This window comes from Triturus cristatus, chromosome 1_2 (assembly GCF_964204655.1).
Source record: "Triturus cristatus chromosome 1_2, aTriCri1.1, whole genome shotgun sequence".
NCBI classification, from domain to species: Eukaryota; Metazoa; Chordata; class Amphibia; order Caudata; family Salamandridae; genus Triturus; species Triturus cristatus.
The window spans coordinates 302,166,138-303,319,570 of NC_140580.1; the positions used below are offsets into that span (position 1 = coordinate 302,166,138).

General features: G+C 45.1%; 2 protein-coding genes across 3 annotated transcripts; one reads left to right on the forward strand and one right to left on the reverse strand.

Moving 5' to 3' along the window:
- Positions 1 to 81,356: 81,356 nt before the first annotated feature.
- On the reverse strand, positions 81,357 to 206,907 carry ANAPC16 (anaphase promoting complex subunit 16). The gene is made up of 4 exons (XM_085603846.1): positions 206,709 to 206,907; positions 167,934 to 168,081; positions 105,769 to 105,843; positions 81,357 to 81,934 (listed from the first exon to the last, which is right to left on the reverse strand). Exons 2-4 carry the CDS (start codon positions 168,076 to 168,078, stop codon positions 81,813 to 81,815), a joined length of 342 nt encoding a protein of 113 aa, XP_085459972.1. The 5' UTR covers positions 168,079 to 168,081; positions 206,709 to 206,907; the 3' UTR covers positions 81,357 to 81,812.
- A 117-nt stretch (positions 206,908 to 207,024) lies between these two features.
- On the forward strand, positions 207,025 to 934,374 carry ASCC1 (activating signal cointegrator 1 complex subunit 1). 2 transcript variants are annotated; one of them, XM_085603843.1, is made up of 11 exons: positions 207,044 to 207,205; positions 212,233 to 212,299; positions 221,685 to 221,827; positions 306,804 to 306,903; positions 376,467 to 376,564; positions 418,223 to 418,401; positions 511,912 to 512,048; positions 565,150 to 565,269; positions 651,364 to 651,488; positions 708,839 to 708,921; positions 931,713 to 934,374. In XM_085603843.1, the coding sequence occupies exons 3-11, from the start codon at positions 221,716 to 221,718 to the stop codon at positions 931,827 to 931,829; spliced, it is 1,071 nt and encodes a 356-aa protein (XP_085459969.1). In that variant the 5' UTR covers positions 207,044 to 207,205; positions 212,233 to 212,299; positions 221,685 to 221,715; the 3' UTR covers positions 931,830 to 934,374. The 2 variants fall into 2 exon arrangements, with proteins under 2 accessions (XP_085459968.1, XP_085459969.1); XM_085603842.1 differs by lacking the exon at positions 212,233 to 212,299 and having other exon boundaries at positions 207,025 to 207,205.
- The last annotated feature ends 219,059 nt before the right edge of the window (positions 934,375 to 1,153,433 follow it).

Genomic DNA, 1,153,433 nt, shown 5'->3' on the forward strand with positions numbered 1-1,153,433 from the left:
GAGCCTGTTATATTATGCGGCGACCTGAATATTCATGATTCAGATAGTAGTTTTTTGGACCCTAACAGGAAGTATGCGGGGAGGAAAAAAAGAACATATAGGGCTCTAGCAGATTTAGCAAGGAATAACTCTCTAGAGGATCCTTGGGTACATTGCCATCCGAATCTCGACGGGAGTACTTTCTTTTCAGCGCCCCATCAGATCTTAGTCAGGCTGGATTATTTTTTAATTACAAGAGGGCTGATAGATGGTGCAAGGATAGTAAGAGAACCAAGGATCATATCAGATCATAGCCCGTTAGTGTTAGACGTAAACATTGGGCAAAGGAGAAATAAGGAGCCGACGCAATGGACATTTGACAGAGCACTCCTTCAGGATCATGAATATAGGGAAAGAATGGCGGAATGGATTAAGGAGTTTTGGGTAATTAATAGAGGTACTGCGTCACCAGGGAGTGTGTGGGACGCTTTTAAAGCTGGAATACGAGGAGAGACCCTTAGCTATGTTATTAGAACGCAAAGAAGAGAAAGGGAGGAACTAGAAAGAAACAATGAATTAATTAGAGAGTGTTAGACCTGTCAGCCCTTTGGGTGGTCCCTCCTCATCATTATTTATTTTGTCCCACTTTTGCCTCAAACCCTGTTTGAATTTTTTCCTTTTTGGGAACCACCAGACTTTTTCGTGTTGCTGCAGATTCAGGGAGCCATTTTAGCTACCCCTGAAACTTCTGTCTGAGGGCCTGGAGCACAAAATGGTGGCCACCTGTGACATCACCAGCATCCACTGGAACCTACCAGCACCTTCCAGAACATTCCAGGAGATTCCAGAACCCTGTGACCGTTGGAGGCGGTTTAGAATGTTGGGAGGTTAAGTCAGAGGGTTGGCAGTTGGAGCTGGCAGTTGGCACCTGACTGGTGAAGAGAGAGGAGCACAACAGTGAAGGAGGAAGGAGTGAAGCAGCAGGGGTGGAAACTTGTGCCTGGAGTGGGGTCCATAAACCCACCCTTGATACTTGTCCCTACTGATGGATCCCAGCCTATAGCCCTGTGTGGGAAGAAGACAGAAGAAACTTATCCTAAGGACCTGGACAGCAGGAACAGGCCTTAGAACCAAGAAAACAGCAAGATCCTGACCTGGAAACTGATTTCCCTGGAATCCGGCGTCGAGTAGCCTGAAGACCTGGAGCCCGAGGTGGAGAAGCGGCGCTGACTGAAGTAGCAGACGTCGTACCCGGAGCCGCCTGAGGTCGTGAGAGGGCGCCGACGGAGGTCGTGAGGAATACCAGAGGTCGAGGAGGAAGTGAACCGAGGTCGAGCGAGCGGCGTCATCGGAGGAGTGAAGTCCGCCCTCCGGAGTCGTCGGAGACCGAGGTAGAGGAGCACCGGAGGTCGGGAGTGAGGATCGCACTCCGGAGTCGCCCGGAACCTGTGTGGAGGAGCACCGGAGGTCGGGGGTGAGGATCGCACCCCGGAGTCGCCGGAAGTCGACATCGAGGCCAGGCCGGCTGACGTCATCGGAGCCGAGAGCGCCATCGGACCGGAGCCGCCCGAAGTCGACATCGTGAAGAGACTGCCCGACGCCGTCGAATCGGAGGTCGAGATCGAACCGAGGCCACCGACATCGGACCGGAACCGCCTGCCGGCGTCGTCAAAGAACTGACATTGTGCCGAGGCCGCCGAGACCGAACCGGAACCGCCTCACGGCGTCGACACGACTCCAGCGGCGTCGGAACATCAGAAAAAGGGCAGTAAGTGGAGTAGAGGGCGCCTAAGGCCCAGTGGAGACCTGAAGAGACTGCTCAGAGGGGCTAGGGAGGTGCTGAAACCAACCTGACTGTGCAAGGGGTGAACTGGGACTAACCTAGAGAGGTTGTGTGGAGAGAGAAAGCCAGGGCACTGGTATTCCCCCCTTTGATCTACCTCAGCTTAGGCCTCAGCCTTGTCCCAGCCAGGGAGTAGCCCCCCTCAAGCCTTCCACAACCCTACAAGCTGTGCCTGGGCCAAATCAGCCCTTAAGAATTGAAGTGTCATCTGATTACATGAGTGTTGCTGTATACTTTTAATTATTTATTGGGGGTACTGTATTTATTGAATTTTTACCTATTTATTGCTGCACTATATTTATAGGTCCACAGGACTTGATGGTGTACAATATTTATTGGTACAGTATTTATTGCCTCAAAGTATTTAATTGTCTGTATATATTGCACTTGTATTTATGCCCTGTTATTTATGATCACCCCTATTTATTTAATCAAACAGCCAGTATTTATTTGACCTGCACTATTTAAATTTGTATATTGTGATTGTCTTATTTATTTTTCCAATCAGCAACTAAGAGAAAAAGATAAAGAAAGAATATTTTCATAATTTTTACGGTGTAGAGTCGTTTTTGGAACGGATGCACGCATGGTTATTGTATGGGTATATTGTATGCTTAGCACGGCGCCTGTTTCCTGACCACTCGAGCCAAGCTACCACAGTGTGTCCGGAAGACCACCACCACCCCTTCTAGTGTGGGAGTGGTTTTCCAACATAAATTGGTGTTCAGCGGTGGGATAGAGCTGTGCCTACATATACTCAACAATAACTGTGGGTAGTCCATAGGCCTACACCGGGAGTTTTCTCAAGAGCGGCCTTCCTAATTGTGGGTTTTTGTTTTTTCCAAATTTACTCTGGTGGTGGGAGGAGGTATTACTAAAGGTACCCCCCTACATTGCTACTGCACAAAACCTGTCCTCTAACCTGAGTGGGCAAGATGGAGTTTGTACTAGAGAATCTAGAAACGTACACTGTGGCCCAACTCAGGGAGTTTTGCCAGCGGGAGGGGGTGTACTGTCCCCCAGGAGCAAAGAAGGGTGCACTCCAAACCAGCTTAAGGGCTTGGGGGGAGGCACGCCGAGAAAGCAAGGCTGAGGAGGAAGACAGGGATGGAGAGCCTGACCCCGAGGGGGCTGAGATGTACCAACCTGAGGTGGGGAACCTGTCAGCAGGGCCCAGGACACTTTCTAGGAAGGGCAGCACTGTCTCTAGCGGGGGCTTATCCAGCGTGGAGTTAGCAGATCGGAGAGAGAAAAGACAGCTCACATGGGATTTAGCAAAGCTGGAGAAGGAGAAGGAGGAACAGAGGTTGGCTCATGAGACGGAGAAAGAGAGGATGGCTCATGAGATAAGACTGAAAGAGATAGAGCTTCAGATCCTAAGAATTGGAGCACCAACTGTTCCTAATGGTGGCAGCCAAATCCAAGAGTCCACCAGGGAACCCAAACCTTACCTGCCAAAGGACATAGTAGCTAGCTATGGGGCGGGTGACGACATCGCCAAGTGGCTAGCAGCCTATGAGGTCTCGTTGAGGGCCCATGGGGTTCCAGTGAAGTACTGGGGAGGGGGATTGTATAAGTACATGCCTCCAGCTGGTAGGGATGCTTTATTGGCCCTCGAAGAGGATGAGCAGACCCACTACCCCACCATGAAACTGGCGCTCATCAGAAAGTTTGGACTAACACCTGAAAAGTACAGACAGAAGTTCAGGGGTAGTCACAAGCTGGGCACACAGAATTGGGTGGACTTCCTGGACTATGCAAAGAAGGCACTGGAAGGTTGGATTCAGGGCAGTGAAGTAAGGAACTACGAGGAGCTGTTTAACCTAGTACTGAAGGAACACCTACTCGAGAAATGTTTCCCTGAACTGCGGCAACACCTGGTGGATAGCAAGCTGACCAGTCCCCGGAAGCTTGCTGAGGAGGCGGACATTTGGGCTAGTACCCGGGTGTCCACAAGGGGGACTGGAGGGGATACTCAAAAGGCCGGACAGGGCGCCCCCCAGAAGAAAGAGGGAGGGGAAAAGAAAAAGGAGTTCTCCAAAGGCCCCCAAAATAACTTCCAAGGGAAGGGAACAGGATTCACCTCTAAGGCTAACCCACCCAGAAACCCTAATCCTGGCCAGAGCCAGCAGCCAAGGGTTGTCCATTGCTATGAGTGCGGTGGCGTTGGACACTATAAAGGAGATCCGAAGTGTCAGAAACGATCACCCCCTCCCACTGGAGGAAAGCCCCCCGGAGTAGCTAGTGTAGTGCTCGGGGAGGAGATGCCCTTAACTAAGGGAAGGGAGTGGGCGGGTGTCACTTTAGTGTCCCTGGGAGAACGGGAGATGGTTCCTAAGATCCAGGTGCCCGCAAATACCGCAAAGTATGGGCAGTGGATCACCATCAACGGCCAAAGAGGGGAGGCTCTGAGAGACACAGGAGCCAGTATGACTATGGTGCGTAGCCAGCTGGTGTCTCCAGAGCAGGTAATTCCCGATGTACTCCACCCAGCCGCGATGGCTGACGGCAGAACAGGTCACTATCCCGTGGCCGAGGTTCCCTTTGAATGGGGGGGGGTTGCAGGTTCACTTCGAGTTGCCGTAAGCCCTGCCGTGCCAGTCGATTGTCTGCTGGGCAATGACATGGAGCACAACGCTTGGAAGGAGGTGGAATACCGGACTCACACCGAGATGCTGGGTACACCTGACTGGGCCTGTGTTAGCACAAGGTCCGAGACTACCCGAAGAGGGAGTTCATTCCGGCTGGAGCCTGGAACAAAGGCCCAGCCAGCTGCCAGTCAAGGGAAGAACCGAGGACAGGAGGAGCCTGCCTCGGCGTCTCCACCCCGTAGGACGGATAGGCCACCGGAGGTGGTGGACCAGGAGTCTGCAGAGGGGGACGTTACCAACCTGGAGGACCTACCCATCCCGGCCGAGTGGCACGTGGAGGGAGGCCCGTCCAGGGAGGAATTCTGCCAGGGCCAGAGGGAGTGCCCTACCCTTGAGGGGCTGAGGCGACAGGCCGAAGCCCAGGCAGCAGGGAACGTTGAAGGGAACTACAGTGTTTACTGGGAGGATGGCCTCCTCTACAGTGAACCCAAGGCACCCCTACATGGATCGTCACGAGCCTTGGTAGTTCCTCAACGTTATCGAGCCTTCCTTCTGGAGTTGGCTCACGAGATACCATTGGCAGGACACCTGGGGCAAGACAAGACCTTCGCCCGTCTTGTCCCACACTTTTATTGGCCTCAGATGAAAGTGTCGTCCGATACCTACTGCCGGACATGTGTGTCTTGCCAAGCCAGTGGGAAAACAGGGGTGAAGCTGAAAGCTCCCCTGGAACCACTTCCTGTCGTTAGCACCCCCTTTGAAAGGGTGGGCTTCGACATTGTGGGTCCATTAGATCCACCAACTACAGCTGGTCACAGGTTTATCCTGGTTCTGGTGGATCATGCCACACGGTACCCAGAGGCAATACCTCTGAGGACCATAACAGCACCTGTTGTGGCTAGGGCCCTGATGGGAATCTTTACCCGAGTGGGTTTTCCCAAGGAAGTTGTGTCCGACAGGGGGACCAACTTCATGTCAGCATATATGCGGGCAATGTGGAAGGAGTGTGGAGTGACCTACCGGTTCACAACTCCTTACCACCCCCAGACCAATGGTCTGGTGGAGAGGTTTAACAAAACCTTAAAAGGCATGATCAGAAGTCTGCCTGAAAGCCTGCGGAGGAAATGGGACGTCCTCCTACCCTGTTTACTCTTTTCATACAGGGAAGTGCCACAGAAGGGAGTGGGCTTCAGCCCCTTCGAGCTTCTGTATGGGCACCCTGTACGTGGACCTCTTAACCTGGTGAGAGACGGATGGGAAAGAACTCCCAGAAAGCTCCCCCAGGATGTGGTGAGCTACATGCTGGCCTTCCGGAGCCAAATGGCTAAGTTGTGGAAGCAAGCTTCTGACAACTTGGAAGCCAGCCAAGCAGTGATGAAGGCGTGGTATGACCACAACGCTCACCCGGTGGAGTTGGAGCCTGGCCAGAAGGTGTGGGTGATCGAACCAGGAGAGCTTAGTGCCCTTCAGGATCGCTGGTCAGGACCCTTTGAGGTGTTGGAGAAGAAGGGTAAGGCTACCTACTTGGTGGACCTGAAGACCCCTCGTCAGCCCCTGCGGGTGCTGCATGCCAACCGCCTCAAACCCCACCACGAGAGGCCCGAAGTCATCTTGATGATGGTGACTGACGGAGGAGAGGACGTGGAAAGCGAGCCTCTCCCTGATCTGTTTGCGTCTCAAGAAAAGGATGGGTCGGTGGAGGGAGTGATACTCTCCCCATCTCTAACTCCTGAACAGCAGGAGGACTGTCGCCAGGTCCTGGGGCAGTACTCTTCGTTGTTCTCCCTTGTCCCGGGTAGGACTCACCTGTGCGTCCATGACGTGGACACAGGAGACAGCCCACCTGTGAAGTCCAAGATCTACCGGATGTCAGACAAGGTGAAGGCCAGCATTCATAGTGAAGTCACTAAGATGCTGGAGCTAGGAGTGATTGAACCTTCTAGCAGCCCCTGGTCCAGTCCGGTGGTGTTAGTACCGAAAGCTGCACCACCGGGTGCCCAACCAGAACTGAGGTTCTGTGTGGACTACCGGGGACTGAATTCAGTGACAAAAACTGATGCTCATCCGATCCCTAGGGCGGATGAATTGATTGACCGGCTGGGAGCTGCCCAATATCTAAGTACCTTTGACCTTACTTCGGGGTACTGGCAGATCTCTTTGACTGATGGAGCAAGGGAGAGGTCAGCCTTCTCCACGCCCAATGGCCACTACCAGTTCTGTGTGATGCCCTTTGGGCTCAAGAACGCACCTGCCACGTTTCAGCGCCTGGTAAACCAGATCCTCACCGGAATGGAGAGTTTCTCTGCTGCTTATCTGGATGACATAGCCGTCTTCAGTAACAGCTGGGAGGATCACTTGCGTCACCTGCAAGCTGTTCTCCAGGCCCTGAGACAAGCTGGATTGACGATCAAGGCCAGCAAGTGCCAGATCGGGCAGGGGTCGGTAGTGTACCTTGGACACTTGGTGGGTAGGGGAGCGGTGCAACCCCTCCAGGCGAAGATCGAGGCCATCATGGCCTGGGAACCCCCCAAGACACAGACTGAGGTCCGAGCATTTTTGGGCCTCACGGGATACTATCGCCGCTTCGTGAAGGGGTACGGTACCATCGTAGCCCCTCTCACGGAGCTCACGTCCAAGAAACAACCTCGACGGGTAGTCTGGACGGAGGCTTGTCAGCAAGCCTTTGAGAAATTGAAGAAAGCCATGTGCGAGGCCCCGGTCTTAAGGGCCCCAGACTTTTCCAAGAAGTTCATTGTCCAGACAGATGCATCAGAACATGGCATTGGGGCAGTGTTATCGCAACTCAACGAAGAGGGTCTGGATCAACCCGTGGTCTTCCTATCCAGGAGACTACTTCCCAGGGAACAGAAGTGGAGTGCAATAGAGCGTGAAGCCTTTGCAGTGGTATGGGCTCTGAAGAAGTTGCGGCCATACCTGTTTGGCTCGCACTTCCTAGTTCAGACCGACCACCGACCCCTTCGTTGGCTGATGCAAATGAAGGGGGAGAATCCCAAGTTGTTGAGGTGGTCTATTTCCCTACAGGGGATGGACTTTCAGGTGGAACATCGGCCTGGAGTGGACCACGCCAATGCAGACGGTCTCTCAAGGTATTTCCGCCTTAGTGATGAGAACTCCCAAGGGGTTGGGTAGCTCTCCCCACTTTCAGCTGGGGGGGACGCGTGTTAGACCTGTCAGCCCTTTGGGTGGTCCCTCCTCATCATTATTTATTTTGTCCCACTTTTGCCTCAAACCCTGTTTGAATTTTTTCCTTTTTGGGAACCACCAGACTTTTTCGTGTTGCTGCAGATTCAGGGAGCCATTTTAGCTACCCCTGAAACTTCTGTCTGAGGGCCTGGAGCACAAAATGGTGGCCACCTGTGACATCACCAGCATCCACTGGAACCTACCAGCACCTTCCAGAACATTCCAGGAGATTCCAGAACCCTGTGACCGTTGGAGGCGGTTTAGAATGTTGGGAGGTTAAGTCAGAGGGTTGGCAGTTGGAGCTGGCAGTTGGCACCTGACTGGTGAAGAGAGAGGAGCACAACAGTGAAGGAGGAAGGAGTGAAGCAGCAGGGGTGGAAACTTGTGCCTGGAGTGGGGTCCATAAACCCACCCTTGATACTTGTCCCTACTGATGGATCCCAGCCTATAGCCCTGTGTGGGAAGAAGACAGAAGAAACTTATCCTAAGGACCTGGACAGCAGGAACAGGCCTTAGAACCAAGAAAACAGCAAGATCCTGACCTGGAAACTGATTTCCCTGGAATCCGGCGTCGAGTAGCCTGAAGACCTGGAGCCCGAGGTGGAGAAGCGGCGCTGACTGAAGTAGCAGACGTCGTACCCGGAGCCGCCTGAGGTCGTGAGAGGGCGCCGACGGAGGTCGTGAGGAATACCAGAGGTCGAGGAGGAAGTGAACCGAGGTCGAGCGAGCGGCGTCATCGGAGGAGTGAAGTCCGCCCTCCGGAGTCGTCGGAGACCGAGGTAGAGGAGCACCGGAGGTCGGGAGTGAGGATCGCACTCCGGAGTCGCCCGGAACCTGTGTGGAGGAGCACCGGAGGTCGGGGGTGAGGATCGCACCCCGGAGTCGCCGGAAGTCGACATCGAGGCCAGGCCGGCTGACGTCATCGGAGCCGAGAGCGCCATCGGACCGGAGCCGCCCGAAGTCGACATCGTGAAGAGACTGCCCGACGCCGTCGAATCGGAGGTCGAGATCGAACCGAGGCCACCGACATCGGACCGGAACCGCCTGCCGGCGTCGTCAAAGAACTGACATTGTGCCGAGGCCGCCGAGACCGAACCGGAACCGCCTCACGGCGTCGACACGACTCCAGCGGCGTCGGAACATCAGAAAAAGGGCAGTAAGTGGAGTAGAGGGCGCCTAAGGCCCTGTGGAGACCTGAGAGACTGCTCTAAGGGGCTAGGGAGGTGCTGAAACCAACCTGACTGTGCAAGGGGTGAACTGGGACTAACCTAGAGAGGTTGTGTGGAGAGAGAAAGCCAGGGCACTGGTATTCCCCCCTTTGATCTACCTCAGCTTAGGCCTCAGCCTTGTCCCAGCCAGGGAGTAGCCCCCCTCAAGCCTTCCACAACCCTACAAGCTGTGCCTGGGCCAAATCAGCCCTTAAGAATTGAAGTGTCATCTGATTACATGAGTGTTGCTGTATACTTTTAATTATTTATTGGGGGTACTGTATTTATTGAATTTTTACCTATTTATTGCTGCACTATATTTATAGGTCCACAGGACTTGATGGTGTACAATATTTATTGGTACAGTATTTATTGCCTCAAAGTATTTAATTGTCTGTATATATTGCACTTGTATTTATGCCCTGTTATTTATGATCACCCCTATTTATTTCATCAAACAGCCAGTATTTATTTGACCTGCACTATTTAAATTTGTATATTGTGATTGTCTTATTTATTTTTCCAATCAGCAACTAAGAGAAAAAGATAAAGAAAGAATATTTTCATAATTTTTACGGTGTAGAGTCGTTTTTGGAACGGATGCACGCATGGTTATTGTATGGGTATATTGTATGCTTAGCACGGCGCCTGTTTCCTGACCACTCGAGCCAAGCTACCACAGTGTGTCCGGAAGACCACCACCACCCCTTCTAGTGTGGGAGTGGTTTTCCAACAGAGAGGCAGAGGAGGAACTCATGATGGCTATACATGCGCATACATCAGCTGAGCAGACATTGTTAAAATTAGTCGCTCTCAAAGCAGTGGTCATGGAAGAGATGGCAAAAAAGACGGTGGAGAAATATTTAGCCAACAAAGAAAAGGCGTATGAACTTAGCGAAAGAGTGGGTCATATATTAGCGGTGCGAGCTAGACAAAGAGATGGTATGGCTAATATTAAGGAGATCAAAAATGATCAAGGAATTAAAGTTAAGGGTGCAGAACAGATTAGAGAGGTTTTTAGGCAGTTTTATATGGAATTGTATCGGGCAGATGGGCATGGAAGAGAGGAGGACATGAGGGCTTATCTGAGGGATATTGAGCCATCAAATTTGGAGGAGTCAGACAAAATAGAGCTGGAAGAGAAACTCAAGGTGGATGAACTTGTTGAAGCGCTGAGGGAACTCCCATCGGGGAAGGCTGCTGGCCCGGACCAGATCCCAGTTGAATTTTATAAGGTCTTCCAGACCTCTTTGCTAGCAGACATGTTTAATATAATGGTGTCAGCGCAACTGGGTGAAACTGTTCCATGTTCCTGGGGTGGCGCAGACATCATTGTTATCCCAAAAAAAGGTAAACCGCCAGATGTCCCAGGCTCCTATCGACCCATCACCTTAATGAACGCCGATGTCAAGGTGTTTTCAAAAATATTGGCAAAAAGATTATCCAAGATAATTGAATCTTTAGTTACACCCTCTCAGCATGGATTTATTCCAGGGAAAGGAACAACCCACCACACCAGGCAGGTAATCACGGCACTTGATGTAGCAGACATCCTGGAGGATCCAATGGCAGCGGTGTTTCTTGACGCTGAAAAGGCTTTTGATAGGGTCTCATGGGGTTATCTATGGGATGCTCTAAGGTGGCACGGTATAGGACCAGGGTTTATAAAGGCTCTGCAGACGCTATACATAGCGCCGACGGCCAGGATAAGAGTCAATAGAGGTTACTCAGCTGCAGTTAACATCCAGAGAGGAACAAGGCAGGGGTGTCCCTCTTCTCCCCTACTGTTTGCTCTGTATCTTGATCCCTATATTCGTAAATTGGAAACGAATCAACAAATACTTCCATTAGTACTAAACGGTTGTAGACTTAAATCACTAGCCTATGCGGACGATGTTGCCATCCTGACTCCAGACCCTGTAGCCGCCATCAGGGCAATTGAATCAGAAGCTGAGAGGTTTGGTCAGTTCTCTGGATATAGTTTGAACACAACTAAAACACAGATAGTCAAAAATCAGTGGGTAACGTGTAATGATGTAAGAGTGACAAATACGGCAACCTATCTAGGGGTGCAAATGACGGCAGAAGTAAGTAAAATTGTGGAAAAAAATATGGATCCCTTGATAACTCAAATGAAAAAAGACTTAGAAAGAATGAACAATTTACATCTGTCGCTAGTTGGTTGCACAAATACTATCAAAATGATGATTTTACCCAAATTTTTGTATGTATTCAGGGCTGTACCATTGTTGATTGAAGCCAGCTGGTTTAATTGCATAGAGGCTATATGTAATAGGTTTATATGGGCCCAAGGTAAAACCCGGAGAGCTTATAGGTACATGACACTCTCTAGAGAAAAAGGGGGATGGGGGGCACCAGATTTTCGCTTATATTATATGGCCTCTGTGCTGCAATACATTCAAGGTCTTATCGGTGGAAGCCCTGATGATGTTAGAATGCAGAAAATGTCTACAGATGTGTATGCTGTCGCCTTAGGGGTAAATGCTGAGAACTGCTTTCTGAAGTGCATTGATTATAGCTATTTCAAGAGGACTAAGTTTAAAACTGTTAAAGCGGCAGTTACGACGTGGAATGCATTTTTGAAGAGGGTAAAACTTGGGAGGTATAACAGATATGTCTCATTAAGTAACAACAGGTCACTCCCTAAGGAAATTTTTGGAGATCATACTATGGCAGAGTGGGCACTAAAGGGGGTTTTGCAAATTGGAGATTTATATACGCAAGATGGCTTTATGCAATTTTCAGAGTTGAGAGTAAAATATGGCTTAGATAATAGGGGATTTTTCAAATACCTACAGGTTAGAAGTTTCCTTGATAATAAAGTTGGGGGCCCGGCAGGTTTTAATAAAATGGAAATAATGGAGAAAATAAAACTGTTGGGGGATTGTACCATCAAGTCTTTTTATGCAGCATTGGTGAAAGACAAGCAGGATGATTTAGTTAAATTTAGTAAAAAATGGGAAGATAAACTGGGTATTGATACTAGGCTTTTTTATGATTCATTGAATTTTGGATCTACGATATTATGTGCTGCCCCGCTGCAGTCGCAGCATTATAAAACATTGTACTCTTTGTACTTTACTCCTGCAAAGATTGCAAAATGGGGAGGGAATCAAGGAATCAATTGTCCCAGATGTAATGAGCTGGAAGCAGATAGCGTACACATCTTTGCTACATGTCCACAACTAAGAACTCTGATTAGGGAAATTGAGGGGTTTTTGGCGAACTCACTGGAGATTGAGATATCTCTTACACCAGTCTGGATTATGCTAGGGGTGAGCGACGACGAGCAGACTCAATATGCTGAATTCCTTTTTGTAGTAATGGCTGTCTATAGACTAACAATTGCTAGGGCATGGCTAGATAAAAGCCCTCCGAAAAAGCAATTTTGGCTGGCAAATACCCTATATGCATATAATATAGAGGAAAAATTTTTTGCACGAAAGGGGAGGAGTGGAAGACGTTTGGGGAAAAGAATTTGGGAGCCATTATGTAAATGGAAAGAGAGACAAAGAAGGAATAGCTAGGGGGAGGGGTAGGTTGTTGCCTGTACTTTGATGTCGAGTTTCTTAATGATAGCTGATCTCTATAAAGGTGTACACTGTGATCGGTCAGATTTATTGTATAATTTAGTATTCAAGGCTTGTGATATGGGTAATGCTCATAATCCATTGTTGTAATGAAGAAAAATAAAAAATCTCACAAATAAAAAAGAAAAAAAAAAAAAAAAAAGAACCTAGCAAAAAACATCTCAACAGGCATATATTGATGGAGAAATACCATTCCAGGTGAAGAAGATATATAGAATCCGGACATATAGCGATGCACTGGCAGAAAAAAGACTTTGTCATAACAAAAAAATGATAGTGGTTAAGAAAAAGTCTCTGCAGTTAGGAACTTTCTAATATGGGCTGCCATATCATCAACTTCTGCAGAAGAGCGCACTGAAACGATCTTTGCCTCCAACAGATCACATGTAAAACTTGGCATTGGCACATTAAACCAGGTGGCATACCAAAAAGAAGCTGGGGTGAGCACTTAGAACAGATGGTGCCCCCATTGTATTATCTTGAAGATGGTAGGCGATGTTTGGGCATAATAAATTTGAGGCAGCAGTCGGCGAAAGGAAAACGCGGGCGCCGCGATACAAAATGGCGGGCGCCCGCGAGTCACTGAGGTGAAAACGCCGCCGCAGCGTATGGGCTCGTTTGCAGAGAAAGGACGATTTAGAAGCGGTACTAAGACTCAAAGTTAAACCAGATTGGTCGCACACTGCTACACCTACCAGTCGTGTTCCCCCAATGAAAATGGTCCCTGAAGGTCAGCGTCGGCGGATACACCTATGCTCGAGTGTGAATGCAAGTATGCGTGGCGTGTGCCATCCCTGGACACGTGTTTCGAGGTAGTTGCCTCTCGTCAGCAGGGAGTAGGAAAATGTGTGGGGTTGCTGTGTAAGCTGCTAAAATCGTTATCAGGTCTAGTACCTCTCGTAGCGCGCAGGTGCGTAACCATGAGTCCGTCGACTCCACCGGCTCAAGGGAGCCTGAATATAAAGTTAAACCAGATTGGTCGCACACTGCTACACCTACCAGTCGTGTTCCCCCAATGAAAATGGTCCCTGAAGGTCAGCGTCGGCGGATACACCTATGCTCGAGTGTGAATGCAAGTATGCGTGGCGTGTGCCATCCCTGGACACGTGTTTCGAGGTAGTTGCCTCTCGTCAGCAGGGAGTAGGAAAATGTGTGGGGTTGCTGTGTAAGCTGCTAAAATCGTTATCAGGTCTAGTACCTCTCGTAGCGCGCAGGTGCGTAACCATGAGTCCGTCGACTCCACCGGCTCAAGGGAGCCTGAATATAAAGTTAAACCAGATTGGTCGCACACTGCTACACCTACCAGTCGTGTTCCCCCAATGAAAATGGTCCCTGAAGGTCAGCGTCGGCGGATACACCTATGCTCGAGTGTGAATGCAAGTATGCGTGGCGTGTGCCATCCCTGGACACGTGTTTCGAGGTAGTTGCCTCTCGTTAGCAGGGAGTAGGAAAATGTGTGGGGTTGCTGTGTAAGCTGCTAAAATCGTTATCAGGTCTAGTACCTCTCGTAGCGCGCAGGTGCGTAACCATGAGTCCGTCGACTCCACCGGCTCAAGGGAGCCTGAATATAAAGTTAAACCAGATTGGTCGCACACTGCTACACCTACCAGTCGTGTTCCCCCAATGAAAATGGTCCCTGAAGGTCAGCGTCGGCGGATACACCTATGCTCGAGTGTGAATGCAAGTATGCGTGGCGTGTGCCATCCCTGGACACGTGTTTCGAGGTAGTTGCCTCTCGTCAGCAGGGAGTAGGAAAATGTGTGGGGTTGCTGTGTAAGCTGCTAAAATCGTTATCAGGTCTAGTACCTCTCGTAGCGCGCAGGTGCGTAACCATGAGTCCGTCGACTCCACCGGCTCAAGGGAGCCTGAATATAAAGTTAAACCAGATTGGTCGCACACTGCTACACCTACCAGTCGTGTTCCCCCAATGAAAATGGTCCCTGAAGGTCAGCGTCGGCGGATACACCTATGCTCGAGTGTGAATGCAAGTATGCGTGGCGTGTGCCATCCCTGGACACGTGTTTCGAGGTAGTTGCCTCTCGTCAGCAGGGAGTAGGAAAATGTGTGGGGTTGCTGTGTAAGCTGCTAAAATCGTTATCAGGTCTAGTACCTCTCGTAGCGCGCAGGTGCGTAACCATGAGTCCGTCGACTCCACCGGCTCAAGGGAGCCTGAATATAAAGTTAAACCAGATTGGTCGCACACTGCTACACCTACCAGTCGTGTTCCCCCAATGAAAATGGTCCCTGAAGGTCAGCGTCGGCGGATACACCTATGCTCGAGTGTGAATGCAAGTATGCGTGGCGTGTGCCATCCCTGGACACGTGTTTCGAGGTAGTTGCCTCTCGTCAGCAGGGAGTAGGAAAATGTGTGGGGTTGCTGTGTAAGCTGCTAAAATCGTTATCAGGTCTAGTACCTCTCGTAGCGCGCAGGTGCGTAACCATGAGTCCGTCGACTCCACCGGCTCAAGGGAGCCTGAATATAAAGTTAAACCAGATTGGTTGCACACTGCTACACCTACCAGTCGTGTTCCCCCAATGAAAATGGTCCCTGAAGGTCAGCGTCGGCGGATACACCTATGCTCGAGTGTGAATGCAAGTATGCGTGGCGTGTGCCATCCCTGGACACGTGTTTCGAGGTAGTTGCCTCTCGTCAGCAGGGAGTAGGAAAATGTGTGGGGTTGCTGTGTAAGCTGCTAAAATCGTTATCAGGTCTAGTACCTCTCGTAGCGCGCAGGTGCGTAACCATGAGTCCGTCGACTCCACCGGCTCAAGGGAGCCTGAATATAAAGTTAAACCAGATTGGTCGCACACTGCTACACCTACCAGTCGTGTTCCCCCAATGAAAATGGTCCCTGAAGGTCAGCGTCGGCGGATACACCTATGCTCGAGTGTGAATGCAAGTATGCGTGGCGTGTGCCATCCCTGGACACGTGTTTCGAGGTAGTTGCCTCTCGTCAGCAGGGAGTAGGAAAATGTGTGGGGTTGCTGTGTAAGCTGCTAAAATCATTATCAGGTCTAGTACCTCTTGTAGCGCGCAGACTCACCGCATCGTCACCCAACCACGCCCGCCTTCCGACAGTAAAAACAACGTCCGCACGAGGCTCTAAAAGCAGTAGAAGTCCCGCGTCGCTTCGGAGCTTACACCGGGTCCGCCATTTTGCTTCGGCGTTCAAGCCACGCCCCCCCTAGGAGCGCTGAAACTTATCAGATACTCACCCCCAGTCACAGATCTGGGTTGAATCTATCATCGTTCTTTAGCTCACTTCACCACCTCAGTTTAGACCCAGCCATATGCAAGTCAGTCTTTACCCTGTGCCTCATGGGAACAGTCCAGCCCGAATTGCCAACCCAGGTCTTCCCTGAACCGGAAACAAGCATCCTGGGGCCAGTTTCTGGGTAACACCCTTCATCAGCCAGGCTAGCTTGAATCCAGTGGCAAAGTGAGCAAGGGACCCACATCTGGGCATACCCTGCCAACTTAGGGCGTACAAAGCAAACACAAGGAGATGATGGACGGAGCGCTGAAACTTTTCAGCCACTCACTCCCAGTCACAGATCTGGGTTGAATCTATCATTATTCTTTAGCTCACTTCGCCACCTCAATTCAGACCCAGCCATATGCATATCAGTCTTGACCCTGTGCCTTATGGGAACAGTCCAGCCGAACTGCAAAGCCATGTCTTCCCTGGACCGGAAACAAGCATCCTGGGACCAGTTTCTGGGTAACACCCTAAGAACATAGCTTCTTGATAAAGACTTTGTAGGTACTGCAGTCACATTAAGAAGGAGATCAACGTCTACATATCCGAAACCTTCATGATGCTCATATACTCTGTCATTGCTAAAGACATTGTGGGACCCAGGCCAAGGCGAGTCTTTTAGCTCACTGCAGGCTGTTGGAAGGCTATGTGCACATTATTCTGTCCAATAATATTTTGGCATAGTTCTTTGCTTTCACTGGGCTTTTAAAGGGAAACCTAGAAATATGGGTATTTCTGGCCCTGCAAAGGCAGCCAGGTGTCTCTCCTTCATACCCTCACCAACAGCACAAAGAGTTGCATCTGAGGCCACCTCCCAAGCTCTCAGAAAATTGAAAAACCTGCAGTGTAATCTGGCTGTGCAGCCCCTCTCACACAACCTAAAACCCTCTCTGTATGGCTTTCCTGCTTATATTAGGGTTCAATGGGTGATAAAGTCTTCTCACCTGGTTCTCTATGGAGTACTTCAGGGGCAGATCCTCCGCTATGGCGAAGAAGTGTCATCAGAGGCAAATGAAAAATAAAATGCAGATCATTTTATTTTTTGTCCTGTGGCTGAGTCTTGGGGGGGGGCACACCACTGCAGCAGGGGAAGAGGAGTGGTGTGCACTGCTGTTAGTGCGCACAACGGTTCGGCCAGCCATCTTAGGACGGCCAAACCGTCATGCGCACGGACATCTCTCCAAACCAGCTGTGTTGCTGGGTGGAGAGACCAGAAGGCAAAGGTTCCCAGCCTCCGATGGAGTGCAAAACAAGACCGCTCCGCCCAATCCCGACACTGCTCTCATGGGTTTGACAGCAGCATCTGGATTGGCTGAAGGCGAGGCTGGGAGCTTCAGCCTGTGCCCAGAGGAGCAGAAGACCAGCGAGCAGAGTGGCAAACAGAAGACTGGCAGGTATATTTTTCTTTTATTGTTTTGTTTGTTATTTCCGGGAGGGAAACAAAAATGATTGAAAAAACGTCCCTGTGATTTTATTGTGTTAAAAAAGACAGACTCAGTTCCCCACCTACCCAGGTATCTTGCAACTCCAGTTGCACACGAAAGGTGGCAGAAGACCATACACCATCTCATGCACGATGCTGTGTCAAGGCATCATTTCTGAAATGGCACTTAAGAAAGAAACAATGGCACCTTGCCATATTTAGAACAAGTTTATTGTTGTCATCTTTAGAGAACTGCACCCAAGAGCAAAACAAAAAAAAAGAAAATACATCAAAATATGAGCCTGGAAATTGAGAAAAGAAGAATTGGCACAATGAAAGAAAGTGAACTCTAGAAAATAAAACTTTGCATTATTTTTTCCTGATGGGTACGTTTTTGCCAGCCACACTGATCTTCAAAAATAACAATTCGCAGTCAGACATTGAAAATGCCGATTCAGCTTTGTGGCTTGCCAGTAATGCCAGTAACAGAGAGTTCACAGCTCCTGAACCCTGGGTAAAGTTAAGCTCTGTTCCAATGATCTGCATTATACATAGGTTCACACTCTCAAGTCGGCTGTCCTCTGTTTGCAGGGCACCAGAAACATAAAACAAAAAACAAAAGTAGCCAATTCTCAAAAGCACCTGGCATCATGGTTACCAGCCATGGTCACCAGACCATATTGTGTGGTCCCAAAGCACCTGCTCTTAAATGGGACCTCAGAACCCTGCTGGATCTAACCGGATCATTGATTCCCTTCTGACCGTTGGGTTTGTCTTTGTGTGACCCATTAATTTTTAACTTGTACCTTTCAGATGGGTTTTCTCCGTACCCTATATAACACACTATTAGTGTGCAAAGCAAGAATGTTGTTTCTGGTCACGACTGGGCTCTGACATGGCTCTAGGGCCCAAATGAAGCACATTATACAGATACCCAACCAGACTGTGATGGAAGCCCTGATGCCCATCTGCTAACAAATGGGACTCATGAACGAGGACATGGCCTCCTCTGTCCAAAGACAAAAGCCATGTTCAGCTTGTCAAAGACCTTATGGAAACATCAATAAATCTTACTTGCAGATCTCCCCTTCTCCCAGCCCCCGTATAATCAAATGAGAAAATAAACGTGACACCTCAAACCCAAATTCTCTAATTTTCTTTCTACTACTATTCCAGCTGGAGATTGCATGCACTTTGACATACTTCCTGACTATATTGCATGAAGCGCCTGCACTCCGTGCTTCCCTGTTCAACTCCTATCAAAATTGCATATCTCTATTGATTCCTATGCAAGACGGCATCTCCTCTGGTTTACTTTCTACATATTGTTGCATTCCTTCCTCCCAACCCATAGCCCTATAACCTTTTTCATGAGACACTGGTGATCATTTCCTGCAATCGACCCGTATACTAATATATTCCCACCGTATCTATCCACCCCAACAATCATTTGCATGAACGAGTATTACCCCCACCCCACTTACATTCACATCTAACTCACTTCTAAATCCAACACAGGCTTACTGGGCCAATACATGGAAATGGTTTTTGAGAACACAAGCTTAAAACCACTAGCTCAAAAAAACTAAATTAACCACTTACCCTGGATTCCAAAGGGCATGCTACTCGCAGTTAGCGCTTCCACGTCTCGTTGGGAGTAAGCGCAATATAAATGCAAGTACAATAAAGTTACAAGTCAGAGGAACAATAGCATTCAGGGCTATACTTGAAAGCACAACAGCCCCCCTCCCTCCCCTCTCTCAACATTTCCATACACCCTTACTCTTCTCCACTAGCCCCCTCCCACCCTAATTTTGTCGCTGTGCATCCTGCAATAAACCCAGGGTGGCTGGAGAAAGAGACAGAGGTGCCAACTGTGGTCCTCCACAAACTGCACTTCAATGGTTTCAGACCCGAATCACCCCCAAGCCACCTCCGCCCCATGCCCGATAGCATAGATGGCACTGCCCTCTCTCACCGTTCCTTGATGTTTTTAAAAGGACAAAACACAAGCCACATTGGGAGGGAGGGGGGGGCAAGCCAATCCGAGACCAATTTTGTGTGTATAAAAGGCCGCTCATATCACAATTTATTAACACTGGCAACTGCCTTACAAAACTAAAACCTCACTATACATAAATTACCTGACCCCTTGTTCCCCCCCTACGATCCCCACATCAAATCCCCCACCCTGCCGAATACAAAATAACATTACATAACAACCACATTACACAATCTTACACAATATTGCATTTACAAATCCTATCCTCCAATGACCCAAAACCCCTACCTGCCTTTGTGCAACTGTAACTATCAAACATCTATTCTAAACTTAGCCTACCTGGTTACCCTTTCCCTGCCTCTGCTCCCAAACTACCAATACTTAACTAAAAACTTCATCCAATCTTGGCCAACTTTCAACAAACCCCGCCAGCACCTGTTCCAAGCGACGAAATATACAACTTAGCCAAAACCCCTGTGAACCTGTTCCAATACCTGCCCATGGAAAAAAAAACTCAAAAACAAAATCACCCAAACCCAGAAAAAGAGGGTGAGCGGGAGGGAAAACGCTAAATCCTACAGCGCTCCCAGCCACCAGGTCACCAAACCTAAAATGGTGGCTGGGGAGGCGCAAAAAAGACCCTTATACCCTTTGGGCTCTAACTGACATTGGGCTACAATTGGGCTATTCCCAATGTAGCCCAAAACCCACAAAATGGCCGCTACTCTGCCTGCCCCACCCCCTCCCAATCTGCCCGGGGGGCACACCTCACTGTGTTCGGCTGCCCCTCAAACCCCCTTGGGAGGGAGGGGGGCAAGCCAAACCGAGACCAATTTTGTGTGTGTAAAAGGCTGCTTCATTGAAACAGGTGCATATCACAATTTATTAACACTAGCAACTGTCTTACAAAACTAAAACCTCACTATACATAAATTACCTGATCCATTGTTCCCCCCCACGATCCCCACATCAAATCCCCCACCCTGCCAAATACAAAATAACATTACATAATAACCATATTACACAATCTTACACAATATTGCATTTACAAACCCTATCCTCCAATGACCCAAACCCCAAACATCGGGGCATATTATCAACGGGCCGCGATAAAATTATCGTCGCTTTAGCATCCGTTTTTGAGCGAAAAGCGGCGATAATTTTATCGCTCTATTAACAAGCACACGTTAGCACGTGTTTCCTTGCCTTAGCGCCCAGTTTCTTTCCGCCTCACCTCGCATCGCTAATGAGATGCAAGGTAGGCATTCCTGACTAAAAGTCCTTGAAAAAAGTCGCCAACACAGCTTTGCACTATTGACAAGGATATCGCTGACCCGCGTAGCTAAAAAAAAGGCGCACTAACCGCGGTTATCGCCGGTTTCTAACGTCTGCAAATATTCTGACTTGCCTATCTATATAATGGGAGGTGGATTGTAAGGCTAAGTCCACATCCCCCTATCAACAAGGATTTCCCTATCGCTGCGTTTTATCGCTGGATTTCCAACGATATTCCCGCATTTCGCCGCTATTGACAGATTCTTTATCGCCTCGGCGATACGCGTTAATAACGCGCTAACCGGCAGATAATATCCAGCAATAGACGGCGATAAAAATATTCACGCTAAGCGCGGCCAGCGATAATTATCGCTGCCGCTTGATAATATGCCCCATCTATTATAAACGTAGCCTACCTGGTTACCCTTTCCCTGCCCCTGCTCACAAACTACCAACACTTAACTAAAAACTTCAGCCAATGTTGGCCAACTTTCAACAAACCCTACCACCCAGGAAAAGGCGGGAGAGTAGGCGGAAACACCGCCTTCCCATTTTCCTGCCCCCCCTGCCTCCTAGGTATGACCCCTTAGGGTCGTTGCATATTCAACAGCCTGGCCAGGACCTCCCTGATTTCCAGTAAGTATAAATCCATACTCATCCTGGATAAATGCACTCCATCTCCCCTGTAGAAACCCGTTGTATCGTACTTAATGTCCCTATGCGCAATCCTAGAAAAACCCAGATGCCGACAAAAACGCACCATTTCAGTGTTGAATTTTCTCCGGGCCTTGTCTACCGCCCCCGGGTTAACCGCTCCTTCCCAGACCCTACGAGGAACAAATTCAGTCCAAATGACAGCACAACCCGACCACTGCTCTTTTCTCAAGGACAAATCCCGCTTCATGCTCCTAATGAGAGCCAAACCTGTTTCCTTGACCATGTCATTCTCCCCAAGATGAATCACCAGCATGTCGGGGCACCTACCAGCCACCAAGACGCCATTCAGAACCTGCAACAACTCTTTCCATCGCATGCCCCCCGCCCCTCCAATAAACTTTAAACAAATCTTTATTAAATTCCAAATTTTCCCCAAAATAACTGGCGCGGGCCTGGACCTGTGCCCACTTCACAAAGGAATGTCCTACAATCCAGATAGACATCTTACTGGCGAGGGGACCCATCACCGAACCTGAAACGAGAAAATTGAATGAGCAGGTGAAACAACAGAACTGTGCTACATCCCCCCCGATGTGCTGCACACATAGCGCTGGTACCAATCCGAAGACCATCTACCCAACTTCATGATGTCCCCTCGCCCCAGCCCCTGTTATTTGCCTCCGATGCTGCCCCAATCCTGAAAGAATGTGTCCCAAAACCCTTGCCGTCAATCCCCAGCTCAAAACCGCTAAAAGCTGGTAAGCTGTTGCCCTCCGCCCATTAGAATGTATGAAAACTAAACCAACCGAGCCGGGAGCAAGGTTCCTCCACCTCGCTTCCCACCTACACAGGCAAGTCAGCTGCGGTTCGGCAGCCTGCAAGGACACCCATTTACCCCCTCCCCTCTGATCTGTTTTAGATTTCCGCAGCCAAATGCAAATTCTATCCCTGTAAGGGGACACCTCACTCCATAGAAGCCCTTCCACAGATTTTGTTCCTAGCATTTCTGAGACCCAAAAAGCCCCAAAAAACATCCACACCATCAGAGTGGAGAAAAGACACACCTCGTATGCATCAGTACATAACCCTGGCAAAGTCTGAAGAACCCTCCTCAACAAATCCCAAGACATGGTGTTCCTAACCCTGTTTGCACGGCCACATTCCCAGGCCCAGCCCTCCAGCATCCGCTTCCCGATTTCTCCTGCAGATGGCACATAACCCCACAACAATTTCCCCACTAATGCAATCCCCGCCAGCTTCCCCACAATTGTAACCTTAGAAAGTCCTTTATCAATAAGATCCAGGATGAACTTCGATGCGCCTGTGAGTCCCGCCGCCTAGCACCTGAGCGCAAAAATTCCTCCCATGCTGTCTTATACGCTGTCTTCGTGGATGGAGCAAGAGACCCTAAAACCAGCTGCAACATCCTGTGTTGCCTACGTACCACAAATGCTGCGGCATGCTGTTCGGGGTCCTGTCTGCGTCCTTGGCTAGCCCACGGAATCTCCCCCACTGTGAACGAGACAAAGCATCCGCTATGTCATTATTCACTCCTGGCACATGCACTGCTCAAAAGGCAATATCATGACGTAAGCAGCCCAACACAAACACCCTCAGTAATTTCAACACTTGTTCATCCCTAGCTGACTGGCGGTTCACAACTTCTGCACACCATTTCCCTTGCCAGTAGGGTCCAAAGTCCTTGCTCCCTGCTGCGTCAGAAAAAATCTGGACATCCCAAACCATGTCACCCTCTCGCATCAAGGGAATGCCATTGAAGTTCTGCAAGAAGAACTGCCACATTCGCAAGTCTTCTCTCACACTCGCAGACAGCCGCACATGATGATGAGGAGGTCTCTGTCCTGCTAGTGCCCTACCCAGTCGCCTGCAAAATGTCCGTCCTGCTCTCACCACTCTACAAGCAAAGTTAAGGTGGCCCAAAAGCACCTGAATCTCTTTCACCGTGACCTTGCTTTTCGACAACATTCTCGCCAGCAGCTCCAACATTTGCTGCCTTTTGTCTTCTGGAAGGCATGCCTCCATCAATTTAGAGTCCAACTCAATGCCCAAAAAGGACAGGGCAGTACAGGGCCCCATAGTCTTTTCCGGTGCCAATGGCACCCCAAGTTCCCTCATGATCTCATTGAAACTGTCCAGCGCCTTCTGGCAGTCCGTGGAGACTGAGGTGCCCACAAAGAAAAAGTCATCCAGGTAGTGTGTTACTCCTTGGTGACCCATCCTTTCCAAAAACAACCATTGCAGGAAAGTGCTGAAGCACTCAAAAAGTGTGCAAGACATAAAACAACCCATCGGTAATGCTTTGTCCACGTACCATTTACAATTGAATTGGATACCCAGAAGATTCCAATCATCCGGATGGACTGGAAGCAACCGGAAAGCTGACTTTATGTCACACTTTGCCATCATCGCCGTTGCGCCCACGGTCACTACCAGTGACATGGCCACGTCAACTGATGAATAGGACACAGTAGCTTCACTTTCATCAATGAAATCATTCACAGAGCCCCCTTCTGGCCACGACAAATGTTGTATTAAACGGAACTGCCCTTGTTCCTTCTTCGGCACCACTCCTATGGGTGACACAATCAACTTTTCTAGTGGCCAGTCCTCAAAGGGTCCCGCCATGCGGCCCTCACGCACCTCTTTATCCAATTTTTACTGCACTGGTTTCAGATGCTCTTTCGCTGACTTTAAATTGTCTGCCCATTTTCTTCTCCTGGGTCCCCCATACCCCAGTCGAAAACCTTCCTGAAATCCCGTCCGCAAGCGGTCTGCAGCCTCTGTTTTACTATAACTCTGCAGGGCTGCAATCAATTTGTCTGTTTTAACTGGAGTACGAGCCTTTTGGCCCAGGCCCCTTAGCCCCTCGCCCGCCTGAGAAAGGCTGCTGCTGCTGTCCCCCCGTCCTAAACCCCCCTGACTGACACTGCTGGGTCCCTTGTGCCTGCCCCTGCCCTCCCGCAAAGCAATTGACCAACGCATGCCTGCCTCCGCAACTCGAGCGGTCATGCCTGAACCTGCAGTTTTCCCGAGTGCACAGTCACTTGTTGAAATCCCAGCAGGCCCCTTTTGTTCCCGGCTGTCCTCTTCCTGTGCCACCCACCCCTTCCCGGGTGGGGCGCCCCTGAAAGGGCCGATACACGAGGTGGAGGCCGCTGGCCGCGAATATAGTTTTTCGTGCTCCGGACAGCCCCATCGTATGTTGCCATAAGTCTGTATCCAATTCACCCCATTTGGCCTCTGTGTCCCACGCCATGCGCGCTCTAAATTCCTCATCATATTGGGCCCATGCATACCCACCGCCTGTAATCTGGGCCTTCCTGATCACATCCATGTACTTGAACATGGCCACACACCTTTCCGGGTATTTTTCGCAGTACACACTCGCACATATTAAGAATGCCGCTATCCAATTCTCTATTGTGAGCAGTACTTTCGGCCTCTTGGCCAATTCGTACTCCTCCTCTTTGGACCCTTCTTTTGCTCTAACTTCTCTGTGCAGAAGCTAAAGCATCTCCACATATTCACCCTTCCATATCCGTTCTTTAGTTGCCAGCATTGAATGCGCGCCCAATGGCTTAGCGATGCCCATGTAAGGCAACCGTTTTATCTTTAATTCTTTACTTTCTAATTTGGTCTCAGGCTCCACTGCCGGTATTTCCACTGTCCCTTTTTTGTCAGTCGTGCTGTCCCCTGTGCTCCTGGACGCCTTACCTGCGTCCTCTGTCTCCAGACACCCCTTTGCCGCCCACCTCCTGTGCCCCCTGACCCCTTACCTGAGTCATCTGTACCTACTCCCACATCCAGCACATACTTACCCTTCTGCAACCTACCCCCTTTACCCCCCTCCTTGTCTCCCCCTCTCACACCCACTGACACCATTAGAGGTCGCAATCCTTTACCTGGATCTAATGATTCCGCCCGTCGTCCTTCCGGCCGTCTTGCCAAGGGGGCCGAACTCTATTCCCAACGCGATGTCCGACCCGTGGGCGCACCCTGGTGTTGTGACACCTGAAAAACACTACTCACCGCATTACTCGACCCCCCCTCTCCCTCATCCTCCATGTCCCTTAACTCACCCTCCTCCATGCTATCCTCATCATAATCTAGTTCCTCCTCCCTGGAACCACAGGCTTTCTCAGCCGGAGGTGCAGAGTGCACCCTCCTAACACCACTCAGATGTCTGTCCTCGTAGCTCCTCCGTCCGTGGTGTCCCCCGGACCGTTGAGACCCAGTGGGTGTTGGGGCCGGCGAGCCCGTCCCGGGCCTACTTATGCCAGCCGCGCCGTGATCCCTCGCCTGTACTGGGTACGCCTCACGAGGCTCCACCCTCCCTTCTCCTCGGCGCCATTGAGCTGCTCCCAGCTCTGCCAAGTCTGGCGCCCTCCGTTGCTCCACCGCCTGAAATAAAAAGGCATGGTCGGGTGTACTGGGCCTACCCCTCCTCTCTCTCCCATCCCAGCTCCTCTTCCTGCCTGCTCCCAGAGTGCCGGCCGCCCACGCCCGCCCTACCACGCTAAGATCCACTGCTTCCCCTTTAACCACTTGCTCCCCCTCTCCGTCACTCCATTCCAAACCCGCCGGGCACCCAGCTCCCATCCCACTGGGCCCCACCACTGCAGCAAAAGAATCCCGGCCCAACCCCCCCCCCCCCAGTACACCCCCACTGCCCCCCACCCTTGCCTGCCCCTGGTCCCCTGGCCGAAATCCCCCCCAGGCCCCCCGCGCCACGTATCCCTCCCCATGACCTAAACCCTCTACTCCCAGCACCTCCTCATTCCACGAGGAGAAAATATCCAAGCCCTCCCAATCTCTGACCCCAAATCAATGGGGGCACCCCCTCCCCCATACCCCCCGTCCTCCTCCACCAGCCCAGGCCTCTGCCCCTTCCCTTCCCCCAACACCATCCCCATCCCCGCCCCACCCAAAACCTCCATACCATTCCCCCACCGGAGAATCCTGCGCAGATGCTGCAGTGCCCCCCTGCATACCCCCTTCAGACTGGGTCCCAATGTCCCCTTCACCCTCCCCCACTAACCAGGGGGCGTCTCCCAGCTGCTGGGGGCCTGTCACTGAGCCCTTAACCGTCCCTTTCGCCCCCTTTTTACCTTTTTTACCGCCCCCTCACTGCAAGACCGCCTTACCAGGCCCCTGAACCCCTTCTCCCCCCGCCTGCTTCCCCCTTCTCATGAAGCGTCTCAGCACGCGTTGGCTGTGACGGTTCCCCCCCTTCCCTCACCGCCTCCCTCGATGGGGAAGTCTCCACAGCCTGACGCACTCGCGGGGCCGCGCTCCTTACATCAGAGCGGCCCCCGGCTTCTGTCACCAACGCCGGGGAAACGCGGGACGTGCTTCCCCGCCGAGTCCCTCCCGCCGCAGCCGCAGCAATGCTCCCGCCCTCCCACAACACTGACCCGGATAAAGGGCCCGTGCTCCCTGCATGGCCCCCAGCACTCACCTGCCCCTTCCTCGCTTTCTGGGGGGGGGGTGAGCTGGCCAGGCCGCGGCTGCCACCCCCCACAGCCCTGCAAGGTGCGCGCTCCCCGAGGCCTCCGGCATGAGCAGGTCGAACCGGCCGGCCTCGCTGAGGAGGTGTGCCGCCTCCAGAACCCGGTAATCGGCAGCCGCCATCATCACAATCATGTAGCCCAGACAAAGGACCCTCGCCCACTACTCTACCATCTACAACTCACAAGGCCTGCCTGACAAGAAGAAAAACGCAAAATCCTACAGCGCTCCCAGCCAGCAGGTCACCAAACCTAAAATGGTGGCTGGGGAGGCACAAAAAAGACCCTTATACCCTTTGGGCTCTAACTGACATTAGGCTACATTTGGGCAATTCCCAATGTAGCCTAAAAACCCATAAAATGGCCGCTACTGGGCCTGCCCCACCCCCTCCCAATCTGCCCGGGGGGCAGACCTCACTGTGTTCGGCTGCCCCCCAAACCCTCCCTTCTGCAAAATTTCAAAATCAAGGACTGTTGCAAAACGCAACGAGTATGAATACAGTCTGAAATGATTTTTTCTGCACTTGCTGAACTAGAACTTGAATAAAATGCGTAACGGGAAACTGAAAACAGGTGAACCAGACTGAGCCGGTTGAAGTTCCATTGCAATACTGTAACCCGGGAGCAAGCTCTGGGCCCGCTTCTGTGACATTTTGATGCTTGTTAGTTTTTCGTGTGCCTCTAATGGCGAGGGTCTCTCCTGGATAGTTTTACCTCTTCAATCAGGAGCGGGCTGTGTGTATTTAAAAGGAGTGCATTATTTTCCATACATTTGAGTTTGGACCATGTAGGACACACCGATGCCTTTTAAATTGAAGAGCTGTGCACACATTTCTAAGCTAATCTTTTGTGATTTACTACACACTCCATTTATCCACCTTGTTTCTAGAATGATTTGGTATTTAGTTTCTTGTCATTTGCATGCCATTGGAGATACTACAGAAGGCAACTGCTGTGGATGAATTGCAGTCCATGTGAGCGGAACACCCGAGTTCATATTCCAGCTTCCAAACTTGACCAAATTCTGTGACCTTGAGAAAACAAATGTACATCTCTCTAACTAATTGTCCTTAGCTGCAAACAATTGGGTGCACCTACACGTGAAACAGCCCAGAGCTAGCCCTATATAAGAACTTAATATTCAGTTTAACAGAGTGTAATGAATTGAAGTGAAACGCAAATGATAAGCAATACTTTTTTTTATTTTAAGTAATTAAAATATTATTTGTGTTATTTCCATGATAGGTCCTTTGATGACTGAGCTCGTACTTTGGCTGCTAATGCTAAGGCAGGCCTCTGACCTCTGTTTTTCCAATCAATTTAGTTGCTCGCCCTCTTCCAGGCATTACAAAAAAACACCGATAATCAGCAGACCCTCATTGTTCTCTCCAGTTATTTGGCATCGAGCCAGGGCTACTCAGAAAGACAGCTAATCAGATGGCGACGTGAAAGGGTCCGCTAGCGATATGTCTAATGCAGTATGCAGAGGTGTGATGGTTAAGTCTTGGATGGTTCAGCAATGCACTTTAAAGCTTAGGATGTTAAAGGAAATAGCCGGTTTATGAGTGTGACCAGTAGAACAACTTAGGACCTCATTACGATGTTGGTCAGAAAGCATTCCGACCGACTCCTTGTCGGAATCGTTTCCGACCGACTCGGGTTCGGGGAGTCTGACCGACCAATTATGATGGTTCCGAACACTGTTCAGTCGGACTCTGATTGACTTCAATGGAAGTCTGTGTTCTGACCGACAACACAGGCTCCCATTGCAAAAATGGGTGGTTGCGGAAAACCGTGCACCCTGTGGTGGGCACCCCAAGCTGCCTGCCACACTGTGCATGGTTTGAAAGAGGGGTTCCATGGGTACCCCCATGGGCCCCAACCGGAGGCCTCCCAGTGAAGGGGGGCCTGCTACGGGCCCCCAAAGTTGGTTTCCGACAGCCTTTTCATGTCGGACAGACCAAGTCGGAAAGGCTGCCGGAATTCGACATCATAATCGGAAACGCTGTCCATTGAGCTGTACGAATCGGCTCCCACCGACTCAGATTCTCCGAATGTCAGAATGACCGAACGGTTTTCTTCTATCGTAATCAGTCTGTCGGAAACATGGGTTCCGACACAGGTTAGGAAAATCCGAATGCCATTCTGAGCTTTTCTGACTGACATCGTAATGAGGCCCTATGTTGGGTGGCGGAGTGCGTTTGAGTAAACAGAGGCAGCAAATCCACCCATATGCCAGGTAAATAAGTGCATGTGCTTAGTTTTGCAAAGTCATTTTGAAGTCAGATGTTGATCAGTGGGGAGCCCCATAGTGATAATCACTGTGCATGAAGGCATGTTCCACTGAGAATCTTGTAGTGGGCTGGCCAAAAGAGCAGTAGAGTTCAATTGCCAGCTTCTCGTTGGAGGGTAAGAGATGAACTGTGTTGAGAGCTAACCTTTTGAATGACCGTGTAGTACTTTATAAAAGAAACAGAGCTTTGGAGCTTTACTTTTCTTTGACAGGAACCTTATCTAGGGATTTTCATACCAGTGGATTGTGGCCCTGGTCTTTCAGGCCAAACAGGAGGAAAATAGTTTAGTTCTGAAGTCAGAGTCTTGCACGTTATTTGTTGGGGTGGCAGCCCTGCTCCCACACCGCAAAAGTCATAATCGGGCCCTTAGTCAACATAATAGAAAATACACTTTTTTTTGCATTGAAAAGGAGCTCAAATTATGTTTTACCATTGCCATGAGAAAGGACAGAATTCTAAAGAAACCTTCCATCCAAAGGAATTAATGTCTGTGAGTGCCATCTCCCCAATGGGGCCTAAGCAAAAAGACATGTACCTACTATTAAAATCAGCTGCTGTTAGGGTCATGGCTTAGTGTTGAAGGAAGTAACCACTGATGTAAAGAGTACCTCTTCAGGATGTAGCCCAGCCACCTAAGTAGGACATGTTGCACAGCATCTCATGGTGCTGTGCGACATGTGATAACACAGCGCCGAGGGGGTTGATCAAAACGAGAGATGAGGGCAAGTGGAAACAAAACGGACAGCAGTAAGTTGGACGGGCAAAATGGTCAGCAGGTGGGGTGGGGGGTCAAAACAGACAGGGTAGTGGGGGGAGACTGTACAGTGCCATGCACAATAAGAGCGCATCGCCAAAAGTAAAAAATAAAAAAAAAAGTACCTGGAGCACATGCTGCCAGTGGAAGGACACTAGTCGCAAACAGGAAACTGTGGTGGGTCCATGTCCATGGCATGCACAGAAGCCTGGAGATGACTGCTGGAGGAGGAGTGCAGCTGACAGGAAGCAGGAAGCATGACCAGTAAGAAGCAAAGAAGCCAGAATGGAGTGGAAGCCAACTGATGGTGAGTATTGGTAAGTAATGGGCAGGCTCTAAGCCTGTTTTTAAGCTTTTATAATTGCAATAGCTCTCGCACTGTAGGCAAAATCTAACAAGCATTTACAATGCAATGGTCTCGGCATTGGTAAAGTTAGAGCTATTGGCATTGCTCATGACATTATTTTTGTTTATGTTTTTTGTTTTTAAAACATTTAAAGAAACGGCATTGTTATTTACAATGTCAATAGCTTAAGCACTCTCAAATGCGAGACCTATTGCATTTGCACCCACACACAGAGCCACCTACACACACACTGATTAAGCTATTGACATTGTAAATAACAATGCCGTTTCTTTACATGTTTTAAAAACAAAAACATAAACAAAAAGAATGTCATGAGCAATGCCAATAGCTCTAACTTTAACAATGCCGAGACCGTTGCATTGTAAGTGCTTGTTAATTACTAGCAGGTCTGAGACCTGGACAGAGTGGCCCACTTATAGGCCGAGCCTTAATTTATAGTGGTGGTCGATGTTTTGGATTCGACTAAGTGTAGTTAGAATCTTTTGTCCAGAAAAAAAGAGCAAAATGATTGTTGTGCTACATTGTTGTCGTTGGCAAAATCTTTGTGCAATAAGTAAAACAGGCCATCACAATCCATTGTATGGACGTCACCATGCAGACAAACTTTTCAACACCGTGTTGTCCCAGGGTAAAATAGCCCAAAAGGATGTAATGATTTGTATACGAGCAACAAAATACATGTTTTACTGAGTTTCAGAAATTTTGTAAGCCGTTGAGACCTCGCAGTGCAGAAGTATAAAGTGCGCACGCATCAAAAATGGCGCGGCCAGTGTTTTGGCTGCATTTGTACTTCCGCCTCGGTAATCGCTGTGACGGCGGACCCCTTCCGCCGCCCTCCTGTATGGATGTCTGACATACACAGGGTTCCCACACCTCTGCTGCTGGCGTTTGTAGCCTGGCTGCTCTTCGCCACCCGCCCTCCCTCGATTTAACACACTCGCTAACAAACCCCTGCCCTGCATTAACCTATTTTTTTTGTGGCGCGTTCAAGGAAAACTGATGGCTGTTGCTTGTTGGCACCGCTAACCCCGCTAACAGCCAATCAGATTTTAAACAAGCAGAAAATGTCTGAGGCGGCGGAATAATCGCCCTGACACGCTGAGCTTGGAAGCGGGGCAGCTGGACAGACAGACAGACCGGCCAGAAGTCCTTCCAGAGTGGGGGGTGAGCCAGGTAGGCCCCTACGCCTCCCTATTGTTTTCCGTGCATTTGGCTGCACGGTGTGGCTCAAGGCAGGAAGTCCACGAGGTGAAACGGCTGACAGAAATATTTACTGATTAGCCCTGATTTTGGCATACTATTGAATTTTCCAGTTCTTCGGGGCACTACGTTTAATACATCTTGGATTAATTTCAAGAGCCTATTAGGGTGCTTAAGGCGCCTACTGCCGACAGCCGAGTGCCCAAACTCAACAGGTTTAAATTCTAGTAAGATAGCTCAAGAGGTTCACGTCAGCTGCGAAGTTTATCTTAACATGCCACAGGCCCCAGTCCTGTAGGGAGGTAAGTCACTCGGTTAAGGCGCATGCTGCTTAGCTGTGCGAGTTACCTGCACATAAAACGACCCGGTTGGGATCGGGTCCCCGCTTCAAACCACACCACTCAGCTTCCGCAGGGGGGGGCGATAACAAAGAGGCATTGAGTGCTGAATTCGAAGCAGGCTCGCGGTACCCGGCTGCAGAGAATATGTCATGTTCTAGCGCCTATCCTGGCAGGATACTGTGTCTGAGTTAAATTATTTCAGCACTCACGCTTATTGCGTGGGTCTTCCTGGTGAGTGGATATCACCCGAAAAAGAGCCTGTTAAGGGACAAAACGGTGTTCTCGCAAATGGTATAAAAGACCATCTTTTCAAGAATGTTTGTGGTCATGCTGTTAAAAATAAACAAAGGTGTGCGCGTCCGCCGCCGCTCCACCGGTGGCACACACCCTCCCAGCCACTCGCTCCTCTGTCTCTACGTGCAATCTGTCTGCCTCGGTCCCTTCCCCCTTTTGTCCTGGAGACTGCCACTGGCGAAGACTTTTCAGGATCTGTGCAACCCCCGGCTCTGCCCCCCCCCCGCCCTCCTCCTGTGTATGCTGATTCTTGCTAGTGCAGAGGTTCCCTCCCAGCTCGCAGCAACTTCAAACCCACCCCCCCGCCCCCTGCCTTCCCCACGCCGATCACTTACTGGGCGAAGTTTCCCTCCCTGCGTGCTGCAAATTTGGGCTTGCTGCCTCCCCTCCTCCCCACCCGCCGCCGGTCGCTGCTGCTTATCCCTTCCCCTCACGCCTGCACCCCTGGCCGGGCTCGTCGCCTCCTCCCCAGCCGCAGCTAGCCTCTCTATTCCCTGTGTTACCAGGCGATGCCCGAGGAGGGTCCGTGCGCACTGCGTGGAGGCACCACTGGCTGTGTATCCCAGCCCTGACCTGCCGGAGGACCACTGGAGGAGGAGAGGAGTCCCTTCAAAGGAGCCAGCTCCCCCGAGCAGCGCCTCGACGTCCACTACGCGCAGGCAGGCGATACTCTTCTTGCAAGTGATACTCGTGTGTGGGGCGCTCTTTGTGGTAGGCGTGTGCAGTAGCGCTGGAGGAGGCAGGACGCGCTCCCGGCTCGGATCCTCTCGGGGCGTAGGGCGGCAGCTTTCTCCGGCATGAGACTGTTCGCGGGCGCTACCTGACTACAATGCTCGCGGAGTTCCTGCACTTCTGCCTTCTGTGTGGAATGATATGGACCTCCTCTGGTAAGAACGCAGTCGCGAATGCTCATATTTAAATATTTAACTGCCTAGATTGCTCACATTTTAACCGTTGATTTCCAGTGCTACTTGATGCCCGTTTCTTAGCACTTTCTGTCGCTTAATTCAACGTAGGCCTTATAATTCATAATCTGTTAAAGTGGCGACTGGCCTTTAGGTAGGTAAAGTAGTGTGCATGCCTGTTTAGGGACCCGATTGGGACCACACAGCAGAGGCACCCCACGGGGTGCTGTTAATTACAGATTACTTTGCAGTGTTCCAGAAATAAAGACGAGGTCCCTGGAGGGCCGTCACATGAATATGAAACTCTGTGGAAGACTTTAAAACACGACGAGGGCACCGGAAGACACCACCGCCTTTCTCCGAGGCACAGCAGAAAATGCCTCGGAGAAAGGGAGTGTCCTTTTCGGATTGGGGGGCGTGTTTTGCTGTTGTCTCCTCCCTGAGACTTCTCGCAAAAAACACGCCCCCCGATCCGAAAAGGACGGGGCCTAATCGGAGTGACTGGACCTCTTCTCCAGTGGCTGGCCAGCATTTACGAGGCCAGCCAATGGAGAACAGGAGAGAAGAGGGGCGGGTGCAAGCCCCTCTTCTCAAAGTCACTCCAACTCATTAAATCTCGGAGCGAGACTGCGCAAGCGCAGCCTTTCGCAGCCGAGACCTAAAAATTATGAGCATATCTTTGTGTCATGTAGGGCACCACTGGATTTGCACCTTCTGGGATGCTCAGGAAAATGTTGCAAGTCCATTTAGTGGCCTCGAGCAGTCCCGCTTTTGTTTTTATAAGCGGAAAATGGGTCATAGATAATTTGCTTGCTCTTCCTGGCGTTTCATTATATGTTATTGCATTACGAGTCCTTGCATAAAGTATTCGATTTCTTATCTAAGCAGACTTTTATAATCAGAAGCTTGAAAACGTATACCTTTGGAGCCGGACCATTCCAGCCAGTCTTGTGTGCATGGGCTCCCTTTGACTTGAGTAATGGTAGCGTTTGTCTTCTGCGTAGTGGCAACACAGGACTGCGTTAGGTTTTAAGCATATGAGGTCATTCCCTTGTGTGTAAAAAGCTTTTAAAAATGAGGTTACTCATGTCCGCGATGGGAGGAAAAAATCTATATTTATGAAGAGCAATGCATTATTTACAAAGAGACTAGAAGCCTGGGGACTCGAAGTCTTGACAATAAAAAATATGGTATAAATGCGGATCTTACGAAAATAGAGAGCGAGGCAGATTTAGGAATTTATACAGATGTGTGTACCTTTCTATTATAAGTAAGGCAAAAATAAAAATAAGAAACTACATAGATATGGCACTTGATGTTTATTTAAATATATCTTTACTCGATTTGTATAGCAATAATACAAGAGGAAATCGCAATAATCAATAAGGAACCTTGAATATTAAATCTTCATCTTTTTGGGTGTGAATTTTTAGGTCATATATTGACCGTCTGTGCAGAACGATTTTCACCACAGAATGTAGGTGGCTCACATGTTTTGTATCAGTTTTCCTACTTGTATAAACACGATCCAAAGGGTGTGTGTAAAGAGTGGCTAGACAGTTCGTTTAAATACCCCCATAAAACTCCTTCACAAATGAAGGACTAGCCAAGAGATGGTGTAACCAAGCATGACATAAAATATTTTTGGCATGATTCACAGAACACATTATTTTAATGTACACATCGTAGGCTTGAGCATACGGAACGGTAAGGGTTGGGTGAAAATAATTACTTTCCACCCTGTTTTTTCCAACATAGAAATCACAATATACTCCCTGTTAACATGAATTTTCCCCAATCCTTGTCTTTTCAATGCTTGATGTCCCTCAAAATATTCATATACCCTGAACAACCACTTAAAATACCTTGAGCCACTAAAACAATAAAGACGATCAAACGACAAATGGGCGAATGGGAGAAATCCGGAAGCGGGTTCGACAAAACCCATCTCAAGAGTCTCAACAGGATAGACAAATCCTCCTTCAAGATAGCAAAAGAGTCTACAGGGCATATTATCAACGGCCAGCGATAATTATTGCTGGCCGTTCTTTGCGTGAGCATTGTTATCGCAGGCTATCGCTGATAATTATCGCCATGCTAGCGCTGTATTAACAACGCAATGGTGATAATTATTCCTGCGATAGCGCTATTTTCCATGGAACATCGCTGGAAAACCAGCGATGTTCCATGGAAAACGGCGATAACCTTGCTGATACGACCCTGTGGTCATATCAGCATAATCCACCTCCAATATAAAATATAGGTAAGTCAGCATTTTTGCAGACGTTAGTTTTTGGCGAAAACCGCGGTTTTCGCCAAAAACTAACGTCTGCAAAAATGCCTGGGCCTCCTTGTAAATATCGCGATGTGCACTTCAGCGATATTTACAATGTTGTTCTGCCCCGTGACGCCCACTTTGCATCTCATTAGAGATGCAAAGGGAGGCGTCGGGTTAAAGGGTGCTAACATGCGCTAATGCATGTTATCACCCTCTTGTTAATAGGGCGAAAACATTATCTCTGCTTTTTTGGCTTTTAAAGCCAAAAAAGCGGAGATAAGGCCCTTGATAGTATGCCCTACATTACTCAATCAGGATGTGCAATGCCCACATGGGAACTCCATGGGATCTGTCATACCATCAGAGACCACTTTGTGGCAAGCACTAAGATGCCAGAACGTCATCCTGCCAACAAGATGCCCGACTCACACTCTCCTAAAATTACGACAAAGAGAATTATATCATCCAATAGAGGTCTGCCATTTACTTCCATCAAGCACCCTGGTCATGGCTAGTGGACCTAGGGGGTCTATCTTCATGCCCACCACAAATATTCAGTGCTCAGCATTGAGCATTGTTGATAACTTTCTTTCATCTGTGACCTTCCTTACAGACTCAAGGGCAGGGCTCGAGTCGGGGGTACACACACTATTCACAGGGTGGACGCCGCCCACCCTGCCAAGAATCTGAGCCCCACTCTAAAATATGCTGAACTCGTCCCGGTGTAAGTTTGAGACACCGGGCGGGATTCATTCAGCAGCACCTGCTCGGTACCTGCTTTCATTCCGAGCAGGAACGTGCAGACGGGAAGGGGGGTTTTGTCATTTGAGACTCCAGTTGGGCTACACAAAGGCCGAACTTGAGGGCCCATTTGGCCTTCTTTATCCGAGTACCCAGGCTGAGGGCTGCCTGTAGCCTCACACCTAGATGTAGATGCAGAGGAAGGGAAACAAAAGCAGCAGCTTGTTAACACTTCAAAGGCGCATAAGGGAAGCACGATTTTGACTTTGTTCAGACCCCAATATATCATAGATATTTATGCACTGTGAGAATGTCAGATGCATTACTCTGTCCCAGTGCAAAATAATTTAAATACCATTATTTTTTATGTGTTTGACAGCGCTATTCATCCCAATGTAGGGTGCCAGATCCCTTTACTGCAAAAATACCCATTATATAGAAAATAAATCACACAAGTTTGTAAATCATTGCAAAGGATGTGTTACATAGGACAGTGAGGGTTAGTGTAGGAGTCACATATCATCCTTCAGAGCTAACTGTGCTATACTAGAAGGATTTACAATGCGACTGCATGTAACAAAATGATCTCTGTGTTCAAAGCAGTAACCTACTTACCTATCTAAATAAAATAAAATCTGCATGTTACATGATGTGCTTTGCAGGAGGCGCATTAACCCTGTATGCTACTTTAAGTCAAAACAAGGATTAGACAAAAACAGATTTTTCCATCAAATGTGTTAACCACCAGGAAGCTAAAGCAATCAGATCTACATGGAAATGTGCTGCACATGGAATATTACGCCTGGTGGGGTAGGCTGCAGCAGAGTTAGTTTGTCAATCCTTGGGTAAAGGAACCTGTTGCACGCCGTGATGTCACTTCCTGTGATGTCACTTCCTGCAATGCCACGATCCGTGATGAAACTTCTTGTGATACTACCTAACTTGGGGGCATATTAACAACGGCCAGCGATAATTATCGCTGGCTGTGCTTTACGATAAATATATTATCGCAGGCTATCTCTGGAATTTATCACCCTGGTAGCGCGTTATTAACAACGCGTTACTCCAGGGCGATAAAAATTCCAGAGATAGCGAGGTTATCGCCCTTTTGCAGGGAACATCGCTAGTTTTCCAGCGATGTTCCCTGCAAAACGGCGATAACCTTGCTGATACCACCCACAGGGTCGTATCAGCATAATCCACCCCAATGTTGGGGATAGGTAAGTCTGCATTTTAGCAGACATTCGTTTTTGGAGAAAACAGCTGTTTTCTCCAAAAACTAACGTGTGCTAAAATGCTGGGGCAGCCTTGAAAATATGACGATGTGAACATCAGCGATATTTACAAGGTTGTCCATCTGGGGTACGCCCAGCGACGCCCACTTTGCATCTCATTAGAGATGCAATGGGAGGCGTTGGGTAAAAGGGTGCTAACATGCGATTATGCATGTTAGCACCCTCTTATAAATAGGGTGATAGTTTTATCTCCGCTTTTTTGGCTTTTTAAGCCAAAAAAGCGGAGATAAAGCCCTTGTAAATATGCCCCTTGGATAGTCCCCCCACTTCTGTTTTTTAGGACTTGTATCCTGCTCATGGGGGCATATTTACTCTATTATAGCGCAACACAGCGATCATTAAATCGGCTAAATACTCTTTTTCTTTCCTTCCCTCACCTTCCTCTCCCCACCTGCTCACACACTTCCAATGCAGTGCCCCTGTTTGTCCTCTTTTGTGAGATGAAACTATCAGTCAAGTTTCCTCTCCACCTCCCTGGATGTATTGTACGGCATCCAGCTGCAGGGGTTGATGCTGCCCCAGAACCGCCTTGCCTTTTTTTATGAGCAGTTCTGCCACATCTGTACCTTATATCTCAGCTTTTGCGACTCTAATTTCACATATATAATTTATTAAAACTTCCTTCTTTCCTTCCCTTAATCTACCCCACTAGTGCAGTATTATTTCTCCTATATTTAGTCAGCTCTGGGACACCTGCAATTATTCGCCTGATTTACTGTTTATTTTTTTTAAAAAGAGTTCTGGCTCTGAAAATGTATAAACTCCCCAGTCCAATACAATTTCAATTCGTATCAAGACAATTTTCACAGGAGTAGACCTCTATTTCAATTACTTTATGACCTCCTCATCTCCCTTTTCCTTCTAGCAGTCTTGAAGGAGATTTATGGAAAATCGGCAAAAGAGAAACCTGTGGGTGTTCTGATATGTAGTTTCATTCTGGCAATACCCTGTATCCTGTCTTTTATCAAAAAGTATTAACAAGCATTGGCATAGCCAATAGGTCTCGCTTTTGGGACCTTATAAGTATTTAGTTATGCAGCACAATATCATTGGTGCAACATCAACTGTTGCATGGCTAAACACTTATAAGGTCCCAAAGGCGAGACCTATTGGCTATGCCAATGCTTGTTTGCTTTTGTTTAGAAGCGCCCCATGCCGTGCTTTCACGTTAATAGAGGCCACGCCCCTTTCTTCAGACAAGCCGTGTCCAAAGAAAGGTCCGTGGCAGCTATTTAAAGTGAAACTGCCGAAAGGGGGCGCTTTTACAAACAAAAACATTTGTTTGTCAACTAGACAAATAAATACTTTTTTTTGTAAAAGTGGCCCATACAGTGCTTTTACTTAAATGGCGGCCGCAGACCTTTCTTTAGACGCGGCTTGCCTAAAGAAAGGGGTGTGGCCTCTATTAACGTAAAAGTGCGGCATGGGCGCATTCACAAACAAAAGTATTTGCCATGCAGTAGGTCTCGCATTTGCGAGAGTTTAAGCTATTGTCATTTACAATGCCAATAGTTCAAACTCTCGTAAATGCGAGGCCTGTTGCATAGCAAATGCTTGTTTCTCTACTCTTGACGGCCTCTTAAATTAAGGCTGGCGATGGTTCACTGAGAAATCTGGCTTAGTACAGTACTCTCTCCATCTGCCTCCTGACAGGTCTATCTATGCAGCAAACTCGCCTCCAGCAGCCGTATAAAGGCGTTCTGTTCTAATAAATTATACAAAAACACACGAAGGCGGTTATCAACGTACACAACCTTTTCACTATGCATGTGGAGCACAACCTTCGATGATCTAGAATGCTTGTGTTCTTTAGTTAAAATGGGCAGAAAAAAATGGAACACGAGGTTTGCAATAAAATACATTAAAGGTCAAGCACGCTTCATTTAGCAGTTCTCGGAGCCACGTGCACAAACACTTAGGAGTGCGCTTTTTTCTAAAGACCAGATACTCGATTTAACACAAGCTACATGCCCTCTGGAAGCGGAAGCGCCATCATCAGCCAGGCTCAAATGAACGGCAAATGCCACGGTACATGGCCCCAGCGATAGTGGAAACAGCGTGTCCCTTAAAAGATCAATACATGTAAGGGGCCGGAGGAGAGCTCGTCACGCACACAGCACCCTCGGCTGAGCACTAATCAGGACAGAGTGGATGTCAAAGAGGGTTGGAAAGGGCTCGCGCGTCTCCGGCATTAGTGGGTCTGCATAAGTGCGTGGGAGGAAATAACGAGCACACCGAGAAAGATGGGTTTTATTATCCTTACTCAGCTACAATGCTGCATCCCCATTACATTTAACTTGTATGTTTCACAAATAATGAACAGCTTTCATAGGAATAAGTCTATGATTTGCATAATATTACTCATTTTTTAGATTTTCATAAAGGACAGGACTACAGAAGGGACAACTTTAACTTTCACAGTTCTCCAGCGTACACCTTTCAACTTTAAATCTAGGACTGCCGTGTGTTTAAAGAACGGACAATATGTGCTCCTAGGATTAGAGTAAAGGGTAATAGCAAGGCTGGCACATGTTGTGCACTTTCGCGGACGCTTTGATGTTCTCAGTGGCCGCGTGGCTCACTGAGAACATCAAAGCGGCCGCGAAAGTGATCAGCAGGCTGCCAAATGGTGCGTGCGCCCGGCGCACATGCACTGTAGTTGGCGGCCTGAAAAGCACACGTTTGCACTTCCAAATCCCGCTTTCTATAGCTCTCGCCAGAGCAGCGCTAAAGCGCTGGCTGAGGCGAGACCTAAAACTAGTCAATCCTGGTACGAGGCCGTCCTCTGGGTGCCAGGGAGGTAAACGCGATTCTATGTGCTCTTGCCATTGCTAGATTGGCATTGATCAACCCAACTCCCTTTCTAAAACATATTTTTGTAGTAGCTACTTGATAGTACAACTCCCAAGCTTTGCTCTCTTGGTAGGTCAGCAGTTGCCAGAATTCTCATTACCAGTAGGGTTGTTTGTGAGACCTATTCTCCAGATCTCTGCATTTATCCTATGGGTTATTCATCCGTTTGTCATATTTAAATCGCTGTATTTCAGGCTGTTCCTACAGGATTGTGGCCCTGCTCTGCACACTGGTTATGCTTTCTGAAAGAAAGGGCCATCTTCTCATCTAGTAAGTCTGCCTTGCTATTCAGCATCTTTATTCCCAACTTTATCTCCCTTACTTCTTTCAAAATGACCAGCAGCCTCATTTTTTGTGAGTCTGCTCGGTTGCCTAAATGAAGAGATGCATCTCTTAGTTCTATTTCACCTTTGGCCTTCTTTGCCTTTCCTCACAATTTATTTTCTTGTCCATTCTTTCCCAATAGGAATGGCACAACTTCAAAGGGGTCCCGAATTCATTAATTGCTCCGACGTTCTCTTTTTCTTCTTCTTCCCTGCATCTCACTGCCTCTACTTGTTCTGAAAGACCAGCAGAGTCTTCTCTTGATAATGGCAGGGATATAGGTTAATACTTTGAAGGTTGCCGAAGCGCCTATGAGGCAGAGCCAGTATCCTTTGCCTAACCGTCTAATGTTTTTTGCCTGCCAGAAGTAACTCCTTCTCTCGCTCTTGGTAATACTTTTGTTGCGCCCAGTCAACTCACATTCTTTCTTTCAATGCTCAGAAATTGAAACATTAACTCCTCCTCTTCCTTTGTGGTGTATATTTGTCATTCACCAAAACACTACCTTTTCTCTGAGGGGTTAGGGGCAGATTGTGTCTCCTGTTTGAAATGGTAATCAAAGTCGATCTTACAAAGGGTTTAAAATCAGAGCTCTTAGGAAGCCAGATAGGTACCTTCTTTTACCTTCTTCTCCATTTCACCTATTGTATGTGATGCTTCCTGTGCTCTGGTCATTGTATACTTCTCACATCTTCTCTCTGTTTGCCCGGAATGCCTTTTGGTTGCTCTGAGACATTTGGGTAAAGTTTATTTCAAGGTTTTCTTTAGATGAATAATCTTTTGCTCTGGCATTTCATAAGCACCTCCTAGTGTGTTAGTAGAAACACTGATCACTTCAGACTCTAGTCCAATGGGCTCCCTGCCTAGGTTTCCTCTTCCTAGTGCTCTCCCAGATTCTGGAAAGTCCATTTCCATTGTTAAGGAGTCTTTTTAAGCCCGCTGGTGTTGAGAGATTGTCAATTCTTTAGGGTCCCAGCCATTTGTGGCCTAGCCCCCTTAGACCCTTCCAGCAAAAGAACTATTTTCCCAGAGAGGGTCCCAAACATATTTGGGTTTTTCGATGTAATCTATCCCATCAGGTCTTAGGAAAAGTACGGAGAGTGGAGGCCACAGGTATAGCTTCCATCTCGGTCATCTAATTGTTTTGTAGTGCCTCCTGCATGGATCTCAAGGATGTTTTAGGGGGGCCTTCCTTGGATACATCAGCTCTTCTGGCAGGTCTGTCACTAAATGCCCATTCTTCTTTTCTTCCATAATGTATTTCAGAATTCTTGGGGTCCAGTGGCTCTAGCAAATCTCCTCTAGCCTCTTCCAATCTCTCCTCTAGCCTTGTTTTCTCCCCCTTTTGTAGAAAGATAATTATGGATATTCGTATTTCTTATGGGCCTCCACCAGCCTGTACTCAATATACATATTTAAGTTCCTACTATGGATTTCCTCAAGTTTTCTCCCTAAAAAAGGTGAATGGTAATGGATGAGTTTGGTATTCCCACCCAGTTTACCAGATCAATAGCCGGATTACATGAAGAGGCATCTATAATTATCTATGTTAATGGGGTAGCCTCCAAAGAGATAAGCCTTACCCAGATGTATTAGGCAGGGCTGTCCTCTCATGCATCTTGTTTTTGCTCTATTTATACACCCTACATTTAAGGAAGGCAAAAGCCACCTAGATAAAGTTAAAGACTGTGGAAAACAGCAGTTCGAGGTGGACCGGGACCCAAGAACAATTTCAGGCCAACTGTGATAGATTGGCAGTCAGATACACCAAGGTAGCCTCACATTTACCGATTCATAAATACCGAATTTTACCGATTCGGTATTTATGAATCGGTAAATGTGATGTAGGTAATGATTCGGTAAAGTTTACCGAATCGGAAAAATTCGGAAATTCGGAAATTATGAATCGGTATTTACCGATTCGGTAATGAGGCATACCTTCCCATTGATTCCTATGGGCCTGGAGGCCCATAGGAATCAATGGGAAGGTATGCCTCATTACCGAATCGGTAAATACCGATTCGGTAATGGGGGGAGCATATACAAGGGTGGCAGGGTGTCACATTGACACCATGTTGCACCCCTGAATCTTGCATGTGTGCACATGTGGCGCACATACATGCCCTAAGGGCATGTATGTCAGCCACATGGCACTCTTAAATCAGCAAAATATTGCTTTTTGCAAGGTATTCGTTATTTATCACCAACCTGTATTTGGTGGTAAATAACGAATTCTTAATACTGATATTCACTCTTTAGAGTGCTCCCTACATTGCATTTCTGGATTCGGTATTTACCGAATCGGTATTTTACCGATTTCTTAATTTCCGATTCGGTAAATACCGAATCCAGAAATCAGCCCCCTACATAGCAAATGCCTAAATACCGGTCGGTAACGGGATATTTACCGAATTTCGGCCGTTACTGACCGGTATTTAGCTACCTACATGAGGCCCCAAGTGAGCTGTCCCAATCTAATATTTTATCTTCAGACTTAGACTCTAACTGCTGGGAAAACTTGTTCTGGTCTGTCCTGCAGTCCCTAGTTTTTCAGGGCAGGCTTCTGAGTAACAGCATCTCTCTCAGCCAGGTCTTCAGCAGGGTCCAGCCCTCTTTAGTCATCTGGGCCGTCTTGGATTCAGAAGGACTTCTGCTCTTTGTGTCCCTGAAACAGATAAACAGGAGGACAACTACTTGCACCTTGGAGAGAAATGGCAGGACCTGGATCCTAGTAGGATTCAGGAGTCCTTGTGAGAGTCCTCTTCTTCCAGCAGGGGTCAAGAGTAAACATTCAGAATTGATTTCCCAGAAGGACCTTTTTCTTCAGATGAAGTCTTCCCAGGTCCAGGAAAGCTCTGTGAGGTGGTGGTTGAGGTGCCAAATGTGTATGTGCACTAGCCTGTTATTGGAAAAAATATACCATGAATCACATTTTCTTGCAGTCTCCCAACCTTCTTTTGTATTGTTTCTCCTTTGCACTGAACCCCTTCAACATGGCAGGACCCAGTTGCCACCAGGCAGACCTGTCTTCAGCTTTTAGCCATTTCTTTATCTTACACGGCTAAAACTGTTTTTATCTCCTACTGTGGCTGGATCTTGACTGTCTAGGAGGTTCCTGAGAATAAGTAGAATAATACCTCTCTGGCATCTCCAAGTCAAACGAGGTAGTGCTGAAACTGCCCTATGTTCTTCCAACTGTTCTGTCCACTGCCAGATAGCTAATTCCTGCTAAGTGGTCAACAGTTAACACCTATTGACCTCCTCTGGGCACATAGGCAGGTCATTGTTCTCTCAGCCAGTCATTAACTCTCCCAGCCAAGAATACGTATTCCAGCTCTGGAGGTGTGAGTGGCAGAACTGATTTTAAGCCATTTCTGGTTCTATCAGCACAAAGCACATTTTTACAAATACACCTTTCTGTTTAAGTTGTAAAAAAAAATCTGGTTTCACTAGTAAGTCAGATTTTAAACATTAAGCAAAAAAAGGTCTTTGAAATGTTTTTCTGCCACTTCCCTACAATGAAGTGGAAAATCAAGATTTTAATTCCACCTAGATCTACTAGGTAAAAATCTAGCAAGGCCTACTCACTGAATTAACTTTTTGCTTTACGTTCACTGTGAGGACCCAATAGCCCCAATATGTAGTATGCCCTATTTTGTTTTTACATTTTAGCACCGGGCGCGTGGGCTTACGAAGCACACTATAGGGTTGGCTTAATATATGAAAGTGGGATTTTCCTGCATGGCAAAGATAGTTGTCCTGCCATGTGTCTCTGCAGTGCACTTAAACTGCAGCCTAGTCATAGCACAATGGTGCTGCAGGAAGATATATATTTTGTTGCTTATGTGGGTGGTGAAATTATACAGTGCAGTCTGCATATGATATTTAACTTTCCAAACCAGAAGTACAGTTTAGTCACTATGTACAATGCCCTTATAGAGAAGTTGTATTGACCATATAGCGAGTTCCAGTGTACAGCACATGTTGTAGAGAGGAAACCCATGCAATTCATTACGGTTCAGCAGTAGTAACATTCACAGAGTCCTAAGGCCAACTAAAATAGGGTCAAGAAAAAAGTGAAAAATATTAGGGGACCTACAGAAAATATGGATTTGTTCCACCCATGTTTGACTTATTATGATGTGGATAATGGGAACTGGGATGAGACAGCTGGTAGCAGCGCTACAGGAGTGGAAATGCCTTCACATAACATACAAGGCTGTAGGATCCACTTTGACACAATTTCTGTATTTTTGTATAAATCGATTATATTGGGCTCCTGAGAGTATTAGGAAGGCTTGCCTCAGTCCAATGTTAGATGATCTTAATGTCAGATTTACAAAAGAGATTGGGAGCATACATTTTATGATTGTTCCAAGCTGAGGAGATTTGTCAATGTTGGGTTTGGACTTTAAATTGACAGATGGGAAAAGAGGGCAAACTATTACAAATACGATGGCAGCCTTATTGGATCTAAAGATTATGAAGGGAGCACAAAAGAATTATGCCATAACGGCACAGTGTTTTCAAACTCTGGCGGCAGGCGGAGACTACTTAGAGGCTGATGACACTGACAGGCAAGCCCGTCTGCGCCTGGCCCGGGCCTCGGGCCAGAATCCCTGGTCCTTCCCCCTTTTGCCATCAGCGCTATTCCATAAAGCAGTTTTATGATAGAAAGCAGGAGGTCACGACCTTAGGCTCAACGAGAGCTTCTAGACTCCAATACTCCTCTAACCAATTAAGGGTCTACTGCAATCCTATGCTCCCTGAGTGTGTCCGGATACATCCTGGAAATATGGCTAAAAAATGTGCCAGTTGTGGTTTCTCTCTAGAGACTACTCAAGGTGACACAAACTCTTTCAAGGGTTATAAAGTTAATAATACTAATTTGGCTACCTCACTTAGCAAGGAATTTCTCTTTAACACAAATTGCCGCTCTCTCCCCAAGCACAAATCCGATATGTTTGACCTATTGGTCGATGAACAACCAGGTGCCGTTTTTCTTACGGAGACTTGGCTCCATGAGAGTTCTGGCCCGATTTTGCTGCTGCCCTACCTTCTAATTATGCAATAGTCAGGAGAGATAGTTTCTAAGATTGGCGGGGGTATTGTCATTATTTTTTAAGAAGGACTACCAATGCAAATTCGAAAATCTACCAATTCCGGATTGCGAGGCAGCCCCATTTAAGCTGGCCCTGACCCCAAAATTCACCTTCTCTGGTATGCTCGTATACCGACCACCTGGACCGTCTGCACCTTGGGCCTCTTCTCTCCCTGACCTGATAACTCCCCTGATTATGAACACAGCCAATTTTTCAATTTTGGGTCACTAATTTACATTTAGAGGATCCAACATGTAAAGTTGGCACTAATCTTATTTCCGAATTGGCAGCATTAAATGTTAGCCTACTTAACTCTGGCCCCACGCATGAGGCAGGCCATTTATTGGAGCCCATTTTTTCCAGTCTCTCTGGGATCTATTGTTACCCGGCACTACCTATATGCTGGTCTGATCACTTTATCACTAAATTCTGTTTGAAACCCCCTGAGATTTCTGCCCCTACTATTTCTCTACCAGGAACTTTAACAAGGGACTGGCAAAAACTAGAGACAACTGCTTTAAACAAGATTCTGAGCTCCCGGAGGAGCCTAGCGCTTGACCAAGATGGCCACGTGAGCTTTGAGCTCCCGAGACCCTCGCGCCCTCCGTCGACTATCCTGTCTCTAATCCTGTCTGTATGCATGGCATCGTGCAGATGACTCGTCAGGGAGGCGATTGATGCAACCCGAGGTCGGATCGCCCACCGGGAACCGGAGTTATGCATGGCGGAAGATTGAGGCCTATCTCCGAGGGAGGCCAGGGGCTAGAGTTGGCAGGATGCCCGACCTCTAATTGAACAACAGCGGCCAGGCGAGGTGTGAACTATCGGACGGAGGTCCCTGTCCTTTCACTTTCACTTTCTCGCCCGTTGTTTGCCCTGCCCCGGGAGTGCTCTCGGCTGCTTTATCGTTCTCTGGACGCTCTGCGCTCTACTCTGGCGGCCCATTGCAGAACTGATCACTCCTGATTCCTCTCGCTGAGAGAGGGCCGTCTTTTCTTTTTTGAACCGACCTGCTTGGTGCCAACCATGTCGGGCAAAGCAGAGGTGGATCGGCTGAAGCCTAAGGCTACCAGGCGGGGAGCCTATACTCAGGCCAATAATATGGACCGCTATGCCCAGCAGAAGGGGTCGCCGGGTGGATCGAGCCAGTCGCCGGATGCACAGAAGACTGCCTCACCCTTGGCCCCGGAGCTCTCGCTGCAGGATGTCATGGGCGCGCTCGAAGGGATGCAGACTTCGATTGGGAGACAGTTTGATGCCCTGGCGCACAAAGTGGATACCATCTTGGTGGACGTTAACCTGATCCGCGCGGATTTGGGCAAAACAAATGAACGAGTTAAAACCCTGGACCTCAAGACCACGGGCCTCGCTGATGATGTCTCGGAACTATAGTCCGAGGTCCGTAAGCTGCGGACCGAGAGTGATCTCTCCGCCCGTCGGCTGGAGGACTTTGAGAGCCGGGCCAGGCGCAACAACGTGCGCGTTATCGGGGTCCCGGAGTCCTCGGACGAGACTTCTGTAGACCTGCTCGTGGAGGACTTGGTGTTTAATCATCTGCAGCCTAAGGGTCTTGGGAAGTTTTTCGCAGTTGAGCGGGCCCATAGAGTGCCGGGTGGGAGGCCCAAGGTGGGAGCCCCACCGAGGCCGATTGTCGCCCGGCTCTTTCATTTTCGAGATCGGGACGCTATCCTGCAAGCATCGAGGGTGACGGGCCCGGTCCCCTTTCAGAACGCGTCGGTGAATTTCTATCCTGACTTCACCCAGCAGGTGCAGAGGCAGGGTTTCCTGGGGGTGAAGAGGCGGCTTCGGGAGAGGGATCTGAAGTATGCCATGCTCTTCCCTGCCAGATTACGTGTGGGGTACGAAGACCGAACATTCTTCTTTGAGTCGCCTGCCATGGCCGATGAATGGCTGGACGCTTTGCCCCGACGACGGACGGGAGAGGACACTGCCGCAGACGGGGACAGTGGCCGGGATGGGCAAGGTTGAGCCGGACTGACTCGATTTGGCTCTAGATAATGACTTGAACAGAGTGCAGTAAATGCGGAGGGTTGCGGGAGGACGAGGGGAGCTCTTTTCCTCCCTTAGGGTGCTTTTTGTAGATTTTGGGTTTGGTAGGGCGACAGGCACACTGCAAGTTGGGGGGGCTTGGTAAGCTGCAGCAGGGGTGCAGGGTGGGGGGGGATAGTTGGGATTTTGGGTTTGTTGTTGGGGGGTTCGTTTCTGCAAGGCATAGTGATCATTTTCAGGACTGTTCCATGGTGGCTCTTCGGGTGTGGGGTGGGCCTCTTTGTGTTTGGGGATGGGGGGTAGGGGTTTAAGTGTTCTTAGCTGGAATGTTAATGGTTTGGGGGATCGCATTAAGCGCGGGATAGTCTTGCAATTCTTGAAACGGTCATTGCCGGATGTTGCCCTACTGCAGGAGACACACCTTATAGGTAACACATGCTATGCTCTTAATAGGAAGGGTTATAAATTCATAGCTCATTCGGGATTCTCCTCCGGGTCCCGGGGGGTGGGTATCCTAGTCAGAGCCTCGCTACCATTTGAGGTGAACTCCACCATTGTTGACGATAGGGGGAGGTTTGTGGCGGTGGCGGGGAGGTGGGAAGGACGAACCTTGGTTTTAGTTTCGGTTTATGTCCCTCCCGCCCTGCAGGCCTCCACGTTTACAGATCTGGGTAGGGCCTTGCTGGATCTCCCGGGGGGTATGCTAGTGGTGGGGGGTGATTTCAATGCTGTCGGCTCTGGGCTGCTGGATAAATGCCCGCCCAGAGACACTGGGGGGGCTCAGAAGTGGCTTCCAGACTTTCTAGACACACTCGGCCTGGTAGACTGCTGGAGGCTCCGGCACCCCACACAGAGCCAATACACCTTCCACTCCGGGGCGCATGGTAGCCTCTCTAGGATTGATTACCTGCTCACTCTGGCTGCGCACGCCTCATTGGTGTCTGAGGCCAGGCACATGGCGCGTGGCATATCGGACCATTCACCAGTGTGGGTCAGGCTGGATGTCGGCCGCGAGGGAGGGGGCAGGGTGGCTCCTATTAACCCTGGTACTTTCGAGACCCCAAGATGCGCAGCGCACTGTTGAAGACAGTTGATAATTTTTTCAAGGACAATCAGGGGTCCGTGGACTCGGCAGTGTCGTTGTGGGAAGCATTTAAGACCGTGCTGAGAGGGGAGGCCCTCTCCCTTGTAGTGGCAGCCAAGCGGCGGAGAGATGGCGAGGTTATGCAGGTGGAGGAGGAGATCGTGGCTCTGGAGGGAGCGCTAGAGGAGGAGGTTACAGAGGCCTCACTGCATGAGCTGCGCTTGAAGCAAGCCGAGTATAAGGACCTGGTGACGAATGCCGCTAAGACCCTCAGTAGGGAACAGCAGGGCCGCCTGTATGATGTTGGTGATAAGGCCGGGAAACTCCTAGCTTGGCTGGACAAAAAAGAACAGGTTAATAGAGTAGTGCCGGAGCTGACGGGAGAAGGGGGAGAGGTGATTGTGGAACCTGAGAGGATTGTACAGTGTTTCTCGGACTATTTCCATATGGTTTATGCCTCAGTGTCGGATAGGCCGCCCGAGGACTCGCGTGACCTCCTGCGTGATATCGCTTTGCCCTGTCTTTCTGACGTAGATAGGGATGATCTTGATGGAGATATAACGGTCGATGAGGTGGCAGGAGCTATCCGCGCGCTGAACTCGGGCAAGGCCTCGGGCCCGAATGGCTTGCCGATTGACCTGTATAAGCTGTTTCCGGATAGGGTTGCCCCTCACCTGCGCACCATGTTCGTGGAGGCGCGGGGGGGTGGGACCCTCCCGTTGGATCAGCGACTGGCGACAATTGTTGTGATACACAAAGATGGTAAACCTCGAGATAAGTGTGCCTCATATAGGCCTATATCACTCCTTAACGCCGAGCCGAAGATTCTGGCTAAAATCCTGGCGGGCCGATTGGTCAGGGTACTTGGAGACTTGATCCACCCTGATCAATCTGGTTTTATTCCGCATCGTAACACTGCGTTAAACCTTCGGCGCCTTCATGGTGTGATCGCCAGGGCGGGCACGCTGCGAGAACCAGCTATTGTGGCGTCTCTCGATGCCACGATGGCCTTTGATACGGTGGAATGGGCATATTTGTGGGCTGTGCTAGCCAAGTTCGGCTTTGGCCCTGGTTTTGTGAGCTGGGTGAGGTTGCTGTATGAGGGACCCCTTGCGAGTGTGGTGGTAAATGGCCGGGCATCGACTCCGTTTCAGCTTGGGAGGGGCACTCGGCAGGGTTGCCCCCTGTCGCCTCTGTTGTTCGCCCTCGCCCTGGAGCCGCTTGCGGCGTGGATACGCTGGCACCCGGATATACGTGGACTTAGATGGTCGCCCGAACATGAGGACCGCATTTCGCTATATGCTGATGACATCCTGTTGTATCTTGCCTCGCCCAAGAACTCACTTATAGTGGTCTGTGACGTTCTTACGTCTTTCGGTAGGAATTCGGGTCTCGTCATCAACTGGAGTAAATCGTATTTATATGTTCTGAGTGGCGAGGTTCCACCGGTCCCGCGAACTTGTTCGATCCAGATCGCTCAGCAGGGCTTCGTGTATTTGGGGATCTTTATCTCCATGGACTCCGCTTTGCGATATGAGAGGAACCTGCTCCCCCCCCGGCGCGCCTGCGGCGGGATGTTGAGGGCTGGCGGAGGCTCCCGCTCTCCCTCGTCGGGCGCGCTGCCTTGTTCAAAATGATGTCTCTTCCCCGGTTCCTCTACGCATTGCAGAATACTCTAGATTGGGTACCGGCCAATTACTTTCGGGTGGTCGAAAGCCTCCAACGAACGTTGTTGTGGGATGGGCGGCCGCGAATAGCGATTGCTAAGTTGACGCTTCCATGGTATGACGGGGGTATTGCGCTTCCAGACATCCGACGCTATTATTGGGCCACCCAGTTGAGCGCGATTAATCATGGTTTCTATGGCCCGGCCCTCAGCCCCGGTTATGCCATGGACAGATGGTTGCTGCGCGGCGGCAACTATCATAGAGCGTTGTACTCGCGGTCCCTGGACTCGTCCCTCACGGGGCCCACTGGGGTGGCGGTGCGTGTGTGGAAGATGGCGACTGACTCGCTGGGCTGGAAGGATAGGCTCACCCTTGCTACCCCGCTGTTTGAATCTGAAAAATTGGGTAGGCTTTGGCATACGAAAGGTTTTGATAAATGGGACTTGATCGGCATCTCCAGGGTTGGAGATGTGCTGATTAAGGGGAGGGTGAAGTCCTTTGAAGAGTTGCAGAAGGAGTATGAGTTGGGGACATCCGAGTTTTTCCGCTACGTTCAGGTGCGTCATGCCCTGCGGTCAGTCCTCGTGGAGGGTGAGAAGGTGCCTGAGTCCTCTCCGTTGGAGGACCGGATCCTTGATGGCCATATGCCAGAGAGCACGATCTCGCTCATCTACATGAAATTGATAAATGTTCGGGCGGATATGCTTCTGGGGCTGCGGGACCAGTGGACTAGGGACGGACTCGAGCTGGATGACGAGGATTGGCAGTCTGCTGTTTCCTCTCCTCAGGAGGTTGCGATCCCGTCGCGTCTGAGGCTGGTGCAGCTCAAAATACTGCATCGAGTGTATGTGACGGGGCCAAGGCTGGTTCATATGGGATTCTCTGAGGAAGGTCTATGTAGGAGGGGCTGTGGTATGGTGGGTACTTTCCTGCATATCATTTGGGAATGTGGTGTCATCATGGAATTTTGGAGGAGAGTCCATGCAGTGATGGGGGAGGTGACGGGCATTGTTATGCAGCCGGAAGCGCGGTGTTGTCTCCTGAATGTCTGGGGGCCCACTGATCATGATGAGGCACAGACCCAGTGGGTGACTCTGGGTAACATGGTCGCTAAGAGGGACATAGCGCGTTTGTGGGGCTCCGTGGGGCCCCCCACATTGACCGCGTGGAAAGAAAATATGGACTGGAGTATGCTCAGGGAAAAGACAGTATATTGCGCTAGAGGCCGCCCTCGGAAGTGGCATGCCATCTGGGGGGGGGTGGAATCAATACAGAGGGGGAATATGTCTTGCCCCTGATTTGGATCCCCCCGAGGAACAGCTCTCTTCTTGACATTCTTTCCAGCTCTGTATATAGATGTGATTGTTAATTGACTTCTTGGGCCTCTGCTTTTCCCCCTTTTTTCCTCTTATCATAGTACTGTGACTGTTAGAAGATCGGGGTCCGGCCTCCCCTGAGGGGCAACCACCATGGGCATTCAGTGTTTCTGCCTTGCTGGGGTTTGTTGTGTGTTTGTGTTTATTTAAAAATGGAACCTTTTCACTGCTCCTTTACTGCAATGGGGACGCTTCTTTCTCCTCCTCTACCGAAGCTGCCGAACCTCCGGGTTGTCGGCTGAATAGCTGTGTCCAGACTCTTGAAGAAATAAAGGTTTTAAAAAAAAAAAAAAAAAAAAAAAAAAAAAAAGATTCTGAGCTCCCACATGCCCATCTCTAAACAAATGGTGGACACGCTTTCTACTTTGGTGCAGAAATGACTTCTCAATGCTATTGATATCGGTCTACCTCTTGTAAAAAAAAACAAAGTTAATAACCTTCGGCCCCCAGCACCCTGGCTCACTGATACTTTGAAAACGGAGATGGCTAAGTGCAAAGTAATGGAACGCAGGTGGAGAAAGAATTATACCCCCCACCCCCCCACCCTCCGAGTCTAAAAATAACTACAAAACTACTAACAACAAATTATCACAAACTCCGTAGTACAGCCCGTGCTGAATATGTTTCATCTACCATCTCTGAAACCCCGAGCTGCTCAAAAACATTATTTAACATGGTTAAGGAGTTTGCAGGTTCCTAAACACAATCTAGGCCCCCTTCACTCAACAAACAGCAATGCGAGGATCTGGCTACTTTTTTTGCCCAGAAAGTTGAGAAAATGTATTTAGACATAGTGAGTGCGCAGGGCGATAACCACCTTTTCCCTCGAGTAACATCAGCACCACCCTCTACAGACAATACTCTTGTCGATCAGGTTAGGACGCCCAACATACCTACCCTTAAAAAGCTCTTAGATAGCATTAAATCAGGATCACCCAGGGATCCTTTGCCTATCTCCATGCTCCAACAGCTGGAGCCACCATCTTTGCTTGTTGTCATGGACCTTTTGAATGCCTCTCTGCAGGAAGCCACTGTCCCACCTGACTGGAAACATGCCATGATACTCCCTCTCCTCAAAAAGGTCAATGCTGACCCCGATTTATCCTCCAACTATCGGTCCATCTCTCTGCTATCGGCCTTCTTGAAAATCCTAGAGAAACATGTTCACGCACAGCTTTCTCTGTTTGTAGAAACCCAAAGGCTTCTTCATTGCTCTCAACCGGGTTTCAGAGCTGGTTTCTCAACAGAAACTACCCTGCTGGGGGTAACGGAAAGACTGCGCTGTTATCTGTATGTGGGAGACACAGTGACCCTCATTCTGCTGGATTTAAGTGCAGCATTCGACACGGTGTCTCACACCGTGTTACTTAAAACTCTAAGATCTTTAGGCATCTGTGGCTTAGCTTTGAATTGGCTCACTTCCTTTCTTACTAACCGCACTTTTCAAGTACTTTCACCCACTGCTAGCTCGGACATTCACTCATCACCCCACAGGGTACCTCAGAGCTTCATTCTTACCCCCTTACTTTTCAACCTATAGGTCAGACCTCCTGCTGATGTTGCGGAAGATGCTGGGCTGACCCTGTTCTCCTATGCAAATCATTTGTTCTCTCTCCATGAAGAGCGCAGCCCGACCATCACCACTTCAGTTGGGCCTGAGCAAAATCGCATCATGGATGCAATCAAATTACCTCAAACTCAACGGTGAGAAAACCGAGGTCTTGATACTTGGGAAACATAAGGATCTCTGGGGCCCTCAACATTGGCCTAGCGAGATGGGTGTACTTCCGCTACCTTCCTGCCAAGTCCGCAACTTGGGCGTCATCGTGGATGACACGCTCAGCATGCATCATCAAGTTGTCAAGGTAGCTGCCACATGTTTCACCATCCTGAAGTGGCTTAAAAAGATCTGGATGCTACCAGAGCCCACTCAGAGAACAGTAGTCCAGGCCTTGATTACCTCAAGGTTGGACTACGGAAATGTTCCCTACCTGGGTTCAAATAAGGAGGTGACCCGCAGGCTGCAGATGGTCCAAAACTCTGCCGCAAGGCTACTTTGCCGGGTTCCTAAAGCCGCCTCTATCTCTGGCCATTTACGAGATTTGCACTGGCTCAGGGTGGAGAACCGAATCAAGTTCAAAGCCCTGAGCTACATGTTTAAAATAGGGATTGCCCCACGGTACTTACAATCTCTAGTACGCCCATATGTCCCTGCTGGAAATCTCCACTCTCAGGGAAAGTTTTTTGTCCCCAAAAACTAGACTCTCTCAGATGGGTGGAAGGGCAGTTGCATATCTAGGTCCCTCACTTTCAAATGCCCTGCCCATTGCTCTTCAAAATGAAACAGAGTACGTCCAATTTCGCAAATCATTGGAGACCTGACTCTTCAACACCTACCCTGTAAGCCGTTTCATCTCAGTCTCTGATCTGCTTGGCGCTGGGAAACCCTTTTTGGGTAGCTGTCGCGCCTTATAAATGTAATAAATAATAAAATAAATGTGTCTAACTAAAGGGTCACTGAGATGCATCGTGGTTAACGCAATGTAGAAAAGTGATGTGCATTTGCAATGTTCGGCGGTCCCTTCCTGTGACAGTAAACACTGGATATGCAAGTCATTAGTTAAAAAAGCATTGACATAGCCAATAGGTCTCGCCTTTGGGACCTTATAATTGTTTAGCTATGCAGCATATTATCCTGGGTGCTGTACTACAAGAGACTGAAGAGCTATAGGAGAATATCCAGTGAGCGAGAAAGTCAATTAATGGGAGGGGAAGATGGAGGAAGAGAGAAAGGTAGAGGAAAACAGAAATGAAGAGAAAGTTTGTGGGAGAAGGAAAGTGTCAGGTGGGACTGATGAGATGCAAAGATATGTGTCTAAAATGTGCAACCTAAATAACAGTCAAGTAGGGAGTAAGTGACCCATTTATCTACAGACAGACACTGCATCACGGGTAAGATATACCTTTTGAGAGAGGAACGAATTTGTGTTTAGAAAATTGCTATACTGTACTTAATTCAGTTTACACCAGACCGAATGCTCCACGCCGTAAACAAATGAGTGGACAGTGTTTTTTATATGACAAAATGCTTAGTAACTGGACAGAACGGGGGCACGTGATTTCAGAAGTACAGGATCGATTTTTGAGGTCTAATGATTATATATATCTTTTTTTTTTTTAATTGATCAATGTTGATGATCAGGTGGTTCAACTCCCGTCAAGTAAGTTCAGTAAAAGAGCACAGGGCGACTTAGCCCCAGGAGACAGTCAGGGCAATTCAGAGCCTACCTGAAAGCAATATGTACACAAATAGTGAAATATTTTATTTATGATATACAAAACTGTTACAGTCGTGCAAATGTCTTCCACCAACTTGATATTCAAAAGCGAAGGCATTAATTCCCCAAGGCATTTTGAAGCAGAATAAATATGTAATGCGCGTAACTTTATTTGGACATACAAGCAAGCCTTAAAGTAAGAACCCCGCCCCTTTATGAAGACCTATGGGAGATATTTAAACATGCAAAAAATATCGTTTGATGCTGTTCACAAGATTGAAAGTTTTGTTTGCCAGTGCTGGTATTTTAAGATACATTTTTCAGAATAATGAACTTTGCACCACTGCCTCTTTAATGTTCGAGACTTACAGTAGGAGCGTGAGAGTAAAGTGTTTGGCAGACAATCAGCTGTAACAACTAGTAGACTGGTTGCGTGGAGGAGCTGATAGGCTCTTGACACGAGTTTCTAAGGACATGGACTGATAGAACTGTATGTAGAGTAGAATAAAGGACTGATTGATGAGTAAAGCAAGGCTCAGGAATATGGAATAGGCTGGTAAATTATTTGCATGAGGAAAAGAAGCTACTGCACGGAAAAAATGAGCTCGATTGAGAGCGGACAGCTTCTCACGGGGCTGTGCTGCTGGGGGCACAGGGTTGGGGGGGTGCCCGGAGGTCACGTCAGCGTGACAGTGGCTGTGAAGTTTTTGGGTGAGGCAAGGATGAACTGTGTCGGTGGGACGTTCTTGGAGTGCCATAACGTTGAAGAACGCTGTGCAAGGTGTGGGGAAGGCTGTCTTGGCGGGTCAAGTACTGGAACACTGGCCTGCCTGAAAGAAGTTCGGGCAGGTCTTCCTGTGCAGGGGGTGATGCCACGCAGGCAGGAAACGTACAGCGAGTGAACTGGCTGTGCAGGGACTTTCGTCCTATGCTTGCGTGGAATGTCGTGGTGCTCTGTGGGGAGGGAGAGGTCTTAGCTTGCATAGAGTTGCCGGGAGGATCGTGCTGTGCGTGCAATGACGGGTTACGTGCACAAGGGCATGGGTCTTCCCATGCAGGGGCTATGAAAGGAACTGAAAGGGTAGAGAGTTGAGGCAAGCGCCAAGTGCTGCCTAAGCAGTTTGGATGGACTTCCTTGTAGATGACTGGCTGCATTTATTTCAAACCAACAAATGCAGAAAACGAAACGTGACAAGAATGCAGCAAATATAGGGGAAGTGGTGGCGCATTAATTATCAAGCCGTTTATGGAATGTCATGGGGTCGTGCAGTGTGTGTGGGAGGGCTAAGCATGTAGGGCTATAGGAGAGTGTGGACTGTGCACTGCCGTGACTATTTGGGATAAAGTTCCATTGATGGAGTTGTCCTGAATCCATTGTGGGTGACACAATGGAGAGACGCTGGACATGCATGCAGTGCAGTGGTGGCAAACTGTAGTGTGTTGTGGGGGGATGCATGAAGGAGATATCGGATCTTGCTGTGCAGGAGATGGATTCATTGGGGGTGACCGGTAAAGGACACAGGAGGTGAGGGCTGATGACAAATTCGATTCCAGCGTTTAGACCTCAGCCGCCGGTTGAAAGGGCTGAGAGTGCACAGAACTCACGGGCAGTAACGGGGGTGGCTGGCACTATGTAATACCCTGCATTCACTAAAAGTAGAGGGGGTGTGAGCACCAATCAAAACAAGCGCAGCCTGCTCTGAGGATACGGCGGTGGCAGCCCCAATGGATGTGATGTCAGCTCTTTTCAAGCACTCCATTGGATGTGATGTCAGCTCTTTTCAAGCACGGGTGCTTGTGCTGGCATCCACCTTGCGGGAGCAAGCAGCGGCACGAGAGCCATCTGTTTTCAATTAGCGCACACGCCGCTGCTCGCTCCCGCTAGGTGGATGCCAGCACAAGTGCTTGAAAAGAGCTGACCAATTTCTAAAGGTCATCTCCTAGGGCAGCGCATGTGCGCTGCCTAGGCGAGACCTGAAAAATGATTATACACAGTATAACAGCCTACACAATTGAGGAAAAAAATATGTAAAGGCTATACACGGTATAGCCAACTGCTGCAGGTACTGTGCAGAAAAGACTTTAAAATATGCATTTTCTAGTAATCTTTTGAAATGTGTGTTTTTCTTTTCTCTTTATGATTCCGCGTCCTACCCAACTCTTTGGTGATGCCTTCGATGCAGCCCTCGGGCACACTCTAAACTGCACATTTTGGTCCCTGAGAAAATGTTTGTGAGTACCCTTGTTGTATCATGTCAACAGACTCCAAAAAAATAGACATTGAAGTGGGAAAGGAGGTTAAAGTCACAGTATGGTATTTGGCCTTCCCTTAACGCAAATACAAGTGACGACACAAATGTGAGGAGTTGGCCTGGTATATGCTGTCCACTAGTTGAAGTGGGCACCTTGCACTAGTCCAAACTACCCTTATTGATGATTAGGTTAAAGACAACCTTTATTGAAAGCTATCCTAGTGGTAGCTATGGAGAGCAGCCTTCATGCTATGTCTCAAAGGAATGTAAAGCAGCTTGGTTTACCAGATTATAACCTCTTGAATGGCCAAATGAAAGGAGACCCACGCAAGGTATATATATAATATATGTATTTATTACTAAACACGCTCTACTAACCCCTTTATGAGATTAGAGAACAAGATACACAATATTAACCCCTTGAGTGCCCCGCCCTTTCCCCGCCCTGTGCCGGCCCTTTCATTAGCGGGCGGGGTTCATGACGAGATAGTCTCGTCATGGGCACAGCGCAACCGCGGCCCATGACGAGACCATCTCGTCATGGGCGCTCAAGAAGTTAAAGCACTAGAACAACAGTAAATAGCACAATACAGTGGGCCCCAGGGGGAGACCAAACCATAGATTAAGAAAGTGGTATAACAACCACGACTTGACTAGACAGTGCCTCGAGCACGTAGAATCGCTGGGACCACAAGGAACCACCCATGGTAGTGACACAGGGGACCCACGGGGGACATGTACAGTGTGAGAACACAGCCACGAGCTCCGTACAATCCTATGGGAAAGTCACAGTTGGAATTTTAAAGCATAAGGACACTTAGGAGAAGACTTTGAGCAAACCCTTTCAAACTTAGAAGGTTCTAAGGCCAGCACCCATGTGAGCACCGGAGTACTCATGTTACCTAACCCAGGGAAGCCGGGTGCATAGGTGTCAAATGGTGTCAGGAATCTTCGTCTTTTTCAATGGCGTGATGCTGTAAAGTGCTGCTGCCGTGAAGAGGAAAAGTGTCTGGTGTGATCCAAGCCTGGATCGGAGCAGAGAAGAACCTGAAAACAGAGGGGACAGAGTCTGGGTCACTTGCCAGTGACCAGGGGCTCGGTAGATGAATGCCCACCGATGTCAGGTGCGAAGAGGTGAAGCTCAACTCTGCAGCCACGGGGTCCAGGAGATGTCGACAATGACCAAAGTCCGCAGGCGAGCTGTCCCACAAAGGATGTTGAGTGCTGGGGGGTCAGTGTCCAGATTGGAGACCAACAAGCCTTGGCAACTGCAACCCACGTGGTCAGAGAAAAGATGCATCGGTGGGGACCAGCAAAGTCCTGTGGACTCCCCAAGCGATGGAGTCAGGGCACGTCTGGAGCAACCAGGAAAGCCCACTGAAAGTTAAAGTACCCTTCTCAAGGACCCACAGGTCGACGGACCAGGGATCACTAAGGGACCTCGAAAAAAATCACAAAATACCTGCCCATGTAACACTCGTGGAGTGTAGGCCAGTAATCTTCAGCTGAATCTCTGATCGGGGTCTGGACTACAAGTAGCCCAAAGCACAGCCTCAGGCATCGCCAAAAAGCATATGCTGCTGTAAATGTGCACGGTTCCCACGAGGGCTGCGGGTGTCAGGTTGGCTGAGAGCACTGGTCAGCCTCGGGAAAGCTTAGGAACCCACCTCCTGTGCTGCAAAATCTTCGGAGTCTTTCAGGAACTGCATAGATGCAAACCGGTCAGATGCGTCTTTGGTGCCTCCCTTGCAGGGGAGTAACTCGTTTACTCCAAGGGAGATTCTTCGGTCATCCAACGTAGTGTAGATAGTTGAAGTACTTGATTTCGTCCAGATAAATCTAAAGTCCTGGAGCCAGGGGTTCCTACTTTATACCAAAGGAAGGGGTGGGACAAACTCCAGGGACCCACCTATGTGATGGTCAGGACAGAGGGGTGGCTACACCCAAGTCCTTTGTCCAGTTTCTCGCCAGAGCAGGGGCTGATAGCCCCTGCAACTGGTTTGAGCTGGACTATGCACAGGGACACCAAATGTGCCCCCAGTGCAGATATCAAAGCACTCCCAGAGTGCACCCACCCAGCCCCAATACACTAAAGCCTGTTTGGGAGGTGGTCCCACGTCCCTGTGACAGGAAACCTTTTGTCCAGCCTTCCCCTGCTGGAGTTTTGTCCAGCAGCAGGAGGGCAGACTCGTGTCTGTGGCTGGCAGCATCCATTTTGTGATGCCAGGGTCAGTGAAGTTGGTACCGGGTGGACCGGAGCTGTCATTTCTCCCTCTAGTAGGGTAGAATCATACCTCCCACACCAGTTACTTGTGTGGAGGTATGATTCAAAGGTGTTTGAAACCAAACACGACATGTTTCCATGCAGCCGTTTTAAAGTTAGCATTTACCGCGAGGTTATAATGCACTTAAGTATATACGGTTTGCTGCATCACAAACAACCCCGGAATATAGGTTCCGAAAGCTGCAGAGGGGCTCTGCTCATGCATGGGCACCCTCTCACATAAAACCCAGCACCCTGCCTTCAGGATTGATAAGACCTGCCATAGGGGTGACCGATAGGTTTATATATGCAGTGATTAGGATAGATATAGTGAACCTATATCTAAGTAAGGGGTGCATTCACCACCTTCCACAGGCTGCTGTAGCAGACCTGTTGTGTCATTTTGAATGGTCTCCCAGGGGTGGCATAATACATGCTCCAGCCCCTGAGAGGCCTCTGGGGTACCTATGCCCTAGGCATAGGGTATACCATATACTAGGGACTTATAAGGGTACCCCAGAATCCAATCTGAAGTGAACCTAAAGTACATGCAATCAACTTAGAGAGAAAGCAGCTAGGCTGGGGTCCTGGATAGCAGGATCCCAGCCAGACTAATTCAAAAACAGTGAAACATCAGCAAAAAGTGGAGGTAACTATAAGAAGCAGATCCTACTCTCCTGCACACAAACAATTAAAAGCAAAGAAATATACACCTTCCTCAAAATGTCTCTTTGTTAGATAAGCGTGCTAAACTGTCATCCATATTGAATTACAGAGTTCCCTGACAGTTTGGAGTCGCCCAGAGATAAAATTCTTGGTAGTACTCTTGGTGCTTGAATGGCTTTCATAAGATGTGGGGGTCTGCTGATGTTGATAGAGTGTTTTATATACTTGTGTCTTTCTTTGTTTCCACACGGTGTGACCTTATGGCTGCTTCAGAATTTATTGGGGTTATGTAGAAGCACAAAACGGGGAATCTATCACGCTGTTTGTCTATTGAATGGATGGTAAAATGAAATGGAGGTGGATAAACGAGCTGTAGAGGTCAAAGATGTTTACAGCAAGCAACCTCTGTGGTCACCTATGGGGTGATTCTCGCAAGACAGCATGCAGCTTTAGAATAGATCTGCCTCCATCCTGGGGAGCAATTTCGGTAAATACTAAAATGTATTCAGGTTTCATTTTGTCAAGCCTTAGGGTACCAAATAGAAGAAACGTTTAATTTGGGATTGATAGGAAGACCTGTGTATTTTTTTTTTAGAGCTTCTCGTCCAATCCCAATCTATGGCCATTTGTTTGATGTGTTGACATTTAAAACAAGAACAAATGAGAATAGATTTTTGGGTGGAAATGTGTTTCTCCATAGTGTGTTTGAAGTCAAAACAATTCATAGTTGAGTTACATTTGGGCGATTCCCCCAGTTACAAAAGTTGTTCCTTGCTCAAGATGAAAAATGTCTTCAGCCTGTGTATTTCTAATGCCTTATGTGAACGTAGGTATGCTTAAAAGCATGCATCGGATATCACCCATCATCTTCCCAGGGGTAGGAAACACTCAAGGAAACTGAGCAAAGAATAGGGGGGTGGGGGCGGGGGAGGGAGCAAAAACTTTGAGGAACACAGAGCATATAAGTATCATCAATATCTGGCTTTAGCTCCAAAATAGATCAGAGAAGGCGGAAAAGAGGCGCAGGTAAAAGGATAGCTGCAATTTGGGGAAGAGTACATCAAGTTCTTGATCAATAATAAGGTATAATGTCCATATGGATGCTAAATATAATGAGACCACTTAGAGGTCAGTTGCCTAATCAGATTATAGGTGCCTGACTGAAGGTCTTTGTTGAGCCAACATCTGGAATAGTCACTCAATCATCTGGAATGACAGCACTTTCCATCAGCATGAAAACATGACAAACAGAAATTTGTCTTCAAGATGGTGGTCGTGGCACGCGCACAAGGCTCTGAAACACATCATGCAGACACCTTGTTCACTGCACCATATTTCAAACACAGTTTTGGACAGCACATGCCTCACCCAGCAGTATATACCTCATAGCAGCCATATTTTGATGAAATTAGCAAAATGCAACTATATTCACAACTGGAAACAAGCTGTATCCCCTACTTTCCCCTTTCCCAGCAAGGCACACCAAAAAGCATGTTCCTTTATATTTGCATCATCTTTGTTACTCTTAATGAGGAGCACTGCAACAAGCATGGTTGCTGACAATGTGTTAAACCTGTAGCAGGTTTGACCTGTGTGTCAATATTCCCTAGCGGTGAGGGCTTCCAACTGGTGTGCACAGGACAGGATTATTGCAATATCAATTCAATGTTATTAATCCAATCAATCATGCTCAACCTTCTGTAGCCCACCGCTGCAGGTCCACCTCCAATGAAAAATACTACAATATAGGGAGTGCCGTATTCAGTAATCAGTATTTGCAAATACAAATTTGTTCCCAACTGATTGAATCAAGAAGACAGATTTCCTTGAAGCCACAGATGAACAATTTATTGCATGTCACTTTAGGATAGTGTTTCCACAACAATTATGACAGTTCATCAATATTGATTGACAAGCTTGTAGCAGTTCATCAACAGAGGTTCCTAATAAATTCAGCCAATGTGTTTCATCCAACGCAGGACGTCATCAGGACTGAAAAGAAAAAACAAAACACCATTTATATTTCCCAAACCACATAATTAAAATCTTGATTGATAACACAATTTCTTAAGCATTACATTCTTCACATCATCAACATCCCCAATATATCATCGTCATCAGCATTAACAATGTCCTTCTATAAGGAAGCCCGCCTATATAACAATCTCAAAAAGTCAATCATATAAAGCAAATTGCAAACAATTCTTAGAAACAACTAGATACTGGGAGAAAAACATTTATCCTGTATGTAGAAAAACTGGACCCTCCAAAACATAATCTCATAGTTATTAATTCCTACCATACATTGACTAGTTCATTCATGTCACGTAATTGTCTTTCCGGACATTGATCATTCACTTATTATTTAGCTCAGCCTGAGACATTCTATGCCAGAATGCTATCTCTATCCTAAAATCCTCTTTACAGTATTAGGACAGAAAAGTAAAACACCTACCTATAGTTCAGTGTTTTTTCCTGTGTGATGTCTACCTGTCACGCAAAAGGTTCTGAGTTTTATTTTTCTGAAGATAAAAGGAGACACATAAAATATGATTACTACATCTGCCCCAATCCTCTCCTCTTGCCATCCATTCCTAATCGGATAACCTCATTGCCCATTAAATTTACCTTGTAAAATCATGGTTTCTGAAATGTAATGAGCACCAGATTTCCTTATATCATCCGTGCCTGCTAAATTCCCAATCAGCGTTCTGCACAAAAATAAAATTAAACCTATTACACCGAAGTCTTCATCATACAAAAGTTTCAACATTGAACCCACCCACCCTATTTATTATTAGTTCACCTTACATATATCTGCATCCAAATTCAACAACAATTTCCCGGTAAACAGTTATTACAATGATCTTGTGAAAACATCTTACTTATTTGCAAGCCAATCCAGACAATCAAAACAACAATAGGAAAACCTATTACTCAAAGGTCCAAGATTATATAAAGCCTCCAATCCACACCAAAACCTGCTCACCTTCAATTAAAACACCAGTCAGCTAAAACACCCTCCTTCCTCACAACCACTCTGATAGCTCCCACTGTCCGAGCACTTCCTGCGTCCATCTCCTTAAAAGTCTACTCACAACCAATCATGAGCGAGTCCCTTTAGCTCATTCATTAGCATAAACCCAGTACTGTTTCCACTGTGGTCCTCGTCCCCTTTCAACCAATGAAAGCCCTTCTTTATATATTTCCTGTGCCCGAAAACAACTGGTCACAACATTTCATGGTTTTGTTTTTTAACAAGGTAAACGGAACTAATAGTGGAGTTTTAGCCCACTTTGTCTCTCGCTTCATTGCTTCCTTTTAAGACTCACCTGCACCCTCACATCGCGTTATTTAAGACATTAAATCAATTCCGTGGTGTTCTTCCACTGCCCCAGACTTTCAGATTCCTGATATATACATATATATATATATATATATTTTTTTGTTTTTTTTTGTTTTACAATGCCCATCCGGTGTAACTGCCTTATTATTGTGCCAACGGTGGCATGGTGTATGCAGGATAGCAGTGCTTTTTGAGAACTAAAAATGGTTTTGCTTTTAGTCAGTGTTTCAATTTTTCATATTGTCCAGGGCCCAGCTGCTCCCACAACTATAATTTTTTACAAAAATCATGGCAAAATAAGCATTGACAAATGCAGCCTGGCAGCAAATGCCAGACCAATTGGCTTTGCCAATGCTCATTAATTATTTCAGGTGGGTACCACATAGCTGCATGTCATTCAAGACACATTATTCCAGTCCATTCTCTTCTTCTCAAAAACTTTATAATGTGGAACGCTGGTCCAGCTGAGGTGACTATGGACTACCGTTCCCCAAAAAATTGTTAAATGAGGTCTAAACTACATCTTTGATGAGTCCAAAAAATGCAAAGGAACTGTGGCTTGCCACTTGTGGTAACTACATGTGTGGATGTGCTCCTTTCGAAAGAGCAAATTCAGCTACTCAAAGTGAAGTTAGCCAATGTTTGCAGTGGGCTGATCCACTGCTCCATACTGTCGTAGTGTGCTGACAAAAAATATGAATACAGTAACAGACTACTTGGATGAAGAGGCTGGCTGAAAGTGCCTATATAAAATATACAATTTTAGTAACTTCAAAAGCTTTTGACTGATGCCAGACCAAATAACCTAGGCAAAAAACTTACAGATTCCATTAAAATTCTCATACAGACTAAATTAAACAAATATAATTTAAAATCATTTAATACCTTTATCAATTTTTTTGTAAACATTGTACAACAAGGGTAGTCTTTGGGATTACATTTCCATTGAAATAAAAACAAATCCTTAGACTAGTTGTGTATGTCTGCTTCTGTATTTCAATTAAAAGTTGTGTTTTTAAAGAAAAAGCATACAGTGCATTGTCAACTCCTCCAAGAGAAAATTAACCTACAGGACAATACTCCACATACTTAGTCTAGCTGCCAATTCTTACCACCACCATTTTTACACTGTAAAAATCTACTGCACAAGGAGCACAGTTTAATCCTTGTGGAGCAACATAGCAGATCGAGATCCGTGATTAACCACTTGAGCCATTGGATCCTCACTTTCGCATATTTGGGACACAAACAATGTAGCAACATCACAATGACAACACTTACTAAACATTGATCCTCTGCTGTCTGACAGCTTAGATTTCAGTATCCTGGATGGAAACAGCTTTGGGATGTGTGCCATGAGGCTAACGCTACCACAATATTTATTTAGGAGTTTTATATAGCGCTGGCGAGACCCAAAGGTTTTGGAGCGCTTTACAACAGTCATGCGAGAGTCATACAGTCTAGCAGAAAGTATACATATAAGCTCAAGGCGCTTTGAAAATCTCTGCGTAATGTACAGCATTAATGCACGAAGGTCAAGTAGTATTCAGTTTGTGTGCCAGCTAACTTGTATCAAGCATCCTTTGGGGAGGTGTGATAATGGCAGGGGTCGCGGAGGTAGGAGACTTAATGTCCCAATAGTAGAATGCAGCAGTGTGTTGGCTTGTGAGTTCGACAGCAGCTATCTGTTCAATATTTACACTAAACATGGTACGCACACGTTGAGACTGACTGGAGTGTTCAAATCTGCCATTATTTAACCCCTCAGCCATAGCTGGCCTTTGAGGTATGTTAAGCCTGCATCACCAGGGGGTGGGAGGGACATTATCTTCCCAACTTGAATCACTACTGGACCTTTCACGGTCAACTATAATAAAAAGATTGGGCTGGCGGGATAGAATCATGGGGATGACCCCACTAGGGGACAATGCAAAGCTGGGATTATTGGCGCGACATCATGTTTTTGACAAATGGGATTTAATTGGTCTCTCGAGGGTCAGTGACCTGTGGGTGAGGATAGAAGTATGGTCATTTGTGGCCCTGCAAAAGGAATATCAGCTGGCGCAGTCTCTGAGGCCTTTTGCTACCTCCAGGTCAGTCATGCATTGAGAGTTACTGTTGAAAGGAGAGGACCTTTCTGAGTCCTCCCTGTTGTTGGACAGATTATTGGACGAATATATGGTAAAGAAGGCAATCTCCCTAACATATTGTAAAATAATGAATAACTTCCTGGAACTTCTATCAGGTCTCTGGGATGGAGATGTGGAGCGCCTTAAAAACTAAGAATGGCAGAAGACTATGGCCTCCCCCAAGGAGGTGGCCATACTCTCACGCTTTAGGTTAGTACAGCTTAAGATCTTACACAGAACCTACTTTGCCTGCACCACACTAGTTAAAATGGGGAGGTCTGACCCACTGCTATGCCTTAGGGGATGTGAACAGGAGGGCACATTCTTCCACATGATATGGGGGTGCCTGGTACTTCAGGAATACTGGGAGGTGGTGCCGTCCTGCATGCTTGAGGTATACAATATAGAAACTACTAAATCACCAAAATGGTGCCTTTTGAACATATGGGATGAAACGGATCTACCAGGAAAGAACGTCTCTGGGTGACAGTGGGGTTCATTCATGGTGTCTAAGCACAATATAGCCAGGTTGTGGAGAGCCACATCGGCCCCTACGCTGAGTGAATGGAGGGTGGAAATGGACTGGTGCATGCCTGCAGAAAGGGCAGTCTATGAAAGCGGAGCCTGTCCCAACAAATGGACCAAAGAATGGGGGGGAAATGAGATGAGTACAGGGGAAGGATTTGCATGCCAGTGGCGGGCAAGTGGAGTTGTTTGGGGAGGCCAGACTTGTGGAACAAGACAATTGGTTTGAGGAGTCAACACTATTTACTCCCGAATGGACTGTCTCTCAATGTATTATGTGGTGAACATAAATGTCATCATGATGCAATGTTTATTTTCTACAATAAAGATTTAATATAAGAAAAATTATCACGAGAAAATGTCAGAGCGGAGCCAAATTTGGCACAGCCGCGCTCAGACATATTCAGAACACATGGATGTGCCACATTCACAAGAATACGGTGCACTCCTGTGTATTCCCTAGTGCTAGCGCAAAATAAAACTGCCTAGCAACAGCGTAGGCACCCTGCCGCCATGTTGCAAGGGTGCCTGCGCTGCAGGGACGATTGTGTGCAGGAATGCACACCTTCCTGCATATAAACAATCAATAATGGCAATTTGCACCTTCTATGTGTGCTGTTGAATGAAGCACACAAGCGCAAAAGGAGAAATTAATAATTCCTCCTCGCTGTGCCATTCTAACACCTGGTATTCCATGGCATTCGTTTTTTGTGTTGCCTCAGCCTTGTACATCTGCGGCAGCCTTGAAAAGCAATGGGTGTTGCGGTGAAATGACCACAGTAACACCCATTGTACGCCCCTTTGCCGAAGGACTGTGGCGTAAAGGGGCATATTTACAAAGTGGCGTTAAGTCATGCAAAGTGGCTTGTAAATATGAAAAATAGTGCTGCGCCACCGGAACGTCAAAAGAAGTGACACTCCGGTGACACTGAGGGCTTGCCTCAGTGTTATGCATTCAACACAGTTGGTCTAGATTGTATCTTTTACTACTCTGCTAGAGAGAATACCTGGGCATTCTGTGGGTTTACACCTGGGAACTGAATGGGAATGAACATTTTCATGACTGCCCTGTAGACTTGGGCTCCATTCCAAGGCCTCATTGTCTTCGATTGGTTGTTTCAGCTGTATAGTTGGAGTGTTGGATGCTCCAGGGAGTGGGGAGGGGGCGGTGGGGAGGAGGTGGTGGTGGTCACAAGTTTGTTTAAATGGGAGATGTTGCATGTAACTTATCAGGCATCGCCGGGTCATTATTATAGTTGCTTTAACAGTGGTGGTCTGAATTTTCAATCCGCATGTCTATCCTTGACAAGGACTTGGCAACAGACACTGATATTTGAAGGTTGTGCTAGTCACGTTTTTGGCCCTGCAATAGGTCTTTTTCCTATTTTGGCCGGCCTTGTCATTAGGCGTGTGGCATCCAGTGAGTGGGTACGGGACTAGTGTCTTTGATCACTCAGCCCAACAGGAGGGTTGCTGATGCCATTGGGTTGTAAAGTGAGGGGCATTTCTATAGACGGTCAAGAAACTGTGTATGTTGCCATCTACATTCTCACCGAGAGTAATGCCAGTATGTAACACCTCATTCAGTGTCCTCCCTCATAAACCTCTCCATGTACATGTTGGCTTGGTGCCAACCTAGTGTGATTTTCCACTGACACTGAGAATCCTGAGGTATGACTTAAACGTGTTCCCTAGAAATAGGAGTCCACCGCGTGTTTTTAGCACAATGGTATTCCATATGTATGGTTAATTTCTAAAGCTTATGTTTCACATGTTCCAACCCATGGACTGGATAATTTCTGTAACTATATACTGGCTGCAGGAGTAATTTAATACTTTTGGCTGTCTTTTTGTCCAAGAGAAAGCAGAAGTCAGAATGATTTTGTACCATGGGTTCTCACAGTCCTCTTCTGTGATATTTGGAGAGGTATCCAGTTCTGAGCAGTTGACTTGGCGGACACTCACTGATATGCAATCGGGCATGCTGACTGAGTCCAGAAGTTTATGTAGACCTCTATATTTGCTGTTTGCATTTTTATACTCTTGTTATATGTGTCAGGAAAGGTAGTCAGCTGTGAGTGCAGGGCGGGTAACACCTACGGAGTGTTATTTCTGCAGTTGGATTGACCACTTTTCTATTCATGGAAGGAGGTGTTGTCAAAGATGTGAACTAACGCTTTGTGGTGATTCAGTGATAACTTTGAATCCATGTCCGTACATGTGAAAGAGTATACATCCCCAATAAATGACTAACAACTTTGAATCCATGTCCGTACATGTGAAAGAGTATACATCCCCAATAAATGACTAACCGCTCTCTTCTACCTTGCGATTTCTTAGTTTTGGACTCAAGTCAATCCAAACAAGCTTTATTCAATTTCATATATGAATCATAAAAGCACTCAAAATAATGCTCAAATTAATCATAAGAACATAGATAATACACTTAAAACATCGATATCAAAATGAAAAAAATAAATATAAAAATTACAATATCAAGTTAATTAAAAACAAATACCCTTCCTTTAATACCCACAAAATCTAAAATCTCACAGTATTTGTGTAACTAAGATATTTTCAAAAAATGTTTATATTGTGGCTGGTCTCAAAATACAAAACTATCTGTTATCCACACCTCTTATTGCAGTCATTCCTCTAATAAAATTTAAAACTGAAAAAAAGTCAACAGAGTCCAGAGATTCTGACTCAGAGGGCCCAATAGGCACTTGTGTCTTTCAACTATTCTTGTAGTACTTCCGCCCCTAAGCCCACAGGGTGTTAGTCCAATACCATTTCATTGTGGTCTCCTTCCTGTAGACAAATTATTTCATTGTAGTGTCATGCATTAGCTCCGATTTAATGTTCTGGAAGGTTGACTAATGGCGTGCTTGTGCTTTAATAAGGGTTCGACGTGGTTGAATACGGTCGTCAAATTCAGGATAAACCATCTGCAATAATTTTCATGAGCAGGAAGCTTCAAACCTCTAAAGTTTCTGAGGGACTGTGGCTTTCTTGATGTCTTCTGCCTACTTGGGATCATTGAGAACACATAGCCAAAAAACTGCACTTGGTCTTTAAAGAACTCCTAATTAAAGCATTGCAGGATAAGCCCATGATCGAAAGATTTCGTAGTGTGCTCGTTCCTGGTTGTTTGCGATTGTTTTCAAGTTCAAATTCGTTATAGTTTGATAGCAGATTGCAATAATGCGAGTAAACTCATTTTCATGAATAAAATATTCATACTTATCCTAATAAATTTGAAAGTGCTGATGACCATTTTAAATGGATACACTAGTGTATCTGCAATTTGATTAAAACCAGTACTATAATAGTAAAAGCTTTAGAAAAAAACATTCTAGCAATACAGGTAAAGCTTTACATACAAAACTCACTGCTCGTCTCACATTCAATATATAGTTCAGAACAAACATAACGTAAAAAAGCGATATCTCGATGCTACGTCTTGGACATATAAATAATGTGCTAAAGATCCAGTTGGCCGAGATTACTGTAAAGAATGCTCTTAATGTAGCTGATGATCATTGACCGTTTCACCTGATTTGTTATTCAAGAGCAGTCCATCTGTTTAATATTTCATTCAAATTTACGATACTCATGATTGGTGGGATTTGTAAATTCAAGTTGCATCATTTAAATTTTAGTGACCGCGAAGATCTTGTCAAAAGGGTCTGTTTTTTTTTAATCACACTTGAAATTTTTGTTGGGAATGGTATATAAGGAAGAGCCGGATTTTAAACTAAATTGTTTAAAATGTGAAGGCACATAATGTTTCCTTTGTGGTCCATAGCCCCTCAATATGTAAACATACAAGTGAACCAGGTGTTGCTATGAGTATTTCCTGGGACAATTTCACTATTGTACCATACGCTTCAAAACTACAGCCCTCATGGCCAAGTTTTAGATGCAACGCTTCAACAGACAGGTGCCTTAGAGTGACTGTTTTTAGAATTCTAACCTCAATTCTTTCAACACACCAAATTTACTAAAAAGGGAAATATCCAAAACCATAAATAATCATTAAGGGGATCTTTACATTATATAGAATCAAATCATGTTTTAAACTTTTTTTCACAGCAACTAAATACTGATGGTAAACCAGTTGAGGCTACAAGGCTTTTCATAGACACTTGATTAATATGTGATAATGCACTTCAGGTCTCGAGAAATTGCATAGCCAAGAGGACACTGAATCCAATTTTACACTGCACAGTTTCCACTTAAAACTATGGTTTCTAGAAGACCTGCTAAATACCATGATCTTCACATTTTCTATATTCATTTTATGAATAAATATTATATGTAAAAGCATTAACCCCTCTTGGTAGGCCAGTAGCGGTCAAATAAAAAATAACTACATAATGCACATTAAGATTGTTATTTAGCTTTCAATTACCAGGTTTAAACTGAAATGTAATCACAGAATTGAGGGCTCTTGGTAAATCATGCACGTTGTAAGGAAATGCCTCTTTTTGCATGTTTACTCCCACTTTTTGCACTGATGCTGCTGTTTTTTCGACTCTTACGAGTGCACTGAGGCCTGCTAACCAGACCTCAGTGCCAGTGTACTTATCTATTACAACATGTACGTCGAATTGGGTTCCCCCTACTGGCAAGGACTGACTAACTTATAAGTCCCTAGTATATTGTATCTAGGGCACAAAAGGCAGGGTGACCACCCAGGGCAGCAGCACTGTTGGTGCTTCACTGAGTGTGTCAAAGGTTCAAAATAGCTCCCAGAATGCCACTGCAGACTGAAAGGGCAGTATCATACTACTAGTTCAACTTTTCCATTAAAATTGATGGCAAAGCTTCCGCTTCCCTTAACAATATCCTTAAATCTCTACAAAGGAAGGCCTATACAGTCTTATAGCAGGGAGCTGCATATTGTTAGGTAGGACATATAGATATATGTATGTCTTATTAGTTAAACCTCCAAATTGTTGTTTTCCTGGGGAAAAGTTAGTCGCCCCTTTGGTTAGCGCAGGGTTACTGGCTGGCACACCTGGCCTGGCCTACTACTGAATAGGGCTAACTGGGTCCTGTAAGGTATCAAATTAATTGCGACATTAAACCCGACACCCATATCGGATTTATTGTCACTTTTAAAGCTAAGCAACTTTGAAAAAGTTGCTACTCTGTGCCCAGTGTTCCAGTAGCCTCACATGGGCTGTGACCCACAGACAGTTTTCTACCTGTCTGGGAAGTGTTTCTTTTTGCCTCCTAGGAAAAGATCAAACACTGCCTTACACTAGAAAAGGTGTCCCCTCCCCTTTTCAGGAAACCATTTGGGGTGTTAGGCCAAAAGGCAAGCTTGAAAGGGGAAACCACCTTTGATGGGTAAATGGCGATTAAAAACACCCAAGTGAATGCCCATTGTTTAGGAATGCAAGTTGGAGACCGGGACATAGAGGGAAGACCAGTGCCCAAACTGTTTTTTTCATGGATGTGTAGTCCACTGGTAGCAATACCTCTAGGGTGGGTTACTAAGCTCCTTACAGCCAAAGAAGGGTCCCAGCATTTTGAGAGAGGCCAGAATGGTGCACTCTGCGATTGCCAGATGCCACACATCACTGGAAAGTCATCACCCCAAAGGGAAGGGATCTTGTAGCCCATTGGCTAGTGACCCTGTGGTACCATCAGGGCACTTTTGAGGGATAAAATGAGCACTCCAACTTTTAGATCACACAGGAGTTTGGAAGAGGACCAAAGAAGGGCTGCCCTGGAATCACACTAAGAGTCTGCACCATCTGCTGGACTGCACTTGCTGCACTTTGGGCTAGCAAAATTTGGACTGTGCCTGTGGCTCCTAGCTCAGGGAAAAGTTGATCCCCAGACCAATGCAATGATTCAAAAGATCAGTCTGCTGATCTCCTGGAACCAGCTCCAAGAACAAATAGCTGAAGTAGCCAATACTGACAAGTTTCTAGCCACCACCAGCCGGGAACCTCAAGAGAACGATCTTCGACTGCCAAAAGTTGCACCAGAGTCTGCTGGACCCGCGAGTGTCATCAAAGTCTGGATTGGTCTCCCCAGAGGGACACAAGCCCCCACTAAAGGATTTCACAACAACCGTGCTATCCGGAGACCTGAATTCCAGCGGCTGCTGACCTCTGACCCTCAGAAATAGGACTTCATGGTACCCTGACCTCTGTGGCCAAAGTTGCCCCACATCACCCATGGACCGAGGAACCACCACAAAGGCACCTCCATCGACTGCATCACAACCAGAGCATCCTTAAGCATCTTTTCATCTGGCATCCTTAGCATGAGCACTACTCCATCACAGTCTATTTCGGTCATGCTGTAAAGGCTGGAACTGGACTGAAATATGCTCTAGTGGCCAGGTAACTGTCCACATCTACCCCACTGGCCCCCTAGACCTCCATCCTGTCGGATTTGATTGCCCAAGCAGGCCAGGAGTAGTTGTATTTATTAACTTTCATAAACTTTAAAAAAGTTTACAAACTTTTTGTTGAGTAATGCTTGTTTGTGGTTTGAATTAAGTGGTAAAATCTTTAAAAATCAAATCTCTGGAACTCTCCGGTTGAGTTTGCTCATTTTAAACTCTAAAGATGTATTACAATACACTCTATTTCTATAAATTGGTATCTTGTTTCTTTTGTTTTATAGGTCTTGCTTATTCTGTTGTTTGGCACTGTTAAATGCTTTACACTAAGTTCCTTTTGTGCAGGCATGCTGCTCGAAAACCATAGCTACCAAGGGTTATGGTTGTTTAAACGAGCCTAACTGGACCCAATAAAGGTTTGGCAAATGTATTCCACGATAAGGCCCCATAGCCATATCATTTAATACACCCAGATCCTCACACACGTATAAAGCCAAAAGCGTAGGCACTAAAATGCATAATTGTTTCAACCCATTTTGAATGTAAATATTTTTATGGTGCCTTCTGATGCCCCCAATAACTCTGGCAGAGAAAATGCCAAGGAGAAGCATCTTTCACCATAAAGTAGACCTAACTACCCTGTCGAAGGGAGATGGCATGCTCTATAAATGAGCATTCACCAACTGACCCCTCTTTGTAGTGCTATTCTACAATTAGGTGCTGGACTGACACACCATCTTAAGAAGAAGAATGTTTGTGACAGCCAATTTACTACATTGTAGAGAGATTATCCTTTACCTGATCTTGCAGGCGTTCCAAGGTGGAAATGGGAACTAATTTGCAGGTAGCATACAAAAGGCAATTTGCCTATAATTCTGAGGTTCTAGTTGATCTGCATTCTTGTAAATCAGGATACAGGCACTCAACCCGATTTATAGCAATCTGCGAATACTGGTTCCGAAAGCGCACCTCTCCCCTTCAGGACCACGATTGGGAGCCCATGAGCTACCTACTACCATGTACCAGGTCATCCAGAGGAGCCTCTTGGTTTCTTTTCTGCACAGTACATCACCCAGGGTCTTGCAAAGTAATAACATTATCCCTCTTAATGCTATACACCTTTCACTGCACTGAAGGTGCATAGCACATTCACGCTGGCAATTCCATTTGGGCAAAATATTAGAGGGTACTACTCTGAAGACGTAGCAAATATATATTACATGTATTTCCTAATATTGACAGGTGTTTACAACTAGAAACACCCTTAGGTTCTTCCCTACAAGGAGGACTTCACAGGCATATGCGCCATATAGTTCAAAGGATGGTATTATTGCAGGTCTCCCATTATTTGGCACTTAAATACTCAGGGGCTAATAAGTGGGGCTTCAGAATGTTGTCCATTTTATCTACCTGCTATGCCCACCCAAATTTCCTTTCACACCCAAGACATTTGTAATCAAACAATTCCACATTTTCATTGCTTACACTTCCCACAAAGTATTTTCGTTTGACATTTGCCATCATTAATAACTGGAGTTCTGGTTTTGCCTACATTGATTATCATTTGGAAGCAAATGACAAACTAAATTATTTGTCAAAAGAAACCGAGAACCATATTGGCCTTTTGTTGCTTTCCATAGGCACGGTATCCACAACAAGACCCTGTAAAGTAGTACAGGCCAACCATTTTGTGAAATCTTGGGGTGGCCACTATTCCCACTACTAAAGTCACTCTTTGATCCCAGCAAAAAACTGGACCCGTTATCAACCCCATATGTGGGCTGCTGTAGTCTGGACTTTCTTGGGTATGTGGCTGCATCAGTACTTAGGTGTACGTATGCAGCAAGGGCAGTAATGGCAGCTAATCAGCTGGAAAGGGAAATAATTTGCGGATATCAAGACTTTGAATGGTGCCTCCTGTTGCACTCAAGCGGCATGAAATGGAAGGAATATGCTACTTACCATTATGCATCTGTTCTTGGCATGTAGAGCTGCAGATCTACACACTTGTGCATAGATCGCCATCTGGTATTGGGCACGGATGTTTGCAGTTTGTTTTTCCTCTTGGAAAGTCTTTGGAAGTCACGAGGTTGGTGACTCCTCCTTTGGATCGTATTGCGCATGGGCTTCGGCTCCATCCTCAGATTGTTTTTCGCCAGCAGGGAAAGATGGAGCGTAGTAGTAACGGTGAAGATGCCCGTGTGTGCTATCTAAATAAGATAAACTGGAACAGATAAAGGTAGCCGGGGAGGCGGGTGGGCGTGTGTAGATCTGCAGCTCTACATGCCAAGAACAGATGCATACTGGTAAATAGCATATTCCGTTTGAGGCATATGAGCTGCAGATTACACACTTGTGCATAGATTATATAGCAGTACCCACCGTTAGCGGCGACCACCCGTATCTGTTGCAGTGGTTTGAAATAATGTTTTGAGTATAGCCTGGCCCACACTAGCTTGTTGCTTAGTTTGCACATCTACACAATAGTGTTTGGTGAAAGTGTGCAGTGTTGACCATGTAGCTGCTTTGCAGATATCATCTAATGGGATGATCCCTAAGAATGCTATGGAAGCCCCTATTTTTCGTGTAGAATGGGCTTTCGGGGGAATAGATAGCGTTCGCTTTGCTTTATGGTAGCAGATTTGAATGCATTTTACAATCCACCTAGCTATCCCCGATTTTGAGATGGGTTACCTTTGTGTGGTGGAGAGAAAGAAACAAACAGTTGTTTGGTCTTACGGAAAGATTGTGTTCTCTGAATGTAGTAGAGTAAGGCTCATTTCACATCCAGTGTGTGAAGAGCCCTTTCTGCAACGGTCTGTGGTTGCGAGAAAAATACTGGTAGTTCTACTGTTTGGTTTAGGTGAAAGGGAGAAATGACTTTAGGGAGGAATTTTGGGTTGGTACGGAGAACAACTTTGTTATGGTGCATTTGGAGAAAGGGTTCTTGGATGGTAAGTGCTTGTATCTCACTGACCCTTCTAAGGGAAGTGATGGCTACAAGAAAAGCGGTTTTCCATGTTAGGAACTGTAGTTCGCATTTATGGAGAGGTTCGAAGGGAGGCCCCATTAGCCTTGTGAGAACGATATTTAACTTCCACACAGGTGAGGGTGGCACTCTGGGGGAATTATTCTTTTAAGGCCTTCCATGAAGGCTTTAATGGCAGGTACTCTGAAGAGTGAGAGATATTGCCTGTTTTGTAGGTAAGCAGCAATAGCTGCGAAGTGTAGTCTAATGGATGTATAGGCTAGATTGCACCTTTGTAGGTGGAGTAAGTAGCCTATTATGTGTTGAATGGACACGTCCAGTGGATTGATGGTGTTGTTATGGCAATAAACAACAAAACGTTTCGACTTGGCGGCGTAGCACGCTCTAGTGATAGGTCTTCTAGCTTCTCTGATGACATTCATACAGTCAGGGGGAAGATTTAGGTACCCAAATTCTAAGATTTCAGGAGCCAGATCGCAAGGTTGAGCTGCGCTGGGTCCTGGTGTTTGACCTCTCCATGGTTCTGGGTTAAGAGGTGCGGAGAGAGGTGTAGTTTTTGGTGTGGCACTACAGATAGTTCTAGCAGTGTGGTATACCACGGTTGTCTGGCCCACGTTGGAGCTACTAGGATTAGTGTGAGGGAGTGTTGTAGTTTGCGCACCACTAGTGGAATGAGTGGGAGAGGCGGAAAAGCGTACGCAAATTTGCCTGACCAGTTCATCCATATCGCATTTCCTTTGGACAATGGGTGTGGTTATCTGGCGGCGAAGCTTGGGCATTTGGCGTTTGTGGGTGGCGAAGAGGTCTATCTGTGGATGCCCCCACATTTGAAAGTATGGGTGAAGAACTTGCGGGTGAAGCTCCCACTCCTGGATCTGTTGTGTCTGTCTGCTGAGCAGATCTGCCACTGTGTTTTGGACTCCTGGGACATGCTGAGCTAGGAGAAAGATTTTCTGGGGTATGGCCCATCTCCATATGCTCTGTGCTAGGTGAGAGAGCTGTGGAGAGTGTGTGCCGCCTTGTTTTTGGATATAATACATGGCTGTCATGTTGTCTGTTCGGATCAGGACTGCCTTGCCTGAAATTTGAGTTTGGAAACATTTTAGGGCTAAGAAGATTGCTAGTAACTCCAGATGGTTGATATGGAGTAACTTTTGTTGAGGTGTCCACTTGCCCTGTGTGGTGAGATGTAGTAGATGAGCTCCTCAGCCGGAGAGCGATGCGTCCGTTGTCAGTACTATTTGTGGAACCGGGTCCAGGAACGGTCGACCTTTGGAAAGGTTTGTGGTGTTCCACCACTTCAGAGAGCGATGGGTGCGACAGTCTACCAACACCAGATCTGTTAATTGACCCTGGGCCTGGTTCCATTGGCGTGCTAAGCACTCTTGGAGAGGACGCATCTGGAGTCTTGCGTGAGGCACTATGAAAATGCAAGAGGCCATCATCCCTATTAGTTGCATAAACACTCGAGCTGGAAGGGAGTGTTGTAGTGCGAATTTTGCGTGTAGAGCTTGAATGCTTGGAATCCTGGCCGGATTGGGGTAGGCTAGTGCTCTTGAGGTGTCTATGGTGGCACCGAGGTATTGTTTTATGTGGGATGGTTGGAGATGGGACTTCTGGTGGTTCACTGTGAAGCCCAGCTGGTGGAGTAATTGAATGGTGGTAGATGTGTGTTGAACACACTGATTGTACGACCCGGCTTTTATTAGCCAGTCGTCCAAGTATGGGAAGACGTGGATGTGTTGTCTTCGTAAATGTGCTGCTACCACTGCTAGGCACTTGGTGAATACCCTTGGCGCTGTTGTGACTCCGAACGGGAGCACCTTGAATTGGAAGTGTTGTCCGTCCACTACAAATCTGAGGTACTTGCGGTGAGCTTTGTACACCGGAATGTGAAAATACGCGTCTTTTAGATCTAGGGTGGTCAAAAAGTCGTTTTGGGAGAGGAGCGGAAGTACCTGCTGAAGCGTTACCATATGAAAATGGTCGGAGTGTATGTATGTGTTTAGGGGCCGGAGATCTAGGATGGGTCGCAGAGTCTCGTCCCTTTTTGGTATGAGAAAATATAGGAAGTAGACTCCCATGTTTTGTTGGTTGGTAGGAACGGGTTCTATTGCCTGTTTTTGTAGGAGGGAGACTACCTCCTGCTTTAGGAGTATTAAATGTTCTTGTGACATTGGGCGCTGCCTGGGTGGAATGTTTGGGGGGGTAGATATTAGTTCTAGGCAGTAGCCTGATTGAATTATTTGTGTCACCCATTTGTCTGAGGTGACGGTCGCCCAGACGGGAAGTGGAATGGTCTGAGGGGAGTGGGGGCAAGTCATTGGGTAGGCGTTGTGGCAGAGTGGGCGTTTGTTTTGCCTCTGCCTTTATTATTGTTTCCCCTATAGCCGCCTCTTTGATAACCCCTCGTGAATGTGGACTGAGTGGGGGATTTGTATGAGGTGGACGCGGTATCTGAGGAGTAGCCTCTAGATGTACTGCGAAAGGAAGAGCGGCGAAAGGAGCGTCTAGGAGGGTGTGACTGTAAGGCTCCCATGGACTTCGCCGTATCTTTCTTCATTTTTTCTAGGGCCTCATCTACCTTTGGGCCAAATAGATGTTCCTGGTCAAAGGGATGGTTAAGGATGGAGGCTTGTACCTCCGGTTTAAACCCCGATATTCTCAGCCAAGCATGGCGTCGGAGGAGGACGCTTGTATTGATGGCCCTGGAAGCTGTGTCTGCTGCATCTAAGGCACAGCGTATAGAGGTGTTTGTGATAGTCTTACCCTCTTGAATTAGTTTGTTGGCCCTAGCTTTATATTTCTCAGGGAGGTGGTGCATTATGCTCTCTAACTCGTCATAATGTGCCCTGTCACATCTGGCCAATAGGGCTTGAGTATTGGCGATACGCCACATATTGGCTGCTTGTGACGCAGTGCGTATCCCTGATGCATCCAGTAGCTTTGACTCTTTGTCAGGTGGTGGTGCTTCGCCTGACGCCTGGGAATTTGCCCTTTTACGTGCAGTGGATACAACTAGAGAGTCTAGTGGCGCTGGCCCTCTGATGTAGGAGGGATCTGTAGGGGCAGCTTTGTATTTTTTCTCGATGCGCGGGTTAATGACCCTGGCTCTAACTGGGTCCTTAAAAACCTCTGGCGCATGCTTTACCACTCCTTTAAGCATAGGTAATATGGAGGTAGACGTATGTGTGGTGTCAAACGTGTCGAGGAGGAAATCTTCCTCCACGGGGTCGGTATACAAGTCTACCCCGTGACAGTGTGCTGCCCTTTGTAGTAGGTGGTGGAACCCCAATGAGTCCTCTGGTGGAGATGGCCTGGAGGGGTAAAGGTAATCTTGTGGGACGTTGGGGATATCAGGTATATTGTAGTCGTCCCATGGGTCTGGGGATCCTGTAGGAGTGGGGTCCCCTGCGGGTAGGTCCTGGGGGACATCCCCTATGTCATCATATGGGTCCCCGTGATCATCATCTTGTGGAGAAGGGGCGGGAGAACGAGGAGGTTGGGGTGGAGAAGGCAAGGGGGTGGAGGTGGAGAAGGTGGAGGAGGTGGGGAAGGTATTCTGAACGGGGAGGTAGCAGAGTCCTTCCTTTTTGGAGGCGGAGGTGGAGCAGGCTTCTTGTGGGACGTTGGGGATATCAGGTATATTGTAGTCGTCCCATGGGTCTGGGGATCCTGTAGGAGTGGGGTCCCCTGCGGGTAGGTCCTGGGGGACATCCCCTATGTCATCATATGGGTCCCCGTGATCATCATCTTGTGGAGAAGGGGCGGGAGAACGATGAGGTTGGGGTGGAGAAGGCAGGGGGTGGAGGTGGAGAAGGTGGAGGAGGTGGGGAAGGTATTCTGAACGGGGAGGTAGCAGAGTCCTTCCTTTTTGGAGGCGGAGGTGGAGCAGGCTTCTCCAAATGTCTCTTTTTGGAAGAAAGTGTCAAATGTCCAGTTTTTGGATCCTTGGTGAGTGTTTTCTGCAAGGGATCCGGTGTAAATAAGTCCGGTGAGACTGGTCTGTCCGTCGGCGGCGAAGGAATCGGGGGCGTTTGCTTTTTAGACTTTTCCGTGCCGGTTCTTTGTTGGGAAACTGGTTTGGGAACCTCCGGACGCTTGGTCGGTGTCGAGATGGATTTCGGCCTCGAAGTGTTGGTGGCCTTGTGTGCTTTGGTCGGCACCGAAGGTGTTGTCGGTGCCGAAGAGCTGGGTTTTGACCCCGAGTGCTTCGGTGCGGAGCTCGGTGTCGATATGGGGATCGGCTTCTTTTTCGGCGCTGAAGCGTGTTTATCGGTGCCGGGAGTAGGCTGGCTCGAGCCCGAGCTGCCGGAAGGCTTGCTTGGCTTCTTCACCGGGCCCGAAGGTGGGGTGTTGGAAGCAGTGTCCTTGGCCTTGCCTAGGCCCGGAGGCGAAGGCGTGACCAGAGCCTCTTTCGGTGCCGGCAGGGGTGTGGGGAGGGATCCAGTACTCACGACCCTCTGCGCCGGGGTGATGTCCTCCACATCTGAGTCGTCGGCCTCGGAAGCGCTGACGAGGCCCTCTTCGGTGTACTGCTCTGGAGCGTCGAAGCCTTCTCCGAAGATGTCGTCCGGAATCGTCGTCGAGGAGTGCGCCATAGTTCTTCTGGCTCTTCAGTCCCGAATAGTCTTTTTGGACCGGAAGGACTTACACGCCGGAGAGTCTCGAGCCTCGTGTTCAGGGGAGAGGCAGAGATTGCATACCTCGTGGAGATCGGTGTGGGGGAATTTGGACCCACATCGAGGGCACTTTTTAAATGGAGTCCTTTCCATTAGCCAGGACCGAAGCTTGGAGAGACCTGAAGGCCGCCGTCGACGACTGGAACTGAAGGTCCGTGCCGATGAGAAGGCGTGTCGAGTGGGGGAGATCGCGATCGAAACAATACCGCGGTTTAAGGTGAGGATTGCGTGTCGACTGTCGAACAGGAAGCTGTTCGGAACCGGAACGCGAAGATCACATCCGAGCCCGATGGCGGAAAGAAACAATCTGAGGATGGGTCCGAAGCCCATGCGCAATACGATCCAAAGGAGGAGTCACCGACCTCGTGACTTCCAAAGACTTTCCAAGAGGAAAAACAAACTGCAAACATCCAGGCCCAACACCAGATGGCGATCTATGCATCTCATATGCCTCGAACATACAATACGTCAAATACAAGCATTTGAGCATGCCGACATAACAGTAATAGACAAATAAATAAAACTACAGCGCAAGCCCTGGTTCCGTCCAGCCCAGATTATGGATCGCTACCCTCACAGGCAGTGAAGTCCCACATACCACCCTGAAAACCACTCTAAATGCAGGAGAAAGGATGGCTACTGGAGTCACAAGACAAAACCACAACGCCGTGAAATAAATAAAGTGGCTCCCAATCGAAGCTTGCTGTCACTTCAAAACTGTTGATCTCACTCACAAAGCCCTTCACACTGGTAAACCGGCCTACTTGTTGCAAAACTCACCAAGGCAGGCCAGTCAAGAAGCCTTAGAAGCACCAACACCTTACATAAACAAAAAGCCCTGGCTCGCTCCTTTTCGGGCAATGTCCCCATAATCTGGAACTCCCTACCAGTAGATCTCAGGACCAACCCCTCCTACATGATCTTTAGGAGACAACTAAAGGATCTCATCCTCAACCGGCACCTTAACCCTCTGGACAGTAAATCATAGCACATTTTGGCAATCTCTACTCCGCTCAATGTGTAGTTCGATGTGTTTCTCTCTACACCAATCCAGATGCAACACCCTATGTTTTTTTACTTTTGCTTACTGCTGTCTGATATTATTGCCTGTGTAATGTTGTAAAGCCCTCGGATATCCTCAGGTCTTGCCAGCCCTATATAATACTTTCTAAATAAATAAACTAAAGCGCTACTTTCTTCAATCACATCAGTTTCCCACACACATTTTTTTTATTGTTAGCCACATGGTGGCGAATGTTATATAAAAATGGACTAGAAAGATATAATAAGCAAGTGCTGACAGCAAAATGAGAGGATTAGCCATTTTCTAAATCCCATTATAGAGATCCATATTATAACAGTCACATGTGAATGTAAAAAATGATCACAAAACTTTCTACTTTCAAAAGTCGCCTTTATTTTAGTTGTAGCAAAAAACACACCCATGACACCAATGATTCATATAACTACACATTTTTAGCAAACCAGACACGCCCGGGGTCCATTTTAGTTTCCTCCTTGTAGTACAATGTCTCAACAGTGTCATCTTAAGTAGGAGACTACTAATGGCTTGCGAAGAAGCCTGCATATTTCTTCATTATTTTTTTATCTGCACAGATCACCAATCCTTTGGCTCATTTTGTGATCGGACTGTCACTATGACACTCACCAAGTGGAGGGAAGAAAAGGAAGAGCAGGGTGAGCAGCATGGTAACCCAACCATGAGTCATTAGGATGTGGGCCTCTGATTTCAGCTCTGCACAGACAAGGAACTTTAATTCGGTTAGTGGTTATACCCGAAAGCGCCATACCATCACCCACGCCATGCCTTTTATCATTAGCTGTCCATTCACTTTCCACCCGATGATGGAGTGAACCCCAAAAGCTGCTCTATTGGGGTATAGCGCCATTCATCTGCTTCGAGCTCCTCCACCAAACTTGCCAATTTCTCCATTCTGGCAACTTGCTGATCTATATAAAATGGAAGAGAAATAGCATTTCATTTCAGTGGACTGACACAAAAGGGACCGCGGAGTACAAGGAGTCAACAGTGATGTACAATACGATCTTTATTGAACACTATTGTCATTCTTAATGTTCCTTTCGCCCCACATTTCAAAGTGCATACAAAGAAAGCACTTATTGTAATTGTTCTTGTATTTATATAGTGTATACTACCCCTGATGACGCGCTGAAGTGCATTACAGCAAGTGGTACGCTGCTATGGAACCCAAGATTATCGGTTAATCTAGTGGTTACTGTGATTAGTCATGTGCTGTCCAGAAAAAATCCTCTTCTCATAAACTCCAGTTACTTTGTGAGAGATTATATGAATACCAATTTGGTGTGATCATTAGTGGGGGCTACGTGGTTTCTGGTAAATGGTTGGTGAGATAGGCTGGCGGAGATTAAGCAATGCTACGTTACAGGGATTGAGCTTTAAAGAGAATTTATGATTTATGAAAAGAGGCAACAGCCAATAGCAGAATTACAATAAGAAGAATTAAGACAGACAGGCATGAGACTGAAATGAGGCTATACTGAGAAATAGAAGGCACTCGGAGGATGGAAGGTAAAAAGAGAATCACTTGGAAAAAAAAGAGGGGAATCAAGTGGAAGTCATTCAAGGTCAATGTTTCATGCAGGTTATTAAAAGTATAGTGGACAAAGGCTCTCTGAGCTAGCAAGCAATCGGAGGATGTAAGCTGTAGAAAGAAACAACATGATACATAGTGCTCCATATCTGGGACAGACAGCTTAAACATGCAATTCTAAAGTATATACATCATTTAAATATTAAGAACCCAAACCGGCTGTGCCAAGCCTAGGTGAAGCACTTTTAAACATAGCCTGGAGTATCCCCACTTCGGTAAAGGGTCTGCAAGCTGTGCATGGGGTGTTTGCATAAAAAAAATGTCAGGTCTGACTTAAAGATCTACCCTCACTATTCTGTAACGAAAGGTTTTTTTTACTCACAAAAAATACGTTATTTGGCACTGGCTGAGAGTGACTCCAATGCGCAGCCAGATGTATATCCGGTCACCTAATCCCATCCAAGTGTATGTTGTGCATGTTTATGTATGTGGCCATTGTAGTGTATGCATAAGCAAAGCAGAGTGATGAAGGCCGGTTGAGGCCAATGGCTATTTTAACACTGTTTTTTTCTATACAAAATTACCTGGGATTTCCAGCCAGATGGAATAATTCAAGCACGTGAGTAAATTAAACATCCACTGGGGAATTCTAGGTAGTACATATCCAGTACTACCAAGAGCACCTCATTGTCAGAAGTTCCTTCATCCTACTGGGGGAGGAAAAACGTCAGTCTTTCCGACACCACGTGTTTTGAGCATAGGGAGAATCATGAGGAACCATTGTTTTGAGGTAGCAGTACCCCTTCCTGGCGTCACCTCTACATCTGTTGCCCCTGTATCGATCCTAAGCAAAAAGATATTGTTGGCTGGGCTTCCTAGTAGCTTTGTTACTGGTGGTAGCCTTGCAATTGGAGGGCATATGTGTTTTTCTGTCACCTTTACCTGAAATTTACAAAAGGCAGACCATGGGGCAGGTGTCTACTACATGGTGTCCAGCACTTTGATAGTTTGCAAATCTTCCTTGATCTTTAAGCATGCTATGAACCTGTAGGCCGAAAGAATGGTCCCTGTCAGAGGGCAAATGCAAACGAAGTTCCTGAACATCTGGGTGAAAGCCAGAAAATCTCACCAAGGCGTGGGACCGAAGAGGATAGTAGTGGTAATCTCACTACAGCATTCAACAAACATCTAATGTCTGTGTTAGAAATGTAGCTTTGCTTCTACTATTAGTTCCTGGCTGGCCTCAGGGTGGTGTTTGCTCAGCTTCTTCATTTCCTCCTAAAGGTGTTGGTTGTACAGGAGAACAAGCAGACAGTTAGAAATCCTACACTGGAGGTGAAGAGTTTCCGTTTGCCTGTGTAGGACCTTATTTTCTCATCATGTAAACGACGAGTGAGCCAGGTGAAAGATGCCCAGGGACCTCAGCAGTGGTCTTAAATTTCTTTTCACGCTGGGGAGGGTTTGCTGCAGCCTTCATCGAGTTCTTTACGTTTTCTGGGATAGTCTAGAGAAATCCCCATAACACAGGTACTGTCTGGACCTCTCTTTTGAAAACTTAAAGAAACAGTCCTTCTGCATCATGTGCATTTTACAGTTGTGGTGCTGTACACCCCCACAATCACCACGTGGGAGGTGGTAGTGTTATCCGGTGGTCAAGTTTTTAACAGGGTATGGGTCCAAGTCTGGATCACACTGGAAGTCTACATTATCTTCCCTGGGGTAACCTCCCACTGCAGGTGCTAAAAGTTCATAGTCGGGGTTTCTGGGGTGGAAAGCCCCTTCCTAGTCTGAGTAAGTGTGGACTGACTGACGCAAGGATATGAGACTGTGGCTGTCGAAGAGTGCATGGGTATGGCAGTGGAGAGGGTTTGATAGGAACGCTGGGTGCAGCAGAAGTGGTGATGGATCTGTGGCCCTGTGATGAATGGTCTTTGGCGGAGGAGAAGTATAATTCTTCTAAACCTAGTGTGTGTTTTTGGACAGTTGAAGGGGGTAGGGTTCTGAGGTGCCCCTGTTGGGAAGAATTAACCCAGTGGATGGGTGGACGAAGATCTTTTTCTGTCTTTAGTACAGCATCTGCAACTCGCACCCTTGCTAGTCTCTGAGCTTGGAGTCAAGAAAGCTTTCTCTGGCAGTGCCTCTGGATCAAGAAAGCTGTGATTTTCTGAGGATTGGCACCCTTCAACAATTGCTTTTGTAGAGGGTGGCTTTAGGTGGAGTGCCATATGTTGCTGGAGCCAGACTCTGGATCAAAGCTAGACTCCCTCAGGAGCAGTTCGCTGCATCAGTTTGGGAACACTTTCAAGCTAGACACATTAGGGGATGACCCTTGAGGGTTTGAGGAGGAATAGTCTTGGAATGGTCTTGGTCCTTGCAACTTAGGACCTAGAGAATCATGCTCCTCCACACGTGGTGCCTCTGAATCCCTAAAGGCTAGGACTTGGACTCTCCTGGTCCTGCTTCTCCCGTGGCGGCGAGGACATCTATCTACCTGAAACGGTCAGTTGATTCGGGCATTTCCTGGTCTAGAAATGTGTTCCATCCTAATAGCCCCCCAAATCATTTGAAGTACAATCTGAAATCATCATGGATATTGATAGTCACTGTGGGGTCTTGGTACAGCAAAATGTCCTCTGTGACACAATCTTTACATTGATAAAACACTTATTTTGACATGGCTAATACCTCCGCCGGCCATGAGACTAACCTGGCACATTTACTTTTCCAACTGTAGTGTCGCTATTCTCGCAGTAGAGCCACTGTGTGGGAAGGTGTATGGAAACAAGTTGTCATCACTGGGTGGCCTGAATTTTGCCTATTTGCTTCACCCTAATAGCAGATGAGTGCTGTTTTTGTCAAATCTTGCTGGAACATTCAAAACGACCTCCTAAGTGAGGATAGGAGGCTCTAGCTTGAAGGTTAGGGAGGTGCAAGAAGCACTGCGAAGTATAATCTTCAAGGTCGCCAAGAAAGGATTTATGAACTCTGAAGCTACACACATAGTAGTATTCTCTCATGCTTTCTGTTGAAGTCGAATGTGCAGCTATTCATGAACAGGAGAACACTCAATACACCTCCATTACTGACGGGAAATGATGCAGGAAGGTCTCCTATTCTTGTAAGGAAAGTTTACACGTAAAACACTTTAACCCAGGAAACGCTCAGAAGAAACTTACTTCAATGAAGAGCCAAATGCTCTGACATTGAATGTCTTCTTGTGTTTGTGAGGAGTTGCTTGACCAACATGTCCTACAACCACTACGGTAGAAGCATCCTTTTTAAGGCAGTACTTTTGCCTTACCTTCACAACAAAGCCGGGGACCCGTTTGCTTAAATCATATTAAAAGATGCCATCTTAGCATTATGCTGTACCGACCAAACCAGGGCAGAACTTACTAGTTTGCGCCGAGGGCTATGTCCTGGACAAAGGACTCCATTACTAAGAGATGTATTAACTGTAAATTATTCAGGTGCCGTTCTTTATGTCTTGCTTCTACTTGTGCTAGTCCCTAGACTCTGCCAAAGACTGAAAACAGTTGCATATGCTTTCTCTTCCAGATTACCTCGGCATGACACTGCCATTTGAGCGTGTCAGAACTCCTTCTCTCAAACAATGTTACTTTTAATACTCCTCAGAGAAAAGACTGCTGCATTCCTCCCTATCATCTAGGACCTCGAAGGCTTAGGTCCCGAAGACTTAGATTTTACTCATCCCAGCTAGTCACACTCATACCAAAGATAATGTTGGCACCAAAAAGGACTTCACAAGGTAACAGTGGATGGCTAAGTAGGTATGTTTCTACAGTTGTACTCTAGATGTTTGTAACTTGTTTACTCTTTCTCAGCCAATGCTATCACATTATTAGACAGACATTTTGCCGCTGAGTTGGATATTACTGCATGGCTTGCTTTACTTGAGCCTTTGTATCCAGCAAACCGTTTTAAAAGCCCAATTGGCATGATCCTCCTTACTGGGACCCTAATTGTATTTGGTCTCTAAAGGCATGCAAGTCCTTTGAACATTCAGCTTGTTAAGGTGTTAACTTATGCTCTTTAAATACTGTATTTTTCAAGGCTGACACTTTGGCCAGGAGTCAATGTGCTTCAAGCTTTTTTTCTCTCGACCTTTTACAGGGATTGTGTTGCAGTATTTTTTCTAGACTTCACTAGTTACCAGCTGGGGAGACTCTCCACAATTTAGATATGAAGTTCAGCATAGGATACTCACCTCTTAGATCTCCTGGCAACCTTTGTCACAAAGGTGGATCAGAAGAAGGAATATCTCCGCTAAAGTTCCAGTTGCTATATGGATAGTCTTTTATTACCCAATGATACAAGCGTCATAATTTCAGACCTTCAAACAAGATTCTAATACTTCAATATCGACCTCAAAGATATTTCCAAGGCAGATGCGTATATTAAGTTGTATTCCTTCTGTAAGCCTCATTCTCAGAATTACTTACTGATGCAATTTTCCTTCTGCTTTATCTCTTTCATTTTGGAAAATGTCACATTTATTAAAAATAGGAGAATTTGAACCTGTGATTCAAGCTGGGAGTCGAACTCTTAATGCCCTCACTTAACTATCACCTAATATCAAATTCCACTCTTCGAAGGGCATTTTTGTACCACCCAATTCTTGTCAGCTGTGGTGTTTTCTTGGGATCACTTATTTCGCCTTAGTCATTTTATGTTCAAAAACAGCCTGTCGAATAGTTATTTGCACAAGTATTAATTTCATAAATGTGCTGACACCGAAGGGGTTTTGAGATTTTGACCAGGTGCACTGTAAAATCGGAAGACCGTACATCCAATGTCCTTGGCAATTCAAGCTCTGAGGAGTAACATGATCAATCTCAACTAAGATAGCTAGCTTCCTTTTCTCGCATAGTCTACTAAACTGAAAAAAATGCATTTCCACAGCAGAATCCAAAGGGTGAACCCATTTTTTTTGTTAATACTTTTTATTTGATTGCATCAAAAATACAATAACCAGTGTTGTGAGATCCAAGCATTTTGGACCAACTAACATTGCTGTACAAATGCACTGATAAAGTTGAGAGAGAGGTTTGTAAGATCTTGCCTCTGCCCTTTTCCCTACCCGCAGTACACCAAAGCAACTCCAGCAATTCTGTCATCGCTAAATGTTGGACCCTACAGGGTCACCCCAGATTTTTGCCTTCCTCTGCCTTCTTTTGGTGGACCAGTTTTTGTTGGCTTTTTAGGACTCTGTGCGTTTTTTTCTTGCTAAATCGCTGGTAAGGTAAAAAAGAATGCTTGTGGTCTCTCACTTAAACATGATCAAGTTGGCCTACATCTGATTGGTACATTTAATTTACTTTTAAGTCCCTAGCAAATGGTACTACTTATATCCAGGGCCTAGCAGTTAAATGTGAATAGTGGGCTTCAGCGATCATTCTGACAGCCACTAAAATATACAGAAGTCTAAAGTACAATTTTAATCAGCCATTAATAAACATTTTGCCAGGCCTAAAGCTTCCTTTTTATGGCCTGGCTTGACAGCGCAGCTGTTGCCAGACTATAATGTGAGCATCTATAGAAAGTGTAAGAAAGTGCCTATTTTGACATGGTTAGTCCCCACTTTTTTACTGGTGTATGATGGGATTTTGAATTTAAAGATAACTGGGTCCTTGCCATCCATGTTCTCAGTGCCTGATCTCTTTCCTAAAACTGTACCAAGATATGCACAACTCCAGTAACCCCTGTAAGTCTCTAGTAAATGGTACCCCTGGTACCCAGGGCATTGGTACTGAAGAAGGTCCTCTGGGAAAGCAGCACTAATTGTCCCACCCCAGATGCCCCTTACCAAGACCATACAAATGCCATTGCAGGCTGGTTGTCTTGGTGCAGAGAAGACCAAAGATTTGACATAGCACACAACCCTGTGTGCCATGACCATAGACACTGCATGAGGTATAGGTAAGTCACAACCACTGCAGGCCATATAGCCCTAAGGCAGGGTGAATTATAGGCCATGTGTGAACATATCTGCATGAGCAGATATGACCCTACAATATCAAGTCAATTTTTAGGTCTCGCCTTGGCAGCGCATGCGCTGTCTCAGCGAGACCTAAAGTAATCTCTATATGTTGGCAAGCAGCCAGTAGTTTCTCCTGCTGCTTGCCATTGGCTTAGTGTTGTTCTCGCGTTTCTTACCTTTGTTTTCAGTGGCCCAACTGACTTCCGTGTAGTCCGGAAGCAGCGGCCACCAACGACAGTTTTAGTCCGCATTGTTTGGACTTTGTTTGTCTTGCGCATCGCTGCCTGACCTAAACATGGCAGCGGCGCATGCGCAAGGAGCCGGTGTGCGCGAGGGGTGGGCAGCGCATCCTGCTTGTTTTTTTAAAATACAGACCTTTAGAGAAGGGTGAATACCTTGAAACGCGGCGATAAAATGCTGCCATTTAACCTGTCACCTCTATTAATTTTCAGGTCATAATTGAACAATACTGTCTTCAAGGTGTAAAAATATAATTAAGGTGTGTGATTCACGGTAACCTTTCCGCGTGCAGAGGTTGGTCCGTTTCGGCTTTAGAGCTGCTGTCGATCAATAGAAACCTAGCATTTGATGCCCGATAAGAGATGATGGAGCCCCCCGCCTCCTCTGCCCAAGCAGCATTCAGAAGTCCGTCTTTGTGTCTTAAAGTGTCTTCCCTCTATATGTCCCCCATACTGATTCGTTGTTGTGCTTCTTGGGGGCGGAAGGCCGGGCATGTATGGAAACATCTAGCCCTGAAAACAGGATTTCAGGGATGGGTGCAGGGCCACACCCGGGTGAAGCCGCCAGTGGAGGCAGCCTGAATTCGGGTCCTTTGCTGGGGAGGCAGTCAGTGGTGTAGTCGAGCGGGGCAGTGTCCTTCCCATGCCCGTATTGATTTGCCCTTCAGCGGTTTGCGGCGCTCCCAGAACCTCGGGCCTCGCTGTTGATTGTCTGCACAATGTCTCAGTGAGCATTATTGACCCGCCGCAGCTTACTGCCCATGGCTCTTGATTTTTCCCGCCGTCTCGTGACACTCGTAATAAAACACCCAACCGTATCACTACCCTTCGCTGGGCCGGTTGAGCCATGCCACATCTGCAGAGTTTCCGAAGAACGATTGTTTGTGTCGGTGCCAAATGGAAGTGCAGTAGTGAGGCTAGCGCGTGTTGCGCCCTGCTTAGCAGATCACCGAAGACAGACAACAAACCCCAGTACCACAGGGTAAAAGTAATCAGCGACTTAAAAAACAAGCATTTGCAAGGCAATAGGTCTCGCAGTTACGCCATTTACAGCTATTGGCATTGTAAATGACAATGCCTTTTATTTATGTTTTTAAAACAAAAACAACAATAAAAGGCATTGTTATTTGCAATGCCAATAGCTCAAAACTCGCGTAACTGCGAGACCTATTGCATTGCAAATGCTTGTTGGATATTGTAAGTGAACAGGGAAGCCATAGAGAGTACATGGGCTGGATACTTGTCATTATGAGTTTCTTAGCTCCAGGATGGCTTCACTGTACGCTAAGATGTTTGGTAACAAACATCTCGTCTTAATAAATCCTCACTGAGGCCAGTATTGGATTTATTAATAAAATGCATGCAGGTGATCCTTTAGAGTTTCCCCTGCAAATCTACCACGCACTGGTGTGGTCTCTGACAAGTCTTAGCCAGCCTGCTACCACCAGACATGTTTCTGGCCTTATGGGGTGAGAGCCTGCGCTCTCAGAGGCCATGAACAAAGCCTGCTCTGGGCAAAGGTGCTTCACACCTACTCCAGGCTAGGATGGCCTTCCATGATGGGAACCTTCAAAGACGATGCCGCCTTTAAAATGTGACCCAGGCAGCTCCAGATAGTGGAGGATGCTAACTTCCCTCTCCATCTCCACATCTGCCAGTAGGACAGGTGGGAAAATTAGTTAAATTAGGAGGTGGGTCCTCATTCAGCTGGCACCACCCCTAAGGTGGGGCAGGTGATGTGGAGCCCACTTTTCATTACCGTCCATCTTGGTTTGTGAGGGTTTTAGACAATTAGGGTCAAGGTAGTTTACTTCTTTCCACAGGATGTGGTCACTTAGAGGGTGAAGACACCCTAAAGGTAGGTAGCCCATTGGCTACTAACTGCTACCCCTTTTTACCAACTCTAAATGTAGTATTTAGGTGGCATCCCTGGGCCCTGAACTGAGATTCAATGGACACAGAGAAGAAAAGGACAAAGAAGAGTTGCTGACCCGAAGACTGAAGCCCTGCTGCAGAAAACTGGCGCCAAACCCTGCCTGCTGCCTTAAGGACTCGACAACCGTGATGTGCTGTCTCATCCTACAACTGTGAGGCCTCCGGGAACACCAGAGCTCCTCCAGCCTACTACGAATCGCCAAAGAACTTCCTTGGAGTAGAGGTACTACTCCCCTGCAGTCCGCAGGCACCAAACCCGCGAAGTACGGTTTGTCGACTTGCTGCTCCTCGGCTACTCCGACGCAAAACCAAAAGTGATACCTCAGCTCAGTGACACCAGGATCTACCGGAGCCGTGTCACACCAATTCACGGGGTAACGGGCCCCCTGCAGCATACAGTGAGACCAAGAGTCCGTTCTGGACTTCAACTGCACAGAAAGCAAGCACACGTCTAGGGTTGTCAAGACCCCTGAGACCCACATTGTGGCACAGCTGTCCTGGAACCACCTCTCCAAGCTGCCTACTCCTGACCGCGAGGACATCTTGACACGTGCCACCCGGCTGACCTATCTGCTCTGCACCAGGTGTGCCTGGCCTAGGTAATGATGAACAAGCTGTGCTCCCGTGGTCCTGAGGCCCTTGCAAACCTGCTCTCTCGAGTGGGACCCCATCAGACTTACCTTGAAGTCTCTTTGTGCAGTAGGTTTTAAATGCCCTCCTTCTTCGTAGCGTACCAGCTACCAACGACCTCAGCACCCTGCTCTCGGCCAAATCCGGGACGTGTCCAAGAATCTGCTGGTGGAACATTGGGCCTGGCCTTGCTACTTACTTAAATCCCAAAGGTCAACTTTGAAATCAAATTGTGTGATTTTATATGCATTTTTCTATTTTCTCCCATCAACTTCAATGGTGCGTAACTGCGCACAAAAGTAATTCATTTTACGAACTTTGAAAATTGCGATCTTAAAAAATACTTACTGTAGAACGAAGTTTTTGGTCTGAAAAATGACATAACAATTGGTGCTATTTTTATAAATTGATCTCAGATTTATTCTTGAGTGAGTGGCTCATGTATTGCCTTTATGAGTACCACAAATGCTTAGCACACTGATAAGCCCAACTGCTCACCCACCTTACCACAAATAGAGCGTTAGTATTATCTAATTCTGCTTCTGTATACCAATCTGGGTTTCACTAGAATCTCTACACAGTGTGCTTTGTTTTAGAGCACTATATAGAGGGCCAACATCCTACAGAAAGGAGCCAAAAGTACATGTTTTGATTGGGCAGAAGTTGTGCGTTTCCACAAAAACGTTGCCCTCCACACAGCTGTGATCATTTTGTTTTTTTATCCAGCTGCCTGAGGTAGAACTTTCAGGGGCAAACACATGACACTGTAATGCTATTAAAGTGTTTTAATAACTAGATAATTTACAGTATTTTTGTCTGGCAATAGCACAGATCGGGGAAGGCAATCATAAACCTAAATGGATTTTTAGGTCTGGCTTGACGGTGCATTCATAAGCCAGTTCTGTTGGCAGTGCCAATGCTTGTTAATACTTCTACGTCATCCCTAAGGTAAACCCTAACCACCTATATGGCAGAGAGCATGGTATTTAAAAAGTAGGACATGTGGGCTTAACATTTCGCATGTCCTGGTGGTGAAAAGCTCCTAAAGTCTTTTTTCAATGCTTTAAGGCTCTCTCCCCCATTGACTAACACTGGGTTATCACATTACACTGAATAAGTGCTAAATTCAATTTGGGACCAGATAGAAAAATGCTGTTTCCACTCAAACAAATTGTAATTAAAAATATTCCTTAATGGTAATGTCGGATTTTAAGTTACTGTTCTGAAAATGCCACTTTTAGAAAGTTGGCATTTTTTCTGGCTAAACCAACCGTGCCTTTATGCTGGTGTCCTAGGTCACATGACTGTGAATGTCTCTCCTGTTGTGAGTTGTGTATTGCTTCCAGACAGAGACAAAAGAGGCCTAGATGTGAGGGGAGAGGATCTTCTTGACCGGATGGTTGTGGAGTAGTTGTGCGCTGCTCTGTTTAACATTCAAAGGGGTCTAACCTGCAGTACACACAAAGGAACCCGACACCAGGGCTGCCTTTGCCTTTGTTACCCTAGACAGTTTCGAGGCAAACCCAGGGGAAGAAATGACCAGAACCAGTTTTGGGAGGTAGTCAGGGAATTCACACACACAAAGAGTGTCATCTGATATAAAAGTGGCAACTTCAGAATCTTTCATCAGAACACCCCTTAAACTGTGGAAGATTCAGAAGAAGGACTGTCCTGTCTGAAGAAGGAAAATTGGATCTGCCTGCCTCAAAACTAGGCTCTCCAGAAGGGACTCCATGGGTCAGCAGACTGAACTCCTGATTGAGATACAGGGACACAACAAGCTTCCAGATTCCTCCCTGCAACTGCCCAGCTGACCAGCAACAACTGGACATACCTGGACCTGCCGGAGTCCTGCTCCTGGCCCCCGCTGGATTGAGTCCTGATCTCCATGAGGTGCCCCCTCCCCCCCGGTTCTGGACCCTTGGCTGGAATCAGTGTATACTCCTCCTGAAGAAAAGGTGAAAATACAGAGGTTTCGGGCTCTTCGCGCCAACAGCAACAGCTTGCATCAATCGCCAATGCGAACCTCCAGCAATGACCTGCTTTTCGAGCCACAACAGCGACTGTCCATAGCGTTCGACCTACTCCTACTGCCCCCACTAATGTGAATGGCACTACTCGCACGGGCTTGAGAAGGTAACTCTCCAGCAGGATGAACCTGGTCCCTGTGTCCAACCCGGGCTCCATTGCGGTCGGCCTGAACTTGTGACATTACTCTGGGCCAGCACAACCAGGTGAACACGAGTGGGGCTTTGTGCTTTTAGGCTCCATTTTCACTTGAAACTTGAAAAATGTATATATTCGGTTTTTCTGTTTGGATTTGTTGTTGTTTAGGTGTGATTTTATTTGTTAACTTTTACTCTTTTTCTAAATTGGTTTGAGATTTTTCTTGTGTTGTGTTTTCACTAAATTACTGTTTGAGTGCTTCATAAATACTTTACACAGTGCCTTTAAGGTAAGCCTGGCTTTATGATTTGGAACCTATGGTGTAACTTGGTCTGATTTGTCATAAAATGCAATGTGTTTGTTGTGAAATGCCTCAATAAAGGTTTTGAAAAGATAAAAAAAAAAAAAAGGTAAGCCTGGCTGATATTGTGCTAAGCTACCAGACAGTTAAGCACAGGTTTACTTGGTGACTTTTGTGGTTCAACATGACAAGGATTTGAGTGGGCCTTCTACCACTCTCAACTAACAACCCAATTTCTCACACTAGATTAACACATTGTCATGTTCCCACCTTCACCGATATTACCCATTGATGGACTGGTTATCCTCTCAAGATGGGTGAGCGATTATCTACTAGTTTTCTTTACAATATTCAGCCAGGTTTCCCCAGATTTTGTCATATTTCTGAGACAGATCCATCCCTCATAAAGTACATTTTTCACAACCATGCACCAGTCCATATTTCAGTCCCATTCCAAGATAGCCAGTAGTTCTGTGCATCTCTATTTCTTGGCTATGTCTCTTTTGGCCACTGGCATTTTGTGGTTCAGCATCAACCTTTGATACCTAGTCAAGGCTGTGGTCTCCCACATTCCTATAAGTACTGTTCATGCCTCCATCTGTATTGTTATCCCTGCTATTGCTTGCAGTATCTGGTAACTCCATTATTAAACCATCACACACAATGAAGTCAATGGGAGTCTATTTTGATTCCACTATGATGATGTGCAGGGAAATAAATACTGCTGCTTCTGCCTCAAGTTAGAATAGCACACTGCTCTGCAGAAGTCACCCTTTCCTGTTGAAAACGCCAACTGACAAGAGAAAGACACTGGAGCTTCCATTTCCCGTCTGGAAGACCACAAAATAAATAAATAAATAAAGCTTCTGGTTATCACAAATTGTAGTATTATGGCAGACCGTAAGAATCTCAGAAAAACAGCACCGGCCCCGTGATCTGAAAGATGCACTGGATGCAAAAACGTGCAGGACCTTAACTGTAAAGCAAAAAGCATTTTATTGCCACTGCCACGCGTTGCCATACTTCAAAAGACATAGCGGTGCGAGGGTCCTACAGTCAAGCAACAACCACCAGTGCGTGAGCACGTTTTGGCTCTCACCCAACCTTGATCCATTCAATACGCAAGACAGACTGAGGAGTTTGTTGTAAAGGAAGATACAGAGTCCATCTGTACATGTAGGATACTTCTTTATCAGTAGCTTGGTTCCAGTATAGGAGATCAGGATAGTAGGAGAAGATAGATGTTACAAAGACAGCCCCACCAGGAGCAGGCTCCTAACAGCTCAGCCTGAGTTGACTAACTGACACTCTAACACAGAGAGGCACTCGGGCATTCTATGATGTCATGGAACATTCTGACAGAGCAGTACAGTGGAGAATAGTAGACAAGTAATTTACTACACATCCTCCTTCCTTAGGGAACAACAGCAGAAATAAAGATAAAGACAAGTAAGATACCTCAAATATATCATTAAAAAGAAAGTACAACAATGAGATGTACATATCCAAAGGTGTATTACATGAGGTATCAGAAATTCCACTGGCATGAACAAAAATGCATTAAGATGCAAAAATAAGTGAATACATTAAAATTGCAAATAACATTACTACACACCCCATCCCCCTCCCTTAGGGAAAACAAAACATGGCTTAGATGAGAAAAAAAAAAAAAACAATGCAACAGAGAAGGGTGCTTCTCACTCAAAGTCCTACCAACGTGAAACCCTTGGCCACGAGTTCCATGCAGGTGGACTTCGACCCGAGCATAGCGACAATATGAAAGGGAAACACATGGTAACCCTAGGAATTGACCAAACAACCTCCACCAAAAATAGGGAACAACACAGGGTACTAACCCTTGGAAATAACACAACCTCCCCTAGGTAGGGTACACCACAGGGTAGTCACTCTGGAAAACAACATAACCTCCACTAAATAGGGTACACCACAGAGTACTAACCCTGGAAAACTGAAAACTAAATTAGAGGCATTGACTACCACGACAACCTCCCCAAAAAGATGGGTACACTACAAGTTAATCACTTTAGAAAACAACACAGCTTCCCCTAAGTAGGGTACACCACAAGGTACACAGAATGAGGGGACAAAACGCCAAGGGAACAACAGACCTCCCCATGGCAGGGTGCACCAAAAAGGTATACATCACTGTAAAAAAAAAAAAAATTACCTCCCCATGGCAGGGAACAACCTCCCCATACCAGAGTACACCAGAGAAAGTTTAACCTTGGAACTGGATGAGGCACTGGTAGCCCTCACAACCTCCCCATGGAAAGGATACACTAAAGGGTAAATGTCACCCTAGAAAAAAAAACTGAAAATGGCATTGAGTGCCCCCAGAACCTCCACCAGGAAGAGTACACACCATTTTGTTAAGATACACAAGCGCAAACAACAACATGTATAAAAATGAATCTGCATGGTATAGTTATAAACGACATTCTAGGCCGATAGAGACTTGCACACAATAACAGGCATAGAATTAATCTGGATGGAGTAGTTCTTAAACCACAGTTTATATTGACGGAGACCTGGTGGGCGACGTCTCACCCGTGCCCAGATAAATGTAACGAGTTCACCTTAATGGTTATAGATGAAGGGCTGTAGCACCATGTGAAGACTCCACGAAGCGTCATCGTAGTGAAGAACCACCAGATGAAATATCTGTGAAGCAAACAAGGACCCCAGGCGAAATGAAAGACAGTCACTAAGACCTCCTGTGAAGCTGCATCGTCGCTGCAGTTGCCACGCAAGAACAAACGTGGGGTACGTGGTTGGCAAATTGAGGGCTTGCACCAACTGAAAGCATGAGCCACGGCTAACCACAAAATGGCGGCACGTTTTTGACGTTGGGACGGGTGGTTCATGGCACGCATGCACTGGAGAGCGTCCAAGAGCAGCTGAGCAGATGCGGGAACGTCGGAAGAACTTCAGGGGTTTGTGACTGAGGTAAGTGCGCGCATGCTGGTGCTTTCAATGAGATCGCGGCGAACATACAAATATTCAAAAATTGCGCACAGCATGGCGAACGGCTACATAACCAACTGTCTCACCTCAGGAATGGTATTTCACAGTACAGCCAATTACGGGACACACGCAGCTTAACGGATGTCAGTAAATTCAGAACGCTCTGCTTAGTGTTACACAAGACTTGCAGTAAATAGAAACAAAAACACAGTCACCGATCAGATGGCTTGCGCTGCGTGCAGCTCTCCGTTGCTCCAAACAAACACAGCTTGCCGATCTCCTCACAGAGGCACTCAGGCTTTGTAAGTCGGGTCCTGTTACTGCTTGCGCCCAAATCATTCCTCGGTAAACAATTAAGCAGAACGTACTTGAAACAAACACAGTCACCGATCGAATGGCTTGCGCTGCATGCAGCTCTTTCACACCAAACACAGTAACTACAGATTTCCTCAACAGTTGAATAAAAGTAGCTCACTGCAAGATGCTCAGACCGTCATAAGAAGTCTCCCTTTCTTTTTTTAAATACATTGCTGCTCTCAGCTAATGAAGGTGTTGAAATACACAATAAGACTTTGATGTCAATTCACTGAGGATGCAGATAAGTCACGACACTTCCAGGCAGGCTGAGGGCTCAAATAAAGCAAGAGAACACTGCAGACTTGTTGCCAGAGAGACTGTTCACTGTTGAAGTCTTCCAGGTGACAGCAGGCTCCTCAGTAATGTGAAGACAAAAGCCCAGACTGCAGGCTGTCCAGATGGTACAGGACACTGGTGGGGCTGTCCAGGGCGTTTCTCTGATTTCCAATTAACGTTTTGAAAGTCCTTAAAGTATTTGGATCCTTGTCCTTTAGTTCCTTAGTTGTCCTTACTCCTTACTGCACACGTAGGTTCAAGATCGTCGCCAAAATTGTTGTAAAGGAAGATACAGAGTCCATCTGTACATGTAGGATACTTCTTTATTAGTAGCTTGGTTCCAGTATAGGAGATCAGGATAGTAGGAGAAGATAGATGGTACAAAGACAGCCCCACCAGGAGCAGGCTCCTAACAGCTCAGCCTGAGTTGACTAACTGACACTCTAACACAGAGAGGCACTCAGGCATTCTATGATGTCATGGAACATTCTGACAGAGCAGTACAGTGGAGAATAGTAGACAAGTAATTTACTACACAGTTCAAGAGACTGATCCAAATATCATTCTTCTAGTATCATCTGCCTTCGTGAACACCACAAGTGCATCAGGCTTACGAGTGGAAGATAAACTCTATGTCGATAACGAGGAGTCGAGTGTGCAGCTGAGAGAAGAGCGGCGCGTGGCCACATGCGGCCTTCACATGGCGTCAAGCTAACCACAGCTTTCATTTTAACAGGTTACAGCTCACTTTACAGTGCTACCAGAGTGATGTTCGGTGTCACCGGTTGGCTAGAGGATGGAAGTTAGGCCACACATACGGGAATATCAAATGTGCGTCCACAGAGCAGAGCAAGGGGGGCAGATTGAAAAATAAGTCACAATAAAGTGCCCCCAGAAGCAACACAACCCATTCGGGTATCTGTAGATTGTATATGCCACGTGCCACTATGCCCACTCTTGAACACATCCATGCGTAATTGCTATTTACCAACGTGTCTGATTTCATTTTCTAGAAGAACCAGTTAACCATTGTCCATGTTCCTCGGTTGAACTACCCTGAGTTAACACAAAGTCATTCCCTGTCAGCCTGTGATAGTTGTCTTACTTCGAGTAATACTGAATGGTGCTCTAAAAGTATTCTTCAGCTTGAATAGTCTGTGATTTTCGACCCTAAATTGTAAAAGTCGATAAACCACCGAGTAAGAATTATTATTAATCTTGATAAAATTACTATATTGTGGCCGATAAAGGCAAGTCTATTCCTTTTTCATTCATTTAAATAAAAAAAATGTGTTTGCCGTGTAATTCTGAGTACGTATTCTATATGTTGTATGTAGCGATACCTTAAATTTGAATAGCAAAGTGATTCTTTTGAGAGTCTTCAGTAGATAAATAAAACAAGCATTAAAAATGCAATAGGTCTCGCTTTTCATTAGGCAAAGCAAATGGCTTCAACTTAATCAAAGCCGAGACCCATTGCATTTTCAATGCTTGTTCTGGACTGCAGTGACAGCAGGCACATCGGTGTGCGCGTGCTCACACTGCTAAATGCTTACTAGTGTAGAAGTTACGTCATGACATCATGCCAACTGAGCGTTGTAGAAGGGAAATCCTTTAAAGTTTAAAGAGAGTAATTTTCTCTTTGGATTTCCCTTCTCTTTTTTAAACTCAGGAGCAGCAACATCGTCGTGGTGTCACTGGGGCTTTAAGTCGAAGCTTTTTCAATATTATATACTAGCCATAGTTGCTGCCTATGTATCTTATGCAACTAACAACCATTGACAAAGCCAATTGTCCTGGCTTGTTGTAGGTGTAATGTTACTTGTTGTATTATATATGTGGATGCAGCAACAGAAATAGCAAAATACAAGTTGGGCAGCATACTATGCTAAGCACAGATTTTTAGCTTACGTGTTTTAAGCCACGTTCTTTATTACATTGGCCACGCCCCTTTGAGAGACCCCCCAGTTTTTTCATCCCACTTAAAGCCCTGCATACAGCCCTCCCTCTATCCCCCAATGCATTAAGGATCAGGAGTGACGTCGGATGAAATGAGGAGCGGCCGGAGACTCGACATGAACAGTGGGTTCTGCGGTATCGGCCCCTGGCGTGCCCCTCACACAGGAAAAGTCCATCTTCCCTCTAACAGTACATACACCCCACCTTTCATATCCCCAGTGCATTAAAGATCAGGATAGACGTCGGATGGAAGGGGGAGCGGCCGGAGACTCTTGACATGAACAGGCGGGTTCCGCGGTACCGGCCCCTGGCGTGGCCCTCACACAGGAAGACTCCTTCTCCCATCTAACAGTACATTCACCCTCCATATCCCACAATGCATTAAAGAACGGTAGTGACGTCCGATGAAATGAGGAGCTGCCAAAGACTCTCGACATGAAGTGGTGGGTTCTGCTGTACCGGCCCCCGGCGTGTCCCTCACACAGGAAGAGTCTCTCTCCCCTCTAACAGTACATACAGCCCTCCCTCTACCCCCCCATGCATTAAAAATCAGGATTGACGTCGGATGAAATGAGGAGCGGCCGGAGACTCTTGACATGAACCGGTTGGTTCCGCGGTACCGGCCCCTGGCGTTTCCCTCACACTGGAAGAGTCCATCTCCCCTCTAACAGTACATACACCCCACCCTCCATATCCCCCAGTGCATTAAAGATCAGGATTGACGTCGGATGAAAGGGGGAGCGGCCGGAGACTCTTGACATGAAGCAGTGAGTCCCGCGGTACTGGCCCCTGGAGTGTACCTCACACTGGAAGATGTGTTCAGTCATCCGAGGACACAGGCCCTCACTCCCTGTGAGAGTGAAGGCCTAGAGGGGAATGCGCGTGTGTGTCCAGTGAGAGTTTCTTGCTGATGTGGCCTCAGAGCATCAGTGGTAACAACCTCACCTTTCACAAGTGAGGCCGGTCACCTCTGACTTTTATGGCACCCCAAAAACGTCTCACAACAAGCACGGTCCGCTTTCACTTTCGTGCGTCGTGAAAGCTTTCTTGTCTTTATGGGGCCATGTGTTTGAAACACAAGGCCCCATAAAGATGAGAAAGCTTTCACGACGCACGGAAGGCAGACGAGCCCGTCCAAATGGGACGGCTCAAAAAGCCGAACAAAAACGTCACAAACACCTCTTTTCCAATGGCTGGCCCCCGTTTAGCATAAACGGTGACGCCGGCCAATGGAAAAGAGGGGCTGGGCTTAATGCCCTTTACAAAAAAAAACCAAAATCATTAAATCTCGCCAGCGAGACAGCGCATGTGCGCATCCCACGCCAGGCGAGACCTAAAAATCGGGACTCTGCTATTTCACTGCAAAAACAACAATTGATGGACAGAATGTAGAACAATGTCATGCATTCACCCCAGTACAGAGATCTGGGCCTAAATCCATCGTTTTTTTGCTTACCATGCCATTCTAGTTTGAACCCAGCCATTTGAAAATCAGTCTTGACCCTGTGCCTCATGGGAACAGTCCAGCCCGAAATGCCAAGCCAGGTCCTCCCTGGACTGGAAACAAGCATCCTAGGACCGGTTTCGAGGTTTCACCCCACATCAGCCAGGTTAGCTTAAATGGAGAGCACAGGACCTACGTCTGGGTATACCCGTCCCACTCTGGGTGACAAATGCAAAAACAACAATTGATGGACAGAATGTAGAACAATGTCATACATTCACCCCAGTACAGAGATCTGGGCCTAAAATCCATCATTTTTTTGCTCGCCATTCCAGGTTGAACCCAGCCATATGCAAATCAGTCTTGACCCTGTGCCCAATGGGAACAGTCCAGCCCGAACTGACGTGGGTCCCTTGCTCACTTTGCCATTGGATTGAAGCTAACCTGGCCGATGAGGGCTGTTAGCCCGAAACCGGTCCCAGGATGCTTGTTTCTGTTCCAGGGAAGACATGGCTTGGCAGTTCGGGCTGGACTGTTCTCATGAGGCACAGGGTCAAGACTGATTTGCAGACGTGGTCCCTTACTCACTTTGCTACTGGATTCAAGCTAGCCTGGCTGATGAATGGTGTTAATCAGAAATCAATCCCAGGATGCTTGTTTCTGGTTCAGGTAAAGCTTGGCAGTTCGGGCTGGACTGTTCCCATAAGGCACAGGGTCAAGACTGATTTGCATATGGCTGTGTTACTGGGGTGGCGAAGTGAGCTAAAGAACGATGATGGATTCAAGCCAGATCCGTGACTGGGGGGTGAGTGTCTGAAGTTTCAGCGCTCCGTCCATCATCTCCTTGTGTTTTCTCTGCTATTTCACTGACACAATGGAAAGAAAAAGAACAACAACGGGGCTTGGAATAAAGCTACACTGGACAGGCAACACACTGACAATGGGAACGACATCCATGCACACATATACCACCATTCCCATAGAGCCAAAACTGGTACAGAAATCTCAGCAAGATGCCAAACACGTTCAGACCAAGTCAGAAAATGCACTTAGCAGGGGTCAGGAGACACTCCTGTAGGAACATTTACACCGGGAGAGTGGATGCATGGAGTCGGAGACTGGTGCTGAAGAAGAGAACACACCAATACAGGCAAATACACTAATGCTACGACAACGCTACAATTCCATTGCAAGGGGGAGCAAGACAGACATTTGAGCCCCTGGCAATGGCAACTGGGGAAGTGATGCCAATCTGGTGTTGCCCGGATATGCTTGGGGGCAGTGAATACACTCACAAAATGACTGAAATAGGCCGGCAGTATAAAGGTAGTACACTTAACAACAGGTAAGGCACTGGGAAAGGGAGCACGTTGGCATGAAAACCTACAGAAAGAGAAACTCTGACCTGGGAGACTCAAGCCATATGTCATGAACCCTACACTAGTTCTGAAAACACATTGACAATGGGAACAGTGTGACACAGGAAGTATTGTGAATAAGCACCCACTCTGATGGGATGACAATCACAAAAAAACTGGGATCAGAAACATTGAGACAATGGCGCATGAGGACAGGAAACACTCACTATGCCAGGAACTATACTGACATTGGGACATGTAGACATGTGTACTGGAACAGTGGGTACCCTTATGTAGGGAATATATTGCCATTAGCAGTCCTCCTCTTGGGGAGAGGAGTTGGCCTAACGGCTAGGGTGGTCGACCTCGAATCTGGGTTCGAGTCTCGGCAATGACGCTAAACATCCTGTGATTCTGGGCAAATCACTTAATCTCCTCGTGCCCAACACACAAAAAAAAAAAAAAAAAAAAAAGAAAAGGAATGTGTGCTCATGTAATGCAACTGGTGCCATGTAAAGCGCTCCGATACCCGATTCGGGTCAAGTTCGTGCCATATAAAACTCTGTAAAATAAACAAATCCAAAATTAAAATATGGCTTATGCTTAGCTTGTTGTAATAATTGTATGATGTCTGGTGACGGTGTTGTGAATGTTGTGTGAATGTCGTGTTTAATGTGGTAAAGCTGTTAATGGGCCTGCCGTGGCCTAAGATCCCGGGATTGTATTAAAGGTGTAGAAGACACTGTGTTGTGACTGCTAGAGTTTTGTGGGCTTTGTCGTGAGACGTCGTTAGCAGCCTAATTGAGAAACGGACTTTATCTTTTTCTGTGATTGAGAAGTTCGATTAGTGCAGGGGACCCTTTGCACAGGGGGATACTATACTGATCAGGGTGATTCCCCGCAGTTTGAGGTTTCGCTCGAATGCGCGAATGAGGAGTAGCTTGTGTGATAGCATTCTGTTGTTCTCTTTAGTGAAGCAGACAATCGTTATTTGTTGATATTGTATTTGATAGTATGCGTGAAGTTGAAAGAGTGTGTTCGTTCAAATTGTAAAGGAGGGCGAACCGCTGCAAGGATTGAGATAAACGCCACAGTGTGACGCGTTGGGATTGGTAGGCTGGTGTGAAGCTGTGCTGCTATTGGTTGGTTACGTCATAGGGTGCCGAGCTGGTATGGATTGTTGACTCTAAAACAAATTGGGTGGAGATTGCCATTTCCTTGTTTGAATTGAATAATTTTGATTGCGATTGTTGATATATTGAACTAAAAATGAAATGTTTTAAAGTGATATGGGACATGGTTAGGGGGAGATGTGTTTATTTCTGTTAGAGAGGGAGAAGAGGATACTGCAGGTCTTCATATAGCGGTAAATGTAGGGCTTCCACATATGTTTGGCTTAAATAATGGTACAAGATCACTGAAAATGAAGGTGCACTGGTATTTCCTTGAGATGGTACATTTAACATACAGATCATTGAGCACTTGAGAAGGATTCTGTATGGAATCAAACCACGACCTACACAGTTCCATGCATTCAATGCTTGGGAATGTGCTGCCCAATTCACAGAGTAAGAGAGGTAGGTATCAAGAGTGAGCTAGAAGGAAAGTACGTACATATGCAGATGCAAGGTTGGATGCAGAACAGAAGAGGTGGACGACATATGATAGAGGGAGCTAAATGATATCCAGCATTGATGGATAAGGAGTTTGGGAAAGAAGGAAAAGGGAAGCAAAAGAAAGTGAGAGGAAATGGGCTGACGGAAACAGATGAGGGATATGAAAGTGATTCTAGTGATAATCTTTTATGTGTCTTGTTATAGGATTCATGACATCCATTCGGAATGAGGAGCAAGTCCAAAAACGTCTCGAAGCTTTACAAATGCCTGTCCATGTTGCTGTTGTCAAATGCGCAGCACATTTTAAGGGCGATGATTATGTAACAGTTACCAATAGATATGCCGATGACGTGGCTAAATACTTATACTGCTTGTACTTTAAATGGTGAATATACCAAGGAGAGAACAGACGAGACCAAGTATATCCCTTTATTGGAGGAATGCCATGGTTAGGTTGTTTCGACAAACCTGGTTTAATCCTAGATGTAGGTTGATGGCTGAAGCGTTGTACCACAGGTGTGTTGTGCGTCAACAGAACAATATAGGGAAAAGGATGCTGTTACATTGAGTCAGAGTAGCAATTTACACTCAAAGTAGATGCTTATGTATCTGTATAACACAGTTACAATGAGTGTTGGAGTTTTAGCTTTGCTAATTTGAGTTTGGCAATGTTTAATTTTCAACGTGCATGTTTCCGTTAGGTGTAGTGCTTTTCTTCCCTCTACAGGTGCCTGGTACGATGATCTGATGAAAAGAGAAACAGTAATTGTCTGCAACGACAGGAAAAGCGTGAAGGAATTAGAGGGCGATAAAAATAGCAGAAGTGAGGACTACAGTCCGTGCAGAATAAATATGTGGATCAAAGAAGAAGAGTTACGAGTGTGTCTGCCAAGAGAGCACTGTTTGAAGGTGGTCCCTAACTCGATCTTTGATACTGATTTAGAGGGGTCTCTTGTGGGTATAACTAGGCAATGCTCTTTGGATTTAAGCAGAGATTCCTTTCAGACTAAGAGAGGTACAGGCCTCTTAGCACTATTCTTATTGTGTGGCTGTATGCTATGCAATGCTTTTGCTTTACATGACTTCTACAGAAGTTCTCCTAAGCGGACACCTTTCTATTTTTATGGATCTAATGAGGGTTTCCTTTAGCACTCTTTAGAGTAGGCTATTTAAGAAATAGGCTTACTCATGCATTTTAGGCAGGAGGATTGAAACTTTCAATCTCAACATCATATTGTTTTTCTCATTCTGTACACTTTTGCTACTAAAGTCCTCATCTGTTACTTGCTACTGAGGATTAATTTTGCGCACTGATGTGGCTTTCCTTTGATAACTTTGTATTGCTATATAATGGTTCTGAGATTGGTATATATTACTCTGGCTTTGAATTTGTAATAAATCCTTACTTAATCCTATCATCAACTCGGAGACTTACTGTGTGACCAGATGGGTTGCACCGTAATTGTGAATTTGAGCTGAACCAAACTCTTTTATTCCTCAAGCACCCTAAAAAGGTCGATTGCACGGGGATGGGGGTGAGGGAGGGGTTAGAAAATTGGCACATTCCCTGCTACGTTAGCAAAAGTCTGCTTCAAAACAGCCTTTATCAACACAGTAAGAATAAACGTCAGTACACTACATCCAAAAAAGTTAATGGGTTATCCTGCATACATTTCGACACAGGTTGTTTTTCTCCTAAAATGGATCTAGTGAGAAACAAGAAATAAATGTGAAAATATTAAATGAGTGTACATTATCCAATGCTGAATATCATTTTAATAATGTGCGGCAAAACAGGACTTCAGTACCCATTTTAGACAGACACAGACATGAGAGATCTGTAGAGAGGAGAAAGAGTGCTGGTAAAGAATAGAAGACAAGCATTGCTCATTCCAATGACCACAAAACATTTTTCAAATGAAGGTGCAGAACCATCAGTCTTACCGTGTTTCACCTGTTTCAAGGTGGAGGCAACTTGATAGCTGAACACAGACTCGCAGAGAAACCTCTCAGAGCCGTCTGAAAACAAAAACAAACAAGAACTTTCATGTATCTCCAACTCAAACAGGTGTGCAAACTGCTTTCACATTTGAATATTAGTTGAACCTTTATTAAAAGAAAAACAAGGACCATCACATCGTAAAGTCTAACATTATGCCATCCGTCAGTCCATCCTCGCTGCCTGTCCTCAGATTCTGAACTTAGGAAGCACCTGGTGCAGAAGACCTTTCTTCAAATTATGAGGTTTGTAAATTTTTCAGTTGGTCTCCACACATCTTTAAATCTCAGGGTTACAGCTTAGTGTCTGCTGTTGAGTTTAGCTGTTATCCGTCATGCGTCTCTCAACAACACATTTCCCAGTCATTACTCGTTTGTAACCCCTCCCCCATTGTAGTTTTTGTTACACAGTGTATACACTGGAGAGCCATCATCCATCTTTGTATCCCCCCCCTTAAAACACTATGTATTTGGTTAGTGTTTGTACTTCATGTTGCTTTCCACACTCCAGTATTCTGCAAGATTACAGCTTCTTCGCATGTTGGTGAATTGTCCCATTCGGGACACTGTTTAAGGTGTTGTTGCAGGGGTGTGGAATTTAATAAAATATCTACTTGGCCATAGGACAGGTTTCTTCACAAATCTACTGGTCCTGTAAAAAATAAAACACTTGTCCCTTTGGTGCCATGAAGTGCGGTGACAAATTATGGCAGCAATCTCATTATATAAGATCTCTGATAACAGCCTCTCTGAGTATGCCAAGGCTCACACCATTGTACGGTTTAAATACTAGCAATTCCATTATTTTGCGATTATTTCTGCATATATCCACACACTAGTGCTGGAGGAACGATAAGCAATAGTTCCAGGGTTGAAATGCCCTTTTGAGTCTGCAAGCCTACTAACGTGCAAGTTTTAGGGGTTTTCACCAAGTCTTCTCTAATCTTTTCCCATAGTGAGAAGCGCTGGAAATTTACTCCAGACAAGAAGTAAAACTTCTACCAGGGTTGGGAAAAAAGTGGTTGACGGGAAAGTGAACTTTTGAACACTCAAGAGATTTTCGCATGAGCAAATCTATACATGCATATTTGCTCATGTTAAAATGCAGTTCAAAAATATTTTCTAGGAGTACAATGTCCTGACTAGGTCTGGGCGTAAAATTCTGCTCCGCTTGTGGAGTTGTCAGAGTTTTTCAACTCTGTGCTCTGCGTAAAGCGCGGAGTTCAGAAAAACTCCACGTAGCGGCTCACCAATGTTAAGTTGGCTAGCGTGAGTGAGGAAAATCGTACTCCAGATTGTGAATCAAAACTTTCAATATGTACACCACATTTGTTGTTGTACTCCAGACCACCAACCGGAGAAATTTCTCAACACGGACGGTCGCGGCTGGTCGCTACCGCTTGTGTTGAGAAACCTTCCGCTCGCCTTGAGAACATCTACTCGAGCAGCAGAAAGAGGCAGTGCCCTCTTGCGCTGTGCATGGTACCATTTGCGCTGATTTTACAGTGCAGGACAAATACTCAGTGCTAAAAAACAGTGCATGGAGCGCAACCTATCGCACTCTGCTGCTTGCGGAACTCTGTGTAGCGCAGCAGAGCTTTTTGGTCAATTCGCAGAGTTACGCAGAACTCTGCAAACTCTGCTCAGGCCCAGTCTTGGCCTACTTCTGTAAATACTAGTGTATTCATGAAAGCCGTAATGCTGCACTAATGCAAGGACAAATACCATGGGTGCACTTATGTGACTTTCTTTAAGAATTGGGTCCTTAATTATGTCTGGTGTTAACCAAGACCTTTTTAAAAAATGTTTATTAAAATTCTGTCTCCATGTATTGGCTGGCTTCACTGTAAGTGAAAGCTTTTTGCTCGCTCACAAGGAGCATACCAGCTTACAAAGAAGTTTTGTTCAGTGCCAGGAACTACTGTTGAAATGGGAGCTTTTTCAGACCAAAATTTATTTTGGCTTTTTGCCAATGTTTGTTATAATGGTGAGGGCTTGGCAGCTCTCACAACAATAAAGTTTTACATAAAGGGTGTCAAAACAAGACACACTGATAAAACCAAAAGGCTGACTACTAATGTCAGACCTATTGGCTTTGCCAATGCTTGTTTATTTTCAGGTTTCCTATAGTTTTGTTGACACTGGGTACCCTGATTTTCCAATATGAATATTGTTGGGAAACACTAGCATTCATTAAAACATTTTACTAAGTGATGCTTCAAAGAAACGGTAACCAAAATTCCACAGTAGTTTAGCAATACATTTTGTTACTAGTTGCTTTTTTGTGAACATTTTATTTTGAAAGCAAAGAATCATCAATCTTTCTTTCAAGCTAGTGAAAATATTAGCATCTAATCTGGGAGCATTATGCATAACCTTATATTGTTAAACTTGCAGTTAAGTTGCTAAACTTTTCAAATGTGTGTACATCCTTTTATAGTGGAACCAGTGTCAGTATTGCAGACTGAGCTTACAACAGTTCCTTAGAGCACCCACCCCAATAATAAAGGATTTCCATTAATAAACCGTAAATAAATGTTTGAACAGCATTAACATATGGCACAAATATTACCTTAACTGCAGACAATGCCCTTCACTGGTCCATAATGTGGTACTGTAAACTGGCAGCCAAAGGGTTTGTGCTGCAGGGGTTTGGGCCTACTTGCCCCATGGACAAAATAAAAACGAAAATGTGTTGTCCTTGACCCCAAACAATATGTCCTGGGCATCGGGCTATAGGAATTCCACATCTCTGTGTTGTTAGACCCCACATGTCACTGCCATAAAGCAAGACTGTAGGGGAGATGCTTTTGAAGAGTTTTAGCACTTATATTACTGGTGGGCTGAAATATGCTAGTTGTCTCCTAATGGTTTAGGAAGCAACAATGTTTCTAGGTCTCGCCTACACAACTTTCTTTTTGTGTTAACCTCTCCCTGGAGTATGGACCAAGTACATGTATTCTTCCATGTATTTTTGAAACACACTATTTTTAGGTCTCGCCTGACCCAGCGCATGCGCTGGTCTGGCGAGACTTATTGAGAGGGCTCCAAAAAGTGCTACCAGGTCAGCCTAGAGCTACAGTGAATGTGCCCGCGCTTGACCGCGATTACTTTCACTTTCCGGCCGCTTTGATGTTTGATCGTGATCGCTTTCACTTTGGCGGACCTTATAAGTATTTAGCTATGCAACTGTTGCATGGCTAAACACTTATAAGGTCCCAAAGGCGAGACCTATTGGCTATGCCAATGCTTGTTTATTTTATCGGCGCTTCTGTATTATTTCTGGACTTGCAATGTGCTTTCCTACTTTTATACAGGCATAGTTTCTTAATTATGTTGCTTTCACCTTACCTGCCGTCTCTATTGACGCTTTAGTTACGAACACCCACAACTGACTACTCTATGCTACGCCACTTCACTCAATGCCACTCTACTCTTCGCCTCTATGCCACTCCATTACTGTCTAAGCCACTCTACGTGACTCCACTCAAGTCTGCACCACTCTATGCCACTCTAATCTGCACCACTTCACTCTTCGCCACTTTACTTTACGCCACAAACATTTAGCCATGCTGCTGTACAACATGGCTATAAAGACATTGGCTAGGCCAATACCCCTCACACAGGCATGACGTATTGGCTTTGCTAATGCGGTTTCTTAAAGTGACTAAGTGCATCAGGACGTTTAAAAACTGACAATCTGTGCTCTAGGAAGGTGTAGTCTGATTGGTCGGCAACTTCTGTGATATTAAGAAAGAATTTGACTTGATCGGTTCTTCCGTTTACTTTGGCCCATAACACTGGATAAAAGCGCATTTATATGAACATTTACACAAATTCCACTGTGGTTAATTGGGTCGAGGGAGTTCCCATCTTTTTAGAGAGAAGAGATGCGCTCTTGAAACCACAAGTGCCCAGATAGCAGTAGGATTTGAAAAGTTTTAGTGGAGATTGTTGAATCTAGTCTGAGCTGGGATTAAGCACCTCGTTGAATATGTTATCAGTGCCGTACATTTGATTGTTTTTAAATTGCCACGTAATGTCTCACACAATTACTAGTTTACTCATGGAGGACTGGTGATCTTTAATAATTTTCTCAAGGCAACGCAATTTTGGGCTTCTTTGAGGTTTTCAATGGAGATTTCACTTTATCCATTTCTAAAGGGGGCTGCCCATGCCAGACAATGGCTATGAACATTTTTACCAACCATGATTCTGTGACTAAAAATTGGTAATTTGTGTGCACAAAGTGGACACTTTGAGCCTCACGTCGAGCTCTGGAGTGCAACGTGCTGTGTGAATCAGGCCCGTAGTGAATAGCGGGGCTATGTCACAATCTACACATCAGGGGTTTGTCATAATTTACACATCAAACTAATGCTAACTTAAGTATAGTTCTCATCGACACGGTGTATCAAAGAGCCATCTTTAATGCAGTGTATCCCAAAAAAAGAGAAGAAATTCCCAAGTTAAATTTTGAGAGTTTGAAACAAATGTAAAAGTAGCAGAATGCTCATCGTTTCCAAGAACTATGTATTGGATGAACTGCTGAACTGTAGCGGTTCTGGACTAAGCGATGTTATTTAAAAATTTGACATTCTTACAGCATCAAAATAGCACTGTGATTAAGCATGGAATCTGGCAGCAAACAGAAGCCCTGCCTTTCATGCTGAATGATCAAGATAATGAAGCGACATATGCTCTAGCAGCTTATTGGCAAGCAATCAAGAAATAAGTCTTTAGGCTCCATTTCAAGGGTGAATTCATTTCCAAGCTGTTTCTATGAGTAATCTCGGTCATGGTCTGCACTGTGCAATGTGTCCTTTCGGAGGCTGCGTGTTTCATGGTCCTCTCGTGGGTGTAATGCTGCTACAGTAAATGCTGATAGCAATGCACATAGAAGGTTTCTGTCATGTTGTGGTGGAGTCGAAACAGTTTAAATACTGGTTGTGCAGATTATCATTTACATATTCAGCAGCACACCAGAGATTATCAACTGCTTTGGTTAAGAATATTGAGTTAGCTTCAAGAAAATGAATCTGGAAAGATATGAAACTAAGGCGGAGTAAATTTGGCCTACTTTGATCATTGGCAGATGTTCGATCAGTGTACATCAGGCACAAAGGATTTTGTAGCATGCTTCATGGGCGCCAAGAGGACATCTACAACCTCATCAAGAAGATACAGGGAATTCAACAAACACCGCTTAATTTACATGTGTAGTGAATCAGCCACTTTTGTGGTCTGACACCCTATGATGACCCTCAACCACCACCATTCTGTACTGACTTAAGTGTGTTATGTTACCTTAGCCTTAATGTAGGATGGGTTTGCATATGCCTGCTTTTCTTCTGTCTTTTAGTGGAATAGTCTTTCCAAGAATAGAAGGTATGGGATGTTGAGGTGCAGTCTTGTGGGTGGTGGTGCACACATGTGCTCAATGTTGTATACTGAGGGATTAAGTGTATAATGTTATTTGGGTTAGGTGAATTATGACTTTGACCTATTGGCTTTGACATAGTCTAATGTCATTCTGCCTTCTGACTTTACCTTGCTTCAAACTTTTCTGTGTGCACAGTGGTGCTTGTAAGTTGTGTGGGTGAGAATTATAGGTGCGGACTATTGCCTTTGACAGGGCCTCATGTCGGACTCTGCCTTGCTGCTGCGTGCACACCCGTGCTTGCAAGTTGTTTGGGTTATTCACATTCAAGGTCTTGGTGTTTTCCTGAGCGATTGTTTTTGTTTAGTGTGCTGTGGAATGCCTTGTGAGAGCTTCGTCAAGACAGAGGCTGGAAGAAGTGCGAATGGAGGAAGAGACTTGAGCGCTCCTTACTGCCATGAGGATGCTTGCTTGGAACTTGGCCAGTTCTGGTAAAATTCCTCTGGCGGTGGGAGGAGGTCTTTCACGAATCTTCTAGTGTGTTTAAAGCTGAGGGTTGCAGGCTGAGAAACTGGGAGTTTGGATTCCGAGCGAGGGCAGACGTGTCTATCTCGGATTGAACCCTGGCTTGCTGAGCTCTGATCCCCGGCTGTAATTCCCCCAGTCAGAAGTGGGCAGTGTATGCACCAGGTGATGTATTGAGTTGTGTGGTTCTTTGATCATTGGAGGTGTTTTCTTTGTGGTGTGGGAGGTGCACATCCAGAGTACTCCTCTGTTCTCTATATATGTATATCTTTCTGATCTCTTGCAGGACGTCCAGTGTACCTTATCTTATATCAGTTATTGCTTGTTTATTAATCAGTATTATAGTTTGCTCAGTTATTGATTCATGCCTTTAGATTATAAGTTTGCTACATATATTTGAATCTTATGCATTTGGTATCTGAGACAGCTTTTGTTTAGAGAGTATTATGTAATAAACCCCAAGCCTTATTCTAAAAGTGATAGAGTCTTTGCATTTTGTTATTTGCCTCCCAGGTGGGAGTGCAGGGATTGGGTGTGGCTTATTGGTGAGAAGCTACATTCAAAACAACATGCATGGAGCATTTGGAGATTAGATCTGGACTGGACCACCCTGCTGCAAGAGCAGATCCACAGTGCATGGGAGAGGATCGCGCCACCCCACCTGACTCGTTTGAATCTGGGAAGTACGACTAATTTAGCATTAGCAGAGCGCATGTTTCTGTTAGGGAGATTCAGAAAATCAGGGCTAAAAACATGAAGTGCCTTATAAGCTAGACAGAACGCCTTAAAGGTGATCCTTTGCTTAATGGGAAGCCAATGCAAGTTTTTTTTATCCTGGGATACTGAGCAGAATTTGGGAATTTTTAACCGCAGTCTAGCTGCAGTGTTTTGAAAGGCTTGTAGTTTGATGATATTGTATTTAAAGGGTAGTGGAAAGTAAGCTTGTTAGACTTGGCATCTTTTGGCGTGTTTCCCCTGAGTTTTTGCTGTCTAACCTCCCGGTTTTGACTCTGTTTTTGCTGGCGTAGTGTTTCTGCGCACTTTTCTCACTGCTGATCAGTGGTAAAGGAAACGTATTCCTGTGGTAAATTGTGTTATGGATTGGTGTTTCCATGATTTGATATACATGTTAGTCCCTAGTAAAGTGCACGGAGTGTGCCAGGGCTTGTGAATCAAATGCTACTAGCGGGCCTGCAGCACCGATTGTGCCACCCATGTGAGTAGCCCTGAAAAGGCAACTCAGACCCGCCATTGCGGAGTCTGCACGCAGTTTGTAACTGCCATGACGACTTTGCCAGTGCACACACTTGCCAGTCGTTCACCTTCCCTTTTCTTACATGTCAGCCACCCCCAAGGTAGGCCCAGGGTACCCCTGTGGGCTGGGTGCAGTGTATGTGAAAGGTAGGATATGCTCTGGTGTGTGTGGCATGTCCGGATAGTGAATTACGGCCAATTTCGTTTTTTCGCTAATGCAAAGCTACCTGTTCCCCATTGGACAGAATGGGGAGTTTGTTTATAACATCTTAGAAACATAACTGGCCCGGGGAGTTAGGTAGGAAAGTAACGTTTAGTATGCCTGAACTCAGAATCTAAAGATGCATCTTTTAGTGAAGGTGATTTTTACATTCTGTGTTTGAAAATATCACTTTTAGAAAGTAGGTATTTTCTTGCTCAGTCATCCTGTGTGCCTCTGCTGGAATGTGGATTGCCTGTCTGGGTTCTGGATGACAGAAGGCTGGGAAGCAGGAGTGGCTCCAGGTAGTCTAGGTGGGTCAGGAAAGGGCCGATAGAACTGGGCTGCGATTGGGGAAGGGGAGAAGATTTCCTTGCACCTCAAAGGGCCTGGTCTGCCTCTGACCATGCCGTCTCCACCTCCTGCCAGGAAGTTACACCAGAGAAGGCAGAACTGGTTCTGGCTGGGCATAGACACTCTCTGCCTAAGAGATCAAAGGATTTTGGGATATAAATATTGGGACCCAGGCGCCTGAACTTTAGAACTCTTTGGACCAAGAAGACTGCCAAGAAGAAGAGCTGGAAAAGCTGTGAGGAGGAAATACCACATTGCTGTGTGCTTTGCAGTGGCTGCTTCTGTCTTGGGCAGGACTGAACTTTCTGCAATCTACTTTTGTGAATAAGTAAAAGCACGACATGCCACACCCCTGTGTGCCTTGTCCCCACTGTTTGTAATACTTGTACGTCACCCCTATAGCAGGCATAACAGCCCTAAGGCCGGGTGCTGAATATATCTGGTGAGTCCTATTACTGCGAGTACAAGTGGACAGGGAAGTCATTTTAAAACATGTGCTGGACAACATCTCGTACTGATAAACCCACACTGATTCCAGTGTTGAATTTACTAATACATGCACCCAGAGGGCACCGTAGAGGCCCTTCCCTGAAAACCTACCAGCCTCTGATGTGCTTCCTGACTGGTTTTTGCCAGCCTGCCACCTGAGACACAGTCTTTACCTCCTAGAGTGAAAGTATACTCTCAGGAGGGTGTAACACTCCCTCCCATAGGATAACCTGCAGATTAGCCTCCCTAGGCTGGCAAGCTTCAAAGAGCTGCCGCTTTTGGAATGTGAGTCCAACTCCCCTCACTGGAGAGGAAGCCGCCCCCCCTGTCCAGGACCCCCTAGGCACCTGGGGAGGCAGGAAAATTAGCTAGTCAGGTAGGCATGCCACCGCCAGGCTAGTACCACCCCTAAGGTGGGCTACACTGAGGTGGGCACGATTTTTCAGAAGTAGCCATCTTTGTGATGGCATACTTAGGAATTCTGGGACAGGGACATGCCCACTTCCAACAAGAAGTGGTCATATAGGGGGCGTAGTGACCTCAAGGGTCAGTAACCCATTGGCTTCTACTGTACTTTTCCCTAAATTCAGTATTTAGAGTAGTCCCTGGCACCAGAGAAGGAAGATCCTGATGACCTATGAAGAAGAACACGAAGAGCCGCAAAAGCAGAAAACTGAAGAGAGCACCTGACTTGGCCCCAACCCAGCTGAGCTGTCTGCCATTCTTTGTTTAAACTGCACCAAGGATACCTCGTCCTGTCGCTGTGGGCTTCCAAAATCCTGGGTGGACTGCCTGCCTTCAATAAAGACCAAGACCTCCTAAAGAACTGTGGAACTGTTGCCTGCATCCTGCAGAAACTCCAAAAGAAAAGACTCTGAGAACTGCAGAACCGCTAAAACCAGACACCCAAAGCTACCACTGCACCTGTTGCTCTCAGCCCGAGCCGAAATGGACCAATTGTGTCATCAAGGTCCTTCAGCCCTCCGGAGCCAGAGTCCATCGTGGTTTCACCCCTCATGTATGCCTGACGCTACCTGCAGCCTCTGCATGCAGGTCCCCTCTATTAGGACTGCTGCCAGTAAGAAAACCTGACGTGTAAAGTCATCTCCGCGGGCCGTGAAGAAGGGGACCAAGGGTGTCCCTATGTCCCCAAGCATTGCAAGGCCTGAGCCCCCCTAATAGAGCACCTTGGGATTGGTAAAGCAAGTCCCTGTCCACTTATAAGGGAACCCCTGGACTCTTAACATTGTATATCAGATCATTCACATTTCACATAAAGAACCAGCTTCCTACAATATCTGTATATGTACTGGAACCCAGTCTCTGAGGATTCCAGAGAGCGTCGAACTCCTTCATCCACTAGGGATCCTGCTGGCAAAGAATTCTGGGATCAATGAGTCGTGCGGGGATTGGAAGCAGGTGAGTGCTGTGGTTGAAGTGCCAACACTCACCTATGGGTGTGCAGGTGTAGAATTGACAGCTGCGGGAGGACCAAAGTGAGTTGGGGCAAGTGAGGAGCAGGAGACCACTGGGTCTGATGCTGGTACCACTTGCGAAAAGGCACTGTGAAGAATGTAAAAAGCAGTAAATATTGGCGCCTGTGTGGGGGTTTAGGTATGAAGAACGCGGCAGTGGCTGGGGGCACTTGCTTGTAAGTGACAGGCTAAATCCTGCTCTGTGCCGGAGGCAAAAGCCAGTGGGGGAACGCCGATTGTGGGAGGACCCAAAACCAAACTGGGCCGTTGCGGAGCAGCGAACCGCTCCGTCTGCTGCAGGTTCAGTTTTTAAAGAGACGCTGTTAAGAATTAAAAGGCAGACATGACGGAGTGCTTGAATCGGGGTGTAGGAAGTAATGCGGTGGCGTCAGGGAGAACTTACTAGTCAGTGGTTAGGGAGGCTAAATGCCGCGTCTGCTGAAGCCGGTGGAAAAGTAGCAGGCGGGGCTGCGCGAGTGAGTCGCACAGCCTCAGCGTGACTACTGCTTGGATCGTGCATTGCTCAGTGCATGGGGCATGTTAAAAATTATGCCCTGAGAGTCACGTGATCTTGTCTGACTAGTGTTGGCCATCTTTGGACAGGAAATGTGTCCCAAAGTAGTGAGGAAGATATAAGTAAGCGTAATTAATTCGCTCATTTACAACGTGACTGAAGGGTGACATGTAGACTAAAAAGGGGAACCCCAAAAGGGGTATAAGGAGACAACCAGAGAGGGAGGAAATCTACAGGGCAATCATTTTATTAATATGTCCTCCGTTGGCCATGGGAGGAGGTTGCACGTATTAGAAACACTATATATATATATATATATGTCATGTGCAGACATCAGTATAAACATCAGGACACACGTCTGTAAGGTGCATATATTCTAAGCATGTCGTATCACTGGAGTTGGTAACATATCACGACTGAACATACATATGTGGCAAGAGTGGTGCTATGTACATCGAGAACACTTAAATAACGGCCCACATTTCGTCTATGTCATTCAGTCTTTGAGTTGCTGTATCTTTCAATCATTCTGGCCTCTGTTCTATTGAGTATTGATCTGGCACAAAATAGCACCCAGGGAGACCCCCACATCCACCATACAGGATCCCAAGCCAAATAGAACTCGAGTAAAAAAAAAATGGCAGGCAGAGACTTTTTTATAGGCATCATTTTCAATGCTCAGTATTGTTCCAATACCAGGCACCCTTTTTCAAGCAGTGCCTGCGAAGGATTGGTCACAGGTTTTTCAAGCAGTGCCTGCGAAGGATTGGTCACAGGGTGATGTGACCAGAGAAATCATCAGATAAATTTGTCCCTGCAATATAGAAAAAAGTGCCAGTAAGACCAGCAACCTTCAGCGAGTGCCCCTTTCAGACAAGAACCCCCGGGCCAAAACAAAACCTGAAGCACAAGCTTAAAGGCTCTTATTCTGGCCCCATTACCTTAGATTAGCCATGTACAAGTCCCTCAGTCTAAACCAGGGTTCTCCAAAGTCGGTCCTAAAGGGCCAGATCTATGCCAGATTTTTAGCATATCCCTATTTAGATAAATGTAGTTATCTTAAAAATCTGGCATGGATCCAGCCCTCTAGGACCGACTTTGGAGAACCCTGGTCTAAACAATCAATCAATCAATCCTGAGAAAACCAAGCAAAATAATGATGGATTGGGATGCGGCCTAGGTAATTACCAGTGGCTGAGTAATTACCAGTGGCTGAGTAATTCTAGTTTCCAGCCATCACTTTTTTGTATACTTTAGTGTGTCGCCTTAAGTGGGAGGGTTATGCCCAGATGTGGATCCCATGCATACTGTCACTCACTGGAACCAAGCTGTACCTGGCTGCTAAGCCCATAACTACGCAAAACCGGTTTAGAGAGGATCTGGCTTGGACTGTTTCGATCGGAGCAGGGTCAAGACTGATTTGCATATAGCTGGGTCAAAACTGAGGTGACATGGTGTGCAAAATAATGATGGATTGGGATGCGGCCCGAGTAATTACCAGTGGATGAAATTAATTTAACATTCCAGTCATCACTTTTTTGTTTACTTTAGTCTGACATCCTCTAGACAAAAGGGTTTCAAGAGCTTCCTTCACCATTTGATTGCATAGGCACAGTGTAGACTGCCTAACCCCTGCTCACTTACGTAGTGAACTATAGACATTATGTCTTCTCAGTGGTGACAAACAGATCATCTATGCAAGTCTTAGAAGATGAATACCTCTTGTGGAACATTGTGGTTACACTCATTTGTGGAGGCAACAATGACAAAAGTCAATTTAGTTCAGGTACATTTTTACACCACATCAGTGTCTCCATCAAGGTAATCAATCACGAGGAGATCTAGTATACAGGAGTACAACATTTCCCTAGGATCTTCTACATTCTTCAGAATGGCTTCAGCCCAGACGTGGGTCCCGTGCTCACTACACCACTGGATTCAAGCTAGCCTGGCTGAAGAAGGGTGATGCCCTGAAACCGGTCCCAGGATGCTTGTTTCCGGTCCAGGGAGGACCTGGCTTGGCAGTTCGGGCTGGATGGTTCCCACAAGGAACATGGTAAAGACTGATTTGCATATGACTGGGTCCAAACTGGGGTGGTGTGGTGAGCAAAAGAATGATGGATTAAAACGATCCTTGTGACTGGGGGTGAATGTTTGCATTGTCTAGAATTCCGTCCATCAATTGTTTCTTTAGCATACAGGAGAACATCATTTCCCTAGGATCTTCTACATTCTTCATAATTATTATTTATTACTTCATCAAAGGGCTGCACCCCAGTATCGAGACACATGCAAAGCTGAGTGTTGGCACATTTTAACTGAGCAAAACCAGATTTTCATCTGAAGTGATTGGAAATCCATGGTCAGAATAAAGTCTTGCACTCAAGCATACATGCCCAGAGACCCTGGAAAACAGAAGGAACCTCCTGCTAGCATGAAAGGAACAGTCAAACAACCCAGCATCACAGAAGAAAAGAATTCTGGTTGAGGCAAGGAGATGCTAGGCAGCCTGAATGAAAGCTCAGGCTGACACTCTAATGCACCAATTGTTCATAAAAGATACAAAATGCAGAAGACCACTTATGGCCAACTATTGAACCGGCCGCTTGGCACCTTTCTAGAGTAGAAGGGCTGCAAATGAAGACATTTAAAAAGTAGTGCTGCAATAGACAGCTGAGGAGATTACCGGCTTAAGGAAGATCATTTTTTATTACATGCTAACACTGCAGTTACACCTCAAGATGGCTTGACAGTCAGTAGTGCAAACAAATTGCAAAACTTTATGGCCAGCCGATTGCACTCTTCATGCACCACCCAGCCCTTTTCTTCACATGGCCCGGCTGCCACACCCCCAGTGCGTCTAGAAAGTATCAATACATCTTAAATCGACATTGCAAGAGGTGCTGGTTTGAGAAGATGGCCGCTGCCTTGTGCAAGCCCAGATAAGTGGATTTGGTGGAGGTCAGCAGAGGAGGTCGATCTGTCCCAAACTTGTGAAATGTACTTAACGGTTATCTGAGAGGTCATGGGGCTGCAAACTAATTAATCTAGATTTATCGTCAGTGACATTCACACTCCACGCACAGAAAGAATAATTTGTGCACATTAGTTAATCTGTCAAACGGTACAGGTCAGGGTCAGGCCTGAGAGTATCGCTCTAACCTATGCAAGCATGGCACGATCCATCCACCTAAAGGAGTGAAATCTATTACAGAGCTCTAAGTAACAACGAATGCAGTCATTTTAAAGGGACGGCGTCACATACCGCCTGACGCAAGACGTTAGGTCCACAAGGGAAGAATCAATTTTTTAATGTAGAAAAAGCAGGACACAGTACCATTTACGTCTTCGCGGTATAATGCTACTACAGAAACATTACTAAGTCTTATGCAGCTAAAGATCAGGTGTTCTCGCACGAGGCATAGCACTACCGTTTCAGACAAGCATAGTAATCTTTGCAGTTTTGGTGACCTTTCACCCCACTAGGCTAATTTGAATCAGGAAGGCTACCATACTTTTCCTGGTCATAGACATTATTATTTTTGTTTTCACCCCATAGTTATGGGATTAACGATTAAAGGAAGGTTTGCAGTAGTCAAATTAGGTATATTCTGTTTGTAGGTTTTCATGATAGTATTTAAAACTATAAGGGTGTGTTCTGCCGGAATGAGGAATTAACTTTAATAATGTTATGCTTCATTCTACACTTCTGTCGTGTCTAAGTGCTGTAAATAAGGGGTGTTACTAATATTACCTACCCAGTGACGGAGGGCGGAAGGAAGCCGGTGTTGATCTTGCTGGAATTGGAACTTTTAACCTGCTTTTCGCTGAAAACGTCAGTGGTGAGCTACAAGTTACTTGGCCACCCCGCTGGAGACATAGCACTACAGAACACAGGATGGACTTCTCATCAAGAATTGAAAAAACATCCCATGAAAATACATGCTTTGGCAAAGCCAACAAGTCTCACCTATGCGACAGCTATTGGCCTTGACACTATCTTTTAGCCATCTTGTACAGCAGTGTGGCTGCTGTGCAACACGGCTAATAGTTGGAGCAGTGCTATGCCTTGGTCGCTTTTTTCTTATGGCGGGTTGCGGTGGGACAAAATGGACAAAAGGGGGGTGGAAGGTAAAAAGCAACACGGGCAACCGGAGAATGGAATGTAACAAGCAACACAGGCAACAGGAGGCAACGATCGACACAGGCAACGGAATGATAAAAAAAAACACTATGACGAGGCCAGTGCCTTTTCCTTATAGCAGAACTGACAGACATGCAAGCACCCATGCCAGAATACAGAAAGCAGGACATACCTGTAAATATCCCCCAGGGAGAAAGATCATCTAAAGTGATTTACAGTATATTCCTTCCTATTGCTTTGTCAGGGCTGATCAACGGCCCTCGATGGAGATATTACTGGGTGCAAGGTTGGCATATAAAACTCTTGCAGATGTTCCAAGACCAGACCGTTTGTTCATAGCGTGATGACTACACGCTGACAGACAGAAGGCTGGAATACCACATGGCACACCTGGATGATCTGCTTTAGCTCGGACCTTGTGCTCTTTGAAAGAGTTGCGTGGCTTGAGATGCCTGGCTGGACACAATGAGTTGTCCCAAAATCCCGTCTGCTGGGTCACATTTCCATAAGCAACTGAAGTAAAAAAAATATCAAGTTTATTTTGTGACATTAGATAAAATGGCTAATACTAAGCAACTGCAAATCAGTGAAGGCAGCATGATCTCCACTGTAGCAGGGGCATCAGGTGTGGTGGGTAATAGCAGAAAGAGACCGTCGGAGACCCAAAGCTAGGCCGACGGCCAAGAATCCCTTCCGCACCACATGCTCAGATTCAACAACTCAGACAAACTACAATGGAAAGCATTCTGTTAGTAAACCCGTTGTTAGAATTGAGGGGCAAATGATCTGATATGAAATGAACCAGAGAAGGTAAAATTAAAGTCCTGGGTCCGATTTAGATCTCGGCGGATGGGTTACTCCGTTACAATGGTGACGGATATTCCGTCTGCCGAAATATAAATCCCATGCTTGTTTTATTCTACTCCCATGTCTTTCTTCCTTTCACACACCGCTGCTTACTTTTGCTTCGGACAACTATTTGGTCCTATTACCTGCCTCTATGATGGCACTATGTACCTGTTATTTGTATATATTTCTGCTTTTTCTCCCACATTTGTCTACCTTGTGTGTACCGCAACTCGTCCGTAAAGCGCTCTGATACTATCTAGAGTCATGTTCGCGCTATTTAAAATATTTTAAATGATGAAAATAATAGAATCGATATTTCGGATGATGAAATATCCGTCACCGTTGTGATGGAGTAACCTGTTCGCCGAAATTCAAATCAGGCCCTTAGGGATCACTTGTAATTTTGGATAGTGTTACTTGGATAATGTATTGCCGCTGCTTTGTGTTGTGTAGCCCTCTATTTTTTAACGTTTATTTTTTAATAACCATTAAACAAAATGCATTGTACGTAGTGGGGGAACAAGTAAAAGCATAGGCAGGAGGCAAAGCACAACAAGCGTTGCCAAACCCTTCAGCAAGGCAGGACCGAGCAGATTGGGGGAAGGGGAGCCAAACAACAGACAGCGGGAGGAGAGCAGAACGGGTATACCACATGAGGATCAAGGAGTAGAGGGCAGCAAGCAAGACCTCAGATGGCAGAAGAAGAGAGGGAGGGAGCAAGTAACAGTACAGAAGGTGGGAGGGGGACAGGGCAAGCAAAGATGGGAGGGAGCAAGAAACACCAGGGATAGGCAAGAGGATGGTGGTGGCTTTGGGCAATCAAGGACCCGGAGCAGGTGACAGAGACTGAAAACACATGCACTCTTACTGAGTGCATAAGTTAAAAAAAAAAAAATTAAAATAACTCCAAAAGCCCCGCCAGTTGAAGGACACTGGCTGCAGACAGGAAGCTGTACTTGGTCAATGCTCCATGGAACGCACAAACACAGGAAGAGAAAGTGAAAGCAGGAGGCACTGATCAATGAGAAGTAAGGCGATTAGAGTGATCTTGAAGCCAACCAATAATAAGGGCGGACCCTCAGCCCTTTTTCACAAAAAAAAATCTTAATTTACAAGAGATCTTGCAAGCGACAGCCAATGCACTGTCTCAGGCGAGACCAAAAAAGTGCATAAACATTTCTAAAACACACATGCTGTGCCTCTTAAGGACAAGTCAGAAGTTCACAGTTACCTAGAGAAATATGTTTGGGGTACCTTTCAGATAAAGATTTTTACATCAGTGTTTCTCTGTAGGTAATTGTGTTTGAAATGTAAAGGCCTATGGCCAGGCTGACAAATGGTTTTGGGTTACGTCATTATATTCTACATGGGAACCTGTAACCCCTGTATGAAAGTCTGTCTCCCTAATTTTCTTATTACAGTCCAGTTGTGAGGTCTCTAGTCATATCCAATAAAGATTTATTTTAATCTTACTTACATGAAACTGATCCGAATATCTTTTAACAAAAATTACTAAATGCTCTATGGTGATTTAATTTTGCACGGCAGATTCTGATTTAATTGCTCATGTCTGCAGTTAACATGAAGGAGCATAACAGTAGTCATATTCATCTAAGAGGTTTTTGTGACTGAGTATCTTAAGCAATAAAATACCTTTGGAGTTCCATGGTCCTAAAAAGGACCTCTAGCTTCGATCTTGCTCCTCTAGATGGTCACGGAAATCCTCCGTAACTTGCAATATCCTTATAATGTACGGCAGAGGGTACTTTATCACAAATATTACAGGATACAGAAGGAAAGCTATGTGGCAATTCCAAAGCTATGCCTCAAATGCAATGATTTTGGTATAGTTTCAGCGGGCTGCACACTTGCAATGGTTGGGGTACACTGTGGAAGTCAGCCTGCCAACGCAGGCTGGCAGACATTGCCTCTGAAATCTTTGGTTTACAGACCAGTCAATATCCATTTATATCTGCCATCATTGTCATGAGTGGCAGACTGCTTGGTATGTGGGTCAACAAGACTGCCAGAGCACATCTTAAGACCAAATGGCATGATGTGCTATAAACACCATTTACTTTCAGGCTACTCTTCCCCACAATAATATTGTCCATTTGAAGCACTACCAATGCACAAGAAAGACAAAAACTGTATTGTTCCACTTCATGGCATTTACACCCTTATAGTTCTCCTTAAAATTTTATGATAAGTTAGTCCCTGGAACACTTTTGGTGCTCAACTAATAATAAATGGTCCAATAAGGTAGGATCACTGTGTATGCAGATGGCAGGTTTGTCTGCAACACTAGCCCTGGGTGGAATTATTAAATTCACCGGTGGAATCGGAGTCATTTGGTAATCCCGCTTTACTCTTGTAATGAGGAATTACTTATAAATTCCGGGGTCCTGCTGGAAGAATTAATCTGTAGAAACGTCAATTATTTCTAAAGAGGGCAGGAAGGGGAGCAGTCCATCTATGTTTAAAAATCTCTACAGGATATAGTATAATATATAGTGTTTTTTAAACATAGAGGGACTGCTCTCTCTTGCAACCCTGTTTAGAAACAACCACTGCCTTGCATACATCTCGGCGCCCTTACATACTCAGCATAATTACTGTAGAGTTTGTAAGGGCACTGAGGGGCATGCACTGCAATGGTTTTTAAACAGGGCAGGAAGAGGGATTACTGCAGAGTATGTAATGGCGCCAAGGGGTTTGCACTGCAGACTGATAATGCAATGGTTTCTAAAATGTAGAAACCACTGCATACCACTCTGCGGCGGTGCCCTTACAAACTCTGCAGTAATCACTGCAGCGTATGCAAGGGTGCCAAATGGGGTTTAGCTGCGCTATTTTCTTAGCGCAAAATGCATCCTCACATCCATTTTTGGATGCAAGAGTGTATTTTGCGGTAGCAATATAGTGACAAATGCCCACTCCGTCCGTCACGTAATTCTGCAGAATTTCAATGCAATTCCACAGTATTCTGCTGAATCAAACACATGGAAAGTAGGATGTATACTTATGACTTGAAAAGAGATTTAAGAGCTAAATTATGTTCTATAACGGGCCAAAAAGGGCAGAAGAGTTCCACGTAGCAGTGCCAGCCTGCCCGATACTGCAGACATTGCAGCTCATACCGGGACGATATAGAAATGCGGTAAGGGTACAGAGCAGCGAAAATCACCGTCATCAGCAAACCGATTAACACATAAGTAGGGTTGGCTTCCATAGTCAGCCGTTGCTAAGTTGCCTTTAAGGAACTTTTGCTTAACCTAAACATTTTATGACCCAGCCTGCCAGGTTGACTGGAGGGGCGTGTCACCTCGTGAGAGTCCGACTACTATCCAGTCATCTATGTGCAACCAGGCACTCACGCACAACCTGCCACCACCAACGGAATTATGTGGCAAGGAAAGCAGACCGTCCACCATGCAAACGCCTGCTGCAATAAATACATTTCCACTAGCACCATACAAGTGACACAGTAGGGTTGAATATTAGGACGACGTAAGGAAGGTCATGTATAATATTTTTATATAATCATTTATTCCTGGGTAATGACAACTCAACATGTAGTTGGTTATGTTCCTGACTAATATTATTTTTTTTTGTAAAGTTCACAGAATAATACTTCATCAACTAAACATTAACCGAATCCAGAACATACAGTAGTAAATTGCATCTGAAAAATTACACAAATTGAGTTTGGCAAATATAAGGTTATGTGGATAACAACTGTTAATTGACCAAAGGCAGGGAAATAAAAAACACATGTGTAATATCCTGTAAAGGGTAACCATATAAAGTACATTGCTTTCTCTTGACCCCACCCGTCCAATCGTTTTCACATACTGGCAACCTACCTTCTTGACGTTAATCTAAACCGGTCTCACCTCAGATTTCAAATTTGCTTGGATAGAAAATTGCATTATTCCTAACAGCGCCAGACGTCAGGCAGCATCTTTAAAATATTTTGAAAGCGCCCAAAGTCATTTTCACAACTGGCTTCCCTAGTTTATGACAAAGTAGCCATATTCGGACTTTCCACTACATATAATAGGATAGCACAGATCTTAACACTATAAATCCTGTGGAGAGAAGGGATATTTCGCTTGAATCATTAACACGAAATAGATTCATTCTAATTCATTCAAAGTGCTCTTGGAAAGCCTGACGCTGAACTCCACCATGTACCGCTGTCCAACAAAGGAACTGATCACAGGGTAGAGGCACCCCAAGCGTGTGTGCATCTGTGTTGAGTGTGTGGTTTGGTGGGGCACGCAGGACTCTGTAGTGAGGGCTCATGGAGGCTTCTGCCCCCATTTTCAAAGTTCACCAACCACCACTTCAGACAGCTCTATTGAGCTCTCACACAACAACATTCTGAGTTCTGTTATTTGTTGAAACCTAAACCTCAGTATCGAGGAACAACATTGTTACTCTAGGAAGTTGAAGCAAGCCCTCTTTTCTGCAAAGACAGCTCACTAAGTTAATATGTGTACTGTAGGGATCTATTTAGCTGGGAGGTTCTCCACTTTAAATCTTAGTGGTCACCGTAGCTTTTTATTTTTGAGATGCCTAGAATGAGTATCATTACATTTAGAAGCAATTCATGTTTTCATTTGCCTCAAGTCAATTCAATTTAAATAAAAGAGGGAAATAGCTAAAGATTTAATTTCATGTTGTGTGATGTAGCATGACCCCAAGTCCAAGGAGCATGCCTGTCTTTTACAGATAATGTAAAGAAATCCTCTACTGATATCTCTGATTTTGCGAACTACTGCCCTATTTCCCTTCAGCCTTACCTGGTCAAATTAAGGAAGAAAACTGTTAACAGTTGTCTCAATATTTGGAGGTAAATAATATTCGGATACCTCTCAATCGGGGCTTTCTTTGGGCAGGGTATAATACGAGACAACCCTGATAGCTATCTCGGATGGGATCAGAACTAGCATTGATGAGGGTTGACTGGCTGCCCTCGTCCTGTTAGATCTGTCTGTGGCCTTTGACAGTCTCGCATGCGATCCTGGTGAAAAGAATCTATGAAATCAGCATTCCTTCTTTTGCCCTGGATGTGTCACAGATTTTCTTGCACATAGAACAACAGGTCTGATAACGAGTGGAACAGTGTATTTGGACCAGTGTCTAAACCCCTGTTTTTGCATGGTTTGGAATTACGAGCTATGAGGTATTTAGTTATTCACAGTATCTGATAATTATCGGATGAATCAAATACCAGAACCTTGGTTTTGTTTCAGTGAGTCAAATTCACTTAAATCTAATAGGTGAAATTTGAAAGGGGAACGTGTACAGTATTTACCGTACCATGCAGATCTTGGTGTGTTAAACACCAAAGTTCACAGGTTATTCTCTGAAAACTCATAATAGGCTCTATTTAATCGCACCCAGTAAATAATGTACCGTGGGGGAGCATATATTTATAAGGTGCGATACACAGCACCTTCATTCATAGTGTGTCCCAATGTATCTGTCTTACACCTTTCAAATCCAGAACTATCCCGAACACTTACAGGGTGTCACAGGGGTAATCCCTGAGCCCAACCCTTTTTAATACCAAAGTGGCATCCTTAGCCAAGACTGTAAAGGGCTTGGTTTTGAAATATTCTCTTATGCTGAAGACACTCAGCTTGTCATATCATTGCAGAAGATCAGGGAGTTACTAGACAAAGTACATGTGACCACATGCAGTCATTGGTCCAGTGCATGCACCAGAATGGTCTCATACTAAAATGTGGAAAACCCTGCAATAGTCCTATTTGGCAGGTTGGGGGCCTTGCAAGCTCTTCCCCTCTAAAAACCGAAGCCAATAATGTAGGCATTCAGATTGCGATACGCTCAGCATGAAAAATCAGGTAGATGTGGTTTGCAGAGCTTGCTACGGAATTCTCCGTATGCTGAGAAAAATCCTAAAATGAATTCCCCTGAACTATTGTAAAACAATCACATAGGGTCTAGTAACCAGTCGATTAGACTATGGCAATGCGCTGTATGTTTTCATAAACTAGGCCCTACTATATCCCCTACAGACTGTGCAGAATACACAAGCTAGTATGGACTCGTCGGCCTCGTCGTACTTCTACAGGCCCACTTCTGAACACTCTCCATTGGCTACCAGTGAAGAATTGCAGTGTGTGCAAACTACTTTGCCACACTCATTGAGCCTTGCATGGTGATGGCTCTTATAATCTTCAAACAGGGCCCAGCTTCTACTAACCTGCTAGAAGCTACAATCTGCAGACATGGCTTTCACCGCTCTGTGACAAATCCATAAGGTCAGAAGTGGAGGGCCGTTCTTTTGCATTTCTGGCCCCTCATAACTGAAATAAGCTTCCACTGGATAGTTTGTGTGCAAGGGTTTGTCCATCTTCAGGTAAAGGCTAAAGAATGGCTGTTCTGAATACTAGGTCTCACCCTCTCGTGTCCTCGGAGGATTGTTGTCATTCTAACGCAAGGATGCTCCTTTAGGAGTAAGTGGTTGCGCTTTATAAATAATTCAATGCAACATCAGCAGGAGGATCTCAAACTTAAGTTGACTGTAGAAACTATAGTACAGATGAGTTGGGTTGCAACATGCAACTGGGACAGTACTAGACTGCATATTATACAGTTAGGTTTTGCACTATACATGTTTATGCAGCACATATTTACAATTTGAGGGACAGTGATTTGTCCATGATATTTGGCAGCATCCTGAAGCTGGGATTAGAGCCCCGGTCTGTAGGTTACAAGGGCATAACAAGTCACTGAATCTGATAACAGCGCTGTTTATTGAATTTACAAGTGGGCCACAGAAGTCTATGCGTAATTAACATGCTACCTGGTCCTCCACTCAAATTTCCCACCAGAGAAGAAGGTACGTATGATAGCAGGTAAAAAGAAATTAAATACATGCTCATTTTCCAATAAAAAGGTGTGAAAGTCAAGATGGTCTTGCCCAGGAGGGACACCTGGGAAGGTATATGGAAGGCTCCAAGTAAATGCCTTTCTCCCTCAAGAAAGATATTTTGATAATGTACATCCTGCCACACAAAGGGAGGATATTGCAAGTCACAGAGGAGTTCTATGACCATATAGAGAAATGAGGCAAACGCGGAGTTCCTTTAATATGTCACAGAACTCCGAGTTGGCTTGAATTATCCTTACAACTTGGAGCAGAGGTACTTTATTGCTTATAATACATGGGCACACCATCACCCTTCCCCCCCAAAAAAATGCTTAAATCCTTGTTGGGTTTCTCAAATGTGAAGACCACAATTAGAATCTCTAGTGCAAAATTACGCACACCAAAAAGCAGTCAGATTTTTTTTGTTGCAAAAAGATATTTGAATCAATCAGTCTATCACATTCAGATAAAACAAGCATTGAAAATGCAATAGGTCTCGCATTTAATTAAGTTAAAGCCATTTGCTTTGCTAATGGTATTGTATAGCACAGCAAATGGCTTTAACTTAATGAAAGGCGAGACCTATTGCATTTTTAATTGATTACACAATCAAGTAAGCAGAAATAGACATGCACATAAAACACACGTGCAAACATAAGCACGTAAAGACATGTAACCACTGTACATGTAAAGATCTAAAGCATGTACACAGCCCTGCTTCAGACACAAGCATACATACCTACACACGCACATGTGCAATGCACCCATAAACAGCCAGCAATTCTGCACAGGAGAGACGCCCCAGGCAGAGACATGCAGAGAATAATTAATCTGAAATCACTTCTCTGCGTTCTCCTGAATCGTGCCCCCGGGTAAGAAGAGAGGCGAGGGGTTGCCAGCAGCAGAAGAGAGGCACACTTGGAAGAGACTCACGCTCTGGACAAACTGCTCACTCTGAAAAGATTGAGCAGATAGAGTCTGGAGAGACCGCACGCACGTATGAACCCATAGGCACACAACAAACGCGCACACACACACCCACACACCACAAATACATGCACACAACTTTAAACAAAGCAGATTGCTCATTCTGCATATCAGGAACAGTTGAATGATGACACAAGTTTATATTACATACCAAAAGAAGCTGACCCATGCGTCTGGTACAGCCCGCTTGCACCCCTGTAATTTGAGTGCAGTGTGCCTCCTTGCTGCATTCTATGCCACTCGCCGAGGCAGTGTGTATCTGCTCGGAGTATTTCCTTTCATGCCAGCATCTGAGGCTGGCAGAGCCGACAGCAGCGCAGCCGACAGCAGTATAAACTGCCAACTCAAAGGTAGTTACGAGGCGGTAGGAGAGTTGTGCTGAAGAAATAAAACAAAATCAAGGCAGGCGCAAGGTTTAATAAAGAAAACATGCTGCGCTCCTCCTGCATTGGGATTGGAGATGAGATAGGTCCCGGCGGCAGAGCTGTTAAGAGCGGTGCTATTTTTTTTTTTTTTTAAAGCGCTGCGCATGCTGTGGTTATTAAAGAAAAGACGCTGCGTACCTCATGAAGCGGCCTGCATATGAAAGAGAAAATGCATTGGCAACGCTAATTGGTCTCGCTCGTTTGTATAGTTGAGACCAGGTGGCAGAGGAAACAAGACGCGCGGCCACCATTATTGAATATGTTAATTTAAAAAGTGCAGGTCTCAGAACACGCTCACTCTAGGATAATTGACATAAATGACGTCAATAAGTGCCTTCCAACCCCGCTAAAATGCTTAAGTTTAAAACTGAGCGCGGCGCAGCTTTACGGACACTGCGCTCGGTTTCTTTATATATTTCTTTACTTTAACACTGAGCGCGGTGTCCATGAAGCGGTTCCGCGCTCAGTTTTAAAGTTTTTTTTTAAAAACACAAACAGAGCGCGGTGTCCCTGAAGTGGACGCGGTGAAAATGTAACAATAACCGCGCTTGTGCAATTGAAGCTGCCCGCGATAACAAACGCATGTGATGGCTTAAAAAAAAAAAAAAGTGCAGCTAGTTAATATTGCCTACAGTGTCACGCCGCCGGTAAGAGATCCAATCCCACTGGGCGGGGCCAAAAGGGAACAGGGTGACAACCAGGAGGGATTGAAATGCCTCTGGTGCAATCACTGCACTTTCTTTTGCATAATTCGTGACGCAAAACGACACGCACAAATGAAAACTGAAGGCGGAGCTGGGACATGGCTACGAAGTTCGTATGGATTCCAAGAAGCCCTCGCAAGGCGAGAGCAACGCATGCGCTGCTTTCGCCAGGCCGAGACCTAAAAATGCAGTAGCTCAGAATGTGTAGAAGCATGCAGAGAGATTCTATCTTTCATATAATTTCCTGAAGCATGGCAAAAACTATCTGATAACATAAAGATGTGCTTTATGCTCATAAATGTTCATCTAGAAAAATACAGCAGATACGGAAAAACCAGGTTTTGTTTTCGTTTTTTAAACTAAAGCTTTAATTATGCTTAGTGACCTTTTCCCTTGGCTGCTAGGTCTGGCAGCTGGCATTAGAGCTCAACTGTAATCCAGATGATCGACTAGACATTTCTTTATTACAGGCGACTGGTTGCCTCTTATGTCGCCTGTCATAAGGAAATTGGAGAATGGTTTTCACACAGGGATTGCAGGCTCCGGTGTATTATATACGAATAGTTAATAAGGGACATTGTGCATCATTGTTCTGCGCTCCCACTCCACCACCCTAATTACAATAGAAGAGCTAAGGAAAGTAGAAAGATCATTTTGTATTTCGCCCAATTTCATCCCTGCCTAACAGCAAAGATATCTTTAATTGCGTTTACGTGTGTGTGCACCCCAAGGTAGCTAATAAAAAATACACACAAGTAGTGACAAAGCCAAAAAGTCTTGCCTTAGGAAACTACTAACTTTGTCTATGGATTTGAGCTATGCTGTACGGAATAACAGATGCAGTGAAGCATGGCTAATTGAAAAAAAAAGGCTAAAGCATCATTTTGTAGGCACCCGAGGCCACAAACATGATAAGGTCACTTTTTTTTCTTTGCCAATCCAACTCGGATTTGAAAATAAAAATAAAATGGAAACATGCAAAAGCATTTTTTGTTTTGGAAAAAAACATGGGAAGAACGGGCACAAGCAATTTAGGCTGCCGGAGTGAGCTGAAGCAGCATTGGGGTCCGGAAGCAATATGGAGGGTGTAGGTGGGGGAGCAAACGGGCAAAGGGAGAGCAAGATGGAGTGAGGAGTAGAAAGGCTAACAGGAGAGAGAGCATTTGGAGCTCGAAGAGGGTAGAAACACACGGGCGAGAAATCAACGCAGAAAAAAGGGAGCACACAAGGGCAGCCGCATCACAAAGGGGGGCAGGGAGGAGCACACAGGTGAGCCGGAGCAGTGTGGAGAGGAGGGAGAGAAGCATACTAGAGCGACAGCTGGAAAACACATGCAATCTTAATTAGTGCATACACAATAGGAATAAAGTAGCACCTGAAAAAGCGAGCAGTGTAAGGACACAGAAATGAAGTGATGTGGGGGGAGGGGGGGGGGCATTTGTAAAACACAAGAAGCGGGAGGAAAGCCCACAGACGTGTATGAATAAAAAAGGAAGCAAATGAGTTATCTTGAAGCGAACAAATGGCAAGCAATGGGCGGGCTCTACACCCATTGTAAGCTAGTAGGCAGCACCTGTTCTCTTGCTCTCTCATGTGCTGCGTACTCCCCCGCAAATAGCTACCCACTCCACTGCTTCCGTTTCATATGCCACGCTCTTGCTCCCATAACCCTCATTGTCTTAGAAATAAATGGCTTTAGATTTCATTCTATTGACGGGTCCAACTTCAAAAGTAAATACTTTGAGCAACTACATTTTCATTTTTTTGTTAAAATTAAAGATCTAAGTGACGTCTTCCATTTTGTATCATTAAAAAACAGAAAAGAAAATGGCATCTCCGTCATTCTGTAGGCATGTGGGTACATGGTGAAGCAAGCACCCGAAACATTACGCAGAGCACCTAAAGACGCAGTTCTCAGCAGACGAGGCGTCGCCCGCTTTATCAAAGCCAATAAATAGGTCAACAAGGTGCGACCTACTGTTTTTGACAATGTTTGTCTAAAATCAGCACACATTTTATCAAAGCATGGAAAAGGAAATAAGTCAATAATGGACAGGAAAACGACGCTTGAAAAACAAAAACGTGTCATAACACTTTCTCCACTACAGCAAGCTAATTATTTTGCTTTACTTCAGGAAAACCACAAAAAAGTGACCCTTCACGACTGAACAAACAGTTAAAAAGATATAGTACAGGAGCCGTCAACCTCAATTCCAAGGTGCAAAGTGTTCTCCAAACAGATACCATTAAGGGTGCTGGAACCATTTTCAGATTGGGGCTGCTGCCATTATTATTACCTCAAAAAAATGTATTGGGGATTGTGAAAAATCTACCCCTTACAAAAGAACAAGTGCAGCAATTGAGCCACGCCCATTCGGCAAGTGACTGGAAAAAAAGTAAAATTATGTAGAGCAGGAATTATAATGTGCAGAAATCAGGAATCAACAAATATTTGTCATATTCACATCACCAAGTAAAGTGTTTTGATTTGTTCTGATCGTTCTGAAATATTTGTTTCCATCACACTTCAGAATTACCAAAAAAAAGCTTCATTTGTGCTTTCATCGCTCATATATTTGGAAATATGTCTACAGTTAATTTAAAGGTATTTAAAATGTTAAGTGTGTGTGTGAAAAATAAACACCCTGCCGACTTTTCATTCACACCAGCAAGGCTGTCAAATAGTTAATTTGACAATCTCCTCTCACTTTGTAATCCGAGTAAGAAAAAACACGTTTTCATGTTAGAAGAATAAGCAGCAATTTGCCAAAAGACAACAAAAAAAACTGAGTCTGACAACTGGACCTCTGTCTTTGAAGCACAGACAATTTGACAAATAAAAAATTAATTAACAGTCATCGTGATTGCTTATTCACCTTGGAACTCTATCTGGCATGGGTACTTTGGGGGTGCAGCACCCCTACTTCCAGGGCCTATGGACACCATGTACAATCCGGAAGCTCTACCACCAAATTATTATTTTGGTTGCGATTTTGTGCACTGGATATCAAATCAATCATATGTAGTAAAAGCCTTTTACAGTAGTGCTGCAGTTAACAATACAAACGCCGAGCTCCATCTTGTGGCCTAATTGAGAACAAAAAGATTTCGTTTTTAACTTCGAGTTTGAACGAACAACCAGCACCAAGGGTTTTGGGGAAAAACGTGAGAAACTGAAAGGGAATTAAAAATACATCCACTCGGTAATATTTAGCAAAAATGTGAATGCTCCCTGTGAAGGCTGCGATGGGAGAGGATGTGGTCCGTCGGCTAGACTGCCCACTTTGGTGCTGGAAACCAGAGTTCGAGCCTCGGGGTCGCGTCCACATCCTGTGATTCTGGGTTAATCAGTTAATCTTCCCGTGCCTGAATGTGTAATGTAAATACGGTGCTCATGTAAAGCCCTCCAATACCTTCGGGTCGAGTTGGCGCTATATAAATATGCCCCTCCCCCCCCCCCCCCCAAAAAAAGGCTGCCACACAATAAAGCAAAGATATGAGACGGGAGAGGAAGTGGCGATCCTGCCAGAGATTCCACGTTTGGAACTCGGGGCGCAGGTTAGACCTCAGCCGTCGGAACAACTTACTTTGAGAGTGGGCACATCACTTTATCTGCCCGAGCTCATAAAACATGAAGGTGATCATGAGTTATAGAACTGGTGCTCATGTAAAGCGCACCGAAACCTTTTAGTTGAGTTCGCCCTATTCAGAACTACAAAAAAACACTAACATTCCCGTTTAACAGGTTGTAGTGTTGCGGTCTAGCAGATCGCACACTAGTAAGCACGCAAATGCGGGTGGCGGCCATCTTGGACGCCACTGCGCATGCGCGAACAGCGCGAGACGCGCGAAGAGGAATTGCAGCGTTCGGAGGCTGATGCCCGGCGCTCTTAGGTGATATATGTACCTAACGAATAAAGTAAAGTTAGATTGCTACTGTGGCTCCTGTCCTTCACCGAGGGGAAAACCTACACATTACAGTGGCGACGAGGCTGGGATTTAGAAGACCCTGAAGGACAACCAGGGGAGAGGAAGCCCCCACCAGCAGGAGAGCCGGAGGAGACGACGTCCTACAGGGGCAGGTACACCAGGGGGTCACAGGACGGACACCAGGACACCGAGAGAGCGCGGCAGTGGCAGACGGAAGCCAGGGGGAGGCACGAGAAAAGCAAGAGTGCCGACCAAGTGCAAGGAAGCGAGGTAGGCAACCCAGGGCGAGATATAGAAGAGGCCCTGGCGGAATCAGGGAGGGACGGCGCAGAAGGGACTGAAGAGGCCCAGACGACCCAAAGAAGGGGAGAAGGGACGGAAGCGCCAGGTAGTCCCAGGAAACAGGCGGAAGCCAAGATGTCCGCACAGGCGTCAGCACTAACGACGCCGGTCCCGTTCCTACCAAGACCAGGGGAGCCTCAAATGAAATGGGAGGACTGGAGAGAATACTTCAAAAATTACCTCGAAGCATTGGAAGACGAGAATGAAGAGGCGTTCTCCAGCAGCCGGAGGAAGAGGATACTCTTACATAATCTGGGACCAGAGGGCATACGAGTATTCCAAAACTTAACACCGGTCACCCGTCCAGCAGCGGACGGTGACGTGTTCAAACACGCCATTGAAGACTTAAACAACCACTATCGCCCGCAGTCTGCACATCTATCGACCGCTACAATTTCCAGCAGAGGAAGCAAGAAGCGGGGGAAACGATAGACGACTACCTTGCGGCACTAAGGAAGCTGGCGGTAACGTGTAAATTCGGAGTTCTACACGACGAATTTATAAAGGACCAAATTGTAATGCACACAACAAGCAAGACGGTGCAGGATAAATTGTGGGCAAGCAGAGATGCTACGCTGAAAGATGTGATAGCCATCGTGAAAAGGGCAGAACTGACCAAGCGCTGCGCAGACGCAGCGAAGAGAGACCAGGCCCCGAGACCCACGATAAACAAGGTGGAGGACGCCGACCAATATGGAAGAGGAAAACCGGCGCCAGGAGAGAACAAGGGAACGTACAAGGGGAAAGGAAAACCGGGACAAACGTGGAAACAAGACAAAGAAGGAACGTCAAAGTGCTACAGGTGTGGGAGCCCGAACCATGCGGCACATGACAAACGTTGTCCCGCCTTCAGAGCAAAGTGCGCGTTCTGCGGCCTGGTCGGCCACTACGAGAAGGTGTGTCGCAGGAAGTGGAAACAGCGCACGGTGAAATACGTGGCACAAGACCTAGGAGAGGAAGAAGAGGGTCAGGAAGAAGAAGACGAAGTCCTTTGCGTGGAAGACCAAGTACTAGGTAGTATTGACGGCAGAAGATCTCGCAAACCCCAGTGCGACATCCACATTGGAGGTGTGGAGATCACCATAGTAGCGGATTCGGGGTCCCCCTACACGATTGTCCAAAGGTCAGTGTGGGATGCGAAATTTGAACTGAAAGTAGGCCCACATCTGGAATCGCCCGACATACGACCGGTCACCTACACGGGGGAACCTATCCCAATGGTGGGATTTAGAAGACTGCTCTTCCAGTTCAAAGAACGCAACGCCCAGTGCAAATTGTACTTTACAGAGAAAGGACCCTCGGTCCTAGGGTGGGTGGACCAAGGAGAATTGGGAATATAACTGCATCCTGGAGGAGACACCCAAGTGTTGGTGGCATTGGAAGGAAAGTGGTCCAAGGCAGCGGGACTGCGAAGCGAACACCCGAAAATATTTGGGGACAAGATAGGGAAATTGGCAAAGTTTACCCACACAATCGTGCTCAAGGAGAACACCCAACCGGTCACACACAAAGTGAGGAACATACCGATCGCAGTGAGAGAGGCAGTGCAACAGGAGCTACACCGACTGGAAAAAGAAGGGATTATTGAACCCATTGATTGCGCGGAATGGTTGGCACCATTAGTGGTGGCCATGAAACCGTCAGGCAAGGTGCGCTTATGTGTGGACCTCAGAGAACTCAACAAGTGTATTGTGGTGGAGAAGTTCCCGCTACCACGCATAGAGGAAATGCTGGCACGAACAATTGGAGTGAAATGGTTCTCCACCATCGATCTAAAGTCGGCGTACCACCAGGTAGTCCTGCACCACACGAGCAAGAAACTGACATCATTCATAACTCCATTCGGGTGCTATCAGTTCTGCCGCATGCCCTTCGGTCTGGCATCGGCAGCGGCAGTCTTCCAAAAGCGAATGGCCCGCCTGTTCAGGGACAAAGAGGGAGTACAATACTTCCAAGACGATATCCTAGTGATGGGGAAGGAACAAGAAGACCACGACGAGAAGCTGGAGGTGGTACTTAGGATCCTGGAGGATAACGGACTAACAGCAGAGTGGGAGAAGTGCCATTTCGGCATGTCATCAGTCACCTACCTAGGGCACGAAATCGGAGAGAATGGTATAACACCAAAAAAAGGGAACGTGACAGCCATCTGCCATACTCCTCCGCCCGCCACCAAGGAAGAAGTACGATCCTTCCTAGGGATGGCGGAATACTACAGTAAGTTCGTCCAACACTTTGCCACGAAAACGCACCACATGAGGGAGCTCACGAGGGAGAAAACAGCTTTCGCATGGACGGAAGACGCGCAAGAAGAGTTTTATACAGTCAAACGAGAAATAAGCCAGGCTATCCCGTTACAAGGGTACGATCCCCTAGGGAAATCGATATTGATGACAGACGCCAGCGAAAAGGGGTTGGGAGCAGTGCTCATGCAAGAGAGACAAGACGGCAAGAAGGAGACGATCAGCTTTGCGTCCAGGTCACTAACGAATTCGGAACAAAAGTTCAGCGTGATTGAGAAAGAGATGTTGGCCGCAGTATGGGCCATGGGGAAGTATCGACAGTTCCTGTGGGGCACGCGATTCCTGCTGAAAACGGACCACAAACCCCTAGTGAAGGTACTAACGTCTAGCGGTCATGCCGGCGCGACACCCCGGATAGCGAAGATGACACTGAAACTCTTGGAATATCGCTATGATGTGGAATATATACCAGGCTCCAGAAACAAGATAGCGGATTATCTCAGCAGGTCGGCAGCAATGGAAAGTGCCACCACGGGCACAGAAGAAGATGATGAGATGGTAGCCTTGACTGATGATCCGGAACGGGCAATAAGCAGGAGAGAATGGAAGGATGCGTACGGAGCAGATAGAGATCTGGAAGAAATCAAGAAATGCATAGTACAAGGGTGGCCCGACAGGAAACTACAGAAGCCCCAAATTCGGCAATTCTACGAGGTCAGGGATGAGTTGTCGGTGGGAAATGATGGAGTGTTTGTATACCGAGGAAACCGAGTGGTACCACCAGCGAATATAATACCATATCTTTTGACTATAATACATGAGGGGCACCTGGGAATCGTGAAGACTAAAGCACTAACCAAACAAACGTATTGGTGGCCAGGTATGGATCTACAGGTGGAGAGACATGTCAGAGACTGTGTGCAGTGCCAAGGAGCTGACAAAATCCTGAAACCCATGAGACCTGCTCTAGGAAGGTTCACGAACCCAAGTAATCCCTGGGAAGAAGTGGCAGTGGACATCTTGGGGCCGGTACTTGACAACCTGGGTATTCCCAAGTACATATGTGTAATAGTGGACAAATACTCAAAGTGGCCAGAGGTACACATTCAAGAAGAAATGGACACTGAGACAATCTTTCGATTCCTCACAACGGTATTCCTCAGGGAAGGCATCCCCAGAGCTATAATTAGCGACAACGGACCCCAATTTACGTCGGACAAATGGACCCGGTTTGTAGAAAGAAATGGCATCCGACTCAAACATACGTCGGTATATCACCCTGCCAGCAATGGCCAAGTAGAAAGGTTCAACAGAGTGATAATGGGCTCGATACAGGCAGCCATCTCCAGGGGCAAAGACTGGGAAAAGGAGGTACTAAACACTGTATGGGCATACCGCATAACCCCCACTAGCACGGGGTACAGCCCGTTTCAAATTTTACGTGGAAGGCAACCCTTCACAAAAGTCAAGGTCGCGTGGAAGGAGAAGACAATCACAAGCAAATGGTCTCCAGCAGTGGTGCAACACAACCTGGAGAAAGCACAGAAGATATATACAGAACATTACAACCGCAGAAAAAACGTGAAAGAGACAGATTTGGAAAAAGGGGAGTGGGTTAGAGTAAAGTTGGCAGTTCTCAAGAGAAAGGGAGACAGCAAATACTCCCCACCCCTAAGAGTGGAAGAGGTGTATGACCGAGCGGCGCTGCTCAGTGATGGAAATGTATGGCCCCAAGACCGCATGGCCAAATGCAACAAAATCCTACAGTGGCCCCGAGAGGACAAGGAAGGAGTGACATCACCAGAGGACACGAGGAACGAAACAGGAACTCCGAATGGAGAGAGTATGCAGAAAGATCATAACAGCGAGGTGGAAGAACGAGAAGGACCAACTATGGACGAAAGGACCCGGGAAGAGGGCGAGAAAGGAGGAAGAGAAGGGAAAGGTACCCTAGAAGGACGAAGGGGAAGCCCTGTCGCAGAAGGGGGTCGAGAAGGACACGCTACCCCGGTAAGATGCACCCAAGTTGGGAGAGCGGTGGTGAGACCATCCAAGTTTAAAGACTATGAACTGGAGTAACAGACTATGAACTGGAACCACACTCTCAGTCATGTAGTTAGTTTTATAGGGTATAAAAGGGGGAGATATGTAGTGTTGCGGTCTAGCAGATCGCACACTACGTAAGCACGCAAATGCGCGTGCCGGCCATCTTTGACGCCACTGCGCATGCGCGAAAAGCGCGAGACGCGCGAAGAGAAATTGCAGCGATCGGAAGCTGATGCCAGGTGCTCTTAGGTGATATATGTACCTAACGAATAAAGTAAAGTTAGAGTGCTACTTTGGCTCCTGTCCTTCACTGAGGGGAAAACCTACACAGGTGTTTTTGTAACTTTACAGTGTTATATAGTAGTTCAAAAATTAAGAAGTGGGAGAGTGTTGTGATACGCTTTGCGTAGACTCCCACAGTGCATTTGAACTCCTCGGGGTGCTGCTTTGGCAAAGCTTGGCGAACTCACTGGGCACCATCAGGTGAGCAATGGAGAGGCGGACACGCTACAGTTACCCAGCACTATGGTGAAGAAACCTTGATGCCTAAAAACGTTTTTTACATTAAATGTTTTGCATTAACACAACATTAACATATAGGCACATTAACAATGTTAGTCGAGAATGTAACATTTTATGTACGCCTGAATTTAAAATCACTATCTTGCTTTGCGACACTTGAACTTTTTATTTCCTGGTGAGCTGGAGTCCTAATTCACATGTGAAGAATTCTTTTCATGTGATAATCAAGGAATTCTTCAATAAATAGGGCGTTCGAGAAGATACCTGCAGTGTACAGGCTCATTATTGTATCTCATTTTGTTACAGGTAATTTATTTTGACGGACACTGAGAAGCTTGAATTGGGAGTCCTGAGAACCTAACGAGCACATCATTGTATCATCTTGCTTTAACCTGATTGGACAGTCTCACGAGAACTATGTATAGGTGTGCACAATGTTAGAATTGTGAGTTTTAGGTAAGTGCGGTGTAGATTAGAGTTCTGATGCAGCATCGAGCAGAGCAGGGTAAGGGATTCTCAGAGAGACTTCATTTCTCTTCCTCCTTTCCCTTCGAGGCGACCCTTTGCTGGCTCGTCCTCTGATTTATAAGAAGACTTTTTTCTAATTTCAACTTCATATTATTTGAGGTATTCTTATTTTGATGATTATCGATAAACAGATGTTTGCCTTCTTTAAACCGTTAACCTTCAATAAACCTTCAAGGTTTGAAGCTTAATACTCTTTCTCACGGAGCCTGTGTCTCACATATACTGAACTTATTGACTTGTTAACCAGGCTCAGTTGTTAATCTGGATGTATCTTTTTTTTATTTAACAGAGTTTTATATAGCGCGAACTTGACCCGAAGGTAAGGGGTATAAGAGCGCTTTACATAGCACCATTTGCGTTACATGAGGATGCATTATTATTATTATTTTTTTTGCGTCAGGCACAGGGAGATTTAGGGCCACATGCATCAAGGAAAAAAACGGTCACAAATGGGCCGATTCTCAGAATCTGCCCCTTTGCGACCGGTATTTTTGCATTTGGGATGCATCATCCCAAATGCAAAATTTGCAAATTGCGATTGCATTTAAGGCATCGCAAACTGCGATGCCTTGAATGCAATGCAAGAGGCCATTTAAAATAGCGATTTCGCTATTAGGGGCAGCTAATTACCGTCAAATTATACCTGATGGTAATTAGCAAAAACTTTGAAAAATGCACTGAAGTGCATTTTTCAAAGTTCCAGGTTACACACACACATGCTGCGCAACATGTGTACACATATCATTTTCAGGGGTGCAACAGGGTGTCCTTTTGGCACCCTTGAAATTGCATGCGCAATATGCGAGTAACTAATGGGTACTCGCAATTGCGCATGCAATTTCCATTGATTCCTATGGGCCTCTAGGCCTATAGGAATGAATGGGTAGCAATTCCTTAATTGCGACTCGCAATTTGCAAGACACAATTAAGGAATGTTTAGGAATCGCTATGTTTTTAGGGATTCCTATCTGCATAGGCATTTGCAATTCCTTATTAGCAAATCCTTATTTTTCGCTAATAAGGAATCGCAAATTAAATTTTTGATGCATGTGCCTCTAAGTGATTTGCCCAGAATCAAAGGATGTTCAGCGACGTTGCCGAGACTTGAACCCAGTTCCCCACATTCGAGGACAACCACCCTAGCCGTTAGGCCAACTCCAACAACCGATAGCGCTTTATGAGAAGAAAAAGCCCTACTACGCTTAAGGCACACTGCCCTAAGGGGCACACTCTGGAGCACTAGAGGGAGCTATGATTCGGTGTCTGCTAGACCGAGCAAAAGAAAGTTGTGACACTGAGGTTTAACTAGGACTGTGTTTGCAACTGGTGCCTTTTGTAAGGTGAGCGGAATGGAGTGCGCTGGAGAGATACTACCCTTACATTGGGCTGGGTGGGTCATGCATCTTGACAATAGGCAGTCTTAGCTCTTCAATATCATCTTCAAGAGGGCGCCTCGAAATAGCAACAGGTGAGCTCGTACAGCAATCCTCCTACAGTGGCCTCTGGTGAGTCGACGAACAAGTGATTAATCCACCTGTGTCTTAAAGGGTGACGGCAACTATTTGACATTTGGGATTCAATGGTGGCATCAGGAGCCAAGTTGGCAGTAGAAAAGAGAGGAAATGAAGATTAAAAAAAAATAAAAAAGCATTTAATTTACAGGAGCGCTAGCACTAAGTGACCACATCTGTGGCTTCCCAGTGTGGAGAAGAGTAGAACACAGAAGGAAGACATTTCAGTTTGTGCAGGTGAACTAGGCAAGGGATTTTCTACAGGCCCTTCAGCGGGACCTGGGGTTGACTGACTGTGACTTTTTGATGGTAGTCATCCTGGCATGAGTTGGGAAGTGGGGCACATGCTGCCCTCTAGGATGCACGTCTGGTGGAATGTCCCTCTGGAGGAATGGAGTTGTTTTAATGCTATTTTCCGTCGCTGTTGTCTCTTAACTGTACCTCCCTCTTGGCTCAATCATGAGTTTCTTTATTCTGAAGTTGGAAAAATGCATATAAGGGACTAATGGCAGAGAAATGCCTTTCGTTTTTATTTCCTTTTCTTACTCTGACCCTCAGTAGGTTAAGCTACCTGCTGTGGTGAAAATCATAAATGTACTGACTTGCTGTGTTAGCTCATGGGGTCTGTTGTGATATACTTCTGCTTTTAAACTAACTGAAGCCTAAATAGTATGCATTATATATTGGAAAGACCAAAGCTGCAATCGATCATACTTGGAGAAAAAAGTAGATGTAAAGACCCCTACCCCAAAAAAACAGACAATATAATCATTTTACATGAAACGTGGCATATACACTTCAACAGCCATAAAATGCACAATTTAATACCAAGAACCGCAGGTCCCACCTGTAGTGTCTTGTGAGTTAGCAATGATGGAACGCTTTTAGCTCCTGATGGACTCCGTAGAGCTATGACTTAGGCGTTAAAAGCCGAATGCAATGAAGGCTGATTTATAATGTTGAGCTTGCTGTTACACGCAGAAGAATAAAGATGTGTTATAGTAAGCTCCGTATGTGGTGTAGCTAATTGTCGGGTACCCTGGCTGGGAAGATGCTACAAATGGTGACAAGATAGGGGATAAGTAACACGAAGCTAGACCGTGCTCTCCCAGAGAGTTTGCTGTGGTCCAAGCAAACTGCTTGTGCGTGCTACGTGTGCTGTTGAAGTATGGGGTCAACGTTTAATGCATGTGATGTCAAAGCACAACTCCAGCAGTAGTTAAGCAGTTGATGATAACTAAAGCATAACAGAGAATCTACACATTGTTGGCCGAGAACCTGCTGGTCAGGCCATACATAAAGGTACTGAACTGCAACGCCTGATAAAGTCATATGTTATATGGAGTGCTACTGTCAAAGGCGAATATGGACAGATACAGAAAAGAAGCGCTAAAAACTGCAGTAGTCAAATACGTACAGCGCTGGCTGAAGAAACCATTGACAAGAAAGCATATTGTCATTGCACTTACCAGAGCCCCTATAAGTGGAGCTCTATGATCTTAGCACTGGGAGAGGAGACCCAAGAAGAAGCATGAGGTTTGTGCTTACTGAGCTGTCCAATAACTGAAGTAGCACACCACCAAAGCTGCCGGGTGGCAGCTCAGAACAACTCCAGAGGTCTCCAAAAAGTGAAGGACTCCAATAGAGACCAAGAAGAAGGTCACTGTACCATAGACTGTCCAGGACGATCCTGTGGCCAATTCATTGCAGGGCCTCAGAGATGGTGCAGATGACGCAGGTCCTAGTGGACAGCTGACAAACTGACAGAGCTATTCTCTCAATGTCAGCCCCCCTCATAAATAGCTACAATCCCGCAGCCTTCCTGAAACCACCATCACCTTTTGATACTACCAAAAAGCAAAATATTGGCAACAGATGGTTTGGGGTGGCTAGAGACATTTGAGGATTACATTGATGCACTTGAAGAGACTGAGAACAAAACGATGATCAAAAATCTTGCTGGTGATGGTGTAAATAAGTCATAAGGAAGATGCTGTGAACTAGTGAAGAAATTACACACTGTCAGATTAAAGACTCTTTGAATCATAAATTCAATCCAATACCAAATGCAGATTATGAAAGGTACATTTTCAGTGAAGAACAGAAATTTTGTGAAACCACCAATGAAATTATGGAGAAACTTGGCACATTCAAAACACTATGTTCAATGAATTTAATGATGAAGAAGCTATACATCCGATAAGTATTGATGATTTCTGGTCAGATTCATTCAGACGGCGAATGCTGAGAGAAACTTTTAGTCTGGAGCAAGTGTAAATGGCTGCCAGAGCTGAAGAGCATACAGATAGACAAGCTGCTGACATGGAGACTGCCGGCGCCCAGAATAAATCAGTCGTGAGTGTGAAAAGTAAGCCAAAGTCAAAGACTGAAGAACACACGGTGATGTCTACACATAAAAAAAAGTTGTGTTTTAGATGTGGATTTTCATTTCCACACAAAGGCAAATATCCCACCATTGGACAGATATGTAAAGGCTGTGGGAAGCAGAACCATTTTGTAACGGTTTGTAAAGCCAAGGAAAAAGCAAGCACGTCATGGCGCGAAGACAAAATGGCAAGTGGAGACATCAGTTAAGACAAACTAAGTTGATGGTCATCTAAATCATAAGTAAACAGTTCTTCTAGATCAGTATCAAGTGAAAGTAAAGAAGATGCTTTTGCCATGTCGAGGTTTACCTCAGAAAAAGGTGCACATGTTGGACTGGCCACATGTGAAGAAAAAAGTCAGTCAAAGAAAAGTCAACATGCTAAAGCACCAAAGTCATTCCAACATTGTCCATAGATTACACTGAAAATAAATGGTTATTCTATACCTTTCAACATAGTCAGTGGTGCTTTGATAAACATTATGCCTGTGGAGAAATATAATTAATTGTTTCCATTACCGCAACTTACGCCATTGAAAACCAAAGTGCATAGATGGGCAGCACTGATGCCCTTAAAAAGTAAAGGTTCATTTGTGACGACAATAAAACACAAGAAAACAAAAGTGCAAGCATCCATCCATGTACTTCAAGGTACAGCTTCAAGTGCCTGTCTGCTCAGTTTCAGCTTATATAGGACTAATTTTATGGGAACTACAACATGGTTGCTCATCATGAAGGGGGCGTGACCTGTAGCCAATGGCGTAGGAAGCATCGTACAGAGCTTCCGCCGATAACCCTCCCAATCCAGTGTCATTCTGCCATTTCTAGATGACTCCGGGTCTCTAAATGTCAGCTGTGAACCCCCAGACACCCGCATAAGCGACATGTTGAGCTCTTTGAGGAGATTTGGCGGTGCAGGCTGTGGGTAATCGCACTGCAGATAGGCTACTGCAAAATGGCGGCAGAGGGCCGGAGAAGGAAAACCAGGCCGTCACTGGCAGCAATTGCACTGCAGAGGCACACCAGAATGGCTATGTGCCGAGAGGCGATCTGTCGGTACTTCTGAGAAGCAGACCCCCTACTAGGGAGAGGGGACGGTGATTATGCTGCTGCAAGAAGCCCAGGAGGACCCTGCACTGAGCCAGAGGACACCATAATAAGCAGTGCTGGCGGTGGACGGCAGAAGCGAGGCGGGTCACAGAGCAACAAGGATTGCTGATATGACTATCCATCTTGGACAACCTTATAGCACGGTAAGTGCGACCACAGGGTGCTCCCCCTCCCCCTTTGTTGCCTCAACATACCTCAGGGAGAATCTGAATCTGGCTGTGGTTAACTGGGCTCCCCTGTCTGCTCCTACCTTGGCTCCCATAGCGACATAGGTGAGACGCCCTGTGGCCCATTTCTGAAGCTAGGGGGCGTGATATTGGATCCAGATGCGTGCTGCGCGGGGGGGGGGGGGGGAAATCCCTACACCCAGCAGGGGCAGAGAGGAGAAATTGTCAGGGAGACCGCTGCGGGCCAGCAGTGGAGCACTCCCCTAGAACTGTTTAGAGTGGGGGCCCACCTGCTGGATGATTACAGTTGATGTCCCCAGGGGCTGCTGTTCTGCTAAAACATTGCAAAACAAGGAGAGGGGCTCAATAAAGTCCAAAGGGATAGAGCACCGGGAACTATGTAGTTAAAAAGATTTTTCTCTTTGAACTAATATAAAGAATTACACCATATAGAAACCACTTATTCCATTCATCCAGTTGCACACTATCACACTCAATTATAACCACTCCAGATGAAATGTTGGAAAGTTATCAGTAGAGAGATTTCCTTTAGTTAAAAAGCATCAATTGAAGTTTACTAACATATTAAAAAGTCCCATTATAATAGTGGATCAAACAGGACAATCACAAACCAATAGGCATAGATCAAGCCTAAAGCATAAAGACAAGTAAAAAAATATTTACATAAAAAAAGTTATAAAATAGAACTCTTAACTCATGCAGGAATGACAGTTAAACATTTGAGCATTATACAGTAGGAGGAACAATAGCAGACACCAAAATTGTGTCTCGGCTGTGTAAATTTGTAACTTCGGTAGACAGAAACAAACTGGTGACAATGCACCCTAGTTTCTTAGGGTTCTGTTCCAAAACAAATTCCACCCAACAACATATGCGTCGACGCGTTTCGGTGGTGTGAGATAATAAAGACCACCTTCCTCAGGACTGGCAATATTTGTCCTCCGTTAAATAGATTTAGTAATCATTCCTTCAATCATGTCACAATAAAAATCACTGACGGATGGCTTCTGAGATAGAGGGCAGCCAACGTTATAAAGGTGAAATATGTCTTAAAATGATCAGGTGGAGCCTCACTCCGTAAGAGGGATCGTATTAATAGGTTGCGCTTCAAGAGTGTCACGGTCCTCAATTTAGAAAAACTTTCAATTCATTAAATAGAGTGGCCGTACGTCATCTGAAAAGCCGTCTTTATTGGGCAGGAGGGTAATTTTCTGTTCTACCCGGAATCCTGGATTAGGCTTAATAGCTCAGTATTCGCGTTTTAACAAACGTCGTAAGGTCCACGCCTCTCAAACAGCCTGAGCACACACAGCCACGAGACCTGGCTACATCGCCTTAATTTTATGCAGGGGTAGACATTGGGGAGACTCGCTATGACAGCTGGCTTGTTCGAAAGTGGGCCTTTTCTGCACTGGCACTGGAAGAAACTTAGTGCTGGAAGAAACTTAATGCTGGTGTTGCCCTGCTTTTCTGGAGACATCACTGCTCCCGCAGAGGCCCCGGAGACAGGGTTTTACATGGACTGCTGCTCTTCCTAGTTCTTTAGCAGACATCAAGTTCTTGAAGAGTGCTATAAGCACTATCTGGTTGGTCATATATTGCATCCCCCACAGCCCTGACTCCCGATTTACCTTTGGTCGACTGCCCCTCAGCACTCCCCTCCTTCCTACGCTCGCCCCTTACTGGTACTTTGCCTACTTGACAGGCGAATTAGAGAGCGCACCTCACCCACCTGGGTGATCCTACTTCTCCCGGGAACCATGGGGAAAATCACCCTGGGGAAGGACCAGGAAACTGGAAGGGGCTGTTGAGGCTCCATATGAGTCAGCAGCCGAGCCTTGGGACCCGAGCCACCTGGGGGCCCCACCCTTCAAGACATCCTACAGGTGATAACGGCATCTCGAGAGGCACTGGAGGATAAATCGACACATTAGTGACTGACATGGGGATCCTGCGCGATAACCATCGCCGCTTAGCAGAACGAGTCACCACGACAGAGAAGAACCCGAAAGAAGTATCCTCAACGCTGACCGCAGAGACTTAACACCTATCCTCCATGAAGGTGACAATCATGCAATTATAAATAAGAGCAGAGGATGCCGAAAATAGGTTGAAACAATATATGGGTGGTGGCCTCCTGGAGCGTGTTGAAGTGAATAATATGGTGGACTGTCTAGAACGCTGGCTCCGTGAAAAAGTTGCGGCGAAGGGCCTCTTCTTCTTTTTTGCTCTGGAGAAAACCCACAGAGTTACGACATGTCATATGCTCCCGCAGGGTCCTCCACGTCCTATAGTAGCCAGGTTGTTCTACTACAAGGACCACAACCACATACTAAGCCAGGCAAAGAAGAATGGGGACCTCACAATCAACAACAGCACAGTCAGGATTTCCCCAGATTTTTATCGCGCAGAGCAAAAACAGAGTTCTACCTTCCAAGGCGCTAAGAAAAAACTCAGGCTAGATTAAGGATGGTGACCCAGCAGGAGGCACAGTTCTTCCAAACTCCGGAGGGGGTTTGGTATTGGATCAACCAACACCCACAACATGGACTAGAACAGCGCTCCCAGGACGACCACCCTCACAGCACCCGATCACGAAGACGGACCAAACACCATAGCAAGGCTGCCCCATCTGAGACAGAGGCGCAGCAGGAATGCTAGAAAGGGATGGCTGGGGAGGCATTGATGAGCAATAACGGAACTGCCCTTAGTCACGGCTGGAGGATGCATGGGTGCGGTCTTAGGACTCAGGCCGCCGATCTAGCTCCTCTGGGGAATCGCGCACTCAATTGATCACCGGATGGGGATTGTGCCGAATACTCACAATTTCCCTTACATTGAGGAACTCTCATCTGCCACTCAAGACCGAGTCATTGAGAGACTAGATGGCATCTGTGCGAAACTGGGTTTTCCAGCCGTGTTAAAACAAGGAATTTCAGCAGGGCACTAAAAATCTGGTGCAACTTGAACAAATTAACATAATGTGATAAAACATAGGTCATAGAAACATATGGGAAACATTATTGCCTTCCTGTTTGTGCTCATGGTTCGAAAAAAAAATAAAAAAATATATATATATATATTTATTATCTACTGGCGGTCGCCAGTAGATAGTTATAGTTAGGACTGTGTTTACATAGGAAATCCACAACATTCTATTTGGAATAACTTTGGCGCCGGTTGACGAATCCTCGCGAAATTTTCAAAATAGGTGGGGCGCTCTGCTTCGCTCCTACCCTGAAAGTCTCGGGGGGATTCGTCAAGCGGGGGCTGAGACAAAAGGGGGGTCCCAAAACGCGTTTTCCCCATGCAATTTTCTATAGGGACCTTTAGTCCAAGGTACAGCCCGAACGGCTGAACAGAATTACTTGAAATTTGGCAGAGAGGTAGTCCTCAGCTCAGGGAAGTGCCTTTTGCAGGTCTGGTGTCAATCTGTTCAGTAGTTCCTGAGAAAATCGAAATTAAAATCATATATATATGTGGGTGGAGCCTAACCACACATCTCATCCTGAGATCTGATTGGCTGTCAGCACTTCATCCAAGAAGTGTTGGCAGCCATCTTGGGACCAATATACATGATAGCACCTCATTAAAAAGCATTGCAGTTAATAGAAGGTTTTAAGACTTTAGTTACATTATAAATCATTTGTTGATGGTACCATACTCATTTTAGGAATTGTGGTATGTTCTAAGGTGATTTCACCATGTGAAAAAGCCTTCTGCTGGGATATCATGATTGAGAGAAAAATATTTTCTCATGCTTTTCCCACAGAGGTTTGGAAGGTGATCTATAAGCTAAACTGAGAGCTTATTTTCTGTAAATTCACATTATCTTTCTCAGTCATGTGAGAATGAAGTCTGCCATTCTCAGTAAAACATGTACATCCAACAAGGGCAGAGACTGTCAGTTGATTCCTTTGTGTTCTACTGCAGCTTCCCAGAGTGTTCCAAAGAACAACTAGAGCGCTAACAGTCCTACTTATGATAAACGTATGGCACACCTGAAGCCATCTTGCTTGGATTAAAGTGGTAACTCTTAAAACATTTAATTTAAAAAGGAACAAAATGAGGGGGTTCATTTTTCCATAACAATTATGATTAGTGCTGCAGAAAGAAAAACTAGGGCACATTCTGACATGCAGCCTGAAACATGCACTTTCAATACCAGCAGCAGTTTTCGCTGGTGAGCAGTAGCTTTACTACAGTGATCTAATGAGCAAAAAGAGTGCTAACATTCTGAATTTATGGCAAATGTGTGACACATCTGAATGCCTTCTTGATGGAATCAAAGTAAAAAACTGAAAGTATTTCCTACTGAGGAGGCTGCAGTAAATGAGGAAATTAGGAAACTTCATAACAAATAAGTCTCCCAAGATGGCCACCAGAGACAAAAGAGCCCAAATATCACCCAGATGTAGCCCAAGTATAGCCCAATGACAGAATGTCCCAGAGTGTTCTTAAAAACAACTAGAGCGCTTACTGTCTTCATTATGACAAAAGTATGGCACACCTGAAGCCATCTTGATTGGAATAAACTGGTAACACTTAAAACATTTAATTTAAAAAGGAACACAATGAGGGGGTACATTTTGCCATAGAAATTATGATTAATGCTGAAGAAAGAAAATGAGGGCACATTTTGAGTGACTTCTCAAATCCTCTTCTATTTCATTAAAAAATTCTGACATGCAGACTGAAACATGCACTTTTAATACCAGGAGCAGACTTCCATGGTGAACAGTAGTTTTACTACAGTGATCTAATGAGCAACTAGAGTGCTAACTTTCAGAATTTATGGCAAATGTGTGACATATCTGAATACCTTCATGATGGAATCAAAGTAAAAAACTGAAAGCATTTCCTACTGAGGAGACTGCAGTACATGAGGAAATTAGGAAACTTCATAACAAATAAATCTCCCAAGATGGCCACCGGAGACAAAAGAGCCCAAATGTAGCCCAAAATCACCCAGATGTCGCCCAAATATAGCCCAATGACAGAAGTGTGCAAAACACTTATTTTTTTGTGTTTTTGCAGTGTTATACAGTGCAGACTTGTCAGGTATTGGAGTGCTTTATATGAGCATTGGTTACATCACACAAGAACAAATTCATTTTGGTTGTAGACATGGGGAGACTAAGTGATTTGACCAGAATCACAGAATGTCGAGCTGAAGCAGAAACTCCAACCTGGCTCCCCAGTTGCAAAGTCTGCAGTTCTGGAAGTAACACCACATCCTCTCCCTAAGTGCAACATTTAATCAAGTGGTCAACTGGATAAAAAAACATAAAGATAACAAATAATTTAAAAGTGCTTTGTCGCTATTTGAAAACTCAGAAAATATGTCCTTATTTTAGTCTTTTAGAGCACTAACCATAATTTTGATGGCAATAAGACCCTCTCATATATGTAATTTCTAAAGGAAATGCACTAGGTATTACAGTTTTGATTACATCAAGATGACGTCAGGCGTTCCACACTTTTGTAATAAATATAGAATGTTAGCAATTTAGTTGTTCATTAGGATACTGTTGAGAGTCAGAGGCCAGGGGCACGGACTCTGAAAATTGAAGGCAAGTAGGAGGGTGCAAAGGCAACAATTTAACCACACTGAGCAGGCAGGAAAGGCCGTGGCAGCACAACAGACTATGGAGGGCAGTGGAAAGGGGGGCAGGGGCAACAAACCAACAATACAGGACTTGCAAGAGAGGCTGTGGCAATGTAATAGACCATTGTGGGCAGAAGGAAGAGGCAATGGTAGTACAACCATACATGCCAACAGACCCGATTCAGCCAGGAAACGTCCAATGTTTTTAAGCTCAAATGGGCTTTATTTGATCTGTCTCCTGTCTACAATCTCCTCTTTTTCAATGTAACTCAAAGGGGAAAATCAATACCCCAGTTTTTTTTCAAAATCTCCCTCTTACCAAGTTCAAAATGTTTGCAAGTATGGTACATTGGATCATGGAAGGAAATGGGGTAGGGACATGGACTTGGATAACAGAAGACAGGACGGACATGGAGAGGTGCACCAAACTGACCCTGCAGGGCAGGCATCAGGGTTTGCAGCAGCACAATACACCACACAGGGCATGCGGGACGGGAGTGCAGCACAACAATCCATAGAAAGCAAGAGGGAGGGGACAGGACCATGCACATGGACAACAGAGAACAGAGGGGCAAGAGGCAATGGTAGCTAGCTGACCATAATGGACAGACAGGAGAGAAAGCTGCAGCATAACAGACCATAAAGGGCAGGAGGGACGGATCAGGGGCATTACAATGGAACAGACAAGCCAGGAGGGAGGGAGTAGGGGTCTGCACATGTAAACAGAGGGCTGGGGGCAAGGGGGCAGGGCAGGAGCAGCAAGATAGCCATGGAGGTCAGGCAGGATGGGCACTAGAAGCAAGACACACCATGAAGAGCAACAGTGGGACTGTGATGGCATACACACAGACCATGGAGGGAAGGTGGGAGGGGGTCAGGGGCAGCTAACTGACCACACAGGGAAGGTGGGAGGGGCCATGGCAGCACAGAAGACCATGCATGGCAAGTGGGAGGGTTAGTGGCAGCACAATGGCTATGATGGGCAAGAAGGAGGGTGCAGGGGCATGCACAAAGGACGATGGAGGATAGAAGGGAGGGTCAGGACCTGGGCACAGACAAGAGAGTTCAGGGGAAGGGGCCTCACAACAGACCGCACGGGGCAGGCAGGAGGGGCAGTTGCAGCACAACAGACCAGGGAGGGCAGAAGGGTGTGGCAGTACAATGGACCATGTAGGACAGGAGAAAGAGGATAGGGGCATGGCATGTGGACAGGGAGGGTGGAGGTGGCAGGGACAGGTTACAGTCATCTGACAATGCTAGGCAGGTGGGAGGGGAGTGGCAGCTCAACAGAACACTCAGAGTAGATAGGAGTGGCAGGTCCATGGAACATGGTGGGCAAAAAGGATGGAGCAGGGGCATGCACAAAGACATCGGAGGGCAGGGGGAAGGATAATAGGGGCAGCAAGCTAATCACAGAGTTTAAGCAGGAGGTCAATGATGGGGCATAGAATTGGGCAATGGAGGGCAGGAGGAGGGGACTGGTACATCATACTAAATTGAGGGCAGTGGCAGCACATCAGACCATGCATGGCAGGAGGGAGGAGGCTAGTCCATGGATTCACACAACAGAGGATAGGGAGGAGGGGGATGGGGCAGCAAGCTAACTGTTCAGAGAAGGCGGGTATTAGGAACTTTATTGTTTTTAAAACGTGTGTCTGTGCGAACTACTTAAAATATGAACAAGTATGCAGCATAATCTCACTTTTATTCAGGAAGAAGAGGACGTTTGTGACTGTGACTCCGGGCTCACTTGGCAGAAACACCCCCTGACCCTCCACCCCTATCGCAAAATGTAATGCCTGTGAAAAGGGTAGGTGAACACAGTGTTATATAGAACATAGTCCTGAGAGCACGATTGAAAATGAAAACTAGATATAGTGTATGGTATAAACTATGCACCAAAAAGTGTGATATAAGATGAACCGGGCGTGAAATATAATATGCAATACATTGTGCGCAATGACAGATTCATTGGAGAGCGCGAGATAGCACAGGCACTAGCGCGTGCTATGCGATGTGCGCCTTGGAGTGTAATATGCACAGGGCAGTATTGTGTAACCTAACTAGTCTCTAAAGTTGTAATATAAAATATGTGCTGGGGAGTGTAACGTTGCATATGCACTGTGACAAAGATATGGATCCCAGATTGTAATATGTATGGCATAGCACTGTGCGTTATAACATAGGCATTGAGGAAGGCACGTTAGATGGGGCAATATAACCCGTGCGAAAACAAGTGTGGCATGACATATTCACGGGGCGGTGTTACAGTGCACATGGGCTAGAGAGTGTCATAGCATATGCACTAGCTGGTGGAATACAACACAGAGGTGTGTGGCACTCGGCAGGCAATGGTGGGTGTAACACAGCATTGGGCTCTGCCAGGAGCGCGCTGTGACTCTCAAGTGATGTTCGTCCCCTTTCCAGAGAGTAAAATAAAAAGTATTACACATCCGGCAGTGGATGTGTGTTTTATTAATCGTGAGGGGGGTTTCTTACATAGTTGTGGTCGAATTTTTGTCGAATCCCCTTTGAATGGCTTGGTGTGCATGTGTATTAAATGTGCCCGTCAATAGCTACCCATGTTTTTTTATATAAATAAACGACAAGGGTGTCTACCGGGATTAGGCACGGAAGGGCATCAGACATGTCAGAGCTTCACTAGTGGTGTAAATACATTCCACGTGGATTCATTGTATGCATAGTCGCCTTTTAATGAATATCACTCAAATCGTCATGGTGATAGGTACGTACGGTTTGTCCAGCATGTCCTAGGTGTGTCTATAAATATATATTTTTTTTAAATAATAAAAAACAGTGGCCGGCCCGGGGGATTGGGGTAAAAAAAATATAATTAGGAGACAGGCCCTGGGGGATGGGGTCATCAGGGCCAATAAATTAGAATAAGAAGGGGAACCACACAGCCCCCCTTCTTAAAAATTTAAAATAAATAAAAGACTGGCATCGTGCCGGAGGCCACGCCCCCTCCTTGCAGCACTCTGCAAACGCGCCCCCTGGCGAGTTGTAAGTTGGGGAATTAATTCCTCTTCAATACTGAGGGTCCCTGAGGGCCAACTAGCCCAACAGGCATCTCCAGTATGCGCCAGGGAGCTGCGCTGCAGACAGGTGTTCTGAGGCCAAGCCCCTTTTTACACCTCTCTGCAACGCAGCTCTGTGGCGCTTACTGGAGGTACCTAGTGGTCTAGTGTGACCCTAGGGACCCTTAGGATTCAAGGGGACTTAATCTCTCACTTTTCACTTGTACAAAACCATTGAAATTCCCCTGTTATAGTTAGTTCAGCTAACTATAACTCGCGCGCCCGCAATGCACTGCTGATGACGTCACATCACATCACTCATGCCATGGTCAGTGACATCACTCATGACATCACGGATGACATCTCAAATGAAATCACTGATGACATCACTGATGACATCATCCAGTGAATGTCTGTTTTTTTGAAAATTAAATATGTTTTATATATGTATATCTCAAGGAAGAATGGAAGAATAAATGGGTATATAAGTGTCTAAATGGATGATTTGTTTTTGAAAAATTGATTGTGTAACTGACTGATTAAGTGTATCATAGTGAATACATGGCTTAGTGAGTAATGTTTAAATATGTAAATATCTGTATCAGTCTCTCACTTTGTGTAGAAGTGGCTGCATGGGTTGGTGAGTAGCTACATGGGTGTCTATATAGGTTATTGGTTGTTTTTTTGAGTATCAGTCTGAGTGTCTGCATGGTTCGGTGGGGGGTATTACGTAGTGCATAGGTGCATGAATGAGTGACTCACTGTTTGTATGTGTTGAAGACAGCATGTGTGCAGGACTGTATGGGTGGATGAGTGTGTGTATGGGTGTGTTAGTGAGTGAATGACTGTCTCAATAGTGTCTTTATGAGTAACTACATATGTTTTAAACTAGTATTTGTGACTATTGGTGTATATAAGTGAGTATATGTGAGAGTGAGAGATTGAAAGAGTTCCTGTATGAATAAGTATGTGTTTCTATAAGTGATTGTTTAAAAGACTAAGTATGTGTAAGTTTCCGTAGAAGTAAGTGTGGTGGTGTGTGTATAACTGTATATGCAAGTAAATATATGTTTGATTCTTTATTAGCATGAGTGACTATGTGTGTGAGTAACTCTATGGATGAGTGGCATTGTGTAACAGGATGTATAGGTGTAGGAGTACATATGATGAGTGAGTACATGTATGAGTGACTGTATAGGACTGTTGGTGAATGAGTGGATGTGTATGTGGATCTTAGAATTACTGAAGAGGTTGTTGTAACTGGTATTGGTATGTCCATTGTTTTGAAAATTTTAGTCTCTATTTTTGAATGTGTGTATCAAAGGTTATATTAGGGTGAGAGGAGGTCTGCCACTCTATCACAAGGATTTGTCATTTGAGATGTCATCAGTGATGTCATGAGTGATGTAATATGTGACGTCATCAGCAGTGCATTGCGGGCGCGCGAGTTATAGTTAGCTGAACTAACTATAACGGGGGAATTTCAATGGTTTTGTACAAGTGAAAAGTCCAGCTAACTATAACACCCCTGAAACCTATGGTTTTTTCAGTGAATTTCTAGGGTTTTTTAAATGCTAATTCCTAACTATAACGTGCCTGAAACCTATGGTTTTTTCTGTGAATATATATATATAAGCTATTTTTTTAACAACAGATAAGACAACTTGCTATAAACTATACATAGCGAGGGCAAACTCCGGTACTATAACTATGCGACATTCTATAGACTCGGTGGACTAGTCAGATATGAAAAGGACAGAAAGTGACAAAAGGCACAGAATTTCACAATATATGCATAGAGGACGATGAGCACATTCTGGAGAACAATATCCCCATCCTAAACATAACCAACAAAGAAACAGCCCACATTCAAAACAAACATTTTTGGAAGGAAACAATATCAATACCATGGGAGTTTGGATTCCTTATATTTCAACGAGAGGATACTCACTGGGACACTTCACATACAGCTCCTAACGAGGCAGCAGTGTGCTAAACTATTCAATCACCAACAGGTCAACAAATATCAAGGCATTCACCACCAGCCCATAGACACACATCTCTAATCATATCCATTCCACTCTGTTTCTTGGCTAATCTGACATCAAAAACAAGAAGCCAACAACCCACCAAAGTACCAACAGAAGAACCACAAAAGAGACAGACAGAACAAACTCTCATCCGTTAAAAAAAAAGCCAACTGCATTCTTCCTACTCAAAGAATACAACCAGAACTCAATGAGGCAGCAACTAGCACCATAGATGTCTATCATCCCAAGGATAGCTACAAGCTCAACAGTAAGTGCAGCACACAGATGACACACAGCTAATGAATTAACACCTGGTTTGACTATGAATACTAGCCCCGCACAGTGAACTATGAAATTGGTCAAAAATACAGAAACTAGATAATCAGGCTTTAAGGACTGATTACCAAAATATCGTAAAGAGGTTCAAAGCTCCCAAGGGAAAGAAGAAAAAAAAAAAGAATCCAAGGACACAACCAAAGTCCATGAAATCGGACAAGTCCATTCTTGGAAGGCAGTCAGGGAATAAGTGTAGAAAGAGCAGTTTTGAAACCTCTGCAATGCCAAGAAAAGAAAAGGACTTGCATACAAATAGCAACCATGTGTACTCCCTCAGTTACAGAAGTAAATGCATAAGGAGCAATCTGGGGAGTGTTCAGTCGACAAGCCAAATAGGATAAATAAGGGGACACATAGACACATAAAGTGATTTTTTTTTGGGAGGGGGGTAATACTTTGTTGTCTTTCAAGCGGCCCTCAACTCAATCTGGTTAGAAAAAAACTAAGAGGAAATGTATGTGAATTAGTCTAGACAATGTAGACCCAGCCCAGACGCTGATGATCAGCGTTCCAGACCCGTTCTCTCTTTAGGTTGCTGTGTGAGCATGTCTAAAGCTTGGTATGCGGGACCACCCTTATACCAGATGTCTGCAGTCCTAGAAGGTTCTGGGAGCACCATGCAGACAGCTTTTTAGCAGAAAGTGGTCTAGGGTCTGACTAATTGCCAACATCCTTCTCTGGGAGTAGAGTGGCTTGTGTAATTCTCTAGGCCTAAATGTCCCCTATGTACTGTATCATCCCCGAGGACTTTGAGGACTCCTAGTTATTTGCTTTTATGCAGGGGGTTATTTTTTACGTCCTTGTAGGTGATGCAGCTGATGATGTAAAGGGAGCAAATATAGTTCTTTTAGATTTGGAGTGGTGTGTTGGAACTTCATGTCCTTGATGAGATGGGACACAGCATGTCGGAGGCCTTTCTGGGATGCTAATGTAGTGTTGGGGAGGCAGTTAAACAAAGCATTGTCTCCATCTAGGTGGAAGAGGGGCAATATGATCACTGTTGTTCTGACATTAGCTACTGGTAGGGTAGGTTTCGCTTTTTTAAGGAGGGAAAGCTGATACCAGAGAGTTTTCTGGCAACATGTTTGGAGGAGAGGTCAAGGGTGAATCCAAGGGGTTTGCATTGGCTGTCAGATGGAGGTTGGAGCCTTCTAGGTTTGTGTCGAACAACCAAGCTAGGATTTGATGGTTAGGAGTGCTTTGTGAACAGGAGGAACAATTCACTCCTTGCTGGGTTTAGCTTTAGGTAGATAGGGTTCGGATTTCCAATTATGGGCTAGTTGTATGGAGACTGAGTGCTGAATATTGTTGAGGAAACATTTTATGTAGATTTGAGTCATCAGCTTATTGATCAATTAGTGTGGACGGCAAGTATGGATTTGAGGGGATCCATGTAGAAATCGAAGAGCAAAATGACTGATCCTTGGGAGCTCTGCATTAGATCAAGGTTTTAGGGATCCTGAAGTCACATTCTGTGTAAGTTGATAGTAGTTGAAGAGGAAGGATGTCAACTATTGCAAAACTATATCTGAGAAACCCATGCATATTTCCAGTATGTGGGTCAGTGTTTGGTGGTCAACTGCATTAGAAGCAGACACGAGATCTAGTAGTATCAGGAGGAATGAGTCATTGTTATTAAACAGGAGGCATACGTTGTCAATCACGGAAGAGTAGTTGCCTCTGTTCTACAACAGGATCTGAAATTGGATTGGTCAGTTACTTTGGGAATCCCTTCCTTGCACAGTTAAAAATTGTGATCCCTGCACTTCATAACTGCACAATTGTCCTAATTCAAGCTTATATTTGACAACTTAAGAGAACACTCCTAAACATCTTAAATAGTAAGGGACTTTGATTATGCTGCTCTATTTTGGACCTGGATTGTATAAAGGTTACAACTCTACCTCCAGCGCCACTACAAATATTAGCTTTTCGTTTCCCATCAGTGTTATACATTCCTGGGCTAGTCCTGTGTGCACTGTTATTTTATCCACAACTGTGTCCCCAATTAGGTGTCGTCAATAGGAACTTTCAAACGGATTCTGACAGAATCTCATCCACCAGGCATATGGGAGCTCAAGACCTCCCTGAAGTTAGGGAGGCCACTAACATGAAGACAGGTTTAAACGAAGATTAGGGCTGTGCTGGTAAAGGTAAAGTGGCCGTTAGGAAAGTGTGGTTCCTAGTTGGTGGATGCTCTTTCCTGGAAACAGAGAGATACAGTCAACCCTGTAGAGCTTCTCCACTGACCCACATCATTCAAGGTTACTCTGCACTATTCTGAAATGGTAGACTTCAATTGGGTTCGAAGAGTAAAGCCCAATTCACAATGGGAGTAGGGACACTTTAAGGATCAAGACTTGGTCAAAAAGTAAGGTGAGCCACGACAGAGTATAAAAGAGCGAAGCAAAAGACTTACTGTCTTCACAGCTTCCTTGTGGTCGGCTAAAAAGCAAAGAGCAGCCTTAATGTACTTTGTGACCCGTCATGTCCGTTTATGTTTTATCTATGTTCCAAAGTGGGTTTTAGTATGGATGCTCTGCGGTTATCCCGATAACAAGACCGTTTGCTTTGTTGCTTTAGAAAAGTGCCTTGAGGTAACTGGAGGGGTGTTCCCAGTGAAATTGTTAGTAATTTGTCCTTTTGTTTCCAAGCAGGTAATTGCAAGGTTCACATTTTGTTGTGACCTTTACTTGTGGTGTGTGCATTTCAACTTCTCGTTGTATATGCAAGGTTTCGCCCACGGCAGCAGTTGGCGTGGAGGTCATTTCTGCAGGTCTGAACCAGTCCAAGCTCAACACACTAGCACTTGAAACAGGAAATAGAAGAACTCCTACAGCGACGATGACTTGAAATTAAGTCACCTTCAAATGACTATCTTCATTTAAAAAAGATCTTGATAGTCTTTGTAAAGTTGCATTTTGTGAGCATTCTTGGCATACTGCAGATATGGAAGCGAGTTTCCTCTACTGCTCAAAGCTATATGATTAACATGCACAACACCGTTCACTGACACCTAGATCTCTCCTTATAGTGACCTAGACACTCACATATATTGTTTTCCACTGAGCAAAGACATGTTGCTTGCCACTCAACATGCATGCAGCTACATACAGATACTCGGTGGTGTCGAGTCTATGCCCGACATACTAATATTCCATACAGCCAATACATTTTCGTAATTGGAATGGCTCCTCCACAGTCACTTTCCCAGAAATTTAAATTAAATGAAAATAAAAATGTAGAAAAAGGGGCGTTTCTTGCCACTCATTTAATGGTTGGCAATTATTTTATCCCACATTCTCAAATATGCAACAGTGGTCCTTTGTCTCAAGAATGCAAGTGCAAGATGAAACCACTTTAAAGGTATTGATGAGGTGTTTAAGATAGGAATCACAAAATGATAGGCCTATAATTCTTTTTATCAATATGTTTTAGTGTGAAAGCATTTCCTAGGGAAATGCAAGGCCCTCACTCACAAATAGTTGCATGCATCATCATCATCATCGGGCTTCCCAAACCTGGAACACCATATGTGCCCGGGTGGGATCAACCACGTAGTGTGGGAGCGATCTAAGCAAACCTGATGTTATTTGGAAGGTGAGCAGAGAAAGAATTGCCATGTAAAAAAAAAAAAAAAAAAAAAGGAGGAATATAAAGGCATTTGCAGAAATTCCTTATTCAAATACCAGATCCTGATCCTTTCCTAATCTCAAAATGTGAACAAATGACTGGGATTTTTTATTGAAAAAAGGTGGCAACTACAGCTAGGATGAACCCTTTCCCACGTTTTTTTTTACTCAAACACTATTTATTGGAATTTTCAATGTTATAGCACATTCGCAGTGTAGAGAAGAAAAGAACCAATTAGCATACACCTAACATTGGCAGCACTTACTGAATTTGTTTTGCAGTAATATATTGAAACTGTCACAGACAAGAGGGTATGGAAGAGCCTGCGGGTATGCTGATCTACTCATAAATAGAAGGTGATAACATCCCAGGAGAGGGGCATGGTATCTTGCGCCCGCGCCGTTGTATACCTAATCGGAAAGCGCAACAATAAAATTAACGGGGGAGGGAGGAAAGGGAGGGGGAGCCATAGAGGGTCGAGGGGTCTCCCAGTGTTCTTGGTAAAGGGGGCATCATAGGCAGGTGGGGCTCGAATTCTGTGAACTCCTGCTTACGGGCCCTCACAGGGGGCGATGGGGACACCCCTTCCTACTCTGCGAGTCAAACAGGTGAAGGGCGCGAAGCCTGTGGTGTTAGAAGCATTAGAATTCTAGACAGGACATGTATTCAATGAGGCGCGTCCATAGGTGCTGGAACTTTCTATCTGTAAAAGACAACTTATGTGTCATTTGTTCCATAGAAATGGTGTGCCAAAGCTGCGTAAACCAAGATGCTGCCGGAGGAGTGGAGGGAGACTTCCAAATTGAGCTATTTGCTACTTGGCTGAGCCAGTCATGTGGCGCATTAAATACCAGTCCACGTGGGTCATTAATTCTAATGATGAAGGTCACAAACCCAGGATGATTGTGTGGTAGTCTGTGGGGACGGTATAGCCCACAGCACCCTTTATGTGGCTTAAAATCTCCTTCCAAAAGATGGTAAGAGAGGGCTATGTCCACCATATGTGACAAAAGTCACCCACCTGTGCCCCACATCACCAGCAGGCTGAGGGATTGTTAGAGTGTAGGCGGCCTGGAGTGTAGTACCACTGGAACATTACCTTGAAGGCCGGCTCCTGCTGGGGGACTCTTCCATCCCTTCACGGAATCTAAGGCTCCTGCTGTGGGACTCTTCCATCCTTTCAAGGAATCTCCCTCCACAGCAGTTCCCACTGTTTCTAGATAATGTCAGGAGTACTGTCTGGGGTCCATTTCCACTGGTAGGGATGGCGGGGTAGGAGACGTGACAGTTGGAGGACATTGTATGTCATACGCCGCGCCAGAGGGCGATTTTTCTAATCGAGCGGCACCATTCTCAATGCAAACGGTAGCGACCTGCCACTATCGCCAGTGTTGAAAAATCGTTTCGGGACTCGTCCTAGTGCTCAATTTATCTCGCGCGAAACACTCCACCAAGCGATGGTTCGCTGAGTATTTCCAGAACCCAACACTTCAGGCAAAGCACAGAGTGGGCAAACTCTGCCAGCAGAGCTGAGTTTAACGCCCACCCCTACTGATTAGGAGTGCCCCAGAGGAGTGGGTGCTATTAAGTGCCCTAGGCAAAATCCCACTCCATGGATTCAGAATTTATCATGTGCTATTAACTGCACCTATTCCAAGTTTTGGGGAATAACATGCACATTTTGGTGCTAACAGCACCAAAAGCCACGTCAAAGTAAATATACTCCTTTCCTCTGTTAAATTCCAGTACATTTAACGTGCCGAATTTTAATGAAGGGGCCAGGCTGGTAATTACTGGATTGTGTCAATTCTGAACAACTCAGAATCCTGGCACCTGCACTGTGGTTGTAAAATACAGGCCCACTCATAATTGAGGCCTCAAACTATTATTTGTCAGATATTAATACAAGCACTCAGTCTACTGAAAAACAACAAATCAAATAGCTCATAAACAACCAGAGACGAGCAGGAACTGGACCAAACAATCCCAAATGGCCCCAGGAATAAGCAATAATGGTCCTTTGTCTTGGCACTTGATTCTGAGGTCTCTCAATTGAAGGTTTATCTTTAAGAATCCTTAAAATTATTCTTCCCTTTCTCCCTACTTTTCTTTCTGTATGCCTTTGATTGCTTTTGTTTCCAACTGCGTGAATGAAAACACTGTATCAGCTGGTAGTCACCTTGAAGCTGAACAGCAATCAGAAGAAAAAAGTGCTTATTTTGTTTCTACCTCAGCCAGAGGCAAGATAAATTGGACAGGTTTGCCATGTGCCACCTTTTTCGTGTCCTGACCTCTCAGCAGTGCACCCTCGATGTTTAAATTAGTGGATGAGCTTTCTTCACATTGGACTTCGGTATCCATTTTAGCAAACCCCCTCGCATTATACTCTGCTGTGTTCATATTTTTCATGTATTTTCACTGCAAAACAATTCAACATTTCTAGTAACTTGTGTGGCAAATTACTTCAAGTACCATAATGTGTAGTGTATGATATATGGTTCAAATGGTAAGTTTCTACAGTTATTTACAGACCTGAAATACCTTACACCTGGGCAACAAGACCCCCTCTCATTACCCAGGTCTTTTCAAGTGCAGAACATATGAGCTACCACAGTTTCGAGGTGGAAATGATAAAGAGACGGAGGAGCAAGCATTAGGTGCTAGTGTTGGTTGTGGGACTAGTGTTACTAAAAGGGCAGAATCTCAGTTACTTCATAAATTACTTAACTATTCCTTTGTCCATTCTCTTAAAAAAAAAAAAACATTTTGACACTCACCCAGAACAAATTTGCAACATCATAGGGAAGCAGGACATCACAGCATCATCATATGTAGACTTAGTACAGGGCATCAAGTAACAGAATCGGTACAGGATAAGATTGTGGCTAACCTAAATGACATTATGGTACAAACTTGACGCTATGTCACAGTGCATGATTGGTCTCATCATCAGTATGATCCAGGTTGTAATACTTTAACCGGCTCCCCCAGACTTTGAGGAATTTACGTGGGCACCTCCTAAAGGTGACTTTCTCCGCCACCTTATACATCTCCATCTTACGCCCCTTCTCAAATATTTTCGACCATTGGGAATAGATCACCAAGCAGAAGGAACTTGAGACCACTTAGGCACAAGCCAGGCATCAAAAAGAAGAGGTTGTAGGGAATTGCGTGCCCTGGCTGAGCACTCAGCCAGGGTTAAATAAACATAAAAACACAAGCTAGCCTATACAGTCGCTCTGCAAAGCTCCTTGACAGGTATGACGCTACAGAGGACACATTACCATAAGCATTACCATAAGCACGCACACCTTCTAGATGAACTGCTCCGGTATTTTAGAACAGCGAAATGTAATTAGTGGTCCATAATGCAATGGATACCTTTGAAGACTTCTTACTCGGACAATTTTCAATATATGTACCTTAGTATCCCTAGGCCTGTAAAGGAAAAGGGTTATTGTTCTAGTTGCATAAACTGTATGGAGATTATCAGCCGGTCTACTAAAGTGAAGCCGTGGAAAGAAGACCAGGAACATCACTTAACGCAGGTGGACATATTATGGTCTCTGGAAAAACCTCTACTATTCAGTAGCATAAAGCTCCTGAATTTAATTGGTCCTCATGGCCGTTAGAATAGCAACCAGCGTGTCAATGTTTTCATATCACAGGAAGCTCTAGAACACTGACTGGCAGCAAGCATGACTAAAACAGTAGTCCAGTACCACATCAGGTGACAATCCTTTGCGGGAGGGTACATACAACAAACTACTAACAGTGATGAATCACATAAAGGAAACAAGCAAAATGACTCCTGCATAGCTTCTTTCAGGTCCCAAATGCATGTAGATAACAATTACAAATTACATTTGAATACATCATTCTTCCGAATGAAAAAAGAAATAACACGATATCACCAAGAGGGCGTGCAAGTGTGCTCACTTTTTGCTGTGGCGCCAATATAAAATACAGGAGCCCCACTGACTTGATCTGGTAGTATAATTTCTAGCTGCACACAAGCATCAAAAGGGAGTCCAAAAGAGTCATGTAACTGATGGTAGTTTGCTGCTCTCCAGGACCCGGGCTTGCAAAAAGAGCAATCAGAGAAAGCATACTGGAGTCCAACTTCACGGGCAAGAAACCTTCTTCCTGAACATCTAGCTTGTCAAATATGATGCTGAGGGTAGTCAGGTTTGATTCAACATTTACTGAGAAGCAAAGCAGTAAAGTACTTCTGAAATCAATTAGCGAGTAGTGGTGGGCTTATTGCACCGAAGAGTTTGAGTTTCTTTCTAAAAGAAATGTTTCATGAACTTGCCTTGGCCATTGAAACCTTGAGGCAACCAAGATAAGAAGTGTGAATAATCGTTCTACAGTGGTGACTCACAAAACTTGGTTATGCTGTTTTATGCATAGAACACCTGGTCTTAGTGAGGCTTTTATCTGTGTTCTCAGGACTGTTTGGTGATGGCTGCTCTATATTTTATGCGCTCCTGGCAATAGTATGAATCTGGCACATGCTTTTAGTGGTAGTGTGTGAGGCATACAACTCTTTCGATGAGAATCGAGGCAAAGCAGACATCTCGGATTTTCAGAAATATGAGGATACCTGTGTGAGAAGTTGGCCTGGCATATGCTGTTCCTAGTTATAGGGACACCTTGCACCAGTCCAATTCGACTCTTATTGATGATAGGTTTAAGACAACCTTTAAAGAAAGCTATCCTAGTGGTAGCTGTGGAGAGCAGCCTTCAGGCTAAGTCTTGAAGGAGTGTTAAGCTTATTGTTTTACCATAATAACCTCTTGAATAACCAAATGAAAGAGTAGCCCACACAGGTATATCTATAAAATATATGTATTTATTCTAGACAGAATCCCACAGTCACTTTATGTGGCTAGTGGCAAAGTTACACTTCAAACAAGCATTTATAAACACAATAAATAGCACAGAAATCAATGGGCCCCAGGGAGGGACCAAACCATATACTAACATAGTGGTATAAGAACCACAACAATTCTACAGACAATGCCTAGGGCATTCAGGATCGCTTGCCCCTTCAGAATCCACCCACTGTTATGAGGAAGGGGACCCACGGGAGACGCGTGCAGCACAAGAAGTTGCTATCGGGATCTCAATGTTAGTCTATGGAGAATGTCGCGGTTGAATATTTAAAGATTAAAGACACTTCTAGCAGGAGTACAAAGTTAAGGCTTGAGACTTAAGGCTTTGGAGAGCCCACTACCACAGGAGTACCGAAGTACCACTGTTACCTGCCCCCGGGAAGCCAGGTGCATAGGTTGATTCTGGTGTCGGGTCGCGGGCTGATTTTCAATGGAAAAGTAGTCCAAACTGCTGCTAGCCAAAAGCGTTGATGATGTCGTGAAGATCTAAGATGTAGAAAATGTAGAGAAGAACCTGAAAGCAGAGGGGACAGAGTCTGGGTCACAGCACAGTGACCAGGGAGCTCACAGGAAGGAGTTTGTGGATGTCGGGTGCTTCAGGTAGAGATGAGGGCAGCTTGGCTCCGCAGCCACGGGCTCCGGGAGGCTTCAAGGAAGGCCAGCTTCTGGAGGGCGACTGTCCCACGTCGGATAAGGGTCGCTGCGGTGTTAGTCTCCCGATTGGATCCACTAAGCCTTGGCAACCGCAACCCACGCAAGATGAACAAAGCAGCTGCTGGTGCAGACCCACGAGGTCTGAGGGTGCTCTCCTTTGGAGAGAGCGTAGAGCAGGCCTGGAGCAACCAGGGGAACTCTTGTTTTCAAAGATAGACCTCCACTAGGGCCCACAAGTCGAGAGACAAGGGACCGCGGGAGGCGGCAATTTGGAGTGCGTAAAAGGGCACCCACGGGCCACCGGAGGGGGCTAGGGCGCTGGTCTTTGGCACAATTGCTGTAGAGTGGTTGGCTCGTAAACGGGCCAAAGCACAACTTCCCCACTGGTCAGGGTCGTGTGCTATGCAAGAAGAGGCCGGGGTCTTGGGGTATTGGGGATCTCGGCACCCACGCGGTCCACGGTGCCCAAACTCGTTGAGCACACTCATTTGGCCTCTGGGATGCGCTGGAAACCCACCTCAAGGGTTCTGGAAGTCGCCGAAGTTCGTGAGAGCAGCGAAGTTCCAACCGGGTCACTTGCAGTGTTTCAGGTGCCTGCCAAGCAGGGGGATAACTCCTTTATCCCAAGGGAGATTTCTTCAGTCAGCTGGGCAGCAGCTCGTCGAAGGTCGGTTCTGTAAAGTTCCAAAGTAATCTTAGGCTCTGGGGCCACGTTATTCACCTTTATCCCCAAGATTAGGGGAGTGTCCAGAGTAGTGTCCACCAATGGCTGGTGAGGCGGAAAAGGGTGGCTACACCCTCTCCCCTTTGTGTGTTTCCCGCCTGGGCAAGGGGCAGGATGCCCCTGAACCGGTTCCAAGCGGTGTATGCAGAATTAGGTCTCTGCAGCTGCCTACGTGCAACTCTGAAAGGACATTTGGTGCACCCACCCTGTTCCAATCCACATAATCCTGTCTGGGGAGATGTTAGCACCTCCCTGCCACAGGAGCCCTATTGTCCAGCTGGCGAGGCTGGGGTTTTCCCCAGCAACAGCCAGCCAGGGTCGTGTAGGTGGCGGGCAGTAGCCATTTTATGTAACTTGTGCACTTTTAAATTGGTGTCTAAATTCTACCGCTTTTCCCATATCGCCCTTCTAGCAAGGGGGAATCGTACCCTCATGCCCATGGCTGGACTGGGGTATGATTCCTACATGTTTGACACCAAACACGATATGGTTCTGTGTAGCCAGTCTCAAGTTATCGCGATGACGCGATTTACTTATAATGCGGTTAAGAGTATATGGTATGGCTACACTACAAACAACCCAGTAACGATTTTACGAAGGTTGCAGAGAGGCCCTACTCACGTAGGGGTCCCCCCTCACACATACCTCAGCACCCAGCCCTGTAGGATTACCAGGGCCTGCCATAGGGGTGACCTATGAGAGTATATGTGTTGTAATGGTGTGGGATATAGGGTACCTACATCCCTGTAAGGGGTGCTAGCACCACCTTACCCAGACTACAGTAGTGGTCTGGTGGTGTCAGTTTGTATGGCTGTCCCAGGGTGGCACAATAAGTGCTGCAGCCCTGGTAGGCCTACTGGGGGACCCATGCCCTGGGTACCTAGGGTACCATCTACAAGGGACTGGTAGGGCATGCCCAGCATCCAATTAGGGTTGTACCTAGAGTACTCACATCAGTTTTAGGGAGAAAGCAGATAGGCTGGGGTTCTGGATAGCAGGATCCCAGCCAGACTATTCAAAAACCACTCAAATACCAGGCAAAAAGTTGGGGGCAACCATTAGTCAGATTCCACTCTCCTACAACCCGACACTGTTGTAGTGGAAAAGTGTCACTGCAATTGCTTGATATTGCATCTGGAATCTACCAGCTGCAACTTGACTATTGTGTCACTGAAGCCATATCAGCTCATTTATCTCAATTTCTTGTCAAACTGGAATAAATGTTTGAATATGTGGTTGCGTCTTATTTGTAATTTGGGGAGATCCCCGAGAGCCTCACGAATAGATCATAAGCATACATGTAAACTCATCATCCTTGCTTTGACATGACCACCACTAATATGGCAGCTACCTTAAATATTCGAATTATTTAAAATTGAAACAACTCATCCCCCTCTCTTTCCTGCTAAGTATGTATATCTTCCTGGATGCCAGTCCCAGTCAGAAACAGTCATCTGAAATTACCATAGGAACCCAGCAGCCTTGCAAACAAACGTATACCCAGAACGGTAGAATAACTATTCTGAACAACATTTTTAGCAGAAGTCCCATTATTCTTTAGCACAATGGAACAACATGGTCTATGATCCAGCCTGCATACTCCAGCTCTACATTTCTGACATTCACTGGCCATCAGAAAGAACTAATGGCGTATTCTAGACACAGTGCTGAATATATCATTTTTGTTTATACCAGTGTCAGTACACACCTTCACAAACTCAAATCCAATTGGGCCTCAATCTTTGACGGAGGATCCAGTTCCCTAATTTTGCATGCTTGTTCTGTTTCTCTGACATGGGATCCTCCTCGGATCCCTCTGCTTACAATTAATCTCCACCGTCCGGAAGTACACCCTGTTACAGCACGTTTTTCCATAAAGGGGTTATACTTCAGGCACACAAACCAGGCACTGTTCAGTAATGACTGCATTACATCATGTTTTTGTTGAACTTTCAAATGTTTGTGAAAAGGCACCCAGTTTTCTACAGTGACTTTGTATCTCATCTGAAGTGTTTCCTAGTAATTCTTTGTGCAGCCATTTGTTTGGTCAAGGTGCCCATATTTTTACTCATATACTATTAAGTTTGGCAGTATATTTCTCAATCTGAACAGAACTGAGGGAACAAACATAACAACTGTACTCAGTCATAAATAACACAAGCAGTGCCTGGGATCTACCTTCAAGCATTTCTCCGGCTACTTTAGGTGTGGTAAAAAGTGCTTTTCGTGGTGGAACAAGGTCTGACACGCTGAATCCAGAGCCAGTAATGGAGCTTCCGCTGACCCCACCAGCTGAAGAGGACGAAGAAGAAGCCGCCATCATGGTCTGTTTGAAATAGACAAGAAATAGTGAACAGTCAGTCAGTGATGGAAATCTTAGACCTGCAACAATGCTGTGTAACAGGAAAGATACGTCAATCGATTTTTACCATTTTACAGCTGAAAATACCTTCCAATAAACTTCAACAAAATAAAATGCAACAAATGAAACACATTTGAATAATTTACTGAGTTATGGGTGACAGGGCTAAAAAGAAAAGTCTTGCACAACTTCCTGAAATTAATGAAGTTCACTTGACCTGCAGCAGGACCAGGTTACCCACTTTTGGCATCGCTTATGCAAAGTGCAAAAGTAAACTGAAGGCAGTGAACATAGGTCCTATGCAAACCATGTTTACTGTAATGTGTGAGGGAAATACATGGACTAACATGAAGGCCAAGTACCGAAACGAGTAAACCATCTACAAGACTAATGACATCAGATATATCAAGGTGGTAGAAGAGAAGCTTAGAATTAATGTCTTCATTGGGACAAGGTTTGCTGTACATTTGCAAACAAGCACGCCTATTATTAATATAAATATAGACTTTTTAAAAAAGTTTTATATAGCATTAACGCGACACAAAGGTATTAGAACGTTTTACATGAGCACCAGTTACATTACACACGTTCACTTTAATTTTTTAGGCACTGGGAGATTACATGATTTGTCCATGATCTCAGGATGCTGAGCCGATGCTGAGACTTACTTGAACATGGTTCCCCAGTTGCAAGGTCAAAAGTCGACAGCTCTGGCTGTAAAGCCACATCTTCTCCAACATAAAAAACTTATAACAAGCATTGGCATAGCCAATAGGTCTCGCCTTTGGGACCTTATAAGTGTTTAGCCATGCAACAGTTGCGTAACTAAATACTTATAAGGTCCCAAAAGCGAGACCTATTGGCTATGCAAAGCGGCCATGCGGCCGCAAAAGTGAAAGTAATCGCGGTAAAGCATGGCGCGAGCCCGCGCGCCTGCACTGTAGCTCTATGATGGCCTAGTAGCACATTTTGGAGCCCTCTCAATATGTCTCGCCAGACCAGCGCATGCGCTGGGTCAGGCGAGACCTAAAAATGTAAACTATGACCAGGATTGTAACACTTGCAGGGTCACTTTATGATGTTCTGAGGGCAGTTTGAAGTTGATCCACTGAAAACTGTGGGTCTAAACTTCTGTGTCCATAACTAGGGAAATGTATTGCTGATGCAGGGGTCGAAGAGAAGTATTAGCAACCCTTTTCACACATTAGCAGAACCAAACATTTACAAAAAATGTTATCAGGTACGACTTGTCATCAAAATAAAACTGTAATATTATGCTGCCAAACTCCATTGCCAAACTCCATTGGCTCGTTTCCTATGCTCCCTCATAACGCACAAATCATTTGCTAGATCACCTTCTGAAACCATTAGCAGGACAATAGAATACTGACCTACATGACTGGCTGTGGCAAGTGTTTGATTTCTCACTGGAAGCTGGATATGTCCTGGGCAAGAGTGACACACTCAAAGGTCAATAATTCAGCATTGGTTTTATATCCGTATTCAGTGCAAAAAACTAACGTAAAGGGAAGTCCAAAGCACAGACTTCCAACCGAGGAAACTGGTTCCTAGTAAGTCTGTGACTCAACGTAAATGTGCACATGACTTAACCACAGCCCAATCCCCCTGTAGCCCGGCGGGAGCAGGGGGTACATGACAGAGGATGAAGTGGGGGAGGGGATATGGAGAACCTAGGTTGAGATGGAGTTGCTGGATGACAGGCAAGCCATTGATGTTCATCCTCGATTAAGCCGGTCTACAGTGTATCTTCGCTATTTAGATTACTATTCTTAATCGGAGCAGGTAAGAGGCTGGCTGAAGAGGTACTCGTCTGTATGTGAGATAGAGGGAATTAAACCTGTCCCTTAGTAAGATTTATGGATGGACCCACAAAGGCTGCATCTTGCCACAGAGAATCAGAGTATGACCTTAATATAAGGCACATAATAGTCTTGTGAACAGAACTCATGTATCACCGTTATCTATGCAGCCGCCTCTATTACCAGTGAAGGAATGGGGTTGCCATGGCAATATACACAATATCGTTCACTAACACTATACATATTAAATTAGAAAGGCATGGATAGCAGATTATTAGAATGGAAATCCCATTCTACCCTCTTCTAAGTGTAGTAAAACACCTCCACAGGCTTCAGATGGCTCCCCATTCTAACTAAGCAACTTTTGCAATAGTCACTCATGAACAGTACACTAAAGGGACCTTTCAAAAACCTTCAAGTGCATAAGATACGCCTGGTGGATCACGGCAAAGTACCCTCAAGACACAGGTCAGCAGCAGCGACAGCCCAGCTCATGCGAGACAACCCCAAACGACTTCTGCAAGCATGGGCCTCAGTTAGCATCTTCATACTGGTTATTCATATGTTAAGTCTGCACTCTCCAACGCCACTCCTTTCTCGCCTGCATAGATTTTAAAAGAAATTGCTTACTTTGTGGTATAAATAACCACTCTGGAAGCTTAATTGAACTCTACCTTACAGTAACCAAGTTCACACGTTCACCTATTGGGGTTGCACTCGGAACAGAACAAGCTGCAAGGTCTGAAATTCAAAAAGGCGTAAACTAACACAGAGCTACATTTCTACTTACTGGAATTTTAATGGGAAATGGCCCTAGGTTCTAGGAAAGAGGAGAGGGGAAATGGAGAGAGGGCACGAATAATGAAACAGAAGCCCGATTTATGGCTGAAAGGCATACCACGTGTACTGTACTGAACAGCTAGATTCTCTGTCAGGAACTAAACAAAATGTGTGAACGCGTCGGAAACGCGCAGACAGTTTCGTTGACTGGGCGCACCCAGCTTCCTGAGCCCCGGGCGCCTCCATTGTTTCTTCCTAGTGCGACTGTGCCTGGTCTCCTGTTTCGCCTTTGTATTCGCTGGGCCGGAGGCCGCCAGTCTGCAGGCCCCAGCTACAACCTGAAGAGGAGACAGCCATTTATTTAACCGCCATCTCCACTTCAAGCACAAACCCGGTCTACCTTACACTTTTCTCAGATGCCTCTTGAAACAAAATCACAATAGACCGGCACAAATCACAATAGTAGGGTTAAAAAAACTCAATGTACGGAGTACAGCAGGTTATCTACTAATGCGTTGATTTTTGATTCTCACTTCTTTGATCCCCTCTTCACTTTGTTCGTGTATCCTGTGATTTTGTTTCAACATTCGTTCGTTCACGGCAACTCTAGTGAAAAACACTTTTTACACGTGTTGCTTTGATGTACATTGTCTGAAATGTACCCCGCCCCTAAACTATTTACAAACCGTCACTGGAAGATCAGCAAGTGGCGGGGTGGGGAAAATGGGCGTAGATCAACTGCAATTTTTTAAAATGAAAAAGTATAAAGATCATGGACATCTTAAGGATTTTGGGGGCCAACGTATTTTGGGGGACCCTGTTTGGACCAGATTTGAATTTCTGATCCAGTTCTTGCTCATTCATGCCCTCTGTGGCCAGGCCACTGACAGTGTACAGGCACACTCGTCCGAATTCTGATGTGTTTACATCTAATATTCAAGGATACTAAACTGTGTTTTCAATATTGTAACACAGCAGCAGCTCTCTAATATTACTGCAAATAATCTCTGTAACACCCTCCCATTTCTTATATGTGAGGTCCTGTTTTGATCCAGAGGAAACTTTAAGGATGTTGCATGAAACGATCACATTTCTCTGCAAAATGTCTGTAATAGACTCTCACACATCACCCAAAAATTAAATTAAAGGAAAACGTATTTTAGTTCAGTTTGAAGCTTTATTGCGGTTGGATTAACCATAAAAGCACATAAAAATACACAAGACAACAAATCAAGCAATCCATTTCATACCTGTAATCACCGATTATTTAATGGTTGTTGGACAATTGTTACTTTAAAATTTATAAATAATTTCAGAATTCTAAAATTGATATATCAAAGTTATTCTTAAAAAGTTAAAATATAGCTATTCTCTCGGAGTTCATTATACTTGATCATGAATAAAAACATCATTGTTAATCAAGTTCCTTCGTAAAAACCACATTGAATGTAAGTATTTAGTCACTGCAAAGACAATCACTGGATCAGTATCTGTTTTTAGTATTCTAAAAAAAAAACAAATATTGTTTTATGCCCATATTCTTACACAACTGGATAATCCATTTCTTCCTAATATAGGCGTAAGCAGGACAAAATAGGATAACATGGATAGGGGTCTCATCCTCTAAACGGCAGCCTGGGCAGGGGCGTGCTGTTCCACCTTTCCACCTACCAATATTGTGAAAAAAAGGCAGAGTGCCGTATCTGAATTGCAGGTAAAGCTTCTTTGCTAGTGTTGGTTGGATTAAATCAATCGCAAACTCAAAGCTATATATGGACTTAACATCCAAGAAAATATCAGTTAAGCTTGAGATTTTTACTGAGCGAAAGAGATTCCTTAGGTTAGTTTCCTTTACAGCATTCGTCATAGTTTTCTTAGAAATAACTGGGCAGGAAACTTCGGGATTTAACCAGAGTTCCTCGAAGCCAGTCAGCACGAGTGACTGTTTGATGAATGCTAGCCAAGGGATCCTACCAGAACCAGTTGAAGCCATGACAACTTTAAGCTCCTCCTTATAGGACGCCAGCTCGGGAGTGCTCCAGAGACGCTTCCAAAATAGTAGTGGTCGAATAGAAATAGCGTCTGCAATTGGGCATAGATTTAAGTCGAGTCTTAGCGGGACTAGAGGGGTGCTTTTTGGCAAGTTCAAAAGTTGTCTTAAAAAATTGTTTTCAGTTATTGATAGTTTGCTTGCTGGTGTGTGACCCCAGAGTTCTGCCCCATACAGGGAAGAAGCCCTAGCTTGCACTTTAAAAATTTCGAGAGGAGCACTAATTGTTTTGAGAGTGCAGCTCTTCTGAACCTTGAGGATTCCCCCTACCGCTTGGGTTAGTCTTAGGTTAGCCTTATCGACTTGCGGACCCCAGCCCATTTTGTCATTCAGAGTCAGGCCCAGATATTCGAAAGTTGGGACCCTTTCGAGGGGTCTGCCATCCATCATTGGGTGGGGGCAGTTAACAGTATTTGCGTTAAAAACCATATACTTAGTCTTATTAATGTTAACTACCAGGTTCCTTTTGGTGCAAAATCTGGAGAACTGGTCTAACACGCGCTGCATCCCCATTGGGGATTTTGAAAGCAGAAGCGTGTCATCTGCAAACATTAGGGCGGGAAATCTTCGGGCACCCAATTTGGGGGAGTCTATATCATTTTTGGCTAGAAGATCTTCAATCAACCCATTGAGAAAGAGAGAAAATAAAGTCGGGGCAAGGACACAACCCTGCCTAACACCTTTCTCAATCGGGAAGGCCCCAGTTAACTGGCCTAGTTTGCCAAAACGTACTCTTGCAAAAGTGCCTTCGTGAAGGATTCTGAGCTGATGGCATAAATACGATGGAACCCCCATTGTTAGTAGAATGGACCATAGTTGTTTCCTGTCCACCATGTCGAAGGCAGATTTTAAATCAACGAAAGTGAGATAGAGACTACCCCCTTCCAGGAACACGTGCTTCCAGTACAGTACTTGTAACCGGAATAATTGGTCGATTGTTGATGTTTTCGCCCTGAATCCCGCCTGTAGCGGCGTTAAAATGTTATTATCACTAGACCAGACCTCCAAACGTTGCAGCAATACCCTGGCATAAATTTTCTGTGTAACATCTATAAGGCTAATTGGCCTGTAATTAGAGGGTTGGAGCGGAGAGCCCTTTTTATATATTGGGATAATCTCCGCCCCAAGCCAAGTACTAGGCAATGGTAACCCCTGCAATATCGCATTAAATAGAACCAAAAGGTAGGGGCCCCAAATTGTTGGTTCGTCTCTGAATAGATCACCCGGGATTCTGTCAAGACCCGGTGCTTTATTGGGCTGGATCTTAAGTATGGCTGACTTTACTTCCTCCAGTGTGTATAGTTGCACTGACCAAATAGGAGTCATGGGTAAAGGACTCAGAGGGACTTCACTAATACAGGAAGGAGAGAGAGAGAGTAAAGATCTTTGAAATAAATGGACCAGGCTTCCTCAGATATATTTGGGACAATTGCAGATTTTCCTTCTGAGTTCCCAGTATGGACAAGGTTCCAGAAGGACCTTGCATCCTTAGCGGCAAGTGCAGATGAAATAGCAACCCAGCGGTCAGCCTCCCATTCGGTTTTTGCACTGTGTATCATTTTCTTGTAAACTTGTCTGGCCTCAATGATACAGTGCCTATTACCTTGGGTGATGGCCTGAAGTAGTGCGGATTTTGCATCTCTACATCCTCTATTAAACCATGGATTGTTACCATGGCAGGATTTGGATTTAACTAAGCCATCTTTGTAAAAGGTGTCCTTTAATAGAGTAACCATTTCATTATGGATATCGCTGATTGCGATCACATCAATGGTAAGAGGATGGGTAAGGGCAGAGTTTGCCTTTTCAAGCAAGGGAATTACTTTTCTATATAGATTGGACATAGTTTCCATAGAGGATTTTGCTGCCGCCCATCGAATTCTTCTCCCACCTTGCTCTAATCTTAGATCGCAACTGGGGGTAGTGATTATAGCGCTATCCCCACAAGTTAGTTGGAGATCCATCTCTATTATCAAGGGATTGTGGTCACTTTCAGTGCGGCGACAGACGGAAAAGTCTATAATTTTAGACCAAAAAACTAGACTCACCAAAAAATAATCTATCACCGATAAATGTCCCAAGCCACTATAGGTAAATTGGGCAGGGGTGTCGCTCTTAAAGCGACCATTGCAGGCTCTAAGAGAGAATGTGTAGGTAAGGGAGGTCAACTGAAGAACTAGGGCTGACCATTTTTTTGCGGGGTATGCAATTGGGGGTGGGACTGACCATGTTTCATCTTCAGCCTTGGTGATTGAGGGGACCCCATGTAATGGTTCGAAGTGACAATTGAAGTCGCCTCCTATCAGCAACACAGCGTCACCCCCTATTGTGCAGTAGAGCAGTTAACATGTCCATGGTGTTGGATGTCCCCCCAGGTTTTACTGGCCGCGAATAGATATTAATTAGGGCCATCTTGGGTGTCTTATTATGGGACAACAGGATGCACGTGAGATCGGGACTGTTAGTCTCTATCCTTTTCGACGTGAATCCAAGGTGAATACCTACCCATATACACAACCCCCCTGAGGGTCTGCCTCTTAGTACTTTTACTGCGGGTTCCGCAAAAGTTACATATCCTACTCTATGAGTGGGACCTGCTGCCCATGTTTCCTGGAATAAGCAGATCCCATGGGAATCCACAAAAGTACACCAGTCCGGAATTTCTAAGTTAGATACGAGGCCTGCTATATTCCAAGATACAATTTTTAGGGACCCTTTAATTCTTGGCTGCACATGTCCCAGACTTCCCTCATGGCGGGACCCAACAAGGTCATGGGTCCCGGGGCCAACTGATTGGTGGTCTGGAAATACATGGGCGGACTGGGGTTGTAATACCTTAATACAGATAGCATTCGGAGAGGTGGATGGACCGTCCCCCTAATACACCTATTGGTGAGAGGAGCTTCTCCTTAACTATCAATCCATCCTCTATGGAGGGCATAGGATTGTTTGCATCAATTTCCACCTCCGAATGCTTCTTCCTTGTAATCTTCAAAGCTCTGGCTTTTTTAGAGTCAGCGGTTTGGTAAGCCTGGGAATGGCTGGGCAGCGCAGGGAGTCAATCTACTTGATCAAGCAGACTGTATCGATTACTTAACGGGACTCCCGTCGGTTCTCCCCTGAGTTGGCCCCTGAGTTGGCCACCTCTACTTCTAGGTACACAATGCCATGGACCCTCTTGCTGTGGCCTCGAGTCAAACCTCCCATAATCGAGAGAGGAACAAACATAGTCTATAGAATAAAAATAGTCTAACTTCCATGTTTTGATCATTGTGTTAAAACTTGGCTGTTGCCAACTGCATATGTGATCAACTGCCCTGCGGTCCTCAAAAGTAATGATTACACAGTCCCCACCCACATTTTTATATCTGCAACCCACCCACCCCACCCTTCTAACAAACAAAATTTTACTATAAAAGGATCTTGGCAGGGGTCTATAGGTATTCAACCAATGCAAAGTCTTATTTCTGAGTTCCTCAAATGATTCTGTTTTGTCACTCGACAGCTCTGGGACCTCCGTTAAGATGACAACATATGGAGCACAGTCCGGAGGTAAGTTAATGCATGGTAGATCTTGAAAAATAGTTTTTTCTACTGGATTATTAGGGAGCTCCTTCCCCAAAGTAGCGGCATTTACAGGATTTATCAATTGCGAGGGCTGCAGAGGGAATACCTTATCCGAGTTGTTTGGTCTATTATTTAGACCAGTACTGCGAGGACCTGGGGTCAAACCCTGTATGATGGTCATTGGAGGTTGGTTATTTGCAGTAGAGTGTGATGGCTTGTCTTGTGACTGTGGGGTTTTGGCTGATAGGGTTAAGTCTTTAACTTGGGTTTGGATAGAACGAAAATCATTCCTGAGGCCCATGCTATCCACGAGCAAGGACTCCATTTTCCCAAGTCTATCATCTAGATGTTTCAGCTTTTGTTCCACAGGTTGGATAAGAGAAGATATAAGAAGACTCAGTCTGCCCACCAATAAATCCAGATCCAGGGAGCAGGAGTTTACGGGTGAGCTGCCATTCTTGGTAGGACTGTCTGTTGAAGTCTCAAAGGTGCGAGGCTCCGCGGGTGCCGTAGACAGGGGTGGCAATTCAATGGCGGATTTAGGTTGTTTTGGTTTTCCACCCCGTACCGAGGTTTCAGCTTTCCTCTTCTTTGGGATTGCACCCTCCTTGGGTCTTGACTCCTTTTCATTATTTAGACTCGGTTCTGGTGGAGCCACGGTTGTATTGGAGGGCTGGCCACATAAAGGTGTTATTAAGACCTCTGTCTGAACACCAGTAGCACTACTTGACCCCTTGTTATGTGGATTAGGTGGAGAATCCACAAAGGCTAGATTTGGCTGCATGGGGACAGGGGAGCTTGCATGGGCAGCAAGGCCCAGGGAAGATCTTCTCGAAAGGACCGGATCTAATGACAGACGGCGTTGCGTCATTTCGATTTCGTGCTCTAACACCGATGATGCCCTTGTTATGAATTGATCCAATGTCCCAGCTACCATCCCTATAGGTGTGGCTTTCATGCCCCTTCTAGTAGCCATTGTATTAAGTACGGGTAATGCACTGGATTGATGTACGTACTTACAGTTTACAGTAGCTGTTAGAGGGCTGGCCCTGCCCGGCCTCTTCCGGCCTCGGACGGCCACAGACGGTCCCGCCCTTGTCCCGGGCTTCGCCCGGCGCGTCCCGCACGCGTCCCGCGAAGCGGGCCTCCCCGGTGTTTGTATGCGCCGCCTGGCGCTCTCCACACGTCAGCTGAACGCGCCGCCGCAGGGGCTGCCGGGAGTGTGAGTCCCGGGGCGGCGACGCGGTGAAAGCAATGCGCTGCTGTGGTCGGTGTTGGCCCCCTGTGACTCCTGGCGATGGCGGCAGTGCGAATATCAGCGTGGGCCACAAGGTAAGAACTGCTGCTTCCCCCGCAGCTCCGCCGGCCTCCCCGGTGTTTGTATGCGCCGCCTGGCGCTCTCCACACGTCAGCTGAACGCGCCGCCGCAGGGGCTGCCGGGAGTGTGAGTCCCGGGGCGGCGACGCGGTGAAAGCAATGCGCTGCTGTGGTCGGTGTTGGCCCCCTGTGACTCCCGGCGACGGCGGCAGTGCGAACATCAGCGTGGGCCACAAGGTAAGAACTGCTGCTTCCCCCGCAGCTCCGCCGGCCTCCCCGGTGTTTGTATGCGCCGCCTGGCGCTCTCCACACGTCAGCTGAACGCGCCGCCGCAGGGGCTGCCGGGAGTGTGAGTCCCGGGGCGGCGACGCGGTGAAAGCAATGCGCTGCTGTGGTCGGTGTTGGCCCCCTGTGACTCCTGGCGATGGCGGCAGTGCGAATATCAGCGTGGGCCACAAGGTAAGAAAAGCTGCTTCCCCCGCAGCTCCGCCGGCCTCCCCGGTGTTTGTATGCGCCGCCTGGCGCTCTCCACACGTCAGCTGAACGCGCCGCCGCAGGGACTGCCGGGAGTGTGAGTCCCGGGGCGGCGACGCGGTGAAAGCAATGCGCTGCTGTGGTCGGTGTTGGCCCCCTGTGACTCCTGGCGATGGCGGCAGTGCGAATATCAGCGTGGGCCACAAGGTAAGAACTGCTGCTTCCTAAACGTATTTTAAACAATCTATTTAAGTACTGTTCACATCAGAAGGGCAAGACTCTGCAGAACCGAGCTGGCTCTATCAGCGGAGGGGCCTGAAAAGCTGGGGCCAGAGCCGACTTTACCCATGGCTTAAAACATCCCTGATAAAAGATTCCTAGGAAATAGAAGTTCATATTGAAATCAAAGCACATTGCTGATGGATTGCCATGATCGGTCATTACCCTCTGTCTCGAAGTTTGCATTTTCTGTCGAAAATTTGACCAACAATTCGTATGGGTGCCATAAAACAATAGAGGGAACACTGCAAGTCTTTAGCCATTTTTTCGACCTAAACCAGGTATCCGTTTCTAGTGGCCATAATTTCAGTTAGGGTTATACTTCTGGGATTACCATTTTTGGTGACTAACAGGATCAACTGTTGAGCCTGTTTGGTGAGATTTTATCAAGAGCAAAAACCAAACCAGCATATTGTATTGAACGTCTAATAGGGGCAAGTGCAAAAATGGGTCTAAAAGTGTTTGCAGTGATTTTTCCACTTCGCGCTAACCTGAGGCATTAGGTGTCACCAAGTGACTGGGAGCATCGTGCATGCATATCTTTATAAAGGGCAGTTATTCGTACCAGGTAAATGATTGACTATTTTAAAATGCATGTGCCCCGTTGTTTTGGTGGCTATGAAGAGAAAGTTTATAGAGTTGGAAAAGGTCACCACACACACACACTCTGACACTCATCTTTGCACGCATGTATCTAATCATCCATATATCCACGGACTCATTCTTGCATTCTTCCTCTGACACAACCACAATAAAAAGACACACATTTAACTGCAAGATAAAGTAAAAGAATACCAGTAGAATAAAGAAAACATGCTGATTTTTAAACCCATTGGGCACATGCTTGCAAAAACTAAACTAAATGTAGCAGAGGGTGTCCATCTTGGTGCGGAATTGTACATAGTCTATCTTTGTTTCAAAGTTTTAGAATGGGCATCACATTTAGAATCAACGTGTTGGCTATCATGGAATGGTAAAAGAATGATACCCTATGGACACAGTATTCAATTATGCTCAACTGGTTTAGAATAAGTGGCCACTCGGTATGCGGACCAGATAAAAAGCAGGAAGAAAGCAACCCATTAGCACTGCCTGGACAGATGTAATACCTTCTTAAGAAACAAGCATAGGCAGAGCCAATAGGTCTCACCTATGAGAGCATTGACTTTAACCTTAGTTTGCAGCTATGCTGTACAGCAGTACAGATGCTTTGCTGTGTGGCTAAAACTAATTTTAAAAAGTGCCAAGATGCTGCCAGGGCTTATGCACCTTAAAAAAATAAAAGTGCATTAGAACTGGATGCATCATAGTCCTTTTTAGGTCGAGCCTACAGCAGCGCATGCGCTGTTGCTCGACTTTTTGTAAGTGGGTTTTAAAAGTGCTTCCCACCGGCTTTTGCTGGTCTAATGCTTGCGTTCACGCGAGCGTAAATGTGCACAGCTGCCAGCTTTCAGATTACTTTCACTTTGGGCGCTGCTGCGCGTGCACCACTCGCGTGGTTGCTGGCGCGCGTGCACACAACTCTCTCCGCCTCTCTCTCCGCTGCAGCCCCCATCTTTGCATTCCCCGCGACCAATGCTGGTTTAGAAATGTGGTTGCAATGGTCAAACGTTACACAGCGGGCAATGAACATAAAACCCACAGCACACACGGAAGCCCCGAATAAATATATAAAAACTGGCCTCTAAAAAAAATCTTCAGACAGTCTGGTTGTGACTTCCCTAAAAACCCGTAATCGTCAGTAAAAAGACGAGCGCGTCAGTACTGTAATGCGTTATCGCAGTTGACTTGTAACCCCAATGTCTGCAACTCTTTAGAGGTTGAGAGACCTGGGCAGAAGTTAAACGGGTATTATAACAACGAAAGGAACAATTAGCTCTTCAGCTCTTTCCTCTGATTTTTCTCTCTCCTGAAAAGTTAACGGCCTTTAGCAGGCCGTTCAAAGTACGTTTTTGCTTTTTTTTTTAGAATTAAAATGAAACCTCCCCGTCCGTGTGACCCCGCCCCCACGTCCCCGCCCACGGGTAATGCCGGCCGCGACTGTCCTAAACCCACAAATTGGGAGCTAAATGCAAGTTTCAAAGCAGTCCACGAAATCACATGATCAACAAAGTCAGCGCTCATTAAGGACACAGAAATATCAACTTTGGTACAGATATAACCCCTGCTCTCCACTGAAGCACACCATTGCAACTTTTCGCTGCAATACTTCGGGGGATGGTGGTGGGCCTGGGGTTACAAAGGAGACTGGTGAGTTTTATGGCAACCACATGCTTGCTGTAATAGTGTGAGCCAACTCTACTTCTGCATCCTGAAAGCTCGGTGTCTGCACTCACTGTAGCCCCGGGTGTCAATGGCGTAGACAATGTCCCGGAGGCCCTGCCTCTCTGCCCCTCCCTTCAGCATCAATAATTTGCCCCATAGCTTCTGAACCCGCAGCATTTGGCACTCTGTGTCTCTCAGAAGCTCAATTCCTATGCGTTTCCCCTCGTTCCCTCAGGTTTAAATGTGTGGGTGACCGTTACCAGAACAGAGGTCAGTGAAACAATTAATTACTATCAGCCCCTCTGAGCATTCCTGGCATGCGCAAGACGAAGGCGGTCTGTGCCAGCAGCTAAGCACAGGCACACAATATACTAGGGACTCTTAAGGGTACCCCAGAATACCTAAAGAACATGTAATCAATTTAAAGGGGAAAGCAGATAGGATCCTGCTATTCAGGACCTCAGCCTAGCCAAACTAAGTAAAAAACCAGCAAAACACCAGGAAAAAAGTGTGGGCAACCATGCAGTCAGATTCCACCTTCCTACAGGTACAGCTTGGTCCCAGTGGCACAGTGAGCATGGGACACACATCTGGACATGCCCACTCGGGGCATCACACTGAAGACTAGAAATAAGTAATGGATGGAGTGCTTGACTTAATTTCAGTCAATATAGCGGCATCCCAGTCCATCAGTTTTTTTTGCCACCGTGCAAACTTTGATCAGATCCAGTCATATGCTAATCAACATTGGTCCTGCTACTATACAAACAGTCCAGCCCAAACTGCCAAGCCAGGTCTTCTCTGTACCAGAACATAGGAACCCAAGACTAGTTTTGTCCTAATACAGGCTCACAGTGCCAATAAACTCAAGCTACACCCTAGTGACAACCCTAAAATAGGTTGAAACTGTTCAGGGGTTGCTCGAGGCCTTTTCTGGAGAGGGTCTTGCCTGGCAGTTTGGGATGAACTGTTCCAATGAGCAGCAGGGTTAATATTGATTTGCATATGGCAGTCCTTTACCTAGAGTGGCAAGGTGGGTGAAATACGATGGACTAGAATGCAGCCGAATGATCACCAGTGGATGAGAATAATTCAAGCATTCCATTCATAACCTCTTGTTTGCTGTAGGTTTCTCTAACCATCACCATAGATCAGGGCAATTCAAATACATATCTGAGCTCAAACACTGCACAGTTACAGCTTAATGCATCATGTAAAATGTGCCAGTCTTTGAGTGATGCTGCTCAAGTGCACCAGGGATCTTTGTGATGTGCTAGTTCTTACATGTCAGAGTCACTGACATAATTAGGGACACTTTCCATGCTAGGTCCACATTGCCCCAGTGATTTACATAGTTCAATTATACCGTCACACTGCTCCAATTAAGTCTACAATATACAATTCTATGTCAGGACCGGAGGCTCAGATTATGCTTTACTCTCTCATATTTATTGCTCAGCAGCCTTAAGAACAAACAACAAACAAAGACTACAGAACCCATGAGTCTTTGCAATGTTAGCAAAACAATGATAGATAAACAATATCAAAGGACAGCACTCCCTCTTTCTTTGCTGCTCAGCAGACAGATAAGTGCCTTCCTTTGATATTGCTTATTTCTGGGCATAATTGTGCAGTGTATTTGGTACTGGTGGGGAGTGCTTAGAGATTTTTTCTTTATTGGTCTACTCATAGCCCTTTGTCAATTGCGGCCGCCATTCTGATTTGGTCTTCCCGACAGCGCTGAGGAACATGAACAGCTGATGAGGCTCGTCTCGTGGTGCGATGCCTTGGAGTTTCATTTTCATTGCCGAGCGTTCAATTGCGCTCCTAGTGTTGTCTGTTCTGCTCGGGGAAGTGGTGTCTGCGTCCAGCAAGGGTTTACTTTTTCCTCCGGCCTCCATTGCGGTGCTGTGCTGTGCTGACCTCGCTAGAGGGCGCGGTGCGTGCACACGCGTAGGTGGCGGGAAGGGGTATTCCAGCATTCTTGGCATGCCTCGCGTCCCATCCACGTACACAAGTGACAGTTTCCGGCCTTCGGCGGGCTGTCAGATATTCGCGTGCTTAGTGAGAGTCAGAGGTCTTTTATTTTCCCTTGCATGTATCGTATTTTTTTTTGCTCCAATGCAGCGGTCCGCCACTGCGGAGTGTCTCTTCATTTGTGCACTACTGCTGGCACATAAGCCTTGGCTCAGGTTTATTTTAAGTCAAATTTTTTGTATTTACATAATTTATTGCTGACTAATAAGTCTTGGCTCATTGTAAGTTTAAATTGGATTTTTTGTGCTTACATACATTTCCTGTTGGCGGCCTTGGGGGCATGGCACGATTGCTTTCTTGTGGGGCAGGAGTTGCTCTTCATCCTCTCTAACATGGCGGGTGAACTAGATTCATGGGAACCCGTTGAAGAGAAACAGCCTCTTCTTCCCATTAACATTTGCCTGGTGAATGCTATTGACACATCCCTGGAGTGGTGTCCTCAGCTCTTTAACGGTGAATATGAGAATGTTATGATTCAACCCGATCCCTGGTGTGATTTTTTGTGTTGCTGGAGTGTTTACCAACACTACTGGTTTACGTAAGAGTGATTGGGAAGAAGAATATAAGAAAGATGATATTTTGTTAGATGTCAAAAACAGGATCACAAACGGGTGGTCTAACGAGTGCAAACTCAATGTGGAGTTAAGAGCATTCTGGGAGGTATGTGACGAGTTGGGTATAGACGGTGAATTCATTTGTAGAGAAGAACAAATCGTACCGCCTAAAGGCATGCGGGCAAGGATTGTTTCGATCGGTCATGGGGGACATCCAGGTGTATCTCATACTAAGAGAAACATGAAGGCATTGTATTGGTGGCCGAAAATTGATTTAGACATCGAAAGATTTGTACGTGCTTGTGTAAGTTGTGAAAGTTTAAACAAAGCACAAAAGACACTCAACCCTGCTATGTCTTCACTTGCTTGTCCCAATTTACCATGTGAAAGCGTCGCATTAGATATCATGGGACCCATGGTTTGGCAAGATGGAGTTACCAAGTATATATTTAGTATTTTACTTTTTTCAAGGTGGCTTGAGGTTGATGTCGTCACGAAGGTAGACACTGAGAGTGTTATTGGTTTCTTATGAAAATGTTTAAGAGAGGATTTTCCGGTTTCCATATTAACCGACAATGGAGTTCAATTTAAATCAGTTCATGGATAATACTGGGATTGAACAGACATTTACTGTCTTGTATCACCCCAGAGGTAATTCTGTTGTTGAGAGAGTTAATAGAGTATTGAAAGGTATCTTGCAGTTAGCAAAAAAAAGCAACAAGAATTGGGATGATGACCTCAACAAGCTGATTTGGTCATACAGAATTACTGTCCATGATACAGTTGGGGAGAGTCCTTTTGGATTAATGCGTGGCAGGTTCCCTCATTGCAAAATTAATCCCGGATGGATGGGCAGAAGTAAAAAGTACGACTGGGATTGTGAACAGGTAAAGGAATCCATAATCAACTCTCAATGCAAAAATAAACTTTATGTTGATGCTAAACATGGTACCAAAGAAGTTGTATAAAGGTTGGACAAAGTGTCAGAGTTAAATGTGGTAAAAGGCGGGTAAGTTACAGTCTAGGTTTTCTGATCCAAGGATTGTGACTAAAGTCATGCGAAACACAGTTGAACTGGATGAAGGTAGTGTACATCACATGAGTCGTATTTCTATTTCAGATGATTCTATTGTTAGAAAGAAGACGCGTACTATGGAAGGGAAAATAGATTATTGGTAGATGGATGTTTTGCCTTCGGTTGAGAAGGGAGAAGATGTGACTAAGAAGTCTAATTTGCCTGAGTCTGGTTTCCTTTCTGGAGTTCAGGATCCTACTTCTCATTTGTTGGATGGTCCACGGGTTACACCAAGTTCTGACGGTGGAGTGAGTTTTGAAGTTCCTCAGGAGAGATGTAGTAGTGGAGGTGAGCTGGGGATTGATCCCGAAGGGAGTGAATCTGATAATCATGTGAATGTTGGGGAATCTGGTTTGCAGAATGGAATCGTGACCAAAGAGAACAGTGTGGAAAACAAATCCAGCAAATTTGGAAGACGTATAATAACTCCAAAGAAATTTGAGGAATATGTTCGCTTTTGAATTTGTCTTGTTTTTTTATGTTTTATTTTTTTTCTATTAAGAAGGGGGATGTGTAGTAACAGGCATATCTCTTTAAGGTGGGTTGGGATCAGAATAGGGGTATGTCATAAGAATGTCTTGTTACAACGGTGAATACGAGAATGGTATGATTCATTCTCCAGCTGTTTCTCTACTGCGCTGCATGCATTTGTACCTGGCTTCTTAAATAAAGCATCTATTGAAGTTTCTGCATTAAGTGTGATTACTACACCGCCATATCATCAAGCTCACGGTTCGGCGCAGGGTGGTCACCTCTACTGAGGGAGACTAGGGGGGAACCCAGGGTAGCTTCGAAGGGCCCTCCTAGGGCAAAGCTAAGGCCGAACTCTGGCCAACACTCGGGGACTGCTTCCTCTCCAGATGCCTTTGAGAGGCTATGCCAAGCATTCCTTAAAAGACGCCTGCATTGTAGCAAGGTGCTCGAGGATTCCCAGCCTGACGGGACCCCATGATGACGATTCCTGTCCTCAAGGTGGGGCAGATGACGCTACCGGGGAAGGCACAGGCCCAGATGGGGACTTGGGTGACGAGCCTGATCCGAGCAGACCCCGGCGAGTGGAAGGTGGTGCCAAGAAAGCCTGGCTGGATGTACCTCAATCTAAGGACTCGGCTGGCATCTCTGGTATGCTGAACCCAGAGGATATATAATCACCCCTGTTCTGCAGATTGGATACCGGTGCCCCTCTTTGAGTCTTGTGTGGCTAGACAAATTCGGAAGCTGGTGGACCTGGAGGTCCATGGTCGCCTTAAGGCGGAGTGACCCCGGCCATTCCTGCCAAATAAAGTGGCTTGCACCCCAGAAATTGACAGAATGGCCACGGTTATCAAGGATCTGGAAAAGGGTCTGGACCGCTCTTGGCGGTTCTGCCAAGATAAGGTCTTGGATATGCTGGGGCCACTTACCAAGATATTAGATATGACAGAAGATGCCAAAAAGATAGGCCATCTCATAGATTTCACGATCCTCTCGGGATGGGCACAAAGAGCTCTATGTTTCCTTGGTAATGCGAACTGCGCATAGTCTACTGAGCGTAGACACTCGCTATCAATTAAGATTGAGCCTCGACTTGGGGAACTGGCTTCTACTAAGGCTGGGTCTGTAGCAAACGGAGGATTCATTGGAGATCCGTTTGTTAAAGAGTTATGTCGCTTTGAGAATACTTTTTCCTCCTTGGATAAGGCGCAGCAATTGATTAAAAAAGTATTCAGTCAGCAAATTTTTGGGGGGGTCAGAAGAGGTAGGGGGCGCTCCTCCGGCAGTCCTTTCAACGCCAACCCCCGCAAGTCTCAGACCAGAAGATACATGCAGTGGCAGTACCAATGGAAGTTCGGAGGGGTTTACCCATCGAGAGGCCATGACAGAGGTCACGGGGGAAAAGGCAACCCTACTGAGCCAACAATGCACCTGGTGGACCCACCGCTAAGGATTACCCCTTTTTTCCTACCAGAGGTGGGGGGGGGGGGGAATACTGCAGTGGTTCAGACACAATTTGGCTGCAATCACAGGGAATGCCTTGGTGTTACAGACGGTGATGGGTTTCCACAGAGAGCTCCTTGGAACTCCGCATCTAATTTCTTACCCCACTCCTCTTGTCTTTTCCAGAGAGAAGGCGCAGGTGGTAGACAGAGAGATACACGACCTCCTGTGGAAAAGGGCCAACATGAACGCAACCCTTCACTCTGAAGGTTTCTTGAGCAATATCTTCCTTGTCAAGAAGAAAGACAAGGGGTTCGGGCAGGTAATCAATCTCCGGGACTTCAACCAGTGGGTGGTGTATCTCCATTTCAAAATGGAAGGTATTCACCTTCTCAGGGACGTGCACCTACCGAACGACTGGTTGGTTCGGCTCGACCTGAAGGATGCCTACCTTACGTCCCCATTTTTCCACCCCACAGACGATTCCTGCAGTTTCAATGGGGCAGACTCGTCTACCAGTTCACTTATCTACCATTCGGTTTGTCATCAGCCCCCTGGTGCTTTACCGAGCTGATGAGGCCAGCCATGGAGTGGCTCCGGGCTCGAGGCGTGAGCCTCCTAGTATGCCTGGATGACATTCTTCTGATGCAACAGGAGGAGAGCTCCTCGATTGCTCAACTCAGACAGACTCAGAATCTTCTTCAGAATCTGGGTGTCATCCTGAACGTCCAGAAATCGGTTTGCTTGCTAGTGCAAAAGTTGACCTTCTTGGGTTTCGAGGTCAACACGGTACAGCAATGCCTCAGATTGCCCCAGCAGAACATACATTTGATTCGCAGAGAACTGAGGCGGACCCTGCAGAGAGAGAAATTTTCGTTATGCCATCTAGCTCGAATCTACGTCTCCTCTAATCGTCGATACAGGCAATCTTTCCGGGACTGTTGCATTACCGGGCCCTACAGCGTCTAAAGACACAGCATCTGCATCGAGCATTCTCCTACACACAGGAGATAGCCCTATCTCAGGAATCCCGGGAAGAACTCCATTGATGGCTAGAGCAAATGCTGTCCTGGAATGGAAGGGCCATTTTCGGTTCAGCCCCAGAACTGGTGATCGAGTCAGATGCCAGTCGTCGTGGTTGGGGCGCCCGCTGTGGAGACGTTACTACAGGCGGGCACTGGTCCGAGCACGAGCAGTCTCTGCACATCAACTGCTTAGAGCTTCTGGCCGAATCTTTCGCAATTCAAAGTCTGGCGGCCAACGAGGTCTCTAGTGCCATCCTCTTGAAGATGGACAATATCTTGGCTGTGAGATATATCAACAGGCTAGGTGACACACGTTCCAAACTCCTGGCAGACTTGGCCAAGGAATTCTGGAACTATTGCCTGACTCGCAGTCCGACGGTCACGGCGGAATACCTGCAAAGGTCTCTCAATCAGACGGTAGACTGGCACTCCAGACACCTTCAGGATTACAGTGCCTGAAAACTGGATCCGGCGATCTTTCAGAACCCGATGACCCGGTGGGGTCCTTGTCAAGTGGATCTCTTCGTGTCACGCCTCGACTACCAGATTGCCCAATTTTTCAGCTGACGCCCAGACCCTCTGGCGCAGGCGACGGATCCCTTCCTGCAAGATTGGAGCCTGTTTAAAGGGTATGCATTACTCCTGTTTGCCATGATACCCAGGCTAATGGTGCTGGTTCGGAGGCAGAAGGCAGAGGTCATACTGGTGCCACCGCGTTGGAGATTACAAGTCTGGTATCCAGTTCTTCTGAAACTTTCTATGGATTTTCCAATCCAACTTCCCCAGACACCTCGTCTGCTGACGAACGTGAGAGGCAACTTGCACCCTCTGGTTCGAGAGGGCAGCCTCCACCTGATAGGTTGGAGGATTACAGGGGACGTTGGGAAGTCCTGGGCCTTTTGGAGATGGCTTACACCCTTATCAAGAAGGCATGGGCAGAATCTACCGTCAAGCGATATAGATCTTCCTGAAGGAAATGGACATGCAGGTGTTTGCGACGGGGTTTTGATCCCGTGGGGACCGATGTGATCCATGTAGTCAACTACCTGTCGGAATTAGTCGACAAGGGTTTGGGCTATCGCTCGATCAATGTGAGTCGATTTGCGATATCTGCAGGTCACATGCCAGTTCAGGGAGTCCTGGTAGCGGTAGGGGAACAACCTCTGCTGTGTTGGCTGTTGAGAGGCATAAGCCTTTCCATTCGCCTCTACCAAAGTACTCCTCCTTGTGGGATGTGAATTCAGTGCTGAGTTTGCTGCAGTCTTGGCAGGATAACTCTTATGCTTCTTGTAAGGAGCTTACAGGTAAGCTGACGATGCTCCTTTGTCTTAACACGTTTAAACGGGTATCGGATGTCTGGGCCTTGGAGGTTATGGCACAGGTGTTCACACCGGGTAGTGCACTACCCGGCTTTCCCGGGTCACCCAAAGTTGTGTGTGGTCCGCTGCCTTAGAGCGTACGAAATAATGACGGAAGAATACAGACCTCCAGGGGTCTCTCAGCTTCTTATTTCGCTCAGGAAGCCTTTCAAAGCGGTGATGGCCTCCACAATTGCCCGTTGGGTGAGATGGGTGCTCCAGGAAGCTGGTATTGATAAAACGGTCTTCGGAACCCATTCAACACGGGGAGCCATGGCTTCCAAAGCCTTTCCCTTGGTGAACGATTAGAGGACATTCTTAGAGCGGCACACTGGTTGTCGGACTCTACCTTTAAGGCCTTCTATTTTATGGTTTACATTTTTTTATTAAAATTTCATAGAGTCAAGCATTAGAGCGTTCTATTTTAAACCCATCTTGGGTATGGCTTCTCTGGTGGTTGACCAGCTTTGAACTAGCATAATCTGAGCCTGGGTCCTGACATAGAATATAGAATTTCCTAGCTATCGTTAAGGAAAGTTTAATTTCTATTTAAGAAGCGGAGGCGAGGATTATCCACCATTTGGACTGGATTCCCGTCCCTCCCTTACAATTTGCAGTCTACGTGTTGGCTAAGTATCGAATCTTAAGAGGGTTTTGGGGTAATGTTTAGATAAGGCTATTATTTATGCTTGATGTATCGATGAATATTGTTGGTTGATTAACCTGCCTCTTTATTGTTGTTACAGGGATACTAGATGTTTTTCCCTTTTCTGATGCGATCTTCTTGTCTTTGCAGGAGCTGAGCAGAAACAAGACCACTAATGGAAATGCGGGATCTGTTGTTTTGCCCAAAGAAAGAGGAAGTGCTGTCCTTTGATACTGTTTATATGGGACTGTCTCTATGGTTGTTTTGAGAATATTGCAAACACTCATGGGATTTGTAGTCTTTGGTTGTTGTTTGTTCTTAAGGTTGCTGAGCAATAAATATGAGAGAGTAAAGCATGGGTACTCACAAACTTTCTGTCGGGGGCCAAAATAAGTGTGGTTTGTGGCCGAGGGCCGCACCGGTAGGGGTGGGGTCAGTGGGGGCGGGGCTAGAGTAAAAAAAAAAAAAATCAAACCCGTTTCAAAACATTAGACAATGCGACAATGCTGTATTTCAAAAGCAGATCTAACTACAAAGAGCACATGTTGACAATACATTTTTATTAGCAGACAATAGCAATCTTAAGAGGCATTGCATAGCTCCATTCACACTTTGACCCCAATTCCATCACAGGATTACTTTTGGCCTACCCTTAACTCTGCAATGTCTTGCAAACTGAACGATGGAAAGGCAAGGACCAAAAACTAAAGAAAGTTAAGAGGACTCTAAGAGTTTACTGTTTGTTCCTGGAGCTAACTCCATCACCACTGAGGCCAGTCTGAGAGGGCTCCCCAGATTTTCTTCCCCGTCCGCCTGGCCTTCCTCCCATTAAACCCTTATAGTGCAGACTCTAAGAAACACCCTTGCCATTGCTGGAAGGACGGGGGATGGCGATCCAGCCAAGCTGAAGCAATACAAATAAGAAAAACTGCCATGGTGATGAAGACCATCCCTTCTTTCACTGTTTACTTCATCCTTTCTCCTACAAGGCAGACACCTTGATATCAATGCAACCACACTGCCATCACACACCCTGGATCTACTACCCATAGGCACTATCAGTTTAGCTGACTGTTCTCAACAGTTTTGTGGGATCGCTATAGACAGCATCAGAAGTCTTTCACAGCTTTGCATACAATATTACATAGAGTGGGCTTTGGTTCAGCCCCCCTTGCTCATGATTGCAAGGCTTTTTGTCCATTCCATTGCCAGATCCTGATTTTGTCTTTTCTCTCTATTCTTCTGCTGGTCCCACTACTAGAGGAATTTGGCTTTACCCTGAATGAATACGTTGTTTCCTTGAAATGCGGATATCAGGCAACAACTTTTCTTTTATTTCTTTACTATTTGTGTTTACCACTCTAGAGAAGTGCATGTCCTGCTCTTTCCCCTATATTTTCTCTTTATTTAGCTTTGCCCTTTTCTAGCTCGTGCTTTTTCCTCTCGCTTCTCCTCTACAGTAATCTTTGTTGTTTCCTCCCTCTGGCACACAGTACTGACTTCACAAAGTACTGACGTATCTCTCTCTCTCTCAGTCAGTCATTTTCTCTCTCTCTCTCAGTCAGTCATTTTCTCTCTCTCTCTCAGTCAGTCATTTTCTCTCTCTCTCTCAGTCAGTCATTTTCTCTCTCTCTCTCAGTCAGTCATTTTCTCTCTCTCTCAGTCAGTCATTTTCTCTCTCTCTTAGTCAGTCAGTCTCTCTCTCGCTGTCAATCAATCTCTCTCGCTGACAGTCATTCTCTCTCTTAATCAGTCAGTCTCTCTGTCAGTCAGTCAGTCTCTCTGTCAGTCAGTCAGTCTCTCTGTCAGTCAGTCAGTCTCTCTGTCAGTCAGTCAGTCTCTCTGTCAGTCAGTCAGTCTCTCTGTCAGTCAGTCAGTCTCTCTGTCAGTCAGTCAGTCTCTCTGTCAGTCAGTCAGTCTCTCTGTCAGTCAGTCAGTCTCTCTGTCAGTCAGTCTCTCACTCAGTCAGTCTCTCACTCAGTCAGTCTCTCTCTCAGTCAGTCTCTCTCTCAGTCAGTCTCTCTCTCAGTCAGTCTCTCTCTCAGTCAGTCTCTCTCTCAGTCAGTCTCTCTCTCAGTCAGTCTCTCTCTCAGTCAGTCTCTCTCTCAGTCAGTCTCTCTCTCAGTCAGTCTCTCTCTCAGTCAGTCTCCCTCTCAGTCAGTCTCCCTCTCAGTCAGTCTCCCTCTCAGTCAGTCTCCCTCTCAGTCAGTCTCCCTCTCAGTCAGTCTCCCTCTCAGTCAGTCTCCCTCTCAGTCAGTCTCCCTCTCAGTCAGTCTCCCTCTCAGTCAGTCTCCCTCTCAGTCAGTCAGTCAGTCAGTCAGTCCCAGTCAGTCAGTCCCTCTCAGTCAGTCAGTCCGTCCCTCTCAGTCAGTCAATCTCTCTCAGTCAGTCAATCTCTCTCAGTCAGTCAATCTCTCTCAGTCAGTCAATCTCTCTCAGTCAGTCAGTCTCTCTCAGTCAGTCAGTCTCTCTCAGTCAGTCAGTCTCTCTCAGTCAGTCAGTCTCTCTCAGTCAGTCAGTCTCTCTCTCAGTCAGTCTCTCTCTCAGTCAGTCTCTCTCTCAGTCAGTCTCTCTCTCAGTCAGTCTCTCTCTCAGTCAGTCTCTCTCTCAGTCAGTCTCTCTCTCAGTCAGTCTCTCTCTCAGTCAGTCTCTCTCTCAGTCAGTCTCTCTCTCAGTCAGTCTCTCTCTCAGTCAGTCTCTCTCTCAGTCAGTCTCTCTCTCAGTCAGTCTCTCTCTCAGTCAGTCTCTCTCTCAGTCAGTCTCTCTCTCAGTCAGTCTCTCTCTCAGTCAGTCTCTCTCAAAGTCAGTCTCTCTCTAAGTCAGTCTCTCTCTAAGTCAGTCTCTCTCTAAGTCAGTCTCTCTCTCTCTCTCTCTCCTCTCTCTCCACTCTCTCTCTCTCTCTCTCCACAAAAGCTGGGGGGCCATGGGGACATTACCTGCAAGGTCCGCGGGTTGCCAAGGAAGGCCCGCCTGGCCGCTGGCAGCCCGCGGGCCGTACTACGAGTACCAGGGGAGTAAAGCATAATCCTCTCCTCCGCATCCTTAATAGAATTGAAACTTTCCTTCACGATAGCTAGGAAATTTTATATTCCATGCTAGAAGCACAATGTTCCAGTTTAGCATGCAATTTTACGCCAGTCTCAGAAAGTTCGATTTAGGTGTACTTTGCATGTTACTATTTCAAAGCTGCTTTTGTGTACACATTTCTATAACAGATTAACAAACCCCCAAATTAGAGTCCTATTTTTATGTAAGTAACAATCCTTGGGCTTAGAACTGAGAAATGTAATGCCCTTGTGGTGCACACGGCAGCCAAGCAGCCCTCCTTCAAGACAAGCGGCTGCCCCCCTTAAATGAAAATTATAGCAGCGCTGGACATCGAAAACGCCCACCTATCTCCTTTGAATCTGTGGATTAGGGGTTTTGGTGCACTGATAAGAGTCTTTGTTGCTCTGGCATATGGGATTTACAAAATGGTTTAGATTGGTTTCAAGGTTTGGGACCTACAATAGAAAAGGAACAGACCTGCAGCAGGTTACAGTTCGACTCAATGGAGTGCTATTAAGTCACTGCAATGGCCTATGATGCAGAATCAGAAGTAAACACGCAAGGACAGAGGCTGTGGCATTGAAGGGTTTAGTTTAAAGGTGATAGGGACACCCGGACAGGGTTCATAAGCTATTATGGAACTTGTTTCTTTATTTGGAAATTGCGGGGCAGTTCCAGATGTGATACTTCACCCGCAAGAATGAGGGTTTAACTAAGAGGACTACAGGTGGGGTGAGGGGCAGAGACTGGAAGCAAATGCTTACCCCTGAAGACAAGTGAAACCAGACTAGGCTGGAAGCCTTGAAATAAAATGTAAAATGATATGCAGGAAGCGCAAGACCACACGGCTGGGCCTGCATCCACTCCTGCCCATAGATAATATAAGGATGGGAACTAGAAGGTAACAAAGCCTTGACTGTAGAGAACCATCCTTGGAGTATGGTAGAGTATGTAAAAGGTAGGCAAAGACTCAGAGATTAAGAAAGGAAATGATTATCAAGGATCGCTTGTACATTTTAAATTGTCTAGTTAACTGTGGCCTCAGTTCTTCCAAAGCTAAACTGGAAAGGTCTGCATCTGTGGGATCATGTAGAGCAAACAGATGGAGGGTACTGCCACTATGGGCATACCGACTCTGAGCAGGAGGAGGGCGTGACAATACTGTACTTGAGATAGCTGCTTCTAGATATGTTCTATTGTTTCCTGTTTAGCAGGGGCTGGGACTACAGGGTATGCTGATGCAGAGCAGGATAGGACAAGCTAGGGAAGCTGCGAAATATGGAATTACACTCAGGTGCACAGTTCCTGTCTTCGAAATGACAGGAACAATCAGTGACATGGAAGCTACCCACATATGTCACAGACACACTGCTCCTCTCTCCCAACCAAAAGGAGCAAGGATCAGTGGACAAGGAAAACACCACCAGGGATATAACTCAATTCTAAGATGATGGGGTACAAAATGCAAGAAGTAGAAATGGCAAATATCACCGTCAGCTCTTGTGGGGATGCTAGATAACCAGAATTAGATTGTCTGTAATACACATATAGTATTCTAAGGACGGAACACCTCAGTAATGAACGATCGCAAGATAAATGGACTTGTAGTCCCAATGTGCCACATAATCTGCTTCCTGGAAACTCTCTAGCCGATGTTGGATCTCTGAGCAAAGTAATTCACTATCTAAGCACTCACCTCAGATATCTACTCAAGACAAATTCAAGCCTTATGAATTGGGTAAGGGTAACACTTGTGATGTACAGCACATAGAAGTGCATCCAGAATCCATATGAAATTAAGAAAAAACTATTTGAATTGTGCCCTAACTAGGACACCTAAAGTATACACAAAAGTGATGAATGGAATGCTTGAATTAATCTCAGTCACTCGTAATTATTAGGACCGCATCCCAATCCATCTTTATATTGTCCACCATGCCATCTCAGTTTGGACCTAGCTATATGCAAACCACTTTCAACCCTGCTCCTTTGGCAACACACCAGCCGGAACAGCAAAGCCAGGGCCTCCCTGAACTGAACACAAGCAACCTAGGACTGATTTTGCCCTTCAAAAGACTCATCATTCAGGTATTACTGGATTCCAGTGACATAGTGTGCATGGCAGCCAGGTATAGCTTGGTTCCAATGACTCTGTGTGCACAAGACCAACATCTGAGCATACCCGTTCCACTTAGGGCGACACACTAAATTGTACAAAAAAAGTTATGGGTGGAATGCTTGAATTTTTCTCAGCCACTGGGAATTACTTGGGTTGCATGCCAATACTTATTATCTTGCACACTATGGCCCATCAGTTTGGACCCAGCTAAATGCAAATCATTCTCGAACCAACCTGAACTTGCATGCCAGGCCCTCCCTGAACCAGAACACAAGTAACCCAGGACCAGTTTCACCCTTCTTAGGGCTCATCAACCAGATATAGCTTTGTTCCAGTGACACAATGTGCACAGGGCCCACATCTGGGCATACCTGTCACACTTAGGGTGACACACTAAATTATACAAAAAAGTGATGAATGGAATGTTTGAATTAATCTCAGTCACTGGTATTTACTCTGACTGCATTCCAACCTATTGCTATTTTACACAACATGCCACCGTTTGGATCCAGCTATATGCAAATCAGTCTCGTCCCTGCTCCAGTGGGAACATTCCAGCCCGAACTGCCAAGCCAGGTCCTCAGTGAACCGGAACACAAGCAATCCAGGACCAGTTTTGCTGTATTTTTTGGCTCATCAGCCAGGTATAAGCAAGTTTGTTTAATAATTTAAAATCATACCTTGTGTACTTGTAAAAATATCCACATATAATAAAACATATTTATATTTAGGCACATAGACATATTATTCATTTTATAAATCTAAGATTCCTCATTAAAATACCAAAGTAATCACCACAATATTTTTTGGGTAAAAACAGATTACAAGAGCCTAACTTCCTTCTTACCAACACGGCATCTGAAAAAGTGCATTTCTTTTCTAGTACAGATCATATTGTGCACATTAACTATTAAGCATACCAGATTGAAACCCTCTTAGGAAATAGTTCTGCAAGTTCAGTCTACTAGGTTGGGTGGGATCAATTCACAGGCGTCTAATTTTCTTTTTGACAATAACAAATTTAGTAAAAGCAGAGTTCGTAACTATATCTGTTGATTTAAGACATCTTCGAAGTGCTTGTCTGCAGGTTTGAACACCGCAAATCTTAAAAAGACTCTTTAATAGCCCCCTTCTTTCTTCAACCAGGTCTCGGCATATACAGACTAAATGGATGAGGTTTTCTTCTCCTTTTTAGGTCGAGGACCGTCCGGTCTGCCGAAGGCAGAACCGGAAGTCGGACATTTAATGTTTTGGAGAAGAGGGGCTTGCACCCGCCCCTCTTCTCCCGTCTTCTCCATTGGCTGGCCTCTTGAATGCTGGCCAGCCATTGGAGAAGAGCTTCGTCACTCCGAACAGGCCCCGTCCTTTTCGGATTCGGGGCGTGTTTTTTTCAACTTTTCTGATTATCTCCTCCAGCCAATGGCAAGAGGAGAACACGCCCCCGAATCCGAAAGCGCCGCTGCCTTTCTCCGAGGCATTTCTGCTCTGCCTCGGAGAAAGGCAGTGGCACAGGGATTCCCTCCCCCTCGCCAGTACAAGCACCACACTAGGCAACGCATGTGAAGCCGGCCTTCACGCCCCTTGCTGGGAAAGGAACACCGGGGCTAGCAGCTGCTGTATGGTTCAGCCCCTGACCAGCAGACGGCCCTTTCCGAACTGAGATCTGCGTGGGCTCTAAATTGCTTCATAAACCCTCTATCTTGAACGCCTGCCTGGCTGCGAGGCTGCAGCAGGGCCTACTACGAGAGGAGACTGGGGGTAATAAAAACATTCATCAGGTTAACCTGAAATGTTATTATTCATAGAGTTTTGTCAAACATTAACGTGAAATGCCTTAATAAACGTAAATACAGCATACCGTTCCTTAATTTTGCCTGATATCGGTGTCAAATAATCTCTAATGCCTTTTACGTAAAACTCATTCTAGACACTGGACTTTTTATTTTATGAAACCATTATTCATACGCCGCATTAATTGGTTTTACAACATTTCATAATGTTTGAGGCCATCTGCGGGCCAGTTCGGCCAAGTAGGGAATTCCACCGCCCCTGGACTCCTGGCTTGGAAAAGCCTAATGCAACTGTATTAGTCAAATCTTATTCAGATTGCATACGTCTATTGCGATTTCAACTACAATTACATTTTCGTTAGACAGTAATTAGGACTAAACGATTTTTTGTGTGTGCTATTTTAAAACGGGCAGCCAATGGTACACTGATATCCGTGGCAGCTATTTACATACGAGAAATCATAATCGAACTAATGATCACACAACTCCCATAGACAACTTAAAAGCACATGGCAATTTGGGGAGCACATTTCCCTCCTAAACACTTGGCAAGCATTTTGGTGAAGCAACCTAAAATCATACCCGCAGATTTGGACATTAAGAACCCCGATTGGTAATTCACTACTTTGTGAAGTAATCATTAGCAAGGGAACTGAAATGGCAATTTATAAGGCTGTGTTTCGGAAAGATGCACTTGAAAGCCTATTGGTACACCAGATTATGCTGCCCATCTGCAGAATCATTATGCAATGATGTGTATTTGTACAAAACTGCAGGCACCAAGGACATTATAGCTGTGTCCGGCTTTTAAAACTTAAAATCTTAACCTATGGAGACGCGGTCGAGTTTTGCTCGAGGGAATCAACCCGATTAACGGCCCAGTTCATGAACGCGGTGGTCAAGGAACTGAACGACGTGTTAACTAACAGTTGCAATAGTCTGAGAAAATCAAAATCCACAACATTATTTTTACATGATCTTCCTTGAAGACAAGCGTATTAAGTGACGTGTGTAGGGTGTTTTTTATATTTTATTGCTATTTAATTATTTATCTTGCAGTTTGTAGTGGATGTGATGTGTAAATATTTTAAATGGTACAATAAAATGTTTATCTATTCATGTTAATTGAAGCCTGATTAAACGTGAACACCGATATGAGGCTGCGAGGCTGCAGCAGGGCCTACTACGAGAGGAGACTGGGGGTAATAAAAACATTCATCAGGTTAACCTGAAATGCTATTATTCGTAGAGTTTTGAAAAGGCAGCAGTCGTTTCTGTGCAAGGCAAACGTCATGTCAAACATTAACGTGAAATGCCATAATAAACGTCAATACAGCATACCGTAACTTAATTTTGCCTGATATCGGTGTCAAATAATCTCTAATCCCTTTTACGTAAAACTCGTTCTAGACACTGGACTTTTTATTCTATGAAACCATTATTCATACGCCGCATTAATTGGTTTTACAACATTTCATAATGTTTGAGGCCATCTGCGGGCCAGTTCGGCCAAGTAGGGAATTCCACCGCCCCTGGACTCCAGTTTGTGGGACAGGCTGCAGGCATCTATGCTGAGCCGCCTCTTTCCAATTCCAATCACAGGGGTGAAACTCCGCCCCAAACCCCGCCTAGTGTCTCCCAGGAGAGCATCCGGGCGCACAGACGGAGACACGCCACTGCCGAAACCAGATTTTGTCTTTTACTGCCTCGTTGTGTTGTAGTTAACCCTCTATTAATTATTCTAAATTGCTCTTTTACTTCAAGGCACAGCGCCGCGAGACCACATCGACGGCAATACTGCGCTTTACTAACCGGCGCAAGCGTTTATTCCGGAGGGTTGAGATGGTTTCTCCTGTGAGAGTGGACTTTCATCGCTTCTCTGCAATTGTAATTCAATCACAGGAACGTAATTTGGATCATTTAGTTTCGTGCGTTCTGGGACTTTATCTACTGGCCAGTAGTACCTGTAGCACCGTGGTATTTGCTAGGGTTGTTTAGATAAGGGTTTGCAACGTTTGTTGGGTTTTTAACCCCTTCGACGCTCATGACGGAACGGTTCCGTCATGAGCGTCGGTTGAGCTGTGCTCATGACGGAACCGTTCCGTCATGACCACGCCCGCGCAAGCAACGGTCAGCACCGCGGGGGAATCCGCCCCGCATGGAAGGGGTTAAAGAACACCCCCATAACTGAGATCTTTCCGGCTGCTCTGTGTAATTCTTGCTGCCTTTCTATACATACAGTCCAGAGACATTTCGGGTATGTCAATGATAAGTCATGTTTGACTCTAAGCCCATACTAGCTGTTGCTATTACAAGGTGGCCTCACCGGACACCATGTCTGAATATATATAGAAACTGTTTATGAAATGCCAACTATATCAACAGGTATGTGTATGTGTATATAAATATATGAAAAAGATTCCCATCACCCACAACAAGTGGCTCGCTTCATCATTTGGGAACCTGGGAACTTCACCAGAGAACCGTCTTCTACCAGATGGACGTAGATATCGGTTCAGTAATGTGTCCCAAATGTATCTATTGATATACTAGTTAGATCGAAGGAACCATCAAAAAACTAAATGAGGGTTGATGTGTGCAGTGCTAGTGTTAAAGAAATGTGAAAATTAAAATTGGTTAACCAGGCACGAAGATATTTTTAATGAAGTGCTACCTGGGTACCAAAATAAAACAAGACAGTGCTGTAACAGTTTGAAAGGATAACTGTGTTGGAAAAAACTGGTCAACATGTTTCAGCTCTTGGATACATTGTATCCTAGCTTTCGTCAGGACCAGAACGCTACTGCAATTAGTAATGTTGTGACTAAGATACATAGAATATATATTTTTATATACAACCTGGACCTTGTTTTTCGGTACAGGAAAGTACCTACAAAAGAAACAGCATTAATTGAAAGCAGACTAACAAAGTGCTTAAATGGGGAAAATCGGTCAACAACTGCAAAACATTCTATATAAGGTTTTTGCAAAGGTACCATCGAGTGTACAAAAACAACCATATAGACATAATCACAAATTAGAAAAAACAATGATTAGGTTGTCACTCACCCGAATTAATCTGGGTATGTGCCTCACCCCGCCTGGCAACTGCTCAGGTTAGGAGGCACCGCTCTGGGGAATAATATGAATGTAGAACAAATCATCATAAGGTTATATTAGTTGAAATGTTCAAACATCATATAGCGCTGGGTATGGCAACCAAACGGTTAAAAGCACGGAAGTCCAAATGTCAGAAAACATGCCAAACAACATTGTAAGCGTTTTACTTTCAAAGAGAGAGTAACATGGATACAAGCCGGTGATTTTTGCTGGTATTTAACATTGTTGTCACTATTGCGAAAGTTTTAGAGAAATTAATAATAAGTGTGCTCGATTCGCAATCACGTTGAAACGATTGAAGTGCACATTTTTAGTCAAATCCTACACTGAGGTAGCTGGGCTATACTCAACGTGAATCGTGTGACAGTAAGACCCACCTTGACCCAGTTATACTCAGAAAGTCGTGGAATTAGGATTTAAAAATTGAAACCAAAGCAGTATGTAGAGAATAGTCTTACCTCTCCGTCGGTACCTCTCGCAGTATCTGAGCGAGAAGGGGAGGTGTGAGCTTAAGGTAGCGAAACCTATTTAAGGATACCAGAAACGTCGTATCCGTTCGGCGCATAATCCAAAACAGGAGAAAACGCCGACTGATGACGTAATCACGCTGTAGCGTGACGTACAAGTGATTCTGGGAAATGTAGTCTAACCCAGATTTGCGCGTATACTGAACCCAACTTTATTGGGATCGAAAGGATGTTGACAGGCCCCACACAACGTAACCAAGTAAATGAAAAGAACTAGTGAAATAGCATTCACGATCTATTTTTCTTATGGAATGTAATCTACAATCCATTCCGATATAGAATATACAATCGGATATTAACGGCTAGGTGATAGCATAACAATACTCGAAACTCAGATCAGGAAGAGCAGTATAATGAATGACCGTTCTACTGTTTATCGAGGACAACACTAGGCTAATATAGCCTATGTTTGTAACTCAGAGTGAAGTCCACGGTATCTGGTCATTCAGTCCCACCCCATCACTATGCAATTTATAAACCCACTTCTGCTCTTTTGTGAAAAGGAATTTATTAATGTCTGTGACGTGGGAAGGGATGAATGGTTGTTCTAGAATAAGCCATTTCAAGTCTTCTGGCTTATGGTTAAAAGCCAAGAAATGAGTGGTAAGTCTTGTGGCTTGTTTCTTCCGCCTGATAGTGCTTTTGTGCTCACTGATACGGACCTTGATCTTGCGGGTCGTCATACCTATGTATCTTAGTGAGCACGGACAGGTGATAAGGTAAATTACCTTTTCTGAGTTGCAGTTGGTGTGTCGCCGTAAAATCCAAGGTTTTTCCAACCCTAAGTCAACTGACTTAGTTGGCTGGGTTTGAGGACAGGCAGAGCATGTGCCACATGGGTAATGGCCTTGGACTGGTGGTAAATCCCATAATGTGGAAGTAGTTCCTTTTTCTTTCATCCTGGGTCTGGTATGCACAAGATTGTCACGCAAACTCATTCCTCTTTTAAATGAGAAAAGTGGTAATGGGATACTCTCCTTTGCTACATTCAAGATGCGCCAGTGTTTCCTTATTGATTTTTGGACACTATTGGATAGTGTACTGAAGGTGGTGACGCATGTCATTCTCGTTAAGGGTTCCTTAGCTACCGGCGGTTCTAGCAGGGCGTCTCTATTGTTGTTACATGCCCTTTTTCGCGCTTTTCTCACCAGATGTGCTGGGTATTTCCTTACTTGAAGTTGCTTAGAGAGTGACTGTGCATGGACCTGAAAACTGTCCAACGTGGAGCAGTTCCTGCGAATACGCAGGAACTGTCCCACTGGAAGATTGTGTCGGAGAGACTGAGGGTGATGACTCTGGAAGCTCAGAAGAGAATTTTTTGTCTGAGGCTTCTTATACAGTTCACTTCCCAATACCCCTGCAGTAGGGTAGATCATGATGTCCAGAAACGGAAGTTTGTTTCTGTCATATGTGACTGTAAATTTGAGGAAATTGTTTTGAGCGTTAAGCCACGCATGAAAATCCAACAGAGTGGCAACTGGACCATGCCAAATCACCAAGATATCATCTATATATCTCTTCCAGCACGCAATCTGCGCACGGAAGGGATTTTGATCCATTAAAACACAATTTTGTTCAAAAATATGAACGTAAAGATTGGCCAGACTGGGAGCAAAAATGCTCCCCATAGATGTTCCGGAGATTTGGAGGTATATAGTCTCTTCAAATTGGAAAAATTTTTCCATCATCGCCAGTCTGGCACATTCCATAATAAATTGTGTCGGTGTCGTGGTGTTTCGGTCACTGTTATCTAAGAGACCTCTGATGGCTTCAAGTGTCTCTTCTTGAGGAATACAGGTGTAAAGTGATTCCACGTCGAAACTTACCAAAAGGTCAGTCTCGATATTGAAAGCAGTTTCTGGCAAAAGACGCAAGACATCTTTGGTATCTTGGAGATAAGTTGGCATATCTCTCACCATGGGCCGCATGCGGCCCATGGTGAGAGATATGCCAACTTATCTCCAAGATACCCTTAACGAGAACGAGAACAATGAAAGAAAAAGGAACTACTTCCACATTATGGGATTTACCACCAGTCCAAGGCCATTACCCATGTGGCACATGCTCTGCCTGTCCTCAAACCCAGCCAACTAAGTCAGTTGACTTAGGGTTGGAAAAACCTTGGATTTTACGGCGACACACCAACTGCAACTCAGAAAAGGTAATTTACCTTATCACCTGTCCGTGCTCACTAAGATACATAGGTATGACGACCCGCAAGATCAAGGTCCGTATCAGTGAGCACAAAAGCACTATCAGGCGGAAGAAACAAGCCACAAGACTTACCACTCATTTCTTGGCTTTTAACCATAAGCCAGAAGACTTGAAATGGCTTATTCTAGAACAACCATTCATCCCTTCCCACGTCACAGACATTAATAAATTCCTTTTCACAAAAGAGCAGAAGTGGGTTTATAAATTGCATAGTGATGGGGTGGGACTGAATGACCAGATACCGTGGACTTCACTCTGAGTTACAAACATAGGCTATATTAGCCTAGTGTTGTCCTCGATAAACAGTAGAACGGTCATTCATTATACTGCTCTTCCTGATCTGAGTTTCGAGTATTGTTATGCTATCACCTAGCCGTTAATATCCGATTGTATATTCTATATCGGAATGGATTGTAGATTACATTCCATAAGAAAAATAGATCGTGAATGCTATTTCACTAGTTCTTTTCATTTACTTGGTTACGTTGTGTGGGGCCTGTCAACATCCTTTCGATCCCAATAAAGTTGGGTTCAGTATACGCGCAAATCTGGGTTAGACTACATTTCCCAGAATCACTTGTACGTCACGCTACAGCGTGATTACGTCATCAGTCGGCGTTTTCTCCTGTTTTGGATTATGCGCCGAACGGATACGACGTTTCTGGTATCCTTAAATAGGTTTCGCTACCTTAAGCGCACACCTCCCCTTCTCGCTCAGATACTGCGAGAGGTACCGACGGAGAGGTAAGACTATTCTCTACATACTGCTTTGGTTTCAATTTTTAAATCCTAATTCCACGACTTTCTGAGTATAACTGGGTCAAGGTGGGTCTTACTGTCACACGATTCACGTTGAGTATAGCCCAGCTACCTCAGTGTAGGATTTGACTAAAAATGTGCACTTCAATCGTTTCAACGTGATTGCGAATCGAGCACACTTATTATTAATTTCTCTAAAACTTTCGCAATAGTGACAACAATGTTAAATACCAGCAAAAATCACCGGCTTGTATCCATGTTACTCTCTCTTTGAAAGTAAAACGCTTACAATGTTGTTTGGCATGTTTTCTGACATTTGGACTTCCGTGCTTTTAACCGTTTGGTTGCCATACCCAGCGCTATATGATGTTTGAACATTTCAACTAATATAACCTTATGATGATTTGTTCTACATTCATATTATTCCCCAGAGCGGTGCCTCCTAACCTGAGCAGTTGCCAGGCGGGGTGAGGCACATACCCAGATTAATTCGGGTGAGTGACAACCTAATCATTGTTTTTTCTAATTTGTGATTATGTCTATATGGTTGTTTTTGTACACTCGATGGTACCTTTGCAAAAACCTTATATAGAATGTTTTGCAGTTGTTGACCGATTTTCCCCATTTAAGCACTTTGTTAGTCTGCTTTCAATTAATGCTGTTTCTTTTGTAGGTACTTTCCTGTACCGAAAAACAAGGTCCAGGTTGTATATAAAAATATATATTCTATGTATCTTAGTCACAACATTACTAATTGCAGTAGCGTTCTGGTCCTGACGAAAGCTAGGATACAATGTATCCAAGAGCTGAAACATGTTGACCAGTTTTTTCCAACACAGTTATCCTTTCAAACTGTTACAGCACTGTCTTGTTTTATTTTGGTACCCAGGTAGCACTTCATTAAAAATATCTTCGTGCCTGGTTAACCAATTTTAATTTTCACATTTCTTTAACACTAGCACTGCACACATCAACCCTCATTTAGTTTTTTGATGGTTCCTTCGATCTAACTAGTATATCAATAGATACATTTGGGACACATTACTGAACCGATATCTACGTCCATCTGGTAGAAGACGGTTCTCTGGTGAAGTTCCCAGGTTCCCAAATGATGAAGCGAGCCACTTGTTGTGGGTGATGGGAATCTTTTTCATATATTTATATACACATACCTGTTGATATAGTTGGCATTTCATAAACAGCAATTAAATTCTGATCAGTACTTACTTAGTGGTTTTGTTACGGTCACTCAACCTCTTTTGACTCACAGTTTCTTTTTTGTATACATTTGTTGATTTGGGGATTACAAACTGTTTGAGTCGGTAAACCTATCCCTTAGACCCCTACTCCTTGTGAGATAATCTTTTATAGTTGAATATATATAGAGCCATGTATGGTAGACATCTTTTTGGCAACTGACGTTCCTAGAGGAGTAAACCCGTCCGGTTTGTGCAATATCTTGAGGATCTGGGCCTCTCTTTAAGAGCTGTGCTCGTTTTCTGCGTAGCAGAGAACTTATCCACCGCAAACCTTGCACGGCAATAGTTACACCTGACCTCATACAACTGAAGGCATTAAGACTAATAGAGCTGAAAAGGTATCTTTGCGGTCTAGCAAGCACTTGTGAAATGCATTTTGAACATGAGCTACAGACACACATGTACTTTTCATCTTTGCAGTGCATTTGATCTGCAGGTGTTCAGGACCATGGTAGGCTTGCACATATGCCTAAGTGTGGCCTTTATTACCTAGGAGGATCACCAAGTGTATTTTTCTAAAACTGTATACTTATGATTGATGTTTAATGTTCTTCCTAGAGAGAGATATGAGTTTTGTCTAGTGGAAGTTTTGACTCCTGGAAAGGTAGCACATAGGGTTAATGTGCCTGCAGCAAAGAACATGTACCATGCAGATCACAAAGTACACATAATGTAAATAGGTCAGTGGGCTACTGCGTGTGTCTGTGTAGGTGGCTCTATTTGTGTCTGGGTTGCTCTATGTGAGTGGCTCTGTGGGTGGCTCTGTGTGTGTGGGTGGCTTTGTGTGTGGGTGCAAATGCAATAGGTCTCGCATTTGAGAGAGATTAAGCTATTGACATTGTAAATAACAATGCCGTTTCTTTAAATGTTTTAAAAACAAACACAAACAAAAATAATGTCATGAGCAATGCCAATAGCTCTAACTTTAACAATGCCGAGATCGTTGCCTTGTTCCATAATCTGCAGGACATGGCTATTGCTTTACGCAGCCATGGCATTGCATGAGACGATCCCAGGAGAAATCACAATTGTGCTTTGATAAAAGCGTTTTTTAGTTTTGTAGACCAAGTTGTTTCTAGGTAAGTTTGTGATTTGAAAGTTTTGTATTTGTTCAAATCATCCATGTGCGCGCTCTTTTTGCAAGGTATTCTTTGTGCTCAAACATCGACAATTGTTTTTTTTATTCAGTTGATTATTTTTTTTAAAAGAACGGCATTATTGACATGTCCCAAATTGAGAGTACGGAGTACTCGTCTAATGCTGTTTGTAGGTACTTCCAAAACTGTGATTTTTGATTTACTTGTATTTCTTGCCAAAGCGATTGACATATTGGGTTAAAGATGTTTGTTTTTATTCTTTTCCATACCTTTATGTATTGACTTTTCCTAGCAATGAGCCGATTGGGTAACCCAAATTCTAGCCTGGTTTGGGCTGGCGATGCATTACAGTGAAGCTGAAACAGAATTTAAATATTGTTGTGATGGCATTGTTTACGGTTATAGAATCTCTTCCACACAATGCCTCACTACCATATGTAATACTTGGCCATAGTTTTGCTTTCATTTACTTTAAGAGAGGAAGATAACTAGGTCCCCCCAAGAACCTCTGGAGAGTTTGAAATGCTATGAGCGATGTGTTACTTCTCCTTTGTCGGTCCATCTTGTGTTGCTGAAATGAGCCCTTATCATCAAATAGTACCCCCAGGTACCTGTAGATCTTTACTCCAGCCAGGTATACCTTCGTTCCAGTGACACAGTGTGCACAGGACCCACATCTGGGCATACTCGTCCCACTTAGGGTGCCAGACTAAAGTATACATAAAAGTGATATGGAATGCTTGTGTTACATTCAGCAACTGGAAATTATGCTGGCCACAGCCAATCCATTATTTTGCACACCGCGTCGCCTGCCAGTTCGGGCTTAACTGTTTTGAGGAGCAGCTCAAGACTGATCTCCATATGTGTGCGTCCAAACTGAGGTGGCATGGTGGGAGAAAAACAATGGACTGGGATGCCATCCAGAGCAATTGGCAGAGGCTGAGATTAATTCAAGCATTCCATCCATCACCTTGTTGTTTTTGCATTGGATGCCCCAAGTGCTCCGGGTATACCCAGATTTTGGTCCCAGGCTCACTGTGCCACTGGAACCAAACTATACCTGGCTCTAATAAGAGTGAAACAGGTCCCGAGTTGCTGGTGTTGCACTTCAGGGAAGACTTGGTGTGACAGTTCGGGCTGGACGGTTCCCATGAGGAGCAGGGTCAGGACTGAGTTGCATATTAGGTCCAAACTGAGATGGCATTGTGGGGGGAAAAAAAGGACGGATAGGGATGCGATCCAGAGAAATTGCCAGTGACAGATTTAAACATTCCATCCATTACTTTGTTGTTTTGTTCATTTACATCTGACACCTGGCATCGTAAGACTGTCGCTATAAGGCAGGAAAGAGGTTTCCGTATGCAAGAGGTCACTACAGAGCCCTGGCCCCTGCCCTAGCCTTACACGGCCACATGCAGTTCGAAAGCAGCTTGCTCCCTCTGAAACATCCCTCTCTCTGAAGAGGACAATGACAGTCTCAACCTCAACACTAACCTCTCACTGGCCGCCGGTCCCCGATGTGTTATGGTAGTCTCTACCCTGCGGGCGGAGCTCCTGTTCCGATACTAGGGTCCTGATCTTCCCGAGACAGTTTGTTGTTTTCATACCCTCACCATTGGCACCCTGGAGAACCGGCTCTTGGGCAGCTGCACCATGTTTTCCGGAGCAGCGGGGTTACCTCTTCCGGTGCACCAGCTGCAAGGGCCGGTCCCTACAGACTTCATAGGCTGTCCTTTACTGGGCGGGCCATTGTTTCCAACCAATTGTGGGGTTTATTGGAAAGTACAGCTATACAGACCGCTCTAGCACCGCCCCTCAGTCTGTCAGTCAGTTTCAAACCACCTTTTCAGTCATTTAACTTGTCTCATCGGCACATTGGAGTTATATAGATTCGCGAAGAAAATAAATCGGAAGTTTAAGGTCCTGGAGGTAACACATTCTGGAACCTTCCGTTAGATTCGGGAGGATTCACCTGCAGGCAGGAAGAATCGGTTAGTTGAGCTTCCGTGTCTAATATCTTGTTTTATTGTTTTTACCCACGTTACATCTGTGTCACAAAATGTGTAGCTGCTGAGTTGTCATTTCTCATGATGTCAGCACACGGCGACTCCCGGCCATTGAGTGAAAGTTTAGATATGTGAGAGTAGTGCTTTTTAAGAGCAGATCGCACTGTTAAGTACAGGTCTCAAATGTCCTGTCCTTTGCCTGCCATACCTGTTCCTTAGAATTCATTGTGAGCCTCGCTCCTTAGAGTAGTCTCACTCTCAGCGAGTCTCAAGTGCCATCTTGTTTAAAAGCCTCACACATTATGGAATCTTAACTGTTAGGGGTTATAACATATTTTGTTCAAAAATAAAATACCACAGTGGACATTAATTTCTGTGTGTGCCCTCTGCATTTCCTTAGCGTCATGGGAATGGGGCGATGGCATGCCACTCCTTTGGGCAACATTTTTTCTCATTTGACATAATAATGTTTCTTATTTGGACAAATAAATAAGATGTCTCATGTGGTATTCTTGAGCACAGATACTCTTAACTAAATATTGAAGGTTGGCAAGAGAATTAGATAAACCAAAACCCCCCAATGATATAACCATGCATGCTTCCCCTCCACAACTTCAATAGCCCCAGCACTGTACCTGCAGTAGCTGAATTTGCTTGCTCCGCACAGGCACCTTCAGCTGCAAACTCGATCACTATGCATGTGGACAGTGGTGATAGTGAGACACTTGTATTGGATAGTCAAACTAACCTCAAATAAACTGTACAAGAAACCTAGGTATAACAACAAATTACAAAGTAAACACTGGGAACTCCCATAGGCAGATTCACATAGGAAAAGGGCCAAATCATGAAGGTTTATTTAAAATTAAGGGTCATTACAGAAGGCAAAGGGTAACTGGTAAGTTGACCAATTCAGAATACTCAAAATGTAAATAAATGTGATCCTGCATAGTCAGTGGAAGCTGAACCCTATTCTAGTCAATAGCCAGAACCAAATATGGTCTAGCATAAAGCAAATAATGCATCCAAAGCAACTAGTCATAGTGACTGCTTAGTTCAAAAGCTGGAGGAAATCATGAAAAATACCTCAAGTGTTGATTAAAAAAACAGACTGACATGGAGTCTGCCTTCAAGGGGAGTAAGGGAAAGAACTGTCTCCCTTCTCAAATGCAAGAGTTTTAAAAACATTTTAGAAAGCGCAAAATCAAGTCCTTACAATGATGTGAAGTGGCATTATGGGTTGTACCTCTAAAGTAGAAACAATACAAGCCAATCATTATTTTATAAATTCTCTGTTTAACACAGGCTCACTCTAAAAACCCTTCCAAACGTAATATTCAATTATCACTTTGCACTGACATACAAGTGGAAATAGTTGCTTGAAAGTATGAATAGGACACAGTCATACTAGCTAAACATCCACATTGGATGTTTGAAACGTTATTGTGTGTTCCATTGTGTGTTCCTCCGGCAGCAGGCAGTGAACTCATAAATTGTTACAGTAGAAATACATGTCTCAACAGAATGGGCACATTTCGATTATGAAATGAAGGAAGGTAAAAACGCTGCAGGATTGCAATCATAAACGAGGGGCACAGCGCAACCTATAAAAAGGCATGTTTTTAATGCAAGCAGGCCAGACCCAATAAATTAGTTTTGCAGCCTATTTATGCCAACTTAAGTAACACTGTTATGTACTGAAAGACATTTTAATTCTTAGTGCACAGACCGAGAATTAAGAAATCTCTTTTAAAATGTGCAGCACATGATACTGCAGATAAATCTGAGACCTTGCCTTTAAACTTTAAAACTTCATTATGAAAAACACAAAGCATTTACTCTATTTGTAACTCATCCATGTGAATTAAACACAGAATGTTAGTAATTCTAAATTAGCTTTATTCAGTTGAGACTGAGGGGGTTATGGATTTGTCTCAAGTGCTTTAATATGTTAAAATGGGCCATGGGCAACATTTTGCTCATGAGCCTGTCAATGACTGTCAAATGCTGGGTTGCTGAATATCAAGGCTGCACAGTTTTGATTCTTCCTCACATCTCTCTCCTCCACTACCACACACATTCTATCTAATCGTCTTACTCTTGCAGATACGTTCTCATCCTTGTTTTCTCCATTTGTCCATATCCAGTTCTACAGTTGGCCAGCTGGGCTAGGCCACCCCAAGATTGCCCCATGGCCAACCCAGGCCGCTTCCACAATATGAAAGGCCACCCGTTTTTAGGTTTCGTCTGAGACGTCGCACGCTCTGTCACTTGTGAAATGCTTTGTTATCTAAAAGGACTTGGAGCGTGCACATTGTTTACCATTTGTTGGCTCCATTGATTAATGTCCTTCTGCTGCTCGCTATGGGATTGATTTACCTTTTTTCTCTCTTCCGCAACCATCATTGTTGCTACCCTGCCCCCTTCTTTGTCATTATTCGTCCCCACTCCCTCTTCGTTGTTTGCTCCTGCTTTCTTGCTTCTCCCTCCCTCTCCTGCATCATTGCTTACCCATTTTTGCTTTCCCCGAGCCCTCTCCCCGACCCTCCCAAACGTTGATGACTTGAGTGCCGGCCTCATCTCTTTCATTTCTTCAAACGATACAGAGTATTTAATAACCTCCAATCTTCCTAGCTTTATCCCCTCCACTGAAAGGAATGTTTACTCTATTTTAAATTAATGTTGTGTTTTCTATAGTGTCCAAACTTTGTCGCACGAGTGTTAGAGAAACTGTTCTGAAAGAGATTCTACAATAAGAAAGTAAACCGTACAGGGAAACCGTACTTGTGTAGTTCCTATACATGAACTAGTATGTAAGTTGACTAAAGGGCAAGTGGAAGCAAATCTCTTTTAAACTAGAATCTGTTAAAAGTAAAATGTCTCTTAACTGTTTGAAACTAATTCTGTTGCCAGATACAATTACCCAAGTAAGTCGCTCACAAACCATTTCTCATGAAGGGGAGAGAGAAGTTTCTAAGGATAAAGGAAACAATTTCTCTGATTATTACTGCAGCACAAAAAAGGTATTTCATACCCAAGAATGGAAAAAGATGCAAACCCTGCATTGGGAAACCTTAAGAGGTTTTTGGTAGACCTTCACCCACTCTATCAACCAATCAATCAATCAATCAATCAATCAGGGTTCTTGTAAAGCGAGACAACTCACCCATGAGGGTCTCAAGGTGCTGAGAGGGGCGGGGGTAGATCTGCGGTTCAGTCAAAGTGCCAGGTGTTGAGGTCCTTCCTGAATTGTGGCAGCGATGGTGATTGCCTGAGATGCAGAGGCAGGGAGTTCCAGGTCTTGCCAGCAAGGTAGGAGAAGGATCTTCCTGGCCAGGGCAAGCTGGGTGGAGCAGAGCTGTCTGGTGGGAGTGTAGAAGAAGAGCCAGTGATTGTGGTTTGCAGGTCCAGCATTGTGAAGGGCCTTGTAGGTGTGTGTTAGAAGCTTGAAGGTAATTTTTTTGTTGATAAAACAAAAAGGTCTCTCAGGTGGTTGACGATGTGACTGCGGCGTGGGATGTTCTGGATGAGTCTGGCGGCGGCATTCTGGATGTTCTGCAGTTTCTTTTCGATTTTCTGGGTGGCTGCCGGCATCGAGTGCGTTGTCGTAGTCGAGCCTGCTGCTGACGAGTGCATGGGTGACTGTTGTCCTGAGCGCTGCAGGCCACTAGGCGACGCCACAGTTGGAGGGGATGGAGCCCAAGATGAGGACTTCAGTCTTGTCTGAGTTGAACTTGATCGCAAACAACAAGATAGGGCCCCTCTTAACCAAGGGGACAGTGTACTAAATAGACAGTTAGTCAAAATAAACAATTCCCTTTTGGTATCTCAATAAAAGCCTGATTTCAAATCATATGCCATTCATTCCAAACACAACCAATATCACCCAAAAACGACGGTTTGATAGCAAAATCCAGTATGTAATTTTATTCTTAAAAAACGGTAAAAATATCATATATAAAGTATTTTCAGTATAGCATAAAGTTTGCAAAACAAGTTATTCTATGTGCAAATTCAAAGAGCCATACCCGAATTGTTCTAAAATCCTATAAATCATGACAAAATGTAAAAATACAAATTATTACAATGGGACAATATCATAGACACTAATTATTTGTCATTTCAGCACACTAATCGAACAAGAATTCATTGGTCAAACCACTATTGTGAAAAGTCTCTTGTTTAGCCAAGATTGGATCAATTTAGTGCTTTAATGAATCAGCATCCACACGTTTCGGTGGGTTTGAGGACTTCAGTCTTGTCTGAGTTAAACAAGTGCTTCTCAGCTTATTATTATATTACAAATAAGAAGATCGGTGCCCGGTACAACAAATGCACAGCTCACAGTTATTTCTTAAAGGATATTAAAACAAGCATTTACACGGCAATAGGTCTCGCATTTATGCAAGTTTGAGCTATTGACATTGCAAATGACGATGCCTTTTATTTTTGTTTTCGTTTTTTAAACATAAATAAAAGGCATATTGTCATTTACAATGCCAATAGCCTAAACTCGCATAAATGCGAGACCTATTGCATTGCAAATGCTTGTATTAGGATACTTCAGTTGTATATAATGTTTTCTAGGTCATATATAAAGTGACAAATGGTTATAACACTTTTTTAATTATTACTTATAACTTTTAAACATGCTGCGCAACATTCACAATGCTCTGCAACACATATTAAAAAAGTTAACAAAGCCAATAGCTCTCTCTAAACACGAGACCTATTGGCTGTGCCAGTGCTTGTTTATTATTATTTCCAGTACACGGAGTGTCTTTTGTTTTATTTATTGGTTCTTCCATTTATATGCCGCTACTCCAGCTGGTGGTGTTAAATGTCACAAGTAAAAATACAGTGAGAGCTCCCACACAGCCTGCCCTGTGTGTGTATATTTAGTTGCCCAAGATGGCATGTGTTTGATCAGACACTGCACCAGTGGCTAGAGTGAGGCGGTTTGTGGCCTACTTTTCCGCGTAGATTTGACACATATTATTTACCCCTGAAAGGCCCTGTTTCGTGTGCCGCTGTGGGAGAGGAAGGCCCGTTTGACAGCACAAAGGAAATCCGCCTTGGGTGAGTGTTTTGTGCGCGTGTGTGAGTTTGTGTCAAACTGTGCATGCGTGTTTGCTTCTGTGCGTGTTTGTGCCCGTTGCTGTGCGTGTGCCTCTGGGTTTGAGCTAAGGGTATATACATGTTTTTGGGTGTACGCGTGCATGTGTGTTTGGGTGCTGTGCCTATGTGTGTATGCCTGCAAAACACACAAGATGATGGACTGAATGTTGCACAATGGCAAAACATTCACCCCCAGTCACAGATCTGGGTTTAATCCATCGTTATTTTGCTCACCACGCCACCCCAGTTCAGACATGGCCATATGCAAATCAGTCTTGACCCTGTGCCTCATGGGAACAGTCCAGCCCGAACTGCCAAGCCATGTCTTCCCTGGACCGGAATCAAGCATCCTAGGACCGGTTTCTGGCTATCAGCCGTCATCAGCCAGGATAGCTCGACTCCAGTGGCGTAGTGAGCACGGGACCCACGTCTGGGCATACCCTTCCCACATAGGGTGAACAGCAAATGTGTGTATGCCTGGCTGTGCTTGTGCCTGTGTCTTCATGTGCTTGGTTGTCATCAGTTCCTTCTTATGCACCTTTTCCTGTAACCTCTCTACTTTATTGATGTTCGAGACAGCGGGTCAGCTAATAACCTCATGCAAAGACATAGAACTACGAAGATAACCCGGGGGTGTGGCTGTGACATCATGGGATTCTAACAACCGGGTTGAAAATGGGATCTTGACCACCCGCAGCGCCACTCTTTGATGCAGTGCGAGTTCAGCTGCTTGCAGAATCCGTGCATTTTAAGAGTCTGCTGGGCGGTGCTGTACGAGGGCCACCATCCTTTCCTGAGGACCAAGCAGAGAGGGGATTCCGGCTCTGGAACAAAGGCTTGGTGCATCGAAGCCGCCTTCTCAGGGATAGGAAGCGCTAGATACAAATACAATTTCTTGCAAGCGCCTACTTAGATAAGATGTCTTCTAGCAGCTCTCTGGAGCAATATTCAAATGGGAAGGGGTGTTGGCATTATTAACTAAGCATATTTACTTGGGGGGGTGGCGTAACAGTCAGAGCTGCTGACTTCGGCACGGCGTCTGCTCAACATCCTGCTCAATATTCAGTGTCACACACACTCACTGCAGACACTTGAATATTCACTGTGAGCAGGCACTCACAACGGGCTCTTTGATGGTCTTTGTGTGATTTCACATTCATTAAGTATTTGCAGATGCTCAGCTTGTCAATAGACACTCACTGCATGCCCTTGTATGTTGAGTGTGAACAAACACTCATATGTGCTCCTAGACGATCTGCGTGAACACAGTCACTACAGACTCGTGGGTGTGCAGGGTGTGAGTTCACGTTCCGGCTCAGGAGACTCTCGGGTGATAGTGTGACCCCATGCTAGTGGAAACACAGATTTTTAATGTATGAGGACAATGGGATGTTAATGCGTGTGAACACACTCTTTACAACAGTAAATATATTAGTGTTTGTGCAGTGACTCCGGGGGGATGTATGTATGCAGTGCTCACCCACAGAGGATTTGGGGATGTTTTGTGTAAGAGCACGCACACATGACCGCCAAAGAGAAGTTCAGGTGTGAAAGCCATGATTCAGGGCAATGGGAGGACGCACACATGAAGGGCATTGGGCCGCTGACTGTGTTAGTACACACTCTCCGTGGTGGTTGTGAACTCACCGACTCCAGTGGTGGCAGGCGGGGAGGCTTCCGGTACCAGGAAGCGCGGAGACTCCGCAGTCGGGCTGCAGGGACTGGAATTGGAGCTGGAGTCGTCGCTACACCCGCAGTCCGCTTCCCCGAGCGGGGGGCGTGGCCCTCTGCAGCACACGCTCAGTTGCAGCACGGCGCTCCTCTTCGCTCCTCCAAGAAGGCAGCTGCTGTTCAACATGGCGGCGTCGGTTTGTGGCGGTTTGGTGGCGGGTGTCGACTGCGGGCACGGAGCAGGTCGCTATGACGTATTTGCTCGTGCTTTTCTCTGCTGAGTCACTTGGACGGCCTCGCCTCGCCTGTTAATGGGTTTCTTGTCTTTGTGGGGCCATGTGTTTGGCCCCATAAAGATAAGAAACCTTTTGCGACAAACGCAAAGCAGGCCAGGCTGTCCAAATGGGACGGCTCAGAAAGAAAAGCAAATACGTCACCAACACCTCTTTTCCAATTGTTGGCCACCGTTTAGCATAAACGGTGACGCCAGCCAATGGAAAAGAGGGGCGGGGCTTAATGCCCCTTACAGAAATACCCACATCTCATTAAATCTCGCCAGCGAGACTGCGCATGCGCGCAGCCTACGCAGGCGAGACCTAAAAAGATCTTAGGTAAATGGAAATGGAGGCTGTTGTACACCATGAAGCTGCTTACTTATACTTACAAGTTATTTCTTGGAATTTAGTTTGTTCCTTAGGCTTCCATCATTTAGTCCGGACCTGAAGGTGCATAACCTAAAAACCCACAGCTTTTCTTGTTTTAGGAGTGTTTTTGTCATGTTTGTATTTAAATTGACTTTTGCTATGACTATCCAATGTAGGTCTGTGTCCATGTGCTCCTTCTCAAGGAAGTGCGCAGTCAGCTTAGTTGAACTGTGCTGACATCTGATATTACTTTGATTCTCACAGTTGCTAATCTAAACTTTTCTAGATGCCATCTCAAGAGATCGCAACTTACATGGACACTCAATCATGTCCTTATTTGAGTTACAGTTGCACGTCTTGAAAACTCAGCCCAAAAGTTTACTAGACCTGCAGGTCTAGTGCTTGAATGATCTACTCGACCTAACTGTAATGCACTTGACCCATAAACTCGTCTCAAATTGTGTGATACTAGGCAAATATTTTATACCACAGAGTTGCCTTTTTCTTCATTATCACATACAGGGGCACCCTCAAATATACAACTTTAGGATGGCTGCTGTACAAATATATATTTTGTTTGTTATAATGGATTAAACGTTTGCTCCATGTATAATAAAAATCGAGTCCACATGTAGGATAGACATGACGCCTGACTTGCATCTTTAGCCACTCTTAGCATTGTCATCAGGGCAGGCAGGAGTTTTACTCAGTTCATATTTATAACAAATATCACATTTACTTAATATATAACTGAAGCATGATCTGGTAGAGCACTGTCAGTTACAGGTAACATTTTTCCATTGTAATGGCCACAAACCTTCCCACCAACGTGCAGTTTTACTGATAAAACAACATATTGTAAATATGATAATGTATGGAGACTGTATTTCAGCAAATATATATAATTTGCACATCACTAAGTAAACTATTCTGATTTGTTTTCATCCTGTTTAATTCCTTAAAAGTGCTTTCCTAACTACCAAAAATATATATCGAAATATTTGTACCGTTTATTTACACATTATTTAAATGTTGTGTGCCCAGCAGGACTGTCAGACAGTTCACTTTGCAACATTCTATAACTTCTCCAATTTTGCTGTCAGAGAAAGAAACATCCAGTGTCCAGGATAAAATAAGCAGCACTTTTTAAGAAGATATAAGCTGACATTTTACCTCTGTCTTTGAACACAGCAAATGTGACAAGATAAAACCAAGATTTAAAGGCATTGTTAAAGGTATCGTTATTCGCCATTCACTTTCTGAATGAAGAGAACACCAGTTCTTTGTCAGCTCACGCTCTCTCACCAGACCCGACCAGTAGGCCCTAAAAATAACTTGCCCTGATAAAATCTGACTCACCATACCGAGTGGGTGAGTAGATATCTTGAGGCCTAATGTTGGTATGGTTTCTCAGTTCCCAAGATAGTATTCAGGCCTAGATGCAAAGTTTGTGTGGTCAACAGACCTGCTGAGCATTGTCTGCAAGGAAAATGGCCAGTGACTCTGGGACAGCCCTGTGGGTTCTTTGGTCATGAGGAGCAATTTTTTTTGTCTGGTGTGGACCTGAAGGTCTCTCAAGCTGATGTTTCTTTTAAATGAAAACAGGTGTTTCAAAACTCATTTGGTTGCACATCAATATTCACCAGTATTTTGTCATTATTTGTTTTACCTTATTGGAGACATTACTATATTTACTGACACAAATTATTTCCTTCTTTTCTTCTCTTTGTTTGTTCTCTAGTAAAGCCTTTCTGTTATTATTTCAGGCCCGCTTGTTGGCTATGTCAATCAGTCTCTTTGGATAATGTTGGTCAATAAGTTTGTTTGTGAGTTTATATGCCTCTGTCTTATAATCCTGTATGTTGGAGCAATTTCTTTGTATACAGAGGAATCTGCCCAGAGGGAGGTTTCCCCCAAAGCGTGGGGATGTACACTTACAACATCTAAGTGACGATATTGGAACATCATCTACGGCTTCCCTCAAGTCTCATCTCTCAGCCCTACTCTGTTTAATGCCTACATGACCCTCTTGGCTAACATTGTGAGAACCTATGGACGGAACTTCATATCCTATTCAGACAACACCCAACTCATCATTTCTCTATCCGAAGACCCATTCAGCGCAAGGACCAATTTCGGCCTGTGCATGACCAACATCACTGCCTGGATGCAAAACAACTGCCTCAAACTCAATACAGTTAAAATAGATGTTCTGATCTTCAGAAACAACATCTCCCGGTGGAGCGACTCCTAGTGACCTGCTGAACTAGGACCCTCATCCACCCACACAGACCATGCCCAAAACATCGGCATCATACTGGACAGCAAACTCACCATGAAAAATAAGATCAGTGCAGTCTCATCTACCTGCTTCCTCACTCTTCGCATGCACTGAAATATATTCAAATGGCTCCCAGTCAGCACCAGACGCACCGTCACTCAAGCCCTCTTCACCAACCCCTTGGACTATGACAGCGCACTCCACGGAGGATTCATCACTCACCTCCTGAAGAGACTTCAGAAAATTCAAAACTCAGTGATGAGACTCATCCTCGATCTCCCCAAACGAACCCACATCACGCCTCACCTCAAGAAACCCCACTGGCTTCCCGCCCACAAGAGATGTCAATTCAAGATGTTGACCCACGCCTACAAAGCCCTGCACAATCAAGGGCTAGCGTACATCAACCACTATCTGCGCTCCACTTCCCTCTCTCTCACGCACCCCCCACATCCTCCAAAGCAACAGTGGAGGATGCTCCTCTTAGCTTGCCGCGTAGTTCTGAAACAGCCTCCCCCTCTATCTTTGGACATCACCCTCTCTTTAGGAATTCAGGAAGGGACTCCAGACTTGGCTGTCGACTGATTCCTCCGGAGCAGCTCGTCTCTCAGCGCCTGGATACCCTCACAGGTAAAAAGCTGCACTATATAAATCCGGTTTACAGAGCTGCATTTAGCCACCCTGTTGAGATTCCACATTTTATTATCATCAGTCTTCACAGCATTTTTAAACAATTTTTTTACTCTAATGGGTTGACTGAACTTGGATACTCTCCCATCCTTTCTTGGAAATGGGATTTTAATCCAATTTCCCACCCGCACAACAGTCACTTCGACAGCTTTTCTTTTGTCAGAGTTCCTTTGCTTTCATCTTCTTCTCATCTTCTCTGTCTCTCCATCCCTCTACCTTACCAACATTCCTATCTACCTTCTGTTATTCACCCAAGCAGGAACTATTTCACAGCTGGGCATTCTTCCTCCAAACAAATGAAAAGGTGACAATCCTATGGTAGAATATGGCGTTAGGCGATATTCCCTTACTTTCTTCCTCATGCTTTCCTCCCAATTCATTCCACACAATAGGGACTGTTGCAAGCTCTGTTTCAAGACCTTAATTAAGTGGTCCACTAAACCGTTGGATTCAGGATGGTAAAGCACAGCTCTCTTATTCCTCTGATTCTCAAACATATTTATACCACCCCAGAGGTAAGTTAGACCCCATTGCCCGTACGTATGCTAGAGGGTAAGTTTTCCCTCTTGAATAATTCTTCCAAGAAGCAGATAACCTATTTTGATTCTGTTGAGTTCACCGCCTTAATTTGTGGCCAGTGAGAGAACATGTCAACACACACCAGAACACGCTTATCACAAGTTTTCACTCTAACCAGCCCAAGACTGTCCAGTGCAATATCTACCCATGGTCCTGAAGCCTGTTCCCTCATTACCATGGGCTGAGTTCTGCACTTCCAAAAACTTATCACACCACATACATTCAACACAATCCCTTATCTTCTCTCAACCATTAGATCCATCGCCGGCCACCAGTAACATTCTCTGGCTCTTTCTTTGGTTTTCCAGCTACCCATGTGGCTTGCATGGGCACTGCCTACCAATTTTTTTCTTAACCTTAGAGGAGGCACCAATTTGCTTCCCCTCAACATCAATCCATCTACAACAGTCAATTCATTTTCTACCTGCCAATATTCTAGGGTATCCTCGTCACACCAGCTTTTGCTTACCCATCCACCTAAGACTCTCTTGACTACTTTCTATAAACCTTCATCCTATTGGAGTTCCTTCTTCCACTCTTCTTTTTGTACCAATCCTTACATAACCACTCAGACATTCACTCCCTCGTCAAACTCTTCCCTTCCAAAATGCTCTTCCTGTATGGAAACATCAGTCTTAGAATCAGGACACCACCTTGAGAGAGAATCTGCTTGCAAATTACAAGGACCAGGCACATTAGATAGCTCAAAGTCAAATTCCTGAAGCTCCATTACCCATTGGTGAATGCGACTTGAAATTTGATCAATACCTTTTTTCATGAAAACCTCCTTGAGATGCTTATGGTCTGTTTTTACTTCACATTTGCAACCCTTACGAAACTTCTTAAGTCTTCTTCCTGCCCAGAATACTCCTAAAGCCTCTTGTTCAATGACTGAATAAGCGGTTTCAGCTCTCCTTAAGCCACGCGATATGAACAGAATGGTTCTACACTTATCACCAGACTTCTGCAACAAAACAGCCCCATAACCTTTGCAACTAGCATCAGTCATGACAGTAGTGTGTCTCAAAGCTTCCAATGTCTGAGGCATTCTCCAAACCAGATTTCACATCATTATATTCCTCTTTGCATCTATCACACCAAACAAATTATTTGCTCTTCTTCTGAAGCGACCTCATGCAAACCGTCCTTTCAGCGAACTTAGGAACACATTTATTTCAGAATTCCCCCATGCCTAAAAATGTTGCAAATTCTTCTTTACACTTGGGAGACAGTAGGTTCCTAATGGTATTCATCAACTCACTCTTTGGCCGTATTCCAGACTCAGCGATCAAATGTGCCAAGTACTATATCTCTGCGACATTTAATCTACACTTCTCCTGTTTTAACATCAACCCTCCTTTCTGCAGCCTCTCTAGCACCTCTTGGAACCTTCAATTATGTTTGATCCAATCGCCAGCACATCGTCCTGATGCACTTTCACCTCCTCCACTCCCTGCAATAGCCTTCCATCACTCTGAAAAAGATAGGGGGCTGAGATGAGCCTAAAAATAGGTGGCTGAGATGAGCCTAAACAGCATCCTCAATAATGTATAAGTACCAAAGGAAGGGGCGAATGTGGTCAATTCTTGTGAAGCCACAGCCACCTTTAATTGGTCATATGCCATAACAAGGTCCAGCGGCCTAAATTTCTTCGCTCCATTGAGAGAGCTCAGCATTTTGCTGATATTAGGTGGAGGCTCGTGGTCTATGACCACAGCCTTATTTAGCTCCCTCAAAGCCACGCATAACATAGCCTCACCATTTGCCTTACTCGCCATCACTACTGACGCAAGCGTTTCTGAGGCTTCTGTTTCCTGGATTATGCCATTATCAATTTAATTTGTCTAATTCTATCTTCATACTCTCTTTGACTACCAAATGAATACTCCTAACCTATTGGTTTCCTAATGGTTGGTTGTGCATTGGCCTTAAGTTTAATCATGTGGACAATTCTTGAGACACCCTAACTCCTTTTTCATGTATTTAATTTATATGTGATATGAACCTTACGATCTGTGATCAGGTTTGACATTATATGCCAATAAAAAGTAATTTAAAAAACCCTTTGAGTGTTCATGAGTCTTAGCTATCGTCACAACTTCATGCAGACGGGGATTGTCTTTTTGCCACATGGTTTCTTTGGCCTTTTCCAACAAACAACCCAGCATAAACCGGTCCCTTTAACACTCCTCATTGGAGTCACTAAACCCACATGTAGAAGCCAACCTGCGCAACTCAGTTATGTATTGCACTACTGTCTCACCTTGCCGTTGTGTTTTCTTCCCATTATCATAACATTCAAGAACTGTGCATTATGTGGGACGATAGTGCAAATCGATTTTCTTTAGTCATATCTCATATTCATTCAGATCAGCCACTTCATCGCCCTATAACTCAAGTAGATGTTCAAATACATCTTGTCCTTCTGGACCCAGACAGTGTAATAGTAATGAGGTCCTACATTCAGCGCTTAGGAAAGTTCCACACACCCTCGCATAATGGGTGAAGACCTTCTTCTACTTGATCCACTGTATAGTGAGGCCAGAAAAAAAGGAGGGTGGTGACATTGTGCATGACCCCAGAACCGGTGCCTATGGCATATCAGCAAACACACCGCCCTTCCAAGAAGGCATCCTCCTGGTGGATGAACCCACAAGTGCAGACAGGCTCTAGACCAAAGCACTAGCAGGTAATTGGCCAACTGGTGCTGTACAAAAATATCTTTATATATAGCATGTTTTATGTTCCACTGATGATCAGTGTGTTATTATCATAAGATGTGTTCCGGTTTTGTTTCTTAGGGTTCTACTGAATTGGTGTTTTCTTCTGGCAGTGACCTTAGACTAAGACCTATCTGGAGAGTGCAAATTGTACGGTTATTGCTTGTTATAAAAGTTATGACAATATTTATTGGCTTAATGTTTCTCTTTCAACAATGTATAAGACATTTGAGAACTTGGGTATATCCTAGTGATATCATCGACAGTTCTTGGTACTGGGAAGTTCTTCAGAATCTGGTGTAGCATGTTGCCAATTCTCTTTGCTGTTGAAAAACTGATTATTTCCTCAATACTCTAATTTTGCATGTATTTACAGTGACCATTTGATTTTCTCTGAGAAAGATAATTCAAACCCAATGGCATAAGAGGAAAATTTGTCCTTCCCACTGTTATGGCCTTGAGGTGAATGTTTTTTCAGAACTCCCACTACGTGGAGTTGTAATTGGACCCCGAAAACCAGAGGCAGATGTTTTGAGGGTCAGTGATCAACATCTGACCCTCACAACCTCTGCATGGTTGGAAGCCTGACCTTTTGGGGAAATACATAGCAGCACTGCACCAAAAATGTTTGAGAAAAAAGTGTGAAGTACTCCTAAGAGCAGTGTCAACGAAATTTGCACCTTTCAGTTAAATGCATTTAATTTTCAAAATGAGGAAATTCGCCCTATGAAATGTTTTTACTGTTATGTTCTTTCACACAGTGTAGTTGTTGGCCTGGTGACAACCGAAATCATGGAAGTTCTACGGCCCGCCCTGATTTCCATTGAAGGGCGTATTTACAGGAAGAACCCCATCCGAGAGCAGGCCTATCAGGATGAGGACGACGACGAAGACTTCTCTGCAGGTAAAGCTCTGTCTCAAGAACAAGAGAAGACATGAATATGAGCATAGTAAAGGTAAGTCACCTCGACGAGCTCCGACCCCCAACGGAATTGTCGTTGGAACCAGAGCTTGTGGTGGTTTTCCCTTCTAAGCCAGTGCTGCCAACTGACCTTGAGCCAGGGCCATTGCCTTCTCCACTACCACTTCAGGATGACAGCTACTCTGAGTTCCACACTTCAGGTACAGATCTAGCATTCTTCCTTAATGCTATGTTGAGGTATTCAGAAGAGCTATTGTCCCCACTTTTGGGGCCCATGTGAATGATGGGGGTGCCTTCCACTTGTGAGACTTCTCTCTGTGCACATATCAAGGAGGAATGAACAACACCTTAATGAAGAACTACAATACAGAGAGGAACACAAGCCATGGTATGAAGAGACCATTCATGGCCTCTTTGCCACTGATTCAAAAACCCTGGATGGTGAATAACCCCCACCACCAACAACATTTTTTCCAGATACGTACCAGCACCTAGGTCACAACAGTGAAATAGATACCTCCTCAGAATTGGAGATGTGTAGCCCTTCAGGGGCTTCCTCTGCCAGAACATGTTTCCTACCATGCAGTAGTGAGAAAAGCAGCACAAGTCTTGGAACTAGCTCTCCCACTATAGAATCCAAGTCTAATATTCTTACTGAAGTTGTTCAGTCACCAATCCTTACACCAGAACCTCTTCTGCCTTTCAATGATGCTCTTTTGGAGACAATTTCAGCGACTTGGGATAGGCCTGCCACATCTACTGTGAAGGCCTTCTTTAGACGGTACCAGCCTGCTACTGGAAGCCCCCTCCTTCCTTCTTTTCAGTTCATCCCTCTCTGAAAAGTTTGGTCGTTCAAGCCACTTTTTCCACTAAGTTTTTTTAGCTTTTCATGCTGCCCTGACAGATGGAGAGTCTAAAAAAACTTGAGACTGAGGCCAATTAGTGTTCTTGGTGGGTGGTTTATTGTTAAAGTCCCTCAATGCTTTCTGACTGCTTCGCCCATGCCCATGAGACATGGTTAACCTCGTGACACCCAATCTAAAGCAACACCTGCAGGGCCATTTTTCAGAGTTGATCATATTATCTAGTCAGGCTTGGATTCAGCAGACCCTGTAGCCAGAGTCGTGGGATCTTTGCAATCACTCAGACGTCATGCCTGGCTTAGTACATGGCAGTACAAAAGGGGGTGGTGATGGACGGAGCATCAGAACCAATCAAACACTCACACCCAGTCAACAGATCTGGGTTTTATCCATCACCATTCTTTAGCCCACTCTGCCACCCCAGTTCAGACATGGCCATATGCAAATCAGTCTGACCCTGTGCCTCATGGGAACAGTCCAGCCCGAACTGCCAAGCCATGCCTTCCCTGGACCAGAAACAAGCTTCCTAGGACCGGTTTCTGGCATTTCAGCCGTCTTCAGCCAGGCTTGCTTAAATCCAGTGGCAAAGTGAGCAAGGGACTCACGTCTGAGCATACCCTGCCAACGTATGGCGAACAAAGCAGTACAAAAGGGGGTGGTGATGGACGGAGCATCAGAACCAATCAAACACTCACACCCAGTCAACAGATCTAGGTTTTATCCATCACCATTCTTTAGCCCACTCTGCCACCCCAGTTCAGACATGGCCATATGCAAATCAGTCTGACCCTGTGCCTCATGGGAACAGTCCAGCCCGAACTGCCAAGCCATGCCTTCCCTGGACCAGAAACAAGCTTCCTAGGACCGGTTTCTGGCATTTCAGCCGTCTTCAGCCAGGCTTGCTTAAATCCAGTGGCAAAGTGAGCAAGGGACTCACGTCTGAGCATACCCTGCCAACGTATGGCGAACAAAGCAGTACAAAAGGGGGTGGTGATGGACGGAGCATCAGAACCAATCAAACACTCACACCCAGTCAACAGATCTGGGTTTTATCCATCACCATTCTTTAGCCCACTCTGCCACCCCAGTTCAGACATGGCCATATGCAAATCAGTCTGACCCTGTGCCTCATGGGAACAGTCCAGCCCGAACTGCCAAGCCATGCCTTCCCTGGACCAGAAACAAGCTTCCTAGGACCTGTTTCTGGCATTTCAGCCGTCTTCAGCCAGGCTTGCTTAAATCCAGTGGCAAAGTGAGCAAGGGACTCACGTCTGAGCATACCCTGCCAACGTATGGCGAACAAAGCAGTACAAAAGGGGGTGGTGATGGACGGAGCATCAGAACCAATCAAACACTCACACCCAGTCAACAGATCTGGGTTTTATCCATCACCATTCTTTAGCCCACTCTGCCACCCCAGTTCAGACATGGCCATATGCAAATCAGTCTGACCCTGTGCCTCATGGGAACAGTCCAGCCCGAACTGCCAAGCCATGCCTTCCCTGGACCAGAAACAAGCTTCCTAGGACCGGTTTCTGGCATTTCAGCCGTCTTCAGCCAGGCTTGCTTAAATCCAGTGGCAAAGTGAGCAAGGGACTCAAGTCTGAGCATACCCTGCCAACGTATGGCGAACAAAGCAGTACAAAAGGGGGTGGTGATGGACGGAGCATCAGAACCAATCAAACACTCACACCCAGTCAACAGATCTGGGTTTTATTCATCACCATTCTTTAGCCCACTCTGCCACCCCAGTTCAGACATGGCCATTCCCATGAGGCACAGGGTCAGACTGATTTGCATATGGCCATGTCTGAACTGGGGTGGCAGAGTGGGCTAAAGAATGGTGATGGATCAAACCCAGATCTGTTGACTGGGTGTGAGTGTTTGATTGGTTCTGATGCTCCGTCCATCACCACCCCCCCCCCTTTTGTACTGCTTTGTTCGCCATAAGTTGGCAGGGTATGCTCAGACGTGAGTCCCTTGCTCACTTTGCCACTGGATTCAAGCAAGCCTGGCTGAAGACGGCTGAAATGCCAGAAACCGGTCCTAGGAAGCTTGTTTCTGGTCCAGGGAAGGCATGGCTTGGCAGTTCGGGCTGGACTGTTCCCATGAGGCACAGGGTCAGACTGATTTGCATATGGCCATGTCTGAACTGGGGTGGCAGAGTGGGCTAAAGAATGGTGATGGATCAAACCCAGATCTGTTGACTGGGTGTGAGTGTTTGATTGGTTCTGATGCTCCGTCCATCACCACCCCCTTTTGTACTGCTTTGTTCGCCATAAGTTGGCAGGGTATGCTCAGACGTGAGTCCCTTGCTCACTTTGCCACTGGATTCAAGCAAGCCTGGCTGAAGACGGCTGAAATGCCAGAAACCGGTCCTAGGAAGCTTGTTTCTGGTCCAGGGAAGGCATGGCTTGGCAGTTCGGGCTGGACTGTACCCATGAGGCACAGGGTCAGACTGATTTGCATATGGCCATGTCTGAACTGGGGTGGCAGAGTGGGCTAAAGAACGGTGATGGATCAAACCCAGATCTGTTGACTGGATGTGAGTGTTTGATTGGTTCTGATGCTCCGTCCATCACCACCCCCTTTTGTACTGCTTTGTTCGCCATAAGTTGGCAGGGTATGCTCAGACGTGAGTCCCTTGCTCACTTTGCCACTGGATTCAAGCAAGCCTGGCTGAAGATGGCTGAAATGCCAGAAACCGGTCCTAGGAAGCTTGTTTCTGGTCCAGGGAAGGCATGGCTTGGCAGTTCGGGCTGGACTGTTCCCATGAGGCACAGGGTCAGACTGATTTGCATATGGCCATGTCTGAACTGGGGTGGCAGAGTGGGCTAAAGAATGGTGATGGATCAAACCCAGATCTGTTGACTGGGTGTGAGTGTTTGATTGGTTCTGATGCTCCGTCCATCACCACCCCCCTTTTGTACTGCTTTGTTCGCCATAAGTTGGCAGGGTATGCTCAGACGTGAGTCCCTTGCTCACTTTGCCACTGGATTCAAGCAAGCCTGGCTGAAGACGGCTGAAATGCCAGAAACCGGTCCTAGGAAGCTTGTTTCTGGTCCAGGGAAGGCATGGCTTGGCAGTTCGGGCTGGACTGTTCCCATGAGGCACAGGGTCAGACTGATTTGCATATGGCCATGTCTGAACTGGGGTGGCAGAGTGGGCTAAAGAATGGTGATGGATCAAACCCAGATCTGTTGACTGGGTGTGAGTGTTTGATTGGTTCTGATGCTCCGTCCATCACCACCCCCTTTTGTACTGCTTTGTTCGCCATAAGTTGGCAGGGTATGCTCAGACGTGAGTCCCTTGCTCACTTTGCCACTGGATTCAAGCAAGCCTGGCTGAAGACGGCTGAAATGCCAGAAACCGGTCCTAGGAAGCTTGTTTCTGGTCCAGGGAAGGCATGGCTTGGCAGTTCGGGCTGGACTGTTCCCATGAGGCACAGGGTCAGACTGATTTGCATATGGCCATGTCTGAACTGGGGTGGCAGAGTGGGCTAAAGAATGGTGATGGATCAAACCCAGATCTGTTGACTGGGTGTGAGTGTTTGATTGGTTCTGATGCTCCGTCCATCACCACCCCCTTTTGTACTGCTTTGTTCGCCATAAGTTGGCAGGGTATGCTCAGACGTGAGTCCCTTGCTCACTTTGCCACTGGATTCAAGCAAGCCTGGCTGAAGACGGCTGAAATGCCAGAAACCGGTCCTAGGAAGCTTGTTTCTGGTCCAGGGAAGGCATGGCTTGGCAGTTCGGGCTGGACTGTTCCCATGAGGCACAGGGTCAGACTGATTTGCATATGGCCATGTCTGAACTGGGGTGGCAGAGTGGGCTAAAGAATGGTGATGGATCAAACCCAGATCTGTTGACTGGGTGTGAGTGTTTGATTGGTTCTGATGCTCCGTCCATCACCACCCCCTTTTGTACTGCTTGGCTTAGTACATGGGCTTCTTGTCGGATGTCCAGACTACACTCTTGGTTTTTTCCTTCGATGGGTCAAAGTTGTTTGGTGAGAAGCCTGTCTCTTTGCTGGAGCACTTCAAGATAAGCAGAGCAGCTTCACGCTCCCTAAGCTTACAGTCACCTCAACTTGACTATAGGCATTTCCGCAGGTTTTAATGGTTCCCGCACAACTTCAGTTTTCCATCCGCCTCCACAGGCAGTCATCCATAGCAACCTTCTTCCACCTCCTCCTCCTCCTCTCCCAGGAAGCCACTCTAGTTCAGCCATATCAACTCATTTGAGAGTGGTGGGAGACCATGTGTTTTTCTTTCTGAACGCTTGAAAGCCCATACATTCAGACAACTGGGTCCTTCATATTGTAGAAAGAGGTTATGCCCTACCCTTTCACCAGACTCCTCCCCCACCTCCTACCACTTACCTATCAGAGAGAGAACTATGTACTCATCCTTGAGCGGCAAGTGACAGCCTTAGTACTGAAAGGAGTAGTGGAGTTGTTGACAGAGCAAAAAATTGCTCTGATTCACTTGCTTTCCTCCCTTCCTATCCCTTTGCAGTTGATCAGTCCAGATCTTGTCAGACAATATGACAGCAAATGGGGGCAGCAGAGTTGTGTGTTCTCTGTCGGAAAGCTCTGTGACTCTGGTCGTAAGCTCACCAGCATGGTATCTGATCGGTAGAACATAATTTGGTGGGCTCTCGGAACAGCGGAGCCTACAGCCTAATTTGGTGTCACCTTGGCCACCGAGAGTGGTGTCTCCAGCTGGAGGTCGTTCAGAATTCCTTCACCCAAAGGGGCACTCTCCGGGTGAACTTGTTCATCACTCATCAACACAAATTGCCTATATTTCTGTGCCTTCCAGTATCCACTGCAGAGAGTAATGGGTGTGTGTTTTGCTTGAAATAGAATTTTGCACTTCACTACAACTTTTCTCCCTTACCCTCGATTCTACTGGGCCTGGGCCCAAGTCACTCTTTCTGGTGGATATTCTATCTGCCTGCTGATTCCTCACCATCCCACCCTCCTCCCTGTCTTGAAAGATGCTGTTATGTATATGTTTTTATTTACTTTTTTAAACTTTGGTGGGCTGTTTAAATTGCGAACCGTGCATTGCTGAAGTGGACCATTGAGCTTGCTTGTCCTTTTCCTTCTTGGTTTAGGTCACACCCCCTTGCTTCACTGCTTCTACTTGTAACTGATCAGAGTTCACCCAATAAGAGGCCCTATCATGCTTGGATTACTGCCACATAATTTATATTTTCCTCAGCAAGAATATTACCACGCTATGAAGACTATCAAACCAGGCAGCCCAAATAACCCCAAGTGTTAGAAATGAAAGCCTCCACTGAAAGCACTCCACTGGCTTCCAGTTGATTCTAGGATCAACATGAACATCCTTTATAAAGTCCACAGAACTCAATCTGTCAAAGCCCCAGAATATTTACAGAAATTGACAACTTATTAGACATCTGTCAGCCAGCCTCCGCACTACTGATCAACCAGTGGTCCTTCTAGAAGATTAAACATGGTGGTCAATTCCGAGTAGTCAAGAACCTAGACTATAGAAGACATTCAATTCTTACCTGAAATCTAAACTCACTTTCAAGCAGCTGAAAACTAGCCTATTTCAGTTTGCTTTCAGCTGAATTCTGATTTAGTGGTCGTGATGAAGCACTTCGTACATAGATAGTAACCCTTCTTATTGGACTCCCATCTATTTTGCACTAGTCGTCTGTTGCAGCCTCAGCATTCTGAAATAACCAAATAGCTACACTCTGTGTTTTACAAAACACTGTCAAGAAATCAAAAATAAATCAAGAAGGTCTGAACAGTTGAAAGTCCACAGGACTAACAGAGAGCTTAAATCACGCACAACTCAACATAAAATAGTTCAAACACATAATGAAATATTTCATGAACAAAAATTAAACCATACACAGCTATGAATTGGCGATAGAAAATTGAGTCCTAGTCCTTAATTTTGAAAACAAAGGGGAGCCAACATTTGATTAATATATTTATCCAGACTTCTTCGGTATACCAGAGCCAGGGGTTGGGGTGTCAATTCTTAATCAGGAAACAGAAAGGGACAGAGGTTGTGTATTTCCAAAAGTAAGTTCTCTACGTGCCAGCACTGCCTCAGTCAACTCCTTAGGTTAAAAATGGTCGACATGCTTCAAACCCCACACATCAGGGTTCTCCTCAGCACCAAGAACTGGTGGGCTACTTTTTTGTGGCGGTGCATCCCACTTAGTTATGGTATTATTGTTCATTCTTTAGTGATCGTTTTCAAGCAATTTGTTTTGAAGAAACCAGGGGGATTCGTGTAGAGCCTGTATTGTATCACACCTTACTGGTTTTCAGCATTCAAGCAGTTTGGATTGAAAGTGGTGAGCAATCAATCTGTGTTTTTCCTTTGAGGTTTCTTTGCTGCTTTTCTGATTTGGCCATAGTCACTCCCTCAGTTAGACCTCTGGGTTCTGAGGTTGTGTCCACACTTCCTCAAGGTGATGTATAATAAGGACGCTAGAGGCACGTGATCTGCTTATTAAAAACATTTGAAAAACTACTGCCTTCATTTTGCAGACTACAAGGAAGAGTTCTTCTGAATATCTTGAAGAGAAATGGGTACCTCAAATGAAAACAGTAACACCGATAAATGATTTCCCCGCATTACAAGATTTGTTTGGCCCCAATTCAGTTGTTTTGGGCTTTGATGTATCTTATCCTGGCAATGATGAGGGTGATGGTAGTGATGTAAGGAATGCACATCCTTGTAAGTATTCCATTGAAGGGTTATTACTTGATTCACAAAATGCAAGTGCCCTCTTCTGAAGTGGTGAGAAAGTCTACTAAGACTTTAGATACTTAGCTGCATGGTGAACATCAAAACTCTGATCTCTTTACTGAGATTTTTCGGAAAAACAATCTGTGGAACCTCTCTAGCCTTTTCAGCGAGACTCTGGACGTCACTGTAAAATCAGTCCTGGAATAAGTCTGGAACTATTTCTTTCAGGGACAAAACGCAGTTAGGAATTATAGACCTGCTCCTTCAGGTAAGAAGCTGCCGACAGAAGCTTAATAGGCAACCTCACAAGATCCCTCCTCAAATTTTTCAGACATGCAGATAAAGAGACCCTGAAGATGTAGACATCACAACCAAATGTTGTCATCATCATCTACTCCCTGCATCAAAACCTTTCTCTTTGGGAGTTCCACCTCTGACCTCAGTAAGGAAAAGGCTGTCTTTATTTGCCAGAAATTGAAATAGATTAATTCGGACCATTGGGTGCTCCAGATTCTGTAAAAGGGGTTTACTCCCACCACCTCTTTCCCTCCCCTGTTCCCTTACCACAAACATTTTGATGAAGTAAGTGGTAGCTGTCTTTCGGGAAGGGAGCTAAAGAAACATTTGCAAGGTCCAAGTAAAAGATCTCTGTTCAGTGAACTTTGTTTCTCCTCAGAAGGCAAGAGAATTAAGACCAATTGTAGACCTTCAGTTTCTCAACAGATGTTTATATAAAGAAATATTTAAGATGATTATTTTAAAGTTCTTTCAGACTGCATATGTAAGATTGGATGCATCAGTGGATCTCCGCAATGCATACTTTCATGTTCCAATCAGGAAGTGTAACAGGCAGTGTCGAAGTTTTTGGTGAATTAATAATTTTACCAGCTTGCAGTTCTACATTTTATTGGCCTTCATAGTATTTACAAAGATATCGGCAGCAGTGGTAGTCCACCTTAATCATGAAGTAATTAATCATTGTCCATAATTGGGTGATTGGCTGTGGTGATTTTTCCACAATTACGATCATGGCACCTAGAGACGGTGATCTTACTCGTATAAAGTGTGGGATTCGCAGCCCACAAGACTAAACCGTATAAATCTCCTAAACACAATTAAAAATTCATTAGTCGATTCTGAATACAGTGTTTTAGCTTTCACCCTCTGGAAAGAGTGAAGAATATTCAGAGGATGGTTTGATTTCAGGGAAATTAAGTCCAGCTACAAGCTTAGTTTTACGCCTGTAGATCTAAAGGCATCTTGTTTTACAATGAAGCCATACAAAAATATGGTCACTGCAGTGGACTACTCACATACAGAGGAACAGGTTTATAATCATCTAGAAGATTCAATTGAAATTCCACATATTTGATTTAATCTGGTCAGTTTGTCAACACAAACGTCTATAATAGCTTTTAAGCCCCCTTGGCTTAGAGTTCCCTAGTTTTGTATGCTTCTCTAATAGCTTGGGATGAAGATGATCTTTTGCAATTGGCCTTTTCCTCAAGAAGACCCTTTTGTTACATAAGCATGATGCTTATTATGTAGTAGAGTTTCTATGAGGGGCGAATTCTCTGGCAGATATGCTATTGATGCGACGGACGAACAAACTTCATTATACAAACCTCGCAACCTTTACCACAAATGCAATTGAAATTTGTTAGCAATGTGTGCACATCTTTTTATTAGCTTCTGATAGGACAGGTGCTCTTCACATTCAGGCGTCAATTAATTTTGCGGTGGCCACATTCTTCACCCAAACATATGTGCTCTACATCTTTGTGCATAGAACTTGAAGTATAAGCACTTTCACAATTTTTCCTACTTCTATGAAGTTAGTGGATGGAAGACTGCCTGCAAAATCGTTTTTTCTCCCAAAATGTAGTGTGCGTTTTTAGGTCTGGCTGCAGTACTTTATGTGATTGACAGAAAAAGAGCATTCAGAAGCATTACTGAGAGGTACTTGGCTCCACCCACGTTTATTGCCTTGGGGGCAGTATTTGATTGGGCAGAAGTTGTGCACATCCTCTGAAAAAGAGTGTTTGTATTGCTCTTTTTGTCTTTTTGTCAGGTCCCACGGAGTAAACGTCATATCATACGTCAACAACACCCAACTCATTCTCTTGCTATCTGCATACCCCTCCACCACCAAGGTCAACTTCCACTTATGCATGACCAGCGTCGCCCACTGGATGCGAACTATCTGCCTCAAACTCAAAACCAACAAGACAGAAGTACACATCTTCAGAAACTATGCATCCCCGTGGAACGACTCATGGTGACCTGTGGATTTGGGACCCACTCCCACTCCCACAGAACAAGGCAAGAATCTCGGCATCATACTGGACAGAAAACTAACCATGAGAAACCAGATCAACGCAGTATCCTAAGCCTGCTTCCCCATTCTCCAAATGCTCGTGAAAATCTTCAACTGTGTCCCAAACAGCACCAGAAGCACCGTAAACCAGGCCCTTGTCACCAGCTGCCTGGACTACGGCTACACGCTGTACATGGAAATCACCTCACACCTACTAAAGAGACTACAGACCATACATAACTCAGCCGTCAGACTCGTCCTTGATCTTCGAGAGGGGCCCATATCACCCCACACCTCAAACTCCACTGGCTTCCTGTCCACCAGAGGTGCCAGTTCAAGATGCTCATGCACACTTACAAAACCCAGACAATCAGCGACTGGCCTACATTAATTACCGTCTGAATTTCCACCGGTTCTTCAGGCAACCACGCTCTACTTTCATCTCCTTTGACCACACCCCCCACATCAACTGAATCAAGAGCGGCAGACGCTCCTTCTCCTACCTGGCTGCCAAGTCCAGGAATAGCCTCTCCCACCACTTCCGGACCTCTCGCTCCCTACAGGACTTCAGGAAGCAGCTGAAGGCATGGCTTTAAGACTAACCCCACCCAGCATCAAAAAACCCCAGTGCATGGATACCCTCACGGGTCAAAAGCAGTGCTTTACCAATCCATCTTGATTGATTGGTTGAACAATGCTAATACGGATTCCAGCAGAACTGAGTTGGGTATAGTGCCACTTCAAGGGTTGAGGCTAAGCCTGATTTGCTTATTGTCTGAAGCTATGACAAAGGGAATATGCCTTCCTTATTGATTGTGAAAGGCATTTATTAAAGCCAAGAGGTCTTTATGTGGGGATGGTTATTACACTGTGTTAGAATCTGTAGACATGTATTCTGTTCATGGAATCTCACAGATCACTGTAGGAGGTAAGAGTTTTGGTGTTAGTTACTGTGGTATCCTGCATGTCCGAATTCCCTCTAAGACTGGTCTGATGCCTGAAGTTTGTGATGTAAAACCACGGAATGTTACCTCTCCCCACTTCCAGGCAGTGAAAGATTGCCCACGAGAGTAGATCAGGAGACTGTGCAATATAAATCTACCTCTTGGTGGGATCTTCACCGCTAACTTGTGTTTGGATTTAGCTGTTATGTTCTGATTGCATGCCTGATGCCATGTGGGAAAACGTATGCTTAATACTGTACGCCCGAGTTGGTTTTGGTGACAAGCCAGTGATAAAGGCTGTAGGCCTCATTAGTTCTCTGGTAAAATTATGTGAGATGGCACAGATCACATCTGTTTAAAATAAAGTGCTATGACAAAGGTAGTAGAATTGGGTTATTTATTATGAAAAGCATTTGGTAAAGTCAACAGGCCTTTAATTGTGGATTTTTTATTAAATACCATATCAAGTGCAGCCACTGCGCCATCTTGGAATGATATTGTCCATAGCAGTGCTTTCCAAACTGTGGGTAGCTACCCAGTAGTGGGTCGCAAACCGATTTCTAGTGGATGGCGAATGTCTTGGTCTATATGTATGCAATATTTCTCTGTACACCAGTGCAAAGATATGAACAATGTTCCTAAGCCCAGTTTTACAACAAACCCTTGCAAGTATTCACAAGCAAGACTCCAGGTGAACCTTCCAGTGTGTGTTGCTGCTGTGTTTTTTTTTGTTTTGTTTTTTAACATTACAAAGCCTTTACAACAGAGAATGTGCTCTAAATACGTGATCATACATAAACATAGCATTTGTGTTTGAATTTCACACATAAATTAAGAAATATGGGCGTAGCCCCACTGCCAGAGCTGCTGACTTTGGATCTGGGGAACCAGGTTCTAGTCCTGGAGTTGGCTCAACATCCTTTTTGTTCTGGCAAATGTTTTAATCTCCGGTGCTTAAAATAAAAAGACACTGACCTGCGTAATGGATTCTGGTGCTCATGGGAAGTGCTCCAATATACTTGAGATGTGTTTGCGCTATATAAAACTGCAAACTATACATATTTGATAAAATCACTGTTATCCCTACCAAGATTTCTCAGAATCCTTGCGATTTTTAGTGAACAGTTGCCAATGTCTAGTGCCACAATCTTAAAAGTGTTCCAGCTCCAGTGCACTTTGCCATCTGCCACTTTTATGGGAAGATGTGTGCTATCGAAGATGGTGTGGTCATGGGGGTGGCGTTTATACAATAACAATTGCTGGTATTACATTAAAAAAATCACCCCACCTCTTGTCAATTAAAGCTAGGTGGGTCAGCAAAGTTTGTTGTTCTAAAAATTAGGTTTTGGTTCTAAAATGCTTGGGAATCGCTGGTCTATAGCGTACGATTATGTATTGTTCTAAGACAACCAACACGTTTCTTCTAAATGTGGCGGCCATGTTGGAACTTTAAAAACAATGGTACAATGTACAATAGCACAGCAAGACTGCCGCCTGCTGCTAGTTTCACTTTTACTTTTTATTGAAAACATACTGTTTAGCCACAGCATGCTTTCTTTCTTGTACTTTGATTTTTCTGATTTATCTTGCATTTGCTCTTTGAGCTTTTATGTGTGTTTTATTGTGGATGGGGCTGTGGGTGAATGCAAGAATGTGTCAGTGGGTGGAAGAACAAATGCATGATTGCAAGGATAAGTGTCAGGGTGAATTTATAATGATGTATTGAATGCCTAATCTCAACAATGACTCAGGAAGTACTTTTCAGATATAAGCCAGACCGATTACCATTGTCAATGTTTCTACTGCATGATGTTTTCAAAAGGATTTGGATCCTTTACAAGCATAGATGGTGCATATTCTTCTATTTGCAGTTGGCCTGGCAGAAACAGGTCTATTTAGGAGCACTGTAAAACGTTATGTAGAAACAATATCTACTTGTTTATTTTCACCTGACCTCTCGGATTTACAGTTCTCGCAAAATACGTTTCTTTGAGTTCCCTTTGTCATACCACTATACGATTTTACACTTTTCTTTTGAGGCACCACTTGGAGCCCCTTTATTCTTGTCGTTCTTTTCAGTTTAAGTAATGTGTACGGTATCCTTTTTGCTTGCTGGAAGCTGAATTACAAGCGTTATCAGGATCTCCTGCTTTGTTTTTTTCTAAAGATAAAATATACACTTTTTTGCAAATTTTTATTGAGTTTTGCACAGTATGACACTCTGATAGTACAGCAGTATATATAACAGTTAACCACAATACGAGCAAGTAAGATATAATAGGACAACTACTCAAAGAAGAAACATAAGCGTAAATACAATGAGGTGTGAGGCCCAATCCAACTGTCCCAGTCACTTCCCCCATATGCAACTGTGCTTCAAAGGACAACCCCAAGCTTCATTCACGGGTCTCTCCTACTGTGTACTCCAGTCCACCCCCATCTCCATTGCGACAGAGTGGGAAGGGGGTTTTCAGCAGGCTGCTATATCTCGCGTTGCCACCATGGTGGCTGCTCCTAGGAACGCCCGGTCCGCTTTTGAGCCCCCGGAACCCTCCATGACTCCCAAGCAACAGCATCAGAGGTGAAAGGTTTACTTCCTATCCCAGCATGTCCGTCAACTCCCTCACTACAACGGCCCAGAATTCCTGAATCCTCGGGCACAGCCAAACCATGTGGTAGAAGTCAGTGGTGGCATGTGTGCAGCGGGGGCAGGTAGGTTCGGAAAGGAGGCCTGCACGGTGCATCCTTGCCAGTGTGAGATAGGCACAATAAAGATAATAAGTCTGGATCAGATGCAGCTTGGAGGAAATTGTAACAACCATAGTCTCCATTATTGCATTCCGCCGATCATCATCTTCAAGGGGAACCAGCAATCTCTCCCAATGAATCCTGAGATAATCTAGTGTGCCCGGAGCGGTAACATTTAATTTACAGAAGATTTGAAAGATGCCTCCCTTGCCCAACGTGCCCATGAGAAGCTTAGCCTCCATTGGACTGAACTCAGGGAGAGGTGCGGGGTGTGGGCACAAAGCAGTGCTTAATGTGTAAAATAGTAAGTGCCAGGGCTCTGACCAGGAGGCCACTGCGGTTTGCACCACACATCGCCCTTGTCATCACTGACAAAACAACTACTAACCATCTCTCTTGCATGTAAATGCGACAATTCAGATTATTCCAGGTCCCCAAAGCTAAAGGAATGGCTGGGGAGGTAGGTATTAGCACTATTTTAATGTATATTGTATTCCTAAACAACCGTTGTCCTGCTCATCTCTAAAGTAGATGAGCAGCCCCACCATGTGGTAGACTGTCAACACCATACTTAGAACAGTTAGGTGCCGGTGCTGGTGCTGGTGCCGAGCACCGGAAACCAATTATGTGCCAATGCTGAGCACTGGAAAGCACTGGCTCAAATTAAGCTCTGGCGCAAAGTGCATGTCTCATTTGTCTCGGAGTCTGCAAGTTAATGGAGGACGTTGTCCGCATAGAATGCAATATGGTCCTCATGTCCATGTCATCCCATCTCCATTCACGCACCTGGGTGTCGCATCGGAGAAGGCGCTCCAGCTGTTCGATTGCCAATGCAAAAAGGAGAGGAGACAGGGGACACCCCTGCCAAGTCCCCCGCCTGATAGGTAATACATCGGAGATTACACCGTTCACCTGGACATGCAGGGTGGGATTGGTGTGGAGCACGTGGACGAGTCCATGGAGACAGGGCCCAAATCAAGCTCTCAGTAGATGCCTCAGGTAGGCCCAATTTACCATGCCAAAAGCCTTCTTAAAGTCGATGAGAAGCAAGGCCTAACTGGGGGGGGGGGAGCAGGTGATGGTGGGCCAAGGCAACGTGAAGTCACCTGTGACAGTGGCACCTACTGCAGGTCTGCATAAAACTTCACTAGTCAGGATGTATGAGTGTGTGTAGGACCCGTTTGAGATGGGTGGCTAGGATTGTGGCATATATCTTGACCTCACGATTAATGAGCAAAATCAGATGGTAATCAGTGCAGGAGTCCAAAAGGGGATGCATCTTCTGGATTACCACAATGGTGGCAGCATCTATCTCCAGTGGAAAAGCGTAATTTTTTGATACTTCTATATAGAGAGCAAGTAGCTGGGGAGTCAGGGTTTCCCGGAGTAGTACTCCACGGGAAACCGGTCAGGACCGGGGGGTCTTACCAAAGGCCACTAAAGAGATGGCTGCTTCAATTTCTTCAGCCGACAACGGCGTGCCCATCATTTGAGCCTTGGAATGTTACAGTTGAAGGAGAGGCACTTTATTTAGAAAGTAGGTGTCAAGTTTGGGCTCTATTGGAAGGGGTGCCACTTATAGGCAGCTGTAATAGTTGGCGAACGTTTGTACTATGCCACAAAGGGTGTGGTGGATATGGCCGACGTCGTCCGTGATTTTGGGTATGATTATGTTCACCTGTGAGCGGGAGGCCAGCCAATAAAACAGTTTTCGGTTTTTGTCTCCCCAACCATACCCTCAGGCTGTTGAGGCGTGCTATGCTTCGCAGCCTCTAGGGACTGGAGATTAATCTCCTCACATATGAGGATCAATTGCCGGGGCACCTCTTCTTGGGGTTCTGCAGCAAGGTCTTTCTCCAATCAGAGGACGCAGGCCTCCAATTGGGTTATGTGTTGGGATTGAGCTCATTCTATCGCTTGAGATCGGCCCTTGGCGTATCCTCTAATAGTTGCTTTTCTGCCTGCCCAGTGGGTGCCAACCTAGTGGACTGAGCCCTCATTAGTTTGGAAATAAGATTTTAGTTTGTCCCCAAGGGCCTGGGTGTAGGACTCATCTAGGAGTTGCCATGTGTTGAGATGCCACATGGGATGCAAATTGTTCATGGAGGAGCCGGGGTGGAGGAGAAGAAGAGCGTGGTCCCATATGTCATGATGAATGCTCTATATGTGCGACACCATGCGGCAATCTGGGGACAGCATGAAAATAAGATTGATGCAGGATAGGGTATGACGCGCTGCCGAGCTGTGAGTGTACTGATGTTGTCGAGGGTTTCACAACCTCCATACATCCAAGAGACCGAGAGATTGTAGGAAAGTAGGATCTGCTTTGATGGTAACCCCTACGTTTTGCCTGGTGCTATGCAGTTTCTGACTAGTCTGACTGGGATCCTGCTAATCAGGACACCAGTCTCTCTGCTTTCTCCCCTAAATTGTTATGGTAAGTAGTTAGGTACATTTCAGATTGGATACTGGGGTACCCTTATAAGTCCCTAGTATATGGTACTAAGGTACCCAGGGCATAGGTACCCCAAAAGTCCCTTATAGGCTGAAGCATTTATTATGCCACCTATGTGAAACCATTCAAACTGTCATTGTAGCCTGTGCAAGCTGGTGCTAACACCACTTATGACTGATATAGGTTCCCTATATCTAGGGTCACTGCACTTAAAACCTATAAGTCACCCCTACAGCAGGCCTTTCCAATCCTGAAGGCAGGGTGTTCGGTTCTAAGTGTGAGGGTGCCCCTGCATGAGCAGGACACCCCTACAGCCTTCGGAGTCCATTCTCCCGAGGTGTAAGTGAGACAGCCATAAAACATATATAGGGGCACCGTGTCATTACACGATGACTATCTCGAAACTGGCTGTAACGAACCCTATCGTGTTTGGTAGCAAACATGTTGGAATCATACCTCCACACCGTAAACTGTGTGGAAGGTATGATTCAAAGCACTGTAAAGGCCCTCCATTAGATCCTCAGCACTCCCGGTACCAGTCTTCTAGACCCGGACAGCACAGCATAGCTGCTGCCGACCAGAGACACGATTCTGCCCTCCTGCTGCTGAGCCAAGCTTGAGCAGGGGAAGGCAGAACAATAGGGATCCTTTCAGAGGGTGGTGTGACCACCTCCCAGACAGGGTTTAGTGTATTGGGACCGGATGGGAGCACTTGCCAGCACCACATAGTCTGCGTTGCTGGCACATTTGGTGCCCTCCATGCATAGTTCAGTTCAAACTAGCTCAGGGAGCCGTTGGCGCGAAACTGGACAAAGGACAAAGACTTGTCCAGCCCCTCCTTAGGGAGGGACCCCTGAATTGTCTCAACCCTTTCCTTCGGATATTTAAGGGCTTACCTGAGGGCGGGTCCCAAGATTCGTCGTGGGACATATATATGGTGTATATATACAAATCAAAACATCCCCTGAAAACATAGCATTACATAATCCCGACCCACCCCAACAACCCCTCCACCCCATACTTTTAGCCTAGAAGCATTTGTCGCCCATAAAGCAATAACTAATACACAATACAACTTAAAACCATGAATAGAGTGGCTGACCCCTCTGTGGTACAGGATCAGCTGCAGCCATTAGGAATCACACAGTCAGCGATTATCAGAAAACAGTGCTGGTGTGTTTCGAAATGCCTGGAAACTGGAGAACTATATCTTAGGACTTTGCGATAGGTCGCGTTCCGCCATCTGCCCAGTGGGTGGTATAGAGGTAGCAGTAATGAAGGCATCTTAGCTCGGTCAAGGGTCCACCGTAGCAGTGGCTAGGGAAGAGTGCACTGAGGATGGCGGAGGGTCCCACAGATGAGGGGACAGAGTGGATAATTTGAATCTTTTTGTGCTGCATCATCTTCATGAGGGGGTGCAGTTTATTTTCAGCTTAGGAGCTGCGACTGTCCAAACCAGCTTGGAAGACCCACTCTCCAGAAGGGGGGTGGATCCGCCTGGCCTGTGGAGTGGGTGCAGTTCGCTGAGCCATGTTCAAGCAGTCTCCGGGGTATCGAAGAAGTGGGACTTGTTTGTGTGGACAGCTTGAAGTCTGGCTAGGAAGATACGTTTGTATGAGAGGCCAAGCGCTTGGAGTTTCTGCTTGACTGTCATATAGGAGCGGCGCTGCTGCTGGACCTACTTGGCGTCATCGCACCTAAGGTCTGTGCAAGAGCGGGTCCCTCTCAAGATAGCATCGCTGTCTTTGAACTGGGGGATTCGGGCAATCATGTGCCTGTGCGGCGCCCATGGGGTGGCTTAGGAGTCAAGAACCTGTGCACTCTTTCCATCGCAAACTAGGGGGACAACTGATCCAACAACATCCATGACTTGATCTAGGTTTCGGGAAATTCCGCAACCTGCAAGGGCTCAGTGCCCTCTGGGATCCCAACAGGTGCAGTTTGTTTTACTGAGATCGATTTTCAGCATCTTTTGTGCAGTGATGGTGTTCCGCTGTGTGTATGAGGAGGCAGGAGACCCTGGATTTCAAGTTGGTGACATCGTCCTCCACCTAGGACAGGCGAGTTTCGGCCTTGGTGGTGCTGGTCGTAGCTTCAAGCAGGTCTTGGTGCAGAAGAGCAACATCTGCACACAACTCTCCAATCTTGGCTTCCACTGCAGCTTGAGAGGTCTGATTGGCTTGGAGGATTGTGGCCAGGCTCTTCCCAGTATAGCCGCCCCCGGTTTGTCCATGTCCTGTTTTATACTGGTCCATGCGGGTCTGGGAGGCCACTGGGCGGGCAGGTTTATCCTTGCCCATACCAGCGAGAAAAGCTGAGCACTCAGAATGGGATCCAGTTTGCTCGCTGCTGAACTGTGGCTGCACGAGCAGCACCAGCAGCCGGACCCCAATGGGAAGTGTACTCCAGTAACCCAAATACAAATCACATGTCCGTCACCAGGGGAGGTTAGCAGGGTCTGCAGTTAAGACCTCAGGTGCTAGTGGGCCGGCAGCGTTGTCACTTTAGACAGTGCAGGGCACCGTACCTGTAACAGGTGGTGATTTGTGGCTGCATAGTCCTTGTTGGGCAGGAGGCAGGACAGTAAGAGACACAAAGTCGGAGCGGTCACATCAACTGGGCCCAAGACTCTCCCTCGAGGCACTCCCCTCAAGCACTGCTGATAGGTCTTAAGGCCCAGCCGAAAGAGCCAGGACACACATTGGTTTGACAGAGTCGGTGGGCAAAAAGTGGGCACGTTATTTAGTAGATAGAATGAGACAGGGCTCATAGCATCAACCAAATCGGGAGGTGCAATCGGATAGGCCGTGTTTGCCAAATGCTAGGCACGCAGGGCCAGCCCTATAGGCGTGCAAAAGCAGTTGTGGGCTATTGACCCTTCAGGCACTCAGCCACAAGTCAGATTGTTCCTTTGTTGCTGCCTCAAGGAAGGGGGGGTCAGTGAGGTGCCTCCGAGGAACCGGTGGCTGCAAGATGGCCCCTTCACCAGCCTGCCTCCACAGGCCTGATACTTGCCACAATTGCAGGAGGCTTGTCACGTGCCCATACGGGTCTGCGGCTCGGGGGTGATCCCATATCTGGGGCATCGTCCTATAGGCAGGGCACTCACCCGCTATCTCCTCCGGAAGGTGAGGGGTCAGGCTCCGCGGCCAGGCAGTCCAGTGTCCAGTGTGTCAAACGGAGGCCACAGGAGTCTGAGGTCCAGTCATACCACCTGGCTGAGGGCCCAGAAGGGTCTCGCCCCCAAGCACCAAGCCCACACCGCACCTCAGAGGATCATTCGGGTGGGAGATGACCTTCAGGTATGAGCAGGCCCACAAGGGAATCTGACCCTCCGCCACCAGTCCCGCACTCCCTGCATCCAACTGCGGAGGGCCGTGTAACCTCCCTGACAATATGCACTGGCTTCGGGTGGGAGCGCAGGAGATAATGGATGGCTCGGGAGGGGTCTCACAGGCGAGCAGCGTCGTGGATCTTTAAGCGATATCCCCGGACGATGCGTTGTGAAAGTGTCCCAGGGCGTGCCACGTTCCAGGGCCCGGCGGCACCCCGGCCCCAGTCATTCGCGCACTGCTATTATGGGAGTAAACAAGTTCCTCATGGTCGGCAGATATGCAGGACAACAGTGTTGTAGGCATTCAGGCAGCACCTAGAGCAGGTCCAAGGGCATCATATAGCACAATTGTGGCGATATCAAGGTTCCTGATGGCTCATGGATGGCAGTGGATGACAGAGAGCTCTGGAGCACTCTTAGAGTGCAAGTGCCATCGTGACGCTCCAAGCCACACCCCCATATGTATATATTCTGTTTATGAAATCTCACAGAGTACCGTAGGAGGTAAGTGTTTTGGTGTTGATTACTGTGGTATTCTACATGTCCTCATTCCCTGTATGAGTGGTCTAGTGCCTGAAGTATGTGTTGTAGAGAGGTGCGGTAGACATCTTGGAATGATTTTCTTCTCCTTCAAGAAACATAGTTCCAAAATGTCTGCTGTTCCTGTTCACACATGTGTGCTGAAGATCTTGGAGATATTTGTTTTATACTTTAATCTCAATTTACCGCTCTAAACTCGTCATTTCGGAAAGACATATTAAAAAATAAAGTATGTGTGGGTTGTAGTACAATATGGGTCGAAGTGAAAGGCCTCATAGCAGTGGAGAGCTCTCAGGCCCATTAAAAAAATAATTAAAAAAGGTTAGGACAAATGAGCATAAGCAAGCAGCACAGTAGCAGGGTTCAGTTGCCAGGCTCTTGTAAAAATAGAACAGATTAATAAATAAATACTAAAAAAATAAAGCAAGGAAGGCAATATACTCCCTTGAAGTTCTGAAAGGCAAATAAAAAATAGTCCCTCATGTTAGCAGTGAACCGATACAAGCCACCTAATCAAAAATTATGCTAAAAAAATAAGCTCTAGGTGTTCTACGAACAAAGGAATAGGGAGGACATCTATTAAACATGCAGGAAGATATTTAGAAGGACACAAAAGTCTTCTAGTCACGAGCAACGGCCTGCAGCAAGTCCACTCTGTATTGTATTGTAGACAGGAGGTCTTCAAAAAAATGCAGCTAAAGCTGTCTGTAGGTAAGACCTAAAAGCCCAAAGCTCAAATCCTTGTTTTTGTAAGCCTGTTATCTTCATTAATGTAGATGAATACATATTCTCACTGGTAAAGGGGAACCAGGAAGGGTTACTAAAGGAGTAACTGTAACAGATTAAGCTTTTGTTCCGTGTCCTTTGACTAGGAGATACATTGGACAGAAAAAGAGTAAACACTATGGTGCCTGTCTGGAATTAAGGCAGTCCTTTGTACCTGTTTGAAGGAACAAGGCAGTACAGCAAGTTTTACTATAATGTACCATTTTAATGGAACTATGGATGGCAGAGCTACCTGAAGGAACACACAATCTCATATATATGTATATATATATATATTCACTGAAAAAACCATAGGTTTCACACATGTTATAGTTAGCTGTACATTTCACTCGTAAAAAACCAATGAAATTCCACGTTATAGTTAGATCAGGTAACTATAACTTGCGCGACCGCAATCCACAATGTGTCATTTCAGATGTCATCATTGATGTGAAGAGTGATGTCACTGACCATGTCATGAGTGATGTAATATGTGACGTCATCAGCAGTTTATTGTGGGCGCGCAAGTTATAGTTACCTGATCTAACTATAACGTGGAATTTCATTGGTTTTTTACGAGTGAAATGTACAGCTAACTATAACATGTGTGAAACCTATGTTTTTTTCAGTGAATTTGCAAGGTTTTTTAAATGCTAATTCCTAACTATAACGTGTGTGAAACCTATGGTTTTTTCAGTGAATTTGTACGTTTTTTTAAATGGTAAGTTATGTATTTATTTTTTAATTTTTGAGCTCACGGTGCGCTTCGCGCACCGATCGCCGATGTTGCGCATTTCGTACCGTGCACGCGTCGCCATTTTTGACAAAATATCAATTGTTTATTTCTCTCTTGGGGGTCCTTAGATTTATATATTAAATGTGATTGTTAAATCTTTTTTCTTTTTTTTTTTTTTTTACCGTACGCGTACGGTAAGCTTACCGTACGCGCACCCCGCGATTTTTTTTAAAAATTATTAAATTAATTTTTCATACTTTTTGGTCCTTCGTGAACCCCCTGACGAACGCTAGGGGGTCTGCAACTCTCTTCATTGCCCCCTTTTCATGTTATCAACCTTTTTTTTTCAGTGCGAGAGACAGAAAATGGCGGCCGATACTTCCTGGTTTCGACCGATTCGAATGTTTACTTTGATCTAACAACCAATCAGAAACGCGCTCGCGCACGGCACCGTACGCGTACGGTAAGCTTACCGTAAGCGCACGGAGCGCGCTTACAGATATATATATTGATTTAAATGCTATTTTCTCAGGAACTACTGAACAGATTTACACCAGACCTACAAAAGGCACATCCTTGACCTGCGGACTACCTCTCTGCCAAATTACAAGTAATTCTGTTCAGCCGTTCGGGCTGTAGCTGTGTCTAAAGGTCCTATGGAAAAATACATGGGGAAAACGCGTTTTGGGACCCCCCTTTTTTCTCAGCCCCCACTTGACGAATCACCCCGAGACTTTCAGGGTAGGAGCGGAGCGTAGCGCCCCATTAGTTTTGAAAATTTCGCGAGGATTCGTCAACCGGCGCCAAAGTTATTCAAAATAGAATTTTCAGATTTCCTATGGAAACACGGTCCTAACTATAACTATCTACTGGCGACCGCCAGTAGATCATTTATATATACACACACATATATATATATATATATATATATATATATATATTCATTTTCGGGTTGCTCCTTCTGTCTCCCCACGCCCTTTGCACCGAATTTGAAATCACTCACAGACGGGTGCTATCTAGTGGCGGTGCACTCCACAAAATATAACAGCTATCATTCCCATATTATAAGGAAAGTAAGCACTCACGGGTGACGTTCCTCAGGATCTTTTATTCAGACCACAAACGTGTTTCGGCGAACTGCCTTCTTCGGTGTTACCGGCACACCGGGAAGACACCATCTTTAAACTATTACAAAGGTGCATCGTAACAGAAAAGGGACTTAACGCATAATAGCCAATATCGACGCCATTTTGTAATGTGCAATTTATACCAGCAGCAAGCTAATTATTCTTGCTAAAATATGCAAGCATTCAAAGGAGGCTCTTATTTACACATTAAATTAAAAACATATTCCAGTAAAATAATAACTGTGTGCTGAATTGATGGAATGTCATTGATCAAAATTGCGCAAAATTCCTCGGCTTTTATAATTACAATTCTGTTCCATATCACAATTATGCTGTGTATCGGCTTATTTCAATATGACCAAAATACCGATTCTCATTAGGATTGACAAGCACATTTACGAATATGTTCATATTTTAAATTTTAAATTTAACGCCTACATTGGGCAAAATTCTATCCTCTGAAATATTATTCTACATCAAAGTCTTTAAGCATAGGATTAGCACAGTGCTATCCATGCCGAGCTGTAAAATGACCAAAGCCTTTTACCACTCCAGGCACAGTAATTCAGCTTTGGATTGATAAAATACCATCCAAGCCACCCCGAAAAGAATAAAAGCAACCCCTGACACGTGTTTCGCTCTCATTAGAGCTCTTTAGAGAGGCATAACTTTGTCCAGACACAAGGGAGGACCCAGTGTGGCTGGCGTTGAGAGTGCTATATGCAGGAGCTGTTTTCCACCTAAACTTGAGAACTACCCAGAGTTCTCTGCATATATATATATATTCACTGAAAAAACCATAGGTTTCACACACGTTATAGTTAGAAATTAGCATTTAAAAAACCTTGCAAATTCAATGAAAAAACCATAGGTTTCACAAATGTTATAGTTAGCTGGACATTTCATCAGTGATGTCATGAGTGATGTCACTGACCATGTCATGAGTGATGTAATATGTGACGTCATCAGCAGTGGATTGCGGGTGCGCGAGTTATAGTTAGCTGAACTAACTATAACGGGGGAATTTCATTGGTTTTTTACGAGCGAAATGTCCAGCTAACTATAACATTTGTGAAACCTATGGTTTTTTCATTGAGTTTGCAAGGTTTTTTAAATGCTAATTCCTAACTATAACGTGTGTGAAACCTATGGTTTTTTTCAGTGAATTTGCAAGGTTTTTTAAATGCCAATTTCTAAATATAACGCGTGTGAAATCTATATTTTTTTGTGTTTTTGCATGGTTTTTTGATTTCTAATTCCTAACTATAATGTGTGTGAAACCTATGGTTTTTTATTGAATTTCTTTTTTTTGTTGACATTTTTTTCCTTTTTATTTTTTCCTTTAAACACTATTCTACCTATGTATATATTCATGGTTTTAAATCATTCTTCAATTTATAATGATTCACCTTTTTTAAATAAATGGTTAGATATAGTTGTATAACATAGTTAATATCTTCAACAAACCTTTTTTTTAAAAAAAATTTTACCGTGCGCGTACGGTAAGCTTACCGTAAGCGCACGCTTCGCTTTATGTACGGTGAGCGTACGTAATATTTCTACTCTGTTTGCGCATGCTTACGCAATTTGCGTAGGCGTCCGTACTTCCTACGCGACGCGTAAGCGCATGCGTTACACGCGCACGCGCGCGCACGTTGCGTGGAAGTGTACGAGCGTGCCTGTAATGCGCATGCGCGCGTGCGCGTGTCTTTCGTACGCGCATGCATACTTTTACCGTACGCGCTCGGTAAGCTTAACGTGCGCGTACGGTTGGTCATGTGATCAAGAAACAACACTTTTGATTGGTTTAAACTACTTTCAGTTCTGGAATCTTCCTACACCACACCCATTCCCCTCATTACTGCTTGTGATTTCTTAGGAGAAGGAGCTGAATTGTCTTTGGGATACAATGGCAGAGCAGCAGACCTCTTCTGAGAGTGAGCAGGGCAGCAGCATCATTAGGCAGAGAAGGAGGAACCAAAAGAATTCTTTTGTTTGGGAGTATTTTACTTTTCCAGAGGGGCAGAAAAAGGTAAATGCTCCATTAGTCACCTGCTCACTTTGTGAACGTGTCTTATCTAGAGGTAACCCAAGTAAGAAGTATTCCTTTGGTAATCACACTATGCTGAGACACATTAGGGATGTACATCCCAGGACTTTTGCTCGACATTCTGAAGCAAACCCTTCAGAAAGTCACCCGAGCACACCCGCAGAAGCTCAGCCGAGTACATCTTCGGCAGCTCAGCCGAGCCCTTCCTCTGCGGTGGGAGCATCACCCTCTTCTGCTCCTCTGGAAACGAACCCTCGATTTCAGAGGGTACAAATGAGGTGCACCAGATGTTATGGTCTAATTGTTCATGGGGAGAGCAGTGTTTCCCTAATAAACCTACCTATGTATATATTCATGGTTTTAAATCATTCTTCAATTTATAATGATTCACCTTTTTTAAATAAATGGTTAGATATAGTTGTATAACATAGTTAATATCTTCAACAAACCTTTTTTTAAAACATTTTTTACCGTGCGCGTACGGTAAGCTTACCGTAAGCGCACGCTTCGCTTTATGTACGGTGAGCGTACGTAATATTTCGACTCTGTTTGCGCATGCTTACGCAATTTGCGTAGGCGTCCGTACTTCCTACGCGACGCGTAAGCGCATGCGTTACACGCGCACGCGCGCGCACGTTGCGCGGAAGTGTACGAGCGTGCCTGTAATGCGCATGCGCGCGTGCGCGTGTCTTTCGTACGCGCATGCATACTTTTACCGTACGCGCTCGGTAAGCTTAACGTGCACGTACGGTTGGTCATGTGATCAAGAAACAACACTTTTGATTGGTTTAAACTACTTTCAGTTCTGGAATCTTCCTACACCACACCCATTCCCCTCATTACTGCTTGTGATTTCTTAGGAGAAGGAGCTGAATTGTCTTTGGAATACAATGGCAGAGCAGCAGACCTCTTCTGAGAGTGAGCAGGGCAGCAGCATCATTAGGCAGAGAAGGAGGAAACAAAAGAATTCTTTTGTTTGGGAGTATTTTACTTTTCCAGAGGGGCAGAAAAAGGTAAATGCTCCATTAGTCACCTGCTCACTTTGTGAGCGTGTCTTATCTAGAGGTAACCCAAGGAAGAAGTATTCCTTTGGTAATCACACTATGCTGAGACACATTAGGGATGTACATCCCAGGACTTTTGCTCGACATTCTGAAGCAAACCCTTCAGAAAGTCACCCGAGCACACCCGCAGAAGCTCTGCCGAGTACATCTTCGGCAGCTCAGCCGAGCCCTTCCTCTGCGGTGGGAGCATCACCCTCTTCTGCTCCTCTGGAAACGAACCCTCGATTTCAGAGGGTACAAATGAGGTGCACCAGATGTTATGGTCTAATTGTTCATGGGGAGAGCAGTGTTTCCCTAATAAACAATAAGATAGACCAACACATCTGTGGTCCTTGTTAATATTCCCATTCTTTCTTTCCGCTGTCCCTGTATTAACACAACGGCTCTTTTAAGAGCCAACCTTACCTCACAACTTTTTAAATAAAATTTAATACATTTTTTTTTATTTATTTTTTACCGTGCGCGCATTTTTTTTTGTTGAAACAAAAAAAAATGTTTCACCCTACAAGGTCCTTGAGGGAGTACAACGGAAATGAGAAAAGCAGAGAGAGGAGAACACAGCAGATTATCAGAGTCAGAATCTCAGAGCAGTACACCTCTTTCCTCTCACCACAACCAGTAAATGGCAATGTTTCCCTCTCTTTTTTCACACATATACATGTTAATTACAAATCTCAGTGCTTCCCACATTTTTTCAAATGAAATCACACATTTCTATTGCTTGAAAACTTCAACCCTTTTCCAAATGAACCCTTCCCCCAACTTGACTTCTGCCTGCTACCATAGCAACAGCTCATGGAACACTGGTGTGAGCAGAGAGGTCAGAAGTTCAGCACACAATGTTTCTATTCCAAAGAGCAAGAGTGCTTCACCTGTCAAACCTAACAGCAAATCCAAATTAATCTTCTGTGGGAACACAATTTTCTGAACCAATACAAAACATGCTTCTAAAAATGTACACATACAGCCTAGTTTTAACTGTAAAATGGTTTGAATCAGCCAATAAGTTATTTTTATTAAAAAAAATATGTATGCCTCCATTTTACAACTGTCTTTCATTTCATATTGCCATTCTACTGAAAGACACCTCCTGAGTGCATCCAGATCTCCTTGAAAGATGTTCACAGTGTGGATTGTAGGTCACAGCTATGTCTTCTGGAGTGAAAAGTATGCTGAAAAAAGAGGTATGGTGAGAGACCTTGCTTTGCCAAATGTAGACATTAAATGGATTGGTCAGAGAGGGTTAAAGTGGCACCAATTAATGCCTTTGGTGAAATCTTTTCTACACCTCCAGCAGCCTAACCTTATTATTGTGCACTGTGGTGGAAATGACCTAGGCACTTTAACTGGGGTAGGTCTGGAAATGCTTGTTAAGGACACCTTTGTGCAATTAATGTCGCTTTTTCCTCAATCTGCCTTTGTATATTCTAATATATGCCAAAGGCATAAGTGGAACTGGTCCAATCAATTTTGTCCACAGATTGACAAAGCAAGAAAGCACGTCAACAAATCTATTTCTGCTTTCCTCAGAGACTATGGTACGGGTTCTATATACCACAACAACTTGCGTTACAACATGCAAGGCATTTATAGAGGAGACGGTGTACATTTCACTGATGAAGGCAACAGAGGCTTCCTCTTGAACTTTAGACTCTGCATCGGTACTTACTTGTAGGTACAAAAAAAACACTTCATAAACATAACGGCTCTTTTTAGAGCCCCCTAATATCTAAACACTTAAATTTGATTTTTACTTCTATTTTTTTTATTATTTTTTTTCTGCCGTGCGCGTACAGTAAGCTTACCGTACGCGCCCCCCGCGATTTTTTTTTTTAATTTTAAATGTATTTTTCATACTTTTGTGACCTTCTTGGACCCCCTGACAAACGCTAGGGGGTCTGCAACTCTCTTCGTTGCCCCCTTTTCACGTTCTCCACCTTTGTTTATCAGTGTGAGACACACAAAATGGCGGCCGACACTTCCTGATTTCGACCGATTCGAATGTTTACAGTCATGTAACCATCAATCAGAATTTAGCTCGCGCACGGCACCGTGTGCGTACGGTAAGCTTACCGTACGCGCTCGGAGCGCGCTTATAGATATATATATTGATTTAAATGCTATTTTCTCAGCAAATACTGAACACATTTACACCAGACCTACAAAAGGCACATCCCTGACCTGAGGACTACCTCTCTGCCAAATTTCAAGTAATTCTGTTCAGCCGTTCGGGCTGTAGCTTGGACTAAAGGTCCTATGGAAAAATGCATGGGGAAAACACGTTTTGGGCCCCCCCTTTTTCTCAGCCCCCGCTTGACAAATACCCCCAAGACTTTCAGGATAGGAGCGGAGCGGAGCACCCCACCTATTTTGAAAATTTCGCCAGGATTCGTCAATCGGCGCCAAAGTTATTCCAAATAGAATGTTGCGGATTTCCTATGGAAACATGGTCCTAACTATAACTATCTACTGGCGACCGCCAGTAGATAATATATATAATATATATTGTCTTAAGACTGGATATCTATTAAGACGAATAAAGAACTGGGATTGAAACTAAACAAACCGTGAGTGCGTGCTAATTGGTTTCCTACCAGGGAACCGTCGGAGGATATTATGACGGCACAGCTCGGCCGCAGCATTGCACCGAATAGAGAAGCGCCAGGGGCCCCTTGAAACGGAGCGGAAGTGTGGAGATATATATATATATATATATATATATATATAATGAAACCACAGTCTTGATTCAACTCCAATCCACGGAAATCAGGTACGGACCACAGCGTGCCTGTAATTCAAGTGCTTTATTGCAAAATCCACAGCATGACGCGTTTCGACCGGATCTCCCCGGTCTTGATCACATGGCGTGCCTGAACCTGTAACAATGTTTTATGGTGACACCTTGATTGAACAGCCCCTTCCTCTCACACGATAGAGCTAAACAAAATACTACTTGTGTGCATAGTCAGATAATCATATCACAAGGTATAAATACTAATAAACTGTAGCGACTACCAACATCCAATGTTTGCGCACAATAATTCATGTTGTATACCGAGCCATGTGGCTGAATGCGATAGTATACTGTCAAAGCTGGATAGCGACACATAGGGAATAAACTGCATTAAAATCAGAACAGTTATTCATAGTTCAGCAAATATCGTGGATGGGGAAACAATTGTGCAAATTTAAAGTTAAAGTGCAAGTGCTTGTAAAGTGCTTTTGTCAAAAATAAGCCAGCTATTTCACCATAGCTGAAACTAATACAAAATAAATGGTTGGCCGTGCTATGCCTGTAAACATGTTTTCTTAGTATCAAAGTGAACATAATGCAAAAACCAGCCATTAGTGATAACCATTAGATATATCACCCAAGTTGATTCATAACTTAACACTTGATGGGGTGCAGATTCAGAGAGTAATATCAATCTGATGTGCAAAATAAGCAGTGCAAATAAGTAGATGTTGGACCATGTTGTTGCCTGGTGCAGATAGTCATACAGTACATCAACGATTCGGGGAATCTTTCACAGGTTTCTAAAACTGATTAAAATCACTAAGTAAAAACCATACTAACACCCAGTAAAACCGATAAAATCAGGTAAAACTAGGTAAAAACAGGGCTAAAACCAGGCTAAAATCAATCGGATAAAAAACTGAAAAATGCTGATCACCACAATTCATTTACGGAGGGAAACATATGCAGGGACAAATATACTTTATATTACAAGAAATTGTGCAGATCGTCTCCCGAATTGAGGTCAATCGGCATCCTGGTATCTAGCTATAAGATGTATTGTGTTTCCAACTGATGCAATTTCTTTTCTCTATTGCCTCCCCTTATTGACCTAGGTACTGCATCTTTTACAAAGTAGCTAAAATCACTCAGGTTATTATTATGAACTAGCTTAAAATGCTGAGCAACTGGGTAGCTGGGGTCAGAATTAACTATAGCACGTAGGTGTTGCAAATTGCGATTGAACACCTGCAGCTCAGTGCTGCCTACGTATTGCAAGTGACAGGAACATTCAAGTACTTACACCGCAAATTCAGTTTTGCAAGTGAACATTCCATTGATTTTAGAAGGAATCTGTCCAAATGCATCGGTGTATTCCTGTTTATTGACCACAAACTCACATGCTCGGCATGAGCTACACTTGTAGAATCCAGTCCTATTTGATAGCCAGTGTCTAGGAGCCAGTACCTCAGGGCTGGTTTTAACCAGTGCATCCCTCATAGAGGGTGCCCTTCTGAAGGTAATTGCGGGTTCTTCTGGCAAAATTGGTGAAAGAGTGATATCTGTACTTAATATTGGCCAGTTCTTGTAAATAATACTCCTCACTTGTTTTTCATGGCGGCTATATGTGGTTATTAATCTAACCATCTCATTCTTTTTGTGCACATTATCGTTTGTCTCAATATTAGCGGGAGTTATTTCTTGGACCGTATTGGTTGACCCTGTCTCTCTGTTAGTGTTGTTGGCACTGAGTAATGCTGTATTTAGGTCTTTTGTTTTGTAGCCCCGTGCTTGAAATCTCCGTAGTGCTCCTGCTTGGCATTGTGCAAGGTCTATGCTAGAACTGCAAATTCTTTTAATTCTTAAAAATGCTCCATACGGATAACCTGGATTACATTGGGGCTGATGATAGCGAAACGTAACATAGTTTAGAAATGGGGGGCATCGCAGGCACCAGCAGTGTGTGCATGGAAGAAAGACATGGATTGGTGCATGTTTCGGGAAAATTATGTCTATGTAGCTAGGGGATGTCCTGAAAAGTGGTCCCGCATTTGGAATGATTGGAATGAATATAGAGGAAATCTTTGCACCCCGCCACTGATACCAGCTCAAGATGAATCATTGTAGACATGGCACAAATCACCAGTAATCAAGATATTGTGTCTTCTTAATTGCATGAGAACCTTGTCAAGATAAGAAATGAGAATGTATTATGCCTTGTGATCTTGATTCCTACTGTTAATATAAAGAATTATAAAAAAAAAAATGCTCCATACGAGATACTCTTTATAAGGTGTCTGGGGTGGGAACTGCTAGCATGTAATATTGAGTTTCCTGCTGTGCGTTTTCTGTGAAGTTTTGTCTGTATAGCATTGTTATTAATGTATAACTCCACATCAAGAAACTCAACCTGCTCATTCCCAATATTAGCTGTGAACTCAAGATTTAAATCATTATTATTGATAGCATTGACAAAGTTCTGCGCAGATTCCCTTGAACCTTGCCAAATTACACACACATCGTCTATGAATCGCCACCATTTAAGTACATGTGTACAGTGTAAACACACATAGCTGGGAGAGAAGCATGCCCCCATGGCTACCCCTCGCAACTGCTGATGTACTTCTTTGTTGAACAGAAAGTAATTATTCAATAAGCATAGTTCAATCATTTTCAATAACATAGTGTTGTGTTTGTAGAATTGAATGTTCCTTTTAGCTTAAAAGTATTTCACAGCTTCCAAACCATTAGTCTGATGTATGCTGGTATACAGTGAACATATGTCCATGACTCTAAAATGGCAGTCCTCATTCCAGGTAACTGATTGTAGTTTTGAGAGGAAATGCCCTGTGTCTTTAATAAAAGAGGGAAGGTTTTCCACAAACTCATGTAAGTAAAAATCTACATATTTGGACATGGCTTCAAGAAGGCTTTTTTGAGCAAAAATGATGGGCCTTCCAGGCATTGGAGTGACTTTCTTATGGACATTAGGAATAAAATATAAGGTCGGAGTGATGGGATGATCATTTTTGAGAAAATTGCATTCATTTTTACTTAGCAGTCCTTCTCTTTTCCACTGCGCTAGTTCCTTAAATACTAGCTCTTTGATTTGTTTCAATTCCCGAAATGAAGCCTTTCTGTAGCATAATGGATCATTCAGATGTCGTTCTGCTTTCTTCTTATACGAATCTCTGGGCCAAAGTACTATGTTCCCTCCTTTGTCAGCCTTATTCATAAGTATATATACTTTTTTATTTTAAACTAAAAGTGGATGCCTGTGCGGCCCTCCTACCCATGCCATTTTCATCCCGGAAGACCCCATCCCCCAGGGCCCGGCCTTTTTAAAAATAAATTATGTGTTTAGTTTTAAGGAAGGGGGGGCCGCATGGCTCCCCTTCCTTGGGACAGTTTTGGCCCCGGTGAACTCATCCCCCAGGGCCTGCCCTCTTTTTATTTTTTTTATTTAATAATTTGGAGGGGGCCGAGCAGCCCCCCTTCCTGAAGCCAATATAGCCCGGGGACCCCATCCCCCAGGGCATGGCCACATCCTTTAATTAGAAAAAAATAAATGGGTAGGGGGGCCTGCGCGGTCCCTCTACCCCGGCCATTTTTGGCCCTGGGTACCCCAACCCCCGGGGCATGGCCACGTCCTTAGAGACCGAGGGGGGAGCACCAAGGCCCCCGCGATCCCTGCTGGCTCCCCGCCTCCTGCGGGAGCCAGCCTTGCTTTTGGGCAGAGGGAGCTGCAAACATGCAGCTCCCTCTGCCCAAAAGCAAGTCTGCTTTGCTTCATGGAAGCGAGAGCATTTTTCATTCTCTCGCTTCTGTGAAGCGAAGCAGAGTTTGCTATAGCATGGCGGGAGCAGTGCCCTCACCATACCATAGCAAACTGCAATGTTTCCAGGGGTGGGCCACCAGGACATTGCTGGAGCCAACCCTCGGGGGAGGCGGTCCCCAGGGCCTTTTACGGCTGTACGAGGGGGGCCTCGCAGCCTCCCTCCAACAATTCTAAAGCCATGGGGAGGTGGCGGTCCCCAGGGCTGCGGGGGTTACATGTGGCCCGCGCATTTAACAAAATTAGCCCCAGGGAGGTGTCAGTCCACGGGCTGCGTGGGGGGGGGCAGGAGCCCCCCCACACATTTTTTTTTTTTTAAAAAGCCCCAAGAAGGTGGTGGTCCCCGGGGCTGGAGGTGGGGCCCGCGTACCCCCTGCATTTAATGAACATAGCCCTGGGGAGGTGGCGGTCCCCAGCGCTGCCGGGGGGCAGGAGCCCCCCCACGCATTTATTTTAAAAATAAAGCCCCGGGGAGGTTGCAGGCCCTGGGGCTGCGGGGCCGTATTTTGATGATTGCCCCTGTGACACGGCCCACCCAGGAGCCTAATTAAATAAAGCGCCCCTTTCTCTACCACTCTGCAAATGCACCTCCTGGTGCATTACTGGTTAGGGAATAAAGTCCACATTACTCCTGATGGCCCGTGGGGGCCAAGAAGCCCTCCTGGTACCTCCTGTAAGTCCTACGCAGAGGAATTCCTGAGCACCTGTTAGAAGCCCAGCCTCCTTTCTCCATCACTCTGCAAAGCGACTGCTAGTTAAAAAGCCATAGAAATTCACTGAAAAAAAACACAGGTTTCAGGGATGTTATAGTTGGAAATGATCATTTAAAAACCTTAGAAATTCACTGAAAAAACACAGGTTTCAGGGATGTTATAGTTAGAAATTGACATTTAAAAAAACTTTAAAATTTGCGGAAAAAACCTATGGTTACAGGGAGTTTATAGTTAGGCTGACATTTCCCTTGTACAAAACCAGAGAGATTCAGCTGTTTTAGTTAGCTGAACAAACTATAACTTGCACACTCGCAATGCACAGCTTATGACCTCACATATTACATCACTCATGACTTAGTCAGTGAGATCACTGATGACATCACTGGTGACATTTCAAATTACATCAGTGATGATATCACCCATAGAATCTCTGACTCACCCACTCACACCCTTATAGAATCTTTTATACACCCACTGCCATCCCCACACAGCCATCCACAAACCCATTCACAGAGACATACCAGTACTTACACACCCATTCACTGATTCATTGATAAACACATCCACTCGCTCACCCATACTGCCACTTTTAGACCCACTCACTCACTAATACAGACATTGACATATCCACTTATACAGCCATACAGGTGCTCACACACTGAGTGAGTCACCCATAGAATTACTCACACACCTAGACGCTCACCCATACAGTCACTCATACAACCACTTACTCATCCAAACAGTTACACACACGCACCCACTTACTTATACAAATAGTAACACATACTCACTCAGCTATACCGTCACTGACAGAAGCATGCACTCTTCTATATAGCCACTCTCACATTCACTCACGCATACAGTCACTCATATACCCCGTCACTCACGTACACTCCTTTTCACATACTCAGTTACTTACCCATACTAACACATGCACTCAATCACTGACAGAGCCATACAGACACTCCCTCACCCATATAACTTTTCACTCACGCAACAGTACCCCATACAGCCACTGATTCACCCACTCAATAGCTTGCATTCTATGACTTAGCCGGACACCACGTTTGTTAAGAATTTTTATTTCATATTGAAGACATTTTTGCTCCGTCATTTTTAAATAATAATTGAGTTTGTGATCCCTTTGCTGATTTGCACATTGTTATTTTATTCGTATCTGCATGAATTTGAATTGTGCTTTCATTTAGTTGTAACAGTATATTAAATTTTAGACAATTTTTACCTATCGTACCTTTTGCAAGAAGAACTTGCACCTTTCTGGGCGGGTAACGGGGATGGCTTGCTCTGCAACACTTCCTCTTGTCCAGGAAGTACTCAGGGGCGGGTCTACGGTCTAGATGCTGAGCAGGAGGGGAGATAAAACCACGGCTGCAGAGCGGGCCAAAGGCAAGCCTGCCTGCGCCCATCCGCGCTTGATCCGTGCCTAGTGCCAGGCACGCCGCCAATTTCAGCCCCCAGCCTGCATCTAGGTTCACCTATACCGGGGATCAGCTACAAGACCACAACATTAGCGGTAAGTGCTGTCGGAAGGCCAGTTCTAGCGCTTACTCGTCCGTGGCACCCTTCCAGTGCCCTGATTGCAGCTTCTTTATCCACCCCACTAAACCACAATTGGCGTCACATAATTTAAATCGTACTCCGACTGTGTTGTGTGGGATGAGGACAGTTCTAGGTACTTTAATCAATGAACATTCCCATTGCAAGCATGCCGCCAAGTTTACGATGTTTGTTGAGGCACATGCGGTTGATTTAGCCTTCATCACTGAAATATGGGGGTAGGCCTCTTCAGACCCAGACTTAGCAATGGCAGTCCCCGCTGGGTATACCATGTTTAAACAAGACCAGGTGGGAAAAAGAGGTGGTAGGCTGGCCATAATATTTCGAAGTATGTGGAAAGGGACTATCATCACCCAGAATAATGGGCCAACTTTGGAATCCCTACTGTCTAAAATTACAATAGACAACCATTATACTTTCAGCAGCATTTTACTCTATCGTCCTCCTGGTCCCCGGGCAGTTTTTTTAACATCCATAGACCGATCCTTGGATGTAATATCCCAGTCGTCAGACTTTACACTTTTGGGTGACTTCAACCTTCATTTCGAAGACCCATCAGACAGAGACGCAGTACATTTCACTGATATCACAAACAGAATAGTACGCGCTCTGGGGGACACCTGCTTGATGGATTGTTCTCAAATAATATGTTTTTACAATGTCTTCCGTCTCTAGTGCTCATCTGGTCGGATCATAAGGCTGTTATATTCTCTCTTTCTTTCCAAAAACTTCAGACAGAGAAACTGAAAAACAATCAGCCTAGAAGGGTTCGGCCTTTGAACAAGATTGTAATCTAAACTCTCGAAAGTTCCCTGAACCAGAATCCACCCAACTTCATTAAAAATCCAAATGCGGCAGCCAGCGCCTTTGATGAATGGATCAGGAGTTCAATTGATCAGGTGTTACCGGTTAAACTCATTACTAACCATAGGTCAAGACGCACTGAACCCTGGTACTCTGAACATCCTAGACTTCAAAAACAAAAATGCCGGGGGGCGTGGCTTGGCAAGCCAACATGGCAGACATGGGCTTAGAGCGCTCCGTCCATCCCAAATATAAATCCTTAAGCATCCTGCCTCTCCGATATTCTCCTGTGTCCTAAAGCTGCCCTGCTGACATAAGGTACTGGTGGCCCTTACCTGAGACATCTTCGGCTTCGTGGATGTGGCTGGGGACGGCTGTGAGGCGGTGGAGAGACGGCGGGGCCTGTTGAAGACGCGGTCCTGTGTGAAGTCGTCTAGATCCCCTACCGACCAGAGGTGGCACTGTTGCCGCAGCGGTGCTGTCGCGCTGTGTGGCTGAGGCGACTGGGACTCTGGTGAGTGCCCCCACACAGGGAGTCCCCCCCCCAGGGGTAGGCTGTCCCTCCTTGCTGCAGACTCGGGCGGGGATTGCTGTATGGCTCAGCGGCCGTGTCGTGCCGCGGTGGTGGCGGAAGGGGTCTGGCCGCTTCTATAACTGCGCCAGAGGCTGGTGGTCCAGCCAGACATTGGGTGCGGGGTGTTCCCTGTCCCCCCGATACCCTCCTTGTTCCGCCGGCTGGCCGAGGCACATACACACATCCGTGCCCTCCGGGAGTGGAGGCCCGCTGTCTGCTGGCGCTCCACTCGCTGGCTAGACGCTCCTGCGCTTCTCTTTCCCCTCTCTTCCCCCCCTCCCCTGCATACACATCAGGGGGGGAATCGGTGGGCACAATCGGGCGCGGGGGTGTGCAGCGGAGGTGCCATTGAGGCCCGCAGGCGAGGGGTGACGCAGCCCGCTGGCGTCTTTGCTGGGCAGGGAGTGATTGCCGTGCCCTTCTTCCTCTTTCCCCTCCTCTGATCTCTGGGGGGTGTGCATTGGCGGCCGTCGGGCCGCGAGGGGGAATCCCGCTGGGGACGGGTGGCACCGGATTACCTGTGGTGCCTGCTAACTGCCTCACCCTAAGAAACGATAGGGTGCTGGGCTGTGTGCGGTTGGCGGAGATCCTGAGGGAGTTCCCGCTTCGGCGGCTGGACCGGGCCGTGTGAGCACCATCGGCGGGGGTTGGAGCCCGACACTGGGTGGTTGCCCACTCATCCTGACAGGCGCTGCAGCCCCTCTTTCTCCCCCCCCCTGCGGGGTGTTCACAACATCAGTCTGCAGTCTTGTCGGGCCGCGCGGGGTGTGCATACAGGGGGTGCTGTGCGGTGTGTGCGCTATCTAGGAGGGTATTGGCTGCGCCCCTCGCCGCGGCCTGCTACCCGGCATGGAACAGGCTTTGGGATCTATCCTCTCTTCCACCGCACAAGGAGGGCCCACATCAGCAGCCTATCGGTCCTTCAGGGCTCCTGGCCGTGGTCCTGAGCCATTGCGCTTTTGTGGTACACATTCTGACTCCTGGTGCTTCTTGGTGGTCCCTTGGTGGCGGAACAGTGGCAGTGGCCTGTATCTGACTGTGATTCCCGTGTGGAGGCCACTGGGTGTCCATCTTCTCCCCCCCCCCCGTGATTACTCACTCCCATTCGGCGGCTAGGTCGGATCGCGGGAGCCTTGCGTGGGGCCTCCTTTGCCCCCCTCCCTCCCTCCGTCCCATATCCGGACCATCGGACGCCTACCCGGCCAGTGCCAAAAGAACCGGAGCCGGCCATGACAAGAGACAAGGGAGGTGGAGGCTCGTCCAAACAGGGCCCGATTTACAAGTTCACTGGCCCCGGGGTCGCTGCGGGGTCCTCTGTGGGACCATAGGGAGCTATGCCAGACAATGCGGTGCTCATGGCCGCCATCACTCAGTCCAGGGACATGTTGGACGCTAAAATCGGGGCGGTCGGCTCCGATGTCATGCTCTTGCGGCAGGATCTGCGAAACGCGGTATCACGCATCACTGAGGCTGAGACCCGCATATCAGGGGTGGAGGACGATGTTACGCCGCTGAAGAAACGGGTGGCTACCATGGAGACCCATGGAGACCACCCAGCGGGCCTTGCGCTGTGGGTGGAGGACGCTGAAGGGAGGGCCAGGCACAAAAATCTCCGCTTTGTTGGATTCCGGGAGGGCTGCGAGGGGGGCAATATGGAGCAGTTCCTCACGCAGTGGCTGGAGGGTTGGCTCCCTCCGGAATCTATGTTCCGCTGCTTCGTAGTTGTGCGAGCCCACCGAGCGCTCAAGCAGAAGCCCCCGCCAGGGCCCGCCCGTAGCCAGTCATCGCAAAGTTTTTAAATGATCATGATCGGGACGCGATCCTAAAGCAGGCGCGGATCAAGGAACCCTTGCTCTATGATAACGCTCGCATCCTAATTTTTCCGGATTACACGATACTAGTCCAGCAACAGCGGCAATCGTTCCTGGCGGCCAAGGCCTGTTTGAGAGACCTTAAGCTCCCATATGCACTATTATACCCTGCCCGCCTGTGAGTGGTCTACCGCTCCCGCACCCATTTCTTTGACTCGCGGGAGGAGGTGTTTAAATGGACTGATGAAACGGTGCGAGTGTGTGCTCTCACACCGCCTGGAAGGGAGTCTGATCATCGGAGGTGGCTCAGAGGGGGCCCCCGCTGAAACCGAAGGGCGCCAGAAGATCAAGATCCAGGCGCTGTTCTATGTCCTGTGGCGCATCGTCCCGGACTGGCTCGGCCTCCGGCCGGCAGACGTTGGCACCCTGACCTGTGCACCCGTGAGGGGCGGTGGCGAAGTAGTCTACATCAATCTGATCGGAGAGGCTCGTTTATGGGCCGGGTTTTCTGGTAGACTTGTGCTAGCAGAGAGTGTGCCTATGATAAATGGGTTGGGAATTGGGGATCCATTGGTCGGGGTGGGCCGTGTCCTCCCGTTGGGGGTCGTGGGCTGCTCCCGCCGTGACAGATGCTTCATCGTTTTTGAGGTATAGGGTGGGGGGTTTGTTGGCAGGGTGTTCGTTTTGTTTTTTGATCGCACCATCTCTCACAGACAGTAGGCATTCGCACATACACTGGATCGTATTCCATATTCTCGCATTCGCTGACACAGCCCCGGATGGCAGACACATCTCATAGGGAACGGGTGTCCCCAGGCACACTTCTTATCATTAGCTGGAACGTGAGGGGAGCCCTTGATAAGATCAAACGCAGGGCTATACTCCAGCAGGCCAAACGGGCTGGGGCAGATGTCCTTATGCTGCAGGAGACACATCTCATGGGGTCAAGGACCCTCTGCTTTCAACGATATGGGTATCAACAAGTGTTTCACTCTGGCTTTGTGAGGGGGTCACGGGGGTAGCTATTTTGATTCACCGTAGAGTCCCCTATACGCACTTCAAGCAGTGGACCGACACTCGGGGGCGATACTTATTCCTGCAGGTCAAGGTTGGGGAGGATTCCCTGGTTCTGGGTAGTGTGTATGCCCCCCCCCCTCCGTTACAGTGGAATCTGGTGTGTCGTCTCATGACTCTCTGCGTGGACATGCCGGACGGATTGTCCGTGGTTGGCGGGGACTGGAATGATGTGATGGATTTGGCCAAAGATCGTTGGAGGGAACATGGGGATCCAGAGGGTAGTCGCACTACGAAGCTGTATTCTTTAGTGACGGGGCTCTACTGGGTAGATACATGGCGTCATTTGCACAGAGATGGCCGGCAGTTCACGTACCTCTCGGCGGTCCACGACTCTTATTCCAGAATTGATTACCTCTTTGTCCCTCGAGTAGCGGTGAGCAGAGTGGTGGCGGCGGAGATTCTTCCGAGGGGTCTGTCAGATCATTCCTCGGTGGCCCTCAACATACAGATAGGGCGGATGCGGCAGCCGTTTCGGTGGTGCTTCTCGGTGTGGCACCTACAAAACGATGACTATAGAGAACACATGAGCAACGCCATAGACAGGTATTTGAAAGTCGATGTGGAGTCAGTCTCCAGGGCCGATTCGTTGTGGGAGGCGATGAAGCCTACTCTGAGGGGAATGGACATTTCCTGGTGCACGGCGGCTCGTAAAGCAGCACATAGGGAGGCGCTACTACAGGCGGAGGCGGGCATTGAGGATCTTGAGCGTCGGGGTCGAGAGGCTGGAGGCTGCCAGGTCCGACGGCAATTGCTGATGGCTCAACAAAATTATGCCGTGCTACTGCTGGACGAGGCCCACTAAGCCTGGTTGGCGACGCGTAGCAGGGTATATCAGTGGGGCGATAAATCCAGCAAGATGCTCCACTGGCTCTGCCAGGGTGTGTTTCATTCCCAGATCCTTCCCGGCATATTGGGCTCGGCAGGCGAGCCGCTCACGGATCCACTGGCCCTAGCGGAGAGCTTTGCCACATATTATGCAGACTTATACGCCCCCAAACAATGTTTGCCGGCCGCCACAATAGATGGTTTCCTAACTGACCTCCCGCCCAAGGCTCTGCCAGATGAGGTGGGGGAAGAGCTGGAACTCCCGCTGACAGATGAAGAGTTGGGCGCCGCGCTGGGAGATCTTAATTCCGGGAGGTCTCCGGGGCCCAATGGGTTTCCCAGTGAATTTTTCAAATGATACTTTTTGCAGTTGGGACCTCACTATCGCTCGGTGGTGGAGGAGGCACGAGAACAAGGCTCTCTTCCCCCAGATTGGAGGCATGTGGAGGTGGTTGTCTGTCACAAACCGGGCAGGCCACCGGATCAGCACGTATCAAATCGTCCCATATCTCTTTTGAACGTAGAGGCCAAAATTCTGGCTAAAGCTCTGGCGAATCGCCTATTGCCTCATATCGCTACTCTGGTCCATCCCGACCAGGCTGGCTTCATGCCTCAGAGGGCGACCAGGCATAACATTAGGCGGGCGCATGTAGCGGTGGCGGCCATCCAGCGACTGGGTCAACCAGCGGCGCTATTATTAGGCACAGGGACTGTCGGATAGGTTTGCATTATACACGGATGACGTCCTATCCTTCCTCACGAATGTGGACAGAACGGGGCCACGGCTCCTGCGCATTATGCAAATCTTTGGGGAGACCTCTGGACTGTATATGAACCCCCGTAAATCCACGTTGTGGAATCTCGGAGATCGGACAGGACAGGGCGCCTGGGTATTGTCGGTCCAGTTGGCGACAGGGGGGACTAAAATATCTTGGTGTGTTTATATCGGACTTGCCCTCAGTTTCCTGGGAGCGCAATCTGGTTCCGGTGTGGGAGCGAGTGCATGATGATCTCAAGACCTGGTCCCGCATGCCCCTGACCATATATGCAGATTGGCTATATTTAAGATGGTCGCGCTCCCCGTCTTCTCTATCAGTTGCAGAACCACCCCTATCCGATTTCCCCTAGATGGTTCCGGCAAGTCAATGTGGCTCTTGGTTAGTTCTTGTGGGAAGAGGGGGTAAGGTGCGTGTGGCCCTGCGGACGTGTTTTTTATCTACCTATTGTGGGGGGCTAGCGTTGTTGAACACTCTTTCATACTGTCAGGCATCACACCTGCTCGTATTGACCGAATGGTGGTATGGCAGTAGGGAGGATCTGGCATATGCTGTCGAGCGGTGGCTTATGGGGGATCACTCGCTGCATAGGATATTGTAGTCAGCACCGCTGCGGGACTCGCTGCCATCGGCAACAAAGGTTGTGTTTCCGGTCTAGAGGCAAGCGCTGCGGAGGATAAGATGGTGGAACACAATGACTTGGGAGACTCCCCTCTGGGATAATGGGCGCTTGCCGCAACTAGCTACCTTGCAGGGATTCCGTGGCTCGGATCATATAGGGATATCTGTCTTGGGAGTTGTTATGAGGGGTCTGGTTTTGAAATTCTTCCAGGACCTCCAGAGAGAATTTTATATGCCGAAATCCCAATTCTTTAAGTACCTTCAATTCCGGCACGCCCTGTCCCCCAGCCTGGAGGGCTTGGAGTCCATGGCTGAGTTCAGCCCCCTTGAGGCCAAAGTTTTTATGGGAGATCCCCAGGATCGCAAGATCTCCAAGATCTATCAATCCCTAGTTACTCATTGCTCCTTCACGCTACAGAAACTCTGGGGGTATTGGGAGGGGAATGTGGGTCCCTTGGATGAAGAAAACTGGGCGGAGGCCCTGGCTGCTCCACGAGGGGCGGCCTTAGCAGTGCGTTTGTTCCTAGTCCAGTTTGTGGAGGGCAGGGTTGATCGCCTCTCCTGTGTGCCTTAGATGTAATCGGGAGGTGGGTACGCTAGTACACACGGTTTGGCAGTGTCTCTCCCTAGATCGTTTCTGGAGGGGGTTCACACCTGTTTATCAGAGGTTCTGGGTTGGGACCTTCCCCGCTCGCCGAAACTTGCCCTGTTACATGTCATGGAGGGGATAGGTGGCAATATCTACAAACAACACTTATTGCTGTTGGGTCTTACATTGGCGAAAGGGATATAGCGAGGGCGTGGAAGGCACCGGGGCCCCCTTCAGCGGCTGCGTGGAAGAATGGTTTGGATTTTTGCATGGGCCTTGAGAAACCCATCTTCACTGCCCCCACAAACATTTTTAAATATGGAAAAGATGGGCAGACTTTCGGAGATTGCTGCAGGAGCCGGTTCCAGTGGCACAGGACCCTCATCTATAGAGATTTGGTTTCTCCTGGGAGGATCCAGGGAGTGGGGCATGATTTGGATCGCCGGTGGATAGCCCTACTGTATTATCAAAAAGGCTCTGTCTAGTGTGGGTGTTTAGTGCGATCGGGGGGAGGGGTTTGGGGTGGGAGGGAGTTAGATTTTATCTGTATTGCTCTTCATTTTTTCTTTTGTGTTTCAATATGAAAATGCCAAATTCAGTATAACATGCTCTGATTGTGTAGACGCCTCTGGGGTACAGGACCCTGCTGTATATGTGCTATTTGACAAATAAAATCTGTTTTAGAAAGAAAAAAAAAATGCCGCCGCCTTGAAAGGAAGTGGAGCTCTTGCGGTGAAACAAATGACAGAACTGCCTTTAAACAAGCTCTGCTTGACTATAAAATATCTGTGAATGAGGAGAAAGCTTGTTATTTTGCTGCAGCTATAACAATTGCAAAAAACTCCTCGAAAGAACTTTTTGTCACAGTAAAAAAGCTAGCTAAATGCCCTGAAGTGATAGACTCATCAATAAGCCAGAGCTTTTGTAACTCATTGGCCTCGTTCTTTCAAGATAAAGTTAATGCAGTTTATAGTGGCTTTTCCTGGTGTTCATCCCAAGATACGTCTCCCTCTTTGGGGACACCAGTTTCTTCTAGTGTGGAAAGGAAAATTTACTCAGATACCCTAGACATCGGCGACCCCCCTCAGTTATCCTTTTTTCCTTCACTGACCACTGACGATGTCATTAATCTCCTTTTGTCCACTAAATCTGGCTCCCCATTGGATCCATGTCCCCCCAAAATCTTTCACCTTCTACCAGAAGTATTTGCTTCTCATCTGTCTCTTATTTTCAACAAAATGTTTTCCTCTGGTATATTCCCTACCAACTGGAAACTGGCGTCTGTTCTCCCCCTTCTAAAGAAAGCAAACCTAGATGGGGCGGATCCCAATAATTACCGCCCAATTTCCAGACTCCCCCTGCCCGCAAAAATGGTAGAAAAGCCATGAATGCTGTTATATCTAACTACATTGAGAAGCATGCCTCTCTGGATGCCACTCAGTTTGGCTTTAGAAAGCATCATGGTACCGAATTGGCACTAATTTCAGCGTCCGAACTGATCAGGCAGACAGTCGATGCAGGGGGCAATGCAGCACTTATGCTGCTTGACCTCTCTGCCGCATTCGATACTGTGAATCATCAAAAATTATTGGAAGCCCTGGAGAGGATTGGCATTAAAGGAAAAGCTTTTGCTTTACTTAGTTCATTCCTGTCTGGTCGGGAACAGTTTGTGGCTTTTTCGGAATTCAAATTGCCAAACTTTACATTGCCATGCAGTGTGCCACAGGGATCCTCATTGAGCCCCACCCTTTTTAATATTTACGTTGCCCCTTTGGCGAGGCTAATCAGATTTCTGGGCTTTCTCTGCTATCTCTTACGCCGAAGATACCCAGATTGTGGTTTCAGTGACAGGCTCACCCTCAGATACAGCAGCACAGTTCCATACCTTGCTCCCCCAGGTGGGGGACTGGATGGCCACAAATTGTCTGAAATGAATTCCAGTAAAACCGAAGTTTTACTCTTTGGCAACCACACTAATTTCTGGTCCCCTGCTTTGTGATCTTCAGAGCTGTGCCTGCTACCTATTCCTATGAATAAGGTAAAGAATTTGGGAGTCACGTTTGGCTCCGCACTTTCCTTTGAAGGCCACGTAAACCAGGTCGCATCCATATGTTTCTACACACTAAAATTGCTTAGAAAGATCCTTCCATTTATTTCGGTAAAACTGCGGAAGTTAGTGATCTCAGCTTTTGTTTTATCTAGAGCCGACTATTGTAACGGTCTTTTCATTAACCTTCGGAAGAAATGTTTGACTAAGTTGCAGATTGTGCAAAATGCTGCAGCACGTCTATTGCTGAATATTCCTAAGCATAAATCTGCTTCCTCGGTGCTCAAAGAGTTACACTGGCTACCAGTGAAGAGACGGATCGAGCTCAGTTTGCAGCCATACATCCCTGCTCGCCATCTTCGCTCAGCTCACGCTCACAATCTGGTAGTCCCCAGGTTCAAAAAGAGTTCTTTGGGTGGAAGAAGCTGTCTGGTCGGTACAACCAGACTCTGGAACTCGCTCCCACTAAGGTTAAAAGATGAAACACACCTGTTGGCCTTTAGGACGGCGTTAAAAACGTGGCTTTTTCAATCTTTGATGTGGTATTATGACTGACCGGCATTTCCTGTCTGCTGAGCTAGCGCCTTGACACCTCTGGGTGAATGTTTCGCGCTTTATGAATTTCTTTTTCATTTCATTTCACTGATTCATACAGGCAGTCACACATCTCCTCACCCACAAACACAGACACCCAGATAACCATAGATGTAGTCAGACAACTAATCAATCATCCATATAGCCATTCATGTACACAATAACACACTCATACACCCAATTAGACATCAACTGACAGACAGATACACACATTCACTCAACCAGTCACTCACCCATCCATTCACTGAGACACCTATTTACTCACCTGTACAGTCAGACACGCACCCACTGATTTATTCATACAGTCACTCATACACCCACTGATTCACCAATACACCTTGGTGTATGTATGTATGTATGTATGTATGTATATATATATATATATATATATATATCTACAACAAAGTTTGCCTGTTGAAGAGAAAGCCGCACTACAGGTAAGTTTATGCCAAACCATCATTTATTGAAGGATGCTGCGAGGATTTCGGCTGGAACAGCGCAAAAGTGTTCGACGCGTTTCGTGTGATACACTTCCTCAGAGGCGTGGACTTGCAAATTCAAAGGCACGGCATATATATATATATATATATATATATTACCTACTGGCGGTCGCCAGTAGGTAGTTATAGTTAGGACCCTGTTTCCATAGGAAAACCGCAACATTCTATTTTGAATAACTTTGGCGCCGGTCGACGAATCCTCGCGAAATTTTCAAAACTAATGGGGCGCTACGCTCCGCTCCTACCCTGAAAGTCTCGGGGGGATTCGTCAAGCGGGGGCTGAGATAAAAGGGGGGTCCCAAAACGCGTTTTTCCCATGCATTTTTCCATAGGACCTTTAGACACAGCTACAGCCCGAACAGCTGAACAGAGTTCCTTGAAATTTGGCAGAGAGGTCAAGGAAGTGCCTTTTGTAGGTTTGTGTAAATCTGTTCAGTAGATTCTGTGAAAATAGCCTTTAAATCAATATATATATCTGAGCCAGCTTACGGTGCGCTTACCGTACGCGTACGGTGACGTGCGCGAGCGCGATTCTGATTGGCTGTTAGATCTTAGTAAACATTCGAATCGGTCGAAACCAGGAAGTGGCGGCCGCCATTTTCTCTCTCGCACTCTCAGAGGGGGTTAAAAAACAAAGGCCAAAAACATGTAAAGGGGCTGTTTAGACAGCTCCTAAGCACCTAGCCATGTTGAGGGAGTCCTCAAAGATCCCCCAAGGTAAAAAACGGAATTTTATATTTTTCGATAATTTCGCCGATTACGCTTACCGTACGCGTACGGTAAAAATTAATCCAAAAACAAAAGTATCCATACTCTCCCCACCCCATGTGCAAAAGGTGCCCGAAGGGCACCATTTGTGCATGGCATAGTAGTGCTACGAAAAATGAAAATATTACCTTTCACAACGAAGCGCATCATATGTCCTCCATGTGCGCACGGTGCGCGAAGCGCATCGTGCGTACATGGTCCATCTAGCGTAACGCTACGCGCACCGCGTGCCCACCGCGTGCACGGCACTAACTGCGTAAAGTGGGTGTGCGGTGCGTGAAGCGCACCGTGCGCGCACGGAACGAACAGTGATGTCATTTGAGATGTCATCAGTGATGTCATGAGTGATGTCAGTGACCATGTCATGAGTGATGTTATATGTGACGTCATCAGCAGTGGATTGCGGGTGCGCGAGTTATAGTTAGCTTAACTAACTATAACGGGGGAATTTCATTGGTTTTTTACGAGTGAAATGTCCAGCTAACTATAATATGTGTGAAACCTATGGTATTTTCAGTGAATTTGCAAGGTTTTTAAAATGCTAATTCCTAACTATAACTTGTGTGAAACCCATGGTTTTTTCAGTGAATTTGTATGGTTTTTTAAATGCTAATTCTTATATTTAACGTGTGTGATTTTTTTTTTTTTTTTTCCATTTTGCAAGGTTTTTTACATTTTTTTTTTACTTTATATTCTCTTTAAACACTATGGTAATATTTTAAAAATTCTGCAATATATAATTTTTCACCTTTTTTTTAACCAAACAGGTAAGATATAGTAGTATAACATAGTGAATCTTTTTTACAATTTTTAAAAAATTTTTTTTTTTTTTTACCGTGCGCGTACGGTAAGCTTACCGTAAGCACACGTTTTGCTTTATGTACGTAAAATTTCTACTCTGTTTGCGTATGTTTACGCAATTTACGTAGACGTCCGTACTGCGTACGCGACGCGTAAGCGCATACGTTACACGCGCACGTTACGCGGAAGTGTTGGAGCGTGCCTGTTATACGCATGCCCGCATGCGCGTGTCTTTTATACGCGCATGCGTACTTTTACCGTAAGCGCTCCGTAAGCGCTCCGTAAGCGTAACGTACGCGCACGGTTGGTCATGTGATCAAGAAACAGCACTTTTGATTGGTTTAAACTACTTTCAGTTCTAGAACTCTCCTACACCACACCCATTCCCCTCATTTCTGCTTGTGATCCCTTAGGAGAAGGAGCTGAGTTGTCTTTGTGATACGATGGCAGAACAGCAGTCCTCTTCTGAGAGTGAGCCAGGTAGCAGCATCATCAGAGAGAGGAGGAAACAAAAGACTTCTTTTGTATGGGAATATTTCACCTATCCAGAGGGGCAGAAAAAGGTAAATGCTCCTTTAGTCACCTGCTCACTTTGTGAGCGTGTCTTATCTAGAGGGAATCCTAGGAAGAAGTATTCCTTTGGAAATCACTCTATGGTTAGACACATTAAGGATAAACATCCCAGGACTTATGCTAGACATACTGGAGAAACAGCTTCAGTAAGTCACCCAAGCACACCTGCAGATGCTCAGCCGAGTACATCTTCGGCAGCTCAGCCGAGCACTTCCTCTGCGGTGGGAGCATCACCCTTTTCTGGTCCTCTGGATATAAACCCTCGTTTTGGGAGGGTTGCAATGAGGTGCACAAGATGTCATGGCCTAATTGTTCATGCGGAGACCAGTGTTTCCCTCATAAACAATAGGATAGACCAGCACATCTGTGGTCCTTGTTAGTATTCCCATTCTTTCTTTCCTCTTTCCCTTTATGAACACAACGGTTCTTTTAAGAGCCAACCTTACTTCTTAACTTTTTTTTAAATTTTTTAAATGACTTTTTTTTTTTTTTTTTTTACCGTGCGCGTACGGTACGCACATTTTTTTTTTAATTTTTTTTTAAAAAAACCCCAAAAATTTAATCAACCTACAAGGTCCATGAGGGACTACTACAGAAATGAAAAAAGCATAGAGAAGAGTAGTGAAAAAAAGTGAGCATTAAAGTAAATGTGTGATAATTCCAGAAATTTCACACTTACCTGACAAAGAAAATAACTAAAAGAAAAATAAGTGATTTATTTTACTTGCTGTAAAGAAGTTTATTTTTATATTTTTCCTTTCTCAATCTGTAAAAAAAGAAAAAGGTATTAATATTTAACAATACTTTTTAGAATACAGTGCACATATTTTCATTTTTCATCAAACATATTTTTGCCCTTTTTTTGCTGTTTTCAGAATATATTGCATTTTACTGTAAATCGTAAAAGCAATTGCATTCATCACTTAACAGCGGGCAAAAAAAAAAACAATCAGAAAGATTGTTCAAAAAAAGCCCAGAATCTCTTCTCACTAAAACATACCGTAATGGAAATGAAACATTTGCAATATAAATCTCACGTAAGAACAATCACTAATTTCAGTAAATATCGTCCGAAAATTCTGTTGCATAAGCATAATCACCAAAATAATTTGTGTCAAAGAAGTCCACAATGCAAATTATTACCTTTCCGTAAGGCGAAATGGTAATTTTTATAATAATTTTTGATGACATTTCCGATGGTAATCCAATTAAATTGTAATAATGTTTTCTACAGATGTTCCAATTTCTTTCTAAAATTTTGGTTTCAGAAAAATTAAATAGGAATTTGCTAAATCAAAAGGCAAACGTTGCTTGAAAACCAATTCAGAATCATTACACAGTGTCCAGCCTTTTTCACATTTAAGAAAAACTGTGTAATGACCAGAAGTTACAAAAGGCCCATCATGGAAAATTATTGCAACTGTTACAAAAGTTTTGCCAGAAATTGATAATTGCTGTCCTGTAAATTTCTTTATTAAAGTGTCCAATTTTGTTCCATCAGCTCTACAACGTTGCATCATTAAAATTACATACTGTCCATATTTCTTTAAAAATAACGATGAAAACATGTCTGATTTACATTTCGAACATTCCATGTTGTGATTGGCATCTTTAACTAATTTACTAAAAGTCACTGATTTAGTCTCTGGCAATGTTAAATAGATAAACCTTTCTGAATCAACATTAGAGCTGCATGTGTAGAAACAGTTTTCACAACTATGTTCCCATTTATAAGAGAGACCAAACATATTTTCTATTTCTACCCCTTCATCTTCAAGTACCAAAAGAATGTACATCAAGAATTCCTGTGCATCTTGCTGGACATTTTGTGAAAACTGTGTTCGTCCTGAACAAACATCTAATAGATTTCTAATTTCATTCGCACTTTCTATTTTTGCTTTATCAACACTCAGTTTCTCATAAAGAAGACTTAGCACAGAACAGAATCTTTTTTCATGATTTTCTATTATCTGCTCTTGCAAACTTTCAAGATAAAATACAACATTCAGCACTACATTTGCATAGCAGTTGACACCAGAGCTATTTTCAAAATGGAAACCAACAACCTGTTCAACATTGTCCTTTTTCTTTTTGCTTGCAATCACATGACTCTCTTTTTGTTTTCTCTTCTCTACATCCTCATTACAGATATTCTCAAATCTCCTTTTCCGACAAACAACACGTTTCTCCAACACAGGATACTGACCTAAATGAGGAGCATAGGTTCTTCTTAATCTATTGTACTCCTTAACACAATTTGCATCAGCACTAACTTTTGAGTCATCAAAGTCTATCATGAATAAACCAGATAATGTTTTCACTCGTGACAAAGCAACATATGCCATACCTTCTTTGAACACAGTAGATCCAATGTTTACAAATGCATTATCAACAGTTAATCCTTGACACTTGTGAATAGTTACAGCATATGCTAGAGAAAATGGAAACTGCTTCCTACGTACATATAAGTCTTTCACAAGCAAAAAACGGACTGAACAACGACTAATGTCTTTTACCTCTTCAATCTGATCAAATTTTATTTTTAAAAACTCAATTCCTTCTTTTTTCTGGTAGTTAACAAAACCCACAACTTTACTAAACCTTTTTCAACATCCAAATTTCTCCTTAGAAATACTCGACAGTTCATGCAAAGATATAGATTTTTTTCTAATCCAGCTGTTTTTGAAAAAATGTTCTTCTCTAGAGAATCCAGTTTATTTTTCTGTTCGCCTGTTAATGTAATAGTAATTCTTTCATGTTGGATTTTGTCCACTGCTTCCATTTTCTTAATCTCTTCCTTTTCCAATTTCAAAAGTTCCTCATTGAATATCGAGCATTCACGTAGTGTTGGCATTAAGCAGATTACAGTATTTTTTTTCTGCAATGTTCTTGTATATTTTCTCTGCAACTATTTCCTCATTTGGAAATAAATTATGTAGCAACCGACTCTGTATTGCTTTTCTGCCTACTTCTGTGAGTAGTCCAATTCTGATATCTTTCAGAATACTTCCATATTCTTCATCATTTGCTTGCCTCATATTGGTAGTGAGTTCTTTGTACTCAAAGAATGACCAAATATTCGCATTACCAATGCTTCCTAATGGCTTCTTCGTGTCCTCATGTGTCACAGTATTAAACACTGGTTGTCCTTTAACTGGAGTGAGCTGCAGTAGATCCCCAAAAACTATAACATGTTTTCCACCAAATAGCACGTCATAGTCTATTTTTAGAATTTGCTGCATTCTTAAATGCACAAAGGCAAGCATTAAGTTTGATACCATGCTTACCTCATCAATAATGAGAACTTGCATCTTCTTCAACACTCTTGAAACTTCGAAACATGCTTCGCCAGTTAGCTTGTGATATTCTATTTTGTTCTCATGCTCCACTGGTAACATTAGCAAGCGATGGAGAGTAATTCCTTTTATATTATATGCTGCTAACCCAGTTGGAGCAGTAACAACACAAGATAAAATTGAATCAGTTTTTTGCTGTAGGTAGCTTCTGATGACTTTAATTAAGAAACTTTTCCCAGTTCCAGCTTGTCCACTCACATACAACCTAATTGGTTCAAATGCTGTGCATGTACACTCTTTATTTTCATGTAGTAATCCGTGATCAATTTTTTTTCTGACTTCTTCATAAATTTGTCGTTGTTCTTCATTCAGTTGTTGTTCCAAATCTGGTAATTCTATTAAATCTTCCTTTGCTTGATTCATAGCCGTTTCCACTTCAGTCATGGCTATTGCAGCTTCATTTTCTACGATTGGTTGTCCTAGGGGATCTTGACTGAGTGTTCCAGAACTTTGGCTGTCTTGAGAACTGTCTCTAGCTACTTCAGCTGCAATTGTAGCTTCCTGTTCAATTTCTTCGTTTAACATTTGGACATAATTCCTGAAAATACTGCATTCAATGGTATCTTTACATGCATTAAATGAATCCTCATAGCTTTGAAATTCTCCAAGTAGTTCGTCCTCTGAACGCCATGGTTTAAACAACTGTAAAAGTGCCAAGTAGTAAAATTCCTTTTTGTCAGTAGTGTCACAACTCAGCTTCCTGTGATTAATCAAACTTCCTTTTGTTTGCTTCACTAAACATCCTTCCTCACCAATGACTTTATATTTTCCATTGTTGATGTCTTCTGTGGCTTTCCGTGAAAAAATGTAGTTCTGCAGCACTTCATAGAGACACATGTTCTCAAGATGATGACTTATTTTTGGGTAATATGTGTCCAACATGTTTGTTTTCAAAATATCTGTACTTTCTGGGTCGTTCTCGGCCAAATATTTAATTTCTCCAACAGATGTCAGTACCCGATTTCGCATTCCTGCAAGGCCTAAACTGACCCAAATTATTCTTCTGGATTTCGAGTAAAGACTTGCAGATGATAACCTATCTGAACATTCGTAGGATCCAATTTATCGATGCGTTAACATCTTCAAACTGAAACTCTACAGCTTCTTACTGACAGTCTTCTCGTGAGAAATCTCTTCCCACATTTCCTTCAATTCTGTTTTCTCAGATTTAGTAATGTACGATGTTACATACCTAGCAACAGCAATAGAATTGTCTGCCACATACTGAATATCCATGTTAGCATTCCACATGGATAAAATGACTGGGTTGTAGTCATTTATATATTTTGACTCTTCTTTTCTTCTCAGGTTGTACGTATTTTTGGGAGATTTTCTTGTAATAGTATGTCGCACAGCTGACATAAAACTGTTGACTCTTCCTTTTGAAAGAACAGGTCTTGGAAATCCAAATCGACATTTTGTGTAGAATTTATCTTTGGTCTTGTACTTCCTTCGACAGTATTTTCCACAGCGATGACTTTGGAAACGTAAAACTTGCTCTTTTAACTTTTTCTCTTCTGTGCTTTTAGGTATAGCACATGTTGCATATTCTTCAATGAAAGATAACACTGCTTCATTAGCATATGTTCCAAATTTTGGAGCATCCTTGATCCACAACAGCATATGAATGTGAGGAGCACCTCTTGCTTGGTACTCTTTTCTCCAAAAGAAATCCACAACTTCTCCAAGTGGTGGATTTTTTTTGTTGCAGATAAAGGACATCATAGCCTCAAATCTATGATTGAAATATCTGCAAACATTAACCGGATCCAATGAGCACAATTCTCCTGCTGTCTTGTATTCGATGTTTTTAATGTTTGAATTTGCCTCTCGTAGAAAATCCAGTAAATCATCCCAAGCGTATTCGGCACAGCTTAGGGTTAGGAACCATGTTGGAGTTCCTAAATTCCGTAACATACATTTCAATTCTCCATGGCGTCTGTACCAATATTCATTCGTCCCACGCTGACAAGCCATCAGATTGATCAATTGTGATTCCAAATGATCATCTCGCTGCTGCACTTTGTTCATAAAATCCTTAGCAGACACATTATGTAGATGTGTTCCACTTTTTAAAATGTGATTTACTGCATAAGATAGTGCAGACAAGTCACTTTCAAATAACAGATGGAACAAAGAAGGAATACTTTGATGAAATCTGGGATCTTCTGCATATAATCTTGTAGTCCGATACTCAGAAGCAGGAATCTGGACTGGACGTTCATCATATCGTCCACCTTCTCCTGTAGGAAACAGCTGGGGAAAACATCGAGCTTCCAAACTCTCCTCCCATACACTCACAGGAGTTCCTTGTGCTTTTTTCATTTGAAACAGATCAATGGTGTTTGCCATTACTTCTTTTGAATGAAGAGGATGTATGCTGAAATGTTCATAAGTTTCTTCTTCTTTTGACTTGTCAACTTTTTCAATTTGCCCAGTTGGTGTGTCTGTGTCTCCTACTAAATCTTCTTCATCTTCATCCATATAAATGGCTTCATACCATTTATTATTCCTTTTCAAATATAAATTTGCTCTTTGTACTTTCCGTACATCTACCAGCTCCTGCCAAATTTTCTTATTCTTTGTAGGTACACCATTAACCAGAATAACTAATTGTTCAGTTTCCAAAGTATCTGTATCAATAGTTTCCATATTTTTTTTCAACTCCAACGGCAAATAGACAACTCTTCCTTTTAAACCTCTCTGTAAATCTGAAGGTGGTAATTTGCCTGTTTTTGGCTCCATACGTACTATGGTCTGGAACGGATGAACACATTGAATGAGTATAGACTCATACGTATTTAAATCAGAAAGTTCTGCAGGAACTTCAACCAATTTTAAATTATTATGTACAGCTCTAGCTGGCATTTTATTTTCTTCCAACTTGTTGTAACAGTATTTACAAATACGATGATCTTCACCCAAATCAAAACAATTTTCAAGAAATATATATGTTGCAAAATCCTTCCACTTATAATTATCTTCTTCTTCACTTTTTTTGTAGAGATCAACATTCCTTGTTTGGCTTTTGTAATGGCTTCTCCGGCAACAAATACAAGTAATATTTGGTCTTTCATTAGAGATGATAGCAAATTTTGTAATTTGATCTTCAAATTTCTTATTTACGGAGGGTTCTACATTCTCTTCCACATTTTCCTCAATAACTGTGTCATTCCCTGCACTTTCTTGTTCTGGCCCAAAGTAACAAAACTGAATCTCATCAGTAACCTTCTCAACATCTGATACAGATCCACGAAACAGAGCCTTATTCAACTCATTTAACTTTAGTGCTGGACTTTTAGCAAAATACAATCTTCTCACAAATTTCCTAATTTCAGTATGATGAACTGCCAGCATCCTAAAATGGTGAAAAACACTTTGACAAACTTTCCTAGATAAACAAGCCAGAGAGTGACCTTGCAAACCAGTATTCTCTCTCACTCTGCATGGATCTAGTCCTTGAAGCACCTTAATCTTCTGTTTAACACTCTTTTTACTATATTCTCTTAAAAACTCACGTAATTTATCAATAGATTCCTGTCGCAAAGTACAAATACTACTACAATTCCAAGTATACACTGGGGCTTTAGGACGTCTCCCCATAACCTCATCTGCAATCACTTCTTCCTCATTTCTTGGAACCATTTTCTCCTTTTCCATTATACAACCATCATTAACTTCATATGCTCGACCACTGGTGTCAACTGCATGCAGCAAACTATTACTTTGAAGATAACTCTCGTCATTAAAAAATGGTTCAGTACTTGAACTATGCATCCATTCTCCTAAAAACACTTTACAAAAGTTATTTCTTTTTACTACTCTTTTCTTTTTGCTTTGTGACTTCATTACATTAACTGTTTTTTCTAATGTACGTATCCTGTTCAAAATTAAAATGAATAGTTTTCTTTTTAAATCTAAAGCCTTTGCTACAATGGCTTCAATATCTTTTTTTCTCTTTAAAAATGTTGCTCTTTTCTTATATTTTTTCACATCCATTAGCAAATTGGACATCACTCTTCTCTGAAACATTTTCCTACGGATCTCTTTAAATGCTGATTTTCTTTTCAAGTTAATTATTATAGCTTCTGCTTGTACATTAGCATTTAGTAAATTCTCACTATTCTCCTGTTGTTTTCTACTTGAAACAGTTTTTCCAATGAGGGAATTTTTAAAATTTTTCCTTTTTTTGAATATATTTTTAAAGAATTCCTTTGTCTGCTTACCAGAAGACTTTTTCCTAACATGAGCATCTTCAACTAACTTGGGTCCTCCAGTTGTCTTCAAATAAACCTTTTTTTTCTGTTGTTTTCTCTGTCTTGATTTTATAGGCATCTTATATTTCCTTCACTGCTCTGCAGCAATACCTGAAAGAAACTAAAAAAAATACCTTTTTTGTAATTTAAATATATTACTATATTTGTCATGACCTTTTCTTTTCTTATAACACTATCTATCCCTTTCCTACAAGTGAAAAACACAAGAAAACCAACACAAATGTAATCTCTAAGATCAATTCCTGTGTGCACACAGACTCTTGGTGTAATTCTAGACAGAACACGATATTTCTTTTGCAATTCAAACTCACACTTATTTTTTTTTTTTTTTGCAATTGTTAATTACTCTAACAGTCTGACACATTTTCTTTATAGTTTACAGAGGCAGAAAACAGCACATGTGCAATCTGCTTTTTTCGAGCATATACATGTGTAACCTGGCAGACTGACTGCACTCCTGCAAAGATAATGAACCTTGGTGATGTTGAATGCATTAGCATTTGTCAGGGGGTCCAAGAAGGCCATAAAAGACTCATGCTGTGACTTTACGCAGAAAATGAAATTTGCTTGCCAATTTCAAAGCACACTTACTACTTATTTCTGTGTTGTTACGCAGAAAAAGAAATTTGCTTGCCAATTTCTAAGCACACTTAGTACTTTTTTTTCCTGCAAGCGTTAATTACTCTAACAGCCGCATACATTTTCATTACAGTTTACAGACACAGAAAACAGCACATGTGCAAACAGCTTTTTCTGACCATGAACATGTGTGACCTTGGTGACTGACTACACTCCAGCAAAAGAAATCAGCCTTAATGATGTTGAATGTATTAGGGTTACTCACTGCTACCTGAAACACCAGTCACTTGTGAATACTCAGCATGATTCTACATGATAAACTGCTGGGTGTGTGCTAACAGTCTGCTTATGCAGACTGTGTATTTTCAGTTGCAAGAGACTTATGCATGGTTACTTCCCAAAAGAACCAGAGAGACACGAAATACATCTCTGACAGCAATTCCTCTATGCTCACAGACTCATACTGTGATTTTACGCAGAAAATGAAATTTGCTTGCCAATTTCAAAGCACACTTACTACTGTTTTCTGTGTTGTTACGCAGAAAATGAAATTTGCTTGCTAATTTCTAAGCACACTTAATACTGTTTTTTCCTGCAAGCGTTAATTACTCTAACAGTCGCATACATTTTCATTACAGTTTTCAGACACAGAAAACAGCACATGTGCAAACAGCTTTTTCTGACCATGAACATGTGTGACCTTGGTGACTGACTACACTCCAGCAAAAGAAATCAGCCTTAGTGATGTTGAATGTATTAGCGTTACTCACTGCTTCCATAAAACACCAGTCACTTGTGAATACTCAGCATGATTCTACAGGATAAACTGCTGGGTGTGTGCTAACAGTCTGCTTATGCAGACTGTGTATTTTCAGTTGCAAGAGACATATGCATGGTTACTTCCCAAAAGAACCAGAGAGACACGAAATACATCTCTGACAGCAATTCCACTATGCTCACAGACTCATGCTGTGATTTTACGCAGAAAATGAAATTTGCTTGCCAATTTCTAAGCACACTTACTACTGTTTTCTGTGTTGTTACGCAGAAAATGAAATTTGCTTGCCAATTTCTAAGCACACTTAGTACTGTTTTTTCCTGCAAGCGTTTATTACTCTAACAGTCAAATACATTTTCATTACAGTGTTCAGACACAGAAAACAGCACATATCCAAACAGCTTTTTCAGACCATGAACATGTGTGACCTTGGTGACTAACTACACTCCAGCAAAAGAAATCAGCCTTAGTGATGTTGAATGTATTAGCGTTACTCACTGCTTCCATAAAACACCAGTCACTTGTGAATACTCAGCATGATTCTACAGGATAAACTGCTGGGTGTGTGCTAACAGTCTGCTTATGCAGACTGTGTATTTTCAGTTGCAAGAGACATACGCATGGTTACTTCCCAAAAGAACCAGAGAGACACGAAATACATCTCTGACAGCAATTCCTCTATGCTCACAGACTCATGCTGTGATTTTACGCGGAAAATGAAATTTGCTTGCCAATTTCAAAGCACACTTACTACTGTTTTCTGTGTTTTTAGGCAGAAAATGAAATTTGCTTGCCAATTTCTAAGCACACTTAATACTGTTTTTTCCTGCAAGCGTTAATTACTCTAACAGTTGCATACATTTTCATTACAGTTTTCAGACACAGAAAACAGCACATGTGCAAACAGCTTTTTCAGACCATGAACATGTGTGACCTTGGTGACTGACTACACTCCAGCAAAATAAATCAGCCTTAGTGATGTTGAATGTATTAGCGTTACTCACTGCTACCTGAAACACCAGTCACTTGTGAATACTCAGCATGATTCTACAGGATAAACTGCTGGGTGTGTGCTAACAGTCTGCTTATGCAGACTGTGTATTTTCAGTTGCAAGAGACATAGGCATGGTTACTTCCCAAAAGAACCAGAGAGACATGAAATACATCTCTGACAGCAATTCCACTATGCTCACAGACTCATGCTGTGATTTTACGCAAAAATGAAATTTGCTTGCCAATTTCTAAGCACACTTACTACTGTTTTCTGTGTTGTTACGCAGAAAATGAAATTTGCTTGCCAATTTCTAAGCACACTTAGTACTGTTTTTTCCTGCAAGCGTTAATTACTCTAACAGTCGCATACATTTTCATTACAGTTTTCAGACACAGAAAACAGCACATGTGCAAACAGCTTTTTCAGACCAAGAACATGTGTGACCTTGGTGACTGACTACACTCCGGCAAAAGAAATCAGCCTTAGTGATGTTGAATGTATTAGCGTTACTCACTGCTTCCATAAAACACCAGTCACTTGTGAATACTCAGCATGATTCTACAGGATAAACTGCTGGGTGTGTGCTAACAGTCTGCTTATGCAGACTGTGTATTTTCAGTTGCAAGAGACATACGCATGGTTACTTCCCAAAAGAACCAGAGAGACACGAAATACATCTCTGACAGCAATTCCTCTATGCTCACAGACTCATGCTGTGATTTTACGCGGAAAATGAAATTTGCTTGCCAATTTCAAAGCACACTTACTACTGTTTTCTGTGTTTTTAGGCAGAAAATGAAATTTGCTTGCCAATTTCTAAGCACACTTAGTACTGTTTTTTCCTGCAAGCGTTAATTACTCTAACAGTTGCATACATTTTCATTACAGTTTTCAGACACAGAAAACAGCACATGTGCAAACAGCTTTTTCAGACCATGAACATGTGTGACCTTGGTGACTAACTACACTCCAGCAAAAGAAATCAGCCTTAGTGATGTTGAATGTATTAGCGTTACTCACTGCTTCCATAAAACACCAGTCACTTGTGAATACTCAGCATGATTCTACAGGATAAACTGCTGGGTGTGTGCTAACAGTCTGCTTATGCAGACTGTGTATTTTCAGTTGCAAGAGACATATGCATGGTTACTTCCCAAAAGATCCAGAGAGACACGAAATACATTTCTGACAGCAATTCCACTATACTCACAGACTCATGCTGTGATTTTACGCAGAAAATGAAATTTACTTGCCAATTTCTAAGCACACTTAGTACTGTTTTTTCCTGCAAGCGTTTATTACTCTAACAGTCGCATACATTTTCATTACAGTGTTCAGACACATAAAACAGCACATGTGCAAACAGCTTTTTCAGACCAAGAACATGTGTGACCTTGGTGACTGACTACACTCCAGCAAAAGAAATCAGCCTTAGTGATGTTGAATGTATTAGCGTTACTCACTGCTTCCATGAAACACCATTCACTTGTGAATACTCAGCCTGATTCTACAGGATAAACTGCTGGGTGTGTGCTAACAGTCTGCTTATGCAGACTGTGTATTTTCAGTTGCAAGAGACATATGCATGGTTACTTCTCAAAAGAACCAGAGAAACACGAAATACATCTCTGACAGCAATTCCTCTGTGCTCATAGACTCATGCAAAATTCACCACATACATCCCCTCTCAAACTCATAACTCACCTTTAAAATTAGTTAGTTGAGAAAGAAATGTGGCACTCAAACAGCAGACTATCACAGTCAGAATATCAGAGCTGTACACCTCTCTCCTCTGAGCAGAACCAATTAATGGCAATGTTTCCCTCTCTTTTTTCACACATATACATGTTAATTACAAATCTCTGTGCTTCCAACTTTTTTTCAAATGAAATCATACATTTCTATTGGTTGAAAACTTCAACCCTTTTCCAAATGTTCCCTTCCCCCAACTTGACTTTTGCCTGCTACCATAGCAACAGCTCATGGAACACTGCTGTGAGGAGAGAGGTCAGAAGTTCACCACACAATGTTTCAAATCGAAAGACCAAGAGTGCTTCACCTGTCCAACCTAACAGCAAATCCAAACTATTCTTCTGTGGGAACACAATTTTCTGAACCAATACAAAACATGCTTCTATAAATGTACACATACAGCCTAGTTTTTAGTGTAGAATGGTGTGAAACAGCCAATGAGTTCTTTTTATTTTAAAAAAAATATGTATGCCTCCATTTTCAAACTGTCTTTCATTTCATTTTGCCATTCTACTGAAAGACACCTTCAGAGTGCATCTAGATCTCCTTGAAAGATGTTCACAGTGTGGATTGTAGGTCACAGCTATGTCTTCTGGAGTGAAAAATTTGCAGAAAAAAGAGGTATGGTGAGAGACCTTGATTTGCCAAATGTAGACATTAAATGGATTGGTCAGAGAGGGTTAAAGTGGCACCAATTAATGCCTTTGGTGAAAACCTTTCTACATCTCCCACAGCCTAACCTTATTATTGTGCACTGTGGTGGAAATGACCTAGGCACTTTAACTGGTGTAGGTCTGGAAATGCTTATTAAGGACACCTTTGTGCAATTGATGTCGCTTTTTCCTCATTCTGCCTTTGTATATTCTAACATATGCCAAAGGCAAAAGTGGAACTGGTCCAACCAATTTTGTCCGCAGATTGACAAAGCAAGAAAGCACGTCAACAAATCTGTTTCTGCTTTCCTCAGAGACTATGGTATGGGTTCTATATACCACAACAACTTGCGTTACAACATGCAAGACATTTATAGAGGAGACGGTGTACAATTCAATGATGAAGGGAACAGAGTCTTCCTCTTAAACTTTAGACTCTGCATCGGTACTTACTTGTAGGTACCAAAAAACACTCAATGAACACAACGGCTCTTTTTAGAGCCCCCTAATATCTTAACACTTAAATTTGTTTTTTTCTTCTTTTTTTTTTATTTTCTACCGTACGCGTACGGTAAGCTTACCGTACGCGCACCCCGCGATTTTTTTTACCCCTGACAAACGCTAGGGGGTCTGCAACTCTCTTCGTTGCCCCCTTTCCACGTTCTCCTCCTTTTTTTTATCAGTGTGAGGCACACAAAATGGAGGCCGACACTTCCTCATTTCGGCCGATTCGAATGTTTACAGTCATGTAACCACCAATCAGAATTGAGCTCGCGCATGGCAGCGTGCGCGTACGGTAAGCTTACCGTAAGCGCTCGGAGCGCGCCTATAGATATATATATTGATTCAAATGCTATTTTCTCAGCAAATACTGAACACAATTACACCAGACCTACAAAAGGCACATCCCTGACCTGAGGACTACCTCTTTGCCAAATTTCAAGTAATTCTGTTCAGCTGTTCGGGCTGCAGCTTGGACTAAAGGTCCTATGGAAAAATGCATGGGGAAAACGCGTTTTGGGACCCCCCTTTTTCTCAGCCCCCACTTGACGAATCCCCCCGAGACTTTCAGGGAAGGAGCGGAGCAGAGCGCCCCACCTATTTTGAAAAATTCGCGAGGATTCGTCAATCGGCGCCAAAGTTATTCAAAATAGAATGTTGTGGATTTCCTATGGAAACACGGTCCTAACTATAACTACCTACTGGCGACTGCCAGTAGGTAATATATATATATATATATATTACCTACTGGCGGTCGCCAGTAGGTAGTTATAGTTAGGACCACGTTTCCATAGGAAAACCTCAACATTCTATTTTGAATAACTTTGGCGCCGGTCGACGAATCCTCGCGAATTTCTCAAAATAGGTGGGGCGCTACGCTCCGCTCCTACCCTGAAAGTCTCGGGGGGATCCGTCAAGCGGGGGCTGAGATAAAAGGGGGGTCCCAAAACGCGTTTTTCCCATGCATTTTTCCATAGGACCTTTAGAACGACCTACAGCCCGAACGGCTGAACAGAATTACTCAAAATTTGGCAGAGAGGTAGTCCTCAGGTCAAGGAAGTGCCTTTTGTAGGTTTGGTGTAAATCTGTTCAGTAGATTCTGAGAAAATAGCCTTTAAATCAATATATATATCTGAGCCCGCTTACGGTACGCTTACCGTACGCTTACGGTAAGCGTACGGTGGCGTGCGCGAGCGCGATTCTGATTGGCTCTTAGATCTTAGTAAACATTCGAATCGGCCGAAACCAGGAAGCGGCGGCCGCCATTTTGTGTATTTCACTCTGAAAAAAAAGAGTGAAAACAAAGTAAGGGGGCAATGAGGAGAGTTACAGACCCCCTAACAATTGTAAGGGGGTCAAAGAAGGACAGAAAAGTACAAAAAAAACATTTATTGATTTTAAAAAAAATCACGGGGTACGCGTACGGTAAGCTCACGGTAAGCGTACGGTAAAAAAAAAAAAAAAAAATAAATGAAAATCAGATTTAAGAGTTTAGAAATTAGGGAGCTCTAAAAAGAGCTGTTGTGTTTATGGAGTCATTTTTTTAGTGGTACTTACAAGTAAGTACCGATGCAGAGTCTAAGGTTCAAGAGGAAGACTCTGTTCCCTTCATCATTGAAGTGCACACCATCTCCTCTATAAATGTCTTGCATGTCGTAACGCAAGTTGTTGTGGTAAATGGCACCCATACCATAGTCACGGAGGAAAGCAGAAACAGATTTGTTGACGTGCTTTCTTGCTTTGTCAATCTGTGGACAGAAATGATTGGACCAGTTCCATTTTTGCCTTTGGCATATGTTGGAAAACACAAAGGCAGTTTTAGGGAAAAGTGTAAACAGTTGTGCAAAGGTGTCCTTCATAAGCATTTCCAGACCTACCCCAGTCAAAGTGCCTAGGTCATTGCCACCACAGTGCACTATTATGAGGTCAGGGTGTTGGATTTGAATGAAGGATTTCACCAATGGCATCAATTGGTGCCACTTTAACCCTCTCTGACCAATCCATTTAATGTCTACATTTGGCAAAGCAAGGTCTCTCACCATATCTGTTTTCTCTGCAAACTTTTCACTCCAGAAGACATAGCTGTGCCCTACAATCCACACTGTGAACATCTTCAAAGGAGAACTGGATGCACTCAGGAGGTGTCTTTCAGTAGAATGGCAATATGAAAAGAAAGACAGTTTGGAAATGGAGGCATACATATTTTTTACAAAACAAAAAGAACTGATTGGCTGTTTCATACCATTCTAGAAAAAAAACTAGGCTGTATGTGAAAATTAATAGAAGCAGGTTTTGTATTGGTACAAAAAAATGTGTAACCAAAGAACAGTACTATGGATTTGCTGTTAGGTTTGAAAAGTCAAGCACTCTTGCTCTGTGGAATTGTGTGTCGAACTTCTGACCTAACTGCACACAGCAGTGTTCCATGAGCTGTTGCTATGGTAGCAGGCAGAAGTCAAGTTGGGGGAAGGGTACTAGGCAGAAGTCAAGTTGGGGGCAGGGTACTTTTGGAAAAGGGTTGGTTTTCAACCAATAGAAATGTGTCATTACATTTGAAAAAAAGGGGGAAGCACTGAGATTTGAAACTTACATGTATATGTGTGGAAAAATAGAGGGAAAGTTTGCCATTATCTGGTTCTGCTGAGAGGAGAGAGGTGAACACAACAGAGATCCTGGCTCTGATAATCTGCTGTTTGAGTGTCACATTTCTTTCACAACTAACTAATTTTAAAGGTGAGTTTAGAGTTTGAGAGGGGATGTATATGGTAAATTAAGAAATGAATAATAGAAATGCAATTCTTTTTGTTGAAGTTGTGTTTATTATTTTCTGTTTTGGGAGAAATTTAAATGTGAGGAACAAGTAAAATAAAAGTGGTTTCATAATGTGTCAGTCTGTAAAAGTGATTTCCAATTGTAAAAAGTGATTTTCACTTGCGCCGAAAAAAAAAAGAGCAGTAAGTGTGCTTTGAAATTGGCAAAGAAATTTCGTTTTGGCACTAATGTGAAAACATGACTCTGTGTGCATAGAAGAATTATAGGCAGAGATTTATTGCGTCTTGCTCTGGTGATTTCACAGTTGCAGTAGATGGAAAAGAGGAGCGAATTTTTGGGGGAAGAAGCAGAGGCTTAGCACACACCCATGTGCTTGCCATGTATAGTCATGCACAGTAATTAGAAGCGAGTGGGGTTTTCAGGTTTAAGTCTGTAATGCAAATACATTCAGCATCACTAAGGCTGGTTGCCCCTGCTGGAGTGTAGGCAGTCACAGAGAATACACACGGTGGTGGTCTGAAAAAAAAACAGCTTGGACATGTGCATTTAAATAAATTTAAAAAAAAGGTTTCAGAATGTGTCAGTCTGTAAAAGTGATTTCAAATTGTAAAAAGAGATTTTCATTTTAAAAACTATTTTTTAAAAAAACAAATGAATAAATATTTTTTTGAGTGAGTATGGTAAGTCAATAATAATAATTGTAGTCTCTCAAGGACCTTCTAATGTGATAAATGATTTTTAGTGTTTTTTTTAAAAAATAAAAAAAAAGGTACGCTTACCGTACGCGTACGGTAAAAAAAAATAAAAAAAAGTTTTTAAAAACATATGTAAAAAAAAGATGAAAGATAAGGTTGGCTCTTAAAAGAACCGTTGTGTTCATGCAGGGACAGAGGAAAGAAAGATTGGGAATATTAGACGGTACGACAAGTGTGCTGATCTATTTTACTGTTCACCAGGGAAACACTGGTCTCCCTATAAGTAATTAGATCGTGACAAGTGGCGCACCGTACTTCAACCCTCGCAAACCGAGGGTTAATTTCCAGAGGGCCAGCAAAAGGAGATTCTCCCCCCACAGATGAAGGGCTCACCTGACCTGCAGAAGAAGGAGTCTGCCCTGCAGATGATGGTCCAGGCTGAGCTGCTGTGGATGTACTGGCTCGTCTTTCTGAAGAGTTACCTCCAAAAAGATGACCATGTGTCCTTCTGTGTACTTCCTGGAGGTGTCTCTTCATGGTGTGATTCCCAAAGGAATACTTCCTGTTAGGATTACCTCTAGAAAGTACACGCTTACACAGCTTGCAAGTAACTAAGGGTGCATTCACCTTTTGCTGGCCTTCTGGAAAAGTAAAATACTCCCAAACGTAAGAAGGCTTTACTTTCCTCGCTCTCTGCCTCAAGACAGTGCTGCTGGTGCTAGCCTCACTCTCAGAAGAGCTCTGCTGTTCTGCCATCGTATCCCAAAGACAAACCAGCTCCTTCTCCCAAGGGATCACAAGCAGAAATGAGGGGAATGGGTGTGGTGTAGGAGAGTTCTAGAACTGAAAGTAGTTTCAACCAATCAAAAGTTGTGTTTCAAGATCACATGACCTACCGTACGCTTACGGTACGCTTACGGTACGCTTACGGCAAAAAGTACGCGTGCGCGTAAAAAAGACACGCGCTTGCGCGCATGCGCATAACAGTCATTTCCCGGCACTTCCGCGTAACGTGCGCGTGTTGCGTAAGCGCGCACGCGTCCCACGCGCAGTACGCGCGGCTACGCAAAGTACGTAACTATACGCAAGCAGCGTAGATAGATTACGGGCGTTGCGTAAACCGTACGCTTACCGTGAGCTTTCGGTACGCGTACTATAAAAAAAAAAAATAATAAAAAAAAAAAAACTGGAAATAAATTTTACATGTTTATTTTAAAAAATATATATAAAAAAAATATTTAAGGATTTTAAAAATTTAAGCATAGTCTTTATAAAAGATAAGAAAATTAAATTAAAAATATGTTTGAAAAAAATGAAGAATAAAAAAAAAAATAGCATATAAAAAACCTTGCAAATTCACTGAAAAAACCATGGGTTTCACACACGTTATATTTAGGAATTAGCATTTAAAAAACCTTGCAAATTCACTGAAAAAACCATGGGTTTCACACACGTTATAGTTAGGAATTAGCATTTAAAAAACCTTAGAAATTCACTGAAAAAACCATAGGTTTCACACACGTTATAGTTAGGAATTAGCATTTAAAAAACCTTAGAAATTCAGTGAAAAAACCATAGGTTTCACACATGTTATAGTTAGCTGGACATTTTACTCGTAAAAAACCAATGAAATTGCCCCGTTATAGTTAGTTCAGCTAACTATAACTCGCGCGCCCGCAATGCACTGCTGATGACGTCACATATTACATCACTCATGACATGGTCAGTGACATCACTCATGACATCACTGATGACATCTCAAATGACATCACTGATGACATCACTGATGACATCATCCTTGTGATAGAGTGGCAGACCTCCTCTCACCTTAATATAAGCTTTGATACACACATTCAAAAATAGAGACTAAAAATTTCAAAACAATGGACATACCAATACCAGTTACAACAACCTCTTCAGTAATTCTAAGATCCACATACACATCCACTCATTCACCAACAGTCCTATACAGTCACTCATACATGTACTCACTCATCATATGTACTCATACATCTATACATCCTGTTACACAATGCCACTCATCCATAGAGTTACTCACACACATAGTCACTCATGCTAATAAAGAATAAAACATACATTTACTTGCATATACAGTAATACACACACCACCATACTTACTTCTACGGAAACTTACACATACTTAGTCTTTTAAACAATCACTTATAGAAACACATACTTATTCATACAGGAACTCTTTCAATCTCTCCCTCTCACATATACTCACATATATACACCAATAGTCACATATACTAGTTAAAAACATATGTAGTTACTCCTGAAGACACTATTGAGACAGTCATTCACTCACTAACACACCCATACACACACTCATCCACCCATACAGTCCTGCACACATGCTGTCTTCAACACATACAAACAGTGAGTCACTCATTCATGCATCTATGCACTACGTAATACCCCCCACCGTACCATACAGACACTCAGACTGATACTCAAAAAAACAACTAATAACCTATATAGACACCCATGTAGCTACTCACCAACCCATGCAGCCACTTATACACAAAGTGAGAGATACACTTAATCAGTCAGTAACACAATCAATTTTTCAAAAACAAATCATCCATTTAGACACTTATATACCCATTTATTCTTCCATCGACCTTGAGATACACATATATAAAACATATTTATTTTTCTGAAAAACACACATTCACTGGATGATGTCATCAGTGATGTCATCAGTGATGTCATTTGAGATGTCATCAGTGATGTCATGAGTGATGTCACTGACCATGTCATGAGTGATGTAATATGTGACGTCATCAGCAGTGCATTGCGGGCGCGCGAGTTATAGTTAGCTGAACTAACTATAACGGGGCAATTTCATTGGTTTTTTACGAGTAAAATGTCCAGCTAACTATAACATGTGTGAAACCTATGGTTTTTTCACTGAATATATATATGTATATAAACACTCAAAATCACTGATGTCAGCAATGATGTAATTTGAGATGTCATCAGTGATGTCCCTGACCATGCCATGAGTGATGCAGTATGTGAGGTCATAAGCAGTGCATTGTGGGGGTGCGAGTTATAGTTAGCTCAGTTAATTATAACGGCTGAATTTCACTGGTTTTGTACAAGGAAAATGTCAGCCTAACTATAATATCCCTGTATCATTTGTTGTTTCCTGTGAACCTCTAAGGTTTTTTGGAAAAATAATTTCCTACTATAACGTCCCTGAAAACGGTGTTTTTTCAGTTAATGTGTGGTAATAGTTCACGTTCTCGTGCTGTGCATTGTAAATGTCAACGCGTTGTATTGCATTCATACATCCATAGTAATAAAGTCTTACTTAGAAATTCACAGAAAAAACAAAGGTTAAAGTGACGTTAGAGTTGGGTATTATAATGATAATTAACTTTACGTTAAAATAATCGTAGAAATTCACTGAAAAAACATAAGTTTAAAGTGACATTATAGTTAGGCCTTGTAATAATATAAAAACTATTGTTTAAAACAAAACAAAATCACTGACATTCACCACTTATATCTACTGAACTTACAATAAGTTGCAACCTGTATTGCTCTGCTTATGACCTCACATATTACATCACCATCACTCATGACATGTTAAATGACCTCCATTCCAGACAGAACTCTTGGTGCCGTGACCACTTAATACATTGTCGTCTGCAAACTTATCACTGGCTCACATAGCTTTCAGCTCCCCTTAATGCCTCAAGGCACAAACTACCATGCCAGAAGGTAGACTCACTACACACAAATCTAAATCTTAAAAAAAAGAAAGTAAGCTCTTACCTGCACCGGCTGCTCCTGTTCGCCAGGGAATAAGGCAAGTAAGAAATATGGCTCAAGATTTCCTAGGGTTAATTGAGGTAGCCTACTTCCAGGAACATGCACTATTATAAACAGATGAGAACCATGTTGCAGTCTTCATGTTGCTTCTTCTCCTTCTCTCGACCTATCAGCTTCCCATGCTCTCATGGGAACGCATTCACCCCCCTTTTTCTCGCAGTAATACAATAGTCCACAGACAGCAACTTCTAAGTTTGCAACTAAAGTGTATAATTTCTAACTACACAAGACGTTTTCCTTTAAGTCTACGTTCCCATATATAAATGTACATCTTTAGACCTGTCATATGTCAAGTTTTGTTCATTTCTTACAATGATCCATGTAGATACACCTGTATAACAAAAAGAGAGCATTTTGCATACCAACTATTCATTGGAAAAAAATAAGTATGTTAAAGATGTCAAGATCAATTCAAATGCTTCATCTTTATATGTGAACTTCTTCATCACCTCGCTGAATGACAAATCTTTAATCATGTGTTAACAGTGATCTTTGTGGAAATAGAATTTTTTTCGGAGTTATATGAAAACATTTATGCAACTATTGTTTATTATGAGAAACATGTTCATGACAAGATACACAAATAAACATAATATGTACACATAGCATTTCTAGTTAGGAGAGCTTGTCAGGCAAGATTACTTCAGGCCTCTGAGGCATATTACGAGTAAATATGATTGCCTAGTACAATATTTGCATTAGATTGGTGTTATAAGTTTCATTAGATTTGCGCATTAATTAATTTTTAAAATGTGTCTACATTGCATTCATTTAGGTTTTGTTTAGTACTGGTTTCTTGATTGATTTAAGTGAAGATTGTGTTCTGTGTTTTTTTCCCAAGGTTAAATTCTTTCGCTGTGACAATATTTTAGTTTGCTTGTAGTTTGGCAAGCTTTTTTTAGGAGGACAAATCTCTTCTTTAAAAAGTAATTTTTGAATACTCTTCCTTGGACTGTTGGTTCCTATGATGTAGGAACGTGTTTGCGCTGTGGTTCTCTATGAGCTGGTGTTGTGCCTCGCGCACCATTGTGTCAGGGCGACCTGCTAAGTCCAACACTGTGGATATTTGGCAAAGAATGTTTGTGATATCTGGGTGCCATTTTGGATTGGGGCGTTTTTGAGTTATGGCAAAGCTTCGACCTTTACTGTGTCGTTTGCCAGGGCAACATATGTCAAGACTTGTAGTGTTCTTGCCAGTTCTGGTGTGTTGGAGAGATCCTTGACTTCGGTTCTTGAAGGTTCTGGTCTGTCCGGGGTAAGGGCGACCCCTTCTAGTAGCCACGGTGCTGCCGACAAGAAAAAAGGCCAAAGCAGACCGTGCCTTCCAAAAGGAATACCAAGAGGAAAAAACCCCGTTGGGAAAAATCTCTGATGGAAGTGGGGACTCCAGAAATGAAAAGGAAGGAAAGAAACTACCTGTAAGGAGTAATTAGTAGGTAAGGAATCCAAACTGGAATAGAAGACTATAATCAGTAACAAGGTACACCAGCAGGAATCACAGACACACCAGGCAGGAGCACAGGAAACCAACAGGAGCGAGGACACACCAGCAGGAGCAAAAAGTGTTGCAACGCAAGGAAATGAAGGGTTCAGCCCTTTAAATACCCATGAATAGGAAGTGACGGAACATGAAGTGACCACCATCTTTAATAAGGAAAATGATAGTGGACGGAGTAGGAAGGTCGCCATCTTGAATTTGGTGAGCTGATACTTCCCAAGGCCTTCTGGGAAGAAGACTTTGGAATCATGGGAAGCCAAGATGGCCCCAAGAAGAATTGAAGAAAGATATATCCAGTGAAAGGAAGTTAAGAATATAGTGTCCCAAAATGTGAAAATAGGAAGTTGCAGTTCAAAAACTGGAGCTGCGGCATACCTGTCATGCAAATTGTCAGATAACGGGCCGCCGCGTAGGTATGTTGGGTGCTTGACGCCGAAAGAGAGCAGGTGCTGTGGGATGCACTTGAGACACCAAAACGGCAACAGTGGGCCGCTGCACAGCACCGCAACGCGCCCGAAGAATAGAGGTAGACGCTGCAGGCTGTATCGCGGCCCGTGAGGAAGAAGCGGGTAGCATCGCGGGCCAAATCACGGTCCGCGGTGCAACAACATATTGGAATATCATGTCTTACTGAACCGGTTAGAAGACTAGCTGTTTGATCACCAGAGATTATTTGGAAGGGTGATTATTTGGTAGAAGTATTAATAATTTCAAAGTTATTTAAAAATATCATTTGCAGATATTGAAAGTTTGTGAGAAGCAGCAGATGAACTGGAGAATTCTGTAGGAACATCTTTATTAGCTAATGACGAGACCATTAGAAGGTACAGAGAGGAAGGGGTGAAAGCCAAAATTAGAATAGCAAGAAGCAGAATTTAAAAGAGAAAAACAGAAGTGTCTTCAGATGAAGTATTTTGGACAATGTCTGGGGATGAAGAGATCAGAAAAAAGGTGAAAGGTGGAAAGGTTGCTCAAAAATCAAGGAGTCTGGAAGAGGTTAGAAAACAAGGGATATTGAGATGCCTGCTTCTAAAACAGGAAACGTTAGTAAACAAGGTGTCCGGAGTGACACAAATGAGCAAGATGTCCTTGCCGGCACAAAAGAGAACTAGAGTTTTGTGATTATGATGATGGGTTTGTTGTTTTGGATAATGACAGTGGAGGGATGGATGTTGGAGAATATGTTCAAGACCTTCAGGATGAAATGAGGTGGAGGAATTGGATGAGGATTTACAGAGAGTATCAAATAAAGGTGTGCTAAAAGCATCATCATGGTGAAGACATGTATCATCCCAATTCTTTTAGGTACAAACTTTGTTCTGATTGGTTGGCTACGGTGCACGTAGACAGATTTTTATAAAGAGATGGCTAAGGAATCCTATGTAGAAGGAGGATTTCAGTGTGATGCATGCAGTGTTCTGGGCCAGTATTTGACAACAAAATATGTATAACTTCTCATTTAAATCCAGAGTTAATTTCCTTTCTTTTTAAACTGGAAGCAAATTCTAGGAAAGGCATAGAGAGCTCACTGAAAATATGTCAGGACAAATTGCTCAATGTATTGGGGCCTTTAGCCCGTATCAGAGGTATAGCAGAAGCGTCTCGTTTGAATTGTTTGGAGGTGTTTGTGAATTTACTTGGCAATGTGCAAGTTTTTTGGGGTTATGCCAATTCTGTGCTGATTTTGGGGAGACAGAATGCCATTCTAATGAGCATCAACCGTAAAGTATGGGTATGGCTGTTAAGGAGGCATCAAAGGAACTGAAAGTGTTGATGTTTGGAGATGAGCTGGTCAAGTCATTAGGCAAGTATGTTTCAATCTTTACTGTGCTAAATTGGGCCCAGTTGAAAATGAAGTGGGAACTGAAATTGTTGATGTTTGGAGATGAGCTGGTCAAGTCATTAGGCAAATATGTTTCAATCTTTACTGTGCTAAATTGGGCCCAGTTGAATATGAAGTGGGTGTTTGGAAATTGTGTTTTTGGAAGAGCTGGCAGGTGGGGACTGGCTGCCAGTTGGGGAATGTAGAGGGTCCAATATTATCAAGCAAGAGGAACCAAACAAGGTTTTCAGTCAGCCACAGGGTTCCCCTCCCCCTAAGGAAGGTAGAAGTGGACGATCATGAGGTAGTAGAGGGAGAGGTCAGTCATTTAGAGGATGACAAGGTTAGTAGGGAGAATTGTTTTGAAGAGTTAATGAAGGATCCAGGGGTCCAGCAGACGATGAGGTTTTGTAATTGAGTTTATAGATGTTCCTTTTCGAAGGAAAGAACCAACTGATTTTTTCTGTACAAAGAATGCATGGAATAGGCTGATATTGACGTTTGTCAAATGTTACTGAAAGGTGCTATTATCCAGGAACAAGAGACAGTAAAGGTTTTGTGAGCACTATTTTCGTTCAAGAATAGTACAGGGGCTGGTGTCATTTAATACATTTGAGTGATCTAAATTGTTTTTTAGTTTACAGATATTACAAGATGGAAAGTATCCTGTTGATGAACACATTGCAGGAGAACGATTGGCTAGTGAAGCTAGATTTGAGAGACGCTTGCTTCTCAATACTAATACAAAGAGAAGAGTCCATTTTTTCTACATTTTAGGTGGAGGGCCCAGTTCTGTCAATTATTTTGCTTTCCTTTTCGATTTTCCTCAGCCTCAAGGTGTTTCAATAAGGTTTTACGACTACTGGTGGCTTTCCTGAGGGATTGGGGAGTTCAATTAATTATTTATCTGGGTGATTTTCTTATAATGTCACAGTATCATTCTGAGTTTGTTCTTTTGAGGATGACAAGGATTGTGATAGAATGTCTGGGTTTAATTGTCAATATAGACAAATCTATTTAACTCTGAATCATTCAGGGAATGTTTAGGATTTTAGATGAATACAGTCATAGCGAGATTGATGCTGCCTGACAGAAAGAGGAAACTGCTAAAGAGAAATTTTTGACTCTGAGAAAATTAGCAGGAATGTTTGGTCATTTGTCTTCGTCAATTCAGACACTTTTCCCAGTCCTTCACACTACAGGGCTCTGCTGAGACTGTAGACTATGGATCGAGAAAAGGCATATAGTATGCGAGCAGTCTCTTTTTGTCATTGGACCCAAGGGAGGAGGTAATTTGATTTGGTGGTAGGACAATTAAGAGACAACTAACAACTGGGCTATTTTTGACTCTACTTCGGATCTTTTCTAGAGATGTTTGTGAGAAGCCTGAGTTGGGGTGCTTGGTAACCAGTAAGGGGACCGTGGGGGAGGTCGAAGATGAACATATACATTGCCTCAAGATAATGGCAGAATTGAATGCCTTGAAGAGTTTCAGGGACATGCTGCTTGGCAATGTGGTTCTTATGCGCATGGACAATTTATCTGCCATAACTGACATCAGTCGTTTAGGTGGTAGCAGATCGGAGCATTTCGCAGAATTGGCAAGGAACATGTGGCATATCAGTTTGGAATACAGGATTTCTTTAAAAGCAGAACAGTAACCAGGAGCATAAAATCAGATTGCGGATTGCAACTCAAGATATCTCAGAGACTTTAGCGATTGGATGCTGAATCAGTGTTATTTCAAAAGAATTGTGCAGGATTGGGGGCCAGTAGAAGTAGATGTGTTTGTGTGCAGGCCTACCTATTGGGTGGGGAAATACTTGTTGGAGACGAGTTCCAGAGGCATGCACAGTGGATGCATTCCAATAGAGTTGGAGATTTTTGAGGGTTATGTTTTCCCTCCTTTGTTTCAGAGTGACATGTTAAGTCCAACGTTGTGGACTGGTGATGCAATATTTGACAAATAACGCTTGCAGTATTTGGGTGCCATATTGGATGGGGCGCATAAGCGTTTTTTGATTGTGGCCTAGCTTCGAACTAGCCCGTCGATTGCCAGGACAACATAGTGAAGGGCCGTCTGAAGATGAGCTGTCCGACCATCACAGACTATTTGGAAGGAGTATAAATAATTTCAAGGTTATTTAAAATACATGTTTGTTGATATGTGAAGTTTGTGAGAAATGGCAGATGAACTGGAGAATTCTGTTGGGATATCTTCTTCATTAGCTAGTGAGGAGATTTTTAGAAGGTAAACATCTCCCTGGCACCCTTGTGCTCATTCACGGCTTCCCTGCCTAAATTGTGTGCTCTTTGACTACACTGCTAAAAGACATTTACATTGACAAAGCCAATAGCTCTCGTATCGGCAAGACCTATTGGCTTTGCCAATGCTTGTTTATATGTGTGTTTATGCGCTATTTGTAGAGCGTGAACCTGGCTGACATGTAGCCGAACATATTCCACCCCTTCATGTTCACGGTTTGAAACGGTTATCAACTGAAGTCTGTGCAACATAGATTAACTCATCTTTTGTATTGTTGTACTGTATTATGCCATTTACAAAGCACTTCGATTCACCTCCCAGTCTCATGTTGCTTGCTTTGCTAAAATATTTACGAGTGTTTCACCAGAGTTGGCACAGAGCGGTGTGCTCCCACCCCTGTTCCTGTTTAAAAGCAGTCCCGTGAGTCATTGAGCTGACGAGCTCATGGAAGCAGCACCCGCGCGCTAGTGAGAGGTACCTGACCTGATGTGATGTTTGGCAGCCTACTCAGCAAACCCCAAATTTGAAGCCTGTAATATCTACTGATGACGGTTAAAGAAACAGAAACAAGTGTCTAGAGATCAGCACCATCTGCGCCAACTCTGGCGAAAAACTCGTAAATATTTTAGCATAGTAAGCAACATGAGACTGCATTTACCATAATGCCAGGGCCGAACCTTGCTGGGTGGTGAAGCGGTGTGCTCCCACCCCTGTTCCTCTTGTCAAATAATGCTTTAGATGGAAGGTAAACAGACTTTCTTTTTTTATGACTGATTAGTGAGGATAACAGATACACCTAACTTCATAATTTAAATACCACTGGGCTGTTATCTGGATCTCCATTTTTTAAGAGGTATTAAAGAGGTCCGATATTACTCGACAGTATATCGATCTACTATTTATTGTAACAACTGGCATATTAGATAATACATTTGTGGTAGACTGGATTTCGTGAATCACGTCTTCACCGGAAATAGCCCAAACATCATGTAAAAGTATGACCAGAGGCTGAGAAACCTGCTTGATGAAAGCATTGCTGATTGCGGTGTGGGCTGTCACTCCAGGGGGAGATTCAGACATTTAGTGCAGCCCCATACATTGCCTGAACCATCGGCTGCGGCCTACAAAGGGACGGCTTCCTATCCCTGCTCCACAATGGGATTACACACATTGAAAGTCTGTGCTGTTCAAGGCTTTGCACAAAGTTGATTTGAAAACAGTGTTTGACAAAAACTGATAGTTCTGAAAAGTTGGTTTCAGTCCACAGCCAAATCTGACTCACCAATATGTACCTGGAAAGCAAAGACTCCCTCTCCATAAAGTGTTACACAAAATATCGTGGCCTCACTGTAGTATCAAGGAGAAACTGGTTTCAAGGAGGTGTGGAGCTAAACTAACAGCCCCACTTTTGCGGGTGTTGCGCTTATTCTTATGTAGCCAGCTTTGGAAATCCTAGGGGAAGGGATGTTTTGTGCCAAAAATAGGTTTAAAAAAGAAACTACAAAGTGCTTCGAATGTCTACAAACTCCTGTTGTGCAGTCAGGAATAAGCAGAATGAACCAAGATGTAGCACCTAGTCACCTGTCATGTGAAATTTCCCTTTAAGTTAGTAATTCTTGATTGTGACCTTTCTGCGTCAACAGCCACTGGTGAACAGTCTGTCAAAGTTTATCTATGAGGGCTAGCAACAAGGTACAAAGCATCACCAGGGAAGCTTCTCCATCCATCCGTGCTGGGGATTGCGTGAGCTCGCGAGCACTTTGTTGTTAACTCAATCCATTTTCAGGTACCTCACGTGTCTTTTAATCCAAAATATCTACTTCTGAAAGTTTGGGATTTCCTTTAATGCACATGTTTTGTATACATTTCGGTGGCTAATTTGAATCACACCCTGAATTTCCTAACATTTAGAAATCAAACTTGTCTTTGGTACATCTCCTTTAGCTTCATTGTAAACATGTACATTTATTATAAAGATATTATAGGTCTCTGTATATTAAAGTTGTATTCAGTGTTATTGAGTTTTCATTTGCTCTTCTCAGAAAATATACTTTGTCAATAACCAGATAAAGGAAAATAAAGGAAAACTAGTGTTTCTTTTGGAATGAACACCCCTTGTTTTGCAGGATTAATTCAACTGCCAATTAGATCATGCTTTCTAAACCTAGCATCCACCTTTCCTTTTTACCTAATGATCACTATAAACCTCTCAAACGATACACGGATGAATCGTCATGATAGTAAGGCATAACATCTGAATTTGACTCTGGCCTGGAAAGGAGGCCTATGAATAGATTTAAATAGGAGGCATCTCAATTGGATTTTTCACAGTCCATTACTGACATCGAGTTTTGGTGTCACCGAGAGACACTGATTACATTGATTTGTTTAATATTACCAGCTGTTATTTACAGAACTTGGAAGGGACAGTCCTCCGGCATTAAACCGCATAAAATAACAAATGTTTATGATTTAATTCTTAAATTAATTGTGCTGTCACTTACTAGTATCTCTACTTAATTTCACTACAAGATCCTACATTTAATTCCATGGTTTAGTGCAAGGTGTGGGGACTGTTCCTGGACACCGAGTGAGTAAGTGGCACTGATAAATAATGGAGGCTCTAGGCGACCCCTAGCTGCTGGCCTTTTTAGGTCAAGCCCGGGCAGCGCATGCGCTGCTCTGCGAGGCATGCTGTATTCGAGTATGGACTTGAAGCTCCACCCATATTTTTCATTGGCTTGCATCATTGTCCCGTGTAAATGCTTGCTTCTGATTCCTTAATAGGTTTGTTAGTCCCTCCTTAGTACCGCCTTGTCTTCATTTGTAACCTCACATGAGGATTGGCCCTTTTACTTCTGTTGTTACAGGGTATGTCTTATTTAGGCTTTCAGCACTATTTTCTTTAAGGAGTTTCTCCTCTTGTAGGCAGGAAATGCTTTCCTGCAACATTCAGCGCGCCATTCGAGCTTTCGCTTTCCAACCTACCCAGGACAATGGCGGCCTCTTCTTTCAAATTAAATAGGTCTTGCTTTTACAAGAGTTTGATCTATTGGCATTGCAAATGACAATGCCTTTCATTTATGTGTTAATTATCAAAACAGATAAATAAAAGGAATTGTCATTTACAGTGCCAATTGCGTAAATGCTTGCAAATGCGAGACCTATTGCATTGGAAGTGCTTGTTATCTCTTGCTGTGGCAACACTTATTTGTAATGAGAATTTAAGAGCTCTGAAGGCAATATGGAGAGAGGAGCACTCCATTTAACTCGTTCATTGGAGATCTCGGCAAGTTGATGCAAATCCGACTATTACAGTGGAAAGTGTAGTAGTTAGCACGATGTCCCAGATACTTGCTTCTGACATCTGAAGTGATCTGAATGTCATGAGTCTGAATCCAGTTAAGGCAAGCTCAATCTTCCATTGTTTCGAGATTGGCTAATTGAGAACCATAAAATCAGCATTTATTAACATATGTTATTTACTTCCCTTTGAAATAGGAGTATGGTATGAAGCACTATACACTAGATTAGACAAAAAGTAGAATAAACATTACATTCAGATGGCAGTAACTCATAAACAGCAGCAGAAGTTGTTGAAAAGCTAGGGTCCTGAAAAAGGAAGGGTCCTAAATGATCATGGCATCCTTTTTTTCTGACATAACTTTAAACATTTCTTTCCTTCTAGTTAATAAAGCCTTTGCTATGCTTTGGTGGGGCTTACATGACGGGTTGGTGTTAGCAGAACTGTTTTCTAGTATTTGTGGTTAGTGATTGGGGTGGGTCACTGAGAAAATGACATATAGACTTCCATTTTGTAATCATGAAGGTGCCTGGGATGGTATCATCGGTAGGAGCATGTTCCCAAGGACAGGACCAGTGTCATGGAGATCACCCCCACATCTTCAGTACTTGGCTAAAACAGAGTACTAGTGTTTTGTATGAATACATTCTTAAGTCTCGTGAACGATTATGCAGAGGTGTCCAGACTTCCGCCTGATATCCTTAAAATAACCCTAAAAAATACTCCATCTTGAGGCACTCTTTTTAACCAAAAAGGAACACCCTTCTGAAAACAGAAGACAAGAGCATTCCATATATTTTAAGGGAGCTGATGCAGTCTTTTTAAAGAATGAAATACATAACCGAGGAGCCGAAAATGAGGCTTGTTGATTTCGTAAAGTTGGGTGAACTTTCTTTGCTATGTAAATTCGAGTTTGCCTTAATCATTTTGGTTGGAGGATTTCATTGTTCTCCAAGTACTGGCAAGACCGTTAGGCCTGTTGTTTTTTTTTTTTCTGCAGTTTTCATGGGAATCATACGCCACAATAATAAAACGAAAAAATTAAAAGAAAACATGCTGCCACCATCATATGCCAGCAATAAAAATTAAATTTTCAGTTTTGCCATGTGTTTAAATGATGCTTGTGAAAGCAAGAAGAATTAATCTCAACCAAACCATTTGCGCACATCGCAAACAGATTCAATGATACGGAGCCACTTGAACTATTATAACAGCAACTTTAACAAGCATTTGCAATGCAATAGGTCTCGCTTTTGCGAGAGTTCAAGTTATTGGCATTGTAAATGAGAATTCCTTTTATTTATGTTTTTAAAACCAACGTATAAATAAAAGGCATTGTCATTTACAATGCCAAGAGCTCTTCCTCTCACCCATCTCTCTTTTATCATTATCTCACCGCTCCTCCTTTCACCTCCTGTCACCTTCCGGTCATTCCCTCCACCAATTCTCTCCCTTTCCAGTCGTCCTCCCTCTCTTCTTCTATCACTCTCCCTTCTTTTCTGTTTTTTTATCTCTTTCCATGCTACACTCACCTCGTCTCACTCTTTTTCCCGGCCATCTCTCTCCCACAGTACTCCTCCCTCCTCTCTTTCCCTCAATGGCACCTTCCAAAGGGTATTTCTGTGGGACTTATTCATAAGGTGAGGAATTTGTGAAGAAGACGTATTCATCAACTTTTTTGTTGATGGATACTTTTGCCCACAGAATTCTCACCTTATGAATTTTATGTTTCCTGCAAAAACAATACTTGTAGAGGCTTCTTTATCTTCCCACATATTCCTCACTATTATCCCCCCCCCCCCACCGTGAACTAATGATGTTAATAAAAATATTCTAGTGTATGCAGGGGTTGCCTGCTGTTATTGTTCATGTTGTTTATGCTCTCTTGGTTCCTCTGTGCATGCCTCACTGGGGCACGAAAAACTGAAGAAAGTGAAAAAAAACTGGTGTTGCTGAATAGCCCTGAAGTGAACAGTGGTTTTCGTAAAACCCAGGCAGGATAGCAACAATTTAATTCATGAAGTGCCTCTCATGCTCATCAGAATGTATCTTCTCGCAAAATGAAAACTTTCTGAGTGAGATACATAGTCTAATGAATTACAAATGTCCCCATTCAGATGAAGCAACAGAAATAGACGGGGCTTATCCGAGCCCCAAGTTCTTTCTGTTCCTGACACTGTCTTTCTGATCTTCGAGGCCAGTGGTTCCAAGGGCATTGTTAATGGCTCCAAAGGGCAAACCGGGAGAACAGTGTCTCCCCTGGGTGACACTTAAATAACGTCTGTGTTGAGCTGCTTGTAAAATGACTGTTCACTTCGGTAAGTCTCTTGTGTGTTGCTAGTCTGTATTAACATCTGCCACTGCAGCTTCACTTACTCAACCCTATGTCACTCCAGCTTCCTTTCTAATATTTCTTCACTTTTTAGGTCTCGCCTTGCTATCGCGTACGCGATCGCAAAGCGAGACTATTGTAAGGGGGCTTTTCAAAGTGCTCCCAAAAGCGGATTGCATGACTAGCACGCGCACAATCACGCGCATCGTGCCGCCATGCAATCCGCTTTGCCATCGCACTTCGAAGGGTCCGCTCCCCCGCCTGGAATGCGCTCCCCCGCCAAGCGCGCGCGCCACGCTCCGCCGGGCTTGTTTAAATAGCTTCAGTAATTCTCTCACATTCGCCGGATTGCCACTTGCTATGTAAAAAGACTTGCTTCCTAACTCTGAAATTAACAGTATTCAGAAGAAGTCACAGGTCATGTGTTTATTGTATCACGTAAACAGGCTACTGGATGAGCTTGTGTTTATCTTTCACTGCAAAATTAACAAAGCTTTAACTCTTAAATTGCATATTTGACAAGACTTGAATTAACGCCACAGGGAGAACTTCTACCTTTTTTTTTTTTTTTTGGAGTCTGTGATGTTTTCGAATCTGAGTCTTCTGTCAAGGTTTAATGCAATGTCTGGGGGGGACACTTGTTTTATTTAACTTTCCTCCGTGCGAGCACAACTTTAGCATCCTGCTGTGCTTGTTTGGCGTCCCACAGATGCTGCCGACGAATAGATTGCAATCTGTCTCGCTCCGCTTGTTTGCGCTTAATTAGTCTGTCCTGGTTTCCTTTCTGAAGTGTAGGTTTTTGCACGGAAACACTAAAGCAGACTTTCTGTCTGTTTTTTTTACCCAAACCTTTATTTTGGACGGAGCACTTAATAGGTATTTATTATGTGTATAAAAATTTTACGTTAAGTGGAGCTATGAAAAATTGTTTTGGTGTGTATTTGGAAATATGTAGCTATCGCCGCGCTGCTAGTGCTTGTAAATTGTTTAAGCAGAATGTGTACTTTGGAAACCATATGGTTTAAGTGTTTTGAAGAGCGACCTTTAGCATAGAGACAAGCCACCGTAACATTGCCTTTTTTTTAAGCCTGATTTAGTCAACCCGGCCACATAGGTTGGTGTTCGCCATCCACGTATTTTTAGTGGCTTAGCAGAAAGTTACGCTGTGCAATTTACGTAAATAAACATCATGATTTATATGGCAGAGCTACTGATATTGGTAAGTAATGTTTTTTTTAATACAGGCATGTGTAGGAGTTAATGAAGGAGTGCAGTGCTGCTAGAGACCCGCCCCCCCCCCCCCCCCCCAACGGCACTACCCATGTACGGAATTTTCATCCACATCCTCTTGGGCAGACACTAGTCACCCTTTGTAAATCTCGCCAGGCCACAAACAAACGTAGCTTTCGTCAGCCTCTTAGTGCTTCCGAATGATTTATGCTGAACCTGTACTTTTAAAACCATATATGTAGAAAAGATTTAGTCAACCCATCCATATATGTTGGTGCACATAATTCTAGTGCAATGTACAAATTCAACATCAGGATTTATGCGGCAAAGATACTGTTTTGCAGACAGGCATGTTTAGTAGTTAATGAAGGTGTGCAGTGGTGTTACTGACCCGTTCCCTCCACGGAATTACCCGTGTACGGATTTTTTTTCCGCATCTTTTTGAGCATACGTTAGTCATGCTGTATGTACACACCCTCTCTACAGCTCGCCATGCTAGAAACAGACCACAGTGCTTGTATATGCATTCCACTGCGCTGCTGTGCTCTTTGCTTCTTTGTGGTGCACATAGGGGCTTATGCTATGGAAATATAAGGCAATAAGATTTTGGGAATAGTTTAAGCAGAAGCAGTACTTTCAAAACAATGTGTATAAACGATTTGCAGCGCAACTCTGTTTGAGTCTCGGCGTTGCCTCAACGTCTGTGATTCTGCGCAAATCACCTAATCTCCTTGTGCCTACCAAAAATTAACATGTTCTTGTATAATGTAACGGGTGCTCATGTAAAGCACATCACTATCTTCGGGTCGAGTTGGCGCTACATAAAACTGCCAAAAAAAGAAAACTATTCATGGGTAGGTCCAAAGATATATACCATGATTCATTGGGAAATGTAAGTGCTAGATATAAAAAAAATACCTGAAAGAACCCTATTTGTACCTCCTTTGCAGGAATAAATAAACTTTTAAACAGAACACAATACACTGAGCTGGCAATTATTTTTTTCTGCAGAATCAGTCTGTTGTACAGCTGATCACCGAGCCTCACGTGCAACCTTTCAACCTCAGTTACATGAATGAATGTATGTGGCTGAAAACTGGTCACTCAATGGCTGACAAGGCAGAGAAGCCACTGTACTATGATTGGAACTGTCTCCCCGTTGAAATGCGGAGTCCTGGAATGTTACCGCAGCCCACCTGTAAGGTGCTCAAGAGGATTAGATCTGTAAACCGCGGGCACATAATTTTGTCATCGCAGGCCCAATAATTCCAGTGGCCTTGCAGATAGATTTACATGTACAAAGTACGGGAATCTACATCATGTTTTATGCGGCAAAGCTACTGTTCTTAGGAAGTAATGTCTTTTTGAAAACAGACATGTGTAGTAGTTATTGAAGGAGTGCAGTGCTGTACTGACTCATCCCCCCTCACCGCATTACCCGTGTACGTATTTTTCTGCAACATCCTTTGAGACAAACGCTAGTCACGCTGTATGTACACACCCTCGCTAAAGCTCGCCATGCCACAAACAGACCACAGTGCTTGTATTTGCTTTCCAGTGAGCCGCAGTGGTCTGTGCTACCTTGTGGTGCACACTGGGGATTATGCTGTAAAACATATGAGGCAATAGGTCTCGCTATGTACATTTAACAGCCTACAGCACCACAAGGTGGTGGTGGGGTAGGTGGGAAGACGAAACATGTACTTCTATTAGCTTTATATGACTTTTATTCTCGCATGTGTGCCTTTTGCTCACCATTTGTGCCTTTAAAGCGCTTCTTGTGCGGCCTTTGGTTTAAAGCGCTTCTTGTGCGGCCTTTGGAATCCGTGCATGTCCTTTCCAGGCCACACTATGCTTTTTTTACCCACATATGAACCTTCTAAACCTAATGTTTGCCTTTTACACTTGATTGCGAAATTGTGCCTTTGTTCACTATTTCATCTTTTTACGTTTTTTGCGTGCTCTTTAAACTGTATATGTGGCTTTTATTATAGTTTACATTTTAGTTACATTGCGCAAGAAACAAGTAGCTACTGCCGTTTTCCTATTGATTAATTTGCAACAAAAGGAAGTACCGGTGTTTCATCAGGCAGCAGCTGCACACTCTGTGTTTAATTTTTTAATATACGTAACAAAGACTATATGGATTAAACTTTAATAGTGTGACAAAGAGATGCCGGGTTACAGATTAGGCAAAAGGTTTATACAGTACCTTTTAAAAAAAATTACAGTAACATAGAGTACATAAATAATGATCAGCGAGCAAATATTTTTGTGAATCTGCTTTAATGTCTGATTCTGATTACTAGCTTGTAATTGTGTCCAAATTAAAATATATATATATATATATATATATATCAAGCATTTGCAATGCAATAGGTCTTGCATTTGCGAGAGTTTGAGCTATTTTTATTGTAAATGACATTGCCTTATGTTTTGGTTTTTGAAACATAAATAAAAGCCATTGTCATTTACAATGCCAATAGGTCAAACTCGCGCAAATGCGAGACCTATTGCATTGTAAATGCTTGTTCTTTCTGCCCATAAATTGAGGCAGAGTTGAAAAATCGAAGGGCAATTTCCAGAAGTCTGCAGTCAATTTGCAAAATGTAAAAACATGCATAGAGCCAAAAATCTGCTGGGAACTAAGCAATCCGCGGTTTCTATAAACAAAAAATGACCTTCTATGGAGCTGAAGTCATTGGGCAGCGCCATTTCCCCGGGTTCTTTCGTAGGTCTTTGCATTGCTTAATTTGTGCCGGTGGTGGGCACTGGTTCACATTTTTGGGGGGCTGATACCTATTTTTTAATATGACTGACCCCGAGAAAGAGATAAAAAAAAACAGCAAAGGTAGAAAGAAGGATTTAAAGGAAGGTAGGAAAACGGTGACATAGGAGGGATCCATGATGGAAAATCTTGCAAGAGAAAGACAGGCATATGGGTGGAGGATGGTGGAAGAAAGACGATGGAGATGGTTTCAGTACCAGAATTGGGTAGCTTTCGAATGTGGCAGCGGCCGCACCAGGCTCATAAGATAAACCAACTTTGTGCCCCTGCACTTATTTCTTTCTTCAACTAATTAAGCACTGAGGCCACGCAGTTCCAAATTCCATTCTTGACATCTTTAGGGGGCGGCAGTGCTCATGAGATAAGAGGAGGCTCACCTCTGTGACGCTCCCCCGGGTCGAGCGGACCGCAGCATCATCTGTTGTGTTTATTTTGAAATCAGGGACTGCTCTGGGGCTCCGAGAGCCTCTTGACCTGGGCCTCTGCCAGGGGGGGCTGTCGCTGCTGACGTCTCCCATGACCTCAGAGCGGGCCCTAGCCAGACTCCCTACCCACTCCTCTCCCATGTCATGCATGGGTTATAGAGGAATGTAATGGCAAATGAAAGTCATAAGACCTTCGTTACAAAGGAAGGAAGTGTTCTCAATTAATTTATTACTATATAAATACAAGTAAAAGTCAATTTGCTGCTTAACACTTTAACATCAGGAACAGTCCCCTGTGCACGCTAAGTTCTGTTAGTAATATATATGTGATACTGTGTTACGTTACGCTATATTCCAGGACACAAGTCCTAAACAAGCATCTATCTCTTGTCTTTATGGGGCCATGTGTTTCTAATTAGAAACACATGGCCCCATAAAGATAAGAAAGTGCTTTGCGACAGCAGCAAAGCAGGCGACCCAGTTGGATCGGAGGCGAAAGGGCGTCCATGAAAAACCCTAATTTCCAATGGCAGGCTACCGTTTAGCATAAACGGTGACGCCAGCCAATGGAAATGAGGGGCGGACTTAAAGGCCTTTTCTGAAATCCCTCTGTCACAAACTTTATCTCCAGTGAGCAGTGCATGTGCCTTCATGTAACTATAATTTAAAACAATATAATTTAAAAAGCACACTTTGAACCAGCTTTTTCACATTAGAGAAAGGAACTATTTTGAAGCGGATGTACACAATGCGTTCAAGGTTTGTGCATTTACTCAGAGTGAAGGGAGCCAATGGGTAAAGTTGGCTGACCCATTGTTTCATGCTGTGTGCTCTATTGGACAAAAGCTAAATGTGAATGACAATGTAACAAACTAATAGATACAGCCTGCTGACCAACAGCCCCACTTTGTATGTATTAAATGATTTTAAAAAACAAGTTTGGCAAGACAGCTAAAGCTGTCTAAAATGCCAGACCTAAAAATAACTCCTTGGCTGTGTTGATGTACAAGCATACTTTCTTTCGCCCTAGCTAAGACACATCATTACAGTGGAGCCGCTTTGGAACTCTGATGTTTTGGGTCACTACAGATGATTTATAGTTGGTTTTGAACCTGCCAGATGCTGGAATGTGTGGAAGCTTACCTAGGCAATCAGTACGAGTGGCCCGAACTGCAACTGCAGCTACTGAGGATATCAGTAACAGCAGGTCCTGGTATTACCGGGATCATGAGTTGACCACCTATACTCTTCCATGTGAAGGGGAGTAACGTGAAAACTGGTGTTTTTGCACTGATTTCTTCATTCATACTCCGAATTATAGCCTTTTTACATATAGTCCACCTGGTGTGCCCTGCAGTTTCTTCCCCGTGTAAAACATGCATAATTCCCATATCCAGGTCTCTTGGTGCAGGAATACTATAACACAAGTAATCCCATTTTGGCTATTTCCCGCCACAGCTGAATTACCGGGTCAATTGTATGAAGCCCCCAGTACTTGTGTTTGCATTAATAGTTGTGATGAACTCTAAGACTGTTACTTTGGCAGTGATTTTTGGTGTGATTTTTATTAAGGACCCAAATATAATGTGCCATGGAAATTAGCAGTGTAATTGTGTACGGTTGGCAGGCGCGCAACACCCATTGGGCTCACCGGGCTTCAGTGTCGAGACCCCCCCCCCCCCCCCCCCAGTCGTGTGTGTCAGCCCGGCTGAGACAGCTTCGCAGGCTGGCGACCCTCTAATTGCAGCCGCACCCGAGTACTTCACAGGTCTTTAAAAGACCATTTACTTGTTAATGAGGCTTTTGTTGTGTTTCTACCCCTTCTTAGAGCCACTCTGCCTATGGCTGGAAGAATTAGCCCCCCCCCCCCCCGAAATCTTTTTCAGCCCCCTTCCCCTGGAAATTTGGCTCTAGGTGCCCGCCTGACGGTTGGTAAACTGTTTGATGCAGCCCGAACCCCAAGCAGAAATACTGCACAATTGCTGGTGAGTTCACGTAAGCCCAGTCCAAGATTAGTAAATAAAAATAGCCTTTTGTTTGACAAGTACTTTAATCTGCCTTCCCAAAGTTGTTCTTTTCCCTTTAAATGTCTGCTACAATTCCATCAAAAGAGTGCTGATGAACCTCACAGTGTGTGTTACTTTTCTCTCCTTTCTAGACCTTGCCGAATGTGCAGATGAGCCCTGTGATGACTTCACTGTCAGACAGACAGAAAAAGGTTACCAGTGCACACTGGAGATCCCCAGCAAACTGTTCAAGTGAGTGTATTGTAGTTCAGCATGAGGGGATAGTAAAAAACATTTCTGATGTGTATTTCACCAGGACTCATTTTTATTTATTTTTCACCATTTTATTTAAGGTTTTTTATATGGTACAAGAAGTGTGTCACTCCAATATTTCAACCAAAAGTCCATAAAGGCATAGCAGTTATGAGAAGATAATCATTTGATTCAACATGTGAATGACCATAAAAGGAATAATAAGGAAATCCAGAATCCAAAATACTTCTGCATTGACCAAATATTAACAGTGTTTATCAAAATGGGTGACCTAAATGCAGCTCCAAATGATAGTAGTAAAATTCGCTCACAGGGATAAATCTAATGTAGAAAGTCTGATGATAGGGAAGTACACGTTCTACAAATCCCTAATCTACACAAAACCATAGACATGTAAAAAATGTATATGAAGATCTTGGCAAATAGATTGGAAAAATGCATGCCATTCTTGATAGACCCAGATCATCCTGATTCATTAGAACCCACCAGACGTTTTACAACATAAGAAGGGTGGTGCATTTAGTAGAAGAGGTAAACAGATGCCCTGTTCCTAAGGCGATCCTTGTGATCAATACCAAGGAGGCATTTGACAACGTTGAGTGGCCATTCCTGCAGCAAATAACATCTAATATCGTTCTGCATAGGACCACTTAGGTAGAATTATATATGGGTGGCATACCAGAATTTTACAGTGCATATCATAATCAATACCATTAAAACAAATAGCTTCAGACTCTCGCAGGATCCGAGAAAGGGGCGCCCCTTGTCCTTGCTTTTTTTTGCTCTAAGCATAGAACAATTAGCCCAACTATTTAGACAGACATGCCATTTTGAAGTCACGAACATAAAATCCAACTCTGTGGATGACATTTTGTTGCCAATCATAGATCCATTAGTTCACTTTTGAAACAATATTGCTGAATCTCAGGATTCAAAATCAGAATTACAAAAGCCGAGATAACCAGTATCAAGATAGACAAACTGGTGAGGACAGAAACAGACTATTCTTCTTGTTTAAGTGTGCTAAAAAAATTGTCAAGTACCTAGTGGTACAGATTACTTCAACAATACAAGACTTGTATAAAACAATCTATGTCTCCTTGATAGAGGAGATATAGAGCGATCTAGCACAGTGAAGCCTAGTGTTTTATATCATGGATGGGTAGAATGAATGCTCTTAAGATGAACATTCTCCCTAGATTGTTACACTTCCTTCATGTCCTCCCAGGTTTGATACCTAAACAAGATATGTCTTAACTTAAGTTTGCATATGATAGCTTCATGTAGCAGTAAAGTAAACCCAGAATAGCCAGGCATGTACTACAGGGATCCAGAGAGAGTGGGGGCTTGTGTCTCTCAGGCATACAGACATATTACGTGGCAGCACAACTGTGCATAGTGGTTAAATGATCATTAAGGGAAAAAGAAAAACACTGGCCTCTAATAGAAATGCACTTGATGGGCAGACCCCTTTCGGATATATTCCGGTGTCCAAAATATAGCAGGCCAAAGGTGACCTATGTGTCTTAACATAAAAAAGCCCCTGATGGAGACATGGGACTCCCTGATGAAGTCCCCATTAGTTACTACTTTCTCTTCCCCAGTCACATCAGTGCTGAAATATCAGCAGTTCACTTCAGCCTTGAACCTCCTGCAATACACAGAGTGAAAGCACCATACTTCGGGATCTCTTTGTAGTTCAATCAATTAAATAATGTTATCAGTGCAAATAACAGGAGTGGAGAAAATTCATTACTGCTAGTTGAGACTCTGGGCCTTGCACCTGTTAAACAAAACAGTAGTTACCAGGGAACTGACACCTTTGGAAAAAGTATTCCCTAATTACAACTCTTACTAAGAGGGTGAGTTAGGCCATATATCGGACATTAAAAGCCCTCCAGATAATCACAGATGGCTCTACATGAATAAATGGGAGGGAATGTTGGGTATGGAAATAACCCAAGAGGAATGGAGCAAACTGTGTAAGGATATACCCAAGTTGGTGTGTAATATATAAATAATGGAGACATGGTACAAAATAATGTCTGATTGAGACCTCGCACCACAAAACTGAAACGGATCTTCCCCAACACTAATAGTCATTGCTGGGGATGGTTGAGGAAGAACGGTTCTGCACTACTTGTTTGTTCTGCCTGTGCGAGACTCAAGGTGTTTTGGAAAGGAATCCTAAGCCATATAAGTAAGATAATAGGCCTGCTGACACCACAGAAATCCTTAATAGCAGTTTTGGGGATATGACCCCGTAACTGGGGACAAAAGGGAAAGTGTGACCGGATAGTGATGTTACATAGGCTTCTGGCATCCAAACTAGAGCTGGTGGCACAGTGGAAACAGAATAAAATACAAGAAATTGTGGGGTGGTCATGCAGACTATAGACATTGATGGCCTTGACGATATTAACATATGATTTGAGAGATTAGAGGAAAAAGTTGGAGGCGATCTGGAGACTTTTAATAGGTTACTTCCAGTGATGTCCTCATACACTAAGGGCTCTGAGACTGAACTAGTCATATTAAGAGCCTGTATAGAGAGACTGTTTCTTAGGGAAAGGGGATAAGGGCTAAACAGGGCCTATACCAACGCTGACTTGGATCAAGAAGTAACTCTCTATCATACATGGATTGAACAAGCGGTTCATAACTTAGGTTTGGAAACTCGGACACGGGCTAATATTAAGCAGATCTCAACCCCCTGGTACAATCCTGATCTAAAAAATGTAAAAAGAATATGGCGAGCCAAAGAACGACTCTGGAGAAAGGAATACTCAGAGATCTATAAGACATATTGTAGAGAGGCACTGACAACATACAAGGAGGCCATTTTCGAGGCTAAATCCAAATACTTTGCTGAGAAAATAATGACTGCAAAAAATATCTCTGGTGAGTTATTTAAGACAGTCACTAATTTGGCCACCTTTGGTAATGTAAAGTCAGTAAAGACAACCAAACAATTCTGTGACAAACTTGCGAATTTCTTTCACGAAAAAGTGACCAAAGTCTATGATGAATTCTCCATAGGTGGCAAGGATATCAGGCAAGCCATGTTCATGATGGATGAATCCGAAAACAAAGTTTCTTTAAGAAATTTTTCCTCCCTTACACAGGATAGAGTTGAGAAAACTATTCTCGAAATTAAATCAGGCTCTTCTTTGGATCCATGTCCCGTTAAGGTTCTTCACATGGTTCCAAACACAATAGCACAAATACTAACACCTCTTTTGAATAATATCCTCACATCCGGGTATTTTCCAGTAGAGTGGAAAAACTCTCTGATCAGGCCCATCATCAAAAAACCCACTCTTGATCCTCTCGAAGTGGCCAACTATCGTCCCATTGCCAGTCTACAATTTCCTTCCAAAGTTTTCGAGAAGGTGCTAAATGAGGAACTTCGGTCTTTTGTAGAAAACAATAATAAACTAGATATAGCACAGCACGGTTTTAGGCCACACCACAGCACTGAGTCTGCATTAATTGCAGCTACTGAAAGCTTACGACTACACCTAGATCAGGGTGGAAAGGCAATATTGGTAATGCTTGATCTATACGCCGCGTTTGATACGGTAGACCATCATATTCTCCTTCAGCGCTTGGATAGGGATAAAAGACAAAGCCGCAGATGTACTTCATTCCTATCTGAAAAACAGAAAGCAAGCTGTGGTATTGGATGAGCATACATCCTCTCACTTTGTAATGCCATGTGGAGTACCTCTGGGATCGGCACTCTCACCTACCCTGTTCAACATATACGTCTCTCCTCTGGCTAAACTTATTCGCTCGTATGGCTTCAAGGCCGTTTGCTATGCTGATGACACACAAATTATCATCTCTTTAGCCACAAACCCAGAGATTGTGGCCAAACGTTTTAAGCTATGTATGAGTCAGATCATTTGTTGGATGCAGAATAACTGCCTGAAATTGAATACTGGGAAGACGGAGGTAGTTACGTTTGGAGGAGACTTGTCTCTTTGGAATTCAAATTGGTGGCCGGAAGCAGCAGGACTTTGCCCTCAGCCAGTAAAGAAGGTAAAAAACCTTGGAATTCTTATTGATGACCAACTCTCCCTTACTGACAAGGTAAACAGTATAACTTCCTCCTGCTTTTACACAATTAAAATCCTTAGGAAAGTCCTTCCGTTTATTCCTATGCCGTTGAGGAAAATGGTTGTAACAGCACTGATCCTGTCAAAAATTGACTATTGTAACTCGCTTTATATTGGAGCCAAAAAAAATGTAATCCAAAAGCTCCAGACCCTGCAGAATGTCGCTGCCAGGCTGTTACTGGATTTACCTAAATTCAGTCCTATTAGTCAAATTACACGTGAACAATTACATTGGCTGCCCATAACCGCGAGGATTCATTTTAAATCAATGTGCATGTTACACAAGAGCTTGCACAGGCTAGGACCATCACAGATAGGTCAATACTGTAAACGGTATACCCCACTGAGAAGTTTACGCTCTGCGTCAGCCCACCTGCTTGTGGTGCCAAAAGTAAGGACTCTGAAGTGGGGTGGCCGAAGTTTCCGGCACCTGGCTCCTAAAATTTGGAACACCATGCTGCTGCATCTTAGAATGCAAAACGATCTACTACAATTGAGAAAGGGACTAAAAACGTGGCTATTTACAGGTATCCCTACAAAACCGTAAGTTTTATCTGATCTAGATGTAATGGCAGTAAGCGCTAAGACGCCAAGGCAAACATGTGCTCTATAAAAACCAATTTTCATTTCATGGCAATTTAAAAAAAATGCTTGTCTTACATGTAGTTTTACTGTGATGAGATATAAGGAAGTGTGGGGATAAGGAGGATGCAAGGGGTGAAATGAGAGCTGTTTGTGTTTCTGTCTACATTTCATGATTTCAAAATCAATAAATTGTTTAAAAAAACATAGACATGTGGCCCAATCCTCCCCCAAGTCACCCTGTATTTTTATAAAGGTTCAAAAAGGGGTCCCTCTTTTTTATTTTTATGTTTGTCTTCCTTGCACTTCATTGTCAAGCCGCTTGCTACAGTATATAGTTATAGGGCTGGAACGTCTAACCTTGAGAAGGCAAGTCATCAGCTGTTTGGTGTTTGCTTATGCATGCTAGTGTGATTTTCATATATACCAGGGTTCTCCAGAGTCGGTCCTGGAGGGCCATGCCATGCCCGATTTTTTGCATATCCACATTTAGATAAATGTAGTTATCTTAAAAATGTGGTATGGATCCGGCCCTCTAGGACTGATTTTGGAGAACCCTGATATATTCAAATTATTAATTATTGCTGGATTGCTCAGCTGGACACATGGGTGTCAGATTAAAAGTTGACGCAGTGGGCATATTATTCAGAGGGAATGATGGGAGGTGGCAAAGCACCTGAACCTAAAATTTGACTGTATCAGTACTAATAAACATCCGTGTCCAGAAGCATTTGCTTCACTCCCACCTTATCACCCACCCTTCCACTCCATAATCATCCTTACACCCACCACCTTATAAAAAAGTGGAAATTAGATATCATATATGTAGTGTTGTGTGAATTAGCAATGATTGAACCCTTTTGGCTCCTGATGGACTCCGTAGAACTGACGTAAGTGTTAGAGCATAGTGAAGTGAATGCAGGTTTAGAATGTTGAGTTTGCGGTTACACGCAGATTAATTAAAACATGTAATACTAACCTCCATGTGTGTCATAGTCATTGGGGGGTGCCCAGGTAGGGGATGGCGCTACAACTGGTGACGAGATAGGAAATAAGTAACCTGAAGATCAACAGTGGTCTCCCAGAGATTTTGCTGTGGTCCAGCAAACTGCTCATGCGTGCCACGTGTGCCTCAGTCAAAGCCCAGAATCGACGTTTGGCATATCTGGAGTCAAAGCACAACTTCAGCCACTGTGAAGCATTTGAAGATAATGAAAGCTTCACTGAGAAGTCTACAGATCAAGAACCTGCTGGTAAGTCCGTAAAGAAAGGTTCCACCCTACTACGCAACCTGAAGCTATACATCATACGGAGTGATAATGCTCAGGGGGGATTCAACCAGGTTTTGAAAAAGTATCAAATAGCTACAGCAAATTGCAAGATAATGCTGCGATCAGAAGCGTTGTGAGGAAGAGATGAACTGGGTGTCGGACAGTACACAGAGACGCCTAAAAGCACAGTGATTCAGATACAAGAAACGATCATCTGCACAGATACAAGAAACGATCATCTGCTTATCAGAACCGATTAAAGATAGTCATCACACCACAGCTTTGGGTAAAGTGCCCCAAGGAGAAGTGCCCAGGATTGTGCTTACAGAACTGACCATACACGAAGCAGCACACCATTAAGCTGCTGGGTGGCAGCTCAGAACAACTCCAAAGGTCTCCCGAAAGGTGATGGACTCCAATGGAGACCAAGAGGGAGGTCAACGTTCCACAGACTGTCCTAGATGACCCAGAGCCCAGCACAGCACAGGGCCTTATAGAGGGCATGGATGAAGAGGGTTCTAGTAGACAGTAGACAGTGCCGGTGAAAACTCCACTTTCAGTGTAAGCCAATCCCATGAATGGTTTCAGTGCTACCGTCTTCTTGAAACCAACACCACCATTCAATACTGCCAAAAAACCAAAATATTGGCGACAGATGAATTGCTTAGATAGAGACGTTTGATGATTTAAATGATGTACTAGAAGAAACAAAATAAGACTATCAAATAACTTAAGAATCTTGCTAGTGAAGATGTAAAAGAAGCCATGAAAAATGCTGCAAGCTGACAAAGTTACATACCATCAAATCAAAAAATCCTTGAATCTCAAGTTCAATTCAATGTCAAATGTTGATTACGAACTGTACATTTTCTGTCAAGAACGACAAAAACAGGGTGAAATCATCAACTGACTTGTTGAGAGACAGGATATGGTCATCAAACTCTGTAACTTCAATTAATTTAATGATGAGGAAGCTATACGTCTCAGAGTTATTAACGGATGCCTGTTGGTCTCCTTCAGACAGCGAATGCTGAGAGAAACTTTTTCTCTGGAGCGAGTTCTCATGGCTGCCATAGCTGAAGACCGTGCTGATTGACAAGCTGCTGACTTGTAGGCTGGAAGTGCCCAGAGTGAGTCAGTCATAAACACGAAAAGTAAGCAAAAGCAAGAGGCGGGAGAACACAGAGTAATGTCTCCATGGAAAAAGAAGTTGTGCTTCAGGTGTGGATTTTCGTTTCCACACAAAGGTAAACGTCCTACCATTGGACAGATTTGCAAAGGCTGTGGGAGGGAGAACCATTTTGTAACAGTTTGCAAGACGAAGGAAGAAGTACGTGCATCACGGCACCAAGACAAAATGGCTGCCCGAACGTTTCAGAAGTGACGCTCATTGCATGCCTATAAGGCCAAGCGACAAAACCAGTTGAAACAAATCGACACCAAATGAGGTGGCATGAGGAAGCCTATGATGATTGGAAAGGAGAAGGTATAAAGGTCAGCTAACTATATGAATGTATGAAAATCCTGGCTGGTACGACTGGTGGAATACTGTCTATCCTATACATGGATCCCCACCTGCCTGGTGGGCGTCTCTGTGGTGAAGGCGCATCTGCTGATTTAGCGGAAGCTCTTTGAGCACACTCAGTTCCTTTGCCATGCTGATCTCCAGTCCACAGTTCTCCTGTTCTGAAGCTTTAACATGTGTGGCCATATGCAGAGTTTTGCACTAACAAGGTGGTTCTCCATGTACATACTGTGTTCTGTCCTAACGTTTTGTTAGGAGATTGTGCTATGATGGTGCTTTCTAAATCTTTACTCCTATCGCGAGAGAACCCGGTGAGGACTCTAGTGGTTGAGGTGATCAGAAGTGTCTTATGTTTTATTTGGATAGGGTTAAATCGTTTTTTTCCCTACAAATATTTCTTCACCTATTGTGGCACCTCTCCTACAAATAGACGTCCCAAGCTTTTCTCTGGATGCCATTAACACTATTGTGATGATGACCAAGGCCGTATTCATTCATTCATCCAAACCCAATAAGTTACGGGACACATTGAGACTCCGGATCAAGACAAATATTCTGTGTCCACTTCCCTGCTGTAGATGGACAAATTCAGTTTATTTGGATAAGGAAGCTTCACCCACATAATGTGGTTTGTTTCAGGTGGTATCATGGGCTTCCTCATGCCATCTTAGTCAGATGGTACTACCAGGGCAGACTCAACTTCCAGTGTGTGAGGGGATTGTTAGATAAAGTATGATTGCTGGATAGAGGAAGGATCCAGATATAAAAATACCTTAGGATAAACCCATGGGATTTCCCTTTATTGGTTCATACCCTAGGTATGGATAAAAAACTGCTAAAAACAAAGGGGGTGTTTATTGGTACTATCATCCATACATCCATCTCTTGGTAAACTTTGATGTGAGTTAGTCTCAGAGTAGTATGTCTTCTGACTTAGATATCCCCTATAACAGTAAAACAATGACTAGGGGCAGATGTGGTCAAAGAAATAACCACCCAATGAATTTCACATCAAGACCATCAAGAGTGGGTTTAGCCACAGACATAACTTTCCCTTTTATCCACCCTCCCCCAACTTTCCAGTGGCAGCTCGAACCATCCTTTTGGCAGGGGCCGTGGGAGACGAAGAAGAAAAGATCGAGGAGTGAGTTGGAAGGAAGGGGAATAAGATTTCCATTGCCCAATGCAGAAAGAACCAACACCAGGACAAGCAAGTCTTGACACCCAAGAAAGAAATTTTTCTTAACCTGAATGAGAGAATCCTCGATGAAGTTTAAAGCAAAACGCTCATCAAAGTTCTTAGTTTCGTCCCCCGCACCCCCCCCCCGCTCTCCACCCCCCTTAAAGATGATTTCTTCAGACTTAAGGTGGAGGTGCCAGAATTCCTGAGTAAAATCAGAATGAGTATTCTTCAGTAATGCAAGAGCAGATGATTTATAGACCATTGACTGAGTCTGGCAATTGTGAAAGGGCGGTAGAACGTGTATATTGAATTTGATTTAATACTCTAATTCAATTCATACTTGAGTTAAAATATATAGAATGTATACATTTTGCTCCTTTTGGCACACTATGTTGTCTAAAAAATTTTTTTGTAAACTTGTAACATATAATGTACACCTGATTGTTTTACTTTTTAATACTAATATTGAAAAAAATAATCATTTCGGGCATTAAATATTCCCGACTGCATAGTTCTTTTAGCAATAGTGGAAGCAGATATTCGATTCCTACCAATATCCATCGCTTGATGCAAGATGTCTATGTATATTTATATGTATATGGTATTTCTTTAGCAAGAACTTAGCTAAAGGGTAGTGGAGCACTGCACATGGTGAAAGGCAAGCTCAAAATTGGAGCGGAAGCTGAGTTGTGGGCGGTTAATGCATTGTGAAGTAATGTTCTTTAAAGATGTGAGTCTTCAACTCTTTCCTAGATTGGAGCAGCCAGACCTTTGGATAAATACACGTAGGTCATATCTTTATTGGTCCTTTATTGTTCTTTCAAAGGAGAGCATCGTTTTTTCTGTCAAAGGAACTAGTCCATTAGTTTGACCTGAAGATGCGCCTCTTCAAAGAACACTACATCACGATTCAGTAAAAGGCTACTTCTGCTCCCATAACAGAGCTACACCTCCAATCATTTGTTGACTCTATTTGCCTTTGACTATGCACAGATCTCCTCTCCCTTTGCCCAGGCTGATGCTAAACAAATACCATATACATTTATACTGACTCAAAAGGGAGAATTGTAGAACATGCAGGTACTCTAAGGCATTTGCTTGCTCATGTCCTTTTCTATCCAACTACTGCCCATTTTACAAACATTGCCCCAAAGGTAAAGGCTGCTGTTCATTGGAGAGAGCTTATCATGCACTCTCTGTTGTGCTGACATGAAACATGGCATTCAGGCATCTGTTTCCAAGGACAAAGATGGGACAACACCAGTGAAGACCAGAGCTTCTTAAGATATCACTCAGTTTCTCTGTTTCTAATTCCATACTTTGAGTAAAGCATCCCTCCTTTATTTCAGGGAAGCATGGTGCTGACCTCTGACACTGTCGAGCATTTCTTGCTTTTGGAACAGCAGAGGTCGGTGTTGGGAACTGCTGAGGAAAGGATTCGGTGGAATGATTTGGTGTGTTTGCCTGCAGTCTAGAGACCAATTGAGCCAGTGTTACAGGTGGGACCCACCGGCACTCATTTTTAGGTTTCGCCTGCACAGTACTTGCGAGAAATGCTTGAGAAATATATTGTTTTTAATATAAGCTTAAAAGGGACTTATATGCCTCCTCCTCTCTTTCTTGGCTTCTTATTGGTTCCTGTGCGTGCTACTTACCTTTCTTCCATTTCTATTGGCTGTAGCATATTTTCCTACATTTACAAAATGCTTGTTCCTCGTCTGCTTCTCTTATCAGTTTCCCGCCACTGAAATACTGTTAACATCCGCTTTGGTGGAACTATATTTTCATAACGTTTTGCCTTATACTGTTGCAGCATATTTATATAACAATTTATCACACAGAGAGATTAAGGGATTTTCATAGTATCATAGAATGTTGCGTGCCGCTGCCAAGACTCAAACTGGGATCCCCAGCACTCGAGTCAGCAGCTCGGGCTGTGCGCAAATTCCTCTCCACTCCCGTGTTATCTGTCAGGAAGCTCTTTCCTTCTCCCAGACGATGATTGATTAAAACAGCTCTTTTTTTTTTTAAACAAACTTTATTGCAAGTTTATTACGACAAGACAATATACATTACAACGATTACTGCAGGATGGGTCGTACCTGAACAAACCGCTCTCTCCAGGGCCCCTGTCAAGTCCCCCTGATCAAATAATAAAACAGTTCTTTATTCATTACATAGGCCAAACCAATACATTACCAATGCTTGTTGGGGACTGGCACTTATTCTTTCCTCATCAGACTTTGATCCAGAGCAAGAAAGAGAAAAACAGAAAAGAAGGAGGAAGAGAATGACGGAAAAACAGTGACAAAAATGAAATTATTAAAAAGAAAGTAAAGTGAGATAAAGGGGCAGGGAATGTTTTGCAGTGGATAAAAAAGCAATGAGGTGGAATTGTGAGAAGGTGGCCTGGTATATGCTGTCCACTAATTAAAGTGAGCACCCTGTACCAGTCCACACAACCCTTATGATGTATGAGGTCAAAGATAACCTTATTGAAAGCTATCCTAGTGGTAGCTATGGAGAGCAGCCTTCAGACTTTATCTTGAAGGAATGTAAAGCAGCTTGTTTTACCAGAATATCACCTCCTAAATGACTAAATGAAAGGAGAACCACACAGTGTTTATATCAAAATATGTATTTATTAATATAACACTCTCTACTAGTCTCTAGGCGAGACTAGGGCACAAAGTACGCAACACTAAATAAATAGAACATTCGCAAATAGCAAAATACACAGCGGCATCCAGGGGGAGACCGAACCATATACTAAAAAAAATGGCATAACAACAACAACTTGACTAGACACAGTGCCTAGAGCATGTAGAATCTCTGGGACCCCAAGGAACCACCCAGAGGAGTGACACAGGGAGCCCACGGAGTACGGGTGCAGTGAGGAAACACAGATGCGTGCTCCTTACAACTCTATGGGAAAGTCGCGGTTGCAAATTTACAAGTTAAGGACACTTCAAAGAGGGCTTCGAGCAAACCCGTTGGAACTTAGGAGGTTCTAAGGCCAACCCACCAGTGAGTACCGAAGTACCCGTGTTACCTATCCCAGAGGAGCCGGGTGCATAGGGGTCAAGTGGTGTCGGAAACCTTCGTCATTTTCAATGGAGAGCTGCAAAGAAGTCCTGCTGCCAGGAGAGTAAAGAATGTCCGGTGGAATCCAAGCCTAGATTCGAAGTGAGAAGAACCTGAAAGCAGAGGGGACAGAGTCTGGGTCCCTTCAGGTGACCTGGGGCTTGGTAGTCGAATGCCCACCGATGTCGAGTGCTTCAGGAGTGAAGAAGGGTTGTTTGACTCTGCAGCCACGGGGACCAGGAGACGTCAAGGACAACCAGGGTCCGGAGGTGAGCTGTCCCACGAAGGATGTCGAGAGCTTAGGGGTCGATGTCTGGATGGAGCACCAACAAGCCTTGGCAAATGCAACCCATGTGGTCAGAGGAAACAGGTTACGGTGTGGACCAGCAAGGTCCAGGGGACATTCCAAGCAATGGAGAGTCAGGGCACGTCTGGAGCAATCAGGTAAGCCCAAGAACAAACAAGGTGACCCTCGCCAGGATCCACAGGCCAACGGACCAGGGATCGCGGGGAAACTTCAAGCAAGTTTGCAAAGTACCAGCCCACAGGACACTCGAGGAGTGGAGGCCGGAAATCTTCAGTGCAAATACTGATCGGGGTCAGGACTACACGGAGTACAATGCACAAGCTCAGGAATCGTCACTAAGCATATGCAACTGCAAAAGTACGCGGTGCACAGGGGTTCGGGTTGCGCGGTCCCCACGAGGGATACTGGTCTCAGAATTGCTGAGAGGGCAGATCGACCTTAGGGACCTTCAGGATCCCACCTCCTGTGTTGCTGAAATCTTCAGAGTCCTCAGGAGCTCTGGAGAAGCAAACCGGTCAGATGCGTTCAGGTGACTGCTTTTGCAGGGGAGTAACTCCTTTACTCTAAGGGAGATTCTTCAGTAGTCCAGCGTCGTGCAGGCAGTCGAAGTACTTGGTTTCTTCTTAGTAGAATCTTATCCAGGTAAAATCTAAAGCCCAGTAATCAGGTAACCATCAATCAATCAATCAATCAATCAATCGCATTTATAAAGCGCACTACTCACCCATCAAGGGTCTCAAGGCGCTGGGGGGGGGGGGGGATGGTCAGTGCTCGAAGAGCCAGGTCTTGAGCTGCCTTCTGAAGGAGAGGTGGTCAGGTATGGCACGAAGGTGGCTGGGCAGAGAGTTCCAGGTCTTCGCCGCCAGAAAAGAGAAGGATCTTCCTCCGGCGGTGGCTCTGCGGATGCGGGGCACGGCTGCCAGGGCCTGTCCGGTGGAGCGCAGAGTGCGCGGGGGAGTGTAGAAGGAGACGCGGTTGTTGATGAGTTTGGGTCCGAGGTTGTGAAGGGCTTTGTGTGCGTGGGTGAGTAGTCGGAAGGTGATCCGCTTGTTGACGGGTAGCCAATGTAGTTTTTTCAGGTGTCCGGAGATGTGGTGGTGGCGAGGGATGTCCAGGATGAGTCTTGCGGCAGCGTTCTGGATCCGTTGGAGTTTCCTCTGCAGCTTGGTGGTGATGCCGGCGTACAGGGTGTTCCCGTAGTCCAAGCGGCTGGTGACGAGGGCGTGGGTGACGGTCTTCCTGGTGTCGGTGGGGATCCAGCGGAAGATCTTGCGGAGCATGCGGAGGGTGTTGAAACATGCCGAGGTCACCGAGTTCACCTGTCTGGTCATGGTGAGGGAAGAGTCCAGGATGAAGCCGAGGTTGAGCGCGTGGTCGGTGGGTTGGGGAGTGCTGCCTAGGGCGGGGGGCCACCAGGAGTCATCCCATGCGGTGGGAGTGGGGCCGAGGATGAGGACCTCCGGTTTGTCTGTGTTCAGTTTCAGACGGCCGTCTGTCATCCAGTTCGCCACTTCCTTCATTCCTTCATGTAGTCTGGTCCTAGCTGATGTGGGGTTGTTAGTGAGGGATAAGATGAGCTGGGTGTCGTCGGCGTATGATATAAGGTCGAGTCCGTGTTTGCGTGCGATGTTCGCCAGGGGGGTCATGTAGACGTTGAAGAGAGTGGGGCTGAGGGAGGATCCTTGAGGTACGCCGCAGATGATCTCCGTGGCTGTGGATCTGAAGGGGGGAAGGCGGACTCTCTGAGTCCTTCCGGAGAGAAAGGAGACGATCCATTCCAGGGCCTTGCTTCTGATGCCGGCGTTGCTGAGGTGGCGTATCAGGGTGCGGTGGCAGACCGTGTCGAAGGTTGCAGAGAGGTCCAGGAGTATGAGGGCCACGGTCTCTCCCTTGTTGGTCAGGGCTCTGATGTCGTCCGTTGCTGCGATCAGGGCGGTTTCGGTGCTGTGGTTGGCCCTGAAACCGAACTGTGTGGGGTTGAGGGAGTCGTTGGTTTCCAGGGCGTTGGTGAGTTGAGCGTTGACGATTTTCTCAATCGTTGGTTTCCAGAGCGTTGGTGAGTTGAGCGTTGACGATTTTCTCAATCACTTTGGCGGGGAACGGCAGGAGAGAGATGGGCCGGAAGTTTTTGAGTTCGGTGGGGTCTGCTGTAGGTTTCTTTAAGAGGGCGTTGAGCTCTGCGTGCTTCCAGCTCTCCGGGAAGGTGGCGGCGGTGAGGGAGGCGTTGATGACGTCTCGGAGGTGCGGTGCGATGATGTCGTCGGCCTTGTTGTAGATGTGGTGCGGGCAGGGGTCCGATGGGGATCCGGAGTGGATCGAGTTCATTATGCGGGTGGTCTCCTCGGTGGTGGTAGGGTTCCAGGTGAGGATGGTGGTGGTGTCGGTGGCGGGTTCCGGAGGGGGGCTTGTGTCGGCGGTCGGGAAGCTGTTGTATATGTCGGTGATCTTGTGGTGGAAGAAGGTTGCGAGGGAGTCACAGAGGTCCTGTGAGGGAGGGATGGAGTTGTTTTCTGCTTCCGGGTTGGAGAGCTCTTTGACGATGCCAAATAGTTCCTTGCTGTTGTGGGCGTTGTTGTCAAGTCTGTTCCGGTAGGCTGTTTTTCGTGCGGCGCGGAGGTGTTGGTGGTGTTGGCGGGTGGCGTCCTTGAGAGCTGACATGTTCTCTTCGGTCTAGTTAAGGCGCCACGTCTTCTCGCGGGCGCGGCATTCTTTCTTGGAGTTCTTGAGGTCGGGGGTGAACCAGGAGTTTTCTTGTGGTTGTTGGTGCTGGCTTGAGTCTTCAGGGGGGCCAGGAGGTTGGCGCAGTCGGAGATCCAGTTTGTGAGGTTGTTGGCGGCTACGTTGGGGTCGGTGGTGCTGGTGGGTTGGTTCTGGGAGAGGGTTGATGCGAGCTGTTCCGTGGTGATCCGATTCCAGTGTCTTCTTGGTGGTTGCTGGGTGTGGTGGGGCACGGTGGTCTTCTTGAAGATGAAGTGGACGCAGCTGTGGTCCGACCAGGTGAGTTCGGTGGTGTGGCTGAAGGTGATGTGTTTGCTGGAGGAGAAGATGGGGTCGAGCGTGTGTCCGGCGTCGTGGGTGGGGGTGTTGACTAGCTGATTCAGTCCCAGGTTGGCGAGGTTGTCCAGTAAGGCGGTGGTGTTGTTGTCGGTGAGGTTCTCCAGGTGAAAGTTGAGGTCTCCTAGGAGGATGTAGTCGGTGGATGAGAGTGCGTGAGGGTTGACGAAGTCTGCGATGTCTTCGCTGAACTTGGTGCGAGGTCCTGGTGGTCTGTACATGAGGGTGCCTCTGAGGGTGGTTTTGGGGTCGCTGTGGATCATGAAGTGGAGGTGTTCGGCGTCGGGGAGTGAGTTGTCGGTGTCGGTCGAGATGCGGATGGAGTTTTTGTGTGCGATGGCGATGCCTCCTCCGATGCGGTTGGTGCGGTCTTTCCGGATGATTTTGTAGCCGTCGGGGATGGCTATGGCGATGTCGGGTGCCGAGGAGGGGTTCATCCAGGTCTCGGTGAGGAAGGCGATGTCCGGGTTCGTAGAGTTGATGAGGTTCCACAGTTCGATGGCGTGCCTGTGGATGGATCGGGTGTTGACCAGGATGCAGTGGAGGTTGTTTCCGGGGGAGTAGTTCTTGGCGGGAGCGGAGTGGGTTCGGAGGCAGGTGAAGCGGCAATTGCTGCAGGTGAAGGGTCCGTGGGTGCGTTTCGGGGTGGCGCAGTAGCAGCCCGGCGTGCGGCCGGGGTTGAGGTTGGTGAGGAAGGCGGAGTCGTAGGTCAGGCGGGGGGCGCGGGGGCCAGAGGTTCGGGTGCTGGGCGCGGTCCAGGCGCGGACGGGCGCAGACGGGCTTGCCTTAGGCGCGCCAGTGGCGCGCCCGCTGCGCGCGTCCGCTGCGCGGCCTCGCAGCGGCCGCCATATAAGGGGTAGCCGGGGAGGCGGGGACAGCTGGGAGGCGGGAGGAGGGCGGGTAAAGGGGAGAAAGAGCGGGAAAAGCGGCGAAGGGCCTCGGGGAGGCGAGGAGGCCTGAAAAAGCGGAAAAGTACCTAGAAGGGGTACAAACGCCGGAAAAGCGAGAAAAAACGACAAAAAGCGGCAGAAGGACGGGGGGGGGGGACGGCGGGGGCACGAGGGGCAGCAGGCACTCAGGGATACAAAAAGCAAGGGGAGCGCGATCACAACGGGGAAAGCAGGCACTCAGGGATACAGAAGGCAAGGGGAGCGCGATCACACGGGGAAAGCAGGCACTCTGGGATACAAAAAAGCAAAAGGGGACGCGATCATACACAGGGGAAAAAGGCAGACACTCTGGGGGACAGTCGGCACAACAACAGAGCAGAAGGCAGGCACAGAGGATCTGGTGGCGCCGCGAGGGCAGGGGAGCGACCTACCCTGGGGTCAAAGGTCGCTACCACTGCCTCGCAGCGGCCGCCATATAAGGGGTAGCCGGGGAGGCGGGGACAGCTGGGAGGCGGGAGGAGGGCGGGTAGGGGGGAAAAAGAGCGGGAAAAGCGGCGAAGGGCCTCGGGAAGGGGAGGAGGCCTGAAAAAGCGGAAAAGTACCTAGAAGGGGTACAAACGCCGGAAAAGCGAGAAAAAACAACAAAAAGCGGCAGAAGGACGGGGGGGGACGGCGGGGGCACGAGGGGCAGCAGGCACTCAGGGATACAAAAAGCAAGGGGAGCGCGATCACAACGGGGAAAGCAGGCACTCAGGGATACAGAAGGCAAGGGGAGCACGATCACACGGGGAAAGCAGGCACTCTGGGATACAAAAAAGCAAAAGGGGACGCGATCATACACAGGGGAAAAAGGCAGACACTCTGGGGGACAGTCGGCACAACAACAGAGCAGAAGGCAGGCACAGAGGATCTGGTGGCGCCGCGAGTGACCAACCCACTTTATACCCATGGGAAGGGGTTGGAAAGATTCTGTGGACCCTCCTAGGGGAGGGGCAGGACAGAGGGGTGTTTACACCCATGTCCTTTGTCCAGTTTCGTGCCACAGAAGGCGCAAATGGCTCCCAGAACTTGTTTGAGCTGGACTATGCACAGGGACACCAAATGTGCCCCCAGTGCAGACTTTCTGGCACTATGAGTGCACCCACCCAGCCCCAATACGCTAAACCCTGTCTGGGAGGTAGTCACACCTCCCTGTGACAGGATGCCTAGTGTCATGCCTTTCTCTGCTCGAGCTTGGCTCAGCAGCAGGAGAGCAGAATCGTGTCTGTGGCTGGTAGCGTCCCTTTTGTGCTGCCCAGGTCGAGAAAGCTGGTACCAGGTAGACCCGTGACCCACATATGTCCTTTGGAAGGGTGGAATCGTACCTCCCACACCAGTTACTGGTGTGGAGGTATGATTCCAAGATGTTTGACACCAAACATGACATGTTTCTAAGCAGCCGTTTTAAAGTTAGCATTTACCGCGAGGTTATAATGCACTTAAACATATATGTCTGGCTGCATCACAGACAACCCCGTAGAATGGTCTGCTGCAGAGGGGCTCTGCTCATGCAGGGGCACCCTCTCATGTAAACCCCAGCACCCTGCCTTCAGGATTCTTAAGGCCTGCCATAGGGGTGACTGATAGGTATTTAAGTGTAGTGATTTAAATAGATATAGTGAACCTATATCTTAAGTAAGTGGTGCAAGCACCAGCTTACACAGTCTGCTGTAGCAGGCGTGTTGTGTCAATTTGGATGGCCTCTCAGGAGTGGCATAATACATGCTTCAGCCCGTGGGAGGCCACTGGGGTACCTATACCCTGGGTACATGGTGTTCCATATACTAGGGACTGATAAGGGTACCCCAGAATCCAATCTGGAGTGTACCTAAAGTACATGCATATCAATTTAAGGGGGACAGCAGATAGATTGGGGTCCTGAATAGCAGGATCCCAGTCAGACTAGTCCAAAAACAGTGTGACTTCAGCAAAAAGTGGGGGTAACTATAAGAAGCAGATATTACTTTCGTACAGGAATTAAGACCACGCTGATGGCGCTGGACGTGGGCTGTTGAGAAGAGCCTTGGGCACTGCCTAGAGAACAGGTCACAGTGTGTAAAGCTAAGACCCTTCCTGCGGTCACCTTTAGCAGTTCATTGTGAGTCCCTCGGAAATGAGGTAACTCCCCTCTCCTATTTAGAACACTGTTTGCAACTGCTCACATTTCACTCCTATACAGGCAGCAACCGGAATTAAACTCTGGTGGCAGGTCTCTATGACACTTTGGAGATTCTGACTTCATTGTGATAATGACAATGAATATGGTACACTGACATGAAATAGAGGGCCTACATTTGAATGAAGAAGGAGGAATTCTGCTCTGCTCTAATCCTGCATGCTCAGCTCCCACAGTCTGCCCTTTTACCTCCTGCCCCGCATCCTTGTTAGACTTCTTAACATTACCTCCTCGCCCGACCTCCCCATCACAGTCTTTACATAAGTGAGCTTCAGCTCCCCCTGCAGACATCATCAAGCAAAACAACACTCACACCGCTCCCATCCCTACCCTCTAGGCCATGTTGACATCCCTTGGAACATAACCCCCAAACTTACCACTGTAAATTCTGTTGTGTTTTTCTGCGAGGATCGTCAAGCAGAATTGCTCGGTGCATGTCTCCGGATGTGCTGGTAAATATATATTTTTTCGAACAAAGGTCTGCTCTGGCGGCCTTTTCTTTCTGCGGGCAGAGGCGAGGCTTTTTGTGTCCCTTCTGTAGCAACACTGGAGCCTGCTCCGATGGTGTTGCGTAAGAGCTTTGTGAAACAAGCCTGCAGTTTGTGCTCTCATATAGATTGGGGGGGGGGGGTGTGCTGGGGAACTAGGGTGCCTGGGGCGAGGTATTTCTCGGGTCACTGGCTGCCGGGAACCACACTGCACTGCCGGCGCATGCCTGTCTGCGTCTTGTGGTACGTGCAGGGCGCGCGGGTCTCCTGCTTTGGCCTTTGAGCAGCGGAGGTTTGCTGTATGGGCCACATTGTGTTCCGGGTGTGAGTTGATTGGCAGCGTGTGGCCTCTTGGGGTGCTGGTGTGTGCTCATTGGTGGTTCTGGCTTCCTAGCAACGGTTGTTGCAGGAAACTTGTGCTGTGGTCATTAGTCAGGAGTGGGTGATGGGCTATAAATGGTTGGGCTTTCTTCTGGTCTCTTACACATCATGGAGGGTGGAAAGAAAACTGAGAAGTGTAACAATCGAGAGGTGGAGGTGCTGGCTGTGCCTCAGGTTGCCCCTTCCTTTGCTGATGTACAAAGTATGATAGAGGCTGCTGTGTTGGCTGCTTTTCAAGCCAGTGAGCCAGTTGTGCCTAAGAAGCAGAGGCTGGATTCCCCTGATCCTCCTGATTATAATTGTGATTCGGAAGAGTAGGTGAAGGGACGATTTATTCAGGGGTCTGAACTTCGGAGTGTTTTGCAACATGTGCGGGAAATTTTGGCTTTTCCAATACCCCCTGTGGCAGAATTTCTTTTCCAGTTGCCAAGAAAGGAACCTGAGTCTGTGTCCATTCATAAGTCTGTCTGGAATGTGCTGGAATGGGAATGGCGGGATGTAGATAAGCATGCCTTTCCCCGGTTCCTGGCTAAGAGGTATCCGCTGCAGGGGTTTACAGAGAAATTTCTTTCCGTCGTGAAGGTTGATACACGTTGGCTGGTATTACTTCTCTGGGTGTGGTTGTTTCGGAGGATGCTTGCCTTCAGACTCGGGTGACAAGCAGGTTGTTGGGGCTCTCAAGAGGTCCTTAACTGCTTCCAATTTTGCAGTTCGGTCTGCTGAATATACCAGCTATTTGGTTCAGTCTCTGCTGAGGGACTGCCAGAGTATTTCTGAGCAACTGCTTCAGGATGATCATCCCACTAAATCAATTGGCTGTGTTGGAGCAACAGTTGCATTTTTTGTCTGACCTGTCTTTTGATTCCCTTAGTGCCTTGGCGGCGACTGCTTGGGGCCTTCATTGCTGCTAGCAGAAAGTTGAGGCTTAAACAGTGGAAGGCGTAAGCGGCACAGAAGAGTTCGCTCATGAAAATACCCTTCACAGGTTCCAAGCTGTTTGGCGATCCCTTAGACACAATGATCAGGAAGACAGCTGAGGACAGAAAATTGTTGGCCCCTGTCCGTCAGCCCCAGAAGGTGAAGTTTGCTGGCTATAAAAAGGCTTTTGGGCAGTCCTTTCAGACCAAGATGGCCAATCAGTCCTTTTGTGGTAGGGGATGTGTCCTGTTGTTAAATGGTAGCGGCAGTTTCAGTCGATAACCTTTCAAGTATTGCCCGGCGGTAATCGCCTCTCATACCATTCGATAATTTACCAATGAAAGAGGCAGGCGCCAGAGACTGGAAGGCAGGAAACAAAGTTTTATTCCGTCGGAGCAGAACACATCAGATCAGACAGCAAGGTATCGTCACGAGGTGCTCTCTCTGCATCTCTGAGGCCTGGCCTCTTATACACAGGTTTATGACTTTATTGCAGGTTTATCATACATGGCACATTCTTGAGGTGGTTTTGCTACATGAAAGAACATCCTCGGAATCCCCACTTCGAGCTCGTTCCCACACATATCTACAGTGGAAGTCCCCACCCCACCCACAGTAGGAGATGGCTATCACAGAGCTGGACATTCCGCCAATTCCCGGGGGTGTGTGCAACCGGTCGGGTCTCAGGGGGTGGGGGCCTTGATCTGCTGTAATCCCTTTGATGTGGGGTGTTTTCCTTACAGTAGGGGCAATAAACTGCATCCGTAGGGCTAGGTGATGGCCTGGGATCGGTTCGGACAATTGGGCGCGGAGGATGGGGGTTATCAGGAAGGATGTATGACCATGTATGGGATGAAAGGAGGTGTTGGTCAGGCATGGGGTGTGATTCCATGGCAGGGTCGCGCAGAAGGAGAGGGTTTATGGCCCGTGTATGAGAGAGCGGGGGTGGCCGGCGCGCGGGGGATGCTTGCAGCGCCAGGGGAACGCGCTGGCGATCGACAATGAGCGGGGAGAGAGAGTGGGGTGCCTAAAATGGCGGCCGTGCGTTCGCTGTGCGTGGCGCTGGGGAGAGGCAAGATGGCGCAGATAATGTTCAGTTACAAGCTAAATTTCCACAGTCCTCCCTTTTAACATATCTCGCCAGCTTGCCTGGCCGACATTCACCTTCGTTAACCCTTTAGCTATAATACCGTGAATGTTTTTCATGCATTCCTTAAAGGTACAGAGTTTTTAGGACAGGCAGGAGCAATCTGACACATTTGTACATAGTTACATACAGTTGATAAAGTAGGCGAGGAGGTAGTACATACAAAATTACATCAGCTGTGCCGCATGTCAGGCCCAGGGATAGGAGGAGGGGAGCTTGTTTGAGCACAAATATGATACTGTAAAGCAAAAAAATGTTTCTGGCAAAACAAGGGATATTTCGTACATTACTTAAGGCCCAGACTTCGTGTGGATCAAAAATAGTCAGTATAGTCGTGTGCACGGCTGGTGTTATACGAATGTCATTATACAAAGTTAGAGTTTTTTAACTTCTCAGTGTACAGTTGGAAGTGACTGACGCAATATCATGAAAACTCGATAGGAAGATAGTCAATATAAAAAGGTGGTTGGGAGAGGAATTCAACTTAACATGAGTTACAGTCATGGAAGGGAGTTCTTCTTTCCAGTGTCCTATTATAACGAGCCATCACTGGTAAGCTCTTATTGTTGTTCTTCTTTTGTTGGCACTGTTGAGCACCGGCGGTGGAGCTAAGGTCCAGCTCAAATCCAAGTTTTCACGTAGCAGGGTGTGACCATTCGTTGTTCTCCGATCACAGTCCTGTTCCCTAACACAGTTCATCATAGGTACTTTGAGACGGGGTACCCGCTTTTTGTTCTTCTGTAGTTAAGTCAAATTCAAAATCCATATAAGAGAGAGAGAGAGAGAGAGAGAAGGGGTGTGGCGTGCTTCGGGATGCCGAGGGAAGAGGGGGTGGAGTGGGATCGGGTCAAAAAGCGGACCAAGGAGGGCAGAATCTTCCAGCACTGGGCCCATCAATCGGGCCCGACGGGTTGGGACTTCAGGCACGCTGGTCAGCGAGCAGGGGGCCTCGAGATAGCCCTTCGTTCTATCGCTTATCATCCTGATAATGGTGCCTCGTCTCACGCCCTTTTTGCTTTGTTGCTTCCCCCTTGGTCGATGCCATAGATGTTCCATGGTCCGTAGCCAGGCTGTGCGTCACGTCCGACCCCTCTCTTCCGATGGCCGCAGGTTATCTTTAAATGAGTACAAGAAACAAAATCTTAGAGAGTTGGCAGGGAAGACATTTACACACTTCATCCTCTCTCCCAACCACCGAGTAGTTAGGGAAATGCTTTTGTCGGTCGCTGCATGATTGATGTCTATTAACTCTTATGTCGGTGTGTGTTACTAATCTATTAATCATTGCTGTGGTGCAGGTTTCTGTGGGTGTTCCTGTTCATCGTCTGGCCTGCTAGGTGTCGATTCCTGTGCCCTATAATCGTTGCAGGAAGCCTGACATCTGTTGACTTTCTGGTTTATCAAAAATTCGAACCGGCTTCTCCGGTAGAGACTCGTTCATCTTAACACAAGTTCTGTTAATACACATTTTCCTCCGAGGACTGCTAAGTTTATGAAAAGAAAAAAATGCGAGGTGCTACTGTCATGGGTTCACAGGTATCTATTTCGGGGAGGGACATAAGCTAAACATTTTTCTTGCTGGAGACAATAGGTAACCCTTATCAGCTTAGGCGATGTATCTTTAGAGAATAAGGTCATCAGCTGTTTTGTCCGAAATACTCTGAGACGGCTAGTACAGGGCTGGGGTTATTTTGGGAGAACGGGGTGCTTAGACATTCTAGTTTGGGGTAATTGGGCGGAGGCAATTCTGGGCGGTGGAGATGGTGTTGTTAAAGCTCTAAAACGAAAACCACTGACATATAGTCCCCGTAATGAGGGCCAAATTGGGAGACATCAGTCGTCTTACCTGTCCTTTCTTTCTCAGCCAATTAAGTTCAACATTTGCAGAAAGGAGAGGTAGTAACGTGGTAAAGTACGGTTGTTTTTGTTTCTGTCAATTTGTTCGAACACCGCCGTGTTTGAGGCCAATTATACACAGACTGAGGAGGTATGTGTCGTTAATTTATTCAAAAAGAAAGAGGGCAAGGAAGCCTTCAGTGAGTGAGTGAGGGAGGGAGGGAGAGAGAGTAAGAGAGAGTAAGAGAGAGTGAGAGTGAGAGTAAGAGTAAGAGTAAGAGTAAGAGAGAGAGAGAGAGAGAGAGAGAGAGAGAGAGAGAGAGAGAGAGAGAGAGAGAGAGAGAGAGAGACACAGAGACGGACAGAGACGGACGCACGCATCAAGTAGGCTATTTGGCATATGTACGACACAAAACGAGAGAGAGAGACATGTGTACGATAATAGGCTACTTGGTGCATACACAACATGGAGTAGCATGGGTCAGTTCTATGTAAGAAAACACAAGCGGGGGAAAGACATAAATTCGGTGATCACGCACACACAAATACCGGATAGGGTGTGACAGTACATGCATCAAGCGCAGAAACTTAAGACGGAGACTCAGGGCTACGTTGAGTATGGAGACCTCTCCTTTCCTGTCCTCTTTCCTATGCATGCTGCGTATTTTCAGTATTTTTGTAGTTTATCTTGGGGGGGTGTCGGACCTTTTACTCCCCTCCCTTTGATCGATGGACGAGCACTTCAATCATACGATGACGCTCTCTTCAAGCGACCCAAGCATGAAATGCATACACATTCATACCGCATAATCGTAGCACACACGCACAATCATACCATACAGCTTTTCATGTTCCCAATGGTGGTCTGCACTTTGCGCATTATCCCACAACGTTTGTCTATATTTTTCCCTATATTGAACACGGTGCGGTCCATGTCCACTCCATTCTTCAGTCGGAACTTCGTCGTGACCTATTGAGGGGAAAAAGAGGGGAGGGGATGTGCAGTATTCAAAGGACATTAGCGCGCGTAGACACGAAAAAGTTCTACTTACCACGTACCAGGCTAGCCGCAGGAGTGGGTAATACCACAGACCTATTATTCTTTTCTTCCGAGACAAAGATGCTCTATTTCATTCATCTCCTAAATTCGGGTTCCCTGGTCGTACATGTATTTCTCAATCGGTCGTATATTATGGTGCAAGATACCATACCTTGCATTCGGCATATACCTTAAGCTATAGTCGACCATTTTCTGACAACTCTTGGAAAAAGACAGGTGTGACGGGTACAAATTCCGTTAATCAAAAAGATTCAGGTAAATGGGGTCTGCATTATCTGTTTTCTATTGCTTGGAAGTAACAATCATTTATTAAAAAAAAAAACCTTTACCAACCTAGATGATTTGTCATGACACTGATTCCGTAATTCCTTTAAGAAGCCCTTTATTTAAAACAATGTCAGTATACAAATACGGGCCTACAACCGTTCAGGCCGGCCACGGTGTGAGAGGCGTCTCGGCGCCATTTTGGGGCGAGGTCGGGTGGGTCCAGTGCACAGTCTAAGTTTTTCCACTAACTAGCTGCCGGACCAGAATCCCCTTCGGTAGTTCGAGAACTTTTCGTCAGCGTCAGCTTGCGTTAGCATGGCGTCACCGCGGTTTTGTAGCGATGCCGTGGTCCATCCTTGGGGCGGGACAGCAGGCGGGTTCTTCCGCTGTCGCCCTGAATCAGTCTTTCTTTTACGGCACCAAACGGAGGCAAGATGGCTGCCGCCCGGGGCAAGGACAAGTTAACGTGGAATAATCAAGCAAAATAGCGGCGATTGTCCCCACCGGAGGCCCACGGGAGTCGAATGTCAATGACTCCCGCAGAACCTGCAAAGCTGAGAGGGTGTTTTTCAAGGGGTGGGGCCCACGCCCGAGCAGACAAGCCTCCGAGTCCAGGGCCGTCTCACGGTGGGCTAGGCCTGGATCCGAAGAACCGACCGCCGGAGTCCAAAGGCAGCAGCAGCAGCGCTTCGTTACAGCCACCGGGGTGGGTCCCCGATCACTCTGCTGCGGGGACCCACCTCACGAATCAAACGCTAATGGCAATCTTAGTGGATCTGCGCCTGAGCGGCTACCCGGCAAGACTTGAATGGCTGTCCCGTTGCAGCCGGTCGGTGAGCGCAGGGGCGCCCACTCATCTGGGCGGCGAGTGAAATGGCTGGGTGCAACTCGGCTGGCCGGTGAAAGAAACGGCGGGGTGCAACTCAGCTGGCCGGCGAGTAAAATGGCAGGGTGCAACTCAGCTGACCGGTGAAAGAGACGGTTGGGGTGCCCTCATCTGCTGGCGAGCCTCCACCTGGGGAGGTGGGGGAGGCCCGTCCGCGTCGCTTCCCCCCGCCAGGGCACCCTTCGTTGTTGAAGGAAGAAGAAGAGAATGGGAAGATCCGCACAACGTGGCAGACCCACCTCGGCGTTGCCAGGGTCTTGGCGCCGCGCGTGGCTTCCGGACTATTCGCACAGTTGTCCGCCACTGATGTCGATGGATTTTTGCATGGCTTTTATAGCCCAAAGCCGACTAAAAGGACCGCCCAAAACAGGCCAATGTTGCAACTTCGAGGAAAGAGAGGCGAGGACGGTGTCACGCGGACGTAAATGCTTTGGGATTGTGGTCGCAGCAGACTGTCATGTAAATAGTTGTTTAAAACGTGTTTTAACTTGTTCACCCTGTCGGAATGTTGTTATACCTATAAGTTATTAAAATGTTTAATCATACTACTTTGTTGGAGTGTTGTACAAATTTGCAATCTAGTTACTGTGTAATCGGAAAATGGCATAGTCCAATTGTGCGTGATCCTAGTCCAGTTCGGTGACGTTGATGGTGGGTATCAGCAGGCTTCCGGTTGTGTGGGATTTTGGTCGTGTTTACTGGGCGGGGTGGGTGGTAGGGCAGACATGTTTAGGCAGCGAGAGCGATGGAGCCGAGCTACCTCGTGGCCGTCTTGACCGTGAGCTTGGCTCCTTCCCCTAGTTTCATATATCCCACAAAGGGCTATTTCCTAGCGTCTTTTTAGTTTTGTAGGGTCAAAAAAAAGATCCCACCAGTGGCCACTGACTCTCGGGGTCCCCCTTTGTATATTTATGCCATAGCTTGCTATAAGCTACGGCGACTAGTCCATATTTAGTGAATATGTCCTTATTAGGGGTGCCTTCCAGTGGAGCCGGATGGTCCACCTCTAATAAGCGGTCCGGGCAGAACCAACTACCAATCAGTGGGGAGAAGATAGGCATGACGGGTTACAACGGGGACAAAAGTCAGCACTACCTATCTTTTCACTGCTTGCAAAGACTAGACAGAATATCTCTATTCCTCGTTATTTGTAAGCAGAGAATACCTCCAGAGAACCAATATCGAACAACTAGTGTTCGGACAATCAATCAATCAATGGGGAGATAAAGATAGGCACGACGGGTTACAATGGGGACAAAAGTCTGCGTTACCTACCCTTCACTATTTGCAAAGACTAGACAGAATATTTCTATTCTACGTTATTTGCAAACAGAGAATATCTCAAAGAGCACTATTCTTCAAAACAATCAATGTTCGGACAATCAATCAGTGGGGAGATAAAGATAGGCACGACGGGTTACAACGGGGACAAAAGTCTGCGTTACCTACCCTTCACTATCTGCAAAGGGAGAGAGAGAGAGTATTTCTACTCCTCCCCGTTTGTAGACAGCGAATATCTCAAAGAGAACAATCAATAAGTAATACTAGTATTTTCAATCAATCAATCAATTGTTTCGCAATTTGTCGTGTTTCACGACCTTACCCGGACCGCGTGGACAGTTTCTCGTCTTCCGCCTCCAGCGCCCGATCGTCCTCTACTCTCCGTATTTGCCGCGGCACTCCTGATGGTTCCCAGTCAGGACCGTAGATCACTCGAGAGAGGTCTGCTCAGAACCAGTGAAGTTCGGATGATCGGCTGCCAGACGAGGGTCTATCGGGCAGGAGCTCTCCCGATCGTTGCAGTCGTTTACTCTGTCGTCGGGACCTCTCCCACTGGATCCACGTGTCGCTGATGGGCCCCACGCTTGGGACGCCAATTGTTAAATGGTAGCGGCAGTTTCAGTCGATAACCTTTCAAGTATTGCCCGGCGGTAATCGCCTCTCATACCATTCGATAATTTACCAATGAAAGAGGCAGGCGCCAGAGACTGGAAGGCAGGAAACAAAGTTTTATTCCGTCGGAGCAGAACACATCAGATCAGACAGCAAGGTATCGTCACGAGGTGCTCTCTCTGCATCTCTGAGGCCTGGCCTCTTATACACAGGTCTATGACTTTATTGCAGGTTTATCATACATGGCACATTCTTGAGGTGGTTTTGCTACATGAAAGAACATCCACGGAATCCCCACTTCGAGCTCGTTCCCACACATATCTACAGTGGAAGTCCCCACCCCACCCACAGTAGGAGATGGCTATCACACAGCTGGACATTCCGCCAATTCCCGGGGGTGTGTGCAACCGGTCGGGTCTCAGGGGGTGGGGGCCTTGATCTTCTGTAATCCCTTTGATGTGGGGTGTTTTCCTTACAGTAGGGGCAATAAACTGCATCCGTAGGGCTAGGTGATGGCCTGGGATCGGTTCGGACAATCGGGCGCGGAGGATGGGGGTTATCAGGAAGGATGTATGACCATGTATGGGATGAAAGGAGGTGTTGGTCAGGCATGGGGTGTGATTCCATGGCAGGGTCGCGCAGAAGGAGAGGGTTTATGGCCCGTGTATGAGAGAGCGGGGGTGGCCGGCGCGCGGGGGATGCTTGCAGCGCCAGGGGAACGCGCTGGCGATCGACAATGAGCGGGGAGAGAGAGTGGTGTGCCTAAAATGGCGGCCGTGCGTTCGCTGTGCGTGGCGCTGGGGAGAGGCAAGATGGCGCAGATAATGTTCAGTTACAAGCTAAATTTCCACACTGTGAGTCCCTTCCTTTAGTCCCGGGGCTAGCAGGGAAAGTTCAGACTCTGCAAGTCAGGTTAAATCATGACTAGCCTTTGTCTTTGGGGGTGGGCCCGGTTGTGGGTTGCCTCAGGAATTTTTTGCCAGTCTGGGAGGCGTTTGTCGGAGATCAGTGGGACCTGCAAATTATCAGACTGGGGTATCAAATAGAGTTTTTGACTTTTCCCTTGGAGGTGTTCCGTTCTACCCCTGTTCCAGGGTCGCCTGTGAAACGTCAGGCCCTGTTGATGAGGGTTCAGGACCTGTTGAACAAAGGGGCCATTGTCGGGGTTCCGGTGAAGCACCAGGGCAAGGGGACTTATTCTATTCTATCCTTTTCTTGATCAAGAAACCAAATGGCGATTATAGACCATTGTTAGATTTAAAGGCAGTGAATTTGGTAATTCCTCACAAGTCATTCAGGATGGTGACTCTGCAGTTGATTCTTCCCTTTCTGTCAGTGGGGGATTTTCTAACCTCTCTGGATCTAAAGTACGCGTATTTTCATGTGCCGATGCACCAGGCCTCGCAGAGGTTTCTGAGGTTCTGTGTGGACAGCGAGCATTTCCAGTTTCAGGTATTGCCACTTGGTCTGTCTGCTTCGCCTCGGGTATTTACCAAGGTGTTGGCTCCTTTGGTGGGGTTATTACATGCTCAGGGATCCAGGTGTTCCCATACTTGGATGACTGGTTGATGTCCTCCTCTTCTTTCCCTAAGGTTCAGTCCCAGATTTAGGATCTCTGCAGTCTTGGGGAGGTTTGGGTGGTTGCTGAACTTGGAGAAGTCTCAGTTGAATCCGTCCCAGGAACTGTTGTTTATTGGAGGGGTCTTCAACACGATGGTGGGTAAGGTGTTCTTTTCAGAACCAGGGAGAATGACTCTTTTGAAAGAACTGAGGGCTGTCTTGGTCTCTCCATTTTTCACGGCAACAGGGTGGTTGAAAGTACAGGGTATGATGGCCACTACTGTCATGATTATTTCTTAGTCCAAGTTGCATTTGTACCCCTTGGTGAATCACATCCTTCGCCTCTGGTGTCCGTGTCACAGTATTACGAACAATTGATTCCCGGGGTCCAGGTATCTTCCAGGAGTTAGCTTGGTGGTAGGATGTGGAGAATCTCCTAAAGGGTTCTCTGTGTACCAGGACGGTGTGGTTTTGACAACTGATGCAAGTGAACTGGGTTGGCGGGCTGTTGTTGTTGCTTACCTTTCAGAGATGTGTATGGACAGAGGGGTGTTTGGGGACCTCATGATGAAGTTTGGGGTTCCCGAGGTGGACCTGTTTGCGACACAGGAGAACGCTTTGAGGGACAGGTTTTACTTTCTGAGTCAGTCGAGCAGGGTTTGCAAAGTGGATGCGATGTCATTTGCATCGGAGAACAGATTGCTGTATGCCTTTCCTCCGATTGCAATGATTCAGAGGGTTCTGCTGAAGGTCAAGCAGGACAAGGTGTCGGCGATCCTGGCCAGGCTGGTGCAGGAGGCTGTGGTTCCCTCTGCTGTTGCAGTTGGCGGTGTTGCAGTGTTGGGAGCTTCCCCTGGACCCTTTTCTGCTGAGCTTTCCAGGTCTGTCTATGGAGTGTCTGGTCCGATTGCAGTTGGCGGGCTGGGTATTGAAAGGTTGAACCTTGTGGCTCTGGGTTGTTCTCCTGAGGTCGCTCTCTTTATTCAACAATCTAGAAAGCCTTCTATGCTGAAATCTTATGCCACACTTTGGATTTCGTTTCAGAGCTGATGATGTGGGAAGTGCTGGTCGGCGTTGACTGTGGACCCTGTGAAAGTTTTGGACTTTCTGAAAGATGGTTTTGATTTGGGTTTGGCTGTTTCCACTTTGCGCGCGCAGTGGGCTGCTGTGCAGACATTTTGGCGTCCGGCCTGTGAGTGCATGGTGCTCATGGTGGCAGGACTCTTACGTAGATGTTTTCTGAAAAAGCCGGTCGTTAAGTCCTTATCGCCTTGTTGGGATTTAGCGTTCGTCTTGCAGCCATTGCAGTCAGCCCCGTTTGAGCCTCTTGAGGAGGTTTCCCTTTGGTTTCTGACTATTAAGGTGATTTTCCAGATGGCTATTACCTCGGCCAGGCGTGTTGGGGAGTTGGGCTTGTTGCTGTGTTCAGAGCCATTTTTGATGTGCTATCCAGATCAGGTGGTTCTCTGTCCTGCATTTGTAATTAAGGTGCCACCCTCTTTCCATTGTTCATAGGACTTGGTTTTGCCAATGTTGTGTGCTGATCCTCAGTCTGAGGAAGAGGCTCTTCTGCACCGTTTGGATGGCAAGTGGGCCCTTTGTGTGTATCAGGCTCGTACTCGCCCTTTTTGTAAGGGGGATTCTCTTTTTGTGACCTTTGGTGTGGCGGGCTAGAGTCTGAAACCTTCTGTGTCTACTCACAGTCGGTGGTGGAAGTGGGCTATCTGTGCCGCTTCTGAGTCCATGGAGGTGGCGGTGCCTGGGTCAGTGCAGGGTCGCTCTACCAGGGTGAGGGCTGCTTCCTGTGCTAGTTTGAAGGGTCCTCCATGGCTGATTTTTGCAGGGCCGCCACTTGGAGTTCACCACACACCTTCATGTCCCATTATTGATTGGTGGTGGGTGTGGGTGGGTCTACCTGTTTTGGGGACATAGTGTTGTGTTCTGTGCATGATTTTGGTGCTGCTTGTGGTTTGTAATAAATTCTATTTCTGCACCTGATGTATTTGAAGTTGATTATTGCTTGGGTATCTGCTCATGTATATAAGGACTCTGACAAGGAGGTCTAATGAGGAGGTAATGGTCAGTTACTTACCGGTAATATTCATTACTCTTAGTCAGTGACCCCCCCATCACAGTCCTGGTTCCCATCCCTCCCTCCCTTCCTGTATTCGGCTTCTTTTGCTTTGGATTACAGGATTTCCGGTGATGAGGTTGGGGTTATGTTACACAGGATGTGGGCGTGGCCTAGAGGGCAGGGATGAGAATGGTGTGAGTGTATTTTTTGCTTGATGATTTCTGGCGGGGGGGGGGGGGGGGGGAGAGCTGACGCCTACGTATTTAAAGACTGCGACTGGGAGATCGTAGACTCGGAGTAATGAACATTACCGTTAAGTAACCTGCCATTATACAGAAGCACGTGACCTACAAGATTGCACAGTGCGCATGCCCCTGGTGTACCGCATTCACACCGCCAAATCTGAATCGAAGTCACTGATAGACGAAATATTACGAATAGTGAGTCCGTGATCTAACATTCGTTAAAGGGACCATTGAGTGACAATAACTGAACAGATCTCAAAACCCCAGCTAATAATGACAAACATTCTAGTATTCGAGACCTATTGGCTATGCCAATGCTTGTATACTTTTACAATAACTATTGAAAGCGCTGCTCCCAGCGCCTCGAGGAACTTTTCGTTTCATATCTTTAAATATAGGTGCGCTTAAACCTGCGTACATTTCACGGGAGATAACTTTACCGCGTTTTTCATTTCTTGTAAAATTGCGTTTATAAAGAGCGCTTAGTACCCCCCCCCCCTCCTCCAAAGAGGGACATTTAGAAAATAAACGATAAACTGTAAGCAGTACATTAATTACAATAAAAAAGTCAACGGCTAGGTACGAAAGTAGCGCCTAGAAAACCCCGTGCTTTAAATGACCTCTCTGCCAGGGGGGTGTTTTTAAACATTACAGCGGCCGCCTTCCTGGACTCCAGAAGTTTGCAAGTGAAACTCGCACGACGATGTCCATTGCGGGCTTCTGTACTTAGTACGGTAATGACGTGCTGTGCACTGTACATGGTCCGTCCTCAGAACATTTGTGGACACTACTAAATTGGTCAAAAACTACCAAATGTGAGAATGTATTATTTTTTGCAGACAAACATATTGTCCCTCGTTATGCGCCCTCGGAAAATATGGGGAAAATGTATAAAATTAGCAGGCTCCCTCTTAATTAATATACATGTTACTAAAGCTGTTCTTATGTGCTGCAATACGAACAAAAGCTAGGATACATTATTGTTTTCAAATATTCCACACATAGTAAGAGTTTAGAGGTGCCTGATCTTGTATCACACCAGATTCACTTGAAAAAACAATAACAAGTACTTAATGGATATTTAAGTTCGATATTATTTAAGTTCGATATTTAAGGAGAGTTCAACTCACCCCACTTAATACTAAATAAGTAATTATCAACCGTGTAGAGTGCAAAACAAAACAGGGAGTAATTGCGCTAAAGTTATTAGTGTTTGTAAATAGGTCTGGGCGCTAACCTCTGGCTTCGTCCTGGTTTCCTCGATTCGTACACAGCAAAATGACACCATGTAGATATGCATAGAAAGAAAACACAGTAACGTCAGTATATTTCATTATATTGTATATTTTGTAGGAAACAATGCTTAGTGCGACGCGCCAAAATGTGGACGTGTTGAACATATGTAAAAACTAGTAGCACCCAATCAATTCAAAGCTTTATTCGGTTGGTAAAATACAACCATATAAGCAAGACAAATAATAAAACATTAAAATCAAATTACATAGCGCGTGAAAAAGCCTTCTTCAAAATGCACACTATATTTGTATATAGATTTGACCATTTTCCATACAAAACAGAAAAACCTTCAGAAATAAGGTGCAAATTTCACATAAAGTGACAAGTGTACAATAACTGTGCATATTGTAATTGTAATTGTAATCCGTCTTCTATAGCGCGTAGTTACCCTCGGGCATCCCAGCGCTTATTCAGACACACCCTGGCCAAGACCTCATCAGACACAACACAGAGGAAATAAGTAGGATTTCAACAGCTTCCGGAAGCGAAGAGTGCCAATTTCTGAACGCAACTCCAGCGGGAGCGCGTTCCAAAGGGTGGCTGTGTGGACCGCAAATCTTCTGCCACCCGTACGGGCCTTACACACCCTAGGAACATGGAGTAGGAATTTCTGGTCGGAGCGCAAGGCTCTGGAGGCTTTATAGGGCACCACTAACTTCCTTAGAATAGGGGAGCCTTTACCCTACAGGATTTTATGTGCTATGCAGAGAGACTTGAACTTGACCCTCTCCCGCACAGGGAGCCAGTGCAAGGTCTTCAAGGCTGGTCTAGCCGACTGTCTCCTAGGCACGTTGGTCAGTAACCTGGCCGCGGCGTTTTGTACTTGCTGGAGCTTCCTCAACGTTTCTTCCGGGGCGCCAAGGAAGATCGCATTACAATAATCTAGCCTTGATATAATCAACCCCTGAATGAGTAACTTCCTTGAGGTGGGAGGAAGAATAGGCAGGACTTTGCGGGCAGAGCGAAGAAGCCCAAAGGAAATCCCTGCCGTTTTCTTCTCCTGGGTCTTAAAAGAAAGATCCTGCTCCAACCAGACTCCCAAGCTCTTGATCTCCTGCTTGGGGCAGGGGAGATCCCCCAGGCAGCTAGGCCAGCTAGACAGAGGGAGTGAGGGAGCCTTATGCCCCAGCAACATAATTTCGGTTTTTGAACCGTTCAGTTTCAGCGCTGATTCGCACATCCAGGTATACACCTGGGACATGCATTGATGCAGTAGATCCGGATTCTTCACCAATTGGGAAAGAGCCACCACCAGCTGAGTATCATCGGCGTAGGTGACGATTTTTATCCCAAATGGCGACACCACATCCTCCAGGGGGGCCATGTACACATTGAACAATGTGGGGCTCAAAGAGGAGCCTTGTGGCACCCCACACTGGAGGGGGATTGGTGAAGACCGCTCGCTGCCCTCCCAGACCTGATAAGTCCGGCCAGTAAGGAAAGAGCGAAGCCACTGCAGCGCCACGCCTCTCACCCCCGCATTAGACAGCCGTTGGATCAACACTTGGTGGTTAACAGTGTCGAATGCTGCACTGAGGTCCAGGAGGATCACTGCCACTGACCCTCCTGAATCCAGAATGCTTCTTGCTTCGTCCACAACTGCCAATAGGGCGGTGTCGGTGCCATGACCCGGTCGAAAGCCGGTTTGAGTCTCTCGTAGCAGACCGTTGGACTGCAGAAAGCCGGACAGTTGATGGTTAACCAGCCTTTCTGTGATCTTACCAAGTCCCGGCAGCAGAGAGATGGGCCTGAAGTTTGCCAAGTCCGATGGATCCAGACTAGGTTTTTTCAGGAGAGCCTTTACAACAGCTCTTTTCCAGCCCGGTGGCACCACACCCTGAGTAAGGGATATATTGATGAGGTTCATGACCGGGGCCGCGATGACAGATGCCACCTGTTTCAGAAACCTCATCGGGGCAGGGTCCCCTGGAGAGCCGCTCTTCATAGAGCTAAGCTCCTTTATGACTTCCGACTCTGATATCGGGTCAAGCGAGTCCAGTAGAGCATGTACTACTCTTCCTTGGCTCACTGAGTCAGTGCTCTGTGAAGCCCGAGGTAACAGAGATAAAATATTCTCTATTTTCAGATGGAAGTAGTCCGCGATTTCCCTGCACTTCTCAGCGGGATTATCATGGGTGACTGGTGGTTCAGGGACTTTGAGGAGCTCCTTAACCACTTTAAAGGTCTCTCTAGAAGAGTTGGACGCGTTCTTTATTTTTTCCTCAAAAAATTGGGCCATAGCACCACGCAGGGCATTTTTGTACATCCTAATTGCTGCGCGATATTCCTCCTGACTGGCCACCCCCCAGTCCCTTCTCCAGGTCCTCTCCAGCTTCTTGCATCCTCTCCTCAGGGTTCGCAATTCTGGTGTGTACCATGGGGCCGAGCCCGTTCTATTCCCACTCTTAGCCACTCTCTTTTTCGGCAAAATGGCATCTAAGGAGTTGGTCACCCACTGATTGAAAACCAAATCGGCCATTGCCGGGTCAGCGGCCAAGGGAGGGCATGAACTCTCAAGCTGCGCAGTCCAACTTTCAACTGAGAGTTTAGACCAAGCCCTTTCCAAGGAATAGTCTCTAGGGGACAGAACGGACCTTGGGTCACATTGCAGGGTCATAGGTATCAAGAAATGATCTGACCATGGTAAGGGACAGGCGGACAGAACCTCTAGGTGCGGGATGTTTGCAAAGATAGGATCGAGAAGGTGACCCTTAATGTGAGAGGTACCTAGATTGCTTAAGTTCAGGTTGTATGCTTTCAAGTCACAGCACAAATCTGCAGCTATTAAGTCTGAAGGCTCATTAAAATGGAGATTTAAATCCCCCAGCACCATAAAGTTGGTGGTAGAGGAGGCCAGCAGCGTGACTGTTTCCATAAGGGAGCTAATGAAGCCACCCAGGGCCCCTGGAGGTCGATATATCAGCACACCTGAAACTGTGACGGTAGGGGAGGTCCGCAGGGAGAACTGACAGCTTTCACAATCCTGTGTCTCACTGTTCTGAGCCCTGCACACAAACACATCTCTATATATGATGGCTATGCCTCCCCCTCGGCCCAGGGGTCTATCCAGATTGTATATAAGAAAACCTGGGGGGAGGGCGCGAACCATGTCTGCATCTGAACTGGCCGTAATCCAGGTTTCTGTCAAAAACAGAATGTCCAAGTCATGGTCCTGTATCAGGAAGTTGATCTCTAGCGCATGGCAGGGCAGAGATCTACAATTTAACAGGGCCATTGACAGAGTGTTCTTGCCCCTGTCAGCTTGTATCACCTTACAGCTCCTACATGCAGTAAAGGGTTTAACTCCCTTGTGAATGTACTTACATGCTACTTTTTTAGGGGCGCGCAGCGACATAATTTCCTCCCGAGAATATTTCAGTCGCTTTTCTGTAGTAAGAGCCAAGGATCCTGGCCCTAAGCCCGTCCTGGCCCGGACGGGCCCAGACGGGCTTTCCTCTGGCGCTCCTCCGGCGCGTCGCTGCACGCTTGCATAGTGATGAGCCTAAATAGGGTGTGGCTGAGGGGACTGGCAAAGACTAGACCGCTGACACACAGAGTGTGGTGTCAGCGTCTACACCCAAAATGGCGGGCGGGCGTCGAAGGAATCACCGAAGCTAATCTCCAGTAATGTGCAAGGCAAGGTATTAGCAGCAGAATGATCTAAATCAGACCGGTGTGCTGAGCAGGAGGATCCCTAAATAGTCTTTACCTAAAGGGACTGGCAAAGACTAGACCGCTGACACACAGAGCGTGGTGTCAGCGTCTACACCCAAAATGGCGGGCGGGCGTCGAAGGAATCACCGAAGTGGTGAGACAAGCTTCAAAAAAGCTTCTAAGGTGCAAAAGTGCGAGGCTGGGGGGGGCGAGGGGTCTCACAATGAAATAAGGAGCACAAATATAAAATTATACACAGTATAACACCACAATCCTATCTGCCAAAAAACAATTAAAATGCAATTTAAAAAGGAGCTAATCTCCAGTAATGTGCAAGGCAAGGTATTAGCAGCAGAATGATCTAAATCAGATATAAGGTGCAAAAAGGCAAAAGAGAGAATAATAAAGTGCGATATGCATCCAAAAAGAGCTCAGGATTTAGAGTACATAAAAATTACTAATAGTACATGATAAATGTGCAAAATACGCAGAGCAGTGGGGGCTACACAGGACAGGTTATAGACTTCCTTATAGATACACATTTTAACACATAGGATGCAGTAGAAAAGCAGATATCAGGGCTTTCCAGAGTTGTTAGTAGCTTCAATGCAGATTTGGTGGACCGAACATTATATTTTAAAAAAATAGGTTTAAGATAAAACTTCCTAAAATGACTATAAAATTTACAAAACAGTAAAAAATGGCAACAGCTTTGTTTCGAAACATTATCACAAGGGCACATAATATCGGATCTAATTTTCATATGTGGGAATTAAACTAAATGGTGTACAATCCCCAGCCTTATACGAGTTAAAACAAAACAATGGGAATTACGTGTGACAAAAGTAAGGTAGGCCTGGAAACCTTTTCTCAAATTCAAATCGCTATAAAATACAGTAGTTGTTAAATTTCTGGACTGCTTCTCTCTGGCCGCATTCTTGTATGAAAGAAACTTCAATTTTAGGTCTTTCTTAGATATCAGCGCGGAAGCCTCAGGGTTCAAACGGATATTACAATCAAATAAAAGGTTAAACCAATGATAAATATAGCTCAGCCAAGGTATACATGATGAGCTATCTAGCCTCAAACAATCTTTGATAATTAATTGTGTGAAGATCGTTTCGTTTTTAGACCAGATGGAGCGCCAAAGTAATAATGGGCGTAATGCAGCCAGATCCGCAACATGGTCTATACCTACTTCCTTGTGAATTAACAGGGTAGATGCTGATGGGGGAACACATAGTAGTTTTAAAAAAAATTTGTTTTCATCATTCTGTAGTGCATTCACGCAATGGTGACCCCACACACCCGCCCCGTATAGTGCCGATGAGATGCACCTGGCATTGTAGATTGCCATCATTTCTTTTATCCTCCTTTGACCCAATTTGGCGGCAAATCTAAAAATACTGTTGGTATTTCTATTCATCTTTGTTCTAACATTTTCATCCTCGCGTATCCATTTCCCATCTCCTGAAAATGTTATACCTAGATAGCAAAACCATTTGACCGTTTGAATCTTGGCTTTATCAATATAAAAAGTAGCGGTAGTTGATTTGACTTTCCTGCCACAAGCCATTGCAAAAGTCTTGGTCTTATTAACTACCAATTTTCTATCATTAATGAATAGCACAAATCTATCTATAAGGCGCTGTAGCCCAACCTGTGTTCTTGATAAAAGTACGGAATCGTCGGCGTACAATAGGATTGGGGTAGCGCTCCCATCTATAATAGGGGCATCCGAGGGTAGCTTACATAAAATTGAATCAATTTGATTAATAAATAAGGAAAATAAAAACGCAACCCTGTCGGATGCCTCTTGTGAATAGAGCCGTGCCAGAAAATAAACACACTCTTTTGGGGCATCAAGTTCTAACAGGATGTCCCACAGGATTTCGTGATCCACAAGATCAAAAGCGCTGCTCAGGTCTGCGAAGCAGAGAAACAGATTCACTTCCTTGGCAACAGTATATTTGTTGACCAAGAGGTCAAGATTAACACACTGCTCCAAAGTACCCAGGCCTTTCCTGAAGCCGTATTGTGCCTTTGATAAAATTGAATTGTCTATGGCCCATGTTTCAAGTCTTTTTAACATTATCCTACTCAGAATTTTAATAGAGGAATCCAGTAAAGAAATAGGGCGGTAATTACTTGCCTCAGACTTGGAGCCTTTTTTAAAAAGAGGGATAATTAAAGACTGGCCCCAAGAGATAGGTAACTGACCCTCTGCCGTTGCATTAAAAAATCTGGTTAAAAGAGGGGCCCACAGATGCGGTTCGGATTTATAAAGGTCCAACGGGACCCCATCTGGGCCAGGGGCTTTACCACCTTTGCTGTTATTTAATCCCTCGAAAACCTCGTCAAGGCTTATTTCCAACGGTAGCTTGGGCCAGGAAAGATCCTTATCCAATAATGAATCTAAAACAATCCCACCAGGGTTAAAAATGTTTAAAAAATGTTCCATCCACGAATTACAATCTACATGTGAAGATAACTCTGGAATTCTGTCATTTTTTAAAAAGGAGCTATTGATAGTCTCCCAATAAAGTTTACTATTTTTTGTGTCTGCGGCTAAGTTAAGGTTGTACCAAGCCTCTTCTTGTAGTTCTTTTTTCCTCTTGGCAAGGGATAGTTTATAATTAACTCTACAGCTTTTGACATTAGTGGGATTACGAGGTTTAGTGCTCAAAGCTACTTTTAGATCATGCAAAGGGCGAGTACAACTTTTATCGAACCATCCTATGTTAATTTCTTTTCTCCCCTTATGTTTCCTGGTCAGTAAACTATCTATCATTTCATTAATCAAAAGTACATTATTTAGTAATGGGCTTATGTTGAAATCGCCCACCCACAAAATAACCGATTGATTGCCTATAAGCTCCAGTGCCCTCTCTATTTCCTTGTCCAATGGGGTCAAGATTTTACCTCTCTCTGCGGTAAAGATGTTGTTATAATAGTTAATCAAAACTAAATTTTTACCTTTATTGAACTCAAGACATAGCACCTGCGAGTGGACATCCACTGGGATAAAACTTCTAATTTTGCAGGAATTAAGTTTAGTAGATATCAACAATAGAAGACCTCCCTTTGCCCTGCCAATAGTGGAGTTGACTGCATTCAAACAGTATGAGGTGTAACCCTCAATAAAAATAGGCTCCTCTCGCCAGGTTTCTTGAAGGCATATTATGTCATAGCCTATATTAATAAAATCGTTCCAGAAGGGGGAGTCCAATTTCCTGTTTATACCTGCTATATTCCAGGTGACTACGCTGAGACCTAGGACCAGATCGGGATTTGTGGTTGTACAGCCATTTGTCATATCTTCAGAGGTTACTAAATTTGAGGGAATATCATCCGGATTTCCATTCCTTGTGGTACAAGTTGTTTTAAAACCGTCAGTTACACTACCAGCTTCTACTGTAGTTAATTCAAAAGCAGTAGATAAATGTACGGCTTCTGCCGTATTGGATGTGTGGCAGGTAGTCTGATTATCACAACTCACCTCTCCCTTCTCAGCTCTGAGTGCTAGTAGCACCCAAAAAAAAGCATAAACGCACAGAAAATACATACGTAGATGTTCCGAGTGTAATATGTTTTGAAATAGTTACTCTTTTTGTAGAGCGTTAAGTATGTCTCCAAAGCCGCTTTTCTGCACTTTTTTATTTTTATGGGGCCTGAGAGAGGTAGGCTGCTTCTCGTCTTCTTCGACAATTGAAAAACAAGCATTAAAAATGCAATAGGTGTCGCCTTTTATTAAGTTAAAACCATTTGCTTTGCTATACGATATCATTAGCAAAGCAAATGGCTTTAACTTAACCAAAGGCGAGACCTGTTGCATTTTCAATGCTTGTTTTTATTTACCACAGCCTCTTTAAGTACAGATTAAAGCTCCAATTCAAATCGGAACCACTAGAGGGCACTCGAGATTTAAAAAAAAAAAAACAGCTTTCATCAAAACCAAGCAAGTTTAAGTGCTGCCTTAAGAAATATTTATTTAATGAAAACAGTTTTTCTTTTAACGGCCTATTTATTCTTATTGAATTTGTACTAATACAACGGATATCTGTTGGTCTGTTGTTATTTCACTCCCATTTTATTTCCTCCCATTACAGCATACAACAAGGGGCAGTAGATCAACCCACTTCAGCCATTGGACGGCTTCACAAGGAGCACATTCCGACCCAATGTAGTTCCCTTCACTGCTTGGGACTATTAGGTCAATGCCTGTTTTCGAGATCAAATACATCGTGTTGCTTTTAGCCAATGTTTTAAACAAATATATATATTTTGGCGAGGGCCCGACACCTCCCCCGACAATAACATTTCACAAAAAACGATGAAAAAATAAGCATTAACAAAGCCTAAAGGTTGGCAGCCTGTGAGTTTGCCAATGCTTGTGTAGTTTTGCATCTTACACTCATCAAGGCTCATGCTAGGTTCCTCTTTTCTTTCTTCTGCCTTTGTCTTATAGTGCAGATCTTTATGTATTAATTTTGTGTAGTTTGGAACAGATGGATTTTAAGGATTTGTTATGTATGTGCCCAATTTTTGTGGTAGCTTGAGTAGAGTATATTTAGCTCTCTTATTAAGGAATTTTCACTATCTGAATCCTTGGTGACGTCACTCCTAGTGGTCTGTGAGACACTGTCTCTTGGCCTCAGCGGATTTCAATGTTGTTTTGCCACTCATCATATTTTGGAATCATGCCTCCACGAACACCTCCTTATCTCCCATCACTGTCCAGCTTACCACTATGATATTGTAAGATCCCATTCGAGCAGGCAAAGGGCAGACAGAAGCTCTTGGTCCGCAACCATGGAAGTTGTAGTGGTTTGCCAGTGACCAACTGGCATTGGTGCAAATTCAGGACGGTGAGTGTAAAAATTCAGGACAAAAGATCAAAATTCAGGACACAAATTCAGGACAGGAGGTCAAAATTCAGGACAAAACTTCAGGACAAAAGGTAAGTTTTACAGACACATCAGAGGAGGTCGCACAATAGTATATCAGTAAGCCCAGCCATATCCAAACATATTCAACCATTTGCTAACCTATCCATCATGTATCCTTCCATCTATCATGTAACTCATCCATCCCTTCATCCATCCTTTCACTCATCCATCCATTATCCATCCATCCACCCTTTCACCCTATCCATCTGTACACTCATCCATCCACTCTTCTACCCATCCATCCATTCACTCATCCATCCAGCCATTTACCCTTTCACCCATCCAGCCATCCTTTCACTTACTCATCCATCCACCCCAGTCACTCATCCTTCCACCCATCCACCTTTTCAGTCATCCATCCATCCTCCCTTTCTCTCTCCATCGACCCTTTCACTTAGCCATCCTTCCTTCCATCCACCCACCCACCCATCCATCCATCTACTCATCCACTCATAAATCGATCCATTGACCCTATCACTCATCCATCCTTTCTCTCATCCAGCTATCCTTTCACTTCTTCACTCATCTATTCATCCTTTTGTCCATCTACCCTCCCTTTCACTCACTTATCCATCCTTACATCCACCCTTTCACTCATCCGTCCATCCATTTCCCCTTGCACTTATCAATTCATCAATCCATCCATCATTTCACTCATCCATCCACCCACTCACTCATCATCCACCTTTTCACTCATCCATCCTTTCACTCATCCATCCACCCTTTTATCCATCCAGCTACCCTTCCACCCGTACATCCAGCTATTTACCTTTTCTCTCATCCATCCTTCCACTCACTCATCAATCCATCCATCCTCTCATTATCCATCCATTCAATCGTTCATTCATCCATTCACCCTTTTACTAATTCATCCAGCCATTCACCCATCCCTTCACTTACTCACTTGCCCACCTTTTCATATTCATTTTGAGCCGAGCCTTTTTGAGAAGAGGCCCATCAAGAACTTCACCCTCGCTGCAGGAGCTATTCCAGGACTGGGACAGAAGCCACCCAGGGCAGAGACAGGATCCACCACAGGGAGGAACAGGAACCCTCACAGGCGTGGGGGGGGGGACAGGAGTCAACACATGGGGGGCAAGAGCCATCACTGGGGGGGGGGGCAGGAGCCATCACAGGAGGGGGAACAGGATCCACCAGGGTGGGCACAGGGGTGGGCATGTAGTATTCTAGTATCATCTTGGTCTCTTTCCGGGCGTGGTAGGGCTCCTCACCCCCTCCTGGACAAGACAACGAGAAGACAGGCTCTCTTTCCAAAATGTTAGTTTTGCCATCCCCCACCGTGATGTACAGTACTTAAAGGAGATACTCCAAGAGAACTGATTTAACTGATTGTCCTCCATACTTTGTTAATCAGTGTGGGTGCAATTGTGCCATTTCTTTATTTTATTACATTATAGACTGCATGTTTGAAGAACGGAGGATTGCTCACAATTTAGTGACAGTAATTAAGCTCTTTGAAGAGAACTACGTGCTGCCTCGGTGTAATCAGGGCCGGTTCTAGGATGTTTGGGGCCCTGGGCAGAAAGGGAATGTGTGAGGCCCCTCTTAATTGCAGAGACTGGCTGTTTGCATCTGAATAGATGCCCATGCTCCTGACGCTGCAGCCCCTCCTCTCAGTCACCTTCAAGCACCTCTTAACAGCTCATCAAGGGCTGAAGGTGTGAGGGTTGCCATCCCGCTGTGCCCCTCCAATGCTGCTGGGTATCTGAGCTTTAGTACTGCATCGGAGTCTGGAGTCTGTTACACCCGACCTCAACCGCATCGGAGTCAAGAAGGGAGGTGGGTGGAAGCTGTGCCGGCTTAAGGGTGGTGCGACCGGTGCTGGTTAAAATTACGGACAAATGGCGTCCGTTAAAGAATCCTTCATGGACAACGGATAGACGGCCGAAATTACGGACTGTCCGTGAAATTTACGGACGGTTGGTCACTTTGCCACAGATGTCCAGGGCTCTGCCATACTATTTCTCTGAAAACTGGGCCGAGTGCACACTTTCCACACTTGACTCTCAGGGTAGTAAGCAGTCAAAGGCTTCTCAGTGAGGTAGTGTGGGGGACAACAGCATAGAACTCTGCATTCAACCAACAGACATTATAAAATGTTGTCCAACCCAGTGCCTATCTTAGTAAAAAAGTGAGTAATTTCACAGCCAAACGAAATGGTACACAGTTCAAAATAGGAATATAGTTACAGGTTTGTAAACTCATCTACAAGTCTCAGTAGAGCACTAAACCCCCTACGCTGCCCTCTCTCAGCTCTAGGAGTTCTCTTACTGTCTACAGTCCTTAATATGACATATAAGCATAGGCATTCATTAGGCAGAGGTGCAGCTCAGTCTAGATAGCCCTTCTGGCTAATGCGTAGATCAGTTCACTGAACAGTTATTGCCTCTACAAGTTCACATGGACAAAGTTCAAGGTTCATATGGCAGATTTGCCTCTGGGTGTTCAGTCTCTCAGTTTTTTCATGGGTAGGCCACATTTTACCTCCTCGGTGAAGATGTGGTTCTTGTGGCATTGGCGGGGACATTCGGTGAACCTGCTCCTGTAGCAGTGACCTTAATGATAGGACCATGGTGGCAGGATCACTTGGCGCACAGGCTGCTGGACGGGGAGTCATAGTGGCAGACCCGTATGGCGGATGATAGTCCTTGTCAGTTGCAGCCTCTGAGCCTGATCTTCAGCGGGTATTGTCTTCAGCACTCGTGGCCTCCCAGGTTAGATCAGGGCTTTTACATTGGCGGCAACTATCTCTCCTCTTGTGTGGCATCCCCAAAGTGTGGCAGCAGTAGCACCCATCAATTGGCCCAAGGCAGGGATGCTAGATGACCTGCTGTTGCTCTTTAGTTGAATATCTTTGCCTATTTTACTGTGGGAACTGCTGAGGTAGACAAGGAAACCTCTTATGATAGGGGTCAGCTCCTGCCTTTGCTGTTAATGTTAATGTTAATAATAATTTATAGAGCGCACGTACACCGGTTGGCTTCATGTCACTGTAAGGCACAATATGCTGGAAAGAATTTAGTTAATTGAAGGCTTGAGAGAATAACCACGTTTTAAGGGACTTCCTAAATTGCAGAAGGTCAGTGCAAGACCGAATTTCTAGTGGGAAGGAGTTCCAAAGTTTAGGGGCGAGAGTGGCAAACCTACAACCGCCTAAGCGTACTCGTTTGAAAACCGGGGTGGTTAGGAGAGCTAGGTGGGCAGATCTTAGGTTACGTGTTGGAATGTGCCTAAGAAGTAAGCTGTTGATAAATGCGGGACTGTTGCCATGCAGAGCTTTAAAAATGAGACAGCCCGTTTTGAAGGCACAGCGCTGGGGGGGAGCCAATGCAATTTCCTCAGTAGGGGAGTTGCGGATTGCCATCTTGGTTGTCGAGAGATCAGTCTGGCTGCGTGGTTCTGAACCATCTGCAGTCGTTTAAAAAGGTAGAGTGGCATGCCTAGGTATACCGAGTTGGCATAGTGTAGGTGCGACAGGACCGTGGCAATTATAACCTGGATCAGGGCATCATGAGTGAGAAGGCGATGTATCTTCCTGATCTTGCGCATTTGAAAAAAACACTTGGAGATAACTGTGCCAACCTGAGTTTTCAGTGAAAGGTCACTGTTGATGTAGACTCCTAGTGTTTTGGCTGATGGAGAAGGGAAGGGGGCGGGTCCTAGCTCTGGAGGCCAATAGTGTGGGCCCCAGAACCTGTGGCTATCTCCAGTGAGAACAAGCTCTGTCTTACCAGGGTTTAATTTGAGGTGGTAATAGTCCATCCATTGTTGGATATGCAACATGGTAAACTGAAAATCGGAGACAGAGCTAGGTGAGTTGTCAATCTTAAAGGCTAGCTGTAAGTCGTCAGCATAGTTGAAGACCGTCACCTTTCTATCTTTCAGGGACTGAATCAGGGGAGCGATGTAAAGATTAAACAAATGAGTGTAGAGGGCTGAGCCCTGTGGAACACCACAGGTCGTTTTACGCGGGGGAGCCAAGAAGTGCCCTTGGCGAACAGCCTGGGAGCGATCCTCCAGAAATGAAGTGAGCCAGCGTGCTGCCGCACCTTGAATACCCGCAGACCTGACACGGTCGGCCAAAATAGTATGGTAGACCGTGTCAAAGGTGGCGGATAGATCCAGCAATACCAGTGCCAGAGGGGAGTTTCTATCAGCGTTGTCCCGGAGAGTGTCCAGGATAGCGAGAATGACAGTTTCGGTAGAGTGAGCCGGCCGGAAACCTGCCTGATGGGGATCGAGGTATTTGGATTCTTCCAGAAATTTGGATATGCATTTAGCCACGTGGGTTTCTAATACCTTTGCTAAAAAAGGGAGCAGGGAGATCGGTCGGTAGTTCGGTAGAAGCGCGGGGTCAGCACCTGTTTTTATTAAAAGAGGTACCACTATGGCTTTTTTTAAAGTCATAGGGACTTGACCGGATGAGAGTGACTCGTTCAGGAGGGCAATTGCCGGACCTGGACAAGCTGCCAAGCAGTCTTTGAGTATGTGAGGAGGGCAACAGTCAGAGGGGGAGCCGGATTTAACTTGTGCTAAGAGATCGTGGGAGGTCTCAATGCTAATCCTGTGGAAGTCATCAGGGATACAATTGTTTTGGTGCGAGGCAGAAGGAGTCGAAGTGAGTGAGTATTTGGGGATGCTGGCCTTGATAGCAACGATTTTTTCGATAAAAAAAATCGTTGAGAGAATTACATAGAGTTTGTGAGGGCATAGCTTTTAGTAGAATTCTTCCTGGATTAGATAGTTCATTAATTATAGTAAACATTTCTTTGGAATTAATATTGGAATTGAGGATGCGTGAAGAAAAATGGGCGGCTTTAGCAATCAGGATGTTTTTTTTGTATTTTTTCATGGCTGCGATATAAAGGAGTTTTTTGTCCGGGTGGTATTTCTGACGCCATTGCCTCTCTAGCTGGCGCACAGCCAGTTTCTGGGTTTTAAGTTCATTAGAGAACCATTTTTGTGCATCGGCGCGGCGGGCTAATTTTACTTTTTAAGGGGTGCATGTCTGTTACTAGCATTAAGTAGCCATTCGGATACGTTCATTTCTGTTGTGTTAATGTCAGTGCCAAGGGGCGGAGCAGTTTTGGTTAACGTATCCAGAAATTCTTCTTTATTGACAGTGTTCCACTTCCTAGCAAGGCCGCCTTCGGCCGTGCAGGTTTTCTTGATAGGTGGAAATCTAAGTATACATTTTAACAGATGGTGATCTGACCTGATACAGGGAACAACAGTAGGAATGGAGATGGTCAGGCCTCTGGCAATCAGCTTCTTCCAAGTGTTCCTTACTGGGAACACACTGGGCTCCTACTCCTGCACAGTCTATCCTCCTGCAGGGCCAGGAACTCTCCTTCCCTCTCTGAACAGGGAGGCAGGCTGACTTTAGGTACTAGGCAGACCCTCAATGACTCCAGCAGGAAGTGCAGATTTTAGGTGATATCCCCTCACCTCTGAGAGTCGCTGTCATGCATAGACCATCCCAGTCAAACAGCAGATCTTCAAGTACCCTGTGGTGCATTCTCTTCCTTGCCCATAAATAACTTGGAGGTGGAAAAAAAAGTGGAGTGCTTTGGATTCCTCTTTTATACTAATTTTCCAGACAGGGGATGAGGATCCACATTCCTAGGTTTCAGAAACCGTTTTGGGTGGTTCTCTGTCAAATGTAGTTTTCTGGCTGAAGCTCATACACAGCAAGGTGGTGGCTTTACAGCAGGTAGCAATGGTTCTGGCTGCAAGCTGGAGTACACAAAAATGTGTGCAGTGAAGTGTGGGATCTCTGTACCTGGCAGCCATCAGCCTTCCTGGAGCTGTAATTGGGGACTGACAAACCACAGGCACTGCCTATTAACTTCCTCACTGTGAAAAACCGAAACTGCTGACCCTCCCTCCCCATATCAATCAGCAGTGCTCAAGAAGACCTACGAAGCAGCCCTTCGTTAACAAGGACCTAAAGGCAGTCCTGATCCTATCCTCCTCATTTCACTCTCAGGGTCACCACCATCCAGTCACATGAATGCAGTCTAGGCACTTTCACAAAATGCTGAAGCTATTCACTCAAACTCACATTCTCACACACGCTCTCACTCACATTCACACACTCAGCGCAGGAGTCTGAGAGTCACGCTAAAGCAGAACTTTACACGAGTGAGGTCATTGGACTGCATTCTTCTTTGACACTGAGAAAAAGGTTTAGTCAAGACTTCTCAAAACCCGGTATTCTTCCACCACTGTTGCATGTGATCAACCCAGGACATGGACAATAGTCCATGTTGGTTATGAGGGCATGGGCCTTATGCCTTGTGCTTTCATGGACAGGCCTAGGCCTCTCAGCATATGTTGTACTAAGCTACTGGGACAAAATAACGTCAGGGTACCATTCTAACATGCCGTCGAGCCCTCAGTGGAAGGGTACACACCCTTGTACCGGGCAGGTGACATTCCAAGGATTATTTCCCCTCAATTTGTCTTATCCTCCTGATATGAAGGAATAATCCACAGGAAAGTAGAATATAATTCAAACAGAATCAGCTTTATTTCAAGCTAGTAATAGGAACACCACTGGAGTGCGTCTAACCACCTTGAAGTCCGAACTCCCAATGTTAGTAACCGGCAACGAGAGATAGGGAGCACGAGGATGCACATTTAATTATATACAAGAACAGCATTACATGTGTGCGCGCATACAACAACAGCAAGGCATTTAAAAGATACACAGGAGCGTGCATGCAAGCACGTGAATGAGCGCATAGCGAGATGACAAACAGATGACTTAACAAAGAGGTGCGTGCGCACCATCAAATGTCAGAACTAAGCACTCATTGCATCACCCTCCCCCTATCAAAACAAAATAAGCAAGCTAAGGTGTGAATTTAATTGTAACGTTTAAACCAAAACAGGTGAAAATTATGTACAGTGTACCTGACACTAAGACATGTAAAAATCCTTAAATTTGGATGGAAGAGAACAATTGCGTGAGGACCATGAGAAGGCAAGTCCTGACATGGGAATAGAATGAACGTGTTGGGATGAGTTAGTAGATAAAGGCTCTGTGCTGGAAGGGCGAGACAAATCCTCTTGATGTCCATTAACATTGTTTGTGTTGGATTCGGTAAAGGAAGAATCATGTGAGAAATGTGAAAAATGAAAATCCTCTTGTAAATCAGTACTCTTGTGAGTTAAAATTTGAGAAGCTTGAACAGGATTTAACTTGAAAATCATTCTCTTGTTTCACCAACCCTTTTTTTCCAGAAAAAGAGAAGCTTTTGACACCTTGAGAACCTGTATAGGGAGAGAAAACTTAGAAAGACCTTTTTAACCTTATTGGGAGGCTTCAACATGACCCAATCACCAATTTTAAAGTCATGGGTGATGTTACAACTCTTCGTGTCAAACAATTTCTTTTGAATACGTTGATGATTCGTAACATTCTTTAACATCTTTTGTTTATCTTTACACACCAAATAGAGCTCATCTTCTTTTCTTAAAACATTTAGCCAGTTAGGACACAAGGTACCATTGGATTTTCTCTTCTTAAGCAATCTGAAGGGAGAGACACCCATTGAAGAGTGAGGGGTGGTAAGATGAGACCAAATCTTTTTCTTCAAAAACAGTTCTACTGGGGAATTACAAGCTAGAACTGAGTGAATACCTTCTTTAATGAACCTATTCCTACGCCCACTAAGCCATTAGAGGAAGGAGAATATAGTGCCACTCTCAAATGCTTAATGTCATGAGCAGTTAGAAAATCAGCCATAGTAATTGAAGTAAAATGAGATCTTTTGTCTGTGACAAGTTCTTTGGGAAAACCTTCAGACAGAAAAACTCTAGAAAGAAAATTTATCACAGACGATGAATTGGGAGAAGAACAGAAATCAAATTCCACCCATTTTGAGTAATAATCAATTAAAACAATAATGTACTTTTTATCACTTGGTAAGACTTCAAAAGGTCCAGCGAAGTCAAGGGCTAACTTGGACCAAGCTTCAACTGGAACAGACACATCATGTAAAGGGGTCTTCAATGTTTTCCAGTGCTTGTCTGAAACAAGGCAGGTTTGACACAAATGTATCCAAGTAGAAAGATCTCTTTCCAACCCAGGCCACCAAAAATGTTCTTTTAATCTTCTAGATGTTGCACCCACACCTAAATGCCCTTCGTATGCTAATAGGAAAATCTTTTTGCGAATAGAAACAGGATGTACGGCTAAATCAACTCGCATAATTAAGTTTTCAAGAAGAGAAAGCTCATCAGAAATTTGTGCAAAAGACTTCAGGGGAGCTGGTAAAGAGTGTTCCCTTGGCCAACCATTAATGATCATATTCTTAACTGCCAAAAGGACATTGTCCTCATCTGAAGCTTTAAGCCAGTCTTCTTGAGAAATGGAAGCCATGCTTCCAATGAAGTCTTCAATGCTAGCAACCACACATTCAACGTCATCAAATCTTGAAGAGGATGAATCATCCTGTAAAGGAAGTCTAGACAAACAATCAGCCCTTAAATTGCCTCCACCAGGAATGTATTTTATAGTAAAATTGTACTGATGTAAACGTGAAAGGATACAAACTAATCTGGAAGACGCTTTGCCTGTGCCATTACCATCGAGCAAATGAATTAAAGGTTTATGATCTGAACAAATTTCAAAATGAGTACCCCAAATAAAAGTCCTGAATTTCTCCACGGCCCAGGAACAGGCAAGAGCCTCTCTCTCAATGGTACTGTAATTACTTTCTGCGGTTGTTAGTGACCTGGAGGAGAAACCAATTGTATTTTCTTTACCATTAAACCATTGACAGAGAACAGCTCCAAGACCACGTTGACTTGCATCTACTGAGATGGTGTACTTCAGGCCGGGTGAGAACGCAGAAAGAGCAGGTGCCTCTAGAATTAGTCTTTTAACAAGATCAAATGCCTCTTGTATTTCCTGAGTCCAGTTAAAAGTTGTATTCTTCTTGAGAAGAGTGTGAAGTGGTTGGACAACTTGTGTGTAACCTGAAATAAACCTAGAGTAATACTCGGTCATACCCAAGAAGGATCTGCGTGAATCCTTGTTGTTGGGGACAGTAACTTGAGAAATGGCTTGTGTGAGTGGGAATTTGGGAGTGATGCCAGATGCAGAAATCGTATGTCCCAAATAATCAAGGGAAGTAACCAAAAATTTAACATTTCTCAGTACCTAATGTGACACCAACCTCTTTGAATTTATGAAGGACTTTTCTGAGTGTAACTAAGTGATCTGATTTGTTCTTTGAAAATATGAGTACATCAACTTGGTATGCCTGAACTGAATCAATGCCCTTTAAAATATGATCCATGAATCTTTGGAAAACGCTAGCTGCTGAGGCTAAACCAAACGGTAATCTCAAAAATGTATACGATCCAAAAGGAGTAACAAGTAGTGAGGTCAGTAGAAGTATCAGAAAGTGGAATCTGGTGGTAAGCTGAACGGAGATCTAAGAGAGAAAAGTAATTGGCACCAGCTATATTTGCCAATAAATCCTGGATTTTGGGTAACGGGTGGCAGTCTACTACTATGTTTTTATTAAGTGAGCGTAAGTCAGCACACAAACGAATAGATTGATCCTTTTTCCTAACTATGACAATGGGACTGACCCACTCAGATGAGTCAGTCGTTTTGATAATACCTTCAGAGACTAATTTGTCTAATAACACTTTAAGATCATCCCTCACGCTCAAGGGAATGGGTCTTGGTTTGTGTGAAACGGGAATAGCATTGGCCTTTAATTTGATTACATGCTCAAATTCGGAAATGTTTCCTATGGTTGAGGAAAATACTTCAGGAAACTCAGAAATTATTATTTTTTTTAATCATTTTTTGAACATTGTTCAATTGAGGAAATACAAACATCATTTATCTGTATTAGATTATCAGATCCCGGAACCAACTTGAGACCCATTTTGGCTAAATCTTGCCAGCCAACAATGTTCTTACCTTTAATAGCCACATGAACTTTCGTAAAAATGTTCCGACCTAAACAGGATATAGATTCAACAAAATAACCTAACATGTCAATTGTGTGGTCACCATATGCTTTGGGAATGATGTCTAAAACCTCCAAAGATTTTTCAGAAGACCAATGCTCCTTATACAAGATATCAGAAACAATGGTGACAGATGCTCCCGAGTCAGCCATCATGTCAAGAACAAGCTTGCCAACAGTAACCTGACAGATGGGACCTTTGACTCTGTGGGAAGAAGATACCAAAGCAATACAATCAATGGAAAGCATAAGCCTCTCCAAATCATTTGGTAAAACAGCATTGTGATTGTAATTATCATTGACAGGAAGGTCAGAGGTTTGGAGAGTGCTAACTAATCATTTTCTTGCCCCTGCAGACAGATTGAAAATGACCTACTTTGTTACAATTGGTAAATTTTTTACCCAAAGCAGTGCACACAGGGCTATCTCCAAGATGAGATCTGAAACCACCGTGTAACAAAAAGCATTAGGTTTGTATTGTTTGTTTTGAAAGGGTTTTGTAAATTTGGACCTGTAAAAAACAGCATTAACAGACGAATCCGGATAAGTTGTATTAACAGGATTAGTAAATTTGGACCTGTAAGAAACAGCATTAACTGAGAACACTCAGAACTCTAGAACACCTCCACTGGCTCTTGAAGCACCTTTGCAAATGCTCCTTCTATAGGAGGTTTATTTCTCATGTTATGACTTCTCATTGAGAAATGTGACTCTCCACTCAAGTGACTTTCTCCGCTTTTTTCTGGAGATCTTGTCTTGTAAGCATAGCTCCCAATTTTATCTTACCCATCTTGTTTTTCACAAATGGCCAAGAGTTATGACTTTTAGGACTGTTCTGAGTAGTCTGCCTGCTCCATCCTCATTGTCTTGATTATTTCCCACAATCATAAAAGGCTTTGCATATTTGTCTGACTCCCCCCTGGTGCAGATTATTCCCTCTTTAATGTCCAAACATTTCGCTTTTCCCTTAGGCCAAATGGGCAGTATATTTACTGCTGTGCAGGATCATTCTACTGCACCAATTCATCTCAATAGGCTAAAACGTTTTCTTTACAACACAAGCTCCAAACCAGTATGCTTAAATGTATTCCTTATCCTGTATGAATGGTTTCCACAAGTGTAGGTGGTATGCCATCCATTGCCATTATCCTCATATCGCAACATTTTCATGCATTGTTAGTGTAGCAGTGTTGTGCTCTTGTACATCCAGGAGATGTATTCTTTCCTTGACATAGAGATGGTTTAGTTTATTGCAATGATGTCACAATGTAACCCTGCCTGGCTGTCCTACGTTTCAACTCCCATTGTAATAAAAAAATGGCTGGCAGAAGTATTTCTTGCAAAAACCTGTTAAAGTCTGAGTGTGCCGCTTCTGCTTCTCCCTTCTCTTTCTTACCTTTTTTAGCCCCCATAACAGTTGTAGGTTTCGCTCCTTCAGTTTTACCCCTGCAGAGCCAAGTCCACCTTATTACTTCTGAGTCTTTCAGAGCTCTTGTTTTAGGTTCATTTACTAAGCACCATGGATCAGCAAACCAACCACCCGTAGTCTAGTTACTCAGTGTCTTTCAGTTGTCCGTCCTGCCCAACTCTCTGGCCCGAGGCACCACATTTTTTCTCCTTCTTAGCAACATCTTACTTTTTATGCCCCATGGGTAGAAGGTCACTCCTTTGATACTTTGCACTCCACTCCTGCCTGGTGCTCAAAAGCTGTGACTGCTGGCCACTGACCCAAGCTACTAGCGATATCTCCTTTCAAAACAGAGGACTCAGACCAAGACTGGCTTTGAATATGCACCATTCAATCTGTTGCTGCTGCAAGACGGCTCCATTGCAGCAAGTTGTGGCTTAGTCTCGACCCCCAACCCAAGTGATGTGGCTGAAATCTTCTCTTCTGCTCTCACCGGTTTTCAACACATTTATCTTCAAGGGCACAAGTGACAAGAGGGCCTAACATCCTTCAGATTGACGGGAGTGCAGGGGTCACTCTCTCAATTGAACTGCATGTTTATCCCAGCAGAACAAATTCAATGGGTGAGGGAGGTCAAATATCCGGCACAAGGCAATTCAGATCACCCACTACTGCAGTTCACACAAGGTACACAGAGCTAAGGTGGAGCCAGAGCATGGTGTTTGGACGCGTGGGCCTTGTGGGACAGAGTAACTGTCCGAGCCCTATGGTGTGCGTCCAAGTTGTACTTTGAGGGAAATGAGGGGTCAGTAGACTCCTCGGTTACACTCTGGGAGGCATACAGGGCTGTACTTGGAGATGAGACCCATAATGTGGCAAGAGAAAAAGAAAGGCAGGACTTGGATGAGAGGCTTCTCGAAGTGGAGAAAGACTGGACACGAACAGGGAACTCTGATATTTACCTGCAGCTAGTGGCGACCAGTGAACAATACCGCAATCTCACACATAATGCCCCACGCAACTACTACCTCTTGACGCAGCGGAAGTTATACGAAACCAGGGACAAGGCAGGCCACCTTCTTGGATGGCTGGGTAGGAGAGACGTTGTGGTGAAGTGAATGGTAGAAGTGCTTACTGAAACGGGGGAGGTGATCCGAACTGATAAGGACATAGAAGAGGCATTCACACAGTATTATAAGAAGTTATACACAGCAAGACATAGTAGGACTGAATATGATACAGAAGCATTCCTACAGGAATTACCACTACCGGTCTTGAAGGTATGCAACTGTGAGGCATTAGAAAAAGACCTATTAATCGAAGAAATAAGAGAAGCCTTGGGGGTGTTGCAGTCTGGGAAAGTGTGGGGTGCCAATGGCCTCCTGGTGGAATTTTTTAAAAGCCTATCCCGCTTCTCAAACCGCATCTCAAGAACATGTATCAAGGAGCCAGAGATGAGGGACAGCTCCCACCCGACTTGAATGATGCGATTATAGTGGTGATCCCAAAACACGATAAAGCCAGAGACAAAAGTCCTTCAATCAGGCCTATCTCCTTCCTAAACTCAGAGGGCAAGATAAGATCTAAGATACGAGTTACCAGGTTGGCCAAGGTACTCACTAACTTTGTACATGAAAACCAGATCAGATTAAAGCCGGGGAGAGCCACCCGTGTCAATCTCAGATGGCATTATGTGTGGCTAGATTAAACAAAGGGGAGACAGGGATCCTAAGCTATTCTCTTCTTAGGCACAGAAAAGGCCATTGATTCCATAGACTGGATCTATCTCCACACAACCCTGAGACGCTTTAGGTTCGGACCCAATTTCTGTGAATGCATTACCCTGCTGTACAGGGCGTGTAAGCAGCAGTGAGGGTGAATGGGGTGACATCTGACTCATTTACATTGGGAAGAGGCACGAGGCAAAGGTGCCCACTCTCCCAGCTGCAGTTTGCATTGTGCCTGGAGCCATTGCCAAGCTGTGTGCGATGCAGAGCTGATGTTTCTGGATTTCCGGAAGTGAGGGGAGAATCCCCCAAAATCTCGCTATACACAGATGATGTGCTTCTCTATCTCACTAATCCACTGATGTGGTCCTCTCGATCTTCCGAAACTTTGAGGGGTAGTCTGGATGCCGCATTAATTGGGAAAAGTCAACCCTTTATCAGATGGCCAGGAGGGAGGGCCTGGAAAGTTTTGAGTTAGGTAAGTGAGATTCAAGTGTCTGGAAATTAAGGACACCACTAATAGATATATGGTCCTAGAGGGGAACTTAGGCAGGGTTCTAGAAGAGTTCAGGGAAGATACAAATAAGTGGGGTACATTACCCTTAACAATAATGGGCACGGCCTTTCTCTTTAGAATGATTACCTTGCCTAAATTACTATATGTGTGTGGTGCAGAACGCCCCATTTAAAGCCTACCTTGCTAAGATCGATACAATACTGCGAAGGCTACTCTGGAACAACGGCACCCCGAGAACAGCTCTACGGACCATTTATAGATCCTATTACAATGAGGGAATTGCCTTGCCAGACATCAGAGCATGCTGTAAGGCGCCACAACTACAAGTCATTAATGACTGGTGGCTCTCCCCCTCACAGGGACCTTGCAACTGGAGAGGGCTTAGATGGCATTGGCAATGTATACTATATTTATGGCACAACCTAAAGAAAATTCCGGCCCAACATCGACACAAGCAGTCCTGAAAGCATGAGATGATGCTGGCAGGGGAAACTCACGTTAGCCACTCCATTGGCGAAGGCCCTAATATAAGTTGCTATATTGTCAGGTTTCAAAAAGTGGTAGGTATATAACCTCAGGGAGATTCCTACACAGAGGGGAGTTGACATTTTTCGAAGCCTTACAACAAGAATATCATCTAGTGCCCATCCAAAGATATCAAAATCTTCAACTGACGTATGCACTCCGAAAGGAGCAGGCAACCTGGATAGACAACCACAAACATACTTTACTGGAAAACTGGGTATTGCAGAGAGGAATAAGGTCAGTGTCAAAATTCTATCACACCATGATAGATCATGCTCTGGACTGCCTCTGAGCTCTGCAAGCCATGAGGGAGACAGATGGAGATTGGGGAGTTGGAAGATCTAGATAGGGAGGCGACCCTTATGCACCATACGGAATTAGCCATTTATGTTATGTTATGTTATGACAATTTATTATTATGAAATCTGTTTATTGGCATTTTAGTGGTAAACAGGTCACATGTTACAATGTAGGATCCAATTGGTTAATAATTACATTAAATCCAATGATACATCACTTGTCAGGAGCGTAGCAATGAAAGGGATCTGGTTCTACGCCCATTGACCACAAGGGGATAATATTATGGACCCCCATGCCCAATACCATCCTCAAAATATCCCCTTTCGGTATCTTGTCATCAGTTGCTACCCCCAAGGGGACTGCTAGCATTTCACCCCCCAATGATCCCGGTCAGGCGCCTACTTCTATTTCGGTAACCATAAGGAAGCGGGGCAAGATAACAACAACAATTGCCCTAACAAAACAAAGACAACAGCAGCAAATTCTGGCCTTACTTCAGCATCTCCCACATGGGCCTCTGTTCCGATCCCCCCCACCCCTCCCTCCCGCCGCCCCCGTACCCCTCCATTCAGGCCGCTCGCTCAACATCAGCTCTAGTACCCTGAACCTCCCCATGTCCACTAAGTCCTGTGCACCATATTTCGAGCCCAACCTCGCAAGCTTGGCACCTCCCCTCCCCTCTATAAGGGCATCCCCGTCATGGTCCACGCAACGCCCCAGGGTGTCCTCAGCCAGGCGCGTCAGAGCCTGTAAGATTGTGTCCCATTGGGCCGCTATTGGCGTTCGCCTGAGGCCTAGTGTTTCCTCCCTCAGGAGGGCCGTGCTCTCTGCCCTTGCCCACACCAATAGTGAACTCCGCCACGCTCGCGCATGGGGGGGAACCGCCGCCTTCCAGTGCTTAGTGAGTAATCGTTTCGCCACCACCAGTCCCAAGTCGAAGAACCTCGACGTGACCTTCATAGTTGGAGTTCTGTGGAAAAGGTGCAATAAGCAGACTGACCATTCGAATGGGACCTGACGACTCGTACATGCACTCAGCGCTCCGTGAACTGCCCGCCAGTATGAATTCAGCGCAGGGCAGCTCCATAACATATGGACTAGCCCGGCATCCAGTTCCCCGCAACGGGGACAACCCACGTCCGTGCGACAGAAATACCGGTTGATAGAGGCGGGTGTGAGGTATGAGCTATGCAGAATAAAGTATTGGATTTGGCGGAATCGCATGTTCCTTGGGATCCTTGTTGGGCCCTGCAGCGCCCTGTCCCATTCCTTGCCAACCATAGGGCGGGCCAAGTCCGCTTCCCACTTATGACGCAGCGGTGTCAAGTAGGCGGCCGCGTGCGCGCGCAAGAAGGCCGCAAACCATCTGATCAGATGTCGCCCCCGCCCCATGACATGGAGGTATTGCATAGTGAGGTGTTGCTCAGGTTCCTCCCTGATGTCGCCCCACCGACTCGTCAGTGTCGCTATCAGTGAGCGGTGACAAAGAAATTGACCGGGCGGCAGCCCTGTCTCCTCCGCCAATGCGTCGAATGAGAGAAGAACACCATCTCGGTAGAGGTCCCCCAGCGTGTAGATGTCCGCCGCATGCCAGTCCCCAAGCTCAATTGAACGCAGCACTCCCCGCCCACTAGGAGAGCCCTCTATCGGCATGGCCGGAGCGTATGGTGTACAGTTCCGGGTTAAATAAAGAGCGCGGCGATAAAATTTGTAAGCCACCTTTACGAGAAGGGGCCCCAGGCTGAACGCCTTTACAGTCGGGTGGAACCGCGCGATGAGATCGGCCAGGGAAATGGGGGCCTCCATGGTTGCCATGTCGTCACGCTCTCTGTCCGCCAGCCATCTGGCCACCCACTGCAGCTGCGCCGCTAAATAATAATGTGCGAAGCATGGCATCGCAAGTCCCCCCTGTCCCGAGGGGAGATACAGCTTGGGCAACGCGACTCTATGGCGTGCGTTACCCCACACAAAGTCACGGAGCGATCTCTCCAAGTTTGCAAAGAATGCCGACGGAATGTAGATGGGCAGATTAGCAAAATAATAGAGGAGCCTGGGCAGAATCACCATTTTGGTTAGGGCAATCCGCCCCGTGACCGAGAGGGGAAGGGTGCCCCAAAACCGCATCTGGGCTCTGATCGCCGCTACCGCTTTACCCAGATTGCCCTCCACCAAATCAGCTGGTTGCCGGTATATTTGGATACCCAGATAGCGGAAGGTGTCCGGCTGCCAATTGACCCGCACACCCCCAAGATTGTATTGCGGGTCCCTGGACTCAGCACGGAACGCATAGATGCACGACTTAGCGGCGTTCACTCGCAGCCCGGATATTGCGGCAAAATCAGACAAGACTTGCTCCAGCTCCTCCGGAATGTGTGCCACATCCCTGATGAATACCATGAGGTCGTCCGCGTATAGTGAGACCTGATGGGTCGCGTCTCCCAGGGCGATGCCATCTGTCAGTACTCTGCGCAGCGTGGCAGCTAGAGGTTCTATTGCAAGCGCGAAAAGGAGGGGCGAAAGAGGGCACCCCTGCCTTGTGCCACGGCCAATCGGGATTGCGTCGGAGATATAGGGACCGGTTCTAACCCTAACCACAGGGTTTTTATAGAGAAGCGCCGCCATCTGGAGAAACCCTAAGCCCAGACCATAGTGTGACAGTGTCGCCACCAGATACCCCCACTCAAGGCAGTCAAAGGCCTTTCCAAGGTCTAAGACCAAGCAGCCCGCCCTGGGCCATTGCTGCGTTCCCTCCGCCGCCACCCGGAAGAACCGCCGCAGGTTAAGCGAGGTGCTGCGCCCAGGCACAAAGCCGTTTTGATCTCGATGAACCAGTCGCTCCGCCAATACCTTAGCCAGAATTTTGTAGTCCGCGTTAAGGAGGGCAAGGGGGCGATATGACCCCAGGTGGGTAGGGTCACGCCCGGGCTTAGGCAGGGAGATCAAGTAGGCCTCCCTCATGGATGGTGGTAAAGTAGCCTCCTCAAGGGCCGCCAGGTACAACGCATGCAGCTTGGGCACCAGAGATTCCCGGTAAGCCTTGTAATATTCCGCCGAGAGCCCGTCCGGTCCAGGTGCCTTTCCAGTGGCCAACGAGGCCACCGCATCTCCTATCTCTTCTACCGTGAGGGGGCCCTCTAGCGACTCCTGATGCTCATCCGGGACGGAGGGCAGCTGGGCAGCCTCCAAAAACTGATCCACATTCTGCGCTCGCCGACGCCCTGTGGAAGTGTATAGAGCCGCATAATGTGCAGTCAGGATCCGATGGATCTCCCACTGTGTGCATACCAACGTCCCGTCTGGCCCGCAGATTGATTCTATCGGGGCATGTACCGTCTCTTGTCTGAGCAACCAGGCCACTAGCCGCCCTGTCCTATCAGATTTGGCGTGGACCCGAGCCGAGTGGGCCGCATAGTTGTGACACCTTAAGCGCTCAATCAGCTCCGCATGACGTGTCCGAAGGCGCGCCAGCCGAATCGAGTCCCGTCCTCCCCCTTCGCCGAGGCGCTCGCACGACAAAAGGCGGGACTCCAGCGCAGCGAGCTACAACGTCAGTTGCCGGCGGATATTCCATGTCATCCCGAGACAGTGTCCCCGTATAGTGGATTTGTGCGCGTCCCATTCCTTCAGTTCACTGCCTGTCGAACCCTCATTCAAGTCAAAGTACTGCTCCACTGCCGTGCCTAGAGAGGCCTGGAATTCAGCATCCTCCAGGGCTGCCGGTTGCAGTCGCCATGTGGGAACGGGAGGTCGTCCAGGGCCCCAACACAGGCTCAACCTAAGAGGGTTATGGTCCGAGTGGGTTCGGCCTAAGTAGTCCGCCTGGCCTATCAGGGGAATCAATGAGGGAGATCCCACCACCCGGTCAAGTCGGACATGAAGGTCGTGTACCGCAGAGTAGTACGAGTAGATGCGATCGCTGGGATGTAAGCTGCGCCACATGTCTCGTAAGGCCCAACGCGACATCCAATCAGTGAGGCTCCTCGCGTTCGAAATGGCCTGTGTACTACGGAGGGGCGGATAGGACCTATCTAAGTGTGTGTCAAGAACTGCATTAAAATCCACCCCGATCAGCCAGGGAAGGCCCGCATATGGCGCCAGCACCACAGACAGTTGATCCAAGAACGACGATTGGTCAACATTCGGAGCATAAAGGGAACCCAATAACAGACGTTGTCCGTTCAGCTTCCCACTGACCAAGGTGTACTGCCCGGCAGAATCCACCACAGTGTCTATAGATGTAAATGGTGTGCCCGCCCTTACCCAGATCAATGTGCCACGGGCGTGTGCGCAGTATGTGGTCCCAATGAGTTGTCCCCTCCAGCGGAGTCGCAGCTTGTCGAGTTCTGACTTCGTCATATGGGTCTCTTGAAGAAGAGCAATGGCTGCCCTGTGTCGCTGCAAGTATGCGAAAACAGAATAACGACGGGCCGGCGTGTGCATACCCCGTATATTCCAGGTAACCACCGCTGTGTCAGCCATCAAAAACAGATAGGGACTGTGTAGGGATCGAGGCCAGGGTCGAGTTGGCCGGGAGGGAAGGGAAGATTTCAGTTGCGGATGTCACGCCGGCCTGCTGCAACAACATAACAAATAGAAAAACAATAGTGTGCTGATGGGCACACACAGTTAAAATCAAAAACTGTATAACTGTCAGGGCAAACCCCAAAGCGGGCATTCGTCCAAACTCACAACCCAAGTGGCTATGAAAACTACGCCAGGTGGTAGCTGGCAGGCGCTAAAGGTGACTGTGTAGGTCGCGAAGTGCTAGGACCCTGCTCTACCCCAGCCTGTGCCTCCTGCGCCGTCTGTGCCGCAAACGGCATCAAACATGCGCTGGTAATGCTATTTTACCTGCCGCCGCCGCCCGCCACCTGTTGGATGTAGCATGCATGTTCCCTCCCTTCTCCGCCCCGGGAGGGGAAATCCCCGGCAACCCCCATCCCAACCGTCAAGAGCACCCCAGCGCGTCCGCACACATCAGGCACACCGCATCAACTGGGCAACAGCAGGACTCAGAACCCCCTCCCTCCACACCCAGCTTCATTCACTCCATCCCCCATCACCCGTATGCTGCGCTGCCCCAGCATGCCAAAGATCACACAATAATGTCAGCTGTTTGAGGCGTCACCACTGGTAGCTCCTGATCATCTGAAAGCACAGCCGCCGGGGAGGAAGACCTACTAGTCTCCGGGTCGCTAAGGTCGCGGGCTGCTGCGTCTCCTTGACTGCTCACTGATCCCAAGGTTGCCACCGCCTCAAGGGCTTCCTGGCGTTCCAGACACATCTTCTCCACACTAGGTGCCCCGACAGGGCCCGACTTCTGTCCCCTCTTGGTCTCCCACCGCCGTCGCCGCCGCGGTCGTCCCTCCTGCTGTCTGCCATTGCTCGAGTCAGCGGGCCTCTGACCACTGTGCAACCCCGTTTCCTCCATCCAGTCCCAAACATCAGACGGGGCGTCAAAGAACCGTGTCCCCCCCTTCGCTACCACCCGGAGGCGTAACGGGAACAGCAGAGAGTATGAGAGCTGTAGCTCGCGCAGCCGATGCTTCATCACTAGATAGTTGCTCCTCCGCTTCTGGACCGTCGCTGTGTAGTCCGGGAACAGCATCACCTGACTGCCACCTACCGCAAGGGTGTCCAACTTTCTTGTTTCACGTAGTATCACCTCCCTGTTGCGGTAGTTGAGGAGCCTGTATAGAAAGGGAATTGGCCGGGCCCGGGGGACAGGCCGCCGTGCCGGGACTCTGTGCGCCCGCACCACAACATACTGAGGGGAGAGCACCCCGCAGGGAGAATGTCTTGTAGCCACCCTTCAACAAACTGTTCGGGATGCCGCTCCTCCATGCCCTCCGGTAGTCCCACCACCCGGATGTTCTGGTGCTGGGAGCGACCTTCCGCATCCTCAGCGCGGTCCTCCAGCGTGTTAAACCGGTCGAGCAGGTCTTGCAAGGTTGCGGTGTGGCTGCGCACCACCGGTTGAACTTCCTGAAGCGCCTGACCAAGGTGTACCGCCCGGCAGAATCCACCACAGTGTCTATAGATGTAAATGGTGTGCCCGCCCTTACCCAGATCAATGTGCCACGGGCGTGTGCGCAGTATGTGGTCCCAATGAGTTGTCCCCTCCAGCGGAGTCGCAGCTTGTCGAGTTCTGACTTCGTCATATGGGTCTCTTGCAGAAGAGCAATGGCTGCCCTGTGTCGCTGCAAGTATGCGAAAACAGAATAACGACGGGCCGGCGTCCACCGCTGTGTCAGCCATCAAAAACAGATAGGGACTGTGTAGGGATCGAGGCCAGGGTCGAGTTGGCCGGGAGGGAAGGGAAGATTTCAGTTGCGGATGTCACGCCGGCTTGCTGCAACAACATAACAAATAGAAAAACAATTGTGTGCTGATGGGCACACACAGTTAAAATCAAAAACTGTATAACTGTCAGGGCAAACCCCAAAGCGGGCATTCGTCCAAACTCACAACCCAAGTGGCTATGAAAACTACGCCAGGTGGTAGCTGGCAGGCGCTAAAGGTGACTGTGTAGGTCGCGAAGTGCTAGGACCCTGCTCTACCCCAGCCTGTGCCTCCTGCGCCGTCTGTGCCGCAAACGGCATCAAACATGCGCTGGTAATGCTAGTTTACCTGCCGCCGCCGCCCGCCACCTGTTGGATGTAGCATGCATGTTCCCTCCCTTCTCCGCCCCGGGAGGGGAAATCCCCGGCAACCCCCATCCCAACCGTCAAGAGCACCCCAGCGCGTCCGCACACATCAGGCACACCGTATCAACTGGGCAACAGCAGGACTCAGAACCCCCTCCCTCCACACCCAGCTTCATTCACTCCATCCCCCATCACCCGTATGCTGCGCTGCCCAAGCATGCCAAAGATCACACAATAATGTCAGCTGTTTGAGGCGTCACCACTGGTAGCTCCTGATCATCTGAAAGCACAGCCGCCGGGGAGGAAGACCTACTAGTCTCCGGGTCGCTAAGGTCGCGGGCTGCTGCGTCTGCTTGACTGCTCACTGATCCCAAGGTTGCCACCGCCTCAAGGGCTTCCTGGTGTTCCAGGCACATCTTCTCCACACTAGGTGCCCCGACAGGGCCCGACTTCTGTCCCCTCTTGGTCTCCCACCGCCGTCGCTGCCGCGGTCGTCCCTCCTGCTGTCTGCCATTGCTCGAGTCAGCGGGCCTCTGACCACTGTGCAACCCCGTTTCCTCCATCCAGTCCCAAACATCAGACGGGGCGTCAAAAAACCGTGTCCCCCCCTTCGCGACCACCCGGAGGCGTAACGGGAACAGCAGAGAGTATGGGAGCTGTAGCTCGCGCAGCCGATGCTTCATCACTAGATAGTTGCTCCTCCGCTTCTGGACCGTCGCTGTGTAGTCCGGGAACAGCATCACCTGACTGCCACCTACCGCAAGGGTGTCCAACTTTCTTGTTTCACGTAGTATCACCTCCCTGTTGCGGTAGTTGAGGAGCCTGTATAGAAAGGGACTTGGCCGGGCCCCGGGGACAGGCCGCCGCGCCGGGACTCTGTGCGCCCGCTCCACAACAAACTGAGGGGAGAGCACCCCCGCAGGGAGAATGTCTTGTAGCCACCCTTCAACAAACTGTTCGGGATGCCGCTCCTCCATGCCCTCCGGTAGTCCCACCACGCGGATGATCTGGTGCTGGGAGTGACCTTCCGCATCCTCAGCGCGGTCCTCCAGCGTGTTAAACCGGTCGAGCAGTTCTTGCAAGGTTGCGGTGTGGCTGCGCACCACCGGTTGAACTTCCTGAAGCGCCTGACCAAGGTGTACCGCCCGGCAGAATCCACCACAGTGTCTATACATGTAAATGGTGTGCCCACCCTTACCCAGATCAATGTGCCACGGGCGTGTGCGGAGTATGTGGTCCCAATGAGTTGTCCCCTCCAGCGGAGTCGCAGCTTGTCGAGTTCTGACTTCGTCATATGGGTCTCTTGAAGAAGAGCAATGGCCGCCCTATGTCGCTGCAAGTATGCGAACACAGAATAACGACGGGCCGGCGTGTGCATACCCCGTATATTCCAGGTAACCACCGCTGTGTCAGCCATCAAAAACAGATAGGGACTGTGTAGGGATCGAGGCCAGGGTCGAGTTGGCCGGGAGGGAAGGGAAGATTTCAGTTGCGGATGTCACGCCGGCCTGCTGCAACAACATAACAAATAGAAAAACAATAGTGTGCTGATGGGCACACACATTTAAAATCAAAAACTGTATAACTGTCAGGGCAAACCCCAAAGCAGGCATTCGTCCAAACTCACAACCCAAGTGGCTATGAAAACTACGCCAGGTGGTAGCTGGCAGGCGCTAAAGGTGACTGTGTAGGTCGCGAAGTGCTAGGACCCTGCTTTACCCCAGCCTGTGCCTCCTGCGCCGTCTGTGCCGCAAACGGCATCAAACATGCGCTGGTAATGCTAGTTTACCTGCTGCCGCCGCCCGCCACCCGTTGGATGTAGCATGCATGTTCCTTCCCTTCTCCGCCCCGGGAGGGGAAATCCCGGCAACCCCCATCCCAACCGTCAAGAGCACCCCAGCGCGTCCGCACACATCAGGCACACCGCATCAACTGGGCAACAGCAGGACTCAGAACCCCCTCCCTCCACACCCAGCTTCATTCACTCCATCCCCCATCACCCGTATGCTGCGCTGCCCCAGCATGCCAAAGATCACACAATAATGTCAGCTGTTTGAGGCGTCACCACTGGTAGCTCCTGATCATCTGAAAGCACAGCCACCGGGGAGGAAGACCTACTAGTCTCCGGGTCGCTATAGTCGCGGGCTGCTGCGTCTCCTTGACTGCTCACTGATCCCAAGGTTACCACCGCCTCAAGGGCTTCCTGGCGTTCCAGGCGCATCTTCTCCACACTAGGTGCCCCGACAGGGCCCGACTTCTGTCCCCTCTTGGTCTCCCCCCGCCGTCGCCGCTGCGGTCGTCCCTCCTGCTGTCTGCCATTGCTCGAGTCAGTGGGCCTCTGACCACTGTGCAACCCCGTTTCCTCCATCCAGTCCCAAACATCAGATGGGGCGTCAAAGAACCGTGTCCCCCCCTTCGCGACCACCCGGAGGCGCGACGGGAACAGCAGAGAGTATGGGAGCTGTAGCTCGCGCAGCCGACGCTTCATCGCTAGATAGTTGCTCCTCCGCTTCTGGACCGTCGCTGTGTAGTCCGGGAACAGCATCACCTGACTGCCACCTACCGCAAGGGTGTCCAACTTTCTTGTTTCACGTAGTATCACCTCCCTGTCGTGGTAGTTGAGGAGCCTGAATAGAAAGGGACGTGGCCGGGCCCCGGGGACAGGCCACCGCGCCGGGACTCTGTGCGCCCGCTCCACAACAAACTGAGGGGAGAGCACCCCCGCAGGGAGAATGTCTTGTAGCCACCCTTCAACAAACTGTTCGGAATGCGGCCCCTCCACGCCCTCCGGTAGTCCCACCACGCGGATGTTCTGGCGCCGGGAGCGACCTTCCGCATCCTCAGCGCGGTCCTCCAGCGTGTTAACCCGGTCGAGCAGGTCTTGCAAGGTTGCGGTGTGGCTGCGCACCACCGGTTGAACTTCCTGAAGCAAATAAGAACAACAAGAGAGCGAGGAAAAGAAAAACTTGTCCTCTTCCCCAAAACAATATGGTCAAACAAAATGGACAAGTTTCATGACTTAAAGCAAACTTTTTTCGCTGTCATTGTGGGAAACAAATTAGAAAGGAGAGAGAGCACAACTGCTGTGTAGGAAACCCCTCACCCACCTACCTAGTAGGTGGCATGCTTCATCATCTGGGCCCAACTGGATTGTCTAGCACAATCCAGTTGTGCTACAACGCCTGAGATACAGCGGAGCAGGGTTATGAGCAGTGAGTGAAGTGCTATGTGAAGTGATATAAGAGTTAAAAAAGTCTCAGGGAAATGCCCTTTTGAAAAAACTTTAATTTTAAGGGTCCCAGGACTAGTGTAAAAAGAGAGAAGGGGATATCGTTAGGAATGTTATTTTCCTTATATCCCTAGAAACTAAGGTCAACTAGTTTCAGCCTTCGATATAGTTCTAGAGGCTTTCGTCAGGACCAATCGAAATTATAGTTAAAAATAATTTTGGTGAATGGCCGTAAAAAATATATATAGGCCAAGTGTAATTATCAGCACACACCCTAAAGTGTGCTGTGAGTGTAGTGATGAAATACTCACAGTAACTTCGTTCGAGGTTACATGAGTAGAGAGGTAGTGAATCCTCTGGAGTTAGAACGCCGTATGAATCTCCGCTTGCAGTTTGAAGGGAGAACAGGTCCGTAGTACCTAGGACGGCGCTCGGTTCCGCTTGCTGAACAAGCGGAACCGAGCGCCGTCCTAGGTACTACGGACCTGTTCTCCCTTCAAACTGCAAGCGGAGATTCATACGGCGTTCTAACTCCAGAGGATTCACTACCTCTCTACTCATGTAACCTCGAACGAAGTTACTGTGAGTATTTCATCACTACACTCACAGCACACTTTAGGGTGTGTGCTGATAATTACACTTGGCCTATATATATTTTTTACGGCCATTCACCAAAATTATTTTTAACTATAATTTCGATTGGTCCTGACGAAAGCCTCTAGAACTATATCGAAGGCTGAAACTAGTTGACCTTAGTTTCTAGGGATATAAGGAAAATAACATTCCTAACGATATCCCCTTCTCTCTTTTTACACTAGTCCTGGGACCCTTAAAATTAAAGTTTTTTCAAAAGGGCATTTCCCTGAGACTTTTTTAACTCTTATATCACTTCACATAGCACTTCACTCACTGCTCATAACCCTGCTCCGCTGTATCTCAGGCGTTGTAGCACAACTGGATTGTGCTAGACAATCCAGTTGGGCCCCGATGATGAAGCATGCCACCTACTAGGTAGGTGGGTGAGGGGTTTCCTACACAGCAGTTGTGAACTTCCTGAAGCGTCTGACACTGGTGAGCAACAGTGTCCGCCAATTTGCGATGGTCAGCATGGAGCAGGGTGAAGTCCATTGTTACTTTGTCGATGCGGGACTCCAGGGAGGTTCTAGTCTGCTCCAGGGTGTTACTTAGTCGGTCCACTGCTGCCAGCATGGCATCCATCTTAGTTTCCAGGGACGATGTCAGCTGCTCCGCACCTCCATCCAAGCGCCCCAGTGGCGGTCCAGGACCCCGGTTCCTCGGCCCGCCCTCATGTTGCTTGTTCCGCAATCGTCCCATGGCCAACTGTTGCACTGACGGCATTCGCGTTTTCGCGCCAGGGAACCAGTATGCTAACTTCCCCCTATCCCAGCCGGCAACGCGGGGGAAGAGGAGGTCACGGCGTGTCTCCAGCCGCGGTCGGTATCCCTACGATGCCGATTTCCTCTGGCTGGCGCCCCTTGGTGCTCGGGCCTCCAAGATCTCCCCGCGTCAAACTCACCGCAGACAAATCACCCAGGACACTCCTGCCCGCGCCGCCTCACTCACTCAGTAACGCTGTCAGCGTGTGTCCAGCAGCCCTCTGGTCACAGTCCGGCCACGAGCCACCTGTCTCTCATCCTCAGTCAGGATCGCTGTCCAGTACAGATCCCCCCTCGTGCAGCGACTACCAGCCTCCGGCGGCCGTCTCACAGGCTATTAGTGGCTTCCTGCAGGCGCCAGCCAAGGGAGGGGGACCAGCGCTCCCTCGCAGATGACCAGCTCCTCACCGGCGGAGGTCCCCACCTACGTTGGCTCCGGGGTTCTTCTCCACCTGGAAGCGCCACAACCGCCCGGTTCAAAGGCAGTGTCCAGCCACTAGGCCCCGCGTCACCACACACAGAGAGGTTGGAGGTCAGGCGCAGTGTTCACGGGGCCAAGACGACCCGCTGCTGACCAGGCTCACCCCTGCTCCAGGTTGCAGCCGTCACAGGCCTTCATTCCCGCCGTAGTACCGCTGCTGACATGGGTGGCGACCACACCGGCGGGCCCCGCCGCACTCTGCTGCACGCAGCGCCGCAACCCAGTAGGTCGCCAGCGGGGTCACAGTTCCCGCCTCGTAGGTCTTACGGGGGGTTTCAGTGTCAGCTCAGTCCATCAGCAGTTCGCTGACCCCCCGCTCTGCAGCGCGCGGTCTGCGCGGCCCTGTCGCCGTGCGGTGGGCCACGGCCCCAGGCACCATGCCGAGCCAGCCTCCTCCTCAAGCACGCTCCGCACTGTAATTCGGGTCAAATATCGAGGCATCGCAACCCAGTAGACCGTGGATGCGGTCACAGTGTTCGCTTTGCTAGTCCTGCGGGGGTTTTTTCGCACCGTCCCAGGTCACTGGCAGCTTGCCGCCCCCCCCGTGCCGCAGCGCGGTGTCTGCGCGGCCTTGTCGCCGCGTGGTGAGCCGCGGCCCCAGGTACCTCGGCCGGCTGTCCGCCCCTTCCGGCGCGCTCCGCGCCTCACTCCGGGCCAGCTGTCGGGGCTGCTATCTCTGGCTAGGGACCTTCCCGGGCCCCGAATCCTTCCCCAGCGCCGCCGGAGCTCGTCGCTTGGCGGCAGGCGGCGGCTGCAGTCCCGCCACACTACGCGGGCAGGATAATTGAAGGATGATGGCACTGGGCTGCGGGAGCCTTACAGTGGAGCAGCCATCTTGTCCGTGCGCCCCCTAGCGCCTCATGTTATGACAATTTATTATGCGCGCTACTACTCGAAGGTGTCTAGGCGCTCAAGCCCGGATGAGATTAGTACAATTAAAAATACTGCATCAAATTTACTATAATCGTAACTAACTATTCAGAATGGAGAGGGCACCAAATCCCAACTGCCTACGATGGAATACTATATGGGGATGGCCCAAGGTCAGCTTGTATTGGAGGGAAGTAATACAGGAGTTGGAGGCAGTCCTGGAACTTGAGATTTCAAGAACACTCCAATTGGTAGTCTTTGGTATCCCAAATTGTGTTGACATTCACACAGATACTTGGGTTCTGCATGCTGGGATTTATAGTAGCCAATAGATATGTTGGCTAGGTTGTTTGGTCAGGCACAATTTCCGACTATAATGTTGTGGAAAGAGGGTGTGAATTTGTGAATGGAAGCAGAAACAGTGATTTATAAAGTATGGGGTACCCAAGAAGCTTGACAAGGTATGAGAACCTTGGAGAACCTACTATAGTCTTGATGTACAACAGGAGGGCCAAGAGGACAGTGAAGTTCCTGACTGAAGCTAGCCCTTCCTCCAGGAAGGGAGGATGTGATGCCACCGAGAGGAGCTGCAACTGAGCAGCCCAGCTATGGGGGAAGGGATCAGCATGGGAGGGAGTCTCTAATGTAAGTATACACATTTTATCCGGCTGTACTGTGTGCATGGTTCTGAGCCTTTAAAATGAATACAAAAGAGTTATTAAAAAAAGATTGTTCTTGTATATACCAGTTTGGAGTCTTCCATCCTTGTACTTACATGTTGGTGATGACATAATTTCTCCACAGCTAGCAACCTGCCAGACAAGCACATTTGTCTCAGCAGTGGCTCCTCAGTACTCTAAACATCTTTTTAAAATGTTACGCCCCCTGATAGGTTACTGTCCCGTTTTCAACCCCTTATGCATTATTCAATTGTTGGTGATCAAAGGAAACTGGCAGATTTTATGAGGATTGGGGATGGGCGCTCTCTGTTTTCTTCTTTACCAGTGTGCACCTGGCATTGCCCTAACATTTTGCTTTAAAAAAAGTTATTGCTCGCTAGCAGAGTAGATGATCAAATAGTAGAAACTGGACAAAAAGAAGAATTTAGTTATCAATAATGTGATTGATTATTTTTGTGTACAAAATCTTGCATCTGGAACTCAGATTCTGAAAGTGAAATAGTTTTTCTTCTACCCAGAGCTTGAAATGGAAAAATATAAGTGCATGTACTCTGTACCAGATTACCTGCTTGTTTCTGTGCCGGTACTCTCCAATTAAAAGTATTACATTTCTTCTGAGAAGTACCGGTACTCTCCCTTTCAAAATAAAAAAGTGCCAGTACTCAGTACCGGCCCATTTAAAGCACTGCTTCTACCAATATGGATGACCTCTCTGATTAAGTTCTTAGTTAAGGGGGACTTGAATGCAAGAGGACTCCTATCCTTCGACATAAAGCATGTCATGAGAAAAATGTATGTAATGTTGTGTCTAACTCAAAATATTAACTATAATCTGATTTTTTTTCCATCCTCGCAGATTCATAATTGGTAAGAAAAGCGAAACTAAGAGAAAGATAGAATCAGAAACACGAACTAATATCAGCATTCCTAAGCCTGGACTGGAGGGAGAGATCGGTAAGATTTTATTTTTGAATATCTGCTGCCGTGGAGGAAAAAATATTAATTACTGATCCAGAGTAAAACAAAAATTCACATCACTGGCTTGACAATGATCTTTGTGTTATATTGAACCCCCCCCCCCCCCCCAAGACCCCATACCTGCTCTACAACGAAATATACACATTAAATACTTACTACCCCAACAGAACTGCTGATACTACTGGTCTTTGAAGGTCCCCATACCCTTAAATAGCGCTTTACTAGTTTCTGCTTAATTATTTCTTTTGATTAGTGTCTCGTGTATACTGGAGTACGGAACGCATCAGGTTCCTTCCCATAATGATTTTTGTACTTTGAAGATAAATGTCAGTTAAGCCTCACACACACAAATGTGGGTACTCCTGTGACATAGGTTGCATAGATTGTTACTCACACCTAATACTTTTGCACTGAGTATACAAGTGATACAATTTTTAATTTTAGGATACAAGCTTTCTCATGTTTGCTGTGGACACATTACTATGAGTTTTTTCTTTTCTTTAATTTTATGATTTATGTGAGGTTACCTTTTATTCTATATATATGTTTCAGCCTTGAATAAAGGCCCCAGGCTTGTGCGCTGTTACGGGGCGAAACACCTGTTGGTTGTCTTTCTTTCGGATGAATATCTGTCCTATAATGCGAAGAATAAAGTGATAAGTCAATACTTTGCACCCCTGGATTTCCGACATTCAGTTCTCCTCTTTTGATGAATATGATCGATTTGTTTAATTTTGCTTTTGTACTTAAAAAATTAATTTACCTATAAAACAAGGTCTATTTAACTTTGATGTAACCATTCTCAAACTTTACTATTATCTAGTTTAGTGGTCATGGTATAGGGTTGAGAGTTTCAATAGGTTGTTAAAGTTGCAGAACTATTATAGCATTTTTGTTCGTTTTTTTTTTTAGGAAAATTGATTAATAGGGGGGGTGGATGATAGTCCACCACAACTAATAATGTCACTATCCTTGTTAGGTCCAGTAAAAGTTTCAGTAATTTTAACCTGAGCTCAACCCCTGGTAGCTATGGCACAGAGCAGACAGACTTAACTTGGGAAAATGTGTAAAGTATTTCAAAATACCAAAACTGTTAAAAAGTCAAAAACATAACACAATAAAACTCCCACTCCCATACACAGAAATAGAGAATTTTTTAATGAACAAAATGACACCAAAACAACCAAAAAGAGGTTACGAAAACAAAGGAGGGACAAGGACAGAGGAGGAAATAAAAGAAAGTAGAGACAGGCTCAAGGCCAACATGGAACCCAGGGACAGCGCGGAGAACTCAGAAAGGGGAGTGTCCATCCAAGAGGACTGACGCCACAAGATGAGATACCAGCAAGAACCCATAGAAAACCCCTGGCTGGTAGAAGGAAGAGAAAAAGCCGAGACCCACACTGAGGATCGAGAAAGCCACCGACAATGCGCTTCGCCCCGCAGGTGGCCAAAGAGTTCTTAGCAACCTCTTGGGAATTTGAAATAAAGGGCCACAGAGACTGTGCATAGCAGATAGAATGATTGATGTTTTGGCTTGGACTCTGTTTAGATAACCATAGTCCCAGTCCGTTTAGTTAGTTTTGTGTTAGCCTAAAAAAAAGGTAAACCCTATAATTCACGCCAACTTTCCAGGTTGCCTTATTAGTGGGGAAAACAGGAAGACACCCCATGTAAGAAGTGAAAGGAGCTAAGTCCCCCAAAGTCGTGAAAGGACAGGAGGGCAGAGGAAAATGCAGCTCTACAGATAGTAGAGACAGGAGAGATAAAATAAATATAGACATACTTACCTTTGGCCTCTCATTTTTCAAGGGAGCCGGCGGGCAGACCTTTGGACAGACCTGGAAGATAAGAAGATTGAAGACGTTGTTATCACACTGAAGTCACAGAACCAACCTCATATTATAAACATCTTAGAAGCTAATTACGAAAATAAAATCATAAAGCTGCTTAAACAACCTCAGAGTATGAAGTGTTTTGCCTGTCAAGTTACAATTAAATGTCAGTGCTTTCTTATGGAACAATTGCTAATGTGCAAGTGGATTATTTTTTTTTTATTTTTTATTTTACAGAGTTTTTAATAGCGCGAACTTGACCCGAATCGGGTATCAGAGCGCTTTACATAGCACCAGTTGCATTACATGAGGACACAATCATTTTTGTTAGGCACGGGGAGATTTGTCAGGATTGCCGAGTCCAGCGTAACCGAGCTGCGAGGGAATTCCCCATAGCGTCTAGCTATCGCGCATGCGCGATAGCAGCGAAACAGTAGAAAAGCCTGCCGTTCAGGAACCTCGGGTCTTCGCGTTCTAGTGTTGCCCCGCAGGCGGTTCCCTGAACTTCCTGTATCCTGTTTCCTGGTTGCCTTGTAAGTGTGCGCTTGGCGTTCGTCTCGGAGGACTGGGACATTCTTCGTTACCTGGACCTATTCGAGTGTTAGTACGCCCCTTTTTTCGGACATACGTATGAGAGCCGTCTCTCATATTACAGAGCTCTGTTCTCCTCTTTTTTTGTGCTTCCGTTCATTTTTGTGCCGAGTCTCTGAGTTTGGTGTAACTGGACGCGTACCGCCCCTGGTTTCGGGACCTTGGTGTTTAAGGGTCAGAGCGCTCCGCCCACCTTGCCGGATTTTGTCCCGCGGGCCGGCCGGGTGTCTCTGCCCTGTCTCCTTCCTCCCGAACTGCTCCCGTGGACCTGCCAGTTACCCCGGAAAGAGGCACCTGTTTACTTCACGTCGCCTTATTCCTGCCCCTTCTTCCTGAGTTCCTCCCCTGCTGCATCTTCCAGATTCGAGCTGAAGAAGTCTCTACAGAAACCTAATATGATTCCTCGATCGGTGATGACATCTGGATACCCCTTGTAAGATAAGTGGTCAAAAGGGGGAGGGGAAGTGGTGTTTTCAGAAGTTCCGTGGGTGGATTGCTATATGGTTGCCTTTATCTATCCTAGGGACATCCTACTACAGTCCTGAAGGGAAATTACGACTTGCCTTTGCCTTTTCCTGACCTCTTCAGTTCTTCTGTGCAACTATATAGAATGAACAAGCTGTTAGTTATAAGGTAACTAGATAGCAGAGCTACACAGTAAGGAGGGGTTTCACCAGGGTTATTATAGGCCCTTATTTAGGGCCTCATATATTGTTCTTCTTACCTTTTGCAGAACCTTGCTTCATGAACACACACAGTTCCACAGATAAGGAAGGAAGAAGATCGCAGCTCCTGTGTTTTCCCCTCTATCATTGTTTTGTTTCCCCTCTTTCCGCCGCCTCCTCTGCGCTCTAGGGTTTGATAGACGCAGTAGGGTGGGGTGGAAGGTTGGGACCTTTCTACACCTGAAGTTGGAATTCCTTGACGTCCCTGCAGAATTTCGACCGGGTAAGATCCTTACAAGATTAAGTGATTTGCCCAGAATCACAGGATGTTCAGCGTCATTGCCGAGACTCAAACCCAGTTCCCCAGATTCGAGGTCGACCGCCCTAGCCATTAGGCCAACTCCTTTCCTCCTTTAGGGGCCTTGTCACTGTAAGGACATGTTTTACATGAAATCTTTGCATCTCCTACTTTTAAATATCATGCACCCTGCCTTATTAGGCTTTGAGGCTTACTTAGGGTACTTATTAATATTTAAAAAGAAGATTTAAACCTGTCCAAGTGAGTGATTTTTCCAGGTTGAGTTTGCAGAGTAAACCTGGACATCCAGGTTACTGGTGACAGACATGCAGTTTTGTTTTGCATTACCAACTTTATATGTTGTAGTCCACTAGTGACATTCAACTTACAGGCCTGGGTACACTTTGTACCATACACTGGGGGGTTCTAGGTAAGTTAAGTATGCCAATTAGGAATATAGTCAATTTCAACATGTTTGAGGGGGCTGGTAAGCAGAATCCCAGTGCACAAAGTAAAAAAAAAACAGCAGTATTAGTCCAATAAAATGGTGGTGGTCATGCAAAAGAGGCATTTTCCATATGGGTTTGTAATGTGTAATAGGTTTCTAGATTAGAGTAGGTATACAAGGCATAAAAAATAGCACAAGTATGTACATTTGCTTTCTAAGAAATGCATATTGACGTACCTAAATATTAGTGCTGATGGACCAGTCATTCAGGTCTTTAAATTCTACTCTGTTTTGCCAGACCTGGATCTTTTAGCTGTCCACACAAGTATTCCATCACTCAGCCGTCTGACTGGCTTATGAACTACCCCAGTGTTTCTTAATGTTGAACAAGGCTGGTTATTGCTCACTTCGTCCTGTAAATCCAATATTTACTCCAAAATGCACAATCTAAGAAGGCTTTCTTTTATTTTTTACAGATTTGATGGTTAGATGGATGATCAAATAAGTGAAGACATTAAGTGTGTTTTTTTAATTATTACTTGTAATTTCCCTGTTCATCTCAATCGTGCCTAAAAATCTAAGAGGATACAGTCAGACTAGAAAGAAGATTATGCAATTGCTGAGTTATATACAGAATACAAAATCACAGTAGTACTACTACAAATGTGTATACAAGTGTAAGAAACTGAGCTATTAGTTGAGAGGGGTAGAAACTCCATTCAAATAATAAACACAACCCTGGTCAGGGTGATCTACAAAAGTCTCTAAATAAACCAGTGCTTAACCCTCTGGTAGCCTGGCATAAAAGCAGTCAGACCTAACTTACAGGCAAGGTGTAAAGTTTTCATGCAGCACTCAAACAGTAATAAATTGAAAACACAACACTTAAAAGCTCTAACTAATTTTGAAAATTACAGTACAAATTTAGTAAATAAAATGACAGCAAAACAACAAAAATCCAGTCAGTAGAACCAGCGATATTAGTTTTTAAAGTTTTAGGTGAAAATGGTGCAAATAAGCACAAAGCGCCACTTGGGGTTATATTGTCGTGTTGAACTGTGGGAAGTCATAAGTTCAGGCAGACTGAGATGGAGGGCTGGTCGGATACAGGGACCGGATTAGTCCTGCTCAAGAGTTACTTTCTCAAGTCCAGAGCGAAGTGTGTGTGAGGAGGATACTGTCCACACGAGTAGCAGGTCAAGCTTCGCGGACAGTTGTTGGTGTAGCCCAAAGAGCTGGTCGTCGCTGGAGCTTCTCATTGGATATTGTTGCATGCGTTCAGTGTTGGCTCAAAGTGCAGGTAGCGCATTGCTAGTCATCGTGGGCAGTCGCTGTTGTTTTTAAGAGCAGATCCAGCTGAAGTTTTGCATTGGTGGTCGTTGCAGTCAGCTGATTCTCATCACGAGGAGGTCACTTCACTGTGACAAGGAGCCCAAAACGTCTGTATCTTCACCTTTTCTTCAGGAGGAGCTCACACCGATGTCAGCCAAGGGTGCAAGACCTGGGGGGCACCTCTTGAGGATCAGGACTTGCTCCAGGAGAGTCCAGCAGAAGTGCTAGGCAGGTTAAGGCAGGTCCTGTTGGTGCTGGGCAGTTGTAGTGTGGCCTCTGAAAGCGTGTTGTGTCCCTGTAACTCACACAGGTCAGCTAACTAACCCTTGGAGTCACTCACGTGAGTGACCTGGTTTTTCAAGGAGTCTTACTAGTCCCTAGGTGTACCTAGACTCTCACCTGCTCAGTTCCAGGATACCCTCCTAAGTGATAGTGATAGTGCGCTCTACAAATCTGCATAACATAACAATACACTGGGCTTAAGGCAGGCAGGTCAAATCTTTCTTCTTCAGCTAGCAGGGCATCCCTCTTCCTCAGATAGCAGTGCAATCTTTCTTCAGAATCTCCCACAGGTTGAGGAGTGTTGCATGAGAAGTTCTGAAGGTCTCACTTTTATACCTGGTACCAGCCTTTGTGCGGGGGAATTCCCCGTCCTACACCCAAAACTGGACAGTTCATCCCCTGGTCCTGGCTCCAGATCATCTAGGGTGACAAAGGCAAGGGCAGGCCTTGTGTCAGGTTCCTTTGTGTGCTGCAAGGAAAGCCCTTCTTTGAAGTACAGTCAAGGCAGAGTACAACTCCTCTGAAGCCATCATGCAGAGAAGACCCCTCCTCTCACACTTAGGTCTCTTTTACCTCACTGTCTGGAAGCAATAAATAACCCACAACAACAGAGCCGTTCATTGTCATGTGACCCAAGACACTGGCAGAAAGGCACATTTGGTTAAGGCAGAAAAATGCCAACTTTTTTAAATGGGCATTTTCAGAATAGTAGCATACAATCCAACTTTACCATTAAAGAAGATTTAAATTTACAGTTCATTTGAGAGTAAACAGTTAATCTCTATCTGGTCCCAAGCTGAAGGTAGCACTTATGAAGTGTAATAAGGTAACCCCAGTTTTAGTCTATTGGAGCAGTTGCCTTACTACAGTGAAAAACGACTTCAGGAGTTTTTCACTGTCAGGACATGTAAAACGTACACACACATGTCCTACTTTTAAAATACCATGCAGCCTGCATTATGAGCCTTTTTGGTGTACCTTTGGGGTTACTTAGAAGTATTAAAAAGGAAAGTTTAGGCCTCAAATTCTGTTTTTCTTTTACCAGGTAGAAATGGCCGTTTAAAATTGCACTACAGGCTTTAGTGGCAGGCCTAAGCCATGTTTTAAAAAGTCTACTTTAGTGGGTGGCTCAATGAGTGCTGAATCCCACTAGTAGCATTTGATATACAGGTCAGGGTGTATGAAAGTGACCTTATTGGATGGTTACACCCTCTTTTTGCTCCAGTGCTGATGGTTATGACTTTGTTAGTACACTGGAGCTGGCTACCCAGCCCGGGCCCTAGTGCCAGTGCTCTCTCCCTAAAACTGTTATGTGTAAATTGGCAATCCCAGTTGAAAAGGACTTTACCCCCCCCCATCCCCTTAGAAGTCCCCAGTATATGGTATCAGTTATATCCAGGGCATGGGTTGTAGAGGGGTCTCCAGGACTTGTAGCACTGTGTGTGCCACCTTGGGTGACCCAAATGAACTACTGACAGGAGCCTGCTATTGCAGACTACAGGAGCAGTGCAAACTGCTTGAACTCGACTTTGCCCTCACCATGCGTGGCAAAGTCAATGCATTATCTTTCATTTATACCAGTCACCCCTAAGGTGTGGACACTGTAAGTGCAAGCTTACCATTAACGGACACTATAAGTGATAGACCGTCCATAGGATAACGTGGGCTGGCACCTGGGCAAACCTGAGGTTGGCAGCTCTATTATGGTACTGCCTAAATATGTCATGTTTGGTATCAAACAACGTGCCTTCTCACCCCTGACACAAATGTTGTGCCAGGAGTGATGTGACATGCAACCACCTGACTACTTTAGAGGTTACCCACCTGATTACCCTAGCTTTTCTGTGCTCTGACCAGCCCGCGCTTGCTTATTCCAAAACAAGATTCTGACCTCCTGCCAGGCAGTGTGAACACTCCCAAGAGTCAGGAACAGAGGCTTGGGCAGGAAGGAGGTCACACCTCCTCCCTCCCAGGCTGGCTAGTGAAGTGGCACATCAAGGTGGTGAACTTCAAAGGCTACACCGCCTTTGATATGCATCCTGACTGTGTCCCCACAGAAGGAACAGCCATCCCCCCTGCCCGCAGGCACATTTGAACCTGGGCAGGTGGGAAAATTAGATAGTCAGGAGGCGTACATCCCCAGAAGCCTAGCCACACCTCTAGGGTGTGCAACCTGGTCTGTACAGCCGAGGCAGACTTCTGCCCTTTTTAAAAGTGGTAGAATGGTGGATTCTGGGTAGAAAAGTTGGCTTACACTCCAGGATGTGGTCTCTTTAGGGGCGAATTAAGCCGCTGGAGCTAATAGCCTATTGGCCACTTGCACCCACACCCCTAAGGACCCTAAATCTAGAATTCAAGGGCTACCCCTGACACCAGAACCTCAGTCCTGAACATCCTGCATCAAAGAAGGGGGGCCCATGTCGGTGAAAACAGGACTTTCACCAAAGCAAAAGAGAGATACTCTGTCCCTGTGGCAACACTCCTGGAACTGCCGGATCGAGACTTGTCATAGGCTATCTCTCAGTCCCCCAGAAAGAGGGACCCCTGTGGAAGTCTGAAGCACCCTCAGACTCCCCTGGACTAGTGGCACTAGTCCCCTGAAAACTGCAGGTAAAACAATGCTCCAGATCCGAAGAATTGCTGTCCATTGGGCCCTCCGAGTGATCGCCCAAATCCAGATTGTCTAGTGCATTGTGGGAGCTGTAGTTTTGCCTTCCACTAACTTACAGGGAACTACAGCGTTCCCCAGGACCAATTGATATTGAAGTTACTTTCTGCTCCACTTACTGCTCCCAAGACATGTTAGTACACAGTCCGACAACTGACTCCTGCATTTGACACTGAACATAGAGTGAACTCCATCTGACATTTCATCCGTCATCAGCAGCGGCCCGTTGTGTTTTTGAATTTTTCCCCCCGAAGCACCATTTCAACAGTAAAAGCAGCTCTCACATGACACACATTCAGCACCAGGGGCAGCCAGGACAACTCTGCACCTAGGCAGCACGGACCAGGTAACATTTTACTGACTGTCGTGGCTTGGACCTGCATCACCTTTATCCTACAAATGTTCCACACAACTCGATCTGCAAGTGACCAATTGTCACAAGTAGTGGTTTTTCCCTTTGACCCCAATGATAAGGTTTCACTGTATTATTTTACACTGATTTCATATTGCTTAACAAATCTGTACCTCCGCTTATAGGAATGCAATTCCATTTGATTTAGTGTGTATATTAAGATAAAAATCAGCTTTATTGTTTATAAATCCTATCGGATTTCGTTCAAGTTGTGTCAATAACTTATCGTCCTTGTTAGTACTCTGAAATGCTTAAAACGTGTTCCTTTAGTAAAGCCTGACTGCGCTATGCCACACTACCAGGACTGAGCTAAAGATTTATTAGTGTGAATCCAAGGATCCTCCTTGTGGTTTGTGATAGTATTACATGGTGAAGTCTAACCAGAATCACCATATAATACTCCACCTTCCTACATTGGTGTTACAGCAGTGGGGCCCCTGAACCTGTGTTTCGCAGTATCACTTGGTCATAAGTAATTTTATGTGCAAGAGAAAATCCACGAAATTGACTTTAAGCTCTCAAAATTATTTTGTCAGAATTGTTTCAAGTTTTTTAATATTGGAATTTTAGGGCCCTGTTTAGACCCCCATTCCAATAGTACATTTAAAAGGCTTAGGTGAGTTAGTAAAAGGTTTAAGAGTTTTTAGAAAATTTTAAAAAAGTCCCAACTTACGAGAAAAACGTTAGGCACAATGTAGGCTGTTATGGTTCTGGACTTGGTCGGTCGTCCCAGCCCTAAGCATCAGTTATCTGAGGGTTTTGTTCAAAGGAAGGCGCATTAGCCATAGAGTTACAGCTAAAAAAGTAGGAACTTAAAAAACTCTCAGCTCGAATGAGAAAGAACAATTAGAGAGCGAGGACCATTCTTCAGAAGAAGACCCTGAAGAGGCTGATGATGATGACCTAGCCCAAAGTGATAATGATGGGGAAGAAGGTGAAGAATAAAAACTCTTCACCCTTTCTCAGATCCCTTAACCAGTGGTTAGTGACAGGAGTCTCTCTAGTAGACCCCCCTTCCCCATGGTAAGGTGGTAGGAACACTAAAGGAAGAGCTTAACTTACCCTTCCTGGAGGATAAAAAGCTTGAACTCGAGTAAAGGAGACTAGCCCTTGAGGAAAGAAGGGTTAAGAAGGACTTGAAGCCCAGAGATGATGGCAGCAGTACAAACAGGGAGAAGGAGGAACCTTTTGACCTTAAGATCCCCAAAGGGTTTGTCTCCAAGTATAGTGATGTTGATGACATTGAAAAGTGGTTTGCAGTCTTTGAGAGGGCGTGCAAAATGAGGAGGGTGGGTTGTCAACACTGGGCCTCTCTACTTTGGAAGCTATTCTCAGTAAAGGGCAGAGATAGACTGCTGACCCTTAATGAAGAGGTGGCTGAGTCCTATCAGCATATAAAGGAGCCACTCATAGATGGGTTTGGACTCACCACAGAGGAATTCAGATTGAGATTTAGGGACACTCATAAAGGTCAAAACCAGACATGGGTGGACTTTGTCGACTCTTTAGTCAAAGCACTAGAAGGTTGGATAAAAGGCAATGAGGTGGGCACATATAATGGGCATTACAATTTAATTATGAAGGAGCACATTTGAACTACTTGTACCACAGAGTAATTGCATCACCATTTTGTGGGTTCCAAATTGCCTTCTCCCAGAGGGATGGAAAGAATAGCTGACAAATGGGTCAGAATCAGGCTGCCCAGAAAGATCAATGGTGGGTGGGACCACAAAAAAGGCGCTCAGACTTCACAGCAGTGGAAGGACATGAGCAACAAGCAGCATAAAAAGGAGTTATCTTAATGTCTCCAAAGTTCTTCTCAGGATGGTGAGCCCCAAGATTTCTGCCAAACCAAAGGCAAAGGGTATCAGGGTTCACAACTGGGATACAGCAAGACTTCTGGGTTGTCTCATGAATGTCATCTGGCAGGTCATAAGAAAGGAGAGGCAGCATGCTCCCAAAAGTCCCCCAGTGGTGGGCAATCCCAGGGATTGGCTAGCATAGGAGTGGAGATGGAAGAGGATACACTGAGGCTACTTTACTTTCCCTGGGTGGGGTGAATATTGAAGCCCTGGCTGTCTTATCTGGAGAAGTATATACAAAGGCCTAAAATCAATTGGACTGAGATAGAAACTGTGAGGGATACAGGTTCCAATGTCATCATGGTGGCAGCTAGACTGATTTCCCCAGACCAGATGATACCTGGTGTGGGTCACCAGGTGACCACTGCTGACAATGGGACTAAGCTCTACCAAATGGCCTTGGTAAGCTTACAAGGGGAGGGGTTACTGGGCAAAAGAAGGTGGTTGTGTCACCTGCCATCCGAATGGAGTGTCTATTGGGAAATGATCTGGAAACGTCTGCGTGGTCAGAAGTGGAAAGGAAGGCTCATGCAGAAATGCTGGGACTCCCTGAGTAGGTGTGTGTCATCACAAGAGCATAAGCAGCATGTCAGGGCAGTCAGGGAAGCTTGGATCCTGAAATAGTTGACCAAGCTCCCAAAGACGAGAGGAAGGGCAAGAGGTTTGCTAAGGTAACTTCTAAGAGGTCAAAGGACCATGGGGAGAGTTCTCTTGAGGGAGAGGCACCGATGCCTGAAGAGAGAACTGCAGCTGATGGAGTATGGCCTAGCCTGGAAGAACTCTTTAAGTACAGAAGGGCCCTCCAGAGAGGACCTATGCCATGGGCAAAAACAGTGCCGTACTCTTAAAGGCCTTGGGCAGTAAGCTGCAGGGCATGGAGAGGGTGATGTCAGTGGTACCCAGTTGTTCTACTGGGAAGATGGACTTCTGTACACTGAGGCCAGGCACCCCAAACCAGGTGTAGCCAGGAGAGTGGTGGTGGTCCCCCAAATGTACAAAGAGTTCATTTTGACCATGGCCCATGACGTCCCCTTAGCTGGACATTTGGGACAAACCAACCCTGAGACACATTGGTTGCCTATTTGTATTGATCCGGGATGCCTGAAAAAGTGAAGGAGTTTTATTACTCCTGTACGACCTCTCCAGCCAGTGGCAAGACCTCCAAAGGCTCCCTTAATTCCACTTTCAGTGGTTGCTACGCCTTTGAGAGGGTGGAGATTGACTTTGTTGGTCTCCTTGACGCTCAAACTGCATTTGCGAACAGGTTTGTTCTAGTGGTAGTGGGCCATGGACTGGCACTGCCCCTGCAGTGGTAAAGGACCTGCTTGGCATCTTTCCCAGGGTTGGGTTTCTTAAAGAAGTGGACTTTGATAGAGGGACAAATTTCATGGCTGCTTATCTTAAGGCTATGTGGGATGAATGTGTAGTGAGCTACAAGTTTACCACTCCTATCAACCTCAGACAAATGATTTGGTTGAAAGGTTCAACAAAACCATGAAAGTCATGATGGAAAACTCAGAAGGAGATGGGATTTCCTGCTGGTTGGCTACAGAGAGGTTTTATAAAAGGGTGTTGGATTCTGCCCGTTTGAACTTTTGTTTGGCCATCCTATGAGGGTTCCTCTGAGTCTAGTGAGGAAAAGTGGGAGAAACCTTTTAAAGAGCCCAAGCAGAGTGTACTATGTACTGGGCCTACATTCACGTATGGCTGAGTATGTGAAGAAGGCAAATACCCAACTACAGGCCAGCATGGAGCTTATCAAGCACTGATATGACCAGAAGTCAGTACTGAGTACCAACCAGGTCAGCGGATTTGGGTTTTAGAGCCTGTGGCTCCCAGGTCCCTCCAGGACAAATGGACTGGGCCCTATCCAATCTTGGAAAAGAAAGGGAAAGTCACCTTTTAGGCAAACCTAGGAGTACTCATAGAGTTCTCCATGTCAGTCGCCTAAACCTCCACCAGGACAGAGTGGACATGACCATGCTGATGGTCACTGATGGAGGCCTGGACGAAGACATTGAACCTCTCCCTGGCTTACTGTCAAATAACCCACAGTATGGGCCAGTTGAGGGTGTTGTTTTGTCTGAAGCGCTCACTGCCAACAGCATCTCCTAGTTCAGTTTGCTGAGCTCTTCTTTTTGCCCCCTGGTCAGACAACATGGTGTACCCATGATGTGGACACTGGTGACAGTCTGCCTGTAAAGAACAAAATATACAGACTGTCCCGCCAAGTCAAAGCTTGCATCAAAACTGAGGGAAGCAAGATGCTAGAGCAAGGGGTGATTGAACCCCCTGGCTGTCCTTGGGCCAGTACAGTGGTGCTGGTCCCCAAGCCTCATTCCAAGGGTGGGAAAGCTGAAATCAGGTTCTGTGTGGATTACAGGGGTTTAAACGCAGTAACTAAAACTGATGCACACCCAATCCCAAGAGCAGATTAATTGATTGACAAGCTGGGTGCAGCTAAATAAAGTACCTTTGGTTTAACTTTAGGGTAATGGCAGATTGGACTCACCCAGGGAGCAATGGAGAGGTCAGCATTTTCGACCCCAGATGGCCACTTCCAATTCAGAGTGATGCCCTTGGATTGAAAAATGCACCTGCCACCTTACAAAGGTTGGTGGATAGAGTTATCTCAGGCCTCGACAACTTTAGTGCAGCATATCTATATGATATAGTTGTATTTAGTTCTACCTGGGAGGATCACCTAATTCCCCTGACGGAGGTTTTACAGGCCCTGCATCAGGCTAACTATTAAGGCCAGAAAGTGCCAGATAGGGCAGAGTTCTGTTGTGTACTTGGGCCACCTTGTAGATGGAGGCCAAGTCCAACCTCTTCAACTCAATATCCAGACTATTCTGGAGTGGGAGGCTCCCAAAACCCAGATTCAAGTCGGAGCCTGCCTTGTCTTTACTGGGTACTACAGGAGGTTTGTGAAGAGCTATGGGGCCCTTGTGGACTCACTCACTGAACTTACCTCCAAAAAACAGCCTAAGAAGGTCATCTGGACCACAGGATGCAAAAAGGTGTTTGGCACCCTGAAAGAGTCTATGTACTCAGCCGCTGTCCTGAAGGCACCTCACTATGGAAAGGAATTCATAGTCAAAATAGACGTCTCTGAACATGGAATTGGGTCAGAGTTGTCACAAACAAATGATGAGCTCCAGGATCAACCAGTTGCCTATATCAGCAAGCGACTCCTCCCTAGAGTGCAGTGTTGGAGTGCCATTGAGAGGGAAGCCTTTGCTGTGGTTTGGCCCCTTAAGAAGTTGAGGCCATACTTGTTTGGTACTCACTTAAAGGTTCAAACCAACCACAGGCCTCTCAGGTGGCTGACGCAGATGAGAGGGGAAAGCCTAAACTGTTGAGGTGGTCCTTTTCCCTACAGGGGTTCAACTTTGCAGTGGAACACAACACACCAGGAACCGATCATGCCAATGCAGATGGCAGTTCCAGGTTTTTCCACTAAGACGATGAGCACAGGCGGACTGGGAGCTGAAACTGGCCCTGGCAAACAGCTTGGCCGGCCACTGGAGGGAGGGGTGGGGCTGCCAGTTGAAAGCACCAATCCCGTCTCACCGCTGCCGCCTTTGTTACAGGGAGCAGATATTGCAGCTATGCTGAAAACCTGCCCATGGTAACAAAAATGTCCCCACCCTGTCGACCCACAAGGGAAACGCCCAGTGCCCGCTATGACCTGTCCGGCCCTGACGATGAGAACGAACAGTGGATAGGCGAGTTGCTCATCACTGTTATATGTTGTTTTTTATACCCAGAATTGAATTTTGGTGTAATTTCTTCCAACTGGAAGTTGATTTGGTTATCATTATTTCCAGTCAGAAGTTGATTTGGAAGTTCACCATATGCAACACAAGAAGCAGTGCCGGGTGGAGCCTATAGCTTCAAATTGATAGACATGAGAGGAACAATCCTTGTAGTATACCACATGACACAAGGAGTATTTCTGACTCGCCTAACCCAGTCCTTTTTTAATGGATGCAAGGCTGATGAACGGTTGCAGAGCTCAATCAAATGGTTGATGCCTTTTAAGACACTGAATAATAACAGTGTCTAAACCCTAAAGACATACCTAAACATGTACATGATGTAGGCACAGTAGCTGCCATTTTGAATTGTATAATGAGTGGGCACAAACGTTGAATGAATTGGTGTCCCTCTGAAATCTCTTGACAAGAGCATAAGTTGAAGGGCTACTTTTGTGCCCGTTTTAGATGTTCAGACTCAGACAAGAATCATTCTGTTTGCCTGATTGGACTGAGTTCTTTTCATTGAGCTTTCTTGCTTGAGTTGTGTGCTTTACTGTTATCACCTGTGGCAAAGTCTTTCCATTCCATTTACCTCAAACTCTTTTACATGGAGTAAAACCTGCTGTTTGGGAGATCTACGAGTAGTAGGAACCCACTGGATCAACAAGTAACTCATAATGAGGGCCATCTTATCTTATTGTGTAAGCTCACATTTTTCTCCTAAGCATATACTGGTAACTGCAACTGTAACTGTAACTGATGTAACTATGTAACAATGTTCTGAAACAATGTCCTTTCTCATGTAAAGCGCTCTGATACCTCTGGGTCTAGCCAGCGCTATATAAAACTTTTCAAATAAATAAATAAGAATGTTAAAACACACCACACTATGAGCCGACAAAGGCTCGAAAAGGACTCAATGTGTGCACCACTTGAGACAAAGGTTTACCTGATGAAAACTTATAAAGGTACCATATCGGCCTTTGTGCATATGTATGTATGCATGTATTGGTATTTACTTAGCACAAACCTAGCTTGGAAGTAGCCGAGCGATGTACATGATAGGGTGTGGGAGACAATCGACAAGACTGTGCACATCAATCAGGGATTACACAAACGCAGTTCATTTCAAGTGTTTTAGTCACAGAGAGATTAAATAATTTGCTAAGAATCACCCTATGTTGATCCAGGCGCCCAGGCTGGGGTTAAAATGTGGGTCACAAAGTTCCAAAGGTTTTCCATATTCCAAGGTCGGCAGCTGTAGCCACTGTAGTGTCTTGGGAATTAAAAGTGATGGAACCCTTTCGGCTCCAGATGGACGCCGTAGAATTATGATGGAAGTGTTCGAGCGGAACGCACTGATGGCTGGTTTAGAATGTTGAGTTCGCAGTTACAAGCAGAAGAAGAAAGACGTGTATTACTAATCTCCTTGTGTGGCGTAGTCCTTCTCAGGTACCCAGGCTGGAGTGGATGCTACAACTGGCGACAAGTTAGGGGATAAGTAACCTGAAGATCGACAGTGCTGTCCCAGAGAGTTTGCCAATGTACAAGCAAGCTGCTCGTGCGTACCACATTTGTTGCTGTCGAAGTGTGGAAACATCGTTTAATGCATGTGAAGAAAGAGCAACTCCAGATGCCGTAAAGGAGTTAAAAATGACTAAAACATTGCAAAGAAATCTTCGTATCGAGAACGTGCTGGTCAGATCATACGTACCGCGCCGCTATGCAATATATACTCATATGCAGGGGCGGCTGGTGACATTTGAAAGTGGTGAGGCGTAACATTATTGTCGTACTACACTGCGGCGAGCGAGCGGAGCAAGCGCGCTCGAACAATCTATGGGGGTTCCCCCCAAAGAAAATTTGGAAAAAAGAGTGGACAAACGGTGCATTTTTAAGCACATTTGAGGAAGCAGCAAGGTTAATAAAGCAATTGGTGCTGGCCCTAATAAACATAGATCGGTCACTGCACCTCCCCTCCCCTCACTTCACACAGCTTTGCTCTTGTACCTTCACCCACCTCCACAGAAGTGACTTTTTTTTTGACAATAGAGAGCTAAATCTTTTGGTAGACGAGACCTAACAATGACAGGAAGGAGCAACTTTAGTACCTATTGGAACACATGGATCTGTGTTCAAATGAGTTAATATTCGCTCTGGCGGCTACACATACGAGTTTACAAATGCATAATATCCTTTTATATGTGAGAGCACATGCATTTGGAAGAAAAACATACCATATAGATATAAATGAACTGAAAATATCTGAACGGTAACCCTATTTGTACCAAAAATAGGCCCAATTAATTACACATAGAGACCTTTGACCATAAGTGAAAATACATATTTGCACAGGACCACTCTGCAGTATGCGTTACATAGTTCAACTTGCATGGTCACTGTCATTCCCTTTGCCAAATAATTGTTTCCTGGGAGCTTATTTATTTACTTTCTTTACTTTATCTAGTGCTTCCGCGGAAATGCTGTAAACTTAAATTAAAACGAGGTCTGTGATTGGCAAAAATTAATTAGTTATTGGGAAGAAGCGAATGATAGGGCACTGCTCTTTAGAAGGAAGTGAAAATAAAAGATAGAGACGATGAGTGCAAAAATATCAAGTGGCAATGTATCATTTCAAGAGTACATTAACACTCCAATATTGTACAGTAATAAGATTTTTGGGGGAGAAATGGCTGCATGAACATATAGAAGCAGACACTGCAAATTACTGCCATACACAAATTGGTTCTGTCCTGCTTGGTACAACACCTAGCACGCTTTCTGCCGTATTCTGATATCAGGATGTGCAACATGAAATCCATTGTCTCCTGGGATATGGTTCTCATATCCATATTCCTTGTCCGCTGAAGATAACAGCTCAGGAAACTCAGCGCACTCTCCACACATGATAAGGCAAGCACTTACCACATGGCAATTTCCCAAACAGGTGACGCAGTCCTTTTGGGTGTCAGTTCATGGAAGCGGATTTATTTGGAGCATCGGGTCCGCGGCGCTTCTGCCCCGGGGTCCCGGTCCCGTTGGCGCCTACAGGAACAGCCGCCGACCGCGTCACTGCTGGCAATGACAAGTGGCAACTCCTCTCAGCCAAGCCTGGCGCTGCTTGCAGCGCCAGGATTGGCTTAGGGCACAGTTACTCGCTGCCTGCCCATTAGGAGACCGAGGTTTGAGCCTTTGCACAACCCTCGCTCTCCTAATGGGCATGCGCCAGCCACAGCAGACACTAGTGCGCATGACTGGGCACGGTGGAAAAATGTGCCCACCTTCCCAGTCATGCGCACTGGTGCTGCTGCCTGCCCCTGGTCTGACAATGCCTGTCAGTCAGCATGACGCCGGACCGCCCCCCCCCTTCAGACTCTGAAGGGGTGGGCAATCCCGCGTCATGCTGACTGACACCATTGTCAGTTCAGTTCTCCCTCGGCGTCTCTGAACTTAAGTAAACTGAGAGTTTACTTAAGTTCAGAGATGCCGAGGGAGCTGCTGGCGGCTTGTGGGCTTGTGGGGCAACGCCCCAGCGCCCTTAATAAATGCACCGCCACTGCTCATATGTACTGCGAAGCATGAACGCTAAAGGCAGATGCAACCAGGTTTTCAAAGAGCAGTTATTGATAATCACAAAGTGCAAGATAACGTTACAATTAGATAGTGGTGAAGACAAAAAGTGAGCAAAGAGATGCCTAAGAATAAAACAGCCATTTACTCAACAGAACCTGTGTAAAGTGAGCCGGTACAACCTCAGCACCAAGTGCTGTGACCCAGGTAGCACAGGGGTTGTGCTTACTAAGCTGGTGAGACTCCAAAACGACCAGAGATGTCTTTAGAACTGTGGAATGTTGAGAGAATGGAAACAAAGACTGAGGTCATCATTTCAAAAGTCATTGAGGATGATCCAGAGGAAAGCACATCTCAAGGCCTTTGAGATGGCTCACAGGAACCAATTCCAGATGAACCTCTGAGGGAGCCGAAGAGAGGTTCACCCTCAATGTCAGCCACTCTCAGAAATGGCTACAACGCTGCTGCTTTCCTGAAACCACCACCACCACCATTTGATGCCGTCAAAAAGCAAAACATTGGTGATAGATGGACTGCTTGGATAGAGACATTTGATGGTTTCATTGATGCACTTGAAGAGACTGATAACAAAAAGATACCCAGTATCTAAAAAATCTTGCTGTTGATAATTTAAAAGAAGTCATAAAGAGAATGCCACAAGAAGTCACATTTCGTCAGATTAAAGAAGTGTTGAATCTCAAGTTTAATCCAATGCATTTGTTGATTATGATAGATACATTTTCAACTAGGGATGACAGAAAGCTGGTGAAACCATTGATGATTTTGTGGAGAGACTTGACACACTCATCAGCCATTGTAAGTTCAATGAATTTAATGATTAAGAAGTTATGCGTCTGAGAGTTATTGATGGATGCGAGTCAGTTTCATTCAAATGACAAATGCTGAGAGAAACTCTTAGTTTGGAACAAGTGTTAATGCCTGTCAGAGCTAAAGACATGTCGATAGACAAGCTGCCAACATGGAGGTCAGAGGTGCCCAGAATGAACCATTCACATGTGTGAAAAGTAAACTGAAGCCAAAGACTGAATGACACATGGTGAAGTCCGCCCGTAAAAAGAAGTTGTGTTTTAGATGTGGATTTTCGTTTCCACACAAAGGTAAATGTTCCAATCTCGGACAGATTTGTGAAGGCTGTGGGAAGGAGAACCATTTTGTGACAGTTTGCTAAGCCAAGAGAAATGCAAGTGCGTCACAGTGTAAAAACAAAATGGTTGTAGAAATGTTCCAGAAGCAACGTTCGCCGCGGACCCACAAGTTCAAGCGGCGACGTCAGACAAATCGTCACAGACTGACTGTAGGAAGCTGGCTCTGTATATACTATACCAAAATGAGGTATAGTGTGCACAGAGTCCAAGTGAACCCCAAAGATAGGCAGAGGTAAAAGTAGATAACACCTTACTCTCTATTTTTGGTAGTGTGGGGAGCAGTAAGGCTTTATCAGAGGGTAGTATTAAGCATGTGGTTGTACACACTCAGGCAAGAAATGATGTCACACACTCAAAGACTGAACTCAGACCAATTTGTTTGTATCAAAAATATTATTTTGTTATTTTATTTTTAGAACCAAGCCAAGCCAGATGCAGGTAAGTAAAATAATACTTAGCAAAATCTTATGCAGTGATTTACAGTTGGATGCGGGTTGAAATGCAGTGGGTTGATTTACAGATAAGTCAGCAGTTCGAAATGACTTTTTAGTTACTTTACAGATTACCGTTCACGCTACTTTTTAGATTACTTTTTAAGTTACTTTTGCTAATCAGTGTGAAATGCCTAGATATCACACTGAGACATTTCTTAGACAAAAGGTAAGTAATTCACTTTTAGTACAATTGCAGTTTTCCAATGTTTCATACAAATCAACTCCACATATAGAAGAATTTTCAAGAAAAAGCAGTCAATGCAAACCTATGGAAGAAAATGAAGTTAACGATTTGCAGGTAAGTACTTATTGGTGGGAGTTGGTATTCTGGGGTTAGAACCAGGGTTCCCCCAGGGTCGAGGATGCACTCTCAGAACACCCTCAGCGGCACTGGGGTGGCCGGGTGCCGACTGCTGAGGCCCAATGTTATCCAAGGGGGGATGGGGGCCTCCGGTTAGTGGCTGCTCACGAGCAGGCCTCAAGGCTCCTGGTGTTAGACTCAGGGCAAAGTGGGATCCCAGTTAGCACCCAAAGTACACCCGCAGTGCCCCTGAGACAGCTGGGTGGAGGGTGCTGTTTTGGTATCAGGTACCCTGTTGTTTTAAATAGGGATTCTCCGGTTGCAACAAAGACTGCAGGCTCAGGGACGAAGGTCTTCTGGAGTTGACCACCAGTTGGAGAGCTAAGTTGGGATGCCTGGGGATGCTGGGACACTATCGGTTGGGCCACCCAAGACCATGAGACGTTGGGTGCAGGGGTGTCTTTAGGCGTCGAGTTTTCTTACCAGCTCCGGTCGCGGTCGGGGAATCCTCCAGAAAGGGGATGCAGGCGTCAATTGGATATTTGAGGCAGGTCAGAGATCACCAGATCTCAGGTTAGGACAAAGTCTTAGTTTTGGAAGGCAGGGCAGGTCCATCAGGTTCTTGAGGGCTGCTGGCTGCTATGACACACCGGGATTTTGCTGGGGCAGATTCGAGGTGCGGACAGGCCGGTAGGGCTGGAGCCAAGTCAGTGGGCATCCTCCTGTCCTTAGTTCAGCGCAGCTTCTTTGGTCCTTTTTCTTCTTTTCTTCTGGTTGGTTCTTGTCTGAGGAGGCAAGGTTCGGGGTTGCCCCTAAATACTAGATTTAGGGGCGTTACAGGTAAGTAAAGCTCGGGACCAATGGGTCCCTTCCTTTGGGTGGGTACTCCCTCTATTATGCCACTCTCCAGTGGGAGGGGGGGCATATGCCTCTCTCTGGTAGGCTGAGTCCCCCCCATCTGCCAAATTGGCAGTGACAGAGAGGTGTGCCTCACCTCGCCTCCCACACCTGAGGGGTGGGGTTGGCATAGGTGGACACACCTCCCTTCATCACCTGGTTTCCCACCGATTTTCCCGCCCAACGTGGGGATCTGAACCGGTAGGGCCAGTTGCTGGAAGCAGCAAATGGCTGGGGTAGCTCACAAAGGTGCCAAGCCTGTGAAGCTTCCCCTTCATGGACCCTGCCCATCCTGGGGGAGGAGGCTGTGAATTGTTTCCGATTCTCGAGAGCAGCAGGCTCTTGGGGGTGGCAACATGTCTGGTGGTGGCAGCTGGCAAGCAGCCACTCAGCCAGGACCCTATTGTTAGGTCGACTTTCAAGGGGCATCTCTAAGATGCAGCTCCGGATCAGTTGAAGAGCCCGGTCTTGATGCTCTTCCTGAAAGTGTGCAGAGTGAGGGAGCATCTTATGTTGACTGGGAGCTTGTTCCAGATGTGTGGGGTCTCTGCCATGGCGAGGTCGGCAGAGCAGAGGTTCCTTTTGGGTACGTGGAAGGAGACTCTTTCGTGGAGGTATTTGGGTCTGATGTTGTGGAGGGATTTGTAGGCGTGGGTGAGTAGCTTGAAGGTTACTTTCTTCTCGATGGGGAGCCAGTGGATGTCTCGTAGGTGCTGGGTCATGTGCTCATGTCGTGGGGTTCCGAGGATGAGTCTGGCTGTGGTGTTCTGGATGGTTTGGAGCTTGTGTAGCAGGGTTTTGTTGATTCCAGTGTAGAGGGCGTTACCGTAGTTCAGTCTGCTGGTTATGAGTGCGTGGGTGACGTTTTTTCTGTATTTGTGGGAGATCCACTTGAAGGTCTTGCGGAGGATGCGGAGGGAGCAGGTGGAGGCGACGGCGTTGATCTGGCAGGTCATGATGAGGGAGGAGTCTAGAATGATGCAGAGGTTTCGGGGCGTGGTCTGTTGGAGTGGGTGGGTTTCCGAGGGTGGAGCGCCACCAGGTGTTGTCCCAGGTGGAGGACGGAGGGTCCAAGGATGAGGACCTCTGTCTTATCCAAGTTGAGCTTTAAGCAGCTGTTGCTCATCCAGGCCGCGACGTCTTTCATTCCTTCCTGGAAGCTGAGTCTGGTGTCTTCGGGGTTCTTCGTGAGGGAGAGGATGAGCTGGGTGTTGTCGGCGTAGGATACTATGTTGAGCCCATGCTGTCTAACGATGGCGGCGAGAGGGGCCATGTCGATGTTGAAGAGCGTGGGGCTGAGCGAGGATCCTTGGGTACTCCGCAGTTAATTTCTGTGGGTTCGGAGAGGAAGGGTGGGAGTCTGATCCTTTGGGTTATGCCGGCGAGAAAGGAGTGGATCCAGTCAAGGGCGGATCCCCGTATGCCGGCGTTGTGGAGTCTGGCGGCGAGAGTGCGGTGGGAGACGGTGTCGAAGGCTGCGGAGAGGTCTAGTAGGATGAGGGCCGCGGTGTGTCCCTGGTCGAGTGCCTTGTAGGGGCACAGAGCTCATGCACCTGTACCCTCACCACTAGTATAATGCACCCAGCTAGAGGGGTGGCTTACCTATGCCAGGGCAGTGGTTTTTAGGCATGGCACAGAGGGATGTGTGCCATGTCAACTCTTCACTTGGTTCTGCACCAAAACAAGCAGCCTGCAATGGCAGTGTGTGTGTGTGGAAAGGTTTGGGGCCTCTAAGGGTGGCACAATAAGTGTTGCAGCCTTAGAGGCCTTCCCTGGCCACAGTGCCCTTGGTACCTATGGTACAATTTACAAGGGACTTACATGTGGCCAAAGAGTGCCAATTGGGTTTTATCTTAATGCTGTTTTAAGAAAATAACATATGCCTTGGGTACCTGGTTGGCTGGAATCCAGGGCGCACTCAGTCAAAGTACATCAACAGTGTCCCAGGCCTGAATGCATCCTCAGGATTGAACTGATGCTCTTAGGGGGTCCACCTCTCGACAGCCCCAAGTCTGGATATAATTACATGCGAGTTTAGGATGGTCAAGCGGGGGAAGGGAAGGATGGGGACAGCGGGAAGGGAGATCTGTAAACACAAGAGGAAAGACCATCAGTTGTGATCATTCAGATGAAATGACTACCACCACTCGCTCTATATCTAGATGGACCCAACCTTCCACTAACCTGTAAAGAAAGAAAATGCTGCTTTGCAGAAATGGGTGGTGAGCAGGTAATCACAATTCCTTACACCGTGTACTGCAATAAACAAAACAAACAAGACTATAAACTTTGGAAAACCTAACTCACCTAAAGATTCTTGTAGTATGTGAGAAAACTGATTTCTAGGGCTAAACATATACACTTGATATCATTGTGAGTAGACCGGAAACACCAGCAACAAGGATCACCTGCTGCTGACCACCCCTGTGGATGTGCAAACACAATTCATGGAAATCTTTGATTAAATGTAGTAACTAACAAGAAGGTGCAATAAATATCATAGGCAAGCAAGGAAGTCTTAAACATGCAATAGCATATTTTCCAAGTAAAGGTTATACTGCAGTCCGAAATCAGATAACAAAGGAACAATGTTGAGAGTTGGTTATCACTCTCTGCGTGACAATAGCCCAATCCTTATGTTAGGCTACAAGAACCTTCCCTGCATGAGCCACTGCCACGGACACGCCAACAGGGAAGGAATGATGATAGCCCTTCACGGGGTGATTGATATGAGAATATGAGCATATGTTAATGCACCCAAATGACAATGTTATTCCCCCCATGAGTCACACAATTCCCAAAGAATAAAGTAATAAGGACTCGCCAACGTAGGGAACATATGTTAAAGAGCAATGACATGACCATCCACTCCAAGCGTGTATGAGAAAAAGCCCTCCTTGGACTTCAAGTAACAAAGTAGAGGTAAGCGTGGCCTATGACACCCGTACCCGACCAGGGAACTCTCTGACTGCTGCGGAAAGCAAACTCAACAAACCGGACACCAGGAATAATCGGAAGCGTCTCCTGCCGGTTCTTCGCTCTTCACCGGTCTTGGACGTCACTCACAAGGTGCGTCTGATGTCAGACGTCGGCCGAGGCCGCTGGGAGTTGTAGTTCTCCCACGCGTCATCGTCATTATCCGCTGCCTGAAAGTTTGGGGATCCCATGTTCCCTGACAAACAGTTTGGCAAAAAGTGGGGGCATCCATTCAAAAAGAGGGCACTTTCTTACAATGACAAAGATTGTTGTCTAAATCATCTTCAAACAGTTATTCTGTATCAATGTAAAGTTAGGGTGAAGAAAATGATTGTGCCATGTTGATGTTTACCTCAGAAAAGCATGCACATTTTGGGCTGGCTGCTTGTGAAAATCAATGTCAGTCAAAGAAAGATCAACATGCTTCAAAGTCATTCAAACATTGTTCTAAAAGTACACTGAAAGTAAATGGTTGCTCAATACCTATCAGTATCGACAGTGGTGCTTTGATCAACATTATGCCTGAGAATAAATACAATTAATTATCTCCATTACCGCAACTTATACCGTCGAAAACCTAAGTGTATACATGGGCTTCATTGGGCTTCATTAATGCCCTTGAAAAGACAAGTTTCATTTGTAGCGACAATTAAACACAAGAAAACAAAGGTATAAGCACCCATCCATGTGCTTCAAGGCACAGCGTCCAGTGCCTGTCTACTCAGTTTCAGCACAGCCGCTGATACAGGACTGATTTTTGTGAATTACAACTTAATGCTCCCAATGAAATAGTAAGACAGTTCCCTTCGTTATTTCATGGTTTAGGAAAACCTAAGACTATCAAAGTGAAGTTGCATATAAATTAGGACTCCGTCCTGTTGTTCAAAGACATAGGAGAATTGCTTTTCATTTGCAAGAAGCTGTTGAGAAAGAACTTGAATCGTTACTTAAGCATGATATTATTGAGTGTTCCACTGGTCCAACACCATGGGTTTCTCCCACAGTAGTAGTGCCCAAAAAGGACAGTGTAGGAGATGTACGCATATGCATTGATATGCATCAAGCTAACAAGGCAATTGAATGAGAACGACATCCAGGTCCACACATTACTGACATGATAACGCAATTAAATGGTGCAAAGGTCTTCTCTTGTCTGGAATTAAATAAAGGTTATCATCAGTTAGAACTTGAAGATTGAAGGTACATTACAACCTTTTCTACACATGTTGGTCTGTATCCATATAAAAGACTAAGTTTTGGTGTGTCTTCCGCTGCACAATTGTTTCAAGACGTCATTCAACGTATCATACAGCCCTCACCCTGGAGTAGCCCTCGACCTTCTAGGTCCTGCACGCTGCTCCCCAACTGCTGCTCCTCATAGCCCAGAGGCACCATCTTGGTCCTCGAGCTCTCCTTGAACCGCTGTTCGAGCCATGGTCCCTTCTCTTACTGGTATTGTTTTGGTTTTGCTAGTATTCCTTTTGTTATTTCTTGTAATCTAATTGTTGTGCCTCCATGTCATGTCTGATGACTGTTTTTTCGACTGCTCCGTTTTCCCAGTTTCCAGCCCCTTGTCTCTTCCGGACTACCCCTCCCACCTCTCAGGACTGCTATTAAGGCCGCAACGCAGCCGCTGGTGCACCAAAGGCAATCCAGTCTGTGTCCGTCCACACCTGGACCGCTCCAAGCGCTAGGGGCCCTGGCCCTCCACACTCCCACAGATACTCCGCCGCAGAGCTCCGTGCCATGGACCACAGACTCAACAACTGCTGCTTCGCATTGCCTCACTCCACAGCAGGACCTTTCACCTGCAGCCGCTGCCAGTTCACCGCTTCCCCAGCACCTACCACCATCATAGCAACCAGCACCACACCAGTAGTCAAGTACGGCTCAGCTACCTCCTGATCAATGCTAAATCGCTCTGCAAACACGGCACCGAAGTCTGAGACACCATCTTCACCTTCGCCCTCACCTTCATCACAGAGACCTGGCTCACACCCAGTTCAACCCCAAACATCGCCACCGCAACACCCTTCGGCTACAAGATGAAATGCTGGGTCCGTGGCAACAGTCACGAGGGAGGCATTGCCATCGTACACAAGGAATCAATCACCTGCACCACCACTGAAGACGAGAAGCCGCCGATCATGGGACACATGAACTTCAGAACCTACGACAAAACCACCATCAAAGGGACCCTCGCCTACAGACGCCCAGGTCCTCGAAACAGCCTCAGCAACACCGTCACAGAATTTATCACCCTGCTCGGCATCAAATCCGAACACTTTTTATTCCTGGGAGACCTCAACTTCCACCTAGATGACACCAGCTAGTCCGACCTTCTGGAGCGACTATAGCATAGGCCTCAAGCAGCTGGTCACAGACCCCACGCACAAAGCAGGACACACGTTGGACCCATTGTCACGTCCAGCAACAGAATAATGTAAGCCACAGCACTGAACTCAGCTGGTCATACCACTCCATCGTTTACTTCACCATCATAGGACCTCCCTGCACCACCTCAACCACCACAGCTCCCCTTTCTGCAACTGGACCAAGGTCACTCAGCACCAATGGAATGACACACTCTGTGTCACCAAGCCCATTCTCACCACAGACCTGAACCAGGCAGTACAGAACTTCAACACCTGCACCATGAGCGCCGCTGACCAAGTCACTCCCACAACACCTGCCAGAACACACAGATCCACTAAGCAAGTAGGTTGGTACACACTGGAACTCAGAACTACGAAACGTAGATGAAAACAACTGGAAAGAAAGTGGCGAACCAGCAGGAACAACACGAACCGAGCCACCTTCAATTTGGCCCTCAACAACTCCCACCGCCAGCTCAAAGCTACGAAACAATAGACCCTGACACACTAAATTGAGACCAGCGCCAATAAAACCAAGGAACTCTTCACCATGGTCAGAGAGTTCACCTGCCCGTCAGCCGCCGAAAGGTCGATCCCTTCCTCTCACAAACTCTGGGACGCCCTGGCCAAATACTTCCACAACAAGACAGCTACCATCTACAGAAAATTCTATCCCCAACCCACCGACCCCCTCAATATCCCATCGACCATCACCGCCGACCACCCGCTCACCATATGGGAACAACTCAACACATCGAACACAAACACTCGAATGAACTCCATCTGCTCTGGAACACCCACCGACCCATGCCCCCATTGTCTTATCAACCTCGGAAGAGATGAGATCAACCGCCAGCTCACCTACATCCTTAACACCTCCATTGCCACTGCCACCTTTCCCGATGCCTGGAAACACGCAGAGGTCAGACCGCTCCTCAAGAAACCCTTGGCAAATCCCAGCGAGCTCCAGAACTACCATCCCATCTCACTGCTCCCATTTCCCACCAAAGTGCTGGAGAAGGCTATCAACCTTCCAACTCACCGAGCACCTGGAGAGAAACAACCTGCTAGACCCTTCCCATTTTGGATTCAGAGCTAATCACAGCACCGAGACAGTCCTGATCGCCGCAACAGACATCCACACCCTACTCAATAGAGAACCAGCTGCCCTTATCCTACTCAACCTCTCCCCAGCTTTCGACACCGTCTCCAACCACACACTCATCAAGGAACTACATAATATCAAAATCACAAACGACGCACTCAAATGGATGTCCTCCTTCCTCCCGGAGCGCACCCAGACACTCCGTCTCCCTCCCTTCACCATCTGTGGCATTCCCCAAGGCTCTTCCCTCAGTCCAACCCTTTTCAACATCTACATGCTACCACTGGCGGACATCGTCAGAGCCCACGACATGAACATTGTCTCCTATGCCGATGACACCAAGCTCGTCTTCTCGCTCTCAGTCGACCCCACCATGGTGAAGATCAGCTTCCGCAAATATATGAGGAACATCTCAATCTGGATAAAGAACAACTGCCTGAAGCTCAACACGGACAAAATTGAAGTTCTGATGTTCGGCAGACACACCTCCCTCTGGAACTACTCCGGAAGGCCATCAGCACTCTGAGCCGGCCACTCCAAAAGACTACGTCCGAAACCTCAGCATCACCCTGGACAGCAAACTCTCAGTGAAACATCAGTTCAACACCGTCTCTAAATCCTGCTTCTACACTTTCCGCATGCTCCATAAAGTCTTCAAGTGGCTCCCCATCAGCACCATGAAAAGTATGACGTGGACCCTCCTCACCAGCCTACTGGACTACAGCAACACATTCTTTGCAGGCATCATCATCGAACTCATGAGAAGACTCCAGACAATCCAGAATGCAGCAGCTAGACTGAACTTCATCCTGCCGAAGAGGACCCACATCACCCAGCACCTGAAAGACCTCTACTGGCTCCCCATCCAGAAAAGAGGCCAATTCAAGCTCTTGGCCCACTCCTACCAAGTCCTCCACAACCAAGGTCCTGCCTACACGAACCAGCGCCTGAACTTCCACCTAAGGCCCAGAAGCCTCTGCTCCACTCACCTCGCCCTGTACAGGTACCATGCATCCGCCTCTTCTGCATCGGAGGACGCTCCTTCTCCCTCCTCGCCTCCAAGTACTGGAATACTCTTCCCCTCCACCTCCACTTCTCCCTCTCTGACCCACTTCAGGAAGGGACTCAAGACCTGGCTCTTTGACTGACTGTAGCACAGTGCCTGGATACTCTCACGTGTGATAAGCAGCGCTTTAAAAATACTGATGATTGATTGATTGATACAGCCTGTCATGAATGTGTTCAATTACTGTGATGACATATTGGTTTACGGAGCTACACAAAAACACAAGAATGCGACTCCACAAGTTTGTAGTTTACTTGCCGAAGCAGGCTTGACTTTTAATGCAGACAAGTGTGAGTTCCATAAGACATACCTAAAACTATTTGGCCATATCTATTGTGATGAGAGTAAGACTCCAGATCCTGCTAAAGTACAAGCGCTGTCAAATGCTGATCCCCCGCAAGATGTTTCCATAGTGTGTTAATTTCTTGGCATGGCCAGTTACTGTACCAGATATATACAAGACTTTGCCACTATAAGTGCTCCATTGAGAGACTTGATGCGAAAGTATGTTTTTTTTCATTGGTCACATGAATGTGAGGAAAGTTTCAAGGAAATTAAACAAGTACTTGAGAACGCTACTGAAATTGCATATTTCAGTCCAGAGCTTCATACAGATGTTGTTGATGCTAGCCGAGTTGGGTTAAGCCACATCCTTGCACGGCACAGTGGACACCCGAATGCTCTATGGCATATTGTGGCATATGCAAGTAGAAGTTTGTCCCAAAAAGAGCATGCGTACTCACAACCTGAAAAAGAAATCTTAACTGTGATATGGGCTTGTGAACATTTCCATTTATTCTTGTACGGAAAACCTTTTACAATGGTAACTGATCATCAAGCTTTACTGACTATATTTGGACATCCAAAGGCCAAAATGCCTCCTTGCATTGAACAATGGGGACTACGGTTACAAGATTATGACTATACCATGGTGCATCGTCCAGGGGAGAATCAGAACCCTGATGGCTACTTTTCCAGAGTGTCTATACAAGGACATAGTACTCAATCCAAGACGGCTGAGACCTATATCATATATAACTTTATTTTGAAATGCATGCCATAACATTTTTCACATCTTCATTATCGATACAGTAATAAAACACATGACAAAAAGGTAAGAGCGTATATCATAGTTAGCAATTTTAGAAAACACAGCTTTAGGAACATATGCTAAGAATGGAGAAGCGCGAAGCCATCTAAAAAGTTAAAGGGCAAAGATACCACAATTAATAAATGTAATACAATTAGCATATTCCAGACTTTTGTGCTTTTTTTCTAATGCTCCACGTGTATCCTAGAGGTTTGACAACGGCACAAGCAAACAAGGTAGGACCATGTATCCCAGTTAAAATGTTTTTTTAAACGCAATATTAAGAACATATTCTAAAAATAGATAAGCACTAAGCCAACTAAAATGATACAATGCAAGGATATACATTTAGTAGACATATAATAAAATTAGCACACTCCAGACTATTGAATTTTTCTCCTGATGCCCCACATATGTCCAAGAAATTTGGCAACAGCACAATCGAATAGGGGTCTAGCATCAGATCTTAAAATTTTCAGGGCTTCGTCATGGTTACGAGTTCCTTGCTGCTTGCATATAGGTTTTAGCCAATTTGCTCTTGGAAGTGCATATGCCTGACAAGCAAGCATTACATGGGCAACAGATTATATGGGTGCTTTGCAGCCAAAACTAATCTGAGTTGTCGATATGTTACAGTGCCAGCTGCCTATGAATACATTCAAGGGGAGTATACCAAACCTAAACTGGATGTAGAGTTTCCTATCATTTGGTACCTGTATAATATCTTGTTAATTCCCCAGGGAACTATCCAGATTGTGATCCATAAAACACAGTTGTTAACCTCCCTCGAGACATGTTACTAAACTCAGCTTGCACTACCAATCCCAATACCGTGATTTTACTTTCCCTTTTGAGGGAAGTGATAGGAGGTCAGTATTTTACCAAGCTCCCTGTAACCCAATGTTGGATAATAGTCTCCTCACATTGTTCATCCAACTTATTTTATTAAATGTATCCAGGCGACTGACTTCTGTGAGAGCATGAGCATAGGGGAACAGTACTGGAGTGGACCTAATTCTCTCCCGAAATATCAGTGTGCGGAGCTTAGCTTTGGCAACAATTGATTGCCTGTCCATATCCAACTTTATGGGATGGAGTGGGGTACTCTGGGACAACGACACCAAACTCCGCAAAAAAGTATGTCCAGATATGGAGAGGTCATACATTCTGTCAAATCCCCACAATTCAGCTCTGTAAACGGCAGAGCTCACTGCTTTTGAGTCATAGATCTGCAAAGCGGCAGCAACCGTTTTACTAGTTGATGTGCAGTGTTCCTTCCCTAGTGCCCCAACTATTTGCTTGTGCTTCAAAATCATCTTTCCAGGACATGCTTTCAGATAGTTTTATGGCTAGATAATTGAAAGTACTAACCCTCTCAAGGGTAGGTCTCCCCCTATAAGACTTGTGGGGGTTTAGCGTCATAAATTTAGTTTTGGACGTATTTATCTCTTGGCTTTGCATGTCACAGAAACCTTGTAATCGATTTAAAAGCAGCTGTAGCCCCCCTGGGGGTTTCGACACTAGCATGGTGTTGTCTGCAAATAGGAGAGTCACAACTTTTTCCCTCCTAATGAAGGTGCATTTGTCGGGTGCTGTGATAAAAACTGGACCCTGCTATTTATGTAGGGGGAAAAAGAGTAGGACTATACCAACCTCATTGTAAAATCAAACACACCAGCTGCCATTTTGTTGGCCCAGATTATTACTGCCATGAGAGTGACATGTCAAAGCTGATGGATATAATTACACATAAGTCGTGGAACCAACACACTCAACCGCTCATCAGTGATGGTGAATTACAAAAGTAAACAAGCATTGGCATAGCCAATAGGTCTCGCTTTTGGGACCTTCTAAGTATTTAGTTATGCAGCACAATATCCTTGGTGCAACCACATCAAGCGTGGCTAATCACTTATAAGGTTCCAAAGGTCAGATCTATTGGCTATGCCAATGCTTGGTGTGGTTGTGTGTGTGGTTGTGTGTGTGGTTGTGTGTGTGTGGTTGTGTTAGTGGTGTGTGTGGTTGTGGGTGCGGTTGTGGGTGTGTGTGGATGTGTGGTGTGGTTGTGTGTGTAGTTGTGTGTGTGTAGTTGTGTGTGGTTGTGTGTGTTGTGTGTGGTTGTGTGTGTGGTTGTGTGTATGGTTGTGGTTGTGTGTGGGTGCAGTTGTGGGTGCAGGTGTGGTTGTGGGTGTGTGTGTGGATGTGTAGTTGGGTGTGGTTGTGTGTGTGGTTGTGTGTGTGTGGTTGTGTGTGTGTGTTGTTGTGTGTGGTTGTGTGTGTGTGTGTGGTTGTGTGTGTGTGGTTGTTTGTGTGGTTGTGGTTGTGTGTGGTTGTGTGTGTGGTTGTGGTTTTGTGTGTGTGTGTGTGGTTGTGGTTTTGTGTGTGTGGTTGTGTGTGTTGTGTGGTTGTGGTTGTGTGTGTGGTTGTGTGTGTGTGTGGTTGTGTATGGTTGTGTGTGTGTGGTTGTGTGGTTGTGTGTGTGTGGTTGTGGTTGTGTGTGTGGTTGTGTGTGTGGCTGTGTGTGTGCAGTTGTATGTGGGTGTGTGTGGGTGTGGTTGTGTGTATGGTTGTGTGTGTGGTTGTGTGTGGTTGTGGTTGTGTGTGGGTGCGGTTGTGGGTGTGGATGTGTGGTTGTGTGTGGGTGTGGTTGTGGTTGTGTGTGTGTGGTTGTGGTTGTGTGGTTGTGGTTGTGTGTGTGGTTGTGGTTGTGGTTGTGTCTGTGGTTGTGTGTGTTGTGTGTGTGGTTGTGGTTGTGTGTGTGGCTATGTGTGTGTGGTTGTGTGTGTGGTTGTGTGTGTGTGGTTGTGGTTGTGTGTGGTTGTGTGGGTTGTGTGTGCGGTTGTGTGTGGTTGTGTGCGTGTGTGTAGTTGTGTGTATGGTTGTGGTTGTGTGTGTGGTTTTGTGTGGTTGTGTGTGTGTGGTTGTGTGTGTGTTTGGTTGTGTTGGTGTGGTTGTTTGTGTGGTTGTGTGTATGGTTGTGTGTGGTTGTGGTTGTGTGTGTGGTTGTGTGTGTGGTGTGTGTTGTGTGTGTGGTTGTGGTTGTGTGTGTGGTTGTGTGTGGGTGTTGTGTGTGTGGTTGTGTGTGTGTGTGTGTGTGTGTGTGTGTGGTTTTGTGTGTGTGGTTTTGTGTGTGGTTTTGTATGGTTGTGTGTGTGTGGTTGTGGTTGTGTGTGTTGTGTGTGTGCAGTTGTGTATGGTTGTGTGTGTGTGGTTGTATGTGTGGTTGTGTGTGTGGTTGTGTGTGTTGTGTGTGTGGTGGTGTGTGTGGTTGTGTGTGTGCAGTTGTGTGTGGTTGTGTGTGTGTGGGGTTGTGTGTGTGGTTGTGTGTGTGTGGTCATGTGTGTGTGTGGTTGTGGTTGTGTGTGTTGTGTGTGTGGTTGTGTGTGTGGTTGTGGTTGTGTTTGTGTGAATGGTTGTGGTTGTGTGTGTGCTTGTGTGGTTGTGTGTGGTTGTGTGTGTGTGTGGTTGTGTGTGGTTGTGAGGGTGGTTGTGTGTGTGGTTGTGTGTGGTTGTTGGTGTGGTTGTGTGTGTTGTGTGGTTGTGTGTGTGTGGTTGTGGTTGTGGGTGTGTGGTTGTGGGTGTGTGGTTGTGGGTGTGTGTGTGGTTGTGTGTGTGGTTGTACGGTTGGGTGTGGGTGCGGTTGTGGGTGTGTGTGGATGTGTGGTGGGGTGTGGTTGTCTGTGTGGTTGTGTGTGTGTGGTTGTGTGTGTTGTGTGTGCAGCTGTGCATGGTTGTGTGTGTGTGGTTGTGTGTATGGTTGTGGTTGTGTGTGGTTGTGTGTGTGGTTGTGGTTGTGTGTGGGTGCAGTTGTGGTTGTGTGTGTGGATGTGTGGTTGTGTGTGTGGTTGTGTGTGGTTGTGGGTGTGTGTGGTTGTGTGTGTGGTTGTTTGTGTCGTTATGGCTGTGTGTGGTTGTGTGTGTGTGTGTGGTTGTGTGTGTGTGGTTGTGGTTGTGTGTGTGTGCAGTTGTGTGTGGTTGTGTGTGCGCAGTTGTGTGTGGTTGTGTGTATGGTTGTGTGTGGTTGTGTGTGGTTGTGGTTGTGTGTGTGTGTGTGGTTGTGTGTGTGTGGTTGTGTGTGGTTGTGTGTGGTTGTGTGTGTTGTGTGTGTGCAGTTGTGTGTGGTTGTGTGTATGGTTGTGGTTGTGTTTGTGGTTGTGTGTGGTTGTGATTGTGGTTGTGTGTGGGTGCGGTTGTGGGTGTGTGTGTGGATGTTTGGTTGTGTGTGGTTGTGTGTGTGTGGTTGTGTGTGTGGTTGTGTGTGTGGGTTGTTGTGGGTGTGGTTGTGTGGGTGGTTGTGTGTGTGTGGTTGTGGTTGTGTGTGTGGTTGTGTGTGTCGTGTGTGTGGTTGTGGTTGTGTGTGTGTGGATGTGTGTGCGGTTGTGTGTGTGTGGTTGTGGTTGTGTGTGTGTGTGGTTGTGTGTGTGGTTGTGGGTGTGTGTGTGTGGTTGTGTGAATGGTTGTGGTTGTGTGTGGTTGTGTATGTGTGTGGTTGTGTGTGTGGTTGTGTGTGTGGTTGTGGTTGTGTGTGTGGTTGTGGTTGTGTGTGTTGTGTGTGTGGTTGTGTGTGGTTGTGTGCGTGTGTGTGGTTGTGTGTATGGTTGTGGTTGTGTGTGTGTGGTTGTTTTGGTGTGGTTGTTTGTGTAGTTTTATGTGTGGTTGTGTGTGTGGTTGTGGTTGTGTGTGTGGTTGTGTGTGTGTGTATGGTTGTGTGTGGTTGTGGTTGTGTGTGTGGCATTGTGCGTGTGGTTGTGGTTGTGGGTGTGGTTGTGTGTGTGTGGTTGTGGGTGTGGTTGTGTGTGGTTGTGGTTGTGGGCGTGGTTGTGGGTGTGGTTGTGGTTGTGTGTGTGGTTGTGGTTGTGTATGTAGTTGTGTGTGTGGTTGTGTGTGTGGTTGTGGTTGTGTATGTAGTTGTGTGTGTGGTTGTGTGTGTGGTTGTGTGTGTGTGTGTGGTTGTGTGTGTGGTTGTGTATGGTTGTGTGTGTGTGGTTGTGTGTGTGGTTGTGTGTGGTTGTGTGTGTGGTTGTGTGTGTGGTTGTGTGTGTTGTGTGTGTGTGTGTTGTGTGTGTTTGTGTTTGTGTGTGAATGGTTGTGGTTGTGTGTGTGCTTGTGTGTGTGGTTGTGTGTGTGGTTGGGTGTGTGCGGTTGTGTGTGGTTGTGTGTATGGCTGTGGGTGTGGTTGTGTGTGGTTGTGTGGTTGTGTGTGGTTGTGTGTGGTCGTGGGTGTGGATGTGTGTGGTTGTGAGGGTGGTTGTGTGTGTGGTTGTGGTGGTGTGTGTGTGTGGTTGTTGTGGGTGTGTGTGTTGTGTGGTTGTGTGTGTAGTTGTTTGTGGTTGTGAGGGTGATTGTGTGTGTGGTTGTGGTTGTGAGGGTGGTTTTGTGTGTGGTTGTGGTAGTGTGTGTGTATGGTTGTTGTGGGTGTGTGTGTGTGTGTGGTTGTGTGTGTTGTGTGGTTGTGTGTATGTGGTTGTGGGTGTGGTTGTGTGTGTGTGGTAGTGTGGTAGTGTGTGGTTGTGTCTGTGGTTGGGTGTGTGGGTGCGGTTGTGGGTGTGTGTGGTGGGGTGTGGTTGTGTGTGTGGTTGTGTGTGTGTGGTTGTGTGTGTTGTGTGTGCGGCTGTGTGGGTGTGTGGTTGTGTGTATGGTTGTGGGTGTGTGTGGTTGTGTGTGGGTGCAGTTGTGGGTGCAGGCGTGGTTGTGTGTGTGTATGTGGATTTGTGGTTGTGTGTGTGGTTGTGTGTGTGTGGTTGTGTGTGTGGTTGTGTGTGTTTGTGTGGTTGTGTGGTGTTTGTGTGGTTATGATTGTGTGTGGTTGTGTGTGTGGTTGTGTGTGTGTGTGGTTGTGTGTGTGTGGTTGTGGTTGTGTGTGTGGTTGTGTGTGTGGTTGTAGTTGTGTGTGTGGTTGTGTGTGTGTGTGATTGTGTGGGTGTGTGTGGTTGTGTGTATGGTTGTATGTGGTTGTGTGTGTGTGGTTGTGGTTGTGTGTGTGGTTGTGTGTGTGTGGGGGGTTGTGTGTGTGGTTGTGTGTGGGTGCGGTTGTGGGTGTGTGTGTGGATGTTTGGTTGTGTGTGGTTGTGGGTGTGGTTGTGGTTGTGTGTGTGTGGTTGTAGTTGTGAGGGTGGTTGGGTGTGTGTGGTTGTGTGTGTGGTTGTGGTTGTGTGTGTGTGTGGTTGTGTGTGTGGTTGTGGTTGTGTGTGTTGTGTGTGTGGTTGTGGTTGTGTGTGTGTGGTTGTGTGTGTGTGTGGTTGTGTGTGTGGTTGTGTGTGTGTGGTTGTGTGTGTGTGGTTGTATGTGTGGTTGTGGTTGTGTTTGTGTGTGTGTGAATGGTTGTGGTTGTGTGTGGTTGTGTGTGCGCTTGTGTGTGTGGTTGTGTGTGTTGTGTGTGTGGTTGGGTGTGGGTGTGGTTGTGTGGTTGTGTGTGGTTGTGAGGGTGGTTGTGTGTGGTTGTGAGGGTGGTTGTGTGTGTGTGGTTGTGTGTGTGTGGTTGTGGGTGTGGTTGTGTGTGGTTGTGTGTGTGTGGTTGTGGGTGTGGTTGTGGGTATGTGGTTGTGGTTGTGTGTGTGTGTGTGTGGTTGTGTGTGTGTGGTTGTGTGGTTGTGTGTGGGGTTGTGTGTGGGTGTGGTTGTGTGTGTGGTTGTGGGTGTGGTTGTGTGTGGTTGTGGGTGTGGTTGTGGTTGTGTGGTTGTGTGTGTGTGTGGTTGTGTGGGTGGTTGTGTGTGGTTGTATATGGTTGTGTGTATGGTTGTGTGTGTTGTGTGTGGTTGTGTATGGTTGTGTGTGTGGTTGTGTGTGTGTTGTGTGTGTGGTTGTGTGTGTGGTTTTGTGTATGGTTGTGTGTGGTTGTGTAGTTGTGTGTGTGCTTGTGTGTGTGGTTGTGTGGTTGTGTGTGTGGTTGTGTGTGTTGTGTGTGTGTGTGTGTGGTTGTGGTTGTGTGTGTGTTTGTGTGTGTGTGTGTGTGGTTGTGTGTGTGGTTGTGTGTGTGTGGTTTTGGTTGTGTGTGGTTGTGTAGTTGTGTGTGTGCTTGTGTGTGTGGTTGTGTGTGTGTGTGTGTGGTCATGTGTGTGTGTGGTTGTGTGTGTGGTTGTGGTTGTGTTTGTGTGTGTGTGAATGGTTGTGGTTGTGTGTGCGCTTGTGTGTGTGGTTGTGTGTGTGTGTGTGGTTGTGTGTGTTGTGTGTGTGGTTGGGTGTGGGTGTGGTTGTGTGGTTGTGTGGTTGTGTGTGGTTGTGAGGGTGGTTGTGTGTGTGGTTGTGTGTGTGTGGTTGTGGTTGTGTGTGTGTGGGTGTGGTTGTGGTTGTGGGTATGTGGTTGTGTGTGTGGTTGTGTGTGTGGTTGTGTGTGTGTGGTTGTGTGGTTGTGTGTGGGGTTGTGTGTGGGTGTGGTTGTGTGTGGTTGTGGGTGTGGTTGTGTGGTTGTGTGTGTGTGTGGTTGTGTGTGTGTGGTTGTGTGTGGTTGTGTATTGTTGTGTGTGTGTGTGTGTGTGTGTGGTTGTGTGTGTGTGTGGTTGTGTATGGTTGTGTGTGTGGTTGTGTGTGTGGTTGTGTGTGTGTTGTGTGTGTGGTTGTGTGTGTGCAGTTGTGTGTGGTTGTGTGTGTATGTGGTTGTGTGTATGGTTGTGTGTGGTTGTGTAGTTGTGTGTGTGCTTGTGTGTGTGGTTGTGTGTGGTTGTGTGTGTGTGTGGTCATGTGTGTGTGTGGTTGTGTGTGTGGTTGTGGTAGTGTTTGTGTGTGTGTGAATGGTTGTGGTTGTGTGTGTTTGTGTGTGCGCTTGTGTGTGTGGTTGTGTGTGTGTGTGTGGTTGTGTGTGGTTGTGTGGTTGTGTGTGGTTGTGTGTGGTTGTGAGGGTGGTTGTGTGTGGTTGTGTGTGTGTGGTTGTGGTTGTGTGTATGGTTGTGTGTGGGTGTGGTTGTGTGGTTGTGGGTGTGGTTGTGGGTGTGTGGTTGTGGTTGTGTGTGTGTGGTTGTTTGTTTGGTTGTGTGTGGTTGTGTGTGTGTGTTGTGTGTGTGTGTGGGGGGGTTGTGTAGTTGTGTGTGTGTGTGGTTTGTGTGTGTGTATGTGGTTGTGTGTGTGGTTGTGGTTGTGTGGTTGTGTGTGTGGTTGTGTGTATGTGTGGTTGTGTTTTGTTGTGTGTGTGTGGTTGTGTGTGTGGTTGTGTGTGTTGTGTGTGTGCGGTTGTGTATGGTTGTGTGTGTGTGGTTGTGTGTGTGTGGTTGTGGTTGTGTGTGTTGTGTGTGCAGTTGTGTGTGCTTGTGTGTGTGTGGTTGTGTGTATGGTTGTGTGTGGTTGTGTAGTTGTGTGTGTGGTTGTGTGTGTGGTTGTGTGTGGTTGTGTGTGTGGTCATGTGTGTGTGGTTGTGTGTGTGTGGTTGTGTGTGTTGTGGTTGTGTTTGTGTGTGTGTGAATGGTTGTAGTTGTGTGTGGTTGTGTGTGTGTGTGGTTGGGTGTGTTGTGGGTGTGGTTTGGTGTGGTTGTGTGTGGTTGTGGGTGTGGTTGTGAGGGTGGTTGTGTGTGGTGTGTGTGGTTGTGTGTGTGTATGGTTGTGTGTGGTTGTTGTGGGTGTGTGTGTGGTTGTTTGTGGTTGTGGTTGTGTGTGGTTGTGGTTGTGTGTGGTTGTGTGTGTTGTGTGGTTGTGTGTATGTGGTTGTGGGTGTGGTTGTGGGTGTGTGGTTGTGTGTGTGTGGTAGTGTGTGGTTGTGTGTGTGGCTGTGTGTGGTTGTGTCTGTGTGTTGTGTGGTTGTGTGTGTGTGGGGTTGTGTGTGGTTGTGTGGTCGTGTGTGTGTGGTTGTGTGTATGTGTGGTTTGTGTGTGTGTATGTGGTTGTGTGTGTGTGTGGTTGTGGTTGTGTGTGTGGTTGTGTGTGTGGTTGTGTGTGTGACAGTAATACTAAAAGCATCTGAAAATAAAGGAACACAAACATCGAGTTTGTGGAAAGAGAAAGCACGTTGTAAGTCAAACAGGTGCAGCAAAGCATTAACACAACAACAAAACAAACAAGATCACTTAGCGAAGAGTGCTGATAATGGATACACACAGCCCATCATCTTAAGAGTTCGATTGCAGCCAATGTGCACTCAAACCTGCCCCCTCCTTGTGAGTTGCACCCCATATTTCATGAGTTGTAACTGCTGCACCCACCACAGCGCTTTGAGATGTAAAGCGCTACATAGGTCTAATCGATTAACCAGTCGCCAACATGCTGTGCTTGTAAAGAGAATGTGCCAAAAGTTTCCAGCTTCCTCATCATGTCCTCATGAAAGTGCCAACGAAAGGACTCCCTGAATGGTGCAACGGACATGAAGCAGCCGCTGCGATCAGAAATAAACACTGTGAACGTTGTCAAGTTTCATAGTAACATTTCCTTAATGTTCTTTAAGTCACAAAACACTAATACTAAAAGCATCTCAAAATAAAGGAACACAAACATCGAGTTTGTGGAAAGAGAAAGCACATTGTAAGTCAAACGGGTGCAGCAAAGCATTAACACAACAACATGTTCTTTGATGTTTGATGTTCTTTGAACGAGAACATCAAAGGGGCGCTGCGAAAGTGATGCCGGGCAAAAGTGAAAGGGATCGCGGGCGAAAGTGATCGCGGGCGCTTAATGAGCATGACGAGGTTTGCCAGCCTCTGCTCCTAAGCGCGCGCCCGCGCACATGCACTGTAACTCCAGGCTGTCCATGGTAGCATTTTTTGAGCCCTCACAAAAAGTCTCGCCAGACAGCGCATGATGAACGTTCTTTAACTCAGGAAGGAGTTATATGACGAGGATCCAGAATCCTGATTCTGGTAGTCTGAGACAAAAAATAATTGAGGTAGCCCATGGAGGACATCATGGAATTGTTGCCACAAAACGAGCTCTCTGAGACAGAGCATGGTTTCTTACCTTGATGACAGGGTTGAAAAGTAATTAAAGGCCTGTCATTTTGCTGCTGCCTTTCTACAAAAACTATTCACCACACCTTGAACATTTCAGAACTCCTGAAGCATGCATCGGAGAGAATAGCCATTGACTTTGTTGGGTCCTCTTGACAATGGACATAATCTATTGGTGATTATGGATGAATACTCATGATTTCCACTAATTGAAGATTTTTCTGCAACTCAAGAACAAGTAATTGAAAGACTAGATATGATCTTTGCGACATGAGGTGTTCCAGCCATAGAGAAGTCTGACAATGGCCCGCCTTTGAGTAGTCGAGTGTTCAGAGATTTCTTGGAGCATTTGAAAATCAAAAATCAAAAGACCACACCTCTGTGGCCGCAAGCCAACAGACTTGTTGACCGTTTTATCAGTACGCTAATGAAAACATTTCAGTGTGCCACTTTTGAGAAGCTCAATTTGAAAACGGTATTGCATTCTACCATGAGAGCTTATCCTTCAACACCCCACTCAACCACAGGTAAAAGTCCTGTTATTGATATTCGGGAGAGCAATGAGTACCAAGTTACCTTAATTGACCAATCAGAGAAAGATGAGATAACAACTCATGAGGAGGACTTGGTTAACAAACAAAAGATGAAGGTGTATTGTGACAAAAGATGATATGCAAAGAACATCATCTTTAAGTGAAGAGATCCAGTGTTTGTACGGCAAATGTAGAAAAGAAAATGTGATACTCCTTTTGATGCAGAACCTTTCCAAGTGGTGTCTAGCAACAGACACATGGTGACTGCTCAGTGCCCTAGGAAGTCAATTACTTGAGACTATTCTCATTTCAGGCACTTGACCAATTGTTCATCAGATCTAATGGTTGAAAGAGAGACTGAGTCTGAAACATCAGCAACTGCTGTTGCTTCTACACCGTCGATGCAGATCCTGGACATCGGGGATGTCACCCCTTAGTTTCCCAGAACAAGATCAACTCGAACAATTAAAGCACCAAGAAGATTGGAGAGATTTAAACGTATAAGTCTATATATATATATGAATATTTTGAAAAAAACCTATTTTTTTTTATTTAACAGAGGGGGAGATGTAGCGTCTTGCGAATTAGAATTGATGTAACCAATTTGGCTACAGATGGACTCTGTAGAAGTGTTTGAGCGGAGTGCACTGAAGGCTGGTTTAAGAATGTTGAGTTTGCAGTTACACACAAAAGAATAAAGATGTGTATTACTAAGCTCTGTGTGTAGCAAGTCCTTAGTGGGTACCCAGACTGGGGAGGACGCTACAGCCAGCAGGCCACATCACCTCCTGCATACCTTTATAACACTGTATGGATTTTGGCACGGAGACTTGTTGCAAGGTTTGCACAATATTTTTTTTTTATTTATGCAGCAGTTCATCTTAGCCCCTTCACCCACTGAGCATGCTTCTTCTGTATTTGATTCAATCGTCATTTCTAGCTGAGGACTGACAGATGATAATATTGCTTATCTGATTCTGAACGTCAAAGGGACTATGCCATGGTGACGTCACATCCGTCCTCGTGTCTCTTGAAAGACAGTCCCGCTTGCAGAAATTGAATGATTAAAAAACTGACTTTGACTGACACTAATCGCTTCTGAGTTAAACTGGGTTCATTATGTAGCAACGGAAACAGAAGAGGGACCATGTTTATTGCGGACTCCTACCTGTAAGAAAGCAGTTAAACGGGGCCCTTTTGTGGGTTACTCCTTGAGAAGATGCGCTCCGACTGAAAGTGTAAATGTGTCTCAAAATGTGTCTCTGGTGGAATATACACTCGTAGTGCTGTCTTATCTAGCCTGCATCCTCTCTGAAGTTTGAGTGAAATAGATGACTCAGAATGACAGATGGCGCCCAGTCAGTACGCCTTCCACAAAAGCAAACTGTTAATGAAGTCCCTTGGGCTTACATTTCAAAACAACCCTTAAACAGAAATTCCCGAATAGTCGTAGAGAATCCAAAGGGCCCGAATGAATAGTCATAATTTACTGCTTAAGTTTGTCAAAACGTGCCCCACTTTTTAGATTTCACCAAAATGTTTTACTTGCACGTGGCAGCCTAGAAAAGGGTGTCAATTTGTATGTGTGCACCTAGCTATACAATGGTGCCATTTCCCTTGGTGCAAAACCCGCTGTGTTTTTTGTAGGTGTAGCACTTTATTTCTGTAACTGTCTGCTTTTAAGTGTCATTTACGACCATAAAAAGCGTCCTGAATCGGGCCCCAGTAGTGCAAGAAGTTTTGATTAAGTTATGTTTTCCATTTTTTATCTTGCCCTGCTTTATGGCTTTCACTGTGACATTAGAGTTCCATTAATTGGCAGAAATTCAGTATTTGCCATTACAGGCACGAGATAGACATGCGCCCTACATATAACATACAAAAGTATTCAAGGATTCAGACACGTTGGTAGGAAGCCTTCAACGTATGATTTTTTGTTATCTGATTCTGAATGCCATTGCTTCGTTACTGGCTAATTTTGTATTCTCACATTCCGTTGCCCGTCGTCGCTTTTAACCAGCCTCTTCTGTTTTGCCCTCAGTAATAACAGGACAGCAGCGCAATGGAGTCATTTCTGCCCGCACCCGAATTGAGGTCATCGCTGATACATTCCGCAAGAGGGAGCCCTTTACCCACTTCTTATCATTCGCTCTCAACCAGCCAGCGGTCCAGCAAGGTTTCCAGCAGTTTAAAGAAGAAGTATTGGAAAAATGCTCAAAGGTACGGGAATTGGTGTACCGCCATGCATTAGTGAGGCTCACTGTGAATTCGAAGATGTTGTTTTGCCCCCCACCGTCCATTGAGCCCTGAGTCGGTAGCATACGCATAGAACATATCGAATACGCTCTTTAATGGTGTTTGATTATTATTCATTGGGATTTTAGTTCACCTTATAGGATTCCGCAGCAGAATGCATGCTCGGGTTTTTATTTCAAATTATGAGCAGGAAACACACGCATGTACCCTAAAATAATGACGTTCTGTACTAATGCAAGACATCTTTTTATCCAAACCTTGTTGATTGGTGTAGATTTACAAAGAAGGCAATTAAAGTGCGAGTAGAAGTAGCGGTTAATTGTTATTGTAAATCGATAGGTCATTTCTAACTCCGGCCGCACTGCGCTCCATTCGAGACCACGGCAGAATTTGATTCCTTACTCCTTGCTCCTTATATTTTGTTCTTTATTAATATTTTATTAATATTTTTAAACAGTACAGGAAAAGGGAAGAGCTCCCAAAGCACATTGTAGCAAAAACAATTGTTATCCGGTGTTCATGCATATTGATGCGATATTAAACATAAAGTTATGAGATTAACAGTTATAGGGTGACATCTTATTAAACAACTCTTAATGACTATAAAGTCAAACCATAAACTACAGCTAAGTAAAAAGGCAAATGTTTATTCATCCGTTCTTGTCCTCTAATAGGTAATACTCAGGTGCAGCTTCGAAATCACAGAACTGTGTTTGGAGATAAAGGAAACAAAACGTGCAGTGGGATTCAAGGGGTGTGAGGTAGAAAGAGAGAGTAGAATAGAGTGAGAGGGAACGTTGGGAAAGGGTATCCAAGAGGGTACACCGCAGAAGGGAAAGATAACCAAGTATTTTTATTTTTATTTATTTTATTTTTTGCATATTTATATAGCGCGAACTCGACTCGAAGGTATTCACATAGCACCGTATTTACATTACACATTCACGGGGAGATTAAGTGATTTGCCCAGAATCACAGGACGTGGACGCGACCTCGAGGCTCGAACCCTGGTTTCCTGCACCAGAGGCGGCAGCGCTGCCGACGGACCTCGTCCACCCATGATGACGGGTACTGGGCGCCAAGCCACGGGCCCACTGTTATGTCTTATTAATGAAGGAGTGTATGGATCAGTGAGCCTAGACACGGTTGGGATGCTACAGTGGTGAGATTGGGCCATGTGTGTGCTTCTAAGGTGTGTGACCCAAGCCCACCAAGTATGAAAAGAAACATGTTTGAAGTCTTATCAGTCTAGTAGGATAACTTTAAGCGCAACGGTGGTCAACAAATCAAAGAGAATGGAATTGTTGTCTGTAAGCTGGGGTGGATTCCCAGCTGCATGTGGTCCGATCCCGATAGGTGGAAAATCCAACGAGACAGTTATTCCAAATATTTTACTTAATTGGGCTGCGAAGTTGTACCAGTATATGAGGCGAGGACATGAAAAGGACATATGTTCCAAGTCACCACACGCTATTCCGCATGACCAGCAAGTGTCAGTATCCCTCAGTTTTAGTTTAAAAAGTTTATTAGAGGTCCAGTAGACTGAGTGAACAATTAAGAATTTAGTTTGTAGCCACGAAGGGGTACGTATCCCGTGGAGCAGGAGGGACCCAATCTTACTCTAAGTGTCTTCAGAGGGAGGAGTAATACCTTTATTACTGAAGTACCTGGACCATTTATTGCACAGGGAGAATTCAGCATGGGCAGAACCCTACATAGTAATTTATAAAGAAGCTTGGAGGCTACATGCCCACCTGGTTGGATACGCTGGAGGGTAGAGAGTGGTATGTAGGGGCCTAATTTAGAGATTCTAGACTAGAGCTTCAGAAAGCTGTAAAAAACCAAGTTGGGTAATGAGTACTTCCCCTGGACAGCAGCAAATGACAGTGGCTCCCTATTCTGGTATATAGATCCACGGTAAAGATAATGCCCTTTTTGGCCCAATCTACTCGAGACACCAAAGGACTAGACGTCAATAGCCTTTCATTAATCCATAAGGAGGTGGAATAGGATTTATTAATATTGGAGGCCAGAAGTTTATCTATTAGTTATAGGGCTTTAATTGTATCTTTTAAAATGATCTGGGAGTGGGCAAAACTGTGGTGCGACGTAGTCAAATTCGGCATTAATTGGAATAGGTAGCTAATGTGTTTTTCAATTCTAAGCCAATGCCAGGCACCTACTGGGTTCAGTTCCAACCAGGCGCACAACACCCATTGGGCTCACCGGGCTTCAGCCCCCCCGTCATTTGTGTCAGCCTGGCTGAGATAGCCTCGCGGGCTGGCGTCCGTTTAATTGCAGCCGCACCCGAGTACTTCACAGGTCTTTAAAAGACCATTTAATCGTTAATGAGGCTTTTGTTGTGTTTTCACCCCTTCTTACAGCCACTCTGCCTATGGCTGGAAGACTTAGCCCCCCCAAAATCTTTTTCAGCCCCCCCCCGAAATTTGGCTCTAGTTGCCCGCCTGGTTCCAACCAACATACACCTTGAGTAGCTAGTAATGCCGTTTGATAGTTGAACCGATCTGGGAGATTACATACACCTGTACTTATGAGATACCTGAGCTTCTTGAAACTCATTCTGGTCCTTTTGTTACATCAAAGAAACTCAGAGCACAGTTTGTCTATTTTTGAGAAGAACAAAGTGGATAAGCAGATTGGTAGCATACTTGATAGGAAGTTAACTAAGGGCGTCACCATCATCTTTAGAGTTTCCAATCTACCCCACCATGATATAAATTTCGAGGACCAGGCTGACAAGAGGTCTTTTATCGTATTGATTGTTTTGCTCTCATTCTGTGAGATGGATTTGACCTTGTTGTTACAAAACCATATACCCAAATAGTTATTAAATGTAGATTTCCACTGAATTTGAGAGATCCCTAGAGAGGAGGGGGTGTAATAAACATTGAGAGGCATAACCTCCGTCTTGTCCCTATTCAAAAAATATCCTCAAAAAACGTAAAACTCATTAATTATATCCAGAATGGTAGGAACAGCCGTGTCTAGTTTTTCAAATAAGATGAAAATATCATCTGTGTAAGTAGCTGTCTTGTAAAGCACATCACCAAAGGTTATCCCCTCAATGTCTGTGGATAGATTCAACATCAGAATCAAAGGGTCAACAGCCAACAAAAAGAGCAGTGGTGAGAGTCGGCAGCCTTGATGGGTGCCCTGTCGGAGAGGAACTGGGGAGTATAGTTCTCCGTTGACCCTGACTCTTGCGGTAGGTTTGGCATACAAGGCCATGGCCATTTCAATATAGTCATCCCCTAGGCAGCACCTGGTTAGTATGGCCTCAAGGAAGGGCCAGGTCATCTTAACAAAGGTCTTCTCTGCGTCCAGAGCTATGGCTGTGTGGATGCTGAAATAGAAAAAAGAAATAATACCACAAGTACAGTTCTCTGTCTGCACACAAGATAGCAGAATTTATTGGAGACCAACAAATAATACAAAATACGTGTGGAACAGAGACAGACAGCATAGATACTAAATGTCTGACGATGTGACGTTTGTGATAGTTTATATAGGCCCAAACCGCAAAGGATGCAGCATCATATCATATGTAGCACAACTTAAGCACAATTCATTTGTCCAATAATTATGGGCCTACAATGTGATTTTACCATTTAAGGTCCTAAGTCTACTGTTGCGGACCACGTGTCCCAAGTAGGCAGCTTTTGGAACTTTCCACTCTACTGTAAGATATCTATTCTGGTCCTTTCCAAATAACTATTGCAACACAATAACAGTGCCCGGTAATATTGCGAAATGTGATATGCTAGAACATTAATTGTGTAAGCGAGCATCTTCTTTTGCCACGTATATGTTTTCTAAGCAAGCCTTGCGTTACTAAAGCCGTGTCTCTAAGGGTAAGGAAAAGTACAAGCATCTTGTGCCATGATTCTCATGTCAACTTAGCATGGTCTAGAAGCGTATTGCATTTGGTATCGCATAAGAAAGATAGCTTCTACAACTGTTGCTGCAGGGGCTTGCAAAAGAGATGTTACTCCGGTATTGGAACTTTCATAGATTCACAGGCTTGAATCATTCCCTGTCGTCGGGATTCAAGTCCCCGGTACCTTATAAAAGCGATGTCACAATAGACATACAACATTGAGGCCTGAGGCTCTTTTGTTTAGTAACATATCACTGTCCTTAATATAAAAGTATCAAACTTAAAAGTCAACCTATCACATGATACCGCCCTTTGGAACCTTCCTGAGAGAAGCTGCAGAGTCTCAGATTTTCTACCGCACGTCGTGCTAGGGAGTCTCCACTGAGCTCTGCTCAGTTTTCTTCAATCACAACTCTCCAAAGAAATTTTCGCAGCATTTTCTACTTTACTTCAGTGGTTTCGTTCTTCAACTACTTACTCTTAGTCTTTTGCTGCTTCAAACTGGTTTCCACCATGCCAGAGACACAAAAAAGGGGCTCTTCTGATCCTGTGGCACCTGTAAGAAGAAGAGGCTCCACACTGATGACCCTCATAAAGATGATATCTGCTGTCTCTATCCAGAACACAACACTAGTGACTGCAAGGTATTTCGCATGTTTTCTAATAAGACCGTAAAGGATAGAGAAGGACGTCTTCTTCTCTGGTTGTAAAAACTCAAATCCTGAGACGTCTCTCTGATGCTGAAAGCGACACCTCTTCTATGTCCTCTTCTAAAACACGTTAAGAGACCTAGAGAAGAGACATTGTCTCATACCTCTCTACTACCACCTAAAAAGGCATCAAAAGGACTTCTGAGGGTGCTCATAGACACAGAAACACATTCAAATCGCCTCACAGTTCTGTCTTGCCTACATCTAAAGGAGAAAAAGAGGCCAGACTTCTCTTCAAAAGCCTACTTCAGCGCCCCCAGCGCCTCCCCTTGTGGTGAAGCACATTTTCAAAAAAACGGCATCAGCACTGCCTACTGATGGCTCGCCCACACCCTCTCCCTCGATTAAGACACTGATGATGCCTTCCTCAACATCCTCAATGGCGTCTACAGTTAACACCATCACGGTGTCAGTGGGGGCATCGCTGAGGACGCTTTCATTTGCGGCTTCAGCTCCAGTGAAGTCGACAATAAACATACAGATTTCCATTACGCCGTAGTCAACGGCAATCCTTCTATCAACAGAGCGCTCATCGACACCCCCACCGTCGACAACACAGAAACTGTCGATGGACCCTTTGACCACAGCTTCCTCTCGTATACAGAGCCTAACCAGTCGACGACCCCACTGCCAACGATCGCCAGACTGCCTACATTGGCTCTTTCATCTTCAACGACATAGTTGACGACCCGGATTAAAAAGATAAGAAACCATTTACACTGTCACTTACCTCCCCAAGTAAGGTGTCCTCACTGCTTCCTTCACACCTCCTCGATCAGGAAGACTCCCAGAAAGACAGCCTTTATGGAGCAGCTCAGAAAGCTTCAAGTAAAATGCCAGGATTACTCAGATGAGGGGGAATATTATTAAACAGAACTACTACTCGTAGGACTATCATCATCAGCGGTACCAACAAGATATGGAATGTGTGCCATCCACTCTTCTGACAGATTTACAGGCCATGTTATCAGATTACAAAGCTTGCTTCCCTCCGGCCTCTGCACCAAGTCAACAAGCTCCTGTTATGGTAACCTCTGTACCTTCTCTGTCTGTCACTTCTCAGCCAGCTATCACTCTGCCTCCTCCTCCCCCAGTACCCAGATCTCCATCTGTGCTACCCTAAGGTGATGCACCCTCATCTTATGACGACAAAGAAGAGGTTGAGTTTCTGGGCCACAATGAGGAATGGGATGACTATATCCTGCCGACGCCAGCATCTCTGTCACGTCATGTTATTGACACACCTCCTGAGGATATAGGAGGTTTCCATTGCCTTCTAGAAAGAGCAGCAACTTGTTTTGACTTGCCATGTCTGCTACGCAAGAGGATTGTTTCCTGTATGATTTTAGGGAGCTCTATCGCAAGATAGTAAATGCCATACCCATCATTGACTATGTATGTGACAGGGCATAAAGATTATGTGCAACCCTGCAACAGTACCTGCAGTATTGTTCAAATTAGACAAGAAATATAAGGCTCCGGAGGATGCACCTGCTAGCCTCCAGGGTGAACCTAAGCCGGACCCAGTCATTCCCCATGCGACACAATGAAGATCACAAAATCTTTCTACACCCTTTACAGCGCCTCCAGACGAAGATGGTAGGCGTTTAGATAACATCATCCAAACAACAAAAGAGTGTGCCTTCTTAGAAGAAGAGCAGAGCGAGCAAGAAGAATCAGATTTGATTCTTTAGAAAGCCCTCACTCACCAACCTAGTTGGTGACATGCTTCATCATCGGGCCCCACCAGGAAGGTCGAGTACCTTCCCGGTGTGCTTCAACGCCAGAATTACTGCGGAGCTGGTTCGTTTTGTATAGTGTGCAAGCGAGAGTGGTGTGAGTTAAAAGTGTCTAGGTTGTGTCCAGAAAATTTTGTATTCGATGGCCAACCCGGCACGGTTAAAAAATGGAGTGAGCGATGGATGCTGGATAGATAGTTCAGCTATGTCTCACTATAGGTGGTCAACATGTTTCTGCCTATATGTTGCAACTAGCTAGGCATTCGTCAGGACCAGTGTGTCGACCTCGGCGGTATGAGTGCGCTATGGCTCATCCTAACCAGGAGGTCAAATGTGTGAAAAAGAAACAGGAAAAAATATTCAGACCTGTTATTCATGTGGGTACCTGATTCTTTCTAGGAACCCAGCAGTTTTATGCAGAGTGATCACTAATCACCCAATGGGTCTCGGAAGGGGAGTGTTGGCTAGTAGGCACACCGTCAGCAAAGCCAGGCACCCGCTCGGTACCTGGTAGGACCCCCTGAAACCGGACTCCGTGACGGGGTCCGGTTTCAGAGGGTCCGCTCACTCCATTTTTTAACCGTTGGCCATCGAATACAAAATTTTCTGGATACAACCTAGACACTTTTAACTCACACCACTCTCACTTGCACACTATACAAAGCGAACCAGCTCCGCAGTAATTCTGGTGTTGAAGCACACCGGGAAGGTACTGGACCTTCCTGGTGGGGCCCAATGATGAAGCATGTCACCAACTAGGTTGGTGAGTGAGGGCTTTCTAAAGAATCAAATCTGATTCTTCTTGCTCGCTCTGCTCTTCTTTTAAGAAGGCACACTCTTTTGTTGTTTGGATTATATTGCCAGGGGGATAAGAGTGCTCCTTAAAAATCCCTCTCTCTCTTGTTGTTTAGTGGGGTTTAGATAACATCGGCAAATGATTTTCATCTATGTCAGCCCTTACAATATGAGCTGCCAATTCTCTAGCCCTCCTTGAATGCTATGACGGCCAAATGTAGTTCGATATAGCCCCATTTATCAACCAACTTCCAGAGCAGGTTCGAGGAGAGGCAAAGGAGGTGTTACTAGAAGGCCAACGTTCCTCATCCAAATTAATTGACTGTGCCATGGATATTGCCTCTACAGGCTTTAGACAGCTTGCAGGTGTGGTGGTCCTACGCTATCAAGGATGGCTCAAGGCCACCAATTTCCGGTCGGAAGGCCAAACAAAGATCTACCATAAGATGGGGAGGCTTTGTTTGGAAACTATGTTGATGAGACCCTAAAAACAATCAAAACAGAGACCGACACGGACAGATCTTTGGGCACGTTACAGTATCAAAATGTACCCTTTCGGGGCGCCAGAGGAGGAGGTCTGCCTTCCTTTAGCAGAAAATATCAGCAATACCGTTATCCAGAATACTCCTCCAACAGACAGCAATTCCGCTTGCAGTATCAGCAGCAGCAGCCGCCGTCAGAGGCATATCCCCGCCTTCCCTCAGAGGAAAATCAGGACGACAGAACAAAGACACTAACCGTAGGCAATGACTTCTGCCAAGTGTCAGCTACTTCACTCTCCATTCTGCCCAAGGTACCAGTGAGAATTACCAAATACTTACATCGTTGAAGACAAATTACAACTGATCAATGGGTTTTAGACCTCATCCAATTTGGTCACCTGTTATAATTTATTCATATTCCTCTTCCAACTCCACCTCAACCACACAATCATAAACATTTACCCATTCTCTGACCACAAATAAAAATGATGCTAAAAAGCGGGCAATAGAAAGAATTCCCCGCTCTTTCAGAAAAGAAAAGGATTCTACTCCCATTTCTTCTTGATACGCAAGAAGTCAAAGCAGTGGAGACCAATTCTCGATTTAAGGGAGCTTAACAAATTTCTCAAGAAGCAATCCTATCGGATGATCTCGTTCCAAGACATATTGCAGCTCCTCAACGACAGAGATTACATGTCCTTCCTGGATGTCCAAGATGCCTACTTTCATGTACCCATCCATCCAAAAAACGGAAAGTTCCTCAGGTTCACAGTAGCTGGCAGCTACTTTCAATTTTGGGTGTTACCATTTGGTCTCAAATCGGCCTGCGCATTTTTACAAAATGTCCGGCACCCTTCGCAGCTTACCTCAGACAGCTGCGCCATCAAGTCTTTCTGTAGCTAGATGACTGGTTGGGCAAGGCAGATACTCACCAGTTGGAGGAAGCATCCACAAAAGCCTGCTTACACCTATTCAACGACCTCGGACTCACTCTCAACCCCGACAAATCAATCCTCCATCCTTCACAGCCCATTGAATAACTGGAGAAGAGACCGAAGATGTATTATCCTTAAGAAACAATGTTAACTCCTTACTTAGTACCATTACATGAGATTCAGTCTCCAGAATTTTAGTGTTCATGCGAAATGAACAAGCTTTGGATAGAGGTGACAAGGGCCTAAAAGACAGAGACGGCTGCGTGGTCAGGAATGATGATAGAGTCAGTGGAAGAAGTCAGAGTGCCCACCAATACTTCCTTGTTGAGTAATATATAATCAATTCTGGGAGAAGAAAGTGAAGAATTGCCGGTAGGATCATGTAACCTCCATACATCCACCAAGCCATGCAAAGTACAAAGTGAGCGCATTGCTTTGTGGACTTTTGGAATTCTATATTTTAAAGCTGAATTTCTATCTAAGATAGTGTCCACTGGTAAGTTAAAATTCTCTCCCAGAATCATATGGGCATTCGTGGGGAGCAGCACCAGTTTGGCCGCCTATTTGGACTAAAAGACAGGGTCGTCAACGCTCAGGCATATATGTTTATTGCAAATACCTTCACATCTCCTTTTTGGAGTCGGGTAATCAGCCACCTGCCACTGCCATCCTCTTCTGGGGTAATTATTTATAGACCACATTTACTAGAAATCAGTGTAACCACCCCAATGTTTCAGATATTGCCTTGGAATAGGGTAAAATATGCACCCAGCCATTAGGCATAGAAAGTGCTTCTTTATGGCCAATCTTTGTTTCCTGTAGAAAAACTATGTGCCTATTCAGGCAGTAACAGTAGTCCAAGACCTTCCTGCGCTTCACTGGGTGGTTGAACCCTTTCATATTAAGCAAATTTGCTTTCATTGTAGACATAAGTCAATCATCTAAGGCTACAATGAGTTGTTTGGTAAAAGGAGTAAGCGTGGTGCGCCCAACGATCACAGATGATAATGCACTGTAGGAAGAAACATGGCTCTAGAAAAGAAAAAGTTCAAAAATAAAAAAAGGGGGAGGGTTAAACAATGTAACAGGAAAATTCCCAAAATTATGGGAGAGATGCCTCAAAGAGGCGGAGAAGACAGTGGAGCACACACGCAAGTTGGGGGAGAGCGGGAGCCCTCCATACTGCCACATGCAAAATGAGACAGCTAATAAACCAGCTAGACGACCGGGATGTGTGTAAACATCGGGTTCGCCGATCAAAACATATTATATAGCGTAACTAGACCCACTGGTAAAGGGAACATAGTGAACATTAACAGCTGTAATTAACAATCTGCAAACATCATCAACACTCAGAAAAACAGTAGTGTAGTAGCTCCTTGGGCCACATCACATGGTCATGCAATAAACAGTCTAGGAAGAGGAGAAGCCATCCCACACTTTGAGATCACTAACCAACACACTAACATTGCTATGCCCATCACGAGAACCATGAACAGACCTCTCAGGTCGACAGTCACAAAAGCCCATACCACAAGAGACTCCAGTTTCCGAGGAAGGCTTGTTGTACAATGAGCTATTTAAACATTAATAGGGGTGGATAGACCTGGGAATAGTAGGAACATGGTGACATAGACTTAAAATGTCAATGCGGCAATAAAAAACAAAAATAAAGACAATTAGAATAGTCAGTAAGGAGGCATTGTGACCCAGAACATGAGTTTAAAATTTGCCCCAAAAGAGCATGGAAGGCATTCACAAGTGGAGGCCCACAACTATAGAATAAAGCTAAAACATATTACAACAGAACAGAACCATATTGCAAATAAGATAGGGCAATGGGCCCGAGAATATCACGTGGGTTTAATGTACAAAACATTATTAACGATGTACCAATAACAAATCAAAGAACACCTATGTTTCATGGAGTACAGGCATGTCCTGGTCTTTGAAATCTGCAACCACTAAAAGCATCTTAGATGCAATATTTTTGATCCTTGGGGATTTGAACATACATCTGGATCAGACAGATAGCAAGAACACCCAGGATCTGCTTGATGGGCTGCTTTTTGCCCAGCTTAATCAACCTTGTCAGCCTTCCTACACACCAGGCTGGACATATTCATGATCCCATTTGCACCAATTTTCCGATTCAAGTGGTGGAGCCCAGTCCGGTTACCTGGTCGGATCATTACATAACCTATTTTTCTTGGGAACTGTCTAGAGCTGAGCCCTCGGCATATCCAAGCTATAAATCACATTTTGGGTAAGTTGATCCATCTGTACTCAACACAGTGTTGGAAGCTTCTAAACCAAGACTGGTTGTAGAGGTCGACGCTCAGGTGGCGGAGTTCTCTAGCTGGGTCTCGTCGGCAGTGACGACAGTGGCCCCTCTCCGTTCGAATAGACTGGCTAGAGAATCACCGTCTAAACCCTGGTTCAATTCTATGCTTAAAGGCCTGAAACATGAGTGTAAAATCCTCAAACGGATATGGAGGAGGGGTGGATATTGCTCAGCGGACAAGAGGAAGCTTAGAGATAAGCAGAAGTCCTACTATGCTTCGATTAAGCGGGCTAAAGGGCAATTCTATTCAACCCGTATTGAAGCTGCCAACAATAACGCTAGAGAAATCTACGCGATTGTCCAGAGTTTTATGTCTCCCGTGGCACAAGCTAGTGTAATGCCATCTTCACCCTCCTGGTGTGACACTCTTTCTCGATCTTTTAGAGATAAGATCCTAGGAATTCAAGCAACCTTCATTCCTTGGTTTGGCCACGCAGAGGATGCTCTGGTAGGCCCTTTAGGAGGCACTGGATGCTTATTGTCTGAATTTAGGCCATCCGCCCCACAAGAATGTCTTAAAATTCTTAAGGCTTTTTAAATCAGGCTCTCCGTCTGACCCGTGTCCGGCTAGGACGTTGGCAGCGGTCGCTGAGGCGGTTAATGTAGAAGTGACCGCCATTATCAGTCTTTCCCTGCAGGAAGCGGTGGTTCCCCTGTCCTGGAAGGAGGCTAAGATTCGGCCTCTTCTTAAAAAGCAATCATTAGACCCCCTTTGCCCAGGGAACTATCGACCTATCTCTCTCCTCCCTGCATTAGCAAAGGTATGTGAAAAGGTTGTAAATAAACAGCTGACCGACTTTGTGGAGAAGGTGGCTCTTTTACATCCAACGCAGTCTGGGTTCTGGTCGTCACATAGCACTGAAACAGTGCTGGTTGAGGTGGCAGAGGCTATGCGGGACTGTCTTGTTAAATGGTAGCGGCAGTTTCAGTCGATAACCTTTCAAGTATTGCCCGGCGGTAATCGCCTCTCATACCACTCGATAATTTACCAATGAAAGAGGCAGGCGCCGGAGACTGGAAGGCAGGAAACAAAGTTTTATTCCGTCGGAGCAGAACACATCAGATCAGACAGCAAGGTATCGTCACGAGGTGCTCTAACTGCATCCCTGAGACCTGGTCTCTTATACACAGGTTTATTGCTTTATTACACATAGTACATTCTTGAGATTCCCTTGATGCATGAGAGAACATCCCCTGAAGCCCCGGCTCAGATCCGATCCCACACATAGCTACAGTAGAAGTTCCCACCTTACCCGCAGTAGGAGATGGCTATCGCGCAGCAGGGTATTCCGCCAATTCCCGGGGGTGTGTGTGACCGGTCGGGTCTCAGGGGGTAGGGGCTTTGATCTACTGTAATCCCTTTGATGTGGGGTGTTTCCCTTACAGTAGGGGCAATAAACTGCATCCGCAGGGCTAGGTGATGGCCTGGGACCAGTTCGGACAATGGGGCGCAGAGGAAGGGGGTTATCAAAGGAGAGGCACGACCATGTATGGGATGTCGGTCGGATGTGGTTCCGTAGCAGGGTCGCGCAGAAGGAGAGGGTTTATGGCCCGTGTATGAGAGAGCGGGGGCGGCCGGCGCGCGGGGGATGCTCGCGGCGCCAGGGGAAAGCGCTGGCGATCGAGAATGAGCGGGGAGAGAGTGGGGTGCCCAAAATGGCGGCCGTGCATTCGCTGTGCGTGGCGCTGGGGAGAGGCAAGATGGCGCAGATAATGTTCAGTTTGCAAGCTAAATTTCCACAGTCTGGATGCGGGCAGAAGGTCAGCGCTTATCTTGCTCGACCTCTCGGCCACGTTCGAAACGGTCCCGCATCCATTGCTTCTGTCTCGTCTGGCCAGGATTGGGCTGTCAGGTGCTGTGTGGGAATGGCTTCGCTCTTTTTGGAAGCTCGGACGGAGCAGTTCTGGATTCCACCCTTTTCCTCCTCCCCTCAGGGGGTTTCAACGGGTGTCCCACAGGGGTCTGCCCTTAGCCCCCTTCTATTCAACATCTATATGACTCCTCTGATATATTTAGCAGAGGAGTTGGGGGCTAAGGTGATGGCATATGCAGATGACACCCAGTTGCTCTTCACCTGGGATAAAGGGGTGGGCTTTGTATCTCAGGCCCAACATTGCCTAGCCTCAGTTTTTAACTGGATGGCGGATGCACAGCGCAAATGCAATGAAGGGAAATCGGAGATTCTGCTATTTGGCACTTTTCCTCCGAATTTCCGAGAGCAGCTCTGGCCTCCCGACTACCCATGTCCGACCTCCTCGGGGAAACCGTCAAAAACCCTTGGGGTCTGGTTTGATGAACAGCTTTCTTTTGCGGCACACATTAAGAAGCTGGCTGGTGGCTGCTTCGGCCTGCTTAAATCCTTTAGAAGCTTTTTTTTTCCCTTCTGCCAGCAGCAGCGAGACAAACAATTACATGCGCGCTGATTATGTCTTGGCTGGATTATGCCAATGCCCTCTTTGCTGGCATCCCGGGCTATCTATTGAAGAAGCTACAGGTGGTCCAGAACACCGCAGCCAGACTGCTGTTGGGGCTGTCAGCCAGGGACAGTGTACAGAACCAGCTGCGTCTATATCACTGGCTGCCGCTAGCAGCCAGAGGGAAATTTAAATGATTGATTATGGCCTATCGCGCTCTTCAGGGATGCGGGCCTTTTTACCTACAGAGGCGGGTGCCTTTTTATGCCCCTGCGCACTCTTTGCGCTCTATACCTTGCCCGAGTCCCACGCTTTAAGCTGCAGAGGATAGGGGGTGGCTCCTTTTCAGTGAAGGCAACTACTGCTTGGAATGCTCTCCCGCTGGCTCTGCGTACTATTCAGGATCCAGTGGCTTTTTTATCTGAAGTCCACTATGGCACCCCACTAGACTTGCGCCGGGACACTCTTGAGTAGCTGTGCGCGTAATAAATTCATGTAACATAACATAACAATATAACAGCACTATATCAATCTGTTGAACGCTAGTAGATTTAAATGGCCAAACGTCATAGGGGTAATCAAACCAGAGCAGAGGAGAGGGCCGTATAATAGGAGAGCACAGCCTCCGTATGCCACATGTATCAGTGTGCGGGTGGTACAGACAGCATACTCACCAAGCCCTAGGGCAAAGTAGAACCTAACCTCAAAGCCCCTACAGTCCAAAACAGCCAGGTTTATACATATTCTTCTACATCTGTGATTCAGAGGTATTGTTAAGAAAAGTTACTAATTCCGCTGGTCCCAGAAAGATGTGTGTTTGCCCTTTGAAGACAATTCTGATCCTGGAATGCCCCACAAAGCCCTGCTGAATCGCTCTATCTGCAAGGCTTTTCTTGAGACCTAAGAAGCTCTTCCTCCTCGTGGCCGTATCCCCCACAAAGTCTTGTGAAATGGAGAGTGTGTCACCCCTCGATTGGACTGACTTGATGTGTGCTTAAAATCTACTCAGTATGCTGTTGTCGAAGAGGCTTGAAGATCAGCACTCGAGGAGATGTAGTAGACTTGGGTCTGTGGGTGAGTATCCGGGGAGCACACTCGAGTTCGAAGTCTCTGCCAAAGGAGAGATCAAGGAATGACTGAATCAATTTTTCTAGAAAATCAGTCACAGAGGGGTTTTGGACTCTACATCTTCAAGAAGACCAATGATGCGTATATTGATGCTCCTGTTGCAATCCTCCAAATTAGTGATGTCTCGTTTGAGTGAGGGTATCATCGTATCAGACCTAATAAAGGTAAATTGTGTTGTGCAGAGATACAACCTTCCGCCACCCCAATTCTGACCTCTGCATTAGACATCCTGAGTTTAAGGCCTTTGTGGATACCTGATACTTCAACTTGTAAGAGATCAGTATTTGTTTTAGTACTCTGGGCTATATCATGCACATCATTGAGTTTATTCAGAAATGCCTCAAGAGTAGTAGAGTTGTCCTGCTTGTCTTTTATAGGGGAATCAGAGGGAGGGGGTTCTTGTTTTGATCTTTTAATTTTGCCCTTTCCCTCCCTCACCTTTTGATCTTTCGAGTCAGCCAAAGTAAGTCAACAGAACGACACTTAACAGTGTACTCAGTCAGCTTTACGTAGACCAGGGACAACACAGCAATGGCACTGACGTCTCACGGACAGAACGAGGTGGAACCCAAATGTACATATGAAGATGGTGATCACCATAAGTGGAATGTGATGGGACCGGGTTTGACTCTGATTATAGCAAGAGTTGGCCCAGCACTCCAGCCGCCAGAACCAGTGTTAATAACATCTGGAAAGTCACCAGTCCAGCCTGTCAGGGTGAACTGCGGATCTATCCCTCCAGGTGCAGAGCTGTCATAGTACTGACTATATATCAGCACATGTGTGTTGAGTAGAAAGGTTGCTAGTGATGGAGTTGGAGCGACTGATGGGGCACCAACTGTAGGGCCCAGTGGTAAAAGGAACAGCTGATGTGCGTTGCATTGGGAGCGTCAGAGTTGTCAAGCATCCGCAAGGTGACGGTGTGAAACGAAGTAGCGAGGGAGCTATCCCCCCGGCAGCTTGCAGCGATGTTAGGAATGGAGCAGATGGAAACAGCGTGACAACACCATCCTCCTCCCAGACTTTTTTCTTGATTGCAAATTTGTCCCAAAGTAGGATTCCCTTGCAGAAAACGTGACCGGAAACTAGTTGTCTTGTGCAAATTTTAGCTGACTTTTCATGAAGAATCATTACTTTCTTGCGAAAAAACAGGGTTTTCCTTTCACAAAGAATTGAAAGAAGAAATTGAGAGTGGAAACAGATGACTTTTGTATGTTGCAAGTCACATCCAATGTTTTTGTCTTCGCGGTTTCATTCTGTCAGTTTTAATATAATTTTATGTGGCTGTATCTCATCTCCTAGAATCTATGTAATCCTGTTAGCCAGTTGCAACTCTAACTGAATTAATAGTCCTGCACATAGTCGGCGGAGGCGATTTTGTACTTTGATCAGAAAGAGGAAGACAGAATCTCAATTGAGGTGTCAGTCATATGTCCAGAATGCCAGAAAGGCCTTTGGGACTTTGGTAATACTGCTTTGCTGCAATTTTATGTGATTTCAAATGCCACAATAAGAATCCACCTGTGGAATTCCCTGGTTGGGGATTATTTTTTTGCCCTGAATTTGCTTGGAACTTTAAAAAATCAATCAGTTTCTGGGGACTGAAGAGCAGTAGGACAAGCACTTATAGGGTGACCACCTGTCTGTAATTTGCAGATATCATCATTTATTTAGGACAAATGTCTGTTGTTTGTTGATAACACGTTGACAAATAGCGTTTGTCCATAATTTGAAAAAAAGCAGAACACTTAATTGTGGACAGCCCAGCCCCCACGCTCGCTTTCCACATGATCCACTGTCCTAAGAAAAGGCTCATACTTGCTGAAACTCATTTTCAAACAGTGTGCATGGACTTCCCACAACTGGGTTTTATTTTTTAGATCTGGCGTTAGTCAAGACCTTTTGCTTTTACTATAATTATATGTATAATATATTTACATAAACAGGCTTTTAGCAACCTCTGTTCATCCATTGATCTGTTCATGTGTCTTTTTCATTTTGCTTCCACCCACTCCAGCATACAGCATGGGGCAGTCGGTCAGCCTACTTCAGCCACTAGCTAACTTCACTTTGAGTGCATTTAACCCTTTCACAAAGAGCACATACACACATATCTGAAAGAAACACATAGTGATAGATTACATACCTTAGAATTACCCCCAGAAGTCAGACTGGATCCGTAAAGTTTCGTCAGCAGTACCCCTGCGCATAGTTAGGTGGCGTTGTGCGGCTCCGCGTCCGGCGTTGGCGTCGTGGTTGCCGAGATGACGTTGGTCTTTCTTTTTCTGCGCCAGCAAGCGCAGATCCGGGAAGAGCAGGAACCCCAAGTCAATTTTTGACTGACTTTTTGAGGCCTTTTTGTCTCTATTTTTCATCTAGTCTTCGACTCCTGGTGTAGTTATGATGCCCGGTTTTAAGTCCTGCAAGGACTGTCACCGTATGATGTCTGTGACGGACCTGCACCGAGTGTCTTTACGCCTGTTGCGCGACCACGACCCCAAGTTGTGCCCCGACTGCCGGGCCATAGCACCGAAGTCTTTGCGGGAGCAGTCCCAAAAGCTGCTGGAGGCCCGGCAGTCGGCTCTGCGCCGTTCGAGGTCCTGGTCCCGTGGGAGGTCGAGGGACCATGCGCGGAATCATCACCATCGATCTTTGGGATCCAAGTCTTTGCACTCGGGGTCAGATAAGGCGAAGCACAAGAAGTCAAAGAAACGTCATCGTTCTCTGACTTCCCCTCGCCGGTCACGCGACGCGGCTGAGGGTGCAGGTTGTGCACGCCTGCCGCTCCAGCGGAACCTGTGCAGTCGCCGCCGGCCTACTCGCCCTTCCCAGGTCCGTTGGTGACTCCGGCCAAAATACAGGACTTCCTGTCGGCCATGGCTCGCCTGTTTGGGCCGTCGGGACGCACTGGTGCGCCTTCGGGCCCACGGTCCCAACTGGGGGTCCTCGCCTCCGGCCTCAGCGCCGCAGGACCCCCCTGGATCCAGGCCTGGATCCCGGTCGATGCCCGTTGACCTTATAACGACCCCACCGGCACCACTTCCGACGTCGCCCGCTCCTCGGGACGACGTCGACCCCGGTTTCAGCCCCGAAGTGGACGTGGCGTTGGCCCGGCGTCGATCAATGTTGTTCTCAACTCTGCTAGGGGATTTCTATCCCCATGTCCCTGCTCCTTATTTTAGGCCTGTAGAACAGCCTGAGGAGGAAGGGGAGGACTAGGAGGGGTCTGAGGACCCTCTCGCAGCTGATTGCGAGTATGAACAGGACTGGGCAGAGGAGTTGGGGGAAGCTAGTGGTCTGGATACCTCACCAGACCTTGGCATGCTCTCTCCTTCTACCGTGGCTATGGAGGAGGGTGCTAGTTACTCTGCCAGCAGCTACTTCTGCGGAGCCGCTGCTTCCCTTCAATGAAGCATTTTCTGACATTCTTTTGGGCACCTGGTCCAGGCCCACCACAGGGGCTCCTGTGGATAGGAACGTGGCCTGACGCCGTCGCCCGGCTCCGGGTGACCCCATTTTCCTCTCCCAACATCCCACCCCTGAGAGCTTGGTTATCCAAGCCTCTGCTTCCCCGACCGCCTTCCCTTCCGCACCACCGGATAGGGAATCCAAGAAACTGAATCAGTTCGGGAAGATTTTTTCTTCCGCCAGTTCTGCGCTGCGGTCTGTGAACACCGCATGCCTCTTGGGCCGTTATTCCCACTCGCTGTGGGATACGGTGGTGCAAGTGCTGCCTCAGTGACCAGAGGAGGCCCGGACAGCTCTCTCCCAGGCTGTTGCAGAGGGGAGAGACGCAGCTAAGTTCATGATTCGTTGCGGCCTACACACCGCCGACTCACTGGGCAGATCGATTGCAACGATGGTGGCGATCCGACGCCACGCCTGGTTGAAGTCAACTGGATTTTCGGGGGATGTCCAAAGCACGCTTATGAACATGCCCTTTGATGGCCGTCGCCTCTTCGGCGACAAAGCAGACAGCGCGTTGGAGCGGTTCAAGGACTCACAGGCTACGGCCAAGTCCTTGGGACTCTCTGCAGTCTGCCCTCCTCCGTCTACTGTTTTTCGCTCCTTTCGTGGCACCGGAAGGGGCGCCTGCAGCGTTCGCAACAGAGCCACAAGCCTGCGCAGCAACAATCCCAGCGCGGCCACGGGTTCTGCTGTGGCAGACCAAGGGGCCAGCGGGCGGGTCAGTCCACCTCCACCCCAGCCACCACTGCATCCAAACCTTCCTAGTCCGAACTTTCAGGCCCATCAAATGCCAGTGGGCGGCAGGCTTCGCCATCATCTCCCCCACTGGCGCACCATCACATTGGACAGGTGGGTTTTAGAGATAGTCTGAAGGGGCTACTCCCTCCCCTTCGAGACTACCTCTCCAGCCATGCCACCTCAGTACCACGGCATGTCGGGGAATCACTTGGTGCTTCTTCGGCAGGAAGTTACGGCCCTCTTGGCCAAGGGGGCCATAGAGCGCATTCCGATGCCAGAAGGTGGTAGTGGTTGCTATTCCCACTACTTTCTGGTGCCAAAGAAGGACAAGGGTATGCGTCCTATCCTAGACCTCCGGAACGTCAATTGCTTCCTCCGCAAACAGAAGTTCAAGATGCTCACTTTGGCTCAGGTCTTGTCTGCTCTCGATCCACAAGACTGGATGGTAGCGCGGGACTTGCAGGATGCTTACTTCCACATCCCAGTCCTGCGGGGCCACCGGCATTACCTGCGGTCCACGGTAGGCCACGAGCACTTTAAGTTCACCGTGCTTCCTTTTGGCCTTACCAGCGCCTCTCGGGTGTTCACGAAAGTGATGGCAGTGGTCGCAGCTCATCTGCGCAGATCAGGGGTTTCAGTCTTCCCCTATCTCGACGACTGGTTGTTGAAGGCGGGCTCCCACCTCCAGACAACGGACGACCTCCTGCATTTGCTGGGGTTCTCCATCAACGTGCCGAAGTCGCACCTGATTCCCTCTCAGAAGCTCCTATTCATCGGAGCGGTTCTGGACACAGCGCAGTTTCGGGTCTATCCTCCCGAACAGCGAGTCTGGGATATTCGGGCTTAATCTTTCAGCCCTTGTCCCGGATTTCAGTCAGAATGACCCTGAGGCTGCTTGGCCTCTTTCATCCTGCTGATCGATCATGCCAGATATCATATGCGGGCTCTGCAGCGGGACCTGAAGTTCCAGTGGGCACAGCATATGGGGAACCTGTCCGATCACGTCCAGATCTTGGAGGGCACTGCACGACAGTTGCAGTGGTGGCTCACGGACTGGCTTTGGGTCGACGGCAGATCTCTCTCCCTTCCCCAACCGGAGTTTACAGTGGTGACGGATGCGTCCCTCCTGGGACAGGGCGACCACATGGGAGAGGCAGAGATCAGAGGCCTCTGGTCTCCGGCGGAGTCCAAGCTCCATATCAACCTTCTGGAGCTTCGGGCAATCCGTCTTGCACTATCAAGGGAAAGAGTAGTGCAGGTGTTCACAGACAACACCACCGCCATGTGGTACAGCAACAAGCAAGGCGGGTGGGGTCGTGGACCCACTGTCAGGAGGCTCTGTGCCTCTAGACATGGCTGGAACATCAGGACGTTTTCCTGGTGGTTCAACACCTGGCAGGTTCTCTGAACGCCTGAGCGGACGAACTCAGCCGCAGGTGCATGATGGATCACGAATGGCGTCTTCACTCTGAGGTGGCGCAAGGTCTCTTTCAGCAGTGGGGAGAGCCTTGGTTAGATCTATTCGCCACCGAAGAGAACGAGCAATGTCATCAGTTCTGCGGGTTGGAATTTTCAAGGTGGCACTCGCTCGTGATGCTTTTCGTCGTGAGTTGTGGTCTGCTGTACGCTTTTCCGCCTATACCACTTCTGCCCAGAGTGCTGAAGAAGATCAGGCGCGTCCGGGCCCAAGTCATCCTTGTGGCCCCGGACTGGGTTTGAAGAGTTTGGTATCCTGAGCTACTCAGTATGAGCATCGATCCCCTGATCAGACTGCCTCTTCGGGAGGATCTTCTGTCGCAGCAGCAGGGGACGGTACTCCACCCGGACCTGTCCAGCCTCCACCTCTTTGCATGTAGATTGAGCGGCGGCAGTTTATTCCTTTTGACTTGCCTCCTGAAGTTTGTGATGTCATTCTGGCAGCCAGGCGTCCCTCCACTAAGGTGGTATACGCCTGCAGGTGGAACAAAATTGTGGCATGGTGCACAGCAAAGGCTGTGGATCCCCTTTCTGCCGCTCTTTCTGAATTCCTTTTGTTCCTTCTTTCTTAAGCCCGGCAGGGCTCTGCTCTGGGCACTATCAAAGGGTATCTTTCTGCCATTTCGGCCTTTCTCCGGCTCCCTGATCAGCCATCTCTTTTCAAGTACCCGGTTGAAAATAAATTTCTCAAAGATATTACACACCTTTTCCCTCCTATTCCGTTTGTGATGCCACAGTGGGACTTGAATCTGGTTCTTACTTATCTCATGTGTGCTCCTTTCGAGCTCCTTCACAACTGTCCTCTTCATCTCTTGACCTTGAAGACTGCCTACCTGGTTGCCATCACCTCCGCTAGGCGAGTGAGTGAGCTCCAGGCTCTTTCTTGTAAGCCTCCTTTTCTGTCGTTCCATCCAGACAAGGTTGTGCTGAGGCCCCGTCCTTCCTTTTTGCCAAAAGTTGTTACGGCCTTTCACATTGGGCAGACCATTACCTTTTCCACCTTCTTTCCGCCTCCGCATCCTTCCAGAGAGTAAGCAAGGCTCCACCGTCTGGACCCAAAACTTGCACTCTCATTTTATCTCAACCACACACAGCAGTTCCGGGTGGATGACCAACTCTTTGTTGGCTTCGTTGGCACCAAGAAAGGTCGGGCGGTACACAAGAGGACTATCTCCCGCTTGGTCATCTTGTGTATTCAAAGCCTGTTACTCTTTGGCTAAAAAAGAGCCTCCGGTGGGACTGCGTGCTCATTCCACTAGAGCAACTGCAGCCACTACTGCATTGGGACGTGGTGTCCCCCTGCAAGACATTTGTTAGGCAGCCACATGGGCCTCGCTGAACACGTTTACTAAGCCTTACTGCCTGGACAGCCAAGTCCGGAGCGACGGCTTCTTTGGCCGTTCTGTTCTCCGGGACTTCCTGGTGTAATCTTGGTTCGCAGACCCACCACCGGGGTCGGTATTGCTGGGTTATCTATCACTATGTGTTTCTTTCAGATGAACAAGTTACTTACCTTCGGTACCGATATATCTGTAAGAAACATTAGTAGTGATAGATTCCTTACCGCCCCACCCATCCTCCCCGTTCTGCGAACTGCTTTCTAGGGTTAAGGTCATCCCTTTCAGGGCCCTAGTTTCAATACGCCAGTGGTCAGTATCTTGCATGGCTCTGCGTTCCTTGTGTGGAAAGTCGTGTACAGAACTGACGTCCGCGTGCGCGGCGTCTAAGTAGCACCCGCGGCGTCATCTCAGCAACCACGACGCCAACGACAGACGCGGAGCCACACGATGCCACCTACCAACGTGCAGGGGTACTGCTGACGAAAACTTTCCGGATCCAGTCTGACGCCCGGGGGTAATTCTAAGGTAAGAAATCTATCACTACTAATGTTTCTTACAGATATATCGTTACCGAAGGTAAGTAATTTGTTCGTTAGTTCCCTTCAGTGCCAGTGTTTTTGTTTTTAATTTATTATTACTCTAGTGTTGCCTTGTTTGTAGCGCCTGATGTGATTGCAGGGTACATTCCAGCTTTATAAGTTCCTGTCTTCTGCCAATACTGTTATAAATTCCTTTGTTTATCTGACTGCTACTTTTTCATAGGATGTCACATGAACTCTAAATGTAAGCTCATGAGGGTGTTCTGTCTTTGCAACCCAAACTGTTTGTCTGTCCTTCCTTCTTTCTGTTCTTCTGTCCTTTTCTTCTTTCTTGCCTTCCTCTCTCTCTCTTTCTTTGTTTCTTACATTCTTTCTTCCCTCCTTCTTTCTTCTTCTTTCCTTTTTCCTTCTTCCTTCCTTCTTTCTTTCTTTCCTACTTTCCTTCCTTTCTTCTTTCTTACCTTTCTTATTTTTCACATTATTTTTTACCTTCCTTCCTCCTTTCTTACCTTATTACTTTCCATCCGTCTTTCTTTCCTCTTTCATTTCTTCTTCCTCTTTTTATTCTTTCTTTCTTCTTTTGTTCCTTGTTTTCTTTCTTTCTCTTTCCTTCCCTCTTTAAGGCAAGATGATGACACACAATGCCAGATGAATTTGATTTCTTCATTCTGCATTAGCCAAGACCTTTTGATTATACTAAAATTATGTGTATAACATAGTTACTAATAGGGGTTTTCAGCCGTACTGCGTCCATTAGTCTGTGGTTTTCTCATTCACATTTTTTCTTCCACCCACTCCAGCATGCATCAAGGCGCAGTGTGTCAGCCCACTTCAGCCACTGGCTGACTCCACTGTGAGTTATGGCTTGCTACCCTTTCGCAAAGAGCAGATCAGCACACAAAGTAGTTCCCTAGAGTGCCAGGGAATACTATGGCAATGTGTGCATTTTTTTACCAAAACAACATTTTTGCCTTTAGACAATGTTTTTGTTTAGATTAAGGAGGGCACGGCAGCTTTTTGAACAATAAAGTTTAGCAAAAATCACGACAATACAAAAATTGCCAAAAGGCTGGTGGGCAATGTCAGACCTATTGGCTTTGCCAGTGCTTGTTCTCTCATTGTCAACGATTCAGTGCATTACTGACAGGGCTCTTGCAGACAATTTTTAAATGAGCTATTCCTTCAAGTACCTCTCGTGTTAGAGGCTGAAACTACGACCACTCTAAGACTACTACACCACAACTCATTTGTTTTGTGAAAAACACATTTTAGGTAGCCTTGTTTCCGGTCCAGGGAGGACCTGGCTTGGCAGTTTGGGCTGGACTGTTCCCACAAGGAACAGGGTCAAGACTGATTTGCATGTGACTGGGTCCAAACTGAGGTGGTGTGGTGAGCAAAACAATGATGGATTTAACTCAGATCCTTTTGACCAGGGTTGAATGTTTGCATTGTCCAGCATACCGTCCATCAATTGTATCTTTTGGGTATGTCGCCCTAAGTGGGAAGGGTATGCCCAGACGTCGGTCCCGTGCTCACTTCACCACTGGATTCAAGCTAGACTGGCTGTTGAAGGGTGATGCCCTGAAACCGGTCCCAGGATGCTTGTTTCCGGTCCAGGGAGGACGTGGCTTGGCAGTTTGGGCTGGACTGTTCCCTCAAGGAACAGGGTCAAGACTGATTTGTATATGGCTGGGTCCAAACTGGGGCGGTGTGGTGAGCAAAAATGATGGATTTAACCCAGATGCTTGTGACTGGGGGTGAATGTTTGAATTGTCCAGCATTCCGTCCATCAATTGTTTCTTTTGCGTATGTCGCCCTAAGTGGCAAGGGTATGCCCAGACGTGGGTCCCGTGCTCACTACACCACTGCATTAAAGCTAGCCTGGCTGATGAAGGGTGATGCCCTGAAACCGGTCCCAGGATGCTTGTTTCTGGTCCAGGGAGGACCTGGCTTGGCAGTTCGGGCTGGACTGTTCCCACAAAGAACAGGGTCAAGACTGATTTGCATATGGCTGGGTCCAAACTGGGGCGGTGTGGTGAGCAAAAGAATGATGGATTTAACCCAGATCCTTGTGACTGGGGGGGAATGTTTGCATTGTCCAGCATTCTGTCCATCAATTGTTTTTTTGCGTTTTTAAATAGGTGCAGCAGAAATATAAATATACATCCCCTTGCTGTACATGCAAACTGCAGTTTGCAAATTGCTCTGTCGAGCTCCAATTTGAGTTTATTTCAGCACAGAAAACCAAAATTGTTGGTTTGAGTTTGAAACTGCTGAATATGTTCTTTGATTTTAAAGGAAGATGCATCGTGGAGATTTGAAATGGGAATATTACCTTTTCACTGGCACATCAGAGGGTGTTGGTGGTATATGTTTATCGAGTGAAAGTATGGGCAAGCGTTATGTTCGTTTACCGAGTCTTGAGCTACATATTATGAAGGTATGACAAAGACAGGATACCTAGCTCATTTATTGTGAACGACTTTTGTTAAAGCCAGTAGGCCTTTAAAAGTGATGGTTGTCACATTGTGTTACAGACTGTAGACCAGTATTTTGTTACATGTACTCTCACAGATAACAAGCAGTAGGACCCACTCTGGCAAACCATGTGGGGGCACTGTGAAGATTCTTGTTGGGCCCAGTTGAGAGGGGTTGGATATTGTTTTGCAAACTGTATTTTTAGGTCTCGCTTAGGCAGAGCCCATGCACTGTGTCTCCGAGACATCTAGTAATCTGTATAGCAAGGGTAATCCTGCCTGCTGCTTGCAATTGTCTTGTTTACGATTTCCAGCCTCCCTATTGGTTACTGGTCCGATGCATAACTTCCGTTTTCATCGGAAGCAGCACAGACCAACTACAGTTTTATTGTGCTGCAGCCGTTGATATGTAATGTTTAGGGACTCCTTGTTTAAACAATTGTAGGCTTTATTTATCAGAGCGGCGGGTCACGCTTTTTCCCCTGCTCGACGTTTTATCTGGCGCTCACCCTAGCGCCTAAAGACCCCAAGCGCCTGCGTCAGGACAACGCCAAGCACAGCCGTATCGGCACTCATGCTTTAAAATAAAATAAAAAGTGTGCTCGCATTTGAAATACATACCGCATCAAAAGTGTGCACGTTTAAAATACACACTGCAACGTAGTAGAGCCACTGCGTCTTTCTTTGTGATGCTCTGCTTCGTTGCAGCATGTATTTTAAATGTGCACACTTTTGATGCGGCCGCGGCTTTCACTTTCGTGTGCACAGGGACGAGTCCTCGTCACATCCACCCCCTACAAGTGGTGCCTCCCGCTCACGTGCTGCTGGGTGGCTCTTGTTTACCTCACACTACCCAACCCCACCATCTTCAGTGCCCTGCACTGTCTCGCCTGTCGGATTTGCATTTTGTGTACCACCCGTGCCTTCAGTTCTCCTTGGCTGCTATGTCTTGAGTTAAGGGGTGCACTACCGTGCCCTTGCTGGTGTGTGTTTAATAACTTTTATATAATGGCTGGACAGGGTTCTCAGGAGCAAGTGTGCAACACCTACATGGCCAGGCAACTGACGGCATCACCGATAGACGCACGCTGTCCGCTTACTATTCGAAACCCTCATTTGTTTTCCTTCATTAGATCTTTAATGTTAATTTCGATATCATTTAGTGGATGATTGCTCCATATTTTCTGTGCTCGTGGAACAATCAACTGTAAACTCTGAATCAAAAGTCACCAGATGCACAAGTGGCGGCGAACATGTAGCATTTCAAGTCTTTGGTAGTTCAGACAAAACTGTAGCGTCTTTTGAAAGGTAATTACATTTGCACTGCAATTAAAACCCTTTTGATGACTAAATTTCCTGTACAAAATACATAATTTTTGTCGCCATGAACCAACGTTGTAAATTTCTTATATTTTGTAACATGTTCACATGAAGCACACAAGATTAACCAGGTAGTCATGCTTGTTTTTATTGCTAGAATTGTAGTAAACCTTTTGTTGGCCCAACAAAGTTTTTTCAAGGTGCCTTTTTAGTTTTATTTTTGATTAGGGATACTTACACAAAGAGGAATAGCAAAGATCGATACATATGTTCAGAATAACCCAGAAACAGACCTCTAATACTGATATTTACTTCAAATCTTGCATTATAACACTTACCCTATAGAGAAACTAATAGGTAACAGAAACATTTCCAAATGCCACGATATCCGGCATGGAGCGTTACCTCAGCAGCTTTTAATCTCCTGCTCGGACAAAACTTTAGCATGGCATTCAATAGATGATGAAGTCTCCAACATTAATTTATCTCCAGACCTACGGAAAAGGTAGTGTAGCACAGGCTTTAGTAATTGCTTTCTCGAAGTAGAAATAACTCAGCTCTCCTGACCAGATGCAGCTAGACATAAAAGGTGCTGATGCATCAATTGGCACATGATGAGAGGATGCGCCATTAATGATCCTAGGAAAAATAGTGTTTAAACTATAGATGTATGTATCTATGTATCTATGATGATGTGTGTTTATTAGTAGAGTACGAACCTAACTAGAGAGGAAAGGTGTGCTGAATAAGAGTTGTGATTCTGGTTTGATTAGAACCAATCAGGGCGTGTCATCCTTTTAGAAGACAAGTGCGAATTTCGGGCAGTACATGTCACGCTGCACCTACAGGGTATTTACAGTGTCTAACGTAGGGTTAACAACCTGAAAACAGCAGTAAACAAGCATTTGCAATGCAATAGGTATCGCATTTACGCGAGTTTAAGCTATTGGCATTGTAAATGACAATGCCTTTTATTTATGTTTTAAAAACCAAAATATAGATAAAAGGCATTGTAATTTACAATTCCAATAGCTCAAACTCATGTCAATGCGAGACCTATTGCATTGCAAATGCTTATTTCCATAGCTGTAATTTTCTACTGTATGTATGATGGTTGCCAATTTATGTGCACGTGCATAGGCCCGAGTTTGCCAGTGGTAAAGGTTATAGGCTTTTTTGGTTCATTGGGAAGAATTATGCCAGACTCCGAAGGTTTCATCGGTTTATTAGGAAATGTCGTGACAAAGCCAGCAGGTCTGACTTACTTTGAAAAGAATGTGCTATACGAAATAGGCATTTAAGGATGTATTGTTATTACACTGTGCTAAAGCCTGTTTGTGGGTGTTTGGTTACATGAAACAAACATGAGGATAGAGGATGTGCACTGCGGTAATCCTTATTCAACTGCCCTAGGAGGGATTTTATATTGTTTTGACAACAGTAATTGTTTACATATTTGTAAAGTTAGCACTGTATACCTGATGGTTGCCTTGTGGGAAAGCTTATGCTCAACAAAGTAGGTTGGTTATGGTGACAAGCCAGTGATAAAGATTATAAGCCTGATTAAAAAGCTACAATAAGAGATTTGAGATGTCAACAGTGATGTCATCAGTGATGTCACTGACCATGTCATGAGTGATGTAATATGTGACGTCATCAGCAGTGCATTGCGGGGGCGCGAGTTATAGTTAGCTGAACTAACTATAACAGGGGAATTTCTAGGGTTTTGTACGAGGGAAATGTCCAGCTAACTATAACGCCCCTGAAACCTATGGTTTTTTCAGTGAATTTCTAAGGTTTTTTAAATGCCAATTCCTAACTATAACGTGCCTGAAAGCTATGGTTTTTTCTGTGAATTTCAAAGGTTTTTTAAATGCCAATTCCTAACTATAATGTGCATGAAACCTATGGTTTTTTCAGTGAATTTCAAAGGTTTTTTAAATGCTAATTCCTATCTATAACTTATCTCTGAAGATATCATGTTTAATGATTTTGATTGGATTTCTATATTTTTCAAATTCAGTGTGTCATTTCATTAATTAAATTTTTTTTAAAATACTTTTTTATCACCATTTTTAAATGTATTTTTTCAATGAATTCTTTTAAAAATTTAAAAATATTATTTGAACTTAATGGGTTTTTCAAACATATTTTTTTATATTTTCCAAAATATTTTTTAACTATATGTGCACCCTAAGCGCACCGTTCGCGATCCCTACGCGATAGCATCCGCGCATAGTGTGCGTCGGGTACGTGGTTAGTGCGCGATTCCAATGCGACCGGTACGCGACTCCAAGCCTATACGCGACACGTTCGATGTACGTAACGCGACGTTTACGCGCTTCCGCGATGCGTCTTCTGCTTCTATGACGCGGTGGGTGCGCGGATCCCGCAAAGTATTTAACATTTAAAAAAACATATTTATGTATTTCATGTGAATATTAATTGAAGACAAACGCTAAACTAGTCTTAAAAGTAATACATTTTGACATCTAATCCTATATTTCTTTTTAATTCAATTTTGCGGATGCGCGCTGGGTGCGTGCTGCGTACGCGGAGGGTGCGCGGATCCCATGTGACCTGCAAAAAAAGAGATTTGATTGGTTCATTACACTTCCTGTTCTAACTACTGAAAGACCCCACCCATTTCAATAATTTTTCTTTGAGCTTCTTTGGAGAACCACCTCTAAGGAGAGAAGAAGATTTTTTAGACTAAGTTTACACTTATCTCTAACTTTTTTCAACCAAAAATGGCTTCAGGGCAGCAGGCATCACCTGCATCACCTCATACTTCTGAGGAGGAATTTTTGCCGGAGTTACCACGCAAAGAACGTTTCTCTTCAGTGGTGTGGAAATTTTTTACTTTTCCCGAGGGGCAGAATAAGACCAATGCCACCTTGGTCACATGCAAGATTTGCAAAAGAGTCCTATCGAGAGGGGATCCTAACAAGAAATACTCTTGCGGCACTGCAAGTATGATGAAGCACATGACCCTTCATCCAAACAATCTTGCAAAAGAAGAGTGCCGACGGATGAGAAACACTCCTGCTCCTGCGCCATCCACCTCATCGCAGCCGAGCACATCAAGAGTGCATCCATCAGACCAAACCTTGGACATCAGTCCTCAATTTCAATTTTTAAAAGTGCTCTGCACTAAGTGCAATAAGACTTTGTGCTATGGCGAGCAGTCGATCGATCTGATCTGCCGCCGCCAAGAAAGTCACATTTGCTAGTTTTTTTTTTTTTTATTGTTCCCTGAAGTTCATTGTTTGGTTTCTCCTGTTTTTTTTTTTTTTTTTTTTTCAGAAAAACCAAAACAATCACAAAATTGTTAGAAAAACCAAAAAAAATATATAAAAGAAGAAAGAAGAAAAAAAAAAGTTCTTGTAAGAACTAACTTTCCTGGTTTAAAAAAAGAGCTAAATTGCTTTGTTAGTGTGTGAAAGTTTAGGTGAATGTATGTGTAGTACGTAATTGACTGAATGAATGCATTAGTAGCGTATGGTGAATGTATAAGTGCAGCATCACACAGTAACCTCTTTAACTGCAGTGTGCTGTAGTACTTCCGAAGCACAGGGATGCAACATATGTACATAAATATGTTGCAAATCTATGCTTCTGTCTGCACGACTGCTTAAACTGCAGCCATGTGGTGACACAGGCACCCTTGCACCATAGTGCAAGGATATCTGTGTCGTGTGCTGTTTGTTTTTCTACAGGAAGACACACCTTCCTGCACAAAAACAATGAGAAAATGCATTTTTCTCCTTCAATGTATGCTGAACATTTCAGCATGCATTGAAGATATAAAAATGTGGAGAAATGAAAACAATTCTCCTTGTTGTGCTTTCCTACGCCAATTTTAGAATGGTGCAGCATTCACACTCATATCGAGATTTATGATTTCTGATAAATCTAGACATGTGTCTTGTTCTGTGAGTATTAAGTGCAATCATGCACAACAACACTTATAGAACACCCTTTCAACACAAAGTGGTCTAAAAACAAAACACTTAAGCTTAATCTTTATCTCCCAACAATTTCATTTTTTTTCCCTTGGATCCGCGAACCCACCGCGAGAGGATCCGTGCATCCAACGCGATAGGATGCGCGCACCATGCGCGCATTTCGCCAGTTTTTTTTTTTAAAAAGGGGAGCCCCAGGGGGTCCTTCTGGGACCCCCTAAGCACCTCTAGAGGGTCAGAGTATTTCCACTCTGCCCCCTTTATATATTTTTTACACACTTATTCCCCTTGCTTCTTCAGCCTCGCTTCTACCGAGGCAGAAAATGGCCGGCAACAGTTCCTGGTTTCGAATGTAGAGAGACACTCGACAGCCAATTAGCATTCAGCGCGCGATCGGGAGGGTGCGCGCTCAGTTCGGGGAGGGTGCACGTACTGTGCGTGTACGGTCTGCGGATCCTCCGCGGCCATAGATATCACTAACTTTTTTACCCTCATTTTCTCAGGAACTACTGAACAGATTCACACCATTTATGCAAAAGGCACGAGTCTGAACTGAGGACTATCTCTTTGCCAAATTTGGTGTCATTCCGTTCAGCGGTTCGGGCTGTAGCTGCAACAACAGATCTTATGGGAAATTGCATGGGGAAAACGCGTTGCTGATTGCCTATGGAAAATAGATCCTAACTATAACTATCTACTGGCGACCGCCAGTAGATAATATATATAAAATATATATATATATATATATTATCTACTGGCGGTCGCCAGTAGATAGTTATAGTTAGGACCGTGTTTCCATAGGAAATCCGCAACATTCTATTTGGAATAACTTTGGCGCCGGTCGACGAATCCTCGCGAAATTTTCAAAACTAATGGGGCGCTATGCTCCGCTCCTACCCTGAAAGTCTCGGGGGGATTCGTCAAGCGGGGGCTGAGAAAAAAGGGGGGTCCCAAAACGCGTTTTCCCCATGCATTTTTCCATAGGACCTTTAGACACAGCTACAGCCCGAACGGCTGAACAGAATTACTTGAAATTTGGCAGAGAGGTAGTCCTCAGGTCAAGGATGTGCCTTTTGTAGGTCTGGTGTAAATCTGTTCAGTAGGTCCTGAGAAAATAGCATTTAAATCAATATATATATCTGTAAGCGCGCTCCGTGCCGTGCCGTGCCGTGCGCGAGCTCAATTCTGATTGGTGGTTACATGACTGTAAACATTCGAATCGGTCGAAATCAGGAAGTGTCGGCCGCCATTTTCTGTCTCTCGCACTGAGAAACAAAGGTGGGGAACGTGAAACGGGGGCAACGAAGAGAGTTGCAGACCCCCTAGTGTTTGTCAGGGGGTCCAAGAAGGACCCAAAAGTACGAAAAATAAATTTAATAATTTAAAAAAAAAATCGCGGGGTACGCGTACGGTAAGCTTACCGTACGCGCACGGCAAAAAAAAAAAAATAAAAAAATAAAGAAGTAACAATCACATTTATTAAATAAATTAAAGGACCCACAAGGGAGAAAAAAACAAATGTTACTGCTTTAAAAAATGCGAGGCGCGCACATGGCATGGAATGAGCAACGTGGGCGCTCGGTGCGCGAAGCGCACCGAGTGCCCACTGCGCGCGCACGGTGCGCGAAGCGCACCGTGCACGCAGGGTGTGCGCATAGTGAAAAACCAGAAAAAAAATAAAAAATAAATACATAACTTAGCATTTAAAAAACTGTACAAATTCACTGAAAAAACCATAGGTTTCACACACGTTATAGTTAGGAATTATCATTTACAAAACCTTGCAAATTCACTTAAAAAACCATAGGTTTCACACATGTTATAGTTAGCTGTACATTTCACTCGTAAAAAACCAATGAAATTCCACGCTATAGTTAGATCAGGTAACTATAACTTGCGCGACCGCAATCCACAATGTGTAATTTCAGATGTCATCATTGATGTCATGAGTGATGTCACTGACCATGTCATGAGTGATGTACTATGTGACGTCATCAGCAGTTTATTGTGGGCGCGCAAGTTATAGTTACCTGATCTAACTATAACGTGGAATTTCATTGGTTTTTTACGAGTGAAATGTACAGCTAACTATAACATGTGTGAAACCTATGGTTTTTTAAGTGAATATATATATATATATATATATATATATATATATATATATATATATATATATATATATATATATATATATATATATATTTGCCTTAACCACTTTTACACAGTTTATGCCTTCACCACGCATGCTTTTGCGTTGTAATGGCATGCGTGGTAAAGGCATATGTGGAGTGAAAATTTGCGGGGCGATTGTATCGCGTTGTAAGTGCTCCTGCGTTGTAAAAAATGCGGGGTGATGATATGCGGGGTAATGACTTGCGGGAAAACGTTATATATTCCTAACTGATTATTGTACTACACAAGGGTTTTGGTGTTGGTTACCCCTCCGACAAATGGCGGATATAGAAGAATCGCACTCTGAGAAACCTTGCTAATGCCTCATAGAACAGATAGTATTTTGCTTTGCCAACTGTCATTTTGTATAGTTTTGAAATGTTAAGACTATGTCTGATGGTCGCCTTGTGGGAAAGCTGAAGCTCAATACAGCAGGCCTGAGTTGGTTATGTTGATAAGCCTTTGATAACAGCTATAGACATGATTGGTTCATTCGGAACGGTATTTCAGATGTGATAGATCTGATCTATTTATTATGAAAAATTACAACATAAGGCAGTAGGACCTGATTAATTTACTATGTAACACATATGTTAAATCCAATGGGGCATTAAGGGTGGATGGTTTCTCCACCCCCATAAAGCATGCAGTCAGATATTTTGTTATATTAAATCTTCCATATTAGCTTTGTAGGGAAGGATCTCGGTTTTGGTTACACCCTTTGACAAACCCTAGGGGTAAACGGTTTGCACTGTAATAATACTTGTTAGAATATATATATATATATATATATATACATACATACATGCACATAGGAAATTTCGGTCAGCCTCTTCTGCCATTGGTCTGTTTGAGTGCGATTTACACTGTGCTTCCATCCATGACTGTGGACTGCATAGGGTAATGGTTCAGTGCATATCAGTCACTGACTCTCTTGCCCTGTGAATGATGGCTTTTTCTGATCACATCTGCACATACACCTGCAAATGAATGCAGTTCAGTTTCAAGGCTGGTTGACTATCCCTTTTTAGGTCTCGCCTAGCGTTGCTGCGCACATGCGCAGCGCGCTCGGCGAGATTTATTGCAGATGAGGAGTTTTAGAAAAGGGCTTGAAGCCCCGCCCCTTATTTCCATTGGATTGCATCACAGTTTATGTTAAACGGTGGCCTGCCATTGGAAATAAGGTTTCTAGGGTGCCTCCTTTTGGCTTTTTTGTCCGCCCCATCCGGACTGGCTCGCCTGCTTCACGGCTGTCGTGAAGACTTTTCTTATCTGCTTGTTTATTTAAGAAGCAGATAAGAAAAGTCTTCACGATGGCTGTGAAGCAGATGAGCCGCGGCGCACAGGCATTCCGAGGGCGGCTGTTCTCAACACTTCCCCCTCCTCTCCCACTTGTTAATCTTTCGTCTTGGCTGCGTTTGCTTTGAGACACGCCAGGCTTAAAAGCGATCTTTACGGGTGCATAAAATGAAAAAGAATAGAGGATACCCCACCCGAAACTTCATCCTGTTTCACGCCTGTCTGTTTTTTTTTTGTGGACCTTGTTGGAAGCACAGTAATTTGTATTATGCAATACATTTTAATTGGTGTGCCTTGATTATAGTATCATTTGAATAAAAACATGTTTATAGAGGTTATCAAAATATGCGCAGACAGCATGAAATAGCTGAACCCTGGCCTTTGTGTGTGTTTTTTTTGTTTGTTTTGTTCACATTGTCTATCAGAGTATTCATAAAATAATAGTTAAACTGCGTATACATGTTATGGGTTAACCATTCTTGTCTCAAGTGTCTTAAAATCCCCACTACCCATTTCCAAGCACCTAGTGTACGTGTATTTTGCCATCCACCGATTCAATTGATATATATAAGTGTGAGAGAGACAGCAGTGTGTGTGTCCTAGAGAGAGCATGGTGTGTAAGAGAGACAGCAGTGTGAGAGACAGCAGTGTGAGTGTTTTGCACTCTGTGCATGTTTTACTTATGTGTGTGTGTAAATATACAATTTACATATATAATACACGAACTGCAGGCTGAAATATAGTACTTTTATTTACATACAAATATGAAATCAATGAACCCCTAAACGCTGTCATATTTGCATGTATAAAATAACGCTTTATGTGTATTAATTTAATAAACCTAGGCAAGGTGATTTTTGTGCGCAGATATTAAGAGTAAGGCCGGCCTTGCACGCACTCACACTCAGGCACTTGCTATGAAATGTATCCGTACCAGTCGGATATGAAAGTGAAAAGTGAACCCGAGAAGAGTAGCCCCAAGACGTCTTTCGTCATTTATAGAAATAAAAACACATTCTCGAGGACTCTTTACATCAAAGTTGTCTCTAGCAAGAACATGAATATTGCATCACTAACTGCTTACTATGTATGTATTTGAGAATATGCTGTGTGGTTCGCAGGTGAGTGCACGAACGGCCAGTAAAGATTGTGTGTGTGTAAAAGGGGTGTACGCTACTTACACCAGGAGAGACGCATTCACTGAGATTGTCTTGCAAGGGAAGCCGTGTGCTGTGTGTGTGTATTTATATATATTTTATATAGCGCGAACTCGACCCGAATATATGCATGCGCTTTACATTAGCACCGATTACGTTATATAAGAACACATTGGCATGGACATATCGTTATGTTTACGACTACACACAAGAGTGTACACGCAGGCGGGTACGCGCAGACATGCACACACCCCCACTGTGTTCCCTTCACAGACAATAAGGAGTGTGTGGTTGCAGGGCTCGCACCCCACCCCCCCCAGCAGTAAGCGGCCTCTGAAGTGCTGTGAAGCACTTTGCAGTGCGCACAGGGCGCAGTACATGGTTATGTTAGATCTAATTTCAAGGCACAAACAGTGCTTATGAAGGATTTCACATTTCTGCGCAATTTGAGGCAGAATTTAGGTGCCTTTATGTTCCTTTATTTTTACCAAAACAGAATAAAGTATGGCTTAGTGTGTATATCAATTGGTCGCCAGCAGACGGTGTTCGAGCGCGAGGCTGTGCACCTCTGCACGCGGGGTTGTGTACTCCTGCACAGCGAACGGAAAGATGTGTTACAATCGATGTGCTTGGTAGAGTGTAGTAAGACTTGAGTACTATTCACTGTCTCATGGAGACTGGGACCTCTGACTGCTGGAGTAAGGTTCGAGTACTATTCACTGTCTCTCATGGAGTCTGAGGCACTCTGAGGCTGGAGCGTAGAATGTACAGTACAACGCATCTGACAGGGCCATGTGAGCCGGGGCCTGAGCGGGACAGATACAATGAGGGTCGAGGTTGTTCTGTGTTTCTGACAGAAATTGAAAAAATGATCAAGACTTCCAGCTATTGGCATTGTAAATCATAATGCCTTTTATTTATGTGTTAATTATCAAAACAGATAGATAAAAGGCGTTGTCCTTTACAATGCCAATAGCTTAAACTCTCGCTAATGCGATAGGCATTGTAAAGGACAATGCCTTTTATTTATGTTTTTAAAAACAAACAAAAGCAAAAAGAAAAGGCAATGTCATTTACAATGTCATTGCGAGACCTATTGCATTGTAAATGCTTGTTGTTTTTAGTTTTCTCGGTTTTGGTACCCTTTTCATTTCTTTGATTCCTCTCTTTTTATTTTAGTTTTTCTTGAGCGGATAATAAAGCTCCCCAGTCAGTGGAAGCATGCCCCTTGCTTGCCACTCAGTTCATCTGTACTGTGCTGCATTCTGCGTATCCGCTTAATCTAAACTTAGACCATCGAGCTACTAATTGAAAAAAAAAAGTTTTTTCAGACTGACCAACAATTATAGAAACAATCAGACCTGAAATGTAAGCACTCTTTCTTATGTATTCTACTGTCCAGTTGGTTCACTGTCCAACATCACACTGCAACCAGCATAATTATGTCGGTGCCTTCGAGTCCATGAGCACTTTGCATTTGATCTCTCAGGTTCAGGTGGTTTTTTTTGCAATCTTCGTTTGACTGTGTTTGTGATAGACTGCGGAAATCAAACTCTTAAACCTAATTGTATCATGTGATAGACGAAAATAGCATGTCCACCCCTCCCTCTGGGCCGCATGTTGATCGCTCTATCCTCCTGTCTTTTACCTCGGCTTCTTCTGTTAGCAAACTCATGACTTGACTAGGGTAACATGTGTGAAACGTTCTATCACTTTGCATGCAAATATATGCCTTAGTAAGGCTGGCGTCCCCTCATCTTTTCATAAAGTAGACTGTTCTTATAGGAAACCCCTCAAATCACGGGCCTCTACCATGTGAGAAGTCTCTGAGAGCAGAGGGGGAGGGTCTAAAATCCTACTTCCGTAAGAACATGTGCAAGAAAATAGTGACATCATTGGGGGCAGTATGTCTTGGGGGAGAGGGGCTGGCATACAAAGGGAACTGGAACCTCAAGGTAATGTGGGGAAAGCTTGCAACTCGATGGATAGGGAACCTGTGTGCAAGAGAAGGAACACACGGAGGGGATGCTGCCACCCAGAGGATATAACATGTGGGTGGGGAGAGGCACTGCCAGTGAGAGGAGCATGGTGAATGTAGGAACTTAAAATCCAGGTTAATATGCAACATTAGTGCCTACATTTCTATTTAATTTTTGCTGAGGAACAAAGAATTTCCTCAGTCTGCCAGTTCTAACAAGCATTGGCAAAGCCAATAGGTTTCTTCTTTGGGAGATCTGTTGGTTTTATTAATGATTTTTAGACGTGTTGCACAGCAGCACGGACTGCTGTGCAACATGGCTGAAAGTAAAGAAAATAATAGTGCTGTGCGGCGGCCAGAGCTGGACAAGTCACAGCGTGTTTCTTTTCTTTAAAATGAGCTAGAGAAATTGGAGGAAGGAATTAGTAAAAAGGTGTGGGACAGAAAAACGAGAAACATGTTGACTGAAACATCCAGAATGTAATAGAGAAAGTACTAGAGAAATGAAAAGTGACAGAGAAAGAGAGCGCAGGTGGTGAAAATGAGAGGTAAATGACTGTGGGCGAGATGAAGCTTAGACAGCCAGTTTGACTACAGCCTGGGTCCCTTCTCGCACAACATTTCAAATAAAAACCCATTGACTTGCTATTTATTTGATAATTACAGCATGAAAATGAGAAAAAAGCCATGGACTAGAAATAAAGTGACTATGAAGGACTCTTCGGGATAGGCCTCAGTGTCAGACAAAAGGTCTGCGGTCAGGTATGTGTGGAGAAGGCCTGAAGGCGGAGTTCCCTTGAAAACCTTAGATCACCCCACATTACTAGTACTTGGAAAAAGTGGGGTTGACGAACCTAATTTAAAACAGGCCTCCATTGACGCAAAGCACGGCGCTGGTGGCACGGCGTCCGGACCCCGAGGGAGATTACATTCATGGTCAGAGCAGTGCTGGTGCTGGGGTCATATGATACAGCAGAAGCGTGTCTGGCGATGGCCAGGCCTCAGTGGGAGCCATTATTAATATTAATAACCTGTTTCAGTGTTTTCACACAGTTAGCTACGCAAGGCGGTCATTTCTCGCACTGCACCGCGGAGTCAGAAATCTTGGAGTGGACTGCATTGTGGGAACAGGCTTTGTCCACAAGGGTTCGGCACACTTTATTGGCTCCATTTACTGATGTGAGAAAAATGTGCCTTACGTGAACTTAACTAACATGGCATCCGCTCTGAAAGTTACAAGGGGCAAGCAAATATCTAGTGAGAAGGGTTGGGAGTCCCTTCATGCAACAATGAAGCGTGAGGGAGTGGAAGGGATGGGGCAAGCAACAATGACGGGAGTGGGGTGGGAGGAATAGAGAGGGCCTGCAAGCACATGCACTCTTAAGGAGTGCTAGTGTAAAAATTAAAAAAGCACCTCTTTAAGTGGGTGGCCAGTGGAAGGGCCCTGGCGGCAGACCGGAAACTGTACTTGGTCCAAGCACCATTGAAGACCGTAACGGTGTGCAAGCAAACCCTATTAAAAAGTACATTTTTAAAATTCAAAATTAAAATAGTGCTACCGCCTGCAATTTCATATTCAACAATAGAACATTTGCTTCTGCTACAGACATTCATGATAAGGGGGCACTCCGTAACATGGATACAGTTGTTACTCTTGCGTCGATGAGACCTAGTCTTTGAATGAGCTGAATTAGTTTTCTTTAAAAACAACCAGAACAATGTCAGATGTAGTATTAAGCGTTGTTACCTCTTAGCCCGCATTTGGTAATGTGCAGGTTGTGACAGCTCCATCTATTGGATGCCAGATTCAGGGGTGGGTTTACCCGAGCAGCACCCTGTAGCTGTCAAACAGTTGCCCTGAGCCCTTTACGTCCAAAGATCAAGGCATACATTTAAATGTAAGTAGATTAGATACTTATTGGTAGCTCAGTAGTGTGCCCTTCTGAGTAAGCTGGCCCTGATTGGTAGAAGGTCCATGTTTTCATGATGCAGTGGTACCCAGGTGCATCATGTGAAATTTCCTTTCAGATAGAATATAGTGGGCAGATACTGGAACTGATTGCTACCTTTGAGCTACTTAGGCATGGTAATAGATCGGATGAGCTGAGAACTAACCTGGCCTAGGCAATTGATGAATCGAGGAGGAGCTTGTGCCGCCTTTACTTTTCCTGCACCTGATTTGTCATTTACATCATTAGACTTTCCTCATTTTACTGTATAGATGGAAACATGCACAGACTTTTCACTCTTCTGAAAGAATCCTTAGCAGGGCTCGTTCCTCCACCAGGAAGGGAGCGTATCTTGGAAGGTGCAGCCGCAACCTTTCTTGTTTCAAGCTCTCTGTTGTTATTTCCCTGGACTCCAATAAAGAGAAGCCAGATTAGCTGTTTGGGAAGTGAAATAATTTGAAATGTCACCATGTACACTGCAGCACTTCTCGCTAAGTGCAGTCTCATGTACCATGTGCACTTCACAAATTAGAGTTTTAAAAGCTGTCTGCGCAAGGGCTGAGTTCATCACTTTTGCATAAGAAGCACAGACAGAATGCTTAAGCAGTGAGGATCACTGAAGGAAACAGCATAAGAAAACTGAACTTCCACAGCAAGTAGTATCCCTTGTCGCAGGGAAAGAAAGGGAAGAGGGTGCCTGACTGGACTTCCCACTGAAGGGATGGGTAAACAAGCATTTACAATGCAATGGTCTCGGCATTGGTAAAGTTAGAGCTATTGGCATTGCTAATGACATTATTTTTGTTTATGTTTTTGTTTTTAAAACATTTAAAGAAACGGCATTGTCATGAGCAATGGCAATAGCTCTAACTTTAACAATGCCGAGCCACAGTCCCTTTCGCCCACTCTCCATTGACAGCTTGCTGTCCCTGCCCCTCCCACCCGGATGGTAGACAGACGTGGCTAGAGAAGCAAGGAGGAGATGGGGCCGTAAGCTGACAACTCAAGGTGGGGAATCAGCTCTGGCTAGCAAATGGACAATGGAGGGAGTGAATGGGGGAAGTACATGGACAAAGGGGTGGTGGGGAGCAAGAAGAGCAAGGTAAGGTGGGTGAGGAGGAACCAACAACGGCAACTTAGAGATGGTGAAAAAGAGGAATACAGCAGGGAGAGACGTACAAAAGAGACAGCTGGAAAGCACAGGTACTCTCAGGGTGCTTCAACAAAACAAAAAAAAAGTATTGTCTGAAACGTGAGTAACACGTCCATGCTCCAGGGTAGGAAAAACATAAAACGTTTAAAGAAAGCCTACATAAGCTGACTAATGAGAAAATAAATAAGAGGCATAATGAAGGCAACCAGGGTAAGCAATAGGTGGGCTCTAAGCCTACTGTAAGCTACCAAAATGTCTCGCAACAGACAGAGCATGTGCTAGAGTACCATGGCTCCCAATGCCGAAACGGAAAAAGGCCTACTGCCCTGTTTAGGCAGTGAAACAGTGCCATGATTAGGGTGCAGATGCCCCTCACCCCGTCTGGACTCCCTTGCCACTGCACCTGCTGCATTATTGATGGTTCGATCTGTTGTGTGGAGAGTGTACATGAAGGTTGAAGGAGCATGTGTGTAGACTTGAGGAAGGATCTCGAGAGGAGGGTGGACAGCCGATGTACATAGTGGAGAGCATGGGTGGACAATGCATCTAGATGGGGGGGGGGGGAGACTATTGTGCAGTGGAGACAATGGAAAGAGGATGAACAGAATGAATAGCAATTCCCATTGTGACAGCAAAAATGGAGAGTGGGTGTGGACCATGGAGGGCTGACAGCAAAAATGGAGAGTGGGTGTGGACCATGGAGGGCTGATGTTCATGGTGAGAGAAAAGATATACATTCTACACCGTAGATGTGGTGAAGTGGTGTTGAGAATGGATACTGCACAGTATGGAGAGAGCAAATGATGGATAAAGAAAATGTGCAGGCTTAAGAGCAGATGAACAGGGTGTAGAGTACAAGTGCATGATGGGGTACAAAAGTGGAGTGTAGAGCATACACCTGGGTGGCAATTGATGTACATGGTAAACAGTGGAAGTTCACTGGAAAGTGATGTAAATATTAATAGTGTGGGCACAGTGGTGTTGATCATGGAGAAAAAATGTAAGAGTATGTGGATAGTAGAGAGAATGTGTGGAGACTGTATGAAAAGTGCATGTGGGGGTGAAAAGCAGCTGTGTAGGACAGAGGGTGAATTTACACAGTGGTGAATGAATGTTCAGAGTGTAGAGTGTGTAAGTGGAGAGTGGAGAACACATATGAAGCGTCAGGACTGCATGTGGTGAGTGGACAGCCCTTAAGAAGGATAAGCCCAAGTAAACAGCAGAATTACGGTTTTTAGAAAAAATGTGATAGCGTAGGTACTGAGCATGTAGAGTGCAGGGTGCAGATGATAGAGAAGTTGGAAAGGCAACATGAGGAGAGTCAAGATCAAATGCGGAGAAGTTAAGTGAGGATGCAGAGAACTGATGTAAATCGTGGAGAAATGCGTGGATTAGGGCAGAAAGCGGATACATTACCTGTAGCGTATGTGGGAGGGGGGGGGGAGGATGTGGCTTTATGAATGCAATTTAGAACTGAGGAGCCATGTTCGAGTCCCAGCATCGCTCAATATCCTGTGATTCTTGGTAAATCACTTAATTGCTTTGTGTCTAAAAAATGAACCTATCCTGTGTAATATAAATGATGCTGTGATAAGGCGCTCCAAAACCTTCGGGTCATATTTGCACTGTTTAGTTAAAAAAAAACGTGGAAGGTAAAGAACAGGGTAGATTGTAGATGTGGATAGAAAAATACCAAATGTATTTGAATATGTCTCAGAGCAAAAGGTATCCCTGTGCCCTCTTGTTTAAACAAGCATTTGCAATGCAATAGGTCTCGCAGTTGTTAAGAGTTTGAGCTATTGGCACTGTAAATGGCAATGCCTTTTATTTATGTGTGGGTTTTTAAAACATAAATAAAAGGCATTGTCATTTACAATGCCAATAACTCAAACTCGTATAAATGCGAGACCTATTGCATTGCAAATGCTTGTATAGGTTTAGGGACGTTTCGTAAGAAATACTGTTCTTGTATATTTTTCTCTTTCGAGTTATTGAACCTATTATTATTCAGAGATCTAGGCAAACGTGTACAGACTAATGGAGAATTATGTACTTGGAAGCATCAGTGCTTTAAATGGAAAAAAAAATAAATGCAGGCACTAACTAAATGTAACAGAAGGGGCGAAGCTAAGGGCGTGGCTTGGAGACAAGCAGTTCATTTGATATGTTCTTGGTGTGAAACGGTGCACAATTATGCAGCAACAGTTCTGCTATTTGTAGAGCATTCTTTTTGTCTATGTATTTGTTGTTAAATGCATATAATTGCACAAACATTGCAATGCACACACATTTTTATATTCACTGAATACCAGCGTATGCCCAGGACATTTGACAAACCATGGAAATATTTCTTGATTAAAATATTTTCCCTGATCTTTAAGGTGGAAATGTCCCTGGTTAGCTCAAAAAGGCACACAAACCCACACTCTCAGATATTCACCAAGTGGTATGCAAGCAAAATAAGCATACACAGATAAAAGCACAGATACTCACCCAATTATATGCGTTTCCACACAAGCCGGTACAGAAAAACGAAAGGAACAGAGGGCAGAAAGGCACGAAAAACGAGTGGCACAGAGGGCAGAAGGGCACAAAAAAACGAGTGGAACAGAGGGCTGAAAGGCACAAAAAAAAAAGAGGGAAACGAGTAGAACAGAGGACAGAAAGGCACAAAAAAAGAGTGGAAAACGAGTGGCACAGAGGGCAGAAAGGCACAAAAAAGAGTGGCGCAGAAGGGCACGAAAGACGAGAGGAGCAGAGGGCAGAAAGGCACACAAAAAACGAGTGGAACAGAGGGCAGAAGGGCACAAAAACGAGTGGAACAGAGGGCAGAAGGGCACAAAAACGAGAGGAGCAGAGGGCAGAAAGGAACAAAAAAAGAGGGAAACGAGTGTAACAGAGGACAGAAAGGCACAAAAAGAGGGAAAACGAGTGGAACAGAGGGCAGAAAGGCACAAAAAACGAGGAAAAACGAGTGGCACAGAACAAGAGCGCACTGAAGCTGACGAGGAGGGAGTGGGAGGGGGGAGTGGGGGCGGGCGCAGTGGTGCGGGCCGCAGTTGTAAAAGGCAGGGAGAGGGTGAGATTGAGGAAGGGAAAGATAGGGATCAAAGGAAAAAACAAGGGGGTGGCAAATGGTGTGCACTTTGATGTCCTCAGTGGCCCCGCGGCTCACTGAGGACATCAAAGCAAGTGATCAGGCAGTGCTTTTCAGGCTGCCAAATGGTGCGCGCGCCCAGGGCACATGCACTGTATTTGGAGGCCTGAAAAGCACTGTTTGCACTTCCAAAACTCGCTTACTATAAGTCTCGCCAGAGCAGCGCTAAAGCGCTGTCTCAGACGAGACCTAAAAATAGGAAACGTTTCAAAGCTCTCACCTTGGGGGATGGGGAGGATGCCTCGTTAGTCTCGGTTTCTCCCTACTTATCTCACTACACGCAATCCCTTCCTGACGGTTTAACACCCTACACCTTTGCCAATTTAATCGCAGCAAAAACAGATACAGCTAGAGATATATTTATTTCCTAAGGATAACACCAAAACGCTCTGCTCGAAGCCTCTGCATGTCCCTCGGTTTCAACAACATGACCTGGAAGTGGAATAAAGACCAGAGGGCGCGTAACCTGCCTGCTGGATTGACCACAACAATCCATTTGCTGATTGGCCTAAACGACCTGGAGGAGGGCAGATGTCACAAGGTTGGTTGAAGGGGAGCCGGTGTCCATTATACAACAACAATCTTTATTAGATCGGAGAATGTAACAAAAAGACAGACAAATCTCCAGGACCTGGTTCGAGGCCCAGCCCACCGGCAAACTGATCTGAGAAAAACAAGGCATGCATGCAGGGGGAAATAAAGTTCAGACCAAAGCGAACGGCAACTAGCAGCTTTGAAAATGATTGGAGATTAATGCCGGTAAAAGGCACAGAGGGCAGAAAGGCACAGAAACGAATGGCACAGAAGGGCACCAAAAACGACAGGAGCAGAGGGCAGAAAGGCACAGACAGAGAGAAAAACGAGTGGCGCAGAGAGGCACAAAAAACGAGAGGGGCAGGACACAAAAACAAGTGGCAGAGGGCAGAAGGGCACCAAAAACGACAGGAGCAGAGGGCAGAAAGGCACAGTATTTCTGTGATTATTTTGCAGAGTTCACTCTGTGTAACCAGTGCACGCCGGTCAGTGAGATTTCATTTTAAAAATCTACACGCTGCGCTGAATCATATTAGCGAATTTCCTTGTCTTTTCCTTTCACTACTGCCAAATAAATAATTGTGCTAGCATTATCCACAGAAAACACCTCACACCTCATTAAAACTGACAAATACACTGCTCTGACCCTTGTCTCCACAAACACCAACCTGACTCTGGTCTGGGATGGACATGAACAGAAAGCGATATCTGATCCCTGGAGCACCGGCCAGCGCCACGAGGACCTGCACAGGGCAGAGTGGGCACTATGCAAATAGGAATTACTATTTAATCGTCATGGTAAAGCGAACCTTGAATACAATATGGACAATGTAGTACCGATGATACATACATGGCACACGTTAATGCTATCTGGCGGTTCTAGTAACGTTTCCAAGGCACTGTTTGGCCTCTCGCTTCGCCCGCGCCGCAGAATGTCAGAACAGCCTTGGAAGGCGAGGGCACCGCTTCCTGGTTTGGTGTATTGCACGTAGAAGTGGATTTGTAAGGTTTTAATTGGTTCACAGTTGTCTCTGGAATGACGAAAACCCCGAGAAGGGTTTTACAGGACCGGAGACAGCACCCCGCTGTTCCACACAGACGCAGCAAGTATCTGTTTTGAATGAGGAACATAGCTGCCACTCACACAAGGCTGACTTCTTTTATGACGGTTTTTGTTGCTAATATGTAAAATGTTCTCGATATATTTGAATTACGACACTCTGTAACTTTCTGAGCTCTCTCAACAGATGGTTCTTTTTTTGTCGATTTATATAGCGCGAACTCGACCCGAAGGTATCGGGGCGCCTCACCCGAGCACCCGTTACGTTACACAAGAACACATTCATATTTTGGTACGCGCGGGGAGATTATTTCCCAGAATCACCGTATGTTGGGCCGAGGCTCGAACGGAGGTCCCCAACTCCAAAGTCGGCATCTCTGGCCGTGAGGCCACATCCCCTCCCCTCTTTTTCACAAGTACGTTGTGAAGTTTACCATTCCGGTGCACGTGTTCTACTGCAGCCCCAGGGAAGCCGGTCGCTTTTGAGGCCAACCTCAGTGCACAGGTGCGTGAGGGCGAGGGATAGTGGGACTGAGGGGCAGCATTAGTTATGACAACACAACAAGCACTCTCCCTCACGCCCACCCTGCCCCACACATCGGCTGCATGCAACCAGAGCTTACGGGTTTATAGACAGAAACAGTGCGCGCAAGATCACAACACTTGTCAGCCTTCCTGCGGTACCTTCCATAGGACTCCAGCACTTAATATTTTACAAATTAAGCACTGAAGCGGCTCGCATACCCTGACTGCGAAGCACCCCGAGACCGCTGACTCAAGAGAAGCAGCCAAGGCTGGCGGAGAGCCGGCAGATTCAAATCAAATGAGAAAGCAGAAGACGGCATCTCTTAGAACATCGCAATTGAGGTTAACTAAGCAGGTCATTTGCATTCTAACCATTTTACACCTTTTGCTAGAAAAATGAGCTATTGCGACTACAGAGACTCCGCGCATTTGTATATACTAACCCCCCCTCCAAAAACAAGCCGAGGGCACCGAAAGACACCACCGCCTTTCTCCGAGGCACAGCAGAAATGCCTCGGAGAAAGGGAGCGTCCTTTTCGGATTCGGGGGCGTGTTTTGCTGTTGTCTCCTCCCTGAGACTTTTCGCAAAAAACACGCCCCCCGATCCGAAAAGGACGGGGCAGGATTGGAGTGACGGGACCTCTTCTCCAATGGCTGGCCAGCATTTACTAGGCCAGCCAATGGAGAACAGGGTAGAAGAGGGGCGGGTTCAAGCCCCTCTTCTCCCAAGTCATTATCTCTCGCGAGCGAGACTGCGCAAGCGCAGCCATCGCTAGCCGAGACCTAAAAAAGGAAAGGCAGTATCACACTATGAGGTTCCAATATGGCCACAACCTGTGCTGAACTAAATAAAAAGTGCAGGGGCCCAAAGTGTTTCTTGGGAGCCCACTGCTTCCGCCACTGCAATACATCAAAACTGCTTAGTCTTGGTTTCACCTCATTCGTCTTTAATCCACCTTAGTACCCACCCTATCTTTTTATGTCAGCCTTGCAGATTCTTCTGTCACGCCTGCTTTTCTTCCTTTCTGTTTTCTTAAGCTTCTCTTCCTCCTTGTTTCTCCCTGTTCTGCCTTTCTTTCTCTTGCACTGGGCCAAGTCGAATGATTCAAAATAAGCAGTGGTTCCCAATAATGGCTGTCGGTGCCTACCACCGGCAACCACCACCTAAAATGAAGCATTGGCCACAACATGAGATCCTGGTATACTGAGGTGTATGCAGTGGAGAGTAAACGGGGACACTTCTTAGCAAGATCTCAGACTAAACTTACATGAGGAAGCAAACCGGCTCCTCCTTGCCTGGGCCGTTTCTACCATTAGACAAGACTAGGCGGCCGCCTAGCGTGGCAAAAGGGGGGAAAAAATTTAATTTGAAATCAAACAGCGAAAAAATTGAGAAAATTAGGAGAAAAGGGGAGGGGGCGGCATTTTTCAATTCTCGCCTAGGGCGGCAAAACACCTAGAAACGGCCCTGCTCCTTGCCTGCCTCCCAGACGAAGTGAAAACAAGATGATGCGCATTTTCCAAGTAGCTGTTGATTGCATTATATTGATTGCGAAGTCTCATTACAAATATGCTGCCGGGGAGAAACGGCGTGGGGCCCGGAGGATGCAGGATTAGATGATGCAAAAGTAATGCATTATCTGGGACAAGTGAAATTGAACCAGCCTTGCCGCTAATTAGAGAAAGAGCAAACGTAGGAGCCTGGGAAAGAATGTGCATGCATCAACGATGATGTCATCAGCAATTTTAATATACCCCTGCGTCACGGAGCAGGTGGAAGAATGACCAGGGTGTCCTACTTCGAGTCTTGCACTCCTGCAGCTTTCATTACATTTGTTCGTTTCATTTAAATAATAGTACATGTTAGTTTACGTATGAAACTATGTAAATAATTAATGGACCATCAGAAAATGTAATACTGGAATAGAGGTGGACAAGCCAGCAAAGGAATTAGGGAGAGCCGAACCAGGGGCCTGGCTGGACCTAGGAGCAAAAGCCTGAGCAGAGACATCGAAATATTCGAAAGGTAAATGATCACCAAAGTATAATAAAATATTCTATTGTAAAGACACATTAAAATTCGTGAAGTGTACTTCTGTAACATTTGTAAATGTTTCAGTTTTGTACAGTGGCAGTCCTTAATTTGTAAAAAAATAAATAAAAAAAAATAGGAGCCAGGGCTGTCGTCGGGGGGCCACTGCAGTTTGCACCACACATTGCCCCTGCTGTGCTGCCAATGATAGTAACAACACAACTACTGACCATCACACTCCTACAAGTGTGAGAATTCGGACTATTTCAGGCCCCCAAAGCCCTTAAGAATGGCTTGGGCAGCAGGAAATAGTTATTTTAATGTATATTGAATTAATAATGAATTGTTGTGGTCATCTCGAAATTAGTCTGACAGCTCCATCCTTGTGGCGGACTGTCACATGCCCCGTTGTTGACAATAAAGTGCCGGTGGCGAGCACCGGAAACCACTGGCTCGAATTAAGCACTCTACAGTGGGATACATCAGTGCACTTTGCCGAAATCCGACGAGTGGTGGGTGAGGCTTTGATGTACATGTAATTCTGATAGATACTGGCGACATGCTTGGGTGGGTGGGTAGAGTGGGGGGGTTCGTTGGGGGGGTTGCTGGGGCGGGGGGGTATTTTGGCTTTATCGCACACTCACTGTGGATTACTCCTGTGGATGCACTACCTTGTAGCACAGATACTGTTGGGGTGAATGTTGTACAGTTGTGGTCAGTGTGGTGGGGCGGTCACTGCACTACGTCCTGATTTGGCTGGAGGGCGGAGTATTGGGGGCGGGGATTGACTGCATTTTGTTCTGTGACCTAATAAAGTCTGTTTAAAAAAAAAAAAAAATCAGTGCACTTTGCCGAACTAAAAGTGCACTGCACCCTTCCCAGTTTATCAATCCAAACGTTTTTAGGCGAGCCTACTATGTCCATTATGCCCATCTCACATTTTAGCCACGCAAAGCTATCTCAGAGATCCCACATGCAGTTCGTTTTCGAGTTACAAACCTTCATGGAAGTGCACTCCTGCTCCAGATAGGCGTTCCTATGCGCATGCTACGGTTTAAGTGAACGCCAGGAACAACTTAAAAAGCTGAAAGTTGACCTTACCTGCCTTTCATGTATCAGAATTTGTTGCTTGTAAACCTTAATTTGGTGGGAAAATGGCAATGGCCGATGTGCTCGTTTGACTAGGTTCATGCTTGCCAGTCACCATGGGACAAGAGCTAAACATTGAACCCAGCCAGGCGTGAGCCCTGCCTGGCTCCTCTACCTGTATGTATACTGCTCGGCTAGCTCATTATATGCTAAAGTTGTAATAGTGGAGCAGCGTAATTTTAGCTCCACCCTTCCATGTTTGACTAGGCAACATAGCTTTTTATGTATGATCTCATGTATTTGTGTGACTTAACATTATAAATGTAACGTAGTGCACCTGAATAATTACAGAAAAGTGCATTTGCTGTGTAATCTCAACATTTATACAAGGGTACATATTAACGTTTTCCATTACAGTGACATCGAATATATATTTGAATTAAAAGGAATTTGGCAGCTTACCTGGTGTCCCGTGGTGCTCTGTTTCCTCTGCAAGGGTGAGGGATGTTGGAGTAGATGTTTTGGGGTGCAGCCACGAACACCCCTTAGAGCACCCACCCCAATAGAGTCCAGCGGTTTTTGGTGGCAAGTTTTGGACTGACTACAAAGATTGTGGTAACGCCTGGACACGCCGCATGCCCGAGATCTGCCCGGCCGCTATCTAGTGGACTGCGACTTCGTGTGGACATGCTGCTTACTTAGGCGGTATGCACGGGCTCTTTCCGGGATTCTCAGCAGTGGGGTGAGGAACACGGGGAGCTGCCACATTGCCCACGAGAAAGATCAAGGTCCGCGTTGGGGAGAAGGGAGCAGACACCGCCCACTGGGGTCAATACTTACATTAAGGTGTCTGCTCCGTGCAAATTCAGGTTCCTGAGTTTGTGCCTACCCAGTGAGAAGATACCAGCAGTGTCCTGACCAATCCTAGCGGGACACACAGCTTTTAAACTTGGGCCGGAGAAGCACTTGTGAGATTCCTGGCAGCATCTGAGGAAGTTTTTAGATAAAACGAAACGCGTCCTGAACAACGCCTGAATGAGAAGGAATTTGGCAGATTACCTGGTGTTCCGTGGTGCTCTGTTTCCTCTGCAAGGGTGAGGGATGTTGGAGTAGATGTTTTGGGGTGCAGCCGCGACCACCCCTTAGAGCACCCACCCCAATAGAGTCCAGCGGTTTTTGGTGGCAAGTTTTGGACTAACTACAAAGATTGTGGTAACGCCTGGACACGCCGCATCCCCGAGATCTGCCCGGCCGCTATCTAGTGGACTGCGACTTCGTGTGGACATGCTGCTCACTTAGGCGGTATGCACGGGCTCTTTCCGGGATTCTCAGCGGTGTGGTGAGGAACACGGGGAGCTGCCACGTCGCCCACGAGAAAGATCAAGGTCCGCGTTGGGGAGAAGGGAGCAGACACCGCCCACTGGGGTCCGTACTTACATTAAGGTGTCTGCTCCGTGCAAATTCAGGTTCCTGAGTTTGTGCCTACCCAGCGCGAAGATACCAGCAGTTTGCTGACCAATCGTAGCGGGACACACAGCTTTTAAACTTGGGCGGGAGAAGCACTTGTGAGATTACTGGAGGCATCTGAGGAAGTTTTTAGATAAAATGAAACGCGTCATGCACAACGCCTGAATTAAAAGGAATTTGGCAGCTTACCTTGTGTCCCGTGGTGCTCTGTTTGCTCTGCAAGGGTGAGGGATGTTGGAGTAGATGTTTTGGGGTGCAGCCATGAACACCCCTTAGAGCACCCACCCCAATAGAGTCCAGCGGTTTTTGGTGGCAAGTTTTGGACTAACTACAAACATTGTGGTAACGCCTGGACACAACGCATGCCCGAGATCTGCCCGGCCGCTATCTAGTGGACTGTGACTTTGTGTGGACATGCTCCTTACTTAGGCAGTATGCATGGGCCCTTTCTGGGATTCTCAGCGGTGGGGTGAGGAACACGGGGAGCTGCGACATCGCCCACGAGAAACAGCAAGGTCCGCGTTGGGGAGAAGGGAGCATTGGGGAGAAGGGAGCAGACACCGCCCACTGGGGTCAGTACTTACATTAAGGTGTCTGCTCCGTGCAAATCCAGGTTCCTGAGTTTATATATATATATAGATATATATATATATTTCGCCCACCGGATAGGACGCACTTGCAGAGGGACAGTAAAGAGCAGGGAGGGCTCCACGATGAAACCTGTCACAGACCGGCTTTGAAGCGGTAGTGCATCCCGCGACCGGTTATCATTTCCTAGCAGCTTCCCTTTGACAAAGGGCGTCGGCCCGAAACGCGTCAGGACTGCTGAGGCGTGTTTCATCACGGAGCCCTCCCTGCTCTTTACTGTCCCTCTGCAAGTGCGTCCTATCCGGTGGGCGAACCCTTTCTTCTCATTTACAGCGGCCGTGCGCGGTCGCGGGATGCACTACCGCTTCAAAGCGGGTCTGTGACAGCTGATGGCAGGCTGTGTTGTGCAGAGCAGAGGTGAGGGTGTTTGCACTGGGGAGGACAACTGTTGGTGAATAGCACAATTGGAGAATATTCGGCCATGGAAATGACTGCAGCCCACATGGGCTTGATGTATAAGGACTTCCAATCCCATAATGCTGTGCGTGAATACTCACGCGAGTTGAATCTGCAAAATAAAAAGAGGAAAATATTGGAGGTCCCTTGTTATCATTTCCTAGCAGCATACCTTTGACAAAGGGCGTCGGCCCAAAACACGTCAGGACTGCTGAGGCGTGTTTCATCACGGAGCCCTCCCTGCTCTTTACTGTCCCTCTGCAAGTGCTTCCTATCCGGTGGGCGAACCCTTTCTTCTCATTTACAGCGGCCGTGCCCGGTCGCGGGATTCACTACCGCTTCAAAGCGGGTCTGTGACAGCTGATGGCAGGCTGTGTTGTGCAGAGCAGAGGTGAGGGTGTTTGCACTGGGGAGGACAACTGTTGGTGAATAACATAATTGGAGAATATTCGGCCATGGAAATGACTGCAGCCCACATGGGCTTGATGTATAAGGACTTCCAATCCCATAATGCTGTGCGTGAATACTCACCTGAGTTGAATCTGCAAAATAAAAAGAGGAAAATATTGGAGGTCCCTTGTTATCATTTCCTAGCAGCTTACCTTTGACAAAGGGCGTCGGCCTGAAACGCGTCGGGACTGCTGAGGCGTTTTTCATCACGGAGCCCTCCCAGCTCTTTACTGTCCCTCTGCAAGTACGTCCTATCCGGTGGGCGAACCCTTTCTTCATATATATATATATATATATATATATATATATATATATATATATATTACCTACTGGCGGTCGCCAGTAGGTAGTTATAGTTAGGACCACGTTTCCATAGGAAATCCGCAACATTCTATTTTGAATAACTTTGGCGCCGGTCGACGAATCCTCGCGAATATTTCAAAATAGGTGGGGCGCTACGCTCCGCTCCTACCCTGAAAGTCTCGGGGGGATTCGTCAAGCGGGGGCTGAGATAAAAGGGGGGTCCCAAAACGCGTTTTTCCCATGCATTTTTCCATAGGACCTTTAGACAGGGCTACAGCCCGAACGGCTGAACAGAATTACTAGAAATTTGGCAGAGAGGTAGTCCTCAGGTCAAGGAAGTGCCTTTTGTAGGTTTGGTGTAAATCTGTTCAGTAGATTCTGAGAAAATAGCCTTTAAATCAATATATATATCTGAGCCAGCTTACGGTGCGCTTACGGTACGCTTACCGTACGCGTACGGTGGCGTGCGCGAGCGCGATTCTGATTGGCTCTTAGATCTTAGTAAACATTCGAATCGGCCGAAACCAGGAAGCGGCGTCTGCCATTTTCTCTCTCGCACTGAGAGTGATCTTTAAAATATAAAGCACAAAAACATGTAAAGGGGCTGTTTAGACAGCTCCCACACACATAGCCATGTTGAGGGAGTCCCCAAAGATCCCCCAAGGCCAAAAACTGAATTTTTATTTTTTCGGTAATTTCGCCGATTACGCTTACCGTACGCGTACGGTAAAAAATTATAAAAAAAAAAAAATTATCCACACTCTCCCCACCCCGTGTGCAATTGGTGCCCGAAGGGCACCAATTGTGCATTGCTTATTAGAGACATGAGATAAACTAAAATTTAAAAAAAAAAAAGAATAAAAAAAAAAATTATCCACACTCTCTCCACCCCGTGTGCAAATGGTGCCCGAAGGGCACCATTTGTGCATGGCTTATAACATATACGAAAAATTAAAATATTACCTTTCAAAACGAAGTGCATCATATGTCCTCCATGTGCGCACGGTGCGCGAAGCGCATCGTGCGTACATGGCCCATCTAGCGTAACGTGGGCACGCGGTGCGCGTAGCGCACCGCGTGCCCACCGTGCGTGCACGGCACTAACTGCGTAAAGTGGGCGCGCGGTGCGCGAAGCGCACCGTGCGCGCACGGAACTAACTGCGTTAAGTGGGCGCGCACGCCACGAATGGCGTAAAGTAACTTAGCATTTAAAAAACCGTACAAATTCACTGAAAAAACCATAGGTTTCACACACGTTATAGTTAGGAATTAGCATTTAAAAAACCTTGCAAATTCACTGAAAAAACCATAGGTTTCACACATGTTATAGTTAGCGGAAATTTTACTGATAAAAAACCAATGAAATTCCCCCGTTATAGTTAGTGCAGGCAACTATAACTCACGCGACCGCAATCTTCTGCTGATGACATATGTGTCTTTATGAAAAAAAAATATTTGTAATATATGTATAGCTAAAAATGTATGGAAGAAGACATGGGCAAATAAGTGTCTAAATACAGTATTAGCATCAGCAGAGGATTGCGGTCGCGTGAGTTATAGTTGCCTGCACTAACTATAACGGGGGAATTTCATTGGTTTTTTATCAGTAAAATTTCCGCTAACTATAACATGTGTGAAACCTATGGTTTTTTCAGTGAATATATATATATATATATTTGTGTGGTTTGAATAATATAGTCAATATAACTGGAAAAGTATCCATTTGAATAGTACTCTACTTCTGTTTTCTAACTGTATATGTATCTGTAAACATACATTTAAATGTGTACTAAAGTGCTTGCCACTTTAAGTTGACAAAAGGCCTTAGGCATTTGGATTTCTTAATTTTTAACCTTCAGCGTCTTGGTTTTGCTTTGGATGCAATGTTTTTCTCTCCTCTGCAGGTGCAGTCGTGTGATCTTATAAATAGAGAAAGGCACATTGTGTGAAAGAGATAGTGAGGTTTGGGAAGAGTACTTTTGCCAAGGATGGGACGTCTTGATGAGTTAAGGGATGACTACTGTCCATGCTGAATAGGGAGCCAGGAGGAATCATCGGACGTTCTGATGTGTGGACCTAAGGAAAGAAGTCTTGAATGTAATTGCCAAGTTTTAGTGTTTTAAGATGGAAAATAAGAGATATGTGACATGGGGTTCTCAAAGGTTCTATTGGAGGTATAATTGAGGAGCACGCTTTAGCTTTATTCAGATTCCCTTTAGAGTCTTAGAGGTACAGAACTCTGTGTGACATCTCTGTTGTGTGACTTCATGCTATACAATATTCTTTCTCTTTAGAGAACTTCTATTGCGGTTCTGAAATGCTGACACCTTTCTCTACTTCCATGATTTAAATCGGGCTTCTTAATTCCTAGTTTAGAATAGGGCGTAGTAGGTTTTCTTAGACAGCTTCACATATAGGCAGGAGGATCGAAACTTTTAATCTACTCATCAGACTTTGTTTCTCATTCTCTGTATTGCAGCTACAGAATTCCTCATTTGCTTTCTGTCATTGAGGATATATTTTGTGAGATGTTTTGTATGTCTAATATTGATTCTGTATTTTTATACTATGTTGCTGACACTGATTTATATCAGCTTGGCTTTGAATTTGTAGTACACCCATACTTAATCCCATCTTTCGACTCGGAGTTGTACTGTGTGGCCAAATGGGCTACACTGTAATTGTTCAATCGTAGGTGGCCCTAACTCCTTTTATGCCTCAGGCACCTACAAACTTCCATTGCACGGGGCAAGGAAGAAGAATTCTATGCAATAGTCTTATATCATATGCTAAAGTTAGAGTAATCTTATATATTGGAGTCCTTAGTCAATCAAAACTCGTTTGGGATTCATTTAAATTATCAACATTTCTTCATTCAACGATCCATCCACAGGTATTTTCATTTTTATAATAAAACACTAATTTTTGTGCACTGAGATGAGACATACAATGATGTTTCGAGCTCATAAACACATATTCCGAGGCAGTTAATCTTGGGCCAGATGCTTCTACTCTCTCGTAAGTATTCTTCCCAGGCCCATTCCTCTCATCTCTCCCTCCTCCTCTCCTCTTATTACTAGTGAGCTAGTCTTAGCTTCTCCCTTTCAAACTCTCTGGCCTTTTCACCTTCCTCAGCCTTAGCTTTTTGAAGTGCCAACTGCAAGTTCAGGGTGTCTGCCATACTCAACCCACCCTAGGGATTTATTCCTAGAAGTGGTGGCAGTGGTACCCTAGAAATTCGAGGTGGTGTACACACCCGAGATATTGTAGAAACTAAATGTGGTGAGTGTCTTGGCAAAACTCTGGAAAATGCATTAGTGGACACAGGAGCTACTAGGCCTAACCGTAATGGCTGAGGCCATTTATTACTGATGTCCCTGTCCCGCCCTACTATGAATCCTACCAAATTGCAGAAGTGCCCCCTCTGAAGGGGGTGGGGTGGGGGGTTAGAAATGTTCACTAGTAGGCCTTACTCATAAGTCTCCTTTGATTTTTAGGAAATAGCCCAAAGTGTCTACGGTGCCACAGCACCTTCAGCAGCAAGTTCCCTGGGCCTGAAAGGCCTGTTTCAAGTCTTACCTGCTTCAAAAGCACGGAAGCATTCAGCATTTCAGCTAGCGCATCGACCGCTGGAACCTGCACGTCCTGTTTGGAGGATTCGGGCTGCTTGCTGTACCCGCAGCAGCACGCGGCAGGCGCAGGCTCTCTTCCGAGCGGCGCTGCGGGCCTCAACAGTGATCAGAGGTGCACCTAGCTTCCGTTGCTACAATAAGTTCAGTTTTCCCCACACAGGGTGAGGGGGTTGATCTTCGTGCTCCAGACGTGATCCCAGCACAGAGCATAGTCCTCTCGGCATCCTCCAGAGTCCACAGGGTCTGTCCAGAGGCAGGTCTCGATGCATAATTTTGACCTGCAGGTCGCAGCTTCTATTTTTTGGGCAATGGTTTGAACTTGGCAAAACTCAGTACCAGGAACCCCTCCCAGCATACAGGGTAGCCGTGTTACCTGCTGGCACGGCACAGACTTCTCCTATGCAATCACCAATACCATGGCAGCCCCCCCTGACATACAGGGTCGTGACTAAGGCTCACAGAAATCTTGGTGCTTTGTCGGTATAGTCACTTCAGTGGTGGCCCCCTCTGGCATATCGGATCACCACAACAAGTTGAGTACAGGTTTGGAGCTCCGCACATGGCACTCGATGCACAACTTAGGGGCATATGTATCAACATCACCATTTGCGATTCTCAAATAGCGATTGTTAAGGAATCGCTATTTGAGAATTGCAAAACGGGATGTATTTAAAAATTCGCAAACTTTTTGCGATTTCTTAAAATTCCTTAATTGCGATTAGCAAATTGCGAAATCGCAATTAAGGAATACCTGGCCATTCATTTCTATGGGCCAGGAGACCCATAGGAATGAATGGGAAGTAATTCTCAAATAGCGAATTCGCAATTTGCTAATCGCTATTTGAGAATAATTTCAAAGGTGCAAGGGTGTCATGATGACACCCTGATGCACCCCTGAAATGAGCATGTGTGTGCATATGGCGCACATACATGCCCTAAGGGCATGTATGAGCGTCACGTGGCACTTTGCAAAATTAAAAATAGTGCATTTTGAAAGGAAATCGCAAATTACCACCAACTGGAAGTTGGTGGTAATTTGCGATTTCTTAAGGATAATTTGCACAACTTGGGTGCTTTTTACATATCATTTAAGAAATCGCAATGTGCGATTTCTTAAATGATTACGCAAAATTAAGAAATCGCTAAATTAGCAATTCCTTAATTTTGCGATGGGATTTTGCCTAATACATCCCGTTTTGCGAATTTTTACTCGCAAACGCTGTATTTTGCGATTCGCAGCGTTTGCGAGTAAAAATTAGCTTGATACATATGCCCCTTAGTTCACTGCAGCCCTCTCCTGGCATTCGGGTGTCACTGACTCTCTCCTGCACACAGGAAATGGCATGATTCGTGCATATCCATCTCCTCACACTTTGCACCAGGTGTCCTCTCAGTAGGGCTTCCTACTTGACCTCACTCACTCTAATGCTCTCATCTTCCTCACAGGGCACACTTGTCCTGGCACGCAGGCAGATGCTGATGCTCCAGGCTGTAGCTCAACTAAAGAGGGTTATGGCCCATAATCAGTAAGGCTAGGCCAATAATATTACGCTTAAAACAACACGCATACCAATACTGATATTTAGTCAACATTTATTCCATCAGATCACACGTGACACTCATTGTGACAGAAATTGTTTTTCTTTGTTTATTCTTTTGTTTCAATAAAAAATTGCAAAGTCAATTTTTTGAAAATCCCAATGGTTAACACAAAAGTACATTGATCAATTGTTTCATAGACCACACATATTAAAGCACATACATTACATTTATTACATATACTATTCATCACATATATTGGACGACACTAGACATGATGTGGATAACAAATTATACAATTCAAAGAACGAATAAACAAGCTCAAGTTCCAAAATGTTAAAGACGTGGGAAAAAACAGTGAAAAGGAAACAAGGGGAAAAGAGGCCCAAATCGGTTGCAAATTATTTGAAAAAACAGTATTTTGCAACAAAACAACCCTGGTCTGGGCAGTGACCAAGCAGTGTACTATTCAGGGTAAAAAACACAAACAAACAAACACAACACTAGGTAGGTAGAGAGTCTCAGGGAAAAGTTTAGAGACCTGCGCGGACAGAATCTCTGGCACACTTGTATAGCAAACAAAAAAGTCTGCGGGTCTAACAAGCTTTCCTAAAGAGAGATCAAAAGCACAGCCAGTACAAGCAAATAGTTCCTACTAAAACATGGATGGATTCCTATTTAAAAGGACCGAATCGGATCACCCACCGAGGTGGCATGCTTCATCCTCTGGGATCTCCTCTTGGTTGCAAATCCTAGTGCAACCAAGGGCTACAACACCCTCACTGTGAGAGAGGAGCTCAGGGATGTTTTTTATTGATCAGCTAATCAGGGTCCCGCACTCAGCTGTTCTCTGCCTGTTTGCTCCGTGTGGTGGGGGCAAGCACCACGTCCCTTCGCGGCAGGAGCCGCCGACAGCCAATTGGAGCGCTCGGAGGCGCTTTAAATCTCAACACTGGCTCCCGCAGCGCGGGTCCCGCACTCAGCTGTTCTCTGCCTGTTTGCTCCATGTGGTGGGGGCAAGCACCACGTCCCTTCGCGGCAGGAGTCGCCGACGGCCAATTGGAGCGCTCGGAGGTGCTTTAAATCTCACCGCGGGCTCCCGCAGCGCGGGTCCCGCACTCAGCTGTTCTCTGCCTGTTTGCTCCGTGTTCCTTTTGAAAGACTGCCTGTCGCAATAGGAGAGACTTGGAAGCTGATTGTCCCACAACACAGTCCATGGGAGTGACTAGAGTTCACACCTGGATGACAACCACAGTGATTTGTGCATTTGAAGGTTAATCCCAGGCGCCTGGGCCCACTCTGTGATTCCCTTATCAGCCCCATCTCCTTCTTGAGATGTGCCCCATGCCCCTTCCCTGTGACCTATCACTAAATCAAAGAGCACCCTTTTGAAAGGACATTGGAGTCTCTCTCTGTCCCTTCTTCCAGTGTGTCCCACCCAGCTCACAGGAACACAGCAATACACAGATCTGTCTGGGGGATTCCTCAACACCTCATGTCTTCACCAGGCAGGCCTGGGCTTCCCAAAACGGAACCCAGGGTCCTCCGTGTAATGCACCATTGCAGGCATACTTGCAGTCAGTGTCCATACACAGCACACATGCTATCCAGTACTATCACCTCCATATATTGTGACAAACCAGACGCACATACATCCAGTACACACAATCACTCTGCGTGCATTGCTCAGTACTTTATCCTTTCTCTACTGTGCCATGGTGTGCTATTTGCAAACACACACACTGCCAGCACACACACTCCCCCGTGGTGTAAGGTATTTCTCAGAAGAACACATAGACCTAGCACATGATTTCATTTTGAAATCACTGCACATCACTATACCTCTCATGTAATGTATTCCTCGCAGGCATATATACACTCATGCTAGCACTGCACAGTGCTGCTCTATCCTTGTACTGTATCCTTCCCAGGTATAAATGCATCCAGCGCAGAGTAACAACACCTGCGCTGCACAGCAATCTAAATCCAACTGATGTAGGTCAAGGGTGAGTTAGGCACACAACAGTGGAACTTTAAGAAAGGTGAGTGAGCCTGTAGGCCTTACTCCAGGGACACAGGATAAAAAGGACCTGGTCACTCCTACTGATCATTACACTGTATGCTACCACCACCGTATTTGTGCTGCTTAGCTCTTGGTGAAGGTCGTAGTTTTCCACCACGTTGTGGGTAGCGCTTTGGGCACCCCTCCCGGTCCAACAAGACTGCAATTCGTGAGACGCATGAACAGTGTTTCACTATGACAACAAAAATTAGCATTAGGGGTACACGTCTTTTACCACTCAAAGGACTTTTCCGACCCAACAGTGCTCATATAGAGAATAAAACTCTACCAGGAGTCCATCTGACGCTAGGGTCTTCCCGTGAGCCATGTCTTTCACTACTTTCTTAGTTGCGCCACATTAATCTCTTTACGAAAAGGGATTCTGAAATCTCCGGAGACAGCATGAGAAGAGCGACATTGGACTTATAAATATGAAGTTCCTGATGTGTGGGGTCCCTACCCCCTTCATACGGCCATTCTTAATATGCTCGAAATGCATTGTTAATCTAAAACTGGGACTACAGAATGTCTCCCTGTGCCACTTTGATCTATAAAATTGGTGTCTTGTGCCTGTGCGGTCAGTTTATCTATGCTAGAAGATCCCCCACTTTCTCATTATCACTATGCATCCCTATAATCCAGTGGTCTTCAAACTTTGTTATGCCAAGCCCCCCTGTGCAAAATTTCTAGGAGTTGCCCCCCATACTTTCAAAGAAGGTGGATCAAGCCATTGGTTAGGAGGCTTACTAAATCATTAGCATTGGGAAATTCAGTGGGGTACAAGCCCCAACCAGGACGCCTCATCAACAAAAAATCAGAATTCCTCTGCAAAGTGCTGTCCTGAATCTTCTGTACAAAGTCCTGTACTTAACATTTCCACCCAAATTCAAAGTGCAAAGTTCTCACCTAGAAACCTCTACAAAGCCACATCCAGACCCTCTGCAGTATAACTCGAGTCCTCCCCTATTTACCACCCAGATCCCAACTGCTAAGACCTAGCTAGGTCCACTTCTACAAAGCACTATTCAGACATCTTTATTACCTCATCCAGAACCCTTTTTCAAAACCCCATTCAGATCTCTTGTTAAAAGTCCCATATAAGAAGCTTTCTATTGCTGGTGAATAAAACAAGGCAGCATGGAGCCTTTTGTGTTCACAGGTTAGTCCCAGGCTAATTACCTCATAGCAGCGACTCGCCTCTAAACATAAACATTTCCTCTCCTCCCCCAACTCACCCACAGCTCAGCTCGATCACACTGGTGCCAAACCATTGGTGGGGAGAATGGATTGTTGTTGCATGAAGGCAGAGGGTGAGAGGTAGATGGGAGGGGGGGACCGATGTTTAAGTAGTGTTAAAAATGATGCCTCCAGCTTCTAAGAGATGATTAAAAGTAGTTTAAACAGGAGTGAAGTCAAAGGGAGCAGCTGCTGTTTGCATGATCTCATTACAGACATAATCTTGTGCTTGTCTGAACGTTACCACCCTGGGCCCAGCTTGCCCATGCCACAGGCAGGCCCTGCTAGTCAAGCTCTTCCTGATCTGTTGTGCCTCCTATTTTTGAAAGACAAGTTCAGTTTATATATATGCCCTCTCGAAATTCCCTCCCAGCTCCTGTTACAAAGTTTTATCCAGTCCCCTCCTTTAAAGCCATAGCAGGCGCCCTCTTTTCAAAGTCATAAATGCTGAGTGTTGGACTTGGCCTTTTTTGCAGGGTCATCCCTGAACTTTTTGCCTTCCTCCTATATTTTTTCTGACCTGTTGTTGGCTGTTTTATGACTCAGGGCACTTTACCGCTGCTGATCAGTGCTAAAGTGCATATGCTCTCCCTATTGTAAATTGATGTATGAATTAGTGATTCCATGATTGGTTGATTTGAATTACCTGTCAGACCCTAGTACAGTGCACCAGGAGTGTCCAGGGCTGGTAATCCATATACTGCTGGTGGGCTTGCAGCACTGGTTGTGCCACCCACAGAAGCAGCATGTAAAAGTGTGTCTAAGGCCTGCCATTGCAGAGCCTGCGTGCAGTCTGGTACTGTCATGCTGACAGGGCAAGTGCACCCACTTGCCAGTCCCTAAACCTTCCCGTTTCTTCATATCAGACAGCCTTATGGTAGGCCCAAGGGCAGGGTGCATTGTAAGTATAAGGTAGGACATGCCCTGGTGTGTGTGGCATGTTCTAATAGTGAATTACAGCCATTTTCGTTTTTCACTATTGCAAGGCTACCTGTTCTCCATAGGCCGGAATGGGCAGTCTTGTTATTACATCTTATAATCCTAACTGACTCAGCGAACATGGTAGAAAATCGAATTTAGTATGCCTGAACTCAGAATGATAAAATACATCTTTTAGTGAAGTTGGTTTTAACATTCTGTGTTTGAAAATGCCACTTTTAGAAAGTAAAAAGAACTATTGATGGACAGAATGCAGAACAATGTCATACATTCACCCCAGTACAGAGATCTGGGCCTATATCCATCGTTTTTTTGCTCACCATGCCATTCCAGCTTGTACCCAGTCATATGCAAATCGGTCTTGACCCTGTGCCCAATGGGAACAGTCCAGCCCGAACTGCCAGGCCAGGTCCTACCTGGACTGGAAACAAGCATCCTAGGATCGGTTTCGGGGTTTCACCCCTCTTCAGCCAGGATAGCTTGATTCCAGTGGCATGGAGAGCACGGAACTCACGTCTGAGCATACCCGTACTGGGGTGAATGTATGACATTGTTCTGCATTCTGTCCATCACCTGTTGTTTTTGCACTTTTAGAAAGTAGGCATTTTCTTGTCTAACCATTCAAACCTACCTCTGCTAGGTTGTGTAGTCCTTGTCTGGAGTTTGAGTGACAGGGCTGGGGAATTCCAGGAGACAGGGTGAGGCAGCCCAGTGGTGAATAGAGAGATCTGCATCTAGATGGGAGGGAGAAGTTGCACCTGGGACCTGAATAGAGCTGGGCCTTCCCTCCACAATGCTGGCTCCACCTCCTGTGGTGCGTCTGATGTCTCTGCCCTGCACTCTGAAAGGAAAGAAGGAACACACCCAGATCTCCTTGGCTCCTCTCCGGTTGCGGTGGGAAACAGATTTGTCCCGGGCAATTAGTGATAGAGAGTGGACCTATATACTGGAATACCCTAAGAAAGTGTCCCGCAATTGTAGATTGAAAACTATTCAATTGTTTGTCCTCCATAGGGCTTACCTTACACCCCATACACTAAGTAAGATGTACACAACAGTGGCTGCGGCCTGTCCTCGGTGCCCGTCACAGGATGCCGATTTGTTGCATATGTTGTGGCTCTGTCCGGCGCTGCGGGGATACTGGGGTAGGATAACACACGTCTTAAATATAATTACGGAACGCCCCTCCTGGGACACAGCAGAGGCTTGTCTATTGGGTCTTTTACCGCTCCCCCTTAAAGCGAAACTGTTGCGTCGCTTTGCCAATCTGGCATTAATGTTGGCAAAGCGCCTAATAACTCAGTGGTGGAAGTCTCGAGCCCCGCCGCGTGTGGAGGCCTGGGAGGAGGAGGTGTTGAGGTGGTCGGTGGCGGAGTGAGAAGCGCTGCACCGTGAAGAGAGTCGAGGGCTGCGGAAGCGTCCTATATCCCCAGAATGGGCACACCTGATTGAGCTGTTTAGGAGTGGGGTGGAGGAGGGAGAGGGGGCTATAGGGAACAGTCCCCAAAATCCCCCTGTATGAGCCAGGGTACGAATTGGCGGATGTGTCTGGTGAAGGCTGGAACCAGTCCCCCGGTACTGGGTGATGAAATCTCCCGAATGATTGAAGCCACTTCCTGGTGGGTGGGAGTATGAGCCTTCCCTCCCCCCCTGTTTCACTCGTTCTCATTTATCTAGGTCCCCCTGTGGCCGCTCTGCTCGACCTCCATCCTTCCCCTACTGCAGGCTTGTGGTGTGGTTTCCTCCCCCTCCCTTTCCCCCTCCCGAGAGATGATCTACAACCCTCAGACTGAAATTTGTGGCACGTTTGGGTTAGCTGGGTGGGTTCAGGGTGGGATGGGGAGTTGGAGGGTTGTTAGGGAGGCATCGCCCCCCATAGATATAGAATCTTGAAGGTTGGGAATGTAGCACATAGCAATGTCCTTGACAGATGTCCTCCAAGCTATCTTATGTCAGACTCGGGGTGAATTGACGACTATGCTGCACCATTGACAAGATTACACAAGTTGCCTGAATTGTATCCTATGACTTATTTATATTACATGTGATTAATGCAGTATGTAACTCATTGCTCCTTCCCATGTCAAAATTAAATAAAATTTTGTTTAAAAAAAAACCAGAAAGGAAAGAAGGAGTCATGTAAACAAAGTGCTCCAGGACTGACCAGAACTGGTTTGGACTAGGCAAAGGCCCCTCTGCCCTCAGAGGACAAAGGATTTTGGGGTATAAGTAGTGGGACTCTGATCCCAAGAATTTAGATCACTTTTGGAACAAGAAGAAACCTTTACTGAGGAGCGGAACCTGAAGAAACTGAGGAGAGACTATCCCTAAGCTGAAGTGCTGCTTGGGGGATTGGCCTGCAGTGGTTTGCCTGACTGCCAAAGGAAGGAGAATAGACTTTGTGTGCTTATTTCAACTTGTAAGGATCTCCAAGGGCTTGTGTGAAGAGCTTGCCTCCTGCTGAAGTCTCAGGGACAACAGACTTCAACCACCAGCTCCCCAAGAGTTCTTTGGAAGTGCCTGCTGCTGTTTTGGGCCTTCTGAGGGACTGCGTGTCGCAAGGGGCTGGAAGCGCGACTCAAGAGGAAGAAGCGTGTCACCGTTGCTGCTGCTACAGTCGCATCTTGGATGTCGCCACTGTAGCTGTCATATTGCACCGCATCGAGAGAAGCGTCTCGCAACGCCGAAGAAGCGTCTCGCCTTTGCAGCCGCTGGGGCTGTCGCATCGCACCGCATCACGAGAAGTGTCTTGCATCGAGGAAGAAGCGAGTCGCCGACGCTGCTGCTGCCGTCGCATCTTGGATGTCGCCGCTGTAGCTGTCATATTGCACCGCATCAAGAAATGCGCCTCGCATCCACGTAGAAGCGTGCCGCTGTTGGAGCTGCTGTCGGCGCATCACGGAACAATTGTGTCGCCGCTGCAGTTGTCGCATCGAGCGGAAGCATCTCGCAACGTCAGAGAAGAGTGTTGCCGCCAAAGCCGCTGTCGTCGCATCACTGGACAAGGGTGTCGCCGCTGCAGCTGACGCATCGAGCCAAGATCTCTCGCAACATAGGAGAAGCGTGCCACATCAGGAAGATCTTCACGTCTATATTTCTTCGCACCAAACGTTCATCGCATCAACATCGTTGCAACACTTTCGTTGCCCTGCTTGTCGCATCTAAAGGTACATTGACTTAAAGTGTCACATTTAAGAACTAAAGAGAACTAAGCTAAATACTACCATTTTAAAGTAACAGTTGTGTATTTTTGTCGTTTATGGTCTTGTGGTAAATCTATATCAAGAATAATTATTTTTTATATAAAACTGGTGTGGTGTCCATCTGTAGTGTTGTCACTTGATTACTGGATGTGTTCACAAATGCTTTACACACTGCCTCTGAGATAAGCCTGTCTGCTCGTGCCAAGCTACCAAGGGGATGAGCAGGGGTTATTTTAGGAGTGCACCCCTTTACCCTGACTAGAGGAGAAGGTCCCTATTTGTCATAAGTACCTACCTGTGCCAACTAGAGACCCCCAATTCTAACACTGAGTGTCCCAGGTCCATGCAAAACTAGCCGGCTCCAGTTTAGGTTTTCCAACTGCATTTGCAGACCTGTAGAACTGGTTTTATAGTAAACCAAATAAGTACAATCCCAGAATGCAAAGAAACAATATGGGGCAGTTACAGGGGTGTAGCTATCAATGGTTCAGCAAGTGCAGTGACACCTTGGCCCAGAGGCTTCAGGGGGCAATTGAACTCTTATTATTGCAGTTTTCATTACACACACTGCTACTGAGGTTCTGATGTGATTTTTGTTTGGCTTGCCTAGGGGCCACTGGAGCCCTGGCTATGCCACTGACCAGTTATCAAGCATAGAGTTGGAAAACTTGACAAGGATACAAAACACCCTCCAGATCACCCAGCAAAAAACAATATATGCCCCATTTCAAAGAATAATTCCTCATCAATCAACATCCAGAGCTGCCACACCTACTCCCTTTCAGTCCATACAGACTGCGGCTCTCAGTACATTAACGCAGTGGCAAAAATGTCACAGTGTATATCTAATTTCTGCAAACCAGCCTGAAAAGTCTGCAGACAGCCACATAAGTTTTGGAAAGCGCTTTCAGACAACAGTGATCCAACATCCCTGCTCACCTTCTCTTCCTTGCTGAGTTTCTATTGTTTTTTCTACAATGAGCCTTCACGAGCACGCAAGCCAAATGCAGTAGAATCCCCACTTCTTTTTAAAAAAATAACCCAAAAAACCCACGACATGAACAGGATAAAAAAATTAATCAATGATACCTGCACGTACATTTCAATGTTGTGAGACTCAAATCCAGTGCCATAGGGAGCATGGACTCCTGCCCCCCTTCGGATGACTCCACGCCCCGACATGGGGGCACGGCCCCCCAGTTTGAAGACCTCTACTATAATCAAAGCATCACAACCTCTTAAATATATGCTAATTTTCCTTGCTCAGCCACTAGGCATTCCCTGAAGGGTGGATCAGACACCACCTGTTTCCCAACTCCCTGAAAGGTGTTCTCTTGTTGGTTTATTTCCCTGCCTATGATTCAGTGGACCCACCATGGCCTGTATGCAGTGCCCCCTCATTGTTTTCTATTCTATGAATATAAGGATTTGTAGTACCTCACAAGTTTGTTGCCGAAAGACTTGGTCCTGTAGCATATTTGGTTGTAACTCCAGGCGGGAATAGGGGTTTGAGGGACATCCAAACCAATGTTCAACAGCAGCTGGTTATGATCTTCTGAAAGTGTCTTACAGAAGAATTCAGCATTGGTAACCCATGTCTGCATTAACCGAGTATGTGGGAATCTGTTCAGACTAACATGTAGATTATGAAAGCCAGAAAAATATGATTATTCTCGGTCTAAGGGATTTTACAGTCTACATTGGTCTAGCACATCCCAGTAAAATTGCCAGTTCCTAATCATGCTTGCTGCTTTCACCACTGGTTCTAAAGGTAACGGGGTGAGAACGATCCAGGTCAAGGTCTGTCACACAATTATTATCTCATACCTGTTACACAGGGATTGCACCATGTCTACCAGGAAAGGGTGTAAGTCAGCAAAGAATGGCTAATTGCCAGGCGCGTATATGTTCAGGAGAGATATGTCTCTGCCATTAAGCCTACCTTTAAGGATTACATTACACTTTCCTGCATGTACTGACGAGGCCTGGAATGGGAGTCTGGGTCTAACCCACACCAGCACTGTCCTGGCAAATGTTGAATAATGAGTATAGAAGAGTTGTCCTGTCCTTCTCTTCTGTAGTGCCCTTCCTTCTGCCCAAGTCAAATGGGTTTCCTGAAGGAACACTATATGGATCCTCCTTTTTATATAAGATTGCACTTTGTACCATTTTCTCATATTACTTAGGTCTCTAACAGTTCAAGTAAGGAATTTATAGGTTCCTTTTTGTCTTAGGGCCATCTTCTGTCATATGAAGTAACTGACCTTACTGTGTCACATCACATAAAGGAGGATTTGAGTCCGACCACAAGTTTCCCCCATCCATCACTACTACCACCACTCTGTTCTGACATTGAGACTCACAGATAGGCTGCAGAATGGAAACATCCCCAACTCTACTAGGACTGAGAGATTGTGTTTCACTGTCTACAACCAAAAGCAGAATCAACGTACAACTAAAACAAATTAAAATCGATAAGTATGTTGATAGTAAAATGGGGGTTACCCTCTCTTGAGATAGAAATTGGAGTCAGCCGGCTGGCTTAAACACCCAAACCTCCAAATATGCCAAATAAGTAACCTTCTGTTTGCCCCACATTTGGCAGATACCCCCTCATGGTTTTCCTCCTACCACCTTGATTCAGTCCTCTTGTGGCTGTTGCAGTCCCCCCAAAGTGTCAGGGATTCAAGGCAGCTTGTCTGCAGTTTGTAGTGTCACAAGTGGCATCTGGTGACTCTCCAGCAGACAACGGGGACATTTCCAAATCCAATCCTGAGTCATCACCTTAGGCCTCTGAATTACCTCTGTGTTTTGCAGTCCCTCCAATTTCTATTGCAGCCAATGCTGCACCTGCCCACTCCTGTTTGCTCTGGCTTGAAAGCTATACAGCTATTGGGTCCACATCTTTTATGTTGTTTCAGGGGGATCAGTCCATTTCCAGACTTCCTTTGGATCAGAAATTAAAAGTGTCTTTTTGCCAGAAAAATCTATACTTTTACAGAGAACAGTAGAGCACATTTCAAATGCATATCTCAGAGTCTGCATTTAACCTCCAAGAAAGACACATTTTGTTGCTTAACTGCGGCAGTGTAGTCCGGGAAGATCATTATTCTGATGTGGTCAGTCACAGTTCCCCCTTGTCCTTCTCATTATTGCAGCTCCATCCCAGAAGTATAGCACTTTGGCCACCACTGGTCATAGCTTGACGACCTAGACTTTGCAGACAGCTTGGCCCTACTTTTCCATACTCATCTGCTGATGCAAGGGAAGACTAACAATGTGCAACCACATCAGCACAACTTGGCCTCAACACCCACAGGGGAAAAACCAAGATCCTGAAGGCTAACATGGAAAGCACAACTGCAGTCACTCTTGCAGGAAGAGATGGAGGCCTTCACCTACCGGGGCAATGACATAAACAAGCAGGGAGGCACAGACACCGACCCCAAGGCAAAAATAGTCAAAGCAAGGGCTGCCTTCATTCAGCAAAAGCAGATCTGGAGCTCCAAAGACATAACGCTGCAAACCAAGTTCAGGCTTTTTTAACACTAATTTCAATCAGTCCTTCTGTATGGAGCAGAAATTGGGAGGACAATAGTGACAACCACCAACATAGTCCAGACCTTCATCAACACCTGTCTGTGGAAAATCCTCCAAATCCACTAGCCAAACACCTTCAGCAACACCGACCTATGGAAGCAGACTTTCCAACTTCCTGCTCATGAAGAAAGCATGGAAAGACCCTGAGGCTTTATAGGTCACACCCTCCACAAGCCTGCATCAAACGCCACCAGACAAACCCTGACCTGGAACATTGGGAAAAAAATAAAAAGGAAAAAATGAAGGCTAAGTTGCTTACCTAAGTGCAAACTAAGTTCCACTGTGCCTTTTTCTTTGGTGCTCATTTTCAGTTATCTCCTGAGGGCAGCTAAACATAGGTCCCTATTTCCAAACTGCATTTTGCAATATATTTAGTAGTAGAACAATAGGACTACTAACATGCTACAAAATGCTATGCACTAACCTACTTAAAGAGTTCAATGCCTGCACATTTTCTGTCTTTTTGGTGCGGATATCTCTGATTGCAGATCCACAATGTTTCTAAACTTTTTTTGACCTTGCATAGTCATGCTTGAAGTTAGTTATCCATGGGGCGCTAGGTGGCGCACGATCGGAATGGCTGCCGTTGGGTGAGCCTCCCGGACTCCGACTGAATAATCTGGCATTTATCCTCCACTCTGGTGCTGCTGTGCTCCTGAAATTCATGTGCGGCGGAGGACACAGGGCTGGCGCACGATCGGTGCAACGCATCGCGGGAGAGAACGAGCGCTGCGGTGACGGCGGCTGGGTCGCGGCTGCCCGGGAACTTCCTTGACGAGGCCTGGAGCTGTGGCGGGGCTGCGGAGGGCACGCGAGCGCTGGGAATCCCACGAGGCCGGCGGGCCGCGGGATCGCAACTGCATTCACCCGGAGGTATTGGAGCTGGATGTCGGCCTCGGGTGAGCCTCCCCCTTCGTCCCGCCGCTTGCGGAGGCTCACAGGTATTCTCAACGCATTGTATGGGGGCATAGAGGCGCTCTTCCCACCTGCTGCGAGTGGAGGCCTTGGGCGGCTGGTGGTGGCTGACGGACGCTGTGAGGAGAAGGGCCCTCATGTTAGATGCTGAAACCGGCGCCTCTGGTGGCATGAACAACGTGTGGCTGGTGACTGTGGATCAAAACCAGTCGCTTTATTTTTATTGGTGACTGCGAGACTGACAGGGGCATATCAGCTTTGGCGCTGGGGGGACCTGGCCTTATCTACTACGCTGGGACTGCTATTGATTTGTCTTTTGGCCCTGCCTTGGGTGACCCACTGCGGTTGCGTCCAGCTGTTGGAGACACGCTAGGAGGGAGCACAAAGTGCACTTGATTGAGGATAAGACGGGCTGGCGGAGGGCGCCCAGGGTACCCGCAGTGAGGAGTGCCACAGTTAGCTTGGCAACAGTGACCACGAGCGCTTCAGACACGCAGTGAGGTGCATAGCGTCATTCCTGAAATTTGAATCCTTGCTGGCACGGATGAGGACCCGAGGCGTGGGACGGATCAGGTCGTGCAGTGCTGATTGACGCATTTGGTGGCGACATAGGGGGAAGGCTATCAGTGACGCTATACAGACAATAACCCTGCTTTATACCTATATAGGGAGATTGTGGTCCAGGCGGCGTCTGAGAGCGGGTTCATTGGGCCATATTGCTGGCTGGAGTTCCCTGCTGCTGGGCCTTTCCCTAGCTGTCAGTCGCAGGATGGGGAAGTCGGATGCGCGCCAACAGAGGCTCACTTTCGAGGCTAAGAAGGGCGCTCAGCAGCAAATGGCGGAAGGGGAGCGCGGAACAGAAGAAATGCCTCAAAATAAGCATGAGGGGCTCAGCGGCGAAGTGCAATCGATTCTATCGGAGGTGCAGCAGGGGTTAGCAACGATGGCGGAGAAGATGGACGGGCTCTCTGGTCGTATGGATGCTATCGCCCGCAAAATCGATGGCCCCAAAACTCGGATAAAAGAGGCGGAGCAGAGGATCTCAGAGACTGAGGACACTACGGTCCAATTGCAAAGCGCGTTGACCCAGATGGATAAGCTTTTGAAGCTTATAGCTGTTAAGAATGAGGATATCGAAGCGCGCAGTCACCGTAACAATGTCCGCTTACTGGGCATACCAGAAAGTACGAATATGGGCCATATGGAGACATACATTGAACAACTGCTTTCTGCGGTGATAGGGGTGGAATTATTGTGGAGAGGGCACATCGTGCCCTTGGCCCCCGGCCTCCCCCTGGGACTGCGCCTAGGCCCATCATCGCACGCCTACTAAATTATAGAGATAGGGATGCGGTCTTGAGAGTGGCCAGGGAGAAAAAGCACCTGAATTATAACGGGGTGTCCTTCACTATCTTTCCTGATTTTAGCACGCATGTACAGGAGGAGCGACGTAAATTCATTGCAGTCAAGCAGAAGCTGAGACAAGCTCAGATACACTATGCCCTACTGTATCATGCGCGTCTCCGAGTTGCTTACCAGGGCACCCAAACAATATACATGAAGCCGCAGCAGGTGGAGGACTTTCTCAAGTCCCTAAAAAAACGGCAGAGTGTGTCATCTGAGTGTGGTGGTCCCTCGGTGGCGTCTTTGCAAGATGTGGAATGACAGTTCCCGCGGGCGGTGGGAGTGGGCCTCGAGGGGGTGCGTTGCCCGCAGCGTGGTCCAGCTGGAACTCATGATGATATATGGGCCGCTGTTGCCGTAATGTGCTGAAACTTATGCTGGAGGCAATGCACCTGGACAGTATATGGACATAATAGTCAGTCGGACATCCCTTTCGCCTACGTGGAGACTTGCTTGGTGCTGCGGGTCTCCTAGAAGGGCGAGAGGTATTCGTGGGCTGCCTAGTAGTGTTATCCCCCTAACGGGTGTACCCCAGGTGTTTTGTAATTTGTGGGTTGGTTGTATATTTCGTTTCAGTCCGGTTCCTCATTGGAATGGGTTTGTTATGATGAGTATGCTGGATGGGTTGTTTGAAGGGTGGGGGGGTGGGATGACTGGTACTGGCATAGTTGGGATGCTTCAGTGGGTGGGGGGAGGGGGGGCGGGGTGTTTTTACAGCTTGGATGATATCGAACAGTGTTGTATGACAGGGCAAATGATGCATATTTCAGGTCTATGTGGAACTGTTTCATGCTGCAGGGTTGTTATACATGTGACATAGGATGCTATGACTCTGTAGTGAAATTCTTATCCTGGAATGTTAGGGGGTTAGGGGATCCCAGAAAATGTAGAAAGATATTGGCCTATCTGGACAGGCAGCGGGTCCAAGTGGCACTGCTGCAAGAAACACATAAATCCACAGTCCCCTCATACCTTTGCATCTAAGTGGGCATGTGTTAGGGCCTTTTCCTCTTACTCATCATATGCTCATGGTACTGCCATTCTGGTTAAAAAACGGACGCCTTTTGTGTTGGTTGGTACGTTGGAAGACTCACAGGGGAGATATGTAATCGTCTGGGGGAGGCTCGGTGTCGATTGTTAATTGTTATGGCCCCAATGTCGATACTCCCGAGTTCTTTACTAATTTGTGGGGGAAGATTGTCGCTCTGGGGTCTACTCACATTGTTTGGGGGGGAGACTTTAATGTCGCCTTGAATCCTATGCAGGACAGGTCCAATCCTGCTCCATGTCATTACACTAGGTCTCGGGAGGCGACACAGGGTATTATGGAGGAGGGAGGTTTAATAGACAGGTGGCGTCACACTCATGCTCAGGTGTTGGAAGGGACTCATTTTACATCTCGCACTGGAACATGGGCTAGGCTTGATTACTGCTTACTATCGAAGGGGCTGGGACCTAGCATACGTGATGTCACACACCTGGCCATAACCATGATCATTGCCCTGTATGTTTTACGATTGTGCCTCCTGGCTCCGACAGGCCCAGACCTACTTGGCGGATGCAGCCGCACGCCCTCCTAGATTCAGTGTTTCAGACAGAGCTGGGGGAAGAAATCCGGGATATTTTCCTCCGTAACAAAGGGTCAGTAGATAGCATAGAGGTTATCTGGGAGGCGTTTAAGGCCACTATTCGGGGGTATTGTATTTCCAAAAGTTTTGGTGTCCTACGTGATCTACAGCGCACGCTTAAGAAACTTGAGCAGGATTTAAAGGTGCTGGAGGACCGGATGATGCGAGTGGAAGCAGGTCGGATACACGCAGAATTCAGGGAGAAACTATCTGAGTATGAAAACACTGCTGCCAGGGAGGTCAAGTTTAAAGGACGATACTGGGTGGCTCGCATGTATTGTGAGGGAGAACGCCCTGGGAGGGCCTTGGCCGAAATTACACGGTGTCCGCGTTCTACTACGCAGATATTAGAAATAGAACAGCCTGGGGGTCAGACCTGTCAGGATACTCCGGGAACCCTTGACGCATTCACTTCGCACTATACTACATTATACACCTCACAGCTCCAGGGCACGGCGGACTTGGGTGCGTTTATGGGGGTATAGCGTTATGCTGGCTCAGTGATGCACATAGGGAATTCCTGAGTGCACCGTTTGAGATAGATGAGATCAGGGATGCCATTATGTCATTGCGAAACGGGAGGGCGTCTGGACTGGATGACCTTCCTGCGGAATTTTATAAGAGTTACATAGACATTATGGCGCTAGTACTCAAGGAAGTCTTTGAGGAATCCCTGGAGGTCGGTATGCTCCCAACGTCAATGAGGGAAGTATTGATAACATCACTGTTGAAGCCGGGTAAACCCAGCAGCTCCTGTGACTCCTTTAGACCCTTATCGCTCCTAAATTGTGACAATAAGATTCTGGCCAAGGTTTTGGCTAATCGTCTATCGTTATTGATGGACAGGATTGTTCTCCCTGATCAATCTGGTTTTGTCCCTGGGCGGGCTACTACCCACAATTTGCGTACATTGTTCTCACTGATACAGAATGTAGCTCCAGAGTTCCCACTTGCTGCCGTATTTTTAGATGCCACCAAGGCTTTTGATTCTGTGGAGTGGGATTATCTATTTGGTGTGCTACAAAAGATGGGATTCCCCAAATTTTTCATTTCATGGATACAGTCGACCCACTGCAAAGGTGCTGATAAATGGTCAAACATCCCCCTCGTTCCCTATATCGCGGGGCACCCGGCAGGGGTGTCCGCTCTCTCCATTACTGTTCGCCATTGCGATTGAGCCGCTCGCATGTCGGTTACGTCAGAAACACCAGGATAAGGCCTTTCGGTGTTATCAGCGTCAGCTTCTTATATCATTATACGCTGATGATGTTACGTTATATGTCGGGGATCCCCAACAAAACATCAATCCCTTGTTGAGAGAATTCTTGGTATTTAGAAGATTGTCCGGAGTGCATATTAATGGGGGAAGTCGCAGATATTTTCCCTTACGGCCGCGGTTCCTAAGTTCCAGCCGGATTTTCTGCTTGAGTGGTGTGCCTCTGACCTCCGCTATGTTTGCATACAGGTGACTCGGGATAAGGAAGACACGCTAAGATTGAATTATGGGGTGGCCATCACGCGACTGGCCAGCAATGTCACGCGGTGGATATCGCTGCCCTTAACATTGGCAGGTAGAGCCTCCCTGGGCCGTTCTTTTTTAAAACTCTGCGTACTGAGCTGATACGGTTGCTCTGGGGAGGCAAGCAGTCACGACTTCAATGGTCTTTGCTCACAAGGCCGTACGACCAAGGGGGTTTTGATATTCCAGATTTCGAGATGTATTATGTATGTGCGCAAGCTCATTACGCATACCATTGGCTGCGGCCCGTGGCTTACATGCCGCAGGTGGCTGCTGAGGATTGGTTGGCACAACTTATCCCACTCAATGGCTATATACATGCACCTCCGAGCACGCGTGGGACGCTGCCCACGACGATCACCAGTACTTTGGCCGCATGGAGGCGCATGGCGGGCCTGCTTAAGTCACCCCCCTTGTTGTACTCCTCACGTCTTCCGGTCGTATATCACCCTGATGTGACATTGTTGCAGGAAACGGGATTTCGTAATATGTGCCGGAGACTGCATATCGTTACGTGGGGGAACTTATTTCACGGAAGTGTGTTTCGATCTTTAGAGCATATGTTCCAGGCAACGCAGCCTACGCCCTTAGAAGTATTTTTATATGTGCGCTTGCGGCAGGGGATGAAGGCGGTTCTTCCTGATTTTCCTCGCGAACCAAAGAATTTTGCCCCCTTGCACTTAGTGCTCACTTCTCCAGATGGTAAGCATTTGGTGGCGGGTTTATATCGTAGCATACGGACACAACACCAGAGCGTCAGCAGCCGGGCGCGTCAATCTTGGAGTGAGGAGTTGGGACGGGAAGTGAAGGACACACAATGGTTGCACTGTTGCACACAAACTCGGCAGATTTCTGCTCGCTGTAGATTGAAAGTGATACATTACAGATTCTTGCAGCGCTTATACTGTACACCTGCCAAAAAATATCGATTGAAATTGTCCAATAATGATAGGTGCGACAGGTGTGGTCAGGCTGGGGCGGGTTTTTTCCATCTGGCGTGGGAGTGCCCGGTTATATGGACTTACTGGATGCAGATCTATGACGCCCTTGACAAAATGACAGATAGTACACATGTGAGGGATCCATTGATAGCACTGCTGGGCTACACTGCACAAATCCCCAATAAATATAGGAAATTTTGTGCGATAGCTTTGTTGCTGGCCAAGCGCAGGGTGGCTTGCCGTTGGGGCAGAGGACGAGCTCCAAAGTTTAAGGAGTGGTTAATAGATCTTTTATATTGTCAGGAACAACTTTCGGTCTATGCTGAGACACATCCGCTTGCCTCTAGACCCAAACACATCTGGGGTCCGCTTCAAGCCTTCCTTCTTCAGCAGCGGGAGGAAGACACGGGCGTCTCTGCTGTGGGTGGTTCGTAAGCGGAGGGTGGGATGTTTGGACGCTTTTTGAAGCACTGGCTCTCCTCTTTTAACTGGGGGGTGCCCCCCTCCTGTGGGTGTGTGAGGACTGGGTACTTATGTTCAGTTCCGATAATGATATATGATGGACTCTTTAGCTGTATCAGCAATCTTACAGGTATCCAGGTGTGGTGTACGGACTAGAATTGATAGCGGCTTTGAATAATCTATGCTTGTTGGGATCGCTGTCCTGTTCCTCAAAAGACTGTATATGGTATTATATCTTGATGTACTATAACTGTAACATGGATGTCCAGCTGTACTGTTGTGTTTTAAGTTTTAAAATAAAAATAAAATAAAAAAAAATAAAAAAAGAAGTTAGTTATCCATTGTGTTGAGTTAGAAAATATTGATGCAACCATAGATATTGTCTAAAGAGCCGTATAGGAAAATCTGCTGTTGCTAAGATGACTTTTTCGTGAAATGTTACACCTTATTCTAAATATTGCAGTAGAAGAGGTTTCCTTGAACAAGAGGAGTCAAGTGATAAACTCAAAGTCCAAGTACTTTGAAGTCAGGTGGAAAATAGGATTCAGCTGACCAGTTAGCGATCCAAGAATGACCAGCAGCTCTAATACCAGGCAGTGTAACTACAGACAGGGTTCTCAGTCAATACAACTTCTTAATTGTCAGAGCCCTACGTAGACTGACCCTTCCTTTTGAGAAACAGAAAGTAAATCAAATTTGGGGCAGTAAAAAAAATACTACAAGTTCAAAGGGCTCTTCTGTGGGCCCCTGTTAAGTTCTGAGAGTCTTTAAAAAATACTGTGTCCCATTGCAGTCTATGCCAAGGTGACACTGATTTCAGTGTGCATGCTTAGGCGGTGCAAATTTTGAGGGCCGCTTGTCTAGCTATAAAAGGTAGGAGAGTGGGAAGATTTGATTCTAAATTCATGGTCAGAAGAGGAGAATCTTTACACCACCACAATGCTTTTCATCAGGACACATGACATTTGGAATGATCATGTTCCAGAACCTACATGGATTTGACACATACTAACAGGTTTCACTTTTCAATTTGCATTTGTAACAAAGTGAATGCAGACAGACATTTTCTGAATAGGCTGTTTCTAGGGATGTGTGCTGCAAATAGGAGGTGGTGGCAAATATTCTTATTTTTGTATGTATTTATTATTTTTCAGTCTAATTTTAACGTGAGTTCTATAGTCCTAGTCCCTAGTCCAAGTCCTAATCCTGTGCCTTACTGCCAGTGAAACTAGACCAAGATGTTCCTCACTGGCTAGAGTTGGTGCTGCGTGAACGAGGTTAGGTTTGTTTATGAATAGTGGAAGTCTGAATGCATTTTGAGAAGTTCTTTTCGTTCCCGTTAAATGGATACTTGCTTCCTTTCCCCTTCTCCAGTGTCTCTACCAAAGGGACAAGGCTGGGCGTCTTGCACTGGCAATATGCCCTTTTGTCCCTCAAAGACCACCTTAGGCAAAGCCGCTCACCCCATTCAGGATTGCTTGCTTGGATATCAAATATCCACATTTGGACCTGAGGAACAAATCCATTCCTTTTCTTTTCCGATAGGCGATGCTCGAGGCCACCTTTAGGTTGCCCTGAAGACACAAATACAAGAAAAAAACTATTCTTTCTTCAGCAATAGTGAGGATCCTTCGAGGACTCGAGATTTTACTCTCATCTGCTGAAGTCCAGATCCGAGAACTTAAGTCTAACAGCAGAAAATATGGCCTCGTGAAGTTACAATGAGAGTGAGGATTTATTCCTCTAAATACCCTGCACTAGAAATGAGTATTATGTACGCAATGGTGTAAATCCATATTTGAAAGCAGCAAAAAGGTATTAAAACTACCAGGCAGGTGACCACCCACTCAAAGAGTTCAAGTAGTTACAGCTTTGTTGCTGGGCAGCAAACCACTCCATAAGATTTGCAGAGGAGCAAAGTGGAGTCCTTACCCATAATTAGAAAGCATTATGCTCATTAATCATTACGACTAGGGAGACCCTACTCTGGCTGGCACTCTTACGATACCTCTTGAGATGAAGTGGATGCATTCATCTCACATTCCGATGAAGTTCATTCCCATCAGCATAAATGAAAGACTTATTGCAGTGGTTAGAGAGGGTTAGTCCTGATAATGGGATGCTAGAAAAAGCACAGTACCATTATGGACCCGGACCATCAATGGGAATGCCTGCCTGTAAGCTGGTAGCTTCACTGCAGCTCCTCTTTAGTGACACTTCAATCCAAGATGGACACCAAAGAGAACTGCATCTCATTATCATCAGCGCTTTGTGTCAGGTGGTGCCTGCTCTGGATCAGATCCTCCCTGTCTGGTGGTTCCTGGTCTGGTTCCTGCCCCTTCCTGTTAGGTGGTTTCTGTTCCACAGCATATAAAGTGCATCTGATTATTGTACCGGTGCATCACATTTACTCTGGCTTGCTCCTAGTCCTGGCAGCTTCATTTCTTCTCCAGTCCTCCCAACCCCAGCTCTTCCTGGTTCATCTCCTCACTCATAAGAAAGTCAAACTATTTCTCACAAAGTGTGACTGAAGAAATGTCACTCAAACCCTTGTAGTGTTGCATTTGGATGGTACCAATACCATGCTCTAAAATCTACCAGACTCCATAATGGCCTCTGTTAAGGATATCCTACATTCAACAACATGCCTCATCCATGGCCTGAAGACATAATACCACATCGCACCAACCCGATGGAACTCCACTGGCTGCCCTTACCGACCCACACTATATTCAAAACCAGCTACATCATCTACAAAGCCATCATCCCTGCCTAAGTGGCTGTCGAGCTCCCCATTTCCGGCGGCTCTCGTCACAGCTAGTACATCATCAGACTGAAGACAAAGAAGTGCAAAAAAAGCTCCCAGGATCTGGAATGGCATCCCCATATTTTCAGGACTGCTGCAACCCAGTTATTGATCCTAAAAATCAACTACTCCTTAAATGACATGTTGATTGTGACTTTGCCTGGGTCCTGTACAGTGGTCCATTACCTTTTGGCTAGGTGTGTGCTATACAAATAATAATTACATGCGTGATGCAGTTCTTCTGGCTGCTCCAGCTCCTAGTCTGGGCACCAGCTCGCTCTAGTCCTGCCAGCTTCAGCCATTGATCCGGTGTTTCCCGGTACCAGTACTGATCCATTCCTGCTGGATCCAGGTCCACTTCAGTTCTGTCGACTCCAGCACTTCTGCAGCCCAGGGCCTACTTAGATTCAAAATCCCAGCTTTGCAAGAGGAGCTTTGGGGAGAGGATGTGGTCTAACGGCTAGGGTGGTTGACCTCAAATCTGTGGAACCAGGTTCGAGTCTCTGCAATGACGCTCAGCAGCCTGTGATTCTGGGCAAATCACTTAATGTTCCCGTGCCTACCAAAAATGAATGTGTAATTTTGTAACGCAACTGGTGCTCATGTAAAGCACTCTGATACCTGATATCTTGAGGTCTAGTTCGCGCTGTATGAAACTACGGGGGAAAAACTGTTATTACCTAGCACCTTGAAGGTGTTTGGAAAATTGCGGCTTTCTTCCAGGCGATGCTTTCCACAGGATACGCTCTTTGTAACTGGTGTTACACCGGATCAGTAGTTTCATCCTGCAGTCAGCACATTTAATGTACATGTACAACTTAAAGTGGGCTCTAGATGTAAAGTATTTTGTCCGCCATTTTCTAACAGAAGACCGACCCAAAGAATGGATGGGGTACTGGGGCGAATTAGTATTTGTAGGTTAATAAAATGTTCTGAATATTTCCTGTTTAATTGAGGAGTATTCTATCTCAAGAGTCCGTGATTTATGAAAGATACCAAAGTTAGGGAACCGCAGCAACAGTCCAGTAACTTATTCTTGCATGGAAGCCTGTCATTGCACCAAATACCAAAGACTTTGTTAAACTAAAAAGACATGTCCTTCCCTGCACTGTCCTCAGAGTAACTCAGTTCAATTCAAATACTGCTTTGTAGCGGAATAGAACAGACCAATATCCCATCTATCACTCTCTGCGCTTTATTAACTGGCATGGTGCCTCTCATATATTCCCTCCTATCTTCACAGAATTACGCCATGTCAGCGGGACATCTTTTGAAATATAAATTATATCTCTCAGTTCCATATACTCTAATTATCTTGCACAGACACAAACTACATTTTAGAAGACAAATAACCAAACTACAATTCACATTTTTCCTCCGTATTTGAAAGGTAAAAAAAAAGCATATTCCAATTTGAAATGTTAGTTTTTTATTAAGAATAGCTAAAGGTAAACTTTCATGGTAGTCAATATAAATTGAAATTTGTTTCCAATGGACCAGCCTTTCCACAAGCAGCATTAATTTAAACGTTCAGAAATGCTATCTAAACGCATTAACATTTTCTCCAGCCCCGTTTTCGCCTTACCTACGTTCCTGTTAGCTTCCGGAGAAGGTGAACACGGGCATATGACATCATATCCTCTACGTGATATCCTGCCTATCGGCGGGTAGTATCTGGTTAGAGGGCTGCCGGCACAAGTAGCAATCTGTCCAGAGAGTGGAGGTTTTTCTGTGCTGTGCAAGTTCTTCAGACAACTAGTAACTCCTATTATGGCGCATAACCTCCTTTTCCACCCCAGCCATTCCAGCGCAGGAGCACCCACACCGACAGCAGGATTTTCCATGATTATCCACTATGACTGAATCTGTATTAGTTTTCCAGGATATCCACGCTATATATTTATTTAACATGGTGAATCAAAATGGGAATCAATTACATAGCTAGTGACTATCATGAAAACAAGATATAGCTCCAGCCCTCGTCGACCTCAAGTAAAACCCTTGTCCTAAGGTACATTTCTGTCATTGTGAGGTAACTGGGAATTTTGACATTACAGATGCAGTGGTTTGCATTCCTTATAATTAGGAAGTTCAGATAAGTCACAGGAGAACATGAAGGAGAAACAATGTATGGGCAACAGTGAAGCCTATGTAGTACTAGCACAACTCTATCTAATATGAACTGGGGAAAGAATCCCCATCAACATGAGATCCTGAGATTGAAGACCAGCTTGAGCTCATAGTATCCTTGAAAGCCTGCGTTAGAAAATGGGACAGAACAGAACCATTCACTTCACATCCACTGATTAATCGTGTACACAACTCACTAATACACTGTCTAGATCTAGGAAGAAAGCCAATGTAAAATGTCAGGCCTGGACCCATTGAGATTGAGTGTTTCTAATCCTTCATGCTGGTGTGTGTGTCCAAAAACCTAATACTTCTCAGATGGAGGGTGGTCACTGTGTCTGTGGTAAGTCATTGATAGACTATAACGTCTGCAGATGATCGAAACAAAATCAGGCAGGGCACCCTTAGGGTGAGAGGCTGTCAATTATTTCTAAATGAGGCAAGAAAGAAAATACATCTCAAGAGGTAACCTCATAAAATAACTATGGATTTAAAATGGGAAGAGACTATGGACAAAGAGTCAATTGTTATGTGGATCTGAAGGCTGAAATAAGAGTCTAGAATCATGCAAGACTAAATTGTCAATCCAGTCTGAGCCACTGGCAGGAAGAATTAACCATCCATATACTGTGGCATTTCTACACTAGTATGTAGCCAATGGGGCTCCCTTCAGTTTTCATAGCTACTGTGGACTGGCATGAGCAAACCCTAACAGTCCATATAGTCACATACTTGCTACAGTCCCCTGTCAATCCCAGTGTAGTGTTGAGCAACCCACTTGCTACCCTAACTCAAATCAGCACGAGCTTGTTTTGGGAATAGTGACTACATTCTGGGCAACATTGTTCCCTCTTTACTCAGTCAATCAATCAAATAGTATTTATATAGCGCAGCTTATCACCCCTGGACCCAGTGGACCTTCAGTCAAAGAGCCAGGTCTTGTGTCCCTTCCTGAAGACGGCATGTGAACGTGAGATTCGAAGGTGGAGGTGGTGATTGGCGAGGGAGGCGGAGAAGAGTTGCTGGCAGGTTGGTGGAAAGTCGGGCGGTGGTTGATGTAGGTTGGTCCCATGTTGTGGAGGGCTTTGTAGCTGTGGTTTAGTAACTGGCATCTCTTCTGGATGAGGAGCCAGTTGAGGCTTCTGAGGTGGGGGGTGATGCTGATCCATTTGGAGAGATTGAGGATGCGTCTGGCTGCGGTATTATGTATATTCTGGAGTTGCTTGAGGAGTTGGGTGGTGATTCCGGCGTAGAGTGCATTTCCGTGGTCAAATCGGCAAATGATGAGGGCTTGAATGCCTGTTTTCCTGGTGTTGACGGGAATCCAACCATCAGAAAATCTTTCGAAGTATGCGGGGTGTGTTTAAAGCAGGAGGAGGATACTGCATTGGATTGACGCCTCATGGTGAGTTCGCTGTCCAGGATGATGCTGAGGTTGCGGGCGTGATCAGTAGGGGTGGGAGAGGGTCCAAGTTCGGTGGCCCACCATGTGTCATCCCACGGTGAGGCGTTCCTGCCAAAGATGAGCTCTTCCGTCATGTCTCTGTTCAGCTTCAGTTAGTTGGACCTCATCCAGTCAGTGACGTCATTCATGTTGTTCCGCAAGTTGGATCTGGTGGTGGTGGGGTCTTCTGTGGGAGAGAGGATGAGTTGGATGTCGGCGTATTGAGTCCTTAGGTGCGGACGATGTCTGCCAGTGGATCATGTTGGTGTTGAAGAGGGTGGGGCTGAGGGGTGAGCCTTGGGAGACGCTGCAGATGATACTTTTCTGCTCATAGGTGAATGGCGGAAAATGGATACTCCGAGTGCATCTTGAGAGAAAAGAGGTGATCCAATTGAGGGCGTTTCCTTGTGCTCCGATGTCTTGGAGTCTTATATGGTGTCAGAAGCCTATGAGAGGTTGAGGAGGATCAGGGCTGCTGTCGCACCATGGTTGTGGAGGGATCTGATGTCATCGGTTGCTGCGATTAAGGCAGTCTCAATGCTGTGGTTGGAGCGGAAGCCGGACTGAGAGGCGTTGAGTAGGTTGTTTTCTTCCAGGTGTTCGGTGAGCTGGCGATTGATGGGTTTCTCCAGTACATTGGTGTGGAAGGGGAGCAGCGAGATAGGGCGATAAATATTTATTTAGCTGTGGTCAGCGGAGGGCTTCTTCAGGAGGGGTTTAACCTCTGTGTGTTTCCATGCGGTGGGAGGGTGACCATGGTGATGGAAGTGTTGAGTATGTTGGTGAGTGCACTGCTGCTTTCCTTCCGTCCCAGATTGTAGATGTGGTGGGCCAGAGCTCCGGAGTGAATCGAGGTCATGATGGCTGTGATGCTTGCCTTACCTAGGCACTAACATTTATCATGCCCCCGAGGATTTGCTGGAAGGTAATCTGGGTCGGGCCATACGAGGACTTAGGGGCAGCTTTGTGTTTTGGAGTACGTTGCCGCTCTCGGTGTCAGGTCGGGTGGCACTCCTGAAGATAGTGGCGCTCCCTCACTTATTGTATTATTTTCGGACGCTACCAATATGGGTACCGGGCTCCATATTCCGGCAGCTTCGCTCCATGGCTGGGGGGTTTCTCTGGGGGTCCAGCAGACGGCGGGTCACGATGGCTACAATGATACGTCCGAGAGCCGACGGGGGGTATGGCAGTGCCGGATCTTGAGGGGTATTATTTAGTGGCACAGCTGCAGTGGCTCACTCAAGCTGTGGCTCAGGAGTTCCAGGGCCCGGAAGGTCCCGAGGGACGGTGGGTCCCACGCTGTATCTTGTCCTTTATAGTGCTTCAGCAGAAGCTGCGCCTCGAGCCGCTTACTAGTGAAGAGCGGACACTGAAATTGTGCTGGAACCGGAGTCAGCGTCGAGCTGGGTTCGCCCGCCCGTATGCCCCAGAGATTCCACTGGGTATGTGTACAGCCCTCCCGCATGGCGGGACTGGACGGCATTGGCTGAATGGGAGGGGATGGGAGTTCAGGTGCTGGGAGACCTCTATGAAAATGGAATCCTATTGTCATTTCAGGCTCTGCAGGATAGATGTGGTCTCCCGCGGGGGGATTACTTGTTGCATTCAGGATTCGTTTCGGCAATGCAACGATACTGGAAGACAGGATTGTCGGAACCACAGACCTCAATGGCATGCCAATATGTGGTAATGGCTGCAGGGACCTTTAAGGCTATTACGTGCCTTTATAGGCGCATGCTGACCGAGGGGCTAGAGCCATTGCGCGTGCTGCAGAGGAAATGGAACGCAGACCTAGGCAGTAAGATCCCCGAAAAGACATGGACCCAGCTGGTTAGGAGGCCTTGGAAAAGCAAGAGGAATGCCAGATTTCAATTGGTGCAATTTTACATTCTGCATAGAGCGTGCTTAACACCAGCTAAGATTAACCAATATTTTAACACGGACGCCGCCCAGTGCCTGAGATGTATTTTAGAGGGGGCCAACTTCCAGCATATGCTGTGGGGATGTTCCTGTTTGGGAACGTATTGGGAGGGAGTGCTTGATTTGCTATGTGGAATAACTGATCGTAACATGGAACCAGATCAGGGTACTTGTTTATTACACTGATTCCCGCATACCTCTAAAACGAAAGTGACAAGCAAATTTATAGACTCGTATTAGCTAAGAGAGAGATTACAATGCACTGGAAATCAGCGAGAGGGCCCAGCGTGGGGAGTTGGAGGGCGGAATTACTCAAATGGGCATTGAGTGAAGCGACGCTTAGGCTACAACAGGCCCTGCAAACTAATAACGAAAAGGCGCTGGAAGCAGCAAGGGCGTGGGGGGCCTTAGTTGCACTACTGCAGGCACCTGAGATGGATTCGGAGGAGGGTTCGGCCCTGGAAGGTCAAGAGGGTTCAACTGACACCATAGCACTAGGAGAGTAAAACTGGGCACACTCTGTGGAACAAGTGGTGAGCTCCAATAAAAGTATGTTACCTGTACTACCCCACTGTTGTTGAATTATCAGACTCAGGAGAATCAGATGCTCCTACCTATTTACACTGCGAGTAGTTAAGGCATACCAGTGGCGGGGGAGGGGTGGGGGATAAGGGGACAAGCGGCGTGAGATTTTTTTTAATGATGTCATATATTTAATTTTGCAATGCTGCATTAATCCCACTTGTTATTTGAAAAACCAATAAAAATACTTAAAAAAAAAAAATGATGGCTGTGATGCTTGGCATGGTGAGCAGTTTCCAAGCGATAAGCAGGTGGCGGTGTGTGGCGTCCGTAGGTGTCAGGAGGTGGCTGAAGTCGGTAGGTTGTGGGTTGAGGTTGCTCTAGATGTCCGATATCTTGTTGTAGAAGTAGTCTGCCAGGTTGTATCAGAGAGCATGGGAAGAGTGAATTGTATCCTCGATGACAGAAGGGCAGAAGAAGTCTCTGGCGATGCTGAAGAGTTCCTTCATTTGATTGGGGCTTGCCTCAGTGTGATTTGTTAGGGCGTCCTTTTTGGCTTCTTTGAGGCGATGGTGGTTTTTGTTGAGGGCTAATTTGAGGTTGATGAGGTCTGTGGGAATCCTGCTGGAGCGCCATCATCTCTCCACTTGCATTCGTGTTTGATGGGCCGCAGTTCGGGCGTGAACCAGCCGAGGTGCTTGCTGAATCTGCTGGTGCTGGCCACGTTCGTGGGGGCGACTGTGTCGGGGCAGTTGGAGATCCAGTTGGAGAAATTCTGTCCGGCAGTACAAGGTTGCTGGAGGGTGGGGCCTGGTGGTGTTGAGGGCAGTTGTCCAGTGGGCCTCAGTGATTTTGTTCCATCTGCGGTTCGGGGGGGATCAGGGGCTTGGCGTGGGTCCTGGTGAGTCTGTGATGGTGAAGTGGGTGATGCTCTGGTCGCTTCAGGTTTCTTAAACTTGATTCTGCCACTGGCTGTGAAGACGGGGTTCCAATGTGTGTCCTGCATTGTGTGTGGGGTTGGTGACCAGCTGCTTGAGGCTGATGTTACTTATTCTTTCCAGGAGGTTGGCGTAGTTGGTTCCGCTGATGGTTGTTTTTGATGGTGATGCCTCCTTGGTGCTTGTTGGTGCGGTCTCTGTGTATCATCTTGTACCCGTGGGGCATTGCGGTCGGGATGTCGGGGTTTGAAGATGGAGTGAGCCAGTTTTGGTGATGAATATCATGTTGGGGTGGTGATGGTGTCCCAGATTTATGTGGTGTTTTTGCAGAGGGATCAGGAGTTAAGCAGCATCAACTGAAGCTGTTCCGGGGGTCTGAGGTCGACTGTGTTGGAGTGGTGAGGGTTTCTGTGTTGCAGGTGTAGCGGCAGAGGTGGCAGAGTAAAGATCCTCTGTGGATCGTGGAGAGGAGATGCTGCATGTTTTGCTGCCCATTAAAGATAATGGGGTAAACCCTGTGTCCTTCAGAACCTGGGTATAAGCAATATAATCTACAATGAGTTCTGTTGGGCGAAACAATTGCTTAGTAAACATAAATAAATAAATAAAACAATTTAATAAATTAAAAGTATCTATCCTAAATGACATTCAGTGTCAATAAGTGTCCAGTAATTGTTCTAGACAGGGATGAAAGTCAAAACACACCCCAAACAGAAATTCAGTTTTTCAAAAGATATATATTATTTATAGTAGTCAATTTTGTATATGGCTGTCATATACACAAATGGCAAAACAAACAACATAAATAAAGTAACTTTATTGAACTTTCATGAACCATGTGACATTAGATGCATGTGTGCTATGGTGAATAAACAAAACATAGAAATTAAATATGAATATATACAATGTAGGTTAGTGTAGGTCCGTCCCTTTGTTTTGGAATACATAAAGTTCTATAAGCACCCTTTGGGCTGCCTTCTTCTTAGTGAAGAGACTAAGGACATGAGTAGAGCACAAAAGGATCAACGTTTTGACCCAGAGGGTATGCGTGATTGAATGAACGTCAGGACTGATGTATGAAATGTAGACAGCCTATTTAAAAGAAGACAATCCAGGGTGAGTAGAGTGTGTTAAGACTGATCTGTGACTCAACAAATGGGGTTTTGTGGAAAACTCACCAATTTGAAGCGACTTCTCCAGTCCTGGATGTAGTCAGAATGTAAGCAAAAAGTGAGAGGAATCCTGAATCATTTCTCATGTATGGGATGAGGCATCATATGATAATGGGGGCCAAACTACCCCAATAAGACAGCTCTAGCTAAAATGGCCGGGATTACTTACATCCAATCGGTAGCGTGAAAAAATCTATAACGATGAAAGAAAATGATATTTTAATTAATATTTATAACCAAAAAATAATAAACAAATTAACCCAGAAATCCTCTGTCGGAAATGGTGGTAAACTTACGACGAGTCAATATTCTTGATGTTGAATTATAGGGCAATCAGTCCCTAGTATGCAAGAGAGGAGAATTCCACTATCTGGAAACAAATATTAATGGAAAAAGAGTTTAGGAAATTGCGGAGGGCTCGCTCACAAGTGTGTGTAACGAGGGAGGTAGAAAGGCATGGCTTACCTCTGTGCTAGGCTGGCAAGAATGCAATTGTTGTTGTGGCTTCTGGGAGCCGGGAGCTCTGCTGTGGTATAGTAATGAATAACCCTGGGCGTAGCTATGCGAAGTGCACTTTGCACTATGCATGCTACGCGTAGCCATGCAAACTGCCTAGTGAGGTAGGGAAAAGCTGTTCACAATGATTGCACAGTGCCGGATGCTTGTCCGCACTGTGCAATCATTGCGAACGGCATCATGCACAGTGCAAGCGGTCGTTTTCTGCCGCTCGAGTAGATTTGTACTCGAGTGGCAGCTTTCTCAACGCAGACTGGTAGTTTCTCATCGCGAGCGGTCGCGATCATACGCGACCACTCGCAATGAGAAACCTGACCTCCCCACGTTGAGAATCTCGCCGGGAGGTTTATTTTCCACGCTCGCGATCGGCAACTTGATGTTGCCGATCGCGAACGAGGAAAAAGTCTCTTCGGGATGTTGATTTTGCTCGCTCGTGGTCGCCAACTTGACGTTGAGAACCGCGAGTGAGCAAAAAATGCCCGCTACGCTACGCGTTTTTGCACTGTGCTATGTGCGATGTGTGTAGTTGCGCAAATTACGCACACTCCTTGAGCATAGCGTAGTTTTCCGCCCATGCCTAGTAATGAATGGCAGGAGGGACAGTGTTCCTGACGCTGGGTGCGGGCCATGCGCTGACCGGCGCTGACGGGCTTACCTATGGTGTGCCTACCGCGTGGCCTTGCTGCTGCCTCCATTAGGTAGGTTCTGGGGAGGCAGGGGTGCTGGGCGGCGGGAGGCGGGATTGGCAAACAGCGGCAAAAACTGCGGGAATGAGTGGCATGGGGGGCTAACTAATACAGGATATAAAATGCTAACTAGCACACACTAGTATACAGGAATAAAAGGAAATAAAAGCTAGCCTTAGACACGCAAAATAGCTAATACAGGAAATGAAATATCTTTGTTACTCTCTGCTTCCATAATAACCTTATTAGTGTAAAGTACCTTTAATATTGTATTGGCTGGCCCATTATTATACCTTGTTACCCACCATGTCCCAAGTTTTAGAACACCATGGATACAACAAGGATGTCATCTTCAACATCCAGTTATGTACCAGGGTACGTTTTGTTATAAGGACACAGTTGGGAATCATGTACTTGTCTTCGAACCCATTGTGTACTTTTTTTTGTATGGTGCATCCAATTAGATTGTCAGGGGGTCTAGAAGCAGAGAAACTATAGTAATACTTTTGATCAAGGATAATATTGTCTTTCAGAAGATTTAGGGTATTTTGCAGGCTCACTAGATGTGAGACGTATGGCTGTCACTGCCACATTTACGATACAAAACTGAAGGAGGTGTTCGAGAACATCTTATCAAGTCTGACTTGAGTTCCATACTATTTGAAGAGGCCTTTGTATGCATTTTCCTTGTGGGGAGTGCATGTGGAAAAAGAGGACGTTGTGGAAAAAATTGCCAATCATATATTTGTGATCTCTAGCCTCATTCCCATTCCCCATTGGCACCTGCAAGATGGCGGATGTGCTTTTTCTATGCTAACTTGTATCTGGAAGATTTGGATGAAGCATTCTTAGGCTCCTGGTTTATAAAAATGTATCTGAATTTGATTACGAGTCCAAGGACCTTGTCGTCACTTCTTTGTATGATGCCCAGTGGCTTAATTGAGTGTACCTGAAACCATTCTCCTCATCTAAGTCTCTGAGTGCTTGAAACACTGGCATTTCATCCTGATGAATGAAGGCCACCTTGCGTTGAACCCTTCGCCCTTTCCTTTGGCTTGGAATGTCAGAACCAATGGCCCTTCATGATTGATGGGCTCTACAACTTGCCACAATGTTTTAAATCACTATCCCTATTTTATTATGAGCAATTTGTAAATCTCTGTGATTGTTGTTCTGGTTTAGTATTATTTCTTTTGTACTTCTTGACTCTTTACTCTTAGCACTAGCAGGAGATGGGATGGGGTGTTGTTCTGTTTTTAATGTTCATGATCTACACAGACAGCTAGTTGTTCATATCTACACTGCCCTGTATGGAATGCCATATGCTTCTGCAACTTAGAGGTTGACTTGCCTACTGGGGTATGTCTTAAAACCTATGTCTCCATTACTTAACCCTTCAGATCCAAAATGTACACAACTAATTTCCGGATGTGGAATCTCAATCTACAAGAGTATTCCCTTCATCCTTGACATCCTTCACAGTGATCCGCTTTGTAGATTTGTCCTACAGATGTGTCAATTATATGCTCCAATCAGAATGTGTGCCTACTGAATGTTATTGGATCCAGGACAGCCAATATCTATCTATGAGCAACTGCTTGCTAGATGTGTGCATATTTGGCCCATTAATGGATTTGCAAAGTCAGTGTGGTGCTGTTGACCCAACTTGCTACAGATCATCCAAGGTCTCTGAATATATTAAGCGGCTTGAGTGATTATGCCCCGTTACACATATGGAAAATTCTCCACCGCTGTACACCCTCTATACCTCCTACTCTAATATTCACTGCAGGCACTCTTGCATTGGTTATTTCATGGTCCCGCTAGGTCTCTTAATCCAGAGTTCTGGTTTTGAATACTTACGCCCCCCTAACTCAGCTTATTCTCCATTATCATTCACACTTAATGGGCCTCAAACTAGCCCCTGAGATCTCCATTGGGAATTCCCCCCCCCCCCCACACCCAAGCAATGACACATCACACCTCACAGGGTAGTCCCAAATTATACTGTAGGAACTATAAAACGCATACACTTTACCAGAAAATGTTAATTTGGAAAGAGAGACGACAGGTCCCTAGTGGTTCCTGGTGTGCTTCGTCAGGACCGTGCGATGTGAATTGGTGCAATAAAATCAATAAAAATAGGAGCAGGGAAAAAGGCACCCTATAGTCCTATGGTACCTCTATTAAGGCTCTGAATAAGTTAAAGTACTCAATGGAACATCTCAGTGGTGTTCCTGTTATTACCCTTTCATACAAATGGAGTGCTTCGACGGCGGATCCCCATGGTCTAACGGAGGGGTCTGACTTCACCCCTGCGCAATGGCCTTGAACCTGCCCAACCGCTTGGTGACTGTCGGCATGCACAACTGCGGCGTCTCCTAAAAGATCTCTGACAAAGAGCCCTCTCGCGGGGCCCCTGGAGGACAGCAGCGCCACCCCCACGAGGAGCAACGCCCAATGATGAAGCATGACACTCGCAAGAGTGTGTGAGGGCACTAATTTCTAAAGGAGAAATTCCCCCATCTTCACCAGACTGGAAGCACAGATGGAGACCTTGTTCTTATACATTTCTCTCTTAGGAACAGTTACCAACCAGTGAGTACCTATGACCAAAGATACCTATTATCCCTCTAAATGTCCAACCTCACCAATATACTGGCAGAGGTACTGAACATGGAAAAGAGCGTACCATCTTGTATTGCTACGTCCATTGACAGAGGTTAGACTTTCTATGTTACTGTGAAGAAATGTGCCAGAATTTATCATTTCATTTTCACTAGGCTAGTGTGTATGCTCTATCAGTGGCTATAAAATGTTAAATGTTTAGCGGTATTCCTTTCTGATCTCCCCTAGATTAAGGAACATTAATTTTAGGCGGACATCAGCTAGGGGCAACAAACAGCACTTATCCTTTGCTAAACTTTGGCCCATGAGACTCGGCAAAGGATGGGAAGGATGAACATTGCAACTGGCAAACTTTTGTTCAGCAGATCCTTCCTCTCATCCAAGGTACTAGAAAAAGTTCTGAATCAACAATTTGAATGAAAGGGGATCTTTGCCACTTCCTCTAATGAGAATCAGAACATGTAAGTTCTGTGCCAGCACCACCATGTCTTTAGCAGTGTTTATTTTGTTATTTTATGTAAGTGGCATTTGTTTAATGCACAGTTTGCAGATTATTCAAAGTCTTTGTATTTCAGCTGGAGAGTGAGCTTTCCTGGCAAATGTGGTCTTTGGCTATACCTTGGCCGTAGTAATCATGAGTGATGGGGCTTTGATGGTGTGATTTATCCCCACAGTTGTGATTCATGGGTGTGCGCGTACATCTCTAGACCTCCAATCAAATTGTAGGTAGAATTTGTCATGAGTCGTATCTGAGGGGTGGTTCAAAGTGCAAGTTTGCTCTTGTGACTTTGCACCAAACTCAAGTCATATGTGCATTGTTTTACCTACCACATTTTTGGGGGCCCTGATGGATCTCTTACACACAATAGTAATGGTGCTCTTCTATACGAACTTGCTCATGGGTATTTTTCAAGTGGTGTTAATGCCATGAAGGAGCTTGGGATGTTCTAGACTGAAGTCTAGTATCCCAGCCACTTTGGGCCTGATTTGCATTTTGGGGGACAGAATACTCCATTACAAAAGTGACAGCTATCCCATCCGCTGTATTACAAGTGTCATCGGATATAATTCACTTGTAATACGGCACATAGCTTATCCGTCACGTTCGTGATGGAGTATCCAGTCTGCCGAAATATAAATCAGACTCTTAGTCTCCGCACATTGACTGTTAGTCACGACTCCCTCTTTCTAGATCTTCTGTCTATGTCCAGTGTCTTAGGGCCTTATTTAGAGAATGGTGAAGCTGAGTATCAGCCAAAAAGCGGCATATGTCTTGTCCGGCATGTCTAGAGTGCCATTGACATTGATGCACTCATAATCAGGCAGATGGGAAATCTGACACTGTTTGGCGACTATGCCGTACTAGTGAGATTTGAATTGATTTCCTATACTCCTTTGTACCTGGCATCCTTGTTCCTCTATTCCTACTGTATAGACTATTTTTTTCTTTCCTCTTCTTTGATTTATTGTCTCATTAGGTCATTTTAAATGCCTCACAGGTTCCATATTGTTTTGTTTCTCGACTGATCCATGGGCACAGAACTATAAATTAAATAAATTTATCCAGTGACTGTTCTTTCAATTGCATCTCCTTGGGTGGCATGAACTCATACTAGGGCATAGTTTTGATCTGGCGCTGGCTCAAAACATTATTTTGTTTCCCCTAGCACTCTCCTCCACCATCCCTATATGCATAAATTTACAGTAGCTCATGCATATGAAGGATGTTTTAGTTTCCCTTGTTGCGCCATCTCCCATGGCCCACATGTCTTTTGCTGTTCATTGAAGTTTGTGTTGTTACATCCAGACGCCCCAACTCTTTTCAATCTGTTTTGGGCACCCTTTCTGTTGTTGACCACTGTTTCAGCAGACATGCCCCAGACTATATTGTGAATCCCTGTGTGTGTCTTGATTGAGTTGTTCTCCACCAGCGCTAGGCTGTGTCCCGTTTTACAACTTTTATGCCCAAATTGACAAATAATGTCTGGTATCAGTTCGCGGATTGGACTCCCCATGTCCCAGTATATTCTTGGGTACGTCTATGTCACTGATTCTCCTTTTGCTGTATTTATCAATCAGACCAGAGCCCAATAGGCCTTCATCTCAAGACAGCTCCATATTGTGCATATAAACTTATCCTTCTGTCTGCAGCCTTGGAGACATGTCTGCCACAGTGTAATTAAATACTATTCTGTGCATGATTTTCAGTTCACTAGGCAGAAGCATGATCACCTCTTTAGGATGCATTAGGGCTTCCACCCAGTCATCTTCTAATGTGTCACATATCTTTCCAGTGGGTAATCTAGATAAATCAGCTCTCTTTGAGTAGCGTTCATTAATGTGGGCCTAGGTCTGTGTGTCTTGGCCGGGATGGGCGAATGCTCTGATTGAGTCGTAGTTCCAACGTTGATACAGATTGTTTTTGGACTTGTGGTTTTTCAAGCTGATGTTGATGAGTCAACTTTGAGGGCATCGCGGTTTAACTAATCTGAGCATGTGAAGGGTGTACACAGCATTGAAGTGTTGTGCCAGGTGGCATGTTTTGTCCTGAAGAGGCCCATGGGAATTAGAGTGTGGGTCGAAACATTGACACTGTAATAGGGAGTGTCTACGCACAAAACTTAATGCAGAGATCAGAATTAGCACTGTTCTGTTTAACTTAACTGATCGACATCCCTTCTGTACAGATGTATCATATTTTATTGTTCATGTCACTGCACCAATGAGCACTGCACTGTCTGCACCAGTGTAAATAATATAATACTTACATGGTGAATAAATACAAGGAATCATTGTTGGCATTGAGGAACACTTTAATGTATTATTTGATTGTAACTTCATGAAGTTATATGAATGAGACCCTTGTGCTGATTCCTTAGTCCATAGGAAGGCATACTTATCCATTCTGTGTTGTCAAGCTGTTTTTCAGACTTCTTGAAGCCTATTTTAGATAGGTGCAATCAACTGGGGCTGCCCTCTGGTCTTTAGAGGACTGGCAATAGTTCAAGGAAATTAAGTTGAAGTGCCTGTGAGTGACACGTCTAATAACTCCTCCAACGTGCCAAATCACTCTTAGTTTAGGAGTTCTCAGGGGTGGAGTGAAGTGGTGCTCCGAGCAGACTGATGATTATGGCTCCCGTTAGAGTCGGCCTGCTCTAATGGGCCTGTCAGCTTTCCCTCCCTTTGCATTAGCTCTAGGGTTCTTGGAGGCCTCAAAGTTGATGAACGAGACAGCACACCACGATTGTTGAGTCCTTAATGCGGCAGGCAGGGTTTGGTGCCAATTTTCTGCAGCAGGGCTTTAGTCCTCAGGTCAGCAGCTCTTCTTTATCCGTTTCTTCTTTGTGTTCGTCGAATCTGAGTTCAGGGTCCAGGGAGGCCACCTAAATACTAAATGTAGGAGCGTTAAAGGGAGTGACAGGTAGTAGCCAATTGGCTACCTACTGTCAGAGTTTTGGCTACCTACTGTCAGAGTGTCTGCACTCTATAAGTGCCACTTCTGTGAGAAGAGGCACTACCCTGACCCTAATTGGCTAATTCCTTCACAAACCAAGATGGAATCAATTGAAAGTGGGCTTCACATCACCTGGCCCACCCCAGGGGTGGTACTGGCTGAATGAGGACCCACCTCCTAATTTATCTAATTTTCCCACCTGTCCTCCCACCAGATATGGAGCAGGAAAGGGGGATTGGCATCCTCCACTAGCTGGAGATGTCTGGGTCGCATTTCAAAGGCAGCATCGCCTTTGAAGCTGCCCACCTTGGAATGCCATCCTGCCGTGCGGGAGGTGTGAAGCACCTCTGCCCAGAGCAGACTTTGTTCTTGGGTCTGAGAGCTCTGGCCCTCGCCCCATGAGGTCAGAAACATGTCTGGTGGTGGTAGGCTGGCTAAGGTTAGTCAGAGACCACACCAGTGCTTGGTAGGTTTTCAGACGACCCTCTAAAGGGTCTCCTGTGTGCATCTATTAATAAATCTAACACTGCCATCAGTGAGGACATCCTGCTGTGTATGGGGGCATGGCACACAGGGCTGTGTGCCATGCCCCCTCTTTGGTGTTCTCTACACCAAGACATACAGTCTGCAATGACAGTTTGCACGGTCTTTGTGAGGGGTCCCTGGGGTGGCACAGCTTGTGCTGCAGCCCCAGTGGACCCTCCTCAGTCCCAATGCCCTAGGTACCAGGCGTAGCATTTACTAGGGACTTATAGGGGTTGCTAAAGTTGTGCCAATTATGGTACATTTTTAGGGGAAGAACACTGGTATTGGAAACCTGGTTAGTGACCCAGTACACCTCAGTCGAAGTTGCATCAAAAACCAGGCAAAAAGTGTGGGGGGGCACTGCAACAAGAACCAAGTTTCTCACATTGCACTGTTGTATTTCTGTAGGTTAAAATAGAAATAGTGAGATGTTCAACATAATAATCCTGCAAAGAAATATTTAATCTCAACACAAATACAAACCTGATTTTCTCTCTCTCACTCTTTTGTAGGATCGTGGAGTTGACGCCAGTATCTTCCAGAACTCAGCTAAGTTACACCTGACAATTGGAACACTGATTTTGCTAAACGAGCAGGAGGTGAAGCGAGCATGCGAACTCCTTCAAAGGTGTAAAGAGGACTTCATTGAGTGAGTAATATCTGAACTGAAGCAAAGAAACAAAATCCCTGCAACTGCAAATTGCTGCCAACTGTATATACACTGTAGAAGAAATGTAATTATTAATAGTAGTAGAAGTTGTTTCTTCTTACAAAAGTTGGTTTCAATATTCCCAGAAGACTGCAGGGTATAAAAGCTTGGAGTAAAGAGCCTCCGCGGGGCACTCCCAATCTATTCTGTTCTGATCTTTGTAGTTCTGTGCTGCCCTAACTGGTGTAGTATATAAGAAAGGGCCTTCTGGAATAGATAAATTACGTAGAGGCCAGGAGCTATCAAAATGTGACTGAATTCAATTGCAAATTGAGAAACCTGTTGATGCCTAACAATGGCATATACCATTCAACAGTGTTTCCTCATACCTTCTCCAGTGTTTGTCATAAGACTCTTGGTTACAAAATATCAGACTGTACCGCAGGTGTGATTGTTTTGCCCTTACACTGCTAATGGTTAACCTATAGTTGCTGCACTTTCTTTACACATCGTTTTTTATCTGTTATTATTGACAAGTTTAAATTTGGCATTTTACAAGTGCATTGTCATTGGCATTGAAATACAAAACTAAAGTTCATATTCAATTATCCCCTCCCACATAACTGTTTGCAACATACATCACAGAGAAGGTCCTAGAAACTTTATACGTGGAAGTAGCAAACTGAGCGTTTCTTGATCCTTATCACATGGAACTTACACTGTTGAATTTGCATACAGAATAGGATTTTCCTTCCCAGCTGTGCTTTTGAGCCCTCAATGCAGATGTTTTGATATGTTGGCAGCCAGAGTAGCGAACGTCAGTTGATGCAAAAGTAGTTGAAACTTCTAAGATTGTGGGACTGATTATTAGTAGGAGATCTTTGTAGGAGAGTAGGATGTGCCTCTTATGGTTACCCCCACTTTTTTCTGATGTTTCACTGTTTTTCGACATTAGTCTGGCTGGGGCCCTGCTATTCAGGACCCCAGCCTAGCTGCTTCCTCTCTCAATTGATTCCATGTGCCCTAGGTACATAACAGATTGGATTCTGAGGTGCCCTTATAAGTCCCTAGTATATGGTATACTATGTACCCAGGGCATAGGTACGCCAGAGGCCTGCCAGGGGCTGAAGCATGTATTATGCCCACCCTGGGAAGCCCTCCAAAATGACACCACAGGTCTGCTACTGCAGCCTGGGTAAGGTGGCGCATGCACCCCTTACAGAGATATAGGTTCACTATATCTCACCTATCACTGCACATAGAAACCTACCAGTCACCCTTATGGCAGGCTTTATCAATCCTGAAGGCAGGGTGCTTGGTTATATGTGAGAGGGTGCCCAGGCATGAGCTGAGCCCCTCTGCAGCCTCCGGAATCTATCCACCGGGGTTGTCAGTAGTGCACCCTGACCATATACTCTTAAGTGCATTATAACTAAACGGTAAATGCTAACTTTGGACTGGCTGCACGGAAACATGTTGTGTTTGGTGTCAAACACCTTGGAATCATACCCCCACACCAGTAATTGGTGTGGGAGTATGATCCCACCCTTCTAGAAGGAGAGCCATGACAGCACCGGTATACCCGGTACCAGTTTAAAAGAGCCCTGGCATCACAGAATGGATGCTACAGCCACAGACACGAGTCTGGCATCCTGCTGCTGTCCGAAACTCCGGCAGGGAAGGCCTGAACAATAGGTTTCCTGTCACAGGGAGGTGTAACCACCTCCCAGACAGGCTTTAGTGTATTGGGGCTGGGTGGGAGCACTCCAAGAAGTCTGCACTGGGGGCCCATTTGGTGTCCCTGTGCATAGTTCAGTTCAAACCGGTTGCAGGGGCTACCAGCCCCTGCTGCTCTGGCACGAAACTGGACAAAGGAAATGGGTGTAGCCACCTCTCTTTCCAAACCCTCCCATAGGTGGGTCTCCTGAGTAAGTCCAACCCCTTTCTTAGGTATAAGTAAGGAACCCCTGGCAACAGGACTTTAGATAGCCCTGGACGAAACTCTGCAACTGAATCCTGGAACTTCGATGCTCTACTCAAGACTAGAGGACTGAAGAAATCTCCCTTGGGGTCAAGTAGTGACCCCCCTGCTTGGCAGACACCAAAGATGCATCTGTCCGGTCTGCATCTCCGGTGCTCCCGCCGGACGCCGAAGAGTTTGCAACACCAGAGGTGGATTTCCAGACTTCCCTGAGGCCGAACCAGGTCCCCAGCAAAGCTGAGACCCGCAGCCCTCGTGAGTGACGTGGAACCGGAACCCCTGGACACCGTGCACATCTGGAAGTACATCAGCTTCTCGACGTCCCCTGAGGCTGTGCATTGGGTTACTTGTAGCCCACACCCCGAGCAGAAAATCCACCGAAGATTGTCGGCCTTGTCACCATTTTGTGATTCCTCTCGAGGTCCCTTCGCGATCCCTGGTCTGTCGACTAGTGGGTCCCTGTGAAGGTAACTCTGACTTTCTTTGGGCTTCCCTGGTTGCTTCAGACGTGCTCTCACTCCACCTTGCTGGTCTGCACCGAAGCATCTTTCTCCTTTCTGCGTGGGTTGCTGGTGCCAAGGCTTGTTGTGTCCAATCCGGGCACCAACGCTGCAGCACTCGACATCCTTTGTGGGACAGCTCGAATCCAGCTCCTGGTCGTCCTCGACGCCTCCTGGTCCTTGTGGCTGAAGAGTCAAGCTTCACCTTCTTCACCAGAAAGACCCGACATCGGTGGGCATTCGTCTATCGTGCTCCTGGCAAATGACCCAGACTCTGTCCCCTCTGCTTTCAGGTTCCTCACATCTTCGATCCAGGCTTGGATCTCTTCGGACACTACGCATCTTCCCGGCAGCAGCACTTCTTTGGCAGCTTCCATTGAAAACGACGACGCGACCCGACACCATTTGATCCCTATGCACCCGGCTTCCCTGGGTGAAGTAACTCGAGTACTCCGGTGCTCCCGTGGGTGTTGACCCTAGAACTGCCTACGTCCAAGAGGGTTTGGTCCTAGTCCACTTCTAAGTGTCCCTAATCTTTAAAAATCTAACCGCGACGTTCCCCATAGAAGCTAACGGGAGCTCGCAGCTGTGTTCTCACATTGCCAGCGATTCTATAGGCTCTAGGCCTTGTGTCTAGTTAAGTCGTGGTTCTTATACCACTATTTTAGTATATGGTTTGGCTCGCCCCTAGGGCCTAACGTGTGTTTGTGCTACTTACCTGTAATAGTTGAAGTGTAACTTATGTGTTTTGACCTCTAGCCTCATAAAGAGACTAGTAGGGTGTGTTTAGGAATAAATACATATATTTTATATATATACCTGGTGTGGTTGCCTGTCATTTAGCCATTCAAGAGATTATAGAATGGTAAAACAAGCTGCTTTACATTCCTTCAAGACTTAGCCTGAAGGCTGATCTCCATAGCTACCACTAGGATAGCTTTCAATAAAGGTTGTCTTTAACCTATCATCAATAAGGGGTTGTTTGGACTGGTGCAAGGTGCCCACTATAACTAGTGGACAGCATATACCCGGCCAACTCCTCACATTGGTGTGCAGTGTGTGGGATTCCAGCTTGCTATTGTTTTACCAGATAATCTCAATTGAATTGACTAACTGAAAACCACTAAAGGTACTTAAGATACATATAATACAAGCTTTAGAATACAGTACGTTCTACTGAACTTAGAGTTGTGTGTCAAGGACTTAGCACACTCTTTCTACAACTCAAGAGAGTTTAGTAGGCCACACTAGAGTAGGCAGTGCATACACCACACCTCACTAGTAATGTCTTCAAGGCCAGGAACCAGTGGGTCTCTGCCAGAAGCCAATGGGCTTCTTCCCTCCAAGTATGAAAACCTCCCATTCTTGGTATTGAGAGCAATATGCAGAACTAGGAGACTGAAGACAGGCAAAAGTGCAACCACCCAACGCCTCATAGAGGTACTCAGGCTGGATGATCTCAGAAGACCTATAGGGTCTGAAGGGGTAGGCAGTGTGGGTGGGGCAGCAGATGAGGAAGGGCCTAGGGGTGAAATTCCCCATGACCAGACCTCTAATGCTGACCAGGAAGATGACAGTGATCTTGACCTGGAAAATACAGCTCCTCTGGAAGATGAGGAGGAGGGCCACAATGGTCCTCTCTTTGTCCCTCCTGGAAGAGTTGGTGGTGGGCCTAGAAGGTCCAGATCTCCCTCAGTGGAGTCTAACCATTCTGGTTCATCCAAAGGGACCTCTATCTCTACTCATAGGAGGGAAACCTCCCAGGAGAGGAGAGAGAGACTGCTGAAGTATGAGGAAGCCCAGCTTAAGATCAAAAAGCAGTAGATAGCCCTAGAAAGGTAGTCCCTAGAGCTCTACAGAGCTAGAAAAAAGATGGGACTGGAGTACCATGGTGGCAGCAACATCTCTATTGATAGGGAGAGGTCTCATGGCCATAGAAACCTAAACAAGATTGTCCCTCCCTACCAGAGTGGGGATGACATCCACAAATGGATTACTGCACTGGAAAGGGCCTGTAAAGTACAAAGGGTCCCCCAGCAGTGGGCAGCAACCTTGTGGCTCTCCTTTGCTGACAAAGGTAGAGATAAGCTCTCACTGTTAGAGAGGAGGATGCTGATGATTACTCCAGTCTGAAAAGTGCATTGATTGAGGGGTTTGGCCTAACCACTGAACAATATAGGTTAAATTTCAGAGAAACCCAAAAGGCACAAAATCAAAACTGGGCAGACTTTGTAGATTGTGATACCAAGGCTCTGGAAGGCTGGTTACTTGGCAGTAAGGTGTGTGACTTCAAATGATTGTATAATCTAATCATGAGGGAGCAGATTCTTAATAACTGTCAAAATCAGTTGCTACATCAGCACCTGGTGGACTCTGATCTGACCTCTCCACAAGAATTGGGAAAGAAGGTGGACAAATGGGTCAGAACCAGGGTGAGGCAGAAGGTACAGAACCAAGGTGGTGACCCAAAGAGGCAAGATTCTAAGAACTCTGACACGGGTGGGGAGAAGGGTAAAGACCAGAAGTCTTCACAAGGTCCCCAAAAATCTTCTTCTGGTGGGGCTTCACCGTCTAACAAGGGAAAAGGCCAAAAAGAGACCATGGTGCAAGATCTGTAAGCAGAAAACTCACTGGACAAGTGATTGCACCAAGTCCAAAGACTCAACTCCAGTCACCATTGCCCCTAATGCAACTGTTCCCCCTAGTGCAGCTACAATTGGTGGTGGTAATACTCCGAATAAGGGTGTAGTAGGGTTAACCCTGGGATCTGAGATGGACTCTGGCCTAGTCAGAGTTCCAACTCAGGCTGTCCTGCTCTGTGACGGAGGCATGGAGATGTCCTCATTTGTGAGTCCCAGTAACTTGGGCCAATACAGACAGCAGCCTTTGATTAATGGAAAAGAGGCTTTGGCATTCAGGGACACAGGAGCAAGTGTCACAATGGTGACAAAAGATCTTGTGGATCCTGGGCAGATTATACTTGGTGAAATGTATCAAGTGATCAATGCTAGCAATGTCAGAACAGACCATTCTCTGGCAGTTCTTAACTTCTCCTGGGGTGGGGTAACTGGCCTTAAGAAGGTTGAGGTGAGTGCTGAGATACCAGTCGAATGCTTGCTTGGAAATGATCTGTAAACTTCAGTTTGGGCTGAAGTGGAGCTCAGGGCACATGCTGAAATGCTAGGGATCCCTGCACATGTATTTGCTGTGACTAGGTCACAGGCCAAAATGTCAAAAGCTGAACAGGCCCTGGATTCTGGGTCAACGGACCAGGTGCCTCCCAATAGGAGGAGCAGTAGGGTTAAGGCAGTGCCTTCCCCCCTGACTCAGAATACAGATCAGCCTCCTGAGGGAGATGATCTTGGACCCTAAGAAGGAACTGTCCCAGAGGAGCTTGAACCTGACCAGGTTGAGTTCTTGGGGACATGGGGCTCTTCCAGGGCAGATCTGAGCCTGGAGCAGAAAGCCTGCCCCTCTCTTGAACCCCTCAGAAAGCAAGCTGCTGATGAGGCTGCTGGGAATGCTAGTGGCACCCATAACATTTATTGGGATGCTGGACTCCTTTATTCAGGATGTAGAGACCCCAAGCCTGGTGCTTCCAGGAGGCTGGTAATACCTTTGAAGTTTAGGGGCTTCCTATTGACACTAGCCCATGATATTCCCTTAGCAGGACACTTGAGCCAAAACAAGACTTGGGACAGAATTGTTCCCCACTTTCACTGTCCCCACATGTCTGAAGACACCATGGAGTTTTAGGACAACTACAGCTCCTGTGGTGGCAAGGGCCCCCTTGGGGATAGTCTCCAGAGTGGGCTTCCCTAAGGAGGTAGTATCTGACAGAGGTGCAAACTTTATGTCCAGTTACTTGACTGCAATGTGGAAGGAGCGTGGAGTGAATTACAAATTCACCACACCCACAATGCATTGGCTTAGTTGAAAGATTCAACAAAACCTTAAAGGGCATGATCAAAGGTCTCCCAGAAAAGCTCAGGAACATCCTTTTGCCCTGCCTTTTATTTGCCTACAGGGAGTACCTCAAAAGGGGGTTGGTTACAGCCCTTTTGAACTTTTGTTTGGCCATCCTGTTAGGGGCCCATTGTGTCTGGTGAAACCCCCTAAACAGGACATAGTGGACTATGTACTTGGTCTCCGCTCCAGGATGGCTGAGTATATGAAAAAGGCAACTAAAAACCTTGAGGCTATCTAGGAATTACAAAAGGCCTGGCATGGCCAAAAGGCTGTGCTGACTGTTTACCAGCCAGGGCAGAAAGTGTGGGTGTTGGAGCCTGTGGCCCCAGCAGCCCTCCAGGACAAATGGAGTGACCCCCATACAATTGCTGAACAGAAAGGGGAGGTCACCTACTTGGTAGACCTTGGTACCCCTAGGAGTCCCCACAGGGTACTTCATGTCAACAGACTAAAACCATATGTTGACAGGGCACACATGGACTTGCTCATGGCTACAGATGAGGGACAGGAGGAAGAGAGTGACCCACTCCCTGACCTGCTCTCTCAGAACCCTGATGATGGATCAGTAGATGGTGTAGCCTTGGCAGGCAGCCTCACTGTCCAGCAACAAACGGACAACTTCTCAGCCAGTTCAGACATATGTTTTCTCTGACTCCAAGTCAGACTACCTGGTGCACTCATGAAGTGGACACTGTGGACAGTCTGCCTGTGAAGAATAAGATCTACAGGCAAACCGATCATGTCAGGGACTGTATAAGGACAGAAGTCTAAAAGATGTTGCATTTGGGAGTCATTGAACCCTCCGATAGCCCTTGAGCTAGTCCAGTAGTCCTTGTGCCTAAACCTCACCAAAGATGGCAAGAGAGAGATGAGGTTTTGTGTGGACTACAGGGGTCTCAGTGCAGTCACCCGGCTTCCCTGGGTGAGGTAACTCGAGTAATCCGGTGCTCCCGTGGGTGTTGACCCTAGAACTGCCTAAGTCCAATAGGGTTTGGTCCTAGTCCACTTCTAAGTGTCCCTAATCTTTAAAAATCTAACCGCGACTTTCCCCATAGAAGCTAACGGGAGCTCGCGGCTGTGTTCTCACACTGCACACGTCCCCCGTGGGTCCCCTGTGTCACTACCTTGGGTGGTTCCTTGAGGTCCCAGCGATTCTACAGGCTCTAGGCCTTGTGTCTAGTTAAGTCGTGGTTCTTATACCACTATTTTAGAATATGGTTTGGCTCACCCCTAGGGCCTAACGTATATTTGTGCTACTTACCTGTAATATTTGAAGTGTAACTTATGTGTTTTAACCTCTAGCCTCATAAAGAGACTAGTAGGGTGTGTTTAGGAATAAATACATATATTTTATATATATATACCTGGTGTGGTTGCCTTTCATTTAGCCATTCAAGAGATTATAGACTGGTAAAACAAGCTGCTTTACATTCCTTCAAGACTTAGCCTTGCTCTCCATAACTACCACTAGGAGAGCTTTCAATAAAGGTTGTCTCTAACAAGGGGTTGTTTGGACTGGTGCAAGGTGCCCACTATAACTAGTGGACAGCATATACCAGGCCAACTTCTCACAATCTTCATTTTGAATATTGCAGTCTAATAGTGGAGCAGAGGCCTGTGGAAGTGGATGTATTTTGCATTGCAGTTTTCCTAGCACCCCTTAGGCATTTTGTGCACAGAAATACTGTTACATTCAACTCGTTGGGAATACAATCACTTGCAGAATATGGCATTCCCCATTCTCCAGACCCCTTTTCTTCAGACTCTAACTCTAAATATTTCCTTCAGTAACAATGGGAACAGAGCAGGCCGAGGTATTTTCTAAAGAAAACCCCGATTTGGGATAGTTTTTCTCTATTTATGGGTGTAAAGGAGAATATTCAAACTTGAGACCTCCCTCCTTCAACAGAAGCATTCAAAAACAGATTTGACTTACAGAGAAAATAAGACTGAACAAAATGTCAAAAGATGCAGCATGATGGTTTGAAACTTTGGTATTTTACAAACAAATCAGTCCTGATCTGCAATTTTTAATAGTGCAACAAAAGATATTCGTCAGAGTTTACTGTCACCACCAAAACTTCATAAGCTTCATCTAAAATAAAACTCGCAATGTTGGAGAAGCAACACAAAGATGTGGTGTCTCTCCATGTTTATTGAATGCAGCTCACTTCAGGGTGGTGGAAAGGAATACTAAACAGAATCAAAACCAACACAGAGTATCAGATGTCACCTTGAATACTATTGCTGAATGAGTTCTCAATCTCATTCCCAGATAAATTCTGTAATCTTTGGATTGGCAAATATGTAGCTGCCAATAAGAGTATTGCTCTTTGAAATTGGAACTCATAAGAGCTACGGAGTATCGATGGATGGGCAAAAGACCTAACCAAAAAAGCATCTTTAGAGCAGTAACACATACCATCTCAGGAATGATGAATCCAAGTTTGCAGCCCCATATACTTTGAAATCTTTACTTACATTTTATACAGTTCACTTTTGCATATCTGTGAGAATTGGGTTGTTGCTTGAGCCCTTCTCAGCACAGCCACAATCCTTGCTAGGGTGAATCACAAAATTAACTAAATTAACCTGTGCTTAACCTGTAGCATGGCGCAAAAGCAGTCAGGTTTAACTCAGAGGCAATGTGTAAAGCATTGATCCAGCCGACAAACAGCAATAAAGTGAAAACATCACATGAAAAAATTCCAACCTCAATTCAGAAAGATAGAGTAAAATGTATTAAATCTTGTGACACCAAAACGACAACAATCCAATCAGTAAAACTGGAGATTTCCATTTTTGAAAGATTTCAGGTAATTATAGGCCCTAAAATCACAAAGCGCCACTCGCGGTTATCTAATTGCACAAGACCGGGTGAAAATCAGAAGTATAAGCCAACTGGGATGGAGTGTGGGCTGGATACAGAGACCAGGTTAGTCCAGCTGAAAAAGTTGTTTCTATAGTCCAGCACAAATAGTTCAGTTTGTGGTGGAGGAGGCCGTGCGGAGCAGGGAGTGTTGTGGATGTTCAATGGTGAATCGCGAAGATCATGCTGGCCGTAACGGACAGCCATTGCTGTAGCAAGTATATCATGTTGAGCTTTGCGGTCTATCGTTGCTAGCGATTTATGTTGGCAGTCACCATAGGCAGTCGAAGCTGTGGCACGAAGTGTAGATCTTGCATTGCCGGCAGTTGCTTTAGTGTGATAAGTTGGGTTCACTGAAGCTTTGCGTTGGCAGTCAGCACGTGAGGCAAGTTCTTGGCACAAACACCCCCCACTATGGTCGCGAAGATCCCAGAACTTCAGGATTTGTTATTTTCTTCAGGAAGGAGCTCAACTGATGCCACACCATGGGTCCAGGACCTGAAAGGCACCACTTTGGGATCAGGCACTGACTCCAGCAGAGGCCAGCAGGGCTCAGGCAGCTCCAGTTGTAGCAGGTCTTCGGGTTAGTTTCAGAGGGGCCTCTGGAGCTTGTTGTGTCTCTGAGTTCAGAACAGGAGGTGAGTCAGCTGACCCTTAGGGTCACTATTGCCTGGAATGTTATCAGCAAGCCGGGCAGGAATCAAACAGCATAGCATCCTTCTTCTTTAGTACTCAGAGGTCCCGGAGTGTACTGAAGAGCGGTTCTGTGAGTCCCCTTTTTATACCTGTTGCCCACTTCTGGAGTTTCTTGCCTCCGTTCCATGGTCCCAATTTGTCTGGGGTACAGTAGGCTAGTGTCATGAACTTTGTGTGTGAGCTGAGCAAGTGTCTTTGGAGTGCAAGTGTGGTAGGTGACAGCTTTGTCTCCCCATCCTGCCAACATTAGTCCCCCTATTGTGATACTGACTGTGGGAAATACACAATGGCCAACTGCCAGCTACACCTAGTCATGTGATCCCCAAACAGGCTGCAGGCACCAAATGGATAGGACAAGAAAATGCAAACTTTCTAAAAGTGGCATTTTCAGAATTGTGACTTAAAATCTGATTTGACCATTAAAGAGAGTTTTAATTGCAATTCCTCAGACACCAAACATGAGATTCCTTCCTGCTCCCACACACATGTTATCACCTATTAAATGTGATAAGGTAAACCAATATTATCCTATGGCAGAGGCAGGCCCAGGACATGTAAAACTTAGAATTCCATGTCCAGTTTTTTTTTTAAATACAGTGAATCCTGCCCTATAGGCTGTTTAGGGCCTACCCTAGGTGTGACTTTTATGTATTAAAAAGGAAGGGTTAGGCCTGACAAAAGGTTTATTTTGACACGTCAAAGTTGCAGTTTAAAACTGCACACACTGGCTGCAGTGGCATGCCTAGGACATGTTTGAAAAAGGCTAATTAAGTGGGTGGCACGAGTGCTGCAGGCCCACTAGTAGCAGTTAGTTTACATGCCCTGGGTACATATAGTACCACTTTACTAGGGACTTATAAGTAAATTAAATGTGCCAATTGGGTGTAAGTCAATGTTGCCATGTTTAAAGGAGAGAGCTGGTTAGCAGTGGTAAAGTGTGCAGAGTCCTAAAAGCCTGCCAAAACAGGTTCAGAACGCAGGATGGGTTTAGGCAAAACAGTTGAGATTGACCCTGCATAGAGGGCCAAATCCAACAATATCCATTTTTGAATGGGAGGTCACTTCTATTACCTCCCACTGAGTGCACCTTTCCATCTAGCATATACTTTTGCAACCAATATGTGTATAGCTCTTGAATGGAGACAAATGTACCCTGATGTTCTCTTCTTCAGCTATATCAATCGCCTTTTGTGGTATTTAGTATCCATCTAACATTGTTTTTTGTTATCAAAAGTTTGAATATTCTTTTGTCTTTTTAAAAAGGGATATAGCAAACGTAGAATGTCTTCACATGAGCAGTGCCAAGATTTCTTATTATTCTTACCCAATCTTCTTTGTCACTGTGATGGAATCCCTGGGGTGCATTTGCCTTCTGGTGATCATTCTAATTATAACATGACAAGCCAATGATCCTCATAACATTTCAGAAGCAACAATTGTTTCCAAGGTCCCAGGGCTCACATTGTATCAACTAGAGCTGTTTACCACTGCTGTCCAGGGCTTAATCTTACTATTATACCCAGAACTGACGATCAGCTAAACTCATCTAGCACTTCGCTTTCAGAGTAGCGATGTCGAGCAGTTCAAGGCTTTCTCAGGGAGGTGGTGTGGGGTTAGGTATTCAACAGTTATTGGGTGACAAATAGGACATCACAATCAAGCCAGCAATATGATTTGTAGAAAAGCAAGCGCTTTCATTTTATCATACACAATAAAGACAAGCATTGAAAATGCAATAGGTCTCGCCTTCGTTTAAGTTAAAGCAATTTTGTTTGGAAATAGTTTGCTTTTTATCTTTGCTTTTATTACCATTTTTCAAACTTCCATGTACATAACATGCATATGTATGCATATATATATATGTATATGTATGCATGCATATATATGTATTTATGAGAGGTAGAGGTAGAGAGTAGAGGTAGAGAGAGAGGTTGAGAGGTAGAGAGTAGTAGTATAGAGTGAGTAGTCGAGAGTGAGTAGTAGAGAGTAGTAGAGTGCAGAGTAAAGAGTAGTAGAGAGTGAGTAGTTGAGAGTGAGTAGTAGAGAGTTAGTAGAGAGTAGTATAGCGTGGGTAATAGAGAGTAGTAGAGAGTGAGTAGTATAAAGTAGCAGAGAGTGAGTAGTAGAGAGTGAGTAGTAGAGAGTAGTAGAGTTAGTAGTAGAGTAGTAGAGAGTGAGTAGTAGAGAGTGAGCAGAGAGTGAGTAGTAGAGAGTGAGTAGGTGAGTGTGAGTAGTAGACAGTGAGTAGTAGAGAGTGAGTAATAGAGAGTGAGTAGTATAAAGTAGGAGAGAGTGAGTAGTAGAGTGAGTAGTAGAGAGTAGCAGAGTGAGTAGTAGAGAGTGAGCATAGAGTTAGTAGTAGAGAGTGAGTAGGTGAGAGTGAGTAGTAGAGAGTTAGTAGATAGTAGTAGAGAGTAGTAGCTGCGTACAGAAAGCGGCATTTTAAATTAAGAACAGGTACCCATAATGTTCTGGAACATAACAAAAGAAACCCACATGAGGAAACACATATATGAGAACGCATATATGAGAAAAATCGTGCACATACAATGTGCAAAAGAACCCCCAAAAATAATACACCTTTATTCTGTAAACTTACCTGCGTACTGAAAGCGTCATTGTTAAGAAACGGCAATGAATAACGGCAAGCTGCAATTAATAACGGCCAGCTGCGTACTGAAAGCGGCATTTTAAATTAAGAACAGGTACCCATAATAATAAGTAATAACATCTAGCTGCGTGCCGATTAATAACAGAAGCTGCGTACTGAAAGCGGCATTGTTAAGGAACGGCAATTAATAACGGCAAGCTGCGTACTGAAAGCGGCATTTTAAAATAAGAAGGAACGGCAATTAATAACGGCAAGCTGCGTACTGACAGCGACATTTTAAAATAAGAACAGCGTAGTGAAAACTGCACGCACCATGATCCACGGGAAACAGCATTTTCGTTGCTAGGACACCTTCCACGCTTCCGTTGCTAGGACATCAAAATGCAACCCACAAAATGGCATCCGGCTGTCCACTGTCCCTACGGGCTACGGACACGCGCATGCTGTTGTTTGCTATGGACACATGGCAAGAGCAGCCATGTTTGTCCATGGTTAACGGCAAGCTGCAATTAATAACGGCAAGCTGCGTACTGAAAGCGGCATTTTAAATTAAGAACAGGTATCCATAATGTTCTGGAACATAACAAAAGAAACCCACTTTAGGAAACACATATATGAGAACGCATAAATGAGAACCTGCGCACTGAAAGCGGCATTGTTAAGAAACGGCAATGAATAACGGCAAGCTGCAATTAATAACGGCAAGCTGCAATTAATAACGGCAAGCTGCGTACTAAAAGTGGCATTTTAAATTAAGAACAGGTACCCATAATAATAAGTAATAACATCAAGCTGTGTGCCGATTATAACAAAAGCTGCGTACTGAAAGCGGCATTGTTAAGGAATGGCAATTAATAATGGCAAGCTACGTACTGAAAGCGGCATTTTAAAATAAGAACAGCTTAGTGAAAACTGCACGCACCATGATCCACGGGAAACAGCATTTTCGTTGCTAGGACACCTTCCACGCTTCCGTTGCTAGGACGCCAAAATGCAACACGCAAAATGGCGTCTGGCTGTCCACAGTCCCTACGGACTACGGACACGCGCATGCTGTTGTTTGCTATGGACACATGGCAAGAGCAGCCATGTTTGTCCATGCAGACGTGCGCATACAAGCCCTCCGCTGAATTGATTCCAAAAGGCACTCGCAATAGCGAGAGCAGCACATGCGCTGCTTTCGCTAGGCGAGACCTAAAAAATAATCCCTCTGCACAATTCAGCAGAGGGTAGTAAATCAGGAACAAATGGAGCAGTAGTCTTGTTATGTCGTGGGACATTCTCCTATGGTGCCGTATATTCACCCTTGCCCCTTTGCTCGGCATAGCGTTATGGTGCGTGAAAGGAAATATTACCTGGTGTTCTACTTACTCTCAGTTACAGCCCCCCCTCAAGTTCACTTGTCTTTCCTTTTTGGGAACATTGTCCTGATTAGTGACTTTCATGAAGCATTTTCACAGACATTCCTGTGCCACGGTCTGCCGAGGCTGCCTCGTTTTGATGAAGCGCACTCGGTAAGACCCACCAAGTGAGGATAATTCAGTTGGGCCCTCTGCAAAACCAATGGAGTTCACGTTTCACATCGCACGCAAGCCATAACCAAGGGTAGGCCATGGTACAGTGCCAGCACACGTCTGGTGGAGGTACATTTGTGCCTGCAGACTTTGTTGTCTCAGATCCCGCATTCCTGCTGTAGCTTCCACTCAGATGGAGCATGCGGTCTTGGCATTTGGGGTACTCGCATAGGCAAAAGATTTATTGTGCTTGTGATATGGGAACAACTGGGCAGATCACATGTGACAGCCATAATCATGGGTAACATGACTCCTGTCTCGCAGCACAGACAACTTCTTTAGTGGCAGTGCCCTGAGCAAGGGGTGGAAGGGGCAGGCAGTAGTGCTGAGGACTAGAGGTGGAATGCGTGTGGGGACAAGCACCCGTGGCAAGCCATGACACCCAAGGAGGAGTAAAGTGCTAGCCTCTCCAGGAAACAATGGGGCAGGTAAAGGGACGGGGACTCTCCTAGTATCATGGCGACCCTCTGTCTCCTTTATTGATTTCAGCAACACTTCACTGTCTGGCCTATTGAAAGAGACCACTAGAATCTTCTGGGGGAACCCTAACAATATACATTTGCTGTCTGGGTTTTTCGCCCAGGCCTCAATTTTAGGTACCACACATAGTATACCTCATACAAAATGAAACTTGCTTTGGCTGTAGTAACATGCATCGTTTTGCTCTCCACAGGCATTCTTCACATGTTGTTAACTTGTGCACGTGCTATATCTTCACATCTATAGCACATGCAACATTCATTCCTTTTATGAATCTGCAAAGGACCCGGTTATAGAGAACTGCCAAAATAATTTGAAACACAGGTGAGGCCGATATGCTGCTTTCCATAATGCTGCTAACAGACAAATTGGCCTGGCTTTTGCTGCCACCTCTGTTAAGCCCCCTACTTGGTGGGGAATGAGGGGTGCCCTTGTTGTGACCTTCCAACCACAGAGTCCCACTCTGGATCGCATTCCACATCATGGAAATCCCTCAGTACACAAACATGATTGTTGTGTGTGCTGCGATGAAGGTCACACACCATACTGCATGCTATAGGGACCTCAAGGAAGGGGTGTCCACTCTACAGAACCAACAGGAGACCTTTCTCCATCCAACAAACAGTAATGAGTGAAATTATATAGAACTAACGATTCGATGTCATTTGAATACTATCTGTAATGGTTATTTAGGTAGAGGGAGAAGCTAGTTCTTGTGAGAAGTTGGCCTGGCATATGCTGGTCACTAGTTATAGTGGCCACCTTGCACCAGTCAAATTCGACTCTTGGTAGATAGGTTTAAAGACAACCTTTTAAAGAAAGCTATCCTAGTGGTAGCTGTGGAGAGCAGCCTTCAGGCTAAGTCTCTGAGGAATGTAAAGCAGCTTGTTTTACCTTATAATCTCTTGAATTACCAAATGAAAAGACACCACACAGGTATATATATCAAATATATATGTATTTATTTCTAAATATACTCTACTAATCTCTTTATGAGATTAGAGCCAGGTAAACATTCAAAAGATCAACAGTTCTCAATAAATTAAGCACAAATATGGCTGTAGCCCTAGGAGCGTACCAGACCATATACTAAAATAGTGGTTTAACAAACTCGACTTGCAAAAGTAAGAGGCCTAGGGCCTTGGGAATCGCTGGGGCTTCACTTCTGCAGTGTTAGCAGGTAAGTAATCAGACCACAGGAGACGCGTGCAGTGTCTAAACACACACGCAGGTTTTCAATGCGTTTCAATGGCAAATGTCGCGGTTTGTATTTTACAGTTCTAGGGCACTTTGGAGTGGACAACCAGCAAACAACTTACAGGGTAAGTACTTCGAGAGCCAATGCACACTTGGGCACCGTAATGCAAGAGTTACCTCACCCAGGGAAGCCGGGTGCATACGTGTCCTTTGGTGTCGGGTCGCGATGCTGTTTTCAATGGAGATCACTGAAGACTTGCTGCTTGCGTCGTCGAGAGAAGTGTCCGCTGGAATCCGAAGATGGATTGGAGTTGCAGAAGACCTAGAAATTGAGGGGACAGAGTTCAAAGTCACTTGCCAGTGACCGGTGGCCAGCAAGATGGATGACCACAGCTGTCGCGTCTCTTCAGGTCGCTGATGTCGTTTTGTCTCTTTGCTCACGAGGACCAGGAGGGATCGATGAAGACCAGCAGCTGGATTCGGAGGGTCCCACGACGTCTGCAGCTGTTGACTGTGTCGGCACTCGGTTTGGAGCCAAAAAGCCTTGGCAACTGCAAGTCTCGTGTGGATGGAAGATTGTCGATGGAGCAGACCAGCAAGGTCTGATGGACTTAACCAGCGAGGGTAAGTGAGGGCAGGCCCAGAGCAACCAGGCGAGCCCTTGAAGGTGATGTGGAAGTCTTCTGGAGAGTCGCTAGCCAACGGGCAAGCAACCGCGAAGATGCCTTTGCAGGAAAAGTTTACCAACAGCCCACGGTCACTCGGGACGAGGTAGGCCGCTGATCTTCGGTACTAGACCTGCTCGGGACTTGGACAACAAGTGGTCCAAAGCACAACTTCGTTGGACGTAGTTTAGGGCTTGCACTCGAAATCAGTGCACGGTTCCCTGGTATTGCTGTTCCTCGTCACTCGTGGGGTCCAGATGCCACAGCTTCGCTGGGGTCTCAACATGGCCGTCGAGAGGTCAGGAAATCTGCTTCAGGGGACGCAGGGACTTCCGGCTCTGGCGGGAGCGGTAAAGTTTGCAACCGTAGTTCAGTAGTTTTGGTGCCTGCCAAGCAGGGGAGTCACTCCTTGACTCCAAGGGAGATCCTTCGGTCTTCTAGAGATAGTAGAAAGTTGAAGGGCCAGGATTCTTATTCGTAGAGCGTCGTCCAGGTGTAATCTAAATTGCATTGGCAATGTGTGGTATCTTATAGTGAAAAGATGGGAGGGACTAGCTCTATGACCACTCCTCTAGGAGGGTCAGGGTAGTGGGTGGTTACCTGGATTCCCTCACTACCTTGGGGCAAATGGGCCCCTCATCTCTCCATAGTCCCTCCATCACATACATTTAATTTATTTTAAAGCTCTGCTAAAGGATGGCTTTACTAATAATAATAGATATCTATCCAAACGAACCCTTTTTAGCAACATTATGAATAGATGATAAAAGACTGGGGGAAAAACATAACGTTCTAACCTGTTTTATGCAGTTTGCATGCAGCTCTTTGATGACTGTTCTTAACAGTCACTGTTCTGTATCCGGGTTGTATCTTATGAACTGCGGAAACACAAGGATCTCTGCGACTAAAGCAGTAATCCACTCAGCTATGTACATAAAATAAGGATCTGTGATCTGCAGGGTACGCGTTCTTTGCATCGGGTATATTAACCCTCTGCGCTACTTTATGGAGAGTAAAAGCTGCCACTGGACTAAACTTCGATTTCTCTCTCTAGCCGGAACCACAAGAGTTACCTTGATGTTTTTATTGCTGCCTGAAAGCTGGATGCACAAGGAACTCTGCAACAGGTCCTTTTAAATCCTGAGTTACTGCTAAACTCAGCCCCCCCCCCCCCCCCTTTGAAGTCAAAGCCCCCTCCCCAGGTCAGCGCCCAGTGCGTCCGCACCAGTCACACTGCCCTCCTGCCGGCCCTGTCTCTTGTGGCGGTCTCTAATCAATGGATAATGTGTTATTGACATCACCTGGCACCGGGCATCAATACAGCAGTTGGTGAGGGCCATGGGCGTCCGCAGGGGTGGGCAAGGATGGGCGCCCCCAGGAGCACCCCTCCTTGCCCCCCCTGCGGACGCCCATGCTTTTACGGACGCCTTTTGTCTGTAACTCTGGGCCCTGCAGAGATGTTCCCTGCCAGAGGCCTCAACTCGCTGATTGGGCGCCTCGCACTCCTCCTCGCAGCCCCTCCCGCCCATTGTCATTCTGTCTGTGGCTGATTGCCACATTCAGAATGACAATGGCCAGTTTGAGCAACTGCTACAGCATACTTCTCACCTTGAACCTCTAAAGCGCCTTAGCTCAAAATCACTGAGGAGCCGATCGGAAGGTAAAGTTGAAGTTTAAATATGATACACATGGTAGGAGAAGCAGAAGAGCACTGCGTGGTTAAAAGAAGTCTCCTCTTGCAGTTGGGGCGCACAGTGAAGGCAGTGGGGGTACCCTGGGGGGGTTTCGGTCCTGGAAAAAAATGCAAGAAGGGGATCCGTGCAGTTGAAAGCATAATCTGGCCTTTCTCTCTTAAGAAGACGCGCATCTTCTAACGAATGTACCTGCTTGTGTTCCATAAATTGTGAGATCTTGTTACTCTCTAGTGCCATTTCATTTTGTAGTGTGAAAGGAACGGACAACCCTTTATCTCGCCATGAAACTGTTAAAGAAATGTGAATCAATGTGTTGTTTTTATTGCCTGTAATGAAAGAGATAGATAGAGAAATGTTTGTGCATATCTGTCTGTATACAAGAATAAACACAAACAGCTCCAATAAAAATACAAGGGCCATTTAGAAAAATACCAGACTGACTTCAGTCAGCAGTAGAAAAGATTTGATCGTGCCAGTAAAGGTGAGCAGTAGGGGATGTGAAAGAACAGTAGTGTGTGCATGTGTGCGCTGTCCTGGAGGTTCCCACCACCAATTATGATCAGTAAAACGATGGATTGATGAGTGAAAGGGTGGATGATGGGCGAGTGAATGGATGAGAGAAATGATGGATGGATTGATGAATTAATAAGTGAAAGGGTGAATGAATGGATGGATGACTGGATGGATGGATGGGTGGAAGAGTGGATGGATGAGTGAAAGGGTGGCTTGGGTGAAAAGGTGAATGGTTGGATGGATGAGTGAATGGAATTCATGAGTGGAAGAGTGGGTGGATGAGTGAGAGGATGGATTGGGTGAAAGGGTGGATGGATGATGGATGAGTGAAGGGATGGATTGGGTGAAAGGGTGGATGGTTGATGGATGTATAAGTGAAAGGGTCGCTGGATGGGTGAAAGGGTAAGTGGTTAGATGGAGGAGTGGATGGATGGGTGGAAAAGTGGATGGATGAGTGAAAGGATGGCTTGGGTGAAAGGGTAAATGGTTGGATGGATGAGTGAATGGATGGATTGGTGGAAGAGTGGATGGGTGAGTGAAAGGATGGATTCAGTGAAAGGGTGGATGGATGATGCATGGATTGGGTGAAAGGGTGGATGGAGGGATGGATGAGTGAAATGATGGATGGAAGAATAGACGTTGGATAGGTTTGCAAATAGTTGAAAAGGTTTGGATATGGATGGGAACACAGATGGAAGGTCAGAATGAATGGTGAAAGGCTGAATGGTGGATGAAAAAAATAATAGATAACAGAAGGTACATTTGAAATGGTGGATGTCAGGGGTTTGATGGAAGGATACATGGCTAGATCCTTGGACAAGAGAGGTCTTCTGGGGAGGGTTGTGATGACTTACTTTGCTTTCTTGGTGCCATAAGAGCTTTAGTTCAAAGTGGGAGCTATTTCAATTTTCTGGCTACTCCCTTGCCTATGTATTACTATTCTGTATTTGCTGTGAGCTTATGTGTGGGATCCATACATCATGCATACGATATTTTGAGTGACACCCAACTGCTACTTGAATGTTACACTAGTAATTGTAAATGTTTGTATGCTTTGTTTTAGGTGTAAGGTTTTAGGGAGAGCCTCATAGTACCATAAGCTGTGCTTGAGATGCATATTGTGTTTGCAACAATAGGCAAGGTGTCAAAAATAAACTATGTAATAGTGTATTGACAGTGCCTTCTTTAAGAAAGCTGCAGGGAAAAGCACCTTTTTGTCTTCCGTCAGCTAGTGCAACTCTCTGCGAAGCCCCCACAAGCCAAGTCAGATTCCATATTTTAAGTTCCACTTGCGGAAACACTCATAATGCGTTCCCTATAGTGGGTTCATCACAGCAATCCTCCCTTTAGTTCACCTATGCTTGCCGCGTTACATCTCGCAATGGCACTCAGATATGAGATGCTAGTAACAAATTCTATCCGAGCAGATCTTCCTGAGCACTTCTCTTACCATACATGTCTGCTCACGACCATGAGTTGTAAACAAAATATCAGACTGGACATCCCAGTGCAGTAACCATATAAATCGATTATTATCATATGAAATACCTCAAAAAGACCTGCACAGTTGCTCAAAGCTGTGCAAAAAATGTGAAGTGCGCGATTGTCTGAACCCAATAAAACATTATTTTAACTTGTACTTAAGTGGTTGTCTATTTACTTACTTTTATACTATTGCGCAACTTCCTCTGATCTGTCTGTAAAATGTACCCTTTGTTCCGAAGATTTGTCCTGAATTTTCGCCCTGAATTTTGACCCTTTGTCCTGAATTTTTACACTTACCATCCTGAATTTGCAACCATGCCAGTTGGTCACCCTACATTAGCTGGTGAGTTCACTTCGGGGCGCTGCGTTCACACATGACGTCACCAAAAGTACAGAGTTCACCCGAACGTGTCTGCAAAGCATTCACCAATGTATCCATGGTACTTACAATGTGAAACGCTCGGATGCGCAGATCTGGACAGGACTGAAGCCCAGAAGTAAGACTGAAGCACACACCTCCACTAGCAGGGAAAAGACGCGCTACAAGCCGCGCAGGAACCATGAGTCTCCTTCCCCGCCACAAACGTCCTGATCAGCCCCCATTCCAGAACAGGGATTTCTCTGAAGTGACCCCTCAGCCAGGGCTTTAAATGGGCCGGGTCCCCCGGGTTGCAGAGGACGTTGCAACGGGTCCTTATCAGGCTCTAACGTCATGCCCTTTATTCTGACATAAACACTGATCGATTTCTAAATAATTAATGTAAAAAGACAATCCATATCAGCGTTTTAGTTCCTGTTTGTGTTTGACGTTTTACTTAATATTTCATTCCCTTAGAGTGTTAACGATTTCCCAGATGTTGTGTTTCTGTATTTTTTCTGTGTAGCATATTACGCTTGTAAAGCGACTACTTTGATCTGAGCCACCACCAGGTGCTAAGAACGAGCCATGGTTGAATGCTAAGCATCCGAGAATGTGATTTTTATGACCCCTTCTGAGAGGCCCAGAACCAGCCCGCCTCTGAACGGTTTCAGCGACCCTCCCTGCCCCCATCCTTTGTTTTCTTTTAGACTGGTGCCACCGAGGTGATATCCTTGCCTGAAGGCATTTCACCTAAGCGCTTGATGTGTTGTGAATGTGAGCATGGGGTGGGAGTGGGAAGATGTGCACAGCAGGGGGAAAGGGATGGCCAGTGCAGGTGACGCTTTCTTTTGTATAGGAATTTCTGCTGGTATCATAGCCCAGGGTTTGCTGTCTGTGCACTTGTATAGATGTGTATTACATACAAGTGCACAGACAGCAAACCCTGGGCTATGACGCCAGCAGGAATTACTTTACAAATGAAAAGCGTCACCTGCACTGCCATCCCCTTCCCCCTGCTGTCTGTTTACTTGTATGGAATACACATCCATGGCGCTGCTCACCAGATGAATGGTGAACAGGGCCATGGATCTGCTGTCTCTTTTTGCATCCAAGGGCACCAACGAAGAAACAGGGGAGGCCCAGGCTAGGAGAAACCCGGAGACATTTGGCCCACATCTGTCTACACAGTGAGACCTTCGGGATGGGCTGGATGCCAGGACGACAGTGCTGCTGATCAGCCTGACTCCACTGAATAGTATCAGAAGAGCAGGCAGCAGTTTTTAAGTAAGTTCCAGTAACTTTAATACATTCTACAGCATCACCAGCATTACTTACTGGCTGCATATCTAGGTTACTCTGAGTGAACGCTGTTCTAGACTTACATGCATGGAAAGGTCAAGGAGGACAGTCCCCTCCGAATATGCAAATGTAGTGTAAGCTTGTAGTGTTCAGCTTTTGGGGTGCCAGGGGGTAACTTTAGGGTTCAGGTTGGGTGTGGGTTTTAGGGTGTCACGGAGCAATTTTAGGATTCAGGGTAGGTTAGGGATTGGGGTGCCAGGGGGTAATTTTTGGGTTCCGGGTAGGTATGGGTTTTGGGGTGCCAGGGGGATAATTTTAGGGTTCAGGGTGGGTATGGTATTTGGGGTACCAGGGGGGTAATTTTAGGGTTCATGGCAGGTATGGGTATTAAGGGGCCAGGGGGGTAATTTTAGGGCTCAGGGCAGGTATGAGTTTTGGGGGGGTGCAGGGGTAATTTTAGGGTTCAGGGTGGGTATGGGTTTTGGGGTGCCAGGGGGTAATTTTAGGGTTCCAGGCGGGTATGGGTGTTGGTGTGCCAGGGGGGTAATGTTAGGGTTCAGTGTGGGTATGGGTTTGGGGATGCCAGGGGGATAATTTTAGGGTTCAGGGTGGGTATGGGTGTTGGAGTACCAGGGGGGTACTTTTAGGGTTCAGGGCGGATATGGATTTTACGGGCCAGGGGGGTAATTATAGGGTTCTTGGAGGGTGAGTTTTGGGGGGGCAGGGGTTATTTTAGGGTTCAGGGTGGGTATGGGTTTTGGGGTGCCAGGGGGATAATTTTAAGGTTCATGATGGGTATGGGTTTTGGGGTACCAGGGGGTCATTTTAGGGTTCATGGTGGATATGGGTTTTGGGGTACAAGGGGGGGGGACATTTTAGGGTTCAGGGCGGGTATGGGTTTCGGGGTGCCAGGGGGACAATGTTAGGGGTCAAGGCGGGTATGGGTAATGGGGTTTGGGGTGCCAGGGTGCTAATTTTAGGGATCAGGGAATGTATGAGTTTTAAGGGGCCAGGGGGGTAATTTTAAGGTTCATGTATGCTCTAATTGTTGTCCAGTTTCAAATGCAGAATTCACCACTTTTTTTTCTCAGCTTGGCCTGAGCATTACCCGATCCTGATTGTCTGCCATTTTATCCCCGCCCCTATTGATTAACATTAGCCACGCCCCTTCATTTGCCAGCTAAGCCCCCCCCTGGAAAAATTTCTGCGGACGCCCATGGGTGAGGCACTTCCGGAATTTTTTCAGTGCCTGCTTAAATGTTTCACAGTGACTCGGGTTGCTTCTGGAGCTCTGCTCCCCTCCTCTGAGTCGAGATATCTGATGCACAGCATGAAGGCGTGCGCCTGGGGAAATTCATAGTGTGACTGTCCTCTGGGCTATTACTAGACTGAACCACCTTTAGAAACGCTTCATGGGGGCTGACAATCCTCCTGGGGGCCGGAGGCACGCACACTATCAAGATGGACTGCAGGAGAGGCTGACCTTCCTGGAACAGCACCTTCAAACTAGGAAGAAGATTAATTATTGTGGAAATCGCTTGCAGCAAAATAATTTACATATGAAGGAAAATTAGCTGTGACCTTCTGAATGCACCATTTGAAAATCATATCCAGAAACTGCTCATTTTATTCCATGGATAACTTCGAGTGGGTGCTAAATCACATGCTTATTAGTGTTTTCTACCTACCAGCAACACATAAATTAGCCTCACTGAACTCAGAAGAGTTTGCATAAAGTACATAATCGCTGCATTACAAAAATGGAACTCTGTGCAATTTGATAGAGATACTATCTGAGTCTTTGAGGATGCCTCTGTATATGTCAATGAAAGGCCAAGGTAATTCAGATCCATCACGGCGGATCTGCACAACAAAAAAGTCCCATGTTGTCTGGGGTCCCCTGACCCTTTCATGGACTGTCGGTGGAAAACAACACAGTCAGGATCAAAGACTAAGATGCACATATCCTGAATCTGACAGCTGACCCAACAGAGGCATCGTACCGTCAGGCAAGTACCGATCACAAATACAACGCCCCAGTAGAGAGACAAAAGAAGCTTGACTGCTGAGAAGTGTGTGGGACAGAGAGTAGTGTGAGCCTCCTCTGAGGAGGATAGACTTCTGCATACAGATGTTCAGATTCACTACATTTGTGTTTTCTCGCTGGTTTATGGTTGATAATGATTCCTATGTGTAGGAAGCTGGCTCTGTATATACTATACCGCAGTAAGATATAGTGTACACAGAATTCAGGGATCGCCAGAGGTATAGCAGAGGCTAAATTAGATATTCACTAGCAGCTCTATATGTGGTAGTGTGGTCGGTGTAGTTAGGCTTATCAGGAGGGTGTGTTAAGCATTCATTGTATTCACTCAATAAAGGCTGATGTCACACACTCTGAGACTCAATCCAGACCAATTTGGTAAGTATAAAAAGGTACACTTATGGTTTATTTTTAGAACCAAGCAGGACTTGGTACAGGTAGATCTAAATACTGGCAAATGCGCAACTGTACAAAGAAATGTCGTTGTTCTCGTAATTGTAACAGTTACAGGTTGCTATTGCTTTTCAGGACAATAGGAATTACACAGTAATTACTTTCAGATTATTTTACAATAGTACTCACTTTTCCCCATACATTTAGAAGTTCTACAAAGAACACTTTCTAGACCCAAAATCTCAGACCATGGTTCGCTGCGGGAGGAAAAGTGGTTATCAAGCTCGAAGGTAAGTATCGGACTTACGAGGTTGGGTTTTGGGGGTTAAGACCAAGGCACTACCATTAGCACTGGGGCAGTCAGGTGCAGAGTGCAGGGGCCCAACGTTAGCCAACTGGGCTAAGGGGGCCTTTGGTTGGGGTCTACTGGCAAGCAGGCCACCTGAATGTGGGAGCAAGGCTCCTGAGGTTGCATTTGGCACTGCAGGGGCCAACGACCGGCACAAGAACTGCACCGCCAGTGCCACCGAGGCGGCCGGGTGCAGGAGGTAAAGTGGACGTCGAGGTCCCTGGGCTCCTCAGTGGAGACCGTCGGATTTGGAAAGCTGCAGGCTCGGTCGGGGAGTCTTCTTGGAGGCGACCCATGACTGGGAAGGCAACTGGGGATCTGGGAGGATGCCTGGACACCGTCGGATGGGCCTCCCAAGGCCGGGAAAGCATCGAGGGTTGGAGTGTCTTTAGGTGTAGGTTCCTTTGGATTGCGATCAGTCACGTTCAGTGTCATTTGGACGGATGCGGTCGGCTTCCTGGGCCACTTTGGTCAAGGGAGCGGCTATCTTACCGTCTTGGTTCGCGGTCGGGGGGACCCTTCAAGTAAAGGCTGCAGGTTCAAATTTGAAGCTAGTGAAAAGTCAGAGGTCACCGGATCCTAACTGAGGATCGCCGGGTCGGGGCCTCTTTGGAGTATTGGGCCACTCGGCCTCAAGCCGTGGAGGCCGGGTGTAGAGTAATGCAGGGTCGTGGAGTCAACGGAGTTCGGACTCTGGCAGTTAGTCTTTAGGTCTGAGCAAATCCGGTGCTCACAGGAGACAGAGTCAGTTAGTTGAGCACAGCGCAGTATCTCCGGGCTCTGGGGGTCTGCTGCTGAACTCGCCGGTTTCTTCGCTGTAGGCAGGTCATGGTTGGGACAGGCCTGTTGGGCTGGGGCCAAGTCGGTTGGTTTCCTTGGTTTCTTCCTGGGTCAGCACAGCTCTTCGTTCCTTCTTCTTTCTTCCTCGAATCTGAGGAGGCGAGGCTCAGGGTCGCCCCTAAATACTAAATTTAGGGGCATTAAAGGGGCGTGCAGGTAGAGTCCAATGGGTCCCTTCCTTGGGGTGGGTACACCCCCTATTATGCCACCCTCCAATAGGAGGAGGGCATGAGCCTCTTCCTAATTAGCTGAGTCCCCTCATCTTCAAGATGGAGGGGTCTGAGATGTGTGGTTCACCTTGCCTCTCTTACCTGAGGGGTGGGGTTGGCAAGGTGAGCACACCTCTTTTCCTAACTTGAATTTCCTGCCTATTCGCCCGCACAAAGTGGGGGTCAGAACCGGTGGGAGCCAGTTTCTGGGGCAGCAAAAGGCAGGGACAGCTTCCAAAGGCGGCAGGCCTTTGAAGCTTCTCCTCTCGTGGACCCAGGCCATCCTGGGGAGGAGGCATGGCACCTCTGGCTAGGATGGGCTTTGTCTCTGGACCCAGGGAGCGGAGGCCCTCTACCCAGGAGTCCAGAAACCTGGCTGGTGGCAGCAAATGGTGGGCAGCCATTCAGGAATCACACCAGAGCTGGTTGATTTTCAGGGAGCATCTCTAAGATGCCATCTGAGTGCTTTGTACATTAAATTCCGCACTGACATGAGTGTGGGTTTAATGTGCTGAGACGTTTGCTGCCAAACGTCCCAGTTTTTAGATCGAGCCTAGCGCAGCGTGCATGCGTTGCTCTAGGAGAGGGCCTCTTGAAATCACTCCAGACTTCCCAGAGACTTCTCTGTGTGGGTCGGTCTCCTCCCACACATTCCATTGGCCATTGGGTGTGGCTTTCAACAATGAAAGCACGCAAATGGCCAAAGACGGGTGCATGTCCCGTCTTTTCTCTAAACTTTCACTCCCATGGCCTAGGGGTCTCGGGAGTGAGCAGCGGCGCGCATTGTGCCAGCTGCATTCCTCCCTTATCGTTATCTTGGCTCATGTAACTAATTAAACAAAGCATGGTCGCTTTTGTGGCCGCGCTTGTTTAAACTTTGTTTTTCTCCCTCTCTGATGCTTAGAGCTCCTTCCAGTTCAAAATGCCCCTTTAAAAAGAAAAAATACTAAAACGATTAATGTTAGGGGGGAATAGTGTTTACATCTATGCAACAACGTGCGACAGTCTTAAATGTAAAGAAACTGGCATAGAATCCAATTGCTGTTAAAAGATTTATTTCGCGCCTCAGAAGCAGCACAGGTTCCAAGAAGTCAGGCACAGTGTTCAGGAGATGTGAGAAAAGATGGAACGCTTGCTACAAAAGCAAACAGACCGATTTAGAGCGATATTAATTTCATACAGGGAAATGTTGAGATATACAGCAGAAATGACATGCCACTGCGCACTTACCAACTCCAGTCCCGGTGGGCACGATGCCTTTAACGAAAGATGGCAACGTAGGGGTGCGCGAGTACGCCCTCTAAATCACTAGCCCGCACTTTACAGGACACTACATCACAATATCTTGCACTCCCTTTCCCTTCAGCCTATCCTTTATGCTGCTGCCTCAGTACAAGTACACATAATACCACTCAGTGCCACATATTTACACGCCACATAATTACACTCTACTCAATGCATCACACACTCCACACAATACCACTCAGTGCCACATAATTACATGCAACATAATTACACTCTACTCAATGCAACATAAATACAATTCACATAATACCACTCTGTGCCACATAATAGCGCACCACGTAATTACACTCTACTCAGTGCAACATAAATACACTCCACATAATGCCACTCAGTACCACATAATCACATGTCACAATTACACTCTATTCAATGGAACATAAATACACTCCACATAATACCATTCAGGGCCACATAATTACACACCACATAATTACACTCTACTCAATGCAACATAAATACACTCCACTTAATACCACTCAGTACCACATAAATACAAGTCACCTAACTACACTCTGTTCAATGCAACATAAATACACTCCACATAATAACACTGTGCCACATAATTACACTCTACTCAAAGCAACATAAATACACTCCACATAATACCACTCAGTATGACATAGTTACACGCCACATAATTACTCTACTCAATGCAACATAAATACACCCCACATACCACTCAGTAACACATAATTACAAGCCACATAATTACACTCTACTCAATGCAACATAAATACACTCCACATAATACCACTCAGTGCCACATAATTACACGCCACATAATTACACGCTACTCAATGCAACATAAATACACTACACATAATACCACTCAGTGCTACATAACTACACGCCACATATTTGCACTCTACTGAATGCAACATAAATACACTCCACATAATACCACTCAGTGCCACATAATTACACGTCACATAACTACACTCTATTCAATGCAACATAAATACACTCCACAAAATACCACTCAGTGCGACATAGTTACACGCCACATAATTTCACTCCACTCAATGCAACATAAATACACTCCACATACCACTCAATACCACATAATTACACGCCACATAATTACACTCTACTCAATGCAACATAAATACACTCCACAGAATACCACTCAGTGCCACATAATTACACGCCACATAATTGCACTCTACTCAATGAAACATAAATACACTACACATAAATGCACTCTATGCCACATACCACCAATCAACATAAATGCACTCCACACCATGACACAATTTCACTAAGCATATTTTCTCTCACCACCACAGTTCCAGGCCACACAATTCAACTCCACACATTTCCAATACACACCACATATTTACACACCAAACAACATATTTCAACTCCACAACTCCACAATCCACTACGTACCTCCAATCCACACCATATAGTGGCACCACCTGAGCACCAAACATCACTCACCACCACCACCATTTTGCATCAGCGCACCACCTAAGCACCACCTAAGCATCACCTAAACATCACCTAAGCATCACGTCAGTCTGCCCTCAGAATCTGGCATCTGTTGATTCTCCTCTAGTGTCCGTCCGCTGCTCGTGTTCTAATTAAATTACTGTTTTCCAACCTCCACTCCCCGTTATTTATGTCCCGCTCCCCCATAACAATTTTTTTTTATAACAATCAAGCAAGCAAGAACAGTCAGAAAGGAGTTGCCAGCAGTGCAAGTACAAAAAAACTAGAAGACATTTTTTGTGTTAAAATCTTTTTTTAATCAGGTTGTTTAGTTGTATATGATGTCGTCTTGGTTTGTATAAAGGTAACAAAAATGCTTAACACTTTTTGTTATAAGTTTTCAACATGATACACAGCAGCCACAATGCCCTACAACATAGTCAAAAGTTCTGGCTAAACACATAAGGTCCCAAAGGGGAGACCTATTGGCTATTCCAATGCTTGTTAGTTAAGCCATTATGGAGCTGTGGAGTTCGTAGTGACCAACTCCCAGACCATATATCTTTATGGCTTTACTACACTTATAATGTCTTAGAATGGCCTTAGACACCGTAGGGGTACAGGGCTCATGCCTCTGTGCCCTCACCTTAGGGCCAGTGCACCCAGCTAGAGGGGTGTCTTACCTAGGCCTTAGTTAGTGGTCTGCAGGTATGGCCCACAGGGATGTGGGCCATGTCGACTCTTCACTTTTCTCTGCACCAAAACGTGCAGTCTGTAATGGCCGTTTGTGTGTGTTAAGGTACAGGACCTCTAAGGGTGGCACAGTCTGTGCTGCTGCCCTCAGAGGCCTTCCCTGGTCACAGTGCCCTTGGTACCCTGGGTACTTTTTATGAGGAACTCGCATGTGGCCAGAGAGGTGCCAATTTGGGGTACAAATGTACAGGTTTGGGAAAGAACACAGGCCCTGGGAGTTTGATTGGCACGTACCCAGCGCACATCAAGTCAGGTTGCATCAGATGTCAGGCAAAAAGTGGGGGGTAATCATGCCAATAAGGCACTTTCCTACACAGTGGGTGCTCAGGTTTATGTGACCTCTGTTGAGAATATTACATTTAAGTTAATGGTTGCTTGTTTGGTAAGCCACTATTTTCCTTGTTTGCTCTTAAGTCCTAGGAATGCATGACTAGAATAAATGTGTTCTTTAAACTATGCTGTGGGGCTGCCTGTGATCTGGCTGGGACTCCTGTTGCCTCCCCAAACTGTATTGTATTGTATTGTATTGTATTGTATTGTATCTGGGTTTTGTATCGCGCCAACTCACCGACAGGTCTCAAAGCGCTACTGACCAAGTACAGAACAAAGAAGGAATAAAGATAAATAGGTGTCAGGTCTAGCAATCGATTATTGAAGCGGGAATGCGTTCTTGAAGAGTAAGGTCTTCAAAGACTTCCGAAAGCGGAGAAGGTTGGGCTCTCTACGAAGCGCCTCTGGTAACTTATTCCAATTGATGGGAGCCTGCACTGAGAAAGATCTGCCTCCTTTAGTTGTTAGCTTGAAGCGTGGTTGAGACAGTAAGAAAGAACCCGACGATCGCAAGATGCGTTTAGGTTCGTGGAGTTCGAGCCTTTCTTTTATATAAGCTGGCGCCTGTCCGTGTATTGCTTTGTGGCAGATACACATGCTTTTGAACTCCACTCTCTGCAGCATGGGCAGCCAATGTAATCGATGGAGCAGGGGGGAAGCATGGGTCCTCCTCGGTACTCCAAAGATCAGGCGTGCTGCGTCGTTTAGCATGACCTGAAGACGGCTGATGGAATTCTTTGGAAGGCCGAGATACAGCGCGTTTCCATAGTCTATTCTAGACACTATTGTGGCTGACACAATGGTTTGCAGCAACTCCTTTGCCTTTTGTCCTATACTGAAGTCTAATTTCCATGTTCTTTGTTCATTACTGTTATTGTTTATTATTATAAGGGGATTGTTTTTCGTTCTGTGTTGAATTTCTTGGTGGTTGGTAAAGAGATGAATCCAATAGTCAAAGCAATGTATACAAATTATGATATAATGCAGAGATTCATGGGAATTTGGCTGTGTCAAGGGATATTGTCGGGGTTAACATTATTAGTCTTGATGTTAGCGGGACAATTCTGTTATCTGATCGTTATCAGTAGAGAGAGCTCAATTTAAAACTGCCTGCATCACTCATAAAGCTCTGCACTCCTCTTTACCATTGTACATCTCTGAGAAACTGAAAATCTCAAGCGCCGGCTGAGACTCATGAAATGCGAAATTGCTCCTCTTCAAACAAGGGTTAAACTCCCCACTGAAATCGGTGAAGCCCTCCGAAACGGTTTGACTCTTAAGGAATAACGGTGGTGTTGTTGCAAGAGATTCCCTTGTTGTGCTTAGATGGGTCCTGATTGAGGTCTCTCTACTATCCTCACTGAGGCAAGGCTGTCCCCACTTCTGTTTGCCCTTTCTGTGCAACTTCTTGTGCAGAAAATAATTTATGTCTCTATATAAATTGGTGCATTAAACAATGATGTCCTTTCCACAGTTCTTTATTCTGTTTGTCCAAATCATCAAAGCATACATACATAACAATCAATTATTTAAATACTCTTACACAGAGTCCAGATAAAATAGGATAAAAAATATAAAGTCCAGTATAAAACAATTCTAGCAAACCCCCAAACAATAATATTTTCTCTTCAGAGAAAAGTGCATTATGCAAATACCTGATCATAATAAAAACTCCTCTCAGACAGGCAACAATATTATCAAAGGCATGTTAGTATGCCTAATAAGTGAAATCCTCCTAATCAGTATGGGTTATAGCCTTCTGTTGCCTAAACCAAACAATCAATAGAAATAGACTTACAGAAAAAACAATAGGAATAGATGTATTGGTTTTTAGTATTCTGTATACAACCTGATAGTGTCTGGTTTCTAAATTCAAGCAAATTTGCCAGATCCACTTCCTTCGGGGGAGATAATATTCGGTACAGAAGAACAAAATATGTTCCTCGGTCTCCTTCACTAAGCTACACACAGAGCACACAGGTGTATCTTGATCGATGGCTCAGTCATTAAAAGATCTTAATGGCAGACAACCCAGACATAATCTAACGTACAAGCTTTTTGCCAGTGTTTGGCGAGATCAGGTCTAGGAAGCACTCAAACTTAGGGTATGGCTTAAAACTTAAGAACTGGATGGTTAAACACCCTGAGGTTGTACTCATAGCATACCGTAAGCTCAGTACTTGATCTTTGCATTAACTATTTCTTGATTTCTAGTCTTCTTGGGGCAATCCCACAACTTAGCCTTTCCCAAGGTCCTACACCATGGTGCAACATGGAGTAGCCATGGAATTTGTTTAGCACCACCGATCTTTACGATGTCCCTCAGTGACTCACGATAGTCAATTAACTCTGGCCTGGTCCACAAGTGCAACCAGTACATCAGGGGTTTTAGTGAGGCCACATTGCCAAATCTCTTTATCCCAACGTCATAAAACAACGGAGTCAGCGGAGTACTAACCGGGATAGAACACAGGATCTAACGTATGAATTCTCACATACTGCCTATTGTGGGTATCAACTTGACCCCATAGGTCTGCTCCATAAAGTGCAGCGCTTTGGGCTTTCGCCCAGTAAACCTCCAGAGCAGGGGTGAGTCTCTTAGTCAGGGTCTGTCTATGAACTCGGAGTATAGATTTGGACTTGTGACACAAGATAAAGTTAATTTTGGTCCCCAACTAAGTGAACCGGACAGCCTCATCCCTAGGTAATCTAAATAAGTTACTCTCTCAAGTGGTTTCTCAACGATTCCCACTGTTCTTGATCTGGCCTTGCCTTTCCCAAAAACCATGAACTTTGTTTTCTCTGCATTCAATTCTAGGCCCCTAGTTACAGAAAAAGCCAAAAATGTATCTAGTAAGTTCTGTAGGCCCATAGGGGTCCTCGAGATGAGTAAAGAATCATCTGCAAATAGCAGAATGTATCTTGTTGCAGTTTGAGACCGGAGAACCGTTTTTACTATCTCTTAGGGCATTGACAACCTAGCTTACATGCAAGGAGAATAGGGTTGGCGTGAGTACACATCCTTGTTGCACCCCATGCCGAATGGGAATCTTACTACTTAGTTTGCCTTGTTTCCCCTATTTAACCTGCACCTAATTTCCCTCGTGCAACCTCACTAGTAGATTTACCAAATTGGTAGTTGCACCAAGCCATAGCAAAACTTTCCGAAGTATTTCTCGGGGCACCAGTTCAAAGGCAGCTCGTAAATCAACAAATTCCACATACAATGTTTGTCTTTTGAGCAGCACATATCTCCAGGTAAGTAATTTGAACCTAAAGGCCTGATCACACGTACTAGTTTTTTGCACCCAAGCCCGCTTGATAGGGTGACAATATCTCATTCTCATCCATCCATGTATGTAATTTATCTAGAACTTACTTTGCAAACATTTTCTGAAAATTATCTATCAAGCTAATTGGTTTGTAATTGGAGGGGACCGAGGAATCTCCTTTCTTATAAGTAGCAATTTTCTCTGCCCCTCTCCTTGTCTACGGAATTTCTCTCCATCAACTATAGAATTAGACAGATGATTAATATATGGGGCCCATATCGGATTTTTGCAGGTCACTGTGTATCCAGTCGGGCCCTGATGCTTTTGTAATTTTTAATATGTCAATAGCCTTGAGTGCATCATTTAGGCGAAAGACTAGATCATTGTAGTTAGCACCTAAGGATGTACCAGTGGATAGGCTTGTTATTTGATCCCCTGTTACACTCCCAGTATAGATGGCTTCTCCCTTGTCGTATAGCATGGTAAAATGGTTAACCCAGTTCTCAGGCTGTATATGGTAACATGGAGTAGTGACACTCTCTAGGCTCCCATGAGCTATGATTTTCCAAAAGGAGTGACTATCATTGCACCGGGCAGCCACCAATTGACCCTGCCAATTCTTGTCTGCCCAGTCATGTTTGACTCAGGTGAGAGCACTCCTGTACCTATTTAGTTCTATAACTAGATCTAGGCGATCACCCTCTCTAATGGCATTCTTTAACTGGCACTTTGCTTGTTTGCATTCAAGAGTGAATCATCCAAGTTTCCTCCCAACAAAAGGTTTCTTCCCTGACGATTTAAAAAGAAATATGCTTTTTAGTGCCTCATAAAACTCACTTTGTGTTACTAAAATATGCTCAGGCGAGGGGAGCGCACTTTTAATGTCAGTAAGGTAATGCACAAATAGATCGTAGATGTTTGCGTGCCATTTTCTATCCTCAAGAACCCTAGGCCAAGTTACTCTCCTGTGGTTATTTGTTAAGAGGGGTTCTTGGCCTGTAGAGTAGCATCCGGGCAAATCTCTTTTGAAAGGAGCGCCCCTCATAGTTAAAATCAAGGGATTATGATCAGTGGCAGACCAAGGGGGAATCACCATATCATCTACTTGTGACCAAATATATCCACCAAGATATAATCAATGACACTAAGACTAAAGCCTCTCTTGAAAGTGGTCTACCTATCAGAATCAGAACGGGTCCTACCATTACATGCCCTTAGACTCCTCCCAACCACCAAAGAGGTAAGATGGAAAGCTGCATTAGTAAATTGGTGGCAATGGGTTTTGTGGTTCAGGCTAGGGATTCCCCAGAACTTGTATTCCTCGTCAGTTAGAGCATTAATTAGAGGGAAAGGTTCAAAGGTAGCATTAAAATCCCCTGCTACTATAATTTTAGTCTGGTGCTTATAAATACCAAATGTATCGTCAAGCAAGATCAAGACTGGAGAATCAGTGCCTGAGGGGACAGACCAAGCGTAAACATTTAAGACAGTCAAAATGAATCCTGAGGAGAAAATAAGCTAAATCCCCATTAGATCATATGATTCAATCGACAGCTGTACATGGGTACAAGCTATATAATTTTTTTTAACAAAGATAGCTAAGCCTCCGCTAGCTCTGCCTGATTTCTTTGGGGCCAGTGCTCCACACTATGGGACCTATTGCGATCTTGGGCGGATTCGTGTCCGCCCGACACCGTCTGTGAACTGGGACTGACGACCTCTGGTGTGCGGTCCCGACCTCCTGATCAGGATGCGACTGAACGCTGTTCGGTCGCATTCTGCCATTTCCCTATGGAAGCATGTATTACGACCGTAAACCGGCCGTGGTACATGCTCACATAGGGAAATGGGAGGTGGTGTTAATCCCTGCACCCAGTGGCAGGCACCTCTAGGTGCCTGTCACGGGGTGCCTGTCACGGGGTGCAGGGATTAACGGGGGCACCCCCGAACACACTTTCCGACAGGGTTTCCATGTCGGAAATGCCGGAATGGAAACCCTGCCGAAAACCATGGAACGCAATCCCAAAAGCGCGAAGACTGCCCTGTGGGATTACAGGCTGGCCTCCTTGAGCCCGTTGGAAGCCAGCCGAATGACCTGCCGGTTTACTGTCCGACCACCAGCATTGTAATGCGGCGGTCGTAAAGTAAACCGAGATGCGGCACGGAAGGGTTCCGACCGATGGTCAGAGCCTTTCCGGGTTGCATCGTAATCGACCCTTATATGTGGTGTAGCCATCTATAAATACCCCATCCACGGTCTATGTTTCTTGAAAAATGCAAACATTGTTGCTTAAATGAAAGCAAACCACCTAGGGTCGGAGAGTTTGGGATAAATCCCTACCATGCCTGGAAATAATGGACAAATGAGTTATTGTTTCAGGAACTACCGCAATAGGACTAGGCAGAACCCCTATTCTAGACGTGTGAGTGGCATCGCTGTAAAATTTGAATTTATTAGGCACCAACTCTTGATTAGTAGCGAAGGAATTAGCAACAGAAATTATACTGGGCGTTTTATTCGGGTTGGACCACGGAGCTGGGCAAGTGTTACTTGAGGTGTTCCCGTGAGAAAAAGCTACATAGGCAAATACAGTGGTAGACTCTAGGGCAATAGAATACACATCTAATAGAAAACTGTTTATGACTGAGCATGTAGAGTATAGTAAGGGATTCGTAGGTTTCTCAAGTCAGTATACATATGCCATCAGAAGTGACGCATCCTCCCTATGACGAACACCAGGATAATCAGACCCATCTTACAGTACATAAACTGGATACTTGAGTGACTGAGTGCACTCCCCTAATGTCAAGGGCCACCGAGTTCTCACCTATCCTCCCATCTTTCACAGTCAGCTCAATAGAGTCGTACACTGAATTAGATGTGGAACTCCTCTGGGAATGTCTGTGCGAATCATCGAATAAAAGCCCCTTACATACCTAATCCAGTGTGTGACCTTGTTGATAAGAAGACTCCTCAGATTTGTATCTTCGCTGGGGTGGATGTTTTGGAACCATAATCATAGTGATTCAGTTAGTAAATAACTTACACCAACAATTAAAATTTCCTGCAGGCTGTTGGCTCCAGCCCCCAGGAACCCTATAATTCGTAGAGTTTACATTCCCTGGAAAGCTTAGTGTTTGCTTCCCATGATTACTGTTTACTGTATTAGTCGGAGCTAATTTGGGTACAGTACCAGATCTAGACTGTGGATGGAGAATATCCACCTTGGGACTCTGGCCTACGCTTGTCGCAGCACATGATCAAATGATCATCGGATTGCGTACAGGCTGCTGAGCAAGAGGCTTAATGCCTATGTGCTGAGCGTGAACCTGAATGATAGATGCATCAGTATCTCTACTGGAGCAAGTGCAACAATGGGTGTAGAATTAACAAGTGGAGTGGTGACGATTCATCGCTCAACTCAGTCAGTAGAGCAAACTGATTGCTGCAGGGAAAAACATCCCCGTGGTAGACAGAGATGGTGGAGAAATGACAAGCAGATTAGAGAAAGATTTATCTAAGGCTCCATTTGGCGGTTCTGGGTCGAGCCGTATCTTGGGGTTTGCAAACATGTTAGTTATTCATACCTTTTTTGACTTTGACATATTCGATGTAGGGGTGAGCATAGTTGATAGAGTAGCGAGAAACTGCGATGGGGCCGGATTCAGAAGCTTTGCACACCCAACCAGGAGATCATCTAGTCGATTGATAACACAATTGGCACCTGTTGACTTTGTTTCTTTTTTGGACTTTTTTTAATACCACACATACCCTCCCCTGCTTTTCTCTTGCCCACAGTTATGTAATGATATGTGTGTAACGACAAAGAAAATGCTAACATTACAATTTCCCGCTACTATTGGAGCGCATAAAAAATGGGAAAGACAGTTCGGTCTTGGCTTAACGAAAGGACCCAACAGAGACAATCAAAACTCACAACCTCATTACTCCGAAAATGTGTCCCAGCCTCCAACGCTTTTAAGAAAAAGTACATGACCAGCCTCTTCTGGGCTCCGACAGGTGCACTCTTTAAATATGCAAATGGGAGTCAGTTGGTAAAGCACAGTGGGTTGTAGGGCATTGAAACCCCCGCGGCTGCTGAGCTCCCCTTGCAGTCACAGCATCGATATGGATACTGGCGGTAACAGTTCATGAAGCGGCGGGCCCTGGAGAATGGCCCCAACACAGTACAGCGGCCCAAAAAGACAGCTCTCAACCAATGTTCCCTCTAATTTTTTTCCTTTGTGTGCGGCAGTGTAGGGTCTCTGTGCGCTGCAGCCATGGCTATGTGCGCCAGGAACCAGACCGTGCTTGTGCGCAGCGCCAAATATCACTCCAAACATTTCCACACATACAACCCATGTTAGGGGGTTTAAGGCAGATTTGCAATTTGGATACACACGCCATGACAATAATGGAGTAATGGAGAAATTGGTAAGAGAGGGACAGAAAGAGAAAGGCAGCCAGAGGATTTGCAGAGTCAATAGTAGGTATGATCAGGGCTTTAAGTGGGCTGGGTCTCACCAGTGCTGATCATAAGCAGTTTTTAGGTCGAGCCTAGAGCAGTGCATGCGCTGTCTCAGGCGAGACATTTAGTAAGTGGCTTTTCAAAGTGCTGCCAAAGGCTTTTCCCGGCCACCAGCATGCGGTTACGCGCGTCTTGAACGTGCACAGGAGCAATCTGGCTTTTGTAATGGCCCATTAAGCCTTACAGCGCCTGAACCATGCTCCTCAACCCCCTCTCTCTCGAGTTCCCTCTACCATTCTCGGCGAACAACAGAAACAAATTCAGGAAGCGTGCAGTAGCTGCACATGCAGAAAACCACTTAACACTTATCCAAGCTTCCTACTTGTTAGATTTCTATCTCGTGCTTTTATTCCGTCTGCCCCTCCCATCTTCCCCTCCTTCTCTCTGCTCCTTTCTCCAATTGTATTTCTCTTTATCGTGCCCACTATATATGTACTTATTTCTTGTTTTTTGCGTCCTCTCTTGTCACTGACTTCTCTCTCTTTCTCCTCTAGATCATTCTCTTCTGTGTTCTCTGTCTCTATCTCACTTTCTCTGTTTCCCTTTCTCAACCTCTTTCATTCTCTCTCTTTCTCCCCGGACGTGGTTGCCCTCTCTTTTCATTCAATCTCTTCTCCTCTCATTAATATACTTGTATTGAATTTCGGATTCTGCAGATTATATAAAGATCTCCGCGGAAGGTGCATTAATTCGCCATTCATCTTAGTACAACCGACCTGTGGCTTAGGTCCTCCTGCTGAAGCAGTTAGCTTTAAGGCGATCATTACTTGTATTTGATTCTACCCCAGTCTGGGTTGACTCTGCAGTACTGACCAGGCACTGGCGAACAATTCGAATTTCGTACTTTAAAATTAGATTGTTTTAATCAAATGTGAATTTAGAACTTGAACTCGGTCCGCAGTCGATAACCTCTGTCGCTGATACGGTCATGCCTCCGGAAAGGTCTTTGCCCAAATGGTCACTGGAAGGATATTTACAGATTGCTTGGAGTTTTCCAGACCCAGCACACAGCATGCACCAATGTAATCACTCTCTTTTGAAAACAATTGCATAACTCACATGATCCCAACTCACTCATTACTCAGCCTCTCTCGCAAGAAAAGCAATCAGTCCTTTTTTTAATTAAAAGATAAATCGTCGCATTGCATCTGTTGGTCTCACGTGTCTGATGTATTTAGTGGTTTAAAAGATGCATGGACTGCTTCATATTGACCGGACCGTTAAATCTGTTTCTCGCACGCTCCCACCAGATAACAAGTGTGCTATGTTTCCATTGTCTGTCAATTTCACTAGAGGTGTACGTGCCGTATATTCAACACTCCTCTCCCCTCAAGCATGCAAAGAAGGCGCTACAAAATGCGGTTTGATGTTACTGTCGATCTTACCTGTGTTACTTAAATATACACATCGCATTAACAAAGCACTCCGGTAGTGGCATAGCGCACTGAAATGTCGAAGAATTATCAGTGAGTGTCTGTTGGTGAGCAAGCGCATGCGCAGCTGGCTATCTTTAAGTTTCAGCACTGACCGATGCCGTATTGTCTCATCTGCTTGCCTCCCACCCAGTTCAGATGGTAAGCGCTAGCATGCTCTGCCATATTTATACACAGTGAGAGGCATGGCTTTGCATTATTGACGTACACTCTTGTGGTGAGGCTGCTGTTGGGCGGCGTCTCTCTTCCACCTTTTCTTTTTCTTTTTTAATGGTGTGCCTCGACAGCGAAGCTGTTGCACGACAATTATGCCATCATCACCAGGAGAGGGGGTTTGGCTCTGCCCACGCGTTTGGGGGAAGCTGTGTCTTCCACGAAACAAGCATTGGCATAGCCAATAGGTCTCACCTTTGGGACCTTATAATTATCCAGCACAATATCCTTGGTGCAGCAACATCAACTGTTGCATGGCTAAACACTTATAAGGACCCAAAGGCGAGACCTATTGGCTATGCCAATGCTTGTGTAAAGGGGGCCTCAAACCGGGTCTCTAGCGGGCTCTGTTTTGTGCCCTGGCACAGGTGGTCCATTTTTTTTCAGACTGCAGTGAGAGTAGGAACATCAATGTGCGCTGCTCACACTGCTCACTTCTCACTAGAAGAGAAATTACGGCATGACTTCATGCCAGGTGAGCCTTGTAGGGGAAGGGAAATCCTTTAAAGAGAGTCATTTTCCCTCTGGATTTCCCTTCTTTTTTTGAAACTCAGGCACAGCAACATTGTCCTGGTGTCACTAGGGGTTTAAGTTCAAGCTTTTTCAATATTATATACAAGCCATAGTTACTGCTTATTTATCTTATGCAGCTAACAACCATTGACAAAGCTAATAGTCCTGACTTGTAGGTATAATGTTACTACTTGTATCATATATCTGGATGCAATGACAGAAACAGCAAAATACAAGTCGGGTGGTGCACTATGCTAAAAGTACAGATTTTTAGCTTATGTGTCTTAAGGCTAAGCCCTTCATTACACAGGCCACCCCCTTTGCGAGACCCCCCTCTCCCCCCCCACAGTTTTGTCATCCCACTTAAAGCCCTGTGTATGATGTTACTTGTTGTATCATATACCTGGATACAATGACAGAAACAGGAAAATACAAGTTGGGTGGCTACTCTTCCAAGAACAGAAAAGTGTAAATCACCCCTCAGCTGCGCTCTGTTAACAAGAGAAATTCAGCAAGTCTACAAACACGACGTGTGTTTTACACACCGTGTTTGTAGAGTTGATGCATTTCTTTTCTTAATAGAACGCAGCTGAGGGGTGATTGTGGGACTTTGTTAAAGATTTCTGGTTAATCATAGCGCCCGTCTGGAGCTGCAATTAACCTTAAAACTTTCACAGTCAGACAATCACCCCGAAGCCCAGCTCTGTTAAGAAGAGAAATTCAGCAAGTCTACATAAACGGCGTGAACTTTAGACGCCGTGTTTGTAAACTTGCTGAATTTCTTTTGTTACATAAGCACGGCTGGGGGCTAATTGTGTGCTTTTGTTAAAGTATTCATGATAATCGCAGCTCCTGATGGCGCTGCAATTAACATGAATACTTAAGAAAAGCACACAGTAGGCACCGCAGCCAGGCTCTACATTTAAAAGAAGGTGCCCAAGACTTTCCTGCCTCTCCCTCTGCCAGTTAACACCCGTTTTCGCGCCGCTCGCTTGCTAAAAGAAGCGGCGTGAACGCTCTCGCTGGATGTGCTGTGTGTGTGCGCGCTCCACACACGCGTGCTACAGGTATTAGAGGTGCGCGCGAGCGCACGCGCGCACCTTATTGGGAACAGTGCTCCCAACACTGCGGGAGAATCGCACTCCTTAAACATGCAGATGGGACTCAGCGGGTAGAGCACAGGGGGTTGTTGAACATTGAGTCCCCAGTGGCTGGTGATAACTGTTCATGAGGCAGCAGCCCCTGGCAACTGGCCCCAACACCATACAGTGGCCCAAAAAGATGGCTCCCTTTATTTTTGAGTGAATCCCAAGAGTTTGCTGCCAGCATTAGTGAAAAAGCTAAAGAGTTTTGCCTCGGTTAAAGTTAAGTACTTTAAATCTATCCCCCAGGGTGTCCCATAGTGCCCCCCTACCATTTAAAAAAATCTGGCTTGCAGTTATTTTTAAAGAGCTCCTGTCCTTCTTAACTACTTGTGATTCCTGACAGGTTGTAGCAACCGAGTATACGGCTGTAATAGTCCCCCATTATTACAGATCATTTTTAAGGACCTGTGTTGACTGCGTAAAGATATGTTGCTTTGAGAGTATCACCTGCTGGGTCAGTCATTACCTGACTGATCTGTTTAAAACATTCAGAATAAACATTTTACACTCGAATGGGGACATAAAATCTCATGAATATCTAAATATACTCTTTGAAATGTATATATGATATAGGATTGTCCTTTCTACATGTTGAAAGATACATCCAGGGGCTCAGCTGAGATCCCTGCCCAATCTCATTATATTGAAAGTAAAAACTTGTGTGTGCTTGTTGAGAAGGATTTCTCCTTGAAGTCCTTCAAATGTCCCTCCCCAGAATAGAAGAAGCCCTTCTGAACTCGACCTCGACCACTTTGATACATTGAAATACCATGGTCTGGCGAAGGGCTGTAGCCATGTTCCCATCTCGATGACTCCTGTCTTACACAGCCCATATTTCTCCTCCGACCTACAAGGCAGGGTCTTTGAGGGGTGTTGTAATTTTCGAGATCACATTAGGGATCTCAGGGGTCACATTATTTTTATTTCTTCCATTTGCAGATCCATAGGAAAATCTTGCCTTTGTCTTTTTCTGATCACAATTTAGGGTGATTCAGTCCTTTGTAGGTTTGCGCCGATATTATTGTAAAGAGATCTACCTTAGTTTACCTCTATACTAAATTGGGAAACTTCATCTGATTTAAATGTCATCCTGCCTTGCCATACTCACATTTCCCATTATCTGAGGCTGCTCAGTTGGCCCCAAGTGCCAGAAGGAATACATTTAAAAGTTTGGTTATCTATCACAAAGTGATTGTTGGACAGGTTGCATCATTTATTCAGAATATATTCACATTGTAGGGACCTGCCAGATCTCACTCTTCTGTCTTTAGTACTTCCCAAAATACACCAGTTGCGTGTGGTTATTTATTCTTTTACTTACCCTGTTGCTAAGACAATCTGATAGAGACTTCTAGCAGCAGCTTATTTTCCTTTGAATAACCCCTGGTGTTAGGCTGGGTCTGGAAGATTTTCGAGCAGTACCCCTGCGTGCCAGTAGGTGGTGTCATTCGGCGCTGCGTCGTCTGAGCCTGAAGTGCCGTGCACAGTACCTATGTAGGCGCCACCCCAGCGCGCTAATGTCAGTTGTTTCCTTTCCGCACTAGAAAGCACTGATCTGAATTGAGCTACCCCTCAGTCACTTTTTGTTACTTGCCTTTTTCGAATTTTTATCAATATTTTTTGTGAGCCTTCATTTTCTGGTGCGAGGATGTCACACAAGAAACCAGCTGGTTTGAAACCATGTGGGGCCAGTCATAGGCAAATGTCGGTGACCCTCACTTGATGTGTTTGTGGTGCCTTGAGATGGAACACGGCTCCCAAGCTTGTGAGGTCTGCCACGCCATGCACCCGAAGGCGCGGAAGGAGCGATCCCTCCAGCTCCTCCCGTCTGATGTCAGTGGACTCCGCTACACTCGCATGGGAGTTCCTAGGACCGTTCGCAGAGCCCTTCCTGACGTTCCTCATTGCTCTTAAAGTCATCTGGGAAGTCAGGTAAGTCTCACAAGCACAAGAAGTTGAAGAAGTCTAAACACTGTTCGACTTCCCTGCATCCGTCGAAGTCATCTGACGAGACGAGGGAGTGTTGGCACTCCAGGCCCTGCGAGTCAGCAGGGCCTCAACCAAGGTCCACTCCGCACCTCCAAGATTTTCCAGGAGCCAAGCGGCCCCTTCCCAGCTGAAATATTTTAATGAGGTAATGCGGCTCATCTTTGGGTGGCCTGGCCCCTCTGGAGTGCCTCTGGGCCCCAGAGCAGCCCCTACTTGGATCACGCCAGCGGGTTCACCCTTGGCGCCAGTTGGGCCCCAAGGATCCCTCATGGGATCCGTAGAGATACCGCCAGCAAGACCGAGTCCTTCCTCAGGGCACGCCCCAGTGCCGACGCACCCGGTGCTGCCCCTAGGCTGCGCCACCTCCATTGCCATTCACTACTTTGACATGGAGCTGGATGGGCATCGTTGGATGCTGCGTCCATCACCGACTGAAGCCATCCTTCCCGGAGCAGAGCCAATGCCTTATTTGATGGATAGGCTTGGTGAGGGAGACATTTGGGAGGAGTGTATGGATCCTTATAGAGAATGGGTCCAGTTAAGGAAGACAACTGGTATGAGGAACTGGGTGAGACCAGTGGGTTGGACATTTCACTTGACACTGGCCTGGTTTCCCCTGCTACAGTGGCTATGGAGGAGGAAGCCTCTTTTGATATGGTGGTGCGCAGGGCGGCTGAGGTCCTGGATCTTAACCTATCATCAGTGGTAGTCAAGACTAAAGTCTATACCGTGGTACTTCAGCCTGGAGCACCCCTCCAGAACCCTTACTAGCATTAAATTACGCCCTTACAGATGTCCTACTTGGGGCTTGGTCCAAGCCTTCCACAGGTGCCCCTTGTTCCACCACCACTCACTGGTGAACCCAACACTGCAGGGGCGAAGAATGTCCCAATCCGCTACCCATGCCTTAACCACTATTGTCTATACATAGATATATCGGCAAACGCAGAAGAAGGCACCGGGAGAAGGTGGGGGAAAACAAGGGAAAACAAAACAAAACAAAACAAGGTGGACTATCGGTCAAGGCTCCCCCCTCTCTGGCTGTACATGTAACACAGGGAAGGAACAGGTAGCCATTTGGGAAATAGAAAAATACATTCATGAACAGGAATGTATATATTTCTTACCCCTTTCTGCTATAGTCTTTGTCCAAGAGGGTAGGAAAAAACAACCTAGGTTCTATTCCATCCTGTTGTGGTGTAACAAGTATGATGCAGTCACTGGAAACACAAAGATAGATTGTCCGAGCCAAATAGCACTTAGTGCCACCTTCTTAAAACGGGAGAAAAATACCTAACAAGGCAAAAAAAACATTTATATGCTAAAAATAGTAAGGGATCCTTTTTTAGTTGCTCGGCTTTGAAACGCTTCATAGAAGCGCCCAAGAAACCCACAACGAAAGCGATAGATCAGAAATGTGAGGTAATAAAATCCAAGATGAGATGGGGAAAACAAACGTCCCTCCCGTACTCACTGACGAGTGTCCCAAAAAATAATCCAGATAAAACCCAATGATGCAGGATTCAGCATCCCAAAAAGAGGAAATCCATAGTGGAGCAAAGCACAACGAACGCAGCGTGCATTCCAAGGATGCTGCAGGCAAAGTCCTTCCGGCAGCGTGAACCGGAGGTAAAAGCAAGCGAGGAAGTGAAGGCCAGCGGTGTTTAAGTACACACTGCCTTCACACGGCAGTCCCCGCAAGTGCACCCAACCATGAATTCCAGCACACACACAAGAATGTAAGGAAAAAAAAAAAAAAGAAAAGACTAAAGCCCAGCTGGACACTTTCTAATCACGGGACCCAACACCCCTATGAATAGGATGATTGTCTGCCACCATCGCCCCTCTGCTAGGGATCCCAGTTTCTTCACCCAGCACCCCACCCCAGAGAGTTTGGTGATCCAAGTCTCCTCATCCCGCATTCACCCTGGTGCGTTCCTTAACACCCCACGAAATAGGGAATCCAATGGCTGGACACCTTTGGTAAGTGATGTTCTCTTCCTCCAGCCTGGCAGGGTACACTGTGTGCCATTATTACCATGCACTATGAGATTCAGATGTGCAAGTGCTGATCTTAGTCCCGTAGGAGGCTCAGGCTGTTGCCAAATGGGAGAAATGCAAAAGAGTTCTTTCATGATTTGCTCAATCCCTCTCATGTCCAACACCAGATGGCATACCTGGTGGACTTTTCAGTGTTCGAATAAGCTTCTGGATCGTCCACTGTATGTATATACTGGTTTCCTGGCTCTTGGACACTCTTCAGAAAATTCCCATCCATTTCGGATTCATGACAGGTTTTGTAGAAGCCAGTCTGCTCTTGCTAAAAGCTCTATTACCTAGAATTCCCTGCTCACTGCTTCATCTCCACCCATCTAGATCAAGGATGGGTGGAGGAATTCAGCACACCTGCTAGCCTGCTTACACCTGATCCATGTGATCACAGGGAGCTCTTTTAAGCCGCAGTTCCCATCAGCCCACTGCTGGTCATTGTGGCAGTGTTCGTGTTTGCCTGACCCCTTGTTTCCTAGGCTTTTGCTATCCTTGTTTCCAGAGTTTCTGAGCCATAGTTATTCTTTGTTTCCTGTTCCTAAGCTGTGGTTTTTTTTTCTCTAACATATTTGTATTGATTTTGCTCAACAGATATACTTATAATGTAAGGCAAGATACAGACTGTCTATTCGTACAGTTTATGTCATTTGTGTTTACAGTAGTTATACAGCAGGTCTCAACAGCATTCTTAGGGAGGCTATACAAGCCGTGAAAAACGTTATGACATTTTTAGTTACAAATAATTAGGTCCATGGTTTCGAAACAGTGTGTATTTCCATCATACGAGTGACTCTGACCTAAACACAGCCACAATATGACATTAGAATATGCAGTCATATCTTTACATTTTACATCCAACCTACAATATCAAACTCCCCCATTCCTCCCACCCCCGGTGCTCGGCCCGCTTCCCGAGTAATAGCATATTCACATGTTTTAATCCGTCTCCTGTGCACCCATTTCCTCTGTAATACACTCCACTCGTTCCCCACCCCTTCCATGATAAGAGAACAATGCCGTCACATCCAGTTCCGGTCCCCCCTTATTCCCTGGGGAATTCAGTTAAGGAGCACCTGTCCGTTCTCAGTATGATAGTATATCTATCACGGTATATTCTTCCATCATCATATTCCAAGCCATAGATATTGGTGTTCTACGTAGTCCTGAGCTGTGGTTAATTCCCTTTTTGCGTGATCTAGCACTGCCTGCATTGCTACCTTGAATCCTGAGCTGTAGCTAAACCCTGTTCCTAAACTGGTACTAGATGCAGTCCTCCCTTGAATTCTAAATAAGTATACAAAACAGTGATAGATGGAATGCTTGAATTTATCTCAGCCACTGGTAATCACTCTGGGCCGCTTCCCAAGCCATAGTTATTTGGACCCAGCTACATGCAAATCAGTCTTGACCCTGCTCCAGTAGGAATAGCCAGCCAAAACTGCCAAGCCAGGACCTCTCTGAACTGGAACACAAGCAACCCAGGACAATTTCACCCTAGTTATGGGCTCATCAGCCAGGTACAGCTTAGTTCCTGTGACACAGTGTGCACAGGACCCATGTCTTGGCATACCCGTCTCACTTAGGGCGACACAATAAGTATACAAAACAGTGATGGATGTAATGCTTGAAGTAATCCCAGTCACTGGCAATCACTCGCAGTCCAGGCTGAACTGCCAAGCCAGGTCCTCCCTGAACCGGAACAGAAGCAACCCAGGAATTTTGAGCCAGCACATTTAGTGGACCCTTGAACTCTCTCTTTATGTATATACCTTCTTCCCTGTGCCTGCTTTCTTTCCCTTTCTTCCTTTTTCTAGTTTGCTACCTTCTTGTTCCCGCTTTCTTAGCTTTTATTTCCCTAGTGTGGTTTGTACTTACTTTCTGCCAAGTGTGCCCTTTGTTTTCCTTTCTTTTCTGTTAAGCACTCCTCCTTGCTTGTCCCTTGTCCAAGCGTGGGTGTGTATTTTGCTTTACACCATTGCTGTTACCGCCTTGCGTCTTCCTTTTTGATCGCCAGGATCTGTGGGCACAGTTGACAACCTTGGTGGTGTTTCTTGTCCACTGTGAGTATTGTCTTTGAGTTACTTTCATAACATCACCATAGGTATGAGCTCCACAGACCCTGCCTTTGCGTGTATATACTATATGTTGGCATTTGCAGTCAGTATCTGTAATAGTAATTGTGGGTGTGGAACTTACTAAGCTTCAGTCTTACTGTGTAGAGCTCCCGAGTGCTTTACCCCACATTCCCTTTATTGATAATGTTTATATATATATATATATATATATATATATATCAGCACAAAGTCCCATGGTAACTGCAACCAGCAAGGAACACACGGGCACAGACCACAATAGCAGGTGAAATCCAGTGTTTATTACATGCCAAAAATGGTCCACATAACGCGTTTCGGCCGCCGATTATAATGTTGGTTAGTCTGAATACCAAATTGCCTGTCTGTGTTGCCTGTCCCACCTGAGCCATAAACTCTCTTGCTCCCTTGTACAGAGCTTCCCTTTGGATCCCCTTTCTCCTTTGACTCTCTGTGTGAGATTGAGCAACTCTGTACCCCAGTATTCTGCCTACTTTGTCTACCCTGCCACCGGTTTTTGCCAGAGTCCCTGACAAGTTATCCATCAGATGTCGACTTGGCACGACTGAATCGCTAGGTAGAGTGATTTAATTGTTGGTGGCCTTTCTCTACTAAGCCTGGCTAAGAACATCTATTTTTTCAAGCGATATCCAGGCTTCCCTCATTGACATACCCTCTGATGTCTCTTGCCTCTTTGGAGACAAGGCGCATTCAGCACTGGAGCGCTTCAAGGACAGCAGGGCTACGGCCAGGTCCTTGTACTTGTTTATGCCCCCGTAAATCCTAATCCGCATTCTGCCCCTTTTGTGGCTATAGAAGGGGTCTCCAACCACACACATAACCTCCCAGTCACCATGGCCAGCAGGTTTCCCAATCCTTTTGTGGCCGAGGGCATGGTCCCAGCGACCACGTGGGATAGACGGTCAGGTCAGTTAACCACCACCCTGGCAGCCGCTGCCTCAAAACCTCTTTAGTCGACCATCATGGGCACCCAGCGAGAGGCAGGATACACCATCACCTCCCCCACTGGCGGTCAGTAATATCAGACCATTGGGTACTACAGATAGTCCAAAGAGGCTACTCCCTCCCCCTTTCTGACTTCCTCACCACTCATGCCACCCGATTGCTGGCGGAGGACCATCTCTCCTTGCTCCGTCAAGAAGTGCAGGCTCTCATGGCCAAGGGAGCCAAAGAGAGGGTGCTGGCATCAGAAGTAGGTTATGCTTACTATTCCCACTACTGTCTGGTGCCGTAGAAGGATGGAGGACTTCATGCTATCCTAGATCTGCGCCTTCTCACTCTCTTCCTAAAGAGGAGAATTTAAAAATGCTCATGTTCTCTCAAGTTTTGTCTGCTCTAGATCCAGGAGACTGGATGGTAGCGTTGGACTTGCAAGGTGCTTATTTCCCCGTCCTGCCAGCCCACAGACGCTATCTGTTTTTCACAGTGGGCCACGCGGACTTTCAGTTTGCTGTGCTACCTTTCGACCTTACCAGCGCCTCTCTGGTGTTTACCAGGGTGATGGCGGTGGTCGCAGCTCACCTGCAGAGGCTGGGGATATCAGTCTTCTCCTACCTCGACGAGTTGTTGAAGGCTGGCTCCCCAGGCAGTCGTGACCACCTTCAGACTATGGCAAACCTCCTGCACTCACTGGGGTTCACTAACAACATGCCTAAGCAATACCTGACCCCCTCTTGGACACTCATTTGAATCGCAGCTGTTCTGGACACAGTGCAGTTTCAAGCCTATTCTCCCAAGCGGAGAATCCATGATATTCCGGCTATGATACCAATGTTTCGGCCTCTATTCTGGATTTTGGTGAGCCTGACTCCGAGGCAGTTGGACCTCATGGCCTCCTGCAGGCGACACATACCAGCTGCATATGAGGGCTGTGCAGTGGGACCTGACGGCCTAGTGTGCGCAGCATCAGGAAAATCTCTCTGACATGCTCCAGATCTCGGAGGGAACTGCAAAAGACCTGCAGTGGTGGGTGATTGGGTCAGTGGCAGACCCATCTCCCTTCCACAACCAGAGTTGGCTGTAATGACAGATGCGTCACTTCTAGGCTGGGGATGCCATCTGGGAGAGATGAAGATCAGAGGACTCTGGTCTCTGGGGGAGTCCGAGCTTCACATACACCTGTTGGAGCTCTGGGCAACTCACTTGGCATTAAAAGCATTTCTTCTTTTGATCAAGGGAAGGCTGGTGCAGGTGTTCACGGACAACACCACCATCATAGGGTACTGCAACAAAAAGGGCAGGATTAGGTTGTGGATCCTTTCTCATGAGGCTCTGTGCTTCTGGACATGGCTGGAACGTAGAGCCATTTCCCTGGTGGTGCAGCATCTGGTGGGCTTTCTGAACCCCAGAGTGGACAAATTCAGCTGAAAATGCCTAATAGCGCCTCCACCCAGAGGTGGTGCACGGTCTCTTTCAGCAATGGGGAGAGCCTTGGTTAGATCTGTTCGCCACTGACAAGAAGCGCAATGTCAGCAGTTCTGCATGCTGGAGTTTCCAATGAGGCTCTTGCTCACAGATGCTTTTCATCTCAAGTGGAGATCTGGCCTCCTGTACAATTTCCTGTCAATACCACTCCTCCCAGAGTTCTCAAGAAGATCAGGAACAACTTGGCCCAAGTCATTCTTGTGGCTCTAGATTGGGCACGGAGAGTCTTTTATCCCAAGCTGTTGAGTATGATCTAGGTCCTCCAGTCAGGCTGCCTCTTTGGGAGGATCTTCTGTCACAGCAACAGGGCAGGGTTCTGCATCAGAACCTGCGCACCCTCCACCTGCATGCGTGGAGATTAAGTGGCGACAGTTGACCGCTTTCGACCTTCCTCCCGAAGTCTGTGATACTATTCTGTCAGCCAAGCGTCCCTCCACCAAGTAATTATACGCCTGCCATTGGGAGAAATTTATGTAATGGTGTGCTTCCCACAAAGTTGAACCCCTATCTGCACCTCTCTCACAAGTTCTCTTGTTTGCATTGTCTTTGGCCCAGCAGAGTTCTGCTTTGAACTCAGTTATGGGTTACCTTTCTGCAATCTCTGCATTCTTCCGGTTGCCGGACAACATTCTCTCTAAGTCACTTGTTGCGGCTAGGTTCCTTAAAGGCCTGCAACATATGTTTACACCTTCCCCCTTCATCATGCCTCAACCTGGTCCTCACTGTTTCATGTGTGAGCCAATTGATCGTCTGCACAATTGCCAACTTAAACTATTGACCATCAAACTGCCGTTTTAGAGGCCATAACATCGGCCAGGAGGTTCAGCGAACTGCAAGCTTTCTCTGTGCACCCTACTTACAACTCTTTTTATCCAGACAATCTGGTTCTACGGACGTATGCCTCCATCCTTTCAAAGGTTGTTGACAGTGTTCCAAGTTGGCCAGAACATCACCCTACCTACTTTCTTTACTCCTACTCATCCCTCCAAAGAAGAGGAGGGGCCCCACCACCTGGTCCCCAAAAGAGCTTTGTCATTCTACCTTGACTACGCAAGAGTTCTGGGTGGACGTTCAACTCTTCGGGGGTTATGTGGAAGTAAAAAAAAGGGAAAGCTATATAGAAGGGAACCATCTCATGATGGATTGTCCTGTGCATTAAGATCTGCTACGCATTGCCAAGAAACAGCCCCTGAAGGTTTGCGGGCTCACTCTACCAGAGCCAAAGCTGTGACTACTGCATTTGCGCACAGCATTCCTCTCCTGGACATTTGCCAGGCAGCGACATTGGATCTCCGACCCATGAAGAAGGGCTTTTAATGTGTTACATAACAGAGCGCACCAAAAAGTAAGCTTTTAGGAGACAGCTATCCTCTAACTGTGGATAGCTCTGTGCACTGTAAAGTTAGTTTATTTAAAAAAAGAAAAGAAAAGAAACGAGATCTGCCGACCCTGTTTTAAGGTCGACGGACTCTGAAATAGGAAGTCCCACCTCAGATTCTTCTACAATACAGTGCCCGACCTTCCTGTTTCCTTCTATAAAAGATTTAATGAATTAGAAGACCTTATTTTTACCTCTAAGCAGATGCCTATCATCACATTGTTCATAGTTGACCTCAGTTTTTCAAAAAGGGTCACCGTGTTCAGGCACCCAAACTCGAAGTTTGTGAATTCCAAAGAATGTAAGAGTGATTGCAGGACTTAATGTTATAAATACCAAACTTTCGAGCTCATCTGCCAACTTAAAGAATGTGAAAAAGTGAAAGAATGTTTTTATTTTGCTGAGAGATTACATATCCCTATTCTTAAATGAATGTGTTTCACAAATAGTTCCAGGTCTTGTACACGGTGATCATTGTGTGCTGACTGCTGAGTATGACAGGCACACCCATTTTGGTTTTAAACAAGAGAACATCATGGTTGCCACTGCATTCAAATATGGTAGCCATGGATGAGTGTGCATCTATGGCTGCCTTCATTGAAAACATTACAAACATATTGAAGGATGGGTACTATCATGAAGTCATTTCAGGACAGAAGAGTGCTGGTCCACCCCAGCTACAGAACCTAAAACAGCAAGCTGAAGATGAGGATTTGTTTGTCATGGAGACTTTGCAGCAAGCAAGGGAGAAATAGGTGTTCAATAGGAAAGTATCATGGTAACTGTGCGAGCATGCCTTTTTCAGTCATGAATATGCAGGGATGCACTCGTTCTGAAGTTCAACCATGAAGAGAGACCATAATGCAAAATGTGAGAATTAGTACATATAAAAATGTGTAAATGTGAATGTTCTGGTAGAGAAATACAAATAAGCAGATCCAGGCCTAAGATTTGAGGCCGTGTACTGCTTATAGTGTGAAATCCAGCTGTGTTGTGGTGGGCCAAACCCCAGAATTGGGTTGCAGCTTCTCGATAAGGACTATACAAAGCACTATGCAAAGTTAAACCAATAATTTGAAGTCAGTGATGCTTTTTCAAGTTCTATAGTGGCCCTTGAGTAAACAAAAAAGTGATAGATGGAATGCTTGAATTAATCTCATCCACTGGTAATCACTCAGGCCGCATGTCCCTGAATTATTATTTTGCACACTATGCCACCTCAGTTTGGACCCAGCCATATGTAAATCAGTATGGACCCTGCTCCAGTGGGAACAGTCAAGCCCAAACTGCCCTGAACCAGAACACAAGCAACCGGGAAAGAGTTTTGCCTTAGTTAAGGTTCATAAAGCTGGTATAGCTTGATTACAGTGACAGTGTGCACAGGACCATGTCTAGGTATACCCAAACCCAATTGGGACGACACATTAAAGTTTACAAAATTCAAGCATTCCATCCATTACCTTGTTGTTGTTCTTATTGCAGTTGACGGTTGGCCTGGTAGTTCGGGCTGGACTGTTCCATTGGAGCAGGGTCAAGACTGATTTGCATATGGCTGGTTCCGAACTGAGGTGGCATGGTGGGCCAAAAACGATTTCCAAAGGATGAGATTATTTCAAGCATTCCATCCATCACTTTGTTGTTGTTGCTGTAATGGCCCTAGGCCACTAAAGTTTTTTCAAAATTGAAAGGAACAATCAAAAATCAGATGAAAAAAACACAAACGTGGCTCACTGGTTAGAGGAGGCAGACCTGGAAGCAGAGGTCAGCCCAGGACCAGGGTTCAATTCCCGGCTCGGCTGGGTCTTGAGTCCATAAATGTCCATGGACTCGATAATTCTCGCTCCAGTGCATACTCAACTCATGGGTTCACACTCTGCGACTCTGGGCAATAGCTTGCTTAATCTCCACATGGGCCCCTCGCGGCGGGATGCCTGGCTTTCACCTTGCGGATGCCCTGCTGGGTTATCTCACAGGGGAATACCAGGACGGGTTCCCTAAGCAAGCGCTTAGAGACCGCTTGGTGATTTGCGCTATATAAATTCCTGCACATTTACATTTACATTTACATTTTGTGAGGACTGCCTATTTCGATAGAGGAAAAAAAACTTTCTATACATCTTCTTGCTTCCAGTTTTTGTGATTATGTAATTTGAAAGGTAACCAGTGATTTCATGTGTGAGGTCAGGAGCTGAGCATGGTGGGGTCTACTGCCGTTTTTTTGTTGTTGTTGTTGCTTTTGATTGATAAAAGTTACATCACTTTAGGTTTTGTTGTTTCCAGGAAGATTTTGTATTTTTTAACATACTTTACTGTTTTACAAGCAAGAGAAATCATGTTACCCTTCTTTTCCTGTGATATACATATACAGGTACATACCCTCTGTGTGCTTTATTGTTAAATTCAAAATTATTTCTTTATGATGTAGTTAACAGTAGCCATAAGGCTCCACAAGTGAATAATTATGTTAAATGTTTGCATTTCACCATTTTCTTTTCAGTAAATATGTTGGTGGTAATTCTCTCAAGTTGGAGGTAGCTGGAATAGAGTACATGAACGACGACCCTGCAATGGTGGATGTCCTGTATGCAAAGGTCCGGCTGAAGGATGGATCTGAAAAGTGAGTTGAGTTCTGAAAAATGTCCTTCATGAATTATTTAGACTACTGTCTAGCTAAACTTACATCTGAGCAGGGGGGTTTCAGCAGCTTTACAGTGAACTGTTGATCTGCTGCCCAGTAAAATGAGCATTTAGGACTTGAAATTTTGAATTCTTGTTGTGATGGCTCCTAAACCAAGGTATTCCCCATCTTATTAGTATAGCACATCATTATTTCATGTCTCTGTGATAAGATAAAGTGAGAGCATGCTCATACACAACTAGTGGTGTTTTTTCATGTAGCTTTGGTGAGTTTAGGAGACTTAATGTGGAATAAATGCCAGATCTAAATGAGTAGATGGTGTTTATTGTCACAATTGACCTAGACCCAACAATACAGAGTATGCACTAGCCCAAAGAGAAACTTGGTTAATTTTATAGTTCATTTAATTTGGGACCAGCTCAACAGAAACATATGTGCCGTTGTGAGTTTACGTATGTAGAGACTTCTCGAGCTCCTTGACGTCTTCATTTGTTAAAACAAATGTCTCTGACATCACAAATATTCTGTTTGCAACAATCTCAAGCCTCCATCCTTGAGAACGTTGAACAACACCAGAGCCTCAATTGGTTTCTCATCTGGTATCCGCCTCTAAAGCGGTTTTGTTGGAATAACCTAAAGATTGTTGGGAGTCATTAAATCTCCACTCTCACCCAGTTCAAATGAAAAAGCTTCATGTCCTTCATTCTCTTAATAAACCTAGCGTTCTTGTATTCCCCTCATAAACCTCTCTAAGAACTGACCAAAGAAATAATTTGCAACCATCAACCTCAAACTATTTAATTCCTTCCCTCTCAAATTTAATAAATGCAGAAGCAATGCATTAGCCTTTTGTCATGCATAATAAAATGAATACATTTAGAAAGAAATTATCTCTAATATATCGTCTCCTATATTTGTGCAAAAACACCCCTAATCCTCTTTCCTCAACCTACCACCAAGCTGATCTCTTGTAATTCTTCACTCTTCTCTCTCACATATGAAACTCTTTATCATGCTCTGATAATCATATCTCTCCAGGCATTACCAATTACCTGGTCATTCTCCCTAATCCGTTGTCTCTCCATAATTTCCTTCTTCAAAGTGGTATTGAACTAAAGTATGTTAAAGTTGCGCACACAAAGTGCTTCTTTTAAAAAAAAAGACCCAACCTGGTTTACACTAATGTTGAGAACTGATGTCCCATCTATGGGTCATCCTTTCTTACTAGAGATAATGAGAAATGTGTTCAGAAAAATGAAATAGAGTTTGTGTTTCATTCTTGTTTCAGGGAGGCCGCAGTGAAAAATTTGTGACTCTAATGTTGATGTATTGCACACTTTTGATGAAAGACACACCAGTCTTAAAATATTCTTGCTTTTAACTGTCACATTCTACAATGTATACAATCATATTTTCCTGGACGCTCAAAAATTCAGTATTGGCATTGAGCGAACAACCACCTTGAAATAGGTTCATTCGTATCTTTTATAGCACTTCTAACTAGTCCCTCACGATCTAGTTTTAGCACGCATCCTTTACAATATCTGTGTTGAACCAGCAGTTGAACTTCTTAAAGATTATGGCAGTTTGTTTCATCAGTACAACTATAGCACCACTATGGCACCAATAGCAAATTGGAGTCACCTGAATACACCTCATTATTCAATATTCCTTGCATTGCATCCAAAAATGGATGAACAAAAACACTTAGAATGCAAAACATATAAAGACTAGATTTCTTCTCCTTATCCTGAAGTGTACCCACTGAACAAACTATTTTGGTTTGGAACCAGTTTGGAACCTTAAATCAGCTGCTATCACTGTCGTCTTGGATACTGCTGCCTTATTCCTGGCTTCATTCTTGATGGAAACTTGGACCTCAAAGGACACATCCAGGCAATACCAGATTTAATTTTCCTAAATTCCAGATTTTAAAACACATTCTATCCCCTCTAAATTGTAGTTGTGGCCATAGCTATCTCTTGACTTGCTTTTTCTAAGCTCTTCTCACCGCCTTCCTTAAAACAGAGTTGCCGCTCTATGAGGTGTTCTTCTTGCTGCTGCCACGTTTCATGCCCATGTGAAAGTGTGCCCTAATCACCCCTCTCTGTCCTCATAGTCTCCATAGAAACTGCACATCTGATGTACAAAACCTTAAGCCTCCAAACTCTGGGTAGCTCTCTGAGCTATGAATATGAAAAAACCCTTGCATAATATTCTGCAAAAGTAGCAGATCTCCCTCCATTTCTCTTTTTAAGAAGAAAGTGCTTTGCAGATCATTCCCCACAAGTGTTCCCCAAACCTCTTCATATCAGGAATGCCCCAGCTTTTCAAAATGTTAAATCACTCTTAAAGAATATGTTTCTGTGAAACTTCTCCGTTGACATCTTTATCTCACAATTCCTGCCTACCATTATAGGGTAGCTTTTCCTTTCTTTTCTTTGACTCCTAAGTAGGCTTGGCCTCCAGATATTGTCCTCTCCCTGCATACAATATTTCCTCACTATGTTATTTTTGCTCATAGATAATCATCATCTTGATGTTCTATTCCTCACGGAAACATGGACCCACTCCGACTGCAACATAGATCTGGACTGGGCCTGTCCACAAGACTTCAAGATCCTGCATCTCCCTCGACCTAAGGGGCGGGGCGGTGGTGTTGGTGCAATCTACAGAGCATCTTGGTCAGTCAAAACTATTGCCATGGACCCAGTGGTCGGGACCGAAATACTCGGCCTTTCAATGGATTGTCATCTCGGTACTACCTTCACAGCGGTGATTTGTTACCGTCCGCCGGGAACGTTTAACGCTACTCAGCAGCAGTCGCTTCTCACCACCCTCACCAATATGGCTACCTCCCACAACAACTTGATTGTCCTGGGCGACTTTAACCTTTGGCCCAACGGCAGCCTAGATTCCGCCCTCAATAATCTCCTAGTGTCTTGCGAAGGAATGAAACTCTCCCAGCTAGTGGACAAACCCACTCACATAGCAGGGCACCAGCTAGATTTAATTTTTTCCTCCCCACAGCTGGCTACTCTGAGCGACATTCTACCAATGTGCTGGACTGATCATGCCCTGATCAAATTTCACATAGTAGGCAGCAGGTATGGCAAACCGGCTTTCCACGGTCATATACCTCCATACAGAGACTGGAAGGTCCTAGACAAACTCAGACTGAATGGCCCAGTGTTTGAGGTAGAGGACAGTTTCTCTACTACACAATCGGTGGAGGCTAACTATCTATCCCTTTGTTCAAGGATTTCCAGCACTGCGGAACACCTCGTCCCTCTGAAAAAGGGTAAACCCCAGAGACGAGCACCGGCCCCCTGGTTTGATGACTCCTTAAGAGCTCTCAAACTAGCTTGTAGGCATGCTGAGAGAAAATGGAGGCAGGATTACTCTGACACTCATAAAACCATCTGGAAAACACACCTTCGGAAGTATAAAACTGCCATTGCCCTAAACAAGACGAAACATTACTGCTCTATTATTTCCAATGCCACAAACAGCTCAAAGAGTATTTTTCAAATACTCAAAAATCTGACCAACCCGGATTGTGTTACTTCCACACAACCTCCCACCCAAGCCCTCTGCGATAATCTTGCAGTGTTCTTTATCAATAAAATAAACACCATTATCCATAACCTGGAATCACCCCCCTTATCTGAAACCGATGAATTGCCGAGACCAGACACCAGCCCTCGGAACCTGTCGCTCCCCGGCTCTGGCCCTCTAGCTAGAATGGAGGTATTCCCTCCGATCCCGGCTGTCGAGTTTGAAAGACTTGTGCTTGGTATTACTTCGGGCTCCCCACTTGACCCCCTACCCCCAAAAATATGGAAAAACTTTGGTATGGAACTTTTCGACACCTTGCGCCTAATCTGCAATCAGTCCCTGCAGAGTGGCTTTGTTCCCACCCCTTGGAAACAGGCACTAGTCACTCCCCTTTTAAAGAAACCCTCCCTGAGCCCAGACTGTCTTTCCAATTACCGACCCATTTCCCTGCTGCCTTTTCCAGCGAAGGTCGTCGAGCGTTGGGTCAGTTCATGTCTGTCCACCCACCTGGAACAAAATAACCTCCTTGACGACTACCAGTTTGGTTTCCGTCCCGCCCACGGCACAGAAACAGCAGTTTTGACTGCCATGGAAGACCTTCGAATGCGTGCAGACAGGAACCAGCCAGTGGCTCTGATACTGCTGGACCTGTCTGCCGCATTCGACACGGTCAACCATGCTAGGCTGCTGCAGAGACTTATGGAAGTGGGAGTGGAAGGCACTGCATTGCTTTGGCTTCACTCCTATCTTCGGGACAGAAGACAGGCTGTCTCTCTCTCCCCTTTTCGGTCCGCCTTTGCAGCAGTTCCCCAGGGAGTCCCCCAGGGCTCCTCCATCAGCCCTATCCTCTTCAATGTGTATCTTATACCGCTAATCAAATTGATCCAATCATTTGGGGTCAAAACAATTAATTACGCGGATGACACACAGCTCATCCTCTCGTGGGAAGGTGAAGATGCCATTCCGTTCTCAACCTTCCACGACTGCTTAAGAGAGACGGCCGGATGGCTACATAGTAACTCCCTCCAGTTCAACGCCGCGAAAACGGAGGTCCTGTTCTGCTCCGGCACTAAGATACCCCGTCAGTTCCCACATGAATTCTGGCCCCCGGAGTTCAGTGTTAAACCTCTACCAGTGCCTTCCGTGCGCAACCTGGGAGCCATGTTGAACAACAACCTAAGTATGGAAACCCAGGTGACAAAAACTGTGGGGATCTGCACTGCCCTGCTTCGATCACTGCGGAAAATCTTGCCTCTTCTCCCGGCACAAGCCAGGGCGTCGATAGTCAGGTGTACGATACTCAGTCGCCTTGATTATTGCAACGCCCTGCTCCTGGAGTCTCCAGTCACGATGCTGGACCGACTTCAGCGAATTCAATCTGCCGCCGCCAAGCTGGCTCTTGGCTGGACGAGAAGGGCCTCAGCCACAGCTGCTCTGGCTGAGCTCCACTGGCTGCCCCTGAAACAAAGAGTGGCATTCAAGTCCCTCTGCATTGTCTTTAAGGCTCTGCACGGACTTGGACCCAAACCTCTGCAAGCCCTGTTCCAATGGTACACACCTGCGAGAAACCTACGTTCTTCTTCTGCTTGTCTGGTAAAGGTACCCAGATTTAACAGAACTAGAACAGGGGGCCGATCGTTCAGCGTAGCCGCGGCCAAGCTTTGGAACACCCTACCCACTGACATACGTCAGACTCCACAGCTTCTCCCTTTTAGGAGACGCATTAAGACTTGGCTCTTTCCCAAATAAACTGTCAGCCCGACTGTTCTCCCGGTCTACCGTCAACAGAGTATTTTCCAGCGCCAGGAAGCCTGCAAGGTGTCAGTTCGCGCTTTACAAATTCTCTAAATAAATAAATAAATTTCAGTGTATCTGTACAGAGCTAAACCATGTCATGATCTTCCAGACTGTATTTCCATTGACTTTCCCTTACTGCCTTTTTCACCTTCATGCTATGATTCCTTCCTTATCCATCTTTCGTTCCAACCCTGCCAAACGCTCGTTGCTTTTGTCATTTTTATTGTGTTTTTCTGTAATGCCACTGTCATTTTGTGCTAGATTTTTTGTTTTGACCCCGGAAGGCAGATTTGCTGGTTTTTCACCACTTTTGACAGGAGCACAGTATAAGCTCTAGGCTCGCCTCCAACATCTGTAGTGACTGTTAAGTATCTTGGGGCCCTGCTGCACGCTCACCAAATGATGACTGTGTCTTCATGATGTCAGTCTTAAACTACATCTAGGCATTTTGTTTTAGTTTTGATTGTATTTCTTATACCTTGCTACTTCTCATTTGCAATTGCTGCCAGTAATGACCATTTAAAGCTGTGTTGTACTTTATCCTTCATGCTTTTTAGTTAGGTTCAGTACACCCATTAATTGGTTTATTACTTTTCTTTGCTGCGACACAATTGTGTTGGCACAATGCCATGTTAAATTTCTCATCTATTGTACAGCGTTCTGAAATACTTTTGTGTGAAGTTGGTGCTATATGAGACAGTAAAAAATGTTCTGTCTTTTCAAGTAAGAATTTTCAGTTTTGTTAAGGACACTGAGGTGAGGATTATCTATTCTCTTTTCTTTACTAACCCAACAGCATCTCTAAATAACGAAAGGAACTGAAAACGACAAGTAGCAGTAGGCTTAGTTGGAAAAATCCTGCTGCTAGGGATTCCACTTCCTGGAGGAAGACTCACAAAGCATTGCTTACAGGTCTGGACAGAAGTGGGTGTAGACACAGTGGGTGCCCTATTTAGTGACAATACACTTCTAGATCATGGGAACTTCATGCGCATTACAGGGGCGCTAGGACACCTAAACTTAACGCATGCTATGGTAATACATTATGTGAAGAAGACTTGGGCCCCTCAGCGACTGGAGCCCGCACCACACAAATTAGTCCATACACTGTACTATATGGGAGCGGGGCGACACCTTATAAAATGGCAATATATAGGTATCCTTGCTCAGGCGTCAACCCCCCTCACTGATTTGAGGGCAAAGTGGTAAGACGCTATTGAATGAGATATATTTGATAAGGCTTGGGCAAGTATACTAGAGCATCCCAAAAGAGTGTCCCGAAATGCCAAATTTAAATTCATACAGTGTATGATATTGCACAGGTCTTACTTAACCCCACGCACCTACACCGTATGTGCCCGGATACTCAACATCATTGTCTGCGCTATAAGAAGGTAGAGGCAGGTTTCACACATATGCTATGGGCATGCCCTCGCCTTAGAAGATATTGGGGGGGGGGGGGTACGAGCGCTGTGATGGAGGTCACACACCTGCAGATCGCAGACAATGTAGAAGAATGTCTGTTGGGACTCCGCAAGCGCTCGAGCGCCCAGAGGGTACAGCTTCGTTTTCTGGATCTTGCCCTTATATTAGCAATAAGAACCATAACGATGAGGTGGAAATCTGTGAGGTCCCATGCACTACCCACATGGTATGCTGAGGTTGTTCGATGGAGTAGCGCCGAAAGTGCGGCAATTAGGCGAGAAGTTGCGCAGGCACCCAATCTCCATGGAATGGGACGTCATGCTAGAGTCTTTTAGGGCCATAGACCTCAACCCGCAACCCGCAACACGATACTCCAGTAACACTGTAGCTAACCCCTGCCACAGCGCTGACCAGGGCAGCCAGAGGACTACAGGTGGACACATATTCCCACACAGGGCAAAGTTGAGCAAAATAAAGTGAAAATGAGCACGGTGCACTACCCGAATGCGCAACAGCTACTTCACTATCCAGATTTGATGGGCCAGAACACGGGGGGGGAGGTGGTAGGAAGGGTAATAATTAGTAGTTATGTTGATAGCCTTATCCTGTTTAGGGCGTTTTTCTCTATTGTTACATTATGCAGTATGACATTGCGACAGTGTGTACTTTTGATGTGCTTATATGTGTATACTGTACCGACTCTGATACAGTGAGTCAGCTGTATAAAACCAAAAATGCCAAAGAATAATGTTTGTAACTACTATATATCGCTTTATGGCAATCAATAAAGTTTGTGTTAAAAGAAAACCTTTTCTATGAGGCCTTATTATGTGGTGCGGTAAGACTCCCCTGGCCTGCAACCTTTTATTTTTTTTAAATCTGTTTATTGAACAGCTGCTATAATACACATTGAGTCCCCTATACAGGGTTGTAGCGGACAGCAAGGATTACTAACAACAAAAGTCTTTTTCCCGCTTCCCATAATGCAAAAGAACTGCTCTCAGAACAACCCATTACCCTCAACCCCCAGTTCCCATGGCACAAAAAAAAAAGAAACAGTGACCTCTATACAACCATCTCAGCACAGTCGGCAGTAGTACAACATGTGGCAGTCCCAAGAGAAACAAATCAAGAGTTTCGGAAGACATCAACTATAATAAATCTGGGTTACTTAGAAGGTACACAGAGAGCAGTGCCTAAAAGTCTTTAGGGCGTGATGATTCCGGTAGTTCCTCAGCGCAGATCTCAAGTTGCTCCTTGCAGTAGAGCAATTCGCGGACCCACTTCTTCAGTGTTGGGGCGAGTTTAGAGCCCCAGCATTGTGCCACCGCTCTCTTAACCAGTAAGGTCGAAACAGCCACCAGTCTACGGTTACAGGGTTTAAGAGACTTTACCCAGCCCAATAAGCAAACCTCGGGTGTGCATAGCACCGGTTCCGACACCACCTTCGTGAGCAGGTTCGTTACCTTATCCCAGAAACTATATATACTTTTACAATTCCATGCCAGATGCAAAAAGCCAGCACCCCCCGTTCACAGGGAACACAACAGGCACTCTCTCACAGACTGAAACGCATCAATTGTAATGGGGTATAGTATAACTGGTGCGGGTATTTAAAATGGATAATGCAGAGGTTACAGTTTGCCGTTAGTCGGCCTTTTGGGGCGCAGCAGAACTTCCACATATCCAGCGACAGAAGTACCCAGTAGCGCCAACCATTTATTATATGAAGGGGAGTCACACTGATCTCTTTAACAAAGGGACGCATTATACAGCTTCGTTACCAGGCCTGCGCGATCCGCCCCTCCCAGCACCACCTGCAGCACCAGCAACGGCTTGGGCTCTTCCGGGTAATCGGGATAGATGGATCGTATTGCCTGCCGCACCCGCACATAAGTGAATCCAAGCATCAACCCCCGGTCCTTGCCAACTTGTATATCAAAGAGCGATCTGAACCGGCCTTGTTTATAAAAGTCTCCTAAGTGTGCTATTCCCACCGCACCTAGAGCTTTAAGAACAGCCGGCTCTTGTGCAGCTGAGATACCTGGGTGCGCTGCAAGCGGTAGTGTAGGGGCATAGAGATACTGCAATCGAGCACGTGTCGCGAGCATCTTCCACAGTGCAAAGTGCAGGATTAATTTCAGTCCTGGGTCCACCCCCACCACCAGTAAGGGCAGTCGCGGCAAGAGCTAACGGAAGCACAGCGTCGGCCTCGATAGCCACATGCGGTTGGAATTTCTGTGGGAAGTACTAGTAATGAACAAACTGGGCTTGTGCGCAGAGAGAGAATATAAGCGTAGATCCAGGGCCTCAAAACCTTCTCGCTCAAACGGCAACACCAGAACCTCCCAGCTACATCGAGGCTTCTTGCAACCCTACACAAAAGATAACAGCGCTGACTGAAGAGATTGGAACACCGCGAGATTGAGGCGAATGGGAATATTAATGAACAAATAGAGTAGTATGGGCAAGAAGGTCATTTTGACCACTGCAATGTGGTCCGCTAACGACAGTGGGAGTTTGGCCCATCGCGCTGCTCGATCAGTAATGTGGGTCAAGGCGCAGCCATAATTCTCAGAGATAACCACCTCAGGGTCCCTGTGCAGCCATACCCCTAAATATTTGACTGGGTCAGTTGACCATGCTAATAACAAGTCTAGCTCCATGCGCTGCGTACCCGCGGTGAGCGGGAATACTGTCGATTTTGCCCAGTTTATGCTCAGCCCTGAAAAACGCTCGAATTTGATATACTCACGGACAAGCCTGGACGAAACATTTCGGGTTCTCGGACATATAGAAGCATATCATCTGCGTATATTGAGACCACCACTGGTTGTGTCTAAACCTTAACGCTACCTGATCGTGGCATTGTCGCAGCTTGCAATCCAGTGGCTCCAATGTCAGCGCGAAAGGCATCGGTGGCAGGGGGCACCTCGTGGAATAGGAAACGCAGCAGAAACCCATGCCGCAGGATCCTCATATAGCAGATGTATCCTCTTAAAAAAAAAAGGGAGGTAGCCCCATTCGGAGTAGGACTGTGAACATAAACTCTCAATGCAGGGAATCAAATGCTTTCGCTGCGTCAAGCAGCACAGCAACTGCTACAAGTCAGCCTCGAAATAATGCAAGCTGGAGAAAACCGTATGTAAATTATGCGCCGTCGACCGGGCAGGGACAATCCCCGACTGATCCGGAAGGACAAGGTTGGGGATAAGTGGCTGAAGCCATCATTTTCGCCAATATTTTGGCATCTATATTTATGATGGTAAGGGGATGGTAGGAAACGCACCGATTAACAGGCTTATCAGGCTTAAGTAGCATCACCAGGAGGGCCTCTTTGAACCTCGGGGGCAGAGTGCCGCTATCATACACCTCCGCGAAGAGGTCCAAGAGTCTGGGCGCCAAGTCGTCCGCGTAGGCCTTGTAGAACTCACTAGGGTGTCCATCCAAGCCCGCTGCCTTACACGTGGGCAGAGACATAACGGCCAACTTTACATCCTCCACGTCAAAGGGCTGTGTGAGGTACTCACGTTGGTTAAGAAACAGCCATCCCAATGCGACATCATCGAAATAAGTATTTATATCGTCGGCTGGCGCCTGCGTCCGATTCTCATTGAGGTTGGAGTAGAAGTCTAGCACCACCTCGCTGAATTCAGGGGAAGTGTGGTGCGCCTGCCCCTCTGGGTCTAGCATTTCTGTGATATTATCTTGGCTACGAGGAGCAACCAGTTTCTGAGCGAGCGACTAGGGCGACCCCCCTCCCCATAGTATCGAGCAGTGGAACGTCTAGACCTGTGCGCCAGTTCTTGGTCCACTGTAGCATTATGCTCCATGACCAGCTCACGGATAATGGCCAGAATGTTTGAAACTGGATTTTGGGCACACTCGCGCTCCAGCGCAGAGATTTCATCCGCCAGTTTGTTTATATGCCGGCGTAGGTCCTTCAAGACCCTGGCCTGTGCCCCCATGCAGACGCCTCTGATGGTGACTTTAAACGCCTTCCACAAAACCCCAGCACTGTCCACTGAGCCAGCGTTTTCTTTAAAAAAGTTACTAATAGCCGCGCCTACTGTGCATCTGAACACCTGGTCTGTAAGGGAGGAGGGCTGCGGTCGCCATTGAAACAGGGGGGCTCGCATGCAGGAGTCTGTATCTCCAGCAGCACGGGGGAGTGATCTGACAATGCTTTGGCAAGATGGCGTACATCAAGAACCCATGTGCATGCAAGCTCCGAAAGAAGCCAATAGTCCAAGCGGGACCTTGTACCATGGAAATTAATGTACTTTCACGAGTGCCCGGGTGTCTCATGCGCCAAACATCACGTACCGCTCCTGCATCCAGGAAACCCAATAACGCCTCAGAGGCCTGACTGCGTCGCATCGTCCCGCTGCCCTGTCTAAGTGCCCGTCTAGGCAGGCCTTGAAGTCACCCCCCTACTCCCAGATCCACTCAGCCAGAAGGAGTTTTGAAATACGGCGCCAAACGTCTGCAAAGAAGGATGGGTCGTCGACATTTGGGCCGTAGATATTCACCAGTAGGACCCCCGCGCTACCAAGGTGACCATGAACCAGCGCTACCCTGCCCTGAGTATTGGTCTCTGTATGAAGCACAGTGAATGGGACCCCTTTCTTCACCAACGTCATCATTCCCCGGGCATAAGAGGAATATGAGGAAGCTACTCGCAGCCCCGCCCAGCGGGAGCCAACAGTCTTCTCCGAGTGCTGCGTAAGATGCGTTTCCTGTAAGAACGCCATCCTGGACATCTAGTCTGTCTAAGTGTGCCAGGATGGATCGTATCTTCTTGGGACTATTTAAGCCACGCATGTTCCATGTAAGGAACTTTGTTACTGCCCATGGAAACGCAAGCTCAGGTGTAATCAGTAACGCGAGAGAGAGCATGGACACCAAACCACAGAGGCACATTAAAATTTCAATATGAGAGTGCCAACAGACCTCCCCTGCCCACCCCCCCCCAAGCCCCCACCCACTTCAGCGATCCAAAAGTGCCAAAACCATCCCATCCCGAAATAAACAATCCCCAACATGGAGAACAAAATGAGCGTAACGTTTGTTGCGGAACACCCATGGGGGGAACACCAGAGTGCTACTAACCTCCCACAGAGTAGGAGGTGGCTGATCTGGGCGAAGACATGTGCGAGGATATACTAACAGTGACAAAAGACAATGCATTAAATATATTCAGTACAAAAGAGGTGGCATTCCCTACAGGATAGCAAATTAGAGGAAAAGGATCACAGTGAACGTCTGCAGCAGATATCACTCCAAAGGTAGGGCGAGCAAGTAACATACTGCATCCCCGTACAATCAGCCAACACTTGAGCGCCGGTAACAGGAGAGATTCCAGTAGACAGCAGCCACCCCGTCGTGATCTGCATCAGAGTAGAAAGGGGAACGACACATCTCAGTACGTTAAGTTGGGTCCAGGCCCATCAAGAGGACTAAAGTGAAGGGCAGGGACCGGCTCCCCGTCACAATCAGATCCTGCAATAAAGGAGGATGAGCATGCAAGCACATACAGTGTAGCAAAAGTCAACAGGTAATAGCCAGTATAAATACAACCAGTCGACATCATGAGCCTCAGGGCACAACAAGAAGTCAGAGCGTGGTACAGCTGCCCCAGCGGTACCCACAGTCATATAACAGGCCCAGACACATCATCACAGCTCCCCGTTGTCCTGATCCACAGGCGCCTCAGATCTTCTTCGCTTCAACTTCTTGACATGATCCATTGCCGCCTTAGGGAACGTGAAAATTTTACAATCCCCATCTGGACCTACCCGTAAGCGAGCGGGGTACAGCATGGCATATGGAATGCCTTCTGTCTGCAGGATTTTTTAACTGCGCCAAATTCACGTCTCGCTGACTGGACTGCAACCGTAAACTCCGGGAAAAAAGACAGTGTATTTCCTTGGTGATTAATTGTGCCCTTTTCTCTCGCAAGCCTCAGGATGACATCCCGGTCCCGATAGTTCAGTAGGCGGGAAATTATAGGGCGAAGCGGGGCGCCAGGAACAGGCCGTGCAGCCAGCGAACGATGGGCATGCTCCACTATAAACATAGGAGAGAGATTTTCGGGGCCAAATATGTACTTGACCAGACACTCAATAAAGGTCTCCATCCTACCAGTGTTGGTGGATTCCGGAAGGCCTATGACGCGGATGTTGTTGCAGCGTGACATGGCCTCCAAATCTTCATTTTTTGCTTGGATATGCGCCAAGACCTTTTCCATGTAAAGCGCCTTGTCCATCACCTCGCCGCGGCCACCTTCGTTTGTGGAGACGCGCAGCTCTAGTTCCCCCATCCTTGCGTTTTGCTTCTCCAGCTGGGATGACATATGGACCAGTCTGTGATTCACCGCCGACATGGTCCCTTCGATGGATTGGGGACTCTTTTGCATGGCAAGCAGAGTTGCATCTAGCGTGGAGGGGCCTTCTCCCTGGACGTCCGAATCCGAGGCCACCCTTTGCTGCGACTTAGTGGACTTTTGCGTCTCAAACGTGAGGCGAGGCTGCATCTTGTCGGTTCTGCCCATGTCTGCCGCTAACAAGATGAAGGAGAATCCCCCTGCTCCGCAACCGGGTCCCAGAGGCACAAGCACCACAGCCAGCGGGCGCAGTCGTATCGCACAGCAGATCACCACTCTACACGTAGCTCGATGGGGCACAACCACCTCCTGGACCCAGCAGATATAGCAGGGCACAACAGCTGGCCAGTCCCAGGTGATATCCAGCAGACACCAGGCTCAGATGTTACCAGGCACTATAGGCGAGTGTCTGAAACCGATCTGCCCTGTCCCTACAATGCCGCTGACAGGGTGCAGTCACTGTGTGATCAGAACCGATGTACCTACAACAGGATCAATGAGGCATCCAAACGCACCGTCAGTCACACATAGGGCACATGGGGGTGTCTGGCATAGATGATAGAGGGGGCTCGATGAAATATCAGCCAATGCGCACAGGAAGAGGTCGCATACCTCACATAAGGCCAGTTTCAAGTCGAGGGTGAGGACCCGCTCCCGCTCCATAGGCCGATCAATGGATATAGCGGCATGGATTAGCAAATTTAGCGGCACAAATATGGAAATTTAGCGGCACAAATATGGAAATTTAGCGGCATTTTTGCGGCACTTTATTTGACTCATAATCATTCATTGTCAGCCTTAAATCAATGGAAACTGTTTTAGCAGAGAATTCAGCTTTGAAATAGGCAAACTGGGATATCGAACATAGTAAGCAGCCCACAGGTGAAGGCTGTTATCCCTTGGAAATGCAATCCTCCATTTGCTTTAGTATAGGTTCTGAGAAGCCCATCAAAGATGGCCTGGTAGCATCCCATAGGAAATGGCATTCCAGAATCTACCATAGTGAAATTAAATATTTGTCTAAGATCACACAATTTCAGCACGGAAGCCACGATTTTATCCAGATTTTCTGGTTTCACTCTGAAGTGCGGTGAGAGGCCCCCGGGCAGTGAGAGTCAGTGCCCCCTTTGTGGTGGGGCCAGGGGCCCTGTTGTGTGGTGAGAGGAGTCTGGGCAGTGACAGTCAGTGCCTCCTTTGGGGTGGGACCAGGGGCCCTGATATGCGGTGAGAGGCCCCCTGACGGCCCTTGCAGTGTGACCTTTGTGATGGAACCAGAAGATGTGCCCACCCCCCTCCTATTTAAAAAGGCTCCCTTGAGCTAACGAGCTGACGAGCTCTGGTTGGTGCACCTGCGTCCAGCGAGTGGTACTGAGACCTGAGAAGACTTTGGGCAACATCTCCAGCACCCCCAAAAAAGTGTTGCTCTACTGAGGAAGGACAATTCTCCTCAAACACGCGTCTAAAGATACACAGCATTGGCTGCACCAACAAGGGTGAAAAACGAAAGCTTGACACCGAAGAAAGTGTTATCATGCACTGCATTTATTATGATGCATCGGGCTAAGTGCTGGAGTGTAAGGCTGTGTGCGCCCACCCCCCTCATATTTGAACCATAAGATGTGTTTGTTAGTTTAACTCTCGCTGCTGGCAGCGGAAGTTTCTGAAGGTCACAAGTTCACACAAGGCAAGGTAGACCCGCCTTTCATCCATCCGTCCCAGGGCGAGAAATTAGCCCTCGCTGTAATTTGCAGCGCTTAGAAACGGCAGGAGTGTGGTATGAAGCACTACATACAAACAAGTCGTTGTTACTATCACAATCATTCCGTCTTGCTGCTCTAGACTGCAGAGGACCTGGGATGACCCTACGTTATTTAATTCCGGCTTGCAGGGTTTGCTGATCTGTTACGGTTTGTCTTCGAAGATCATTGCACCCCCACGGGCCCGCGCCCGTTTTGCTACCGCCGCCCTTCATGGCGCAACAAGGTAGCTTTTGTGGGCAGGATATGAGCTGCTTGTACAACTGTTGTAAAATTCTGAACATGTGAGAATGTCACAAGGGAGGGTTTGATGAAGAGGACTGAAAAAAACCACCAGATTAATTGCATCACCTTACTGGCACGAAGCAGGCACTCCAGACAGCGCGGTAGCCTGGGAAGTGTGGGATGCTGCGGGTCGAGCACCCCATCTCTCCCACATTCAGGCTGCCATGTTACAGCCAGTCAAAGTCGAAGATGAAACATAAGAACCTGAAGCGGGACTCCATTCTGTCCCACTACTCTCTATCTGAAGAGAAGTCACCAGGGCTTCAAGATGCCATTGGACCTTGCTCCCGACCACCGATTGAAGGGCTGATTCCTCCATTGATTCCAATGCGCCGCAAGCTTCCAGGGAAATTGGCAATGCTGCAGCAGTTCTAGGCCTTCAAGGAGGCTATGCTTTGTATTTTTTGCACTCTTTAGGGTCCCTCTTGTGTGCCTGTGGGCCTCAGAGACCCACAGGTACCTCTAGTCTGGTTACTGCCAGCGGATCTGTCATCAGCGCCTTTTGAATCCCTACAGTAAGCATTGGTTTCGCGCCGTCTCCAAGACCTGCGCTGGTTCGTCTTTCATCTATGCTGGAACTAACAACAATCCCACCATCCTAGGGTGTCACAAAAGTGATGCCAGTGGTTGCTGCAAATCTTTTGTTGTTGGGGATACCAGTTTTCCCCACCTTGACGGCTGGCTGTTGAAAGCATGCTCACCACAGTCGGTCGTACACCACCTATAGACAGCAAATCTCCTGACATCATTGGGGTTCTCGATCAAGAAGCCCATGTTACACCTCACTCGTTCAGGGAAATTATTTTTATACATGTTGTCTTGGAAATGATGCAGATCAGGGCCTTCCCGTCGTTGCAACATGTCCAGGACATTTGGGCTATGATCCTGAATTTTCAGCCTCTGTCTAAATATCAGGGAGAGCAACTCTGGGGCTTCTTGGCAGTTGGTCTCATGCATCCTGCTTGTCGGCTGCGCCAGGTGGCATATGCGGGATCTGAAGTGGAATCTAAAGTCTCATTGGACCCAGCACAAGAAAACCTGTCAGATGCCATCCAGGTTTCACAGCTCACTGCATAAGATATGCAGTGGTGGTTGCTCAACAGTAATCTGACCAGCATCAGGCTCCTCTCTTCCCCACTCAGAGTTGACATGATGGTGACTCATGTGTCACTGCTGGGCTAGGCAGGTCATCTGGGAGAGGTAGAGATCAGAGATCTCTGATGGAATCACGGCTCCATTTCATTCTTTTGGAGTTTTGGACAGTTCGTCTGGCTCTGAAGACCTTGCTGCTGTCCATCAAGGAGAGGCTGATGCAGCTTCTCATGGACAGCACCACTTGCCATGTGGTACTGCAGCAAGCAGGGCAGATTGGGATCCTGGGTCAGGAAGTTCTTCACCTCTGGAGGTGGTTAGAACGTCCTGGCAACCCCCTGATCACAAGCCCAAGCCATGTGGCAGAATGTTTTGAATGCCAGGGCGGACAAGCTCAACCAACTCTACCTAGCAGATCACAAATGACCCCTGTACCCCTTTGTGACACAAGGAATCTTGCTAGATGTCTTCATGACCATTAGAAATGCGCTGTGTCCAACTTTTTGTGTTTGACTTCCTGCAAAAGCACTGTCTGGAAGATGCATTTTGGCTGGAGTGGAACACAGCACCTCTATGCCTTTCCACTTCTGCTTCTCCTGCACACAGTTCTGAAGAAGATCAAAAACGACTAGGCTAAAGTCATTGTAGTGGCTCTAGATTGGCCTAAGAGAGTGTGATTCCTGAAACTTCTGTGACTGATAATCTGCCCATTCGATCAGGCTACCATTTCAGGAACATCTTCTGTCACACCAGCTGGGCAGGGTTCTCCAAATGAACCAGTGCACTCTGCATATCCTTGCATGGACATTAGTCGGTGTCATTTGACTGCGTTTGATTACCACTACAGTTGTTGATGTCATCCTGGCTGGCAGGTGCCGTTCCATGGTTTCTATTTACACCAGAGGCTAGGGCACATGTGTGGCCTGGTGTGAAGTTTACAAGGCAGACCATTTACAAGCCAAACTGTTGGGTATTTTTTTATTTGGTTTTTCCTTAGCCCAGCAAGAGGTTGCAGTAGGCACTATTAAAGGTTAATTGTTTGCCCTTTCCGCATTACTAAGTTTACTGAACCAACCATCCTTGTTTAAATCATGTGGTGATGCTTTTCCCTAAAGGTTTGATACGCATGTTCTCTCCAACACCATTTGCAATGCCACAGTGAAACCGTAATTTGTTTCTGGCATTTCTCATGTGTATTCTCTTCAAGCTGATGCACAGCTGCTCGTTGCTTTGTCTGACCCTAAAGACCGTCTTCCTCATTGTGTTCACTTCAGCTCTTCTCATGAGTGAGCTCAAGGTTTGGTGCAATGGCCCTATACTGCCTTTATTTTCAGGTAAGCTGGTGCTGAGGACCCCGGTGGCCATCTTGCTGAAAGTTGTGACTCCATTTCACATTTGCCAATCCATCATCCCTCCAGCATTCTTAGCCCCACCTCATCCCTCTAAAGAGGACACACCATTATATGGACTCCGAAAGAGCTTTAGGCTTTTACATCGATCACACCAAAAACCATTGTGTAGACAATCAGATATTTGTGGAGTTCTCTGGAGCAAAGAAAGGAAGGTCAGTGCATAAATAGACTCTGCCAAGATGGATAGTCATCTGCATTAAGATCTGCTACCCATCGCCCGAATAGCAGCCTCTGGAATGACTAAGGGCCACTTACACAAGGCCAAGGCTTCCACCACTGCTTTAGCACATGGTGTACCTGTTCTTGACATCTGTCGTGTTGCAACATGGGCATCTGTGGACACGATTATGAAGCACTACTGCCTTGACAGCCACGTCTGGTGAGAAGGGAATAAAGTATTTTCGGTTCTGCAAGACGTCTTGGTCTGGGCCCACTCACAAACCGTGACTAAGTCAGATGGCGATACCAAATACCTCCATGGTTAAGGCAATGGAGATAACTAACCATAACCACCTTCTTAGGCAAGATGAGGAGCCACTGTATACTCATTCTTACCTGCAGAATTAGAACCTAGGCTCTATTTGGATGAACATGTTAGGATTATTTAAATTTTTTAATTGATTTAGAAAATCACCAATTTAATTGCATCATAGAGGTAAAATTAGTTTTCTTCCTTGACTTAAAACGGTCACTGATGAATTTTACTTATGACATGCAAAATACAACAATGAAAATAAAAGTGTAAAAAATAGTTCAAATAATTAACAAACGTAAGAGAAAGATCTCCACCAAGTAGGTGGAACTGGGGTGGGGGTGGAGGTCTCTCAATACAGCTGGTTGTCACCAGCTAGGGGGCCTTGGGGCAGGGCCTCTGAGTCAGAGGCCTGCCTATGAGGGCCTAATTGACACTACAAATATTTTTAGTTGTTTTCCTATTAAATCCTTCCACTGTTTTTTTGTTCAGGAGTAAAGTATTACATCCGCTGGAATCTACACTGTAGGCCTACCCACTGCAGCTTGACTGTTCAAATTTTACCCGTCAAAATAACCCCTTTTGACTGATGTAAACCTTCCTTTTGAATATTAGTAAGCCACCCATAAGTAGGCCTTGCTGCCCATAAGGCTAGGTGCAGGGTATTTAAAAGTAGGACATGAAAAAGTGTTAAACATGTTGTTACAATGAAAAGGCCATGAAGGCTATTTTCACTGTAGCAGGGTATAGGAAAGCATTGGGATGCCATATTAAATGCAATGAATGTTTTCTGCAGCTTGGAAACCGCTACAGATTATATTTTTGACTTTTTGAAATATTTATTACAAGCTTAAGTCAGGCCAATGTCCATAATAAGGTATCTTTTCCAAAGAGTACCAAATCGGTCTTGTCGCAGTTCAGCTTCAGACATTTGGTCTTCATTCAGTTGGACACTTTAGACATGCTGGCTGTGAACTTTGTCCGGGTGATTGGGGTGTCGTCGGAGAGGGAGATTAGGAGCTTGGTGTCATTAGCATACAAGATGATGCTGATTTTGCTAGATGATGTTGGCGAGCAGTGTTGAACAGCGTGGGCTGAGTGAGGATCCCTGGGCTTCGCAGATCAGTTTGGCAGTGCCAAAGGTGTACAGGGTCAAGGTGATAGACTGGGTGCACCCAGTGAGGAAGGAGCTATTCCACCAGAGAGCTGGTCCACATATTCCCGATTCATGGAAGACCCATTCAATACAGCTGAGGACTCAAGCACGATGAATGTTGCTGTGTCTCCTTTACCTATTATCAGCCTGATGTTGTTGGTGGCAGTCTTGGTGCTGTGATGGGGCCTGAATTACAACTGAGAGAGTTCCAGGTGGTGTATCTTGTTGAGGTGGTCAGCCCGTTCTTTCGTTGATGAGTTTTTCCAAGACTTTAGCTGTGTAGGAAAGCAAGGAGAATGATTAGTGATATTAATGCTTGCTTGGGCTAGTTATGCTGCTATAATTTACCCTGATTTCACTAGGCTTTATTTAACGCTATTTGGGCACAGCTTCTAGTGTAATGGTTTAAGCTGGATTCATCCCTGCAATGCAGACGGTGCTGTGTTCTTGTTTATTACCAGCGCTTCACCTTTGCTTGGGAAAAAATTGTCTGTGGTCCTCTGGTAGTCTAAAGGATCCACTTTTTTTAGTAGTGACAAAATGAAATTTCTTGATGAAGCCTTTCAGGCTGGTATGTTTACCATATGTCAGAAAACCACCTCTGCATGCTGTAGGCTAGATACACAAACACCACTAGTACGAAAGCTCTCAGGTCTTTGTGTTGGCTACCTTCAGTCAGCCTACTCACCCTGAGGTTCCTGTATTTCAAGCAGCTTTAAATGTCTGCACTTCAGTCTTGGGAGATGTCCCTGAGAGCCCTTTCATTCTCACTGATCTTGTTTTCCACAGGTCTGCATTTTGATTTTCATATTATTTTAAATGTCTTGCTTGAATGCTTTCCGGATAGCTAAACAGATCTATTTTTTATCATTTTACAGTGACCAAATTCTCAGATTTGCCAACTGTGCACTTTTCTTTCAGTAATTGGAGGAAGTGAGGGTGTCGATCTACTTTTAACCATTACACTGTATTTAACTATATGGCCTATTCATGCTTTTCTGCAGACTTATGGTGTGAAGGCCTGCTTAGCTTTACCCTAATTAGATATATTCGCCCAAATCAGCTGAAGTGTTTTGCTGGGGCTAGCTGGGATGACTTGGACTTGGACAGGGCCAGTTCATTTCTTCTGTGGGCTTGTCCATTCTATCGTATGACCAACTGTTGGGTTATATATAGAGTCACTGCTCCTCCGCAGCAGAGGCGGCACATCAGAAAGGCCACCATCGGACCTCCACATGGATATCTGACCTTCAGGGAAGGGCTCTCTTATTAGAAAATTACTTTTTGGGGCACTTGACAACACTTTCTCCAGCATCTGCGGGACTCATGTGGCCATCTCCAACCAGTAGAATTTATTTTTCTGTTTATTAATTAAAGGTATTTAAGTAGCTAGCAGTGCTTAATTTGTCAAAACAATGTGCAGAGCCCAAAGATTTTCTTTGGACCCCGCTGCAGGTACTACCAATTTTCAAGGTTGCCAAATACCAAGGCTATCTATTCTTGATTCCCTTTCATGCCTCTGTCTTCCACCATCCCACACTTCCTCTGGATTCTTTTTTATTACTAATTTCTTGATTTGTCACTGTTCTCCCGAACTTTCTCTTCCTCCTCTTGTCTCTTCTATGTCTTTCACTCGCTTGCTCCTGATGATGAAAAGTGCTGGTCCCCAAAAATGGGGGCTGGTAAAGGCTACTGGGAAGCACCGTCATATATTATGTATTGGTCATTAATCAGTACTACTAACTAATGTGGTTTGAAAACAATCAGGGCTGGGTTTTTTTCCCCGGAGTTTTATATAGTGCGAACTTGACCCGAAGGTATCAGATCACTTTACATGAGCACCAGTTCTGTTACAGACGGACACATTCATTTTTGTTTTGTTTTGTTAGGCATGGGGAGATTAAGTGATTTGCCCAGAATCACAGGATGTTCGACCATGGTTGCCGAGACTCGAACCCGGTTCCCCAGAGTCAATATCGACCGCCGTAGCCGTTAGGCCACATCCTCACTGCTGGTGCAAGGTGAGTGACACTTGAACCCCCCCATACATCAGCAACAGTTTAGTATCAATCTTTGCTTGATGGATCCACACTTAATTAGTCTCTGGTGTCTGAAGCGCAGTCGTGCTCTGACTGCCGGGCCATGGCTCTGAAAGCTTTGAGGAAGCAATCCCTAAAGATGCTTCCCGCCCAGTGCTCAGCACCACGCCGTTCACCCCGGCGGTCTCATTCTCAGTCCCAGTCCAGAGGAAGGTCCGGGCACCGCTCTGGGAGTCCTAAGTCCTCGTCCTCTCACTCGAAGTCATCAGGTCAGTCAGGTAAAATGCATAAGAAACACAAGAAGTCAAAATGTGCTTCAACTTCTCCCCGTCTGTCAGCCATGTGACAAGGAGTCTCAATGCTCTGGGCCTCGTTCTGCGGAACCTGCGTCTAGGATGGCGCTGCTCTTCCCTGCCTTTCCAGGAGCCGGAGCGACCCCCATCCAGCATAAAGAATTTTATGACGGCACTTGCCTCATATTTGGGTGACCTGATCCTCCTGGTGTGCCTTCGGGCCCCAGAGGCGGCCCCGTTGGCATCTGCGCCGGCAGCTCCGGCCCCGGCGCTGCCCAATGGATCAGGTGGTGGTTCTGCACCACCACCAGTTGTGCCGCTGCAACCTTCCCCGGCTCCGCCTCGGTGCTGCGATTCCTGATTCCATCTGCACACCCCAGCGGCCCCAGACCCATTTTTATCCCCGATGACACGTAGCCAGATCGACACCTACTGATGCAGATTCCGGCGCCGACAGCACCCTTGGGTCCTAGGTCATTTCCTCAGCCTTATTTGGAAGAGCTAGGAAAGGAAGAAGATTGGGAGGGGACTCTGGACCCTTTACAAGACCAGCCTGAGCACAAAATGGTATGAGGAATTGGGTGAGGGTAGTGAACTGGATACCTCTCCAGATTCTGGCCTGCTTTCTCCCCTACCGTGACTATGGGGGAGGGAGCTTCATATGCTATGGTGGTGAGATGGGCAGCTGAAGTCCTGGACTTTCAGTGGAAGTGAAGATGAACATCTTGACAGAGGTCCTGTAACTGGGTGTCTCCTTCTTTGAACCCCTTCTGCCTTTCAGTGAGGCCTCGACTGATGTCCTTCTGGAAACCTGGTCCTTGTGAATAGGACAATCACCCGCTGCCTTCACCCTGCACCGGGCGGCCCAAATTTTCTGACCAACCACCCTACCCCCGACAGCTTGGTGGTCCAAGCCTCTACCTCACAAGGCACGTTCCCTTCCAGACCCCTGGAAAGGGTATCCAAGAGGCTGGATATTTGGGGCAAGAAAATAATTTTTTCCGGCAGCCTTTGCGGTGGTTGAACACTGCATGCCTTTTTGGGCCATCACTCCTGCTCCTTGTGGGAAACGGTTGCGCAAGTTCTGCCATAGGTCCCGGAGGAGGACCGGCCATTCTCTCCCAAGCAGTATCAGATGGGAGATATGTGACAAAGTTCACCATTCGTTGAGGGCTTGATACGACCAACTCGCTGGGCAGAGCGATGTCATCGACAGTGGCTGTTCGACGCAGTGCCTTGCTGATAACTTCTAGCTTTTCTTGGGATGTCCAGGCTTCCCTTATGGACATGCTGTTTGATGGCACCCATCTCTTCGGAGAAGACAGACATGGCCCTGAAGCACTTTAAGGACTCACGGGCCACGACCAAGTCCTTGGGCCCCTCAGTGGTCACTCACCCCCTATCTGCCTTTCATCCCTTTCGTGGCCATGGATCGGGCTTTCAGCTGCGCCAGCCATATTCCAGCCAAAAGACCGCACAAGTTCAACAACCTCTGCACGACCGTTGGCGCAGCTCCTTACGACCCAGTGGGTCTTGTGACCAGAGGTCGGGTTAGTCTATTCCTCCCCCTACAGCCTCCACACCTTCCTATTCCAGCCATTCAAGATCATTGGCGGCTAGTTGGTGGCAGGGTCAGCCATCACCTCCACCACTATCAAAACATCACAACGGACAGGTGGGTTCTTCAGGTAGTCTGAAGTGGGTACTCCCTCCCCTTTGCGATTACCCCTCCCTCCATGCCTCCAACTTACAACTGGATGATGGAGGACCACCTGAACTTGCATCAGGAGAAAGTCAGGAATATCTTGGCCCAGGGAGCCATAGAGAGGGTTTTGGTGCCAGAAATAGGCTATGGTTGCTATTCCCGCTACTTTTTGGGAAAAAGGACAAGGGCCTTCGTCCTATCCCAGATTTGTGAGCCCTCAACTACTTCCTCAAAAAGGAAAAGTTCAAAATGCCCACTCTGGCTCAGGTCCTAGACCCCGGAGACTGGATGGCAGCGTTGGACTTACAGGAAGCCTATTTTCACATTCCTGTCGTGCCTGCTCATTGGCTTTACCTGCGGAACTTTCAGTTCATGGTGCTCCCCTTTGGCCCTACCACTGGCCCTCAGGTGTTCACCAATGTGTTGGCAGTGGTCGCAGCTCATCTGCGCAGATCAGGGGTGCCAGTCTTCCCCTTTCTTGACAGCTGGCTGTTGGCTCGGCCCAGACTGTCCTCTCCCTCCTCCAAACTACGGCGACCTCCTGCTTTCGCTGGTGTTTACTATCAATGTGCCGAAGTAACACCTGACTCCGTCTCAGATGCTCCCTTTTATCGAAGCTGTTCAGGACACAGTGCACTTTCGTGGCTATTCTCCCGAGCGGGTAGTCCAGGATAAATTCAGGCTATGATACGGATGTTTCAGCCTCTATCCTGGATTTCTGTGAGACTGACTCGGCGCCCGCTGGGCCTCATGGCCTCCTGCATCCTGCTAGTGACACATGACAGATAGGTATGCGGGCTCTGCAGGGGAACCTGAATTCCAGTGGGCGCACCATCAGGGGAATTTCTCCGACATGGTCCAGATCTCGGAGGGAACTTAACACAGGATCCGCAATGGTGTCTGACCAACTGCGATTGGGTCAGAGGCAGGCCTCTCTTCCTTCCCCAACCATGTCACACAGTAGTGACAGATGCATCACTCCTGGGATAGGATGGCCATCTGGGAGAGCTTGAACATGGACTGATCGCCAACTTGCTGGAACACCAAGCGATTTGCTTGCCATTGAGAGCTTTTATTCCTTCCAACAAGGGAAAGCTGGTTCAGGTGTTTATGGACAACACAACCTACTGCAACAAACTGGTACTGCAACAAACAGGGTGGGTGGGGGTTGTGGACCGTTTGTCAAAAGACCCTGCACCTCTGGACATGGCTGGAGCAGTAGGGCATATCCCTGGTGGTTCAACACCTGGCAGGTTCCTCGAACGCCAGGGCTGACGAACTTAGCTGTTGATGCCTAGTGGATCACAAGTAGCGTCTCTATCCGGAGTTGGAGCATGGTCTCTTTCAGCAGCAGAGAGAGCCTTGGTTAGATCTGTTCGCCTCCGCTGAGAAAGCGTAATGTCAGCAGTTTTGCACGCTGGAGTTTCCAAGGCGGCACTAGCTCGGCGGCGCTTTTCATCTCGAGTCGAGGTCAGGCCTCCTGTGCGCCTTTGTGCCAATACCACTCCTGTCCAGAGTGCTCAAGAAGACCAGGAGTGACTGGGCCTAAGTCATTCTTGTGGCTTCGGCTGGGCACGGAGAGTCTGGTATCCAGAGTTTCTCCAACTGAGCATCGATACTCTGATCAGGCTGCCGCTTCGGGAGGATCCTCTGTTGCAGTAGCAGGGAAGGGTCCTCCACCCGAACCTGTCAACTCTACGCCTTCTTGCGTGGAGATTGAGCGGCAGCAGTTGACAGCATTTCACCCTCCTCCTGAAATCTGTAATGTTATTTTGGCAGCCAGGCGTCCCTCTACCGAGACCATGTACGCCTGCCGGTGGAAAACATTTGTAGCATATTTTACAGAAAGGTCTATTGATCCTCTTTCTGCTTCCCTTTCTCAAGTCCTCCTCTTTATACTGACCCTTTCCCAGCAGGACTCTGCTCTGGGCACTGTGAAAGAATACCTTTCGGCCTTGTCTGCCCTCTTTGAGGCTGCCAGACCAACCCTCTTTATTTAAATCCCCTATTGTAAATAGATTTCTTAAGCAGCTTGTACATATGTTCCCGCCTGCCCCATTCGTCATGCCTCAGTGGGACCTTTATTTGGTTCTCACCTTCCTGATGTGTGCTCCGTTCGAACCTCTGCACAACTTCTCCCTCCAGCTGCTTACCATCAAAAAGGCCTTTTTAGTGGCAATGTTTTCTTCCAGGAGGGTGAGCGAATTGCAGGCTCTGTCATCCAAGCCTCCTTACCTGACCATCTTCCCTGATAAGTTGGTGCTTCGCACTAGGGCCTCTTTCTTACCGAAAGTGGCAATACCATGCCATGTGGGGCAATCACTTTGCACACTTTCTATGCTCCTCCACACCCCACTTAAGAGGAGCAGTGACTCAACCACCTAGACCCATAAAGAGTATTAGCGCTCTACCTTGACCACACTAAAGAGTTCCGGGGGGGACGACCAACTCTTTGTGGGGTACGTTGGATCAGAGAAAGGTTGTGTGATTGCGATGGGTCGTCCTCTGCATTAAAATTTTCTATGCTCCTACCAAAAAACAACCTCATGAAGGCTTAAGGGCTCATTCCACCAGAGCAAAGGCTGCTACAGGGCATTGCAACATGGAGCTCCAGTCCTTGGCATTTACCAGGCAGCAATGTGGGCATCCTTGCTCAGGTTAACCAAACACTACTGCCTGGACACTCAAGTCTGAATGCCTGGGCTTTTTGGCCGCTCTGTCCTGCACGGCTTCCTAGTTTAACCTTGTCCGCAGTCCCTCCTCCACGGATGGTACTGCTTTGGTATCTATTTAAAGGTAAAGAATCTGCGGCTAGATATCTCTTTCAGGTGGACAAGTTACTTACCTTCGGTAACACCTTATCTGTTGATTGGCACACCCATGCTCCTGCACTGCGGGCAGGTTTTTAGGGTCAGGGCTGATCCCTTCCAGAGCCCTAGTTAGTTGTTCTAAACATACCACTGCCAGTGCACTTCATGACTGCGCTTCTGGCGTAGAAAGTTGTGAAAAATAATTGACGTCAGCGCACGGAGATGGCTCCTATATAGGTGACGTGGATGTCACTTATAGCACAGACGACACTGACGATGTCACGTAGAGCCGACCGACGCCACCTACCGGCATGCAAGGGTATTGCTCGAGCAAAAGTATTTCGGATCCAGCCTGATGCTTGGGAAATTCAAAGGTAAGGAATCTGTGGCTAGATCATTTCTTTACCAGATAGGCATTACCAAAGGTAAGTATTTTGTCCTTCAGTGCAGTGAAGCTAAGCCTAGACATATAATGCTACCCCGTGGATAGGGGTGAGGCAATGGTCGCTGAATACACCACCCATGGGCGCAGAGGAACTGACTTTTTAATGAACGGTTGTGTGCATTGGTGAGAAAAGATTGTGGTTTGCAGAACAAGGTGATCCTTAATTTTGCTCACGGGGCTATTTTGTTTGAAGCACTGACATAGTGAACATTTCCATATTGTTGATAAACAGGCAGCGTAGGGCCCATTCAGTGCCATGAAGCTAAGCCCGACATACAATGCTTCTCGGTGGATAGGGGCGGGGCAAGGTTCGCCGAACACACCACCCATGGGCACAGAGACACTGACGTTTTAATGAAGGGGATCTGTGCATTAGTGAGAAAAGATTGCGATTTGCAGCTGTTGTAAATGCCTAAGATATTCAAATGTAAAACATACACGCACTGCAAATATGGAAATAACACCAGAAATGTTTGCTTTTATTACATGCACGTTTGTATTTTGATAAATTGAAAACATTACTGAATATCAGTCTGTCTATAATCCATAGAGGAGATACACTCAATAAGGTGTCACATTTTGTCTTGAACGCTGTATAAATCATGTCACACCTCACACATTAACATTGAAATAACATGTATTTTTGGGGAAGACTATTTTGCAGGGACGGCCGTACACAAAAGTTTGAATACCGTCACCCCTATACTGAGGAGCACGCATGTGGCAATATCAGTCTCTTCTGAGGCCATGTTGCAATCAGTCAATCCTCAGTCTGTGAACGTTAGTCTTCTGCTTGTTAATAATAACCATTTGCCTAACCTTAACATGGCAATACAAAAACATACAGGCCTTTGTCGGTTTGTATAAGTTTGCTATGAAGCCAAGCCTATCTCAAGATGGCCCCCAGTAGTGGGGCGTTGGGTGATGGTGACATCAGTGCATTGCTGACGGTAGTTCGCAGGCGGCCTTTGCTTGCGTTGGTGCCCGTCCCCCGGCTGGCTCTCCATTGCTCGCGCAGGTCCCTCATGGCGCGGGCCTTCTGCAGCGCAGTTGCTCTGAGGTGAGTGCCCTACCACGCAAGCTCACACCTCAGAGCTGGCGAAGCCGTAGCACTGGGCTGGTGAGCGGCTGTAAAACATAATATTCATGGCCTCGTCTCAGTGTCCCATACTAGGCCGCTGTTTAGCAAGGAGGAGGGCGGGCCGCACAGCCTAGAAGGGGAAGTAAGTTGCCATAACAGGAGAGAACCGAGAAGTGGGAGGGCATACTGTGCTTGGCGGGGATCGTGGGACATGACATGACGCCCTTGTGCCTGATGAGCAGAGTCGTGGTTAGTTACTGAGGCACCAGCACAGACTGAGATGTAAATCTTTAATCTGAGGGTATGGGCCAAGGCCCAGTGTGGTGGGTGAATGAGAACGGTAATCAAAGATACATGGGCGAGGGCAGCATTAACTGTGTACAAAGTGGGGATAAGAAGAAAAAAAACACTGCTCGGAGCAAATGAAAACACAGGCGCTCCTGAGGTGGGCTCGCAAACCAATTAAAAAGAAGTTCCTAAACTGGTCATAAAATGAGGGCTAGTGGAGGGATAGTGTACTTGGTCCCTGCTCTCTGGGAGGGGTAAATACAGGGAGAGGCATGGCAAATGCATGCTATGGGCAAATGGGGGGACTGAATAGGAGAAAACAGTGGTGCAGGCTCTTGTTCTATCCAGACTAGATTATGGAATAGCCCTTCTCAGGCATTCCCATACCTCACCTAGGCCCACTGAGATCAACATCACATGCAGCAGCGCACTTCATTTTAGGTCTCAAGAAGTGTGACCACATTTCCCCTGCCCTCCTAACCTTCCAATGGCCTCCCATTGAAGTGCGGGCCCAATTTAATCCCACCTGTATTACCCACAGAGTGCTGCATTCTTCTTAACCCTCCCCATCTAAAAGAGAAACTGAACATCTCTGGATCATATAGGGGTTCCAGGAAACTGTAAACTGTTTCAATTTCTAGCATGTTTGACTCCTGGGAAGTTAGAAATATAAGTGAATCTGACTTTTGAACCCACGAGATGGCAGTGTTAGTGAATACAAAATGTGTATTTTATTGTGTTTCGACCTTCATTTCTGGTCCTCTTCGTTACTACTGAAGCATGTCCACTTCCAGTTGTTACAATGTTCACCTGACACAGATGACCGCTTTAAATATCAACCATTTTGACTGTTTGCAGCAATTTTGTTCAGAACTTTTTCTCAGAGTTAGTGAGTAAATTAAGTACACCCAAGTCATGCCTTTTGTGGAAGTGTGGGGCCCTGACATATTACTGAGCAGGAGCCTTGTGCACCAAAGAGGCTGGTTTCAACCCACCTTCTTGGGGACATTCTGAAGGCTTTCACGGGATTGCATACACCCGCCCCCCCCCCCCCCCCAATACTTACCGTTGGCTTTGAAGTTTCTACCTCACATTTGCTTGCTTTCTGTTTTCTGGCTTTATTTGTTTTAGGCTGTCCAACATTTCTTTATTCCTCCTGTGGAGCATAGCCTGTTTACCACCTCTATGACTTGCTCCTTGTATTCTTCCATGAGTGCTCGCTTTCTGTAAACAAGCCATCACATTTTGTCCTTATCTTTTACCATTTGATGTGCATTCAGAGACAGAGGTCAAACGTCAGGCTTTGCCTTCCAGGAGCTTGGTGTTGACTTTTCTTTATTTGACTTCAAGGTGAGAGGATTTTTGTGACAATCTTGCTGGATACTAGAGGTGGGAAAGGAAAGTTTTTTCTGGCACACGACAAAATGTAAATGCCTATAAATGAACTGTGAAATATTTAAAATCTATCAGAATTATAAAAAGCATAAATGAAGCACATTGTTTTGAAATTCTGAAGCGTGGTGAAAACAAATATTTCAATACAATCAAAACAAATCAATACTCTAGATGATGTCATTTCCACACATTATCGTTTTTAAGCTGCATAGTTTTATCAGTTAAACTATGTGCAAATGTAATGATCAATTCAATTGCAAATATGTTGTCTTTACTGGCAGTGTGCTACCACACCATGCATACTCCACTCTGACACTCCACTCTATGACACTCTACTCCCCTCTACGCCACTCCACTCTACCACCCTCCACTCAATGACACTCCACTCTACCACACTCTATCCTACTCCACTCTACAACACTCCGCTCTGCGACACTCCACTCTACGAAACTCAACTCCACTCTATCACACTCCTCTATCCCACTCCACTCTGCGAAACTCCACTCCAACCCATGACTCTCCACTCCACTCCACTCCACTCTACTTCATTCCACGACACTCTATGCTACTTAACTGTAGGCCACTCTACTCCACTCTATTCCATTTCACTCTGACACTCCATGCCACTTTATGGCACTCCGCTCTACGACACTCCATGCCACTTTACTCCACTCTACGCTCTGCCACTTCACTCTGCCACTTTGTTCCACTATGACATTTTATTCCACTGTGCGCTATGACACCCCACCCTACTCAACTCCACTCACTCCCCAGCACTGCACTGTATGTCACTCGACTCCACCCTCCTCCACACTACGCCACTCTACTCTACTCTGCCACTCCGTGCCACTTCACTTTAGGTCACTCTACTCCAATCTACGCATCTCCCTTCTACACCATTCTGCGACACTCCACTTAACTCTACTCTAGGCTACTCCACTCTGAACAACTCCACTCTACGCCATTTCAATCTATGGCACTTGACTCTACCCTATGACCCCCCTCTCTACTCTATGACCCTCCTCTCCACGACGCTCCACTCTACAACACTCTGGCACTCTAGGCTCCTCCACTTTACGCTCCACACCTCGAAGCCCCTCCACTCTACGAACTCTACTCCATGCCATTCTGTGACACACTACTCCACTCTACGCCACTTTAATCACTCTACGCCAATCCATTAATTCCCTCTAAGCAACTTTACTCAACTCTACGCCATTTCACTCTATGACACTCTAAGACATGCCCCTCCAATCTATACCCCTCCACAACACTCCACTCGGTGACACTCCCCTCCACTCTATTCTCCTCCACTCTATGCTCCTCTACTCTCCACCTCTCCACTACACACCCCTACACTCTACGCCCACTGCTTTATGGTACTCTACTCCACTCTGTGCCACTCTATTGCACTTTACGCCATGCTACTGCACTCTGGGACACTTCACTCTACGCAGTTCCCTCTATGCTACTTTACTCCACTCTCTGCCATTCCACTCTACAACACTCTACACCACTCTATGCCACTCCACTCTATGACACTACTCTACACCAGTCCACTGTACGCCACCCTTTGCTACTCCACTCTATGACACTATATGCCACTCCACTCTGACACTTAAGTCCACTTTATGCCCATCCCCTCCAGCTCTATGACACATTACTCCACTATATGCCATCCCATCCCATGCCACTCCACTGTACTCTACAACATTTTACTCCATTCTATTCCATTCTACGACACTACTCCACTCTATGCCACTCCACTCTACAACACTCAGTTCAACTGTACACAACTCCCTCTATGCCACGTTACTCCAGCCTAAACTACTCCATTCTACTCTACTTCATTCTACCCTACCACACACTACTTATCTCCCTCACTCTACACCTCTCCACTGTACGACATTCTATTCCACTCCACTCTGACAATCTACTCCACTTTACGCCACTCCACTCCTCTCTATGACACTCTACTCCACTCTATGCCCCTCTTCTTTATGCCCATCCTCTATACGTCACTCCACTCTACACCACTTCATGACACTCTGCTCCACGACACTTCACTCTGTTCCACTCTACGATACTCTGACTTACTCTACGACACTCTGATCCAGTCTTCGACACTCTGCTCCACTCTACTTCACTCTCCGCCGCTGTTCTCCACTCTTCCATGATACGCCACTCTCCTTTATGCCACTAACATTTAGCCATGCTGAACAGGAGCCACATGGGTGTACAACATGGCTAAATAACACATTGACAAAGCCAATAGCTATTGCATTAGCTAAAATTATTTCCTTTGCCTCTGCTTTTTCCATGCACTTTTATCAGCCACTTCTTTTGTTGTATGAGGGATGCTGAAAGTCCTCTCATAAGTGACAATCCGCCCAATGTATACAGATTAATGAGACAGGAAATGACCCTCCTGAATGCCAAGTCTTTTAAACATCGGGCTTCAGGTCATGCCATGTCTGAAGAGCACCTGTGATGCAACGTGACCAGTTCTTCACGCTGCGCCAGATATATCCATCTGTCAAAGCCCAGACTGTCTTGTCGCAAGGATTTAGTGAAACCCTGCTTCATTGGTATTCAAGATGAAGACTATCTATGCAACGAGATGGAAATGCAAGGACAGATGCATGCAAAGGACAAGAAACCACCAGCCCTGCTTTTCAGTTTATCACTGCAATCTCCATCTCTTTGAAATGCCAAGGGACATCTTGCAAAACAATGCATCAGTCTACTGTACACCAACCCATCCCTCCAGGCACACATTCATCAATCTCACAGTGGAAGTTGTCCCTCATGGATATGGGCCACTGTGTGGCTGGTGGCTGACAGACAAGCGCAGGTGTTAACATTTCATTGGGTTGTGACCACATGTGCTGTTGCATAGCATAGATACAGCTCCTTGTGAACTGCAGTGTAAGGGGTAAAAAATTCCACGTCATATTTTTCTTGCAAGTCACAAGGCCTCCCACTGTTGACATTGTGCAGCATAAGGACATTTAGGACTGTTAATTTCTTTATAACATTGTGATATGCTTTATCACCCTCATGACACTTTTGCATTGTGCAGACTTGGAAGGCTGGATGTCTACATTTTCTCTGTGGGTCTTCTGCATAGTGTAATTCAAAAGGAAGTTGTTTTCCCTACTTTTCAAAATCCATCAATGTGAGAAGTGGAAGTGGCAGGAGAGAGCAAATATATGACTATGATATATGATTTAGCTTAGTGGATTAGTGTGTGAGTGAAGCTCTCAAGTTCATGTCTGACAACCAGGTCTGAATTAGTTTTACGTGTGTTGCCCCATGGGCCGGGGGTGAATTCTGTCTATGTAGAATTTAATTTGAGATATGCAGCTTACATCTGTGATTGGATGAGACTGAGAATGATCTAAGTGGGGAATCTTTTGTGCCAAAGATACCACGATGAGTGTTAATGATGCTCTGTGAGGGCAGTAGTCTGACCTAGGGCTCCATGTAAAGATTGAAAGCATTGTTGTCTTGGAAAGTTTGCTGGTGCCCCAGAGTGTGTGGGAGAGGGGGTAGAGAGGATCATGTGCCCTTTATTTCATCCAGCTACTCTCGTGAGACAAACAAGAACCACTTGATTATCGTTATGCCAAAGTACTTCCAGAGATTAATTAGTACGACTTGCAGGCCTGTGGTGTTAAAATTTCTTTTTGGTTCAGCACCATGAATAGCTAAGGCTTTCCTTTGTCTCTGATACGTAGGAAGTCTTTGACTGCTTGGATTCAATCTGTTTTTGTGCTGCATCTGGATATGAGGAAGGCTGCAGATGTTTGTTGCTGTCTATAGGATCGAGGTACTCTAGTTTCTAGGATTTTCCAAAGAGGGTTGAGTGATTGGGTGGTAATTGAAGAGTTTGAGGCACTGAAAGGAGGATTTTAGGTGGAGGAGGATTTGCCTGGTTAGGCTGAGCCTACTAGGCAGCTCATGCGCTGTCCATACAAGGCATATTGTAGTTTACCGAGCATATAGAGTGGCTTAGATCCCGCTGATTGCTTTCCGTTGGTTGGCTTTTCTGGCACTCTCATTTACCTGTTTATTATTCATGTACGAGCTTGCTGCTCTTGTGTTTGTCCTTCACAAGGAGCATTACCACTTTACCATCTCTTTGATTGACTGGCATCTCTGTTTCCACTGCTTGCTTTTCAAGCACTACTTTTTAGGTCTCGCCTGAACCAGGGTGCATGCGCTGCTCTGCGAGGCTTCTAGTAAGGACTTCCAACTTGGACCACATGTCCATATCCGGAACAGAGGTGAAGCAGTGCCTGCACTCCACATAGCGCACACGCTTAAGGTTCAGTTAAAACAGTGGACCCGCCCATCAACAGGAACACAGGCACTAACTTTTGGGATCTCCGTCAATTCGGGGCTTCCCTGTTACTACCCCAAGAAATTTTCCATATACATTCCCTTTAACGAGACCAGCCGGGTTGGAATTATCACCGGCGGAGCCATTCCCCAAAGACATCCACGCTTCCTCATACTGCCCTGAAGAAGTCATGGGATTCTTCCCAATTGTGCCTAAACACATGTTGGCTGGTTATGTCCGTTTGCGATTAAGATTAAACAAGAAACTTTAACTATTTGAGTGGACTTTACATGACAACTCTCCAAATGCATAAGACTTTAACAACCATTGTTTTATTCTGTAAACGTGTGCCCAAGACTTTGCTTCTCTGTTTCTTATTCATGTATGAGCTTGCTGCTCTTGTGTTTGTCCTTCACAAGGAGCATTACCTCTTTACCATCTCTTTGATTGACTGGCATCTCCACTGCTTGCTTTTCAAGCATTACTTTTTAGGTCTCGCCTGAGCCAGCGTGCATGTGCTGCTCTGCGAGGCATCTAGTAAGGACTTTCAACTCAGACCACACGCTTGTGCGTGTTTTGTTTTTTGCTCACACGCTATTGGCCTTTGTGTGCCTCTTTCTAAGAAAGACAGCATGCAATTGGCCAATGGCGGGTGCATGTCCTGCCTTTTCTCTCCCCTAGCCTAGGGAGCTCGAGAGCGAGCAGCGGCCCGCACTGCGCCTGCTGCATTCCTTAAATTCTTTGCAGTGCGCGCGCGAGCACCACTCGCTGGCTTTTCTTTTCTTCTAGCGTCTTTGCAGCGCATGCGCGTGCACCACTCACGGGCTCACTGACCCAACATTATCACAGGCTTGAAGCTTGAATGCTGTCAGTCTTATCTGGTGTCTAAAGCCCCCACCCCTCCAAGAGCACAATATGCAAGCCCAGTGCCAGTGTAAAGTGCTGCAACATTTGCATCAAACCTGGAAGGCATTTGACACCTGCCCTCCAGCCTGGCAGGCTCATCAGTAGTTTAATTCCCTTGTGCTGTAAACATCTGTTTCATTGCATGCCTTAGGTTTAGATGTTACACTGGAACAGCAATAACATCCTTCTTGGCACCCACTCAGCCGTGCAGTCCAAACAGAAGCTATTGTGTTCCATCACAGTCATGCCAGGGAGCAGGTGAGCCCTCTTGTACACGGCGCTGATGTGGCACAGGATGTGCGAGTACTGCAGAGCAGGTGCTGCCCATCCTCCGACCCGGGAGAACCCCCGAAAACAGGTGGGGGGGGGCGGCGCTTCTAGGAGGTTCTGCCAGGCTGCACAGTCCACAAAAAAAACACACAAAATGCAAAAGGAGAGTAACCCATGAGGCTTGGCACTTAAATGGACTTTTTTTATTAAGTAGAAATGCGCAAGCAGTCTGCCACTCACAGTAAGACAGCCCCAAGCACACTCTTATAAGGTCCCAAAGGCGAGACCTATTGGCTATGCCAATACTTGTTTCTTTTGTATTAAGCACTCTATGAGAGTTCATGTGTTCCTGAGCTGTCTTCCTCATGTATGTCTCTCCCCTGCACTCATATTGCTCTGTTGCCTGAGTGCTTCTGCTCGCCCACTGGCTGTTGTGCTTGCCCGTGTGGTTCTCCCCATTGCCTCCTCGTGCCATCCGTGTTGCTTCCCCCACTCATTTCCTCCTTGTCACTCCCCTTTGTTTCTTCCACCCACCTGTGCCCTCTGTGTTGTATTCCCCCAACCCTTAGGTTGCGTCCCTGTCCCTCTGCCGTCCCCCATGTTTGCTTTTGCCTCCTTGTGTTGCTTCTGCCATCCCCTGTCCTCCCCTGCGTTGATTCCTACTCCCGTTACGTCCGTTCCCCTCAGGCTCACTTAAAAAAAAAGAAATGCTTTTGAATGTTTAATTTTCTTATCTGAAAGAAACATGTTGGTTATAGATTCCTTACCTTAGAATCACCCCCAGGTGTCAGACTGGATCCGGAATGTTTTTCGTCAGCCGTACCTCTGCGCGTCGAAAGGTGGCGTTGGTCAGCTCCGTGCCTGTCGGTGGCGTCCTGGTCGCCGGGATGACGTTGTGGCAGCTACTTAGACGCCGCCCTCGCGCACTGACGTCAGTTCTGTACACAACTTTTGGCGCCAGAAACGCAGAGCCATGTAAGACACTGACCACTGGTGCACAAAACTAGGGCCCTGAAAGGATGTCCTTAACCCTAGAAATCAGTTCGCAGAATGGGGAGGATGGATGGGGCGGTAAGGAATCTATAACTAACCTATGTTTCTTACAGATATATCGTTAACGAAGGTAAGTAACTTGTTCATCTGAAGGAAACATGTTAGTTATAGATTCCTTACCTTAGAATAGATACCCCAGCAATAACATCCCCGGATCTGGGTCTGCGAACCAAGATCACACCAGAAAATCCAGGAGAACAGAACGGCTAAAGAAGCCATTTTTCCGGACTTGGCTGTCGAGGCAGTAGTGTTTCTTAAATGTTTGCAAAGAAGCCTACATAGTTGCCTGACAAATGTCATTTAGAGGAACTCCTCGACCCAAAGCAGTAGTTGCTGCCGTCACCCTGGTGGAATGGGTGCACAGCCCCACTGGAGGCTCCTTCTTTGCCAGAGAATAGCAGGCTTTGATACACAAAATGACCGATCTGGAGATAGTCTGCTTGTGTACGGCCTGACCTTTCTTGGCGCCCACGTAGCCAACAAAGAGCTGGTCATCCACCCGGAACTGTTTGGTGCGATCCAGATAAAAGGAAAGCGCACTTTTTGGGTTCAGACGGTGGAGCCTCTCATCCTCTTTCAAAGGATGCGGAGGCGGAAAGAAGGTGATCAAAGTGATGGTCTGCCCAATGTGAAAGGCAGTGACAACCTTGGGAAGGAAGGATGGACAGGTCCTGAGAACCACTTTGTCTGGATGTACAGACAGGAAAGGAGGCTTGGATGAAAGAGCCTGGAGCACACACACTCTTCTGGCAGATATGATGGCTATCAGGAATGCAGTCTTAAGAGTCAAAAGCTTCAAAGGACAGTGGTGAAGCGGCTCAAAGGGAGCCACGTTAAATAGGTTAAGACTAGATTCAAGTCCCACTGAGGCATAACGAAGGGAATAGGAGGCAAGAGATGAGTTATGCCTTTTAAGAAACGATTTACAACCGGGGACTTGAAAAGAGAAGGCTGATCTGGAAGCCGAAGGGTATCCACAGCCTTTGCTGTGCACCATACCACAAATGTGTTCCACCGGCAGGCGTATACCGTCTTAGTGGAGGGATGCCTGGCTGCCAAGATTACATCAAAACTTCAGGAGGCAAGTCAAAAGACGTCAACTGCCACCGCTCAATCTCCACACAAGGAGGTGGAGGCTGGGCAGGTGGAGAAGCGTCTCCTGCTGCTGCGATGGAACATCCTCCCAAAGAGGCAGTCGAATCTGAGGATCGATGGCCTTGTTGAGCAGCTCGGCAGAATGACTTGGACCCGGTCGCCCCTGATCTTCTTCAGCACTCTGGGCAGAAGTGGTATAGGCGGAAAGGCGTACAACAGACCACAACTCCACTTGCGACGAAAAGCATTGCCTAGCGAGTGCCGCCTCGGAAATTCCAATGATCAGAATTGCTGACATTGCGCGTTCTCTTTGGTAGCGAATAGGTCTAAATAAGGCTCTCCCCACTGTCGAAAGAGACCTTGCACCACCTCCGAGTGAAGACGCCATTCGTGATCCATCATGCACCCGCGGCTGAGTTTGTTCACCCTGGCGTTCAGTGAACCTGCCAGTTGTCGAACCACCAGGGATATGCCCTGATGTTGCAGCCATGTACAGAGGCGGAGGGCCTCCTGACATAGGGTCCAGGACCACACCCCGCCCTGTTTGTTGCAGTACCACATGGCCATGGTGTTGTCTGTGAACACCTGCACTACCCTTCTCCGGACAGAGAGAAGGAATGCCTTGAGTGCAAGAAGGATCGTCCGGAGCTCCAGAAGGTTGATATGGAGTCCGGACTCCGCAGGAGACCAGAGGCCTCTGATCTCCGCCTCTCCCATGTGGCCGTCCCATCTCAGAAGGGAGGCGTCCGTCACCACTGTGTGCTTTGGTTGGGGAAGGGAGAGGGATCTGCCGTTGACCCAATCCTGGTTTGTGAGCCACCACTGCAGTTGACGTTTAGTGCCCTCCAAGATCTGGATGCAATCAGACAGATTCCCCTGATGCTACGCCCACTGGAACGTCAGATCTCACTGCAGGGCCCACATATGCCACCTGGCATGATCGATCAACAGGATGCAGGAGGCCATGAGGCCGAGCAGCCTCAGGGTCATCCTGACCGAAACCTGGGATAAGGGCTGAAAGATCGGAATCATAGCCCGAATATCCCGGACTCGCTGTTCCGGAGGATAGACCCGAAACTGCGTCGTATCCAGAACCGAGCTTCTGAGAGGGAATCAGGTGTGACTTTGGCACATTGATGGTGAACCCCAACGAATGCAGGAGGTCGGTCGTAGTCTGGAGATGGGAGACGACAGTCTGGGGTGAACCTGCCTTTATCAGCCCGTCGTCGAGATAGGGGAAGACTGGAACCCCTCATCTGCGCAGATGAGCTGCGACCACCACCATCACTTTCGTGAACACCCAAAGGGGCGCTGGTAAGGCCAAAAGGGAGCAGGGTAAACTGAAATTGCTTGTGGCCTACCGTGAACCGTAGGTAACGTCGGTGGGCCGGCAGGACGGGGATGTGGAAATAAGCGTCCTGCAAGTCCAACGCTACCATCCAGTCTCCAGTGTCGAGGGCAGACAAGACCTGAGCGAGCATCAACATCTTGAACTCCTGAGCGAGCATCAACATCTTGAACTTCTCCTTCTGGAGGAAGCGGTTGACGTTCCTGAGATCCAAGATAGGACACAGGCCCTTGACCTTCTTGGGCACCAGAAAGTAGTGGGAGTAACACACACGACCTACTTCTGGGATAGGAATGCGCTTGATGGCTCCCTTGGCCAAGAGAGCTGCAACTTCCTGTTGGAGAAGACCCAGGTGATCCTCCGACATACGGTGGTATTGGGGTGGCATGGCTGGAGGGGTAGCCTCGAAGGGGAGGGAGTAGCTCCTTCGGACTATCTGCAAAACCCACCTGTCCGTCGTGATGGTGCGCCAGTGGGGGAGGTGATGCCGGATCCTGCCGCCCACTGGTGTTTGATGGGCCTGATATGTCAGACTACAGAGGCTTGGAGGCTTTTGCAGAGGGGGGGTTGGTGGAGTGACCCGCCCACTGGCCCCCTGAACCACGGCTGGGGTTCCCACATCTTCGTGAAGATTGGGAAACTTGCTGCGGCCTGTGGCTCTGGGCGGGACGTAGTGGGGCACCCCTTCCGTAGCCACGAAAGGGGCGAAAAGTAGACTGTGCAGGGCGGCTGGAGAGGCCCAAGGACTTGGCCGTAGCCCGTGAGTCCTTGAAACGCTCTAGAGCGTTCTCCTCTTTGTCGCCAAAAACGCGATGGCCATCAAAAGGCATGTCCATGAGGGTGTTCTGGACATCCCCAGAAAAGCCAGTCGTTCTCATCCAGGCATAGCGTTGAAGGGCTACTGACGTGGAAATCGTCCTGCCTAGAGTCAGCGGTATCCAGCTCACAATGAATGGTAAACTTCGCCACATCCCTCCTGGCGACAGTAGCCTGGGAGAGCACTGTCTGGGCCTCCTCCAGACACTGAGGCAGCACCTGTGCAACCATGTCCCACACCGAGTGGGAATAAACATGCAGTGTTTACCGACCACAGTCCCAAGCTGGCAGAAGAGAAAATTTCCTTCCCAAGATGATCCAGCTTCTTGGATTCCCTTTCCGGTGGAGTGGTAGGTAATGTGCTCTTAGAAGTGGAGGCTTGGACCACCAAGCTCTCAGGGGTGGTGTGTTGGGAGAGGAAAGTGGGGTCGTCCGGAGCCGGGCAGTGGCGTCGGGCAATCATCCTATCCACGGGAGCCCCCGTGTTGGGCCTGGACCAGGTGCCCAAAAGGACGTCGGTAAGGGTCTCATTAAACAGCAGCAGGGGCTCCAAAGAGCTCGCTGCTGGCTGAAGCACTTCTGTCAGGAGGTTAGTCCTGACCGCCACTGTTGGAAGCTTGAGGTTGAGAGCCTCATCCGCCCTACGCAACACCACTGCGTATGACGCTCTCTCCTCCGTAGCCAAGGTAGGAGGAGACAACATGCCAAGGTCAAGGGATGTGTTTAGACCACTGGCATCCCCCAGTTACTCTCTCCAGTCCTGTTTAGAGTCTAGCTGATCAGTCAGTGGGTCACCTGACCCCTCCCAGTCCTCCTCCTCATCCTCTGGGTGCCAATCTGGCCGAAAAGGGACCCCAGGTGTGAACAGGGGAGCAAAAACCCCTCTCGGTGCAGGATCCAGCATCAGGCGACCCCAGTCCGGGTCCACATCAGGATGGAGGCCGGGGTCGAGCCGGCCAGGAGTACGACCGGCATCGACTGCGGCAGCAGTGCTGGAGGAAGCAGTGCTGGTGGAGGCGTAATAAGGTCCACCTGTACCGATCTGGATCCAGGCCTGGATCGAAGGGGTGCCTGCGGCACCGGGGCAGGAGCTGCCGGCAGAGAAGGCCTAGGCCCCCCAAACGAGTCCGCGGGGCCCGAAGGCACTCCGGCAGGTTCGGGCTGCCCAAAGATGGCGTGTATTGTCTCGTAAAATTTACGAAGCTAGGCAGGAGTCGCTCCAGGTCCCGGGAAGGGAGGGAAGCCCAGAGTCGACTCTTTGGGCTCCGCACACAGAGCCCCAGGAGAGGCACCACCTGCCTCCCTCGTCGCATCAGCCGACCGACGGGGAGGAGTGGAAGTGCGACGATGCTTCTTCAACTTCTGCGTGTGCTTCGACTTACCTGACCCCCGAGTGCAAAGACTTGGAAGACGAATGATGGTGGCTCAGCGACAGGTCCCTTGACCTGCCTCGCGACTGGGACCTCGAACGGCACGGAGCTGACTGACAGCGCTCAAGAAGCTTTCAGGACCGCTCCCGCAAAGCCTTCGGAGCAATGGGCCGGCAGTCAGAGCACGACTTGGGGTCCTGGTCGCTCTCCAGGCAAAAGAGGCACACGCGGTGAGGATACGTAACCAACATCAGTCGGCTACAGGAACCGCAAGCCTTGAAGCCGGGCATCCCTACGTGCACCAGGAGTCATAATCTCAAAAAAGACGACTAAAGTCGCTCAAAAGTTCAGTCAAAAAGTGATTGGAGGTACCGCTCTCTCCAGATCTGCGCTGGCTGGCACTGAAAAAGAAAGGTAAGTAACTTGTTCTTTAGTTACTGACCCAACTCAGCTCAATAACTAAAATGAAAGAAAAAGCACCCATATCATTTGATGGACACATGCGTGGTGTGCGTGCCTGCAAAATGACACGAGTTGCCGCATATAGAGCTATTTTATTTCCCCAAACGTTTAGCATGCTGTACTATATCGGAGTTGCTGTGCAGTGTGGCTAAAAACAATTGGCAAAGCCAGGACCCCACCACCTGAATCCAGAGCCACATTTACCAACCTCATCACTGACATTGTCGCTCTGCTCACCATCGACTCAAGAGTCTACATTCTCCTTGGTGACCTCAACTTCCACCAGGAAGACTGAAGCAACCCCTGCTCCACAGGACTCAGCGAAAGCTTGAGCAGCATTAGACTCACCCGGCTCAGACTGAACCAACACACACCAGAGACACACACTGGATCACATCTTCACCACAAGCGACACATCAAATGCATCAGCTCACATGAACCTACCACTCCATCATCCACTTCCAAATTAACACACCACAAGTCAACACCCCTCCATGGTCTCCCACAACGCCCTCCACAGAAGACTCCAAGAGATTGCTATATAAGGATCCGCTCTCAAATGGATCTGTTCCTTCCTCATGGGAAGAACCCATAGGATCAGGCTACCACCCTTCACATCCGAGACCAAGAAACTGATATGCAGTGTCATACATTGAACGTCCCTCAGCCCCATTCTTTTCAATATATACATGACGCTGCTCTGCAACATCATCCAAACACACAACATCACCATCATCTCCTATGCCCATAACACCCACCTGTTCCTCTTCCGGACAGACAAGATAAACATCACCGGGACCAACTCCATCAACTGCATGACCATGGTAGCAGAGTGGATGCAAACAACTGCTTGAAGCTCAACTGACAAAATGGAAGTACTGGTCTTCAGCAACAAGACCTTCCCATGGGATTTCACCTGGTGGCTGTTGGAGCTAGGACCACAACAACAGGTCACAAAAGAAATCTAGGGATTATCCTAGATGACAAGCTCAACATGACGGCTCAAGTCAATGCAGTATGCACCTCCTGCTTCCACATCCTACACATTCTGCAAAAGATATTCAAATGGTTGCCTCAGAACACCAGGAGGACCGCCACACAAGCACTCATCACCAGCAGGCTGGACTATGGCAACACTCTCTATGCTGGAATCTCCAAGCTACTCTTACACAGACTCCAGACCATCCAGAACGCAGCTGCAAGACTCATACTCAACCTCCCACACCGCATCCACATCACACCACACCACAGGGAATTTACCTGCCTCCCCATTCAAAAGTGCAGTCAATTCAGGCTCTCACATACATGTACAAAATCCTACAGAACACAGGACCAGAATACCTGAACAGCCACATTCACGTCCACCAACCCCCCAGACATCTAGGCTCTGCCTCACTCACACTTGCACACAAGCCCCACATCTGTAAAACCAAAACTGGAGGTTGCTCCTTCTCCTACATCGCACCCAAGACATGGAATGACCTCCCTAAATACACCAGAGCCTCCTCCTCACTTATTGAGATCAGCAAAAAGCTGAAGACCTGGCTCTTCATATAAGAACCCTGGGACCACAGTCCTACACACCATGCCCAAGCGCCTGGATACCCTTTTGGGTGAATAGTGCGCTATAGAAATCAACATAGCATAACATCTTTCTAGGAGGTTGCCTTAAAGGAGTCAAAGTTGTCTGAGAGATCATCTAGATGAAAAGATGTTAAGTTATGATGCAGGTGTCACATTGTCTACTGTAAGGCTATCAGATTGGTTTCATGAACAGTGTTGTGTCCTGTGGTGGTGACTACTTTGAAAATAGTTGTTTACTATTAGTAGATTTCTCAACTAATCGTGAGATGATAGGTGAACTTTCGATTTGATGTGTGACTTACATTGTTGGCTTTTTAAATGTTTCTTTTGTGGCCTTTGCTTTTGATTGGCTTTCTTGTCTATCATGTTCCTACTTTGCGCATTTCCCTTTTATTGGGGTTTAGCCTTTGGTTGTATTGGGGTGCTGGAGGTTTTTTTTTGATGAACATGTACAAGTCTATGATGAGGTGGAGGACTGTGTTGAATGAGTCTGAGTCAACAAGTATATCAATGTCTTTGGGTGAGGCGCAGTTAGAGAATTGAGTCGTCCTTGGAGATCTTGTTGAGTGTGAGTGGTGTCCTAGGAGGTCTTGAGTCTGTCCGTGTGGAGATTGTGTTTGTGGTTGGTATGGGCAAGGCATGCTTGAGAGGAGAAAGGAGAGGAAAGGTTAGCGTTGGGATGAGTAGGTGGCAGTAGCTGTCCCTATTACTCAATACCTTCAAACCTGTAAAAAGTAGATTTTGATGAACAGAAAATCTGGATTTCCCAGACGCACCTGAAATTTTCCATGCCATCAGCCTCAACTGATCCGACATCACCAACTCATTATGCTCTCCCAAAAGACACAACAAAATCTCTTGATACATTGGTAGTAAAGACTTGAGACTTCCAGAGGGGAGTTATCAAAACCACTGTTTCATAACAAATGGAGGGAAAGCATAAAGACGAAGTCCCCTCCAGTCCTGCCTGAAAGCGTCTATCCCAGCAGAATCTGGATCCGGATGCCAACTGAAAAATCTCTCCAACTGGGTATTCCTCTGGTTCGCAAAGAGATCCACATAGGTCCCCAAACGTCCATCAACCTCAAGAACACTGACTGGTGGAGACCCCAGTCACTGGAGTCCCTCTAATTGCTCGAACACCAATCTGCCTCCACATTCTTCAGACCCGGAATATGTTCCACCTGATCTAGGATATTCTGACTCAAACAGTAATCCCAAAAAACTCTTGCCAGATCCTTTGATCACAGGCCTCCTAGTTTGTTCACATATCTCACTGCCGAGACATTGTCCATTCTCAACAGAACTGAACACCGAGCCTTGTCCCTTGTAAAGCTCTTTATCGCAAAAGACCCTGCTAGCAATTCTAGGCAATTTATATGCAATTTCCTTTCTTCCACTGTTCAAATTCCTCCAGTAGATGTCGTACCACAACTATCTCCCCAACCAGTCAAACTTGCATCTGATTATATAATCAGATCCGGATGTACTCAGAAAATTACTTTCCCATTCCAAGCCCCCATATTTCTTAATCAACATTGAAGTTCTAACTTCGCTTCCTCTGAAAGGACTATTTCCTCTGAATATTTCATACCACATTGTAAGTGACTGCCCTTCAACCTTTGAAGAGCATGATAATTCAAAGGTCCTGGAAAAATGGCTTGAATTGTTGAAGACAACAGACCACCAATCCTTGCCAACATTGTCAAAGATATCTTTTTCATCAACAAAACTCTTCGAATCTCCTTTCTTATCCTCTTTATTTTTTCATTGGCAATCTCAGCTGACCTTGAGTAGTGTTTATCAAAAACCTTAAAAATGGTGTCTCTTGACTTGGAATTAGGCAATAATGTTCTCTGTTTACCACAAACCCAAGCTTCTACAATAGATTTATCACCATCCTTGTGTGACCCTCTACTCTCCGTTTCTCCTAATCCATAATTAGAATGTCGTCTAAATAAATAATCGGACAAATTCCTCTTTACCTCAAGAAGGCTACTACAGGACGAAGCACCTTTGTGAAACACCATGGGGCCGAGGATAACCTGAAGGGGAGACAAACAAACTTCTATAACTTACCTCCCCACCTGAATCTTAGAAATCTCTGATGCAAATTGGAATAGTCAAATAAGCAACTTTCAAGTCTAGACGTGTCAACCAGTCTCCTGACTGTAACAGAACCCTCAGCATATGCATTCATTCCATCTTGAAATGATGGTACTCCACCCAATCGTTTAACTGTTTCAAGTTTATGACTGGTCTTATACCTTTCCCTTTCTTTTCCACAAGAAAAATATTGCTCACAAACCCCACACAACAGTCCATTTCTTCTACAATGGCACCTTTCTTTTACAAATCTCTCACTTCCGTATCCACAAATTCTGTTAGCTTTGAATCAAATCTTATCATATCTGGACACCGATACTGAACTGGTTCCTCTACGAAATCTATATGATACCCCAAGACTGTCTAAAGAACCCATGGGTCCTTTGTTATCACATTCCAATTTTGATCAAATTGAGCAAGTCTGCCGCCCAACTTTACATGGATAACAAAAGGGCCTTGACTTACCTGATTCTGTAGTCCGTCTATTTCCTCTGGTATTGGCTCTCTTTGTGGATAAATGTTCCCGGGTTGGTAACCACTCTGAGCCTGGTGCTGACAGGGTCTGAACCCTCTAGAAAAGTAGGTCCTTCTGATCCCTTGTCCATGGCCGGGGAATCAACCTCTAATTCGGCCGGCCCCACCAAAAACACGACGATCGAAAACCTTTTTGATATCTCTGTGATTTTTGAAGTGAGCTGAATGCTCCAACATATTTAGACATTTCCTTAATAAATGCCTCTCCAAATAACATCCCATTGGCCTCCAAGCCACCTTCATTATTAGCGAACTCAGCTAATATATTGGATCTATTTTGAGGAGGATACCTTTCCCTCTCTCCACTGAAATAGCAGTGTTTGCATAACCCAGCAAATAAACTGGCCTCTGAATCCACTCTCTCAATTCCTCTAAATCCAAATATTTCTTTCCCACATAGGCCTCTTCGGCCATGTCAAAGATTTTTGTGAGTGGACCAGTCAAATCCAAGAGCCTATCTTGGCACATTCTTAGGCCTTTATCCAGTCCTTTCCTGGGATCACAACCACCTTTCCCAATGAACGCGTCAAGATCAGGGGTCATGACTATTTTCTTAGCCAAATTAGGACGTGGACATTCAGAGCGTAGCCTCATCCTCACATCTTTTGGGATCTGCTTCCTTAACCACAATTCCACATATTCCGCCACATGCGGAGCCGGACTCCATTCTGGAGAAATAGGATGTTTCAACAACATTAGGTCAAACATTGACTCCCCAAGGGGGTCAGTCACCACACCAAGGCCATCCACCTTGTCACCAAGTTTGCTGTCAAAAGAGTTATCCTTTTCAACAATTTCAACTTCAGAATCAAATTCAGAAGAGCAACTCAGCTCAATTTTTGCGCTCCCTGAAGATTCATCACAAAGAATAGTAGTATTCCTTCTACTACTTTTATTTTTTGATTCTGATATCAGAGGACCCAATAGTCCCCTTGTGTATCCTCAACACTACCATGTTTCGTACGTTACGAAGACCACCATCTGCATATGCAGTTTTTGTTTTCTTATTTTAAAACCATTAGCGTCTATATTTTTACGTTTTCTACTAACTTTTCCTCCCGTTTTGAACACAGGTACCTCGCCTGCTGACCTAAAATGCTCTTCCTGGGAGGAGCTACCTTTATTCTAAAATAAATCTTAAATTTTCTTCTCCATTTTCTTATCTAAATCAGTGGCAAACTTATTTAGGATATTGGCAATCCTTTCCTCTATACTCATGTCAGTTTGTCTATTGACATTATCCTCAGTAATTTTTTACTTTCTAGGTATTTCCTTAAGACCTTTATTTGCCACTTAAAATAGACAACCGTCACCCAGAATCACACCCAAAATCTTTCTCACGACAAATTTCCTCATAAAATACCATCCAGTAATATTCTACACGACAATCAGATGTCACAAAAAAAATTATTCATCAATAGTCATCCAAGCCACAATAATCCTCATAAATTGTCCTCCGATAACTTTTCCCAAGAAGTATGACCTTTTAACCTTACTGAACTCGTGTTCCAAAAACCATCTTCTCTCCTGTCAGTTTCCCGAGCGGTAACTGACAGCAAAACTTGTGCACGCGTTGAACTCAACATGTGAGCGTGAACGTCATCGCTATCGCCATGGAGAGATGGCGCGTCTACTCCACTCTGCCTAAGATGGCCCCTCGTCATGACGTCTTGACATTATGACGCCTGCAGTTGCTCAGCACGGGACTTAACACCGCTAACGGTGAGTTTTCTTTCGAAAAGTTTTAAGGATACGTCAAAGTAAATTAAATATAGTTAAGATACCTCAAAGTAAATTAAAAAATGCCAAACTCACTCACGCGCCTCACTCCTACATACCGATACAATGGGTCATTCCGCTCAACAATTACGGAACCGGCCCGTTGGATAAATACACCGTGTCGCTTTCTCTAGACACGGGTGGTTCAACTCTCGGATCGGGCACCCCGTGCTCCACTGAAGCTTACGACATGAATTTTTCAATCTCACTAGGACAAAGGAATTTAAACTTCCACAAGGCTCGTTCGAATAATAAATCATTCCCAAACAGTCTTAGTAAGAGTTTCTCTCGAGTAAACTTCCTTACATAAACCCGCACTCATACCTGCTCCTCGACTGTTTCATCGCATTCAAACAAACACTCTCTTGTTTAAAACCTGTGTGGTAGAAGTCCTCGTTTTTGCTGCTATTCTGTTCTGCTGCTACTTGCCATTTTTAAAACTGTTTTTAACATTGCTAAATATCTTGATTGCACTCTGCACTTTACTGTTGCCTATATTGGGTGAAATTTTACTACTATACTTTTATCCAAAACCAGTCACATTTTTGTTCATACCTTCGTACCTTCGTTTCACCGATCACTCACCTATCTCCTCGCGCTCGACCCTGGCGGAACCCAGATGTTAGCGGGCCCGCACTGCACAAGGGTTGACGTGCTAGTCTTTTCTCGCTCTCATATCCGGAAGCTACATTAACACGCTGGGGCGGACGCGCAGCGGACGTGCTGCTGGCGTGCCGAAGGCAAGCCCGTCTGCGCATGTCAGCGTCCGTTACGCGTCCAGCACCATAACCCCTGGCCAAATGCGCTCCGAAGAATATAGCAGGGAACAGTTGTTATCTTTTGACCTAGGACCATGTAAACCACATGATCTAACTCTTTTGAGTAAAATAGAGTGTACAAATTGTTCGTATTGTTTGGGAGGTCCAAACAATGCTAGGGTAGGAGGGGTGGAGGGTGGAGTCATAGGCACCCAAAGGGATACCCAAATTGGCTCCCCCGCCAGGTATAAAGTGGCTGGTAACCACTTTCATGTTCAGGAACTGAATCTGCAATGTCCGTTACTTAACATTCGATCGCTAGGTAAACACAAATACAAGATCGAGGACATGATTCGAAGTATGAATATTGACATACTTTTACTCACTGAGACATGGACAGATAACGCTTCATGTCCTGATTGGAACATAGCCTTGCCAAAAGGCTATGCAGTGACCTCACAAGATAGAGAGGAGGGAAGAGGGGGGGGGGCATAGCTATTGTTTATAGGGAACATATAAAACTGTGTGTAACCACCATCAATGATCTCCTGGCAGAAGCTCTGCATTTTATTATTAGTATTAACAATATCATGAATGTTCAGGGCTTATTGCTCTATCGCCCCCCTGGTCCCAAAGTGCCATGCGCTCAGTCTCTGATGACTTACCTAGAGTCCCAAACAGACTCTGCCCCGTTCATGTTACTGGGGGATTTTAATTTCCACTTGGATCTTGTTGACAATACAGATACAAAAAGGTTACTTGATAATCTTGTCACTTTTGGATTTACCCAGCTGGTCACAGAGCCCACCCATCAGGCGGGTCATATTTTAGATGGTATTTTTTCTAATAACTCTAAAATAATTGTGGTAAGAGTTACTCCTCTTTCATGGACAGATCATTACGCAGTCCATTTTAAGATCAAGGTTTCACTACCACCTCTGGGGAAACAAATTAAACCTAATAAAGTTATGTCAAGATGGTGGAATAAAGTCAGTGCAGATGACTGGCTAGTAGCTCTTGGCCAAGGTCCCCTGTTGCTGTCCAAAGATAGCAATGAGGCAGCCTCTGAATTTCAACGATTGGCTTCAGACAGCAGCTGACCAGGTAGCCCCTGAAAAATGGTCTACCATTAGGAGGCATAAGCCCACTTCTCCTTGGTATAACCCCCATCTGAAAGCCCTAAAGGTGAAATGTCGAACAGCCGAACGAAAATGGCGGCAGGATTACGACAAGATTGCTAAAATGAATTATAATACTGCCCTTAAATAATACAAGGAGGCAATTATTGAAGCAAAAAAACTGTTTTTTACCACAAAAATTGAGGAAGCTGGAAACTCCTCCAGGGAGCTTTTTAAAACAGTAAATCTGCTCTCTAAATCCCAACTTGGCGCTATTTTTCATCCTAATCAAATCATGTGCAATAAGCTAGCAACCTTCTTTCAAAACAAAGTACAAGTTATCTATGATAACCTCTCTGAAGCTCGTCAGTTTTCAGATATATCACAACAATCACAGTTGTCAGTAGAACCACCATTGAGTGAATTAATTAGGTTTCCAGTGATTAGTCGAGACGAAGTTTGTAATCTGCTCCTCTCCATAAAATCTGGATCACCTAAAGATCCTTGCCCTGCAACGGTACTACACTTGGCTGCTAATAGGATTGGTGATGAATTGTCGTTTGAAGATTGGAGTAAATGGGAACTTTAAAATTTTCTACTCTGAGATACTTGCACAAGAATATCTTAACTTTCTGCAAGACCAACGGAAAACAAGGCACAAGGAGAATGTTGAGAATAATGATCATGCAGTAGCTCTTAGGGATATTCCCCAAAAGAAACGAAGATAAATATAATATGGAAAATAGAGACTGTGTAAAGTAATTTTTGGGGACGGAAGCTACATATGAGGACTTATTTAAAATAATAGAGGAAACTGTTTGCTCAAGGTCTATGAAAAATTTATTTGATGTTTTACTCTTCTTTATCGGATGGTTTTCTTGAGTTGTAGCTTTTTCTGCTTCAATAAGTAAAGATTGGTATTAATATAAGAAGAATTGGGGTAGAGGTTGAGCACGAATAGGGGTGGTATTTGTTGGACATACACTGAGCACAGTAAGATGAAGGGAAAGTTAGGGGGGTTTACGGGTTTGACATCCAGGAGGCAAAAGTCGGCCAGACATAGGTCCGTTGGACCTATTTGCCTGTAGGGGGGGTGGGACTCTGAGGGTGGGCAGTCTGGGGTGGGGTTGGGGATGGGCAGGGAAATGGACAGGGCACAAAGGTACAAGACACTTAAGAGGATTTGACAAAAGTAATTTGTATCAACTGTATGATATGGGTAGTGACACTGAAGATGTGGAAGACAATATTGAAATTAACAGGGAAGTCTATTTATGCAGTGTGCTAGGCCTAGTATTGTATATCGTTTCTAGAACATTAAATAAAAGCAAGCAGATAGGGTCTGAAGAGAACTGGCTGGGGAAAAAAAAAAAAAATGAAAAATGTCTATTAGATTAGTGACATGGAATGTATGCGGCCTAAATGATGTAACGAAAAGGCAGAAGATAGGAATACGGCTACGGCAAATGAACGCAGATTTTGTGTTTCTTCAGGAGACACATGTAATGAGTACCCATGAGATATATCTTAATCAGCTGGGGTTTCAATTAATAGTTGCTTCTAAACAAGAAGTTAAACAGAGAGGGGTAGCGATCCTATCGAGGGATAAAAATGTAGTAACAAGGAGAAAGTTAAGAGATAATTGGGGGAGATGGGCGATGGTTGAGGTACTATTAGGGGGGGTGTGGACAACATTAGTTGCAGCATATGGTTCTACACAGGACGATCCAGAAATTCTGCAATTTTTGGATTCGGAGTTGGCAGACTGGGCCCCTCGAGTTATTATAGGTGGAGACTTAAATATTGACGGAGCGGAGGGTCTAGGATCAGGCTCAATAAGACAATATAAGGGGAGGAAAAAAAAGGTCTACAAGGCCCTTACTGATCTTTTAGAAAATAATACATTGCGAGATGTCTGGGGGTCAATCAGATCGAAACAACTCGTTATACATATTATTCAGCACCGCATCAGATATGCGTTAGGCTGGATTACTTCCTGGTTTCCAATGATTTAATTAGTATAGTGGAAATTGATAGACTTCCTCGGATACTTAGTGACCACAATCCCCTAATCCTAACGATAAAGCAGAGTGGGGGAACAACAATAAGAAGGGAGTGGACATTCGAAAGGGGATTGCTTTTAGATGATGACTATATAAAACATATGTCTAAATGGATTACTGAATTCTTTGAATATAATAGAGGAACTGCTGCAGTTGGCATAGTATGGGATGCCTTTAAGGCAGGAGCACGCGGTGAAACGTGCAGTTATAGCGCCTTCAAGAGGAAAACAGAAAGACTGCGATATAAGGAGAAAGAGGGAAAAGTACTGGAGGCAGAAGAACAACTTAATAACTGTGTAATAAGGGGAGAGCCGACTGAACAATTCGTAATAGAATTACTGAAGGTGAAAAGTGAGGCAGAGGAAGAACTTGCTAATAGAGCCGCAAAGCAATATACAATCAGAAGGGAGAGATGTTACGAGTTCAGCGAGAAAATAGGGCGAGTCCTTGCTATACGAACCAGACAGATAGCGGCGGCAGGGACGATTAAGGAAATAAAGGATGAAAAGGGACAACTACATTCAGATCCAGAAGAAATTCGGGAGGTCTTTAGGAAGTTTTACCAATCTTTATATGATGAGAAAGATCCCAGTAGTATCGATAGAATAAATGAATATCTCCAGAACATTGAGGTAAAAACTATATCCCCTGAAGATGCAGAGGAATTAGAGACCGTATTGGACGAAACTGAGATTAAAGAAGCAATGACTGCTCTACCCTCGGGGAAGGCTGCTGGACCTGATCAGCTACCGATCGAGTTTTATAAAACTTTCTGGGGATGTTTAGGTAATAATTTAACTCAAATGTTTCAAGCTGCACAAAGTGGGGTATCCATTCCCAAATCCTGGAGCGGGGCAGATATAGTATTAATTTAAAAAAAAGAAAAGCCCCCGAATGAACCAGGGTCGTACCGCCCAATAACATTGATGAATAATGACACCAAAATGTATTCAAAGGCACTGGCTGCAAGATTTGCAAGAATTATAAGTAACCTGGTTAGTGATAACCAACATGGGTTTATTCCTGGTAGAGGGACAACTCACCATATTAGAAAAGTTATAACTTTATTTAATGTGGCGGAAGTAGCAGGAGACCCGATGGCAGTTATGCTTTTGGATGCGGAAAAAGCATTTGATCGGGTCTCCTGGCAGTATTTGTGGCAGACCCTAGCTAGAGTTGGGATTAGAGGAGGCTATTTGAAAGCAATTCAGACTCTATATATGGATCCAGGTGCAGCATTAAGGATAAACGGGGGTATAACTGGTCAATTTAAAATCAAGAGAGGAACTCGCCAGGGATGTCCTTTCTCTCCCTTGCTATTTGCCATCTACATGGATCCCTTAATACGGAAGATAGAATCAGCACCAGAGATCACCCCAGTCAATACAGTTCTTGGGCCATGCAAGATATTAGCCTATGCTGACGACGTTGCGGTGATAACACCTTGCCCAACGGAAGCAACTACATTTGTAGAGGCCGAGGCCTTAAGATTTGGACAAGTCTCAGGGTACTCATTGAACGCGTCTAAAACCCAGATTATTAAAAACTCTTTTACACCTTGTGAAGATAGAAGAGTAGTGCCGGCAGGGAAATACCTCGGAATTAATATTATGTCTAATTTAGATAGTTTGGTGGATAATAATATTGCCCCAGTAATCGAAAAGGCAAGAAAAGATTTGGATCGTTATGAGAACTTACATTTATCATTAGTTGGGCGAGTTAATATTATTAAAATGCTGATCTTACCCAAACTGTTGTATCTTTTTAGGGCAATCCCTCTTCTAATTGAAAATAAGTGGTTTAAAATTTGCGAAAGTATGGTAAATCGTTTTATTTGGGCTAGAGGTAAAACCCGGAGGGCATTGAGGTATATGTCCCTTCCCAGGGAGAGAGGGGGGTGGTCACTGCCGGATCTAAAGGTATATTATTGGGCTGCAGCAATACAAGGAATGGCTGGATTAATTGGGGGGGCTGAGATGGATGGATGGGATAAGACAGGCTCGCTGGCTATATATGGTTTAGCTCTGAGTACAAATGCTGAAAATATTTTTTTAAGATTTACTGATGGAAGTTACTTTAAAAGAACACGTTTCAAGATAATTATGGCGGCCTACAGCATATGGAAAGGATTTTCCCAAAAAGTTGGAATAGGGAAATATAGTGTATATACTAGACTCAAAAATAATCCCTCATTACCTAGGGCTGTGTTCTCAGGAATGGTATATGAGGAATGGGAGAGTCAAGGTATAAGAATGATTGGTGATATGTGGGATGATAATGGCATCTTACAATTTATAGATTTGAAAAACAAGTATATGTTAAACACAAATCATTTCTTTAAATACCTTCAAATAAGGAGTTGTATATTAAATAAAAAAGGGGGAGCTCTAGGCTTTGGGAGGAGTATAATGATGGATCTCATACAAAAAGGTAATGACTGTACTATAAAAAGATTTTATTTAGAAATGACAAAGTTAAAAAAGGATGATCTTGACAAATGGATAATTAAATGGTCCTCAGATTTAGATATAGCTAGAGAAAGAGATATTTTCTCTGAATCACTTGAGATGGGATGTAAATTACTATGCTCAGCGTCTCTTCAGGCCCAGCACTACAAGAGCCTGTATCACCTGTATTATACGCCATGGAAAATTGCTCAATGGGGGGCTGTGTCGGGCATCTCGTGTTTTAGATGTGGCAGTATGGAGGCCAATTTGTTACATATTTTCTCTACTTGTCCACACTTAGATAAGATAAAACAAGATATCGGGAATTTTTTCCGGAATGCCTTAGACACAACAATAGAGTTGGACTCAGCAACTATTTTGTTGGGAATATCCCCCAACGGACAAATTAATTGTAAATATTTTCTGTTTGTAGCAATGTCGATTTTTAGACTGCTTGTGGCCTCAACTTGGTTAGATCCAAATCCTCCTACGTATCATCAATGGCTAGGAAAAACTTTGTCAATACAAAAATTGGAAACAGCTATTTACTCTAGGAAAGGGAGAAAGGGTAAAAAGCTGGGTATACAAATCTGGGGTCCTTTGATTCAATGGAAGGCTGGAACTGAATAAGGTATTTTGAGGAATGTATGTATTATGGAATGTTAACATATATTATTTGTATCCGTATATATTATGATAGGATCTGTATGTAGTATGTATATTGTAATATTTCATTTTCCATTTTTCTTTTGAATATGTAGTTGAGTATGTGGCTGCCTTATGAAACTTATTGTGCCTTGTCCATGTAATGGGGGAGGGGGGGGGGAAATAAAATGTGGGGAAAATTTTTTTCAATAAAAATATTTAAAAAAAAAAAAAAAAAAGGTGATGAATTGACGCCATTAATCAATCAATTTCTGGAGTTAGGCAGCTTCCCAGCATGTTGGAAAAAGGCCACGATCAAGCCTATCTTAAAAAAACCTACACTAGACCCAACGGAGCCCAAAAACTACCGGTCGATTGCCGGTCTGCCCATAATGGCCAAGATTTTGGAAAAAAACAATGAACAGAACATTGACAGAATACCTTGATATCAACGAAGTATTGGATTTAACTCAACATGGTTTTCGACCTAACCACTCGACCGAATCTGCTTTGATCGTAGTTGCTGAGGAGATCCGGAGAATAATTGATCAAGGGGCAAATGCAGTTTTGGTACTGCTTGATCTGTCGGCAGCTTTCGACACCGTAAACCATACCGTGCTGGTTCAGCGGCTTCGAGATGTGGGCATTGGGGGGTCAGCTCTGTCCCTCCTATCCTCTTTTCTGGACGGGAGAGTGCAGAGCTTGCACTGGGAGGGTCTGGAATCAGAGAGCTTCCATTTGCCTTGTGGGGTTCCCCAGGGCTCAGCATTATCACCTACTATCTTTAATATCTATATGCTGCCTCTGACCCGTCTGATTAGGAAGCATGGTTTTGCATTTACGTCATATGCAGATGACTCCCAGCTCATAATCTCCATGGCTAAACATCCAGAGAATACGGCCGTTAGGTTTCATGCCTGTTTGGAGGAGATTATGACTTGGATGAACCATAGCTTCCTAAAAATCAACACAGACAAGACAGAAGTCATTGAATTTGGTCAGGGGCAACCTCGATGGGACGCATCTTGGTGGCCAGTGACTGCTGGGGAATGTCCCACCCCTGCACCTAAGATCAGAAATCTGGGAGTCATCTTTGATTGCAAATTAACTTTTTCTGCCCAAGTAAATAGTCTCACCTCTTCTTGTTTCTTTTTAATTAAAACTTTGAAGAAGATCTTTCCCTTTATTGGGAAGGAACTGCAGAAGTCAGTGGTAGTAGCCCTTTTGCTTTCCAAGATAGACTACTGCAATGGCCTACTACTGGGAATAAATAAGTCCCAAATGAGCAGGCTTCAATCATTACAAAACGCTGCTGCTAGATTACTCCTAGATATACCAAGGGGTAAACCTACCTCAGCTGGAATCCGAACCTTGCATTGGCTTCCAATTTAGCGTAGAGTGGAATTCAAAGCCTTATGCTTGGTCCATAAAGCTTTCTATGGAGGAGGAGCTAAGGCCATGCAGATATTGTTGAAACCTTATATCCCCGCTCGATCATTAAGATCTAGTACTCTGGGTCTTCTCCATCTGGACAGGATTAGGAAGGCAAGATGGGGTGGTAGAGCTTTCTCCCATTGTGCAGCAAAGTTATGGAACTCATTGCCTACAGCCATGCGTCTCCAACCTAACAGACTGGTTTTCAGGAGAGCTTTGAAGTCCTGGCTGTTTGCTACAACATAGGCGACTGCTGTGGGCAATAACACAGGTACTCACCTTAGCGCCAAGACGCCACGGCATACGAGCGCTCTATAAACACATATCCTATCCTATGCTATCCTATCCTATCCTAAAACACTTCATCAGAAACACTTCATTATACAACAGCAAGAGCGACAGGATGCAAGACTTATCTGTTTGGGCAGCAGCAAACTAGAGGGAAAATGGCTGGAGGTTCTGGCCCATTGTTGGATTCTTGGAACTTAGTTAATGTGCTATAGTCTTTAAAGGAGCTGCTGTGGGTGGCGCAATAAATGGAGATTGCAATAATCTTAGCCTCCGGTCTTGTCATAAAATCGCTGTTCTCTTGGTAGGTGTTGATTGTGTAATAGCTTGGGATGGCTATTTTCAGTTTTGAGATTTCTCTATCAAGTCATTGCTGTAGCCAAATGGCTTGTCAATAAGATGTGAGGCTGTGTTAACTGGTGGTGAGAGAGAAATGTTGAGGTTTCTGTGAAAGCCAAAAATATAAACATAAAGACTTAAACCGTTGTCCAAACATAAGCAATAGATTTCCCATTTTGAATTGTGCTTCTAGAATGGTTTCTAGAAAACTTGCTCACGTTTCTGTGAAGGTGACCACTTGAGGTAAACGTGAAGTTTTTGTTTCTTGCTTGTTAATTAAAAAGCACAGGTGCAGCAGGCATGCAAGGCTGCCTTATATCAGCTATGTATGGTTTGTTGCCTTGAACTTTAAAGAGGACCGAGAAAATAATTAGTTGGTTTGCAATGGATGTTCTGCCAGAACGCTCGTTTGTGAGAATAGTGTTTTTAGGTTAGATACAAGTGGTATATGCTTTGAATTATGACTTCTGTAATATGTAACCAAGACACGCCCTTCAGGGGAGGATGGGCCGCTTGCATAAGGAATGCTGTTTGCTTTAAACAAAAGCCTCAAAACTGAGATAAGTGGCAAGCACAGGCCCCTCGAATGTCATTGCTGTCAATCTGCTTTGCTAATAGATTTATCTTGCCTTTTGAAATATAGCTACCTTTCCTTTGTTAATTGAACTATGCAGTAGCACGTGGATAATGAGGTAAGCAATTATAATGTAAAGCCAAGAGTGTTCAAACATATATAAGGGACATCGTAACCCAAGCCTTTCGAAACATTTGACAGATTGCACTCCAGGGCTGAGAGCAAATAAATTGGCAAAAAAGCTCACAAGGTATGGGGCAAATATGACTGCACATATCCCCTAATTGGGTTAAGGTAATTTGTTTGGGTGCCAAAGACCTGAGACACCATACCCCTACGTCCCCTATGGAAAACTCCACAAAAACAATGATAAACAAACAATGATCAGGCACTCCACTCAGTGATACATATGTTATAAAGGACAAATATTTCAGAAACAAATCAGCAGGTCGTTGTATAGCTTCTTTATTCAAAATTCTTCTTTAAAAATGACATGAAGTAGCCACCGCGTTGGGTCCATACGGACTTCTTCAGGGCTACAAACAAATATTTATAAACACAATTTTAGATAATGTATGCAGAATCTTTTTATATACAAATATATACACAATTGATAATATGTACATTTAAAATCATCTTTTTATGAAAAGCCTATATTAAAAATCATGAATTTTGTTTAACTCACAATCGATATCCAATTGATTTCTTAAAAAGGTTTGCTTCTTAGATCACCATGACGGTGTATTGAATCCTAATTTTTTCCAGATAAATTGTGCTTTTAAATTTCTGGGATTTATGAAGTCGGGGAAGGGTTTGTAGTGTGTGTGTGTGTGTGTGTGTATGTGCAGGTGAACAGATGTATCTGATAGTAAGGTAGCCTCCTTTTTAGGTTTGAGCCGAGCCGAGCACAGCGCGCATGCGCTGCTCAGCTCGACCTTTAGTAAGGGCTTTCCGAAATCCACCACACGCTCGTACACGCTCACGCGTGTGCTTGCAGTTTTGCCCCAGGCTATTGGCCTTAGCGTGCGTCTTTTTAACAAAGACAGCACGCAATTGGCCAAAGCCTCTTTTTGTCCCACCCATGTGCACGCCCACGGCCTAATGCTTGCGGTTACGCGCAGCAGCAGTATATGTTTCCATTTATCGTGCCCAGACTTGGGAACGATAATTGGAAACATATGCTGCTGCTCGCAACCGCGCGCGCACACTAGCAGTTGCGCGATAATTGAAACCAGATCCTCCTCCTTTACTCTTGCCCAATGTTGTTTTTGAGTTTGCTGCAAAGGGGCTGGCTGGAGGTGGAGTTCTGCATCTCGTGACTCTAAAGTTTCGGTTTTACTGGAGAAGTGCAATGCTGAAGAGCGTGTTGAATTGTTCCTGATGAAAACCTGTAGCGGAGGAAGAGTCTTGAGAGAGCATCTCTTCTAGTTGAACGAGCTCACTAGTGAGTGGTACTCTAACGTTATTTACTTAGTGACAAGTAAACCTTTGTGAAGGGACATCTACTGTGCAGCAACACATCATTGCATTTCTAGTAACATTTGACCCTTGTATAAGGTAGTTTTCTATTAAAAACTATGCTAACTAACTACCCACTTACAACATACCAAAAGCGAGACCTATTGGCTATGCCAATGCTTGTTTATGTGAGCAATTGTATTGCATAATGTTTTACCCAGCTCGTTCGGGGTGTGGATACGAATCACATATGAATAATGAAGTATATGCTCAGCATTTATGTGATTATATCTACAATGACCTCTACTTTTGGGACAGCCTTGCAATCACAAGTAGAGGACATGGTGTGGTCCTGTGGACATCATGGTGTGGTTTGATGTTGGGGCAATGAAGGGTGATATGGTTGAGGGTTTTAGAACTGCATGTGGGTGTTGTGCGTGTCTTTTTCTCTGTAAATACAGATGAGTCTGTAGATGGAGGGCCATAACATAGTATCCAAGTAAACCTTTTCTGGTTTATACTTCTAACTGCAGATTCCTCACTTTAGAATATCCCGCAGGTGCCATATCAGATCTATAACATTTTGTAGTAATGCTCTAACATGCCAATCATGTATATAAGCATAACCTCTGCATATTGACGTAATTTTTGTTCTTTCCACACCTTCTGACATGGATCCAGAGCTCTGCACCCACCTTGTCAGTCTTCTGATGACTTCCAAAAGCAACTCTTGATCAAAATGCTGGGGGAACAATTTTCCTACCAAAACTGACAGTGTTCAAGTTGTGCTGCTACTACAAGAAGCACGTGTCAGTCACAGACCCATACAAGGTGTGGCTTTGGGACCTGGACTCTGAAAATAACTTGAAGGCGTGTGATAAATGCTCCATCATGCATCAATGGAAATTTGAAAGCAGGAGGCAAAGTTGTATATCACCGAATGAAAGAAGTTGGGTTCTTCACGCAGGTCCTGCCAATGCCCCTTGTCCCTGTCCTGGGTCCGGTCATGGGACTTTCTCACACATGACCCACAATGTATACAATCTTGTTGTAAGTCTGTAAGTCCAATCATGAGAAAGCGAAGAAAAACTCGAACCCATCCTGCCACTCTGACTCCATAAAGAAAGCGCAAAGGAGTCATGATTCAAGTAGCAGACCCTTTTGGCCAGGAATTGATTCCTCAGTGGGTAGAGATGTCCCTGAGTGTTTCGGACCGTTGTCCACCCCGCAGCAGATTGAGACCGTGCTGCAAATCTTTAGTGCACTTCTGACTTCTTCCAGTGCGTCTTTGAGCCACACACAACTACAGGGGCCCCACCAGGATTACCACCGGTGGATTCCTCCCTGGTACAGTATGTTCCATTCGGATGCCTTACCTGGCCCATACATTGTAACGACTGCGTTGTAACAACATGCGGGGTGAGGGAAAGCGGGAAAAGGAGGAAAATTCGGTGCCGATGTCCATTTTAGACCCCATACCAATCTCTGCTTGAGTCGACCGATGTTGTGCTACGAAATTATAAATGGTCAACTAGCTGCTTTTACTACATTTCAGCTATCAGCAGAGACTCCATTTTCTTTTTCGCTCTAATTCTGATTCTGTGCCAAAGCAGGGTCTACCTCAATATACTGATGGTGAAAGAGATTGCTTGCTCCTCTCCTCTCAGTACTATGATGATACCTTATACCTTGATGTACAAACTGCCAATGGGCTTGATACCTCCTCCAAGGCAGAAAATGACTCGCCACCTGGGACACCAACAGAAGACAGTTCCTCATTTAAAGTGGTGGCTTGGAGGGAAGCTTAAGTACTAGAATTAGAGATACCCTCTATTGAGAATGAAACTGATGTTTTGATATAAATTTTGCTGTCCGGGCCAACAACCTCTGAGCCCCTGCTCCTATTTAATGACACCTTTACAGATATTGTGATGGTTACCTGGTTAAAACCATGTCCTTGCCTGTCTGCTGGCCAGCAAATGGCCAGGCAACATGGGCTAGCCCCATGTGACTCAAAGTTTCTTACGATGCACCAAACATCTGAGAGTCTGATCGTACAGGCCTCGACTAGTATGGTGAACCCTAATTCATTTTCAACCAATTCTCTAGATACAGAATTCAAAAGGATGTTGCCTTTTCAAACGTGATTTCTTCTGCCAGCCTTGCTTTGAGATCCAAAAATGCAGTCTGTCTATTCGGTCGATATACACATTCTCTTTGGGATATGAGCACTGGTATCTTGCCCATTATCTCAGAAAACCTTATGACATCTCATGGTCAGACAATCCATGATAGGCAGGATGCGCCAAGTACGTAATCCGCTCAAGTTTGAATACCATGGACTGCATTGGCATAGTAGTCAGTACTCGTTTTGTGCTCCGTACACGTGCCTGGATGAGATCAACTGAATTCTCCAGCAATGTACAGACATTACTAATGGGTATGCCCTTTTATAGGTCTTGCCTTTTTGCAGAGAAGGCAGACTCAGCCTTGGAACGCTTTAAAGATAGTAGACTAAGTTCCTTGGGGCTGCTGACCCCTTCATAACAATTTCCCCATCTGTTCTGAAAATTCAGGGGCTATTTCAAAGGGCTAGCATACAGGCATAAACTACCTTCCAAGCCAGTGATATTTCGGAGAACCCAGTCATTTGACAGCCATGGACTTGGAAATGTCTCCCTGGTTTTCTCCCCTTTTGGATTTAATCCGTTGTAATTAATTGTGCCACATGTGATTGACCTGTGAATGACACCCTTGAGACATTGTTGTTTGTTACAGAGTATTGCCCTGGTCTCTTTAGAGTTTATGGGCTGCCTCCTGTAGTCTTGTTACTATGGACTTGGAACCAGCAGACAGCGTGGAGGCTAGCAGGGGCACCAGACTTCCATCTCCTTTTTCCCAGCCACAACAGCCAACAAAAAGCTTTAGTTTACCCTCAACGGCACATGCCTATCCAGTGGGGACAGGATCCAGCACTTCATATCGGGAAGGCAGTTGCTCACATCTCAGAGATAGGTCTTTTCTCTCCTTCCAGACCCAAATACCTCCAACACCAGAAGAGATTTCAGAAGAGCATCTGCCCATCCTGTTACAGGAGGGACTCCTGTTGCACTCCAAAGGTGCCACAGGGAGGGTTCATATCTCTGAGGACATTGATGATTGTTATTCCTGCTATTTTCTCATCCCCAAACATGAATGGAGATCTCATGCATATCTTGGACGTCCGACCCTTGAATTTGTCTTGTGGAAGGACAAACACAAAATGCTCACATAATTTCAGATCCTTTCTGTCCTGGAACCGGAAAAAATTGACTTGCTGGGCATGTATTTTCATATACTGGTGCTTCTCTTTGCCTCACCAGCACATCTTGAATGTTGTCGAAAGTGTTGGCATGGTCGCTACCCACCTTCGGAGGTAAGAAGTTTCTACTAGCTGCTGAAAGCGGGCTCTCTGTAGTCTCCCATGGGCCATCGTCAGATGACAATAGAACTTTTAACATTGTTGGCGTTTACCATCAACGAGCCAAGTCCTACTTGATTCCATTACAAAGGTTTCCAGTCATTGGGACAATCCTGGACTCAGTGGCGTTCAAGACTTTTCCTCCACCGCAGTGAGTCCAGGACATTCAGGCCATGAGATCGATGTTTCAGGCACGATCCAGGTGAGGGTGGCTATGACGCTTCTTGGCCTCTTTGCCTCCTGCATTCTCCTTCTCAATTGTGCAGGGTTTCATATACAAGCTCTATCGTGGAAATAAGAGTCTCAATGGGCCCACATCATAGTTGCCTTTCTGACTTTATCCATGTCTTGGAGGAGATGTCCCACAATCTGCAATGGTGGCTGACTAATCACAGTCTGTCATGTGGCAGGTCACGCTCCTTTCCCCATCCAGCATTGATAGTGGTGATGTATGCATCACTATGACACTAGGGTAGTCACTTTTGGGAAGGTGTAGATCAGAGGCCTCTAGTCCTCAATGGAGGTCAGCTTCACATCAATCTTTTGGAGGTCTAAGCCATTTGTCTGTCCCCATGCATGAAGATTAAGGAGTGGCAAATAACTGCTTTCAATTGGCTGCATAAGGTGGTAGATGTAATTCTTACTATCAGATACCCCTCCACAAAATCCATCTTTGCCGGGCGCTTGAACAAATGTATAATCTGCTATGGTGCCTAGGGCATTGACCCCTTACAGGCAAAGCTGTTGGGTGTCCTTTTTTGTTTGTTTTGTACCTAACCCAGTCAAGCCCTGCAGTGGGTGTATTTATCAGCCCTTTCACCCTTCTTTGTTTGCTGGACCAAATAACCAAATATCCTTGCTGAAATCACCTCTAGTGATGTGATTTATTAAAGGTTTGAAACACAAGCTCTTCACATGCTGTTTGTGATACCACAGTGGGAACTTAATTAGGTCTTAATATTCCTCATGTGTTTGCCTTTCGATAGTTGCTCACTGCACCTCTTGGCTTTGAAGACAGTATTCATCATTATGATTATGCCAGCTTGTCACATGATTAAACTGCAGGCACTTTCAGTGCAACCATCATGCACCACCTTCTTACCAAGCAAATTACGTTTAGGACTCGGGCGGTCCTCTCTTCTAATGTTTTGGCTCCCTTTAACGTTGGGCAGTCAATCATGTTACCAGTGCTCTTTGCTCCCTCTAACTCCTCGAAAGAAGAGGAGAGGCTCCATCGTTTGGACCTCATAAGGGCTTTACATTTTTACATTGTTCACACCAAGGACCGTCAAGTGGACACTCAACTTTTTGGGGGAGATTCTGGAGCAAAGAAAGTGAAGGCTTTGCAGAAGGGGACCCTATCCAGTTCCATATTCTTCTGCTTTAAGATCCGATACACACTGTCCAAGAAGTAATCCGTGGTCTGAGAGACCACTCCACGTGGGCCAAGGGTGCCAACAGTGCATTGGCAAAAGGGATCCCTGTCCTTGATATCTGCTATCCTGCAATGTGGGCATCACCACATGTGTTTACCAAGCTCTACTGCCTTGAAAGCCAGGTCCTGTGAGAAGGAACTCCTCTGCCTCAGTTCTGCAAGACCAGTTAGTCTGAGTCCACTCTAAAGACCCTCCACCTTGGGGAGGTATTCTAATGGTATCCATTCTAAGGTTGAGGAATCTGCAATTAGAAGTGTCCTTCAGAAGAACAAGTTACTTACCTTCAGTAATGCTCTTTCTGCTGGATACTTTAAGTGCAGATTCCTCACTTCCCCCCACTTTCCTTTCTGTGGAGTGTTCTCTTTTTTAACATCTAAAAAGGTCTCAAGTTAGAGCTCATAACTCTGTTCTCTTTCCATGGTCCTCCTATTTTCTGATTAGATTTATTTCCATTTGTGCACTGTGGGCACTGGTGGCTGCCAACTACCTCCATGTAGTCGTGATTTGACACCTAAGCATGGTAAATAATTAGCTAGCCCTACATTTTTTTATCTGACAGTTAGTTGACGCCTCAGTGCAGTGGTGTAGATGTTGCAACAGTGGCATAAAAGTCAGATATCACATGTGCTGCAGTGTGCAGTTGCACAACACACATGATTACATTTATAAACATGACTTCAGGACTTCCATTACGGCTCTAAATAGCTGTATTCAAATATTGCAGTCAGCACATGTCACCGTAAATCTGTTGACATGTTTAAAAGATCACTTTTAACATTAGGTGAATTACTAGCAATCTGAGCATTTATAACCTAGAATCTGTCCCTTGCAGTGTAGGAGTGTTTCATCATCAGAAGTTTAAGGCTTCAGCAGGACAGCAGAATCCAGGTATCCAGTCTCATGTAGCATGTCCATCTCCAGTTCTCATTCTAGTCACTGTAGAGGATTTTAAGCTCTGAAAAAGTGACAAAAGTTACAAGACCATCAGTGGGCTAAGGTGGCAAAATGACCTTGTTGATGAGTGAAACTGGGTTGTGTTAATTTTCAGATTTGTCCTGCATGGACCTTCAGTGTAACTTCAAAGATGTACCTTGCTTGAAACAGTTCTCACTGGTGACAGCCTCTTGCTCTTCTGTGCTTAGAAATTTTGACCTCCAGAAAAAGACTAAGGGCCTGATTTAGAGCTCGGCAGACGGGTTACTCCGTCACAACGGTGATGGATACCCTGTCCTCCCAAATATAAATCCCATTATATCCTATGGGATTTGTATTTCAGTGGGCGGGATATCCGGCACCGCTGTGACGGAGTAACCAGTCTGCCAGATCTAAATCAGGCCCAGTCTCAATGTGAACGAAGTGTACAAATGGGGTGAAGCAACTTCATTGTTTTCAATCTTTAGCATTTTCCCCTTGAAGCATTACGATCCACAATTGAAGGCTTTGTGGAGCCCTCGCTGTCCATCATTTCCTGCCTTACCCTGCTGGATAATTTGACTTTCTCTTTGAAACTTGGTGGTAAAACTTTTGAATAGCCCTACCCTCTAGGCTTTCACAACTAGCTCGCCGTCGTGGTCGGCCTAAAAGTACGTCTAGTACCGAATCATCTGCACCCTCAGCCATTTATTGATGCTTTATTGCTTTTCGTTACTTTATGACTTATAAACTTTAAAATGTAGAACTTATGATCCCACCCCCTGTTTTATTATGTTTTTGGTGTTGGCTTACTTGCTACATTTTTCCAATTTTTACCAAATTGGTGTGGAATTTTATTGTTCATTTCTCAACTTTAATGTTTTTTAGTTGTGCTGTAAGAACTCTTTCTTCTGAAAGTAAATTGTTGCTTTGTGCCAAAGCTACTAAGGCTAAGCCCAGGATTCATCACTGAAACCTGTTTCAGTTAACAAGACCCTGAATTATTACTTTAGTGGGAGTTCATACGCTGCCCCCGCTCCTTTATAAACATCCAGGATCCCCAAGAGAGACATTCTCAAGTTCATGACACTATGAGGCTTCAATGAGTCATACAGGTCCTTGAAGTATACTCCTTATTGGGATCAGAGTGAATTCAGGAGCATTTGAAGCAGTGAACAGGCATCCGGGTTATGAGAGACTGCACTACCTAGGTCAGTCTTTTTTTTTTTTTTTTTTTTCAAAAATCAGCTTTATTCGGTTAAAACCATCAAAGCACAGGACAATAATTTCATAATGCAAATAATTACAGTTACACAAAACAAAAAGCCCACTAAAAAATGATAACAATTCATAAATATAAATAGTACAACAATTGGCGCATATGCACAGTAAAAAGTATGTCATCCAAATGGTTCAGCAGATTTACGAATCCATAAAACATCATTCCACATTCTCCAGCTATTAAACAATACTAATAAAATCTGGGGAGGCTTACTAAAAAGCCTGCACCCTATTTCTGCACCTAATGGCCCCAGTAATATAACTGGCAACCCCAAAACACACCAAGGGAGACCCAAGCATTTGCAGATAAACCAGAGCGGGCCTCACTTGCTCAAAGTTACAGTTCTTAAGAATAGGCAAAATAAATTTCCTACGCTGCAAAGAGTAAAATTTGCAAAAAAAATACCAAATGCAGCGAGTTTTGTTCTGAGGTATTGTCACAAGGACAGGGCCCCAGGGTGCCCTCTTTGAAAAAACCCTTAGGGTACGCCAGCAGCCAAGGAAGCATGCCATGCTTAAACCTTATTAACAAAAACAGATGGAATGGTTTGTTTATATAGGTCAGGTATGGCTGAATCTCTATGCCAATACTTAGCATGACAAACCTCCTGACTGCCGGCTTCCCCAGTTCCCCACCTTCCCTCAGTAACATCGCTCTACTCAAGAACTGAGACTTAAAGGCTTTTATTTTCACTTTACTCAGCGCAGATGGACTAACAAACAATTCGGGGCAACCCAGTGATTCCAGATTAGTTTTAATATAATGAAACCATGGGATAGACATAGCTTTATCAAGGGACAAACAGTCTTGAATAATAAGTTGGTTTAAATTCGGTGGTTGCTGTGCCCAAACTCTCAACCAACCTAATAATGGAGCCACCTTGATTTGATCAATAAGATAACCCGCCCCCAGGTCTTCATGAATGTTAAAAATAGGAGCAGATGGGGGGAGTGACAACATTTTCCGGAAAAACGCATTTTCTACTGTTTGGATTTCGGTCGAAGCCTTGTAACCCCATACCTCACTACCATATAGGGCCATAGGGACACATTAGCTCTATAAATCTTCATAAGAGCGGGAATGGGTTTACAACCCAAACGTTTCGCAAGCCCAACAGCGCTCCAGAAGCCCTAGCAAGAATGTTCTTTTTCTGAGCGCGTTGCATGACCCACGATCTCCTGTCATCAAAGACAATCCCCAAATATAGGAAGGTCTGCACTTTTGTGAGCTCCTGCCCCTTACAGTAGAATTTAACCTTTTTTGCCCGCCCGCTACCAATCGACATGGAATGTGATTTTTAAAAATTTATTAATAAGTCTAAAGAGACCATAAAATCGTTAAATCCATTTAAAAGGGCTTGAAGGCCTCTCGCGGTTCTTGCCAACAAAACCGTGTCGTCGGCATATAGTAATGCGGGAATCCATTTTGAGCCGGCTCTGGGGATATCCTTACTGGACGAAATTAGAGCCTTACCCAAATAATTAATGTAAAGCGAGAAGAGGAGGGGGGCAAGAATACACCCCTGTCTAATCCCTCGCCGTTACCTGCCATGCTTCTGAAAGGCTCCCGTCTTCACAATAGCAGACAACAGCGGAGGAGTCCTCATGAATAACAGCCAGAAAGGAAATCAACACAGGGTCAAGCCCCAGGGCAACTAAAGAGGCCCATAATTTTTGACGGTTTACAAGATCGAAGGCAGTGGACAAATCCATAAATGCTAGGTGTAAGTCCCCCTGCTTTGCGACCGTGTATTTCCCAATAATAAGGTGTAAATTAAGGCATTGGCCCACTGTGCCCTTACCCTTTCTAAACCCGTACTGAAGGTCGGAAATAATAGATTTCTCTTCCAGCCAATTTGTTAGACGGGGGAGAACTACTTTCCCAATATTTTCATGGCAGAATCCAAGAGAGAAATAGGCCGGTAACATGCCGGATCTTCTCTTGATCCTTTTTTAAATAATGGGACTATGACTGCTTTGCCCCACGACATAGGAGCACCGACCTTGGAAGCTGCATTAAAAAACGAGGTTAAAATCTTTGCCCAGAACCTTGGATCTGCCCTATAAAGGTCCGCGGGGACTCCATCCGGACCTGGTGCTTTACCTTTAGCCATTGACTCAATAGCCACAACTACTTCGTCATCTTTAAAATGAGTTTTGGAAGCCTGATTGATATCCCCGTAATTCACTGGGTTCGGTTCATGAATCTCAGAGTAAAGACCACCAAAGTGGTTCACCCATTTCTCTGGCGGGATATGACATTCATTATTTGTGTTCTCCAACTCGTCAAAGAGTGGACTATTAATCACTTTCCAAAACTGAGTGCTATCTTTCAACACACTGGCCTCTGACAATTCATCCCAAGCCATATTTCTTAACTGGTTTTCCTATCCTTTATTGCTTTTTTATAGGACCTTCTTGCCTCTACAATCTTACTTAAGTCTTTCCCACTTTCTTTCAGGGCCGACAAGAGTGCGGAGTGAGCATTAGAACAGGCATGATCAAACCAACTTTTTAATTTCTTAGGCCTTGGTCTGCCATGACCTGTTAAATTACCCACTACTTGTTTTGTAATCCTCTCAAAAGCACCAAGGATTTCCACTGGGTGCGACTCTGTCGACAAACAAAGGCTTAAATCCTCATTATTCCTGTTATACACATTCTCCAGGAAATCAGCCACGGTGTTAACATCCCATCTCAAACGTCTCCCCTGGTTTTTAGAAACTAAGTTTAAATTAGAAATCATAGGCAATGAGTTATCCCTCCTCAAAGCCTTAACTTTAATTTCCAAAATGAGCGGATTGTGATCACTTATAGCATTTTGCGAAACACAAAAGGCGCCTATTAACTCCTTAAAAAGACAAGAAACGAAAATATAATCAATCGTACTACAATGACCTTGTCCAGTGAAAGTAGGGACAGGAAACAAAGAATCTTGTACAGGGGTAAATAAGTGAAGGGCAGAAACAATACTCTCTAAAAACATCCCACCCTTAGTGTGTTCAAAATGGGTAATCTCTTGAGACCAAAGATCATAATGAACATTACCAATACAATTAAGATGACATACATGGATGTTAAAATCGCCAAAAAGTAAAAGAGAATAAGGTGTAACATTATTTTCATCATACTCGTCCAAAAATGTAAATAGTGCTTTTAGGTGCTCCAGTTCATCAGACCTAGTAAATGAGTTATAAAAATTCACCACTAATAATGACGGCAAGTTAACCCCTTCCAGTTTAACCGCCAAAATATAAGGAGAATTGGTCACTAACAGTTCTATACTATATAGTAACTTAAGACTAAATAATAGCAAAAGCCCCCCCCTGATCTCCCCATATTGGAAGGCACCGCATTTTTATTAAAAGACTGGAACCCATCCAAGTGAAAAAGATCTTTGTCCTCCCACGTTTCTTGGAGGGCAATTATATGGTGGGTAGAGAGAAAAGCCTTCCAGTTTATATCACCTCTTTTGGAACGCAAACCAGCAATATTCCATGATAAAGTCGAAATATTGTTTGATAAAGGGGTACCCCCTCCAACCCCAACTCGTGTATTACGGTATTCTCCAGATTAGGTGGAGGGAGTTGACAATCAACCTCCACTTCCTCTGCGGGAACCGCAACAAACAAGTTATCAATACCAATAGAAGGAACTGTTTCACCACCAGCTATTTGAGCCTCTTCAGTGGTTATCAGGGTCGTTCCTTTACCGTGAGGTAACTTTAGGGGTGAGGGTTTATCTCCAACGCCATTGAGGTCGATACTGTCATTCACAGCCAACGCCGTGGGAGGTACAAACCCGGAATCATTAGAAGAAACTGCTCTAAGATCATTATAATGAATATGGGGGCTGTCAATACTAAGTCAATCATTAACATCTAAAGTGCTAAGGGCCTCATATCTATTACTTAGCACCAAAGTACTACTTGCAGGGACAAACTGAGAAATATACCCTCTATTACCCATAGGCCCTGAATTATGAGGTGGATAAAAAAATCCCAGCGGTAGAACATTTACATAGTCCTTGTGTATTCTAATCGACCCTGCCTGCCTTAAGATATGATCTACTATCTCGGGAGAGCTAAAGTTCACTACAACGCAATCGCTGTTCAGTGATTTATTAGTCTTCCCCACCCACAACATTTTCAGCATTACTCTTTGCCCTGAAGAAACCCTATGTTTGGGCGAAACGTGTTAGCTGTCGTTAAGGATGCAAACCAAGCGCTCTTGAAATAAAGACAAAGACTTCAAACAAACTAATACAGATTGTTCTTTAACTGTTTATTTTTGCTTCGTATTGTTTACTAATCATATTGCCTCTCATCCTCCCTCTGTGCATGAATTCAGGAGCATTGCCACGATGCATGTGTGAAGGTACCAGGGAATGAAGAGTAAAGCTAAAATTTGCTTTACAGAGATAATGTTTGACCTTCAGATGTAATAGAGTTGCTTCCAGACTGTGTTTTCTTGGTGCTGCATTGGTTTTAACTGAAACATTAGATTTAATGCAAAAGCTAGGAGATTTGAATTCCTGGTGAGTTTTTGGCCTAAATTCCCCCAAGAAGACCGTTATGTGCATTACGTGTCGAGCCCACGAGAGACATGCACTGGAGCGAACGCCAGGAGACCGAATCACTACCCACCCGCTCGCCCGCCTGCCTGCTGCCTGTGCCTGCCCTTCAACCCTGCAGCACACGGACACAGCTTGCGGCCCACGATTGCGGCGTGTGGCCCATCCTGAGTCACTCAGTTGCTGAGTCGCCAAGCCCCACTGCAGTTGCTGATGCTTCTGTAGTGCTCCCAGATTTTCCCTTGAAGGTAAGGGAACTTTGCACAGTAGCACCAAACCGGATTTGCAGTTCCCAGACTTACTGATTACGCAGATTAAGGAGGCCAAATGTAGCCATGGGGAGGGTTAGTGTGCATTGTGTCCGCGCTAGGCACTGGCGGTTCCCTTCTCCAGGGGAAGCGGCCTGCATTAGGTCGGTGCAACTTGCTGGGGTTGCTGGCGACCAGCCATCAGTACAGCCGTTTCCACCCTTCCCCCTCATCATCGGTACAACAATTTAACAATTCATTGGTACGCAAATATATGGGGGCTGCCGATGCGCTGGTGTGCTCGTGCCTCCCCATGTTGCTGTGTTATTGAGCAAGCCCCCTTGGCTGCTTTGGGAAGAAGGCGGCACCAGTGCATGGCTAGGTAGCAGATAAACAGAAATATAAGCAAGCAGCAGGCAATAGGGGAGTCAACAAGGAGGAAAAAAGGTGAAATCAAGAGGGTGTATTAAAGCCTCCATGCTGCCCGGCACAATTTAATATATGCAGATGCTCAGCTCCCAGCAAAAACCCTGCCTTATTGGAGCAAATGTGAAGAAGGGCCACATCCATAAAGTCCAAACCCTTCCAAACAGATCCATCACAGGCTCAATACCAGCCTTAATATCCAACTAAGGTGTGGTGTAGATTAGTTATCTTCACCGTAGGTGCAGAGCCGCTGGCTAGAAGAGACAGCCTGTCTAGGTTCAGGTGCGGTATGCATGACCCGCGTGACTCCTCTACCTTTGTATCTCTTCTACTACCGCAGAAAGAATCACAAAAACGTAAAAGAAGCTATAAAGAATCGTTTCTGAACCCACGATGAGGTTGGGTTATTCTCGAGATCTGCTCCATATCCAACCTAAAACGAGGAAAGCTAAAATGAATAAATCCGTATTTGACGTCGACTCAGACACCCTTCCAACAGTGAACACCTCCACCTTAAGGGCCATCCAGGGTCCAGCCCTGTCAGAAGTCTTTGTAGAGCTACCAAACCCAAGCAGCAGTGTTGTTATTCAACCTACCATCGAGGACTTTTTAAAATATGCGAAAAAAACATTTAAAGAGGTCAGAAGTTTTTCCAAACTCTGTGACAGTAACAGAAATAAGTCCCATCAAACCCGTATCAAGGGATGATCTGGGCACGCTTGGTTTGGCTGCTGCAAGTATGCCATTGTCTGAATGTGGTGCACCAGGCAGCCTAAGCAATCCTCCTGCAGAAAAAGCTGCATCAGCAGACCTTGATTCAGGCCCTCGCACACTGATCGTAAAGGCACAAGTCCATTTCACACAAGATTCTATACCCTCTTACTCAAGTGTTGCTTCCTTGAAATAGCAAAAGCCCCCAAAAAAGATATTGCAAGATACACATGTGACAGAGGACCAGGATATAATAAAGATTATAGATAAAATCTCATATCTTCCAAATATAGTTGGTGCTCTTGTGGAGGAAGTTAAACCATGTCCACATTACAAAGATCCAACGTAGTTGATATTGCAACAACAGTGGGCCATAGACAAAGTTCATGTCAAGCCAGTGATGAGCCAATTTCACAATCAACACACCCAGTTTCAAATGATAAAACCGTCATGGGTAAGCAAGACAATATATGTAAAGCACAGGGTATTCTGACAACTAGAAAATCAGACAGGGACGAAATTACACCACAAGTGACAGTACATGAGGGTGAAATCATGCATGTAATGAACACTACTAATTCCTCAATGTCCACCAAAAAGCTTATGGTCTAACAAAAAGAGCCAGGGAAAGGCTAAGTAAGGCACACAACAAAGCTAATTGTTTAGCGAAGACGGCTAAGACAGACAGGCAAGTGGACTGCCATTCAATTTTCAAATCTATCACACAGGATAACTGACAGACCAAACCACAGAGGTGGTTATAGGTGAGGTTCCAGCCAACCTTATCCAGATAATATTCCCTGTGGGCGAAATGGTACAAACCTCATCAAATGCTAGTGAGGATGCCTTGACCAATCCTTTTTAATTTACCAGAAAAGAGGCAGCTGTAATAATCGCAGGGAAAGATTGAGCTATGTCTCCTTTGGGCAACAAGTTGTACAGGCATCAAAAGGCACCTACAGTGCTTCAGCATAGCACAGCAAAAGAGATCAAACCAACAACTAATTGTCTCTTCACACAAAGAAATAAAAATGATCAGCGAACCAATGACCAAGGACAGTGGGGCAAAACTGAGTAATATCCAAGTATCCTTTTTAACCAGTGAATCTCCCACGCGGCTGGCGATTCAAGGTGCAAAACTAAGAGACTTCCCCAACAATAAAAGCACCTGCAGAAACCAAGATAAAAGTCCCTCAGATTCTGGCATGACCGTGCGGAATACTTAACCCAATGATGTACTGTATTACAATCCTCTAATAAAAATGTGTTAAAAAGTCCCTCAGATTCCACTCAGATCCTCTTTCTTCCATTATATGAATCAAGGGACCGACCTGACATGCTTAACAGTGCAATATATTGAAATTGCTTGCATCCTTCCCAGCGCTTTCACATCTTGCAAACAGCATCCATCGGATCTGTATAATTTAAACAGGACCTGACAATTTCACAGAGGGAAATTAGTTGCACCACATGGCTAACCAATGATATTGCAAACAATGTTATTGGCAATAGCTAATATTTCGCTAGATGGCGAATAGCGATCAGGAAAAGCAACAATGCAAATTATCTCACACTACTGATTCCTAAAATAACAACAAAGAAAAACGAACAACCGGGTCATATAACAATCAGGATCACAGATCAAAACATCGCAATGCTAAGAAGAGCTATTAGTCACCTATTTAAACCTACAATAGCCTCAGGTCTGGTAATCGCACGTTCAATCACTGGCTCGTGTCTGGGAACAAATTCCGTAGAGTCAAGGCCTAATAGAGGATTGGGCTTGGCTTCCAACAATCCTCACTGCCAGAAACCCAGAATAAGACGACTGATGGTTGATTGCCTCATCCAACTCTCAATTGCCTATTAGTTTATGTTCCAGGAATGCGCACAGCCTTTCTAGATTGCTGGAGGATTGTGATACAACAACCTTTCTACAGAGGTTTGATATACTGATTTTCCAGAAAACTTGGTAAGAAGCTAATACTGTGATGTTGGGATATCAGGAATTTTCCATCCTAGCTATCCGCTCATCATATTTGGCCGTCCAAAAGGAGGGCTCTCAGTATACATTACTTTGGAATTAGACACTAAGGCACAAGATATTGATCTGCAACTTCCCTGGCTCCAATGCGTGGATTTACACATCCATATCCCAATCATTCTACTGAATATCTACGTGAGTATAAAGTGACCAATTAAATTAACCCAGTTTGCCACATTCTGGGAAATCATTGAAACTCTCCCTTACCAACACCCAGATGCAAGCTTGATTATCTCCGGTGACTTTAATACTGACATCACCAAGAGAAAAGGAAATAGCAGCCTACATAATGATATTATTCAGTCTTGTTGTAACCAGCTGTATAATATATGTTTAATGTTGCTGAGCGATAATTCTTTGAACAATATAACCCCAGTGCCAACTGTCCAAAAATTCCAAGTGCCACACCGTAATTGACCACACCATAATTTTTAAGGTTTTGGTAATGAGTATACTTGGGTGTCCCATCGAAGCATGCGTTAAAAGCGATCATAATCCTCAAATAATAACTTTGGCGCTAAATGCCAGCCTAAGCCCATTAAACTCCATCAAATGCCATCATCATACAATTTGAATTAATTGATTTGGCAGTCATCCAAACAGTCAGAAGTAATGAGTTTTGCTGGAAAATAAACAAGATCTGCTTATTACGAATCTCAGAAGGAAATATCCATGGTGGAGACTGGGCATTCAATATACTCATCACTAATAGAGAATTTCCCAGCCAGATCTATACGAATGAGTCACCTCTTTGTATCAATTTATAACAAATGGTATGCCATAAGCTTCATCAACTAAAGAAGTCTGTAAGTAAAGCTACAAGAGTAGTCCTCCATCAAACGTATCAAGCCACACCCAAAAAACAAGAGTGCACACTAAAAACTTTGAGATCACAATATAAACAATAAATATAAAGGGCAAAAAGGGCACACCATGAGTTGATATGGGCTAAACTTCACTATGCCAGTAAGGCGTTTTTCGGACCCATCCACGAATTGGATAATGGAGGTTGAAGGGCTAACAGTGCTAATGTTCCAGAATCAGATTGGGAACGTTTTATTTCTGGTCTGTACAGCGAGTGCCCTGAACCCAAAATAGATGACGATATACAGTTAGAAATACCAAATTTGACTGCGCTAAGTGCCCCAAATCAATCTTTCGAGGGGATCGGGTGTCGGTGCGAAGACATGTCCTCAATAATCAAGCAAATTTCTGAGGAATCTATTATTATCTCTTTATACAGTATCCAATCAAATGGAGCAAAACCTGAATAGTAGGCACTAATACGGACTCCATTATAAAATTAGATCTTCTCTACAAGACTTATCCCAGAATCATGGCATGGGAGTATTTTGCAACCTATTTATAAGCACAGTCCCCCAGAAAATCATGCAAATTACCGGCTAATTGCCCTAACCGATGTTGAGCCAAAGGTTTTTGCATCATGTTTACTCAAGGAGCTAGAAGGTTGAGCTACATTCAACTATATAATTTCAATGTATCAATCAGGTGTCCTAAAAGGCCAGTCAACTTCTACAAATCTACTGACTCTTACTTTAATGGCAGAGAGAGCAGTTTATAAAAGACACCAATTATTCATCTGCTTTGAAGACTTGAAAGCCGCCTTTGATACCGTTCCATGCAAGTTGCTATAGTGCAAGCTGGCGTCCTTTTGTGTGCCACGCAAACTCTTTGATATAATCATCCTCCTATATACCAACACATGGATCCAGGCGAAGATGGGAAATGGCAACAGTGTGATTTGGCGATTTGACACCTCTGCCAGCCTGAAGCAAGGCTGCATGTTTGCACCATGTCTTTTTAATCTCTTCATGGCTGATCTACAACTTCATTTGCAGAAAGTAAATGCTCACGCACCTATACTTGCAGGATGTAAGAGAAAATATCTATAATATGCAGACGACACCATACTACTCAGCCATACTTCAATAGGCCTTCAACGGTTAATTGAGTCCTTTGGTAAATATATAACAGCAAACCAGCTAAAGATGAATATAAAGGAAAACTAAAATAATGACACTAGGGCGCACTAGACCAAAGTCCCGAATATGTCAAGTAGGCGGAATGGAAATTGACAGTCAGAACACACAAATACTTAGGAATAACATTTGGTGACAGAGTATCGTTCAAATGCCACTTTAACACCTTGAAAGCCAAAACTGCTTCCGTAATTTACACCCTTGGAACCCTGCGTGACAAGTTATCATGCCCCACCCACGAATATTTGGTAAAAATGAAGAAGACAAAGCTAGTCCCTGCAATTAGCTTATGGATCAGTAATTTTTCGTGGTGTTGATGCCAATTTACTGAACCAACTACAAATTAAAGACTTTAAATCCGTCTTCAGGATCCTAACGAGCAGTGGCCATGCTGAAATTCAGTTGGAATTCGGCCTGCAAAGCCATAAATTAGTAAGACAGTCTTTTTAAATAGCTTACATATTCTGTTTTTACCTGATTCCTGTTCCTTACCCAATCTGTGTTGTCAAGAACCTATGAATCATGATTTTGCAAGTGCATGGCGATCTTATTATCTGAGTGCCTTAACATTTTTATTGCCAGTCACTTGGGCTCATGACAATAAACAAAGAGACATTCAATAACATTCTAAATTGAGCGACAAATGGTTTATTTAAAAAACAAAAAGACAAAGAGGTCCTAACGGCAAAAAGGTATGCCTGGACTGCTTTTGAGAACCTTGATCTCCAACCTTACTATCCCATATACCAACATGTATGAGGGACATGTATCTCAAGCTAAGACTTGGTAGGTGCCCAGCCTAGGAAGGCACTCTCAAGTGGGTGCAACAATGACATACACATTGTTGTAGGCTATGTGGATATTCAGAGGAATCTTTCATGCACATAGTTTGTATCTGCCCTCGTCTACTACAAGCACGACGTACTTTGTTGAAACCATTGTTCATTGTCTTGGTGTGAGAACATACCGCCAAACCCATATTCTCTGTCTATCTGGAAAATCAACTCCTCTGATTTGTCGCCTTAGCAAGCTTATACCTCTGAAATTTTCATAGCAAGCTCTCTGAGTAGAACTAGCATGGCCAATCCAATCTTTACTGTTTTAATTGCGTTGAGATTATTGTTGCATGTTTAGCGATATTTCGCATTACTTGAACAATGACAGTTTTAATAACGATGGTATTGTTGATGCACTTTATCGATCCTTTGTACAGCTTGACCAATGTCAAATATCTGGGCCTTTATGGTTCTTGACTGTTTTCCCTATTTTAGTAGTGATCTGATCATTGCTGCACTTTAGCGATACTTGGTACTTTTTGAACAATATAAAATATCTATGCTTTTATGGACCATGAATGTTCATTGTTTTAGTAGCTATATGATTAATGATGCACTTTAGTGATACTTTATACTGCTGGTACAATGACTGTTTTAATGGGTCTGTTACTATAAATGCACTTATGCAATATTTTGTACTGTTCAAACAATGTCCGATATCAATGCTTTTATGTATCTTGATTGACCGAAAACAACTTAGTAATTTTTACACCAATTTTTGCACAATGATAGGTCTTGCTCTTGGATATGAAATTCCAACTGATTTGTAATTAACACACCACAGAATGTTTTATGTACATTGTAATGATTTTTGTTGATCAGACAATTCATAAACTACAATTACTACCCTCCAAGTCATATTGGGGCAACTACTGCATTTTATTGAGAACGAATTACGTTTTGGTTAGCGTCAGTTTCAGGTCTGCAGTTGGCATGTGTGCTTTGAAGAAGCAGAGACATTTTTTGAGGCAGTTTGTGTTGTAAAAAAAAGTTCATGTTGTTGGTACATTGATGAATCTTGAGTACTAAGTTGCCAAGGGAGTGTTGATGTGTCTCTAAGATCAGTGAGGCGAGGATACCTAGTTTTGGGGCAATATAGGTCAGTGGTAGTTCTTAGAAGTTTTAGGAGCCCGTGTGGCTGGGTGGAGAGCAACTGGAGTGATGGTACACAAATTAACAAAGCACAGTGCTCATAAAGCTCTTGCATATATTTCGTTGAGGGCTTGATAGTCAGCACACACAAAGCTACTTGCAGATTAAACATGGTCGCTCTTTTCCATTGTGAGTGCATTGTCCATAGATAAGATGGTAGCTGTGTCATTGAAGCGTCATACTTTAAGTCTGAATGAGAGTAATTTAGGAGACTTTTTGATTCAATCTGCTTTTGATAGTGGTTGGCAACAGTGTTTTATTTTACAGCTGAACGTGAGGTGGTGATGGGTCAGTTGGTGGGTAGATCGTTCTCAGATCTATGCTGGCTTTGTCTGATTGAATCTTCTAACCGCATATTCCTCAACATTTGAAAATTTCCTAGCCATCAAACTGGATCCGGAAGAGTTTTAGCAGTACCCCTGTGCACCAGCAGGTGGTGCTAATGGCTCTGCCTCAACGTCATTCCACCCTGGATTTAGATGTGTGCAGGTCTACAAAAGCACCACCCATACATGCTGACATCAGTTCCTTTCTTTCTGCACCAAAAGATCTGGAGCTACCCGCTTTAGGATACAAAACAAAAAAATTCTACAGTGTGTGCTAGGGTTCATGTCACCTCTCAAATCTATAGGGTTCAAGCCCTATGGGGAATGTCGCAAACAAATGTCTGTAACTGACACACATGTGCTTTGCCTATAATGCTTAGGGTAAGACTATGACTTGAAGGCCTGCAGTGATTGTGTCTTGAGGCACCCCGAGGCTATTTGAGACTGGGAAACGAAGCTCTTTGTGGCGAAGCACCACATGACCACGCACCGTGATCAGTCAAGGTCTAAAGATAGTCTCGCTTCTGTTTCAGATCGTCTACCCAATTTAACTGCTTGGGCAAATCCAAGAAAAAGTGTAAGAAGCCCAAGCGGGACTTGACCCCGACACTTCACTCTCGATCTCCCGAGAAGGAGCAATGGTGTCATTGTATATCCAAGTTGCACTCCCAAAGTCAGCCTATTTTGAGTCAATTCTGACCCCTGTTCCACAGCAACCAGAATTTCCAAAGATGCTGGCGACTCCACAGCAAATTGAGGGCTTCCACAAAGCCATGCTGCAGCTTTTTGACACGTTACAGGCTTCCTCTGGCACACCTGCGTGATCCAAGAAGCCGAGAGGCCTCCCAACTGGTATTCCGCATGCAAGTCCCTACTTGGAGCCAGCTGGGCCCTCTGGATTTGCTCTGGTCTCCAGACCGACTTTGGTACCAGTTCCCTCCATGGTGCCACAAACCACACCGAACAGGATCCACCGGCGCCTTCGGCTAACCCACATTGCTTTTCAACGTCCAGACGGCTCTGCCACAACCTCAACCAATGCTGCATGCTGTGTTATTTAAGTTGTAACCATTTAGTCCAACTTCTGAGTCTGACACAGTACCTTTACCTTCTGGAAGGGCTCATGACCTCCAAGAATTATTCAGCGCAGACTCTGGTAATGGGGGATGAGATTGCCCAGCCATACCAAGAGGAAAACTAGTACGAAGACCTCCAGGATGACAGTGGTCTAGACACCTTCCCGAGGCCCTTCCACTGATTACAGCGCCACCTTTTCCATGTTTGTGCGAAAGGCGGCTTAGGTTCTCGACCTTTAGCTTCCTATTCAGGAAACTACGACCAGTGTCTTTTCTGAGCTACTTTAGCATGGCCAAACAAGTTCTGAGCCTCTTCTACCCTTCAGTGAGGCTCTAACTGACACCCTTTCGAGGATCTGGGCCAAACCCTGCTCACGCCCACCTGTTAATCAGCAGATCACCAGGCACCATCGCTCTGCCCCAGGTGATCCAGATTTATTTGCTTCGCATTCTATGCCTGAGAAACTTGTAGTTCAGGCTTCAGTCAGTAAGGTGAATTCAACCTCATTTCCCACTACTCCCAATGACAGGGAATCAAAGAGAATAGAAACTTTCAGTAAAATAATGGGCTCCAACCAGCTTGGCCCTTCACTCTGTAAATGTAAGCTGCCTCCTAGATCAGTACTCTCATACCTTGTAGGACTCAGTAGCCCATGTATTATCCATGGTTTCGGAATAAACCCATGCCAACCTTTCTCAGGCCATGCTGGACGGACGTGATGCAGTCACAATTAGCTGTGGGCTCGATTCCACTGCTTCTTCGGAAAGTGTGGCCCTTCGCAGGCATGCCTAGATGTGGTCCACCAGGTAATCAGGAAAGCCTTATGGACATGCCATTTGATGATTCTCATCTTTTCAGGAATAAAGCTGACTTGCTGCCACAGTGCTTCATAGATAGAATGGCTGCAGCACACTCTCTGGGCCTCACTGCTCCCAACTGCCAGCAGCACCAACAATTTCACCCGCCCCAGGGCTACGGTAGGGGCTTCCAGGATTTACCAGCCACTGCACCCATTGCTCTAGGACTTTACAGTCACAGAGCCCGCAGGAGAGGCCAACAAGGACAGCACACAGCAGAGTCTTCAGGCCCTACAAAACAATGGGGTGACCTAAAATTAACCTGAAGGACCTGATTAACGAGTGATACAAACAACAATGGTCCAATCGAAAAAAGACAAAAAGATTCATCTGAATCCGGGAGAGCTAAATTAAAAAACTCCTTCAAGTATTTGTAATATGGACCTCCTCTGAAACAATCACAACAGATAAGAGGCCAAAGCAGAAATACAAAATTAATCAAAAAAATTTAATAAATACATCTTGATGTTATATTTGCAGAAAACATGGTATTCATACTTTTTTTTTATATTCAAACAGTTATTTCATTAATCACTTAGCTCCGGGATAACATTTACAGTGACAGAATATGTGCTGAGAGACAGTACTCGTGAAAAACTAAGAGTGAAGAATAAAGGGGGTATGGACCCATAAAATCTACCATATTTCCTCATATGGAAGCCTGCCCAACATATAAGTACAAAATAAAAACAAAATCTATTTCATCCATAGGCAGCACAGTTATTAAATACAATTTGCCACTCTGTGAAACTTCTATTCAATCTAAGATTTTTATGAGAAGTCGATGTTTCGACCCCACACAAAGGAAAGGGCCAATGATTGCCTCAACAGCTGGACTTCTTCAGGACTTGGTGAGTGAATAAAGGAGGAGCAACCTAGATACCACCATCATCCATGTGTGGTAGAACCATTTATAATTGCAAAGGAATGTATAAAGTCAAAAGGCTCATCAGTAAATGGCAGTATTGATCCACCTTATAAATGTGGTTAGGATGTCAGAAAGGTCCGCAGAGGTAATTAATAACAATATCCTTCCAGCATATAGAATGAATCTAAAACACTTTTCTAGGGGAAACCCAATTCCCACATCTACCCGTTCGTGAATGAATCACATCAGGCACTCTCAATGCTATACAGTATCCTCTTCTTGCGGGTCGAAGCACATCAGCTGCCACCATCTCCAAGCCCCTTTAGCTCACCCTTGCTGGCTCACTTTCACCCTGTCTGAGGCAGGATTTGACATATTTTACCAGGGTTGCAAGCAAGAACTTAGGACAAGTGTGTCCTGGAAATTGTTCAGCGAGGTTACACTCTACCATTTCTCAAAATCTGTCCGCACCTTCCAACATCTTCAAAAACAGCTAACGGAGACCCATCTCTCTCTCTCTCTTACAGCAGGAAGTGCAGGCTCTTTTGGCCAATGGAGCGAAAGAGGATCCAGGTTCCAGAAGTCTGTTGTAGTTGTTATTCCTGCTTCTTCCTGGTGCATAAAAAGGATGGGGTCCTCCGCCCCATGCTAGATCTTAACCCTCTCAGTGCCTTTTACGCATAAAGAATAATTTAAGATGCTCGCCCTGGCCCAGTTCTTGTCTACCCTTGACCCTGGAGACTGGAAGGTAGAGCTGGACCTGCATAACGCTTATATCCACATTTCCTTCTTTCAAACCCACAGACATTAACTGTGGCTCATGGTAGGCCACAGCATTTTCAATTTGCTGTGCTCCCTTTTGCTATACGAGCACCCTTCTGGTGTTCAGGAAAGTAATGGTGGTGGTTGAAGCACATCTTCGGAGACCAGACGACCCAGTCTCCCCCTACTTCGACAACTGGCTGTTGAGGATGGGCTGTCACAGGCAGTCACCCACCTGCAGACTGCAACCAACCCCCTATCATCCTTGGGGTTTACTATCAATGTGCCAAAATCACACCTGACTCCTCAGCAGTTTTGTTCCTACTCCCTGGAGACTAGGGCATTTGGGCAATGATGTTGATGTTTCAGCCTCTGTCCTGGATCTCAGTGAGGGTGACCCAGGGGCTACTGGGACTGATAGTCCCCTCCATCCTGTTAGTCAAGCATGTCAGATGGCATATATAGGCTCTGCAGTGGAATGATTGCTGCTAGGCAGAGATGTGGAAGTGGCAGGTGATGTTTTTTATGAAGGTGCGGTCGGGGGTTCTTTGAGAGAGAAAAGCTCTTTTATTGATGAATCTTCACTTGTGTTCACATTTTTGTTTGAGCTATTGAATATTGTAGCCTTTGTAGTGGCGTGTTTGGTGGTAGGTGTGAGCCATGTTTGAGTGATAAAGAGTCTGTCGAATTCATGAGTTGATGGGACCGTCTGCTACATCACCATCATGGCACACCATGGAATTACCATTGGTGAGCATCAGTTAGCAACTAAATCAACATCTCACTCGTCACTACACACAAGCCACCAGCAGACATAACATTCTGCTGCTGTTATGGTAGCTTGTATGTAGTTGAGGGTTTGATGGGATGTGTGTGGTGATGAGAGAGATGTTGATTTAGTTGCTACCTGATGCTCAGCAATGGTAATCATGAGTAATCAGAATGTGTGTTATGTTTGTGTTCGAAGGGAGTGTGATAATGCGGTAGAGTATGATTTGACATGGTATTTCTAAGAGGCAGTGACCCTGCCTTTGTTTCTTTTGAGCAAACTTCGATTTGGAGCCCCAGGCAAGACACTCTGAGGATGGAACATGTTGGGATCTTACTTTTTGTGAACTTTCTTTCACTTATAATTGTAGGTGTATTGTCTATGTTGGACTTGGCCCTTTTTGGCTAAAGTGCCCTAAACTTTTTGCCTTCCCCCTAGACCTTTTTTCTGACATGGTGTTGCCAACTTAGATGCTTTGGGCACTTTGCCACTGCTGATGAGAGTCAAAGTGCAAGTGATCCCTGTATAAAGTGTTATGGTTAATATGTTTGCCTTACTAGTAAAGTCCCTAGTAAAGTGCACTAGGTGTGCCAGGGCTGGTAATGCAAATGCTACTCGTGGGCCTGCAGCACTAATTGTGCCACCCACACAAGTAGCCCTAAAGAGAGAACTCAGGCCTGCCACTGCAGTGCCTGCACGCAGTTTGCTAACTGCCATGTTGTCCTGACAAGTGCACCCACTTGCCAGGCCTTACCCTTCCCTTTCCATGCACATCAGACACCCCTATGGTAGGCCCAAAGTACCCCCTTGGGCAGGGTGCAGTGTCTGTGAATGGTAGAACATGTACTGAGGTGTGTACCATGTCCTGACGGTGAAATACTCTCCATTTCGTTTTTCATTGTAGCAAGGCCATCTTGCCCATAGGACAGAATGGGGAAGGCTGTGTAATATGTTTCCAGCCTATCTTCCCATAGGCTTAAGATGGAGAGGTGAAGTTTAGTGTGCCTGAACTCACAATTTAATAACACATCTTTTTGTGAAGGTGTTTTTTGCATTCTGTGTTTAGAAACCACGCTTTTAGAAGTGGCTGTTTTTTCTCTTCTAACAATTCTGTGTGTCTCTGCCTGGTTGTGGATTGACCGTCTGGATTTGAATGTGATAGGATCTGGGACGTGTCTTGACCCAGGGGAGGAGTAGGTGAGACAGCAACAGGCTGACCTGCATCTGGAGTGTAGGAGGGAGGAGTAGCCCCCTGGATGTGAAGAGGCCTGGGCTGCTGCCATTAAAGAATGGCTCCACCTCCTGCTGAGTATCTGAAGAACTAGACCCCCACTATCAAAGGAAGAAGGTACCACTGGCAGGAAGACACCCAGAACTGGTTTGGACAGGGCTCAGTGCCCCCTAAACACAAATACTTCAAAGACATTTAGGGGTATAACTATGAAAGCTGAAACCCCTGAACTTTGGACTGATCAAGACTGAAAAGGATTGAAACTACTTCGTGGTCAAGAGGAACCTCTGCCAAGGAAGAACAGCTGAAGAGACTGAAGAGAAGAACTGACACTTGCTGTGTGTTCTGGGGAAGGCCTGCAGTTTGCTTATTTAACTAAGGAGAGGCTAAGGGACTTTGCTGTGTGCTGTTTCCCCCTGCTTGAAAGGACTTTGCTGTGTGCTGTGTCCCGAAGTAACTTGCCTCCAAGGGCCTGAGGAGAGGTAGCTCCCTGTTGTGGAAACTCAGGAACATCAAAGTTTCCAAGTGTGTCTCAGCGACGCTGTGTGCGTGTGCTTTTTGCAGCCTGAGACCTTCGTAAGCATTGCCCCGGGACTTTGTGGCCCGAAGCTCAACCGAGTCTAGGCGACACTTTGTGCGTGTGCAGCCTGAGACTGCCATACGGTCTGTGGTGCTGGTTGGAAAGTGCCCCATGACTGCAGTGCCCTCGCAGCGTGAATCATCGTCCATGCTGATGTGTAGCTGTTTGAGGCCCGAGCCGTCATCGTAACTGAGGCTGCGGATCAAGATCGCCGCCGCCGGCCCGAGCCGCAACATGCTAATGGATTTCGTAAAGCTAAGGAAGTCATGAGGTAATCGTGATTGTTGTTCGCAAGAGGAATCTGCTCAAGATCGTCAGCAACGGAGAAGGCAGTGCCGTAACCTGTCCGGCTACAGCGTCGCCTTGCATCCGAGCTGCGTCGTCATCGGGAGGGCCCAGCAGGACGTCCGACGAGTGGGGAGAGCGAGGCAGAGCATCCCCCAGGTAAGGCTTGGACTTCGGTCGGGAGCCGCAAGCGGGTGTGGCCTGGGGAGGCATGCAGGAGGAGTACATGAGTGCTCCCGTCTCTCTCCCACTGCATCGCGTTAGACGCGCTGGGTCCGCGAGCGGCCCGGACCTGCCCGGCAGGACCGGGGACGCCCTCGGAATTTAAGGACTGTTGTCTGTGGTTGGGGCATAGTAGTGTCCGCGCTAATCGCATCGATTGGCCTGGTATTTTTCCTGCATTACGAACTGCCTTATTATGTGCATTGGGGATTGCATTATTCTTGCATTACGAACTGCCTGATTACGTGTCTTGAGGATTGAATTATTCTCGCATTACGAACTGCCTTATTACTTGCATTAAGGAGTGCGTTATACTTGCATTACCAACTGCCTGATTACGTGCATTGAGGATTGCATTATTCTTGCATTAAGAACTGCCTGATTACTTGCATTGAGGATTGCATTATTCTTGCATTACGAACTGCCTGATTACTTGCATTGAGGATTGCATTATTCTTGCATTACGAACTGCATTAGTCTGACAATACGAACTGCATTCCGAACTGCATAGCATTGTATTAGGACTGCATTTGAACATTGTGAACGGCTCATGAATACCGCAAGAACCTACAAGTGTTTGTTGGCCTAATAACCCGCAAATTGAAATATTACGAATACGCATATGTCAGAATTTTATCGTTTGGTCTTACCGTATTTTTCTTCTTGATAAAGATACCACTATTTTCATACATCAGTGTGGTGTCCATTTGTGGTTTTATCACTGTGTCACTGGGAGTGTGGTTGTAAATACTTTACACATTGCCTTGAAGATAAACCTGGCTGCTCGTGCCAAGCTACCAGGGGGTGAGCAGGGGTTATCATAGAGGGTGTCCCGCCTTTCCCTGTCTAGATGCAAGGGTCCCTATTTGGACTAAGGTAACTGCCTCAGCCAACTAGAGACCCCCAGTTCTAACAGTCTACAATGACCAAATACTGCATTAAAGCAGCAGAACAATGCATTTAAAAATCTTCTTTTTGATATGTTTACACATGAGATGCACCAAGAGGTTCAAATTTAAAATTATCCAGAACAAAAGTGAATATGTTCATTTGGTGAAAGAGCAGAACGATGATTGTTAATCGAAAAGGTTATCATCCTATTTTTATAATCCTGTCACTGAGTAGCTGGCAGTTATCTCAGTTTTTTAGTTGGCACGCTTTCTTCACAGTCACAGGTGATGTGAGCAGCATGCTGTCTTTTATGATTTTACACCTTTGTGTCCCCTTTCCTGCTTCTTGGTGATCTGGAAAGGTGTGAGTAATGAAAAAACAATGAGTGAAGGTTTTACTGACAGGCAGAGTCAGTCCACTTTTTTTTAGCTCGAATATGTCCTATCCATTTGGGATTACGACTACAGGTGTCCAGCAATTTGCTGCTTTAATCGGAATGTATACTGAATGCTTGCTTTCATGTCATTTCTGTACCTACTGTATGCTGAGCAATTTTTCAATAAAAAGACTTTACGAAAAAAGGACTACAGGTGTCCCTAAACTTGTATACAATTAAGTAGTTAGAACTAATTCTTCAAATAAAGTTGTAAGAGTAGGCCTTCCACTACTACTCTTCATTTAATATTCAGTACATTTAATCATTTATGAGGTGTGCATCATTTACCATCCTTGTCATCCCTTCCAACAAGATGCCATAGAACATGCTGATTTTTGTAGATGTATTTTGGAGGTTTGTGGACCTCTGTTAAATTTCTGTGCTGTGGCGCAGAATAACTAATCGGTTTTGAAGGATTCTTGATGGTAAGTGCTTGACAATAAACTGTATTATCCTGTGTATGTCACTTCGTGCTGATGTTTTCTCACTGCTTGTCCACTTCAGGCTGCAGCTTATCGCTGATCTGCTGATGGAGCGGTTTGTGAGCTCTGGACTCATGCTACGCGAATGGGATCGGGTGAAACTGCATGCCACAATCATGAATACCCTTTTCCGAAGAGATCCAAATGGTATGTATTTCTGAAAGAAAGGGGTAAAACATGTGAAAGGGAAACGGAAGCATACACACCATGCTAAGAAATGCTTGACTCTAAGTCTGTCATCCTTATCTTGCACTTAAAGCACAAATGTCTTACTCCTAGCCAGTTTGGTGTATCCACCTTCAAATGGGTTTCTTAGATTTGGACCTTGACATGCTAGTACTTGTTTCCCCAACTGATCTTACTCTGCTGCACCTTACCAACCCATGCCTTTTCAGTTCCAACCATCGATTCTAGATTTTATATAGATGCGTTGAATATCTGACCCTGAGGTGTGATTGGTTCCTCTGGTGAGAAATCCAACAAAGCATGTAATGAGGAAGATTGCATCCCACACCCCTGATTATTACCTCACAATGACAATTTTATATTATCTGATGGAGACATCTAGCCACAGATTCCTTTCCTTTGAACTTCCAGTCATCAGGCTGGATCTTGAAGTTTTTTCTAGCAGTACCCCTGCGTGCTGGTAGGTGGCATCGGTCGACTCCACGTGAAGTCGTAGGTGTTGTGTTCGGCGTCGTGTTCATTGTTGTCGTGACTTCCGTGTCGTCAGTATATCTGCCACTCCAGCGCGCTGACATCAGTTCTTTTTTTTCCGTGCCAGCCAGTGCCGATCTGTTGAAGAGAGCCACCCCCTGTCACTTTTTGACTGAGTTTTTTTAGACCTTTTGTCGACTCCTTTTGGTGTGTTTGGATATCTGGTAGGAACACTTCGGGGTTCAAATTGTGCGACTCCTTTCACTGCGTCATGTCGGTAATGAGCCCCCACCTCGTGTGTCTCTGGTGTCTGGAGTGCGACCACAACACAAAGTCGTGCTCAGATTGCTGGTCCATGGTGCCGAAGGCTTTGAGGGAGCGATCCCTGAATCTGCTCGCGGTCCTGCACGCACAGCGAAGGTTGCCTCATCAATCTCACTCCCGGTCAAGAATAAAGGTCTGAGCATCGCTCCGGGGGCTGGATGTCCTCTTCATCGAAGTCATCAGGTAAGAGGCACAACAAGAAGTCAAAGCGTGCTTCAACTTCGCCCCGTCCGCCACACGGCGAGGCAGAGGAGCCTCGGCGTTCTAGGCTCCGTTCTGCAGAGCGGGCACCTGGGTCGATCCCGCTTCTCCTTCCCTTTCCAGGGAAAGGAGCGACCCCCACCCAACTTAAAGGATTTTGCGACGCCATGTGCGCTTTGTTTGGGCAACCTGACCCTGCCGGCGTGCCTTCAGACCCCGCAGGCCCAGGTAAAGGATGTGGGTCCCATGCCTTCGGCCCCGGCCGCAGCCCCGGCGCCCCGGCCTCCTGTAGGACCTTTTCCCGGGTCCAGACCGGCGCCAGTCGCACCTCAACAGCGGCCTTTCCCGGCACTTCGTCCGACGCCTAGGTCTCCGGCACCGCCGATGCCTCCTGCATCCTCGTTCCATACGATGTGGAGTCGGTCTGGCATCCACAGACGCTGAGGCCGGCGCCAACGAAGCATACAGCTTTATACCATCTAACCAGCCCCTTTCTGAAGGTTTAGGGTTGGAAAAAGAGGATGGGGGGGCAGGGTCCCTTAGAAATCCCGCAGCCCCAAGACCTGGGTGATGCCAGTGGCCTGGGCCCCTGCCCAGATTCTGGCATGCTGTCTCCCCCTAACCTGGCTACTGAGGAGGCTGCGTTGTTTGCTGTGGTGGTACGTAGGACTGCGGAGGTTCGGCACCTGCAACTTCCTACAGTGGCGGTCAAGACAAATGATTTGATGGAGGTCCTGCAGCCTGGTGTCTCCTTATCGGGACCCTTGCTGCCTTTTAACAAGGCATTAACGGACGTTCTTCTGGGCACCTGGTCCAATCCCAGTACAGTAACTCCTGTGAATTGAACGATGGCCCGCCACCATCGCCATGCAACAGGCGACCCAGTTTTCCTCACTGTCCACCTCCCCCCCTCCCCCCCCAAAGCTTGGTGGTCTAGGATTCCACTTCCTGAACACCGCATGCCATTTGGGCTGTTACTCCCATTCTATATGGGATACGGTTGCGCAGGTGCTGCCTAGGGTCTCTGAGGAGGACCGGATCTTGCTCTCCTAAGCAATATCAGACGGGGTAGATGCAGTGAAGTTTGCCATTCGCTGTGGCTGGGACACGACGGACTCGCTGGGCAAATCGATTTCTTTGACGGTGGACATCAGGCGCCACGCCTGGCTGAGGACTTCTGGCTTTTCGGGGGATGCCCAGGCAAACCTCATGGACATGCCTTTTGATGGCTCACGTCTCTTTGGAGACCAGACTGACACAGCGCTTGAGCACTTCAAGGATTCGCAGGCTAAGGCCAAATCCTTGGGCCTCAGTACTAAACCCCTGCCTGTGTCTGCTTTTTGCTCCTTTCGTGGCTATGGATAGGGCTTCCAACCTCACCAGCCCTATTCCAGCCAGCAGGTTCCGCAAGTTCAGCAACCTCTGCGGGGCTGTGGCCGCAGTCATCCACTCCTCAAGGGTTGGGAGGCCAGAGTTGAGCCAAGCCACCATCCCCTCCTCCACCACAAAACCTTCCTAGTCCGGTCCTTCATGGTCACGAGCAACCAGTGGGTGGCAGGATACGCTATCACCTCCACTACTGGTGCAACATCACCTCGGACAGGTGGGTGCTGCAGATAGTCCGAAGGGGATATACCCTCCCCTTCAAGACTACCCCTCCTTCTCTGCCTCCAATTCATGATCGGCTGACGAAGGATCATCCTGCGCTACTCTGCGAGGAAGTCAAGGCTCTCTTGGCCAAGGGAGCTATAGAGAGGGTTCACAGGTCAGAAATAGGCTGTGGTTGCTATTCCTGCTATTTCCTGGTTCCAAAGAAGGACAGAGGTCTCCGTCCTATCCTTGACCTCACAGCCCTCAACTACTCCCTCAAGAAGGAGAAATTAAAGATGCTCACTCTGGCTCAGGTACTGTCTGCCCTAGACCCGGGAGACTGGATGGTAGGGTTGGACTTGCAGGAGGCCTATTTCCACATTCCTGTCCTGCCGGCCCATCATTGCTACCTGCAGTTTACAGTGGGCCAGGAGCACTTTCAGTTTGCTGTGCTCCCCTTTGGCCTCACCAGTGCCCCGAGGGTGTTCACCAAGGTGATGGCAGTGGTCGCAGCTCATCTGTGGAAATCAGGGGTTCCAGTATTCCCCTAATTTGACGACTGGTTGTTGAAGGCGGGCTCGTCCTAAGCAGTCGTCTCCCATTTCCTAGACTATGGTGAACCTCTTGCATTCACTGGGGTTCACTATCAACGTGCCGAAGTCAGACGCTCCCCTTTATCGGAGCAGTTCTGGACACGATGCAGTTTCGGGCTTATCCTCCCAAGCGGCAAGTCCAGGATATTCGGGCTATGCTGATATTTCAGCCTCTATCCTGAAGTTCCAATGGGCGCAGCTTCAGGGAAATCTCACTGACCTGGTCCATATCTCGGAGGGCACTGCGAAAGACCTGCAATTCTGGCTATCAACCCGCAATTGTGTCGGAGTCAGACCCCTCTCCCTTTACAGACCACACAGTAGTTACGAAAGCATCCCTTCTAGTATGGGGCAGCCATGTGGGAGAGGTGGAGATCAGAGGACTCTGGTCTTCGGCAGAGGCCCAGCTCCATATAAACCTATTGGAGCTTTGGGCGAACCGGCTGGCACTAAAATTCTTCCTGCCATCCATCAAGGGGAGACTAGTTCAGGTGTTCATGGACAACACAACCGCCATGTGGTACTGCAACAAGCAAAGCGGAGTGGGGTCGTGGACCACGTGTCAGGAGGCTCTGCGTCTCTGGACTTGGCTGGAACAGCAGGGCATTACCCTGGTGGTTCAGCATCTGGCTGATTCTCTGAATGCCAGAGCGGACAAACTCAGCGAAGGTGCCTAGCGGATCACGAGTGGCGTCTCCATCCAGAGGTGGTGCAAGGACTCTTTCAGCAGTGGCGAGAGCCTTGGTTAGATCCGATTGCCTCTGCGGAGAACGTGCAATGTCATCAGTTTTGCGTGTTGGAGTTTCCAAGGTGGCTCTTGCTCGGCGACGCTTTTTGTCACGAGTGGAGCTCTGGCCTCCTGTACACCTTTCCGCCCATACCACTACTACCCATAGTGCTCAAGAAGATTAGGAGCGACCAGGCACAAGTCACTCCTGTGGCTCCAGACTGGGCACGGAGAGTCTGATAGCTCGAGCTTCTGACAATGAGCATCTATCCTCTGATCAGGCTGCCCCTTCTGGAAGATCTCCTGTCACAGCAGCAGGGAAGGTTTCTCCACCTGAACATGTCCACTCTCCTCTTCCCTGCATGAAGATTGAGTGGCGACAGCTGACTGCTTCCGACTCTCCTCTCGAAGTCTGTGAGGTCATTCTGGCAGCCAGACTTCTCTCCACAACGTTGCAATACGCCTGCTGATGGTCCAAATTTTGTAACTATTGTTCAGAACAGTCTATTGACCCTCTATTTGCATCTTTCTCTGATATCCTCCTGTTCATACGTTCCTTGGCCCAGCAGGGTTCTGCTCTGGGCACATTGAAGGGGTATCTTTCGTCCCTTTCCTCTTTCCTTCATCTGCCTTATCAGCCTTCTCTTTTCAAATGCCCTCTGGTGCAGAAATTCTTGAAGTGGTTAACTCACTTGTTCCCCCTTCGCCCTTTATTATGCCACAGTGGGACCTTAATTTGGTTCTCACCTTTCTGATGTGTGCACCATTTGAGCCGCTGCACAACTGCCCTCTACGGCTACTCACCATCAAAACAGCCTTCTTAGTGGCAGTAACCTCTGCCAGGAGGGTGAGCGAACTGCAGGCACTGTCGTCACAGCCTCCTTACCTGAATGTCTTTCCGAATAAAGTGGTGCTCCGCACAAGGGCATCTTTTCTACCTAAGGTGGTAACACTCTTTTATATGGGGCAGTCGGTTACTCTACCCACTTTTTATGCACCTCCGCACCCTTCCAAGGAAGAAGAGCGTCTCCATTGTCAGGAACCAAAAAGAGCGTTATCAATCTACCTTGATCGAACCAAAGAGTTCCGGGTGGATGACCAACTCTTCATAAGGTGAGTGGGTGCAACGAAAGGGCATGGTGTCCAAAAAAGAGGACTATATCCCGCTGGGTTATCCTCTGTATCAAAATCGAAGAAGCGAAGAAGGATCCTCCTGAAGGGCTTACAGCCCATTCCACCAGGGCAAAAGCGGCCACCATGGCTCTCCAGCGTGGTGTTCTTGTTTCAGATATCTGCCAAGCGGCCCTGTGGGCATCAAGAAGGCCTGTTTGGTCGCTCTGTCTTGCAAGATTTCCTGGTCTAAACCTTTCCGCAGTCCCTCTCCCGGGGATTGCATTGCTTGGGTATCCGTTTAAATGTAAGGAATCTGCGGCTAGATGTCTCTGTCAGATGGACAAGTTACTTACCTTCAGTAACTCTTTATCTGGTAGAGACATGATCTAGCTGCTGATTCCTTACCGACCCACCCATCCTCCCCTTACTGCGGATTGGTTCTAGTGTCAAGGACTTTTCCCTTCAAGGCCCTAGTTGCCTTTTTTAACACACCACGGTCACGGTACTGACGTCAGCATGCCAGAGTGGTGGGTATTTTGACGACGTGGACGTCACGACGACGATGAACACAACGCCTACAACGTCACGTGGAGTCGACCAACACCACCTATCGGCGCCGAGGGGTACTGCTATCAAAAATCTTCAAGACACAGCCTGATGCCTGGAAGTTCAAAGGGTAAGGAATCTACGGCTAGATCATGTCTTTACCAGAAAAGGTGTTACAGAAGGTAAGTAACTTGTCCATTAATGTAATATTTTATTTAGCAAAGCTGAACTAATATAAGTATGCTATACATCGAACAATAGTGTACATGAAACACGTTGTAGCATCAACAAAATGCAATAGTGGTGGGAGTAAACAGAAAGGATAGAATTAGAGGATATCAGAGAATCCACTTTAATCAAGTGAAGATGAAAGTGGTGTGCTTCGGGTAGTAAGTGTTATATAAATTCATTAAAATATACTACTTACAATACACTTTTAGTAAGCTATTAAGCTGAGGTTTTAGTTGGATAAGAAGAGAGTCCTATGGGTTAATCGTGTCGCCTGTAAATGATTGATCGAGCGTTTGAAAGGTCCTGAATTGTGGACTTTTTCAAAAGAATGAAATTCTTGTCCCCAAAACGTCTTTACCCACAGACGATGCTAGGCACTTTGGAGGGATACGTTTTTTTATATTTTACAGTCGAGCCTGCGAGAGCATGCGCTAGCGAGACACTATTATATTCAAGCCTTGGTAAATGCATTAGGTTTCGCCTATGTGATTAATAATACTTTTTTTTGGGCTGTATATTTTAGCTTGGTGAGCAGTTGTGCTATAAAAGTTACTGAAACTCTGTAAAAATGTTATAACGTCTTTATTGCGAAAAGTAATATGTGCAGTAACTGCATATTTCACACAATTATGGATTTGCCGCATTTGCCACGTAATCCATCATCACATGCATAATCTTCAGATTTAAAAAAAAGAAGTTTCTAGCCCAAACGGTGCAAAAGTTACTGAAAACTCAGTAACGCGCAGTGCAATGCCTTTGCAGAGGTTGACTATTTACCTTTTTGTTGCTTATTACTATATTTGGGTGTTGAACCGCTTCGAATAAGCTGTAATTTATGCCCACGTTGCTAACAAGTGCTGGAGGTCAGTGCCAGTTTAGAGACGGACACCTCCCCCAGCAGGTACATGCATCCTTGCTAGACCTCTGCATGATGAGCTTACAACGTCCTCAGCCAGACAGCTGAAGAAAGCAAGGGTCAGAGAGAGAGTGTAATGGCTCTGACGTGGCGTAACGGCCAGAACTGTTGCATTTAGAGCTGGGGAACCAGGTTCAAGTCTCTGCATCGGCTCAACATCCTGTAATTTTGGGCGAATTACTTAATCTCCCATGCCTACCCAAAAATATTGATATGTCATTGTGTAATGTAACTGTTGCTCAAATAAAGCGCTCCAATACATTCAAATCCATTGCGCTGTCTCAAAAAACTAGAGTGCAACGTTGCCCATAGCCCCGTGCGAAACCGTGCAACGATTAGTAAATTTCAGAGCTAGCCTTTAATGTATGTGTGATTTTTCTCCTTATAAATAATATTATAATGCCCGCTTCAAATGTATGCCTACAGAAAGAAAATAAATTAAGCATGTAGTTTCCTAACAAATTTATGCAGCATGCCAGAATGCTTTAAACAACATAGCGCAGTTCCCAAAAAAAGGTGCTCCGGTAAAGGCCACATGCCACATGTTTTTGGTTTTGTTGTATTTACATTTCTTATATAGTGTGAACTCCATCTGAAGGTACAGGAGTGCTTATACACGAGTCACAGTTACGTTACACAAACACACAGTTTTACTTGTTGGTAGTGCGAGATTAGGTAATTTGACCAAAAAGACAAGATGTTGAGCCTGTGCTGTGACTTTAACCTGGTGTCCGAGTTTTAAAGTCGTCTGCTTTGGACGTGCAACCATGCAGCCCTTATGTAATCTAGGCCGTAGTTTTTAGGTCTTGCCTGAGCCAGCGCATGCGCTGCTCTGGCGAGACTTTTAGTAAGTGGGCTTTAAAAAGCTCCCCACACGCTTTTGCTTGTGGCCTTAAGCTTGCGGTTACTCACAGAGTTACGCGCAGATGAGCCATCTGGCTTTCCTCTCTCGTTCGTCATGGCTCATGAAGCGCATCGCTCGCCACTTCCCAGATGTGCCTCCCCTTTTTTTTTAGTTTTAGCACGAGGCGCACGCACGCACCACTCGCGTGCTTGTTTTCTGTTTGTCCACTCTCCCACTTTCCTTTCCTTTATCTTTTAAGTAGCACAGCACGCCCTTACTATTAGAAAATGGCAGTTGCATGGCACTCGCCTCTATTTTTTAATTATTCATTTTTTAAGCAGCGTGGCCGCCTTCTAATTCTGGGCAGTTTGCCGAACTGTAAGTAGCGCACACCCTTAATTTGAAACAATGCCAAATGTTGGGAGATGTGGCAACATCCTCGCTGATCTCCTATCTCCACTTTGTGTTAGTAGTAAGACTGCAGCTTCAGGTCTGATGCGCTCCTCCTGAAGCCGAGCACATGCACAGCCAGGGAACAGAGAGTGCGCGTTAACCAGAGTTTGCATTTACTTCACAACAGTCGCTGCAAGAACAAAGCCTCTCACCTTGTGGGGGGGCTTTATCAGTACAATCGTTAGTTGCAACAAAAAAAATGATTTACATGTTTAGTAAAGCTTTGAACACTCAATCGTTTACAGCCCCCATTTGTTTTCACCGCCTCGTCTGCTTGCTAATTAAAACACAGGGCTTCTACATGGAGACAAACCCCGCTCATCCCATTGGTCCTGTAACTCGAAGCTCTGCCACACTTTTCCTCCGGGCGCCTATTAGAAGCCGCACTTTGTACTGTTGCCAGCCGCTGCTGAGCCTGGTGGCGTAGGGAGCTCATGGACTGCTGGGAGTTGTCGTTGAGTGATGTCATTGCATTCTTCTTAAAGCTGAAGGGTGCATATGATCACTGATCTGCTGTCTATCCCGCTGGATTCTTACACCCACAATGTTATTATGCAGTTTTATGTAAAGTGTACTAATGGAGCGATTTACATGAGCTTCAAATTACATTACACAAGGTCAGATATATATTTTTTTAAACATACGTGGAGATTATGTGATTTGCTCAAAATCACTAGCTGATGAGCATAAGCTAGGACTCGAACCTGGTTCTCTGGTTCCTAAGTCAGCAGCTCGCTTGCCCGACATTGTTCTGCCTGCAAAATAAAAGTGCAGTGCTTGCTTTCATCTGCAAAGTTTAATTCTATGCTCTATTTTAAAAGCCTCTGTATATTGCGTACATTGAATTGCGTAGATCAAGAATTTTCAAACTGCAACCAAGCCATTTATCAATCTGCATTTGTCATACCACAATGCATGATGGAAGTTTGAGCTATTGGCATATTATTATTATTTGCAACGCCAATAGATTAAACTTTCAGTTATGCGAGACCTATTGCATTGAAAATGCTTGTTAGTATATTTGGTAAAACTTTTGCATTTCCTGTTGTTTAAAATGTCAACTGATGCCCTTACGTTCACCTTTAAAACACGTAAGTATGCGCACAGAAAATAACAAAATTAGGCATAAATGTGTCAACTCAATGTGCAAAACGCAAGCAAAGATGAATTTTAAAGACTACGATGCCAAAGGCGCGCAAAGATGAATTTTAAAAGACTACGATGCCAACTTGCGAACAAATGCGTGTTGGCAGAAGAAGTGAATAAAAGGCCTGTGTGTGTGCTCACCCGAAAACGTAAAATGTAAATAATTGCTATAGAAGTTAAAAAAAGCACGCTTACAAAGCGTGCAGTCTGGGAAAGTTAACTAAATGCTGGACCATGCAATAAAAGTGTTAGATAAATAACAAGGGTAGCTAGTGAAATGTAAGTATTGATGTGAGGTTGAGGTTGACCTCTGTTGCGTAAAACAGCATATTTTATTTTACTGGCATTTCTGTGTGGAAATTTCAGAATTAAAGTATTTACTTTATCGCAGTGTGTACTGCACTCCTGCCGTTTAAAAGTGCTGGTAAATTTACAGGATGTAATGCCGGCGCTTAAGCATGAACCAATTTCCCTAGTTCCCAAGTCGGCAGATGAAGAAGGCAATGATGTGCGACACATTTTAAATCGAAAATGAGCATATCCTGAAAGTTATAAGCCGAAGGAAGTTAAAAGCCTAAAAAACATAAAACGGATCAGAGAATCAAAGGTGTGGAGACAGCAGTGCTGCCAGGGAATGTGGACAAAATGTGTGATATGGTTAAATACAGCCAGGGAAAGCAATGCCAACAAAAAGTTCCACACAAAAGCACATTAACACAGTACTTCGATGGCGGGAACTGATAGGAGCCCCTTTTAAGATATGTTGAAAACAAGAGATTTCACAAACACGGTGCAAGCGCTGTGTAGGGAAAACCTAAACAAGCATTGGTAATGAATCGGTTTCACCTATGTGAGGAATAAAGAGCTGTTTTTATCAATCGTTGCTCGCGAGAATGGAAGAGCCCCCTGACAAATAAAACAGGAGTAGAGAGGATGTGGCGCTACGGCCAGAGCCACTGACTCGATAGCTGGGGATCCTGGTTTGAGTCTCAGTGGCACAACATCCTGTGATTCTATGTAAATAACGTAATCTCTCGGGAGATAAATTGTTATAAAAATTTGCTTCAAGAGTAAAAAGCAAAAAGCGGCAAATCTTAATGGAAAAATTGTTCTACCCAAGGGGATGTTAACAGTATTTTGTCTACGGGAAACTGATAAGAGAAGCAGATGAGGAACAAGTATTGGTATTTGCAGGAAAATATGCTATAGCCAATAAAAATGGAGGAAAAGTAAGTAGTCCGCACAGATCCAATGAGAAGCCTGGAAAGAAAGGAGGCTGGACGTAAGTCCCTTATAAGTTTATATTAAAAACAATAGATTTCTAGAGCGCTGTGCAGGCGAAACCTAACAAAAGGGCTTGGAGCTCACCCATTGCTTCCCACTTTCCTTTACAGCCTCCTTAATTGGCCAGTGCAGATGAAACATAATTTCCGGTCATTTCTGTGGAGCAGGGACCAAGCACAGACTGATTCAAGGTAATCTGTGCCCGTCCGCTGCTCCTGACATGATTGGGAAACTATATCTACCCCCATTCGCCCCCCCACACCCTGCCTGGTGCTCCCTCAATAGAACTTATAATACTGAAGGCTTACAGGCGCAATCACTCATGTGGTTTATAAATCGCTCCCTCTACATTGCGCCCACCACATACTAAATGTTTCCATCTTCCACGCAGAGAAAGAGGCAAAATGACATCCTTTGCTGACAGAGTTTGAAATTACACCTACATACCTTCAGAGAGGCCTTAATTGGGAGTGCATTAAAATGGATATTTTGTTTTTTGGTATTGTATAGCCCAAATTCGACCCATAGGTATTGGAGCGCTTTACATGAGCATCACTTACAATAAACAAGGTACACATTTATTTTAGTTTTTTAGGCAGGGAGGAGAATAAGTGATTTGAACCAATGCAAAGACTCGAACACGGTTCCCCAGTTTGAGTCGCCAGCACTGACCGTTACTCCACATCCTCTCCCCTGTTCTTTGTAATGTTCTTAATGCTTGGAAGTGCATGATGTGCGATCAGAGAGGCGAGTGTGGCATCTGCATCGGATTGCGAGCACAGTGAAGCCTGTGATGGCAAGGCTAGCTTTACAGCGAGCTCTCCCTCCAGGAGCATGAACCGTCCAGTCTGAAGGCAGCCTGGTTTAGTGCTGCGGCGATGGGTACTTCTGCTAAGAAGGGGTCTCTTGCCACTTATACCAACAGGGATACCCGGGGCCACATTTTTGCTTTTCAGATTAACATATTATTAGCATTGTCTAGGTTCCCACAAACCCTCACATCAACTCAATGGCATTGTCAATGTAGCAGCTTATGCCCATTCCTTCTTTGTTGGTCTGTGGCCAGCTCTGCGCTCCTTTCCCCAGATACATCTCATGCCTGGAGCATTTTTCCAACAAGTGACAATTAAAACAGTTACCCGTTATTTTCATATGCCCAGTTGCAACCGCTTCATCCATCCAACACCTCAATACCGACACTGCCTCAAAGCACCATATGGTATACCACTACCTTCTCTTTCTTCACACCACCATAGTGACCCCGTCTCTCCAATGTCATAGCAGTTTCCCTTAGTCATTCCTACCCAACACATTGCACTCTGCGTAGTGCACCCTAGCGCCGTGTTCCTTCTTTGCTACACCATTGTAGTACCCCCTCGCTTCTCTGTGCTAGTACAACCTCCCCAATCCTCCTGTTCTTCACCAAAGGGAAAATTGTCTTATGGCAACAGTAACCTGGAGCCTCCCAATACGCCATGTAATAGCCTGACACTGAGCAGATACCATATTCAATGACTGGACAATGTTCCCACTTTTCTATGTGTTTCTAATAAAACATGATGTGCACCAATAGCACCGAGGATTTTATACATAGACTAGTTAGTAGTTCTGATCGTGAGCAACTGATCTGTATTTTCTGATATATGCAGCATCAATACCACTTTGTGTTGGTAAGAATAAACAGCTCAGTAAATCATGGTTTTGAAAAGGTGTTACAATAAATCTATCTCAGTTTACAGTGATTTGATAGAATTTGCTTATTGAATAACTCATTTTAGATCAATCAATCAATCAATCAAGAAATTTGTAAAGCGCGCTACTCACCCGGAGGGTCTCAAGGCGCTGGGGGAGGGGGGACCGCTACTGCTCGAACAGCCAGGTCTTGAGTTGCTTCCTGAAGGAGAGGTGGTCTTGGGTCAGACGGAGGTGGATGGGGAGGGAGTTCCAAGTCTTGGCTGCCAGGTAGGAGAAGGATCTTCCTCCCATGGTGGCTCTTCGAATGCGTGGAACGGCGGCGAGGGCGTGGCTGGTCGATCGTAGCTGGCGGGTGGGAGTGTAGAAGGTCAGGCGGTTGTTGAGGTACCTGGGGCCCAGGTCGTGGAGGGCCTTGTGTGCGTGGGTGAGGAGACGGAACGTGATTCTCTTGCTGACGGGGAGCCAGTGCAGGTCTCTCAGGTGTCCGGAGATGTGGCTGTGTCGGGGGATGTCAAGGATGAGGCGTGCGGAGGCGTTCTGGATGCGCTGGAGTCTTTTTTGCTGTGGTTCCGGTGTAGAGGGTGTTTCCGTAGTCCAGTCGGCTGGTGACGAGTGCCTGGGTGACCGTCTTCCTGGTTTCGGTGGGGATCCATCGGAAGATCTTTTGGAGCATGCGAAGGATGTTGAAGCATGATGATGAGACGGCGTTGACTTGTCTGGTCATCGAGAGGGAGGAGTCCAGGATGAAGCCCAGGTTGCGTGCGTGGTCCATTGGTTTGGGTGCGCTGCCCAGGGCAGGGGGCCACCAGGAGTCGTCCCAGGCAGAGGGTGATGATCCAAGGATGAGGACTTCCGTCTTGTCTGAGTTCAGTTTTAGGCGGCTGTTCATCATCCACTCGGCTACGTCTTTCATCCCTTCGTGCAGGTTGGTTCTGGCGGTGGCAGGGTCGTTGGTGAGGGAGAGGATCAGCTGGGTGTCGTCGGCGTAGGAGATGATGTTGAGGTTGTGATGGCGTGCGATGGCTGCGAGGGGGCTCATGTACACGTTGAAGAGGGTGGGGCTGAGTGATGATCCTTGTGGTATGCCGCAGATGACTTCGGTGGCCTCGGATCTGAACGGGGGAGGCGGACTCTCTGGGTTCTTCCGGCGAGGAACGAGATGATCCACTCTAGTGCCTTCTCTTGGATTCCGATGTTGCTGAGGCGCTGCACTAGGGTGCGGTGGCAGACAGTGTTGAACGCTGCGGAGAGGTCCAGGAGGATGAGGGCCGCTGTTTCCCCGTTGTCGAGCAGGGCTCGGATGTCGTCAGTGGCTGCGATGAGGGCGGTCTCGGTGCTGTGGTTGGCTCGGAAGCCGGACTGCGAGTGGTCGAGGGATCCGTTTGTCTCGAGGAAGGTGGCTAGCTGTCTGTTTTTTTTGTCAAACCATTTTTATTGCAGGACCAAGGATATTGTACAGCAACCAGAACGCATGTCAGTGATGCGGGTTTCCCGTCCCCCCCTTAACCATTTATCCGTGCAGCATACACAGCCGTACTGCCCACATCCCAGAGGCCGGGCGGCATCACTTATACATATGGCACATTGATACAGTACTGACAAGAACGAACTTCTGGTGGGGAGACCCGCTGCCCGCTTTTGAGCGTTGTCCCCTTGCTCCCCCAGGTACTCACCTAACTTACATTCTACTTCCATGAAACCTTAATCTTGCAATCCCACCCTCAGCCCTCCCCACCCTAGTGCCCCCCCCCCCATTGCGTGCGGCTAGCTGTCTGTTGACGGTCTTCTCGATGACTTTGGCAGGAAACTGGAGGAGCGAGATGGGGCGGTAGTTCTTGAGGTCGGTGGGGTCTGCTGATGGTTTCTTCAGGAGGGCGCTGAGTTTGGCATGCTTCCAGCTCTCCGGGAAGGTGGCGGTGTTGAAGGAGCAGTTGATGATGTCCCGGAGATGGGGTGCGATGACGGAGTCGGCCTTGTTGAAGACGTGGTGGGGGCATGGGTCGGTTGGTGATCCGGAGTGGATGGTGTTCATCGTGTGGATGGTGTCTTCGGTGCTGACCGGGGTCAAGGCGCGGAGGGTGGTGTTGGGGGGCGTCGGTTTGGTGGTTGGGTGCGTGGTCTGTGCGCCAAAGCTGTTGTGTATGTCGGCGATCTTGCGGTGGAAGAACGAGGCGAGTGAGTCGCAGAGGACTTGTGAGGGAGTGATGTCGTTGTTTCCGGCGCTGGGGTTGGAGAGCTCTTTGACGATGCTGAAGAGTTCCTTGCTGTTGTGTGCGTTGTTGTCTAGTCGTTCTTTGAATGCTGTCTTCTTGGTGGTGTGGATCAGCTGGTGGTGTTTGCGGGAGGCGTGCTTGAGGGCGGTCAGGTTGTCTGTAGTCGGGTTTTTTCGCCAGGCTTTCTCGAGGGTGCGGCAGTTCTTCTTGGAGTTCTTGAGGTCGTTGAACCAGGAGGCTTTCTTGCTGTTGGGCCTGATGGGATGGTTTTTCAGAGGTGCGAGGTCGTCAGCGCAGTTGGTGATCCACTGTGTGAGGTTGTTGGCTGCTTGGTTGGGGTCCACTGAGCTGGCGGGAGGGTTCTGGCTCAGTGATGTGGAGAGCTGGTCGGTGGTGATCCTGTTCCAGCTCCTGCGGGGAGCCTGTTGCGGGTGGTGGTGAGTTGTGGTTCTTCTGAAGCTGAAGTGGACGCAGCTGTGGTCTGTCCAGTGGAGTCCGGTGGAGTGGCTGAAGGAGATGTACTCGCTGGAGGAGAAGACTGCGTCAAGCGTGTGTCCGGCGTAGTGGGTGGGGGTGTTCACCAGTTGCTTGAGTCCGAGGTTGGCGAGGTTGTCCAGCAGGGTGGTGGTGTTGTTGTCGTTGTTGTTCTCCAGGTGGAAGTTGAGGTCCCCTAGGAGGATGTAGTCAGCGGAGGGGACGGCGTGTGGGCTGATGAAGTCTGCGATGTCTTCGCTGAATTGTGTGCGGGGTCCTGGGGGTCTGTAGATGAGGGTGACTCTGAGTGTGGTTTTGGGGTCGGTGTGTATCTGGAAGTGAAGATGTTCGGCGGCTGTGAGGGTGTCGTCGGAGTTGGTCGTGATGCGGATGGTGTTCTTGTGGACGATGGCGATGCCCCCTCCTGTCTGGTTGACGCGGTCCCTCCGGGTGATCTTGTATCTGTCCGGGATGGCGATGGCGATGGCGATGTCTGGTGCTGAGGAGGCGTTCATCCAGGTTTCTGTGAGGAAGGCGACGTCTGGAGTTGTGGTGTCGAGCAGGTTCCAGAGTTCCACGGCGTGTCTGTGGATGGAGCGGGTGTTGAGCAGGATGCACTTCAGGTGGTTGCTGCTGGTGCTTGGCTTGGCGGGTGCGGTACGGGTTTGGATGCAGGAGAACTTGCAGGATTGGCAGGCGAAGGGTCCGTGGATGCGTCTTGGGGCGGCTCGGCAGCAACCGGGGATCCGGCTGGTGTTGAGTGCGAGGAGGGTGGCGGCGTCGTAGGTCCGGCGGGTGGGCTGGCAACGGCGGGGGCCAGGGGGTCTGGTGCTGGGCGCGGTCCAGGCGCGGACGGGCGCAGACGGGCTTGCCTTTGGCGCACCAGCGGCGCGCCCGCTGCGCGCGTCCGCTGCGTGGCCGCTGCACGGCCTCCATATGAGGGGAAGAGGGAGGGAGGAGCAGCTGGGAGGTGGGAGCGGGGCGGCCAATGGGGTGCAAGGGGGCGGAGCTACCGGGACGCGGCAGCGGGAAAACGGGTGGCGAGGGGGTGACGCGGCTAGACGAGGGAACAGAAAGTAAAAAGATCGGATAACCCAAAGATAGTACTTCCCAAAAGGTATTCACAGGCATTTTATTCTTCAGCCAATTTAGCCGTCCGAGGGGTAGGGATTCTACTAGCAAACACACTTAACTGGCAAGTTAAGAATGTCCAACGAGATGGGAAAGGCAGATGGCTGTGGGTAAAAGTCAAGCTCCAGGAAACAATTTTTAATTTGGATCACTATTACGGTCCTATCGAGGACGATATTGTAGCACTTGGCCAAATTTACCAATTAGTAATACGTATGGAAGGTATACTAGTTCTGGGCGGTGATTTTAATTTTATTCAGAATCTAGCCTTGGATTCATCAAATAAGGCGAAGCATCAACTAAAACCCAAAACTGCAAAATTAATTAATAGCCTTACAAAAGATTTCTCACTAACAGATCCCTGGAGATTAGCCCATCCTACAATCTTGCAATTTACCTGCTACTCAGCAAGATTTAGATCAGCCTCACGATTGGATTATTTTTTAGTGGACAAATTAGTTGCTAATGGTCCAGCAGAAATAGTCACCAACTCTTTTTCAGATCATTCTTTAGTTTCTTTTACATTAATATTAAATAGGAGTGTGAAACATAGACCCAGATGGCAATTCGATAAATACCTACTACAAGATATGATCTGGTTAACAGAAATCAGAGGGTTTAGCAAGGAGTTTTTTCAACACAATTTAAATACGGCCCCTTTATTTACGGTATGGGAGGCCTTTAAAGCCACTTTTAGAGGCCAGGTTATTTCCTATAAGGCAAGAATAAATAACCTACGGAGACATAAGATTTCCGCACTTCAAACGGCTGTGGCGAAGGCTAGACTAAAGATAATCTTCACGAATAATCAGCGCCCATAATAAGAGCACAGCAGCAAGAGCTAGCTAGGGCAAAGGAGAATCTGAAAGATTTTTTCTTAACAGAGGAAATTGCAGGGAGTAAGGCTTACCAACAAAAGCTTTATGAGGAGAGTCAGCAGATTGGCAGATTTTTAGCTTGGTCCACGAAATCTCAAACAGCTGCACAATTAATCACTCAAATTAAAAATCCAGCAATAGGTCTGTTAGAAGATGATAAGCAGGTTATTGGTGAGGTGTTCTGCGCACATTTTAACCATATTTATGGAGATACACAGGGGGTAGATGAGGCAGATCTCGGGAGATAATTTCATTCTTTGGAGCTACCTTTGATACCGCAGCGGCTTTCAGAGGCTTTGAACGCTCAAATAGGAATCCCTGAAGCTCCAGCAGTATTAAAAAGTATGGCTAATGAAAAGGCCAGTGGGGCTGACGGGGTTCCTGTTGAAATTTATAAGGTATTTCAAGATGAATTGCTTCCTTTTTTAGTAAAACTGCTTAATGAAATTAAGGATGGCATTGATATTCCCCAAAGGTTTAAGGAATCTGTGGTAATAGTCTTTCTCAAAAAGGATAAGGACCCTTTGGATCCAAGCTCTTATCTTCCTATTAGTTTGCTAAACACAGATTATACATTTTTTAATGAAAATCTGGGCAAAAAGGATAGCCCCCTGTGCACAACAGGTGGTGCTTAGCGATCAAAATGGTTTTATTCCTGGACGTTTGAGGGCATCAAATACGTATTTTTTAATGCAAGCCATTGATTACTTTTCTATTAATAAGATTAATGCGGTGATTATGATGATGGATGCCGAAAAGGCTTTTGATTTGGTAGACTGGAGTGCTTTATTTTTTATTTTACGGAAGTTTGGTTTTCCGCAGCAATTTGTACAGATGCTAACAAAAATGTATAGAGGGGCAGAAGCCACAATCATGATTAATGGCTTAGTGAATGGTAAGGTTTCTATCAATCGCGGCACTTGTCAGGGGTGTCCGTTGTCCCTTCTCCTATTTTCAGTGTTTATTGAACCCCTAGCTGAGAAGATCCAGAAGAACTTAATGATCGTGCCTCCCATTGATGGTATGGCAAAAATGTAACTTTATGCAGATGACATCATTCTATATCTGAAAGCAGGGGCAGCTAATGTACAGAATGTGTTGGATGAAATTCAAAACTTTACGCAAGTCGGAGGATATAAAGTTAATCAGGCAACAACCGAAATTTTATTATTTAATATGACCCCTTTGGATTTTCCAACTGCCATCCATCTAAAACCACCGCATCCAATCAGATATTTGGGGATATATGTCACTAATGATGTTGGGCAATTTTTGTTTTTTTAATTATACAAGATTGCTTACGAAATTGAAAAGGTTATTTGATAACTGGTCTCTGCTTCAACTATCTTTAGAGGGAAGGATCTCAATGGTTAAAATGACGGTGCTTCCACTGTTTTTGTTTCTATTTATTAATCTTCCCATGAAAATTCCGAATCATTATTTTAAGGAGCTGGATCAATTAATAAGGAAGTTTGTCAGGAATAATAAACATCCTAGGGTTAAGTTTTCTATATTGCAATTAGATGTAACTTCAGGAGGATTAGCACTCCCACATTATCCAACCTATTATCAGGCTTCTTTACTTAACTTATTTTCCCAATTGGAAAAGGAAAATTCTGTTTTCGATTTTTTTTTTTTAATACACATGTTGAATGAAAGCGCCATTGGACTCCCTGTCTTTCTACGTTTGGCGAAACTCCCCAAAAAAACAAGATACAAGGTTACTCTCACACTGGCTGAAAGAATGCAGTTATTTTTTAAATCACGAGATCTCCCTGTATTTCACACTTATACCCCTATACAAGATGGGGCAGTAGGAGGTCTTAAACTCTCCAGAGGGCTTTTTTAGGTTTGGCAAGAACTGGGCTATCTCCAGCTTGGGGATTTTTATAATCATGATACATTAATCAACTGGGAAACGGTTTGTGAACAGGCCACTACACCGAACACCGCTCTTGCTATGAGCTTTGTACAAATAATCAATTTCCTTAAAATTAATTACTCAATGTTGGGTGAGACGGTACGGCCAATTGTTAAGCAGATAGTAAATAAAATGGTTGGGGTTGGCTGTTGCTATCAGCAACTTCACCAAAAAGCCATGATGAGATTCTGACGAAAGAGCTCCAAAAAATTAATTCAGAGATAGGCTGTAAGTTCAATACCAGAGAGTGGAAACAGCTTAATGATCCAGCAAATAAAGCACTTAGAGGTGCCAATTTTAAAAGAATGAGTTTTTTATCCAGATGGTTATTATATTTTACACCCCTGAAATTGTCTAAAATCAATCAAGCTTTATTTCGACATGTGATGTCATAAAAGCACAATACTACAAAGAACACAATTACATAAGAACAATACATTTAAAAACATGTCGTAAAAAGGGTCTAAATATATAATACACAATAAATAATTAAAAAGGAATTAAACTTGACAGCTTTGAATATAAAAAGATTAACTAGAGCAAATCGACCTCTGCCTGATCAGCCATGCCATCCTAAGAATTTGGCCACTCCACATATTGTAGTAGTGTTTGTTGTTGAATTAAGGATTCTCAGGGCAGTAAGACTGTCCCTTGTCCCAAGCTGTAGGCAAGCAGGCCTGAGCCATTTCGTTCTTGGGGACGCATAGGCTGGGCAGACAAAGAGGAAGTGAGAAATATTTTCAACAACACCTGAACAATTAGGGCAATCAGGAAGGGTCTTATGCGGGGGATTCCACTTGCAGGTGCTATCGCGAAGAGGAAGAGTCCCAAACCTGAACTGGATAAAAAGCGTTCTGTCTCTGGGCTTAAAAATGAAGTCCAGGTAAGGTTCTAAGAAAGGGACGAGCTTGTGTTGGTAAAATGCCTCTGTGAGCCTGCCATGATTGGGGTCACTATGGGTCCGGGCATCAACCCATGCCCAATATGCTCTTTTGATTGCATCCTTAGACATCGGTGTCCCCAGATTCCGGTCAAATGCGAGACCTATTGCGGCCAAGAGTTTTTTAATTTTTGTCAACCACTCGATCTTGTGGGCTCCAGGTAGATTCATGACCTCCCTGAGGCCATCAGCATAATTAGAGAGCTCAGGGGTACGCCACAACCGTGCCCAGTGTAACAAAGGACGAAGAGTGACTAGGTCTCTAATAGAGCGCCTACCAAGGTCGCTCAATAGAGGACTGGTCGGTGTGCCCCTCGGGAGTGATAGAAGGTCTCTAAAAAACTTGTTCTCGTTGGTAACTAGGGTATCGACACAGCAGAAGCCCCATAATTCTGCGCCATATAGGGCGCTGCCTACCGCCTTTGCAGCATAGGTATCCAAGGCTGGGGCGATAGGTTTAGTAATAGAGGCGCGAAATTCCTTGCCCAGGCTACCTATGGCCCGCCTATAGTTAAGTGTCATTTTGTCCATATGGGGCTGCCACTTGAGCCTATCAGTGAGTCTAATCCCCAAATAGTCGAACTCCTTAACACGCTCAAGTGGTTTTCCATCTAGGGCCAGAGTGGACCGAAAGGATCTAGTAGGGTTGAAGTAAAGTAGTTTAGTTTTGGAGGTGTTGATGACAAGGCCTCTCAGCTCACAGAACAAAAAGAAGCGATCTAAAAGCTGCTGTAGTCCTGCTGGGGTTTTTGAGATTAGAAGAGTGTCGTCCGCAAAAAGAAGGGCAGGGACTTTGTCACCCGTCAATGTGGGGACGTCAGCTTCAATTTCGAGCAGATAGGATACTACACCATTCACAAAAAGTGTGAAGAGCGTAGGTGCCAACACACAACCTTGGCGGACCCCTCTATTAACCGGGATTTTATCATTTTTTTGGTCCTGAGTTCCCCATCTGATGCGGGCAAAGTTGTTAGTATGCATCCGGATGAGGAGATTCAGGATATAAGGGGGGATCCCCAGCTCCTCCAAAATCAACCACAGGCGATCACGAGGAACCAGGTCAAAGGCGGTCTTAAGATCTATGAACGCCAGATATAAGGCGCCCTTGCCAATAATGACCACCTTCCAATAAAGTAGCACCAGCCTAAACGCTTGATCAATTGTGCTAGTGCAGGCCCTGAAGCCTGCCTGGAACTTTGTCATGATGCCATTTTCGTCTACCCAGGAGTAGATTCTCTCCAGGAGGACCCTACCGACCAATTTCTGACCAGCGTCTATTAGACTAATCGGGCGATAGTTCGCTGGGTCACCCCGTAAGCCCTTTTTAAAGATGGGAATTACTTCTGCTCCCCTCCAAGAATCAGGCACCGGGGAGCCATCCAGGAGGTTATTAATGAAAATTGCAAAGTACGTTGCCCATCCGTCAGCATTTGCTTTATAAAGGTCGCCCGGGATGCCATCTGGCCCCGGGGCCTTCCCAGGAACGATTTTATTGATGGCAGTCTCTACCTCTTTCTTCTCGATCTTATCAAATGAGGATTGTTCAGTGGGAGTGGCTATGGGTCTCAAAAAGGTGCCATGATCCTCTTCAGGCCCCATCCCCGCATAGAGATTCCTAAAGTGGTCAAACCATTCCCTGTCCGTGATGTGGTTGGGGATTTTGTCCTGGTCATACATGGAGGATTTTCTCAAGATAGACCAGAAGAGCTCGCCATTTTTAGAATGGCTTGCAGATTTTAAAGCATCCCAACGCTGCTCGTCCCAGTCTTTCCTTGCAGTAGCAAGTGCCTGTCTATAAAGCTGCCTTGCTTCCCTGACCACACCTGGAATATTAGTTTTGATTGCAAGGATCAGGGTATTTTTTTTTTAGTCTACAATCCTTGTTAAACCATTTGTTTTCTGACTTGAATTTTGGAGTTGTTTTTTTCCTATGGTCAAGAAACAAGGTGCCAATCGAGGCCATGGTATCCTCGAAGGTTTTGGTGCAGCCAGGCAAATCATTCGATGCCACGGAGAGTCTGGCAGTATATTCAACAAGGATATTTTCCAGGGCTGCAAATTTTGTGTTGGACAGGACAAATTTAGACCACCTGAGGAATCTGTTACAGTTTGAGGGGTGGAGTATCTTAGTAAGCATCTGCAATCCATGAGAAGAAGTTTGATCATGGCTAAGGCAAAGCTCTCTCATGCTAAGTGATAACGGGTTATGGTCGCTGCTGGTTGAGGGGGTTTATTAGCATATCAGCAACAAATTTTCAGCCTCTTCTGTCAATCAGAATATAATCAATTCTGCTTTGACAGGCAACTCTATTGAAGGTGTTAGCACCCCCCAGATCAGAGGCTGTGCGCCCGTTTGCAGCTCTTAGACCAAATTCTAAGGCTAATGCGTTTAGTTGGATCACGACCGGGGACCATCTCTTTACAGGGTTAAGCGATAATAAAGGAATGCCCCATCTAGTGTCCTCGTCGTGAGTTCCCAAGATATCATCTATAGCAAGTGGTTCAAAAGAGCAGTTGAGATCGCCAGCCACTAATAGGAGGGAATCAGGAGGGCAGGTAGAAAGCATACCTACAAGAGATGTAATGGTGGGAGACTTAGCACCCCCAGGAGTTCCACGAGCATAGACATTGAAAACTTCCCAAGAATGGCCATTCTTCGGACCCTTTATGGAGAGTCTCATTATGTCTGGCGTGGAACAACTGTTGTGTATGATCCTGAGATTGAGGTGTGCCCTGACCCAAAGCATGAGTCCGCCGGAGGGACGACCACGCCCAATTGTAATTGCTGGCTCAAAAAAGCAACAGTACCCTGTCTTGTACAGTGGCTCTACACACCAGGTTTCCTGAAACATGCATATGTCATGTTCCTCAATTAGTTAACACCAATCAGGAAGAGTAAGCTTATTGCGTAAACCTGCCACGTTCCAAGAAAGAAGCTTGATAAATCCAAGGGGTTTTTCCTGATGGATAGGGGTGCTTGGCAGGTGGTCTTCAAGACTGGGGATGGGCCTCCTCGGTAAATCCATTGGGATAGATGGGTCCGTACCTTGCAGTGCTGATGGGATGGAGGGGCCTAGTGTGGGGGACCCTGGGCAAGGCAGGAGAGTAGATAAAATATCTCCATTGCCCTGTAATCAGTCAACGGCCTCCAAACAGCCATAACGATTTTCCGTGGGGACAGGATCTAACATCGGTGGACATAAAGGCCTACTCATCTGTGAAATACCTCTCCTGTTCCGATGGACGAGTGTCCAAGCGTCCATGAAGTGACCAGGGGGATAAAAATAAGCCAAAGGTAAAGCTTTAATGAGTGATCCTGTGCTAGGGTATCACCAGTTACAAATGTGGTCAACAGTTTGGGGGTCATTGAAATTAATTAGAATGCAGTCCCCCTTTATATTCTTAGCCAGATGGCCCACCCATGGAACCCTTCTTACTGTAAGTGTTCTACTACTTTTGTACATTGGCAAGGGTCTATTTTTGTTAAGCTAGTGTATCACCCTATTCCTGAGGGTTATGGGAGACTCGGATTCATTTTCGCCCTGTTCGGGAACCCCTGCCAAAATGACAACATATGGGGCAGTTTCAGGTGGTAGGTTGGGGATATTTGCCCTGCTTGGAGACATAGGTTTTGAGGTCCTAGGAGCCTTTTTTTGCTGGGGAGTACTAGGGTATCTAGAATTCCTATGGGCCATGACCGAAGTAGACTCTATAGTTGGAAGTACTAATTGACATTGTTCAGAGACTTGTGGATAATTTTGGGGAGCCACCATATCTTTATCGACTCTAGTATTGACCAGAACATTCAATGCCCCTAATCTGAGACTAATATTTTGAGTATTGGACAGAGACCCAAGGCTGCATTCAATCCTGGAGAGCTGCTGCTCAATTTTAAGTATTCTGTTCTCCACAGGATGAAGCAAGAGCCTAATGGCCTCAACAATTTCATGTATATTTAGTAAACCTGAGGTCCCTCTCTTGTCTGCTTCGCTTGACCCCCCCATAACATCCTGACACAATGGTATAATAGGAGAGGGGTATGGTTGGGGAGTAGACTTGTCCAGCGAAGCCAACTGAGGGGGCGGGTCAGGGACGAATAAAGTCTTTTTCGAAGGCCCATGATGATTTATTGTTTTATGGGCATTCTTTGTAATCTTGCCCTTCCCACCCTTGGAGGATGTACACCCAGGTTTAGTTTTGGGAATTGCCCCAGGATTTCGTGTACGCAACTGCCTAACACCGGGCTCTGGGACAATACTAGCAGGAGACGGTAGCAGTCGAGGAGAAGCCAACATAGAGTCAAGGGGCGAGGATTGTTCCTCCATAGAGGCGGTAGCAACTAATCCGCTAGGTGGCAAACCCTGGGTGATAGAATCCACATCGGATCGAGTAGTGGAAGCAAGGTCAGGATTATGCTGGACAGGGGAGCGGACATTAGCAAGATAGCCCAAAGAGGACCTCCTAGCCGCTGCGAGGTCCTGTGAGACGCGGCGTTCCAGGAGCATAATTTCTTTATCGATGACACAGTTGACCTTGGTGACAAATTGGTCCATCGTTCCCGAGAAATGTTCATTGGCCGCTCTGCTATTACGATCTTTAGGTGGCATAGCAAGACTCAGGAAAGCAGTTTAGCAAAGGAAGGCCAAACGCCGCAGTACTCAGCAAATAGTCAGTAGGGGAAACTGGGCAACCAGGAATAATGCAAACAGCCCGTTAGAAAGCAAAGACCACAGTACCTTGGGATGACCAATGATGGTGTAGCAGAATTTAGAGGGGTTGCCACGCCCCGTCAGCTCCGGTCAGTGACGGGCAAGGACGGGCCCGCCCTTGGCCCGGGCTTCGCCCGGGCGCGGCCCGCGCGCGTCCCGCGCTGCGGGATTACTGACGGCCTTAAATCCCCCCCCGGCGCAGCCTGATGATGTGATTGACAGGCGCCCGGGGCAGGGGTTTCTGGGAAATGGTGTTTTTGTCGGCCGTTTCCCTCACGGCTTTGCGAGACAGGAGCAGCCCTCCAGGCAAGGTTCAATTCCAAAGCGCCGTTCCCCTCACGGCAGGACAGGACCAACAGCCTCAGGTGAGTAATAGTGGGCAAAGAATATGCGCGTCCCGCGCTGCGGGATTACTGGCGGCCTTAAATCCCCCCCGGCGCAGCCTGATGATGTGATTGACAGGCGCCCGGGGCAGGGGTTTCTGGGAAATGGTGTTTTTGTCGGCCGTTTCCCTCACGGCTTTGCGAGACAGGAGCAACCCTCCAGGCAAGGTTCAATTCCAAAGCGCCGTTCCCCTCACGGCAGGACAGGACCAACAGCCTCAGGTGAGTAATAGTGGGCAAAGAATATGCGCGTCCCGCGCTGCGGGATTACTGGCGGCCTTAAATCCCCCCCGGCGCAGCCTGATGATGTGATTGACAGGCGCCCGGGGCAGGGGTTTCTGGGAAATGGTGTTTTTGTCGGCCGTTTCCCTCACGGCTTTGCGAGACAGGAGCAGCCCTCCAGGCAAGGTTCAATTCCAAAGCGCCGTTCCCCTCACGGCAGGACAGGACCAACAGCCTCAGGTGAGTAATAGTGGGCAAAGAATATGCGCGTCCCGCGCTGCGGGATTACTGACGGCCTTAAATCCCCCCCGGCGCAGCCTGATGATGTGATTGACAGGCGCCCGGGGCAGGGGTTTCTGGGAAATGGTGTTTTTGTCGGCCGTTTCCCTCACGGCTTTGCGAGACAGGAGCAGCCCTCCAGGCAAGGTTCAATTCCAAAGCGCCGTTCCCCTCACGGCCGGACAGGACCAACAGCCTCAGGTGAGTAATAGTGGGCAAAGAATATGCGCGTCCCGCGCTGCGGGATTACTGACGGCCTTAAATCCCCCCCGGCGCAGCCTGATGATGTGATAGACAGGCGCCCGGGGCAGGGGTTTCTGGGAAATAGTGTTTTTGTCGGCCGTTTCCCTCACGGCTTTGCGAGACAGGAGCAGCCCTCCAGGCAAGGTTCAATTCCAAAGCGCCGTTCCCCTCACGGCAGGACAGGACCAACAGCCTCAGGTGAGTAATAGTGGGCAAAGAATATGCGCGTCTAAAATGTTTCAAACCTGCCCGAATCAATGTTTTCGCTGTAAGAAAGAGGGTGAGGGGGGTTGGTTACATATGTTTTACAAATGTAATGATTTACAGTATTTCTGGAAGAGGGTGTTTGTGGAAATTTCTCTGATTTACCTTTGGCAATCAGTCCGTTAGCCATGCAGGTGTTATTTGGTTCTTCAGGAAAAGTGAAATGTTTTACAAAATATCAGCAATATTTTATATTAATTGCTGTCGCAGTTGCTAGATCACTTGTTTTGCAAAACTGGAGAACCAGGCTACAACCTAGCATTGAACATTGGTTTAATAAAATGACCAGGACTTGTGGACTAGAAGAGACCTATGCCAAACGTATAGGAGCTGTTGTAAGATTTAGGGGTATTTGGCGACCTTTTTTCCCTTATGGGTTTATAGACGAAACCTGATGATGATGAATTCGTTATAAATTAGTTATAAATAGGTTATATAAGCACAAGGCACTTTGAAGAAATGATGGTATTTTTATATTTGGTAAAAACAAAACAAAATGTTTTGCATATGGCACTTTGCACTTTATTTATTAATCCTATTTAATATAATTTGGTGTTTAAAAAATCAGTCAGGATGTATTAGATAAAAGCTGTGGGAGTCTGATTCGTTACAAGTTAACATTGAGAATTTGTAATATGGAATGTTTTTTATAAGTGTTGATTATGCTCGATTTAATTCACTGGTCTTGCTACTGATATGTAAAATATTTATTACTTGATCTACTTGTTCCTGTTTTAATAAAAAAAAAATATTTAAAAAAAAAAGAATAACTCCTGTTGCTGGGCTTAATGTTAAAATTAAAAGGTTCTGCCCTGCATGGTGTTCCATATTCCACATGTCTAACTATCAAGCAACTTTTATGATGCGGTGGTATACAAAATGTGTTCAACAATCCACAGTGATGTGCAATATGGTCCATATGTGAATCTGCTTATGACCAAAGGGAACGTTTCTTTGTAGTGCCATCGTGTAACTCGAATCCATAATGTGCACTTAGAATCAGATAATGTAATGAATCCTAGAATGCTGTTCCTTATTTTTATTATTATTATTATATATGTTTCTAATAGTCACAATTTGTACTGCTTTTATATTAAATAGGCATTTAAGGGAGAGAAGTCTTTAATATTGCTTACACATGTTGTAAAGGAAAACGACTCCAAGACTTTCCAAGATTGCACGCTGATTAACCCAATGGCCATCAGGGAACCCAAGGTGAAACTTTGTCGGCAAGCACAAGAATACGTAACACTGTGACTACTCCAAGCCCAAATCTCATTTGCGTTCCGGGAGTTGATGGAGCCACTATCAAGGCAGGTCTTGTTGTGCTTTAAATCCTCAGGTAAGCACAAAAAACATAGGAAGTCGAAGCGGAGTTCTGCTCCTTCACTATAATCCGACTCCCCTGATGAAGCGCATGAGCAGCGCCAACGGTCCTGTTCCACAGCTGATGTCGGCACAACGTGAGTGTTTGGGGCCTTCAGCCAAGTCGCACTAGATCGAAGAGTTTCACTCATCTGTGCTCTGGCTCCTCACATCTCTACTCACTCTGGTGCACCTTCAGGCCCCACGAAGCCGAGAGGCCTTCCACTTAGATTACCAGTGGCAGGATTGCCACCAGCTGGACCTTCTGAGCTGCTTCTGCCCTCAGCTCCAGTGATGATGCCGCTGTTGTTTCCCATACCCATGCCGGGCCCAGGTACATAGACGCCAATGCTGACTTTGCCACCCGAAGAGGTGGCCTCAATTGTCCTTTTCTACACCAGTCCTACTTCAGTCAATGCCACAATTGAATTCAACCAATATTTGTCCACTCGCCTTATTGGAAGTCAGGCAACATTCTTTATACTCACTTTTTGGTAATGATTATAACCAGGGTGATGAGTTTGTGCACCCCTATGCCGAAGACAATTCATATGAGGAATTTTAAGACACTAGTGGGATAGACTCTTCCATAGATCAGCTCTTTTTTCTCTTCCTGGCCCGGCCATGGAAGAATCTGCATCCTATGCCATGGTTATGCATAGGGTGGTTTAAGTCTTTGACCTCCACCTCCCCACCAAACGTACTGATGGATGTCCTGCAGCCTGGCTGCTTCTGAGCCTCTTTGGGCTACACCTTATATCAGCCCTCCTATTAACCAATAAATGGCCAGATACCATTATCCTTCTCCAGGCGACACGGCCTTTGGGTCAAAGCACCCCTCTCTGGAGAGTCTTGTGGTGCAAGCTTTCACTAGCCAGACCAACCCCAACAATTTCCCTACCACTTCCCATGATAGAGAATCAAATAGAGCCGAGATATTTGGAAAACGCTTATTCTACTCAGCCATTTTGGCCCTACGGTCAATTAATGCCTCATGTTTGCTAGGCCACTATACTTGTGCTCTTTGGAACTCAGTGGCGCAAGTCCTCCCAGGTGTCCAGAATACCTTTGCCCTGTGCTGTCACAGGCTATTCAGGATGTTCCTAATTCGGCCAAGTTCACAATTCGTCGTGGCTTGGACACCACAGGCTCTGTTAGACGGGCTTTTGGCACCAGTGCTGCCATTCGTCACCATCTGTGGTTACAATCGACTGGGTTCTCGGGCAAGGTCCAGTACTTCCTGAAGGGAATGCCATTAGATGTGAGCAACAGAATCAAGATAACTCTTGTATAGGAGGGCGGTTTGCTTTAGGCAAAGACCTAAAAAGTCTTAAGAACTGAATATATATGTTCTTTCAGTGAAGATTACACCTCGTTTATAGCACCCACTTTTTCCACCTCTCCCACAAGTTACTTATTACTGAGTGTGGAAGCTGGTTTCTCCAGAATCTGGCACAACACTATCGTTTTGTCTTCAAATTCAGACTCAGTATGCCAGAGGTGCCCTGGAAAACCTGAATATACTTCAGTAGCACCCTCCCAAAACTAGGTAAGCATTGGCAAAGCGAATAGATCTCGCCAGTGGGTGGACTATTGGCTTTGGCAGTTGGCTACTGAGGAGGGGGGCGGAAACGGGATGAATTTTAAAAACGCTATGAAGCAGCCTGCTCTGACCGCTTCATAGCACTTTTTAGGTCGAGATTGAAGAGAAGGGCAGGAAGAAGGGGGAGAAAAACGAGAAGCAGGATGAAGAGAAAGCGTCAGTGGGTGGGGATAAGCTAAATAATAAAAAAAGACGTACAATAGTAGATCAAGAGCAACAAAGTACATGCAGCAAGTGGATAGAATCCGCGTTGCTAAGAGCAGAACAGTTTAAATAGCGTCCACACGTCCTGCATAGGCACATGTGCACTGTATACCCGATGAATACCTCTGAAATAAGTACAGCTCACTAGGATTGCCTGAGGGATGAGTAAAACATGGGCATATGTTTAAAAGCCAAAAAAGGAGCGGTGATAACATTTTATTCACTGGGTATGCTGCCCTCTCATCATGAAAGCTGCAGTTCCTCAGAAACCATGACACTGGAAGCCTAGTTTGCCGTGCATCATTCAGGCCTTGCAGGATGCAGGGGATGTTGAATGGGGGACTGAGCCCCACAGTGCTCCGTCAGTGAACAATCTGCCTTGCACCCAGTGCAGCAGGGACACTGGATACCAGTATCACTAGTGGGGCTGGTTACCTTTTTTTTTTTAATAATCTTTTTATTAGGTTCAGCAGTAGTTATGCATACATTCTTTATAACTTTTCAAATTGGTGCAATTCAACAATACTGTGTTGAGAGAAAATTAGCGTTTACATAGGAACAATATCTAGTACTCTATCACGTCGTAGTTTTAATTCTATCGAAGGGGAGACACATATATCGCCTCTGTATTTGTTCCATTTGCCCCATTTCTTATCCCACTTCTTAGGGCACCCGCGTGTCGTAAATACTTCCTTTTCTGCGACCATACATTTATCCAGTTCCGTTATCCATGTCCGGACACTTGGCGGGTCTATGGCCCCCCAGCACCTAGCGATTTCTCGTTTGACAAGAGTGTAGCCTAGTGTGGCCAGTTGTTGTTCTGTTTCTGTAAGGTCCGTAGCCACCCAGATGTTAAGGAGACCCAGCCCTGGTGTGAGGTTCATTTGTTTTCCTAGCGCCGTCTGGATATGGGTCGAAGCCCCCTCCCACCGCCGCATAAGCGCTGGGTACTCCCAGATCGTACAGTAAAAGGAAGCCATCCTGGAGCAGCCTCTAAGACAAAGTGCATCCGTTCTGGCACCTATCTTCGCCAGGGTCGCTCCAGTGAGGTATGACCTGTGAAGAATTTTAAGCTGTATCAGTCGGAAGCGGAGGGTAATCACTGCTTCTTTGGGGGACATCAGAGCCGCCTGCCAGTCCTCATCGTCAATGGGTCCCAGGTCTGCCTGCCACCGCTCCCTGAGTTTGTGAAATGTGTTAAGTAAGTTGTTACATAGTTTTTTATGAGTTAATGAGATTGCTTTTGAGTCTAGTGGCCCATCAAGAAGTCGATCCTCCAACGGGGTTGACTCTGGTATATTCGTAGGATCTGGGAAGGCTGTGTTAAGTGCATGTCGGATTTGTAAATATCTAAACAGTTCTCCCTGTGCCATCTGATATTGTCTCTGGAGGTCTTCAAATCTAAGGATCGATCCCTTTTTAATCAGATCTCCAACTGTCGAGATCCCAATTGTGTCCCATTTGTCAAAGCCAGGTTGATAGCAGAGGGAACCCAACCCCTGCGCATACCACAGCGGAGATGCCTTTGTGAGTACATTGGAGCAACCCAATGTGGAGTTCGCCTGATGCCAAATCGCCACCGTATGGGAGAAGGGCCCGAAATACCTCCCTCTCTTGACCTTTGAATATAGTGCTCCCAAGTAGCCAGCTCTTCCTGTTTGGTATTTGTCCAATAAGTGCGCGGGGTGAACAGGTGAACGATACTTCCAGTGATTTACCACTATCAATTGCTTGGCCCAATAGTAAAGTCGAAGATCCGGGAGGGCAATACCCCATCGTACCATCCTTTCATCAATTTGTTGATGGCAATGCGGGGAGCCCTACCATCCCAGAGTGGAGTGCGAACCTCACCTTCCACCGCCTGAAAATAGGCCTCTGCGACTCTATAGGGGCAATTCTGAGGAATGTATAGGAAGCGGGGCAGGGCCAGCATCTTAAACAAAGCTGCGCGGCCCACCAGCGAAAGCGACAAGAATCTCCAATGTTTAACACCTGTCTTCAACCGAGCAAATGGGGGGGCCAGGTTACAATCATAGAATAGAGTTGAGTCTGACGTTGCAAATATTCCTAGATATCTGAAGCCCTCCACTGCCACCCCCACCCTGCAGTTCTCCGGAAGACGGGGAACCGGGCCTTGAAGCACAAACAGCACCGACTTACTCCAGTTAATCTGGTAGCCGGAATATTTCCCAAAATTTGTAAAGATGTTTAGGACGCCACGTATGGATTTATATAGAGAGGCTAAATACAACAGTATGTCGTCCGCATATAGGGATATCCGGTCCTCGTGACTCACCGCCCACTTCAGGCCTCGCACTCCAACATCTCTACGGATCCAGGCTGCCAACGGTTCCAGCATAAGGAAGAATAGCAGTGGGGAAGAGGGCAGCCGTGACGGGTTCCTCTCCACACCCGTGAGGTATAGTGATTCACTCTCACTTGATCCTATATGTTAGTGTATAAGAGTTTCACCCACCCTATGTATTTCGGGCCAAACCCCATTTTTGCTAGAACTTCAAATAAATATGGCCACTCTATGGAATCAAATGCCATAGAGGCATCTAGGGAGAGCACCACTGTGTCCTCCGCTATATATTCTCGACGCAAGAGCACATTACGCAGGCGGCGAATATTTAGAGCCGTATTCCTTCCTGGCATAAAGCCAGATTGGTGTGGGTGAACTAAAGATGTGATAACGGAAATTAGCCTGGTGGCGAGAACCTTCGCTAGGATCGTAGCCTCCACGTTTATTAAGGAAATTGGCCTATAGGAGCCGCATTTATCTACATGTTTCTCTGGTTTACGGATCACAGCTATGGAAGCCATCCGCTGGTCGCTAGGCAACACTCCTCGCTCATAACTTTCGTTATACATGGCCCGCAGATGTGGGGCTACCTGGGAAGCAGTAATTTTAATGAATTCGATGGGAGTCCCATTTGGCCCCATCGCCTTACCTGAGTTGATTTGGCTTATAGCCTTTAGAATCTCAGCATCTGTGAGGTCCCCGTCTAGGGCCTCTCTATCTATGTCAGAGAGGGTGGAGACATTACTGTCAGAGAGAAGTTGGCGGGAGTCCTCAGCGTCATACGTAGTGGAGGGAGAATATATCTGCTCTAAATGATCCGCGAAGGCATTCGCTATATCTTTACGGTGCGTTATAACTCTACCATTAGTGAGAGTCAAATGCGGGACCCATCTGTCCCCTTGATCCCGTCTTTCCAGCCAGGCCAACATCTTCCCGGCCCTATCCCCTAGCTCGTATAATCGGTGTATTTAAGGTCTTGGCCATCATATGTTCCCTTGTTTTGATTTTATATTCGGCCTGCTTAAGTGTGAAGTGGTGTAGTGTATCGTCTGAGGGAGTGGTGGTATTGTCTGTCTCCAGTTGTTGAAGCTCAGTTTCCAACTGGACTAACTGTCTATGTTTATTGTGGACATATCCTGTCTTTAAGGACAGGGCGTGTCCCTTCAGGACCACCTTCAAGGCTTCCCATATTGTCTGCGCTGACGCAACCGATCCCACGTTCTCCTCGAAGTAATTTGTGGTTTGTGTGTATAGTTCTGTTTTAATGAGTTTTAAACAGCCATGGATTGATGATAATAGTCGACCATGGCTGTCTTTCCCAGTTGGTGAGTTCGATTCTGACGGGGTAGTGGTCTGAGATACCTCTCGGTAGGACCCGGGGATTCTGAAAATTCCCAATGGAGGCCGCATGTCTCAAAAAATAATCGATTAGGGATGAGCTTTTATGTGCATTCGAATAATATGTGTATTTTGTGTCATTTGGGTTCAACGTACGCCAAATATCTATGAGGCCCAAGGCCTTGGTAAAGTCAGTCATGTGTGTATTTGGCCGGATTCTTGGTCGCTGAGGGTGTCTATCCAGGCTGTCATCCATGGTCATGTTGTAATCACCTCCAAGGACCAGGGTGCCCACTGGAAGGTCTGCTAGTAATTTGCCCAGGTCTGTAAGTGCTTCCCTGCCCAACGCTGGTGGGAGGTACAGTGAAATCACATTAATCGCTCTCCCTTCCCATTGGGCCTCCAGGACCGCAAATCTACCCCCGGGATCCGCCCAAGTGCGTTTTACGATAAGAGCTAGGTGTTTTTTAACTAAGATACCCGTACCCTGGGATCCCGTAGTGTGACCAGCGTGCACCAGGAGCTTATATCCCCACCGTGTCAATGCTTTGCTCTTGTTTCCAACCATGTGTGTCTCCTGCAACAATACTATGTCTGGGGCCTGGCGTTTCAGGTACTGCTGGACAATCCCCCTCTTAATTTTGTCACCCATACCGTTCACATTCCAAGTAAGGATGGAGAGTGACGATTCTCGGCTATCCCCCATCATCTAACATGAAGACAGTACAATTGCAGAGCACTGGCAACAGTATGACTGAAACGGTCCAGCCAATCAGAGCTGGCAAGACATGACCTCTCTCATTTACCTTACTAGTATTGCGAGTGAAGAAATCTATGTATAATAGTATGCAAACACCACTTTGTAAATCAAACAGTTCTTGAAGAAACCCCAAACCACTCCCCCATTTCTCCCCCATGCCCCTCCCTGCCCATGGATTTCGAACTACTCACACCCCAACTCGGCAGAGTGCCTCTTCCCCCCCCAACAATAGTGAAAAGTGCAGGGTCGATAATCTCCCAGTCCCCGCAGAGGACTATTTGTCTTGCCCCCGCTGTCTGTTTGTCCCTGAGTCCACCGAGTGTGTGATGCAAATCTCATAATACACGTGTGGGTCTGTATGTCTGTAACAGTTCGAGAATAATACTCTTGAAAACCCATAAGCCGACAACATCATATAAACTGTCTCACCACTTCCGTGGAGCAAGCGGAGGTGTCCCATATCTGACAGGCCCAGTCGCAGGCGCAGTCGTGGTCTCCTTATCTCTTTTACTTGTCTTGTGTATCAGCAGATCTGCTCGAGGGCAGGGCCTCACCGTTCTCTATTTGCGCTCGTGGTCTTTCGGTCCGCTCTCCACGCTGGCCTCCGACTCTACACCATCCCTCGAGCCATTGCCATGTGTCCTCCGGCGACGTAAAGAACCACGTTTTGCCCTCCGATTCCACTCTTAGTTTTGCCGGGAAAAGCATGGCGTATTTCACCTCACGGTCTCAAAGCTCTTTCTTCACTGCCTGGAAGCTCCGCCTTTGAGCCTGGACTTTGGCCGTAAAATCCGGGAAGAACGTGATTTCAGCGATTTCCAGTTTGAGTGGTGGGTTCGAGCATGCTGTTTGCAGAATGGTGTCCCTATCTCTATAATTAAAGACACTGGCCGTAAGGGGCCGCGGGGGAGCTCCCGGTTTTGGCCTGCCTCCCGGCACTCTGTGTGCCCTTTCAATCGAAAAATAACTGGACAATCTTTTAGGTTGTAGGTGTTTCGTTATTAGTTCTTCTACATAGAGGTCAACGGCTGGTCCCTCGGCCCGTTCTGGCACCCCCAGGATACGTATGTTGTTCCTTCGGGCTCTCCCTTCATACTCATCTAGTTGTTGTGCCATCTGAGCCTGGCGACTTTGAAGTTCAGCAACTTGGGTCTGGAGTTGAGCCGTGTCTTCTTGTCCCGACGACGTTACTATCTTGAGATCTTTCACTTTCTCGTCCATTTTAAGGAGGTCAGCTCATATGAGGGAAACTTCAGTAGTCACGGAATCGAGAGAGGACCGTACTCCCCCGATGGCCGCCATAACATCCCGCAGCGTTGGTTCCTGTGACTGGCTTGGATCTCCCTGCATTTCCGGAATCGCCATCTGTTGTGATCCTCGACCCTCTCCTGATTTAGTCCAGGCGAATTTGGCGAGTTTGTTCTGCGTTGCCGTCTTCGGGCCCCTATTCGTTGCCATGTTTAGGCCGCAGTGTGTTAGGGAAGGTAGAAGGCGTAACTCACAGTCCCTGCCGCCTACCCGGCATAGTTGGTATTTCCGCCTGTGGCCTGTCGGGTTTCCCTCAGATCTGCCAATGGGGGCCACTGCGGCAACCTATTCTGTTGCTCCACGAATGTTCTCCCTGGACTGGGAGGGCAACAGCAGCAGGCCGCTACTGCAGTAATGGACAGTGGTGGATGGGGCAAGAGGTCCCTCCGCACAATGCACCCCAAAAGGTCCTTTATGTCTCCTGACACCCCAGCGATCCGCGAGGCGGTCCTTAGCTAGGCTTCCTCCAAAAATAATGGCAGACGGATTTGGGGTGACGCACGGATCACAACCGCAGTTCCCAGGTCACTGCACAGAGCACTCTACAAGGGCTCCCATGTTCTGCTGTTGACACCCCTTGCACGTATATGGAGTCTTCCCCACAACCCCAACAGTTCAATTGCTGCATTTAAATCACCCCTGTGGTCTCCTATTAGAAGTCAATGTGCGCTTATATGGCCCTTATGTAGTGCCAGGAGCCAGAGTTTGCCAGGGAGGAGGGGGGCTTCTACATGCCACAATGTCCTGTGGTCCTCGCAGAGCACGCCGTGATTTAAAGTCTCTCATACCTGTGATTGTGGCTCCTGTGGGGCCCGATCTCCCCGCTCGGCGGGTGGTACACTCTGCAGTCTCGCCGCCAGGCCCCGGGCAACACCCACCGCAGCAGGCTCGGTAGGCCTCGAAGCCGGGGCCTCGAGTAGCGGCTGCCTGGAGGCAGTTGCAGCCACCTCTGCGCCGCTCCCCCGCCTCGGTGCCGCAAACGCCACAGCAGCAATCTGTAGGGACGGCCAACAGGCGCGTCTCAAGTGGGGGCAGGAGAGCGTACGCCCACAGCACTTGGGCACAACCTGCGTTCAGGTCTCGGACTCCGAAGCCCGATCAAAGCCTAGGACGCCGCCATGTTATCTCCTCGGCTCCGTCGCACACTCCCGTCTCTCATGGGTGTGTCGGGTCAGAGAGGCAGTCTCAGCAATATCGGTGGGCTCTAGGGCTGATGCAGTCTCGGCCGCTTCGATTTTTGGGGTCCTTGGGCACAGGATATTAGCGGATATTTTGCGGCATGTAAATTGATACTTGTATAGCGCACTACTCACCCGCAAGGGTCTCAAGGCGCTTGTACGAATACCGCTGTGGAACCCATCCTGGCTTTCCCTGTGAGGCGTCCACTCCTGGGCACCCCCAAGGTGGAGGCCAGGCATCCTTAGCGTTGTGGGGGCCGTTGTGGAGATTAAGCAAGCTATTGCCCAGAGTTGCAGAATGGGACTCCATGATTGGAATAGGCACCGAGGCGAGAATTATCAGGTCCGTGGAATTTTTGAGCCCAAGACCCGCCGAGGCGGGGAATTGAACCCTGGTCCCGGGCTAGACCTCTGCATCAGGGTCTGCCGCTCTAATCATTGAGCCACACTTCTCCACATGCAGGATGAATGGCGCACTGGTTGCGGGCCGTGCGATTTATCTGCCTGTGAATAGAAGATACACGAGGCTTTGAAGACCGGGAGCAAGCGAGAGAGGCGAGAACAGGTTGGAGTCAGCGTGGTGCGGCTCCAACTATTCCGTGCCCCTCAGCACCGGTGTTCTCGTCTGACAGCCGCTCTCAGCTGAAGAGGAGCCAGGCACAGTCAGCCATGGAGGCAACAAAAGAACAATGGGGCAAGGAGATGGAAGGGAGTGTGTGCACCTCAGAAGCCATGTAAACTGCCACGTCCCACAGAAAGCAGGAGACTTTTTATGGTTTCTGTAAACACTGGCAATGCCACTGCTAGCTCCAAGTTAGCAGAACTGTAGCTGGTAAGGGCACGAAGCCTCTGTGGATTACTGTTGGAATGCTGCATGAAATTGCAAACAACTATGGGCGACAAAGCTGAACACAGGCAAACAGTTACATGAGCAGGAAACAAAGAAAACATTGTCCAAAAAACAAACAGATAAACAACCAAAGCGTAAAGATACAGTACTTGGCCCCTGCTCCATGGGAAGACACAAAAAACAACAAGCATTTTCAATTCCAATAGGTCTCGCCGATGGAGACCTATTGGCTTTGTTAATGGGATGGGGGTGACTAATGGTGGTAGTGAACGCATTTATATACATGCGTACTGACACATCAAAAAAAGGCCTTAAAAAGGGAATGTCTTGAATCATTGGGTTTAGTAATGTCAGGAGAGATCCTAAAACCCACTGTAAGGCAACATCAGCTAATTATAACTGCTACACATATGGAACCTTACCTCACATTTGTACCGGGTAGTTTTGACAGACAGCTGTTGACCTGGTTTAGATTGAATATTGTCCACATGCTTGTGACCCTCCCACAAACTAATGACTGGTCACGAGAGCTGCCTCTCTGTCCGTGTGACACTCTTTCTACCCATATGTCATGTTGAGGAAAGCATAGATTTTACCGTTTTTTATGCTCACAGGGATTGCGGCGATGCCGTCCTGCATTAATTAGACTTCAGATGGTGAAGAACCAACAAACTGCTTGGGGCATAGCTATGTTTCTTAAGAAGGTACTCCTCCAAAGGAAGTCATATTTAACAAATGAAGACTAAACATAAAGAGCCTTTTTGATGTTTTTATGATTCTATGGCTGTTACTTCAGTAACATCTGACATTTTAATGTTTCTACAAGAATATTGTTTTTAGAATTGTTTAATACTGTGATAACATGTTTTACTGCCTTTTCATGTGCTTTTATGACTGTTAAAAAATCAGCCGAATAAAGCTTTCTTTGACCTTGACACATCAGACATTTTTAATTTACCAGTTTAACATGGTGGGCAACTATGTTAGATCAAGTAATAAGAAAAGGAAAAAAATTTGCACAAATGCAAATAAATTAAGTGAACAGTCCAGCAGCACTTTGCATCTTCCGGGCCCTTACTAATAAAAAAACAAGAAAAAAAAACAAGTGGAGCGGAGTCTCATAAGCGGTGGACAGGTGTAGAGCCATGGAGTGGCGGAGAGTGTCGTAATGTTGTGGAGTGGCGTGGAGGGAGCAGAGTGTCATAAAGTGGAAAGTCGTAGACTTGAGTGGCGTAGAGTGTCAGAGTGGAGTAAAGTGTTGTGGAGTGGCATAGAGTGTCCTGGAGTGGCTCAAAGCAGAGTGGAGTGGCTTAAAGAGTGTTGCGTAGAGTATTATAGAGTAGCGTAGAGTATAGTAGATTGTTGTACAATGGGGTGGCCTACAGTGGAGTAGATTGGAATGGAATGGCAGAGTAGAATAGTGTGTTATAGAGTGGAGTAAAGTAGAGTGTCAGAGTGGAGCGCCATAGAGTGTCAGAATGGAGTGGCTTGGAGTGGTGGAGTGGCGTGGAGTAGTGTGTCATGGAATAAAGTGGAGTAAAGTGGCATGGAATGGCGTAGAGGGAGTTGTATAGAGCGTCGTATAGTGGAGTAATGTCGTAGAGTGGTATAGAGCGGAGTAGAGTGTCATAGAGAAGAGTGGCATTGAGTGGAGTAGTGTGTCAGAGTGGAGTAGAGTTTAATGTAGTAGAGCCAGTGGTCGAAGAGGGCGGGATCGGAAGGGCACGGCGTGCCCCTACTTCTTCAATTCCAAGGATTCCGTTTCCCTACTTTTTTATTTTGAAAATGCGTCCCAGGACGCAAGAAATCTCCATCGCCTTTCTATAAAGCTCGGCGTTTCATGGAGTTCGAGGACGGGTGGCAGAGAATTAACAGGACTCTGTCTTTCCCTTTTTGCTCAGAGAAGAAAAATACAGTGCCCACTTCTGCTATGCAACTTCAGCTGCCCCCCCCCCCACTCTTTCTTTCTTCCCTCTCTTTCTGTCTAGCAGTTCTTCTCTTACTGAAAACCGTGACTTCAAGATGGGGTTCTCACTCTCTTTCCTCTCCTTTCTTTTATGTGCTCCCCTGTGAAATGGATCCAAAAAAGAAAATAATTTTTGCTGGAAATGTTGTATTTTAATTCAAAAGTGCAGTATCTGGAATAAAAGGTGAAAAATATGAAAAATAACTAAATAAAGTAAGACAGTGGTAGCAAACTGGCCAGATTGATTTGTTTCCCACCCAAACACATTAGCGCCACTTTTACAGAGTTTGCCAGTGAGGTGCTATTTTTGTTTTCTAGTCTTTGTTTTCCCTGGGCTTGCAACTAGTGCACCACTCCTGGAAGTACTGCAAAGTGTGGATTGGAAAACAAAATGTGTACTGCGGCTCTGCGTCCAGAGATGTGGTCTTTTTACCATACTGCTAACGTTTTGTAAGGATATCAGCAATGGACGTTGAAGTGGGTCCATTCAAGGCCCTGTAGTCATGTCCTTAACTTTTCAGGCAAAAGCATTTACTGATTTCTGAATAGTGAGTGTAAAAGCGTTAAGGTAACCATGTTGTTTGCTGCTTACATTTCACATGGTTGGCTAAATTTTGCATTCCCTATGAGTGTTTGCTTTTTCCAGGATGTTGTTACTTTTTTTTGTAGGCCGCATATTGCTCTTGTCTAGTGCATCATTTAAATTGAGCCTCATCCAGGTGTTTATAGCTGGCAGAAATTGGGTTGTAGTTGAAGGCAGTGTGAGTTTTTCTCAGTGGGGGCAGTATGGTGTTCAGTGGGGTAGAGGATGTGGCACTATGGCCAGAGCTGCTGAATTTGGAACTGGGGAACAAGGTTCAGCCTTAATAACCAGTTCACCAGACGACTCTCCTGAGAGAGCACAATCCCATGCTAGACCTTAGAAGGCTTCGCAAGACCTTAGAAGCGCTGGTGTCTTAGCACCAGCAGGTGGACCCTAGCACTGGCAAGTCTGGGTTAACCTTCAAGGTTTGTCCACCACAATCCATACTGAAGTTCATCTCCAGTCTTGCGGGCGGGCCTATGAAGCAGCCCAGCCAAGAACTACAGTGACTCTGTCACTGAGGTCACAGGACCCTTGAGAAGGGCCAGCTCTAGGGCAGTGCAACCGGTGTGACTGGGCGCTGACTTTGGGTGGAGGTATTATGTTTGCAAGTATATTAAGGTTTTAAAAGTGCTTGCTGCCTCCTTCCTGGCCTCCAGCAATTTTCGGCAACAATAAAAATGTCATGATGACTCTGATGTTTAATGTTCTTCCTAGAGAGAGATCGGAGTTTTGTCTAGTGGAAGTTTTGACTCATGGATAGGTAGCACAGAGGGTTAATGTGCCTGCTGCAAAGAACATGTACCATGCAGATCACAAAGTGCACATAATGTAAATAGGTCAGTGGGCTACTGCTTTTGTCAGAGAAATCCTTTTGTTGCTTGCAGTTTATAAGTTAAAATCCTAACATAGAACAGTGCGCTATTAACTGTCATCTAAGAGCTGCATACAAACTGCAAGATATAAATTAGAGCATTGTGTTTTCCCCCCAGTCTTTGATTATCCTAATGTTGCAAAAAGTGTTCTTTTGGGCAGAAATCAATTCTGATTATTAAAGAGGACCCCCAACCACCGTATTACGTTTTAAATTCTGTAGACCAATCACTATTAACCTATATGGCCTACTAGTATGGTTGTCATGTGACTCCTACACCTTGTAGTCCTTAGTCTTATGTAACATTGTCTATACAGTGATTTACACACATATTGATTGTCTCTGAGTAATGTGTGGGATGTAAAGTGCTCTGACACCCTACACTGGTATGAGCAGCACTGTAAATCAAATTAAATGCATCAGAGAGAGTGTGGTTATGGAGACTTGAGGGGCACTGTTAAAGGGTGGTAGTGAGGGAATCCATGGCAGAGGTGGTCATTGGGGGGCAGTAACAAACATTAATGCACAAGGCACCACCAGTGCTAAGGCCGCCCTGCCCTTGAGGCCAGTCTGCCTCACCCATAGGTACCTCCATTGGCCTTGTTTTAGAAGTAGAAGCTGCAACTCACCAGGGATTGGCAATGCAGAATTTTCACGCACACCAAATTAAGTTAGCAAACTTCAGTCTCTCTGCTTCATTCACAAGCACTTTTACCATGTGCTGCTTGCTGTGGGGCCACTGGAATTAATTATGCAGCAAGCAAAGGAGGACAAAATTATGCCGCAGTGTTGACTAAATTATGCATTAAAAAAAAGGCAGTAGAGTAATGCAGTATATTTTCTGATATTTTATTATTTTGACATGTGTACACATGCTAACAGTCTCTGGAAAGATTTTGCCTTATTAGTACCAGTGTAACATACAAATGCAACAGTCAGAAAGGTGATCAGTCAACCTTTGCAATAAGCCCTCTACTCCGCAGCAAAACAAGTCACATTTTTTATTATCTTTTGATACTTTTAAGCTATAAGCAATTTATTAGGTTCAATGGTCAGATCATGCAGCAGATCTTGCATTATGAGGCAAATATGGCAGAGCCATAATTATATAGAAAACATTTGCAAACTAGGATATTTTGCCATTCATGTTTGAACTGCTGTTGTGGAAAAAGGGAGAAGTGCTGATGACAAAAACTCCATGGCTCAGCGACAAATGGCTTGTGCTTCCACATTTTCTCGTAGTTGGGACATTCTGTGATTAGAAGCATATCCCTCTTTGTGAATGTGTTTTAATGTCAATAACTCATAACCTTAAATAATCATGTGTATCCATTGGTTGATTAAACTAGGCAGTGAAATGCCAAACAAATACAAAAAATTGGGATGTTTGCGCATTCTGGCCACACCTCCGGCTCCGCCCACTGATCCAATCCTTGGGTTATTCCCACCCTCTGATTCTCCTCCCAGAGTTCCCCTACTTTTTTCCCCCACTTTGACCACTGAGTAGAGCGTCATAGAGATGAGTATCAGGTAGTGTACTGTTGTAGAGTCGAGTGTCGTAGAATGGCCTAAAGTGAAGTGGCATAGAATACAGTTGTGCAGAGTAGACTGGCGTAGAGTGCATTTGTTTTGAGTAAGGTAGTGTAGAGTACATTGGAGTAGAGTGCAATGACGTACAGTAGAGTGGCATACGGTGCAGTGGTACAGCATAGATTGCAGTGGCATAGAGGTTGAGTGGAGTGGCACAGGGTGGAGTACAATGGTGTAAAGTATATTGTATCAGAGTAGAGTGGAGTGATTCACAATAGAGTGCAGTAGAGTGGCATAGAGTTGAGTGGTGCAGAGTAGAGTGCAGTGGCATAGACTGCAGTTTTGCAGCGTAGAGTGGCGTAGAGTGCAGTGGTGTGGAGTTTTCGAGTTTGCACTATCTAAAACTGCAAATAAAAGAGGGGGGACATGCCCAAATGGAGGAGAAAAAAAACAAGATCGACAAGCTGTGACAAAGCCATCAAATAAGAAGCAAACAAACAAGAGTGACAGTAAAGCTCATCAATGGTACGCAATGGTTGTAGCCCTTGTAAACTTCTTAGTAAGCTTTCTATAGGTTATTTAGAACCAGTCCTAAGGCAGACTAAACCTAAAAAGAAGCACAACTTCTTTATTCCAGGAGCAGTGGCAAATCCATGAACACTGTTACAACGAAGTCTAGGAGGCTGAACCAGAAAGAGAAAGGGCTCATTTGTCAATGCATGAACCCCCAAATCTTCCATGTTTTGCCTGACCCAAAATGCCTGCTAACCCGAAACTTGAGCATGATCAGCATAGACTACACTCCATCTGTACTCATCATGTTGAAGGACAGGCTTTGCTTACCCCAGAAGCCAACCAGGTTCGAGGCATGTGGGCTGCTGAATTCATATCTGTGCATAGATCGCCGCCTAGTGTTGGGTCCGGATGATTGCACATTGTTGTCCTGGAAGAGTCTTCGAAGTATCACGAGATAGGTGGCTCCTCCCCTGGACTACAGTGCGCATGGGCATCCCCTCCATCCTTTAGATTGTTTTTTTCCGCCATTGGGTTCGGATGTCCTAATCTTAGCTCTGAGAGTATTTAGGCCTTCATTCGTCGGTATTGTTTTCGTTTGGCGCCGAGTAGTTTCATCGAAGTTAGCCATTTGCCCTTCGACGTCCGAGGCCCGATCAAGATCGACGATGGAATCAAAAACATCGAATAGCCCCTTCAAGCATTGCCCTCTTTGCAACGCTAAGTATGCTCGCTTCGACGTGCACCCGGTGTGCAACAAGTGCCTCTCTCCAAACCACGACGAAGCCACCTGCATGGCGTGCTCCAGGTTTCGATCGAAGAAGACCCTTCGCATTCGTCGAGCAGCTCGGCTCGAGGCGCAGAAAGCGGCGCCGCACCCGGACAACATCTTCGGGACCGAAGATGAGGAGGTCGTGGACCTTGAAGTTCAGGGAGAGATGTCGGATCCGGCGTCGGAGCGTGATTCCGACTATGATGCCGAAGACAAACATATAATAGATGAAGAGGAGGATGAAGTCGTCGTACAGGTAGGAGACGACGAAGAGGCCCTTGGGGCCGAGGAGGATGGCTCAGAACATAAGCTAGGCCCTCAGGTCGCAACAGGGCCGACGGAGGCACTCGATAAGGCTCAGGTCGCGGGATCGCCACAAGGCCTTACCCAAGATCATTCCTCTCGTTCTTCCGCCCCGCATAAACGCCCGGCGTCGAACTATCCTAAAGAGCCATCGGTATCCAAAGCGCCATCACTCGATCAACGAGAATCGAAACTGAAGGCAACGTCACCGAAATCGAAACCGAAAGTAAAAGAGTCTCTCCACGGCGACAAGGCCTCGAAGCCCTTGGAGCCGAAGACACACAAGACGGCTGTCGACGCCAAGAGAGGTCATGGGGACGTCGAGCCAAGGGCGGCGCCGAAACTCAAAGCCAAGGTCGCCGACCCCAAAGCATCGGCGCCGAAGAGCGTCAACACCGATATGGAGGGCGGCCATCGAGAGCCAACCCATTCCACTATTCCAGTCCAGAAGACGTCATCTGGTACGGGGCTTGATGCCACAACGAAGAAGGCGTCGAAGGACCGTGTCCAATCCACGACGCCATCGCCCTTTGTCAAGCAGAAGGTGTCGGAGTCGTTATTACGCATCCACGACAAGGCTTCCACAACTGGTGCGAAGACAGCCCCGCAGCCGAAAACGGTCAGCGCGGTTCACATCGTGTCGACGCATATCAAGTTCGGCCTCCCACCAGCGGTGCGACCGAAAATGTTCGACGCAAAGAAGGGTCTCGACCCGCAAGAAGCTCTCGATCCGAAGGAAACTGTCGATTTACCACCAGGAATACAGATGGGACAGAGACCTGTTGCAGGGCCTCACGACGATGAGTTTCCACGGCAGTTTATCGACGCCACCACTGGTAGGCTTTCCATATACAAACGGAAAATCGTAACAGAGACACCAATGGAGCCTTACAAGATTCCATTAAAAAAGAAGAGAACCACATCACCAGTTCTGGTGGAACATATGCAATTTGGCACCCCAGAAACTCAGCCATTCTCGCCCACACACTCTGATACGGATGCTGGAGATGATGGTGATGCTGAGGGCACTTATCCTGTGGATACTGACCAAAACCAACCTTGGATGCAGGGGACACACATACTACTCCGGACACACAGGCATATGTGGCAAAAACATCTCCTACAGAGGACACTGCTGCCTTCAATGCCTTAATTGAAAGAGCTGCCAACAATCATGACGTACAGCTCCACACTGATCCTATTGAGGACGACTTTCTGATGGATACCTTCTCTACTTCAGAAAGATCTGTGAAAACTCTGCCCATGCTGAAGGGGGTCCTAAAACAGGCTAATGACATTTTTAAGGAGACCACTAGGGCGAGAGTCCTTAACCCTAGAATTGAAAAAAAATATAGGCCAGCTCCAGTGGACCCTGCCTACATAAAAGGACAGTTGCCTTTAGACTCATTGGTGGTTTCCAATGCTCGGAAGAGAGCCAACTCACAGACAACGGGTGATGCTCCTCCCCCCAACAAGGAGTCTAAGGTCTTGGAAACATCAGGAAAGAGGGTTGCTGCACAGGCAGCTAACATCTGGAGAATTGCCAACACTCAGGCACTTCTCGCTAGATACGACAGGGCGCATTATGATACCCTAGAGACACTGCTGCAGCACCTCCCAGATCAGTATAAAGAAGGAGCGGAGACGCTTATTAGAGAAGGGAAGCTCATTAGTAACGCTTGCATTAAATGCGCTCTTGACGCAGCTGACACTGCAGCTAGGGCTATCAACACCAGCGTCATGTTAAGAAGGCATGCTTGGTTGAGAATCTCTGGATTCAAACCAGAAATACAAACAACTATACTCAACCAACCAGTCAACCCTAACTCCCTCTTTGGCCCCGAGGTTGACACCACCCTAGAGAAACTCAAGAAAGATACAGAGACTGCAAAGTCTATGGGGGCTCTGCAATCCCAGCAGTTTCGGAGTGGGTCCTTTCGTCGCTCTAGCAACAGAGGACCATCTAAAACACAGAACTCCCAACAGTCACAGTACACTAAAGGAGGTACACAGCCCACCTATAACAAGAATAGTAGAGGTGGATACCGTGGAAACAATGTCAAAGGCAAAGGCCGAGGAAACAACAGCTCCAGGTCCTCCGCCACCAACAAACAGTGACGCCTTGTCACTGCCCCCCGACCACGTAACACCTGTCGGGGGGAGACTACAGAGGTTCCTGCCAGTCTGGGAATCCATTACTACAGACAGGTGGGTGAGAGAGATTGTCCAGTACGGTTATTGTCTGGAGTTCACATCCACTCCACCCAACATACCACCAAGACACCGTCATATGTCCGCAGAGCACTTGCACTTATTCCAACAGGAGGTTCTCAGTATGCTCCAAAAAGGAGCCATAGAACTCGTGCCCGCAAAGGAACGAGGATCAGGGGTGTACTCACTGTATTTTCTGATCCCCAAAAAGGATGGATCTCTCAGACCCATGCTAGATCTAAGACCTCTAAACCGTTACATTCTGTCAGAGCATTTTCACATGCTCACTCTGCAACAAGTGCTACCGTTGCTCAGTCAGGGAGACTTTCTCGCAACATTAGACCTCAAAGATGCGTATTTCCATATACCCATACACCCCTCACACAGAAAGTATCTCAGGTTCACTGTTCTCAATCAGCATTACCAGTTCAAAGTCCTCCCTTTCAGGGTAACGACGGCACCCAGAGTGTTCACCAAGTGCCTGGCTACAGTGGCGGCACACTTAAGGAGACAGCACATACATGTCTATCCTTATCTGGACGACTGGCTTATCCAGGGAAAGTCGGCCCAGCATTGTGCCAGCCACATGTCCCATACCATTCACCTTCTTCACAGCCTGGGCTTCTCACTGAATTATCCAAAGTCCCACCTTCAACCCAACCACGTACAGCAGTACCTAGGCACAACCATAGACACTCTGGCAGCCACGGCACAACCAAATTCAGTGAGGATCATCAGCATTTAGTTGCTCATAAAGAAATTCAGACCTCAACACTCACTCCCAGCAAGAGTGTTTATGCAGTTGATAGGCATTATGGCCTCCTGCATCTTCATAGTCCCACACGCAAGATTACATATGCGCCCGCTTCAGGAGTGCTTGGCACGTCAGTGGAATCAGGCCCACGGACAGTTAAAAGACCTAGTGTTGGTGAGCGGTCGGGCATACAACTCTCTGCATTGGTGGAATCCACAAAACCTTTGCAAGGGCCGACCGTTCCAGGAGCATGTTCCACAAATCATACTCACAGCGGACGCGTCTCTCCAGGGATGGGGAGCTCACGTACTCAATTACACAGTGCAGGGACTATGGTCGACACAGCAAAGGAGGATGCACATCAACCTTTTGGAACTAATGGCGATCTTCCTTGCAATGAAAGCTTTCAAGATACACTTGTGCAACAAGGTCGTGTTGATCTGAACGGACAACATGACCGCCATGTACTACATACAGAAGCAGGGAGGAACACACTCGCCACAGTTGTCATCTGGCTCAGAGCATGTGGAAGTGGGCCATTCAGAGGAACATCTTCCTCATGGCGGAACACCTCCCGGGCAAAGACAACCAGATGGCAGATCTGCTCAGCAGGCACAGCCACCAAATGCACGAGTGGGAGATACATCCATCAGTACTCCAACCGTACTTCCGACAGTGGGGTCATCCAGAGATAGACCTATTCGCCACAAGGGAAAACGCAAAATGCCAAAACTTTGCCGCCAGGTTCCCACATCCACAGTCGCAAGGCAATGCAATATGGATGGTCCGGCAAATTTGCGTACGCTTTTCCCCCAGCACCATTAATACCGCTGGTGGCACGCAAGCTCAAGCAACACTCGATGACACGCATCCTGGTTGCTCCAACGTGGGCACGCCAGCCATGGTACACCACTTTTCTGGAACTCCCCGGGGGTACCGCATCAACGGCTACGGCTCACACCCACTCTTTTAACGCAGAGCCGTGGCGAGATTCAGCACCCAGATCCGCAACAGCTGAACCTGGCGATCTGGCTCCTGAGATCCTAGAATTTGGCTACCTAAACTTGCCTCCAGACTGTATGAATATCATCAAGGAGGCTAGGAGACCCACTACCAGAGCATGCTATGCGGCTAAGTGGAAGAGATTTGTCATGTATTGTAAAAATAATTACATAAATCCACTGGATGCGTCAACCCAGAACATTATCTGTTATTTATTACACTTATACAGATGCAATCTAGCATACAATTCCATCCGTATAGATTTAACCGCATTGGCAGCTTACCTTCAGAACAGGCAGCACCTCTCACTCTTCAAAGTGCCTGCCATCAAAGCTTTCCTGGAGGGCCGCAAACGTGTCATTCCCCCTAGACACCCCCCGTCACCAGTCTGGAACCTAAATGTGGTCCTCACCAGACTGATGGGACCACCTTTTGAACCTCTACACTCCTGTGAGATTCAATTTCTAACCTGGAAAGTAGCTTTCCTCGTTGCCATTACTTCCCTAAGACGAGTTAGTGAACTTCAGGCACTCACCATTCAGGAGCCATTTATACAGGTTCATGCAAACAGGGTCGTGCTACGCACCAACCCTACTTTCATGCCCAAGGTCATTTCGCAGTTCCATATGAACCAATCTATAGAACTACCAGTGTTTTATCCTAATCCCGAGAATGTAGCGGAGAGAATGCTCTACACCCTTGATATCAAAAGAGCTCTCATGTACTATATTGATTGAACACAAACTTTCAGGAAGACAAAACAACTGTTTGTTGCCTTTTCCCCACAGCACAAGGGCAACCCCATTTCCAAAGCAGGGATAGCTCTGTGGATCGTTAAATGTATACAGATTTGCTATGAAAAAGCTAAGCGCACACTAACGATTCCTCCGAGAGCCCACTCCACTCGAAAGTTGGGGGCCTCCATGGCTTTCCGGTGAAATATTCCCTTAGAGGAGATATGTAGAGCAGCCACATGGTCCACTATACATACCTTTACCAAACACTACTGTGTAGATGTACACTCAAGACAGCAGGCTGCTGTAGGCCAGGCTGTTCTCAAAACTCTTTTTCAGACTGCTGCAGCTGGCACGGCAGCCGCCGCTAAAAGGAGGGACTGCTATATAATCTATGCACAGATATGAAATCAGCAGCCCACATGCCTCGAACTGATTATGCTACTTACCATCATCATCAAGAAGGCTTTATTTCGATATAAATATATCTTAAAAGCATACATACACAAGGTACACATTAAAATATTAAAAGACATCAGTGCATTAAAAGATAGCCAAACATTTCAGAACCGCTACTGGTGTCAATAATTTAAGTAAAAGCCAAAATACTTAGATAAAAAACAAATTAAACAAGATAGGAAAGCCTAGTTGATCTAATGCGCCAAGCCCAGCCTAGGAACTTGGCTAACCCACAAGCAAAAAGGGGCCGCGGGTCGTTTTTTAATATTCGCATGGCCTCTGTGTGGAGCCTGGTTCCAAGTTCTCTGCAAAGGGGCTTGAGCCATCTGCTTCGGGGGGCTGCATAAGCCGGACATTCAAACAGTAGATGGGGTACAGACTCAGGCCTATTTTCACAGAAGGGGCAAGAGGATGTTGTCTGCCTTGGAACCTTCCACCTAGATGTCAGATCACCGACGGGGAGTAAACCTACTCTGAATTGGAAGTACAAAGCCCTATCTTTGCGGTCTGAAATAATGTCCAGGTAGGGTTCGCAGAAATACACTTCCTTAATCAGGAGAAAATCCATAGATGTCCTACACAAATTAGCATCACTATTTCTAGTACCAGCTACCCAGGCCCAATAAATCTTTTTCAACTCTAACTTAGGAGGAGCAGTTCTATTGGTCCAATTTTCGCCGAGGCCGAGGTTGAAGAGAAGACGCTTGACTTCCCTCAACCAGGGAATCTTGGCCCAGGCTAATGAACCCAGCACGTCGGTTAGGCCGTCTGCGTAGCTGGATAATTCTGGTGTTCTCCATATTCTTGCCCATAGGAGGAGAGGGCGAAGCTTTGCTTGATCGCTCAATGGGCGAATTCCTGTATCTAGAAACAAGGGGAGGTTTGGGGTGCTATAGGGAAGCCCCATTAGATCTTTAAGGAATTTATTTTCCGAACGGGAAAGAAGATCTACCTTTTGAACCCCCCAAAGTTCGGCCCCATATAGGGCGGCGCTAACAGCCCTTGCCTTGTAAATGTCCAGAACAGCAGCGATGGGTTTTAAGGATGAAGCGCGGTGTTCCTTGAGCAAGGCACCCACCACCCTCTTATGTGTCAGCAACATCTTTTGAAGGTGGCAATTCCAGCTCATAGAGTCACAGAGTCGGACACCCAGGTAATCGAACTCTGAGACTCTCTCCAGCGCGACAGAATCTAAGGTCGGTGGTTTAGCCAGTTTTTTAGGGGGATTGAGGACCAAATACTTGGTCTTTGCAGTATTAATAACCAACCCTCTTGCATCACAGAAGGACTTGAAGTTAGTTAACAAACTCTGCAAACCTGCCGGGGATTTTGAGATCAGGAGGGTATCATCTGCAAATAGAAGGGTAGGTATTCTTCTACCAGCCAGGGATGGTGCGTCTGCTGGATGTTGGAGCAGGTGCTCCACCACTCCATTAACATATAAGGAAAACAAAGTAGGAGCAAGAACGTATCCCTGGCGTACCCCTCTATTTACAGGGATACATGCTGTTTTTTGCCCCTGACTACCCCACCTGATCTGTGCAAAGTTGTCCGCGTGAAGATTTATTAACAGGTTTAACAGGTAGGGTGGGATACCCAGTTCGTTTAGCACTCTCCAGAGTTGGCTACGGGGAACTAGGTCAAAGGCAGTCCGCAAGTCTATAAAGGCAAGGAATAGACTGCCCTTGGCCAGAAGAACAACCTTCCAATAGAGCATCATTAGTCGAAAGGATTGCTCTATTGTCCCCGTGCCTGCTCTGAACCCTGCCTGGAAATCGGAGAGAATGCCCTTGTCCTCCACCCACTGCAATATCCTGGTTAAAACTACCTTTCCAGCCACCTTTTGTGAGGTATCTAAAAGACTTATTGGACGGTAATTAGCTGGGTCGTTCCGACAGCCTTTCTTAAAAATAGGGACGACCTCAGCACCCTTCCATGAAGTCGGAAAGGTTGCCCCTTCAAAATTGGAATTTAATAGGGCAGAAATGAGTTTTCCCCAATGTTCTGGGTTGGCGCGTAACAGGTCTCCGGGAATGCCGTCCAGACCTGCTGCTTTATTGGGGACCAGATTGTTTATTGCCCCCTCCACTTCCTTGGGTGTAAAATGAAGCTCATCCTTAAATTGGGCAGAGTCGTAAGGGTGGCGGGCACTCAAGCTAACCCCCGCTTCCTGAGTCGTTGAGTAAAGTTTGGTGAAGTGGTCAACCCATGCATTCTCTGGAACATTGCACGTAATCATTGAGTCCGCAGGTTTCTCCCTGGATCTCAAAAGGTCCCAGAAACCCTTTGCATCCTTCCTTGTGCTTGCGGCTTTGAGATCGCACCAAAACTGGTCTTCCCAATTTGCCTTTGCTTTTAATAGTGCCCTCTTATAGTTGCCCCTGGCTGCACATACTAGGGTTCTATTCTTAGCTTTTACTGCTTTTAATAGTTCCCTTTTGGCCGCTCGACAAGAATCTGAGAACCACCCGGGTGGGCCCTTCCTTGAATTTCTCTTAGCCCCCTTACCCGCATTCTTGGCTATGAATAAGTCACCTATAGCCTTTGTGGCTTGTACAAAAACTGCAGATACCTCTGGTGCACTAATGGAGGGGGAGTCTAGGCGCAATGAGATATTAGCCATTACTAATTGTGCCTCCCGCATCTTAGTCTCATTGCCAATAAAGGTCTTCCATTTCAGGCGCCTGCCACAATTAGAAGGACATAATTTGTGTGATAATTTCCACACATGAGGAGTTGGGATAGGAGGGCTGCCCTTCCACAAGGGAGACAAGGACAAGAGCAAGGGGTTGTGATCACTATCTATAGACGGGCGGACCTCCATATCCACCAAGAAAGACCACAGGCAAAAGTTCAACATAATGTAGTCGATCCTGGAGGAATGGCCTATTCTGTTGAATGTATGTGCCCCCTTTTGGTCAGACTTGGATCTGCCATTGGTAGCTCTCAGTCCGTATTCCAGACAGAGCGCGTTGAGGTCTATAGCGTTTTGAGACCATCTTTTGATTGGAGCAATGGACAAGGGCGGAATGCCTCTTCTTGCATCATCATCTCTATAGCCCAGCACGTCCTCCGCTGCAAGAGGTTCGAAAGTGCAGTTAAAATCCCCCGCCAATAGGACAAGGGAGTTTAAGCCACAGTTTTTAGGTTCCTCATCAATGCCGGTTGAAGAGAGAATAGATCCTCCACCCCTAGTGCCTCTAACATAAATATTAAGTATTTCAAGTTCCGGCCCTCCACACGGACCTCGAAGTGAGAGTCTCTGTAAATCCGGGGAAATAGTGGCAATGCATTTAATAGAACACCGCAGGGAAACGCTTACCCAAATTAAGAGCCCACCGGAAGGGCGGCCCTTGCCTTCCTTGGGTCGAACAGCTGGAACAAAATAGGTAGTAAAGCCCAGCTTATACTGTGGTTCCAGGCACCACGTTTCCTGGAACAGGCAAATCCCAAAGGTTTCAATAAATGCATTCCACTCAGGGATGGCTAAGTTTCTCGCTAAACCGGCAATATTCCAACTGGCTACCTTCAGGGGCGCAATTGGGTCCTTTCCCTGGCTTAGGGCTAATGCACCTGTAATGAGAATAGAGTTAGTAATGTTGTTTACATCACCAACAAGTGAAGCCTCGTCATAAGTAGTCAAGAGGCTCTTAGTGTGCAAATCCCTACTAGAATCATGTGTAGCCTGAGAGTGTCTGCACGGGATCGGTGGAGACGGGAAAATACAAGTAGAGGGACTCCCCAATTGGTCTCCTATGGAAGAGTTACCGATGGCTAATTCACCAGGTGCTTCAATGTGGCACTCATGTCTAGGGCAAGTTGTGTGTCAATAGTCTTGCCAAGGGCAACCCTGTGGCTGGCTGAGGTTTATGTTGAATAAGCTGAATTTGGAAGTGTTGCCACGGAAGGGGTGGCTGTCCCAGCTCTCCCTCGTGTGGAGTCCACTTTGTCTCACAAGCGGGTTTGGAGGATTAAAATAACTAAGATCGCGGGTATCGATTGAGCCCACACTGCTTACTAAGCTATTTCCCTTCCTAGAGCCCCTACATATGTAGCTGACAACCTTTGTATCTTCAAAGTTCACTATAATGCAATCCCCTTTGGTGGATTTTTTCCTACTTCCAATCCAACCCACTCTGCGTACATGGATTATCCGGCCCTCCCAAGACTCGGGCAAGGGTCTATTCTCTTTGAGCCAGAATAGAGTCTTGTTGAACAAGTCGGTGTAGGGCTCATTCTTGCCCGGGCTGAGGACCGGTACACCAGTCAGCACAACCACATAGGGCTGGCAATCAGGAGGCAGGTTTATATTGGGGACCCGCATTGAGGAAGGGGCCTCATCAGGCTCCACTATGTTTGTCTTTGCAGTTCCAGTTGAACTAACGGTTGGAGTCTCATTTATACTACGAGCTACTGGCGGGGTAGACATGCTAAGTGAGTTTTCGTCGCCTGAGCCAACCGGGACTAACGGGCGTGTCATCTTGTTGCCTGAGATATGGCTTGGAACCTTGGGAGTCTTAGATTTAGCCATATGCTTGTGGGAGGCATGAACTGGGTGTCTGGCAGTATCCTCCACTAACACAGTAGGGTACAGGTTACAGTTAGGTGCTTCCAACCCAGCTAGTATCCGGTCGGTGGAGGTTACTGAGCTAGATAAAGCTGTTGACAGCGAGTTGCCGTCATGCCCCCCCCCCCCCCCAAGTCCTTCTTCCCTCGTCTTTAACTGCATTTTTATAAAAGATTTTAGGGAAAAAAAGTTGTCTAAAGTTGTCTGTTCCAACTTATCCACACGCTCAGATAGCCCTTTAATTCTGTCAAGTACTGGAAGGAGTAAGGATTTTATTATATCCTCCATTTTTTTAGGGGGGAGGGAATCTAGGGGGAAAGTCGCTGCACTAACCGCACTATCCGCAGCAGAATTTTTAGACACAATAGCAGCAGGCCCCTCACGATTATTTTCTTCCTGAAGCGATCTAAGTGCTCCTTCCACTGCTTTGTTGAGATCACCCCTCCTAACGCCTACCCGCCTCTTGTTCTTACGGTTCTTTGACAGTCTGGTTATCCGGGGGGTAGCGGATCTTGCACTCTTAGTAGTGACCGGATGGATTTCAGCCTGAACCCCAGTGTCAGCCATAGAAGGCAGAGTTAGGGAAATGGTGGAATCTACCAGATGTGGGGAGGGGGAAAGAGTGCCTAACTTGGTTACTACTGGGATGGGAGCCACTTGATTTTGGGTGTTGAGTGTCGTGGCCGTCAGGCTTTCAAGGCCCTCGATGTTGGCCCTCAAGGCCGCAACTCTAGGGTGATCTAAGGAGTGGGGGGCGTTGGGCAACGAAGTTCGATCCGGGGAGGATATTTGGGCTAGCTGGCCAATCGATGAGCGCCTATCAGTAAACGGACTTTGGGACAGCCGGCGTTCAGCCATACTGATTTCCTTGTCAATGACGTTGGCCACACGCGTAATAAATTGATCCATGGTGCCCACCATGCCCCCCTCGTTCCCCCTCAGACTTTTCCCAGAGCGAGTTGGCATAGCTATTACTGGACGGGGCTATACCTAGAATCACAAGAAAGCCCTGAGACAAATTCAAGAGTCCGAAGGATAGCACAGAATAACCCGCACTCTATCGTGCTTACATTCAGAGAAAGTAGCCTTAGAGATTAGTCCGCTACTAACAATCCCAGTCCACAATCTCTGTAATCTGCAGAAATTCACAAGGATCAACAGCAGTACCTGTATGGAGCCGGTAATAGGGATACCAACGATTTAGAGAGTGAGCCCAGCCCAGCCTCTTCCGGCCCCGGACGGCCTAAGACGGCCCGCCCTTTGCCCGGGCTTAGCCCGGCGCCCGCCCGCGCGCGTCCCGCGACGCGGGGGAAGCGGCGGTCTTTTATGCGCCTCCGGGCGCTTCGATGTCGTCAGGGAGCACCGGGGCACCTGGGAGTTGTAGTTCCGCTCCGGGCAGCACGTTGGAGTGGCTGCCTACACCCAGCGAGGAAACCCCAACGAAGGACAAACAGAGTCAGCAGCGAAAGAGGGATGGAAAGGACAACACCCCCGTCAGGAAGCAAAACAGACTGGTGGATTTTCAAATTTCGCGCTTTCCCGCCCCACAAAGGAAGCGGCGGTCTTTTATGCGCCTCCGGGCTCGATAAATCAAGCGCTAAGTGTTTCAGCACACTACTCAGGAAGTACTACAAGTGAAAGGCTCCAACTCTGTGACAAAACCTCTGGTCTCCTTGCTCATTGACAGCACTCTTGACAGTTTTCAATGGTGTACTTACAGTCCACTGCATTTGTAGGTGATAAAGTATGGAAAATAAGCCAGAGCAAAGCAGTTTCCAAAATGAAAGAGGGTCATTTTCTCGGTTGTTGACGAGTCTTTTGTTCCTCAGATATCAAGGAGCCTAGAGCCCGCTGTAAGAGTCAACTGCAGGTCATCAGGTGTTCCCGTGCAGGTATTTACGGCAATCGGACAGTGATCATCTGTCTGTCCTTATGTGAATTCAGCCTTATCTATGCTACTTACCAGTATGCATCTGTTCTTGGCATGTAGGGCTGCTGACATTCATATCGCCCACCCTCCTCCCCGGCGCCTGTAGCAGCTGTAGCATTCAGTAATTTCTGGTTAGCATGGTCATCGTTCACTGTATTACACTCCATCTCTGCCACAATGGCGAAAAACAATCTAAGGATGGAGGGGATGCCCATGCGCACTGTAGTCCAGGGGAGGAGCCACCTATCTTGTGATACTTCGAAGACTCTTCCAGGACAACAATGTGCAATCATCCGTACCCAACACTAGGCGGCGATCTATGCACAGATATGAATGTCAGCAGCCCTACATGCCAAGAACAGATGCATACTGGTAAGTAGCATAATCAATTAACAGCATAGGCCCAGCGCGCCAGGTATAGTGCGCGGTATGTCATACGTGGCCTACAGCCTACTAGCACATACTCGCTATAGACCCTTCTGTGGACCAGCTATGCATGAGAACCCCAGCATGGACAGGGCCGTGAAGGCCAGCAGCAGTGGAAAGCGCAGCCATGCCCAACAGCTACCCCAACACAGTGAAGCGAGAAGAACGCATCCCAGCGTTATCACTTGCAGCGGCAGTCGCCAGCCAGCCATCCCAATAGCGATGTATCTACGGAATCTGCAGAGATTCAAGCCTGAACGTTACCTGCGGATAGTAGGACGAGTAGAAAGACTATTATCATGCGAGGCATCACTAGTAACACCCTTTCAATTTTAACAAGCATGCAACTGATAGAAAGGGGCATGGCTTCCTGAAGCGGCCCCATGCTGAAATATGAAGAGCGGCATCTGTGAAGAGGGTGCTGCTTTGATCAAGAGAAACACATCCTTTCAATTTTAACAAGCTGCAACAAATAGAAAGGGGCGCCCCCTCCCTCCCCCCGAAGCAGCCCCATACTGAAACATGAAGCGTGGCGTCCATGAAGGGGGTGCCGTGCTGATCAAGAGAAACAAACAAGCACTTGTGTGAACTGTTGTTTCATTTTTTTTTTTAATTGTTCCAGCGCAGTAACTAAAATGCAAACAAGTAGAAGGATACGAGCCCCAGAGGCCTACTCAATGATAGTGAGCAAACCACAAAAAGGAGGGACAAATGGGAACAAATACCCAATTGGAAGCAAGGATTGTTAAAGGGCACTGAAACAAACGAATGACAAGCAGCCCACACACTGTATACAAGATGTCTCAAAGAGGCAGCGCAAGTGCTGTCTAAGCTCGACCTAAAAAGGAGAGACAAAGAGGAAGGATTCACCAATAGCAGGCAAGCATTGTGGAAGGACAATCCAAGTAACAAATAGAAAGCAACGGGACAGATGTAAGCCCACAAAGTGAATACAACAGGTCTCGAGAAAGCGCAAGCGCTGTTGAGGCTCGACCTAAAAAGGTACTACAGAACTAGACTCAATACCCCAGAAATATCCTACAGTTTGGGATGCAATATACCAGAATTCATGAAATGCCCCAAGGTGCAACTGGTGTTTGTTCCTTTTTTCTACACACACTCCACCCCCTCCTGGGGAACTCCTGAAGTGACTCCAGATAATTTAACAGTCTGTTCTGTTATACCCATCAGACAGCTGTACATTTTGTGCTTGCGCGATGCCTAGTAGTGTGCCTTAATTTGCGTGTGACCTAGGCCCGATGCAAATGAAGGAATGCCAATGACCATACACCGTATTAAGGATAAAGGACGAGCAGCATATAAGCTCTCTGGAGGTATCCTAACTGTGTGGCACATATGAAGGGCTGCATACTCAGTCTGCACCCAAGAAGTAACTTGGTTTTCAGGTACACTCCAGAATTACACAATACTCCAGTTGGGTCTTCACTTGCATAGCACTAAACCGCAAACATGGCCATCACAACCCGACTTAATGGCCTCTAAACTCTACAAGTACTAGTAGTTTTCCAGGTGAGTCTCCATTTAAACCTTACAGCAATGGACACGATCCCCTAGATGAGGTCTGACACTACAATGTTTCCATTTCTGCTGGTTGTATTTTCTTTTCTTCTGTTCCTCCACATTCCTTCATCTCCGCTCGCAGCCTTATCATGTTGTTAACCCAGTTTGAGGTCATCCATTTTGTAACCTCAGAGATGCTCATGGCAAGCGTTCACTGTTGCATGTGTAAAATAATTTTACGCTGCTGTTGTCTCTGTATGTCTGTGTATTGGTGTGTGTTTATGTGCGTGCGTAATATACCCCAGTATCAAGGCTCGTGTGGAGTATGTAAACACATACTTCATTAAGGTAAAATGACTGGTCCTCATTAGTATGGTGGGTTAGAGGGGCGGTAGGGAGAAGAAGGAAAAAAACGATTGGCTACTATGATGCTTGGAGCTAAGGTTACTTAATGTGTTTTTCAGGTGAGGAAATGAGAACCACCTCAACCCAGGGAAGACCAGGACAGAGGGCGCGCGAGTCATTTGATGCCCGAAATGTGCTCAAGGTAAGTTGGCAACTATAGAAGTAGTTGAAAAGGGAAGCACGCTTTCCAGCCCTTAACTGTCCACTGTTTTCTGAATTTTAAATATGCTTTACCGGATAGAATTGAACTAGTGTTTCTTGCGGTTTTATGATTGTGAAAGACTCCCTGTTATGTACCCAAGAAAGCAATGACAGTACTCTCACTTCCATCAATCAATCAGGGGCATTGTAAGCGCGGTACTCACCCGTGAGGGTCTCAAGGCGTTAAGGGGGGGGGGGGGGCGGAGGGCGGGGTCCATCTGCGCTTAATCCTTTTTTCAAGGCCGCTCCAAATAAAGCATCTCTTCTGTGTTCACAGCAATGCGTTCTCGCATAACTCTTTCTCTTCTCATTTGCATTGTCACTAAATTCTATAAATAAGCCCTCTGCATTGCACCCCCTTTACAAATACCAGCATTAGCATTAAAGATGTTTCTACCCTGATAAGTGCAACATTTGAAGGAGAAAGGGATATTGCCCAACTTGGGGGGGGGGGGCGTTTTGAACGTGCGATGTGCGCTTAAAAGAACACAGACCTGTTTTATTAAGGCCTGCAGACATAACATCCCAACTTAACTGGCAGAGATACTGACCTCAGCCAGACAGGAGTCTAGACATCGCCACCCTGGAGATGAAGAAAGCAAAGTAAGAAAATACCGGCCTTCTTCATCTACACACCCAGGATTTGCATTACAGCTGCATTTCCTTCCATATCCAGGACATTCTGTGCATCACCCCATCCTGAGTGCACTAAATTGGCTCCCCATAGGGACAAGAGGCCTATTTAGGCTTGCCTTTATTGTCTACGCGTAGGTAAACCTAACAACTTGACACACAGACTAACCTTCTGAGGAGCTCTCATAGGCCGAGGATTACAGATTCCATCTAACTTGAAAGCCCTTTTTTTTAAAAAAAATACAAAAAAATAAAATGAACGTCCTACTTTTGCAGCGTCTCTTGCGATCATGATGACCAGTACTTATTATGTTTAGGGCATTGCTTTGACTTCTTGGACCCCACTGCCGCACTCCATACAGATGGTCCCTATACTCTCAGCTGTCCACGAGACTCACCCTCGTCGCTGTTTAACCTTGTGTTGCATCATAAACTGTGATAATATACTTTGTACCTGTACTTAAATATAAAGCACCCTGCTGCCTGATCGGGCTGGTTAGCGCTGTACAAGACTATCAATAAATAAATGTAAATAAACCAATTAACATCAGGACAATTTCTGCCCTCCTAGAAAACTCATCTCTTCAAAGGGAACTGCCCCACCCACATTACAAGCACTACCCTAATCAGTCCTCCTTTAACCATATAATTTGCATGGAATAGTATATATTAAATCATCTAGAAAACAATAAATATAATTGTATAAATGAATGTCCTATGACACAATGCTGAACTCGTACAGTGCACCCTATTAAGACTGCCCCCATATGTGTAAATTACTATAACTCACTCATTAGGGCAAGACCAAAACATCAGTCATGTTGAGGGTATTTTTGGTATAATTGTTGCTGTTATACCATGAGTCATTTGTTGTATGTTGTGATCTCCACTCGGGTTGAAACACATCTCGGAGAAGTGATTCATTTTCTTTTTTTTTCTCTCCTGAACATGAAATAGGATGCTTTCAGGCTTAAATGTCTTACCTCGGTGCTCTCAAAGCATGGATTGCTCTATAGTCGAGGCCATACGACCGCCTTCTAGGATGAGAATCTGAACATATACAGTTCGGAACAAATGTTTTCTTTTTAAAAATGTATTGCGACTCTAAAACTGCCAGCACATTTATTAATTGAAGTATTGCTAACCGACTGAATAAAAGGCAATCAGCAAAGCAATCAATATTGTAAGAATGCCATACTACCCAGAACAGTGTCCAGTAGAGATGATGAACATTAGTCCGGCTGTAACTTGGTAAAATTAGGAAAAGTTCCAAAGGTTAAGTAACTTGATGTCATCATGGAGGCTAAATGGTCTTTCATCTCAACCAGTGAGATGAATCCACAATACTCCTCGCATGGACCCCTTTATCCTGAGAAACCTATGGGAGCACCCCTTTCCTTCATATATATTTTTTCTGAGGCTGAGCGCACCTCCAATTCTTATGTTGCCTTTTTGTTGTATGGGAGACAACATCACTCTACTCCCTGGCCATGTTGTATTGTATAATCATCCCAATCAGATTATCAGGGCATCAGTCTATCATTGCAACTCTGCGTCTCCCATTATGCCCCACAGGGCTAACTTCTGGGTGAAGGAGGCGTAGCTCCCAGTACAGCTGACAATCGATTGCCCACTCTCCTTCAAAAGTCCTGTGTTCCAGAACATCCGCAGATGACATTGAGAAAGGTGCCCTCCACCTAGCCCATTTTTGATTTTCTTAGCCAAAACCAGTTTGGTGGTGTGAATCCTGAAACTGTTCCAATAGCCACTACATAAATGTTTCAGTTGTATGAACTAGAGAATGGCTATATGCTCACACCTCTTCCAGATGTATGTGGCCATCTTGCCAGCCAGTGTCCTCCACCTCACCCATATGCAATGCATTTTCTTTTCAGGTTAACCAAGCAGTCTAGGATTATATTTGTCATAGCTTTATAAGTTTCAGAGGTTGCAAATAACTCCCCCTCCCACCCCAAAAGGTGACTGCAACAACACTATATCCTCAAAACAAACCAAGTTGTTCAGGTGCTCCCAGTCTGCTGCTTGACACAAAAACACGTTCGACCAGAAGATACATAAAGACCTCCTGTCGTGTAATTCAAATTTCGACCTTAATTGACTGAATGAATCCACGGAGAACAACCTGGCTAGGTCTTCCAAGATAGAGACGCAAATCAGATCTCATCGTCTGAAACGTCGCAGTCCCACCACCTCTTGTGGCGTTTCACCGGCCTAATGTGGGGGCTCGTCTTTGTGTCTACTCTTCCAGCCAGTCATAGCTCTGGCTGCCTCCCAGACCTGCAGGTAGGTAGTTCTGGCACACACGTGCCTTCATTCATTTGGGAAAACTGTTTTAATAAGTTGGATAATTACTATGCTTTGCAGCCACCTTGAAAAGGCTGTTTATTGGGATGAAAGGAAAGAAGTGCGATTGTGATCCGGTGGGCAGTGCAGAATCAGTACATGTGATGGTCAACCTGGTGTAGGGGTTGGAAAGAGGTGAAGAGGAAAGGCGTTTGCTGCGTAGAAGAACGTCTTGTCCAACCTCTCATTGAAGTTACCAGCATCATTTTAGCTTGTGGCTGTTTTCCATCAGGGCATCAAGACATGTGTTACAGTAGATGTGCCCTGTTACATGTCCTACGACATTTCATCTGCTGATGATATTTCAGGCCATCTTACACCCTGATCTAACATCCTTCCAGTAGCTTAAACTCAATGCAATCAGGGTGAATCATAAATGTATGTGGTAAATCTTGATCCTTGGATCATTTTTGTTTTTGCCCATTTCGCAATGAGTTAATGAAATGCAAGGAAAATATTGCTGTGCGTGGGGAACAATAATAGCTTTATTGCGTCCAGGGAGGAGTTAAAACAGCCACTCCGATTGTTGGAGGTGTTTTTTGTAGCTGGGGAGATGCTATAAATGGATCCTAATGGAACAAAAGCGCAATCTTTGACAGAGGAATGAAAAGCATTGTTTGGACTTCATCACAAGGCGTTCTTCAGCGAAAGCCCAAATGACCTCCAAGTATGAAATCTTGACTGTGTGTGACCGCTGGGACATGCTGAATGGAATAACCCATCAAAGTAATGTATACCATCTTAGCACAACAAGCCACTGTGATTCTACATCCAGTAATTACTGTGCACCGCACCATACAAAATATGTATAAAGTGGACTGTAGGGGACATGCATCTCAAAAAGCGAACGCTCAAATAAAGTAATTTTATCTGTAGCAGCTGCCATTGCAAATCCATGCGGAGTTCTGCTCATTCGTGTAGGTTTTCTGCAAGGGATTACTTTGCTTGAGTTATGACAAATGCTCCAAGTCGTCTCCAAAATCGCCCCTAAGTGTGGAGAATCCTCCATAGTGTTAAGGGGTAGAAGAGCTGCTGTCCTCCCTTCCTCCTGAGCAGCTCTTTCCTTTTCTGCTATAGAGTTTGTTGGAAATCCAAGCGCATGTATCTGGTGTTCAGTTCTCTTCCACCAAGTGGAGAATGGTGTGTAGTGCATGCTGAGTATTGTCAATGCTAGTAGAATGTTCCTGTCCCTATGTTCTCCGTTGCCTTATGATTCTAGGTTCTCTTCCACGGCAGTTGTGGTTGGCTTCTGCTGTGGAGAGTCCGCTCTTGTGTCCTCTCTGTACTTGAATAAACCACCTTACAAGAAGAAAGATGTGGATGACCTATTATTTACTACATGGTGCATCCTTCATTGCGAGAAGAGTGACACTTGAACAATGACTGCACCCCAGAGCATGGCCAAAGACCATCACCTTATGGTTACGTGTTGTCCCTGCATCTTTTGTTCTGTTCTACATGGGAGGAAAGAGCCCATCAACAGCACCTGATTCCACTGAGGTTGTATGGATCCTGATGCCACATAAACAGAGAGGGTGCCAGTCTGTGGATGGATGCACACCACAAAGGAAAATGCACATTACCATGATCGGGACAACTTTAAATCTAAGTGCTTATGAGAGATACGGGTACTGACTTCTCTACGTTTGCTACCCGCAGTCCACCCTCTAAGACCTTACTATTCCCTGAAGGTGAAGGCCTGAAGAGGAGGGTTTTGGCATTTCAGTGCGCTCACAGCAGTACCCTGTTTCTGTGCTTCAGAGGATGCCAGTAGGACCGGTCACAACGATTGCCTACTTGCTCACAACCTCTGTCCCCACAGTTGCCCATTATCCTTGGCAGCCATTAAAGGCAGCAACCATGCTCTACGCCTTAGTGCGGTGTTGTGCCCGTGGCAGGGTATTGCTGGCCTACACTGGCCCACAGCACAACCCCTTCCAGACGTGTGTGTTAACACCATCCTTCTCGGCCACACAGTGTACCCTCTCCCCTCCTCTTAAATCCCACAGGGACAGTTTAGGGTGCATAAAGGCCGCAGTTTATTGCACACTATACCAATATACGGATTGTACATTTAGCAACTTATTTTTTGGTCATACGCAAACCCCATGCTTACTTGATAACCATCACATTCGTCAATGTCATAATGTTCCATTTTGTTGACTCCTATCTCCAGTTGACAGCACTAACCAGAGCAATGGCCCCTTTACAGGTGTCTCAGTGTTGCGGATTCTAGGCTTCACTTGCCACTGAGCTTTGTGGGCGGCCGTCAGGCCTAGCCCAGGCTGCAATTGCTGTGTCCGCCTGCCCTGGACCCTAGCTGACCACTCGCCTGCCCCCAGTGCCCCTGCTATGTGGCATCCCAAGGACACTGTTTACTACCACCTGCTCCCAGTGCCCTTGCCATGTGGCATCCCAATGACTGTGTTTGAGCAGCTCGTCTTCCTAGGTGACCCTTTTCTCTGGGTATCTTTCTCTACTGTATTTGCGGCAGCGATGCCCGCAATTTGGTGTGGGTGCGCTCAAGGGCGAGGGTCAATTGTGGTAAGGGATCCCGTGCCCCTTCTTTGGACCTCTTACTCACCCCGTCCTTCTTCATTCTATTGGGCGGTTCAAACCAAGCGCGCCAATCAGTGCATGTAACTTTCGCAGGGTTTTGTCTCCCGCTTCCTGGTGTTCCCACCATTGGTAGGCGTTCCCCGCGGGCCTCTATCTGGTCCGGCTCTCTTTCTGCCGGCCTCTCCATCCTCGCTCAAACCATAAACCAGTGTGTTTTACGGCAAACTGTTATTGACCCACAAACTGGACATTCGGCAGCATGAAAAGCTTCCCTATCCAGCAGGGCCGGACTGGGAACTAAAAGCAGCCCTGGCACATTTTGCCAGACCAGCCCCCGTCCGGTGCGTAGCGAGCGAGCGCAGCGAGCGAGCCCGACCGCTACTAGAGGGTTTGGGGGGGGGGGGGGGGTTTCACCCCCACGAAAATTTTGAAAAATGACAGACCAAAATGGTGAATTTTACGGCACATTTTTCATTATTCAAATTGTATTAACTTTCAAAGCACAGTAAATAGTAGATGATGACCTTAAAGAGCACCAGGTTACCCACCCAGGCATATGTACCCATAGACATTCTTTCAGAGAGCACCAAAAATAGACACAAATAGTGAATCAGAGAGAACAAAGTAAAAGTGAGACAAGCCCTCACATGGTGTGTAGTGAGCAAGCAAAGTGAGAAACCACTACTAGGGGGAGTTTGGGGGGTTGAACTTCTCCCCCCCCCAAGAAAATTTGGGAGACAGAAAGGCCAAAACAAAGCATTTTTCAACACATTTTTCATTACATATTAGATTGAATTAACTTTTAAAGCATAGTAAATGAAATTGCATACAGTGCTGCCCAGGACTCTTTAAGAGGCTGTACAGTGATGATCACAACACTCTTCGGGCCACTCTTCTCTTTTCAACAAAAAGTGCTATGCATTTTAGGCTTTTTTTTTTTAAGACTGTTTCAACGTCATAACTTTAGAGCATAAAAACTACATTCTGATATTCTCTTTTGTATTTTCAATAAATTGTCACTCACGTTGTCACACATTAAGCACCGAGGCCAGAAACTGGGAAATGTCACTCATAAGCATCTGATAAATAGTACCTAGGGCACAGAGGCCAGAAACTATGGAAACATCACACCCATGCAGTGTAACTCTTAATAATGATTACAATTATTCCTCGAATTTAAGCAGTTTGTGCAAGATCAGTTGTTCTGGGTACACGTGTTCTGAATAGTGATAATGCTCCCTGCCCCCTCTACCCCAACCCCCAGGCGGACCCGCCAAGAGGCCTAAACACTCATGAAAAACAAATGAAGATGTCTGCATAATACATTCATTGACAAGCACTCACTGCGGCAATAGGTCTGGCTATGTTTTTACGTGGGGAGGAAAGAGAGGGGGGGAAGGAAGGGGGAGAGAGAGAGGTAGACAGAAGAAGAGAAAGGGTGAAGAAGAGGGAGAAAAAGAGGAAGAGAATGAGAGATAGAGGAAGGAGGGGAATGAGAGAAAGACGGAGAGAGGGATGGAAAGACTAGAGAGAGAGAGCGATAGAGAGAGGGACGAGAGGGAGAAAAGGCTAGAGAGCAAGGGGTAGAGAGCGAGAGAGATATGGGGATAGAGATGGAGAGAGGGGGATAGAGAAGGAGTGAGGGAGATAGAGGAGTGAGAGAGCAAAAGAGGGATGGGTATAGAGAGAACGATTGAGAGGGAGAGAGGGATAAATGGAGAGCGTGTGAGGGAGCGAGAGAGAGAGAGAGAGAGAGAGAGAGAGAGAGAGAGAGAGAGAGCTTAATATAGAGCACTGTCCACCCAGTCTTTAAAGGTTGCCATATACTAGTCAAGTTATGTCTATTAGCTGATCCATTCAATATAGCAGCTTCCACTTTGAAGTTGTCCATGAACGGTATCACTAGTGCCTATTTCTGTTAAGGGGTCCATCCATATCTAAACTGTGTTTAACCATGCCCAGTCTTGCAAACACCATAACTTTATGTTCCCTTGCCATGATTGACTCCTCTGACCCTAAACAAATCTAACAACAGGATGGTATCATCCGCCGACTCTAGAGTGTTATTGACATTTTTAAAAACTGCTCCTCAGATCTCCACCAAGTCCTGACATAGGGCAAACACGTGCATAACATAATCTATGGCACATCGAGGATATTTGTGTGCTTTCCCTCTCCCTCTCTCAACAGGTTTGACATATGTGTTACACTTGAATTTTCAGTAGTACTTGTTTTTTTCCGTCCTCTGTGAACCTTTAGTTGGTGCAGTTAATGGTCAGCAGCAGCCGTACTCTGAACATTGTTCCAGCAGCAAGGAGAGTGCAAGCCAGCACTCATAGGAGCAACACCGAATACTATAGAAAGCAAAAAAAGACTGCAAGCAAGTACCTCGTGTAGGGAGCAAGAGTGAGAGTGCAGGCTGACATGCATTACAACAAGGAGGTGGCGCAAGTCAGCGACAGCGAGTAGAGACCAGCAGCACCCGTTGTAGCACACAGCAGAGCAATGAAAGCTTGCGACTGTACTAAGACAACAGTAGCAAAGTGCAGGCTATGAAGTTTTATAGGGAAAAACTTGAGTTTGCAACCTGTCATGTGCTACAGGGAGAAACGAGATAGAGCGAGCCTTCTTATACTAAAGAGAGAAACCCAGGATTTCAACCTCTCACGGAACCCCTCAAGTGAGAAAGGAGAGTGTGCGTTTTTTCTATTTATAGGGGGTGAACTGAGAGAGCAAACTGTCACTTATCACAGAGGGAAATAGGCGTTTGCAAACTGGCACTTTTATATTCAGGAAAGTAAAGGCGCAAGCTGTCACTGAACATGCTTCCTTTATTATTGAGAACTCTGGCAAACCACATTTCATTTCACAAAGTCCTCAGAACATGTCTTTTAGATGCTAAATGGGTTGGACATTCTCCTTCTGTCCTATGCTCCCTACCTTGAGGACGCCCGTCTCTGTGTGCTTTATACATCTACAATTAATTATTTCATTCATCCATGGGGAGAAACAGGTGTGCGCGCCTTGAAGTCTAATTGGGACACAATGGGTGTATGCATCCTGTTACACGTAGAGTAAAAGAAGAGGAATACATGCTTACACTTTGAACAGACACGATGTCGATAAACATGTAAAAAATCCATCCTGATGATTTCATTTCAATTTCCGCGGATTGCTGCGTTTTTCCTAGTTCCATCTTTAAGACCCACCTGCTAAAAATGTCTTTGTAGCACGGGCCCTGCACAGTAGTGCTGTGCCGCCCACCACCCATAAATCAGATCTGGCCCCTGACCACTGCAAACAAACAAATACTACACTCACCTGCGCTGCGGGCGGCAGACAGGGGAGATTAAATTCCGGGGTGCGGATCTCTTTGCAGGCTGTCCTGCTCTGAATGCCTGCCTTGACCTCGCCTCAGTCACGCGCACTTCCCAATGCGCATGAGCATCACTGCAGACACCACCCTAAAAAAAACCAGCGGTGACGCGGAGGCAGTGACATATGCGCGCTGCGCGTCTTCAACAACAAAACATCATCATGGTCAGGTGACAGGAGGTGAGGTCAGGTGGTGACGTAGTGTGTAAGTGTAATGAGTAGGGCCGCTGGGCGGGGTGGCGACGCGGCGGCCTGACTGCCCCATAATCAAAATGAAATAATTTATGCGAAATCGGCGCGGCACCGCAGCTCACACCAGGGATCTTAGACAGCAGCCAGGCGGCTGATTGTGATGTGCTTAATGTACTGCTGCTGTAAACACTGTCTGAGTTCTGTTGTTGGGGCCGAAGTGGACCGTCAAATCGGCCCCAACAACAGAACCGGCCCCCGGTCACGAAACCGGCCCCCACCCCATCCAGCCTACCGGGGGATTGCCCGGTGCCCGGAATGACCAGTCCGGCCCTGCTATCCAGTGATGTTTCTCCGAATGACCTGCGTTTATTTTTCAGCTAGGGGGTTGCGTCTTTGTGCTTTGAAAACGTCCTATAGTTCTTGCGGTGTCCATTAGGGTGTGAAAACAGATCGTCTTGCATTCAGTGGTGGACAACTCCTCGGAGTTTCAAGATGAGCGTCTTTCAGGCTTCCTTAAAGCGACAGCTGTTCTTGTCGCTGCTGCAATGATTTCAGGAGAATAAACTTTTTGTTCGTTTGTGTTTGGTTGACTGTTCTGCTGTGTGCCTCCAGCTCAGTATACTGCAGACATGTTTCTCTCCCTCGCTTCAGGCCCAGGCCAGCTCCTCGTGCAGCAGTTGCAACATTCATATTTTAATTAGACGGGATGGAGTTCAGAATTGGAAATTAAGTTATGGGAATACACACACGCGCTGCAATTAAAAATTGTGCGGCTGAATGAGCAAACATAATGCATTCTGGGAGTTGTATTCAGGTCCTTCGCGGTATTTGGGAACAGAACCTTCCCCACACAATTATGAGACAAAGGAACGTGTCTGCGGCATTTAATCGCCTCTCAAAATAAAAAGCACAATGAAAAATAAAGCTCGGCAGCCCTGTTGTTTGCAGGGCACGTTCATGCATATTTAATCGGCCCCTCCTCCCAGAATTGTTCCAGCCATGGAAGCATTTCGAGATTTCCCAAGGTCTGTTATTAAGGTTGTGGAAACAGTTCTGAATGAAAGCACACGACCGATCGAAAATAATTACATTTTTCAAAATTTCTTCTTTTGTAACACCTCCACGATTAATTTTCGTTTGCATATACGAATAGCCTTGTATACTGATGTTTCCTACCTGATTTCCAGTTTCTGGGCCTCCTCACTAGTTCTGCGGACTCATTGCCTTCAAGTAATATCAGGTAAAGTGTGCCAACAAGGGATTTTGTTCAGGAAATATAATTTCTTATGAGTTATATTTAAAACAATTATTCAATAGTTCAATGTTAGCAAATCTTGAACCAACAGTAAGATAGATTGAATAGCTTGTGCAATAAATGCGCAGAGGATCAAAACAACAAAATAGACACGGGAATATCTCATAGTCAATATATAAATGTATTTGGCTGGGTACAATCAAAACTGAGGTTAGTTCAATGCATACACATGAAAAAGGTACAGAACACTTTGACCTGTAATTCATGAGTGAAAAACATCCATTCCTAGTTTCATCAAAAAAGTGACATATCTCCTAATGAATAAAACAGTCACTTAAAATACATCAATTATTGGGGAAATGGACAGTACAGTCGACGTTTCGGTCTTCAATGATGTGAATCCCTCAGACCATCTTCAGGACAAAAGAAACTGCATATAGAAATGACCCTTTTGAAAAAAAGGCCAATCTGTAGAAACTTTAGCAGAATTGGTTCAATTTCGAAGGCACTCACTGGTGCTCCTCACCTCACTCTGATGTATCGGTTGACAGAGCAGTGATGTCGATATCTTTGGATGTATGAGTTAGTCTCGAGATTCAATCTTTACGACAGCCAATATTTCATTTTTGGCAGACGGACAAACGGGCAGCAGTCCCCCAGTCACTGGGTGTAGTCCGAAACGTCGACTGTACTTTCCATTGTACATCCATGCTAACATTGCACTATTGAATAATTGTTTTAAATATAACTCAAAAGAAATTATATTTCCTGAACAAAATCCCTTGTTGGCACACTTCACCTGATATTACTAGAATCGCCCAAGCCTCCAAGGGTGTATTGGGTTGTCCCACTCTACCATTTCATTGCCTTCAAAGCACATTTTAAAACATGGCCTGAAACCTGGAAGTCCTGTAGGCGCTTTGGCCACCATTTTGTTTGACCGAACGTCGGGGCTGTAGGATACCTTTTAATCCGACACTGACAATCCGATCACAGCCATCAGTAGCCATGGTTACAAAGAGAAGGAAAGTAACTCTAGCCTAGCGTTTGAAGATCTAATGACAAGTTTTCTAATACATGTTTTGATGCAAGACGTCTTTGCTTATTATAAGAACTGGACTGAGATTTCAGTTATGAACAAGCAATGACCAAACCGACAGATCTGACTGTTTTGTTTTGTGTGGATGTGTGAGTGGGTGATTGTACTAATGAGGCAGCGGTTGGACGGTTGACCAACTGAAAGCGTGAATCCTTACATTTGGGTGACTTCATGGAGTAGATGACTGGTTGACTGACTTCATTGCCTGGTGGTTTTATGCATTGATGAATGCATGAATGGATTAATGATTTAGTGAATGTATGGATGCCGAAAAGTTAACCTCTTCTAACAGACCAAGAGTTACCGATTTTAAGCAAGTGCAAGTTGGGCACGGCATGGCTATGATGAAGAGGCAAGAAGGTAGAGGGAGGTATTGCGGATGGCACCCCATAACACCTCTACCCCTGCACTGCTAATCTGAGCAGGGGCAGAGGATTTTCAGTGGGGCAGGGGTGCATACTTAACAAAAATATTGAACATGGTTAGTTGTTGATAACGCACAGTTGTCCCTCCCAGGGTTCCAGATGGCATCATAGACAGCACAAGCTTTCCTCTTGCAATCACTCAGTGATGACTTTGTTTTTAACAGCTCGCATCTATAATTCTTTATATTATGTAAGAGGGGCACAAAAAGGCAAAACAACAGCAGCAAATTCTGTATTAAAATGACAGAAGAAGGTAATGTTCAGTAAAGCTGTATCTACCAGTGATGTCCTCTTTCAGCTGGTATAAAGGGGTTCCCTGTATACAAAGCCTTTCCACCCATCCTCCTCCTCCCCACAGAGATTCTGGAACATGTAGGTTATGATCTGGTGTATCTGGCTCTTCCTTGTGTTCCATCATTTACGGTTTATGAGGCGTCTTGGTCTCCTGGTGTCGTGCATCCTGCTAGGCCTCATGCCTGGTGGCACATGCAGGCACTACAGTGTAACCTCCGATTCTACTGGCACCAGCACTGGGGATTTCTCGAACACTATCTGTGTTTTGGAAGAGGTGGCATGGGGCCTTAGGTGGTGGCTTAAGGAGGCTATTTTTGCCTTACTTGGAGCTGACAGTTGTGATGAATGTATCATCTCTGGGTTGAGATGGAATGTGGGTGAGGTGGAGATTAGGGCTAACTAGTGTTCGATGGAGAAGAGATACCACATCAGTCACCTGGTGTTACGTGCCATCTGGTTGGCCCACAGCTCCTTCTTACTGTCCATCTTAGGCAAACCTGTGAAGGTCCTGACAGAGAATACGACTTTCATGTGGTACTGCAACAAGCAGGCCAGCGCTGGGTCTTGGGTTCTGTACCAGAAACAGCAGAGATTATAGCTGTGGCTGGATATTCAAGTAATTTCCCCGAGAGTCAATCACTTTGTCGGGTTTCTCAATGCCAGAGCAGACAAGCTGGTTGACTTCTTCTGGAGGTAATTCAAGGTGTCTTCTCCCAGTGGGATGTGCCTTAATTAGATATTTTCACCACCACATAAAATACTCAATAGTGCACCTTTTACTCCCTGGAGTTCCCGCATCAAAGTTCCTCGAAGGATGCGTTCTGTCTTCTCTGGGATTCCTGTCTTCAGCATGTGTTTGCTTCTTTGCTGTTAATTGAGTTCTAGGGGAAACTCAAATAAGACCGAGCGCAGCTCATTCTGATAACCTCAAACAGGGCTTGGCGAGTATGGCACTCCGAGCTCTTGAGCCTGACTCTTTGCCTTCGCTTCCTTCCATACCCAGCAACAGAGCAAGAGGACTGGATTCTTCACCTGAATCTCCATACCTACCTACATTTCCATGGTTAGAGAGTGAACGGAACCAGTTGAGTTGTTTTGCCTTATCTACAGAGGTGGTGGATGTGTTCTTGGCTTCTCCCGCTAATCCACCAAGTCGATCTATTCTGGCAGCTGGGGAAGGTTTGTGACCCTGGGCTAGGATTGTGAGGTTGCTCTGCTTCTGCTGAAGCTTTCTGATGCACTTTTGTTTGTTTTGTCTTTAGCCCAACAAGGCTTTGTTAAGGCCACTATTAAAGGTTACTTGGCCCTTTTGGCGTTTCTTCATTAGCCTGATGAGCACCCCTTATTTAAGTCACCTATTTAAGTGTTTTCTTCTGTAGACGCTTAGATATTTGTTCTCTCCTGAACCGTTATATATGCTGCAGTGGAACTATAATTTGGTTATTATATTCTTTTTATACATACCTTTTGAGTGTAAGGACAGTTGTTCTGCGAGGTTATTAACCCTTAGGACTCTTTTCCACATTGCGATCAGTACTGCCTGTCACGTCAGGAACTGCAGATGCTGTCAGTACAACTACTGCATGCCACCTTCTACCTGGACAAATTGGTACTTCAGAAATGGGCATCCTTTCTGCCAAAAATGGTGCTGCCCGTCCATATGGAGTAGTCCATCATGCTGCCCGGTTTCTATTCTCTGCCAAATCCCTCTTTATACATAATGCCATCTCTTTATTGGATTTTCCAGGGTGAAAAAGAGATGGGCTGTCTGGAAACCAGCCTTGTCCAGATGGCTACTCCTTTGAATTCAGATGTGCTGCTCCTTGGCCAAGAAAGAGTCGGGCTAATTCCACCAGAGCCAAAGCCGCCACTGCAACTTTAGCTGGGAGCTTTCCTCTGCTGGACATCTGCCAAGCTAGAGTGTGGGCTTCCAGCCACACCTTTATCAGACACTATTGCATCAACTCTCAGTTCCTTCCGCATGGAGGGCCATTTTGCCTGTTCAGTTCTGGAGGACTTTCTGGTGTAAAGTCTAATTCTGAGACTCACTACATTTTGGAGTGTACTTGCTTTGGTATTGATTCAAAAGATGTGGAATCTAAGGTCAAAAGCACCCATCAGAAGTTACTTACCTTTGGTAATGCTATTTCTGGTTTATACTCTAGTTAATTGCAGATTCTTCATTGCCTTCAGTCCTCCCCATTCTATAGAGTGTATGTCTAAGTGTTACTAAGGTCCCATTTTAGATTCTGCACACTGTCACATTTTTCAGTCAATCATTGACACTCTGAGTCTTAGGGCACAGAAGGTGTTGGGATCAAAAGTCCCTCACATGGTGACAGATGTGTACCCCTGCCCTGAGTGCACTAGCTGCAATGGTGTCTAAATCCCTAGTGCTGATTTTTGTTGACATGAGCGAACATGGATCATGCGTGTGCGTCATGACATAGGCCTATTTCGCTGATTGCGGTTTTGCTTGACTGGGTGGGACATCCTAAAGCGCTATCCTCATAGTGGTGAAAGGCAACTACCTTTGCTAGGAGTTAAGTAGCAAAAGTGCTGTGGTGGCAGCGTACAATGTAGTGATCAGTAGAAGTGAACAAGTTATTTTTACCTGTGTCACTGGAGTGATGCCTACAGGCTCATTCATGTAAAGTTCAGCTGCTGTGTGCTTAACTCACCCATGGCCTACATCAAGTTAGTATGAAGCACTGTGCAGCGCGTGCGTTGCTGTGTGTAGGTGCTGGGTGTATATATGCCTCTGAATGGTACAATTCATGGAAGACTCCGGGTTCTATTTTGTGAGTCCCAGGGCTGACTTGAGGGGTATGAGGAGGTAGATTTTCCACCAGACAGGTTTGGGGAATGCTGCATTCCGGTGAGCTGGGTTGGACACAGACACTGGAGGAGGAAGAGCCAGGCTCTTCAGTAGCTTCAAAGGGTGCTCTCTGATTCAGGGAGAGGTCATTGGCAAGGGGCCCAGGCACTTCTCAGGAAGGAGATGGGGCTGATAAGAGAGTAAATAAACATTGGCATAGCCAATAGGTCTTGCCATTGTGACCTTATAAGTGTTTAGTTATCCAGCACAATATCCTTGGTGCAACAACAGCAAGTGTTGCATGGCTAAACACTTATAAGGTCCCAAAGGCGAGACCTATTGACTATGCCAATGCTTGTTTATTTTTCTCCTCAACCGTAAAACGAAACCTCTCGTTGTACAGAGCTTTCAATCTTCTTGCCATCAAGGACTACGGGAGTTGGACTTGACTTCCGGTTTGCATCCTCTAGAGCGATTATTAGGGAGCTGTCCAATATGTCTATCAACAGTCATTATTTATGAACATGCTTGAGTCAGCAATTTTCATTAAAAGATGAACTAAACAATTACAGTGGATGTGCTTGGAGTCAGGAGGTGAGATGTAACTTCGTCAGAGCTCACCTTGAGTTTAAGGTGTATATCTCTCCTACTAGTCCTATGAGCTAACCTAATAGTTATGATGCCATCACATTATTTCATGTATTTTGGTTTGATAATATTGTAATACTGCTAGACATGTCTTTCAAATCAAATCTGTAGTTCCGAAGTCCCACAAAACTGTATGTGCAAGAAGGACTGATGCTTGTTCTAAGCACTGTAGAACAAAAGCATTCTAGTTGCTTATCACTGTGAAGACTATTTCGGATGAAAACCCTGACCTCATAGCTTCTCCATTGAACTTGACATTTCCTTTCAAATAATTGCGTTAGTTTATAGTTCCAGTGACAGAATGAGGATTTACTTATGTGAATTACATTTTATGGGATGTTTTCAGAGCATGGTAAACGGTGGGCCCTTGAAGTGTTTAACAAAAACGGCAATAGCATGGTGCTGTTATAGAGTGGATGAAGAGACCATGTAGAATTTCCAGAAAAACAAGCATTTGCAATGCAATAGGTCTCGCATTATTAAAGTTTGAGCTATTGGCATTGCTAAAATAATGCAACACCAATAGCTCAAACTTCAGTAAAGTGAGACCTATTGCATTGCAAATGCTTTTGAGACTATTGCCTTGTCTTGCGGAGAGGGTGAGGGAGAGAGAGGAAGCATGAGAGGGAGGGGGAGAGACAGAGAGAGAATAAGCATGAGAGGGAGGGGGAGAGAGAAAGGAAGAGGGATAGAGGGCAAGAGAGAGGGAGAGGAAGAGGGGAGTGAGAGGGAGAGAGAAAGAGGGAGGGGGACAAAGAGAAGTTGGGAGGGGGAGAATGAGAGCGGACGAGGGGGAGAGATAGCAAGAGAGAGGAAGAGGGGAGATGAGAGAGAGAGAAAGGGAGGGTCGGAGGGGGCAGGAAGAGCATGAAAAAAGAGAAACAGGGAGAGACTTTCACTTAAAAAGAAAATCACAAATAGTTTACCGGCCACAAGCTCAGAAAAGAAGCAAAGGACTAGTTGGACAGCTTCAGAATGCACATGATGAGGGCAGTGAGTGGAACATCCATTTGTGTGCACTGTAAGAAGCTGGCAATGATGGCATGGTGAGCTGGCACTGGTGGTCAGGATCGCACGGATCTGGGACACACCCAAACCCCAAGAGCTCAAGCCTGCAGGCGATCTGGAGCTTTACTGAAACTTTCAACTATTGGCATTGCTAATAATAATGCAAGGCCAAGAGCTCAAAATTCAAGTACTGCGAGACACTTTTTTGGCTGGGACGTGTTACTAGAAAACATCAGCGCGAATGTATCAGCTCCAGGTTAATATTAATTAACAGAATGTCCTTTGGTACCAAAACACTTGTCTTCCTTACTTGGCACTTGGCATTTCACTCAGCATGTATGAGATTAAATAAGGTGACTACTATGAACACATTACTTGCTACCATCTTTGTAATAGGTGTACTTCAAAAGTTGAGCTTTCAATTGCAAAAAAGCGTGCCACTATGTTATGTTACTTTGTTTTTAGACTGTAAAACATCCACTGTTTTCAATGTTTCAGTGCACACAAACATCACGCAGCTGCCATAGCCTCACAGTTCTAGTCGACAAGGCTGAAGGGCCCAGTGCACGAGACACGTACGTCAGTACTTGTTCATAGATCACAGCAACCCGCTGCTTCTCCTCTCAGTAGGGCCCACAGAGTGTGAGAGGCCGTCCTTCGGAAAACGCTATCCGAGCCATGCTTGCTTCGCAGCAGGAGTTTCACAAGACTGGCCCTCAAGTGCTCGTCGCAGGCGTGAGCGGCTCACAAGCCCACTGCCTCCCGCTTCTGGTGCTACTTGAGCTGCATTGATTGCGAGAGACACCGCAATCTAAAAATAACTCCAGAGCTCCCCGAGAGAAGCCTGCAGTCGAGCGTGGGGTGTAAATACAGCGGCTCTGGAGGGGGCCAGGGCAGGCGGAAGCCAATCTCGGCCGCTGCTCCTGTCTCTCGCTGCGGCAGCGAGGAAGCGGGCGCACTGAAGAAATACAGACAATAAAACACAAGGGGTTGTAAAAGAAACATTAAAAACCGGCGCAGACAGTGGGATGAGGAGTGTGGATGTAGTTAAGAACATCTGAACGGATAAAATGGAGACTAGGGACAGAGATAAAAAAAAAAACATGACAGATTTTTAAAAAAGCTATTGTGAAAGTGAAAGAGATCGCTTTTGTAAAACATAAAAGCCCTCGAGTGGTGCGCGCGCGCGCCACAAAAGCCATGTGGTTTCAATTATCTCGCCCATGTCTGGGCACGATAATTGAAAACACATGTCGGCAATGCGCGTACTAGACAACAATAGGCCATGGGCGGAACAATGCGCCCGCCTTTGGCCTATTGCGTGCTGTCTTAGTAACAAACACGCAAGCCAAGGCCAATAGCAGGACTGAAAAGTAAAAACACACGCACGAGCTTGTGCGATTCCAGGCTCCGTTTCGGAACCCTGGACAAAAGGACTCTCGCTGCGCGAGCAGTGCTGCGCACTGCAACGCTAGGCGCGAGAGCTAAAAAGTGGCTTGAGTTACACAGCACTGGCTGCACCAATATCGGTGACAAATTAAAGTCTACTACCAAAGTAAATGTTATCATGCACTGCATTTACCATGATGCATTGGTGAAAATTGAGTGCTGGGATGTGAGGCAGTGTGCTCCTCCCCTCCTGTTTGAAAAGGCCTCCTTGAGCTACTGAGCTGACGAGCTTGTTTTGATGCACCTGTGCCTATTGAGTGGTGCAGAGGCCTGATAAAACTTTGGACAGCATTTCCAGCACCTCCAAAACGACATGTTGTTCTCTACTGGTGAAGGAATGAATCCACAAACAAGCATCTAAAGCTATACAGCACAAGCTGCACCAAAAAGGGTGAAAAAATAAAGACTACTACTGAAGTAAGCTTTACAGTCTACTGCATTTACCATGATGCATTGGGGCAAATTGGATGCTGGGATGTGAGGAAGTGTGCTCTCACCCTCCTGTTTGAAAAGGCTCCCTTGAGCTACTGAGCTGATGAACTTGTGTTGATGCACCTGCGCCCAGCGAGTGGTACAGAGACCTGAGAAGACTTTGGACATAATTTCCAGCGCACCCAAAACAACTTGCTGCTCTCTACTCATGAAATAATTAATCCATAAACACGTGTCTAGAGTTACACAGCACAGGCTGCAACAACACCGAACTACTGAAGTAAGTGTTATCATGCACTGCATTTACCATGATGCATTTACCATGGGGAAATTGAGTGCTGGAGTGTGAGGTTCTCACCCCCCTTCTGTTGGAGATTCATAAAATGTAGGGCTGAGGAACTTGGTTTCCTTGTGAAGCACATATCACTGTAGCTGATATCCAGGTGTGAATCTCTAGTCACTCTCATGGCCTATGTGGTGGCTCTCTCAGATTTGGAGTTACTTCCGCTGTAGCTGAGTTCTGGAGGAAGGTCAGGGCAGTGGGGAGGACACTTCGAAAGGAAGCAGACCCCAACACAAACGTCCACGCCTCAGACCCTAAATCACATTTTGTGGCTGGAAATGGACTATAAGAAGGGGTGCTTGAGGCCCCCACAATTGTTAACTGTCAAGCAGCTAGTCAGGCTGTGCGAGAAGGAAAAGCTCTGCAAGAATTCTGCCTGTGACCAGGTCTAGTGCTAAGGCCTGCCAGTCTCCCAGCTGGGTGAGGGGACTTCACCCAGGGAAAGCCAAGACCACCTGCCCTTGGAGACTGGAGCACCTGTGCCTGCCTGCCTGCTTGCCAAGACCAGTGTACCATTGAAGAAGAGGAGAGCGCTTGAAGCGATCGAGGTCCAGTGGGGGCTCCTGACGAGTGAATCCTGTTGCAAGGTGTGAGGAGATGGCTGCTATACCAATCGGGCTGTCGCCCATATGAAGATCCAAGTCGGTGGCCCCATATGCCAGAGGGGGCCACCGTGATGTCAGATGTGGTTGCAACGATTGGGCCGTCGCCTGTGTGCAAAAGGTAGTCGACAACCTTGTGCGCTACGGGAGCCCACTGTGAAGATTACTGCTGTCCTGATTGGGCCATAACCTGCGTGCGGAGTGAAGTCGGTAACACCATATACCAGACGGGACCATCATGCAGATTACTGCAGTGCCGATCAAGCTGTAGTCCGTGTGCGGAGTGAAGTCGGTGATGCCGTATGCCAGAGGGGGCCACTGTGAAGATTACTGCAGTGCGGATCAGGCCGGAGTCTATGTGCGAAGTGAAGTTGGCTACCGCGTTTGTCAGAGGGGGCCACCATGATCAGGAAGTTAATGCTGTTCTGATTGGTCTGTCGCCCATGCGATGAGTATGGCTGTCAACCCCTGTGTATCACCGGAGAGGCGAGGACCATTGCCAGGTGCCATCTGTCACATAGTGATTCAGGTGCTGGAACACTTTTACTTTTGTAATAGTTGGAGTCAGATGCCTGAGACTCAGACGATTAGTGGGGCTTATCCTGAATGTCACCTACAGTGAATGGGGAATAACCACTACTGTTAGTGAGAGGGAAGTGGGAGTAAAGGGACCTGTCTATCGAACACTAGAGTCCTGACCTCAGGGGACTGTTTGTATTGTTTGTGAATGCCATATTTCACTTTTTGTTCGTATATAAATACTCTTTTTCATAAAAGCAAGTATTTGCTTGGACAATCATTTATTGGTGCTATTGGACGAACTTTGAGATGTGAGCCTGTGTTCCCACACTGCATCCTCACGAGAAGCCTTGGACTGATTGACCTGCGCTACCACCGAGAGTCAAGTGCTGAAGGGGCACTTGGCCCAGTTGTTGAGGATGCAAAGTAGTTTGGGCCCAGGACATCAGGAGTAAAAGGCCTCAACTCCCATGGTTGGGTCCAGTAGCTCCTGCTTGCCCTGTGGCTCCCTGAAAGGGGTTGGGACAGAATTATTTCATTGTAAACTGGCATCAGCTGCAGGAGTGGCGCCTGTGTGCAGCTCCTTGCCATCAGTTCCAGAAGTCTCTTCAGCAGAGTCTGATGCTGCTACTTACCAGCGCATGGAAGACATTTCTGAGAACATTTTCCGGATCCTGTCTGGTGCCCAGAAGAATTCAAAAGGTGCTTTAGTATCCACCTGAAAGAGCATTACAGAAGGCAAATAACTCGTCTTTCAAGCTATACTTTTGCACGATGCCACAACAAAGGGACACGGGCGGTCATAAGGTTTGTTTTCGCCCATAAATTGTGACTATTCTACATGGTTTGCGACTACTGGCTCTGTTGCATATTTTTAAGCCGATTATGTAAAGTTCCCCATTGTGGGCTTTTCCTGATAGTCACTAACAATGGTGATTTGTATTAGCAGAATCCAATATGCCATTGACCTCAAATTTATTTTTTATTGAATTTTGTTTTCAAAGGAGCACGTTTTTAAGAGAGGTAAGCACAAAAGAATATGTTAGTTCTAAGTTCCTTGGCATGGAGATGTCTAGATCTGCAGTAAGCCATATGTATTACATAACAGTTCCTATTTTAAGTACCACATTCAGTACAGACGCAGCATGCTACTGGATGTATAAGTCTTGGTAGATACTGTGGACGTGTTAGGTTGAACAGATTCCGAATGAACATCCGGCGTCTCTGCAGGCATGTGTTTTTTTTGTACCATGTATTCCATTTTGTGGTGCCCCAGCAACTTCCTAACAATTGTCGGCGAGAATTCCTCATAAAAGCGCTAGAAATCTTTCCCGGGCATTTTGCAGCCAGACAGGAGCCTGCTGAAAGATAAGCCTTAAAATCACTTCTGTCTGGAACATGAGAAATGACAGCCGTCGCCCAGCTGCCGGAGTCTTGTAATGTTCGGAGTCATTGCACATTGTCAGCCGCGCAAGATGTATGAAACATTTTCTCGTTAAAGACATTGATTTTTGTAGGCACAGAGAGGCGCTCGAAATCTGCTCTTCCTCACATATTTCTGTTATACTGCTATAGACAAACAGATGCACAAGGCGCATAAACGAACGTTCTTATTTTTGTAATAGGCCTTGTAGTAAAGCTGCTAACCATGCTGTGCTAGTCCTGTTGGCGCGCCATTTTGTAATTGGTATGTTTTTTTGGTATGAGAACATTTCTCCAGTGAAATGCAACCATTTTTCATGTTGTCCAAACTGTGTTGGATAGCGCTTAGTAACGGTATATTCTAGTTGCATTTATGTGTTTTTCATACCTCGGACGTGGTGCCGAAACGTATTTCGGGGACAAGTGTGCCTTCATCGTGTGCTCAATATTGAAGGTGTTTTGGTTTGCATGAGGTCCAGGGGTGCTCGTATTGTGTTTTTGTAACTGCTCCTTGTCATGTATTGAAGAAAAAAGAAGTGAGAGATTAGACGCTTAAGTATTAGATGCTAGTTTATTTTTATTGCTGGATAGAAATGCGAGAGCTCAATGTGAGCTTTGTGGGATGGGTTTCTGATAGGGACTTTTAACCGCAGCTTCTTCACCTTAGAATATTGCCCTGGCGTCAGAAAATCTTGAGCAGTACAGCTCGCGCCACTGGATGTGACGTGCACAGTGCCTATATAGGCATCATTTCGGCACGGTGACATCAGTTAATTTATTTCTGTGCCAACAGTGCATATCAAGAGAGATAACTCTGTCCATTTTCTACCATAGTTTTCGAATTTTTGTGGACTCTTTTTCAGCAATTGCTCCCAGTGTGCTTGGGACATGTCCCCTAACAAACCTACAAGTTTTAAGCCTTGTGGGGAATGTTGCAGATAGATGTCTGCTTCTGATCCTCACTTGGTCTGTCTGTGGTGTCTTGGGTGGGACCACTACTCCAGGGCCTCTGCCCCCTGTCAGTTGATGCAACCGAAAGCGATCTGGAAGTAAGCTATGAAGCTCCTAGTTGCACAACACAGGAAGGCAACGCGTTGTTCCCAGTCCCAATCCCGAGGAATCTAGAGCCCGGGCACGGAGTCTCAGGATCTGTGATGTCAAAGTCATCGTCCGCGAAGTCTGGTAAGTCAAAGAAGCCCGAGAAGAAATTGTCCAAGCGTACTTTGCTGTCTCCCTCTTGATCGCATGGTTCTATGCCCCGCTCCCGCAATCCTCTGGCGGAGCCGGAGGCCGTTCCCACTCATGCCTCCCCAACTTCCCTGGAGCAAACCCTGCACAACTTAAAGAGTTTTAACGGGCCAGGCAGTCCCTTTTTGGGTTCCTGACTCCCTTTGGCATGCCTTCGGGCCCCATGGAGTGAGAGGTGCCTCAGCTGGGGTAACGCCAGCGAGCCTGCTCCTGATGCCAGCTGTACCCAATGGATTCACCTCCAGATCCGGACCGACTCCAGCACCGAGGCAGAGACCTAAGCTGGAGCATGTCCTCAAACCTGATCCTGCTTCACCACCCGACGATGGAGACCCCATTGTCCTGTCTGACTCCGAGACAGCCTTGCCTTGCGCCCACCGGACCATGTCAACCATTCGGCTGGCCACGCTGCCCCTGGCCTTTGACTGACCTAGTGCAGATTTGGACTTTGGGGGGGTGCGTTGTCGACGCCTACCAGTTCTTTAGCCCCTCAGACGAGATGGCCCATCCTTACCAAGACAAGAACTTGTACCAGGAGCTGGAAGATGCCAGTAGACTGGACACGTCTCCAGATGCTGTCTTGGTCTTGCCTCTAGGACCTGCCACGGTGGAAGGCGCATCCTTCGCCATGGTGGTGAGAAGGGCGACGGAAGTCCTTGACCTGAAGCTTCCCTCCATCCAAGGTAGGACCACAGAAGTACTTAAGCCAGGGCTCTCCCCTTTGAAGCCCCTGCTTCCCTTCAACAAAGCCCTCTCGGAAACTCTCTTGGAGACTTGGGCCAAACCCTGCACAGGAGTTCCAGTGCACTAGATGATTGCCCATAGCAACCGCCCCACTACTGAGGACCCAGCTTTCCTCAGCCATCACTCACTGCTTGATAGCCTGGTGGTGCATGCCTCGACTGCCAAACTCCATCCCAGTGATTCTCCACTCCATTTCCAGACAAGAAATCCAGGAGTCTGTTCACCTTCGGAAAGAGGATAGTGTCTTCCACCAGCCTAGCATTGCAGTCAGTGAACACAGCATTGCCTCTTGGGCCAGTACTCCCAAACCTTGTGAGACCCAGTCGCACAAGGGATACCCATGGTCTCGGAAGTAGCCTGAGTTGTACTGAACTAGGCCATTATTGTAGGCGGGACGTAGCAAAGTTCTCCATTTGGAGTGGGTTGGACACCACAGATTAATTCAGAAGGCCTATCACCTCCACTGTGGCATTACACTGCCGTGCCTGGCTCCAATCAACTGGCTTCTCATGGGATGACCAGTCGGCTCTGATGAACATGCCCTTCGACAGCTCTCACCTGTTTTGTGATAAAGCTGATTCAGCGCTTGATCGCTTTAAGGAGAGTCTAGCTAGTGCCAGATCTTTGGGCTCTTCCCTAGCATTGTGCCTTCGGCACTTCTTTCTTTGGCCCCTCCCATATCTACAGTTAGGGCTCTCAGCTGCGCTGGCACTATCAGCCATACCCCAGGGTCACCAAGGCTTCCTGCTTTTACGTGGCTGTGGATATAGCTCCCACAGAGGACGTGGGAACCAAAGCCAGTGTATTGTCTAATCACCACAACTCCGGCTGCTGTAGCCTCTAAGCCCCTTTAGCATGCCCTCCACACAGCACAGCCATGATGTTGGTGGCAAAATCTAGCACCATATGCCCCAGTGGCAAGGGGTAACATTGGACAAGTGGGTGCTTTCCAGTTGTCCAGCAGGGTTATGCCCGTCCCTTCATGAAAACCCCTCTACCCTTGCAACCATCCCCAGAATGGCTGACAGAGGACAATCTCTTCTTGCTCCGTCAGGAAGTGCAGGCTCTGTTGGCCAAAGGAGCCATAGAGAGGGTGCCTGTGCCAGAACTAGGACTATACCCAGTACTTTCTGGTGCTGAAAAAGGATGGAGACCTCTGCCTCATACTAGATCTGTGCCCCTCAATACCTTTCTAAAGAAAGAGAATTTCAAAGTTCTCATCTTGGCTCAGCTCTTGTCTGCTCTGGAAACTGGATAGTAGCGTTGGATTTTCAGGACGCTTTTTTTCTTATCCACACCCTGGCAGCCCACAAGCATCACCTGCGGTTCATGGCAGGCCATGAGCATTTCCAGTTGCTGAGCTTGCCTTCAGCCTTACCAGTCCCTCCTTGGTGTTCAATACCAAGATGGTGATGGTTGCAGATCACCTTCAGAGGTCAGGGGTCTTAGCCTTCCCCTATCTCAACAACTGGCTGCTAAAGGTGGCTCACTTTAGGCACATTTCACCCAACTACAGACAACGACAAACCTCCTGCATTCACTGGGGTTCGTTATCACCATGTCGAAGTCACACCTGACTCCTTCTCAGACGCTTCCTTTCATCTGGGCTATTTTGGACACAGTGCAGTTCTGCGCCTACCCTCCGGAGCAGAGACCAGGACATTCGGACTATGATCCCAATGTTTCAACCTCTGTCTGGGATTTCGATGAAACTGACTCTGAGGCTGCTGGGTTTGATGGTCTCCTGAATTTGATGGTCTCCTGAATCCTGCTAGTGAAGTATGTCCAATGGCCGATGCAGGTTCTGCAGTGGGACCTGAAGTCCCAGTGGGTGCAGCATTAGGGAAACGTTTGTGACATAGTCCAGATTTCGAAGGAGACTGCAAAAGATCTGCAGTGGTGGCTAACAAACTGCGATTGTACCAGCTACAGACACCTCTCCCTTCCTCACCCGGAACTGACTGTGGTGACGATGCATTACCTCTGGGTTTGAGCGTCCACCTGCAAGCGGTGGAGATCAGAAGACTGGTCTCTGGCAGAATCCCAGCTCAACATCAATCTTCTGGAACTGCGGGCAATTGGCTTGACATTGAAAGCTTTCCTCCTATCCATCAGAGGAAGGTGATGTTCAGGGACTCACAGACAATCTTACCCCTATGTGGTATTGCAACAAAGAGGCCTTAGTGGGGTTGTGGACTCTGTGCCTGGAGGCCCTGCAGCTCTGGACCTGACTGTAGCGGCAGGATATCTTCCTAGTCGTGCAGCACCTGGCAAGATCTTTGAACACCAAGGCGGGCAAAATCAGCGGCCAGTGCCTTACAGATCACGAATGGCATCTACATTCAGAGGTCTAGCAAGGTCTCTTCCAAGAATGGGGAGAACCTTAGCTCGATCTATTCGCCACCACTGAGAACATGTTCTTCTTCACGTTGGAGTTTCCAAAGCAGATTTCTGTTTAGAATGAATCCAGGGACTCCTGTACACCTTTTTGCCAATACCGCTTCTGCCATGAATTCTCAAGAAGACCAGGTTCAACAGGGCCCAGGTCATAGTAGTGGTTCGGGGCTGGACAAGAAGTGTCTGATATCCTGAGCTTGAGCATCTGTCCTCTGATCAGGCTGCCTCTTTGGGAGGACCTTCTGTCGCAGCACCAGGACAGGGTTCTATACTAGAACATATGCACACTCCACCTTCATGCATGGAGATTGAACGGTAGCAGTTGAATGCCTTTGATTTGCCTCCTTAAATTTGTGATGGCATTTTGGCATCCAGATATCTTTTACCAAAGACTCCTGCCGTTGGAACTAATTTGTGGCTTGGTGCTCCTCCCATTATGTTGACCCTCTTTCAGCCCCCTTGTTGGAGATTTTACAGACTCCTAACTCTCAAGACAGCCTTCTTGATGGCCATTACAACAGCCAGGAAGGGTAAGCAAGCTTCAAGCTCTTTCAGTCAACCCTGTGGGTATACCAGCTTTTACCCAAAGTGGTGCTTCAGACGCGTGCATCTTTTCTGCCAAAGGTGGACAATGATTTTCATGTCGGCCAGAACATCACGCTGCCCACATTTTTCACCTCATCCCTCTAAAGAGGAGAGACTCCATTGCCTGAACCCAATGAGGCCTCTTTCTTTCTACACCGATCACACCAAAGAACATCAGATGGACGAGCAGCTCTTCTTTGGTTTTACTAGAGTGAAAAAGGGCAAAGCCATGCAGAAACAGACCATCTCTCAATGGATTGTACTCGGCATTAAGATCTGCTACGCATTCGCTAAAAAGCAGCCTCCTGAGGACTTGAAAGCTCATTCCACTAGCGCCAAGGTTGCTACTATTGTTAGGATGTGGGATACCTGTCCTGGATATCTGTCACAATGCTACTTGGGCGTCCCTCAACACATTCACGAGCTACTGCTGTTTGGACAATCACTTCCATCAGGACGGGCATTTTGTCTTTTACATCCTTAAGGACTTCCCAGTTTGAGACGTTTTCAGTCCCTTCTCCATAGAGGTTTTGCTTCGTTATCTATTCTAAGGGGAGGAATCTGCAGTTAGAAGTCCCAATCAGAAGTGCAAGTTACTTTCCTACAGTAACGATTTTTATAATAGCAATTCTGTCTAACCCCAGATTCCTCACCAATCGTCTCCACTCAGTGACATGGGGTCTTCACCCTAACATCCTTTTAGATTCTGCACTCTGGTCATGCACTCGGTCTAGCGTGCCTATGTGTTTTTGGCCCAGAAATGGTCATGAAAGAAACTGATGTCAGATTACCAGGGTGGCACCTATATAGGCATAGCACACGTTACTTCCAACGTGGACAACGCAGACATGGAGCCAATCGATTCCACCTACCAGTGTGCAGAGGTACTGCTCAAGATTTTCCAGATCCAGTCTCACGTGTAGGGAATATTCGAAGCTGAGGAATTGCGGTTAGACAGTCTCTACCAGAAAAAGTGCTACAGAAGGTAAGTAACTTGTTCTTTTATGTCTTGCATGTTTTGTGATTTTGTAACTGTCGTAGTAGGCTTGATGTATATTCCATTAGAGTGGTCTGTATCATACAGTTTAATCCACATTGAATATTGTGCAGAATTATCCGACAGCTCAGAGTTGCAACCTTCCATTAACTATACAAGTTCACCCATGAGCAGCAGAGGAGCAACCCCCAGGAGGGGGCTGTATATAATTGAACCATGGCATCTGCTCTGAGTATCCCACCCAGGATTGGCAATGGATCAGCTATTATACAGCAAGCCTTAGAAAATACCTGATGAGTCTACCCTGGAACAGCAGGAAGCAACCAACAGGAATTGGCTATTTAGAACAAGACCATGGATTGTGCTCTGAGGAGTCCACCAAGAAGTAGCAGGGAGTAATCTATCAGAAAGGGCTGGGTGACTTGTATATCTCCTCCTTTGCCTTGCCATTTAAAAGTGGCCTAAGGCAAGAGAGATAGAGTCCAATGCAGTGGTGTAAGGGTGATGTCCGGGAAACGGACCATTTGGTGTCCATGAAGGAGGACATGGCCTAGTGCACAATGGAGTAGCACTTAGTCTGGTGCTGTTCCCCAGGGCTATCTAGAATTAAGCTTTTATCCTTATTCAAATATTGCCGATCGGGCAGAAATTCCTCCCTGGATGGGCGGCAGTGAATGGGGAGCACAGATTCTGGCCTTGTGGCAGCAACCGATTGAGGTCAGCCATTTTGAAGGAGAGCGTGATCGATGCCTCCATTGGCAGGCAAGATGTCAGCCGCGCCTGGGACAGAGCTGCACGAGGCCCTGGAGTGAGGCACAGCCTTTTGGGGGTGCCAGACTTCGCCTGGGAACAGGAGCAGATTTTGCAGGTGGAGCCATGAGGCCTTACACCCCTCAGGAAGCTAATGACTCGTGTCGCAGGTCCTGTACCTGAGGAGGTGAATGGCTGTGCTACAACGAATCAGCACAATGGAGCAGGCCACCTGTCTTCCTTACTTCACAGCGATGGCAACAACCGAGGCGCATTGGGAGCATTCCTCTAGGTCTTTTGAGGAACTATACTGGTCTTCTATCACCTCTGGGTCCCTTAAAACCCTCACCCTTGGGCAGAGAATGCATGCTTGGATGGCCTAAGGATAAAAAAAAACTGTGCCTGAATGGGGCCGGGACAAAACCTAATTTGGACAGACCACTGGCAGGGAGTAGAAAGAATAACAAAGAACAAGTCCATGCTGGCCTCCCTGCAACCATTGTGCACAAGCTCTACACTAAAATGAAAGAGCTATCAGGGGCAGTTGACTTCATACACAACAGGGCAGAGGAGACTGAGGGTAAATATATGTCTGATAGGCGTCCCAGAAAAACTTGAAAGAACCAACGTGGAGCTCTTCATCGAGAACTAGTTGCTCACCAACATATTTGATAACACCCCACCAACATGTTTCCTAGTGGAATAATCACATAGGGTCCCAGGAGCACCACCTAGGCAGATGGTTTCTCAGTTCTCCTGAACATTCGGGAATGTGATCCCATCTTACAACGAGCAAAGGACCGTTGACAATGGATAACTCCAAATTACATATATTTCCAGATTAGACCATGCAGGTTCAACGACAGAGACGCACCTTCTTGGATGTTAAAGAAACGCTTCAACAGAGGGATATAAGTTACATCGTATTATACACAGCTGAGTAGAATGTTCTAGTGGATTTTTAAAAGCATTTCTTTGCTTCATAGTCGGAAACCTGGGCCTGGATGGGATGGATGGGTATGCCAAGATCAGTTACTGATGGGACCAGACAAAGAGGACGTAGACCACGGTATAGGGGGAAAAGAACAAGAAAGCCACCCAGCAAGCTGCACAAGAGAGAAGGAAACTGGGGCAGGATGTTATGAAAGACAGATACAAGTGTGGATAAAACTTAAGAATCCACACACAGATCGCGCCGTAAAGTAAAATTCAAGATGCTCACCTTAGCCCAGGTCTTGTCTGTCCTGGACCCTAAAGACTCGCTGATAGCTTTGGACTTGCAGGACCTTTATTTTCACATCCCCGTCCTGCAAGCGCACAGGCAATACCTGCAGTTCACGGCAGGCCACTATCATTTCCAGTTTGCTCTGCTCCCCTTCAGCCTAAACTGTGCCCCTGTGTGTTCACGAAAGTGATAGCGGTGGTTTCAGCTCACCTTCAAAAGTGGTCACTCCCTTTCAAGTTGGCCAGAACATCAGGTTGTCAACATGTTTTTGCTTCGTCTAAGGAGAAGGAGAGACTCCATTGCCTGGGCCCAAAGAGAGCTCTTTCTACATCAGTCGCACCAAAGACCATCAAGTGGGCAATGAGCTCTATGCTGGTTCACTGGAGCAAAAAAGGGCAAGGCAGTGCAGAAACTGACCCTCTCTCGATGGCTTGTATTCTGTATCAAGATCTGCAATGTATTAGCTAAAAAGCAGCATCCTGAGGCCATATGGTACCTGCCCTGGACATCTGCCAAGCAGCCACGTGGGCTTTCCTCCATATATCCACAAGCCCCTACTTCTTGGATAGTCCGGTCTGGTGAGACCCGCTGGGTCCTCCATGACCTTTTGGTTTGAGACAGTTTAGAGACCCACCTCCTTGGAGGTATTGCTTTGGTATCTATTCTGTGATGAGCATTCTGAGGTTAGACGTTTCCATCTGCACAAGTTACTTAATTTAAGTAAAGCTTTTTCTGGTAGAGACTCAATGCGCAGATTCCTCACGACCCTCCCATTTTCCCCGTTTTGCGAACTGGGCCCTTTGCCGTAAAGATCCCATCAGACACTGCACTCTGATAAACACTGGTTTTATGTGGTTCCATGTTTTTGTCCTGGAAATAGTTTTGAAAGAAACTGATGTCAGCTCACCAGGGTGTCCCTTATATCGGCAGCAGGACGTCACTTCCCAAGTGGACAATGCCAACATGGAGCCGATTGATGCTACCTACTGGCATGTAGAGCTACGGCTCTAGATGTGCTAGATCCACTCTGATAATATTCTAAGGTGAGGAATCTTTGGTTACATAGAGTCTCTATCACAAAACGCCTGACAAAGGTAAGTAACTTGTTATTTAAGTGGCAAGAGGACGTCTTGGGAAATATCTGCAAGGATAGCATTGCCAAATTCCAGTCTGTATTAAAGCGTGCTCTGCCATTTTTAGAAGAGAACATGAAAGGAGCTGCTTTATTTTCTTTCTCTATCTTGCCACTTTGCAGATTATGTTTATTTGTATTGGAGTCATGAATGAGGATGTGGTCAAGTGTCATCCCAAGCGATGACACAGTGAGTATAAGTTACTGGGAGAAACCAGCAATGTTCAATTGTTTCAGTAGCTCAAGGTTGAAAGACTTTTTATGTTAGGTGGAGAACAGGATGAATTCAGTTTTGTGAGGACTGAGAGTAAGGAAGTTCTCAGACATCCAGGTTGGGTGTTTAATGTTGGAATCCTTACAAATAAAAGATCAGAGCTTGAGGATGTCATGCAAAGAAAAGGTTTGAAGGTAGATTTGTGTGTCATCTGTAAGTTGATGGATAGAGTCAGCTATTCCCACACTGATTTCAGAGAGAGGTCCTTTTTAAAGATTGAAGACCATGGGGGTAAGAACAGAGCTTTTTGGGATCCCATAAAGAACGGGAGGTGGTTAGAATAGATTGCTTTAATCTTTGCAGTTTGGGGGCAATTTGAAAGAAATGAGTTAAAGCACTTCAGAATAGTACCTTAATTCCAAAGTGATATTATTCTGCGCTACTTTGTACGTCCTTTCAGGACTCCATGCCATACTAGTTTATAGAGTAATGTGTACAAAAGAAGCTTGGGTGATGTCATCAGTGATGTCATAAATGATCAATCTGTGTCTGAAATGACAGTACCCTAATAAGGAAAGGAATCCCTTTTAAGGATGAATGCCCTCACTCACCAAAAGGTGACATGCTTCATCATTTGGGCTTTCTCCTCTCAGTGGGAAAACCTAGTCCCACTGAGGGCTACAACCACCGCACTGAGAGGTGGGAGCTCAGGGATGTTTTTCAATTATGTGGAGAATTAGGATGCTAAAAACTGCTTGATGACAAAGGTCAACATGTTTCAGCCAATAACCATCTCAAGAGTATGTGTGGCTTTCGTCCGTCGTAGTACAGAAGTTGACCTCCGGTTGCAACTTCTGTACTACGACGGAGTACCGACGGAGAGAGCGGGGCTCCCTTTCCTGAGTTGTAACCAGGCTGAGGTGGGCCTACTTGTCCCACAGATTGGACAAGTTCCAGCGAGATTGTATCCGCAAGGGCATTAACTGGTTTGGTCTCTTTCAAACTTTTTTTGCACGTTTGTTACACTTCTTAGCAGCAGCTTTGTTTTGGTCCTGACGAAAGCCACACATACTCTTGAGATGGTTATTGGCTGAAACATGTTGACCTTTGTCATCAAGCAGTTTTCAATAGTTACTGCCTTGCACTGTTTTTTTATCTCTGGCAGGGCTAATGAGCCAATAAAAATTATTTTTCACTAGCACTAGCCAGTTTTAGATCACATTCACCTATTTTAACAAATTTTTTTGCTTCACCCTCACATCACACAAGTGCTCATCTTTTGGATTTTAGCATCCTAATTCTCCACATAATTGAAAAACATCCCTGAGCTCCCACCTCTCAGTGCGGTGGTTGTAGCCCTCAGTGGGACAAGGTTTTCCCACTGAGAGGAGAAAGCCCAAATGATGAAGCATGTCACCTTTTGGTGAGTGAGGGCCTTCATCCTTAAAAGGGATTCCTTTCCTTATTAGGGTACTGTCATTTCAGACACAGATTGATCATAGCATTCTTTCTTCCTATGGTCAGGTTTTAAGGTTGTTCAGACCCGAGAGGTTAATTGTGTGTTTTGTGATTACTCATTGGGGAAAAACTTCTTGCTGGTCTTTAAACCCATTCCCTTGGACCCCCATTCTTTTTTGTGTGTTATCATGTCATAAATGATGCCATAGAAAACAGAAAGTGATCAAATACCCCCGCAATTATTGTTTTTTATTGGTACTTATGATTAAACATCACCATACATTATCAGGTACCATGCACACCACACATCAATGCACAGTTTACATAGATCACAGCTAACCATTGATGAAATTCAACACCAACCCTCAGACACCCATTCTTCAGCTTTTCCTCAACGTTCGTTCTGCAACTCCATTCTCCTATTCTATTCTAGTTTTCCCAGTTCACTTTCACCTATTCTTATCACATGTCCTACTGCTCGCTCTCTCATCTCTCTTTCAAGCATTTCTATCTCTTCTCATCAAGCTCCAGTTCCAAACTTCATTCTCATCCTGTACGCCTTCCTGGCAACTGTTTTGACAAAGGAAAGCTAATATATAGGAATACAAGACAGGGCTAGCGCTTATGAAGCGCTCTACTATAACCCAAGCAAAATGTTGTAGCACTCCCAAGAGGCAAGGGACAATAATAAGCACAGAAAATATCAAAGCGTGAGGGAGGTAAACAAGATTAAACTTTGCAAAGATTGACTGCTCACCACTCTCAAATGTAGAAAAGTGTGAAACATAAATAAGGGTAGAAATTACACCCTTCATGTCGAGGTGACGCGGTCCCTGTACACTTAACTCATCTATGGCTAATGACAGAGCTGTGTGGATCAAAGCAACATAAAAACACAGTACTCCTGATAAGGAAAAAATCTCTGTGCGTTCCACTGGGAAGCCTAACGTTCGCCTCGGGCATCAGTAGATTGTAGCAAATATCCCCTCAAGCAAGATCTTTGTACGAACTTTTGCAGAGCAGTCTAACTGACCCTATTCCAAGACCGCAGAAAAGCGTTCTATGGTTGATTTGCAAAATACTAGAACCGTTATGTACATATAAAGTGCCACATTTTACAAATTCACCTAATCTGAAACAAGATAAGCCTGCTGCCATTATGCAAATTATGTTGGGGAAAAACATTACTACATAACCGTTTGTCTCTTTTTCATAATGCATATTAAAATCCCTTGATGGTTTTCATTATTAGAAGCAACCACTTGCTATACGCCAGAAAAAATAGCACCACATTGATAAATGGAGGTGGAGAGCTTGGCAACGAAAAGAGAAAACAATCTCCTTCACTTCAGTACTCTTAGAAAAATACAAGGTTTTGGGGTGGCGTGGCTAGGCATGCCTCAGAGCATCTGTATGTATGCTGGCCCGGATGACCGCTGAAATTAAATAAAAACATACACATGCGGCAGAATAGATGGTGATCATGGGGGAGTGACTGCTGGTCCTCAAACTTCGCCAGCTCCTGTCTTTTTGGACCAAAAACTCCACAGCAGGCAGACTAAGATGGCAGCGTCTTCTTGTTTCCTCAGAGTGGTGATTAACGCGTGCCACAATGGGGTCGACTGTTAAAACCCACTGGCAGCCTGTTGGATTCCAGGATCTCCGAGGGGTATTGATGGACAAGTGGCGGTAAGGACGCAGAGCCTATGTCCAAACGCCCTGCTCACCTGATGCAATCTGCAGCTCCGTATTAGCATATCAGCGCCCAAATCAGTGCCTGGTTCACTCTGCACGCCATCGGATTGCCTCAGAGTCTATCACCAGGCGGGAGGCAGAACAGGGATTTCACTGCAAGAACTCCGACCTCTAAGGTCCAGTGACAGCCCTGTCACAGACTATGCAATCGCTCTCACCTTCACACAAAATGGCTGTGACTGCTTGGGCCTAGACCCTTTGAACTTTTGAGCTGCATACCTCCATCTCTGAGGCTTTGCTTAGGGGCAAACTGACGTCTTATAGGCCCTTGAGAAGAACCTGGTAGAAGGTGTCTCTTCATGCTGATTCTAATACTAGACCTCTGATCTCCTTGGTTCCAGTAATGGTCCTATTATAGGCAATGTGAGTGCCTTAATACCCTCACAAAATGGCGGTGGCTACCTGGGTCCAGCTCCTCTAACCCTAAGCGCTGCTCGTTTACATCTTTGGGGTTCTGCCGAAGGATGGACTGTACTGGACCAACTGTGAACTTTCTTCCCAGCGGCCCTGTGATGATGTCGCAAGGGTGCCCACACAAGTCATCAAGGGACATCAGCTCACACCATGTGGGGGGCTTAACTTTTCATCCACAAATCCCGATTATCAGTTGGGTGCTGGGCTGTGTTCCTTTGCATACTAGTGCTGTGCACCAACACTACATACCAAAAACACCTTTCTCCTCTCTGGGTGCTGGGCACTTCATGCATGCCTGTGTTGGGGATTGTGTTCAGGACTGTGCCATAACATTATAGGGGCTGCTGAACAGCCAGCGGAGGCCACACTCCAGTGTGAGTCGATGTCAGGCCCTCGTCCGCACTGTGACATCCAATCTAGCCTCCACTAAATCCATAGGAAGAACCCTCAATCGTGAAGTGGCCCAGTGAAGAGGCCCAACCGTGCAAGGGCCTACGTCAGCATCCTCGCCAAAACAGAGTTCAACTTAACGAGACCCAACCCTACGGTTCCATGATTTCCCTCCAAGTGCGGCCTTTCCCTTTGAAGGCTAAGTACAGCTACAAGGCCACGGTACCACATCCACTAACTGTCTCCCTATTGCCACAATATGTCAGACAACAGAAATGGGAAAATGAAGTAAAGAAATCTTAAGTGCTCTAAACAATCACCCACTATTCCCAAGTCACCGGTGAAAGGAAGTCCTGACTCCTCTTCTACCTTAGAGACAATACTCCTAAAACTGAGCACTGTACATAACATAGCTCAGAGCACTAAAACAAACACGGACCTGCTCCAGGTCTTAGTAGCTGACATACATAAAGGCCTAACAATAAGAATTTCTAATTCTGACACAAGAATAAGCACAGTGGAGGACTGTACTAATGCCCAAGCCAAAAACCTGCAAAATCTTGAACACTCCATTTCCTCTCTGAAGAGAAGGCTCACGGAACAGGAAGACGGTGACCGAACGAGCAACCTTCGCATCTTCAGATTGCCTGAAGGAATTGAAAACTCAGCCAATTTCTTAGTTACTTGGATCCCAGAAGTCCTCCAAAGCTCCTTCAACAAAGACTTTAAGATAGAAAAAGCCCCAAGGTTTTCCAACCTTTAAACCAAAAAACATGTCCTCTCCAAGACCTTTAATGTTTAAACCATTACGCCACCAACATACTGAGGAAATCTTGGTCCATATGAGAAAGATTCGAATGATCAAGTGGCAAGAGCACAAAATTGCCATCTCTCAGGACTATGCAAGAGAAACTATAATTCGTCGCAAGACCTTTCTGGCCCTACGGAAAAGGCTTGCAGATATGTAAATCCCATTCTCATTCTCTGGCCTCTCTAAGTTCCGAATTACGTTTAAAGACCATTTAAAACAAGCATTGAAAATGCAATAGGTCTCGCCCTCGTTTAAGTTAAAGCAATTCTGTTTGTAATTAGGTGGCTTTTTAGCTTTGCTTTTTTTAGTGTTTGTTCAAACTTTCATGTACATAGCATGCATATGTATGCATGCATTTATATTTGTATTTAAATAGATATGCAGATGTATATATATATTTATATATGTATGTATGTATGTATATATATCCACATACATATATATATAAATGCATATGCATATATATATACATATTTATATATATATGTGCATATGTGTGCGCGGAGAGAGGTAGAGATAGAGGGGTAGAGAGGTAGAGAGAGAGAGGTAGAGAGTGAGTAGTAGAGTGAGTAGTAGAGAGTAGAGAGTGAGTAGTAGAGAGTAGTAGAGAGTGAGTAGAGAGTGATTAGTAGAGAGTAGTAGCCAGTGAGTAGTACAGAGTAGTAGAGAGTGATTATTAGAGAGTAGTACAGAGAGTAGTAGAGAGTGAGTAGTAGAGTGAGTAGTAGAGAGTAGTAGAGAGTGAGTAGTTGAGAGAGAGTAGTAGAGAGTAGAAGAGAGTGAGTAGTAGAGAAACCCAAGAGTCCAGAGTAGGGTAACCCTCGCCTTTTGGACATGCAGTTCTGTGTGTCCAATTTTGCCTCGGAAAAGAGGTGTCCAATTTTAACATCAGGATTGCAAGCACCAGAATGGAAAATCAAAAACCTGGAAGGCAAAGTAAATCGGGAAACTAAAGCGTTATGCTAATCACTACTGTGATTTGGAACTTTCTGCAGCCCGTACTACCACTCCCAAAATACTTTGTGTCAAAGGCCAGGAACGCACAATGTTTTAGAGTAATCTGCTGGTAACTTTGAATAAATCCACTGCTTCCATGCTTAAAATGATGGCCCCCGATTGACGCTGGTCTGATAGGTGCTAGTAGGAAGCGGTAATGAAACTGCAGATGTGTTCTTCCTCGGACTAATATCCGGATGTGCCCTCTCACAGGCTGCTGTCCTTGGGTCAGCTGCTTCTGCAAGTTAAACCTTGCAGAGGGCTTCACTGGGAAGCCCCGTTGGACAGCAAAGCACTGGATTAGAAGAGTTCTGGACTGACCAGTGAACCCCTCCAGTTTGATGTATGTGCACCCGTTGAAAATGCCCCCTCAGAAAAACTGTTGTAAAAATGAATCAGCTGACTGGAGATTAATATTACAAACAATTATTCGACGGGCACTGGAAATACTGATAATTGATGCCAGTGACATTTCAGAACCAAGACCCGCACAGCTTGTATTTTCTCAATGGGTTTCTTTTGCTCATGTGAATGGTTCCCCCTTCCTTCTCTGCAGGTTCGTAGTCGACATAATGTAAACTTCTCCTGTGCGTGCGAAGCAATGGCGAGGGTATAGACTGGGGTCTCCTGTGCTAATTCAAGCAGACACAGGCATGCATACTATCTGTGCCAGGCAGTTTGTGCCTCTCTCTGTCTTTCCGATCTCAATTTTTCATTCCCAAAGCTTGTGCTGCTGCCTGGAAGTGATGATTAGACAGTGTCATTAAAATCATGAGTCGGTTCCAATGAAAAACTAAGAGCTTGTTTTTAAGATGAGGTGAGACTTAACTCCTCTCGTTTCCATGCACGGCGGTATTGGCCAATTTCATGGTATTGTTTTACCTGACATCTGAATATCGGCCTTGTCATACATCAAACTGATTAAAGGACGACTGCAGCACTCGATCGTTTAACTCAGAGCGACTACTTCTACAATGGTGGCATTTGTAATGCTGCAAGGAGATTGCAGTGCGTACAGGCAGTGCCAATGCAAAGGCAGTGCGATGCAATTATAAACACGCGCTGCCTTTGCCAAAGGGGAATGATCACAAAAAAGTGCGTAGCGGCTAATTAGGAGACACTGTCTCCCGCCGCAAGGTAAAGATCAAATCCCGCTGGCCGGGCTTAAATGAGACAGGGTGGCAATAAGCGCCTATCGACATGCCTTCCGTGCAATCATTGCACTGTCTTTGACATAATTTGTGATGCAAAACGACGCGCACGAATCACAACTTAAGGCGGAGCTGAGACGAGGCTTCTGGAATCATATCGATTCCAAGAAGCCTCGTAAGACGAGAGCAGCGCATGCGCTGCTTACGTCAGGCCGAGACCTTAAAATTCCCGGACCTACCAGATCTAGCAGCCTTCCTAGATAATCAATTGGAATCACAGATGGACTCAGACTCTCTTCCTGGAACCCCACTCGAATTTTAGCTCGGCCTGACATCACCGAAGTTGTCATCACACCAATGTCGACATCACTGACATATTCTTTTGTTATAATTCGGAACATTCCTGCTTGTTGATTAATGCTTCTACTTTCCATGCTCAACTGTTTTCTGGTCATACGCTCTGGAGCTGGCACAGTGTTGTGCCAATCATACGTTCAAAGGCCCTATGCTCACATTGTGGGTAGTTAAGAGCTGCACTGTTTTCGAGACAGAGTGAAGATTACAACACAGCAATCACACACACTATCACACTTTTGGGACATCCGGTAAATCAATAGACCGGGCTACATCCGACTACGCTCCCGGCAATCCTCTCCAAGGGATGGCTATTTAGGCAGATTACATACCTGTGGTCACACTTCGCATGTTATAAGTATTAATGTCAACGCCAAGGAGAAGATTAAGGTGAATTTTTCAGTGCAACAAAGGTTTTAACAGTCCTCACAACAGTTTCTGGGGTTGGTTTATTTTCTCCTCTGGATTACACAACATATTAAACAGAAAAAATATCCTTCTCCTTCTTGGTTAGGAATGTGTCGCCCTTGCGAGAACTCCAGTCTGGGGTCTTTCCGGGTCCACGTACCTTCAGGAAATATATGGAGCCCCTCGAAAATAAAACAATAATAAGAGAAACAATGTTTATTAGACAATTGAGCCACTATACCCAAGTCCCCCGTCACCGTGCCGTCTCCACTTCCCTGTGCAGTGCTCCTTCACTTGTGCTCGTGTGCGGCCTGTTTTTCAACCGCCCACCACCTCCAAAGGGCAAAGAAATGAAGAAACGGGACTTTCTTGAGGTCATGGCCCTTCAAGGTCGTGGCAAGGGGTGTCACAGCATCCTCTCCCTCCTGGGAACTGCTGGACTTACTCGCGTTGCATCTGGGCTGTTCCTCCGTGTGCTCGACTCCGCGTCCTCCTCCGTGTTCATCTTCAGGCTTCTCTCCCAGGTCCAGGGACTTGTTTGCCGGTGTAAACTTGTGTTCTTGTGTGTCGCTCCTGTTTTCTCCTTCTCCGTTCCGCTTCCTTGATCCGCCCTGATCCTCCTCCACGAGGCCAGCAGTCTCCGACTTCTCTATGGGGTTGTCCGGTGACGTCATCATCATGGCTGTTCCGCACACTGGTACGTCGCCTTTCTCACCTCGAAGGGATTTCATGATGGACATCTTGGAAATCCCAGTCGTAGGAAACACTAGATAACACTGCCTTTCCCCCAAGTATGGACGTTCGTGCCATACAGAAACTGGATGCCGTGCCAAGTAATCAACATTTCCTTGTGACTTTCCTGGTACATGGAGTGCCAGAATAGAGAACGGCGGTAATGCTAAGACCATCAAAGTACCTTGCGATTCGTGCCCTTGTGGGTGGACAGCCAAATCTGTGGGGCATGGTCAGTTAAGAGAAAGAAGTTACGGTCTAACAGGTAATATTGAAGTGCCTCCATGGCCCACTTTATGCCCAAACATTCTTTTCTCATCATTGCATAATATGCTTCACGAGGAAACAATATTCGGCTTAAAAACAATATGGGCTATAGATGACCTTGCAGGCCTGGTTGAGATAATACCTCCCCTAAGCCCTGGTCAGAAGCATCTGTTTGGAAGATAAATGTTTTTCTTAAATCCGGACATTTTAACACAGGGGCATGACATAAAAGATACTTCAGTTTTTGAAAGCTGTGTTTGTGAACTTTAGTCCATTCTATTTGAGTGTTTTTATGTGAGTAAGTCAGTGAGTGGGGGTAGTGACCTCAGAAAATTAAGGAATAAATCTCGATTATGACCTACAACACCCAGGAATACTCGTACTTCTTTCTTTGTTGTTGGTTGGGGTATACTCTGTACCGCTTCCAGCGTATGTTGTGGCTGTATGGTCTCCCCCGTTTATAAAGCACCCTAAGTATTCTGTCTGAACTGTGGGTGGAGTAGTTTTCTTAGGGTTCATAGTGAGGCCAACTTGTTTTAAAGTATCCAAGACCTGTCTCAAGTGGTGTAAGTGGGATTCCCAGTCGGGACTATAGACGACTATGTCATCTAGATAAGCTACAGCGTATTGATGATGTGCCCTCAACCAGATGTCCAAACGTCTGTGAAGGAAAACATCATTTACATTGCACACGTTACAACGTGTGTCATTATAACTAATGTTTTACAACGCAAAATCCATTACAACGCATGTCATTACATTGCATAATCCATTACAACGCATTCCCCAAAGTAACGCCCCAGCGGAGTTAGAATAGTAATTGCATTGTAATGGATTATGCGTTGTAATGACATGCGTTGTAGCGACATGCGTTGTAATGGATTTTGCGATGTAAAAAATTAGTTGTAATGACACTCGTTGTAACGCGTACGTTGTAAAGTGTCATATTCGTCTGTGAAACGTAGCCAATGCGCCATGAAGGCCTAAAGGCATAACTTTAGAGTGGTACAGCCCTGAGGGTATAGAAAAAGCGGTCTTCTCTCTGGTGGACCGACTGAGGGGTATCTGCCAGTATCCTTTTGTTAGATCAAAGGTTGACATTATTTTTGCATCTCCGAGCCTCTCTATAAATGTATCCACCCAAGGCGTAGTTATCAAATTTAGAATGGGCCTTCAGTTGGCGAAAATCAGTGCAAACCAGAGGCTTCCGTCCAGTATAGGTATCAGTACTATGGTTGAGCGTCAGGTACTTGTCATGTGCTCTAGTTAGGCCCATGTAGCGAAGCTGCACATTTTCTTACATTGTCTTCTTTTGCACAGTAACATTTCTTCTGTGACCTTTTGCACATATTCGCGTGCGTGACAATGTTGGGTTAGTTTCTGTGAAACTACTTCTGTTTACACATCTGGCTGCGCATAACATTATCACGATGCCTCGAACACCAAGTACAAGGCCTTTATGCACAAATGCCCAAATGTCATTCTATCTTCATCCACGGGGTGACAGGGCTATCTACATATCCATAACATTGCTACTCTATACATACTCGCAAGTATACTTTTTATTATAAATAATCAGTATCTCATAGGGTTAACAGAGGAGGCACCTCAGCTGACACCAAGGGTTCCTGCATGCTGAGACTTCACCAAGCAACAGTCTGACATCTCCATTAAGGGGGTGTCCAATTCATGACCAAGATGGGGTCCTACATTCTCTCCCGCCAGGTAATGGGGTTGGATCATCCCTAGAAGTCTTCTTGGCTGTACAGCTACACTGACTCTAGAGGGTTTGCATAGTAGGAGTACGCCTGATTACTTTCTTGTTTTATATGCCTGCATATATACAGTGTCTAAGCACCATGATAGAACTGTACCTGCTATTTTCTCTTTTGGTGCTTGTAATCACCTTCATCTGCTTCTGTCTACTGATTATCACAGCACATGTGTTTTATACAAGAATAACGTTGGTTCAATACATTTATTGAAAACGTCCCAGTGTGTATTCTGTACTGGGACCAGGGCCTTCTGTCTTTTGTGCCCTCACTAAGGATTGCCTATCAGAGAACATTAGGCCTAGTTTATCGACCTGTTACCACTATGGTTTAATTACACATAAGCTATCCACCGGGCTACCCAGCCTCAACTTGATTAATTACTACACCAGATAATATGTATTCCTAACACACATCTCTTTTCAGGTGCACTGTTGCCTCCCTGGCATATGTCTACATCTCAGGAGTGCATGTTTCTTTTCAGGAAATGTGCTAACCTGTGGGTTACTGCATAGAATCTTGATTTCTACCTGTACTCAATGTGTACTGATCTCTGATTGTATTCAGTCCCTTGTCATATGCTCCGTTTATACTGGTTGACCTATCAGATTCTAGTCCAATCGTGCCACTTGTTTTGCTTTATGCAGTTGCATGGTAAAGTTGTTCAAGTCAAGTGTACCAAACACAATGTCACTCCACCCTCCACTACACTAATATTCACCCACTTCCGCATATTTTCTTTTGCTGGCCGGCCTTTCCTGTTGTATATGGTCGCTACATCCACGCCTCACTACGACTGTCCCCACGCACTACATTTTCTACAGGCATCCCCTGGTGGGAAGGGGTGCTAGCTCAGTTCTGGGTTCTCTCGGCGTCTGTGCGAGCTCCCCATGTTATTGTTATAGTTTTTCTCACCCTTACCCTCCAAAAAACCCTCCTAGTGGGAGATCTGGACCTGTGAGGAGACACCTAAGGTCCCCCAAGGCCTCTCTTAGGCCCTCTAAATTAAGTAGCTTACGTGCGACTCAAGAAAATGTCCAATGTCTTCATTGAACATAGTATCCTTCAACAACAAGGGGTTGAACCATCCAGTTAAGAGTTAAAATCCCAGACTATTGTAAGAAGCTAGCAGGAGACATAGTATTACTCCAAGACATCCCATGAGATTCGAAAATGATGCTGGGAGGGGATTTTAACCTCACAATAGATCCCATTCTAGATCACCCCTCAGCATTCAAATACAAAACATCTAGGGCACACAAACAGATACTCAACCTATGCTCATTACACCGCCTCCTAGACGTTTGGAGACTACACAACTCAAAGGGCACTTACTACATATTTGTCTCTCCGACCCACTCAAACTTTACCCGTATTGACTATCTCCTTCCTGATGTCTCACTTCTAAGGGACACTTCCGAAACAAAGATCCACCCCATCCTCTTCTCAGACCATGCTGCGATATCATTGTCCATTCTTAACCTTCCTGATAAAGGTGAGAATTGAGCCTGGCATTTACACACTGAAGTACTAGAAGATGATCCATATATTGAATGAAATAGAACACTTCATCAGTGAAAACGAACACTCTGTTACATCCCCTGTAATTCTATCAGATGCATTTAAATGCACCATAAGAGGGCAGATCATTAAACTAATTTAAAAAAAAATCACGAAATTAAAGAAACCCTACAAACTCTGGGCACTGAAATCAAAAACAAGAAGAAAACGTTAAGACAGTCTAACAAAAAGTCTTGGAAGCACTAGTCTAGAATCACATGGAGTTGATAAGGGGCTGCTTTGCTTACAAAATGGCCACTGTCCCTGGGTGAATGAGATGGAAGGTTTCGCTGTCGGTTAGGGAGCAGTACTAAAATGAAATTGAGAGTTGGTGAGGATATGATAGTTAGAAAGTGGAAGTGCTTGCATTCCAGTTTAATTTTCACTCCGTTCCTGCCAGTCCGCCTCCAACTTACAAAGCATGGGATGTTCGAGATGCCCAGATTCAAAGGTCTTTCTTGAGGCGAGCTATGTGAGTGTTCTTTTCCAAGGAGAAGACGAGTGTACCTGCTCTTATTTGATGAACCGGCCTTCACTTACTAGGCATAGTCGTGCATGAGGAGATCCGCTCCCATGCGAGGACGCCTTTGGAGGTAAGAGAGGGAGGAGTCGTTGGATAACCTATAAATTCTGAACCTTGCGCTTAGTGAAGGATCCTGTTCAAAGATGGAGTCTGAGCGCCCTCAAGGCCCCTTGTTCCTGGGTGACGAGGTTATTCGAGTGTGAGAGCTCGAGCTGGCACTGGTCACTCTCTACCAGAGGCCTAAAGATAGATGATGGAAGAGCTGATGAAGACGGCTGCACGCATGAATGCATGAGGGCAGCACAGATGAGCCACCAGCTGGAACTCATGAACTGAGACAAGAGGCCTTGAAATGATTTTGGATGAAACTACACTGATCACATCATGCTGCATAAAGTGCATGTTCCTTTGGCTACACTGCAGTGTGCTCGGTGAGAGTGATGTAATCCAGCTGATGATGAATAATCCAACAATTTAAAGGCGTAATATTTGGTCAGATTGAAAAGCCTGTTGAAAGGGCTACCTGTGAGTCGGCCATCTTGATGACAGATTGATCCACTAAATCAGCGTATTCCCTCTGTGAACTCAGGACTCTTCATCTCAGTATGGGCGTGAGTCTGCTGTGCCGCTGCCCTTCCTTGGCTCCTATCCTAGATGGGGGCAACCTTTGGCTGCGCCCTAAATGTCTCAGCACTGTAGTCGAATTGTTTGGGTCCTGATTATATTGTGATGGTACTCACATAATCTTGCCAAAAGATTCGTGAAGCTCTGCATTCATAGACATAATAGATTTCCTCTGTCCTCCTGTGGCTTCTATGTGCAACCAACATAGGTATTGCCAGTGCACACAATACAGGCGTGTGCCATTAGCATTGGCCCCCTAAGTGTGAAGTGAGTGAGCCATGCCATCCTTTATTGCTTATAATGATTGGAACAATAAAGGCGGAAAAGGTAAAACTAATTGTAAGCTTGTTTCCTTACAAAACAAATCCCCTTTTCTGGCTTAGTAGATAATAAACCAGAAGTCAGTCTTAATTGTAATAGTGGTGAACAATTTGAACTCATTGCTTTTCCATGTTTATTTAGAAACCTTTATATTTGTTTATTTTCATTAGCTACAGGTGCTACAATTAGGGTAATGTGGAGCAATTAGGATCAAACTGCAAAACAATAGCAATGTTTTCGCCCTTTGGCGCTGATTTCGTTAATTAAAGGAGCTGAACTCTTTGCCTTTTAGAACAAGCATTTTCAATGCAATAGGTCTTGCATTTGCGAGAGTTTAAGCTATTGGCATTGTAAATGACAATGCCTTTTATTTAGTGTTTTTAAAAGCAACACACATATAAAAGGCCTGGTCATTTCTAATGCCAATAGCTCAAACTCTCGCAATTGGGAGACCACTTTAATGGTGGCTGTGCCGCTGCTCGCCATATTCAGGTTACCATGAGCAGCTTTTAATGAAAGGGGCGTGGCCAACATTAAAAGAAAAGTGCAGTTTGGGCCGCTTTCACTCAAAAAGAAAGAAAGAAAGAAAGAAAGGTTCTGTAGCGCGGCTGCTAAAGTAAAAGCGACCGCACTGTAAGATAAATAACTAGGCACAGCCACAAAAGTGAAAGTGGATTGTCCTGTAAATTAAATAAATAAGTGTGGTCGCTAAAGTGAAAGCGGACTGCGCCTTAAATTAAATAAATAAGTGCGGCCGCTATAGTTAAAGCGGACCGCGTTGTAAATTAATCAAATACATTACTAATAACAAAATAAAAGCGGGTGGCATGCTGTGACGTCATGGATGAAATAGGTTAAGATCATTAAAGAAAATACTGCTCACCTATATAAAGCAGACCGCGTAACACAAGTAAAATGTCCAGTCCTTATGGGAGGTTACAAATGCAGACAAGGCAGTACCAAGGAGGGAGTACTAAGCCTATTCATGAATGAAGAGCAACGATTTTGAAAGAACAGTAACAGGAGCCAATTGAAAAGATGGACGAGAAATGGGCGGAGCTTCTATTTCATACCTCGCTGCCCAGGCTCCCCCTAAAAAGGCTGAGCATATTTCCTTATACCCAATCACTCTTCCTTCATAAATGTTCTACGGGTAAGCTGAATTTTGTACTAGTTTTTAGAATCATGCAATGGAATTTTCTAGGAATGCACAGTAACTAAGGACTGCAGCCACAGCTCAGAAGTTTCCCCAGTACATGGTTGAGAAGATAATCCAGTCTAGCTTTTTGCTTTTTTTTCTGGAACGTGTAGTCCTGTCATACCTGTGGACTGAAAAGGTCTACAAGTCCAAGAATTCAAAACAAAAACCTGAACTGGAGGCCTGCTAATTCATGAATCTAGGTCTTGCTCTCTGCCTCACCAAACCAGTGTTTCATATCTTTTGATGCCAGAAATCATGAACAGATTTGTCCTCGTAGTGTGTGTGCCAGTTTTGTTGTTTACCTCCAGTGAAATTAAACGCATTTGCTGTTGAATACTAGATTGCTTTCGCTCATTGTTCGGCACATTCCCCACCCTTTCAGCAAAAATGTACAAGCTTCTTATATTTGGTCCTCAAACCTTAATGGACAGGAGTACCAGAGAGGTACAGCCCTAACACACAGTCCTGCATCTCACAAACACTGACCCTCCATTCTCAACCATAGGGATGCAAATTGGTAGAATTACTTGTGTCACAGACGAATAATCAGGATGATTTACGTGATAGAGGACTGATGGTATGTAATTATCTCCATGTCAGCTACTGATTTTTCACTTGCCATTCCTCAAGGCTATTCTATCATTTTGACTAGGAAGTGTCCTGATGGTGCTATTGCTATTACATATGAATCTTTGTTTGCTTGCAATGTAACACCCACATCCAGAGTTCAAAATAATAAAATCTTGCTGCTCTTCTCCCTTATTCAGAGTCGCACATTTTCATGCAGTGGAGCCCTAACAGGCTCCATGGCCCTTCTGTTGATTTTATTATATAACGTTTAGAAAAGGCTACACCACCCATTGTCGGGTAGGTCAGGTATGAGGCATAAAAAACATCCAAGCCCAGCACAGGGGCTCCTGTGAATAGGACAATCACCCGATGCCATCTCCCTGCACCAGGCGATCCAAATTTCCTCACCAACCACCCTACCGCTGAGAGCTTGGTGGGCCAAGCCTTAACCTCACAAGGTGTGTTGCCTTCCTCACCCTAAATCCCTTCATGGACATGACCTTTGATGGCACCAGTCTCTTCAGAGACAAAGCAGACATAGACCAGAGTACTTTATGCTCACGCTCTACGGCCAAGATCTTGGGCCTCCCAGTGGCCACACAATCCCTTTGGCTTTTCACCCCTTTCGTGGCTACAGAAGGGACTTTCAGCTGCGCCAGCCATTCGCCAGCCACAAGGCCGTGTTCAGCAACCTCTGCATGGGCTTGGGCACGACTTGTTCCAAAGGTCATGTGAGTCCACCACCCACCTGCAACCTCAGCCTTCAACCCCTCCTAGTCCGGCCCTTCAAGATAGTGGGTGGCCAGTTAGTGGCAGGATCAGTCATCACCTCCACCACTGGCACCTCCTGCATCCTGCTTGTGACACATGCCAGATGGCCTGCAGTGGTGGCTGACCAACCACGATTGGGTCAGAGGCAAACCCCTCTTCCTTCCCCACTCAGACCACACAGTAATGACAGATGCATCACTCCTGGGATGTGGCGGCCATCTGGGAGAGGTGGAGTTCAGTGGACTCTGGTCCCCCGCGGAATCCAGACTTCACATCAACTTGCTAGAGCTCCGTGCGATTCCCTTGACATTGACAGCCTTTTTACCTTCAATAAAGGGAAAGGTGGTTTAAGTGTTCACGGACAACACCACCGCCATGTGTTACTGCAACAAACAGGGTGGGGTGGGGTTGTTGACCTTTTGTTAAGAGACCTTGCGTCTCTGGACATGGCTGGAACAGCAGGGCACATTCCTGGTGGTTCAACACATCGCAGGTTCTCTGAACGCCAGGGCAGACGTACTCAGCCGTCAATGCCTAGGAGATCACGAATGGCATCTCCATTCAGAGGTGACGCTAGGTCTCTTTAAACAGTGAGGGGAACCTTGGTTAGGGCTGTTCGCCTCCAAAGAGAACGCGCAATGTCAGCAGTTTTGCGCACTGTAGTTTCCAAGGTGGCTCTCGCTAGGAGACGCTTTTCGTCTTGAGTGGAGCTCAGGCCTTCTATACTCCTTTCCGCCCATACCACTCCGGACCAGAGGGATCAGGAAGATCAGGAGCGACCAGACCTAAGTCATTCTTGTGCCTCCGGACTGGGCACGGAGAGCCTGGTATTCCCAGCTTCTCCAATTGTCATTGATCTTCAGATCAGGCTGCCCCTTTGGGAGGATCTTCTGTCGCAGCAGCAGGGGAAGTCCTCCACCCGAACCTGTCAACTTTACACCTTCTTGCGTGGAGATTGAGCTTCGGCATTTTATAGCATTCGACCTTCCTCCCAATGTCTTTAATATTATTTTGGCAGCCAGACATCCCTCTACCAAAACTGTGTATGCCTGCCAGTGGAACTCATTTGTAAAATACTGTACAGAAAGATCTATTAATCCTCTTTCTGCTTCCCTCTCTAAAGTTCTCCTTTTTATTTTGACCTTTGCCCAGCAGGGCTCTGCTCTGGGCACTCTTAAAGGGTACCTTTCGGCCTTATCTGCCATTTTGAGGCCACCAGACCAAGGCTCTTTATTTAAACCCCCTATTGTAAATAGATTTCTCAAGGGGTTTGTACATATCTTTTCACCTGCTCCTTTCCTTATGCCTCAGTGGGACCTTAATTTGGTTCTCACCTTCCTGATGTGTGCTGTGTTCGAACCTCTGCACAACTGCCCCTTCTGACTGCTTACCATCAAAAGAACCTTATTAGTGGCAATAACTTAAGCCAGGAGGGTGAGCGCATTGCAGGCTCTGAAATCTATGCCACCTTACCTGACCATCTTCCCTTACAAGATGGTGCTTTGCACTAGGGCTTTTTTTACTGAAACTGGTAACACCATTCCATGTGGGGCAATCTGTCACCTTGCCCCTTTCTACGCTCCTCCGCACCCCTCTAAGGAAGAGGAGCGACTCCACCATCTGGACCCAAAAAGGGCGTCGTTGTTATCCCTTGACGCACGGGTGGATGACCAACTCTTCGTGGGGTATGTGGGAGTGAAGAAGTTGCGTGCGTGCTGTGCTGAAATGGATGATCTCTTGATGGGTCGTTCTTTGCATTAAAATCTGCTATGCTGTGAGCTAAAAGCAGCCTCCTGAAGGCTTACGGGCTCATTCTACCAAAGCTAAGGTGGCTACCACGGTATTGCAACATAGAGTCCCAGTCCTTGACATTTGTCAGGCAGTAAAGGAAGATATCCCTGCACACGTTCAGAAAGCACTACTGCCTGGACTGTCATGCACACGTTCAGAAAGCACTATTGCCTGGACAGTCAGGTCCTCAGGGATGACCTTTTTGGCCGCTCTGTCCTGCAGGACTTCCTGGTCTAAACTTGTCCGCAGTCCCTTCTTCGGGGATGGTATTGCTTGGGTATCTAATCAAAGGTAAGGAATCTGCAAATAGATGTCTCTACCAGATGGACAAGTTACTTACCTTCGGTAACACCTTATCTGGTAGAGACATGATCTAGCTGCAGATTCATTACCGACACACCCATTGTCCCTGCACTTTGGACAGGTTTTTAGGGTCAAGGCTGTTCCCTTTCAGGGCTCTAGTTCAAAAGGCATCAATGTCAGTGCTCTTCATGGCTCCACGCTCCTGGTGTAGAAAGTCGTGAAAGTAACTGACGTCAGTGCACTGAGGTGGTTCCTATATAGGTGACGCAGATGTCACAACAGCAGATACGCCGCCAACGACATCACGTGGAGCCAATCGGCGCCACCTACCAGCGTTCAAGTGTATTGCTCGAGGAAGAATCTTCCGGATCCAGTCTGATGGCGGGGAAATTCAAAAGTAAGGAATCCGCAGCTAGATCTTGTCTATACCAGATAAGGCATTACTGAAGGTAATTAACTTGTCCATCTGTGCTTTAAGAATAGCCAAAGCTATTATGTCAATAAGTGCAGCTCTCTATAAAATCATTCAATTGAATAGATGCAGCCCTAAACACAAGCCCCCTCAGCACCTTGGTTTATTACCACTGTCACTGGCACTAAACACTTATGCAAAAAGCTTGAGAGTGAATGGCGCACTAACTATGAATCCAGGGCAAAACAAATATACAGAGCTGAAATTTGAAGCTACAATAAATTTATTCGACTGCTTGTGCCACCTACTACAAAGATAAAATCAACAACTCAAACTTTTCGGCCATGGAAATCTTTTTTAGTGTGAAATCCTTTCTTAATTCGCCTGCGCTAGCACAACAAACCATCCTTTCTCAGGATCTATTCCGTGAACTAGCATCTTACTCCCAGAACAAGATTTGAAAATATATACTTTATTTGACCCTCAAACACCACGTGATAACCTTTTATGCAGGAGAAAATAATTATTCTCCGCCTGGTGGCCTTTCCTCTCACAATTCAAAGATCTTGTGGATTCTCAAATAGAAGCGGAAATCATGGCATGTAAATCCGGTGTTCCTATTCCATGCTTCAGAAAATATTTCACATTGTAGCTAATTTCGTAGGTCCAGTGTTGATCTAACTTATAAATAATTCTCTCGCAAATGCCTGGGTTTGAGAGATATGGAAAAAGACTTTGGTGATGCCTTTACGCAAGAAACGTTCTGCTGATCTGAAGATTAAGGCCAGCTTTCAACTTAACCCCTTCAGTGCCCATGACGAGATAGTCTCGTCATGGAGCGCGGTTGCGCTGTGCCCATGACGAGACTATCTCGTCATGAACCCCGCCCGCTAATGAAACGCCCGGCACAGGGCGTGGAAAGGGCGGGGCACTGAAGAGGTTAAGCCCCTACGACCTTTCCAAGAAAAATTGGTGAAAGGGCAGTAAACAAGCAGCTCTTTTTCATATCTTTATGTCGCATGTATCTTTAAGTTCACATAGTTTCCTTATAGATTGTAGAAGGGTGAAGGTGTAATGTTCCAAGGACCGGTTGTGAGTGACTGATGTGCACTAGTCTCCTGTTTATCTACAATAAAGAAATCAACCAACTTTGGAATAAGTTCCTTCTTTTCATTGGCAACGAGGATGGGCTCTACCGCTTGTATTTATTTTTGACACCATGGGACCGGGCAGACCAGCCCCTTGGGTGACTAAGTCTATAAATAGATTGTTGAACTATTCATTTGAAATATAACAACTGGCTGTTTATCTAGAGGTCCTTTGTCGTGTGTCCATGAAAAGGTTGAAGATGACTAGCTGGTAGCTAATATAGAAACAGTGTCCCAGAGAGGCATTTCAGAAGAAGATTTGAAGCAAGATGGGGGCAATGATGAAGAATTTATATGTATAAAGAGAAGAATCTCAAGAATCTGGACTAGCGATTTAGAAAAGGAAGAGTTGATGACGAAATGCAAATTTCAAATTGATTTGGCCAGAATTGTTAGTTGTGGATGGTATTGTGTATATTGGTAACAGAGCTTGTCACACCTGTTTCTCTTCGTAGTAGCGTGATGGAATTGCCTCACATGGTCCATGAAAAGGAAGGTCCTTATTGATTTTTATGGCTTAATATGGATCAAGATCTAGAGAGATTTGTGAGGGAGTGCATACGTTGCTTGTAAAGCAGCAAATATTTGGTGGTAAGATTGTAATCCATTGTACCTATCAAGTATCCAGAGGGACCATGGAAGAAAGTAGGTCTAGACGTTTGTGGGGCTTATGGTTCTGGAGATGTTAAGGGTACGTTCACCATTGTTGTTTTGGGTTATTTTTCGAAATAGCCAGACGTGAGGAGTGTGAATGAAGTGAGAACAAAGTATGTTGTTTCTTGCCTGGAAAATGTTTCAATGAGAAGGAATTCATCGCAAAATAGTAACAGATAGCGTTCCTCAATTTGTGTCCGGTGCCACATGAAATTTTCTGAAAAGCAGAGGAATAACCCATCACAAGACAGCTTTGTATCATCCTGAGAAAGTGGTCGAGTTTAAAGGTTCGATAGGGTATTGAATGATTGTTTGCAGTTGCTTGTGAGGAGTGGTATGAAGTAGAAGCAGGGATTGAGGTACCTGGTGTGGAATTACAGGACGACTTTACACTCTGTAACAGGTGAATCACCATTTTCCTTTTACAAGGAAGGACTTCAGTGTCATTGGTGTGCCACCATAGATGAGGAAAAAGTGTGATTTTAGAGTGTGATTTTTCTAGAGTGGCAGAAGGTGAGATGACCAAACCAGAAGCTTTTAGGAGAAGAATTTATGGAATGATTCCTCGGAATTATGGAAGTTTGAGGTAGGTGATGCTGTCCATGTTGACGGATTGTAAAAGAAAGGCAACATTTCCTGCTCCCAATAAGGTCAAACGTATTTTCAAAAATACAGTTATTTTAGAAAATGGGGAGAAATTGAATATTAAAGGTTGGCCTTGTGTTACGGATGGAAAGTAGTGGATGTCATGAATGAAAGAGATGAGATAAAACAGGAAGATTCTATGTGGTTGAAGAATATTGAGGTATACATTTTGTACATATCTGTCGTTTATTAGGAATGGTATTTTTATAGGCACTTCATAGTCATATTTAGACTTAAGTTGTGAATGATAAATTCCCTGTTTTTTTTCCAATCAATATTCCTAAAAGTTCAAAGGTGGGTGGATGGAGTCTTATGCATCATTAAAGCAACATAGTTCCCTTATAGAATGTAAAAGGAGGAAGGTATAGTGTTCCAAGGACCATTTGTGAGTAATTTGCTGCCAGGGTCCTGTGCACTAGGATGATTCTCCTGTTTTTACAATAAAGTAATCAACAATCACTGGGGTAAGTGCCCTCTTTTCAAGCTTGAGGTAAACAAACTTCTAGGTCATACTCACACGGGATTTAGGCCAGTACATACAACAGAAACAGTAGTGCTAGCAGTAGTGGAACATCTGTGCGCCATACTAGATAAGGGTGCCGAGTGGCACTTTTGCTGTTGAACTTATTCTCTGCATATGTCTAACTCTCTCATACTGTCTTAATTGAATGACTTTTAAAGTTGGGAATCTACAAGACCGCTCTAAAATGGCTTGACTCTTTTCTTGACTCTTTTCTCACAAACAGATCACAGTCAGTTAATTTGGGCCAATTTGTGTCTCCTTCCTCTGTACTTTCATGTGTAGTGCTGCAGGGCTCATCCTTGATCCAATGTTGTTTAGTGTGTTTATGGCACCACTAGCAGAGCTACTAAGATCATACCGCTTCAGCCTTCTGTTCTATGCGGATGTTACCGAATTAATACTCTTTATCTTTGTCATGTCTTTTAGGCTAGTCCTGTCATGTATACCCCTATTACATACATTTGTCCCATCCACACGACAATAATGATTCTAAACAGGTGACCTTTTACCTAGTAGCTTGCTCCTGTCTCTTCGACACCAGGCTCTAAGTATTCTATCATAATCCCTTTACCTGACGTACCTACACATGTCCCCAGGCACGGCAGAATTATTCTGTATAAGGGTCACCACTTTTTTTCATCCTTGGCCAACAGCCAGCTGTGCATGATCACACTTGTTTAGAAAAGCATCGGTGATTATTTTCAAAACATTTATGATTGTTTTCAAAACATCCATGGTTGTTTTAAAAACATATTAATTCTAGAAAAATCCCTGAAGTGACCACTTTAGTATAAAAGACCCTCACTCCCCCTACAAATTAGAGGAGGATTCCCTCCATGCTGAGACGGGGGCCTGCATGCTGAATCTTTGACATGCAGTGGTCTGACATCCCTTGCGGGGTGCCATCCTCGAAGCAGATACGGGGTCCTTTGTTCTAAACCATCAGGTTGAGGGGGCTGGTTCATCCCTGGGGGTTTCTTGGCTACAAGTACATATAGCTATACACACATACACCTACACATCCAGGTTAGGCTAGGTACAGTTTAGCAAAATTACTTAGGGCGCATTTTAGGAATATGCAAACGCTGCTGTTTTTATCTGAACTGCTTCTGTTCATCTTATTAGCACAATGGTAGAACTGTATCTACTATTTACTATATTGGTACTCACAATCTCTTTCGTATGCTTCTGTCCCCTGATTGTTGCAGCACATATGTTTTACACGAGGCTGTTGCTGGACCAATAAATTCTTATTGAAACGTCCTAATCGCCACACTGTGTATTTTCTGAGAGAAAGCAAGCATGAGTGCCTGAGAAAAACGTACTGTGCTGTTTTCCATGATCCCTGAGGAATCAGGGTTGTCATGTTCAGTGGTTGCCAGAGACTACCTACACCACTGTAGAATACAGAGGGTGGTAGTGGCACTGTAGAGCTAGCTGGTCTAATGGCTGACATTTCCTGTGGGGGTGTCCGGAAGCGGTTGGGACACCAAGCCCTCAGTTTAGGTCATCCAAAACACGCAGGTCCTGGGGGACTCCTAGGAACTACAGGACATCTTCCTTTCCCCAACCGTTGCACAATAGCATTTCAAGACATGTATGTCTAATGTTGCCAAATGGGTGAATGCCAGCTGTCTCAAATTAAAATGGAGAAAAAAATAGAGTGAGTTGCTGTTGTTTGATTGGCAGAGTTTCATTTGGTCTCATCATTGGGGCTCCTTGAGTTAGGAGCTACTCAACTGACCAAGTTAGCTTGAAATCTTAGTATCTGCTTTGATGATCGGCTCAATGTTGTGTAGCATCAACAAGTTTTGCACTCATAGGAGCGCTGAGGTGGCTCTTCCTTTTCAGACTTCAGATTGTGTGCAGTTCGGTAGCCAGAACAGTCCTCCACTTACCTCACAGTCAGTTTCATCATATCTAAAAATTATTCCTTGTGTGCCTATCAAAAAGAGGATTATGGTGGATACTTCTAACCGCAGATTTCTCTCCTTCAGAATATTCCCCGGATACCAGACCGCATCCGGAAGTTTTAGAGCAGTGCTTCCATGCAAAGTGAACAGGATGAGATGCAATTCAGTAACAGTCAAATTTAAGGAATATCAAATTTAAGAAATTTCAAATTTCAAAAATTCCAATTTCCAAGGTTCCCAATGTAAGCAGGAAATTATTTATTCATTTTCTTCTTGATTAGAAAAAATAGGCGCAGCCAACGCGTTTTGCCCATCACAAAGGGCTTTTTCAGGGCACTTTAAATGGTGTCTAATGAAAACTATTAAAAATGAAATACGCCTCAATCGTTTATCAAAAGCTGCAGATGCATTTGTGAAATCGTCACAATTTATGTCCATTCGATATTAAAAGTTAATCAGGAGTCCCTGCGTAATGAAGATGAAGGAGTCACTTCCATGTCCATGTGTCTATTGACAAACTACTTGAACCCAGTTCGCGTATTCCTCAAACCGTCGGAGACATCCTGCTCCCGAATCTCTTCATTCGTGCTTCCATGCACCGGTAGGTGGTGCTGTGCGGCTCTACACTGCCTTTGTTCCGTCCTAGAAGTGACAAGCGGAGCTGCATATTAGCACTACCCCTACATGCCGAAGTCAGATCCTTTCTTTTTGGACACAGATCCAGAGCTCCAATCCCTTTTTTCATTAGTTGATGAATTCCTCCAAATTGATTTTCCAGTGTGAAAGGGAACGATGTGCCCACTGAAGACTACAGGATTCAAACCGTGCCATGACTGTCAGAAACAGATGCTGGTGGCAGATCCGCACAAGGAGTGCCTTTGGTGGTTGGGATGAGGGCATAACTCCAAATCATACAAAGAATGAGCCCTCAGGCACCTGAAGGTGGTCCAGGACTGTGAAGCAAAGCTGTATGTCGCATAACACCAAAAAAAGTCACAGGTCTCTCATAAGTCCTGCTCCAAGTCAAGGGTGCAGCTCTGTTGCTGTGACATGTCTTTTTCACATTTCAAATCATCCAGGGCAATATCCAAGTCAAAGAGGAAGCATGAGAAGATGAAGTGGGACTCAACTCTGTTCCCACCACTTTCTGCCCAAAGAGAAGTCGAGATGGCATCAGGGGCAATAGACCTCGCTCCCGATCTCCCAGGGATTAGTTGATTCCACAACTGGTTCAACTGCACCTTCAAATTTCCCAGACCATCTGTGATACCGCAGCAGGTCAGGGCCTTTAACGAGGTCATGTTGCATATTTTTTGCACTCATCTGACTCCCCATGGCATGCCTTTGAGCCATAAGAAATTGCAGGGGCTTCCTGTGAGGTATCTGCTAGCGGATCCATCCTTGGTGCTGTCTGAGCCCCTGAACATGTTGTGGGTTCCACACAGTCTCCGGTGCAACTTTTACTCTGGCTCCAAGACCTATGCCAGTCCCTTCTTGGACACCAGTCCCACCGGGACTAGGGGTCAATCCCCTGCCTACCTCACTGCCTGACTTACAGCTGAGTTTGTCTCGACCCTGGTCGAGGTCGCGCTTAGACTCCACTTTCATCGCACCAGGTTCCAGTACATTCTGATTCAAACAAAACTTTCCCTTTACCACTGAGCCATCCTCAGAGGCTCCATCATCTTTGGCTGTCTGATTCTGAGTTTGACACCACCTGATCGTGAAAACGGCTTTTAATGTTAGTTTCTATATAGACTTACAGGAGGCCGGTGAGCTTGGTACTCCCAATGATAGATGATTGATTTTGCCCCTTGATTCCCCATTGATATAGAGTGTTTCATTTGCTGTAACGATTAGATGAGCAACTGAGGTCCTGGACCATACAGCTGCCTTCTGTTCAAGTCGAGACAAATATCCTTACTTTGGCTGTGCACCCTTGGCCAGCCTCATCTGAGTCCTAACGTCTTTTTAATTAAGCCAGTTTACTCCCATACGGGAACATAGGTTAAGCCATCCCCTTGCCCTCCAATGAACAGGCAGGAGGCCAGATGACCCAGACCAGCGCTTCTTATGCAGTATCTTATTCCTGAGAGTTTAGTGGTTCAGAATTTCACCAGCAAAGTGAATCCTAATGCATTTCCCATGACTCCTTGAGACAGTTGTGAAAGATTGAGGCATTGTGGAAGTGGATGTTCGTTCCGGCCAGTTTGTCCTGCAGGTCAGCCAAAATGCCTGCCTTTTAGACCATTTTTTCACACTGTTTGGGACATAGCCAGTGTGATCTTGCCAGCAGTCCTCGAAGAGTTTAGGGCCCCCTTGGGTCAAACCATTCAAGGCAGCCAGGATGCAGCCAAATATCTAATTTGGGCTGGTCCGACTCTGGAAATTGCGTGGGGCGAGGGATCGGCACTAGTGTGGTGCTTTATCACAAGGCATTTGTTAAGGCTTGCAGGCATACCTCTTGGATATGCATTTTGATGGGTCCAGCCTACCTGCAAAAAGGCTGATCCTGCCCTCTCACGCCTTGGAGAAAGCAGGGCCACAGCAAATTCCCCACCAGACAGTTTCCAAATCTGTTTCAACCTGTCCAAGGGTACTTCAGAGGACTGGCTTTTAGACAACACCAGGCTCCACCATCACCGCAACAGTCTCACCATTCCTTTTGGGACAGGGATGAAGCAAACATTGCGCAGGTCACCATGGACAGCGTTCTTCTCAGTCGCCCTCCCCTGTGGCATCATCCCTTAAGCTGCTTTAGTTTCCCCAAAACAGCACTCAACCTCTTTATGGGAAGTAGGATCAGACATTTTCGCCGACTGTTGCAGTCCATTACTTCCGACTAATGAATCTTCCAGATAGTCCAGCATTGTTTTGCCCTTCTGTTTCTTCCCAACATACCACAACTTCCTCCCACATCATAGTGGCTTTCTGAGAAGCACCAGTCTGTCTGCCCAATCCAAGATCTACTGGCCAAAGGAATCATCGAGAGGATGCCAGTCTCAAAAGTCAGGGCTCTCACTATTTCCTTTGGCCAAAGGGCAGAGGCCTTTGTCCCTTTTTAGATCTGTGCCCTCTGAATGCCTTCCTACTGAAGGACAAATGAAAGGGCTCACTCTGGCTCAAATTCAGGCTGCCCTGGATTTGCGAGATTGGTTGGTAGCCTCGGACCTGCAGGACGCATACTTTCATGTGCTTGTCCTACAGTCCCACAGACCAGTTACTTGCAGTTCAAGGTCAGGCAAGATCATTTTCATTTTGCTGTGCTCCCCTTTCGGCTTACCAGCCACAAAAGTGATGGTGGTGCTCACCGCACATCTTCGGAGTTTGGGGATACCAATTTTCCCCTACCTCGACAACTGGCTTGGAAGCAGGCTCACCACAGTCAGTTGTAGATCATTCCCCGACAACTTCAAACCTCCTAACATTGTTGAGATTTTCAATCAAAGTTACTTCCGATTCCTTCACAAAGACTTCCTTTTAAAGGAGCTGTCTTTTAGACACGTGCAGCATGCAACAAGTCCAGGATTTTCGGTCTATGATCTCTATCCTTTGGGAGGATTTTCTGTTGTAGCAGCGGAGCACAATCTACACTCCGTGCATGTAGATGGTGCGACACAAGTTGACTGAGTTAGATCTACCACCTGAAGATGGGGATGTCATCCTTGCTGCCAGGCACCTATCCACAAAGTCCATTTACACTGGACGAAGGGACAAATTTGTGGTCTGGGGTGAAATTCTCAAAACAATCGCTTTGTAGGCCAAACTGTTCGATGATTTATGTTTGTTTTGTCTTTGGCCCAGCAAGGCCTTGCATGGGGCACTATTAAAGGTTATTTGTTTGCCCTTTGTGCCTTTTTGTATTTGCCTAACCAACCGTTCTTGTTTAAATCACCCGTTGTGATGTGTTTTATTAAAGGTTTGACACGTTACCTTCCTACAATGAGAACTTAATTTGGTCCTGATGTTACTCAAATACACCACTTTCGAGCAAATGTACAGCTGTTTGTTACATCTGCTGACTCTAAAAACTGTCATCCTCATTGCGATCCCTTCTGCATTTTTGCATGAATTAGCTTCATGCTTTCTTGATATAGCAGCCCTGCACCAGCTTTTTCACAGAAAAACTAGTGTTGAGGATCAGGGCGGCCTTTTTGCCATTATGAATCCTTTCACATCAGGCAAGACATCACCCTCCCAAAGTTCTATGCTCCGCTCACCCCTTGAAAGAGGACAAGCGACTCCAACAGCTGGACCCCAAACAAGCCTTAAGAGTTTACATCAATTGCATCAAAGACATTGAGCTTTTTGGGGGGTTCTCGAGGCAAAGAAAGGTAAGGCGAAGCAGAAAAGGAATTTGTCAAGGTGGCCAATCCTCTCCATTAAGATGTGCTACACATTGGCCAAGGAGCAGCCTTCAGAAGGGCTGAGGACTCATCCCGCCAAGGCTGCTACCACTGCGCTGGCATGTGGAATACCTGTTCTTGACATCTTCCTGGCCACGACATGGGCATCAGTGCACATGTTCATGAAGCACCATTGCCCTGACAGCTAAGTCCGAAGAGAAGGGAATTTCGCCTGTTTGGTCCGGCAAGACTTTTTTGGTCTAGGTCCACTCCACATGCCCTCCACTTTTAGGAGGTACTGCTTTTGTTTCTATTTCTAAGCTTAGAAATCTGCAGTTAGAAATATCCATCAGAAGAAAAAGTTACTTACCTTACGTTTCACACTTACTGGTAAATACTCTGTCTTATCACATATTCCTTACTGCCCTGCCTTATCCCCTTCTGTGGAACGGTCTCTTTTTGCCATAAAAAAAGTCCCAAATTAGAGATCTGAAAACTTGTACGAACAGTTATTTTGTATTCTGCATCCAAAGGCACAGTACAGTCAAGCAAGAAACTGACCTGGGAATGCAGGAGTGATGCTTATATGCTTTCTGCCTGTCACTTCCGTGGTGGAACAGAGCCAATACAGAGCCCCACTGTGCCACCTAGCGGTGCTAAGGAGCACTGTTGAAAGCACCTCTGAATCCTGTCTGGCACCTGGGAATATTCTAAAGGTGAGTTAGATACAGTATCCACCAGAATGACGTTACCAGAGGAAAGTAACTTTGAATCTCTTTGTTAATTGCGTTCCATCGTCCATTGATGTCCACTGGATTACCTCCGCAGTGTGGAGGACATCAACGGGTCACCTAGGGAATTATAAAGGAAAATGCTTCTGGTGCTTAATAGACACCAGGGAAGACATGGCAACAAAACAAATGGGTGTGCCACCCCACCCAATCTTTAGGTAATGCCCCACCCCAGAACGGGGTCCAATTGTCTTAGAACTAGCCGAGTGAACCCATACTGCATTGTGTTATAAGCAGTTGTACGTGTCCTCAGCCTTTCAGCACTATACAGTGAAGCAAACAACATCACGGTATATGGTCAAAGGCAGTTCAACATAGAATAAACTGCAGAAACGATGTAATTCTGTTTTGAACTCATGAGTTATAGTCAGGTCGATAATGATATATGTTGCTTTATTTTTGATCTGTTCATTTCTTTGAAAGGTTTACAAACTATAAAAATATTTGAAACTTTTGCTTTGGGTGGAATTCTCAGAGCTATCTGCAGTTAACAGGAACAGGGAAAAGGGCACAGAAACATGCTTCTTCTCTTCCTTTATTTATTTTTGCTCACATTAAAACTGTTTTTCCTGGTACTTTAATTGACAGAATCATAGAATGAGGAAAGCAACATGCAAAGCAAATAGTCTCAAGTAAGAAAAATAAAATGCCTTTAAAATATACAATATTTGGAGGTTATTTCTACCTATTTGGACAAAATGGTAATTTTAACAAAGATATCAGAAGCTACCATAATTGCTTATCACCACAGCCTGCTGTATTACATGCAGGCCATTGACACTGCTTATATTTCTCTGGGTGGTCCTAAAAAGAACACCTGCACCAACAGTCTGAAGCATATATCCTACCCCAAAATGGCCCCACAGAAACAATAAGGCCATGGCTACGTGTAATCATAAAAGCCATAGGATACGCCTACACATTCAGACAACCTTCTAAAACAACCAGCACAATACTGAGATCATCTGTCAAATGTTCAAAGGAATCTGCGGCCAGTCACTGTGACTTGCGCTGCAAAACATGATAAACTTAGAAATTTTGGATGAGTTTAAAATAGTCCCTGTCTGGCTCTTTTGTTCTTCAGCACTGGACACTTAAACGCGCGTTGAACTCTAAAAATACTACAGCTTGCATCTTTGATGACCATTCAAGCTGATCTCTCTCTTATTTCTTTTTAGTCCTATCCAAGATTACACAGAACGGCTGCTTTTCACTGCTGAAATGCGCGTCGTATGTGGGTTGATACTTTGGCAGGCACACTCATACAAAAGAATCTCATAGGGGACATGCATCCCACGAATGCATACTCCACGCGCGTTATCACTTTTTTCTAGCTACCACACTTTCAGCTCCGGGACTCAAGATAGGATAGGAAAACCAATCTGGTGCAATGGGCATGGCATCAAAACTCGTCCCACATATGCCACACTGCAAAAACAACATCCCTCAGTCAAGTACTCTCTTACAGTGAGCATGCGGAGGGCCGGACAGTGAGCTCTGACGCCTCCTGCAAAAACAACATCCCTCAGTCAAGTACTCTCTCTTACAGTGAGCATGCGCAGGGCCGGACAGTGAGCTCTGATGCCTCCTGCAAAAACAACATCCCTCAGTCAAGTACTCTCTTACAGTGAGCATGCTAAGTGCCTGACAGTGAGCTCTGGCGCCTCCTGCAAAAACAACATCCCTCAGTCAAGTACTCTCTTACAGTGAGCATGCTGAGTGCCTGACAGCGAGCTCTGATGCCTCCTGCAAAAACAACATCCCTCAGTCAAGTACTCCTTTACAGTGAGCATGCTGAGTGCCCGACAGTGAGCTCTGACGCCTCCTGCAAAAACAACATCCCTCAGTCAAGTACTCCCTTACAGTGAGCATGCTGTGCGCCTGACAGTGAGCTCTGACGCCTCCTGCAAAAACAACATCTCTCAGTCAAGTACTCTCTTACAGTGAGCATGCGCAGGGCCGGACAGTGAGCTCTGACGCCTCCTGCAAAAACAACATCCCTCAGTCAAGTACTCTCTTACAGTGAGCGTGCTGAGTGCCTGACAGTGAGCTCTGACGCCTCCTGCAAAAACAACATCTCTCAGTCAAGTACTCTCTTACAGTGAGCATGCGCAGGGCCGGACAGTGAGCTCTGATGCCTCCTGCAAAAACAACATCCCTCAGTCAAGTACTCTCTTACAGTGAGCATTCTGAGTGCCTGACAGTGAGCTCTGATGCCTCCTGCAAAAACAACATCCCTCAGTCAAGTACTCCCTTACAGTGTGCGTGCTGAGTGCCTGACAGTGAGCTCTGATGCCTCCTGCAAAAACAACATCCCTCAGTCAAGTACTCTCTTACTGTGAGCATGCGGAGGGCCGGACAGTGAGCTCTGACGCCTCCTGCAAAAACAACATCCCTCAGTCAAGTACTCTCTTACAGTGAGCATGCTGAGGGCCTGACAGTGAGCTCTGACGCCTCCTGCAAAAACAACATCCCTCAGTCAAGTACTCTCTTACAGTGAGCGTGCTGAGTGCCTGACAGTGAGCTCTGATGCCTCCTGCAAAAACAACATCCCTCAGTCAAGTACTCCCTTACAGTGTGCGTGCTGAGTGCCTGACAGTGAGCTCTGACGCCTCCTGCAAAAACAACATCCCTCAGTCAAGTACTCTCTTACAGTGAGCATGCTGAGGGCCTGACAGTGAGCTCTGACGCCTCCTGCAAAAACAACATCCCTTAGTCAAGTACTCTCTTACAGTGAGCATGCTAAGTGCCCGACAGTGAGCTCTGACGCCTCCTGCAAAAACAACATCCCTCAGTCAAGTACTCTCTTACAGTGAGCGTGCTGAGTGCCTGACAGTGAGCTCTGACGCCTCCTGCAAAAACAACATCTCTCAGTCAAGTACTCTCTTACAGTGAGCATGCGCAGGGCCGGACAGTGAGCTCTGATGCCTCCTGCAAAAACAACATCCCTCAGTCAAGTACTCTCTTACAGTGAGCATTCTGAGTGCCTGACAGTGAGCTCTGATGCCTCCTGCAAAAACAACATCCCTCAGTCAAGTACTCCCTTACAGTGTGCGTGCTGAGTGCATGACAGTGAGCTCTGATGCCTCCTGCAAAAACAACATCCCTCAGTCAAGTACTCTCTTACTGTGAGCATGCGGAGGGCCGGACAGTGAGCTCTGACGCCTCCTGCAAAAACAACATCCCTCAGTCAAGTACTCTCTTACAGTGAGCATGCTGAGGGCCTGACAGTGAGCTCTGACGCCTCCTGCAAAAACAACATCCCTCAGTCAAGTACTCTCTTACTGTGAGCATGCGGAGGGCCGGACAGTGAGCTCTGACGCCTCCTGCAAAAACAACATCCCTCAGTCAAGTACTCTCTTACAGTGAGCATGCTGAGGGCCTGACAGTGAGCTCTGACGCCTCCTGCAAAAACAACATCCCTCAGTCAAGTACTCTCTTACAGTGAGCGTGCTGAGTGCCTGACAGTGAGCTCTGACGCCTCCTGCAAAAACAACATCCCTCAGTCAAGTACTCTCTTACAGTGAGCATTCTGAGTGCCTGACAGTGAGCTCTGACGCCTCCTGCAAAAACAACATCCCTCAGTCAAGTACTCTCTTACAGTGAGCATGCGGAGGGCTGGACAGTGAGCTCTGACGCCTCCTGCAAAAACAACATCCCTCAGTCAAGTACTCTCTTACAGTGAGCATGCTGAGGGCCTGACAGTGAGCTCTGACGCCTCCTGCAAAAACAACATCCCTCAGTCAAGTACTCTCTTACAGTGAGCATGCGGAGGGCCGGACAGTGAGCTCTGACGCCTCCTGCAAAAACAACATCCCTCAGTCAAGTACTCTCTTACAGTGAGCATGCTGAATGCCCGACAGTGAGCTCTGACGCCTCCTGCAAAAACAACATCCCTCAGTCAAGTACTCTCTTACAGTGAGCATGCTGAGTGCCTGACAGTGAGCTCTGACGCCTCCTGCAAAAAAAACATCCCTCAGTCAAGTACTCTCTTACAGTGAGCATGCTGAGGGCATGACAGTGAGCTCTGACGCATCCTGCAAAAACAACATCTCTCAGTCAAGTACTCTCTTACAGTGAGCATGCTGTGCGCCTGACAGTGAGCTCTGACGCCTCCTGCAAAAACAACATCCCTCAGTCAAGTTTGCCCTTACAGTGAGCATGCTGAGTGCCTGACAGTGAGCTCTGACGCCTCCTGCAAAAACAACATCCCTCAGTCAAGTACTCCCTTACAGTGAGCGTGCTGAGTGCCTGACAGTGAGCTCTGACGCCTCCTGCAAAAACAACATCCCTCAGTCAAGTACTCTCTTACAGTGAGCATGCTGTGCGCCTGACAGTGAGCTCTGACGCCTCCTGCAAAAACAACATCCCTCAGTCAAGTACTCTCTTACAGTGAGCATGCTGAGGGCCTGACAGTGAGCTCTGACGCCTCCTGCAAAAACAAAATCCCTTAGTCAAGTACTCTCTTACAGTGAGCATGCGGAGGGCCGGACAGTGAGCTCTGACGCCTCCTGCAAAAACAACATCCCTCAGTCAAGTACTCTCTTACAGTGAGCATGCTGAGTGCCCGACAGTGAGCTCTGACGCCTCCTGCAAAAACAACATCCCTCAGTCAAGTACTCCCTTACAGTGAGCATGCTGAGTGCCTGACAGTGAGCTCTGACACCTCCTGTAAAAACAACATCCCTCAGTCAAGTACTGCCTTACAGTGAGCATGCTGAGTGCCTGACAGTGAGCTCTGACGCCTCCTGTAAAAACAACATCCCTCAGTCAAGTACTCCCTTACAGTGAGCATGCTGTGCGCCTGACAGTGAGCTCTGACGCCTCCCAAGGGGTATGAAATGCTATTCAAGTGCAATTAAAATTACTACTGTTGGCTGTATGGTGCCCACTCCAGTAGGATGTTCTATGCCACTCTTGAGTGGGCTGCTCAAAGCAAAAATATGGTGGCTAGCGTTATGCCCATTTTCACTCCTGTGTGTACTCCAAGGCATGTAGTTGGAAGCTTACACCGTCCAAGCATTGCGCCCTTCCCTGCTGAAAACTTTCCTATGCTCCATACTCACTGTGGTTTGATCTGTACGATGCACACCACTTCAAAATGGCAAGTAACTACGTGGGTGGCCATGTCAGTTTAACTTTGTTCTCTTACCCCCATGTGTATATGCAGCTAAATGCTTGCTGAGCCATGGTTTGAGCAGTCTCTGTCATAGAAGCTGGACACCAGAACATTTCTCCGTACGCCACTCTGCACTCACACACTGTCTATACATCCGAGGAATAAATCGCATCTAACGGCGCTTCCTCTCAGCGCTTTTCAGTTCGCTTCCCGCTTAGACGCACTGGCAGAACACAATATGAACTCTACTGTTATCCTCATGCGTAACATCGAAACACTACCCATACAGGCCAATTGACAGACACTAACGTTTCCTTCAAAACGCATTTCCATGTGGAGTGTGCGCCTGTTCGTAGATATACTTGGGCAGTTTTGTCAGGGGTTTAGCATGCAAACTTAAAATTCACTGCAGGTCATTTCATCACCCAAAGAAGCACTAATCCTCTACACTTCACCTAGAGGTTTAAGGAAATGTTACTGCTCTGTCTCCTAAGGTACACAAGCAGCAGCACTGAACTGCAACTTAGTGACACTAACCTACTGCAAGATTTGTTTTTGATCACTTAATGCATATTTGAACTAACTTCACCCCTCTTTTCTCTGCCCCTTGCAATCCAAGTAAGGATTCCTAGCCACTGGATTCCTCTTGTTTAAACGTGTATAATTCTAGTCAGTGTTCCTCACAATAAATCTACACTTGGTGAACATGTGTTGGGGAGAGGAGTTGGCCTAACGGCTAGGGCGGTCAACCTCGAATCTGGGGAACCAGGTTCGAGTCTTGGCAATTACGCTGAACATCCTGTGATTCTGGGCAAATCACTTAATATCCCCGTGCCTAACAAAGATGAATGTGTCCTCATGTAACGTAACTGGTGCTATGTAAAGCGCTCTGATACCCGATCCCGGATCAAGTTTGCGCTATATAAAACTTAGTTAAAAAAATATTTTAAAAAATGTGTATTGGAGATTCTAATTTGGCCTAGCTGTAGCCCTCCCAATCTGTTATTTCTAGGGCTTCAGTTAAAGTAAAGCCACCAATTCACTAGGGTAACTCTTGGATCTAGGCCACCAAAGTGTTAGGGCTCCAGTTGGATTTAGGTCACCTGAAAGGGCCGGACTGGGAACAAAAACCGGCCCTGGCTAAGTGCTCAGCCGCCCCCCCCCCCCCCCTCCCTCCCCCAGGGGTTTGGGGGTACAGCCGACCCCGTAACAAAAATGGCCCCCCAGGGGTGCAAAACCAACCCCCACCCTGGCGGCTCACCGGGGAAACGCCCGGTGCCCGCTACGGCCAGTCCGGCCCCCACCCTGGTGGCTCACCGGGGAAACGCCCGGTGCCCGCTACGGCCAGTCCGGCCCTGTCACCTGACCATTGTGGATCCCATTGAATCTAGGTGACCTGATTGTTATGTTAGGGCTCTCTATCTAAGTCACTTGATGGTTAGGGCTAGAGCTTCCATTGCTTCTAGGAAGCCTAAAACTATGGCTTCCATACCAATTTTACCAGAACCCTTAGGGTTTCTAGGTAAAGGGTGACATGTTAAGGGTGATTCCTGTTTGGTCCTTTTAGAACCTGGAAAGGGCTTTGGGCCAGAAACTTTGTCGCTCCACCTCCATCTACTCCCCACTACAGGGAGTAACTGCCATTGAGGTCTAGAGGATTAGCATGCCTCTGTACAAACCCCCATATCAAATCTCCGAGCAAGGCTAGCTGTTACTGGGCTCGGGGGGATGATGTCAGTGACTACCCAGCCACCTACTGCTAACCACAAGATGGAGGACAGTAACTCTAGTCTTTTTTGATGGTCCTCCTGGTCTCAGTCTGATATCATCTGCGAGACCGTTTGGCACCATAGATCAATTCACTACATGATCCCTCATCTTCAACAGACCAGGCATGTAATTTATGAAAGGTCCTACGTAACTTTGCTGACAAATGGAGGGTACAGATATGGGCTATATCAGTCCACCTAAGAACTCAAAAAAACAAGACAGGTCTGCTAAGACCAGAGAGATACGCCACACACTGTTGGTCACCAGAGGACATTGTCCACCCTGCAGGCCCCAAATAGTTATCTGTCCTGAGCACCAACATCTAACAAAAGAATGTTTATAACACAATGTGTCATGGAAAATACCCTTAATTGGTGACTCATAAAAACCATCATATACAGGAAGGCTCTAATTCAGTCTATCCAGGCAAATCTCAGATTACTTTTCACTTCTTCTCCCCACCTCTTCCAGATCAAAATAGGATTAGAGTAGATGATCACCTGACATACACAGCATAAGAAATGGGATTGAGAATAAAAAAGGAAATTTACCAACACAATAAAGGGACCATCAGAGCGGGTCAGTACTGCCAGCATACCACAAACTATAAAATAAAACGTCTCTCACATTTCCTCATCTATCACACTGCTAAGTGCCGCATCCCATAACACAATAACCACACCTTGGTGATCATTACAGACATGGAAACACAAAGGTTCAAAGCAAAGACAACACACTTACAACCAAACACCCACATGGTGTAGCATGCTATCCATGTTGATAAGGGCTTCACTCCCCACATAGGGTCAGAAAGTTCTATACACATTCTCCAATACACTACACTATCTCACATGCAACTAAAGTTGTTCCTGTCTTCAATATTACATTCTCAGGTTGCATGTAGTCTCAGAAAACATCCTCCCATTTTCTTCCTAAAACCGTGCATGAAATATTGACTGTGACTCAAAACTATCAGTTGTTTCTTCTTTCGAATGACACTCTCATGAGCTTTCCTCCACTGCGTGCCTCCTCTCGGAGTGTAGCCAACTCTGTCGCACTCTGTTTGCCTGACTTTTTATCTATTACTGTAGTGCTGCAAATTGCTTCCCCCTCAATCCATAGATCACAAACAGTCCTTCTTTGAAACCATATCCCTGCAACCTAACAATAATTGATTCACGCTAGTTTTTCTGTTTATCCAACCACCTATTTGCATGAACTCGCATACTGATCATAGCCAAAACTTACTCATTTAGTCCAGCACCAGGAAGCTGGAATAAATGTATGGAGTCATTACATTGAGACCTCAAGACTAATCTGAATAACCCACAGCAACCACTTTAGCCCTCCCAATCTCTTACAGTTTCTCCTGTTCATTTCAGCAAGCTGGTGCCTGTACAGGTGCCATCCATGTTTCATATAGATGGAGTGAAGGAACTGGTTACAAAGAACGGGCAAAACTTTTTGAAGAAGAGGGGCAGTTTGTCCACTCTGCCACTGAGTGTAACAGGTAAAAAGGTCTACTCCTTCTACTATAAGTCCTTGTTGACACCGCTGTGAGTTCTTCTCAGTATGTTGAGAGGACAGTAGTCGCTCTCAGAAAAGAGAGTTAAACCCTATGCGGCAGACTGCAGAACCTTGTTGGTCTCATGCCATTCCGCACAATGTGTGATTATTATGTGCTGAAGCAAAATCATTAAAATCCTACAGAGTTGTTCTGCAAGGGGAACTCGGGGCAGAGGCGAGCACTCTCCTTAGCCATGTAGGGTGATATTTCCATCCCAATAAAGATTTCTTCAATGAATTGTGTTAGATCTGAGATAGAATTGTGATCCATAGATTTGTGTAGAACTTTGTGATTAAAGTAGGTGTTCTCTTTGGGCAAGGCCCGAGTGGAGATCTGCTCAAACGAGTAAAACAATGAGGTACTCTGTGTCATGGAGTGTTTGTGTTCAGGCAGTAGGGTGGTACCTGTGCCCCATCTCTCCTACCTAGTCATAAGATTTCACTGCAATGCAGCTGTGTTTCTTTTTCCATTTTGCAATCCCCATGTGGCGTTTGGATAACTAGTATGAGCAAGTGTTTGACATACTGTTGTAATTTAGCCTTCGTGGCTCCCTTACCTGACCCACATTTACTCCTCCTTGTTCATCCTGGAATAAACTAAACTTTGAGCACGCGGCATCTAGTCGTCCGTCACCATTGTCAGCATTTCTGTTATCTTCCCTTGACCCTTTCCACCTGGGCTTTTGCCGCGGTGATCTCTGGAAATTGTGGACTCTTTACCATCCAGAGGTGGGCTTCTGTTGCATCTGGGTTCACTGCTTCTGGTCAGTGCCTTAAATAGAAACATAGAAGTGCTCAGGCGCGCAACACCCATTGGACTCACAGGGCTTCAGCCCCCCCCCCCCCCCGTCGTGTGTGGCAGCCCGGGATGAGACAGCTTCCCGGGCACACACACAGCCGCACCCGAGCACTTTACAGGTCTTTAAAAGACCATTTGCATGTTAATGAGGCCTTGCTGTTGTTTCACCCCTTCTAAGAACCCCTGCGGCTCCACTCTGCCTATTGCTTAAAGATTCAGCTCCCCCCCGAAATTCTTGACCGCCCCCCCCCCCCCCCCCCCCCCCGAAATTTGGCTCTAGTTGCACCTCTGGAAGTGCTGGTACTCACTATCCACAGTACCTGTTCGTTCCTTAGATGTGCATCCTACCCACATTAAATGTATTGCATAAGTGCTGAGAAGTCCAAGTTCTCTCCCTTTTTAGATTAAAGACGTGCTGGTAACAGTACCGAACAGTACCTGCCCATTTAAAGCACCGCCAGTCTTATCGCCTAGTGGTTTACAGCTTCAGATTCTCGCCAGGGGTAACGTTATACACGAAAGCGATTACAACCATGCAGTATTTCAGCTGCTCGGATCCACACGCTGAGCTCACCGGTCAGCTTCTATCTAGATCGCCTTTCTTGTCTGCCCTCTGCACCGTCTACGGATGCATTCACAGTAAAGCCGTCAATTACCCATGCCTCTCCCTTTCCGCTGTAGCCCCCGAGGCGTACCTCAGAAGCGACCTCGCGCGCGGACGCCCTAATCAGCAGCTCCTCCTCGCCCTCGCGAGCGCACGTGCACGCGTTGACGACTAGGTCCATTACAATTACTAAAATAATAATGTGTTCGACGGCAGTTTAATGGGAAGCGAGCTATTAGCGGGGATTAGCGTATTGACATAACAGCCGCCTGGCTCCGCTGAATTGTGTACGAATTACAGTGTCCATCCACGTCTGGCCCACAAAGATATTCTGGGAAAATGCAGCTAAAAGCTGTGCCTCTTACGCTGAACACAGTCCATCAGTTTTAATATCGGCATTTTTCAACTGTTTGCCACACTGATTATACGGAACAATTTATCTGCATGGCATTTATGCCCAGGGCCGGACTGAGAACCCAAAGCAGCACTGGCAATTTTGTCTGACCAGCAGGGATGCAACAAGTGTGATGCACGTGCACTGCTGCTTTTATGACTGGGGGGCGAGATTGCATTACCGCTGCAAAACCGGTCCCGTAACAAAAGGGTCCCCACCTTTCCAGCCTCCCGGGGAAACGCCGGATGCCGCTACGGCCAGGCTGGCCCTGTTTACGTCTATTACAGTGGTCATAATAGGAATATTCCCTGTTAAAGATGTTCATGACTTAAGGCCATTATTGTTCACCTCCAGGCACCTTGCGCTGAGCTGCAGGGCTACTTCCCTGCCGCTCTTCAAAATTCCTCTGCATGTTAGCTTGGGTCATTCAGAGACCATGCCTTCATTTAGAAGAGTATATGGGCACTGAAAACTATTGTCAAACCGAAGTCGCTCTTTATGTTAAGGTTTATTTGCAGGATCTTTCTTTAATCAACTATGATGGAACGTGAGTTTACATCTATTACTTTTATTTCTTTTTTTTTATTTTACAATACACATCCAGAGTTTCCACTCAAAATCTTTATTTAATAATGTATGAGTGCTCTCTTTCTCAGAACAGGGAGACCTTCCAAATATTATTTTATTTAACTTTAAATACAGGTATTTATCCCTATAATCATCTTTTACATTTTTTTTAAATCTTAGTCGTATAGCGTTGTAAACACATGTCCTCTATGTTCAAAATTGCTAAGTTTTTTATGGGTTAAAATTGAATAAAATAGTACCCTTTTTTTAAGTTTTAGTTTCATATAGCGCAAACTCGATCAGAGCGCTTTACATGAGCACCGGTTGCGTTACAGACGACACATTAATTTTGCTAGGCACAGGGAGATTAATTGATTTGCCCAGAATCACAGGATGTTGAGTGTCTCTGCCGAGACTTGAGCCCGGTTCCACAAACATTGTCCGTGGCTGTTGGTAGCGCAACCACTTATGTTCCATTTTAGGTTTAGTTGATCTCCAGCACTACCACCAGCTTGTATTTTTAATAATTTGCCGTAGGCCAGGCAGTCAGGACCATTGTTGGTGGAGAAGGAATTGTATAGGTTCTGGACATGTTAGTGGCAGTTAGTGATGAAAGGTATGTATTTGATCCTTTTTTTGTGCTTGTGCCATCTTGCCCGCTTCTGCAGCACGTAGGCAGCACTACCTTATCCAGCAAATTGTCTTCACCGGGTAACAAAGGGTACAATACTGATCAAAATTTCATTTCGTAGCACTGATCCCCCAAGGCAGACTGTTCTTTTTGCTCATATTGATTGCACCTCACATAGAATACTCTTTGCAGCATCACACAGCAAACATTACCTTTTGCGGCTCATTTTGATAGCTGAATGTCAATCCACTAAAGGTGGATGACAGAGGGTCTCTACAAGTTTACACTCTACATGTAGAGTATGAACTCAAAGCACCTAGCACTTGCTACTCCCAACCTGCCTTTTTTGCTCATTGTGGCTGGCTCAAAAGGTGATGATGTCTAGGGCCTTTGTTACTACATGTTATTGATGGCTTAATAAGGCATAGGGTAGAAGAGGGCAAGGTGTCCAAGTCTGGAGTAGTGATAGATAACTCATTCATATCCTATATGCCAACACAGCAAGGCCATGGCAACTTTCAGAGAGGTACTGTTAGCTGACCAGGCCCAACCTAGACTACCAGGCATGGCCCCGAGAGCAGTATGAATGTAACAGGGACGACATGTTGATACTATGATACATTCAGGGAAAGAGGTCCTCAGGGAAAGGGATTTCTTTGTTAGCCTCCAGGTACTACAGAAACATTCCAGGATCCCAGCATCTCAAAGGTTTTTAAACGTTGTCAGGCTGTGTATTGCCCCTATCTGTGCCACAATTATTTTTGCCTTTGCACCTGCAAACTGATTCTACCGTCTACCATATTGTGGGTCAAAATACTTTATATTATAAGCAATTGTTTAACTTAATGTAGGTGCTTAACTAAATAGGTGACCTGGCTTAAATGTAGTCTGCAGGTGGGAGACTGCCTTTTTCATTAGCTCTGATAAGAACATGGTTATAGATTTCCAAAAGACTATAGAGTCAGTTGTCCCTGCTAGCACAATTATAGCAAAGTGGGTTCATAAATTTGTGTTTTGCTTTGGAGCTCTGTTTTTTATGTCTGCTGTGGTGTGAAGCCACTCTCACTCATTGCAAATCGGTTATTAGCTGTCCACCTTTTAAGGGAATGCACATTTCTCTTTAGGGTTAAGTGTATCTGTGGTTTTTCACAGTTTTGCCCTTTAAGTTTACACTTTCTTAAATGGTTACTTTTGTTTGACGCGTGATGCAAGAGAACCTGGGCTGCTATCTTGAATATCATTTCATGGTTCTGGAATTTAAATAAAGGTCACTTTTAACCTACTTGTGACCTTGTTGCATAACCCTATGTATGATGAATGGTTTTGTTTTTCTGAGTCCCCCACCAGTAAAACTTGCCCTCTCTGCTTTGCATATAATTGCTGAACCCACAAACTGGCAGATCGAATGCCCTACTGAGCAATAGTCTCATTCCAGGGGAGGTTACATTCCGCTTCTGTAGGAAGGAGGCGATGTTATATTTCAGGAGCAGTTAGCTGCAACTCCTGGTTAATCAGGGCTGAAGAAGCTTCATGCCGGGAAAATAGGGAGAGGACTGAATTCTGTCTCAGGTGTTCAGCAGTGGACTCTTTGAAGTGGTGAGAGGGAAGGCTGCATGCGCCAAGAGAAGCACGAAAACAGTGTTAAACAACTGTCCAGCCAGTGCTTTTACTTTAATAAGAAAAAAGTAGATTAATGCAAACACAACTAAATACTACGAACAAAATAACACACACACGCAGAAAATTGTACTTCATGGAATCCTCACCTTAAAATATCCCGCAGGCACCTGACTAGAGCCGGAAAACTTTGTAGCAGCGCTACCGTGACAATAGGTGTTGTTGTGCAGCTCCATTCTGACTCCATAGCACCCTGGAAGTGACGGAGCAGAGCCACATACAAGCTCCACACCTGCACCTTCCAACTTGCATCCAGAGATTTCTTAGTCTTCTGAAGACTCTAAACAATTTTTGCACTGTGGTAGGGAACTGACAGGATTTGAGCCTAGTCATAACTGCAGAAAGCAGATGTCATTTGCAGACTCTCACAAAGTGTGCCTTTAGTGCCTACCCTCCAGACACAACTTCTGCATTGTGAGATAAATGTGCACTAATGCTTCGAAAGGTGATTCGAGATCGAGAGGTTAATTTGTATGTCGTTGAACACAAGAAGCAGTTGTGGTCTTTACGCGGATCCTGTTCCAAGTTCTGGGCCCAACCACTGGGGCCCAAACACTGGATGTACCATCGGGCTGGCCTCTCCACACCCACTCGAAATCTTCAGGTGAGCCCCAAGTCCAAGCGAAGCATAAGAAAGCAAAGCAAAACTTGTCCCAACCCGCTGCTCTGATGCCAAAGAGAAGGCACAAGGACATCAAGATGCAAGTCACACTCCCTCGAGTTCACCAGGCCACGTAATTTATTCCTCAGTTGGCCTCAACGCATCTTGTGTTCCTTAGATCGTCATCGCCCTGCAACAGATCAAGGCTTTTAAAGAGACCATACTGCAAATCCTCAGTGTGCAGGCCCCAGGGAACCGCAGGTTCCTCCAACCCTTTTACAGCTGGCAGACTCTCCTTGGTACTGTGTGTTCCCTTAGATCCCATTACCAAGGCTGTACCAACTTCGGTACAGACTTCCACTCAAACTTCAAGATACATGCTGGTTCCTGACGCTGTTACTACCAGTGGATGATATGGTGCTGACATCTGTGTCGGCTCCCAAACTGATGTGCTATGAAATTACAAAAGGATAGACCGGTGTCATATAGCCTGACTCTAACTGAGTGCCTCACGCTCATCGGAGCTACCAGCAGAGGCTCCATTTTAATTGTGGTTCTGACTCTGATCCTGTGCCAGAGCAGAGTGCACCTCAGGATACTGATGATGGTGAAGTGATAATGCCTTATATCATGATTGACAGTTGCCAGTGGGCTTGGTACCTTCCTTAGGACAGAACTTTGCTCACCACATGGACCCCCAATGGAAGAAATAGGGTCCCTTGCAGTGGTGGTTCTGAGTGAAGTCGAAGTCATAGAATTACAGCTACCTTCCATTGAGATGAAAACAAATGCTTTAACATAAAGCTAGCAACCTGGGCCAACAGCATCTAAGCCCTTGCACCCATTTGATGACGCCCCCACAGATACTTTGGTGGCTACCTTGTCATAAAATGTTTCTGCCTGCTTGTTAGCCAACAGGTGGCCGGCAACATGGGCCAAGTGACCCTGATTTTCTCACAAAGCACCTTGCTTCAGGAAATCTTAATTTACAGGCCTTGACCAGCACAGGGAACCCTAATTTATTTCCAACCAATCTCCTGAATAGAGAATCCAGATTCAGAAGGATTGCTTCCTTCGACATACCGTTTTCTTCTGCCAGTCGGGCACTGTGGTTCAGAAAAGCAGTCTGTCGGGCGGGCATATACACATGCCCTTTGGGACATGGCCAGCAAAATCTTACGAAGGACCTTAGGATCTCTCTGGCTCAGATGATCCATGACAGGCAGGATGCAGTAAAGTATGTTATCTAAACAAGCTTGGATACCACAGACTGCTTTGGCAGAGCAGTCGGTACCAATGTTGTGCTTTGTAGGCACTCATGTATGAGGTCAACTTTATTGTCCCTCGATGTGCCGCATCACTAAAGGATATGCCTTTAGATAGTCCTTGCCTCTTCAGAGAGAAAATGAACTTCATTTTGGAAGGCTTTAAAAACAGGTGAGCTACGGTGAGTTACTTGTGACTGTTGACTCCTGCAACATACATTTCCTCACCTCTTCTGGAAATTTAGGGATTAACCCACAAAACTGGCATATTAACGGAGAAAGCAAGTGATGCCGCACTTCTCCTTCCTACCCCTCATCCCTCGCACACAAAACACATTTCGGAAGAGTATTTGTCCATTTTGCCAAAGGAGGTACACCTTGTGCTTTCTAAGGGTGCCATAGAGAGGATACCGGTCTCAGAGAAAAGCTGGGTTGTTAGTCCAGCTATCCCAAAAAATGACAGGTCCCAGGCATACCTTGGACCTCTGACCACTGATGGCCTATCTACAGAAGGACACATTCAAATGCACACATTAGTACAGATTCTTTCTGCCCCAGGCCTGGGAGAGAGTGTCTTTGACACTTAATTTGTGCAGTCACACAGGCATTACTTGTGCTTCATGGTTGGTCAGTTGCTGGGCTCCCCTTTGGCCTCACTACACCCCTCGGGTGTCTGGTGGTCCCTGCCCATCTTTGGAGGTGTGGGTTTCCTGTATTCACTTACCTTGACAACTGGCTTATGAAGACAGGTCCGCCGCAGTCAGTGATGGACTGCCTCCAGAATATGCAAAGCATCTATTAGATCACAGAGGTTAACGTTCATTGCAGTGCTCCTGGACATGGTGGAGTTCAAGCTTTTTCCTTCTCCACTACATGTCTCGGACATTCAGGTGTGATCCTAATGTTTCAGGCTCGAACCTGGTGAGGGTGGCTCAGAATTCAAGGGTTTACTTCCACTGCAATGAGTCCAGGACATTCAGGCTATGATCCCCATGTTTCAGGCTCAATTCCGAATCCAGGGAAGGGTGGCTTCTCAACTTCTTGGTCTATTAGCTTCACGCATTCTACTTGTCAACTACACCTGGTGGCACATACAAGCCCTACAGAGGAGAGTAAAGTGCTAGTGGGTCTGGCACCAAGGTCCGCTTTCTGATCTTCTGTCCAGGTCTAGAAGGAGAGGGCCCATGGTATGCACTGGTGGCTGGCTTATCACACATTGTCCAGCAACATGCTGCTTTCCCTTTCCCACGTCAGCAGTGACGATCATTATGGCTGCATCACTACTGGGTTGGGGGGCACTTAGGGCAGGTGGAGATCAAGGGCCTCTGGTCTCTAGTAGAGGGCCGTCTCCACATCAGTCTTTTGGTGTCATGAGTCAATCGCCTGGCACTGTTAGCTTTGTATACAGAAAGGAGGGACGTGGGGGCAAGTTTAAAGAGGTCCAGCATATGTGCCCCAACAGTACTGTACGCAAGAAGGCGATGGAGTTCCTCTAGGTCAAAGTGAAAGAACAGGGAGATACAGAGGGACTAAATGAGAGATAGTCCCACACTGGAAAAATATAGAGAGGGGGGGGAATTCCCTCTTTCGGAACTAGGGCTCTCACACACCTAGCAAGCTAGGTGTCATGCTTCATCATATGAGCCTGCCCCTCGTCAGGTCAGCGCTGAAATTTCCGATGGATACCCTGTATGGGGCTCTTTGGAGGGTATCTTTTGTTCCTGCCGTAGGGTGCAGTGGGGGTGAGGGGCCTAGTGTGTGTAGATGTGAAAGGGAAGCGAGTTAAAACAGGTCACTTAGTCCTAACAGTTATTTATTCAAAAAGGTAAACTGCCTGATTAAAAATTGGTTTAGAGTGGTGGTGAACTAGAGGCTATGTATCTAGCTATATAGGCCCTACTCTCGTTCGGTCCACATGTTTCATGCCCTGGGAGTCAGGAGGATCTGGGCACTTCTTCAGGACCAGAACTAAACGCTATCTTCACAACGTGATAAGGGAATTACTACGTACCACGTTTTCAGGTAAATTACCTGCAAATAAGAAAAAATGTATTATGTAAGTGTTAACAATGCACATGACATGTATCTCATATATCTGTTCGTAAGGCAACAACGCACATGACATATATCTCACAAAACTGTGCGTAAGGCACCAAGGATGTATGTGTGTTTGGTGTATTGTATCATCACACACGCATGCTCCACACCGTGTTTGGGGTGAGGCTAGGATTTAAAACCTCATGCACAAGTGGTATATTAAAAATCCATAAGGTGAACAATAAAATAACAGATAAGGCAGAACCAATGCTCACCACTACTGTTGTCTAATGTAAACTGCAGTATCCGGTGGTCATAAAAGACACCAATTAGTGTTCTGCATAAGTTGAAAGAAAAGAAGCTGAATAAAGTAAAAAACTCCATATTGCTCAAACTAGTAACGCCCAGTCGACTTGTAACCTCCAATGCATAGTGAACACAGTCAGCACTGTTAGCTTTGCTCGCAAACGTCAGGGGGAGGCTAGTGCAGATTCTCACGCACAACGCCACCGCCATGTGGTTCTAGAGCACTCATGGGTGTTGGGGTCCTCGGCCCTTTGCCAAGAGGCGGTATGTTTCCTGGTGCGGGCTGGAGCATCAGGGCATCTTCCATCTTGCCAAACACCTGGCGGGCTCCCTGAATGTCAAAGCAAACAGACTGAAGAGATGTCTGGCAGATCACGTGGGGTGTCTACATCCCGATTTGGGACATAGCATCTTCAACCAGTGAGAAGAGACCTGGTGAGATCTTTTTACCACTGTCAAAAATGTGCAGTGTCAACAATTTTACGCATTGATGTTTCCACAATAACACCTGTTAGGAGATGAAACAATGCCTTCCTGTATGCCTTCCCACCATACCTGTCCCAGACCTCGTTTTAAAGAACATCAAGAACGACCTGGCCCAAGTCATTTCAGTGGCCCTGTATTGGGCCAAAAGAGTTTGGTACCTGGAACTCACGAGCCTTTGTCCTCTGATTAGGTCACTACTTCAGCAGAACATCCTGTCTCAGAAGGAGGGCAGAGTCCTGCATCAGAATCTCTGCATCTTATATGTCGGTGCATGGAGATTGAGCAGCAGCAATAGATTGCTTTCATTTTACAGCCTAAAGTAGTGGGTGTCATTCTCACCGCCAGATGCTCTTCCTTAAAATTCATCTATGCTGTCCACTGGGACAGGTTTGTCACCTGACACTGACCCATTACAGGTGAAGCAGATGAATGTCCTGGTGTTTGTTTTGCCGTTAGACCAGTACAAATAAACAGGTAGAAGGGTGCCTTCAAGGGATTTGTTTGGTAAATAATTTGTATAATTTCGATTCTTAATTAAAGGTAGGGCAGTTATATACCTACAAAGTTATTAATTAACACTTTTTCAGTACTTAAATCAGCTTAGTTTGTCAGAATCAGGATTAAGTAAGGTGTGAATGAATCATCACATGTTAACCTGAATAGAATAAAATCAATAAACCAAAAGGAGGAGAACCAAGCGGGTGTATATATAAAAATTGAATTTATATTTCTAGTTCAAAAAAGGGTACTTCAAATTACAACAATTAAATACAGTGAAAGGAAATATTTCAATATTTGATGCCTTCACTTTCAAATTGATCAAACACTTTTTCACAACAATATATAACCATTTCTCTGGAAAACAGTGTGATTGTCGACCAGTACAGCCTTCCAGTTAGCACTGTAAAATGTTATTTGTCAGCTGTTTCAGCCTTTCTATGTTTGCCAAACCAATCATCCATGTTAAAATCACCCTTTGTGATGAGGTTTCTTAAAGGTTTGATGCACATGTACCCCCTCCAATGCCCCCAACTGTTTGTGATTCCACAGTGGCGCCATAACTTGGTCTTGCCTTATTTGTACTCATTTTGAGCCTGAGCAGAGCTTCTTGCTGTATCTGCCTTGAAGAGTGTTTTCCTCAATAGGACTTATATGTGGAGTAGCACAGCCTTTTGCCTTTCATTGTGGAACGGAGTACCGTAAAGACATACGGGTTCACATCAATTTACAGCCTTGAAATGGTCTTGTAGACAAAACACGAGTCTGCTGCCGTTTCTTTGATGTTTTGTAACATAATACGAAGATTAGTAGAAAAACGTGAAGAATAAAAAATCAGCTCTACTTGTGATATGTCGCTGGACTGTGTGCTTGTAAGGATCATCTGGACATAATTGTGTGCTTCTGTACTTTTTCTCTATACGTTCACTGTGCTGGAACTCTGCTCCAGAACGAACTATTCCCCCTTGGTGGCAGGCTGACTGTACCAGGAGAGCACCACTACAAGGACTGCTTTTGCAACAATTGAGCACTACATCCCCTTACTTTGACCACCCTTGGCTGTGCATACCTTACAACATTACAATGAAAACAACCTCTCAACTGGCCTCTCTAGTTTCTACAGTGGTAATCACTCAGACTGGACATTTCCCCTTAGCACAGAATCTCAATACACACATTACTTTTTCTTTTTTGTTTTGTTTATTTATCAAAAACATTTTTTTCTTTTCTATTGTGATATAGTTTTTTATATATATATAATTTGTATTGAATTCACAAAAACATGTACAAATGCGACAAAATCATGATAACATTTCAGTTTGCAAGAGACCATTATTAGCTTCTCTTAATTTAGATACAATTTATAGTATCCCCCCAAAATAACACCATCAACCTTCCAATCTCACCTTTCATTCTACTCATACATACCATCAATCATACCAACACAAACAAAGGGTCACAATAAAAACACTTCTGTGATGGAGTCCTGCGCGTTAATCCTGTTTGTCACAGTTATCAAAAAGCACAGTTTTGACATTCACAAGTCCATCAAATTTATTTCTGTTTGATTTTTCTTTTCACTTGATTCTTGGGTAGGACTCCCAGAAGTGTGATAACTGGTCTACGCACGTTTCGGTGACAACCAACAAATTTATATCACCTTCTTCAGGACCAAAAGAGAAGTAAACTTTTCATCTGTATAGTGGTCTGGGGGTCTATATGTGTCTAAGAACATGGAAGTGTCTCTGATTGGGATGTCCGGATCGATGTCATCAGACGATCATTATCTTACGAGACAAGTTCCCCAAATGAAATTTTACTCTCATACATAGAGACAGGGTTGGTTACAATCCGATCTGTTGTAGTATTGCAGTCAGAATGTGTCCTCCATGTTATTATGGGTGTAGTGACTCCATCAGAACCCGTAGCCGCAAAGTTTGTTTTCAACTCTGCTTCATGTGTCCGAACCAGCTGAAGTGAAAAAGAGCCATGGACATAGAAAAGGGATCATAGCCATCTTATTGCATCTGTTTGTCACTTCACAGTTAAGAATAAATATGATTTTGAGGTTGATTTTTAATTTTGTTCAACCACCCTTTGTAAGAGATGTGCTTGCACTGTAAGAATAGCAGATGCATCTGTGTGCATGAGTAATTACGCAAAAAGCCATTTAAATTCGTCTTATTGCATTTTTTTAAATTCTTTTATAGCTCTACTCATCCCAGTGTAGGGTATCAGAGCGCCTCACATCGCACACAGAGAGACAATAAATCATACAAGTGTGTAAATCAATGTACAGGAAATGCTACATAAGACAATGAGGGTTATAAGTTGTAGGCCTCGAATATCACCCATACTTGCAGATGTTATACGTTGAGTGCCTGGTCGAGAGAGACACAAAGTGAAGATTTAAAACGTAATGCAGTGGTTCGGGTTGTCGGTACTAACAACACTATGGGGTACATGCAGCATTCTAAATACCGGTCGCAAAGGGGCAGATTCGCATATTCTGCCCCTTTGCGACCGGTATTTTTGCATTTGGGATGCATCAACCGAAATACAAATTCGCAATTTAAGTAATAGCAAATTTTGCGAGTAATTAAATTGTGAATGCTTTTAGGGAATCGCAAATTGCGATTCCCTAAATGCAATGCATGATGCAATTTTCAATTGCGATTTCGCAATTAGGGATCGCAAATTACCATCAATTTAAAGTTGATGGTAATTTGCGAATACTTTGAAAAAGTTCCATGTTACACACACACATGCCCTTGGGGCATGTGTGTGCGCAACATGTGGTCACATGGCAATTTCAGGGGTGCATCAGGGTGTCATTTTGGGACTCTTGCACCCCTGAAATTGCATGCGCAATTTGTGAGTACCTATTTGGTACTCGCAAATTGCGCATGCAATTCCCATTCATTCCTATGGGCCTCTAGGCCAATAGGAAGGAATGGGAAGCTAGTCCATAATTGTGAATTGCAATTTGCAATTAAGGAATATGTAGGAAACACAATTTTTTTAGCAATTCCTACATGCATAAGAAATTGCGATTCCTAAATAGCGATTTCTAAAAAATCGCTATTAAGGAATCGCAATTCCTTATGTTGATGCATGTGCCCCAATATTACTACCAAAAGGAATTCTTCTTTCCAAACTTACAATAATAACAGATTGACAAAGAAACATTAAGGATCTAAACCCATGACTTGCAGTTTGCATGCAACTCCTTGATGCCTGCTAATAGCACAGTGTGTGATATTAGATGGATTGCAACTTATATATTGGAAGTAACAAAAGGATCACTGTGTCTAAACCAGTAACCTACTTACCTATATACATAAAATACAAATCTGTGATCTGAATGCTACACAGTGTATTTTGCAACAGGTATATTAAGACAATATTCTACTTTGGGTCATAACTTTTAAACATTAATCTCTCCAGCAAGTGCATTAACCCCCAATGTTATCCCACCATTATTATTATCCAATGAAATTTGCTGGACACGCAGTGATCTCATCAGCAGATGCCTAAGATATTTAAAAAATCAGGCTCTTTGTGACCAATTAATCAGAACAGATTTACTGTCACATTGGTCTGTGTTGCCAATTTCTTTGCTGCTGTTTTTATAAAAAAATAAATGTAGAAGTTGAATGTCAGACTCTGTTTTTCAAGACTCCACCCCATTTCATCTGCCACACATTGATCGCCAATTTATTGGCCCGGAGGATATTTTCCCCAATTCTAGTATTGTCTCAGATGAATCATGATTTTGTTTTTGCCACTTCTGCTTAGGGAAACATCCTCCAGTGCAGATCTCAGCGACAAATGGGTGAACCAGTAGGTGACGTGACATGAGAGAGTCCTTGTATTCCTTTAGTCTTTGTGGTGCAGACTCAAGAGGAGTCATTAAGCACTAGTCCGATCTCATTTGCAAGAACCATCAACAACTGTAAAGCTGTGGCATTAGCTGATCATGGTACTAAGTCTAGTCTAATGGTCTACATCGGTATCTCCTGCTTGAGACAAAATGCCGTTTTCCATTACTGCTTTCCATGCAGTGTAGCTCCATTTAAAAAGGTTGCCACCAAATGGCCTCACGGTATGTGATAGCAGGAATTATTGTGCAGGATGTATGACGTTACAACGCACACTATTACAACGCATGCACTTACAACGCATTTTTTACAACGCATAATCCATTACAACGCATGACATTACAACGCATGACACTACAACGCATTTTTAAAAAATACCTTTACAACGCACTACCATTACAACGCATACTACCTTTACAACGCATACCATTACAACGCATAATATTAAATTGCATTTAAGGTAAGTATTAGATAGTATAGGGGTAAAAATTACTATTCTAACTCCAGGGGGTGCAACAGTTGGGTAAGTGTTGGATAGTGTAGGGGTAAAAATTACTATTCTAACTCCAGGGGGTGCAACAGTAGGGTAAGTGTTGGATAGTGTAGGGATAAAAATTACTATTCTAACTCCAGGGGGTGCAACAGTAGGGTAAGTGTTGGATAGTGTAGGGGTAAAAATTACTATTCTAACTCCAGGGGGTGCAACAGTAGGGAAAGTGTTGGATAGTATAGGGGTAAAAATTACTATTCTAACTCCAGGGGGTGCAACAGTAGGGTAAGTGTTGGATAGTATAGGGGTAAAAATTACTATTCTAACTCCAGGGGGTGCATCAGTAGGGAAAGTGTTGGATAGTATAGGGGTAAAAATTACTATTCTAACTCCAGGGGGTGCATCAGTAGGGTAAGTGTTGGATAGTATAGGGGTAAAAATTACTATTCTAACTCCAGGGGGTGCATCAGTAGGGTAAGTGTTGGATAGTATAGGGGTAAAAATTACTATTCTAACTCCAGGGGGTGCATCAGTAGGGTAAGTGTTGGATAGTATAGGGGTAAAAATTACTATTCTAACTCCAGGGGGTGCATCAGTAGGGTAAGTGTTGGATAGTATAGGGGTAAAAATTACTATTCTAACTCCAGGGGGTGCATCAGTAGGGTAAGTGTTGGATAGTATAGGGGTAAAAATTACTATTCTAACTCCAGGGGGTGCATCAGTAGGGTAAGTGTTGGATAGTATAGGGGTAAAAATTACTATTCTAACTCCAGGGGGTGCATCAGTAGGGTAAGTGTTGGATAGTATAGTGTAATATTATGCGTTGTAATGGTATGCGTTGTAATGGTAGTATGCGTTGTAATGGAATGCGTTGTAAAGGTAGTTTTTAAAAATGCGTTGTAGTGTCATGCGTTGTAATATCATGCGTTGTAATGGATTATGCGTTGTAAAAAATGCGTTGTAATGGTAGTGCGTTGTAAAAGTTGCGTTGTAAAGGTTGTTCCCCATTGTGATGTTTCATGTCTTAACCCGTGATGAGTGTCAACAGTGCCGTAATACTTGCTGACCCTAAGCAATCCCCCATACACATTCTAGCAGCCCTCTCGTTAATCACAGTCATTAATTTCCAGTTAAGGTGGCAGTAAATTTAGAGACGCAAATATGAATATGCGTTAACTACTTCTGGTTTATGGCCATTAAGCCACCAAGATTCATTAGCTGACTTCCTACCAACTTTCATGTTCTCGGTCTTATTAATGTTTATCGCTGGGTGGTCTTGACCTCAATATAGGTTCAAATTGATAAGAGTTGATGGAGGCCGAGTTCATGTGCCTCAACATGATCCTGTTTTCGGCTTTAAAGACCACAAAGTCTTGAAGGATCCCTGCTTTGAGAGAAAATGTGTTCATCCGCATCAAGCCCATTAATAACGTCAGTTATGTAGAGCTTGAAGTGCATGAGGACCTGGTGGTAACCCTGTATTACCCCATTAGACGTTGTAATTCTAACGGTGTATCCTTGTTTATTCACTGACCTTGGCTCAGCTGTGGTAGTATAGAAATTGTATTCTGTGCAGAAAGTCTGATGGAATTCTTAATGACTTAAGCCGAGAGCAAGGGTTTGTTGATTGTGTTGAAGGCTTCTTCTGCGTCTGTAGGGGCACAGTATAATGGTGAAGCGTTCTTTTTAGGACTGTCTTATGTGCCAGGTGGTCACTAAGGGCCAGTCAGGCAGCAAGCGTTGAGTGCTTATGACAATGTCATCATTTGAAGTAATCTGTCGTGGAACTTTGTACCAGAAACTCTAAAGAAAAGCCTCCTTAGATTCTGAGATTTATAATAATCACTTTTGGGGCATTATCTGTCATCAACCAAGATGACGACTTGCATCCTGAGTGCGCTACACTTCCTTCGACATCAATCTTTGCAATTTTAATCAACTTTATTCTCAGTGTACAGCAGTATTTTTTCACTATTACATGTTTATTCACTTGTGAGGCAGCAATTGCTTTAGTATGCAAAAGCTCTACCTGATCATAAGCAATGACCTTGATCAAAAGCAGAGGCCCTGCTCACCTCTTGCAGTGCCCTGGGTCAGGGCCAGGGTAGCAGAATTAATGTGGGGGAGTTTGGTGTGATCAACCCTGAAGAGTGGCTCTTCCCTAACCAAGAAATGGTGACATCTAAAGGCGAATTGAGGCAAATGAGACGAGTGGTGCCAGCAAATATCCTAGGACTCTTACAAGCAGGTAATGGATGAGGTGAGGAGGAGGAGTGCAACTTCACTTAGGCTTGCTGATGCTCCAAATGGTGACAGGTGACCTTCTGATTAAATAGCACAGATTGATAAGAGGCAGATGTAAGTCCCCTGAATTGGCGAGAGACACAGTTGCAACCATATTTCTTACCATTATTGTTAGCATTACATCATTAGGCCGAGTAACAGGGGAAAGACAACTGCCTTGATGTCAAGTATCTTGAAATGGGCGAATAGATCAGCGTGAAGCTACATAATAGGAGCAATACAACTTCCAGCAATTTACAACATTATCCATTAGCTCAGTTGTAATTTTTTACTTAAATTCACCTGCTTTTGACAGTTAGATTAGAAAGTCCCTAAAGGGAGTAGTTTCCTACCTCTCAAAGTGGCATTCAGATATCTGAAGGGGTCCTACCCTCACCCTTGGCACAATCTACTTAATTGCACTTTCATCTGCCCCTTTTTGGGCATCTTGCGTTTATGATTGTGTCAGTATATTAAAAGGAATTGCACATCTCCTTCTGCATCTAAGACAGTAGAAACTAAAATAACCCTCTCTAGACAGAATGTTGGCGGTTCCTTTAATATCATTACATTACATAGACGGGAGTGAGAGATATTTAAATAGGTCTCATTATATAATCCCTTAAAAATCAGGATACCATGGTATGCTTATTACTTTGGCCCTGTTTGACGATTTATTCCAAAACCTTCCAAAAGGGAAGTCTCATTCACTTCAGCTCACTTCTGGTAAGTTTTGGGGTGATCCATCAAGCAGAGCCCTAGAAAAAGTTGGGGAAATCCAAAAAGCATGTTCCATATCCAATTTTCCAAAAGAAAATTAGACAAAGCTACATCCAAAACGGCTGAACAGAATTACACCAAATTTGGTAGAAAGCTAGATCTTAACCCTGCAACTGTAGTTTTGTGAAATTAAGGTTTAAAAATGTATTCATATGTAGGGATACAGAGGATCCGCGGACCTGAGACATCTTAAGTAGATTCTGATTGACTGCCACCAAATCAACAATGATGTGGCAGCAGCCATTTTGGAACTTGAGGACTCAGTACCCTGTCCTGCAAAAACAATTGACAAAAACATATAGAGGGGCAGGTTAGGCATACCTCACTCCACCTAAGCCTAAAAAAGGAGATAGAGAAAGGCTCCTGGCCTTTTGAAATATAAGCCCTTGGGGTGGGCCAGAGCCAGAGCAGTCAGCGCAATCAATATATTGGTGGAGGGGCGTGCCTCCCCGAGCCATAATATGGCCCCCAGGGACCACATCCCCTGGGTACAAAGCAATTTTAATTGGGGTGTGGGGCCTGGGGTCCTCCCTCCAAGCCATCCAGTGCCCCAGGGATCCTTTTCCTTGGGGCTTGAAGAGAGATAGTCTACTGGGAACCCTATCCCCAGGTGCCGTCTTGCTCCCTAACTGGGACAGTGCAGGCAGGGAATATAAACGTAACTCCCTGCTTGCTCTCTCCCACCCAAGGAATACAGCTTTGGTACGCCTGACAGAAGCAGAGAAAATATCTGCACCTGCCTGGGTGGAAGCAAAGTGGCATAGCTAGCTCCCGCTAGCACCATGGTTGGTTACTGGCTGGGCAGCTGGCAGGGTGTTGCCGTGTGGGAATGAATGGACAAAAACTATGTCGTGATAGGGAGGGCTTTATTGAGCCCAAGACCCGTTTCTTACGGGAAGCCGGTCTTTTAACTATAAAGAAAAAAATAACATGGGATCGGGGCAATGACAGTCTTTAGTCCAATGGCCTGGTCTCGTCTTTTCTCCACCAAAGGATCCAGTCGCCGGTCTGGTAGGCTCCAAGGGGTTACAGATGCCAACCGAAAGAAAGAAGCAAAAGGGACTAGGGTAAGTGTATTATAAAAGTTTAGATAAGGGGAGGGAAGTGAAGGAACACCGCCAAACAGTGAGACACGTCTATGGGAATAACTGTGCTGGTGTGTAGGGTAGGGTGCAAGCAGGAGACATAGAGAGGGACCTGTTTTACTCCACAGGGTTCTCCCTCCTCCCGACCCAACCCGACAACCGTTCTTGTACCTGGATTAGCCACGCTCCTCCGGGAACGTGGCTGGGCGAAGTGTGATGCCGGTGGCCTCCTGGCTTTCCCTCCACGGGTCTCCTCAGCCCGGCTCGGTTTCCTCTCCGGTGATTTCCTTCGTCCTTCGTACGTGGCGTTCTCCGGCTCGCGTCCTTCTTCCTCCCGTGTGATTCTGCACACTGACGTCAGGGATTCCCTCCTACTTATTTGGCCAGGTCCGAAGACGTCATCAGGAGGTGGATCCTTCTGCATGGGATAGGAGGACGTGTTCCACTCGTCCTGCTGTAAGGAAACAAGAGGAGCAGGGCGGGATTTCACAGTCCACCAGTCAGTGATTAGCTCGTTTTTAGCCTCTGCCGCCCCCGCCTCGTCACACACCTCCCCACCAGGATTCTCCCGATCGGGGAGAGGAAAGACCCGGGACAGATAGTCAGCATTACCATTATCCCTTCCCTTCCGCTGTTTCACTTCAAATGCAAATGGCTGCAGGGACAGAAACCAACGAAGGACCTTTGGGTTATGGGCCATGTTCCTACACATCCATTGCAGAGGAGCATGGTCGGTATACAATGTGAAAGGACGACCCTCAAGGTAATATCTAAGCTTGTCTATGGCCCATTTCATAGCTAAACACTCCTTCTTTATGGTGGGGTACTTGATTTCCCTGGGGAATAGCTTTCTACTAATGTATAGAATGGGATGTTCTACCCCATCTTCTGCTATTTGGGACAGCACGGCCCCCACCCCATAATCCGAGGCATCAGTGTGTAGTATGAAGGGCTTCCTAAAATCTGTAGATGACAGCACTGGACTGGTCGTGATGATTTTTCTAAGGGTCTGGAAGGCTTTCACCATCTCTTTAGTCGGGTGTAGCAGGATTTGAGGGCTCACATTCTTACCCAGGTTGTGTCTGTTAGAGGGGCAGCTATCTCGGAAAACTGAGGGATGAAGCAACAGTAATATCCTATCAGGCCTAGAAACGCCCTCATTTCTCTTTTATTAGTGGGGAAGGGAGTCTCTGCAATGGTCTGTACCTTCTCTGCCTGGGGGGCTGTCACTCCATGTCCCAATACGTAACCAAGGTATTTGACTTTTTGGTACGCAACCCTGGTCTTCTTCGAATTGATATGTAACCCTGCCTGTTCTAAAGCTTGTAGGATAGTCCGCAGATGTTCTAGGTGTTCTCCCCATGACCCGCTGAATATCACAATGTCATCAAGGTATGCGGAACAAAAAGCTTGATGTTCTTGGAGCACGGTATTAATCAGCCGTTCGAAGGTGGCCGGTGCTCCGTGTAGGCCAAAGGGGAGCACCGTAAACTCATAGAGACCTTCAGAGGTGGAAAAAGCTATTTTTTTGCGATCTTCTTCATGCAGTGACACCTGTCAATAACCTTTGGTCAGGTCCAGTGTTGTTATGTATGTGGCGTCACCCAATTTTTCGATTAGCTCATCTATCGTGGGTATAGGGTAAGCATCGAAAGCGGAGATGGAATTTAGGGCCCTGAAATCCATGAAGAATCGTGTTGAGCCATCAGGTTTGGGTACCATTACGATTGAAGATGACCACTCGCTTTTTGAGGGCCTAATAACCCCAAGTCTTAGCATGTCTTGTACTTCCTTCCTGATGGCTGCTCTTTTTGCAGCTGGGATACTGTATGGTCTTTATTTTATAATCTTCCCAGCAGGTGTCTCTATGCAATATTCAGCCAACATCGTCTTTCTGGGGGTTTCGGAGAACAGTGAAGAAAAGGGGGCCAGGGTTCCGAAGAGGGCGGATACTTCTCCTTCTGATAGGTCATCATTGACAACGAGTTGGTCTAATGTGGTAAGACTGGGTGAGGTCGAGGGTAAGGTCAGATGAGCGGTTTTAGGTAATGGGTCCAGACATTTCTTTGGAAGGTTTATATGGTATGTTTGTTTCCTGGCGGGTGTTATCTGTACCTGGTATGTAGTTTTTCCTAGGATCCTCACGATCTTGTATGGACCCATCCACTCTGATTGAAACTTCTTCGTGGAGGAAGGGAGAAGCACTAAGACCCAGTCGTTCAGGGACAAAGTCCTCCATCTCTTTCCTCGGTCGTAGAAGGATTTTTGTTTCTCTCTACTCCGGTCAAAATGGGAATAGGCCAGATCTCTCAGCTTCCCTACCTTCGTCTTAAGTTGCTGTGTATAGTCCAGAACCCCTCGGGTTTCTTCTAGTTCCTCTTTCTCCCATGCTTCCTTAGTCATTTCGAGCAACGACCTTGATTCTCTCCCATAAAGCATTTCAAAAGACGAACAGCCCAAACTACTTTGGACCTGGGATCGAATAACGTAGAGTGCAAGGGGTAAGAGGCGATCCCACTCTCTGCCCTCCACCTCTAGCATTTTCTTCAGCGTGATCTTCAGGGTCCCATTGTATCTTTCTACGAGACCATCCATTTGAGGATGATATACGGAGGTCTTTATATGACAGAGATCTAAGGTGTGACATATCTCCTTAATCAGTCGAGAATCGAATGGGGTGCCCTGATCTGTTAGAATCTCCTTCGGGAACCCCACCCTGGAAAAGAGTTCTATGAGCTTATCAGAGATGTTTCGAGTAGTAGGGGCTTTTAAGGGAAAGGCTTCTGGGAATCTGTTCGCATAGTCTACTATTACAAGTGCGTACTGGTTCCCTCTTTGTGTTTTCGGTAAGGGGCCTATCAAGTCCATTCCCACCCTCTCGAACGGTTTACCCACTATAGGCAAAGGCTGTAGGGCAACTACTGGGGGTCGCTATGTGTTTTTCTTCTGGCATACCTCACAGGTTTGACAGTGTGTCTTGATGTCCTTATAGACCCCATGCCAATAGAAGTGGCGTAGTACGTTTTGGGTTGTCTTTTCAGCCCCCGTGTGTCCCGCTGTGAGGTGGGAGTGTGAAAAAAAAGTATCTGCTGCCTGAAAGTCATTGGGACAAGTAATTGGAGAGGGTCTTCTACGGTGCCCTTGCGGTACAGCAACCCGTCCTTGATGTAGAAATGAGGGTAGTTGGGAGACGGGTTATCTTGGTGTTGGTGGGCGTGTTCCCAAGCATTAAATAAAGATCTATCATTGGCTTGGGCAAACCTAAAACTACGGTCCAAAAGCCAAGGTTCGGGGGTTATGAGGGAGGGTAAAGGTGTTCCGGATTTATCTTCGCCCCTTCCTCCCTCCTCCCTTGAATGTACGGTTCTAAGGAACATGTTTAAAAACTCTGGGTTGTCCGTCCCTATTATTAATTCTTCAGGCAAGGTGTTTAGAACCCCCACCCGGTTCTCACAGGGAGAACCTTGGGGAGGGCAAAGCCTCACAGAAGCTATGGGATAGGCTTTCACATCCCCATGGACACACCGTATGTGTACCTATTGTATGGGGAATGATTTGGGCTGGTCGTATGAGAGCTCCTTGTATGACTGACTGTCTGCAACCTGAGTCTAACAGTGCTTTAACTGCCCTCCCGTTCACCTGCACACTTACATAGAATGCACTACCCATCTCTGCCGTATATAGGATGGTTTTCGGGATATAACCCACTTCCATGGGTTCCGCTGTTGGTTTGCGTCTGGGACATAGGCGCGCAATATGGCCCCAGTCCCCACAGTCAAAACACTGTGGGCTTCTGAAGGTCGGCATCTCGGGTCTTTGTGGTTTTGCTTTGGCTGTTTCGGAGAAGGAACGCTGTTTCTTCTCAACCTTCATGGGGGAGGCTCGACTGTTTTTTTCTATCTCTCAAACGGGGTTTCTGGGTTGGGCTCTCGAAAAGGAAGTGACTATTTCGATGGCTAACTCTGGTGTGAGGTGGGTATGTTGTTTTAGCCACCTTTGGGTGTTGAAGGGGTGTGCCTCAAGAAATTGTCCCAGATATATTCTGTTCATGATTTCTTCCTTTGTGCTTACGTTGGGCCTCAACCACTTATCGGCGGCCATTTTGAGCCGAAAGAACAGAGTTTTGAGGTTTTCCCCTGGTGTGCCCTTTTCTCTCCAGAACCGCACCCGGTACGCCTCCGCATCGAGACCCAAATGCTCTTAAATGATATCCTTTATCTCCGAGTACGGTGTGCCCCCAGTAGCGTTGGCCACCTGATACACTACCTGGGCCTCCCCTGTCAGCAGGCCACCCACACACTCAAGCGGCGTGTTCAAAATTCAGTAGAAACGCGTCAGGGTCCTCCTCAGCCACGTACTTCTGGAGAGAGATCCCTGAAGGTCTGTGGGGTGTGCCTCGGGTTTCCCTCTGACCATGGGCCACTGGTTCTGTTACTAGTTTCTGTAGACCCTCTATTTGGGCCGTTATTGTGCCTTTAAAGATGTTGCGGTCGGCCTGGGCTGATGTCATTTGCCATTCCACGGCCCATCCCAATTTATCCTGGCCCTGCACGAGGTGTTGAATTAGTGCATCCGTCATATGGGTACTGACGGACGTTGTTATGCCCGCATTCTCCACCACTTGTTGCCGTGCGGGAATAAATGGACGAACACCGTGTTGTGATAGGGAGGGCTTTATTGCTCCCAAGACCCGTTTCTTACGGGAAGCCAGTCTTTTAACTATAAAGAATAAAATAACATGGGATCGGGGCAATGACAGTCTCTAGTCCAATGTCCCGGTCTCGTCTTTTCTCCACCAAAGGATCCAGTCGTCGCCGGTCTGGCAGGCTCCAAGGGGTTCGAGACGCCAACCATAAGAAAGACGCAAAAGGGACTAGGGTAAGTGTATTATAAAAGTTTAGATGAGGGGAGGGAAGTGAAGGAACACCGCCAAACAGTGAGACACGTCTATGGGAATAACTGTGCTGGTGTGTAGGGTAGGAGATGTAGAGAGGGACCTGTTTTACTCCACAGGGTTCTCCCTCCTCCCAACCCAGCCCGACAACCGTTTCCGTACCTGGGTTAGGCACGCTCCTCCGGGAGCGCGGCTGGGTGAAGTGTGGTGCCGGTGGCCTCCTGGCTTTCCCGCGGCTCCTCGGGTCTCCTCAGCCCAGCTCGGTTTCCTCTCCGGTGATTTCCTTCGTCCTTCATTCGTGGCGTTCTCCGGCTCGCGTCCTTCTTCCTCCCGGGTGATTCTACACACCGACGTCAGGGATTCCCTCCTGCTTATTGGGCCAGGTCCGTAGACGTCATCAGGGGGTGGGTCTTCTTTCGGAGGGCTTTCCCAGCTAAAGGCACCACGTTGAACATATGCCGTGTCCTCCTGCATGGGATAGGAGGAAAGTGTTCCACTTGTCCTGCTGTAAGGAAACAAGAGGGGCAGGGCGGGATGTCACAGTCCACCAGTCAGTGATTAGCTTGTTTTTAGCCTCTGCCGCCCTCGCCTCGTCACACAGGGGTTACATAATATATGGGCCTCCACCCGCATGCCACAACCATGTGCATGTTGTATATGCCCCCGGGTGGCACTGGGGCACCCATGGTAAAACAATGGCCAGCCTCCTCTGGCACCTGGATGGGTGCTGGCTGAGGAGTCAGCAGGGGCCGTGGGGCCCTAGGGGCTCCTGCTGCAGCCCCCAACATTTACCAAAGGTGTGGATGCCAGTGTGCTGGCACCAGGGCACCCATGGTAAATAATGTCTGATTTGCTGCACCCAGTATTGGTGCTGGCTAGGAAGCCGGCAAGAGACACTCATTTACTATTCACTGCTTCAGGCAAGAAGTGCATCATATAATGCGGTCCGAAGGCTTTTACATTAAATTGTTTATCCTGGTGGTGCCCCTGCGAGAGCCAGGGGTTCCACCAAGTATTTTTTCAATGTTGCAGGGGGCTGCGTGGTGTGCAGCACCCACCCACCACCATAAAAATGAAATCCGATTAAATCTCCTGGATCATTTACTCCAGAAGAGCTTACCATTATTTTTTTAGCACTCTTAGCTGGAGCTGTAAGCTCTTCAGCTGGAGAGCAGGAAGGCCTTGCGGTTGGTTCATTGTGCAGTTTATGTCCTGGAAAATGTAAAAAAAAGACTCAAAGACATGTTTATGGTTGTTTTAAAAAAGTGATTTAATTACTGACAATAAGTATTCTTAAACATTGTAATGTGTTTAATAAATATACAGTTTTAATATAATTATTGGTGACTTTTTGGCACAGTCAGTAGGTCTGCTTTATATATGTTGACATGCTCCCCTTTAGATAAAGTCAATAGGCCTTCATTTTATATTTATAAAAAGTGGAGGATGGGGACACAAGTGGTTGGGCGCAGGGCCTGGCTGCATTGCACTGCTAATCATTCTACATATACATATTACATCATTCATGGCATGTTCTGTGACTGCAACATCTGAAATTTCATCATAGATGGCAATACTGTGCGTGACGATTGCACAAGTTTTATTTACTTTAGGGCATGAGTTATAGTTACTTGATATAACTATAACTGGGTAATTTCAGTGGTTTTGTTAGTTTAAAATGTTATGTTTTAACTGACATTTTCACCTAACTATGACATCCGTTTAATCTTTGGTTATCTATCCATATATATATATATATATATATATATATATATATATTACCTACTGGCGGTCGCCAGTAGGTAGTTATAGTTAGGACCACGTTTCCATAGGAAATCCGCAACATTCTATTTTGAATAACTTTGGCGCCGGTCGACGAATCCTCGCGAATTTTTCAAAATAGGTGGGGCGCTACGCTCCGCTCCTACCCTGAAAGTCTCGGGGGGATTCGTCAAGCGGGGGCTGAGATAAAAGGGGGGTCCCAAAACGCGTTTTTCCCATGCATTTTTCCATAGGACCTTTAGACACAGCTACAGCCCGAACGGCTGAACAGAATTACTTGAAATTTGGCAGAGAGGTAGTCCTCAGGTCAAGGAAGTGCCTTTTGTCGGTTTGGTGTAAATCTGTTCAGTAGATTCTGAGAAAATAGCCTTTAAATCAATATATATATCTGTGACAGCTTACGGTGCGCTTACGGTGCGCTTACCGTACGCGTACGGTGGCGTGCGCGAGCGCGATTTTGATTGGCTCTTAGATCTTAGTAAACATTCGAATCGGTCGAAACCAGGAAGCGGCGGCCGCCATTTTCTCTCTCGCTCTCTGAGTTGGCCAGCAAAAACGAAGCCAAATAATGTCTAAAGAGGCATTTTCGTGAGATCCTAACCACCCAGCATTGATATAGGGGTCCCCAAACAACCCCCAAGGCCCAAAAAAATTTTTTATTTTTTTTTCGGAAAATCGCCGATTACGCTTACCGTACGCGTACGGTAAAACATTTTTTAAAAAAAAATTATCCACATTCTCCCCACCCCGTGTGCAAATGGTGCTCGAAGGGCACCATTTGTGCATGGCATATCACCTATATGAAATTATCAAAGAATATATTTCACTAAGATGCGCCTAATATGTCCCCCATGTGCGCACGGTGCGCGAAGCGCATCGTGCGTACATGGCCCATCCCGCATAACGTGGGCACGCGGTGCGCGCAGCGCACCGCGTGACCACTGTGCGTGCACGGCACTAACTGCGTAAAGTGGGCGCGCACGCCACGAATGGCGTAAAGTAACTTAGCATTTAAAAAAACGTACAAATTCACTGAAAAAACCATAGGTTTCACACACGTTATAGTTAGGAATTAGCATTTAAAAAACCTTGCAAATTCACTGAAAAAACCATAGGTTTCACACATGTTATAGTTAGCTGTACATTTCACTCGTAAAAAACCAATGAAATTCCCGCATTATAGTTAGTGCAGGCAACTATAACTCACGCGACCGCAATCTTCTGCTGATGACATATGTGTCTTTATGAAAAAAAATATTTGTAATATATGTATAGCTAAAATTTAATGGAAGAAGACATGGGCAAATAAGTGTCGAAATACAGTATTAGCATCAGCAGAGGATTGCGGTCGCGTGAGTTATAGTTGCCTGCACTAACTATAATGCGGGAATTTCATTGGTTTTTTACGAGTGAAATGTACAGCTAACTATAACATGTGTGAAACCTATGGTTTTTTCAGTGAATATATATATATATAACACAACCTATAGTAGACAGGCCAAAAGAATCAAAAGTATTATTCGTAAGGAGTGGCCCATTATACTAACGGATCCTACTCTTAAAGCAGTGCTGCCCACCAATCCCACTATCACATACAGGAGAGCATTTTCAATGAGGGATGAATTGTTAACTAGTAGTCCTGAAATCTCACTTAGTGGCAATTGGCTGAACCCTTTAAAAGGGTTCTTTAAATGCTCCACATGCAGAGCATGTAAGTTTGGAGTGAATACCAATCAGTATACCACACCTTTCAGCGATGTATCTAGACCTCTGAAAGGGCATTATACTTGTCGCACTGACCATGTGGTATATGTACTACAATGTACATGCAATTTGAAATATGTAGGGAGCACCAAACTGCAAGCATTTTCTCGTATCTTACAGCATTTAAGAGCCATAGTCAATTCTGACCCAACTTACCCGGTGGCAAGACATTTTAAAGCTTGTCATAACAATGATCTCAAGTATTTAAAATATTTTATTATTGACTAAAACAAAAAGAGGAGGTAACCGGGAAAAAACGTCTGAGACAGTTGGAATCAAAATACATAGTTAGACACATGCACCCCAGGAGGTTTGAATAATGGGGAGGACCTACATCATTTCTTATGATCATGCTTATTTTTCACTGTAAAAATTTAGGCTTGAATACTATTAGCAGGCGGTGTCTTACCAACATAGTTTTAGCTATTTTAAATGTCTTTACATTTTGGATATTTGCTTACGTGTTATGAGATTATATGACTACTGCATTTTTTCATGTTGAAACTCTTTATATAGAATGGTACATTATTGGTTTTTATACATTTTATTGTACATATACCCATAATAAGGCATCAGTATATTTTAGACTAGCTACACTCTAGCTATCCATAGTTGAACTTTGCAGATGAGAAGCTAATATATCTTTGATAATGTTTATGTATTAATACATCTTACCCAGCGTAATTTCCAATAGAGACACAGCGTTGCACTGTATTTTCATATTGTTATCCAGATTCTCTCAAATCAAGTTTTTTTAATGATGTTTTTAGGGCAATAATCAGTCTATTTGCATATTTGCACAGTATATTGCGTGATTTGCACATTTTGCTGTATTTTCACAGACATCAGTTCCTTACGCTGTTTGCACAATATATGCGTTATTTGCACTAACCCTAAAGGGAATGTTCCCAACAGATGGGTATATAGTGACAATATATATACGTGAATGGTCATAGCGCAAGCACGATCTATCAATTGATCTATGGCATTTACAAGCGTTATATGCGCCACACTATGCTTTCAATATTCGTTTAACAGATATAGTTTTGCCCATAACTCAAACGACTAGAATAAACTTTTTTTTTTTTATGTACCTTGATAATTTATGAATTTCAGATTACATCCATACTATATAAAGTTTAATAGGTTTTGAATGTACAGCCTGAACAAGTGTGTCTTCTATGTCTATGAAAATTTTGTTACTCAATAGGGTATCCTGCACCTTTAAATTGTCACGTTTGGTAAAGTGTAGTCATGTGATCAAGACCGCCTGGACGGTCGAAACGCGTCTGGACTAAACCGAATTATGTTTGTTTGAATAAACTGAGCACTATTTGCACCAGCGATAACGTGTCCGTGTCTTTGGATTGGATATATATATATCTCCTAAAATCAACATGTTTTGGTCAAACTCAGAAGCCCAAAATGGGTCTCTGGCCTTCTTCCTGATCTAAGGATCCCTTGCATTGTCCCTACACTCTGTGAAGTCTTCACAATGTATGCATTTTAGAGTGTAGCTCAAAGTACTACCTTTAGCTACACTTTCATCAAGAGATGAGTATCAGACCTCAGGGGGTAACATGACCGCTTTTCCTCCATTAGCCTGAGAAACCTCTTACTGCAGGGTGCCATTTGCAGATGGCAAGTCAAACTATGTGTATTGTTTCATTATTACTATAACTTTGGCCACACTGAGGTTTGCTCCATGGCTACTGATAGGTATGCATGCATTGTGATACGTGTGCGTCATGTGGCATAGTGCCTAGTTTGTCCTATCTGAAAGAAACATGTTAGTTATAGATTCCTTACCTTAGAAATTACCCCCATGCGTCAGACTGGACCGGAAAGTTTTTTTATCAGCAGTTCCTCTGCGCGTTGGAAAGTGGCGTCGGTCGGTTCCCCGTTCGTCGTCGCGGTCGCCGGGAATACGTCGCGGCAGCTACTTAGACACCGCCCTCGCACGCAGACGTCAGTTCTTTCTTTTTCCGCACCAGCCAGCGCAGATCCGGGAAGAGCGGTACCTCAGTCATTGTTTGACTACCTTTTTCTCGACTTTTGTCGACGTCTTTTTTCGAGTCTTCGACTCCGTAAGGTGCTCGAGGGATGCCCAGTTTTAAGGCCTGCGGATCCTGCTATCGCATGATGTCGGTGACTGATCCACACAGCGTGTGTCTTTTCTGTCTGAAGCGTGACCTTGACCCCAAGTCGTGCTCCGACTGCCAGTTGTTGACGCCGAAGGCTTTGCGGGAGCAGTCCCGAAAGCTGCTCGAATACCGGCAGTTGGCTCCGCGCCGCTTGAGGTCCCGGTCCAGAGGGAGGTCGAGGGACCGGTTGCGGAGCCATCGTCATTCCGGCTCGACATTCAAGTCTTCGCACTCTGGGTCAAGTAAGTCGAAGCATAAGAAGAAGCCGAAGAAGCATCGTCGCTCTTCGACTTCTCGTTGATTGGCCGATCCGACGAGGCGCGCGGGTGGTGCCACTCCTGGGCCCTGCACGCGGAACCTGAAGGGTCAACTCCGAGCTGCCCTCCCTTTCCGGGACCCGGAGGGACCCCCGGCCTGCTTCGTATGTTCTACGAGGCGATGCACGCCATCTTTGGGCGGACCGACCCCGCCGGCGTGCCTTCGGGAGCCGCGGACTCAGTTGGGGGGGCTAGATCTTCGATGCCGGCGCCTCTGGCGCCGCAGGCCCCCTTTGGATCCAGGCCTGGGTCCAGATCGGCACCGGTTGACCTCATTACACCTCCACCGGCGCCGCTTCCGACGGCACCGCTGCCGTGCCCGATGCTGGTCTGCCCCCACGGCCGGCATCGACCCCAGCCTCCTTCCCGACATGGACACGGAGCGGCGCCAGCTGGGGTTTTTATGCCCCTATTCACTTCTGGGGCCTCTTTCCAACCACAGTGGCACCCTGAGCAAGATGAGGAGGACTGGAAGGGGTCAGGTGACCCTTTACCTGTTCAGCTTGAGCAAGATCAGGACTGCAGAGAGGAACCGGGAGATGCCAATGGTCCTGACGGGAAACAACCCTAACAACGCGGGCATCACATTGCGATGCCATTTCAACGTGGTCGTTACAACGACCACGTTGTTACCACGCAATGACATTACTACGCAAGTCGTTACATCTACTTGCAGTAGATGGCGTGCTAATATTAGAAATAGTATAGTTTGCTATTCTAACACCTTCCCTACTGTTACGTAGGTTGGAGTTGGAATAGTAAATTATACATTTCTAATGTCAGCGCGCCATCTACTGTAAGTCGATGTAACGACTTGAGTAGTACTGGAATTGCGTGGTTACAACGTGGTTGTTGTAACGACCCTCACTGACGTCCTTTTGGGCACGTGGTCCAGGCCCAACACAGGGGCTCCTGTGAACAGGATGATCGCCCGATGGCACCGCACTTTCCTCTCCCAACACCCCACCCCAGAGAGCCTGGTGGTCCAAGCCTCAACCTCCAAAAGCGCCTTCCCTACCGCTCCACCGGAAAGGGAATCCAAGAAGCTGGACCATCTTGGCAAGAAGATTGTTTCTTCCACCAGCTTAGGACTGCGGTCCATAAACACTGCATGTCTCTTGGGCCGTTATTCGCACTCTGTGTGTGATACTGTGGCGCAAGTGCTGCCTCAGTGTCCGGAGGAGGCCCGGGCAGTGCTCTCCCAGGCTTTCGCCGCAGGAGGGACGCAGCTAAGTTTACGATCCGTTGTGGACTGGACACCGCCGACTCTCTGGGTAGCACCATTTCAACGTCGGTAGCACTCAGATGCTACACCTGGATGAGGTTCACTGGCTTTTCAGGGGATGTCCAGAACACCTTGATGGACATGCCCTTTGATGGCCGTCGCCTTTTTGGCCCTAGAGCGCTTCAAGGACTCACAGGCTACGGCCAAGTCCTCGCCTCTCCTCCCGTCCGGTGCAGTCTGATTTTTGCCCCTTGCATGGCTACGGAAGGGGTACCCCGCTACGTCCCACCCAGGGCCACAGGGCGCTGCAAGTTACCCAACCTTCACGCGGCCGGGGACGTGGAAACCAGCGTCGTGGTTCAGGGGGCCAGCGGGTGGGCCAGTCCTCCAACCCTCCCTCTGCAGCAGCCTTCAAATCTTCCTAGTCCGACCTTTAAGGCCCATCAAACGCCAGTGGGCAGCAGGATTCGCCATCACCTCCCCCACTGGCGCACCATCACTTCGGACGGGTGGGTTTTTGCAGATTGTCCGAAGGGGCTACTCCCTCCCCTTCGAGACTACCCTTCCAGCCATGCCACCTCGTTATCACTGCATGTCGGAGGATCATCTGGCACTTCTCCAGCAGGAAGTTAGGGCTCTCTTGGCCAAGGGAGCCATTAAGCGCGTTCCAAGTAGGTCGTGGTTACTACTCCCACTACTTTCTGATCCCCAAGAAGGACAAGGGCCTGCGTCCTATCTTGGATCTCCGGGACGTCAATCGCTTCCTCCGGAAGGAGAAGTTCAAAATATTGACGATTGCTCAGGCCTTGTCTGCCCTTGACCCGCAAGACTGGATGGTAGCGTTGGACTTGCACGATGATTATTTTCACATCCCCGTCCTGCCGGCCAACCGGCGTTACCTGCGGTTCATGGTAGGCCACGAGCATTTTCAGTTTACCGTGCTCCCCTTAGGCCTTACCAGCGACCTTCGGGTGTTCACGAAAGTGATGGCGGTGGTCTCAGCTCATCTGCGCGGATCAGGGGTTTCAGTCTTCCCCTATCTCGAAGACTGGCTGTTGAAGGCGGGCTCGCCCCAGGCAGTCGTCTCCCACCTCCAGGCTACAGCCGACCTCCTGCATCTGCTGGGGTTCTCCGTCAATGTGCCGAAGTCGCACCTGATTCCCTTTCAGAAGCTCCTCTTCATCGGAGCAGTTCTGGACACGGCGCAGTTTCGGGTCTGTCATCCCGCACAGCGAGCTCGGGACATTCGGGTTACGATTCTGATCTTTCAGCCCTGGTCCCGGGTTTCAGTCATTATGACCCAAAGACTGCTGGTCCTCATGGCCTCCTGTATCCTGCTGACCAATCATGCCAGGTGGCATATGTGGGTTCTACAGTGGGATCTGAAGTTCCAGTGAGTGCAGCATCGGGGTAATCTGTCCGACTACGTTCAGATCTCGGAGGGCACTGCTCAACAACTGCAGTGCTGGCTCACGAATCAGGATTGGGGTCAGTGGCAGATCCCTCTCCCTTCCCCAACCCGACCACACTGTGGTGACGGATGCCTCCCTTCTGGGATGGGGCGGCGACATGTGAGAGGTGGAGATCAGAGGCCTCTGGTCTCGGCGGAGTCCGGGCTTCACATCAACCTCCTGGAACTCCGGGCGATTCGTCTTGCACTAAAGGCATTCCTTCCCTCTGTCCGGGGAAGAGTAGTGCAGATGTTAATGAACAACACCACCGCCATGTGGTATTACAACAAACAGGGCGGGCGTAGGGTCGTGGACCCTATGTCAGGAGGCCCTTCGCCTCTGGACATGGCTGGAACATCAAGGCATTTCATTGGTGGTTCAACACCTGGCAGGTTCTCTGAACGTCAGGGCGGACGAACTCAGCCGCAGGTGCATGATGGATCACTAATGGCGTCTTCACTCAGAGGTGGTGCAAGGTCTCTTTCAACAGTGGGGAGAGCCTTGGTTAGATCTATTCTCCACCAAAGAGAAATCGCAATGTCAGCAATTCTGCACCTTGGAATTTTTAAAGTGGCACTGGGTCGGTGACGCTTTTCGTCGCGAGTGGAGTTGCGGTCTGTTGTACGCCTTTCCGCCTATAGCACTTCTTCCCAGAGTGCTGAAGAAGATCAGGCGTGACCGGGCCCAAGTCATTCGTGTGGCTCCGGATTGGGCACAAAGAGTCTGGTATCCCGAGCTGCTCAACATGGCCATCAATCCTCTGATCAGACTGTCTCTTCGGGAGGATCTTCTGTTGCAGCAGCAGGGGACGGTCGTCCACCCGAACCTGTTCAGTCTCCACCTCCTTGCGTGGAGATTGAGCTGCGGCCGTTGACGTCTTTTGACCTGCCTCCGAGGTCTGTGATGTATTCTTGGCAGCCAGGCGTCCCTCCATAAAGACGGTACACTAATGGAGGTGGAACAAATTTGTGGCATGGTGCACAGCAAAGCCTGTGGATCCCCTTTCTGCCCCTCTCTCTGAAGTACTTGTGTTCCTTCTCTCTTAAGCCCAGCAGAGCTCTGCTCTGGGCACTATCAAGGGCTAACTTTCAGCCATCTCTGCTTTCCTTCGGCTGCCAGATCAGCCTTCTCTTTTCAAGTCCCTGGTAGTTAACCATTACTTGAAAGGCTTAGCGCATCTCTTTCCTCCAATTCCTTTAGTTATGCCTCAGTGGGACTTGAATCTTGTGCTAACTTACTTAATGTGCGCTCCCTTTGAGCCGCTTCATAACTGTCCTTTGAGAGGTGAGGTGTGGTGCAGCGGCCAGGGCAGCTGACTTCGGAGCATAGGGTTCACGGTTCGATCCCGGGCTCCTCCGGCAGCTCAGCTCAGCACCAATAGCTCACTTAATTTCCACAATAGCCCCCAGCGCCTTGAGACCCGTATTTGTATTTGTATTTGTAAAGCGCAACATTCATCCTGATGGATATCTTGGCGCTGTCTAGCGGAACGTGTAGTAGGTTATGTTGGGGGTCATCGGCTGCTCATGCGTAGAAAGTGATTAGTTTGCGCTTTACAAATACGGATCTACATTTACATTTTTTCTTTACGTCTCTTGACTCTTAAGACTGCTTTCCTGGTAGCCATCACTTCTGATAGAAGGGCGAGTGAGCTCCAGGCTCTTTCCTCGTAACCTCCTTTACGTCTCTTCATCCGGACAAGGTGGTTCTCCGGGCCCGTCTGGACCCAAAACGTGGGCTCTCCTTCTATCTGGATCGCATAAAACAGGTCCGAGTGGATGATCAACTTTTTGTTGGCTACGTGGGTGCAAAGAAGGGTCAGGCCGTACACAAACGCACCATTTCTCGATGGGTAGTGTTGTGTATCAAGGCTTGTTACTCTCTAGCTAAAGAGGAGCCTCCAGTGGGGCTACACGCTCACTCCACCAGGGCGACGGCAGCCACTACTGCCTTGGGAAGAGGAGTGCCTCTGAATGACATCTGTCAGGCGGCCACGTGGGCATCACTGCACACGTTCACCAAACACTACTGCCTGGACAGCCAAGTCCGGAGAGACGGCTTCTTTGGCCGTTCTGTTCTCCAGGACTTTCTGGTGTGATGTTGGTTCGCAGACCCACCAACGGGGTTGGTATTGCTGGGGTATCTATTCTAAGGTAAGGAATCTATAACTAACAGGTTTCTTTCAGCTGCACAAGTTACTTACTGTCGGTAACGATATATCTGTAAGAAACATTAGTTAGTTATAGATTCCTTACCGCCCCGCCCATCCCCCCCGTTCTGCGAACTGATTTCTAGGGTTAAGGACATCATTCCAGGGCCCTAGTTTTGTGCACCAATGGTCAGTGTCTTGCATGGCTCTGCGTTTCTTGCTCGGAAAGTCGTGTACAAAGCTGACGTCTTGCACACAAAATGTAAATGTCTGTACATAAACTGTGCTGACGATCAAATCAATACACTGAGTGAAGACATTTCCACACATTGTTTGTGTGCTGTATTTTTTTTATCAGAGAAAGCTACAATGGTTCTGTCGGGTGTGTACAATTGCTTTACATATTGCAGAATGAATCAATTAAGTCATTTAAGTAGCAAAATTTGCAAGCTGAAACACGTAGAGAGACAATGGTGTATGCCAAGTCATAAATATTTTAACTTTTCCGAATTCAATTTTGAGTAATTTAAATGGCTGTTTACAATTCAAAAAATATATTAAAGTGGTAATATGTTCAGGTGGCATAGGTGCTCCAGTGACATAGGCGAATAACTGCTATATACACATTGATGGAGACAAGACAAGGTAATTTCCTTAATACGGCCAGTGACTTGGTACATCAGTGTCTCTGTAAGGGTATGAGTATCTTTCACAGTTTTATCCTACAGACCCAAAGTAACTGGCCCCATATTGATCGTCGACGTTTCGACCCTGAATTAAGCGTATCTAGTGAAGCGTCATGGCGGGTCTTCCTCAGGACAGGGAAAACAGCCTATGGGAAAATCAATTGGAATGTGTCAAGGGTGTTTCCGCTGTGAAAATATATACACAGAGCAGAGCACTTTGTGAAAGTTACAGCCGTAAACCTAAACCATAGTCAGTGAGCGTAATCCAACATGATCATCTATGGGTAGTGAGTGGCACTCCCTCCCAGAACCAGTACATTTTTGTTGTGTAAGTTGTAGCATCACTAAGGGGGCACTGACGCTTGGCCTGTACCTTTGCTGACCCCTCGGCTGCTCCTCCGTGCCCCTGTCGTGCGGCATCCCAAGGGCACTATCCGGGCAGCCCTTCAATTGTGGTTGTCCTTGTGTGCTGTCACATGCTCACCTGCGCCCCTTGTATGAGCACCTCTTCTACCCAATTTAGTCTTTTTCATGGGTACCTTTCTGTACTGCCTCCGCTCTGCCGTTCCCCTCTGTCCTTACGTCTGCGACTACCGTTTTCTGGTGTTATCGACGACGAGGTCAGTGCACACAAAGTATGGCCTGGCAGGGACCCATGCCCCCTTGTACCCTCTGTTCCTGGCTGCCACTTGGTTGCCCATTGGGCGATTTTCCAATTTAAATGTTGCGCCCCTAATCCCAGTGCGGCAATTTTCGTGGCCTTTGCCTCGCGATCTTGTTCCCACTCCCGCCGCCACAAGGGGTTCCCTGTGGGCCTCCATTGGTCAGCTTCCCGGCCCACGCTACAGGTTTGAAGAGAGTGAGATGGAGAGGAGAGATAGAGATAGAGATGGAGAGCAAATAACACCTCCCATGCACTGCAAATCAAGATCTGTCCGCAGTAGAAAGGTACATCATCCAGTCTGTAAGAATGAGGAGGCGAGCGGTGGTAGCTGAAGGATTTGTTTTATTTCAGGAGGTAAGAATAGGGCTTTATGTGCGATTAAAAAAGTGGGGGTGGTCTCCAAAAGAGGGCATGGCCTATCTAGACCATGACTTGAATATGTAAACTAAATTTCTGTGATTCCCATTGTGTGCCACCCAGCAGGTATTTTGTTTCCTATCTGATTTTTCTGTTATTGCATCCAGATATATAATACGACATCTGACATACCCCTAAAACCAGTCAGAAATGTTGGCTTTGCCAGTGGTTGTTAGCAAATTAAGATAAATGGGTAACAACAATGATTTTGTTGTAAATAATTTATATTGAAAATATTTTAATCTTAAATTATGAGATTATGAATTAAATATTACTACAGTATTTGGTAGGGGTAATGGTGTTCAACGTGCCTGAATCACTCCGGTTATATTCACTCTCTTACATATCTTGCACCTCACCTTTTTCCTTTTCAGCACCCTCTCCTTCCTCACATCTTTTTCACCACCACCCAAACACAAAACATGCTCATTTTACTGTAACTGCGTTTTCCTTTTACTTTGTCTATATTTTGACATCCGTATACCTCCTTCACACACATTTGCGCAGAACAACAAGTGCATCTGCAATACGTGACCAATTTTCTGTACACTTGGCAGAGAGGCCAAAGATTGGATGACCATGTATTGCAAACACCTTTTTGACCCACTGACAAGCACTATGAGAAACTCTCACTGCCTTTAGCCTTAATTCCAATGGCTCTCAGTCGTGGTCTGCTATAAACACCTGGCAGCGACTAACTTTAAGGTATGCACTATGCAAGAGTAATATGCCACACACAAAAAAATCAGAAACACAACATCCTGAAATTAGCTAACACTCTTAGGGGATGTAAGATTAAGTAAAACGTGAAATATAACAGGAACTAATCGCTGACAAGGATTACCGCAACGTTTTCACATTCATTGTTAAGAAATCGACCTGTGTTTTTGCCAGTAAACCTAAGGACATGAATATAGCGCCTAATAACGACCCTTTTCAATGTCCATTTTTCATTACCACTGGGTCTGAGACCTGGATGAACCCAGATCACTTAAAACCCTGGATAAGAGACAGCATAAGAAGCCACGCAGTCTGTCGCTGCGTAGGACCCTTCACTGCTCTCTCTTTGTCCGTTTTTCTTCCTACTCAAACCAGGACATTCTCTCCAAGTAACCTGCCACAATCATTCATCATATTCTCCACGTTGCCAGTCGCACTCAGACGGAGCAGCACAGCCAGCACCACACAGCCAGAACAATAATAAGGAAGAACCCCGTTGAATCAGGAGCAGAGAAGTGTGATAGACAACAAAGCCATCCAATCAAGAGCAAGGGACACACCCCTTAGACCCACTCTGTGTATGTAATATACTGGAAAGAATAGATCTTGCCTACAGTCAACTAAAGCTGTCTGTACAAGACCTAATAAATAAGCTATTTGGTTATTGTTGTATTATAGACTCCTTGATTAGGTAATTGTGTGGTGCTGAGTGTTGTGTTTTTGCAACTGTATGCAAGATGGTTTATCATACGATGTTAAATGAGTTTCATCTTGTGTTGTTCAATTCATTGAAACAAATTAATAATTCATTTGCAGGGCAATGTGAATTCAAATGAGTCAACCGCACTGTTCCCTGTAAGGTGCGCACGCACCTAAGTCACTCCGAGCATACAGGATACTTATTTGAAGTGTGCACACACACAGTATTCGTGTTGATTGCAGTGCCCTGTAGACGCATGACGGGCACTGCTTTCAACATGAATCCTTTTAAAAATGCAGACAATCTGCCCCCAGCCGCGCTCTATTAAGAAAGGGCACGCAGCAAGCCTAAAAGCACGACGTGTGCTTTCACAACTACTAATATATATTAGTGATTGTGAAAGCACAAGTCGTGTTTTTAGGCTTCCTGCATGCCTTTTGTTAATAGAGCGTGGCTGCAGGCAGATTGTGTGATTTTTTTAAGTATTCATGTTAATTGCAGCGCCTGTCATGCCTATACTCGGTGCTGCAATTAACATGTATACTTTCGAAAAAGCGCACAATCTGCCATGCTCTGTTAACAGAAATCATACAGCAAGCCCAGGGCTTTAAGTGGGACGGTCCTAAAGCAGGTGCTGAGACGAGTCCCTACCGGACTCCTCTTTTTTGCCCTCACCCTCAGGGTAAAAAGAAATCTCCACTCTTTTTCCCCCATCAGACTGTTATATTGCGCGAACTTGACCCGAAGGTATCAGAGTGCTTTACATGAGCACCAGTTACGTTACGCAATGGGAGATTAAGTGATTTTCCCACAATCACAGGATGAGGATCATTGTTGCCGAGATTCGAACCCGATTTCCCATATTTGAAATCAATTGCCCTAGCCCTTTAGGCCACATTCTCTCCCCAACTCTGCAGCAGTACAACTGCTCAAAGCCTTTGGTGTTCTTTCACGGTCTGATATTTTCAGAACTGAAGCGTTTTCAATATTATATTCAACTAAGCCGTAGTTGTTGCTTATTAATCTTATGCAACTAACAACATATGACAAAGCCAATAGTCCTGGCTTGTTGTAGGTATAATGTTACTTGTATTATATCAAATGAACTTGTATCGTGATTGCACCACTATCATTCAATATGATCAAATAGTCCACATTGAATCCATCAAATGATTAAATGTCCTTCTTTATTATTGATTCATGATCTTCTTTCTTTAAGAAAACACACAGTCAACGCGTTTCGTTCTCCACAGAGAACTTCTTCAGGGCATTTTTGATTTCCACGAAAGAACCGGTATAGTATTTATAACTATGTCGTTCTGGTCCAAAGCGACCTATACGCCCGATGGTTTTAGATCAACTTGTAGGTTGAGAAATGTGCTGTTGCTATATTCAAATTACTATTAGTATCTTCAAATATAGTTGTGATATGATAGTCACCAAGCATTCCTTAGTCCATAATTACAGCGGGAGCATCACGGCACTACCTGTCGTGGATGCAACATAGTGGCTATCGATCTCCCGCCACGCGAAGTCCTAAGCAAAGGTTTTTACCTTATGTGTTTTTAAGCCACACCCTTAACCATCTACACTCCTTTGAGAGGACCCCCCCAGTTTTTTTTATCCCACTTAAAGCCTTGAGCAAGCCTAAAAGCATCACATGTGCATTCAGAATCACTAACATATATTAGTGATTCTGAAAGCAGACGTGATGGACTTCTATGTACTTTCCTCCCCCTGCGTATCCAGGAAACCATCTTCAGAGCTGATAAGTGAACTAATGATTATCAGTTCTATAGATTAGAGTGATTCCCACCCCGCACCCACCCTCCCACCCCTCCCACCCCCCCTCCCCAGTAGAGCCTGCTCTGTTCTGCAGAGTCTTGCCCTGATGACCTTGAATAATTCTTAAACAGATTGTTTCAAATAGCATTTTCCTTTCATGTATTTTTAATCTGGGTAATGTGTGAGAGTCTATTAGAGACATTTTATGACAAATGTGTTTTTGTTTCATGCAACCTCCATAACAAAATATTTTAGAAGCAAACAGGATCTCAGTTATGAGAAATGGGAGGTTGTCACAGTGATTATTTGCAGTAGTATCATTGAGCTTCTACTGTGTTACAATATTGGAAAAATACATCACTATCCTTGAATATTAACTATAAACACATTTAGACATTGAACCAGTGTGTCTGTGCACTGTTTGTGATCTGCCAAAGAGGACAAGAAAGAGCTGAAACTCGATCATAAATTCAAATATCGACTCCCAGTAACAAAAGCAGCAGTGCTGGGGACCAGTTTTTTTAAGTAGTAGTGCTTGACACTTGGGGGTGGGCGGCGCTCCGACACAATTGCCAGGGCTGCTTTGGGTTGAGCCCTGCCTGCCCCATCAAGCAGGCCTTCTGCGTTCCAGTACCTAGGTCAGTTATCTGCAATATCAAGCAGGAACCCCTGTGTTAGAGCCCCTGTCGATGCACCCACTTGAGCGGTCAGTTTCTTGGCGCACATAGCCTTGGCTGCAGCGCACAGAGATCTTACACTGGCGCACACCAAGGAAAAACATTAGAGGGAACATTGGACACCCGTAATGCATAGCCCTTTTGTCTGGGCCAATATCTGCCAGTGCCACATCTCCTTCCTTCCTGTTCTTACCCTACCGTTCCCCCAACGCCTTTCGTATCGCTTTATGAAACCCCCTTTCTGCAAGAGTAGCCACCCGCATTATAATTGCCAATAGTTATCATTAATAATGATTATGGCAGATGCCAAGATTTGGAGGCTTGTATGAGGGGCATCAGGAAAGAGACCTTTGGCGGACGTTTCCTACACAGCCCGCCAAAGATGCGCAAAAAGAGCCGAGCGAGTACCCAACAAGGGTAGCTTAGCGGAAAATGGACAGCTGTCATTTGGACTTGTGTTTTTCTCCGGGATGCCGTCTCCAATATACTGCTTTCTGCTGTGTATTCCTTCCGCCTCCTACTTACTGCTCCGGCATTGGATCATCCATCCATGAGCTGTCAGACACGTCAAGAGAGTCGCAGCAGTGACGCTCTGAGTGCTGCGGTCACCGCTTAATGACGCGGCAATGCCTCTTCCTGGCCACTGTGCACGGCCCCTCCTTTTCCTTGCCCATTACACACTCTAACCTTAGGATTGGCTACAGTATTGATCAGTGCTTTAAATGGGCCGATACTCACCAGTACTGAGTACCGGCACTTCTTGGATTTAGCACTCTGAGTACCGGCACTTCTCTACTGCCGTGTTGAGTATCGGTACTCATGATAAGGTAGGCTCATTGGCTGTGCTGGTGAGCAGGAGTGGAACGTGTCTCTGGCAGCCAAGGCGCCGCTTCTGTAGCCCGGATCTGAGCCCCAGCTGAGCTTTTCAGCAGGGCTCATTTGAATAATGTCCGTGTGCTCACCATCACGCTGTGCTTGACAGAGCAGGGTCCATTCAGGCCCTGTGCTGTCAATCACATTCACACTATCCTGTGCATTCGTGCAAGCACAGGAATCATGTCAGTCCCCTGGCAGTGACAATCAGGCTACGGCCAGGCCGGCCCTGGTGGCAATTAAAAAAGCCATGGTAGGTGAAGAGAAAAGATGGCTTTTATCATACCTGAGTTTTTGTGTGTCTGCTATGTTTGCGTGTTTGCCTGCATTTGTATGCCTTTTTTTAAAGAATGGGTGGCACTTTGTGTGTACATGTCTTCTCTGCGACAAAGATTCATAAATAACATAAAAGGGAGGGTTGGTGGGTGGCTGAGTGGATGAGTGAGTGGATGAAGGAGTGAGCAAGGGTGGATGTATAGATGGATGAATGGATAAATAGATGGGAGGATGAGTGAAAGCATGCATGGGTGAAAGAGGGTGGATGATTGGATAAAAGTGCGGATGAGGGGTGGATAAGTGAAAGATTGGATGGATGAATGAAAGGTAGGGAGGATGGATTAAAGGGTGGATGATGGATGAGTAAAAGTAGGGATTAAGTGAAAGGGTGAATGGATTAAAGGAGTGAAAGGGTTGATGGATGGATGAGTGAAAGGATGAATAGATAGGTTTGGAGATGGATGGATAGGTTTGGATATGAAGAGTGGATAGGCGGAATGGTGAAAAATGAATTATTGATGAAAGACTGAATAGACGATAGAATGTAAAGGTTAAATGGTGGACATCAGCAAGTAATGGTAAGATGAAAGGATGAATGGATAGATCGATGGAAGAGACGAGATATCTTCTGGGGAGGGTCATGATGAGTTGCTTCATTTGCTTGGTGCCATAAGACCTTTGGTTCGACGTGGGAGTATTTTCAGTTTCTTACTACTCGCATGCATGTTTATATAAACACATTTCTCATGTGTTTTGGTATGTGCTGCAACTAATATAGAAGTTGTTAAGTATCATCTTGTCTTGCCCTTAACCCCACCCCTAGCCTTACCCCCTCACTACACCTCTAGCTCATTTTAATGAGTACCTGCACTTATTTTTCCCCATTTAAAGCACTGGTATTGATGCTAAGTATTTTCAGGCACTTAATGCTGGCGCCAGATTTATATGTATTGCTAGTTCCTAAACCCATTCGACAACCTCAAATGCAGACCGTATATAATGCCTCACATGTAGGTTAGGCTGCAACGCCACAACTTTTACCTCCTATGATTGTAGTTTGTACTTCCAAAATTCTAGGTGATGGTTTTCTCTCACGTGGCACTGTATTTTCACTCGGATAATGAGAAAGGGAACATATGTGCTCACAGTCAGGGGCGAAACACATGGCCCCTATCCCTAATGATGCAGGGTCACCCAGGCTCCTGGGCCTAGAGGAATGTGGACAAGTTTGCTCTGACAGTATGGATGTGAGCAGTGCTTTCAATGGGCCGGCACTGAGTACCGGCACTTTTTTATTTTGCGAGGTAGGGTACCGACACTTCTCAAGCGAGGCGTAATACTTTTAATTGGCACTTCACACTCTGGTACATAATACCTGCACCTCTATGTTTCCATCTCAAACGCTGCCATGTGAGGACAACCCCTCCACCCCCTCAGCTTTAGTTAAGCTCTTGCTTACAGTACTTGTGATGGCAACTGTGCATACCCTATCTCTGGAGCGTGGACGTCAGCTGACCAACAATAAAATCCCAGGGCTAAGGAGTGACATCACGGTCCTTTTGATCACGTGTGACATCACAGGATGAAACATGTATCTTCACAGCTTTCTATCTGGTGCGGTGGTCTGGAGCTAGTGAGATGGCAATATAAAGAACATGACCTCTTCAGCCATGTTTATTCTCTGAGATCTTTTCACTGCCTTGGTGACCACCAAAACCTAGTGGAAAGGGGTTTATGCTTTTTATTCTTTTTTTGCTGAATGCGCGCAGATGTTTTTGGGAGCCATTCTTCAGATAAGTCGATATTGCTGTAGAAGTGAAATCGTGGCCGAAGCAGCCAGCAAGCACGGATGAGATGGTGCCCGCCTCTCCTTTTGTTGTTTTACCTTCCTGAAAAACATGACGCGCTCTTTGCCCACGCGCTAGTCTGGCTGCTGCGTGAACGTTTCTAATGGCGGCCGCACCAGGCGTCGGGGCCACTCACACCTGCCATCTGTGCTCTGAAGCAGCCAAGCAGAAATGCTTTACCGTGCCCTGCTGTGCCCGTCTGTGTGATTTATGACTGATGTTGGGCTACAGTGGTGCGGTGGCATCCCTGCGGGATTATGAGCAGAGATTGAAGGAGGCCGTTCCGCGCTGGTAAATTATTTTGGATGTAGTATCGCTTCGGATCTCATTTCCAGGGCACTCATCTCAAGCAGTTTACACAGCTGATTGCTGTTGTCTTAAGTATTAACGGCCTTGGGGCTTGAGCAAGGTCTTCCATTGATTGCTCGCATGTAGCCTGCAAGCTAATTCGTTAAAGTGGTCTTCTGGAAGCTCCTTATTGCGAGGTTTCAGTTCTTCACGTGTTAGGAGCAAAGCCGCAACAGAGAACAGAACTGTGAGACCACACAGTTGATAAAGTATCTGCTTAGTTGGAGGGGCTAGTGGATTTTTCATGCGGCTACCCCACTTTCAGAATTTCTATCCATTTGGATGGCATCCGTGGACATCTTGAGGGATCCCTCAGTGCGCAAAACCCAATTTCTTCGTATTACTCACCATTTATTTGCGCTTGCTTTTTAACTGGGTGAAAATAACACGTTAATTGTTTGATTCGGTGTTTTTTTTTTACGCATGCAGTTTTTATCAGGGTGTAAATGAGGATAAATGTTCTATAGGAGATGTAAAGGCTGTATTTTGGCACCATTCAAAACACAGGAAATAAATTAAATCTTCTAAACAACATTCTGTGCCCATTCAGCTCCCAGTATTTGCTTACAGACTCCCTGCGTCAATGCTCTCGTAATTTCTGCTTCTAACTCGTCTCATGTTGGCATGGAGTCCCCTATTGCTTACTCTGAGTCCCCCCCAAGACATTTGAAGGCAACATGTACAATAGCATTGCTAATTAAAGTCACAGACATTCTGAGAGCCACAGCGTTTTAGGAGCAACAAATTAATATTGTTTCCGAGGTGTACGCAGGTCACGCTATTCTTCCATTGTGAAGGAGTTACACCACTGAGATATCAAAGGGAAAGTTCTAAGATGGCGGGTTTCAAATAAGTTGTCCTTGTCATGCACCTGATCAGTGTAGTCACTGCAAGTGGCTACTAAAGTGCACTCCTGCATGCCATAACCAGACTATTTTGGTTTGCAGTTTTTAAGTTCAACAAAAGTTCAAGTCCAGCTACTTGACCACATAGAATATTTGAAAGATGTTGGTTTGGTCCAAGGAGTACATTTCTTATCTGGTACAGAGCTGTCATGTTTTTAAGTCACGTATTTGAGTCTGCAGCTCATTACATTGAGTATTGTGTGTACAAAGTTCAGTTGGTTAGCGATGGATGGAAGAGCCGACCATCCTCTAGTGAAGCAATTTCACAACAGTCATTACAACTTTGCACCTGGGGACACGATCATGATCATGGACCCACTGGCGGTCACTGCATGAATGCCTGTGTTGATATATGAAGTACTCACCATATCCTGTTGTGTCTCACTCAACTGTTTTAAGTGTGCCTGCTTTACATGCGTCAAGAATGGGTTCAATTACACTAAACTGTGTTTGGGTGTTGGGTGGCTCAACTCCATCAACTACCCACTCTCGAGGTGATAACCAAGCTGTCTGTATATATATATTTCTTTACAGGTGACAGCCAGTGGATCCCTCCCTTGGATTCACAAAGAACCACTAGACGGTTTTGTATTACATTGTGTTATCATTTTTTTAGCACAACTTTTAAGCGAAGCTCACTCATTTTAGGTCCCGAAGAATGCCGCAACACCTCATCTGAGGGTCAATAGTTGAAACATGTTGACCTCCTTCAATGACAACCCCAGGAGGTTTACCCCTTCTTGCAGTGTCCTGTGCTTTAATCCTGACCCAGGGGCTCATAAATGACGGTGTCCACGTACCCTGTTTAACAAAAACATTACATTTCTGCATGCTCTGCTTACCTTACAACCCCCAGCTCATTGCAGAGTATTTAATATACATCTGAAAACATCCGCTGTACTCCTCTCTATCAGTAAGGAAGTTGTAGCCTGCACCATAACTAGTCATCACAGTGCAAGGAGGTTCCCGTTGATGAAGCATGCCATCTATGGTGGGTGAGGTAAATCGTCCTTTAAAAGGAATAGCCCAACCCAGCTAGGTTACTTTGTTTCTCATTTTAATGTCTTGTTCTTACTCAGACATAGGTGCTCTATTGTGTTACATAGTGTATAATTGGGGAGACAACTCCTGCTGGTCTTTAAATCTCCCATGGCCCTCTTTTGTGTTTCGAAAGTCTGATTTTATGTCACAATTCTGAAAATGCCACTTTTAGAAAGTTGGAAATTCCCAGCCCTTACCTTTTGGTGCCTGCAGCCTCTATCCTGGGTCACATGACTAGGTGTAGTTGGCCTTTGTGGATTACTCCCAGACAGTAACACAAAGGGGTCTAGGTGTTGGTAGGTTGCAGAATGGGAGAGATGGAGCTGTGCACATCTCCACTTACATTTCAAAGGGCTGCCTTAGCACACACACAAATAACTTAACACTTGCCTTTTGTGACCCTAGACCCAGTGGAGCCTGGGCAGGGAGACCAGAAATTCCAGAACCATCTGTGGGGAGAAAACTCTAGACGTTTCTTCCCCTTCAAAGCTAGCACCAGGTATAGAATTATGACCCTCATACCCACTCTTCAGTTCCCTTTAGACTTACGGAGGAATCTCAGGTGACTGCTCTGCTGACTGTGGCCTGGTGTGTATCTCAGAGGACTGCCCTTCTGCTTCATGAGGATGTCACTTCTGCCTAAAGCTTGCCCTGTGCCCTCAAATGACTGCCCTGTTGCTTGATACCTGCTTTTATGCTTGCGCCCTGGACCACCAGAGTGACTCAAATGGCTAGTTTGCTGGGCTCCTTTTCAGAGTGACAGGAACACAAAATGCTCCAACAACTTATAAAGTGCATCTTGATCCAGCCTAACGGGAGTGCTGACCCGCCAAGTGGTTCCCGCCTCACCCCCAGTGCTGGACCCTTAGAAGTGGTGCTAAAATTGCCAAAGCAGCCAAAATCTAGAACCTGGGACTTGGAGAACATTTTCTGCCAAAAAGTGCTTCGGGAACCAAGAATAATCCAGGACCTACCTGCTCACCACCCAAGATGCATCGCCGGTTGGCCTGACTACATCGTTATCTGCAGCAGTAAATCCTGTTCAGTGGCTAAATGGTATCCGAGCTTCAGGAGGCCTGGTCAGATACAGCCTGCAGCTTCGTCACACTGGAGATTTTCAGTTTCCCATAAACAGACCAAGTCTGAATGTAGAAACCTTCACCGTCACTTCATTCAGCGTCTCCCCGCAACAAGGCGTCGTCCTCCTCAGACACTGCTGGCTGCCTTGCCCCACTGAACTGTACTTCTTCTAAATCCGAAGGTAAGCGGAGACCGGGTTCAAACCACCTTGTGTATCCGACCTGTAATCCATTGCAGTTGGTCATAACTTTCAACTTTATCCCCGATCTCACGGGACTAGATGTTCCTTGTTGGCGCTTTGATCTTTGAGGTGCTAGATTGCATTATAATATTTTTAAATTCATACCTCCATTTCTACTGATTGGATTTTTGTTGTTTTGGTTTCCAATAATTTACTAAATTTTGCTCTATTTTTCTAAATTACAATGGGATTTTTCTTATATTGTGCTGTCACTTTATTACTGTTAGAGTGCTGCATAAATACTTTACATTATGCCTCTAAGTTAAGAGTGACTGCTTTTGTGCTAAGCTACCAGACAATTAAGCACAGGTTAATTTAATGACTTTTTGCGATTCACCCTGACAGCAATTGTGTCTGTTGCTTGATTAAGGTTTTTATTTTTGTTTGAGCACTCTGAGAGTTTGTGTGTTCTCCCCTGTCTCCCTCATGCACTTCTTCCCACTGTGTGTTCCTTTCTCGCTCTCCCTCAGTTGTCGATGCTGCTTCCCCATTACCACTTTTCCTTACCGTTCTTGCTTCCCCACCACTGCCTTGTCTTTTTGCGCCCCCAGACCTGCCTGTCATCCCACTGTTGCTCGTTTGCTTCCCCAGCCCTACCATCCGCCCTCCACTGTTTGTGTGTTTCCCCTTAAATCCTCCTGTCCACTCTCTGTTGTCCGTGTGCCTTGCCATTCCTCCCACCCTCCATTGTCAGCTTGCCTCCCCATCCCTCCCACTCTCCGTTGTCAACTTGCCTCCCCATCCCTCCCACCCTCCGTTGTCAGCTTGTTGCCTCAGCTTCTCCCACCTGCCCTCTGTTGTATGCTTGCTTCCCTGCATCCAGCTCGCCCTCTATTGTCAAATTGCACTCCCAGTCCCTACAGCTTACCCTCCGCTGTCAGCTTGCTTCCTCAGCCCCTCCCGCCTACCCTCTAATTGTCAGCTTACTTCCCCAACACCTCCAACCCACCCTCCATTGACATCTTCCTTCTCCAGCCCTTCCCACCCGCCCTTCATTGCCAGCTTTTTTCCCCAGCCCCTCCCACCCGTCCTTAATTTTCTGCTTGCTTCCCCAAGCCCTCTCATCTACCCTTTGTTTTCCGTTTGCCTCCCAAGCCACTCACTCACACACTCTTTTGTCCGTGTGATTCCCCATTGTCTCTTGTGTGTGGTGTCCCCCACGAGCATCTCTCTCCAGCCCTCACTCCCTCCATGTTCCCTCATCCCCCAACCCACTACCCCGTATGTTTAAGTGTTTTAAAACAAAAAAGTGAATTCGTGCTGGCCGCATCATAGCCATGTTGGTTAAAAACCATTGCCAAAGCATATAGCTTTCATAATTGAGTCAAATTTGCCTTGCCAATTCTTGTTTTTCAAAGGAGTCTGTTTTCCTGCAATGTCTGACATGGGTGCCCCATAGCAATTCGTGTGTAGGGTTTGATTACCTCTTCACCCTACTTCGTACTGACACTCTCCGATGCCTTTACCAGGATATACAAGTGCTGTAGGAAAGAAATGCTACGAAAATGTCCGTTCCAGGTTTCCCTGCCCTAGAAAAAGGAGCACAGGGGTGTTTTCTCGGCGTCTCGAGTCATTGGGTTGAATGCAGCCATTATTCTATCTGGAGGTCCGCCAAGGGGGTCTTGCATTTGGTAAATATGGGCCCCTTTTCGAGCCAATAGACCGATGTTTGCTTTAAATGTGTTGTTACTCCCTACCCCTTTCCATGACTTCCACAGAACTCATGAAAGCCTCTTGACTCATGCAGCACGTGTTTAGTTGATCAGTCTTTACTCTGTATGAGTTACCAGAAACAGAGGAATGGGTTTTTAAGTGTTGTGTAAAGTCACAATAACAGGCTTAGTATTATCGATTCGGAAAGAGTTTGCTCCCATCTCCACTCGTTTTTAGGTCTCGGCTAGCGAAGGCTGTGCTTGCGCAGTCTCGCTCACGAGACATAATGACTTGGAGAAGAGGGGCTTGAACCCGCCCCTCTTCTCCCCTCTTCTCCATTGGCTGGCCTCTTGAATGCTGGCCAGCCATTGGAGTAGAGGTCCGTCACTCCGAACAGGCCCCGGATTCGGGGGCGTGTTTTTTTCAACTTTTCTAATTATCTCCTCCAGCCAATGGCAAGAGGAGAACACGCCCCCGAATCCGAAACCGCCGCTGCCTTTCTCCGAGGCATTTCTGCTTCGCCTCGGAGAAAGGCGGTGGTGTGCTGTTTCAGTTCGTGGGCATGTTATGAATGAAAGGCCTTGAATGCTAGTAAGAATTACTCTCGACACCTCTGCCCACCTCTGCCAACTTTCTGCCTGCCCACCTGCCCCCTGGTCGTGCCTCACGGGGACTGAAGCCGTGGTTCGCCCACACTCTGCTGCGATCGGTAGACTTCGCGGTCATTATTGACTTGACTTTGTCTCTCTCGTTCCGCGCTTCCATTCATGTCTGCCTCTCTCGATCTGTTCATGTCTGGAAGCCTCATTCCAGTTACCTATGCCTCTCCTCTCTCTGTTCCCTCCGCTTCTGTTCCTCCTTGTCATCGCCGGCCCCCTCCTCCGCCATGCCTTTGTTTACCCCTCCCTCGGCGCTCCCACTCACTCAGCATGCCTCACAGAGACATCCACTCACAATGGCTGAAAGAAGCCTGCTGCATTGCAGCGCGGGGCGCTTCACGCGGGAGAGCACACTCTCTTACTGGAAACGCCGGGCCTGCGAGGGGGAGAAAGAGAGGCCAGGCGTGCTGATGACTAAGAGGCACACACAGGAGAAGCGAGCAGAACATTTCCCATCGAACCAAGAGAAGAGTTCGTGCTGCGGTGCCGAGCGATCCTGTGGCGCGAGAGGGCACACAGGGCATGAGAGAGTGACTGGACAGAACTGTGGAAGGGCGGGTTACGGAGACTCCCTAGAGCAAAACAGTAGTGTTGCTGTGAATTTGCCGCTGCCCATTCCCACGGCTGCCTAGTCTTGATTTCTCCACATTGGTCGTTCTTCCACCACCCTTCTTGTCCTATGTGTTTACCTCATACTTGTAGGTTATTTTCCATCCCTGCTGTGTCTCCCTCACACTATTTCCCTTTCCCTATCTCCTTTCACCACTTTATATCTCGCTTCTGCTCTGGTCCAGTCAGTGCCAGTGCTCACTACTTGCAAACACCGGCACAAATTAAGCACCGAGTGTAATAGGAGCAGGGGTGCAATGGGGTACTTTTACAGTGGGGTGGGAGAGCTCGTCCTTATCTACAGGTTTCCTTTGTTGCCCGGAACTCTCTGTGTGGGTGGCTCTGTGTGTGTGGGTGGCTTTGTGGGTGGCTCTGTGTGTGGGTGCAAATGCAATAGGTCTCGCATTTGAGAGAGATTAAAGCTATTGACATTGTAAATAACAATGCCGTTTCTTTAAATGTTTTAAAAACAAAAACATAAATAAAAATAATGTCATGAGCAATGCCAATAGCTCTAACTTTAACAATGCCGAGACCATTGCATTGTAAATGCTTGTTGGCCATCTTGTTGCCTGTAAAGAGCTTTCTGCAGGTTGCATTTGCAAGAAGTCAGTGACCTAGGATCTCCTTATCACTTCTTGGTGTGGGGATAAATTATGTTGCCAATGTGTTGTGGGGCTCATGCTCTAGGAGAATCTTCACACCTTTTTAAATCAGCTTCTGTGAACTCTACTAGATTTATTTATCTCTACTCTGAGCTTGTCTTCAGTATAGGACAGTGTTTCTAAAATGGCTGCTGCCTCAGTTCAGTCTTTGATGATGCCAGGGTCCAAGGCTTGGTCTGTCTGCACCCAGTTTGGGAGCCTCAACAGATTTTCTTCATTAGCTGCTACTACTCATGGCTGGACAGGATTCAGTGTTAATTTTGCACAGAGAAGCCGGGACTACACGTTTTTGTGTCATCAGATGTTGCAACTGCTATGGGGAGCTGCAGCATTGTGGAGGTCAGTAGATCTACCTAGTGGTAGAAACAAGGTATGGAATTTGGAGTGTCTCATCCACACCTCTTTGGCCTGACAGTTACTTCCCCAGGAACGTCTTCAGGTGAAACTGGTGGCTACAGCTGCACCTTACATCTTTCCATTTGTCTAAACGCCCAGACGCCGTGCCTCGTCTCAGGACCAGAGGGCAGTGGATTGATATGGACTTACTGGCACTTAAGGCAGTGTTCAAGCTCATTGTTATTCCACCCACCCCACCCCAAAACTGCCACATACAGAGTCTAGAAACCCAGGTCGCACAAGAATGAAGGCCTAGAGGGGTAGTAGGGGATCTGGAAAAATGACAGTAGCTCATCAGGATATGGTCAACATAAGGTCCTCGTTGCCAACACCCTCTCAGGGGTCTTTAATCAACGACCACCGATAACAACTATGCATTGTACAAAAGTGAATATCGAGGCTGTCCTGAGTAAGTCATCCCTGGAATCTTCACAATAGAGCAGAATTGTCGAAAAATGCCCATTAGGTAACTGGACACTCCTAGTAATGGGAAAATGGTGTCATTGACAGATTCAGGAAGGAAACAGACTGGGAAACTACCGAGGACTTTAAACAGATTTGTTAATCTGCATCAAACAAAATCTTAGGAAAAGCAATTATAAAACGCTATTCTTCCCCAATAAAAAAACAGTAAAAGTTCATCTCCTGTTCTCTGTTACCCTCAAGTTTATCATTGTCTCTGCACCTAAGATTTGGTGCTAATTTATCCACAATATCCCATCTTTTTCTTGCAGCGAACCCAGTGTGAAGACCTGTCATGAATAGGGCAAGCCTTCGGACACACACAAACCTGTGGCCTGGTGGTGGAACAGATGCCAATCAAAGGTGGATCCAGTCGAGGAGGAGCCAAGATGGCGAACGGAGCAGACGCTTGAGCGCCCGGCTCCGTCGGTCCGTGGCCTCGGACTACTATCCTGATGCTCATCCTTGCCGATTCTCGAGGTGCACCGTGTGCGAAGACGCGCTGACCGCGCTGCTGCTTTCCCGGAGTCTCAACCCGCCCGGATGCCCGAGTTCTGGGTGCTTTTGTCCTCGGCACTGAAACCCTGCGCCCTTACGGCCTTTGCCGGCCTCCTGGAAGCTCCGCAGTTACCGGACCAGCTAGCGCTAACCTGAGCCCCGCGGTCCCGATCTCGCCTCGCACCATGGATCGTTGCCGGATGAGCCCGGGGAGAGACGGCCGGACACCTTCTGCACCCTGTGCCTGACGGGCTGGAGCTGTGGGGTGGGCCCCGGTGCGGTGAGTCTCCTGCCCCGCTCTGAGGACCGAGCTGCGGGGGGCTGCTGCCCCCTTTGCCTATTGCCTAGCCAGCGGCGAGGGGGACCGGCGAGAAGATAAGCGACTGTCGGCCTTTCCTGTTGCGGCGTAGACCTGAGGGGAATTGACCCCTTGCCACGACCCCCCCCCCTGGCCATTGCACCGTATAGCGGCAAAACATGGCGTTGAGTGCCTGCTCGCGGCTGGGGGGTGATACTCCGGTCTCGCCCGCTGCCCACTTCGCCCTCCCTCTTCCGGACACCAGCTCCACAGTGCCGTCCCGGATTGCTGCCGATGTTGGGGCCCAGCTTCCGCTGACATGCGGCTCCGTTCTGGCTGTCCTGCGGGACTTTCAACTACAGATGTGCGCTGGCCTGCAGGCGCTGAGTGAGAGGTTTGACCCCATACTGTCGGCTGCGGGCCGTGAGCGCACTGTTTGTCATCCACAGGGCGTGGGTCTCCCGGTGCTCTTGTCCTCTTGCGGGGACGCAGCGGCGGTGTATGATTGTGCTACACTGGTGCCTTCATCTAGCGCTCCCGGCGCCCAGGGTCCACCGCTCTCCACCTCAACTGCGGATACTTTGTCCCCCTGGTCATGGCTGCCTGCTTCATTGTTCCCTGCCTCACCGCGTCCGCGAGGCTATCCTGCTGAGCGATACCTAACGGCTTCGAGGGACCGTCCGCGGTGGCCCACTGCTGCCTTTTTCTGGAACTCCTGTACCTTACTTGCCAGGTTTGGATTTTATGTGGTGCAACGAGGGACCCCAATCGGTGGTCGGCGGCCATTTCGTGATCCTACTTCACCATCCTCTCACAAGCGGCCATCTTGTCTTTGTCTGCTCGGGACACGGGGCCTTCACGCAGGAGCTGGTTTAATCCCAAGCCCGCGATCGGGCCAGGGCTAGACTGACTTCTATCGCTATGGTTTATGGACGGGCTGGCCTGGGACTGGGACTGTATGTATGTTTTGCGCGCACTCGTCGCGACTTGTATCCCTTGCTTAAACGGTGGTGCCATGGTATCTTTGCATGCCGTTTTTTGGCGTAGAGGGCTTCCAGTGTGTGGGGGCCATAACTGGCTGATGGTTCGGGGCGCTCTGGTGTCCAGTGGGCTCCTCCCCACCTTCTTTTCTGCTTTCTTCCCTTCTTTACTCTGTTCCTACTTTCTCTCTTCTCTATATTTCGGGTTCATTGGGCGACAGGCACTATGCTGGGGGGGGGGTAGGCCGTAGCCTCCGCATTGGTGTAGGGTGGGGGGGTAATACTCTGTTCTCAATTAGTTCTATGGGCCTTTCTTCTTTTATGTCTCTGTGCTCTACTTTCTTCGATTCGGGGTCCGGGTGTGGGGTGGATCGAGTGGGGGCGGCTCTGGAGGGGCGCGTACTTGCTCATGTGACTATCCTGATATATCTCTGCACCGCCTCACTGATTGAGATTTTACTCCCATTGTTGTTCTTACTGATGTTGCTGCTCGCCCGTGTGGTGAAGCTATCTTGCGGACTCGAATCTACTTTGCTCTTATCCTTCATTGACTTTTTTCTCTGATAAAATTATCAAAAAACTTAAAATTAACCTTCACCTCTCCTTCCCCGGGTTTCAAAGATATCTCCAGTATGTAACTCATAACCTGTTGTTAATCCTGACCGTTGATGCACGGGGGCTGTAATGTGGGTATCAGTGCTTTACTGTATCGTGGCCGGCCTGACGGTTGTAGGCCCGTATTTGTTCTTTTAAGATGCACGAATAAAGGTTTTTAAAAAAAAAAAAAAAAAAAAAAAAAAAGGTGGATCCAGTCAAGGTTAAAGGCCTGATTTAGATATCAGTGGACGGTTTACTCCGTCACAACTTGGACGGATATCCCGTCCGCTGAAAGCTAAATCCCATAATATCCTATGGGATTTAGCTTTTGGCGGAAGGGATATACATCACCGTTGTTACCGAATAACCCGTCCGCTGAGATCTAAATCCAGCCCTAAGTCTTCAATATACAGACATATCCCCACCTCAAAAGGAGTCAAGGAAAACTGTGACTTTCGGGGAGCAGAACATCAGCCGGTTTACGGCTGGTGACGTCATGCTTACCAAACCATAAACGAACCCCGATTGACCGATATTCAGGAGGCGGTGTCTTTCAAAGTCTTATAGTAGCTGATTCAAAATTACATATATTATAGGACAATCTTGTGAGAATAAATTGAATCTCTGTGTCTGTCAGCTCCATCATTTGGCAACATTCAGACACTGCCGATAGGCTTTCTGCACACATTAGTAATAACCTTATGTCATTTATTGTTCAAACATGTTTCCTTTATTGTCCCATTTAAAATTCGCAAACCGTGCCTTTTCTTGCTGTGAACAGCCATTAAACGAGCTCCACGAGCCCCCGATGCATTTGTAGTGTACAACAAATCAGTAATAGCCTGTCTGAACGCGCGATAATGCTACCATTGAATTAGGGACGGCGTCCCTCCGAGAGCCTGCCAGCACACCACGGTAATCTAATAACGTCAATGTGTGCAGGGGCGGGTTCAACTGCATCTCATTTAAATACATGTGCGCGGGTGAACCAGAGGAGGTGAGGGTTGCGGCCTCTCTCCTGTCATGATGTCTGTTGTGTTTTTGGCCCGGTTGAACTTAATTTGCTACACTCAGTGCGCAAATTGAAAAAAAACCCACTCCCGATAACCATAAATTGGGGTTCAAGATGTGACAACGGAAAGGGAGTGGAGTCGCAGTGAGCTGAGGCATGGAAAGCAGACTCTGACAGAATTTTATACAGTTGTTTTTAAAAACTCAGCCTAAAAAAAATGGCAAAAAGGACAAACGTCACAATAAATCTCCCTGGCTTGATTGGTCACTCACAAAGGCTGCATTGTTAATTATCTCATGGGGTTAAGGCACCTACTGAGCTGCATAGATCTTTGTGTGCCCAGAAAATATCAGGGAATTATAATGATGGTAAAATAACTGGTGGTTAATGCAGTTGCTGGAAAGATGTGTATTTTGTTTAGTGACAGACAGTTGACTTTAAATTGTGTCCTGCAGAGCATGCTGTGTAACATGGAGATCACAGGTTGTAGTTTTATGTAGATATTTAAGTGGGTTATTGCTTTTAAAACACATTTTGTTACTTTCAATTCATAAACTGCAATTCTTCAAATATAGCAAAGTGAACTATGAGCCAGCATCAAGGAGCCTCATCCAAACTGCAAAGCATATAGCAATAGAGCCTTATTGTTTATTATCAAGCTGTTGGTATTAGAAGGCTGCTAAAAAGGGGAAACGGCCACTACAACGTGGCCGTCTCCACGCATTACCATAACCACGCATGCATTACAACGCATGTGTGGTTACAACGAAAAGCCTTTACCACGCATACCTTTACTAAGAAATACGTAGTAAAGACATGTGTGCTAAAGTTAAAATGAAAAAAAAATGGGGGGCTTGGGGTCTTCCCCCCCCCCACCCCCCCCCAAAAAAAAGCGTGGGATAAAAAAAGGGGGCTTGGGTGGCTTGGGGGGGCACCCCCCCCAAAAAAACCGCATCTGTTTCTGAAGTATAAAGAAAAGGACGTGGAGGCAATCGGCGTCGTAAGAGGAAACAGAAAAACACTTCCGCTTCTTCTTAACGACGTACAACGTCACCACCAGGTACAAGGAGAGGAAAGGTAAGGAGGAATGAGGAGGTGGTGTCGCGGAGGGGTACATTTAAGAGGTACATTTTTAGGGTGAAAATCCTTTAACATGAAAATGCCATTTACATGCATAGTTTAACAACAAAAATCGCTGTAAAAGTATGCGTGTAAAAGGAATTTTCGTGGTAAAGGATATGCGTGGTGATGGCATTCGCGTTGTAACGCACACGTGGTAAAGGCATGCGTTACAACGGAATGCGTTGTAAAGTCATACAACCCAGAAAAGTGTCCCTTTGGGTAGTAATACATTCTTATTACTACAGACAACCTCAAGCACTGCATAACATATTAAATCCTGACTTTGTTTCTGCCTGGCCATCCACTGTTAACATATAGAACCTACCATTAAAGACGATATGTGAATCCTGCACTTGTAACCCTCATTGTCGTATGTAACGCATCCTGTCCATGGATTTTCACATGTTTGATTTATTGTCAGTGTATAATGTGCGTGTGTGATGTAAAGTGTTCTTACACCCTACTTTAGGATGAATAGCGCTGTTAAAGTTTCATTTTTTTTTACTACTCAGACAGACTGACAGCTGCCATTCTTACAATGCTTGCATATTGTGGGATGACAGTGTTCCACAAAAAGGACTCTCTGTGCGTGCAGAGAGCATGCTGATATTGAAGTAAGCTGTCAGTTACCGGGAGATGGGAAGGGATGATGTGTAAATAAACACTGCTCCTGAGCTAACCTGAAACAAGGTGCTTGCCTTGCATTATTTGATGCATCTTCACACTTATCACTTATACAAGGATTGAACTGTCAAAAACCTTCGCCCAATGTTTCTCCTAAGTACTTGTGAAGTGATAACAAGCGGTGTGCCTGTGTTTTCCCCATTGCATCGGTATCTAGGTATTAACCTCCAGCTAGGTCCCAGCCTGTATTATATTGGAAAAAGGGAGGGCTAATGGCCCTTTAAATTTAGGCCTTTGTTTTGAGTGAAAGTGAAAATAAGAAGGCCCTTCACCTCCTGCAAGTTGCTACTCTTAATTGGAAGCAAATAATGTGGGGGCGCTGCTGATTGTGTCACGGTTTTTGCAAATTACACACAGACACAACAGGCACATATTTTGCTTGGTCCAGCCCGGATCCTGCTCAATATTGGATCTTGGATCCCCCTAATTACCTGCACGGGCTGCAATGGATCTTCATGGCTAATCCCACACATTTTTAAGTCACTCTCAGGAGTTAATCACTAACTTTAAGGAATTATGTATGTTTGAGCCTTGACTGGTGATGATTTCTAACAAAGGGGCCCATCTCCCGCCGTTAAGTTTCTTATTCCTTACTACCATTGGTTCCACAAGTGTAGTATAGCCGACGATTCTTGTTCTAGTTAATCACTAGGTAGCCAACAGGAGGCATTCTTTTGCTAATTAATCAAACTCTAACCAATAGGAGATCTTCAAATTAGAACAGAAGATCTCGATATCAGCTCAGTAGAACACTTTTCTTGAATAATCTGTTGGAACTAGACAGTTGCCTCATTACTCCGCCAAGTGTTTCCTGTAAGAATTCTAGTATTGTAACAAGTACAAAGTGGGTTATCTGGAATATGAGGTCTATGTTTTCTTTCTTAGTATTTCGATCAAAACACGTCCTCAGCTGGGGGGAGCGGCACGAGGCCGGAGTTCCAGTGGATAATACTTCTTATCATTTTCTTTCTTAGTAGCGGTGTTGGGCAAGGTTGTGCAGGTTATCAGTCCTTCCTTTGTCTGTTGGGCGGTGTACTGGTTGCAACAGCTTTGTAGACCTAAGCGGGCAGCGTTAAGGAATAATTTCTTCAGATGGGGCCATATGTAGGTAGCATCACATTTACCGATTCATAAATACCGAATTTTACCGATTCGGTATTTATGAATCGGTAAATAGTATGTAGGTAATTAATCGGTAATCATTACCGATTCGGTAAATATCGGTATTTATGAATCGGTATTTACCGAATCGGTAATAATGCATCCCTTCCCATTGATTCCTATGGGCCTGGAGGCCCATTGGAATGAATGGGAAGCCAGTTACTATTACCGATTCGGTAAATACCGAATCGGTAATAGGGGAGGCATTATCGTGGGTGGCAGGGTGTCACATTGACACCCTGTTGCACCTCTGATTCGTGTATGTGTGCACATGTGGCGCACATACATGCCCTAAGGGCATGTATGTCTGCCACATGGCACTTCACAAATTGCACAAAAATGCTTTTTTAAAGGTATTCGTCATTTACCATCAACTTGTAGCGTGGTAAATAACGAATCCAGACACCAATTATGCACTCACTTGAGTGCCCCCTACATAGCATTTCTGGATTCGGTATTTACCGAATCGGTATTTTACCGATTTCTTAAAATTCCGAATCGGTAAATACCGAATCCAGAAATCAGCCACCTACATCTCAAGTGCCTCAATACCGGTCGGTAACGGGATATTTACCGAATTTCGGCCGTTACTGACCGGTATTTGGCTTCCTACATATGGCCCATGGTGTGGTGTCGGAGGCTTTCAGGTGTCACAGCTTTACACTTTGGTAGAAGGCACAAAAAGTTGTGGGGCACTGCAGTCTCCATATCTTATCATCATACATATAGGTGGTAATGACAGAGTAAACAAGCATTGGCATAGCCAATAGGTCTCGCCTTTGGGACCTTATAAGTATTTAATTATGCAGCACAATATCCTTGGTGCAACATCAACTATTGCATGGCTAAACACTTATAATGTCCCAAAGGCGAGACCTATTGGCTATGCCAATGCTTGTTAAACTTGGTAACACTGTCTTGGCATTGGTTGACCCGCATTAGTATCAGTTTAACACTCAAATATAGCAATAAGCAACAAAGAGGTGACCAGTCCAGCTTAACAAAGGACCTTCCACCGCGTAGCAACACGTCTCGCTGCATTTTAAGTCACTTTTGAACCGTTTGCAGATTTTAACAAAATATATTTTGTTTCAAACTCAGAATATGCAGCAGATGGATTATGTGGCAAAGCTATTTGCATGCAAAAGTCGCCACAGACGCACAATCACAACTCCAGTGGCCCAAGCATATGTTATAGTGCAGCACAGCTGCAAGTATATCAAAATAAAAAAAATAAAAAAGCTATTACGCAGTCAAAGCTGACTTTGTCATAAAGCTTTTTTCTTTTCTTTTAGCCTTTTGCAGCATGGCTAAACAACGTTGGCAAAGCCAATAGACCTTGCATAGGCAAGACATATTGGCTTTGTCAATGCTTGTTAAACTGGTTGCTAAGACATGAGGGTTTTGGCACGCTCCATATCCTCAACCGAGCAGCTCAGCTTTTAAAATTGAAATAAAAGCCGCATTAACAAACTTTTAACATACCCTGTTCCAGGCAGGCAACAAAGTGATCAACTATCTGCCTGTCATCTTCGCACAGGGCGCAATCAACCTGCACGATGCCTCAAACCTATTAGCGTAATTCAAGATAAGAGTTTGGACATATTTCCACTGCTGCTCTCCACAAGGGGGGGGGGGGCGGTGTTTTATTTTTGGGCGGGAGTATGAAGAACCTCGCATCTGCACAAACTCTGCTCTTCAACAGTAGAAGACTTCCACACCACAAAATTAATCTTCTTAAAAGGCATTACATTAATATTACAGGACTAGTTTGTCAGTTTTGTTTTTTCCTCAATTACCTTTGAAAAGGCAAGCCTGTACAGACCCATTCGAAAAATGTCAAAACTATGTAATAAAACAGTGTTGCAGCTTTCCGTATTTTTGCTTGCAATACCTGGTAACAGGACGAGCAAGCAATGAGCTCCTACAGGAGCTGGGATTATCCCGAAACATCCTCTAAAACCCACAGAAAGAAAGTGCCTGAACGACTTCGTGGCACAGCCAAGCATTGTCTGGAGGTGTGGCGAGTGAGCAACAAGCCATGAAAGAGGTAAATTTGTTGTACTTGTATAGCGCACTGCTACCCTAGGGTGTCCTGGCGCTGTACTCATACCGCTGTGGAACCCTTCCTGGCTTTTCCCTGTGAAATGTCCACTCCTGGGCACCCCAGCGCTGTTGGGGCCGTTGTGGAGATTAAGCAAGCTATTGCCCAGAGTTGCAGAGTGGGACCCATGATTAGAATAGGCACAGAGGCGAGAAATAACGGGTCAGAGGAAATTAAGCCCAAGACCCGCCAAGGCGGGAATTGAACCCTGGTCCCGGGACCTCTGCATCAGGGTCTGCCGCTCTAACCATTGAGCCACACTTCTCCGGGTACAGCTGCAGGCAAAAAAATAAACAAACAAGCACTGCCAAAGCCAATAGGTATCACCTATGGTAGATCTGTTGCCTTTATCAATATTATTAGGTCTGCTGTAATGTGTGGGGGTGGGGGTGGGTTGAGGCTAGTGTGGAGCATGGTTGGAATGAAAGTAAATAAATTGAAGCACTATGATGCGACCAGCATTGACCACATCATAGCTCTTGTTTTAATTCACTTTCAGCCATCCTACAGAGCTGCTGCGCTGGTGTATAACTTGGATAAATAAAACTTTAAAAAATAAAAATAAAAAAAAACATTGACAAAGTCAAAAGAACTTTCAAAGGTGAGCAATATTGGCTTTGCCAGTGCTGGTTTCATTTCACTGAGGGCCAGTCAAGTGTAAGTCTCTGTGGCACAGAAAAGCTCTCGTGGAGCTGTACTGAACTCTTATACAGGATTGAATGGGTTGCTGCCATGTGGCCTGGACATTTCATGACTAAATGTAAACTTCCAGTTAGAGATAACGCTACCCTCTCTCTGTGCCTGTTAGATCTGTTAAGTTTAAGGTTATTGCCGCATTTTAATGAATGAATAAATTCTGTAGGACCCGTACTGGGGTTTAAAAACGTGTAAAACTCAAGATTTCGAGGTTCTATTTAACATTAAGTATGGCTTTTAAAGGCAGCGCGGTCGTTATTGCCAAGTCTAGTCATTGTCCTGTGATGCAGATGACCAGTAGCCTGGTTCTTAAGAGGAAACGAGATTCTATAAAATAAGTGCACCGTATTAAAAATGTCACCATTTCCTGGGAGGAAAAGTCCTACTTCTGTATACGGATGGTAAAGCCTGCTGAAACATCAAGACACACTGTAGCACAGAGGATTTTCCACTATTGAGTATGTAGTACGTTTAGTAATTTTACACATGGCGATTTAAGTTTTCAAATTAACCCACCTCTGACAGTTCCTATGAGTTTTCAATACCCTCCCCTACACCCCCCCCCAATCACACAGAATAATTTTTCACAGAGTAAATATATCCGTTAACCCCACTGTAAACCTGCTTGCGCCTAGCGACCAACCACATGGCAGCATCGGTGTTTTTTGTTTTGTAAATTCTACACTTGGTCCATGCGCCACAGAATTAAACAGAAGTGACGTAAAGTATATGCTGGCCAATTATGAGGCAGCATAGAAGAGTGACAACGATGTCCGAAAATGGTAGGCAAAGGGAAGGATCAAGCCCTTTATTGTAAACACCCTCACGAGCATAGCGCATGGGCATGGCCAGGCGGACCCCCTTAATCAGAGAACAGATGAGGCCTGTAATGGTGACGGCTTTGGAATGATGACAGAGGCAGGTGCCTGATCGACTGCTTAGAGTAATGGGATCTGGAACGACCAAGTAAACACAGCAGGAGCCCTTTGGAGCCCCAGTGCGCGGGAGCGTACTGAAATAGCTGTAGCCTGAGTACCTGGGAGTGTAACTCGATAGCGGAGCACATGAGTCGGAGTAGTGCGGCAAGCACAGTTGCATCGAATAGAGGGGAACTGACAGTATTGGTAGCGTGGTGGGAACAACTGTGGCCCTCGAGTGGGTGGCCATGCTGGTTACCACAGCAGGTGCCACATGCGGAGCGGCTGACCGAGGCACTATGCATTTGTGAGCCAACCACGCAACTGGCTGGTGTCGGTCGGTGCTAACAGGGAGGCAGTTCTAGAGAAGCGCTTTGGGCATGGCATTGGGCATCAAGTGAGAGTCTGTGCTAATCTTAGAGAGCCGAGACGAGACTGGAGAGAGCACGCCCCTGGCCTGAATGCAGCTTGCCGGTGCTGAAGGGGCAAGGAGTTCTAACAATCCAGCAGGCAAATAACCATATGAAACACATACTACTACCAACAAGACTTTCTGTTCCTGCCACCGCCTTCCTGACCATTGAGTCTGGGGAAGCAAGCAATGTGCTTCTAAATTGTAAAGACATGGGTCACAGTAATTGGAAAGGAATGCGCGCCCGATTCAAGAGCTGAGCGGCAGCATGGAGTAGAGCTGGAGGGCCGGTCGAAAGAAAAGGGGCGTGGCCACAGGCCCAGCAAGGGTGACGGTGATCATGACGAGTGTGAAAGGCTGCCAATTGGAAACGGATGGCACCCTGCGCGCTCTTGGAGCAGGCAAATGCACACAACTCTTTTCAAGCACACACGTGCTTGTGCTGGCATCCGCCTAGCGGGAGCGAGCAGCAGCAATGCGAGAGCCATATGTTTTCAATTAGCACGCGTGCTGCTGCTCGCTCCCACAAGGTGGATGCCAGCACAAGCACGAGTGTGCTTGAAAAGGAGATAACCAGTTTCTAAAGGTCATCTCCTAGAGCAACGCATGCACGCTGCCTAGGCGAGACCTAAAAAGGGTCTGAAAAAATTGGACTGTGTTTTGAAAGAGCTCTCCTAGCTGGGGTGCTCACTCCCGGAGGCCTACATAGCATGGTCACACATGATCCCATGTTTCTTTGAGGTGCTTCAATTCCGAAATGGCCAAGTTATGCAAAGGAGGGGGGTCACTTGAGGCATATTCCTCATAAGCTGGTAAGTAGGAAAAATGTTTTCATAAGGATGGCATTCATTTATCAGATATGGGTGCATACTTATTCATGGATACAATTTGGGCCTTTGCAACATCCCTGTTAGTCGGTTGGTTGGAATGCAAGGGACCTGTGGGCCATGGTTGCCCTTATGGTGAAATAGTAGGCCACACAATTGCTAAGCTGAAAGTTAAGCCACATCTTCAACATCACCTTAAGGACAGAAATGAGACAAGCTTCATTCTACAAGGATATTCACACAAGGATGGTGGTGTAGATTCACAATTCAATCAACAGTGCAGGGAATAGGGCTGTTTCTCTTCCAGGGGATACTCATCAATAGTCATAAGCATTAAATAATCCCTGCCCACGTGCGGGATCCCAGAGCATATACAAATATATATATATTATTGCCAAATATCCTGTGGAGATCGGAGGATTCGGACTCACATGGATTGATCCAGGTAGGACGTTGGGTATTCTGGGGTGGTGGAGTGTGCGTCACGAACAAGGCGAGCCGTATTATACGTGTGACGCTTTGAAAGTGATATCTAAACTCATTTACTCCTTAAAATGTCAGCTGACACAGTGCGGGAAAGAGAGGCGGCCGCAATGGAAATGTTTTCCGACGCTCCTACGGCCACCCGCAGCGCCATAACATCTGAATGCACAAGCACTGAGACTAATTCGGTTAAACAAAATTATAAAATATTAGAAAAAAACATGAGCATGGAGCAAAGTAAATGGTGGGAGTCAAGGTCCCTCCAAAGGTATATTGATGTTGAAAGAATCCCTCAAGGCCTCAGGATTTTAACTGCCCCCACATATGAGGATCCAAATCCGGACCTCATGCGCAATGGGCAGAATGTAATCTGGAATCCTCACGCAAACTTGTCTTAATTCTGATAAAATATGCAGATATTGACCGGGCACGTCTTTTAAAAGAAATAGATGAAATAAATGAAGAACTTGATAAACTAGGCGAAACAGATGAAATCCTTAAATTACGTAAGGAAATGATAACCAGACTCAAGAAAGAGGAAGAAAAAATCAAGGAACGCAAAGCCTTCAAATTCTTAAGAGATAAAAATGATTATGACCGAGGGCAAATTTTTACATTTGCCAAAAAATATGATTCGCTTTGAGTATCCAAATTTAAGAATCCCTCAGGTACGCATAATGTTGCACCAAACTTAACATCAAGAAAAGTGGGAGCAAATAATGAGACAACATATTCGGATCTCAGTTCCACAGGGGGGAGTGAATCTGAAATGCGGCACCCCCAGGGGGAACAACAAAAGCTCAAACCATCACCTGGCGAAGAGCTGAATTTTTTATGTGAAGAGAGGAGACAAACCCTTCGTCCGAGGCCACAAAAAAAATCGCGCTGCACAATTGCAAACTACAGGAGAAGGCAGAGACGCAAAGCCGGAAAACGCATACAACAGAAAAAGAGGTCGGGGATACTGGAAGAAGCGATAAATCAGGCACCTGCAAATAATAAAACAATAATCAATCTTACCCAAATGGAATTACCATCTGAGGAAACACGTATTTTAAGTCTTGGTCTTTCATATTGTCCTTACAATGATTTCAACTATGCATCCACCAGGATGGACATTTACAAAGGGGTTAGAAAACTCAAATTGAAAAAACATTTCATGCTCCAGGGTGACAATATCCATACCCAACAGAAGGGTTTGGAGGAAGCTGCAAATACACAATTTATTCAATGAATTGACGGAATTATGGGACGGAACTACCAGACAACAACCTGTGATCAGCACACCCACATATAAGACTATATGCCATGGGAGCATTAAGACCCGGACCCCCTTCAAACCTGCATCTACTTTTAATCCAAATGCTCCACGAGATGCTATTGATGTGTTCCACGAAACTGTCACGACCAATATCAAAAAGCTTAACAAATGTGTTCATGACTCGAAAAAAATACAACAGACAGGACCAACATTATTCTAGCCTGATTCAAAAACTACAAAAAAACAAAAATATAGTCATACATAACAGCGACAAAGGTGGGAACATCGTACTTTGGTCACAGGAGGAGTACAAAAAAGAGGCCTTAAGTCAACTCAATGACCGTCTATGCTATAGTCGGAGCAATATGGCACATTTGAAAGACACATATTTGGATTTTCATAGAAAACTGGCTATATGGAGGAGAAAAGATCTAATTAGTGAGGATGAATTCAAATTCCTTAAAAAAGACAATCCCACTACTCCTTCAATATACTTTATTCCTAAAATACATAAAGACAAGGAATACCCGCCTGGCCGTCCAATCATCACAGCCAAAGATGGACTACTCGAAAATGCATCCAAATATGTAGACTACTTTTTACAAGAGTATGTTAAAAAATTGCCATCATATGTTCGGGATACTGGCGATTTCATTAGAAAGATCAAAGATGTTCAGTGGCAGCAAGACTATCTGTTAATGGCATTAGATGTTTCTTCTCTATATACGAGCATCTAACATCATGATGGTATCAATGCTATACAACATTATTTGGCACAACGACCTAGACATGATCAACAACATAGTGAGATGATTATCTCTATGATCGAATTCTGTCTGTACAACAATATCTTTATGTTCAACAATTTGCTTTATCAGCAAATCAGGGGTGTGGCGATGGGAGCCAGCTTCTCCCCCAGCTATGCATGTTTGCATATGGGCTGGTGTGAGGAGCTGGTTCTCACCATTGAACATCAATCAACAGTCAAGAATCATATTATTAAATGGCTGCGGTATATTGATGACCTCCTAATAGTATGGCAAGGTACAATGGAGCAAGCACAGAACTTTGTAACATTTATCAATTGCAATTCCTTGAACTTGGAATTCACAGCCACTATTAGTGAGGTATCTGTCAATTTTCTACATACTCAGGGCTACATCCACAATAATCTCATAGAGACACGACTCTACATAAAAGAGACGGCAGGTAATTCAACCTTACATGCTCAGAGCTCTCATCCCAAACATTTGATTAATAGCATACCATACAGCGAGATGCTTCGCCTAAGACGGATATGCAGCAATGAAATAGACCTAAAAAAAGCCCAAAATGAGAGCAAATTTAGATTTCTTGAGAGAGGCTATGCTCCCAATATCATTTCACAGGCTATTTTGAAATCAATGAGCATGTCCAGGGATGCACTCCATATAGATAAACAGATGCAGACAGTCTCCTTACCGCACGCAACTAGCCCTATAGCCAATGGATTTCGTTTGATCTTGGGGTACAGTCGCCAACATAAAGCGATTCAGAAAATCTTACAAACTAGTTGGCCTCTAGTATTGAATGATCCGGTGATAGGACCCCTGCTTCCACAGCGGGTGTCCATCACCTACAGTAAAGCACCTTCAATGAGGGACAGTCTGGTCACCGCTAACCCCGAAATTATTGAGAATACAACCTGGTTACAGACACGCAGGGGATTTTACAAATGTAAGACATGTAAAGCATGTATTCATGGCAAGAATACTAGTACATACTCCACGCCGTTTTGTGATATAGAATATAAAATTCAAAAATTACTCACCTGTAAAACAGAATATGCTGTATATGTACTTATGTGCCCTTGTGGCCTTAAATACATAGGCAGCACTAAACTACAGGGGCACAAAAGGGTGTCACAACATCTACGTGCAATCACAAACTAAGATAACACATATCCAGTAGCTCATCATTTCAAAGAATTTCATCATTCTGACAATAAACACTTGAGCTATTTTGTGATTGATACAAATCCCCCCAGTAGGCATGGAGGTGACAGAGACCATAAACTGAGAAAATTGGAGACTCTGTATATTTTACAACTTGATACCAAGTCTCCAGGTGGTCTTAATATCACTGAAGATTTGTATACATGTCTGTAAATGATTGTTGGAACAGTTAAGCAGACCTTACCCCACTGTAGGTTGCCTCCCATCTGCTGTGCAAGGTTACACATTATTTATGATCCATGATATATATTAATCCATTCTCCTATGGTTTTAAATCATTGATTTTATTAGGAAATTTTTAATATAGAGTACATATTTTTTCACATATATTCATGTATGTATTTATATATATATAATTATCTATATGTTTATTTATATATTTATGATGAGATATTTATCCTGTGACAATTCCAATATGGTTGATTTTATATATATATATATATATTTTTTTTTTTATGTGTATGTAATTTACCAACGCATATATTCATTTTTGGATCTATACCAAGTAATTCTAATCTGTCTTTGGGCAGCTACAATTTTGCACAGCTGGTTTGCACAAATACTTTAGGCACAGCGATTTTGCACATAAACATGAGTATACTAACTATAAAACCTCGGAGTCACTATCTTTACATACTATGATGAGACATAGCGTCCGTTTTGTAGATGTCCAATGTATTAATATGAGTAATCGACTCTGACAATACATCATGGTGCTATAAATAGGTTAGCCCCACCACTTCGGCTCCATGACTTGCTCAGTCCAACTCTAATTTAATCTTGTGTTGGACAGCATCCTTCCCCTCCCTCTTTTCTAGTAATATTAACATGTCAATTCTCGGTATGCACATATATATATAGAGTATGGGCAAATTATACTCTTTTTGGAAGATATCCCTTTATATATCTTTGCAGTCTTTGCTTGCTGCATCTAATAGATATGTATTATACTTTTTATCTTTTTTTATCATAATTTTGTTTTTTGGCACTTCACATTTAACACGTTAGCACGTCCATTCCATGTCCGACATTTAGGCTTATTCAGGCATCTTTTTGTATGGATTATTTCATCTCTCCTCTTCATGTTAACATCAGACTGTGCCATTTATTTCGAAAATTTGAATATATTGTAAGGGAATCCTACTGTTTATTTTAACAAATCTTGGCATATGTCTATGCATTTCCATGATTGATGATGGATATTTCAGTATTTTACTGGTGATTGACGAATATTCAATTATCACTGTTAAAATGCAAGAACATAATGTGGAGAGAGAAAAATATAAAGAGACAATAATAAGTATGTGTATAACACAAAGAAAAAAACGTGACCAAATGTAATTATTTATTTGGTACGTTATTTTGCATTCATTAATGCCTCTTCAAACATGTTTAATCGTAGTAGGTATTTTGTCTATGTTTATGTTGGGCAGGACATGTGACGTGGCTACGTGCTGCACTGGCACTTTAAATTTGCACTGTCAATTGGCTCCGGCTTGTCATGTGAACAAGGCTCTGTCGAGCTGAAACACGTCATGGCGACTAAAGGAGTGAAATAAAATCATCATAGCACCCACTTTGGGTCCATGTCCATCTGTTCGGTGTGGACTGCTACCGGATATGGAGAAGAAAGGAATATATATATATATATATGTGTGTATGCTCAGGCCCACAAGTGTATAACAATTCCGAAACATACACATACATATGTATATATATATTTTGAAACCAAAGCGCCCTGCAGCTTTGGGAGTGCACTCGACCTCGCTCTGCCTCCGGCTTAAAGATGCAGCCTGCCTTTGTGTGCCACTTTATTCTTACTACTGCCAACGCGTTTCAAGGTCTTTCAACCCCTTCTTCCTGGGCAGAAAAACGACCTTAAGAAGATCGTTTTTCGTACTGAGACTCAATGTCCCATCATGCAATTGAGTTGCACCTTGCACACGCCCACTGAGGGCCGTTATATCCTCCAATAAAGAGATGGCAATCAAACAGCTGCGAATTCAAATGTCGTTTTTCTGCCCAGGAAGAAGGGGTTGAAAGACCTTGAAACGCGTTGGCAGTAGTAAGAATAAAGTGGTACACAAAGGCAGGCTGCATCTTTAAGCCGGAGGCAGAGCGAGGTCGAGTGCGCTCCCAAAGCTGCAGGGCGCTTTGGTTTCAAAATTTCTATGCGGTGGTCCGACCGCAGGGAGCTGCACCATTGCGGGCTGGGAGACAAGTATGCAACCAGCTGGACAAGGCTGCCGTTTTGAATTATTCATCACTGGATCAGCACGTCGCTCTATATGCAAATTGAGCCTGCCAGAGTAAGTCATACCTACGAAGGAAAATAATAATGGATAAAATAGAAAAATGAACATTTGAACTTACCTTAAGAAGATCGTTTTTCGTACTGAGACTCAATGTCCCATCATGCAATTGAGTTGCACTTTGCACACGCCCACTGAGGGCCGTTATATCCTCCAATAAAGAGATGGCAATCAAACAGCTGCAAATTCAAATGTCGTTTTTCTGCCCAGAAAGAAGGGGTTGAAAGACCTTGAAACGCGTTGGCAGTAGTAAGAATAAAGTGGCACACAAAGGCAGGCTGCATCTTTAAGCCGGAGGCAGAGCGAGGTCGTGTGCGCTCCCAAAGCTGCAGGGCGCTTTGGTTTCAAAATGTATATATATATATATATATATATATATATAAACATGCAGCCTAAAACTGTTCCAATAGGGCAAACCGCCGACAATACATAGGTTTCTCTTGTATGAAAATAATCCCCTAAATACACCTTGTAATAGAGAACATACACTGTAATAGTATCATACAAGATTCCTTTATTTACAGAAAAGGAAACAGGTAATAGCAGGCAGTGGGCCCATAGGCATAGATAAATAACTATCATAGTACAGATAAAAAAAAACTGGCACCTTGCCTTTAAGGTTTCCAAGATTCTGGACACCGTGCCTTTAAGACCTCCAGGAGCCCCTCTGCTCCCATCATGCACCACAGGTAACAGTTAGGTCAGTTCTTTTTTCCGGCTCCTTCTGTGAGGATCCTGGAGCTTGAGCTCGACAGTTTTTTACTTTTTCAGTCAGGAATTGGTTTTCTTCTCTTAAATTTCGAGATTTTTGTCTGCTGGTAGCGGTTTTCCACTATTTTCTGACAATTTACTATAATTTATTCTGTCAGAATGCCAGCTTTATTTAATAAATGTCCGTCGTGTGGTAAGATGGCAAAATCTGACCCACACTCAGTGTGTATCGTGTGTCTTCCATCTTCCCACAAGCCTGAAGTTTGCTACTACTGCCAGCAGTTTTCTAAAAGGACCCTGCATGACAGGGAAAGAATTTGACTTCATGCTGTGTTGGAGAGAGGAAAAAGTCATACTAAAAGTGGCCTTGGGAGTCAAGAGCCCTCCTCTGTCCAAGTTCATCGAAAACAATGTTGTTCTGCCTCTCCAGGGTCAAGAAAGAGGCAGATTCCAGACTGTTCGCCATCGGCGTCGAGATTGCCCTCTAAGAAGCAGGCAAGGCACTCTTTAGCGTCAAGACGGCGAGAGTCTCTGTAGCAGAAGAAGGGATCGACGTCGAGACATACTACTTCGGGCGTGAAGTATGTTGACCCCAAGAGGCCTAAGACAAAACACCCGTCGACGGCGAGGCACACTCTGCCACCTTCTCGAGGGTTGGCGTCGAGAGGTTCGCCAGCTAAGACTCTGCCAAGAGTCTACAGGCTGTCGACGTTGATATCATTGTCGCCATTGAGGCGTTCGCAGTCGAAGAAGTCGACATTGAAAAGCCGCCATAGAAGATCGGCGTCAAATTCCCCAGTTCGATCTCATGGGCGATCGACGTCGAGAGCATAACGGAGACAGGAGTCTTCCAACATTTCTCCGCAGAGGAGGTCGACGTTGAAGACAGCACAGTCCGTGTCGTCGTCGAGACATCGTTCGACGTCGAGAGACATCAATCCCGCCGTCGCCTTGGAGGAGGTGACAGAGAGGCCGTCGAGGTGTACGACGTCAAAAGACAAAAATCCTGTTGTCATCTCGAAGGAGGTGGCTGAGAGACCTAAACCGATGTCGGGGTCAAGAAGGTCGACGTCGAGGGAACAGTTGTCATCCCCTGGCATTAAACATTGTTCAAATTTCCCCGGAGGGCTCTCCGGTGGCTACTAAGTCTCACCCCTTTAATCTTTCGCCAAGGTGGCTTGAAAGTGTTGGACGCAAGGAAACAGAGGGTGCTGCTCATAGAAGTCTGGGCTCAGATTTCTCTCATACGTATTCCTCTTCCAGACTCTCAAGGGGTCCTCTTCCAACGGCTTCATCGAGAGGGTCACCGGGAAGGAACCCGAGAAGGTCGAGGTCCCCATCCTTCCGCCACACACGTTCACGGGAGAGATCACATTCTCACCATGCCTCCTCTCCAAAACGGAGGCAACGAAGATCACCAACCTGGTCCACGTCCACCAGGTCTTCGATAAGGGACTATTCTCCAACTTTGTCGGCGACACCTCCATTCAGAGTGTCCCCGATTGATGACTTAGGTACCTTCACTGAAGTTCTCTGCAGAGGAGCCAACAAATTGAACATAAGTATGTCGGCTCTGACTGTCTCCACTTCTGTTATCTTTGAGACTTTACATCATCGTTCTTCAACGAGGTCTCTGCTGCCATTGGTCCCAGGCCTTTTGGAACCCGCCATGCACACTTTCTTAACTCCTGCAACAGTAAGTGCAGTACCTTCTCGCATTGCAAAGAATTACAAAGCCCCTTATCAGGATCTGTTTTTCCTACGTTCTGATCCTCCCCTAGATTCTGTCATTGTGGCGGCTGCCAGGAAGACACACTCTGCGACATCATCTTCTTCAGTCCCTCCTGAGAAGGAGAGCAAGGTTATGGACTCTTTGGTGAAGAGGATGTGTACTACTTTGGCCTCCGTCATGAAGGTTGCCAGCGCCTCAGCTCTCTTGGGGAGATATGACAGCTCACTATGGGACTCTCTATCACGATTTACGGAAAAACTCCCAAAAGAAAACCAACAGGACTTTCAGGTGATACTGCCGGAAGGGGGCTTGGTGGCAAACCAGGTAATAAGTGCTGCTGCGGACTCATCTGATCTGGCCATGCACGGCTATTCGCACAGCATCTGCTCTAGACGCTCGGCCTGACTGCGTCTTACAGGTCTTAAGCCTGATGCGCAACGGAAGATCGTCAATCTACCGTTCAATGGTTCTTCATTGTTTGGGTCTCATGCGGATGATGAGATGTCCAAAATGAAAGCTGAATTGGACACTGTGAAGGCCGTTGGGCTGGAGAAGCGGAAGGAGTTCCGCAAACAGTTTAGTTCCTACGACAGGTGTTCGTTCCAACAGAGGGTTCAAACCCCTTAGTGGTCCTCTCAAAATCAACAACAGCAGAGGTCAAACTTCCAACAGAGGAGACCTGGTAGAGGAAGAGGAAACAACAGACAGCAGGCCTCAACTGCTAAACAACCATCTAAACAATGAGCACGTGCCCGTTAGCCACTCCGGTAGAGGTAAGTATCGCTTTTCACCTGGAAGAGTGGAGATCAATCACAAACGACAAATGGGTGCTGAATATTGTGCAAAATGGATACTTGCTAAGGTTCAAAGCTCCACCTCCACCAGATCCACCACACAGAGAATTCCGTCAATGTCACCACATGTTACAGGAAGAGGTGAACAGTCTTCTAAGAAAAAAGGCCATAGAATATGTTCCGACTCAACAACGAAAACAGGGAATATATTCTCGCTATTTCCTGGTCCAAAAAAAGAGGCCCGACCACAGAATACAGACCAATTCTCGATCTGCGCTTCTTGAACAAATTAATCTGCAAGGAGGAGTTTCGGATGCTGGCCCTGCACCAGATCTTCCCTCATCTACATCAGGGGGACTGGATGTGTGCTGTAGATCTGCAGAACGCTTATTTCCACGTCCCGGTGTCCGAAAAGCATCGAAAGTTTCTCCGCTTTCAAGTAGCTCATCGACACTTTCCATTCCGAGTCCTTCCGTTCGGGCTCAAATCGGCCCCCCAAACATTTTCAAAGTGTATGGCAGTAGTAGCAGCTTTTCTCTGCAAGCGCAAGATTTTCATTTATCCCTATCTGGAGAATTGGCTCCTGAATAGCGCTACGCCTTCCCTTCTTCAGAGTCATCTCTCCTTCTGCCTTCAACTACTGAACATGCTGGGTCTGCGGGTCAACTACAAGAAATCAGTCTTCAACCTGACCCAAAAAATCCATTACCTGGGCGCTTCACTGGATACCGTAAAGGCAAGCGTGTGTCCTTTGGAGGAGAGGTTATCATCAATCAGGGAGAAATGTCGAGAACTCCTCAGATCTCATCTTCCCACGGTCAGGCAGTTGTCTTCTCTTCTGGGGTCAATGGCTTTTTGTGTTTTCATCGTCCCCAATGCCAGATTGAACATGCGTCCTCTACAACAGTCTCTGGAGGATCAGTGGATGCAGATATCAGGCCGCTGGGAAGACAGTGTAACTCTACCTCAGTCAGTTAGAGATTCCATCACATGGTGGATGAAGCGATCACATCTACTGAAGGGAGTCCCATTCCACCAAGATACTCCCACTCAACTATAGTCATGGATGCTTCCCTGCAAGGTTTGGGAGCTCACATGGGACATCTTCAAGTACAAGGTCTCTGGTCGGAGACAGAGCGGGGGTATCACATCAACCTTCTAGAGTTGAGAGCCGTGAACCTAGCCCTCAAGTCGCTGTACCCTTCTCTCCAGTCCAGCTCCCTCTTGATTCAGACAGACAATACTACGACGATGTATCATCTGAACAAGCAGGGGGGCACCAGGTCGAGACCTCTCTCTCAGGAGTCGCAGACCATCTGGAAGTGGCTTCTTGCAAGAAATCTCAACATTGTGGCCATTCACCTGCCAGGGTCTCTAAATGTCCAGGCAGACGCCCTAAGCAGGGACTTGGTAGAAGCTCACGACTGGGTGCTAAACAGCGAAGTCACACAAGACATCTTCCGGCAATGGGGAGTGCCGGACATCGATCTCTTCGCAGACCCGGCAAACACCAAATGCCCCGTCTTCGCATCTAGGTTTATGGGTGAATGCCCTTTTGATAAAATGGTATCAGACATTACTGTACTCCTTTCCGCCACTGTCTCCCATCCCAGCAGTGATCAACAAATTCTACAGGACCAACCCCAGAATGATCCTGATAGCTCCGGAGTGGCCGCGTCAGTGGTGGTACCCGGACCTTTTACAACTATCCGAGGTGCCACACCAGAGGTTGCCTTGCCGTCCAGACTTGTTGTCCACAAGCGAGGGGAGAGTGTTTCATCCCAATCTCTCATCCCTCAGATTGACAGCATGGCTCCTGAGGTCCTGCAATACGGACACTTAGACTTACCAGCGGACTGTATGACCATCTTCAAGGAAGCCAAGAGACCTTCCACCAGGGCATCATATGCTTTCAATTGGAAGCGGTTCTACTTGTGGTGCATGAACAATGCTCATGATCCGGTGAGGGGTCAAGAGCAGGTGATCTTGCCATACCTGCTACATTTGGCCAAATCTGGCCTGCAGTTCTCCTCGATTAAAGTTTACCTAGCATCAATCACTGCATAGAGAAAGTCCACTACACAAGTTTCTTTTTTCCAGGTGCCAGTGGTTAAAGATTTTCTTGAAGGGATAAAGAAGGTTTACCCCCCCCCCCCCCCCCCCCCAGTGAGATCTCCTTCTCCACCTTGGGAGCTCAACATAGTCCTTACAAAACTAATGGGTGCTGCTTTTGAGCCAATTCACAGGGCTTCTCTGCAGCACTTGTCATGGAAAGCTGCCTTTTTAGTCACCATCACTTCTGCCCGCAGGGTTAGTGAAATACTGGCCTTGTGCTGTAAAGGGCCCTATACTGCTTTTCATGCAAACAGGGTAGTTTTAAGAACCCATCCGAGTTTTCTACCTAAAGTTGTCTCGAATTTTCACATCAATCAGGTTATCACTCTGCCCACATTTTTTCCCAATCCCACAACTCCTCCTGAGAGGTCCCTCCATTCTCTAGACCTCAAGAGGGTACTGAAATTTTATTTTGACAAAACCAAGTCATTGAGAAAGACGGACCGGTTGTTTGTTAACTATGCTTCCATAAATACTGGTTTGGCGGCCTCTAAAAGATCCATCTCTAGGTGGATAGTCTCTTGCATATCTTTGTCCTACCAACTAGCGAACAAGTCTCTTCAGGGAAAACCTAAAGCACATTCTACCAGGGGAAAAGCCTCTACATCGGCTCTCCTTAGAAATGTTCCTATAGCAGAAATTTGTAAAGCAGCTACATGGCGTTCTGTTCATACTTTCTCTCGCCATTACTATTTGGACTCTGATGCGCAGGCGGATGCCCAATTTGGGGAAGCCTCGTTGAGAAATTTGTTTGGTTGATTCCATTTTAAGATGCACTGTTGTATGTTTTGTGTACTGGTTTGCTCGTCCGCGAGGTAGTGGGTATGGGCTTGCTACTCTATTCAGTGCTTATGACTATTGATGAGTATCCCCTGGAAGAGAATGATAAATTACTTAATCCTAATTCTCTTCCAGGGGTATACTCATCCCAGTCATAAGCAACCCTCCCGCCCCCCCCGGACGAGCAATTATGGTACAATAATGTGTGTTTTGCATCTTATATTCAGGGTGATACAAGTTAGTACACCGTTTTTTGTTTTTTTTTGTCCTCATCTCACCTTTAAACCAAGGCGGATTTTACAAGCCAAAAATTGAGGAACTGGGCACCCTTCGACTCACTGCATAGGTCTCTCCCCCCTTGGGCTTCCCCACGCTGTTGAGGATAGGTGTAATCATTGGACCAGGATTCAGCCATCATAGCTCTACCAGTTGATCAGTTGCAAACGACCTCCCCACACTAATAGGGGAGACCAGATGTTTCCATCTATTTCTGTTCTGTCTTCCTGGTTCAAACATGCCATATTCAGCGCAGCTTTTACCCAATCTTCTCTATTGGGGGGAATCGGATCTTTCCACCTTAAACAGATCTCCCTCCTAGCCAGAATAATTAGATGTAGTAATAAACCCATTTCTAATTGCGACAATGCTTCCCTTATAGGGTCGTTTGAACCAAAACACACAAGGTTTACATCAGCTTCCAATTCTATGTCAAAAATAGATGTCAAGATATCCCCCACATTCCTCCAGAATAAACACAACTCTATATACTCAAAAAACATATGGATATCATCCGCTTTATCACTTTTACATCTGGGGCATTGTGGAGTCGGAACCGGGGCAAACCTAGCAATTCTGGCCGGAGTGTAATAAAGCCTATTCAGCACAAAAAAGTGGTTCTTTTTTAGCCTAGCGGGCTTTATATATCTATAGAGTAGCTTAAAAGAAGATTCAAAACGGGCTTCTATAGGGTAGGCTTGGGGAAGAGGGCTCCACACCAACGCTTGAGGCGGAATCTCTCTATCCTCCGCTTCCAGCAAATTTGCATACCAAAGAGATATTTCTTTTTTCCTTGGATGCGGATCTTGAAGTAATTGCTCCAGGTCCCAGTTCCCCATTAATTTCGCTCACTTCTGCCTCATACCATGATCTTAACTGCAGGTATTTGAACCTCGAAAGGGTGGGGCCAATCTTGGCCTCTAACAGCTCCCACAGGAGTACCCCTTCTGAGTCCACCAAGTCCGACCATCTCCACAAACCAGCCTTCCTTATAGGGACCGCTAAGCTGTCCTTCAGACACTCTGGGGTCCCCGGTGAATCCCATATTGGGGCAAAGTTGGAAAAATAGCCTATACCCAGAATTCGCCTTATTTTGTACCAGTTTGATAAAGCAGTTTTTAGAACTTTGAGGCGTACACGTTTAAAAAATCTGGGGGCCCCAAATTTATACAAAAACCCACCTTGTCTGATTTCCCCCTCTGCTGATATCATTTCCCCCAAAAGCCTGCCCCATTTAGATTCCACCAGGGTTGTTAATACCATCCTAGTGCCCTTAAACTGGAATGCCATTAGGTACCAATTAATATCTGGTAAAGCCAGGCCACCCTTCAGCAGCTTCCTTCTTAGTTTCTTCCATGAAAGTCTTGCACTCTTTTGCCCCCATATAAAACTTCCGATTTTGCCCTGAATTTTACTAATAATTTTTGATGGAAAAGTGAGGGGGTTCGTATTAAAAAGATATGTCAATTTTGGAAGGACCGACATCTTTACTAGGTTAACTCGTCCATAGATCGTCATGGGAAGGTTGTTCCACCTAGCAAAGAGGTAATCTATGTCCTTTTCAATTTTGGCAAGATTTAAGAGGGGTATTTTCTTCAGGTCTTTCACTATTTTATCCCGAGATATCTAAACTCCCCACTCTCAGGACCTCGGCTATATGCTGTGTTCCAACACATAATTTCTGTTCTATCCGGATATGCTAGATATCCTGACAATGCACCAAACTCCTGTAACAATATCTCGATCCAGGGAATTGCGATATTGGGGTCACTGGTGTAGATAATAATATCATCGGCGTAGAGTGCAATTTTACTATCATAGTCCTGTGATACAAATGGGCTTATATCTTTATCCAGCCTAATCATTTGCGCCAAAGGTTCAATATATATATTGAACAAAAGAGGCGACAGAGGACATCCCTGCCTTGTTCCTCTCCTTATTTCAAAACTAGGGATCAGAGAACCATTCAGTAAAAGTTTCGCCGATGCCCCAGCATAGCAATTTTTTAGGGTCTGAACAAATATCGGGCCTATACCTGCTGTCTCTAGCGCTCCCCATAGGAAGCTCCAACATACTCGATCAAAAGCCTTAGCGGCATCTGAGGCCACTACCGCTAAGGGATCACCTCTGATCTCTGCCAAGTCAATATTCCCAATCAAGATTTGGGTTTGTTCCTGAATAGATCTCCCGACCATAAAGCCCTTCTGGTCGATATTTATTAGGCTTGGTACCAATTTTGCCAGCCTCTCTGCTAATATGCCCATAAAAACGTTATAGTCGGATTTAGCAGGGAGATTGGTCGATAAGAGTCTGCCGCCAGGGGATCCTTCCCTGGTTTCAATATTAAAACTATTATGGCCTCTTTCCAAGATCTAGGGACCACCCCAGAGGTACTGTAGACTGAATTAAAAAGTGTATGGAGAATTGGCAGGAGTTCTTCTACTAACAATTTATAGACCTCATTGGGGAGAGAATCAAGACCGGCCGCTTTCTTATTTTTTGCCCTCTTAATTTGGGCCCTTATCTCCTCAATAGAGATAGGCGCTTCTAACAGACCTTTGGCAGCTTCAGTTAACACAGGTAGAGACTTATCCCTTAACCATGAACTAATTGATTCAGTGGAAGGGGTTATGTCTTCACTGTACAACTTTGAAAAAAGGGACCGAAGACATTCCTTCATTTCTACTTTTTTACTAGATTTAGTACCTCCACTATCTATAATAAGTTCGTTTATATCATTTTTTGCCCGATCCAACCTAGCTTTCCAGGCCAGTAGTGCTCCGGCTCTTTCCCCATATTCGAAGTTCTCTATATTTCGTACACGCCACTGGGCCTTGCATTTCTCATCTAAAAAAATCCTTAGATTCTGTCGAGCATCCTCAAGTTCTTTCTCTAATTTATCCATATCCCTAGTCCTCTCATGATTAATACAATTCCTTTCTTTTTCAAGGGCAGATATTCTTAGCTCTAATGACTGTAATTCCAAGATCTTTTTTTTGTTTTTAATTCCTATTTGACTACCCAGCACCCCTCTCAAATTAGCTTTATATGCCTCCCAAACTTGATCTATTGGGGCAGAACCGATATTAAAAACAGAAAATTCAGTAGTAGCATCTTTAATTGCCTGGATAATCCCTGAATCTGACAGAAATACTCTATTCAGAGTCCACCTTGATTGCGGGCGTGGATTACTCATAGAATATTGCAGAAGTAAAGGTGCATGGTCTGAAAGATGGCTCGGAAGGATGGAGATATTGAGGATCCTGTCCAGGGCCTCTTTATTTATCAGGACATAATCTATCCTGGCAGAATGACGATACTTTTTACTATAAAAAGTAAAGCCCTGTACACTACCCATCTTAGATCTCCAGACATCCACCAAATTGATATTTAATAGGAGGTTTTTCATGACCCTTCGAGATCTTGGAGAGCCGATGGTATGACTCTGATTAGACCTGTCCTTGACCGGGTCCAGCCGAACATTGAAATCACCTCCCACAATGAGGGGGGGGATACTGAGATGAGATTATCCAGGAATTTAACCAGGAAAGAGGGATCGTCCACGTTGGGACCATAGAAGGAACAACAAGTCAATTTTTCCCCTCCAAAGTCCAACTGGGCAATAATCCATCTTCCTGTTTGATCTGTTAAGACTGATTTTATTTCACAGGCCAGTCCCCTCTTAACCAAGATTGCCACACCGCGACAGTTCACTGATTGTTGAGAGTGACAGAAAGATTGTATCCACGGGAGTTTGGAGAAAATACTCTTAGACTCTTCTTGGTTGAGATGAGTTTCCTGCAATAAGCAAACCTGAACTGGTAACATCTCTAAATACTTAAAAATCAGTCTTTGTCTTCTAGGACATCTTAAACCATTTATGTTCCATGAAATAACTTGAATCTTACTACCCCCCTTTTCTTTTATCCTTCCGAAGTTGATTCTCTACTTAACAGACAGCACTTACAATTTGATCTAAATAACCGGTGAAATGAGGATTTTTAATTTTTTTCATTTTTACCATTTTTCCTGCCACCCTGTGCCCCACTCCTCCCACACCCTCCCTCCTCCCTTCCCTTCCACCCTTCGTGATCCCCTAACCTCCTTACGCCCTGAGGAACCCTACCTTCCAAAAGGCAAATGCCTATTCGGGCTAATTCCCTCTCCGGGCTACCAATTTGATTAACTTGACAGCTTGACTTAACTGAGGCACCATATAAATTTCTACCCCTCACAGACCTCACAGACCTCCCTGTTTGTCGTGCTGAATTTTTTCAATTAAGGTGTCAACTTCTTGCGATGAGCGGATCATGTGCATATGGTTATTCCACATCACCCGCAGTGTAGCTGGAAACCTCAATTGGGCCTTTGCCCCAACCCATTCAATTCTGATAGTCTTTTCCCCAATTCCCATTGCCTTTCTGCTGTTATATGAGAAATGTCTGATCTTAGAAAAAAAGAGAAGGAGGCTTGTTCTGAAAATGGCGAGGAAATAGCACCTTCTTTTAAAGCAGCGGATAAAATCAGTTCTTTCACGGAATAGGATAGGAAGTTAGCCAGAATTTTTCGGGGTTTCAACCGTCCCGGATATCTTTTGAATGGATCCCTGTGCACTCTCTGAATTTCATAACTTAAATCTATGCCAGTATGATCTTTCAAAACGGTGCGCTTCCATAGGGAGATCAAGAAGCTCTTAATATCGTCTCCCTCCATTGCTTCAGGAACATTCAAAATTTTCAAATTATTTCTTCTTGAATGGTTCTCTAACCTCTCAAGATCGTCTTTAAGATCTTTGTTCTGAATAGATATTTTTTCCAGTTTTGCTGCGGTGGCCTCCATTACGTTCTTAATCTTGGGGATTTCCTCCTCGATTGCATCTGTCCTTGCGGTTACTAGTTCCAGTTTCTGAGCCAGCAAATCACAAGATGATTGAATGGCAGCCTGATTCGCCTCAGAAACCAAGAATCTATTCGCCAAATCCGCTTGATTTGCCTTCAGAGACTGTAAACCTATTTGCCATTTCGTCCTTCAGCGCCAAGAAGATGTCGGCCAACGAGTGGGAGCTTGTAGCTGGGCCGGCCTTTATTTCCATATGGAGGGGTGCAGTCCCTTTAGTAAACTGGCTAGTGGAACAGCCCGTATCCTCAGATTGTCCTTTTGCCTTTCCTTTATTTTGACTCCCCGTTGATGACTCTAATAGTTCTTGCTTATCCATTCCATGCTCTTCCTCCCGACCTTGAGCTTGCTGCGTTCCCTGTAACTGCTCTTCCTCTGTCTGCGGATTCAGAATGGAGTATCTGTTGACAAGAGTAATAGCTGGATGTACTTCTAAATGTACTTCTGGATTTACTAAACCTCTCGACTTCGATAGGGCATTTTCCCTATGTATGTTGTTCTGCTCACAGTCAATGACCTCCAATATTGGCCCTTTCCTCTCTTTCGAGGGGAGGGAAGAGGGAACGCAAGCAGGTGAATGGGGCATAGTGGACTCTGATAAAGATGCCCTTTTAGAGCCACCACAGGTTTGTATTTGAGGTCGGGGGTTCGTTTTTGTGGAGGCCTGAGACATAACCTGGTAGTAGGATTTTAATGAGGGCGTAGTTCTTACTTTAATACCCACTAGTTTCTTTTCTTTTAATTTCGGCTTACCCCTTTGGGATTTTGGGAAAGGAACAGATATCTCTGAGACCCCAGAGGACCCTTCCTGCTTAAACTGTTTCCCCTTCCTATCCAAGATGCTTATCTCAGCCACTGGGGGGGGGGGGGTATTTGCTGCGAAAAAATTGAGTGAGTAATTAATTTATTGGAATCTAAATGTGCCGCCCTGGCCCTTAATGAATATCTGGTAAGTTTAGGGGGGGAAGCACCCTCCAGCACAGAAATCCTATTCTCCATACATTTGGGGGGGATTTCACCTAAAATTACCCCCTCTGTTCTCCCCAACGTGTGATTCCTATTGCTGTTTTTATTGTTGGGAATAAGCAGAGATGATTCACCCTTAACTGTATCCAGAACAGTCTCCCCCGTACTCGGGGATATTCCTCCCACTGACAGGTAAAATGGCCTGGGAACTTCCAAGGGGCACACTGCTCTCACTCCTACCTGAAATCCTCGCCAGCCCCTCCGACATGCAATCCCAACCCTCACTACCTGTTTCTGAAGAAAACAGAGGAAATCCAAAAAAGAAGCATCAGGACTGCAACACGATGCCCCAGGAAGCCGCCTGCTTCGTCTCAGTACATCCGCGGCGTTCCCCCACCTCCAGCTCGGGTGTTCAACAGCTCCAGATTCGCCCCTCCCCGCCGGGGTTTCAGACACAACCCAGCCTCCGCACCAACTGACCCCGCCGCCCACACTGCAGCGGGAATCGGAAAGTCGAAGAGAGACTATCTGCGTTGGATCTGCCACCGCAACCGCCAGTGGCGTCGTTGTGGAAAGAGGCTTCGGTACGTAGAAAAAATAATTCTTCTCAGCGGGGGAGCACACCATGATTTACAGACCGATACAGGGTATTTCAAAACGTTAATTTTGCCTCAGATGTAAGCCATTACAACCGATAACACGGAGCCCGGAGAGGAGCACCCACGGCCGTTCAGTCAGCGGCCGCCATGTTCCTCCCTCCTCAAGTTAGTACACCGTAAAAAAGAACTGACCTAACAGTCACCTGTGGTGCATGATGGGAGCAGAGGGGCTCCTGGAGGTCTTAAAGGCACGGTGTCTAGAAGCTTGGAAGCCTTAAAGGCAAGGTGCCAGTTCTTTTACTGTACTTTGATAATTATTTATCTATGCAGCATATGGGCCAACTGCCTGCTATTACCTGTTTTCCTTTTCTGAAAATAAAGGATTCTTGTATGATACTATTACAGTGTATGTTCTCTATTACAAGGTGTATTTAGGGGATTATTTTCATACAAGAGAAACCTATGTAATTTTGGCGGTTTGCCCTATTGGAACAGTTTTAGGCTGCATATATGTATATTTTGGAAGTGTTATACACTTGTGCGCCCGAGCATACACATATATATATATATATATATATATATATATATATATATATATATATATATTCACTGAAAAAACCATAGGTTTCACACACGTTATAGTTAGGAATTAGCATTTAAAAAACCTTGCAAATTCACTTAAAAAACCATAGGTTTCACACAAGTTATAGTTAGCTGTACATTTCACTCGTAAAAAACCAATGAAATTCCACGTTATAGTTAGATCAGGTAACTATAACTTGCGCGACCGCAATGCACAATGTGTCATTTCAGATGTCATCATTGATGTCATGAGTGATGTCACTGACCATGTCATAAGTGATGTAATATGTGACGTCATCAGCAGTTTATTGTGGGCGCGCAAGTTATAGTTACCTGATCTAACTATAACGTGGAATTTCATTGGTTTTTTACGAGTGAAATGTACAGCTAACTATAACTTGTGTGAAACCTATGGTTTTTTAAGTGAATTATATATATATATATATATATATATATATACATATATATATATATACATATATATATATATATATATATATATTCACTGAAAAAACCATAGGTTTCACACACGTTATAGTTAGGAATTAGCATTTAAAAAACCTTGCAAATTCACTGAAAAAACCATAGGTTTCACACATGTTATAGTTAGCGGAAATTTTACTGATAAAAAACCAATGAAATTCCCCCGTTATAGTTAGTGCAGGAAACTATAACTCACGCGACCGCAATCCTCTGCTGATGCTAATACTGTATTTAGACACTTATTTGCCCATGTCTTCTTCCATAAATTTTTAGCTATACATATATTACAAATATTTTTTTTTCATAAAGACACATATGTCATCAGCAGAAGATTGCGGTCGCGTGAGTTATAGTTTCCTGCACTAACTATAACGGGGGAATTTCATTGGTTTTTTATCAGTAAAATTTCCGCTAACTATAACATGTGTGAAACCTATGGTTTTTTCAGTGAATTTGCAAGGTTTTTTAAATGCTAATTCCTAACTATAACGTGTGTGAAACCTATGGTTTTTTCAGTGAATTTGTACGTTTTTTTAAATGCTAAGTTACTTTACGCCATTCGTGGCGTGCGCGCCCACTTAACGCAGTTCGTTCCGTGTGCGCACAGTGAGCACGCGGTGCGCTTCGCGCACCGCGCGCCCACTTTACGCAGTTAGTGCCGTGCACGCACGGTGGGCACGCGGTGCGCTACGCGCACCGCGTGCCCACGTTACGCTAGATGGGCCATGTACGCACGATGCGCTTCGCGCACCGTGCGCACATGGAGGACATATTATGCGCTTCCTTGTGATAGGTAATCTGTTGAAATTTTTTGGGGAAATGCTGTGCTCTTATATGCCATGCACAAATGGTGGCCTTCGGCCGCCATTTGCACACGGGGTGGAGAGAGTGGGGTTTTTTTTTTTTAAATAATTATTTACCGTACGCGTACGGTAAGCGTACGGTAAGCGTAATCGGCGAAATTTTCGAAAAATAAAAAATTACCGTTTTTTGCCTTGGGGGATCTTTGAAGACTCAACTAACATGGTTATGTGCATGGGCGCTGTCTAAACAGCCCCTTTATATGTTTTTGGCATTTGTTTATCAGCTCCCCCCTCAGAGTGCGAGAGAGAAAATGGCGGCCGCCACTTCCTGGTTTCGACCGATTCGAATGTTTACTAAGATCTAAGGGCCTATCAGAATTGCGCTCGCGCACGCCACCGTACGCGTACGGTATGCGCACCGTAAGCGCACCGTAAGCTGGCTCAGATATATATATTGATTTAAAGGCTATTTTCTCAGAATCTACTGAACAGATTTACACCAAACCTACAAAAGGCACTTCCTTGACCTGAGGACTACCTCTCTGCCAAATTTCAAGTAATTCTGTTCAGCCGTTCGGGCTGTAGCTGTGTCTAAAGGTCCTATGGAAAAATGCATGGGAAAAACGCGTTTTGGGACCCCCCTTTTATCTCAGCCCCCGCTTGACGAATCCCCCCGAGACTTTCAGGGTAGGAGCGGAGCGTAGCGCCCCACCTATTTTGAAAAATTCGCGAGGATTCGTCAACCGGCGCCAAAGTTATTCAAAATAGAATGTTGCGTATTTCCTATGGAAACGTGGTCCTAACTATAACTACCTACTGGCGACCGCCAGTAGGTAATATATATATATATATATATATACATACATACATACATACATACATACATACATACATACATACATACATACATACTCCGGGATCCGGCACGTGGGCGGGGAATATTCAGTGCTTATGACTTTGATGAGTATACCCCTGGAAGAGAACTAGGATTACAGGTAAGTAACTTATCCATCCTGGTCATGTGAGTAGGAGCGGGTTTTGACAGATGTTAAGTTTAAACAGAGGTCTGGTACCGCCCCTTCGTGATGCAGGTGGCGTCACTTGTGGGGTCCGAACAGAATTAGATCAAAAATGGGCCTGAGTGTTGTGCAACATATCCTGCAATCAGAAATAGTGAATAACTATAAATAAAGTTTGCGGATTTCGGAGGATGGACCTGTTAGATAGAAGTGTAGCATTTACTGTGATTTGTTATAAAATAGGAATGCCATGATAATTGAATAATCTTTTAATAGATAAATGAAGCAAATTTGTTTTTGTGATATTTTGTTTTTGTTAATAAACAGGACCTGGGTGTACCCAATTTAAAGCGAGTTTCATGTCTTTGATTCCGTTGAGTTCAAGGAGGACGAAATCTATAATTGGGAGCCTTCTGGTCCTAGTAATTGGTTTGCACACACATGCATGCACAGATGTATTCGGAATGAACTCAGTGCATTTTCCCCATACACCACTCTGCAAGTGTGACTCAAGTACTACATCTGCAGAGTAACACACCACAGAGAATAATTCAACTAAAATGTTGCCGCTAAGCTAGATATCTGATAGAGACTACTAGCCGCAGATTCCTTCACGTAGAATTATCCCCAGGCATGAGACTGGATCCGGAAACTTTTTGCCACAGCATCCCTGCGTGTCGGGGGCGGGGCGACATCACGCGACTCCGCCCAGGCGTCGTCAGCGTACGTGACGTCAGCGAGGTCACATAAGACCCGTCCGGCGAGCCCACATCGGTTTTTTCCTTTTCCGCGTGCAATGCGGATCCGTTCCTTACTACGGGCCTGTTTAGGGCCCCCTTTCTTCCATTCTTTTTGGTGGAACAGTGTGCAAATGCCTTCGGGCTTTAAAACTTGCACGTTTTATGGGCGTCTTTTATGTCCGCGACGGACCTTCACCTCATTTGCATGTGGTGTTTTGGGGGAGAATCACGGCACCACAGATTGTGTGGCATGCCAAAAGTTGAAGCTGAAGTCGCGGCGGGAGCACCGAATGAAACTTCTCTCGGCGCATCTCTCCAGGTCGACTTCCTCCCCTCGGTCTGCTTCGGCGGACGGCTTCAGGTCCGGCCGTGGTCGTCGTCCTCGCCTTTCTCCGATGGCACGTGAGTGTCGCTCCCCGATGGGTAAGTGTCACAGTTCGTCCCCGGGGGCTGGTTTTCGGCCTACCGGGGGCGTGGACTCTCCACAGGTGATGCGGCCCGCGTGTCGTCCTATCCACCCTTTCCCGGTGTTGGGGCATCGAGAGTTTAGATGGAGACTTACGCGCGGCTTTGCAGGCCTCGCTAGCGTCTCCTCCTCCTTCCCCTCCTGGGGCGTCGGCGTATCCCTCGTCCTGCACAGGGCCCTCCGCGGCACCGCCGGTCGCTCCGGCCCTGGCGTCGACTGGGTCGTATCCAGGCTTGGAGGATGTGATGCTGTTGGGGTGCGGCTCCTCCTTCAGGCCACGGTGTCTCTGCCTCGCCACAAACTCCCGCGGGGGTCCCTGTGGTGTTGCGGGAGGTCGCCGGGGCTCGGGTCGCATCCCCGAGCCCCTCTCGTTCCCTTGGCAGGGTGGTCCTGTCTAAGGCCAAGGTGACGGGGCTACGGCGCCGGCAGCAGCTGGACCATGCGGAGCCACAGGGGTCGGTGGGCTCTCCTCGTCCAGCTCTGGGTCGAGGCCGAGGGCGGACCCCTTGTACCTCTCCGGGCCCCTCTCGTACCTCCTCACAGGCAGCTGCCTCATTGGAGGGCGAATCGGAGGTTGTATTGTCCCTGGCGCCGCCACACCTTCGCCTCCTTCTCGGCCGCGGCCGGCGGAGGGCTTCGGGCCCCTCTCTGGGCCCGTCCCATTCCCCCACGCAGGTGGTTGCCTCGGCGGAGCTCGGGCCGGCGCCGCTCCAGGGCCGGTGAGGCTCCAATTCTACTCCGGTCCCCGCTCCGGTCTCCGGTGCGGGGTGACTTGGAGGTCCCTTGCCCTGTGACGCCGGATGGCGCCGGTGTCCTGCCTCAAGCAGCGGACTCTACGGCTCCGTGCAGGGGTAGTACCGCGGATTCATCTTCGGACGCTCCTTCTTCTCCGGAGGCAGGCTGCATATTGGTATCATCCTCCCCGGAGACTGGTCGCCATGTGGTGTCCTTTTCGCCGGCGTCGAGGGGCGGCTTACCACCCTTCCTGAGGCAGAGGTGTTCATCGGAAGAGCGGCAGATCCCTCATTCTTCGGCTCCTCCTGACTTCCAGGTCTGACCCTTGCCCGCCCCGCTTGGCCTCGGGGACGGCCACCTTAGTTTGCAGCCGTCGCCCATGGAGGAGCTGCTTTCTCCACCACAGGGCCCTACGGATGCGGGTGCGGCCTTCGCTCATGCGGTGTCCACGGCTGTGGGCATCCTACGCATGTGTGACCCGGTGGCTCACTTTCCAGCGGACCATCTGTTGGAGGTCCTCCACCAGGGCTCTGGTGGGAGGGAAATCTTACTTCACTTTGAAGGTTCGCTCCTTTCTGCCTTGACGGGGGCTTGGAGGCGTCCTGCCTCCGGGGACCCGGTGCCTCCGCATCTTCTGCATCGGCACCTTCCGACGCCGCGTGACCCGGCGTGCCTGTCCATCCATCCCTCAGCCGCCAGCCCCCTTTTACGGACTGCTTTTCCCTCCCTGCCGCCCCTGTTGGCTCCGCCGTCCAGAGAGGCCCGTTGGCTGGACAATTGGGAACTCAACATCTTCACCTCGACCAGCGCGGCCCTGCGGGCCCTTAACACCGTGTGTGTGCTGGCTTGGGCCTCCTCCTGTTGGTGGGACTCGGCTGAGTCTCTGGGGTCTGCAGCGTCCCAGGAGTCTGCGCAGGTGGATTTGCAGCCTCTTGCTGACCTTCAGGAGACAACTCAAGACCTGGCTCTTCGACCAGTAGCAGCAGCACCCCTCCACCCCCAGCGCCTTGAAACCCTTACGGGTATGTAGTGCGCTTTACAAATTACATGATTGATTGATTGATTGATGCCTTGGATGGCCGGGAGCTTGCAGCGTTTATTCTCCGCTCCGCTCTGGACGCCTCTGAGGCGCTGGGTCGGGCCATGGCTTCCTCAGTCGCTCTCCATCGCCATGCTTGGCTTCGGGACAGCATCTTCCCCGAAAATATTCGGGAGATGCTCATTGATCTCCCATTTGATGGCAGTCTATTGTTCCATGCCCCGGCCGATTCCGCCATCCAGAGGGTCTTGGCAGGGCTCCGTCCTCCTCCTCCGTCCCCTCCTCAGTGACTTCTGAGTTGGGTTGATTCTGGGCCTTCTTAGGCCGGCTGTTCTGCTTGTGCAGTGTGTTTTCTAGCCGTTTACGTCCTTCCTTGGGACTTAGGCATTGTTGGCTGCTGGACGGCCCTTGTGTTGATCGTGTGTGGTTCTGCAGGAGTTGTTGCGCAGACTTGGCCCTGAGATTGGGCCTTCTGCTTTGCTTGGGCTGCTTGTCAAGCCTTCAGCGGGGGTGTTTTTTTCCTCTGCTGTGGAACTTCTTCCAAAGAGGGTTCCCATATCTTGGGACTTAACGTACCCTATGTGGGGTAGTGGTAGCTGTCATATGGCTTGTGCTCTGCTAGAGGGTTCTGGTCGCGTTTGCTTCCTGAGGTCGTGTGCGCGGCCACTCCTAGTGGTGGCCCGGGCATCTCCTCCTCTCCCTGCTCCTGTCCTGAGGTCTGGGATGATCCTGTGTTCTCCTTTGCCAGGTGTCGCCTACTCAGCCTTCCTGGGGCCTCGGGCTGTTTTTCTTGCTTCTGGCTTTGACTGCCGGCACTGTTCTGGCTGGCAGGCTGCTTTCGATCTGGAGTAGGTTCGCCTTCTTTTTCCTAGTTTCCTTGGGTCCTCTAGGCTTCTTCTTCTTCCGCTTTCCTGTCTTGGCATTGGGCGGAAGCTATTTTGCCTTATTAGGGGAGTGGGGTGCTTCGGCCTCTCATTCCTTGCCCTCGGTTCCTTTGCTGTGAGTGTATGAGCCTCTTCTGCCTTCTTTCCCTCCTACATCCCCTTAGGGTCGGTGGGGTCCTGCTTGTGGGGGTTCTCTTAGCCTGGCAGGGGCGAGGTTCTACCTGGTCCACAGATCTGGTCCCCTGTGGGGCCCTCTGTTCTGCATTGACTGGTGGGGTCCTTTCGCAGACCCTCCTTCCCAGGGGGTATTGCTAGGGTATCTATTCTACGTGAAGGAATCTGCGGCTAGTAGGCTCTGTCAGATGTACGAGTTACTTACCTTCGGTAACGATGTATCTGGTAGAGACGATTCTAGCTGCAGATTCCTTCACGGCCCGCCCTTCCTCCCCTATTCTGCGAGGACCTTTGGGTTGGTCTTCGGTACTCGCCTCCCAGTGGGGGGGTTGTCTCCTGTGAGTGCCTTCCTTGTTCTTGACGGATGGCTCCGTCTGGAGGCGGTTCATTCCTCCCTTGGTTCTTTGGAGGATGGGGTTTTGGTGCGCCGGTGCCCTGGCTACTCCAGGTTTGGCAGGGATTGCTTCTATCATTGTCCTCCTTCCCCTCCCTTCCTTCCATTGCTATCCTCTGGTTTGAGGGTCCTCTGGCCATGTCTTGCCCTTGTCCTTGTGGGTGGTTGCCCTCTAGGTTGGGGTGGCTTGGAAGTTTGTTGTCCCTGTCTGTCTTGGGACTGGTCCCATTCCTTGCTCAGGATGGGGGGGTGGGTTGCCTACGTGTGCCATGACTTTTACGTATGCTCTTGCCTCCGGGGCACAGGCTTGGGAGGTTGTCTGTGCTGGCAGGTTCCTGCTTCTTCTTTCTTCTTTCCCTGCCCTTGGGTTCTGCGGTGTTGGCACTACTCTGGTTATGTTGTATTTTCACTGTTTCTTTCCAATTTTTTCTGCTCTTCGCACACTGTTCCCATGCTTCCACAGTTTTTTATCTGGTGATTCCGCGTTGTGGTGGGGAAAAGTTCTCCGAAGACAACTGATGTGGGCGTGCCGGGCGGGTCTTATGTGATCTTGCTGACGTCACGTACGCGTACGACACCTGGGCGGAGTCGCGTGATGTCGCCCGGCCCCCGGCGCGCAGGGATGCTGTAGCAAAAAGTTTCCAGATCCAGTCTCACACCTGGGATAATTCTACGTGAAGGAATCTGCGGCTAGAATCGTCTCTACCAGATACATCGTTGCCGAAGGTAAGTAACTCGTACTCCAGGGAAAATATGGCGGGGGTGATGACGAGGTATCAAGGTACTGTCATTTCAGGCCTCCATCCTTCATCGTTTCGCTTTAACCTAGCCAAATCTCATTTTGACCTCACCCCTAAAATGTGTTTGTGCATGTCTGTGTGATCACGTAAAATCATAATATTTCTGTTGAGACGGTTCTACCATAGAATAAAGAATGTTGCCTTTTTTTCAAAGATCAGGCCGTCTGATGAGACTATGCATTCCAAATTCTGCTGTGTGCCAAAATGCCTCTCTTTTCTGTTTAAACAGAGGAGCCTTTGGTTTCTTTGGTGGGTAATAAAAAGTGAAAGCAGGGTTTATCTTGCTGCAGCTTTCTTGCTGGTCTCCACTAGACCTAGTCTCTATCACTGGTATTTCCAAGAGTCACAGACTGACTGCCATTACTCGCTAAATGCACCTTAAATTAATCACCTTGGAACACAATATTAAGGTGGCTAACGTTGGGGCACAAACATTTGTATAAAAGGTGTGACTCATCATTGCTCCTTCGTTGATCCGGGGATGGCTTTAAATGTGTCAGTCTGACATGCAGTGTGTGTCCACATGTTTTTGGACTTCTTACTCCTGTGCACATTCTTCACCCCGAGACTCTGAGGGGCAGACTTACAAGCCCCCTGCGCCACAAGTACGTCACTTTCCGTGACGTACTGGTGGCGCAGGGGCTCCTCCATATTTACAAGAAAAAAGGAAAAGCCACCCTGCGTGACTTTTCCTCTCCTTATAAATACGGCCCCTTCACACGCAGCACTTTGCATTGAAGGGGCGTTCCATGGGTGTTGCTGTGGGTGTTCCCACGCAACATCCATAGAACAAGACACATCTGCAGATTTACGAGAAATCGTAAATCTGTAGATGTCTGAATGCTACGCCACCCTAAAGGTGGCGTAGCGAGGCGCAACAAGGAGAAATGTTTTCATTTCTCCTCGTTTTTAGGTCTCGGCTAGCGTAGGCTGCGCGAATGCGCAGTCTCGCTGGCGAATTTTATGTTTTTGGGTAGCTTTCACTAGCAGGGTTTAAGCCCCGCCCCTCTTTTCCATTGGCTGGCGTCACCGTTTATGCTAAACATTAGCCAGCCATTGGAAAAGAGCTTCCAGTGACGTACACTTTTCTCTTTTAGAGCCGTCCCAGTTGGACTGGCTCGTCTGACTTCCTGCTGGCGTAAAAGGTTTCTTATCTTCTTTATGGGGCGAAACAGATGGCCCCATGAAGAAGATAATAAACCTTTTACGCCAGCAGGGCAGTCCGTCCAAGTGGGACGGCTCCAAAAGAGAAAAGTCTCTGTCGAGGACAGGCATGCGCAGCAAACTCCATCCTGGGCGTCCTCGTCGAATTTCACCCCGGTCATTCGGAAATTGTGGTGCAGTGAGGCGCGAAAGCCCACGGCTTCACTTTTTCTTTTTTGCGCATTTGGTTCTCACTCACTGATTCTGCAAAAGTCATATCTCTGTAACGTTTCCTTTCCAAACTGAAATAAGGAATGAGATGTAAAGGTGCCTTCCCGTATGATGGAGCCCCCCCCCCCTTTCCCCCGCTCAGTGTTAAAGTTAGAAAATAAATGATTGCGGTGTCCTGCAAGAGAAACTTTAATTTCTCTGGCGCGGCGTGTTGCGGCTTGAGCTTCACAATCAAACCCCCCACGACTCCCCCTCCCTCGACCACAGCACCCCAGCACAAGCCTGGTAGGCCCTTCAAACGCTCCGGAGCGGGCACCAGCCCATCGGGGTCCTACGCCATGTGCTGAAACAGCTGCTCCGAGGCGGCTGGGCAGACGCAGGCCCAAACAAAGGGAGGAAAGAGGGTGAAAACAACACACACACACAGCCCCCTCCCAGGCCGAGCTGCTGTTCACCACTGTCCAGGGGCGCTTCAACGCCCTTCATTGGAAACTCAAAGTAGCCCCCCAAACAAAACAAGCAGCAAGAAACATACAGCCCGAAAACTCAAAGCGAATATCACACGCTCCGGCGGGCCATAATGCCCCGCTAAAGCCTGACCCGGGAATAATTATCAAGGGGTCGTTTAGCCTGGTTTGTAGGGGTGGGGACGTCTCTCCCCCTTTTTTTAATTAAACAAAGTAACTTTCCCAGCGGATTAAGGGAAAGGATAAAGGTGTGATAACATTTTAGGAAATTGTTACCCTACCTGAAAAAAGACTTTTCTTCCCGGACAGTGGGGGAAACATCAAGGGGCTGTCTTCTGTAAACACCCCCCTGCGGATGACGTGGCCTTTCCAGCTGGCTGGCTCTTTCGAGTAGTGCATGGTTCTCATAGTGCAGCATGGCCACCCCCGACGTTGTAAGTAGGTTTCCCTCGGAGGACGAGGTGTCCCCTCCGACCAACAACAGAGGCGAGCGTTTGCTGGTTTGTTTCTTGTATTAGTTATATTACCACAGTCCTTATCGAGCGTTTGATTGATTAGTAATGCCTGCCGGTCAGAGTCAATCGAAGGCAACGGTAAAGCTAAATATGCGCTTGAGACAATCTAAGGCTGGGCGGCCAAAACGGGGCACTTTGTATTTAAGGTCACCGGATAAGTTGATGTTCTCCACTCTTACATTGTTTTAAGATGCCGATTTGTTTCAGCTGAAATTAATCTAGTCTGAACTCCCAGAATTGGAGGATGTGGCCTAACGGCCAGAGTGGGGAACAAGGATTGAGCCTCGGCATTGGCTCGACGTCCCGTGATTCTGGGCAAATCACTTAATCTCCCTACCAAAAAGGAGTGTGTCCTTGTGTAATGCAACTGGTGCTCATGTAAAGCGCTCCAATACCTCCGGGTCGAGTTGGCGCTATATAAATATACAACAACAAAAAAATGCACTGGGCTGCTGAATGGGAACCGAAGACATGAAAACACTGACGCCATTGAGTCACGTGGTATTCACAGTTCTTACACCAGAGTCCGAAAGGATTATGACTTCAAAATGGACTTTGTAGTAAGTTATAGAAAGCAATACTATACTTTTATACTAAAAGCAATCAATTAAATGAGTAAACAGTCATAACTGTGTATTTTTAGCCACAGAGAATCTTAAGCGTGGATTTCGACGGAGAACACGCATCTAGGAACAGAGTTCAGATCGCATTACACATCTGCTCTGGGGAGCAATCTAGGCCTAAACAAATGCATACTTTTGAAAACAAAGCCAAAGGGCCGTCTCCAAACACCTTTGTGTTTTTTTTTTTACTTTGGAGTGTTTTACGTAGATGGATAGACAGTGACCATGTTAACAATTTAACACAGACGAAAACAGCCTGTAAACTAAGTGACGGTCAGCGCACTGTGCAGGGTCGAGTCAGGGGCCTGTGCCTGCACAAACGTCAAGACACGGAGTGCAGCTTCAGGTGGGGGCTTGATGTACCAAAATTACGGGCAACGCCGGGTATCATGGCTGGGATGTGTGGCTCTATGACTCTTTAACACATAATCTGTCGTTGGGAAAGTGTTTTTCTCTAGAACTTCTAGAGTGAGTGAGCAAAGGCCACTTAAAGTGTAGGGTGTTTAGATATGAGGTGGAATGAAAACTAGCCAGAAACCAAGGATGACCAGGCGAGTGAGCCCTCGTGAATACCCAACTTTATCCAGGACTAGATTTCGCTCCGGGGGGATGGGGTAAGAGATCTCGTGCTGACTGCGGCTAGCCTGAGGGGCCAACTGGCCACTGAAAAAAGACTTTTCTTCCTGGACAGTGGGGGAAACATCAAGGGGCTGTCTTCTGTAAACACCCCCCTGCGGGTGACGTGGCATTTCCAGCTGGCTGGCTCTTTCGAGTAGTGCATGGTTCTCATAGTGCAGCATGGCCACCCCCAACGTTGTAAGAAGTGTTCCCTCGGAGGACGAGGTGTCCCCTCCGGCCAACAACAGAGGTGAGCGTTTGCTGGTTTGTATCTTGTATTAGTTAGATTACCACAGTCCTTATTGATTGATTAGTAATGCCTGCCGGTCAGAGTCAATCGAAGGCAGCGGTAAAGCTAAATATGCGCTTGAGACAATCTAAGGCCGGGCGGCCAAAACGGGGCACTTTGTATTTAAGGTCACCGGATAACTTCATGTTCCTCACTCTTACATTGTTTTGAGATGCCGATTTGTTTCTGCTGAAATTAATCTAGTCTGAACTCCCAGAATATGAGGATGTGGCCTAACGGCCAGAGTTGGGGAACAAGGATCGAGCATTGGCGTTGGCTCAACATCCCGTGATTCTGGGCAAATCACTTAATCTCCCTACCAACAAGCATTAAAAATGCAATAGGTCTCGCCTTTGATTAAGTTAAAGCCATTTGCTTTGCTATAGAATACCATTAGCAAAGCAAATGGCTTTAACTTAATCAAAGGCAAGACCTATTGCATTTTCACTGCTTGTTTCCTCTTTCAATGCATGCTGCATTGTACAGCACGCATTGAAAGAGGAAAATGCCTGTAGTGATTGTTTTTGTGCAGGAAGGTGCCCCTTCCTGCACAAAAACAATCTCCCCACGACGCAGGCATCCTTACACCATGCTGCAAGGGTGCCTGCACTGGCGCATGGCTGCAGTTTGTGCGCCAGCGCAGGGGGAAGCACAGGGATGCGACATATTCTTGTAAATATGTCACATCCCTGTGCTTCGGAAGTGCCGCAGCGTGGCGCAGCCAAAGGGCTTACGGTGCCACTCTGCGGCACTTCATTGTAGATCTGCCCCTGAATGTTTTAGGAGGTGGAGTAGCCAGGTGAAAGACTAGAATTCTGCTGAGTTACAGCAGTTCTCGTATTTCCAATGGGGCTGGTAACTCCTGTTATTGGTCTGAATAAAATTAAAAGGAGGAACTAATTGGGCAGCAAAACCAAGCAATCAATTCCATGTAGACACCACAGTAATTACAGAATCTTTGGATTCAAACATGTATGTACCTACAACAGTTTAGACCCTAACCGAATACCATACCAATTTCATGGAAAGGGAACATCTTTTACCCTATATACAAAAACGGAAGTTATAAATCACTGGTGAATTACAGGCTAATAGCCTTGATAGACGTGGAAGCAAAACTGTATGCTTCCTGTATTTTACCGCACCTTCAAACTTGGGTCGAGGAGAAAGGTGTGATTACCAAAAAATCAAACAGGTTTAGGCCAGGTATGAGAACAACAACAAGTTTAGCAGTATTAAAAATGTTAACGGAAAAAAGCTACGAGGTGGAAACCCAGGTTGTTTGCATGCTTTATAGACCTAAAATCGGCATTCGACCGAGTCCCGCGAGATCGTCTTTGGATAAAACTGAAAGCATGGGCAATGCCACAAAAAATGCTTAACACAATAATAGCATTATATAGTCATTTGTGGGCCCAGATGATACTCATAGATGCAAGCAGAGTGACTGCAAAAATAAACATCAATAATGGCCTGAAACAAGGTTGTGTGTTGGCACCAAGTCTATTTAACCTGTACCTGGCCGACATGAACAGCCACTTGTAAAAAGAGCCATCCTCCCAACTTGGCAAACGAGTCCATAAAAAGACTGCAATACACAGACGATATAATTGTGCTGAGCCAAAGTCTAATCGGACTCCAAAGACCGATTTGCAAGGCTTGGAGCTGAATCTATGGAAAACCAAGGTGGTACGTCTAGTGGATTCTCAGTACAAGACTTATAAATGGTTCATCAAAGGTGAGCAGGTCGAGTCGGCTCGCACATACAAATGTCTGGCCATAAACGCAGGGACTCTCATGTCAATTACGAACTGAATCACAAAAGCTCACTCATTATTATTTGTCTTCAAACTCGTAAAAAAGAAACTGAGTTCCCCATCCCATAGCCACCTTCCTACAGTGATGGCGGCCCAACTAACACCTTCTCTGACATATGGTCTGGAAATATTGTATGGAAAGGAAATAGCCATCTTAAATGAACTACAAACAAAAGTATACAAAACTGTTTTCTGCCTCCCTAAAGCAGCCTCACCAGCCCAAGTGCGTCTGGAATTTGGCCTTCAAAACCAAAAATTCCGACTCAATACCTTTGTGAAACTGTGCTGGAAATTGCGAGCCTCAGAGAGCGGATCACCGAACAACCAGTGTTAGTTGGAGATCAAGGCCCAAATGGAGAAAAATCAGCTATATTTATGGGACGCACACATGGGCAAAGCATTAACTGAATTGGGAATTCAAGAAAAATGGGATAGCAAGATGGACCAAGTCACATTCACCCAGTCAAGTAATGCCTCAACAAAGAAATGTATGTTTTTGGAAGACAAAACCAGCCTGGCCAAGCGGCGTCACGCTTGGACAGTGATACATGCATTCACCATCCTCAAACTACAAGCATATGTCGCAGCGCACTTCCATCCAGCAACAAAAAGAAGCTTTATGGTGTATCGACGTGGATTTCACGACCCAAAAGACTGGCTTCCAACATGGAAGGGCAGGATGCAAGATACAAAATGTCGACTGTGGCTACAAATCTGAATCAATAAACTACCCTAAGTGTACATGTCCCAGCTACTGGAGGAAATGAAGAATCTACTGAAACCAATTTTCCAGAAACTAAACAACTTTTCCTGTAGGCAAGCCATCATTACTTGGTTGGGACACTCTTCAGTTCCATTGGTGGAGTAAGATACTTCTCGCTGATAAACGAACTGTTGCAGAAAAAGAGTACACAGAGGTCATTTTTTCCCAAGGAGCAACAACAAACGTATCCATCCTGTTTGGCTCTAAAGGGTTCAAGTAATATTATTTTATTTATATTATGGTTTACAGAAAGCAACAATAGCACATGTACCCATTCTTTTGGTTTTAAACAGCTTTAAATAAATCTACCAAGGCATATATGTAATATTACTTTCTCGCTATGTCATCGCTTTCTTAACATTTTTTGTACAATTTACCTAATGTCACTAAATACAGGAGTGCGTCTTTTTGGCCCATGGTCCACTTTGCAGTGCCCTCAACTAAAGAACTTGAACAACTAAATTGAGCCAGCCAAAGAGGGTCTTCCCAGAGCCGAGTAATATAACAAATAGCCACATTGACGTATTCTAACAAATGGGCAATGAGTGTCACCACTCATGAGTGGCCAGCACTGTATTTTTGTATCTCTTAACGCAATGACAAGATTGATTTGGAAAAGAGGTACATGATGAAATTTGGAAATTCGTACAGAGAACCTTTTAGCAGATTATTCCTATTTTAAACAACTCTGTAACAGAAACATATGAGAATGTATTACGCAAAAGATGACATTGTTTGGATAATGTCGCATTTTACCTGTTAGCAAATTTCTGTGATTTTATTATCAGTGTAATGGATTTAACTAACTATGCACTTCCAAACAAACTTGATTAAAATGAATAGTTTATTCGGATTGTGTTCTCTATTTCTTAGTACCTGTGGTTTCATGAATTAAATTGCACCATCACATATATACAGTAGGTTCTCCACAGTGACCTTTTCTTTTTTCCTACCTATTTCCCTGCAGGTCTAAACCTATCAAAAATGCTTCTTCTAACTCATAAAGGGTCAACAATAAAAGCCAGACCCGGTAATTAATGCAAGTTACTCAATAAGTAAAATAACTCTCAACGAACTTGTGTTTTTTTGCACAGCTTCCTAACGGCGTTTACTACTTCAGATTTAAAATGGTAATTTCACTTTCCAGATCAGAAATCTTTTAGGCCGCTCTGTCAGCGCGCGAGCCCTGAAAATATCTGCTTACGTTCTTTATCAGCATGCTGTAGGGTTTCAAGTGCACCATGGCCTAATTAAAATACATTCGTCTCTGACCTCTGACCCTCATTTCCAGGATAGCGCGCACCGTTGCTAGGTACCGCTACTACGCGTGTCTTGTAGCCTATTGCTAGGTCAATACATATGCATTATGCATTCATTGGGCTCTTACAGTACAGCCAGCTTTACAATCATAACGTAACCGGATATTTCAACAGAGCGACTATCCAATATGTGCTTTACTGAACTGCTAAGTAGCATGTAAAATATTAAGACATGAACCCCCTGAGTTTATCAAGATTTACTGCTTTTTGTGTTCCATATTCTATGGACTCTAATGCACTCCTTTAAGTGGGATAAAAAAGGGAGGGGCAAGACTCTAGAAGGTAGTGGTGGCTGCTAATGAATGAAACTGAGGGGGCGGATTGAAAAAAAAAATTCTTACCTGCTGCAGCCTCACTCCTCCATCCCCTTCTGTCACACGGAAGTACCAGAAGCACACAGGCTCCCAGAATCTCCTAGCCAATCACGCACGATGCTGCTGTCACCAGCATGACAGCAGCGTCGTGATTGGTCTGAGCACCCTGGTTCGGCGCTTAGACAGGGACTGGGTGCCTGTGCATGTTCTCCACCCAGGCTGTAAATTACAGCCAGATAGAGAACATGCTAAGTGCACGTGACGGCTTGGCCGGCCCAAGACAGCAGACCAAATCATCATGTGCACTTAAGAGAGTGCTCACCACTCCTCCCCCCTGCTCCTGTGCCAGCCCAGCCCCACCCGCACCTAAAATTAAACCACTCTGAGCCAGTACAGAAAAATAAAATAACATTGTGTTATTATCATTTTATTTTTCGTTTTTGTACTGCTCAAAAAGCAGTGGGGTGACACTTCTTCGCCTTAGCGGTGGAGCAGCCGCTACTAGAAGGGGCGTTGCCAAAAAATGTAACCAAAATCTTTTTGGAGCTGGCATGGCTTATGTGATCAAGGGGTTTGCTTAAAACGTGTGAACTAAAATCCTGTGCTTCACACAGCATGCCACCCAACCAGGAGCATTGCATCAAATGGGGCATTTTCGAAAACCAGAGATTGGTGTCCAGCATCGTGAGAAGTGAACTGCCTTCTGCTTGCAACAAGACCACTCGTAGAGTAACTGTGGTTAATTACGGGGTCCACATTTTCATCTCAAGTAGTCACTTGTATACACAGACTGTTTCTAATCACACTCTATATTGCTTTCTAAAACTGAGCTGTCCTGACACTCTGAGATTAGCCAACCACTATCGTGAGATAAGCTGAACCTGATCATGTCCCGCCCATAACATGAGCAGCACGCAGTTTAACCAATCCGTGGTCCTGTTTTTTACTTCTCTGATGGACTCAGTCGATGTAGACCGTCGCCATCATATAGCGGCTTACCTTGTCCACTCTTACTGCTGTTCCATTTACATGGAGTTAGTCTCAGTCTTACTGGCGCAAAACCTTGCGATTTTATTAAATTATATGTATAATATACTAACATTTTTATATTGTTTTTATTGAATGTCATGCTTAATGTACTGGATACATGTTATATTTAGTTACACGTTCGTAGTGTTATACACATTCATATGCATGTATGTGGAGTTTAACGTGTTATGTGCAACAACCATCATGTACTTACTGCTATTAAGGATGAAACCTCATGTCCATCACCACCCATCATTGAGCACATTGACAAAGCAATGTCAACTGAACAAGAAAAACAATACTAAAAGAAACAAACCCGAATACATCCTGTGTCCACTCGCTTACATAGCACAGGTAAATCACATGTGGTATGCCAGCAGTTCTAAATATTCCAATGATAATTCAGATATCAGTTGAAAATTATTGTCAAATTCCCTTTACTGTGTTGTGTCTTCCCAGTTAGTTAACTGGGGTGCGTGGCCATAACGTGTAGGTACATAGCAGCCATCGCTGGTCCCTCTAAGGGGGGCGAAAATGTGATTTTGCCACCACCTTTTCTAGGCAAGTATTCCAGATTGAGAACTACACTTCCCCACGCCCCCTGCCATGAGGACCAGACAATATATCAATTTCTGCATATGCCCACTTCAGGACATCCCTTCACCAGTCTCTGATCAGAGGTGCTGCTGCTATCAGGTACATTGCAAGGCATCTCTTTGCTAAACTGAAGGCCACATCTATAATGGAACATACATATTTGGGTGATTTTGATTTTGTCAATAAACTTAGGAGGCATGCCGTAGTCTTTCTGTATTAATATCCCAGTCACCTCGATCAGACCCCTGAGCACTTCATCCCAAAATAGCGAAACTCTCGAGCAGCGCCACACCATATGCAGGAAATCCACCTCTTCGTCTTCACATCTGGGATATTTAGTGGATGCTCCCGTATACATGTGGCCTATATGCTTGAGTAGTATACTTACCGTCATTGGCTTTCAGCCAGCTTTATTCATCCATTGGTCTGTTATTGTGTCATGCACAGTTTTTCCTTCCCCTACAGCATGCAGCATGGAGTAGTGGCTCAGCTTCTCCAGCCGTTGGCTAACTTCACCCTGAGGGCTGGCATTCTACCATTTCACAAGGAGTACACCTAAACACAAAGTAGTTCCCTTAAGTGCCAATGACTACAATGGTATGGGGTGCTTTTGAGACCCCAAAATATTTTTACTTTTAGCCAATGTTTTTTTTTTTTAGAATAATAATGGCCTGACTACTTTCTCAGCAATAATTTTATGAAAACAATGATTCAACAAAACACGCATTGACAAAACCACAAGACTGACCGCCGATGCTAGTCCTGTTGACTTTGCCTATGCTTGTTCTCTCTTCCTGCTGTGCCCACGGTGTAAAAACATTCCTTTGCCTTTCTTAATCGATGTCAATGAGCTGAAATGTCTTTGTTTTAGATTTGAGGTGAGCTGTTGAGATTAGTTAATGGTGATGGGAGAAATGTGTACATTTTGAGGCTCCTTCGCATTTTCAAATACCTTGGGTTATCCAAACTTATTGTGTAGACTCTAGTAACAAACCAACCATGAAATGGGCTTCTCCTGGGGTGTCTGACATGAATAGTGTGTGGAGGAAGATTATTTGAGAACACTAGAAATCATTCGTCGGCATATCACAAATTGATTTATGTGGGAAACACAATAGTAGTCCTAATACCTTCTCTGTTTAAGGTTCTCTCGAAGCCAGACTTTGACTTCATCTGTAGATCTGTATGTCTTCTCCATCAGTACCCAGATTTTGTTCTTGAGCGTCTTTGTCACAAACATTCATCCAAAGTCTTGATGATTTGAGTCGTGTAGAGGGGGTAATGCCTCTCTAATCTCTACTTGGCCAAATATAGTAAATCATTGGTATAGTCAGAGTGTGTGCACACAACACCACACCTAATAGGAAACTGGTATATGTCTAACCCATGAAGATACATCGAGATGCAGTAAAGGACCGTAACAGTAAGCACTGTCACAAATCTCCATTTGGCTTCGGCCAATTTAGAATAAACAGTAACAATTTATAGTGCCATGTCATTGTTGGCGTGTTTCCTCAGTTCAGTTCAGTTCAATTCAATTAACTTTATTCGATTAATTTGAGTTAATCATAAAAGATCAGAAGAACATCATGTATGCAATTATTATTATTATTATTATTATTAGTATTTTTAAAGCGCGACAGCTATTTCCAACGGAAGTGTCCTGGCGCTAGCATCCTACAGGTAGAGAGATGAAAAGGGAAAAGGAGAGGAGAGGCTTAAAGTCTCTAGGGCAGCCCAAATAACCAGGTCTTCAGGGCCTTTCCTAAAAGGCAATTCCGCGTCAAGCTGTCGGAGATCATTTGGTAGTGTATTCCATAGCATTGCCATTTTAACAGAAAAAGCGCGTCCACCTGTCCTTGCCTTCCTAAAGCGTGGGGTGACCAGAAGATTACGGCTATTAGATCTAAGCGTTCTCGCTGGATGGTATTTCTGAAGCCTCCGTTTCAGATAGAGAGGGCCTACCCCTCTCGTTGCTTTATGAGCCAGCACAAGAGCTTTGAACTGGACTCTTTTCCTTATGGGCAGCCAGTGTAGGCTACGCAGATGAGGAGTGATGTGATAGCGCAAGGGCACATTTCTTATGAGCCTAGCTGCTGAGTTTTGGATACGCTGCAGTCTCCTCATCAGATAATCAGGGAGGCCGATGTACAGGCTATTAGCGTAGTCAAGTTGAGAGGTGATAAGAGCATAAACCACTGATTTCCTACAATTCATTGGGAGGAAATGTAGAAATCTACGTAATGCCTTCAGTCTCCAGAAACACTGGGAGGAGACATGCATAATTTGTGCCTTGCCGGAAAGTTGCGAATCAAATCTGACACCCAAGTGCCTTGCCGCCATTACAGGTATCGGAGGAGGATTTAGCTCTACTGGCCACCATAGCTCAGTCCGAAATGGAGTAGGTTGATTAAAAAATAGAACCTCAGTTTTATCAGTATTTAGTTTTAGGCAACTATCAGTCATCCAAGAAGAGATATTTAAGAGGCATTGCCTAAAATTGATGAAAGCTGTCTCGCTATGTTCTTTAAAGGAGAAGACCAATTGCGTGTCATCTGCATACGAGACAACACGCACACCCCATTTCTCTACAATTGCCGCAAGAGGCGCAGGATAGACATTGAAAAGTGAAGGGCTCAATGCCGAGCCTTGTGGTACCCCCTGCGACATGGATCTAGAGCCGGAAACATGAGGATGTAAAAAAACCTGTTGCGACCTGCCTTCCAGGAATGACTGAAACCAATGCAGCACGGTCCCCGTCACTCCTAACCGATGTAACCTATTCAGGAGGATCTTATGGGAGACCGTGTCAAATGCTGCAGATAAATCCAGCAGCACCAGCATTGCACAGTTTCCTAGGTCAAGGGTTTCACGAATCGATTCTGCAACTTCTAGGAGAGCAGTCTCTGTGCTATATCCTGCCCTAAAACACGATTGGGAATCATGTAGATGGTTATTAGATTCAAGGAAGTCTGAGAGTTGCCTCTGGACTTCCTTTTCTAGGATTTTTGCTGGAGCTGGCATTAAGGATATAGGCCTGACATTTTTTAGTTCTGCTGGGTCGGCATCCTCTTTCTTGAGGATAGGCCAGACAAACGCCTTTTTCCAGTCAGATGGAAAGATTCCCGTCTCCAGAGACGTGTTCCAGAGAGAATTCAAGGTATCATTGAGTAGAGGCGCTAAAAGTTTAAAAACTCTGGCCGGGCAAGGATCGAGAGGGGAACCTGACTTAACTTTCATTAGTTCCTTCAGAGAAGCTTCCTTCTCAAACCGGCGAAAGGTTGACTATTTGTCTAATGTGTTGACAGTTGTCATGTCCTGAATTTCTGCCGGCGAAAAGGCAGAATAGATGGTCAAATTAAGAGCAAAGGATAAAAACAATATAAAAGTATTATAAAAACAATTAATCTCAGTAATTAAACATTTTCCTAGTTTTCATAGATTGGCATAAAAAGGAGCCATAAAAAAGGAGGCGGCACAAAAGCAGATTAGGGGGTCGGGCAACAATCGTAAAAAATATGGTGTTTCCTTTTTAATGATAACCAGACCAACATCAGTAGAAAGTGCGAGTGTACAGAAAGCACATGCTCTGAGAAGCCTGCAAAGTCACTGTTCGGTCATATTGTGGCTAAAATTGATCCCAACACGTTACCATGTCTGTATTAGAAGCATGAGAAGGTGATCAGGAATGCAGGAGTGACATTTGAGACAACAGAATATGTCGAAAGTGCCGATTTTACGCTTTTGCCCAGGTGCTGCACTGAGACCCTGCACGCTTGCAGGAGGGAAAATCTCCAGGTGAAACACCGTGGAACTCCAGTGTTGCCCACACTTATAATTCCACTGGGGTCAGTAGCTGCTGTTTACAGCCTTTTTTATTTTTTTTTAAATAAATTTTTATTAGTTTCCAAACAAACGTTTTCTGGCATATTCAGGATACAGAGTCTAACAGGTGCCCATCTGCCACAGCCTTAACAGAATTCTCGGGCGCTCACAATTTGGGCTTTAGAGTAACACTGCACATGTGGTAATATGGCATCACAGTACCATGAAACATTGTGGGGTTCACCAGCAAAAATTAAATTCTTTAGTTTTCATTTGTGGGTGGAATAAACCTAATATCATGGGTTGGGGGTGTGGGGTAGAGAGAGAATGAGAATGTGTGGGTAACAGAGTGGTCGTGGGGCACGCAAATACAACATTGTTACATTCTTCTAAGTTCATTGTGATGGTTTGTGTTCAGGAATATCACATAGACTCTGCTCTGGTGATAGTCCACCACAGCAGTGACCAGGGAATTTACATGGGACGCGAAAGCCTGTTCCAAATCCCTTAAAAATACCTGGTTCCTGGCGTTGGTACAGTTTCAATGCTCTATTGGGCCATTAGAGCGCCTCAGTCTTTGGTCCATTCAGGCAGACCTCCAACATCTAGCAGTGAATACGTTGCATAAACCTGTATATTTTTCCTATACTGTGATGCGACCCCTAGTCTAGGGATGGGCTGCGCACACTGGGTAACACAGATGGCGTGATTTGATGAGGTGTACCTGTGAGCACACGCGTTGATCGACAGTGGAGCTAGGAAGGATCCCTGGGGAACCTGCAGCGGAGCCTCAAGATTTTGGATACTTGGGTGCAGGGCGATGACTGCATGAAGGTTAAATATTTAGGTGGTGCTACAACTATGTGTAGCTTGAAGTTGTAGCGCATCTTCACAGCGTGCTGCTAGAGCGCATCTTTAGCACAAGCCATGAGATCGCTGACTCACTCTCCTTAGAGATCGGAGCTTCACTGCAGGCAGATAAACGTCAAGCCCCCCCCCCGAGTGTCACTAGAACTCCTCGTTTATCGTACAGTAGGAGGAGTGTGACTCACTAGCTGCCGCCCAAACCTCGGAGTTTCACTGCTGGCAAAGCAGGGCCCCCCTGCCATGCCGAGTGAGGAGCGGCGGGAGAAAAAGTTCATGTGCATTTCCCATAGGCAAGAGCCACAAGTGTGTAACGCGCCGGCACTAATGACAGGGAAGGTTGGTATTGATTGAGTTTGAGTACTAAACCTATACCTCGCAATCCTGTGTTAAAAAACTTTGGTGGTGTTTCTTACATGGATGTAGTGAAAAAAAAATAATCAGAAGAAGCGATGCTCCCTGTGGATCTCCAGCTTCTCACACTCTTGTGTCAATAATACAGAGAACCCGAACAGTAAATGATCATGAATGAACTTCTGGTTGATTGTAAGCAAGAGAGTGAGCTCGGAGTATGGTGCAGCTCTCAGCGATGGCAGTGCATTCCATACTGCACATACCAGCACATGAAAGCGCTGTATTTATGGTGAGCCGCGTGGGTGGGGAAGGGGCTTCGGGACATTCCTCAGCCCCTGTATGTGAAGGACCGTACAACGCCCAGCAAACGACAGCCCGGTAGAGCCCCAAGGGGAACACATGGTGTCTCGTACTGCAAGAGAAGAGCTTAGATGGGGATGTGATCACTCCTTAGTACATGGGATACAGAGGAAAAAGTGACCAAGAAACTCCAAAAACTGGAGCTTTATCTACAGAGAAATTTACAAATAGCAAACAGGGTTAGCAGTATACTTCTTGCTTCTGACACAAAAGCAGAGTTGCCCATGCATATATATATGCAACATTTTAGATCAGTCAGCAGGGGGATTTCCTCATAGAAAATAGAAGAATTGTATTTGCTCCTGCATTACATTAGATGGGGCACATTTGACAGACTCAGGGGAAGGGTATTAAAAATTGCCATCATAATACGAATTTGGGTGTTCCCATCAGTTCACCAACTGCCATCCTAAATAAGTGAGGGGTGCCTAGTGTAAGTGGCTGATCTGTGCCCCGAGAGAGAGTCGCCCGTGCACAGGAGCAGGGCAGCAAAGTGACAGCAGAGCGCACGCGAGGCAGCCACAGGCAGGGAGACAGCCTCTAGTGCAGAGGGGTGGCACCACCATCCTGTACCCGTGGGGAGAACCACAGACGCGCACCCATCAACAAAGCAGCTGTGCAGGTCGAGCAGTCCCACAGCCCAGCTAGGCCCCTTCTACCGCTGGAGTACGTAGGGATCCAGCACAAAGACAGCCTGGCACTCCCGGTGCCGCCTGGCACTCGGGGCAGAGAGGAGTAGGCGTCAGACAGCTCCTGCTTTACCTGATAATCTTCTGTGCAAAGGCGCAGTGCTCTGCCATGGCTGCAGCCGGGATCGTGCGCCGGTGCCCCAGAGAGCGGGGAGGGAAGGCAGCTGCTCTGCTCCAATGTTGGTGCTGCCGCTGGAGCACAGGGAAGCCAGCGGGCCAGGCTACCCTAATGACGAGCAGCAAAGCGCACTCCAAACAGAAATACTGGGAAGAGTGTGCGCTAAAAAAACCGTACTTCAACCTAGGGCCTCGGTGCTTAAAGAGTAATTAAGTTGCTTGTATCTGGGCCTCTGCCCAGTCGCACAATGTAATTTGGTAGTCTGACACCCACTCGTGCAGTGTATTCAGATTTCAAACCAGGCAGGGTGCCACAACTGTGTTTCCATTGGAAGCAAACAGCAGTCGCTTCAGTCGGGAGTGCATCCTACAAAACAGAGCGTTGCAAAGACCAAACAAGCCAAGGAATGTGAGGTATGCAGCTGGCACCTGGCCGCGCTGCAGCTCGCTCACGAGCTCTCTAGGCCAGGGGAGAGAAAAGGCGGGACATGCACCCGCATTTGGACAATTGCGTGTTGTCTTTCTTAGAAAGACGCACACAAAGGCCAATAGCGTGTGAGCAAAAACAAAATGCACAAGCGTGTGGTCCTTACTAGAAGCCCTGCAGAGCAGCGCATGGGCGCTGGCTCAGGCGTGACCTAAAAAGGCTATGTAATTTTGTGCCAGAAATGAGAAAAGAAAGCAGAGATAGAAAAAGAACTAAACGGAATGAACAACACATCTCAGGGTAAATTAATTATTATTTTGGTCATTTTGCAAGTGAATTGAAAGTTGGTAATAGCGTTTGTGTGTTTTATTTTTCCCGCACTATTGTAAGAAGGAGAAAAGTTGTACATGTGTGAAACACTTATCTTCCATTTTGAAAAAAAACTTTTAAGAGAATAAGTTTTCAAAATTTGTTTGCCCCAAGTCATCTTTTCACAGCAGGTATTTGCATAGCCAATAGGTTTTGTCTTTGCTACTGGGGTTCATCGTTGGCCTTAGTGATGCCGCTATTCATGCACATCAACTGTTGTGTAATAGAGTTCCAAAAAATCTTGTATTATGAAATTCCATTACAGTATGGCCAGCCTATATGTGTGCACATGCATGGCAGCCCTGTTGAAATGGTTTGACTTTGAAATTAAACAAACATTGGCAAAACCAAATTAAGAATGTGCCTAAGCCAGATAATGTGTGACAGCACAGGCCACATACCACGCTTAAAATACCTAGCTGCAGGAGCTGGTTCGCTCCCAATTCAAGTTTTTCTGAATTCAGTGGAAGTCTCCATCATTTTTAGACAAATTCTGTTCCCTTCTCTTCTCTCTTCCTCTCACCCACGCAGTTTAACACATACAGACACAAAGCTGAATGTAGATAGAGAAGAGAAATCGAACAGTATGACATTAAGAATTTCAAGTTTGCAGCCCTTAATCATCCAAACTTTATTACGTAGTGACACACGTAAAAGAAATATATTTTTTAATTAAATTTGATTCCAATAAAAATGAAATACGCAGAATTAAAGTAATGGCAATCTTTTTTTTCCTATCTTCTGAAAAAACCTCAAGGTGAAGGCGCACAGGAGTGGCAAGAGGGAAAGGGAGGTATAAGTACTCACACAAGAAAACAAGTTTAACAAGGAGGGGGGTACTCAGAATTAAATGAAATCAGCAATGAAGTCGACTTATTGCTTATGCTAATTCTTCAGATTAACAATACATTGCTAAGGAAGGCGAGCATATGTTTGTAAACACATGCCACCAGTATTTTTAGGTCTCAGCTCTAGACCGTGTGCATACGCTGTGCCCAGAAGAGACATGCTGTATCTCTTTGTGGGCTTACAGCCTGCCCATAGGCTTCCCATTTGCTGAGTCCATCGTTGCTCTCCCATTCTTTCTCCCTATTTGTCCATGGCATGCATTTATCATGGCTGTTCCTGTGTTTACCACTCCCTGAGAGCAGCGACCAAGTACACATTATTCCTAATTTTCTGTTCATTTAGGAACTTCTTTTGTCTTCGATTGTCAGCCCTCCTCAGGAGTGCTGCAGAATCGGCACTGCATGCTGTGCATATGTAACTTAACTGCAGAGTTAGAAAGTGTTTCTACTGCTTTCCGTTAGTAGCATACTGTATTTGATTGTATTAGAAATGTTGTATAGTGTTTCCTACCTCTTTGGCGGTCTCAAAGCTCTTATGTGGTTTGGCTAGTCACCGAACTGCTGATTTCAGAATACTCCAATTGTATTTATGTCTTTCGGTTTTAGTGAGGATTTGCTTTTTAAACAGCCAACTTTAACCATCCCATTTTGCTGTGCATGCCTAGCCCTGTTGCACGACGTCTCTCGCATCTATTCTCCTAGAGAGCGGACAAAGTGTCAGAAGAACAGACAGCCGCACGACATTCCCCACCGCTACTCCAGGGAGACACCATAGCAGATATTTTCCCATATCAAATTATCTCCAGCTTTTCAAGCCTCACTGCATCCACACGACATAGCAACGTGAATCATGCACTAACATATGAAATCTGAAAAGTTTAAAGAATGGTCTAGTTGCTGGCATAGTCATGGCTGCTAACAGGCCCTATATCTCCAGGGTCATATTGAACCAGTCCGGACATATTAAGCAGCAGTGCTTTGGTTTCTGGGGGTGTAGTTTCATCTTTCCTATTTATTATATCAGCAGCAGACTGGTTTTGCCTAAATGACAGTGCCGTCTGACGTTGGCTGTCAGTATGTGGTACCCGTTGGAAGCTGCTAGAATATTATATTGTTGGAATTCTGGGGGTGCTTCAGCGCGTGAATTCCGGGTTTCCATCACAGACCGGAGTATGATTCATCATTGTGTCCTGGCGGGTTTCTGATTGAGTGGCGGGGGAATGGGGTTGGTGTGTTTTTTGGATGTTTGAGAACTAAGTCGGAAGACACTAATCCAGTTGCTCATACATCGCTGAGATAGGTAATGGATATTTCATAATAAAATAGCAAATATAAGAAAAGAAATACAAGAAAAAGTCTCGTAACAGATTGATGTTCCTTAAATCCACTCCACACTAAACATTGGAGAGCCTGCATGCTAACTGGTTGATTCCCCGTCGCAGAGGCAGCCCCTTTCGCTGTCACTGTAATTAGGCACTCCCATTGCTGAGACTGATTGGCTATGCCAATGCTTGTTTCTTAAACAGAAGTCTTTTAGTGACTCACCAGAATCATCATCTTTAACATCCCCACTTCCTTCAAAATTAAGTAAGCTTGCCACTGGAAGGTATTTAATCTCACCCGCGTCCACAAGAAATGCTAGAGTGAACAACATTGGGACTTTTCGGCAGGAGCTACTCCAGGATCTAGAAATTACCCAGGGCAGGACAGGGCCGAATTAGATGTTCAAGCTCACTTTTCCACCCAGGCAGTCGCAGCAGATATTACTATTATGATTGCCAGGCCTGTAAATTTTATTGAGATCTCAGTATAATCTTAGAAGTATTTAAGGATAAATCATCAGCAAAATAATTATTCAATAGAATCTAGTCGCACCATTTGTCATTCATATGTCGAATCTTTCTAACAACGTAATTGTACCTCCCTCTCTGGCCTGTACGAAATCACACGGAAGTGTAGCATTGTTAAATTTATTTTTTACAGACAAAGAGCGATTAATATTAAATACACTTCCTTTGGGCATAAATTGTATTTTGCGTTTTCATAGCTTGAATTAAAAGCACCGACTGGTGGGTATATTCCTAATAATCTGTACATGAAAATAATTCTTGTAGATATGTATTGGGCACTGTACCTATTTCCCATACTTGTTCCATCTTCTCTGCCATATCTGTGGGTGGCAGTCAAAAAAGGCCTGCTAGCCCTCTTGTTCAAGAAAGATCTCAAATGCGTGTCCTCTTAACTTCTAAACGTCTCGTGCTTGTGCAAAATTGTTTGTTTTCTCTCCTCTCTTGGGTTTTGCAATTAATTCAGTTATTTCATATTTTCTGTAAATAATGTTTTTGTTCTGAACCTATGATGTATTCTTCTCTACAACCTTTAAAATGGATGCGATTATGTTTGTACATAATTTAGGTCTGATGTACTGAGAGAATTCATGGTCACAGTCTGGAGATTCACCAAATCACAAACTGCAACAACCAATATCCAAGGTCACACTGTGAACCATAAATGTCTTTCTGACTGATGAACCCTTTAGAGCCCATTAGGAATCATTAGGGAACGGGGGCATGGAATGGGCGCACATTCTTCCTAGTGATTCGTATTTGAACGTATCTTGTAAACTATTGATTGGATGCTGAAATCTAAAAGGATGTGTTATCAATTCACAACGTAGACGTTATTCATTGAGGACAGTTTCCAGTCAGAGAGTGTGGTCTGTGGGCAACGGTTGTCGACCGCAACCCCCACCCCCACAAACATTTCTTCTCTTCATGCCTGATTTATTTATTTATTTATTGCAGCCATTTTTTCCAAGGGTCAGATGCAACAAAAATAATTTGTGATTTGAATTGCAGGAAAGGTGGTCTGCTGTTTCTTTCAGGCCACCACTCTTGAATTCCTAGCTCTTTTGGTAGGATTTGCAAACAGAATCCTGTCAACTGACTATCAAGAGGGCAGGATTCTTCGAATCTTTCCGAATGGGTATTTGTGGTGTGTGCTGTGATGCATTTGTGCACGTGTCCCAGCACACAATTCTTCTCACATCACAAACAAGTGGCTGTTTTTGGTTAGTGATTGCTTTGTGACCTGAAAATATTACATCAGGCCCTTTGTGTATTTAATCTTTTATGATCTGTTGATCTCTATAATGCACTGTAGCGAAGCCTCTGGCGCTGTTTATGCTTTAGAAATGTAACAACAAAAAAATGGCTAATTAACAAGTTTAATTGGAGAATTTCCCCAGATGCTCTGCTTGGAACAACACAGAAGTTCCTTCTGTGTACACCTGGAAGGCCAATGTCCAAAATAAAAGAGATTCTGTATCGTTAGTGCTATCTGGTTACAACCATAAAGGCAAAAGGGAGTCGTTTCTTTCTTTTCAGATAGATAGATAGATAGATAGATAGATAGATAGATAGATAGATAGATAGATAGATATGCCCATCAGACTTAGAGTGCTACATAAATTATGCAAAAAAGGCAGGGAACTCTGAGTAGCTCCCACGTTTTAGGTGGAGTGCAGCTCCTTTGTTTGAAGTACTCAACAACACCTCCGACACTCCAAATTTACTCAAATTTCAGTTTTTCTAGCACAGTTTTCAATCATATGATCAGCACAGTACTATCCATGCCGAGCTAGAAAGTAACAAAGTCTTTTACATTTTTACAGCAATGTCTATAGTCAAACGAAAACTTGGAAGCTATCCAGGGTGCCCTGCCTTTTTTGCATAATGTATGCAAAATTCAAATGTATTTATTTTATTGCTTGATTTATTAAAACCATTGCAATACATATACACCATGCAACACATATACTAAACTAAACTGGTTGGATACAGGCATTAAAACTTGAGACGGCCAGCATTTTCGCTATAGCCATTAAAACTATTTATAAAAAGATAAATACAATTAACAAAAGTCAGAGTAAAAGCAACATTAGCGAGATCTATATGCCCCAATGAGCAAAGTTGTTGCAAGAACATATTTTTGAGAAATTGTAAAGGTGACTAGGAGCTTCCTAATGCTGGCTATTCGTGTTGGGAATTATGCTAGTAGGAAGTCCCGATTTTGGTGGCTGCTGATTTGAACAGGCAGTCACTTTTGCGGAAAAAAAGCCAATTAGCAGCAGAGGTCATATAATAAAGTAAAGGTCCCGAATGTAAAGTGCAGTTGTGCTGAAGGTTATTCCTAAACTACCATGTACTATGCAGTTAACTGGCTATTAAAGTGCCTGTGCCTTAGGTGGTAGGGTGCTAGTGCCCTAATGTCGCCAGATTCTCCTCTCGGTAAAAGTCCCTGAGTGAAGTGTTCGTGACGGAAGACTTGTTCTTAAGGTGGCCAGCGCCTATGCTAATAGGATGCTCTTGTGCCAAATGTCCACCTGGGACCAGTCATCTGGGATATTCCCTGTCTATGCTATACTCAGCAATTGACTCGCTATTCAGTTGCTATTGCCGGAATTACTCCTATCTTTATCCCCTATACCGGGGCTGCTCCTATTCCAGAGTTGCAGTGTTCATTGCCAATGAGTTGGCTATAGGGTGTTCACTCCTCTACAGATAAAGTGTATGCTGGCAGATGAAAGATTGACCTGTAGATTTTCATTACTATCTTGTCCAGAGTGTTGCTGTCCTGGTCTCTCAAGGCCTCTCTCCCATAAGTAAGTGTGGGAAGAACCTTGGCTTGAGTCACTTGTAATTGTGGGGTTAACGAAGGCCCCTACAGTTTTCTGTGAAAGGACCCTAGATCAGCTGCCAGGGTGCTGCCCATCCTTTTGATTTCATCTAATTGGTCGCTGAAGCGTCTTCAGCCATTAAAAAGTACTCTAAGATACCTATAGGCATTCATAGGCTCTATCATGTCTCTGCCCAGAAACCAAGTGTGGTTTTTCGGCCCTTTTTTGTAATGTTAGGATTTTGGTATTTTTCAAATTTATTGTCAATCCATTGTTCTTGGAGTGTGCCAGAGTAGTATCTAAAGTCCATTGTAGGCCCATCTTAGTCTTCCTGGCTAGTACTAGGTCTTTGGTGTAGAGTAGTTGGCTTCCTCCCAATTTCGGGGCATGGCTGTTAACCTTGTTTAAAATCGGTGGGAGATCAGCACGGATCAGATTAAGGGTCGGTATCGGCACGCAACCCTGCTTTAAGCCTTGCGTTATTATAATGGTCCTAGACAGGTGGGAGCCATCCCCCAGCTTGACACAAGTCTATGTGTAATTATGAAGCATTTGTATTGCCCTAGCAGGCTGTCTGGAGTGTTCCCTTCTGCCAGTTTTTTGCAGTCCATAGTTTCTCACAGTCGACCCTCTCAAAGACATATTTATAGTCTTTGAAACATAGATACACCGCTTGTTTGTTCATTATTGTAAAGTCATTCAGCAAGGAGAGGGCCATGTTGTTAGTTGTCCCTATGTTCTTCGTGAAGCCGGGATGATTCAGCTTAATTATGGTATTATCCACAGCCCATTGCTGGAGTTTTTCTAGCAGAGTCCCCGCAAAGCATTTGACCTCATTATCTGTTAGGGCCACCAGGCAGTTATTTCCTGGGTTGCTTTGATCACCCCCCTTGATAATGGGTGAAATGATTGAACCATTCCATGAAGTAGGAATACAATTACTGCCTGTGATATACTTGAACAGAGGAGTTCATTGCTCGGCCCATTAAGTGGGCTTTTCCTTGTAAATTGCTGGTAGGATTCCATTCGGGCTTGGGGCCCCTTCTCATCGCCCCTTGGATATTTGCCTCTGGGTGGCCCCTGGATTGATTGAGAGCTTGATGTTGCCGGAGTCAATGGGGCTTCTGGGCAAAGATTGATCGATAGAGTCCGGTCCTCCTCTTAATTGCTTAGCATTACTAGGACCTGCAGAGCTTGTTGGACAGGATTCGTTGGGTGACCTCCCAGCTGCCCCTTACGAAGTCTAGGTCTTCATCAGAGCTGTGTTACAGAACATCAGCAAAGTTTTGTGCCTCAGCATTCTTCTGCCGAAGTGATTAGGGGCAGGAGTATCTCTCTTGAAGGGAACTGAATTCCCAGTGTTAAAATGCCCAGATAAGAAGTGCACCTAGGTAGATTCCGAGATGTTTCAATTTGCCATTCTTGGTAAAGTGCTGTAGACAACATTTATTATCCGCGGGAAGCTGGTCGAGTTTTTTCTCCTAATATCACACAGCAGTTTCACCCAGAAGAAGTCATTACAGCTCCGCAGAAGCTCCCATTTTGATTTTGTATGGGCTTTAAAGGGTTCCAGACATGTCATCAGACCACTTGATTCCCTCCTAAGTTCCCTCCACAATTTATTTATTTGCCTTTTTATTTTCTTAATAAGGCAATTTCCCTCCAGACATGTTGATGTGGACCCTTGCTGCCAGTGCTCTGCCTTCGGTCAGTTATTGGTTTGGCGTATTGACCAGAAAATTCGACAGTGAAATGTTCCCAGTTGCACATGGGGCTTTGTCCCTCCACCTTCACTGCTTGCAGTATTTGCTTGGCACTGTGGACAAGGCGTTGAAGGCAAGTGGGCATACATTTAATCTGCTTGTTAATTGTGGCGGGTGAAATTGCCCGGTCAGCTGGTCCTCATGTTCTCCCGAGCCGATTGACAGTGCTATCTCCTAGTTTTTATGAAATTACTTACTGCATTAAGAGGACGCTCAGCAGGGTATAGTCAATCAGAGATGCACCTGTTTTTGAGTGATAAGAGAGCCCGGGCGGTTTGTCCGAGGCAAAGTGACCATTCAGAACACGAAGGCCAACATACTCTACATTGCTGAGCAGTAGCTGGCCTCTTGTCTTTTTTTGTGCCAGTGCTATCCTTTCTGATGCATTGTAAACCAATGTGATTCTTACGCTGCCAACATTTCTTTCAAGGCAGGTTAGCCCATAAGTCAATTTTTTTTTTTTTTTTATTAACAGAGTTTTATATAGCGCAAACTTTACCTGAATCGCGAATCAGGTATCAGAGCGCTTTACATAGCACCAGTTGCATTACGTGAGCACACATTCATTATTGTTGTTGTTAGGCACAGGGAGATTAAGTGATTTGCCCAGCATCACAGGATGTTCAGCGTCATTGCCGAGACTCGAACCCAGTTCCCCAGATTCAAGGTCGACGGCCCTAGCTGTTAGGCCAACTCCTCATGTTGAAGTCTCCCAAGACTATGAGTTCGGTTCCAACTCTCCCATTTTGTAACCTCATGATTCTATCAGATGGGCTGAAAGCTCAGAGCTTGTCTTTTTGCTGGGATGGATGTATACATTCATTATTATATAGTGGTGGGGCCTTCAGGCGACTTCAAGACCAATTCTCCAGATTGCAAACCATCAGTGATGCCCCCAACTTCTTTACCTTCTATTGTATTCGCTACTGAGATGTAGATTGCAAGCCCCCCCTTACAATACCCATGTTTGAGGGCTTTAGTTGCAGGCTAAAGAAGTTAATGACGCCTTACAGAGGCACTGAGTCCCATGCACATGTCTCCTGTTGTAGCACCACTTGGAAAGATCACAGATACAGAAGGATTGCCAAGTCGCCCCAGTTTGCTGGACAGACCGTTGGTGTTCCCGGAGCATACTCGCAATGCTTTAACTACCTGAGGGCATTTTTTTGCTTTGGGTCGTCATAATTTTGTGGTCGTGCTCAAGGTCCCCAATAGCCAACACCAGTTGGCGCTGACCTGTGGGATGGGCTTTAAGGCGATATCTCTAGTCAAATTCTTGTCTGAGCCTTGACATTTGCTCAAAGTGTTCGTCAAGACTGAATATACTCTAGTTGGCCAACCAGGTGACAGACCCTCAGGCCTTTGAGCTTTAAGTGGGTGCGGATAGCTTATGTTTCTTGTGGCTGTAATTGAGATTCCCCAGCTTTTAAAGATGTTCACTTCGTTTAGCACCATCTGAGCCAGGTCGGCGGAGCCCAGAGTGATTTGGGTGGTTTCATTATGGAGTCTGAGGCCAGGATCGAGGAACTCAATAGAAACAATATCTTTGGTAGTGACTCCCCCAAGCGAGGGGATCGATCTAGTGAGTTTCAATATGTTGCCCCGGTTCAAGATGTCAAAAGGTCCTTGGATATGTAGTGTGGGCAGAGAAGCGTACATGCCCCTTCGCATGTATTTGTGATTTGTACCCCAGATCCAGTATTTTCTGTGACCATTGTGGAGGCTGATTTTTCTAGCTGGCGACTAGGAGAACCTATGTATGTAGGACTCTAAACCCTCTAGGGGCATTGTTTTGACATACTGGTTGCTCCTTGTGTCTGAACAGAGCTGTGTCTCTCTGATGATCTCAAATCAGAGAGAAACTTGTTTTAGGGGTTGTTTTATTCATTCCAGTTTGGCTAGGATGGAGTTTACCAATCCAAACCTGTAATACTGTGGCTGGAGTGGTAAAAGGCTTTTGTCATTTTTCTGCTCGGCGTGGGTGGCACTTGCTAATCCTGTGTCTAAACACAATGCTGCAAAAATGCAAACGGCTTCGTCACTTCCTAGCCTGGCGTGGATAGTACTGTGGAGATTTGAGTCTGCCTTGCTAGGAATCAAACTCCTAGCCTCTGGTACTCCACATTTTCTCCGCAATGTACATTTATCTTTCCGAGACTTCCTGCTGGTTTAATAATCAATGCATCATCTTACCAGGTGAATCAGTGATGGGTGATTGAGCACATGCAAATGTTGCAGTGCCAGCTATATTATACGTACATCCCTCCATGATTCACCTGGTAAAATGATGCATTGATTATTAAGATAGCATTTCAGACATCACTCATGAAGATAACAGCACTTGTAATTCTCTCACTTGTGAGCGGCATCACACTCAAGGTCTCTAATATAATTTCTGTTCTCTGAACCCTGTGTCCATTAAGTAGTGCATTTCATTAAAATACTTCTGCCAGCGCGTTGCCCTTTTTCGTGCAATCTGCATGACACTCGAAGGACCTGATTTAGATTTGGTGGATGAGTTACTTGTTAACAAACTTATAAGTGTATTATATCCTATGACACTTGAAATAAGGCAGACAAGTTATCTGCCGTGTTTGTGATGGGTTAACCCGTCTTCCACACTCTAAATGAGACCTGAAGTCTCAATTGTTATTAACATTCTGTGCCCATAAAATCATATTTTTGTTGATATAACTGTGAAGTGCAGCATTAAGCACTATGGGCCACATGCATCAACGAGAAAACTGGTCGCAAACGGGCAGATTAGCAGAATCTGCCCCTTTGCGACCGGTATTTTTGCATTTGGGATGCATCATCCCAAATGCAAAAATCGCAATTTAAGGAATCTCTAAATAGCGATTCCTTAAATTGCGATTGCATTTAAGGAATCCCAAATTGAGATTCCTTAAATGCAATGCATTAAAGTTAAAATATTAGCGATTTCGCTAATCGGGGGAGCAAATTACCATGAAGTTGAACTTCATGGTAATTTGCAAAAACTTAGAAAAATGCATTTTTGTGCATTTTTCAAAGTTTCATGTTACGCACACACATGCTCTTAGAGCATGTGTGTGTGCAACATATGTGCACAGATCAATTTCAGGGGTGCAATAGGGTGTCCTTTTGACACCCTTGCACCCTTGAAATTGCATGAGCAATTTGCGAGTACCTACTGGTACTTGCAATTAGCTCATGCAATCTCCAAATCATTCCTATGGGCCTGGAGGCCCATAGGAATGATTGGGACGGCATTCCTTAATTGCGACTCGCAATTTGCGAGTCGCAATTAAGGAATTTGTATGAATCGCTATTTTTATAGCGATTCCTACATGCATAGGCTTTTGCAATTCCTTAATTGCGATTCCTTAAAAATCGCAATTAAGGAATCGCAAAAGTCTTTGTTGATGCATGTGCCAGTATGTGCTGTAAATCGGGGATATCAAATTTACCCAATTCGACAATTCTCATTTTACATATTTAAGACAAAGTGAAGTCTGAGTTGATTTTATCAGGATATGAACTCCTGACCTGCAATTCACCACTTGGGTCACAGACAGGCATCAGACTCAAATAACCATTGTGGTGACTGTGTTCATCAGTTACCACATTTAATTCATACAGTGCTATTGCTGTTCTTGTACTTAGAATCTCTCTTGCCAGCAATTGCTTTATTCAAAGGCATATGATGCTATTTAAATTCTCTGGTGCTTGTCTTCTTTGGCTACTAGATATACTAGGAGTTTGTGTTTGCACTGTGACGGCTCACACAATGGGTGCCATGGCACTGCCCTCCTTGTTTGCTGGCCTGTTTTTACTGTACTAATAATTACAAGTAAACTACCATTCAAGATTAGTTTAACTAAAAAGCGATGTGCCTGGACCAGCCATCATACAGACCGTCAAATTGTGTTAAAGGCTCAACCCTGGCCTCAGGGGGCTGACACGCCCAGATGAAATCCCATTTGTGAAATGTTACTGGGTCACGCCTAAAGACAGCCCCTGCCGCTTTAACCCCGAAGTACCCAGTCTGCATGTTAATTAAGCAGTCACCTCATTCCCTCTCATTGCGTGACAGGGTGGGGTGGAGGTCAGGAACCTCACTGTACTCCCCCAACATGTGCTCTGTTGGGAGAGTGAGGTGAAGAAAGCAAGAGGATAAAAGCTAGAGCAAGCACAGCACATCTGCTTGGTGAATGCAACGTGAAGGCGGCCATTTTAATTTTCCTATTCCAGTGTTCAAGTCAGAAGGGAGATGTGTTCCTGCCCTCAGTGTCATTGAAGGACCCAGTAGTTGGGGATCTGAAGCCAATCACTGCAGGAAGGAAAAGACAAGTAAAAAGTAATCTCTTAATTTTTATATGAGAATATGTGGTTGAGTGTGTGTTTGTGAGTGAAAGCGAGAGAGACTGAATAACAGGAAGTAAATGAACGAGAATGACTGACTGAGTGAAATTGTGAATGACAATGAGTGAGTCAGAATAAGGTAGACTGAGTTAGAATGAGATGAGTGAGAGAGACCATGTGTGAGCGATAAGTGAGAATGAGTGAAATAGGGCGAGAAAGTGAGAGCGAAGCGCACAAGTGATTGAGAATCAGTGTGAGCCTGGATGAGAGGAGTGTGTAAGAAGAGCGTTTTCGACAGAGCTAATGTGTGTGATTAAACAAATTATTTGCGGAAGTGAGAAAATTAATGAGTGTGAGTCACATAGGGTAGAAAGAGGCTGAGTGATAATGCATGAAAGAGAGTGAATATAAATTAGGGTGAGTGAGAGTGTGTGTGTGTACTAGGTAAGTCTGCATCTGGTCCATGTATACTGAAGGTCATTCTTGGCATAAAGGACACTCATTGCAAAATGCTGGTGCTGGAATACTAAAATTAATTCTTGGCATATGGGACACCCTTGGCAAAATGCTGGTGCTGGCATACAGGATGTGATTCTTGACATAAGGAGCGACAACCATGGCATATTGCAGTTGAGGCTGGCAACAATGACAAAATGCTGGCCGTTACACACTAGAAATAGTTTTTGACATATGAGTCACCCATGCATATGGACGGCATCCGTGGCAAAGGTTTAAGGTGGGCATATTGTACCTAATTCTTGACATAAGGTGGCAACCATGACAAAATCCTGACTCTGGCATAATGGATGTAATTATTGACATATGGCGGGGGCAGCTTTTGCTACTTTTGAGATAAAAAGTGTGGTCAACTATGGGGATTGTCAGGGTTAATTGCCTTGGCACATCATAAACGTACTTGAATAAAATGCTCTTCCGAAGTCTATGGCTTTTAAGCAAATTTATTTGATACATTTGTATTATAAAATGCCCTATTTGACTCAATTTTTTCAACATTGTCGCGGTGGAGGAGGAAAAATTAACACTCCCACCCCTCTGACAGGAATCCACTCAGAAGAGCTCAGGCTTGCTCGCTCTGTGTCGTACGGTGCAGGTATTCAGCCCATTTTTTCCAAAGATCACCAGCCACCATTGTGTGTATCACATAGATACACTTTGCAATGATATGCTATAGCGAGATATTGTCAAGCACTTGAAGCTCTTCTTCATATAATGGGTGTTATGGATTCCATTTGCTCATGTGTTAGTTCATTTACTAAAAGCAGTCCTTCTGCCAGTTTCAGTAAAACAGTACTTGTACCACTCCTGCATGCTCTCTGCTTTGTGTGAAAGATATCTGAATTTATTTTTATGTTTCAGTAAATTACATGTAGAGCACACGACTCAAAGCCAGACCTTATTGTCTTTGCCGGTGCTTGTTTATAATTCCTATCCGACAAAAACATGCTGGCTGGAAGGGATACGCATTGTCCAATGAAGCTGCTGATGGATCTAGGCTTTCTGAAGGCTACCGCTGGTCAACAGCCCTTGATTTTATATATGTGGGAATTGACAAGTCAGCCTGTAGCCTCTGCGCCAGTGCTGCGTCTCTGTATCTTCATTAGAATGTTTCCAGCCATGTTGCGCGCGCCACTTTTCATTGAATAACAGCCTCCCGTGCCCTGCAGCGTCATCCATCTCAAGAGGGAATGTTTCCCATTTATTGGCCTGAGCGTCGGATCTTTACCGCGCGACCAATGTGTTTAATCAAGAACGTGCAGCACGCGCGGATTCTAACACCGCGCGCATGCAAAGGTTACCAGCGCTCTGAACACTCCGCAGCGCTGCCTCGAGTCCCGCGTTTTTATTATGAGGTGAACCTGGGACTCGAGCTGTCAAACTGCAGGTTTCTATCCGGGCGCTGCACTGCCAGAGAAGACAATTACTACTGGCAAGATATTCTTGTAGGATCGTATTGTTGCTTTATTGCTCTTCTTGCTGTACCTTGTTCACTCAGTAAGTGACGGCGAACTGGATTGTGAAAAAGGAAACGGAAACCTATATAGAGAGAAGTCAAAAAGCAAGAAGAAAACCCAGAAAACATGAATTCTATTCAATCAAGGGCCTACAGGTTGTGTGCGGACAAGGACGTGGAAAAAGGAGTGATATTAACCCTTTTATTTTATATATATATATATATATATATATATATATATATATATATATATATATAGAGAGAGAGAGAGAGAGAGAGAGAGAGAGAGAGAGAGAGAGAGAGAGAGAGAGAGAGAGAGAGAGAGAGAGAGAGAGAGAGAGAGAGAGAGAGAGAGAGAGAAATATAGTGTGCTATATTTACTTTGAACCCCTGGCCCCACAGCTTTTTTTAGGGCTCGCCTGAGCTATCGCGTAAGCGATGCCCTGCGAGACTTATTGTTATTGAGTGGGCTCCAAAAAGTGCTGCCAGGCCAGCCTAGCGATACAGTGCATGTGCGCGGGCGCGCGCGCTTGACGCGTTTACTTTCACTTTGGCGGCCGCTTTGAAGTTTGATCGCGATCGCGATCACTTTCGCGGACGCACGGCCGCGTGTTTCAGTTAGCACCCCGGAATTTTATATTTAAAGCATGTCTTTGTAAATGTAAGACTTGCTTTAGCCTTTGTAGCAAGGAATATTCTGAAATTCTGTTACAGCAGAAATATTATACATTGCCTACTTCGCATGTCTTACTTCCACAGATTATATACATTTTTACAAGTAGGATTTTAAAGCACATCAACAAGTTTAGATATGCCTGCCAGTGGCGTAGCAAGGCGGCACGAGTTTTGGGGCGGCGGCCTCCTCCTGCGCTTATTTGGAGTCCCGAGACGGCTCTTCAATGCTGTTGTGGTTGTGGGGCGGCAAGCACGGGGACCGCCACAGGCGTCCAAAGGGTTAGCTATGCCACTGATCCCTGCTTCAAATATAACCTACAGAAGTTTATAGCTTTAGTGGCAGTCATGATGCCAAGTGCTAAAGTCATCCATTTGGGTGGTGCAAATCCACAAGTGACACGTGTTTTGCACAACTTTACTATGGGCTTCCCTAAATGTCATTTTCCATGTTTCAGTAGTGAGAGCCTAGCGATACAGTGCATGTGCGCGGGCGCGCGCGCTTGACGCGTTTACTTTCACTTTGGCGGCCGCTTTGAAGTTTGATCGCGATCGCGATCACTTTCGCGGACGCACGGCCGCGTGTTTCAGTTAGCACCCCGGAATTTTATATTTAAAGCATGTCTTTGTAAATGTAAGACTTGCTTTAGCCTTTGTAGCAAGGAATATTCTGAAATTCTGTTACAGCAGAAATATTATACATTGCCTACTTCGCATGTCTTACTTCCACAGATTATATACATTTTTACAAGTAGGATTTTAAAGCACATCAACAAGTTTAGATATGCCTGCCAGTGGCGTAGCAAGGCGGCACGAGTTTTGGGGCGGCGGCCTCCTCCTGCGCTTATTTGGAGTCCCGAGACGGCTCTTCAATGCTGTTGTGGTTGTGGGGCGGCAAGCACGGGGACCGCCACAGGCGTCCAAAGGGTTAGCTATGCCACTGATCCCTGCTTCAAATATAACCTACAGAAGTTTATAGCTTTAGTGGCAGTCATGATGCCAAGTGCTAAAGTCTTCCATTTGGGTGGTGCAAATCCACAAGTGACACGTGTTTTGCACAACTTTACTATGGGCTTCCCTAAATGTCATTTTCCATGTTTCAGTAGTGAGAGCACGTGCACTAGGAGATGTTTAGCAGCTCCCTGGCACCCAGAGCCAAACTTTATCAGCAAATCCACTAAAATGTTGGAAGCCATGCCAAAAGATACACTTTACTAAAATGAACAGTGAAGAAAACTGCTTCCTCACTAGTTTCCATATTAACAGAATATTGGTAATGGAGGAGCTGCATATATAAGGACATATTCTTAAAAAATGATTGTTGCAATCAAAAATGCATTGGAAAATTGCTGCAAAACCTTATATCACTCAAAGGCAAAACACACAAATAGGGTAGAAGACTGTTTTTGAAACATTCCAAGATTTTAAATCTACATTTTAAAACGATTCAACTAAAAATAAATTTAAACACACCTATTGGAACAATCATCTGGAAATCATGAGATCTCATATAGCATTTCATCTGATGAGATACTAGTAGGAAAGGGACTTATTCTCATTTGATGCAGAGCCTAAATACATTCTGTTGCACAGCAGAAGACATTTACAGAGAGGGATTTGGAATTTTTATTCTGTGAATTATGAGAAATCTTAACATAGATCCCAATGATTGGCCTCCTCATTGTACACTTATTTTACAATTTTTCCTCATGCCTACATCAACTTGTTTTCAAGATCGCATTGGTTGTGCAGATTCTAAAACTGGAGGTGTGTTGCTTTTTTAGGGCTCGCCTGAGCTATCGCGTAAGCGATGCTCTGCGAGACTTATTGTTATTGAGTGGGCTCCAAAAAGTGCTGCCAGGCCAGCCTAGCGATACAGTGCATGTGCGCGGGCGCGCGCGCTTGACGCGTTTACTTTCACTTTGGCGGCCGCTTTGAAGTTTGATTGCGATCGCGATCACTTTCGCGGACGCACGGCCGCGTTTTTCAGTTAGCGCCCCTGTCACTGTGTCCTGCACTCTCTCCTACCACTTTTCCACATGCTTTTCACTCCCCATGGCTGTTACTCTGCTTTGCTTTCAGGGCCGTTTAAGCCGCTCATGTACCGCACACATATGCATGCCATCCTCTTAAGCTCAATAAAATGAGCACTACTACGCAAGGCAATAATAACGTTTATTTTAGGTGGCCAGTATTATACAGCGCAAACTCGACCCGAAGGTATTACACAAGGACACTTTTTCCTAAAATTTGTTAGGCAGGAAGGAGATTACGTGATTTGCCTAGATTCACAGTATGGACGCAGACACTCGAATCTGGTTCTCCAGTTCAAATGTCGCAAGCTCTGGCCATAACACATACATACACCACATCCCCTCTTCCGTCAATTGTTTGTATCGCCAATAAACCGAAATACTTTTATCACAATCATCATGTAGGCACAAGTGGTTTACTTTTAAACTGGTAAATATTGTGTTTGCTGAGAAGCATGCGGTGAATAACAGCATTCACACTAAAGCGTCCTGGAAAAGAATGTTTAGATTCAGCGATGCGTGCACTACTCTGTGCCCATTTATTCACAGCTAGCGATTACAAACGTATTCTATTTAGAAAGAACGGTTCGCCCACACAACACGGAACAGCTGTAAAGTCTGCCCTCAAGTTAGTTTCCTTTGTCAGCTGCTGGGCTCCTCCTTAGCTTTCAGAAACTTCCCGTGTTTTCCTAGACCTAGAGGCCGCATTTCCATTAAAAGCAAAAAACGAAAAATAACTGGCCTTCGTCTGTCGTCATGTGACTTCCATTGCCCAATGGTAGGCTCGCCGGCTGTCACTCACCCGCCTCTTGGTTTCCGAGGCAACCCCAAGCTAACAACTCCAGCATGGCGACCAAGAGCAGGAGCAGTATTCAGGTACTGGCCAGCACATGTGGAACTCTAATAGAAGTTCTGCTTTGTTGAAAATTCGCCGTATCATTTGTGTTCGAGTAACAGCTAATTTTTACCAGCCGTTAGTGAGGAAGGATATTGCAACCGCTTTGCCTTCTGTCTGACATTTCCTGTTGTAGCTTGCCGTAAAGTCGCCAGTTCAGTGTCGTTTCGTTCCACATCTCGTACCATTTAAAAAAAATAATTTTTGCATCTTTTATATAGCGCGAACTCGACCAGAAGGTATTGGGGCGCTGTACATGAGCGCCGTATTTACATTACATATTCAGGCACGGGGAGATTAAGTGATTTGCCCACAATCACAGGATGTGGACGCGACCCCGAGGCTCGAACCCTGGTTTCCTGTCCCAGGAACAGAGCCAGACGGGATGTTCGATGTTTACTAACATTCTGTTATAGAGCAAGTGGGATGTACATTATGCTTATGCGGACTGTCATTTCTTAAGCCAGCGATTAACAAAACAAGCATTTGCAATGCAATAGGTCTCGCATTATAAAAGTGTGAGCAGCTGGCATTGCTAATAATAATGCAACACTAGCTATTGGCTTTGTAAATGATAAATAAATGCCATTATGTGTTTGTTTTATAAAATAGCTTAAAAAAGACATTGTCATGAACAATGCCAATAGCTTAAACTTTTGCAAATGCGAGACCTATTGCATTGCAAATGCTTGTTTTTTAGTTCTCACCAGTGACAACACATGCTCTACTTGTGCATCTGCTCTTGCTTGCAACACTATTGTGTACTACTAGGGCTTGCAGCATGCCCATTGTTTACCATTCGTCGGCTTCTTTGTCATTCTTCTGTGCGCCTTCTAATTGGCTAAGCGCATCCCAGGTGTCATTTCCTTTTCGTGGAGCATAGTTCAAGCACAAGTTGATTTAACTTATTAGTTCCTGTTTGTTGCTCTCTTCCAAATGTTTTTCTTCACACCTCTCACTTCCCATTTTACATGGTGCTTCTTTATCCTCCCACCCACCCCTTCTGTGTGTTGCCCACTGTCTGGTGCTCCATCCATCCTCCCCTGCACCTCCATTGTTTTGCTGTCCCCTCCTCCTACTGGCCGCTATTGTTGCTCCTTCTTCCGTGTTGCTTTTCCCCAATCCCCAGTGCTTAGTCACAGGGTCTCGTTTGTCCACAATCGAGCGATTTTTAATTTTTTTTGTCAAGTGCCAAAACCAGGATTAAATCTCAGGTCTCTGGGTTACAAAGTCTGTCATATAGTCACTAGACAACTCCTCTCATTTTACTGGAATTCACACACAGCAGTTTAGTCGAGTGACCATAACACCCCCAAGGCAACACTAGTGGGGACAATACCCTTCAGTGTTTACCACCAACTCGGGATAGTGCAGAATTCTTCTTGGGTCACCTGGCAACCCCAATAAATCAATTGCTGTGGGAGATGTCTCTCATCTAAACCTATGTTGACCTCAGATACGGGTTCATGTTCGCAAGATGGGGCCCTGGGTAGTATTTTAGAGGGGCCAGAGATGGAGCTTGTCGTCTTTCCTTCTGATGCAGTAGTGGACAACTCCAGAACACCCAGGTTTAAGTTCACTAAGTAAAAATTCTGTTTTTATGCATCGCGAGCAGAGTTGATGGGCGAGCCAAAACTACAGAATGTTAAAAAAATTGAAGCAATTGCTGCGAACCTCAAATTTCCGAACTATAACTGGCCACGTGAAGAACGCAACGGAGACCCTTGTCTTCCACAATGGACAGTTGGTATGCTTAGAACAGGTGATTGGCTTTTATATGCTGACTGCTTTACGGGTGCAGGAATTGAAGAGTTAAATTGTTTTTTTAATGGAGGATGCTTGTGTTGGGCATGCTAGATGGCTACACAAGTTGCCTGCCGTTGCATTTCCCAGGCGTTTGAAATTGTTGAGTGACACTGATAGCAACATTCAGAAGCGTTAGGCATTGAAGAAAAGGTGGCTGTTGAAGGAATGATGCAATTTCTGATGCACTGTAAATTCAAATAAAATGTCTGCCACTTAATTTGATGCCACACTACTGGTCTGCTGGATATTTTAATACTAAGCATTCACTTTTATGTCTCTGCCACAGACTGCTTTCACTATCTGTTGGCAAGCTCTTTTGTTACCAGTACTTTTACATGTACTTTGGGTGGGCTTTGGTTCAGCGCCTTGCTCATGATTGGATTGCTTTGTTGTTCTGTCTCACTTCTCTGCTATTTTATGTCTCTGTCTTTCTCTCTCTCCCACCGTCCTTCCCCATTCCCTTTTCTTTAAGGAGGAAAAAAGCACTGTAAAGGTCAATGGATTTCACTGCTGAGACCTTTTAGCTTCGACAGTACTTGTTCTTATTGCTGTCTTGGCATCTACGTGCATCTTATTTGGATTGTCACATTTGTGCGTTTATCTCGTGATAAAGTGTCAGCATCACCTGGGCCTATGCGTCTGTTACAAGAATAATGCGAAACCTGTTTTTTTTTTACCATGTTTATGGCTGCCATTGAGAATGCAAGGCTTGCTGGCCCCCATCGTAGCGTTTTTTTAAAAAACTGTCAGACATGTTGTACAGCAGCTGCTGTTAAACATGTCTATACTGGGTTTTTTTTTTAAAGTGCTATGAACCCGCAGGTCTCCACCTCTCAAAGGTTTAAATAAAAAAAATAACTTTTAACAATGTTTCACAGCAGCTGCTGGACAACATGCCTGAAACGGGTGCATTGCTGTGCAATATGGCTAAACAACATTGACATAGCCACAAGATTTAGCACACGATCAACCCATTGGCTTTGGGTGAAACATCTTCCAATGTTCAAGCAGCCAAACAATGCAAATTATTACTAGGGGTGGGCGGAATTTGCGAAATTCACTTTCGCAAACTATCGCAAAAATGTTAAAAATCTCCGCAAACACGCGGAAATATCGCGAAGACGCAGACGTTTTTTTCCCGCCTGTTCGCGGTATTTTCTGCGTGATCGCGGCTCGCCAACTTACCCATGCGGTTGCTCACGGGCGCGAGATCTCAATCCTCTCATACTCTCGCGGTGCATGTTCGCGAGAAGAAAGATGTGATCGCGGGACGAATGATGTGATTGCGCGATAAATGACGTTAAAGCGGGCGTGAACTGTTGCGAGACAGCGCAAATGGCTACCAACAATCCAAAATCTCGAGGAGAACGCGACCGGATCGGGAAAACTTGTCCGCGAACGCGGGGATTCAGGTAAGGCGATCGCGCGCACGCGAGAATGTATTTTTTCACAGCGCGAGCAATAAAAAAAATTCCGGTAAGATGCGGATTGCAGAGATTTTGACATTTTCGCGCTCTCCGCGGAACGCGAAAATGTCAAATTAGCGCAATTTCTGCGGGCGGAACGGAATTTTAGCCCAGGCCTCTTCATTACCCCCAAACATAAGAGCCTCGGATAACTATCTTATCTTCAAAAGGCTACTCAAGTAGTCTCTTTCCTACGTGACCACCACACTCAAACTCACATGTACAGCATATGCCTGTGCATGTAAACATGTGTAATTTGATTACATGTGTGTATTTAGATATGTGTATTTCTTTTAAATAAATATATACATATACATTATTTTATGCTTAACATGTATATAGATTACGGCATAGTTTTCATATAAGATATTTGATTAGATGCATATGGGTTTCTATTTGTCTTATTTATTTATCACAATAGATACATATGATCATACTTGTATTTAGAAGTGCCTAACTATTGAAATATTGAGAAAACATTAAAATTAAATAAATATAAAATTAAAAAATAACACAAATAAATGAATTTTACATACAGCAACAACTGAAAGTCTGAATTTCTACCTATTTATTCATATTTGCACATATGGAACTTTATACAGTACAGTTTTATATCTCTTTATTATTTGCTTTTACATGTATACCCTTTCTATGTAGTTATGTATCTATATATGTATTATTTTACTCCCACGGTAGAAAGAAAGAAAGAAAAAACCCTTCATCTCCCTCAAATGCACTACTCTATGCCTTATCCTATACCTCTCTCAATATGTCCTCTACCTCCTCATTTGACTCATCCCAATGACCTCATTCTAATACTATGATCTCCCTAAGACCCTTTCTTAATTCTCCCCACTTCGACTTACCTCAAACCTCATTCTCTATTGTGGTCTCCCATATATCCCTTTCTAGACTCTTTCCTCCTCTACACCCACCTTGGCTCACCCCAAATTTCATTTTACCACTATGATCTCCAAAATAACACTTCCTAGTCTCTTCCCTCCTCTACCCCTCCTTGACTCTTCCCTAAACCTCATTTTACCACTATGATCTCCAAAATAACACCAAGACACGTACGTACTCTCTATATTGATGTTGGTCTCTTTACCCGCTAATGTAAAGTATCCATTTTCACAACGAGTGATGTATGTACGCTCATATTATAAAATGCCAATAAAAAGAATTTTCAAAAAAAAAAATGATCTCCAAAATAACACTTCATAGACTCTTCTTTCCGCCTTCCCTCTTTTGATTCATCCCAAACCTCATTTTACTACTATGATCTCCCTCATAGCCCTTTTTAGAGTCTCCCTCCTCTTTCTCTCTTTGACCCATCCAAAATCTCCTCTTTTTTTTTTTTTACAGAGTTTTATATAGCGCAAACTTGACCCGAAACGGTATCAAATCGCTTTACATAGCACCAGTTGCATTACATGAGGACTCATTCATTTTTGTTAGGCACGGGGAGATTAAGTGATTTGCCCAGAATCACATGATGTTCAGCGTGATTGCCGAGACTCGAACCCAGTTCCCCAGATTCGAGGTCGACCGCCCTACCCGTTAGGCCAACTCCTCTCCCTTAATTAATATGATCTCCCAAATACCACTATTTAGAGTCTTCCCTCCTCTATCCCTCCTTTATCCTATTCAATCAAACTAACAGACTCACATGTCCACCTCTCAAATTAAGTTCTATTTCCTCCATACTAATCCACCACTAATCCTTTGGGTTGCTGAGTAGCATGCTACTAGCTGAAAAGCGCTTAAGCACCTCATCAGGGGTAGTAAGCGCTATATAGAAACAATTACATTTACATGCATAGCAGAAGTGCTAGGAGAGATTCCCTAGCCCCTCCCAGGTCCTTACCCAGGCTCATGCTGATGGGTAGTATTAGTTAAAGAGCCAAAGGCTGTTATGGCTTCCAACTCCTCCATAGCCACATCCATTGGCCCACTCAACAAGATGGGTTGGGAGAATGGTGGGCGGGAGGTGTTGCTAACAGCAGTCAATCTCCTCCCACCCTCCATCCCACTCCACCAACAGAATAGTTGATTTAGGAGGTGGAGATTGGAAGGGGAGGGAATGAGGTCCCACTCCTTCCAAACTCATTTCCTGGTTCCTTTCTTTCATGTTGAGGACAGAGCTTTCCTCTCAATGTTTATTTTTCCATGGGAAGCTTTGTGAGAGGAAGGAGCTGTGTGGCTGTACCCCGGCAAAGATCCAGATGCCGTTTAGATTTTTTCTTGGCCTAAGAAAATATCCTGACATTGTCTGGCTCCTTGTTGGGGCACAGCCACCTAAGCATGTACCCCAAGAAAGGGCCAGATGATGTTTGGATTATTCTTACCGTATCTGACTCCTTTCTGCACCAATTACACACAAATCTATGGCCCAGACATACACAAGTCTGTACCTGAGAAGGGAGACAGACACTTATTGGACTTCTAAGAAAATATCCAACAGCCTCAGGCTACTTTCTTGTGCACAGACACATAAGTATGTGACACAGCTTGGAGTTAAAGGGTATTTGAATTTTTTATAAGCCTAAGAAAACATCCAGACAGGAACTGCTCCTTCGTGAGCCTTAAGCTTGTAAGTTGTTACACAGACACGGTCTCTCTCTCTCTCTCTCTCTCTCTCTCTCTCTCTCTCTCTCTCTCTCTCTCTCTCTCTCTCTCTCTCTCTCTCTCTCTCTCTCTCTCTCTCTCTCTCTCTCTCTCTCTTTCCCTCCCTCCCCCCCCCCACCGGAAACGACATGGTCAAATTAAGCACTCATCTGGATTTTTTTCTTGTAAAAAAAAAATTCCAGATATTTCCTATGTTTGTGCTTATACCAGCACTAACGTTTGTGAATAAAACCTATGTGGAACCCGTAGGAGATCCCAGAAAACAAGTATGCTGAAAAATAGATCAATTGTCCGTTCAGCAAGGGAAAATTATGTAAATTGCTGAAGGACTTCCCCAAAAACTATCGTTGAAATAAAAAATAGTTACTACATGTTAGAAAAAAGAGAAATGGGTAATAAGGCTTTGACCTGTTACTTTTTATACTGAAGTTTGAGCCACGAAAATATATAATTACGCCCTTTAGACTCTTCCAATCGGAATCATGTATTGTGCTTTAATTTGTTCAAAAGTCCATAATTGCTAGACCCAACAATCAAGCCATAGTTTGCAGTGGTCTTTCACTGTGTGCTGGCCATGCATCAGTTGAAGATGAAAAATCTAATTAACAGAAATGTGGGTGAATGAAGGCTATGTGTTTATGAAATGTACTCAGCAATCTGATTTAGGGATAGAGGTCATTTAAAGCACTCCTAATACAGACATGATAGTACGTCAGTGCTGGGCCCTATGCAGAGTGTCTGTGCCCAAGACAAATGCATATCTTGCATCAGTTTGAGCTTGAGGACCCCTGGCATAGCTTCCTGTGCGTCTGGGTGATGGAGGTCAACATTCCAGAGAAATGAACTGTCTGCAGTAAACCTCTAATCTTTCTTTCACTGAGGAACAAGATTTGTGGTCTGACCTAGTGATAGCCTTGGCTGTTGCCAGCATACCTCATGTTTCACAAAAATTTCATATGAAAACAGGTATAAGTGACTTTTGAACAGGCTTCTTGGTCTGTCCAAGTGTCAATAACATTCCGCTGCTCCGACCTGGGGGCGTTGGTCAGTCCACTTAACCCCTTCAGTGCCCCGCCCTTTCCCCCTCCTGTGCCGGGCCTTTCATTAGCGGGCGGGGTCCATGACGAGATAGTCTCGTCATGGGCACAGCGCAACCGTGCTCCATGACGAGACTATCTCGTCATGGGCATTGAAGAGGTTAAACCAATGCTCCTTTCACTTTGATTGACAGCATTTGGTTTGTGCAAATACCCCGGAAAAGTAGGCTGGTAGGTCAATAACTGCCTTCATTTTATGTTTTTCCCCCAATAGGTAATTTTTCCTTATTTAAAAAAAATATAGTTTGCAAGCATATGCACCCTAACTTTAGCCCTCACTATTGTTACTTTGCCTCCCGCTTCAGGCACAGATAAAACGTAAGCAGAAAATGCATATCAACAGGAAACGGGTGAACCATAAAGTAAATAAATTCGCATTACCACTGAGGAAAGCTTAAAAATTAAATAATGTTAATACTGTGTTAACCACAGTCTCCCTTTGAGTCGGTGAGTGCATTTTGTGTAATACATTTGCTGTGGCTGCCTTGGCAGTGGTCCTGTTAAGTGCAGCTGCTCTATTATTGTCCATTACTGAGCAATAACACTTCTGCACCATCCGGCACAATTAGCCTCCTGAAATCAGACACATTGCATCGGCTGCTTCATTACATTTAAGCAGACAAATTGTATCGACGCAGCTGTCTGTGTTTTGCACTGGTTTGGTGCCAAACAGCACTTTGTTGTGCTCATATAAACAACACCTTGTTCTCTTGTGGTCCAATCTGATACAATTGGTGTTCTCTCGATTCAGTAGTACTATAGAACTCCCAAACGTACAAAAGAAGGTCTTCAAGGCGCCAAGAGACAGCCTTTTCCTATCTTTCTGAACCTTTCTAGTCATCATTTTACATTTGATAGTTTTTCAAGAGGTGCAGGTCTGCCCGCCTAGAAATGTTGCATTAATGAGGATGTGCTAAGATTGGGTTCTGTTCAGCACAATACTCCATGTGGGTAATGAACTGTTGATATAAAGTAATTTTCTTTATAAGGCTTATACGTCTCTACTCTCGTGCTGTAGAGGCTGAGTACAGGTTGATAATGCTAAACTATTGTGGTGATCTTAAACCTGCAACCAGTTGGCAATATTGGTAAGGAAAGGACTTTTATAATAGTTACTGGTCAAGAAGCATTTTATCGCTCTTTCTGACACCTTCCAGTTATTTCGTATCCCGCAAATAATAGGAATTTGTCTTTTTCAAAGTAGAGGTGCTAATTTTTTTTAAATAAATGTTATTATTAATTGACATACACAGAAATGGACAGTGGACCAACTTGACAAAAGGCACCAAACTCAGAGATTTTACCAAACAGTATATTTAACAAGAACCAAAAATACTCCTGTGTGCAAAACCACAACGGCACCTTCTGTCCAAAGGAACCTAACCCAATTAACAGGGTAAATGAAACAAATGAATTTGTATCTTGGTTGCACCACTTCAATTAAATATGGTCAAATAATCCATATTAAATCGATCAGATAATTAAATGTCCTTCTTTATTTGTTCATTTGTAATCTTCTTTCTTTTAAACAGAGCACAGCCAACGCGTTTCGTTCTCACAAGAGAACTTCTTCAGGGCTGCAAAGTTTAAATATACATAAAAATGTGTAAGAATGTGTGTAAAAACCTCTATATATAAAAATGTGTAAACATAAACATATAAAAATAACATACCACATTCAAATGAAACAAACATGACACGACATAGTGGAACATCATCCTGTGCATTATCTCATGAATAAAGGTATTGCACTCCATAGCAATACAGTAATAACCATATCGTTTCTAATCCAAAAGAATTACCTAATGTGTGACCATTTAACAAATCAAATGCAAGAAACAATGAATCATAATTCATAAAAAACACACAACAATCAAAATCAGGGTCTCATTTCACCATTAGTGCACCTTTTTGTTTTTGTGTAAATCCGATATGGTCCTCACCGAAACCGGTCCTAGGATGCTTGTTTCCGGTCCAGGGAGGACCTGGATTGGCAGTTCGAGCTGGACTGTTCCCATTAGGCACAGGGTCAAGACTGATTTCCATATGACCAGGTCCAAACTGGGGTGGCATGGTGAGCAAAAGAATGATGGATTTAACCCAGATCTCTTGACTGGGGGTGAATGTTTTGATTTGTTCTGCATTCCGTCCATCAATTGTGTGTCTTTTGCTTTTTCACCCTAAGTGCGCCAGGTATGCCCAGATGTGGGCCCTGGGCTTACTGTGCCAGTGGAATCAAGCTATCCTGGCTGAAGAGGGGTGAAACACTGAAACCGGTCCTAGGATGCTTGTTTCCGGTCCACGGAGGACCTGGCTTGGCAGTTCGGGCTGGATTGTTCCCATGAGGCACAGGGTCAAGACTGATTTGCATATGACCAGGTCCAAACTGGGGTGGCATGGTGAGCAAAAGAATGATGGATATAACCCAGATCTCTTGACTGGGGGTAAATGTTTTGTTTTGTTCTGTATTCCGTCCATCAATTGTGCGTCTTTTGCTGGATACACAAAGGGACATTCCCTTTAACATCGGTGCTGGTACAAGTGATTACTTAGCCACTGTTTTATGACATGTATTTGTTTGTTAGGTAAACGCTAGCGTGTTACCTTTTCATTTTACCACGCGGCCTACATCCATGGCAAATCAAGACTGAGCATAAATACTCATTCATACTTTTGTTGGAACAATGAAAAATGTACTACTTTTTTTGACATAAGATAATGTGTCCTACTAAGACTGCTTCATTGGACTTCTGAGGCAATAACAGAGCAACATGTCACAGTTTAAATTGTTTAAGAAATGCACTTGACTGCGGTGGTTTTCGGCGCATCCTAGCTGACCATCCTTTTAATGAGTCAGTTCTGTGTGCCAGGGCATTTATTGAACCACTTTGTGTTTCAAAACGCACAAATAATACAAACGAAAGAGGTGTGTGTGTTTCTCGCTGCAGGCCTCACCCTCTGGCACTAACTGAGTTTCTGCAGTTATGAGCAGCGAGGAAGCAAGCATGATCTTTCTCCATGGCTGACTAGCCAGTAGGTCAGAGAAACTCCCAAAACCTTGGCCGAGAAGGGTTTTAGTCTTTATGCTGTGCTGTGCTTTTTCATTCATGCCTAGATTGTTTTTTTTCTCATCTCTCTTCTCAAACAGTGCGACTCACTTCCAGTGTTCCTTATATAATGCACATTTCTTACTGTGTGTCCGTTGATCAGAGTAATAGCGTCAAGATCTGGTGGATCGTGTGATTCCAATAGAAAGAAGTGACACATCCAAGACAAAGGGAATGGCCAATATACCTGTGTCCTTGCTGGGTTGCAGCATTCACAGCTGTGACATGTATGTTGCGATCCTGATCTATACTGTAAACCCACCGGATACTGTTTGCGGTCCCAGTCCCTTCATTTCTGAAGAATAGCAACAAAAACCCGTGCAAAAGTGCATGTCTGCCCTGTGACTATGCTGCTGAAGTGTTCAGCTGCATTTATGCACTTTCCTGCAGAACTTGCCAATTATGCATTTCTGATTGATGCTTCTAACCGCAGATTCCTCATCTTTTGAATATCCCCAGGCACTAGGCTGGATCCGGAATTTTTTCATACCAGTTTCTCTTGCTTTCTGGCAGGTGGTGCCATCAAATTCTGCATCAGCCACCACCGCCGCTAGAAGTGATGCTGCTCTGCCTTAATTATAACAATAGCACTGTAAGAAATTGAGTTATTAGAGGAAAACCATTTTTGAAGACACAACAATGGGGATGAAAAAACATTGATAGAAGAGGTTGATCTACAGCTTGAGGAATTAAAAACACAATCAAACAGAAAACAACTTAACTGAAAAAAGATAGATTGAATTATAACGAGAATACCTACCCTTACCTTAAATATCATTATTTCTCCACTTCAGATCCTGGGCATATCAATAAACAATTTTCAAGGGAAATATAGAAAAGGTTGGATTACATTTTCTGATAGATCATCAAATTCAGAAGAGGACATGAGGATTCAGTCCTCTGAACAAGGATACCAAGAGCCTTTATTGTGAAGATGCAACCGGGCAGAGAGAGGGGGAATCAAAACCTCACAGAGGGGGGACGAATTACGTTATCATCAGACAACAAACATATCAGAGATGACGGAAGACAACATTCCCATGTATACTGTTCCAACCATATCATTCCACTTCTGCGTCAAGTATTGCCTTTTGTCCCCGCAAGATCCAGGGACCCTATTGAAACAAGATGTGAGATTCTTAGGTTACTTAGAAAAATAAGATTAAAAGTACATTTTGAAGGTAGCAAGAAACCATTGAAATGGAGAGTGCTACATGTTTCAACAGTCGGCCCACTTTCTACCTTAATTTGTCCAGTTTGCCTGCAGAGCTAGATGTCTTTAAAATTGATTTTGAAGGACCTAGAGAGGATTTTGGGAAGTAAAGCATGGACTAATCCCAGTCTTACACAGGAGGACTTTGAGGCCATTAACTTCCTATCCTCCAATGACCTACTAAATATTAAATAAGCTGACAAAGGGAGAGGGATTGAAGTATAGAACTTTGCTGATTACAAAAGGACAACTTATGATTGTAGAACAATACATGGTATCCACTAGTGATCACAGTCTGGATATATGAGGAAAGACAAAGAAACTCTTAAAGAAATGTAAAGTCTGAAGTTTGGCTATCAACCGAAGGATATAAATTCCTCAACAAGAAGGAAACAAGGATACTGTTTTTTAATATACTACCCAAGGTTCATAAAAATTCTGAATGTCCCCCAGGAAGACCGCTAGTTTTGGGAACAGGATCCAATACATTAAAACAGCCTAATTGAGAACACACCATTCAACACTGAACAAAATATTCTGGTGAGCTTTGATGTTGAATCACTGTGCACAAATATCCCTCGGGGAAGCAGTGGCAACACTGAAAGACATTCTGGATACCCGGACACCCACAAATAGTGTTCCAGTTAATTTTTATAAGGACCTGGTCTGTACTGCACACTCAAACATTTTTTTCTGTTTCATTAAGATTTCCTCCTACAGACTAAGGCAGTGGTAATGGAATGTGCATTTGCCCCACAATTGGTAAACATACACATGGCATATTTCTAAGCGAAATTAATCTGTAATTAGACCAATTCGTATAGGAAATATATATCAGTCTGGGATAGATGCTTGGACGATATATTCCTAATACGGAAAGGACCAGAGGAAGAGCTAAATGAGTTTTCAGGGTGGATTGATCACAGATCTTTAGATTTTAAGTTTGAAAGACAGACCTAGGATCAATTTCCTCGACCTTGAGCTCTTTCATGAAGAAGGCAGTATCCGCACCACCCTCTACATTCGATGTAACACTGCCACACAGCTGTTACCTGCTGTTAAAAAACACGGTATTTGAATCCGCTTTTTTAGGCTTTTAAAAAACCCTTCACTTTATTACTACTGTAGGCAAGCTGTTTTTAGTAACTAGCACCTTATTGTTGAGATTGAAAGTGACGACCGCACTAATAACGTTTTTACTAATCTGATTGGACCAGGGGGAACCAATCAGCTCAGTCCCGGGAGGAGCCTGTTAGAACTCCCTGGACATTTAATGGAAGCAGGGAGAGGAAGTGCGCAGCGGGCATGCAAGCACGGCGAAGGCATGCCAAAGGCAAGCCTGTCTGCACCTGTCTGAACCTGGACGACACCAGGGGCCAGGCACCCTGCCCCTTATGACTTCTACAGGTTAGTCCACTCCTCCTCTGAGCTTTGCGCACTCAAGGACCCTCCACGTTTATGCAGAGGGCCTGTGTGGTTCCAGAGGAGTCATCTTTCAGCCATAGGACCTGTAGATTAAAACACAGCTCACCTGGGCTTATCATCAGACCTATCTATCCTATCTCTCCCCAGCTTACTAAGTTCAGGTTATACAGCATTAGCTGTCGCTCCCTGGTCCGACACCACTCTGATATCTTGATTTTTTTTTCAGGACAATGCACCCGACAATTTATTTCTTACAGGAACTTGGTTGAGCCAGTCCACGGCAGAAAAATTTGCCTTAGCGTTCCCCCCTGGCTACTACCTGAAGAAATATAATATATCCAGTGGTAGAGGAGGCGGCATTGTAGTGATCTACTAAGGTACGGTTGTCTGCGCCTGACCCAATCTCAGATTGCGAAAGTGCCCTCTTCAAAATCTCTCTGAATAACAATTTCACATTTTCGAGGCTTTTAATTTATCGTCCCCCAGGCCCTTCCAACGCCTTCAGGGAGGCGCTGACCAATTTTACAGCACTACTGGTCATTAAGCTAGCCAATTTTAACATCATTGGGGATCTCAATCTTCATCTTGATGCCACACATGGCAGTGATATCACCAACATCATAGACAACCCCACCGCTATGCAGTAAACCCAATTAGTCACTGGCGCCATGCACTCTGCTGGCACCTCTTAGACCCGGTGTTCTCAAATTCCAGCTTATTACGGGACGCGACCCTTCGTCCCATGACCTGGACTGACTTCTACATGATCTCCCCGTCCATCCTCTTACCTCACCAAGCATATACTCCTGTCTTTGAACCCACTCTCAAACATCAGTGGCACAAGGTTGACTTTAAAAAATGTGGTCATTTTATTCCGGCTATCCGCCCCCAGCTACCCCACAACGTAGAGGCAGCAAACAACATCCTATAATCCTGGTTCACCACAGCCCTAGATATCTTCATCCCTATTAGTCAGGTCTCAGTAAAGAAGAAGCATGTTTCCCCTTGGTTTAACAAGACCCTTATCTTGTCCAAAAGCACTGTAAGATTCTAGAACGCTCCTGGAGTAAAACATATGATCCCTTACTAAAAACACAATAGAGATCAGCCATTAAAACTTACCATAAACAAATCATTAAGTTTAGGGCAGAATATTTCGCGAATAAAATCAGTAATAGCAACAATCCTGCTAACGAAATTTTAAATGTAGTGAGTAGCCAGACGAAACCAGTGCTATCAGCAGACTCTACTGAAGCCTCCAGCGCACACTGCCAGAAATTAGCAGATAATTTCACTGGCAAGATAGAATACATCTACCCGCACTTTCCCTCCAATGTTCGCGACTCAAGGTCATATCGCGTGATACTAGCAGACAGCAATCCTCAAGCCTTGCTGAACTCACAGCCCTCCCTGTGCCTACCTTCATTTCAAAGCCAAGTGAAATCCGGTTCACCTGAAGACCCTGTTAAACCTGGTCTTTTTATCAAACTATGGGCTTTCTACTCCCGCCTTGCTTAGAGACTGTTAATCTTTCTTTGGCATCCCTCTCTGTGTCCAGGCCCATGGACACACGCTAAAATCACCCCTCTGCTGAAAAAACGTCTTGAATGCCAAATTTGAATTGAATGACATATTTTAAATTCTAACTTAAATAGTGCCGCAGTCTACACAAAAACCTATTTCCGTACACAGCAGCACTATTTAAGTAAAAAACATAAATGGTGACAATCGTTTTCACAGTGCTCTCTGCACAAACTCCCACAGTGCGTGAAGCACGAACCTGGACTGCAAAGAAAAGACTAACCACAAACAACGGTAATTACATAATTGTTTTACATTCTCTGCTTTGTGTCATACAATTTGTTTTCTCTTCGTCCCTGTCTTTGCTTTTCTCTGGTGTCTCACCACACACACACACACACACACACACGCACGCACGCACGCACGCGCACACACGCACGCGCACACACGCACGCACACACACACACACACACACACACACACACTCTCTCCCTCTCCCTCTCCCTCTCCCTCCCTCCCTCCTCTCTCTCTCTCTCTCTCTCTCTCTCTCTCTCTCTCTCTCTCTCTCCCTCCCTCTCCGAGAGTCTGTAATCCACTCCCGGTGTCCTGCGCGCTGTTTCTCTGCAGTGTTGAAGCAAATTGTTGTTATATTACAGAACAGGCAGGGGTTGATGTCTAAGGGCCTGCTGTTCACGCCCAAGGTAGCAACTTGAATTGGTATGTGCAATATTTAAATAAATGACGTGGAGGGGTTGGACAAAAGGCAGAAAACAATACAGAAAGAAAAAAATATAAGGACAAAAGAGGGAAGAGTTCGAAACACGAAAGTTACTTTGGTGTAAACATCTGGGTGTGTCACTGTGGTTGTGTGTTAATAAAGTATACATGCACTGCTATTGTCACAATTTTGCTTGCTGTTACAAAAACGCTATTCATTTAGTTGTTCATTCAGTATCTTCCAAACTAGCATAAAACACCATTAACTTGTCACATGTGAGGCACAAACCTATTTCATCATAGATATTAAACTCCCAATTAAAATCAGACCTGTTTCAAATAACATCACATCAAGGCTTCCTCTTACCAGCCAGGAAATCATGTTGTTAAGACACAAAACAGCTCAAACATGCAGCAGCATTGTCACTGAATACCACTGCATCATTGCACAAATTTGCATCCATATGTGTCTATTCACTTCAGCATCGGCTGTAAATGTAATTTAATATCAGTACTAATCTTTCTACTTCTGCGTTTCCCAAAAAACTAACATTATTCTCCAATAGTAAAACATATCCCACATCTAAACAAATGCACTAACAAAATCACGATTTTGCCCCTAAAGCCAAGAAAATCAACATAGGACCCATTACATTGTTCATAATAACAGCATTGAGAGACGACCCTTTATGCTGTCTATATTGTGCACCTTACCGCGTGATGTAATCAGTGATGTCATTTGAGATGTCATCAGTGATTTCATCAGTGATGTCACTGACCATGTGATGAATGATGTAATAGGCGATGACATCAGCAGTGCATTGCGGGGGCGTGAGTTATAGTTAGCTCAACTAACTATAACGGACGAATTTCTCTGGTTTTGTATGAGTAAAATGTGCAACTAACTATAACGGCCCTGAAACCTATGGCTTTTTCAGTGAATATATATATATATATATATATATATATATATATATATATATATATATATATATATGATCAAGGCCTGCAAAGGCCGAAACGTGTCATGGCGGCACAGCGCACAAACTAAATAAAACAACAAACTTGCACAAAATAAGAGGAGTCCGTTCCTCTTTCCCGGTTACAGGGAACCGCGTGTGAAAAAAGACTGTTGCAATATATATATATATGTATATATCGATATATATACACACTCTTCATCGTTTTCACCTTTGGATACTCCAACAAACGGGTCCGGACCACGGTAATCAGTGCAATAGTTATTCTTTACTGGTGCAAGTCGGCATAACGCGTTTTAGCTCTCACGGAAGCCTTGATCACATGATAAAGTTGTGCGTTACCATTGCTGTTTTTAAAGTGACTAGTGCAAGCGTTGTGTACCCCACGTGTGCAAAATACTCAATGGACATAAAAGAGTTACATTTGTATTTCCTCCGGTTCAAGGATACATAAAGTGACAATAGGCACAACAAATAAATGTCTGTTCAATATACATTTATAAAGACAGTTTGGTTCTTAATAAAATTGCAAGTTACGATACTTCAAAATGATATTTGTCAATTGACTTTATATATGTATCATATCCATCAATCCATTTTTGTCTAGTTAATGTCCAAGCGTATGTTCCAATTGGTGCTAACAAAGTGCTGTTGTGCTGCAGTGCAATGTGCTTATCACCTATAACCCTGAGTGCTTTGTAAGTGTGGTGGTTGAGACAGATTTCGTTCTTTGGGTAAATGCGGTTGTGCATGTATTATTCTGTGTGTTTACTGTTACTGGAGCCCCAGTATACTACGCCGCGGTACCATTCCCTTCTATGCACTCATTGTGTGGATTTTTATCTGAGATAAGTTTAATTGGATGTAGTTCATTTGGAGTCAAATAGATTCATGACGTTAGTTATATCATTGCATTATCTAATGCTATAACCCCAGTTGCATGGGCTGAGCATAGTCACAATATTCTGTGCTCACCTTGTTCTGATTCATGCCCCTGATTAGATTGGACCTCCCCTAGGCTGCAATGTGGTGATTCCATTGTTGTCTGGATGCTCATACCGGTGTAAATACCAAGTGGCAGATTCAATTCCTTAGTCGTAAGCGAGTTGTCCATGGTGCAATATGTACCTTATATGTAGATTAATGTGCAAAATGTGCAAAATTGTATACATGTGCAAGCTTTCTACATGTACATTGTGCAACATGGCTTGTGCAAAATAGCTTTGGTGTCTTCCATATATTATCAACAATGCAGTATTAACAATGATCAATGTATTTAAATGTAAAATATTATAAATAACAATATCAATATCTAAAATCATGGTAAAATACCAGATTTAAAACATCATTATACACAGATAAAATAGCAATAAAACTTGAATAGGACCTAAGCTAAAAGCCTTGCATAAACTTAATAAGTTGAATTAGAAATGCCAATGTATAAATACCCTTAATAGATCACAAACATGTACTGTTGCATTCAGCCCTGTTGGATGTTTTGAATTCAGCTCTAAGATGTATCTAGTCTCCAGTTGGCGCAATCGTTGTTTTCTATTACCCCCTCTTCTACTGTGTGGTACAGAATCTATCACATAATATTTGAGGTCTTGGCTCTTAGATTCATGATTGCTTTTAAAATGGCATGCCACCGGATAGGTATTGTCTTGATTATTAATCGCCCGTATGTGTTGTAAAATTCTTTTGTGCACCTGTAATTTGGTGCTGCCTACGTATTGTAGGTTACATGGGCAGATTAAAATATATACAGCATATTCAGTCTTACACGTCAGAAGTTTGGTTATTTTTATGCTTCTGGCACTGAATGGTGTTGTGTATGTTGTCCGGTTTCCCCTTGTTGGCAAGCCTTACAGGTTTTGCATTTAAAAAAACCTTAATGCGTCTGTAACCAGGGTGTATTGTCAATGACCTCTGGGCTGGTTTTTACTAACTCATCCGCAATTGAGAGACCCCTACTGTATGTGATAGAAGGTCGAGTCGGTAGACTCTTGCCAATAATGGGGTCACTTAGTACCATGGGCCAATTGCTTGAAATGATTGGAGCTGTCTATGTTGTTGGCTGTATTGTGCAATGATTCTAAATTCATTGTTGGCTACCGTATGACTATTTGCTAGCTGTATGGCGGGATTTTCAATACTGGGGTGCTTTAATGACAGTAGTTCATATCTCTCCTGACGCATAGATTTTAAAATGGCGCGTTCTATCACCCTTCTGGAGTATCCTCTCTCAAGAAACCTCACCCTGCTAGTTGCCTGAGCTTCCCTTAGATCTTTGTCATTGCTATGGATCCGCCTCAGCCGAAGCATCTCCCCATAGGGGATGCAGTTTATCAGATGTCTGGCATGGGAACTACTTGCATGTAACGTAGAGTTTCCCGTGGTCTCTTTACGGTATAGTTTGGATTCAATCTTGTTGTTGGCCACATAAATCTTAGTATCTAAGAAGCTCACTTCTGTAGCACTGATGGTTGCTGTGAATTGTAGGTTTAATTCATTAATATTCAGTGCTTGAACAAAATCATTAGCTTCGTTTGCGTTGGCATCCCAAACCTCAAACTGGTCATCGATGAATCGTAGCCACATCTTGATATTCTTAGTCATCACCTGTCTGTGTTGGGTTTTGAGGACCAACTTCTCCCACCAGCCCATATGCAAGCATGCATAAATTGCGGAGAAGATGGCCCCCATGGCTACACCTCTGATTTGTTTGTACAATAGATTGTTAAACGTGAATATATTGTTCGTTAAGCAAAATTCCACCATCTCAATTGACATTTCGTTTTGGTTAACTGTAATTTCTGCCTTTTTCTCCAAATAAAATCTCAATGCTTTTAAACCATCTGGATGTCGAATACTGGTATATAATGAACTTACATCCAGTGCTATGATTAAATATTCTGGTTTCCAATTAAAGTCTTTGAGTTTTCTTAAAATATCACCGGTGTCACACACGTATGATGGCAAAGGTTTGACTGAGTCTTGGAGAAAAAAGTCAACATATTGAGACGTGTGCTCAAGTAGGCTGTTCCTGGCTGATATTATTGGCCTGCCAGGCGGTTTCTGTGGATCTTTGTGGACCTTAGGGATGAAATAGATCGTGGGTACCACTGGATAATCGTTCTTTAAAGCTTTATACTCTTGAGCTGGTATCACCTATTTGTTTTTCCTTGTCACTAGTTTAGTACAGTAGGTTGTATACATTGATTTAATTTCAGCAATATTACTTTTGGTGTAGCATGTATTGTCTCTTAGTTGTTTGTAAGCCTCATTTGTGTAATCCTCTTTGGACATCAAGACAATGTTCCCACCCTTATCCGAGTTGGGGATAATGATGCTGTTTTTTTCTTTCAATCTTTTCATGAGTAGATCGTATTCTTGGTTTTGTTTATTGTATTTCCATCTTTTACTTCTGATTGTTAGATTCAATTGTTTCACTTGTTCCACCACTCGTTCGTGGAAAATATCGATGGAATCCCGTGTCATAATAGGGTTGAAAGTCAATTTGGCTTTGAAAGGTGTTTTTATGCCCCGGTTCAATTTACTTCTTACATTAGGGTGGTTAGATTGAGTTGATTCAGTTACATTGGGTGCAATGTTTGTATCCTCAATGACTATTTCGTTACTTTGCCAAAGTTCTTGCAATTCTTCGCAGAAGGAGGCATCTGACTGTGTCACCTGAGTACCAATGGTCTTTGCCGTCCTTTCAGTGTCATTATCATTTGTAAGACTCACTCCTCTCCTGTTTAAAGCATGGAACTTCTTGAGATTTAGCTTCCTTACACTTTTGAAAATATCCAACCTGGTTTTGGAATAATTGAAATTTCTCGCGGGGCAGTATGAGAGGCCCAAACTTAATATTCTTTTATCCGTGTCACTGAGTGTTATGTTTGATAAATTCATAATTGTCCTGTTGATGTCACTCCCTTTGTTTATTTGCCTCTCCTCCATCCTCCCCATATCCTTTGGTTTTGGCCTGTTTCTATTGGCCTTCCTTCTTTGTCCATGTTTGTGGCTTTTGTTTGTCCATAGTTGGTTTTTTGGGCTCGTGGTCTGATGGTTTGCCTCCTGTTGTTGCATAAAAAACCCAGTTCCTCATAAAGTGTGTGTTTTTGTCTTGGTTGGCTCTTCCTTGTGTCATGTTCAGATTCGCTATCAGGGGCAGAGCTGAGGTCTGATTGAGAGGTGCTCGAGGTAGGTTCCCCGCTCCTGGATGTCCCTGGCCTTGGTTCTGTCATTTTATTGTTCCTCATTGATCTCATTACCTCATATTTCTTCGTGAAGGTGAAGATCTGACCTAGTTCGTAATCTCAATGAAATTTAAACGTTTTCCTTTCCTTTATTTTGTCTTCTTCCTTCTTTAGTCTGACCATCATTTCCTGACATAATTTCAATTGTTTCTCCGTCTGCCCCAAGGTATCTAATTCTTCATTGATCTTTGCTATTTCGTCAATATTGCCCGGTCGATGTCGGCATACTTAATTAATATCGTTACCAGCCGTTTTGAGGACTCTAAGTTGCAGTGGGCCCATTCACGCATCATTGCCGGGTTTGGGGATTCATAACTTGGGGCTAAAAGTATCCGTAATCCTCGCGGTATCCGATCTACATCCAAATATCTCTGCAGCGAGCGGGACTCCCACCACTTACTTGGTTCTGCTCGCATTTTTTTCTCAAGTTTTTTGAATTTTTCTTTTAATGATTCCGTTTTGCTATTGATAACTGTGTCAGCACTTTTATCCGTAATCATCACTTTCCGACAGTCATCAAACATTTCCAATACTGCAGCTTTTCTTTCACGAACTATGTCAGCCGACATTTGCACAATGTTAAGTATATCACTTGGTAAGAGTTATTTCGTCATACAATTCAGACGTCACTCCTTCTCCAGCACACCTTTCCACCCCATACTGCCTATATCACGTACCTCAGTAGTTTCACGGTCCGTCCAAATCCTCCGTTTCAGTCCGTTCCGATATACTTTGGCTTTATGGTGTTCCTTGGCACAGGGGTCACGACAGCACAATCCCTTCCGGATTTAGTTAAGTACTTTCTGATTGCCCCGGAAATCTTGCCTCTCCAGCTGCGTCATTCCCTTTCGGAAAGGGGGTCCGTTTGAAACCTGAAAAGAGACCACGTCGGCTTTTTATATCCACTTGTCACCGTTTTCACCTTTGGATACTCCAACAAACGGGTCCGGACCACGGTAATCAGTGCAATAGTTATTCTTTATTGGTGCAAGACGGCATAAAGCGTTTCAGCTCTCACGGGAGCCTTGATCACAAGACAAAGTTCTGCGTTACCATTGGTGTTTTTAAAGTGACTAGTGCAAGCGTTGTTTACCCCACGTGTGCAAAATACTCAATGGACATAAAAGAGTTAAATTTGTAGTTCATCCGGTAAAAGGATACATAAAGTGACAATAGGCACAACAAATAAATGTCTGTTCAATATACATTTATAAAGACCGTTTGGTTCTTAATAAAATTGCATTAAATTAGACCAAGTTACGATACTTCAAAATGATATTTGTCAACTGACTTTATATATGTATCATATCCATCAATCCATTTTTGTCTAGTTAATGTCCTAGCATATGGTCCAATTGGTGCTAACAAAGTGCTGTTGTGCTGCAGTGCAATGTGCTTATCACCTATAACCCTAAGTGCTTTGTAAGTGTGGTGGTTAACACAGATTTCGTTCTTTTGGTAAATGCGGTTGTGCATGTATTATTCTGTGTGTTTACTGTTACTGGAGCCCCAGTATACTACGCCGCGGTACCATTCCCTTCTATGCACTCATTGTGTTGATTTTTATCTGAGATAAGTTTAATTGGACGTAGTTCATTTGGAGTCAAATAGATTCATGACGTTAGTTATATCATTGCATTATCTAATGCTATAAACCCAGTTGCATGGGCTGAGCATAGTCACAATATTCTGTGCTCACCTTGTTCTGATTCATGCCCCTGATTAGATTGGACCTCCTCTGGGCTGCAATGTGCTGATTCCATTGCTGTCTGGATGCTCATACCGGTGTAAATACCAAGTGGCAGATTCAATTCCTTAGTCTTAAACGAGTTGTCCATGGTGCAATGTGTACCTTAAATGTAGATTAATGTGCACAATTTGCAAAATTGTATACATGTGCAAGCTTTCTACATGTACATTGTGAAACATGGCTTGTGCAAAATAACTTTGGTGTCTTCCATATATTATTAACAATGCGTTATTAACAATGATCAATGTATTTAAATGTAAAATATTATAAATAACAATATCAATATCTAAAATCATGGTAAAATACCAGATTTAAAACATCATTATACACAGATAAAATGTCAATAAAACTTAAATAAGACCAAAGCTAAAAGCCTTGCATAAACTTAATAAGTTGAATTAGAAATGCCAATGTGTAAATACCCTTACCAGATCACAAACATGTATAAAGATCCTCTGTTACATTCAGCCCTGTTGGATGTTTTGAATTCAGCTCTAAGCTGTATCCAGTCTCCAATTGGTGCAATCGTTGTTCTCTATTCCCCCCTCTTCTACTGGGTGGTACATAATCTATCACATAATATTTGAGGTCTTGGCTCTTAGATTCATGATTGCTTTTAATATGGCCTGCCACCGGATAGGTTTTGTCTTGATTATTAATCGCCCATATGTGTTGTAATTTGGTGCTGCCTACGTATTGTAAGTTACATGGGCAGATTAAAATATATACAGCATATTCAGTCTTACACGTCAGAAGTTTATATATATATATATATAGATACCTAATCTAGGGAAATAAATTAGTACACTGGAAAGTGATAAATAATTGATTTTTCAATTGCTTCTTTCCCCCTATAATCCTTTTTAGGTCTCGCCTGACCCAGCGCATGCGCTGGTCTGGCGAGACTTATTGAGAGGGCTCCAAAAAGTGCTACCAGGCCAGCCTAGAGCTACAGTGCATGTGCGCGGGCGCGCGCGCCGCGCTTTACCGCGATTACTTTCACTTTCGGGGCCGCACGGCCGCTTTGATGTTTGATCGTGATCGCGATCACGATCACTTTCACTTTCGCGGCCGCAGGGCCGCTTTGCATAGCCAATAGGTCTCGCTTTTGGCACCTTATAAGTCTTTAGTTATGCAACTGTTGCATGGCTAAACCCTTATAAGGTCCCAAAGGCGAGACCTATTGGCTATGCCAATGCTTGTTAATTATTTTAATTAATACCCCAGAGAGTCACTTTGTGTGTTACATATTGTGCAGGTTCATATATTCACTTCCCTTGTGAGGTGCCATCAGACTGGATTCAGAATTCCTTACCTTTTGTTACTTTCTTTCTGCACCCTTGGACATGGATCTGGAGTTTTGCTGACAGTGTGCCCGGGAAATGTCTCCTGCAAAAACAACAGACTTCAAACTGTGCGCTACTGCAGGGAGCAGATGTCGTCAACAGATTAATGTTTTCTGCCTCTGGTGTTTACAGTCTAGGTACACCTCAAAGTTGTGTGACAAATGTTCCCTGATGCACCTAAAGACAATCTCAATCACAGTGAGGGAGGTAAAACTAAAAGCTAAAGCAAACAACAAGTAAGGTAGGACGCACCTCAGGCACGGGCCCACTCTCAGTCATGGCCCTGTTTCCACTCCAGGTCTTTGGAGGGTGCACAGTCGTCCCCTCAACATCCGTAAAGCAGACTACTGGCACCCTTCTTCGGATTGACTTCTGGTGCCTTTCATAGATCTAAAATGTGCTACATGACAAAGACGAGGATGTGAATAATTTACTCCCCCTTCACTGTGCTGATGCTTGCTATTATCCAGGTCTGCTAAATGCTAGTAGACTCAACACTTTCCCTGAGATAGACTTGGATCACCCAACCGGACAGATCCCTGTATAGTGTGTTTCCTACATTGTATTACTCTATAGAGCAGCAAAAGTACTTGACTTGCAAATACCTGTAACAGAGATTAAGAAAATAATTTAATAAAGATCTTGCAGCCTTAGCCTGTGGCCTCAGAGCCTTTGCTACTCTTCAACAAGGCCCTGACGTAAGCTTTTAGGGTATCCTAGTCTAAGCCTGGTCTAAGCTATACCTGTAAGCCGCCCTTTATCCAAACACTATTGGCCTTCCACTGGTAGTCCAACCTTCCTGACTTAGCATCCAACTCCTAAGAGCTTAGTAGTTAAAGCATCTACTAGTAAGGAGAATCCAATTGATTTCCCCCCTTCGCCATCAAACAGGGATCTAAATGAATTGACACTTTTGGAAACGAATCTTCTCTTCTGTCAGCTTGACCTTGCAGCCCTTAAACACCTTTTACCTTTTGGGATGGTACACATATGCCCTCTGGGATATGGCCATGAGATCTTGCCGCCCTTCCTTGTTGAATTTAAAAGCACCTTTGCTTAGAAAATACAAGATAAACAAACTGTAGCCAAATGTGTTTTGAGAGCTGGACTGGACATGAATGATTGTGTCAGGCTTGCCATGGGCACCACTGTGATAATTCTACACTCTGCATGGATATGTGTCACAGGATTATATTGGGAAATGTATGCATCCCTGAGGAGCGTGCTATTCAGTCGCTCAAACATTCATTCTGTATTGGAACTCTCAAAGACAAACGTGTTATGGAACACTCCTTAGGCCTCACTGCATCAGCTCGACAATTCCACCAGATGTACCCACGGAATGTCAGCTAATGCCACAGACAGCCCTCACAACTTGTGCAACCACGAGCTCCACCTTCTTGCAGCTACAAGGGCTACGGTAGTGGCAGATGCCGTGCACACCACTAAGCATAACAATGGATTGGGCCCTTGGACTTGGAGGAACACGTAATTTTAGATGACAAACAGGTTGCGGCCTGGTACGGTTTGGGGGCCCCATGCGCGCCAGTGTGATGGTCCTGCGCCGTTCATGGATACACGCCTCAGGTTTATCTGGTTATGTGTAGGCTTCCCTGACGGCCATGCCATTCAATGGCTGCAGACTGTTCAGTGAAAAAAGACTGCTTCTCTGTTGGAATGCTTCAAAGACAGCCGTACTATGGCACTGTCCTTGGATCTGATTTCCGGCTCCACCAGCAGTACTGGAAGTTCAGAGGATACACGCATGTCTTGCTTACTGCCAGAGTCAGCCCTCACAACCCATACATTATTCACCATAGACTTTTCGTGCCGAGTTGTAGCCTCTTTGGCTAAATGTATTATGGACGTTCAGCTTTCCTGCATGTGTCACACAGTTGGCACACAAATAATTTTAAGACTGGATTGGACTGGCGTTGATGCAAGTGTCAACTTTTTAAATGGATTCGAGGCAATACGGGATTAGAAGTCCTACAGCTGCCTGACTTAAAAAACAAGGTTCTGATGTTAGGGGGTTGTCCCTTCTGATAGACCTCTAACTGGTAGCTGGACAAACTAGACCAATGTGTCACCCAGACTCAGGCTGTCAGAAATTTGGGGATTGTTTTCAGTAAGACTCACTTTTTCTCCATAAATTGAAAAACTAACATCTTCTTATTGCTGATAACTAAAGAAATGTTTCTGCTTAGTCCCAGTTTGGCGCATTATGCCATCATTCATGTGCTCGTTGGATCTCATCTTGACTATGCCAGTGCTCTTTATCTCAGACTTCCAACATACCAACTCTAGCACCTTCAACTGGTGGCGAATTGTGCAACACACCTGCTTCTCAATCTACTGCACCACACCTCAATTTCTAGTTAGCTGTGCGTTATTTCTTGACTCCCTGTCAAGAAATGCAGCTGTGATATTTATTCTACACCTTGGCATGACTGTAGCCCTGTTTTCATCAAGCGATTATTCTTGTGGTATGCTCGCTCCAGAGCCATACCCTCTCCTACAGCTTTTTTTGCTGCAGATGCCCAAGATAAAGCATGACAAGAATTCATGTATTTTTTGCTTATCAGGCAGCCATCAAGTGGAGCTCAAGTTCCCTTTATCTAAGTTGTCAAACCAACTTCCTCAGCTTTAGGAAGCATCTCAAGACCCGTATGATTATTCAGTTATCATAGATAGCACCAGGACATATTTGGGTAATCACATACTTTATAGATATTTAAATAAATGTGCCCTTCCTGCAGTCCCACAGGAGCAGGCGCTACCTTTTGTTTATGGTGGAGTCAAAGCAATTACAATTCGTCACTCTTCCCTTTGGTTGTTGTTTACAAAGGTGTTGCCAGTGGCCGCGACCCATCTTCGCATGTCAGGGATACATGTATTGCTGTACCTCGATGGCTGACTGCTGTAGGTGGGACACCACAGTCTGCCTCGGGCCACCTCCAAACAATGGTCACCCTTCTTTTATACTTGAGGTTCTCCATCAGCGAGCCAAAGTCAGACCTGATGCCTGAACAGAGGACCAAGTTTATTGGGGCCATCCTGGACACTGTGGTCTTCAGGGCTTTTCTGCCACTGCAGAGTCTGGCACATTCAGTTTATGATCATGATTTTTCAGACAGACGCTTCTGAGACTTTTTGGATTTTTGGTCTCTTGTTCTCTGCTGGTCCCACATCCTCGCCGGTACATGCAGGCTTGGCAGTGGAACCTCCTCCTCCAATGGGGTCAACACCAGCACTGTCTTTCGGACAACGTTTGCATATCAAAGGAGCCTGCGTGGGACTTTCGGTGGTGGCAGGTGAATGCCAACCTGATCTGCAGCAGGCTACCTCACCCATAGCTTACTGTAGTGATGAATGTATCGTCTTAGAATACGGTTGAAGTGGAGATCACAAACCTTTGATCCCCAGTAGAGCAGAAGCTCTACATTAATCTTCTGGCTGCTGTGCTCTTTGTTTGGCTATGAAGGATTCCCTTCCATCCATGAAGTTAAGCCAGTTCAGGGCTTGACAAACAACACAACCGTCTTCTTGTACTACAACAAGCAGGTATGTGTGGAGTCATGGATGCTGTCTTAGGAGACACTAAGCCTTTACAAATGGGTGGACCTGTAGGGGATCTCCCTAGTGGCCAATCATTAGGTGGTCTCACTGAATGCCAAGGCAGAGTAAGTCAGCAGATGTCAGCTAGTGGACTTTAAATGGTGTCTTAATTTGGAGGTGGCTCAGGGCATTTTCCCCCTGTAGGCCTTGCCCTAATCTTATCTTTTCACCACCACTGAGAACAAACAGTGTCATGTTTACTGTGCTCTACCCGCTACAAGACTCCGTAGGAAACGTACTCTGTCTGCATCACAGAACAAGTCTCCACCAGTTTCCTGTTACTCCTCATGCACGAGTTCTGAAGATCAGGAAGGATCAGGTTCATAACATTCTGATAGACCTGATTGGACCAGGAGAGTGAGGCACCCCAATCTATTCAGCCTGAGCATTTGCCATCCATTCCATCTCCCTCTACGGGAGGACCTCCTCTCTCAATAAACAAGGCAGGCTCCTACACCGAAATCTCCCTATCCTGCTTCTCTGTGCATGGAGATTGAACAGCGACAACTGATCAGTTTTGATTTACGTGCTGAAGTAGTAGATATCTTGCGGCTAGGCACCAGTCTATTATGGTCATGGGGCATAGTTTGGGCTGGGTGCGAAAACCGTCAGGTTGGCACTCTGCAGCACAATGTTTCTTATGTTCTGTTGGTTTTGCTATTTCTTGCTCAGCAAGGGTTTGCAGTGGTCACAGTTAAAGGTTATTTTTCGGCTCTTCCAGATTTTCTATGTTTGTTTATTGAACCTTTGTTATTCAAGTCACTCATTTTGATATGTTTTCTATAAGGACTCGCATATGTGCCCCTCTGACACCTTTCATTATGTATCAATGTTACCATACATTGCGGCTTATGTTGCTGCTGCGCATTCCTTTCAAACCCATGCACAGCTGCTCTCTGTGGATCCGATCTATCAAAACATTGTTCCTCATTGCAGTTATTTCTGCACCTCTCATCACTGAGCTTCAAGCACTGCCAGTAAAACTCCTATACACCATCTTCCCTGACAAATTGATGCTACAGAACCGTACTTCTTTTCTGTTCAAACTTGTCACTATTCTGCATATGTCAGCCGATTATCTTCCCTCCTCTGCATCCTTCCAAGAAGCGGCTTCACTGGATGAACCCAAAAAGGGCTGACAGTTTTTACAGTGAGTCCACAGAGGAGAATTAAGTCGACAACCAACGTTTTGTGGGCTTTGCCAGTGCTAAGATGGTAAAGGTGGTGCAGAAATGAACTTTGTCTGGTTGGATCATCATGTGCATTAAAATAGGCTGTGAACTGGCTTAGAAGGAGCCCATGAGGCCCTGCTGGCTCATTCCACCAGAGCCAGGACTTCGAGATGGCCTTGGTGGGGGATGTTCTAGTACTGGAAATCTGCCAGGCTGCTACTTAGGTGTCCGGGCATACAGTCATCAGGCACTGCTGTTTTGTCAGTAATGTCTGCAGAGTGGGTTGTTTCGCCCTCTCGATCCTGCAGGACTTCTCAGTGATAGCCCACTCCTCAGACCCTCCACGTTATAAGGTTCTTTATTTGTATCTATTCAAAAGAGTAGGAATATATGGCTAGAAGTATCATCAGAAGAAAAAGTCACTTACCTTTGATAATGCCTTTTCTGGTAGGTACTTTAACTGCTGATCCCTCTCCACCCTCCTTTACATTCTGTGGATTGGACCGTTTTGATTTTGAAAAGATATCAAGTTTGTTTTGATAGTCATCGTCAATCTGTATGGTTGAGCTGCATCTGTGGGTATAGAAGAGCTCAGGATAAATTGATGCCAGCACACAGGAGCAGCTCTTATATGCATCTCTGCAACAATACTTCTGGCGGGCATGTGAGGTCCCAGCAGAGTCCGATAGCTAAACCTGACGCCATGTGGAAACAATTGCTATAAAAAATTATGGACCTAGTGTGGACCTGGGGATATTCAAAAGGTGAAGAATCTGTGGTTAGATTGAGTATTCACCACAAAGAGCATTATCAAAAGTTAGTAACCTGCTTTCAGTGTCATCAAAAGTGTAATAGTAAGTCACTGAAAGGACAAGTTGGAAGACTAAGGTCATCAGTCCTGTTCTGAAATTGGATCAGTGTCTAAATATTCATGAGTTTTGTGTTGCAGATCTCCCAGTAATGCTTAAATTAGTCATCTTTTCCATGCAGTTTAGCTCTTTCAAATTGCATCTTTTAGTAGTGAAGCCTAGGCCACTTCCCCTTTGAAGGTGGTATAAATGGATAACAAAGCTCTACAAGACAGAATATATAAGAGTGGGCCGATCTATTCACTTCCCCACGGCGAGAGCTCCGGAATCGATCATTATGCGACCACCAAAGCTAAACTGCATCTTGTCGTTCACTTAAAACACCTTTCAGTGAAAGGTAATGCCCAAGGAAACGGGAGTCAAATTGCCAATGATTATGCCAGTAACCTGACCTTAGAATATGAACTAATCATTTTACTAAATATAATGGCAATCATTTTGCAAAAGAATGAAATGAGATTGTTGGTATCACAGAAAACAGAGCAATTGGATCATGCTAGACATAAATGGGCCTGTTCTAAATGTTTATGTGCTTAATGTTCTCACCCTATTCTCTCCCTCCTCTCTAAAAGTGAAGGGGTTTAAATATCATTCCTGAACAATGCTGGGTGAGAGAAGTTTACAAGCCTGACTTTCTTAACAAGGGTTAGGGGCCTTCCGATACCAAGATTTTTAGGTCACGGTTTTGGCTGTCTTTTTTATGTTGGCCAGTCCTGTGTTGCAGATATACACAAAGTGAGCTTTAGGTCTGCCCTCTGCTTATGATTGGATGGCGTTGTAGTCTATCGTCTATCTTAGTTGTCTCCTCTTAATTCAAAGACTTATATTCCTATTCATGTGTATGTGCCGTCCAGGAGTATTTCAGACTTGGAGTTTTGTGACTGCTTGAGTTGTATCCTTCCACTGGTGACTTTTCTTGCATTCAAGGAACTACTTGTTTTTTTCCTTTAAGCTTTTTATGGAAGTGCATGTGTTTTCTTGCTGTATCTCCAATGTGCTGCTTTCTCCTTTACTTTACCTCCAACCTCCTCACCCTGTGTTCCGTTCCTAACCCCTAGCTTGTCCATTGATTCACCCACCTCTCCCCATCCAACTTTGTATTTTCTAAAGTATTTCCACTCCCTCACCACTGCTGCTTTGTTTTTGCCCGCCCCTCTCCACCTGTCACCACTTCCCCTCTCCTACTTAATTTCTTTAAACATTTTGCCATTTCTGCGCTATCAGTGAATGGCCACCTTAAAATAGGTTTGACCCATTTCAAGACGGGCCTCCAAAAATGGGTTCATATTGTGTTAACAAATCCAATATAGTTGTATATGCAGTGAAATTGTAAATTAAAAAGTACACTATTTGTTCACCACAGACAGCTTGAGGTTTATAATGTAATAGATGCAGTACTATGGTAAGGGGCTGTTTCTAAGCCCTATTTTGTATCAAAAGACACTGTTTAGAATTAGGATATAACCACAACAGGCATTCTACATGACTAAGCCTATGTGTTTTTCCTTCTCGTGATTCTTAAGGCATCCCTTCGTTGGTTGTCAATGTTCCGTGTTTTGGGATTACACCAAATATAGGATTATAGATGGGTAACAGTAAATTACGGATGTATTTTTCACCAAGGGGTTCTGGGTGACTTCAAATAGACAAGGAGAGCAAAGCTCTAGTTGTCTATGATGTCCCTCAGAACTCTGAGGTGAAAAACATAATTCACTTTTTACCCATCTATAATCTTATGTTATATATGGCCACCAAAATCATCTGCCCCTGCCTGAGAGAGCTATACATAACATGCCCTCTCCTCCCTAATGCCAATGTGGAACATAAATATCTTACCTGCTATCCCTAACCAATCTCACTACCTTCCCTGCCTATCTTACCCCTCCTGCAGCTGGCTGTGCTTTCTGCTTTCAGTCAGAGCCGACAAGCAGAGCTGCGCTGACAGGCTACCAGGAAGCCTGTCACCTCGCCTGGAATTACTTTATGAAATCACAACAGCTGATAACCAGTTTTGTTATCAGCTGTTGTGATGTCATAGCAAGGAGTTATGACTTTCAGAAACTAAACAAAATTAGAACATTGGAATGTTGAGCACTTTGTTGAAAGCAGTGAAGTACTCCGGGCTTCTTATGGCCGGTAGAAACCCAGAGCATCAACATTCCAATGTTTAACAAAGGCCTTACAGAGCCCCCTTGGGCTCCGTGAGGCCTTCATTTGACAAATTAGAACATTCTGCCGTCTTGGGGCGGAGTGTTCTAATAGCCTCAGAGCTCTATGTGGCAGGCTCTACCGGCCATTAAAGGCCCACTCCCTTGTTAAAGGCCCATGTTGAACCCTGGAGCAGGCCTTTAATGGCTGGTAGAGCCAGCTATTTTGGGCTCTAAGGTTGTAGAGGCTCTCTATGAGAGCCATACGTAACAATATGGGGAATTTAAACATATTTGCACATGTACTTAATGAGACCGTTCTGCTCACCCATGAAGCAAAAGCATAGACCTAGCTGTCCAAGATGAGAGTAGGCACGAGGAGTCTTGTCGACTTCAGGATGTAAGCTCATATATAGTTGTAACTGTATATTGATGTGATTGTTTAATATTTTTGTGGTCTAGAAGAACCATCCAGAGAGGTTAACGGCAGCAATCCTATTTTGGGCAGGCAGTAATTATAAGATGCTTCAATAAGAGTAGCAGAATGAAGAGGCTTCTTGGCATGGGTTTTTGTGTGTTTAGCTCCAAGTCCACATACAAAATCCAATGTGGACCAGTGCATTTAGATGCTTCCTGCTTTAGCACTGACTTTCTGTTATTTGGAATATCGAATGTATTTGTTGTTGTGTTTTTGACTCTAGATTTCCATTCTTCTTTTCCAGATATTCACAAATTTCAATTTCGGCGAGCTGGACCTGAAAGCTGTGCACATCTCGGAGAGGTTCTCTGTGGACAGTTCTGGGTATTATGCCTCAGCTGGTCAAATCTCTTTCAACTGAAGCATCACACATAGCATCCCGTATGCAGGACACAAGGTGTAGACACCAAATCTGTTTGCATGTTTGTCTTATGACTTTAACAAAGTGGAAACAGCCGCCCATGTTTATCTTATTTAAGCATCTGAATGATGGCCATTATAATACTTGATCAGATAATCTGCGGGCCAGTGGTACATTTTACTGTGTCTGCCCCTGTCAGCGGTTGCTATGAAATTCATTTTACAGTGGCCTAAATTCAACCTCAAGAAATTGATTATTCTGCACATTATCATGATTCCCTTTGTTATTGCTGCTGAGCCGGTTACTCAACCGAACTATGGTGTCCATTAGGATGGCGGGCGGACTTCGGTCCGCCCGCCACCCTCGCAGTGCTGGGACTGGCCGCCAGTGTTGCGGCAGTCCCACACTGCCAATTAGGATGCGACCGCCACCGTGGTGGTCGCATCCCGCATATACAACATTGTGGCGGGCGGTGCTGTGAGCAGCACCTGCCACAATGTAGTAATTGCATGTTGTGCATTGGCATGCACAACGTGACAGGCACCGTGCAGTGCCTGCCACCTTGTGTATGCCAATGGGTACCCCCCAAGTGCAGCCCCCCACCCCACCGGGGGCCCACAACGGGCCCCCAAAGCTATTCCCGCATGCCTTTCCATGGCGAAGTCTCCGGAAAGGCATTACACCGCCAACATCATAATATGGATGGCGGTGCCTGCAAGGCACCGCCACCATATTGTAGGCCTTTTCCACCCAGTAGGCATTGTGACGATTGCCTACCGGCGGAAAAGCGGCAGACGGTCTTTCCGTCTGCCGTGGTACCCCCTGCCATGCTAATGTGGCGGGGGGGTAAAAGGCCGTCCGGCGGGGTGTTTTGGTGGGCGGATCGCCACCGCCGGTTGGGCGGTAGCGATCCGCCCGCCATGCTAATGGGCCCCTATGTTTTCATTTAATAGACACGGTGTCAAGTGTTTCAGAAACACACAACACATACAAACAGAAAGAGTAGATATTTCAAGCACATCAAATTAAGTTAAAAATAGGCTTTTTGTGACTATACAACAAAATACATACTAATGATTGAATTCTGTGCACAGCAAACATCATAGGTGCGCACTGAAGCCACTTTCAGCATCTGACGGGGTTTCAAGTAAGGGGACGTTGGCCCTTGAGGTTTCAACAACTAGCCTCGGTTGTAATGATTTACCGATACCAACATTCTTCTAACGGTTGGGTTTATACCTGCTTCACAGAAACATATGTTCACTGGTGCTTCCTACAGAATACGAAATTGACAGGGATCTTGTTATTGTCTTTGATATTCTACATTTCATAAAAGGTAAAAGAAGAGATTGAGGGAATAAAATCAGCAGATTTTTCCTTCCAAAAAAAGCAGTAACATTGGCCTTAAACCAAATTAAAGTTCTTTGAGTGCAATTGATGGGCACTGTGACACGTGTATTCCCTCTTTATGTTTCACTAGTCCATATGCCGTATTACGGAGGGCACATCAGCCATTTCCACCCCTTTTTATGCCTATGGCAGATTTGTACTACCGAAGGGGGCACAGACACTTCTGCGATATTGATTGTGCCAATGCACACTGTGCGCCAATATGATCCCAAGGTGGTGTTCTTTCATTTGCATGGTGGTGTGGCCCCCTGCACTTGAGAGATGACATTTGCCCTTCTACCTATTCCTTAATACAGACATGGGCATGAGGGCAAAGATGCCATCGCCAGGCATACTATTTGTATGCCACATATTAGGTTTAAGGGTGGGATACACGAGCCCCCCCATAGGTATCCCCACACAGACAGGTCTAGTCACACACTGCATCCTCCTGCAGTGGGAATGGGAGAAGCATGCTTCTTCTAAGCATGCTGGTGACCCGTGCCGAGAGTAGGTGCAGGCAGGGGTTTGCCCCTACAGAAGCCACAATCACTATTTGGCGCACTGTTCCTGTCTGCGCCAAGTCCATCTGTGCACCATTTTACTTAACACTGTTCTAGGTGTCTTAAAATTAGCAACAATATGGATTTTCTTCTGACATATGACCACCCACAGGGATAGTGCGTCATTTTCTATAAAACTGCCCCAGGGATCTTCAATTAGCAGCAGTATTGATTTTCCTGACCTACGACAAGTGTCTGTTTGTTATTGTGGCAGTAATATGGCCTTGTTTAGTTTTCCTAGCACATGGAAATTAAACTGTCAGTATATTGCAATGTCCTGTCGAGCAGTTTATTAGCGTCTGGTGGCATTCGTCTGCAGGTTTATACTCATGTTAAAGTCTACAAACTGGTGTGTTATAGTGTTATGAACCAGTCATCCTGAAGACGTTTTGCAACTCTTTACAGTGTTTATTCTTGTTCCAGCAAACTGTTTCTTTTATAACAGCCAGGTCTTCCATGCTGCTATCAGCTATTCTCTGTGTGGTGCTTGCATTCACAGCGGAGCTGTAAAATGTACTGGTAATCCAATTTCTGCTGATTTGTGTTCACAACCAAATGACACAATAAATCAATGTGGCCCATGGAGGAGAGAATCACTGTGTGTGCTTGTTTTTTCTTTTTTAAATGCCCATCAACGAAAAGGAGGTTTGTGTGCAAAATCCTGAACAGGTAATTTGTATCTGTGTTTGGCATTTTAGCCCGCGCTATCAGTGTGGGTTTCTAGGCACATAAGTGAGGGATGCTGTATACAGATGATGCACTAAAGAAGGGAAAAGCTTGATAAAAAAAACAGCTAAGTTTTAAGGTCGCATCTGAATTGGTTTGAGATGGTTCGAATAGCAGATGTAAAGGTTGTGAGTTCCATAGTAGGGGTGCTTGGTAGGAGACACTACAGCCCCCAGCTTCCCTGTAAAACTCAAAAGTCCTCGCAGAGTAGTATGCCACTACTCACTTGTTAATGAAATTGCTAGTTAGTGAAGATGGGAGTCCAGGTGGTACATCGCATAAGAGTACTAGCTAGAGTAGGGCTACTAGATGCTTGGCTTCCAAATTGAGGTAAGGCGAGATATTTTGAAATTTCTAACTTGTTAACAGAAGGATAAAACATTTGGTATCCCATGTTAGCATTAGTGAGCTGGGAATCGATCCTAACCGCCAAACGTTTAACAGGTGGAACTGGTTTCAGGGGTCCAGGTTTTCGCGCAGCTGTATGCGCCAGTAAGTATTCAGCCATAGACCGCAACAGCCATTTACAAGAACAACATCGTCTTTCTCCTCCGTGAGCTTGAGCTTATCACTCCCCAACCAGTTTTATATGAGTCGCATATTGTGTTGGAACATGGCATGATTTGTTATCCAACCGGAGGAAAATTTGTGTTGTCTGCATACACAAAGACTCTGATTGCTGCCTCCGCCAATGTATATGGCTGCAATCTCATGGAAATATCAAAAATATGGGGCGACAATGCGGAACACTGCAAGACCCAATGCGACACACAATCTCTTTGCAAAATAAATGATTGAAGCGTTACCATCTTAGAGCCATTGGCTTAGAAATATTGGAGCCACTGCAGTGTCATACCTCCAATACCTATCGCTTTAAAATGGTCCATGAGACTAATGGGATCAACCATATCGAAAGCGTCCGAAAGATTCAACAAGATCAATGTGCTAACACGCCGAGCATCGGGGTGGATCCTTACTTCATCCAAAAATAAGACCAGGACAGACGCCATACTGTTTGCTGGGCAAAAGCCAGCCTGCATCATATTTAAAATGTTATAAGATTGCAAATGTTTAACGAGCACTTGTGCCACATGTTTTTCAAGCACTTTGGCCCCATAATGCCAGAAACAAAGAAATGTGTCAGACATTTTTGAGAACCAGTGCATTTCAGGTCTTTCTTCAGTAGCAGCATGATGGTTAACTTCTTAAAAATAATGATATCATGCTACGTTTTTAAGGAGAACAGAGTGGTACTGCGATCACAGGAGTTAACTGATTGAAAACCGCCCCTGGACAGGGAACACTCAATGCACCCGAATTCAATCGTCTTCATAAGTATGGTGATTTCTAGAACTATCGCAGGAGACAAAGTGGTGGGAGTGGATGACGCCTTCTCTTTAGACATATAAACTGATCCAGAGGAACATGAGCCAACATCTCTTCTCATAGTCCTCACCTCAACTAGAAATAAACTCATTGCGAGACAGGAATACACTTTTCAGAGTGTTCTGGGAGTGAGTGATCTTATTGGCTCAAAATACTCGTTTAGCTTCCAGGATGGATATTTTATAATTGTTTGGGCCTTCCATGTATTTAAGCCAGTCATTGGTTGAGAGCAACTCGCGCCATTGAGGGTCCAGGCGTCTGTTGGATTTACCCTGCCTCAGCTCTGCAGTGAATCAAGGAGCTGAGCCTTTGTACATAACAGAAGTGCATGCAAGAAAAATGTAATTAAACTTATGGTTATCTCTTTGGCGACCACCTGCTCAGCAAGAGAATATTTTGTTTACCCTCAGTCATGCGATGTGCTGCTGACATGTCTACAGAGTCCGAGGCAAAGTTGTCTATCTTTACTTTTTCCTGCTTTCAACAGACAAGGAAACAGCCTAGGTGTATCAGCGCAAGAAACGTTAGGGAGATGTGGGGGAGAATCTATTATAAGATGTAATTCTTTGGCAGTTTTCAATTGGTAAAAGGCTGAAAGTGACGGTACTGGAAACTGTTCTGAAGCTGTTCAATAGTTTTGAACACCTGGTACAATGTAAAGGACTTTTCAGTGACTACTTCCGCAAGGTGATGCTGTGTTTTACTCATGATTTTTGCTATTTCCTCAGCGCCGTATACCTCTTTCTTTAGGAAGTGTTGTAGAGTGGAGTAAGGTGTCGTAGAGTGGCATAGTGTAGAGTGGCATAAAGTGTCAGAGTGGTGTGCTGTGTTGTAGAGGTCAAGTGGAGTGGCATTTTTAGAGGGGAGGGGCATAGAGTGGACTAGAATGTTGTAGAGTAGAGTAGAGTGATGTGTTGTAGAGTGGAGTGGCGTGTCATTGAGTGGCGTGTCATAGAGTACCTCAATTGAGAAAAAGGGACCTTCTTCAAAGAATACTAAACCCTAGGGCAGGGAAAATGCATTTGAGAAAAAGAAAGCCTAGGCAATTAACTAGTCATATGTAGACCTCTATACTAAGCACATTGATATAAACATAGAATCAGTGTACTCAACATTTACATTAAAAACTTCATTTTATTAGTACAAACTCATGATAAAAAGTTGTTGATATCAGACATAGAGTGTCTGAAGACTGTAAGACAAATAAGACATATTATACTCAACAACATAACATAGACGTTTATATATTATACAAGCAAATATTTTAAAGGTGTTTCAAACGTTAATACAAGAACCAAACATGAATATAAAAGTTGGTTTCATGTTGAAACGTAGTGGCTTAATGGTGGAAAAATTATTTTTTTCTACGCGCGTTTCGGCGTGCTAAGCGCCTTCTTCAGGACAGCCACAGAAATTCCTAAACGAACAATAAAATGAACATATACATGACTGATTACAAACATACAGGGTACACTGAGTCTAGATAGCACACATATTTTTTGTCAGTTGCTATATAGCATGCAATGATATAAAACAACATAATCTCTGTGTAGGATTTTTCCAGAAGAGAAAAAGGGATACAAAAGATGTGCGGAAAGAATCAAGCAAAAGTGAATATGATAACACAGGTGTGTCTCGTTTAATTATTTAGAAAAAGTATAGACCCTTCAATACCAACGAAAATAAGTAAAGACTAGAAGCCGAGATGGTCTTGGTACCGAATTTCTTAGAGCCCCATGATAACTTTAGGCAGTAGAGTGATGTGACAATAAATGGGTCCAACAGATTATAGGGGGAGTTTACCTAGTTTAATCTATGGATTGAACCAAAATAGATGTTTGGAGCCAATGAAGTTATAGGAATTACCTGTTCTAAAAAAGGGGGGGGGGTGACAAACAAGGATTTAGAAATTAAAACTAAGATATTTTAAGAGAAAATGTAGCAAAATTCAGTACTTAATCTGATCTGATGGATAATATTACCTACATTTGAGAGCAGATGAAAAACACTGTATAAGTTTGAAGCGTTTGGATAAGATATAACGCCCAAGGCTTGTTATCAGTGTGAATCTTTCAAAATACGGCGCGATGCAAGACGCCCGTACTTTTTCAGTATTTTTTATGCACTATGGTCCTTTAATGCCATATTATTGTATTAAGAGTGGAAGTAACCACAATATTGGCCCGTATTTATACTCTTTTGATATTCATAACGTCCAAGCGTCCAAAGAAAGTGCTCAATAACATCGACAGCACACTGTTTTACTTTACATATGCATTAGCTATCGTCGTTTTTTTACTCAATTCTTTGTTCATGTTAAAAAAAATTTACAGTGACTATCCTTTGCTTCACTTTAAGATGATCGTCCGTGTTTGAAAATCACAGCTATATATATGATTATTTGAAAATCAAATAAAAGCAAGGTAACTATCTATTTAGATTTAAATCATTAGGCATATTTCCACACATTTTTTTTTAACAGCAATATAATGTGATGCTGTTTTTATTGTAGTTTCGTAATTTACAAACACGACAGACATACCAGCTCTGTTGGTCCGGTTTCTGGAGACTTGGGATCAAGTACCAGTATTTCATTGATTGATTCACATAAGGACCATATATATACTGTTTTTAGGTGATCACTTTCTTTAATATTTCATTATTAATTTCTGTTCAGGAGCCATATACAGGTCTCAGCATATATGTTCTTTATATCATTTACAGAATGTATTATTACAACGAAGTCCCTATTCAACTATCACCGAGTTTTTCATCTGCTCTCAAATTTAGGTAATATTATCCATCTCTTCAAATATCTTAGTTTTAATTGTTAAATCCTTGTTTGTCATGAACGTCAGCGCGCTGGGGTGGCGCCTATCAGGGCCAGACTGGGAACAGAAACCGGCCCTGGCAAACTGCTCAGCTAGCCCCCCCCGGGGTGAGGGGAGTGCAGCCGAGCAGTTTGCGAGGGCTGGTTTCGGCCGATTTTGTTACAGGGGGCAGATATTGCCGACCCCCGGTAACAAAAACAGCCCCCCATGGGCCCAAAACTGGCCCCCAACCTAGCGGCCTACCGTGGAAATGCCCGGTGCCTGCTATGGCCTAACCGGCCCTGGCGCCTATCTAGGCGTACACGTCACTTTCGGCATGGATGACGCTGATGGCGCCACGCGGAGCCAAACGACCACTCTAGCAGCATGCAGGGCTGGCCACAAAAGCTTTCCTGATCCAGTTTGACACCTGGGGGTAATTCTATGGTAAGGAATCTGTGGCTAGATAGAGTCTCTACCAGATAAGGTATTGCCGAAGGTAAGTAGCTTGTTCAAAAAGTGTTAACTTTCATTTGGGAGCATGTAGGAATGATGAGCTTGGCCTCTGAAGAATTGTTATTTAAAGTCCTGCTGCACACTGCATCCTTAAAGCAAGCCTTCGCATCGCAGCTCTTCGGAACCACTGCTGCGCCACGCAACTTCAACGCAGGACCTCGCATTGCAGCCTGCAGCTCATCGTGGCCACTGCTACGTGACACATCCTCAACGCAGAATCTCACAACGCTCCGCAACCAGGATTTAAGGTACTTTGTTCAGGTGGGCTAACTTGGTCCCTTTCCCCGGCCAATGCCCCATCGCTGTCAGCCTGAACTTCTGACTTTGTCCCAGTCTGACACGACCAGATAACCACAGCTGGCGCTTTGTGCTTTTAAGCACTATTCTTACTGAAATCTTTTAAATTGCAAATCTCTGGTTCTACTGACTTGATCTTTTTCGTTTTGGTGTCAAATAAAATATTACATTTTACTATATTTTTCTAAATTGTTGTGGAATTTTTCATGTATTGTGTTTTCACTTTAGTACTATTTGTGTGCTGGAAAAATATTTTACACATTGCCTCTAAAGCCTGATTGGTTCTGTGCCAATCTTCCAGAGGTTAGAGCACAGGATACATTGGGGTATACTTGTGTTTCACCCTGAAAAGAATTGTGGTTGTGGTTGGAGTAGGGCTTCACCCCCTCAATCAGAAACCCAATTTCTCACAACTGTACTTTTGGCTGAAAGGAATGTTCGCCATTATAGCTCTCTAAGTGACTAGGGAACCCTTCTCAGGTAAAAATCTATCTTAGGAAGTGAATAATTGCCTTGGCATTAGTTCTAGTTTAAAATTCCATTTAGAGTCATGTGTTGTAATAGTTAGTAATTACTTATGGAAAATGGATAAAGTTGGACAAGCTTTACTAGGGACAATGAAATGAGTACCCACATTTTGGCCGGGTGCTTCAGTTAATGGTAAGGAGCTAAGCGGTGAAAATCTGACTTTAGGAGTTTTATCAGCAGATTTATATATATGGTACTCTTGTTCATACAATTCGCTCTTGCAGTCCATGGCAGGCCACCTGGATTGTGTAACGTTCAAACATATTTACCCTTTATCAGCAAAGCACACAGTTTTGTTCTAGGCTCCACAGGAACTACCAGGACATGCCCCTTATTGAGCCATGTTATCTTCAATTGTTAATTCCTTCTAGACCTTTCTAGACGGACGCAGATTCAAATCTACTACCCTCTTTTTTGCACCAAGCCTTTATAATGATTTCTTTTATTTGTTACGCTCCACACGATCCTTTATAGAGTGTAACTATACACTCTTAATCCTAGCACCTATTCTCCATCCATCAGTCATGCTACAACCACACCCAATATCATTATTCTACTAATTGTCATTACATTTGCAAATAATCACCAGGATTGTTCGTTTTCTATGGTATATACTCAACAAGGAAAACATTTTTCAACTTTACAAGCTTTGCAAGATGTGGTAACATATTCCTTGATCCAACCCACCTTAAGTGCTCACTAGGAGATTGTGATAAACGCAAATCGAAAATGTCCGACCCTTAAAAAGGGTTATTAACAGCCAATGGAGAAACCAACAGCGCACGTTCTACTGAGTATTTAAGATCAGAACCTCTCAACTTGTGTGAAGCAAAGACAATGGTGCGATTTCAATTGAAATCCATTTGGCTCAGGCCAAGTTCCGACCCAGTTTGACTCTCTTCAACTGTGATCACAGATTTCAACGCTTCGTCAAGCAGGCATTGGGATAGCCAGTAGGTCTCGCCTGTGGGAGAGCTCTTGGCTTTGCCAATCAGTTGGGGGTAGGCAACAGGAGAGCGGGTGGGAGGGAACTTTATGGTAAAAAATTGATATGAAGTCCCAGTATTGCTTCTTTATCTTATGGAGGCTGGTGTTGGACAGGAATAAACAACAGGAATAACCTGAAGAAGGGAGGGGAATAAGCAACACAGCTGTGGGGGGATGTTTGGGAGAAGAATAAGCAACATGGACTGGGGTGAAAGGGGAAGATGCAGCACAGATGGGGTGAAAGGAGAATAGGCAACTAGTTTCGATTCAGGAGTGGAATAAGTACCATAGAGATGGAAGTGGGAAGGGAAAAGTAACACAGACGGGGTGGGAGTGGAATAAGCAAAATGGAGGGGTTGTGGGTGAGGGAAGAAGCAAAACGGACTGGAGAAGGATAAGCAATACGAACAGGGTGTCGGACAGAAAAAGACAACATGGACAAGACGGCAGGGGAAGAAGAAAGAATAGAAAAAATAGTAGCTCAACCATTACTTCGTTTGTTCTCCGGTCGAAAGAAGAGGAAGAGAAGTCAGCTTGTGCTGCTTAATTTGAAAGGAGCAAATGAGAGTGACAGCGAAGCCCATAAATGGGAAGCCATGGCCGGGATCCAAGACCTTTGTCGAACACAATATCTCTCCAAAGCGAGAGTAAATGCGCATGTGCGCATCACTGCAAGACCAAAAAACTGCAATGATGGTGCTTCTTATAGGTCTCCTTTTGCCCCTGCATGCGGTTACCACATTCAGCAGCTGATTCAAAGTCAACAATTTTCTTTACAAGTTTTCTCATTGGCGTTTTTTTCCTGGATAGTTTTTAATAAACTTTTAATACAACTGCAGGCATTTCAAGGCATGGAAATTGATTCTCCATGTACAATGGGGTCAGTGATTCTAATATAGAAAACACCAATGAAGGTTTTGGAACACACTCTTTCTGTTTCTATGACAGGAACAAAATCTTCCATATTGAATTGCATAATTTAGCCTTTTTCTTTGTTTAATGTTAATCCACTGTCTTTCATCTTTGCAGCAACTTTCGTATTGTTGATATATGCTTCTCCATTGATGAGGTGAAAATTAAAACAGCGACTCTCAAGTCGCATAATCCTTCTATCCCTTCAAACATTTGCTTAATTTATGTTCTGCTGGAAAACAAAGAATGCTGATCTTAAGCCAAATTGCATATGCCTGAATTGGTACTCCGCTTCTAGCATTAAGGATTTCAAGAGATTCATGGAAGCTTCATGCAGACTAACCTGATGTGCAGCCATAAAGTCGAGAGTAGTGAACACTTGCTTTTTGTAGCTTCATTACTGTCTCATGAATTAATGGCAATGGTTGGCAGTCAGCCACCATATAGCAATTAAACGGATAAAAGTCTATTCATAGTCTCATGTTGCCACTCCTCTTCTGGTAATCATAACTGCTGTTGTGAAGCATTCACAGACTTGAATCCCTGCTGAAAGTCAGTAGTAAATCACATTCTTATAAAAGTCTTTTCATTTGCATGTAAATCAGAAAGAAACCAGGTGACATTAGGTACAAGCACAATGGTAAACAGTACGGTGGCACATTGCAATACATAGCCAGGTAAATATTCACACTTCCCTGTCCCTTGTCCTGCCCCCAGCAACTCTCAGATTTACAAGCCTATCCAGCCCCTCTTGGTCCCAAGCATTTTGAGTGGCTCGCAATACAGGAATAAATAGGTGTCCCCGATCAGCATTCAATTTCCCCCACACCTTAGTCCTTTTGTGTGGACACCCTGTACATTCAAAGACTGCTTTCTCCGCCTACATACACCAGTCCATATCTCTCTTCCAATCTCTTAAATGTGGTTCAGTGTCAACTCCCCTAAGCCTGGCTATTTTCCTTTTGGCCAATATCAGTCCCAGAGTGACCCAGAGGCAGTCCATGCAGGTGTGATCTGTTCGCCCCAAATGTTCAAGAGACACCACTTCGCCACAGGTTCTAATCCACTGCCACTGCCACCCAATACCTCTGTAGCACTGGACAGTCCCATATCATATGGTAGGACGTATTGTCTTGTCCACACCTTTTGGGGCAGGGTGCCGCATCTATTTTACACATTTTCATTAGTGTTGTAGCTGCATAATAACTCCTATGGAGGATCTTGAGTTGTATGAGATGGAAGCACGAGCGAATGGCCACCTCGTGGGGAAGCCAAGACTTCGGGCCACTCATCCTCCTCTATACCACCCAGGACCCTCTCACAGGCCTCCCTTAGTCAGATCAGACTGTGTTGGGGGAGTCATTTAACAATTTTTGATATAGAGGGAGATCGCCCATTTGGGTAAGTAGTAGTTGAGTAATCTGTCATCGATAGAGGACTCAGGAAGGCCATCCCGCCTAGGGATCGCTTTATACAGGGCATGGTAGACCTGCAAGTATCTATAGGGCTCTGCAGGTGCCAACTGGTAGTCGCTCTGCAGTTCTGAGTAGGGTGAGCACCTCACTGTTTTTCCATAAATCTCCCACTCATGACAGGCCTATAAGATCCCATTTCTCGAAACCCCTCTGGAGAGCCATGCTGTGTCCCACAGGTGTGTAGCTAGCATGATCTCCTCCCCCCTAGCCCATTGCCGCCAGTGATGTGTGTCACAGGTAGATAGTGATGGCTGTTGGGTCAAAAAGGGATGCATGGTTCGCTCCCCAATAGATGACTCTTTGTAGCCTCCTGTTGCATGTTTCTCCAGACCAGCATGTAGTCTGGCTCGTCTCTCGGTAGGTGCACCCAGTGATTGACGATTGTTTTGCTGGGATGCCCAGTAGTATTTCTTTAAGTCCAGAAAGGATTTTCCCCCATCATACCAACCCACTATACGAGGGGGAACCCCGTCCCAAAGAAGTGTACAGGCCTTGCTGTCTGTGTCACAGGAATAGGACTCTGGTATTGGGTAAGGTGTGTTTTGAAGTACATACAGAAATCGTGGGAGGGCCATCATTTTGAAGAGAGCGCCTTTCCTAATAAGGAAAGAGGCTGGGCTTTCCAGTGTTTCACATCTCTCCGCATGCACAGCAGTGGGGGTTCAAGGTTATGTGTATAGAACTCGTCCCAAATTCCTCATGATAAAGATGCCCAAGTAGCAAAATCCCTCCGCAACCACCCTAGCCTCACAGTCATCAGGGAGTACTGGAGGCTCCCCATTAAGGACATAGATCAGGGATTAATTCCAATTGATGGTATCTGCAGTCTATATCAGTCCCCTGACCATGGAGTCGCTCAAGACCCATGCCGCCAGTGGTTCCAATATCAAAGCGAAGATCAGGGGAGAACGCGGACAACCCTGTCTAGTACCCCTTCGAATGGGAAACAGTGCTGATGCGCACCCATTCACTGCCACCTGCGCCAGAGGATCTGAATATAACAATCGGAACCAAGAGACAAATCGAGGACTGAGCCCCTCTTTTCAGGACTGTGTACATAGAGGGCCATTCCACGGTCTCTAACTCCATCTGCGCTTCCAAGGACAGCATGAGCGCGTCCTCTCAGATTTTGGATGCTCATCCCAATACCCTGTGCAACCTTAGCAAGTTGAGCGGCATGTTTCTACATTGCATAAATCCAGATTGATCGGGATGAATCAAAGATCTTATTGCCAGGGGGGAAGGTCTGGTTCTTCGTCACCCCTGAAGAAGCCTGGGAATGGCTGGACGGCTGGCGACAGTCCGGCAAACGGAATCACCAGAGTCAAGGTAACAGTCGAGAACAGCCTCGAGGTGATCGGGGTGGGGGGGGGGGATCCGCACTGAATGAACTAACAAAAGACGAGGGCGCCAAATGATACCTGGTTTGTATGTTCCACGGTAATTGTGAAGAACTGCAGTCGCCCCTCCGAGAGGCCTAGTACTGGTGGGTCGTCTCAGTTAAACTCTGGAAGGGACAAGGCACAAATACCATTTCTCTATAATTAGTGCGGGACTGAACGATGCAATTCCAGATGTAATTAAGATGTGCATAGGGCTACTCACTCAGCAGTTTGTGGCATTGTTTAACGGGTGCCAGGTTGGGCACACGTACCTAGAGTTATAAGGGTGGGCAATAGGAGGTTGTGAGTCCACCATGCAGGGAGGCGGGGGGGTACAGTTGTCTCAGTTAAGGGGTATGCATTTCTTGTTACGCAGCATTTCTGACATTGTACAATATCATGAGATTCATCACTCTGTGTACTGTGCTAGCGCTGGAATGGGGGGAGGGACGGGAAGTTTAGATTTTTCTCTGAAATACTTAGCAGACAAGATGGGCAACATGTGGCGCACGAATGTAAACAAAATGAGCATGATCACTAAGGCGACTGGGACACCTCGCGGGGCAGAAGGGGTACGCATGGCTGCACATAACACATAGTACAGTACAGGGCTCTCCCTGTGACGGCTGTTTTTCACCCTAGACAAATATGATTCCTATGGCTAAACAAGGACTGAGATTGATCTCCTGGAATGTGAACGGTTATGGCACAAGATAACACGGGGAATTGTAATTCAGTTCCTAAAATGACATTCTCCAGACCTGATCCTTATTCAAGAGACGCACTTATTAGGAAACACATGCAACGCAATGTCGAGGCGTGGGTTTAAACTAGTGGCACACTCAGCGTTTGGTTCGGGTTCTAGGGGGGGGTTGGAATAATGATGCGTAACGCCTTTCCACTGTCGATTGATCGTACTTGGACTGACAACCCTGGGAGATTTGTGGTGGTTTCAGGGACCGGGGAGTGTCGCAAGTTAAATCTAGTCTCAGTCTACATACCCCCAGGTCTCCAAGCCTCTGCTTTTAGGGAACTCAGTACCCTCCTTCTTGATCTCCCAGAGGGTAGGTTGATGATTGGTGGGGATTTTAATTTCGTAGTCTCAGATTCATAGGACCATTGACTCCAAAGGGTTCTGCCTCCCTCCCGCACACACATACATAAGTTCCTCGGAGCTCTGGGGTTAGTAGATACATGGAGAAAGCTCCTTCCGGATGAGCAGCAGTATACTTTCTTCTCAGGAGCCCACCATTGTATGTCTCAAATAGATTATGTGGTGACGCTGGCGAGCCAAATGGGTAGTGTCAAAGAGGTGACTCACCTGGTAATGGGTATTTCGGACCACTCGCTGGTTTGGGGCCAATTGGAGGTGGGCAAGCCTGTAGCAGGTAGAACGACACCCATAAACCTGTGGTACTGTAAAGTCCCTCAAATACGGGAAAAACTCGCCCAAGATACAGAGGTGTACTTCCAGGAAAATGATGGTTCGGTTGACTCGAATCAGACATTATGGGAGGCTTACAAGATGTTCATCCGGGGTGTTGCTTTGGCCTATATAGTGGGATCCAAGAAAGAGAAACAAGCGGAACTAGTTCGCATGGAAGAAGATATATTGCAACTTGAGAGCTCTCTTCCGGGTGACCGCACTGATGAAACTAGGCAGGCTCTGCAAGTGAAAACAAAAGAATATACCGACTTGTCTACTGAATCATCCAGGGCGCAATACAGGGCAACGATTAGCAATATACACTACGTAGGGGACAAGGCGGGTAAGTTGTTGGCCTAGCTGGACCGTAGGGACCTCGCAAATAGAGTGGCGGTAGAACTAGAGACGGAGCCAGATGAATGACTCACCGAACCTCAAGAGATTGCAGAAGCATTCGGCCACTATTATCAGATCGTCTATGCGTCGCAGACGCCCTACACAGAGAAGGAGGCGGTCTCCTGTTTAAAATATATCTCGCTGCCACTGCTGATGGGGTAGGAGCGTTTGTACTTGGACAGGGAACTGACCAGCACGGAGATTGAAAAGGCCATACCACACTTGAAAGGGGGCAAAGCAATGGGTCCTAATGCATTGCCCATTGAATTATATAAACTTACTGTGAGCAAGATTCCACCCTACCTAACTAAAATGTTCCTTGAAAGTAAGGAAGTGGAAATACTTCCCGCTGACCAGAGGCTAGCGACGATCGTGGTCATTCCCAAGGAAGGGAAGCAGAGAAATCGGTGTTCCTTTTATAGGCCAATATCATTGCTGAATGCAGAAGCCAAGATACTGGCGAAGGTGTTAGCTACTCGCTTGTTGCAGGTAATCACGAAGTTGGTGCACCCTGATCAGGCAGGCTTTAAGCCTGCTAGGAACACTTCCCTTAACTTGGGACGGCTTCAGGGAGTACTCAGCCTCGCGCAACAATCGGAGAGGATGCGGTGGTTGTGTCGCTTGATGCAAAATAAAGTTCAGAGGGTCCCTGTACTACGAAAGAGGGGTAGGTAGGCAGGGATTAAACAGTTCAAAAAACAGAAATTGTACCCCTAATTAGAAGGAAGCATCTCAATTACCACAGAAGAAGTCAAAAAGAATTTTTATATATAGCTTTTTCTTGCATTTTTTATTATAAAAATATAGAAATATTAATCAATATTTTTTGTTTTTACACATACATAATTTAAAATGTTTTTTTCATTTTTGTTCAAAAAATATTAATTGATAGCCAGCTAATAGTCAGGCTGCAATCAACGAGGCAATACAATTAACAGACAAATAAACCACAAAAACATATAAAATTGACAGTCAGTGCAAAAAATAAAGTAGAACACCATACAAATGTTTGAACTATACAAAAAATGCATTAAACATGGAGAGAAAACACACAGACAATTAAGCCTATCAACAGGTACGCCGACGCACGTTTCGGAGCCTTCCTTCTTCAGGGCGTTGATGGCGATTCAAAGGACAAGGGAAATTCAACGAAAAATTACAAATAATCAATACTTCAAAATTGACAGCAAAGAATAAACTAACTTTGCCTCGGGAGTGTAATCTGTGGAAGAAGAGATGCCTCTGTTATCCTTTTATACAATACATTTTTCAGCAAAACAATTAATGCAAATATTTAAAAGGAAGCCAGTACACCAGGAGAGTTTAGCACGCAACTAAATAAGTTTTTTAAGAGAAGAATAAAAAGAAGTGATATGGTATATAAGTGGTCAGGGAAAAATTAAGAAAGAAAAAGATAGAACACTACAGAACCATACATGAGTGACAGGAATATGGGAACACCAAGACGAGTGACCCAAGAGTAAAAGACAAATAATAATAAAAACACAATACACACTTCTGGGAGTCAATCACAAAGTGGCATCCAGTTGGCCGGGGATTGAAGTGAGCAGAGAATATGTCAAAATCACAGTAAACTCAAGAATTACTCATTATTAGAGAGATCAGCCAGTTCAGCAGTGTATGTAAAAAGACTAAAAGAGAGAGAGAAGATGTCAGAATTAGTATAAAGGGGCCTTCATAGCAAATAACAACTAAACCACAACTAGCCTACCCTATATTAAAGGTATCAAAAACAATCAAAAGAACTTACATAGAGCAATATAGAAAATCACAGCTCATCGGGTTCAAATCTAGCTGACAAAGATAGGCGCCGTCTAGTTCAGAAAGGAATCGCGGGTAGGTATAGAATCAGGGGAATCTATGAGGAAAAACATAAAGCCCTGATAAAAGGACCATACAAACATATGCCAAAGGATGGTAACGAGTAAACTCGCTACTGTGGTTCATAACGTATGCTGAAGACAAACTATCCAAGTATGTCAGTTAGAGAAATAGTGTGTGACCAGAACTTACATAAAAAGGATTAATGGTTTAGGCGAAAGATAAAAGCCTTAGCCAAAACAAGTCCGGATATGACTGATAAGAATTGAAGCCATCTTACTGATGAGCAAATCACAGGCAAGTCTTACATGGAGGTGATCTATAAAAGAAAACAATAGGTCCTGATGAGTAAGCGCTTAGTGGATATCAAGAAAAAAGAGATAAATGGATAAACTAGCTGTATAGCACATCACGTATCCTAAGTAGAGACTTACTTGGTATGGGATTTAGAAGAAGAAAACCGAGTGAGGCGGATAACGGGCGGCAACCAGTCGATGTCAGCAAAGAAGGATCTAGAGAGTCTCTAGAGAAGAGACCTCTTAAATACTAAAGATGAAGTGAGAATAAAGGCGGGAGAGGCAGATAGGTTCTCACCTGAATTCAATTAGCAAGGTCCAAAGCAACGAAATAGAAGAAAGTCGAGCCCGGGTTTCCTAGCTTTCCATGGGCGCCATCTTGAAACGGTGTATTAAGCAGAAACCACAACAGGAATAGATGTAATTCTACAATAATCAGAAGACCTAATCAAACCAACAACTGATACTCAAGAACGCCTGACGGGACAGAGGATAGTAGTAATGAAATAATAACAAAGTGAAATCCCAAAGAGGTAACTATTCTTAATTTAAAGATACGGGCAGAAAGCAGTCGCCATCTTGGAACGGGCATTTAACTTTATAGTAAGGATAGGAACTATTAACGAAAACACAAAGCAGAAACAGATAAGAAGTCAGCTGACATGAAATACTAGGTGACATCCGTGGATAACCAGGGTAGCAGAACTCTAAATAAAGAATATTAAATCAGTAGGTAATGAAGGCTGAATAAAGATACAAGGAGTACTACCAAATAGACAAGATGGCAAAAATTGGCAAAAGAGGGGGGTATCAAATGAAGAAAATAACCGCAGGACAGTGGCAGAGGTTATCTCAGTAGATCGCATTTTCCCAGGGCAGACATTCGTTGAGGCCAGTATCGAAGGTACGTAGGGTCAAAATCCAAAAAAATTCTCGCTTCTTTCTATATGCTTCAGTGTTGTGGTCCCTAGGTATTTTCACGCGTTCCAGAATGAGCCATTGAAGGTCTTGAATCTGGTGCTGTTTCTCAAGCCAATGTTTGACAAGAGGAGCACCTGACCGTTTGGTATTAATAGAGGATTTGTGTTCGCGAAAGCGGACGCGCATCTCTCTACCGGTCTCCCCCACGTAGCCTTTACCGCAGGGGCACAAGATTAGATAAATCACGTTGGTCGTTCTGCAGTTGGTCATTTCAGTGAAGGTAAAGGTCTTTTTACCCCATATTAGAATAGGAGTGGTTTTAACAAACGGGCATGCTTGACATCCACCACATTTATGGGTACCCTGGACAGCTTGGGAGCCCGTAATGGAACGTTGGACCATAGGATTTTCACTGGGCATGGTGGATTTAACCAAGATGTTTCTAAGGTTCATGTTCCTTCGGAATACAAAGATAGGTTTAGGGAGATCTTTCTGTAGATTGCCAGAATTAAGGATGTGCCAAGATGAATTGATTGCTTGACGCAATTTGTTATCGAAAGTGGAATGCTTAGTAACACAGACTAATTTCTCTTGAGGATTTTTTCTTTTGGGCATCAAGAGGGCGTCGCGGTCATGGTATTTCGCCCTTTTATAGGAGTCCTTAACAATCCTATTCGGGTATCCTCTGTTTTTCAGTTTAGTTTTGAGGATATCTGCATGATACTCAAAAGCTCGCATATTAGTACAGTTCCTGCGGAGACGCAGGAACTGACTAAAGGGGATACTGTCTTTTTGGCTCCGCGGGTGGAAGCTATGGTATTGTCGGAGGGTATTACGGGCCGTAGGTTTAGTATATAAAGATACTTCAATATGGTTATTGTTGGCCTCTATCCAAATATCTAGAAATTCAATTCTTTCGTTGCTAGTTTTGGATGTAAATTTCAAATGTGGATCACAAAGGTTGATCCAAAGAATGAATTCAGTAAGTTGCTCTTCAATCCCTCTCCAAATAAAGAAGATATCATCAATGAATCTACAATAATGGGTAATATTCTCAGAGAATGGTGCCACTTCGTTGTAAATAAACCTTTTCTCAAATACCCCCATGTAGAGGTTTGCCACATTTGGAGCACAAGCTGCTCCCATGCTGATGCCCAATGTCTGTTTGTATATGGTTCCGTCAAATTCAAAATAGTTCTCATTGAGAACAATAGAAAGACACTCAAGAATGAAAAGGTTGTCAAGATTACTGGTCGTCTCATTTAGGATACTGTTAACAGTTTCCAAAGCCCCAACAAGGGGTATATTGGAATAAAGCGCCTCGATATCCATCGAGACCAAGATGTCAGTAAGAGGGTTAAATTCAATACCTTCTATTTTGGAAATAAGATCTCCCGTATCTCTAACAAAAGCTGGCAGGTTACTAACTAGAGGAGCCAGAAACACGTCAACATATTTTGAAAGAGGTTCAGTTAATGAACCAATAGTAGAGACGATAGGTCTAAATGGGGGCCTGTCAAGACTTTTATGTATTTTGGGGAGGCCATACATAATGGGGATCTGAAAGTATTCTTTATTAAGGTATTCAAATTCTTGCTTACAAATACTGCCCGTATCTAGGGCTCTTCTGGTAATCTCTAGGATGTTGCTCTTAATTCTCTGTGCAGGGTAGTTATTGACCTTGGTGTAATTCTCAGGGACCTTAAGCATGTTGTTTATTTTGGTTTTGTATTGGTCACAATTCATTATGACGATACCCCCGCCTTTATCGCTCGGTTTAATCGTGATATTCTTATTACTAGCCAGAGATTTCATGGCTTGGTATTCGTCATAGGTAAGATTGTAAGGGGGTTTAGGTACAAAGAGCATCATCTGTTTGATTTTCTTATTGACAACTCTTTCAAAGATCCCGACCTCAGGACCTACCTCTTCTAAACTCGGGGTGAATATAGATTTAGGTTTCAGTCCAGATTTGTTCTCTATCTCACCTACCTCACGATTTTCGAAAAATCTATGTAGACGAATTTTACGAAAGAAAGATTGTAAGTCATGGTTTAATTCAAATTGATTAAGACCTGTACTAGGAATAAAAGAAAGGCCTCTAGTAAGTAGATCCTCAGCATGGACGTCAAGCCTGATTCCAGAGAGATTAAAAATACAGATAGCTTCAACCTGGAGAGTGTGGCCTATTCTCTCCAGTATTGGTTGCGTCTCGTTTGGAGGAACTGTGGAGGGTTGTTCTCCGTATGTTGATACCGACCCCTCTCCTGGGTTCTGTATCTCCCTCTCATGTTCCCCCGTCGATTGCCTAAAAAACGGGAATTTCTCCTCTGTCCTTCATAGACACCTCTCCTATTGTTGTAATTATCAAATGGACCATGACTATCTTCACCTTCTGATCCAGACGTATCTGAGAAGGTGAGAATTCTGTTACTGGAACAATATTGTCAATCCGCCTGATTGGGAAAATCTCTAGAGACATTGTAATATTGTGGTCCTAAATAAGGATAGACTTTCTCCTCCGAGAAGTATCTAATATCTTTTCGTAGTTTTTCCGTCTTTTTCTGAATGAGGTAGTCACTGAACGAGGTCAGTTCCGTGTTAATATCATCAAGTTTTCTTTTAGCGTCCTCTAATTAATTACTTTTCTTCATATTGTCCTCGAGCTCAGCAATTTCTTTCATTAGTACTTCAACCACTTCTCTAGCTGTTTCAATTATCAGAATCATGAAGTCTCTTGAGCATTTGTTGGCTATAAGTGACCAACGCTCAAGAAATTTCCTTATTTCTGTAAACAAGCCTGGGATGTTCCTAATTCTAAGGCCATTTGGAATCACTCCGGCTTTAAGATATTCAATCATGAATTCTGCGTGGGACTGGGTGCGCCTCGCTTTCTTTTTAAGATTAAGTAATCTAAACCATTCTTCATTCTCACCTTTATTGGTAGGACCCGAGTTACCAGGAGTAGAACTGTCCCCAATGAGCCTAGCAAAATCATCGTCAGAGAACCCAAAGGTTTTGATTTTATCCATGTTAGCTGTTATAATAGTCTTGAGGAAGATAGAATATAACTAATACAAGGATATGTAGAGTAAGGTAGGGATAAATAATAATAAGGAAGAATACTAAAAGAAATAACATGCAGTGAGACAGGTAGATAAATCGTGAAAGTATACAGAGAACATAAAGAATTTAGAAAAAAAGAGAAAGAAAGGAAAAGAGAGATAGATAGCGGGAAATAAAACTCTCAAACCGACGTAATAGGCAACCAGAGAATAAGAATAATAAATAGTAATAGAAGAGTAAAGTAATTAAACCCTCACAGCAACGTGCCGGGAATCAAGCAAAATAAACTTCAGAGGGTCCCTGTACTACGAAAGAGGGGTAGGTAGGCAGGGATTAAACAGTTCAAAAAACAGAAATTGTACCCCTAATTAGAAGGAAGCATCTCAATTACCACAGAAGAAGTCAAAAAGAATTTTTATATATAGCTTTTTCTTGCATTTTTTATTATAAAAATATAGAAATATTAATCAATATTTTTTGTTTTTACACATACATAATTTAAAATGTTTTTTTCATTTTTGTTCAAAAAATATTAATTGATAGCCAGCTAATAGTCAGGCTGCAATCAACGAGGCAATACAATTAACAGTCAAATAAACCACAAAAACATATAAAATTGACAGTCAGTGCAAAAAATAAAGTAGAACACCATACAAATGTTTGAACTATACAAAAAATGCATTAAACATGGAGAGAAAACACACAGACAATTAAGCCTATCAACAGGTACGCCGACGCGCGTTTCGGAGCCTTCCTTCTTCAGGGCGTTGATGGCGATTCAAAGGACAAGGGAAATTCAACGAAAAATTACAAATAATCAATACTTCAAAATTGACAGCAAAGAATAAACTAACTTTGCCTCGGGAGTGTAATCTGTGGAGGAAGAGATGCCTCTGTTATCCTTTTATACAATACATTTTTCAGCAAAACAATTAATGCAAATATTTAAAAGGAAGCCAGTACACCAGGAGAGTTTAGCACGCAACTAAATAAGTTTTTTAAGAGAAGAATAAAAAGAAGTGATATGGTATATAAGTGGTCAGGGAAAAATTAAGAAAGAAAAAGATAGAACACTACAGAACCATACATGAGTGACAGGAATATGGGAACACCAAGACGAGTGACCCAAGAGTAAAAGACAAATAATAATAAAAACACAATACACACTTCTGGGAGTCAATCACAAAGTGGCATCCAGTTGGCCGGGGATTGAAGTGAGCAGAGAATATGTCAAAATCACAGTAAACTCAAGAATTACTCATTATTAGAGAGATCGGCCAGTTCAGCAGTGTATGTAAAAAGACTAAAAGAGAGAGAGAAGATGTCAGAATTAGTATAAAGGGGCCTTCATAGCAAATAACAACTAAACCACAACTAGCCTACCCTATATTAAAGGTATCAAAAACAATCAAAAGAACTTACATAGAGCAATATAGAAAATCACAGCTCATCGGGTTCAAATCTAGCTGACAAAGATAGGCGCCGTCTAGTTCAGAAAGGAATCGCGGGTAGGTATAGAATCAGGGGAATCTATGAGGAAAAACATAAAGCCCTGATAAAAGGACCATACAAACATATGCCAAAGGATGGTAACGAGTGAACTCGCTACTGTGGTTCATAACGTATGCTGAAGACAAACTATCCAAGTATGTCAGTTAGAGAAATAGTGTGTGACCAGAACTTACATAAAAAGGATTAGTGGTTTAGGCGAAAGATAAAAGCCTTAGCCAAAACAAGTCCGGATATGACTGATAAGAATTGAAGCCATCTTACTGATGAGCAAATCACAGGCAAGTCTTACATGGAGGTGATCTATAAAAGAAAACAATAGGTCCTGATGAGTAAGCGCTTAGTGGATATCAAGAAAAAAGAGATAAATGGATAAACTAGCTGTATAGCACATCACGTATCCTAAGTAGAGACTTACTTGGTATGGGATTTAGAAGAAGAAAACCGAGTGAGGCGGATAACGGGCGGCAACCAGTCGATGTCAGCAAAGAAGGATCTAGAGAGTCTCTAGAGAAGAGACCTCTTAAATACTAAAGATGAAGTGAGAATAAAGGCGGGAGAGACAGATAGGTTCTCACCTGAATTCAATTAGCAAGGTCCAAAGCAACGAAATAGAAGAAAGTCGAGCCCGGGTTTCCTAGCTTTCCATGGGCGCCATCTTGAAACGGTGTATTAAGCAGAAACCACAACAGGAATAGATGTAATTCTACAATAATCAGAAGACCTAATCAAACCAACAACTGATACTCAAGAACGCCTGACGGGACGGAGGATAGTAGTAATGAAATAATAACAAAGTGAAATCCCAAAGAGGTAACTATTCTTAATTTAAAGATACGGGCAGAAAGCAGTTGCCATCTTGGAACGGGCATTTAACTATATAGTAAGGATAGGAACTATTAACGAAAACACAAAGCAGAAACAGATAAGAAGTCAGCTGACATGAAATACTAGGTGACATCCGTGGATAACCAGGGTAGCAGAACTCTAAATAAAGAATATTAAATCAGTAGGTAATGAAGGCTGAATAAAGATACAAGGAGTACTACCAAATAGACAAGATGGCAAAAATTGGCAAAAGAGGGGGGTATCAAATGAAGAAAATAACCGCAGGACAGTGGCAGAGGTTATCTCAGTAGATCGCATTTTCCCAGGGCAGACATTCGTTGAGGCCAGTATCGAAGGTACGTAGGGTGAAAATCCAAAAAACTTCTCGCTTCTTTCTATATGCTTCAGTGTTGTGGTCCCTAGGTATTTTCACGCGTTCCAGAATGAGCCATTGAAGGTCTTGAATCTGGTGCTGTTTCTCAAGCCAATGTTTGACAAGAGGAGCACCTGACCGTTTGGTATTAATAGAGGATTTGTGTTCGCGAAAGCGGACGCGCATCTCTCTACCGGTCTCCCCCACGTAGTCGCTTGATGCAGCCATGACGTTTGATACCATCGAATGGCCCTATATCTTTGCGGTGTTGCAAAAACTGGGATGTGGCCAGGACTATATTGGGTGGGTTTGGCTCCTATATAAAGATCCTTTGGCCCAAGTGGTAGTTAACAATAGGAAATCGGGTACCTTTACACTCAGCAGGGGCACCAGGCACAGTTGCCCCCTCTCACCCTTGCTTTTTGCGTTGACGCTTGAGCCGCTGGCGATGTGGATATGCAGGGACCCTGTGATCAGGGGACTTAGATGGGCGGAGGGCTGGGAAGATTATATGCGGACGATATCTTGCTATACTTAGCGTCGCCAGCCGCCTCGCTGAACAGGAGTTTACATATTTTCCTTAGTTTTGGTAGATTCGCTGGATATCGAATTAACTGGACAAAATCTGTACTCTATGTCCTGTGTGGGCTGGCACCTTCACTGCCCAGGAGTTTCACTATCAGGGAAGCTAAGGATGAGTTTAAATACATGGGGATCTGGGTGTCCAGGGACCCGTCACGCTTCAACGTGCAAAATCTCCAGACCCCGCTGTGGCGTTTAAAGAAAGATATCCTCCCTCCTAGGGCGTGCGGTCCTTTTTAAAATGATGTCCCTCCCTCTGTTTGTGTATGTCCTGCAAAACACACCCCACCCTGTGGGGTCTGCATAGTTTAGAGACATTGATAGTGCCCTTAGGGAACTCTTGTAGGATGGTAAACCGCCGAGAATCGCCACTCAGAAGCTAACACTGGGGTGGTACGATGGGGAAACTGCCCTCCCAAATAAATATTATTGGGCAACACAATTTGCAGCTATAAATCACTGCACATATCGGCCACCGGAAGACCCAGGTTTCCAAATGGACAGGTGGCTCCTGCCCGGGGGTAGCTTCGCGGGCGCACTGTATTCGAACCCTGCAAAATTGAAGTTGACTGGGCCTACTGGCCACGCGATTCAAGTCAGGAAGGCTGCTACAGAGAGCTTGGGATGGGAGGGCAAGATTACGCAGGCCACACCTCTCTGGCATATGGACCAGATGGGCAGGTTGGGGCGCACCAGAGGATTTGATTGCTGGGATTTGAATGATGTCTCGAGGGTGGGCGACCAATGGAAGGGGGTGGGGTAGTCCCCCTTAGCCAACTGCAGACGGAGTACGTATTGGCAGTCACTGAATACTATAGATACCTGCAGATCTGCCATGCCTTGCATGCAGTTTTAAAAAAGGGGGACGCACCTCCAGAATTCTCCCCACTTGAAGACAGGGACCTAGATGGAAACCTCTCTGAAAAAGCCATTTCGTTAATCTATAAAAAATAGAGAGAATCCAATCATGGTCTGAAGAGGAGGACATCCTCTCACAATACCAGGCGGGCTTTAGGGCCAGTACCAGGACGATCAACCAGGTTTTTAGACTAATGCTAATATATTGGAAAGTCGTTTTAATTGGAAAAGGCAGCCTCTACCTGGCCTTTATTGACTTAAAAACAGCGTTTGATCTGGTACCTAGGGCTAAACTGTGGCAGATTTTAAAAGATATGGGCATTCCACCATTAATTCTTAATTTAATAATCCGTCTTCATGAGGGCAATTATGCTCAGGTTAGATGGGGTGCCCAAGGTCAGATGACGGAGCAGATTCCTGTTGGCAAGGGAGTCCGCCAGGGCTGTGTTATGGCTCCCACCCCGTTCTCTCTGTATGTGAACAGGGTGGTGAAGTTTCTGCAAGAAGACCCAGCTGATGCCCCAATCCTGGCGGGTGACAAAGTGCCAACGCTTCTGTTCGCTGACGACACCCTATTGATGTCAAAGACTTCAGTTGGGCTACAACAATCAATTAACAGATATCAATCTTTCTGTGATGCACGGGGCTTAATTATTAATACCACATAAGACAAAGCTCATGGCTTTTAACCCCCACAAATCTTTTAGGAATAATTTTACGCTGAATGGTACCCCCCCGGAGAGAGTCGGGAACTTTGAATATCTTGGTATACGACTCTCTGATAAAATGCACTGGAGGCCCCATTTAGCTCAAATGCTTTTGAACCATAAATGCGTGACCAGGGCACTAAGCAAAGAACATCGCTTCTCGTATAGAAGGCCAGTTGCACGGGCGCTCGTAGTTTATGAAGCAAGGGCAGGTAGCTCGGCTCTGTACGGAGTCGAGCTATGGGGGTTCGAAAACATAGACAAATTAAGTTGGTCTGAGCACAAATGTTTCAGGGATTGGGTAATGCTCCCCCGTAGCACCCATTTAACACCTTTAATGTATGACATGGGTTGGCGACCGTTTAGAGCAATTGCTAGGCTACACCCACTGCTTTTTTTGGCTCGGTTAAGGCGTACTGAAGAGCTTACCAACTATGCCTCAGCTCTAACGGAGGTAATGAATTTGGATGTGGACCATAGGGTCAAGTGAATATCATATGTGAAGAAAACCATGATGCAACTTGGCCTCAAACAATCATGATATTCCCAAATTCCCCCTAGTAAGGTGGAACTTTAGCGTTATTATCAGGATTGGATTGATAGCCAAGAGCTCAGCAAGCCAATTATGGGGAGATTGACAGAGGAGTTCCTTATGTTTAAGCACACTAGAAGCTTAGAGCCCTACCTAGACGTGAATAAGGTCCCACGTGATAGGACTCTGTATATTCAGTTTAGGTTCGGCACGCTGCCTGTTAATACCCTAATGGCAAGGTGGCATGCAGCTGAGAACACAACAGAGAGTTGCCCCTACTGTGGAGCTCCGGTTGAGTGTGTTGCTCATGTCTTGTTTGCTTGCCCTGCTTACAAGAAAGCAAGGATCAAATGGTTAAAACCAATATGCAGTGACCTGGGCACCCATGATCACCGGTTTGCTCTGCGTATTTTAAAATCCGACCCAAGTGTTTTATTCTCATGTGGAGTGGCCACGTTTTTAGGTCGAGCTTGGTAAGATATAGAATCAAAGCCCTACACGGTGTGCTCAGTTTAGGCAATTGTGACTCTAGCGGCAGTTGAAAAAGCTGTGTTACATAAAATGTGCTAAAACCACAGATTACATTGGGTTGCTCTATAATTTTTTAATACCGCTTATGATGGATATAGCACTAGCACTTTTTTTTACTGATTACTGTGATGGTCTATGCCCCTTTTATCTTTCCTTTCTATGTATTTATATTATAACTATTGAGTACCTTGGGTGGAAGGGACTCATAGAAAGCGACATGTACATATTCTTCTTAGACTAATGTTTTTAGTGAAACTTGTTTTATGCTTTGTATTTTAACATGCTGCTAATAATGTCATGCCAAGATATTTTTTAAACGAACTTTTGTAACTAAAGATCTTTTTTTATCACTGATCATATATTTTTTTATTGAATAAATGTCAAATAATGCTTTTATGATACATGTTGTCAAATAAAGATATTTGAACTGAACTGAACTATAAAAAAAACTGATCAATAACACGATGGACCCCCTGCTCCGGCTTCGCGCAAAGTGGGATTGTGATGTGGCGGGGCTGGAGGATGAGGAGTGGCTTGAAGCATTGGCATCTCCCCGGGAGGTGGCCATTTCCTCGAGGCTTCGGCTAGTGCAACTGAAGATACTTCACAGAATATACCTCACGGGTCCAACCTTGATAAGAATGAGATATGTTCCTGAGGCAGGGTGTGTTCGACAATGTGGCCAGGAGGGTACTTTTATACATACCCTATGGGAGTGTATGCTTATCCAACGATATTGGTCAGCAGTCGCGGGCTGAATGGGGAGAGTAATGGGACAAAGTATAGACTGTAACATCAAATTAAGTCTACAGAATATCTGGGGCCCGACTGATTTTTCCTCTAAAGAGCGCATTTGGGTGGCTCTGGGGCTGATGATTGCTAGAAGGAATATCGCTAAGAACTGGAAGGCACGAGACTCACCCACCCTGGATGAGTGGTGGAAAGATATGAATTGGTGTATGGTAACTGAGAAGCCTATATATGTATCGAGAGGCTGCCCCGCAAAGTGGACACAGATTTGGGAAGCGTGGAATGACTACAGGGGCAGAATTTGTGATCCTTCACCTGCTGGTAGATGTGACGATTTAGTAGAACTGCCTTTGCCCCATTGAAACTGTAACACAATGCTTGATTATGTATATTCAAACCTGTTGCCTTAGAGTATGACTTGAACATCACGTTTGCTCAGAAATGTATGCTGTTTTGACTGTTTGCTCTCGTTCATATAAAAAAAAAAGATCTTATTACCCCAACCAATTGCGTGGCCAAAAGCTTTACGAGAATTTTAACTCCCACATTCAGCAGTGATATAGGACCTTATGAGACACTGTCATCATGCGGTTTGTTCTCCTTGGGAATAACCACTATGCTCGCTAGCCTCTGGTCCAGAGGAATTTGGCCTACATTGCGACTTTCCAGAAACATATGCAGGAGAGGTGGGACAAAACGATCAGCTGTCAACTTGTAAAGTTCTATCGGAAGACCATTAGGGCCCAACGCCTTGCCCGATGCTAGATTACGGATAGATTGCCCTACCTCCTCCTCCATAAGGTCCTCAACCAGGGTCTCTGTGTCATTTCGGGAGCGTTCATACATTTAAATATCCGGGAGAAGTTCATGGGAATCATCGATCGTGGCCCCTTGTGTTTGGGAGTAGAGTTGTGTATAATAGTGTGCATTAAATAAACAAATTGGACAAGTCCTTGGTGGGTGTAAAGGTCATGGTTCGTGACCTGTACCAACGCAGAAGGAGCGAAAACAACTGTTTTTTGTTTTAAGAAGCCCCTCACCCACCTACCTAGTAGGTGGCATACTTCATCATCGGGGTCCAGCTGGACTACCGAGTGTAATCCAGCTGTGCTTCTACGCCTGAACTACAGCGGAGCGGGAGTTTTTTGTGAAGTGTACAGTGCTATGTGCAGTGAAATTATATGCTAAAAATGTCTCTAGGAAACTCCCTTGTGAAAGTTTTATTGTAAGGATCTTAGGACATGAGTAAAAATATTAACAAGATATGTTAAAGGTTTTTAGTTTGAACCGTTATATCTTGATTATTAAAAATGGGGATATAGGTCTACTAGTTTCAGCCTTCAAAAAATGTTCAAGAGGCTTTCGTCAGGACCATAAGTGCGTGACCCAAAATTGGGCACGTGTGTGAGTATCAACGCACGCCCTACAGTGCGTTGTGAGTGTGGTGGGATCTTGTTATTTACAGATCCTCTGCAGCGTATACCTGTGAAGGAGAAAAGCATAGTAAAACTTGTATTGTCACATTTAATTTGTTGGTATATCATGCATGTCTTACTTGTGGTGCGCTCCTATGTGCGTAGAGTGGTGGGGACTGGTATGTAGAGAGCATCATGCCTGTGACTTGGTAGTGGCATGCACGATGACTAATGGTACATGACCAAGCGTGGCTACAATGTGCCCCAATAGTTTCAGGTAGATAACACAACCACCCGACTATTATATCTGAGTGATGTGTTGTGTGGTTGTTAACTGTGAATACATTTCTTAAAATACTACTCAGGATACATTAACTTATGTTGCTCCGAGCGAAAATACGCGTTATGGCACCTCGTATGGTGTATTTTGAAAGGACAAACAAATACGTAAATGGTTATAGCGCATTAAGAACCCCTAGAAAACATATAACATGGAAAGACATACGGGACGTGTTAAATGAAAAACAATCAGACATAGGAATGGCCTCACTTTAGTTCAGTTAATTAACTGCATCATGGATCCGGTTAACAAAGGTACGCCCGGTATTGACCCTGAAAGAAATCAACAGAGTTCCCGGAAACAGTATTCGTGGGAAAACTTACGGGCTTTTTGAAAATGAAAAGGGTAGTCGAGAAACGACTTGTGTCTTTTCCGGGGGTGATGCCTTTAATTACTCACATATGTCTCCGAGCTGTAGAACCTCTAAACCTACGTTTTTGTCCGGATCCCGCCGTTGTGGGATGCGGAAGTAGTGGGTTATTCAAATAGGAGGTTTCAATAACGTGAAAACGTGAATGCATGTGTGAAAACTAGAGCGCTCACCTACGGCTTTGATGGCGAACAGCACATGCGCATTTCGGTGCCGTTAGTGAATCCTAATTTTTTGTAAATCTAATTTAAAAGGACAGTTGCAAATATAATTAAAAGGACAGTCACACTGTTATTTGAGGAACACTTTAAAAAAAAAAAAAACTTGTTACAGGTTTATAATGACCGGCATGGGGGTTAGTAATCTAAATGTGAGGAAACTCTTATATTAAGACAATGTAAATCTTTGAGCATTTGTAAAGTCTAATGTTAAATGAGTGTGGGCAGGGGACTGGCCATGATTACCGTCAAGTGTGTTAAAAATGAGGTTGTCTGGGGTTTCTACAGATAGTTGGGTGAGTTTCTTTTAGCCAGAGAAAACGGGAAAATTGTAGAATAAGCACCCACACCTGACTATTTTCGTTGTATGCTATTCCATGGTACATTATCGTTCAGCCCATTAATATGAGTTGAGAGTCTGTATACCCAGCGTTGTTCCTTTTCTAATAACAGATCTTGTATGTTTCTTGCTTCTGAGTCAAGTTGTTCAGTGACAACCCTGGTCATGTCATTGGTAGTATGTCCCTCAGTTAAGAAGTGATCTGTCAGTTTTGTACTGTTGCGTTTGCAACGGATATTCCTGCGGTGTTCACATATTCTGGTCTTTATTTTGCTACTTGTCATGCCTACGTATCTGAGTTGACAAGGGCATGTGATTAGATAGACCACGTTTTCGGAGTTGCAATTAGTATGTCTTCTGATGTGCCATGTTTTTCCTTGTTCCAGATGAAGGACTTTAGTTGTTTTTGTTAGGTGGCAGACACTGCAATTACCACATGGGTAATGACCTGTGACGTTTGGTAGACCCCAGGCGTTCAGCACTGTATTGTTTGTTGGGATCTGTTTTTTGGGGCGTGTAGAAACCAAACTGTCTCGTAAGTTTTGTGACCTTTTGTAGGAGAAAAGTGGTTTTTCCCATTGTAATGTGCCAGATGTAATGATTCTCCAATTATGCAAAAAAAAAGTGTATGAAGCATACCCAGATCAGTGGAGCCCTCTATTGACCAGCACCTAAGATGCTATCCCTTCTATATTTATGTGCCTATGTAGTTACTAGGGGTAAGTGTGCACACTGGATCGCACCCACTGATACAATGCAAGTCCAAACGGACCTAATAATTTCAAAACATAAGCACAGGTGCACCACACATTGAGAAAACGGGAAGGACAATAATATAATTCATTCCCCACGTCAAGATTATTCAAAAAAGTTCATTTTTATTCAAAAGGTTTATAATAGTTGTCTCATTTTAAAACACAAAATTGTGAGTACAGTCTGTTCTTGACAACACAGCCGACGCGTTTCGTCCTTGAAGCGGACTTCTTCAGGGCATGTAATAAGGTGCACAAATTATTCAATTCTATTCTGCATGGATAAACACAGTGCCAGACCAGAAATACCCGTGGCGAGATTCCCCGGTTTCTTATGTATGCTGAGATTATATTAGAGCGTAGTATTCTTATAAGATCACCATAAATTTTAATAGGATGACCAAGTCACATCATTTCAAGTGTTTTCAAGTATACTCTTGTTGTATGAAACGATAACAATCTTCACAGGCAGTATACGGCTGTGACGAGCTCCCGATGGACCTGAAAATAACGGCTGGTGGGCAGCAAGAAGGGTAGAAAGCAAGTCGGCTGTGTTGTCAAGAACAGACTGTACTCACAATTTTGTGTTTTAAAATGAGACAACTATTATAAACCTTTTGAATAAAAATGAACTTTTTTGAATAATCTTGACGTGGGGAATGAATTATATTATTGTCCTTCCCGTTTTCTCAATGTGTGGTGCACCTGTGCTTATGTTTTGATTCTCCAATTACTCTGGATTAGTTTGGCAACTTTGTTTGAGATAGCATTGTATGTAGTCACGCAGGTCAGAGGGGGTGTGGATTCTGTTTGTTCTCTGCTTTCCAGTAGGCTTTCCCGGTTCTGATTTCTAGCTCTTTTTTGGGCTTTCTTGATAATATGGTTAGGGTATCCTCTATTCTTCAACTTTGAGGAGAGGGAAACTGCTTGTGATTTGAAAACTGTTATTTCACTACAGTTGCGTCTCAATCTCAGATATTGGCCGTATGGTAAATTCTCCCACAGTGGTCGCGGGTGAAAACTTTCAAAGTGTAATAGGGAGTTTTTTGGCGTAGGTTTAAAAAGAGTTTTTGTACTAAGGCCCCCATTGAGTGCCTCTATGTCTAGATCCAAGAAAGTGATACTCTCTCTACTTATGGCATGGGTAAATTTTAGGTTGGGGTCCAGGGTGTTAATCCATTTCAAGAAATCATGTAGTTTATGTTCAGTGTTGGACCAGATTAGGAGGACATCATCTATGTATCTCTTATAGAATGTGATATAATTAATTGAAGGTGACTGGTGATTGAGGATATATTTTGCTTCAAAATTTGACAAATAGAGTCCGGCCACACTCGGCGCGAACGTGCTGCCCATTGAAGTACCGTATTGTTGTAGAAACAGAGTGCCTTCATATTCAAAAAAGTTGTCTTTAAGTGCTAATTCAGCACATTCTAGGACAAAAGATTTTGGGGTCTTGTAGTGCCATTCTGTGTTGTCCAGTGAAGAGCGTAGTACCTCCAAGGTGTCGTCTTGAGGTAAGCTGGTGTATAGGCTTTCTATGTCCTTGCTTACTAAGATAGATGTTGTGGGATCGAATTGAAGGTTATTTATGTGGTTTAACAGGTCTTTTGTGTCTTTCAAGTAAGCTGGTGTTGCTTGGACTAGAGGTTGCAGAAAGAAATCACAAAAGCGAGACAGTGGTTCAAGAAGTGAACCGATTCCAGAAACTATTGGTCTCCCAGGTGGTGGAATTTTGTTTTTATGAATCTTTGAGATTGTGTAGAAGTATGGTATCTTGCTACCCCCTGATGTCAGGAAGGATGCTTCCTGTTTGCTGATGTCTCCATTAGATTCTGCCTCATTTACCAGTATGTGTATTTTGGTCTTGAGGGTGAGGCTTGGATCATGTTCCAGCTTTCGGTAATTTTTTGTATCATCCAGAAGGCGCAGTCATTCAGTATGGTAGGCATTTTTGTTTTGTAAAACTATGCCCCCTCCCTTGTCTGCTGGTTTAATGATTATGGTCTCATTGTTCTTTAGTTCTTTTATGGTGGCAAGTAGTATTTTAAGAAATGTATTCACAGTTAACAACCACACAACACATCACTCGGATATAATAGTCGGGTGGTTGTGTTATCTACCTGAAACTATTGGGGCACATTGTAGCCACGCTTGGTCATGTACCATTAGTCATCGTGCATGCCACTGCCAACTCACAGGCATGATGCTCTCTACATACCAGTCCCCACCACTCTACGCACATAGGAGCGCACCACAAGTAAGACATGCATGATATACCAACAAATTAAATGTGACAATACAAGTTTTACTATGCTTTTCTCCTTCACAGGTATACGCTGCAGAGGATCTGTAAGTAACAAGATCCCACCACGCTCACAACGCACTGTAGGGCGTGCGTTGATACTCACACACGTGCCCAATTTTGGGTCACGCACTTATGGTCCTGACGAAAGCCTCTTGAGCATTTTTTGAAGGCTGAAACTAGTAGACCTATATCCCCATTTTTAATAATCAAGATATAACGGTTCAAACTAAAAACCTTTAACATATCTTGTTAATATTTTTACTCATGTCCTAGGACCCTTACAATAAAACTTTCACAAGGGAATTTCCTAGAGACATTTTTGGCATATAATTTCACTTCACATAGCACTGTACACTTCCCAAAAAACTCCCGCTCCGCTGCAGTTCAGGCGTAGAAGCACAGCTGGATTACACTCGGTAGTCCAGCTGGACCCCGATGATGAAGCATGCCACCTGCTAGGTAGGTGGGTGAGGGGTTTCTTAAAACAAAAAACAGTTGTTTTCGCTCCTTCTGCGTTGGTACAGGTCACGAACCATGACCTTTACACCCACCAAGGACTTGTCCAATTTGTTTATTTAATGATTACCCCGGGAATAGCTAATAATAATAAGATTAGGAAGTGTAGAGGAAAAAGCCCTACACGGGCACTGGAGGTGGATACGTCCTCCACTCAGAATTAGTTACCAAACATAAGGATCCACCTCAGGGAGGAAAACGAAAAACCTGGGTAGGGAATCTCTGCACCACCTTTTTACTACTACCAGCCCCCCCCCCCTTGACATATTAAAGTTTCTTTGTCTTAAGGGGCCAGGTCCTTTTTAATCTCACATTAACACTTACCCCAGACCCTCCCTTTGCATTACACATAGCACTTTATCGTCAGTGCTCCCGCGTAGTCGCAGGTCGTAGCACCCCCGTCCCGCAGCGGGGCGGGAAAACCCCTATGATGAAGCATGACACCATGGGTCATTCTTGGTGTGTGAGGGGTATTTAAACAACTCAGTGTGTGTCCAACCATTGTGGGACACGCACACTCATCTACCCCAGTTTTTTTAACCCAGGTTTTTTGTTTTCCTCCCTGAGGTGGATCTTTATGTTTGGTAACTACCCCGGGAATAGGACAAGCAGCCTTCCTACTTTTCCTCACTCTCTCTTTGTTTTGAAGTATAATAGTGTGCAAACATGTATGCTATGCCCTTTCTGTCTCTAATCAGTTTGCCACAATCAGCGCATAGTGTAAATGGCCCTGGTCATCTAAAACCTGCTGAGATTCCAATTTGCTGATGTCTTTATCAAATTGTGCCAACCGGGCCCGCTTTTCTTTTTTTATGGCTCGCTGTCATTGCTATGCTCTGACCCCTAATAATGATCTTGTGGGCTTCCCACAGCATCCGAGCGGATTCTGCTGAGCCCTCATTTTCCTGAAAGTAGTGCTCTGTGGCTTCTCAGATTGTCTCCTATGTACACCACCACCTCCTGGGGAGCTGTAAGTAGCGCACACTGGGGAGTGGTCAGAAATGCCTCTGGTGAGGTGCTGTGTCACACGAATACAGGGAAGGTCGTTAGGCAGGGTTAGTATGAAGTCAATTTGTGATAAGCGCTCATGGGTTCCCAAAATATGTGTGTATTGTTGCTCTGAGGGATGGAAAGTACGCCACATGTCCACTAGTCCAAACTCTGACATAAAGTAGGCCAGCAGGCAGCGTGTTGCCCTCTGGTGTCGAGGGGGCCATCGATTTGTAGCCTCACAAACAGTGTTGATAAAGTCTCCCCCCTAGTAACAGGCTACCATCAGTGAGCTGGAGAAGTGCACCCAAATCTGCTAAAGCTGCGTCATGAAGCTTGGGAGGGACATAAAGGGACGTTTTACTGAGGGTTCTGCCTTCCCATTGTTCTTTCAATGCAATTTATCTCCCACTTGGATCTGTCCAAGTCTGTTGCAAATCCCTCATGGGTAACTATTTTGTATCCCCATCTGTCTAGGGCTCAACAGGAGTTGCCCTGATGGTATGTTTCTTGCAACAAAACCACTTCAGGTGGATAGCATTTGAGATACTGAAAAAACATTTCTCGTTTAATTTTGTTTCCTAGACAATTGCCGTTCCAGGAGAGCATCCTGAAACTGGAAGCATCTATGTCAGCTGTCATGGAAGACTATTAGAGGGAAAGGCTGAGTGTACCTGCAGTGGGGACTTGCGCAGGGTGCCAAGCAGACAGGGACATTGCAGTGGGGACCATGACAATTGTCCTTGAGACAACAGGAATTAAGAGTTGGAATCTACACTGGGGATTCTATCTTTGGTGAAGCAAAGAGGGAATGGAAACAAGTTCCAGTAGTGCGGTCTGCTGCCTTGGCTATGAAGAGCTGTCACCATTAAACTGAAAACATGTACAAGTAAAAAACATGGTGCAATCTTAACACAGCCGCACAGGATTGCTCTGTAGGTTGTTCCAAGAAGACGCAGGCAGTGGAAAGGGACAACCAAAGGAGCAACTCCACTATCACCCCTCTCCCACCGGCAGGGCACCGATACTTGTGTGCCCAGGCTCCCCACTGGTCGCAGTCTCCATTAGGTTAAGACAGGCAGCAAAGAGCATGACCTTCCGACCAATGTCGGCAGGGCTCAAGATCCTCTCTTCAGCTGCGGGCAGGGCCACCCTCTAACACAGCCACTGGCAGCAGCAGCCAACAGGATGTAGGCCTCCCATTGAAATGGAAGGTAAAGGGGTCCCCTCACGCACGCCTCAGTACTCGTGCCCCAGGCTCTCTATCTCATCAGGCTTCTCGAGTGCAGCCACCTCTGCTCTCTACACCATACAGGAGATTTGCAGAGCAGGTCGACCCGGCAGGGGTGCTCTGTCCCCACTTTTTGGCGGGTGTTGCCGCAACAGGCTCGTATCTCACCGGGCCTCAGGAAGGGTAACCAACTGTCCGTAAATTTTACAGACCGTCCATAATTTGGATCTCAGGTCCATTGTCCATGATGATCCCTTTTACGACGCCTTTTGTCCGTAATTTTGGGGTTTGGGTAACAGCACTGTTCCCCTGCGAGAAGCCTCAACTCCCTGATGGGGCCGCCTCACACTCATCTTCTGAGCACAAGAGCAGCCCCACCCCCCGTTGTCAATCTTATTGCAGCTGATTGTCACATACAGAATGACAATGGGACAGTCTGGGCTGTTAAAGCATGTGGCGGCCTCCTCCTACCTTGGTCTAGGGCATGGCATTCTGTTTTAACAGTATATAAAGAAAAATGCTGCACCTCACCAGACAGAAGAAATGTACAGAATCCAGTTCATGAAAAGAAGCCGGCAAAATAATTTAAAAATAAGGGGTTAGAGTTCTTTCACAGTCTTATCATTTTAGAACTAAAATATTTTCCATATTACATACAACAAAACTATAGTTGCTGTTTATTTAATGCAACTTTGTACTTGATTTGGAATGGTTCACCAGTAATCTTCTTATGCAAAATGAAGCAAACAGTCGTAGTGATAGGTATTCCTTTTTATTTTATTTTCTGATCTTTTAATTTCATATATAAAACATCCAGCCAATGCGTTTCGTTCAACCAGATAACTTGAACTTCATCAGGGCTTTCCAAGTAACAATGGATTGTTGGAGCATTCCCAATACTTCGTAGGATATGTTCATAAGGTTCCTCCTTTGTGTATAGGAAGATAAATGATCAGTGAAACCTTTCTTTATTAATGATCCATACGAATGGCCACGGGTTTGATAGCCTGTCAGTTGTGCCACAAATATGCAGCAAGCTGTCCACACGCCAACTAGTTGGCTCCATGCCTACCAGTATGGGTGATGTGCATCCTACACCTTGTAGTCCCCATTGCCATATGTAACATTTTCTATACACTATTTTACACACATATAATTCATTGTCTCTGTATGTGTGTGTGATGTAAAGTGCTCTGGTACCCTACACTGGTATGAGAGGTGCTATAAAACAAATGAAATACACGTGAGGGAGAGGCACTGTTGGTGATAGTGTCATAATCTGTTGCACAGTAAAGTCATAATTTACTATGCTTTTGATATATAATGCATATATAATGACAAATGTGTTGTAGAATGCACCATGTTTTCCCAAATTTTCTTGGGGGTGCAAAAACAAAGGCTGTAAGCTGTCAGTTTGTTTGTAACACAGAACTTTTAAATATCTACAAATGAACTGTGCAAATGTTTCAAAACATATCAGCAGTTAGGAAACCACAAATGGACCACTTGTTTGTAATTCAGACGTGTGCTGGAAACAGAGTTTTAATAGGATCAATACAATCAAGACACTTTACTTGACGATGTTCAAATTATACATATTTGGTGAAACCACATTTCTACACGTTAGTAATTGTGCGCTATATAGTTTTATCAGTAAAACTGCATGTTGGCCTTTTGCTTCCATTCTGTAGAAAATGTTCTGTATGTTAAAGACAGTACCTCCTTCTGCCCTACAATTATGCCTTAACAGTGAATACAGTTTCTAGTGTGTTGCACACTTTTGTGCATCAGTGAGAATCTGCAGTTTACACCTCAAAGAAATGAAACAGCTCAAGCAGTGTACTATTTCCAATATATAGATAAGATAAGGAGGACTGATATATGGCTAGCCACTAGCCAGGTCATTATATAGTAATGTCAACTCCTATCTAACCGTTCTGGCCCACAATAATGCCATAAGCGGCAGCAGTCTGCAGCCAATAATAGCTCATGCAGGGTGGTTAATAACTCCCTTTTCCTGCTTCATGCTCTTACCCTCACACAAGACGTGTCCACTATGGGTCTTCTCCATCACTTAGCACTGTACCAGCTCCTAAACCAGTCATCACCAGCTGAACAGGAATGGAATGCTTGAAGGGAACTGACACATAAAGCTGGCCACTCAGAGGACTGCATGATAGTCCAGCACTGCAGGTCCAAATTAGCTACATCCTATGCTTGCCATTTTGCATCTCACAATGGAACCGATGTGTCTGTAAAACTTATGTTTTGTCCTGAAGTTTTGTCCTGAATTTTGACCTTCTGTCCAGAATGTTTGTCCTGAATTTTGACCCTTTGTCCTGAATTTTTACACTCACCGTCCTGAATTTGCACCCACGCCAGTTGGTCACCCTAGTCTCAGGAGCTCTTGCCACGGCGGCTGCCTCTGCACACGTTTCCCGGTGGCCCTGCAGCTTGCAGTGGGCTGGCACTGGTATCATTTAGCTCTGTCGGGTCACTGAGCAAAAGCTTGTGTTGCAACGGACCAGCTTGAGGAGCTCCACTCGCAACACCAAGCAGCCTCCCTCGCCACCCGTCCACACCCACCTTGCAGCCACTGGGCACCAGGTCACTCGAGGTCGCAGCGGATGCACATCTCTCAGGCCACACCCTCAAAGACAGTCAGCCTCCAGCCCTGTGGTGCTCCCACACGTCCCGGAAGTCAGGGGAGATCTACAGTTCACCCATTTCGCTGTGGTAACAGATATTCTATCAGATGGCAGGGGATTTAGGGTTTAGTCAATGGGAGCCACTGTAGTGGGCGGCCATGTTCATCGGTGGCTAGCCACGCCCCCGTAAATCACATTCTTAATCTCATTTCTTGCAGGCAGCGGAATTTTTGCTACTTTCTGTTTGATATGTTGTGCCCCTTCTTTCAAAATTATCTCATGGTAAAATCTTTTCAGCCCACCAAGTCCTGGCCTGAAGACTTTCTTGTAGTCCTGTAAAAGTGTACCTACATCATCCAGGAGGTTAAACACCTACTCCTTTCCAAACATTTATTAACACGCCGATTTTGGGCTCTGTCCATCCTGACAATGTTGACTCCCGGATCCTCCACATATTCTCTATTTATACTACTCCTTCCTTCATATTTCAGAGTTTCCTGAAATATACTTACCAGCAAGATTTTGTGGCAACCGTAAGCACTAGGTATGATGCTTCTGCACCTTCCTTATTTGATAAATCTTCATAGGTACTTTTCAAAATTATGTTATTTTATGGACAAATGTCAACAAGAACATCCAACTCTCCTCATTAAACTATAATGTGCATCTTGGCTGGCTTATATCATATTTTTTCCGTAAGATTTCCACAACTAGTATAAGGTCTTCCACATCTTCTTTGATGTCAAGCTGGTTGTCATCTTCATCTATATCTTATTCTTCTTTGTCAGTCTGAAAAAAATATTTTCCTGTATTCTTTACCCACCACAGGGCAATTTCTCAAAGTTGACACTGACTAATGGATCCACAACGATAGCATGAACCTCTTCCGTCTTCTTTGTTTTTACCACCCCACGTTTTTCTGTTTTTGATTTACCTCTGCTGCTTGTGTTTCTGACTTTTTTCAATATCCTTATCCCTTTAGCGTATCCTTCTGTGCTTTTTAGGTCTCGTCTGGTGCTGGAGCGCGCATGTGCTCCTCGCCTGCGAGAGCTATGGTTATGAAGTCAGTTTCAAGAAGGGGACTCGAAACCCCGCCCCTCATTTCCATTGGGTAGCGTCAGTGTTTATGGTAAACGCTGGCTTCCCATTGGAAAGGAGGGTTTTTTGTTGCTTCCCTTTGGTATTTTTGTCCGGCCCATCCGGACTGGATCGCCTGCATTACAGCTGTCGGGACGAAGTTTCTTATCAGAAGCTTCGTCACGCTGCCTTGCACGTGCCAGTCTGGCTCTCTGATAGGGCCGGACAAAAGAGGAGGCATGGCGCCGTGTGTTCACTTTAAAGTGAAAGCGCGATGCAAAAATAAACAGCGGATGCCTGGCGAGTGCTTGTTTGAAAGGTGCTTTCTTGCAAGCAAAATATTTTGAGAGCCTTGTGCGTATACTCGTCTATGTCAGTTTGAAATGAGATTTCACTGCTGCTGAAATGTTAAGAAGCGGATACTCAAGTTTTATTTCTTATTTCATCATCAGCTGGTGCCTATGAAAGTCAGTGACATATATTTAAAGATGGTCTTCGCATGAACCCAGCAACCGGTGGATTTTTCCATAGTTGTCTGTCTTCTATTTCTGCAGCTGAAGCTATGAACTTCTCACCATTGTGTTTGCATCTGCCTATCACCTAACAAGTCTATAGACTACAAAACCCATTAGGCCGCCTTCTCTCCAGCACCCGTCAAACTTATGGCAAAATCTACTCTATTGGTTTAGCGGCTCTTTCAATCAAATTCAGACCGGCAAAGAGTAGGCGGGGGTAAGGGCGGAAGTGAGGCTGGAGAGTACGGTGGGGCCTGAGAGGAGTATCCCGGCTCCCATCGGCGGTGAGTGTGGTTTGCGCAACAGATTTAACTGATCGCAGCGATCTTATAACTTTGTGTATCTCCACCCCTCCCCCCCCCTCGGTCAGCAACAAGTTTTGGTTGGGGTCAGAGATCTAGACCGAGTTAACGCCGGAGCTGTCTCCCATACCCGGTTTAGGCCACTCCCCATCCGTGGAGAAGCGCCCTGGGCTTGAGAGGTTTCGTGTCTCACCCTCCAGCGCCATGTTTGACTTCGCCCCCTCCCACAGCATCACTGATGCATTAAGAGACTTTTGGCCTCTTATCTAATACCTTTCTACGCCCCAGTGTCTCCCCCCGTATCTTCTCGGCTAAACGTCAGTTGATGCTTCCTCAGTTGCCTAGTTCCGTGCTTCTTTTTAACTGCCTCTTCCAACCTTATGTCCCAGTGACTACTTCTCTTTCCTAAGAACCTCTTTGTGATCCACCCATCAGAGAAGCTGCTCCTTTGACAGCTTCTCCCACGCAGCCTCCTTGGCTTTTCTCAAATTTTATTTGGTTTCATGAAAATCTTTAATCTGCTTATGACACCCAACCTGGACCACTGACCCGTAGTGTGACCCAGCCCCTGCGCTGCTGCTCTGCTACTCAAGCATCCCATCAACTAACTCAACTGTGTTTGACATTTGTTTTTCTCCTCTTTTGCACGTCTTTGGTGGAATGTTCCAGTAGTTATTTTTTTGTCCCACCCATCCATCAATATTAATTCCTCTTGAGCGTCTTATAAATATATCCACAGACTGATGCTCAGGTGCTTCATGTTCGCTGTTCGCTTTAGGAGCACAGTTCTTGGGAGACGGGATTTATCATGTGATCTTCCCCTCTTACCTGGAATAAGCTCCACAGGGAGCCTGACTAACCATTTTTTTTAGCTGCCATTTGACCCCATGGACGACTACCTTGCTGGTTGATTAAGAACAACGATATATACACGTCAGGTTAGAGAATAATTTGTGTGTCGGCTGCACTATTTTATTTAACCCTATGTAGCTGAGTTATCTTTTTAAAACTGACCCTGCCTACAATGTCTTCTATGTGTTTGTGATTTGGTTCAGCAATGTTTAAAAAAATAATAATATGGTTTCTTTTTGCTTTCTTCTGATATATGTCGATGCTTTAGTTACACTTTGTGGAAGGGTAACTTTGATAGTTGATATCGTTTATGTAGCCAGTTACGGGCATACTCTGAACAAGTCAACTTTTTTTCTCATGCATTTTTCATTTTGTATTGTCATGTTGCTACCTAAGTATTATTTAGCACTGTAGGCGCACCTTATCTAACCATGAAAGGACCCTTGCCCTAGCCCTCCGATGCCTTATCCGTTCGGTAAATTCCCATTTAAAGAGGAGGGGGGATAAACCACTGATTACAGACCTCTTAAAAGCAGCACAACATAAAAATCCGGCGGTGCGGGGGTTGAACAATGAAGCCAGTCGATGGCGAACTAGCCTGAACCAGAGCTGTGCCTGACACATTTCAGCTCATCGCTCTTGTGAAGCAGAGTCTGCCGGCTGCGGCAGTGCAACCACAACTCACCACCAGGCTGCAACACCGCACTATGTTTAACGCTCTATAAAATGAAGTGTATGTCTGGTGATTTTCAGATTTTTGTGACCCCGATTTCTCTCGAGGATTGAGGTTGGCGCTTTTCTACCCGAAACGTGCAATCGTTTCAACTACGATTTTAGTATATTATTGACATAGTAGTGAACTACAGTTCCTTCGTCACACGGTTTCTTGATGCGCCTCGTGATTTCCTGAACTGCTTTGCGTACGTGCCTCAACTCCTAGTATCCGTGCAAAGTTTTGATTTTTTAACTATGCTTCTGTCGTGCAAACGCCCTGCAGCCTGTTGCAACACCCTCCACAGTGTCTCAAAACAGGACAAGAAAAAAATTACAATATAGGTTTATGAACTAAAAGCGAATGCGCGAGTATGTTTCCTCATAAGTGTGTTACGGGGTGGGGGAAGTGCACTTCTTTGTTCCACTGTAACACACCGCTTGTTAGGTCTCGGCTGCGAAGGCTGCGCTTGCGCAGTCTCGCTCCGAGATTTAATGACTTGGAGAAGAGGGGCTTGAACCCGCCCCTCTTCTCCCCTGTTCTCCATTGGCTGGCCGCTTGAATGCTGGCCAGCCATTGGAGAAGAGGTCAGTCATTCCAAACAGGCCCCGTCCTTTTCGGATCGGGGGGCGTGTTTTTTGCAAGAAGTCTCAAGGAGGAGACAACAGCAAAACACGCCCCCGAATCCGAAAACGACGCTGCCTTTCTCCGAGGCATTTCTGCTCTGCCTCGGAGAAAGGCGGTGGTGTGTTTGTTAGCAGGATGTCTCCTACCGCTACACCTCTCGCACTGCCCCCTCACTGCCCCCTCGTATGTAGATTCCCCCTTGTTTCTATTTTCAGCACTGAACTAAAACATGTTTTCATGACATTTGTGAAATCTTCACAATCAAACGCTCCCGTAAGAGCGACATGAGCCATGGTGAAGTGCTTATCACTTTTTTGTCTGACTGGCACCACAGCTGTCTGCAAAATGTATTGTCAGCAATTCATTAAAATATACATTAAAAAGTATACCTCGTCTCGGGCTTGAGCTGGTCTGGGTTCCGAGGCAAGATGGCGGCTGCGTGACCACTGCGAGAGTCACTCCCTGACCGCTATGCTCTGAATGTTTGGTGAACCCTTAGCGAAATTCATCTCTGTGTGAAACGTGGCGGTGAAAAAGCCTAACCGGTGCCTGGATGAGCGCTCAGCAATGTTTTCAAGCGCTACTGCGACGAGCAGCGGAGGTCTTTGCTATCGGCGTGTAGCGACTCAGAAACCGGACATACATGCCGCCATTGAAGGCACTGCTTGCCGGGAACTTTCAGCTGAGACCTAGACCGAGCGGGATGGCTCCACGAAAACCCGTTGTGAAGGAGGGAGCGACCGGCACTAAGGTTCTTCTTGCTCTCAAGAAGCCGGCTGCACCAAAAGGATCAGACGCTAGGAGAGGGCGGAAAACATTGTCAGAACTACCAGTGGCGAGCAGCATCTCGCCGATGTTGCAGTAAGACCGAAGATGCAGACGGTGCCCGGGATGTTCTCCGGAAAGGGGGTAAGCGGTAGACAGGTTAAACCCTCGCTTAAGGACAAGATGGCAAATAAATCTCCAGTGTGAGAAGGAGATGTAGACAATATGAGAAAGGATATACCTAAAACTTCAGTGGAGATTGCAATACTTGAAACCCCCAATGCTCTCAATGCTCCCAATGTTCAACCGGGTGATGCTCATAATACCGGGTTAAACGAAAGGGGGCAGGAAGGAAGGACGCTCAGAGACAAAACACAGAGTGATAACAAGGAAATGGCAATATCTGCAGAGTTTAAAGATTACAGCATTGATTTACCCGAGGCAGGAGACAAAATCTTAGGTACACCGGATGGGAAAAACTTCTTTGCTTTAACTGATTAATCGGATCATACTAATGTCAGTGATCCTGATAATACAGAGCTTGATGCTTCTGGGGATGATTGCGACAGCCCCCCCACAACAACAGACACCCTGAAGAGAGCAGCTGATCGTACAAAGAGAAAGAGCGCTAAAGGTCTAGAGAATGGACGTTTTCACTCTGATACTAGCGAACACCTTCAATGGGATTATTCCGCCACCTTGTTGGATACAGGAGCTGATGAAGGAAACGCTAATGGATTTATGTGTAAAGATCTAACGGTTTCTGGTAATGAGATGGAGCTCGCTCCTTCCATGGGATTAATATATGCCACACTTAAATCAATGCAAGTAGAGGCTCGTCAAGAACATAAAAGAGCACAGCTTGCGAATAAAACAAGCATTTACAATGCAATGGTCTCGGCATTGGTAAAGTTAGAGCTATTGGCATTGCTCATGACATTATTTTTGTTTATGTTTTTGTTTTTAAAACATTTAAAGAAAAGGCATTGTCATGAGCAATGCCAATAGCTCTAACTTTACCAATGCCGAGACCATTGCATTGTAAATGCTTGTTTTTTTAGGTCTCGCTGAGCCCAGCGCATGCGCTGGCTCGGAGAGACATTTTGGAGGTGAGTTTTCAAAGTGCTGCTGGCTGGCCTAGCACTTGCGTTCACGCGCGAACCGCTAGCCTTCAGCAGCACTTTGAAAACTCGTGCTTTAGGGCGTCATCGCGATCACTTTCGCTTTCAGAGCGATCGCGATGACTTTCGCTTTTACAGCCGCGCGGCGTTACTTTTACTGCAGCGCGGCCAATGCTTTCGCTTTTCTCTCTCCTTTCCGTTGCTCTCCCTCTTGCTGTTTCTGCCCCTCTTCTGTTTGTCTTTCCTTGTTGTCTCTCCTTTTGCTCCCCCACTTCTGTTCCTCTGCCTTTCCCTCTACTCCACCCCAGTTTTTTTCTGTTGCAGTTTTTATGTGGCGCGACCTCAACTTGAACGTATTGGAGCGCTTTACCTAAGCACCGGTTTAATTACGGAAGGACACATTCATTTTTGGTAGGAAGGGGGAGATTAAGTGATTTGCCCAGAATCACAGGCTGATGAGCCGACACCGAGACTCAAATCTGTATGCCCAGTTCCAAAACCAGCTGTTCTGTCGTTACCCCACATCTTCGCTCACCTTATCTCTTCTTTCACCGCCCCACAGTCTGCTGTTTCCCTACCCTATGTAAATAAATTCCGAGACCTCGTCTCCACTGCTGTTCCTGTCTTTCCTGTTACTGTAGTTTCCCTGCTGTCCCATTCCTCCGCGACCGCCTAGCTCTGCTGTTTCTCACACCCTCCCTTTGCTGCTTCTCGACCCATCCTCTCTGTTGATTTGCCCTGTCCTGCTGTTGCTCTTCCTTTTGCGCCTGTCACCTGCTCTGTCTCTCCTCTGCTGTTACCCTTTAATGTTCAATATATCTTTCACTCTTCCTCCATCTGCTTCCCCCACACTTTTCTCTTTCTCTCTCCCTTCTGTTTATATCACTCTGCCCTAATGACTCTCCCTGCTGTTAATATTTATTGCTCCTATTAATGTTTCAGTCTCTTCCCTCCCCCAGAATTATCTGTCTGTTTTTGTCTTCGATTTCCTATAGTTGATTCTCACTCCCCCTCCTTGCTGTTTCTCTTTCCCATGCTGTTGTTATGTTCGCCCGGATGCTCTTTATCTTTCTTGCGTCATTCCTCCCCACCCCTCCTTTCAGTGGGCTTCCTAACTCCTCATTACTAACTATTTTCCACCCGCTCCTCTGTACAGCTAGCCCACCCATTGCTAAAGTCCATCTACCTCTCCCCACTGTCCACTCATCCCTCTTTGCTTTCCCCAGATTTCACTTCTATCTACCCATCTCTATATGCTGTCCACCTATTCTTCTCTGTTGTCCATTTACCACCTGTACAGTCAGCTCATGCATTTCTACTGTCCACCTATCCTAAACTATAGTCCACCCACCTCTCACTACTGTCCATCCATTCCTCTCTTCTGTCCGCAGACCACTCTACTTTCCACCCATATCTTCTGAAACATCCACCAGTTCCTCTCTGGCATCCACCCATACCACTCTACTGACACAAACTTATCTTCGAGTCTACCCATCTCTCTATGCTGTACACCTATTCTTCTATGGCAGCTACCCATACCATTTTACTTCCCCAAACCTCTCTTCTGTCTACCTAGCTCTCTATACTGTCCACATACTCCTCTCTATTGTCCACTCACCCTTCTGTATGGTCACCCATACACTGCTAAAGCCCACCCAGCAGATTCTACAGTAGACACATCACTCTCTGTTGTCTACCCACACATCTCTTCTCTCCTTTGAGGCCCCTACGTCTTTCTACCCTTTTGCTGCTTTTCTCGTTTGCTCCTCCAACCCTCTCCCCTTCGCCGCCCTTACTTAATTCTCTTCTGTTCTGCTTACCTCTCTTCGTCTCATTCGTACTTTGTGTCCTCCCTATTAGTTTCTTAACTTGTGTCTTTTATCTCTTATATTTTTTCATCCCACCCATCATTGGTTCTCACTTTACTCCATTCACAGTACCAATCTACTTTGTTGCATCGCTTCACTATGCATCATTCTACCCTCCTGCATTTTTTTCCTGTCTCTCTCCTGTCTTATCTCTTTCTGTCTGCCTCTACGCTCAATTGCCTCTCTTCTCTCTGCTCCTTGCATCTCTCCCATTATTTTTATGACTCCGTACCTTTCCTTTGCCTCCCTTCTTCTGGGCGTCCCTCTCTGTACACCGTTCTGTATCGCTTTCTACCCTTCTTTAAATTAAATCGCTCCCTGTTGACCTGTTTATTCATCCTCCCCAGTGCCTGTCTCCAGTGTCTACCCAGGTTCTCCCATTAATGCCCCCTCCCGAGCCTGTGAATCTCACCCTCTTCTGCTTCTCTTACTCACACTGCCGTTTCTCCTCCCTACCAGATGTTTGGCTTATTCTTTCATTTTCCTTACTCAAAGGTGATCTTATCCCCTGCTGTTTCTCTTACGCATCCCGATGCTTCATTTACTTTCTTATTTTCCATACTCTTTAAAGGGGATATTCCACCCACCGGTTTCTCATGCTCTCTCGCAGCTAGATGGTTTGCTTATTCTCTCATTTCTTTACTCAAAGGTGATTGTACCCCTACCTCCTGTTGTTTTGCTTAATATCTTTTAATACTTTGCCGCCTCTCGCTGCCCCCTCTACCAGTATCTTTGTAGTGCCTATATCTGCCTTTTCGTTGTTTTCGTGTCTGTCTTCACCATTTTCTGTACTTCTTCCTGGCTTTCTCCGCAAGGCTTTTCGTCTTCTATTTCGCTACCTTTCCCTTCGTGTTTTCGCTCACCTCTTCTCTGCCATCAGCCTACTAACGCTATCCCCTCATTCCCTCCACGTGTCCCTCTCCACCATTGGCTCTCACCCTCTCACTTGGCAGGGTTTTCACTTCACAGCTAACACACACAGCATTTGTTTCCTGCCCATGCACTCCCCCCTCCCTTCCCGTTCGCAGATGTATCTCATCCACGGGCTGAATTAGACTCAGAGACAGCTTTATTGTCCCTACATGTTTCAACAAAATGGGTCCTTCCCCTTTGGTCTCTGTGTTTTCACCCATGGGGCTCTTTGCTTTTTTCCCTGTTGTTTCTCTATTGTTGTTGTTTGCCCCGTCGTTGAAGCTTTGTCATTGCTTGCGTCGTCATTAACTGCCCCGATGTTGTTTGCCCCTTCCACCCCCCTCAGGCGATGGAACCTACAACTTAACATGCGCCTTCCTCCCACATTGTTTGCACTGAACCCCACATGCTCCTGCTTACACTTCCCAATCTCTAATGCCATTCCGCGTCCTTGCTTACTCTGCCCCACTCCTGCATATGTAGCTTGTTATAAGTTAAGTTAGGAAAGTGCTTGAGGTACCTTTTAAAGTTGTCTTTTTGCATTGTGTTCATAATGGCCAATGGAGACTGCACGGAGTTAGACATGAATGAAACGTTCCACAAAGTATTTAGAATCCATTTTGTATTATGCGCTCGCTATCCAACGAGTCTCAGCGGAACTCGCTTTCATAGTAAATGGTTGACATTGCATTATTTTGTTAATTTACTTTCTCCGATCTGTAGTTGCAGGCAGGGTTTTCACTTCACAGCTAACACACACAGCATTTGTTTCCTGCCCATGCACTCCCCCCTCCCTTCACGTTTGCAGATGTATCTCATCCACGGGCTGAATTAGACTCGGAGACAGCTTTATTTTCCCTACATTTTTCAACAAAATGGGTCCGTCCCCTTTGGTCTCTGTGTTTTCACCCATGATCTAATTTAAGAAACCTTTCTCACCACTCATTGATGGCACACACAGCGCTGTTGAGGGTTCATTAAATAACAAAAGGTGAAGGGGTTATTCAGTTCAGCGTCTGCATCCTGCATGCAAGAGCCCGAGTCCGGACAAAAAGGATACAAGAAAAAACAAGCATTGGCTTAGCCAATAGGTCTCGCCTTTGGGACCTTATACGTGTTTAGCCATGCAACAGTTGATGTTGTTGCACCAAGGATATTGTACTGCATAACTAAATACTTATAAGGTTCCAAAGGCGAGACCTATTGGTAAGGCCAATGCTTGTTTATTTTATTTGCTTAACAACTTTAGTCTGCCCTCCCCCACGCCTTTAGGAGAAGCAGCCAACCGTCAATGGAAAACGTGTGCAGACGGGAAGAGAGAGCTCTACTTTTTAATTTTTTTTATTTTTGTGTACCTGGCTCAAATATATATCTTTTTTCTTTTTTCCTTTTCTCTCTTCTGAAAGTAGCCAAAAAACAAGTGGGAATGACTGTCTAGCCGTAATGCAGATTTCTGATGCTTTCTTTTCAGTTGTACCTTTCTGCAGTGGCCACTGGCATTCCCCGTCTCTTCATCCCCCTCTGCTCCCTCCTAGGTAGCGGTGGGGGATTAACCCCTCCCCCATTGCACACTTGTTACTTTCCGATGCAAATTAAGGCGATCCAGGGGATATGTATTTAAACCAAACAACAGACCCACTGACACATTTCCACTCCATGTGTCCCAGGGAGGAGTTTCCCTAGCTTCAAATCCCGCCAAAAAGAGGATAGGTGGACGGAGTGAGGGAGCATCAAAAACAAAACAAACATTGAAAATGCAATAGGTTTCGCCTTTGATTAAGTTAAAGCCATTTGCTTTGCAAATGGTATTGTATAGCAAAGCAAATGGCTTTAACTTAATCAAAGGCGAGACCTATTGCATTTTCAATGCTTGTTAGAGTTATTGTCAGCTTTTCTAGGCTGGGGTCTCTCTAACACAGCAACCTTCCTTGTGCCTTAGCTGTTTCGCATGATCATTTGGTCACAAATTATTTCATGTGTGTCCTGAAAACAACACGTAGTGGCCCACATTCTCAAAGTTGCAGGTTATTCCTTCTCCATTGCTCTTGTCTGATATTGTTAATAACATTTGTGTCTTTCCAATATAATACTCATCTTCCTTCCGTCCCTAAGCAATTATTCAAAAGAACTTGTTTCATAGCTGCACTGTAGTTGTACAGTCAATTGCAACTAAAGTTTCTCAAAGCTCTTTATCCATTGAATTCACTTCTGAATGAGTGATTCTGGTACATCCAGCTGTGTTGCTAGTACTGCTACTGCATACATCACACTAACCATTGAAATATTTATGTTGTTCTGAAGGAAGTGTTAACTGGGAAGTCACAGTTTTCCTTTGCTGTAGCAAAAGGATTTGAAATTTGTTTTGACTAGCAATTGCTTATATTTTTTATGTAGTCCCACATTAGCAAAATAAGCAACTGCATGACATGTAGATACTAGTTGTACTATAGATCAATGATGTGCCCTTGTCCTTCAAGCAAAGGCATGCAGGCTGATTAAGTATTTCTATACACTTAAAATGTTTTTTTTAATGTTGTTTTGAAAAAAGAATGTATTCACAGTCTGAGATACATGCTTCAAAATAAAGCATGGGAAGAACAAATATGAGACCAGTCCTGCAGTCACAGTGCTTAGTGAGCCACAATACAAATATGTATGTGTGTTTTGCCCTCCGAGCACAAGTATGGTAAGAGTGCATGACAAAGTTGGTGATTTATCACACACAACAGGCCTAGAAACCCAAGATATAAGAGGGGTACAGGGGTGGAGACACCATATGCAAAGGCATGCCATGAGAATTCCTTGCACCACACACTTAGACGGTGCAGATGCAGACCTAACACTGCCACAGGGATGAGGGGACTTGTTTTTTCTGCTGATCATCACACTGTGATGAGGCCTACAGGAAAAGGCTGCTGACTTCAGAGGGACAGATGCATGTACATGGGCCAGGAGAGGGCCACTGTTGAGTGAGTCGTGCATCGTGCGCCAAGCCTGTACCACCTGGTTGCAGTGACCCCCTTATAAAAAGAAGAGGTCACCGTAGAAGTGACTGTGTGATAAGCATGCCAAAAACTTGTGTACGCCTTAGTGGCGACCCCGTATGCCAGGAAGGGCCACCATAGTGAAGGCAAATGCACCACCGGAGGCTACGGTGGTGTGCCTTTAAATGCCACGGCAACACCGTATGCTACCAATACTAACTTTGGCAAGAGCTTTGGTCGTTGCCCAGGAAAAGATAGCTGTTGTGACCAGCGGGTTGAGCTTGCACATCAAGATTTGCCCCCCAAGGACTGTGGAGGATGCCAAGTAAGACATCTCCCCATTGCTGGGCTCCATTCGGGAGCTGGAAAATCGAATCTCCCACCCCCACCCTCTGTGGGAAGACTGACTTACTGCGTCTTTGCAGACTGGGGGCATCTCCGAACACTGGGGAAAGCCGGCAGTGCCACTTTAGAGAGAGACTGCACCTGCTGGGTGCTACCGCATGTATCGCAAGTAGTTTACTTCTCCGAACAGGACCAGAACATGACCACAGTCAGGGAACATCCTGAAATGCTGAACGCTCCATGCAACAGGAGCGGGTAAGATTTGAATCGGGCCTGTTGGGCCTCAGGGGACTTGCTGCTGGAGGTGCTGCTGCACCATAGACACTTTTGACTAATTCTGAAAGAGTCAAAGGGGAACTTTTGAGTATTTCCTCTTAGTGATCAATCTCTTAGTGTGGCCACCGGTGAATGGGGAATATTCCCAACAACATTGCAAGGTAGAGGGTTGGACAGATAACAGTTGTGGTCATGACTGCGTTGTTGAGCCACGTTTAGTTTTGGCATACATGGTAACAGATGCTATTCGCAACTGGTTGATGAAGGCAGACTCGCCTGAAACAGTCGTTACTCACCTCCAAACGACAGTCCACTTGTTGACATTGCTGAGTCTTTCCATCAATGTGACAGTCACACCTGACTCCTTTACAACTGCTCTCCTTCATTGGAGCCATCTTATACATGGTGCTCATCCAGACCTTCCCTCTGCCTCAATGAGTCAACAACATTTGGGTTATGATCCTGATGTTGGGGTGGGTCTCAGGGAGAGCAGCTCTGAGGTTTCTTGGCTTCTTGCCCACTTGCATCCTTCTTTTGGACCCCACCTGGTGTCACAAGCGGGATGTCTAGTGGGATCGGAAGTCTCAGTGGGCTCAGCACCAAGGGAACCTTTCAAAACTCCATCCAGGTGTCACAGGAGACTGCGAAAGATCTGCAGTAGTGGCTGCTCGTCCACAATTTGACCGGGGACAGACACCTCTACCTATCTAACTCAGGACTAACATTTGTGATAGATGCATCACTGCTGGTTTGGAGAGGTCATCTGGGAGAGGTGAAGATCAGAAGACTCTGGTCTCTGACAGAGACCCAGCCCTGCATCAACTTGATGAAGTTACGGTTAATTCTCTTTGCTCTGAAGATGTTTTTTCTGACCACTGGAGGGGGAACTGGTGCAGGTTGTTACATAAAACACAACTCCCTCGTGGTACTGCACAAAACACGGCGACGTCTGGTCGTGGGTATTTTGTGCGAGGAGGCTCCAGGTTTCTGGAAATGACTGAATGCTCGGGGCATTTCCCAAGTTGCACAGCACCTAACAGGATCTTTAAACACCACTCAGCACAGATCTTGCCTAGTGGATCACAAATAGCAGTTACACTCTGAAGTGGCACAGGGCATCTTCTAACAATGAGGAAAACCCTAGCTCAGTCTATTCACCACTGTAGAGAATGCACAGTGTCCAAGAATTTGTGCTTTTAGTTCCCAAAGAGGGTTTGACTTGGCGATGTCTTTCACGTGAGCTTGGGCTAGGGACTCCTGTATGCCTTTCCACCCTACTGCTCCTTCCCAGACTATTGAGAAAGACCTTGCCAAAGTCATCCTATTAGCTCTGGACTGGGCAAGGAGAGTGCGGTACCCAGAACTCCTGGCCATGAGCAAAAGTCCTCCAATTTGACTGCCCCTTCTGGAGTACCTCCTGTCGTTGAAGCAGGGCCGGTTTCTGCATCCAAGTCTGTTCAACCTGCACCTCCATGCGTGGAAATTGAAAGGTGACAGTTGATGGTTTTTGATCTTCCTCCCGAAGAAGTATGTGTTATCTGGCGGGCTTCCACCAAAACTAATTACACAGGGTGCTGGGAAATGTTTGTTGTCTGAAATGCCTCCCATGATATTTAGCCCTTACAAAGTTGTTTGACATTCAGGTGTGTTTTTTCTATCCTTAGCCCAGCAAGGCTTTGCTGTGGCGACAGTTAAGGGTTTTCTTTTGGTCTTTCTACAGGTGCCTGATCAGCCATCCCTTTTCAAATCCACTGTTATGTGTTTCTAAAAGGGATTGATCCATATGTTCCCGCCAACACCTTTTGGTTCTCACCTATTTGAGGGACACTCCCTTTGAACTCATCCACAGTGGCTCCTGGTGTCTTTTAACTATGAAGATGGCGTTCCTCGTCACAGTTACTTCTGTTTGGCGAGTGAGCGGACTTCAGGCCTTGACACTCGACAGCAACCCAGACAAATTGGTCCTTCTGACAAAAGCAGCTTTCTTGCTAAAAGTAGTCATGCCTTTCCACATAGGGCAATCCTTCACCTTACCTACCAAGGATGAGGAACGGCTCACTGCCTTGACCCTAAAAGGGCCCACAGTTTTTACATCGATCTGACAAGAGACAACAGATCAGACAATGAGCTGTGTTGGGCTTCACAGGTCCGAAGAAAGGAAAAGTGGTGCAAAAGTGAACCAGTTCCCGATGGATTGTACTACTCTGCATAAAGATATGATATAGGCTCACCAAGAAGCAACCCCCAGAAGGTTTGCTCGCTCAATCCACTAGAGTGAAGGCTGCTGCCTCTGTGCTGGCATGCAATGTGCCAACTTTATTTCTATGGGCTCCACGTCCGATGACAGTGATCAGGAAGAAACTGGCATGAGCGTGCTGAGGATGCACGGATATCGTGGCCTCGATGTCACATTTGGGGAGGAATCCACCCGACACAGAGCCACACGATGCTACCTACTGGAATGAAAGGGAGTTGCTATGAAAAATCTTCTGGATCCAGTCTGGCACTTGGAGGAACTTCTCAAGGTGAGCAATATGTGGTTGGATTGAGTCGGTACCAGAAAAGATGTCACTGAAGGTTAGTGACTTGTTTGTTGATGCATTCCTGTTCTATACAGGGATATTGTTTCAGATCCTGGGTGTGTAGCCGGAAAAAAACATGCTGCATTGTTTTTGTTCTCTCTTACACTTGGTCTACAATCTGATGGAGTCCAGGGTGGGTCTGACGAGAGCCACCAGAGATGTCAAGCATGTCTGCAAGATAAGCTAGAGTGCTAGCTTTGTAAATGATGCAGCTGGCTTTGAAAATGATGCGGGCAGGCAATGGAATCCATTGGAGTTCTATTATGATGGGGGTGATCATATTTCTTCAGGCCCTGCATCATACGTGCTGCAGCATGCGGCTCCTGGGAGGCCATGGCAGGTTATTACTGCCAACCTGCTATGAGTATCAGCACTTAAACAGCAGTTCTGAAGTTGCTTTCTTGAAGAAATGGTTTCACTTTCTGATGAAGAGAGAGCTGATACCTGGACATCTTTGTTTTTGGCAGTGTGTTATTTGAGGATGAGGTTAGTGTCCTTGGTGAATCTAAGTGACATAGTATTTAGTGAAAGTTGGGGTTCGAATCCATTAAGGTTCATTTTATTGAGCTAGGTTTTTACAATTTCTTACCTTTTGTTCTTGGCAAATAACAGGAATTCTGCTTTACCACACAAGTCTTTACCCCGATATGCCTTTACCAGGCATGACTTTACAACAAAATGATATCAAGCAACTGAACCCCCTTTTTACATATATATATATATATACACTGCGGTGTTTTTCAGCTCCCTCCGAACCCACTGGGGCTTTTATTTGGATTACTGGGAGAGATGTGGCGGCAATCACGGGGGTTGAACTCATGGGGAACTCCAAGTACTAGCATGCTTTGCATGCATACGCCCACTGGGGCGTGACTTGGTGGAGTTATCAGGTGTTCCCTATTGAAGGACTGCCATTTCTCTTTCTCCATTTCGCCCGTGAACAAGAGCACAGGAGTGTCTGAAACGCGTTGGGCTGGTGATGAAATTGGTGGGAGACTGTGACTCTGTGAAGCTGAAGTCTGCAATTAAAGGTGTTATCACTCCCTGGTTGGTGGCGTCTTCATATGGGGCAACCTGTTTTGTTGGATTTGTTGCGGCTGGCTCGGTCGCGAAGACGCCCTGCTGCGAGTGCAGATCCTGTGTTTGCAAAATCAAACACGCTGGAACCAGGGATAGCGTGTTGTTGGACATTTATTAATCAGCACGGCGGTGTTTTTCAGCTCCCTCCGAACCCACTGGGGCTTTTATTTGGATTACTGGGAGAGATGTGGCGGCACCCACGGGGGTTGAACTCATGGGGAACTCCAAGTACCAGCATGCTTTGCATGCATACGCCCACTGGGGCGTGACTTGGTGGAGTTATCAGGTGTTCCCTATTGAAGGACTGCCATTTCTCTTTCTCCATTTCGCCCGTGAACAAGAGCACAGGAGTGTTTGAAACGTGTTGGGCTGGTGATGAAATTGGTGGGAGACTGTGACTCTGTGAAGCTGAAGTCTGCAATTAAAGGTGTTATCACTCCCTGGTTAGTGGCGTCTTCATATGGGGCAACCTGTTTTGTTGGATTTGTTGCGGCTGGCTCGGTCGCGAAGACGCCCTGCTGCGAGTGCAGATCCTGTGTTTGCAAAATCAAACACGCTGGAACCAGGGATAGCCGTGTTGTTGGACATTTATTAATCCGCATGGCGGTATTTTTCAGCTCCCTCCGAACCCACTGGGGCTTTTATTTGGATTACTGGGAGAGATGTGGCGGCACCCACGGTGGTTGAACTCATGGGGAACTCCAAGTACCAGCATGCTTTGCATGCATACGCCCACTGGGGCGTGACTTGGTGGAGTTATCAGGTATTCCCTATTGAAGGACTGCCATTTCTCTTTCTCCATTTCGCCCGTGAACAAGAGCACAGGAGTGTTTGAAACGCGTTGGGCTGGTGATGAAATTGGTGGGAGACTGTGACTCTGTGAAGCTGAAGTCTGCAATTAAAGGTGTTATTACTCCCTGGTTAGTGGCGTCTTCATATGGGGCAACCTGTTTTGTTGGATTTGTTGCGGCTGGCTCGGTCGCGAAGACGCCCTGCTGCGAGTGCAGATCATGTGTTTGCAAAATCAAACACGCTGGAACCAGGGATAGCCGTGTTGTTGGACATTTATTAATCCGCATGGCGGTGTTTTTCAGCTCCCTTCGAACCCACTGGGGCTTTTATTTGGATTACTGGGAGAGATGTGGCGGCTCCCACGGGGGTTGAACTCATGGGGAACTCCAAGTACCAGCATGCTTTGCATGCATACGCCCACTGGGAGGTGACTTGGTGGAGTTATCAGGTGTTCCCTGTTGAAGGACTGCCATTTCTCTTTCTCCATTTCGCCCGTGAACAAGAGCACAGGAGTGTTTGAAACGCGTTGGGCTGGTGATGAAATTGGTGGGAGACTGTGACTCTGTGAAGCTGAAGTCTGCAATTAAAGGTGTTATCACTCCCTGGTTAGTGGCGTCTTCATATGGGGCAACCTGTTTTGTTGGATATATGTATATATAAAAATATATATATATATATATATATATATGAGGCTCCATGGGGATGTCCAGAAACGAACAGCACTCGGACATAGAACAGCTTTTTCCCCAATCAAGCTTTATTCAAGGTATGGACAATCACTCTCACCAGTCATTAAAGCCTTTGTCTGCACCCGACGCGTTTCGAGAGGATCTCTTTTTCAAGGGTGATGTGGACAAAGAGCGCATGTGCGCCTGCAGCTTCCTTTTCAGCGATATCGCACACCATTGATTGGTCCCTCTGTATGAGAAGTGCGTTGCTTTCTGGGAGCTGTAGTGCGTGATTTCTTCCCTTAATGGATGCGCTCCAAATTTCAGGCGGATTCTAGGCTCTCACACGAGCCATTGGGGGGAGCAGTAGTCCTTGATCCTAATTCTGTGTCCCGCTTCGTGAGCTTGGTGTATCCAGTGCTCTGCGGCCCCCTGTTATCGGGGTGGTGCGCGTTCAGCGGCAGGACGGCCGCTATAGATATGAGGCTCCATGGGGATGTCCAGAAACGAACAGCACTCGGACATAGAACAGCTTTTTCCCCAATCAAGCTTTATTCAAGGTATGGACAATCACTCTCACCAGTCATTAAAGCCTTTGTCTGCACCCGACGCGTTTCGAGAGGATCTCTTTTTCAAGGGTGATGTGGACAAAGAGCGCATGTGCGCCTGCAGCTTCCTTTTCAGCGATATCGCACACCATTGATTGGTCCCTCTGTATGAGAAGTGCGTTGCTTTCTGGGAGCTGTAGTGCGTGATTTCTTCCCTTAATGGATGCGCTCCAAATTTCAGGCGGATTCTAGGCTCTCACACGAGCCATTGGGGGGAGCAGTAGTCCTTGATCCTAATTCTGTGTCCCGCTTCGTGAGCTTGGTGTATCCAGTGCTCTGCGGCCCCCTGTTATCGGGGTGGTGCGCGTTCAGCGGCAGGACGGCCGCTATAGATATGAGGCTCCATGGGGATGTCCAGAAACGAACAGCACTCGGACATAGAACAGCTTTTTCCCCAATCAAGCTTTATTCAAGGTATGGACAATCACTCTCACCAGTCATTAAAGCCTTTGTCTGCACCCGACGCGTTTCGAGAGGATCTCTTTTTCAAGGGTGATGTGGACAAAGAGCGCATGTGCGCCTGCAGCTTCCTTTTCAGCGATATCGCACACCATTGATTGGTCCCTCTGTATGAGAAGTGCGTTGCTTTCTGGGAGCTGTAGTGCGTGATTTCTTCCCTTAATGGATGCGCTCCAAATTTCAGGCGGATTCTAGGCTCTCACACGAGCCATTGGGGGGAGCAGTAGTCCTTGATCCTAATTCTGTGTCCCGCTTCGTGAGCTTGGTGTATCCAGTGCTCTGCGGCCCCCTGTTATCGGGGTGGTGCGCGTTCAGCGGCAGGACGGCCGCTATAGATATGAGGCTCCATGGGGATGTCCAGAAACGAACAGCACTCGGACATAGAACAGCTTTTTCCCCAATCAAGCTTTATTCAAGGTATGGACAATCACTCTCACCAGTCATTAAAGCCTTTGTCTGCACCCGACGCGTTTCGAGAGGATCTCTTTTTCAAGGGTGATGTGGACAAAGAGCGCATGTGCGCCTGCAGCTTCCTTTTCAGCGATATCGCACACCATTGATTGGTCCCTCTGTATGAGAAGTGCGTTGCTTTCTGGGAGCTGTAGTGCGTGATTTCTTCCCTTAATGGATGCGCTCCAAATTTCAGGCGGATTCTAGGCTCTCACACGAGCCATTGGGGGGAGCAGTAGTCCTTGATCCTAATTCTGTGTCCCGCTTCGTGAGCTTGGTGTATCCAGTGCTCTGCGGCCCCCTGTTATCGGGGTGGTGCGCGTTCAGCGGCAGGACGGCCGCTATAGATATGAGGCTCCATGGGGATGTCCAGAAACGAACAGCACTCGGACATAGAACAGCTTTTTCCCCAATCAAGCTTTATTCAAGGTATGGACAATCACTCTCACCAGTCATTAAAGCCTTTGTCTGCACCCGACGCATTTCGAGAGGATCTCTTTTTCAAGGGTGATGTGGACAAAGAGCGCACTTCTCATACAGAGGGACCAATCAATGGTGTGCGATATCGCTGAAAAGGAAGCTGCAGGCGCACATGTGCTCTTTGTCCACATCACCCTTGAAAAAGAGATCCTCTCGAAACGCGTCGGGTGCAGACAAAGGCTTTAATGACTGGTGAGAGTGATTGTCCATACCTTGAATAAAGCTTGATTGGGGAAAAAGCTGTTCTATGTCCGAGTGCTGTTCGTTTCTGGACATCCCCATGGAGCCTCATATCTATAGCGGCCGTCCTGCCGCTGAACGCGCACCACCCCGATAACAGGGGGCCGCAGAGCACTGGATACACCAAGCTCACGAAGCGGGACACAGAATTAGGATCAAGGACTACTGCTCCCCCCAATGGCTCGTGTGAGAGCCTAGAATCCGCCTGAAATTTGGAGCGCATCCATTAAGGGAAGAAATCACGCACTACAGCTCCCAGAAAGCAACGCACTTCTCATACAGAGGGACCAATCAATGGTGTGCGATATCGCTGAAAAGGAAGCTGCAGGCGCACATGCGCTCTTTGTCCACATCACCCTTGAAAAAGAGATCCTCTCGAAACGCGTCGGGTGCAGACAAAGGCTTTAATGACTGGTGAGAGTGATTGTCCATACCTTGAATAAAGCTTGATTGGGGAAAAAGCTGTTCTATGTCCGAGTGCTGTTCGTTTCTGGACATCCCCATGGAGCCTCATATCTATAGCGGCCGTCCTGCCGCTGAACGCGCACCACCCCGATAACAGGGGGCCGCAGAGCACTGGATACACCAAGCTCACGAAGCGGGACACAGAATTAGGATCAAGGACTACTGCTCCCCCCAATGGCTCGTGTGAGAGCCTAGAATCCGCCTGAAATTTGGAGCGCATCCATTAAGGGAAGAAATCACGCACTACAGCTCCCAGAAAGCAACGCACTTCTCATACAGAGGGACCAATCAATGGTGTGCGATATCGCTGAAAAGGAAGCTGCAGGCGCACATGCGCTCTTTGTCCACATCACCCTTGAAAAAGAGATCCTCTCGAAACGCGTCGGGTGCAGACAAAGGCTTTAATGACTGGTGAGAGTGATTGTCCATACCTTGAATAAAGCTTGATTGGGGAAAAAGCTGTTCTATGTCCGAGTGCTGTTCGTTTCTGGACATCCCCATGGAGCCTCATATATATATATATATATATTCTCTGAAAAGACAGACGTTATAATTAGGAATTAGCATTTAAAAAACCTTAGAAATTCACTGAAAAAAACATAGGTTTCATGGTCAGTGACATCACTGATGACATCACTGATGACATCTCAAATGACATTACTGATGACATCATCAAACCCGAATATAATAGTTGATACACCCGCTCTAAAATAGAGACTATAATTTTCAAAACCATGAACACACCAATACCAGTTAGTACATATCCACTCACTAATTCCTAGGTCTACACACACACATCCATTCATTCACCCATACAGTCACTCATACATACAGTCAGCCATCAATACAGCATTATCATATCCAGTCACATACCTATACAGACACTCACACACCGCCTCTCAATGATAGAGTTATTCACACATGTAGTCAGTAAGGGAAATAATCAATCACAGTTTTATTTACTCACCTGTACAGTTACGCATATACCACCTCACTTATTTAAACATATACTAACACATACTTCCACTCTAATACAATAACTAATACAAGCACACACTGATCTATACAGGCTCTCTCACAATCACTCAGTCTCACATATAGTCATTTATACACCCAAACACTAATATATACTGCCTTTCACATATGCAGTTACTCGCACATGTACCACTGAGGCGTCCATTCACTCACCAATACACTCATACACACACTCACCGAGCCAGATATAGATATAGACTTGAACACATATACCCAGTGAATTATCCACTCACACATCTATGCACAGAGTCACACCCCCACCCATCCACACAGACACTCAGGCACCCATACAGATACTCAGACAACCAATCAATACCCATAGAGATCCTCATTTAACTGCTAACCAATGCATGCAATCGCTTACACACCAACTGACAACCTAAACTGTGTGGATGTCTGCATCAGTCGCTAACACGTATTATGTAAGACACAATTAATCGCTCACTTATACAGTCAGTTACACACCTACTTAATCATCCATCCTGACTCTTCAATACACCTTGGCACACACACACATATATATATATATATATATATATATATATATATATATATATATATATATTTTTTTTTTTTTTTGTCTGCCCCTACAAGAGATCTTGTAGAATGAGATTCCCTCCTTTATTTCCATGAAATGTAAAAAGTGATCCCCTCTCTCGATGTCGATGAAACTTTATTGTTTTATTTAAAAGACAAAGAAATGTCAACCTTACCGACATTGACAAAGGCGTGTAGCCGAAACGCGTCTGTCGGGTGTTTTGTGTTCTGTTGCCGAATAAACCTTAATGAAGATATTCCCATGGAGTGCGCCTCATTCATGATCCGAGATAGGATCACCGACCAGGAATATATATATATATATATATAAAACATATTTACATTTTATAGAAACACATAGTCACTGGATGATGTCATCAGTAATGTCATCAGTGATGTCATTTGAGATGTCATCAGTGATGTCACTGACCATGTCATGAATGATGTAATATGTGACGTCATTAGCAGTGCATTGTGGGGGCGCGAGTTATAGGGTTTTTTTAATGCTAATTCCTAACTATAACGTCTGTAAAACCTATGGTTTTTTCAGTGAATTTCGAAGGTTTTTTAAATGTTAATTTCATATTTTAACATTTATAAAACCTATATTTTTTCAAATTTTTTTAAATAATATTTTGGAACTCTATAAACCATTTTTAACTTTAAAAATAATGTAATGTTTTATATCTTCAAAAAAATAATCTATATAATTTTTTTTTCTGAGAAAACTAGAGTCCCGTACCGGTAGTCTACCAAGCTCCATCAGCACGCGAATCCTATCCGCCATATTGAAATGATGCGCATTTTGTATCCGACGAGTTCGTGGCACCCCGTCCCGCGTAAGAACATATACGTATGAGGTCGCGCCAGCTGCTACTTTGGTATGCGACGGGTACGCAATACCAAGCCGCGTGTTACGTCATGTACGTATGGGGTCACGCCCGCTGCGTGTTGCGTATGCGACGACTGTACGCAGCCAGGCCCTGTGTTACGTCATAGACGTATGGTGCCGTGCCGGGTATGCCATTCCCTCCTTTTTTTTGTATGTCTCAAAACTATATCTACATAATTTTAAAGTGTATATGAGAGCAAGCGATAATCTAAAATATTTTAAACATTTGTATATTTCTAACTGTAATAAACTTATATTATAGTAAATATATTTTCTCAAAATCGCGTTGGGTGCGGTCTCCTTGTGCGCTGAGTGCGCGATTGCCCTGTGACCTTAAAAAAAGCATTTGATTGGTTCATAACATTTCCCATTCTACCAGTTGGAAAACGCCACCCATTTTAGTCATTCTCTCTACAGCATTTGATGAGACACACCTCTTCTGCTTAAAGAGCTTTTTTGAAAACGTTTTGCTATATACACATATCTTACACTAGACACAACATGCAACCATCATCTTCATCAATATTCATGGTCTGTAAAGTAGCCTTCCACCTGTGATGGGCACACACCTAAAACTTACATAACCGAAGTTTCCCCACTACCAGAGGTAACATGCTTGCATACGCTATCCACAGCACAATGTAGTGTGGTACGGCCCAGGGGCCCTATCATCCATAGATAATGAACACACGGACACAGATAGATAGTGGAACTGGGTACGGGCACGTGCGCTCGACTCCTTTTTATTACCAGGGTCACATAACCAGTGACGTCTGTGCTGGATGCATGTGGGGTGAGTGTAAACCAGCCCTCAGAGAATGGTTGCTGCTAGCATCAACTACAACAGTAATCATTGGATCACACACAGAGATTCAATAATAAAAGAGTCAATAGTTTGTGCTGCAGTAAGGTAGGGACAGTAGATGTAAAATAATACAGAAAAAATTCTATCGTAAAAGAACCACAACTTGTGCTATATTCAGACACAGGCAATAGATCTGAAATAATACACAAAAAGATTGTATCATAAAGGGTCCAGCAGTTCTAGTGCACTCAGATAGCCACATCAAAAGCATTCAGCATGTGCACAGCCAGCAATGAAGCGTGCTGCGAGTGGGCCGTACTAGCAGCAATGTCTGTTGCCATCAACACTGCATCATCTGCAATAGCGACTCGATCTCAATTGTGAACACTGCTGTCTGCAGTGTAGGCCAAAGAGAGTGGTCAGCAAGGACCCACAGCTACGTAAGGTGGACTTGACCTACACAGTTTGTCGTACGCAAAGCAAGAAAAAACGTATGCAGAGCCTGCGATGACACGTATGGATGGTGCAGACAGAGCGCACTGCAGCAATGTCTTTTCCTACAGGACTGAATCATCTACAATACCGAATCGATCTGAATTGTGAACACTGGTGTCTGCAGTGTAAATTGAAGGCATTAGTCACACAGACATCCATTAATACTTTTTCTCACTTCCTCCTCCCAAAATACAACATAAATTACAGAAAACTCTGCAATAAATAAATCAAAACAATTCAAATTGCGATTTCTACTGTCCACAGTGTAGACTATACAGTGTTCCTTTGAACTTGCAAGATGAATTTCACCATTGTACTAAGCATATAACTCATCAAAAAAAATTCTTCAAGCAAATATACTAAAAGAATATTCTGTATATTTCAAGACGTTGTAGTTAGTTGCCTACTGAATTCTGTAATTAAACAATCACCACTCGATCTGAATTGTGAGCCCTGCTGACCGCAGTGTAGGCCAGTGGCAGTAACACCTCACAGCCACGTGCCGTTGGATTCGGATGCACGGAGTTGGTTGCACCTGGTCGGAGGGGGAACACAGGAATCATCACAGACTTTAACTTCTGACATCCTCAATCATATAATCAAGACCCCGTTTCACTGTTCGGACCTTCTGTACCGCGGTGTACTGCACCGACTGGTATCAACCAAGCACAATAATCATGTGCAGCAGTTAGCTACGGAAGCACAGACACTGATGCACCTCAAAGGAAACAGTTCTGTGAAAAGCAAGCAGCAGGTAATATCAGACACCGTCCATTGTGGGATCAAGACACCGTTCCACTGTTGGGACCTAGAGTTGGTAGCACCTGGTCAAAGGGAGTCCCTTTATCTCTACTCTCAGATGCAGTTCTAACATCGTCCATTGTGGGATCAAGACACCGTTCCACTGTTGGGACCTAGAGTTGGTTGCACCTGGTGGAAGGGAGTACCTTTATCTCTACTCTCAGATGCAGTTCTAACTTCGTCCATTGTGGGATCAAGACCCCGTTTCACTGTTCGGACCTGCTGTTCCGCAGTGTACTCCAGCCACTACAGTCAGCCAAGCCAAATAATCATGTGCAGCAATTAGCTACGGAATCACAGAGTCTGATCCACGTCAGCGGAGGGAGTTCTGTGAAAACCCACCAGCAAGTAATATCGGACATCGTCCATTCTGGGATCAAGTCACCGTTCCACTGTTGGGAACTAGAGTTGGTTGCACCTGGTGGAAGGGAGTACCTTCATCTGCACTCTGAGATGCAGTTCTAACATAGTCCATTGTGGGATCAAGACACCGTTCCACTGTTGGGACCTAGAGTTGGTAGCACCAGCTCGAAGGGAGTACCTTTATCTCCACTCTCATATGCAGTTCTAACATCGTCCATTGTGGGATCAAGACCCCGTTTCACTGTTCGGACCTGCTATAGCGCGGTGTACTCCAGCCACTGCAGTCAACCAAGCCCAATAATCATGTGCAGCAATTACCTACACTATCTACTTCACTCAATAGACCATCAGTGCATGTGCATGTTTACATGTACATGTGTGTGCTCTGCATACTCAAGTCTGTCCGCAACATCCCCTCAAGACTTTCCATTGTATAATTTTATAATCGAGAATCACTTGCCACCTTCGCACATACTTTCCTCCCATCTCTCCCCGCAACAGAGGTGCTATGTCATGTTTGCTTTGTGTACATGGCTAGCCACAGTTCTCACAGTACGAAGTGTTGTTGTGTCTGATTGGTGTATGTGATAGTTTTACCCTGCTGGGAGGTTCCCCGCCCCCTTCTCTCCGGGATAAAGTAGTGACACTAGACCTATTTATGAGGGCATCTTATTCTGTTTTATTGTCAATTGTCAGAACCCCAATAAAGTTACTTTCAACCAAAACAAGAAAATAAAGAAACTAAAGTCCTCTTCTTCTGTAGTCCGGTCGTCTCTGTAGCTAATCCGTAGTCCTGGGCTGTCTGGCCTTGGCTGAATGACTCAGAGGGAAGATCAGGGTGAGGCAAAACGAAAGAAATAAATAAATAAAGAGGGTCTTTAGACACCTGTTCTGTTGTACAGGGAAGAGGGGAATTAGGGATGTGCGCGCCGCCACCAGTGTCCCTAACTGTGCAGTGACTGGGGTGAGGGGCATTCAATGTGCTCAGCTTGCTGTGGCCCTCAGTCCCGCCCACCACTCTCTAAACGAAAATGGGTGTGTAGACGCCACTTGCCTGTATCCACGACCCTCTGGGGGCCGTGGTATGGGGAGAACCCGCCTCCTTGTCCTCTCCTGGAGAGCTGGTCTCGATCGCGTTTGTGGGGAAGTCTTCTTCTGTATCCATAGTTCTGCCCATCTGGCTGCCTCCTCCCGTTGCGTCCCGCAGGTTGTCCTTGCCTCCGGATTGTGCATCAGTCCTTTCCTCAGCTCGCTCTGTGTGCTTGCTGTACCTCCGGTTGGATGCCTCTCCGAGAGACTGCAGGCCTTTTTCTTTATCCCGGCCCATGGTTCCGGCACCAGGAGACGTAACCGCTAGACCGTCACCACTCTTTCCGGTTGAGGGTGACTCGGCGGCCATATTGAAGTTCTCGGCGTTTTCTATAACGCGCCGGGATGGGCTCTTGGGGTTATCATCACAGTGTACATGTTTTTTGTCATGTATGCGATTATACAGGGTAGCACGTTTATTCACGAGCAGTGGTTTCTCCCATTTACATATCGCTGTCTTAAAGAGCATACAGAAGTTTTTCTCACAGGTGCAAACTGTGACCACAATGGCAGTCATTCATTACTATGCAAGAATTTCCAACTGCACAACACTTCTAAGCTTACAGCCCCCAATCTTGCCTGCTTTCTTGAAAGCACGCCAACTCCCACAATCACACCAACATTCACACAGCTTTCTAACGGACGTTATCTGCTTCTCAATATCATGCACTCCTATGGAATGTGAGGTGGCATACCATATGTCCTTACTGTTTCAAACCGAGTAACTTCCAGTAGCAATGTCTATTCCCACCCACATAAACTAACTCCCAAACTTCAACTTGGCCTTGAAACCCTACTTTGCAAACAGATTTCATTAAACTAACCAAACTAAAGCGCTTTTCTTCAGAACAGAAGTGTCCCTCAATGTATCGCCTGCAGATAGCACGAACTTCCAGTAAAATACAGTCCCTTTTAAATTCGAACCTCCCATTACACTTTGTGAATTGTTACCTAATTTAAAACACATCTCACACTCAAGGTCTGCCACACTTTTTTAATACGGTCTCCTCCGGCCTTCTCACAGCCTTTCAAACTCTTTTTGGTATAATACCACACTTCATTCATTCGATCATCTCTGGAATAACAGGAACAGTGCCCAAAATTATCGCTCTCATTGCGGCCATCCTACAACTATTTTTGCTTGTAAAAAATGACTGTGCTCCCTGTGGTAACAAGCATCTCCGACAGAATACGCATCTACGCGAAGCTACATCAATTTCGTGAAAAAATGGAACTTCTTTTCGGCTGCCTGCCCCTATTTATTATCGGAGCCAGCTACAACATGACATTTATTTACGCATATCCAATGTGCGTCCAACCATCTTTCTATTGCAAAACGTGCCCATTCAACTGGCGAATGGATGTATGCCTTGCCAACATCCCAACAATCGCTCCCGATATCCAGCAGGTAATGGAGTATCTTGAGCAATGGCGGATGCAACGCAAAAAGGTATCGTGGTGGAATGGGATTTCTGCGCAGCCGCGAAAGATCTACTGCAATGTACGACCTTTGACAACATCGCAGATTGCCTACCAATTCAAATTGCCACTCCAACATTCGAGGAACATTACTGTCCCTTCAAAGATATGAATTGGATCGCTTCCCTTTTCTCACATGATGGCAACAATGACCTCTTGGAACATTACGCATCTCAAGCCGCTGAAGAACTTCCGGACTGCAATCTCCAAGACTTGGAAGAAATTCACGTTCTTCTTGGATTTATTTTTACCAACTTTTTTGACTTTTTCCTTTCAATTTTTTTAAATACACTTCAATTGAGCTATTTTCATATAATAACTTTCTAAGTATGCTCAGGCATTTGAACTCTGTTTTCATTATTGCCCCTTACGTCTCCAGTCTAACCGGGTATGGGTGATGTATGGCCTATCCAAATACGCTATTTACTTCTTAAATTAGCATAAACCCGACATCCATTTTCAAACCATCTCTATTCTTTGTGCACACGTCTCTCTGCCTGCCTGTTATCCACGAAGCCCTTTCACACAAATTTACTCATCCTCAGCCTCTACTCACGAGCTGGCGATCAACATAAAAAAACACGACATTGTTTAGGAACTGGTTGGCACAGTGTGCTAATCGTATCCTACCTTTATTTTAATTATAGAATTGAGTAATTCATGTCTAATAGCTATTGTTTATGTCACATGGAACTGTTACATGTAATGTGGAATTCACTAATGCAGCAGCTTCAGATTGTAATGTAAATTGATACTTGTATAGCGCACTACTCACCCGCAAGGGTCTCAAGGCGCTTGTACCAATACCGCTGTGGAACCCATCCTGGCTTTCCCTGTGAGGCGTCCACTCCTGGGCACCCCCAAGGTGGAGGCCAGGCATCCTTAGCGTTGTGGGGGCCGTTGTGGAGATTAAGCAAGCTATTGCCCAGAGTTGCAGAGTGGGACTCCATGATTGGAATGGCACCGAGGCGAGAATTGTCAGGTCTGTGGAATTTTTTAAGCCCAAGACCCACCGAGGCGGGGAATTGAACCCTGGTCCCGGGCTAGACCTCTGCATCAGGGTCTGCCACTCTAATCATTGAGCCACACTTCTCCACTTCTCCACAGATTTGAATATAACAGAATCGGTTGGAGTTTGCCTCATCTCGGTGCCTTAGCTCTTTGCACAAGAATTTTTTTTTGAAAGGGCTGAAGACAATAATGTATGGTTTGACGAGAAGGGTACCTAATGTGCTTCTCAGAAGCACAATTTTGTGTTCCTCCTCAAATTTCCGATGTGACTACAACTATTACCAATTCTGACACGCACCAGATTGAATCTACCGTACAAGAGATTGCTGACTGTTCTACTGTTGATAATTTTGTGTTACAACAAAGGAGTACCAGGGTACCGAAGAGGTTTGATGATTACACTTTGCAATTTTTGTTTTGTTTCTTTTCTTAAAGGATACATGTGCTAATCGTATCCTACCTTTATTTTCATTATAGAATTTCGAGTCATTCAAATGTAATAGGCATTGTTTATGTCACATGGAACTGTAACATGTAATGTGGAATTCACTGATGCAGGAGCTTACGTTTGAATACAGCAGAAGCGATTGGAATTTGCCTCACCTGAATGCCTTACCTCTTGCACCAGTGGATCCATTTATGGCACTTAAATAAAGACACTCTTTATATAACTTTTCAGACTCCATCGCTTTATTACACACAGCCACTTTCTTAGACACACCTGATTTCACCATTTCTCTTCTGTGGCATTGCAACATTCTGCATTATATTCTTCATAATTATTTCTTTATTCCTCCTTCTTATTACACACACCCACTTTCTTAGACACACCTGATTTCACCATTGCTCTTCTGTGGCATTGCAACATTCTGCATTATATTCTTCACGATTATTTCTTTATTCATGCTTCCTAAAACAGAAAGTAGAGGTGAGTAGTTCGCTTCCCACTCCCTGTATCGTATAAACGCATACACACCCTACTTACACAGATATGCTATTCTACAGCGCCCACACTCATCACTTTACAGAAATCAGCTCACGGCTTACGCTCACGGTTTCATTCCCGAGTCTTCAGACCAGTAGCAGTGAGTAGTTTGCTTCCCACTCCCGCTATACTCTAAACGCATACCAACACCACCTGCACAGCTATCCTATAGCGGCCAGTATGCTACAGCGACCAGACCACATCAGTTTACACCACTCACGCGCGCTTTCATCCCAGAGTGTACCGGCACCTTACCTCAGCACCATCTCACTCTGCGCAAAACAGCACTTTCACACCGGTAGGAATGAATACTTCAGCACATCAGTTTACAGCACTCAGCTCACGGTTTAGGCGCACACTTTCATCCCCGAGTGTACCGGCATCTCACCTCAGCACCCTCTGACTCTCGGCAAAACAGCACTTTCACACCGGTAGGACTAAATACTTCGCTTCACACTCCCTGTATAGCACACCCTAAACACCCCACAGACGTTACAGTGCTCCTACCCTCCCCATTCCTACTTTTTTCGCCCTTTTTCCCCCTTACTCGTTTCAACGGAATCACAAAATGGCGGCCAACACTTCCTAGTTGCAACCGCTCGCACCGCTCACAGCCAATAAGCAGCAAGCTCGTGCTTGTAACGCCTCAGCCAATCAGATGGCAGAATTCCCAAATATCGATATCTGTAAATTTCGATATTTCTCAAAAACTACTGAACGGATTTACACCAAAAGCGTGCTTTCTAGACCAAGACCCTTCTCCCTGCCAAATTTGGGGCAATTCCGTTAACCCTTTCGACCTGTAGCCTTGTCTAAAGTTTCCTATGCAAATTAACATGGAGAAAACACGTTTTGGGACCCCCCTTGACGAATCACCCCCAAACTCCCCACATAGGAGCTGCTAGGAACAAAGAATTAGTTTGGAAACTTTCATGAAGATTCATCAAACGACGCCAAAGTTATAAGCAAAACAAAAAATGCTCTTCCTATGGAAACTTGGTCCTAACTATAAGTACCGACTGGCGACCGCCAGTAGGTAATATATATATATATATGTATATATATATATATATATATATAGAGAGAGAGAGAGAGACAGAGAGAGAGAGAGAGAGAGAGAGAGATATTGATATATAGATATATATATGTGTGTAACTCTATACATATATGCATAAATAAATATATACATTCTCTTATCAACCCCTAACCCTATCCACCCCTAAACTCTAAAAACACCCTTAGCACCCAATACCCTTACCTTTACCTAAACCCTAAAAAAACCCTTACCCAATATCCTTACCCACCCCAAACACTAAAAACACCCTTACTACCTAATAACTTTACCGACCCATAAACCTTAGAAATGTCATTACCACCCAATGTCCTTACCCACCCCTAAACCCTGAAAAAGCCCTTACCACCCTTTTACCCTTTCTCACCCCATATGCTAAACTCACCCTTACTACCCAAAACCTTTTCCCACCTCTTAACCCTAAAAACGCCCCCACCCTAATCCCTAATGTGTTTGTGTGTGTATGTGTATATACATATATATATATATATATTCACTGAAAAAACCATAGGTTTCACACATGTTATAGTTAGCTGGACATTTTACTCGTAAAAAACCATTGAAATTGCCCCGTTATAGTTAGTTCAGCTAACTATAACTCGCGCGCCCGCAATGCACTGCTGATGACGTCACATATTACATCACTCATGACATGGTCAGTGACATCACTCATGACATCACTGATGACATCTCAAATGACATCACTGATGACATCATCCAGTGAATGTGGGTTTTTCTGAAAATTAAATATGTTTTATATATGTATATCTCAAGGTCGATGGAAGAATAAATGGGTATATAAGTGTCTAAATGGATGAATTGTTTTTGAAAAATTGATTGTGTAACTGACTGATTAAGTGTATCATAGTGAATACATGGCTTAGTGAGTAATGTTTAAATATGTAAATATCTGTATCAGTCTCTCACTTTGTGTATAAGTGGCTGCATGGGTTGGTGAGTAGCTACATGGGTGTCTATATAGGTTATTAGTTGGTTTTTTGAGTATCAGTCTGAGTGTCTGCATGGTTCGGTGGGGGGTATTACGTAGTGCATAGGTGCATGAATGAGTGACTCACTGTTTGTATGTGTTGAACAGAGCATGTGTGCAGGACTGCATGGGTGGATGAGTGTGTGTATGGGTGTGTTAGTGAGTGAATGACTGTCTCAATAGTGTCTTTATGAGTAACTACATATGTTTAAAACTAGTATATGTGACTATTGGTGTATATATGTGAGTATATGTGAGAGTGAGAGATTGAAAGAGTTCCTGTATGAATAAGTATGTGTTTCTATAAGTGATTGTTTAAAAGACTAAGTATGTGTAAGTTTCCGTAGAAGTAAGTGTGGTGGTGTGTGTATAACTGTATATGCAAGTAAATGTATGTTTGATTCTTTATTAGCATGAGTGAGTATGTGTGAGTAACTCTATGGATGAGTGGCATTGTGTAACAGGATGTATAGGTGTATGAGTACATATGATGAGTGAGTGCATGTATGAGTGACTGTATAGGACTGTTGGTGAATGAGTGGATGTGTATGTGGTTCTTAGAATTACTGAAGAGGTTGTTGTAACTGGTATTGGTATGTCCATTGTTTTGAAAAGTTTAGTCTCTATTTTTGAATGTGTGTATCAAAGGTTATATTAGGGTGAGAGGAGGTCTGCCACTCTATCACAAGGATGATGTCATCAGTGATGTCATCAGTGATGTCATTTGAGATGTCATCAGTGATGTCATGAGTGATGTCACTGACCATGTCATGAGTGATGTAATATGTGACGTCATCAGCAGTGCATTGCGGGCGCGCGAGTTATAGTTAGCTGAACTAACTATAACGGGGCAATTTCAATGGTTTTTTACGAGTAAAATGTCCAGCTAACTATAACATGTGTGAAACCTATGGTTTTTTCAGTGAATTTCTAAGGTTTTTTAAATGCTAATTCCTAACTATAACGTGTGTGAAACCCATGGTTTTTTCAGTGAATTTGCAAGGTTTTTTAAATGCTAATTCCTAACTATAACGTGTGTGAAACCCATGGTTTTTTCAGTGAATTTGCAAGGTTTTTTAAATGGTAATTTTTTTTTTTTCTTCTATTTTTTCTAACATATTTTTATTTTAATTTTCTTACCTTTTATAAAGACTATGATTAAATTTTTAAAATTCTTTAATATGTTTTTTTTTATATATTTTTTAAAATAAACATGTAAAATTTATTTGCAGTACTTTTTTTCTATTTTTTTTTTTATTTTTTTAGTACGCGTACCGTAAGCTCACGGTAAGCGTACGGTTTACGCAACGTCCGTAATTTTCCTACGCTGCTTGCGTATAGTTACGCAATTTGCGTAGCCGCGCGTACTCCGCGTGGGACGCGTACGCGTGTACGCTACACGCGCACGTTACGCGGAAGTGCCGGGAGTGACTGTTATGCGCGTGCGCGCAAGCGCGTGTCTTTTTTACGCGCATGCGCACTTTTGCCGTAAGCGTACCGTAAGCGTACCGTAAGCGTACGGTAGGTCATGTGATCATGAAACACAACTTTTGATTGGTTGAAACTACTTTCAGTTCTAGAACTCTCCTACACCACACCCATTCCCCTCATTTCTGCTTGTGATCCCTTGGGAGAAGGAGCTGGTTTGTCTTTGGGATACGATGGCAGAACAGCAGAGCTCTTCTGAGAGTGAGGCTAGCACTAGCAGCACTGTCTTGAGGCAGAGATCGAGGAAACAAAAGCCCTCTTATGTATGGGATTATTTTACTTTTCCAGAAGGCCAGCAAAAGGTAAATGCACCCTTAGTGACTTGTAAGCTGTGTAAGCGTGTACTTTCTAGAGGTAATCCTAACAGGAAGTATTCCTTTGGGAATCACACCATGAAGAGACACCTCCAGGATGTACACAGAAGGACACATGGTCATCTTTTTGGAGGTAACTCTTCAGAAAGACAAGCCAGTACATCCACAGCAGCTCAGCCTGGACCATCATCTGCAGGGCTGACTCCTTCTTCTGCAGGTCAGGTGAGCCCTTCATCTGTGGGGGGAGAATCTCCTTTTGCTGGCCCTCTGGAAATCAACCCTCGATTTCGGAAGGTTGATATTCGATGCACATTTTGTCAAGATCTAATTTGCTATAGGGAGACCAGTGTTTCCCTAGTGAACAACAAAATAGATCAGCACATTTGTCGCTTTGAATAATTTTCCCATGCTTCCTTTCCTCTGTCCCTGCATGAACACAACGGTTCTTTTAAGAGCCAACCTTATCTTTCATCTTTTTTTTACATATGTTTTTAAAAACTTTTTTTTTTTTTTTTACCGTACGCGTACGGTGCGCGTACCTTTTTTTTATTTTTTAAAAAAAACACTAAAAATCAATTATCACATTACAAGGTCCTTGAGAGACTACAATTATTATTATTGACTTACCATACTCACTCAAAAAAATATTTATTCATTTGTTTTTAAAAAAAATAGTTTAAAAAATGGTTCTAGTTTTCGAAAATTTTCTATATCAATCTGAAAAAAAAGAAAAAAGTATTAATATTTTAAAAACAATTTATAATACAGTACACATATTTACATTTTTTTCCAAAAAATATTTTACAGACTGAAACCTGAAAACCCCACTCGCTTGTAAATACTGTGCATGATTATACATGGCAAGCACATGGGTGTGTGCTAAGAGTCTGCTTCTTCCCCCAAAAATTTGCTCCCCCTTTCCATCTAATGCAACTGTGAAATCACCAGAGCAATACGCAATAAATCTCTGCCTATAATTCCTCTCTGCACACAGAGTCATGTTTTCACATTAGTCCCAAAACGAAATTTCTTTGCCAATTTGAAAGCACACTTACTGCTCTTTTTTTTTCGGGGCAAGTGAAAATCACTTTTACAGACTGACACATTATGAAACCACTTTTTTTGATTTTCTTAAATGCACATGTCCAAACTTCTTTTTCAGACCACCTCCATGTGTAACCTGGGTGGCTGCCTACACTCTAGCAAGGGCAACCAGCCTTAGTGATGCTGAATGTATTTGCATTACAGACTGAAACCTGAAAACCCCACTTGCTTGTAAATACTGTGCATGATTATACATGGCAAGCACATGGGTGTGTGCTAAGAGTCTGCTTCTTCCCCCAAAAATTCGCTCCCCCTTTCCATCTAATGCAACTGTGAAATCACCAGAGCAATACGCAATAAATCTCTGCCTATAATTCCTCTCTGCACACAGAGTCATGTTTTCACATTAGTCCCAAAACGAAATTTCTTTGCCAATTTGAAAGCACACTTACTGCTCTTTTTTTTTCGGGGCAAGTGAAAATCACTTTTACAGACTGACACATTATGAAACCACTTTTTTTTGATTTATTTAAATGCACATGTCCAAACTGCTTTTTCAGACCACCACCATGTGTATTCTCGGTGACTGCCTACACTCCAGCAAGGGCAACCAGCCTTAGTGATGCTGAATGTATTTGCATTACAGACTGAAACCTGAAAACCCCACTCGCTTGTAAATACTGTGCATGATTATACATGGCAAGCACATGGGTGTGTGCTAAGAGTCTGCTTCTTCCCCCAAAAATTCGCTCCCCCTTTCCATCTAATGCAACTGTGAAATCACCAGAGCAATACGCAATAAATCTCTGCCTATAATTCCTCTCTGCACACAGAGTCATGTTTTCACATTAGTCCCAAAACGAAATTTCTTTGCCAATTTGAAAGCACACTTACTGCTCTTTTTTTTTCGGGGCAAGTGAAAATCACTTTTACAGACTGACACATTATGAAACCACTTTTTTTTGATTTATTTAAATGCACATGTCCAAACTGCTTTTTCAGACCACCACCATGTGTATTCTCGGTGACTGCCTACACTCCAGCAAGGGCAACCAGCCTTAGTGATGCTGAATGTATTTGCATTACAGACTGAAACCTGAAAACCCCACTCGCTTGTAAATACTGTGCATGATTATACATGGCAAGCACATGGGTGTGTGCTAAGAGTCTGCTTCTTCCCCCAAAAATTCGCTCCCCCTTTCCATCTAATGCAACTGTGAAATCACCAGAGCAATACGCAATAAATCTCTGCCTATAATTCCTCTCTGCACACAGAGTCATGTTTTCACATTAGTCCCAAAACGAAATTTCTTTGCCAATTTGAAAGCACACTTACTGCTCTTTTTTTTTCGGGGCAAGTGAAAATCACTTTTACAGACTGACACATTATGAATCCACTTTTTTGATTTTTTTAAATGCACATGTCCAAACTGCTTTTTCAGACCACCTCCATGTGTAACCTGGGTGGCTGCCTACATTCCAGCAAGGGCAACCAGCCTTAGTGATGCTGAATGTATTTGCATTACAGACTGAAACCTGAAAACCCCACTCGCTTGTAAATACTGTGCATGATTATACATGGCAAGCACATGGGTGTGTGCTAAGAGTCTGCTTCTTCCCCCAAAAATTCGCTCCCCCTTTCCATCTAATGCAACTGTGAAATCACCAGAGCAATACGCAATAAATCTCTGCCTATAATTCCTCTCTGCACACAGAGTCATGTTTTCACATTAGTCCCAAAACGAAATTTATTTGCCAATTTGAAAGCACACTTACTGCTCTTTTTTTTTCGGGGCAAGAGAAAATCACTTTTACAGACTGACACATTATGAAACCACTTTTTTTGATTTATTTAAATGCACATGTCCAAACTGCTTTTTCAGACCACCACCATGTGTATTCTCGGTTACTGCCTACACTCCAGCAAGGGCAACCAGCCTTAGTGATGCTGAATGTATTTGCATTACTGAGTCCAACCTCAAACCCTTAAACTATTCTTTTTTTTTCCAGTACACCTTAATTTATTGTGAAAACATACTCCATATTATTTTACATGTTGCTCACATTTAAATTTCTCCCAAAACAGAAAATGATAAACGCAACTACAACAAAAACAATTTCCATTTCTATTATTCATTTCTTAAGTTACCACATACATCCCCTCTCAAACTGTAAACTCACCTTTAAAATTAGTTAGTTGTGAAAGAAATGTGACACTCAAACAGCAGATTATCAGAGCCAGGATCTCTGTTGTGTTCACCTCTCTCCTCTCAGCAGAACCAGATAATGGCAAACTTTCCCTCTATTTTTCCACACATATACATGTAAGTTTCAAATCTCAGTGCTTCCCCCTTTTTTTCAAATGTAATCACACATTTCTATTGGTTGAAAACCAACCCTTTTCCAAAAGTACCCTTCCCCCAACTTGACTTCTGCCTAGTACCCTTCCCCCAACTTGACTTCTGCCTGCTACCATAGCAACAGCTCATGGAACACTGCTGTGTTGAGTTAGGTCAGAAGTTCGCCAAACAATGTTTCAATTCCACAGAGCAAGAGTGCTTGACTTTTCAAACCTAACAGCAAATCCATAGTACTGTTCTTTGGTAACACATTTTTCTGTACCAATACAAAACATGCTTCTATTAATTTACACATACAGCCTAGTTTTTATTCTAGAATGGTATGAAACAGCCAATCAGTTCTTTTTTAAAAAAAAAAAAATATGTATGCCTCCATTTCCAAACTGTCTTTCTTTTCATATTGCCATTCTACTGAAAGACACCTCCTGAGTGCATCCAGTTCTCCTTTGAAGATGTTCACAGTGTGGATTGTAGGGCACAGCTATGTCTTCTGGAGTGAAAAGTTTGCAGAGAAAACAGATATGGTGAGAGACCTTGCTTTGCCAAATGTAGACATTAAATGGATTGGTCAGAGAGGGTTAAAGTGGCACCAATTGATGCCATTGGTGAAATCCTTCATACAAATCCAACACCCTGACCTCATAATAGTGCACTGTGGTGGCAATGACCTAGGCACTTTGACTGGGGTAGGTCTGGAAATGCTTATGAAGGACACCTTTGCACAACTGTTTTCACTTTTCCCTAAAACTGCCTTTGTGTTTTCCAACATATGCCAAAGGCAAAAATGGAACTGGTCCAATCATTTCTGTCCACAGATTGACAAAGCAAGAAAGCACGTCAACAAATCTGTTTCTGCTTTCCTCCGTGACTATGGTATGGGTGCCATTTACCACAACAACTTGCGTTATGACATGCAAGACATTTATAGAGGAGATGGTGTGCACTTCAATGATGAAGGGAACAGAATCTTCCTTTTGAACCTTAGACTCTGCATCGGTACTTACTTGTAGGTACCACTAAAAAAATGACTTCATAAACACAACAGCTCTTTTTAGAGCTCCCTAATATCTAAACTCTTAATTCTGCATTTCATTTTTTTATTTTTATTTTTTTTTACCGTACGCTTACCGTACGCGTACCCCGTGATTTTTTTAAAAATCAATAAATGTTTTTTTTGTACTTTTCTGTCCTTCTTTGACCCCCTTACAAATGTTAGGGGGTCTGTAACTCTCCTCATTGCCCCCTTTTCTTGTTTTCACTCTTTTTTTTCAGAGTGAAATACACAAAATGGCGGCCGCCGCTTCCTGGTTTCGGCCGATTCGAATGTTTACTAAGATCTAAGAGCCAATCAGAATCGCGCTCGCGCACGCCACCGTACGCTTACGGTAAGCGTACGGTAAGCGTACCGTAAGCGGGCTCAGATATATATATTGATTTAAAGGCTATTTTCTCAGAATCTACTGAACAGATTTACACCAAACCTACAAAAGGCACTTCCTTGACCTAGGGACTACCTCTCTGCCAAATTTCGAGTAATTCTGTTCAGCCGTTCGGGCTGTAGCTCGTTCTAAAGGTCCTATGGAAAAATGCATGGGAAAAACGCGTTTTGGGACCCCCCTTTTATCTCAGCCCCCGCTTGACGGATCCCCCCGAGACTTTCAGGGTAGGAGCGGAGCGTAGCGCCCCACCCATTTTGAAAAATTCGCGAGGATTCGTCGACCGGCGCAAAAGTTATTCAAAATAGAATGTTGCGGATTTCCTATGGAAAAGGGGTCCTAACTATAACTACCTACTGGCGACCGCCAGTAGGTAATATATATATATATATATATATATATATATATTACCTACTGGCGGTCGCCAGTAGGTAGTTATAGTTAGGACCCCTTTTCCATAGGAAATCCGCAACATTCTATTTTGAATAACTTTGGCGCCGGTCGACGAATCCCCGCGAATTTCTCAAAATAGGTGTGGCGCTACGCTCCGCTCCTACCCTGAAAGTCTCGGGAGGATTCGTCAAGCGGGGGCTGAGATAAAAGGGGGGTCCCAAAACGCGTTTTTCCCATGCATTTTTCCATAGGACCTTTAGACAGGGCTACAGCCCGAACGGCTGAACAGAATTACTTGAAATTTGGCAGAGAGGTAGTCCTCAGGTCAAGGAAGTGCCTTTTGTAGGTTTGGTGTAAATCTGTTCAGTAGATTCTGAGAAAATAGCCTTTAAATCAATATATATATCTGAGCCAGCTTACGGTACGCTTACCGTAAGCTTACCGTACGCGTACGGTGGCGTGCGCGAGCGCGATTCTGATTGGCTCTTAGATCTTAGTAAACATTCGAATCGGCTGAAACCAGGAAGCGGCGGCCGCCATTTTCTCTCTCGCACTGAGAGTTAGCTTGTTAAATTAAACCAAAACACATGTAAAGGAGCTGTTTTGACAGCTCACACACACATAGCCATGATGAGGGAGTCCCCCTAGACCCCCCAAGGCCAAAAATTCCATTTTTATTTTTTCGCAAATTTCGCCGATTACGCTTACCGTACGCGTACGGTAAAAATAGTAAAAAAAAAACCACTATCCACACTCTCCCCACCCCCTGTGCTTTTGGTGGCCGCAGGCCACCAAATACGCAGGGCTTATCAGAGCTGTGAAAAACCATAATATTTTTAACAAAAATCATAAAAGAAAAAATTATCCACACTCTCTCCACCCCGTGTGCAAATGGTGCCCAAAGGGCACCATTTGTGCATGGCTTATAAGCACCGTAAGCACAGTAAGCACCGCGTGCTTACTGTGCGTGCACGGTGCGGGAAGCGCACCGTGCGCGCACGGAACGAACTGCGTTAAGTGGGCGCGCACGCCACGAATGGCGTAAAGTAACTTAGCATTTAAAAAAACGTACAAATTCACTGAAAAAACCATAGGTTTCACACACGTTATAGTTAGGAATTAGCATTTAAAAAACCTTGCAAATTCACTGAAAAAACCATAGGTTTCACACATGTTATAGTTAGCGGAAATTTTACTGATAAAAAACCAGTGAAATTCCCCCGTTATAGTTAGTGCAGGCAACTATAACTCACGCGACCGCAATCTTCTGCTGATGATATATGTGTCTTTATGAAACAAAAATATTTGTAATATATGTATAGCTAAAAATGTATGGAAGAAGACATGGGCAAATAAGTGTCTAAATACAGTATTAGCATCAGCAGAGGATTGCGGTCGCGTGAGTTATAGTTGCCTGCACTAACTATAACGGGGGAATTTCACTGTTTTTTTATCAGTAAAATTTCCGCTAACTATAACATGTGTGAAACCTATGGTTTTTTCAGTGAATATATATATATATATATATATATGTATATATATATATATATGTATATATATTATATATATATTCACTGAAAAAAACATAGGTTTCAGGGGTGTTATAGTTAGGAATTAGCATTTAAAAAACCTTTGAAATTCACTGAAAAAACCATAGGTTTCAGACATGTTATAGTTAGGAATTAGCATTTAAAAAACCTTAGAATTTCACTGAAAAAACCATAGGTTTCGGGGGTGTTATAGTTAGCTGGACATTTCACTCGTACAAAACCATTGAAATTTCCCCGTTATAGTTAGTTCAGCTAACTATAACTCGTGCGCCCGCAATGCATTTGTGATGATGTCACATATTACATCACTCATGACATGGTCAGTGACATCACTGATGACATCACTGATGACATCTCAAATGACATCACTGATGACATCATCCAGTGAATGTGTGTTTTACTGAAATGTAAATATGTTTTTATATGTATATCTCAAGGTTGATGGAAGAATAAATGGGGATATATGTGTTTTTAAAGTTTTTTTATTTTTGTAAAATTGTTTGTATAACGGACTGATTAAGTGTATCTTAGTGAATACATGGGTTACTGAGTAATGTTTACATATTGTCAGGGTTCACGGGAGGATTCCTCCGCGTAATTCGGAACCCACCTCTGTGAATACCATCTCCTCGGTTAAACCGAGTGATGGAATTCATGGGGCTCTCAGTTGGCGTATTTGTTGGCGCCGCTGGATTTCCAATATGGCCGCTGACGCATTCATGGGTCGGCGTTCTAGTCTTTACTGAATTCTAACGCAGCAGGTGAGGCGCGCCTGCCAACGTTCTCGAGCGCACTTCACCAGAGAAATTATCGAAGCAACACGTACCTCACCGTCGTGGAAGTTAGGGTAGGTCGCGTCGAGGAATTTCGTCGTGCTATCCTTCGACGGTCACCTTACATACTCAGGTTAGTGTATCTCGTTGTAACTAGAATAGTCTGTAGAACCTTTTTTCTGACAAATAGGAAGTCCGAATTCTAGTCATGAGAGACAATGAGTAGTTCGGAGTCCAGTGACAATTCTGAGTTTATTCTGCAGAAGGAAAAAGACTCTCTCAGAGTATTCATTAAGACTCTCTTAGAGTATTCATAGTTTAAACCTGAACAACGCGAAACCCTCCTCGCACTGTTCTTGTTTAATTCTTTTTGGGACAAGACAGAAAGTGCATTAGTCTTAGAGTTTCCGAGTAAATCAACCATAGTACCTAAGCAGCGAAAAGTACCTCAGACATTATAGATAAATAGGTTATCAAAACTAGGAAGTCAATTTACACCTAGCTTACGGTTATCTATTCCTAAGTCTGTAGCTCAACGAAAAAGTACAACTTGCTCACGGCTAGAAGATGAAGTAAGTTAACAGTTACACAACAGCAGTGTAGTTATACTCGACAGAGAAGATTCACGTTACTCACCTGTTTAATTCTATTCCCAAGACCCGACACCACCTTCACTCCAGTAAGAAAAGAAGAAGAAGAAAGGGTTAGCAAGAGCCAGAGCAAGTCAGTTGTTACACACTCAAGCAACTGAGAAATAGAAGAGAGGTTTGGCCCTGAATACTTCCTGGTAAGACAAGCTAATTCATTACCTCATATACAGTAAGTTAATGCTTAAGGAATTGTGTAGTGAACAAATGCTAATTGTTGCAGAATCGTTTCTCTACAACGACGAAGATATCCAGGGCTGTCTCTTCTCTGTCCAATTCCCCTTTCCCCCGTCGACACTTGCCCGTGGAGAGTTATACCTATTCTCGCGGAAACGTTCCGATGGGGGCATTGGGAAATTAGCATCATTCTGCTCCCGTGTTAGTTGAAGACTGTAAACGCCTCTGACACATATGTAAATATGTTTATCAATCTCTCACTTTTTGGGTTGGGTGATACACACCAGGGGCTGCAAGCGGAATCGGGCACCCAACGCTATAGGAGACGTGCACTCAACGCGTGCACACCAGGGGGCCGCGCTGAGCGCCGCGCTGGATGTGCGACTCCTAATTTTACCATTAAAAAAAAGCACCTATTACTAATTTCTATTCTTCCCGGGGACCCCATCCCCCAGGGCCTATATACAACGTTGGAGACCGTGGGGGGAGCCCCAATGCCCCCATGGTCTCAGCCGGCTCCCCGCGTCCTTCGGGAGCAGGCATTGCTTTTCCACATGGGGAGCTGCTAACATGCAGCTCCCCGTGTGGAAAAGCAATATGGTTTGCATTTTGAAAGAGAGAGCAGGTTTCCTGCTCTCTCTTTCAAAATCCAAACCAAGTTTGCTATGACAGGGAGCCTTGGCTCACGCCCTGCCAAAGCAAACAGCAGTGTCCTGGGGGTGGGCACCCCGAGACACTGCAGGAGCCCGCCCTGGGGGGTGGAGGTCCCCAGGGCCATCGACGGCTCCAGGAGGGGGGCCATGTGGCCCCCCTCCCACAATATTAAAAGCCCCGGGGGGTGGTGGTCCCCCGGGCTTGGGGGGCCGTTGAGCCCCCCCACCCATTTATTTTGTAGCCCCGGGGGTGGCGGGCCCTGGGGCTGGAGGTCCCCTCTGGGCCTCCATCAAATTTTACAGTTTTTGCCCCCGGGATTTGGCCCCCCGGGGGCTAATTATTAAAGAAGCGCGGGAGTCCGCGCTTAGTTTTTATTTTTTACGGCAGGATCTGCGCACCCAGCGCGCATTTTGCTGTTTTTTCAACAAAAAAAAACTTTGGGCCCTGGGGGTCCATGTGGGACCCCCTAAGCAGATATTGAGGGTCAGGGTATTTCTATTCTGCCCCCTTTATATGTTTTGCACACTTCATCCACTGATGTCTTAAGCCTCGCTTCTACCGAGGCACAAAATGGCTGCCAACACTTCCTGGTTTGGAGTGTTTACAGTCAGGTGACAGCCAATTAGCATGCAGCTCGTGATCGGGAGGGTGCACGCTGGGTGCGCATAGGGTGCCCGGACCCTCCGAGGCCATAGATATATATGTGATTTTGATTTTGATTTTCTCAGCAACTACTGAACGGATTTACCCCATTTAACCAAAAGGCACGAGTGTGAACCAAAGTCTACCGTTCTGCCAAATTTGGTGTAATTCCGTTCAGCAGTTTGGGCTGTAGCTGCGACTAACGGTCCCTATGAAAAATTGCATGGGGAAAACAAGTTTTGGGACCCCCTCTTTTTCTCGGCTCCCGCTTAACAGATCACCCCGAGACTTTCAGGATAGGAGCGGTCCAGAGCGGGCCACGAGTTTTGAAAATTTCGCAAATATTCGTCTACCGGCGCCAAAGTTATTCAAATAGAATGTTGGAGATTTCCTATGGATAATAGGTCCTAACTATAACTACCTACTGGCAACCGCCAGTAAGATATATATATATACAATTAGTTTTAAGATTCTCATGGGTAGGTTTTATCTATGTGTCTTTTTATTGATTGTTTTAAACATGTCACTGGGCTACTGTCTTTAAATTAATATTTCTAACGTTTTAGGATTATATACACTCTACCTCTACAATGATGAACTACATTTCTTACCTCTTATCTTCTAATTTATTGTCCTCTTCAAATTTATGTCCTTGGTATCTATGTAACAGCATGTATGTGTATTTTAGTCTATCAAGTTTTTTTAGTATTATGTATAATTTGAAAAAGATAACACTATAGCACTTTATCTGGTGAGCACTGAATATTATTAGTATACTATGCAACAAATCAATTTATAAGAAATTCAGACGTACTGTTGAAATTATTATTAAACTGCATAATACCGAGATATATATATATATATGAGGTATACATGGCATGTATGCCTTCATCCTATGCTCTAAATTTCCTTAATACATGTGGAATTTAATATAAGAGAAACACAAAGGTTTTTTCTAAAATAATAATGTTTTTAAGTATGTTATATTTTGTACTTATCACAGTATGTCTTCCATGTCTATTAATGATGACGTTGCACTTGCACTTTAAAATGGGCTATTCTGTGACGTATGATCAGGTGATCAAGGCCGCTTGGACGGCCGAAACGCGTCCTGACACAAGCGGAAACAAAATAAAAATAATGCTGCAAAAAGCTGTTTTACGCTGGTGATTTCCGCGCGCAAGGGGGTGAATATCGCGAGTTGCTGTGATATATATATACATATATATGTATATATATGTATATATATATATGTGTATATATATATATATATATATATATATATATATATATATATATATATATATATATATATATATATATATTCCAAACAAAAGGTTGCCCTTGAAGGAACGCCAACACAGAGGGTAAGTAACTCCTTGCTATATTTTCAGGCTGCAGGCACACCAATTCTCCCCCAAATATCACCAAATGCATTTCGGGCTCCCTTGTTCACTGGCTTCTTCACAACAGTCCCGGCAGCCATGTGGACTTTAAATCTATGACCCCGCCCCTATGGGTCTTCATGTTGACAATGCCTTCTGGGTATGGAAGTCCTATAACTGCTCCAATGTGAATGCTGCTCGGTATGTGTGAATACAACTGCATTCCCCATGTGGGTTACATGGGGGAGACACACCACGGGCACCTGCAAGTGTCCACATCTGAAAATGCTGGGAGAATTGGTGTGCCTGCAGCCTGAAAATATAGCAAGGAGTTACTTACCCTCTGTGTTGGCGTTCCTTCAAGGGCAACCTTTTGTTTGGACTATTAATTGCGGCACGCCTCGTCGCAGGAACGCCCCGCCGCACATACAGCGGACCTACGGCAGTATCTTGGTTGCCGCAAGGAGAGGGTAAATCCAGCATTTTCAGATGTGGACACTTGCAGGTGTCCGTGGTGTGTCTCCCCCATGTAACCCACATGGGGAATGCAGTTTTATTCACACATACCGAACAGCATCCACATTGGAGCAGTTATAGGACTTCCATACCCAGAAGGCATTGTGAACATGAAGACCCATAGGGGCGGGGTCATAGATTTAAAAGTCCACATGGCTGCCGGGACTGTTGTGAAGAAGCCAGTGAACAAGGGCATGGAGCCCGAAATGCATTTGGCGATATTTGGGGGAGAATTGGTGTGCCTTCAGCCTGAAAATATAGCAAGGAGTTACTTACCCTCTGTGTTGGCGTTCCTTCAAGGGCAACCTTTTGTTTGAATATATATATATATATATATTCACTTAAAAAACCATAGGTTTCACACATGTTATAGTTAGTTGGACATTTCCCTCGTAAAAAACCATTGAAATTCCCCCGTTATAGTGAGCGCAGGCAAGTATAACTCACGTGACCGCAATCCTCTGCTGATGACGTTAGATATTACATCACTGTATTTAGACACCTATTTACCCGTCTTCTTCCATTAATCTTTAGCTATACATATATTACAAATATTTATTTTTCAGAAAGACACATATGTAATCAGTGATGTAATATCTGACGTCATCAGCAGAGGATTGCGGTCACGTGAGTTATTGTTGCCTGCGCTAACTATAACGGGGGAATTTCAATGGTTTTTTACGAGGGAAATGTCCAACTAACTATAACATGTGTGAAACCTATGGTTTTTTAAGTGAATTTGCAAGGTTTTTTAAATGCTAATTCCTAACTATAACGTGTGTGAAACCTATGGTTTTTTTAGTGAATTTTTTTTGTACGGTTTTTTAAATGCTAAGTTATGTATTTATTATTATTTTTTTCAGGTTTTTTACCGTACGCGCACCGTGCGCGTACGGTAAGCGTACTCCGCGATTTTTCGAAAATTATTATTTTTTTTTTTTTTTACCCTTGGGGGTCCTTCAGTGACCCCCTGACAAAGGCTAGGGGGTCAGGACCTGTCCATCCTGCCCCCTTCTCACGTTTTCCACCTTTGTTTTTCATTGCCTCAGACTGCGAGAGACAAAATGGCGGCCGACACTTCCTGATTTCGACCGATTCGAATGTTTACTGACATCTAACAACCAATCAGAATTGCGCTCGCGCACGTCACCGTGCGCGTACAGTATGCTTACCGTACGCGCACGGTGCGCGCTTATAGATATATATATGCTTTTAACTGCAATTTTCTCAGGAACTAATGAACAGATTTACACCAGACCTGCAAAAGGCACATCCCTGAACTGAGGACTACCTCTGTGCCAAATTTCAAGTAATTCTGTTCAGCCGTTCGGGCTGTACCTTGGACTAAAGGTCCTATGGAAAATTGCATGGGAAAAACGCGTTTTGGGACCCCCCTTTTTTCTCAGCCCCCGCTTCACGAATCCCCCTGAGACTTTCAGGGTAGGAGCGGAGCGGAGCGCCCCACCTATTTTGAAAAATTCGCGAGGATTCGTCAACCGGCGCCAAAGTTATTCAAAATAGAATTTTCAGATTTCCTATGGGAACACGGTCCTAACTATAACTATCTACTGGCGACCGCCAGTAGATAATATATATATATATATATATATGTTTTGCTCGGTGGGGAAGTGTCCAAAGAATGAGCTGCACTCGAGCGTAGGAAGCGTACCCCATTGCTTTAATAGGTGCAGGCAGCATGATCACTGGTGATTTAAAAGCATCTGACCACCTGACGCATTTCGATTAACATCTTACTCATAGGCTTGTAGAGTCAGAAGGGAGCATGGTAAGTCCTCTTTCAGTTCCCGCATATATATATATATATATATAGGCAAAAAAGGAATCTCGAGCACTCACGGGGGTAGTTTTCGCAGCTTCGTTTATTTTGGCAAAAACAACAAACGTGTTTCGGAGCTAGTCCTTCTTCAGTGTTGTTACCAAATTCATCACAAGGTGCCATTTTATAAACACATGATCGCTTGTAAACATGAAAATATTAGAAGGGGAGGGGGTGACGGCCAGCATATCGCGAGCGCCATCTTGGAAAGGTCAAATCCTTACTCTTCATTAATGTTATATACAAAAGCAAAAGAACCGGGTTTCCTAAAAGCAAATAAAACGATCAATTAGTTCATGTGTTTTAAACACATTAACCCATATTGCTTAAAGATATAGCCGTGGATCGGCAGTTAGCAACCAATAAAATAAAGGTTGCTAAACCCCTCCCATTTGTATAAATAATAGCCGTGGATCGGCTAAATATTTCAAAGTCAAATTGCACATCGATAAACAGTAAACATTTCAAAAGATATCAGAAAGGATACAAAATCATTTGCCTAAACATCACGTAATTTGCAGAAAATCTATTGCATTCCTCTACAATAATGGCTACTGGAATACATACTTCTAGATCCCTAGATGTACTATTAATTCCTCTCCAGAATTTAGCCCATATGGGGTTTTTGTCTGGAGATCGATTATATATCTCGATTCCAGTCGTCTCAATCTTGACACTCTGTCCCCTCCTCTGGCATGTGCTGGAACACAGTCAATAGCAAAAAACTGCAAAAGATCCCTATTACTCTTATGCTTTATGGCAAAATGCCGTGCGACAGGATAATTAAAATCTTTTTTCGCTATGGCTCGCATGTGTTCTAACATTCTAATCTTGACATTATGGATGGTACTGCCAACATACATGAGTCCGCATGGACATTTCAAACAGTAGACAACATGTGAAGTGTGGCAAGTCAAGAATTTGGTGATGGTCCTCCCTCTTTTTAAACCTTTCACATTGTAGCTTAGTACTCTCTTGCTAAAGGCACAGGCCTTGCATTTCCCGCAAGGATAAAATCCTTTCATCTCTTTCAAGGTACCCTTTTTAGAAGGGATTGGATCTAGGTGACTATGGACCAAATTATCTTTGAAAGAGCGTGCTTTCCTGAACGTGATCATGGGGGCCAACGGAATATCAGATCCAATCACTGGATCTGATTTTAACACATGCCAATTTCTTCTCAAGATTGTTCTTAGACTAGAAACATCGTCGGAAAAAGTTGTGATCAGCCGAAATTGACCTTCGGTTGATTTGTTAGTTTGTTTTTGTTTTAAAATTTCCTCCCATGGTAACTGTTTGACTCGTTGTAAGGTTTTCTCCAGGAGATCACTGTCATAGCCTCTGGCTTTAAACCGACTGAAACTACTCTTTGCTGCCTGGTCAAAGTCACATTGTCTTGAGCAATTCCGTTTTAATCTTAGGAATTCGCCATACGGTATGCTATTTTTCAACCTCTCAGGATGGCCACTAGAGGCGTGCAGGATACTATTACCTGCCGTCGGTTTTCGGTAAAGAGCGGTTGTCAATTTTCCTTCCTTTACTTCTACTCTTAGGTCGAGGTAGTTTACTGCCACTAGACTAATCTCTCCTGAGAAGTGTAGGTTAACGTCATTGCTATTTAGATGCTGAATATACTCTTTAGCTTTGTCTATTGAGCCCTTCCAAATTAAGAAAAGGTTATCGATATATCGATGCCAGGACACTATCTCCTTGGTCCATTCAAGATTGTCAGTGGACCAGACCACCTGCTCCTCCCACCAGCCCACGAACAAGTTCGCGTAGCTGGGGGCGAAGCAGGTGCCCATCGCGGTTCCTGAGATTTGTCTATAGAGATCTCCCTGGAAGAGAAAAATGTTGTTAAATAGACAAAATTCGATCAATTCCAACAGCATTCTGTTATGGATAGCAAATTTCAAAGCTCTTTTTCACAGAAAATACTCAATCGCACTCAAACCTTGAGAGTGATTGATACAAGTGTAAAGACTTGTTATGTCCAACACAATCATACAGTATGATGGATCCCATTTGATTTTTTCAATGTTGTGGATTAAGTCGGTGGTGTCTTTTATTTACGATGTCAATTTCAACACAGATTCAAATAGAAAATGATCCAAGAATCTCGACAAATTTTCGGTTAAGCTACCCATTTATACAAATGGGAGGGGTTTAGCAACCTTTATTTTATTGGTTGCTAACTGCCGATCCACGGCTATATCTTTAAGCAATATGGGTTAATGTGTTTAAAACACATGAACAAATTGATCGTTTTATTTGCTTTTAGGAAACCCGGTTCCTTTGCTTTTGTATATAACATTAATGAAGAGTAAGGATTTGACCTTTCCAAGATGGCGCTCGCGATATGCTGGCCGTCACCCCCTCCCCTTCTATTATTTCCATGTTTACAAGCGATCATGTGTTTATAAAATGGCACCTTGTGATGAATTTGGTAACAACACTGAAGAAGGACTAGCTCCGAAACGCGTTTGTTGTTTTTGCCGAAATAAACGAAGCTGCGAAAACTACCCCCCGTGAGTGCTCGAGATTCCTTTTTTACAATTTAGGAGGAATTTGGAAGCGACAATGGATATTGCGGGGCACCGCCGCATTTGAAGCACCCGCCCTTAGTGTGCCGCGCTTTTGTTGGTGCGGAGGAGCGAGATATATATATATATGTATTTATATATATATATATATATTCACTCAAAAAACCATTGGTTTCAGGGGCGTTATAGTTAGCTGGACTTTTCACTCGTACAAAACCATTGATATTCCCCCGTTATAGTTAGTTCAGCTAACTATAACTCGCGCGCCTGCAATGCACAGCTGATGACGTCACATATTACATAACTCATGACATGGTCAGTGACATCACTCATGACATCACTGATGACATCTCAAATGACATCACTGATGACATCATCCAGTGAATGTGTGTTTTTCTGAAAATTACATATGTTTTATATATGTATATCTCAAGGTCGATGGAAGAATAAATGGGTATATAAGTGTCTAAATGGATGATTTGTTTTTGAAAAATTGATTGTATAACTGACTGATTAAGTGTATCTTAGTGAATACATGGCTTAGTGAGTAATGTTTAAATATGTAAATATCTGTATCAGTCTCTCACTTTGTGTATAAGTGGCTGCATGGGTTAGTGAGTAGCTACATGAGTGTCTATATAGTTTATTAATTGATTTTTTGAGTATCAGTATGAGTGTCTGAGTGTCTGTATGGTTCGGTGGGGGTATTACGTAGTGCATAGGTGCATGAATGAGTGACTCACTGTTTGTATGTGTTGAAGACAGCATGTGTGCAGGGCTGTATGGGTGGATGAGTGTGTGCATGGGTGTGTTAGTGAGTGAATGACTGTCTCAATAGTGTCTTTATGAGTAACTACATATGTTTTAAACTAGTATATGTGACTATTGGTGTATATAAGTGAGTATATGTGAGAGTGAGAGATTGAAAGAGTTGCTGTATGAATAAGTATGTGTTTCTATAAGTGATTGTTTAAAAGACTAAGTATGTGTAAGTTTCTATAGAAGTAAGTGTGGTGGTGTGTGTATAACTGTATATGCAAGTAAATGGATGTTTGATTCTTTATTAGCATGAGTGACTATGTGTGTGAGTAACTCTATGGATGAGTGGCGTTGTGTAACAGGATGTATAGGTGTATGAGTACATATGATGAGTGAGTACATGTATGAGAGACTGTATAGGACTGTTGGTGAATGAGTGGATGTGTATGTTGATCTTAGAATTACTGAATAGGTTGTTGTAACTGATATTGGTATGTCCATTGTTTTGATTTTTTTTTTCTATTTTTGAATGTGTGTATCAAAGGTTATATTAGGGGGAGAGGAGGTCTGCCACTCTATCACAAGGATGATGTCATCAGTGATGTCATTTGAGATGCCATCAGTGATGTCATGAGTAATGTCACTGACCATGTCATGAGTGATGTAATATGTGACGTCATCAGCAGTGCATTGCGGGCGCGCGAGTTATAGTTAGCTGAACTAACTATAACGGGGAAATATCAATGGTTTTGTACGAGTGAAAAGTCCAGCTAACTATAACGCCCCTGAAACCTATGGTTTTTTCAGTGAATTTCCAAGTAAGGTTTTTTAAATGCTAATTCCTAACTATAACGTGCCTGAAACCTATGTTTTTTTCAGTGAATTTCAAAGGTTTTTTAAATGCCAATTTCTAACTATGCCTACAGAGATAGGACATGTGAAGAAAGAAGAAAAAACGCACAGAAAGAAAAAAAAGAGATGCAGAAAGAAGCAACAGAAGTCCTCAAAGACGAAGAAAAGTGCAGGAAGAAGGATTACGTGTAGAAAGAACAAACAGAAGAGCAGAAAGAAGCCTTGTTGCAAAATCATCCTGTACCCTCAACTTTTTCAGACGGATACTGGTGGTAACTGAGTCTGACTAACCAGTCCTAGAGCCAGTGCTATGTTAAAAGACACTCAGAATACAGTGAAAACACCTACATACACTAGGGAACACTATGCGTTGGGGTCCCCCTGTGATCAGCATGACCTCATCTGTAAGCCCCTAGTATATAATAGGGCAGGGGATTAAAACTACCTCTTAAAACGCGCCACAGGGACTGCTTGCACATGTCACCTCATGCCCTGTCCCCTCCCTTCACCACTGTGTAAACACGCCCTGTGGCCGTTTTTAGTTGGGAGATTAAGTTTATTTGAATCCTGAGGGTCCCTAGGGTCCAACTAGCCCACTAGGTACCTCCAGTAAGCGCCACAGAGCTGCGTTGCAGAGAGGTGTAAAAAGTGGCACGGCCTGGACCACCTCTCTGCAACGCAGCTCAGTGGCGCTTACTGGAAGCACCTGGTGGGCTAGTTAGCCCCCAGGGGCCCTCAGGATTGAAGGGGAATTATTTCTCCAACTTAAAACACGCCATAGGGACTGCTTGCACATGTCACCTCATGCCCTGTCCCCTCCCTTCACCACTGTGTAAACACGCCCTGTGGCCGTTTTTAGTTGGGAGATTAAGTTTATTTGAATCCTGAGGGTCCCTAGGGTCCAACTAGCCCACTAGGTACCTCCAGTAAGCGCCACAGAGCTGCGTTGCAGAGAGGTGTAAAAAGTGGCACGGCCTGGACCACCTCTCTGCAACGCAGCTCAGTGGCGCTTACTGGAAGCACCTGGTGGGCTAGTTGGACCCCAGGGTCCCTCAGGATTGAAAGGGAATTATTTCCCCAACTTAAAAACGCGCCACAGGGCCTGTGGGCGTTCTGAGTTGAGAGATTAAGTCCCCTTGAATCCTAAGGGTCCCTAGGTTCAAACTAGCCCACTAGGTACCTGCAGTAAGCGCCACAGAGCTGCGTTGCATGGAGGTGTAAAAGGGGCGTGGCCTCAGAACCCCTGTCTGCAACGCAGCTCCCTGGCACATACTGGAGATACCTGTTGGGCTAGTTGGCCCTCAGGGACCCTCAGTATTGAAGGGGAATTAATTCCTCAACTTACAACTGGCCAGGGGGCGCGTTTGCAGAGTGCTGCAAGGAAGGGGCGTGGCTTCCGGCGCGATGCCGGTCTTTTATTTATTTATTTTTAAGGAGGGCTGCGTGGCCCCCTTTCTTTTTCTAATTTATTAGCCCTGGGGACCCCATCCCCCAGGGCCTGCACCCTAATTGTTTTTGTTGAAAAAAATTAATTTGGCCCTCCCAAGGCCTTAATCGGCCCCGGGGACCCCAACCCCCAGGTCATGGCCTTTTTTTTATTTTTTTACTCTTTAGGAGGGGGGCTGTGTTGCCCCCCTCCTCAGGCCACTTATGGCCCCGGGGACCCCATCCCCCGACCCCGGCCTTTGTTTTTTATTTTATTTAAAAAAAATATATATTTATAGAAACACCTAGGACATGCTGGACAAACCGTATGTACCTATCACCATGACGATTTGCGTGATATTCATTAAAAGGCGACTATGCATACAATGAATCCACGTAGAATGTATTCACACCGCTAGTGAAGCTCTGACATGTCTGACACCCTACCGTGCCTAATCCCGGCGCCCCCGCTGGTGGATACTCTCCAAGTAGACACCCTTGTTGTTTATTTATACAAACATGGGTAGCTATTAACGGGCACATTAAATACACATGCACACCAAGCCATTCAAAGGGGATTCGACAAAAATTCGACCAAACTATGCAAGAAACCCCCTCACGGTTAATAAAACACACATCCACCGCCGGATGTGTAATACTTTTTATTTTACTCTCTGGAAAGGAGACAAACCTCACTTGAGAGTCACAGCGTGCTCCTGGCTGAGCCCAATGCTGTGTTACACCCACCAGTGCCCGCCGAGTGCCACACACCTCTGTGTTGTATTCCACCAGCTAGTGCGTATGCTATGACACTCTCTAGCCCATGTGCACTGTAACACCACCCCGTGAATATGTCATGCCACACTTGCCTTCGCACGGGTTATATTGCGCCATCTAACGTGCCTTCCTCGATGCCTATGTTATAAAGCACAGCGCTATGCCATACATATTACAATCTGGGATCCATATCTTTGTCACAGTGCATATGCAATGTTACACTACCCAGCACATATTTTATATTACAACTTTAGAGACTACTTAGGTTACACAACACTGCCCTGTGCATATTACACTTCAAGGCGCATATCACATAGCAAGCGCTAGTGCCTGTGCTATCTCACGCTCTCCAATGAATCTGTCATTGCGCACAATGTATTGCATATTATATTTCACGCCCCGGTTCATCTTATATCACACTTTTTGGTGCATAATTTATACCATATACTATATCTAGTTTTCATTTTCAATCGTGCTCTCAGGACTATGTTCTATATAACACTGCGTCCACCTACCCTTTTCACGGCATTACATTTTGCGATGGGGGGGTGGAGGGTCAGGGGATGTTTCTGCCAAGTGAGCCCGGAGTCACAGTCCCAAACGTCCTCTTCTTCCTGAATAAAAGTGAGATTATGCTGCATACTTGTTCATATTTTAAGTAGTTCGCACAGACACACATTTTAAAAACAATAAAGTTCCAAATACCCACCTATGCCTACAGAGATAGGACATGTGAAGAAAGAAGGAAAAACGCACAGAAAGAAAAAAAAGAAATGGAGAAAGAAGCAACAGAAGTCCTCAAAGACGAAGAAAAGTGCAGGAAGAAGTATAGCGTGCAGAAAGAACAAACAGAAGAGCAGAAACAAGCCTTGTTGCAAAATCATCCTGTACCCTCAACTTTTTCAGACGGATACTGGTGGTAACTGAGTCTGACTAACCAGTCCTAGAGCCAGTGCTATGTTAAAAGACACTCAGAATACAGTGAAAACACCTACATACACTAGGGCACACTATGTGTTGGGGTCCCCCTGTGATTAGCATGACCTCCTCTGTAAGCCCCTAGTATATAATAGGGCAGGGGATTAAAACTACCTCTTAAAACGCACCACAGGGCGTGTTTGAACATGTCACCTCATGCCCCGTCCCCTCCCTTCCCCACTGTGTAAACACGCCCTGTAGCCATTTTAAGTAGGGAGATTAAGTCCCCTTGAATCCTGAGGGTCCCTAGGGTCCAACTAGACCTCTAGGTACCTCCAGTAAGCGCCACAGAGCTGCGTTGCAGAGAGGTGTAAAAAGTGGCACGGCCTGCACCACCTCTCTGCAACGCAGAGCAGTGGTGCTTACTGGAAGCACCTGGTGGGCTAGTTGGACCCCAGGGTCCCTCAGGATTGAAAGGGAATTATTTCCCCAACTTAAAAACGCGCCACAGGGCCTGTGGGCGTTCTGAGTTGAGAGATTAAGTCCCCTTGAATCCTAAGGGTCCCTAGGTTCAAACTAGCCCACTAGGTACCTGCAGTAAGCGCCACAGAGCTGCGTTGCATGGAGGTGTAAAAGGGGCGTGGCCTCAGAACCCCTGTCTGCAACGCAGCTCCCTGGCGCATACTGGAGATACCTGTTGGGCTAGTTGGCCCTCAGGGACCCTCAGTATTGAAGGGGAATTAATTCCTCAACTTACAACTGGCCAGGGGGCGCGTTTGCAGAGTGCTGCAAGGAGGGGGCGTGGCTTCCGGCGCGATGCCGGTCTTTTATTTATTTATTTTTAAGGAGGGCTGTGTGGCCCCCTTTCTTTTTCTAATTTATTAGCCCTGGGGACCCCATCCCCCAGGGCCTGCACCCTAATTGTTTTTGTTGAAAAAAATTAATTTGGCCCTCCCAAGGCCTTAATCGGCCCCGGGGACCCCAACCCCCAGGTCATGGCCTTTTTTAAATTTTTTTACTCTTTAGGAGGGGGGCTGTGTTGCCCCCCTCCTCAGGCCACTTATGGCCCCGGGGACCCCATCCCCCGACCCCGGCCTTTGTTTTTTTATTTTAAAAAAATATATATTTATAGAAACACCTAGGACATGCTGGACAAACCGTATGTACCCCTGTCTGCAACGCAGCTCCCTGGCGCATACTGGAGATACCTGTTGGGCTAGTTGGCCCTCAGGGACCCTCAGTATTGAAGGGGAATTAATTCCTCAACTTACAACTGGCCAGGGGGCGCGTTTGCAGAGTGCTGCAAGGAGGGGGCGTGGCTTCCGGCGCGATGCCGGTCTTTTATTTATTTATTTTTAAGGAGGGCTGTGTGGCCCCCTTTCTTTTTCTAATTTATTAGCCCTGGGGACCCCATCCCCCAGGGCCTGCACCCTAATTGTTTTTGTTGAAAAAAATTAATTTGGCCCTCCCAAGGCCTTAATCGGCCCCGGGGACCCCAACCCCCAGGTCATGGCCTTTTTTTTATTTTTTTACTCTTTAGGAGGGGGGCTGTGTTGCCCCCCTCCTCAGGCCACTTATGGCCCCGGGGACCCCATCCCCCGACCCCGGCCTTTGTATTTTTATTTTATTTTAAAAAAATATATATTTATAGAAACACCTAGGACATGCTGGACAAACCGTATGTACTTATCACCATGACGATTTGCCTGATATTCATTAAAAGGCGACTATGCATACAATGAATCCACGTAGAATGTATTCACACCGCTAGTGAAGCTCTGACATGTCTGACACCCTACCGTGCCTAATCCCGGCGCCCCCGCTGATGGATACTCTCCAAGTAGACACCCTTGTTGTTTATTTATACAAACATGGGTAGCTATTAACGGGCACATTAAATACACATGCACACCAAGCCATTCAAAGGGGATTCGACAAAAATTCGACCAAACTATGCAAGAAACCCCCTCACGGTTAATAAAACACACATCCACCGCCGGATGTGTAATACTTTTTATTTTACTCTCTGGAAAGGAGACAAACCTCACTTGAGAGTCACAGCGTGCTCCTGGCTGAGCCCAATGCTGTGTTACACCCACCAGTGCCCGCCGAGTGCCACACACCTCTGTGTTGTATTCCACCAGCTAGTGCGTATGCTATGACACTCTCTAGCCCATGTGCACTGTAACACCACCCCGTGAATATATCATGCCACACTTGCCTTCGCATGGGTTATATTGCGCCATCTAACGTGCCTTCCTCGATGCCTATGTTATAAAGCACAGCGCTATGCCATACATATTACAATCTGGGATCCATATCTTTGTCACAGTGCATATGCAATGTTACACTACCCAGCACATATTTTATATTACAACTTTAGAGACTACTTAGGTTACACAACACTGCCCTGTGCATATTACACTTCAAGGCGCATATCACATAGCAAGCGCTAGTGCCTGTGCTATCTCGCGCTCTCCAATGAATCTGTAATTGCGCACAATGTATTGCATATTATATTTCACGCCCCGGTTCATCTTATATCACACTTTTTGGTGCATAGTTTATACCATATACTGTATCTAGTTTTCATTTTCAATTGTGCTCTCAGGACTATGTTCTATATAACACTGCGTCCACCTACCCTTTTCACGGCATTACATTTTGCGATGGGGGGTGGAGGGTCAGGGGATGTTTCTGCCAAGTGAGCCCGGAGTCACAGTCCCAAACGTCCTCTTCTTCCTGAATAAAAGTGAGATTATGCTGCATACTTGTTCATATTTTAAGTAGTTCGCACAGACACACATTTTAAGAACAATAAAGTTCCTAATACCCACCTTCTATGAACAGTTAGCTTGCTGCCCCATCCACCTCCTCCCTATCCTCTGTTGTCTGAATCCATGGACTAGCCTCCTCCCTCCTGCCATGCATGGTCTGATGTGCTGCCACTGCCCTGCATTTAGCATGATGTACCAGTCCACTCATCCTGCCCTCCATTGCCCAATTCTATGGCCCATCATTGACCTCCTGCTTAGCCTCTGTGCTTTGCTTGCTGCCCCTATTCTCCTTCCCCCTGCCCTCCGATGTCTTTGTGCATGCCCCTGCTCCATCCTTTTTGACCACCATGTTCCATGGACCTGCCACTCCTATCTACTCTGAGTGTTCTGTTGAGCTGCCACTCCCCTACCACCTGCCTAGCATTGTCAGATGACTGTAACCTGTCCCTGCCACCTCCACCCTGCCTGTCCACATGCCATGCCCCTATCCCCTTCCTCCTGTCCTCCATGGTCTATTTTACTGCCACACGCTTCTGCCCTCCCTGGTCAGTTGTGCTGCAACTGCTCCTCCTGCCTGCCCCGCGCGGTCTGTTGTGAGGCCCCTTCCCCTGAACTCTCTTGTCTGTGCCCAGGTCCTGACCCTCCCTTCTATCCTCCATGGTCCTTTGTGCATGCCCCTGCACCCTCCTTCTTGCCCATCATAGCCATTTTGCTACCTTTAACCCTCCCGCTTGCCATGCATGGTCTTCTGTGCTGCCATGGCCCCTCCCACCTTCCCTGTGTGGTCAGCTAGCTGCTCCTGACCCCCTCCCACCTTCCCTCCATGGTCTGTGTGTATGCCATCATAGTCTCACTGTTGCTCTCCATGTTGTGTCTTGTTTCTAGTGCCCATCCTGCCTGACCTCCATGGTCATCTTGCTGCTCCTGCCCTGCCCCCTTGCCCCCAGCCCTCTGTTTCCATGTGCAGACCCCTATTCCCTCCCTCCTGGCTTTTCGGTTCCATTGTAATGCCCCTGATCCGTCCCTCCTGCCCTTTATGGTCTGTTATGCTGCAGCTTTCTCTCCTGTCTGCCCATTATGGTCAGCTAGCTACCATTGCCTCTTTCCCCTCTGTTGTCTGTTGTCCATGTGCATGGTCCTGTCCCCTCCCTATTGCTTTCTATGGATTGTTGTGCTGCACTCCGGTCCCGCATGCCCTGTGTGGTGTATTGTGCTGCTGCAAACCCTGATGCCTGCCCTGTAGGGTCAGTTTGGTGCACCTCTCAATGTCCCTCCTGTCCTCTGTTATCCGAGTCCATGTTCCTACCCCAATTCCTCCTGCCTACCATGATCCAATGTACCATACTTGCGAACATTTTGAACTTGGTAAGCGGGAGATTTTGAAATAAAACTGGGGTATTGATTTTCCCCTTTGAGTTACATTGAAAAAGAGAAGATTGTAGACAGGAAACAGATCAAGTAAAGCACATTTGAGCTTAAAAACATTGGACGTTTCCTGGCTGAAACGGGTCTGTTGGCATGTATGGTTGTATGACCACTGCCTCTTCCTTCTGCCCACAATGGTCTATTATATTGCCACAGCCTCTCTTGCCAGTCCTGTATTGTTGGTTTGTTGCCCCTGCCCCCCTTTCCACTGCCCTCCATAGTCTGTTGTGCTGCCACTGCCCTTCCTGCCTGCCTAGTGTGGTCAAATTGTTGCCTCTGCACTCTCCTACCTGCCTTCAATTTTCAGAGTCCGTGCCCCTGGCCTCTGCCTCTCAACAGTATCCCAATGAACAACTAGATTGCTAACATTCTATATTTATTACAAAAGTGTGGAATGCCTGACGTCATCTTGATGTAATCAAAACTGTAATGCCTAGAGAATTTCCTTTAGAAATTACATATATGAGAGGGTCCTATTTGCATCAAAATTATGGTTAATGCTCTAAAAAACTAAAATGAGGACATATTTTCTGAGTTTTCAAATAGCGACAAAGAACTGTTAAATTATTTGTAATCTTAGTTTTTTTATCCAGTTGACCACTTGATTAAATGTTGCATCCAAGGGGAGAGGGTGTGGTGTTACTTCCAGAGCTGCAGACTTTGCAACTGGGGAACCAGGTTGGAGTTTCTGCTTCAGCTCAACAGTCTGTGATTCTGGTCAAATCACTTAATCTCCCCATGTCTACAACCAAAATGAATTTGATCTTGTGTGATGTAACCAATGTTCATGTAAAGCACTCCAATACCTGACAAGTCTGCACTATATAAAACTGCAAATACACAAAAAATAAGTGTTTTGCACACTTCTGTCATTGGGCTACATTTGGGCTACATCTGGGTAATATTTGGGCTACATTTGGGCTCTTTTGTCTCTGGTGGCCATCTTGGGAGATTTATTTGTTATGAAGTTTCCTAATTTCCTCATTTACTGCAGTCTCCTCAGTAGAAAATACTTTCAGTTTTTTACTTTGATTCCATCAAGAAGGCATTCAGATGTGTCACACATTTTCCATAAATTCTGAATGTTAGCACTCTAGTTGCTTATTAGATCACTGTAGTAAAGCTACTGCTCACCAGGCAAGTCTGCTGCTGGTATTCAAAGTGCATGTTTCAGTCTGCATGTCAGAATGTTTTTATGAAATAAAAGAGGATTTCAGAAGTCAAAATGTGCCCTAGTTTTTCTTTCTGCAGCACTAATCATAATTTATATGGCAAAATGAACCCCCTCATTTTGTTCCTTTGTAAATTAAATGTTTTAAGTGTTACCACTTTATTCCAATCAAGATGGCTTCAGGTGTGCCATACTTTTTTCATAAGTAAGACTGTTAGCGCTCTAGTTGTTCTTTAGAGCACTCTGGGAAGCTGCAGTAGAACACAAAGGAATCAACTGACAGTCTCTGCCCTTGTTGGATGTACATGTTTTACTGAGAATGTCAGACTTCATTCTTACATGACTGAGAAAGATAATGTGAATTTACAGAAAATATGCTCTAAGTTTAGCTTATAGATCACCTTCCAAACCTCTGTGGGAAAAGTATGAGAAAATAGTTTTCTCTCAAACATGGTTCGTGATATCAGAGCAGAAGGCTTTTTCACATGGTAAAATCACCTTAGAACACACCACAATTCCTAAAATGAGTATGGTACCATCAACAAATGATTTATAATGTAACTAAAGTCTTAAAACCTTCTATTAACTGCAATGCTTTTTAATGAGGTGCTATCATGTATATTGGTCCCAAGATGGCTGCCAACACTTCTTGGATGAAGTACTGACAGCCAATCAGATCTCACGATGAGATGTGTGGTTAGGCTCCGCCCAGATATGTATGTGATTTTACTTTTGATTTTCTCAGGAACTACTGAACAGATTGACACCATATATGCAAAAGGCACATGCCTGTCCTGAGGCCAAATTTCAAGTAATTCTGTTCAGCCGTTCGGGCTGTACCTTGGACTAAAGGTCCCTATGGAAAATTGCATGGGGAAAATGCGTTTTGGGACCCCCCTTTTTTCTCAGCCCCCGCTTGACGAATCACCCCGAGTCTTTCAGGGTAGGAGCGGAGCAGATCGCCCCACCTATTTTGAAAATTTTGCGAGGATTCGTCAACCGGCGCCAAAGTTATTCCAAATAGAATGTTGTGGATTTCTTATGGAAACACGGTCCTAACTATAACTATCTACTGGCGACCGCCAGTAGATAATATATATATATATATATATATATATATATTACCTACTGGCGGTCGCCAGTAGGTAGTTATAGTTAGGACCCTGTTTCCATAGGAAATCCGCAACATTCTATTTGGAATAACTTTGGCGCCGGTCGACGAATCCTCGCGAAATTTGCAAAACTAATGGGGCGCTACGCTACGCTCCTACCCTGAAAGTCTCGGGGGGATTCGTCAAGCGGGGGCTGAGAAAAAAGGGGGGTCCCAAAACGCGTTTTCCCCATGCATTTTTCCATAGGACTTTTAGACACAGCTACAGCCCGAACGGCTGAACAGAATTACTTGTAATTTGGCAGAGAGGTAGTCCTCAGGTCAAGGAAGTGCCTTTTGTAGGTCTGGTGTAAATCTGTTCAGTAGTTCCTGAGAAAATAGCATTTAAATCAATATATATATCTGTAAGCGCGCTCCGAGCGCGCACCGTAAGCTTACCGTACGCGTACGGTGCCGTGCGCGAGCGCGATTCTGATTGGCTGTTAGATCTTAGTAAACATTCGAATCGGTCGAAACCAGGAAGTGTCGGCCGCCATTTTCTCTCTCGCACTCTGAGGGGGGGATGAAAAACAAAGTTGGATATCATTAAAAGGGGGCAGGCTAGACAGCTCCTAACCACCTAGCCTTGGTTATGGTGTGCCAGAAGGCCATCCAAGGGCAAAAAATAAATTTTTTATTTTTTTGAAAAAACGCCGAAAACGCTTACCGTACGCGTACGGTAAAAAAAATAATCCATAATATCCCCCCCCCCATGTGCAAAAGGTGCCCGCAGAGCACCGTTTGTGCATGGCATAGGAAACCTATGAACATTTAATAGAAAACCTTTCACAACGAAGCGCATAATATGTCCTCCGTGTGCGGACAGTGCGCGAAGGGCATCGTGCGTACATGGCCCATCCAGCGTAACGTGGGCACGCAGTGCGCGTAGCGCACCGCGTGCCCACCGTGCGTGCACGGCACTAACTGCGTTAAGTGGGCGCGCGGTGCGCAAAGCGCACCGCATGCTCACTGTGCGCGCACGGTTCGCGAAGCGCACCGTGCGCGCACCGAACGAACTGCGTGAAGTGGGCGCGCACGGCACGAATGGCATAAAGTAACTTAGCATTTAAAAAACCGTACAAATTCACTGAAAAAACCATAGGTTTCACACACGTTATAGTTAGGAATTAGCATTTAAAAAACCTTGCAAATTCACTGAAAAAACCATAGGTTTCACACAAGTTATAGTTAGCTGTACATTCCACTCGTAAAAAACCAATGAAATTCCACGTTATAGTTAGTGCAGGCAACTATAACTCACGCGACCGCAATCCTCTGCTGATGCTAATACTGTATTTAGACACTTATTTGCCCATGTCTTCTAACATTAAATTTTAGCTATACATATATTACAAATATTTTTTTTTCATAAAGACACATATGTCATTAGCAGAGGATTGCGGTCGCGTGAGTTATAGTTGCCTGCACTAACTATAACGTGGAATTTCATTGGCTTTTTATGAGTGAAATGTACAGCTAACTATAACTTGTATGAAACCTATGGTTTTTTCAGTGTATATATATATATATATATATATATATATATATATATATATATATATATATATATATATAACAAAGGGGACACAAGTGGCATGAACTAAACATTTCAATTTTGGCGAGCTGCAGCGGAACCTGTAAAAATCGCCACGATTGGGGACACCACTGGGTGTTTTGGACTCACTTCATCACTAGATGAGTTTCCACGATAAACCACAGGATCCAACATGCAGCCTGCCAGGAAACGCTGCGTGAGGAGGTACATACCTGGAATTGGAGGTGGAGCCAAGTGACTGTGATACTGGGATTGGTCTCCTAATGTTTGAAAAGAACTCCAGGTGAATCAACCTTACCTGTGATTCCGGCGCTGATGAAAGCCGTCCTGGCTAGAAACGCGTCTGCCTCAGCATTTCACGGACTTGTTTCACGCTCGATTGGTTCAATAAAGCCACTTTTAACCCCGGAGCTGTGTCCTGCCTACTTCATATCTGACAAGTGAGCATTTGGTGAAGATGTTTAGCCGGCATTGTTGACACCGGCAAGGACACGCCCTCTCGTTCAGGCGCGCTGCGAGAGTCAACAAACCTTTTGGACCGCGCAACGAAAATTGCAACGCAGAGCCCCCCCAGCGGGTTATTGCTACGGAGCAGTTCTTTTCTGCACGGGGAGAGAGGAGGCGTAACTGTACGCCTGACAAAGGGGACACAAGTGGCATGAACTAAAAATTTCAATTTTGGCGAGCTGCAGCGGAACTTGTAAAAATCGCCACGATTGGGGACACCACTGGGTGTTTTGGACTCACTTCATCACTAGATGAGTTTCCACGATAAACCACTGGATCCAGCATGCAGCCTGCCAGGAAACGCTGCGTGAGGAGGTACATACCTGGAATTGGAGGTGGAGCCAAGTGACTGTGATACTGGGATTGGTCTTCTAATGTTTGAAAAGAACTCCAGGTGAATCAACCTTACCTGTGATTCCGGCACTGATGAAAGCCGTCCTGGCTAGAAACGCGTCTGCCTCAGCATTTCACGGACTTGTTTCACGCTCGATTGGTTCAATAAAGCCACTTTTAACCCCGGAGCTGTGTCCTGCCTACTTCATATCTGACAAGTGAGCATTTGGTGAAGATGTTTAGCCGGCATTGTTGACACCGGCAAGGACACGCCCTCTCGTTCAGGCACGCTGCGAGAGTCAACAAACCTTTTGGACCGCGCAACGAAAATTGCAACGCAGAGCCCCCCCAGCGGGTTATTGCTACGGAGCAGTTCTTTTCTGCACGGGGAGAGAGGAGGCGTAACTGTACGCCTGACAAAGGGGACACAAGTGGCATGAACTAAACATTTCAATTTTGGCGAGCTGCAGCGGAACTTGTAAAAATCGCCACGATTGGGGACACCACTGGGTGTTTTGGACTCACTTCATCACTAGATGAGTTTCCACGATAAACCACAGGATCCAGCATGCAGCCTGCCAGGAAACGCTGCGTGAGGAGGTACATACCTGGAATTGGAGGTGGAGCCAAGTGACTGTGATACTGGGATTGGTCTCCTAATGTTTGAAAAGAACTCCAGGTGAATCAACCTTACCTGTGATTCCGGCACTGATGAAAGCCGTCCTGGCTAGAAACGCGTCTGCCTCAGCGTTTCACGGACTTGTTTCACGCTCGATTGGTTCAATAAAGCCACTTTTAACCCCGGAGCTGTGTCCTGCCTACTTCATATCTGACAAGTGAGCATTTGGTGAAGATGTTTAGCCGGCATTGTTGACACCGGCAAGGACACGCCCTCTCGTTCAGGCACGCTGCGAGAGTCAACAAACCTTTTGGACCGCGCAACGAAAATTGCAACGCAGAGCCCCCCCAGCGGGTTATTGCTATGGAGCAGTTCTTTTCTGCACGGGGAGAGAGGAGGCGTAACTGTACGCCTGACAAAGGGGACACAAGTGGCATGAACTAAACATTTCAATTTTGGCGAGCTGCAGCGGAACTTGTAAAAATCGCCACGATTGGGGACACCACTGGGAGTTTTGGACTCACTTCATCACTAGATGAGTTTCCACGATAAACCACAGGATCCAGCATGCAGCCTGCCAGGAAACGCTGCGTGAGGAGGTACATACCTGGAATTGGAGGTGGAGCCAAGTGACTGTGATACTGGGATTGGTCTCCTAATGTTTGAAAAGAACTCCAGGTGAATCAACCTTACCTGTGATTCCGGCACTGATGAAAGCCGTCCTGGCTAGGAACGCGTCTGCCTCAGCATTTCACGGCCTTGTTTCACGCTCGATTGGTTCAATAAAGCCACTTTTAACCCCGGAGCTGTGTCCTGCCTACTTCATATCTGACAAGTGAGCATTTGGTGAAGATATATATATATATATATATATATATATATATATATATATATATATATATATATATATATATATATTCACTGAAAAAACCATAGGTTTCACACATGTTATAGTTAGCTGGACATTTCACTCGTAAAAAACCATTGAAATTCCCCCGTTATAGTTAGTTCAGGTAACTATAACTCGTGCGACCGCAATCCACTGCTGATGACGTCACATATTACATCACTGTATTCACTAAGAAACTGTTAATAAGTCAGTTATACAAATAATTTTTAAAAAAAAACCATCCATTTAGACACTTATTTACCCGTTTATTCTTCCATTAACCGTTAGATATACATATATAAAAAATATTTATTTTACAGAAAGACACATATTCACTGGATGATGTCATCAGTGATGTAATATGTGACGTCATCAGCAGTGGATTGCGGTCGCGCGAGTTATAGTTACCTGAACTAACTATAACGGGGGAATTTCAATGGTTTTGTACGAGTGAAATGTCCAGCTAACTATAACATGTGTGAAACCTATGGTTTTTTCAGTGAATTTGCAAGGTTTTTTAAATGCTAATTCCTAACTATAACGTGTGTGAAACCTATGGTTTTTTAAGTGAATTTGCAAGGTTTTTTAAATGCTAATTTCTAACTATAACGTGTGTGAAACCTATGGTTTTTTAAGTGAATTTGTAAGGTTTTTTAAATGCTAATTTATGTATGTATTATTATATTTTGTAAATATTTATTTTACAATAAACTACCTATGTATATAGTTATAGATTGACTGTATCCTGTAATAAAACAGTTTAAAATGTTTTTTTGTTTTTTTTAAGGGTTTTTCACCGTGCGCGCACCCCGTGAACTCTCTACCCTGCCCTCTTTTCACATTCTCCACCTTTCTTTTTCACTGTCACACACAAAATGTCGGCAGACACGTTATGGTGTGTGCACCGTGCGCGCACCGTGCGCGCTTATAGATATTTATGTACTTTTAACTGCAATTTTCTCAGGAACTACTGAACAGATTGACACCATATATGCAAAAGGTACATGCCTGACCTGAGGACTACCTCTTTGCCAAATTTCAAGTAATTCTGTTCAGCCGTTCGGGCTGTACCTTCGACTAAAGGTCCTATGGGAAAATGCATGGGGAAAACGCGTTTTGGGACCCCCCTTTTTTCTCAGCCCCCGCTTGACGAATCACCCTGAGACTTTCAGGGTAGGAGCTGAGCGGAGCGCCCCATTAGTTTTGAAAATTTTGCGAGGATTCGTCAACCGGCGCCAAAGTTATTCAAAATAGAATTTTCAGATTTCCTATGGGAACTCGGTCCTATATATATATATATTACCTACTGGCGGTCGCCAGTAGGTAGTTATAGTTAGGACCACGTTTCCATAGGAAATCCGCAACATTCTATTTTGAATAACTTTGGCGCCGGTAGACGAATCCTCGCGAATTTTTCAAAATAGGTGGGGCGCTACGCTCCGCTCCTACCCTGAAAGTCTCGGGGGGATTCGTCAAGCGGGGGCTGAGATAAAAGGGGGGTCCCAAAACGCGTTTTTCCCATGCATTTTTCATAGGACCTTTAGACACAGCTACAGCCCGAACGGCTGAACAGAATTACTAGAAATTTGGCAGAGAGGTAGTCCTCAGGTCAAGGAAGTGCCTTTTGTAGGTTTGGTGTAAATCTGTTCAGTAGATTCTGAGAAAATAGCCTTTAAATCAATATATATATCTGAGCCAGCTTACGGTGCGCTTACGGTACGCTTACCGTACGCGTACGGTGGCATGCGCGAGCGCGATTCTGATTGGCTCTTAGATCTTAGTAAACATTCGAATCGGCCGAAACCAGGAAGCGGCGGCAGCCATTTTCTCTCTCGCACTGAGAGTGTGGATTAAAATACAAAGCACAAAAACATGTAAAGGGGCTGTTTGGACAGCTCTAAAACACCTAGCCATGTTGAGGGAGTCCCCAAAGATCCCCCAAGGCCAAAAACAGAATTTTTATTTTTTCGCTAATTTCGCCGATTACGCTTACCGTACGCGTACGGTAAACAAATATAAAAAAAAAAAATTATCCACACACTCCCCACCTCGTGTGCAAATGGTGCCCGAAGGTCACCATTTGTGCATGGCTTATTAAGTTGTGAAAAATTTAAATATTACCTTTCAAAACGAAGTGCATCATATGTCCTCCATGTGCGCACGGTGCGCGAAGCGCATCGTGCGTACATGGCCCATCTAGTGTAACGTGGGCACGCGGTTTGCGTAGCGCACCGCGTGCCCACCGTGCGTGCACGGCACTAACTGCGTAAAGTGGGCGCGCGGTGCGCGAAGCGCACCGCGTGCTCACTGTGCGCGCACGGTGCGCGAAGCGCACCGTGCGCGCACGGAACGAACTGCGTTAAGTGGGCGCGCACGCCACGAATGGCGTAAAGTAACTTAGCATTTAAAAAACCGTACAAATTCACTGAAAAAACCATAGGTTTCACACACGTTATAGTTAGGAATTAGCATTTAAAAAACCTTGCAAATTCACTGAAAAAACCATAGGTTTCACACATGTTATAGTTAGCGGAAATTTTACTGATAAAAAACCAATGAAATTCCCCCGTTATAGTTAGTGCAGGCAACTATAACTCACGCGACCGCAATCTTCTGCTGATGACATATGTGTCTTTATGAAAAAAAAATATTTGTAATATATGTATAGCTAAAAATTTATGGAAGAAGACATGGGCAAATAAGTGTCTAAATACAGTATTAGCATCAGCAGAGGATTGCGGTCGCGTGAGTTATAGTTGCCTGCACTAACTATAACGGGGGAATTTCATTGGTTTTTTATCAGTAAAATTTCCGCTAACTATAACATGTGTGAAACCTATGGTTTTTTCAGTGAATTTGCTAGGTTTTTTAAATGCTAATTCCTAACTATAACGTGTGTGAAACCTATGGTTTTTTCAGTGAATATATACATATATATACACCCTAGTGCACCTACCTGATTTATACTTACCATTTCATTGTAAAGGCACGCGTGGTAAAGGCATATATGCGTGGGAACGACCGGCATGGTAAAAACATTGCTTGGTGAAGGCATTGTGTGATAAATGCTGCATTGTAAAGGCTGTTTCCCCCCATAAGCCATGCCCAGAAGACCCCTGACTGTCTCGGGAAGCCGCTCACAGTGAACTCTTGCTCCATGAGGTAAGAGACATATGATTGGTAGGAATGTTTTGTTCTGAAGCACCTCCTTTTGTAATTACCTTTATTTTCCATAGCGCTGTGAGACTGATTTCACAAAATACCGAAAGACCTAAAGATGTTCCTTTTCTGCTAGTCCTAGGAGCGAAGAGACCGTATACTGACCCGTAGGGGTATCCATGTTAGATTGAGGAGAGCAAGATCTACCCAGGATAACATACAACAAATCTAAATGGAACTCATTCACAAAGTGATTATCCTGAAAACAATGCTTAAATCTGACTTTCCTGAACTTACTTTGATGCTCTTGCTCAACTGTATTTCCTCCTTCTCATCTGTTATCATCCACAGGTATTATTCTTCATAAAGTTATATGTAAGCACTTAGAAGCGGAAATTAACGAGCGTGAGTGCTTTGCAAAACATTAAAAAAAGAAATTTAAAATTAAATATATTGAAAATTAAATATATTAACAGATTAATAAAGAGTATATAAATGAAGAATATTCTGTTAATGTGAAGGATTTTGAAATTGGAAGCTAAAAATTAAGTTGTTGTACGCAGGTTAATTTGTGGAAACCATACAAATGCATCAAACACAAAACAATATGGATGATGGGTAGCCTCATTTGAATTTAGAAAAGTTCTAACCTTTCCATTAAAGTGAAAATTATTGTTTTTCACATCTATTCGTTAATTAAATATCATTTGTTGTTTTGTGTGATGAATGCTTGTTTTGAGCATATTTGTGTATTGTTCGGATCTTCAAATCAAAGTAATTGCTTAAGTCTCAGTGTCAGTCCCCGGATTTCAATAATGATTCAGTGGCACACCCCGGACTCTAATAATTAATAAGGGGGTCCACAGAAATTAAAAGGTTAAGAATCACCGATTAAGCCCATCGAACACTTAAAAGCTTCACAATTAACTTTGAAATCTATCCTCATCTGGGAATTTACCTAGCGTATTGAGTGGAGGAAAGAAAGAAACAGATGAGATTTGGAAAGTCTGCAATAAGCCCCTGAGACTCACTTTTTAAGCAATTGCTCGTTTATGCAGGTACACTATTTAATTTGTGGACAAAAATTATAATATTAAAATAAGTGTAGAGGCGTGGAAGGTTTTCCTTAGGGGCCCGCCATTGCTATAGACAATGGCAGAGCTACCACATACCACAACTGCCTAGACTTCAGTCCAGCTCATGCCTCTTTCTTCCATCACTCTAAACTTCTTTATCTCACATTTGCAAATTCTTTTTCATCTCATAGAGAATTCTAGTTGTAGATTCCTTACCTTATAATTATCCCCAGGTGTCAGACTGGATCCGGACATTTTTTGTGAGCAGTACACCTTTGGGCCCGTAGGTGGCGTCGTTTGGCTCTGCATGACATCGTCTGCTCTGGAAGTGACATGCACAATGCCTATATTGGTGCCACCCCAGCACTCTGATGTCAGTTCTTTTTTTCCGTGCCAGTCAGCGCAGATCCTGTAAAGAGCTACCTCCCCCAGTCACTTGTTCACTGACCTTTTTCTGACCCTTGTGTCGAAGATTCTTGAGACTGTTTCATGGTGTGGCAGGGATGTCCACAAGGAAGGCTGGTTTCAAGCCCTGCGACACCTCTCATCTGCAGATGTCAGTGATGGACCCACCCCTAATCTGTCTCTTGTGCCTCAAGAGTGACCACTATGGTAAGACCTGCGTCGATTGCTGCACCATGCACCCAAAAGCATTGAGGGAGCAATCCCTCAAGCTCCTAGCTGCTCGACATGAGTCATTGCAGTCACAGTCGTCCAGGCATTTGGGTAAGTCCGCCAAATGGAAAAATAACAAGTAATCAAAGTGGTTTTCGACGTTGCCCCGTCCGTCTACGTCATCCGACGAGACAAGGGAACATCGGCATTTGATGCCTGGCTTTGCTGTTGAGCTTGCGCCAGGGCTGTCTCCGTGTCCCTTTGAGTTTTCTGGACTTGGCTTGACCCCCGCCCATCTCCATGAGTTTTATGAGGCCATGCACCTCATATTTGGGTGACCTGTCCCCACTGGGACACCCTCGGGCCTCGCAAGTTTGGGGAGGGCCTTCTGGTCTTCTGTCGTTGGGATTGCCCCCCACCCCGCTACCAGTCAGCCCCTTAGATCCATGGACAAATCTGTAGTGGCACCGGTTGAGCCACCTCACCTTACAAACCTGGTTTGGAGCCCTCGGAACACACTAACTATCGCCCTATTTCGCTTTTGCCTTATTTCTCCAAACTTATTGAGGCTCACGTCACCCGGTGTCTTTCCAGCTTCATCGAGACCTGCGGTTACTTGGAGCCCAACCAAGCTGGCTTTCGGCCAGCCCACTCCACTGAGGCTTTTATTTAAGCAGTTCTGGACACTCTGAGGCAGAATGCCGATATAGGGATCCCCAGGCCCTTGTACTCCTGGATTTGTCCGCCGCGTTCGACACGGTTGATCATAACATCCTTCTCCAACGTGTCGAGCAGGCGGGCATCCGGGGTCCGGCCCTGCAGTGGACCCAGTCCTTTTTGAAGGACAGAACACAAGCTGTCCGCCAGGGTCCTTACACTGCGCCCAAAACCTCCACCACTTGTGGTTTCCCTCAGGGCTCTGCCTTGTCACCTCTGTTGTTCAATCTTTACCTCCGTCCCCTAATCCACTCGCTTTACAGCTGGGACGTCACAGTGTTTAATTATGCTGATGACTTGCAGATCATCTTTCCACTCGATTCTCCGGATGCTCCAAACAACTTCCGTTCCACCATGATACACATCCAGGAGTGGATGGACTGCAATCAGTTAAAATTAAACCCCGGCAAAACGGAGCTTCTCCTCCCTGGCTCTGGCCCCTCCTATTGGGGCCCACAGTTTTGGCCTGATAACTTTGGCCCTCCCCCGGTCCCTCTGAAATCAGTAAAAAGCCTAGGCGTGAACATCGATGCCGAACTTTCTCTCAGACCTCATGTGGGCACCGTGATCTCCTCTTGTATGTTCCAGCTCCGTAAAATCCGCAAAGTGAGTCACCTACTATCATCTGCCGCTCTTATCCAGGTAGTCATTTCCCTGGTACTTTCCCGTCTGGACTTCTCTAACTCCTTGTGCTACGGCCTCCCGAAATCCCTGTTGCACCGTCTCCAGGTTGTACAGAATCAAGCAGCCCGTCTAATTTACAACTCTCCCAGATGGCAGTCGGCCAAACCTCTGCTACATAAATTGCACTGGCTGCCCATAGAACAAAGGGCGGCGTTCAAGCTGGGCTTCTTCACGTTCAAATCTCTCCACTGCCCCAGTCCTGCTTTTCTGACGACTCTCATCAACCCTCACCGCCCTACACGCAATCTACGCTCAGCCCTCCTTAACCTGCTTGTTGCCCCTAAATTTAAAACCAACAAATTTGGAGGACGCCGTTTTTCCAACCTTGCTCCTCAGTTCTGGAACCCTCTTCCCTTATCCATCAAATCCAGCGGCTCTCTTCTTCATTTCAGGAAACTGCTTAAAACCTTTCTTTTCTCTCTACCTGGCTAATTCCTGTCTCTTCTCGTCCCCAGCCTCTCCTCGGTCTTTTTTAGCGCCAGGAAACCCATGGTGTCAGTGCGCTCTACAAATATCACTTAACATAACATAACATAACTCAGCTCCATTGCTGACATCCTTGGTGCCCACCGGCGACGCAGACTCCATACTCATCCCCGGCATGGAGCCGAATGTGCATCGTCCAACGCCTACTCCGGAACTGACTGGAGACATTCCATCCAGGCCAAAGTGGTTTCCACATCACTGGCCCTTGGGCACCACACCTGCTTGAGAACAACTGGTGTTACATGAGATGTCCAGGTCTCGCTCATGGTCATGTCTTACAATGGCTCCCGTCTCTTCAGAGACAATGTGTACTCAGCGCTTGAGTGCTTCAAGGACATCAGGGCTATGGCCAGGTCTTTGAGTTTTTCTATGGCCCCTCACCAACCCCAGTCTGCCTTTCTCTCTTTTCGTGCCCACGGAAGGGGCTTCCAGCCACCTCTCTATCTTCTCTTGGCACAGCAGCCCGCAGGCTTCCCAGCTCTGGTGAGGCCAAGGACAGAGTACCCACTGACCTTGTGGGTCAGGTAAACAGGTCAGGCCTGCCCACAATGCCCTGGCAGTCTCCAAACCTCTTTAGTTTGCCCTCATACCTTCATGGGCATCCAGTGGGGGTAGGATATGCTATCACCTGCACCACTGGAGGTCGATACTATCCAACCGCTGAGTTCTCCAGATTGTCCAAAGGGGCTAGTCCCTCACCCCTTCCCTTCTTCCCTTATTAGTTTGCCCGGGAGCTTACCTTAGAACGCCCACGGTGCCTTGTGGATTCCGAGAGCGGATGGCTTGAATAAAGGTTCTTCAGTCTTGTTACCGAGCCTGAGTCTACATTACATTTACTACACCTCCCCTTTGGGACTGCCCCTCCATCCATGCCACCTACTTGCAGCAGGCTAACAGAGGACCATATCTCATTACTCCACCAGAAAGTGGTGGATCTCTTGGCCTAGTGAGTCATATATATGGGGTGCTGGCATCAGTGGTTGTTATTCCCGCTACTTTCTGGGGCCCAAGAAGGACCAAGGCCTTTGCTCTATCCTAGACCTGCACCCTCTCAATTTCTTACTGAAAAAGATAAAATTCAGGATGCTTGTGCTCGCTTAAGTCCTGTCTGCTCTTGACCCAGGAGACTAGATTGTATAGTTGGACTTGCAGGATGCATACTTCCACATACATGTCCTTCCTGCCCACAGACATTCCCTATGGTTCACGGTACGCTACAAGCACTTTCAGTTTACCATGCTTCTCCTTTGCCTTACCAGTGCCCCTTGGGTTTTCACGAAGGTGATGGAGGTGGTTGCAGCTCATATGCAGAGGGCAGGGGTACCAGTTTTCCCCTATCTTGAGGACTGGCTGTTGAAGGTGGGCTTGCCCCAGGTGGTCATCCCCACCTCCAGACTATGGCAGACCTCCTGCACTCACTGGGGCTCAATATCAATGTGCCGAAGTCACACCTGATCCCTTATTTGATGCTCGCTTTCATCAGAGCAGTTCTGGACACTGCAATTTTGGGCTAATCCTCCCAAGTTGCAAGTACAGGAAATTCAGGCTATGCTATCGATGTTTCAGCCTCTGTCCTGGATTTCCATGAGACTGGCTCGGAGGCTGCTGGGTCTCATGGCCTCCTGCATCCTGCTTGTGGCACATGCCCACTGGCATATGCGGCCTCTGCAATGGGACCTGAAGTTCCAGTGGGTGCAGCATCAGGGAAGCTCTCCGATATGGTCCAGATCTCAGAGGGCGCTGTAAAAGATCTGCAGTGGTGGCTTACGACCCGTGATTAGGTCAACAGCAGACCCTTCTCCCTTCCCCAACCAGTTCTGATGGTAGTAACAGACGCATCACTCCTTGGCTGGGGTGGCCATTTGGAAGAGATGGAGATCAGAGAGAGAGAGAGCGAGAGAGAGAGAGATATATATATAGATATATATATGTGTGTAACTCTATACATATATGCATAAATAAATATATACATTCTCTTATTAACCCCTAACCCCATCCACCCCTAAACTCTAAAAACACCCTTAGCACCCAATACCCTTACCTTTACCTAAACCCTAAAAAAACCCTTACCCCAATATCCTTACCCACCCCAAACACTAAAAACACCCTTACCACCTAATAACTTTACCGACCCATAAACCTTAGAAATGTCATTACCACCCAATGCCCTTACCCACCCCTAAACCCTGAAAACGCCCTTACCACCCTATTACCCTTACTCACCCATATGCTAAAATCACTCTTACCACCCAATACCTTTTCCCACCTCTAAACCCTAAAAACGCCCCCACCCTAATCCCTAATGTGTGTGTGTGTGTATGTATATATATATATATATATATATATATTCACTGAAAAAACCATAGGTTTCAGGGGCGTTATAGTTAGCTGGACATTTTCCTCGTACAAAACCCTAGAAATTCCCCTGTTATAGTTAGTTCAGCTAACTATAACTTGCGCCCCGCAATGCACTGCTGATGACGTCACATATTACATCACTCATGACATGGTCAGTGACATCACTGATGACATCATCCAGTGAGTATGTGTTTCTGTACAGTTTTAATATGTTTAATATATATAGGGAAAGGTCTGTTGAAGAATAAGTGGTTGTAAAAGTGAGAGAATGGATAAATTACTATGTGCTTAATTGACTCTATAAGTGAGTCATTAAATGTATCTTACTGCAGACTAGTGACTAAACTGTGTGAATTTCTGTATGTGTCTGTGTGTTGGTGTGTAAGTGGTTGCATGGTTTTGTGAATAGCTATATGAGTGTCTATATGGGTTATTGATTGGTTGTTTGAGTATCTGTATGGGTGTCTGAGTGTTTGTGTGGGTAGGGTGTGTGTGATTCTGTGACTAGATGTGTGAGTGGGTGATTCTGTGGGTTCATGGTTTTAAGAGTGGATCTGTGGGAGACTGTATGGTTGAGTGAGTGTATGTATGGGTGTGTTAGTGATTGAATGTATATTTCAGTGGTACATTTGTGACTAACTACATATGTGAAAGGCAGTATATATGTGTGTAAGAGTATATAAGTGGGTAGATGCGAGAGTGTCATTAAATGTATCTTAATGCATACTAGTTACTAAACTGTGTGAATGTCTGTATGTGTCTGTGTGTTGGTGTGTAAGTGGTTGCATGGTTTTGTGAATAGCTATATGAGTGTCTATATGGGTTATTGATTGGTTGTTTGAGTATCTGTATGGGTGTCTGAGTGTTTGTGTGGGTAGGGTGTGTGTGATTCTGTGACTAGATGTGTGAGTGGGTGATTCTGTGGGTTCATGGTTTTAAGAGTGGATCTGTGGGAGACTGTATGGTTGAGTGAGTGTATGTATGGGTGTGTTAGTGATTGAATGTATATTTCAGTGGTACATTTGTGACTAACTACATATGTGAAAGGCAGTATATATGTGTGTAAGAGTATATAAGTGGGTAGATGCGAGAGTGTGTGATTGTGAGAGTGACTGTATGGATGAGTGTGTGCTTGTATCTATGATTCTATTAGAGCGTAAGAATGTGGTACTATTTTTATGAGTAAGTTAACTTGAGTGTGTATAACCGCATAGGTAAGTAAATGGGAGTGTGATTATTTGCATGACTGACTAGGTGTGAAAGTACCTCTATGGATGATTGATGGTGTGTGACTGACTATATAGATGTATAAAAGCATGTGCTAGTCTTGTATGGAGTGACTGTAAGTATGAGTGACTGTACAGGTGAATGAGTGGAGGTGTATGTAGACCTTAGAGTTAATAAGTAGATATTGGAATGGTTTTGACAATGGAACTCTAAATTTTGAGTTGGTGTATCAAAGGCTATATTAGGGTGTGAGAAGATGTGGTAATTTTTCTTATGGATGACGTCATCAGTGATGTTATTTGAGATGTCATCAGTGATGTCATGAGTGATGTCACTGACCATGTCATGAGTGATGTAATATGTGACGTCATCAGCAGTAGATTGCGGGCGCGCGAGTTATAGTTAGCTGAACTAACTATAACGGGGGAATTTCATTGGTTTTGTACGAATGAAATGTCCAGCTAACTATAACATGTGTGAAACCTCTGGTTTTTTAAGTGAATTTGCAAGGTTTTTTAAATGCTAATTCCTAACTATAACGTCTGTGAAACCTATGGTTTTTTCAGTGAATTTGCAATGCTTTTTAAATGCTAAGTTATGTATTTTTCAATTATATTTTTTAAATATTTGTTTTTAAAAAAAAATCCTATGTATTCATTTATATATTATCTGTATCCTTTAATTTGGTTTGGCTCATTTTTTTAAAAACTTTCAATTAGGATAAAGTTGAACAGCATAGTTAATATTTTCTATTAAGTTATGTCCACTTTTTTTAAATTTTTTATATTAATTCTTAGGGTGCGCGTTCAGAGCGCGCACCTAGTACGTTTGCGTAAGTTTGTTATGAATTCCGTCGTACGTTATTTACGTACGCATACATACGTTTTATTTCGCGCTCAGAGCGCACACCCAGTACGCATGCGTACGTACGCATGCGTGCGTGCGTCGTACGTGCTCCACGCGGTACACTTCCGTATACGCATAGAGTACGCACGCTGACGTTCGCGTATACGCGTGTGCTATGTATGCGCGTTACGTACGCGCTTACCACGTATGCGCATGCGCTCGTACGCATTCGCGCATGCGTAATTGCCCGGTGCGCGCTCCGAGCTTGCTCCGTGCGCGCACCTCGGGTTATGTGCATAATAAAACAACACTTCTAATTGGTTTTCATTACTTTCAGTTTCTGATTGTTTCAACACCACACCCAATCCCCTCATGGCAAGTCATGTGATCAAGAATAATCACTTTTGATTTGTTTGAAGTACTTTCAGTTCCAGATTCTTCCAACACCACTCCCACTTTCCTCATTATTAGTTCTGATTCCCTTTGAGAAGGAGCTAATCTGTTGTTGAGAGACAATGGCTGAGCAGCAACCACCTTCAGAGAGTGAACAGGACACTCTTGAGAGACAGAGGAACAGGAAGCAGAAAGACAGCTTTATATGGCAGTTTTTTACTTTCCCTGAGGGACAAAAAAAGGTGAATGCACCGAAAGTTACTTGTGTATTGTGTCAAAAAGTCTTATCACGTGGGAATGCTAACAAGAAGTACTCTTTTAGCATACACACAATGACGAGGCATGTTGAGGCAATGCATCCTGTAACTTTTCGTCGAGCTTCTGGAGCAAACCCTCCACCTGCTCAGCCGACGACATCTGCAGCAGCTCAGCCGAGCACATCTTCGGCAGCTCAGGCAAGCACTTCTTCTGCGAAGGTGCCTTCACCTTTTTCTACACCTCTTGTTGGTCCACCTTGTTTGGCGAGGTTGTCTACACGGTGCACTGATTGCGGTAGTCTTATTTCTGTGGGGGAGACCAGTCTTGATCTCCTTCAGCGAAAATTTGATGCGCATCAGTGCACTAGGCCATAGATGTTTTTTCTTTTTTTCGTTTTTCTCTTCCTGTTTCCCTACATTAACTCAAGGGCTCTTTTCAGAGCCACCTAAAAACTAAACCCAAAAATATTTTTGGGGGATTTTTTTTAAAAAAATTTTCTTTGGGGTGCGCGCACCCTAGGTGTTTTTTAATTTTTTTTTTTATTTTTTAATTTTAATGAACAAAGAGAGGTGAAGAAAAGGAAGCATGAAAAGGAAGGATTAAGAAATACAAATATGTTTAACTTATCTTATTTTTAAAATAACTTATTTTGAAAAAAAACATTTTTACTAATTTGCAAGGAAACAGAATTTCATTTTTTAATTTTTCTTTCTAGTTCTGAAAAAAAAGAAAAAAATATTAATATTCAATCATATATTTTATAAAGCAGTACATGTTTTTACATATTTTACAAAGCAATTTTTTGCCCTTTTTTTGCTGTTTTCAGAATTTTTTAATTTTCACTTAAAATAGTGAAAACAATTGTATTCATCATCTAACAGCGGGCAAAAAAAAACCAATCTGAAAGATTGTTTAAAAAAGCCCCAAAACTATCCACACTAAAATATACCTTGATAGAAATATTACATATATATTACAAATACCTTTGTAGATGAATAAAAATTTTGTAGATATTCCGTCTTTAAACATTGTTGCAAAAGCACATATGCCAAAATAATATCTGTCAAAGAAGTCCACATTTGTTTTTATTACTTTTCCTTTAGGCCAAATATAGTAATTTCAAAATCCTTTTTAAGTGATATCTTCAATTATAATCCTTTAAAATTTTAAAAAATGCTTTTTAAAATTTAGGTTTCAGAAAAATTAAGTAAGAATTGGGTAAATCATAAGGCAAACGTTGCTTGAAAATCAATTGGGAATCATTACACAGTGTCCAGCCTTTTTCACATTTAAGATAAACTGTGTAATGTCCAGAAGTTACAGTAGGTCCTTCATGAAAAATTATTGCAACTGTAAAAAAAGTTTTTCCAGAAATTGATAATTGTTGTCCTATAAACTTCTTTATTAAAGTATCCAATTTTGAACCATCAGCTCTACAACGTTGCATCATTAAAATTACATACTGACCGTATTTCTGTAAAAATAACGTGGAAAACATGTCAGATTTACATTCATAACATTCCATGTTGTGATTGGCATCTTTAACTAATTTACTAAAAGTCACTGATTTACTTTGTGGTAATGGTAAATATATGAACCTTTCAGAATCAACATTACTACTGCATGTGTTCATACAGTTTTCACAGCAATGTTCCCATTTATAAGAGACACCAAATAAGTTTTCTACTTGTACTCCTTCATCTTCAAGTACCCTCAGCATATATATTAAGAATTCCTGTGCTTCTTGCTGGACATTTTCTTTAAACTGTGTAGATCCAGAACATACATCTAAAAGATTTCTAACATCAGAAGCACTTTCTATTTTAGTTTTATCATTACTTAGCTTCTCATAAAGGAGACTCAGCAGAGAACAGAATCTTTTTCCATGATTTACTATTATCTGCTCTTGCAAATTTTCAAGATAAAATACAACATTCAGCACTACATTTGCGTAGACACCAGAGCTATTTTCAAAATGACAACCAACAACCTCTTGAACACTGTCCTTTTTCTTTTTGCTTACAATCACTTCACTCTCCTTTTGTTTTCTCTTCTGTACATCCTCATTACAGATATTCTCAATTCTCCTTTTCTGAGAAACAACATGTTTTTCAATCACAGGATACTGACCTAAATGAGGAGCATAGGTTCTTCTTAATCTATTATACTCCTTTACACAGTTTGCATCAGCACTAACTTTTGAGTCTTCAAAGTCTATCATAAATAAACCAGATAATGTTTTCACTCGTGACAAAGCAACATATGCCATACCTTCTTTGAATACAGTAGAACCAATGTTTACAAAAGCACTATCTACAGTCAATCCTTGAGACTTGTGAATAGTTACAGCATATGCTAGAGAAAATGGAAACTGCTTCCTACGTACATACAAGTCTTTCACTAGCAAAAAACAAACTGAACAACGACTAATGTCTTTAACCTCTTCAATCTGGTCAAATTATATTTTTAAAAATTCAATTCCATCTTTTTTCTGGTACTTCTCATAACCCACAACTTTACCCATAGCTCCATTTACTAAACCTTTTTCTACATCCAAATTTCTCCTTAAAATCACTCGACAATTCATGCAAACATATAGATTTTTTTCTAATCCAGCTGTTTTTGAAATGTTCTTCTCTAGTGAATCCAATTTATTTTTCAGTTTGCCTGTTAATGTAATAGTAATTCCTTCATGCTGAATTTTGTCCACTGCTTCCATTTTCTTAATCTCTTCTTTTTCCAATTTCAAAAGTTCGTCATTGAATATCGAGCACTCGCGTAGTGTTGGCATTAAGCAGATTACAGTATTTTTTTCAGCAATGTTCTTGAATATTTTCTCTGCAACTATTGTTTCCTTTGGAAATAAATTATGTAGCATCCGACTCTGTAATGCTTTTTTGCCAACTTCTGTGAGTAGTTCAATTCTAATATCTTTCAGAATACTTGCATAATCTTCATCGTTTGCTTGCCTCATATTGGTAGTGAGTTCTTTGTACTCAAAGAACGTCCAAATATTCACATTACCAATGCTTCCTAATGACTTCTTCGTGTCTTCATGTGTCACAGTATTAAACACGGGTTGTCCTTTTACTGGAGTGAGCTGTAAAAGATCCCCAAAAACTATGACGTGTTTTCCTCCAAATAACACGTCATAGTCTCTTTTTAGAATTTGTTGCATTCTTAAATGCACAAAGGCAAGCATTAAGTTTGATACTATGCTCACCTCATCAATAATGAGAACTTGCATCTTCTTCAACACTCTTGAAACTTCGAAGCATGCTTCTCCTGTTAGCTTGTGATATTGTATTTTGTTCTCATACTCCACTGGTAACATTAGCAAGCGATGTAAGGTAATTCCTTTTATGTTATAGGCTGCTAACCCAGTTGGAGCAGTTACAACACAAGACAAAGTGGAAGCTGTTTTTTGCTGTAGGTAGCTTCTGATGACTTTTATTAAGAAACTTTTTCCAGTTCCAGCTTGTCCACTCACATACATCCTGATTGGTTCAAATGATGTGCATGAGCACTCTTTATTTTCATGTAGTAATCCATGATCAATTTTTTTGGTGACTTCTTCATAAATTTGTTTTTGTTCTTCATTCAGTTGTTGTTCCAGATTTAGTAAGTCTATTGAATCTTATTGTGCTTGATTCATAGCCGTTTCTACTTCAGTCATGGCTATTGCAGCTTTCCAGAACTTTGGCTGTCTTGAGAACTGTCTCTAGCTACTTCAGCTGCAATTGTAGCTTCCTGTTCAATTTCTTCATTTAACATTTGTACATAATTTGTGAAAGTACTGCATTCAATCGTATCTTTACATGCATTAAAGGAATCTTCATAGCTTTGAAATTCTCCAAGTAGTTTGTCCTCTGAACGCCATGGTTTAAACAGCTGTAAAAGTGCCAAGTAGTAAAATTCCTTTTTGTCAGTAGTGTCACAACTCAGCTTCCTGTGATTAATCAAACTTCCTTTTGTTTGCTTCACCAAACATCCTTCCTCACCAATAACTTTATATTTTCCATTATTGATGTCTTCTGTGGCTTTCCGTGAAAAAATGTAGTTCTGCAGCACTTCATAGAGACACATGTTCTCAAGATGACGACTTCTTTTTGGGTAATACGTGTCCAACATGTTTGATTTCAAAATATCTGTACTTTCCGGGTTGTACTCGGCCAAATATTCAATTTCTCCAACAGATTTCAGTACCCGATTTCGCATTGCTGCAAGGCCTAAACTTACCCAAATTATTCTTCTGGATTTCAAGTAAAGACTTGCAGATGATAACCTATCTGAGCATTCGTAGGATCCAATTTCTCGATGCGATAACATCTTTAAACTGAAACTGTATAGCTTTTTACTGACAGTCTTCTCGTGAGAAATCTCTTCCCACATTTCTTTCAATTCTGTTTTCTCAGATTTAGTGATGTATGATGTGACATACCGAGCAACAGCAATAGACTTGTCTGCCACATACTGAATATCCATGTTAGCATTCCACATGGATAAAATGACTGGGTTGTAGTCATTTATGTATTTTGACTCTTCTTTTCTTCGTAGGTTGTAGGTATTCTTAGGTGATTTTCTTGTAATAGTATGTCGCACAGCTGACATAAAACTGTTTACTCTTCCTTTTGAAAGAACAGGTCGTGGAAATCCAAATCGTCATTTTGTGTAGAATTTATCTTTGCTCTTGTACTTTCGCCGACAGTATTTTCCACACCGATGATTTTCTCTTGTGTGCTTTTAGGTATAGCACATGTTGCATATTCTTCAATGAAACTTAAACCTGCTTCATCTGCATCTGTTCCAAATTTTGGCGCATCCTTGATCCACAACAGCATATGAATATGAGGAGCACCTCTTGCTTGGTACTCTTTTCTCCAAAAGAAATCCACAACTTCTCCAAGAGGTGGATTTTTTTTATTGCAGATGAAGGACATCATAGCCTCAAATCTATGATTAAAATATCTGCAAACATTAACCGGATCCAATGAGCACAATTCTCCTGCTGTCTTGTATTCAATGTTTTTAATGTTAGAATTTGCCTCTCGAAGAAAATCCAGTAAATCATCCCAAGCGTATTCGGCACAGCTTAGGGTAAGGAACCATGTTGGAGTTCCTAAATTCCGTAACATGCATTTTAATTCTCCATGGCGTTGGTACCAATATTCATTTGTCCCACGCTGACAAGCCATCAGATTGATCAATTGTGTTTCCAAATGATCATCTCGGTGCTGCACTTTGTCCATAAAATCCTTAGCAGACACATTATGTAGATGTACTCCACTTTTTAAAATGTGATTTACTGCATAAGATAGTGCAGACAAGTCGCTTTCAAATAAAAGATGAAACAAATAAGGAATACTTTGACGAAATCTAGAATCTTCTGCATATAATCTTGTAGTCCGATACTCAGAAGCTGGAATCTGTTCTGGGCGTTCATCGTATCGTCCACCTTTTCCTGTAGGAAACAGCTGGGGAAAACATCGAGCTTCCAAGCTCTTCTCCCATACACTCACGGGAGTTCCTTTTGCTTTCTTCATCTGAAACAGATCAATAGTGTCTCCCATAACTTCCTTTGAATGAAGAGGATGTATGCTAAAATGTTCATAAATTTCTTCTTCTTTTGACTTGTCCACTTTTTCAATTTGCCCAGTTGGTGTTTCTGTGTCTTCTTGTAAATCTTCTTCATCTTCATCTATATAAATTGATTCATACCATTTATTATTCCTTTTCAAATATAAATTTGCTCTTTGTACTTTCCGTACATCTACCAGCTCCTGCCAAATCTTCTTATTCTTTGTAGGTACACCATTAACCAGAATAACTAATGGTTCAGTTTCCAAAGTATCTGCATCAATAGTTTCCATATTTTTTTTCAAATCCAATGGCAAATACACCACTCTTCCTTTTAAACCTCTCAGTAAATCTGAAGGAGGTAATTTACCAGTTTTGGGCTCCATACGTACTATGGTCTGGAACGGATGAACACATTGAATGAGTATAGACTCATATGTATTTAAATCAGAAAGTTCGGCAGGAATAGCATCCAATTCTAAATTATTATGTACAGCTCTGGTCGGCATTATATTTTCTTCTAACTTATTATAACAGTATTTACAAATACGCTGATCTTCACCTAATTCAAAACAATTTTCCAGAAATATATATGTTGCAAAATCCTTCCACTTATAATTATCTTCATTTTCACTTTTTTATACAGACCAACATTCCTTGTTTGAATTTTATAATGGCTTCTGCGGCAACAAATACAAGTAATATTTGGTCGTTCATTAGAGATGATAGTAAATTTTGTCATTTCATCCTCAAAATTTTTAGTAATAATGAGTTCTACATTCTGTTCCACATTTTCCTCATTAACTGTGTCCTTTTCTGCACTTTCTTGTTCTGGACCGAAGTAACAAAACTGAATCTCATCGGTAACCTTCACTACATCTGATACAGATCCACGGAACAGAGCATTATTTAACTCATTTAACTTTACTGCTGGACTTTTAGCAAAATACAATGTTCTCACAAACTTTCTCATTTCAGTATGATGAACAGCCAGCATCCTAAAATGGTGAAAAACACTTTGACACACTTTCCTAGATAGACAAGCCAGAGAATGTCCTTGCAAACCAGTATTCTCTCTCACTCTGCATGGATCTAGTCTTTGAAGCACCTTAATCTTCTGTTTTACACTCTTTTTACTATATTCTCTTAGAAAGTCACGTAATTTATCAATAGATTCCTGACGCACAGTACAAATACTACTACAATTCCAAGTGTACACTGGGGCTTTTGGACGTCTCCCCATAGCCTCAGCAGCCATCACTTCTTCCTCATTTCTTGGAACCATTTTCTCCTTTTCCATCACACAACCATCTCTAACTTCATATGCTCTACCATTGGTGTCAACTGCATGCAACAAACTATTGCTTTGAAGATAACTCTCTTCATTAAAAAATGGTTCAGTACTTGAACTGTGCTTCCATTCTCCCAAGAACACTTTACAAAAGTTACTTTTTTTCACTTCTCTTTTCCTTTTGCTTTGTGACTTCATTGCATTGACTAATTTTTCTAATCTACGCATCCTATTCAAAAATAATATAAAAAGTTTTCTTTTTATTTCCAAAGCCTTACTTACAATATTTTCTATAAAAAAAAATTCTTAATAAATTTTGTTTTTTTCTTATATTTTTTCACATCCTTTAGCAAATTTAACATCACTCTTCTTTGAAACATTTTTCGACTAATGTTTTTAAAATCTAATTTTTGTGTTAAATCACTTTTACTTACTTCTGATTGTACATTAGCTTTTGGTTTTTGCTGTTGACTCTGTTGTCGCTTTGTACTTAAAACACTGTTTGTTTTACATTTATTTTTTCCATTTTTTGTTTTTTTGAAGATTTTTTTAAAGAAATCTTTACTTTGCTTACCAGTAGACTTTTTCTTTTTGCCATCACAAGCTTTTCCTCCTATTTTGTTTTTCCAGTTTTGTCCAGATATAGTTGTTGTTGCTTTTCTTTCCTCTGTCTTGTCCTTAAAGGCATTTTTTTATTTTTTCACTGTTGCTCGGCAATACCTGCAAGAAACTTTAAAAAAAATACCTTTTTGTAATTATAATTCATTAAACATTTTTTTAAGCTTTTCACTAATTTAAAATGTTTTAGCATTTGCCTCTTATTTGTGATTTATTGATTTCTGCTGAGTGCTAACCACCACATTTGAAGAAAACAAGCTGTCCCTTTCCTGCAAGTGCATGTTTTACAGAACAACTGCAACACAAATTACATCTCTGGCCACAATTCCTGTGCGCACACAGCCTCATGGTGTGATTCTAAGCAGAAAACAGAATTTGATTGGCAATTTCAAAGCACATTTACTACTGTGGTAGAGCAAGTGATAATTACTGTTACAGCCTGACACATTTTCCTTGTAGATTACAGAGGCAGAAAAGAGCACATTTCCTAACATCTACTCCATACCATGAGCATGTGCAAACTGAGTGAGTGACTACACTAGAGCAAAGGAAATGAGCCTTGGTGACGTTGAATGTGTTTGCGTTACACACTGCTATCTGAAACACCACACAGAGCTGAGTACTACGCATGGGAGTGTTGGAGAAGCTGCTGCGTGTGTTCAAAGAGTGTGTTTCTGGAGACTGTGTATTGTCTGGTGCTAGAGAGATGAGCAAAGAGACTTCCAAAACTGCATGAAGACTGCAGGGATGTATGTAACAGTGCATGTGTGCTAAGGGTTAATTTTTGTTTTGAACATGTGGCAACTACCTGTGCATTTGCTATTTTGAAAGGAAAATCTACCCTGTTGGTTTCAAATGTTTTAGCATTTGCCTCTCATTTGCGATTTAGTGATTTCTGCTGAGTGCTAACCACCACATTTGAAGAAAACAAGCTGTCCCTTTCCTGCAAGTGCATGTTTTACAGAACAACTACAACACAAATTACATCTCTGGCCACAATTCCTGTGCGCACACAGCCTCATGGTGTGATTCTAAGCAGAAAACAGAATTTGATTGGCAATTTCAAAGCACATTTACTACTGTGGTAGAGCAAGTGATAATTACTGTTACAGCCTGACACATTTTCCTTGTAGATTACAGAGGCAGAAAAGAGCACATTTCCTAACAGCTACTCCATACCATGAGCATGTGCAACCTGGGTGAGTGACTACACTAGAGCAAAGGAAATGAGCCTTGGTGACGTTGAATGTGTTTGCGTTACACACTGCTATCTGAAACACCACACAGAGCTGAGTACTACGCATGGGAGTGTTGGAGAAGCTGCTGCGTGTGTGCAAAGAGTGTGTTTCTGGAGACTGTGTATTGTCTGGTGCAAGAGAGATGAGCAAAGAGACTTCCACAACTACATGAAGACTGCTGGGATGTATGTAACAGTGCATGTGTGGTAAGGGTTAATTTTTGTTTTGAACATGTGGCAACTACCTGTGCATTTGCTATTTTGAAAGGAAAATCTACCCTGTTGGTTTCAACTGTTTTAGCATTTGCATCTCATTTGCGATTTAGTGATTTCTGCTGAGTGCTAACCACCACATTTGAAGAAAACAAGCTGTCCCTTTCCTGCAAGTGCATGTTTTAGAGAACAACTGCAACACAAATTACATCTCTGGCCACAATTCCTGTGCGCACACAGCCTCATGGTGTGATTCTAAGCAGAAAACAGAATTTGATTGGCAATTTCAAAGCACATTTACTACTGTGGTAGAGCAAGTGATAATTACTGTTACAGCCTGACACATTTTCCTTGTAGATTACAGAGGCAGAAAAGAGCACATGTCCTAACAGCTACTTCATACCATGAGCATGTGCAACCTGGGTAAGTGACTACACTAGAGCAAAGGAAATGAGCCTTGGTGATGTTGAATGTGTTTGCGTTACACAGTGCTATCTGAAACACCACACAGAGCTGAGTACTACGCATGGGAGTGTTGGAGAAGCTGCTGCGTGTGTGCCAAGAGTGTGATTCTGGAGACTGTGTATTGTCTGGTGCAAGAGAAATGAGCAAAGAGACTTCCACAACTACATGAAGACTGCAGGGATGTATGTAACAGTGCATGTGTGGTAAGGGTTAATTTGAGTTTTGAAAACAGGCTGCCCCTTTCCTGGGTCTGCAATTCTTACAGAACAACAACTTCACAAATTAAATCTCAGACAACAATTCCTGTATGCACACAGACTCATGCTGTGATTTTAGGCACATAACACAGGCTGCCCCTTTCCTAGGACTGCAATTCTTTCAGAACAACAACTTCACAAATTAAAACTCAGACAACAATTCCTGTATGCACACAGACTCATGCTGTGATTTTAGGCACAAAACACAGGCTGCCCCTTTCCTGGGACTGCAATTCTTACAGAACAACAACTTCACAAATGAAATCTCAGATAACAATTCCTGTATGCACACAGACTCATGCTGTGATTTTAGGCACAAAACTGTGTTCCTGGATAGTACCAGCACACCTTAAATTATGGGGAAGACATACTCCAAAATATCTTACATGTTCAAGACAGATACATATCTTCCACAACATAAAATGTAATTCACAACTTTTAAAGTAGAACGAAAATCTACCATGCTAATTTCAAATGTGTTGGCATTTTCCTCTCATTTCTTTCAAAGTGATTTCTGCTAAATCCTATCCATCACAGTTAAAAAGAAGCTGTCCTTTTCTTTCAACTGCAAGTCTTACTTTTCAACAGCAACACAAATTAAATCTCTGTCAACAATTCCTCTCTGCACACAGACTCATGGCTTGATGGTAGGCACAAAACAGTATTCCTCATTGTTACCAGTACACATTAACTTATGGTGAAAACATACTCCATAATATGTAACTAGTTAAGACAGTTAAATATCTCCCAAACCACAAAATGTAAAACATAACTTTTAAAGAAGATTCACAATTCTAATATTTATATAAAAAATCACCACATACATCCCCTCTCAAACTCATAACTCACCTTTAAAATTAGTTAGTTGAGAAAGAAATGTGCCACTCAAACAGCAGACTATCAGAGTCAGAATATCAGAGGGCTACACCTCTCTCCTCTCTCCAGAACCAGTAAATGGCAATGTTTCCCTCTCTTTTTTCACACATATACATGTTAATTACAAATCTCAGTGCTTCCCACTTTTTTTCAAATGAAATCACACATTTCTATTGGTTGAAAACTTCAACCCTTTTCCAAATGTACCCTTCCCCCAACTTGACTTCTGCCTGCTACCATAGCAACAGCTCATGGAACACTGCTGTGAGGAGAGAGGTCAGAAGTTCAGCACACAATGTTTCAAATCCAAAGAGCAAGAGTGGTTCACCTGTCCAACCTAACAGCAAATCCAAACTAATCTTCTGTGGGAACACAATTTTCTGAACCAATACAAAACATGCTTCTAAAAATGTACACATACAGCCTACTTTTTACTGTAAAAATATTTGAATCAGCCAATGAGTTCTTTTTATTTTAAAAAAAAATGTATGCCTCCATTTTACAACTGTCTTTCATTTCATATTGCCATTCTACTGAAAGACACCTCCTGAGTGCATCCAGATCTCCTTGGAAGATGTTCACAGTGTGGATTGTAGGTCACAGCTATGTCTTCTGGAGTGAAAAGTATGCAGAAAAAAGAGGTATGGTGAGAGACCTTGCTTTGCCAAATGTAGACATTAAATGGATTGGTCAGAGAGGGTTAAAGTGGCACCAATTAATGCCATTGGTGAAATCTTTTTTTCATCTCCAACAGCCTAACCTTATTATTGTGCACTGTGGTGGAAATGACCTAGGCACTTTAACTGGGGTAGGTCTGGAAATGCTTGTTAAGGACACCTTTGTGCAATTGATGGCGCTTTTTCCACAAACTGCCTTTGTATATTCTAATATATGCCAAAGGCAAAAGTGGAACTGGTCCAACCACTTTTGTCCACAGATTGACAAAGCAAGGAATCACGTCAACAAATCTATTTCTGCTTTCCTCAGAGACTATGGTATGGGTTCTATATACCACAACAACTTGCGTTACAACATGCAAGACATTTATAGAGGAGATGGTGTACACTTCACTGATGAAGGCAACAGAGTCTTCCTCTTGAACTTAAGACTCTGCATCGGTACTTACTTGTAGGTACCAAAAAACACTCAATGAACACAAGGGCTCTTTTTAGAGCCACCTTATATCTAAACACTTAAATGCTTTTTTTTATTCTTTTTTTTGTAAAGTTTTTTTTCGGGTGCGCGCTGAGTGCGCGCACTCAGCGATATTTTTTTAAAAAATATAAATCTTTTTTTTTTGCCCTACAAGGTCCTACTGTGACCCCCTGACAATGCTTAGTGGGTCAATATCTCCCCACTCTGCCCCCTTTACACGTTCTCCCCCTTTGTTTCTCACCCCCTCAAAATGCGAGAGACAAAATGGTGGCCGCCTCTTCCTGATTTCCACTGATTCGAATGTTTACTTACATCTAACAACCAATCAGAAGTGCGCTCGCGCACTGCCGAGTGCGCGCACCCAGCGCGTACGCTGCACGCGTACAGATATATATATATTGATTTAAATGCTATTTTCTCTGGAAATACTGAACAGATTTACACCAAACCTGCAAAAAGCACTTCATGGACCTTTTAGCTACCTCTCTGCCAAATTTCACATAATTCTGTTAAGCCATTCAGGCTGTAGCTGCGACTGAAGTCCCTATGGAAAAATCCATGGGGAAAACGTGTTTTGGGACCCCCCCTTTTTCTCAGCCCCCGCTTGACGAATCACCCCGAGACTTCCAGGGTAGGAGCTGAGTGGAGCGCCCCATTAGTTTTGAAAATTTAGCGAGGATTCGCCAATCGGCGCCAAAGTTATTCAAAATAGAATTTTGAGATTTCCTATGGAAACTCGGTCCTAACTATAACTATCTACTGGCGACCGCCAGTAGATAATGTATATATATATGTATATATATGTATATATATATGTGTATATATATGTGTGTATATATATGTATATATATATGTATATATATATATGTATATATATATATATATATATTCAGTGAAAAAACCATAGGTTTCACACATGTTATAGTTAGCTGGACATTTTACTGATAAAAAAACAATGAAATTCCCCCGTTATAGTTAGTGCAGGCAACTATAACTCACGCGACCGCAATCCTCTGCTGATGCTAATACTGTATTTAGACACTTATTTGCCCATGTCTTCTTCCATTAAATTTTAGCTATACATATATTACAAATATTTTTTTTTCATAAAGACACATATGTCATCAGCAGAGGATTGCGGTCGCGTGAGTTATAGTTGCCTGCACTAACTATAACGGGGGAATTTCATTGGTTTTTTATCAGTAAAATGTCCAGCTAACTATAACATGTGTGAAACCTATGGTTTTTTCACTGAATTTGCAAGGTTTTTTAAATGCTAATTCCTAACTATAACGTGTGTGAAACCTATGGTTTTTTCAGTGAATTTGTACGTTTTTTTAAATGCTAAGTTACTTTACGCCATTCGTGGCGTGCGCGCCCACTTAACGCAGTTCGTTCCGTTCCGAAATGCATTTGGCGATATTTGGGGGAGAATTGGTGTTTCTGCAGCCTGAAAATATAGCAAGGAGTTACTTACCCTCTGTGTTGGCGTTCCTTTAAGGGCAACCTTTTGTTTGGACTATTAATTGCGGTGGTCCTCGTCGCAGGAACGCCCCGCCGCACATACAGCGGACCTACGGCAGTTGGTATCTTGGTAGCCGCAAGGAGAGGGTAAATCCAGCATTTTCAGATGTGGACACTTGCAGGTGCCCGTGGTGTGTCCCCCCCATGTAACCCACATGGGGAATGCAGTTTTATTCACACATACCGAACAGCATCCACATTGGAGCAGTTATAGGACTTCCATACCCAGAAGGCATTGTGAACATGAAGACCCATAGGGGCGGGGTCATAGATTTAAAAGTCCACATGGCTGCCGGGACTGTTGTGAAGAAGCCAGTGAACAAGGGCATGGAGCCCGAAATGCATTTGGCGATATTTGGGGGAGAATTGGTGTGCCTGCAGCCTGAAAATATAGCAAGGAGTTACTTACCCTCTGTGTTGGCGTTCCTTCAAGGGCAACCTTTTGTTTGAATATATATATATATATTCACTTAAAAAACCATAGGTTTCACACATGTTATAGTTAGTTGGACATTTCCCTCGTAAAAAACCATTGAAATTCCCCCGTTATAGTTAGCGCAGGCAACTATAACTCACGTGACCGCAATCCTCTGCTGATGACGTCAGATATTACATCACTGTATTTAGACACCTATTTACCCATGTCTTCTTCCATTAATCTTTAGCTATACATATATTACAAATATTTATTTTTCAGAAAGACACATATGTAATCAGTGATGTAATATCTGACGTCATCAGCAGAGGATTGCGGTCACGTGAGTTATAGTTGCCTGCGCTAACTATAACGGGGGAATTTCAATGGTTTTTTACGAGGGAAATGTCCAACTAACTGTAACATGTGTGAAACCTATGGTTTTTTAAGTGAATTTGCAAGGTTTTTTAAATGCTAATTCCTAACTATAACGTGTGTGAAACCTATGGTTTTTTAAGTGAATTTGTACGTTTTTTTAAATGCTAAGTTATGTATTTATTATTATTTTTTTCAGGTTTTTTACCGTACGCGCACTGTGCGCGTACGGTAAGCGTACTCCGCGATTTTTCGCAAAAAAAAAAAATTTTTTTTTTACCCTTGGGGGTCCTTCAGTGACCCCCTGACAAAGGCTAGGGGGTCAGGACCTGTCCATCCTGCCCCCTTCTCACGTTTTCCACCTTTGTTTTTCATTGCCTTAGACTGCGAGAGACAAAATGGCGGCCGACACTTCCTGATTTCGACCGATTTGAATGTTTACTGACATCTAACAACCAATCAGAATTGCGCTCGCGCACGTCACCGTGCGCGTACGGTATGCTTACCGTACGCGCACGGTGCGCGCTTATTACCTACTGGCGGTCGCCAGTAGGTAGTTATAGTTAGGACCCCTTTTCCATAGGAAATCCGCAACATTCTATTTTGAATAACTTTGGCGCCGGTCGATGAATCCTCGCGAATTTCTCAAAATAGGTGGGGCGCTACGCTCCGCTCCTACCCTGAAAGTCTCGGGGGGATACGTCAAGCGGGGGCTGAGATAAAAGGGGGGTCCCAAAACGCGTTTTTCCCATGCATTTTTCCATAGGACCTTTAGAACGAGCTACAGCCCGAATGGCTGAACAGAATTACTAGAAATTTGGCAGAGAGGTAGTCCCTATGTCAAGGAAGTGCCTTTTGTAGGTTTGGTGTAAATCTGTTCAGTAGATTCTGAGAAAATAAGCCTTTAAATCAATATATATATCTGAGCCCGCTTACGGTACGCTTACCGTACGCTTACGGTAAGCTTACGGTACGCGTACGGTGGCGTGCGCGAGCGCGATTCTGATTGGCTGTTAGATCTTAGTAAACATTCGAATCGGCCGAAACCAGGAAGCGGCGGCCGCCATTTTGTGTGTTTCACTCAGAAAAAAAAGAGTGAAAACAAGAAAAGGGGGCAATGAGGAGAGTTACAGACCCCCTTACATTTGTGAGGGGGTCAAAGAAGGACAGAAAAGTACAAAGAAAACATTTATGGATTTTAAAAAAAATCACGGGGTACGCGTACGGTAAGCTTACGGTAAGCGTACGGTAGAAAAAAAAATAAAAAAATAAATGAAATTCAGATTTAAGTGTTTAGATATTAGGGGGCTCTAAAAAGAGCCGTTGTGTTTATGAAATGATTTTTTAGTGGTACCTACAAGTAAGTACCGATGCAGAGTCTAAGGTTCAAGAGGAAGACTCTGTTCCCTTCATCATTGAAGTGCACACCATCTCCTCTATAAATGTCTTGCATGTCATAACGCAAGTTGTTGTGGTAAATGGCACCCATACCATAGTCACGGAGGAAAGCAGAAACAGATTTGTTGACGTGCTTTCTTGCTTTGTCAATCTGCGGACAGAAATGATTGGACCAGTTCCATTTTTGCCTTTGGCATATGTTGGAAAACACAAAGGCAGTTTTAGGGAAAAGTGAAAACAGTTGTGCAAAGGTGTCCTTCATAAGCATTTCCAGACCTACCCCAGTCAAAGTGCCTAGGTCATTGCCACCACAGTGCACTATTATGAGGTCAGGGTGTTGGATTTGCATGAAGGATTTCACCAATGGCATCAATTGGTGCCATTTTAACCCTCTCTGACCAATCCATTTAATGTCTACATTTGGCAAAGCAAGGTCTCTCACCATATCTGTTTTCTCTGCAAACTTTTCACTCCAGAAGACATAGCTGTGCCCTACAATCCACACTGTGAACATCTTCAAAGGAGAACTGGATGCACTCAGGAGGTGTCTTTCAGTAGAATGGCAATATGAAAAGAAAGACAGTTTGGAAATGGAGGCATACATATTTTTTACAAAACAAAAATAACTGATTGGCTGTTTCATACCATTCTAGAATAAAAACTAGGCTGTATGTGTAAATTAATAGAAGCATGTTTTGTATTGGTACAAAAAAATGTGTTACCAAAGAACAGTACTATGGATTTGCTGTTAGGTTTGAAAAGTCAAGCACTCTTGCTCTGTGGAATTGAAACATTGTGTGGCGAACTTCTGACCTAACTCCACACAGCAGTGTTCCATGAGCTGTTGCTATGGTAGCAGGCAGAAGTCAAGTTGGGGGAAGGGTACTAGGCAGAAGTCAAGTTGGGGGCAGGGTACTTTTGGAAAAGGGTTGGTTTTCAACCAATAGAAATGTGTGATTACATTTGAAAAAAAGGGGGAAGCACTGAGATTTGAAACTTACATGTATATGTGTGGAAAAATAGAGGGAAAGTTTGCCATTATCTGGTTCTGCTGAGAGGAGAGAGGTGAACAGAACAGAGATCCTGGCTCTGATAATCTGCTGTTTGAGTGCCACATTTCTTTCACAACTAACTAATTTTAAAGGTGAGGATAGAGTTTGAGAGGAGATGTATATGGTAAATTAAGAAATGAATAATAGAAATGGAAATTCTTTTTGTTGAAGTTGCGTTTATCATTTCCTGTTTTGGGAGAAATTTAAATGTGAGGAACATGTAAAATAATATGGACTATGTTTTCACGATAAATTAAGGTGTACTGGAAAAAAAAGAATAGTTTAAGGGTTTGAGGTTGGACTCAGTAATGCAAATACATTCAGCATCACTAAGGCTGGTTGCCCTTGCTGGAATGTAGGCAGCCACCCAGGTTACACATGGTGGTGGTCTGAAAAAGCAGTTTGGTCATGTGCATTTAAAAAAATCAAAAAAGTGGTTTCATAATGTGTCAGTCTGTAAAAGTGATTTTCACTTGCCAAAAAAAAAGAGCAGTAAGTGTGCATTCAAATTGGCAAAGAAATTTCGTTTTGGGACTAATGTGAAAACATGACTCTGTGTGGAAATAGGAATTACAGGCAGAGATTTATTGCGTTTTTTTCTGGTGATTTCACAGTTGCATTAGTAGGAAAAAGGGGGAGCGATTTTTTTGGGGAAGAAGCAGACTCTTAGCACACACCCATCTGCTTGCCATGTATAATCATGCACAGTATTTACAAGCGAGTGGGGTTTTCAGGTTTCAGTCTGTAATGCAAATACATTCAGCATCACTAAGGCTGGTTGCCCTTGCTGGAATGTAGGCAGCCACCCAGGTTACACATGGTGGTGGTCTGAAAAAGCAGTTTGGACATGGGCTTTTTAAAAAAACTGAAAAGTGGTTTCATAATGTGTCAGTCTGTAAAAGTGATTTTCACTTGCCAAAAAAAAAGAGCAGTAAGTGTGCATTTAAATTGGCAAAGAAATTTCGTTTTGGGACTAATGTGAAAACATGACTCTGTGTGGAAATAGGAATTACAGGCAGAGATTTATTGCGTTTTTTTCTGGTGATTTCACAGTTGCATTAGTAGGAAAAAGGGGGAGCGATTTTTTGGTGCAGAAGCTGACTCTTAGCACACACCCATCTGCTTACCCTGTGGAATCATGCACAGTATTTACAAGCGAGTGGGGTTTTCAGGTTTCAGTCTGTAATGCAAATACATTCAGCATCACTAAGGCTGGTTGCCCTTGCTGGAATGTAGGCAGCCACCCAGGTTACACATGGTGGTGGTCTGAAAAAGCAGTTTGGACATGGGCTTTTTAAAAAAACTGAAAAGTGGTTTCATAATGTGTCAGTCTGTAAAAGTGATTTTCACTTGCCAAAAAAAAAGAGCAGTAAGTGTGCATTCAAATTGGCAAAGAAATTTCGTTTTGGGACTAATGTGAAAACATGACTCTGTGTGGAAATAGGAATTACAGGCAGAGATTTAATGCGTTTTGCTCTGGTGATTTCACAGTTGCATTAGTAGGAAAAAGGGGGAGCGATTTTTTGGGGGAAGAAGCAGACTCTTAGCACACACCCAGCTCCTTTCCATGTATAATCATGCACAGTATTTACAAGCGAGTGGGGTTTTCAGGTTTCAGTCTGTAATGCAAATACATTCAGCATCACTAAGGCTGGTTGCCCTTGCTGGAATGTAGGCAGCCACCCAGGTTACACATGGTGGTGGTCTGAAAAAGCAGTTTGGACATGTGCATTTAAAAAAATCAAAAAAGTGGTTTCATAATGTGTCAGTCTGTAAAAGTGATTTTCACTTGCCAAAAAAAAGAGCAGTAAGTGTGCTTTCAAATTGGCAAAGAAATTTCGTTTTGGGACTAATGTGAAAACATGACTCTGTGTGGAAATAGGAATTACAGGCAGAGATTTATTGCGTTTTTTTCTGGTGATTTCACAGTTGCATTAGTAGGAAAAAGGGGGAGCGATTTTTTGGGGGAAGAAGCAGACTCTTAGCACACACCCATCTGCTTACCCTGTGGAATCATGCACAGTATTTACAAGCGAGTGGGGTTTTCAGGTTTCAGTCTGTAATGCAAATACATTCAGCATCACTAAGGCTGGTTGCCCTTGCTGGAATGTAGGCAGCCACCCAGGTTACACATGGTGGTGGTCTGAAAAAGCAGTTTGGACATGTGCATTTAAAAAAATCAAAAAAGTGGTTTCATAATGTGTCAGTCTGTAAAAGTGATTTTCACTTGCCAAAAAAAAAGAGCAGTAAGTGTGCTTTCAAATTGGCAAAGAAATTTCGTTTTGGGACTAATGTGAAAACATGACTCTGTGTGGAAATAGGAATTACAGGCAGAGATTTATTGCGTTTTTTTCTGGTGATTTCACAGTTGCTTTAGTAGGAAAAAGGGGGAGCGATTTTTTGGGGGAAGAAGCAGACTCTTAGCACACACCCAGCTCCTTTCCATGTATAATCATGCACAGTATTTACAAGCGAAATTACGAGCGTTGCGAAAACCGTACGCTTACCGTAAGCTTACGGTACGCGTACTAAAAAATATAATAAAAAAAAAAAAAAAGTACTGCAAATAAATTTTACATGTTTATTTTAAAAAATATATAAAAAAAAAAAACATATTAAAGAATTTTAAAAATTTAGCCATAGTCTTTATAAAAGGTAAGAAAAATAAAAAAAAAATAAGTTAAAAAAAATAGAAGAAAAAAAAACCAATTAGCATTTAAAAAACCTTGCAAATTCACTGAAAAAACCATGGGTTTCACACACGTTATAGTTAGGAATTAGCATTTAAAAAACCTTAGAAATTCAGTGAAAAAACCATAGGTTTCACACACGTTATAGTTAGGAATTAGCATTTAAAAAACCTTAGAAATTCAGTGAAAAAACCATAGGTTTCACACATGTTATAGTTAGCTGGACATTTTACTCGTAAAAAACCAATGAAATTCCCCCGTTATAGTTAGTTCAGCTAACTATAACTCGCGCGCCCGCAATGCACTGCTGATGACGTCACATATTACATCACTCATGACATGGTCAGTGACATCACTCATGACATCACTGATGACATCTCAAATGACATCACTGATGACATCACTGATGACATCATCCTTGTGATAGAGTGGCAGACCTCCTCTCACCCTAATAAAACCTTTGATACACGCATTCAAAAATAGAGACTAAAATTTTCAAAACAAAGGACATACCAATAACAGTTACAACAACCTCTTCAGTAATTCTAAGATCCACATACACATCCACTCCTTCACCAACAGTCCTATACAGTCACTCATACATGTACTCACGTATCACATGTACTCATACACCTATACATCCTGTTACACAATGCCACTCATCCATAGAGCTACTCACAAACATAGTCACTCATGCTAATAAAGAATCAAACATACATTTACTTGCATATACAGTTATACACACACCACCACACTTACTTCTACGGAAACTTACACATACTTAGTCTTTTAAACAATCACTTATAGAAATACATACTTATTCATACAGGAACTCTTTCAATCTCTCACTCTCACATATACTCACATATATAAACCAATAGTCACATATACTAGTTTTAAACATATGTAGTTACTCATAAAGACACTATTGAGACAGTCATTCACTCACTAACACACCCATACACACATGAATCCACCCATGCAGTCCTGCACACATGCTCTGTTCAACACATACAAACAGTGAGTCACTCATTCATGCACCTATGCACTACGTCATACCCCCCACCGAACCATGCAGACACTCAGACTAATACTCAAAAAACCAACTAATAACCTATATAGACACCCATGTAGCTACTCACCAACCCATGCAGCCACTTATACACAAAGTGAAAAAATGAAACAGATATTTACATATTTAAATATTACTCACTAAGCCATGTATTCACTATGATACACTTAATCAGTCAGTTACACAATCAATTTTTCAAAAAGAAATCATCCATTTAGACAGTAATATACCCATTTATTCTTCTATCAACCTTGAGATATACATATATAAAACATATTTAATTTTCAGAAAAACACACATTCACTGGATGATGTTATCAGTGATGTCATGAGTGATGTCATTTGAGATGTCATCAGTGATGTCATGAGTGATGTCACTGACCATGTCATGAGTGATGTAATATGTGACGTCATCAGCAGTGCATTGCGGGCGCGCGAGTTATAGTTAGCTGAACTAACTATAACGGGGGAATTTCATTGGTTTTTTACGAGTAAAATGTCCAGCTAACTATAACATGTGTGAAACCTATGGTTTTTTCACTGAATTTCTAAGGTTTTTTAAATGCTAATTCCTAACTATAACGTGTGTGAAACCTATGGTTTTTTCACTGAATAGATATATATATGCTTTTAACTGCAATTTTCTCAGGAACTAATGAACAGATTTACACCAGACCTGCAAAAGGCACATCCCTGAACTGAGGACTACCTCTGTGCCAAATTTCAAGTAATTCTGTTCAGCCGTTCGGGCTGTACCTTGGACTAAAGGTCCTATGGAAAATTGCATGGGAAAAACGCGTTTTGGGACCCCCCTTTTTTCTCAGCCCCCGCTTCACGAATCCCCCCGAGACTTTCAGGGTAGGAGCGGAGCGCCCCACCTATTTTGAAAAATTCGAGAGGATTCGTCAACCGGCGCCAAAGTTATTCAAAATAGAATTTTCACATTTCCTATGGGAACACGGTCCTAACTATAACTATCTACTGGCGACCGCCAGTAGATATATATATATATATATATATATATATATATATATATATATATATATATATATATATATTCACTGAAAAAACCATAGGTTTCACACATGTTATAGTTAGCGGAAATTTTACTGATAAAAAACCAGTGAAATTCCCCCGTTATAGTTAGCGCAGGCAACTATAACTCACGCGACTGCAATCCTCTGCTGATGCTAATACTGTATTTAGACACTTATTTGCCCATGTCTTCTTCCATACATTTTTAGCTATACATATATTACAAATATTTTTTTTTCATAAAGACACATATGTCATCAGCAGAAGATTGCAGTCGCGTGAGTTATAGTTGCCTGCGCTAACTATAACGGGGGAATTTCACTGGTTTTTTATCAGTAAAATTTCCGCTAACTATAACATGTGTGAAACCTATGGTTTTTTCAGTGAATTTGCAAGGTTTTTTAAATGCTAAGTTTTTTTCCCTTATAATAAGCCCTGTACATTTGGTGGCCTTCGACCACCAAAAGCACAGGGGGTGGGGTAAGTGTGGATAGTGTTTTTTGCCCTTAACATAAGCCCTGTACATTTGGTGGCCTTCGGCCACCAAAAGCACAGGGGGTGGGGTAAGTGTGGATAGTGTTTTTTTTATTTTTATTTTTTTACCGTACGCTTACGGTAAGCGTACGGTAAGCGTACCCCGCGAAATTGCCGAAAAAAAAATAAAACCGTTTTTGCACTTGGGGGATGTTTGGGGACTCCCTCAACATGACTATGTGGGAGGGAGTTGTCAAAACAGCCCCTTTACATGTTTTTGGGCTTGATATTTTAAAAATCACTCTCAGTGCGAGAGACAAAATGGCGGCCGCCGCTTCCTGGTTTCGGCCGATTCGAATGTTTACTAAGATCTAAGAGCCAATCAGAATCGCGCTCGCGCACGCCACCGTACGCTTACCGTAAGCGTACGGTAAGCGTACCGTAAGCTGGCTCAGATATATATATTGATTTAAAGGCTATTTTCTCAGAATCTACTGAACAGATTTACACCAAACCTACAAAAGGCACTTCCTTGACCTAGGGACTACCTCTCTGCCAAATTTTGAGTAATTCTGTTCAGCCGTTCGGGCTGTAGCTCGTTCTAAAGGTCCTATGGAAAAATGCATGGGAAAAACGCGTTTTGGGACCCCCCTTTTATCTCAGCCCCCGCTAGACGGATCCCCCCGAGACTTTCAGGGTAGGAGCGGAGCGTAGCGCCCCACCTATTTTGAAAAATTTGCGAGGATTCGTCGACCGGCGCCAAAGTTATTCAAAATAGAATGTTGAGGTTTTCCTATGGAAACGTGGTCCTAACTATAACTACCTACTGGCTATCGCCAGTAGGTAATATATATATATATATATATATATATATGCAAAAAAGGAATCTCGAGCACTCACGGGGGGGTAGTTTTCGCAGCTTCGTTTATTTTGGCAAAAACAACAAACGCGTTTCGGAGCTAGTCCTTCTTCAGTGTTGTTACCAAATTCATCACAAGGTGCCATTTTATAAACACATGATCGCTTGTAAACATGAAAATAATAGAAGGGGAGGGGGTGACGGCCAGCATATCGCGAGCGCCATCTTGGAAAGGTCAAATCCTTACTCTTCATTAATGTTATATACAAAAGCAAAAGAACCGGGTTTCCTAAAAGCAAATAAAACGATCAATTCGTTCATGTGTTTTAAACACATTAACCCAAAGTGCAGGAAGAAGGATAACGTGTAGAAAGAACAAACAGAGGAGCAGAAAGAAGCCTTGTTGCAAAATCATCCTGTACCCTCAACGTTTTCAGACGGATACTGGTGGTAACTGAGTCTGACTAACCAGTCCTAGAGCCAGTGCTATGTTAAAAGACACTCAGAATACAGTGAAAACACCTACATACACTAGGGAACACTATGCGTTGGGGTCCCCCTGTGATCAGCATGACCTCCTCTGTAAGCCCCTAGTATATAATAGGGCAGGGGATTAAAACTACCTCTTAAAACGCGCCACAGGGACTGCTTGCACACGTCACCTCAGGCCCCATCCCCTCCCTTCACCACTGTGTTAACACGCCCTGTGGCCGTTTTTAGTTGGGAGATTAAGTTTATTTGAATCCTGAGGGTCCCTAGGGTCCAACTAGCCCACTAGGTACCTCCAGTAAGCGCCACAAATCTGCGTTGCAGAGAGGTGTAAAAAGTGGCACGGCCTGGACCACCTCTCTGCAACGCAGCTCAGTGGCGCTTACTGGAAGCACCTGGTGGGCTAGTTAGCCCCCAGGGGCCCTCAGGATTGAAGGGGAATTATTTCTCCAACTTAAAACACGCCATAGGGCGTGTTTGCACACGTCACCTCAGGCCCCGTCCCCTCCCTTCCCCACTGTGTAAACACGCCCTGTGGCCGTTTTTTAAGTTGGGAGATTAAGTCCCCTTGAATCCTGAGGGTCCCTAGGGTCCAACTAGCCCACTAGGTACCTCCAGTAAGCACCACAGAGCTGCGTTGCAGAGAGGTGTAAAAAGTGGCACGGCCTGGACCACCTCTCTGCAACGCAGCTCAGTGGCGCTTACTGGAAGCACCTGGTGGGCTAGTTGGCCCCCAGGGTCCCTCAGGATTGAAAGGGAATTATTTCCCCAACTTAAAACGCGCCACAGGGCGTGTTTGCACACGTCACCTCAGGCCCCGTCCCCTCCCTTCACCACTGTGTAAACGCGCCCTGTGGCCGTTCTAAGTTGAGAGATTAAGTCCCCTTGTATCCTAAGGGTCCATAGGGTCAAACTAGCCCACTAGGCGCCACAGAGCTGCGTTGCAGTAAGCGCCACAGAGCTGCGTTGCATAGAGGTGTAAAAAGGGGCGTGGCCTCAGAACACCTGTCTGCAACGCAGCTCCCTGGCGCATACTGGAGATACCTGTTGGGCTAGTTAGCCCTCAGGGACCCTCAGTATTGAAGGGGAATTAATTCCCCAACTTACAACTGGCCAGGGGGCGCGTTTGCAGAGTGCTGCAAGGAGGGGGCGTGGCCTCCAGCGCGATGCCGGTCTATTATTTGTTTTATTTTTTTAAGAAGGAGGGCTGTGTGGCCCCTTCTTTTTCTAATTTACTGGCCCTGGGGACCCATCCCCCAGGGCCTGCACCCTAATTTTTTTTGTTGAAAAAAATAAATTTGGCCCTCCCAAGGCCTTAATCGGCCCCGGGGACCCCAACCCCCGGGTCATTGCCTTTTTTTTTTTTATTCTTTAGGAGGGGTGTGCGTTGCCCCCCTCCTCAGGCCACTTATGGCCCTGGGGACCCCATCCCCCGGGGCCGGCCTTTGTTTTTTATTATTTTTAAAATATGTATATTTATAGAAACACCTAGGACATGCTGGACAAACCGTACGTACCTATCACCATGACGATTTGCGTGATATTCATTAAAAGGCGACTATGCATAGAATTAATCCACATGGAATATATTTACACCGCTAGTGAAGCTCTGACGTGTCTGACGCCCTATCGTGCCTAATCCCGGCGCCCCCGCCGGTGGGTACTCTCAAAGTAGACACCCTTGTCGTTTATTTATACAAACATGGGTAGCTATTGACGGGCACATTTAATATACACGCACGCCAAGCCATTCAAAGGGGATTCGACAAAAATTCGACCAAACTATGCAAGAAACCCCCCTCACGGTTAATAAAATACACATCCACCGCCGGATGTGTAATACTTTTTATTTTACTCTCTGGAAAGGAGACAAACCTCACTTGAGAGTCACAGCGTGCTCCTGGCTGAGCCCAATGCTGTTACACCCACCAGTGCCCGCCGAGTGCCTCACACCTCTGTGTTGTATTCCACCAGCTAGTGCGTATGCTATGACACTCTCTAGCCCATGTGCACTGTAACACCACCCCGTGAATATGTCATGCCACACTTGCCTTCACACGGGTTATATTGCCCCATCTAACGTGCCTTCCTCGATTCCTTTGTTATAACGCACAGCGCTATGCCATACATATTACAATCTGGGATCCATATCTTTGTCACAGTGCATATGCAACATTACACTCCCCAGCACATATTTTATATTACAACTTTAGAGACTAGTTAGGTTACACAACACTGCCCTGTGCATATTACACTCCAAGGCGCATATCGAATAGCACACGCTAGTGCCTGTGCTATCTCGCGCTCTCCAATGAATCTGTCATTGCGCACAATGTATTGCATATTATATTTCACGCCCCGGTTCATCTTATATCACACTTTTTAGTGCATAGTTTATACCATATACTATCTCTAGTTTTCATTTTCAATCGTGCTCTCAGGACTATGTTCTATATAACACTGTGTCCACCTACCCTTTTCACGGGCATTACATTTTGCTATGGGGGTGGAGGGTCAGGGGGTGTTTCTGCCAAGTGAGCCCGGAGTCACAGTCACAAACGTCCTCTTCTTCCTGAATAAAAGTGAGATTATGCTGCATACTTGTTCATATTTTAAGTAGTTCGCACAGACACACATTTTAAAAACAATAAAGCTCCTAATACCCACCTTCTCTGAACAGTTAGCATCCACCTCCTCCCTATCCTCTGTTGTCTGAATCCATGGACTAGCCTCCTCCCTCCTGCCATGCATGGTCTGATGTGCTGCCACTGCCCTCCATTTAGCATGATGTACCAGTCCACTCCTCCTGCCCTCCATTGCCCAATTCTATGGCCCATCATTGACCTCCTGCTTAGCCTCTGTGCTTAGCTTGCTGCCCCTATTCTCCTTCCCCCTGCCCTCCGATGTCTTTGTGCATGTCCCTGCTCCATCCTTTTTGCCCACCATGTTCCATGGACCTGCCACTCCTATCTCCTCTGAGTGTTCTGTTGAGCTCACCTCCACCCTGCCTGTCCACATGCCATGCCCCTATCCCCTTCCTCCTGTCCTCCATGGTCCATTTTACTGCCACACCCTTCTGCCCTCCCTGGTCTGTTGTGCTGCAACTGCTCCTCCTGCCTGCCCCGCGCGGTCTGGTGTGAGGCCCCTTCCCCTGAACTCTCTTGTCTGTGCCCAGGTCCTGACCCTCGCTTCTATCCTCCATGGTCCTTTGTGCATGCCCCTGCACCCTCCTTCTTGCCCATCATAGCCATTGTGCTGCCACTAACCCTCCCGCTTGCCATGCATGGTCTTCTGTGCTGCCATGGCCCCTCCCACCTTCCCTGTGTGGTCAGCTAGCTGCCCCTGACCCCCTCCCACCTTCCCTCCATGGTCTGTGTGTATGCCATCATAGTCTCGTAGTTGCTCTCCATGGTGTGTCTTGTTTCTAGTGCCCATCCTGCCTGACCTCCATGGTCATCTTGCTGCTCCTGCCCTGCCCCCTTGCCCCCAGCCCTCTGTTTCCATGTGCAGACCCCTATTCCCTCCCTCCTGGCTTGTCTGTTCCATTGTAATGCCCCTGATCCGTACCTCCTGCCCTTTATGGTCTGTTATGCTGCAGCTTTCTCTCCTGTCTGTCCATTATGGTCAGCTAGCTACCATTGCCTCTTTCCCCTCTGTTCTCTGTTGTCCATGTGCATGGTCCTGTCCCCTCCCTATTGCTTTCTATGGATTGTTGTGCTGCACTCCCGTCCCGCATGCGCTGTGTGGTGTATTGTGCTGCTTCAAACCCTGATGCCTGCCCTGTAGGGTCAGTTTGGTGCACCTCTCCATGTCCCGCCTGTCCTCTGTTATCCGAGTCCATGTACCTACCCCAATTCCTCCTGCCTACCATGATCCAATGTACCATACTTGCAAACATTTTGAACTTGGTAAGAGGGAGATTTGGAAAAAAAACTGGGGTATTGATTTTCCCCTTTGAGTTACATTGAAAAAGAGGAGATTGTAGACAGGAGACAGATCAAATAAAGCCCATTTGAGCTTAAAAACATTGGACGTTTCCTGGCTGAAACGGGTCTGTTGGCATGTATGGTTCTACTTCCACTGCCTCTTCCTTCTGCCCACAATGGTCTATTATATTGCCACAGCCTCTCTTTCCAGCCCTGTATTGTTGGTTTGTTGCCCCTGCCCCCCTTTCCACTGCCCTCCATAGTCTGTTGTGCTGCCACTGCCCTTCCTGCCTGCCCAGTGTGGTCAAATTGTTGCCTCTGCACTCTCCTACCTGCCTTCAATTTTCAGAGTCCGTGCCCCTGGCCTCTGCCTCTCAACAGTATCCCAATGAACAACTAGATTGCTAACATTCTATATTTATTACAAAAGTGTGGAACGCCTGACGTCATCTTGATGTAATCAAAACTGTAATACCTAGAGTATTTCCTGTAGAAATTACATATATGAGAGGGTCTTATTTGCATCAAAATTATGGTTAGTGCTCTAAAAAACTAAAATGAGGACATATTTTTGGAGTTTTCAAATAGCGACAAAGAACTTTTAAATTATTTGTAATCTTTATGTTTTTTTATCCAGTTGACCACTTGATTAAATGTTGCACCTAGGGGAGAGGATGTGGTGTTACTTCCAGAGCTGCAGACTTTGCAACTGGGAAACCAGGTTGGAGTTTCTGCTTCAGCTCAACATTCTGTGATTCTGGTCAAATCACTTAATCTCCCCATGTCTACAACCAAAATGAATTTAATCTTGTGTGATGTAACCAATGCTCATGTAAAGCACTCCAATACCTGACAAGTCTGCACTATATAAAACTGCAAATACACAAAAAATAAGTGTTTTGCACACTTCTGTCATTGGGCTACATGTGGGCTACATCTGGGTGATATTTGTACTGCATTTGGGCTCTTTTGTCTCTGGTGGCCATCTTGGGAGATTTATGTGTTATGAAGTTTCCTAATTTCCTCATTTACTGCAGTCTCCTGAGTAAGAAATGCTTTCAGTTTTTTACTTTGATTCCATCAAGAAGGTATTCAGATATGTCACACATTTGCCATAAATTCTGAATGTTAGCACTCTAGTTGCTCATTAGATCACTGTAGTAAAACTACTGCTCACCAGGGAAGTCTGCTGCTGGTATTCAAAGTGCATGTTTCAGTCTGCATGTCAGAATTTGTTTATGAAATAGAAGAGGATTTGAGAAGTCAAAATGTTCCCTAATTTTTCTTTCTGCAGAACTAATCATAATTTCTATGGCAAACTGAACCCCCTCATTTTGTTCCTTTGTAAATTAAATATTTTAAGTGTTACCACTTTATTCCAATCAAGATGGCTTCAGGTGTGCCATACTTTTGTCGTAAGTAAGACAGTAAGCGCTCTAGTTGTTCTTAAGAACACTCTGGGACATTCTGTCATTGGGCTATACTTGGGCTACGTCTGGGTGATATTTGGGCTACATTTGGGCTCTTTTGTCTCTGGTGGCCATCTTGGGAGATTTATTTGTTATGAAGTTTCCTAATTTCCTCATTTACTGCAGTCTCCTCAGTAGGAAATACTTTCAGTTTTTTACTTTGGTTCCATCAAAAAGGCATTCAGATGTGTCACACATTTGCCATAAATTCTGAATGTTAGCACTCTAGATGCTCATTAGATCACTGTAGTAAAGCTACTGCTCACCAGGCAAGTCTGCTGCTAGTATTCAAAGTGCATGTTTCAGTCTGCATGTCAGAATTTTTTTATGAAATAGAAGAGGATTTGAGAAGTCAAAATGTGTCCTAATTTTTCTTTCTGCAGCTCTAATCATACTTTCTATGGCAAAATGAACCCCCTCATTTTGTTCCTTTTTAAATTAAATGTTTTAAGAGTTACCACTTTATTCCAACCAAGATGGCTTCAGGTGTGCCATACGTTTGTCATAAGTAGAACTGTTAGCGCTCTAGTTGTTCTTTAGAACACTCTGGGAAGCTGCAGTAGAACACAAAGGAATCAACTGACAGTTTCTGCCCTTGTTGGATGTACATGCTTCACTGAGAATGTCAGACTTCATTCTCACATGACTGAGAAAGATAATGTGAATTTACAGAAAATATGCTCTCAGTTTAGCTTATAGATCACCTTCCAAACCTCTGTGGGAAAAGCATGAGAAAATAGTTTTCTCTCAAACATGATTCATGATATCACAGCAGAAGGCTTTTTCACATGGTAAAATCACCTTAGAACACACCACAATTCCTAAAATGAGTATGGTACCATCAACAAATGATTTATAATGTAACTACAGTCTTAAAACCTTCTATTAATTGCAATGCTTTTTAATGAGGTGCTATCATGTATATTGGTCCCAAGATGGCTGCCAACACTTCTTGGATGAAGTGCTGACAGCCAATCAGATCTCACGATGAGATGTGTGGTTAGGCTCCGCCCAGATATATATGTGATTTTACTTTTGATTTTCTCAGGAACTACTGAACGGATTTACACCATTTAAGCAAAAGGCACAAGTCTGAACTGAGGACTACCTCTTTGCCAAATTTGGTGTAATTCCGTTCAGCACTTCGGGCTGTAGCTGCGTCAACAGGTCCTATGGGAAAATGCATGGGGAAAACGCGTTTTGGGACCCCCCTTTTTTCTCGGCCCCCGCTTGACGAATCACCGTGAAATATATATGTATATATATTATCTACTGGCGGTCGCCAGTAGATAGTTATAGTTAGGACCGAGTTCCCATAGGAAATCTGAAAATTCTATTTTGAATAACTTTGGCGCCGGTTGACTTATCTTCGTGAAATTTTCAAAACTAATGGGGCGCTCCGCTCAGCTCCTACCCTGAAAGTCTTGGGGTGATTCATCAAGCGGGGGCTGAGAAAAAAGGGGGGTGCCAAAACGCGTTTTCCCCATGCATTTTCCCATAAGACCTCTAGTCAAAGGTACAGCCCGAACGGCTGAACAGAATGACTTGAAATATGGCAAAGAGGTAGTCCTCAGGTCAGGCATGTGCCTTTTGCATATATGGTGTCAATCTGTTCAGTAGTTCCTGAGAAAATTGCAGTTAAAAGTACATAAATATCTATATCTGATTGGTGGTTAGATGTCAGTCAACATTCCAATCGGACGAAATCAGGAAGTGTCGGACGCAATTTTGTGTGTGACAGTGAAAAAGAAAGGTGGAGAACGTGAAAAGGGGGCAGGGTAGAGAGTTCCTGACCCCCTAGCCTTTGTCAGGGGGTCCCTGAAGGACCCCAAAGGGTGAATAAACATTTTATTTTTTTTCAAAAAATCGCGGGGTGCGCGCACGGTGCGTGCACCCCCAGCCGCCATTTTGAGTTTTAGAGGCAGAAGAGAGCTAAAAACACAAGTGGAGAACGTGAAAAGGGGGCAGGGTAGAGAGTCCCTGACCCCCTAGGCCTTCTCAGGGGGACCATGAAAGACCCCTAAGGTCCCAAAAAAAAAAAAAATTCTAAATATTGCGCGGTGCGCGCACGGTGCGCACACGGTGGCAAAAAATTCATTAAAAAAAAAGAATCAAAAATCAAATTTAAATGTTTCGATGTTGGTTGGCTCTAAAAAGAGCTGTTGTGTTCATTGAGTGTTTTTTTGTACCTACAAGTAAGTACCGATGCAGAGTCTAAAGTTCAAGAGGAAGACTCTGTTCCCTTCATATGTGAAATGTACACCGTCTCCTCTATAAATGCCTTGCATGTTGTAACGCAAGTTGTTGTGCTATATAGAACCCATACCATAGTCTCTGAGGAAAGCAGAAACAGACTTATTGACGTGCTTTTTTGCTTTCTCAATCTGCGGACAATGTTGGTTGGACCAGTTCCACTTTTGCCTTTGCCATATATTAGAATATACAAAGGTAGTTTGTGTAAAAAGTGACATCAATTGCACAAAGGTGTCCTTAACAAGCATTTCCAGACCTACCCCAGTTAAAGTGCCTAGGTCATTTCCACCACAGTGCACAATTATAAGGTCAGGCTGTGGGAGATGTAGAAAGGATTTCACCAAAGGCATTAATTGGTGCCACTTTAACCCTCTCTGACCAATCCATTTAATGTCTACATTTGGCAAAGCAAGGTCTTTCACTATACCTCTTTTTTCCGCATACTTTTCACTCCAGTAGACATAGCTATGACCTACAATCCACACTGTGAACATCTTTCAAGGAGATCTGGATGCACTCAGAAGGTGTCTTTCAGTAGAATGGCAATATGAAAAGAAAGATAGTTGTACAATGGTGGCTTACATACTTTATTTTTAATAAAAATAACTCATTGGCTGTTTCAGACCATTCAACACTAAAAACTAGGCTGTATGTTTAAATTTTTAAAAGCATGTTTTGTATTGGTTCAGAAAAATGTGTTCCCACAGAAGATTACTTTGGATATGCTGTTAGGTTTGAAAAGTCAAGCACTCTTGCTCTTTGGATTAGAAACATTGTGTGCTGAACTTCTGACCTCTCTGCTCACACCAGTGTTCCATGATCTGTTGCTATGGTAGCAGGCAGAAGTCATGTTGGGGGTAGGAATCATTTGGAAAGGGTTGCAATTTGCAACCAATAGAAATGTGTGTTTCCATTAAAAAAAATGTGGGAAGCAATGTGATTTGAAGTTAACATGTATATGTGTGAAAAAAGAGAGGGAAATGTTGCCATTTAGTGGTTCTGGTGAGAGGAGTACAGCTCAGAGATTCTGGCTCTGATAATCTGCTGTGTGAGTGGCACATTTTTTTCTCAAATAACTACTTTTAAAGGTGAGTTATGAATTTGAGAGGGGATGTATGTGGTGCATTTTGATATAAATAATAGAAATGTGTTTCTTCTTTTAAAGTTGTGTTTTACATTTTATGTTTTGGAAGATATTTATCTGCCTTGAACTTGTAAGATATTATGGAGTATGTCTTCACCATAAGTTAAGGTGTACTGGTATCACCCAGGAATACTGTTTTGTGCCTAGAATCACATCATGAGTCTGTGTGCACACAGGATTTGTTTTCAGAGATTTAATTCGTGTTGCTCTTGTTCTGTAAGACTTGCACTCGTAGGAAAGGGGCAGCTTATTTCTTGAACTGTGATGGTTAGCATTCAGCAGAAATCACTATCTCACAGATGAGAGGCAAATGCTAACACATTTGAAAACAACAGGGTAGATTTTCCTTCCATTCCTGCAATGGGTGAGGTAGTTCCTACATGTTCAAAACTCCAATTAACCCTTACCACAGGTGATCTTACATACATCTCTGCAGTCTTCATGCAGCTGTGCAAGCGTCCATGCAGATCTCTCTTGCACCTGACAATACAGTCTCCAGAAACATACTCTTAGCACACAGCCAGCTGCTTCTCCTGCACTCCCATGCTTACTATTCAGCACTGTGTGGTATTTCAGATAGCAGTGTGTAACGCTAACACATTCAACATCACCAAGGCTCATTTCCTTTGCTCTAGTCTAATCACTCACCCAGGTTCCACATGCTCATGGTCTCAAGTAGCTGTTAGGACATGTGCTCTTTTCTGCCTCTCTAAACTATAAGGAAAATGTGTCAGGCTGTTACAGTAATTATCACTTGCTCTACCGCAGTAGTAAATGTGCTTTGAAATTGCCAATCAAATATCGTTTTCTGCCTAGAATCACACCATGAGTCTGTGTGCTCACAGGAATTGTTGTCAGAGATTTAATTTGTGTTGCTCTTGTTCTGTAAGACTTGCACTCGTAGGAAAGGGGCAGCTTGTTTTCTTGAACTGTGATGGTTAGCATACAGCACACATCACCATCTCACATATGAGAGGCAAATGCTAACACATTTGAAAACAACAGGGTAGATTTTCCTTGCAGTGCTGTAATGAGTGAGGTAGTTCCTACATGTTCATAAGCTCAATTAACCCTTACCACATGTGCTCTTACATACATCTCTGCAGTCTTCATGCAGTTGTGCAAGCGTCTATGCAGATCTCTCTTGCACCTGACAATACACAGTCTCCAGAAACACACTCTTAGCACACAGGCAGCTGTTTCTCCTGCACTCCCATGCTTACTATTCAGCACTGTGTGGTATTTCAGATAGCAGTGTGTAACGCTAACAAATTCAACATCACCAAGGCTCATTTCCTTTGCTCTAGTCTAATCACTCACCCAGGTTCCACACGCTCATGGTCTCAAGTAGCTGTTAGGACATGTGCTCTTTTCTGCCTCTCTAAACTATAAGGAAAATGTGTCAGGCTGTTACAGTAATTATCACTTGCTCTACCACAGTAGTAAATGTGCTTTGAAATTGCCAATCAAATATCGTTTTCTGCCTAGAATCACACCATGAGTCTGTGTGCACACAGGAATTGTTGTCAGAGATTTAATTCGTGTTGCTCTTGTTCTGTAAGACTTGCACTCGTAGGAAAGGGGCAGCTTGTTTTCTTGAACTGTGATGGTTAGCATTCAGCAGAAATCACTATCTCACAGATGAGAGGCAAATGCTAACACATTTGAAAACAACAGGGTAGATTTTCCTTCCACTCCTGCAATGGGTGAGGTAGTTCCTACATGTTCAAAACTCCAATTAACCCTTACCACAGGTGATCTTACATACATCTCTGCAGTCTTCATGCAGTTGTGCAAGCGTCCATGCAGATCTCTCTTGCACCTGACAATACACAGTCTCCAGAAACACACTCTTAGCACACAGCCAGCTGCTTCTCCTGCCCTCCCATGCTTACTATTCAGCACTGTGTGGTATTTCAGATAGCAGTGTGTAACGCTAACACATTCAACATCACCAAGGCTCATTTCCTTTGCTCTAGTCTAATCACTCACCCAGGTTCCACATGTTCATGGTCTCAAGTAGCTGTTAGGATATGTGCTCTTTTCTGCCTGTCTAAACTAAAGGAAAATGTGTCAGGCTGTTACAGTAATTATCACTTGCTCTACCACAGTAGTAAATGTGCTTTGAAATTACCAATCAAATATCGTTTTCTGCCTAGAATCACACCATGAGTCTGTGTGCACACAGGAATTGTTGTCAGAGATTTAATTTGTGTTGCTCTTGTTCTGTAAGACTTGCACTCGTAGGAAAGGGGCAGCTTGTTTTCTTGAACTGTGATGGTTAGCATACAGCACACATCACCATCTCACATATGAGAGGCAAATGCTAACACATTTGAAAACAACATGGTAGATTTTCCTTGCAGTACTGTAGTGAGTGAGGTAGTTCCTACATGTTCATAAGCCCAATTAACCTTTACCACATGTGCTCTTACATAAATCTCTGCAGTCTTCATGCAGTTGTGCAAGCGTCCATGCAGATCTCTCTTGCACCTGGCAATACACAGTCTCCAGAAACACACTCTTAGCACACAGGCGGCTGTTTCTCCTGCACTCCCATGCTTACTATTCAGCACTGTGTGGTATTTCAGATAGCAGTGTGTAACGCTAACACATTCAACATCACCAAGGCTCATTTCCTTTGCTCTAGTCTAATCACTCACCCAGGTTCCACATGCTCATGGTCTCAAGTAGCTGTTAGGACATGTGCTCTTTTCTGCCTCTCTAAACTATAAGGAAAATGTGTCAGGCTGTTACAGTAATTATCACTTGCTCTACCACAGTAGTAAATATGCTTTGAAATTGCCAATCAAATATCGTTTTCTGCCTAGAATCACACCATGAGTCTGTGTGCACACAGGAATTGTTGTCAGAGATTTAATTTGTGTTGCTCTTGTTCTGTAAGACTTGCACTCGTAGGAAAGGGGCAGCTTGTTTTCTTGAACTGTGATGGTTAGCATACAGCACACATCACCATCTCACATATGAGAGGCAAATGCTAACACATTTGAAAACAACATGGTAGATTTTCCTTGCAGTACTGTAGTGAGTGAGGTAGTTCCTACATGTTCATAAGCCCAATTAACCTTTACCACATGTGCTCTTACATAAATCTCTGCAGTCTTCATGCAGTTGTGCAAGCGTCCATGCAGATCTCTCTTGCACCTGGCAATACACAGTCTCCAGAAACACACTCTTAGCACACAGGCGGCTGTTTCTCCTGCACTCCCATGCTTACTATTCAGCACTGTGTGGTATTTCAGATAGCAGTGTGTAACGCTAACACATTCAACATCACCAAGGCTCATTTCCTTTGCTCTAGTCTAATCACTCACCCAGGTTCCACATGCTCATGGTCTCAAGTAGCTGTTAGGACATGTGCTCTTTTCTGCCTCTCTAAACTATAAGGAAAATGTGTCAGGCTGTTACAGTAATTATCACTTGCTCTACCACAGTAGTAAATATGCTTTGAAATTGCCAATCAAATATCGTTTTCTGCCTAGAATCACACCATGAGTCTGTGTGCACACAGGAATTGTTGTCAGAGATTTAATTTGTGTTGCTCTTGTTCTGTAAGACTTGCACTCGTAGGAAAGGGGCAGCTTGTTTTCTTGAACTGTGATGGTTAGCATACAGCACACATCACCATCTCACATATGAGAGGCAAATGCTAACACATTTGAAAACAACAGGGTAGATATTCCTTGCAGTACTGTAATGAGTGAGGTAGCTCCTACATGTTCATAAGCCCAATTAACCCTTACCACATGTGCTCTTACATACATCTCTGCAGTCTTCATGCAGTTGTGCAAGCGACCATGCAGATCTCTCTTGCACCTGACAATACACAGTCTCCAGAAACACACTCTTAGCACACAGGCAGCTGTTTCTCCTGCACTCCCATGCTTACTTTTCAGCACTGTGTGGTATTTCAGATAGCAGTGTGTAACGCTAACACATTCAACATCACCAAGGCTCATTTCCTTTGCTCTAGTCTAATCACTCACCCAGGTTCCACATGCTCATGGTCTCAAGTAGCTGTTAGGACATGTGCTCTTTTCTGCCTCTCTAAACTATAAGGAAAATGTGTCAGGTTGTTACAGTAATTATCACTTGCTCTACCACAGTAGTAAATGTGCTTTGAAATTGCCAATCAAATATCGTTTTCTGCCTAGAATCACACCATGAGTCTGAGTGCACACAGGAATTGTTGTCAGAGATTTAATTTGTGTTGCTCTTGTTCTGTAAGACTTGCACTCGTAGGAAAGGGGCAGCTCATATCATAGGATTTGAAAAGCTAAAAAAAAAATAGTAATATATTTAAATTACATAAAGGTATTTTTTTTTTTTGTTTCCTTTAGGTATTGCTGAACAACACTGAAATAAATTAAACATGCCTATAAAATCAAGAAAGAGAAAAGAACAGCAAAAACATCTATATTTGAAGACAACTGGACAACAGAAATTAGTTGAAGAACCTCATGTTGGAAAAAAGAAAAAGTCTTCTGGTAAGCAGACTAAGGATTTTTTTAAAAATATCCTTAAACGGGGGAGGAGCCTAGCGCTTGACCAAGATGGCCGTGTGAGCTTTGAGCTCCCGAGACCCTCGTGCCCTCCGTCGACTATCCTGTCTCCAATCCTGTTTGCATGCATGGCATCGTGCAGATGACTAGTCAGGGAGGCGATTGATGCTACCCGCGGTCGGATCGCCCACCGGGAACCGGAGTTATGCATGGCGGAAGATTGAGGCCTATCTCCGAAGGATGCCAGGGGCTGGAGTTGGCAGGATGCCCGGCCTCTAATTGAACAACAGCGGCCAGGCGAGGTGTGAACTACCGGACGGAGGTCTACATCCTTTCACTTTCACTTTCTCGTCCTTTGTTGGCCCTGCCCAGGGAGTGCTCTCGGCTGCCTTATTATTATTTGGACGCTCTGCACGCTACTCTGGTGGCCCATCGCAGGACTGCGCACTCCTGCCTCCTTTCGCTGAGAGAGGGTCGTCCTGATTGAACCGACCTGCTTGAGCCAACCATGTCGGGCAAAGCAGAGGTGGATCGGCCGAAGCCTAAGGCCACCAGGCGGGGAGCCTATACTCAGGCCAACAATATGGACCGCTACGCCCAGCAGAAGGCGTCACCGGGTGGACCGAGCCAGTCGCCGGAAGCACAGAAGGCTGCCTCACCCTTGGCCCCGGAGCTCTCGCTCCAGGATGTCATGGGAGCGCTCGACGGTCTGCAGACTTCGATTGGGAGACAGTTTGATGCCCTGGCGCACAAAGTGGATGCCATCTTGGTGGACGTTAATCTGATCCGTGCGGATTTGGGCAAAACGAATTAACGAGTTAAAACCCTGGACCTCAAGACCACGGGCCTCGCCGCTGATGTCTCGGAACAACAGACCGAGGTCCGTAAGTTGCGGACCGAGAGTGATCTTGCCGCCCGTCGGCTGGAGGACTTTGAGAGCCGGGCCAGGCGCAACAACGTGCGCGTTATAGGGGTCCCGGAGTCCTCGGACGAGACTTCTGTAGACCTGCTAGTGGAGGACTTGGTGCTTAATCATCTGCAGCCTAAGGGTCTTGGAAAGTTTTTCGCAGTTGAGAGGGCACATAGGGTGCCGGGTGGTAGGCCCAAGGTGGGAGCCCCACCGAGGCCGATTGTCGCCCGGCTCTTTCATTTTCGAGATCGGGACGCTATCCTGCAAGCATCGAGGGTGACGGGCCCGGTCCCCTTCCGGAACGCTTCGGTGAATTTCTATCCTGACTTCACCCAGCAGGTGCAGAGGCAGAGGCAGGGCTTCCTGGGGGTGAAGAGGCGGCTTCGGGAGAGGGAACTGAAATATGCCATGCTCTTCCCTGCGAGACTACGTGTGGTGTACGAAGACCGAACATTCTTTTTTGAGTCGCCTGTCATGGCCGAGGAATGGCTGGACGCTCTGCCCCGACGACGGACGGGAGAGGACACTGCCGCAGATGGGGACAGTGGCCGGGATGAACAAGGTTGATGTCTTCGGAACCGGACTGACTCGTTTTGACTCCAGTTAATGACTTGAACAGAATGCAGTAAATACGGAGGGTTGTGGGAGGACGAGGGGAGCTCTTTCCTCCCCTAGGATACTTTTTGTAGATTTTGGGTTCGGTAGGGCGACAGGCACACTGCAAGTTGGGGGGGCTTTGTAAGCTGCAGCAGGGGTGCAGGGTGGGGGGGATAGTTGGGATTTTGGGTTCGTTGTTGGGGGGTTTGTTTATGCAAGGCGTATTGACTATTTTCAGGGCCGTTCCATGGTGGCTCTTCGGGTGTGGGGTGGGCCTCCTTACGTTTGGGGATGGGGGGTAGGGGCTTAAGTGTTATTAGCTGGAATGTTAATGGTTTGGGGGATCGCATTAAGAGCGGGATTGTTTTGCAATTCTTGAAACGGTCATTACCGGATGTCGCCCTACTGCAGGAGACGCACCTTATAGGTAACATGTGCTATGCTCTTAATAGGAAGGGTTATAAATTCGTAGCACATTCGGGATTTTCCTCTGGGTCCAGGGGTGTGGGCATCCTAGTCAGAGCCTCGCTACCATTTGAGGTGGACTCCACCATTGTTGACGATAGGGGGAGGTTTGTGGCGGTGGCGGGGCGGTGGGAAGGAAGAACTTTGGTTTTAGTTTCGGTTTATGTCCCGCCGGCCCTGCAGGCCTCCACGTTTACAGATTTGGGTAGGGCTTTGCTGGATCTCCCGGGGGGTATGCTTGTGGTGGGGGGTGACTTCAATGCTGTCGGCTCTGGGCTGCTGGATAGATACCCGCCCAGAGACACGGGGGGGGCTCAGAAGTGGCTTCCAGACTTTCTTGACACACTTGGCCTGATAGACTGCTGGAGGCTCCTGCACCCCACACAGAGCCAATACACCTTCCACTCCGGAGCGCATGGTAGCCTCTCTAGGATTGATTACCTGCTCACTCTGGCCGCGCACGCCTCAATGGTGTCCGAGGCCAGGCACATGGCGCGTGGTATATCGGACCATTCGCCAGTGTGGGTCAGGCTGGATGTTGGCCGTGAGGGAGGGGGAAGAGTGGCTCCTATTAACCCTTGGTACTTCCGAGACCCCAAGATGCGCAGCGCACTGGTGAAGACAGTTAAAAAAAATTTCAAGGATAATCAGGGATCCGTGGACTCGGCAGTGTCGCTGTGGGAAGCGTTCAAGACCGTGCTGCGCGGGGAGGCTCTCTCCCTTGTAGTGGCGGCCAAGCGGCGGAGAGATGGCGAGGTCATGCAGGTTGAGGAGGAGATTGTGGCTTTGGAGGGAGCGCTAGAGGAGGAGGTTACAGAGGCCTCACTGCATGAGCTGAGCTTGAAGCAAGCCGAGTATAAGGACCTGGTGACGAATGTCGCTAAGACCCTCAGTAGGGAACAGCAGGGCCGTTTGTATGATGTTGGTGACAAGGCCGGGAAACTCCTAGCTTGGCTGGACAAAAAAGAACGGGTTAATAGAGTAGTGCCGGAGTTGACGGGAGAGGGGGGAGAGGTGATTGTGGAACCTGAGAGGATTGTGCAGTGCTTCATGGACTATTTCCGTATGGTTTATACCTCAGTGTCGGATAGGCCGCCCGAGGACTCTCGTGACCTCTTGCGTGATATTGCTCTGCCCTGTCTTTCCGATGTAGATAGGGACGATTTGGACGGAGACATAACGGTCGATGAGGTGGCGGGAGCTATCCGCGCGCTGAACTCGGGCAAGGCCTCGGGCCCGAACGGCTTGCCAATTGACCTGTATAAGCTGTTTCCGGATATGGTTGCCCCTCACCTGCGCGCCATGTTCGTGAAGGCGCGGGGGAGTGGGTCACTCCCGTTGGATCAGCGACTGGCGACGATTGTTGTTATACATAAAGATGGTAAACCCCGAGATAAGTGTGCCTCATATAGGCCTATCTCCCTTCTTAACGCCGAGCCGAAGATTCTGGCTAAAGTCCTGGCGGCCCGATTGGTCAGGGTGATTGGAGATTTGGTCCACCCTGATCAATCCGGTTTTATTCCGCATCGTAACACCGCGTTAAACCTTCGGCACCTTCATGGCGTGATCGCCAGGGCGGGCACGCTGCGTGAACCAGCCGTTGTGGCGTCTCTCGATGCCACAATGGCCTTTGATACGGTGGAATGGGCATATTTGTGGGCGGTGCTGGCCAAGTTCGGCTTTGGCCATGGCTTTGTGAGCTGGGTGAGGTTGCTGTATGAGGGACCCCTTGCGAGTGTGGTGGTAAATGGCCGGGCGTCGACTCCGTTTCAGCTTGGGAGGGGCACTCGGCAAGGTTGCCCCCTGTCGCCATTGTTGTTCGCCCTCGCCCTTGAGCCATTGGCGGCGTGGATACGCTGGAACCCGGATATACGGGGACTTAGATGGTCGCCCGAACACGAGGACCGCATTTCGCTATATGCTGATGACATCCTGTTGTACCTTGCCTCGCCCAAGAAATCACTGATAGTGGTCTGTGACGTTCTTACATCTTTCGGTAGGAATTCGGGTCTCGTCATCAACTGGAGTAAATCGTATTTATATGTTCTGAGTGGCGAGGTTCCACCGATCCCGCGAACTTGTTCAATCCAGATCGCTCAGCAGGGCTTCGTGTATTTGGGGATCTTTATCTCCACGGACTCCGCTTTGCGGTATGAGAGGAACCTGCTCCCTCCCTTGGCGCGACTGCGGCGGGATGTAGAGGGCTGGCGGAGGCTGCCGCTCTCCCTCGTTGGGCGCGCTGCCTTGTTCAAAATGATGTCTCTTCCCCGGTTCCTCACCCGCCCCTTCTCCACCCATTAAAAATGTGCATTCACCGGACGCGCAGCGGACGGGCGCAGCGGGCGCGCCGTCAGCGCGCCGAAGGCGCGCCAAAGGCAAGCCCGTCTGGGCCCATCCGGGCCCAGCCGGCCCCAGGACCATACACTATGCCTAAATCACAGCCCCACCTATCCTACTCCCCGGATACCCTCCGTCTCTGGAACACCAAGAAAAATCCTCAGTGCGACCTCATTCTCAAGGATGACACCCCGTTCACAGGTTGTCCCCTTTGCGACACCTACAAAGCTACGGAACCCTGCCATATGCTTCGACTGGGCCTCCTGAATTGCAGGTCGCTAGCAAAACACTCGCATGAGATCAACCTTCTCATTCAAACCCACTCGTTAGATGCCCTATTTTTGACCGAAACCTGGCTGACCCCCAGCAACGGCTCGGACCTGGTCAATGCAACCCCCCCCGGCTATCAAGTCTGCTGCCTTGATAGACCAGTTGGAAGGGGTGGCGGGCTTGCCATTCTCTATTAAAGTAATTTCAGCTGCAGGATCAGCGAGGGCACGGTCAAGGACTGTGAAAACGGTAACTTCACCCTCCAGATCTCCCCCACCACTTCACTATCGGGTCTGCTGGTATACCGACCACCAGGCGCAATAGGTGATTTCCCAAGCACGCTGATGGACCACATCCTTTTAAAAACATTAGAAACGCCCAACTTCCTCCTTCTAGGGGACTTGAATCTACACTTTCTAGACAAAGCAGATAACACGGCCGCCAATCTCCAAGCAGACCTCATGTCAGCTGACCTCCTGCTCCTGAACTCAAAACCCACGCACGAGAAAGGGCACCTCCTAGACCCAGTTTTCTCTAACATCAAAAATCTTCAAACACAAGACCCCACCCCTCTTCCATGGACCGACCACTTTATGGTCCCCATGCACTGGTCCTATCAGCCCGCCACGGTTCCTAAACAGAAAACCAAGATTCTAACCAGACGTTGGAACAAGCTAAGACCAGAAGAATGGGAAATGAAGCTGAGGGAATCCGACGGTCCCCTTTCCACTGACCCCAACACCGCCGATAGGGAGTTTAACAGCTGGCTCACCAACCCCCTAGACAGCCTCGTCCCACTAACACGCGCCCTCAAGCATGTAAAAAGGATTAACCATGCCCCTTGGTACACTCCGGCCCTGAACATCCTCAGGAAGGAGTGCAAAAAGACGGAGCGAACTTGGAGGAAAAATAAATCGCTAACGAACAAAAACGCCTACCAAACAACCATGAAGGCATACAAACAAGCCCTCCACAGCGCAAAAAGCTCCTTCTTTGAGGAAAGAATAAAGAGCTCAGCGTGCTCTGCTAAGGAGACTTTTTCCATCCTTAAAGAGCTTCTCCATGTCCCAGCCCCCCCGCAGATAGCCCTGGACCCCAAAGCAGCCGAGGAAAAATGCGCCAACCTGGCTAATTTCTTTGACAATAAAATAAAGAATATCCTTTCCTCCCTACCCACCACCAATCAGGCCCCCCCCGGATCAGCCAAGGATTGTATCCTCACATCAAGAAATCCCACGGACTCGTCCGAACTCCCTCGTTTAGCCTCATTCGGACCATTTACGGAAGAAGAAGTGGCAACCACCCTAGCAGCCACGAAAAGTGGCGCTCCCAGCGACTCAGTGCCAGTACGGTTCACAAAAAACATCGCACGGACTATTGTAGCTAGACTCACGGCCCTCATTAACACCTCGTTCACCCAAGGAGAAGTCCCTCAAAGCTGGAAGGAGGCCGTGGTCAAAGGCCTATTGAAGAAGCCATCACTAGACCCCACGGACTTGGCCAACTATCGACCCATCTCACTCCTTCCCTGGATAGGGAAGGTTGCAGAGAAGCTTGCAAATAAACAGCTGTCCCACTTCTTGGAGGCTAACCTTCTCTTAAAAAACTCCCAAACCGGCTTCAGACCAGGTCAGGGGACAGACACCGCCCTCCTGGCGGCCGTAGAAAAAGCGAGGGAAATCATTGACACGGGAGGATCAGTGGCAGTGGTCCTCCTGGACCTCAGCGCGGCTTTCGACACTGTCAACCATCAGGTTCTAGCCCAGCGCCTAGACAACACAGGCATACAAGACAGTGCGCTGAGATGGCTCACATCTTTCCTCTCCCAACGCTCCTTCCAAGTTTGGGAAGGAGAAAGCCGCTCCCCCCCAATTCCCCTCCGGTGTGGAGTGCCGCAGGGCTCCTCACTGAGCCCCACGCTTTTCAACGTGTATATGGCCCCACTGGAGGAGCTGGTCGCCCCATTCGGAGTCACGATCGTCAGCTACGCAGACGACACCCAGCTAGTGGTGACTCTCTCACACCCCAAACTTAAACCTTCCAACCTGCGTGACTGTCTCTCCACCGTCCACCAATGGATGAGCGACTCTGACCTAAAGCTCAACGGGTCAAAAACAGAGATCCTGCTCCTCGGCCACAAATCCTCGAGTCTTCCACCTGACATCTGGCCTGCCCGTATGGGTGACCCCCCCTCCCCCAAAACAGAGGTCAAGAGTCTAGGAGTGTGGCTTGAGACAGATCTCACCTTTAGGACTCAGGCTAGGAAAACTGCCGGCATCTGCTATGGGCTTCTGAGATCATGCAGAAAGGTACTTCCCCTACTACCATTCCAGTCTCGCCTCCTGCTAATTCAAGGTCTAGTGCTAGCAAGGCTGGACTACAGCAACGCCATTTACCTCGGCGCACCGGAAGCCACCTTCCAGATCTTACAAAAAACCCAAAATGCCGCAGCCCGCCTGCTCACAAACACTCCACCAAGAACATCGGCCAAACCAGCGTTGAGAAAACTCCACTGGCTCCCCGTGAGGGAAAGAGTCGCATTCAAGGCCCTCTGCCTAGCCCACAAGACCCTGCACAACGCTGGCCCCCCCATTCTGAGCACATGGATCACCCCATACAGACCACCGAGAGCGCTCCGGTCTGAACAGGGAAACCTTATCGTGGTCCCCAGGGTGAAGAAAACCCGCGTCGGCGGCCGCAGATTCTAGGTAAACACGGCCAAGAATTGGAACGCACTTCCCCCGAACCTTAGAGCGGAACCTAACCTTCTAAGATTCAGGAAATCCCTCAAAACCCTCCTCTTCCCCTGACTTCTCCCTTGCCCCCCCCTTTAGGAGATCGAGGTTTCAGCGCTGGGATACTCGAGGGTGACTACGCGCTCTACAAAAACCTAAAAATAAAATAAATAAATAAAAACATTGCAGAATACTTTAGATTGGGTACCGGCCAAATACTTTCGGGAGATCGAAAGCCTCCAACGAACGTTGTTGTGGGACGGGCGGCCTCGAATAGCAATTGCTAAGTTGACGCTGCCATGGTATGATGGGGGTATTGCGCTTCCAGACATCCGACGCTACTATTGGGCCACCCAGCTGAGCGTGATTAATCATGGTCTCTATGGCCCTGCCCTCAGCCCTGGTTATGCCATGGATAGGTGGTTGCTGCGTGGTGGTAACTATCACAGGGCGTTGTACTCGCGGTCTCTGGACTCGTCCCTCACGGGGCCTACTGGGGTGGCGGTGCGTGTGTGGAAGATGGCAACTGACTCACTGGGCTGGAAGGATAGGCTCACCCTCGCTACCCCGTTGTTTGAATCTGAAAGATTGGGCAGGCTTTGGCATACGAAAGGTTTTGACAAATGGGACCTGATCGGCATCTCCAGGGTTGGAGATGTGCTGATTAAGGGGAGGGTGAAGTCCTTTGAAGAGTTGCAGAAGGAGTATGAGCTGGGGGCTTCCGAGTTTTTCCGCTATGTTCAGGTGCGTCATGCCCTCCGGTCAGTTCTCGTGGAGGGTGAGAAGGTGCCTGAGTTTTTTCCTTTGGAGGACCGGATCCTTGATGGCCATATGCCTGAGAGCACGATCTCGCTCATCTACAAGAAATTGATAAACGTCCGGGCGGATGCGCTTCTGGGGCTGCGGGACCAGTGGACTAGGGATGGACTCGAGCTGGATGATGAGGATTGGCAGTCTGCTGTTTCCTCTCCCAAGGAGGTTGCGATCCCGTCGCGTCTGAGGTTGGTGCAGCTCAAAATACTGCATCGAGTTTATGTGACGGGGCCAAGGCTAGTTCATATGGGTTTCTCTGAGGAAGGCCTATGTAGGAGGGGATGCGGTATGGTGGGTACCTTCCTGCATATCATCTGGGAATGTGGTGTCATCGCGGAATTCTGGAGGAGAGTCCATGCAGTGATGGGGGAGGTGACGGGCATTGCTATGCAGCCGGAAGCGCGGTGTTGTCTCCTGAATGTCTGGGGGCCCACTGATCACAATGCGGCGCAGACCCAATGGGTGACTCTGGGTAACATGGTCGCTAAGAGAGATATAGCGCGATTGTGGGGCTCCGTGGGGCCCCCCACTTTGACCGCGTGGAAGGAAAATATGGATTGGAGTATGCTCAGGGAGAAGACTGTGTATTGCGCTAGAGGCCGCCCTCGGAAGTGGCACGCCATCTGGGGGAGGTGGAATCAATATAGGGGGGAATATGTCTTGCCCCTGATTTGGATCCCCCCGAGGAACAACTTTCTTCTTGATATTCTTTCCAGCTCAGTATATAAGATGTGATGATTAATTGACTGCTTGGGCCTCTGCTGTCCCCCTTCTTTCCCTTATCATAGAACTGTGACTGTTAGATGATTGGGGTCTGGCCTCCCCTGGGGGGTTTCACCATGGGCAATCAGTGTTTTTTGCCTTGCTGGGGTTTGTTGTGTGTTTGTGTTTATTTAAAAATGGAATCTTTTCACTGCTCCTTTAATGCAATGTGGACGCTTCTTTGTCCTTCTCTGTCGAAGCTGCCGAACCTCCGGGTTGTCGGCTGAATAGCTGTGTCCAGACTCTTGACGAAATAAAGGTTTTTTATAAAAAAAAAAGAAAAAAAATAATATCCTTAAACATAGAAAAAATGTACAAAGTATATCCACTGCAAATAGTGTTTCAAGAAGAAAACAACAAGACAATAGAAAGAAAATACTAAATGCTAATGTACAATCAGAAGCAAGAAAGAATGACTTAAAAAGAAAAACAGAATTTCAAAACATTCGTAAAAAAATGTTTCAGAGAAGAGTGGTGTTCAATTTGCTAAAGGATGTGAAAAAATATAGGAAGAAAGCAATATTTTATAAGAAAAAGAAGCATATTGAATCAATTGTTGCAAAGGCTTTGGAATTAAAAAGAAAACTATTCATTTTAATTTTGAACAGGATCCGTACATTAGATAAAATAGTCAATGTAATGAAGTCAAAAAGCAAAAGGAAAAGAGTAGTGAAAAAAAATAACTTTTGTAATGTGTTCTTAGGAGAATGGAAGCATAGTTCAAGTACTGAACCATTTTTTAATGAAGAGAGTTATCTTCAAAGTAATAATTTGCTGCATGCAGTTGACACCAGTGGTCGAAGTTATGAAGTTAAAGATGGTTGTGTAATGGAAAAGGAGAAAATGGTTCCAAGAAATGAGGAAGAAGTGTTAGCTGATGAGGTTATGGGGAAACGTCCTAAAGCCCCAGTGTACACTTGGAATTGTAGTAGTATTTGTACTGTACGACAAGAATCTATTGATAAATTACGTGACTTTCTAGGAGAATATAGTAAAAAAAGTGTTAAATAGAAGATTAAGGTGCTTCAAAGACTAGATCCATGCAGAGTGAGAAAGAATACTGGTTTGCAAGGACATTCTCTGGCTTGTCTTTCTAGGAAAGTTTGTCAAAGTGTTTTTCACCATTTTAGTATGCTGGCAGTACATCATACTGAAATGAAAAAGTTTGTGAGAAGATTGTATTTTGCTAAAAGTCCAGCACTAAAGTTAAATGAGTTGAATAGTGCTCTGTTGCGTGGATCTGTATCAGATGTAGAGAAGGTTACTGATGATATTCAGTTTTGTTACTTTGGTCCAGAACAAGAATGTGCAGGAAATGACACAGTTATTGAAGAAAATGTGGAAGAGAATGTAGAACCCACTGTTAGTAAAATTTTTGAAGATCAAATGACAACATTTACTATCATCTCTAATGAAAGACCAAATATTACTTGTATTTGTTGCCGGAGAAGCCATTATAAAACTCAAACAAGGAATGTTGATCTCTATAAAAAAAGTGAAAAAGAAAATAATTATGAGTGGAAGGATTTTGCTACATATTTGTTTCTGGAAAATTGTTTTGATTCGGGTGAAGATCAGCATATTTGTAAATACTGTTATAACAAGTTAGAAGAAAATAAAATGCCAGCTAGAGCTGTACATAATAATTTAGAATTGTTTGATATTCCTGCAGAACTAAGTGATTTAAATACGTATGAGACTATACTCATTCAATGTGTCCATCCGTTTCAGACTATAGTTCGTATGGAGCCCAAAACAGGTAAATTACCTCCTTCAGATTTACAAAGAGGTTTAAAAGGAAGAGTTGTCTATTTGCCATTAGATTTGAAAAAAAATATTGAAACAATTGACGCAGATAGTTTGGAAACTGAACCATTAGTTATTCTGGTTAATGGTGTACCTACAAAGAATAAGAAAATTTGGCTGGAGCTAGTAGATGTACGAAAAGTACAAAGAGCAAATTTATATTTGAAAAGAAATAATAAGTACTATGAATCAATTTATATGGATGAAGATGAAGAAGTTTTACTAGCAGACACAGGAATACCAACTGGGAAAATTGAAAAAGTGGATAAGTCAAAAGAAGAAGAAATTTATGAACATTTCAGCATACATCCTCTTCATTCTAAAGAAGTTATGGGAAACACTATTGATCTATTTCAGATGAAAAAAGCAAAAGGAACTCCCGTGAGTGTATGGGAGGAGAGCTTGGAAGCTCGTTGTTTTCCCCAGCTGTTTCCTACAGGAAAAGGTGGACGATATGATGAACGTCCAGTACAGATTCCTACTTCTGAGTGTCGGACTACAAGATTATATGCAGAAGATCCAAGATTTCGTCAAAGTATTCCTTATTTGTTCCATCTTTTATTTGAAAGTGACTTGTCTGCACTATCTTATGCAGTAAATCACATTTTAAAAACTGGAGTACATCTACATAATGTGTCTGCAAAGGATTTTATGAACAAAGTGCAACAGCGAGATGATCATTTGGAATCTCAATTGATTAATCTGATGGCTTGTCAGCGTGAAACTAATGAATATTGGTAACGACGCCATGGAGAATTGAAATGTATGTTACGGAATTTAGGAACTCCTACATGGTTCCTTACCCTAAGCTGTGCTGAGTACGCTTGGGATGATTTACTGGATTTTCTTCAAGAGGCAAATTCAAATATTGAAAACATCCAATACAAGACAGCAGGAGAATTGTGCTCATTGGATCCGGTTAATGTTTCCAGATATTTCAATCATAGATTTGAGGCTATGATGTCCTTCATCTGCAATAAAAAAAATCCACCTCTTGGAGAAGTTGTGGATTTTTTTGGGAGAAAAGAGTACCAAGCAAGAGGTGCTCCTCATATTCATATGCTGTTGTGGATCAAGGATGCCCCAAAATTTGGAATAGATTCTGATGATGTAGTTTTATCTTTCATTGAAGAATATGCAACATGTGCTATACCTAAAAGCACAGAAGAAAAAAACTTAAAAGAACAAGTTTTACGTTTCCAAAGTCATCGGTGTGGAAAATACTGTTGACGAAAGTACAAGAGTAAAGATAAATTCTACACAAAATGTTGATTTGGATTTCCACAACCTGTTCTTTCAAAAGGAAGAGTAAACAGTTTTATGTCAGCTGTGCGACATACCATTACAAAAAAATCTCCGAAAAATACCTACAACCTAAGAAGAAAAGAAGAGTCAAAATATATAAATGACTACAACCCAGTCATTTTATCCATGTGAAATGCTAACATGGATATTCAGTATGTAGCTGACAATTCTATTGCTGTTGCTCGGTATGTCACATCTTACATCACTAAATCTGAGAAAACGGAATTGAAAGAACTGTGGGAAGAGATTTCTCACGAGAAGACTGTCAGTAAAAAGCTATACAGTTTCAGTTTAAAGATGTTATCGCATCGAGAAATTGGGTCATACGAATGCTCAGATAGGTTATCATCTGCAAGTCTGTACTCCAAATCCAGAAGATTAATTTGGGTAAGTTTAGGCCTTGCAGGAATGCGAAATCGGGTACTGAAATCTATTCGAGAAATTGAATATTTAGCAGAGAACGAAGCAGAAAGTACAGACATTTTGAAAACAAATATGTTGGACCCATATTACCCAAACAGAAGTCATCATCTTGAGAACATGTGTCTCTATGAAGTGCTGCAGAACTACATTTTTACACGGAATGCCACAGAAGACATCAACAATGGAAAATATAAAGTCATTGGTGAGGAAGGATGTTTGGTGAAACAAACAAAAGGAAGTTTGATTAATCACAGGAAGCTGAGTTGCGACACTACTGACAAAAAGGAATTTTACTACTTAGCACTTTTACAGCTGTTTAAACCATGGTGTTCAGAGGATGAATTACTTGGAGATTTTCAGAGCTATGAAGATTCCTTTAATGCATGTAAAGATAGCATAGAATGCAGTACTTTCACAAATTATGTACAAATGTTAAATGAAGAAATTGAACAAGAAGCTACAATTGCAGCTGAAGTAGCTATAGACAGTTCTCAAGACAGTCAAAGTTCAGGTACGCTCAGTCAAGATCCCCTAGGACAACCAATCGTAGAAAATGAAGCTGCAATAGCCATGACTGAAGTGGAAACAGCTATGAATCAAGCTCAGGAAGATTTAATAGACTTACCAAATTTGGAACAACAACTGAATGATGAACAACAACAAATTTATGAAGAAGTCACAAAACAAATTGATCCTGGATTACTACATGAAAATAAAGAGTGCTCATGCACATAATTTGAACCAATCAGAATGTATGTGAGTGCACAAGCTGGAACTGGAAAAAGTTTCTTAATTAAAGTAATTAGAAGCTACCTACTGAAAAAAACTGATTCAACTTTGTCTTGTGTTGTTACTGCTCCAACTGGGTTAGCAGCATATAACATAAAAGGAATTACCTTACATCGTTTGCTAATGTTACCAGTAGAGCATGAGAACAAAATAGAATACCACAAGCTAACAGGAGAAGCATGTTTTGAAGTGTCAAGAGTGTTGAAGAAAATGAAAGTTCTCATTATTGATGAGGTAAGCATGGTATCAAACTTAATGCTTGCCTTTGTGCATTTAAGAATGCAGCAAATTCTAAAGACAGACTATGGCGTGTTATTTGGAGGAAAACATGTTATAGTTTTTGGGGATCTACTGCAGCTCACTCCAGTTAAAGGACAACCAGTATTTAATACTCTTGCACATGAAGACACGAAAAAGTCATTAGGAAGTATAGGTAATGTGAATATTTGGTCATACTTTGAGTACAAAGAACTCATTACCAATATGCGGCAAGCAAATGATGATGATTATGCAAGTATTCTCAAAGATATCAGAATTGGACTACTCACAGAACATGGCAGAAAAGCTTTACAGAGTCGATTGCTATGTAATTTGTTTCCAACAGAACAAATAGTTCCAGAGAAAAAATACAAGAAAATTGCAGAAAAAAATACTGTAATCTGCTTAATGCCAACACTACATGAATGCTCTATATTCAATGAAGAACTTTTGAAATTGGAAAATGAAGAGATTATGAAAATGGAAGCCGTGGATAAAATACAGCATGAAGGAATAACTATTATATTGACAGGCAAATTGAAAACTAAATTGGATTCTCTAGAGAAAAACATATCGAAAACAGCTGGTTTAGAAAAGAATCTTTATGTATGTATGAACTGTCGAGTAATTTTAAGACGTAATTTGAATGTAGAAAAAGGTTTAGTGAATGGAGCTATGGGTAAAGTTGTGGGTTTTGTTAATTACCAGAAAAAAGATGGAGTTGAATTTTTAAAAATAAAATTTGATCAGATTGAAGAGGTTAAAGACATTAGTCGTTGTTCAGTTAGTTTTTTGCTTGTGAAAGACTTATATGTACGTAGGAAGCAATTTCCGTTTTCTCTAGCATATGCTGTAACTATTCACAAATCTCAAGGATTAACTGTAGATAGTGCTTTTGTAAACATTGGATCTAGTGTGTTTAAAGAAGGTATGGCATATGTTGCTTTGTCACGAGTGAAAAAATTATCTGGTTTATTCATGATAGACTTTGATGACTCAAAAGTTAGTGCTGATGCAAATTGTGTAAAGGAGTTTAATAGATTAAGAAGAAGCTATGCTGCTCATTTAGGTCAGTATCCTGTGTTTGAAAAACGTGTTGTTTGTCGGAAAAAGAGAATTGAGAATATCTGTAATGAGGATGTACAGAAGAGAAAACAAAAAGAGAGTGATGTGATTGCAAGCAAAAAGAAAAAGGACAATGTTGAAGAGGTTGTTGGTTGTCATTTTGAAAATAGCTCTGGTGTCAACTGCTATGCTAATGTAGTGCTGAATGTTGTATTTTATCTTGAAAGTTTGCAAGAGCAGATAATACTAAATCATCGCGTCTAAACTCACCTGCCTCCTTGCCGCTGGTTGCTGTGTCGCTGTGTTGCTGCCCTAGGAGGGGCTCTGCTCGCCGTTTGCTGGCGCGAGGGGTGACATCAACGCGGGGAGAAGGCACAGCACGGGACTCCGGTTCCCAGGAGGCCGTGCGCTGTTGCACCTGTGCTTCTCCCCGCCTACTTGCAAGAACGCAGAAAAACCTCGCGGTACCCGCTGGCGCGGGTCCCGCATCGCGTCTAAACTCACCTGCCTCCTTGCCACTGGTTGCTGTGTCGCTGTGTTGCTGCCCTAGGAGGGGCTCTGCTCGCCGTTTGCTGGTGCGAGGGGTGACATCAACGCGGGGAGAAGGCACTGCACGGGACTCCGGTTCCCAGGAGGCCGTGCACTGTTGCACCTGTGCTTCTCCCCGCCCACCCGCCACAGTTTAGCGACGTCCCATTTAAGTCTTGACGGCATCCGCATTGCGGTACGCGAGCGGGACGCGCCGGACTAAGCCCGGACAAAGGGCGGGCCCTCTGTGGCCTGAGGAGCCTGGACTGGGCCAGAGACCCTGTCGGTGCACGACACTTACAATTGAGGTTGCCTGTGAGTACGTTCTGTATCGCTACCTGAAGGGGCTACTCCTGTTGACTCTTTGCGGGCCCAGTGGGAGCGTCGTTATTCTTGATTCTGAGTTTTCATGAACTATATTTGTAACAGTGGACGGTAAATAAGTTGGCCTGATGTCTAAGGGTAAAGGCGATAAGTCCTTGTATGGGATGGGCCCCATGGATAATTATCTTATCAAAAAGGTCAACCAGATTAACACTAATAGGAGGGCCTCTTTGGGCAAGGTGAGTCCTATTATGCTGCCCGAAGAAGTATCCTCTTCGCCAGTGGTGACACCCACGGTCCGTAATATCACGAGCGGAGTGAATAACGTTATTGTAACCTCTGTTCAGGTGCACAATGAAAGGAATGATGGTTCCCTAGCTAATTCCAGGTCTGTTTTACAGCATGCCCCGCTTTCTGCTAAATCGCCCAGAAAATATAAAAAAGTTAAACGCAGACATAGGGGGAAGCATGTACAAAAAAGGCTAGTAACTTCCAATCATGAAAGCCGCTCCTCAACGCAGCTACTTTCGGGAAAAATCCCCGACTTGGGGCTACTGGGTATGGCGTCATTTTCTATGTTTAATTCAAACAATTCACCATTAGTTCCTATTACATCACATAATTCTGATTTTGAGGAATTTACAGGGGAAGCCCCGGCTAATCTTTGTGCAGCTGACTCCCCTTTGAATACGCCTGTTAACGCTTGCGAATCCTTGTTGAGCTTCCGTGTTAGTAGCGTTGATGAAGGGTCACCAAATCTTCTTAGTTTCTCACCTGCTTCGCCCCTTATTTCTTCTAATGAGGAACTTACAGGGACTAATCGTCAGATAAGTACGGAAGGGTTAACTTTAAAATGGTTAACCAAGAACCTGCAGAAGATTATAACTCCTATTTTGAGGGATGCGATGGCCCAAATGACCTTCCTTAGGATCCCTTCTGAGACTAATCATCTCCCTACTACTGAGAGAGATACCCTGGCTAAAATTGATCATGTGGTAAAATCCTTAATACAGCCTCTCCTGGAGATTATCTCGACAACTAATATGCGTTTGGATTGTATTGAGAAAAAGTTGACAGATAATACCCTTGAACTTTCTGGTTTGGTGACAGGCTCAAAAACTGCTGGTTCTAGCAATTTACCCGCCAAATCCTCGACAATCACTATTCCCGGCCTACCAAGCCATCCTACTACTCTAACATCTATTCAGATTAGACAATTGCCATCCTGTCCTTCACCGAATAAAATGCCAACAACGCCTTTATTAATTAATAAAATTGCACAAAGTAAAGTAACTGATAATACGATACACAACCTGACTTTAGATTTAAAATCAGTTCCACCACAAAAAATGGGCAATCCGGGTCTCAAGGATAAGGGGCCTGGTAATAATTATAATAAAGATTGGCAACCCCATAATATAGTGGACCTTCCTCCGGAAGCTGCTCCTTATGCAATTGTTTTAGCCGGCGTCCCTGAGCTCCCTACTGGGATCAGGGAAGATTATCAAGGCCTCCGGAATAAAGTCATTTATTGGTTACGTAAGAATAGACCTTTGCCCGCCTATATTAACGGGGAAATATTGCATGTTAGGCGTTGTGAATGGGTAGGGCTACGTCCCAAAGATAAAAAAGGGGACGTAATTATTGTTAATTTTAAAGATCATAGAGCAGTTAGGCACATCGGGGATTGGTACGTCCATAGTAGTAGGGAAGCTATCCCCACACACTATCTCAACTATTTTTACCCATACATACCAGCTCAATCCTGTATTAATCAGGAGGACAGATGGCAGACTGTTAATAGGCCTGCCCTCAGTCACTATGGTCATCGTCGGACTTTCATTGCACAACCATGTGGCTCATTTAATCATCATCTTAGACAGCCCCATTTTCCGACTAGAGGCCTGAATAATTATTCATGGGAAAACAGAGGCATTGCTTTGCCTGCCTATAATCTACCAACCCAAAACCGGTTTGATGTTTTCTCTGGTCTGGAATGTGTGGATTGACATAAGAAAGTTGACTGCAATAACCTGTCTATTAGTCTAGGGTTAAAGTATGATAAAACCCTGGAGAACACTAATGAACAGGTCTCACTACACTGTACTGAGAATACTAAGTATGTACAAACCACCCATAGCATGACCTATTCTAACAAAAGGAAGGTCAGATATAAGAACAGCCACAAGGTCTCGTATACATCTAATCCAAATGATGGGGGATCTATTGGTGACCCTGCTCTTAATCGATCTGAGGAGGCAAGGGCATTTGGTGTGCGAAGTAATGGGGATACCAAAGTAATTAGGAAAACCAGCACATTCCTATTTTGGAACGTGGCTGGTCTAAGGGAGAAAATCAATAATCCATCCTGGGGTACTATCACAGATGGCCATGATATCCTGGCATTCCAGGAAACTTGGTCCCTAGACCCGGTGAACATTAATGGGTATAGAAGTTTTTTTACCCCGGCAGTGGGGGGTACCCACGGAAGAGCTAAGGGTGGTCTATTAACCCTTGTTTCTAACCAGCTTAAATATGATGGAATTTGGTTCTCCCCAAAATCAAGTTTTTATCAATTAATTATTTTAAGGAATATGAAGGGACTTAATGTTGTTATTATTAATTTTTATAATAACATTTCAAGGAAAGAAATCCCCAGCGTCTTAACAATGCTGAGGGAGGATATACATCATGAAATAGACAAAACCGATAGAGAAGTTATGTTTGTTTGGGGGGGGGGATTTTAACTGGAAACTCTGCATTAAAGGTAAACAGGGTTTATGCGGGTTAACGATAGAGCAGGAATCAAATTTAACTCACTTTGAACATTCTCTGACTGGGGATTTACTAAACGATATACTGTTTACGCATGACCTAGGATTTGTAAATGAAATCGCCCAAAAACCTTGTACTTTCCTGCCTACATTTATCGGTAGAGGTGTACTGTCCACCATTGACTACATTATTGCCTCAAATAGCTGCAGCTATAAATTTATCAAGTCTAGCATCATGGACCAGCCAGTGAGTGATCATTTGCCTCAGATCATGGAGGTTGAAAACCTTTTTCTTGATCGACAAGAGGATGTGTTTTTTACACACATAGTTCCGGATGTGTCCCTTGGCAGACAAAATGGGTATAATTTAAAATGGGACAAGGTTGTCCCGGAAAGGTTCTTAGATAAACTATTGAATGCTTGCCCTAGCAGTTTTGCCACTTGCCTGGACGATAATTCCAGCAGTGATTTGATAATTGAACATTTTAATATAATAGCCTCCACTATTAAGAAAAATTTGTGGGTGGAGGCAAAAGACAGGATAAAGGGCAAAAGAAGCTGGTTCGATAACGCCTGCACCAGATCTTTAACTATCTTGAAAAGAGCCATTTATAGATTACCACGTAACCCCATTGAAATAAGAAACTGCAGGAAAAAATATAATGAAGCCTTAAATAACAGGAAAGTGGTTATAAAAAAGGAGGCCCTGGAAGCGTTATGCGAAGCCTCACAACAAAAGAATGCATCCGCTTTCTGGATGGCTGTTAATACTCCTCTCCTTTATGATAACACTAAGGCGCGTATCGAGATTGCTATTACTGAGGAGGATTGGGTGGCGCATTTTTCTAGTCTTTACAGCCCGCAAGATAATCCCTATATTACTGACCCTGTTGCAGGGGATTATACAGGAGACGGTGTAGAAAAATTGGTAGTAACCCTTGAGGAAGTTAACCTGGGTTTGAACGCTATGAAGGGCGGTAAGGTTGCAGGGCCTGATGGGATCCCGGCTGATTTATACAAAGGAAACATCGAGCTCTGGGGTCCCATGCTGGTGCAACTTTTCAACGCAGCACTGGCTAGGGGCTTAAATCCGTCCTGGTTCACCTCGGTTATTGTACCTATCTTTAAGAAGGGAGATAGACAATGCTGTGCTTGTTACAGACCAATCTCCCTATTGGATTCATCTGTTAAAATCCTCGGGAGAATTATTCTGGCCAGACTACAAAGTTGGGCTGTGGACAACAAAATAATGAGTGACTTACAATATGGCTTTCAAAAGGGTATCGGCACTGTGGAACAGTGCCTAAACCTAATGATTATTCAATCAAAGTATTTGAGGATAAAGGGCGAGTGCCTGTACCTCATGTTCGTCGACCTATCGTCGGCGTTTGATTGTGTATCTCACGGTAAATTATGGGCAATTTTAAAAGAGATAGGTGTGGAAGATTCCATTGTTTGCTTTTTGAAAGATCTTTATTCAGGTGCTACAGCCTCGGTTCGCTATGGCAGTGGGGACCAATGCACCAGGAGATTCCAGGTTGGCCGGGGCATGCGCCAGGGCTGCGTCCTGGCACCCTTCTTATTTCTGGTGTATATTAATGGTCTTGAACGTCACCTTCTGCGCGAGTGCGGGGACATGCCCAGGGTTGGGGGGAGGTCTGTCCCCGCGCTCTTGTATGCGGATGACGCAGTTTTAATGGCTCGCACTCCCGTGGCACTACAAAACTTGATACAATCATTTGAGTCTTTTATGTCTAGCTTAGATTTAAAGGTCAATTGTAGTAAAACCTTTTCAATGAATTGTGGTAAAAAACCTGGTAAGTACACAAAAAGAATGTTTCTGAACAATGTTCCCTTGGAATTTACTTCTACCTTCCCTTATCTCGGTGTTCTGTTCCACGAAACCGGGGCGTGGTCTCACGCAGTAAAAGCTAGAACTCTCCTGTTCCAAAAAACCATAACGGCCTTAAAGAATTTTATTAAAAAACTGGGAAAGAAACCAATTAAAGAAATTTTAACTATTTATAATGCTACATGTACATCGGTTGCCATGTATGGCTCGGGTCTCTGGGGTTATACTAATATTGATTTAATCCAGAAAGCTGAGAATAGGTTCTTGAGGTACGTCCTGACAGTCCCCAAAGTGTTGCGACCTATATTTGCCACATTGAACTTGGCTTAACTCATATATCTGACTTAATCAGAATTCAACCTATTCTCTTGTGGCATAGGATCTGGACAACTAACTAATGTAATATGAATCGGGCCATCCTTCAGGATGTTTTAAAATTGGAAAATGTGGGTCGTTTAGATTGGTTAAATTATGTCAAAACATTCTTTGGCAAAATTGGTTGCCAACAATATTTTGTAGACCCCCTTTCAATGGATGGTGTATCCAGGAACTTCTTGTCTAGGCTATCCCTGGAATATCTCATGGAAAATAGAAGGCAAGAGGAAATGAAGAAAAAGTCTGTATCCTTGCATTTCCCTCTGCTATCTATTAATAATGTGCAGCCATACTTGACTTTGTCGATGTCAAACTATGATCGTTTTATTCTGACCCGTTTTAGATTGTCCATCGTTTTTAGACTCTTGTCTTTCCCAGTAATGAACTCTTGGTTGCCGAAACTGTCTTTATGTCCGTGTGATGATTTTTCACCCCAGTCAGATATCCATATTCTATTTTTTTGTAAATTTTACACTATACCACGTAAGTCATACATTATCCCACTACTCAAAGAGTGGAAATTTAATAAATGTCGTCCAGCTTTTCTAGAACTTCAGAGAATGGATACTGTTCTTACAGTTACCGCAGTTTTAACCTTTTTTAAAAATGTTTTTAAATCTAGGAAAACATTGGGTTTTGATGCATTTTAATTTAGACCCTCCGCCTTTTTATATTTCATGTTTGTAATTTGTTATTGTAATTTGATGTTGTAGCTTTCATGGTTTTTGTCTTTTAAACCGAATAAAGTATTCTTGACTTGACTTGACTTGACTACTAAATCATGAAAAAAGATTTTGTTCTCTGCTGAGTTTCCTTTATGAGAAGTTGAGTAATGATAAAACTAAAATAGAAAGTGCTTCTGATGTTAGAAATCTTTTAGATGTATGTTCTGGATGTACACAGTTTACACAAAATGTCCAGCAAGATGCACAGGAATTCTTAATGTATATGCTTATGGTACTGGAAGATGAAGGGGTAGAAATAGAAAATATGTTTGGTCTCTCTTATAAATGGGAACATTGTTGTGAACACATGCAGCACTAATGTTGATTCTGAAAGGTTCATACATTTAACATTACCAAAGAGTAAATCAGTGACTTTTAGTAAATTAGTTAAAGATGCAAATCACAACATGGAATGTTCACAATGTAAATCAGAAATGTTATCAACGTTATTTTTAAAGAAATATGGACAGTATATAATTTTAATGATGCAACGTTGTAGAGCTGATGGAACAAAATTGGACACTTTAATAAAGAAGTTTGTAGGAAATCAATTATCAATATCAGGAAAGACTTTTGTTGCAGTTGCAATAATTTTCCATGATGGTCCTTCTATAACTTCTGGTCATTACACAGTTTATCTAAAATGTGAAAAAGGCTGGACACTGTGTAATGATTCTCAATTGATTTTCAAGCAACCTTTGCCTGCAGAATTACCAAATTCCTACTTAATTTTTCTAAAACCAAAATTTTAGATACAAATTGCAGCATCTGAAGAAACCATTATTTCGATGTTATAGGATTACCATTGGATATTTCACCTAAAAAGGATTTAAAAATTACCATTTGGCCTCATGGAAAGGTAAATGTTTCTATTGTGGACTTCTTTGACAGATATTATTTTGGTGTATGTGCTTAAGCAACAAGATTTACAGACGTTACTTATTGCAAATAGTTATTGTTCTTAGAAGATATTTTTAATATATATGTTACATTTCTATAAAGGTATGTTTTACTGAGGATAGATTCAGGGCTTTTATAAACAATCTTTCAGATTGTTTATTTTTTTGCCCGCTGTTAAGTGATGAATACAATTGATATCACTATTTTCAGTGAAATTCAATATATTCTGAAAACAGCAAAAAAGGGCAAAAAATGACTTTGTTAAATATGAAAATATGTGTACTGTATTCTAAAATGTATTGTTAAATATTACTACTTTTTTTCTTTTTTTTCAGATCTTGAAAGAAAATTTAGGAAATTGAATTCATTTTCTTGTAATTAAAAAAAACAATTTATTTCTAATTAAGTTATTTTGTTGGTCAGGTAAGTTTAAAATATCTGTATTTCTCACCCCTTCCCTTTCATGCTCCCTTTTCTTCACTTCTCCTCACTCTGCTTTTCTCATTCCCCTTCCCTCTCTCTTCTTCCTTTACTGCTCTTACGTAACTCCCTCACTCCTTCTCTACTACTCCCCTAGGTTTACTGCCTCCATCACTATTTTTTCAACCATGTTTCTCTCCCTGTCTCCATATGTCTCAGTCATTCTAACTGCCTTACTCCTTCTCAGTTCCTTGCTCTCTGTCTCTGTTTCTGTCTCCCTCCCTTTGTGTGTCTTACCCTTAATTTCCTTAACATCTCTGTTTCTACCACTCCTCCTCTCTCCATCACTCATTTTCCATCTTTCTTAATTTTGTAACCTTCTTCGTCATTCTCCTTCCCTCACCTTCCCTAACTGTCACTATCCTTTACTCATAGTCACTCATATTCTCCTACTTCACTTCCTCCTGTCTGTATCTCACACCCCTTCACCTTTTCGCATTCTTTCCTTCACTCTCCCTCACTCTCCTTTGCTCATTGAAATTCTGACTCCCTTTCTCTCACTCCAGTTTCCTAAATCCCTCCATCCCCTCACTCCCCATCTTCACTTTCCCTTACCCCCTTTTCTAATCCTCATATCCCTTATCTCACCATCACTCCACTTCTCTTACTTTCAATCCCTTTACCCTGCTGTACTTCATCCGCTTCATCTGTTACTCCCTTTTCCTATCTCAGTCCCTTACTCCCCTTTTCTCACTCCCCCTCCATCACTCTCCATTACTCAATGCCATTCCCTTACTCATTCACTCTTCTTACCTGTATCCTCTACCCTTAGTCCTTTTGTTGCAGTCAGTCTTTCACTTCCCTTTCATGACTGATCATACTTTCCTTTTCTCACTCATTCTGTCTGTCCTTTCCTCCTCTTCACTCAGTCATTTCAATCATTTCAATCATTCATGTATACACTACACATTCATTCAATGAAATTACAACACAGTATATTAGGAATATAGCTCTTCTTGGAGAAGGGAAGTGAGTTCTGAAAAGAACTGTTATTTTTGTCTTTTTTGTTTTGTATTTTTTTTAATAGTTTTTTAACAATTTTGTAATTTTTTAGATTTTTTTAGAGCACCAAAAAAAACTGGTAATGAAAAAATGTTCAACAGGAACAAAAACAATAAATGAAAAAAATTATGGGCTGGAGCATGTGTGCTGCTGTATTTTGTTTTCGATCAAGTTAATACTGCTCTCACCGTAGCAAAGAACAGCATTGCACACATTACAATGTATGTGCACCTTCTGGAAAAGTGGGCGGATGTCCAGTGTCCTGGTACATGGAGAATCTGCGGCCGCAGATGATGTGCTCGGCTGAGCAGATGGAGGGTTGTCTCTTAGGGCTCTAGTTGACTCTCAAGCATAAGGTACAGGATGCACTGTCTTGAAGTGTCTCAACATTGAGTAAATACTAAAAGAGTATTTCTTGTTGGGATCTCCTCTGGATAACACAGTTCCACAAATAGTGCATGTCACCTTCGGGGCATTGACCTTCTTTTGGCCCTCTGGAAAGGTGAAGAATTTCCAGATGAAAGAGTCTTTTTGTTTGGTCTGCCTTGGTGGTACCACAAAGGTCTCCTCCTCACTCCCTGAAGTAGACTGCTGTTCTGCCATTTTCAAGTAGAATAGCTGTTCAGCTCCTTGTCCCAGGAAATAAGAAGAAATAGTGAAGGGAGTGGGTGTGGTGTTTGGAGATTCTGAAACAGAAACTACTATGAACCAATGAAAAGTGTTGTTCCGTAATCACATGACTTGCCGTGCGCGCATTTCGTTTAATAAAAATAAATTGCGTGCACGCACGGTGCTCGCACGCATGCGCGCACGGTGCACGCGCGCATCAGAAATTAATTACTTTTAACCCGATTTCTAAAACATGAAACGGAGGCAGGGAAGACACTCCCTGACCCCCTAGACCTTCTCAGGGGGTCCCTAAAGGACCTCGTAAATCAAAAAAAACCATTTTGTTTAATAAAAAAAATTGCCGGTGCGCGCACGGTGAAAAACCCTTAATAAAAAAAAAACATTTTAAACTGTTTATAAGTTTATAGAAGATATTAACTATGCTGTTCAACTTTATCCAAATTAAAAAAAAAAAGAGCTGAGCCATTCCATATTACAGGATACAGTCAATCTATAACTATATACATAGGTAGTTTATTGTAAAATAAATATATAAAAAATATAATAATACATACATAAATTAGCATTTAAAAAACCTTACAAATTCACAAAAAAAACCATAGGTTTCACACACGTTATAGTTAGAAATTAGCATTTAAAAAACCTTGCAAATTCACTTAAAAAACCATAGGTTTCACACACGTTATAGTTAGGAATTAGCATTTAAAAAACCTTGCAAATTCACTTAAAAAACCATACGTTTCACACACGTTATAGTTAGGAATTAGCATTTAAAAAACCTTGCAAATTCACTGAAAAAACCATAGGTTTCACACATGTTATAGTTAGCTGGACATTTCACTCGTAAAAAACCATTGAAATTCCCCCGTTATAGTTAGTTCAGCTAACTATAACTCGCGCGACCGCAATCCACTGCTGATGACGTCACATATTACATCACTCATGACATGGTCAGTGACATCACTCATGACATCACTGATGACATCTCAAATGACATCACTGATGACATCACTGATGACATCATCCAGTGAATATGTGTCTTTCTGAAAAATAAATATTTTTTATATATGTATATCTAAAGGTTAATGGAAGAATAAATGGGTAAATAAGTGTCTAAATGGATGTTTTTTTTGTAAAATTAATTGTATAACTGACTTATTAACAGTATCTTAGTGAATAAAAGTATTAGTAAGTAATGTTTAAATATTTAAATATCTGTATCAGTGTCTCACTTTGTGTATAAGTGGCTGCATGGGTTGGTGAGTAGCTACATGAGTGTGTATATGGGTTATTAGTTCGTTTTTAGAGTATCAGTATGAGTGTCTGTATGGTTCAGTGGGGGATGTTACTTAGCGTATAGATACATGAATGAGTGACTCACTGTTTGTATGTGTTTTGAAGACAGTATGTGAGCAGGACAGTATGGGTGGATGAGTGTGTGTATGGGTGAGTAAGAGAGTGAATGACTGTCTCAATAGTGTCTTTATGAGTAAGTCCATATGTTTTAAAGTAGTATATGTGAGTATTGATGTATATAAGTGAGGATATATGAGAGTGAGAGATTGGAAGAGTTCCTGTATAAATAAGTATGTGTTTCTATAAGTGATTGTTTAAGAGAGTAAGTATGTGTACGTTTCTGTAGAAGTAAGTGTAGTGGTGTGTGTATAGCTGTATATGCAAGTAAATGGATGTTTATTTGCATGTGTGAGTATGTGTGTGAGTAACTCTGTGTATGAGTGTAGGTGTGTAACAGGATGTATAGGTGTATGAGTACATATGATGACTGAGTACATGTATGAGTGACTATATAGAAGTGTTGATGAATGAGTGGATGCGTATGTAGATTATGGAATTACTGAATAGGTTGTTCTAACTGGTATTGGTATCTCTATAGTTTTCAAAACTTTAGTTTGTATTTTTCAATGTGTGTATCAAAGTTTATATTAGGATAAGAGGAGGTCTGCCACTCTTACACAAGGATGATGTCATCAGTGATGTCATCAGTGATGTCATGAGTGATGTCACTGACCATGTCATGAGTGATGTAATATGTGATGTCATCAGCAGTGGATTGCGGTCGCACGAGTTATAGTTAGCTGAACTAACTATAACGGGGGAATTTCAATGTTTTTTTACGAGTGAAATGTCCAGCTAACTATAACATGTGTGAAACCTATGGTTTTTTCAGTGAATATATATATATATATATATATATATATATATATATATATATATACAAACGAAGCTGCTCTGCGCTTGAAGCACCACACATCAGCGTAAGTCACCCTTTTATTTTGTAGGTAGCAAGGACAACAGCATCACCCCAACCGCTGAATTAAAAGACCAAACGCGTTTCGGGCTTCCTCCGCCCTTGTTCACTGGTGTCAGCAGGAGGTACAGCTACACAGTCTCGCGCCGCACTTGCAGCGCTTCAATTTAAATCTCGCCATGGTGGGCTTGGCTTAAGAGCATTATGGTCTTTGTAGTCTCTGTAATTATAAAATCCTTAGTGGAGTGCAGCAATGTCTCCCAAATTTAATTAAACCTATAGTAGGTTGCTGTTGGTAATTGAGACTGGGTCCAAGTTCTTATTTCCCCACAAAATTGGTCACGCTGTTCCAATTGACGCCGCCACATTTCACGGCGTGCAGGAGCTGCTCGTCCGCAGCGGGGCACCTCGCGACCCGATCCAGGCCGCTAACACATACAAACGAAGCTGCTCTGCGCTTGAAGCACCACACATCAGCGTAAGTCAATTTTTTTTATTGTGTAGGTAGCAAGGACACCAGCATCACCCCAACCGCTGAATTAAAAGACCAAACGCGTTTCGGGCTTCCTCCGCCCTTGTTCACTGGTGTCAGCAGGAGGTAAATTAAGATGTACTGGTATAATAAAAGAATAGTTTAAGGGTTTGAGGTTTCAGTCAGTAATGCAAATACATTCAGCATCACTAAGGCTGGTTGCCCTTGCTGGAGTGTAGGCAGACACCCAGGTTACAAATTATGCTGGTCTGAAAAAGCAGTTTGGACATGTGCTTTTTTAAGAATCTGAAAAGTGGATTCATAATGTGTCAGTCTGTAAAAGTGTTTATTACGTGCCAAAAAAAAAGAGCAGTAAGTGTGCTTTCAAATTGGCAAAGAAATTTCGTTTTGTGACTAATGTGAAAACATGACTCTGTGTGCAAATAGGAATTACAGGCAGAGATTTATTGCGTATTGCTCTGGTGATTTCACAGTTGCATTAGAAGGAAATGGGGAGCCTTTTTTTGGTGCAGAAGCTGACTCTTAGCACACAGGTAGCTGCTTACTATGTGGAATCATGCACAGTATTCACAAGCGAGTGGGGTTTGAGGTTTCAGTCAGTAATGCAAATACATTCAGCATCACTAAGGCTGGTTGCCCTTGCTGGAGTGTAGGCAGACACCCAGGTTACAAATGATGCTGGTCTGAAAAAGCAGTTTGGACATGTGCTTTGTAAAACATCTGAAAAGTGGATTCATAATGTGTCAGTCTGTAAAAGTGTTTATCACTTGCCAAAAAAAAGAGCAGTAAGTGTGCTTTCAAATTGGCAAAGAAATTTCGTTTTGTGACTAATGTGAAAACATGACTCTGTGTGCAAATAGGAATTACAGGCAGAGATTTATTGCGTATTGCTCTGGTGATTTCACAGTTGCATTAGAAGGAAAGGGGGAGCCTTTTTTTGGTGCAGAAGCTGACTCTTAGCACACAGGTAGCTGCTTACTATGTGGAATCATGCACAGTATTCACAAGCGAGTGGGGTTTGAGGTTTCAGTCAGTAATGCAAATACATTCAGCATCACTAAGGCTGGTTGCCCTTGCTGGAGTGTAGGCAGACACCCAGGTTACAAATGATGCTGGTCTGAAAAAGCAGTTTGGACATGTGCTTTGTAAAACATCTGAAAAGTGGATTCATAATGTGTCAGTCTGTAAAAGTGTTTATCACTTGCCAAAAAAAAGAGCAGTAAGTGTGCTTTCAAATTGGCAAAGAAATTTCGTTTTGTGACTAATGTGAAAACATGACTCTGTGTGCAAATAGGAATTACAGGCAGAGATTTATTGCGTATTGCTCTGGTGATTTCACAGTTGCATTAGATGGAAAGGGGGAGACATTTTTTGGTGCAGAAGCAGACTCTTAGCACACAGGTAGCTGCTTACCATGTGGAATCATGCACAGTATTCACAAGCGAGTGGGGTTTGAGGTTTCAGTCAGTAATGCAAATACATTCAGCATCACTAAGGCTGGTTGCCCTTGCTGGAGTGTAGGCAGACACCCAGGTTACAAATGATGCTGGTCTGAAAAAGCAGTTTGGACATGTGCTTTGTAAAAAATCTGAAAAGTGGATTCATAATGTGTCAGTCTGTAAAAGTGTTTATCACTTGCCAAAAAAAAGAGCAGTAAGTGTGCTTTCAAATTGGCAAAGAAATTTCGTTTTGTGACTAATGTGAAAACATGACTCTGTGTGCAAATAGGAATTACAGGCAGAGATTTATTGCGTATTGCTCTGGTGATTTCACAGTTGCATTAGATGGAAAGGGGGAGACATTTTTTGGTGCAGAAGCAGACTCTTAGCACACAGGTAGCTGCTTACCATGTGGAATCATGCACAGTATTCACAAGCGAGTGGGGTTTGAGGTTTCAGTCAGTAATGCAAATACATTCAGCATCACTAAGGCTGGTTGCCCTTGCTGGAGTGTAGGCAGACACCCAGGTTACAAATGATGCTGGTCTGAAAAAGCAGTTTGGACATGTGCTTTGTAAAAAATCTGAAAAGTGGATTCATAATGTGTCAGTCTGTAAAAGTGTTTATCACTTGCCAAAAAAAAGAGCAGTAAGTGTGCTTTCAAATTGGCAAAGAAATTTCGTTTTGTGACTAATGTGAAAACATGACTCTGTGTGCAAATAGGAATTACAGGCAGAGATTTATTGCGTATTGCTCTGGTGATTTCACAGTTGCATTAGAAGGAAAGGGGGAGCCTTTTTTTGGTGCAGAAGCTGACTCTTAGCACACAGGTAGCTGCTTACCATGTGGAATCATGCAAAGTATTCACAAGCGAGTGGGGTTTGAGGTTTCAGTCAGTAATGCAAATACATTCAGCATCACTAAGGCTGGTTGCCCTTGCTGGAGTGTAACAACAAACAAATGATGGACGGAATGCTGACAATGCAGACATTCTCCCCCAGTCAAGAGATCTGGGTTAAATCCATCGTTCTTTTGCCCACTACGCCACCCCAGTTTAGACATGGCCATATGCAAATCAGTCTTGACCCTGTGCCTCATGGGAACAGTCCAGCCCGAACTGCCAAGCTATGTCTTCCCTGGACCGGAATCAAGCATCCTAGGACCGGTTTCTGGCTATCAGCCGTCATCAGCCAGGATAGATTAACTCCAGTGGCGTAGTGAGCACGGGTCCCACGTCTGGGAATACCCATCCCACTTAGGGCGAAAAGCGTTACAACAAACAAATGATGGACGGAATGCTGACAATGCAGACATTCTCCCCCAGTCAAGAGATCTGGGTTAAATCCATCGTTCTTTTGCCCACTACGCCACCCCAGTTTAGACATGGCCATATGCAAATCAGTCTTGACCCTGTGCCTCATGGGAACAGTCCAGCCCGAACTGTCAAGCTATGTCTTCCCTGGACCGGAATCAAGCATCCTAGGACCGGTTTCTGGCTATCAGCCGTCATCAGCCAGGATAGATTAACTCCAGTGGCGTAGTGAGCACGGGTCCCACGTCTGGGAATACCCATCCCACTTAGGGCGAAAAGCGTTACAACAAACAAATGATGGACGGAATGCTGACAATGCAGACATTCTCCCCCAGTCAAGAGATCTGGGTTAAATCCATCGTTCTTTTGCCCACTACGCCACCCCAGTTTAGACATGGCCATATGCAAATCAGTCTTGACCCTGTGCCTCATGGGAACAGTCCAGCCCGAACTGCCAAGCTATGTCTTCCCTGGACCGGAATCAAGCATCCTAGGACCGGTTTCTGGCTATCAGCCGTCATCAGCCAGGATAGATTAACTCCAGTGGCGTAGTGAGCACGGGTCCCACGTCTGGGAATACCCATCCCACTTAGGGCGAAAAGCGTTACAACAAACAAATGATGGACGGAATGCTGACAATGCAGACATTCTCCCCCAGTCAAGAGATCTGGGTTAAATCCATCGTTCTTTTGCCCACTACGCCACCCCAGTTTAGACATGGCCATATGCAAATCAGTCTTGACCCTGTGCCTCATGGGAACAGTCCAGCCCGAACTGCCAAGCTATGTCTTCCCTGGACCGGAATCAAGCATCCTAGGACCGGTTTCTGGCTATCAGCCGTCATCAGCCAGGATAGATTAACTCCAGTGGCGTAGTGAGCACGGGTCCCACGTCTGGGAAAACCCATCCCACTTAGGGCGAAAAGCGTTACAACAAACAAATGATGGACGGAATGCTGACAATGCAGACATTCTCCCCCAGTCAAGAGATCTGGGTTAAATCCATCGTTCTTTTGCCCACTACGCCACCCCAGTTTAGACATGGCCATATGCAAATCAGTCTTGACCCTGTGCCTCATGGGAACAGTCCAGCCCGAACTGCCAAGCTATGTCTTCCCTGGACCGGAATCAAGCATCCTAGGACCGGTTTCTGGCTATCAGCCGTCATCAGCCAGGATAGATTAACTCCAGTGGCGTAGTGAGCACGGGTCCCACGTCTGGGAATACCCATCCCACTTAGGGCGAAAAGCGTTACAACAAACAAATGATGGACGGAATGCTGACAATGCAGACATTCTCCCCCAGTCAAGAGATCTGGGTTAAATCCATCGTTCTTTTGCCCACTACGCCACCCCAGTTTAGACATGGCCATATGCAAATCAGTCTTGACCCTGTGCCTCATGGGAACAGTCCAGCCCGAACTGCCAAGCTATGTCTTCCCTGGACCGGAATCAAGCATCCTAGGACCGGTTTCTGGCTATCAGCCGTCATCAGCCAGGATAGATTAACTCCAGTGGCGTAGTGAGCACGGGTCCCACGTCTGGGAATACCCATCCCACTTAGGGCGAAAAGCGTTACAACAAACAAATGATGGACGGAATGCTGACAATGCAGACATTCTCCCCCAGTCAAGAGATCTGGGTTAAATCCATCGTTCTTTTGCCCACTACGCCACCCCAGTTTAGACATGGCCATATGCAAATCAGTCTTGACCCTTTGCCTCATGGGAACAGTCCAGCCCGAACTGCCAAGCTATGTCTTCCCTGGACCGGAATCAAGCATCCTAGGACCGGTTTCTGGCTATCAGCCGTCATCAGCCAGGATAGATTAACTCCAGTGGCGTAGTGAGCACGGGTCCCACGTCTGGGAATACCCATCCCACAATGTATGCATTGTCAGCATTCCGTCCATCATTTGTTTGTTGTATCGCTTGCTGGAGTGTAGGCAGACACCCAGGTTACAAATGATGCTGGTCTGAAAAAGCAGTTTGGACATGTGCTTTGTAAAAAATCTGAAAAGTGGATTCATAATGTGTCAGTCTGTAAAAGTGTTTATCACTTGCCAAAAAAAAGAGCAGTAAGTGTGCTTTCAAATTGGCAAAGAAATTTCGTTTTGTGACTAATGTGAAAACATGACTCTGTGTGCAAATAGGAATTACAGGCAGAGATTTATTGCGTATTGCTCTGGTGATTTCACAGTTGCATTAGAAGGAAAGGGGGAGCCTTTTTTTGGTGCAGAAGCTGACTCTTAGCACACAGGTAGCTGCTTACCATGTGGAATCATGCAAAGTATTCACAAGCGAGTGGGGTTTGAGGTTTCAGTCAGTAATGCAAATACATTCAGCATCACTAAGGCTGGTTGCCCTTGCTGGAGTGTAGGCAGACACCCAGGTTACAAATGATGCTGGTCTGAAAAAGCAGTTTGGACATGTGCTTTGTAAAACATCTGAAAAGTGGATTCATAATGTGTCAGTCTGTAAAAGTGTTTATCACTTGCCAAAAAAAAGAGCAGTAAGTGTGCTTTTAAATTGGCAAAGAAATTTCGTTTTGTGACTAATGTGAAAACATGACTCTGTGTGCAAATAGGAATTACAGGCAGAGATTTATTGCGTATTGCTCTGGTGATTTCACAGTTGCATTAGATGGAAAGGGGGAGACATTTTTTGGTGCAGAAGCAGACTCTTAGCACACAGGTAGCTGCTTACTATGTGGAATCATGCACAGTATTCACAAGCGAGTGGGGTTTGAGGTTTCAGTCAGTAATGCAAATACATTCAGCATCACTAAGGCTGGTTGCCCTTGCTGGAGTGTAGGCAGACACCCAGGTTACAAATGATGCTGGTCTGAAAAAGCAGTTTGGACATGTGCTTTGTAAAACATCTGATAAGTGGATTCATAATGTGTCAGTCTGTAAAAGTGTTTATCACTTGCCAAAAAAAAAGAGCAGTAAGTGGGCTTTCAAATTGGCAAAGAAATTTCGTTTTGTGACTAATGTGAAAACAAATGTAGTAATATATTTAAATAAAATAAAGGAATTTTTTTTTAGGTTTTTTCAGGTATTGCTGAAGAGCAGTGAACAAAATTTAAGATGCCTACAAAATCCAGAGTACAAAAAGAGCAGAAAAAAAACCTATATTTGAAGACAACTGGAGGACCTAAGTTAGTTGAAGATGCTCATGTTGGGAAGAAGAAAAAATCTTCTGGTAAGCAAAAAAAAGATTTTCTAAGGAACATATTCAAAAAAAGGAAAAATGTACAAAATGTCTACTGGAAAGAATGATTTGAATCGAAAAGGACAGGAAAAAATTGAGAATTTAGTTAATGCAAATATACCTTCTGCAACTAAAAAGATAAACTTAAACAGAAAAACAGCGTTTAAAGAGATACGTAGAAAAATGTTTCAGAGGAGAGTTATGTCCAATTTTATAAAGGATGTGAAGAAATATAAGCAAAAGGCAAAGTTTTATAAGAGAAAAAAAGAATTAAAAAGGAAACTATTCATTTTAATTTTGAATAGGATGCGTACATTAGACAAAATGGTTAATGTACTGAAATCACATAGCAAAAGGAAAAGAGTAGTGAACAGAACAAACTTTTGTAAAGTGTTTTTAGGAAAATGGATGCATAGTTCAAGTAGTGAACCTTTTTTTTAATGAAGAGAGTTATTTTCAAAGTAATAGTTTGCTGCATGCAGTTGACACCAGAGGTCGTGCTTATGAAGTGAAAAATGGTTGCATAATGGAGAAGGAGATAATGGTTCCAAGAGATGAGGTACAAGTGATGGCGGATGAGGCTATGGGGAGACGTCCTAAAGCCCCAGTGTACACTTGGAATTGTAGTAGTATTTGCACTGTGCGTCAGGAATCTATTGATAAATTTCGTGAGTTTCTAAGAGAATATAGCAAAAAAAGTGTGAAACAGAAGATTAAGGTGCTTCAAAGTCTAGATCCATGCAGAGTGAGAGAGAATACTGGTTTGCAGGGTCATTCTCTGGCTTGTCTATCTAGAAAAGTGTGTAATAGTGTTTTCCATCATTTTAGGATGCTGGCTGTTCATCATACTGAAATGAGAAAGTTTGTGAGACGGTTGTATTTTGCTAAAAGTCCAGCAATAAAGTTAGATGAATTGAATAGGGCTCTGTTCCGTGGAACGGTATCAGATGTAGAGAAGGTTGTTGATGAAATTCAGTTTTGTTACTTTGGTCCTGAACAAAACAGTGCAGAGAAGGACACAGTAAATGAGGAAGAAGTGGAAGAAAATGTAGAACCCTCTGTAAGTAAGACATTTAATGATCACATAACAAAATTTGCAATAATCTCTAATGAAAGACCAAATATAACTTGTATTCACTGCTCTTTTTAAGCATACAAACGCTCTGCCTTACCTACTGGAAGCGCTGCTGACACGCGCTAATCCAGCTCATCAGCCTCGGGGAATCGCCATTACCGAGAGCACGCCAAAGGCGAAGCCACGCCCCCTGCGAGGCCACGCCCACCGACCCAGCCTATAAACGCTCTTCTAGCGCACCGACCCCCATTCACCTGATAGCCTCCGAGGCGGAAGCCGGAGGTGTTTGTAACCCGCTTTTAAAATTGTCACTTAAATAACTTGTATTCACTGCTCTTTTTAAGCATACAAACGCTCTGCCTTACCTACTGGAAGCGCTGCTGACACGCGCTAATCCAGCTCATCAGCCTCGGGGAATCGCCATTACCGAGAGCACGCCAAAGGCGAAGCCACGCCCCCTGCGAGGCCACGCCCACCGACCCAGCCTATAAACGCTCTTCTAGCGCACCGACCCCCATTCACCTGATAGCCTCCGAGGCGGAAGCCGGAGGTGTTTGTAACCCGCTTTTAAAATTGTCACTTAAATAACTTGTATTCACTGCTCTTTTTAAGCATACAAACGCTCTGCCTTACCTACTGGAAGCGCTGCTGACACGCGCTAATCCAGCTCATCAGCCTCGGGGAATCGCCATTACCGAGAGCACGCCAAAGGCGAAGCCACGCCCCCTGCGAGGCCACGCCCACTGCGAGGCCACGCCCACTAACTTCCAGCACAAATGTGTCGACCCCCCCAGCGCAGCGGACGAGCGCAGCGGGAGCGCCGCTTGCGCGCCGAAGGCGCGCCTAAGGCAAGCCCGTCTGCGCCCGTCCGCGCACGACCGGGCCTAGGGCCAGACCCCCTGGCTGCCAGAGCCTCCGCCAAACCCACATATTCCCGCCGTGACCTTTTAAGCCTCAGACCTTCTACCGCCCCCTCATGCAGATATATCCATGATATGGATGGACCCTTTGTCAGCTGCACGAACTGCCAGCCAGCTCAGCTTCAAATCCCGACACGAGTACTGAAGCATGCAACCCTCAAACTTGCCTCACTGAACTGTCGCTCTCTCCCTAAACATGCAACACAAATCCACCACCTTATAGAAGACTGCGAGATTGACATTCTCTTCCTAACGGAAACGTGGCTCACCCCACACTCTGACTCGGACACAGTGTCAGCCACACCTCAGGGATTCCTCATCCAATCCCTCCCTCGACCACTTGGCAGAGGGGGAGGCATCGCCATTATTTACCGTGACTCCTTCACCTGCAACGCCAGCGATGCACAAATCCCAGACTCGGAAAGTCTTCAATTCTCAATTAAACTTGACCCTATGAACTCCCTTTCAGGGATTCTAATCTACCGTCCCCCCGGCCACCCCGGCCCTTTTTCCAATGCCCTCCTAGACATGGTAGCAACACAGGCTCACTCCGCCACGAACTTCATCTTAGTGGGAGACCTGAACATCCACTTTGAAGACACGGCAGATTCTGGAGTAGCCGACCTGATCTCCGAACTAGCGGTCTCGGACCTCCGTCTCATTAACTCAGGAGCCACCCACATCAAAGGCCACCTGCTGGACCCAGTGTTCACCAGCACCCCCGCGATGCAAGAAATAGACTCCATTCCCCTTCCCTGGACGGACCACTTCTTGGTCCTATTCCAACTCCCAGGACCCCTCAAGAAACCTCAGAAACCTCCCTCCTTCACTAAAGGCAGGACTTGGTCCAAACTACCTATTGAAGAATGGGCCAACACCCTGACATCTACCACCCCTACTCTCGACAATATCCCGGACAACGCCGATAGCAACTTCAGAAATTGGATCACGACCTCCCTTGACTCTGTGCTCCCACTCAGAATGCGCGAAGATAAGACCAACAACATCGGCTCTGCTCCGTGGTACACCCCAGAACTCCGCCAGCTCCGCAAAAACTGTAAAAGAGCTGAACGGCTTTGGAGAAAAGACTGGCACAACGCCAGCAAAGAGGCATACCACTCCTCAGTCAAAACCTATAAAACCGCAATCAAGCTCTCCAAAGCCTCTCACTATGACACCCGGATAAAGGAATCATCCAATTCCTCTAGGGAATCTTATCTCATTGTGAAGGAGCTTCTGAAAGTTCCCATCGCTTCCTCGCCCACCACCCCTCAGGTAGATAGAAGTAATGACCTAGCCTCATACTTCAACAACAAAATTGCCCGCATCCTCACATCCCTCCCTCCCCCCAGCTCCCCTTCCCGCAGAAACACTATTCAGCCCCCCGATGAGACGGGATTACGTCCCCAACTCGAGACATTCAAGCCGACAACGCCCAACGAGGTGGAAACGACATTGAATAAAATAAAAAGTGGATCTCCTTTAGACCCTGCTCCTCTGAGATTCCTCAAAAACGTGGCCCCCGCTATCACCCCTACAATCACGGAGCTTATCAACTGCTCACTTGCTCAAGGATCAGTCCCCCACAGCTGGAAAAAGGCAGTGGTGAAGGCACTCCTTAAAAAACCTCAGCTCGACCCTACTGATATGGCAAACTACCGGCCCATATCACTACTTCCAGGGATTAGCAAGATCACCGAGAAACTGGTGAATAGTCAACTCTCCAGATTTCTCGAGACTAATAACATCCTGCGGCAATCCCAAACCGGGTTCCGTCCGGGACACGGCACAGACACCGCCCTGCTTGCCGTCATCGAGGAAGCAAGGCGCATTCTAGACTCAGGGGGATCAGTGGCAGTGATCCTCCTGGATCTGAGTGCCGCCTTTGACACGGTCAATCACCGTGTCCTTCTTCACCGACTGGCTGCAGCAGGGCTCACCGGGATGGCACTCAAATGGATAGAGTCCTTTCTCACTGAACGCACGTTCCAGGTTTGGGATGGCGAATTCCACTCGGCCACACTCCCACTCACCAGCGGGGTTCCTCAGGGCTCCTCCCTGAGCCCCACACTTTTTAATGTGTATATGGCCCCCTTGGAAGATGTGGTAACACCATACGGGATAAAAATCGTGAGCTACGCTGACGACACACAATTGGTCGTCTCCCTCTCCCAACTTGACGACCACCCAGACAAATTACCAAACTGTCTCACCGAAATTCACGGGTGGATGTGTGAATCGTCATTAAAACTCAACGGTTCCAAAACCGAGGTGATGCTCATGGGCAAACAATGGGCGACCATCCCCCCGGCAATTTGGCCAGACGTGTTCGGGGAAATCCCCACCCCGAAACACGAAATCAAGACCCTCGGAGTCTGGCTAGAACCCGCTCTCTCAATGAAGACCCAAGCGGCTAAAACCGCCGGAATCTGTCTTGGGCTTCTGCGAACTGTTCGCAAAATTCTCCCCCTCCTACCACCCGTGTCCAGGAAACTAATAGTACAGGGCCTCATATTGTCACGGCTAGACTACAGCAACTTGGTCTACCTAGGTGCGCCGGAAGCCACCTTAGCGAGACTGCAAAGAACTCAGAACGCTGCAGCCCGCCTAATCATGAGCGTACCTCCTAGAGCATCCGCTAAACCCGCCATCAAGGCGCTGCACTGGCTGCCAGTCCGCCAAAGGGTGGAGTTTAAGGCCATGTGCACGGCCCATAAACTAATCAACGGATCGGGACCTGCGATCCTTAGGGGTCTGGTCACCCCCTACATTGCACCAAGGGCCCTACGGTCGGAGAACGAGCACCTGGCCAACATCCCTAAATTCAAAAGAACACGCACTGGAGGCCGACGCTTCTCTGTTAAAGCGTCCACTGGTTGGAATTCTCTCCCACGCTCCCTCAGACTGGAACCCAACCACCTGACATTCAGGAAAAAACTTAAAACCCTTCTGTTCCCTAAATAAACCCCCCACCTCTCTCCCCCTCAGCAGGACTCAATATTAACAGCGCGGGGATGCCCTCGGGTCACCAGGCGCTATACAAATTGCTAAATAAATAAATAAATAAATTTGTTGCCGCAGAACTCATTATAGAAAACAAACCAGGTATGTTGATCTCTACAGAAAGAGTGAAAATGAAGATAATTATAAGTGGAAGGATTTTGCCACCTATATATTTCTTGAAAATTGTTTTGAATTGGGTGAAGTTCAGCGTATTTGTAAATACTGTTACAACAAGTTAGAGGAAAATAGAATGTCGACCAGAGCTGTACATAATAATTTAGAATTGGATGCTATTCCTGCTGAACTTTCTGAATTAAATACATATGAGTCTATACTCATTCAATGTGTTCATCCGTTCCAGACCATAGTACGTATGGAGCCCAAAACTGGTAAATTACCTCCTTCAGATTTACTGAGAGGTTTAAAAGGTAGAGTGGTGTATTTGCCCTTGGATTTGAAAAAAAATATGGAAACTATTGATGCGGATACTTTGGAAACTGAACCATTAATTATTCTGGTTAATGGTGTACCTACAAAGAATAAGAAGATTTGGCAGGAGCTGGTAGATGTACGGAAAGTACAAAGAGCAAATTTGTATTTGAAAAGGAATAACAAATTTTAATGTTCGCGGATGACACACTCATCCTAGCCAAAACGCCAAGTGGATTGCAGTGTGCTTTGTCAATCTTTGACCAATTTTGTAAAGAGTATGGCCTTGAAGTAAACATTACAAAAACGAAGTTGATGACTTTTAATCCCCATCGTAGTTTCAACACAAAAATTACCTTAAACAATCGTCCGCTGGAGGTAGTTAATAATTTTACTTATTTGGGTATGCATATATCCAATGCGCAGGCCTGGTGGCACCATATTGAAATTGCAACAATCAAACATAGGCAATTGGCAGGCGCAATCAGCTCAGAACACAGAAAATCATTCACTAAACCTGTGAAACCTGTCTTACAGGTTTATGAAGCTAAAGCTCTGGGTTCTGTACTTTATGGTGCTGAGTTGTGGGGGTTTGAAAAAATGCCGGCCCTTCAACTTGCAGAGAATATATTTCTTAGGGCCATTACAGGCGTTCCCAAAAGCACCCCGCTGCTGCCCCTTAAGTATGACTTGGGCAGAAGAGCCATTGAAGATATGGCACGGCTCCGCCCAATATTGTACTGGCGCAGGTTATGGACCACGCCTGCGCTTTCCCACTACGCTGGGGGCTTTCTAGACATCATAAGAACTGACCTCCACCATAAAATAGGCTGGCTAAAAGCGCTTAGGGCATCCTTGCTTGAGCTTGGTTTGAGCACACTTTGGGAAGATCCTGCAGGAGCAACCTTCCCTTCTAAAAGTACGATCAAGATCATTTATTGGGAGAAGGTTGCCCAGCGGAACTGGTGTAGCCCAAGTGTTGGTAAAATGACTAGAGAGTTCCTAGAGGCCAAGATGTACCCCCATCTTGAGCCTTACTGGGATATCATAACCAAGCCAAGAGATAGGAAGCTTCTCTTCCAACTAAGAGCTGGAGCACTTCCCCTTAGATCTTTAACAGCAAAATGGGAAGCGGGAAATAGTGCTGTTTGCCCTGCCTGTGGTATAAAAAATGAAACCATTGGTCATTTCTTGTTTTCTTGTGAAATCTATGCTGCTCCACGGCGTATATGGCTTACTCCAATGTGCAAAAATCTAGGAACTACTAGTGGCACTGTTGCTCTACGCATTATATGCACCAGCACATTGCCTTGGATTTCAATTGCCACTGCAAAGTATCTAGGATGGGCGTGGATGATTAGATTGAGACTGCTAGTCAATTGACTATTCTCTTGAACTGGGGGAGACTGCTAGTCTTTTTACTATTCCCCCCCCTGCTAATGTTTAGCATTTTATCGCATGTAATCTGTTTTAAAACTTTTAATTATTTAAATATCATTGTTTTAACAAAAAGTATCCACTGTAATTATCGCGGAATGTCTAACCCAGGGCTTTAATTATGTCAACCCGCATGTGATCTGAACACCACCGCTGCCAAATGAAATAATGTCTCCCTTATGGATGTAATTTAACTAGATTTTGTAAAAGTATGTAGTATCGAAATGTATTGTATTTAATAGTATTTTAATGTATCTAATGAATTGTTATTGTATATTGTATCTTGCTTTTATGAATATCCTTCGAATAAAGCATACTTTGACACGGAATAACAAATGGTATGAATCAATTTATATCGAAGAAGAAGAAGAAGAAGATTTACAAGAAGACACAGAAACACCAACTGGACAAATTGAAAAAGTGGACAAGTCAAAGGAAGAAGAAATTTATGAACATTTTAGCATACATCCTCTTCATTCAAAAGAAGTTATGGGAGACAATATTGATCTATTTCAGATGAAGAAAGCAAAAGGAACTCCCGTGAGTGTATGGGAGGAGAACTTGGAAGCTCGATGTTTTCCCCAGCTGTTTCCTAAAGGAAAAGGAGGACGATACGATGAACGTCCGGAACAGATTCCAGCTTCTGAGTATCGGACTACAAGACTATATGCTGAAGATCCCAGATTTCGACAAAGTATTCCTTATTTGTTCCATCTTTTATTTGAAAGCGACTTGTCTGCACTGTCTTATGCAGTAAATCACATTTTAAAAAGTGGAGTACATTTACAAAATGTGTCTGCTAAGGATTTTATGGAGAAAGTGCAGCACCGAGATGATCATTTGGAAACACAACTGATCAATCTGATGGCTTGTCAGCGTGGGACAAATGAATATTGGTACCGACGCCATGGTGAATTAAAATGCATGTTACGGAATTTAGGAACACCAACATGGTTCCTTACCCTAAGCTGTGCTGAGTACGCTTGGGATGATTTACTGGATTTTCTACGAGAGGCAAATTCAAACATTAAAAACATCGAATACAAAACAGCAGGAGAACTGTGCTCATTGGATCCGGTTAATGTTTGCAGATATTTCAATCATAGATTTGAGGCTATGATGTCCTTCATCTGCAATAAAAAAAATCCACCTCTAGGAGAAGTAGTGGATTTCTTTTGGAGAAAAGAGTACCAGGCAAGAGGTGCTCCTCATATTCATATGCTGTTGTGGATCAAGGATGCCCCAAAGTTTGGAACAGATACTGATGAAGCAGTGTTATCTTACATTGAAGAATATGCAACATGTGCTATACCAAAAAGCACAGAAGAGAAAAAGTTAAAGGAGCAAGTTTTACGTTTCCAAAGTCATCGGTGTGGAAAATACTGTCGACGGAAATACAAGAGCAAAGATAAATACTACACTAAATGTCGATTTGGATTTCCTAGACCTGTTCTTTCAAATGGAAGAGTTAACAGTTTTATGTCAGCTGTGAGACATACTATCACAAGAAAATCACCTAAGAATACCTACAACCTTAAAAGAAAAGAAGAATCAAAAAATATAAATGACTACAACCCAGTGATTTTATCCATGTGGAACGCTAACATGGATATACAGTATGTAGCTGACAATTCCATTGCTGTTGCTCGATATGTAACATCTTACATTACGAAATCAGAAAAAACAGAATTGAAGGAAATGTGGGAAGAGATTTCTCACGAGAAAACTGTCAGTAAGAAGCTGTACAGTTTCAGTTTGAAGATGTTATCGCATCGAGAAATTGGATCCTACGAATGTTCAGATAGGTTATCTTCTGCAAGTCTCTACTCGAAATCAAGAAGAATAATTTGGGCAAGTTTAGGCCTTGCAGCAATGAGAAATCGGGTACTGAAATCTGTTGGAGAAATTGAATATTTGGCCGAGAATGACCCAGAAAGTACAGATATTTTGAAATCAAACATGTTGGATACATATTACCCAAAGAGAAGTCATCATCTGGAGAACATGTGTCTCTATGAAGTGCTGCAGAACTACATTTATTCACGGAAAGCCGCAGAAGACATCAACAATGGAAAATATAAAGTTATTGGTGAGGAAGGATGTTTGGTGAAGCAAACAAAAGGAAGTCTGATAAATCACCGGAAGCTGAGTTGCGACACTACTGACAAAAAGGAATTTTACTACTTGGCTCTTTTACAGCTGTTTAAACCATGGCGTACAGAGGATGAACTACTGGGAGAATTTCAAAGCTATGAAGATTCATTTAATGCTTGCAAAGACAGCATACAATGCAGAACATTCACAACTTATCTGCAAATGTTAAATGAAGAAATTGAACAGGAAACTACAATTGCAGCAGACATAGCTAGAGACAGTTCTCAGGACAGCCAAAGTTCAGGAACACTCAGTCAAGATCCCCTAGGACAACCAATCGTTGAAAATGAAGCATCAATAGCCATGAATGAAGTGGAAACAGCTATGAATCAAGCTCAAGTAGAATTTATAGACTTACAAAATTTGGAAAGACAACTGAATCAAGAGCAGCAACAAATTTATGAAGAGATCAGAAACAAAATTGATCACGGATTTCTACATGAAAAAAAAGAGTGCTCATGCACATCATTTCATCCAATCAGGATGTATGTAAGCGGACAAGTTGGAACTGGAAAAAGTTTCCTTATAAAAGTCATCAGAAGCTACCTACAGCAAAAAACGGATTCTACTTTGTCTTGTGTGGTTACTGCTCCAACTGGGTTAGCAGCATATAACATAAAAGGAATCACTTTACATCGTTTGCTAATGTTACCAGTGGAGCATGAGAACAAAATACAATACAACAAGCTAACTGGAGAAGCATGCTTGGAAGTTTCAAGAGTATTGAAGAAGATGCAAGTTCTCATTATTGATGAGGTGAGCATGGTATCGAACTTAATGCTTGCCTTTGTGCATTTAAGAATGCAGCAAATTCTGAAGTCAGACTATGACGTGTTATTTGGAGGAAAACACGTCATAGTTTTTGGAGATCTTTTGCAACTTAATCCAGTTAAAGGACAACCAGTGTTTAATACTGTGACACATGAAGACACAAAGAAGTCATTGGGAAGCATCGGTAATGCAAATATTTGGTCCTTCTTTGAGTACAAGGAACTTACAACTAATATGAGGCAAGCAAACGATGAAGAATATGGAAGTATTCTGAAAGATATCAGGATTGGACTACTCACAGAAGCTGGCAAAAAAGCATTACAGACTCGGCTGCTACATAATTTATTTCCAAAGGAAGAAATAGTTGCAGAGAAGATATACAAGAACATTGCAGAAAACAAAAGTGTCATCTGCTTAATGCCAACTCTACGTGAATGCTCAATATTCAATGAGGAGCTTTTGAAATTGGAAAAGGAAGATATCAGGAAATTGGAAGCAGTGGACAAAATTGAGGATGGAAGAATTACTGTCACATTAACAGGCACACTGAAAAATAAATTGGATTCACTAGAGAAGAAGATTTCCAAAACAGCTGGATTAGAAAAAAATCTATATGTTTGCATGAACTGTAGAGTATTTTTAAGGAGAAATTTGGATGTTGAAAAAGGTTTAGTTAATGGAGCTATGGGAAGAGTTGTGGGTTTTATTAATTATCAGAAAAAAGATGGAATTGAATGTTTAAAAATAAAATTTGATCAGATAGAAGAAGTTAAAGATATTTGCCGTTGTACAGTTCGTTTCATGCTTGTGAAAGACTTATATGTACGTAGGAAGCAGTTTCCGTTTTCTCTAGCATATGCTGTAACTATTCACAAGTCTCAAGGATTGACTGTAGATTGTGCATTTGTGAACATTGGTTCAACTGTGTTCAAAGAAGGTATGGCATATGTTGCTTTGTCACGAGTGAAAACATTATCAGGTTTATTCATGATAGACTTTGATGATTCAAAAGTTAGTGCTGATACAAACTGTGTAAAGGAGTATAATAGATTAAGAAGAAGCTATGCTCCTCATTTAGGTCAGTATCCTGTGTTGGAGAAACGTGTAGTTTCTCGTAAAAGGAGAAATGAGAATATCTGTAATGAAGATGTAGAGAGGAGGAAAAAAAAGAGGAGTGATGTAATTGCAAGCAAAAAGAATAAGGAAAATGAAGAACAGGTTGTAGGATGTTATTTTGAAAATAGCTCTGGTGTCAACTGCTACGCTAATGTAGTGCTGAATGTTGCATTTTATCTGGAAAGTTTGCAAGAGCAGATAATAGTAAATCAGGGAAAAAGATTCTGTACTGTGCTGAGTCTCCTTTTTGAAAAGCTGAGTAATGATAAAACTCAAATAGAAAGTGCTACTGAAATTAGAAAAGTTTTAGATTTATGTTCAGGACGAACCCAGTTTTCTCAAAATGTACAGCAAGATGCACAGGAATTCTTGATGTATTTTCTTCAGGTACTGGAAGAGGAAGGGGTACAAATACAAAATATGTTTGGTCTCTCTTATAAATGGGAACATAGTTGTGAAAACTGTTATAATATATGTGGCTCTAATGTTGATTCTGAAAGGTTTATTTATTTAACATTGCCAGAGAGTAAAACAGTCACTTTTGCTAAATTAGTTAAAGATGCTAATCATAGCATGCAATGCAGTGAGTGTAAATCTGACATGTTTTCAACATTAATTTTAAAGGAATACAGACAGTATGTAATTTTAATGATGCAACGATGTAGAGCTGATGGTTCAAAATTGGATACTTTAATAAAGAAGTTTACAGGACAGCAATTATCAATTTCAGGAAAAACTTTTGTAACAGTTGCAATAATTTTCCATGATGGACCTACTGTAACTTCTGGTCATTACACAGTTTATCTTAAATGTGAAAAAGGCTGGACACTGTGTAATGATTCCCAATTGATTTTTAAGCAACGTTTGCCTTTTGATTTAGCAAATTCCTATCTAATCTTCCTGAAACCTAAATTTTAGAGAGATTTGACAACATCTGGAGAAAATAATTTTACCATTTTATTGGATTACCATTTGGAATTTACAAATAAAAAGATTTAACAAATTATCATTTGGCCTAATGGAAAGGTAACCAATTGTAATGTGGAATTTTTCCATTTTTTAAGGAAACTTTGGAAAACCAAAAATTTAGAAAAAATCGGTAACATCTGCACAATTTAAATTTTGGAATGTTATTGGATTGCCATTGGAAATTTTTTCAAAAAAGATTTTTAAAATTACTATTTGGCCATGCGGAAAAGTAAACAATTCTATTGTGGACTTATTTAATTATTAATTAATCTTTCGGAAACCAAAATGTTACAGGGAAACGGTGACATCTGTACAATTTAAACTTTTGTTTTTTAATGAATTACCATTGGAAATTAAACAAAAAAAGAATTTTAAAATTACTATTTGGCCTAAAGGAAATGGAACCAGATGTATTGTGGAGTTATTTGACATATATTATTGTGATTATACTTCTGAAACAAAAATATCAGACGGTATTTTAAAGAAATAAGTATAGATATTAGATGATATTTTTTTAGAATATTATGCATTTCTTTAAAGTTATGTTTATGAAAAAAGAGATTCTGGGCTTTTTTAAAAACAATCTTTGAGATTGTTAATTTTTTTTTGCCTGCTGTTAAATGATGAATGCAATTGCTTTCACAATTTATAGTGGAATGCAATATTTTCTGAAAACAGCAAAAAAAAGGCAAAAATATTTTTTGAAAAATATGTAAATATGTGTACTGTATTATTAAATGTTTTATTAAATATTAATACTTTTTTCTTTTTTTTCAGATTGAGATAGAAAATTTTCGAAAACTATAACCATTTAAAAAGCAATTAAAAATAAATTAAATGAATAAATCTTTTTTTGAGTGGGTATGGTAAGTCAATAATGTCATGGTCCCTTTTTTCCACTTCTCTACAATCACATTTGCAGTTTTTAATTGTAGTCTCTCAAGGACCTTGTAATGTGATAATTGATTTTTAGTGTTTTTAAAAAAAAAAAAAAAAAAATTACGCGTACCGTACGCGTACGGTAAAAAAAAAATTAAAAACGTTTTTTAAAAAATATATAAAAAAATAGATGAAATGTAAGGTTGGCTCTTAAAAGAGCCGTTGTGTTCATGCAGGGACAGAGGAAAGAAAGATTGGGAATATTAGTCGGTACGACAAGTGTGCTGATCTATTTTATTGTTCACTATGGAAATACTGGTCTCCCTATGACAAATTAGATCATGACAAGTGGCGCACCGTATATCAACCCTCAGAAACCGAGGGTTAATTTCCAGAGGACCAGAAAAAGGAGATGCTCCCCCCACAGATGAAGGGCTCACCTGACCTGCAGAAGAAGGACTCGGCTCTGCAGATGATGGTCCAGGCTGAGCTGCTGCGGATGTGCTTGGTTGATTTACTGAAGGGTTACCTTCAGTAAGTCGAGCATGTGTCCTTCTGTGTACATCCTTAAGGTGTCTCATCATGGTGTGATTCCCAAAGGAATACTTCCTGTCAGGATTACCTCTTGAAAGTACACGCTTACACAGCTTGCAAGTCACTAAGGGTGCATTTACCTTTTGCTGGCCTTCTGGAAAAGTAAAATAATCCCATACGTAAGAGGTCTTTTGTTTCCTCGCTCTCTGTCTCAAGGTAGTGCTGCTAGCCTCACTCTCAGAAGAGCTCTGCTGTTCTGCCATCGTATCACAAAGACAACCCAGCTCCTTCTCCTAAGGGATCACAAGCAGAAATGAGGGGAATGGGTGTGGTGTAGGAGAGTTCTAGAACTGAAAGTAGTTTCAACCAATCAAAAGTTGTGTTTCATGATCACATGACCTACCGTACGCTTACGGTACGCTTACGGCAAGAGTACACATGCGCGTAAAAAAGACACGCGCTTGCGCGCATGCGCTTAACAGTCACTCCCCGACACTTCCGCGTAACGTGCGCGTGTAGCGTACACGCGTACGCGTCCCACGCGGAGTACGCGCGGCTACGCAAATTGCGTAACTATACGCAAACAGCGTAGATAAATTACGGACGTTGCGTAAACCGTACGCTTACCGTAAGCTTACGGTACGCGTACTAAAAAAAAAATTTTAAAAAAAGGAAAAAATGTATTGCTAATAAATTTTACATGTTTATTTTATAAAATATATTAAAAAAAACATATTGTAGAATTGTAAAAATTTAACCATAGTCTTTAAAAAAGGATAGAAAATTAAAATAAAAATATGTAAAAAAAAATAGAAGAAAAAAAAAAATTAGCATTTAAAAAACCTTGCAAATTCACTGAAAAAACCATGGGTTTCACACACGTTATAGTTAGGAATTAGCATTTAAAAAACCTTTGAAATTCACTGAAAAAACCATGGGTTTCACACACGTTATAGTTAGGAATTAGCATTTAAAAAACCTTAGAAATTCAATGAAAAAACCAAAGGTTTCACACATGTTATAGTTAGCTGGACATTTCACTCGTAAAAAACCAATGAAATTCCCCCGTTATAGTTAGTTCAGCTAACTATAACTCGCGCGCCCGCAATGCACTACTGATGACGTCACATATTACATCACTCATGACATGGTCAGTGACATCACTCATGACATCACTGATGACATCTCAAATGACATCACTGATGACATTATCCTTGTGACAGAGTGGTAGACCTCCTCTCACCCTAATATAACCTTTGATACAAACATTCAAAAATAGAGACTAAAATTTTCAAAACAATGGACATACCAATAACAGTTACAACAACCTATTCAGTAATTCTAAGATCCACATACACATCCACTCATCCACCAACAATCCTATACAGTCACTCATACATGTACTCACACATCATATGTACTCATACACCTAAACATCCTGTAACACAATCCCACTCATCCATAGAGTTACTCACACACATAGTCACTCATGCTAATAAAGAATCAAACATCCATTTACTTGCATATACAGTTATACACACACCAGCACACTTACTTTTACAGAAACTTACACATACTTAGTCTTTTTAACAATCACTTATAGAAACACATACTTATTCATACAGGAACTCTTCCAATCTCTCACTCTCACATATACTCACTTATAAACACCAATAGTCACATATACTAGTTTAAAACATATGTAGTTACTTATGAAGACACTATTGAGACAGTCATTCACTCACTAACACACCCATGCACACACTCATCCACCCATACAGTCCTGCACACATGCTGTCTTCAACACATACAAACAGTGAGTCACTCATTCATGCATCTATGCACTACGTAATACCCCCCACCGCACCATGAAGACACTCAGACACTCATACTGATACTCAAAAAACCAACTATTAACCTATATAGACACTCATGTAGCTACTCACCAACCCATGCAGCCACTTATATACAAAGTGAGAGACTGATACAGGTATTTACACATTTAAACATTACTCACTAAGCCATGTATTCAAAAAGATACACTTAATCAGTCAGTTGTACAATCAATTTTTCAGAAACAAATCATCAATTTAGACACTTATATACTCATTTATTCTTCCATCGACCTTGAGATATACATATATGAAACATATTTAATTTTCAGAAAAACACACATTCACTGGATGATGTCATCAGTGATGTCATTTGAGATGTCATCAGTGATGTCATGAGTGATGTCACTGACCATGTCATGAGTGATGTAATATGTGACGTCATCAGTAGTGCATTGCGGGCGCGCGAGTTATAGTTAGCTGAACTAACTATAACGGGGGAATTTCATTGGTTTTTTACGAGTGAAATGTCCAGCTAACTATAACATGTGTGAAACCTTTGGTTTTTTCATTGAATTTCTAAGGTTTTTTAAATGCTAATTCCTAACTATAACGTGTGTGAAACCCATGGTTTTTTCAGTGAATTACCTACTGGCGGTCGCCAGTAGGTAGTTATAGTTAGGACCACGTTTCCATAGGAAATCCTCAACATTCTATTTTGAATAACTTTGGCGCCGGTCGACGAATCCTCGTGAATTTTTCAAAATAGGTGGGGCGCTACGCTCCGCTCCTACCCTGAAAGTCTCGGGGGATTCGTCAAGCGGGGGCTGAGATAAAAGGGGGGTCCCAAAACGCGTTTTTCCCATGCATTTTTCCATAGGACCTTTAGACAGGGCTACAGCCCGAACGGCTGAACAGAATTACTAGAAATTTGGCAGAGAGGTAGTCCTCAGGTCAAGGAAGTGCCTTTTGTAGGTTTGGTGTAAATCTGTTCAGTAGATTCTGAGAAAATAGCCTTTAAATCAATATATATATCTGAGCCAGCTTACGGTGCGCTTACGGTACGCTTACCGTACGCGTACGGTGGCGTGCGCGAGCGCGATTCTGATTGGCTCTTAGATCTTAGTAAACATTCGAATCGGCCGAAACCAGGAAGCGGCGGCCGCCATTTTCTCTCTCGCACTGAGAGTTAGGTTTTAAAATAAAGCCAAAAAACATGTAAAGGGGCTGTTTAGACAGCTCCCACACACATAGCCATGTTGAGGGAGTCCCCAAAGATCCCCCAAGGCCAAAAACGGAATTTTTTTTTTCCGCTAATTTCGCCGATTACGCTTACCTTACGCATATGGTAAAAAATTATTAAAAAAAAAAAACTATCCACACTCTCCCCACCCCGTGTACAATTGGTGGCCGCAGGCCACCAATTGTGCATGGCTTATAAGAAGTGTGATAAACTATAATATTTTAAACAAAAATAATAAAAGAAAAAATTATCCACACTCTCTCCACCCCGTGTGCAAATGGTGCCCGAAGGGCACCATTTGTGCATGGCTTATAAAAATTACGAAAAATTAAAATATTACCTTTCAAAACGAAGTGCATCATATGTCCTCCATGTGCGCACGGTGCGCGAAGCGCATCGTGCGTACATGGCCCATCTAGCGTAACGTGGGCACGCGGTGTGCGAAGCGCACCGCGTGCTTACTGTGCGCGCACGGTGCGCGAAGCGCACCGTGCGCGCACGGAACGAACTGCGTTAAGTGGGCGCGCACGCCACGAATGGCGTAAAGTAACTTAGCATTTAAAAAACCTTGCAAATTCACTGAAAAAACCATAGGTTTCACACATGTTATAGTTAGCGGAAATTTTACTGATAAAAAACCAGTGAAATTCCCCCGTTATAGTTAGTGCAGGCAACTACAACTCACACGACCGCAATCTTCTGCTGATGACATATGTGTCTTTATGAAAAAAAAATATTTGTAATATATGTATAGCTAAAAATGTATGGAAGAAGACATGGGCAAATAAGTGTCTAAATACAGTATTAGCATCAGCAGAGGATTGCGGTCGCGTGAGTTATAGTTGCCTGCACTAACTATAACGGGGGAATTTCACTGGTTTTTTATCAGTAAAATTTCCGCTAACTATAACATGTGTGAAACCTATGGTTTTTTCAGTGAATATATATATATATATATACACACCCTAATGCACCTACCTGATTTATACTTACCATTTCATTGTAAAGGTATGCGTGGTAAAGGCATATGTGCGTGGGAACGACCGGCATGGTAAAAACATTGCTTGGTGAAGGCACTGTGTGATAAATGCTGCATTGTAAAGGCTGTTTCCCCCCCATAAGCCATGCCCAGAAGACCCCTAACTGTCTCTGGAAGCCTCTCACAGTGAACTCTTGCTCCATGAGGTAAGAGACATATGATTCGTAGGAATGTTTATTTAGATCTGAAGCACCTCCTTTTGGAATTACCTTTATTTTCCATAGCGCTGTGAGACTGATTTCACAAAATACCGAAAGACCTAAAGATGTTCCTTTTCTGCTAGTCCTAGGAGCGAAGAGACAGTATACTGACCCGTAGGGGTATCCATTTTAGATTGAGGAGAGCAAGATCTACACAGGATAACATACAACAAATCTAAATGGAACTCATTCACAAAGTGATTATCCTGAAAACAATGTTTAAATCTGACTTTCCTGAACTTACTTTGATGCTCTTGCTCAACTGTATTTCCTCCTTCTCATCTGTTATCATCCACAGTTATTATTCTTCATACAGTTTTATGGAAGCACTTAGAAGCAGAAATTAACGAGCGTGAGTGCTTTGCAAAACATTAAAAAAAGAAATTTAAAATTAAATATATTGAAAATTAAATATATTAACAGATTAATAAAGAGTATATAAATGAAGAAGCAAAATTGAAAATGTTAAAATATTCTGTTAATGTGAAGGATTTTGAAATTGGAAGCTAAAAATTAAGTTGTTGTACTCAGGTTAATTTGTGGAAACCATACAAATGCATCAAACACAAAACAATATGGATGATGGGTAGCCTCATTTGAATTTAGAAAAGTTCTAACCTTTCCATTAAAGTGAAAGTTATTGTTTTTCACATCTGTTTGTTAATTAAATATCATTTGTTGTTTTGTGTGATGAATTCTTGTTTTGAGCATATTTGTGTATTGTTCGGATCTTCAAATCAAAGTAATTGCTTAAGTCTCAGTGTGAGTCCCCGGATTTAAATAATGATTCAGCGGCAGACCCTGGACTCTAATAATTAATAAGGGGGTCCACAGAAATCAAAAGGTTAAGAACCACTGATTAAGCCCATCGAACGCTTAAAAGCTACACAATTAAGTTTGAAATCTATCCTCATCTGGGAAGTTACCTAGCATATTGAGTGGAGGAAAGAAAGAAATAGATGAGATTTGGAAAGTCTGCAATAAGCCCCTGAGACTCACTTTTTAAGCACTTGCTCGTTTATGCAGGTACACTATTTAATTTGTGGACAAAAATTATAATATTAAAATAAGTGTAGAGGCGTGGAAGGTTTTCCTAAGGGGCCCGCCATTGCTATAGACTATGGCAGAGCTACCACATACCACAACTGCCTAGACTTCAGTCCAGCTCATGCCTCTTTCTTCCACCACTCTAAACTTCTTTATCTCACATTTGCAAATTCTTTTTCATCTCATAGAGAATTCTAGTTGCAGATTCCTTACCTTATAATTATCCCCAGGTGTCAGACTGGATCCGGACATTTTTTGTGAGCAGTACCCCTGCGGGCCCGTAGGTGGCGTCGTTTGGCTCTGCATGACATCGTCTGCTCTGGAAGTGACATGCACAATGCCTATATAGGTGCCACCCCAGCACTCTGATGTCAGTTCTTTTTTTCCGTGCCAGTCAGCGCAGATCCTGTAAAGAGCTACCTCCCCCAGTCACTTATTCACTGACCTTTTTCTGACCCTTGTGTCGAAGATTCTTGAGACTTTGTCTCATGGTGTGGCAGGGATGTCCACAAGGAAGGCTGGTTTCAAGCCCTGTGACACCTCTCATCGGCAGATATCAGTGATGGACCCACCCCTTATCTGTCTCTTGTGCCTCAAGAGTGATCACGATGGCAAGACCTGAGTCGATTACTGCACCAGGCACCCAAAAGCATTGAGGGAGCAGTCCCTCAAGCTCCTAGCTGCTCGACATGAGTCATTGCAGTCACAGTCGTCCAGGCATTTGGGTAAGTCCGCCAAATGGAAAAATAACAAGTAATCAAAGTGGTTTTCGACGTTGCCTCGTCCGTCTACGTCATCCGACGAGACGAGGGAACATCGGCATTTGATGCCTGGCTTTGCTGTTGATCTTGCGCCAGGGCCATCTCCGTGTCTCTTTGAGTTTTCTGGACTTGGCTTGACCCCCGCCCAGCTCCATGAGTTTTATGAGGCCATGCACCTCATATTTGGGTGACCTGTCCCCACTCCGACACCCTCGGGCCTCGCAAGTTTGGGGAGGGCCTTCTGGTCTTCTGTTGTTGGGATCGCCCCCCACCCCGCCACCAGTCAGCCCCTTAGATCCATGGACAAATCTGGAGCGGCACCGGTCGAGCCCCCTCAACCTTACTCAGCTCCATTGCTGACATCCTTGGTGCCCACCGGCGACGCAGACTCCATACTCATCCCCGGCATGGAGCCGAATGTGCATCGTCCAACGCCTACTCCGGAACTGACTGGAGACATTCCATCCAGGCCAAAGTGGTTTCCACATCACTGGCCCTTGGGCACCACACCTGCTTGAGAACAACTGATGTTACATGAGATGTCCAGGTCTCGCTCATGGTCATGTCTTACAATGGCTCCCGTCTCTTCAGAGACAATGTGTACTCAGCGCTTGAGTGCTTCAAGGACATCGGGGCTAAGGCCAGGTCTTTGAGTCTTTCTATGGCCCCTCACCAACCCCAGTCTGCCTTTCTCTCTTTTCGTGCCCACGGAAGGGGCTTCCAGCCACCTCTCTATCTTCTCTTGGCACCGCAGCCCGCAGGCTTCCCAGCTCTGGTGAGGTCAAGGACACAGTACCCACTGACCTTGTGGGTCAGGTAAACGGGTCAGGTCTGCCAACAATGCCCTGGCAGTCTCCAAACCTCTTTAGTTTGCCCTCATACCTTCATGGGCATCCTGTTTGGGCAGGATATGCTATCACCTGCACCACTGGAGGTCGATACTATCCAACCGCTGAGTTCTCCAGATTGTCCAAAGGGGCTATTCCCTCCCCTTTGGGACTGCCCCTCCATCCATGCCACCTACTTGCAGAAGGCTAACAGAGGACCATATCTCATTACTCCACCAGAAAGTGGTGGCTCTCTTGGCCTAGTGAGTCATATATATGGCATCAGTGGTTGTTATTCCCGCTACTTTCTGGGGCCCAAGATGGACCAAGGCCTTTGCTCTATCCTAGGCCTGCACCCTTTCAATTTCTTACTGAAAAAGATAAAATTCAAGATGCTTGTGCTCGCTTAAGTCCTGTCTGCTCTTGACCCAGGAGACTAGATTGTATAGTTGGACTTGCAGGATGCATACTTCCACATACATGTCCTTCCTGCCCACAGACATTCCCAATGGTTCACGGTACGCCACAAGCACTTTCAGTTTACCATGCTTCTCTTTTGCCTTACCAGTGCCCCTTGGGTGTTCACGAAGGTGATGTAGGTGGTTGCAGCTCATATGCAGAGAGCAGGGGTGCCAGTTTTCCCCTATCTCGAGGACTGGCTGTTGAAGGTGGTCTTGCCTCGGCGGTCATCCCCTCCTCCAGACAATGGCAGACCTCCTGCACTCACTGGGGCTCAATATCAATGTGCAGAAGTCACACCTGATACCTTATTTGATGCTCGCTATCATCAGAGCAGTTCTGGACACTGCAATTTTGGGCTAATCCTCCCAAGTTGCAAGTACAGGATATTCAGGCTGTGCCATCGATGTTTCAGCCTCTATCCTGGATTTCCATGAGACTGGCTCGGAGGCTGCTGGGTCTCATGGCCTCCTGCATCCTGCTTGTGGCACATGCCCACTGGCATATGCGGCCTCTGCAATGGGACCTGAAGTTCCAGTGGGTGCAGCATCAGGGAAACTCTCCGACATGGTCCAGATCTCAGAGGGCGCTGTAAAAGATCTGCAGTGGTGGCTTACGACCCGTGATTAGATCAACAGCAGACCTTTCTCCCTTCCCCAACCAGTTCTGACGGTAGTAACAGACGCATCACTCCTTGGCTGGGGCGGCCATCTGGAAGAGATGGAGATCAGAGGACTCTGGTCTCCGGCAGAATCCAGACTCCACATCAACCTGTTGGAAAATTGCACTGCCATGTAGTACAGCAACAAACAGGGCGGGGTTGGCCAAGATTTCAGATAGCTTATGTGTGACATTTTCATAAGTTCAGTGTAATTATGAGTGACATTCAACGACTATGAGTGACACTTTCTCTTGAGCAAAAATAAAGCAAGGGAAGCATTTAAATATCAGAAATTACACCCATTTGAGCAACGAGAAACTCTAGGAATATCTTTAAACTGCTGCAAAGCACCAGAAATGGAAGGATACTAGCCGACATGACACACTAGAAATGGAAGGGTACTAACCGACATGACACACCGAAAGTCTGCCCCAAACAAGTTCATCTTAACTCTATTACCTGTTATGTTATGTTATATTAAGTGTTGCTTGTAAAGCGCACTGACACCGAAGCTTCCTGGCGCTGGTAGACAGAACAGAGTGAGGAGGAGGTAGAGGTAACAGAATCTACGTGGGGGTAGGGAAAAGATAAGTTTTTAGCATTTTCCTAAAGTTGAGGAAAGAAGAGCAGGATTTGATAGAAAGAGGGAGGGTGTTCCAGAGTCCAGGGGCCAACTGGGAGAACCGGCGTCCGCCGAATCTCTTAGTTTTGCCCCTGGGGATGATCAACAAGTCAAGGTGGGCGGATCGAAGATGGCGTGTAGGACAGTAAGGGTGGATGGTAGATTTCAGGAAAGCAGGGGAAGGGCAGTGAAGTGCCTTGAAGGTAAGACAAGCCACCTTGAAGGCAGCCCTTCGCTCGACCGGGAGCCAGTGCAAATTCACAAGCAAAGGTTTAGCTGATTGCCATCTGGGTGTTCCATGGATCAAGCGGGCAGCCTGGTTCTGGACGATTTGGAGGCGTTGAGTCAGGTATTGTGGTAGACCGTGATAGATGGCGTTGGAAAAATCCAGACGGGAAAGTACCAGCGAGATAACAGTTTGGGTGAGTGCTGCCGGGGGAAGAAAGTGGCGGATTTTGCGGATCCTCCGAAGTTGAAACATACAGGAGGAAACCACCGCTCCCACCTGAGCCCTGAGAGAAAGCTCGGTGTCAATGATGACACCTAGACTTTTTACTGTTTTTGCAGGGACGGGGGGGGAGCCGAACTCTGGAGGCCAGAACTGTGGACCCCAGTAGGTGGAACTGAGTCCAGGAAGTAGGAGCTCAGTTTTACCGGGGTTCAGCTTCAATTGGTTCTGGTTCATCCAGAGTTGGATATGAGTCATGGCTCCATGAAAAGTTTTGATGGCATTTGGTGAGTTGAGGGGGAAGATGATCTGGAGATCGTCAGCGTAGTTATAAGTGACGATGTCCCATTTCAGAAGTGATTGAATAAGTGGTCGGAGGTAAAGATTAAAGAGGAGCGGGGAAAGGGAAGAGCCTTGGGGAACACCACAGGATGTGAGAGTTTTTTTAGCAGTGTAGGGGCCAAGGCGGACCGCCTGTGTTCTCCCCGTAAGAAAGGACCTGACCCACTCAAAAGCAACGCCCTGGATGCCCGCCTGCCCGACACGGTGGAGAAGGATGTCATGATCCACCGTGTCGAACGCGGCCGACAGATCCAGTAGGACGAGGGCTTGGGGTTTTCCCGCGTCCGCGTTGCCTCTGAGTGTGTCAAGGACTGCCAGGATAACGGCTTCAGTAGAATGGGCGGGTCTGAAGCCGGCCTGAGTTGGTACAAGGTAGCCAGAGGATTCTATAAACCTGGACAGGCAGCGAGTGACGTGAGCCTCCATAAGTTTAGAGAAATAAGGGAGAAGGGAGATGGGGCGGTAGTTCGATGGCTCCAACATGTCGGCGCCAGGTTTTTTTAGTAAGGGTACCAGGATGGCTTCCTTGAAGGAAGTGGGGCAGATGCCGCTACTGAGGGAGCTATTACGGAGATGTAGGATACTGTCAGGTAAATTGAGACATATGCTCCGCAAAACGGACGGTGGGCAGCAGTCATTCAGTGTATCAGAAACAGCCAGCCCACACAGTATGTTCACACTTTGTACACATCCAGCAGATTCATCCCTACTCAATGTGCTCTAACCCCATTTAAATCAACCAATCTAGTCATTTCAAAGCCATTCTAGCCTCATTCCCATCCACCAGAACCAGAGTGGCCCTGTCAAGTCCATCATAACCCCATTAACAACCATTAGAACCAACCATGTCCAGCCATCCAAGCTAGCCAGTTCCAACCATTCTACTCCCCCATGTACATCAACCAGGACCAGCCGTAAATAGGGTTGCCACCTGGCCTGATCAATATCTTAATATCCTCGCCCGCACAAAAAAGAAAGTCATCTTAAGTCGGTATTTCTTTCCATCCGTACATATTTAAAATGACAAACATAAGAACAAACGACTTTAAAATGTTTTCAGGAGCTACCTTAATGGTCAGTGACTGGCAATTAAAGTAAACAAAATCAGAAAAGCAGTTTTAATAATGAACAGGGGCGATTTTATATAAATCCTGTTTACTATGTTCAGGCCTTTGCTAAATCTTAAAATAAGAACAAATATGGTATTATTTTCTGGGAAAGGTGGCAACACCACTGGCAAAGCCCAATCTTACTTGAACCCCATTCACTGCACTGCTAAGTCATCTGCGCCAGTCACAAGTTCCGGCCCAGTGACTCACTGCCAGGCTGAGCCAGGGTGTTTCATGTGGCAGACAGGGCTGGGGGAGATCATGCGTTGCTCTGGAGTGCTGTAGAATGAGACAGCCAGGGCCCAGCATGGGCTGGCTGGCTTCAGTCATGGATCGGTGCTCCCTGTTACTGCACCTTCCGTTAGGGCCAGGAGGAGAGTCAAGCACCGCTCGTTGTCTTTGCTGTGGGTGGCAGAAGCCCAGCTGCCGCAGCTGGGTGCCTTCATTTGGCAGTGATCAGTGAAAAACTGACCACAGAGTGTGCTCAGTGGCAGTGACCGCTACCCTCCTGGGTTTCCACCCTCCGGGATTGTGCATGGATGAGGCACCACTCGGTGCGGCAAGAATAACAAAACTGCTGCCTCCGCCTCAGCTTAGCTGCCAAGTTTTCAGATTGCTTGCATGTGGCTTTTGCAGGATTTCAGTCAGTTTATGTGTGACACTTCGAGTGACACGTTATAGTGTATAGAACCAAACTGTTCAACGTTCCATGTTATGTTATGTTATTGCACAAGCAATATGTAAGTTTTTCATAATAAGCTATGTTGCTAGATTTGTAAATGAAACAGACAGACAACAACAGATGTAACTGGCCAGAATGCCGACTATCAATAAGGGCTCTGTCTCTGTGAATCCGTGGTCTGAACTGTATTATACACAATGGTAAAATAGAAAATGCACTGTAAATTGCAAATTTGTTGAAAAATAATAAAAACAAAGTTAAACAAAAAAAAGATCCAAACTGTTATATCCATGCACTAACCTAATTCCTTTTTCTGAAATGATTGCCTTTGAAACGTTTGCTTATTGTAAGGTAAAGCTGTGGCTGTAATACAAAACAGGACCATAAGAAATTGCTTTTTCAGAAATAGCATCTTCACCATCTTCATCATTTGTACTCTTTTCTGTTATTACTGGCATTTTAGCCAACATTACATGCATTCTGGTAGTTATAGTTCAACACTTAATGTTGGCTGTTAATGCTGATAGTCTAGAGCAAACCTTAGGGCGACACGATGGACTGCGGCAACATCTTATAGCCTTTGAGTGATAACCAGCAGAGGTGTATGTGTGTATAATTTCCAATAATTAACATCAGTTTTTGCTTCTAATAAATATAAAAGGTGCTGCAGGAGCTATTGTTAAGCCACTGCTTCTTAGCACCAAGATTTTCAGAGAATTAAATTTGAAGTGATAGCAAATATGTTTGGGGGTCAGTGGGAGAAAACACAATTGATGGGCCCCGAAGATAACGGCGACTTAGAGTAAGGCCCAGTGTTATGAGATGGCAGAAGCTGATGTGAATTCTTTTAACACAAGTGATGGTCAGACACTGATGTGTATCAGTACCAGACACACTGTTAGTGGTGCTGTCTCTACCAGCCCTGTACCTATTTATAATCTATCTAAACATACGTTGACACCTTGGGAAATGAGAGTCCTAGAAAAGGGACTATCGTTTGTACCCATAGTCCTACAAAACCCGGTAGATACCAAGACTGAAATACTACAATTTCTACGTAAAATCAGACTGAAAGTATTTTTTGCACAACAAAACGAAACACAGGAATATAATGTGAGTGGATTAAAGAACAAATCCTCCTTTTGCCCAGAGAGTGAGATGATTCCTGAAGAGATTTTGTTGTTTGAAAATCAGATATTAAGGGAAATAGACAGTTTAAACGCAATTTCTCTAAATTTGAACAAATGGCATTGAGAAATCTAACGAATAACCCCCTGGCCGTTATAAAACCAGCTGATAAGGGAGGAGGAATTGTCGTGTGGGATGCAGATGATTACGATAGAGAAGTGTATAGACAGTTGAATAACGTTTTACATTATCATAAAGTCTTTGACAACCCTTCTGGGGCACTGAAAGCCAAAATTCTGCACTTAACAACTAAAGCTTTGGAAAGTGGGTACTTATGTAAAAAAGAATACCCTAACTTGACGAAACAAAAAGTACCACTGATTTATGTACTTCCGAAAGTACATAAAAATGTTATTAATCCTCCTGGCCGTCCCATTATTTCTTTTTGTGGATCGATACTCGAACCATTGGCCAAGTATATAGACACCTTCCTCAAACCATTTGTAAGTACACTCGGGCGTACGTTAGAGACACGATGGACCTCATCTCAAAAATAGAACATGTGGCTTTCAATGGAGACCAGCAGTTGTTGGTCTCGTTTGATATTGAAAGCCTCTATACCAACATACCGCAAGATGAGGCCCTCGTAGGTATGGAACTGATTTTAAACCAAAGAACTAGACCACACCAGGTTCCTACAGAATTCTTATTAGAGTTAGCAAAAATTTGTTTGAAAAGTAATTTTTTTCGTTAAAAAATGAGCTGTTCCTTCAAATAAAGGGCATGGCCATGGGTTGCTGCTTTGCACCTGAAATAGCGAACCTGGTGATGGACCAATTCGAGAAACAATATGTCTTCAATGAAACAAAACCTTTCTACAATAAGATCGATAAGTGGGTGCGTTTCATTGACGACATTTTTCTTATTTGGAGTGGTAACATAGACGAACTAGATAGATTTCACAACTGGCTGAATGAATGTACACCTGATTTGAAATTTACTAAGAATGTCAGTAATACACGAATTAGTTTCCTTGATGTATGGATTTTGGATAATGAAGGGGTATTGGAAGTGAGTCTCTATACAAAGCCAACATATAGAAACACCTTATTAGAATTCACATCAGGGCACACAAGAAGCTTGAAAGAAAACCTGCCCTACGGACAGTTTCTAAGAATAAGACGTAATTGTACCAATAAAGATGACTATTTTGAAAATGCAAATAAATTACAAGAAAAATTGTGTGCGAGAGGATACCCAAAAAAATTAGTACGAGCTGCACTCAAAAGGGCCTGGTTTACACCTAGGGAGAATTTACTAGCACCTAAAATACATGAAAAGACTGAATGTATGACATGTGTATTAACATTCAACCCCAAAGCCAACAAAGTCAAAAATATAATTTTGAGAAATTGGAAGTTAATTGAACAGTTCAATATACCCAAACCCTTGTTTGCTTTTAAGAAAGGAAAAAACTTGCGACAGCACCTGGTGAGAGCCATGCGGGAGCCAATGATGAAAAAAGATACAAGATCCTTACTTGGCTTACCGGCTGTAATAGGGCATTACCGATGCAATAATTGCGTGGCGTGCGCAAGCACGAGTGACACCAAAGGCTTGTTGATTAATAACAAGGAACATGTGATGCAAGCATTTTCGAACGCCAACACCAAAAATGTGGTGTACGCTGTGACCTGCCCATGTGGGAAAATGTATATTGGGCAGAAAACGCAGATGGTGAAACTGCGAATTCTACAACACAAATCTCGTATTAGATGTAGAACACAGGGAGCACCCCTGGTACAACACTATGTCGAAGCTGGCCATAATGAGAATGACATAGAGTGGACAGTTCTTGCCGGAATTAAGGCAAATAACAAGGGAGAAGTAGAAATGAGACTTAATCGCATAGAAGCTCGCCTCATTGAAAGATACCATACTGCGACAGAGGGTCTAAATGAGAGAGACGAACTATGGGCCCTGATCTAAGAAATGTACACTAAGAGGCAGGGTCGATTACTAACTTGTACGGTATATCTGAGGATGTTAATGCGGCCTGAAGTGTTTGGTCTTGGTCGTTCTTGTCTAGGAATAGAGATGAAAAACTATGTGATTAGTGCCATGAATCTAGGTGAGAATGTAAGCCCGGCTGTTTGATCATGCAGTGTCTTGGAATTTCTCTAGGGTGGAACTGTAGTTGTGGGCTAACTTGGTTATTTACATAATGAGAATCCTACTCGCCGAGTGTTGTCCTGACTTTTATCCATTTTTTCGTTTGTAATAAACATTAAATGCGTAGATGATACGCTAGAGTATAGAAACATACCATGTGAAGTGAAGTGAAGTGAAGGGGTTTTGTAGAGCGCGACTGCTGCCCGAAGGCGTCCAAGCACTGGTAATGGAAGGAAGACGGTTCTGCGGGTAGTGGGGGGCAGGGGGGATTAGTTTCTAAATAAGAGTGTTTTGAGTTCTTTGCGGAAGTGTAGAAGGGTGGGGTTGGCTCTGAGTGGGAAGGGGAGTGAGTTCCAGAGCTTGGCAGCGTTAAGAGAAAAGGACCTGCCTCCTGCTCTAGCTTTTTTGATTCTAGGGACTACGGCGAGAAGTGCATTCGTGGAGCGCAGGGATTTTCCAGGGCAGTAGGGGGAGAGAAGTGAATGATTGATTTTTGGATTTGCTCTGTAAAATGCTTGATGCGAAATGCCGAGCGCCTTGAATTTTATTCTCTCCCTGACTGGGAGCCAGTGAAGAGCTCTGATCCCTGCCTTGACTGACTCTCTGCGAGGAATCTGTAAGAGAGTGCGGGCGGCACAATTCTGTGTTCTTTGTAGTTTTTCCAATACATACTCTGGGGCTCCTAGGTATAGAGCATTGTTGAAATCCAGCCTAGATTGTACAAGGCCCTGAATGACCACTTGCCTGGCTTCGAAAGGTAGTAGTGGAAGAATTTTTTTCAACATTCGGATAATTCCGAAGCAGGTTGCAGCTGTTTTGGTTGCTTGGGTGTTTAATGTGAGTTTATTATCTAGCCAGACTCCTAGGCTTTTTATATTTTCCTTGGGAGTTGGCATAGGTCCCATGCTTGGGGCCACAGCTGGTGATAGGTTGTGGGGGGGGAAAGGACCGAGGATCATAATCTCGGTCTTGTCACCGTTGAGTTTTAAGGATGACATTGTCATCCATCTTTTGATTTCCTCCATGCATGCTGCCAGATTGGGTTGGGGGGACACGCTGCCTTTCTGTGTCAGGGAGACCACCAGCTGGGTGTCGTCCGCATACGATATGATTTTGATACCGTATTTTTGGACGACGCCCGCCAGTGGCCTCATGTACACGTTAAACAGCGTGGGGCTCAGTGAGGAACCCTGAGGCACACCGCAGTCCAAAGGTCGTTTATTGGAGTAGGAGTCGCCATCAAAGACCTGGAAGGTTCTGTTGCTGAGAAACGAACTCAGCCAATTTAGGGCGATTCCTGATATGCCAAGATCAGAGAGTCGAGCTAATAGGGTTTTGTGGCATACCGTGTCGAAAGCTGCGCTTAGATCGAGGAGGACCACTGCCACTGTCCCTCCTCGATCCAAGATCTTCCTAGCTTCTTCTGTAACGGCTAGCAGCGCCGTCTCAGTGCCATGTCTGAGGCGGAACCCTGTTTGGGATGCGTCCAGTAGGAGGTTCTCCTCGAGGTAGTTAGTGAGATGGAGGTTGACATGCTTCTCCAGGATTTTGCTTGCCCATGGTAACAGAGAGATTGGGCGGTAGTTATTAGGATCTGCTGGGTTGAGATTAGGCTTTTTTAATAGTGCTTTCACCATTGCTTGTTTCCAGGCAGGGGGGGACCACCCCTGAATAAATTGAACTGTTGAGTAGATCCAGGAGAGCAGGAAAAATGATTGGGTTGACCGTATTCATCATCTTTGGGGGTGCTGGGTCGCGGGGGGAGCCAGATTTTACCTGAGGTGCCAGTGATTTGAGTAATTCGAGGTCTAATAATGGGAAGTCATTCAGGAGGGTTTGCGCAAGGTGTTCAGTTGCGCATATAGATTGTGAAGAAACAGTTTATTGGTTGGGGTTTGTAAATGAGGAGTAAATTTTATTTATTTTTTGAAAAAAGAATTCAGCTAATTCATTGCAGCGGGAGATGGGATCAAGGATTGTGATTGTAGGAGTGGGAATTTTGGAGAGGGTTTTTACTACCTGATAAATTTCATTGGGTTTTGACCTGGCTGCCATGATTTTCTCATTGTAGTAGGTAGATTGAGCGGCTTTTATTTCCATTTTGTAGAGTCTGATATTTTCTCTGTACCTGTCTTTGTCGGATAGGGCGTATCCCAGGCGCCACTTCCTCTCCATTTTTCTGCATTGTCGTTTTTGCTCCCTAAGTTTGTCCGTGTACCAAGGGGCGGTTTTACGGGTTCTTTTTAGTTTGGTTTTTCTTGCGGGGAGAATGGTGTCGATGGAGTCCTCTAGCCATTTATTAAAATTTATGCTATTTTGTTCCGGGTTATTGGAGAGGATAGGTTTGGATTTAGCGAGAAGGCTGGACCAGGCTTCTAACGGAAGTTTCGACCAATTTCTCATCTTCCGAGTTATGGGAGGGGGGGGTGGGGTGGCGATTTCTATAGACCAGTTCAGGTGGATTAGATGGTGATCCGTCCATGTAGGTTCCATCCCTTAGAATATATTGGTAACAAGAAATAATGAAATATGGGAAGTGGTGCATTCACATAGCTAACTATAGGTGGTTCACATCTGATTTAGGAGATGTGCGTTACGAAGTTGTCTCGCGACGCGTGTGCTTTTATACACATTAGTCCTCCAAATGTTGAGGACAAATCGATCTATTAATAGTAGCCCCCTGTTCACCACAGATCATGTACGCTAATCGGCCGCGCAAGAGCGACCCCAGTCTGTAAAGTTAGATCTTGTATGCGGGACCTGAGAGTGCAACGAAGAGACTAGTCCTCTGTTTACTTCTAATTAACTAACGTAATTCCATCACGCACTGATGCACGCGAACGTTTATACGTCCGTGGGTAGTGCAGCAGCCCATGCGGTTTTTAGCGTTTGGAAGAAGCGTCGGATTGAATGACGGGATATCTCAACGATAATCGCGTAAGTGTTTACCAGGCGACGCCAATGTTGTTACGAAGTCTGGCAACTTAGAGGCAGTGTTCTTAATTACTTAGGCCAGTCCTCTTATGTTAGAACTGTGTTGGCTGATTATGCGATCTCAATATTGCTATGAAGGCTAGGAGCCTTGAGGCATTGTTTTGATCTAATACGACCAGTTCCTTATAGTTAGACTTGCTTTTGTCTTTTAGTGGAAGACGTTGCTGAGACTAAATGGATGAACAGTAGGCGATCTTTGACTTTAGCACACACACTAAGGTAATTGAGAAGTAGCGCACCAGCCATGGCGTAATACGAGTGTGGATGTGACTTTTAAGCACTACTTATATCTATATGTACCATTACAGGCGCTGAGATGAAAAATTGACCTAGAGCTGCCCCTCACGAGGGATTCGCTCGGATTAATTACAGGTACAGGGTAGGCACACACAAACTGTGGCGATTGGGCTCGGGTCTATCACAACCATTAGCATGCACCGACACATGCATGGGGCTGAAGATTGTATAGGGATACATTCACCGTTGCGGAATTTCATATTCGTGGTGCATCACTGGTGTGATTTGCTCAGTCTTGATCCGTTTGTCAAGGTAGATAAAGGTTTTCCTTCTGATTCAACGACTTCTTAGAATCCTTCCGAGCACTGCATGGGCAAATAAGGGATAGAAATATCAGAATAGCTCTTTATGTTTGATGTTTGATGTTTATTATTTTGTAGATAGACTGTAATCCCCGTCCTGAGGAAGCCAAATAATTGGAGGCTGAAACGCGAACGCGTCGACACACTGATCTATGAGGAGTCCACAGATTGGGTTGACTAAGAAATTAGTTATTGGGCGCATATTAATAAATCAGGAGAGGAGTAATACCTCTGACGCCAAGAGGATTACCTCTGAATGTATTACTGTGAATAAGAAGTGTACATATTTGTAGCAATAGTCAGGGGAATTTATATGTGATACATTGTTGTGTATATAAGATGTATATATGTTGTATGAAGTTGTATATAGAGGTTGTTGTGTGATGAACTTTCTTTGTGTTTGTCTATGTATATATTACGTGTAAAGTACTCTGATGTCCACCAAGAGATATCCGCTTCTGAAAAATAATTATTGGAGAGACGCGCGAGCGCGCGAATCAAGATGGCCGCCACCCGGTGAGCTCCTCCGCGTTTTCGCCTGTTTTTCAATCTAAAACGACGAAAATCTGTCATAATTTCGTTTAAAAGGAGGTCGCTGCTACAATAATAGGCTTACCTGCATTGTGAAGTGGTTTCAAGCCTATTTGGTCGTGGGAAGTGGTGTTTCTGGCTCCCTGGTACCTGCTCCGAGCTCTGCATTGAGGTACTGCCTGGTTAGTCTGTCAGGGGGGCGGAGCATACTTCAGGAAAGGGCCTGGCTTGGGCCTAGCCACACCCCTAGTCCAGTTTAGCTGCTGCACCAGTCTTTTTGAGGATTGCTTTGCATCTTTTGCTCTTTTTACTCATAATCTGCTCTTTTTTCTTCAAATTTCATTATTTATTCTCAAAAATGGATAATAAAAATCCTCTCAACAATAAAAGAAGACAGCAGATTTCACCTCCTCCAATAAAATCAAAAGTAGTGGAGTCATCTGAACCTTCGCTTTCTTTAATTTTAGAGGAAATTCAGGCTCTTCGTGCTAATACAGAAACTATTGCGACTGAAATTAAAAATGTACGAAAAGAAATGGCGAGTATGTCTATGAAAATATCAGATAACTCAATTAAAATACAGGATAATAAAGTTATAGTCGACGCTTTTCCTCCACTTGTGGCAAAAATATCACCTTTGTGCTCACATCTTTTGGACATGGAAATTCGCAATAGACAATACAACCTTCGCATATTTAATTTACCAGAAGAGGTTGAGGGAACTAACTGTCGACTATACTTAGAGAACTTAATTCCTGGTCTTTTAAATATCAAATTTCCAGAAAAATTTGAAATTGATAAGGCTCATAGAATTCCTTCACGTCGCAATCCTCAACATACCAAGCCTAGACAAATGATATTTAAAGTTCTTCGTCACCATCATTTGGTTCTGATCAGAAAAGCAGCTAGAAAAATTCCTGCATTGATGGTCAATGGTCACAAAATCTTTATTCATCAAGATTTTGCCAAAGAAACTGTTGCAATACATAAGGGATTTACTGATCTTCGCCCGCAATTAAGAAGCCTTGGATACCAATACGGCCTTTTTGATCCTTCAACAATGCGCATTTGGAAAGATAATTTTTCAAAATCCTTTCAGCGTCCTGAAGATCTGCGACATTTTCTAGATCAACAATTACAGCAATCTATGGACACTCATGGCCCTACCACTTGATTTTTTCCTGTATGATCTTCTTTGACAGATTTATATAACTCATAATATTTTAGGCTCCAGCGGTTCCGGCCATGCTTGTAGAGCGTGTGTGCGTTTCAATGTTCATATTTATGTATTTTGTTTGTCTTTTTTACTATGTTTTATTTCTTCCACTCCCTTTTGTGTGTTCTGGAGCTACTTTCTTCTTAACATTTGTGTCTTTTTCTGACTTTCCTCTTTCTAACCCTTCTCTCTTTCTTATTATGTTATGGCTAATATTAAAGTAGTGGCATTGAATGTTAAAGGTTTACGCCATCCTGTGAAACGTACAAAAAATTTGGATTATTTGGGTTGTTGCAAAGCTGACTTTTGTTTTTTACAAGAAACTCATATAGATGATAAAATCTTAGATTATATGAAGAAAAAATGGGTTGACAATATTGTTTCTTCTCCTGCTAATGGCAAGAAAAATGGTGTAGCTATCTTATGTGCAAAAAAATCGCATTGCCAAATTTTGAGCAAAAGTACAGATACGGATGGGAGATATTTAATTGTTAAGGTTAAAGTTCATGATTCTATCTTATTTCTATTAAATGTGTATGGCCCTACTGCAGATGACCCTGTTTTTTGGACTAATCTTTCAACTGAGGTTGTAAAAATTGGTAATGTACCTTTAATTGTTGCAGGTGATTTTAATGTCATATCTGATCCTTTATTAGATAGATTATCTCGTACTAAATTCCATCCCCCTAAGGTTTATTTTGCTTTTAAATCATTTCTTCAAACCACTAAGTTAGTTGATATTTGGCGTCTACACTTCCCTACAGAAAAAAACTTTACTTTTTTTTCTAACCCACACAATTCTCATTCTAGGATCGATTACATATTAGTCACAAAACAGCTGATCAACTCTGTTAATACCCCTAAGATTGGCAACATTGATGTCTCTGATCATGCTATGGTTTCTTGTATTCTAAATTTAAATTCAACCTTTATTAACCAGCCTAGATGGAGAATGAATTCTGGTATAGCTCTTAATGAACTTAATAAACCAAAGCTCCTCTCTGCCATTCATGATTTTTTCAGTTTAATCCTGAAGGTACTACTTCAATGGTTAATAGATGGGATGCTTTTAAAGCTTATATTAGAGGGGTTACTATTTCTATTATGGCTCACGAAAATAAGACCTTTAATGCCAATATTAAAAAGCTAGAAAAGCAAATAGCGGAATATGAACGACTTTTTATTACGTCTAATGATCCTCAATATAGAGTTAAGTTGCAAAAGCTTCGATATGTATTTAATACAATTCTTAGTAAAAGAGCTGGCATTCAGATTTCTAAAGCCAAAGCTAAATTTAGTTTTAATCCAAATAGATCTGGAAGACTTTTAGCGAAATACATACGTATCAAAAAAGACAAAACTCAAATCATCTCTATTCACGGATCCAATGGTAAAATTGCTTTATCTCATAAAGATATTGTTAATGAATTTTTGGATTTTTACTCTAAGTTATGTGATAAACCTGACTTTCATAATGATTCTTTAGTTGATTCTTTTTTATCTTCATGTGGTCTACCTAAAATTTCTCCATCAGATAAAATGGGGCTTGACTCTCCAATTACTAAGGATGAAATTTTATCCGCTATAAAATCTCTTAAAAAAAATAAATCTCCGGGTCCTGATGGTATCCCGGCGGAGTTTTATAAAGAGTTTCAATCCCATCTTTTACCTTTATTATTTCAACTTTTTACAACGTTTGGCTCTACGGGAATTACTTCAGGTTCCTTTACTGAAACTTTAATTATCGTTCTTCCCAAACCCGATAAAAACCCCACCCTTGTATCTAATTATCGCCCTATCTCTTTAATTAATCAAGATTGTAAATTATATGCCAAAATATTAGCCACACGATTATCCCCTGTATTAGATTCTATTACACACTCAGATCAATCTGGTTTTATGAAAAATAGACACTCTGCAAATAATACAAGAACTTTGTTACATGTCATTGAACAGGGTCATACGTTAACTATTCCTTCAGGAATTATGGCTTTGGATGCTGAAAAAGCCTTTGATAAACTTCATTGGCAATTTTTATTTCATGCTTTATCATCATTTAACTTTGGCGACAATTGTATTCGTATGATTTCAGCTCTATACTTTGCTCCTACTGCTCGTCTATTTATTAATGGCCAAGTTTCAAATCAATTCTCCCTCTTTAGAGGTACTAGACAAGGGTGTCCCCTTTCCCCGCTATTGTTTTTAATTGGCATTGAACCTTTCCTTACCTCTATAAGAAAATGTGATAATATTAAAGGAATTAGTATTAATGAGATTATTATTAAAACTTTAGCGTATGCTGATGATGTACTTTTATTTATTAGTGACCCCTTATCCTCATTTCCTTCTTTATTAGAGATTATAACAAAGTATTCTATGGTTTCTGGTTACAAATTAAACACTAACAAAACGGAATTTTTCCCTTTAAACATTTATTGTACTCCTGATATGATATCCATGAATGAAATTATTTGGCAAAAGAATAAATTAAAATATCTTGGTATTTTATTTTCCTCATCCATAAAATCTACAATGACTTTAAACTGTAATTTTGTCTTAGATTATATAAAAGATAAAACGTCTAAATGGGCATCACTGCACCTTTCACGGTGGGGTAGAATGGAATCTATTAAAATGAATATTGCTCCAAAAACTTTTTACACTCTTGCCATGATTCCTACTCAATTTCCATTAAAATTTTATAAAGATGTTGATAAACTTCTCTCCAAATTTCTTTGGAATAACAAATCACCTCGCATTAGTTATAAAAAATTAAAAATGTCTAAATGTAATGCTGGATTTGGTATCCCAGATTTTTTTCTTTATCACAAAGCTTTTATTTTAAAACAAAGTGCCATATGGTTTAATCATTCCCTTTTACATAATCCACCTTCTTGGCTCCAAATTGAAAAATCTATTGTGAAGCCATTTCCATTACCAACTCTGTTAACTATGTCTAACAAATCATCATTTTTTCATAAATCTGTCATTCTCAAATCCACTAAAATGATTTTTAATGATCTAGATTCCATTTTTCTATACCCTATGTATAACACTGTTGAATTATCATTATGGTATAGCAATGTCATTAAATTAAATAGGAACATTAGTTTTTGGTTTTCGGGGATTAAGGCTGGTATTTTTTATCTTAAAGACATTTATTCCAACAATACTTTTATACCGTTTGAGGATCTACAAACAAGGTTTGGTTTATCTCAATCTGATCTTATTAAATATGAATATTTAACTAATTCAATTTTAAATTCCTTTCCGCAAGCTATTCCGTCTAATGTTACAGCTGACTTATCCGTTTATATTCAAACTATATCGATGACATCTCATGGTGTTTGTATTTTATATAAACAATTATCTAACACTCTTGGAAGTAACATAAATATGATTGCAACCTTCTGGAATAATGAACTTTCACTTACATTGTCTATTGATACATGGGAAACTATATGGATTAGAAATATATCTGGTTGGTTACCTGTCTCACTTTATCAAACTAATTCCTATATTTTATTTAATTCTTTATGGACTCCATTACGTTTATTCCAGGCTAAACTTCTTCAATCTGACACATGTTGGCATTGTAAATTACACCCTGGCTCGTTACGACATATGCTTTTTGATTGTCCTTTAATCTCAAAATTCTGGACAGAAGTTTGGGATATTATTAAGAAGTTGTTAATTACACATGAAGACATATCATATAAAGTGTTAATATGCAAATCAGTTACATTATCACAAACTCTAAGTAATCTTGAATGTAGGCTTTTTGATTTTTGATTTCTGCTGCGTTAAAATCTATTACATTTTGTTGGAAAGATGTTTCTAAATTATCAGTTCATGCTTGGTGGTCATGGGTTATCTTTACAAGAAGAGGTGCTCAGTTATCTTTGTCTGGGGTTAATCATAATTCTATTTCCTATCACTCTTTTTGGATTCCTGTTGATATTTATTTTGCATCTTAAAGGTATATTTA

Coding starts and splice junctions, on each gene's coding strand:
- ANAPC16 (XM_085603846.1), bottom strand. CDS start 168,078: ATGATGGCGGCTTCTTCTTCGTCCTCTTCAGCTGGTGGGGTCAGCGGA. Junction 105,844..167,933: donor AGCCGGAGAAATGCTTGAAG/GTAGATCCCAGG, acceptor TTTTGTTTTCAG/ACGGCTCTGAGAGGTTTCTC. Junction 81,935..105,768: donor CTTGAAACAGGTGAAACACG/GTAAGACTGATG, acceptor CATTTTATATAG/ATCAGCAAGTTGCCAGAATG.
- ASCC1 (XM_085603842.1), top strand. CDS start 221,716: ATGGAAGTTCTACGGCCCGCCCTGATTTCCATTGAAGGGCGTATTTAC. Junction 418,402..511,911: donor TATTGGAAAAATGCTCAAAG/GTACGGGAATTG, acceptor ACTCTTTTGTAG/GATCGTGGAGTTGACGCCAG. Junction 651,489..708,838: donor TTTCCGAAGAGATCCAAATG/GTATGTATTTCT, acceptor TGTGTTTTTCAG/GTGAGGAAATGAGAACCACC.